At 36.2% G+C, this 1,153,433-nt stretch overlaps 1 protein-coding gene and 1 non-coding gene across 2 annotated transcripts; both read left to right on the top strand.

The window, feature by feature from the left end:
* The first annotated feature begins 592,286 nt into the window (after positions 1–592,286).
* TRNAC-ACA (transfer RNA cysteine (anticodon ACA)) lies at positions 592,287–592,358 on the top strand. The gene has a single exon. It is a non-coding gene; the product is annotated as a tRNA-Cys (tRNA).
* A 270,023-nt stretch (positions 592,359–862,381) lies between these two features.
* LOC133049977 (apoptosis-resistant E3 ubiquitin protein ligase 1-like) lies at positions 862,382–865,563 on the top strand. Its single transcript, XM_061134049.1, is given in 3 exon segments — positions 862,382–862,441; positions 864,185–864,275; positions 864,278–865,563. Coding segments are annotated over 3 exon segments (1,437 nt in total).
* The last annotated feature ends 287,870 nt before the right edge of the window (positions 865,564–1,153,433 follow it).

Below are 1,153,433 nucleotides of genomic sequence, written 5' to 3'. Positions count from 1 at the left end.
ATTGGGTTGGTCAAAATGTTTGTTTGGGTTTTTCCATAAGATGCTATAGAAAAACCCAAATGAACATTCTGGCCATCCCTACATTATATGGAAGAAGGGAATGAAGAATGACAGCAATATATTATATCAGGATTCCCAAATTTATATCTTTTCCTGGGCTCAAAGCTCAAATAGCCAAATGTGCTATGTAATATGCATCTGAAATACATGGCAAATCAAAGTCTTGATTCTATTTCCACCCAACCCTTAGCTTATTATCTGTTAGTAAATTGTGCCACCATGAGTGCAAAGGTTACAGTTTCCTTCTTTTCCTCCTCAATTCCAGGAATAATTCTTATGTTCTTCAACATATTTCAGAAATATCTCCTCATCTTTTCATCTATATTATTATCATTGCAATCCTAATCAACATAATTTCTTTTCAAAACTAATCCTCTAAAATCTCTCCAAGTAGATCCCCAGCATCCAATTTCTTGGCTATGAAATATTCTTCTCATAGTAGGCAGATTATAATTTTTAAGGCAACATTCAATCAATAAATAAGTACTGATTCTCTACTATGCTTTAAGAGATGCTTTAGGTTGTGACTGTACACCAGCAAAGAAAACAAGGACCTTGATTTCAATAAATTTATACTGTATTGGAGGGAAATATTACAGAGAAATATATATGTTGGGTAGTGATAAGAGCCATGAAGAAAAATAAAGCAAGAATGAGAATAAAGAGTGATGATGAAGGCTTGAAAGCTGGTGTTAGACAACTATAAGTCAGGGACGGCTTCTCAGATATAGTGAATTTGACCAGCTACATGAAGGAATGAGGAAATGAGCCATGTGGATACCTGAGAAAAGATTCTACCAAGTGGAGTGAACAGTGCAAAACTTTAAGGGAGGCACATGCTTGTGACACACCTACTGGAAGGATATGGCTAGAACAAAGTGACAGAGGGATCTAGAAGATGATGTGGTCAGAGGAGCATGCAGGGCAAGATTGTGTTGACAGTGGTAAGTCTTTTATATTTTATCTGATGCTGCCAATGAAAACATTGAAAGATCTTTTGCAAAGCCATCACTGGATCTAATTTATATTTTTAAAGGATCACTGTGACTGCAAGGATGGGAACCAGAAGATTATTGAGACTTTTATAATAACCCTAATTAAATTGATAGCAGCCTGCTTGGGAATAATGACAGAAGAGGAGGAAAAAGAAGTGAACCTTTTTCCTACACATATTAAAATAAGATGAGGAAGCCTTCAAGAAATAGAATATTTTGAGGGGGTATAGGCAAACATGGAGGTGACCAAGGATTTTGGACATTTAGGTTTGTGATATCTAATAGGCCTTAAACTGGAAAGCATGGCTACACATTTGTATTTGCGAGTCCTAAATTTAGGAAAACAGCTGAACTAGAGATGAGAATAGGGTAGTTTACAGAATAGTTGTGTATTTAAAGCCACAACCTAAGTCTGTGGCCTTCCTCTGCTAAAATATTTTAGTGTCTATAAGTGGTGCTGGGAATCAAGTTTACAGTCCTGCTACATCCTACTCCAGGGGTCTATCTATAAAGTTCCTGTGAAATTCCATCAGAATAACTCTTATAGCAGCTCTCATCTTGTTCATTGTGTCTGAACCACATGTTTTCTCTCTGCTTTCAAACATTTTAAATTCATTCCTGCCTTAGGGATTTTCCACATGTGATTTTTTGTGCCTGGAATAGCAAACACATGCTTGACTCTAATCTGTCTAATGTTGTAGGTCATACCACATTAGTTACTATGTCAGACAAATTGTCTTTGGCTCTTCACTAAGCTTTTATTTTTTCTTTAGAGAAATTGAGTCTTGCAATTTGACTTTGGCACGTTTATTTATATGTTTAGTTTGATAAATTTCCCATTTCCACAAAATTCTCTCATAGATGTTATCTTAAGAACAATGATATTTTTATCTTGTTCACTCCATACAAGTCTTTAAAGCAATGCATTTAACACACTTGATGGGGAAAAAATGAGATGGGCAAAGTAGTATACCCTTCATTTTCTTCTCTGGTTTCAATTTCCATCTTCCAGTATCCAGAAACAGCACATTTCAGGAGATAGCTGAACAGAGTTGGTACCTAGAAAATTGCTTCTGATAGTTCTTTGTTGTTGTCGTTTAGTCACTAATGCTATTGTTATGGCGTTTCCCAAGTGGTGCAGTGGTAAAGAATCCACCTGCAATGCAGGATATGTGGGTTTGATCCCTGTATCAGGAAGACCCCCTGGAGAAGGAAATGGCAACCCACTCCAGTATGCTTGCCTGGACAATCCCATGGACAGAAGAACCTGGAGGGCTACAGTGCATGGGTAATTGCTAAGAGTGCTAAGTCACATCCCACTCTTTTGAGACTCCATGGACTTTAGCCCACCAGGCTCCTCTTCCCATGGGATTGTCCAGGAAAGAATACTGAAGTGGATCGCCAAGTCCATCTCCAGGGGATCTTCCTGACCCAGGGATTGAACCCACATCTCCTGCATCGGTAGGAAACACATATGCTGTTAGAACCAGCAAATATTTGTCTTGTAAAAGCATATGTTTGTTTGTTTTTCATTTTGCTCTAGTTTCATTGAGATATAATTGACATATTTCAATGAATAAGTTTGAAATGTACAACATAATGATATATATGTATATTGTGAAATGATCATGACATGTTAGTATATCATGAACTGTAACAATTTAAGTATTAAAATACCAAAAGTGTGCATTAAAGAATACCATTCCCTTGATAGAACAGAGGGAAAAAAAATAAGAAAACCTACAAATAAAGATTTTTTTATTTTTATTTATTTTGAGCTATGATTTCATTTTGTGAAATGAAATATCGCTAAACCCAAGTTCATGCAGATCAGTGAGAGACCTAGAATTATCCATTACTGATTTGCAAAAAGAGCTTGTTATCTATTACACTCTCATTTTAGTAAATGATCATCAAGGGAGTCTTGCCTTGAAAATAATTTACTATCTCTGAAATTTATTTGTTCTGTCACTAGAGAACTCTGACGAATGCACTCCTTTAATCCCATCTCATGTGGTCAGTCTCAGAATCTGAATGGACTTCCCTGGTTCCTTTAATCTTGCCTCAGGTGGTTTCTTGGCTGTTCCTCCACCAATGTGCAACTGTTCAAATCTTCTCTTTGAAACTCAGGTCATGGAGGCTGAAGTCTTGCCTACAAGAAACAGGTGAACAAAAGGGCCTCCATGCTCAGGAGTCGCCTGGGCCTCACTTAGCTTCACTGTGAGGCCTTTTTATTCACTTCAGGCCCTCAAGAAGATGACTGCTCACATTGGAGACAGCAACCTACTTCACTCATTTCAGAGATTTACATGCTAATTTCACTCAGAAACACCCTGAAATTATATTTAACTAAATATCTGAATACCATGTGGCCTATCACAGAATAAACTATCACAGAAAAAAATCTTGAAATATTTTAGCTTTCCAGGTGGTGCTAGTGGTAAAGAACCCACCTGCCAATCCAGGAGACATAAGAGATGCAGATTTGATCTCTGTGTGGGGAAGATCCCCTGGATAAGGGCATAGCAACCCACTCCATTATTCTTGCCTGGAGAATCCCATGGACAGAGGAACCTGGTGGGCTACAGTCCATCCATGGGGTTGCAAAGAGTCGGACACAAGTGAAGTGACTTAGCAGCTGCAGAAGTTATGTATTATGTGGCACTTGTTTGAAAATAATATGTGATGGGTTAGGAAGGTCTTTGGGTTGATAATTGTTGGGTCTAGGTAATGACACAGATGTAGCATATTGCAAGTAATTTGTTAGAAATGATAGCTATCTAAGTTTTCTATTCTTGCCCAGTAAATTACCACAATCTTGCAACTTAAAAGAGCACCTAGATCTTAGCTCACAGTTCAATGAATCAGAAGTCTGAAACATCTTGTTTGGGTTCTGCTTAGGGTTACACAAGGTTGAAATTAAGGTGTTGGTTTGGTGGCTTCCTATTAAAGGCTCTGAGGAAAACTGGCTTCTAAGGTCATTTGGGCTGTGTGAGAATCTAGGTTCCTATGTTACTGAATTATCTGTTTTCTTGTTGACAGCCAGACAAGCATCACTTTCAGTTCTTAAAGGCTAACCTCTTGTCCTTTCCATATTCAGAGCCAAGAACAGACTATCTCTCTTACATTAAGTGTCTCCAAATTTTTCCTTCACCACATAAGACAGAAAAATATTGTTGTAAGATCTCGTGCTTACATTAGACCCCTCTAGGTCATCTCCATTTGTCCTAATGTGGCACAATACCAGGCTTTTTAGTGAAGGCTGAAAGTCATAGGGCCATCTTAAAACTCTGCCTATAAAAATAATCTATAAAATTATGCATATATGTAAAATACATACAATAAGTGGTTTCAAGATTATCCTTCATATAATGTTATCGTTACTCATGATCCAAAATAAGGTTTTTAGACAATTGCTTTGAATGGGAGAGGAGCTGAGTTTCAGGCCCTGTATAAATTATACTAACTCCAGTGCAAAACCAGATTCTAAATAAACATAAGTAAATAAGTACAGACAAGCATACATACACACACACACACACACACACACACACACACACTTGCATAAATACATACTTTTTTTAAAAAAGAAAAGAAAAATTTTGGAAACCATGGTTGCATTTCTTTTCAGAAATGAAATTCAGTGCCACATCACTTCAGTCATGTCCAACTCTTTGAGACCCCATGGACCGCAGCCTGCCAGGCTCCTCTGTCCATGTAATTCTCCACACAAGATTACTAGAGTGGGTTGACAGGTCCTCCTCCAGGGGATCTTCCTGGTCTTGGATCAAACCTATGTCTCCTGTGGCTCCTGCATTGCAGGCAGATTCTTTGCCACTGAACCACCAGGGAAGCCATGAACTTCCTCAGCGGTGCAGCAGGTAAAGAATTCTTCAGCATTTATTAACAGAACACACAGGAGACAAGAGTTTGATTCCTGGGTCAGAAGACCCCCTGGAAGAGGAAAAAGGCAACCCAATCCAGTATTCTTGCCTGAAAAATCCCATGGACTGAGAACCTGGTGGGCTACAGTCCATTGGGTTGCAAAAAGTTGAACACGACTGAACACACACACACAAGTTCTCATAGACTGTGGGGGCTAGGGAGCAAACATGAGGAGATGTTTAGTTTATAATTTTATTCCTCTAAATTGGGATCAGTAAGTACTACCAGAAAGTCAAATGTGGATTAGAGCCTGTTTTCGTTCAGACTGAGAGCCAACAATTATTTTTATATTTTAAAACTTTTGTTAAAATTAAAAACAACAAAAACAAAGAAGGCAATGCCAAAGAGACCAAATGTGGCCACAAAGCCAAAGATATTTAGTACCTGATCCTTTTCAGAAAGAGTTTGCTAATTCTGACTCTAAACAATAAATTTTTATTTTATTCATAAAATGCACATAAATGATAGCCAAAGCAGCTTGAACAGCAGCATGACATCTGTGAGCTGAAAATAGATATTTTATTGAAAATAATTTAATAATGGCAAATGTGATGCAATATTTGACCAGCTCTTCTTTGAATATCAGATTCAGGATCTGTGACTGTGGCTTGCACCTCACTTTATCAATGACTTTACACTGCATGTAGAAAAATGTCTTGTCAGAAATATTTAAATCAGTGAGACATTTTGTGGAATTACATCAGGCAGAAGTACCTATTAGAAAGTGAATCTAACGTTACAAGATTGCTGAAAGAGTAGGATTAAAAGAAGTAGATTCTTTGCCTATTCAAGATTTATCAAGCACCAGTCTCTTAACTGCAATTGACAGTAAGGATGAGGATGGGACAATTTTTGAGGAAGAAACGTGGAGAATATCCTTTATATCATATATTATTTTGCTACTTTATATAGAGTATCTTGTTTATTCTAAGTGCAGGATGTTACTTATATTTTAAATTGGAAGACAGAAATAAACAGCAACGACCTATCATACACTATGCCCCAATTTTATTTAAGATGATACTTGTAATAATTAAAATGAAATTATAGGAAGTAGCTATTCCATACTCATTATTTCTGCTTGCTTTAATGATAGAAAAATAATTAAAAGCAAACTGAACAAAAATTATAATGCTAACTTATTTACAGAGGCAGAATTTTAAAATGGTCCCTAAGATTCTTGCCTTTGTTGTATGCATCTTATGTAATCCCTTCCCTTGAATGAGGGCAGAACTTGTGAATTTGATGGGATCTCTAACTCATAACTATGTTACTTCATATAAGAGAAGGGATTTGTAGATGCACTTCATATCTCAAATGAGTTGACTTTGATTAAATATAACTGGAGATTATTCTGGGTTGGCATGACCTCATTGGGTATATCCTCACAACATTTTGAGCACTTTTAAAGAGCCTATGTAGGAGTAGTATGGCATAGGACTTCTTGTGTCCTCTAGGAACTGAGAGTACTCGTAAGTAAAAGAAGGAGGAACCCCCAGTCCAGAAGGAGCCAAAATAACAACCTGTGATTTTTAAAGAGAACCTTGATTTTCAAGAAATCCGTGTAGCCCAGCTAACACTTTGACCTTGTAACACACCAGACAACATGTGCTCTGAATTCTGATACACAGACTCTGTGAGATAATAAATGTGTGCAGTTTAAACTGCTAAATTTGTGGCATTCTGTTATATGGCAATAGAAAAATAATACACTATTAAAATTGAAATATGATTTTATCCATATTCAGAAAAATAAGGCTTACTTTGACTTCCAGTAATGCTTTGTGAATGTCTTTGTTGGTAATACTTTTTTTTTTTTTAAGTGTGTAAGTGGTTAATGATCTTTTTAAATATCCTTCATGAATCCTAGTTAGTTTCGAGTGTCACGGAGGCAGACTTTATCTTCAAACAAAGCAAATGTTGATTGGTGATGTCATGCCCATAGTTCTCTCAGATCTATTATCTGAAAACTATCACTTCACTTTTATTTATATTTATGCATTTGTGCATTGATTATATAAAATCAAGAATAAGACTTGCAATCCTGGATTTCCATATTTGAAAAATAAATTTTACCAACGACTGTTTTAATGAATGGCTTTTCTGAAGAACAGAATGCAATTTTAATAATGAAAAGTTGAAGCGAAATTATTTTTCAGAGAGGGTATATACTTCTAACACTGTTCAGTGACATTTTTCTGTAGAGAGATTAGATCTGTCCAACTACATGATGCCAGCAGTTTCAACTGTTCATGATTTCGGGAGATATTAAGCTGAAAGTGCTCCAAAAATAGTAGGAGACATGCTTGGAAGGCATTTGTTACTTGATAATTACATCATTGAAAGGAAAAATAAAAACAAGCTTAAAGCTGAAGGAGCAAATTTCATTTTGAGGATTTTTTTCTTACCTAAAATATTTAAGATTTCTGGTTTCACCTTCAATGTGTAAAGAGCTCTGTAGTTATCACTTTTATCCTTTGAGCAAGAGAAAAATTGAACAAACTGCAAATCAATATAATTTCTTGAACTATCAAAGAACTGTGATCACTGGATATACCACCACCTCAAAACCATCGTGAAATATGCCCAGATAATTTTCATCACCAAAGTGTTACTCTGTAAGGGAAAAGACTATTAAAGCATTCAGTTCGGTTCAGTCACTCAGTCATGTCTGACTCTGTTACCCCATGGACTGCAGCATGCCAGGCTTCCCTGTTCATCACCAACACCTGGAGCTTGCTCAAACTCACGTTCACTAAGTCAGTGATGCCATCCATTTCAACCTCTGTTATCCCCTTCTCCTCCTGCCTTCAATCTTTTCAGCATCAGGATCTTCTCAAATGAGTCAATTCTTCGCTTCAGGTGGCCAAAGTATCGGAGCTTCAGGTTGAGCATCAGTCCTTCCAATGAATATTCAGGACTGATTTCCTTTAGGATGAACTGATTTGATCTCCTTGCAGTCCAAGGGACTCTCAACAGTCTTCACCAGCACAACAGTTCAAAAGCATCAATTCGTTGGCACTCAGCTTTCTTTATAGTCCAACTCGCACATCCATATATGACTACTGGAAAAACCATAACTTTGACTATAGGACCTTTGTCAGCAAAGTAATATCTCTGCTTTTTAATATGCTGTCTATGTTGGTCATAGCTTTTCTTCCAAGGTGCAAGTGTCTTTTAATTTCATGGTTGCAGCCACCATCTGCAGAGCATAGGGAAGGGCATTTCTGCCACACTCTCTCTCCCTATAGCCTTCCTCTCCCAGCTAGAAAGGTAAAAAAAGAAACCCTAGCAAAGGTCGCAGCTCAGGGACACAGACTCACTAAAAACTGAGATTTGCCTATACGCTTGTGAATGTGTCCCCTCTTATAGCCCTTCCCATGATACCAACATACTTCACATAAAATGACAAAGGAATATAGTCAAAACTGTTGCATATCATATACTCTCTTTAGAAGAAGAGAAGCTCCCAAGGCCAAAAAAAAAAAAAAAAGGGTTAGACTAAAAAAAGAGAGAGAGAAAGAAAAAGAGGAAGGAAAAACAACACTCCTGGAATTAATGAGTCAGTACAGCAAGACACAGGACAAAAGGTTAATATGTTATGTCGAGTCTATGAGATAAAATCAAAATAAACTGCACTTAAGCATCGTACTCTAGCTGATAAGGTAGTATCCCACAAGAGTGTGAGTTAACAGTTTTGCTACTTTTGTACATTATATGTATATCAGAATGGATGGTTGAAGTAGGGTTTCTTACTGAGAGAAACATGTGAAGAAGGGGTGGAGACTACAATGATACACATGGTAATAGATTTGAGTCACATTAACTTATTTTTAGCTTAATGTAAATGCAGTTGGTTACCTACAGAAATATCTAGATAGATCAGACAGACAAGCAGGTATACACACACACACATAAGGGTTAGTATACATATATTTCCTTGCTCTGTAATCTAAATGACTGGGATCTGAGTCACAGTAAGCACACCAATGTTCATTTTGTGGTATCTAATACTATTTTCCAATAAAGGAAACAAAACTTTTTCAAAAAATTGCATTTAGTATAAAATATAAGACTGAGATATAAAATAGACAATTCTGGAATATCAAGTAGTGCCAAAAAGTAAAAAAGAGTTTAAAACAAAACTAATGTGCTCACAATGATAGGTATATGTCCAAGGGACAAAAGAGCTGCATAAAGAGCTCCTAATGGTCAACCCAATTTGATCAACAAAATAAATAAAATAGCATTAGATTTTCACCCGAAGTATGAAATAAATATTCATGAGTCTACACTGATACACATAAGCAATTTGTATACATAAATGATGTTTACCAGACAAATATCCTATGAAAAAGTGTTTCAAATATTTCATGTGGATATTTTACCCTCAAGGAAGGGAAGCATAGCTCCTAGTCTTGTGAACTGCACACAATAGTTTCCTTCTAAAAATGAGTCTGAAGTATGTGTGTGGAGGAGACATGAGAAGAATAACTTTACAGTGGAACAGCCTTACAAACACTTGCCTGACTCAGCAGGAGACCAAGGTCAAATTCATGAGCAAATTACTATATTGATAGTATGTACCATTGGTATGACGTGAGGGGCACTTTATCTCTGTAACCTTCCTCCCAAATATATGTAATACCAGTCTAATATTAAAAAAAAAAAAAAGTCACAAATGTCCCAACTGAGGGACAAAAACTTTATCAGTACTTCACAAAATTGTCAAGATCATCAAAAACAAAGAAAATCTGAGAAACTGTTATAGCAAAGAGAAGCCTAAGGAGATACAATTTCTATATGTAATGTGGTATCCTGGGTGAGATTCTGGAAAAGAAAAAGGATTTGAGGTCAAACTTAGGGAAATGTGGAAAAAAAAATAGACATTATGCATTCATGTGAAAGTGAAATGAAAGTGAAAGTTTCTCAGTCATGTCTGACTCTTTGCAACCTCATGGACTTTATAGTCTGGAATTTTCCAGGCTAGAATACTGGAGTAGAAGCCTTTCCCTTTTCCAGGGGATCTTCCCAACCCAAGGACTGAACCCAGATCTCCTCCATTGCAGGCAGATTCTTTACTAGCTGAGCCACAGAGGAAGCCCATAATGTACTAATATTGATTCATTAATTATAAGAATGTGACACAGTTAGATAAATTGTCAATGATAGGGGGAACTATGTGTGAGCTATATGGGAATCTCTTTACTATCTTCCCAATTTTTCTGTTAAAAAATTTTAAATATGCATTTAAAAAGTTACAGTAGGATTTTCAGTGTCATACCAGTGTTTTGATATTAGTTTTCAGTCCTCCAGTGTCCCATATCTGTCACCCCGATGGTACTGCCTCTGCACCTTGATTCAGGGCCTTTAGGGACATAGTCCCTTTTTGAGTCATTCTTCTGTCTCTCACTAGCTAATCACAATCTGAATAGAAACAAAAAGTTTTGAATGCCCCTTTTGTATTAATTATTCTAATAAAATCTTTTGTATAAAACACATACATACACACACATACACATTCACACATTTTGTCTGGGGTTACTTATATTTTAACCAAAAAAAAAAAACTAAAAGAAGCAGAAATAGTCCAATAACAACATATTGCTTTTCCTGGGGAAACAATTTAATTTAAAACTATGACCATTGACCAGCATTTCCTTGATGCCTTGTCCTAATTTCAGCACCATTAGTCTGAGAAGTTATTGGAAAAGTTCTATTTAAAATAAAATGATGCTCAATGGAAATTATGTTTTTACCTCTAAAAGGATACCATAAAACAACTAAATACTTCCTTCTTTCTTTGTCTTCTTTTAGTGGGAATTATTTCAGCTCAATATGATAACACTAGCTATTTTTTATTAATGACAACTCTAATGTCCGGGAGTTGGTGATGGACAGGGAGGCCTGGCATGCTGCGATTCATGGGGTTGCAAAGAGTCAGACAGACTGAGCAACTAAATTGAACTGAACTGAACTGAATGGCCAGTTTTATATGTGTTTGATCAATAACAAGTTAACTAGTACATAAAAATGCAGTTTGATTGAAATACAGGATTCATCAGGGAAAATAATTAGAATGCTCGTTGGTGATGGAACGGTTTATAACAAATGCTAAGCTGGAATCAAGATTGCTGGGAGAAATATCAGTAACTCAGATATGCAGATGATACCATCCTTATGGCAGAAAGTGAAGAAGAACTAACGAGACTCTTGATGAAAGTGAAAGGAGAGAGTGAAAAAGTTGGCTTAAAAGTCAACATTCAAAAAACTAAGATCATGGCACCTGGTCTGATCACTTCATGGCAAATAAATGGGGAAACAATGCAAACAGTGACAGACTTTATTTGTATGTGCTCCAAAATCACTGCAGATGGTGACTGCAGCCATGAAATTAAAAGACGCTTGCTCCTTGGAAGAAAAGTTATGACCAACCTAGACAGAATATTAAAAAGCAGAGACATTACTTTGCCAACAACGATCCATCTAGTTAAAGTTATGGTTTTTCCAGTAGTCATGTATAGATGTGAGAGTTGGACTATAAAGAAATCTGGGCACTGAAGTATTGTTGCTTCTGAACTGTGGTGTTGGAGAAGACTCTTGAGAGACCTTTGGACCACAAGGAGATACAGCCAGTCCATTCTAAATAAAATCAGCACTGAATATTCATTGGAAGGACTGATGTTGAAGCTGAAACTCCAATAACTTGTCCACCTGATGCGAAGAGCTGACTCATTTGAAAAGACCCTGATGCTGGGAAAGATTGAAGGCGGGAGGAGAAGGGGATGACAGAGGATAGTATGGTTGGATGGCATCACCGACTCAATGGACGTGAGTTTGAGTAAGCTCCAGGAGTTGCTGATGGACAGGGAGGCATGTTGTACTGTAGTCCATGGGGTTGGAAAGAGTTGGACACGACTGAGTGTCTGAACTGAACAGAGCCTAAATTATGAAGATCATCAACAATCTGTTAAAGCAGATTTTGGCTGGTTTTAGAAACATTATTTTAGAGATAATTATTCTGTGCTTCTTAAATACCTAACAACATGCTAGGGCCCTAGAGGGAATCAAAATCAGTGAGATAAAGTCCTTACCTTCACAGTACTTGCTGGTTTAATCTCAAGGGCAGAAGATCACCTGAAGAAATGAAAAAAAAGAAAAAATGACTGTAAGTTAACAGTTGTGTCACAAAACAAGAGGCATCTAGAGGAGGAGACTGGTAACTCTCCATAGATCAAATGATATCAGTTATTAAAAACACAAAGGTAGAAATGGGACAGAAAACATGATATATAGAGTGAATAAATGAACAGAATTTTTGCTCTTAAGGTTCCAATTATCAAGGAAGAAAATGGGAATGGAGGCAGAACATTGTGAAAAAGTATAAGAAACCATAAATAAACTTAGTGCAAAGTATAGGTAAATGGACTGTTTGAGAAAACTGAAAGCAGTCGATTAAAGAGACACTATTTTTGGTATGTTTTGCAGTAAGTTTTCAAAGAATTGAATACTACAGGTCAAGGAACAAAACACATCCACAATGTCTCCAGAATGTGGAGAATTTCACATGGGATATGTTAGGGACATGATGTAAGCTGAAATGTTAAGCTGGGGTAAGAATTTGAAGGGCTTTCCTGGTAGCTTAGCTGGTAAAGAATCCGCCTGCAATGAAGGAGACCCCCGTTCAGTCCCTGGGTCAGGAAGATGCCCTGGAGACAGGATAGGCTTCCCACTCGTTTACTTGGGCTTTCCTGGTGGCTCAGACAGTGAAGAATCTGCCTGAACCCTGGGAGACCGAGGATTGATCCCTGGATGGAGAAGATCCCCTGGAAAAGGGAACGGCTAGGCACTCCAGTATTCTTGCCTAGAGAATTCCACAGACAGAAGACTTTTAAAAGTCTGTGACCATTATGAAAGCTGGCCCTGTTTCAAAGCAGATGGGAATTGAGAATGAAGACTCAGGATTGGGTTTAGGGGTTCCTAATTTGTTCAATAACAAATGAACAAGCCATAGGACATATACTAGACTGTTGGTGCAATCGCCAAAATAAAAGATGATAAGGTCCAAAATCAGAGTAGTCAAGATGAGAATGGAGAGGTTAGATATAAAAATCATGTGTGAATGAGAAGTGAAAGAATTTAATGATTTGGATAAAAAGGAAGAAAATAACAATTGTACTATCTTGAGAAAATGCATTACTGACTAGCAAAAAGCACATTTATTGAAAAAGAACAGAATCACTAAATTTAGGGTACTGAAAACACACATCAAAAACAATAACTGGGGTCCTACTGCTTTGGCCAAAAGCCCTGGCTCCATCAGTTTCCTGTGCGACCTTCAACAAGTTACTTAACAATTCTGTATCTCTGCTTATCTGAAATTAGAGAAAAACAGTAGCACTGGACAGCCACAAGTATTGTAACGATTAAATGAGATGATAGAATTGTAACATTTAAAAGAGTGACAGAAGCTCAAGACAGGGAAAACATCATTTTGAGATTTGTGAATGAATGAATGTGGAAAAAAGATGACTGGGAATGGTAATTGAAATAGAAATGAATACTGTAACTACAAGAACATGCAACATTTTGATATTTAAAAATTTCAGATAAAAAGTAGAGAGCAAAGAAAAGAACCAGAACATAGAGGTAGAAAAAAACACAATAGAGAGGATACAAACTTTGCAAAATGCAGATAAACACCATTGGTTTTGTGAGAGGAAAGAAGCATAATATAATCTGTCCAAAATTTGGATTTATACTAAAATATTCAATATTAAATAATCTATGAGTAAAGAAAGCACTCACTGAACCTTCAGAACTCAATCTGCAGTAAAAACTTCTTTTGACATTTTGGTAAGCCTAATCATAGGATATGATTATTGTATCATATTAAAAATTAGAAAATGCACAATTAATTATAGAAAGTAGGAAAATATAAGAAAACTTGATTTGCTTTGAAATCCCTTCAAATACCAGAAATTCAATAGCTTGAATTTCACAGGTGGACAAAGATGCTCACAGGTCTTAAATAAATTATATAAAAGTCATAATCACTAAGAAATACAAGATTCTTGTAGGGATTTGGGGGGTACATTATTTTGTATTTTTAATATTAATTTAAATTAACAAATTATGTTCCAAAATTTGGATCAGTGGTTCAAGACACAGGCATCAAAGCTGTTTTATATTGCTTACATGCCAAAACTGGTAATGCATAGCATAGCTGTAATGTTATTATACACCCAAAAATAATGAAAAGTTAATAATAGGCTCATTTTCCCAAAACACTTTTATCAAATAATCTTAATCAGCAATGCTTAATTCTATTTTTGCTTTTTACTTTTTCCTACTTTTAAAGTAAACAATCGTATTAAGGGTTGCACTGAAAATCTTTTAAAAAATAATCACTTCATTAAGAATATTCAGATATTCATGAAGTATTGAAATATGGATAATGACTTGAGCATGTCAGTAAAGTGATCATCTGTCCCCAATTAATACTGATATACTGCAGTTGGGAGCCCTTTTAACGATCACATTACTTGGAAATTATTGCTACTCATATAATTCGTTCTTATAATCATGTATTTATCAAGGATACAAAAGACAAGTCTCCCAAGAGGCTTATTAAAATCCTTATTCTCTTGATTTTTAATTGCTAAAGAAGATAGCATTTCCATTTTTTTTTCTGAGAGACCAACTGGGTTTTCATCAACAGTAGTATCATGTAAAATTACGCAATTGTCAAATACATAAATCTCCATTTTTAAAGGGCAGAAAATAATATGCCAAAGTGAAGAATCACTACAGCACTCTTTTTTGTTCTATGAAATCATAAGCAAATCAAATCAAAAATTGCTTATAAAACATCTATAGATACAAGGTAGTAGATTAAACACTGAAGTTAAATAGTATTAAAATGGTAAGGTAAATGTACATAATACTAGGAAACAAGTTATATGTAGATTCTTTCATTTGATTCAGAATTATTTTTACCAATTTTTATGTTTAAATAACTAAAATATTATAAATCTCTAAGTTCTCTAAATTCATAAATATGGAAGTGTGTCTAGCAGGATAGTACATTGAAATACAGTTACTAAAGTACATTTTAGGCACCCATTCTGAGTTCTAAAGTCCTAGTTCATCCTGTGACTGCATATGCTGACAAGTTTGACATCAGATTCAAAACAGATTTCAGATACTGTTATAGGTTGCTGGAGTAAGTAATTTGAAATATCAATTTGTGACTTCTTGTTGTCCTCAATCACCAAGTTTCTACTCTGTGGAGTCACTCACTCCTTTTCCACATGATATATTTTGGAAATTCTTATGTCCAGTCCATACTTGGGAAGGGGAGTCATACTCCTCTAACCTAAGGATTGAAGGTCTTCATAAATTGTTTTGAATAGTTCTGCCTGTGACATTTGTCTCTTCTATCCCATTAATTAATATGTGTACTGTTTTATGGATATTAATTTTTTAGATTCATTTATTTTAATTGGATGATAATTACTTTACAATATTATGATGATTTTTGCCATACATCAACATGAATTGGCCATAAGCAGACTCCCTCCTAAACTGTCCCCCACCTGCCTCCCCTCCCCACCCCCCAGCTTATCACAGAGCACCAACTTTTGGTTCCCTGCATTATCCATCAAATTCCCACTGGCTATCTGTTATACGTATGGTAATGTATATGTTTCAATGCTATTCTTACAAGTCATCCCACCCTCTCCTCCTCCCGCTGAGTCCAGAAGTCTGTTCTTTACGTCTGCGTCTCCTTTGCTGCCCTGCGCGTATGTTTATTTTATTCTTGGTGTCGTAATACTATTTTAAGATAGTTCCCATTATTTCAGCCTTGGCTGAACCATGCGGACTCATTCACTTAGCAACTGAACTCCTTTTTTTTTTTTTCTTTTTTATTAGTTGGAGGCTAATTACTTCACAACATTTCAGTGGGTTTTGTCATACATTGTTATGAATCAGCCATGGATTTACACGTATTCCCCATCCCGATCCCCGCTCCCACCTCCCTCTCCACCCGATTCCTCTGGGTCTTCCCAGTGCACCAGGCCCGAGCACTTGTCTCATGCATCCCACCTGGGCTGGTGATCTGTTTCACCATAGATAGTATACATGCTGTTCTTTTGAAATATCCCACCCTCACATTCTCCCACAGAGTTCAAAAGTCAATATAACTCCTTATCACTGTGTGTATGTGTTGTGTGTATGTATATGTGTGTTTGGGCATTTTCTTACTTTCTGGCATTGCAAGATGCTATATGCTCAGCTTGTATGGTGTCAGTCCTAGTCTTAGAATCAAGTATTTCTACAGGAAGCCCTAGTAGCTTTTATTGGAAGATGGCAGAGGTAAACAAGATCTGGGTACCAGATGTGCTCCTTGCCAAGGAGATGTTTGTTTGTTTGTTTTTAACTTTCTCTGCTAACGGAGCAAAATTACATGTGCTTGTACAAACCTGCATATATACACACATATATAAATATTTCTGTATGTAACCATCTGTATTTATATTCAGCTAAACTTGAGTTTATTATTATGTCTCTAATCCATCACTGCATGCATCATTCTAGCTTCTTTCCCTGCTGATCTGTAAACTCCCACTCCGACAGTGAGAATCTGGCTTCGATCAACTGTCATCTGTTTATTTAATTATCGCATGAATAGCAACATCGAAGTCATAAATCATGTTGACAATATGTATAGTTGATATGATGTAATGACAATGCTATTTTACTTCTGTGGTCTTCCTAGCATTAACTCATAGCACTAATCTCATCATGAAAAAAGATTTAGAGGCAGTTGAGGAACCTTCTACAATACCCAAGTACTGTTCAAAATATCCAAAATTATTTTAAAAAAATGAAAGGAAGAAGGTTTAGTAGTGAAGATGAGCCTAAAAAGACATGACAACTAAATGGAATATGGTTTTGAAACTGAAATGGGACATTAGATTAAAACTAATAAAATCTAAAATAAATTATCATCCTTAATTCTAATGTATTTATTAACATTGGTTAATTTACTATAACAAATGCACCATAATGACATAAGATGCTAATAACAGGGAAACTGGGAACCCTGTACTATATTCTCTGATTTTTGACTAAATCTAAAACTATTATAAATTAAAGTTTGATTAAGTAATTTTTTTTTGATAAAGTGATTTTTAGAAAAGAAATTTTACTGTTTCAGAGTATGCTCACACAAACAGGCATCAGTAAATAATTTGTTGTACATAGAAGTATATGAAGAATCATTTAAATAATACATAAAGATATTATTACAAAAAAGATGCACTTTTAAAAAACTATTCTTGTAATAAATCATTGACAGCTAAACGTTGGCTATATGCTAGGGCTCATATTTAACAGTTGTAAGAGAAATCAAACTAATAGTAGAGGGTTGGCTGTTCAGTCGTTCAGTTGAGTCCGACTCTTTGCAGACCCATTGACTGCAGCACGCCAGGATTCCCTGTCCACTATCTCCTGGAGTTTGCTCAAACTCATGTCCGTTGAGTAGATGATGCCATCCAACCATCTCATCCTCTGTTGTCTTCTTCTCTTCCTGCCTTCAATCTTTCCCAGTATCAATCTCTTTTCCAATGAGTCAGTTTTTGCATCAAATGGCCAGAGTGTTGGAGTTTCAGCTTCAGCATCAGTCCTTCCAATGAATACTCAAGGTTAATTTCCTTTAGGATTGACTGGATTGATCTCCTTGCTGTCTAAGGGACTCTTCAAGAGTCTTCTCCAGCACCACAATTCAAAAGAATCAATTCCTTGGTGCTCAGCCTTCCTTATACTCCACCTCTCATATCCATATATGACTACTGGAAAAACCATAGCTTTGACTAGATGGACCTTTGGCAAGATGACTAAATGGCAAAGTGATATCTCTGTTTTTTAATATGCTGCTATGTTTGTTACAATTTTTTTCTCGAAGGAGCAAGCGTCTTTAATTTTGCAGATGCAGTCACCATTCACAGTGATTTTCAAGGCCAAGAAAATAAAGTCTGTCACTATTTCCATTTTTTTCCCATCTATTTGCCATGAATTGATGGGTTTGGATGCCATGATCTTAGGTTTTTGAATGTTGAAATTTAAGCCAGTTTTTTCACTCTCTTCTTTCACCTTCATCAAGAGGCTCTTCTGTTTCTCTTCACTTTCTACCATTAGGGTGGTGTCACCTATATATCTGAGGCTATTGATATTTCTCCTAGCAATCTTGATTCCAGCTTGAGCTTCATCCAGCCTGGCATTTTTTATGGTATACTCTGCATATAAGTTAAAAAAGCAGAGTTATAATATACAGTGTTGATGTATTCCTTTCTCAATTTTGAACCAGTCTGTTGCTCCAACTCTGGTTCTAACTGTTGCTTATTGACCTGCATATAGGTTTCTCATGAGTCATGGAAGGTGGTCTGGTATTCCCATCTCTTTAGGCATTTTCTCCCGTTTGTTGTGATCCACACAGTCAAATGCTTTAACATAATCAGTGAAGCAGAAGTAGATGTTTTTTCTAGAATTCCCTTGCTTTTTCTATGATTCAACAAATCCAAAGTTTTCAGTGTGTGAAAATAATGTATTTTGACACTGTATAAAACATTTAAGTAAATTCCAGCTTCAGTTTCATTATGATCAAGGACAACATGACAGTTGAGTCAAATGTTTTAGTAGCCTGGTGTACAGATCAAATTATACTCATAACATATATGCATAAGTTATCTATGCTGTACAAAAAATTATCACAGACCTTGCAGTCTGACTAATATATGCTTATTATCTCATGGTTTCTGTCAGTCAGGAGCCTGACCAGAGTTTAGTTGAGTCCTCCACTAAACATCTTCCAATGATGCAAACAAGCTACTGACGGATTTGTTTCTTTCTAGAACATAGTGTTTCTTCCAAGCTCCAGGATTGTTGGAAGAATGCAATTCTATGCAGTTGTAGGACTGCATTCTCTTAACTTCTTGCTATCAGTCAGAGGTCCCTTTCAGTTCCTAGAGTCCTTGTGCATTACTCATTATGACCATCTCATAGGTTCTTGAACAATGTGGCAGTTCACTTCTTCAAAGCCAGCAAAAAGATATTTCTCTTCATTAAAGGCACAGTGTCTCTTTTAAAGGCTTTCAACACGTGTTATGCTTTTCTCTTAGTGCATTTTAATTACATCAGTCATAAGGCCTATTTGTCCCTGTACTGTAGATCTTAATATTAATCACTCAGTTAAGGTGATGAGTTCCAGCTTCATTCACTGTGAAATTATCATTTTCCACATTGTAATCAATAAGTATATTGTGGTGTTATATTTTGAGACTATTACAGTTTGTTAATAATCATAAAGATTTCAAATGCTCATTAAGTATCCATTGATGATTCTTGCCCAAGTCAATTATTATTTTTATGATTATCAAATAACAATTTTTATAATTGTACCATCCCTTCCACATATTTTAGTACATTTCAGTACAGAAATATACATTTCTACAATATGGAAAAACTTTTCCTTCTTAATTATTTGTTGCATTTATTAATTTATTTTTATCAAATGGATTCATGTATTCTTATTATGTTCACTGTATTATAATTACCTACCTCTGTTATTTATTTGATACTTAAATTGTCAGAAATTTTCCATTATGGACTCTTTCATGCACTCCTTCCTTCCACTCCTTCATGGGCTACATTACGCACTCCTTTCCATTAATGACTCTTGAATTCTTTTGAAATGGCTCCATCATTGTTTAAGCATTTCCTAACTCATTAGCACTTAAAAGTATTCTAGGCTCTTCTAGGTTTAACTAAAAATCATAAATCTTGTAAATGCTCATTAAGGCTCCATTGATGATTCTTACCTAAGTCAATTATTATATTTATTATTGTCAAATAGCAGTTTTTATAATTCTGCCATCCCTTTTACATATTTCAGTTGTCCTTCTACCACAATGTTAGCGTTAGTCGTTCAGTCATGTCTGACTCTTTGTGACCCTATGGACTGGAACCCACCAGACTCTGTCCATGGGGTTTTCCAGGCAAGAATATTGGAGTGGGTTACCACAGACCTACTAGATTTAGTCCTGGAATCAGCATTTCATGAAGGATCTCTAACTCCTTTTAATAGAAGCTTGCATATAGAAACCAAAATCTGTACACTGCTCTGGGCTACCATAGGTCATGGTTTCTTGGCTACATCAAAGGACAGGATTAGGAAATAAATGAATGTATATACATTCTTTCACACACACATATAAACTTCTCTTCTATTTCAATATCTAGCTATTGTATATCCATTGATCATCTGCCAATTCCAAATCTGCCACCAACAATCTGGATAAGTAACCTTTTATTATAGTCTCTCCTTTCCCTCCTTCTGGAGGACCAGTTTCAGAGTCTCCCGGAAAGCTCCCAAGGAGCTCTCTAACTAACAGTAACAAATAGGTATCTCACAAGATATGAACATATTTATTCCCCATAGAATACACAGAAAATAAGAATGCCCAACACATAAAAATAGGAAAATAAAACAGTAAAGTACACGATTTGTGTTTAGCCTCAGAACATATAGTTCAATAATTGTTAGGCTTTTTTCCTCCTTTTTAATAGTTATACTATTCTTTTGAAACCTACTTAAATTTATGCATTTCCATTTATTTTTATATTAGTGTATTTTCTCTATTCTTATTGGTTTTTCAGTCTATTATTTTTAGGATATGTGAAAGAGTAACAAATTTTAAAGTCAGAATTGTATTAAAAATATATTCATAAAAGTGTCTTCCTCAGTCCTTGTAATGTGTATTCTTTCTACTTTGTCTGTCTCCATCTCAACAAGAGTAACTAGTATTATTGGTTCTTGGTTCATCTTTTCTGTGTTTATCTCTTTATGCAGAAGTAAGCAAATATATATGTATTTTATTTTCCCTTCCTTTTTCACAAAACATGTTATTTCTTTGTACATATAGATATTCTTTTCTATTTTCTTAAAAATCATTCTACATCATCAGATCAAAAAGAATTTTTTCATTCCATTTTACAACTGCATGACTATTTTGTGCATATACCAGTTTATTAATCACCCTTCTATGTATGGACTATTTACACAGATTCTGGTATCTTATAAAAACAAGAAATTCTGGAATTTATATATATACATTTATTCATTTTCATATTACTGGAGGTGTATTTTCAGCATAAATCTAAGAAGGGGTATTTCATATTCATAAGATACACACATATGTTGCTTTGTTAGGTATTGTCAAATTCTTCTCCATAAGGGAGGAGATTGGAATTTGCAGCAGAAATGTATGAATACCAGTTTCCCCACAGCTGTGTTAATAAAGTCATAGCATTTCAGAACTGGCAAAAAAAAAATTAAAGATGACTTACGATAGCATCTTTATTTTGCAGATGAGAAAAAGAATGTACTGTGTTGGGCTACCCCTGGTTAATTTTATTATGACAAATAGTATCCTAACATTTTGCATTGAAGAAAGATAAGTATGGCATACAATGAAAGTCACTGGGTTTATATCTGTAAAACCTAATCCTGCTTCTTCACTGGTAAAATTAGTAAAAATTCTGTTTCTTGAACATTCATACATATATAAAGATAAGTAATGTATATCATTTTGTTCAGCCTTAATTTCCATAATGTGGAGAGAGTTGTCTACTCTGAGTTAAAAAAAATATATTATGTGATTTAATCTCAAAATAAGCAGGCTTTATTTAAAATAAGATTTTCCTAAATTTCCTAAAGATGTATTGATTCTAAAAACATATTTTATATTATTTAAAATCATGTTTTTAAAAAAGATACATAACATATGAAAGAAAACACCACTTCCCTTTTGGATGGGGAAAAATAGATTTTATTTCACAAGGATTCCATGTAGGCTATATATTTTGTAACTCTATTAATTCCAATAATACCTTATCAAAATCTGCTCTTCAATTTTTCCACATAGATTTATAGGCTCAAACAGAGATTATACACAATCTTTAAGCATAATCAATGTACTCTGCTCTGCAAAATGAGCTTGCATGCCCAAGTCCCTTTTCTGAATGCTTCTGCAAACACATTACCAACTGTCTTGTGCTATACATTACTATTAGCAAATGAAATATTGATGTAGTTTGAATATACTCATTACTGTAGCCGACACTCTAGATTTATTCCATGATATGCTTATAATTCAGCTTTATAAACACACAATCCTGATTTATTTGGCTACTTGGAATCACAAAAGTCTTCATAAGGATTCCTTTTCTCTCCCTAATGTAATATCTGAAGCATTACATTCTCATTCCTGCTATAAATGCAATCTATATGTCACCTTTAATTTTACATATCCTTTTAGGCCATGATTTAACTTTTACATGGTAAAAAGCACAGATATAGTCGTATTTACTTGATATTTGATTATTAAAAAATGAAAATTTCTGATCAAAAAGTTAACTAGAAATTATTATTATCATGTTTAGTCTGTTTTCTGGTTTAATTAATAAGGCTACTAGTATGTTATTTGAACTCCTAAACTGGAAATTTCAAGTGCCCTATCACATAATTAAATCAATATCCATTAAATTAGGACAATCTCCATATAATAATACAAATTCTAGTATCTAAGTTCTTTATTGCATCTTGTTTATTCTGTGAGCTAAGAATACCATTTCACATATTTTTTAAAACAACTGATTTCCTTAAAAACAATGAAATTTTCACATAATATGAAAAGTGACATGTTAGTCGCTCACTCCTCTCTGACTTTTTGTGACCCCGTGGACTGTTGTCTGCCAGACTCCTCTGTCCATGGAATTCTCCAGGCAAGGATACCAGATTGGCTTGCCATTTCCTTCTCCAGGGGATCTTCCAAACCAACGGAGCGAATCAGTGTCTCTTTCATCTCCTGCACTGGCAGACAGATTCTTTACCATCTGAGCTACCAGGGAAGCCCTCACATGATGCAACACATTGTTTAAGAATTTTGATCTATTAATATTACAAGTGCATTCAAGCATTGTTTGATATAATTATTTCTTTAATATGTTTTTTCTCTCTTTATTATTTTGCTTCTTTCTTCTTTTCTGAATTTGATCATTTTTCTACAAAGCTAGTGCAAGCACATGTACTGATGGAAGTATCATTATTTTAGATTTTAAGAATTACATTTGTTTTTCAAAGTAAAGCTTTACACAAATTGTAGTTTCTAGGGCTTAATCCTTAAAGATTATTTAAGGTTAAAAGATCTATTACATAATGAAAAATTGTCATATAATAAATATATTTTGATCTTAAACTATCATCAGGAAAAATAAAATGTTTTAAATTTATCTAAGACATTCATGAATATTTTACAAAGACACAGATACACACTATGTCCATATATATATGTACACACATGTATAACATTATGTTATATATATGCTATATACTATGATATTAAGAATAAAATTACCACTAAATTTTTCACAAGAAATCACAATAATTTAGGTGCAGATACATCTTTTCATGATAAAAAGAGTTATTATATAACATCACTTAAAGGAAAGTGCTACCTTAAGTTTTATCTGTTCAAAGTTAGGTAGAGTTTATTTTAGTTTAATTAAAATCATTATAGTTGAGTCATAAGACCATTCTTCTACTTATTTGCTTATATTCATTTATTTGTAATGCCATAACTAAAGGAAATAGATTTCCTTTAAATGTATAAATATATACATACAAAAACATATATACACACAAAATTGTTTGTGTGTGTGTGTGTGTGTGTGTGCGTGTGTGTTTAATTTTGCTGTGCTTGGTTTGTTTCTATCATACAACCTCTGGAACTTAACTATTAGGAATTCATACTCAGTGTTTACCCTATATTGAATGACTTTATCACAAAACAAAACATGCTGGATAATTTTATCCAATGTACATGTCCAGAGCACCAAATATTTTTTGATCTTTTGCTATTAAAATAAGAACACATATGAGAGAAAACACCAATCATTTTATTTTTCTCCAACTTAAAGTTATTGAATATTGCTTCACAAATTGATATACTAGTGTTCAGTTTAAAAGATTTAAGTGCAAAGATTATGATTCTATTAAGAAAAGTATCCTAAGTTTAGAAGAAATCATGTTACTATTTTTAAAGTGTAAAGCTGATTTCAAACCATATTATAATGCCATAGTGACCAAACAGTATGGTACTGGCGTAAAAACAGACATTTAGACCAATGGAACGGAACTGAAAGCACAGAAATAAACCCAAGTCAAATGACATTTGACAAGAGACTCAAGGATATTTAATGGAGAAAAGACAGTCTCTTCAGTAAATGGCTTTGGGAAATTTCAATATTCACATGCAAAAAAAAAAAAAAAAAAACCTAAACTAGATCTCTATCTCATAGTACTCATGAAAATTAGACCAAATGTATTAAGGACTTAAATGTAGGATCTAAACCATAAAATTCTTAGATGAAAACATAACTTTTTCTTTTCTTTTCTTTTTTTTAAATTTCTGTCTTGACAGTGATTTTTTTAGATGTAACACTGAAAGCACAAGCAACAAAATAAAAAACAAACAAGTGAGTTTAGAGCAAACTAAAAATCTTCTGTACAGATAGCCAATGAAAAACAAAATGAAAAGGCAACCTGTAGAATGTGAGAAAATATCTGCAAACCACACATCTGATAAGGGATTAATAACCAAAATATATAAGAAACACATACAACTCAAGAACAGGAAAAAAAAAAATCACAACAATAAACTAATTGACTTAAAAAATGGCCAAAATACCCAAATAGACATTTTTTCCAAAGAAGATATTTGATGGCCATGTATATGAAAAGGTGCTCAATATCACCAACCAACAGGAAATTGTATATAAAAACTGTAATAAGATATCACCTCATATCTGTCACAATGGCTATCATCAAAAAGATGACATAACAATTACTGGTAAAGATATAGAGAAAAGGGAACATTTGTGCACTAATTTGGAATATAAATTAGTATTGCCACTTTGGCGACAGGGCATAGGGTCTTCAAAAAATTAAAAATAAGACTATTTGATGATCCTGAAATTTCAATTCTCAGTGTACATATAAAGAAAACAAAATCACTATCCTGATGAGATATTGAATTAACACATACACTGCAACGTTATTTACAATAACCAGGACATAGAAATACTAAGTATCCACCAATGGATATATATAAATAGATTTAAAAGTGATATACACGTGTATATGGGAACTTCAGGTGGCTCAGTGGTAAATAATCCTCTTGCCAATGCAGGAGATGCAGGACATGCAGATTCAATCCCTGGCTCCAGAAGATCCCCTAGAGTAGGAAGTGACAACCCACTCCAGTATTCTTGCCTGAAAAATTTCATAGACAAAAAAGCCTCATAGTCTGCAGTCCGTGAGGTCACACAGAGTTGGACATGACATAGTGACTGAGCACACATACGTGTATATATATACATATGTATACCGTGTTACTTTAGCTTTATATATGTATGTGTGTGTATTAATATATATACATATATATATATCACATTTTTTACCCATTTGTTCATTGATGAACACTTAGTATCATACACACAGACTACACACACACACACACACAAACAAATACACTGGAATACTATTCACCCATCAAAAAGGGGATTCTTGCTATTTGTAACAACAAATGGATGGACCAGGAGGATCTTATGCTAAGTTAAACAAGTCAAAGAAATACAAATATCAAATGATCTCACTTACATGTGGAATCTAAGAAAAATACAAACATAAACTCATAAAAACTGACCAGATTTATGATTACAGAGGGGTTGGGAGGTGGAGAGAGATGCAGGAATTTGACAAAATTGGTCAAAAGATACATATTTTCAGATATAAGATAAATAAGTTAAGGGATGTAATATACAAGATGATTATACTCAACAATACTATATTGTATATTTGAAAGATTCTAAGGAGTGGAGGCTGTGTGGGCACAGGAGGGCTGAGAGGAGCTACTCCACGTTCAAGGTCAGGAGGGGCGGCGTGAGGAGATACCCCTCGTTCAAGGTAAGGAGCAGTGGCTGCACTTTGCTGGAGAAGCCGTGAAGAGATACCCCACGTCCAAGGTAGGAGAAACCCAGGTAAGATGGTAGGTGTTGTGAGAGGGCATCAGAGGGCAGACACACTAAAACCATAATCACAGAAAACTAGCCAATCTGATCACAGGACCACAGTCGTGTTTAACTCATGAAACTAAGCCATGCCGTGTGGGGCCACCCAAGACAGACGGGTCATGGTGGAGAGGTCTCACAGAATGTGGTCCACTGGAGAAGGGAATGGCAAACCACTTCAGGATTCTTGCCTTGAGAACCCCATGAACAGTATGAAAAAGCAAAATGATAGGATACTGAAAGAGGAACTCCCCAGGTTGGTAGGTGTCCAATATGCTACTGGAGATCAGTGGAGAAATAACTCCAGAAAGAATGAAGGGATGGAGCCAAAGCAAAAACAATACCCAGCTGTGGATGCGACTGGTGATAGAAGCAAGGTCTGATGCTGTAAAGAGCTATATTGCATAGGAACCTGGAATGTTAGGTCCATGAATCAAGGCAAATTGGAAGTTGTTAAACAGGAGAAGGCAAGTGTGAATGTCGACATTCTAGGAATCAGTGAACTAAAATGCACTGGAATGGATGAATTTAACTCAGATGACCATTATATCCACTACTGTGGGCAGGAATCCCTTAGAAGAAATGGAGTAGCCATACAGTCAACAAGAGTCCGAAATGCAGTACTTGGATGCAATCTCATAAACAACAGAATGAACTCTGATCATTTCCAAGGCAAACCACTCAATATCACAGTAATCAAAGCCTATGCCCCAACTAGTAACACTGAAGAAGCTGAAGTTGAACGGTTCTATGAAGACCTACAAGATCTTTTAGAACTAACAACCAAAAAAGATGTCCTTTTCATTATAGGGGCCTGGAATGCAAAAGTAGGAAGTCAAGAAACATCTGGAGTAACAGGCCAATTTGGCCTTGGAGTACAGAATGAAGCAGGGCAAAGGCTAATAGAGTTTTGCCAAGAAAATGCACTGGTCATAGCAAACACCCTCTTCCAACAACAAAAGAGAAGAGTCTACACATGGACATCACCAGATGGTCAACACCGAAATCAGATTGATTATATTCTTTGCAGCCAAAGATGGAGAAGCGTTATACAGTCAGCAAAAACAAGACCGGGAGCTGACTGTGGCTCAGATATGAGCTCCTTATTGCCAAATTCAAATTTAAATTGAAGAAAGTAAGAAAAACCACTAGGCCATTCAGACATGACCTAAATCAAATCCCTTATGAATATACAGTGGAAGTGAGGAATAAATTTAAGGGACTAGATCTGATAGACAGAGTGACAGGGAGGCCTGGCATGCTGCGATTCATGGGGTCCACGAACTATGGAAGGAGGTTACTAACATTGTGCAGGAGACAGGGATCAAGAACACCACCATGGAAAAGAAGTGCAAAAAACCAAAATGGCTGTGTGAGGAGGCCTTACAAATAACTGTGGAAAGAAAAGGAGAGAAGGAGAGATATTCCCATTTGAATGCAGAGTTCCAAAGAATAGCAACGACTGACAAGAACACATTCCTCAGCGATCAATGCAAAAAAAAAAAAAAAAAAAAAAGAGGAAAACAACAGAATGGGAAAGACTAGAGATCTCTTCAAGAAAATTAGAGACACCAAGGGAAAATTTCATGCAAAGATGGGCTTGATAAAGGACAGAAATGGTATGGACCTAACAGAAGCAGAAGATATTAAGAAGAGGTGGCAAGAATACACGGAAGAACTGTACAAAAAAGATTTTCATGACCCAGATAATCACGATGGTGTGATCACTCACCTAGAGCCAGACATCTGGAATGTGAAGTCAGGTGGGCCTTAGGAAGTATCACTACGAACAAAGCTAGTGGAGGTGACCAAATTCCAGTTGAGGTATTTCAAATCCTGAAAGATGATGCTGTGAAAGTGCTGAACTCAATATGCCAACAAGTTTAGAAAACTCAGCAGTGGCCACAGGACTGGAAAAGGTCAGTTTTCATTCCAATCCCTAAGAAAGGCAATCCCAAAGAATGCTCAAACTACAACAGAATTGCACTCATCTCACACACTAGTAAAGTAATGCTTAAAATTCTCCAAGCCAGGCTTCAGCAATACATGAACCATTAACTCCCAGATGTTCAAGCTGGTTTTAGAAAAGGCAGAGGAACCAGAGATCAAATTGCCAACATCTGCTGGATCATCAAAAAAGCAAGAGAGTTCCAGAAAAACATCTATTTCTGCTTTATTGGCTATGCCAAAGCCTTTGACTGTGTGGATCACAATTAACTGTGGAAAATTCTAAAAGAGATGGGAATACTGGACCACCTGATCTGCCTCTTGAAAAACCTGTATGCAGGTCAGGAAGCAACAGTTAGAACTGGACATGGAACAACAGACTGGTTCCAAATAGGAAAAGGAGTATGTCAAGGCTGTATATTGTCACCCTGCTTATTTAACTTATATGCAGAGTACATCATGAGAAACGCTGGGCTGGAAGAAGCACAAGCTGGACTCAAGATTGCCGGGAGAAATATCAATAACCTCAGATATGCAGATGACACCATCTTTATGGCAGAAAGTGAAGAGGAACTGAATAGCCTCTTGATGAAAGTGCAAGAGGAGAGTGAAAACGTTGGCTTAAAGCTCAACATTCAGAAAACTAAGATCATGGCATCTGGTCCCATCACTTCATGGGAAATAGATGGGGAAAGAGTGGAAACAGTGTCAGACTTTAATTTTCTGGGCTCCAAAATCACTGCAGATGGTGATTGCAGCCATGAAATTAAAGACGTTTAGTCCTTGGAATGAAAGTTATAACCAACCTAGACAGCATATTAAAAAGCAGAGACGTTACTTTGCCAACAAAGGTCCGTCTAGTCAAGGCTATGGTTTTTCTGGTGGTCATGTATGGACGTGAGATTTGGACTATAAAGAAATCTGAGCACCGAAGAACTGATGCTTTTGAACTGTGGTGTTGGTGAAGACTGTTGAGAGTCCCTTGGACTGCAAGGAGATCCAACCAGTCAATCCTAAAGGAGATCAGTCCTGGGTTTTCATTGGAAGGACTGATGCTGAAGCTGAAACTCCAATACTTTGGCAACCTGATGCGAAGAGCTGACTCATTTGAAAAGACTGATGCTGGGAAAGATCAAGGGCAGAAGAAGGGGAAAACAGAGGATGAGATGGCTGGATGGCATCACCGACTCGATGGGCATGAGTTTGAGTAAACTCCGGGAGTTGGCGGTGGACAGGGAGGCCTGGCGTGCTGCGATTCATGGGGTCGCAAAGAGTTAGACACGACTGAGCGACTGAACTGAGCTGAAGAGACTACATCATAAAAGTTCTCATCAGAAGGAACGAAAAATTATAACTGTGTGAGATGATAATATTAGTTAAGCTTACGGTGATAATCGTTTTGCAATATATACATATATCAACTCTTTATGATGTATACCTTAAACTTTTACAATATAGCATATTTCAATAAAATTGGAAAAGAATAAAGTGAAAGCCACAACTTTGATTAATTTCTCTATTCCATGTCTGTGTTTTAACGTATTAGTAAGATTTCTAAAACAGCACAGGCTTGGTTGTAATTTAAAATACATAATAAAATGATTCTATTAAATCATATACATATATTATTTAATAATCAGATATATTGGTTTTAGATAAGAAAATATTTCTTAAAATTCAATGTTAAATACTCTTGATTTCATAATACTTCTTCCCTGCCCCAATTGATTAGACCCATATTTAGGTTTTAGGAAAATATATTATCTAGAAAACTTTAAAAGCTAAAAAAATAAATGTCTCTGGAATTCCAAATTTATATCTATTTACTTTTAAAATACAACAATGCTTGGGGTTATTATTAAGCTTTTTCTTTTTCTTTTTTTTAGCTTTTTCTTTTATAAGAGATGTTTTCATTTTCCCCCTCTTGAACCATATATTCAATATTGAGTCCCTTTAGTACTTATTAAAGTAATGATTTCACAGCCTTCCTACTCATTAGTATTGTTACATCAGAGGCCTGCTTAAGAAATTATCCATTATGATTATGAATTTGCAAATGTAGAAACACATTTTTTCATCAAATTAAATTTTTGATCAAATTAAATTTCATCAAAACAAAGCAATTTCTTCTATCGTAGACATAAATTCAGGCAGTCAACATTGCAACAAATGCCATTTGCGTGACAGCTCTATTGTGACAGGGCTGTCTGAGGCCCTCAGTTCAGTTCAGTTCAGTCGCTCAGTCGTGTCCGACTCTTTGCGACCCCATGAACCGCAGCACACCAGGCCTCCAGGTCCACCACCAACTCCCGGAGCTTGCTCAAACTCAAGTCCATCAAATTGGTGATGCCATCCAACCATCTTATCTTCTGTCGTCCCCTTCTCCTCTTGCCCTCAATCTTTCCCAGCACCAGGGTCTTTTCAAATGAGTCAGCGGTTCGCATCAGGTGGCCAAAGTATTGGAGTTTCAGCTTCAACATCAGTCCTTCCAATGAATATTCGGGACTTCCTTTAGGATTGACTGGTTTGATCTCCCTGCGTTCCAAGGGACTCTCAAGAGTCTTCTCCAATACTACCATTCAAAAGCATAAATCCTTTAGCACTCAGCTTTCTTTATAGTCCAACTCTCACATCCATACATGACTACTGGAAAAACCATAGCCTTGACCAGATGGACATTTTTGACAAAGTAATGTCTCTGCTTTCTAGGTTGGTCATAACTTTCCTTCCAAGGAGCAAGCGTCTTTTAATTTCATGGCTGCAATCACCATTCGCAGTGATTTTGGAGCCCAGAAAAATAAAGTCAGCTACTGTTTCCACTGTTTCCCCATCTGTTTGCCATGAAGTCATGGGACTGGATGCCATGATCTTAGTTTTCTGAATGTTGAGCTTTAAGCCGACTTTTTCACTCTTCTCTTTTACTTTCATCAAGAAGCTCTTTAGTTCTTCTTCTCTTTCTGCCGTAAGGGTGGTGTTCTCTGCATATCTGAGGTTATTGATATTTCATCTGAGGCACTACATACAATATAATATACATAGTATAATCCCTTCCTAGGTCTGTAAATCAATGTGGGAACAAAATCTATGTCCTAGTATTCTTTCTTTTTTTTTTATGTTAAAGCTGTGAGCATGCCTTTTATAACAATGTAGCATTTTCCTTGTTAAATTCAACCAGATATTCATAAACAGCCAATATTACATGAATCCATGTTATTAAAATGACTGATGTGGATTATTTAGAATCTTATTTTAAATAAAGATAAAATGTGAACACATCAGTATCTGACATATATATATTTTTACATAAATGACATTCTTAGATACATAATCCATATATATCTCTTTAACATTTCAACTACTTTTTAATATAGTCAGTTTTAATATAGACAGTTTATTATGTGTCACTCCTACTTCAATAAAATCTTAACAGTCATTGTATGAATATGTCCTGAGTGTACAGTTTACACAAAGTTACTTTCTAGGTGTCTTTGGGGAAATTAAATGATTGAATCTTTTGCTTTTCTAAGGTAAAGTCTTGATGTGCTCCATTATAAAGGTTGATGGGGGAAAGAAATAAAACTATTTCTATAATTAAATGACTTTTATTTATCATTGGAGAAAATCAAGAAAGCAAGACTTTTGAAGGAACCTAAGAGAGACAGACTTTAGCAATTTAGTGTGGGATCAGGTAAGTAATAAGAAGCTTTGACTAAGTTCTTATATAATTACAAAAAGGGATACTGTGGATTTTTGGTGTGTGATAATTTCAGCAACTAGCTGAAAGCTTTAAATGAATTTTTTTGTTATTGCTATTTGATCCAAATAGGTGTTAGCGTTGATTAATGTTACTGCCCTTAAATATGTCTATATGCATTCATTTTCATATTTTCAGTGACCATGTCAGTAACTAAAGAGCAAGAAAAATAGTTCTGAAATGGATAGAGATAATAATGTGCAGAGAAGTTAGGGATGGGGGAGGTCAAGCAATGACTGGAAAGCTAATGATTATTCTGCTTATCTTTAAAAATTCAATTAAAAACAATTAAATTCCTAAAATCATGCTGAGACTATGGCTTGAATCATTTAATTTGGATATCAAACAGAAGCTAATTCCAGAAACCTAGAAAAGTTGTAGACTATTAGATACATGGGCATCATACCACAGCAAGAGGATAATAAGTAAAAAGACAATGATGACTCAAAAAGAACAGATTTCCTAGACTTTTTCAGAATCTCCTGACTTCTTCTGCAGTATTACAATCACAGGACATCTCTGTAAGATTTATTGAATTCTTTCAATGTATATTCACTGTTTCATTGTTACACTAGGTTACCAAGCTGTGGTTACGCTGACAACTGTTCCTCTTTCCTTCATTCCTATGTGAAAGTCACTCAGTCGTGTCCAACTCTTTGTGACCCAGTGGTCACATGGAATTCCCCAGGCCAGAACATTGGAGTGGGTAGCCGTTCCTTTTCCAGGTTCATTGCTATATGTGAACCTTTTAGATGCAAAAGCATAGCTGGATATACCTAGAAAACTTTTAGATAAAATATCTGATGGTAAGAGAAGTACTTCTTATTGATAAATGAGTAGAAGGAGAAAGACATGAGTATTTTTGTTTGTTTGTTCCTTTCTTTCTTGGTTCACATGTTGAAATAATGTGAATACAGAAGTACTGGTGGTGAGTGTTCCTTGCTGGCTTGAAGTAAACCAAACCTTAATGTGAGTACAAACAGAATAGAGGAGGTAGGAAATGAGAATGATAAAGAGCCTGAAATTAACTTCTGAGCTGAGAGATTCATTCTTTTCTGAAATTCTTGGATTTCCATATATAACGTGCAACGACAGTCCCATTGTTCAGTCTAGCTTGTTTGATTTCTTACTTGCAGCAAAGATTTCTGCATCCACAATTAAAATAAATAACTTAGAAAAGTCAAATCACTTCCCTCCCACCCACAAATCTAACATCCTTTACTAAATAAAGAAATGGTCAAAATAAGAAAATATTTATCATGTGATATGTAATATTTACTTAATCATAGTGTATTGCTAATCATGGACTAAATTTATCATAGAACTGACATCTATTTAAAGCAAGATTTCCATAAAGCACCAGAAGGAACAGAAATTTTGATTAATCCATAAAGAAATAAATGACAAACATTAAACATTAAAATATATCTCCAGATATATACACATATAAACATTTTTGTGAAAATTAAGACATTGAAATAATGTCACTAAAGTGCACAAAAATATACTATTTAGACAAATTAAAAATTTATACTAGGAACTGAAGAAGGGATAGGCTACCAACTCCAGTATTCTGGCCTGGAGAATTCCATGGGCTATATAGTCAGTGGGATCATAAAGAGTTGGACACGACTGAGTGACTTTCACTTTCAAATCAAATTTAGTTTTACCAAATCCTTCTCGTAATATTTTATCTTTCAATTGATGTGGTCTCAAAACATAAAATAGCTGTTAATTTGGAAACATCATATTTTATAAAAGTTTAAAAGAAAAATATCCCTGAAAATCCTAGTTTTCAAAATGTTGCAATTTTTAAAAAATCCTCAGGTATCTAGGAATTCAGAAAAAAAAAACATAGAAAAATAAAATTATATAAGCAATTATTTTTCTGCTCATATAGATAGGCAACAGGAGAAGCAATGGCAAAGTCAGAATTATTTTAAAAATATTCCAGTTGTAACATCAAAAACAAATGATACAGCATTTGATGTACACAAGGGAAAATGGTTAATTTATGGGTCGCTACAGATGCTTGCCATGGATCTGCAGACTATAGAATTAGCACGAACTTTTAATAATCAATTATTTTTGAAATTAGAAACACACCTCTATTATTGAGCATCTAACTCAATAATAACATTGTTGTTATATGAATTTGAGAGACATGAGAATACAATTTCAATTTGTGCTTTCAGAGAATGCTATAGTTTTTTCCTTGGAGTAGATTTTTTGAAACTAAAAGCTTTTACTTAGTCTTAATTAGCTGGGCTTGTTCCAAGTGTTTCTTCTCCTTTCCCCTAGTGTCTAACTAGGCTAGTACACTATTACAAGATCACTTTATTGTGACTTTAAAAAAAAAAAGAAATCATGAAAAAGATGTTTTAGCGAGGCTTATAGCCAGCATCTTATAACACATGGCAGCACCAGCTGGTATTTTTGGAATCTGAAATGCACAAGGGAAAATGTCTTTGTTTAAAAATATTTAAATATATATTTCATTGATCAATAACTCAAATTCTAGAATGGTGTTTTACCTAAAATAAAAACAAGGATAGCATAATTTGCTAAATTTATGCTATAATAAGGATTTAAATGAGCAATAAAACAGGTATCTAATGTAAATACTAGACATTTAGTGTAAACCATGGTTCATTATTCATATTGTAGTGTTCATGAAAGTGGATGAAAAATAATTTCAGGTCAGTTGGAACTAGAATTAAGACAAGTCTTTGGTTCCACTTATTAGGAATACTGCATACTTTCAAAAAGCCTTTGGTCTTCTTTGGCTCCCAACCAGCCAGGATTAATGTCTGGAGGTGGTCTATTGCTTTCCCTTATCAGGTAGCACTTTTATGTCTTATCTGAACATTATAAAGGCCAACAGAAAAATGTTTTTGAAGTCAAATCACTTTTCCACATCCCTGAAACTTTACTTTGTAGGTTGCTACTTATTAAGCTTAAACTAAAACAACCTCTAACTAGGTGTCCTAAGTATGAAATAGTATGGATATTAAAAAGTCTTTATAATATATACTGCAAATATTAAATATTGGCTGGCTTATAGTTTTGTGAACTGAAGCACAAAATGTAAATGAAGACTTGGAAATATGTGACAGATGAAGAAAAAGATATCAAGGTGAGCACAGAAAACTAACCAATACATATATACACTATCCTTGGCAAGGATAGTCAGAAATTCATAGGCAAACTAATACTCAAAGTCATAGCCAAGTCACTGATTTTGGCAATCATACTAAGCGGTCATATTTTGAAGGACTATATCAAATGATTAATTCAGAAGTTGAAGTTATGAGCAATGGAAGATTTATTCACGGTAAGAGATATATGTATGAGAGAGAAGAGTATGGACAGCGATAAATAGACCTGGAGAAGGAAGCCTGCTTAGAACTGGATATGATCATCAGTTGACATTTCAAAAGAACCTTAATCTTAGATTTTAGGAAAGCTTAGGCAGGTATATGAAGTCTACTGAATAACATTTTAAGGCTAAAATGCAGAGTTTTTGGTAGGAGCAGCAATGTTGGGATTTGTAGAGCTACACAAGTATTTCAAAGTACTCTGGACCAATATAGTATCAAATATTGAGACACTGTACTAGGTAATTTAGAAACATACGGCCTTCTTCAATATTATGTCTTATTAACTTATTCCACAAATTTTAAGTATTGGTATTGGTCTACAGGCAGTCTTCTAATTTCAGGAAAATTTTGGTAAGCATAAGAGAAAAAGTATCATTTCTTCGAAAAGCTTCAAGCAAACATGAGAAAGTAAAAAAAAAAAAAAAAAAAAAGTAAAATGAATAAGCAACATATATCAATATGACTTGTGATATATTTTAGTCAAATAAAAACAAAACATTAAAATATATTGGAGGAGTAATAGTTATTTTATCACTGACTTAAAAAAAATACTACTCAGAATTGTTAACATTTCAGCTGAGAAATAAAGTAAAAATAAATATAATAGTAGTTTACTACACCAAGAGTAAAAAAAAAAAAGAAAAATTGTGGTTCAGGCCAAGGAAAAGCAAGTGCAGAAACTCAGAAATGGAAACAAACTTGAATATTCTAGAAGAAAAGTTCAGTCAATGTGTCCATAATAAAATATTCATCATAGAAGGTAACATAAGTCTTTCTGGATATTCATTGTGGTAAAATAAATTGGAGAATAAGGTAACTAACTGGGGAATTTTTTTTTCAGTATTTCAGTTTACTATGATTTATGTGGAGACATTAGTGACAGAATGAGAGAAATATAAATCAATGGGAAGCTAACAATATTTGTTGAATAATTGGATATATATAATACGGAGAAAGAGATATTAAGAATGACATTTAGATCATTGGTTTTAGAAAATAGGTAGGTAAAAATAAAATAAGATGAGAAAAACTGAAGAAAATACTATGTTCCATTAGAGTATTGAAAATTAAGAATGCAGTTTTGGTCATATTAAGGATGAGATAGATACCTGTTAAACACGTAGTCTTTTATTTGTAGCTTCTCATATGAGGTTTAAAAACAGAGGAGATAATGAGCTGAAGCGGAGCGGAAATAAACTAATAGGTGTTACATAAAGTCAGGGGACTTGGTGAATTCAACAGAGAATAAAGTAAAGAACTCTGAGGCATATTTAATTTCACAGAAAAGAAGGATGAATGAGAAAAGAGATTATTAGGGAAAACCACAAAAGTGTAACATTGCTAAAATTATGAAGGAAATAACAAGAAGTGGGGAAGGGAGCTGGATTCAATCAGAATGGGGATTAGCTCTATGGGATAATTGGCCTCACTAAAGGAGGAGCATAGCATATTAATAATCCAAAGTTTAAGTTAATGTGCTAGAGTAGGCTCAAGTTAAAATTTTACATGATCACTAGAAGTAACCAGTGACAGAAGGAAGAAATGTTATTGAAAACTTACACAGATAACAAGATTTTACAAGAGAAAGGAGTATGTTAAGGAGAAAGGAAAACAAATAGGTAGATAATAGAGATAAAAAGAGAAAGAGGGTTATTTATTACACTTTTAAGAATGAAAGTAAGTAGAGATAATTGAAAACATGAGCTTCCAATTAAGAAGTCTGCATATTAAGGAGCAGTATCTTCAGATGAGTTAATACTAGAGAGGGTGGAAAAATTTTTCAGAGAAGAAACTGAGAAAAACTGGAAATTTAGTAAATGCAGATTCATGGTTCCAGTGAAAAGACTGAAGAGTATGAGCAAAAGAGGAATTGAATTACAATGAGACGTGCAAATCAGCATGGAAATAAAAGCTTGCTTGACGACGTGTGAGGGGCTACTTGTGATGACAGAGTTAAACAGGCATGTCAGAAAGATATGATTACACTTGTTAGTCTAAGGACCTTTGCCCTACTCAATGAGAGTGGTGGTCCAGCATTCAGACTCTGCTTAACATTTCTCTTGCACTCATAGAAATAAGCTCTATACAGTCAGCAAAAAAAAAGACAGGGAGCTCACCGTGGCTCGGATCATGAACTCCTTATTGCAAAACTCAGAATGAAACTGAAGAAAGCAGGGGAAACCACTAGACCATTCAGGTATGACCTAAATCAAATCCCTTATGATTTGGATACAGTGGAAGTGAGAAATAGATTCAAAGGATTAGATCTGATAGAGTGCCTGAAGGACTACGGATGGAAGATCATAACATTGTATAGGAGGTGGTAATAAATAACATCCACACACACAAAAAAAATGGGAAAGGCAAAATGGTTGTCTGAGAAGGCCTTACATATAACTGAGAAAAGAAGAGAAGTGAAAGGCAAAGGAGAAAAGGAAATATATACTGATCTGAATGCAGAGTTCCAAAGAATATCAAGGAGAGTAAGGAAGTCTTCCTAAAGTGAACAATGCAAAGAAACAGAGGAAAACAATAGAATTGGAAAGACTAGAGATCTCTTCAAGAAAATTAAAAATACCAAGGGTATATTTCATGAAAAGATAGGCACAATAAAGGAGAAGCAGAAGATATTAAAAGAGGTGGCAAGAATACACAGAACAACTATGCAAAAGAAATCTTAATGACCCAGATAACCATCATGATGTGATCACTCACCTAGAAGAAGACATATTGAGGTGGGAAGTCAAATGGGCCTTTGGAAGCATCACTACAAACAAAGCTAGTGGAAGTGATGGAATTCTAGTAGAGCTATTTCAAATTCTAAAATACAATGCTGTTAAAGTGCTGCACTTAATATGCACTCAGTTCAGTTCAGGCTCAGCCGTGTCCCACTCTCTGCAACCCCATGGACTGCAGCACTCCAGGCTTCCCCGTCCATTGCCAACTCCCAGAGTTTACTCAAACTCATGCCCATTGAGTTGGTGATGCTATTCAACCATCTCATCCTCTGTTGTCCCCTTCTCCTGCCTTCAATCTTTTCCAGCATCAGGGTCTTTCCAATGAGTCAGCTCTTTGCATCAGGTGGGCAAGTTATTGGAGTTTCAGTTTCAACATCAGTCCTTCCAATGAATATTCAGGATTGATTTCCTTTAGGATGAACTGGTTGGCCCTCCTTGCTGTCCAAGGGACTCTTAAGAGTCTTTTCTAACACCACAGTTCAAAAGCATCAATTCTTTGTTGCTCAGCTTTCTTTATAGTCCAACTCTCGCATCCATACATGACTACTGGAAAAACCACAGCTTTGACTAGATGGACCTTCGGTGGCAAAAAAAAAAAAAAAAAATGCACTCAATATGCCAGCAAATTTGGAAAACTCAGCGTGGCCACAGGACTGGAAAAGGTCAGTTTTCATTCCGATGCTAAAGAAGAACAATACTAAAGAATGTTCAAACTACCGGACAATTGCACTCATTTTACGTGATAGCAAAGTAATGCTCAAAATTGTCCGAACTAGATTTCAACAGTACATAAACCAAGAATTACCAGACATTCAAGTGGAATTTAGAAAATGCAGAGAAACCAGAGATCAAATTGCCAGCATCCACTGGATCACAGAAAAAGCAAGAGAATTCCAAAAAAACTCTACTTCTATTTCATTGACTATGCTAAAGCCTTTGACTGTGTGGATCACAACAAGCTGTGGAAAATTCTTAAAGAGATGGGAATACCAGACCACCTTACCTGCATCCTGAGAAATCTGTGAAAATCAAAAGCAACAGTTAGAACTGGACATGCAACAACAGACTGATTCCAAATTGGGAAAGGAGTAGGTCAAGGCTATATATTGTCACCCTACTTATTTAACTTATATGCAGACTGTATCATGTGAAATGCTGGGCTGGATGAAGCACAAGCTGGACTCAAGATTGCTGGGAGAAATATCAATAACCTCAGATATGTAGCTGACACCACCCTTATGCAGAAAGTGAAGAGGAACTAAATAGTCTCTTAATGAAAGTGAAAAAGTCAGCTTAAAACTCAACATTCAGAAAACTAAGATCATGGCATCCGGACCCATGACTTCATGGCAAATAGATGGTGAAACAATGGAAACAGTGACAGACTTTATTTTCTTGGGCTGTAAAATCACTGCAGATGGTGACTGCAGCCATGAAATTAAAAGACGCTTGCTCCTTGGAAGAAAAGTTATGACTAACCTAGACAGCATATTAAAAAGCAGAGACATTACTTTGCAGACAACCGTCCGTGTAGTCAAAGCTATGTAGTCATGTATAGATGAGAGTGAGAGTTCAGCCATAATGAAGGCTGAGCACCAAAGAGCTGACACTTTGAACTGTGGTACTGGAGAAGACTCTTGAGAGTCCCTTGGATCGCAAGGAGATCAAAGCAGTCAATTCTAAGTGAAATCAAACCTGAATATTCATTGGAAGGACTGACTGATGTTGAAGCTGAAGCTCCAAAACTTTGGCCATCTGATTCAAAGAGCCAACTCAATGGAAAAGACCATGATGGTGGGAAAGATTGAGGACAGGAAAAGAAGGGGATAACAGAGGATGAGATGGTTGGATGATATCACTGACCCAACGGACATGAGTTTGAGCAAGCTTCAGGAGATACTAAAGGGCAAGCAAGCCTGGTGTGCTGCAGTCAATGGGATTCCAAAGAGATGGATGTGACTGAGTGACTGAACAACAACTTGCAGTCGTGGATTTCATAATAACTGATAGTTTTTTCCTCCTTTTAAAGGGACTAGTGTATTGATTTCATTTGTTACTGATTTTTTCATTGCTAATTCCAAGTTTAACCTCCTTGAATTGAAGAATTAAAAAATGACTGAAAGTTTTTTCAGTGTAAATATATATACCTTAAATAATACCTTCTCAGTGTGTATAATACATATGCAAGATACATTTTTAAAATGTTTCCTACATCTGCAAGTATTAGTACATATATAATAAATTTTATACAAGCATACTGTATTTTTTGAAAAGCACAAAAAATACACACTAGTCACATGATTATTATCAGTTGTTATTGTTGTTGAGTTACTCAGTCATGTCCAACGCATACTCAGGTGTGCCCATATACTGCAGTACACCAGGCTTCCTCGTCTTTCACTGTCTCCCAGAGTTTGCTCAAACTCAGGTCCCTTGAATCGGTGATGCCATCTAACCATCTCATGCTTTGTCTCCCCCTTCTCCTCCTGTCCTCAATCTTTCCCAGCATCAGGGTCTTTTCCAATGAGTCAGTTTTTCCCATCAAGTGGCCAAAGTATTGGAGCTTCAGCTTTAGCATCAGTCCTTCCAATGAATATTCAGGGTTGATTTCCTTTAGGATGGACTGGTTTCATCTCCTTGATGCCCAAAGAACTCTCAAGATTCTTCTTCAGCACCACAGTTCAAAAGCATTGTCAAAGATATTTTGCAATATCATCTCTATCTATTAAGTTTTGTATGAAAAACAAAATCTTTCTTGGAATTCATCCTATAGAAAAATATAAAGATGTAAGCCAAAAAGATATATGTAAAGATATTCATTTAATTATTAATAGGATAATGGAAACAGTCTAATTTCCCATCTATAGGGGACTAGTTACTTGATTAATGTTATATGTATATATATATGTAAACTGAAAATTATTTATACAGATATTTAAAAAAACTGATATGCTCATGTAAGAAATACATGCATCTTGTTATAATAAGAGAAAGAATAAATAAGGAGATTACTTATCTTTCTAAAAACATATGGTTTGGAATTTTCTACTCATTAATTTTGTTACATTTATATATCTTATAGGCAGCAGGCATACTTTTTTAAATTCAGTTGCTATAATGACAAAGAATTAAATATATCTAAAGGACCTACTGAACTAAATTTTTCAGTTTTTAGCAATTTATTTACTTTAATACTCTTGTTTCTATAACAAGAAAACTCATTTCTCTTAATAAAAACACTAATAATTTGTATTTGACTATAATAAAAGCAGGGAGGAAGGTCAAAGAACTATAAAGATAAAAATACCACTAAGTTTATATCAATTGTGGTTCAAATGGAATTATTATTTGTCATGTAATCTTTTTTGCAATTTTATTTTAATAAATTTTAGTATTATGTAGTAATAATTATCAAGCCAGTAATTCAATTAATCCAGAAACATGATTAAGTAAATTAATAAATGTACAGAAAATTTATTTATTGAACACCAAATCATCAAATATTTTAGATAGAATGCTCTGAGAACAAGTGAAATGTATAGAATATGTACTATGCAGTGATAGTTGTTATTTATATTTATACCTATTCTAAAAAGAATAGAAACAAAGAAAAAGGAAATAGATTTACCATTAGTTATGAGTCTGCTTTCAAATAATCAATTTTTAAAATAATTTTATCTTATTTAATGGACATCTATCCTTGTTACCATGGTAACATGAATATTAACTTACAGTTTGCATAGTTTATAATCTAAGAAAGTGTTCATAGCTGCTCTCACACTCTAAACAGAATACAATTGTGTTTATAGATACCTTGGTTTCCAAGACAACATGATATGCACTCACACGACTCTATGGAAACCAAAAAACTTGCAATTGGTGTTCAACACTTGTGTTAGCCAAATCTGTTGGGTTCTCAATATAAATGCTAATGAAAGAAGGGTGGGCAGCTCCCCATCTCCATGTTTCAAAATAATGCATTTAAACCCCAAATTCCTTTGTTTCCCTGAATAAAAGTTTTGTAAAGACATAACATTACATTATTATTTATACCGTATACAAAATATGACTATATTTTTAGCACCAAAGCATTTCTAAATGTTTATCAAGAGAAAGCACTGTTTTCCTCTATCCTTAATTTACTAAGGATTTCCTATACAAAGCCATGCTTTGGAAACAATTCTTTCAAAAAATTTATACCAAAGACTTTAACAGATGTATTATTTATTCTGAATTGCCACACTGCATATTTTAAAATGACATTACCCATCATTTCTATGTCCAGTGGCTTCATTTAGCAAAGTTCAACCCATACCATAAGTAGATATTGAAAATCTTCCAATAAAATGAGCAAAGTGGCAGGAAAGTTATCTAATAAACCATTTCCTAATTCATCTTAAAATGTCACAAAGGTATATACATACCTGCCAGAAATCTAAAAATATAAAATAATAAACATAGGACATGCTTTAGAATTTGGACTTCCCTCATGGCTCAGCTGGTAAAGCATCCACCTGCAATGCAGGAGACCTGGGTTTGACCCCTGGGTTGGGAAGATCCCCTGGAGAAGGGAACAGCTACCCACTCCGGTATTCTGGCCTGGATAATTTCGTGGGCTGAATAGACAGTTTTCTCCTATCTGCATAAGAATTGATATGGAAAAGCATGGTCATTAACAAAGAAGTATATGGAGGATTCGCACTTCATATAGCATTTTCCCAAATTAAGAGCCATAGGATTTGAGTAAATCAGGCAAGCATTGACTTTATTGAATGCGTTCAAATTTGAGAAGAGTCTAGATCCATTCCCTCGTATTTCCTCCTTAATCAGTGTTCAACAAACAAGTTAAAGAAGGGTATGAATTTCAACACAGAAATAGCTATAGAATTTACCAAAAAAAAAGAATTGTGAAAACAGTAAATAAATAGCTCCTACATCTATAAATGCAGAGGATGTTCACTCTACGCAGATTAATGATGAGATCATAGCGTCAATCCAAACACCAATGACAATGGGATATTTTGCTGAAGAGACATTAGAGATACTGATCAAAGGCATCTCAAATAGTCTAATTGGCAAAAAAAGTTTGTCTTTCAGAACAGGAATAAATTATTGTTATTTGAGCATCTGTTAGCAGGTTAATAACTAATTTGGAATTGTTTGGAATTGTTGCCTATAGTGAGGGAACAATTACTTACTATGTAGAAACAATATCCATTTCTAGTTGGTATGTAGATCATTCCCTTAACATGCTGAATGAATGAATAACTGATTCTAAAGAATAAAATTAAAGACTTACTTGACAAATTATCCATGAGGTCATTAAAGTGTCAGTGATTTTTTACCTCTATTTGTCTTATTAAGTCTTCATAACTTTTTAAAGGATAAGGTAAAACTAGACTTAACTGCCTTGATTAAATAATCTTCCCGTCTATTCATCACATTTGGTGAATTGCATTGTGAAATTCAAATATGGTTGATTTGATGTAGCTAAAATATTATGTGAAGAAACATCACTTTATAATTTCTTTTTTTTTTTTAATTTTTTTTTATTATTATTATTTTTTTTTCCAGTGGGTTTTGTCGTACATTGATATGAATCAGCCATGGATTTACATGTATTCCCCATCCCGATCCCCCCTCCCACCTCCCTCTCCACCCGATTCCTCTGGGTCTTCCCAGTGCACCAGGCCGGAGCACTTGTCTCGTGCATCCCACCTGGGCTGGTGATCTGTTTCACCATAGATAGTATACATGCTGTTCTTTTGAAATATCCCACCCTCACCTTCTCCCACAAAGTTCAAAAGTCTGTTCTGTATTTCTGTGTCTCTTTTTCTGTTCTGCATATAGGGTTATCGTTATCACCTTTCTAAATTCCATATACATGTGTCAGTATGCTGTAATGTTCTTTATCTTTCTGGCTTACTTCACTCTGTATAAGGGGCTCCAGCTTCATCCATCTCATTAGGACTGGTTCAAATAACTTCTTTTTAATGGCTGAGTAATATTCCATGGTGTATATGTACCACAGCTTCCTTATCCATTCATCTGCTGATGGGCATCTAGGTTGCTTCCATGTCCTGGCTATTATAAACAGTGCTGCAATGAACATTGGGGTGCACGTGTCTCTTTCAGATCTGGTTTCTTCAGTGTGTATGCCCAGAAGTGGGATTGCTGGGTCATATGGCAGTTCTATTTCCAGTTTTTTAAGAAATCTCCACACTGTTTTCCATAGCGGCTGTACTAGTTTGCATTCCCACCAACAGTGTAAGAGGGTTCCCTTTTCTCCACACCCTCTCCAGCATTTATTGCTTGTAGACTTTTGGATAGCAGCCATCCTGACTGGCGTGTAATGGTACCTCATTGTGGTTTTGATTTGCATTTCTCTAATAATGAGTGATGTTGAGCATCTTTTCATGTGTTTGTTAGCCATCTGTATGTCTTCTTTGGAGAAATGTCTGTTTAGTTCTTTGGCCCATTTTTTGATTGGGTCCTTTATTTTTCTGGAATTGAGCTGCAGGAGTTGCTTGTATATTTTTGAGATTAATCCTTTGTCTGTTTCTTCATTTGCTATTATTTTCTCCCAATCTGAGGGCTGTCTTTTCACCTTACTTATAGTTTCCTTTGTAGTGCAAAAGCTTTTAAGTTTCATTAGGTCCCATTTGTTTAGTTTTGCTTTTATTTCCAATATTCTGGGAGGTGGGTCATAGAGGATCTTGCTGTGGTTTATGTCGGAGAGTGTTTTGCCTATGTTCTCCTCTAGGAGTTTTATAGTTTCTGGTCTTACATTTAGATCTTTAATCCATTTTGAGTTTATTTTTGTGTATGTTGTTAGAAAGTGTTCTAGTTTCATTCTTTTACAAGTGGTTGACCAGTTTTCCCAGCACCACTTGTTAAAGAGGTTGTCTTTTTTTCCATTGTATATCCTTGCCTCCTTTGTCAAAGATAAGGTGTCCATAGATTCGTGGATTTATCTCTGGGCTTTCTATTCTGTTCCATTGATCTATATTTCTGTCTTTGTGCCAGTACCATACTGTCTTGATGACTGTGGCTTTGTAGTAGAGTCTGAAGTCAGGCAGGTTGATTCCTCCAGTTCCATTCTTCTTTCTCAAGATTACTTTGGCTATTCGAGGATTTTTGTATTTCCATACAAATTGTGAAATTCTTTGGTCTAGTTCTGTGAAAAATACTGTTGGTAGCTTGATAGGGATTGCATTGAATCTATAGACTGCTTTGGGTAGAATAGCCATTTTGACAATATTAATCCTTCCAATCCATGAACACGGTATGTTTCTCCATCTGTTTGTGTCCTCTTTGATTTCTTTCATCAGTGTTTTATAGTTTTCTATGTATAGGTCCTTTGTTTCTTTAGGTAGATATACTCCTAAGTATTTTATTCTTTTTGTTGCAATGGTGAATGGTATTGTTTCCTTAATTTCTCTGTCTGTTTTTTCATTGTTAGTATATAGGAATGCAAGGGATTTCTGTGTGTTAATTTTATATCCTGCAACTTTACTATATTCATTGATTAGCTCTAGTAATTTTCTGGTAGAATCTTTAGGGTTTTCTATGTAGAGGATCATGTCATCTGCAAACAGAGAGAGTTTTACTTCTTCTTTTCCTATCTGGATTCCTTTTACTTCTTTTTCTGCTCTGCTTGCTGTGGCCAGAACTTCCAACACTATGTTGAATAGTCGTGGTGAGAGTGGGCACCCTTGTCTTGTTCCTGATTTCAGGGGAAATGCTTTCAATTTTTCACCATTGAGGGTGATGCTTGCTGTGGGTTTGTCATATATAGCTTTTATTATGTTGAGGTATGTTCCTTCTATTCCTGCTTTTTGGAGAGTTTTAATCATAAATGAGTGTTGAATTTTGTCAAAGGCTTTCTCTGCATCTATTGAGATAATCATATGGTTTTTATCTTTCAATTTAAAGGCTTACTAGAGTACTGAAATATGAAATGTTGTCTGAATTCTAGAGAAATTTCACTAGAAATTGTGAAAATGGAACTAAACAATAAAAGAATCTTTATAAGTATAATCTATAGGACAAACATACCAATCTATAGTACAAAAGAAGATAGAAAGCTTCCAAGGTTTCCAAGAAGATAGAAATAGTTCCCAAATAGCTAACTTCTCAATCAGAGAAGTCTATATCAACCAGAAGTTTTCCCTGGTGGCTCAGTGGTAAAGAATCTGCCTCCAGTGAAGGAGACAGAGGAGAAACGGGTTCAATTCATGAGCCAGGGAGATCCCATGGAGGAGAGCGTGGCAACCCACTCCATTACGCTTGCCTGGAGAATCTCAGGACAGAGGAGCCTGATGGGCTACAGTCTATAGTATCACAAAGAGTTGACATGACTGAAGCGACCGAGCATTTTTATCAACCAGAAAACCAAGCCGGCATTCTTGCATTTCATGTATGATGATATCTCTCTGCTTCCTATTCTAATTTGATAAGTCTAAGTTTGGAGAATGAAGTGAAAAGCATAATTTCTTTGTATCTTTATGATCTTTAATTCTGTGAATTTCTAACTATATACAAGGAAAAAATAGATATTATACTATCTTGGTAACCTTAGAAGAACTTACAGAAATTGCTTTCAGGAAAATATTAGCTAAAGCTAATTTCATGGCCCAGAATCAATTTTTGTCAAATATAACATAATGTTTTCTGAAATATATCACATTTACCTGTAACTTTAGAGGGAAGGGATGACTAAGATTTTTTCTTAAGATAGCCACAGAAGATATTTCCTAATTATGTTACTCATTTATAAGAAGTTTGAATATGTTCTCATATATCAATTTCTCTTGCAGCAATGAGAGTTTTTAAAATATGAGGAATTAAAAATATTATATCTATTTTAATTCAGTAGGTTTAAAAGTATTTCTGAAAGTTCTTGTTTCATGTATTTAATGAACAAAAATAACCTTGAGAAATCCTGTAGTTTAACATTAATTCATTATCTATGAAAAAAGCAAGATCCATTAAAGATTAGTGACTAGATCACATTCAAATACTTTGTTAGCCTAAAGACTAGAGTGATATAAAATTCAAATATTTTCTTAATAATTTTCTTGTAGAAACATACTAAGAATGCCATGAAATAAGTCACTGTTTATTATAAAGAGAAATCTTAAAACACTCTTTTTCTTTTTTTTTTTTATGCTTTGTAATAAGTGATTGGTGTTTCTTTGGTGACTCAGTGGTAATGAATTCACCTGTCAATGCTGGAGATGTGGGTTCAATCTCCAGGTCTGGAAGATCCCCTGGAGAAGGAAATGGCAACCCTCATCAGTATTCTTGCCTGGGAAATCCCATGGACAGACAAGCCTGGCAGGCTACAGTCCATGGGGTCACAAAAGAGTAGGACATGACTTAACAACTAAACAATATGTGCTTTGCCATAGAAATGCCTAAGTACATATTCCAAGAATAAAGATAGATATAGGCATCTAAATAAAGATCTTCCTTTAATGACAATATCATCTAAGGAGTGCTTCTCAAGCACACATTACATTCAAAGGTTCCTGAAAAAAAAAAGACTCCTAACCTGATATTTTATATGGCACAGAATATCCTTACCTGTGAAAATATGCCTTATAAGAATGAAAAGTACTGTAAGTGCCTGATATCAGTGTTAGTTTTTTATTTTTTACCTTTATGCAGCATTATAATTTCAATGAGGGAATTTCAGTTTATTTATTGAGGAAATGTACAGATTAATTCCACACAATTAAACATACACTGATTTTTTCTGACACTGGTATCTATTAAGAGGTTTATTTAATAAAAGAGGAAAACTCTTTTCCCACTATTTTTGAACTTATAATTGTGAGATAAATTTAGATTTCTTTAAAACAGAAATGACCAAGCTTTGAGATTTTTCTAGGTCTTAATTGAAATTTGAAGATCCTGTCCTGTGCTTAACTGACAACCAGTAGTTTTTGGCTGTACAATAATCCAAGATTGTGAGATCCGACTACACCCAAGATATTGCCATTGATTGGAATTTTTCTCAGCTGGGCATTTAATTCTCTGAGGCATTTGGGGGCATCCACTAGGCCAACTCATGTATCTTCTCTTATTATAAGACAAGTCCTGTTAACAAATCATATATTTGCCTGTGTTTCAACAGTCAAGACATAATGAAATGTATTAGACCTTTGAGTGAAAGTTCCCTAAAGTTATAAAAGCCAGAAATGAGCCAAGACCTATGACTCAAGAAATCACTGAAATGTAATTTTCTCCTGCAAAAATTCTACATTCTACATAAGTGGTGCAGTTTCTGAAAATAAGCTTAGTTTTTGCTAATTTTAAGGGTTGTTTTTTTTTTTTTTTTTCCCATCAAATAAATAGCCCTAACTAGCAAAATACCTTCTCTGAGTAGGGAGGAAAATATGTTTTGTTACAATATTTTGAAATCTTTCATAGGCATTTTGTGAAACTTCTATGCTATTATTAATGTACAACTTGTTTCAAAGGTTAGAGGATTTTGTTTAAATTTGTTGAACACTAGCAAAAGAAAAGTTAGAGAATTCTTTTTTTTTTTTTTTTTCCATTTATTTTTATTAGTTGGAGGCTAATTACTTTACAATATTGTAGTGGTTTTTGCCATACATTGACATGAATCAGCCATGGATTTACATGTATTCCTCATCCCGATCCCCCCCTCCCCACCTCCCTCTCCACCCGATTCCTCTGGGTCTTCCCAGTGCACCAGGTTTAGTTGCAGTCTCATGCATCCAGCCTGGGCTGGTGATCTGTTTCACCCCAGATAATATACGTGTTTCAATGCTCTTCTCTCAAAACATCCCACCCTCGCCTTCTCCCACAGAGTCCAAAAGTCTGTTCTGCACATCTCTTTTTCTGTTTTGCATATAGGATTATCGTTACCATCTTTCTAAATTCCATATATATGCATTAGTATACTGTATTGGTCTTTATCTTTCTGGCTTACTTCACTCTGTATGATGGGCTCCAGTTTCATCCATCTCATTAGAACTGATTCAAATGAATTCTTTTTAATGGCTGAGTAATATTCCATGGTGTATATGTACCACAACTTCCTTATCCATTCGTCTGCTGATGGGCATCTAGGTTGCTTCCATGAGGACAGACTTCTTTTTTTTTTTTTTTTAACGGTTTTTTATTACTTCACAGTAAATAGCCAGTGGATCGCCTTCTTTCTTTCTTTCTTTTTTTTTTTTTTTTAATTTTTATTATTATTATTTTTTTTTCCAGTGGGTTTTGTCATACATTGATATGAATCAGCCATGGATTTACATGTATTCCCAATCCCAATCCCCCCTCCCACCTCCCTCTCCACCCGATTCCTCTGGGTCTTCCCAGTGCACCAGGCCGGAGAAATGCAAATCAAAACCACAATGAGGTACCATTACACTCCAGTCAGGATGGCTGCTATCCAAAAGTCTACAAGCAATAAATGCTGGAGAGGGTGTGGAGAAAAGGGAACCCTCTTACACTGTTGGTGGGAATGCAAACTAGTACAGCCGCTATGGAAAACAGTGTGGAGATTTCTTAAAAAACTGGACATAGAACTGCCATATGACCCAGCAATCCCACTTCTGGGCATACACACTGAGGAAACCAGATCTGAAAGAGACACGTGCACCCCAATGTTCATTGCAGCACTGTTTATAATAGCCAGGACATGGAAGCAACCTAGATGCCCATCAGCAGATGAATGGATAAGGAAGCTGTGGTACATATACACCATGGAATATTACTCAGCCATTAAAAAGAATTCATTTGAACCAGTCCTAATGAGATGGATGAAGCTGGAGCCCATTATACAGAGTGAAGTAAGCCAGAAAGATAAAGAACATTACAGCATACTGACACATGTATATGGAATTTAGAAAGGTGATAACGATAACCCTATATGCAGAACAGAAAAAGAGACACAGAAATACAGAACAGACTTTTGAACTTTGTGGGAGAATGTGAGGGTGGGATATTTCAAAAGAACAGCATGTATACTATCTATGGTGAAACAGATCACCAGCCCAGGTGGGATGCACGAGACAAGTGCTCCGGCCTGGTGCACTGAGATTTCTTTAAACTAGACTCTTCATCGAGCAGGAAATGAGTTACTTTACCCAACTTAACATCACAAAATGAGAACTGGACAAGAAATATACCCCTGGAACAAGGCCAGTGCAGTGGTTTTAGAATTCCACAAGATTTTGTTTCTCCAAACATTCTTTGCTGACCTGTCATGATAAAATCTGCTTTGCTTACTAGCATAAACATCTTAAATCTAGGTTAACTCTCAACCCCTGCAAGTTAAAAACAAAATGAGGTCATTGCAATAAAGGTTTCCATTAAATGGAGATTGTGGAAAAGAGTTGGATAGTTAGAGGAAATAGGTCTTTGATATAAGACCTATTTTTGCAAAGCAACCTATTGTTGTTTTGATATAAGCAACAATCCCAGATTAATTTATTCCACAAATTGGTTTACTCCACATGTTTAAAGGGAAAATAAAGACCTTAAGAGATTGGAAAGCACATTTACTTCTTTGAAAGACTAGAGGAAAAATTTTAAGTGGGAATATTGTTTCTTGTTACAAAAGAAAAATACTGATCACATGCACATTTTAGTTCTAGAGAGATGAAGATTAAAAGGAAGTATATGAAAGTTGGCAAAAATGCACAGTATGTCTTTTAATTCTCTTCAGAATAGCTCTGAAATCAAAGAACTTGTAAATTACTAATATCTACATCCTATAGTTCAAACTCTAAGTAAGATTTTTCAGTATTTTACTTAGGATTTAGTATCACAAAGCTATAGAAAATAGATTTTCAGATAGGGTCTATTTTTCCCGTATTTCCTAACTGGCATATTAGAAAAATGAGTTTGTTGATCACGAAGATAAACAAACCTATATTTGGGTTTACCTGTTCTAAGAAATAAAGGGTGCTGTCTTATGGTAAAGAGATTTATAGTAACAGGTTATTAGCATTTTGTTTTTTACTTTTATTGTGTGCTATTTTTTCCCTTAACTTTTGGATGCATTTAAGATTACAACCTTGCTTATAAATCAGTCAAGCAGTATTTATTGACTACTTGCTCTTTGGTTGCAAGTTTAATCATTCAGCTCCACATTCAATCATATCTATAATTTATCATCACATCTAATATTCCATGTCGGTATGAGGAAATGCAGGACACATTTCGTGATAGATTTTCATTTTTATCCCCATGAGCAGTACCACAAAAATTATAATATACTTTCAAATATAGTAAAATGTGATTTTAAAATTCTGAGTGATTTATTTTTAATTTTCTTATTGAAAAGATTCATGAAATAGTCTCATTTAAGATTCATTTGCTGATTAAAATGAAGCCTAACATTCACAATAAGGATGATTTCAGGAAATTAGTAAATTTAAAATGCCTACCTTGCACCTGTATTACATTGGACACTAATTTAACTAGACTTGTTTTAATTTATTTTTTATTTTTGACATTGAGTATTTGTTGTTGGGCTTCCCAGGTGGTAAAGTGGTAAAGAGTCCACTGCCAAAGCAGGAGACCCAAGAGACATGGGTTTGACCCCTGGACTGGCAAGATTCCCTGGAAGAGGAAATGACATTTTCTTGCCTGGAAAATCCCATGGACAGAGGAGCCTGGTGGGCTACCGTCTGTGAGGTCACCAAGAGCTGGACATGACTGAGCATACACGCACACAAGCATTTGTTGTAATGTTTTGATGACTGATGATCCTTTGTCAAATTCTATATACTAACAGACATGTGCACCTACAATTTTTTGTGTTTCAGTATATCAAAAACTGACTAAGAAGACTTTTTTAAAGTATATAAAGGAGTAAAAAAGGCTAGATTTAATATTCACTTTAAACAATAAGAAAGTTAACAAAATGGATATAACAAATGCTTTCAAATATTGAGCAATAGCAGAACACGACTGTGAGCCCAATGACCAGCCTAACAAAATACATGGATAAAGGATTTGGAGGAGAGAGCAGGGAAGGAAAACGTTAAAGAACCTAGAGACCTTGCTGAGTTAAAAGAACAAAGATTGTGGCTAGGGCAGAGAGGTGATTTGATACAACTGGAAGTTGTAGGACAGAGTTCAGTAAAGGAAGAAGATATTTATAGAAAGAGCTCCAAATGTTTAATTGTTTGCTTTATTTGAATAAAACTCTTTGCTGAATGCTCAACTACAGTGAGAATCTCAATAAAGCCGGATAGTTACAAGGAAGTTGTAAGGTGAACAAAACCCGGAGTTTGCCCAAAAGAAGGAGACATTCAAACTCCAACCAAACAAATTTGAGAACTTTTGGGAACCAAACAGGACATATGTTAAAAACCGCAAAGGGATAAAAGCTTAGTAGTGGAACTGAAATAGCCTTGAAGGGAAGGCCAATCTAGACCCTCTACTGAACTATGTAAAAATAAGCTTCAAAGTGGTCAAAAAAATTGATAAACAAGTAACTGCATGTTAAAACAAAGCCTCATGCTCTTTAAAAGACATAACTAAACCGAAGGAGTTAACTTGCAACATTTATTGTCTGTCATTTTACCAAAATTATTAAATGTGTAAGGTGGCAGGAAAAGCTGACTTGTAATTAAAGTAATTAAATATTTAAGGATTACATATTTTCTTAGGCAAAATTCTTTTCTATGTTCCCATTAATTATTATACTGTAAGCAATTTTTGTTTCATGGTTCTTTTTGCTTTTTTTTTAATGCCTACAGTTATGTTCATCTTCATTGAATTTCATATTTAAGAGACTATTGTCTTGATTGAAACAAATCTGCACAACCATTGCTTTCCTCTGGTTTGGAGATAGGTTCTTAAATGGTCTTGTGGACCTCCTGGGAAGCACTGTGCATTGACCTCCACCTTTAGATTGTGGTAAAGGGGAGACTCTGAGGCCTTACTTTCTCAGGCTTGGGTCAGGGAGCTCAGAAGGGCCCTGTGGTTTTGGGTGACCCCGTAGGGACTTCATTGTTTCTTTCTGACTTCAACAATAGGGATCCATTTTGTTGCTCTTCAGAGGAATTGTTCCTTGGCTCATAACTTGTCCTTTTCTCCATGTATTAGTTTTCTTGCCTTAATTTCATAGGAATGTAAGCTCCAGGAGCTCTGTAAGGGCTGGGGTTTTTGTCTGTCTTCTGCTGTATCTGTACCATCTGGGTCAGTGTCTGGTGTACATAGTAGGTGCTCAATAAAAATGTGTTCAATGAATTTCTAAAAAAAGTCTCAAAACATTTAAAATGGTTGAGTTCACAGATTACAAATCTGCCTTGACTTGTGGTAGAGTTGCATCCTGATAAATATAAATTGAAGATGCAATTGAGATACTTAATTTACTTAATATCTTGGCTTAGCCTTAGTTTACCTTGAAGTGAAAAGTCGCTCAGTCATGTCCCACTCTTTGCAACCCCATGGATAGTAGCCCACCAGGCTCCTCCATCCATGGAATTTTCTAGGCAAGAGTACTGGAGTGGGTTGCCATTTCCTTCTCCAGGGGATCTTCCCAACCCGAGGATCGAACCCGGGTCTCCCACATTGCAGGCAGATGCTTTACCGTCTGAGCCACCAGGTAATCCCAAGTCTACCTTAAACATGTTAAAACACTTACATTATCCTATAGTTGAGCAAACTTACCCAACACAAAGCCTAATTTGTAACAAAGTATTGAATAAGTTATGTAATTCATTGACTACTATACTGAAAGTGAAAAATAGAATGGTCATATGGATGCAGAATAATCTCAAGAGTATCAGTTGCTTACCTTTATGATTGTGTGGCTGTTTGAAATCTGAGGCTTGCCACCACTGCCCAACATCATAAGAGACTATTGTACTGCATATTGCTTGCTGGCTTGGGAAAAGCTAGCTTCAAAAATCAAAGGTCTTTTTCTACTGAATATATATCACTTTTACACCATCATAAAATTGTAAGCTGAACCACCTTAAGTCAAAGACTGTCTGTAAATGATATATTAAAAAAACCAAAACTATGTAAACCCCAAGTATTTGAAAATTAAATAGCACTTCTCTAAATAACTGATAAGTAACAGAAGAAATCACAGGGGAAAGTATTTTTAACTAAAGAAAAATAAAAACATAACATATTAAAATTTGTGGAATAGTTTAAAACAGGGCTATGGGTGAATATGTAGTTTTAACTGTATATAGAGAAAAGACAAGGTTTTTTGTTGTTGTTCTTGTTCTTGTTAAAACCTATTAAAGTATGATTAACTTAAAGTATATGTCCACACAGATCATTGTATACAGATTGTCATATCATCTTTATTCATATAATTCAAGACTGGAAGCTACCTAAATGTCCATTAACAGGTGAATGGATAACAAGTGATAGTATATGCATATATTGACATGCCATTCCCCAATGAAAAGTGAAATACTGATTCATGCAACAATATGGATGAATTTAGCACCAATATTCTGAGATAAAAAAGCTATGTACAAAAGAATAGACAACATATCCTAGCATTTGTATGAATTTCTAAAAACAACCAGACTGAAAATAAACAAGTGTAATATGTAGTAGTCATTCATTTCCCAAGGTAGGGGGTGATATGAGGCCTTGAATGAAAAGTGGTCTACAAGGTACCATTTTAGAAAGAGGGAAATATTCTATATATTTATTGGCATGACTGATTATACAGATACATAAATTTTTTGTATATTAACATCATTGCATCTGGTTGTATTGACAGAATATATGGAAATGATTGAAAATAGATGGAAGTATTACACATCTTCTCATCTGAAGATGAGGATTATACATTGTACACTATTTTGATTAACAAAACTGCTAATGTGAAAATGAAAACATTGATGGAAGAGACAAAACGTATTTTAAATATTAAAAAAAGTAAACAGCAATTATTTGGGAAAAAAAAAAGAGTAAACTGAAGCAGTAATCAAATAAGAATTATTTTAGAGGTTAAGACTGGCCAACCAGGCCAGAGACTAATAGTAGTAGATGTTTGTTCTGGAAATAGTAAGAAATAAAGAAACGAGTGCCAATGTCAGAGAATTTGCTAGTTACAAATTTATTCCTAGTCCATATCTGATTCTCAAACATCACAACTGTCTCTAGATAGAATACAGATAAAAACGGACTTTCCCGGTGGCTCAGTGGTAAGGAATACGCCTGCCAAGCAGGAGACACAGGTTCAATCCCTGGATCAGGAAGATCCCCTGGAGAAGGAAATGGCAACCCACTCCAGTATTCTTGCCTGGGAAATCCCATGGACAGAGGAGCCTGGTAGGCTATAGTCCGTGGGGTCGCAAAGGAGTTGGACACAACTTAGTGACTAAACAACAGTACAGATAAAAGCAGAGTCAAACTTAGAAAAAATAATTTTTCAGATAATTAGTTAGACCTGTGATGGAAAGAGAATAAATAGTGAAATAAATTTTCATAGTTGTTTTTTTATGTCAACATTATGCATACTAGCCAACACATTTTTTATATTCTTGATAAGAGGAAAGAGGTGGGTGGCTTACTTCAAAAATGTTAAAATAACATGCCCAAGACATTGTCTAAAAAGAAAAAAAAAAAAAGCCTCCAGAAATATGATGAAATATAATGGAACTTTTACTACTTGTTTCTTGAAATGACAGAAATATAAGCTCCTTCAAAAGATGTTCCAGACATAAATGTTAAAATTGTAGAATGTATATAAATCTTTTGAAAGTCTCTCCAGTGTTTCTGGTACATTTAGTAGAAGAATAAGGACAGGTCTTAGAGGAAGCCCCTTAGGCAGCTGCCTAGAGTGGCAAGGCTTGATGGAACCAGGACTTGATGTATTGGAACTCACTATTCTGAAGATCATTAAAGTTCAATTTTGAATTGTTTTTCTTCAGCATTATCCCAAGTGGCTTAATAAAATGGCTGCAGTGCAGTTCTGTATCATGTAATTACTTTGCTCTGGGCTCACAAGATTGTTTATTTTGGCCCTGGGCTCCTTTAGGGATGCCTCGCAGAAGAAGCAAAGGGCTTTGAGTAAAATCTGTGATCCAGCCCTTGGCACTGATCCTTCCATGGAGCAAATGATGGCCAAGTCAGAAAGCCTATTTGAACACTACAATGAAGCATATTATATAGAGATAAAAGGATTATATATTTTTAAAAATACTTAGAAATTTTGGCTAATTTTTAAGTTAAATAGTTAAAATACTTTGATTCATTTAAAGCGATCTGATTCAAGGGCTAGTCCTGCATATGCCATTTGTATATTTCAAGGTTTTGGGAAGATAACCATAGCTCCACTGATAAGTGTGGTTGTGTTTTATGATCTGTGCCTACGATAGCATATTAACCATAAAATATTGGTGCCTTGTTTAATGTAGATGACTCCTAAGAGAACTTCTTTTAGGGCTCTTGATTTATGCTCCTAAAGCAAAGATAAATGTCCTGTTGAACATATTATTACAGTCATACTTATGTATATTATTGTCTAAGGAAGCAATAAGAATTATTTAAAAAAATGTATGGTACAATAATTTCATGTTCTACTGATACAAAAGGTCAGCATCTACTTTGGTGAATCAAATAGTATCTTGACTTTAGATTCAATTGTGGTAATGTAACAGGTATCCTGAAATTAAATACTTCGAAGTTAGATATTTTTTTTCTCTATTTCCTGACAAATGTTAATTGCCAAGTTAGAAATTAAATTTTAGCAATATATACACGAAAATTTACAATGAATGCATTTTATTTTGTCATTCATATGTTGAGTTTCTATCTACCTTTATGAGCTTGTGGGTTTATGTTTTTCCTCTTTTCCTTTTATCATTTTCCCCTCCTTGCTGTACTCTTCCTTCTAGCAACTAGGCTCTTGCTGTAAGAAGTCATATAAGGCAACTCATACCAGCCTTTATTAAATGTAACCTAACACTGTATTGATTTTTCCCATGTCTGTTCCTTATGTTGCCACTCTGATTGTGTGTGGATGTCCATCTGTGTTTTACCAGAGTAATTTAAACTGAGTTTTTCCTCTCTTAACTACTTGTCAACATCTGTTTTCTCTTAAGGCATATTCAATCCATATTTATAGTTTAAAGGGTTCCTATTTATTTTCATCTGTACATATTCTAATGTATTTATATAATGGATTGCTTTAAACATATATTATACTATTGTAGTTCTCAGTATATATGATTTATTCTAGAATAATATTGGTTCTAATTTTTGATGTCTATATGCTTTTACTTGCGGAATTATATTTAGTGTATATGCACATATATGTGCATATGTACATAATTTATCTAAATGAATATGTAATTATAAATGATAAAATAATAGAAGGAATACTCATTTCCTTCTCTAATATACTACACAGAGGAAGAAATAAAACATTACCAGAAACATTGGAATATCTTGTTTATGTCTCTTCATAAAGACTCATTCATCTTACAAAAAAAAAAAATTATCCTGAAGTTTATGTTTGGCATGCCTCTGCTTAATACCTGTAACTAACATATAATACAAATGTTTAGTATTGTATGCTTTTAAAATTTCAATACATGAAATTACTATATGTGACAATTTGTCACTTGCTCTTTCACATAACATCCTGTTCTTGAAAATCAATCACGTTGATTTACATAACTCCCGCTAACTTACTTTTTATTGCTATTTAATATTTCATTGTATGAGTATTCCATTATTTATTTTTCTAATCTTTGTCAGTAGACATTTGAGTTATTCCAGTGTTTTGTATTATAAATGTTACCATGGATTTTGAGCCATATCCCAATGTATTTTTGAACAAAAATTTCTCTAAGGACATTGAATGAGATTCCTGCTTCAATTTCATGAATGATCTAAGATCATTTTCAAGTTGATTTCATCTACCACAATGCCATCTTGAAAGTCTGAGGTTCTTATTTTCACTCATACTTCGTAAAACAAACATTTTAATTTTCATCTGTGTAGTAAGTGTAAATTAGTATTTATTGTGGTTTTAACTTGTATCTGCCTCTTTGGAATGAGGTTGAATAAAAATTGATTTTATTTTAAATTATTGTCATTTGTATAAAAATTAATTTTACTTTTAAAGTTTCTAAACTACATATTTTAATATCTATATATTAGTACAGCACTCCATCTGAGAAACAGTTCTTGATTCAAAACTAAAGAATAAAATAATATTATTTGTGGCCCATTTCAGTTAGAGAAAAAGTAAAATTTTCCATTTTTTAAAAAATATTAATTGAGTACCTAATGATCTCTGAAACATAATTGAAAATTTAATTTATTTTTATTATGTTTTAAAATCTATAGTGCCAAAAATCTGCTAATTTTAGTTAGCATAAAAATATTTTATAAAAATTTTACAAGTAAAACTGAATCCAGAAAAGGCACTATTTTAGTGAATTTACTGGGAAAGTCCATTAATAATTACTAAATAATAACACAGGAAGAGTCAAGTTGCCACTTTCTTTTAGAAAGATTTTTGCAGACCATTTTGGTATTGCTTTTCAGTTTTCTTTATCTTTTTTTTTTTTTTTTCACCCAGCTGTTTTATTTTTATTTTTTTTTGTTGTTGTTGTTGTTTTTAATTTATTATTATTATTTTTTTCCAGTGGGTTTTGTCATACATTGATATGAATCAGCCATGGATTTACATGTATTCCCCATCCCGATCCCCCCTCCCACCTCCCTCTCCACCCGATTCCTCTGGGTCTTCCCAGTGCACCAGGCCGGAGCACTTGTCTCATGCATCCCACCTGGGCTGGTGATCTGTTTCACCATAGATAGTATACATGCTGTTCTTTTGAAATATCCCACCCTCACCTTCTCCCACAGAGTTCAAAAGTCTGTTCTGTATTTCTGTGTCTCTTTTTCTGTTTTGCATATAGGGTTATCGTTATCACCTTTCTAAATTCCATATATATGTGTTGGTATGCTGTAACGTTCTTTATCTTTCTGGCTTACTTCACTCTGTATAATGGGCTCCAGCTTCATCCATCTCATTAGGACTGGTTCAAATGAATTCTTTTTAATGGCTGAGTAATATTCCATGGTGTATATGTACCACAGCTATTTCTCCAAAGAAGACATACAGATGGCTAACAAACACATGAAAAGATGCTCAACATCACTCATTATTAGAGAAATGCAAATCAAAACCACAATGAGGTACCATTACACGCCAGTCAGGATGGCTGCTATCCAAAAGTCTACAAGCAATAAATGCTGGAGAGGGTGTGGAGAAAAGGGAACCCTCTTACACTGTTGGTGGGAATGCAAACTAGTACAGCCGCTATGGAAAACAGTGTGGAGATTTCTTAAAAAACTGGAAATAGAACTGCCATATGACCCAGCAATCCCATTTCTGGGCGTACACACTGAGGAAACCAGATCTGAAAGAGACACGTGCACCCCAATGTTCATCGCAGCACTGTTTATAATAGCCAGGACATGGAAGCAACCTAGATGCCCATCAGCAGATGAATGGATAAGTTTTCTTTATCTTTAAAAAATACTTTCCAGTTTTATTTCTCTAAAACAAAGGCATTACTAGAAATTCCATTAAATTCTGCTTACTGTTTAATAGATAAATTTTTATAATGTCAAAAGTAATGAGAGTGCCAATCAATGAAATATATGGTGTATTAAAATGTGCAAATGAAATGGGAGTACCAGTGAAAATGTCATGGCCTTGGAAACTTTGATTAAAATGATCTGATTTTCACAAATGAAAATGAAAAAAAATTGAAAATGTTAATAAATCCAGAAGTGGGACCTCATGCTTGTTAATTCAAGAGAATCCTATATTCAGATATAATATATTAGGGAAGCTGAGAAATAATACATCTTAGAGTGCAGAATCATGAATTTTATAAAAGGATTACTTCATAGTACATGAAAAATAAAGATTTAAAATATTTCTATTTGTTATCAGTGATGTATATTCAATACCTCAAAATTTAGTGGGTTTTCCTACAATTAAAATTTATTATTTCACAGATTCCCTGAGTCAGGAATTCAGAAGTTGCTGAAAAGAGTAGTTTTGGCTCCAGGTCTTTCATAAACTGCAGACAGATATCAGCCGTGTTGTCACCGTCTTAAAGATTGACTAGAGGAGCTTGAAGATCTTCCAACTTGTCTCATGTAGCTTAGCTACCAAGTTGGTGTTAGTTATTGTAAGGGGCTATCAAGGTCTTTCAGCGTAGACTTCTTCAGTGGGCTGTTTGCATGTCTTCAAAAACAGGCAATTAGCTTTGTTTAGAGCTTGTGATCCATGAGGAAGTATCCTAGAACCAGCAACATCTTTTACAATAAAGCTTCAGAAGCTGTACTCACCTTTGCTTATGCTCTTATTATACTGGTCACACAGATCAACTCCAATGCACTATGAGAGGGAACTGTTTGGATAACAGCAGGTTAGGTTCAGTGGGAGCTGTCTTTGAGCTGGCTGTAGCATTCCTTTTCAAAGCTGTATGTTCTTTGCATTTGTCCCTGACCCTGTAATGTTAAACTAGACCTGTTACTAAGAGTTTATGCTACTGAATTATTCCCTATTATAAGGTGATTAGTGTAGCATAAAAATTAATAAGCAGAAACTTCAATTAAACAGAGTTAAGAGATAAGAAGGGCAGCACATACACCCTGCAATAATACCAGAGTTCAAACAGGAAGAAGAAAGACTCCTCCTCTTTGCTGGTAAGGACTCGACCAATGAAAAGCCATGGACAATTTCTTTACTACAGCCCTCCCAAATATTTTTTCCTCTCTATAAAAGAGCTCCCTTGCCAAGCTGAGGATTTACATGTGACTTACCATGGTTGCAGACCCTGTATTACCATTATCTGTTGATACCAAAAAACCCATTTTTGCTGGAGAAATATCTGACAATTTATTTCAGGTCAGTAGCAGCTTCAGTGGTTCAGGAAACAACGCTAAAATTTTATGTTACTGTAGAACAGTAAATCATACCCTTATCAGTTCTTCTTATACTAACATGAGCTAAGGATACAACCTAAATCTTTGATAATAAAAGAACAAACCATCAAAATGACAGGGATGTTTCTGCATTAAAAGATGTGATATGGGCTTCCCTTAGTGGTTCAGACAGTAAAGAATCTGCCTGCAATGTGGGAAACCCAGGTTTCCCAGGGTCAGGAAGATCTCCTGGAGAAGGTAATGGCAACCCACTCCATTATTCTTGCTTGGAGAATTCCATGGATAAAGGAATCTGGCATGCTACAGTCCATGGCATTTCAAAGAGTCGGACATGATTGAGCAACTAACACTAGTATGGTTATATAGTATGGTTATGGGAATTAAAAAAAATAAAAGATAATGGAAAGTTTGAACTCTATTTTGTAAATTTGCTGAGGCCAATGTTCGTAACTTACAGTATTACATTTTTATAAAGAAATTCAGGATGTTAAAATACTGAATGTACCAAATGTAATTTTAACATAAAATTGTCATTAAAGCACAAGTATCTTTGTACTTGGATAAAGAGAATTCCTCAACTACACTAAATGTTTATAAATGTATCTTATAAACAATAATAAACCCACTAGAAATTACAATAGAAATTTCTAAAATGATGTTAATATGTATTATTTGATTCTTTGAGTCAAGAAGTTACATCAATATAATTGGTTAAATTAACTCCAACTTATTTTACACAACTGATTATTGGAATCAGCTTGCTAAGTTTTCTCTTGAGATTTAAAATCTAAAACTTCATTAGAAATTATTTCAATGGATCTTTACTGTTACTTTTAAAGTAGAAATCGTTATTATGACTCAAACAATGAAGATATGAAGACTTTGTTTACTTGCTTTACTCAAAGTTTCAAGTGCATAAAGCTGGATAGTTTTGGATTTGAATTTTGTCTTTTGATTCCAAGTCAAAGCCTTATTTACTAAACCAAATTACTTCTTATATTATCATGTTTTATAAAGCAGTATGCCCTAAATTTTATTATTTGTGAAATCCTTATTCTTAAAAAACTACTTAGAATTGTAAAAAAAAATGGAGAGATAATTATTGAGTGTTCAGTCAGTTCAGTTCAGTTCAGTCGCTCAGTTGTGTCCGACTCTTTGTGACCCCATGAATTGCAGCACGCCAGTACTCCTGGTCCATCACCAACTCCTGGAGTCTACCCAAACCCATGTTCATAAGCTCAGTGATGCCATCCAGCCATCTCATCCTCTGTCGTCCCCTTCTCCTCCTGCCCCCAATCCTCCCAGCATCAGGGTCTTCTCATGAGGTGGTCAAAGTATTGGAATTTCAGCTTCAGCATCAGTCCTTCCAATGAACACCCAGGACTGATCTTTTTTAGGATGGAATGGGTGCGTCTCCTTGCAGTCCAAGGGACTCTCAAGAGTCTTCTCCAACACCACAGTTCAAAAGCATCAATTCTTTGGCGCTCAGCTTTCTTCACTGTTCAACTCTCACATCCATACATGACTACTGGAAAAACCATAGCCTTGACTAGACAGACCTTTGTTGGCAAAGTAATGTCTCTGCTTTTAAATATTGAATATTAGTACGTCATTATTTTAGATAAAATAGTATCCCTTTTCTATAGGACATTATTTAGCAATCAAAAATAAGAGAATGCCATTGTGTTATTTGCCTGTCAAATGATATCCTCATGATTCCTGTTACCAAAATGGGATACATGTAGATAATCTATCATGTTCAAGTGTGTTTTTATATTATTTTAGTATTATTATCATTATTACTACTACTACAACATGCACTATAATCTAGGATGCCTGATGCAAAAACATAAACATGTTATATTTGAAGACTAATTTCTCTTCTCTCAGAAAGTATATTCATTTTACTGTGACATAATTCAGAATAAGACATACTTTTACAAACTGCTTGGCTTCATATTCATATCTATTTAAATGTAAAATTGATTGATGTTTTCATAGTAAATAGAAAAGTTGTGAATTTTCTTGATTTTCTTTTTAAGTACATACTGAGGAAGTGTTACGCAATTCACACCCACTTTATTCTCAGTTATTCAGAGTAATAGAGGAAAAGTATGGATTGGCATTTCTCACATCAGCACTAGCTGACAGAGTATACAATTAGGCTTGATTCATAGCATTTATTAAAATTTCTATTTAATTGCTAATTAGTCTGTATAGATTTGCAAATGTAGAAACTAGCACTTGTATTTTTTTTTTTTTTTTCCTTAATGCTCAGCACAGCAGAGAGCATTGAAATTTCTGTAAAGTAAAATCACAGTGATTCTTCATTATGCCCTGTGGTAGTCAGGAAAATAATTATGGATTCACTAGTCCATTTATTTTTTTAACTGTCCTTATGTCAATCTCTTTCTTCCTTTCCACACTACCTCTGACATGTTATGTGTGAACAAAATCATAGAATATTAGAACTGAAAATATAAGTCAAATATTAGAGCTGAAAATATAAGTCAATCTCCTTGGTTTACTTTGTAAGGCCTCAATATCCAGAGAAACTATTACATATTCTGCACTTTCACACATCTAATTCATCAGCAGAATTCTAACTGAAATGAATCCCAATTCTCTTTTAATGGCTATTGTTAACAAACTAAGTCTATCTTTGATCCTAGTTTATTGAACAAAGGACACGTTCAGATATGTACATGTAGTTCAGATAGACATTGAGACATTTAGACATTTTCTTTTTCCTCCTTCCTTTCTCTCTCCCTACTTCCCTTCCCTCTTTCTTTTCTTCTTTTTGAAATCTCAAAGTTGTTTAAGGGTTTAAATCTCCTACCTGACCTTTCCAATTTAAGATATCTGGTTTGGTAAAAAAAAAATGACAAATTTATCAATATATCTAAATATTACAGTCAAAGGCCAAATTGACAAACTTTGATATGAATATTAGTTGGAATATCTTTCAGATGATTTAGGCATTCTTGTTAGTACAACTAAAACATGAAATGTGATTGAGACCATAGGCTTTGGAAGCTAAATGGGCAAGGTTATGATCTCAGCTCTACTTTCACTATTTATGGGCTCGAGTAAATTATTTAATATCTGTATGCCTCAGTTTTCTCACTTACAAATAAGGGAAACCAACAGCATTTTTTCACAGAACTGTTATGATGTTTAAGTCAAATAAACATCATTTAAAACCTTAGCATACCATATGGAACTTTGTACAGTAATAATTTGATAAATCTTAGCCATGAGATTGTGATTGTAATGATTCCTTCTCAGCGGCTGCTTGACTCTTTTAATTGATATATGTGCATATGAGTGTATTCATCTATCGGTCATCAATTTGTGAAACCATCTATGCATATACTAATGACTTTATATACATAATAAATACATGTCTTTGTTTCATCTTTATGGATTTTGTGCTTTATTTATGATGAAATCTAATTATGTTCTCAAACATTCATAGCTCTCCTGGAAGGAGTATTTTAAAACTAAGGCATGGATTCTCAAGATATCCAGAAGCATTCTATTAAATAATGGTCATCAAGATGGCCACTGAGCTCCAACTCAAAGAGGATTTATACATGATTTACTCTACTGTGCTCATTTAGAAAATCTGTAAGGATTTAAGCCAGCATCAGTTTTTTGTTTTTTGTTTTTTCCTTCCCTCTTTGTTCATCCAAGAATTCTAGCCCATTGCCAGTTTTATCTGGATAAACTTCTATGGTAAAGTACAGTAAGAATATTTTTGAGGATGACCATTGCTGAAAGAGAAGATTAACATTCACATCTTTATTAATTGATATGATATTTCTTAGTAATAATAACTTTGATAGTAATAAACATTTTGGAAAATATTTACTTTTTGTTTTGTTGGACAAGTTCTTTACATACTGGTAAAAATTTAGTTCTCAAAAAAAATATGAGATAAATACTAAGATTCCCATTTTCAATGGTGGAAACTGAGACAGAGAAATGTTAATTGCCAAAGATCAGAAGATTTGGACTTATTCAGATGGAAACTTATATATAAATTCATAATATTTTAATGTAGTTTGCAGCTGATTTGCCTAAGTAACAAAGATTTTGAAAACCGACCATTTAAAATTATTTTTAATATTTTGCATTTTCACATACAGTTAGATGTGACAGATTATCTCACCATCATCATATATTCATATTCTTGAAAAATATATTTGAGATTTTCATAAATTCAATAATTTTTCTCTTCTATGAATATCATGTTCTAATGTTCTATGAATAGCTATATTTATTTGTTTTTTTTTATAATTTTGGTTATTTATTTTTGGCTGCACTGGATCATCATTGCTTCGCGAGGACTTTCTCTAGTTGTTGCAAGTGGGTCTACTCTTCCTTGAGGTGTGGGCATTTTTTGTGGTGGCTTCTCTTGTTGTAGAGTACAGGCTTTATGCCCAGGGTCTTTAGCAGTTGTGGATTGGAAGCTCTAGCGTGCAGGTTTGGTAACTGTGTGCACCAGCTTAGTTGCTCAGCAGCATGTGGAATCTACCCAGACCAGGGTTTGAACCTGTGTCCCCTGCATTGGCAGGTGTATTCCTATCTACTGCACCACTAGGGAAGTATAATAGTTATATTTAAATTCTTTTTATTTTGATGTATAGGATATACCAAAGTTGAACAATATGGAAAATCACAAGATCTGATACTGTATACTGTTATTGTGTGTTTAAATTGAAAAAAAAAATATATATGTATATATATATATATATATATATATATATATAAGCCAATTTTGACCTTAGCAGTTACAAATGCACATATTTATGAAAAAAATCACATTTATTTCTAAGAATATGTCTCTCAGATGGAAAGATCTGCATATGCGAATAAGATGTGTCTCAAGGCTGTGTTAGAAGCGCATATGTAAAAAATTGGAAGTATCCTAAATATCCATCAAAAAGACTGACGTCAGTGTCTATGATGAGGTCATTTCAAAATAGCAATGTTTACTCACTGCTTGTGACTCTTTTCCTGGCTCCACTAACAATAAGAGTTAGCCTATTCTGTGAGTAGTAACTTCACATAAAATTAGAGTCCAAGTTATTTGGCTTAACAATATGTGTTATGAGTCACATGATACTATCAAATAGTTCAAATAAATTACCAAATTTCTAATATGCATTTCAGTTCAGTTCAGTTCAGGCGCTCAGGCGTGTCCGACTCTGCAACCCCATGAATCGCAGCATGCCAGGCCTCCCTGTCCATCACCAACTCCTAGAGTTTACTCAAACTCATGTCCGTCGAGTCAGTGATGCCATCCAGCCATCTCATCTTCTGTCGTCCCCTTCTCCTCTTCCCCCCAATCCCTCCCAGCATCAGGGTCCTTTCCAATGAGTCAACTCCACATGAGGTGGCCAAAGTATTGGAGTTTCAGCTTCAGCATCAGTCCTTCCAATGAACACCCAGGACTGATCTCCTTTAGGATGGACTGATTGGACCTCCTTGCAGTCCAAGGGACTTTCAAGAGTCTTCTCCAACACCACAGATCAAAAGCATCAATTCTTCGGTGCTCAGCTTTCTTCACAGTCCAACTCTCACATTCATACATGACACTGGAAAAACCATAGCCTTGACTAGACAGACCTTTGTTGGCAAAGCAATATCTCCACTTTTTAATATGCTATCTAGGTTGGTCATAACTTTCCTTCCAAGGTGTAAGCATCTTTTAATTTCGTGGCTGCAATCACAATCTGCAATGATTTTGGAGCCCCAAAAAATAAAGTCTGACACTGTTTCCGCTGTTTCCCCATCTATTTCCCTGAAGTAATGGGACCAGAAACCATGATCTTAGTTTTCTGAATGTTGAGCTTTAAGCCAACGTTTTCACTCTCCTCTTTCACTTTCATCAAGAGGCTCTTTAGTTCCTCTTCACTTTCTGCCATAAGGGTGGTGTCATCTGCATATCTGAGGTTATTGATATTTCTCCCGGCAATCTTGATTCCATCTTGTGCTTTCTCCAGCCCAGCGTTTCTCATGATGTACTCTGCATATAAGTTAAATAAGCAGGGTGACAATATACAGCCTTGACATACTCCTTTTCCTATTTGGAACCAATCTGTTGGTCCATGTCCAGTTCTAACTGTTGTTTCCTGACCTGCATATAGGTTTCTCAAGAGGCAGGCCAGGTGGTCTGGTATTCCCATCTTTTTCAGAATTTTCCACAGTTTATTGTGATTCACACAGTCAAAGGCTTTGGCATAGTCAATAAAGGAGAAATAGATGTTTTTTTCTTGAGCTCTCTTCCTTTTTCAATGATCCAGCGGATGTTGGCAATTTAATCTCTTGTTCCTCTGCCTTTCCTAAAACCTTCAACATGGATGAAAAATAAAGCTGCAAATGAATAAAAATATCATGATAATGTGGGTAAATTTTTCATAAAACATGAAAACCAAAAGAATATATTTTGTAGGGATGAATATATAAATAAATGATAGTATTCCAATGTTGTTCCACAAAGTATAAGAGAAAGTGACAGACTTCTCATACCATCATTCCATGTAAGAATTGACAGGTTATTTTCTTTTTTGTAAGTGCCCCTACACATAAAGTAAGAGAGGTTTACTTGGTAATCTCTAAGATTTTTTTCTAGCTTGATATCCAATATCTACATATTTCTGAAGGAATCATAGGCTTAAATCTGAAAAGAGGATTAACATAGTGTCCTCTTAGCAAACATAAAATATTTCACATTGAATAATACTTTTTTTTTTAGCCTAACTGCTTAAATTGTATAGAGTGGGGCAGCTAGAGAAAGAGAGATTTCAGAATTATTAACTGGTTATTCCACACTGGTTGTACTAAAGCAGAGAAAGAGTGAATACCTAACAGTGGGTTGGATCTTAGAGTGAATGATTAGCTTTTAAGAGACTTCCAAACTACTTTTTAAAGTCATGCCATTTTAAATCCCATCATCTTTGGCTCCTCCACATCCTCTCTATTAGATGATATGTTCATCTCTTGGAATTGCTCATTCCAGTATGTCTGTAGTAGCTTTTAATTGTGGTTTTAATTATATATACATTTTTTTAATGACAGAAAAATTGAGAAAATTTGCAGATACTTCGTTGCCTTTCTTACATCTTCCTAGGTGAAGTGCTTATTCAAATAATTTGCCTATATTTTAAAAATATACTTCTGAATGTAGAATAGTTTTAGATTTACATGAAAATTGAAAATATAATATAGAAGATGATAGCACACCTCATATACACTTTCACTTTGGCTAACAGCATACATTAATAATATAAAGTTGTCACAATTACAGAACAAATATTGATATATTAGTAACTAAAGTCCACAGCTTATACATATGTCCTCATTTTATCTTTTTTTAAAGATCAACTTTATTTTTTTAATATTTATTTATTTGACTGTTTCAGATGATGGTTGTACCATGTGGGATCTTTTGTTGCTGAGCACTGACTCCCTATTTGTGGTGCATGGGCATAGTTGCTCTGAGACATGCAGTGTCTTAGTTTCCTGACCAGGGATTGAACCCTTGTCCGCTCGTCCCCTTAACTACTGGACCACAAGGAAAGTCCATCCCCATTTTATCTAATGTGTTTTTTCTGTTCCAGAATCTTATTCATCATATCAAACTACATTGAGTTGCCCTGTTTCTATGACTCCTCTTGCCTGTAACAGCTTCTCACATTTGTCTTATTTTTAAGGATCTTGACAGTTTTGAAACATCCTGATCAGGTACTTAATAGATTGTCCCTCAATTTGAGCTTGTGTTATATTTTTCTTCTGATTACACCAGAAGAGTGATATCTGACCCTAGAAACTTCAGAAATGAGTGGAGACTAAAAGTAAGAAGAACTGTACAAAAGCACAGTAGTCTAGTTGATAAAATCATTTCCACAGTGGTTATAGCCTATCAAATCTGAAATCACTATAAATATATGCTGGAACTGAACATATAATGAAGTGGATAGAATATGTTGGAAGCCAGGTTCCTCACTACTGAAGTAAGAGAATACAAACAAAGGGAGACTAGAATGATCCATATGGTAGTTTATTTTGTACTTTTTATTTTGTTTTTGGATTTTAGCCATTTTAACAACTATGCAATAAAATCTCATTTTTTAAACATGAGTTCTAATGGTAAATGAGGGCTTCCCTGATGGCTCAGATGGCAAAGAATCCACCTGCAATGCAGGAGATCCAGGTTTGATCCCTGGGTCAGGAAGATCACCTGAAGAAGGGAATGGCAACCCACTCCAGTATTCTTGCCTGAAAAGTCCCATGGACAGAGGAGACTGGTGGGGGTAACAAAGAGTCAGGGACTAGATGACTAAGTGATTAAGTACACACACACACACACACACACACAACAAATGATTCTATGCATCTTTTCATATACTTTTCGTCTGTATATCTTTGCTGAGGCAACCACTCAGGTCTTTTGCCCAGTTTTTAAGTGTACTGATTGATTTCTTAGCATTTACTTGCAAGGGTTCTTTGAATATAATACTTGTAAGAGTTCTTTGAGTACAAATCCTTTAGAATATATGTGATTTTAAAATATTTTAATCTAGTTCACATCGTTTCATTTTTGCCAGTATTTTCCACAGAGTAAAATATTTTAATATTCAAAGGCCAATTTATTATTATTTTCTTTCCTTCAAGCTTCATGATTTTGGTGCTCTATCTAGAATCATTATGAGACCTAATGTCACACATTTTCTCATGTATTTTTTTCTGAAAGTTTTATATTTGTGCATTTTTACATGCAGGATTATGATTCATTTTTAGTTAATTTTTGTGTAAGAAGTAGAAAAGAAGTAAAACAAAACAAAACAAAACAAAACTAATACGGGGAAAGATTGAGGGCAGGAGGAGAAGGGCAGTGTCAGGGATGTTCAACTTTAAGGGATCCAATATGTTGTTTTCTTTCTTTGTGTGCTGTTTCTCAAGGACTCTCTGTTCCTTATCAGTTCCTGGAAAATAGGAACCAGCAGAGCTGCATGCAATTCTCAGGATTGAGATCATGGGAAACAGCACCTGCTTGGATTCTTTTCAGTGACTCCCTTCAGTGACTCCCCTCAGTGACCTTTTAGGACTATCCATTTTGTTGCAACTGGTGGAATTTCATTCTTTTTAATGACTGAGTAATCACTTTATTGAAGATATATAAGCATGCATTTCTGCAAATAAAGTACCCTTGTTTCACTTGAGACTTGGGTCCCCTGCGTCCTACTTCTCGTTAACTCCAGTCCGCAAGTCCCCGTCTACGAAGACCATGACCGGGCAGCAGAGGATGAGATGGTTGGATGGCACCACCCACTAAATGGACATGAGTTTGAGCAGACTCGGGGAGATACTGATGCATAGGGAAGCCTAGTGTGCTACAGTCCATGGGGTTGCAAAGAATCAGACATGACTTAGTGACTAAATGGTAACAACCTGCATTACATATTTCTGGATTAAATATTCTACTATTTTATTAATGATTTTTTTGTGCATAAGTTTATGAAAAATATTGGCTCATAGCCCCCCCTTTTTTTCCTTTCACTGTCTTTATCAGCTTTGATATTAGTGTAAGTCTCAGTTGGAAAATATTCCTTCTATTTATATTTTCTGGAAGATCTTATTAATATATAGAATTAGTACTATTTCATCATAACTGTTGGGTGCATTCACTAGTGCAATCATTTGGGTCTGTTGTTTTTTGTGTTTGAAAGTTATTGATTATTGACTCAGTTTCTATGATAGATGTATGACAGCATTCTCTAATTTTCTCTTTGTGAGTAGTTGTAGTGTTCAAGGAATTGGTGCATTTCATCTAAGTAATCAAATCTGTAAGCACGGAATTCTTTATGGTAGTCCCTTTTTATCTTTTTTAATGTCCATTAGATTAACAGTGATTTTCCCTCATTTGGGCTTTCCTAAGGAAATGGCAACCCACTCCAGTGTTCTTGCCTGGAGAATCCCAGGGACGGGGGAGCCTGGTGGGCTGCCGTCTATGGGGCCGCACAGAGTCAGACACGACTGAAGCGACTTAGCAGCAGCAGCAGCAGCGGCTCAGTTGGTAAAGAATCTGACCACAGTGTATTAGACCCGTGTTCGATCCCTGGGTCGGGAAGATCCCCTGGAGAAGGAAATGGCAACCTACTCTGGTACTTTTGCTTGGAGAATTCCATGGACAGAGGAGCCAGGCAGGCTACAGTACATGGGAGCAGAGAGTCAGACATGACTGTGTGACTAAATAAATCCCTCATTTATTTCTGATATTGACTACTTGTATCTTTTCTCTCATTTTTTACATTATTCTGAATACAGTTTTGTCATTTTTATTGATCTTTTCAAAGAACCAAATTTTGGGTTTCTTATTTTTCTCTATTGATTTCCTGTTTTGAATTTTATTCACTCTAGATTTAATAAGATTACCTTTCCATAATTTCTTATAATGGAAAATTAGGTTATTTAAAATATTCTTCATTCCCATATATGCTTCAACAGCATGAGTTTCTCTTTAACAATGGTTTCACTGAATCCCACAAATATTGATAATGATTTTTTCATTTTCATTTTATTTAAAATATTTTTAAATGTTTTCTAGATTGTTCTTTGATCAGTAATCTATTTAAAAATGTGTTGTTTACTTTCCAAAGATTTGAACATATTCCAATTTTCAATAACAAAGTTTTGATACTTTCATTTAAGTTCTTTATGGTCTCAACATATATTTTATATGATGTTTTATTCTTTAAATTTGTGAAGATTAGTTTTATGGCTCAGAATGTGTTCTATCTTGGTCAACAGCCCAGGTGAGTTTGATAAGAATATATATTCTGCTGTTGGATATATGTTATTGTATGGCATTCAGCTATTGGATACATTATTTTACACAATTTTATTGGACTGAATATTTTATAGCTGTCAGTTTATAGTAAACATTGAAGTAAGTAGGCCTTCAATGTGAAGTTTGATGTTAATCTAGTTAGGACCCATACAGTGTTCAATGTTTGCTGTATTTATAGGTGACAGAGATTACAAATTCCTCTAGAGTTTTAGTTTTTTTTTTTTTTTTCCTCCTCTCTTGGCTATGCCCTTCCTTAGGTTGCTCCTCAGGCAGATTCTGTGTCTTGTGTCTCTTTCAGTCGAAGTCAACTGATTTGTTTTTTATTGTTTTTGTTGTTGTTGTTGTTTTAACTGAAGGTCTATGACATGATGATAAGGATGAAAAAAGAAGCATTTCATATATAATCCAATTAGGTCTCAGTCTTTTAATGAACCTGCATTTCAGAACTGTGACTTTCATGACTATTTCTGACCCTCCTCTAGATGTATAAACATTTTTTCTCTGATCATTACCACCTTCCCTGTCTACAATCAGTTTCTTGAAGCCCTGCAGTAGTATCTGCTTCTGGAGAGATAAGAATTAAATGTTGTTTCAGATTAAAAAAATCAAATTTTTTTTTAACTTAATATTCTTAGTTTTCAGTGTTCATAAATTGATTCTTGGAAACAAAATGCTAAGGGCAGCCTGAGCATTAGGACATAATAGGAAATGTCCATGATGGCTATTAGGCATTTCAATACAACCATAGAAAACATTTTTAGAAGATGGTGATTGCAGCCATGAAATTAAAAGACACTTCTTCCTTGGAAGAAAAGTTATGACCAACATAGACAGCTTATTGAAAAGCAGAGACATTGCTTTGCCAACAAAGGACTGTCTAGTCAAAGCTATATTTTTTCCAGTAGTCATGTATGGATGTGAGAGTTGGACTGTAAAGAAAGCTGAGTGCTAAAAAACTTACACTTCTGAAGTGGTGTTGGAGAAGACATTTGAGAGTCCTTTGGACAGCAAAGACACCCAACCAATCCATCCTAAAGGAAATAAATCCTGAATATTCATTGGAAGGACTGATGCTGAAGAGGAAACTCCAATACTTTGGCCACCTGATGTGAAGAACTGACTCATTTGAAAAGACCCTGATGCTGGGAAAGATTGAAGGCAGGAGGGGAAATAGATGACAGAGGATGAGATGGTTGGATGGCATCACCGACTCAATGGACATGAGTTTCAGTAAACTCCGGGAGTTGGTGATGGACAGGGAGGCCTGGTGTGCTGTGGTCCTCGGGGTCACAAAGAGTCACACACAACTGAGCGACTGAACTGAACTGAGACTTTTGAAGATATATTTGACTATTTTTCATCTAATGACACAGAGTGTTTCTTTGTAGGATTAGTTTAAAGGCATTTTAATAATGCTTTTTTCAAACCTGTCTCATATTTTTCATGATACATTCAATTCTTATTCAAAATAGTAAACTGTAAATAAACACAACTCAGAACTGGCCTGAATTTCATTAGAATCTAATTATTTATTTCTATGTGGAGAGAATGTGAAAAGAAGAAGCAAATGATTATTATTTCAGCTGCATGAAATATTTTCAACTCTCTCTGCTCTATGCTATTCTGAGCCTCTGTATGTATGCTATGTGAATAGAGTTAATACAGATGAGGACTGTATACCTTGTCTATGGATCATTTAAAACTATCTATAGTGACATTTTTGAAGGGATATATACTTAAGACGTAAACCAAAGCTAAAGAGAGAGCAAATACATATGAGCTTCTAAAATACATGACTGTTTCCAAGAGATAAGTATTTTCTTAACTAAAAGTTGTTTTGAATGTAATTTGAGTGTTTCTTTTAAGTGTTGCAGACCAAATTTTATGAAAAAGGACAAGATTATATGGTTCTATATTAGTAAAAGTAGGGGTTAAAGAAGAATTACCAAATGGACTCCTAAAAAGGCTACTCTTACCACAGCTCAGTAAACACGATGACTGCTGTCTGGGACTAAAGATTCATTTTGTTTTTCTCTGGATTTCTTTGCCAGTGGGGAAAGCTAAGTAATGCTGCTGTCTTTTCAGTCATCCTTATCATAAACGATCACTCTGCGTGGCATGTGGTAATTATTCCAGCCGTCTCTTTTCCCCCCTATTAGATTAATAGTTGCTAATTATGATTCCTCTCTCCTGCACTGCTATTGTGTACACATTTCTAATTCTCTTCATTACACCAGTGAGTACGGATAATTATGATTATAAGTTATCCATCTATCTTTTCAAGGACAGTGAGCAATGTAATTCTGTGAAGGCCTGGAGTGTATATATATTTGTGTGTGTGTGTCTGTGTGTGTGAGAGAGAGGTGGGGAGATGAAAGAGACAGAGAAAACATGATCATTTTGAATAAATATAAATTACATACATGAATATAATTAATTTATATTTTTACTTTTTATTTTTAAAAAAGGTAAAAATAAATCAATACAATGCTAGTCATAGTGTAAGCACTTACTCTGAACACTGAGTAAGAACATCTCCCTGTTCCTCAAAGATCTTCAACCTGCTAGTGGATCCAAACTCTTGATCCTACTTGTATATTTGAAGATCTCATATTCCATAATTAGTGATAAGGTTAAGCCACAAGGATATATAATATCATACAAAATAAAATTCATGACATATTGTATAATTTTATAATGTCCAAGAGGAGTTTGATGAAGGTAATAGAGAGAAAGGACTGGGACAATTTAAGGTAAAGGGCTAGTCATCCTTAAGAGGAACAGTGAAAGAAAACAGAGGTAATGTATTCTGAAGAGACCCATTCCTGCTCTTAAAAACATTAACTACAAAATAAGTTTCTAATGAATTTTGTACAAGAATAACACAGTAATTAGAAGACAGAGCAAAATTAAAGGAGCAGGAAAAGATATTATTTAGTCTTTTTTTCTCTAACAACATTTCTGAAGCACAGTGGAGAGTCAAGTCAAAACCCCGTGCTTTTGGAGGGAGGAAACTGTTGCTGGTATTTTCTTTACCTTCCCCTTCTCTTATGCGTGAGAGGAGAACCGGGGAGCCAACAGACCACCCTGCTGGCTTTGTGAAGTATTAATAAACAGTATTTAATGTGGTGTGTTAGTCACTCAGCCATGTCTGACTCTTTGCAACCCCCACAGACTGTAGCTCACCAGGCTTCTCTCTCTGTGGAATTTTCAGGCAAGAATACTGGAGTGGCGTGCCATTCCCTTCTCCAGATGATCTTCCCAACCCAGGGATCGAACCCTGGTCTCCTGCATTGCAGGCAGATGCTTTATCATTTGTGCTGCAGGGAAGTCCTTTAAACAGTATTTAATAATCAATTACATATAGTGGGGAGAGCAGAAGGGGCAGCTCTCATGCCCTAGGATATTAACAGAGCTGAACAAGAAAAAGAAAAACTCCTCTTCCCCACTCCCCCACCTCCCCCCAAAAGACTAAGCTAAATAAAAGCCATGGATTTTTTGTTTATTATAGCCCACTCAACTTCCTTTCCCTCTTTGTAGAAGTGTTCTCCTTTCCGTTGCCATGCAGAGACTCCCACACAGTTTGCTATGGTTACAGACCTGAATTGTATTCTCTGTTAATCCCCAATAAGCCCATCGTTACTGGAGAAACATCTGATATTCCTTTTGTTTTAAATCAACATTTTGGTCGCTCATAGGGGAACCAGAGAAGACGCTGAGAGGTTCCAGGTCTGATGGGCAAATAGACACAGTTCCTACAAGCACATTGTGAGCATGTTGTGGCTAACTGCTATTATCATCAACCTTGTTGTTTGAAGGAACCTCTTTCCCCTGGATTCCAGCTCACTCCCTCTTTGCCTCTGAAGCTCTTCAGACTTTATTTGGAATCTAGTTAAAGGTTTTGCTGTTTCTGGTTAAAGCCTGTTCTGTATGCAGGTATTCATTTGATATTTTGGTTTGATTTTGATCTCAGGCTGTTTCAGGTAAAGCTGCCTAGTATTTAACCCATTCCCTTGAGATGAGGGGCTGCCTCACTTGAACCTGTGCAGGCTCAGTTCCATGGCTCCTATTGAATCAGCAACCACCTTCCATATGGGCAAAATATCCAGCTGACATGGGCAAAATTCATAATTTATCACTCATTGAGATTCAAATATATGTCTCAAAACCAATCTCTTGTTGGAATCTCTTCTCAGAATCAATCTCTTCTCAGAATTAATTATCCTCATACAATAAAGGCCTGGAGAAGGAATGGCAATCCACGCCGGTATTCTTGCCTGGAGAATCCCCGGGACAGAGGAGCCTGGCAGGCTACAGTACATGGGATCACAAGAGTAGAACACAATTTAACAACAAAACCACCACCACCACCATATAATAAAGAAAGATTTCAGAACATAAAGCCCATAATAGACAATTACAAGGCTTAAGGTCTCCTTATCATCCATAACATTCTCATTTTAAATTCTAGCAAGCTTTTGTCTTGATGTGATAGAATGTGATAATAGGAATGGCATCACATTACCTTTTCCATATGGTATTGGTAGGATCAGTACACAGGTTCTGCCAACCTTTCAGGAGAGGAAATTAAACAAAGGAATAAACACTTGGAGCTGGGGACCATAATCACCTTCTAGCCTGACCATCACATGTCCCATGAAGTGGATCTACATTTAAAGTTAATGATATTAAGGGCATCAGATGTGTTAAAAATTGTCTGAAGTTTCACAGTTGAAAATGGTAGAGCTGGGATCCTAACCTTACCCAAGCTCTCTTGATCTAGAGCAAATATTTTTAACTTAAATGTATTTTACATCTCTCCATCATTAAATTATTAAAGGAACTGCTTTACATGATCCAAATGGTCATGAGTTTTCCAGTAGTCATGTATGGGTTTGAGAGTTGGACCATAAAAAAACCTCAGTACTGAAGAATCAATGCTTTCAAATTGTGGTGCTAATGAAGCTGGGAGATAGTGAAGGACAGGGAAGTCTGGCGTACTGCAGTCCATGAGGTTGCAAAGAGTAGGACATGACTTAGTGACTGAACAACAACAAATATCCATTTTAGCTCCTGAGAAGGATATGTCATAGGACCAATCTTAAGTCACAGAATCAAGATGGAGTACATATCTCTAAGTTTGAGAAAACCTAGAGAATAATTGCCTTGCAATATCCAGCTGGTATATATTTGGTAATGCTTATCTAGTAAATATACACTGCTAATATATTGTGGAGGACACAACATTAATATTATTAATATTACAATATTCAATATATCAATATTATTGATATTGATATAGGATTACAAAGAGTCCTAAATTGAGGTCATAGATTGTAATACATTTAATACATATTACATAGACAGTAATAAGTCCTAAATTTGGATGCTAGAAGATTTTAGGCCCTCAGAATGAAGTCAAACTTAAATTTATTGTACTCAATAGAGTTGGGAGATGGGATGATAAATTTACATATTTACTCTCTGCCTATTCCAGAGACAATGAGTTGTGGAAGAGGCAGATGATACAGATAGACCTTCCTAATGAAAATCACTACCATAAACAAAAATCATTAGTTAAACTGAGGATTACTTGATAGCTACTTGATAATAAATCAGTTATTTCCATAAATTTAAGAGAGTGCATATGTATGCAGCAGCAATATATCTTCCCAGAGGATATGAAAACAATAGCAAAAGCACAATTGTAAATATTTGAAATAAAGTTAACATTAGTTGATCATGAATGGATTAGTAATGATGATAAAATAACAAAGATGATTATGAAACATAGATGCTTTCTAATTGGCTGGTGGAATTGAAAATGGAAAACAGATTGGGAGATCTGAATTGTAGTGCATTTATCTTTAACTGAGTTAGAGAAAACCACTTACACTTTAAGGAACTATGCATCCATTTTTTCATCTCCTTTCTCCCAGCAATTAGCTATTAGATTGGAAAAAAAGAAAATAAATGGATGGTCAAAAGTAAAGCAAGTGAATTAACTAATTAAATAAAATTTTAAAATAAATAAAAGCTCTTAAGTTCTGTGCTTTATGTTTTCTTATTGGTAAAATGATAGGATAATACTTACATTTATCAGTGTAAAAACAGGTAATACATATGAGAGAACTCTGAATACAGCACTTTAAATGAATATAGATAACCAATAATTCATATTTTTATCCAACTTCTTTGTCCTTTATCTATCAAATGCCAATAATTTAGGCAATAAACATATATTTTGAAAAATACCACCTTAATATAAATATTTAAAGTAATCTAGATTTCAACTGCATACAGGACATTGACAATGAATAAGCAATTTTACATTGTGTCTATTTTAAAAAGAAAATGTGGGTCATTTTGCTGAGGGCATCACAAGCCATTCTTAAAATAGGTCTTTTCCTCATTTAACTTAATGGGAGAGATTATGACTTTTTACTTTCCAGGTGTAATTTGATGCCTTCAGATATCTCTCTGTTCACATTCCAATTAAATTAAATTAAATTGTTCCTATGGATGCAATTAACTCATTTGGTTTATAGCAAGGAACTCATTATTATTAACGTAGGCTAAGAATCCAGGTTGTTTTCCCTTCTGTCTATTTTTTTTTCTACTTTTCAAATGTTAATTCCAGTGAGCATAAAAAGTCATTCATCTCCCTGGGAAAAGTTTGTTCTGCAAGGCTATCAGTTATATCTTTCTGAGCTTGAAGCAGAGCATGAAGAATGAAATGGTTAAAAGCATTAGAAACAGCTCTTCTCCAAAGGCCAAAGGAAGGGTGACGAATACTAAGTGAGGAGGTATAAAAAGAATAGAGGCACAAAATTGAGAAAATCTCCTTATCAAGATAGGAACCTATGGAAACACTTAAATGGAGGATTGAAATGCTGTGCCTAGGATAACATAACAAATCAGTAACATGTGACGTTGGGCCCTCTTAACCCTTATCTATGTATTCTTTCCTCGGTGCTACATATGGCCATCATGCACACTATTGTACAAAACAAAGTTAAAAAAAAAAAAAAAAGAAAGAAAGAAAATTTTTTTTTTGGTTAATATATAGTGAGATAACTTCTCTTCTTGTTTCTCCCCCTACACACTCCACCCCTACATCCCCCACACAGTGCCATTAATGTGCATATCATTTTGTTCTTCATGGCAATTCCATGAACAATACACACCAAACAGTTACAGGAAAGCTTTCATGCAATGCATTTGCTATTTAGAATGCTGAAACTTTATCTGGCTAAATGACAAATAATTTTCTACAAGTCTTTTGAATTGAGTTTAGAGGAAAGAATTTCACTTACTCTTTAACGTTTACTCCCCCCACTCACCCTGGTTTTTCAACTGTATGTGGCAGTAAGTATGCTGGGTTTAGATGAACAAAATGAGGAATCAGGATATGTGGTTTTGCATCTCAGGCATATGAGTAACATAATTTTTTATATTGGATACCATGAAACCAATGTTTCTGTTTCAGTCCCTTCTAACATCAAATTACTGTATACTTTGTACTGAAATTAGGCTTCCCAGGTGGCTCAGTGGTAAAGAATCCACCTATCAATGCAGGAGATAGAGGAGACACCAATTCGACCCCTGGGTGGGGAAGATACTCTGGAGGAGGAAATGGCAACCCACTCATGTATTCTTGCCTGGAGAATCCCATGGACAGAGGGGCCTAGTGGGTTACAATTCATGGGACTGCAAAGAGTTGGACATGACTTACTGATTGAACACACACACACACACATGCATGTGCTAAAAGTGCAAGAATTTTGCTAGCCTTCCATTTGTTGTAATAACATTTTTCAGAGTTGAGAGTTCCTAATGTCCACACCCTCCAAAAAAAGTGCTATGATTTCTGATTAAGATGGTTTTCTTTAGAGTTTTATGCCTTAAATTATTCTTCTGCTCCAGAAATATAAAACAGTGAATAGTATATACAGGTAGTAATTTTTTTAAAGTCAGTTTAAAAAACAAAATAAGCATCTCCAGGGGCCACAAGCATAGCAAAACAACAACAGCCCTGGATGAGCAGGGCTGAAACTCTTGATTTGCTTAATGTTAGTCTGAAAGCCTGCAGAAGAGGCTGGCCCCGTATCCTCTGTGTATATCCAAGAGCATGACGGCAGGATGATATGGTAGCTCTATTTTCAGTTTCATAATAACTTACATTTTAATTTATCACATTATAATTTAACTTATAGTTTATATAATGTACATATTTTAAAAAAATTTTATTGTTAGAGTAGGACTACTTTATAAGTCGAGTCTGTGCACACTAATGCAAACAAGATATGTTTGAGGCTGTCAGGTCAACTATGAGGAAACAATTTTAAAACATGTATTTGGGTGAGATTACTAGACTTGCTAGTATGCAACTTGAAAACATATTTTCCATAAAAAGTGGTTAATCACTTGGAAGAGTTAATTTTATCTACTCTTCTCTTCCTTGATATATACCCCCATTGAGCTCAGCTTGACTTTGATGAATATCCATCAAGTAACATACTTCCTCACTTAAGATTTTGCTGCCACTGCAAAATCACTTGATTAAACTTATCCTCAACCTCTTTGGTTACAAACTTGCAGAAGTTGTTATAAAAGTTATTTCCTGATAATTCTTTCATGTTCTATTTCTACAACCAGTTTTCGTTTCTTAATCCCATTGTTGTGTATTTTTTGCTACTTTTTTTTTTTTTTTTTTGTCTACGACCAGGTTTATTTTTATTTGTCTTGTCAAAAATTCAGCTTTTGGTGATTTTTAAATCTTCTCAAATATCTTACAATTTTTTTTTCATCCCAAGTTCTTTTCTGTCTCCTTCAGCAGTTCAATTTCATTAGAACTTATTAAAAATATTTCTATTTGTACCTTTCTTTTCTAATGATCCCTGTTAGCACACTTTATTCTTTTTTCTGTTAAATGGGTAACAGGTTCCTCACTTGCAGCAGTCTGTTTAGTGGATTTTCAGTGTATCATAGTGGAAGATGTCAGTTACCTAGGGACTTCTAGTGGAACTGGGGTACTAGGAGGAAGTGATATTAAGGACAACGATAAATCTATCTATCCATTCTTTTCCACTGCCTCCTTGGGATGAGGAAGGTCCAGTAAGTTCAAACAAAGTAGCACTGTCTTCTTCTCAAAGAAAAAGAATCCCTCACATTCTGTCTTTCCCCCAGTTTTCTATGTTTCAATCTGTGTTATAAATCTTTCTAGTACTGGTCACAGGACTCCTGTGCAGTTCAAAGGGTGAAAAGTTCTCCACATTTTGTCAAGACTAGTTTTTCTTACAGGTGTTAAGTTGCTATGCATACCCTTTTCCTCAAAAGCCTAAGTCTCAGTAGCTGCTTGCTCTTAGAGGAGTTAGGTAGGGACTCAGAATTTACAGCAAAAGGGAGAAGAAGAGTTCAAGATTTCATGTCTCAGTATCTTCTCTGGATCTTTCAAAAGAAAGGCTTTCTCTGGGCTAAGGAGACTATTCAATGCAGCAAAATATTTTACAAGAAAAAAAAAATTAAATCTCAACCAATCATATTCCCTTTTGCTTTAATCATATTTCATTTCCTTTAAATCAGAGCTTAAAGTCAAAGCTTGAATTGGAAACACTTCAGAGTCATTCTAAATACATTTCTTTTTACTGACTCCCACTTTTCACAATCTTACACTCAACTAGTTATTGAATCCAAGTAAAGATATGTTCACTTAATTTTCATAAATCTTGACTACTCTCACTGCCAGGGACATAATTTTTCACCTTTGTGCTAAATCATTGCAATAATTCTTAAACTGATATCTTTTGCCTCTAGCACCTTCTTGTTTAGTGTCACCTTATGAGGTAGCACTGGAAACAAGCTGTTAAAACTCATTACTTTCCCAGTCACTAAGGAAACTTTCAGTTGCTCAATCATGTCTGACCCTTTGCGATCCCATAGACTATAGCACAGGCCTCCGTCTCCATCACCAACTCCTAAAGCTTAATCAAACTCACGTCCATCAAGTCGGTGATGCCATCCAACCATCTTATCCTCTGTTGAGCCCTTCTCCTGCCGTCAGTCTTTCCCAGCATCAGGGTCTTTTCTAATGAATCAACTCTTCACATCAGGTGACCAAAGTATTTGGGCTTCAGCTTCAGCATCAGTCCTTCCAATGAATATTCAGGGTAGCTTTCCTTTAGGATTGACTGGTTTGGTCTCCTTGCAGTCCAAGGGACTCTCAAGAGTCTTCTCCAACAACACAGTTCAAAAGCATCAATTCTTCAGTGCTCAGTTTTCTTTATGGTCCAACTCTCACATCCATACATGACTACTGGGAAAATCGTAGTTTTGACTCTACAGATCTTTGTAGCAAAGTTGTGTCTCTGCTTTTTAATATATTATCTAGGTTGGTCATAGCTTTTCCTCCAAAGAGCAAGCATCTTTTAATTTCATGGGTGCAGTCACCATCTGCAGTGATTTTGGAGCCCAAGAAAAGAAAGTCTGTCACAGATTCCATTGTTTCCCCATCTATTGCCATGAATTGATGGGACGAGATGACATGATATTTGTTTTCTGAATGTTGACTTTTAAGCCAGGTTTTTCACTCTCCCCTTTCACTTTCAAGAGACTCTTTAGTTCCTCCTTGTTTTCTACCATATGGGCGGTGTCCTCTGCATATCAGAGGTTATTGATTTCTCCCAGCAATCTTGATTCCAGTCTCTACTTCATTCAGCCTGGCATTTTTCATGATGTACTCTGCATAGAAGTTAAATAAGCAGGGTGATAATATACAGTCTTGATGTACTCCTTTCCCAATTTTGAACCAGTCTGTTGTTCCATGTCTGGTTCTAGATGTTGCTTCTTGACCTGCATACAGGTTTCTCAGGAGACAGGTCAGGTGGTCTGGTATTCCCATCTCTTGAAGAATTTTCCAGTTTATTTTGATCCACACAGTCAAAGGCTTTAACATAGTCAATGAAGCAGAAATAGATGCTTTTTTCTGGAATTCTCTTGCATTTTATATGATCCAAAGGTTATTGGCAATTTGGTATTTAGTTCCTCTGCCTTTTCTAAATCCATCTTGAAGATCTGAAAGTTCTCTGTTCACATACTGTTGAAACCTAGTTTGGAGAATTTTCAGCATTGTTTGTTACTGTGTGAGATGAGTGTAATTGTGTGGTAGTTTGAACGTTCTTTGGCATTGCCTTTCTTTGGGATTGGAATGAAAAACTTACCTTTTCCAGTCCTGTGGCCACTCCTGAGTTTTCAAAATATTGAGTGCAGTACTTTCAAACCATCATCTTTTAGGATTTGAAATAGCTCAGCTGGAATTCCATCACTTCTGTAGCTTTGTTCATAGTGATGCTTCCTAAGGTTCAAGTGACTTCTGACTCCAGGATGTCTGGCTCTAGGTGAGTGATCACACCATCGTGGTTATCTGGATCATTAAGATCCCTTTTGTATAGTTCTTCCATGTATTCTTGCAACCTCTTCTTAATATCTTCTGCTGCTGTTAAGTCCATACCATTTTTGTCCTTTATTGTGCCCATCTTTACATGAAATGTTCTCTTGAAGAGATCTCTAGTCTTTCTCAGTCTACTGTTTTCCTCTGTTTCTTTGCATTGATGACTTTTTTATATCTCCTTGCTATTCTTTGGAAATCTGCATTGAGATGATATATTTTTCCTTTTCTCCTATGCCTTTTACTTCTCCTCTTTTCTCAGCTATTTATAAGTCCTCTTCAGGCAGCCATTTTGCTTTGTCCATTTCTTTTTCTTGGGGATGATTTTGATCACCACCTCCTATACAATGTTATGAACCTTTGAGCACAGTTCTTCAGGCACTCACTCTATCTATCAGATCTAATCCCTTTAATCTATTTGTCACTTCCATTATGTAATCCTTACAGATTTGCTTTAGATCATACCTCAATGGTCTAATGGGTCTCCCTAGTTTCTTCAATTTAAGTCTGAATTTTACAATGAGTTCATTATCTGAGTCACAGTCAGCTCGTGGTCTTGTCTTTGCTGACAGTGTAGAGCTTCTCCATCTTTGGCTGCAAAGAATATAATCAATCTGATTTCAGTATTGACCATCTGGTGATATCCATGTGTAGGGTCATCTCCTGTGTTGTTGGAAGAGTGTTTGCTATGACCAGTGCATTCTTTTGGCAAAGTTATGTTAACCTTCACACTGTTTTAAGGAAACTTTACTGCCCAGAGTTGTCTACAAAATAGAAAATTCTTATAAAAGCTTTTAAAGTTTTGTCAAGATCTGAATTCATTTATTGATCTTTTGCAATTCCACCTGTAGGCAATCCTCCTGCTCAGATTAGTCCACCTCATTAAGTGCCTTTCTCTACTGTAGTCAGTTTTCTTTTCCCAGTCCCCCTGGAGCAAGGCACAACATTTGAAGAAATACATCAAATTTCAAATACTAACTCCCTCTTTATAAGAGTGAGGCTCTAGGAGTTTTATTTAGTTACAGGATCTAACATAAAATAACAAAATTAGTAAAATAAGTCTCTAGCACCTTGAGCAGTTCAAAGAAAAGTTTGCATAAATAAACTACATTATCATTCTTTTGAAGTATATAGTCTACAGGAGATCAATTAGAAATTGATGTATATTTTATAGAATTATGATGTCATCAATAACAAGAATAAAAACTAGGAGGTTAGGCATAAAGTAAATAGAATTGTGGTTTCATACCTCTGTTTTCTCTAAACTCATTTATATATGTGATTGAAAGTGAAGTTGCTCAGTCATGTCTGACTCTGTGCAACCGCGAGGACTGTAGCCCACCAGGCTCCTTAGTATATGGAATACCCCAGGGAAGAATACTGGAGTGGGTAGCCATTCCCTTCTTCAGGGGATCTTCCAGATCCAGGAATCAAATCTGGGTCTCTTGCATTGCAGGAGGATTCTTTACCATCTGAGCCACCATCATATATATGTAATACTTTGATAAAATCATAAACATAAATGTCTAATTACTTTTTTCCCTGAACAGAATCTTTTCCCTATACTGATACCTGTGAAAGATGAACACAAACTTCTGAGCATAACTACTTTTTCCTTCCACAAAATTGAGCACAAATCTTTCTAGAGGAAAACATGACTGAAGGTCAACTAACAGCAATTATTTTATTTATACTTTGTATATTGCTATTTCAGTAAAGAGTTGAAAGTATTCCAAGCATTTAATATGAAGATAGTATTGGTATCAAATACACATGAAGATGCTTTGCTTTGCTTCTTATGACTTGTTTGTCTTTAAGCACATCTTGAATAAAAATTTTGATCCACTTGATACCCAACTCTCCCTTAAGCATCATTGTTCTAATTATTTTATGGAGCACACTGATGTACTTAATGTTCTTTGTTCCTGCAGGGCGCAACACCAGGAAATCATGTCTATTTTGTTTATTCTAATTAAAGGAGAAATGTGCAGGGACATCACAACCCACACCGTGGAGGCTTTCAGGAGTTGGCAATCTTTCTACACTTGGTATGATCTGGATCATGTAAGGGCTTGCTTGTACTCTCTAGCTATCAGGTTCATTGAGTTGCCAAGGTCTAAAGATTTTGTAAGTATATATAAATGAGCCATCATCCAGTATCTTAAATTGTTGTTGTTGTTTAGTTTCTAAGTCTTGTCCAGCTCTTTTGTGACCCTGTGGCCTGTAGGCCACGAGGCTCTTCTGTCCATGGGACTTTCCAGGCAAGAATACTGGAGTGGGTTGTCATTTCTGCATCACAAGTTACATGTCCTTACTTGTATACCAAATTGGGAAGAAATTGAGGAAATTGCAAAGTTACACTTAATGAATTATTTAGAATTAATATGCTTTTGTTTACCATGAAAGCTACCTGGTACAAATCATGGTGGCAATTCATGTTTATTAATAAATGTTCCACCCTTATTAAGGCTACAAGAATTTAAAAAATCATAAGGTAAGGCTGGCAGGTAAATGACCTGGCAGGAATTTGACCAGAGATCATTTTTTCCCAATGAAGATATTTTTGTAACATTGACTATTAATTGTGACTATTACTTTAACGCAGGTGAAAGATTTAAATGTAGTTATCTGCAATGTGCAGAGGCTCAGCTCCCTTTTGCAGAACTGATATTATCTATTAACATAGAGATTCATATTTATGCCCAGTAAAGTGTAAATATACTCATTTGTATGCCACAAAATAATCCCACACAAAGTTATGCATTTATTTGAATATCCTCTTTTGTAATGCATGTTGTGATCATAGAGAATATTAACAGAGCCTGAAGTGCTATCACAGTGGGGAGAATGTGGAATAACCATCATGTATACAAGTACTTCAGCAAACACTGACTTTTAAGTGATGAGTCTGATTCTATACATCCCAGGCATACATACAAAAGCATCTTGTGCCTGTGGCAATTGCTGAACATATATTTGTCAGATGTTTGGCTGAGTTTATGCATAGAAGAAAATAAGGCATTAGCATGTTAAACCCTATGGATTTATCTACTACTAATATAATTAACTGCAAACTTGCTGTCATCATTTTCTGAAGCAATGATGGGAACCTCAGAAAGGGTAGTCCCCTACTTCAGGTTTATATTTCACAGCCCTGACTACTGAGAAAGTAAGTCTCCATACCCCAGATTTATTTTTGGGGGGAAAAGCACTGGGAAAGAGATCAACTGATTCCAGCTTGGTCACATGGACACCTTTAAACCAATCACTGTGGCCAGGGAAGTAGATCATAGTACCTCTCATTTATTTTCCCTGATAGACTGGGGTTGAAGAGAGAAGAAGAGCTGCCCAAGAGTAATAGGCTCAGACATGTCCTCAGAAGAAATTAGTGTGAGCCAGATATTAGTCCAGATTTTTGTTTTATTTTGTTTTCTATTGTTTAGATTTAAAGTTTTTGTACTTTAATCCCATTGGTTATTTACTGCCTCTTATATATCATTCATATGAAGAAAACCAGAATAATATAGATGATTCAAAGGCTCACACAGGAAAGAAGCAAAGACACAAAATGGAATATCCTTGGCTAGTTTAGGTCAGTAGAGATGTAGTCTACTTTCTCAGTAGACAGTATAAACCCAAAGTAGGGGACCATGGTTAGGTGATAGAAAACATCCTCTACAAAAAGCATTTGCATGTGTCATAGCATTCAAGCATTTACTCACAGCGTTTAAGCTTCTTTACAGTTTTGCGTCAAGAGACTTGCAAACATCTCTGCTGTGTGGAATTTTCACTGCAGCTCTACTGACCTAAACTAGCCAAGGATATTCCATTTTGTGTCTTTGCTTCCACCTTATCTTCCATACAATGGCTTTCCGGATTCATTGACTTTCTAAATTCGACTCATTCGTAAAACTTTTCTCAGAAATCTGACTTATTTTGGTCAGTCGAGACCACAGGTATCTCTTTCTCTAGTGACATCAAACAGCATCATCCTGAGGATTCATTAAAGAAAGCTGAGTGCGGAAGAATTGATGCTTTTGAAATGGGGTATTGGAGAAGACTCTTGAGAGACTGCAAGGTGATAACAGTCAAATAATGTCATTTTACTTTATGTTTATTTTATTTTTTACTTTTAGTTTATTTTCTCTTCAAATATACCTAAACTACCTGACAACAAAAATGATGTAACACTTATAGACAGAGTAGGTATTTTATTTAGTGTTACCTAGATAATGCATGTAATAGAACTTTGAACAATAAAAAGGTATACACATAACTAGTATTATAAACTCTCTACAAAGCCTTTGTTCAAAAAGCTTTTCTTTACCTTCATAAGTTCAAGGGTGCATATTCTCTTTATTTATATAATGAATATCTTTATCCTAATTAGATTGTGTAGAAGTGACCTATTTATGATCAGGGCATCCAAATCTTTGTATCTGAAAGCACTCATTTATTAAAATGACACATTTCAGGTTTTAAAGAACTTTATGCTGACATTTTCTTACTTAATTTCAATCTTTGTGATCCAGACATCGAAATGTAGGCTTCCTACCATGACTCTGCCTCATTAGAACTAAGCATACCAATTAATAAGAAAACTGATCATTTCAAAATATATGATAAACTGTCACTAGTATGAGAAAGGACAGGAAGAGAAAATCTATACACATAGCATTACATTTAATTTTACATAGAAATAAAAATTTACTGTAATTTTTAAAGAAATAAAGCCATTACCTCTGCAAAAATTTATCCAAGAGTTATTCAATATTAAAGTTTCTATTAAATTGGAACCCTCTGCCTGCATTAAAATTTTTGAAAAAAGGAAAAAAAAAGAACTTCTTGAGTCTAAGAATTATTTGTCTGAGCTGCTCATATTGGTAGAATGTTTTATTGGCACACAAAGAGTCCAATTTCCAGGTTCATTAACCAAAATAACACGGAAAATTGAAACAAGAAAATATCTTGGTGCTTGAACTATAGATCAAACTATAATTCATATACCACATTCCTCTATGGATTCTTAGGATAAGAAAAAAAGGCAATTTCTCTGCCCACTTGATCGATGTTCTATTTGACCTCTGTAATGCCCTCTTGCCATAACCTTTTAAATACCATCTGCTCTTTTTGTGAAGAGTGTGATGGGAAGGAGTCACTTCCAGACAGCAATTGATTATAAGAGCATTAATCAAGGGCATGGATTATCTGTAGCATGACACTCTGTGCTGTAGTTAAGCAATCTGGCTTTCAATGTGATTGGAAAGGCTAATCCTTATGTGGAAGCTGAAAATGGGTTTAGCAACACATGTTTAAGGAAAGCAGGCAAATAATGCATGAACATCTATTGGAATTCATGATAAATTTCAGCAATTTTAGGGCTAATTTGTTTACCCAGTATAATGGGATTAGATTGATTATAATATGCTCTCATAAAATGCTGTACACAGCTCAGATGTTTGTTCTAATCACAAAACATATTGGTAAAAGTGTTATTGGAGTTGATTTTGGAAAATGAATTTTGAAAATTTTGACATTATCTTAAATCTTACTGGAAAAATATAAGCCAATAAAGTAAAACTTCCTTTTCTACAAAAAAAAAATAAATAAATAAATAAAAAAGGCTATGCAGCTTCGTTTAGGACTTAACAAAATATGATATTTTCTAGCACAATTTGAATAACACACCTATCTGATTTTTCCATTCATTTTCCCACAGCAATTAACATATTTTAAAATGAACATTAGTTCATAAGAAAAACATTTTTACAAAAATCATATAAGTAGAAAAAACTGTTTTTAAATTTTAGTAATAGATCTGATTATTAGAGGGCTTCCCAGGTGGCACAGTGGTAAGGGATCTGCCTGCCAATGCAGGAGACATAAGAGATGTGGGTTCGATCCCTGGGCTGAGAAGATCCCCTGGAGGAGGGCCTGGGAACCCACTCCAGTATCCTTGCCTGGAGAATCCCACGTACAGAAGAGCCTGGAGCGCTACAGTCCATGGGGTCTCAAACAGGGGCACACACATGATATTAGAAAACCAGGGTTTTAAACTTTCACATACTTTTCTAGATGCATAAAATTTATTGCATAACAGTCTAAATTAGTGCTCAATATTATACTAAAGTCTTTATTAGGTAGCAATGAGAATGAATTATGGTGAAATGCTCTGTGTGTGTGTGTGTGTGTGTGTGTGTGTGGTGATAGGGAGAGAGGACAGGAGGGAGGGAAGGATAGAGAAAAAAAAAATGGGTGCAAGAAAAAGAAACTGAGAGATGTTTAAATCTAAACACTTTAAACATTTCCTTCCTGCCCTTCCATGCCTGCCCAGAGCAGAGGAGTTTGTTGTTCATACAAGGTATTTCTAGGAAAAAAAAGCACATGACAACTGACAAAGTGGAGGCAACTTTACTCAGAAGATCAAACAGGAAGAAATGATGGGACAGAGTGGTTTTTTAAAGAATAATGATTAAAAAAACAGAAAAAAAAAAAATAAAGAATAATGATTTCCATCCTAAAAGAACAATAAGAAAAACAAACTAAAGATGCTCTATCAATGAAAAATTATTTTTATTCACTTAGTTTAATAAATGCATACTATTAATTATTATAATATCTTAGACTTCAGATACCAGCCCCCAAATGCATAGAAATTATTCAGAAATTATTACCACCTATTCTATGTCCTCCTTGGCAAAACAAACAGTAGACAAGTTATTTTCTACTTGGAAAAATTAAACCCAAACTTATCAGAATTTTGTTATAAATAAAGCCTTTCTCCAGGGTAATTCTTCTTCTTCTTCTTCTTTTTTTTATTTAAAATTACTGCACACATAGCTAAAAGTCAAATAGTACTAAAAGGGTAGTAAATTGTATGATTCATTGATCTCAGTTACAAGGAAGAAAAACCAAATCTAGCTAACATAAGCAGAACAGAAATTTATGTGAAGGGTCCAAGGAAGCTCACTGCATCACTGTGCAGGCTGCTGAGCCAGATTAGAAGAAAGGCAGAAATGAGAAAAGACAAAAAAATGAAACCACATACTGCAGGGACATGAAGTGAGTTTATTTAGACTAAACAGCTTTGCTCTTGATCACTAATGACATTGCAACTGGCGGGCAGAGCTCTTGCTGCCTATGGATGCTTCTTCCACAATGAACATTAAGCCATATGGATCTTGACTCCAGTGCATGCACTCTGCAAGCCAGCAGATAGGAAAGGCAGTGACTATCTGACCCCTCAACCTCAGCCCCCCAGCCCACTTTGCCCCTTCATTTCCTCTTCTTCTAAAATTGTTATTAGGCAATGATAGGACCAAAAAAGATGTGGTTTTCATTATAGGGGACTGGAATGCAGAAGTAGGAAGTCAAGAGATACCTTTAGTAATAGGCAAATTTGGCCTTGGAGTACAGAATGAAGCAGGGCAAAGGCTAATAAAGTTCTGCCAAGAGAATGCGCTGGTCATAGCAAACACCCTCTTCCAACAACACAAGAGAAGACTCTACACATGGACATCAACAGATGGTCAACACTGAAATCAGACTGATTATGTTCTTTGCAGCCAAAGATGGAGAAGCTCTATACAGTCAGCAAAAACAAGACTGGGAGCAGACTGTGGCTCAGATCATGAACTCCTTATTGCCAAACTCAGACTTAAATTGAAGAAAGTGGGGAAAACCACTAGACCATTCAGGTGTGACCTAAATCAAATCCCTTATGATTATACAGTGAAAGTTAGAAATAGATTTAAGGGACTATATCTGATAGACAGAGTGCCTGATGAACTATGGACGGAGGTTTGGAGGTTCGTGACATTGTATAGGAGACAAGAATCAAGACCATCCCCAAGAAAAAGAAATGCAAAAAAGCAAAATGGCTGTCTGAGGAGGCCTTACAAATAGCTGTGAAAAGAAGAGAAGCGAAAAGCAAAGGAGAAAAGGAATGATATACCCATTTGAATGCAGAGTTCCAAAGAATAGCAATGACAGATAAGAAAGTATTCCTCAAAGATCAATGCAAATAGAGGAAAACAATAGAATGGGAAAGACTAGAGATCTCTTCAAGAAAATTAGAGATACCAAGGGAACATTTCATGCAAAGATAGGACTCAATAAAAAACAGAAATGGTATGGACCTAACAGAAACAGAAGATACTAAGAAGAGGTGACAAGAAACCACAGAAGAACTGTACAAAAATGATCTTCACGACCCAGATAATCACGATGGTGTGATCACTCACCTAGAGCCAGACATCCTGGAATGTGAAATCAAATGAGCCTTAGGAAGTATCACTATGAACAAAGGTAGTGGAGGTGATGGAATTCAAGTTGAGCTATTTCAAATCCTGAAAGATGATGCTGTGAAAGTGCTACACTCAATATGTCAGCAAATTTGGAAAATTCAGCAGTGGCCACAGCACCGGAAACTATCAGTTTTCACTCCAGTCCCAAAGAAAGGCAATCCCAAAGAATGCTCAAACTACCGCACACTTGCACTCATCTCACACGCTAGTAAAGTAATACTCAAAATTCTCCAAGCCAGGCTTCAGCAATACATGAACCATGAACTTCCAGATGTTCAAGCTGGTTTTAGAAAAGGCAGAGGAACCAGGGATCAAATTACCAACATCCGCTGGATCATTGAAAAAGGAAGAGAGTTCCAGAAAAAAACATCTATTTCTGCTTTATTGACTATGCCAAAGTGTTTTACTGTGTGGAACACTACAAACTGTGGAAAATTCTGAAAGAGGTGGGAACACCAGACCACCTGACCTGCCTCTGGAGAAACCTGTGTGCAGGTCAGGAAGCAACAATTAGAACTGGACATGGCCCAACAGACTGGTTCCAAATAGGAAAAGGAGTGCATCAAGACTGTACATTGTCACCCTGCTTATTTAACTTATATGCATCTTGATTTTAGCTCAGTCAAAGTTATGATCTGCAAGATTGAAAAATAGGACATCTGTGTCACATGAAGTCACTAAATTTGTGGTAATTTATCACAGTAGCAAAGGAGAACTTATATAGAGACTGAGTGGGCAAAATAAAACAGAAATTGTTAGAACTGAAGAAAGTTTCTGTGTCTAGTGGAGAACCTTCCAACAGGACCTGCGGGCTCAGTGAACTTGCTAATTTCTGATGATGTGGCATGAAGGGGGTTAGAGAAATAATACCCAACCTCACCCTTTCCCTTCTAATTTTTTCAAGTCCTTTCCACTGAGAAGGAAAGAAAAAAAAAAGTGCAAAGCAACAGACAAAGAATGTTCTTCACAAAAAACATGGAAACAAGCAGATTGTAAATATGACCAGGTAAACGAAAAATATATGCATACCTACTTGCACTGTTTTCTTTATTATTATTTTTAATAGTAAAATTAAAAATAAAGCAGAGAAGATAAATACTTGTTGTCAGTATTACATTCAATATAACAAACAATTCTTGTATTTTGGATACTGGAAAGCAAATACATTAATCTAAAATATGTTGTTTTATCATAAAATAGTATCTAACACTTTTTTGAACACAACCTTGGTTGGACACATTTGCAAGAACTCTGTATTTAACAATCCACTTAATGTTTAACACAGTAACTCCATGCTCCATGGGAGTTGCTATTTTTTATTCCCTCACCCTTCCTTCTTTTTTTTTTTTTTTTTTTTTTTTTGGTTTGGTTTTAGAAAAGGAAGCTTGGGCAAATAAAGTCATTTTTTAATAAGCAGTAAACTCAGGATTACTAAGCCAGGCAGTCTAGTTGCAGAATGCTTGCATATTGTAAAGTGTGCTTCATGCTAAAATTTGTGTTAATAGCCTATATTAAACAAATAATGATATTTAATGATTGTTATAAAGTATTCCATGTTTCATAATATAAAAAAGAAAATTAAAGATATTTTACAAAGACATACAACAAATATTAAAGAAAAGTTCTCCTTAACCTTCTTTGTTTCCCTTGATAATTTAAGTTGCTGTTTTTTTTTTCCCCCCTTGTCTTTATTTGCTTTGTGTGGGTGTGTTTGTAATTACTGAAGGTAATTATTTTACCTAAAGCTCTTAAGCAGAGTCAGTCAGGAATGCTTATTGACTTCCCCTGAGAATATAACACACTGTACCAGGAACTGTGACATTAATGAAAGAGAAGTCCTCACAGATAAGTAAACAATTACAAAGCAGGATGATAAGCATAATGAGCTTGAGAAGTTATAGAAAGAAAGAAAAAGGATGCTTTACTGACATAAAAACATAAAGTAGTCAGGGTAGACTTATAGAAGATGGTGATGATAGGGTAAGGGTCTTAACTATACCTTGAGAAGTTGCCAAAGGCAATAGGTTAGGACAAGATGCTCTACAGAGGGATAAAAACCGTGTGAAATGAGAAGGGGGAGATGAATACACTGTGGTACATCCAGACTATGGAATATGATTCAACACTAAAAAGAAATGAGCTATTAAACCATAAAAAGACATGGAGAAAATTTAAAAGCATTTTACTAAGTGAAAGAAGCCAATCTGAAAAGGCTACATAATATATGATTCCAGCTCTGTGACATTCTGGAAAAGGCAATACTGTGAAGAAAGGCAAAAGATCAGTGGTTTTCAGAGGTTGGAGGCCTGGGGAGGGATGATTAGGTGGGGCACACAGGATTTTTAAAACAGTTAAAATACTCTGGACAATGCCATAGTGAGGGAAACATGTCATTATATATTTATCCAGACCTATAGAATGTACAACATCAAGAGTGAGCTGTAATGTAAACTATGGGCTTTGAATGATTATGAATTGCCAGTATAGGTTCATCAGTTGTAACAAAGGTACCACCTTGGTAGGGAATGTTGCTAATGTGGAAGGCTGGGAATGTGTGGAGATAAGGAATATATGGGATATCTGTACATTTCCTTCCATTTTACATTCTAAAAAGTAACATCTTAACAAATGAGAGAAGGGGACCAAGGGCTACTATGTAAACAGGGACTTGTAATGTTTCAATTTTCCATAAAATTAGAATGGGTAACTACTAAGTCATACAGGTATGACCTAAATCTAACCCCTTATGATCATAGAGTTGAAGTGACAAATTCAAGGGATTAGATCTGATAGACAGGGTGCCTAAAGATCTATGGATGGAGGTTCATAATGTTGTATAGAAGGTGGTGACCAAAACCATCCCAAAGAAAATTAAATGCAAGAAGGCAAAACAGTTGTGTGAAGATGCCTTACAAATACCTGAGAAAAGAAGAGAAGTGAAAAGCAAAGGAGAAAGGGAATGCAGAGCTTGAGTGGAGAGTTCCAAAGAATATCAAGGAGAGATAAGAAAGGTTTCCTAAGTGAAAAATGAAAAGATATACAGGAAAATAATAGAATGGGAAAGACTAGAGATATCTTCAAGAAAATTACAAATATCAAGGGGACATTTCATGCAAGGATGGGCACCATAAAGGACAGAAATGGTAAGGACCTAATGACCAGGATAACCATGATGGTGTGGACACTCACCCAGAGTAAGACATCCTGGAGTGTGAAGTCAAGTGGCCCTTAGAAAGAATTACTATGAACAAAGCTAGTGAAAGTGATGGAATTGAAGCTGAGTCTTTTCAAATCCTGAAAGATGATTCTGTAAAAGTGTTGAACTCAATATGCCAGCAAATTTGGAAAACTCAACAATAGCCCCAGGACTGGAAAAGGTCAGTTGTCATTCCAATCCCAAAGAAAGACAATGCAGAAGAATGTTCAAACTACCACACATTTGCATTCATTTCACACGCTAGCAAAGTAATGTTTGAAATCCTTCTGAATTTGCTGAAGTTAGGCTTCAGCAATACATGAACTAAAAGAACTTCCAGATAAACAAACTGGGTTTGGAAAGACAGAGGAACCAGAAATCAAATTGCCAACATCTGTTGAATCAGAGAAAAAGCAGGAGAATTCCAGAAAAACATCTGCTTCATTGACTATGCTAAATCCTTTGACTGTGTCCCAGCAATAAACTGGAAAATTCTTCAAGAGATGAGAATACCAGACCAGCTTACCTGCCTCCTTCAAAACCTGTATGCAGGTAAAAAGCAACAGTTACAACAAGACATGGAACAATAGACTGGTTCAAAATTGGGAAAGGAGTAAGTCAAGGGTGTATATTGTCACCCTGCTTATTTAACTTGCATGCAGAATGTATCAGTGAAATGCTGGGCTGGATGTCTCACAGCTAGAATCAAGTATGCCAGGAGAGATATTAATAACCTCAGATATGCAGATGACACCACCCCAATTGTAAAAAGTGGAAAGGAACTAAAAAGCCTCTTGATGAAGATGAAACAGGAGAGTTAAAAAGCTGGCTTAAAACTCAGTATTCAAAAAGCCAAGATTACAGCATTTGATCCCATCAAGTCATGGCAAATAGATGGGAAAACAATGGAAACAGTGACAGACTTTATTTTCTTGGGCTCCAAAATCACTGCAGATGGTGACTGCACTTATGAAATTAAAAAAAACACTTGCTCCTTGGAAGAAAGGCTGTGACAAACCTAGATATTATACTAAAAAGCAGAGACATCACTTTGCCAACAAAGATCCATATAGTCAAAACTATGGTTTTTCCAGTAATCATGTATGGCTGTGAGAGCTGGACCGTAAAGAAAGCTGACCACTGAAGAACTGATGCTTTTGAAATGTGGTTCTGGAGAAGATTCTTTAGAGTCTTTTTGTGACAGAGAGGAGAACAAGCCAGTCAATCCTAAAGGAAATTAATCATGAATATTCATTGGAAGGACTGATGCTGAACCTGAAGCTCCAATATTTTGGCCACCTGGTGTGAAGAGCTGACTCATTGGAAAAGACACTCTTGATGGGAAAGATTGAGGGCAGGAGGAGAAGGGGACAATAGAAGAAGAGATGGTTGGATGGCATCATCGACTCAGTGGACATTAGTTTGAGCAAACTAAAGGAGATGGTATAGGACAGGGAAACCTGGTGGGCTGCAGTCCATGGAGTCACAAATAGTTGGACTCAATTGAGGGACTGAAAAAGAGCAGCAATGGCCAAACAGAATGGGATCTTAAACTGGTGAGAGTTGAAATAGCTATCACTCAGAGATGCACATGATCATTCAAACAAACAAGCTGATATTTTCAATAATTGTAATTATAAGTTTAGATCCATCTGTATAAGCATTATGCTAAGTTTGATCTGTACTGTTTCTATACATTAATATCTCCACTCCATTTTCCTCAATTCAGTCTTTGTAATTTGGTATATCTTTCCTTTCTCTTCTAACTAACTTGCACTTGAACATCTTTAAAAGAAAAATAGGATAACGGTGATAGCTGCTATTTTTTTGTTGTTTGGTTTTTGAGGACTAATTGTTCTAGAAGTGAGCTAAATCATATTTTACATATATTATTCATATCTAAATCTATCCAGTTCGGCTAAACGTTCTGTGATTGTTACTTTTTTTGTTGCTGTAGTATTATGTTTTGTTTTATTATGTTTGTTGTTTCTATAATATGTCTATATCATTTGATACAATAATTGACACATGAAGTTATATTTTGTTAGTTCTTTTCAATTTCCTTAGATTAATTTTCCAATTATTTACACATTCACACTTGCAAGCAGAAAGTTCAAGAGTTGACTCTTTCTTGAAGTCCTTGCTTGAATTACTATAATGTTCTATGAGTTTCTTCAGTGCTAAGGTTTATTCAGTCTTGAATTATATGAATAGTCCATGGTTATTATTTCTGCTTCAGAGTGTCACTCATTTAAGTCTGACCACATAGAGCCCTTGCCTAAAGCTGCAGGGATTTTCTTGCTAGTCTAGTTTCTTCCAACAGTTAGATTTCAATTCTCTCTTCAATTTTATTGAGAGGCATAGCCATTAATTCCCAAAGCAATAACTGCTATGTTAAGCTAGGTCCAGCAGCTTTCCTACCTATAAATTTCTCAAATTCTAGGACTGCGAATGAATTACCACAGCAACTGCTGCTGCTATGTCGCTTCAGTCATGTCCGACTCTGTGCGACCCCATGGACAGCAGCCCACCAGGCTCCTCTGTCCATGGGATTCTCTAGGCAAGAACACTGGAGTGGGTTGCCATTTCCTTCTCCATGCCACTGCAAACAGATGGTTTAAAAAAGAAGTGCAATGTACATTCAAGCTGACTTAATTCTTTATAGCAGACAGGTATAGGAGATCACCGGAGGCCACATGTTTTTCAGCCATTCTGATCTCTCTCTAGACTAGGGTTTCTCAACCACATAATATATTATCGATATTTTGGCTGGATAATTCCTTGTCTTGGAGTTGGTTTGTGCACAGTAGGATGCTTATCAGCATTTCTGGTCCCCACCCACTACTAGATGCCTGTTAAAGATAAATTATTCTAATACTTTTACAAAGCAGTGCATCGGACATATTACACACACACACACACACACACACACACACACACACAGGACTTCATTCAAGAGTATTGCCATAGAGGTCAAGACTGTTGCCGTAAGAGAATGATTGAACTCAGTTCTTAGGCAACTGAGGATTTATAGCCAAGGAGCTGAATGAGGGGATCGTCCTTGTGCTGTTGTTTCAGTCCTGTCTGACTGTGTTGGACGTTATGGCCTGTAGCCTGCCAGGCTCCTCTGTCCACGGGATTCTCCAGGCAATAAAACTGGGGTGGATAACCATACCCTTCTCCAGGGGCTCTTCCTGATGCAGGGATTGAACCCCCATCTCTTTTGTCCTCTGTGTTGGCAGGCAGGTTCTTTACTACTAGAACTACCTGGGAAGGGGGTCAGAGGATCAAAAATTACTACAGGAAATCTGATTAGATTCCAAAACATAAGGGAATTCTTGCTAAACTGGCTTAATAAGTTTCCTGCTAATAGCAGACCAAGGATTTAAATATCAAAAGTAAGAGATGAGGAATCTGATCAAATATCAAGGGCTGGGAGGCTGAGGGTCTCAATAAACTAGCTTAGTAGAATTCTCTGGTGGCTCAGATGATAAAGAATCTGCCTGCAATGCAGGAGACCTGGGTTCGATCCCTGGGTTGGGAGGATACCCTGGAGAAGGTCATGACAACTCCAGTATTCTTGCCTGGAGAATCTCCATGGACAGAGGGGCCTGGCTGGCTACAGTCCATGGAGTCAAAAAAAGTCAGACACGACTGAGTGACTAAGAACAGCACAGTGGAATTCCTTGATAATTGAACTTGTCAGGCCAAGGGTGCGGGGACATGCTTTGAAGGTAGAGACCTAGCTGAGAAGAAGGCTCAGAGAAGCCTGATTAAAATTTGTTCAAGGAACGAGTCATTCTTTGTTAATTTGTCCCACCCTATGCCATGACAATAAAAAAAAAAAAAAAAAGTGTTTCTGGATATCACAAAAAGTCCCCTGGGGGAGGCAAAATTGCTTACCATTGAAAACTTTTAAATTATCATGATGGGCAATATTGTGCCTTACATTTCATTACCCTAGAGCTAGAATCTTTTTGAAAATAATTTTTAATTTTTTTTTTTTTTTGGTCAATAATGAGCATAGACCATCTAAGTTATAAAGTGAGAAACCAGAGTGGTGACCACCTGATTGACATGACCCCATCACCACTTCATAAGAGAATTTTGACGTTGTAGGGTATTTTGTTATTCTAGGTGATTTTCTAGAAAAAGTGATGCTACTAGATATTTTGTCAGTCATTCTCAATAGTTATCCAGTTTCAGTTCAGTCGCTCAGTCATGTCCAACTCTGCAACCCCATGAACTGCAGCACGCCAGGCCTCCCTGTCCATCACCAACTCCTAGAGTTGACCCATGTCCATTGGGTCAGTAATGCCATCCAACCATCTCATCCTCTGTTGTCCCCTTCTTTGGCCCTTAATCTTTCCCAGCATCAGAGTCTTTTCAAATGAGTCAGCTCTTCGCATCAGGTGGCCAAAGTTTTGGAGCTTCAGCTTCAACATCAGTCCTTCCATTGAAAACCCAGGACTGATCTCCTTTAGGATGAACTGGTTGGATCTCCTTGCAGTCCAAGGGACTCTCAGGAGTCTTCTCCAACACCACAGTTCAAAAGCATCAATTTTTCAGCGCTCATTTTTCTTTATAGTCCAACTCTCACATCCATACATGACCATTGAAAAAAACATAGTCTTGGCTAGACAGTCCTTTGTTGATAAAGTAATGTCTCTGCTTTTCAATATGCTATCTAGGTTGGTCATAACTGTCCTTCCAAGGAGTAAGCATCTTTTAATTCATGGCTGCAATCACCATCTGCAGTGATTTGGGAGCCCAGAAAAATAAAGTCTGAAACTGTTTCCACTTTCTCCCCATCTATTTGATGGATGCCGTGATCTTAGTTTTCTGAATGTTGAGCTTTAAGCCAACGTTTTCACTCTCCTCTTTCACTTTCATCAAGAGGCTCTTCAGTTCTTCTTCACTTTCTGCCATAAGAGTAGTATCATCTGCATATCTGAGGTTATTGATATTTCTCCCGGCAATCTTGATTCCAGCTTGTGCTTCCTCTAGCCCACTGTTTCTCATGATGTACTCTGCATATAAGTTAAATAAGCAGGGTGACAATATACAGCCTTGACGTACTCCTTTTCCTATTTGGAACCAGTCTGTTGTTCCATGTCCAGTTTTAACTGTTGCTTCCTGACCTGCATACAGGTTTTTCAAGAGGCAGGTCAGGTGGTCTGGTATTCCCATCTTTTTCAGAATTTTCCACAGTTTATTGTGATCCACACAGAGAAAAGCTTTGGCATAGCCAATAAAGCAGAAATAGATGTTTTTCTGGAACTCTCTTGCTTTTTCCATGATCCAGCAGATGTTGGTAATTTGATCTCTGGTTCCTCTGCCTTTTCTAAAAACAGCTTGAACATCTGGAAGTTCATGGTTCATGTATTCCTTAAGCCTGGCTTGGAGAATTTTAAGCATTATTTTACTAGAGTGTGAGATGAGTGCAATTGTGTTGTAATTTGATCATTCTTTGGCATTGTCTTTCTTTGGGGTTGGAATGAAAACTGACCTTTTCCAGTGCTGTGGCCACTACTGAATTTTCCAAGTTTGCTGACAAATTGAGTGCACACTTTCACAGGATCATCTTTCAGGATTTGAAATAGCTCAACTTGAATTCCATCACCTCTACTAGCTTTGTTCGTAGTGATGTTTCCTAAGGCCCATTTGACTTCACATTTCAGGATGTCTGGCCTAGGTGAGTGATCACACCATCGTGATTATCTGCATCGTGAAGATCTTTTTTGCACAGTTCTTCTGTGTATTCTTGCCACCTCTTCTTAATATCTTCTGCTTCTGTTAGGTCTCTACCATTTCTGTTCTTTATTGAGCCCGTTCTTGCGTGAGATGTTCCCTTGGTATCTCTAATTTTTCTCAAGAGATCTCTAGTCTTTCCCATTCTATTGTTTCCCTCTATTTCTTTGCATTGATTGCTGAGTAATGATTTCTTATCTGTCATTGCTAATCTTTGGAACTCTGCATTCAAATGGGTATATCATTCCTTTTCTCCTTTGTTTTTCACTTCCTTTCTTTTCACAGGTATTTGTAAGGCCTCTTCAGACATCCATTCTGCTTTTTTGCATTTCTTTTTCTTGGGGATGGTCTTGATCCCTGTCTCCTGTACAATGTCTGGAACCTCCATCCATAGCTTTTTTTCTCTTTTTGGAGAATATTAGGATTCATCAATTCTAATAGACTAGGCATTGTTTAATACAGCTTCTACAATTACTAGTTCAAGAAAATAAAAGTGTTTAACATATTTTGTAAAATACACTTCTATTAACAAGCAATGCAATTAGATATCAAATACACTGAAAACATATATATCCCACAAACATTTACAAACAGAATAATTTTTAATTTAAAAGCAGAACTACTGAGCAGTCACATAAAGAATTGCAAACTTTCAAATATTGCATAAATATATATTCTTTCAGTCTTCATTTAACAGCTCATACTCAATAATATACTTTGCAGCTTCTTTGGTCTAAATGGCTGCTTTATTTTTATATTATTGTCAATGTAAACTGAAGACACATGAATTTCAAGAAGATAATTTACTTTGATTTGTACCATGCTTCACAATTTGAGGTTTCATCTGACAGCAACTTATAATACATTGCATATAATTTCAGCCCAGTTAATTATCATGTATTTGAATGAAGAATATAGACTCACTTTAGATGGTAATTAAAAGACTTGAAATAAAAATCAAAAAAAGCAAAACTCAAGATTTGACTTTACAAAAGTCTTTCAAAAGGATATTTTAAAATACTAGGCAATTGCACAGCAGATGCACAGCATTAGTGATTCAAAAAATTATATTTTTTAAAATAAACACAAATGTATTTTGAAATATCCTATTTATTTGAAAATATTATGTTATTGAATAAAAGGTTTTTATTAAGTAGGTAGGATTATTCTCATTTAAGATATTTAATCAACATGCTTTTAGTTTAGTGATATTAATTTGATTTTTTGTTAGATTTTCCCTACATTTTAATTTCCTATTTGGAAATAATAACCAGGATCCATTATGAGTGTGTTATTGTATTACCCAAAAGTTAAACACTGTATTTTGTTTATAAAGGCTGCATGTTAGCTAAATTCATCAGAAATTTTACATTTAAGGGTGCCCAGAAATAAGATTTTATTTATATTTCCTGGTCAATAAAATAAAAGAAAACATTTTTTTTTTTCTAGCTACAAAAATTATTGGAGAGGCCATTTAGTATTTCTGTACTCTCTTCTGTAACAAATAGACACACAGAATATTATCATTTTGCTACTTTAAATGTATATTAAGAGTGAGATCTACTATGTGTATCTGGAAAATGACAGTTCCATATTTTTCCTTTGTCATATTTTGAATGTGTTCTGCAGTGAGTTTTGTATGTGTCTAACTTACAGAACTCTTTTTCTCAGTAAGGAGCTTTGTGTAATTTTGGCAGTGTTTCTAACCACCCTACCCTATAATAGATTCAGCAGTTTTTAGATGACATACATCATCTAAAAAAGTCACCAGTATTTTAATGATGACAGAGGTAGAACAGTAGTGCTACATAACAGCAATGGTTTCAACAGGTCCTTGAAATTTTTAATCTTAAATGATGGCTAACGCTAGTGGCAAGATTTGGTGTTGATGTTATTTTTATTGTTTTGTTTTACATATTCAATAGAATTGAATTGGGCATGTTCCAACTTAAGTTGAAGCAGTTACAGTGACATTGCTTTGTCAAATATTCAGAGCTACCCTGCTGTGTAGGATTATAGAATATAGTTTGATTTTTTTATTTTTTGCAGAATATGGCCAATATTTTTGAAGACTATATGATGAATATGGCATTTTTCTAAGTTGACTTTACCAAAGCTTCTTAATAAGACATTTGTGAGCTTAAGAATATGTGTCTAGGTAGTTCACCTGTCATATTTATTATACCTTTTTCATTAAATTTATTCACTTTCCTTTGAGTGTGTAATAAACTCCAATGAATTAAAATACTTAAATTTCTAAAAAGGCATATAGTGAAAATCTTAATGTCTTGCCCATTATCCATTTTTCCAATCCACAGCCTGCCCTCAAAATAACTATCATTAGTGGTTTCTTATGTTTCTTCTAGAATTTATTAATACATGTACAAGCAGAAGCAAATACCTATTTCATCATTTTATTTTTACCTGTATCATTTATTACCCACACAGTTCTGTAATTTTTTATTTAGCAATACATTTTGGAGATCTATCTATATATCCACATGTGAAATATTTCCTCATTTACTTTTATCACTATGTGAACATAAACAATTTACAAATTTAGGTTGTTTTTAATCTTAATGTAATACTAGAAGCTGAATAGAAATGTATCATTTCACATATATGTAGGCATTTCACATATATGTAAGCATGTCATTAGAATAATTCCTAGAAATCAGCTTGCTCTGTCAAGAGTACACATGTTTAAATTTGAGCAGTGTTAGCAATCAACTATTCTTAAGGTTTGTATCAGGTAATAATTTCACCATCAGTGTGAAACTGCCTATTTCCCTTCAGCCTCATTAACAGAATGTGCTGTTATATTTAGTGATTTCTTTCTTTTTTTCTTTGGATCTTTTTGGTAAAGATTTGGCTGAGTATTAAGTTCCAGGGGGCAGTCTCTTTCTTTGTGTGTATCTCTTCTACATCTTGCTCCACATTCTTCTGACACTGAATAAGGTTGTAAAAAAAAAAAAAAAAAACCTGAGTCCCAATTGAATCAATTTTCTCCTTTCAAAGAGATAGATACTTTTTTAAAGCTAAATAGTGTTTCCTTTCATTAAATATAGATTTTAATTATTTCTAATTGTACAGATTAATTGTTACATTTTAAAATTAAATCCTGTTCCCTCATTTTGGTTGGTCTCAATGGCTCTATTATACATAGATCTTTTTGTCTGTCTTCTATATCTCTTACTTATTCTCCTATCTCATTTAAAGCTGTTTTATTTCCACTTCCTTGTGCTTGTTTTCTCTGTTTTACCCTCCACATCTCTTACTGTGACATCAACAGGGTCTTTTCATTTGTACTTCTTCCACATTTGTCTTCATTTCTATGGTAAATTGTTCCTGCTTCCTTCTTGAACTCTGTATTTCCATTTTCCATTTGATTCCTCCATCTTTCTGATCCTCTGATTCTTTTTTTTTTCTTATGTTGTGGTATTTGTTCATCAATGTGATTTGTTTACTAAGTTTGTTTTTTAATTCAGGGGACATCATATGGCCAAAATTTGTGTTTCCTCTGTGATAGAATTTTTCCTTTTCTGGTCACTTTGTCTTTTGGTAGAGAAAAAAAAAAAGTATTCTTTTTCTTCTTGCTTTACTTATATTATTTCTGTAATAATAGCATGTCATTTTTTATTATTGTTTGAGTCACCATTGTGTATGTTCAATATACATTGCCCAATCACTTTTGTTAGTTTTCTATATATAGTAAGTGGTCTAGATACTCCACAAGCAGCGAAGTTTCTACACACAAAAGATGCACTCACCTCTGCTGTGGGAGAGACAGTCTTCTTGCTGCAGCTCCAAATCCAGAACTAGATCACTAGCAGAAGAGCTTTCTTCACCTTTCTCACTTACTGCTGTTCTCCCATTTCTTGTTGACATCTAGAGATAAATATTTAGAAATGTGTTTTTCCTGTAATTTTCTGACATAAACTCCCCTTGTTCTTACTGTCATTATCCACACTTCTTTATTTTCTCACCTAGCTTTTGCCCAATTTTAGATATTATGGTAGCATTGACACATAATTTAAATCTATGGATTATATCTGCTTCCTAGTTTCACATGAAAATGAGTTTGTAAGATTTCATTTTATCCCTTTACGGCAATTGTTTTTTCTTTTGTTTGTTTATTTTAAATAATTTCATTTAGATAAAAAGGCAATATAGACATGCATAACCATGCCTGGATTGAAATCCCATCTAAATTTCTATTTAATTTTTTTTCTCTTCTTCTCAAACCTGGAACTTCCTCTTCCTCATACTACAGGGACTCATTGAAGGCTTCAGGGAAGCCACAAGACTAGATACTTGTAGATACTGATTATTATATCTCAACAGAAAAATACCCAGATCTAAGTTTTCACAAGAGACAATAATCCCTCCTGTGCCCTAGATCCAACCATTCCTTTATCCTTGAACCCACACACCTTCCTGCATCAAGAAAATTACCAGTGATTTCTTCTGTGTTGTGTGTATTCCTTCTTTCCCTTTCTATTTCAGCCTTTCACTGAAGTTCCACTTCCCCTCCAGATGTTGTCTTACTGTTCAGTTTTGTGTGTGTGTGTCTTTTATCAGTTCCCAAAACAAGTGTCTATGTTTCATAATTTCATATCACTAAAGAAACAGAAATAGATACAACAGAAATAAATGTAGAAATCTCAAAAGATTGGTTTGTATAATTGTGGGGGTGGTGGTAAGTCAAAAATATGTAGAACAACCAGATAGGTCCACAATTCTGAAGCCAGGGCTGATGTTGTACATTGGCATTGAGGTCCAACCCATTGCATCTCTCACAAATACTACCGCTGCAAACTCTTCTCTGGTTTCCCACATGTAACACCACTTCAATGCTTTTCTTCACTCTCTGGCCAGAGGTGTTGCTTATATATGTTGTCTGGTCTCACCACTGTCCAGCAAAAACCCTAACCTTATAAGATAAAGACTAACGTAGTCTAAAGTTGCCGGTATTATCTGAGTCCTACTTGCCCCTCTAGAATCAACAAGCAGCAACACGTCTATTTTCCCTTTGTTCTTTAATGCACTAACTGTAGGTCCTTACCTAATACACTTTGTATTCATTTTTTTAGAGCTTTCACACACAACCTCTAACTTGTATGCTATCATACCAGCTATTTTAAATGGTTACTTTGCATTCATTATCTTTTCTTCACAACATTTATTACAATTTGCAATTTTATATTGATTATATATTTTATCATGTTCATTACAAATGTTCACTAATGTAAATGCTCAGGAAAACAGAATGACATCTTTTTTTCACCACTACTTCCCTAATATATTGTATAGAATCTGAAATGTAATGGTGTTTAAACTACCTGGAATGGAGGAATAAGGGAGTATTATAAGTGAATAAATGAACAGTTCGTGCCTTCAAATTGAGGAAAGTCTGAAACCAACTTCCAAGCCATTTTTAATAATCAAATATATACATACAGGAAGAGAATTAGTATCACTTATTTTAGATTCAGTCAATTTATCAGTTTACATGAAAGGAATATGGTATTAAAGTAGCTAATTAAATAGCCACATTCAAACTAATAATGAATAATCACAAAAATGTATAGACTACAGGTATTTAAATTTAGGTATAATTTGTAGAAACTATAGGGACAATGAACTTTTGGTTAAATGATAACCACATCCTACATGTGGAATAAATAATATCAATACTTTGATGTCTTACTATGGGTTCAGATCACCAAAAGTCTTCAGTCGCTGAAGCTGACAACTATGGCTGTTTCTTTGTAACATTATATCATAAAATATTGATTCTCTAGTCAAAAGACCTATTTTCACATCTCAGTTTAATACTGATCAACTGTTTGGCACTCAACTGGTTACTCAGTCTCTTTGAAACTCCATCTATTGCTTATTACTACAGGTAGGCCAAGCTTTCTTCAGGTACATAAGATATCAGTAAATGGGATAGTAATTGTACTTAATGTTTCCATGAGAAGTCAACGTTTAGAATAACACGGGATACATGACTAGCACTCAAAATTCCAAAAAACATTTTTGTCAAAGTGATATGGGTTAAGATACTTTGGTTTGGGATTTCTTTTTTCTCAAACTTTTAATGCTTAAGTAGAACGTTATTTCTAAAATTTCAAGAATTCTATAATTTTGATGACATCATGACCATAGGCAGAATGTAAGATCACTTAACAGAAAGCTAGTAAACTTTGTATTATTTTTACAGTGTTAATAAAATACTGTCCAGTAGATAATCCAATGTCCTAGTGAGTCATTTTTTTTTTAATATCATTGAAACTTATTTAGCTTCCTTCCTCTACTGACTCCCAGAAAGCTAAAGATTTTAAGTTTGAATGCATGTTCTTCTGACATAGCTGTGTTCTTTCCCCTCCTCTTTGCCTACCCACATATGGGGTTTCAGCTCTTGGATATTCTTTGTTTTGTATATTTCTGATTTCACAGTTTTGTCGGGTTTGTGTGGTTTATTAAAAGTTGCCTTAAGTCTATTTTGGAAGTACTTTTGATATCAGAGTTAATACGGAAAACATTAAATAAAAATGTCAACTGTCAAACTCTTGATATTCACCCTGATAAAATTCACAGTCAGCTTATTACGCATGTCCTCCAAACCAGATTCAATCTCTACAGTTGTTGTTTTGTTTTTGTTTTTTTTTTTTCATGAAAATGACATCCATTCCTAATGTACGTTATTGACTACTAGAAAAAAGTGTTCCATGACATTGGACTTACCAGTTTTTCACATACTAGATGTGAAGACATCTTCAAGTTTAGAATGTCAAAAACTTAAGGAGGTAAGGGTCTTTTGCTATTACAATAAACACATGAAACTAAAAGTTGTATTGGCCTACCTGTACTGCTGGGTCTGTCCTTACCATAAACAGAAAGTATTTCCTTAGCATCGAAGAGTGTGAAAATAGGTTGCCAAGCCATATCATCTCAGGAGCTTTAAAGCTTTTGTTTTAGTATATAAGCATTCCAATATAATTTATGTGGGAAAAGGAAAAGCAGAGTAATGAATTATTGCTAAAATATCTTATGTCAGGACACATAATTTTATGGGCAAAAATATTAATAGTAGTTAGCACCTAATTTGCAAACTTGCTAATTTTCCATTTTTATTATTTCATTTAACCTGAAAGAAAGGTTTTATTCTTTGGAGTGAAATTTTTATATATGTACATTACGTTAAACTTATATAGACAACATTTAGGATAATACTAATTTGATGTAGAAAAACAATAATTATTTTTATGTTTACACAGCTTTATGTAGGAAGAATTGTGTGAATGCTTGAGTATATATAAAAAATAATGATTTTATAGTGATTTAATACTCAACTGAGGAAGATACTTTTGTCCTTCAAAGTTTTAGGATCAGAAATTTCTGAGTGTAATAATCACAGCCAGAAATAAGGAATCATTCGTCCCTGGGTATTTCCACGGTTAAAGTTAGGTGCTTTGGAAAGTTGAATTAGCTTATTCAAGTTGTTAGAGATCATTTAAAAAATCACCATTTCTTTGCACTAATAGCAAAGTGTGAGCAAATTAACTCCTCTTTCACTTTCATCAAGAAGCTCTTTAGTTCCTCACTTTCTGCCATAAGGGTGGTGTCATCTGCATATCTGAGGTTATTGAGATTTCTCCCAGCAATCTTGATTCCAGCTTGTGCTTCCTCCAGCCCAGTGTTTCTCATGATGTGCTCTGCACATAAGTTAAATAAGCAGGGTGACAATATACAGCCTTGACATACTCCTTTTCCTATTTGGAACCAGTCTGTTGTTCCATGTCCAGTTCTAACTGTTGCTTCCTACCTGCATACAGATTTCTCAAGAGGCAGCTCAGGTGGTCTGGTATTCCCATCTTGAAGAATTTTCCACAGTTTGTTGTCATCCACACAGTCAAAAGAATTGGAGTAGTCCATAAACTGGAAGTAGATGTTTTTCTGGAACTCTCTTGCTTTCTCAATGATCCAATGGATGTTGGCATTTTGATCTCTGGTACCTCTGCCTTTTCTAAATACAGCTTGAACATCTGGAAGTTCACGGTTCATGTACTGTTGAAGCCTGGCTTGAAACATTTTGAGCATTAGTTTGCTAGTGTGTGAGATGAGTGCAATTGTGAGGTAGTTTGATCATTCTTTGGCATTGCCTTTCTTTGGGATTGGAATGAAATCTGACCTTTTCCAGTCCTGTGGCTACTGCTGAGTTTTCCAAATTTGCTGGCAAATTGAGTGTAGCACTTTCACAACATCATCTTTCAGGATTTGAAATAGCTCAACTGGAATTCCACTACCTCCACTAGCTTTGTTTGTAGTGATGCTTCCTAAGACCCACTTGACTTCACCTTCCAGGATGTCTCAGGTGAGTGATCAAACCATCGTGATTATCTGGGTAGTGAAGATCTTTTTTGTACAGTTCTTCTGTGTTTTCTTGCCATCTCTACTTAATATCCTCTATTTCTGTTAGATCCATGCCATTTCTGTCCTTTATTGAATCCATCTTTGCATGAAATTTTCCCTTGGTATCTCTAATTTTCTTGAAGAGATCTCTAGACTTTCCCATTCTATTATTTTCCTCTATTTCTTTGCATTGATCACCGAGGAAAACTTTCTTATCTCTCCTTGCTATTCTTTGGAACTCTGCATTCAAATGGGTATATCTTTCCTTTTCTCCTTTGCCTTTCACTTCTCTTCTTTTCTCAGCTAATTGTAAGGGCTCCTCAGACAACCATTTTGCCTTTTTGCATTTCTTTTTCTTGGGGATGGTCTTGATCCCTGCCTGCTATACAATGTCATGAACCTCCATCCATAATTCTTCAGGCACCCCATCAGATCTAATCACTTGAATCTATTTGTCACTTCCACTGTATAATCGCAAGGGATTTGATTTATGTCATACCTTAATGGTGTAGTGGTTTTCCCTACTTTCTTTAATTTAAGTCTGAATTTGGCAATAAGCAGTTCATGATCTGAGCCACAGTTGGCTTCTGGTCTTGTTTTTGCTGACCGTATAGAGCTTCTCCATCTTTGGCTACAAATAATGAAATCAACCTGATTTTGGTGTTGACCATCTAGTGATGTCCATGTATAGAGACTTCTCTTGTGTTGTTGGAAGAAGGTGTTTGCTCTTATCAGTGCGTTCTCTTGGCAAAACTCTATTAACTTTTGCCCTGCTTCATTCTGTACTCTAAGGCAAATTTGCCTGTTACTGCAGATATCTCTTGACTTTCTAATTTTGCATTCCAGTCACATACAATGAAGAGGACATCTTTTTTGGGTGTTAGTGCTAGAAGGTCTTTTATGTCTTCATAGAACCATTCAACTTCAACTTCTTCAGCATTACTGGTGGGGGCATAGACTTGGATTACTGTGATATTGTATGGTTTGCCTGGGAAACGAATGGAGATCATTCTGTCGTTTTTGAGATCACATCCAGGTATTGCATTTCAGACTATGATGGTTACTATGTTTTACTATGTTTACTATGATGGTTACTCCATTTCTTCTAAGGGATTCTTGCCCACAGTATTAGATATAATGGTCACCTGAGTATATTCCCCCCTTCCAGTCCACTTTAGTTCACTGATTCCTAAAATGTAGATGTTCACACTTGCCATCTCCTGTTTGAACACTTCTAATATGCCTTGATTCATGGACCTAACATTCCAAATTCCTATGCAATATTACTCTTTACAGCATTGAACTTTACTTCCATCACCAGTCATATCCACAACTGGGTATCATTTTTGCTTTGGCTCCATCTCTTCATTATTTCTGGAGTTATTTGTCCACTGATCTCTAGTAGTATAGGTGCCCAATAGGGCACCTACTGACCTAGGGAGTTCATCTTTCAGTGTCCTATCTTTTTGCCTTTTCATACTGCTCATGGGGTTCTCAAGGCAAGAATACTGAAGTGGTTTGCTATTCCCTTCTCTAGTGGACTACATTTTGTCAGAATTCTCCACCATGACTTGTCCATCTTGGGTGGCCCCACACAACATGGCTCATAGTTTCATTGAGTTAGATAAGACTGTGGTCCATGTGATCAAATTGGTTAGTTTTCTGTGATGGTTGTTTTCATTCTGTCTTTATGTAAGCTTCCTTATGTGAGAGACTGACTGAGGGGGAAACTGGGTCTTGTTCTGATGTGCAGGGCCATGCTCAGTAAACCTTAATCCAATTTTCTGTTGATGGGTGGGGCTTGTTCCCTCCCTGATATTTGATCTGAGGCCAAACTATGGTGGAGGTAATGAAGATAATGGTGACCTCCTTCAAAGGTCCCATGCACCCAGCGCTGCCAACCCTGCAACAGGCCACCGCCAACCCACACCTCTGCCAGACACTCCTGTACACTCACAGGGAAGTCTGGGTCAGTCTTTTTGGAGTCACTGCTCCTTTCTCCTGGGTCCTGGCATGTATAAGTTTTCGTTTGTGCCTTCCAAGTGTCTGTCCACAGTCCTGTGTAAATTCTGGCGGCTCTATGGTGGGGTTAATGGCAACCTCCTCCAAGAAGGCTCATGCCATACCCGGGTCTACTCCACCCAGAGCCCCTGGCCCTGCGGCAGTCCACTGTTAGCCCATACCTTCGCAGGAGACACTCAAACAGAGTTCTGGCTCAGTCTCTGTGGGTTATCTGGGTCCTAGTGCACATAAGGTTTGTCTGACCCCCTCTGAACATACCTGGCGGGTATGGGGTTTGATTCTAAACGCGATTTTGCCCCTCCTACCATCTTGCTGACTACGCCAAAGCCTTCGACTGTGTGGATTACAATAAACTGTGGAAAATTCTGAAAGAGATGGGAATACCAGACCACCTGACCTGCCTCTTGAGAAACCTATATGCAGGTCAGGAAGCAACAATTAGAACTGGACATGGAACAACAGACTGGTTCCAAATAGGAAAAGGAGTACGTCAAGACTGTATACTGCCCCCCTGCTCATTTAACTTATATGCAGAGTACATCATGAGAAACGCTGGGCTGGAGGAAGCACAAGCTGGAATCAAGATTGCTGGGAGAAATCTCAATAACCTCAGATACACAGATGACACCACCCTTATGGCAGAAAGTTAAGAGGAACTAAATAGCCTCTTGATGAAAGTGAAAGAGGAGAGTGAAAAAGTTGGCTTAAAGTTTAACATTCAGAAAACTAAGATCATGGCATCTGGTCCCATCACTTCATGGCAAATAGATGGGGAGACAGTGGAAACAGTGTCAGACTTTTTTTGTGGGGGGTGGGGGGAGGCTCCAAAATCACTGCAGATGGTGACTGCAGCCATGAAATTAAAAGATGTTTACTCCTTGAAGGAAAGCTATGACCAACCTAGACAGCATGTTAAAAAGCAGAGACATTACTTTGCCATCAAAGGTCCATCTAGTCAAGGCTATGGTTTTTCCAGTGGTCATGTATGGATGTGAGAGTTGGACTGTGAAGAAAGCTGAGTACCAAAAAATTGATGCTTTGAACTATGGTGTTGGAGAAAACTCTTGAGAGTCCCTTGGACTGCAAGGAGATCGAACCAGTCCATCCTAAAGGAGGTCAGTCCTGGGTATTCATTGGAAGGACTGATGCTGAAGCTGAAACTCCAATACTTTGGCCACCTCATGCAAAGAGTTGACTCACTGGGAAAGACCCTGATGCTGGGAGGGATAGGAGGCAGGAGGAGAAGGGGACGACAGAGGATGAGATGGCTGGATGGCATCACCAGCTCAATGGACATGGGTTTGAGTAAACTCCGGGAGTTGGTGATGGACAGGGAGGCCTGGCATGCTGCGATTCATGGGGTTGTAAGAGTCAGACACGACTGAGCGATTGAACTAAACTGAACTGAATCATCTTGCTGGAGTTTCTCCTTTGCCTTTGGATTTGGGATATCTCCTCACAGTACATATTAGTTGATGAATTATATAGAACTACTGATACATAACTTGTGCTTATTTTGAAATGTATATGTACATAGTGCAAGAAAATAGGCAACAGAAGTGAAGGAGAAGCATTTTAATCTTTCAGCCTAAGTGTTTTTTCCTTGCTGCTGTTACTGCTACGTCACCTCAGTCATGTCCAACTCTGTGCGACCCCATAGACGGCAGCCCACCAGGCTTCCCTGTCCCTGGGATTCTTCAGGCAAGAACACTGGAGTGGGTTGCCATTTCCTTCTCCAATGCATGAAAGTGAAAAGTGAAAGTGAAGTCGCTCAGTCGTGTCCGACTCTGCAACCCCATGGACTGTAGCCTACCAGGCTCATCCATCTGTGGGACTTTCCAGGCAAGAGTACTGGAGTGGGTTCCCGTTGTCTTCTCCAGTTTTTCCATAATTAAAACTTAAACTAGAGAATGTGTGATCTATGTCTTATTTAGAAAAGTTGAAAAACATTAGAATGTTTGAAACTATTAAATATAGATTTTGCATTATTTGTTAATCATCAGAGTACCTTTTCCCAGAATCAGTCTTTGGTTAGCAATTTTATTTATATGTTATAAGATTTAGTTCATATTTTAAAATTTCAATTTGATGGAAGCCTGACTCTCTTCACAGCTTGTATCTACAGGCTAACTTCACTTTTTGCACATTTTCTCTAGATACAGAATCTTCCATTTCCACACTGTTTACTGGGCAATTATTCTATACCCTTCAGAATTTAGCATAATACACTTTTCCAAATAAAACATTTCTGAGTGTCAAATTTGGGTTAATTCTTTCTGTAATAATCTCTCATTTCGGTCTTGATTTTTTCTTCAATACTTATTATCATTTCTAATTTGTGGTCAATAATTACCTACATGAATCAAAGGGAAAAAAGAAAAGAAATAAAGGGTTTAAATAGCACTCAACAACAGACTGAGTTTGTGCATTTGACAATGGGCACTTTTTATTTTTTAATTGAAGTAGAGTTAGTTAACAACCCTGTGTTAGTTTCAGGTAAGCAGCAAAGTGATTCAGTTATACAAATATGTATATTTTTTCAGATTCTTTTCTATTTTAGGCTATTACAAGGCGTTGAATATAGTTCCCTGGGCTGTGTAGTAGGTCTTTGTTGTTTATTTTATATGTAATAGTGTGTACATTTTAATCTCAAACTCCTAACTTATCCCCCTCCCCCAACTATCCCCTTTGGAAACCATAAGTGTGTGTTCTATGTCTGTGAGTCTGTTTCTGCTTTGTAAATAAGTTTATTTACATCATCTTTTTTTTTTTTTTTTAGATTTAACATATGTGATATCATATGGTATTTGTCTTTCTCTGTTTGGCTTACTTCCCTTAATATGATAATCTCTAGGTCCATTCATGTTGTAATTGGCATTATTTCATCCTTATATATACACCACATCGCCTTCATTCATTTGTCTGTTGGTGAACACTTGGGCGGATTCCTTGTCTTGGTTACTATAAATAGTGCCTCTATGAATATAGGAGTGCTTGTATCTTTTTGAATTAGAATTTTCTCTGGATATGCCTAGGAGTGGGATTGCAGGATCATATGATAGCTCTATTTTTAGTTTTTCAAGGAACTTCCAAACTGTTCTCTGTGGTGGCTGCTCCAATTTACATTTCCACCAATGGTGGAGTAATATTTCTTTCTCCAAACTCTCTTCAGCATTTATTATTTGTAGACTTTTTAGTGATGACCATTCTGACTGGTATGAGGTGATACCTCATTGCAGTTTTGATTTGCATTTCTCTAATGATTAGCAATGTTGAGCATTTTTTCCATGTGGCTCTTGGCTCAGTAGGTTTCCTTGGAGGAATGTCTATTTAGGTTTTCTGTCCAATTTTTGATGGGTTGTATTTTTGATATTAAGTTCTATGATCTGTTTATATGTTTTGGAAATCAATCCCTTACCAGTAGCAAATATTTTCTCCTAGCCCATAGGCTGTCTTTTTGTTTTGTTTATAATTTCCTTTGCTTGTCAAAAACTTTTAAGTTTAATTAGGTCTCATTTGTTTACTTTTGTTTTTATTTTCATTACTCTAGAAGCTAGATCTAGAAAAGTATTACTGGATTTATGTCAAAGAGTATTCTGCCTATGTTTTCTTCTAGGAGTTTTATAGTATTTGGTGACAGTAGACATTTTCTTTACAGATTTTATCATGTATTATTAAAAGCAATGAATATTTTCTTGGAAGGAGGTTGGCTTTATTATATAGATACTAAGCATGCACTAATTCATGTGATTTCTATGTAGTGTTTATAACAATTTTATAAATCACAAGTAATATTTTCCATAGGGTCACAAAGAGTTGAACACAAATGAGCGACTGAACTGAATATTTTAAATTATCATGACTAATGAATCGTCTTGAGATGTATTGTCCCATTTTTGTTGCTTCATACTACAATTTATTTGCCAAATCACTTTATATTGATGTATTTTATGATTCGTAAGTTTGGTAATATTCTAACTGACCACTCATTACACACATCTTGCTATTTCAAAAATATGTAAAAAGGTACAAGTATAGAGCTCATTGGTGGACTGTGAAGAAAGCTGAGCGCCAAAAAATTGATGCTTTTGAACTGTGGTGTTGGAGAAGACTCTTGAGAGTCCCTTGGACTGTAAGGAGATCCAACCAGTCCACCCTAAAGGAGATCAGTCCTGGGTGTTCACTGGAAGGACTGATGCTGAAGGTGAAACTCCAATATTTTGGCCACCTTATGTGAAGAGTTGACTCATTGCAAAAGACCCTGAAGCTGGAAGGGTTTGGGGGGCAGGAGGAGAAGGGGACAACAGAGGACGAAATGGCTGGATGGCATCACCGACTCGATGTACATGAGATTGTGTAAACTCTGGGAATTGGTGATGGACAGAGAAGCCTGGCATGCTGCGATTCATGGGGTCGCAAAGAGGCAGACACGACTGAGCGACTGAACTGAACTGAATGCTAGCCTCAAATTTCTTCATAATTAAAATTTGAAAAGTTTAGTTGAATTTGAGTGTGTCTCTTCACAATGCCTTTTCTGTTTTCTAGAGACATTAAATTTTATTCAAACAATTATGTGCTATTAAGTAAAGAATAAATTAGCAAGAAAATTGCACCATTAGTAAAATTTTGCTCTTAATTCCACATAATAAATGATTATAACCTTTTTACTATGGCATTGAAATTTAACACAGAGAAGTCTCATTTATAGCTAAAATGGATTTTAGTTATGCTCTTATTATTGTGCCTGATAATGCTTTAATTTTAGCTATTGTTCTGGGAAAAATAATAAAGAGTATTTAGACAAATATTAATAATAAGATAAAGGTTGCAGAATAAGTTTAAAAAATTGCTCTCATAAATAATTAATGCATTTAAATAACTTTTGCACAAAAATGAAAAATAAGCAAGTGTATATATATATATATATATATATATATATATATATATGTTTGTGTGTGTGTGTGTGTGTTTAAAAGTTTTGGATCCTCATACAACTTGATTGTTATTACTCAAAGATAGTCTCATCTAATCCAACTGATTAGCCCTTGGCTTTTTATATCTGTTTGTCCTAAGCTGAACAATACATTTAGCTTATATTGTCTTCCCTTTTATATGCAAACTCAAAGGCAGGAACATAGTTGTCTTTACCCTGCAGATGGATAACCATAGAAGGAGTTATAATAAGCACTGATGGTAAATCCAAGACCAAATTCTCTTGTGCCAGGATCAAATATATATGATCAGTCCCTTTTAGTCAACAGCTTATCAATGACTTGGAAGAAAACATGGAGGACATATGAATATCATTTTGGGGTAGCAAGACTTTGAAACTCCTGCTCATTGTGGATCTACAATCCATGTGCCTCACAGTCTTGTCCATTGCAGTCACCATCAGATTGTCCATCTGACAGAATATTTTGTCCATCCATCAAAAGATTCTGATGTCTGTACTTTCTGTACATCTCTTACTATAATTTTGTCTTATGCCATTTTCTTTCTTTTCCTCCTTCTCTCCCGAATCTTTTTCCTATTCCCTTAGAAACTCTGATCTTATTTAAAAAAAAAAAAAAAAAACTCTATGTTTCCAAATATTTCTTAAAAATTTTGCTCTTATCTTGATGCCCCAAAAGACGCTTGGCTATCTCTTAAAGCCACTTTCTTTTGCAGACTTTCTGGGACACAGTTTGACAGACAGTCAACTCACACAGCTCAGTATTCAGATGACAGAGACACACTTGCTGTTTCTTTTTTGTTATTATTTCAGTGCTGAATTTCTCACTTGCTCTCTCAAAAATTCAGATTCTTTGATATAAATTCAGTTCAGCTTTCTCACTCACTAATCATTCTGTATTTCATTCGCTTGTTTTCTCTCTTGCTTCCCAACTCTTTCTCTCTCCTTCCCACTAGCAATATCCAGCCCTGGTTATAACTGAGTGTTTGCATGTTCCTTGGCTGCAACTGAGAAGCTGAATGCTGCTGGAGAAAATTATGCAAATATATTAAATGAGCTTTCTTAAATATGAAGACTGCAACCTCAAAAAGTACCTGAAACCACCAGGCAATTTATTCATATTAATAATATTTCTTTTTTTTCTAAAATGATCTAAAACTTCTCTCCCCAGCATGCAATCATCATTCTTATCTGATGCCTTGTCATTATCAGCATTATCATCTCTATCATTATAATTTAAACTCTAACTTCTGCAGAAAAATCATTTACAGAATTACTGAAAGCATTGTGTTAGGATGAGCATTATACATGTAAGTAATATGTTTCCCACCAGCATGAAATTTAAACTCTGGTGGATGACACAGTTATGTAGAGGACTTTATAGCACAGTATGAAATGTTTATTTTAAAAACTCATTCTTATACTAGTCATTGGATGCTTAAATGTGTATCAGGAATTGGTCTAGGAACTGAGGCTACAGTGGTCAATAATTAGACAGTTTCTGTCATTTCACTGAGGAATAATAAACAATAAGATATGATTATTATAGATAATCTTTGTATATTCTCTTATTACATCAGTCTCTTGTAAACTGTAAAAATGTGAGTCATCTTACTGAAATTGTTATCTTTGGATAAGTTAATAATACCAATTTGGGAATTACAAAGTTGAAGATCACATCCTGCTATATAATGGCCAAATAAAGATACTTGAATCAGCCTCAATGTCTCATTTATTGGTTTTCATGTTCTGCCTAACTGCTGCAAACATTTTTTGTGTGGTCATAAAGTATAATGAGCAAGAAGAATATATTTTATAATAGGCTATTTGTTTTACTATTGACACTTTACAAAATTTTGGCCTGAATAGAGAGCTAGGCAGTCAAGAGATACCTAGAGTAACAGCAAGTTTGGTCTTGGAGTACAAAATGGAGCGGGGGAAAAGCTAACAGAGTTTTGCCAAGAGAAAATACTAATCATAGCAAACTCCCCCTTCCAACAACACAAGAGATGACTCTACTCATGGACATCACCAAATGGTCAACACCAAAATCAGATTGATTATATTCTTTGCAATCAAAGTTGGAGAAACTCTATGCAGTTAACAAAAACAAGACCTGGAGTTGACTGTGGTTCATGAACTCCTTATTGCAAAATTCAGGTTTAAGTTGTATAAAACAGGAAAACTACTAAGCCTTTCAAGGATGTCCTAAATCAAATCCCTTATGGTTAAATAGTGGAGGTAATGAATACATTCATGGGATTAGATCTGATAGACAGAGTGCCTGAAGAAGTATGGTTGGAGGTTCATAACATTGTACAGAAGGCAGGGACTGAAACCATCTCAAAGAAAAAGAAATGCAAGAAGACAAACTGGTTGTCTGAGGAGGCCTTACAAATAGCTGAGAAAAGAAGAGAAGTGAAAAGCAAAGGAGAAAAGGAAAGATACACCCAACTGAAGTCAGAGTTCCAAAGAATAAAAAGGAGATAAGAAAATACTCTTAAGTGAACAATGCAAAGAAATGAAGGAAAACAATAGAATGGGAAAGCCTAGAGATATTCAACAAAATTGGAGATACCAAGGGAACATTTCATGCAAAGATGGACACAATAAAGGACAGAAATGGCAAAAACCTAATAGAAGTAGAAGAGATTAAGAAGAGATGAAAAGGATACACAGAAGAACTGTACAAAAAAGGTCCTAATGACCCAGGTAACCATGATGGTGTGGTCACTCACCTAGAGCCAGACATCCTGGAATGTGAAGTCAAGTGGACCTTAGGAAGCATCACTGTGAACAAAGCTAGTGGAAGGGATGGAATTCCAGCTGAGCTATTTCAAATCCTCAAAGAGGATCTTGTTAAAGACCTGTACTTATGTCAGGAAATTTGGAAAACTCAGCAGTGGCCGCAGGACTGGAAATGTTCAGTTTTCATTCCAATCTCAAAGAAAGGCAATGCCAAAAAGTGTTCAAACTACCATACAATTGCACTCATTTCACATGCTAGCAAAGTAATGCGCAAATTCTTTCAAGCTGAGCTTCAACAGTACGTGAACCAAAAACTTACAGAAGTACAAGATAGATTTAGAAAAAGGCAGAGGAACAAGAGATGAAATTACCAACATCTTTGGATAATAGAAAAGCAAGAGAATTGGATCCCGAAAAATGTCTGCTTCATAGACTATGCTAAAGCCTTGGACTGTGTGGATCACAACAAACTGTGGAAAATTCCCAGAGATGGAAATACCAGACTACCTTACCTGCTTCCTAAAAAACCTGTATGCAGATCAAGAAGCAACAGTAAGAACCGGACATGAAACAATGGATTGGCTCCAAATTGGTTAAGGTGTAAGTCAAGGCTTGTATATTGTCACCCCACTTATTTAACTTATATGCAGAGAATATCATGCAAAATGTCAGGCTGGTTGACTCAAAGCTGGAATCAATGTTGCCAGGAGAAATATTGACGACATCAGATATACAGACAATACCACTCTAATGGCAGAAAACAAAAGGGACCTAAAGAGCCTCTTGATGAAAGTGAAAGAGGAGAGCGGACAAGCTGGCTTAAAACTCAACATTCAAAAAATAAGACCTTGACATCCTGTCCCATCCTGTTCATGGCAAGTAGATGGGGGAAAAAGTAGAAACAGTGGCAGACTTTATTTTCATGGGCTCCAAAATCACTGCAGTCAGTGATTGTGGCCATGTAATAAAAGACACTTGTTCAAAAAAAAAAAAAAACTTGTTCCTTGGAAGAAAAGCTATGACAAATCTACACAGTGTATTAAAAAGTAGAGACATCACTTTGCTGACAAAGTCTATATAGTCAAATGTATGGTTTTTCCAGTGGTCATGTATGGGTGTGAGTTGGACCATAAAGAAAGCTGAGCACCAAAAAATTGATGCTTTTGAACTGTGGTGCTTGAGAAGACTCTTGAGAGTCCTTTGGGCAGCCAGGAGATCAAACCTGTCAATTCTGAAGGAAATCAACCCTGAATGTTCATTGGAAGGAATGATGCTGAAGATGAAGGTCCAATCCTTTGGCCATCTAATGCGAAGAGCCAACAAACTGGAAAAGACCCTGGGGCTGGGGATGATTAAGGACAGTAGGAGAAGGGGATGACAGAGAATGGGATGGTTGGATGGCATCACCAACTCAGTAGACATGAGTTTGAGCAAACTCTTGGAGATAGTGAAGGACAGGGGAGCCTGGTGTTCTGCAGTTCATGGAGTCACAGAGAGTGGGACATGAATTAGGGACTGAAAAACAACAAATAGCTCATAAACCACCAAGGCAGTCATACAAATATATTTTGAAGCAGACAATGTGAGACAATGGGCTGGTTTCTGAAGATGTAGCACATATGATGCATAGCCCAACAATGGTCTGAATAATGCAAGTCCAACAGGCATCAGGAAGGGCCTCCCTGATGGATCAGAATGTAAAGAAACTGTCTGCAAAGCAGGAGATCCGGGTTCCATCCCTGGAAAAGGAAGATCCTTTGGAGAAGGGAATGGCAGCCCACTCCACTATTCTTGCCTAGAGAATTCCATGAACAGAACAGACTGGCAGGATACAGTCCTTGTGGTCACAAAGAGTCAGACACAACTGAGTGACTAACACTTTGGCTTTCAACAAGAATCAGGACACAGATGTGATGGAGCAAAGTTGAGAGGAAACCTCAGAAAACTGGGAAAGTGGTTCCTGAAGGTGAAAGTGATCTGTTTCATACACTTTCCTTACTGTATATCATTTTTTAAGGATTATATCTACAATAAAGGAAGGATGAGGAAAAGAAAAAAAGAAAGAAGAAGAGAGGACATAATGAAGGATGGGTAAGTAAGAGGGAAGATGATAATAATCTTCAGAAAAATCACTGAAGTCAAATTAGAAATTGATGTTTTTCTTTGTCGCTTCTTAGTGATATTTCGAGGCTATACACTTAGTATTTAAATGCTTGTTTCAATTTTAATGGAGATTATTTTGATAAAAGTATTAAATAGCAGAGCATGTGTTCACACTGAGTTAAAATTGAAATTCAATATGTGTAAATTACAATAATACACCTAAGAATCTAGCAGTAATACCAATGGTGGCAATTGCTTATGTTGTTTGTTTCTAGAAGGGGCTCAGAAGTTCCTTATACCAGAAGTTTTTTCTGAATTTCTGGCCAATTTTCTGATTGTGAAATGCTATGCTAAAAAGTGACAAATTTCTAATTAACTCATAAATATAACCCAAAGGAAAGGTGATTATGCATTTCTATTTAATTTATCAGATAACAAAACAGTGGTAATGAGACTTAGGTAAGACGTTCTACCTCTTCCTCACACACACTTTTCACTATTTGGAGCATCGAACAAAATAGTTGATAATAATATTATTTCAAAATCAGTGCTTCTTTTTTAAAAATAAAATCTCCCTTCCACCCAGTAGAACACTGAACAAGAAAGGAGAAAACAAAAGACGTTACCAGAGAGTCCAGAGAATTAAGAAGAGAGGTATATTACAAGCACGGTATGTGATGGGGATTGAATAATTAAAGTAGTTTCAATTAAAATCTCACCTCAGATATAGCAGTTGTTTTTACACTGGATGGACATTAGAGTCACTTTGGGAAGCTTTTAGAAATACTGAAGCATGGATCTTGCCCAAAAATAATTAAATCAGATTATTCATGAACATGTAGATATTACACATCCACATTTTAAGCCCTCCCCTTCATGGTTATAAGGTTTGCTCAGTTATGAGAATCACTGAAATATAGTGAAAAAGTAATTTGCCCTCTCTAGTTAGCAAATAGAAATGTCCCATTCCAGTGGCTTTTATTTTTTGCTCATTCTTTTTTTTTTTTTTTTTTAAAGCATAGTTAAACTTTGCCTAGTTTGATTCAAACTTACATTTAAATACTCTCCAAACATGTTTTGAAACTGTTTACTATTTCTAAAAAGCTTAAAGCAATTTAGTTTCCAATATCCAGAAAATACCAGTTTGAGATGGCACTTCAGAGCCCCATTTCCTTCCATTGAAAAGTGAAAAACAAAGAAATCAAGAAAAATGCATTATGTCTCTAATTAGTATTTATTTTGTAACATTTATTAGGGGTCAAATCTGGAACTGAAAATGAAGAAAGAAAGCCTTCCCATCCATTTAGCATATGTGCATCCTCGAAAGTGAAAAAGAGTCAAACCGAGCTTCTATATTAACATATGTGCACCCAGGATTACTGACAGTGCTGTAAGAATAGATACGAATCAAAGCAATTACAGTGGAGACTCAGAGGTTTCAAATATTAAAAGCATGGTTCTATTTTTATTCTAATACATTGCAAAGGTTGCAAAACAAAAGCGTTCTGAACAATGCCAGCCTCTGTGCTCATGATTAGCATTGTTCTCCTTTGGGAGTAGAAAATATAATGCAGTCTCACTTCAGGGCCCAGATGCTTTGCTGATACCAGACCTCCCAGACCACCTGTTTTCACATCCTCACATGCACTTTAGTCTGTCATTCATGGGTGCCCCATGCACATATTTGGCAGTTTGCTTGCCCACTGCTTTGGCAGTTTTCCAGAGTCAAATAAGTACACTGCACTTTACAAATTCTATGTGCAATGCTTTCTAATCAGTTAAGTTACTCACCATTTCTGTTAGTATTTGAAGAGACATTATAACCATGGCAAATTGCATAGACCAAAATAATTCTGCCTAAAACCTGTTCATCCAAAGGTTTTTAAATGGGATTACATAGGATTTTAGCAAATACTTCATGTCAACTGCATATTCACAAAACATTAAAAAAAATTAAGTGACTTTCTGTTACACTGTTCCTTAAATCTGAAGATCACTAAGATGGAAAACAGTGAGGATAAATTTTGTTTAGGCTTTTTAATTCTATTCTTTTGTTAGACTCTCTCCCAAGGTATTCAGGAACACACTGAAAAAAAAAATACACTGAAGAAAAATAACAACTTTGAAATAAATAACATATTTTTTTCACTTCAAGTGTTGTGACTAAATATGTCTAGGGATTTTTATTGAAACAGACCTTTGTTTTCAAGAACATATGTATTTGAGCATATGCTACTTTTACACAGAGAAAAATAAAGCTCCTGTGCAATAAATAAAATTCATTTTAAATTTGACGGCCTATTGTGACCAATTTATTTTTCAAGAAAACCTTTGCTTTGTATTATAATAGCATCTTAATTAAGGATTGACAAAACATAACAAATAAAACAAGAATAATTGCAGTTAAAGCAAGTAATTGGATAGAAGAGTCATAGTTAAATCAGTACAAATCCTAGAATCATTTAGAAAGCCACGACGCACACAACATTGTCTTTCCCCGGGTGATCTAGGGAACGGGCTATTAAGGGAATGCTTCACGTGCTGATAATTTTAAAATCACAACATACAAAGCACTGGCTAGACAGCCAGTGTGTAAAAGAACGATAAATGTGAGATGTTCTCCCCCAAATGAAGGGCTCACATTCTAGCGGTGAAATACAGGGGCATCCCCCCGCCACCTCCACACACTGCATTCATGAGGAGAACATATGAAAAAATATATATATTTGCAAAATGCTACCCTGGGGACTTTCCTGGTGATCCAGTGGTTAAGTCTGCACGCTTTCAATGCAGGAGGAATGGGTTTGATTCCTGGTTGGGGAAATAATATCCCACATGCCAAGTGGCCTAGCAAAAAACAAACAAACTATCCTAATTCAGAGGAGGGGGTACACAATTTGTATTAGAGGTAGCTCTTTCCATTTGGAAAACACTTTAATAGTACACACGTCCAAATTGTACTGCATAAGTAATAAATTAGACATTTCCCTTTTCCTATGACTGGTATAAGACTTTATGGGAGATCTGGGAAAAGGAGAGAATTAGAGTTGGAAGAAAGGATCTGGGGAGAAAGATTTCAATTGTCAGATGCTTGACAGCATATTGGATTCAAGGAGATCCAGAGCAAGTGGGCAGTCTGGTGGCAGAGACAACTGAGGAAGTTTTAAGAATGGTAGTATCTCATGTTTAGCTCTCAGTCATTGTCTATGCTTTTTGGAATACCTCTCCATTTCTCCCAATTTTGCAAAGCCTCAGGAATGCATGACTGTTGTGTTAAGATATGTTAAACACAACAGTCATGCATTCTTGATGCTTTGAAAAATTCTGAGAAAAGAATCTGGTATAATACAGAGGCATTGAAGAGAGAGGGAGCAGAGGCTGCTGGATAGGAGGACAATGGCCAAGACACAGGCAAGATTCTCTAGGTGACTTAGGTTCTATGTAAGACCCAGGAGCAGATATGAGACACTCCCTAAACACACCCACATGTGCTAACGTGCTCAGTCATGGCCAATTCTTTGTGACCCAATGACTGTAGCCAACCAGGCTCCTCTGTCCATGGAATGGTCCAGGCAAGAATTCTGGAGTGGGTTGCCATTTCCTTCTCCAGGGGATCTTCCTGACCCAGGGATGGAACCTGAGTCTCCTGTGTCTCCTGCATTTATAAAAAAAAAAACAAAAACAAACAAACAAAAAGAAACCACCCATTGGACTTCACATTTAAACAAGGACTGCTAGTGGGCTGGCGCCAAAGTGAGCTACTACATGAGAAGTTAGCAAAGCACAATTCCAAAGTTTCCTGAGCACTGGACTTCTCACAGTATGTGGAATCATGGCTCAAATTATTTTAGATTGAGGGACTATTGACATCTAGGACTTTGCATTACATTAGCTCTGATAGGGGATATAATACAGGGGGAAAGTTCACTAGGCAGCAGAGAAATCACAGATGTTTGACAGACAACTGTATCAGCAGTTACATCCTATCTCCTACATTCGTAAGCCATGCAGTAACAGAGAAGTGAACGACACTCTCTGGGGCGTTTTTCACCTATTTAGTAAGATTAATAATGCCAACTTCATTGGTTAGGTGTGTGCAACAAATGTTGAAAGCACCTGGCATATTGTAGACACAGAATAAATCTTAGTCCTTTTTCTTAATTTGTCTTATTCATCCTACTCCCTGAGGACTCTAGAAGACAGAGGCATTGATTCAAGTTAGAAGTCAAAAAGTTTTTGTGAAAAAGAATGGCTTTGAGTAAAAATAAGCATGTCAAAGTGCTTTCAGATATGGATTTACTGGGGGAACATAATATAATTACAAGAAAATTTAATAGTGCATGTATGCACGTGTGCTAAATGCTTTAGTTGTGACTTTGGGACTCTATGGACTGTAGCCCGCCAGGCTCCTTCTGTCTGTGGGATTCTCCAGGCAAGAAGTCTAGAGTGGGTTGCCATGCCCTCCAACAGGGGGTCTTCCGTACCCAGGGACTGAGCCCTCATTTCTTGTATCTCCTGCGTTTGCAGGTGGATTCTTTACCATTGAGGCACCTCGGAAGCCCAGCACATGTATGTATGTCCATAAATGAAAGAAGTGTTCATAGAAGATACAGTCAGACTGTGGAACTAGACTTGAGATTTTTGATGTGGAGTAGGCAGGTTTTTGACTCCCATGATCTTTACCCACTGACATCATACCTGAAAATATCTTACTTTATGTAGTAAGGAAGGGAAAAGTAGAAGAGTTTCTCAGCAAAGGGCATGAGAGGAAGACTCCAACCACATGTACATTAAATCCCCAACAACCGAACCTTCAAGTTGCAAACTTTCAAATACGCCAGTGTGCCTCTGGGTCGAGCAAGGAAACAGCCTGGGCCATCAGTGTCAGGCATGAGTGAAATTGTAGCTTGCACTCCATCTCCTATTGCTGATGATCCTTCAGCTCTACCATCTCCTGTCTCCTCTCCCTCCTCCGGTCAGTAATTCTTCTTGCCTGTTCACTAGATGCCAGCCCCTGTCTGAAGCTGTTGTACTATACTACTACGCTTTTCAAGGTACTGAACCATAAGGTTTAAAATGTTTTCTTTATTTATTGTGATTTTTATGTATATTTGAGTGAAAAGTATTATAAACCTGTTATAGTCCAGTATTATATAGCTGATTATATCTGTTGAGTACCAGGCTAACTATGTTGGACTTACAAACAGATTGGACTCAGGAACACACTCTTGGAATAGAACTTGTTCATATGTAGGGAACTTAATGTATCATGGCTTGCCACAATCCAATGAATGCCTGTAGTTTCTAGAACCTGGGAATATCCCTCAGTTCAGAACCAGGAGAAAAAGGAGGCCTCAATCCTACAATCACAAGTTGCCCGAGAGATTCCAGAAATGCATGCAGTTTGCTGACAACTGATTTTAGAAAATGTTCAGAACAGCAGGCAACTATTCATATGGAACTATAACAGACTGTAGTCGTAAGCCAATATGTTTGTAGTGGTTTGTTATGGCAGCGATAGGAAGGCAATGGATGATGCAGGTTGGGAGATAATAGCATTGAATGAAACAGAAATGTTGAATGTAAACTGTATCCATTGCTACTGGAGGTGAGAGAACTATTACCTTGCATTGCAGTGCCCTTTGTCTCCCTGCCCCCTGCCCCCTGACACACAAATATTTACTTAGAAATACTCAGGTAATATTTTATTGGAGAAGATAGTAAGGAATAAAGCAAATTCCAGTGACAGTTTCTGGTTGAATAGTTTGAATGGGGTCACAAAGTTATATTCATTAGATGGTGTAAGAGTAATTACAACAAAATATCCCAGATATAACACAACATACTACAAGAAAAGGTCAAGAAGCTGATACTGCACAGAAATGCTAGAAATGTAGCAGAATTCATTAAGAAAAGATTCCTACAAAATGGCATATTTGCATTTACTTTTATTCCTTAATAGAAACTGATTTTCTGTATTGTTAATTAAGAAGGGAATTGGTTCCATATTAATAATTCCACAGAACCCTACACTCCTAATGACATATATTGTTTTTGAAATTCATATTGTCTGGTGCTGTGATGTAAACAGATATTTTCATCACAATAAAGATACATATTTAAGCCTCAAAACAAAAAAATATATATAATTGTTATGTAAGACTGGGATCTTTGAAAAAATTCCTACTTCTTTCTTAAGTGCTCAGTGATTTTTCTTAGAGTACAATTCTAGACAGCACTCTGCCTTTTTTTTTATTTTTTATTTTTATTTATTTTTTTTGCCTTTTTTGATATGTTCTAACCTTCTAACTTTTGATATGTTTCTAACCTTCATTTGAGAATGAGTTACAAAATTTGATCTTGAAAGTCATGAATGTAGTCTAATAAATGAAAACCATAGCAATTTCTAAGTACCAGAGGGGCTGGAATTCACTATTTCCCTTTTAGTATCAATCAGTTTTATGACACAAAAATATTCAAATATAGTTTGCTTTGGACTGGTGAATCTAAGATACACAAAAGTTCAAATACACAGATTTACTCCAGTTTATGTATTATTTCAGATTAATTAGAACATTTCTCTTTGTTCTTCTTTACAGGAGTGGTTGAAGCAGCTAAAATGTCCTGTACCTCCCTGAATCATAGTTAGAGTCTAATATTATGGAAATGTTCATAGGAATGGAAACGAGTCAAGTTGCAACAGGAGCCCAGTTGACTTTCCATGTTGTTATTCAATCACTAAGTCATGTCAAGTCTTTGCGACCCAATGGACTGCAACATGCCAGGGGAATTAGCTTAATAACGTTTCATCCTTTCACTAATTTCTTTGATGTCAAAGAGATTGATTTCCTCTCTGAGTTCTCCAACATCTTTTTGTCTTATTCTGATCTTTCTTTATCTAAATGGTTTTGTTTAAACATCTCCTAAAGAAGGACCACTTATAAATGTACTCTGCGGCTTGCTTCCCTTTCCTTCTACTCTGATACAAGTTCTGTCTTTTCCATCCTCTTACCATTTTATTAATTCATCAATCTCTCCTGTATTGCAAAAGACATGTCTCCTTGTCTCTTTATTCTTTGTTTCAATGACATGATCCTATATTACATTCTGTTGCTATAGTGATCTTTCTAAAATCCAAATCTATGATCTTCTTGAATAAAACCCATACATTTTAAATTAAATCCCAACTCCTTGCACCACATACAAGGATACTGGTAAATGTGTTTTGTGGGGTTTTTTTTTTCTGTTTTGGGAGGTGGTTTGTTTTTTATTTTGTTTTTGGTATATCTATTTGGTCTCAAAACCCATTAAGTCCTAAATTCATGACCATTGAGATCTAGTTATATCAGCTACTTATTCTCTGAAGGGAACAAGGTTTTGAAAAAATCTTTTTTCTGAGCCACCCCCCCACCCAACACACACACAAATAGTCTTTCCTTTCTCTTAACTTACATAAATCTTATTCTCATTCTTTAAAAAAACAAAAAAAAAGTTATAGCCTAAGTGTTACCATTTCTGGAAAGTCATTCCTGGGTTCCTGTCTGTACTCAAGGTCCTCTTTGCTTTCATTGCTTTTAGCACATATCAGATTTCATTTTAATAGAAAAATGCTCCCCATTACACTTTTCTGATGAAAATTATCTTTTTAAAATTTTGAATAAAGGTTCTAAAAGACTAGTAGTTTAAAAGAAATGAGTTAGTCAATGGATTGAAAAAATTAATTAAAATTATGACCTTGTCCTTTGCCAAATGCTGATGAGACACGACCTTCTATGGGACAGGTCTAAAACCTTTGTAAAGTGTTATATATATTACTGTGTATATTTTTTCCTTATTAGGAGCCATTTCATACTAGTTTTGTCATGCTCCCTTATATAAGAAAAGAGCAAAAGAAGATAAAGAGGTAAAAATTCCATAATATTCTTTAATCCGGCTGTTAGGAAATTTAGAGCTGATTTGCTGTTATTCTTCTAACATTTCAGGCAGTTTTTGCTAGATGTTTGTGGTGTAAAGATAAATAAAAGATGTGTCATTTCTTAGGAAATTCACTCTAGCAGCCGGCTCCAAAATGAAGAGTCTAAAACACTTGAAAATATCATTATCTGTAAAATGGTATAATAGTACATAACTTAAGGATGCTGACAAGTTAAATAAAATGTTTATTTTAAAAAGTATAGTGTGTGCCTCAAAGGATATCTATTATGTTGGCTACATATGTATTACTCTTCTTATTAATTTTTAAACTTTTCTTTTTGTATTAAGGGTATTGGCTTCATTACATCTATGAATTTTAATGTAAACCACATGAAGTGTTGTTTTTAAAATAAGTGAATTATAAATAAATTCATCATAAATTGTTAATAAATTTGCATAGTGTTATTAGGACATTTAAGCTATTAAATCTAGTTAAAGGCTAATTATCTGAAATAGTACATTTTTGCTGTATTATTGTAAACATGTTTTTCAAATAAAAGAATAATAAAGAAAGAAAACATTTCCATTTCTATTATCACAACTTATTTCTGCATGTTAATATTTTTTCTTGGCTTACTAAATCACTTACCAGTTGGACCCCAGTTCATCCCTCCTTGTCTATCTTCAATTTTGCCATTGATTAATCTTTCCAAAGTATGGACATGATATTGACAAACCTTTCCTTAAAATCACATATGATTTTCTACTACAGATGAGCTACCCCAACTCCTAAGCATAGCTTTAGCACACCTTAGTCATTTGGCTTCTGTCTGCCTACCAGCTAGACTGATCTCTGCCAGTCCCTTCTCATCCCCCAAATTTAGTAGCCTAGTTTGGCTTTGGTCTCCATACATGATACAGAGAATAAGAACACAGATATAATGGTCATCAGTGGGGCGAGATGAGGAAGGGGCAAAATAAGGGTAGATGATAAGAGGTACAAACTAGCATTTATAAAATAAAATTGAAAACCTACAAAGATATATTGTACAGCACAGGGATTGCAATCAATATTTTATAATAACTTTAAATGGATTATAATCTTAAAAAACTTAGAATCACTATGTTGTACTACTTAAAGCAATATAATACTACAAATCAATTATACTTTAAATTTAAAAGCCTATATAGCATTTTCCAAATAAATATATGCAAGTACATACACATGTACACACACATTGTTATATTAAATGTTACATAATAATTCTATAGCTGGATCATGCTCCTTCCAAATGCCTATGCCGAGCCCCAAAGATTTCATGTTATGACTGTATTAGGAGACTAGGTCTTTAAGGAGGTTATTAACTTAAAATTTGGACATTAGCTTAGACTCTAGTCTTCTGACTTGTGTCTTTTTTAAGAAGAAATCTGAACATATAAAGAAACACCAGGGATCCAGATGCACAGAGGAAAGATTGTTGATCTCACAGAGAGAAGGTGACCATCTAACAACCAAGGAAAAAGGCCTCAGGAGAAGCCAAAGCTATGGGTACTTTAATCAAGGACTCCTAAGGATTAAAAATCTTGAAAAAAAGAAAAAAATATTTTGCTTGAACCATCTAGTTCATAGTATTTTGTTATGGCAGTTCTAGCAGACTAATACACATATTGATTAGGGAAAAAGGAACAAGGGATTCAAGCAGAATCACTCCCTGTTCATTATGCAAGGTGATAACTGATATTCCATAGTGCATACAAAAAAGGTAAACAGATCTGAGAAGCTAAACTGAATTTCTTCACTATTTAATAACAACAACAACAAAAAGTACAGATAATATTATTGAATAGCAAAAGGGAAAAACTTTAATACTTAGTCTCAAGAACTCATATATACCATTATTATTTATTATTAAGGGAAAGGTAAATGTTAAAATCATAAGGGTGAAAATTTAAGAATGAAAAATAAAAATATGTACTTATAAAATTTAATATTGATTAGCTTCATTGAAGATATTCTAGGTTAATCATTACTTGTGAGGTAAGGTTTCCAGATATGGGCCATATATGATTTAAGCTTATAAATAGCATCTCTTTAGTAATTAACTTGTAATAGAATATAAAGTTTCTTTTCTATTACACTGCCACCTAAAAATCCAATTGTAATGAAAGAGAAATTGCCAGTGAGATAAACATTGACTTTTTTGAAAATTATATTTTTAGAAATGATATAAGCATGTCAGAAATTCTTACAGGCAGTGTGAAAGAGTTCTGATATATTTCACTTTCTGATTTACCTGTAAACTAAAGTGGTAATTTACAAATACAGTACACAGAAGGTTAAATGTTGGTTTATTTCAACAAGATGGCATCAAATTTTTTCAGTAAATTTTATTTGTAAGTGTTTTTCATAAGTCAAGTTTTATATATGTAAAATATTTTGAAATGCATTTTAGTGCTAGACTTATTTAACATTTTTAAAATGCAAACTTAAAGCTAGATTTTAAGAAAGACTGGAATTAGAGTGAGATTCAAAGAGAATGAACATTTCCAGGGTTCTCAAAGTGAATAATAGAGTGAATCAAAATGGGGAGTATCAAACGGAATGACAGATTGAAGGGGGAAGATTTCAAAGTGAATGCAGAAACAAAAGCAAGTCTGACGAAATCTTAGTTCTGTGGTTGACAAAGGATCAAGTTGGACAGCTTGCCCTGTGTAATTTCCCAATATCCACAACTAGGTTTCTTCATATGCTACCTAATTCACTCTTGGTATCTCTGTGATAAAAATAAATGTCAAACATCTGTTTTGTTGTTATATTCAGATTATAGAATTTCCTTCTTTATTAGAATTTTGTATCTACTTTTTATTCTAACTCAGTTACCTGAAGCTTTTGCTTCTGGTCATGCAGGAGAGACAGGAGCCTGAATTATCTCAAACAACCATCATCTATGATACTGGAGCAATTATAAAAATTAATTTTTTTTCAGATGTTGACAGCAATTGGTGAAGACATAGGATTTCTGTGAAAAAAAATTTATGTGTATATATATATATATATATATACACACACACACATACAGACACACACTCTCTCTCTTTTTCAAGTTATTTGCCTCTATAGGTTATTACAAATACTGAGTAGAGTTCCCTTGTGCCATCCAGTGGGTCCTTGTTTGGTATCCTTGTCTGTTGTTCAGCAGTGTATGTATGTTGGGCTTCCCAGTTGGCACTAGTAGTGAAGAACCTGCCTGCTAATGTAGGAGACGTAAGAGATGTGGGTTTGATCCCTGGGTTGGGAAGATCCCCTGGAGGAGGGCACAGCAACTCACTCCAGTATTCTTGCTTGGAGAATCCCATGGACAGGGGAGCCTGGCAGGCTAAGGCCCACAGGGTCGCAAAGAGTCAGACAAAACTGAAGTGATGGTGAGGGTGGGATGTTTAGAGAGAACAGCATCAAAACATGTATATTATCAAGGGTGAAACAGACCACCAGCCCAGGTTGGATGCATGAGACAGGTGCTCAGGGCTGGTGCACTGGGAAAACCCAGAGGGATGGGACGGGGAGGGAGCTGGGAGGGGGGATCAGGATGGGGAACACATGTAAATCCATGGCTGATTCATGTCAATGTATGGCAAAAACCACTATAATATTGTAAAGTAATTAGCCTCCAACTAATAAAAATAAATGGGAAAAAAAAAAAAACAAAAACAAAAACTGAAGTGATTTAGCACCCACACATGTAGTGTATACTTGTTAATCCCATTCCTAATTTATCCTGCCTTTCTTCTTTGGTAACCATAAATTTGTTTTCTGTGTTTGTGAGCCTGTTTCTGTTTTGAAATAAGTTCATTTGTATCTTTCTTTCAGATTCCACATATAAGCAATATTATACATTTGTCTTTTCCTGTCTGACTTACTTCACTTAGTATGATAATCCCTAGGTCCACCCATGTTGTCACAAATGGCATCATTTCATTCTTTTTTATGGCTGCATAATGATCCACTGTATAAATATTCCACATCTTCTTTATCCATTCCTCTGTCTATTGGTATTTAGGTTGCTTCCAGGTCTTGGCTATTGTAAACAGTGCTGCAAAAGATCACTGGGGTGCATGTATCTTTTTGAATTATGGTTTTCTCCAGATGTATGCCCAGGAATGGGATTACAGGATTATATGATAGCTCTATTTTTAGTTTGTTAAGGAACTTTCATACTGATTTCCACAGTAGCTACGCAAATTTATAACAATCTCACCAACAACGTAATAAAAAGTCCCTTTTCTCCACACCCTCTCCAGCATTTATTATTTGTAGATTTTTTAGATGATGGCCATTCTGACCAGACTAAGTGATATCTCACTGTAGTTCTGACTTGCATTTTTCTAGTAACTGGTTATATTGAGCATTTTTTTTTCCCATGTGTCTGTTGTTAATCCACAGTTCTTCTTTGGAGAAATATCTAACTTCATGTAGTCACAAATTCTTAAGACAGACATAGATTCAACTAAAGTTCCACTTATGAGATGTGCTGCTTTAAACAAGTAACTCCAAACTCTGTATCCTTTCTCCCATATATACATTGAGGTTCATGCCAATAACATCTTCAGTTCAGTTCAGTTCAGTTCAATTGTCCAGTCATGCCCAACTCTTTGCGACCCCATGGACTGCAGCATGCCAGGCTTCCCTGTCCATCATCAACTCCCGGAGTTTACTCAAACTCATGTTCATGAGTTGGTGATACCATTCAGCCGTCTCATTTTCTGTTGTCCCCTTCTCCTCCTGCCTTCCCCAGCATCAGGGGCTTTTCAAATAAATCAGTTTTTTACATCAGGTGGCCAAAGTTTTAAGTAACAGCTTAATTTATGTTAATCATCTTGCCATATAGTAAGCTCTAGAAAATATTACATTTGATTTTTGTTAGTGAGTCTTGCTTGAAGCTCAACTCCCATTCTAGTTCTAACTCCTCTTTGTTCTCTCATAATAATGTATGCATAGTCTTGAGAGAGATTTCTTTTCTCAAATCTTCTTTAAAAACATTCACTAATGACTTTTACTATCTTTTCAAGGATGTTCACATATAATGATTTCTGTGAAGCAGAGAACAGATTTGATTGCTGTTCAAGCTAATACAAATGATGCCTTCCTTTGGGGAAAATGCTGGACAAGTTTGCTCTGTGTGTGTGTGTGTGTGTGTGTGTGCATGTTTGTGCACTTAGCTGCTCAGTCAAGTCCAATTCTTGCAACCACATAGACTGTAGTCTGTCAGGCTCCTCTGTCCATGGGATTCTCCAGGCAGGAATACGGAGTGGGTTGCCATCCCCTTCTCCAGGGTTAATAAACAAGGGGACTGACTTATGAGGCTTATCTTGGACAGCTGTCAACTGGCCGCCAGGCCCTCTGAATTACCTCAACCTAGACTGGCCTCAATAACAACTCTGTGGAGAGTAACAAAATATCCTGAAAGTGGTAAGTGCAGGCAACTGTGCCTTCACTGTCACAGATAGTATAAAGATGTAAAGGTACTCTTGAATATATTGATATTCCATGTTAACTAAGAAGGTCATTAACAGGAAGTTGATCTCTCAATATAACCATTGTTATGAAAGTGATTCGATGTCACCTACTCTAAAAACTAAATAATAGATTAGTATTTAAATTTGATTGGCATCTTCCAATATTCTAATTTAAATTATATGTTTTAACTCTATGGTGTAATTAATTTGCTCAATGATTCATCTTTTTTTTATGACTAAGTTAGTTGAATTTGGATCTCAACTCAACCTGACTAATCTCAACTAAATATCATGTTAGAATATCTGCTATATATATTTTTCCCATCCTTTTCTTCTTTCTATTTTTGAATTCTAAATTTCTGTTTCTCATTGGTATTCTGCCTTTTCTTTGGATACATTTTTTGAGCCCCTTCCACTGTTTCTGAAAAGTCAAACCACATGAAAATTTGGCTAATAAATAGTAATTTAGAAGCAAGAATTTGCTCCCATATTTTCTGTGACAAAGAAACTGATAGTATTTCTTATGCTAACATAGACATGAAGAAATAACAAAGAGGAGCCTCTGGAACTTCTGAGAATAAGACACAGTGACAGAGATGCCAGAGGGCAATCAGCTTCATTAAAGTTCACAACTTGCAAAATGTTGCCAGAAGTTGCCAACTTTATATTTTAGATTTTTTAAAATGATACATAGTCTGCCTCTCTTATCTTGTCTAGTACCAAAAACTCCACAAAAGCATAGGATATAATAGAGAGAAAATGGCTGTTTTGTACCAAGCTCTGAGATTTTAATGAATGCAGCTAAAACAAGGAGGGGGAAGGAGAGGGACACTTATTAATCATGCTAGGAGCATGCAAGGTGCTTTACCTAAATCGCCAAATCTATCCCCTGGGCCAATCCTGCGCAATCTTTATTAAAAGACTTCTGTTCCAGTAGAAGAAACTAAGACTCAGAAAGTAGATCATTTTATACAGTCACAATCTAATAATTTGGGGAGTCAAGAATTAATCCAGGCCTCTGCTTTATCCTCATCTCCATGGATGCAAAAACACTGCCAAGGGGAGGATGTGGGCTGCTTATAGAAGACATTTCAAACTAAAAATAAAAGAAACATTTACTCTGCTACAGGAGTATTTAAAAAAAAACTCAAGGCAGGTTATAGCCAGGCTGGGAGAAGAAACAAGAGCTTGGGAATGGAATGCTGAGAAAGGACCAGACAATATTCTCTGCTTTATTTCTTTTTTGCCTGTTTTATTGTTGTTGTTCCTCACTGCTATGACATCTGCTCCCATTTTTTCGCTGTAAAATTCATCTTACTCTGCTCTGTCCACGGGGTAGAAGATTCGCATCTTATCACAGTGCAGATCATAGACGCCTTGCTTCCAGGAGACTGCTCTCATTCCACAAAAGACAATTTAATAAGCACAATTTGAATCAACATTTATTGCTCCATTGACTGTGGCAGGAAAACTCTGCATTCTGAGTGTAAATACATACATACTGCCGTTGCCCACTCAGGATGTAGTTAAGAGGAAGCCCATAGACAGCGCCTGAAAGGAATTTTTTTCTTGGTTTTACTTGTTGTTACATAGATTTTGTTTGTTTGTTTGTTTACAAAAGGAAGTGAAAAAAGGAAAACACAGAACAAAATGAGAGAAGAGTGAGAATTTTTTTTTTTCTGAAGTTGTAAACATTACACCAGACAGGACAGCTGGATTGAATAGAATGTGTTTAAATCTAGTGCTTGGTAATTTCTTTTTAAATTGAGTAGTTAACGTACACTATTATATTAGTTTTAGGTGCATAACAGAGCGATTTAACATTTATATACACAATAAATTTATCTTCACAAGTTTACTAACCAGCTGTCAGCATATGAAGTTATAATATTACTAATAATATTCGCTACATTCTACATCACTTCCTCACAACTTATTTATTTTACAACTGGAAGTTTGTTCTCCCTAAACCCCTATACCTATTTCACCCAATCCCTCCCTCCCCTCCCCACTGGCTACCACCAGTTTTTTCTCTGTATCTATGAATCTGTCTCCGGTTTTGTTTGTTCATCTGTTTTGTTTTGTTTAAATTCCACATGTAAGTGAAATCATACAGCATTTGTCTTTCTCTATCCTACTTATTTCACTTAGAATTATATACTCTAGGGCCAATCACCGTATAACATATGGCACAATTCCATTTGTTTTTATGGCTGAGAAGTATCCCGTTGTATATATGTACCTCATCTTTACGCATTCATCCATCAATGGGCAGAGTGTGTTTCCCTATCTTGGCTATTGCAAATTCATGAGATGCAGCCATGATTACTGTGGGTGCACTGGCCAGTGGGTCTTACCGTGTGACTTGATTGTGACTGCTTCCAACACCCTCATGGAGCGGTTGGTCTTTGCCCTGGTTGTCTATGAGGCCTGCTTGGAGCTGTTGCAGTGCACCCGTGGCTGGGGTTGGCCTGGTTAACTCAAAGTTGTGGCCAAAACTACTCTGCATGTGCTGAGGTGTGGGACTGGTCCCAGTTTAACTGGCTACAAGGCCCAGTTGAGCCTGTTGCAGACATGTTGGCGTGTGGGGCTGGCCCTCTAAAGAAGGAGCCTCTTTAGATGGGTCCCTGTTTCTGCCAGAGTCACCCCTGAGTATAGCAGGAGAGGAACTTCTTCTGTAAGTTTTCCAGAGAAATTTTTCTCTGAAGTAGATGACAAAAATTGGGAGAAATTTAATACTACTTGCATTAACACTCTAATCCAATCAGTTTTACGTTGTAAAATAATTTCTCAGAATTGCTGGGCCATTTGCAGCCAAGAAGCAATGCATAGTTATGAAAATTTGGAGATTAACATCTTCTTTGCTTCTCCAGAAAAAAAAAATTCTTATAAAAAAATGAATATTCTCTCCAAACATCTCACCCTCGCCTTCTCCCACAGAGTCCAAAATTCTGTTCTGTACATCTGTGTCTCTTTTTCTGTTTATCTAGGGTGAAACAGATCACCAGCCCAGGTTGGATGCATGAGACAAGTGCTCGGGGCTGGTGCACTGGGAAGACCCAGAGGAATCGTGTGGAGAGGGAGGTGGGAGGGGGGATCGGGATGGGGAATACATGTAACTCCATGGCTGATTCATGTCAATGTATGACAAAAACCACTACAGTATTGTAAAATAATTAGCCTCCAACTAATAAAAATAAATGAAAAAAAATGAATGTTGTACACAGTGGGAATAATTTAAATTTAAAAATGAGAAAAAATAATAATCTATTTTGGATACTCTGCACAACTAAATTTCTTGGACAAATAGCACTGTTAAAGGGAATACCACCATGTTTTCCATTTTTTTTAATTCTTGAAACTCAGTAAGCATACATGGAAGTAACATACGTATTCTAAAAGACAAAATCATGATGATGCCATGTTTTATTGCTAAAACCACATGTTTGAATCAGAATATTGCAGGAAAATTATTTTTCTGGACATCTCAGATTTCAAAATTGAAGAGATTTTCTGCTGTCAAAGCTGAAAAGCCCCACAGAAGAAGGTTATTTCTTTATTTCTGATCAGAAATATCTTTAGCAGCTGATCCCAGTTGGGTTCCAGAGTTGTGAATTGGTATTATGATTTCTTTTCTAACCACTTCACACTCTGCCATGGGGGAGGGGCAATACAGAGAAAAGTCAAAGCTTATATAGAGAGAAATTCACTGAGTGTCAAGGTTTATTTTAAATTAGGACTGTTGGATCTTGAACTTCCATCTCAAAACAGCAAATGCTCACTGTTGTTAATAATTACATCATTTTGTAGATATTCTGAATTTGTTTATGGATTATTGTTTCTATTTATTTCATATTAGTTAGAGACACATATATTTTAAAATTAATTGTAATTTTAAATTACAAAATAAATATGTGTGTATGTAAATAGAGGTGAATTATATTTTATAAAATTATATATTTGGCAAAATAAAATCTTTGTATAGGCTATAAGAAAATATTTTCAAGAAGATTTTAAAAGATTAATTTGAAATAAATCAAAAATTAATCTTAATGTCCTTTTGCTCCAAGTGATTCTTTAGTATTTAGAATATAATTAAACTGTATTTACTTGCTATATTTAAACACATGTTTGCAGAGAATATCTCTGCCTCAGAAAATTTTGAATTGTATCTGTTCATAGTTTGTCTTAGATTGTCCATAATAATTTTATATCTAGAAGTTGAAGGGGTTTAACTGTAAGAGAAATCCAAGAAAATACTTCATGTCAACAGAATATCATGCTCTGTTCTTAAAAAGTCAAATCTGTAAGTCAAAGTATCTAAAATAATGAATATGAAGGGGCTTTCCTTCTCCCTCAGAAGCATTGATTACTAGTGGAACTTTCAAAATTAAGAGATTTTCTGTATCCCTACTTCCTGTTGTTATTGATTAGACCCCCCAAGATGGATTTGAAGTATCTATGTTTTTTTATGACTAATAAACTTGATTTGGAAATTGGATTACTGGTTTGCTAGGCAGTTCCAATTATACCTCATGTAGTAAAACCTCCAGAGATTTCCAGCTGAATATAATTTTTTCCATTATCACTCCTCTTTCATCTTGAGGTTTACTGGCAATAATCCTTAAACCTCTCAGGTTCTCATAGGGAGCACTTTCCCCACATCATCAAAGCACACAGTCAACAAATGAAATATTGTCACAATATGTAAGTTATGATATATTTTGTCATTGATGTATAATGCAGGAAATGGTTCTTTCATGCTCTCTTTTCCCTTAAGTTAGGAACAAGATTATACGCTGCAATGATAATCTTCTCTAAGAAACCTGGGAAATTGGTTCATGCACACTTTTTTTCATGGGTGCCAACAGTAACTTAGACAGAATTATAAAAATTAAGAATCCAACACAGCTCCCACATTTTAATTGATTGGATTTTAAGATATATTCTTTTAATTGAACCAAAAATAATATTTTTACATATGGATATATTTCACACTAGTCAAAATACATTTTCCCAGTAGGAGTCACCTTATAATAATCCAATTTTCACTTCTTTAATGATTACCTTAAACTGATTTTATCAGTTGGTCCTTATCTCATCTCAATCATCAGGGTTTCCCCTTCATCATAAAAGACTAATTTGAAATCTGACAACTTACTGCAGAGAGGCATATTTGACCACAGTTGGCAAATAATAAGATATTTATGTTTTATTTACAGAAATATGACTTATTTATGCATTTGTTCATTTAACAAATATATATGCATATGGATCTATTCTTAGTACTTGCAGAGATTTTATTTTAAAACTGAAAGGAAACTTAAAAAAAATTTAGTGGTAACATTAGGTAACAAAGTATTTTAAAATACATTATGCTATCTATATAGTATTATTCAAGTGAAAAATACACAAAATGTGGTTCAGTCCAGTTATATCTGGTTGTGAAATCAGTCACTGTCTGTCCCTGAGGATCTATTCATGAAATACACATAAAGGAAGATTTCTCATTGTTCCTCAGAAAGTCTTTATGTGCCATGTACAAATATTCATTATCATTTAAAGAATGAGATAGAGTCTAATTTCTTCATGGACAAAAACCTGGGAAAGAAAATTTATGAAACACAAGAGAAGTTTTTGTTTTGTTATGTTTTGTTTTTGATAATCAGGAAAGATATAAGGATAGGAGTGTAGGCCAATTTTTATAGCAAATAGTGGATTTCAGGATAAGAAAAATACATGAAATAATTTTGGAAGACAGTTTGTATAAAATTCACCAGCCACAAAATTCTGCAGAGTCTTAAAATTGTGAGAAATCGTCACAACAATATTATGTAATTTCAGTGTCAATAGATGTCAATGCTGGTAAACTAAAATCAATAATTGTAGCAGGGAAATTTAAAATATTATGAAATTTAGCTATGTATATTTTTTATAATTCCTTGTTTGTATTAAATATTCTTCTCAAAACATTGACACATTTGTGTGTGTGAGGCTAATAGATTCCATAATTAATAACACTAGGGAGAACACTTGGAGAGAGAAAAGATATTGCTTTTTAGCATTATGAACATAAATGATTTAGCTATTGTATTATTATTTTATAATAATTCTTGTGAATGAGGTCTTTTGAGTTGACTTTGGAAAAAGCTAGTAAGAAGAATCAAGTTTTCATTAATTCACTAGCATATAAAGTATATCCTTACTTTTCTTAATTATTCCTTGTAATAGATCTATATTTCTGACACAGAGAAGTGGTGTGGATTAAATCAGAAATAGGTCAAGATGACATCCTAATAGAAAATACTTCTGCTACATTTCATGAAACCATAACACCATTGCATTACATAACTTATTCATTTCCACATACTGAGTTTTCATTCTAAGATATTAAATATTGCTGAAATCAAACATTGATGTTTCTTCTCCAAGAAGAATTTCCTGAGTCAAGAATTTAGGTGCAAGTGATATGTTTAAGAAGTGCTCCTGAAACAAGTATACTATCAAGGGTGAAACAGATCACCAGCCCAGGTTGGATGCATGAGACAAGTGCTCAGGGCTGGTGCACTGGGAAGACCCAGAGGGATGGGATGGAGAGGGAGGCGGGAGGGGAGATCGGGATGGGGAACACATGTAAATCCATGGCTGATTCATGTCAATGTATGGCAAAAACCACTACAATATTGTAAAGTAATTAGCCTCCAACTAATAAAAATAAATGGGGAAAAAAAATTAGAAAAAAAAGAAGTGCTCCTGGAGAAGCTGAGCAGAGAGTTGGGAGGCAGAACAGGAAAAGGAATGAAACCAAGAAAGTCCCACACATGATCTCACACCAGCTGCTCCAGGAAGCTCTGAGAGGTAAATGATCACTCATATTTTGTCTCTGGTGAGGTGAAATTCAGTTCAGTCGCTCAGTCGTATCCGATTTTTTTGCAACCTCATGGACTATAACACGCTAGGCTTCCCTGTCCATCAAAAACTCCCAGAGTTTACTCAACTCATGTCCATCATGCCTGTGATGCTACACACAGTCCAGAATTTCTCATGATACTCTGCATATAATTTAAGTAAGCAGGGTGACAATATACCACCTTGACATACTCCTTTCCTGATTTGGAACCAGTCTGTTGTTCCATGTCCAGTTCTAACTGTTGCTTCCTGACCTGCATACAGGTTTCTCAAGAGGCAGGTCAGGGGGTCTGGTATTCCCATATCTTTCAGAATTTTCCACACTTTGTTGTGATCCACACAAAGGCTTTGACATATTCAATGAAGCAGAAGTAGATGCATTTCTGGAACTTTCTTTCTTTTTCAATGATCCAACGGATGTTGGAAATTTGATCTCTGGTTCCTCTCTTCATTTTCTAAATCCACCTTGAACATCTGGACCTTCATGGTTCACGTACTGTTGAAACCTGGCTTGGAACATTTTGAACATTGTTTTGCTAGCATGTGAGAAGCGTGAAACTGTGCAGTAGTTTGAGCATTCTTTGGCATTGCCTTTCTTTGGGATTGGAATGAAAACTGACCTTTTCCAGCTCTGTGGCCACTGCTGAGTTTTCTAAATTTGCTGTCGTATTGAATGCAGGACTTTCACAGCATCGTCTTTTAGGATTTGAAATAGCTTAACTGTAATTCCATCACCTCCACTAGTTTTGTTCGTAGTGATGCTTCCTAAGGCCCACTTGACTTTGCATTCCAGATGTCTGGCTCTAGGTGAATGATCACACCATTGCGATTATCTGGGCCATGAAAATCTTTTTTGCATAGTTCTTCTGTGGTATTCTTGCCACCTCTTCCTAATATCTTTTGCTTCTCTTGAAAGTGAAAGTGAAGTCGCTCAGTCGTGTCCGACTCTTTGCGACCCTATGGACTGTAGCCTACCAGGCTCCTCCATCCATGGGATTCTCCAGGCAAGAATACTGGAGTGGGTTGCCATTTCCTTCTCCAGGGGATCTTCCTGACCCAGGGGTCGAATCCAGGTCTCCTGATGCAGGCAGACGCTTTAACCTCTGAGCCCATCTCTTAGGTCCATACAATCTCTGTCCTTCATTGAACCCATCTTTGCATGAAATATTCCCTTGGTATCTCCAGTTTTGTTGAAGATATCTCTAGGCTTTCCCAGTCTATTGTTTTCCTCTTTTCTTTGCATGGATTACTAAAGAATGCTTTATCTCTCCTGGCTATTCTTTGGAACTCTGCATTCAAATGGGTATATCTTTCCTTTGCTCCTTTGCCTTTAGCTTCTCTTCTTTTCTCAGCTATTTGTAAGGCCTTCTCAGACAACCATTTGCCTTTCTGCATTTCCTTTTCTTGGGGATAGTCTTGGTTACTGACTCCTATACAAGGTCACAAGCCTCCTTCCATAGTTCTTCAGGCACTCTGTCTATCAGATCTGATCCCTTCCACTGTGTAATTGTAAGGGATTTGATTTAGGTCATACCTGAACAGTTAGTGGTTTTTCCTATTTTCTTCAAGTTAAGCCTGAATTTGGCAATAAGGAGTTGATGATCTGAGTCACAGTCAGCTTCTGGTCTTATTTTTGATGACTGTATAGAGCTTCTCCATCTTCGGCTGCAAAGAATGTGATCAATCTGATTTTGGTATTGACCATCTGGTGATGTCCATGTGTAGAGTCTTCTCTTGTGTTGTTGGAAGAGGGTGTTTGATATGACTAGTGCATTCTCTTGGCAAAACTCTGTTAGCCTTTGAACTGCTTCATTCTGTACTCCAAGGCCAAATTTGCCTTTTACTCCAGGTATTTTTTTGACTTCCTAATTTTTCATTCCAGTCCCGTATAATGAAGAGGACATCTTTTTTGGGTGTTAGTTCTAAAAGGTCTTGTATGTCTTCATAGAACCATTCAACTTCAGCTTCTTCAGTATTACTGATCAAGGCATAGACTTGGATTACTGTGATATTGAATGGTTTGCCCTGGAAATGAACAGAAGATTATTCTGTTGATTTTGAGATTGCATCCAAGTACAGTATTTTGGACTCTTTTGTTGACTATGATGGCTGCTCCATTTCTTCTAAAGGATTCTTGCCCAAGGTAGTAGATATAATGGTCATCTGAGTTAAATTCACCTATTCCAGTTCAAGTTTTCTGATTCCTAGAATGTTGATGTTCACACCTGCCATCTCCTGTTTGACCACTTCCAATTTGTCTAGATTCATGGACCTAACATTCCAGTTTCCTATGCAATATTACTCTTTACAGCATCAAACTTTACTTCCATCACCAGTCATATCCACAACTGGGTATTGTTTTTGCTTTGGCTCCATCTCTTCATTGTTTCTGGAGTTATTTGTCCACTGATCTCCAGTAGCATTTTGGGCACCTACCCACCTGAGGAGTTCATCTTTCAATGTTGTATCTTTTTGCCTTTTCATACTGTTCATGGGGTTCTCAAGGTAAGAATACTGAACTGGTTTACCATTCTGTTCTCGAGTAGACCACATTTTGTCAGAACTCTTCACCATGACCTGTCTGTCTTGAGTGACCCTACACAGCATGGCTCATAGTTCATTGAGTTAGACAAGGCTGTGGTCCATATGGTCAGATTTGTTCATTTCCTTTGATGGTGGCAGACAGACTGAAAACCATGATCAACCTGCCTAGGAATCAGCTCTCTCAAACCTGTGTCTCTTGTGCTTGTGCTTGTGCTAAGTCACCTCAGTTGTGTCTGACTTTTCAGCCATATGACTGCCAGGCTCCTCTGTCTTTGGGATTCTCCAGGAAAGAAAACTGAAGTGGGTTGCCATTTCCATCTCTAGAGAATCTTCCCCACCCAAGGATCGAAACTGCATTTCTTATATCTCCTGCATTGACAGGTGGGTTCTCTACAACTTGCACCATCCATCAGTATATTCCAATTAGGCATAAAATCCTAGGAATCCACAGAGACTTTTATCAAGATTATAGACACCAATATCTGTTTTAATTCAATAGTTATTTCTTACTTTAAAATTGTTCAAATTCCTGCAGAGTTTAATACAGATTCTTAGTTCCTCCTTTTTAAAGCATTTTCTTCATTTTGCTTCCAGGACAACATACTCACTGGTGTTTTTGCATTTTGTTTTGTTTTTTCCTACCTGTCTTTTACCCCCAGATTTATTGAGATTTAATTAACATTTAACACTAAGTTTAAGATGTACAGCTCAGTTGGTAAAGAATCCACTTGCACGGTGGGAGACCTGGGTTTGATCCCTGGGTTGGGGAGATCCCCTGGAAAAGGGAAAGGGTACCTATTCCATTATACTAGCCTGGGGAATTTCATGGACTGTATTAGTCCATGGGGCTGCAAAGAGTTGAACACTACTGAATGACTTTCACTTTCACTTAGGATGTATAACGTGATGATTTGATTCACACACACACACACATATATATATAGTGGAATGATTACCATAGTAAGGTTAGTTAACACACCGATAAACTCACTTTCTTTATGCTTTTCTGGTGAGAACATTGAAGATCCACTTTCTTAGCGACTTTCAAGTATTTAATACAGTGCTGTTAACTATAACCACCATGCTGTACATTAGATCCCTAGAATTCATTCAACTCATAACTGGGAGTTTACACACTTTGATCAACATCTCTCATTTCCCCTATCACCCAGCTACTATCTGTTTGTATAGTTCTTTTTTTTTTTTTTTTTTTTTTAGATTCCACATACAAATGAAATCATACAGTAACTGTCTTTTTCTGTCTGACTTTATATCACATACTGCCCTCAAGGTCCATGTTGCAATACATGGCAGAATTTTGTTTTCCTATAGCTGATTAATAATCAGGGGCTTCCCTAGTGACTCAGATGGCAAAAAATCTGCCTAAAATGTAGAAGGCCTGGATTTGATCCCTGGGTTAGAAAGATCCCCTGGAGAGGGAAATGGCTGCCCACTCCAGTACTCTTGCCTGGAGAATTCCATGGACAGAGGAGTCTGGTGGTCTATAGACTGTGGGGTCACAAAAGAGTTGGACATGACTGAATGACTAACACTAGGTTGTTTTAAAGTCTTGACTATTGCAAATAGGTTTGCAATGAACATGGAGGTGCAGATATTTAAGTGACTTTAAGCCACATGTCCCGTCTTGGTTCTCTTCTTCCACAGAGACCTTTGCTGGCTCTTCTTCTTTCTAAACCTTTATATAATGGAGTACCAAAGGTTCAAATGTCTCACCACCTACTTTCTGGATCTTCACTTGTGTTCTAGATGATCTCTTACTATCTCATGCGTTACAATTCCATCTATAAATCCTATATTAATAGAATAATTACTCTTAACTAGCTGATCAATTTCACATTATTATCTCTAACATTGATACTCTCTAAGATATTAAATATTAAATATCAAATTTCTTTCTTTTTTTTTTCCAGCTTTCCACTCAGCATTCCTTATTTGGTGCCAATAGTCATATCAAATTTATAACCAAAGCAGAATTAGCAACTGCCTTCCCCAATAGTCATATCAAATTTATAACCAAAGCAGAATTAGCAACTGCCTTCCCCATTATTAAACTACTTTATTTGGGCAAAATAAAGGAGGCATTCTTGACTCCTAATATCTCCTCATTCCCCACATCCAGTTCATTAGAAGATCCACTCTGCTTATAAAATACACACCGAATTCAATAACTTTCTACCATTTCTAATACCCTAGCTCATGAATATCAAGCCATTTCTCTCCTAAGGACTTTAGAAATCTAACAGGGCTTTGTGGTTTTCATTCTTCCCTTTGAAAGTCTATATTCCAATAACAAGATAACAAGATAACAGACCGTGTGTGATATCATCTTCACATTTAATATTTCTTGATTATATGTACTATATGTCCTATCTTCCTGAAAAACTCTGGATGACAAGTCCAAGCTTTTTATTCCCTGTTGATTTTCCTGTGCCTACAACAGTACCAGGCTTTTAGTTGTGTTGTTCAGTTGCTCAGTCATGTCCAATTCTTTGAGACCCTGTCAGACTTCCCTGTCCTTCATTATCTTCCAGAGTTTGCTCAAACTCATGTCCATTGAACTGATGATGCCATCCAACCATCTCATCCTCTATCATACCCTTCTCTTCTTGCCCTCAGCTTTTCCCCACATCAGGGTATTTTCCAATGAGCCAGCTCTTCACATCTGGTAGTCAAAGTACTGGAGCTTCAGCTTCAGCATCAATCTTTTTAATGAATATTCAGGGTTTTTTTCCCTTTAGGATTGACAGGTTTGATCTCTTTGCTGGTCAAGGGACTCTCCAGAATCTTCTCCAGCACCACAGTTTGAAAGTATCAATTCTTTGGTGTTCAGCCTTCTTTATGGTCCAACTCTCACATCTGTACATGACTACTGGAAAAGCCATAATTTTGACTATACAGACCTTTGTAGGTAAAGTGATGTCTCTCCTTTTTTATATACTGTCTAGGTTTTTCATAGCTCTTCCTTTAAGGAGCAAGCATCTTTTAATTTCATGGCTGCAGTCACCATCTGCAGTGATTTTGGAACCCAAGAGGATACAGTCTGTCACTGTTTCCATTGTTTCCCCATCTATTTGCCTTGACATCATGGGAGTAAATGCCATGATCTTAATTTTCTGAATGTTGAGTTTTAAGCTTGCTTTTCACTCTCCTCTTTCAACTTCAAGAGACTCTTAAGTTTCTCTTGGCTTTCTGCCATTAAGGTGGTGTCATCTGCCTATCTGAGGTTATTTCTCCTGGAAATCTTGATTCCAGTTTGTGATTCATCTAGACCAGCATTTCACATTATGTACTCTGCATATAACTTAAATAAGCAGGGTGACAATATACACCATTGTCTTACTCCTTTCTCAATTTTCAACCGGTTCATTGTTCCATGTCTGGTTCTAACTGTTGCTTCTTGACCTGCATGCAGGTTTCTCAGGAGGCAGGTAAGATGATCTGGTATTCTGATCTCTAAGAATTTTCCTATCTCTTTAAGGCTGTTAGTAGGTCTTGATAAAAATATATTGCTGCTACTAAGTCACTTCAGTCGAGTACAACTCTGTGCGACCCCATAGACATCAGCCCACCAGCTCCTCCCCACCCCTACCCCCGGGAGCCCAGGCAATCTGCCCCTGGGATTCTCCAGGCAAGAACACTGGAGTGAGTTGCCATTTCCTTCTCCATGAAAGTGAAAAGTGAAAGTGAAGTTGCTCAGTCGTGTCCTACTCTTAGCAACCCCATGGACTACAGCCCACCAGGCTCTTCCATCCATGGGATTTTCCAGGCAAGAGTACTGGAGTGGGGTGCCATTGTCTTCTCTGAAAAATATATTGATAAACAAATAAATGAATAGTTGAACTAGTCAAAAAACAAGATGATCATGAACTCATTAGTAGTTAAGATCTTCTGTAATGCACATTTAACAAATGAATTTAACTTTTACGATAGGCATAAAACAAGCAACACATCAAACACCACACATACAGACACAAATCATGCTAAATAAACAGAGACTTCAGACAAGAAAGATAGAGCAAGTTAAACTGTTGCTGGTTTCCATCAAACCTAGCCTTTAGAAAGTTGATGCCCAGAAGTGACCTGAAAAGGAATAGGTGAGTCTGTTATCCCTTCCAGCCTTACCTTCCATGTATCATACTGGAAGCATATCATTTTGTTAAAAGTGTAATTCTAATGAATTTTCTGTACTTTCTCCTGTATATACTAGCTAACCACTTCCTTTGGAACTCAAAGACAAGATGATCCATTCCAATGCTGGAAGAAACCTTGGCTGTTCAAAGCTAATTTGGAGAGTTAATTAACTCTCCAATGTGGCAACTTTGTAAGAATTTTATTTGTAACTTATTTTAATCCATTTCTTAAGAAGTAAATAAGTATTTACAGAGGGTCTACTACATGCTAGAGACATCAAGTGCCAAGGACAGAGCAGTGAACTAAGTAAAGTCCACATCTTCAGAAAACTTCTATTCTAAAGGGAGAGCTGATTCATTGGAAAAGACCCTGATGCTGGGAAAGATTGAAGGCAGGAGGAGAAGGGGATGACAGAGGATGAGATGGTTGGATGGCATCACTGACTCAATGGACAAGAGTTTGAGTAAACTCGTGTTTACTCAAGTTGGGAGTTGGTGATGGACAGGGAGGCCTGGCGTGCTGCAATCCATGGGGTCGCAAAGAGTCAGACACAACTGAGTGACTGAACTGAACTGAAAGGAAGATGATAGATATTTAATGATGTATGTGATATGTCAGGTCATGATAAGTCATTTGAAGAAAATGAAGCAGGTTAGAAAGGATAGAATACTTATATGGACCTTCTTTCTAACAGCTGATAAATGTAGATAAAATCAGACCACTTTAAATGCTTTCATATGTGATCTACATTATTCATGTGGAAAAATACTTCCATTTTGTGTAAGTAGCTACTAAAAACAATGCATATATAATAGAAAGAAAGAAAGAAAGTGAAGTCGCTCAGTCGTGTCCAACTCTTCGCGATCCCATAGACTGTAGCCTACCAGGCTCCTCCGTCTATGGGATTTTCCAGGCAAGTGTACTGGAGTGGGTTGCCACTTCCTTCTCCAGAGGATCTTCCTGACCCAGGAATTGAACCCGGGTCTCCTGCATTGTAGGCAGACACTTTACCCTCTCAGCCACCAGGGAAGCCTCTATATAATAGAGTTGTCTCTATATAATTCATAATAATAAGTATTAATAATATATATTATATAATGATAAAATATCAATATGATAATAACAATTATTATTAGTAGTAATTGTAGTAGTTTTGGAGTTCCAAAATAAAGCTTTTTCAACTGAATCTTTTGAGATATGATTTGCATTTAATAACCTGAATCAATTTAAAGTGTACCAAACAGAGAATTTTGACACATATATAACCCTGTGAAACTATCACCACAATCAAGAAACAAGTTTTCCCATCACACCAGAAACTTCCTTAGGACCACACTCTATGCTCAATTGTAGTAATGTGACTTACCACAGGCTTTCTGATAAATTTCCATCTTCATTTTGTATCTATCTGTTGTGTTTCTATGTGTGTACATGTTTATGTGTGTAATAAGTAATCTACTTAAATGTTTGAACTAACTGGAATAGAATGGAAATCTCACTCCTTCTTTTGTCACTTATATTCTAAGATCCTATTCAACTGTCATTAAATAACAGCTTCTGTGTGTGAGTTTATAGTTATTTTCATGCAAATATAAGCAAATATATATTGCTATTTTTTATCTTTTTATAGAAAATTAACATCTTAAATATGCTTTTCTATGTCTTACTTTTTTTCATTTTATAAGGTCAAATTATGATTTTTTACTATAAGTGAATAGAATCCTTCCTCATTCTTCTTTAGGGCTGCCCAATATTATTTTGCATTGACATACTAAAAGACTTTAAACAGTCTTCACCTAATAGACATTTGGTTTATTTCCAATTCTTTGCTATTAAGACAATGCCCCAATAACTGACCTTGAATATTTGTCTTTTGCATGTGTGCCAAGAGTGACTGAAGGACAAATTTCCAGAAGTGGAATTGCTTATCATAAAGTATATGAATTGATTATATTGGTAGATTTGCCAAATACTTCTCCTCAAGGTATGAGCCCAACTTATAGTGCCACAAGAAATATAGGAAGATACCACCCCCTCTCCCCCATCCCTGCACTCCATACTTTACCAACAGAATATATTGTTAAATTTGGGGATTTTGGCTACATTGATAGGTTTAGCATAATATCCTAGTGTAGTTGTTATCTGCATTTTTCTTTTATGAATGAGGGTGAGGGCTGGTTTAAAATATCCAGGATAATAACATTTCTTTAATAGAGATGAGTTTAGAACAAAAGTCAATTTACACCATGTTGTTCACATCTGACCAAGACAGTGCATGACCAATGCAAAATACTAAGCTATTAAAACTTAATTAGTATTTTATTTTAAAAAATTATTTTAATAAATTCAAGAGGATTTACTTATTTTCTAACTGCAAAAAACCATCAAAAGCCAACTTTAAAACTAAGAAACTGCACCCAATGCTGCACCATCCAATAAAATGGAGAATAACAAGCAGCAAAGAGAGAAAACTTTAAAGGAAATGGAGTTGTAAAATGGAGATAGATATAGAAATAAAAATGTAAAGCAGTATGTAATAAACTTTTCAAAATAGCTAGCCATAATTTAAATGCATTTTTTAAAATTTTCTGCCTGATAAAATGCAAAAATGTTAGAGGAGGTGAAAGAAAGTAAAATTGAGGAAAGACATTCCACGAGTCTCTAGCAACACTGAAGGTGTAGCCTTGATGTTGTTACAATTCTCCTCAGATCATACAAATGAAAATTTAGACTGCACCAGTTGGACAGCTAACAGCTAGAGTGCAGTCCAAAGTTTCTCCATGTATTTTTACATTTGTGACTTTGAGTAGAAGTGGCAATACTGTTAGTTGCTCAGTCGTGACTGACTCTTTGCAATCCCACAGCCTGTAGATCGCCAAGCTCATCTGTCCATGGGATTTCCCAGGCAAGAATACAGGAGTGGGTTGCCATTCTCTTCTCCAGAGGGTCTTCCTGACTGGGATCGAATCCCAGTCTCTTGTATTGAAGGCAGATTCTTTAACATCTGAGCTACACCTGTCAGTGGAATTTAAGAAGTGTGTTCCCTCTAAATCCAGAGTAACTCCTTAACTGAAAACAAAGTCATCTATAGTTTCCTGCCATAGATAAGTATGTATATGACTATCATTTAGAACATAAGCTTTCTAAATGTTTTTGTCTGTGTAGGTAATTAGTCAAGCTAAAAGTCTTCTGTAGAACAACTAAAATTTCATATCTTGGGAAAAAAGAAAAGCTTAGAATACAGACAAAATCATAGTAGGGAGATGCTATTGAGGCATGTACAACATGTAGAACAGATGGGAAAACATTAGTCTTCTCCATCTCAGGGCACCAGCTGGCAGCTCTGACTTGTCTAGGAGCAGAGTAAACACAGCCATCAAAGGCAACTGTCTCTTGTCTTCGAGGAAATCTTTCAGTTGCATTGTGAATCCTGTCAAACCTAGGGTTCTGCTGTGTTGTCTCTGTGTGACATGATGCTTACCTAGAAAACACTAGAAGCAGGTTAAAACAAGTTTAACTCTAAAGCCAATTCTAGTGGGTGTTATTGTTTTTTTTTTTTTTATTCTTTGCCTTTATAAGTTTCTAAAATAGCTCATTACCTGAGGTTATTTTAAATACAAATTACAACAAATACACATGCTGGCTCTTAGGATAAAGCTAATATATGTATGAAATATTCTGCTCTCACAAAGTTACTCTCTAGCTCCACAGATCACATTCTGTTCTATGCAGAAAAAGGAATTTTCATCAGAAGAGGCTCAGCTAAGCATATATCATCTGATGCATCATGCTTCTTGACTACTGGGCAGTTGTGAGTGCTGGGAGTGTCAAGTAACCACACTGGGCTGACCCAACCTGTTGTGACTTGTTTGGTTTTCAAGAGAAAGGAACTGAAAGAGCAAGTTCTCCAGTCTGGTTAATTAAGGAGATGTAGCCCTGGGCAAAATCCCCTTCATTCTGCTTGGCAGAGGCCACTAGCCCCGGTCGCTACAGGAAAAAAAAAAGAAAAATGAGATCCAGATTGGTAGAGACCAAAAGTTGAAACTTCAAAGGGAACTCAAGAGTCAGAGAGGCGAAAATAGTTGTAATAAATGGTTCCAGGTGGCCGAATAAAGAGAAACCCCAGAAGGTCACCACAGAAAATTCTAAGTGGCTCTCAAGTAAAATAAGCCCATCATTCACAGCATCCCCAGAAAAATAGGGGCAGGAGGGTAGTTATGGGGCTTGAATGGCAATTGACACTCAAAAGAACTCAGGGCCAAAGCTTATCTTTTTAACCCATAAGAATCTTACCCATCTTTGTTTTATCATTCTGTTGTGCCTTGGGTTCCAGGAGAATAACTATACTAAGGTGAAATAAACGTTCAAATTTGATTTAAGTCCACATTTGACCAGATACAATAATTTGAATTGTTTTGAAGAGTTTAGAACTTAAGAGAGGCTCTCTGGACAAGGCTAGTTTTATTTTTCGTCTCTAAAACAGATGATGCCAAGTAGAGCGATGAGGTTCTGGTTAACAGATGATGGATAATAATTCCAGATAAGTCCAAAGCAATCATTTATTCCTTTGCAGTCCTAAAATCAAATCTGAACCTTAGTTTTCCTGCTTCCTTAAAATTTTTGGTTGTATGTCCCAGTGGGTTTGCACTGCTAAAAACAGAGTCCATAAATATACATTTCAGGCAATTGAAGGAAATGTATGAATTGGCCTGTTGTGAGTAATATGGAGTGATAGAGACTATGGCAAACTGCAAGTAGATTTTAAAGCATTGAAGTGCAAAGTCCTTTCTCAGGCCTTATCCAGTTTGTCTTTTACTGTTACTACTCATAGGGACTACAACCAATTTTCTCTGCTTTTGGCAGCTACCCCCTTCTAATTTACCACTGGAAAGCTTTTTACTCCCAAGACTGGCTAGAAAGTAGAAAGATTATTCTATAATGTATTTCTTCCTTAGAGCTGTTGAAGACAAACATACAGGGCATTTCATTTAAGGCTGCTGTTGCATATAATTATGGGAAGCATGACAAGATTAAAAAAAAAAAAAGACTGCAGAAATGGGAAAGCCACACAATTCACAAATACTTAAGAATCATGAATGTTGTCCAGCACTTTCTGAATTTTATCGGGTGACAATAGATCTCATTGCAGACACCACTCTTGAGTACACAGGAGTGTACTCCTTTTGATCCCATCATTTCTGGTCCTATGGCCATGCTTATAATTCAGTGATTTTTTTTTTTCCCTTAGATCAAAATGGAAATTTTCATCTCTAAATGTTTTAGATTGAGTCACAAAATGACTATAAACCATTCACCAAGTTGTAGGATACATATGCATGTGCCCCCCACACACACACACATGCACGCCCACACATGAGTATCCACCATCCTTTCCCCAACTCCCCCTCACCCGACACAGAGGACAAACTCTCTCTTATTATTTCTGAACAGTAATCAGAAGCAGTTCTTTTCATTGTAAATTTCTGTCTTATTTATTGATAACGTAAAATTCCACAGCCAACTAGCATGAGCAAGTATAAGGAAAAAATAATATATGGCTTTCCAAAATCACCATTTATGTCAGCAGCATCCAAAGACATAGTTTTGAACACGCACAACTAATCCCTGACCTTCCTAACACGAATTTTTTTAATATCAACAGTTATCCTTTTGTTGATATTATCAACTGATTAATGAGGCTGCATTTCCCAAGCATTCTATTTTACCTTTTCCTCATTATGACATATCTCAAATTTGCACCATTTATAAACAGGTCACATTGAAAATGTGTGCTTCTAATATTGACCTCTGTGATTATTTCCCCTTCTCAATTTGGCCAGAATTGACAGACAGATCATAAGATTACTACATAGTCATTTTTCTAAGCAATCTTAAAATGCATCTTATGTTTAAAATAGCATTCTGAATGTTCTTTATTTGGTTGCCTTAACGTAACAAATGAACAAAAACGTGATTCAATGTAAAAGTATTACCAAAGATGTCTATTCATTAAATGAAAGTAAAAGTGTTAGTGCATCAGTCAGGTCCGACTCTTTCCAACCCCATGGACTGTAGCTCGCCAAGCTCCTCTGTCCATGGAATTCTTCCGGCCAGACTATTGAAGTGGATTGCCATTTCCTTCTGCAGGGGATCTTCCACTCCCAGGGATCAAACCCTGGTCTCCGACATTGAGGGCAGATTCTTTACCGTCTGAGCCACCAGGAAAGCCCATAAGCACTGTTAAAAGACGGCTGGGACACATTCACAAAAAGACAAAGATCTTTGCTGTCCAGGAGCTTGCCATGAGTGAGACAAATTAAAAAAAAAAAAAAAGCCAAAACAAAAAGCAGTAAGTTATATAGTATATTTTAACATGACAAATGCTATAGAAATAAAAACAAGTTAGTGTTGCTGATGAGGCTCGGGTACCCGGTGTCAGGATTCACTATGTTGGCTTTGGTAGTTATCATTGGAAAGGTGAGGACTGAACATAGAAATAAAAAAGGTAAAGTAGGTAGGCAAACTCTCTTTTCACCCTTTAAAAATTGTGCTTTAAACATAATTAACAGGAATCAAGAGATAATAGAAAATTCTATTTATTATTTATTTTAAAGCCATATTTAAAATGAAATGTAATATGTAGATGCAATTAGGCATGTATGTTTCACTATAAAATAAAATGCATTTGAGAAATCACACTAAATCAGTGTAAAGAGAAAATATAACACTATATTATCTGTTATTCCTCCTGTTCCAACCCTAAAAGAATTATAATGTGGTGGGAAATGAAATCAAATTATTCCCTTTAATTTCATGGTTGCCTAATTACTCTGAGCAGAAACCAAGCAACAGTTTACACTGCATGAATATATTTAAATTAGTTCCTACTTATGAAGTAGCAAAATGCCTGTGCCTTCTATTATTAATTGTGATATTTACATTTCTAATTATAATTTGTTAGGAAATAAATTTAGTGTATTGCTTTACTAATTTATTGTAGTATTAAGTAATATACATATTATGACTATATAAATCACATTCTATTGTATAAAATACATTGATTTTTCCATTTGACTTGTTGAAATGGAACATACACCATTTTTATTTGCAATCAAATTTGCTGTTTATTTTAAAGCCTTCCTTGCTAAAGAACACATAGAAAATTAGAGTATCTTTATTTTTGATGTATAGAATAAATTTCATCTAGATCCATGTAAACTTTCCCTTTTATCATTCTAAAAGGTATTAGAACCTTACTTCATAAATTTAGGATAATTTAATATTTTACCTTCTTTAGTCACAATTTTTGCTTCACTAGAGTGAAACAAGTAAAATAAAAATTATCAAGATCTGTGTATCACTTGATATGTGTTACCCCATCTAACTTCAAAACAGCTGAAAGAAGAAGGATTTTTATTTTCTAGATAAAGGAATGGTAATAAATGCTACTAGATGTAGTGTGCACTGAGGATGAAGAACTTTCATTAAAAGTGGGAACATGGAGGTCATTTATATTTTTAAAAGTTTGTGACACCTTAGTGTTCCCTGGGGGCTCAGACGGTAAAGAATCTGCCTGCAATTTCGGAGACCCAAGTGAAATCCCTGTGTGAGGAAGATTCCCCTGGAAGAGGAAATGGCAACCCACTCCAATATTCTTGCATGAAGAATTCCATGGACAGAGGAGCCTGGGCAGGTTACAATCCATGAATCCATGGGTTGCAAAGAGTCAGACACAACTGAGTGATTTTCACTTTCTCTGGTTTTTTTCTTTTTCTTTTTTTGGTAAATTTAATAGTCCTAAATGTTAAAAGGCTTATTTTTTTTTTTCTAAGCTGCTAAATATGCTTACAAGTTGTAGACAAACTAAATTGTAATTGATTTCTTACTTTCTCATGAAAAAGAGGTTTTAACAATTGACTTGAACATTTTAAAAATTTGATTTTATTTTTCTCTAATGAATTTTTCTTTTTAACTGTGAAAAACAAGAATATAAAAATCATCATCATAATAAAGCATTGTTGTTTTCTAGGAAGTTACTGCTTTGCTATTTCCCACAATGACCACTGTGTGGATGAATTTTGTTCTTTCATGAATCATTCACATATAGTAGTAGTAGTTAAAGTCACTAAGTCATGTCCGACTCTTGCGACCCCATGGATTGTAGCCTGCCAGGCTCCTCTGTCCATGGGATTCTCCAGGCAAGACTACTGGAGTGGGTTGCCATTTCCTCTCCAGGGGATCTTCCTGATCCAGGAATCGAACTCAGGTCTCCTGCATTGCAGGTAGATTCTTTACTGACTGAGCTATGAGGAAAGTACATTCACATAATCATTTACAGCTGTTCATACACAAAATGCAAGAGGCAGAGATATGATCAGGTTATCTTATGTAATAGAAGATCTTTCCATAAATATGTGGAAATTAAGAAAAAGCAGTAAACTGTCTTGGCCTCACAGCTAGAGCTTCCGTTGACATGCTCCTCTAGCCATCTTTTATTGTCTTTTATTTGATGCACCAACCAAGAGTTCATTGCTCCTTTCTGAGTTCTCAGCCATATTGTTGACTGAGTTCCTCTGAGTCATTGTTTCTGCCTTTAATTTTCACAAGAGATGCACAGAATTGAGCTATAGATGCCTATGTCCAACTACCATCAGGAAACTACGAAAGATATGAGGAATGGCTCATTTTTACATGATTAATTATTTACTTAATAATTGATCTTTCTGAGAATATACACTGTACTCTTGTTCTTGGCCGAAAAGAGTGACGTGGGATTTTCTAGGAAGCAAAATGGAGAAAGGGATTCCCACCAGATGGGGATAGCCTGTGTGCCTTTGGAGAGAGACCGAGAAGTTCTGCTTGACTCAAATAAGAGCAATGTACGTGACAGGGAGTATATGAGATTTCCTGGTGAACATCTACATAGACTAACAGGCAAAGATTGTTTCCATTCTCTGGAACTTTATTTTCTTTTGTGTAAAATGAGATACTTGAATGAGTTGTTTTCCAAAATGCTCTCTCTGTATGTTGGTCTCACTTAGTTATTTCACTTTCTTTGGGTGGAAGCCTCTTTCACTGTCCAGATGCAATGACTAATCATCCCAAACAGAACAGAACATCATAAGTTAATTTTATTTTAAGCTCAAATTCAGAAACTCGCCCTAACAGAAACAATCATCTTCTGAGGCTCCTCCCACTCCGGCAGGCAGTAATTTATAAACAACATTTTTGCCAAAAAACTTTTTCTTATGTATCACTCAGTCCTTGTGGCCCATTGAAGATCTAACCTACACACACATTCAGGTCAAGAAAACTCTGACCTCTTTCTTTACAATCGTATATTCTTGTTAACACTTTCTATATCATTTCAAAAATATAAGATTCTATTACCTTTGGATTGATCAAGCATTTGGTCCTAAGGTATATAATGAAGGCCCCACTAATCCTTTCAAAATATCTGTGACCCAAGGGAAGTAATCAAACTGCTCTGGATGCCAACTGTGAAACAAAAGTAGTCAGAATGTGTGCATTGCTGTGTAAGGATTAGCATGCTTTCATGCATGCAAAGTCACTTCAGTAGTGTCCGACTCCATGTGATGCATGGACTGTAGCCCTCCAGGCTCTTGTGTCCATGGGATTCTCCAAGCAAGAATACTGGGGTGGGTTGCTATGCCATTTGCCAAGGGATCTTCCTGACCCAGTGATCGAACCTGCATGTCCTACTTTGCAGGTGGATTCTTTACCATGGAAGCCCTGTGAAAGGACTAGAGATGATGCATATAAAGTGTCTAACAAAAGCTATAGCTATTCCTTCTATTATCTTTACCTGATCTCAGAAGTTCTTCACACAATTTTAGCCTTTCACTTTATTTCTCTTGGCAAATTCCATATTGCCCAATATTGTCCAAATTTTAGGATGATTCACAGCTCCCCAAATATTTGTTTATGGATATAATATTTGCCTCATTTTTTAATTTTTTTGGATATAATATTTGCCTCATTTAAAAAATTGCTACTGAACTAATATATGTGATATATATGAAGCTTCCCTGGAGGTTCAGCAGTAAAGAATCAGCCTGCCAAAGCAAGAGATGTGAGTTCGATTCCTGGGTTTGGAATATCCCCTGGAAGAGGAAATAGCAACCTACTCCAGTATCCTTTTCTAGGAAATCCCATGGACAAAGGAGCCTGGCAGTCCATGGAGTTGCAAAGAGCTTGATATGATTTAGCAACTAAACAACAGCAATATAGTGTTGGAGTTTAAATATATGTTGTTGGTGTTTAAATATATATATTTAAACTTCAGTTGAATCTCGAGGGTACATCCAGGTATTGAGTTTAGATAATACAAGAAACAAAGTCCTATGTTGAAATTCTTATTGTTAGGTACCACAATCTAGCAATCTCTGTGTTTATGTGCAGATATATACAATATTGACATTATACATGAAACTTTGGGAAAGGTGAAATAGCGGTATGATAGAGGCTTGCCTTGATCAGTAGCTTGGAGTTGCTTCCTTTCTGCAGTGCAGCTCTTCTTTTAGGGTTAACTCACGCTCTTTTGTTCTTTCAGACAAAGAATTATCACAATGTGGAGTACCAAATAAATTTCCTAGGTCACAGCCCTGAAGTTGAAGACTTACATGAGATTAATTCACTAGGGATAAAGGAAAAGTCACTGACATTAAGGAGAGCTGAGAGGTGAGATGGCCTGTGGTTAAAAATCCAGATAGGAATATAAACAAAGAAGGAAATGACTTGCTGACAATATCACTGGCATTTTTCCTAATGGTAAAATCATTGTAAGCATATACTTAGAATATTTCACTTTCTTGATTTTACAATAAACGAAAAAAAAAAAAAACAAGAAAAGGGAAAAAAAAAAAAAAAAAAGCAGAATTTGTTTCCTTAATTTAGGAATCATGGATGGTGGAGTAGTTCTAATGGGCTGAACTGGTTAGATCATCTCATTTTGTTTTTGTTTTCTAATCTCAGTTTTTACTATTTTCTTTCAAGCCAAAAATATTGCAGCCAAGTATTACAGTGAGGTTTATGAATTAATTAATAAGGAGTAGTTCAACCTCAGCTGTCTGTGTGATTTTTAATTTCCAGCAATCTTTTTTTTAAATTTTTATTACTAGAAATTAAGCAAGTTTTAAATCTTTTTTATTCCTAGATTTCAAAGTATCATTTTAAGGATGTGGCTATGATTACTTCTGCTTAAAATTGACTGTTCCCCATATAGTTCACTGAAAATCTAAATAAATGCAAAAAGCATGTGTTTTCCTTGCAGACTTTATAATTTGAAAAATCACTCACAATAGATTGAAAATTGGAAATGTCTTAACTGTGTTTGTTTGCCTATTGGTGTTGCTAGCATGCAAATAGTCATTTAGTATTAGTTTGCTTGCTTTGTGTTTTATACTACAGAAAGATTTCTTGCTGGTATTTGTTAGTAAGTCAATCTTTCTCCCAGACATCAAGAGATGACCTTTTATGACCCAAAGATTTATCAAGTCAGCAATCTATTCCCTGGGGCCAGCATCTTCAGCCTCTTCCTCTGCCAGTCACGTCTGTTGAAGGACTTTGCCAAACCCCATGAGAAAATGCACTAATCTACTTGTTTCAAAGAACAAGAATGACATCTTTACCGGCTGTACTTTGTCTATGAAGGAAAGAAGCTAATAAAGGATGAAATACTTTATCCAGTTGTGAAAGATTCAATACAATGTTGTTATAATAAAGGACACTGAGTGTAGCGGTTAGGAAGCAGCTACCCTGAGAAGACAAGGCCTCATTACTGGGAATAAAGAAGAGAAACTTATTATGATGAATTCAAGGAGACAAGCATGTTTTGAAAGCACATTCCCTTTTGTCAGTTCTTTTTCTTTTTTTTCTTGATACATAATGTGACTGTGACATTCTGCAATAATTGAGGTGCAACTGGTTTCTGGCCTCTTGTTTTGATATGGTAAAGGTTTGAGCGCTCCTTCAATTAGATCCAATTATTTGTGAGTTGGGAGGTAGTCCCTGGAAATGATGGGTGGTGAAAACACTACGGAGGTGGCCTGTCAAAGACTCCTGGAAAAACTAAGCAGTGTAAAGACTAGGCAATTATCATCAATGCTAGTTTTTGGATGGGAAAAGACAGCTATAGCCACCGCAGTAGCATTCCAAATGAGTTCCCGAGTAAGTAGGAGTAAAATAATCCTGAGGGTTAACTGGATTTACAAAGGATGCTGCTAGGTTACCTAATGAGGGGCAGCTTAGATATGCCACTTTTGTCATGGAGCTTCAGTAAGCCTCTTAATTTTTTTATTCTTCAGGTCAGTAAAATAAATAGAATTTCTGGACTATTTCATGTTTATGCATTAACCAATTTTCACTGTCCTTTTCCTCATGGTTGAATAATAATGCTCAGTTGCACTGTTAAGTCCTGTAGTGTCTAGGGAATCTGTATTTTATGGCATGATTCAGAGCTGAAAGAATATACTCACTGTCTTTAATTATTATTATTCCTTCTTTAAATTTTTTCTGGTTCTTTATGAGGTCACCATTTGCAAAATACAAATAAAGGAGAGAGTTAAGCCATCTAAAATACAGCCACTAACCAGCAAATATGATCCATTATTAGGTTAATTAACAGATTAGTGCTTGTCAGAGGTGGAGACTGAGTGAGGTTGGGGGAAGCAAAATTAGTGAAGGTAGTCAAAATGTACTGACTTCCAGTCATAAAATAATTCTCAGAAATTATTTATTTGAAATAAGTAACAGTATATTATATATTTGCATATATTTATTTATATTTGAAAGTTGCTAAGAGAGTAGATCTTAGAAGTTCTCATTACAAGGAAAAACTTTGTAACTATGTTTGATCATAGATGGGCTTCCCTGGTGGCTCAGATGGTAAAGAATCTACTTACGATGCAGGAGACCTGGGTTCAGTCCCTGGATCAGGAAAATCTCCTGGAGTAGAGAATGACTAACCACTTCAGTATTCCTGCCTGGAGCATCCCATGGATGGAGGAGCCTGGTAGACTATAATCCCTGGGGTCACAAAGAGTTGGATGTGACTGAGCAACAAATATCAAATAGATATTGTGGTGATCATTTCTCAATGTATACATCTTTCAAATCATTGTGGTTTATGCCTGAAACAAATACAGTGTCGTATGTCAGTTATATCTCAATAAAAACAGTAAAAAATTAAATGACAAAAAATTAAAAATGTTAATTTTAAAGTGATTCACTCTATACGACATTAAATAATCTACAAGTTAGTTATAAAATGTAAACTTCTATGTTAATTCTTGCAAGGGATTTTTTTTCAAATATAATAAAGCAAGTAGTGATAAACAGTAAGGTTACAATGTGATTTAGCATCTAACACTGATGTCTTCAGAAATGATACCACTTCAGGTAAGGGTACTAAATTTAACAGCAAAAACTTTTCTGAATGCAGAGTAATTAAAAAACTATGGAGGGTATAAATCTTGTTTATTTTCTATCTCAGATGCCCGTTATAATACATATTTTAGTTTGACTATCTGACTGAAAAATCTGTTACCTATTTTGTTCTGGATTCTGAGAGCTCCCTTTTTAGTGTGACTGATCCTCACTATGTGTTTTATGATGTACCAGTGGCCTAACAGCACACAGCAGATGTCCCTCGGCATTGTGCTCCAGGCCTTTTCATTGACCAAAGCTGCAAATCTTCCTGTAATTCAAGTAACATAAGGACTCTTCAATTGGTTTTAACACCTCTAAGCCATACACAGAAAAACTTATGTTTACAAATCTATAAGGAACAGCATTCTTTGAAACATTTGTTTTAAGAGAAAAGAACTCATATTTCTAATCAGCCTCTCAGAGTGTTTCTACTTGGGCTTGCAAAAGGGCAAAAAGACGAAATACTATTGAGTGAAAAAGGCAGTAACATGGCTTATCTTAATTCTGTCTTGTAAAAAGAGAACAAAATCATCCTACCTAAGAAAGAAATAATAGCGCCTCCAATTCAGTTAGCATTAACCAAGTGCTACATGGTTTATACACCAGACTAAGGAAGTAACGTTTGTAGAGACAAGGTAAGGTGCATCAAGTCACTCAGCCAGTGAACACAGTTTATATCTCCCTACTGCTAAATCCTATGTTCTTTTCCCTCCTTCTTCTTAGTAGATTCATACTGTTGTCACTAGAGAAGTTCCTCATGCTAATAAATAGAAAGGCATGACCACTACCAACTATCATCACTTCTACTCGTCTATGCATGAGTATTGTGTGTATGCATTTTATCCTTCTCACCCTCCTTGAATTCCAACTGGTCTTGGCACATTGCTTGATTAGTAGAATGCAGTGGAAGTGATTTCAGAGACTGAATTAAAAAAAAAAAAAAAAGTCTTAAACAGTGTTCATCTGTCCGGAGAGAAGATGGCTGTCATGGGAAAAGTCTCTCTTGAATGACACTCTGTGATGAACCCCACATTAGCCATGTGGAGAGGTCTGAATAGGAAGAGAGATGCCAGAGAGCCACCAGCTGTCCCACATATTCCAACCTGGTCCCCATAACTTGAATGAAGAACCCATCTTGAATATGTCTGCCTTAGCAGACAGCATGTGGAGGAAAATCAAGGTTCCCACAGGTTAGATAGAGCTGAAGCCCTAGGCCAGAGGATACAGTCAGGCCCACTCACAACCATATGATCCATTTAAGCTAAGGACAAACAGAGGGTGTTTTGGAGGCAAAAAATAATCCCTAATATACTCTGCTTGCATACAATGAAAATTGTGTATATTATAAAGATTTTGAGGTTTTGATGACTAAACTTTGGTTGTTTTCTATATACAGCAGTCAAAAACCACAATCATGGTGTTTGAGAAAGAAAGCTTACTATTCAAGGTGTCATATTATCATCCACAAATTCCCCAAATCTGTCTTATGTTTAGCAATGGGGGCCTTTTCTAATACTATTCATAACAGTTTGTTAGTTTTTATTTGAAAAGACTGCTTGTGTATACTCAAGAAGGAATAAAGAAGTATGTATCTGAAGGGAAGCAGAGTGGAAAAAAAAGATTAAAACTGTATTGTAGGAGAGGAAGTCACCCCCAAATAAATTATTTTTAAATATTTTTAATACAAAATAAAATTAAATAAATTTGTTCTCCTGCCATCTCTATCGCTCATCTTATCTTTTGTAAGCAGTTAGAAAACATTCATGCTTAGGCATAGACATGATCCACAGAAGCTGCACTTGATTTACTGGAAATTAAAATAAGCTATATCCTTATTTCACTATTGTCAATATCTGAAAAAAAGCAGTGACAAAAATTATCTGGAAACTCCCTTTTTCACTCCTGTTTGTTCACTAGACTGTCAAAAATGCTCAGGAATCCTAATCCACACATTTTGATTAGGTTCTAAACCATATGACTTGAGGCAGGAAGATATTTAAACCCAATTGAAGGCCCTTAGGGAGAGTAAGTGCTGCTCAGCCTGATTTATTCCACGTGCATAGCCACAGGAGCATAATATTCTCAATGAATAAATGCATCTATTTATTGATTCTTACATTAGTTTTATAGTCACAAAAGGTGTTATATTTACAAGAATAAAAACCAATTCTTCCCCACCCCTGCCCCTTTTCTCAGAGTTAAGTACATGTTAAGTGTAAGAAACAAAAAATTTAAGGAACTAAGGATTTAAAGATTTTTCTAACCAAGTGGGAATCCAGGTCTTTGGGAATTGAAGGTGGAGATCATCTGTGAATGATTTTAGAAGTAGACACAATTTCCCATGGGAATTAAAATTAAAATGGGGTTCAATCTTTGCTCTATTTGTTCTTGTTGTAGTAATAATTATGACTTAAAGATTGTTTTAGAATAAGGAAGGGATACTTGAATTTAGTGCTTAATTTGATCAACTGAAAGCTTTTATTTCTTTTAATCCAGTTCTTTAACCTCAGTCTATCTAATGATTTTTAACAACTATTGCGAAAGCAGAGGCTCTGTAATTGCAGGATGCAATGTGCTATTTAGTTCCTTCCTCTCTACACATAAAGATATGCTCCACTTGAAATCACTCACCATAAAACCAGACTGTCATCATATTGTCTAGATCAAAGGTTCACAAATGTTTTCTTTAAATGATCAGATTGGCTTTGAGGGTCATAAATTCTCTGTCACGATTTTCTGTCTTTGAGGAGAGAGCAGCCATAAACAAGACAGATGTAAACTAAAGGGTGTGGCTCTGTTCCAGCAAGAATTTCAATTTCAATTTCTGGAAGCTATCAGATTTCACTGTGGAACTCTTCCTATATCCAGGAGACCAACTCAAGAAGATCTGATTACAAAGTCTAATGATTAAGAATTAGTAGTTAAGAAAGATGAGAAAAACTAAAATTTTGGGGGGGGGGGGTGCATCAAGACATTAAAATAAGACAGAAGGCAGTGTGTTACGATAGTGGCTAAAGGAAGATTCTCATAAAGATACTATTTCTCTTGTTGCAAAGAGGCTCTCAGGCAGAAACAGAAACCTCCTCAGAAAGGTATATCATACCTGTTCCTGTTTTCAACAACCAGGAACCCGAGGCCAAAGAACAGAAATAAATTTCATAAGGTCACAGAGCTAGTCACACAGAGAGCCTCTGTTTGAAGCCAGATATACTTTTCTCCCAAGGCCACACTCCTTATATGATTTGTTGCCCTCTAGCATTTCTCAAACCTTTAAATACAAGTGAATTCCAAAGCTGTGGTACAGGCAACAGCACCATATAGGAACACGTTCCTTTGTGTCATTAACCATATGCTTATTTACCTTTACATTAGAGCCCACTAATGTGGAATAGGGCACAATAAACTCCATCAGATTACACACATAGGTCTACTATGATCTTGCTAATAATCTAAACAACCCCACTGCTTCTCACTGTGTTGTCCTACATCCCAATAAATAATATTCAAGGTAAGCCTTCAAACATTTTTCTTGAAGCTAAGAATTATAAAGCTAAATAAATAATTATGATAAGTTGTTTACAAAATATATTTCCATTCTGCACCTTGTCAATTTTAATTCTAGAATTTCTTGCAAAGTAGCAACATCCATTAAGTCAATTGGGAAAAATTAACTTCAAATCATGTAGTAGTTTTCAGGACAGTATCACTGTGCTTACAATGGCACTGATATGTAATATTCTGTAATGCAATCTAATGTATAATTAATATAATTTATATGTATATACATGCATGATATACATTTATTGCATACATATGTATTTATAATTAATATCACCATCCTTGGTTTCATCATATATTTTATATATTATGTTTGTAAAACAATATTATATATTAGTATGCATTTTATTGGGGAAGGAAATGGCAACCCACTCCAGTATTCTTGCCTGGAAAATCCCATTGACAGAGGAACCTGGGGGCTACAGTCCATGGGGTTGCAAATAGTCAGACAAAACTTAGTGATTGAGCATGGCTTTTTATATATACTAATATAAAGCTTAAAATCATACTAATTCTAACAATTACTAGAAATTATAATACATAGAGCTGCAAAAGTGCACTAACAAAGACTATTATTTGAGAACACAAAGGGAAGAATTTAGAGAAGAGACACAGATAAAAAAGCAAGACTGGCAGGTTCAAAAAAAGCATGCCTGCATTTATCTGCCTAGGGAAGGGGTACTAAAATAATGGAGTTAAGTAAAAGGTACAGCTCCAAAATCAGATTTTTCTTTTATTTGAAAAAGATAAATCTCAACACAGTTAAACTGATACCTATCATAAAATTATTTTCACATAAATATCATGGAAGATGCATGTGCTTTCTCTCTGTGCAAATAACTGTTAGTGCCAAGAGTAACATGTACCAAAATAAGCAAGCCTCAATGGGTTTACTTATGCAAACTGACATTATAAGACTGCCAAGATGACTACACTCTCATGTTATCAGAATTCATGAAATGCAGCCTTGTCTCAAGCTCCAGAGAACTCCTTCTACAGTTCCAAATTAGATTCTACTATTCTACTATGTATATGCTTTGTTGAGCAAAATCTAAATTCACATCGTATCCAGTTTATAACCTTTCTTCTTCTTAAGAAAAATAAACGTTTTACTAACCTATTCTTAAATCTTATTGAAAATATTGCATTACCTTTTTTTAAATTAATTTAGCATCAACCTGATGAAATAGTCTAAGAATGTTACAGAATTTAATTGGGCTTGGGCTGCTATAATTTAATTCTGCTCAGCAATATAATATGCATCAAATCATGGATTTCTGATAGGAGCAGTGAATCTAAATTCTCAGCTTATCCTCATTTGCATTACTCTAAACACAAAATGTTTAGGTTCTTTTTTTTTTTTTTTTTCTTTTTAGACATCCACATATCAATAAAGATGTCGAACACATATAGAACACATCAGAAACAGAATACAACTGGCATTTCAGCCAGAAAGACAATTTTCCTTAGGGGCTCTTTCATTGCGTTAACACTAATCTGTGACAAAAAGGTCTTGTCAGATTCTTATTGCATTTAAGAAGCTTTTGGTGAGATTTGTATTGATCTGGAATAAAGCAACTGACAACATTGCAATAAATTTTTACTACTTAGTACTGATCAATATGTGTTTTCCCCTCAAACTTTTTCAGAAGATTGCCTTGAATTTTTTTTCAGATATGGCTAGGATACTTCTAAGGTAATAGTATTAAAAAGGGGGCACACCTTTTGAACCAGGAGAATCCATTACAGTAAGATTTTCATTTCTCTGGGATGAATTATAACTAATATGATGCAAACAAAATACACATGCACAGGAACATACACACAAACTCTACTAGGTACAGATAACACAGGAACCTATATTTACTCTTTTTCAAACTGATCACATTATATATATAAATTGCAGACCATATCAAGATCATAGGGATTATCAGTACATGACATTGAGTTACTGTCCCTAAGTATATGGTGTAGAATTGAATGAATATACATACATCATAATTTTACTTAAACATAAATTTGAAAATGATCTCCCTTCTCTCATGTAACTTAAATACTAAATGTTTTAAACAAAGATCATGTGTTTTAATTATTGATTTTTATTATCTTCAGAAGCTTTTCTTTGCATTTCCCTTTTCCTCTTGTTAGATTATTGTTCATAAAACTTTTCAAAATCAGATGCCAAACTCTAGGGATTCTTAAGCTAAACTTGAAGCAGGAGAAAGATGAAAATAATTTTCTTCAACAATGTAGTGAGATAACTGACAGGGAGAAAATAACCATGATATGAAATTTAACCTTTCAATAATATATTTTTTAAGGATTTCTATTGCATATACAGACATCTTCCTGCATGTAATGCCTAAGTAAGAACTGCCTTATTTTAGGTAAATTACCTAGGTATAAGCCTTTAGATGGAGAAGGAAATGGCAACTCACTCCAGTGTTCTTGCCTGGAGAATCCCAGGGACGGGGGAGTCTGGTGGGCTGCCGTCTATGGGGTCGCACAGAGTCGGACACGACTGAAGCGACTTAGCAGCAGCAGCAGCAGCAAGCCTTTAGAACAATAGTCCTTATAATTGTGGACACTGAAATCTCAGTGGGAAAAAAGCTATCAAATCCAATTAATTTGTTGAGACTGTATAAATGTAATGTATGTTTGAGCTCTAGAGAGCAATCAAACATGTTCCCATTTCTTGCATATCCTAAAGAATGCTTTATCTAGTAAATCTCATATAAACCTAAATATTAAACTGAGCATTTTAATCACACTTTTTAAAAAATTATTGTGTATTGCATATATATTTCATCTGTACATTGTTTCAGGGAGTTTACAGGAAAATCTTCAACTTATGAAATTCTCTGTTGTTTTTTGTTTGTTTGTTTGTTTAACTCTGTCTCCGAGATATTTTTTACTTTGTCCACTCTATTTTGGTAGGAACAGCAGTCTTGGTTTCCGGCTGATATCTTACATGTGAGACAGGATAGCCTTCAGTTAGCACCTCATTTACTTAGCTCTTAATCAGGTATGAATGTGCCTGGAAAATCCCATGGACAGAGGAGCCTGGTAGGCTACAGTCCATGGGGTCGCACAGAGTCGGACACGACTGAGTGACTTTACTTTCACTTTCATGCAACGGAGAAGGAAATGGCAACCTACTCCAGTGTTCTTGCCTGGAGAATCCCGGGGAAAGAGGATCCTGGTGGTCTGCCGTCTATGGGGTCGCACGGAGTCGGACACGACTGAAGTGACTTAGCAGCAGCGGTAGCTTGTATGAATGTGAACGTTGGGCCATAAAGACTGAACACCGAAAAAATGATGCTTTTGAAATGTGGTGTTAGAGAAGACTAATGAGAGACCCTTGAACTGCAAGAAGATCAAACCAGCCAATCCTAAAGGAAATCAATCCTGAATATTCATTAGAAGGACTGACGCTGAAGCTGAAGCTTCAATACTCTGGCCACCTGATGCAAAGAACTGACTTATTAGAAAAGACCCTGGTGCTAAGAAAGATTGAAGGGAGGAAGCGAAGGGGACAACAGAGGACGAGGTAGTTGGATGGCATCACTGACTCAATGGACATGAGTTTGAGCAAGCCCGGGGAGATGGTGAAGGACAGGGAAGCCTGGTGTGTTGGTGGTCCATGGGGCCGCCAAGAGTCAGACACGACTGAGTGACTAAACAACAAGGAATGACATGGAGCGAGAAACAATGCGGCATATAGAGCAATACTGTAGTAGTAATTTCATGACTGCCAGATACACATTCTGATGTCAAAATTCCTCTACATTGGGTCATGCCCTCTCAAAAATAAGGGACTGACCTGGCACAGGCCATTAAGTTCAGGAATGGTACTGGCTCTTGGACCTTTTTAGACATAGCTAATCCTGTACCCCTTACCTTGGGAAAAGGCTTTGTTCCCATTCTCAAATGCAGCCGATTCTCATCAAGGCCAGGTGCATGTTATTGAAAGTGCAAACTTGATAATGAGACAAAAGTGATTGGTCCAGCAATACTCCTTATCTGAGTTCTATGTAATTTCAATCTGGTTACATGTATCTTCTTAGCAATTGCTTGAGTTAATGCCACAAGAAAGATTCAAACAAGGCTCAAAGCATCTGACCTATCTGAGCCTATAGAAACAGTCTCAAAATTAGCTTATAGCCCTAAACTTTCTTTCAGAAATTCAAGTATCTGAATATTAATATAGAAAACATTGTTGACCCTCTGAAATATGGAAATTATGGTAATTATGCTCTAATAATAAAACATTGTGCCTTTATGTTATTTTCTTAAGCATGCTAGATTTTTGGTTTGTCTGTTTTTGTTTTAGAACTAAAACAGGAAGCCATAAATATAATTTGTAGGCTTTTCTAAAAAGTCATTTGATTATATTCCTATGTAGAAATAGGCTATAACATTTTCTTGAATTTTTACAATGTATTTTTTCAAAAACTTTATAAATATTCTACAAAAGAATGTTCCTTTAATTAAATCTTTAATAATTATTTACGCATTACTATTCACATGGAGTTGTGTTTAACTAAGGTGAGATGGAAAAATTTGTAATTGTTTCTCAGATTCTAACAAAATTCTATGCATTTAGCACACCAAAAATTTTTGGTTAAAATATGATTTAAACCATATTAAAGATCACATCCTGACCAGAAAAAACAAGAAAGAAAGAAAGAAAATTCAATAGAAATAGGAAAAAAAAAAAAGAAAGAAAGAAAGAAAAAGAACCTTAAAGTCTACAGAATGAAGAAACAATGATGTTGGAATTTGCCCTCGGTTAAATGCCAGTCTTGCTGGCATCTTGCCGGGATTTTAATGGGTCACATTTCAGGAATGGGAGGCAGTTTTGGGTAATCTTGAAGGGTGACAAACAGGATCTGAAAGTCCTAAAGAAAGCCAGAACTCCTAAACTGTGACATGTTAAGCTTGAACTGGAGAGAATGGAAAAAATCACCTAGTAGAGAAAGACACTAAGGAAACTTACTCTGTTTGAGCTTTGATATAGAGGGGTGTGAGGAAAAAGTAATTTTTTAAAAAGTATTTCATGATAATTCTTCAGTTCAGTTCAATTCAGTCACTCATTCGTCTCCGACTCTGCAACCGCATGGACTGAAGCATGCCAGGCTTCCTTGTCCATTACCAACTCCAAGAGCTTACTCAAACTCAAGTCCACTAAGTTGGTGATGACATCCAAACATCTCATCCTCTGTCATCCCCTTCTCTTCCTGCCTTCAATCTTTCCCAGCATCAGGGTCTTTTCAAATGAATTACCTCCTCACATCAGGTGGTAAAAGTATTGGAGTTTCACCTTCAACATCAGTCCTTCCAGTGAACACCCAGGACTGATCTCCTTTAGGATGGACTGGTTGGATCTCCTTGCAGTCCAAGGGACTCTCAAGAGTCTTCTCCAATACCACAGTCCAAAAGCATCATTTTTTCTGCACTCAGCTTTGTTTATAGTCCAACTCTTACATCCATACATGACCACTGGAAAAACCATAGCCTTGGCTAGATGGACCTTTGTTGGCAAAGTAATGTCTTAGCTTTTTAATATGCTGTCTAGGTTGGTCACAACTTTTTTTCCAAGGAGTAAGTGTCTTTTAATTTAATGGCTGCCATTGCCATCTGCAGTGGTTTTGGAGCCCAGAAAAATAAAGTCAGTCACTGTTTTCCCACCTATTTGCCATGAAGTGATGGGACCCGATGCCATCTTAGTTTTCTGAATGTTGAGCTTTAAGCCAACTTTTTCACTCTCCTCTTTCACCAAGAGGCTCTTTATTTCCTCTTCACTTTCTGCCTTAAGGGTGGTGTCATCTGCATATCTGAGGTTACTGATATTTCTCCTGGCAATCTTGATTCCAGCTTGTGCTTCTTCTAGCCCAGCATTTTTCATGATGTACTCTGCATATAAATTAAATAAGCAGGGTGACAATATACAGCCTTGATGTACTCCTTTTCCTATTTGGAACTAGTCTTTTGTTCCATGTCCAGTTCTAACTGTTGCTTCCTGACCTGCATACAGGTTTCTCAAGAGGCAGGTCAGGTGGTTTGGTATTCCCATCTCTTTCAGAATTTCCCACAGTTTATTGTGATCCACACAGTTAAAGGATTTGGCATAGTCAATAAAGCAAAAATACATGTTTTTCTGGAACTCTCTTGGTTTTTCGATGATCCAATGGATATTGACAGTTTGATCTCTAAGTTCCTCTGCTTTTTTTAAAACCAACTTGAACATCTGGAAATTCACAGTTCATGTATTGCTGAAGTCTGACTCCTAGAATTTTGAGCGTTACTTTATTAGCATGAGCCTTGAAATGAAGTGAAGTGAAGTGGCTCAGTCCTGTCCGACTCTGCAAGCCCGTGGACTGTAGCCTACCAGGCTCCTCGGTCCATGGGATTTTCCAGGCAAGAGTACTGGAATGGGTTGCCATTTCCTTCTCCAGGGGATCTTCCCAACCCAGGGATCGAACCCAGGTCTCACACATTGTAGGCAGACGCTTTACCATCTGAGCCACCTGGTTAATTCTGATGTTGCTTAAGCAATTGCTAATCATAATCACCCAGCATTCAGGACTTCTTAGTTGCTTATAAATACAAATGTCAACACTGTAATAGCTGACTCATCATACCAAAATACAAAATAAGTGCCCTTCCAAGATTCATCTTGCTTTCCTGAGCCAATTGATTTGTGAACTATCTAAAAAAACTAAAGATAAAATACTTAAAAATTATTATGTGCAATAATTGCAAAATTTTTAGTTCTCAAGAGTGAAGGGACAAAGATATAATTCAAATACCTGTTTTATCACTATTCATCATTATCATCTCTATACCTCTGTTGCTATTTTAGTGACTGGAGATTTTCTGAATGGTATCCTGAGATGTTTAAATAATATATGGTAATATCTGTATGGGGGCTTCCCTGGCAGCTCAGCTGGTAAAGAATCCTCCTACAATGAAGGAGACCCTGGTTCAATTCCTGGGTGGGGAAGATCCCCTAGAGAAGGGATAGGCTACCCACTCCAGTATTCTTGGGTTTCGGCTTGTGGCTCAGAAGGTAAAGAATCCACCTACAATGTTGGAGGCCTGAGTTTGATCCCTGGATAGGGAAGATCCCCTGGAGGAGGGCATGGCAACCCATTCTGGCATTGTTGTTTGGAGAATCCCCATGGACAAAGGACTGGCCACCTACAGTCCATGGGCTTGCAAAGAGTCTGACATACCTGAACGACTAAGCACAGCAGGGCGCAGAGCCTTCATAAGGATGCGCTGCTTAGGGATTTGAGAACCAGCAATTATTATTATTATTATTATTTTGTCTCCAAATTAGCTAAATTGTATAGACCTTTTGTGATGTTCAGTATTCTTAGAAATGTTAATTGGTGCCTTATTCTTTTAATAAAGAATTGTTATAATGAAATCTACTTTCCATTCTTAGAGATCCATAAAGATTATTAGCATCTATTTAAAAAAAAAATCTCAGGAGTCTTGCTGTTAAATTTAATTGTATTAACATTTGTTTAGGGCACAAACACAACAATAACAGCAAAAATTATTTTTTTTTTCTTACAGAGTGCCAATTAATATCCTAAGAAACAAAAAGATTCTGAGGAACACTGATAGAAGCATGTAAGGAGAGATTTTTTGTTCTCTGGGGTTCCAACAAAACATTGTAAAGTGAACTGAAGCATATTGTGGGGGTGGGGAATAGAAACTGCTTTTTTTTTTCTTCCTTCATTTATTCTGGTTTTCAATATCCTCGCTTGCTTGTGATTAACTCCACTTTGTGTGGAAAAATGACAAAAAACAGTCAGTATTACTGTTAGAACTGATTGGCATTTTTTACTTCATAGGTTTGAAATAAACGCAGCCATCTTTAACAAAAGAAACAGAAGTGTTACTACTGCCAGTAGAATATATATGTATACATAATACACATTGTATCAAATATACTGTAGAGAGCCAATTTTATTAAATTTATTACTTGTTCCTTTGAAAATAAGAAAAATAAAATGTGATAATAGACTTCTTATTTTATTAGTAGCAAATTATCATAACTCTTCTAATTATTTCAAGACTTCATTAAAGTGCTATTTCATGACCATATATTATGCTTTATGATAATTTTGTGTCATTTTTAGAAGGAATTAAATTAATGTTTTTAGTAACACCTTTAACCTTCCCTGAATTAATTCTGTATGGTAAATAATATAATAATTATATTTGAAAGCATCCTTTAATTGGCCATCACACTAATTCTTTTGTAGAGTAATAAATTAGGCAAGCCATTTCTATTATTTGTCCTGTGTACAAGGCAATTGCATTTTCAGCATATTTGAAAAAGGAATCTTAATGCTTAAATTAGCATTGTTCCACTAAATTAATTGTAAAATACTTAAAAACAAATGCCTACCTCTGGCACTCTGGCATTGCACTTTTAATTCAGCTGTGCTCTCGCATGAATACACTATGTGGAACTTGTAAAGTGGGCGTGCTCTCTAGTTGGATAATAGACAATGATAATGAAATGCATGAGATGTAAAACTAAAAAAAAAAAAAAAATCCATAATGCATGAATGCTACATAATGATATGTTTACTTGGAAATTTGACAACCTCTTATGCTGAAATGATTTTAACAGAGTTTGGGATAGAGACAGGCATTTAAGTTCCTTATATTTTAGTAGATTACTGAGAGCTATTCAATATATTTTTAACTGACTGTATAGGGATTAAAGTTAATTAACAAAATAAGCATAATGCTTTTTACAATCAATCAGAGAGCTTGACACAGACAAATGATGCAACTTCCAATTACAGAAACTGAAAGTCCATCACTCTACTTCCTCATGGAATTTAAAAGCCTAGAGTAGTGAGGTGTGGGTGGCCAAGAGAAATAGAAACAATCAAATCTCCAATTAAAAGTAACAAAAAGAAAATTCACATATGCCCATAGAAATCTAAGGCACATTAAAATATTCTTTTGTGAAAAAGCACACTATTGGGAACACAGAACAATAGAATATTAAATGTGAAATTATACTCAGATATATTTGGTTCAGTTTTAAGAATAATAGAAGCCAAAAATGGGCTTTGAGGAAAAATATACTCTATTGTTTTCAACAACAAGGAGATAAATCACTTATTTTTAACTACAATAAATTCATAGAAAATACATTTAATGATACTAAATCAATTTGCTAGAGAGATTATTTCATAATTTGAATAGTAAAATACCACTAGTATAAAGGGGTATGTTGTGTTTCATTAATAATAACATGATTTTTTCAATTTTAGCATATCTGAATTAAGAATATATCTTATAACATTAGGATAAGAAGTAGAATTTGAAATGTAAGTTGCTATGAATAATAGAATAAATTGTCATATATTTAGTCAAGTTAAGCAATAGAATATTATCCTTATTGCAGATCTCCTGTGCATTCAGCTGTAGCACCTTCCTCTCACTACAGTGAAGGTTGGCATAAATTGATTTTATAATTTTCCTTCTTTCATTATAATTGAATAAATGTATTATACTATGTATTACATATAAAAATTATTCCCCAAATAGATCATTTGGTAATGTGTGGCTTTTAACTTTTTGAATTTTTAAAAATAATTTTTGCAACTTTTTCACTTAATGCTCTGGTTCTGAATTTCACTTATTTAGAAGTCTGTAACAGTAGTTGCTATGGATTGAAGTGTTTCCTCAAAGCTCACATGTATAGCAATAACACCCAATGTGACTGTATTTGAAGATAGGACCTTTAAGGGGGATAATTAAGGTTAAATGAGGTCATAAGGGCGAAGACCTAATCCGATAGGACTGCTGCCCTTATAGGAACATGAAGAGACACCAGCGTTCTCTTTCATTTTCATGCCAATAAGTCTAATAGGAGAAACCGATAGAATATATAGCTTTGGAAAAGTCTGAAAATCTCTGTCTCAAACACTGATCCCTATTTTAAGCAGTTTTATTTAGAAAAGCTGCAGTGACTGTATGTTAATCTGAATATCTAGATTGTACAATAATTAATTTGAAAATCCCCTTTTTGATGTCCTCTAAGACTTGGATTTTATGTATATGCACATTATTCTTTCTTAGACCTCTAACTTCATACTGGAGTTGAGCAGAAATATGGCTTACACTTTCTCTCAAATCATCCTTGGAGTCCAGACAGATGGTGGACCTGTGAGCTAACAAGCAGATTATTGGTAATAGCACCTCTTAAATCTGGAGACCTTGCAATTCTATACAGGATAGAGGTGCTCTATTTTTCAACTCTTTCCAGAAATTTGACCCCAGGTAAATCAGTGGGCATCGTAGGAGTGATCCATCTATCATTATCAGTATTAACTTTTATTTAATTCAGAGGAAGTTCAGTTGCTCAGGATTGGTGATGAGATGCTGGAACATCAACATAATGCTGAATTGTGGAAGGATAGGTCTTGCTCCTTTCTCTGACCAGTAAGATCTTTTGAGCAGAACTGCATTCCAAGAGAGCTCTTTTCAATTCTTCAGTGTTCAAATGTGCACTTGAACCCTTAGACAAGAGGATATTACATTATTTTGTAAACACTTTGCTTTCTGAAGCGACAACCTGACCACTCTTGAAAGAACTAAATCTTTTAGTAAATATGTCGTACTCACGTGAATCAAATGAATGTTTAGAGAAGACCTAATTTAGTCAGTATTCTGTGTCTCAGTAATTTTTTTAAATGAGTGTGTTCAGTTCAGTTCAGTTCAGTTGCTCAGTCGTACCCAACACTTTGTGACTCCGTGGACTGCAGCATGCCAGGCCTCCCTGTCCATCACCAACTCCTGGAGATTATTCAAACACATGTCCATTGAGTCGGTGATGCCATCCAACCATCTCATCCTCTGTTGTCCCCTACTCCTCCAGCCTTCAATCTTTCCCAGCATCAGGGTCTTTTCCAATGAGTCAGTTATTCGCATCAGGTGGCCAAAGTATCGGAGTTTCAGCTTCAACATCAGTCCTTCCAATGAACACTCAGGACTGATCTCCTTTAGAATGGACTGGTTGGATCTCTTTGCAGTCCAAGGGACTCTCAAGAGTCTTCTCCAACACCACAGTTCAAAACTATCAATTCTTCGGAACTCAGCTTTCTTTATAGTCCAACTCTTACATCCATATTTGACTACTGCAAAAACCATAGCCTTGACTAGATGGACTTTTGTTGGCAAAGTAATGTCTCAGTTTTTTAATATGCTGTCTAGGTTGGTCATAACTTTTCTTCCTAGGAGCAAGATTCTTTCAATTTCATGACTGTGGTCACCATCTGCAGTGATTTTGGAGCACAAAAAAATAGTCTGTTAGTGTTCCCATTGTTTCCCCATCTACTCGAAATGAAGTGATGGGACCAGATGCCATGATCATAGTTTTCTGAATGTTGAGTTTTAAACCAACTTTTTCACTCTCCTCTTTCACTTTCATCAAGAGGTTCTTTAGTTCTTCACTTTCTGCTATAAGGGTGGTGTCATCTACATATCTGAGGTTATTGATATTTCTCCCGGCAATCTTGATTCCAGCTTGTGCTTCATCCAGCCCAGCATTTCTCATGATGTACTCTGCATATAATCCTTTGGTGTAGATATAGTCAATCTTCATTCTGGGAGTAGTTTAGCCCTGCTTTCAGGTAGGGCATTCTGAAGTCTTTGTTAAATGTCCCCGAGGTTCAGTGGGTCACTTTACTCTTTTATGGAACTCAGGTGTCTCAAAACTCTAAAGTACTCCCTGTAGCTGTTCTTTCCAGGTTATTATTTTTTCCCCAGAGTTTCTTCTTCGCTTGGCCTCATTAAGTCTCAACCTATGACTGCATAGTTTAGTGGATAGCAATAGTTGATGGTCTCAGATATCACAGTGGAAAGAAAAGCAAACTAGCTGAAGCCTACAATTTCTTGAGCTGCTTATTTGTTTGGAGATACATTTCCACTTCAACTTAAAGACAAAACAGAATGCAAAAGAAGATGAATGACTCGTTAACAGATATTAGATAAGGTGTATCAGAATTCTGGAACATGAAGGAAGATAAACTATACAGAACAGAATAAAGAAACCCAGAAGAAAATTCCAGAAATTTGCCTAACAGTCTTGAGTTTTGGTCACATACTAAGTGTAGAGGAGGAAAAATAATTTCCCTTCTGCCCCTTTAGGTTCTTTGCAGACACCTCCTTATAATATGAGACATTAACAGGACAAAAACAAATTAATTATGTGTGCATGTACTTATGGCAGCCCCACAATGATATGAGACTCACAGTTTACTGAATCCAAGTTTGTATGACCCAGGCACAGTAGGGCCAAATGATACTGAAACTTCAGGGCTTGGGACAGAGAAAGGTTTATTGCAAGGCCATGTGAGGAGAACAAGTGATTCATGACCAAAAAACCCCAAAGTCCCAGAAAAATTTCAGGACACATTTTTAAGGGCAAGTTTAGGGAGGGGTATCCCAGAGTATGTGATCATTTTCTGCACAATTCTCTCATTGATTGATGATTATTAAGGTGCCAGAAAGTCTGGGGACTAGGGTATTCATGATCATCAAATAGTGAATTTCTTCCATTGGAGACAGTTTTTAGCACATGAAAACCCCAGGATCTATGCATAAGATCATTATTATGTATATGCTCCAGAGAGGAGCTATGGCAGAGAATGTGGGGGAAGGGTCTATCTAGGAACACACCATAATATCCTGCAAGGTTAAGAAAGGCTGCTAGATGCTTGAGGCTTCCCTTAGTTTAGGAAAGGGATAGGGACCTGGGGCTTCAAAAGGAGGAAGGAAATTCATGGGAAAATGTGAAGAGGAAATGTTTGGTAAGTAAATGTTGCCTGTCCTGCAGATAAGTCTCTCAGGTTAAAGAAAGAAAAGATATCTAGTAATAACTCTCTTCCTGATAAAACTCCCTTTTCTCATGCAAATTTCCTTTACAAAAAGATAAATTCTGAAGGGCATCTTGATGATGGTGAAAAAGGAGACTGAAAACCGGGCTTAAAACTCAACATTTAAAAAACTAAGATCATGGCATCTGGTACCATTGCTTCATGGCAAATAGACGGGGAACAAGTGGAAGCAGTGACAGAATTTTCTTTCTTGGGCTCTAAAATTCACTGTGGATTGTGACTGTGGCCATGAAATTAAAAGATGCTTGTTCTTTGGAGGAAAAGCTCTGACAAACCTAGACAGCATATTTAAAAGCAGAGACATTACTTTGCCAACAAAGGTCCAACTAGTCAAAGCTGTTTTTCCAGTAGTCATGTATGGATGTGAAAGTTGGACCATAAAGAAAACTGAGCCCAAAGGATTGTTGCTCTCAAATTGTGATGCTGGAGAAGACTCTTGAGAGTTCCTTTGACAGAAAGGAGATCAAACCATTCATTCCTAAAGGAAATCAGTCCTGAATTTCCATTGGAAAGACTGATGCTGAAGCAGAAGCTCCAATATTTTGGTCACATGATGTGAAGAGCTGACTCATTAGAAAATATCTTGATGCTAGAAATGATTGGGGGCAGGAGGAGAAGAGTGTGACAGAGGATGATATGGTTGAATGGAACCACAAACCCAATGGGCATGAGTTTGAGCAAACTCTAGGAGATGGTGAAGGACAGGGAAGCCTGGTTCACGGGGTCGCAGAGTCAGACATGACTTAGTGATTCAACAACAACTTTGTTTTTAGACTCCCTCCTGTGTCTGCAGTTGCTCAAAATAACCAGCTCAAAGTAATTTACTTGTCAAAGAGGCATATTTAGGGGACATTGTTCCTTCCACCCAACATAAAGTATACAGCAAGAGTGAGGTGACCTCATTAAAGATCTGAAGCATTCCAGAAGGCCCTATCTTGAAGCTAAACTACTTCTAAAATAAAGGTTACTGTAAACTCATGCTAGTAAAGCTTAGAAACACGTCTACGGAACATGCTCAACTACAATTAAATTAACAACCTGTCAGAAGAACACTCATTAAAGAATGTTTTCATAAAAGGAAGAAAACTCTAGGCACTCAAAAATATAATATCTAATAAGTCTCTTAGATTTAACCAAATATTGTGCACTGTAGATATTAAATTTTTGAGTATTAATAACAATTTGGAACAACTAAAATTCTCATACCCTGTAATAAGATTGCAGATCAATACATCTCATCAACTTAATCATATGCTTACTCTGGCGTTGGTGGTTTAGTTGCTAAATTGTGTCCAACTCTTGCAACCCCACGGACTGTAGCCCACCAGGCTCCTTTGTCCATGGAATGTCCCAGGCAAGAATACTGGAGTGGGTTGCCATTTTCTTCTCCAATTCTTACCATACAACTTAGCAATCCCATACCTAGATGTTTACCCAAAGGAAATATAGATAGATGTCTACATAACAGCTTGTACAGGAATTTGCATCAGTTTTATTGGTAATGTTCCTAAAATGGAAACATTCCAATTGGCCAACAATATGTGAATGGTTAAACAAATGGTGCGATAGTCAAACACTGTACCCAGGAACAAAAATGAGCAAACTACTGGTAGGTGAAACATGGATTAATTTAAAAAAAAAAAAAAATAGTGCTGAACAAAGAAAGCCAGACATCTAAAATTTGCCTACTGAATAATTCTATATATAGTAAACCCTAGAAAATGCAAATATAGAGCAATAGGAAGTGGATAAGAGGATACTTGAAGGCATGAATTGAGAAAGGGTTAGAGATGTGCTGCAAAAAAGCAAAAAGTAAATTCTAGGGGGAAATGGAAGCACTCCACGCCTTGATTTAAGTAGCTGTTTAGAGAAAAATAATTCATCAGAGAATGATACAAAATGAGAAATTTCTATGACATTGCTTATACACTAAGGATTAAAGACAAACAGGTCAAATTCAATTCCTTCCTAATATTGTTGCTTTGGTTCTTTGGGGACTGTTACTGAAATCATCATTTTCTTTTCTGAAGACTTAAAATGTTGACACAGGAAATTCTCAAACCTGAGACATTTTTGTGAAACTCAAAAGCAAGTTTAAGGAAAAACAGCATAGCTTTAGATCCAGTTGGCTTCTTTCAGCATATTTATTCCTCTTCATTAGAGAAATCCTAAAACAGACCTAGTCTTGGGGTTTGTTTCCAGATTGTGCAGTTTGTTCTATTTCAAAGCAGGAGCTTTTAAAACTGGACAGCTGTTTCATGAATGCCTCTCTCTAGTCACAGGAGGATGCTGTGACCATATGGACAGATGAGCTAAATCCCTTCAGTATTGAGAAAACAAGTAGCTGTGCATGGCCTATAGATGGAAATGTCTTGTTTGTTCAGAGCATTACAAGAATATTTATGAATAGCAAGAGGCCTGGATCTGTGTTTGCATGTGGATTAAATAGGAGGAAGGGGAGAGAAAGGCTTCTTTTCTATGAAAAATATGTGAATCACAATACGTATTAGGTCTGCCCAGTTCTAAACTCTTGAAGTCAGTGGTATCTCCCCCACACATGGGAATGCTGGGGAGAAGTATCCTTGGAGTTGCAGAAACAAGCAGGGTATTTGCACTGGGCAGCTGGAGGTTATATAGCTGAAGAGGTTATCCAAGTTCATCACTGAAGAGCACCAAGATCATATCAAGAGGAACGGGAAAGATGTTCAGTTTCAAAGGATAAGTTATAGACCACAATTAAGTCATATGTCTAGGGAGATTAGAAAGAAGGAATTAGGAAGTATATGAAAGTCTTGAGAAAGTTATTTAGAACTATGATAATAAGTAGAGAATGTGAAATTGGCTTCCCCTTTTATAGAAAGCATTGCAATTTGTTCAGGAGGATGTGGTTACTCAAAAAAGTTGTATGTTTCTGAACAATGTTAACATAATCCTATGAGTCTAATAGGAAGGAATTTTGTGACAAGCTTTATTGTTGCTGTTAGTTGCTAAGTTTTTTTTCTGAACCCATGGCTTCATAGCTGTATAGTAAGGAGGACAGGAACAAAAGCTCTCCTCTACTCTATGGGCTAGTGATTAAAATGGAAAAGCAATGTGTCCTGAGGGGCAAGAGGCAGTGTGAAGAATCTACAATTTCATAAATAAATAGGAATTTTTTATAACTGAATTTATGTGAGTTTACTGCTCTGTTTGGTAACATCAGTAGGTTATCAGCAGATATAATTTGGGAGTGACATTGTGTTTGCTGCAAGCTTGTCATGCCAAGGATTTCACAGTATAGCCTATGGGGAAGGCTGCTCTCAAAGGGCCAATTAAATGAAAATGTTGATCAAATGAACCAGATATTTGACTAGAGATATTATGGTAAACAAGGAGCACAAATTTGCGTGTAGTCTATTAAAATAAGGTTAACTTTGGTGAATGAACTACGTTGGTCTCACTTCAAAACAGTGCATCATTGTGAAAAAGGGAGAAAACTGAACAGACACAACTACCGCAAGTGATGTTAACTTGAGGGTGATGCCATGACGCCTTGTCAGGAACAGATTGCCATCAAATCATCTTCACATTTAACTTACATAATTTCAGTTGTACAAAATTTGTCTCTTTAATTTATACAATTATAGATGCTGTAAAATTATTTTGAATATGAACTCTTTCTGTGTTATAGAGTACATATTTTCCATCTATATACACATTTTACTGGGCTTCCCAGGTGGCGCTAATGGTAAAGAACCCACCTGCCAATGCAGATGTAATTACAGCAGGTTTGATCCCTGGGTTGGGAAGATCCCCGGAGTAGGGAGTGACAACCCATTCCTGTATTCCTGCGTGGAGAATCCCCTGGACAGAGGAACCCAGCAGGCTACAGCCCATAAAGTGGCAAAGAGTGGGCACAACCAATGCAGTTTAACACACACACACACGCACACATTTTACTCTCCAGAGTTTTCTACTCTAAAATCAGGATTGAATCATTATATGCTTTCAACGGTGGTTAAAGAATATTTAGGGGAAAAAAAAAACTTTGAAAATATAAGGGATTTTATTTTTCTATTCTCTAACTTTAGGAACAAAGTTATGAGGGAGAAAAAACAACAACAACAAAATACTTCAGTCTAATGAGAGAGAAACCAGTCATTAATTATGGAAGACACAGAGAATAGCACTAAAGCTGCACAGTGGCAAGGAGTATGAGAATTTTTAGGTTATTCTCAGGTGTCATAACCTTAGGCTGCTGAGTGATGTATTTATCGGTCATCTCCTCAGACTTTTATCCTTCACTCATTTAATGTAAATCCTTAAGTACATAACATGTGTCAAGCTATTCTACTGTCTTGAGATACAGTATTCCCATGTCTTCTTGAATGGAGATATATATTAAATAAAAACACTCATCAAACAAACTATGATGAGAAATAAAGAAGATACAGTGTGGCAGCATGTTTGGCCAGAGAAGATGTTCTCAGGCGATTGTATCTGAGCTGAGAACTGAATGAACTGAAGATATGAGGCACATAACTATCTCCAGGGAAGGGTACTCCAAGAAAAAGAAATCACAAGTGCAAACTCTCTGGTGTAGAAACATTTTTGGTATATTTACAGACCAACAGTGAGGCCCATATGGCCTCTGTAGAATGGGTGAGGAGCAGATGGGCAGAAACTGGGTTTAGGTGGCATCAGAGGAAATGCCAACCCACTCCAGTATTCTTGACTCAGAAATCCCATGAACAGAGGAGCCTGGTGGGCTGTAGTGCAAAGGGTCACAAAAGATTGGACATGACTGAGCTGCTAACAGCAACACAAAGGCCATAAACTTAACAACTATGGAGTTATGATAACTGCTATGGGTTGAACTGTGCCCCCTCCACCCAAACCCCTAATATCGTGGAATGCACCTTCTTTGGAAATAAGGTCATTGCCAGTGTAATTGGTTAAGGTGAAGTCACATTGGAGTAAGGTGGGTCATTAACCCATTATGACCAGTAGCTTTATAAGGAGACATTCATGTGAAGACACAGAGACAAGTATATAAATGTCGGTAATGATGAAATCAGAGATTGGAACTGTGCAGCTGTAAACTGAGAACCACCAAAGACTGCCAGCATCCAATCCAAAGACAAGAAGAAGCAAGGAAGGATTCACATATAGGGTTCAGGAAAAGATTGCATGGCCCAACCAACACATTGATTTCTGACTTCTGGTCTCGAAGAAAGGCAATGCCAAATAATGCTCAAACTACCACACAATTGCACTCAACTCACATGCTAGTAAAGTAATGCTCAAAATTCTCCAAGCCAGGCTTCAACGGTGTGTGAACCATGACATTCCAGGATGTTCAAGCTGGATTTAGAAAAGGCAGAGGAACCAGAGACCAAATCACCAACATCCGTTGTATCATCGGAAAAGCAAGAGAGTTCCAGAAATATATCTACTTCTGCTTTATTGGCTACATTGAAGTCTTTGATTGTGTGGATCACAAGAAACTGGAAAATTCTTTAAGAGATGGGACTACCAGACAACCTGACCTGCATCCTGAGAAATCTGTATGCAGGTCAAGAAGCAACAGTTAGAAGCAGACATGAAACAACAGACTGATTCCAAATTGGGAAAGGAGTATGTCAAAGTTGTATATTGTTACCCTGCATATTTACCTTAATGCAGAATATATCATGTGAAATCCCAGGCTGGATGAAGCACAAGCTAGAATCAAGATTGCCAGGAGAAATATCAATAACCTCAGAAATGCAGATGACACCACCCTTATGGCAGAAAGTGAAGAACTAAAGAGCCTCTTGATGAAAGTGGAAAAGGAGAGTGAAGAAGTTGCCTCAAAACTCAACATTCAGAAAACTATGATCATGGCATCTGGTACCATCACTTCATGGCAAATAGATGGGGAAACAGTGGAAATGGTGACAGACTTTATTTTTTAGGCTCCAAAATCACTGCAGATGGTGACTGCAGCCATGAAATTAAAAGATGCTTGTTCATTGGAAGAAAAGTTATGACCAACCTAGACAGCATATTAAAAAGCAGAGACACTACTTTGCCAGCAAAGATCCATCTAGTCAAGTCTATGGTTTTTCCAGTAGTCATGTATGGATGTAAGAGTTGGACTATAAAGAAAGCTGAGCGGTGAAGAACTGATGCTTTTGAACTGTGATGTTGGAGAAGACTCTTGAGAGTTCCTTGGACTGCAAGGAGATCCAACCAGTCCACCCTAAAGGAAATCAGTCCTGAATATTCATTGGAAGGACTGATGCTGAAGCTGAAACTCCAATACTTTGGCCACCTGATGGGAAGAAATAACTCATTGGAGAAGACCGTGATGCTGGGAAAGATTGAAGGCAGTAGAAGAAGGGGATGATGGAGGATGAGCTGGTTGGATGGCATCACTGACCCAGTGCACATGAGTTTGAGTAAACTCCGGGAGTTGGTGATGGACAGGGAGGCCTGGCATATTGCAGTCCATGGGGTCGCAGTGTCAGACACGACTGAGTGACTGAACTGAACTAGACTCAACTAGTCTCCAGACTCCTGTGAAAATAAATTTCTGTTTTATGCTACCGAGTTTGTGGTATTTTGTTACAGCAGCCCTAGGAACTAATACAGTGCCGTTTATACACGTGTGTATAAAGAGACCTCCACGTGACACCACTGGTAAAGAATTTGCCTGCCAATGCAGGAGACACAAGAGATGTGGGTTCAATCCACGGATCTGATCCCTAGGTGGGGAAGATCCTCTGGAGGAGGAAACGGCAACCCACTCCAATATTCTTGCCTGGAAAATTCCATGAACGGAATAGCCTTGTGGGCTACACAGTCCATGGGGTTGCAAGCTTGCTTTGACCTCCAATGAAGAGAAGACACTAGAGACTGAGTGAATAGTCATGCCTAAACAATGGAACCTCCATAAATACTCTAAACAACATGGGGTCAAACAGCTTCCAGAAGTGTGGCATCTTCTGCTGTGACAGAACTCCTGTCTGAATACCTATCAGGACGTCTCCCTCCATATCTCTTCCTCTGGCTGTTCATTTGTATCCTTTGTATATGAAGAGAGAGAGAGAGAAACTTTACATTTTAGATAGGTTTTAGATTCAAACAAAATGAGGTGGGAAATAAAGACCGTCCATATGGTCCCTGTTCCACACACCCACAGCCTTCCACACTGTCCATATCCTTCACCAGAGAGGCATATTTTTTTTTCAATTAAGGAACCTACAGTGACACATCATTATTATCTAAAATCCATAGTTTACCTGAAGTTTAACCCTTGACATTGTACATTCCATGGATTTCAACAAGAGTATAATGACATGTATCTACCAACGCAATATCATACAGCATAATCTGACCGGCCTGAAAATTTTCTGTGACTTGTCTCTTCATCTTTCCCATAATCCCTGGAAACCATTTATCTTCCTACTGTTTCCATAGTTTTGCCTTTTTCAGAATGTCATAGAGTTGAGATGTTCATTTGTAATAAATTTCCATAAAAAGGTTTCCTAACAATGGCACTTTAGATGGTCCAGGCTGGATACTTATGATTGTGGGAACTGTCCTATGTTTGTTGGATATTTAGCAGCAACATCTCTGACCTTTGCTTTCTACATGCCAGAGCAGCACTTCACCCTGGTTGTTGACAATCAAGCTTATCTCCAGACATTATCAAATGTCCTCAGGGTAAAGGCAAGGTCATCCTGTTTGAGAGCTGCTGATCTATATTAAGGATTGGATGATTTATAGGTTATTATAAAACTATGTTTTTTTATTTGTGTTAAAAGGGATTCTAAAATGCTGAGGAACTGCTTTGAAAAGAAAGGAATTACTGAGTTGGCAGAAATTTAAGGTAGAACAACAAAGTACTAATTTATTTTACAGACTATTTTTTATGTTATTTACTATTAATTTTATTTACTATTAATTTTATGTTATTCTTCCAGTTAAGGTTTAATTGAAGAAAATGTTTCACAGCTAAAGCATTAAAAAAAAGGAAAAAAAAAAAACTGAGAAATTATATAAGGCCAAAAATCATCCATAAGTCATTTAGTTTATTTTGTGTCCATGGCAGGGGAGGCGGGGTGGAATACCGAAATTTAAGGAGGAAAGCACAAACTAAATTTCTGATATTTATCTAATCTAGTGAAAGCAATAATTAAATGTTTTTAGTTTCCCCACATTTCAGATGTTATGTCAATTTGTGGGGGAAAACCAGAAAGAAAGAAGAAATGATAACTTTTCTGCTTTAAGGATAAATTTTAAAAGATAATGTCAATTATATAAATACTATCATTAAAACAGAAATTACATTTGGCAAAAAAAAAGAGATCTAACATGAAAATAGAAAATGATCTTAGATGAGATTTTTAAAAGAAGCTAGAAATTTTGTTATAATTAAAATGCTGTCTCAAGATTTGATTAAGCTTAATTAAAATTCAAAGGATAAGAAACTTTTAAAACAGTGTATTTGTCTTTGGGGTGGGGTTAAAAAGAATATATTTTCAAAGTCTCTTTAATAGAGTAGATTTTATTAAAATATATATAAAAAAAGAATTTTAATATTCATGTATAGCCAAAAGAAAAATGAGAACAAAAGAAAAAAGACTTATTACGTATAAACCTTCTGTTTGCAGAACTATATGCTACATTATCTCAGATTATAGAGTTTAATTTGAAGATTCTTTGGAAATAAGGGGAACTAGAAACGTCAAGTGAAAAGAACACTGTTTATTGCCTTTTAGCATGCAATATAGCTCTAGTTGCTAGTATCTTAGCAGCATATTAGCAATTCTAGAATTTACTATGCCCATGACTCAGATTTCCCATCTATGCTTCTCTGTCTCTAGATTCTTAAAAATATCAATACACTATTAACCACGGCACCATCTTCTCCACATCACAGCCTTTGATTTTCTGCACTTCTAATGCTTCATGTATTGTGCTTATTTTAGTCTATGTGTCCCATCTTCCACCAAAACTATTAGGTTGGATTGCTCAGAAAAATATATGATGGGTTTTATCAAGTGACTCAAGAAGAGTAGCACTCTTCAGCCACACCACAAACTTTAGAGACTTGAGAAAAGACAACTATCAAAGATTGATTAAGGTGTATTTAGTGTGTAGTTTCACATGGGCAAAGTATGGTTTATGCATATAGAATTCACTAGAATCATGTAGTAAGACTCACTTCTCAGAGGAAGACAATGAAAGTAAAAGCCTTTAATCCCATCCATTACTCCACTGAAATTATCAGCAAGAAAAAGATGATCTCTTATTATCATCCTTACCAAAAAATCCTACTCAAAAATAAATGGAAGCTTCTCTGAAGGTTTTAAGTATTTTCACCTTGCATAAGAATGTTAGGTAATCAGCCACTACAAGGAGATCAAACCAGTCAATCCTAAAGGAAATCAACCCTGACCATTCTATTCATTGGAAGGACTGATGCTGAAGCTGGTAACTCCAGTACTTTGGCCATTTGATGCGAAGAGCCAACTCATTGGAAAAGACCCTGATGCTGGGAAATATTGAAGGCAGGAGGAGAAGGGGGTGACATGTTAGATAGCATCACTGACTCAATGGACATGCATTTGAGCAAACTTTGGGAGATAGTGGAGCACAGAGGAGCTTGGTATGCTGCAGTCCATGGAGTCAGAAAGAATAGAACACAACTTAGCAGCTGAACAATAGTCACTATGTCATTCATTGGATTTTTTAACAGCTCTATTGAGATAAAATTCACATATCATAAAATCCATCTTCTACAGTGTATAATTCAGCTTTTTTTTTTTTTTTTTTGGTATATTTCACAGCATTATGCAGTACTTTTTTTTTTTTCCCCTTCATTTTCATGTTACAAGTTACACATTAGCAACCACTTTCCACTCTTCCCTTCCCCTTCATCCCCTAGAACTACTAAGTCAGTTTTCATCTTTTTGAATTTGCCTATTTTGGAAATATAAGTGGAAACATATGGTGTGGAATTTTGTGACTGAGAAATTTCTTATCATTAAATATGTGTTTATGAGTATGGCAACATGAAATAGAATGGTTACTGACTTTTTTCATTTACTATATTTTCAAGGTTTATCCATGTTGTAGCATATGTTGTTGTTAAGTCACCAAGTTGTGTCCGACTCTTTGGGACCCCACGAACTACAGCATGCCAGGGGTTTTAGCATATACCATCATGCTATTTTTAATGCTAATTATATTTAATTATATGCCCTGTGCTCAATTGTGTCTGACTCTTTGTGACGCCGTGGACTACAGCTCACTAGGCTCCTCTGCCCACGGGATTTTCTAGGCAAGAATGTGAGAGTGGGTTGCCATTTCCTTCTCCAGGGGATCTTTCATACCCACATCTCTCATGTCTCCTGCATTGGCAGGTGGATTCCTTACTGCTACCACCTCCTAGGAAGCCTATATTTAATTATATGGCTATTTCTTATTTTTACCCACTCATTAGTTAATAAATATTTGAATTGTTTTCATTTTTATTAACATTAATAGTGCTGCTATAAATATTTGTGCTCATTTTTATTTTTTTTAAGAATGTTTTAATAAAAATGAGGTATATATCTAGAAATGGAATTGCTTGGTCTTACAGTTTAACATTTTGAAGAATGATTAAAATGTTTTACAAAGCAGCTGCATTATTTTATATTTCCATCAGCAAAGAATAAGCATTCCATTTTCTCTATTTCCTTGCCAAAACATTTGCTATACTTTTCTTTTTTATTCATTTTAGTGCATGTGAAGTGATATCATTGTTGTTTTGATTTTCATTTCCCTAATGACTAATGATTTTAAGTATCATTTCATGTGCTCACTGGCCATTCATATATCTTCCTTTAGTAAATATCTAATATCCTTTTCTAATTTTTAAATTGGGTTCTTTTTTTCTTCTTGAGTTGCATGTGTCTATGTGTGTGCCTTTAATGTACACTGGGCAAAAGATTTTTTATAAGATTTGAAAATATTTTGTCCCATTCTGTGAGTTATCTTTTCATATTTGATGGGTTTTTTTTAAAGTTTCAAAGTAGTCCAATTAACATTTTTGTCACTCTTGCTTTTAATTAACACAACTCACTAAGACCTGCTTTATGCTTCTTACAGTTTAACCCTTACACTTACCTGTGTGATCCAATTTGTATTAAAATTATTTCTTTGATTTTAAAACCTATTTATCCTAATGCCAATTTGAAAGTATAGACTGGATTTTTGGAAAGCTTTAAAATGTTAAATATAACTGATAATATTATGATATAAAACATATATTATTACAGTTTTTACAGTTTTTTTTCAGAAAATATCAATTAAATCTGTGTTAATATGCTCTCAAATATACCAATAGTAAAGACACAGGTAAATTAGAAAAGAAAGTGGCAGGATTTTAAATAAAGCAATCGCATGACTAAGATATATAGTCTTCGAAAGTATTTATATCTTTAGCATTAAATTTCTTAGAAATACATTTTTACATTAAATAGAACAGTGGTCTCATATAACCTTACAATCAAAAATTTATGTAATCAACATCCTGATTAAGTTCAGGTAAAAACACTTATTATATTTTAGGGCACATAAGAGCAAAGACATTTTATTTTTCTATTCACTTTTTGATATATGTTCCACCTAATATGTTAGATACCACAAAGTATCTGTGGATACAACATTGAACAAAATAGACAAAAATCCTTGTGTGGGAGATAGTCAGTAAATCAAATAACTAAGGGATAGAACAATCCATGAGAATATCGAGGGTAGAAAGAAATGCAAATGCCACAGTATAATATGGTGACAGTCCCACTTGAAGAATAATAAAACAGGCCAGTCTGGCTAGCGTGGCGTGAATGAGAAAGTCATTAGTAGCTGAGATCTGAGAGCTGAAAAGGTGTTCAGTTATACTAAAGCTTGTGGGTAAGGTTTTTTTATTCCGTATGAGAGGCAAAGTCCTTGAAGGGTTTTGAGAGGCCTCATAATACTGTAATATTTATCTTTTAAAGGATTATCCCGCATATCATTTGAAAATAAACACTTGGAAATCAGGTTTAAACTAAAAACTGAAAATCATATCATGACTTTAATTATAGGTGGAATAGCTATAGCATAAAAATACAATAAAGTCATTTATAAAATATCAATGCTGCAGCCCCAGAACTAAAATAATTATAAATAGTATTAATTTTCTCAGATAAAATGGAAAAATCAATTGCATTATATTTCTTTGCAAGTTATTATTTAAAATACTCTAGGCATAATCAGACATCCTGAATTAGGATATCTGCAGTAGGCTCTGGATCTAAGCACATGTTTTTAGAAAATGCTCCATGATTGTTTCTGATATATGACACTAATTCACAAATAAATCCACAAATTTATACCAAGAATTACTTATTCAGCAAAAAATTTCATGTAATGGCATTTTCATCCCGGCATCATTTTAGATAACCACACAAAGCATTTTGATATCAATCTTTGCCAAATTCTTTGCTGAATTCAAGATGTTATGAAATTTGTGTCCCCCTAGTCCACTGGCCTGATGTATACCATGGTGAAAATGGAAAGGCAATTACTTTCCTGTGAGTTTCACCATGTGAATTCATGTTGGAGCCTAGTGATCAACAATATAGTTGTGAAATGTTCACAAACTGTTTGATATATAATCTGTTTTAGAATTTTGACAAAAATACATGTCTAACTTTTCAGCTAAGGGATATGTAGTTTTAGAATCTCCTTACTTCCCATTTTGGAAAACTGGAATAATGTTTGTCCTCATTCTTTTGGCACTTTTTCCCTTTGCTCTCATTGACTATTGTTCTGAAAGTACACATGTAAGAGTCTTCTGTACTATTGAATTGCAGACACGGACTCTCTTGTAAACATTACATTATTTTTACGTATTTTCCCCCACCTTTGCATCCATATTTGTAATAAGCTTTTAAATATACTTTCCCATTGTTAACAATTTAATTACATTCTTTTTCTTCTGGAGATGGTGAAATAAATTAGGGAGAAGCAGGAATATGCCCTTGCTCATCAACTTGTACTTCATTATTTATTTGTTCAATAATGTCTATTTACTCTAAAATGTATTCCATTTTTATTTATTTTTGCCTTATCAACTCCAGTCATTGCTTCCATGACCTGTTAAGAAATGTCCAATTAAATATTCTAATATCTCTAATTTTTCTCAAGCTATTTAAATTATGATCTCATAGAATTTGAATTCTGATTGTGGATTTTCTATGTGGTTGCTATTTTCAGATAGCAACCCTCACAGGAGTATAATCAACAAAAATAGCATTTATTAAAATTTATAGTTCCTAGACTCCAGGTATGTATATCATTTTAAGAGTTTATCTCCTGTAATATTTAGGATATTTTAACTATTTCAATATATTATGTATATTTCCCAGAGATGTACAATAATAAGATTCAGAGGTAAGATTTCTCATTTCTTTTCTTAAATTTGCTTTTGTTGTTTTTCTTTTTTTTTAATTAATATTTATTTTAGTGCAGTTTTTTGTTTTTTGCATTTTTTTCTTTTTTCTTTTTAATTGGAGGATAATTCCTTTACAAGATTGTGCTGGTTTCTGCCATACAACAAGGTGAAGCAGCCAGTGCAGTTTTAGGTTTAGAAGAAAATTGAAAGTACAGAAAATTCCCATAAGCTCCTCTCCCCTTTCTCCAGTCTCCCCTATTAACATCTTGCACTTGTGTTGTACATTTCTTACAATTGATGAATCTGTATTGAATCAACATTATTAGGTAAGTGCGTAGTTTGCACTAGGGTTTACTTTTCATGGTGAAAATGTTATTTTTTTTTAGAAACATATAGTGACATATATCTACCATTACAGTACCATATGGAATAAATAGTTTTACTGCCCTCATACAAGCCCCTGTGTTCCACCTATCTATCCATCTATCCTCTCCCCTTGAGCCCCTAGCAACCATTTATCATTTTACCATCTCCGTAGATTTTCCTTTTCTCAGAATGTCATACAATGGGCATCATGCAGTATTTAGCATTTTCAGATTGCCTTGTTTCAGTAAGCAATAGGTATTTAAGCTTCCCCCAAGTCCTGTGTGCCTTAATGGCTCATTTCTTTCTAGTGCTGAATAACATTCTGATATATAAATGTACCAGTTTGTTTATCCATTCATTCATTGAAGGCCATCTTGGTTGCTTCCAAGTTTTGACAATTATGAGTAAAGCCGCTATAAACATTCATCTTGTGCAGGTTTTGGTGTGGATGTGAGCTTTCTATTCTTTTGTGTAAATAACAAGAAACATGATTAATTATAGTTAAGAGCATATTAACTTTGAAAGAAAATGCCAGACTGTTTTCCAAGAGTGTCTGTAGCATTTTTCATTCCAATCAGCAATGACTGAGAGTTCCTGTTGCTCCATATCCTTGTCACGGATTCGATGTTTTCAGTATTTGAGATTTTGGTCATTCTAATAGATGTCTACTAGTATCTCACTGTGTTTTGATTGTGAATCTTCTAATAATATATGATGGCTTTCCATGTGACACAGTGGTTAAGAACCCTCCTGCCAATGCAGGAGACACAAGAGATGTGGGTTCATTCTCTTGGGGTGAGAAGATACCCTCGAGTAGGAAAAGGCAACCCACTCCAGTATTCTTGCCTGGAAAATTCCGTGGACAGAGAAGTCTGGTGGACTACAGTCCATGGGGTCACACACTTGGACATGGTTGAGCATGCATCTCTCTTCTTCTTCTAACAACATGTGACATTGAGCACATTTTCATATGTTAATTTTCCATTTGTGTATCTTCCTCGATGAAGTTTCTGTTCAGATTTTTTGCCTGCATATTTTAATTGATTTGTTTGTTTTCTTGTTATTGAGTCCTAAGAGTTCTATGTATTGGCTATACTATTCTATACACTTTACATATGCCATATCAGTTACTTGAAGTTTTAATATATTTTATTAACACTTACCAATTTGAATTTAGAATTGCATAATAGGCAGAGTATCTTTACTCAGCAAATCTTTCAGTCAATTATCAAAAATAATTTTATCATCTTTCATGTGTACTTTCTTTTACAATTAAAAATATAAATTTTTTTATATTAAAATGACTGGTAAGGCACATCAAATGAAAATTTTGAATTAAGATATGCTTTCATAGATATATACTTGTATACACATTCAAATTAGTATAACAAGTTATTACCAAGTGGCAATCTTTGTCAAATAAACAAGTATTTTTGAACAACTTACAAATGTGGGACACGAGATTTTTTTTAAGTACATTTTTTTTCTTTCAGAGAAATGAGGCTATAGGGCATGAAGAAAACAAATACCTTGTAGGTATCATGGGTGTTTTGTTTTTTATTTTTTTCCTTTAAAAGTGGTTTCATGTTGGAAATTCTGGGAAACATATTTTTCCCTCAGATTAAATACCTCCTTTTATTTTATTTTATTATTTTCCTACATTAACCTCAAAGATACCTTTCAGCCTAAAGCCAACCAGAAATTTAATAAATTCTGTACTCTTGGAGCATAAAATAAATTTTCTCAAATATAATGCTTTCTATAGAAGAAAATAACCAAGAAAGAAAAGCAACTGCTAACTCTAAACCTAGAGAGAAAAAAAATCTTTAAGATATATGTGTTTATTTATTTTGAATCTTGTTTTTATTTCTTGACTAACTGTTAAAAACATGATCTAAGACTTATATAATAAAACCAACAGAAATGATACTGAATAATTACCTAAACTTAGTTGTAAATTGCACTTCCCATAATAGTTTTGTTTTTTCCTGAAGCAGCTTTCTTACATATAGCAAATAAAATTTGTTAAAATCAATAAACACATTTTATTTAATTAAATTGATTCCTATAAATATTTTAGCTATGATCAAGTGTGTTAAGTGGCAAAATATGAAAAATGTACAAATATATTTGCCTAGATAAAGCTGCTTTTTTTCCTTTATCTCCTCCTGTTCTCATTAAAGGCAACATGAGATTTAACATAAAGAAATGAAAGTATATTTGTCAAAAATAGAGAGATAATATTAGCTTTGTTAATACACTATCAGTATTCGTTGGTAGACATAGCTCTGATTTCCATCCTCCTTTCTTGCTTTGTCAGTTCCATGCTGATAGCTTGCATTTCCTGACTTGAGACATCTACACTAAACTCCAGACTTTCACTCTCCATAGCTATAAAATTTCTTGTTAGATGTCTCACTGGTATTTTAAACTGAAATTGCTTCTGTTTCCACTTTTCTACAATCTCTCCTACCCAGTTTCATTTCTGCTTTCCGCTTTCCAGATCACACTATGCAATCAATCCATCAGATTCTTTTTCTTATGCTCAAAAATTATCTTCAGTCTTTCCAATTATCGACTTCCAATTTTGCTCCCTAAGAATTCATCACCAGTGGGTTCTCCATGATTTTTTAAATATTGAATATTATGTCATAATGCCACTTAAAACCTTCTAATAGGCACACATGGCAACTGGAATTTACAATAGTTTACCAATTCTTATAGAATCTAGCAGTGTAAGCTTAATTCTCTACCACTCAGTTCAGTTCAGTCGCTCAGTCATGTCCGACTCTCTGAGACCCCTTGAAATACAGCACGCCAGGCCTCCCTGTCCATCACCAACTCCCGGAGTCCACCCAAACCCGTGTCCATCGAGTCAGTGATGTCATCCAACCACCTCATCTTCTGTCGTTCCCTTCTCCTCCTGCCCTCAATCTTCCCCAGCATCAGGGTCTTTTCAAATGAGTCAGCTCTTCGCATGAGGTGGCCAAAGTATTGGAGTTTCAGCTTTAACATCAGTCCTACCAATGAACATCCAGGACTGATCTTTAGGATGGACTGGTTGGATCTCCTTGCAGTCCAAGGGACTCTCAAGAGTCTCTGCCACTAGTCTTGATCAATGAATTACGTCCTAGTACTTTTAAAAGTGCCATTCATTCCAAGCTCACTCTAGTCTAATTTTTTTTTTTTACATTTCTCGATCTTGAAAAGCAGTTGCATCCAGCCAAATGCTTGGATAATAAATTCTGGGTATGTTTTGGATTTGAGAAGACAGAATTTGTGAATGAGAAGAAACTGCAAAAGCAAGTGTTTTAAAATTGTGCAAATGTTATAATATTCACCTAGTTTTACTTTTCATTGGACTATTTTTGTTCTTTTATTTGATATTTTTAGAAATCCAAAAAGTTGCTTTATGTTTCTTAAACATATGAAGCTCTACATTTCCCCAAGCATTTGTAATATTTGCCTATTTTAATTGTAAATTTTAGGTTATTTGAGATACAGTTTTGCTTATCTGTTTTTAACTCTTACATTCTGAAAATGCTGTGAACCTTTTTAGCTTCTGAAAATACTATGCACCTTCATTTGAAAAGCATGATTATTAGCAGTAGTAGCAATAATATTCTTCTGTTATTAGTTTAAGAGACATAATTTACTTATTATAGTATTTCCATACTGATAGCTATGATTTTGATTGGCATTTCTCACCATGCATTATGTAGAATCAATGCCACTTAGTGAATTAGTCTTCTTTTTGAATGTATATTTGTCTAATGACAAGTAAGAGGAGAAAATGATGATTCAATGCTTATCTGAGACATCTGAAATCATCATTATCTCTGCCATCATCTCTGAACAGGTAACACATTTAGGTCATGAACATTATGTTATCATCATCCTTAATGTATTCTGAATATCGACCACAGGACAAAACTCTTCATGGCTGCCTGCGTTAAGACACTTCCCCATCATGCTTAGATGTAATCCCTTGAAGTGATTATGTGTGAATAATTCAGAAAATTGCACTCTGCTGGGGATTTCAAAGCCACATACTGAAATCCAACATCAGCTGCATAGAGTTGGAGCCAATGTACTATATCTACTTTGGGATACCCTTGAAAAATACAGCTTTAGTGAGTTCATATTTCTTACTTATACTTTCAGTGCCAGGTAAATAGAAAACCATCCTAGAAACTTAAATATCATATGTGAATGATATCCCCAGATATTCAGCAGAAACAGAATTAAACTCAGAATAACATACAAGAATATAGAAGTATAAATATATCACTGGCACCAAATTAACCAGCAAATCACTATATGTACCTAGAAAATTATCAGTACATATGTTCTTATATGTATAAAACTGTGTTTGTATAATATGCATATACATATATGTATAATATGCATGTTTCCATATGCATGGGCTTCCCAGGTGGCTCAGTGGTAAAGAATCTACCTGCCAATGCAGGAAGGAGATGTGTGTTTGATCCCAGGGTGAGGAAGATCCCCTGGAGCAGGAAATGGCAACCCTCTCCAATGTTCTTGTCTGGAAAATCTTAGACAAAAGAGTCTGGCAGACTATAGTCCATGAGGTCACAAAGAGTCAGATATGACTGAGGATGAGCACACAAGCCTGAACATATATACACACATATGTGTATAATATGCATGTGTCCATATGAATACATATGTATTCATACGTATATGCATATGCATATTCACATGCATATTCATATTAAATTATTTTATTGATATTTCATGGCTATAAAGTTCTATACTATAATGAAATATCAATATCTAAGAAAATGATTGTTTGAAGATATTTATTTATTTTCTGATGTGACATATTTGTATCTTTCCCTTTCAAGTAGCATTCCTTTAAAAAGAATTCCCCAAGTTTGAAAAAGCTCTATTGTAAAAGGAGTTCAGAATTGTGCTCTTTAATATTGTAACTCTGAAGAATGACTCATTTCATCATACAGTTGAGATGAATATGGATAAATGCTGATCAAGGGCCCAGTTCACAAAAGTTTCAACTAGAAAATTGTTTCAATCCAAATTTGGTGAGTTTGAAATTGCTACAACGTATTGGACAGGCAATCCAACATGGACCCTTCTTTGTGAATGAAGTTCAGTTGAACATAGCCAAACTACACACTCCTGTGTTTAGGTTATTGTCTCCTACGGCAACTATGGACTGAAATAGCAGAGTTAAGTGCAGGCACACCTTGGAGATATCAAAGGTCTGGTTCTAGACCACCTCAACAAAGCGAATATCGTAATAGAGCAAGTCACAAAATTTTGCAGTTTCTCCGTGTGTGTGAGTTACCTTTAAAATACACTATAGTCTATTAAGTGTGCAATAGCGTTATGTCTTAAAAAAATAAACAATGCACACACTCTAATATTAAAATACTTTATTGCTAAAAAATGCTAATGATCATCTTACCTTTCAGTGAGTCATAATCCTTTTGCTGGAGGAAGATCTTGGCTCCAGGCTGATGTCTACTGACTGATTAGGATGGTATTCCTAAAAGTTGAGGTTGTTGTGGTAATTTCTTAAAATAAGGCAACTATGAAATTTGCTATATTGATTGACTCTATCACTCATGAAAAAATTTCTCTGCAGTAAGGGCGTTTTATCCACCATATAAACCTCTTTCAAAATTGGAATCGGCCCACTCAAACCCTGCCTCAGCTTTACAAACGATGTAATCTTCTAAATCTTTTGTTGTCATTTCATCATCTTCACAGCATCTTCACCAGGAGTAGATTCCATTTCAAGAATCCTCTTTCTTTGAAAATCCTCATCCATTCAAGTTTTATCATTGGATTGCAGCTATTCAGTCACATCTTCAGCCTACACTTTAAAGCTAGTTCTCTTGCTATTTTCAGCATATCTGAAGTTGCTTCTGGAAGTTTTCAACCACTCAAAATCATCCACAAGGGTTGGAATCAACTAACTCATGTAAATATTAATAATTTACCATTTTCCCATTAATCACAATTGTTCTTAATGACATCTAAAATAGTGAATTATTTCTAGGCAGTTTTCAACTTTTTTTTTTTACCCCAGATCCATCAGAAGAACCACCATTTATGATGGCTATAGCATTATGAAATATAATATTTCTTTAAATAAGACTTTATTTCATTCTACAACCAGATTAAGCTCAATATGAAATTTATCTTAATATACATCAACCAGTAATACGGGTAACATCAGAAAATCTAGAAGATGTATTATATTAAAAGTAATAAAATATGATACCCATAAATGCAAATTTGGTTATAACCTCTTCTTACATAAGTAGTAAGAATTATTGTTGGGACTTGGGGAATCTATTTTTATAAAACTCAATTTGAGCACAAAGTTTAAAAAGGTGCATAGAGCTTATGAGACTATATCTGTAAGCAACGATAACAATGACAGCAAAAATCTATATGATTGTTAGCCTTAGATTTGAGAGTCTTGATAATGATTCTGAAGAACAAAATGATTAAGAAGTAGTTCAGTTCAGTTCATTTCAGTCGCTCAGATGTGTCCAACTCTTTGTGACCCCATGAACTGCAGCACACCAGGCCTCCCTGTCCATCACCAACTCCCAGAGTCCACCCAAACCCATGTCCATTGAGTTGGTGATGCCATCCAACCATCTCATCCTCTGTCGTCCCCTTCTCCTCCTGCCCTCAATCTTTCTCAGCATCAGGGTCTTTTCAAATGAGTCAGCTCTTTGCATCAGGTGGCCAAAGTATTGGAATTTCAGCTTCAACATCAGTCCTTCCAATGAACAATTTTAATTTAGCAACCAGTCTCAATGGAGTAATCATTCAGGGGAGCAAGATTAGAACCCGAATCAATTGTAAAATATTTTATGGAATGATTCAAAACCCTTCAATTAGTATTAATACTTAGTGACATCCCAAATTACAATAAGAATCAAGAGACTTCATAAGCATTAAGAAGTTGGATATATGTTACCTTATGGGAACCTTGTATTTCAGAGATAAAGGGAATATTGCCATTGCTATAGCTGTTGCTCCATAAATGGCTATTTTCTTCCTCTTATTTTTGAGGAAATTTTTGAGGAAAGTATGATTCTGTCAAAGGTAGAATACCTGTTCTATTTGCTTTGATATCATGGATGAGTAAATACTGCAAAGAGTCATGACACTGAAATAAAAAATTGTGACACTGACTAGCCATTTCTTCTGTTGTTTTAAATAATTTTTTTTCCATGAGAAAAATGTGTAAAGAAAAATTTCATTTAAAGTTTTAATGTAACTTCAGCTGTCAGAGAATAGATACACACTAATTGCCAATTAATGCATGAATTAGCTGCTAAGGTATGTAAGCATATTTTCAGTTTTATAAAAGTCATGATTATGTTCATCAGAAAAATATAAAGTGTTAGCTTACCACTACAATTATAGATACTCATGGAAAAAATATTAAACATATTTTAAAATGTGTTTAAATTGGTTATTATTTTATTATTTTAAAAATATTATTTTATCATTATAAAATAATGTCACTATTAAGTCATCATGTTGCATGACAGCTGTAGAATTAGGAAATCAACTCTACTTTGGAACTTAGTGTATGATGAAAACTAATATTTACAGTGTGATTGTCTTATATCCATGCATCTTATAAATTCTTAAAAACCCTGGGATTATGAATGTAAAACTTCTCTTGAAAAACTTGACCCTCACATGGAAGTTCAGTTACTTGCCACCTGAACACAAGTATTTGTGATTGAGCAAAGCCACATATGCCTGATTCTCAGGCTCTTTCCTGCTTTTTCTCTAGAAAGTTTCCTCTTGGTTATTTGGTCTGGTCAGAGTATATACTTTATCAGATTTTTTCCAGACCACCTGCTTAGGAAACATTTAAATAATTTGTTACCAATGCTGAATTTAGGTGGCAATATTATGGATATCACCTAAACTATGCTAACATTTCCTTTATTCTTACACAAAGTCAGAAATATGTGAATGATTCAAGATGATAACAGCATAACAGAAAAGATGGTCAGAAATAAGTTACATTCATGGAGTTATCAAAAGACTGGATTACAACAACACAAATCCAGAAAGAGTGAAATATCTTCATATTCTCTCAAGAATAACAAGATGCATTGCCTGATTTGGATCTCAGGACCATATAGAATTACTACGCCGTCCAAGATTCTACATGTCAGGCCAATAAATTGAGACAGAAGTTGTTGGAACAAAGAATAGCAACTTTATTCAGAAAGCCAGAAGACTGAGAAGATGGTGACTTAGTGTTTCAAAGAACCATCTTGCCGAGGTTTGTATGCCGAGAAGAGAGAGAGGTGAAGAGGCAAAGTAAAAAAGGCATTATATTGTTCCAAATATCCCATTAGACCCTGGAGGGGATGTGCTAATTTCTTCTTTTCCATAGTCACTCACATGTGAGACTGGTCAGATATTTCTGTAAGCCTAACAAAGGTATTTTAGTTTAACACTCCGGCATAGGAGGCAGGTTTCCCATAGACAGGCATTATGTCTTCAGTTATAAGCAACATATATTTAGTGATTAATTGATAGAAAAAACATCTGAATACAAAGTAACCTTAAAGTAAAAGAGACAAATCCAATATGGTGTCAGATTTGTTCTCCCCTGTTACAGAGTCTTAGTCTCTTTAGGGTGTTTGTCTGTAGAAGTGACTCCAGAGATCTTGAAGCAATTGGAAGATTTTTCTTTATTTTTTCTTTCCATTTCAAATACTAGAAAACACACAAACACACACAATATGCAAATATTAGTAGTGCATATCTCACATCTTCCTAGTTGTCTGAGTAAAATCAATTAGCACTAAATCATGCTTAAAGAATTGGAAGAACTCCAAGATAAAACTCCAAAATAAAAACATTCACAAAAATCAGAATGATAAAGTTACATATGTCAGTACAGGAATTTGTTAATTAGCTAATTTTCAGCTAGATTAACTGTTAGCAGTGTCACTTAGATAAAATGGAATTTTTTTTAAATAATTTGCTTAAATTTGAAAAAAATAATTTCTAGGGATAATCACTCAGCAGCTTCTAAATTTATTGCAAACTTTAGCATTGAATATGTCCTTCTTTTTCCTAAGCCTTGTATTTACTATAAAGTTGGAAACCCCTAAGAATAAGTTATAGCAACAATTCTAGTCAAGATTATCTCAATTTAATTAAGTGATCTGGATCTATGTGTAAGAGCTCACTTTCTGATATTTCAAATAGTAAACATAATATGAACTCATCTTGCACCACAGTAAAAGTAAATCATGACTACTAAGTATAACTGTGTCAAGAAATTTGTAGAAACCGACATAAACAAAAATTAGAACAAAGTCAGCAACCATTAGTCTTGATACTGTGATTTTGTTTATCCAATGGCATGAAGTCTATAAAACTTAAAAGAATGCTTAAATATATTCATTTGGAGAAGCATTAAAAGCATCCTTTTTCGTTCTTTCCAGGCTGCTGTCAGAACAGATTTCCTCAATATATTATAGCAAGCACAACTAGCTAAAATAACATTTACTTCTTTCCAGTGTGCTAAGATAAACTGACCTTTCTCCAGGGGCTCCCTGGTAGCTCAGGAGTAGCGCCCCCCCCCCCCCCCCCCCCCCCCCCCCCCCCAGCAAATCAGGAGCCACAGGAGACGCAGGTTTGATACCTGGTTGGAAATATCCCCTGGAGGAGGGCATGGCAACCCACTCCAGTATTTTACCTTGGATTATTCCAGGGACAGAGGAGCCTCATGGGCTACAGTCCATAGGATTGCAAAGAGTTGGACACAATTGAAGTGACTTAGCATGCACATGATATTGAGCACCTGAATGGTGTATAGCAGGGGTCCCCAACCTCCCCAGGACTGTATAGCAGGAAATGAATGCCTGGCAAGGGAGTGAAGCCTCATGTGTATTACAGCCACTCTCCATTGCTTGCATTACCATCTGAGCTCTGCCTCCTGTCCTATCAGTGGTGGCATTAGATTCTCACAGGAAAATGAATTTTATTGAATTTCAGTCACCCCAAAATCATCCCCACCCTTGCCTCTCAGTTCACGGAAAAATTGTCTTCCATGAAATGTATTGTTGTTGTTCAATCACTCAGTGCTGTCCGACTCTTTGTGACCCCATGGACTGCAGCATGCCAGGTTTCCCTGTCCTTCACCATCTCCCAGAGATTGCTCAAACTCATGTCCATTTAGTCTGTGATACCATCTAACCATCTCATCCTCTATCATCCCCTTCTCCTCCTGCCTTTAATCATTCCCCGCATCAGACTCTTTTCCAGTGAGTCAGCTCTTGGCATCAGGTGGTCAAAGTATTGGAGTTTCAGCTTCAGCATCAGTCCTTCCAGTGAACACCCAGGACTGATCTCCTTTAGGATGGACTGGTTGGATCACCTTGCAGTCCAAGGGACTCTCAAGAGTCTTCTCCAACACCATGGTTAGGAAACATCATGAAACCCAACTCTGGTGCCAAAAAGTTTTGGAACTGCTGATTTATAGCACTCAAGGATGCTGGGTCTACAAAGGGAGACCACAACATTTAAATGAAACTACTTGTCTCCAAGTTGTGTATATATTAGGAGATATTTTATATCAGCAGCCTCACCAGACACCAGCATAAACAGAAAAAAGGCTGGCAAAATTAATTTCAAAAAAGTTAATTAAAATTAATCAAAATTCAACAATTAGGAAAACAACCAGATAAGGAAATTAAACTGAAAAAAGTAAAATTTAGAATTTAGAAAATCAATTACCATAAAAAGAGACAGAAATTAAGGCTGGATTTTAATCCGAAGATGATATACTATCCATACCTATCATATCTATCCAGTGACATGTGCCATTTTCTATAGGTCATTTTTGTGCCATAGCTATGCATATAAATTCCTCCTTGGTAGACAGATATTGTGAATGCCAATGGCTCCATCTTATCCATTCTTTTATTCACTACCACCCTACTCATAGGTTCTTAATCAGTGAACAATTATTTGGCTAAACCGATTGCATAGAAACTCTCCAAAAAGTAGTTAGTAAAAAGCCTTATTAACCTGGTTGATTAGTGAGTTTACAGTTTTGTGTGCAATTTTTAAGGAAGAGAAAGGAAATAACCAATGAAGAGAGGACACCCAAAAAATAGAGATTGAAGTAGAAATGACCAAAACATTAACTTCACATTTTATCTTGTCCTGAAGCACTGAAAGTTATCCAATCCACTGCATGGGTTATTGCTATTATTAGCAGGTTGTAGTTTCACAAGGAGTATGTTACAGAAGGCCTTAGCGGAGCTCATTTCCAAGGAACTATTTTCTATAGATTACCAATATATAAGGGAAAATAGAAGTAAAAATAGAACAACATGCACTGACAAATGCTGAGTAATTAAAAGTCAAAGCAAAATATACACTGAAGCAATTGAAAAATTGAGAAGTAATATTTCAATACAAAATATTAATACAATTCATACAATTAATACAATTTCAATACAAAATAATGGATGCCAGCATGGGACAGGGAAAATAAAAATAAAATTTAGCTGAAGCAGAGGATTCAAAGATGATCTTGACTAGAATCATTGCTTTAACATTTGTCAGCCACTGATTTCATCAGTATTTTAGTTATTTGGAGGTATTGCTTATGGTGAAATCCGACAGTAAGAAGTCATCTTGTCTTTGTCCTTTAATATTCCAGAGCATTTAAAAATTGTGATATCTTTGCATTCAGTCTTTTCCTTTTTTATTATACAGTTCTGTGTTATGTAATAAGCCATAGTATCATATAAATATGATCAAAGTAAATTTACATCATCCATCAAATTTTTCCTGTACTCATTAGTATTGAGAAGTATAATAGAGATTTTACAAGATCCAAAAAAATCACCATAATTGTTGTCCTCTAATTTGCTTCAGTTAAAATTTTGCTATGCTAAAACTAATGGATGGATATTAAATTGTCTTCATACTATTGCTCCCTACATACTGTATTTTCTCACATTCTTATGCTAATTTTTTGCAAATTATTCATAAGAATAAAAAGGGCCATGTATATTATATTTTTTAAAAGATTAGTTGGAGGAATAACTTTAAAACACTCAGAGTAATATGTTATATTGATAAATGAGAGTTTTGCATTTTACTATTTTTAAAAATATATGTATATATACACACACATAGAGATAATGTATACGCATATATGTAAAAGACAAATGAAGTACACTTTTCATTTAATTTTAAAAAGTCAAAGCAGTATTCACTGAAATCCTAGGGATTAATTCTGTTAGTATTAACCTTAACTGCTTATTTGCTTCAAAGTTAAAAGTTACATATATCTCCCAATTTCATGTAAATCACTGATTCAGAAAAATAAACACCACCTAAGGAATGATGTCACTTATATTAACAAAGCAAATATGAATGTTCACTGGTTCTAAGTGTTGCAATTCTATTTACTGGATTGAATTTATCATAATAGATAGAAGCTATGCCCGGTTTATTGCATTATCACATAAATATTGTACTACTGAAATAAATAACAGTTCATTTAATCCTTACCTCAAGTGTTTTGCCTGTATTATATCATTCAATCATCACTATAAATCTACTTGATATGAACTGCTAATAACCCAAATTTGCAAGAGAAATATGAGGCAGAATGTCTAAATAACTGTCCATGTCATATAGTTAATAAAAAAATATAGCTTGATTTAATTCAGTCTAATTTTAGAGGCAACACTTTTCACTGCTATGCTTGAGGCACTGTTAGGAACATTTGAAAATGCTTAAAAAATTTACTGTGATAAATAATCTTAAAATTTCCTACAATTTTTTCAGGCAATAGCTATGATTACCAATAATGCCTTCTCTGTTTTAGCATCAGAGGATGAATTGGCTATGTGTCATTCCATATACAGTACCTCTAGCTTTTACATGACTTAAATATAACTATATAAAATAAACTTGTATAAAATGGAGCTTAAAGTAAAAACCATTAGTCAGGCTGACTTACCTATCAACCAATGTTTGCTGTTTGTTTAGTCGATAAGGTGTGTCTGACTCTTTTGCAGTGGTTTGTAGTCTGCAAGGATTCTCTGCCCATATGATTTCCCAGGAGAAAATACTGGAGTAGGTTGCCATTTCCTTCTTCAGAGGATCTTCCTGATCTGGGAATCAAACCCAAGTCTCCCACGTTGCAGGCAGGTTCTGTATTGCTGAGCCACCATGGATTAGCAGACTCACCCCATGTGCTGAATTTACTGATGAAATAAAGTGTACTCTGACACCAGTGTTTGGGATAACTAGTATCTGTGCATCTCGGGTATCTACTAGTGACAGGAATATTCAATACTATTACCCAAGCTGGGCATTCGATATGCTAGCCAGGTATCCGGTGGCCCTATCAGGCATATAATCTAAGAGAGATGACAAATTACATTATAAAATAAACCTTTGTGAAATATGTATGGAAAAAAGAGGCCAAACAGTCCTGGCTTAGAGTATAGAGGAAACAACAATAGTATGATCTCTTTAATTATAATAGTTTGGTCATTTGTTTCATGGGTTGATTCTAAACTATTAATTTAATTCTCTGGGATCATTTTTTTTAAATTTTTTGGTATAGCCTTCAGAAGCAATGAGCACAACATACCAATATAGTTTACCCTGATGTTGGTGGTGTTGTTTAGTCACTAAGTCACATCTGACTATTTTGCAAATCCATGGACTGTAGCCTACCAGGCTCCACTGTCCCTAGGATTTCCCAGGTAAGAATAGTGGAGAGGGTTGGCATGCCCTCCCCGAGTTGATATTTCCAACCCATGGATCAAATCCACATCACTTGCACTGGCAGCAGATTCTTTACCACTGAGCCACCAGGGAAGCCCAATAGATTTTATACTTAACAAAAAAACAAGAACTATGTCCCTTTGCCCCCACATATTAAAAATAAATGAATAAATTTGCACAAAATATTTACTGACATTGACCATCTACTATCAAGTCTCTGTTGGTATCTAAAGTTATGTGCAACAATATGAAACACATGTGCCAAAGAAACTTCAGCATTTATTCAAATTCAAGGGATTATTTAGGAAAAAAATTGCCTGCAGACCTGTTTGACTTATACATCTGTAGAATGACATTTACGTATTACTCTATGAAAGGAGACTCTTAATTTTGAACAAATATTTTCCTAAATTAACATGGTTCAATTCCAGGCTTTTTCTAAATTGATTTGGCACATACAAACAGTCAAATGAAGTCTTAATATTTCAGCTCCATAAGAATTTAGTGATGATTATATTCTCCCAATTTTATATTATGCCCATCAAATAGAAAATCTGCTAGATAAATTCCACTAAGAGACTTTTACTTTGGTTCAATTTATGAAACCAATGTTTTGAGTTTTGTGGTTTATTTTTTGAAGGTGAAATATCAGATATGAATGTTTTTACAAAGTATGTTGGAAGTTCAATATTGAAGAAAAATTGTTTCTGTGGTGATAATGCTTTTTACAAACTATGTTGAAAGTTCAATATTGAAGAAAAATTGTTTCTGTGATGATAATGTAACTAAAATGTTGATGGAACACAGCATTTTTGCTTCTGTAAAAGCACAATGTCCTTACTAATCTTGGAAAACTATGAAGCAGAAACATATTTATACTTGATTGTAGTACATACATAATTAATAATTGCATCTGAACAGCCTGGGATGTTCTGCTAATTCAAAATGATCAACTGACAGAATTTGTTAAAAGCAAAATATATATGTTCATATGTATGCATGTGTCTATATATGCATATATACAAATATATACATAAAAAAGAAACTACAATTCATTTATAGAAATGCTTATTTTGAGTTAAAAAAGAAACATTTCAATAAACACTTTCTTGGATGCCCTCCATCAATCAGATTCTAAGAATGTTTGGGAGTTAAAAAAAGTAATGTAATTCAAATTGTGTCTAAAATGCTTTTGATATTTTTTGTAACTTTTGTCTGTACAGTTTCTTGTATTTTATCCAAAATTATTGGATAGCCTTCAAAATATTCAATGCTAAAGAAAAAAATGTACAAATATTCTATAAACTCTGAAATTTAAAGAGGAAGGAATACTTAAAAACCCATACTAGCATGTCAGCATTAATGTGACACCATAATCTTTCTCCCTGGAAGAAAAGTTGTGACCAACTTAGACGCATATTAAAAAGCAGAAACATTACTTGGCCTATGAAGGTCTGTCTAGGTAAAGTTATGGTTTTCCTAGTAGTCATGCGTGGATGTGAGAGTTGGACCATAGAGAAAGCTGAGTGCTGAAGAACTGATGCTTTTTGACTGTGGTGTTTTGAAAAGACTCTTGAGAGTCCTTTGGACTGCAAGGAGATCAAACCAGTCAATCCTAAAGGAAATCAGTCTTGACTATTTATTGGAAATACTGATGCTGAAGCTGAAGCTCCAATACTTTGGCCACCTGAGGCAAAGAACTGACTCATTGGAAAAGACCATGAAGCTTGGAAAGGTTGAAGGCAGGAGGAGAAGGGGATGACAGAGGATGAGATGGTTGGATGGCATCACAGTCAATGAACATGAGTTTGAGCAAGCTCCAGGAGTTGGTGATGGACAGGGAAGACAGGCATGCTGCAGTCCATAGGGTCACAAGGAGTGGGACACAACTGAGATACTGAAATGAACTGAATAATCAAATGACATTAGTAGAAAAGAGACCAATATTTATCATAATATAGGTGCAAATTGCTCTATAATATATTATCAAATAAAGTATTATCAATATAAATAATATCCTAATTATATATTTTACGATATAAAAGAAGCAAAAATAATAATGCCTGATAACCAAGTAGCATTATTCTGAAAATGCAAGAATGATTCAATATTTCAAATGTAATATCAGTATTGACATGGTAAAGAAAGAAAATATATTAATACAGAAGTAAATGCCTTTAGCAAAATTCAGTGTACATTCATTATAAACATTATCATATTAGGAAGAAAAGAGAATGTTCCTAAATTGGTAAAGGGTGAGTACAAAAATCCTCTGAATATATTACACTTAGTAAAAGACTGAATCTTTCTGTATAAATCTGGAAAAAAGCAAATAATTGAGAATTTACAGACTTTTTTTAATAGCAGATTTAGAGTAATAGGAATTCTAGAAAGAGAAATAATTTTTTTATACAGGTACAAGAAGAAAACAGGAAAATTATACGTAAGAACTCTATTTGATCCTTGATAAAGTTCAGAATATCAGAGTTATCTTACTTTATATCTTACAACCATTTTTTATAACTACATGTAAATGTAGTCTATCTTGAGATTTTTTGAAGTTCAGAAAATTAATATTTTATTCTGGAATGTCATTTTTAAACTCTGAAAGCCTTATATTCTTATTATAATTTGCAGTTTTATGCAAATGATATAATAAACTCTGAAAATAAAATGCATATATGTACTTTATTTATCTGTGTTACAGAGAAAACTAAACAAAATAATCCCTAGTTGTTGTTATCTTCTTGAACAAAGGATAAAGCAATATATCAATGACTCTAGTAAATTTACTATCTTTAAAAATTACATTTCTGAAAGATTGAGTTCACACCACACTTTAGAAAGTACATCATATCACTTCTGATTGTCCTTCTGCTTTTTGTTTTTTTTGTGTTGATATTGCAGACATACACTGCGATGTATTGATTGCAGAGGTATATGTTTGGGAAACAGCACTTTGCCTATCCTAATTTATTAAACCCTGTTTAATTGAGAGGCTGCGCAGTAGAACTGAAGGACGTTTCTACCATCTTTTAGCATTTCAAGTTTGTTTACTTTCTATTTCCATTAGCAAAGGAGGGGGGAGTTATTTTTCATTACAGTTTTATGGTATTTATTCTTCTGCTGCTGCTGCTGCCGCTAAGTCGCTTGAGTCGTGTCCGACTCTGTGCGACCCCATCGACGGCAGCCCACCAGGCTCCCCTGTCCCTGGGATTCTCCAGGCAACAACTGGAGTGGGTTGCCATTTCCTTCTCCGCTTTATTCTTACAATGACTTTTTATGTTATATCATATACTGTCTATTTGATGCCTACCGAAATGTACACTGTAAATAGTAGAATGAATGTTTTATCAATAAAAATGCCTTCCTTTCATGGAGTGAAACTATCATTGCAATTTCTTACTTTAATTTGTATATTTGAAAACCACTTTATACAAAAGTGGTTGAGGCTGACATCCACAACTCCCAATGTCCTTAAAAAGAGGATGACTTCATTAAAATTTATAAGTAATTAAGCTGATACATTTTAAAATATTAACAAATAAAATTGTATTTCCATAATTCTGAATAAGAAGATATTGAAACGGTACTTTTCAAATCTAAAATAGTTTTTTTCTACTAAAGGGTAACTGGATTATATCTTTGGCTGAATATTTTATACTGCAACATATTTAATTATAAAAGATCATTGATAGCTTTACAGTTGTATAAAATACAAAGAACATGCTAATTTAAATTCACTACTTAGCTTTCAGTAACAAGGATCAAGAGAAGCATTAAAGATTTCAAAGGCAAAACATAGCTTGTAATATGTTATCTATTCATTACACAGTCATAAATATTGTGAAATTTTAAATGTAAAGAAAAGGATTGGTATTTATATTGCATTTCCCCAATCATTCTCTCTCCCCAACACACACACACACACACACACACACACACACACACACACACACACACGCATGTGTATGTGCTTAGTCATTAAGTTGAGTTCTACTCTGTGACCCCATGGACTGTAGCCCACCAGGCTCCTCTGGATAGGGATGCCAATTCCTCCTCCAGGGGAACTTTCCAACCCAGGGATTGAACCCTCATCTCCTGCATTGGCAGGAGGATTCTTTACCACTGAGTCACCTGGAAAGCCCAGACTGCCACATTTGGTGTGCTGATTAGTTAATTAACTTGGAGAACTGCCACAAATATTATATATCCATGTTTACAACTTGTGAAGTGTTATTTACAAGTCATATTTTAAAAAACAATTCACTAGGACAAACTGAAAAAAATCAGAATGTTAGGTTTATGCTCATGAAATAAGGAATGTAAATCCACGCTAGTCCTTCCTATTGGTGTTCACTTAGTCTTCCAGACACTTTCAAGTGTACTCTATGCCTTCATTATGTAGCAACAAACATATTTGCCTTTATAACTACCTTATTCAACACTAGAAATTCACTTTTTACCACTTCAAACAGTGGCATCATGCATCCCAAAGTGGAAGACGATATTTCAACTCTTATTTCAATGAAGTCACTATGTTCCCTGGCAAATGCTTTCAATACATTTCCACCTTAGATACCATGAAATCTATGGATAAGCAAACTGTTTCTTTAATGGGCCAGATAGCAAATACTGTATGATTGGTAACCATATGGTATCTTTTACAACTAGCGTTTCTACTGTTACTGCCCCAAGTCAACCAGAGACAGCACAGAAACAAATAGGTTTGTTTATATACCCATAAAATGTACAAAAATAGGTTGGTGGACCAGGTTTGGCTCACAGGTTATAGACTGCAGATTCCCTTCTCTAAACGACCCAAACCTGAAGTCACAGAAGTATAAACAAATAAATGTGAAATGAGATATTAAACTCTTTAGTGAAAAATGTGACTTCCAATTCCATGTTCTCAGTTCCTAAGTCTGCGTATCTGGACTATAAGTGAGACATGACAATACATCATTTTCTGGTTCAAAGACTGTAACACACGCAGTAAGATAGGAATCCAACTTGGCAAGATAGTGTCTGGGACTGTAACTAAGCAAAGATTTTAATTATTCTCATGGATAAGTTCGACAGCAATACCAAAGATTTCATTAGGTTTGGTAGCTGTAGTTAATTGCCTTAATCCTTTTGCTGCACACGGTCAGAAGCAAATTTTTATAAGTGTAACAGTGGGTAAAGTATTTGGTAATTCCACAGTTTGTTTTACTGGCAGAGACAGCTACTCAAGAAAGTCAAATAAAACCTAGAATATAATTTAAATGACATAAAATTGCTGCCCCTCAATGGTTTAAGGCTGTTGCATTTTCAACCTGTCACCAGGTGGCTGACTTGTCTCCCATGAACACAGTAAAGCATTGGGACTGAATGTACCACTTTCTGGAAGGTTAGACTGGCATGAGCAAAGTCAACTCCTGGTTTTCTGTGGCTGGTAGCACCTTCATGCTTGGCGAAGAGAAGTGTGTATACTTGTTCTGAGATGTAATCCCCAAATCTGAGAATATGACACATGATCACACTTTTATTTTTTTACACATCTGAGTGTGTTTTGGGATGACTGGGGGGTAAGGAGCTAAACTGATCAATATGACTACTGAAATATATAGTTATTACTCTTTCCACGATACAGACTCTGTAATAAAATAGTTACATATATCTTTGGAAAAAATATGAAGAAAACATTACCACACAATGTTAGGTTTTTGTCACAGTATTTTTAAGTTTCCCATCCCAATCTTTTTTAAAAGTGTTTTATTTATTTATTTATTTGTAAAAACAAGTACAAAGTTTATTATTAGAGATTGGGCTTATGGTTACTGGGGTAAGGTGGGGAGGGATAGTTTAAGCATTTGGGATTGACATGTACACACTGCTATATTTAAAATGGATAACTAATAAGGACCTATTGTATAGCACAAAGAACTCTGTTCAATATTGTGTAACAATCAAACTGGGAAAATAATTTGAAAAAGAATAGATACATGTATATGCATAACTGAGTCACTTTACTGTACACCTAAAACTATCACAATATTGTTAATCAAATACACTTCAATATAAAATAAAAAGCTTAAAAACTGAATAAATGGATGCTCCTATCCAGATCTCCCATTCTAATCTTTAATTAAGGGAACTTGACTCTGCGATGTGATGGCATAGGTTTAAAATCACATGAGGATTCTTCTTGTATATGTTGAGACTCAGTCTTTTTTTCTGCAGATATAACTTTTGTTGTTGTCATTAATTATACACATCCAGTAAGACTTCAGTGGGTTCTGACATATTTTAAACTTAAGGACTGATTCTGGTATACATTTTTGCTACTATAAAAATTCAGGCCAGTCAGATTGCACTCTGTCCCTGGTGAATGTTACAATAAATATTGCCCTTGTCTCTGGCAGGTAAGTGAAGCTACTTGGTTTCTGTCAGCCCTATATCCATCCACTCAGTTGTATTAGTTTTCTATGCCTGGCAAAACAAAATCACCACAGACTGAATAGCTGAAGTAACTGAAATTGATTTTCTCATAATTGTGGAGGCTAGAAGTCCAAGATCAAGTATAAGCAGGTTTGATTTCTTCTGAGGCATCATTCCTTTTTTGCAGGCAGAAATCTCACTGTGTTCTTAAAGGATCATTCCTTGGTCTGTGAGTATCTGTATTCACCTCTCCTCTTCTTATAAGAACACTAGTCACACTGACTAGAGACCATTCATATAAGGCTCAATTTACCTTAGTTATCTTTCCGATGTCCCCATTTCCAAGTGCAATCACATTTTGACGTACTGGGGAGTTAGGACTTCAGTATCTGGATTCAGAAGAACAAAATACAGTCCATAAAACCATCCCAATTCAAATCTGATAATCTCTTCCAAGGGCATCTTTGCCAGCATCTTAGATCATAGAGAAGAACACTAACATATTTTTGATGTTGCTGATGTTAGGAGAAGCACATGGATGGAAATCGCCCACCCTGGCCAGGCTCTCTAGTGACCATTTGCATGAGTTGTTTTATGATAGGAGGTCCTGGTAAGGATCATGGAACTAATAAGACACCACCAGCTGGAAGAGTTCAGGAAAGGTCAAAAGGAGACACCACGTGTCCGTCCACCTCCCAGAATCCCTCTCGCTAGCATCCATCTTGGCTGAGTGATGTGTACACCACCAGAGAGGACTCTTGGCCAGAATGATTGGCCAAAGACAACCTGGAAACTAACCCCATCAACATAAAACCCGCGACCATGAGCCACGTATCAGAGCAGTTCTCCTGGGTTCCCTTATCCTGCTGCTCTCCACCTGGGTGCCCTCTTCCAATAAAGTCTCTTGCTTTGTTAGCATGTGTCTCCTCAGACAATTCTTTTTCCAAGTGTTAGACAAGAGCCCACTCTTGTGGCCCTGGAAGGGGCCCCACTTTCCACAACAACTGGAAACCATGAAGGGACCCCTACTTTTACTGCAGTTGACATCTGCAGTTCTCATGAGTGCTGACAACCACTCGGGGTACTCCAGAACCAGCTCACCTGCCGACGGACCTGACCCAGCGGCCGCAACTGGGACCCGTTTGTCCCTGGTTTCCTTCTGATGTGGACAACTGGCCAGAGTGCACTGATCAGGTAAGGAACAAGAGATTTTGTTGACTACTTTTATCTCACCCTTCTTTTCAACCCATCCTATCCTATCCTACTTTTTCCTGTCCAATGGTCCTGGACACGGGAATCTGGTCAAAGGTCCTCAGCCTGAGCTGAGGATTGGAGACTGATCACCTCCTCTGGCAGAGAACTTGAATTTTGGTTCCAGTTGGGCCAAGTTCCAGTCCTCCTCTGGAGGCCAGGGAAAAGTCCTGTAACGCCTGGTTCTCTGCAGGTGGCAGGAGACATCTGTAAGGCAACCCTTTTTTTTTTCTCTTTCTCTCCCCCACTCTTGGACCTCTTTTCTCTCCCCATTCCTTCTCCTTCAACCTGGCCTCTTTTCCTCTCTTTGAAGACCCAAGGTATTTGTTTACTCTGTCTGTCGATACTTGGACCTGAACTTCTGGGTCTTTGTAAGAGATTTTCTGAGAGGCTATGCTCTCTCCTCTTCACCATTTGTGCTTTCTGTTCTCAGGGAGATAATCATGTGTTAGAAGTCCTCCATCGGTTGCCCTGTTTCTATAAATTCAGCCATTTGCCTGAATGCTTCCAAGTGGAAGTGATTGATGGGGTTCAGTATATTCACACCTGGTCTTTGGTGAAAATTAACACCCTTTTGGGACCAGTCCTACAGGCCCATTGATTGAGCTTACTACTGAACATTTCCTGTGGTGCATATACAATCAGGCAATTTGGGACCAGCAGAGAGCTTACAATCTCTCTAGAGTCAGATATAGGGACATCCACTTTAGTACTGGTCCTCTGGGAATGAGATATAAACTATGCCACTGCTAAAATGGGAAATAAGCCTAGCTTCCCTTTAGACACCCTGCTGGGTTGTCTTTTGGCCCACTGGGAGGGATACCAACTGGAAGGGCTAAAAAATAAAAACAAAACAAAACTTATCAAAAACTGTACTCGATACTGGCCTACTTACTCCCTGGAAGGAGGGGGAAAATGGCCCCCACTGGGGTCAATTAGACTCAACTCCGTTTTACAGCTCAGTCAATACTGCAAACACAAGGGTAATTACAAGGAGGTTCCCTTTGTCCAGGCCTTTATAGCCCTTTACCAGGATTCCAAAAAAGAGAGAAAATATAAGCTTGAAGAATTTGATAAAGGCTCTTTCAAAGTCCTTTTGGCAAGGTCTGAAGCAGAAGATCCCCTTGACCTTCTCTTGACCTTCTCAGCTCAGGCAGAAGGTCACGGGAAAGGAAGTTCAGACAAGCCCGGAAGTCAGGAGGCTAGGCCCGGAAGTCACAGGACCTGAAGGGAAGTAGCTTACAGTCACCTGGGCTCTGCCTCCTTATGTCACTTCCCCTATGAGATTACAATTAGGAAGTAAGCTTTGCTCTCTATAGAAGGAAAGGTCATCCTCAGACAAAATCTGCCCCCTAAGAGAGTTACCAGATGGGGAGGGGGGGGACTATGCATATTTATATTCCTCTTTGTATGCAAGACATTACCCAATGTAGGGAGCAATTGGGGTTTTTGAGAACCCAAAGAAATTTAGGGGTGAATTTGAGAATCAGCTTTAACATCTCCCTCACCTGGAGGGATATAATGGTCATCCTCACCCAGTGTTGTAATGATGAGGAAAAAGCTAGAATCCTAGATCAGGCTAGATAAGTGCCTGATGAAAGACAGTGGGTGGATGTTACTCTGGCCCCTGTGGAAGGGGCAATCCCCTCTACAGAGCCAGATTGGGATCCCAATACCAGGGCAGGAAAGGAATCCTTAAGACACCTCACTACTTGCCTACTACAGGGAATGACCCAGGGTGTCCAAAAGGCTGTTAATTATAATAAGATAAAAGAGGTTACACAGGGAGAGAATGAAAATCTAACTTTTGGGGGGAAAATTCACAGAGGCCTTTGAAACTTTACCCGGGCAGATCTAAAATGTATGGAAGGAAGTGTCCTGTTAGCCCATTCCATCATAACCCAGGCAGCCCCAGACATAAAAGGAAAATTGCAAAAACTAGGAAAAGGACCAGAGACTCAAATCTACAATTTGGGGAAGGAGGCAAATAGAGTTTTTTTTGAATAGGGACCAGGAGGAGGAAGCCAAAAGAGAGAAAAAGGAAGCCCAAAAAGTTAGGATACCTTTCGGTCTCAGACCCAAGCCTTGGCCCAACAACAGGTTAAAATCCTGGCCTTGATTCATCCTGCCACTATGTGAGAGTCACAGGGAGAGCAAGGAAGAAAAAAGGCTCTTAGAAATCCACCACAGCTGAGATGTGCCCAGTGTGCCTGCTGCAGAGAGGATGGGCATTGGAAAGGGGAGTGCCCATATCACCCTAAGGGAAGGCATATGGAGACCCCTACACCAGATCCCTCTGTGCTAGTCCTGGGCAACCGGGACTGACGATACCCAGCAGCTCGAGAAACCCCTGCAAATGGTGAGATCCAGATCACTTCTCTTGACCCTTGGGTGACTCTACAAATAGAAGGTAAGGAGGTGAACTTTCTTTTGGGCACAGCAGCTGCCTTCTCTATTCCTCCTCTCTGATTTGGACCTTTAGACTCCCTGACTAAAATGGTGAAGGAGATAGATGGAAAACCTCAAAGCTGAAATTTTACTAAGCCCCTCCATTGTAAGGTAGGCAACTGGCAAGAAGCCCACCCCTTCTTATACATCCCTTGTTGCCCTGCTCCCCTACTAGAGAGAGGCCTTCTTTGCCGCCTGCAGACCACAGTGACTTGGGGAAAGCTAGAAGCTAATAATTTGCTTTGCCTAGTGTCTGAATATTTGCAGTCAGATGTAGAGAAGCAGCATACCGTCCCTTTCTTAGATGAGGTCAATCCCTAGGTGTGGGATGTCTCCAGCTCTGGCCTAACCATAAATTTTCCAGCAGTGAAGATTCTTCTTAGGCCAAATGCTCCCTACCCCTGGAAAAGACAATATCCCTTAAAACCAGAAGCTCTTGAGGGTTTTAGAGCGTTAGTTAATAAATACTGAGATATTGGAATTCTAACCACCTGTGAGTCTCCCGGCACTACTTCAGTCTTGCCTCTTAAAAAACTAGATGGATCTTATTGATTTGTCCAGGATCTAAGAGCTGTTAATGAAGCTGTGGTCCCCATCCATCCCATAGTCCCAAACCCATATACCTTCCTATCCCAACTCCCAGGAAATGCTAAGTACTTCTCAGTCTGGGACCTGGGAACAAGGGAGGCCATACAACTTTGCTGGACTCAACTACCACAAGGGTTTAGGAACAGTCCTCATATTTGGGGGACTTCCCTGGGGACAGAACTAAGGGAATTAACTTTAACAAACAGTAATCTAATATAGTATATGGATGACTTCCTCATAGCTCGTCCAAATTTTACCAGCTCTCAAATGGATACTATTAAAACTTTAAATTTCCTGTATGAAAAGTGTTGTTGAATATCTCCCTCAAAATCTCGGATTAGCTTAACCCAAGTAAAATACCTTGGATTTATAATTAGGGAGGAAAAAGAATCTCAACCCCCAGAGGAAATCCCTCATCTTAGATACCTTGTACCCACCCCCCACCCCACCCCCACCCCCGCCAAAAAAAAAAAAAAAAACAGGTTATGGGATTTTTCAGAATGACTGGGTTTTGCAGGACCTGGATTCCTGTTTATGGAAATCTGGCCTGATGCCTATATGAGAAGTTAAGAGGGAAAGAGGATGAGCCACTGGACTGGGATAAGACTTGCAAGGTTGCCTTTAAAGCCCTAAAAGAGTCTATCACTACAATCCCAGTTTTAGGCCTCCTGAACCTGAAAAAGCCTTTCAGGCTGTATGTTTCTGAAAGGATAGGAACTGCTCTTGGGATATTAAGGCAAATGATGCAAGCCTGTAAGCATGGCTTGCCTCTCAGAAAAACTATAGACGAGGAGGCCAAAGGGTGGCCCACTTGCCTCTGGGCAGTAGCAGCCACCACTCTTATGGTTAAAGAGGCATCTAAGTTGACCCTAGGTCAGCCCACTACAGTGTACACACCTCTCCAGGTGGAAGCAGTCTTGGAAACTAAAGGGGACAGATGGATGACAGGTGAAAGGATCCCCCAATACCAAGCCCTCCTCCTTGACACTCCAGAAGTAAAGTTGAGGGTCTGTCAGACTTTAAATACAGCCTCCTTAATGCCAGATCCCCTTACTTCCCTTTTGAATCACCAATGTATGGAAATCATAGACGAGTTATATTCTTCTCACCGAGGCTTATAAGAGACACCTTTAGCTGACCCAGAGGAAGCATGGTACACAGATGGCAGTAATTTTTTAGAAAAAGGAGAGAGGAAAGCAGAATATGCTGTAGTAAGCCTAGAAGAAATTAGGGAAAGTGGTTCTCTTCCCCCAGACATCTAAGCCCAGAAAGTTAAACTTTTTGCCTTGACAAGAGCTTTGGAATTAGGAGAAGGAAAGAGGATTAATGTGTATTTGGACTCTTTAGTATACTTTCCTCACCCTGCAAGCCCATGCAGCAATTTGAAAGGAAAGAGGGATGCTGAGTGCTCGAAGCTCTCCTATTAAACACAAAGAGCTCATTCTCAGATTCCTGGAGGCTGTCAAACTTCCTGCTAAATTAGCTGTCGTCCAGTGCAAGGGTCACTAAAAAGGGCAAGAAAAGGTGCCCAGGGAAATAGGAAAGCTGATCAAGAGGCAAAATGAGCCACTAGGGAAGCTACCCCATCACTGGTATCTGCCTCCTTATCCCCAAGGGAAACTTGACTCCAAATTATACCCCAGAGGAATATTCCCAATATGCTGAGTGGTGCTGGGAGATTGGGTCACATGGGTGGTTTCAGACTGATCAGGCCCAAATAATACTCCCTGACTCTCAGGTGTGGAAAATTATTAACTCCTTACAAAAAAGTACCCATTTTGGAAGAGATAATCTGGAAAGCTTGCTCAAGCCCATTCTCTACCATCCCCCATTGGCTAAGGTTGTTCCACAGGTCACATACAGTTGTGCTACCTGTCGAAGAAATAAACCAAAACCAGACCCGTGCCACCTCCTCTAACTAAACCTGTCCAACATTGGGGATCATACCCAGGAGAGGACTGGTAGGTGGGTTTTACAGCCATGCCAAAGACCCAAGCGTTCTCTTATTTGCTAGTCTTTATTGACACGTTCACAGGATGGATTGAAGCATTCCCTACTAGGACAGAGAGAGCTACGGAAGTCTGTAAGTCCCCACTGAAGGAGATAGTGCCTAGGTTTGTGCTGCCTCAATCACTTCAGAACGACAATGGGCCCTTACTTACAGCCACGATATCCCATAACCTGGTCACATGCTTAAGGCATCAAATACTGCCTCCACTTATCCTGGCGGCCTCAAGCCTCGGGAAAGCTGGAGAGAGCCAACCAGACTCTTAAAAAGGCTCTGGCCAAACTATGTCAAGAAAAACATAACGGATCCATATGCTACCCATAGCCCTCATGAGGTTATAGGCAGTCCCCAAGCGACCACTGTTATTAAGACCTTATGAAATGATGTATGGGCATCCATTCTTAACTTCTGATTTGTTTTTTGATGAGGACGCTGATACACTCCTAAAACATATAATTGACCTGGGAAGGTTTCAGCAAGAACGCCAACAATATGGAGAACATATCCTCCCTAGACCACAGGAAGACTTGAAATATCCCCAAGTAGACCTGGGGGACAAGTATTAGTAAAGACCTGGCAAGAAAAAGGGAGTCCAAGCCAGCTGTCCGAGAAATGGACAGGGCCATATCCGGTTGTCCTAGTAAACTCAACTGCTGTAAAAGTGAAGGGTCTATATGCCTGGGTCCACAATTCTAGAATAAAACCCTATAAGAGGGGGAGAAAAACACTGAGACTCCAAAACCAGAGGACAACTATTCCTGTGAACCTGTTGAAGATCTCAGACTCTTGTTCAGGTAGAACCCCATCAAATCTCCCTCAGATAAGTAAAATGCATCCTATGATGTTCCTCCTCTTCCTGATCATGTCTCCCTGTACGGCTATTAATCTCTCCATAAATGATGCATTTACGCTTGCAAACCTCACTGCTTCTCGACTCAACCTAACCAGCCCTTGCTGGATCTGCATTAACGGTAGAAATTGGGGGTATGTCCAACCTAACCCAGGGCATCAATGGCCCACCCGTCCAGCCCAGCTACATGCTGTCCCCCAGCACACCCTTTCTGGTCGTGGCAAGGCCTTTTGGGAAAAGGGAGAAAAACTCCATGCCTTGGTATCAGCAACAGCTGTCTATATTTACTCCCATGATAACATCTGTAATCCCACCCAAGCCCTTATTTTCTCTACTGACTAACATTCCCCCAGTGACCTTCCTTATCTAAGAAGTGACTCCCTAACCAGGAGTGTCCATGGGAAATCTGAACAACTCATGATGTAGGGTAACGTTCACCGTCAGAACTGATGGGGAAAGCTGGGATCTAGAAATTTCTCTAGAGTATTACAATTTAGCCCAAAATCTGGGAACTAGAAGTTCTGGTAGAACTGACATGCTATACCTATCCCCGAGCATGAGGCTCTCCTCAGATGCTATTAACCAGTCTCAAAAACCCATATTCTGTTCTGGACGACCAAAAAACCACACCTGTTCATCCTGGTTTCTAAATCGGGCAAGCAAATCTGACCCCTGTTATTCCCTTTTGGGGTACCCACCCCTGAAAACCTAACCTTATGGTGGGAGCCTAAACGAAATGCTCTCTCTACCTTGAGGACGAAACTCAGGATGCCTACAACACTTGAATTCCTTCCTAAATGCCCTCACAGCTGTTGGTTTTGCAGCAAGTGGAGTGATGGTCTCCTCCCAGCTACTAAAGGACTGCCCTTGTCCCATTACGCCTTGTCCCAGTTGTAAGGCATATGGAAACCCTGTTCCCCTTTGGCAAACCCATTTTGCTGCCCAGCTGGAACACAGTCATGGTGCATACTTTGTATGTGGGGAAAAAGCTTATTTATCCCTGCCACCTTTCTCGTCAGGAGCTTGCTCCCTAGGGTACCCTCTAGGGTACTGTCACATCCCACATAGATCTGGTCTGGAGTAATACATCCTTGCCTCTACCAGTATATACCCACCAGAAGATACGTCGTGCGGTAGTCCTTATCCCTCTTTTCCTGGCATTAGGACTGGCTAATGTTTGACAGGAGCTGCTCTCAAGTGATTGGAATACGAGACCACTTGATCTGCCTCCTGAGAAATCTGTATGCAGGTCAAGAAACAACAGTTAGAATTTGACATGAAACAACAGACTGGTTCCAAATAGGGAAAGGAGTATGTAAAGGCTGTATATTGTCACCCTGCTTATTTAACTTATAGACAGTGTACATCATGTGAAATGCCAGGCTGGATGAAGCACAATCCTGGAATCAAGATTGCTGGGAGAAATATCAACAGCCTCAGATATGAGGGTGACAGCACCCATAGGGCAGAAAGCAAGGAACTAAAGAGCCTCTTGATGAAAGTGAAAGAGGAGAGTGAAAAAGTTGGCTTAAAACTCAACATTCAAAAAACTAAGATCATGGCATGTGGTCCCATCATTTCATGGAAAATAAATAGGGAAACAATGGAAACAATGAGAGACTTTATTTTCTTGGGCTCCAAAATCACTGCAGATGGTGACTACAGCCATGAAATTAAAGGACGCTTGCTCCTTGGAAGGAAAGTTATGACCAACCTAGACAGCATATTAAAAAGCAAAGACACTACTTTGCCAACAAAGTTCCATGTAGTCAAACCTATAGTTTTTCCAGTAGTCATGTACAGATGTGAGAGTTGCCTATAAAGAAAGCTGAGTGCTGAAGAATTGATGCTTTTAAACTGTGGTGTTGGAGAAGACTCTTGAGAGTCTCTTGGACTGCAAGGAGATCCAACCAGTCAATCCTAAAGGAAATCAGTCCTGAATTATTCGTTGGAAGGACTGATTAATGTTGAAGCTGAAGCTCAAAAATTTTGGTCACTTTATGTGAATAACTGACTCATTGGAAAAGACCCTGATGCTGAGAGAGATTGAAGGTGGGATGAGAAGTGGACGACAGAGGATAAGATGGTTGGATGGTATCACTGACTCAATGGACATGAGTTTGAGTCAGCTTCGGGAGTTGGTGATGGACAAGGAAGCCTGATGTACTGCAGTCCATGGGGTCACAAACAGTCGGACACGACTGAGCGACTGAAATGAACTGAACAGAGGTGTATGGAGTTCTCCTTCTTTCCCTTCTTGGCGCCTACTGTTTCTGGGTCCAGTGATAACTATCTAATCAGGCCTCCTATTTGGCCCCTGCATACTACAACTCTTAACAAAATTTATCTCCAGCAGACTCCAGCAGTTCCAAGCCAAACTAATGTTATTACAAGAGTAGAAGCTAGTTCCAGATATGGAACACTTCAACTCAGATCAGGTAGAGAGAGACTTCTGCTCTGCTAGACAGGACTATGTCCATGCGCATTAGGAAGAAGTTGCAGACAAAAGATATCTCCGCCCCAATTCCCAAGAAGTATTTTGCGTATGAAAACTCTCAGGAGGGGTTGTTAGGGGAAGCACACTGACTAAAACCGCCCACCCTGGCCAGGCTCTCTAGTAACCATTTGCATGAGTTGTTTTATGACAGGAGGTCCTGGTAAGGAACATGGAACTAATAAGCCACCATCAACCAGAAGAGTTCGGGAAAGGTGAAAAGGAGAAACCACATGTCCTTCCACCTCCCAGAATATCTCTCGCTAGCATCCATCTTGGTTGAGCAATGTGTGCACCACCAGAAAGGACTCTGATTCAGAATGATTGTCTAAAGACAACCCAGAAACTAATCCCATCAACATAAACCCTGAGACTGGAGCCTTGTGGCAGAGCGGTTCCCTTGGGTTCCCTTATCCTGCTGTTCTCTGCCCAGCACCCTTTTCCAATAAAGGCTCTTGCTTTGTGAGCACGTGTCTCCTCGGATAATTGTTTTCCTAGTGTTACACAGGAGTCCACTCTTGTGGCCCTGAAGGAGCCCCCCTCCCCCTCCCCCCACTTCGTACAACACTGGCATTCTTCTTCAGCAATGTATGATCTAAGTCACTATGAAAGGTGTGATTTCTGTGCCTCCTACTAGAGCATCATTGAGAGGGAGATGAGTAGACGATTTATGGTGATTCTACTTCAATGTTCCTATCATTCTAAATCCTTAGGTTATTGTCCCCATATTAGGCCAAGGAAATTTTGGTATCTCAATTTCATTTATTGTAATCTGCTACACAATTCAGGTTCTAGTCAACCTAGAAATAATTAGAAACTACTCACGATTTTGAAATCTTGCCTATTACATTCAGAACTTTTGATATTTTCATCTGGAATAATAAATTCAATCTCATATAAAATATATTCCTCTCTTTTTGTTTCAATGTCATCCATATCTGTACCTATTTTCAGAATTTTGATTCATATAAAAGTAGCAGCTCTTTGGCACTTGGGCCTCCTTCTCTCAGAATTGAAACCCTGTATTTCACAAGAAGGAAATGCTGGAATCTTACTCTATTTATTTTTAGGAACAGGGACTGGCATTGCATGTGGAGCATGAGGAGAATTGGTTTCTCCTTTGCAAGACTGTCTTGAGGTTTTCTGTTACAGCAGGGGGAAAACTTGTGGAACTGGGGAGAAAAGGCTACTTATGGTAGAAATAAAGCTCAACGTGGGGTTTTAGATGTTTAAGATACTTATCAATTCCATCTTTTATATTCTGACATGGGTTCCTTTCTTAATTCTAAAGGTCTCCCTCTCTCCATAACAGTGTCCTGTTACATCAGAGATACAGTGAGATTAGGGATTAAACTTATTTTCAGTTTGATTTATTTGTGACTTGTAGCTATTTTAGCCCTAAAACTAGAAGAAATGCTTAGGTTTGCTGTGTTTGGTTGGTTGGTTTTGCTTTTTGCATAATCATAGAAAGTACCTATTTCTCATAATATTCTTTGAGTTGAAATTACAGTATTCTTTAGTTCCATACAGTAAGATTTCAGTATACTTAGAAAAGCCAGTTAGCCAGTTCTTTTTTGTCTTCAACTTTATGATTTTTTTTTCAAAAGCCAATGAGATCTCCCAAAGACATGCTCTCAATTTACAACTCATTATAGATGCTCAAATGGAGTTGTCTTCAGTCATGCTGTCAGTCTATGCTATAGGTTTCTAGAGTCCCATACACCAGTATTAGAGGGATAACTGATGCTCTTTAAATTAACACAAGCCAGCTCACATATCCTGGATTCTCATTTCCTTAGAGTCTGAAAGCTGAAATCACAGTGAATGTCAATTTCTATAATAAGTGGTATTTTTATGAGTAAACACTGAAACCTATTCTTGCAAGTTTAACCATAAATTTTATTTCCTAAATAGTATTGCTGGTTTACAGACTCACCAAGTGAATTAGAATCTGGCTTGGAGGAGTAGGATCTCAGAACAAAGCCCAAACTGCAATGGGGAAACTGACATAGTAGCTTGAACACTTCTGTGCATCAGGTCCTAGAAAGACATTAATTTCTGCCCCACAGAAAAAGCCTCCACTGTCCCCTCAGCAAAAATTAAAATAAAATGAAATCTTCAGGATGTTTTCTCCACATATTTCTCTCTTCTAAATGATAAGTCATGAGTTTACCTGATTGGCAGCACCTATATTGTATTTGTTTATTTGCAGTTAGTGGCAATGAAATTTCTCTTTTTAACACTGAGATGATATTTAAGAAATATAAGGAATCCTCCGGATACAGGAATATTATGCAGAGTGATATCCCTGGTGGCTCAGTGGTAAAGAATCTGCCTGCCAATGCAGGAGTCATGGGTTTGATCCCTGAGTGGGGAAGATCCTCTGGAGAAGGAAATGGCAACCCACTCCAGTATTCTTGCCTGGAGAAGTCCAGTGACAGAGGAGCCTGGCAGGCTATAGTCTATGGGGTCACAAAAGAGTCATACATGACCGAGCAACTAAACAACAAATAATAGGCATGTCCAAGTGCAGAATCCAAAGACACATTTCGTTCAGCTCATTGTATGGCATTCATCTAATTTAACAGATTTCACAGTGCTCCATCTCCCCCAATGTCCACTTACTCCAGATCTTTTCTTTGAGTTTGATCAAGTTTCACCATGTATTGTGGTGTGTGTTTGTTTATTATCCATCTTGAGATTCATTGGATTTTCTGAATCTGAAATTCATAGGGTTTTTACTTAACAATTCTGAAAAGGTTTTTAACATCTCTTCTGTGAACATTGTTTAATTTGTCATTGTCAAGGTCCTTCAGGAACTCTGGTCAGATATATGTTGTGATTATCATGTACATTGCCTTACCTCTTTCATATTTTAAGTGATTTTATTACCTTAATGACAATTTGAATAATTCAATTTAAATTCTGGTAACTGATCATCCTCTTCAGTAGCATCTAATATGCTATTTATCCAATTATCTAAATATTTAACTTTGTTGCTGTATATTTTTGACACACACACACACACACACACACACACATGGTCTATTGGGCTCTTTTCCAAGTGACATATTTTAACAATTGTTCTCATAGATTTTCCAAGTGATTCATTACATTTTCAAAATTCTCTTTTATTTAAAATCCTTTAACTATAACAAAAGTGAAAGTAACATCTGACTCTTTGCAACCCCATGGACTATACAGTCCATGGAATTCTCCAGGCCAGAATACTGGAGTGGGTAGCCTTTCCTTTCTCCAGGGGATCTTCTCAACCCAGGGACCAAACCCAGGTCTCTCACATTGCAGGGCAGATTCTTTAGCAGCTGAGCTATCAGGGAAGCTGAAGAAAACTGGAGTGGGTAGCTCATCCCTCCTCCAGCAGATCTTTCTGGCCCAGGGTTCAAATCAGGGTCTTTCAAACCTTGTTGATTCTTAACCAACTGAGCTACCAGGAAGCAAAATATGTCTCATATTGTCAATATCTGAATTCTTCACATTTTCATTTCTGATGCCTGTTCTCTCTTCAAACTCACTTTCCTTGTTTTTTCCTTGTTGCTTGATTTTAATTGAGTGCTGTATGAATTTTTGCTATAAAGTCCCTTGGAACTTTATTGAAATAATTGTTTAAGGTCAATGTGAAGTTGTTTTCCTCCTGAAATACATTCCACAATCTTTTACTAATTGTATAAAATCAGTGTCAATTGGAGACTAAATTAAATTATCCATGTATTTTCAATGTAAATATTGTAAATTTAAATACTGTCATGGATCTATAGCTGACTTATAGATCTTCAGTTTCAATCAAGATTTCTTTTTTACTTTTCTTCATTTACCCAATGTCTGACTCAAAACAGGAAAGTTTAATTACTGCTTATTTCTGCTTTTTAGGCTGATTCAGTATTGCACTGAGGTATAATATCTGAGGATCTTAACTTTATGGATGTTATGGTACTATACTTTCTATACTGAGTGAGCACTCAACTTTATTTCCTTCATCTGTAATCCTGTGCAATCATTAAAATTAAGGTCAGATTCATTAAGTTTTGAAATATATCTTCAAGGTGAGAACTTAGGACTACCTTGTTAAATAAGATTTCTCACCTTTGTTATTGTTCTCAGGAGTCTTTGATTTCTTGAAACTCAAGGATGTACTTTTTAGCACCAAAAAATTACTCATTCTTTAAAGATGTATTTACCAGAAGCATAATTCATGGAATTTAGTCCACAATACTACATTATTCCACTGTTTAGTTATTTTACAAAAATGCTAGGGAAAGCACTTTCTTACTGGTATTTTTACACCTTTGCCTCTGATTAACAGGTTTTCACTAAATATTTTGAATTAATTTTTATTTTGAATCAGATGTGTCACTCTTTACCTATTAAGCAGTTAATTTCAAGAGCCATAAATTTTAGACCTTAGGGAATATGAACCAAGACGACTTAGCCCTTACAAGACTTGAGAGGTTTATAAACCTCCCACTTCACATTAAATCACTACAGGTAATAGGCCAATATGAATTATTAATTATATCTCATTTGTTTCAAAGTCCCTTCTAATGTTAATAGCATATATTCATTCACTGCTACACATCAGGAGAGTGGATTTCCAGTGACACACTATTCTTCATATACTCGGGACATTTTCATAGAAAAATGGTGTTTTTGTTTTTTTTTTTTTAACTAGTAAAGGTGATTTTATTTTATTTTTTTTTCTTTTTCTTTTTATTAGTTGGAGGCTAATTACTTCACAGAAAAATGGTGTTTTAAGCAAAGAGGACATTGACAGTGATGGTATCCTCACTAAAAATGTTACTATATGTTTAGTACAAAAATATTAGTCATGACTTTTAAAAGATTGAAGTCAATATTATTAAATAATCTGAATATATTTGGGAAGTTTTAAATTTGAATTCCTTCGGGAAGAATTAAAATAACAAAATTTAAGTTTCAACACATTCCATTCACTAATTTCTCTTTCACCAAAATAAGAGAAAGCAATAATAATTAAATTGAAATGACAAAAATGGCTCTTTAAAGCATTAAATATGATAAGGATTTATCTTTTGGTACTCAGTAGAGTATAGTAGTTATGTTGTATTGAAGAGAAGTACAGGGAATAATTTTGTTTTCTTCAATTATTTGGCTTGAGGTTTAATATAGGGAGTTTTACATATTGAAAAATGACTTGATAAACTTATCTGAAATATTAATCATTGGCTGCAGGAGAAACAAAATTTAATTGTATTTAAATAGGTCATAAATATGTATGATGAAATGGTTCAGTGTATTTTTGAACTATATTACTCCAGAGGAAATATTAATTAATATCCATTTCAGTAGTTATTGAAACTGAAAATTCCCAACTCTATAGCAGTGAAAAAAATGTTATTAATCAAGAATACAAAGTATTCTACATTTTCAAACATTTCCACTCTGGTAATGATTTAAGATTGTTAAATACTATAATTTTTAATAAAACTTTATTATGAAATCTATATGACCTTTTAGGTTAAGTAACACAATACTTATATAGGCATTTATACAGGCACATCTTTGAGATATTATAGGTTTAGTTCCAGACCACCACAATAAAGCAAAATTGCAATAAATTGAGTCACATGAACTTTTTGGTTTCCAAGTGCATATAAAAGTTACATTTACACTATACTGTAATCTATTAGGCATACAATAGCATTTTGTCTAAAAAATGAATACATCTTAATTTAAAATGTCTTTATTGTTTAAAATGCTAGGTATTATCTGAAACTTCAATGAGTTATAATGTATTTTCAATAGTAACATCAAAGATCGCTGATTGAAGATCACCCTAGCAAATACAATAGTAATGAAAACATTTGAAATATGGCAAGAATTATCAAAATATGACACAGAGACACAAAGTGAGCAAAACCTGCTGGGAAAATAGTGTTGATAAACTTGTTGATGCAATTTGTAAAAACTACACTATCTGCAAAGTTCAGTAAAACAAGATATGTTTGTAAATTTCTCATGTTATCATATCAATTATGCATTAATTAGGGCTGTGAGTAATTATATTTAAACAGTCAGTAACTTACTCTGGCATACAACATAATTCTTTGGTAAGCAGTCCAGGATTGGTTTGAAAGTTTATAGAATTTTAAAAACTCAGGCTTAGTCTCCTTTTCTGCTCAGCTGTGCATAAATTCCATTCTTGAGATGATTCCCTTCTTGAGAGATCTACGGTTTTATTAATCTGCACTTTTGTGCAGAGCCATTACTTGCAGTTATAATCCCGAGTATCAAAGGGTGCATGACTGTCTTAATTCAAGTTTCTGTGACAAAAATATGATGACTAGGTTACTTAGATAGCAAACATTTATTTCTTACAGTTCTTAAAGCCAAGAAGTCCAAGATCAAAGTGCTGGCAGATTCGATCTGATGAGAGTTCTCTTGCTGATTTATAGACAGTCACCTTTTTGATGTTTCCTCACATGGCAGAAAGCAGAGTGAGAAACCAGTTCTCTTGTAGCTTTATATATATATTATATATAAATAAATAAATAATATATTTTATTAAATATGTATTTAATAAAAATAATTGAAATTTATCTATATTATATATATACACACATACATGTGTGTGTGTGTGCGTGTGTGTGTGTGTGTGTGTGTATAATTTATTTATTTTGTTGACCTTGATTTTAACTATAGCACACAGGATCATCGGGCTCCTTTGCAGCATGCCGGATCTTTAGTTGCAGCATGTGAACTCTTAGTTGTTAAATGCAAACTCTTAACTGAGACAGGTGGAATCTAGTTCCCTGACCAGCGATCAAACCCAAGCCCGCTGCATTGGGAGGACAGAGTCTTAACCACTGAGCCACTAGGGAAGTACCTGTATCTCTTCTCGCATGCCTGCATGCTCAGTAGTGTCTGACTCTTTGAGACCCCTGTAAGGACTGTAGTCCACCAGGCTTCTCTGTCCATGGGATTCTCCAGGCAAGAATATTGGAGTGGGTTGCCATTTCCTCCTCCAAGGAATCTTCCTAACTCAGGTGTCAAGCCTGCATCTCCTGTGTCTAAGGGCACTAATCTCATCACAAAGGCTGCATCATAATGACCTCCTGAAAGTCCTATCTACAAACAACATCATATAGTAAGGATTAGGGTTTCAACATGTGAGTATCATTGAGGACACAAGCAGTCCACAGCAACAAGATAAGCTGAAATCACAACTTTCCCTCTCTAGTTATTGGTGTAAGCATGAGTATGCTTGGCAGTTAGGCCAATGAGATACTAGGGAATTTTTGATAAGAAGTCTTCTGGGAAATAGATTCTTCAATTTTAAAAAAGGTAGAAAATTTTTATTCTAAACCCTCTCACTTGGATTTGTGCTCTGGAGCTACTATAGTTTTCTAGCAATCATCAGGGAAACCAGTCCAAGGAAGAGACACACGATGCTGTGGATGGCAGAAGAGAATAATAGGAAAAAATATATTAGTCTTGTTAAAATGTTGGGTCATGAATAAAACCATGATGTCTCCTATAGGTTTCTGTTCCACTTGGCATCAATCCCGCAACTATTCTGCTTGTTACAACGAGCATGCAAATTCACTTCAAATAGTTTGCTTGTATATTTGTAACAAGGTGGTTCTAGTAGCAAAAAATTTGACTGCCAGTGCAGGAGATATAAGGGCATGGATTCAATCCTTGGGTCAGGAAGATCCCCTGGAGGAGGACATGGCAACCCAGTGCAGGATCTCACCTGGAGAATCCTGTGGACAGAGAAGCTTAGAGGGCTACAGCCCATGGGGTCACACAGAGGTGGACAGGACAGAAGCAACTTAGCTTGCTTGCTTATCATGATTTTATGAAAGCATTAGTATAAAGTAGTAGGGCATAGTTTTGTCTTAGCTAATATGTGATAAATCTTTTACTCCAAGTAAAGTTTTAAACATGTATAAGAGAAAATTCAAGAAAGTTAAATTTTAAATGATCCCAATCAAATAAAAATGATAGGAATGATATACCAATTAGGGATTGGAATAAGTAATATATATATGTATACTACCTTTTCACTGACAAGCAAACTCTTTACAATATAGCAAGAATATTTCTGGGTACACTGTCATCTGTGTTGAAATTGAAATACTAGGCATTGAAATACTAAGAACAGTTATGTCCTGCTATGATGCTTAGAGGACTTCCCAGGTGGCTTAGTGGTAAATTATCTACCTGCAGTCCAGGGGATGTGGGTTTGATCCCTGGGTTGGGAAAATTCTCTGGAGGAGGAAATGGCAACTCACTCCAGTATTCTGCTTGGAAAATCCCATTGACAGAGGAGCCTGATGGGCCACAGTCCAGGGGGGTCATAAAAGAGTCAGACACAACTTGGCAACTAAACAGCAACAACAAATGATGACTAGATTGTAAATTTAGAGGAGTCTAATAAAAATTTTATGAATTTAGGAAAACAAGGATTTACAGGGACAACAGAAAACTATTATTTCCTCCTAAGTTACTGAAGAAAGTCCACTGGACAATATCATACCCCCTCAACAATGTAACTATAAATGCCATCAAAAGCCTGGCAAAGCTTTGGGGGAAATATGCCAGTGTAAGACTGTCAGTCTTTATTCTCTCACAGGAGCTTCCCTAATAACACAGCTGGTAAAGAATCTCATAAACACGAGAAATTGAGACAAAATTTTTGGACAACTTTTGTTCTCAATCACTGTTGGCATATACTGAAGGAGGAAACAGACAGAACAGGCTCCATCTTGAAAACAGGGCTCCATCTTGGGCCGGACTGTGGACTTTGAGCTATTGCCCAGTATCTATGGAAATGGCATACCAACTGGAAAACCAGACCCCTGCACCCCTCAGATGGAAGAGCCCCAGGACTCGTGCCTAGACTCTCTATCCCTAAAAGAATACCCTAATTATCTGTGTAACCGAATAGAATCATCAATTATATTATGCTTATTGGGGTATGACCACAGGCCTTTTGATAATTCAGTTCAGTTCAGTTCAGTTCAGTCACTCAGTCGTGCCCAACTCTGCGACCCCATGAATCGCAGCAAGCCAAGCCTGTTTGATAATTGCCCACTGTTAACTAACAACCGAGGCTTAAGGCATACAAAGAATGGATTTAAGGCATACGAATCACAGGTTAACTTTGATTGCATCTTTCTTTTCCTTTATTCAGACTAGTTTCAGAGAACTTGGGGAGGTGTGTTTGAGCATGTACACTTCGGGTATACAAGGTTTTCACAAAAACTGGTCAAGGTCCTTGGCCAAGAGGAGACTGTCTTGGGCCCACCGATGTAATAAACTGCACTCCACTATCTGCATTGTCCTTCTAAGTGAGTTTGTTTCCTGGAATGCGTGGCTACAATACAGGTATCCCATGCTTTTGTCTGGTATTGGTATTCTTTGCTTTGTAACTTTTGCATACTTTCCATTTTCTGTAATAAAACATTTCTATATTAACTCATACCTTTCATCATAACCCTTAAAAAAAAGTTAGTGATAGAACTGAAAAGTTAGTGATGAAATGAAAATGTCAAAAAGGAATATGAATATCCTTCTGCATTATGTTCAGTGTTCTATTCAGAATGTATGTACTTTGAGTGCCAAGAATTTCTTCTAATTAGTAACATCTATTTGTGTATGTGCTAAGTCACTTCAGTGGTGTCTGACTCTTTGCGACTCCATGGACTGTAGCCCACCAGACTCCTCTGTCCATGGGATTCTCCAGGCAAGAATACTAGAGTGGGTTGCCACGCTGTCTTCCAGGGGATCTCCATGGCCCAGGGATCAAGACTGCATCTCCTGCGGCTCCTGCATTGCAGGCAGATTCTTTACCACTGAGCCACAGGGGAAGCCCAACATCTATTTGCAGATAATACTTGTTTTACATAAACTTGCTTTCTATGGAAAAATTTTAAAAGCACCAGACACCAAAACACTATTCAAAATAAGTAATGAGTGTTCATTAACAAGTAATAGAATTTCTCTTCTGTGCAAAACTGAAATTCAGCTTCTCGAAAAGTAGTGGGTTGGCTGTGGCTATTTTATAAAAATAAATGCAAAATTGTCACGATTTCATTGAATCATTATCACAGAAGCCTAGACAAATCATGATTTATAGGTTAAAGATAAACTAGTTGATAGAGGACATTGAACATGTGTGTTTATCACTTATTACTGAGTGATTAATTCAGTCAGTTCAGGTCAGTCGCTCAGTCGTGTCTGACTCTTTGCAACCCCATGAACTGCAGGCATGCCAGTCTCCCTGTCTGTCAGCAACTCCCAGAACTTGCTCAAATTCAAGTCCATTGAGTTGATGATGCCATCCAACCATCTCATCCTCTGTCATCCCTTCTCCTCGTCTGCTTTTAATGATCAACTATGAAAGGCAAAACCTAACTCCCTATGCACAGAAAAGAAAGTCACAGTACCTCTGCAGGTGGGCTTGAACTAAAATATATAAAATAAAAATTGGTATAATCCAGAAATAAAAAAGATTTGCCTTACTTGAAAAAACTTTTATGTATATAGTTCTGGAAATAGTGTTCAGTGACCAAGTGCCATGATGATTAAGCATAGGAAATTTACCTTCCGATAGTGTAGATTTCATATCTTATACCAGGTTATAATTCTACCGCTCCCACTTGTTTTTTGTTTTTTTTTTTTTTTACCGCTTCCACTTGCTAATGTGTGGCTTTGAATCAATTCTTCATCTCTCATTTCCTGTTTCTTCTGTACAATGCAAGATGATAAGAATAGAATCTAGAATGTTCTTGTCATTTTCAGATGAGTTAATATACGAAGTGCTTATAGCTGCTTGGATTGCCATATATATACATTATTCATTGATTTTAGATTATTAGATACTTATGATTTCTGAATAACATGATTAAGAATTTTAGATAAGATAAAGTCAAGATTCTTTGATTAGAACAAACAGATGCATTGGTAATATTCACTATTTTAAGTTCAGTGTTTTTCACTGTTTGGGTCATGCTTGAAGATGGAATAAATGATTAAAAGATTTGTGATATAATATGAATTGCACTAGCTGATTACCTGTTCTTATTTTAATAACTACAAAATTAGCAAAAGTACTTTCCATGATCATAAACTTTAGTGTGATTACTATTGATTACTATTTCACAAAACTGACATATGATGAACTGCTTTGGGTAAACCAAGTGCTGTGAACTGACAGTATGTCAGAAGAATGCTGATAACATTAACTCCACAAATTTGCAAGTTCTAATAGCCACAAGATATTATTACTGCTTTTGCACATCCAAAGGCTCTTTCTGAATCCTACACCCTATGCAACATATTTTGTTTGAGAAGGACATGGTTAATATAGTTCAAGAGTGAGATCTGCACTTTGAAATACTGGAAGACAAAATGTAGAACAAAATACCACATTTTAGAGCACACTGAATATTTTAAAAACTGAGAGTAACTAACTTTATGTTTGCATGTAACACTGAATTGTTACTTAAGACTACACTCACATTCTTTGCAACTTTTTGCAGATCACTTATAAATCTCGTATTAATTAAAAGATCACCAATATGAGATGGAAGAGAAACACAGGAGCTATTCCGTATGGTGTTAAGCTGAAAATGTGAAAAGTTCCACATTTCTAAGGAACTCAACAAGAAACCTGCTAACTATGAAGAAACACAGTAGAAAGATTGAAGGTCCTATAATTGACTGTGGATTGAGACTTAACATGTGTGTATTTATTATGTGTTATGGCCCCTTGCCTATGTAATAAGTTCTTATGAAGCAATGATCCTATTTTTTTTTTTTTTTTAATTTTTACATTCCGCTCAGACCCTTTATGCAAAGTTCAGAGGACATTATATCCAGAGTGGGCTTTTGCCAAACCTAGAAGATACTTTAATGCTGATAATTGTTGCTTACATTCTCTTCAGACCCTTGAACCCAATACACTCCAGAACTGTTTGTGGATTGACATCCTGTGCAAGCTGACATAGGAAATTTCTCCTTTTATTTTTCTCTGACATTTCCAGGTTGAGTCTTTACAACTGAAAATGAAGGTCAGTGTCACAGGCATAAAAAAAGTACAGTTCCATAGAAGCAATTCTATGACAGGTTAACTCAGTGTGGTTTAAATATGCTGCCTCCTCAGGATTTGATTAAATGTGGAATGCAGGCTACCTAGAGAACAGAATGGATGGGTCTCCTTTGGGCAATTCTCAATAAATATTCAGATAAGCTTGGGAGTAATTTATCAAAGGGTTATACTTTTCTGACAAGCTCTTGATGTAGCAACATCTTGTGTGTCAATTAAGGACAGAGTCACACTATATAACTTCCAGGAGCTATGGTTGATATCCTTGTAAAAATAGGGACTAGGCCATTTAGGATAACTTAATATGAGGGCATCTTACATCAGTCTGTACTTTTTCCCTGAGAGACAAGTCTAAGTACACTCTAACAGAGGAATGAGCACATCAACATGGCCAAGAATTATTTCTACATGGTTTCACTTATTTATGAGTTAATTAAATAAATTACCTAATTATACAACATGAATTTATGTAACTGTGTATGTTTATATATTTCTAATTATTGAAATGTAATTATTTTTATTGAAGGATAATCATTTACAACATTGTGATAGTTCAGGTTGTATGTTTATATCAACTGATTATTATATATATATTATTATTATTATTATTATTATTTGATTGGCACAATAAGTGGTATTCCCAGGTGGAGCTAGTGGTAAAAAACTTACCTGTCAATGCAGGAGACAAGAGATGTTTTGATCCTTGAGTCAGGAAGATACCCTAGAGGAGGGCATTCCAATATTTTTACCTGGAGAACCCCATGGACAGAGGAACCTATGGTCCATGGGGTCACAAAGAGTCAGACACAACTGAAGTGGTTTAGCATGCATGCATGTGCTTTAAGCAATAGCTTCCATGATTTTACCTTAAAGAAAGTTGCAAGCACTTTTTATAAATTTCTCACTATGGTTATTAAAGAAATGCACACACACACACAAGGCATTGCCCATAAAAATCTAATAGTAAGCAGGGTAATATTCTACTAAAGAAACTTCTAGATAAATATATGAATTGACTTACTCTAGATATCTTTTGTTGTTCAGTTGGTCAGTTATATCCAACTCTTTGCAACCCCATGGACTGCAGTATGCCAGGCTTCCCTGTCCTTCACCATATCCCAAAGCTTGCTCAAACTCATGTCCATTGAGATGGTGATGCCATCAACCATCTTGTCCCCTTCTCCTCCTGTCTTTTCTCTCTCCCAGCATCAGGGTCTTTTCTAATGAGTTGGCTCTTTGAATCAGGTGGCCAAATATTGGAGCTTCAGCTTCAGCATCAGTCCTTCCAATGAATATTCAGGACTGATTTCCTTTAGGATTGCCTGGTTTGATCTCCTTGCTGTCCAAAGGATCTTCTCTGACACCACAGTTCAAAAGCATCAATTCTTTGGGACTCAGTGTTCTTTATGGTCCAATTGCACATCCATACCTGCCTACTGGAAAACCCATAGCTTTGACTATATGAACCTCTGTAGGCAAAGTGATGTCTCTGCTTTTTAATAGACTGTCTAGGTTAATCACAGTTTTTGTTTGTTTGTTTGTTTTTTGGGGTTTTTTTTTGTTTGTTTGTTTTGGTTTGGTTTGGTTTTTTGGTAGGGAACAAATGTCTCATAATTTCATGGCTGCAGTCATTGTCTGCAGTGATTTTGGAGCCCAAGAAAATAAAGTCTTTCATTGATATCTACATTCTATTAAAGATAATTCTTTTAATCTTAGAATGGTCTATCTCAATGTTTCTGAAATCAGTTACATCATAACTCTTGGTGCTAACTGTTTACACTAAGAAACTTTGTATTAGGAAACTAATTATTCTGAGTATTTTGGATAATCACATAAATTCTAAATTGTTATTGTGTTTTAGTCCCTAAATTGGGTCTGGCTCTCTGAGATTCCATAGACTGCATCTCCTGAGGCTTCCCTGTCCTTCACTATCTCCCAGAGTTTGTTTAAACACATGTCCATTGAGTTGGTGATGCTGTACAACCATCTCATCCCCTACTGCCACCTTTTCTGTCTTCAATTTTCCCCATCATTTCATTCTTTTCCAAAGAGTTAGCTCTTCACATCAGGTGGCCAAAGTATTGGAACTTCAGCTTCAGCATCAGTCCTTCCAATGAATATTCAGGGTTGATTTCCTTTAGGGTTTACTATTTTATCTCCTTGTAGTTCAAGGGACTCTCAAGAGTTTTCTGAAGCACCACAATTTGAAACCATCAAAACCATGGTGCTCAGCCTTCTTTATGATCCAACTCTCACATCCACACATGACTACTGGAAAAAACACAGCTTTGGTTGCATGGACCAGTGTTGGCAAAGTGATGTCTCTGCTTTTTAACATACTGTGTAGGTTTGTTATAACTTTTTCTTTCAAGGAGCAAACATCTTTTAATTTTGTGACTGGAGTCATTGTCTGCAGTGATTTTGAAGTACAAGAAAAGAAAATCTGTCACAGATTTCCATTTCCCCCCCTTCTATCTGTCATGAAGGGATGGGACTGGATGCCAATATCTTAGTTTTTTGAATGTTGAGTTGTAAGCCAGTTTTTTCACTCTCCTCTTTTACCCTCATCAATAGGCTCTTTAGTTGCTCTTTACTGCCATTAGAGTGGTAAAATCTGCATATCTGAAGTTGTTGATGTTTCTCCCAGCAATCTTTATTTAGCTTGTGGTTTATCCAACCCAGCATCTGGCATGATGCAATATGCATATAAGTTAAATAAGCATTATGACAGTATGTGACTTTGTCATACTCCTTTCCCAATTTTGAACTTGTCACTTGTCCCATGTCTAGTTCTAACTGTTGCTTCTTGACTCAGATACAGGTTTCTCAGGAGACAAGTAAGGTTGTCTGACATTCCTACCTCTTTAAAATTTTTTCACAGTTTGTTGTGATTCACACAGTCAAAGACTTAAGTGTAGTCAATGAAGCAGAAGTATATGCTTTTCTGGAATTCCCTTGCTTTCTCTATGACCCAATGGATGCTGGAAATTTGAACTCTGGTTCCTCTGCCTCTTTGAAACTCAGCTTGTACGTCTCGAATTTCATGGTTCACATACTACTGAAGCCTGGCTTAAAGGATTTTGAGCATTACCTTGTTAGCACGTGAAATGAGTGCAATTGTATGGTATTTTGAACATCCTTTGGTATTATCCTTCTTTGGGATTATAATAAAAACTAACATTTTCCAGTCCTGTGGCCACTACTGAGTTTCCCAAATTTGCTGACATCTGAGTGTAGCTGTTTAACAGCATTGTCTTTTAGTATTTTAAATAGCTCAGCTGGAGTTCCATCACCCCTACTTGCTTTGTTCATAGTAACACTTCCTAAGGCCCACTTGACTTTACACTCCTGGATATCTAGCTCTAGGTGAGTGATAACCCCATTGAGATTATCCAAGTCATTAAGACCTTTTTGTACAGTTTTTCCATGTATTCCTTCCATTTCTTCTTAAACTCTTCCGATTCTGTTAGATCCTTGCCATTTCTGTTCTTTATTGTGCTCATCCTTGGATGAAATGTTCCTTTGATATTTCTGATTGTCTTGAAGAAGTCTTTAGTGTTTCCCATTCTATTGTTTCCTTCTATTTCTTTGCATTGTTTATTTAAGAAAGCCTTCTTATCTCTCCTTGCTACTCTCTGTAACTTTGCATTTAGTTGGGTATATCTTTCCCTTTCTTCCTAGCTTTTAGCTTCTCTTCTTTCCTCAGCTGTTTGTAAAGCCTCCTCAGGCGACCACTTTGCCTTCTTGCATTTCTTTTTCTTTGGGATTATTTTGGTCATTGCTTCCTGTACAATGTTACTAGCCTCCATCCACAGTTCTTCAGGCAATATGTGTAAAATATCTAATCCCTAGAATCTATTTGTCAGGAACCCATGTCGCTTATGTCTCCTACACTGGCAGACAAGTTCTTTACCACTAACACCACCTGGGAAATCTATTCATCACATCCTCTGTATAATTATAATGGATGTGATCTAGGTCATAGCTGAATGGCCTAGTGGTTTCCCCTACTTTCATGGATCACAGCCTTATCATGGTGAAGGGGCTTGTGTAACTCAATGAATGTATGAACCAGGCAGTGTAGGGCCACCAAAGACAGACATGTCATAGTAAAGAGTTCTGACAAAATGTGGTTCACTGGAGGAATGGATAACAAATCATTACAGTATTCTTACCATGAAAACACCATGAACAGTATGTAAAAGCAAAAGATGACACCAGAAGATGAGCCCCTCAGGTTGAAAGGTGTTCAATATGCTACTGGTGAAGAGTGGAGTTCAGTTACTAATAGCGTCAGAAAGAATGAAGAGAGTGAGCCAAGGTGGGTAACAATGCTCAGAAGTGGATGTGTCTGGTGGTGAAGGTAAAGTTTGATTTTGTATACAACAATATTAAATGGGAACATGGAATGTTATGTCCATGAGTCAAGGTAAACTTTGGAGGTGGTCAAGCAGAATATGAGAAGGTATCAGTGAACAAAACTGGATGGGAATGGGAGAACTTAATTCAGATGAACATTATATCTACTACTGTGGGCAAGAGTTCCTTAGAAGAAGTGGAGTAGTCCTCATAGTCAGCAAGAGTCCAAAATGCAGTACTTGGGTGGAATCTCAAAAATGACAGAATGATCTCAGTTCATTTCCAAGGTAAACTATTCAACATCACAGTAATCCAAGTCTGTATCCCAACCACTAGTGCCAAAGATGCTGAAATTGAACGTTTCTATGAAGACTTGCAGGACCTTCTAGTTACTGTTCAGTCACTAAGTCGTGTCCAACTCCTTGTGACCCCATGGACTGCAGCCCGCCAGGGTTCCCTCTTCTTCACTATCTCCCTGAGTTTGCTCAATCTCCTGTCTGTTGAGTCAGTGATGCCATCCAACCATCTCATCTCTGTCACCCCCTTCTCTTGCTCTCCATCTTTCCCAGCATCGGGGTCTTTTCCAATGAGTCGGTTCTTTACATTAGAGAACTAACCCCCAAAACAATGTCCTTTTTATCATAGAAGATTGGAATGCAAAAGTAGGAAGATAAGAAATGCCTAGAGTAACAGGCAAGTTTGGCCTTGGAATACAAAATAAAGCAGGGCAAAGACTAATAGAGTTTTGGCAAGAGAACACACTGGTCATAGCAAGCACCCTCTTCCAACAACACAAGAGACCCTATGCATGGACATCACCAGATGGTCAATATCAAAATCATATCGATTCTCTTCTTTGCAGCTGAAGATGGAGAAGCTCTGTACAATCAGCAAAAACAAGACCTGAACTTGACTGTTGCTCAGATCATGAGATCCTTAATGCAAAATTCAGTCTTAAATCCTCAATTACTTAATATTTTGAACTTACTTTCTCCTTTCTTTCATTTGTAACTATTAAAACAATAGTAAGAATTAACTCAGCTATACAAACAATAATCAATAAGGAAGAGAAATACAGAGCATACTGTGACAGCCATGGGTATTTTCTCTAAATGTAATCTGTTTTATTATTTAATTCTCCATTTTCATGTTCAATAATACTGTAAGTTTTTTTTTTTAATATCACATGGACATTTCATGTAACTACATAATTATGTGCACTTTTACTAATTATGTGCCATAATTAGAACAGGTAATTACTATGTTAGCATATTTAATTACACAGTTGAACATTAATGTATGCAAATGTACTTTGCACTCAGTAATATATGCTGTACAATAACTATTTTTCCTTAAGCTCTTATCAAGTCAAACTCTTGAAATCAATAAAAAAAGTCAAAATAAAATCAAATTTTATTAAACCTAACAGAAGCAAACTTAGAAACAACTAAAGTATCTTTTAAAGGGATAAAGGATATTAACTGAAATTTAACCTGGACTTTCCAATTTATATAGACATATTTAAAGCAAGGGAGTTACTGAAAAATATCTATTTCTTCATTATTGACTATGCCAAATCCTTTGACTGTGTGGATCAAAATAAACTGTTGAAAATTCTGAAAGAGATGGGAATACCAGACCACCTGGCCTGCCTCTTGAGAAACCTGTATACAGGTCAGGAAGCAACAGTTAGAACTGGACATGGAACAACAGACTGGTTCCAAATAGGAAAAGGAGTATGTCAAGGCTGTATATTGTCACCCTGCTTATTTACCTTATATGCAGAGTACATCATGAGAAATGCTGGGCTGGAGGAAGCGCAAACTGGAATCAAGATTGCCGGGAGAAATATCAATAACCTCAGATATGCAGATGACACCACCCTTATGGCAGAAAGTGAAGAAGAACTAAAAAGCCTCTTGATGAAAGTGAAAGAAGACAGTGAAAAAAGTTGGCTTAAAGCTCAACATTCAGAAGACTAAGATCATGGCATCTGGTCCCATCACTTCGTGGCAAATAGATGGGGAAACAGGGGAAACAGTGGCTGACTTTATTTTTGGGGGGCTCCAAAATCACTGCAGATGGTGATTATAGCCATGAAATTAAAAGACGCTTGCTCCTTGGAAGAAAAGTTATGACCAACCTAGACAATGTATTAAAGAACAGAGACATTACTTTGCCAACAAAGGTCCATCTAGTCAAGGCTATGGTTTTTCCAGTAGTCATGTATGGTTGTAGAGTTGGACTATAAAGAAATCTGAGCACCGAAGAATCGGTGCTTTTGAACTGTGGTGTTGGAGAAGGGACTCTTGAGAGTTCCTTGGACTGCAAGGAGATCCAACCAGTCCATCCTAAAGGAGATCAGTACTGGGTGTTCATTGGAGGGACTGATGTTGAAGCTGAAACTCCAATAATTTGGCCACCTGACGTGGACAGCTGACTCATTTGAAAAGACTCTGATGCTAGGAAAGATTGAGGGCAAGAAGAGAAGGGGATGACAGAGAATGAGATGGTTTGATGGCATCACTGACATAATGGACATGGGTTTCGGTGGATTCTGGGGGTCAGTGATGGACAGGGAGGCCTGGCGTGCTGTAGTTCATGGGGTCGCAAAGAGTTGGACATGACTGAGCAACTGAACTTAACTGAACTGAATAGCAAATAAGACAAAATAAGCTCTTTTGAATAAAGAGATATGAGAAAACTTTATGAATAAAGTAGTCGATGCTATATATTTTCTCATTGTTTTATGCCTATATCCTCTATAGATCTAAATACAGCCTAATTGTTGTGTGTGTGTGTATGTGTGTGTGTGTGTGTGTGTGTGTGTGTGTATGTTTTTGACAAACAAACTTATTCCTAATCCAGAGTAAATGCTCTGAAGAATGGGAATTAGCAAAGTGTATTGCGTACCCATTATTTCTGCTCACTGAACACATAATATTTTTTCTGAATACTCCTAAACATTTGGCTTTTGTTCAAGTATTCTACTAAAAAATTGCTTTAGTGAAATTCAGTGAAATTTTCTCAATCCCCATATTACAATTCTTTTTATTTACTTCAAAGTATTTTTTCTCTGGACTTCCTGAGTTCTTCTATAAAATCTTTGTACTTGCATGAGAAAATTATGGATAATTTGAGATGAAGTATGCATGGACATTGAAGACTAACTAAAAGACAATTAGCAGAATGATTACACCATTTAACAACTCTGTAGGTGATTGAGCTTATAAATCTTAGTTTATCTCTCTAGATCTGTGAATTATATGTAAATTACATATAATTATGTAAAATATGGAGAGTAATGTTACCTACTAATAAGATTATTGTCTGGGCTTACTTAAATACATCTGAAATATCAAGGTTTTAATAAATAGTATATTTGAGAAGTCAACACATCAATACTAACATGTATTGAACATATTTTATGCCAGGCATCTCTCTAGAAAGTAAATTAATTTTAAAAACAGTCTTATAGGGACAGATGTAATTACTATCCCTGTTTTACAGATAACAAAAGCTAAAAGAGCATGACTTTTTGGTGCTATGAGATTAGCAGCATATTGCAGTATCCATGCAAAGAAAATTTAAAATGACACAGATTAACAGAAAAGCAAAACAACGCCCTCCTCCCCACACACAATTCAATGAAACAGACTTTTAAAAGAATTTTGCTAATGGTATATAATGACAGAGTTGGGAAGATTTTTGTGTGTGGAACAATTTTTTACAATACTTCAAATACAGTAAGATCCACGCAACTGGCCTTTGTTATACATAAGCCTGGCTGTAATAACTACTTAAGACCACAAATGCTAACTGCTTAAAATAAAACATTTTGAATTTTAAATAGAAACAATAAACAAGCACAAGGTAAAAATACAAAACATTTGTGAAAGAATACTGTTTTTAAATGAGTGTACTTTGCATATATTCTTTGACGTTTCCTAGTATAAATTCCCACTTGTAGTTTCACTTCAATGGGAAAATCTTTACTGTGTTATTATTTTGATTTTCCCTGCAGGCATTTGATGTGCCCTAAAGGACAATCACCTATTCTTTTCCAGGAATCATATACTGTAAAATATATTTATTTACAGTTTCATATTAAAAGTTAAAACATCCCACATAAAAGATATAGAGGTAAAAACTTACATGGCTGAAATATTGTTTTAATCACAATGCTGGTAGAATGTTCTTACATGTGTCACGGTTAAGGGCTCCATAAGCAATCAACTTTTCTTTGTTTTTGTTTGTTTATTTGTTTATTCTCTTATTGTTGCTATCATTGTTTTCCCTTTATGGGTCATTCCCTAACTTACATTTGCTCTGTGGAAGTAAATTAAGAATATAATTCTTCAGAATCAAAATAAGTAATTAGGTAATAAAGAAAAAACAGATGAAGTTATTTTGAAGTAAGTTTCTTTTAGATTACTGTGGTAATTGATAGTAATCACAAGGAAATTAAAGAACAATCGGGAAATTCACATTTGATATTCTTCCTTCAGTTTGATCTAGAACTAAGACTTTCTATAAACTATATTTCTAAAGGAAAATTTTTCTACGTTTCTTCAGAATTCAGACTTACATAGGCCAGTAAAATGATAGAAACATGAATCTTCCTTCTCATAGCCATCTCTTCTCTAACGTTTCTTTTCCATTCTGCATTAGAGGTACTCAGGTGATGATTTTATCATCATCTTCTTAGAACTTCTGCTGTCAAATTCCCCAATGACCTTATAAAGACAAATCCAAATATAATCACTCCATTCTCCAGTCAGGAGCATCTGACACAAGTAGTCCCACCAGCATTCTTGATTATGGCCATGTTTCTTTGATACTCCTGTGATTATTCTCAATTTTTTGTTCTTTATTTTTTTTCAAACTGTCCCCTAAAACTTAATGTTGCAGTCCTGGTGAAAGTGAAAGTCACTTAGTTGTGTCTGACTCTTTGCAACCCCATGGACAATACATTCCACGGAATTCTCCAGGCCAGAATACTGGCATGGGTAGTGCTTCCCTTCTCCAGGGGATCTTCCCAACACAAGGATGGAGCCCAGGTCCTGGTATTCAATGCAGCCCTGATACTCAGTGATATCAGAATACACATTATTTTTAAATGTACACAGTTGTCAAAATTAATAATTTATTGATTATTAAAACTTGTCACAGCAAATTTCAAAATATTGAAATCAGATGGGGAATTTCTCTATTTGCAGTGAAATTAAATTAAAAATTAAACACAAAAATGATTAGTAGATAAATCTACATTTCTAAATTAAACAATTTTCTTTTATAAAGAACCAAGGTTCTTGTTTTTTGTTAAAACAGTTGATAAATTTTTATATATTTGATAACTTTGAACAAAATAAAAATACAAATATCAGCATACTATTTATTTTATTAAAATGTTGCAAATAAGGTGATACATCAAGAAAAGCTATTTATTCACATGTTACAGTTGAATATCTCCAATATATGTTCTTTCAAATCAATAAAAAGGCCAATTTCCTGATAGAAAAATGCTGAAAAAACAGTGACTAGCATGCTCATAGTAGAATAATAAAAATAGTCAATGATCACATTCATGAAAATATATAAAGCATATATAATGAAATGAAAGATCTCTTTCATTTACTTGTCTGACTGTAAGAAGTTTAAAATATTGACTACCTCACACTGAAGGCAATAATATGACTGTGATTTGATGAACATCTTTTGAATAAGGATTTGTCAATATCTCAAAATCTGTTGAATAACACTGCATTGCCTTTGAGCTAACAGTTCATTCTAGGAGTTCATTATGAATAAATAGAAAAATGTAAAGGCAAAACAAGAAATGAAACTTTTATGAGTCATTCTACATAAACTAGAAGTTCATAGAGAACTAACTAGATAACTTTGGGATAAATATCTTGCATTCTTTAATCAAATCTTAAGAACAGCTTATGACATCAAAGAAAATTATAACTACGTATGACCTTAAAATGATTTCATAAAGTAATATAATGATACAAAATCTTTGTAAAGATTAAGTGAAATAATAACAACCAATATTTGGTGGCTTAATTGCTCAGTTGTGTCCAGTTCTTTGGGACCCCATAGACTGTGGTCCACCAGGCTCCTCTGTCCATCCGATTTCCCAAGCAAGAATACTGAAGTGGGTTGCCATTTCCTCCTCCAGGGGATCTTCCTGACCCAGGGATTGAGCCCCAGTCTCCTGCACTGCAAGCAGATTTCTTTACCAAGTGAACCACCAGTGAAGCTCACTTAGCATCATTTAGCACCTGTCATATGCTGCTTACATTGCTGTATGTCTAGACCACAGTAAGTATTCACTAAATGATAACACTTTGCACAAAAGAAACTTTTATAGATAAAAAGATTTCATGAGAAACATTTTAAGTACAAAAAATATATAAAGTTGAACACATTTTGTTCCATTTCTGTTAATTATCTGCTTATATACGTGTTTAACGTAGAATGATATCTGAAAGATTTTCTCAAAAATGCTGGCAATATTTACAACTGGTCAATAAATCTTGAAATTATTTTTACTTTATTGCTTGTATGTTTCAGCATTGGACAATTTTAAGATAAGCAACTTGCTTTAAAACTGAAAAATAAATAATGAAATAATTTTAATTTTGGAAAATGTAATGCATTGTATCAAAAAATTTACTTGTGAAGAAACTAAGAGTTGAAAAAATCTTATTGCTATATTCACACAATTTATTTGGAAAACGTGGGTGAAAAGCAAAGGTAAGGATTACATGATTAGATAAAAGTTTAAATAAAATGTAGTGTATATCCAAGGTTATTATAGGATTTTAAAACTGTGATCTGGGTAAATCAGTTCTAACAAAATTTTAAATGCTGATCAAATTTCAGTTCATATTTTTATGGAACAACAGTAAATTAAGTTTTCAAATATGTAAAATGTGTCTCATGTACTTACCTTTTGTGGCTTTTAGCCTTTATTTTATCTTTTTTTTATTTTATTTTTGCTGTAATTCAAATGCTCTTTTTCTAGCTATGAAGATGTGTTTCCTTATATTCTTGTTTCCAGGAGGGCACTTTCTATTGTATTTATCATTCTAAGAGACTCTGAACTTTTCCTTCCTCTCAGCATGATCCCCATTTTTTCTTCCATGATACCATCTGCCTAATAGGCTTTACTCTACAAGACTGCCATTGTAAATTCTTCTGTGCATCCCCAGAGACCATGACCCATGTTTTCTCATCATTAATGAAAATCCTTCTCATCTGGAGCACATTTTAGCAACAAGTTTTTCTGCATGCTTTTATAAAATTTACATATAGAACAGCTCATTTTCTATCCCTCTGGCATTAACATATATTGAGTACACAGGATTTTGTTCCCCCACCCAATTCACACTTGTAATTCTCTATAGGATTAAAAGATTAGTGTGTATTAGCATAAACTATGAGAAAACAAGGTGTTGTGGTATGAGTGTATATTAATCAAATAAAAAGCTGTTAATCTCATGATTGCATCAATAATTTGCAAAAGAAATGAATTATGTCTTAAAGAAAGTAGTGCTTTAAAAAATAAAGCAACTAACTTAGAGTAATAATACTTATTTTAAATAAGAAAAGAAGGAAATATACATTTTAGCACTTACATCTAATCTAATAATTGACACTGGCATAGTTTTACAATTTGTGAAGGATTATTCCCTTTTGAGTTAAATCAGGACGTTTTGCAATAACTAGCAAATCTTTCTTAATCCTCAGTTCCCTATATCTGAAATCTTAATACCTGTGGATTTACTTTGTGTAACTTTTCAGACTTTTGTGCCCTGAGACAGCCTACCATTTGGAGTTCTGTTTGAGAAATGATTAAAGGAGGAGTAAAGCTTCATGTGCAACCCCTTAAACTAGTGTTCTGATCAAAAGCAGTGTTAAAAGTGGGCTTCCCTGGTGGTTCAGTGGTAAAGAATCCACCAGCCAATGCAGGGGACATGGGTTCAAACCCTGGTCTGAGAAGATCCCACATACTCCAGCAACTAAGCCCATGTGCCACAACTACTGAGTCTACACCCTAGAGCCTGTGCTCCACAACAAGAGAGCCCCCCACAAAGAGAAACTCATGCACCACAACTAGAGAAAAGCCCTAGAAGCAACACAGACTCAGCAAGCCAAAAATAAATGAATAAATAAATGTTGTTGTTGTTTTTTTTAAAGAAAGGCAGTATTAAAAATACTATACTATGTTGATGAAAAGATGCTCTCAAGAAATAGGGATTTTAATTCTGGTTCTGATAGTGATTCTGACCTTAGTTTCTCAAGATCTTAATTGAATCTTACATAAAATGAGAGGAGTATACAGGACAATTTTGTAGGCCCCTTAGAGCTCTTTAAAAAAATCAATCTATGCTATATAAAATTATATGGTGATATACACTGTATTATCAAAAAAAGACTTCTAGGCAAGAAGGGATAGGTTTAAAAATCCATGATTTATTAAATTTACTTCTGAGATTATTAGAGCTCTCTGATATTCTAATAACTGATTTGTTTTTCAAATTGAACATTATTATACATGGATATATAATACTCATTTGAAAAAAACACTACAATGAAGGTTCCATTCCAATGTAAATATGGTGATTTCTTATATCCTCACTTAATGATATTGAAATTTCAAATAATACCAAATGCAATATTTTATATGTACACAATTTTATTTCTGGTGACCCAGACATGATTACAGCAGGGTGCATTCTTTAATTGGGAGCAAAGTAAACCCTCAAATCAATGGTCTTTCAGCTCATGTCCTCTGGGAAGCAGATTCCAGGAGAGAATTAGAAGAGCAAACTATATTGAGGGAAATGTCAATGAATGATAAGGAGGAGAAGGAGCTGGGATAGGAAGGGAAAGTCTTCAAACACTTGTTTAGATGACACATGAGAGAGGAGTAAGATCAAAGAGGAAGACAGGGGGCTGCCCCTTCACGGCAGCTCTTAGGAAGTGTCTGTCGGTCAGGCCACAGCAATGATTTCCCATTCAAGGTGCCCACATGTGGCAGAAATCTACTAGGAAACAGGTCCATTGCCCTCAATTTTCTCCCTAGTCCACTGAGAACAGCTAGGAGAAAATGTGGCCTACACAGGCCTAGATACTTCAGTGAAGCCAGTTGTTGTTGTTGTTGTTTGGTCGCTCAGTTGTTTTTGACTCTTTGTGACCCCAGGGACTGCAGCATGCCAGGCTTTCCTGTCCTTCACCATCTCTCAGAGTTTACTCTAACTCAAGTCCATTGAGTCAAGGATACCATCCAACCATCTCATCTTCTGTTGTCCCCTTCTCCTCCTACCTTCTATCTTTCCCAACATCAGGGTCTTTTCCAATGAGTCAGCTCTGCTCTTCAGGTGGCCAAAGTATTGGAGTTCTGCTTCAGCATCAGTCCTTCCAATGAATAGTCAGGGTTGATTTCCTTTAAGATTGACTGGCTTGATCTTTTTGCGGTCCAAGGGATTCTCAAGAGTCTTCTCCAACACCTCAGTTCAAAAGCATCATTTCTTTGGCACTCAGCCATCTTTGTGGTCCAACTCACATTCATACATGACTACTAGAAAAACCATAGTTTCTTGCTTTTTGTGAAACCAGAAGATGCAGAAAATGGAAGCCATCAGCTGGCCCAAACTCTCCCACAATGCATTGTCTTGACAGGAGATCTGAGGGATACATCTCTATGGCTGCCACAATTTGTGTGTTTTACATCTCTGCAATTTTCCTCTGTGAATTACACTCAAGGCACATGAAATATTTGGCTTTTTGGAAAAAAAGAATGAAAACACAGAAAGGAACAAAAATATATTCATTCCTTTGACATTCAAAATAAATAATCCTTTAAAAAAGAAGTTGTCCTAGGCAGTTTCCTGTAAAGGAAATATCTATTAATACTTAATAAGGCTGAGCAGCTAGCTGTTTTCTTTCTGAATTAAATTATTTCTTTAATTTATTGCACACATTACTTCATTTAGTCTTCATAATAACCTTGTGACATCTCATTTCTACAAATGAAAAACTGAAATCTTTGGTAGAAACAATGTGGGCTAGTTGAACTGTATAGGTTTGTCATGACTTTTCTTCTAAGGAGAAATTGTCTTTTAATTTCATGGCTAGAGTCACTGTCTGCAGTGATTTTGGAGCCCAAGAAAATAAAATCTGTCACTGCTTCCACTTGAGTTTACTAAAGACTGTCTTTCATTAGTATAAAATAGTATCAAGTCAACCTTGCCATAGAAATTAGGGAGTTTTGACAACAGCTCCTTTAATCAAGTACAAGTATTGGACAGTGACATACATAAATATGCATGGGAAATTAATTTGAAATAATTTATTCTCAAAACTCTTTTCATGAAGTCTTTTGGGTTCATCATTGTTACTGTGTAGTAGCATACAATTAAATAGGTATTACTGAGAGACTTAAGAACGCAGATGAGGAATAGACACCAGCAAAAATGTCAGCAACAGCATGTGAAGACAAAGTAAGAATATGTGAAACTGAAAAGAGACAAAAAAGATGAAGTCAGTATAAGAGATAGTGTGATTGAAAAATACAAAAATACCACAAGAGGAAGAAAATCAAAAGATACAATTGAAAATTTAAATCTGATATGTAATTTATGAATGATTTTTATTTAAAAAATAGAAATAGACACACAGATATAGGAAACAAACATATAGTTATCAAAGGACAAAGGATAGAAGGATAAACTGAGATTATGGGATTAACATATACACACCACCATAGGTAACATAGATAAACAACAATCTTACTGTATTGGGCTTCCCTGATGACTCAGATGGTGAAGAATCCACCTGCAGTGTGGGAGACCTGGGTTCACTCACTGGGTTGGGAAGAAGATCTCCTGGAGGAAACACTCCAATATTCTTGCCTGGAGAATCCCCTTGGACAGAGGAGACTAGCAGGCTACAGTCCATGGGTCACAGAGCTGGACGTGACTGAGAGACAGAGCACAAAGCCCTGTGTAGCTCAGGGAACTATATTCAGTATCTTGTAGCAAACGATAATGGGAAAGAATCCAGAAAAAGAATACACACACACGCACACGTCTACACATATATCCTGAAACAAAATCACTTTGCTATACATCTGAAATTAACAAACTAAAACAATAATTACAAAAAATTATAAATGCTTTCAAAACAAAAAGTTGGCTTAACTAGAGATATGAAATCTTCAGAAAAAAATGATGGACAAAAAATCCTAACTCCAAAGAAATGTTTCCTGTTTTCTCAGAAAAATAACAGAAAACGTTTATATGCCACAGTTTGCTATAGTGTATGAAATTAACATAAAACAATGCCAAAGTGCGTGCTATGGCATAAACAATCAATTTTACAAATAAATCGAGTAGCTGATTGTAGCAAGTTTCTGGGGGAATGAGAAAGAGCTTATACTAAAGTTCCTTTTGACTTTTATTAGCACACTAAACACAATAAAAGCTAATTAAAAAATCATGATTTTTTTGCTCTTGAGATTTATATTTCTGTCTCAAAAAAAAAAGTATGTCTGGAGTTTTAAATTGCTATATCCCAGATAGCTAAATCATGAATAAAGCATATTTTCTACATAAATATTATACATACATCTACTAGTTGTACAATTTTGCTTTTCAAAACTTCAGGATTGTTAATCAAATCCTAATTTACTTGTGATTAATATATATTATCTATTGAGTTAAAACACAAAATGTATTGATATATACTTACTAACAATTTAACTGTCCATATGTATTACATTAATCTGCATTGAAATGAGACACCAATAAGGTCTATTTACAAGTGTGACAATATTATGATGTCATAATATAAAAATAATGTAACCATAATTGCAAACAAATCTATCTAGATTAACCAGAAAAAAGAAGACTGTTATAGTTGAGAATCAACCTCACAAAATACTAAAGTGAAAATAATCTAAATTAATTAATGATTATCAAATTTAAAAGCAATCCTTATAAATAAAATAAATATTAATGTGATAAGTAGTATTAACTTTAGCATATTTGTGCTCATTATATAGTTGTTGTTGTTGTTCAGTCATTAAGTCATGTCTGACTCTTTTTAACCCCATGAACTGCAGTGTTCCAGACTTCCCTATCCTTCACTATGCCCCAGAGTTTGCTCAAATTCATGTCCAACGAGTCAGTTATGCTATGTAACTTCCTTCCAATGAATATTCAGGGTTGATTTCCTTTAGAATTGACTGGTTTTCGTCTTGCTGTTCAAGGTTGGTCATAGCTTTTCTTCCAAGGAGCAAGTGTCTTTTAATTTCATTGCTGTAGTCACCATGCACAGTGATTTTGGAGCCCAAGAAAACAAAATCTGTTGCTGTTTCCACTTTTTCTCCTTATATCTGCCATGTAGTGGTGGGACAAGATGCCATGATCTTAGTTTTTTTGAATTTTGAGTTATAAGCTAGCTTTTTCACTCTTCCCTTTCACCTTCATCAAGAGGATCCTTAGTTCCTCTTCAATTTCTGCCATAAGAATGGTATCATCGGCATATCTGAGATTGTTAATATTTCCCCTGGAAAAATTGAATCCTGCTTGTGATTCATTCATCCCAAAATTTTGCGTGATGTACTCTGCACACAAGTTAAATAAGCAGGGTGACAATATACAGGTTTGTCATTTTTTAATCTGTCCATTGTTCCATGTCCAGTCCTAAGACTTTTGACCCATACAGGGTTCTCAGGAGACAAGTAATGTCATCTGGTATTCCCAACTTTTTAAGAACTTTCCACAGGTTTGTTTGTTTGTTTGTTTGTTTTTTTAATTTTCCACACAGTCAAAGGCTTTCAGCATAACCATGAAACAGAAGCAGATGGTTTCTGGAATTTCTTTGTTCCTTCTATGGTCCAACAGATGTTGGCATTTTGATCTCTGGTTCCTCTGCCTTTTCTAAATCCAGTTTGTAAATCTGAAAGTTCTCAGTTTGCAATCTGCTGAAGCCTAACTTGCAGGATTTTGAGCATTAACTTGCTAGCACGCGAAATGAGCACAGTTGTGTGGTAGATTGGTTATTCTTTGTCATTGACCTTCTTTGGGATTGGAATGAAACCTAAGATGGAATATATTTAGGATAGAAAGTTATACTTCCTACCACTGATTATTTTAAATCATATTATGCTTATGACTCAGTTCAAACCTGAGAAGAAAGTATAGGATATGTTTTTGTTAAACCACTTGAGTGATATATTTGGTGGTTTAACAAAAATAGAACTGAGGTTCTGCCTTCCAGTTCTAGTTGAAATATCATTGTTTATGTAACAGAAAAAGTGTCAAAGTATCTTTTTATTTCATGATGAAACTAATTTGTGTTTTCAGAAAACAATGGCCTATTATAAATTAGATAATTTTGAAAAATGATTATAACAATAGCTGGAGCTTTTAATTCTCCTTTGATTCCAAAATCTTCTATTTACTTGATCCTCATCGTCAGTTTTATAAAATTTTATAGTATAAAGAATTATAATGTCATCTGCTATTGCTCTGGTTTCTCTTTTCATTTGTCAACAGTATTTTGCTTACATTAGATTGAAAGATATAAGTTTAAAATATTAGGATGTTTTACTCACACTGAGAGGTACATGGATTAGGATGTAAAGATGTCTAATATTTTTTTGTTCCAGGTTGGATGAATTATAGAACTCTACTTTTGATTCTTATTTTCAGTAGCTATACACTGAATAAGATTTATTTATTCCGTAAACTAACTCATTCACCTCAAAATCATTTTCAGAAATGTATTACCTTACAACATTTCCCTGCAATAGTGTTTAAAAGGGAGAAAGAAAAAAAAGAGGAAGATATGATGTTCAATAGAACAAGATTTTGTATGAATTCATTTATATGGTAATTTAGTGCCATGAGGTGCATTTCCAACTTCTTTTATAAATATAGTAAAAATATATATATTTTAATAATAGTGAAAGCAATACAATGCATAATCTGAAAAGTTCATTTTTTAAAACCCTTCCAAACAATATAACTTCCTATAAGATAATACAATGAAAATTTAAAATATGTTTAGCTCCAGACATTTATGAAAGTAAATTGAAACTAGAGGACATAAATTTCAATATCATGAAATTGAACAAAATGTGAGATTTGAGGAAAAGATCCTTTGAGATTACAAAGAACTAAACTTCCTAACACTGGACAACTTCTTGGAAAATAATAATACGAGGCAAGAGAATACTTATGCATATAAGATACTTTTGCTGGTTGTTGCTAAGTTGCTTTAGTCATGTCCAGCTCTTTGCGACCCTGTGGACTGTAACCCACCAGGCTCCTCTGTCCGTGGGATTCTCCAGGAAAGAATACTGGAGAGGGTTGCCATGCCTGTTCCAGGAAATCTTCCTGACCCAGGAATTGAACCTACATCTCCTGTGACTCCTGCTTTGCAGGTGGATTCTTTACTCCTGAGCCACTGGGGAAGCCCCATTAGATATCTTGAAATACAAAATACCAAATACTATTTGATATATATATATACCAAAATATAAATAGTATCTAGATTTGTTCAAAAGGTCTGTCAATGCATCATTTTGAAAGGTTGTTGCTGAACCACGAAAAGATACCGGGATTCTTGGTCTCGGGAGGAGAAGAATTCAATCTGGGGCCAGAGATGAGGCTTGATCACTCAGAGCTTTCGTGTAATAAACTTTTGCTAAAGTATAAAGGAGATAGGGAAAGTTTCTGGCATAAGTATCAGAAGGGGCCAGAAAGAGTACCTCCTTGCTAGTGTTAACCATGGAGTTGTATACTCTCTAGTTATTACAGTGAATCAAAAGAATGTCTGGAGGTTGTAAAGACCTCACTAGACCTACTCCCATAATTTACACCTTAAGATAACAGGATTAGCCAGAAGGTTTTTCCCAGAGACTGTCCTCAAGCAGGATACATTATTGTTATATAATCTTAAGGAATGTAGAGGGAGAAAAAAGTTTGTCCTTTCTTCCTCCTTGAGAATTCCAGACCCCTCTCTCCTTGGGGACCCCTAGACTTCTTATCAACTTGCCTAGGAATTGACTCTCTCATTCCCCCCTTTTCTTTTAGGAGAATTATATTGCCAAGGGAAGAGCTACCATTTTTATTCCATAACTTCCTCCTGCTGCTTAGGGGCATGGTCCCTAGGTTGTTGAGGCAACATATTCTCCTAACCCTCATATTGAGGGTCTCTGATCCAGGGGCCCCAAGTAATAGTTGGAGGAGTCTGTGGCATTCATAGGAGCTTGAATGAATGAAAGTAAATTTGCTCAGTCGTGTCTGACTCTTTGTGACCCCATGGACTATAGCCTACCAGGGTCCTCTGTCCATGGGATTTTCCAGGCAAGAGTACTGGAGTGGGTTGCCATTTCCTTCTCCAGGGGATCTTCCCTACACAGGGATTGAACCCAGTTCTCCCACATTGTAGGCAGACGCTTTGCCGTCTGAGCCACATAGGAGCTTAGACAATCATTTTTAACTTAAAAGCTTTTAGACGGTTAGAAAACCCCATTATACGGTTACAGACACAAGGCAAAATAGTCATTAAACCAAGTTAAAATCAAAATGAAAAGTCATATTATGTCCATAGTTACATCAGTCCATCTTAAGGTTGTTAGACGTCATCAGTTTAAGAAGACGCATCACATGTGATTGTTGTTGGAGGTATTTGCAGACTTGGAGAAAGTTTTTTCCTTGAAGTGGAGATGTCCACCACAGGAAGCCTTCCACTGATGAGGAGGATCAGATCCAGCAGTTAGGCCGATTATTAAATGCAGCGTAGGAGTGAGCCCAGGATGGGAAGGCATTGTCTTGAGGATCAAATGGTAAACTCAGGATTTTTGGAGTCAGCAGAAGTAGGCTTACATAGATTAGCAGGCCCATCTGAAAAGTACAAAGTCAGAGCATAGAAAGTAAAGACACAAAATGAAGTCATTTAATTCTGGTCAGGGTGCCACCTCTTAACTCGAGTGTGATGTACCCACGAATCAATTCCTGGCACTTTGATAGCTGAGAAGAAAGCATAACCTGGTAAGGGCTTTCCCAGAGGGGCTTGAGGGATGGGCCCCCAGACCCTAATGTTTTAATGAGGACCTTGGTTCCTGGCTCAAATAGAGGCTTGCTTGACTCAGAGGCTGGTTCAGGAGTCGTCTCCCAGAGTTCTGTTAATGCCTGTTGAAAAGCTGAGAGCTGAGTTACATAACTAGTTAATTCCAAGGCTTCAGGGTCTATAACAATGTATGTGCATAAGCAAGGTCTTCCATAAATACATTCAAAGGGGGACAGTCCCTCATTTTGGGGGGCAGTTTGAGCCCTCATTAAAGCTACGGGTAGGACTTTAATCCAATTGTCCTGCCTCTCTTGAGTTAATTTGCGCAGATGTCTTTTGATAATGTCATTAGCTTTTTCAACCGTTCTTGAGAATTGGGGTCTCCAGGAACAGTGTAAGTGATATTCTATTCCTAAAGCTTTAGACACCCCCTGAGTTAAAGCAGCTTTAAATACAGAGCCATTGTCACTCTGAAGGCTCCGTGGCAGCCCAAACCTGGGGATAATTTCATGGATTAAAATCTTTATAACCTCCTTAGCCTGTTCACTGCTACAGGGAAAAGCCTCAATCTATCCAGTAAAAGTATCCACACAAACTTGTAAGCAAGAATACCCATTAGCTTTTGGCATATGAATAATATCAATTTCCCAGTCCTCTCCAGGATACTTTCCACTTTGTTGTAATCCAGATTTTGCTAGGCTTTCAGTCTTTGGGTTATTTTTCTGACAAACCTCACACATTTTGATAATGTTCTTTAAAGTGTTCATTACATTTTTACCTTCAAACAAACAAGAAGCCATCTGGTAAGTACTCTCTGCACCCAGATGAAAACTCTGGTGTAAACCCTTAATAATTTTCCATTGAGCACTTTCAGGAATTATCAATCGTCCATCCTCGGACTGTAACCATCCTTTATCAGTAATCTTTGCTCCTCTTTTCTCATATCCTTCTAATTCTTCGTCAGTATATTGTGGTTTTTCCTGTTCCACAGGACCTGTCCAGATCAAAGGTGTCTGTAGTGAAGGGGTTTTGTAAAGTGCCGCTTTTCTGACTTGACAGTCAGCCAGCTGATTACATTCAGCTACCTTATTCCCATCACTGTTTTGTCCTTTGCAATGCATAACAGCTACTTTTTTAGGACAATAGGAAATGGCAACCCACTCCAGTATTCTTGCCTGGAGAATCCCATGGACAGAGGAGCCTGGTGGGCTACAGTCCACGGAGTCGCAGAGTCAGACATAACTGAGCGACTTCACTTTCACTTTTCATAGCAATTAAAAGTCTCTTGATCTCTCTGAAATGTTTAATAGGTTCTCCTGTTACTGTTTTAAACTGTCTTTCTTTCCATATTGCAGCATGAGCATGTAAAGTCAAATAAGCATACTTAGAATCAGTGTAGATATTTACCTGCTGCCCTTTGCTTAACTTAACTCCGGGAGTTGGTGATGGACAGGGAGGCCTGGTGTGCTGCGATTCATGGGGTCACAAGAGTCGGACACGACTGAGGGACTGAACTGAACTGAACTGAACAGAGCTCGGGTCAGAGCCACAAGCTCCGCTAACTGAGCACTGGTTCCCTGGGGGAGATATTTTGCTTCTAAAACCTGTTCAGCAGTCACAGCAACATAACCTGCTTTACGCTTTCCATCCCAAACAAAAGAACTGCCATCTGTAAATATTTCCATATCAGGAATATCTAATGGGGTATCCATTAGATCTTCCCGAGCTGCATAGTTTAAAGTTAGAAATTGGGAACAATCATGATCACGTGTTTCATTTTCCTTCTCAGGAAGGAAAGTGGCAGGATTTAAATTTCCACAAACTTTAAGCTTAGTCACTGGTCCTTCTAAAAACAATGACTGATATTTAAGAAGCCTACTGTCTGTAATCCAAACATTAACCTTAGAATTTAAGATTCCACTCACATCATGAGAAGTCAGTACAGTAAGGTTTCATCCATTAATTATTTTTAAAGATTCAGGTGCTAATAAAGCCGCTGCCCCAATTACTCTTAGGCAGTGGGGCCACCCACGTGAAATTACATCTAATTCTCTGCTTAGATAAGCAATAGGTTGCTGGTGAGGCCCTCGGGGTTGTGTCAAAACTCCCAAGGCCACACCTTTCCTTTCAGTGACAAATAAATTCTGACCCTGTGGACAAGCTCAGAGCGGGAGCTTGCAGGAGAGAAGTCTGAAGAATCTTAAAAGCCTTTTGAGTATCTGGAGACTAAACTAATTTGTCGGTTTGGGCCTGCTGAGTTTCAGCTATAAGTTTATATAAAGGCCGGGCAAGTTCCCCATAACCCAGAATCCAAATGTGACAGTAATCTGTGATTCCCCAAAATTCTCTCAACTGTCTTAAAGTCACAGGTAGGGGATGATTTAGTATAAGTTTAATTCACTCGGGGCCTACAGACCTAGTGCCTTCTGATATGATTAGGCCCAGGCATCGAACAGATTGTTGACGAAGCTGAGCCTTTTCTCTTGATACCTTGTAATAGCAGCCTGCCAGAAAGTTTAAGAAGTCTTCTGAGGCTCGTGAACAGGCTTCCTCTGTCTCAGCACTGAGCAAAATATCATCTACATATTGTAACATCACTGCTTCGGAGCTATTAAAGTTTTGTAGATCCCGTGACAAACTTTGTCCAAATAAGTGAAGACAGTCACGAAATCCCTGGGGCAAAATTGTCCAGGTTAACTAAGAAGCTGGCTGCATAGAGTCCTCAAAGGCAAATAGAAATTGACTTTCCTCCTCCAAAGGCACTGAATAGAAAGCATCTTTCAAATCAATTACTGAGAAATATTTGGCTTGTTTAGGAATTTCAAACAATAGAGTATAAGGATTAGGCACCACGGGGTGTAAAGAAACTACAGCCTCCTTTATTATTTGTAAATCTTGAACTAGTCTCCATTTACCATTTGATTTCTTTATACCCAAAATAGGAGTGTTGCGTGGACTGTTACAGGGAATTAATAGTCCCCGCTCTTTTAAATTCTCAGTGATGGGTTTTAACCCTTCCTTACCCTCAGGTTTCAGTGGATACTGCTTCTTATGTGGAAATAAGTGCGGGTCTTTGAGCTTGACAACTACAGGAATAGCATTTTGTGCTCGACCCACAGACTTTCCATCAGCCCATACTCTAAGATTTACATTTTGTTCAACTAAAGGGAGAGAAAGGGAAGACTCCAAATTCACAAAAACAGAATTTTTTCAAGGCATGGACCAAGGCATGGACCTTGTTCAGTATATCCCTCCCCAAAAGGGGTGAGGGAGACGCTGGCACAATCAGAAAGTCGTGTGAAAATAGCACAGAGTAAGTCACAACTTACAGAAGAACTAAAGTAATACCTTTTGGCTCATCCAGACAGTCCCATTATGGAAATGGATCAGTAAGCATGGAGTAAATTGCCCCAGTATCTAACATGAAATCGACGGATTGGCCCCCCACAGTTATTAATACCCGGGGTTCCTCAGGTGTAATTAGGACAGGAGCTTGTGTGGGGACTCCCGGGCACTTTCAGCCCTGATTGTCTTGAGAGTCCGACCCCTGAAACCTACACCTCTGGGGGCAGTCTCTCCTCCAGTGTGGTCCTTTGCAGACTGGATGTGGACCCGGGGGCAGCTTGGATGCCTGAGGGCAATCCCGCTTGAGGTGCCCCTCCTTTCCACAGTAATAGCAAGCCATCCCTTTTCACCTGGGTCCCTCTGAGCATTTTTCTCAGGCTGTTTAAGAGCGGTTTTCATAGCCGTTGTGAGGGCTTCTGCCTGTTTCTTTGTCTTTTTCTGCCTTTTTTCTTTTCCTCATATTCCCTACCATAATAGACTGTCTAAGCCAGTTGTAACAATTATCTAAAGACTGATTTGGTCTATATGCTCGTTTTAATAGCTTACGGCGGATATCTGGAGCCAACTGAGCGAGAAATGTATCTTTTAAGATCACTTTTTCCTCTTCGCTTTCGGGATCAATCTCAGTGAATCTGCAAAGGGCTTCTCTCAGTCTATCCAGGAATTTACCTGGAGCTTCTTTCTCCTCCTGTTCTGTTTGCGAATTTGCCATAGTTTAAAAGCTTAGCACGCGCCTGCCTGAGTTCTTCAAGAATACATCTGACAAAAATGACTCTGATCCCATCTTCCTTTAGCTGTGTTGTAGTCCCAGTCTGGTTCTGTAGTTGGGACCACCTGATTCCCAGTGGGAAGGGTGGTTATCTCATCCTCCCTCTTCCCTACTAATTCATTACCAAGCCATTCATCTCCATAAGCAGCGGCTTTTCTCAAACTTGACTTTGAGTTAGGAGTCAGCGTTTGTCCCAAGATATACATCACATCCTTCCAAGTAAGGTCATAAAGCAGAGTAACACCTTTTAAAGCTCTAATATATTTTTCTGAGCCCTCTAAATAGTCTCCCAGATCCTCCTTGATTTTTTTTTTTTTTTTTTAATAAGAAAAAGGCTTATTAACTCTCACAGACTGATTATTTCTCCTGGTGGGTGCTTCATGAAGAGGCAATAGCTTGTGTGGCTGTTCCTCAGTCTCTCTGGCTGCTCTGCACATATGATCCCAGGGATAGATTGGAGAAACCTGCTTTTCTTTATCTCTTTGTCTCCTGTCCTCCATCTCATCTAGCAAAGTAGGAGGACAGGAGGGAGCTGAAGGTGTCACACCTAAATCTATACCCTTAGGACATAAGTCTGGCATATTTCACAGAGAGAAAAGGGGCAACACATATGCTACTTCTACCCAGTTCCCTTGTTTTCTACAGAACCAGTCTAATTGTAAAACACTATTATACTTATGAGACCCTCCAACTGGCCACCGTTCGCCGTCCTCCAGTGGGTACCGCGGCCATGCAGTATCACATAGGAAGACCAGCTGTGTCTTCTGTAAGCCCTGAGGATCAAATCTATCCCAGTTTTTCAGGATACAGTTCAAAGGAGTGAGGCTGGAATTGTTAGCTCCCATCTGTAACAGAGAAAAAAAGCGACCAGCGCCATTTTTCTACCAGAGGCGTCCCTCCCTGCTCTAGATGGGGGTGTAGACAGACTTTACACCAAAGCTTTCCTTCCCTGGTTGGACTTAGTCTGTCCCTTACTGACACAGGCGCCGAACTCGTCCCTCCCTGTTCTACCACCGAGCCGTGGTGGGGATGCACCAGGGGTAGTCATGATGGCATTCCTGAATGCCATCCAGCTCCTCACCATTAAAACCTTGCTTGCCTCTGATGCCATCCAGGGTGCGATCAGAGTAACCTTCCGACATGTCTCCCAGGCTAAGACCGCTGGGGGGAAACATTCATCACCTGAGTGCCTGTGCACGACCCTGAGTATATTCCCGACCACAATAAGACCGATATGAACATAAAACTGAGATGTTCCTTCCAAGTGTCATCACACCAGTATAAGAGTCTCCTCTAGTAAGAGCCACTTTTGCCAAAGGAAAAAAAATCCATTGTAGTTCCAATCTGAGTAACCTTTAACCTCAGAGATGCTCTTGAAGCTAGAACTCCATCTAGCTTCCAAACTTTCCATGCCTAGCGAGGCCAGGTGCTTCCTGACTACCAATCCAAGTTTGGGATCTAAGTAACAGTACACGGTAACAGCATAGATCACAAGTCCTTTGAAAGTCTATGATCCGACAGATTAGGTTAGTACTTCTAATTTCCAAGGAGTTATGAAATGGTCAAAGAGACAGAAAAGTTTGACTGAGAAAGGAGAGTTCTGTCCACACGTTTTGCCCATTTCTGGTCGGTCCCCCAGAGGAGACATTGGGTGCCTCTTGGCATTGGCAGGTCGGTATAAACCCTCGACAGGTTTCTGCCATAAGCTGTATGAGGTCACCGCGGAACCGCAGAGCAGGGCTCCTCACTTGCTTCCCGCAGGGCGTTTCATTCATTCACACAAGCACACCGTAGAGTTAGTAAAGTACAGCAGAAAGCGTGTTCACTAGGAGAACAAAGAACTAGAGCTCCAAACACCCTTACTTTGTCCTGAAGAATCCTGGATGAGCCCCCAAGATGAAAAGTTGTTGCTGAAGCATGAAAAGATGCTGGGATTCTCGGCCTCCAGAGGAGAAGAATTCAATCTGGGGCCAGAGATGAGGCTTGATCACTCAGCGCTTTTGTGTAACAAAGTTTTATTAAAGTATAAAGGAGATAGAGAAGCCTTCTGACATCGGCATCAGAAAGGGGCAGAAAGACTACCACCTTGCTAGTGTTAGCAACAGAGTTATATATTCTCTGATTAGTTATTACAGTGACTCAAAAGAATATCTGGAGGTTGTAAAGACCTCACTAGACCTACTCCCATAATTTACACTTTAAGATAACAGGATTAGCCAGAAAGTTTTTTCCAGAGACTGTCCTCAAGCAGGATACATTATTGTTATATAATCCTAAGGAATGTAGAGGGAGAAAAAAGTTTGTCCTTTCTTCCTCCTTGAGACCCCTCTCTCCTTGGGAACCCCTAGACTTCTTGTCAACCTGCCTAGGAATTGACTCTCTCAATTTTGACTTAAACTTACTTTGTCCTTATCATGATAATCATGATTAAATCCTGATTATTTTTAAGGAAGCTTTTTGATAAATTTCTATTTTAATAAGTTTATACTACTGTGATTCTCAATCTTAAGAGAATTATGTTTATATATGTTGTGTCAGCTTGGACATGGAAATCAAATTTGAATTTTCTCACTAACCTTGTAATATTTAACTTAATGACAGAGCTGTCATATATCTTGATGTAAATAATAGCAGTATGACAGTTCTAATTTACTTGAGTCAAAAAAATTCGATGTTTACTTCCTTGCATTAATTTGAATGCAAGTCAACATTAATATTGTATGCGGAAAATAGTTTAGTGCAAAAAACGTAGTCTTCAGATTTATTCTTCACTGTTGATATCTTGTGCATCCAACCAGAAATGTGCTCTTCCTATCGGCACAAGAGAAGATGGATACCTTTTTTTTTTTTTTTTTTTTTTTAACAAAGGCAGTGTGTCCTCAAAATTCCTTTATGTCTATCTAAGTATCCTGAATATTGAATTATTACAAAAGGCCAAATTGTCAAACAGACTAAGCAATTTATAGCTTCTTCCTAATGTGACTACCAATTAAAGCATCAATATCAGGGAAGCCCTTCATGGATCACAGCCTTGTCATGGTGAAAGGGCTTCCATAACTCAATAAAGCTATGAGCAACGCTATGCAGGGCCACCCAAGATGGATGGGTCAGAGTGAATAGTTCTGAAAAAACAGTGAGTAACTGGAGGAGGAAATGACAACCCACTCCAGTATTCTTGCCTGGAGAATGCCATGTGTGCCTGCCAAGGTGCTCTAGTTGAATCCGACTCTTTGTGACCACATGGACTGTAGTCCACCAGGTTACACTATCCATGGAAGTCCAGGCAAAAGTACTGGAGGTTGCCATGCCCTCCTCCAGGGGATCTTCCCAACCCACAGATAGAGTCTGGGTCTCCTGTGGCTCCTGATTGAAGGTGGATGCTTTACAGCTGAACCATCAGGGAAGCTCCAGAGAACTGCATAGACAGTATGAACAGGCAAAGTGACGTGACAGTGGAAGATGAGACCCCCTCAGGTCAGAAACTGTCCAGAAGGTGCTATTGGAGAAGAGTGGAGAGCAATTACTAAAATCTTGGTGGTGTTAGTGATAAAGAACTCACCTGCCAATGCAAGAGACATAAGAGACTCAGATTCAGTCCTTGGGTCTGGAAGATCCCCTGGAGGAGAGTGTGGCAACACACTAGAGTGTTCTTGCCTGGAAATTCCCATTGACAGAGGAACCTGGTCAGCTACAGTCCATAGGTTGCAAAGAGTCTGACATGACTAAAGTGACTTAACGCACACACACACACACACACACACACACACACACACAGACCAGTAAGGATGAAGCAACTGGAAAACAATGCTCAGTAGTGGATGTGTTTTGTGGTAAAAGTAAAGTCTAGTGGTGTAAAGAACAGCATTGCAGAGGAACCTAAATGTTAGGTCCGTGTTCAAGGTAGACTGGACATGGTCAAGCAGGAAACGGCAAGAGTGAACACTGACATCTTAGAAATTGGTGAACTAAAATGAACAGGAATGGCAGAATTCAATACAGATAACTATTATATCTACTACTGTGGCTAAGAATCCCTTAGAAAAAATGGAGTAGCCCTCATAGTCAACAAAAGAGTCCGAAATGCAGTGCTTGAGTGTAATCTCAAAAACAACAGAATGATCTCAGTTCATTTCTAAGGCAAACCATTCAACATCACAGTAATTCAAGTCTACGCCCCAACCACGAAGCTGAAGTTCACTGATTCTATGTAGACCTACAAAACCTTCTAGAACTAACACCAAAAAAGATGCCCTTTTCATCATAGGGAACTGGAATGCAAAAATAGTAAGTCAAGTGATAGTTGGAGTGACAGGCAAGTTTGGCCTTGGGGTACAAAGTGAAGCAGAGTAAAAGCTAACAGTTTTGTCAAAAGAACAGGCTGGTTCCAGCAACCAGCCTTTTCCAACAGCCCAAGAGACTCTACACATGGACATCACCAGACTGCCAATATTGAAATCAGATTGACCATCTTCTTTGCAGCTAGAGATGGAGAAGCTCTAAACAGTCAGCAACAACAAGATATGGAGCTAACTTTGGCTCAGATCATTAACTCCTTATTTCTAAATTCAGGCTTAAATTGAAGGAAGTAGGGAAAATCACTAGGCCATTCAGGTATGTCCTAAATCAAATCCCTTATAATTATATAGTGGAAGTAATGAATGGATTCAAGAGATTAGATCTGGTAGGCAGAGTTTCTGAAGAACTACGGACAGAGGTTCCCAACACTGTATAGAAGACAATGATCAAAAACATCCCCAGGAAAAAGAAATGCAAGATGGCAAAGTGGTTTTCTGAGGAGGCTTTAAAAATAGCTGAGAAAAGAAGAGAAGTGAAAAGCAAGCGAGAAAGGAGAGATATACCCAACTCAATGCAGTATTCTGGAAAACACCAAGGAGAGATAAGAAAGCCTTCTTAAATGAACAATGCAAAGAAATAGAGGGAAACAATAGAATGGGAAAGACTAGAAATCTCTCCAAGAAAATTGGAGATATCAAGGGACTATTTCATGAAAGGATGGACATAATAAAGGACAGAAGCAGAAAGAATACAAAAGAAGCAGAAGAAATTAAGAAGAGGTGGCAAGCATACACAGAAAATCTATAGAAAAAGAAAAAAAAAAAAGATCTTAATGACCTGGATAACCATGATGGTGTGATCACACACCTACAGCAGGACATCTTGGAGTGTGAAGCCAAATGGTCCTTAGCAAAGGTTACATTGAACAAAGCTACTAGTGGTGGTAGGATTCCCACTGAGCTATTTAAAATCCTAAAAGTTGATGCTATTATAGTGCTGTACTCAATATAGTACTAAAAAATATAGAAATATGTACTCAACAAATATACAAAACTCAGATGTGACCACAGGACTGGAAAAGTCAGTTTTCATTCTAATCCCAAAGAAGGGCAATGCCAAAGACTATTCAAGCTACTCTACAATTGCACTCATTTCGTATGCTAGGAAAGTTATGCTCAAAATTCTTCAAGCTAGGCTTTAGCAGTATGTAAACTGAGAATTTCCAGATATACAAGTGGGGTTGAGAAACAGCAGAGGAATCAGAGATCAAATTGCCAATATTTGTTGGATCATAAAGAAAGGGAATTTCAGAAAGGCATCTACTTCTGATTCATTGACTACTCTAATGCTTTTGTGTGGCTCATAACAAACTTAAAAAATTCTTAAAGAGATGGGAATACAAAACCTCCTTATCTGTCTCCTGAGAAACTGTGTGCAGGTCAAGAAGCCATAATTATAGCTGGACATGAAACAATAGACTGGTTCAAAATTGGAAAAGGAGTACAATAAGCCTGTATATTGTCACCGTATTTAACTTGTATACAGTTTACATCAAGCAAAATGCTGGACTGGATGAATCACAAGCTGGGTTCAAGATTGCCAAGAGAAATATCAATAATCTCAAATATGCTGTTGATACCATTCTTATGGCAGAATGTGAAGAGAAATTAAGGAGTCTCTTGATAAGAGTGAAAGAAGAGGGTGAAAAAGCTGGCTTATAACTCAACATTCAAGAAACTAAGATCATGGCTTCTGGCCCCGTAACTTTATGGCAAATAGGAGAAAAAGTGAGAACAGTGACAGATTTTATTTTCTTGGGCTTTAAAGTCAATGCGTATGGTGACTGCAGTGAAATTCAAAGGTGCTTACTCCTTGAAAGAAAAGCTATGACAAACCTAGATATATTAAAAAAGCAGAGACTTCACTTTGCATACAAACATCCATATAGTCCAATATATTGTTTTACCATAAAGAAAGTTGTGAACTGAAAATTGATGCTTTTGAATTGTGGTGCTGGAGAAGAGTCTTTTGGACTTCAAGATCAAACCAGTCAATCCTAAAGGAAATCAACTCTAAATATTCATTGGAAGGACTGATGCCGAAGCTGAAGCTATAATACTTTGGCCGCCTGATGCAAAGAGACAACACATTGGAAAAGACCCTGATGCTGGGAAAGATTAAAGGCAAAAGAAAAAAAGGATGTGTCAGAGGATGAGAGGCTAGATGGCATCACTGACTCAATGGACGTGAATTTGAGCATACTTAGGAAGATAGTGAAGGACAGGGAATCCTGGTGTGCTGCAGTCCACAGGGTTGCAGAGACAGATACAACTTAATGACTGAACAACAACAAACCTGACTTAACAGGCTTTTTGCCTCAACTGGGCTAGGCAGGCCAAGGCAGCCTCAATGATGACGCCTATTCAGAAAAATGGGCTCAGATTTGCCTAATTAAAATTTGGTCAAGGAGAATTTTCGGCAATTGTTCTAAGATCAAAGGTACTAGAGTAATAAAACTTACTTGAAAAATAAACCTTTATTTTGACTTCCAATGAGAGTCAACTTAGAGTGAGCTCTTGACTGTCCATCAGTAATTAAAAGAATCAACAGTAAGCATTATAAAGAAATGCTGGGGGGAAAATGGGACAAGAATAAAAGGCAATCTATACAGCTGTCATTGAGGATACTGAATATCCATACTTATCAGAAAGTATCTGAGTGGTTTCTTTATAGAAAAAGAAATAGTGATAGATTTTTAAATGCAATATATTTTGTATTCATAAATCATGACCTATAATTTTCAAGAAACCTAAAGGACCTAGAATTTTCAAGGACCTAAACTTTTCAAGGAACATGCAAGCTATGACCACAATAAAATATCTTAAGAGTGGAAGATTATAAAAAGTTGAACACTGTGTGCTTTGTAAAGCTCTCCAAATTGAAAAATAAAAATGTATGCAATTAGTACCACAGGGATTTGATGTTAGTTTAAGCTAATGGTTCATGACTCACTTTGGGGAAAAAAAAAAAAAGAGGTATTGTATTAGTGAAGAATAAAGGCAGAAAAAATACTTGCTCACATATATCACTTGAAATATCAAAGGAAAGTTACAGAGAAATTATGATTTCACTATGCAGTAAAAATGTATATGTCAATCTTTTAATATTGTTTTGATGATTATTGAATAATATGTGGAGAGAGTTTCACTAAAAGCAAAATAGTAGTATATTTAGGGTGTGAGGGATGATATAGTAGTGAAAATATGCACAATAAATTGTGACAGCATTTGTCTGAAAAATACTCTTTCAAAGTTAACTCAAAAGATGAAAATAATAATGTAAGTTATAAAATTTTGCACTTAAAATGTTTTATGACAGAAATTTATTTCTAATTCTGTTATTCTTAATGAGTATTTGAAAGGCATCATATCTGGAGACCAATTTCACTGCCGTTATGTATGGAATAAAGGATAACTGAGTCTTTGTAAAACCACAAAACTGTAATGTAGACATCTTTTTAATTTCTGGTGACTGAAATGAAGCACTCATTACTCTGTACAAATTAATTGGCAACCATGATAATCCACAGACTTCCAGTGAAATCACAATGAACTTTGTGAAATTAACAGCTTCAGACCATCTTGTAATTACGTTAGCAGCTCTGTTTCTCATGTAAAAATGTCATAAGAAATAAATGAAGTTAATATTTACCTTATGAACAACAGTTTCATAGTTCACATGTTGAGTTAATGGCTAATCAAAAATGATATAAAAATAATGGCAATGGAATGAAACTCATCATTAGAAAAAAATTGCTGTAGGCTAATCAAGTACAATCCAATGTGGAAAACAAGTAAGAGATCCCAAAGAAGTTATTCAAATGAAGAGATGCAATGCTTTCTTAACACATTATGTGCAATAATCATATTTAGAGAGTTATACATGAGAAAAAAAAACAGTGTTACATCCAAGAGCAGAGTTTGGAATATTAAATTCCATTTTCTAAATATAAGGTTGTATATATCTCTATCTTCAATTCTAATTTTGGCTTTCCTAGGAGAAGTTTTTTTTTTTCAATTATATAATGTATCCTTGTTATACTTTTATAAAATGTTGATAAGATTAAATATTTCTGAAGTATGTCCCTTTATTTAGAAGTTCTTAGTTTTTCATACATGTTTGGTGGGATTCAGCATATATTTATCATAATCACATTATATCCAATAATTCAAAGTACTTAGAATATAAACATTAATTTTCCAACATTATACTTTTTAAACATGAATCAAGAAATTCCAAAATAGCATAAACACACCCATATACATTCATGACATAGATACATATATGCAAACCTACCTACCTATATACACATATATACACATACACTTACATATCATTTATCTTCAGGGCATGTTTATATGGTTGGATGTAATTCATAATGGCAAGTAAATCTGACTTTCTTACTGGATGTTCTTAAGGTTGATGTGCTATGTGTTCTTGGCAGAATATTCTTTGGTAAAACTTTAGTTTCATCAGAATTTTGTCTACATCAGCAAAAATGATGAAAAGTTTTTATCTTGAGGACCAATCAACACTGATTAATTAGTAGCATCTGCCTGGATTGTTATGTTGAGAAATATCTAATATTATATTCAGGTTTAGCAAGAAAGATTCTTAACAATAGAGAAAAGAAGCCTATATGGTATTTTTTGTTTATTTCTCTACTCATTACTGAACCCGAAGGGTCATCTCAGGAAACCAACAATGTTATTCATGGCCAAGTACTAATAAAAAATTATTTCCCCCATCTTCTGTACACTCATAGGATTTTACAAGCATTGTAGATTCGTAGATATTATCACATCTTTTCATTATTTTAAAAGTCAGTCTTTTCTATTAGAATTTGATCTTCTCTATGGCATTATTTCTATATAGTATATTCAATAAATGTTCATTTCATGACTAAAAAGATGAAAAGGTGGTGTCATTGGACATTAATATTTCACTTGTGGAAGCAACCCAAAAGCAACTATTGATGATATAATTCAGTCCTAGGGCTAAATACATGATCCATGTGTTAAATCAAATTGTCATGATATATATTTCCTACCCTAATGGACTGTATAATTTAATTCATCGGAAAAGATCTCTTGTCTGCCGAAGGCAGCTCTTTCATTTAACCTTATCACGTGGTTTGGAAAGAACTTTCTTTGTTTCCTGAATGAGTTCAGCTTGATTTCTCCTGAACGCAGCCAAATTTGAGAGCATGACAAAGATGTAGAAAGGGAGAGAAGAATACAACCAAGATCTTCTACAGAATAATTATTATTTCAGAGAAGAGTTATTGAGTATTAGACACTATTGGAAAACAGCCTTGCAATGCCACTTAAAGTGAAAAATGACACAGTACCCTAAAATCAATATATTTCTCAAGTTTCAAAAATACCAATTTTAACATAAGATATGCCAAGTATACTTTATTGACAGTCTTCAAAAGCAAAAGTTTATATATTTTTTCATCCACCTTCTCATTTATTTGAACATATTATGATTTCTTTTTGTGGGTCATCAACTCTTCAAGACACTGAGGATTCAAAGAACAACAATACAGAAAATCTTCCATGAAGGTCATTGACTGACCTTGCTAGATTGTTATGGAGAGTGTGGCAAGTATGGGTTTACACTGTTGAAGTGTAGCATCGGCTTCAAGTAACGAAATTATGTGACATCGCAGGAACTTGGAATCATCTGGGATACAGGTTCAAGCTCCAGCCATCTAAAACTGATTTGGACCACCAAGCATCCTACTGGGCACCTGTGAATGTCCCATTGGCGATCTTTTATCTTCAGAGTGCCCCAAGATCCACCCTCTGAACATGTTAGGCTGCCATTTTCTGAACATACGTCTCATGAAGAAGACTACCTTAGTTGCACCTGCGCAGAGGGATATTACTTCATTTTTTTTCTCATCTCCAATTAGCCTTCCCCACACTTTCCACAGCTCAGGAAACTGTGTTTCTTTATCTCATAAATATCCCAAGTCCTTGGACTTCAGGGAGATGGATTTGAGACTTTTTCTCTTATCTCATCGCTTGACTGCTTTGTGGATAAATCTTTTCTGTGTTGCAAACACTGGCATTTCAGCAGTTGTTTTGCTGTATGTTGAACAAGCAAACCTGGGTCAGTATCAGTATCAGGTATGTATCTTATCCTTACGTTAAGTACATCTTGACCCAAACTAATCATCAAGTGCTCAGTAGCCACCTTTGGCTAGTGGTTACTGCACTGGATAGAATAGCTCTAGAGCCCCAATTTGTAACGTATTTTTATGTTTTTTTTTCCTATTAGAATTCCATGCTAGTCTTGGAAAACAGGGATCATATCTTAATAAAAGTGTTATTTATTTTAATTTTTTATTACCTCACCATCTGACATGTGGGATCTTAGTTCTCCAACCAGGGACCAAACCTGCATCCCCTGCATTGGAAGCACAGAGTCTTAACTGCTGGACTGCCAGGAAAGTCCATGAATGTGTTGTTTGTATTTTAAACATTTATCACAGAAACTGGCAACTATTATAAAGCAGGTAAAACTAGACTGAGGAAGAGGAGTCAATGTGAGGTTGCTGAGAGCTGATGGACCAATGGAAGGTGAGAAAGTAGTAAAAGCATTTGCAAGCTAATCTAGACTAACTGTTGTTGCTGCTCAGTTGGGTCCACCACTTTGCGACCCCATGGACTGTAACTCCTCTGTCCATGCCAGGCAAGTCCCATGCCAGGCTCCTCTGTCCATGGGATTTCCCAGGCAAGAATACTGGAGTGGGTTGTCATTTTCTTCTTGGAGGGATCTTCCCAACCCAGGGATCGAACCCACATCTCCTGCATTGGCAGGTGGATTCTTTACACGGCACCATCTGGGAAGTCCAGACAAGCTGTTACTATAACAAAATTATAATTATGGGTTTACCTTCCTTTTTGTATAGGATGCTTTGTTAGTTTCCTATCGCTGCTGTAATATATTACCACAGTTTAGTGGCTTACAACAATAAAGATGTAAATCTTAAAGTTCTGGAGCTTGGAAATCTGAAATGAGCTTTAAGGGGCCAAATGTATGTTGTTGGTCAGATCATGCTCCCTCTGGAAGCTTTAGAAAATAATTAGTTTCCTTGCCTTTTCTAGCTTCTAGAACTGTATTCCTTGCATTCTTTTCCTCTTGGTTCCATTTTCCTTCCTCAAAGTCAGCATCTTAGTATTTCCCAATTTTTTTCTGTTTCCTTAATTATGTCAACCTCTAGTATTTCAGCTGGTAAAGGATCCACCTGCAATGCAGGAGACCTGGTTCAATTTCTGGTTTGGAAAGATCCCCTGGAGAAAGGATAGGCTACCTACTCCAGTATTCTGGACCCCCCTGGTGGCTCAGATGGTAAAGAATCCACCTGCAATGTGAGAGACGTGGGTTCGATTCGCGGGTTAGGAAGATACCTGGAGAAGGGAATGGCTACCCACTCTAGTATTCTTGCCTGGAGAATTTCATGGACAGAGGAGCCTGGTAGGCTACAGTCCAAGGGGTTGCAAAGAATCAGACATGACTGAGCAACTTTCACTGTTTCCCTAAGCCTGCCTCCTCTTACAAGGATCTTTGTAATTTATCAGGTTCACCTGGATGACACCCTTAAAACAGTCATATATGCAAAGGCTCTTTTGTCATAAAAAGGACATTTACAGGGCTTAGAACATGAACATCTTTGGGGGTCACTATTCAGCCAATCACATATACCTATTGATTTAAACATTTATTTACTGAAAAACCATATATAAGGAATTTTTAAATATTTTGTGTCCTTAGTCGCTCAGTCATGCCTGACTCTTTGCAACCCCATGGACTGAGCCCACCAGGCTCCTCTGACCATGGGGATTATCCAGGCAAGAATACTGAAGTGGATTGCCATGCCCTCCTCCAGGGGATCTAAAACTATAAATATTAATAAACCATTGATTCATGAATATTAGTATTAATATTCATTAGTGTTCATTAGTATTAAAGTCATTAGCACTAAAAGTCCATAAGGATTATATGTAGTTTTCTTTTTTCTAGGTTATGCAGTTTTATTTTTTCTAAATATTTTCCACATATACATGTAAAATATACATATATTTTTAGTTAGCTAAATTGAGCAAGATTTCAAAGAAGGAAAAAATAACACACCCTTGGAATTGTATATATGAGAGACTGCTAGTCCTTTATATTAGCATTGAGTTAATGTGTTTATATCATAAGTCTTGATAGTATTTTAATTAAAACTATACAGATCATAAATTTTAGTCATTAGTGTAATTTAATTTAATACCAAAAGATATGTGAGTAGCATAAAAATTGTATTCCTGCTCTTTCTTTTTTCCAATTGCTATCTCAGGTAAGGGAAAAATTATCATATTATTTTTCCTACAAAGTCCTGCTTAATTTTTGCCACCCTCTTCTCACTCCTGCAGTAAGTGGAGATTTAAAAGGATAAAGCACAATGCCATAGTATTGTCAATAAATATTCTGCCTGTCATCAAGAATTTTATAAATCAGCAGTAGATAGTGGTTAATAAAAACTGATAAGATAGAAATGCTTCAAATAATTGTTTATTGTCATAACCCTGCTATGCATTTCTTCTGTGCTGTTTAATAAATCATCATGATCAAATTTACCCAGTAACATTTTCCAAAAGAACAGACTGGACTTGTCCTTATTTATACAAACACTGCACCTAGGATTTAAATGCTATTTCATTATTGAAAATTACTTTTTAGGTTCTATTTATATGAATTATGAAACCAAGCAATTCTATAAATGCATTGAGTTGTGCTGTGAGTGGAAAAAGTACTTTACAATAATGTAACAACATCATCATTTTCACCTAAATCTTTTATAATAACATAACTACTGCTAAACAACTGAAATCATTACTTTAAATGACTCCTCTTAAATATACAAACAAGTATTAAAGGAATATTTTAAGATTTTAAGATTTAGGTATAAATAACAGTAAATAGATCTACATCATTCCTTATAGTATTGATTTACAATTCATATTTATCTAGCTAAAATTTACCTAAAACATAATGCCTAGAAAACGTCCTTTGGATAGCATCTATTATTAATCAATTTGGCTATTGTGACAAAATCCTAACTGTGCTTTCATCAGCTAGAAATTGTTGTAGCAACATTTCATGAGACTACAATTAAATCAATTCCCGTGATAATAATTTTACTTTTTATAAAAGTACAAGCTAATATTATTATACTGGAGTTTCTTCAAATTTGCTAAGAGTAGAAAATTCTTCTTGCCAATAAGTTGAAAGAAACCATCATCATTTGAAAGAATATAGCACAATGTTTAAGAGTTTCCCTGATAGCTCAGTTGGTAAAGAATCTGCCTGCAACTCAGGAGACCAGGTTTGGTTCCTGGGTCGGGAAGATCCGCTGGAGAAGGGATAGGCTACTCACTCCAATATTCTTGGGTTTCCCTTGTGGCTCAGCTGGTAAAGAATCCGCCTGCAATGCAGGAGACCTGGGTTGGATCCCTGGGTTGGGAAGATCCCTCGGAAAAGGGAAAGGCTACCCACTCCAGTATTCTGGCCTGGAGAGTTCCATGGACCATATAGTCTATGGGGTCACAAAGAGCTGGACACGACTGAGTGACTTCTACTCACTTTCACTAGTTTGAAAACCTGGTTCCACTTACGTGACTTTGGACAGATTCATCAGTTTCCTCATATAAATTGAGAATAATAATAGTCCTTACCTGACAGTGTTTTTGTAAGGAACAAATGAATTCACAAACGTATAAGCCTTACATGGTTTCAGTGAGTATGTGCTCAGTTGGTGTTCATCTCTTTGCGACCCCCGTGGACTGTTGCCTGCCAATCTCCTCTGTCTATGAGATGTCCCAGGCAAGAGTACTGGAGTGGGCTGCCATTTGCTTCTCCAGGGGTTCTTCCCAACCCAGGGATGGAACCCGGGTCTCCCTCACTGCAGGCAGATTCTTTACATCTGAGCCACCAGTGCTCAATAAATGTTAGTTGATGTTAGGTCTTCTGTATGAAAAGACAATGATAGTAATTATGACTAATCACTATATAACTGGTGAAAGAAAACAAAAAAAGAAGATAAATTTAATGGTCATATTTTAAGAAGCTTTGAAACTGAAAGTGAAGTCGGCCAGTCATGTCTGCAGCCTACATGGCTCGTCCGTCCACAGGATTTTCCAGGCAAGGGTACTGGAGTGGGTTGCCATTTCCCTCTCCAGGGAAGAAACTTTAAATTATGCTATAATTCCAGAATTTGTACAAATGAAGCTTATAGATAATACCTACTATGTGCTAAATGCCCAATATACATAATAATTATTTCTATCATTAATGAAACTATTAATTGAATTTTCTGAGACTGATATAATCTTGATCTGAAACTGATAAAAGTGCAAATATGAAAGACACAAGTCAATTTGCCTAGGAAACTAAGCCAAATTTCTAATTAAACTACTAGCTAAAATGTTTCCAATGCTGTATTTAAATAATAAATCATTATTAAAAAGTGTTTTCCCAGGAATAGTTTATCATCAGAAAAATCTATCCCTGTAAGATACCACAAAGATAAATAAAAAAGAAAGTATTTTGATGCAAACATTTGATGTGTATTCAGTCATGTCTGACTCTTTGCAGTTATGGATTGCAACCCTCCAGGCTCCTCTGTCCATTGAATTTTTCCAGCAAAAATACTGGAGTAGGTTGCCATATCCTTCTCCAAGGTATTTCCTGACTCAGAGATTGAACCTGTGTCTCCTGGGTCTCCTGAATCACAGGTGGATTCTTTACTTCTGAGCCACCAGGGAAGGCAAACATTTGATACATCCAATAACTATTAATTGTGTAAGGTCTTAGGGAAAGAGGAATAGAAGCAACTTTTTAATCTAATAAGGATATCTATGTAAAACTTGTAAAATATTTATTTGTACATAATGGAAAAGCTTTGAACCATTCCACTTATAACTGGGAAAAGTTAGCATTTACGCTCTAATATTTAGGGATAGCATTCAAAATATTCAAAAAAACTTTTCTAGAATCAACACCAAACACTGAGATCTGATGTAGTCAAATCCCACTGGAATTCACCAGCAGATTTCTAGCTTTGCTACAAATAAAATATAAGTAAGTAAACAGCTATGGATCCCCTAATGGCTCAGTGGTAAAGAATTTGCCTGCCATTGCAAGAGAGTCAGGAGGCATGCATGTGTGGTCAGTCGTGTCCAGCTCTGTGACAATATGGACTGTAGCCCATCAGGTTCCTTTGTCCATGGAATTTTCCAGGCAAAAATACTGGAGTGGATTGTCATTTTCTACTCCAGGGGATTTTCCTGACCCAGGGATCGAACCCAGGTCTCTTGCATCTCCTTCATCAGCAGGCAGATTCTTTACAACTGTGCCCCCTGGGAAGCCTGCTTTTTTAGTGGATAATTTAATTCTTAAAACAAGAAATAATTAGGAATGAAAAAGTAAAATGAAATGTAGTTAACTAGAAAACATGTCATATACTACACACTGTCAAATTTGATATATTTAATCCAACAGTCATGGGAAACTTAATTGTTATATTAATACATGTGTCATAAAGTTTGCATGAAATTAATATCTTTATTTCTTTTCTTTTTTTAAATTTTAATTGGAGGCTAATTACTTTACAATATTGTGGTGGTTTTTGCCATACATTCACATGAATCAGCCATGGATATACCCATGTTCCTAATCCTGACCCTCCTTCCCACCTCCCTCCCCATCCCATCCCTCAGGATCATCCCAATGCAGCAGCCCTGAGCACCCTGCCTCATGCATTGAAGCTGGACTGGTGATTATGAAATTAGTATCTTTAAAATAAGATTATTGGGTATTAAAAAATAAATGAATAAATAAATAAACAAAAATATATTTTTGTTTCTTTCTTATCATTCTCTCAAAATTGTAAGAACCTATATTATACACAGAAGAGTATATTTTCTATTAAAATTGGCTAAACTTTCATATATACAGTTAAGCCATGGCTTTACAAAAAGATAGGTATGTAATCTGTAGTCTAGGAACAAACATATATATGTGTATATATATATATATATATACACATATATATATATATATATATATAAAATTGTCATAGAACCATAGGTTTTTCCCCTTGAAACTGATGAAGTACTGGCCTCAAATTTTAAAAATAGGATATTCCATATTCGAGGGATGAGAACATGAAAGTCATTACTTCATAGGCCGTGGGAAAGCTCAGTGGGTGGCTTAGACAGCTGATGATTTCTAAGGGAACAAAGAGAATATGTGAGTTTTTCTAGAAAGCTGGATCTGAGTCATGAAGTGCTGTAATTATTGGTTTAAAAATCAATTCTCTTCATCTTAGGAAGCCAGTATGTTCTATCCAAAATTAGATTTACATGAAATGGTATCTGTGAGCTAGTTACCTTTTTTTTTCTTTTTACTGAATTTCCCTTTAGTAGCTGAATGTGTACTGAATGCAGGCCAGCTGGTAGCAACTGAAATAGTTAATGTTTGAAGGCAATATTCAGTAATAAATGGAAACACTTGAGATTCAATGATAACAGTTTCATGAGATATCGGAATATGAAACCCAGCCATCATTTAACCTTGTTCACCTATATTTTAAGTTTCTTGAATGCCCTGAATTAGACACTATACTTCTGGTACATCTAAATCTTTCAGTCTATACATTTTATTAATCTGTATTATTAAAATATACTAAAAGCATTAAAATTAGCACCAGGGGTATACTTGAATGGCTATAGTTAAAAGCTAAAATATGATTAAAAATGTAAGTGAGCATTTATTTTAATGCACATACACAACTGAAAAGGAAAAAAATGAATTGCTTTTAGATTTTGTGTCTTAAGTATTTGAAAACTTTGACATATTTTACAACTGCTTGTAAAATGGAGAAACATTACAAAATAAAAGTATCTCTCACTTAGGAGAATGCATCTCACAGCACAGACTGAAAAGAAATTTCTTCTTTCTGTATACCCCTGAATAGTACTGTCTGGATCTCTCTCCTGGATTGATATCAAGTCAACAATAATTATTATTCTAAAACAAACTCAGAGCAGCAAGCCTGGCTCAGGCAGCTTGTTAGTTCACTCAGTCATATCCAACTCTTTATGACCACATGGACTACAGCATGCCAGGCTTCCCTGTCCATCACCAACTCCCAGAGCCTGCTCAAATTCATGTCCATGGAATCAGTGATGCCATCCAACCAGCTCATCCTCCGTTGTCCCCTTCTCCTCTTGCCTTCAATCATGCCCAGCATCAGGATCTTTTCCAGTGAGTCAGTTCTTCCCATTAGGTGGACAAAGTATTGGAGTTTCAGCTTCAGCATCAGTCCTTTCAATGAGCATTCAGGACTGATTTCATTTAGATTGATTCATTGGATCTCCTTTCAGTCCAAGGGACTCTTAAGAGTATTCTCCAACACCACAGTTCAAAAACATTAATTCTGCAACACTCAGCTTTCTTTATAGCCCTGTTCTCACATCCATACATGACATAGCTTTGACTAGATGGACCTTTTTCGGCAAAGTAATGCCTTTGCTTTTGAATATGCTGTCTAGATTGGTCATAACTTTTCTTCCAAGGAACAAGTGTCTTCTAATTTCATGGCTGCAGTCACTATCTGCAGTGATTTGGGCCCCCAAAATAAAGTTTGTCACTGTTTCCATTATTTCCCCATCTATCTGCTATGAAGTGATGGAAGCAGATGCCATGATCTTAGTTTTTCTGAATGTTGAGCTTTAAGCCAACTTTTTCACTCTCCTCTTTCACCTTCAACAAGAGACTCTTTAGTTCTTCTTTGCTTTCTTCCATAAGGATGGTGTCATCTGTGTATCTGAGGTTATTGATAGTTCTCCAGTAATTTTGATTCCAGCTTGTGCTTCATTCAATCTGGCATTTCACATGAAATATTCTGCATATAAGTTAAATAAGCAGGGTGACAATATACAGCCTTGATGTACTCCTTTTCCTATTTGTCACCAGTCTGTTGTTCCATGTCCAGTTCTAACTGTTGCTTCTTAACCTGCATACAGATTTCTCAGGAGGCAGGTCAGGTGGTCTGGTATTCCCATCTCTTTAAGAATTTTCCATAGTTTGCTGTGATCCACACAGTCAAAGGCTTTGATGTAATCAATAAAGCAGAAATTTTTCTGGAACTCTCTTGCTTTCTCAATAATCCAATGAATATTGGCAATTTGATCTCTGGTTCCTCTGCCTTTTCTAAATCCAGCTTGAACACCTGGAAGCTCACAGTTCACGTACTGTTGAAGCCTGGCTTGGAGAATTTTGAGCATTACTTTGCTAGCATGTGAGATGAGTACAAGTGTGTGGTAATTTGAACATTCTGTGACATTGCCTTTCTTTGGGATTGGAATGAAAACTGACCTTTTCCAGCCCTGTGGCCACCTCTGAGTTTTCCAAATTTGCTGGCATATTGAGTGCAGCACTTTCACAGCATCATCTTTTAGAAATAGATGAAATAGCTCAACTGGAATTCCATCCCCTCCACTAGTTTTGTTTGTAGTGATGCTTCCTAAGCCCACCTGACTTCACATTCCAGGATGTGTGGCTCTAGGTGAGTGATAACACCTGCGTGATTATGTGGGTTGTGAAGATCTTTTTTGTGTGTCGTTCTGTGTGTTCTTGCCACCTCTTCTTAATATCTTCTGCTTCTCTTAGGTCCATACCATTCCTATCCTTTATTGTGCCCATCTTTGCATGAAATTTTCCTTTGGTATCTCTAAGTTTCTTGAAAAGATCTTTTCAAGAAATCTTGAAGCTTGTGGTCCAGCCAAAACCTGAGGCATAACTGCCATCTCTGTGATCCTCCTGGCTTTCAGAAATGTGAGGGAGAGTGTGGGAAGAGCTATTTACAAACTCTTGACTATACCCCAAAGGATGACAGCTCTGTAAACCATCCAAGGACCATAGAGATGCCAGGGAGTCTTGATGTGCAAAAGGTGTCCCTACCATTATGCATCTAGTTACTGGAAAATTTGAGGAAAACAATTGAAATTCATAAAAATCAGTATTTATCACAAGAATTTGTTCAGTATTTTATTTTGGGTTACCTGGTCTTGAATCTATGATTTAATTATGAGTAGTTTATTTCAAACATGTTTCCAGTAAAATTCCATAGGGGAGTATAAAAGTGAGACAGAAAAGGGGAAATACTTATTTCTTAGGTCTATGACAACAAATTGCTACAAACTTGGTTCCTTAAAATAGCAGATATTTACCCTCTCACTCAAGTACAGTCAGGCCATACTCACCCTAAAGGCTCTAGAGCTAAGTCATCTCTTGCCTTTTCCAGGCCCTGATAGCTCCTGACATCCCTTAGTTTGTAACAACACACATTCAATCTCTACCTCCCTCTTCTCAGGGCTTTCTTCACTGTGTCTGTATTTTTTGCTTCTTGTAAGAACATTGTCACTGGACTTAAGGCCCACTCTAATCTAGTGTAATTTTAAAATATTTGGCTATGTCCACAAATAGCAAGATCTGCAATAATTTCTAAGTAAAGTCATATTTTGCATGTCCAAGATTTGGTTGGGACACTATTCAAAAGGTAGTCAACAAAGTGCATGATATTAGGCAAGATCTCCTAGTAAGTAGCTGGAACTCAGTGGCAAATTCTGGAAACCCATGGAGAACTGGAACCTCAGAGTAACAGTCCACACCCTGAAAGGGAGGAAATTGACAATAACTCTGTCAATAGTTGGTTGAGGCTCTAGGGGGTGAGGAGAGGAGTTTACTAAAGATAGAGGGGAAGAGGAGGCAGGTTTCGCTGACATTATTCAATGTAGAGTGGGTTCCCCCCACCAAAATAAGCTCCTGAGGAAAGAGGTGCAGACATTAGCAGGTGGAAGTCTTCTGGTGAGTAGTACTATGAAGCAATAGAGAGAGGGCACCAACAGTTTTTGTTGCAGACAGTTGATTACACAAGTATAAATTTCATCCATCAAAACTTTTTCTTTCAGGGGAAAATATTTCAGCAAATTTCAGTAAATAAATTGACTAATTAAATTATTTAATTAATTATTTAAAATTAAATAATTAACTAATTCATTTAATGTACATATATCTTCTAGTAGCTCAGTTGGCAAAGTATCTGCCTGCAGTGCAGGAGACCTGGGTTTAATCCCTGGGTTGGGAAGATCTCCTGGAGAAGGAAATGGCAGCACACTCCAGTGTTCTTGGAATACTGGACATTTTCCTGGAAAATTCCATGGACAGAGGAGCTTGGCTATCTACAGTCCATGGAGTTGCAAGAGTTGGACACAACTTAGTGAATTGGGATAGTGGGTTTGGACGCGTACACATGGGGTATAAAAGATTTTCACAAATGCTGGTCGGGGTCCTTGGCTAAGAGGAGACTCTGCCTTGGGCCCGCCGGTGTAATAAACTGCACTCCACTAAAATAAATAAATAAATAAATAAATAAAAATAAACCACCATAAATAATCTATATAAAATTATAGATAATAGAAAAAAATTCAACTCTATTTTACTCAGTTGTAAAAATATCCATATGTAAGAATGGGTGATAGAAACAGTGAAGCTAAGATTTCTACACAAAATACTGAAGGTGTGATTTGGGTCCTCCTGACTGCATATAGTAAAGTGAGAAATAAGAGTCATGAATTGAAGAATGAATAGTTAGTAAAATGACACCAGAACTTGAAGATTTGGAAAATTCTCAGCCTATCCATAATGCAAAAAAAAAAAACCCAAAAACAAAAACAGAGAGAGAAAGCTTGTTCTTAGGGGAATACTAGGGTGTTGCTCCACAGTCATCTGAGAAGGGAACTGGTGTGGATATGAAGGACAAATTTAATCAGCCACCATGCAGCAGGTTCCAGAAGAGAAATGAAACTATAGCAACAGAAACACTGTCAGAGACAAAATGAGAATGAGAAATGAGGTGGAATGAAAGAAGGCTGCTCACAGGAGTTACCCTTCAAGGAAAGGGAAGAATAACCCCTAAGACAATTCACAGATCTTGAGGGCTGCCGCTCCCTGCCCAGGCCGAGGGAATAAGGCTGCTTGCTTTCTCCTCGGTTTCAGAGGGCAGACCCTCACAGGAAACTGAAGAAGCCCCACTCCGCTGAGCTGGAGAGGCAGCTGCCTGCAGAACCATGGAGAGACCTACCACCACAGCCAGCCTGGAGGACAGAACATCAGGCCACAGAGAATTATTCTTGAGTCTTAAGATCTAATGGAATTTGCCTTGCCAGGCTTTAGAGTTGCTTCAGACCTGTCATCCCTTATTTGTTTTCCCGTAGTTCTTCCTTTTGGAATGGGAATGGCTATCCTCTGCCTGTCTATCATCGCATTTTAAAAGCACATAACTTGTCTGGTTTCACGGACTCACAGCTGGAAAAGAATTTTGCCTCAGGATAAATCGCATATCAAGTTTCACCCGATCTGATAAAATGATATTTGTATGAGACTTTGGACCTAGACTTTACAACTGATGCTGGAATTTGTTAAGACTTTAGGAGTGTTAGAATTGGATGAATGTACTTGTGTGTGAGAAAGACGTAAATCTGAAGAGCTCAGTGGCAGAGTGTTATGGACTGAAAGTTTGTGCCCCGCCCCCAAACTCATACATTGAAGCCTCCACTCAGACTGTATTTGGAAATATAGCCTACGAGGTGATAAATAAGGGTTTATCATAAGGGTTCTCCCCTATTTAAATAAACCCTTATCTGAAGAGGAAGAGATACCAGAGCACTCTCTCTTCACCATGTGAGGACAAAGAGAATGTAGCAGTCTGAAAGTAAGGAAGAAAGCTCTTAGCAGAACTTGACACGCTGGCCCTTGATCTAGGACTTCCAGTCTCTAGAAGGGTGAGAAAATAAATTTCTGTTTAAGCCATTGAGTCTAAGGTATTTTGTTACAGTAGCCTGTGCAGATTAAGACAGTAGACTTCATGTCACCACTTACGGTCTAGCAAGGAAGCGCCAGCATGAAGAAAAATAGAACTGAAATATTAATACTGGAGGAACCAAATTCATCTGAACGTATATGAGTCTCTGAGTCAGATCAAGCCTGAGGGACTGTTGGGTTATATGACCAATACAATTTACATATGTATGTATCACTTGAACAAAATTCAACTTTGAGTTTAATTTTCTAGAATTTGAAAACAAAAGCTAACTGGGGGTTTAAAAATTAGTTCTCTTCATAAATGTGAATATGCCAGTACTCTCTGAATTTCTAAAGGTCAAATTGTTCTAAAGAAGAGTATGCACTAGTACCTCTTTTCTTAAAGTCTCAGACTAATATTAAATCAATTTTTTTCTGTGGAGATTCTATTAACTGAATGAAGTTTAAACAACTGATTTGAAAGTAGAAAAGTGATGTATAACTATTATTATTGTCTTAGGATTGTTATAGCAAAAGAACTGTAGACTGAGGTGAGGAGGGTACTTTTTAAAGAACATTTATTTCTCAAAGTTCTGGAGGCTGGGAAGTCCAAGACCAAGATGCCAGTAGATTCAACATCTGATCGGACCCTCCTTCATGGTTTGCAGATGATCACTTTCTTGCTCTATCCTCACTTGGTTGAGACAGAGATCATCTCTCAGGTGTCTCTCCTTATTACAACATGGATCTCACTTAGAAGGGTTGTGCTCCCATGATCTAATAATTATCTCCCAATGTCCTCACTCTACATACAGTCAAATTGGGAAATGAGCCTTCAACATATGAATTTTGGGGGAGACAAACATCATTCCTTAACAATCTCCATATGCTTTAAAGGCTAAAATATTTAGCCTCTTTTTCTTGATAATTTATTATATATTTCAATCTCTCTATGTTTCTATGGGCTTCCCTGGTAGCTCAGTTGGTAAAGAATCTGCCTGACCCCTGGGTTGGGAAGATGCCCTGGAGAAGGAAATGGCAACCCACTCCAGTATCCTTGCCTGGAAAAACTCATGGACAGAGGAGCCTGGTGGGCCGCAGTCTATGGGGTCGCAAAGAGTTGGGCACGACTGTGCAACTAACACTCACTTACTATCCTTCTATCCTTATGTCTTTGTCTGTAAATAGCCATAGAACATTTCATTCTATTTATATCTATCTTTTTTCCTATAAAAGTGAATATATACAAGTAAGCCTTACAACTGAAATCCCAGACTCCCCTGAGAAAAATGTATAAATCAGAATGCTTTTAGTTATTTTTTTCTTTGTTTTTTTTTTTTTTCCCCTATATATTGCCTGGAACATTTCCTGTGTCACTGTTGTTTTGCTTTCCTGAATTCCACCTATTTCTTGTTATGCTATGGAACTCTAATCTTACATGTGGAGCTACTCTTCACATGATTGCACACATTATAAATAATAGTAAGTTATTCTTTGTGGAAAGTCTTTAAGATCTGACAGGTTAAAACTTTAATGCAGATCTTTGGGTCTACTGGTACTATTTCATGGAAGAGTTTGTATGTAAATACATTTTTCTATCCCTGGAGAAGGAAATGGCAAACCACTCCTGTATTATTGCCTGTGAAATCCCATGAACAGAGGAGCCTGGCTGGCTAAAGTCTATGGGGTTGCAAAGAGCCAGTCATGACTTAGCAACTAAAAAACAACATTTTTCTATTACAGTTTCACAAATTTCATCAGGTCTTATTAAAGAATCTTTAATCTCAAATCTAGCTAAAACTCAAATCTAGCTAAAACTCTTTCTTCCAGTAGCAAGAGGTGGGCTTTCTTATGTGTTACTGGGAGAAAGACAATTGATTGGACAATTTGTCCTACACTTAAGAGCATGCCAAAGAGTATTTGTGCCTTTCTTCTCTTTTAAAGGATAGCCCCGCTTTCTATTTTCTGTTTGCTGGTTAAACTACAGAAAAGCCATGAACAAGGCAAAAATTATGTATTTTCATCAAATTCCTGGTAAATATAATATGTCTGTCATTCAAGAGTTAATTATTTTAGGGAGCATTGAAATGTGGCTTAGAATCCCAAAGGAATTTAAACTATATCCCCTCTTTAAGCAGCTGTCACAGCTTTGCAAAATGCTCATATGACCTCCCCTTAGGCTGCATCTGTTTCCTCAGAAAGGTCCTTGGAGCATTTCTTTAACTACCGAGAAGTGGGATTATCGTGTTCAATGCACTTGCTTTTGAATTTATTTTAAGTATGTTTAGGACAAAGGTCAGTGTAAATAGATCATGTGAGGTCGGCCACCTACTCTGGCCCTGACTAAATTACATAAATTCTTCCTTGAGCCATTTTATTAAACAGTATTATTATATTTATTTAAAAGTAAAATTAGAAAAATCTATAGCCCAGCCCTCCTCTCTAACCCCAGTGCCCCAGTGTAAATCTCTATATCAGCAAGTTTCTAGGTTTTATTATATACAGAAAGAAGGGATTAAATCCTACAAATACCATGATCATTGTTTCCAACAAATCTGATATTATTCTGTTGCTCTTTTCAAAAGGCTGAAAAGATACACTGCTTCACACTGGCCATGTTGCTTCCTAACTATTAGTTCTGCCCCATTAATTTCTCAACTAGGTTAATTAATTAAAGGCAGAGAGAATGAGAAATCAACCCTGAATATTCATTGGAAGAACTGATGCTGAAGCTGAAGCTCCATTACTTTGGCCACCTGATGCAAACAGCTGGCTCACTGGAAAAGACTCTGATGCTAGAAAAGATTGAGGCTAGGAAGAGAAGAGGGTGACAGAGGATTAGATGTTTAGATGGCATCACCGATTCAATGGACATGAACTAGGGCAAACTCCAGGAAATGGTGAAGGACAGGGAAGCCTGACTGCTGAAGTCCATGGGGTTGTGAAGAGTTCGACATGACTTGGCAACTAAACAGCAACGAGAAAGAGAGAATAGTAAAGTGAACCCCTGTACCAGCTTGCTAGGGTTGCCATAACAAAATATTATAGACTGGGTGGCATAAACAACAAACATTTATATTCTCACACTTCTGGAGGCTGTAAGTCCAAGATTAAGGTGTCAGCAGGGTTGATTCCTTCTGAGGCCTCTCTTCTGGGCTTGTAGATGGCTGTAGATGTGTTCTCACATGGTCTTTCCTTGGGGCAGGCACATCCATGTTGTCTGTGGGTGTCCAAAGTTATTCTTATAAGGACACAGTCATATGGGATAATTATAATATCCTCATTTTTAATTACTCATCTCTTTTTAAAGCTACCAGCTCCAAACACTCTAATGTACTGAGGGCTTCAACATACAAATTTTGGGGTAACAAGCCTCAGCCCTAAAAACATGTACATTATTATATGTCAAGATGCTTTTGTAGATAAAAGGGAGAACTGTTAACAATTACACAGCAACAATATTGATTAAACAAAACTGTCCAAGGCTAAGAGTCTAATCATTCTTGCATGTGGAGACTCTATGAAATGTCTTCACAATCCAGAATTCAAGTTATTCAGTGTACCTCCCTATTGGCTCCATTGCAACTAAACAATTTTGTTGATTTAAGTAGCAATCAGGTAGTGAAGAATCCACTTGGTCAGAGAGGCCCAGAATCTCAGAGTTCCTGCTTTTTCCATCATTTCGGGTTGATAGTAGGATGCATATCACTTCTCAAAGATTGATCCTAAGGCATTTATTGCTTTTTTTTCTTATTCTATACTGAAGTATTCAATGTCTTCCTATGTCATTAGTAAAGGAAGCTGTACTGCATTTAATGACAGCTTCATTTGCAAACTGCTGTTGTCTGTTTTCTGTGGAGCTATCTATTATCAAACTTTTGAAAGGGAAAATGTCCAAAATATTTACTTCTGTTTTTTAAGCTGCCACAAGTCCAGATGGGCTTTGAAATATATGGCTTTCCAAATTTTAAAAAGATAAAAGCATATGTATATCATATTTTATGTAGCACCACCAATACAGTCTTAGGATTACTCCATAATGAAAATATATTAACTTTTATGAAGCAAGATACACATTCACCTTGGGTAAGAAATTAAAAAAAAAATCTGAATGCACACAGAGATGTGTATACATATATTTGTGAATGTGTATGAATTCAGTCACTCAGGCATGTGGTACTCCTTGTGACCCCATGGACTTGAGCCTGCCCAGCTCCTCTGTACATGGAATTTTCCAGACAAGAATACTGGAGCCAGCTGCCATTTCTACTCCAGGGGATCTTCCCAGAGATTGAACTGATGTATCTTGTATCTCCTGCATGTGCAGGCGGATTCTTTACCACTGCGCCACCTGGGAAACCCCGTATATATAGCATATACCACACACACACAGAGGTGAATACATTAGGTCAGTTCAGGTCGTTTTGCTACCAGACCAATTTGACACAAGCACAGACTATGTATTACTTGACTGTTCCTCAGAACTCCTGTAAGTTTCCCTCTTTGAGGAAGGTCTCAAGTGAAGTAGGACTTAGTTTCTCAAATCTGTGTTTTCCCCTCCTTTTTCTTTGCTCACCAAATTCTTCAAAGAAGCTTTGTACACTAGATACCCACTCCTCTTTATTACATTCATTCACTTTTAGTTTCTTCTGTCTATGCTCTCCTTTGCCCAGTCTCTATGGAAAAGCAGGATGTCAGCATCGGGTGGGTGATGATGAAGATGACTTGAGGATGGGAAACCTATTCCTCAGATTCAAAATATCAGGACTTATTATTTATGTAATTATTGGCTAAAGGCATATATTAGACTGAATATTCTGTGAGGTCTGAGATTCTGTTTCTCTTACAGTACTGAGTCCCTGTCATCTTTTTTAATGATTAGTACATAATAATGTTGATATGAAACAAACTCATTGCCAGATGTTTATCCAGCAAAGATGGGATGAGCAGAGTGTTGCACTTTGGGGCGTGCAACCATGGAGAGCAAAGTGAAAATTTCCAGGGGATGAAGGAAGGAGAACACTTTTGTAGAGGGGAAAGGAAGTCGGGAGGGCTGTAGTAAAGAAACAGGCTTTTCATGTTGAATCCTTGGCAGGAAGAAAAGTCTTTCTGCTGCTTCTTGGGCTCTGCTACTATGACAGGATATGAGAGCTCTGCTTCAGGTCTCCCAAGTCTATTTAGTGGAGTTTTCCATTCACTAGTCTTTTTTTTTTTTTTTTAAATATTACTAAGCAAAAAATAAAAAAAGAAAACTTGTAAAAGGAAGCAAGTACAGATGGATAAAAGAAGTGATGAAATAATAGAGGAGCCAAATATCTCTAAAGTTTTAAACCTTGTGATTTAACAGACAAAAAAATAATGAAATGTTCATGGGAAGCTGCTCTATAGCGCAAGGAGCTCAATTCAGTGTTCTAAGATGACCGAAAGGTGTGAGGTGGATGGGGATGGGAAGGAGATCCAAGAGGGAAGGGATATGTATCTATATATGGATGATTTGCTTCATTGTACAGTGTCAGATTCTGACACAACATTGTAAGGCAACTCTATCCCAATTTAAAAAAAAAAAAAAGTGTGCAAGAAAGAATGATAAGTGCATTTATATATATCACATTTGAAATTGTGGCAGAAAATGTAAAAAGACAGATGTATTCATTTCCTAGGGCTGATGTAACAAATTACCACAAACTTGATGACTTAAAATAACAGAAAGTAATTTTCTCATGCTTCTGGAGGCCAGAAGTCCTAAATCAAGTTGTTGGTGGGTTTGTGCTTTCTCCACGGGTTTTAAGGGAGAATCGCTTTACCTTTGTATGGCTTCTGGTGGCTCAGGCATTCCTTAGCTTGTGGCTGCTTAATTTCAATATCTGCCCACATCTTTTCATTCCACTTCATTTTCATTCCACACCTTCTCTTCCATTTGTCTCTCTTCTGCTTGTCTCTCAAAAGGAAACTTGTCACTGGGTTTAGGGTCAGACCTGATAATCCAAGGCATTTGTCAATTCTACATCTTTAATCACATCTACAAAACCACTTTTTTCAAGTAAGGTCATATTTATAGATTCTGGGTTTTAGGATGTGGACATAACTTTGGTGGGGGAGTGGGGTGAGGTCATTATTCAGTCCACTATAATTTGTCCAATGGGAATTTAGATCTAAAATTTAAGTAATAGCTCAGGAACTGCACTATCAATTTTGGGTTTATGTATATATGATTATTATTTTTTCTCCTCTAAATACTAAAATGCATAATTAACATTTATTTCTAAAGTCCTCTATAATAGAACCAAATGATGACCAAAGACAAGTATGTATCCAGATTTAGTCCATACATTTAGTGCAAGTCTTACTTTATTGGATTACTTTGAGCACAGTATCATGGGTTCTAGACCTAAGCTAGTACCCTGATGGTCTGAACATTTGAGGCAGTCACTTGGGAAAATAAAATCTAGGGATTGTTAGGAATTTGTCACCAATAGATTTGGAAAACTCCTTTAGCAACCAACTGAGTAATAAAATCATGGTATATCATTACAGCGAAAGATATGGTGGGTATAAACATGAATTTTCAGGCAAATAAGCTTGGGTTTGAATCCAGGCTCCAAGGTTTATCACCTTTCATATCTCAACAAGTCATTAAATGCACTGAGTTCCCTTCTATCAAACAGTAACACTCATATCTCATGAGACTGTTATAAAGTTTAAATGATTAAGATACTTTAGCATACACTTTTGCATCTTGTATATATTCAGTTTTCCATGAGAATTCTAATAGATATATAAAATGGACATAAGCACAATTAACAAAATATATAAGTGCAACCTAGAAGAGAAAAATATACAGTAAGTAGATGCTATTTTTAAGTCTTCAGCAAAATTGTGAAGGAAGTGAAATGGGTTTTTGATGCCCTAATTAAAAAATCCCACCTTACATCACATTTCTTCTGCTCTCAGGCTTTCTCTAGACCAGTCTACCAAATCAAACCCCAACTAGTTATCATAAATCCAGGTTAAGGTGTACTAGTACAATTTGTAAAAAATTAACAAAGAGATTTAGAAAGAGTAATTCTGAAATTTAAAAAAAATGCAAATTAAATGAAGTAAATTTAATTACTAATAAGGACGTGTGGGTTTAATCGTTTCAAAGATAGTGACATTTTACATAACCTATTAACTGCCCCACTTTTAGGTATAGCATAAATGTCCATAAAAACTTTTTGGTCACTGGCAGAATCTAAAATTTCCAGTTGAAGAGAATGACAGAAAAAAATTAATTTATCAAAGAGTATTTGATAGCTCACAAAATCTCTGCAGGATACAGAGTCAAATACAACACTTACACAGCCAGGATCAATGTTCAAACCATACCTGAATGGCTATGGCTAAGTTACCAGTAATTGTGTTCCTTAATATGGATACTATGCATCTCCCTGCACTCTTAGACCACCAACACCATTGTGTCTGAGAGTTTAGAGTCTCCCAGAATTTCTAGAAGAAAATTTCTGTACATCATTTCCTTCTTACATTGCTCTTCTGAAAAACAGGTTAGTGTGTATGTATGAGGGCCTAAGTCACATGTCTATACATGGTCACAAGGAAAATTGAGAGAACAGAACTTATAAATAGTGGGTTGGTGAAAGGTCCATTTATGGAAAAATCCAAATGAACCTTTAGGCCAACACAGTATAAATGAATGCAATTAAAATGCAAGTTGTTCTAGGTTTGCTATCTCCAAATATAGGCAGATTTTGCTCAGTAAAAGCTGAAAAGGGCCTGAATTGTCAAAAAATTTACTTTTCTATCATTAGTATTAACTAAAAACAGGAAGCAAAAATATATTATGATTAAGTTAAAAAACAAAAAAACTTTATTACCTCTAACAATGTTATCTATCTTTTAAGAATTTCTTTGTAACAAAAAGACAGTTTTCTAGATTCTATATTTTTACCGTTAATTAAAAAAAATGTGTATTTAAGTAATAAAATCAAAATGAACTTAGGGATATATTTTACCCTCAAGCTTCTGTGTAAGTTATCAACTGCCAATAGTGGCCTGCTCAAATAAACATATATATCAGAAAAATCAATGATCTGATGCTGAAAAAAAAGTCTGTTTATATTACCTACTAACTTTACCATACCTCATAGTTACTTATTACAATTTTGATTATTTACTTGTCAGTGGAAGAGTCATTATCTATTGAGATCACTATAAACAGCTTCAGGGCTTCTGTTAAGAGCACTCGAATGGAGTATCCATTATACATTAGTGGAAATAATTTATCTAACAGGGATCATCCAAGTGTCTTTTAGGGTAAATTTCTTCCAGATTAATTTAAACTCACTTTTCAAAAATTTTTTTTTCTGAACTGTGTTACAATCTGATTTCTATCATGTTCCCTTCCTAATAAAATATATAATAATTGACACCGCCCTGTATCAGAACTGAAACCTATTTCCCCACAGAATTTCTTGGAAGTCTCTAAAAACTGAATAATATCCTCCAGCAGCATATTTGTAGAACATGCATTTATTTTTTAAAAAATAACATAAAATGGCAAAAACGGTAATTAATAAAGTATACTAAGACATGACAAAGCATATAATAAATGAATATTCAGACTTATACTTTAATGTGCTAAAATAAAGTCATAGATACTTATGATGACAGTTTCAAAAGTTTTAAAATTAAATTCAATGTCTCTCTACACAAATAATTAGGAGAAATATATATGCACATAGTTTGGTGAAAGTTTATATTCTTTGGACATTTTCCAGGCACAGTTTTCCTTTTGTACTAATAATCTGCCTGACATTAAAATACACTTTGAGCAGCAAATTTTTACAAGCCATTGGTAATTAAACAGGAATCATTCTTTGTGATATGGGACTCTGAATGTGTTTAAGATGCAAGGGAAAGCCGTTAATTAACTCCTTATAAATTTATGATGTGACAAGATATTGTCTGTTTCATTTTCGCAGGAGACCTCCCAGAGCCATGAGAGGCTCAGCTCAAGCTATTAGTTACCTTTCAGGGGTAGCAGAGCTACCGGAGAGTTGAATGGAATCCACAGTATCATGCTGCCCATAAGAACAACGGCATAAAATATTAATCACTCCAGCTCCACATGTGAAATGTTACAAAAGAGAAAGTCAAAGAGTAAAGGGGAAAAAAATCACTGCAGGGTGCCATATATTAGCATCAATAAACCACTAGTAATGGCTAAAGCAAAATGTGATGGCCCGAGTCCCACATGCTAATAATTTTCAAACTTTTGTCATGGTTAAATAATGACCTAGCCGCAGTGGGATGTCCTGCTATAAAAGGAAGGGGCTCTGTCCTAATGAAAACAGCCCCGGTGCCAATATGACAGTTGAAACGATTTATCAGAAATGAACTGAAATGCTAAGCTGAGAACACTGCCTTCCTAAAGCTGGTATGGAAGAGAGAACTTTTCTCTGACTGTAATAAAAATGTTAGCTATTGTCATTTTTAACCAATTTATCTCACGTAATCCACTTAACAAGCCTAAATGGTTGGTATTAGTATCCCCAACTTTCAGTTGAATAAACTTGCCAGTTTGTAAGTGAGTATTCTAGGATTCAAAACCAGGTTTATCCAATTCTAACCCATAAGATTTTAGCCACTTAATAGAAGATTTAGCTCCCCCTCCCTTTTCTCTTCAAGGAAGTTTAATATCATTTTGGCATTATGAAAATTATCACTGCTTTATTTAAATGCAATGATATACTGAATATTATTACAAAGGGCCCACAAGCCATTCCGAAGGGATGAGTAGTTATCTTCCAACACTGTTACACAATAACAATAACAATGAACAGGAGTAAAAGAAAAAAACTATAGGTTTTTAATAAAATTTAAACTTGGTTTAAAAGGCAATTTGTTAGCATCACATATGTGTATATATAAGTATATATATATTTAAATCTATGTTATCTATTTAAAATATATATATTTTTAGGTTCCAAAATATTTATATGTAAAACTTTCTAATGTGAGACAATGACCTTAAAATGAGAGAAAAACATTTAAGTCAATAACCAGTCTACAGAATATATTAAAAATATATACCTGTTCAGAGCTGCCATCCTAACCTTTGCATGAAGTTGCAAAGAGTAAATAGATTGTTAACTATATCACCTATATAAAGATGTCTTAATAGGTACATGAATGGAAACAAAAGTGAACTGAAGTTGGAAAGATAAGAGGATATGGGGAGGTAAAGAGAAGGGATGTTACTGGGAGTGTTTAAGAATCAGGTTAGTGCCTGACAGAGGATGGGCTTATTTTAGCAAGGCTTAATGGAATAAGGAAAAAGAGTTCCTTCAGGTCACAAACCTATCAAACCTGAAACTCCCTTACTGAAGTTTAAGCATCTGAGAATACAAGGCTGCTAGATTGTTGACTCAATCTACTTAGATTCCCCAGAAAAAAAGATCTTTAACTAAAAGCTTTCTTTATCAAGTCAAAGGTTATGTTTGGATGAATTGAAACAAATATTGCTTGACTTAATAGGAATTAAGAAAAGAGATCAAGAGTTCTACGAATCAATCAAATAGTATTTAACTGGCCAAAGCATATCTATTGGTATGATAACAATAAGATAACTCAGACTTACTAAGTATTTGCTATTTGGAAAGCACTGTTCTAAGAGTTTTACCTGAATTAGCTAGTTCATTTAAATATTATCATAATTTTTATAGGGTTGAATAATCTGCCTAAGGTCAAAATGTCAATGTAGAGAAATAACCAACATTCAAGTTCAGGCAGTCTAAACTTCATTGTACTTAGGCTGTGTTTTAATCACTGTACTCTACAGCCTTCCTTAGCAACGATCTTTTATAACTAGGAGTATTTTCTTCTTGCAAGCTACTTTACCATCTGTAAAGAAGGCAGAATGATAACCCATAAGTATATCCAGATATCTTAAAAATAAAATAATTATAATATCTTGATATTTTCAAAAGCAAGAATGGGTTCGGAGAAACAGTGTTTGTACATAAGAAAAACAATTAGGGTAGAGTCTGAGGTTGTTGGCCTGAAATCATGACTGAGTGAAACAAAGAGAAAATTCTATGTGTATGAAAAGGAATTCATTCCTTTGTAATTGTTGGATATTAATTCAAATTTGGTGAGAGGGAATCAAGGAAAGAGAAGGGTTTCTATAATGAGACAAAAGTGTCTATCATTATAGAGGTATATATGTGAGTTATCATTGAAGGAAAATTCCATTTTTCACTCAGTGAGGCACTGCTTATGAAGTTAGGAAAAATAATGGCTCTAAGAGGAAAACTAAGGTTCAATGAACACATTTTTTTATACAGTGATTTTTGAATCAGAAGTCATAGTAAACTGTTTCAAGGAAAAAAAAATCCTATGTTAAGAGTTCTGGAATTTAAAGTGTTGAACTCCCATTTGGTATTTATTTGTATTCTACAATATGAAAAGTTGAATTTGAAATTGAGTTTGTGCTTTCCATATTAATATCAAAACATCCTTTATATAAACTCAAGAATAAGATTGAACCATATGAAACTGCCTATGTTCAAATAATTTGGTCTACAAAAAGTGGGAATTCCCTATATTTCAATTTAATATGTGTCACAATGCGATTGTCACACCTTGTAAGAGAGGAACATTTGAACATATAAATTAGATTCAATAAGAATGTGTATGACTTGGTTTTCCTGACTTCTTGATTATAAGCTAATTTTCAAAAAAAAAAAAATAGTTAAACTATCAGGTTATAGACTCACCATGTTAGAATTATTTTAGCTTTTGGCACTAATAAGCCCTGTGTTTATTGATTTAACCATAATTGAACTTTACTTCTTGATACAGAGCATGCAGGGAGTTGTCCTTAGTTTGTGGGTAGTTTTCTGCCACTTAATATTCATAGATTCAGACAACTTCATCTTTGATTCTGCTACCACCCTGGCCTCATTATCACTGGGGCACCTCTCACCAGAAGAGTACAAAGATTATAGTATAAAACACTTTTCAGAAACACTGTCTTGGACATGATCCACATCATAGTGCTCATATTCTATTCATGAGAACTCGGCACAGACTTTGGTTCGATCCCTGGGGTGGGAAGGGAGGTCCTGGAGGAGGAAATGGCAATCCATTCCAGTATGCATGCCTGGAAAATCTCATGGATAGAGGAGCCTGGTGGGCCACAGTCCATGGGGTCTCAAAGAGTTGGGCATGAGTGAGTGCACATGCAGGCCCTGAGCCACATTTAAATGCTAAGGAAACTAGGATATGCAATCCAGCTGAGTGCCTTGGAAGAGAAATTAGACCCTTGAAAGGCTAACAGGACCAGCCACATCTCAATGTAGAAACATGTTTATTTAACTTATGTGCAAAGTACATCATGTAAAATTCTGGGTTGGATGAAGCACAAGCTGGAAACAAGATTGCCAAGAGATATACCAATAACCTCATATATGCAGATGACACCACCCTAATGGCAGAAAGGGAAGAGGAACTAAAGAACCTCTTGATGAAAGCGAAAGAGGAGAGTGAAAAAACCTGGCTTAAAACTCAACATTCAAAAAACGAAGATCATGTCATCCAGTCCCATCACTTCATGGTAAATAGGTAGGGAAACAATGGAAACAGTGACAGACTATTTTTGGGGGGCTCCAAAATCACTGCAGATAGTGACTGCAGCCATGAAATTAAAAGATGCTTGCTCCTTGGTAGAAAAGCTATGATCAACCTAGACAGCATTTTAAAAAGCAGAGACATTACTTTGCTGACAAAGGTCTGTGTAGTCAAAGCTATGGTTTTTCCAGTAGTCATGTATGGATGTGAGAGTTGGACCATAAATAAAGCTGAGCACCGAAAAATGGATGCTTTTAAACTGTGGTGTTGGAGAAGACTCTTGAGAATCCCTTGGACTGCAAGATTAAACCAGTCAATCCTAAAGGAAACCAGTCCTGAATGCTCATTGAAAGGACAGATGCTGAAGCTGAAACTCCAATACTTTGGCCACTTGATGTGATGAACTGACTCATTTGAAAAGACCCTGAGGCTGGGAAATATTGAATGCAGGAGAAGAAGGGGATGACAGAGGATGAGATGGTTGGGTGGCATCACCAACTCAATGGACATGAGCTTGAGCAAGCTCCAGGAGTTGGTGATGGACAGGGAAGCCTGGCGTGCTGCAGTCCATGGGGTCCCAAAGAGTTCGACATGACTGAGCGACTGAACTGAACTGAACAGGACCTGTCGATCACAATGTAGAAGCATTAAATATTTTATCTCTAACTTGGAAGATCTTTCTTAAAGCATTTCTAAAAGGTATAAAATGTTTTTTTACTGAGAATTATTTAATGTTTCTCTTTCACTCTGTGGTTTTATCTAACTCTCAATTCACTAATGGATCTAGTTATCTTTTCAACAGCACATGTGATGGATAATTATTGCCACTACCTTCCTCTCTGAATTTCATTGGCCAAATTGTGGTTTATAAACATTTTTAAAATCTGATATGCAAAATATGAAGTCCATACCTTTCCATTTTATAAAGAAAGTGAATTTGAGAACATATATCAAAGCCAGTACTTTTGAAATATTGTTGTTAGTTATTTTAAATCATCATTTAATAATAAGTAGATTAAGATTCTTAATAGAATATGTAACATATAGTAGTCTACTTAATTTAGAGGGCAAAATAAAAATAAAAAATTATAAGAATTGAATGATAGAATGTCATTCAACAGAAAAGAGCGCATATGTGTAGCCACTATCTGTAAATGAAAAATTCTTTTTAGCTCTCACTCTGTCTTCCTATTCTACTTTGAAGTGTGAAAACTTCATCCTTATTTAATACACTAACAATTCTGAATTTTTGTTTCTTAATTTCCATTTTCCATTTACCCAGCTCTTCAAATTAGTCTACATGTTCTAATCTCCATGTTAGGGAAAATGTTGACTGAAACCACCCACCCTGGCCAGGCACCATAGTAACCATCTGCATGAGTTATTTTACAACAGGAGATCATTGTAGGCAGCATGGAACTAACAAGTTACCACGAACCAGAAGAATTCAGAAAAAATCAAAAGGAAACACCACATGTCCTACCAACCTTCCAGAATCGTCCTCGCTGGAATCCATCTTGACTAACCAATGTATATTCCACCAGAAAGGACCCTAAGTCAGAATGACAGGCTAGAGACAACCCAGAAACTAGCTCAATCACCATAAAACCCAAGAATTTGAGCCATATGGCAGAGCAGTCCTGCTGTTTCCCTTACTCTCCAGTTCTTGACCCAGGTTCCTCTTCTCAATTAAGTCTCTTGCTTTGTCAACACATGCATTTCCTCTAGCAATTCATTGGTTTTTTTTTGTTGTTTTTTTTTTTACCTTGGTAAAAGCTTTTTTTTTTATTATTATTATTATTATTTTTTTTCCCCCCAGTGGGTTTTGTCATACATTGATATGAATCAGCCATGGATTTACATGTAGTGTTAGACAAGAGCCCACACTCAGGACCAAGAACAAGTCCCCCTTCCTGCAACATTCAGACAACACTTATGAAACAAGTTACTCATTCATTTTTTTTTTAATTTAACAAAGAAATTGTTTTGCTACTTATTTTCTAAATTATATATATTTACATATTATGTATTGCATATCTATTCTCTTTACATATCCATATGTATATTCTTTTGTTTAGGTCAATTCCTTTTCCTCTGTCCAATACATTCGTTGTTCTTGTTGCTGTTGTTTATGCTATTGTTTGTTTTTATTTTTGCTTTCTTTTGCTTTCTACTGAAGTCGTTTACTTTAACCTCTTGTGGTTAGGTTCCTTCTCCTCTGCTCACCTACCCTCTGTTTTCAACTTTTAATGGGGATGAACAGATAAACAGCAGATAACGTTAGTATTGACACATAGCATCTGATACACCTTAAGTGTTACATTTTCTGGTACATCAACACTTACCTTTCCCTCTTTGGTCTTCCTGGAGAAAAATTAGCAATCAGGAAAGTAGGTAGCTAAAGGAAGAGCAAAGAAATGTATGGAACTCCAAAAAGTCATTGGTAATCCATAAATCCTATTCCATACTGTGGGTGTTTTGGAGGTAAAGGCAAAATCTTAGTTTTTTCCTGTGAATGCAGAATATTGATTACTACTTAGTAAGCAGCATAATAAATATACATTGGAGAAGGAAATGAACAATTTGACTCTGGATAATTAATATTTAACTGATAATAGAATACTAGAAAGGAACTCCTGTAGAAATACTTTATCTGACTTAAATCTCTTTTGTCAGAGATAACAAAATATAATGTATAAAGATACATTTATTTTTTTACCTTTAAAAGCTATTATGATAAACATTTTAGATGCTCTAAGAGGCTAGATATTTGATTTAATTAATTTTGTAAATATAACTTACTTAGCTAGAATATACAGGTATGATTTTGCTAGAAGGTACTAACTTTGCATATTTACATAAAAAATACTTTCTTAATCCAATAGCACTTTTCCTTAAATGTATAAATTAAGCCAGCCATTGCTCACATTTTGAGGAAAAGGAAAAGATATATTTTTCAGAGTTTTAATAATTATAGTTAAAGTCTATTGCCTATTACAATTTAGGCACACAAAATAGTCACCCAAGACATCAAAATATTGATCTTTATAAAAAGAAACATAACTAGGTCATAGTTATGGAAGTATGTGTGTGTATGTGTATGTGTGTGTGTGTTTTATTTGATTTATATCTTTAAGACTTTTTAATTTATTAATTCTCTCATTATGGTATTGGTTCTCTTATATCCTAACTATGCCTCTAATTTTCTTCAGATGTGTTTAGCACTCTGTCACACTGAGAACTCTCCATAAATAAATGAAAATATAAGAAAAATCTTCTTGAATAGAGTTACATGAATTAAATATTCTCATTAAGAACTCTTATCATCAGTAAGAAACTTTCTCCTGTTTCCTGTCACTTGAAAGAATTTCTTTCTCTTTGATGATCTTCATCAATCTCTAATCAATAACAGAACTGAAGGTTACTTTCTCCATAAATGATAACCATACTGTGAGGAAATACTTAGTATTCAGTCACAATATATAATACATTAAGGAAAGAATATTCACATACAGTATTATAGTATAATGCCTATGCATAAATGCATATATACAAGAGAATGTACATTTTAAATACTCTCAACATTAACTTCTTATTCCTTCTTCACCACCAAATCAATCTTTTTTAATTCTTTTAAATATTCCATTGTTCAGATCCCATGTTCTTTGAATTAGTTTAAAATATCTCACCCATAGATAATACTCACCACATGAAAACAGGTTGTTTTGTGGGATATATGTATCACTTTATTAAGATACATTCCTTCTCTTCTCTCCTTGTGATTTTTTGTGTTTGTTTGTTTAGTTTTGCTATCCAACTTAACAAAGAACAGTCTGCTAGTGAAAAGAATCTTGCAATTTTTATAGAAATTAATTTCACAACTGATCATAAGTCTTTTATCACTGCAAGCAGGTGAATGGCTAGAGTTTTTTTTCAGTGGATGAATGAACTATATCAGATGCACAATGCATTTATTCCTGCCTCAGCAGACTGGGATTTTTCTTTCTTTTCTATTTCTGTGTATGAAACATAGATAAGGATGGCTATAATAGGGCCTGGTCAAAAATTCAACGTGGTTGCCAAAAACACACGTCTGTCCAATACACACGGGAAATGATAGCTTTTATCTTTAAGCTCCAAAAATTGCCAATGCTTTATTAAAATCTTATTTCATCCTTATTCAATTATAGCTGCATATTTTTTAAAATAATGAACTACATACCCACTGCCCAGCAATTACTCTTATTTCACAGGGTTCTCAGCCCTAATTTGATCTAGCCAAAGGATGGTTGTAAGGTTTTATTTGATTTGGCTTTGGCTTGTATTCTTTTGTAAAAGAGATTAAACAATACACTTCCAAAGCTTGATTTAATTATTTGTGAAACATAATCTCTCCAGCTAATGATATTCTTGGAAGAAGATTTACAGTTTGGGGCCAGGTTATACATATTTTTTCCTCCACAATTCTTTGAGGAAGATGCTTCCAGTTCTGGACTGTAGATACTTGAAATTGAAATGGAACAATTTTTGCAACAGGATTTTCAGCCAAAGGCAAAAATCTAGAAGCTAAATTAGAAAGAAAGAGAAAAAAAAAAAAAAAAAAACTCACTACTTATATAATGTGGGTAGATAATTCATATTCATTATGAATAAATATGCAAAATTAAAGTATAAATGTAGGCATGCTACAATTAAATTTGCAAAATAACCAAAAGAAGACTAACATTTAAACTTTCAGTATAAATAATAATAATAAAATAAAACTTTTAAACAGTTACTATGGGATAGGCTCTGTCTTCCTTTGTGTTTAATTGCTCAGTCATAGCCAACTCTTTGTGATTCTTCTAGACTGTAGCCCACGAGGCTACTCTGTCCATGGGATTTTTCAGACAAGAATACTGGAGTGAGTTGCCATTTCCTCCTCTAGGGGTTCTTTCTGACCCAGAGATTGAACACGTGTCTCCACTGTCTCCTGCATTGCAGGCAGATTCTTTACCTGGTGAGCCAATGGGGAAGCCCTTATTATTTTTTTTTTTCTTTCTTAAATCAAGGAAGCAGTGTGACTGGAGAAACTTTTGAGCAATACGTCCTCTATCCATATTTAATTCATTTACTTTCTAAAGCAACTTTATGAAGTAGATATAGTGATTATATTCATGAGAGTTTAAATAACATGGATAAGGTCTTGGCTTTTCATGAACTTAAACTAGGTAGTTTGAGTTAATTTAACTTTTAGCCACATTTAAAATGTTTCCACACTGATTCTAATGTAAGTAAACTTGTTTAAATTGTAATTAGCTAACAATCAATGCAGACAATTGTAGGAGATGTCAATTTGATCTAGTAAACTTCTAGAGGTGTAAGGGCTTTCTTTGTGGTCACAAAGTCTGTCTCTTTCAGCTAAACATATATCTTTGGGGAGAAGACAAAGTCACTAATACTAAGAACAGAGCTGGTCCATTCACAGGAGATCTGTGGATACACCTACCACATTTCAGCTTCCTTTTCTATCTGATACTAGCCTAGGTACAGGTGTCTATATAAATAGTATGAGGTTATTGATATCCACATAACATAGTTCATTTCCATTCAGTTGCTCATTCGTGTCTGACTCTTTGTGACCCCATGAACCACAGCACGCCAGGCCTCCCTGTCCATCACTAACTCCCAAAGTTTACCCAAACTCATGTCCATTGACTTGGTGATGCCATGCAACCATCTCATCCTCTGTCGTCGCCTTCTCCTCCTGCACTCGAAAACTCCCAACATCAGGGTCTTTTCAAATGAGTCAGCTCTTCACATCAGGTCCAAAGGATTGGAGTTTCAGCTTCAACATCAGTCCTTCCAATGAACACCCAGGACTGACCTTCTTTAGGATGGAATGGTTGGATCTCCGTACAGTCTGAAGGACTCTCAAGAGTATTCTCCAACACCACAGTTCAGAATCATCAATTCTGCACTCAGCTTTCTTTATGGTCCAACTCTCACATCCATACATGACCATTGGAAAAACCATAGCCTTGACTAAATGGACCTTTGAGGACAAAGTAATGTCTGCGTTTTAATATGCTGTCTAATTTGGTCATAACTTTCCTTCCAATGAGTAAGCGTCTTTTAATTTCACGGCTGCAATCACCATCTGCAGTGATTTTAGAGTCCCAAAAAATAAAGTCAGCCACTGTTTCCACTGTTTCCCCATCTATTTGTCATGAAGTAATGAGATTGGATGCCATGATCTTAGTTTTCTGAATATTGAGTTTTAAGCCAACTTTTCCACTCTCCTCTTTCACTTTCATCAAGAGGCCTTTTAGTTCCTCTTTATTTTCTGCCATAAGGGTGGTGTCATCTGCATATCTGAGGTTACTGATATTTCTCCCAGCAATCTTGATTCCAGCTTGTGCTTCCTCCAGCCCAGCATTTCTCATGATGTACTCTGCATATAAGTTAAATAAGCAGGGTGACAATATAGAATTTTGACACACTCCTTTTCCTATTTGGAACCAGTCTGTTTCATGTCCAGTTCTAACTGTTGCTTCCTGACCTGCATACAGGTTTCTCAAGAGGCACGTCAGGTGGTCTGGTATGCCCTTCTCTTTCAGAATTTTCCACAGTTTATTGTGACCCACACAGTCAAAGGCTATGGCATAGACAATAAAGCAGAAATAGATGTTTTTCTGTAACTCTCTTGCTTTTTTGATGATCCAGTGGATGCTGGCAATTTGATCTCTGGTTTCTCTGCCTTTTCCAAAAGTAGCTTGAAATCTGGAAGCTCACGGTTCATGTATTGCTGAAGCCTGGCTTGGAAAATTTTGAGCTTTGCTTTACTAGCATGTGAGATGAGTTCAACTGTGCAGTAGTTTGAGCATTCTTTATCATTGCCTTTCTTGGGATTGGAATGAAAACTGACCTTTCCAGTCCTGTGGTCACTGCTGAGTTTTCTGAATTTGCTGATATAATGATTGCAGCACTTTCACAGCATATTTCAGGATTTGAAATAGCTCTACTGGAATTCCATTATCTTCACTAGCTTTGTTCTTAGGTATGTTTCCTAAGGCTTACTTGACTTCACTTTCCAGGATGCTTGGCTCTAGGTAGTGGGAGTGATCACACCATCGTGATTATCTGGGTAGTGAATATCTTTTTTGTACAATTCTTCTGTGTATTCTTGCCACCTCTTCTTGATATCTTCTGCTTCTGTTAGGTCCATACTATTTATGTCCTTTATTGAGCATATCTTTGCATGAAATATTCCCTTGGTATCTCTAATTTTCTTGAAGAGATCTCTAGTCTTTCCTATTCTGTTGTTTTCCTCTATTTCTTTGCATTGATCCCTGAGGAAGGTTTTCTTATCTCTCCTTGCTATTCTTTGGAACTCTGCATTCAAATGGGTGTTTCTTTACTTTTCTCCTTGCTTTTCACTTCTCTTCATTTCACAGCTATCTGTAAGGCCTCCTCAGACAGCCATTTTGCTTTTTTGCATTTCTTTTTCTTGGGGATGGTCTTGATCCCTGTCTCCTGTACAATGTCACGAACCTCCCATGTCGTGAGCTCCCCAAGTCAGTAGGTGCCCAATATACTACTGGAGATCAGTGGAGAAATAACTCCAGAAAGAATGAAGGGATGGAGCCAAAGCAAAAACAACACCCAGTTGTGGATGCAACTGGTGAGAGAAGCAAGGTTTGATGCTGTAAAGAGCAATATTGCATAGGAACCTCGAATGTTAGTTTCATGAATCAAGGCAAATTGGAAGTGGTCAAACTGGTGACAGCAAGAGTGAACATCGACATTCTAGGAATCAGCAAAGTAAGATGGACTGAAATGGGTGTATTTAACTCAGATGACCCTTATATCTACTACTGTGGGCAAGAATCCCTTAGAAGAAATGGAGTGGCCATCATAGTCAACAAAAGAGTCCAAAATGCAGTACTTGGATGCAATCTCAAAAACAACAGAATGATCTCTGTTTGTTTTCAAGGCAAACCATGCAATATCATGCTAATCCAAGTCTATGCCCCGACCAGGAACACTAAAGAAGCTGAAGTTGGATGGTTCTATGAAGACCTACAAGATCTTCTAGAACTAACACCCCCAAAAGATGTCCTTTTCTTTTTTTTTTTTTTTTAATTCTTTTTAGTGGTCCTTTTCATTATAAGGGACTGGAATGCAAAAGTAGGAAGTCAAGAAACACCTGGAGTAACAGGCAAATTTGGCCTTGGAGTATGGAATCAATCAAGGCAAAGGCTAATAGAGATCTGCCAAGAGAACGCACTGGTCATAGCAAACACCATCTTCCAACAACACAGGGGAAGACTCAACTAATGGACATCACCAGAGGGTCAACACCGAAATCAGATTGACTATATTCTTTGCAGCCAAAGATGGAGAATCTCTGTAGAGTCAGCAAAAACAAGACTGGGAGCTGACTGCGGCTCAGATCATGAACTCTTTATTGCCAAATTCAGACTTAAATTGAGGAAAATGGGGAAAGCCACCAGACCATTCAGGTATAACCACAGTGGAAGTGAGAAATCGGGACTAGATCTGATAGAGTAACCATAGATGGCATTTTATTTCAGTGATAGGAAATTTTCCAGATATTGTTTTATCAGAAACTTATGTGAAAAATGTAGATTGCCAATTTGTCGTGCATGATAGAATATTTTAGGCTTCTACCAGGATCCTATAAAATTTATATGGCCACTTCAATGACTCCTAAAATCTCCTAAGAGAGGAAGCTTATTTGTGCCCACTCAAGTCTTCAGAAGTGGTGAAGAAACATAAAGAATGAGGAGAAAAGGTAATAGCAATTAAAATCATCTCTGTGTATCGGCTAGGTCCCTATATGTAAAAATAACTATTTCATAGAGTTCCCAAAACAAACTGGCAGGAATGTGAGGCTTTCCTACATGTATATCTTAATTGTATTATAAACTACTGTCACTGTATATCCTATCTTATAGGTAATATGCAGACATTGGAAAACAGATACTAGCTGGAATGCCTATCATAGCCAGAGATTTTGGGGCACTAGCCTTGTTTAGAAATGAAGCTCTGCATATGATAGATGATTAGCAAAGTTTATAACTCTATATGTAAGCCTTCTATAGCCTTTTCTCTGGTCTCTGTTCTAATTTCAGAATGTCCTTTCTATCTCTACAATGTAATTTTAAAACTTACTGATAAGCAGTGGGTTTTAGCTGTTCATCCCACATTCAGTATCAAATTGTTCAATTCAATATCAAATGTGTGCCAGTGCTGCTCAAGAACTAAGTAATCCTTGTGCCTCTGCAAGAAAGCTTCAGAGAATCTGTCTGTTCAAAACATTTCCATAACAGTATGACAATGCTATTTGCCTTCTCTGTCATGTTAATACTTGCACTAAGGGGGTTAAAGAGTGAACATTTTAACAGGAATCAAGGTAGCACCACCAAATTATACTAAGTCATTCAATCTTCACCAAAACAAAATTCGAGTTCCACTTTAAAAGGTCTTTGATGAAGCAGTAGAAATTAGTTAAATATTGATTCTTGAGTAGGCATCTTTTTAATATTCTGTTTGATAAAATGAGAAACACACATATAGCATTTCTGATGCATACCAAAGTAAAACGATTGTCTCGAAGAAAACAATTTGGGCAATTGCTTGAAATGTGAGCTAAACTAGCACCCTACCCCACCACCATGGAATACCATTTTGCTTGGAGAACATCTGTAAAACTATGGGTATTGGACTTGACAGATACTTTCTCAAAGGACTGAGTGAATCCATCTACCACTTTAAAGAAAAAAAATCAACATTTTTTATCTCATGCTTTTGGAATTTGGGGAATTTTCTCTTGACATCAAGTTTCCCATTATTTTAAGGCTTGCTATGAGGTTGGTGGAATAACTAATGTCATTCTATTTGATATTTTATAATTAAATCTACCAACACTATAATTCAATTAATCATTATTTTCCAAATGACCAGTACATTATTATAATATGATATATGGATATAATATCCATTCAACAAACATAGAAATGGATTTTATTGGAACAGAATATGAAAAGTTCATCGATGTGTTTTCAAATTCCACATTGAATCAAACTTTTAGGAAATTGCTGTTTGGACACTTTTGATGTAATTGATGTAGTTTATTGCTGTCAATAGACAGCAAAATATCTTAAATATTCATAGTTATCTGAAAATGATTATGAAAATACTATTCATCTTTCCAATTGCATATCTACATGAGGCCATATTTTCTTCAAATGCTTCAATCGAAACAGCACATTGAAATATATTGGTTGTGGAAACTAATTTGAGAACCCAAATAGGATCTACTTAGCCTAAAATTAAGGAAATTGCGAAATATAAAACTCTTTGTCATAAAGATTTTTTTTTTTGGTTTTGGAAAATGCAGTAATGATTTATGTTAAAATGTTATGTATTTTGCTGTTCTTTTAAATGAATTAATACTTTAGAATATTAACTTTAATTCTTAATGTGATTTGATATAGATATATAATACAAACATACATATAGGTATAAATATAGATACAGATATAGACATAGATGAGCTTCCCAAGTGGCACAAGTGATAAAGAACCCACCTGCCAATGCAGAAGACATAAGAGATGCAGGTTCAATCCCTGGGTTGGGAAGATCCCCTAGAGAAGGTCAAGGCAATCCACTCCAGTATTCTTGCCTGGAGCATTCTGTGGACAGAGAAGCCTGATGGTACAGAGGAACCCTGCAGTTCATAGGGTCGCAAAGAGTCAAACACGACTGAAATGACTTAGCAAGCACACACATAAACATGGGCATAGGCATAGGCTAGAAATAGATATGGTTCACATACAAGCTCTTTGGGATCCTCGATAATTTTAAGAGAGTAAAGGAGTCCTAAGATCAATTTGTTTGAGAAATGTGTGTTTGTTCTTCCATATATCCTGTCATAGCCCCCTCCCATAGCAGATTTACCTTTCTGTTCAAAATTAACTTACTGAGAGGCTTTCTAACTTAATGACATCACCACATTTGGCCTATTTTATTGCTCAGCATTGTATTTACACTATGCAGTATTTTATATTTGCATTTAAACTTGTTTATTTTCTGTATCTCCCACTGGAATGTGAACTCCATTGGGTGAGAACTTCATTGGTTCACAACTGTATCTGCAGTGTCCAAACCAGTGCTCAGTAAATACCCGTCACATAAATGAATGAATAAAAATTAACAAAATGGCAACATTCTTTCAAATCTCTTATCTTCCTATACCCAACATATTTTCCCCAGTTATACATTTGATGATATCATTCAAAACTGCAAAATATTTCATTACTTTCCCGTCAGTCAAATTTCTTAGCAAGACATTCAAAGCATTCCATGGCCCATATGAATCAATTCAAGTCTTCAACTTATATCTCTATCCTCACTGCCTCATAATAGATGATTTAATCACTTTGAATTTTATATATATATAATAACCCACATATCATATGGTTATTGGCTACCTTTTCTAATGTTTATACAGTTTCTTTGTTGTTGTTGTTGTTGTTGAGTCCCTAAGTAATGTCAGATATTTTTGTGACCCCACGGACTGTAGCCCACCTGGCTCCTCTCTCCAAAGGGTTTACTAAGCAAGAATATTGTAATGGGTTGCCATTTCCATCTCCAGAGGATCTTCCTGATCTAGGAACTGGACCTGTGTCTCCCACAATGGGAGCAGATTTTTTATCACTGCATCACCTGTGAAGCCCTTTCTTCAGTATAAATAGCTACATTATACAGAATAATGAAATTTCTTTTCATCCAGCCCTTCAACTTTTTAATATGTAAATAGTACCATGTCTTTCTCCTGCTAAAATTTCTCCAGTGGTTTACAATTGTGCTTAGAATAGAAATAAAATTCTTTCCCGAAGTCTGCATCCAACTACACCATCTTGCCCTGACCTGACATTTTGACCTTAATTCATACTATGCTCCTCCAGGCTCATTGGCTCGAGCCAACCTGAACCTCTTCAGTTGTGGGGATACACAAAACCTTTTACCACATCAATGACTTTGCTTTATTTTCCTTACCTCTTCAAATATTTGTTCCTAATACTGTATAGGAATTAGAGATCAAAACCATCCCAAAGAAAAAGAAATGCAAGAAGGCAAAGTGGTTGTCTGAGGAGGCTTCACAAATAGCTGAGGAAAGAAAAGAAGTAAAAAGCAAGGGAGAAAGGGAAAGATATACCCAACTGAATACAGACTTCCAGGGACTAGCAAGGAAAGATAAGAAGGCCTTCTTAAATGAACAATGCAAATATAGAGGGAAACAATAGAATGGGAAAGACTAGAGATCTCTTCAGGAAAATGGAGGCATGAAGGGAATATTTTATGCAAGGATGGGCACAATAAACAACAGAAGTTGTATGGATCTAACAAAAGCAGAAGAGATTAAGATGAGGTGGCAAGAATACACGGAATAACTGTACAAGAAAAATCTTAATGACTGGATAACCATGATGGCATGGTCACTTACCTAGAGACAGGCATCCTGGAATATCAAGTCATGTGAGCCTTAGGAAGCATTACTATAAACAAAGCTAGTGGAGGGGATGGAATTCCAACTGAGCTATTTAAAATTCTAAAAGATGATGCTGTTAAAGTGTTGCACTCAAAATATCATCAAATTTGGAAAACTCAGCAATGGACACAGAAATGGAAAATGTCAGTTTTGATTCCAGTCCCAAAGAAGGGCAATGCAAAAGAACATTTTCAACATACAATTGCACTCATTTCACATGCTAGCATGGTAATGCTCAAAATCTTTCAAGCTAGCCTTCAGTGTACATGAACTGAGAATGTCCAGATATATAAACAGGTTTTAGAAAATGCAGAAGACCCAGCAATCAAATTGCCAACATTCACAGGGTCATAGTGAATGCTAAGAAATTCCAGAAAAACATCTGTTTCTGCTTCCTTGACTATGCTCAAGCATTTAACTGTATGGATCACGAAAAATGGTGGAAAATTCTTAAAGAGAAAGGAATACCAGATCACATAACCTGTCTCCTGAGAAATGCGTATGCAGGTCAAGAAGTAACAATTAAAACTGGACATGGAGCAACTGATTAGTTTCAAATTGGGAAAGGAGTACATCAAGGCTGTATATTGTCACCCTGTTTGTTTAACTTATATGCAGAGTACATCATATGAAATGTTGAGCTGGATGAATCACAAACTGGAATCAAGGTTGCTGGGAGAAACATCAACAAACTAATATATGCGGATGATACCACTGTAATGGTAGAAAGTCAAGAGGAACTACAGAGCCTCTTGATGAGGGTGAAAGAGGAGAGTGGAAATGCTGGCTTAAAACTCCACTTTCAAAAAAATAGAATCATGGCATCCGGTCCCATCACTTCATACAAATAGAAGGGGAAAAATGGAAGCAGTGACAGATTCTATTTTCTTGGGCTCCAAAATCACTGAAGACAGTGACTGCAGCCATGAGATTAAAAGATGCTTGCTCCTAGGAAGGAAAACCAAGACAAATCTAGACAGCATTTTAAAAAGCAGAGACATCATTTGCCGACAAAAGTTCATAAAGTCAAAGCTATGGTTTTTCCAATGGTCATGTACAGATATAAGAGTTGAACCATAAAGAAGGCTAAGCATCAAAGAATTGATGCTTTTGAATTGTGGTACTGGAGAAGACTGTTGACAGTTTCCTGGACTGCAAGGAGATCAAACCAGTCAGTCCTAAAGAAAATAACCCTGAATATTCATTGGAAGGACTAATGCTGAAGCTGAAGTTCCAAGACTTTTGCCACCTGCTGCAAAGAGCTAATTATAGAAAAGACCCTGATCCTGGGAAAGACTGAAGGCAAAAGAAGAAGGAGGTGACAGAGGATGAGATAGATAGCATCACTGACTCAATGGACATGAATTTGAGCAAACCCTGTAAATTAATGGACAACAGAGCAGTTTGGCAAGCTGCAGTCCATGGGGTTGCAAAGGGTCAGATATGACTTAGTGACTGAACAACAACAATATTCCTTTAGGATAAAAGAGATTCACAGATAACCCTGTTAAATTTTTTCTGAAAATATCCCCAACCAGGTGTTCAATCTCTCGTTTTCTTGAGTCGCTAAGTCATGTCCGACTCTTGCAATCCCATGGACTGTAGCCTGCCAGACTCCTCTGTCCATGGTATTCTCCAGGCAAGAATACTGGAGTGGGTTGCCATTTCCTTCTCCAAGGAGTCTTCCCAACCCAGGAATTGAACCCAGGTCTCCTGCATTGCAGGCAGATTCTTTACTAACTGAGCTATGAGGGAAGCCCCAATACACACTGCTAATTTTTATATATGTGAAAATATTACATATATATATTATAGCTGTGAATCACATATATATGAAAACATGCAAGAGGAAGAAGATAAAGTTGCTTGCAAGTTAAACAATTTAGATAACTTTTATTCTGTTTTTTCAGTGATACACACTATACTTACTTTTAAGGTGTATATGATATAGTTTTTAGAATAATTTTTATAGTTTTAAACCTACCAATACTTATGTTAAAGGACTCTAGTAGTGTTCTCCAAACTCATAAGATTTAAAGGAGAAATATATGTGCATTCATACGTAAAGAAACATTCCTGGTATCCACTGCGCCAAGCTTTTTATCTCACCAATCACTGATACTCACTATTATATATTTGAACAAAATGTATCTTTCAGGAACACATCGAAAAGGTCACATGTGCTAAGTACTCCCTGATAAGAACCTCAAGGTCCCTTTTGATCTGCTGTCATTTTCGACCTCTCACACTTTAGACTGGACTCAGGGACTCTTTAACACATCATCCTTAAGTGAAGGTTTTCTATGACACATGCTTGCCTATTGTTCTACCCTGAGAAGTCAGACTGTTGGCCACATCTGCTCTGGATTTTTTACTGGTGGATTTTCTCTCTCACTTCCCCACCCTTAATGCAGGGAAATTTTAGATACTTATTTTATGTTAGGGAAATGTTCCCATTAGATATTCTATCCTTCCTTTTGACTTTTGTCTCTTATAGTCTTTGAGGAGGGAAAATTCTACTTAAATCTCTATATAGCTCTCTCTGTTTCGTTGGGAAAACTCTATATATTTTGATTCAACAATGTTCTAACTTTTGTTTAAAATTAAATTTTCAGAATCATACTTAAATAGTTAGTCTTTCAAGAGTCTATATCTAACACCTTCATTTCAAAATATTGTCTTGCCACAACCTTAGAAACAAACAAGAAATCTTTCACAGAAAATCATGAAACAATGTTATTTTTTATTCTATTTGGATCCATTTTCTTGGTAAAAGAATAAAGGCCAATGGCTCAGTGGGTGGAATGTCTTAATCAACTAGGAATAAGAATTACTGAGGATAAAATATATGGATCACTATATGAAAATAAAAGTGTGCATTCGCCAGGGAAAGCTTTAAATCTAGAATTACAATATATAAAAATATGGCAATTGTACAAAGAGCATCTTTTAATATTTGAAAATAATACAGAGATACAGAAATAAGAATATTGAAAGTAATGTAAGTTTTCACCAAATTAGCAATCTCTCATCTAAACAAAATAATAAAATGTTATAGAAGTTTATATTACCTGAATATTTTTAAAATCTTAGACTTTTTATATTAGAAAATATGATAATTGTGATAAACCTCCAGTGAAAGTGATAGGAATCCATGTTTTGGGATTTCCTTTTTGTTGAAAGCAGAAAATCTCAAGCTTAATAATTTAATACAATTTTAAATATACATAATTCTTTTTATAATAGAATAAAAATACAAGGAAAGAAAATATATGAATAAAAATAATAATCAGTAATATAGCTTCTTATAATGCCATAAAGTGTGATGAATCTTTTTATCATCAAAATTTTATATATTGCTAACTGCTTTATAGCTAGTAAGAGATCACCATTATGAACAGTTATAAAACTTGTCACTTTTTAATGCAGACAGTTCATTTTTACAGAATCATCCATCAGATTTCTAGTTCTTCATAAAACTTATTCCTTGCCTTATGAATATTTCAGTTTTTGTGAACACTTATATGCCAATTATAAATGCAAATGCTTTAGACATTGAATGTTATATAAAATGGCACCCTATTAAAAAGTCATATTTCTTTAAGAGGTCTTGATATGCAATAGCAATAGCACAAATTGTTTATAAATTCACTGTCACTAATATGTCATCTATCATTTATTTGTATATGTGGCCACAGATTCTGTATATTTTCTCAGACATGTACTATATATAGAATTATTTCTTTATTTGGAAATGTGAGGTTTTTGGCAAAAATTACTGTAAGCACTTTTACACATGCATATACTAATGTATCACTTAAATAGCCCCCAGAATAAAATAGAAAAAGCTCAATCTGTTTTCAAGCCTTATTTTTAAAGACAATCTATCTGGTCCTCGTGGCCTGGAGTAGAATTTCTCAAAGAAGATTTTATCACCAAAATTACCTGGAATATTTGTCAAAAACAATCAATTTTTTTGTGCTATCTTAGACCTACTAAACAAAAATCCCAAATGGAAAAAAATCAGAATCTGAGAATATACATTTTATAGTGATTTTACTTATTCTTATATAGAACAAAATTAAGTACTATTACTCTAGAGGATAATATAACATAATCCTTGGTATAGTAAACAAATCTTTTTATTCAGTCTCCAGCCTACTTTCATCAAATCAATTTCATATCCCAATGTACCAACTACATAATTTTACACAAGTTATAACATTCCATAATTGTCTACATTCAACAAAGGTTCATGTTTTGCCCAAACTGCTCATGTTTCTTTGGAAAGTGACTAAACAACGTTCTCGGCAGCAAAGTGAAGATGAGTATCTTTGCCTCTTAATTGCATGCTTTGTAATATATCTACTTTCTAATTAATTAAAAATATAAAAATGATATACGGAGCATTGGATGATATTCAGAGAAAGCCTCTATCCATACTTTTGAGAAATTTTGTTTCAGACCTGATTAAAAACTGGAAAGCTTTCATTTAATGCATTTAAGAAGAGCGTTTTGAAATACATTAAAACTAGATGTCAGTTGTACCTGTGAACATGTTATTTCTCTGCATTTTAAACCATAACACAACATTAATTTATAAATCTTTACTTTATTCTGATTTTATAATTTTACATTGATCTATATGCATTAACCCTGGAATAAGATCATTTAATTTTCAAATACATTCAAGAATATTTGGTTGAATAGACTCAGTAAAATTTTCAAAAGTTACAGATTGTAAATGAAAATTTCATTAAATAAAATTGAAGTGTTATTAATTAATTATATAAATAGGAATTAAAATAGGATTAATTTTAATGGAATTATTTTCAATCTTTACTTTCAATATGTTTCTTGACATTAAGAGTATTTGAATATTTTTTCCAAGATTTTGGTTATAATCTTTCACTGTTATGCAAAATACTGTCTTGTCAAAAAATATTTTTTCAATATTTTCTACATTTATTTTAATGTAAATTTTATGTGACTGTAAGTGATTGACTGCATGCATGGGAAGTTTTCACATTCACAAAGACAATTCCATGAACCCAACGAATCTTCTTTGCTGGAATACTCTTCAATATGCAATTTCGCATCAAGAATTTGTCATTTTGACCAAAATAATGTCAGAGTCTGGTGGACAATTTCAAAAATTCACTAATATGTGAGGACAAAAATATCATTATTAAGTTTTTACTTATGCAGTTGGACAAAAGAATCTGAAGGAAGCATTTGGGGCCACGAAGTAGAGGATTGGTAATTTGAATAATGATGAAAGTGATCAGGCCATGAAAAATAAAGGCATTTGCAGCTCTCTGGGGACAGAGAAAATCTGAGGATAGAGAAAGCACCAAAAAAGTACTTCAAAATATTTTTTGCTTAGTGTTAGCCTAGATTGTGGACATGGATACATATCTGCCGTATTATGGAACCATTTTTACATTCAAATGAATAGAAAACCATTGACAGTTTGTAAGCAAATGGATAATCCTACTGGATTTGTATTTTAAAGTCATCAATACGATTTCAGTGAGAAAAACTTTGACTATGTTTTAGAGTATGTGTGGTTAACCCATTTAGGGAAATACAGAACTGGTTCTGGTCAGTTCAGTTCAGTTCTGTTCAGTTCAGTCACTCAGTTGTGTTTGACCCTTTGTGACCTCATGGACAGCAGCACACCGGTCTTCCCTGTCCATCATCAACTCCTGGAGCCTACTCAAACTCACGTCCATCGAGTTGGTGATGCCATCCAACCATCTCATCCTCTGTCGTCCCCTTCTCCCACCTTCAGTCCTTCCCAGCATCAGGGTCTTATCTAATGACTCAGTTCTTCGCATCAGGTGGCCAAAGTATTGGAGTTTCAGCTTCAACTCAGTCCTTCAAATGAATATTGAAGACTGATTTCCTTTCGGATATACTGGTTGAATCTCCTTGCAGTCCAAGGGACTCTCAAGAGTTTTCTCCAACACCACAGTTCAAAAGTATCAATTCTTTGTGCTCAGCTTTCTTTATAATCTAACTCTTACCTCCATACATGACTACTGGAAAAACCATAGCTTTGACTAGATGGACCTTTATTGACAAAGTAATGTCTCTGCTTTTTAATATGCTGTCTAGGTTGATCATAGCTATTCTTCCAACGTAGAATGAATAATGATGAATGAAGGTAGAATGAATAATAATAATAAAGAGGAGTCATAATATATAAAAGACTTCATTATATTTCTGAAGTGGAACAAAGAGGATTCAATAGGCTGAATAAGAGTCTATCAAGAGTGCTTATTTTTACTAGAAAAAATTACTTGAAAAATTCATATAAAAGCAATATATCTTCTAATGATACATTAAGTATTTGTGAAAAAGCTATTTTCTTGGAATGAAATTACCACACTGATTTTTCTTCTGGATATCTTAAGCCTGCTGAATCATTAAGCCATTCTAAACTAATTGAATGTCAAAGTATCACAAGCTATCTGGAAAGATATTTTTTAAAAATACTCTAAAAACCAATGATACATTCAAGTCAGAGCAATTTACTTCCTGATAGCATTCTATCCATTTAAAAAGAAGTTTTGTTCTTTGGCCCATTTTTTGATTGGGTCATTTATTTTTCTGGAATTGAGCTTCAGGAGTTGCTTGTATATTTTTGAGATTAATCCTTTGTCTGTTGCTTCGTTTGCTATTCCAAAGAAGACATACAGATAGCTAACAAACACATGAAAAGATGCTCAACATCACTCATTATCAGAGAAATGCAAATCAAAACCACAATGAGGTACCATTACACACCAGTCAGGATGGCTGCTATCCAAAAGTCTACAAGCAATAAATGCTGGAGAGGGTGTGGAGAAAAGGGGACCCTCTTACACTGTTGGTGGGAATACAAACTAGTACAGCCGCTATGGAGAACAGTGTGGAGATTTCTTAAAAAACTGGAAATAGAACTGCCATATGACCCAGCAATCCCACTTCTGGGCATACACACTGAGGAAACCAGATCTGAAAGAGACACGTGCACCCCAGTCTTCATCGCAGCACTGTTTATAATAGCCAGGACATGGAAGCAACCTAGATGCCCATCAGCAGATGAATGGATAAGGAAGCTGTGGTACATATACACAATGGAATACTACTCAGCCATTAAAAAGAATTCATTTGAATCAGTTCTAATGAGATGGATGAAACTGGAGCCTATGATACAGAGTGAAATAAGCCAGAAAGATAAAGACCATTACAGTATACTAATGCATATATATGGAATTTAGAAAGACGGTAACGATAACCCTATATGCAAAACAGAAAAAGACACACAGATGTACAGAACAGACTTTTAGACTCTGTGGGAGAAGGCGAGGGTGGGATGTTTCGAGAGAATAGCATCAAAACATGTATATTATCTATGGTGAAACAGATCACCAGCCCAGGTTAGATGCATGAGACAAGTGCTCGGGCCTGGTGCACTGGGAAGACCCAGAGGAATCGGGTAGAGAGGGAGGTGGGAGGGGGGATCGGGATGGGGAATACATGTAAATCCATAGCTGATTCATGTCAATGTATGACAAAAACCACTACAATATTGTAAAGTAATTAACCTCCAACTAATAAAAATAAATGAAGAAAATAAATAAATAAATAAATTTTAGTAAATAAATAAATAAAAAGAAGTTTTGACCAAACCTCACAATATTTATTTTTCCCAGTGATTATTAAGTGCAGCCAAGGCTGTGATCTACTGCCTTATAAAATAAAACACATTTAATTAAAAAAAAAACATGGCCTACAAACTCTATGTCTATATTACGTAGATAGATATCTGTTGTTGTTTGGTGACTAAGTCATGTCTGACTCTTTGTGACCCCATGGACTGTAGCATTCCAGGCTCCTCTGTCCTCCACTATCTCCCGGAGTTTTGAAGAGTCTGATAGAACAGGGCATCGAAAGGAATTAAGAAAAAACACAGATTCCAATGTGATGTGTATCCTTATTTCTTTGTAGAAAACACACTTATTGGAAGGGATGGATAAGTCTTTAAAATGAATACAGAAGTGTACTGGAACAGATGAAAGACAGACAGATTTCTAAATTATTTAAGTTTTTATACATCACCAGGGAAATCAAATGTGCAAAAAGTCCTAAGAATTCAACATGATAGGAAATTTTTATGGCTAATAAAACCATTTGTTTTTTAAAATCTTCATCACAAATTTTCTATGAGTTTAAAAATTCTCTGTGAGTTTAAAAGTCCATAACATATAGGACTTCTCAGTAAAGTGGGTAATTTGATTTAATTTCTACCCGAACTTTTGACTTGAAATATGGTTATAATTTTGATTAATCTTTATTCATCTGTTATGAGTTGAATAGTATCCTCCAAAAAACATGTTAAAGTCTTAATCTGCAGTACCTTAGAATCTGACTTTATTTGGAAATAAGATCTTTACAAAGGTAATCAAGTTTAGATAACTAGGGTGAACTCTAAGCCAATATGACAGATGTCCTTATGAAAAAGGAAATTTGGACACAAAGATAGACCTGAACAAAGGGAAGACTATGTGAAGAGATACAGGGGAAGTATTACATGAAAATGAAGGCGGAGACTGGAGAAACACATCTATAAAACAAGGAAAGCCAAAGATTGCTGCAAACCACAAGAGGCTAGGAGAGAAGCAAGCAATAGATATCTGGTTTGGGATTTTTTTAATTTATTTATTTTTAATTGGAGGATAATTGCTTTTTAATACTGTATTGGTTTCTACCATATATCAGCATGAATCAGCCAGAGGTATACACATCTCCCCTCTCTCTTGAACCTCCCTCCCACTTCTTACTCCATCCCACTCCTCTAGGTTGCCACAGAGCACCAGGTTTTTAAGACACACATTTATTGGTATTTTATCATAGCAAACCTAGGAAATTAACACATTTACTCAGATAAACAGATTTTCTTCAGAAGAGTGAGTAAATATAATTTTTCTGAATATTGACAGACTAAAGAAATACTTCCCTTCCCTAATATCCTTGTAATATTTCATACTAATTGAACATCATTGTTTAAAATATTATTAACTATATAAATTATTAACAAAATATAGCCATCCTGGCCACCATTCAAAGTTTTAAGCATAAAAGTACTTAGCATAGCAGAAAAAGTAAAATATAATACTCTGAATTTACTTAGTACTAGAAAGTTATGTTAAAATCAATCTTGTTCAAGCTAGCATACATATTTTTAATCCTTTGAATTTAAGATCTCTAAGTCATTTTAGAATCTTTGTCTCAAACTAGCACTGCATCTCATATAATATTTAACAAATAGCTGTTACATATATCAAAGTAGAAATACAAACAAGGATAAACATATGTTGTCATTAAGTTTTGAAAAGTAGACTAAGATACAGTTTAAATGTCTCTTTTTTATGGAAGTATAGCTGATTTACAATGTTGTGTTGGCTTCTGGTGTACAACAAAGTGATTCAGTTACATGTATGTGTACATATTATTTTTCATGTTCTTTTCCATCATAGTTTATCACAGAATATTGAATATAGCTCCCTGTGTTTAATGTTTTATATATTTATCTATTTTATAGATAGTAGTTGCATCTGCTAATCCCAAACTCCTAACTTATCCATTATCTATCACTCTATTTTTAATTATAAAAGAAACGGATACATAAAGCAAATGTGTAAATTACTGTTTCTGTAGAAGTGGTAGTAATCCCCTTGAAATAAGTATTTTCAAGTATGCCCCTTGAAAATAAGTCAGAAGATTCCTTTACAAATAACCAGTGTAGTCTTTAGAATCTGCCCAACTTCTCTTGCAGTTTCTATGCTTATATTATATATGTATGTATATATATATATATATATATATATATATATATATATGCGTATATAGCACATAGGATCATATGTATATATACATACATACATATATATATATATATATTGCACATAGGATCAAGTAATAAAAAATCTTAGCCAAAGATGTGGGTCACCTAATGAAAAAATAAAGGGATTATATCTTAAAGAAATTTGAAGACCCAGCCAGAAAAATCAGAAGGAGCAAGGAGGGTAAACATGGGATTAGTTTCTGAGGGTTATTTGATCAAAGGAAGGAATTCAAAAGCAAAGTATAATAAAGAGAAAATTTCAAGAGCTCTTTCTCTTGATATGGGATATAAAACTCTGTCAAGAACTCCAGGAGGTGATGTAAACTTGCTTCTAGTGTGTCTCTTAGAAGTGAGGAAGCATGATGATCCCGTGCTAAATAGAAGTTCGAGAATTGTCATGATGGAAAGAAGAACCTATTAAAAGGATCAGAATAGTAGAAGACTAGAGTTGATATACTCTGTCAGCCTGGAAAGCCATGAAGTGATACTGTCTCACAGATGGTCTGGAGGACCATCACCAACACCATAAGCATCACTGAGAGGCACGGTGGTTGTTCTCTGAACACCAGGGATGATGGTAGGAGAGATAGTTACACAATTTGTCTGCTGATAGCACTGGGGATAGACATTAGAACCCCAGAATAATGAGACCAAATGGCAGCAGTTAGAAACCAATTGGATAAAACGCTAATGAAGTCTGAGGGGTGGTCAAGAGGCCTTATAATGAAGAGTTATGGAGCTGTTGACCAGAAACATGTCCAGATATACAAAATAGCTTGGCATCCAGTAAAAGGGAATGGGCAACAGACTGACAGGATTTGCCCTAGTAAAAAGCCACTGTCTCTTCCCTAGCTTTCAGATCTGGGCAGGTTTTTGACCTGGAACCCCATGTCTGGAGAAGAGGCCAAGTCCCTAAGAGGAAGGACATCAGAGTAGATGTGTGTGTACATGGAAACAATTATTCTAAATATACCCAAAGTGAAATTCCACCATTTACTCAAGGAATTATATACTTTATATGTAAAAGGAATAGCCAAACATTTTGAGGTTGATTGTCCTGACTGACACTGATATTCAGAGACCCCAAAGGATGATGACAGCAACCTGTTTAAAGCTGCCAGCATTGATTCTGACAGAGATAAACACATTCGTCAGATACAGGTCAGCTTTTTCCACTCACAGTCCATAACCAGCGTCAGTATCAAAGGGCTTATGGAGTATTTGATCTTTCAGCATGAGATTCCACACAGTATCATCTCAGAGAAAAGGACCCACTTTACACAAGCAGGGTGCATGACCCAGGCATTCACTCCTTCTTGGGAAGGGTAAAGTTACTGAATTCTAACAATCTGTTTGTGTTGGCTGATAAACTCTAAAATTTCACAAGGAATTTAGGAAATATCTTGTTGTACATAAACATGAAAGTAGGGCTTCACTGGTAGCTCAGAGAATAAAGAATCTGCCTGCAATGAGGAGACCTGGTTCAATTCTAGCTTGGGAATATCCCTTGGAGAACGAAGTGACAACTTGCTCCATTTTTCTTGCCTGGAAATTTCCGTGGGCACAGGACCCTGGTGGGCTACAGTCCATGTGGTCGCAAAAGAGTTGGACATGACTTAGCAACTAAACAACAACAACAATAGAATTCATATCATATTTCACTAAGCACCATAGAATGACTTGTACGTTTTGAGTAAGACTGAAAATGGACTCCAGTACACACTTTGAAATGAACTGCTTAATGTTTTTCAAGCTATGGGTGAGCCTGTTGGTTTTGCTTGATTCTATGTATTTGTATGTATTTCCTGCTTAGACTTGTATGTTCTCCCTTTCTGTGTTCCCCAGTTCCATGTTATGAATGGCATTGAGTATACCCACACATAACATGAGGTCAAGTTGGACCCGCCTGTCCATGTAGACAGCCATTCATGGCTTACCCAACACGCCTCCACTTGGTTTCACCACTTGACAATAAAACTTAAACTGAAAAAATTCTGTTGAATCACAAGAAATGGGACAAAACTTTAAGAGATGCTGAAAATTAATTCAGAACATTTATATCTATCTCATAGGAGAGCTTCCCAGGTGGCACCATGGGAAAGAATCTGCTTGCCAATACAGGAGATGCAAGAGGCCCAGGTTTGATCCCTGGGTCAGGAAGATACCCTGGAAGAGAAAATGGCGACCCATTCTAGTGTTCTTACCTGAAAAATTCCATGACAGAGGAGCCTGGTAGGCTACAGTCCATGGGGCTGCAAAGAACTGGACACAACTGAGCATGTGTGCACACACACACACACACACACACACACACACACACACACACACACGTAGGAGGAATTTCAAAGAAAGAGAAAAAAATAATAGAAGAAAATTCCCCAAGGATGGATAAAGGCTGAGAAGATTATTAGAGTAAGATGCTTGCCTAGATGCAGTCCTACAAGATTTCACAATAATAAAAAACAAAGGAAAAAAAAGCCCCTGTTTACCCACCTCTTAAGACCTCCTAGAGACAGGAAATAAGAAAAAAAAAGAAAGGACATTAATTACTCGGCCATGAATATGAAAAAAAAAAATAAAACATGATCATATGTTCAGTTCAGTTCGGTCGCTCAGTCATGTCCGACTCTTTGCGACCCCAGGAATCGCAGCACGCCAGGCCTCTCTGTCCATCACCAACTCCCGGAGTTTACTCAAACTCATGTCCATCGAGTCGGTGATGCCATCCAGCCATCTCATCCGCTGTCGTCCCCTTCTCCTCCTGCCCCCAATCCCTCCCAGCATCAGGGTCTTTTCCAATGAGTCAACTCTTCTCATGAAGTGATTGTATATGGTATGTGTCAAAATGTTTATCAATTCTAAATCCTAGGAGTTGATAGAACAATGTCTTTAAATTATTAGCAAAATAATTTTGAGTCTATAATTTAACTGCAAAATATTTTTGTGTGGGAGCAGATTATAGATACATAGAATTTTAAAGTATTTTTAAAAAGTCATTTGATAATAAATACCGGAAAATGTAAACAGACTAAAGTAAAAAGAAAATGTGAGATAGGAAACAATGAAAGTAATCCAAGAGTGAAGAAAAAAAGAGAGAAAACGCCCAGGGTGAAAACTGTGGTGTGGTCTTAAAATCAACCAAATGCAGAATAGGAAGTCAAAGGAGTCTAAGAACCTCTTTAACAATAATGTGGATTTTATTATTCAAATTGTATGATTAATGAGGAAATGGCAGTACTTAGTGAATGGAGATGAAAGCAATTGAGAAAAAAAAAAAAAGCTAAACACAGTAAGTCATGATTCAAATACAAAATAAAATATGAAGTGTTTTTGAGTAACTAGAGTAAATCAAAGAAAAAAGAATTGATTTTTTAATACTCTTCAGTTACCCTACATTTACTGGCATTTTTCTTTCAATAAGTCTGTTCACAGTTCTTGGCAGCACAGAATCAAAGGTATAGTTCACTGTTGTTGCTTGTAACAGATTACCACAAATTAAAGCTTATTTGTAATTCATTATAAGCGACCACAGGAAATTAATACATTTTCCTGTGCCTTAAAGAACAGATTTAAAGCAACGGACATGTAATTTAACACAACAGATATATATTCCACCACAGTTATAGAGGCCAGACGGAGATCTTGAACCAAGGTGTTGAGAGGGTCACACTCCCTCTAAAGGCTCCAGGGTAGAATCATTCCTCACTTTCTCCAGTTTCTTGTGGTCATTGCTATTCCTTGACTTATAGCTGCCTCACTAGGAGCCTTGCTTCTGTCTTCACCATAGTCTTCCCTCTGTGTGTGTCTATATAACTTATTGATAAATCCTTCTGCCCCTCTTTAATAAGGATACTTATAGCTGTATTTGGGCTTCCCGGGTGGAGTTATTGGTGAAGAACCCTCCTGCCAATGCAGAAGACATAAGAGATGCAGGTTCAGTTTCTGGATCAGGAAGATCCCCTGGAGGAGGGCATGACAAGCCACTCCATTATTCTTGCCTGGGTAATCCCAAGGACAGAGGAGCCTGGTGAGTTACAGTCCATAGGGTCACAAAGGGTTGGACACAACTGAAGCCACTCAGCATGCATACACATATAGTGGTATTTAGACCCACCCAGATAAATCAGCATAAACTCCTCTGATCATATAAAGTAATACTCACAGGTTTTAGGGATTAGGATGTTAACACACCTTTGAAGAACTTGTTCCTGCTGACCTCACTCAACTCTCACAAAAACAACGGTGAATTGATGGTGAATGAGTTAAGAAATTCCACATTCCACTTTGCTCAACCCTCAATAGAGGTTCTGTTTAAGGTTGTTGGATCAAGGAATGGTGGTTTAATGATATTCAAAGTCCTAAAACTCAGTATTGGAAGAGTAAAATTTGGAAGAAGGACCTGATGAGTAGGCCAGAATAATAAAAGAGACTAAATGCTCAGTATTTGATAAAGTACAGCCCATTGTTTAGTATTTATCTAGATGATCTAAATGCCCATTATTTGAAGTTATGAGATAACTACAGATAGTATAAAAATTGAAACAGTGTAAAGTCACTTTGGTGGATATGGCTGGAAACAGGTAGAAATTTGGCTGGGTAGAACAAGAATGTTTATTTTGCATTTTACACAGTTTATATTGCCTTTTTGTATCATTCACATTATACCATGATTATTATAAACCTATGGATAACAAAAATGTTCTTATTAATGGTCAAAGTAATTTTATTCTTAATAGAAAAAGGAGAGAGAGAAAAAAGAGAAATACCTTCTCTACATTTTTTCCCATGGCCATTGCTCGTTTGGCCACCAGCTTCTGCTCATAATTTTAAATGCAAAAGCTGTTTTCTTTTGCATGGAAAAAATAAACCTACTCAGAATCCAATGTTCCTTTTTTATCCCAGGGAAACTAAATAAGAAAGAGATAAAAAGTATATCCACTACATCATCTTTCTGCTGATTGAGTTTCTTTACCTATGACTAGTATTTGAATCCCACTGGAAATCATATGTTTTTATCTATTAGAGGAATGTGGACTTCTCAACATAGAACTCTAACAGAATTGTTCTAATTCATAACAGCTATGCCTGTACATACCTGTTAGCAATCATTTTGCCTGGTAAATTAAACATGACTACTAATCAATGACTGACAATTTCAGCCCTGAGATATCAGTAACAATGACACTGTTCTCATATTCATTATTAAGAAAATACACTTAGAATCTTAGCCTTTCTAAAATTTATCATACAAGGGGGAATGGAATGGCACATTATTTGTTCTCACGAGTTTAAAAGACTCATCTCAGTAGTGGACTGTGAGAGAGAAGCTCAGTGACTAATCCCAAAAGCTTTGCAAAATAGAATATTCAACTTTTATTTACTGGTTTATGCAGTTATTACAGTTGATCAACATCTTAATTGAACTTGAGTTTGTCCACTATCTTTGGTTTATTTTTGACAGCTCTAGCTTGACAAAATTTGTCATGGCTGAAATGCTATGCTTTAGCTGGTCCAACTTACAAAAACCTGGAAAATACTGCAGATTTCTAGGATTGCAGATCATTATGGTAGAATTAATACATATGGAGTATTATGTTCAGTTCTTCATTGAGAAGCAAGTGATTGCATAGTGTTCAGCAGAAAGGTTCATGGCAGCAGTGTGTATGTGGTGTGTGTGTGTGTGTGTGTGTGTGTGTTTGTGTGTGTGTGTGATATCTTAAATGGATAAGCAAATGATGAAGAAGAAGTATCACTAGAAGAACACTGAGGGATTTACTAGAATCAGAATAAACTGAATACCATAAAATGCTGACGAGCAGCAAAATTTCTCTCAGATCAGACATTTACAGTTGGAAACTGAAATTTTTATAACTGCAAATTCTTTAGAGTATCAGTTTCATCACTTGACTCATTACAAAAACTGAATAAAGGCACAATGGAAACTATATTTTTAACAATATAAAATATGTATTTTTACATATAAGTTATAAAAATAATAAAATGCTGTGTGCTTGCTGATAGACAGTAGGTCTGATAAACTTCTCATTCCCTAATTGTCAGGACTCTGTGTTCTCCTCCAGGCCTAATGTTTAGTATACATGGAAAATTTAACATACATAATAGTTACAAAATCCTTGATTCTGTGAGTTGAGATTAAGATTCAATAAATGTCTATTTTTACCAGATTTCTTGCAACTAGGCTTCTCTCAAACCTTAACATACCTATGATACTAAGTCTGTAGGAATAGCAATTTGGGTAGAAAATGTGATGAAATTGATAATTTCTAAGATTATTCCTCTGCAATGCTTATAGAAATGGAGCAGGAGCTTGGAAGAAGGATTGACGTGCTTAGACTTGACTGTTATTGACTCTACAGGCTCCCCTCTGGAATGAATGACCAAAGGTGCCTAGGTAAAGAAGAGGGTAAGAGTTCATATGTGGGAAGATATTTGCATTCAGATTGTAAGCAGAGAAAACAGAGCCACAATTAGTGACCACAGAGGCAGGGAGGCAAACAGAACATAAATTCTATGAGGTAGCCTAGAAGCCAAGGGAAGAAAATGTTCAAGATGAATTGGACAATGCAAACAAAATGATGAGAACTGTGAAGGAGGAAGCCCTTAAAAAGGCCACTGGATCCACCGACATGACAGTTATTAGTTACTCACCTTGAAAGTATATTCGATGAAGTAGTAAGAGAAATACTCAAGTCTAAGGTGTTCAGAGTATCTCATTGAAGGACAAGAAGTAGAGATAAACACTGTACATTTAAAAATGTTATTGACTAGAGAGTAGTACCATGGCAGGTCAAGAAATAAGGTACTATGGACAGATACGGGTGTGTTTACTGTTGAAAAAAGTAGTTCCTAGAGATCGAGAATTTTTTAAATGAAATTGCAAAAGTTGGTGTATATGGCATATGTATTGATGGAATATGACTAGGCATGAATCATCAAATTAGGAAATAGTAAACAATGCAGCAACTGTTACTATTTTTCAGTTAATACATGGTTCAAAAGTCAATGGCTAATTAGGTTACTTAGATAAACCATCAACACAGGTTTAATCTTTAGAAAAATCCCATTTGCAATAGTAAGTCTATTCAGTTATACACATTTGACTGTAAGAAGAACCATAGAATGACAATGATCTGGCCTGAAAAATCCCATAGACAGAGGAGCCTGGCTGGCTACAGTCCAAGGGTCATAAAGAGTCAGACATGACTGAGCTGCTAAACAATATTTGCTTCATAGGCTATTTGTGATTCTTTGTCCATTCAATATTTGAATCCTCTTACTATGAAGATTTCCCCGCAGAGGCATATCCAGAATATATTGGATGCTTACCATCCCAATTCATTATAGTTAAAGAACAAACACCTGAAGTTCTGCCAGTCGCACATTGATTCTGAAACAGAAGCTAGTGACCTGAAGAAGAATGGGAGCAACTAAGTGTTTTCTGATGACAGGTGTCTGGAGTGACAGCAGCTAAATTCAGAGGCCAGTCTTGGCAGAGGTTGTGTCACTAGAGGCAGTTTCTGTGACTCTGCCTCATGAAGCATCATCTAGTTTCCAGAGATAAGGCCAGTTATGTCCTCAGTTAGCCAGATCTGCATAATGCTTTGGAAATTGTTTATAGCCACGTGGCCTTCAAACCTGGTTCTGTGGATCTCTGGAGATCCTATGGGCTGTCCAACATCTTTCCAATGAACTCATTTTCTAGAATAATTTATCCAGAATCAGCTGTTCTTTTTTGGCTGTGATGAATTCTTGCAATCAGTTCTACCTGAGTCATCAATAATTGGGACCTTAATTTTTATATTATTTATAAATTAGTTTATTCATTTGTAATATAAATGTCTGTTATCTGGACACCTATTCAAACTGAAATGAATTATTGATTTGGCTTATTTTGTGTGACTTCCCCATTCACCAATTTTTATTCCATAATACTCCATAGTTGGGGGAAGAGAAAACAGCTATGATTGCATGATGTCTCTTCATTCTCTTTTGCTGTATTCACTCTACTGGCATCATTTGCTACTCTAATTCTCGTCCTGTGTTGGTTAGTCATCACTATTGACTCAGAACAGCGCTGTGCTGTGTAATATATCTCTGCTGCAAAAATCATTCTTCTTCGTTAAATCCTCTTCCCTTGCAGCTGCTTGCTGAGTTTCACTCTTCCCCTAGCTGCACACGCTGCATTTTCTCTGATTGTATTTGTGGCACATTCATGAATGCTTCTTGAGTAAAAAATCATTCCAAACCAATAAATTAAATCAATAAATAAGTCAATAAATCTCTTTTGCTTTACAAACTTCATCAATCTTTAGCAGAATGAGTCAGTAGTGCTTGCCCCTACCTTTTGGACCCTTTGAAACTATTTCATCTAATATTAGAAGACCTTTTAGTCCTGTGTTAATGCTTACATTAAATAATACACTTGACCTTATACAAGATTCAAAGACTTTTGACCCTACAAGTCAATTTCAATGAACTCTGTTTTTACTAAGTAACTTCCCATTGAGAACAGAATATGTTGAAGAAACAAATTCATATATAGGTATGCGTGTATGTGTGTACATATGTATATTTATATATAATATAATTTAATTCTTGGTGTATTGTATTCTCAATGTCATATCTGAGAATTAAATTGGGATGTTATATATATTTAATTCTCAGAATATCATTTCTTAATAATTAAATTTCATATTTTATGTCTATAATAAAATATGTGGTTAAGCCTATCCTTTTTGAAATTTTATTAAATTAATACAAGAAGTGGAAGTTTCAGTATACAGTTTTCATTCTTAAATATTAACCAAAAAGTTTATCGACTCAACCACTTAATGACTCCAATATCCAGTTGGACTGGATACCTTTATACCCACCTCTTATCTGCTACTCCGCCCACATACATATTCTCATCCCTTAAAACCTATGCCCTGCTTATCCCTTTAAGAGACTGATTCCTGCAAATTACATCACCCAGGCTCTCTTGCCCTCTGGCTTCCAGTTGGATTTGGTGAGGGGGAGGCTCAGAATAAAAGATTTGAGGGTTTGACCCTGTTCAGGATATTTCATCCCTATTTCCTCCCTGTTTGTTCCAACAGTGGTTAAGCCCTCTAGGTTAGGCAAAAGATTCTGTGAAATTATTTCATTTCAATGGTCTGACTTTGAACTAGCTCTGACAATATAATTTTCTCTCCTCCCTTCAGGAGTATGGGTGACTTTCTGCTAGTTCCTGGAGGTTTATTGATGTGTGTGTGTGTGTACATGTGTGTTACACACACACACACACACACACACACACACACACTTCTCGTAAGCTTCTCTTCAAAATTCCAGTTTGGTTTCCGTGTCCTGCCAGGACTTTCGCTGATGCAGACTGTACTAATTTTAAGAATAAGATCAGGGCAGACCTTAAGAATCAGAAACAAGGATTAAAAGAATTGTCGCTGATTTAAAATTTGGTCACGCTTTTAAGGTCTCAGTGACCATTAATTCAGCTCCCCATGATCTCTGACTAGCTGAATAATTCACCTCTTCCACTAGGACCTTGTGTAATCAACTAATTATTTCTGAGAATCCCCTCAGTCTTCTGCACTTAATTTTAGTGTCTGTGGTTTTCCTTTCCTGCTCTGTGACCTGCTTCTGATTTCCCAGATGTCTATGAATGGCAAGTGAACTCAAAATTTCTTTGCTCTAAGAGGTATTGATTGACTCCAGCTTCACAGATTGTAATTTCTCCAGCAAGCAGCATTTTCCATCTTTCCTAGTAAAGTCCAAAAGCACTATCTACCAAGTTATGAGTTTTCCTGTTCTATAACTTTTAGCTTTCTCAGCTGGGTCACAAGAATTTTAAATTTTCTACCTCATCATGTCTTATCATCATAAAGTCTATCTGCCTCAAATGTTGCCACAGTTCTAGAATAATCCTTGACAATGCAAGATTCTGCAGCTATATGACCAAAGAAGGGCTTCCCAGGTGGTGCTAGTGGTAAAGAACCCACCTGCCAATGCAGGAGACATAAGAGATGTGGGTTAGAAACCTGGATTGGGAAGATCTCCTGGAGGAGGGCATGACAATCCACTCCAGGATTCTTGCCTGGAGAATTCCATGGATAGAGGAGCCTGGCAGGCTACAGTCCATAGGGTTGCACAGAATCAGACATGACTGAAGGGACTTCGCACTATTCAAAGATAGTTTAACAGAGAGTGGAGTCTTATAGCTTGAACTCAAAAGGCAGGATGTGATTAGAGTGGTATTCTTGATACCAACAAAGATCTGCTTATATACACAGGAGACATAGTTTTTAAATTGTCCAATCAAGAAAATGAAACCTATAGAGGCAATTCATTTTGCTACTCAGGTAGACAGAAGGTTGAGCCTAGATTTCATGTCTCTCAAGTTCTTCTTCTACAAAACAGCATAAGAAATACATATTTTTATGTATTTCTTCAGTGGCATGTACACACTGATATATTAAAATGGATAACCATCAGGTTCCTTCTGTCTAGCATAGGGAACTCTGCCCAATATTACGTGGCAGGCTGGCTGGGAGGCGAGTTTGAGGGAGAATGGATATATGTACATATATTGCTAAGTCGCTCTGCGCACCTCAGATTATCACATTGTTAATTGGGGCTATACTCCAACAAAATGAAAAGTAAAAAAAAAAAAAAGAAAGAAATACATATTTTAACTAATAGTAAATTAATAAATGTGCATTAATCAAAATTAATAAACATGTAAGACTTACCAATGTCTTTTTCTGATTGAGGTTTTTCTAAATGTTTTTGAGTATTTTATAATCTAACATGAGCAAAGTTCATGAATTTCTCCATAAAGTAGGAACTACTGCATGTATAAAAATAATTCCACTGCAATAATGTAATTAGTTGTTCAGTCATGTCCAACTCTTTGAGACCCCATGGTTGTAGCCCATCAGGCTAGTCTGTCCATGGAATTCTCCAGGCAAGAATATTGGAATGTGTAGCCATTCCCATCTTCAGGAATGGGTTGGATAGATTTCCAACCAAAGGATTGAACCTGGGTCTCTGGCACTGCAGATTTTTTGCCATCTGAGCTACCAAGGAAACCCTACATACATATTTTAAATATATAAAATGTTATGTATTTAAGAACTAGTGGGCTTCCTCGAATTATACTTACTATTTCATATTGCATGTTTTAATTTTGTAATATACAAATGGGCCCAATGCCCAGAACAGACATATTTATTAAATTTAGTTACTAGCATGACTATTCACTTCATATCCTTGTAATTTTATCCACTGCTGTATGAACAAATGATATTTAAAACAGCAATAAATGAAGAGATGCAAATTAATATCTTTAATTTTTCATTTTTAGAGTGTGAAAGGTTAAAGGAAATTTCAGAAATCATAAAGAACAGGAGACTTGTTCTCTATTTTCTGGTGTTACAGTACTGGGATAGTTAAAATCCTTGGGCAGCTCTGCTTGTGCAAACATTTACATAGTTTTTATTCTGGTATTGCTGCTGTGGGTTTATCAAGTATTCATGATGTTCACAGATATGGTGGATTGACGCTGTGTCCAGGGACTGAGCAGAAACCTGTGTGCATAGCTAGAAGTTAACACTGAACGATTTTGTTATATGTTTAATTTTAGTACTCTCTCACTTTCTCTCCAATATCTTAGCTATTTTTACGGATGAGGTGTCCTGAGGAAATCATGCTTTAATTATTTTTTTTTTCTTTTGGTAACATATTCTGATACTTTTTGAACGAAAACTTGTAAAGAAATCCACTAGTAAAGAAAAAATAGAGATTTAGAAATGATGTTCACTATCAAACACTATATCAAGAAAATGTTTCCTTTGAATGACATTTAGAATCTGGGACTCATGCCAGGAAGTAAAAGCATTTTGGCTGTGTGGTTTCAAGATCAAAAGATCAAATGTTTTTCATAATCTATCATGCAAAAGTTATTTGTTTGATTTATAGTCTGTTTCCTTCATTCTCAGAGGGGGAAAATAAATGATATAAAGCCACAAAATATATTAAGGAAATGACTTGGCTGCATCATATGAGTATCAGGATTTGGTGCTCATTTGGATAGCTTGATACCTCTGAATTTATGAAGTATATATGGTACTTTGTCTTTAATCTGTACTCTTAATAATGCATATAATTATAATATGTAGACAAGGTAAGCAAAAACTATTCTATTATATTCTAAATATATTTGAGTGTATTTTACATTCTTTAAAATTAACACAGAGCTGGTATTAAGTATTTTTGCATGTATTTTTAATGCTAAAGCATAAAACAAAGAACATTATTTTTAAATGTTCAATAGTTTAAAAAAAATTCATTTCAAGATTATGAGGAAAATCATCACAACAGCAAATAAAAATTGCCCAAAGAAACCATTGGATTTTGCTACTATTTATACCCAGACCTCTACCATTTCCACAACTTATTCATTAATAAAAATCTTTAAAAAAATCTCTCACTTTAAATCTGGCATATGGATAAACACTTGGTTTTCTATGAAAAATTATATATTTATTAGCATAATATAAACAGTGAAGAGTTCTTCTACTTTTATATGTTTTACTCACATGACACATTTTTACTTTGATGATTCAGTAACTGAAAAAATTCAATATGGAAGTAAGAAAATCTGTCAAGTCCTTTACTGATATAATTGTGTAACTTGTCAGATTCTAACACTGTCTATATTCAGAATAACTATAATTTGCCCAGAGTATAGATGTCCACTGACATCATCTATAATGATATTTTCTCTTGTCAACTACAGTCCCTCTTTACCAGAATAGATTATGTTTTGACCATGTAGCTATATTTTTCCAATAACTATCATTTGGTAAATACTGAATGGATGTAACTAAATATGGTCCAACACAGTTAAACCAGTATCAAAAAATTATTTAATTTTATTTGTAATTAAAAGTTAAATTTTACTAGCAATTTTTTTAGAAGTTATTGACTTCAGAATTGTAAATGGGATTCAGTGTTTGATAACAAACTATGGGAGATTAGGACCCTACCTTGAATTTACTTAAGTAGAATTAAGCTTATTAAATAATTTAATTGCTGTGATTAAAAGTTTAAAATAATAGATATTATTAGTGTATTAATGCAGTCACATTATTGTTTTTATTTTAACTATTTCAAGTGTTAAGGAAACTGTCCCCAAAGTTTTGCTAGAGGAACTTAGGACAAATACTTATGCTGTTAAAATACTTTATATGCTTTAATTCATTTAGCTGTCATGAAAACTCTGTTAGGTTGATCCTATTATTGCATCTCTTTTACAGATGGGAAAATTGAGACAAGAAGATTGTTAAGGTCATACACCTAGTGAATACCTGTGTGCCAAATCACTTCAGTCATGTCCAACTTTTTGCGACCATATGGACTGCAACCCGCCAAGCTCCGTTGTCCATGGGATTCTCCAGAAAAGAATACTGGAGTGGGTGGCTAGGCCCTTCTCCAGGGTTCTTCCTGACCCAGGGATCGAAACAGCATCTCTTATGTCTCCTGCATTGGCAGGTGCGTTCTTTACCATTAGTACCACCTGGAAAGCCCCACACACTGAATAACCATTCTTAAAAGAATTATTTGTAACAAGGAACTTTGCAAAGTTTAGAATGTTGTAAAAAGAGTTTTAGAGAAGTTGCTATGTAACGCATGGACCCCAGCCTGGCACTCTGTGAAGACCTAGAAAGGTGGGATAAGGAGAGGGGAGGGAGGTAATATATGTGTAAATATGGCTGATTTGCATTGTTTTATAGCAGAAACCAACAAAAAGTATAAAGCAATTTTCTTCCAATTAAAAAAACAAAAGAGTTTCATAAGCAAAGCTCTGTTGGCACTGCCATCCTTGAATCTGTGCCCTTTACTACATGGATATTAAAACTTCTATGGCTTAACTCATAAATCATTTACTTGGCTAGAGCACCTATGTCCTTGTTCAGTTGCTGTCATATCCAACTCTTTGTGACCCCATGGACTGCAGCACACTAGGCTTCCTGGTCATTTACTCTCTACAGAGTTTGCTTCAACTCATGTTCATTGAGTCAATGATGCCATCCAACCATCTCATCCTCTGTTGCCCTCTCTCTTGCCCTCAGTCTTTCCCAGTATGAGGGTCTCTTCCGGTGAGTTGGCTCTTTGCAGCAGGTGGTCAAAGTATTGGAGCTTCAGTTTCATCATCAGTCCTTCCAATGAATATTCAAGTTTGATTCCCTTTAGGGTGGACTTGTTGGATCTCCTTGCAGTCCAAGGACTCTCAAGAGTCTTCTCCAACCCCATAGTTCAAAAGCATCACTTCTTCAGCACTCAGCCTTCGTTATGGTCCAACTCTCACATCCATACATGACTACTGGGAAAATCATAGCTTTGACTATATAGAGCAACTTTAGCTGCCCACAAATAGCATTAATCCCAGCATAAGAAGGATGATGAGTTTTAAGGAGGTTATCAGTGTCTCACAGAACACAATAGCAAGAAGGCAGCTCAATTTCATAGACTAAACCCAAGATGTGAAAGTCATAGGGACCCCGAACCCAGAGAGAAGTTTCTCTCTCTTTCTTATTTTTTTCTCTTTCTGTGAGTTTGCTTCCTTTTTGTATCTCTAGATGTATAGTGTCCACTGTTCTCAGAAACAGCTAAAAACAGTGGCAGGATGTCAATGTCTGACATGTGTTTACAGGGAGCCCCATGGACTTATTCTCCAGTGAAAGAACCACAACTGGTGAAAATTATAAAAACAGCCACCTTTAAGCTACACTTAAAGTCTCTGGAAGGTATCATGAGGGCATACAGCAAATGAGGAAACATTTGTTTGAGAAAATCTACTAAGCCTCAGTGAGAACAGCAGAATCTTACTGAAACATGACCCATCCCCTCCTTTTTCCTACCCCAGCTTCTCAGGAGTTCCACACTGAGTCAGTGTTGCCAAGATGGCTCTTCTTCAAAGAAGAATAAGTCCACACTCAAATACATCACATTACAAATGCTGAAATCCCAAAACCAAACAACAAACAAAAAACTCCAAACTTTTGAAAACAGCAAGAGAAAAATGATTCATTACTTAAAAGGATTCCAAAAAGAAAAGGAAGAGCTCTGTCTTATCAGAAGCAATAGAGACCAGAAGTCAAAGAGATTTCCTGACAAGTAAAAGCTGAATGATTTTGCTCCCAGAAGATCCACTTTTACAAGAAGTACTAAAGGAAGTTCTTCAAGCCGACAGCAAGTCACTTCTGAAAACCTACCCCAAACATAAAACAATGGTATCAATAAAGATAGTTATGTGTTTATAAAAGAGAGCAAAATATGTGTTTTTCCTTTCTTTCCTAGAGTGATTTTACAAACAGTTGTATAAACAATATGCATATACTTGCAATAAATATTAGATCTGAAATATACATAAATGTAGTATATTTGATAACAAAAATACAACACAATAATATGTGATCAAAACTATATTGGGAAAAGGAAATGACATCGGGTGGTGATTTGAATCTATAGTAAAAATAAAAAGAACAGTATGTGATAAATAAGAAGGTTAATACAGCAAACTTTATAAATGTACATTTGTTCTTCCCCCTTTAAAACACTAAAAAACAAAAAACATAGTAGCCCAAATCTCCTGAGTTTATAGGTTCGAGGTACAGGCCAGAAATATCAACAAACAAATAACAAAAGAATTACTGTGGTTTTTTTTTTTTGGGAGGGGGTGGAGTATGACCATTCCCCATTCAGGAAAAAGAGGTTTATTGACTTGGCTATTTCCAGCTTCAATCCCACCTCTTCTACCAGCTAAGCAAGACTGACTCTGGAGGTCGGCTCATGTTTTCCATAGGGGATTTGACTGAAGCAAAAGCCACTGAAATCAGGGAAGAAACATCTTACCCAGGGAAGGGGCTATTCTGAGTAACTGAGATGCCCAGAAATATGAAGACAGTCTTGAACCTTATGAATATTGTACGATTTCTTCTGGCAAACTGTTTTCACATCTCAAACCCCAATGGATGCTTCTGTGCCCATAGAGCATGGGCAACTAACTCTATCTGGATGAGGGCTGGCAGGCTTCCCAGACAAGATGACACATGAGTCAACTGTTGAAGGATGCACAAGAGCCAAGCAGGATGGAGACAGTTTTTCTAGGAATGGGGAGCAGAATGGGCAAAGCATCAGAGGCATGAACAAATATGTGTAAAAGGCAGGATATGGGACTGGCAGACTAGCTGATTTTTGTATATTTCTCAAATTAGACTATCAAGACCAACTCAATGATACTTTAAGCTAGAGACTGACATTAACAGATTCAAATTGTAGAAGATCATCCAAGTAGCATTCTAGGGTACAAAATGAAAAATAACAGAGGAAACCATTCCAGGGGCTGTGACAGTGATTCCACCGACTTGATATTATGCTCCCAAATCACCATATTATGTGCAGGAAGGATCCTGCAAGCTTTTACTAAGAGCCCACTGCCTTTAGTAACCAGTAACAATGCTGGGCCAGACCACTTGGGAAATGCAAATAGACATTCATTTCATTAATTTTGTGTATCCTATGTCATATGAGTTATATACTATATATTACTCTTGCTGAATGTTTAGTACTACAAGAAAAATTAAATATAAGTCTATATTTTAATTACTGCCTGGTTGTTAATTGAGTTCAACATTTTTAATATTTAAGCTAGACCTATTAAGAAGAAATATGGGAGGCTAGGTAGAAAAATACACTTACTGCAATTAATGCAAGAACAAATATTTATCTTGAAGAATAATTTTACTAATCTATGCAGAAAATAGCTTCAGGCCTACCAGAAAATGTTTACATATTTGAGTTATGTGACTCACTTTCTAGCTTAGCTACTGGTAAGAATTGTTTTTGCAACCGATTAAGTGATTTCAGCCAAAATAGATACAGAAATATAATGGCCTTATAATTTTCTCTTATCTTCTATAAAGAAAACAAGAATGACAGCTTCAAATAAAGAAATATTCAAATTAAAAAGAAATATTTGTAGTACTAAGCAGAAATTCATTCATATAAAGCTGGAAATATAATTCTTACATATAACAATCAGTAAGGGCAATTGTTGCACTAGAGGGTTATGTTTTACAACATTTAAAAGACTTCTGCTTGATGTTTATTTCCAGTTTGAGTGTTTGTTATAATGCAAATATTTTGAGAAAGAACACGCTTCATAACTCATTTATATTCTTTAATTTTGAGACAATAATGTACTCATTGTAAAATATGTCACAACTAAAGATAAAGACATTTTAATGTTTATAATTTCCAAGGAAAACTCAGGATTTATGCTATCAAGAGTTTACTATTTTGTTTCAATAAAATACATTTACATATAGAAGTTGAGATATCACTAAAATATTAATATCTATCTAGCTGTTAGAGTCCACATTAAATCCATTGTTGAATCTTGCTATGAAAACACATTAATTTAGGGTCCAACTATTATACAGTGGGTTATAAAATAGAGTAGGTTATAAAATCTGAATGTGAGCATGCAGAAGAGAGCTGTACAAATCACAATTAGAAAGCAAGGTTCAATTTGTCTATCGCAGAAAATAATGGAATAATAACTCAGACTGTGTAGGTTTCCACTATAAAGAAATAAAAAGAATTAGTTTCAACTGAAAGTAAAATGTGTAGATTTTGAAACATATTCTTCAGAAAATATTGCAGATGATGGCTCAAATATTAATAATTTAGTTAGCATTTTTTTAGTTCAGTTCAGTTGCTCAGTCGTGCCTGACTCTTTGCAACCCCGTGGACTGCAGTACACCAGACTTTCCTGTCTATTACCAACTTTTTATGAAATATACAAGGACTATTTTTGATCAAAGAAATTTATCTATGTAACACTTAAGGAACACTGGATTAAATACATTAACTGTGTGTGCTAAACTCATTGACTGGCCCTTGATAATCCTTTGATAATCCTTGATAATCCTTTCCCAAATCATATTCTCAAACAAATATAAGATTTTATTTTCCTTCAATATGTATTCAGAAAGATTTATTGATTAAATAGAAGAAAAAAAAATTATACAGTGTGTCGTTAGTGAATTACATCGACAGAACATTTGACTTAGGCCCAAGGCATGGCCTGAAGTAACTCATTAAATCTAGTGTGCTCACTATGATGCACCAGCGTAACTATTCTTAAGACTGCTTTGGGAAATGACATCACTGAAATCAATAGTAGTCGTGTAGGCAAAGCCTTATTCTCGTGGTATGATTTATTATAGATCCAATTATATTTACTCAGAGATTTGCTAGGGGCTAGTTGTATGTACTCCCAAATTGTAATTTGCTCAGAAAAGAAAGAGGTCGTGTTAACCATGACACATTTAAACAGGTGTGACCACATTTTTTGCTTCATTCAGTACAAGGTGCTATTTACTGATTGTCTATCCTTAAAAAAAGGGAGGGAGAGGGAAAGGTGGACTGCAAATTTATGTTTTAATTAGTAAACTTCCATTTCTTGACAATAACTGATATTTTAAAATTGGTGCATTATATTAGAAACATAATTAAGAAATAGTTGAGAAAACCTGAACTCATCATACAGAATGAATTTTAAACAGTCCTACACAGTTATCATAAATCTGTGTATAGACAGACATTAGGAATTGCTAATTTACTCTTCTGTTGGAGGAGAAGGGGACGACAGAGGACAAATGGTTGGATGGCATCACTGACTCAATGGACATGAGTTTGGGCAAGCTCCAGGAGATGGTGAAGGACAGGGAGGCCTGGTGTGCTGCAGTCCATGGAGTCGCAAAAAGTCAGACACGACTGAGTGACTGAACAAGAACAATTTATTCCAATGTATAACTGATTAAAGCAACATTTATTCATATTACTGTATTTTTAGATTATTTTTTTCTAGCACATTTTTTTCATTGTATTCCAGAGGTAAGGAAAGGATAAGCTTCTATTCCAATGAACCAAAATGTTGAAGTACTTACTTTCACATGACTGTGAAGTGTATTCTACATATATTGTTCATTTACAAACTCAAGCTTTTTAAGTAGAAAAGGATGCTGCAGCAGCATCTGCAGACTCTACCTCATTTCTGAAAAACTGAGATAAATGATTTATATTTTTGTACACTTATTTTCAGTCTCTACTCTGACTCTACTGATTATGCTTTCTCAGCTTAGAGTGGCTGGACACTGACTTTGTCTTAATTCTGATCAGAATCTTCCCTTTCATTCCTCTGGCTCTCCCCTGTTTTCTTCTCTAATTTATGCTGTCCACTCCACAGCACACCAGATTTACTATGTTCTTAAGATGGTTTCAATGCAGTGATTGCAAAGGGTATCCTATATGCATGTTATACAACAGACATTGGGCCACCAGACACTCACCCTATACAGGTAACATGTAGGTAGAAAAAATTGGGTGACCTGTCTCTGAGTTTCCATGACAACCCACACTTAATGCCATCTAAGCCCACATCACAGTGTCTAGTGACTGTAACCATGTGTTTTTTTTTTTGCATCCTTAATGGCAGGATTGTGTATTTTATCATTACATGGCTAGTGACTTGCACAGTATATGGACTGGAGACGATTTGAGCAAATGTTTGTGAATGATTTTATGAATAAAGTGAAATAACAGTATCTCTAATCTCAAATTGTTTAGATTCCAGAGTTGACAGACAAGAAAATCAATAACAGTATTGAACACTAACGGAAAAATGCACAGGTAGGAGTGAAAAGATTTGGCACCTATCTCATTCTGAATTACAAACAGAAAGCTTCCCAGAGGACAGGAGACACGAACTGAATCTTGAAGAATGAATACGAGCTATTCAGGCTGAGAAAATAGAAAACGGTTTCCAGGTAGAAGAAGCAATACTGCAAAGGCATGGAAGCTGAGAGATCACAGAGAATGGACAAATCTGAGACACTGAAATATGCTTTTTTGTCTTATACTAAAGAGTCTGAATGGGACTTCCCTGGTAGCTCAGCTGTTAAAGAATCTGCCTGCAATGTGGGAGACCTGGGTTCGATCCCTGGGTTGGGAAGTTCCCCTGGAGGAGGGCATGGAAACCAATTCCCCTTTCCTTGCCTAGAGAATCCCCATGGACAGAGGAGTTCGTGGGCTACAGCTCATGGGGTCACAAAGAGTTGGACATGACTGAATGACTAAGCACACAAAAGTTTGAATATAGCCCTTCAATGAGGGGAAAATCATACTATTTTTAGATATAGAATATTATTGTCAGATTTTTTCCTAAATTCATTTTAATTAAATGTATTTAGCATCAAGGTAGAAGCCTTGGTTGGAAGAAGGATGAGATGAGGATGGGGAGATCATATTCTAACCAGGTGCCATAGGCCAGGTGGGAAATAATCAGGATTCTATAATAAAATGATAGCATTGGGAATTGATAATATTAAAGTGGAATCAAATGGTGGCTTTGGGAAACAAGACATTAAAATGGAAGAATTTATGTTAATCTGTAGATAGATGTACAGTAACCACAAGTCCAAAGATCTACCGACCCCTGATATTTTTGGAGTCTGGGTCAAAAATACTAAGGGAGGGTTATATATTCCATGTCTAAATATTTAGAAGCTTTAAATTAGGGTACAAAATCATTATGTACAATATATCCATCCTTCTTCTTTGGAAATGTACCTTCATAATGACCTGAAAGCAGATTAAAGACTGAAATTCTAATAGTCTTTGGAGTTCCATGTTGGAACCTGACAAGTCAAAGAGATCTCATCCTACATTTGACTCCATCCTGCATGATAAAAGGTCTCAAGCATTCACATGTGGAATTTCAAGTTCTATTCAATCCTCTCTTTCCTGAAAAAGATCTCTCTGGGCCCTCTCCTAGGCCTCAGAGGTCTACGCCCTGGAGAACTACCCTGGAAAGGAGGCCCCACAGGCCTGAGAGGCAGACTCAGGGTCAGCTGGGATCCCAGGTACTCAGAACACAGTCCACAGGAGAGCCCCAGTCTGTCGGGGGTCATGTCTTTTGATCCTGAAGATCTTTTGCCCTGACCTTATAAATTATGTGTACTATGGGGTGGTCTTAGATATGGTCCAAGGGAGTATTTTAATATAGAGAGCTTCTTGGTTGTGTATATGTGTGTGTGCGTGTGCGCGTGCTCAGCTGTGTCCAGCTCTTTGTGACTCCATGGATTATAGCCCGCCACGCTCCTCTGTCCATCTTCTTCTCCAGGGAAAGAATATTGGAGTGGGTTGCCAGGCCCTTCTCCAAGGGAGCTTCCCAACCCAGGAATGGAACCTGCATCTCTTGCGTCTCCTGCATTGGCAGGTGGAATCTTTACCACTGAGACACCTGGGAAGCCCAGAGAGCTTCTTAATCGTATCAGATAGATTTCAGTGTCTACTTTTTTTTTTTTCCATATTTAGTTTTTGTTTCTCATTCTGGCTGTTTATTGTCCTGTTTTCTGTTCTGTTAAGTGCTGGATGTGAAGCTGCCTGTGTTCCCTTTGAATGTGAGTGTTTTCTGATAATACTTTCTACAAATTTCCTCAAACAAAAAGACTGCATCTCCTGAGACTGTGTGCTTCTGCTGCAATGAAAAAAGTGAAAAGCTGGTCTGTTTTAAGTAGGTAAATATGATCTTGCAGCCTGTTTTTGTCATTTTAATTCATTCCTGAGCATCATTATCAAATGCCACAGCTGCATGAATGGGGGTTAAGAGCTCTGGAATTTCTTTCTCATAGTGCTTTTCCTGTTTAACTATCATTTAGCCAATCATATGAATGTTAACATTAGTCCAAAGATCTTTGTTTTTATTCCAATCTCCACTATTAACTATTAGGATGACCTTGGACAAATTGTTTGATTACTCTGTTTTTACTCTGTTCTCTTATCTGCTTAGCCATGTCAAATAGTTGCCATATTAGGAGAAAGTGAGGTAGAAAACCTTACTTTTAGATGTATTGTGTGTACAAATGCTGTGAAAATTATAAAACACTGTAGCAAAATATTTTTTTAAGTGTCATATCTCTCTTTTGTGAACAATGCTTCTATGCTAGATTTTATTTTTGTCTTATTTACTGAAATGAGTGGAGATTCATATGCACTATGGAATTAAATCATATTATCCTATCCTGGCCTTGTTAACACAAGTGTCTATAATGAATTAGTATATTACTTCAAACCAAATAATGATTGTCATTGTCAATAATATAAACATGACAATTAATTATTTTATGAAAATTAAGCTAACATAAAAGTTCTTAGGTTTCACATGAGTTTTCTCGTATTTAAGCAGATAAAAGTATATTTCATTGAAATGATTTTAAAAGATTCATAATTATGCTTAATTAATTAAAAATTCTAAAAATAGAACATTTAAAAACTCCCAGAGACTGTAAAATCAAAATTAATGCTCCATATTTTATGTAAGTTTTAATAATATATTCTAGGGAGCTTTATATATCAACTATTTCATCAATTCAAGTTATCAAAGAGCTAAATACACACAAATAAAGGTAACTATAATTATCCCAATCTCTCTAAAACTGTAAAATCTTTGCAGGTACATAAAAATATGATGTCATTTAAATTTTGCTCATGCTCCCCTATTTTCTTTATAGTTTCTGAAATGCTCTGAAATCGGAGATTCCAGATTCAGTTTGAAATTAAAGTGAAGAGTCATGAAATGGATATAGGTCAATTTGTTTGATAGAAGGGGCTCAGAGGTGAAGCAGTAGGTCCAAAGTGTAATTCTCAAACATTTCAGAGTCAAGATCACACTTTGTTAAGGAAAAGAAATGTTTGCACTTCTATGACTCAGGAGAGTACTTGTACTTTTAATATATATTGACTAAAACAAAACCAAAAGCAAAAAACATTTATGGCATCTAAATTTAACACGTGATTAGAGGTACCAAAATTGAATGAAAAAATAAAATAATTAAAGAAAAATCCTTTCACCTACAATTAATCTCATCTCTGATTTTACCCATAAATGTCCCTAGTGGAGTACAAAAAGGTGAAAAAACTTATTTTTACTTTTTTTATTAGGATGCATGCTCAGTGTTTCATGATTTTTCTTTCAAATGAACTTCTTACTAATTTTTCCTGTGTGGCATTTTGGTATAGTGAGAAGTTTATGCAAAATCATTGTGAGGTGTAATCTCTGGTCTACATGTCGTCACATGTTGTCTCCTCTGGATAGTTAGTGGTGAGGGAAGCTCATGTCGTCTTTTTTGAGCATTGATCTCTGTCCTGTAAGCAACCACGGAAGTGCCTGCAGCTGGTGTGGCTGATTGTTCTCTTGGAAGGACAACCACACCACGGCAACTCACTGCAAGCTCAGCCATCACCCCTTGCTGACACTACTATTTAACAAGCACACACACAGCATTTACCATGCCCCGGGCACTATTCAAGTGTGTTACAGTTATACCCGATTTGGTTTAATAACAGCCCTAAAGGGAAGACTCTATTAATACTCTCAAATAAGTAATGGAATGGAGATCTAGTGAGGTCAGGTAACTTGCTAGCACAGTTAGTAAGAGGTATGGCTGGATTTAAACCCAAGCAGTCCCCCTTTTGAGTCCACACACAGTTGACACTTTCCTACGATATCCCCCTACTCCTTTTCACAACCCTCTGGTGGTGTTAAACTCGAAGAATCCACTGTGTTCTTCTTGTAACTGTGGCTGACAACTGCCCCAGCAGGCGGCTCTCTTCAGGACCCTCTTCTCAGGCTTCAGCTGAACCCTAGGCACAACCATCAGTCAACCCTCAGCTACTTAAAAGCCACACAAGGATCCAAGTCTTTATTCACTTTCACATGCAGTCTATTTGGAAACTGCACTCTTCATCTTGGACATTCTTTCTATGTAAACATTTCTTGCTAACACCTCTGTTTTAATGCAGCTATTTTCATGAGCTCCACAAAGTAAATGGGACAAAATCTCTCCACTTTATGCTTCTTCTTCAACCTAGATGGAGGAATGGATGTAGTTGATGTATGCTAGGACCCTGCTCAGAGACTCTGGCAGAACTGTGACATGGTATCAGCAGGAAATATAGGACTTCCCACTCCTTCCTATGGGGGAGAACATTCCTTGTATTTATTCTCTTCAAATAATGACATATAGCAGGCCTTCTTGCTGAAGATTTTTAAGAAAAAAATCTCTCTACAGGTAGCCTATTTTGGGAATCTGTTATTTCTCAGTTGACTCAAAAAATCAAGTGAAAATTCAAAGATGAGCTGTTCTTTTTATAGTTCTAGCTAACTCCTTCAACCCATTGGCATACACTCAATGGCCTGAGACAAGGTAAGATTATGGTAGGAAAAATGTCTTGACTTTTTATCTCAAATATCTGTATAGCACTATTGTACTGTCACCTTTAAATATATTTGTATATTATGTTTCACAAAAGCATCTTCATATAATTATGAAGGTTTGATACTAAATGAATGAGACAACATTCTTTTAGTCTATTATCAAAATTTGATGGACACAGATATTTGATAACTCTTTATAATAACTCATGATTAACCTCTGTTCAGAGAGTCTGACGCACGTGTTGGAAAACTGGTGGTTCATGGACCTCAGTGGTACACGGCAGCTTCACACTGTGGGGAATTTGGACTTCTGTAAAAACAAAGAATGAAATGAGAGAAACTGATGGCATCCTTAAAGAAAAGGTAGAAGGTTAATGGACTCGAGTTTACTTTTAATCCACATTTAGGAGGCTATAATATGGATCAGCTATTCTAAATCTAGCCAAGGCATTTTTAGAAAACTAGTTGATTTGGTTAAGAAAGAATGTAGAAATCCTAGTTTCATATTGTCAGAAAGATCCTGGTAAGTGACAGCAGGGACAATAGCAGCAGCAATGATGGCAGTTCTCCAAAGATCTTGTTTTCCTGTTTAGAGCCCTCAAAAGGTTCCAAATGGTGTGAATGCTTTAACAACATTTAGACCTCATGAGGTGGCTTCTTTCCGTGAGTAAAAACAACAACAACAACAAAGGCACTCAGGGATTCCAGCTTCACTCACATCTGTAGCTTCTGCTTTTGTTTAAATTTGATTTTTTTGACAATGCACCCTTCAGGAAAAAGCTTCAACAGCTTGTGTAATTATTAATACAAGTGCTGCAAACCTTTTGTACTGTACTTAAGAGTTGCCAACCTTCACTGTCAGGAAAATCATGGAAAATTAAATTAGGACAATAGATGAAATAATGGATGTGTGGGAGTGAAATCCCTAAGTGCTCTGGTCATGCTGCTAATGAAGAAAGACTTCTCCCCCCAGCTACATTTCCTCTCAGTTGTGTGTGTCAGATCTCAGCCATAAAAATATACCTTATACATATTTTCTTTTCTATATAAGCTGCTAATGATTGCTTGAGTGGTTTCTTTAAAATGAACTCTTCTAATGCAGTGTTTCAAAACCACTGTTGCTTTAACAGACTGTTTTAAAATAGGCCAACTTTCAGATAAACAATAAAGAGAGATACAGAAATAGAGAAAGAGATGGAAAGAAAGCTATCAGATCAGGCCTGTCTTTATAATATGTGTCTAAAAGCATTTATATATGGTCCTCTATTAAAAATTACATAAAGTGACCCAAACATAGCGATGGTCTGCCAATCACCTACCTCATGACATGATATATTACTCATTCAGTCAGGTATAAAAACAAAGCTTCCCACAGAAACAATGAAGGAAATAATTCATGTAATATTAAATGTGATGACTGGGGATTGATATATTTTTAGAGTTGCTTTATTTTTCTAATATTATGTGAGCCTTTATATCAATTTATCAGTTTTTAATTAATTGTGAAATATTAGTCTAAACGGAAGGGGACACTTTTGTCATTTCTCAGTAAATGTGAACCATCAGTGAAAGACAAATGCATTTAGTTGGTGGCTGAGATTAATTAAAAAAAAAAAAACAACCTAGAGGCATAATTGGAGAGTTCAAAAAAAGAGAATATGGATAAATGATTGAGGTAGTGGTGGTGGTTTAGTTGGTAAGTTATGTCTAACTCTTGCAACCTCATGGACTGTATCCCACCAGGCTCCTCTCTCATGGAATTTTTCAGGCAAGAATATTGCAGTAGGTTGTCATTTCCTTCTGCAGGGGATCTACCCGACCCAGCAATCAAACATGGTCTCCCACATTGCAGGCAGATTCTTTACCAAGTAAACCACCAGGGAAGACATGAGAACAGGGATAACATACATGTTTGAGAAAAACAGACCCATCCTGTCCATTACCAACATGAACTGAGTTAATGTAACATGTTGCTGTTTTTGATACCCCTTCCAGAGGGCTTAGAAATATTGGGTTGGCCAAAAAGTTCATTTGGGTTTCCATAATGTGTTATGGAAAACCCAAACAAAATTTTTGGTAAACTCAATACAAGTCTAGCTGCCATTCAACAATATGCCCCTTTGGTGGGTGGCACCTGACAGGTGATCCAGGAGGATGGTGATAGAGGTGACGGTATTGCTTCCTCAAAGGCATGCAAAGTCTAGGAAAATAGTTCTCGGGTATCTCAGGAAAAATAAAAAAATCTTCCTTTTAATAGTAAATATTTTATAACACCTTACTTATTGTAAAAACATATTTTAAAAGCACACTAAATTTAATATAAAGATGAGAAAAGACAATGCAATTTATAACAAAATTTCTTGTTATTTTTTTGTATAGTCGCTAAGTCATGTCCAACTCTTTGCAACCCCAGGGACTGCAGCATGCCAGGCCTCCCTGTCCCTCACTATCTCCCAGAGTTTGCCCAAGGTCATGTCCATTGAACCCAGGTTGTCATCCAACCATTTCATCTTCTGTCACCTTCTTCTCCTGCCCTCAATCTTTCCCAGCATCCCTATCTTTTCCAGAGAGTCAGCTGTTCATATCAGGTGATCAAAGTATAGGAACTTCAACATCAGTCCTTCCAATGAATATTCAGAATTGATTTCCTTTGAGATTAACTGGTTTGTTCTGCTTGCTGTCCAAAAGATTCTTAAGTGTATTCTCCAACACCACAATCCGAAAGCATCAATTCTTCAGTGCTCAGCCTTCCTTATAGTCCAACACTTATATTTGTATGCAACTACTGGAAAGACCATAGCTTTGACTATACAGATCTTTGTCAGCAAAGTGATGTCTTTGCTTTTTAGTACACTGTCTAGGCTTGTCATAGTTTTCTTCCCAAGAAGCAGGTATCTTCTAATTTCATGGCTGCAGTCACCATCCACAATAATTTTAGAGCCCAAGAAAAGAAAATCTGTCACTGCCTGCTCTTGTTTCCCACCTATTTGCCATGAAGTAATGGGACCAGATGAAACAATCTTTGTTTTTTTAATACTGAGTTTTAAGCCAGCTTTTTTCACTTTCCTCTTGTAAATGAAACAAAGTAGCTTCATTTGTAAATTCTCAAGTCTGACTACAATAGAAAAATCCCATGAATGAGGCTTGTACACACAGACACACACACACACACACACACACACATTTATAGGCATCATAAAACCCAGCTACAAATGCATCATGGCATAAGAATGTTACATGGAGAACTTAAGCACCTTTATAATTACAGGTGATGTCAAAGATGCAGGTTCTTGAAGTGAAAACTAATTCTTAGTAATTCTGAAAAATAATAACAAAATAACATGGTCCCCTCTCAATGTATTTCATAGTAATCTATTCTTGAAATTTTGGTATGCAGTAAAAACTGAACAAATACATTTGACTACAAAGCAGGCTGTGTATCAGATAAGATTTAAATAGGCTTTTCCCAGAACTGATTAGCTAGAGGAGGGTTTTTAAATTTTGTGAAATTCAGAGAGATTCTTCATTATGAAGAATTGTCCCAGACAGTTCAGTATGTCTAAGAGACCTGGCCTCTGTCCATTAAAAGATTTTAACACCAAATACCTATCTACCACCACATTTTGGTAAGGAAAGCAGTGCCCCAGAATTTCCAAAACTTTCTTTAGAGGGTGATACCTTCACTGTTGAGAAGCAATGCTGTAGGAAAACGTGCAAAATACCTTCAGTTGGAATTCAGTTATATATTTCAAACCATATGAAATCTACAGTGAGCAGAGGTTCTGGGACTGTTAGGCAGCTTCTCTTGGTAGAAGATGACTGCCCTCTGCACTCTGACTACACTTAATGAATGGACGTCCAGTGCATGCCTGCCTGACATCCTCAAAATCTGCAGGAAGACATGATTTCTTCCTGCTGTTTACAGCATCACATCTGGAAATTCTTGTCTTGTTGTTATTGTGTCCTATTCTTATATTGTACAACAAATGAGAATCTTTGACCTTGTTCTTTAGCTCTAGATGAGCTACTGGGCTAACACACTGTGAAATATCCTTCAATTAAGGAAAACAATCACTCCTACCTAGCAGCTTGCTCACGCTCTTCCCTCCTTCCACTCCCGGGTTCCTGGGAATCAATGAAATGAATGCTGTCTAAACTCAGAAACATGTCAGATGTGACATCACAGATGCAGCTCTCTTTACTTCCCAGCTTCTATTATACACACCAAAACATAAATGAGAAGCCTGGTTGAGCAATATACCCCAGGGTATCTGTGAGGTAGCAAATTCTAAACTGAAAATAGTTATGGTTGTTTCCTTGAGGCTGAACACATAACACATGTAAACCATTATTTCTGACAACATGGGCAAATTTCTCTGTAAATTTCAGGGTCATCATAAGTACACAAGAATAATTGTAACCTTATTTATGTTATCTGAAGCAGAAAATATTTTCTATAGCATGAACAAGAACCACTATATGTGGTTTCAACATTTATCAGGGATCAGTGAAGTGTGTTTTGGGGATGGGGCAGGAGAAATGCTGTTTTTTACATCTCCTGTATTTTCCATACCTGGGTTTGCATCCTTTTCCAACACTTAGAAAAATTTCCCTAGGAAGATGCAGTTCACCATCCTTTCCACATCAATATCAAAATACAGGATGCTCTTACTAAGAATTTCCATGTACTCCAAGGTTAAGACTTAGATTTCAATGCCTCACTGTTGTTTTCAAAACTGACCGGCCCTCTAAGGCTATTTTTCTCTTACAAGGGCAGTAGTTGCTTTCCTCATTTTACTTCTTTCTGAAAATCTTGATTTTCAGATAGGTTCAGCTTGTTCCTCCCTTGATAATATTATTTATATCAATAGGGAAATTAATGAATTATAAATCAGACTGACCCAAGGGGTAATGAAATTTTTAATTTCAGCACATTTCCACTGCAAAGCTGTTATTTCAAATTTTACATCACCCTTGAGCTTCTCAGTGTCTGAAATATTCCTTTTTTGTTATATTTTACTTCATTCAATAAAAATTCAAATTCCTCTTCCCTTGGCTATGATCTGAGCTCTCCACAATTATACTAATTACTAGTATCCATAGGACATTATCATTTATCTCATCACTTGCCAAAGGCCATCTGCAATTTGGGTAATGACTGCTTAGGACATCTTTGGGCTTCCCAGATGGTGCTACTGGTAAAGAACCCACCTGATAATGCAGGAGACCTAAGAAACTTTGGTTCAATCCCTGGAATTTGAAAATCCCCTGGAGGAGGGCATAGCAACCCACTCCAGTATTCTTTTCTGAAGAATTTCATGGACAAAGGAGACTGGTGGGCTACAGCCCATAGGGTCACACAGAGTGGAACACAACAAAAGCGACTAAATCACAGGCACACAGGGCATCTTATCATCTCTTCTCTTTTGTTCAGCTGTCTACCTTCTACTTATGCGGCTTCCTTGGTTGCTCAATCGGTAAAGAATCTGCCTTCAATTCAGAGACCTGGGTTGGGAAGGAAATGGCAATGCACTCCAGCATTCTTGCCTGGGAAATCCTATTTCCCAGAGGAGCCTGGTGAACTACAGTCCATGGGGTTGCTAGAGTAGGACATGACTTAACAACTAAAACATTACCACATACTACCTATACAACTATTTAGCCACCTACCAAATTCTGGAACTCACAGTATTGGCATATCTATTATTTCTTATCAGTCATCATATCACATTACTTTCCTTAGAATGCCATCTGTGAAGCTTTGTCAATGCAAATAATCAATAAAGAATCTATAATAGGATTAGAAAAGAATTTTATTCAAGTTAAATTGAGCACTATAGTCTGGGGGACACAGATTCAAGAAGCACTTGAGTTGTGTTTTGCTGGACTACAAAATAGGGAAGGCTCATAGAGGCAGAAATCACAAAGTTACATAAATTGTTTAACTTCAAGTATAACATAACTCCATTCAGCATTTGCTTATCTGCATTCAACAAGTTCTAAAATGTCATTGTTTCAATGCTACTTATTTCTAAGAAATTTGAATTTTTATTTATGATTAGTGCTTTTATTTTATAGAAGTATTTTATTATATTTCTTTTTATTTATTTATTAACTTTTGCAACTTAATTGCATTATGGTCATTAACTAGGTTATGCAAAGCACTTATTCTTTGATATATATTGAGATTATGTTAAATAAATCCAACTAACCAAAGATCACCAAAATACATTTACTTTCAAGTGAAATCAAAATTTTCAATTTTATATAACAAAGGAGAACACACATAGTTCTATATTTTTGTAGATATAATTCTTGGGGGAAAATGTGATTGCTTATTGCAGAAATTAAGCCAATGTATAAATCTAGAAGATATAAATCTTAGAAAATTAACCCCATTATTGCACTCATAAAATCTTGGGTTCACAGACTTTTCACATGGTAATAAAATGGGGGAGTACAGGGAGATCTGTTTTAAAACTAAAAACTTTATCAAGATGGTGTTCTCCTTTCCAAGAATACTATAGAAACTCTCTTTTGGATAAGTCAAAACTGTACAGACACTGTAAAACATGCCAAATGCTCTGAGTGTCTCATTTTTCTTATCTTGTATCCTAGTAACAAAGGCCATTAATTAAACTCATAGATAAATCTTTCCCTCCATTCCTCAGTTGCAGTTTTGCCAAGAAACATATTTATAAGAAAACGTATATTAATAGAAGTTTCTGTTTCTTTTAGCTAAAATGGGGCAATTAATTTTTCATTTGCCTATAAGTCACAAGATATTAGAAACTATTTTGAGCTGAATGATAATGTCACACAACTTTTCAGAAGTTGTGAGGTGTAGCGAAAGCAGAGCTTAGAGAAAAATGTGTAGCTTTGAATGTACCTACAAGAAACAAAGGAAGACAACATCTTTTAGCTTCCAACTTGAAAAAAAGGCAAATTAAAGCAACATTAGTAGAATAAAAATGTCAATAATGGGAAATGCAATATGTTATACAGAATAAAGAAAGAAATAGAGGAAAGCAAAAAAACTAAAAAAAAAAAAAAAAACCTGATTCCGCAGTAAGTTTAATAAAATTAATAAGCCTAAAGAAACTCTGATTCAGATAAATAACACAAATTGCCAACACCAAGAAAATTACTACAGATCTACCAGATAGTGAAAGGAAAATAATATATTAGAAATAACTGTCTTTCAATAAATTCAACAATTTTAATCAATTGAAAATTACAATCTACCAAAACTAAATTACTGAAACTAGAAGAAATAAATGAACTGAGCATCTGTTCAGTTCAGTTCAGTCGCTCAGTTTTGTCCGACTCTCTGCGACACCATGGACTGCCAGTCTCCCTGTCCATCACTAACTCCCGGCGTTTACCCAAACTCATGTCCATTGAGTCGGTGATGCCATTCAACCATCTCATCCCCTGTCGTTCCCTTCTCTTCCCACCTTCAATCTTTCCCAGCATCAGGGTCTTTTCCAATGAGTCATCTATTTGATCTGAACATACCTTAATCTAATTCCTAGTTTAAAACATTCCCACACAAAAAATCCAAAGTTCAGAGAGATTTACCTGTGGAATTCCTCAAACATTAAGAAGGAAATGATACCAATTTGAGAAAAATCACTTTTAGAAAGTATGGAAGGAAGTTATCAAGTCCAGCCTATCTCTGATATCACAGAACGATGAAAGAGAAGTAAGATATTAAGAAAGTCAGGGAGGGAGAAAGAGAAAGAAAGAAAGTGAGAGCAAGTTACTCATAATCAATTGGGCTTTATCCAAAAAGTTCAAGATTGGGTTATTCTTTGAAAATTAATCAATGAAATTTATCATGTTAAGAGAATAAAGGACAAATAATGCAGGAAATGTTATTGACAAAATTAAGCACTGCTGCTGCTGCTGCTAAGTCGCTTCAGTCGTGTCCACCTCTGTGCGACCCCATAGAGGGCAGCCCACCAGGCTCCCCCGTCCATGGGATATTCCAGGCAAGAGTACTGGAGTGGGGTGCCATTGCCTTCTCTGAAATTAAGCACTCTTCCATCATAAAAGCTGTCAGCAATATAGGAATATGAGAACTCCCTTAGTTAGTTAAAAAGCATCTACTTGCTAGGCAAGAATACTGGAGTAAGTTGCCATTCCCTCCTCCCTGAGATCTTCCCAACCCAGGGACTGAACCCATAATCTGTATGTCTTCAACACTGGCAGGTGAGTTCTTTAACACTAGCACCACCTGGAAAGTCCACTTAATGGTCCATATTATCACAAAGTGAGGGTGCTTGCTCGCACTAATTATATGCAACTTTGCACTAAAGATACTTACTAGCTGATGCAATAATACAAAAGAAAAGTTAATTACATAAAGATTGAGAAGAAAAAATCAATCTGAAACTACCACAACACTGTTAATCAGGTATACCCAATACTAAGTAAAACGTTTAAAGTTTGCAAAAAAATGTCTCTAGTGACAGATGGAATGATTATCTACTTATCAAAGCCTAAAGAATCAACCAATAAAGCTACCATAATAAGCTAATTTAGTAAGATTACAAAGACAATTTATGATTTTATTTGTAATGAAAACGCTAACCTAGACTATTTACTCAAGACCCATTGCTTATATTCATTTTACTTGACAGTTTCAGAAACAAACTCATGATAGACTACATGTTTTTTATCTTCTTTTTTTCTGGCCTTGCCACAGCATGCAATTTCCTGCATTCTAGTTGCTTAATCCTTCGTTACTTAGTCCCAAGGCTGCTCTAGTGGAAGTGTGGATTCTTTTTTTTTTTTTTCCATTTATTTTTATTAGTTGGAGGTTAATTACTTTACAATATTGTAGTGGTTTTTGCCATACATTGACATGAATCAGCCATGGATTTACATGTGTTCTCCATCCTGATCCCCCCTTCCACCTCCCTCTCCACCCCATCCCTCTGGGTCTTCCCAGTACACCAGGCCCAAGCACTTGTCTCATGCATCCAGCCTGGACTGGTGATCTGTTTCACCATAGATAATATACATGTTTCGATGCTGTTCTCTCGAAACATCCCACCCTCGCCTTCTCCCACAGAGTCCAAAATTCTGTTCTGTACATCTGTGTCTCTTTTTCTGTTTTGCATATGGGTTATTGTTACCATCTTTCTAAATTCCATATATATGCGTTAGTATACTATATTGGTCTTTATCTTTCTGGCTTACTTCACTCTGTATAATGGGCTCCAGTTTCATCCATGTCATTAGAACTGATTCAAATGAATTCTTTTTAATGGCTGAGTAATATTCCATGGTGTACATGTACCACAGCTTCCTTATCCATTCATCTGCTGATGGGCATCTAGGTTGGAAAGTGTGGATTCTTAACCTCTGGACCACCAGTGAAGTTCACCAACACTTTCAAATAACTCAAATGTCAAAGAACAGGAAATGAAAACAAATCATGTTTTATTCATATCGACTAAACAGTAAATAAATTAGAGACATATACAGTGAGATGAATTAATCTCAAAGATATTATGTTAAGCCAAAGAAGACATACATTAAGAATACATTCTAAATGATTCTATTTCTATGAAGTCAAAGTTAGGCAAAATTAATTGATAGTAATAGAAATCAGAAACTAGATTCCCCAGATAATAGGATGGTGGTAGAAACTGGGGGGAGAGAAGATGAGATGATAGAAATGTAAGTGATGGTTACAAAGAATATAAAATTTATATAAAGTATATAAAGTTACCAAAACTTATTGAACACTTAATAATTGTACATTTTATGGAAGGAAAATATGACTCATTAAAAAAAAAAAAGAATAAATCTGAATTAGACTTTGAATGACTCATCCAGCACCAGAACTATCATCCATCATTCTATTTCTATTTTCTAGAAGAGTTTGAACAAACTGCAAATTTATTATGTTCATTACTTTGATATTTAAACATGAAATATTAGCACATGTGTTAAATGGCAATATCATACTTCAAAAGATGTCAAGTGCTGTACCTAATGACCTGATTACTTTTCAGGAAAGAGGATAAGTGCTATGATTTCAGAACAGGGAGAAACCACTGTAGGATGAAAAAATCTGGAAGGTCTTCATGCTGAAACAAAATTTTAAGTCAAACTTTGAAAGTTGAGCATACATTTGAGTTTTTATCCAATATTTTAATTATTGTTACTGGTATACATTTTTTACTTGTTATAAGCAGTGTTATAAGCATTAAAGCTGGCCAAAAATAAGCAAGTTGGGTTAACCGTAGATCAAGAAGAGTTTATATGATAGAAATTGAGAAAAATGATAGATAGTTTTGGGAAAGACTTGAAATAAGAATCTTAGTTTTCAACATCTGACATTATTTGCAAGTGGTGTCAAAACAGTGTCTATTAACATCAGTGAAGGTAACCATGTTTAAAAATGTAGAACAAACCTTTATGCACCCAGAAATAACTTGACTTTGTCCACAGCTAAATAAAGAAAATATAAAAAGCAAGCAAAACACAAAACATGAACACCTTCAGTTTTTTCACTAAAACACAGAATGAGATTTCAGTACTTCTGTTTTCCTGACATCTGAACGTTATTACAGTATTAAATTTAACAACTGACTAAACACAACACTCACAAGCTGATGGATGATAGGTAGTAATTGTTGAAGCAAAGCTTCAGAACATGTTTTACAGGGTACAGTATCCGATTTCCTGAAGTGACAGTTTTCAGTATCTTAATGGCGAATGGATAGTAAATTGTTCACTTCATGAGCATTTTTGGCACAAATTTTTAGAAGCAATTTTCAAGGGAGTCATCTAGGATGAATGATATGGTACTTAGTGCAGCATGGGAGTACAACATTAAACAATCACCGTGTGCAGGATATGACTTCATATGACCCGAATTGCAACTTGTGTGCAAGGAGAGCAAGAGATGCTTATGTTACACGGAACAAGTTTTATCCCTGTGACAAGAGAAAAGAACTTTCAGCCACTGGATTCTTCTAAATGATAAGACTGATATTTACTTGAAAGTTTAACTTCCTGTGATGAGCATTTTAGATTCCTTTTTTTATCACTAACCAAGCAAAGCTGTGTATCATGGAAAAGTATAGTTGCATTATGTTGCTATTGAGATGAGTCTTTATCCCCACATAGCCCTTAAACTTACCCAGTGGTGGGTGGGTCTGCAGTGCTGAAGGAGTCATTTCTCGTATTCTCGCTAGGAAATTCACCCCTCTAACAGTTTCAGCCTCCAAGGAAAATCTGTTTCAAAGAGTGTAAATTGTGGCACATAAACATATCAGCTAGTAAGAAATATAATTCACAGTGAAGGGGCTTAATGATTTCTTGGAGCTAAAAAAGATAGTATATTAATACTTGGTCATAGACTAATTCCCTTTTTGTACTTAACTTCCCAATTAACTCTTACCAAAAAAAAGTAACTCTCCTTTGTCAAAGATAAGGTGTCCATAGGTTCGTGGATTTATCTCTGGGCTTTCTATTCTGTTCCATTGATCTATATTTCTGTCTTTGTGCCAGTACCATACTGTCTTGATGACTGTGGCTTTGTAGTAGAGTCTGAAGTCAGGCAGGTTGATTCCTCCAGCTCCATTCTTCTTTCTCAAGATTACTTTGGCTATTCGAGGTTTTTTGTATTTCCATACAAATTGTGAAATTCTTTGGTCTAGTTCTGTGAAAAATACCGTTGGTAGCTTGATAGGGATTGCATTGAAGCTATAGACTGCTTTGGGTAGAATAGCCATTTTGACAACAATATTAATTCTTCCAATCCATGAACACGGTATGTTTCTCCATCTGTTTGTGTCCTCTTTGATTTCTTTCATCAGTGTTTTATAGTTTTCTATGTATAGGTCCTTTGTTTCTTTAGGTAGATATACTCCTAAGTATTTTATTCTTTTTGTTGCAATGGTGAATGGTATTGTTTCCTTAATTTCTCTGTCTTTTTTTTCATTGTTAGTATATAGGAATGCAAGGGATTTCTGTGTGTTAATTTTATATCCTGCAACTTTACTATATTCATTGATTAGCTCTAGTAATTTTCTGGTAGAGTCTTTAGGGTTTTCTATGTAGAGGATCATGTCATCTGCAAACAGTGAGAGTTTTACTTCTTCTTTTCCTATCTGGATTCCTTTTACTTCTTTTTCTGCTCTGATTGCTGTGGCCAGAACTTCCAACACTATGTTGAATAGTAGTGGTGAGAGTGGGCACCCTTGTCTTGTTCCTGATTTCAGGGGAAATGCCTTCAATTTTTCACCATTGAGGGTGAGGCTTGCTGTGGGTTTGTCATATATAGCTTTTATTATGTTGAGGTATGTTCCTTCTATTCCTGCTTTTTGGAGAGTTTTAATCATAAATGAGTGTTGAATTTTGTCAAAGGCTTTCTCTGCATCTATTGAGATAATCATATGGTTTTTATCTTTCAATTTGTTAATGTGGTGTATTGCATTGATTGATTTGCGGATATTAAAGAATCCTTGCATTCCTGGGATAAAGCCCACTTGGTCATGGTGTATGATTTTTTTAATATGTTGTTGGATTCTGTTTGCTAGAATTTTGTTAAGGATTTTTGCATCTATGTTCATCAGTGATATTGGCCTGTAGTTTTCTTTTTTTGTGGCATCTTTGTCTGGTTTTGGAATTAGGGTGATGGTGGCCTCATAGAATGAGTTTGGAAGCTTACCTTCTTCTGCAATTTTCTGGAAGAGTTTGAGTAAGATAGGTGTTAGCTCTTCTCTAAATTTTTGGTAGAATTCAGCTGTGAAGCCATAACCTTATCTTTGACAAAGGATATACAATGGAAAAAAGACAACCTCTTTAACAAGTGGTGCTGGGAAAACTGGTCAGCCACTTGTAAAAGAATGAAACTAGAACACTTTCTAACACCATACACAAAAATAAACTCAAAATGGATTAAAGATCTAAATGTAAGACCAGAAACTATAAAACTCCTAGAGGAGAACATAGGCAAAACACTCTCCAACATAAATCACAGCAAGATCCTCTATGACCCACCTCCCAGAATATTGGAAATAAAAGCAAAACTAAATGAATGGGACCTAATGAAACTTAAAAGCTTTTGCACTACAAAGGAAACTATAAGTAAGGTGAAAAGACAGCCCTCAGATTGGGAGAAAATAATAGCAAATGAAGAAACAGACAAAGGATTAATCTCAAAAATATACAAGCAACTCCTGAAGCTCAATTCCAGAAAAATAAATGACCCAATCGAAAAATGGGCCAAAGAACTAAACAGACATTTCTCCAAAGAAGACATACAGATGGCTAACAAACACATGAAAAGATGCTCAACATCACTCATTATTAGAGAAATGCAAATCAAAACCACAATGAGGTACCATTACACACCAGTCAGGATGGCTGCTATCCAAAAGTCTACAAGCAATAATTGCTGGAGAGGGTGTGGAGAAAAGGGAACCCTCTTACACTGTTGGTGGGAATGCAAACTAGTACAGCCGCTATGGAAAACAGTGTGGAGATTTCTTAAAAAACTGGAAATAGAACTGCCATATGACCCAGCAATCCCACTTCTGGGCATACACACTGAGGAAACCAGATCTGAAAGAGACAGGTGCACCCCAATGTTCATCGCAGCACTGTTTATAATAGCCAGGACATGGAAGCAACCTAGATGCCCATCAGCAGATGAATGGATAAGGAAGCTGTGGTACATATACACCATGGAATATTACTCAGCCATTAAAAAGAATTCATTTGAACCAGTCCTAATGAGATGGATGAAGCTGGAGCCCCTTATACAGAGTGAAGTAAGCCAGAAAGATAAAGAACATTACAGCATACTGACACATGTATATGGAATTTAGAAAGGTGATAACGATAACCCTATATGCAAAACAGAAAAAGAGACACAGAAATACAGAACAGACTTTTGAACTTTGTGGGAGAATGTGAGGGTGGGATATTTCATAAGAACAGCATGTATACTATCTATGGTGAAACAGATCACCAGCCCAGGTGGGATGCACGAGACAAGTGCTCCGGCCTGGTGCACTGGGAAGACCCAGAGGAATCGGGTGGAGAGGGAGGTGGGAGGGGGGATCGGGATTGGGAATACATGTAAATCCATGGCTGATTCATATCAATGTATGACAAAACCCACTGGAAAAAAAAAATAAAAAAAAGTAACTCTCTTTCAACATTGCTTTCTTTTTTTAATTAATTTTTATTTTTATTTAATATTTGGTCACATTGGATCTTCATTGCTGCGCAGGCTTTCTTTAGTTGCAACAAGGGAGGCTGCTCTTCATTGTGATGTTGGGGCTTTTTATTGCAGTGACCTCTCTTGTTGGGGAGCATGGGCTCTAAGGCATGCAGGCTTCAGTAGTTGTAGCTCATGGTCTTCAGTGGCCGTGGCTCCCAAGTTCTAGAGCACAGGCTCTCTTGCTGTGATGCACATATTTAGTTACCCTGCGACATGTGGAATCTTCCCAGACCAGGGATCAAACCTGTGCTCCCTGCATTGGTAGGAGAATTCTTATCCACTGTACCACCAGGGAAGTCCTCAACATTGCTTTCTATGTAACATGACATACTTTGAGAGATGTAGGTATTAGGTAATCTTTAGAAAAATATAATGTGGGTGGAGAAAGAACTTGCAACCCACTATAGTACTCTTGCCTGGAGAATCCCACGGACAGAAGAGCCGGGTGGGCTACACTCCATGGGGTCAAAAAGAGTCGGACTCGACTGAGCGACTAACACTTTCACTTTTCCTTAAGAATTAGGGATCCAGAATCATTTATCTAACATTGAATCCTATATCTGCCATATTAATGCCTGTGATTTTCAGCAAGCTTGCTTTAATTTTTATGTGTCATTTCCTCATTTGAAAAATTAAAATAGTATTAGTATATATGTCATGAACTACTAAGAATATTGGATATCTTAGAATATGTAAAGCACTTTCAAATAAGATTATCACACAGGAAGAAGTCAAGGTTTATTCTTATTGGAAAATATTTGGATCTTTTTCTCATGTGTCATGTATTAGATGGGTTGTTTTGGTGAGGGAACATTAAGAAATACTGTGGATAATGATAACTAATCTTATTCAAATTGAAAAAACTTAAGCTGAAATGTCATCAATAACTGATTCTAAAGTTCTAAATTAAGTTGCAAATTAAGACATAAAAAACCGGGTAAGTAAGAGGGACTAGAAATCAGAATGTATTTCTTGTCACTTGGAACCCCTCACTCATCTAAAAATGTAACAAGAATCTGTGCTGATTTCTTAAAGAAAGGCTAATGCTTTTGACGGCCTTACAGAAAGAAGGGAAGGTACACGTAGAAGAAATTCCAAGGAAACCCCCTTGGACAGCTCATATGAGTCCAGTTAGAATTACCAGAGCATCCTGGATGGATATGTAAGAAATGTCTAAAGAAACTCAAAATACAAGGATGTGGCTATCGGCCTAAGACAGCTGGGCAGAGAGAGAACAGAAACTAACATTTAGCAAATAATTGCTTTTCCAAAAATGAGAGTGTAAAACATATAACAGTGTGGCTCTCATGTGTGGACCAACCATGGAAGTCGACCGTTGTTACCTTTGTTTTTTGTTTCTTTGTTGTTTGACTTAGCAAACTTAGCAAATTTATTTGTCTTAGCAATGCCCGACTCTTTTGCAACTCATGAACTGTAGCCCGCTGGGCTCCTCTGTCCATTGGTATTTCCCAGGCAAGAATACTAGAGTGGGCTGCCATTTCCTCCTCCAGGGATCTTTCCAACCCAGGGATCAAATCCACATCTCCCCCAATGGCAGGTGGATTCTTTACCACTGAGCCACCTGGAAAGTCAACCTAGACGCAGTTAAAATAGAATTTAACCCGAGAGAAATTGTCAAAGAATGTGAGGAAAACCCTTGAGAATAAGAAGATAAGAAGACTGGAGAGGTGGCTAAAGGGGAGAATCTCCACTCCTCTGGTATGTATATAGTCAGAGAAATCCAGCAAGAGACTTCAGGATATTTCATGACATCACCAAAGAGCTAAGTAAACTTCAAATATCTGTCATTTCCAAAGAGCAAAAGCCATCTTAAGACAGGTTCAAGTCAGGATTAGTACACTGTCTTTCCTCTTACCAGCTATTTCCAGACCTAGAGGGATTAGTCACTGCACCAAGTGAATATATGGGTATGGAACAAGGAAGGCCAATCATTCCTCCTTCTAAAAATCAAGCAGCACACCAGCAATCAGCATCTCTCTGAAAAAAGGATACTGGGAAAGACTCACTCCTGAATAAATGTCGAAATGATAAATACACTGTATCCAACATTCTACCTTAGGAATCAAGGCTTCATTTTATGAACAAAGTAATGCTGGGATTCCCTATTATCTGAAAATCACACACACACACACACACACACAAAGTCATGAGGCTTGACAGAGTTGTTATTTACTGGCTGAAGAAAAATGTCTCCCCAACTGAGGGGAAGTGGGAGACAAAATTATAGTTGTATTTGCATTACATCACACTTACACTTGTTCTGTCTACAGTCCCACTAGTATTAATGAAATTGTTTGTCATGGGCAAGTGTTCCCTGGCTTTCATTTTTCCTTTATTCCCTCTCACATTAGCCTGGGGTTTTTGTGTTTGGGAAATTTTCCCCCTTCCCAGTCTTGTTTCTGTTATTACTGTGAAAATTATTCTATTCTCAGCTCTAAGAGTGGTCTTCTCAGGTGGTTCAGTGGTAAAGAAATCACCTGGAATGAAGGAGACTCAAGTTCGATCCCTGGGTTGGGAAGATCCTGGAGGAGGAAACGGCAAACCACTCCAGTATTCTTGTGTGAGAGATCCTATGGACAGAGGAGCCTGGAGGGCTATGGTACACAGGGTCTCAAAAAAGTCAGACGTGACTTAGCAACTGAACAACAATAACAAAGGCTCTAAGAACATGCCGTGATTGACTGAGACCAGTCAACATATCACATTCCTCTGGTCATTTGAGTAACAGGGAACGTTTGTGATGGTAGATTTCAGGAGCAGTATCCAAGCCATGTTGCAGTTAGAGAGACCAGCTCTTTCCTCCAGCTAACTAAACATGGGAGAATGTGGAGTATGAGGTGGCTGTAATCCCTTAGCTGACACAGTGGAAAGCCCTGACCTGGGTAACATGGGGTGTGGGGATAGCGCTGACCCAGGAAGGTAGACATTGATCTGATATGTAGAAGTAAAGGAAACTAGACTCTTGACTCTTGAGAAGATTAAAGCAGTAAATTTTACTTCTTGTTTGTGGATGAAATATATCGAAAATGTATGTGGATGAAATACATCTAAAATATCATTGAGATTTGAAAGGGGGATTTATTTGAATTTTGCCCCCGTAAGTCTATATATAATACAATTTTTTGATCTGTCACATTCAGTTCCTGGTTGCTATTTCTTCCTCATTACAAATTAACATAATTGCTAAATGTTTCTCAATTTTGGATATATTTGTTGATATTTAAAGTTATTTTCTTAGTCATAATATCCAGCATATGAATCTCAATCCTCAGAAATAATACTGAATGTCATTTGAACTTCTTTGCAGCCTTATTCCTGATCCTCAGGTCTCACTGCTTTAGAAAAATAGCACATTTTCTACTTGCCTTGATATTTGTTTTGTTTTGTTCTTCTTTCTGTATCAAATATTAGGCTGTAGCTTATGGTTCTTGAGGGATAACTTCTTCCAATTTCATGTCTGAATAAATAATGTTGTATAGAGATTTTTTATTTTTAAAGATTAATTTTATATAGGCTATATTTCAGTGGAAAGATATCAAGAATACAGAAAATTTGATATCTACTAGTTTAATGAATCCATAAAAATGGCAATATTCTTTTTCTTAGGCTAGCAAGATGTAAATAACAGCATTTGAAAGAGCATGTTCTTAGGTTATTTACAAGGAGTCTTATTTATCAGGAAACTGAAACTCATTTGGACTTGTAAACCAGAATGACCTATACATACTAATATTATTAGCCTAGAAAATAGTATAGTGAGTTATTTCCCTGTCAGAGCCCAAGAGCTAGAGAAAGATGAGGTGCAGAAAAGTCTGATTAGGAGGTTACTAGAGAAAAATACTTGTGAAATGGCCTTTGTATAAAACAAGATAGCTACTTGAGTAGAAATTTTAAAAAATATACTGTTTCAATTTTCAACCCTTGAAATATTTCAAAATTTTGACATGAATATAAATCTAACACAACTAAGTTAAATGTTAGGGAACTCTTTGATCTCCCTTCTTGAAATCAAATTTACCAATTTTTGGCTACAATGATTAAAGAATAGGATGGTGGAAGGCAGATTTTACCTGGCTTGATATTTGGGAGGTGATAAATGATCCTATAGGTACTGATATTGATATGACTTTCAGGGCCACTAGATATTGGACTGTTTCTGACAAGAGACACTCTTCCTGCAATTGTTTTGTGATCTATGAATACACCTGGATTATACAGTTGATGCCGTACATCAGAATCTTTCAATCAACTGTCACATTCAATGATAGTCATAAAAGTGAATAGATCTTATCAAATAATTGGCTATAACATTTTTATTAATTAAGTCACGCTTCCCATTTCTTCTATTATAGAATAAAACACTGGTACTGAAAAAACAGTTAAATTATTAAAAGCAAATTAAATTTAATGTGCTTAATGTTTATGCACATAGTAGCATGTGACAGAATTTCCTTCTTTCTTAGGAACAATGTTCATACCTAAAACTGCTGAACTGTACACTTGAAAATGGCTAAACTATACACTTAAGATGGTAAAATATTAAATTCTATGTGATGTATTTCATCGCAATAAAAACTCAAAAAATAACTAAGTATAAAAAATAAGAAAGTACTTAATAGTAAAATAACAAAAGATATAAACAGAAATTACTTTTTCATAAAGAAAATACATAAAAGATAAATGCATCATCAAATATTAAAACTCATAGATAACAATATTTTCTTAAAAAAGTGCTACGGTGATACAAGATCATATATGCAAGTCCTTGGAACAGTGTCTGGCCTATTAAAACTGTTCATCAAGTTGGATAGTATTATCACAAATAGGTTTTAAAACTGGAATAGGGATTGAAGAAGACTGGAAAAATACATATATACATAAAGAGAGAGCGCATCATGCTCAAGTAAGTAAAGACTGAAAAATTCCTGGTGCTCAGTGTAGAAAAGTATCATCCTGAACATTACTGGAAAGATGTAAATCTATATAACCTTAGAAACTGATTTGATAATGTGTTCTCAAAACCTAAAGAGTTCTTTATCCTTTACCCAGTAATTCCATTGCAAAGATTCAGTTTAAAAGAAATAATGATAAGTTGAAAAAATATTCATTGCTATTATATTTTAAAATTTTTACAGAACAAAATTATATTCCATGGAGAATAAGAATCTTTTGTTTTATTTCCATACATTTATCATAGTCTAGCTGTCTGTCCAAAAAAAAAAAGTTAAGTTAATGATGTTGGTTACTTAGTGTATTTAATACTATATTCCTTAATATGTCAAAACAACTGATTAACATTTTATTGAGTATAATTCAAGATAAAGTAATGAGAAAATGAGTAAGTGAAATACAATAACTATTAAATGTGGGTGACAGAACTATGGAAGATTTATTTTCTAAATTGTTATAAATCTTTAACATTTTAACAAGGAACATGAATTAGCCACTTTGCTATTAAAAAGACAAATAATTACACAAAAGTACATGGGATATTTCTAATTAATTAATTAGCCTCTTACAAACTCCAAAGCTTAAAAGCTTAGGGCTATTAGAGAATTGTCTCATTTTAATCTAATTATTTAATGAAATTTTGATTCTCTTAAATTTGATTATTTAAAGGGTAAGTACTATACTGTGCAATTTCTAAAGGGAAATTTTTTTTAAAACTCTATCACTGATTTTGTTTCTTCCTTATAAAGTCATCATTTTTTCACCTTATATTGCTGGTTTCTAGAATAGTTGAACATATTTATATTCATTCAATTAATATTTATTGAATATCTTTGTTCTGGAAGTTCCTCAAGGTAAAGATGATGAGTTAAAATCTCAGTTGACTCAAGAAAATTCATAAATAAATTGATAAATATATTGGAAGTGTTATAACATAGGCATAAAGTACTTTGGGAATCCAGAGTGGTTATTATTTAACCCACACTGAGTGAGAGGGGTTGCAAGTTTTTAAGAGAACCTGGTAGAATATGAGGCATGTGTTAAAATATTTCCTGAACATTTTAAGAAAAGTAAATTTACAGAACAATCCAGAAATAGGCAAGAACATGAAATAATATACATTTTAACATGATATGTATACTAATTATATATGTTCATATGTATATAGGACAATGAAATACTATTTCTGATGAATAGTATAAATGAATAGAATAAATTCCAATGTTATTTCTGATGAATACTGGGGCCATTGTGACTAAAACATAAAGCATACATTTGGAAAAAATGATAGACAGACGTGAAGGATGGATTTAGAACAAGTAGTTGAAAAATAGAAAATATTTATTTGCACGATATGCTTTGAAGTCTATATATTATCCTCATGCAAACATTACTCAGCAAATCAGCATATGATTTGATTGAAGAAGAAGAATTAGAAAATTTTATTGATGGTGAAAAATTGGAGACTGATGTGGAGATGAGAAGCAACTAGAAGTACTGTACAGATATCATTTAAGAGATAGCTATGATAGCTATAATAAAAACATATAATATCTTGAACCAAGTTTTGTTGGCAGACACACAATGAAGAAAGTCTCTCTAAGGTATATAGGGTTCATTCTCTGACTTTATATAGGTGGTAAGGGAGATAGAAAAAATAGGACTGTTTTGGAGGGTATCTGAACCTATCACAGGCAATTGCATGGATGATTATGTCTTCAATTCAGAAATGAAATATTAGATTTCACTGAGGTATTATAATGAGGAACAATTATACAAAAATATATGAAAATGCTCATCCAGATAGGCTTGCAGCAATATTTGAGACCATCTGCCAAGATCGTGGGCCTGGGACAGAAATGAAGACATCAGTGGAGGAAAATGGGTTTCTTACTTAGCTCCAGGTTTTCTGCTTGTTTGTTTGTTACAAGGTATAGAATGTATACTTCTTAAAATATTCGAATACTTATAGGGCCAAAAGAAGTGTAGTTAAACAAAAAGTGACCAGCTTAGTGGAAATTAATAGACTAAAATGTACCAATAGGAAACAATTTGAATATATATTTTCAATATTAATGAAATATTTAAATGAAAGATATGTATAAACAACTCAGCCTTAATTTTTCTAATTATTTATAATATCTTAAACTATGTAGCAAAGTAGAGTTGCCAATAGATTGGCTAAAATTATATTTATGAACAGCTATTGTGTTTAATTAGCAAATAATTAAAATAATTCTAAAACTTCTAAAAATATTTGAAAAATATTTTCTGTTATGATTCAAATATCTCCATCACCCACAAAATTATCTTACTCAGATTCTCAATTTACTTTGCACACCTTTTCTTAATATGTAAAAGGAAATAACAACCTTTTAACTCTTATCAAAATTAGTTAAAATCAAATTTACAGCTCAAATATATGATGTGTTATCCTAGTATCTTAGCATAGTTACTAATGAAATGCAGAGAAAAGGAGAACTTACAGTAAGATTTGTTTATTCAGGGAAAACTTCTGTATGGCATAAATTTAGATCAGGTTTTTAAGGAGATTGCAGTGGTAAATAAATATGGCTGCCAAGGTCTGGGGGGCAATGTGAAAATGAAAGAAATCAAAGAATAATAAAGTTTTGAGTATCTCATACCCCTCTTGACTCTGTTACAACAGTTGACTCTATTACAAATGTCACATCCCTTGCTTTCAGATTTCTTGGAACCCATGCTCAAAAATGAGACAGTATTTATTTACTTTAATTTCAGCAAGTATGCTCAGCTTCCCTGTGAAAGAAGGAAAATAATTATCAAATGACACATCTAAAGATAGATGTAAAATACTGAGAAATATTAGACTCACGAGGTAGATACTGAAAAAGATGAAGTGAGAAAATGGCCGTTCCGTGCACACCTACTATGTGCCAGGCACCAGGCAGGTGCTTTGTGTATATTGTAGTATTTACTCCTTGAAGCGACCTGGCAGGTTTGCATGGTTTCATTGCACAGAAGACACTCAAGTTTAAAGGTTAAATACCCTACCCAAAATGACCCAGAGTAGTAAAAATGGAATCTCTATATGGGTTTGCTTTCTAAAATGTGTTGTTCTCCACTACTTACTGCAAATACTACATTTTACATGTTGCCTTTCTTTGCTTAATGTCACTATCGCTTTCTACATGAAACAAGATTAGCTATTAACTGTATATTGATATCATTGATGTGTAGTGATTTATGGCATACCATGCATATGTTTTATTAAAAATCTTTCTTGGGGATTCTATTTAAAATTACAAGAATCTTTTAGCTCACAAAATTCTTAGGACAGAATGGTCATAAATAGAGAGAAACTAGATACATTATTAACAAGAATCATTTTTTATCAACCATCTCCCACATTTTAGTTCACATATCTTGAAATATTCTTTACCCCCAATTACTTCACAATGAACAATTATTCATTAGCTTTGACAACATCAAAGAAATAAAGGATTGACCCAGATCTGCAACTTAGAACTGGGTCCCTGATCAGTTAGGGAAGGTCAAAGGGGCTAATGCATTCAGGAAACATAGGAAAGGGCATACTGAAGGGGATATATTTAATCCTCAGAGCCAAATAATCACTAGCATGGTGATGGATAAAGTTAAATATGCAATAACTACAGAGTCAGTACTACATTTATTCAGATTCATAAATGAAAATAAGGAGTGATAATCAGGCTCCAAGGTGGTTACTTGAGTAAAGGATAAAATGTCTAAGTCCATAAACTCTGAAAATAATCATGAAATCATATACTGCCTTTCTACTATATAATTCTGATTTTAGTATTTTAACATTATTTATTGACAACTCATGTGAAGCAAATGTAGATAAAATATTTCACCTAGGAATTATATATACTTTGATTCAACAAATACTCTTTTGTTCATTCTATACACATGTGAAGTTTCAAATAACACTTGTACTATATTAACTTTAGACAATTTAATCTATTACATGCAAATCTAGTTTCAATATTTCTTATCACAATGTACAAATTCAACACCCGTAAGTCTATATAATATGCTGATCTTTTAAAACTATGCCATCACTATTGCAATTTAAAGTTGTTTGTAAACTACAATTAAAATTAGCATTGTGATAAATTCTCTTTGAAGCTCTGTAAAAGACAGCATACATTTTTTTGCTCCTTTTTAATATCAAAAATTAGATATTTGTTAATATATTATTCAATGACACACTTCTAAATAAATTGTATTTCAGGCTGCCATTGCATAGTAAAATAGTAACAAATACAGTTTCTTCTGTTTCAAAAATATATACCCATTTCACATAAAAGACAAAAAAAAAGAACAATGTGTATGCTATTGTATAATTCAATTATCTCTAGTTTGAATTATATAAATGGCCAGTAAATCTTCCCCTTCAGAAAATGCATAAATATTTAATAACATAAAGGTGGTCAATAATTTAAATTCAATGAGCTTTGTACATTGATTTTCCAGATAAAATGCTATTAAGCCAAAGGATTTCCCACGGGTTCAGTTTTCTCTATGACCCTATGTGTTATACATTCAGATATTATATTTACAATAACTAAGGAAGCATTCTTGCTCAGCAAGTGAAGCAAATTAACTGAATATTATAGATTATTTCTAGTGCAACACTGATGGGTACATACTGCTGCTGCTGCTGCTGCTGCTAAGTCTCTTCAGTCGTGTCCGACTCTGTGCGACCCCACAGACGGCAGCCCACCAGGCTCCCGTCCCTGGGATTCTCCAGGCAAGAACACTGGAGTGGGTTGCCATTGCCTTCTCCAATGCATGAAAGTGAAAATTGAAAGTGAAGTCGCTCAGTCGTGTCTGACTCTTCGCGACCCCATGGACTGCAGCCCACCAGGCCCCTCCGTCCACGGGATTTTCCAGGCAGGAGCACTGCAGTGGGGTGCCATGGCCTTCTCCTATACTTGCTGCTGCTGCTAAGTCAGGTCAGTCGTGTCCGACTCTGTGTGACCCCATATCTGCTACCTGAGGTCAAATCCTGCCTTAGGCAAAAATCATGAAACAAGCCCAGGTGATCAGTATTCCTCTTCCACGCTCCTGACCTCCTCAATGACCCTTGTTTTCAGTCCCTCTAGGTGGGATAGCTCTTCCTGGCTACACTTCAGGGGTGCAGTGGTTAATCAGAGGAAACTTCTTAGGACAATGTTTCATGCTTCATGCTTGCTGCTCTCCGCCGCAGTCAAAATACACTGTGCTAGATATTGGTTATCAGCTGGAATACAAGTCGTTACCTAGATACAAATGAAGCCATGAAATGGTACAAAATGATTGCCTCCTCTGACGATATTTATGGCTCAACTGACAACACTTTTTAAGATGAAAGAAATGACTCTTAAGCAGTGAAATATCAAGTGACAGTCTGAAAATATTTTCAGAAAAGTGTGTCTTTTCCTGTGCCTCTAAGTCATAAAAATCTATGCACCAGTCCATTCAAAATTATCTCAATTCTATTCTCCAAAGTTTTGTATTATGTTTAATCCCTAGTGGTTTTAACAGTGAAACAATGAGACTATAAAATGAGATTCAGAAGTTCTGTCATCAAATATGTATTTATGAGTGAGTGACAGTGGCTCAGTTATGTCCAGCTCTGTGACCCTATGGACTGTTGTCTGCCAGGCTCCTTTGTCCGTGGAATTCTCCAGGCAGCAATACTGAAGTGGGTTGTCATTTCCTATTCATATACTTTCCTACATCTGTAAAATCTGATTTCCAAATTAGGACTAAGATAGAATTCTCAGTTGCTGATTATTTTTTAAAGTTTTTTCAGCTTTTTAAAGATATAACTGCATACAGCAGTTTATTAGCATAGTATATACAACATAATGATTTGATATATACAGTGAAATTATTACAACAATAAATTTAGTTAACATCTTTTGCTGAAATAGTTACAATATTTTTTATGTCAAGAAATTTTAAGATCTCCTCCCTTAGCAACTTTCAAATATGCAATGCAGTACTGTTGACTATAGTTATCATGTTGTGCATTATAGCTCTGGAATTTATTTAATTTTTTAATTGGGCCTTGGTTACTTTTAATCATTTTTTCAAGTATTTGGCATTAATACAATGAATAATACAAGGGACCCACACTGGTTTTATAAACTAAATTGCAATATAATGGAACTTGAAATTTATATTTCTTAGAAACTATATTGTTAAGATGATATTTTATATTATTTGACAATATATTCTTTTTATTTAACTTTTAATTTAATTTCTAGTAAATTCTTTATGTAATTTCTAATAAAATAGGTTGACATTGAGAAATATAATTTATTGGGGCCAATGTTATTATAAATTCTTTACTATCTTCTTATACCTGACGTTAGGGAATTGCATGCTTAAGTTTCTCATAATAATCATAATTATATCCCATGTTTCTTATTATTCTTGATAAGTAGATAAAATTGAGACCAAACTAGATTTTTTTTTCAATCAATAAAATGGGAGTTTTTGTTGCCTTTAGGAAAACAGACCAATAAATATGTATATTTTATATACCATTAATTTGAAAATTAGAAATGGTTGCCTTAAGTAGACCCTTTGTATAATCCTGGTCTTAAAAACTTAGTAACTAAGGTGTTAAATATTTCCCCTTTGCTGTTGAGACAGTACACTATTCCATAGTATGTGCCCTCAATCTTCTCTTGTCAAGATAAGGATAATCAATCTCAATTCCCCATAAAATGTAATTTCCATTAGAGACAAGCAATAAACACTACCAATTTCTTAGAAGCATTGGACTTCTGCAAAATAATCCCCTTTAAAAAAGACAAGGGGAAAAATACTTTATTTTACCACTGAGATATGGTATGTGGAAGCAGAAAAGTCAATTCATCTTCTTATCTTCCTGAGATAACTACAATTAATGTTTCTTTAGTTTTTTTCAAGGCTAAAATAGAATTCAGTGAAACTGAACATTGCAAAGGAAGGGAGCAACAGCATTTACAGAGAAACATATTAAAACTGCATTCCATATAATCTGGCATGCATTCTAACATCCCTATACAAGGGTGACTGTCAATAAACTCAAAATCTGGTCATTAATATTTTCTTTTGTGAAATACTCTGTGTGAATAAAAGTTATGGCCTCCATCTCCAGGACGCTTATATTTTACTAGAGCATAGAAAATGCAATTCAAGGCAATATATATTTCTTTTTTCCAAAACATCCAACAAGGAGGATGTATTTACAACAAAAAATTCAATTGCTGCTAACATAGGCAGATTGACATCCATGAATGCTCACTGTGGATATTGCTGATGACTTTTCTAGAACTTAAATCTTGATATCATGTCCTTGTTGCAATCTTTCAGAGGTTCTGCATTGTTTTCAGCTTAAAAGTCAAAGGATCATAAAATAATCATCATTTTAACATTCATTTAATTTGAACACAATTCTAATTCCATTGTCCTCTTTTCCTTTATTCTATATCTGTAGATATATTACTCTCTCTTATTGCTCTCTCTCCTCTTCCCAGCAGTGTGGAAAGTTACCTATTAACTTGCATGTATCTTGCAGAATTCATTTTAATGCCTCCTCCCCCTACAAAGTGCTCTGACTCTTCCTTAAGCCTCCACCCAGGACTGATTTGTCTCTTCCAAAATTCCTCCACTATATATTTTATGTGTTTACCTGGGAGCTCAGATGGTAAAGAATTCTTCTGCAACATTGTGCCATTTACTATTGAAGTAGCTTTCTGTTGGCCATCTTTTCTTGAAGCTGTGCCTCTTGGGAGTATGGAGTTTTAACCACTCTTCTGCCAGGGAAGTCCCTTCTTCATAATTTAAAATGCAAAATTCTCTTAAAAAATTAAAAATTCTTCCATCTTCTGAAGTTCTTCTAGTTTAGGATTTTTGAGATATTTTAGTAAGGTAAGAATTCTACATATCTACAAGAATATTCTAATTAAAAAATAACTTAGGAAATAAAAAGAGTAAAAAACAAAAATCCTTCCTGTCTTATTTCCGCAGTCTGAAATGCATGACTAGTTTATTTCCTACATTAAAATGTGCACTTCCTACTTTACTTAAGAGGGGAGCACACATTTCTTACATGCTCCTGCCAAACTTTCAGGAAGAAAGCTCTTAATATCATGGCATATGATCTTTGGCTTTTCCTTTGGGGAAGCTTATTCTCAGAGGACCAAAAAAATCTGTCTTAAAGATAACTTTATGTATTAGAGCTAATATTTCATCAAAAAGTCATACGGCTTAGAAGATGAGGAAAAGATGAAGATCTTCTTTTGAAGACATTCTTCAGTATTTGTGCAAACTGGTTTGAGTCTATTTTGGTAATCATTAAATGTCAATAAGGCTTTTCCAAGGCAGTTCATTTATATCTTACCAAATTATCACTATAATTTGGTGTATTTCTCTCTTCTATATAATCAAGTAATTACGAATATTGTAAAACGCCACAAGACAAATTTTTGGTTCATTTAAAAGGTGCTAAACCAAAAGTAAAATGTTGTCTAGGGGAATTAGTTAAATCAACTTAGCAATTGTTCTTTATATCATTGACTATTTTGCTTATGGGTTTTCCTGGTGGTTCAGACAGTAAAGACCTAAATCTCCATTTTTCAGTTTCAGAGTTTTTCCCTCATTCCCTTCCTCCCTTTATTCACCACCTGGATGGAATTTTTTTTCAATATAATTCATATGTCAATGTGGAATTTATCCCTCATAATAATATTTAATTGTTTGAATTCAAAACTCACCACAGTAATTCTGAAATTGACCTCAGGCATGGCTTCTACTTGCAATACTATAATCTCACATTGAGGAAAATATGATATTTTCTAAGGAAAGCATGCTAGTATGTATTGAATATCTTTAAACCAGACTTTATCATCTTCATTATTGTCATCTTTAACATCATCATCAATCAAGCAATATTGTTTCAGCACCTCCCATGGTTCAAGCTCTGTGGTACTTCATAAAAGATATGAATGCTACTTTATTTAACTCACAAAACAATTCTAAAAAATGAGTAATATGACTTGAAATCTGCTCATGGAGAAAATGAGTATCAAACAAATTAACTAATCTAATTAATTAATCACCAGATTAAGTGGTGAGTTAAAATTTGAATATGTATTCATATGTCTTCAAAATTCAGATTTCCCATCATTCCATTCTGAAACAAGACATTTGGAAAGTCCTTTTAAACAACAAGGAATTACTATATAGCACAGGGAACTATACTCAATATCTCATAATAACCTAAATGGAAAAGAATTTGAAAAAATAATGTGTGTGTGTGTGTAACTGAATCACTTTGCTGTACACCTAAGACTAGTACAACATTGCAAATTAAAAAAGAAAAGTAGAAGCTAAAAAAATTAAAATATATATTTTAAATGTTTTCCTCATTTATATCTATTAACTGAAACATACTTCTGCCCATGGCTAATTTATAACCCAAATACACCATGATACTTCAAGAGGAAAAAGAAAAGAACTTTTCCTTTCTCTGATTCCCATAGCAATATCATCCATACATGTGTTTTAAAATTTGATAAATATCAACTTCTAATGTTTTCTAGTATCCTGAATGACTCAGTAAGACTAGACATCAGAAGATGTAAATGTGACCCAGCAGGAAATTACCTACTGTTAGTAGGTAAACCCTTGAGTGCTCGAATGACCCTTTCCCTACAGAAGACAGCGCTAACTCTGGGCCCCTCCGAACTTTCTCAGCTGACCTGTGTGTTTATAACTCCCTTTGGTCAAATCACTGTAGAGAAGTTGAATACCACTGGAAAGCCACAAATAGCTATTTAGTTGTGTGTTTCTGGACTTGCCTGGCTCAGGTATAGATAACTGACTAGATTTTAAATATTTCAGAGCATGGACCAGATAGTTTTCATCTTAGTTTTCTTCCTTCTTCCTTTCTTCTCTCTTCTTTTTTCTAACTTTCTTTTCTCTGTGTATTCTCTTTATCTAGCCTATCTGTCCTCCCCTCTAGTCAAGGTCAATACATACATTAAGACAAAAATCTAGCATAGGTTTGTTTCTTAACAGATTAATTCAGTTCAACCTAAATAGCAATAGAGCTGAGCTAAAGTTTATATTTTGTCTGTCTTACAAGGAACCATTTTGATATGTGTTATCAATAAGCCAGGGCATGCCTTGCATATGCAGGGCATGCCTGCCAATGCAGAAGATAAGGATTCAATCCCTGGGTCAGAAAGATCCCCTGGAAAAGGAAATGATAACCCACTCCATTATTCTTGCCTGGGAAATTCCATGGACAGTGGCGACTGGCAGACTACAATCCATGGGGTCTCCAAGAGTTGGATACAACTTAGTGACTGAACAACAATGACTATCAATGAACCAAATTTGTTTTCAAATGAGGTGTCCAAATTTAGCCCATTCATAAACTTAAATCATGACTTGTACATTGTCTGACACAGCATGGCCTAAAAGTTAGTTATTAAAAGTGGAGAAATAAATGAAGAAATAAATGTTTTGAACTTTGCTCATTTAACAATGTACTTGGTTTTCAATGCACATGCAACGTATATAAGCACAATGCTGGTTTTGAAAGTAAAAATCTAGTCCATATTACAGCCATCAATATTAATATTTTGTTTCAGTAACTGTTGAGCCAGAAAAAGGAACATGAACATATTTACCTAAAAAAGAGATGAGGAAGAAATCACTGAAGCATAATAGAAAATAAGCAAAATATTAAAGAAATCATAAGCATTTGAGCAAATAAATTTAAAATATCCAATAAGTATTAGGAGTGGGTCTACCATTTGAGATATTTCTATTTTGACTGTAACTGATTAAATATTCTTTAGTAGGAGAATAACAGAAAGTAGATAATTTCTGCAATAAAAAGTTCTCTAAATAAAAACAAGAAGAGTGGAAATGAGAAAAGACTGAAAACAATGTTATCAGTCAGTAATTTAAGGGAATTCATCCACCGATGATGAGATTCTGACACAGAACTGACTATATATAATGAAAGATATGAATGAACCCATAGCTAGTTTGACAGCATTGTCAGATTTAATTTGTTTTTTGCTGAATTTTTTCCTATTTTCCCTTTTTCTTATCTTCACCAACACAAGAACCTTTGTTTCTGTATAGTTGCATTGCAAGAAAGATATATTATTTCTCATAGCCCATATACAGACAAAACTTGCTGTTGATCAGTCGCTAAGTCCTGTCCACTCATTGTGACCCCATGGACTGTAGCATGCCAGGTTTCCCTGTCCTTCGCACTTTCCTGGAGTTTGTTCAAACTCATGTCCATTGAGTTGGTGATGCCATCCAACTATCTTGTCCTCTGTCATCCCCTTCTCTTTCTGCCCTCAATTTTTCCCAACATCAGGGTCTTTTCCAATGAATCGACACTTCTTATCAGGTGACCAAATAATTGGAACTTCAGCTTCAGCACAATCCTTCTAATTAATATCCAGGGTTGATGTTCTTTAGGATTGACTGGTTTGATCTCCTTGCTGACCAAAGGACTCTCAAGAGTCTTCTCCAGCACAATGGTTGGAAAGTGTCAATTCTTTGGCATTCAGCCTTCCTTATGGCCCAACTCTCACATCCATACATGACTACTGGAAAAACCATAGCTTTAGCTATACGGACCTTTGTCAGCAAAGTGATATCTCTGCTTTTTAGTATACTGTCTAGGTTTGTCATACTTTTTCATAGAAGAAACACGTGTCTTTTAATTTCATGACTTCAGTCACCATTCACAGTGATTTGGAGCCCAAGAAAATAAGTCTGTCACTCTTCCATTTTTTCCATCCATTTGCCATGAAGTGATGGGACCAGATGCCATAATCTGTTTTTTTAAATATTGAGATTTAAGCCAACTTTTTCCATTCTCCTCTTTCACCCTCATCAAGAGGTTCTTTAGTTCCTCTTTGCTTTCGCCATTAGAGTGGTATAATCTGTACTTAAATTTTATTTTTCTTTCATCAATTATTTAGAGAATAAGAAATTTATGTAATTACATGGGGCTTCCCAGGTGGCTCAGATGGTAAGGAGTCAGCCTGCAATGCAGGAGTCCTCTGTTCGATCCCTAGTTGGGAAGATCCCCTGGAGAAACGAATGACAACCTACTCCAGTATTCTTGCCTGGAGAATTCCATTGGCATAGGCCCTCGGTGGGCTATGTTCATTACATAAATTTATATAATCGCATTAAGACAGTGGAAATGTTTAAGAAAGATGAAATCAGTATTCTCTATCTATATTTCAAGTAACTATAGCTCACTTAACTTTGCATTCCAGGAGGTCTGGCTATATGTGAGTGATCAGATCACTGTGGTTATTGGGGTCATTCAGATCTCTTTTGTATAGTCCTTCTGTGTATTCTTGCCACCTCTTCTTAGAATCTTCAGCTTTCTGTCCTTTATTGTGCCCATCTTTGCATGAAATATTCCCTTGGTATCTCTAATATTCTTGAAGAGATCTCTAGTCTTTTCAATTCTTCGTTTTCCCCTATTTCTTTGCATTGTTCACTTAGGATGGCTTTCTTATCTTTCCTTGCTATTCTTTGGAATTTTGCATTTAGGTGGATGTATATTTCATTTTCTCCTTGGCCTTTTGCTTCTCTTCTTTTCTCAGCTATGTGTAAGGCCTCCTCAGACAACCCTTTTGCCTTTTTGCATTTCTTCTTCTTGGGGATGGTTTTGATCACCACCTCCTGTACAATGTTATGAGCCTCCATCCACAGTTCTTCAGGCAGTCTATCTGTCAGATCTAATAATCCCTTGAATCTATTTGTCACTTTCATTGTATAATCGTAAGGGATATGATTTAGGTCATACCTGAATAGCCTAATAGTTTTCCCCACTTTCTTCTATTTAAGTCTGAATTTTGCAATAAGGAGTTCATGATCTGATCTTGTTTTTGCTGACTGTAGAGAGGCCTCCATTTTGGCTGCAAAGACTATAATCAATTTGTTTTCAGTATTGATCATCTGGTGATGTCCATGTGCAGAGTTGTCTTTTATGTTGCTGGAGGAGTGTGTTTGCTGTGACCAGTGCATTCTCTTGGCAAAGCTCTCTTAGCCTTTGCCCTGCTTCATTTTGTATTCTAAGGCCAAACGTTTGCACGTGCTTCCTAGGTTTGCATTCCAGTCCCCTATAATTAAAAGAACATTTTTTTTTTTTTTTTTTTTGGTGTTCTAGGAAAAGGTGAAGAAATTACAGCTGAGATATTTCAAATCCTAAAAGTGATGTTGTTAAAATGCAGCACTCAATATGCCAGCAAATTTGGAAATCTCGGCAGTGGCCACAGGACTGGAAAAGATCAGTTTTCATTCCAATTAGAAAGATAGGCAGTGCCAAAGAATGTTCAAACTACTGAAAAATTATACTCATCTTACACACTAGCAACGTAATTCCCCAAATTCTCCAAGCTAGTCTTTAACAGTACGTGAGCCAAGAACTTTCAGATGTTCAAGATGGATTTAGAAAAGGCAGAGGAACCAGAGCTCAAATTGCAAACATCAATTTGATCATAGAAAAAGCAAGAGAATTACAGAAAAGCGTCTACTTCTCCTTTATTGACTGTGCCAAAGCCTTTGACTGTGTGGATCACAACAAACTGTGGAAAGTTCTTAAAGACATGGAAATATGAGACCACCATTACCTGCCCCCAGAGAAACCTGTATGCAGGTCAAGAAGCAACAGTAAGAACCAGACATGGAAAAACAGATTGGTTCCAAATTGGGAAAGGAGTACATCAAGACTGTATATTGTCACCCTGCTATTTAACTTATAAGCAGAATACATCATGTGAAATATTGGGTTGGATGAAGAACATCTGGAATCAAGATTACCAGGAGAAATATTAATAACCTCAGATATGCAAATGACACCACAATTATGGCAGAAAGCAAAGAGGAACTAAAGAATCTCTTGATGAAGGTGAAAGATGGGAGTGAAAAAGCTGGCTTAAAATCAACATTCAAAAAGCGAAGATCATGGCATCTGGTCCCATCTCTACATGGCAAATAGATGGGGAAGCAATGGAAACAGTGACAAGCTTTATATTCTTGGGCTCCCAAATCACTTCACGTGATGACTGCAGTCATGATATTAAAAGAGGCTCGCTCCTTGGAAGGAAAGCTATGACCAAACTAGACAGCATATTAAAAAGCAGAGACACAACTGTGCCAACAAAGGTCTATCTAGTCAAAGCTATTGTTTTTCCAGTAGTCATGAAAGGATGTGAGAGTTGGACCATAAAAAGCTAAGCCCCCAAGAATTGATGCTTTTGAACTGTGGTGTTGAAGAAGATTTTTTATTGTTTCTTGGACAGCCAGTGGATCAAACCAGCCAATCCTAAAGGAAACCAGTCCTGAATATTCATTGGAAGGACTGATGCTGAAGCTGAAGCACCAACACTTTGGCCACCTGCTATGAAGAGCCCACTCATTATAAAAGACCCTGATGCTGGGGAAGATTGAAGGCAGGAGGAGATGGGCACAACAGAAGACAAGATGGTTGGAAGGCATAACTGACTCAATTGACATAAGTTTGAGCAAACTCCACATAATGATGGACAGAGAAGCCTGACATGCTGCAGTCCATGGGGTCACAAACAGTCGGACATGGCTGATGACTGAAAAACAACAACTATAAAGGTTCTATCTTCTCTACTTTCTAAGGGTTTTGCTCACATGATGGATCAATAAAGCTATCTATAGAAATCCCTATCGATATAACATGCTTATGATGAAAACTCCCATTGCTGAAAATATGGCAACAAAATTGTCAATGGGTTAATGGTACAAAAATTATAGTGTTGGCAAAGATTAGCATAAAAAGATTGATATAATAATGGAATTCTAAACTTACATTCAGACTCAGGGTATACCAATTAGTGAAGAACACTGCACATCATACCAAAATGAACACTGTTTTTTTAAGAGCATCATTAGTATCTACAAATGAGAAAAATCTTATTTCTGAAAAGTCAAAGACTTACAGAATAGGCTGAAATGGAATAGTGTGTGAACTGGGCTGCCATCACGTCTCCTTCCTTGTTTTCTAGAATGCCTTTCTTATATTGCTGTGCTAGACCACGTTTGGTTGCAAAATCACTCCAGATTGTGACTGTAACCATGAAACTAAAACATGCTTGCTACTTGGAAGAAAAGCTATGACCAACCTACACAGCATATTAAAAAGCAGAGACATTACTTTGCTGACAAAGGTCCATCCAGTCAAAGCTATGGTTTTTCCAGTAGTCATGTATGGATGTGAGAGTTGGTCCAATAAGAAAGTTGAGTGCTGAAGAATTGATGCTTTTGAACTGTGGTGTTGGAGAAGACTCTTTAGAGTCCCTTGGATTGCAAGGAGATCAAACCAGTCAATCCTGAAGGAAATAAGTCCCAAGTATTCACTGGAAGCACTGATGCTGAAGTTGAAGCTCCAATACTTTGGCCACCTAATAAGCAGAACTGACTCACTGAAAAAACCCTGATGCTGGGAAAGATTGAAAGTGGGAGGAGAAGGGGAAGACAGAGGATGAGATGGTTGGGTGGCATCGCTGACTCAGTGGACGTGAGCTTGAGCAAGTTCCATGAGTTGATGATGGACACGGAAGCCTGGTGTGCTGCAGTCCATGGTGTCACAAAGAGTTGGAGATGATTGAGTGACTGAACTAAACTGAGACCACGTTTCTTGGCAGACCTGGAGGCTTAGCGGTATAGAATCCTCCTTCCAATTCAGGAGATGCAAGGGATGCAGATTGGATCCCTGGGTCAGGAAGATCCCCTGGAAGAGAAAAGTGGCAACACACTCCAGTATTCTTGCCTGGAAAATCTCATGGACAGAGGAGCCTGGCAACAGTCTATAGGGCACCATACAGTGGGACGTGACTGAACACATACCCCGCCCCCCCAAGAAAAAGTTAGTTCTGAAAAACACTGTATTTCATTTAAGCAGAGGATTAAACTCTTCGTCCACATGGGTGATTTCCAAAATTGCATATAAACAAAAGTTGATATGTAAGAGACTCTTCACTGAGAATAGAAATTAATCAGAAGAGCAAACATTTATATTTACTTAAACCACATTTTTCTAGACTCTAACACTGCCTTACCTTGGTAAACAGTAGAGCACACAACAAAAAATCTAATATTTGATCTTAGGAACAAATATATAGAAGCATAGCATGGAGAAAAGGCCAGAAATATCTGCATAACTGTGTGGTGTGAGGGGAGAGCAAAGTCTCATTTCCAGTGGTATATGCCCCATTGGCTTGCCTCATTGTCATCTTCCTTTCCTGTTAACTCTATCCTGTCTCCTTTTTATCTCCCCCTACCTCACAGATAGGTACGCAGATAAGTAGATGGGTAGATAGATGATAGAAAGGCAGATAAAATGAAGATAGACACCATTCTTGCAGAGGAATCCTTGGATATGATGATGAAGGAGCAGAGACAAGTTTCCTTCTTTCTGTTTTAACAAAGAAGCGGAAAAAGGAATCAATTTGACTCAATCTCATTTAAAGGCCAGAGGGATTTTATTTCTCAGAGCTTACAAAACATCTTTATTGAAGCAAAGGAAATGGAATCTTCAGATTTGGTGAAAGAGAAATAATCATAGGCTGGGAGAAGATAAGGAGAAAGATGGCTACATTTTAAAATTCTAATTCATGATTTTTGCATTTAACAAACTTGCCTGCTTAGGGACTTCCCTGGAGGTCCAGTTGTTAAGACCCTGCCTTCTAACTGCTGCTGCTGCTGCCGCTAAGTCGCTTCAGTCGTGTCCGACTCTGTGCGACCCCATAGACGGCAGCCCACCAGGCTCCCCCGTCCCTGGGATTCTCCAGGCAGGAACACTGGAGTGGGTTGCCATTTCCTTCTCCAATGCATGAAAGTGAAAGGTGAAAGTGAAGTCGCTCAGTCGTGTCCAACTCTTAGCAACCCCATGGACTGCAACCTATCGGCTCCTCTGTCCATGGGATTTTCCAGGCAAGAGTATTGGAGTGGGGTGCCATTGTCTTCTCCATGCCTTCTAGCACAGGGGTGCAATTCTATCCCTGGCCGAGAAACTATGATTCCATATGTCTCAGAGCCAAAAAAAAACAAACATAACACAGAATTAATATCGTAACAATTCAATAAATACTTTAAAAACCTTCCACATCAAAAAACCTTTAAAAAACACAGCTTGCCTGCTTGGACGATAACTAAACTGGCACAACATAGATGGCACAGGCTCTCCTAAGTAATTAACTTTAGATTTTGGTAGAAAGGCAAGTCAGATTTATGTTACCATAAGCCTTATTTTAAGGTGAATACATGTATCTTCCCTAGAAACTCAGGTAAAGAAATCTGCCTGCAAACCAGTAGACCCAGGTTCGATTCCTGGGTCAGTAAGATCCCCTGGAGAAGGAAATACAACCCACTCTAATATTCTTACCTGGAGCATTCCATGGGCAGAGGAGCCTGGGAGGCTTAGAGTCCATGTGGTCACAAGAGTCGGATACCCTTAGTGACTAAACAACCACTAATACATGTGACTCACAGAGGGCCCTATAAGTTTCACATTAAATGTTGGCGCCATTGAGTGATTTTTCCTGGTCCATTGACTATATTATTTCTCCCACTTTCATATATTATTTTATCACATTCCTATAATACTATGTATATTTCCATATTGTAATACTATTGTAAGTTTATAGTCATTTATTTAATGCATATGTTTAATAATAAAGTCTAAAAACTCTTAGAACAAAGACTTTTCTTTTCACTTCCCTGTAGTGTTCCAGCAAAATAGTAAAAATCCTGATACATAGTAAGTGCTCAACCAATAGTTAAAAATACAATGCAATGATACAACTCAATTCATCCTTAACAGAAAATAAATGTTGGTTATCACTTGGAAACAAGAAGCCTAGCTACTAAACATTTTCTTTTTCCCCAACAGCTATTACAGGGCTTCCCTGGTGGCTCAGTGGTAAAGAATCTGCCTGCCAATGCAGGAGACATGGGTTCAATCCCTAGGTCAGGAAGATCCCCTGGAGAAGGAAATGACAACCCACTACCGTTTTCTTATCTGGGGAATCCCATGGACAGAGGAGCCTGGTAGGCTACAGTCCATGGGGTCACAAAAGAGCCAGACATGACTTAGCAACTAAGAGCAACAGTAATACCTATTACAATGCTTTTGATCCACTATTTTCCTAAAAAAAAATTGATGTTTCTATTGCCTCAACTCTTTGTCATTTATTATCTCCACAGATATTTATCAATGTAGGATTGCTTCTAATTCAAATCTAAAGACATTTGTTTATATTTAATTAATTGATAGACTTTCAAAGTCTCTTGAAGTTAATTATATAGACCCATTTTTACAGAGCATTTTAATGACACTTTTATTTAGCCTATTGTTGGTATTCCTGTTTTCTGTATGATCAGGTCCAATTATCAGTGATGGGATTTGGGAGAGTTGTTTCATCAGTGTATAATATTAGTAGAGAATATAAGAATTTCCAATCATTTTGTAATAAAAATTCATAAGCCTCGAAATCATGCAATTATAGTTTGCAAGTCACTTCTTTGGCTAAATGACCTTGAGTAAGTTTCCATCCCTCTGAGCCACTTTTCTCATATATAAAGTGAAGGTCAATAAAGTTGGACATAAAGCACTGTGTATAAATGCCTGGCACATTGTAAGAATTCAGATTGTGTATGTGTGTGCACTCAAACATACACATGTGTATCAAAGCATGCGGGTATATATAAACTGAAGCCAACACACAGCTTTAAATCCTTTTCAAATATTGAATACTTGAAATCAATTTATAAGCTAACACCTAGTTCACTATTTTATTAATTCATTTAATTATTCGTTCATTCACTTATTTACACATTTATTCCACAAGCACATGTTGATTGCCTGCTAATTTCCTTAGTTATTATACATGCAGCAATAAATAAACCCCTTTTTTGCATTGAGAAGCTCACAGTTTTGGATGTAATCATACATGTAAGTAAATAATTACAATATCATGGTATTATATTAGAATAGAAATAAAATGAAGTACCATAAGAGTGTTTACCTGGAAGAACTAGTATTGTATCAACTCAAATGATGAATATGGGGCATGACATTTGGAGGTGAGTCACAGAGAGTTACAGAGAGGCTTCCCAGGTGGCTCAGACGGTAAAGTGCCTATCTGCAATGTGAGAGACCTGGATTCAACCCCTAGGTCGGGAAGATCCCCTGGATAAGGAAATGGCAACCCACTCCAGTACTCTTGCCTGGAAAATCTCTTGGACAGAGGAGCCTGGTAGGCTACAGTCCATGGGGTTGCAAAGAGTCGGACATGCCTGAGTGAGTTTTCTTCCTTTTTTCTTTCACAGAGTTAATCAAATCAGCAGCACCTAACAAATATTTAGTGAAAATAATGGTTGTATAATTGCACATGTTTTCCTAGTTCATAAACTGTGTCTTAGTTGTAGGTAAACAGTTAAGTGATATTAACTTTGGTCTTTTTGCAAGAATAAATGATTTGTGTGTGTGTGTGTGTGTGTGTGTGTGTGTGTGAACATATGGGAGTATATGTTGCTATACAACACTGGCTACTATCTATATCAGAAGAAAAAATATTAATGATGATAGTTACTGGAGCTTATTTTCAAAACAAGCCTGTTTAAATTTAAAAGGTCCTTTATGAAACAAATGTTCTGTGTGTGTGTGTGTGTGTGTGTGTGTGTGCACACACACACGTGTATGTCTGTGTGTCTATCAGTAGTATGAAGAGCTTGGGCTGTCCTCAGACACCTTCAAACATGTGGACATTGCCTGGATCTAGAGTCATGTGCCTGATTTCCCACCCACCATCAATAAATGCAGTACAGAATGAGTCCTGTAGTTTCAACCTACTTGAAGTTCAATCGTGTATCTGAGTCGTGCTGGAGAGGTTATTTCCAGAATCCAGGTTTTCAGCCTTAAGCAAGTCTTCAAAAAAATATTTTATTCAATAATTATGCTAAGAAACATGATGCTTAATAGAATGCTAAGCAGCTATTATGAAACAAAGAAATGTAAAAAAAAAAAAACATGATTTCTGGTACTTGAAAGTTTCATTCAAAAGAAACTTTAATATAAAATCATCATTCTCTCTTTCAGCCTCTGTGTGATGTCAATGAACATCATTAGAACTCCAGAAGCACATAAATAGGAGAAAGCATTTCTCTATGATTATTTTTACAATATTTTCTGTGATTTTTTTCCTCAATTATACACCTACATAGGGAGAGCAGAACTGGGTTACAGTTCAGCACATATTTATGAAAAGAAAATACTCAAGACTCAAATCTTAAACATAATTTTATATTATCTTACCAAGTGAATAATCAAGTCCTGTCATTATGCTGACTGCTGGATGTCAAACGAATGAAGAAATTTACAGTTGCATTGAGGATGCCGACAATTAAACACGCAATGAAAATACAAAAGGCAGGAACATTTTTGAGAGTTTTTAAGCAATAAATATGTTCAGATTTGAGTATTAGATAGCTCTAGCAGAAGGGTAAGAAAGTGAAGTAATACTAAAATAAAATGAAAAGTAGAAACTAAAGGGTAGAAAGATAACCTTCACAAATGAAAGGAAAACACAAGAATTGCTTAAAGTAGAATATAGAGTGAACGTCAGGATTCCTGGCCTGAGGCAACCACAGACACTGTGGAACTATTCCCCAATGACTCAGCAGTAAAGAATCCACCTGTGAATGCAGGAGATGTGGATTCAATCCCTGGGTCAGGAAGATCCCCTTGAGGAGGAAATGGCAACCCACTCCAGTATTCTTGCCTGAGAAATTCCATGGACAGAGGAACCTGGCAGGCTACGTTCCATGGTGTCTCAAAGAGTCAGACATGACTGAGCAACTGAGCACTGAGTATTCATCAACTGAGATGAATGCAGCTACTAAGGCTTACTTTCTGTTCATTTAATATGAATCATTTAATACGGTCAGGGGAAAAGAGGATATAAGGCAGGAAGACTAGCAAAGAGCAAACAAACAAACAGAAAATAGGCTATTTATCAGAACCTTAAATATTTACCAGATCATGAAACACTGCTTCTCTCCTCTTGGCATTCACATCTTCACCACTTCCTTATTAAACCTCAGTTTACTATTTGTCAAGACAAGCACTGGAGCATAAAAACAACACTTGTCAAATCTTTCTGCTCCTGAAGAATAAAAAGGGACTTTCCTGGCAGTCCAGTGCTTGAGACTTCAAACTTCCAGGGCAAGGGGTGCAGACTTGATCTCTGGTTGGGGAACTAAAACCCTATATGCCACACAGTGGTGTCAAAAAATTTTTTTAATTAAAAAAAAATAAGAGAATAAAGTTTCCACCTATGAAAAAGTGGTACTGTTTGAAGAACATAAAGAAAAGAAAGAAGTTAGGAAAGGGGTTTTTTAAGTAACCAGATTAGACCCAAAATGGAATCACTCAAGCGAAAAACAAAACTGAATTTCCTTGTCCCATTCTCCCAGCAAAGGCCAGAGACAACCCACTGGCATTTGTCTGCTCAGCACAGGTTACCTCCCTCAGCACCAACATATAGCTGAAATATAAGGAAAGCAAAAAAGCTAGAGAGTTCCAGAAAAATATCCACTTTTGCTTTATTGACTACACCAAAGCCTTTGACTGTATGGATCACAACAAACTGCAGAAAATTCTTAAAGAGACAGAAATACCAGACCACCTGACCTGCCTCCTGAGAAATCTGTATGCAGGTCAGAAAGCAACAGTTAGAACTGTACATGGAATAACAGACTGGTTCCAAATAGGGAAAGGAGTACATCAAGGCTGTATATTGCCACCCTGCTTATTTAACTTATATGAAGAGTACATCATGAGAAACGCTGGGCTGGATGAAGCGCAAGCTAGAATTAAGATTGCCAGGAAAAATATCAATAACCTCAGATATGCAGATGACACCACCCTTATGTCAGAAAGTGAAGAGGAACTAAAATTCCTCTTCATAAAAGTGAAAGAGGAGAGTGAAAAAGTTGGCTTAAAGTTCAACATTCATAAAACTAAGATCATGGCATCCGGTCCCATCATTTCATGGCAAATAGATGGAGAAACAATGGAAACAGGACAGACTATTTTCTTGGGCTCCAAAATCACTGTAGATGATTATTGCAGCCATGAAATTTAAAACCATTTATATTTGATCTTTTAGAAAGAGAGTATCAAAATAAAGAAGAAAATACTCTTTATTTTAAGCAATACATTTATTAGTCTTAAATGAAACCGCATATGATCTCCATTAAATTCTAGCCTACTCTGATAGAATACTGACAAAATTATTTTCATAGTACCATTTTTTTTTTTAACTTACTGTTGCAACTACTTCCAATAACTTGCTCCTTGGAAGAAAAGCTATGACAAATCTAGACAGCATGTTAAAAAGCAGAGACATTACCTTGCCAACAAAGGTCCCTCTAGTCAAACTTATAGTTATTCCAGTAGTCATCTATGGATGTGAGATTTGGACTATAAAGAAATCTGAAAGCCAATGAATTGATGCTTTTGAACTGTTGTGTTGGAGAAGACTCTTGTGAGTCCCTTGAACTGCATGGAGATCCAACCAGTCAATCCTAAAGGCAATCAATCCTGAATATTTATTAGAAGGACAGATGCCGAAGCTGAAACTCCAATACTTTGGCCACCTGATGTGAAGAACCGACTCATTGGGAAAAACCCTGATGCTGGGAAAGATTGAAGGCCTGAGGAGAAGGGGAAGACAGAGGATGAGATGGTTGGATGGAATCACCAATGTGATCGACATGAGTTTAAGTAAGGTCCAGTAGTTGGTAATGGGCAGGGAGGCCTGACCTACTGCAGTCATGGGGTCACAAGGAATTGGACAGTACTGAGCCACTGATCTAAACTGAACTGAACTGAACCCTGCTCCAACCAAGCAGCAAACACCCTACTCAATTTTTTATATAAAATTCTGTCATTGTATTCAATTCAGTTCAGTTCAGTCACTCAGTCATGTCCGACTCTTTGCCACCCCATGAACCGCACCATGCCAGGCCTCCCTGTCCATCACCAACTGCCAGAGTCTACCCAAACCCATGTACATTGAGTCGGTGATATCATCCAACCATCTCATTCTCTGTTATCCCCTTCTCTTCCCACTCTCAATCTTTCCCAGCATCAAGGTCTTTTCTTTTTTTTTTCCAAGGTCTTTTCAAATGAGTCAGCAGTTCGCATCAGGTAGCCAAACTATTGGAGCTTCAGCTTCAGCATCAGTCCTTACAATGAACACTCAGGACTAATCTCCTTTATGATGGACTGGTTGGATCTCCTTGCAGACCAAGGGACTCTCAAGAGTCGTCTTCATCACAACAGTTCAAAAGAATCAATTCTTCTGTGATCAGCTTTCCTTATAGTCCAACTCTCACATCCATAGATGACTACTGGAAAAAACATAGCCTTGACTAGATGGACCTTTGTTGACAAAGTAATGTCTCTGCTTTTTAATATGCTATCTAGGTTGGTCATAACTTTCCTTCCAAGGAGTAAGTGTCTTTTAATTTCATGGCTGCAATCACCATCTGCAATGATTTTGGAGCCCAGAAAAATAAAGTCAGCCACTGTTTCCACTGTTTCCCCATCTATTTGCCATGAAGTGATGGGACCAGATGCCATGATCTTAGTTTTCTGAATGTTGAGCTTTAAGCCAATGTTTTCACTCTTCTCTTTCACTTTCATCAAAAGGCTCTTTAGTTCTTCTTCATTTTCTTCCATAAAGGTGGTGTCATCTGCATATCTGAAATTATTGATATTTCTCCTGGGAATCCTGATTCCAGCTTGTGCTTCCTCCAGCCTAGCATTTCTCATGATGTACTCTGCATATAAGTTCAATAAGCAGGGTGACAATATACAGCCTTGACATTCTGTTTTTCCTATTTGGAACCAGTCTGGTGTTCCATGTCCAGTTCTAACTATTGCTTCCTGACCTGCATATAGATTTCTCAAGAGGCAGGTCAAGTGGTCTGATATTTCCATCTCCTTCAGAATTTACCACAGCTTATTGTGACCCACACAGTCAAAGTCTATGACATAGTTAATAAAGCAGAAATAGATGTTTTTGTGGAACTCTCTTGCTTTTTCAGTGATCCAGCGGGTGTTGATAATTTGATCTCTGGTTCCTCTGCCTTTTCCAAAACCAGCTTGAAATCTGAAAGCTCATGGTTCACGTATTGCTGAAGCCTGGCTTAGAGAATTTTGAGCTTTACTTTACTAGCGTGTGAGATGAGTACAATTGTGCAGTAATTTGAGCATTCTTTGGCATTGCCTTCTTTGGGATTGAAATGAAAACTGGCCTTTTCCAGGCCTGTGGCTATTGCTGACATATTGGGTGCAACACTTTCACAGCATCATTTCTTAGGATTTGAAATAGCTCACCTGGAATTCCATCACCTCCAATAGCTTTGTTCATAGTGATGCTTCCTAAGGCTCACTTGACTTCACATTCCAGGATGTTTTGCTCTAGGTGAGTGTGAGTGATTACACCATCGTGATTATCTGGGTCGTGATGATCTTTTTTCTACCGTTCTTCTGTGTATTCTTGCCACCTCTTCTTAATATCTTCTGCTTCTGTTAGGTCCATGCCATTTATTTCCTTTATTGAACCCATCTTTGCATGGAATGTTCCCTGGGTATCTCTAATTATCTTGAAGAGATCTCTAGTCTTTCCCATTCTATTGTTTTCCTCTATTTCTTTGCATTGATCACTGAGGAAGGTTTTCTTATCTCTCCTTGCTATTCTTTGGAACTCTGCATTCAAATGGGTATATCTTTCCTTTTCTCCTTTGCCTTTCGCTTCTCTTCTTTTCTCAGCTAATTGTAAGGGCTCCTCAGACAACCATTTTGCCTTTTTGCATTTCTTTTTCTTGGGGATGGTCTTGATTTCTGTCTCCTGTACAGTGTCACGAACCTCCATCCATAGTTCATCAGGCACTCGGTCTATCAGATCTAGTCCCTTAAATCTATTTCTCACTTCCACTGTATAGTCATAAGGGATTTGATTTAGGCTGTACCTGAATGGACTAGTGGTTTTCCCCACTTTCTTCAATTTAAGTCTGAATTTGGCAATAAGGAGTTCATGATCTGAGTCACAGTCAGCTCCCAGTTTTGTTTTTGCTGGCTGTATAGAGTTTCTCCATCTTTGGCTGCAAAGAATATAATCAATCTGATTTTGGTGTTGACCATCTGGTGATGTCCATGAGTAAAGTCTTCTCTTCTGTTGTTGGAAGAGGGTGTTTGCTATGACCAGTGCATTCTTTTGGTAGAACTCTTTGAGCCTTTGCCCTGCTTCATTCTGTACTCTAAGGCCAAATTTGCCTGTTACTCTAGGTTTTTCTTGACTTCCTACTTTTTCTTTCCAGTCCCCTATAATGAAAATGACATCTTTTTGTGGTGTTAGTTCTAGAAGGTCTTGTAGGTCTTCATAGAAACGTTCAACTTCAGCTTCTTCAGTGTTGCTGGTCAGGGCATAGACTTGAATAACCATCATTTTGAATGGTTTGCCTTGGAAACGAACAGAGATCATTCTGTCATTTTTGAGATTGCATCCAAGTGTTGCATTTCGAACTCTTTTGTTGACTATGATGGCTGCTCCATTTCTTCTAAGGAATTCCTGCCTACAGTAGTAGATATAATGGTCATCTGAGTTAAATTCACCCATTCCAATCCGTCTTATTTCACTGATTCCTATAATGTCAATGTTCATTTTTACCATCTCCTGTTTGACCACTTCCAGTTTGCCTTGATTCATGGACCTGATATTCCAGGTTCCTATGAAATATTGCTCTTATGGCTCTTCCTAAAAGTAGTGAAAGTGAAAGTCCCTCAGTCCTGTCTGACTCTGCGACCCCATGGACTGTAGCCTGCCAGTCTCCTCTGTCCATAGAATTCTCCAGGCCAGTATACTGGAGTGGGTAGCCGTTCCCTTCTCTCAGGGACTTTCTAATCCAAGGACTGAATCCAGGTCTCCCCCATTGCAGTCAGATTTTTTATCGTCTGACTCTTTCTATTTTCTAGGCTAGATTGCTCTTGATTCATGAATTGCCAAGTAAACATGAACTCCTTTTCCTCCTGAAGTTGCTTCAGTCATATCCAACTCTTTGTGACCCCATGGGTCACAGGCCCACCAGGCTTAACAACAACTAGATCAGTAAAATGTCCATAGAAAATTTTCATTTAGCTAATCCTAGCAGCAACAAAGCCAGTCATCGAACTGAATTTTTGCCTTTAAGAATAAAGCATAGGTACTTTGGCCACCTAATGATACAAAGTGACTCATTGAAAAAGACCCTGATGCTGGGAAAGATTGAAAGTAGGAGGAGAAGGTGATAACAGAGGATAACATGGTTGGATGGCATCACCGACTCATTGGCCACGAGTTTGAGCAAGCTCTGGGAGTTGGTGATGATCAGGAAGCCTGGCGTGCTGCAGCTCTTGGGGTCGCAAAGAGTTGGACATGACTGAGCAACTGAACTGAATTGAATAAGCTGGAGAGAAGTGCTAGTGATCTGCATAAGCATTAGTCTTTTTAGTCCTATCTCGTACTGTGTCAAAGTGTCTATACCCAGGCATGCTTACCACAGGAGCAACTAAGGCTGCTATAATCCTCAACAAAAGGCCCTGTCCGCATCTATCCATCTTTGGGATTCAGTTGCTGGTAAGGTGTTTCTTCTCTGATTCCTTCTGAAGCAGAGTGAGAATGGCCCCAAGAAATGGATTATGTTTTTCTTTCCGCTAATTGCTTTCAAACCATGGTGCTAAAGAAGACTCTTGAGAGTCCCTTTGGACAGCCAGGAGGTCAAACACATCAATCCTAAAGGAAATCAACCCTGAATATTCACTGGAAGGACTGATGCTGAAGCTCCAATACTTTGGCCAGCTGATGTAAAGAGATAACTTATTGGAAAAGACCCTGATTTGGGGAAAGATTGAAGGTGGGAGGAGAAGGGGGTGACAGAGGATGAGGTGGTTGGATGGCACCATCGACTCTATGGACATGAGTTTGAGTAAACTCTGGAAGTTGGTGATGGACAGGGAGGCCTGGCACGCTGCAATCCATGGGGCTGCGAAGAGTCAGACAAAACTGAGCAACTGAACTGAACTGAACTAGTGACTGAACAACAGCAATCTAGAAACACCCTTTTGTAAATAGTCCTTTATTTATATTGTCTTCAAATGATCCAAAGCCTTGTGCCAGGAACCCAATGGAAATATGTGGCAAATGTTTCCAGGACATTCACCTAAGTTTTAATAAAAAAAATTCCATTCTTATCTGTTTTCCATCTTGGGTTGATGAGGAGTACTATGACTAATTTTAACTGAGTAGTATGCTCTTTGGCACTTGTCTGTCAGCACAGGTTACCTCCTAAATATTTGCTCTATGTCAAATATATAGCTAGCAGTCACACATATAAAATTTAATATTGTCTTTAATGTATGTACCTGTGAGTATAGTTTCCCTATCTTGTGAGTTAATCAAGGCTAGGTATCAGCTTTCACTCATAGTTGGTATAATAGAGCTCAAATATTTGTTCCACGAATGCATAAAAGAAAGAATGAATCAATAAATATATTGCCTAAAAGTTAATGTTTCCAAGCAAATGATTTACCTTTTTTTAAAAGACAAAAGAATTGATTTTTATGGTCAACAAAATGTGAAAGATTTTGCTGATTATTCATTTTCATTAAAATTTTGAGTTAGCATGAGCTTCCTGTTTAAACAAGATCTCTGTATCTCAACATCTAGGGGAAACCATTAATTTCTCTTACTTTGCCTTTGTTTTTCCCTACCTTACTTATTAAACCAAGACCACATCTAGGTGAGATAAGAAGGATCAACCTATTTTGGAATCAGAATTTGCATTGACTATTTTTAATGAATATCCTGGTCAAGTTCAAAATTAAGGTCTAAGCAAGGGCACCATAATGAGGCTTCTCTATTCCATTGCTAGATTGCATTGTTATTGATGTCCCTTATATATCATGAAACATCAACTCTGATTAAAGAATATTTTAATCAGAATAGAATTTCATTAAAAAGGAAAAATAAAAATACCTTACCAACTTTGGGGATGAAGTAAATTATGTTGTGTTCATGGATAAAACTCTCCTTAATTGATTTTATTTTAAAAAGTGTTTCACAGTATATCAAGCATTATAGAGAAAGACAGAAATTTTCTTCTTTGTGTAGCTCTCCTAATGCACTCTTTATTTTATTACAGAAATTATTTTAGAGTTTTTGTATAGACTTCTTTAGTAGTCTGTTTCTAAAATGAAATATATTTCAATAAGTGGTGTAATTTTTTTCAGTGTAGCTGTACCTATGTTGTAAAATAGAAAAAATTTCTATAATCATCAAAAAAAAGTGTTCTTTAATTTTACTTTTCTTTCTTTATTAAATTACATTTGAATGGATTTTACAGAAATTCAAATTCTACTTTTCCTAGACTATTAGTCCCTTTTGGGGGTGGGGGGGTGACAAATGACTATATAACCAACAAAGCACCATGAAGAGATTTAACCTAAGAAAAAAGTTCTTGACTTTAGATAAACAATGCATTGTCTTTATGAGTCCAAAGAAATTGAGAAAAGCTATTGCATTTGTTTACATGGTATAATGCAATTTTTAACATTTCTTTCAAAAGATGCTGTTACAAACCAATAAATTGATCTCACACATGAACAAACAGTTGTGGGCAAGATCTGAAAAGCACAGCTTCGCCAGAGCTAACATTTCCCAAAATGCCTGACACCATCCTAACATTCACATCCATTCCTCTCTTTGCACGCTCACAGCCACCTTGTCAGTTAGATTATCTCCCTGATTTTATAGATGAGAAAAATCAGAGCTTCAGGATTCTACAAACTCTTGGAAAGCATTTTCTGCATCCTGCTGGTTGTAGAAACCTTTTTCTGGGAAAAAGTTGCTGAGATGCTTGAAGAAGTGGTAGTCCATTGTTGAGAGTTCAAGTGAATATGACGGATGAAACAAAACTTTGTAGCCCAATTCTTTCAACTTCTGAAGCATTGGTTGTGTTATGTGCATTCATGCATTGTCTTGGAGAAGAATTAGGCCCTTTCTGTTGACCAGTGCCAGCTGCAGACTTTGCAGTTTTGGTGCATCTTATTGATTTGCTGAGCATACTTCTCAGATGTAATGGTTTTGCCAGGATTCAGAAAGCTATAGTAGTTCAGAAGGACAACAGACCAGCGAACAGTGACCACGACTCTGTGTGTGTGTGTGTGTGTGTGTGTGTGTGTGTGTGTGTGTAAGTTTGTCTTTAGGAAGTGAGAGAAAATGATTCCCATAAGGTTGAAGTCTATCTCGAGCACATTTCTGCACATTTCTGCTCTCCACTTTTGTTTCTTCTCAAAGATAGTGGTTGCAGGAAACTCAGACACAGGTAAGCGAAGAATCAGTGCTATAATAAGCTCTTTGATTAGGGGTGTTGGAGACACAAAAATAGGAGGACTGTGAGCAATAAATGAAGCTAGAAGGATGTGACTAAGTGCTGCAGCCCCATAGCAAAGCATATGTCTCTGGATCACTTACTACCAAACATGTTTACCGAAACTGCAAATAAAATTGGGATTTGGAACAAGTTGGTTATAATGCTATAACGATAATGGTACTAAGTGATGATATTTGGTGCTTTAAAGTAATTTTATGATCAGTTAGCTAATATTTATTATGAGATATCAGATATAATTTTCTTTAATTAAAGAAAAAGTTCTGTGCATTTCTTTCATCTAACACCTAATTAAGGAAAGGAGTTGGCTTAAGCTATGAGTTTAATTTGTGCCTATTATTCTTTTTCAAAATTTTTTCCTATGTAGGTTAGTTTGCTCCTATTAAATGCCTTAATTATGCTTTGATTTTAGAATGCTTTTAAAGTCTCATTATTTACTAAATGGTAAAAATCTTCTTCAAAGTTTTATCTCTTCAATTTAAGCCACTAAGGTGGTAGTAATTTCATAGTTATAAAGGTATGTGCTGAGTCAAGTGAAATAATTCATTTTTTTATATAATGACTAAAATATTTACTAAAATATAACTGTTTAATAATATTTGAAGAATATAATCAAGAAGCATTTTATATGGTCAATATATTACATTTTGAAAGAAAAGATTATGATATAGTAGATATACAATATTAAAAATTAATATATGAATTTTCAGACATAGTAAGGAGGGCTAGTTCAAAAATATCTTAAAATTTCCTTTCAAACTGTCTTAATCAACATGTTGCTCTTTGCTACATACAAAATGTGAAAATTCCTCATCCTGAAGGATGATTAAAGAAATCTTGAATTAAAAATGGCAAAAAAAAATAATAATTACAGAAGTTTCATGAAGATCACATGATTGTTAGTGGTATAAGGCTTAAAAAGCCTCCTCATAGACATCTGAGCCCTCACTCTGAGCAGCGCTGGAATGCAAGCTTGCCTCCTCTGAGCCTTATGGCCACAAATAACTCATTTGGAACTAAAAAGGTGCTACTCTTTCCTTTTGAAAATAAGATTCATATTACAACTCTAAGCTGCACAAAAGAACTTGAAAAATATTGTTTCTTAGTCACTTCCATGTGTTTATCACTCTGAGATCTACTTCTGAACAAACATTTTAGATATACTGCTGGGATTGGATCCACCAAGATTCATGGCCAGGAGCAATGTTCAGCATCTGATATAGAAAAGCCCTTCTCAGAGTACAGATCTCAGAGGCCAAGGATAATTCAGTATCAGCAATCATGAAAATGAGAAGGATCCAAAGATGATGTTTATTTATTAATACTATCTCTTCCTCCCCCCAAATAAAGTCCATTAAAAAAATGTCATTTATTTCCCTCAATTTTCAAATGAAAAGAAAATATAAACATATAAACTTAGAGAGAAAATAATCTTAATTATACTTATCAGGATAGATTGAATTTATGAAAACTTGCTTAATATTTTATGTTTAAAATCTTATTAAAGAAAAATCTTCATCTTAAAACTGGCTGGTGTCAGTCAGGACTAGAAGACTGGGGAAAACACTTGGGCCTTTCTGAGATTGCAGAGAGCCTCATGTTCCTGTTGCAAGTTCCTGAAATATTAAATGGTCCACTGATAGAACAACCAGAGAGAACTACTTTAGGGGACTGAGTACCTCTGTATATAACTGTATGTAACAGAGATATAACTGTTTTTGTAATATTTGAACAATAGCATCAACATGTATTCATTTAATTTCTATTTACAAAAAAAATTAAAAACAGAAAATAAAATTGTAAAATAACTTTTAAAAATTAAAAATAAATGAGTGCTTTATCATAAATAAAAGTATTATAAATTAAAAAATAAATTAACAATGCTGGACACATCTAGGCAGTTAGTGGGGAAAGTCCTACCATCATGATAATTAGACTAAGAGAACAGGTAAGTGCAGGATGGTTTGGTGAAGTTTGCTGATAGCCCAAGTGCAATGGATTTATCACAGGAGCCTACATGCTACAGAGCTTACTTGATTCCAATCATAGAAATGCTTTCTTGTAAGTTCAAAAGGAAGAATTGGTGTTGGCTTCCAATAAAAATAGAAGGTAGAAGTAATTCCAAACTGAAGGGACATGAGCAAAGCTCTGAAGCTATAAAAGAGTTTGGTAAACTTGAAAATAAATGCAGTGTTTCACGATTTCACTTAGAAATTAAATATTCTTACACCTTGAACTTGTCAGATTAAATCACAAGCTTGAAACTTTAGGTTGTGTGCTCAAGGGCAGGGCAGACCAGCATCGACGTACTTGATTATCTATGCAGATTTTTTTTCCTTTCTCCCCCTTTGGTTTCTTTTGTATGTTTTATCCCCATCATAACAAACTGTGAGAAGAATAATTAAAGTAAATTAATTATTTAATTATGAGATGTTAAAAAAAACTAGTGAGCTTTAATAGATAATAGAAATAGCTGGCAAGAACCGAGGGCTACTTTTTCCATTCAAGCACTCTCATAAGCCAGATCCTTATCTATTCACTGTGCTCAATTCTGGATTCCAGAATGGAAATGAATACTGAAAGCACAGACGAAGAAATAATCAATAATTTATTAATAACCAGAAGCATATCTTTCTGAGGAAAGACCTTAAAAGTGAGAACTTTTTTGCAAATATTTCTTCCTCTCTTACTTCCCAAAGACTATATTTCCTCTCAGTTGACAGCATTTAAAAGCAGAGTAAGATATCATTGAGATGCTTGACCACAGCAAAAAGGAGGATTTGTATTCTCCTTGGGGCACCTTCTACCTGATGACATTTTGCATAGATGACAGCACACCCTAACCTTCCTGGCCTCTGTAGATGTGTCTGCAGATTACAGGAGGCCCTTTCCTGAGAAAGCAGGAAGTGAGTAAAGGTCAATGTGAGGTTACTTACTACTTGAGAATAATATAGAATAAATAAAAATGACATTGATATAAATGAGATAAATTCTATGAAAGGATTAGATCAGCTATCTCCATCAGTGACAGGAAAAATAATAGGCAAACTGCAACCATTCTCTTCAATTCATAGATTTTTTGCATCTTGAAAATGTAAATGTAAAAGAAGGAAATATTTTCAAACATTTACGTTAAAATATTTGATAACCTTTTTAAAGAACATTTGAATATATTATTCTTATTATATAGGATATTATTAATACCAAGTAGGGTTTCCCAGACGACTCAGTGGTAAATAATCTGCCTGCCAATGCAGGAGACACAAGAGATGCGGATTTGATCCTTGGGTTAGTAAGATCCCCTGGTTTAAGAAATGACAAGCCATTCCAATATTCTTGCCTGGAAAATTCCATGGACAGAAAAGCCTGGAGGGCTACAGTCCATGGGGTCGCAAAGAGTACAACATGACTGAGCATGCATGCATGCACCCTTAAGAACTGTTATGAGTTTATGAATATGTGTACTTACCTATTAACTATTTAACTATATGAAAAATCCTGTCACATTTATAGATTTATGTTACCAAAAAATCCCTTTTATATTGAATGCTAAATAGAGACTCTTGTATATCTCTCTCTCCTTTTCATTGATTCATTTTATGGCTAAATCCTCAAAAGGGCAATGAATGACAACCAAATTGATTTTTAGTTTCAAATCTGTTAAATAAAACATCTGGTAACATGTGCAGGTACCAGTGTTTTGGGAAATTTCTACTGTTTTAGAGGTCATTGTAAGTACCAAGTACCAAACCTATGGATAATTTTTAAGTAGATTATGTTTTCCTCAGGATTTGTTTTTGAATATAGCCTGAGCTTTTCCTTTAACTAAATACAGGGACTCAGCAAATAATAACAGCATCAAAGACCATGATTAAAATATGGAAGAAGACAAAACAATTGCTGGCTTGCACTGTACCTTGCAGCTCATTATATGAGACTATTAAAACTTAGTAACAGAATTCATACCATCAATTATCTTTAGTCACATCATATCTGTAACAGTATAAGATATCACATAACTGATAATGTGTGCATAATGACTCCAAGTCATCAAAAAAGCATTAAGTTATATTCTGTTTCTTCTACTGAAAAAAGCAGGGTAGCATAGAGTACAAGTTATACATAGATACATACGTATATATATGTGTGTGTATGTGTATTTTTAAGGCTAGTATTTTAGTACTTAATTCTGTGTCATGGAACTGTACGTATTTTCTAAGTATTGTGGATTGCTAAGACTATATTTTTAAATCTTCATACTTAAAAATACTTAGAAGTTTATTTATTAAAGCATTGTGGCTTTATTGGTTAAACTTTGTGATTGATAGTAGTTTGAAAAGTATTGTCAATTTCTGTGAAAGTTATATAATTGCCAGTGGAATTACTAACATATCAGAGTTTTTAAAATATGAATACTCCCCTAGTTTTAACCTTGAAAATGTTCTCATTGCAGAAAATATCAAGTAAAACTGGATTTGCTCCTCAGGTAGCACTAGTGATAAAGTATTCACCTGCTGATGCAGGAGACTTAAAAAATCTGAGTTTGATCCTTGGGTTGGGAAGATTCCCTGAAAGAGGACATGCAACCCACTCCAGTATTCTTGCCTGGAGAATCCCCATGGACAGAGGAGCTGGTAGGCTAGAGTCCACAGGGTCGTAAAGAGTCTGACACGACTGAAGTGACTTTTTCTGTATGCTCTTTCAGTCAGTAAATATTTATTGAGCAACTTCTACTTTCCAGGAACTTAAATATATATATATATATATATATATATATATATATATATATATAGGGTTTAAAGATGATTGAGTTACAGACTGTGTCTTATATGAATAATACCCATGTTCCTGGAGTGGTAAGGTGGAGAGTGTTAGCAAGAAAAGAACAGTTGCCCCGTCGTGTCCAAATCTTTGCAACCCCATGGATTGTGCAGACTGCTGGGCTTCTCTGTCCATGGAATTCTTCAGGCAAGAATTCTGGAGTGGGTTGCCATGCCCTCCTCCAGAGCATCTTCTCCAGGTGGTGATCGAATCCGAGTCCCCCACATTGCAGGCAGATTCCTCCAGTCTGAGCCATCAGGGAAGCCCCTGGTGTAAACATGTAAACATGTGAAATAGAATGTGAATTTAGGAAGATCCACAGGCGTACATGAAAACTGTAGGCTATCAAGTTCCCATGTCACCTAAAAATATTTTGTTGATGAATTGATCTTGATTGAAAAGAAATTAGATAACCTTCAGAACAGTAAACATTTCTGCACTTTTTCTCTCTTGTGTGTTTTCCTACTGACTTGTTCAGAGGTACTAAGAATAACATTGAAATCTACTATATACCTCTAAAGCTAAAATATATGTCATTTTCTAATATTTCATATATACTTGGCAATAACATTATACTTAAAAACATTTATCATATAAATTTTAGGGCTGCAAAGTCAATGAGATGCCCGCAAAAAACATTTAAATGTTTTTCATTTGTTAAATTATTTTGCCACTTCTAAATATTTTTCTATATTAAAAGTGACAGTCATTATGGCACAACATGCATCAGACACTTTCCCAATTACAATAAAGCAAATATGTGAGTTAGAAATCATTCAGTGCTTAAAAAATCAGGATTAATTTAGATGACATTTTTATATAGAACTTTTTCTGGTTTTAATTTACATGTAATGATATTCATAACTGTGCTGTATTTCCAGTATTTCATTTAAATGTATTCTTTAGAATATTTACTATTGAAAATATATTTGGTGGTATTTCTTTTGGAGACATTTTTATGGAAATAATACTTTAAAAACCTGTTTTACATAAATACATATAAGAACACGTTGAAACTTCATCATAGGTCAAATAACTGTCCATTTAATTGCTAATTAAAACTTAGTATGGGAGCTAAAAAAGCTTCATTCTGTGTTGCTTTCTAATAATTGCCATTAATGTGATTATATTCTTTTTTAAAGCCTATCTAAATTAGCTCATTAGCCAGCATGGTTACTTACAAACCTCAAAGAATGGGAAAAAAAAATCAGTTTCATCACATTTTTATATTGATCTCAGAGACCACAGCAAGTATATTCATTACCAGCTGTGTCCATAGCCCTGGACAGTATGGTGTGCATGTCATACCAATTACTATGCAAATCCCTAAATCATCTCTGCATTAATTCCCCAGTGACACTGAAATCTTGTCTGGCTTAAATAATCACAAAGAAAAAGTTTCTTCTTGAAATTAATAATGCAGATTTTCCTCGAGTTGAAATTCACAGGCCGCTAATCATCTCCCTTTTTAAATAGACGTCATAAATTACACCATAGATAAATATATTCTCAAAAGTAAGCAATATAAAAATATAGAAAATGAGCTGGTGACCCAATATATTAAATATGCAAAAAATATTAAGTTATGGAGGTAGCTGCAACAGTAAGTTAAAAAAATGGTACTATGAAAATAATTTTGTAACTATTCTCTCAGAGTAGGCTAGAATTTAATGGGGATCATATTTGGTTTTATTTAAGACTGATAAATGTCTTACTTAAAATAAAGAGGAATTTCTTCTTTATTTTGATAATCTTTCTTCTTAAAATATCAAATAAAAATGGTTTTCCTACTTAATTTCATCTGCTCTTTTGATCTCATGCTCTTTGCTTTTTTACTTCTTTCATTCAATACATTTCCCAGTATTCATGAACTACATTTTTATTCTGCCTATTACATTCTCAGTCTACTGTGTCCTTATCACAGAATTGTTTTTCCTATGAGTTTAAAAATTATTTTACGCTGATTTATAGTATTTTCCTATTAGTTCTAATTTTTCTTTACATTATCTATGGTAGGTGCTTTTTACACGTATAAGAAAGATGAAATTCCAACCAAGCCCTCATGACTAATTTTGTAGTGCAAATAAACAAATGTTCCATTATATTGCTGCTAAGTCACTTCAGTCGTGTCCGACTCTGTGTGACCCCATCCCTGGGATTCTCCAGGCAAGAACACTGGAGTGGGTTGCCATTGCCTTTTCCAATGTGTAAAATTGAAAAGTGAAAGTGAAGTCGCTCAGTCATGTCTGACTCTTCTCGACCCCATGGACTGCAGCCTACCAGGCTCCTCCATCCATGGAATTTTCCAGGCAAGAGTACTGGAGTGGGGTGTCATTGCCTTCTCCGTCCATTATATTAGGCTTATCATTTTATCTGTAACATTTCTCTCATCATCACACCAACATTGCTCTTCCATTGTGATTCATTAATGCAGTCATTCAACAATTAATGAGCACCAGTCTAGCCATTTAGAATATGATGCTAAAGAAGAGAGACAAAATCCCTTCCTTCCGTGAGTTTACATTCTAATGGTAAAGCTAATAGAGCTGGACAATAAAAAACAAATACAGATCTTCCTCAGCTTACAAGAGTTATGTAGACAAACACATTGTAACTTGAAAATATCTTAAACAGGAAATGCCTTAAATATACCTAACTTACCAAACATCGTAGTTTAACCCAGCTGACCAGAACACTCATGTTAGCCTACCACTGGGCAAAATCATCTGACAGAAAACCTGTTTCAAAGTATTAAATATCTCATGTAATTCATTGAATACTATACTAAAAGGGAAACACAGAATGGTTGTCTGGGTACAGAATTGTTGTAAGAGGGGAGGTAATTTAATCACTAAGTCATTTCTGACTCTAGCAAGTCCAGGGACTGGCTCCTCCGTCCTTGGGATTTCCCAGGCAAGAAATACTTGAGTGAGTTGTCATTTCCTTCTCCAGGGTATCTTCCCCACCCAGGGATGGAATCCATGCTGCCTGCATTGCAGGCAGATTCTTCACCACTGAGCCACTAGTTGTAAGTGTGCTGTGCTGGGCTTGGAAGCTCAGTCAAGTCTGATTCTTACAGATCTCTGGGCTGCAGCCCAGCAGGGTTTTCTGTCCATGGGGATTCTTTAGGCAAGAATACTGAAATGAGCTGCCACGCTCTCCTCCGGGGATCTTCTCAACCCAGGTATCTAACCCAGGTCTCCCACGTTGCAGTTGGATTCTTTACCATCTTTCTCTAAGCCACTAGGGAAGCTCAAGAATACTGGAGTGAGAAGCCTATCCCTTCTCCAGGGGAACTTCTGACCCAGGAATCAAACCGGGGTCTCCTGCATTGCAAGCAGATTATTTAGCAGCTGAGCTACCTGGGAAGCCTGAGTGTAAGTGTATTGGTTATTTACCCTGAGATCTGGTGGTTGACTGGGAGCTGAGGCTGCCTCTGTCCATCATCACAAGAAAGTATCTAACCCATGAGCAGATCAACACTATAGTTTCTATGGAATGTGTATTGCTTTTGAACCATGGTAAAGGCAAAAAGAAAAAGAAAAATCAAAAGGTGGAACCATCATAAGTTTGTGGGGATCACCTATATATAGAATCCAGAAAAGACTTTCGGGAGAGGTAAAAGTTCCATGAAGAAAAGTTAAGCAGGATAAGTGTTTGTGGAAAAGGCCCTTTTAGAAAATCTAAAAACTGGCCTTCGTGCATACTGTTGCTTCATTCATGTCCAGCTCCTTGCAACCACATGGACCATAGCACACCAGGCTCCTCTGTCATAAGATTTTCCCAGCAAGACTCATGGAGAGGGTGGCCATGCCCTCCTCCAGGGGATCTTGTGACCTATGGATTGAAACCAAGTCTCCTGAGTCACACATTTTGCAGGCAGATTCTTTACTGCAGAGCCGTCAGGGAGGCCTGGATAAAGCCTCAATTACCTCATGCAAATGTCTGATTACATAACAGATGACAATATTATGCACCATCATTTTTTTCTTCTTGCACGTCAGGAAGCAACAGGTAGAACCAGACATGGAACAAGAATCTAGTTCCAAATTGGGAAAGGAGTATGTCAAGGCTGTATATTGTCCCCCTGCTTATTTAACATATATGCAGAGTACATCATGTGAAATGCCTAGCTGGATGAAGCACAAGCTGGAATCAAAATTGCAGGGGGAGATATCAATAACCTCAGATATGCAAATGACACCACCCTTATGGCAGAAAGCAAAGAAGAAGTAAAAAGCTTCTTGATGAAAGTGAAAGAGGAGAGTGAAAAAGCTGGCTTAAAACTCAACATTCCAAAAATGAAGATAGTGACATCTGGCCCCAATGCTTCACGAAAAATAGATGGGGAAACAATGGAAACAGTGATAGTCTTTATTTTCTTGGGTCCCAAAATCACTGCAGATGGTGACTGAAGCCACAAAATTAAAAGACATTGCTCCTTGGAAGAAAAGCTAAGACAAACCTAGACACTGTATTAAAAAGCAGAGACATCACTTTGCCGACAAAGGTCCCTATCAGGTCAGTTCAGTAGCTCAGCTGTGTCTGACTCTTTGCGACCACACGGACTGCAGCACGCCAGGCCTCCGTCTCCATCACCAACTCCCTGAACTTGCTCAAATTCATATCCATTGAGTCGATGATGCCATCCAAACATCTCATCTTCTGCTATCCTCTTCGCCTTTTGTCTTCAGTCTTTCCCACCATCAGGGTCTTTCCCAATGAGTTGGCATTTTACATCAGGTGGCCAAAGTATTGGACTTCAGCTTCAGCATCAATTCTTCCAAAGTATATTCAAGACTTATTTCCTTTAAGATTGACTGGTTTGATCTCCTTGCGATCCAAGGGGCTCTCCAGAGTTTTCTTCAACACCACAGTTCAAAAACATCAGTTCTTTGGTGCTCAACTTTCTTTATGTTCCAACTCTTACATCCATACATGACTACTGGAAGAGCCATAGCTTTGACTAGATGGACCTTTGTCAGCAAAGTAATGTCTCTGTTTTTTAATATGCTGTGTAGGTTCCAAGGAGCAAGTGTCTTTCCATATACTCAAAGCTATAGTTTTTCCAGTAGTCAGGTATGGATATGAGAGCTGGACCATAAAGAATGTAGAGAATCACAGAATTGATGGTTTTGAACTGTGGTGTTGGAGAAGACTCTTGAGAGTGCCTTAAACTGTAAGGATATCAAACCAGTCAATCTTAAAGGAAATCAATCCTGAATATTATTTAGAAGGACTGATGCTGAAGCTGAAGCTCCAATACTTTGGCCACCTGATGTGAAGAACTGGCTCATGAGATAAGACCTTGATGCTGGGAAAGATTGAAGTCAGGAGGAGAAGGAGAAGGGGACAACAGAGGATGAGACAGTTGGATGTCATCACCAACACAATGGACATGAGTTTGAGCAAGCTCCAGGGGATGAAGGACAGGGAAGCCTGACATACTGCAGTCCATGGCGTCACAAAGAGTTGGAAACAACTGAGCAATTGAACAGCAACAAATTATTCTTTCTTTGCCTCCTGAATTTCATTATTAAGAAATCAGAATTTTTAAATCAATTACCTGTTCTTCAGATTTTTCCCTTCAATTCTCCACATTTCTAAATAAAGCATGCTCAATTTAAACCATCAAACAACAGTTTTTGGAATAAATTCCAAAACCTTTACCAAAAGGAGTCCAGCATCCAACATGTTTTCCAACCTCCCCAATCCCTATTTCCTTCCATCACACACACACATGCTCATCTGTATCAATTCCTTGACATTCACACAGAGACGCCACATGTGCCAAGCCTTTTTTCTCAAGATTTTTTCATTTGCTTTTTTCTTTCTTTTCCGGATGCCTTTTTCCAAATATTCATACGGCTGTCTTCTATTACTCCCATTTTCTCCAGTTCTTTGTGACTTCCATGACTACATATTTAAAACATCAGTCCTGTCAAGATCCTTGCTCATGTACTCTTTTAAATATATTTTTCACAACATTTATAGCTACTTGATATTTCATATTCTATTATTACCTACTCCATTAAAATACACCCTCTCCCAATCCAGAAATATGGTCTTATTTTGTTTTCCTGGCCTATCACATACTAGGCATGCAGTAAATATTTGTTTAATAAAGGAATTAATGAATACATATTAAATTACTTTTAGAACCACTCTGATTATTTCTTCTATCTTCTGCTGTGGTCTTAATATATCTCTGTGTGAATGTCAAATTGGGCTATCAGAACAAATTATCATGCCTAGCATGGCTTAAATGACAGAAATTTATTTTTCTCTTCTGTTCTGCAGGCAGGAGGTCTGAGATGACAGTGCCAGCATAGATAGTTAGTGCTGGTGAAGGCCCTCCTCCTGACTTAAAGACTACCACCTTACGATGCCCTCACCTGTTGAACAGAGTGGGGTATCTGGCATCTCTTCAATTTCAAGGACACTAGTTTTTCAAGAGCCCCATTTTTATGACTTTTAATAATATACACTGTCTCCAAATACAGTCATATTTGGGGTTAGAATGCCAATGTTTGGATTTGAGGGGAGGACAAAGTCAGTCCATAGCACCCTTCATACTTAAAATTTCTTAGACTGAAAAAATCTCCTGTTATAATTCTTAATAATAAAAACAAGTTTCCTAAGAAATAATAACACTGATGCACCTCAACAGAGCAAGTTACACAATCATGTCAGTGACATCGATGACATATATTTTTAAAGAACTGAGAATTTGTTGTTTTTGGCCACCAAAAGCAATGGTGAAAAAAAGGTTTCCTTCCAAATGGTAATTTAAAGCCACAGTTTTTTTTTTTTTAAGCAAAAAATAAATAAATAAATAATTTTTTTATATTCTTATCATTTAGTAACGAATTTAACAGAATCTTACCTAAGTAACTTCACAAATTTTTACAGGAAAAGAAAAAGCAAACAGGAAAAGATTTTTTTTTCACAAATACAGAATAAAAAAAACTTCAGGTAATGTTTCTTCAGTAAATTGTAGATTTTGTACATTTTCAACCATCCAATATTTTTGTTAAAATTATGGGTAGAGGAAATTTCATTCTTTGTAAATCAAATTTTCAGTAGAATAAATATATAAAAATATTTTCTCTAGAATAAAATTTAATGAAAGGAAAATATTTTCCATATTTTATTTTGAAATATATCTAAAATTAAGACAAACAAAATAATTAACTAGTATTATTTAACCAGCAATAGTTATGCAATAATATTGAAATAAGGCAAGCTATTTGGAAATGCCTGATTCACAATAGTTTATATAATGTTGATCCAGTGTAAAAAATCAGTATATTTATTTTCAGAAAAATCCATAAGTAATAGTGTTGAAATGAAAATAGATGCAGCAAATTATAATATATTCCCAAAACATTATTACCTTGTGTCTGAGTTGGAAGGTTTTTTCTCCTAATTTAATTGATCTTTTTTCCTATTAAAAAAAGATTCAATTCTGTTAAATTATTAATCATTTATAGTGGTGAATGTTATGCATACATATTCCTTCAAGTTCAGGTAATAGAAACCTGTATATTTAGTCTGTGTAATTTAACCTTACATAAACTCAAAAATGTCATTCCCTTGACACTTAATCATATCAAAATAGTGAGATGTATGTCATGTCTTCTGTGTGGCAAAGGTTTCTACAGGAATAACATGGAGCCATTGTGACATTTTTCTAATCATTAGTCATTTCATTTCTGTGTAGGTAAAGAACACTTGTTAAACATGAACTTTCAATTCATTTTTGGTATTTCAGATTGATTAGGCAACTAGAAAAAATGTCTGTTAAGCATGTTTATGTTTATTTCCTACTAATCTCTAAGTTTCTTGTTCATTATATCTTCATTTGGTGTTATTAAAGATTGTGTATATATTGGGGCTTCCCTGATAGCTCAGTTGGTGCAGGAGACCCCAGTTCGATTCCTGGGTCAGGAAGATATGCTGGAGAAGGGGTAGGCTACCCACTCCTAGTGTTCGTGTATATGTTGGAAAATAATTAAACTATAAATTCTGTGAGTACAGGGAATTTTGGCTACCTGTTCAAATTTTTATCTCCAGGGCAGACACACAACAGATGCTTATTGAATATTATTGAACAAATATAAAAATGGATATAACCAATCCCATCTCTATCTTTAAACTTTTATGTGTATTTCATAGTATGAGTTTTTTAAGGCATATTCTCTTTACCATTTTATTTCAATAGAACTTAAATTTAAACATCAATATTAATTTTGGGAGACAAGTGGCAGAATTCTATGTCAAGGTTAACTGAGTCAGATTGTAGTTGGAGAAGATTTGGAAGAGATGATAAATACAGTTTTATCTGTACTATGTATTTACATATACTATGGGGGAAGAAAAGCATAGTTTGCTTATTGATGTATCAGGTTAGAAAATTTTACCTTCGAATAACAGAAACTCTATCCAAACAGGCTGGAATAGTTAAAGAAAAAAATTAGCACAGGCATCTGAATAGGTTAAACAAGGCATAATTTGGATGCGCAGTTTACCTAATTCTGTTTATGTTTTGCTTCCAAGATACACAAGTTATCGTATTGACAAAATGACTGCCAACAGCTTCAAAGGGCTGCATTCTTCCTTGCTCACTTTTAGGAGAAATTTATGTTTTTCATGCAAAAGAATAAAGGATTTTTCTTACTCAGAAGCCCGCACCCAGTATCTCCTCAGATGGATGTACTTTTGTGTGCCACGCCATCTACAAACCATGCGCAGGTTCATGGGAAGAAGGTGTTGATTGCTTTAAAGCCCATACCTGGAGTTGTAAGGAATGGAGCGAGTCCCACACTTGGAGTGACCCACAGTTTGAAAAAACAGGATTCTGGGGCTGAAGGAAAGGGATAATGAATGTGAAAGACCAAAAGCAGAAGGTGCCAACCAATGCAGCCTGAGTGATATAATGCCACTTGAGCATTATAAAAATGCAAGCCAGGAATCAAATGACCCTAGCTCCAACAAAGAATTACCAATTTTGCAGTGTGCAATGTCTTTTTTATCTCACTTTTTACATCTGAAAATGAGGATAATGATAAGATAGTAAAATATGTAACAAAGTTTTAATGTGCATTTTAACGTAGTTAATAAATGCAAACTGATTGGTAAATTGCCTGACAAAACAAATGCATAATCAATGTTCATAGTGATAGAATAATAATAATAACAGCAATTGTTATCATTGGGTATATGTTCTACAATGGGTATATATTATCTTTATATTTAGCAAAATAAACATAATACCTATCTCTAGAGTATTATTGTCAGGATTGACTACAGTAATAATCAGTGTGCTTTTTCCATTATAGAGGTTGTTTTATAGGGTTGTACTCATTTGTTTAGTTGACACTAGACACTGTATTAAAGTTCTTTGAAGACAATGTGTGTGCTGAGTCACTTTGGTCATGTCTGACTCTTTGCTATCCCGTGGATTGTAGCCCACTACGCTCCTCTTTCCTTGGGATTCTTCAGGCAAAAATACTCTACTGGGCTACCATTTCCTTCTCCAGGGGAGCTTCCCAACCCAGGGATTGAACCTGTGTCTCCTGCATCTCCCACATTGCAGGCAGATTCTTTACCCACTGAGCCACTAATATCTCTATTGTATTTATCTTTATAACTCCAATTTATCTTCATAACTCCAATTTATAACTACAATGTTTGTTAATAGCAGACCCTGGGCAAATATTAGTTGAAAATGTTGACTTAAAACAAATAGACCATCAGTTATTTCTCCAGCAAAAAATGGGCTTATTTGAGATCAGCAGAGAAGTGCAGTTTGGGTCTGCAACAAGGGTGAGCTATCTCAACCACAAATTGGCACTTGCCATGGGTGCTTGCCATCTACCTCTACAAGGATTAAATCATGTGCTGCTATAGCTGCTGATCTCCAATATCCCCTGAAGGAGTTCAGGGCAGAGAGAAGAAATGAGGCACTCTGTGCTCCAGGCAACTGGAAGGACAGATTTTCAGATAGTTAGATATTCTCAGAAGCTAATTCTATTAGTCCAATTCTTTTATCTCCTCATATCTAGAAAAACACTAAAATCTTTCATGGTGACAATTGTTTCTCATGACTTGCAGAAGCTTCATAAGACCAGCAGAAACTTTCTAGCAAAAAAAAAAAAAAAAAATGTTTGATTGCATGTAATCCCCCTTTACCAGGATCATACATATACTGTCTTTTCCCCTTACCTCTTTGGAACAGTTTATCAGACTTACTTGAGGTGCTGTCTCCCATACTGCAGTCCTCATATTGCTTGAAATAAAACTTATCTCGAAAATCTCACATTGTGCATCCTTTTTTAGTCAATAGCCACATGCTAGTCCCCAGCACATATGAAGAGGAGAACTCAAAGAGGGGAAGAAGCTGGGACGGCTAGCTATAGTAAATAAAGAGTTCATGGCTCTTCAATGGGTGACTTGTAACTGCCCCTCAAATGTTGAGCTCTTTCTAGGCAAGAAGAGGAGTCTTTCTGCTTCTCACTGAGCTCGGCTATCTATTAGGGCATTAGAGCTCACCCTTCTGGCCTCTCAACTCTATTTTAATTGAAAGTTTTGTTTACTAATTTTCACAAAAACAAGAGAAGACAAGAGAAATAAAAGACAGAGGGGATGAGAGAGAAAGGGTGTTGAAAGAGAGAGATGGGTAAAAGAATTAAAGATCAAGATGATTAGCACAAGGGAGCCGACTCAAAAGTCATGAGAGGTGTCTGTATACATTTTCTGTACTGTCACATGATGGCATGTATTTGTGTACTCAGGAGGCAGAACTTATAAGAGGCTAAGCAGAAATTTCAGGAAGGCAGGGTGTTAACATGAAAATAACAAACAAAACAAAACACCAGCTGCCACAAAAAGCAAAGTAACAAAGAAAGGGCTATCCAACTGTAGAATGGGCAGGTTGTTGCCAGACATTGGCAGGTCTGGTGAGTGCTTGGGAAAACATTTATAAAGGAGCTTCATTTATTAGAAAATCCTTGTTTTGCTGACAACTAAGGTGTTCTTTGACTCTGAGATGTGAGACCTTTAACTTGCCATATTTGGAAATGAAATATTGAACACTACTAATCTTTAAGTGCAATACACTACTAATCTGTAAGTGCACTACGCTCTCTTTAGCACCAGGACTTTATTTCTGATACTTATGCTCGTCCTCACTACTCATCCTGCCATCACAGCTCAAGTAAAGAGAATTTAAGGCAGGTTTATGAATGTCAACATTGCGTATCTGAATGCAATAAAATCACACTTTTAATTTTTATTTAATTAAGATCTTTTTCAAGTAAGAAAAAAATTAAATATAATATTTAAAAACTAAATTGATTCTTTTCAAGATGACTCATAATTAGAATTTTTTTGGTAAATACTAGAAGGAATGAATCACAAAATAAACTGCAAAAATGTAGAATGTCTCCTGTCTTATTTTTTTTTTTCTTTTTGAATAAAGGATAGCTGATCCAATAGTTCTGCTCCCTCTCTCTGTATTTGAGGAGCAAAGACTACATTTCACATTTGCTCTACATGAGGCAATGAATGAAAGATCATGGATAAACGAAAACCAGTAAATCATCATTTGCATTGTATTGATGTTTACTGAGGTATAAAATCCCCTCAAATTTAGATGTGCTATCACATTGTTATGAAGAAGGTGCTTTCTGCAAATAACATGGGATTCAAAACACACACTTATATATGAGGGTTGATTTGAGATGAGTGCTATCAGAAATGCACAAGAAAGAAAAAAAATCTTTGTGTTATACTGTAAGAGATGTAGAATTTTCTACATTTTAAGCTTTCTAAAAACATTTTATTATTAAAAATATATATATACTGACAAATAATGGCTAATTTCTAAGAACACTTTTAAACAGTAAAATGTGAAATTAAAGTAGGTTAAATTTCTTGATTTATTAAGAAATTAATGTATGAATTTAATTTTTTTTTATTTTTATGAATTGCAATTTATAGAAACAAGTTACTCCCCAATCTATTTTCCAGATGCTGATGTTGAAACTTCAAAATAAAAGGATAAAAAATTAAATCAGAGTCAGTGAATATAACAGTCATTTAAACACGTACTTAACTAACATATTACCAATTTATAAGATTAGTATCTGCTAATGCTTTTATTCCAATCCAGTGTAGAAGAGCAGCTTACAATTGATGCATGGCATTGCTACTTTAGTCTGTTTAACACTTAAATTATAAAACTTTATTGGGGAAAAAATAAAATGAGATTGTTAAGCTGAAGTTGAGAGTGGGGTAATGGAAATTTTGAAGGCATCGCTGTGAATCAAATTATTCGTTGAAGGTTTAGGGAATTGCCAGGCATGAGAATAATTTGTACTGACTGAGAAACAGATGAAGCAAGGAACAGTATAGAGACATAGACAGGAAAAATAATAATAGAAAAATAATTAAGGATTTCATAAAATCATCGAATGTTAGATTTGGAAGAGGTAATAGAGAAATGTTCCACATTATTTTTATTATTATTAATCACTTTATTGAAGTATCATTTGCTAAAAGTCACATATCATAAGGGTGAAGCTTGATGAACTTTTATAAATATATGCAACTGTGTTAATTGTCACTAGGATTAAGACAGAGAAATCACATCTCAGAATCCTTCCTACGCCCCTTTCAGTCACTAACTTCCCTTAAATGTAACTATTAGTCAAATTCTATTCACCTTAGAATATTTTATCCTGTTTTTAAATTTCATGCTTATATATCACTCAGTAGAATCTTTGAGACTTATTCATGTTTCATATAGTATAATTCATTTATTTTCATTGCTCTATAATAATCTATTTGGGGGCATTTTTCACTGTATGCACATTTTAGTGTACTGAAATTTCAAACTGCTATATCTAGTACTGATATAAAGATTCTTGTGAATAATACTTCTGGACCTAACGTCTTATCTATCTTTGGTACACACCTGTGTGTGCATACGAAATCGCTTGTCATGTCCAATTCTTTGTGACCCTGTAGACTATAGCCCACAAAGTTCCTCTGTCCATGGAATTCTCCAGGTAAGAATATTGGAATTGGTTGTCATGCCCTCATCCAGGGAATCTTCCCAACCCAGGAATTGAACCCCCATCTCTTATGTCTCCTGCATTGGCAGGCAGGTTGTTTACCACAAGTGCCACCTGGGAAACCCAGCATAAAACTAGGAGTGGAATTTACCAATCTAAGAAGAGGCCAAGAAATGAATTTTAATTCAAATTAGAACTTACAAACTGTGAGCACTAATCACAGTCTTTATGAAGCAATTGGTTTAACAAAAGAAAATATTTCCATTTAAATGTAAATTTATATTGACTATCTTTAATTTCTTTATACTTTCATTGAGAGTAAACCAAAGTGGATTTACGCTTTCAGGTGTTAATTATTAAATAAAACTAAATATCATTATTTTAAGAATATCACTTTGCTTTCTGATCTTCTGAAATTAACTTTTTCATCAAGTTTCTTGATCTAAAAGTAAATAACTTATTTAAGGGAAATAGAATTGGTAGATTTATGTAACATGTCTATGTTTGTGGGATTTTCTTCAGTGCTTTTAGCGGAGTATTATGAAATGTTAAAGGCTTCCCCGGTGGCTCAGCAGTAAAAGAATCTGCCTGCAACACAGAACCCGGAGGAGATGTGGATTTGATCCCCGGGATGGGAACATCCCTTGGAGGAGGGCGCGGCAATCCACACCAGTATTCTTGCCAGGAAAATCCCATGGATAGAAGAGCCTGCTAGTATACAGTCCACTGGGTTGCATAGAGTCCAACACAACTGAAGCAATTGAGTACGTATAAAATGCAAAAGTAAAGCTATGTTTAATTTGGCATTAATTATTGAATGCTTATTTAATTTCCATGAATATGTACTTTATCTGAAGGCCAATTAAATATGGACACAGAGAGGATAGTTAACCATCAATATTTATCAATCATTTATGCTACAGCAGGTTAGCAGTCCCTTTGGTAATGCCATAAACTACTAAGCAAAACTGTTTCCTTAATTTCTGAAGTGTGATTACAAAATGGATTGTAATTGGATTACATTTTAAAGCTAACAATTTATAATATAAAACAAACATTGTTTGTTAGTCACAAGTTATCAGAATGGTATTTTATAGTAGATATTAAAGTTTGTCACCAATGTCCTTAAACTCAGAAATTAGAGTAGAACATGATTACTACATACTGCAATTACTCAGAAAAAAATATGGTATAATGAAGATATCTTGATATCTATCAAAGGAAAATAATATTTAACATTCATTAGTATGGCTATTATAAAAACATACAGAAAGTAGCAAGTGTTGGTAAGGATGTGAAGAAAATTGTTTTTCCATTGCTAGTGGGAATATTAAATGGTGCAGCCATAGTGGCAAATAGTATAGTGATTTCTAAAATAATTAATCATAGAATTAACATATGATCCAGCAATTTCACTTCTGGATATATACTCCCCCCTCCAAATTTAAAGCAGCTATTCAAATAAATATTTATATACCCATGTTCATAGCAATATAATTTACCATATCCAAAAGATGGATGTAAGCCAAGTGTTCATGAATGAATTAATAGATAAAATGGGATATATATATATATATATATACAATTGAATATCATTGTCTTAATAAGAAAGGAAAAACTTCTACAAAATAAATAAATCTTGAAAATATTTAACTAAAAGCAGTAAGTCACAAAAGGACAAATATTGTTTGATTCCACTTATCTGAGGTTACTAGTCATATTCATTGAGACAGAAAGTAGAATTATGGTTGGAAAGGTACTGGAAGAGGGAAAAATAGGGAGTTAGTGTTTAATTGGTACAAAGTGTTATCTGGGGAAGATGAAAGCATTCCAGAGATGGAATGTAATGATGCCTGTACAACAATGTAAATGTACTTAATGCCACAGAACTGAACACTTAAAAATGGTTAAAGTGGTAAATTTATGTTATGTATATTTTACTACACATTTTACAAAAAGGAAAATAAGTTTAACTTAATCGAAAATAAAGTAATTTGCATGTTATTATGATTAGGGAAGGAAACACTTTAATTTTAAAGGTTTTTGTTGTTGCTTAACTAAGATTTGACCTAATTAATCATACTAAATGCAAGTTACTTGTATTAAACGCAAGTAAAATTTATGTACTAGAAAAAATATGATTGTAATAAGTACTACAATAAAGACTGTTTAGCAGTGTATGTAAAGTTGAACAGTTAGGTGTTACTTTTTATGTTCAATTCTCAAGGTAGTTATATTTTAACACAAATTATTTTTCCCTTCCCTTTAATGGGAAAGATGTCCATCAAAGTCTTCTTCCACTAAGAAAACGTCCTTGTACCTGTCAGGCAGATGCCATTTCAAGCTCTTGCTTATGAAATTATCTTGCTATTCTGGACTGCAGGAATCATATGTGTTTTACAACACACTTCCATGTACATCATGTTGTTTAGAAAGGTTGGGATTATTTGCTTGCTTAGTTGGTTGATTTTGTTTTTGTTTTTTTGATCAGTTATATCTTTTCTCATGTCAAGGCTTGGTCTCACACTTCTTTGTAATCTTTTATGTATATGACACAGTTGAAATTTAAAGGAATTGATTGAATACTTGAATGGCTAAACATTTACCACTAGTGCCACTTGGGAAGCCCTGGAGATTTTTTGGAAATACCTCTTTATCACACTGAGGAAAATATCTTTTACTCTTTAGTTTGTTGACAGTTTCAGGAATGGATTCTAGATGCTGCCAAATGCTTTTTCTGCATCTATTTGAATAATCGTGTGATTTTTAAAAATTTGTTAATATCATGAATTACAGTGATTTTTTTTTTATTCTGGGATAAATATGCTGGGATAAACTCCTAGTTATTGCACATGCTGTAATGAGCAAAAAGATTTCCTTGTGAGTGAAATAAAGAGAGAACTGGTAGAAACTCGACAAGAAAATCACTCATTTATTTGGTGACTGATAGCTATTTTAGTATCTTAACATGTTATATTCTGAATACAAAACATTTCTGGAGCAGAGGTCAAAATCATTATCACAAGGCCTAACCGTGATGGCTGCCCACCTCCACCTTTCCCCTTTATTAGGTTGTGCTTTGACTGTCAAATGGACCCCACATGTGCACAAAAGGGCATGGTGCCCAAAGGAAGAGAAACCAAAAGATAAAATCTGTCTTCTTATATACATGTTTCCCCCCTGTTAAGAGAGAAAAAGAAACTCTCCTTAATGGAAATAAACTCTCTCCAGGAAGAGAAAAGAGAAGTCCCCTAAATTCTATCTCTCTGAAATATAAATACATGACTTTAGGGGTGAAGTGCGTGGAGAGATAAAATCAGTGTCTCCAGATTTACAACTCCTAAAAATGTCTTCATGATGCCAGGTTCCAATCCATTCTGATATGTAGAAATACAGCTCTGGGAAGTTCAGTCTGTCCATAGTTTTCATTATCAGTTTAGTCATCTTTTACATTCCAAGCTTATTTGTTAACCCAAGTTCCCATAAACTCAGAAAACTAGTTATGCAGAAGCATAAGAGTATTTTCCTTACAGTCCCACAGTGAAGTGAAAGTGAAAGTCACATAGTTGTGTCCAACTCTTTGTGACCCCATAGACTATACAGTCCATGGAATTCCCCAGGCCAGAATATTGGAGTGGGTAGCCTTTCCCTTCTCCAGGGGATCTTCCCAATCCAGGGATCAAACCCAGGTCTCCTGCATTGCAGGCGGATTCTTTACCAGCCAAGCCACAAGGGAAGCCCGAGAATACTGGAGTGGGTAGCCTATCCCTTCTCCAGCAGATCTTCCCCACCTAGGAATCGAACCAGGGTCTCCTGCATTGTAGGTGGATTCTTTACCAACTGAGCTATCAGGGAAGTCCATGTACTCTTTTGCCAGCCACTAATGCTATTATTGAAAGCACAATATGTTTCCAATAATTTATAAACCAATAACCTTTATAATTTGATTAAATTTTGCAAACTTTAAGTTGAACTCCCCTCCCTTTATCACAAACCTTGTTTAGATAGCATAATTCCTTACTATTATTATGCATTTATTTTCAAACACTTGTTGTATATGACACATTTGGTTGAATGGCATAACTCCGTGGCATCTTTGTTCAACTACTTCATGAATATTTGTTGTATAAGAAAACAAGACATAAAGGTCTTGCTTATCATATCACTGGACAAAATGAAAGTAATTGCCAAGATCATTTTAGTGTACTATTCCATTTACATTGAGTGAAATTAATGTTGTTATCTGTAATATATTGCCAAAACAAATTGCAGTTCATATTTACTTTGAAAATTTAGAATGAGGAAGACATATTTTAAGGGTATTTTGTGGGAAATAACTTGCTGGAAAATATATTTTATTGAGTTTATTTAAATTAAAGCACTGCAAAGTAACATCTATTCATGCATTAAACATTTTTAGCTTCCAAGTATGTATCTCACTGTGGTTATCTGTGAGATAGTATAGGAAACTGAACCACCAGTAGTCATACATAATTAGAAAATTCTTCAGATCTGGAGCCTGAAGGCATCTTCATGATTATCTTACGAAACACACCTATTTTACTGATGTGAAACTGAGTTCTCAGAGAAAGTAAGCGATTCAGGTTAAGAAATGATCTTATAGTAATATTTTGAGATTACTTATTAAAATAAGCCAGCATTTCCCCCAGAACTGCTTAAGTGATTTTGATTCATTAATGTGTCTTTAATAGTTTGACTTATATGCATGCAGTAGTTGTATAAAGCAGAAAACTGTTTTATATCTAAAAGGTTTTCTTTTTTTTTCCAACCTTCCAATATTTCTATAGAAATGAAAAGATGCTTGCTCCTTGGAAGAAAAGCTATGACAAAACTAGACAGCCTGCTAAAAAGCAGAGACATGACTTTATCAACATCAGTCCCTATAGTCAAAGCTATATTTTTTCCAGTAGTATGTATGTATGGATGGGAAAGTTGGACTGTAAAGAAGGCTGAGCACTGCAAGAACTGATGCCTTCAAAATGTGGTGTTGGAGAAGACTCTTGAGAGTCCCTTGGACTGTAAGGAGATCAAACCAGTTGATTATAAAGGAAATCAACCCTTACTATTCATTGGAAGGACTGATGCTGAAGCTGAAGCTCAATATTTTGGCCACCTGATGCAAAGCACCAACTCATTAGAAAAGATCCTGATGCTGGGAAAGATTGAAGGAAGGAGGACAAGGGGATGACAGAGGACGAGATGGTTGGATGGTATCACTGACTCAGTGGACATGAATTTGGGCATACTCTGGGAGATGGTGAAGGACAGGGAAGCCTGGTGTGCTGCAGTCCATAGGGTCAAAAAGAGTCAGACACAACTGAGCAACTGAACGACAACAACAATTTCTATAGAAACATTTCAGCAGAATTACGCTGGTTTAATTTTTGGTTTTCCAACAATGGGTAGTATTTATGTAGGCCACATTTCTCTCCATCCTCACTCCAGAATATTCCTTTTAAGAACCAGCATGGTCAGATTTAGAAGTTCCAAGCCAGGCCTCAGGAGAGCCTTGCACTACTAGACAGTACCTCAATTCATTTTTCACTAGTCTTTAGGGCAGCCCCAGACTCATCATCCTCTGTATTACATCAGGAAGCAGATATTTCTTAAAGCACAAACTTTTCAATATTGTTTTCAGTCATGTGTGCATGTGTTTCTTTCTGGCTTCTGAAAGAAATTCCCCATTTCCTGATTAACTTCATCGCAGGATTCAGTTAAGAAATTTATGACAATCAGTGCATACTCTCTTAATGTCAATCAATGTTTTGTGTGTCTTGCATTAGCAGAATCAATGCAGGCACCCTGTGAGACTACTCAGCTCGCCATCTCTCCAATTCCCAGCTGATGACCAAGTAATTTGATTTTCTGCCAGGAAAGAGTAGCCTAGAACTTAGGCTAAATTTAAACCTTTGTGCTGCTATAATATGAAAAGCCAACTTGTAAAAGGCTTCAGAATATAACACTACTTTCATTATATTACAAAGCTCATTATTCCTACCTGCTGCCTCTATCTCATGGTTTGCTTTGGGCAATAGCCAAGCTGTCATTTCTTGCCCTTCAGTGGCTGGACAAAGACCCATTTCCTCTGATAAGCTTTTCCCACCAACTTATTTCTTCCTCTCTTAAGGTCTTCTTTCTGTTTAATTCTTTTTCACTCATAAATCTGTTGATTCATGATTAAATTCTGTTTAATATATTGCCCACAAATCCCTTTTAACTCATGATGAATTTTCTCTCTTGTGCAGTCTCCCTGATTTTCTCTACCTACCTCCTATTCACTGAAATATTCATTCATTCATCAGAAATAATATGTTATGATTATACCAAAAAATGAATTAAATGAAAGAAAATAAGTGGAGAAAGAAAATGGGACATAAAGAGATGAGAAAAGTAAATAGAGTAATAAAATTAAGGCAAAAGTTGATTCAGAAATAACTATCCATGATAATCTATACATTCATTTTTAACGATCTGACTCCTCTTTGAGAATATAAGTAGTTATGTTATTTGTGGTCCCTATAAGATAAAAATAATATGACTCAGAAGCTGAATTCTCTCAGTTAGAAACCTGAAAAATAATATATTTTCTATTTGTGCTCACAAAAAGAATAGTTCAGCAAACCACATTTCTACAGCATATATTGGGTTATGTGTGTCATGTGCACAATATATCACGTAAGACAATAATTTTAGATACCTTTCTATTAATGCAGAAAAATATAACATCACTGAAATTCAGAAAAAACATCTAAGAAAGAACCAGAACAAAACAATTCAGTCAAGAAACTCCCAAAACTAAGTCTAATGCAGAAGAAGATGATCAGATCCAGGTGTGGGATGGAAAATACTAGCCATCTACATCCCTTACTGACATCATCTCTATTGTTGATGATACGCCTCTTTAACTGATTGTTAAATCCTGTCGCCTGGGTTCATAAGTGACCCCAGGGGACCACTTGGTAATCAACTGAGACTGGAATTTGAAAAAAGCCTGAAATCTATTAATTTACACAAGCCATAGATGCTCTGTGTATTCTTCAGGCAATATTTCATAAATATCATTTTTCTTTACTGACCTTGTATATGTAATGAGAGGAAGTGACAAATATCTACAGTGACACTATTCTAAACTACATTTTCGTAAGGATTCAGTCTTATCATTCTTCTCTGTGAATGGAAATAAATTTCTTTTTAAAATGTGGCAGCTTAAATGACAAGACATATGTCTTAGTATAAAGCCACTTCACATTGCTCTCAGGTATAATAAAAAAGTACTTCAATTAAATATCTTAAAATCTTAAAAAGTTTATTTCTTTCTTTTTTGGTGGGAGAAATGGGAGGCATTGACTGACAAATTATTAAAGATAGATGTAAATACAAAATGCAAAAAGCAATCAAGAATAGCCAAGGGAAATTTAAAGAATAAAAAGAAGTTGGAAGAATCACATTCTCTGCATGAAGACCAATGATAAAGCTATATTAATTAGGTCAGTATGATATTGATAAAAGAATTTATAAATTGATCAGTTGCATAGCATGAAGACTCTAGTACTCACACGTCAGTGATTAATATATGATAAAGATGATGCTGAAGAATAATGAGAAAAGATAATATTTTCAAGAAATGGTGCTAGGTCAATTGACTGTTCACATAGAAAAAATTTAATCTTGACCTTCACCTCAAAATTAAAACAAAAATAATTTCCAGATAAAGTGTGAATCTAAATTAGAAAGTTAAAATATAAAGTTCCTAGTAAAAAAATATAAGATAATATCTATCACAACTTGGAGTGGACAAATATCTTTAAAACTGAAGACTAGGCACAGAGGGAAAAAAATGATAAAATTGACTGCATTCATATTAAGATGTACTCTAGTCATTAAGAAATATTCTATAAATTAAGAACTACTTAACTCAAAACTCATCATCAAAGAAGTGAAAGGTAAGTTAAGATGGAGAAAATATTTGTTATACATTTCTCTGACAAAAAATACTTTCAGAATAGTATGTATAAAGGATTCACTCAATTTAGTAAAGAAAAGATAGAAAATTCACTTCAAAAATATAAAAGAGTTGAATATGCATCTCTAAAAATAGGATATTTAAATAAGCAATAAATATTTTATTCATTAAGAACCTTCATTATTCATTAGGAAAATGAAAGACCAGGAACAGGCTGTGGACTAGGACACCTAATTTAGGGAAGCACTCACTTTCAGAGTCAAGCAAATGTCAAGTAACAGTTCAGCTCAGTCACTCAGTCATGTCCGACTGTGAACCCACTGACTGCACCATGCCAGGCTTCCCTATTAATCACCAACTCCCTGAGCTTGCTCAAACTCATGTCCATCATATCGGTGACGCCATCCAACCATCTCATCCTCTGTTGTCCTTTTCTCCTCAAGGCTTCAATCTTTCCCAGCATCAGGGTCTTTTCTAATGAGTCAGTTCTTCCCATCAGGTGGCCAAAGTATTGGAGCGTCAGCTTCAAAATCAGTCCTTAGAATCAACATTCAGGACTGATTTCCTTTAGGATTGAATGGTTTGATTTCTTGCAGTCCAAGGGACTCTCAAGAGTCTTCTTCAACACTACAGTTCAAAAGCATCAATTCTTCAGCACTCAGCTTTCTTCATAGTCCAAGTCTCACATCCACACATGACTAGTGGAAAAACCATAGCTTTGACTAGACGGAATTTTGTGGGCAAAGTAATGTCCCTGCTTTTTAATACGCTGTCTAGGTTGGTCATAGCTTTTCTTCCAAGGAGCAAGTGTCTTTTAATTTCATGGCTGCAATTACTATCTGCAGTGATTTTGGAGCCCAAGAAAATAATTTCTGTCATGGTTTCCCTTGTTTCCTCATCTATTTGCCATGAGTGGTGGGACTGGATGCCATGAGCTTCATTTTTTGAAAGCTGAGTTTTAAGCCAGCTTTTCACTATCCTCTTTGACTTTCATCAAGAAGCTCTCTAGTTCCTCTTCGCTTTCTGCCATAAGGGTGGTGTCATCTGCATATCTGAGGTTAATGATATTTCTCCCAGCAATCTTGATTCCAGCTTGTGCTTCATCCAGCCCAGCATTTTGCATGATGAACTCTGCATTTAAGTTAAATAAGGAGGGTGACAATATAAAATATAATAGTTTCAATTTTGAAACTATTTTTTGTATCTACTAATGCCTATCCTTTGAATCAGCAATTCTTTGATACATATCCAACAAAAATAAGATTACTATATTCACAAAACACAAGTATGTGAATATTTATAGGAGCATTATTTGCAAAGTCAGGACACTCAAAATTGTTATGAACATAAAAATGAATAAAAAATTATGATATAGTAATGAAATGGAATACTGTACAGTAGTGAGAATTTTGAACTACAACTGCACACAGGAAACATGAAAAAAAATCTTATAATGTAGAATGACAAAAGACAGACACAAATAAATACGTACTGAATTATATATGTTTCAACAACAGGTGAAGCTAATCTGTAGCCAGGATATTGGTCAACCTTAAAAGGGGATGTTGTTGGAAGGGGCCAGTGTGGTTTCTGAGATGCCACTAATATTTTGCTTATTAAAAGAGTGCTGATTACATAGATGAGTTCACAGTGTGGATATTCATTGATTTACATATTTACCTTTAACATACTTTTGCTCACTTGCTCCCTCGTGTCCAACTCTGCACCACCATGAACTGTAGCTCACCAGTCTCCTCTGTCTATAGAATTCTCCAGGCAAGAATACTGGGTTGCCTTTTCCTCCTCCAGAGATCTTTCTGACCAAGGATCACACATACTATCTCTTGTGTCTTCTGCATTAGCAGGGGGATCTTTTACCACTAGTGCCAACTGGGAAACCCATAATGTACTTTATAATTGCACATTCAATTTAAAGAGTATACCAAATAAGTAAGCAAACAAACAATTCGTATTAGAAGTGCTTGAAAAGAAACTAAACTAAGAGAATCTCTGAAAGCCTGAGTGTAGTATCTACACAAAAAACCTTAACCAGTAAGTTTCAATATTACTGGAGGCATTCACATGTAACCAAATTGTCTCACATTTTGCACACTTTGACAAGCTTTCATCTATACACTTTTTTTACAGACATCTCATCATTAAATTTTTAAACTTAGTCCTTCAAAGTCTCTAAATATGCTAAGTTGATGATAGACAATCAAGCAGATTAGTAACATAACAAATATAAGTACTGCTCATTCATAGCCATTTTGCTTTTTTCCTAATTACCTACTTTGGTGTCAAAGTTTCCACTTTAAAAATCACAGTCAGATGTTCAGAATGACAAGGAGTAACATCATGCAGGTCAAATTCACTCTAAAATACAAGAAGGAGAGTTTTACAAAATATGAAGACTGGGGACTTTCCTGGTGTCACAGTCCTCAGTGCAGGACACATGGGTTAGGTCTCTGGTACAATTTCACATGCTGAGGAGCAACTAAGCCCATGCACCACAAGTACTGAACCTATGCTCTAGAGCGTGAGAGCCACAACTACTTAGTCCATTTGCTGCAAGTACTGAAGCCCATGCACCTAGAGCCTGTGCTCCACGACAGGGGAAGCCACTGCAGTGAGAAGCCCATGTGCCATGCAACAAAGAGTGGCCCCTGCTCATCACAGGGAGAGAAAGCTCGAGTAAACAACCCAGTCTCAGTGGAATAAAAAATAATTTTTTAAAAATATAAGGACTGAATAAAATAGACATGTCAGTATAAAATTAGCTGTTTTCTATACAACAGCACGGGACCTAAGCATCCCAAAGAAAGGCAATCCCAAAGAATGCTCAAACTACCGCACAATTGCACTCATCTCACACACTAGTAAAGTAAGGCTCAAAATTCTCCAGGCCAGGCTCCAGCAATACATGAACCCTGAACTTCCAGATGTTCAAGCTGGTTTTAGAAAAAGCAGAAGAACCAGATATCAAATTGCCAACATCTGCTGGATCATCAAAAAAGCAAGAGAGTTTCAGAAAAACATCTATTTCTGCTTTATTGACTATGCCAAAGCCTTTGACTGTGTGGATCACAATAAACTGTGGAAAATTCTGAAAGAGATGGGAATACCAGACCACCTGACCTGCCTCCTGAGAAATCTGTAGGCAGGTCAAGAAGCCACATTTAGAACTGGACATAGAAAAACAGACTGGTTCCAAATCAGGAAAGAAGTATGTCAAGGCTATATATTGTTACCTTGCTTATTTAACTCATATGCAGAGTACATCACAAGAAATGCTGGGCTGGATGAAGCACAAACTGGAATCAAGATTGCTGGGAGAAATATCAATAACCTCAGATATGCAGATGACACCACCCTTATGGCAGAAACTAAAGAAGAACTAAAGAGCCTCTTTATGAAAGTGAAAGAGGAGAGTGAAAAAGTTGGCTTAAAGCTCAACATTCAGAAAACTGAGATCATGGCATCCTGTCCCATCACTTCATGGCAAATAGATGGGCAAACAGTGGAAACAGTGACAGACTTTATTTTTCTGGGCTCCAAAATCACTGCAGATGGTGATTGCACCCTTGAAATTAAAAGACACTTACTCCTTGGAAGAAAAGTTATGACCAACCTAGATAGCATATTAAAAAGCAGAGACATTACTTTGCCAACAAAGATCCGTCTAGTCAAGGGTATGGTTTTTCCAGTTGTCATATATGGATGTGAGAGTTGGACTACAAAGAAAGCTGAGTGCCGAAGAATCGATGCTTTTGAACTGTGGTGTTGTTGAAGACCCTTGAGAGTCCCTTGGGCTGCAAGGAGATCCAACCAGTCCGTCCTAAAGGAGGTCAGTCCTGAGTGTTCATTGGAAGGACTGATGTTGAAGCTGAAACTCCAATATTTTGACCACCTGATGGGAAGAACTGACTCATTTGAAAAGACCCTGATGCTGGGAAAGATTGAGGGCAGGAGGAGAAGGGGACGACAGAGGATGAGTTGGTTGGATGACATCACCAACTCAATGGGCATGAGTTTGGGTAGACTCTGGGAGTCGGTGATGCACAGGGAGGCCTGGCGTGCTGCAGTCCATGGGGTCACAAAGAGTTGGACCCAACTGAGTGAATGAACTGAACTGAACTGAAGCGACTCATACTTTGCATCATATTCAACACAGAAGCATCCTATTGTTTACACATATTTAGATAAAATCCATTTAGAATTAGGATTATTATCAGGGAGAATTGGCCATGAAACAGACAAGGTAAACTAGGATCCCAAAATACCATCCTTATTATTGACAAAATAAGTTAAAGGAGATAAATTTTTTAAATGTGAGTATAGGGAAAAGGAGGTACTAAGGGAATGACTACCCAACTCCAGTATTCTTGCCTGAAGAATTCCATGGACAGTGAAGCCTGGTGGGCTACACTCCATGGGGTCACAAGGAGTCAGACACAACTGCGTGACTAGCAAGAGGGTTTTTAGAGGTAAAAAATAAAACCAACAGAGTTAGTAAGTCAAAATAAAGTCTCATCTAATCAGAAAACAAAAAATGGAAGAGGTTGATGTTTTATATAAATTACATAAATCAAAGTATGTGTGTTTGGGAAAATCAAGTCCTGTCCCCCTTAACCTAGTTTCCTGGGACCATTAATAATCTGTAAATAAGCAGTGTCATGAAGCTTAAGTTATTTTATCTCTTCTACATATTGGAATTGCTTTGATTGATCCTAAGAAGGAAACACGGGTTGGTTCAGTTCCTTAGCAATGCTCCTGAGTAGAATTCAGATGCCAATGGTGTAACCCCCATCACTATCAGAGAAGATTCTCCCTCTTCTTTAAGAAGATTGAGTCCATTAGGTATAAAGGTAAAGAAAGACTTTGTCAAGACAGACAGCAGAGTCTATGTAAATTAAACAAACCATAAAGTTTTGACCTTGGAGCAAGACTCCAAGGAGATAGATTACCTGAACAAAATTACCACTTTAACAGTAGCTCTTCATCACTAGAGAATTATCATGTGACCTAGATTTATCCACCGGTAAATGTTTCCCACAGTATTTAATGATATTAAGCGAAACTGTTAGTCACTCAGTCATGCCCAGCTCTTCGCAACCCCATGGACTGTAGCCTGCCAGGCTCCTCTGCCCATGGAATTCTTAAGCAAGAATAATGTAGTAGGTTGCCATTTCCTTCTCCAGGGGATTTTCCTGACCCAAGAATCAAAACCAGGTCTCCCGCATTGTAGGCAGATTCTTTACTGTCTAAGTTACCAGGGAATTTCTCATCCAAATATATTTTCTCACTTGTTTTCTAATAGTTTATACTACATTATAATCAGCTATATATCTAGAAGTTTTGACGGCTAGGATTACTTGTGCCTGTTGTATTTATATAACCTATTAAGTGGCACTAGTAGGTGTTAAATAAATATTCATTTAATTAATATTTTTGTGGAATGTTTAAAAATATTTTATTTGAATAATTTATTATATTCAAATAATGAAAATTTCAAAACAAATTAATTTTCTTGTTAGTTGCCATTTTTTTCCCTTTGTATAGGCTGTAGTGAAAGAACTAGCCAGTGTTTGTGATAAAATTGCCTGTGTTGGAAAGATAAAATGTATTTGGTTTTTATTTTATTCCAGAAAGGGAATATAAATTTCTATTTACATATTACTTAATGAGTTTGAACTGTTTTCCATTTGACTGACCACATTGACATATATATATATTTAATAGAAAATTGTATAGATATTTTAATGTTTATATATGAATATTTCTATGCACCACACATATATGTATGCCTTGATGCAGCTGAATTTAAAATGAAGTGTTTTAATCAATAGTGTGTGTGCCCAGTCACTTTCAACTCTTTGGGACCCCCAAGGACTGTAGCCTGCCACTCTCCTCCGTCCATGGCATTCCCCAGGCAAGAATACTGGAATGGGCTGCCATTCCCTTCTCTAGGGGATGTGCTTGACCCAGGGATGGAGCCCATGTCTCTGTGTGTCCTGCGTTGTCAGGCAGATTCTTTATCACTGCACCACGTGGGAAGCCCTTTAACAACAATGCCAGTAACTAAAGTTTCCCTACAACAAAATGACATACCTCAGATCAGGGCCTCAAACTGCTTTGACTTCAATAGCTACTGCTTGCCATTGGGCAGATTGCCCGAAGCAGTAAGTAGAGCTAGAAAGAACTGTTTCTGCAATTCATGTGATTTGTGTCATTGCTGAGAGAGGTGTGCTTATGCTTACATTTCTATAGCTAGCTCTATTCGGCTTGAATTCTCTCCAGTTCTTTGTAAGCAATGTAGCCTTTTCTAGTTCCCTCTGAGAACAGTCTGAAGGGCTTTTTCCTTCCTCGATATGCTAGCCATAGTTGTGGAAAAGCTGCAAAGCCATGGCATTCTTAGTACTGATGGGACACATCTCATCTACAATTTTCTGCCTGATAAATTCTCAACATTTCCTATGGGCAAAAACCATAGAAAACTGTGTAAGGGGGAAAATGATTTCACTGTTATTTTATTTTCATCTAGATGGAAAATTCTTCTCTACCAGCCCATTGATATTCAGACCATTTCAGACCAGAATTCTCTGAGCTAATTATTTTGTTCCTAAGTGAACAATAGATATTATATATATATATATAATATGCAGTGAATGGACTGTCCCACAGTTACAGAATATATACTTAACCTATGCTTAATTGTTTTAAATATGTGCTCTATTGCTCAAGAGACTAAGTGTGGTAGGGGGAAGCGTGAAGTTATCCTTAGAGAACCATGACAATTCTGGCTTAACTCATTGTTCTGTCCATCCAGAGATCAAAGTGCAAGACAGATAAAGTGAATATTTTAAGGGGGAAAATGTTTTGTGATTGGGCACGCCAGCCAGGAAAGCAAACCTCAGATTCTACCAGGTTATATGAAGGAATGGTGATTACATGAACCTCAGGGGTTTTGTTTGTATTCTGATAACATGAGCAGACAGGAGACATAGCCTTCTCAATGAGACTCAGTGACTCTCCCAGACTTGTATGCTAAGGACAGCTCTGAGAAGAACATGATATCATATCATTAGCACAAATTCATAATTCCACAAAACCCCACGTTGCACATCTTCCTTTATTGTGGGTCTCAAGTAACCTCTTTTGTCTGTGTACACAGCATTATTTTTAGTTACATAATTCACAGCAGGGAAAGAAGTAACACAATTTACCTGAAAAAGTTAATGGCTTTCTTGGACACCTAATTTAAACCATTCATCTTTCTGGTTGAAACTATGCCTGTAAAGAGTTAGTATAAAAGCTAAAGTTATAGCTCAGAAGTTCAATATGCTTCCAAGAGCACTTAATGCTCAAACCGACTAAAAGTGTTTTTATGGAGATCAATGGGCAATTCACTCCTTTCTTGCATTTTATTTTTCCTATGAAGTGGAGTGGTGGTGCAGTTCCCCATAATATTTAAGACGCATAAAAATCTTGGTTAAAATCTATATACTGATGAAATCTTTCAACAAAATGCGTACACTGGGTATAGGTTGATATTGGAGGTTATAAAGGCAGTTGGACATTCGGTGTCTTTTATAGGCTCAAAGCCAAGGAAAATGAATTTTAACTCATTACTGCAAATTCAAAAAGACATATATAAGAGAGAAGGGAGGGTGACTTTCCTGAAGGGCCCTCACTTGCCAGTAATTCTATTTCTAAGGCACAGCACTCAGATTTTTAGGCTCTGGAATGTGATTGTCAGGGCAACCTGAGTCCCTCAGTCCCCAGAGCATTAAGTCAGACTTGCCACACTCACAAGAGTCTAATTTACAAGACAACCAAGTGAGACCTAATTATTATTAAATAAAACATATAGCTATCAAGAGGAATGAATACTTCTATTTACTGATCAGCATATTCTTTCCCTGTAGGCAAGTTAAATTAGAATTATATGACTTCACAGTCAACATGGGAATAAAGCAAGAGCAGTTAATTGGATATTTTATTGCCTAATGTCATCAAGTCCTGAGAGTGTGAAGTATTCCTCTCAACACAGATGCAGCAACAATGGTCAGTCGCTCCTGGATGGAAGCTAGGGTTCAGATGGAAAGTCCCTAGCAACATTCCAAAGGAACAGAAATATGAATAAGTTGATAGTGTTTAACATGCTGCATTAGATATGAATATGCATCTATTTAACAAGGTGGGCTACTGACCATGGGGTCTCAAAGAGTCGGACAAGACTGGACTGACTTATCAAAACACAAAGCCATTTAACTAAAATTGCCAACTGAGAAAGCCAAAGAGGTCAGAAATCTAAAAGGACAAAGAAGGAAGAAATCCCTGCATATACACCAAAAGCATACAAATTGGGAAGAAATCACATGACAATAAGAAACATCTAAGAGAAAGACTGTTAGATCAAGAGAAATTGCTTGAGCTGTGAAGATTCAGGGGAGAAGGAAATCCATTCAAATTTTCAACAAGTTTTTAACAAATGCATATTAGGACTGAGTGCTATGCTTACATTCTGGGGTTCATCACTATGACATCCATGTTAGTTGATACTGGTTTAGCTTAGTATCTGTTTCTCAATCCTAGCTTAAAACAAAAACAACAGTAATAATATGTATTTTACCCCAAAGCTACTTTTCTCTGTCTGTATGAAACTATCATCAGATTTCCTATCTGCCTCACATTCTATTATTTATGTATTGCCTTTCTTAACAATCCTGTTTTCTGAGTGGGTGCACGCTCAGTCACTCAGTCCTGTCCGATTCTTTATGACCCCACGCACTTTAACCTGCCAGCCTGGAATTTTTCAAGAAAGAATACTAAAGCACATTGCAATTCCTACTTCAGGGGATCTTTCTTATCCAGGGATCGAAAACACATCCCTTGTGTCTCCTGCATTGGCAGGAGGATTCTTTACTGAGGCACCACCCAGGAAGCCCATCTTAGCTTATTACTAATCCTCAATGTGCCATTGTCCTACTGACAACAGATTAAGAACCTAGAGACTGAACTTTCTCTAGAGAACTATCTATGGACCCCACCACTTGGCTTCAAGTCCAGCCTCTCCTTGTTCATTCTAAGTAATGGGGTAATATTCAGCAGTCCCAAGATGTGATCCAGATGGGCGAGTATGGCATTAACATAGTAATTCATTGAGGAAACATTTATTTTTTTTTCCTGTATGAATGGACAGACAGAGCCATTTGCAACACTCCATCTAGAGTAACTTGGCTTTAAATTTTCTATTATATTACCTTAGGGTCCATCAAAGCTCTAAGGTAATATAATAATAAATTGATAAAAAGAACAATAATTCTTCTGAGGTCACTGGGACCTCAGAAGTTGCTGTGTGTGCTGCAATATTTGTGCTTCCTACATTTAAAGTCCCTGTAGTAATATTCTTTAGTGAGCTAAGACCTACTGTTTCCTATCAGTTGTCTCTCCACAATAATGTGTATCATTTTACTCACAAAACCAAATTAGCATTAATTCATCATCAGGAGAGTTTCTGATTGATACATAGAGAAATGTAAGGGTTGATTTTTTTTCATTTGTAATTCACGCAAATTCATCATGTTCAAAATGTTGCTTCACTGGGTAATATGAAATAACATTAAGAACCAAGGGTCTATAACAAAATTTTCCAGACACTCTACATTTAAGGTTGTTTATATTGAATGGTAGGGATTTCTGCCATATTTTAAAATTAAATTACTATTCTTATGCTTTAAGTCATTTGGCAGTAGACTCAAGGTATATGTTTTCTATTATAGATTTTCTTTCCTAAGTTACTGTGTAGGTAAAAACATTTCATAGAGAGATTTTATCTATGTTACTTAAGAGTAAAGTTACTTTAAATTGATTAGGTAGGCTGTATAACATCTCACCAACTCTACCAACTAATAGAATTTATTTAGTGCCAATTCCCTCAGACTGTTTGAACATTTTGTTCAGATTTTGAATGTTTCAATAGTTTTCAGTGCTGAGTTGCAGAAATGTTTCTGAGTGTGTAGTTGACTTTTGTTGTTTCTGGCCTCCAGGCTTCCATGACCCATTCATGGCAACACCTAATTTCCTTCTTGAACATCATCTTTTCCATATCATATACACTATAGCAGTGGAAACATAAAGCAAGATATTGTTTTCTTTCATTGTGGAAGGGAATGAAATGCCTGGAAGCTGCTGACATCTGATTCCTTCTGTAAATATCAACCTCCAGTTGAATTTCAAGCATCCCAGCAGTGGCCCTTGGGTGACTAGCCTTCTGCATGATGATCTTCTGTCTGTTCCAAGCCTGGTTCTCAATTTTTATTTTCAGTGGTGATTGTTAACCTTTTATGCAATCTTATCCTTCCACTTTTTTGTTCGTCAGTTAGGGTCATTCTGCAAGGTCATACTTGCAACCAGAGTACCCTGAATCATGTAGTGGAAAGTTCAAGAGCAGAGTTTGATATTGTAATTTTTATTTATTACATATTTTGAGTCTAGTTTAGAGATAAAGAACATAGTTAGATCCTAATGTGTCTTAACTCCATCCCAAAATGTTTAACTTTTTTCCTTCCCTTCTTAGTGTTTCAACAGACTCAAAGTTGAAAACAGTAATTCCCAAGCACATAAAGGAAGATGCTAGACCATCTATGCAGTCAATGTCAAATCACTGTGGTAGCAATTCTTGCATTGTATCTACCTCCAAGCTATTCATGGGAGTTGAAAAACTTGGAGAGTGGGGACTATTTCAGAGAGAATTGTCAGTGTATTGTGAATTAAACACACATATACACACACAAAGGGTGGTAATTTTTTCCTCTATTGCCTCAGGCAAAGTAAAGCATTAGAATCAGTTCTTGTAGAGCTTAGTAAATGCTATCTGAAATTTGGGGGAGAAAAAGACCCTAAATATAAATTTAAAATGTATATATATTGGAAATTCAAAAGTGGGTAATTAGCTTTTATACATTCATTTCAGGGAATACTATTTAGTTATTTAAGAGATGCCGCATAATCATTTATACTGAAATCTCCATAAAATATTTGTAAATAAAAATCAATTATCAACTATTTTGCTGGATATTCATAATGCATGTATACAAATCATTTTTTAGCAAAATCGTAGAAGATAATAAACAAAGATGATAGTGTAAGTTGTCTCAATGTTTTTCTCAATTAATTTATACTTGTTTTAATTTTGTTTAGCCAAAGTTTTAGCTTTTCTATATAAAAAATTTTACATGTGAAAATACATATGCTTATTTTTAAGGCACTTGACATTTTTAAAAATATGTAAAATTTTAAAATAGTCAATATGGTTATAGCAGCAGCCCCAAACTATAACAGAAAAAGCAGAGAAATGATTGACGTTTTCTTAATCTCAATCTGAAACACAGGTTCTGAGAAATAAAATCACAATTACTGTGTTTGTGAAACTTTGGTGTTTAAGCAGCCTAGGTTTGGTTTATGCTTCTGTTTCTAACCGTATTTCCCTAACACAGTCTCTCTGGGTCCCAGATTCCTTATGTGTAAAATGGACATATTAAGGATGACTGCATTATAGACATGCTGTGGGCATTGAGCAATGAACATAAAGTGTTAGCCCAGTGCCCATGATAAGATCATCCAAAAATATGATGATAGTGATGACTGTGCTTTGATGACAATGCTCACTGATTTTGCTTTATGAAAACATGGTCATATAGATCCCCAGATCAATTCCAAGATGTAATCTGGTCTTCTCTTCTCTCTCCAGGATTCAAAATATCTTCTATTACAATCATTTGAACCAGAGGTACTTCATGACAATCCCCCTAGAATCACTTTAAAGTACTTACAGTGAAGGGTGAATAGATTGATCTAAGAGTTGGATCAGTTTTATAGTTTTTCTTGTTGTTTTTATTAACCAGAAATATGCTACTTGTATTAGGAAAAAGACCTCTATGAATGAATATGTTTGGGCAAACTCCTTTGTATTTTATTTTTCTTTTTCATTACAAGTCTCTTGAATGTTATTAATAATTTAATGTAAGGCTAATGTAAGGCACTAAATCACAAAATCACTACAGATGGTGACTGCAGTCATGAAATTAAAAGATGCTTGCTCCTTTAAAGAAAAGCTATGACCAACCTAGACAGCATATTGAAAAGCAGAGACATTACTTTGCCAACAAAGGTCCATCTAGTCAAGACTATGGTTTTTCCAGTGGTCATGTATAGATGTGACAGTTGGACTATAAAGAAAGCTGAGCACCGAAGAATTGATGCTTTTGAACTGCGGTGTTGGAGAAGACCCTTGAGAGTCCCTTGGACTGCAAGAAGACCCAACCCGTCCATCCTAAAGATCAGTCCTGGGTGTTCATTGGAAGGACTGATGTTGAAGCTGAAATTCTAATACTTTGGCCACATGATGCGAAGAGTTGACTCATTGGAAAAGACCTTGATGCTGGGAAAGATTGAGGGCAGGAGGAAAAGGGGACGACAGAGGATGAGATGGTTGGATGGCATCACTGACTCCGTGGACATGAGTTTGGGTAAACTCCGGGAGTTGGTGATGGACAGGGAGGCCATGACTGAGCCACTGAACTGAACTGAATGTAAGGCACATGTGTCCATGAGTAGAAATTAATTCTTCCGCTTTTCCCAAACTTAGTTTTTTAGAAACCATCTGAAAGGAGTATGGGATGCACTAGCCTAAAGTTTCACTTAAGTGTTTTACAAATTTTACTTTTAACAATAATAAATCTCATCCCTCAATAACTACTTGGGACTTCTAAGAATGCATTTCCACAATACAATCCTAAATGATTAAAATATTTGGTAGCTTTGAAATATATTTGCAGATATACCAGGTCCAGGTCCTTTATATCCTCAGAAGAGAAAAAAAATGAAAAGAATGCAAGTATAGTTAATACTGAATTAATGTCTAAAAATGGCTAAAATGAATTCTGCAATAAACTCCTAAAAATCAGGTTATTTATTCCATTAAAATATTTGTCAAAAGAATCATGTGACCCTGGCTAGAATTAAATAGGTCTTAATCCACTTTATGCCTCTTGATTTTCTGAACTGGAAACTCTATATCACTGAATGAAAACCCCTAAAAAATTAAAGCTATTAAAATATCACATTTAACTTCTTTCACTTTCTAAAGTATATTGATTTGTATCATGTTTCCTTAGAGATACAGATCATCTTGTTAATATTTTCTGTTTATTCTTGAAGATCATTTGACATGTATTGAGTTTGCAGCTTTTCCCTAGATACAAAGAGCAAGGGTATCAATTAGGCTGGTGTTTCTTGAGAGCCAGGCAATGTTTCATGACGAGCTGGAATAAAATCAGCTGAGCTCACTAGGATACATCACTGGGTCTGGCCTCTGCTACATTCGAAATTAAACAGAAGCACAATAACCACAGCTTCCCTGGTGGCTTAGAGGTAAAGAATCTACCTGCCAATGTCTGCCAATGGAGGAGACATGGGTTCGATCCCTGGTTGGGGAAGATACCTTAGAGGAGGAAATGGTAACCCACCCCAGTATTCTTGCCTGGGAAATCCCATGGACAGAAGAACCTGTCAGGTACAGTCCATGGGATGGCAAAGAGTTGGATATGACTGTGCAACTGACATGGATTCACAGCAGTGATAACACAGGTCAAGTCTCAGATCCCATGTGGCTCCATCATGTTTTATCCAGGGAGACGGATAATTAAACAAATGAAATGTAATCATGTATCAATTACTGGTGAGTCCTGTGCCAAAAGTCATAGTGGAATAAGGGACTGGAGTTTGAAAGAAGATTTTTTTCAGGAGAATTAATTCCTATTTGTCTACTTTTCCAGATTCTGATTTGAGACTATTGGTAACTACAGACAAATCATAAGTACTTCACACTTCCAAAGTCTTTTACAGAAACCATCAATTGGTCCCCTCTTTTCTTATGAAAAATACCTAATCAAGATATGAGCTCTGGGCCAGAGTTCCCAGTGCTACAGCTGATTCTTATTAATTATCCACTTTATATGTATATGTCAATCATAATCTCCCCATTTATTCCCCACTCATCCTCCCCTGATAACTGTAAGTTTCTCTCCTACACCCATGACTCTACTTCTGTTTTTTAAATAAGTTCATTTGTACCCTTTTTAAAAAAGATTCCACACAGAAGAGATATCATATGATATTTGTCTTTCAAAATACTCTGTAATGGCATATATGGGTAAAGAATTAAAAAAAAAAAGGATATATATATATATATATTAAAAGTGTTCTAAAGTTTCCTTTCAGCGTGTTTACTTCTTTGCCTATAAAAATATTTTATATCATTTTTAAGGGCAAACTATAAGAAATATTTATGTTCAGAAAAGAAATTCACCTATAGGAATTCAGATTTAATTTTAAAAACAGGTTAACAATCACATAAGGAAAATCAGTGATTTCTCCAGGTATCTTTTGAAAATTAATGAAGACAAATCAGCTCAGAAGAAAAAAAAAAGACATAAGCTCTGGTAATCCTTTTAAAAAATAAATCTATTTTTAGAATAGCTTTAGGTTCAGAGGGTAAAGCGTCTGCCTGCAACGCTGGAGACCCAGGTTCAATCCCAGGGTTGGGAAGATCCCCTGGAGAAGGCAACCCTCTCCAGTATTCTTGCCTGGAAAATCCCATGGACCGAGGAGCCTGGTAGGCTACAGTCCATGGGGTGGCAAAGAGTCGGACACGACTGAGCGACTTCACTTTCACTTTCACTTTTCGGTTCACAGCAAAACTAAACAGAAAGTACCAAGAATTACCATATATCTCCTGCTCCCACTCTTGCACAACCTCCCCATTAGCATCTTTTACCAGAATGGTACAATTTGTTATAACTGATGAATTTGTATTGACATACAATTATCACTCATAGTTCACACAGGGTTGCTTTTTGGTGTTATACATTCTATGGTTGTTGACAAATATATAATGACATGCATTCACCGTTATACTATCATACAGAATAGTTTTGCTGCCCTAAAAATGCTCTGTACTCAGTTTATCCATCCTTCATTTCCCCCAGCCCTTGGAAACCACTGATCTTTTTACCGTCTACATAGCTTCACCTTTTAAGAATGTTATATAGCTGAAATCATACACTATGAAGTCTTTTCAGATTGGTATCTTTCACTTAAAAATATGCACTTAAATTTCCTTGAGATCTTGTCATAGGTATATAGCTCTTTTCTTTTTAGCACTGAATACTATTTCATTGTCTGAATGTAACACAATTTATTCATTCACCTACTGAAGGACATCTTTATCGCTTCCAAGTTTTGGAATTACGAATAAAGCTGCTGTAAACATCTGTGTGCAGATTGTTCTGTGGATATAAATTTTCAACTTCTTTAGGTGAATACCAAGGAGTGCATTTGCTGGATTGTATAATAAGAGTATGGTTAGTTTTATAAAAACTGTCAAAATGTCTTCCTCAGTGACTGTACCACTTCTTAAGTGGCATACTCTTCATTCTCTTCAGCAAGAATGAGGCTTCTTATGTACCCCATGATCACCAACTTTGATACTGTCAGTGTTTGGGGGTTTGCCATCCTGATAGACATGTATTAATAGTAAGTATCCCACTGTTTTTTTACCTTGGTGATTATCTAACGACATATAAGACTGGACAGGCTTTCATATATTTATCTACTGTTTGTATATCCTCCCTGGTGATATGTTTGTTTAGATCATTTGCCAAATTTTTTTTTTCATTGTAGTTTGTTTTCTTACTGTTGAGTTTGAAGAGTTCTTTATACATTTTGGATAACAGTTCTTTATCAGATGTGTCTTTTAAAATGTTTTCCCCCTATCTGAGGTTTACCTTCTAATTCTCTTGACAGTACCTTTCATAGACTAGTTTGTTATTGTTGTCATTTGTTTGTATTGTTTGTTTTAGTAATGTCTGGCTTGTCAACTAATTCTTCATTAATCATGTATTTGGTGTTTTATTTAAGAAGTCATTCCCTCTGCCCAAAGCTGTCTAGATTTCACCCTGTGTTATCTTTTATAGCATTGCATTTTACATTTAGGCCTATGATCTAGTCCTGAGCTAAATTTTGTAAAGGATATAAGGTCTATGTTGAGATTTGGTCTCAGCTTTTCTGCATGTAAATGTCCAGTTGGTCTAGAACAATTGTTGAAAAACCTATCATTTCTATATAAGTATTTTTTACCAAAGACTGTTGACTCTATTTGTGTGCGTCTATTTCTAGGCTCTCTATTCTGTTTCATTGATCTATTTGCTATTTTGTTGTTAGTACTACACTGTCTTGATTACTGTAGCTTCCTAGTAAATCCTGAAGTCATGTAAAGATTTTTTTTTAATTGAATGATCAGTTGAATCTGTTTTGAGAGGTGACCTTTGAAAAATGAAAAAGGCAAACCATGTAAATATTTTAAGGACAAATATTTCGGGCAAAGGAAAATGCATGTGCAAATATTCTGAAGAGAATCATCTTTTATTTCTTCAAAGAAAGGTAAGGTAATCTGAGAAAGTGATCCTTAGGAAGAGTGAAAAGGAGCTAACAGGAATAGCTGCAAGCGTTAGTCAAGTAGGACAATATAATTCCTGTTAAGGGCCCTAGACTTTATTTTAAAGATAACAGAACCCAGTAGAGGATTTGAGTATGCAGTGAGTGATATGATCCCATTTATATTTTTAAATAATTATCTGACTGCTTATGGAGAACAAATATTTTGCTTTGTGTGGGACTAAAATTAAAGTAGAGACAACATTTACGGTACCCTTGCTATAGTCTAGCACCAAAATAACAGGACCACAGATCAGAATGGCAGCCATGGATGTTTAGGGAAGTGATTACATTCTAGGTGTATTCTGAAGAGAATAAAGAAGAGTTGAATGTCAGAAGATGAGATATGAAAAGCAAGACACTGATAATTTTCATCTGAACACTTGACGAATGTAGATGTCATTGAATTAAATGAGACATATTTATGGAAGAGCAAGTTTGGTTTAATAAAAAAAATGAGGTCTTATTTTGCCCATGTTAAGTTTAATAGCTTATAAGAAATCCAAGTGGAAATGTCAAGTAAGCATAGATATCGAGGTTATTATGAAGACACACATTATAGAGTCATCAGTGCATGGGCAATATTTAAAGCAGATAAGAGTCTGGCTCTATCAATCCACCATTTGAAAGAAATAAGCAGTTAATCCCACCAATATTTCTTCAACTTTAAAAATCAGCAATTTAATAGACTAACAGCTTATTATCAATCCATTACAAATGCTGTGGGGTAGTTACATATCCTACATCAGAACTCAGATTCCTAGTTAAACATTTGCTGTCCTGTGAACATAGCCTTCATTCTTCAAAATGCAGCCTAACATTCCATCACACACTTACCTGTGATTTTATGTTTATCCTTGTTTTATCAGTTTTGTGACCCTTAAGATCGTGGCTCAGTGGTAAAGAATCTTCCTACAGTGCAGGGGACGTGGACTTGATTCATGGGTTGAGAAGATGCCGTGAAGGAAGGCATGGCAACCCACTCCAGTAATCTTGCCAGGAAAATTCCATGGACAGAAAAGCCTGGCGGGCTACAGTCCATGAAGTCACAAAAGAGTTGAACACAACCGAACGACTGAGCACATGCGAAAGCTCAGGAGCCGAGCGATCATGTGAAGAAACAACATTGGACGCCAAGTTAGAATTAATACTGCAGGTGGAAATGAGGGCATGAATTCAAGAAATGTTATAAAGGCAAAACTAAAAACATAGTTTATTTTAGCTTCCTAAAACTACTAGAGGGAGAAGAAAATGGCTACCCACTCCAGTATTCTTGCCTAGAGAATCCCATGAACAGAGGAGCCTGGTGGGCTGCTGTCCATGGGGTCGCACAGAGTCGAACACTGCTGAAACGACTTAGCATGCACGCACGCATTGGAGAAGGAAGTGGCAACCCACTCCAGTGTTCTTGCGTGGAGAATCCCAGGGACAGCGGAGCCTGGTGGGCTCAGTCTATGGGGTCGCACAGAGTCGGACACGACTGAAGCGACTTAGCAGCAGCAGCAGCAGCAGCAAGACTGCTAGAGCAAATCACCATGAACTCACTGGCATAAAGTACAAATTTATTCTCACACGTTTCTAGAGGCAAGAAGTCTGAAATCAAGATGCCAACAGGATCACCCTATCATCAAAAGTTCAAAGGAAAATTCTTCCTTTTTTCTTCCTAGATTGCAGTGATTGCTGGCAATCACAAGCTGAAAATGTCCTATCCTTGCTTCCTTCTTCACATGGCCTTCATCTTTGTATGTGTGCCTTCTGCATCTCTGGATCTTTCTCTCCTTTAAGGCAATAAATCATTGAAGTTAGGTCCACTCTAATCCATTATGACCTCCTCTTAACTTGATTACATCTGTAAAGACACTATTTTCAAATAAAATCACATTTACAAGTACTAGAGGTTCAAATTTCAAAACATCTTTTGGAGGGGAGAAGGTTTAAGGCAGCTGAATGTGGAAGGTGAAGCAGAAAAGACAGGGGACAAGTGGGGAGGAGACATATATTATTCCCAGGATTCTATCTCAGGAGAGGCTAGTTGGTGTCAGACAAGAAGCCTTGGAAGGGTGAGAGATAATGCCAAACGTGTGTGCTTGTAAAAAGTTCAGGCTCACATATCTATAAGTGCTGGCTATATATATCTGAAGCTTGGTAGATTGCAAGACAATGAATAGCATCATTAACACATTGGTAGTAGTGGAAACCATATGATTAATAAATAACTGAGATAAATTAATCATAACTAATGTGCATTAAGCACTTACTATGTGCCAACCACTGTACCAAGTGCTTAGTGTATATTAACTAATACAACCCTCCACAACCTTATAATTTGGTACAATTACCCCGATTCACAGATTTGGAAACTGAGTCACAGAATGATTAAATAAACTAGTAATTTGGGGGGGCAAGATCCAATTCCAAGCTGTTTGAGTAGAGTCCACATGAACAAAAACTTCTTTAGAAGTCTCTGGACTTGTCAAAAGATAGCAAACAGAAGCAGAGATAAACACAACCCCAACATAAAGTCATTGACAAAATGATAGATTTTAGCTTGAAATGAGATTCTTCTACTCTGAAGAATTTTTTCTCATTTTCATAATTTTAAAGGACAGAAGTATAGCCAATTGGTGGTGATTACACAAGTCTAACAAAATTCAATTCAGTTCAGTAACTCAGTCGTGTCCGACTTTTTGTGATCCCATGAATCGCAGCATGCCAGGCCTCGCTGTCCATCACCAACTCCTGGAGTTTACTCAAACTCATGTCCATCGACTCGGCAATGCCACCCAGCCATCTCATCCTTTGTTGTCCCCTTCTCCTCCTTCCCCCAATTTCTCCCAGCATCAGGGTCTTTTCCAGTGAGTGAACCCTTTGCATGAAGTGGCCAAAGTACTGGAGTTTCAGATTCAGCATCAGTCCTTCCAATGAACACCCAGGACTGATCTCCTTTAGGATGGACTGGTTGGGTCTCCTTGCAGTCCAAGGGACTCTCAAGAGTCTTCTCCAACACCACAGTTCAAAAGCATCAGTTCTTCGGCACTCAGCTTTCTTCACAGTCCAACTCTCACATCCATACATGACTATTGGAAAAACCATAGCCTTGACCAGATGGACCTTTGTTGGCAAAATAATGTCTCTGCTTTTTAATATGCTGTCTAGGTTGGTCATAAATTTCCTTCCAAGGAGTAAGTGTCTTTTAATTTCATGGCTGCAATCACCATCTGCAGTGATTTTGGAGCCCAGAAAAATAAAGTCTGTCACTGTTTCCACTGTTTCCCTATTTCCCATGAGGTGATGGGACCAGATGCCATGATCTTAGTTTTTGAATGTTGAGCTTTAAGCCAACTTTTTCACTCTCCTCTTTCACGTTCATCAAGAGGCTTTTTAGTTCATCTTCACTTTCTGCCATAAGGGTGGTGTCATCTGCATATATGAGGTTACTGATATTTCTCCTGGCAATCTTGATTCCAGCTTGTGCTTCATCCAGCCCAGCATTTCTCATGATGTACTCTGCATATAAGTTAAATAAGCAGGGTGACAATATACAGCCTTGACCTACTCCTTTCCTATTTGGAACCAGTCTGTTGTTCCATGTCCAGTTCTAACTGTTGCTTCCTGACCTGCATACAGGTTTCTCAAGAGGCAAGTCAGGTGGTCTGGTATTCCCATCTCTTTCAGAATTTTCCACAGTTTATTGTGATCCACATAGTCGAAGGCTTTGGTGTAGTCAATAAAGCAGAAATAGATGTTTTTCTGGAACTCTTTTGCTTTTTTGATGATCCAGCAGATGTTGGCAAATGAAATATCATATCAACAACAAAATCATCCCTTTACCCATAAGACACTGGACACTCAGGATATTTTTAAAGGATATTATAATGTTGAAATTATGCTGGGAAAACTTTTGAAGATTGCTATAAAAGAATATAAAAGTATATAATCCTTAAGATGCATTCAAACTATGAAATTCCATAAGACATTAAATCTTGTTTAGTTGGTTGGTTGTTTTTTGTTTTGTTTTGTTTAAAATCTTATGGCTGTGCCATGTGGCATCTGTAATCTGAGTTCCCCAATCAGAGATCAAATCCAAGCTCCCTGCAGGAGAAGTGTCATTCTTATACACTGGATCTCCAGGGAGAAAATCCTGATATTAAGATTTTTTGTTCATTTTAAGAGTGACAACATGAATAATTACTGAATGAATAAATATGAAAGTACAATATGACATACTATACAATAAACCTGTTATTTTAAACATACCTATATCCCTGGAGAAGGGAAAGGCTACCCACTCCAGTATCCTGGCCTAGAGAATTCCATGGACCATGTAGTCCATGGGGTTACAAAGAGTCAGACACAACTGAGAGACTTTCACTTTTCATGCACACAAAAATGATCATATAAAAATGCAAACAGATTATCTCTGAGTTGTGGTATTATATTTGATTGAAAATATTGTTTTTCACTTTTCAGTAGTTATCCAAATTAACTAGTTTTGAAGACAGACTTTAAGATGTGATCTTAAAAAGAAATATTTATTGCTAAGAATACAAAGCTCAAAAAGTTGTTGCAATATAAGAATAAAATTAATTTGTATTGAAACAATTGTATTCACAAAGCTTCCTGATACTGCTTACAGAGGATAAATTAAGGCCACAGTATTTTTTAGGCCTAGAACTATTATCTGTTTGCATATCCAGTTCTGCAACTGATGAATGTGTGAGAAATATTTATCAGAGAATTTTTCCCCAGATATACTATTATTGCTGAGTGGGAAGTAGTGACTTGTCTTTTAAAAAAATATATTGTGTGGTGGAAATTGCTTATTCAAACTTATATATTTCATTGAAGACCTGATGTTAGATTTGGGAATTCCAGACTACAGAATATCATTAACAAATAAACAAAAAGACTGGAAAATTTTTTCTGAAGCCTTGATGTGTGTGCAAAAACCACTGTGAACTATGGAATTGAATATAATCAGCTTTACTAGGAGAAATAAGATCCAAAACTTGTAATAAAAGATTTTATCTGGGCAAGGAGGCTTATTTTATGAAGAGTGCCTTTAATAACATTAGTTTTATTTAACTATCAAATCTGACTCTAAATTAGATGATGCCTGGTGGTTATCATATTAGCTATTAGTAGTAAATAACACTGAATCACAGATGAAAGTACTTCAATTTGTAAACAGTTTCTTTTTTTTTTTTTAAACAGTGAACAATGGATTTGTGTGTGTGTGTGTGTGTGTGTGTGTGTAATGAAGTTAAGAGAGAGATTGGTGGCCTGAACTTTGTATAGATCAGGAAGATTTATCTTCTCTTTCAAAGCTATCTTATACAAAATTAAATTAAAACAAGCTCAGCTTTTAAACCCGCTGATCAGAGACATCCTATAAGCAAGCATTATAAATTATTATGTGCATACCATACATTTCCACAGTTTATATAGTCTTACTCAAGCAAAATACCAGATCTGATTATATATGTTATATGGAATCATAAATCAATGTTAAATAGAATCAACATTACTGGTTATCTCAGCTACGGTTATATAAGTTCTAGTAGTATCTGTAGTTACACATTGTTTCCTATCCACTTAATTTGAGAATCTGTATTTGAAAATATTCAGTTGACAGTATGAAAGATAATGGAAGATAGCGATTGTATTTCATTAGATTGTACAATAGAAATGGAAATTCAGTCTTATGAAGTAAATAGACCATTATCATTAAAATTATATCTTTTTTTTATGAAACAGTTGTATTTAAAGTAGATAACCAAGCTACACAGGTTCCTTGTTTAAAATTTCCGGTGGTCTGTATTTTGGCTAATTTTATTATAATTCTCATTCTGCATTATTATTCCAAGGCAGTAAGACTGGATAATTAAATTAACTGTGACTTTGCAAGTAATTTTCAGATTTTTTGAGAACATGTGCTTCTCTCCATCCTCTAATTTATTCAAACTTTGACCTGGCAAGTTTCCCCCCAACCCAATTAACCTAAGGATCAATTTCACAGAATAATAACATTTTAATAAAACTGAATAGCATAGTATGGATTATCATAAATGAATTCCAACATTCCTTTGATTATAAATATTACTGAACACCTGGAGATGCAGATTTGAAATAGCAGGACACCAGCCAAACCCTGCTCTTCTTTTTAAACAGTCAATTCACAATTAGGTCTTGTCAGTCATTTGAGGAGTCCAATTCTTGTTCATCAAGGCACAGCTTTTCCTTAACACCACCATTACAACTGGATCCTTTTCCAATGAGAGATCATTTTTGTCTGCCTACAACAGATACTTGTCTATTTCAGTTTAATCACATAAGCGTCAGTTTTCCCACATAGCAAGATGGTCCAGAGATGATAATAAAGTGGCTTCTTTTATCCATGGGATCCAGGCTCTTTCTAGATCTCTACTCAAACATCCTTAACCCAAGACCTTCATCTGGCTATTCAAAAGTTGACTTCTTTACATCCAGATAGAGCATCCATGTTCCAGGTAGTTAAAAGGGTGAAAGGCAAAGGACAAAAGGATAAGGGCAAGATAAGTTGTCAGTTTTCTTTTAAAAACACACACACAAAAGCAAAATCACTACGAAGAAACCTTTTGAGGAAAGCTCACCTCGGTACTTCCAATTACCTCTCAATGGCACCCTGAGCTGTGAGACAGGCTTGACTGTGAGTGCATATAACTGGGAACACTGACTCTCAAAACAAATCACAGCTTTCTTAGAAAGGGAAAATGGGAAAATAAATATTAGGCAGCTGAGAGAGTCTGTTATAGAGCCCAGGGCTGATTGATTCAAGAATTCCTCAACTTAAATTCTGCCTGTTAGTGGCATGAATTTTTCTACCTTTAACCTACCTTCCAAATATCAGTTACTTTGTTGCTGTTTTTCAGTTGCCAAGTCATGTCCAACTCCTTGCAACCCCATGGACTGCAGAATGCCAGGCTTCCCAGTCCCTGACCATCTCCCAGAGTTTGCCCAAGTTCATGTCTATTAAATCTGTGAGGCCATCCAACCATCTCACCCTCTGATGCTATCTTCTTCTTGGCCTTCAGTCAGTCAGTTCAGTCATTCAGTCATGTCCAAACTCTGTGACCCCCACGGACTGCAGCACCCCAGGCCTCCCTGTCCATCACCAACTCCCGGAGTTTACTCAAACTCATGTCCATTGAGTCGGTGATGCCATCCACCCACCTCATCTGCTGCTGTCCCCTTCTTTTTCCATCTTCAGTCTTTCCCAGCATCAGGGTCTTTTCTGACAATGAGTCAGTTCTTCTCACCAGGTGGCCAGAGTATTAGAGTTTCAGCTTCAGCATCAGTCCTTCCAATGATTATTCAGGACTGATTTCTTTTAGGATGGACTGGTTGGATCTCCTTGCAGTCCAAGCAACTCTCAAGAGTCTTCTCCAACACCACAGTTCAAAAGCAATCACTGCTAATCCAATCACTACTAATGCAAAATGTGTAGGCTACCCAGGTGGCTCAGTGGTAAAGAAAGAATCTGACAGCAATGCAGGAGATGTGGATTAGATCCCTGGATCAGGAAGACCCCTTTTCCCTGGAGAAGGAAGTGGCAACCCACTCCAGTATTCTTGCCTGGGAAATCTCATAGACAGAGGAGCCTGGTGAGCTACAGTTCACGGGATCGCAAGAAGTCAGACATGACAATTCAAAGCGGTGCTTTGAAAGTAGGCCTGGAAATTATGCCTCCTCTTTATTCCACTGACCTGCCAATTGTCCAGTTCCAGTGATTTTAGCACACACTAAAGCTAAGCTCTTTCCAGCATGGCTGATCTGCTGCCTTAGAAAATCAATTCACTTTCAAATTTTTGATCTGTAACCCCTCTCAGTTTACTGTCTCCTGTCCTTTCACACTCCAATTCCCTAATTCTCACTGAACACAATCTCTGCCTTCTTTGTGATTTGTTGACTTTCACACAATTCCCAAGTTTGGTGAACAACAGTTTCCTTCCATTTGCCGACTTTCTTCTGCTGTTCTCATATCCCTATGTCCCTGACCTGGCAATCCAGTTTTATCACTGCATTTGATTATTTTCCAAGTCTCTCCCCCATGTACTTTCTACAGAATGAGACCATATATATTTTGCTCTATTCCAAGCTAGTGGAGGTGATGGAATTCCAGTGGAGGTATTTCAAATCCTAAAAGATGATGCTGTGAAAGTGCTGCACTCTATATGCCAAAATTTGGAAAACTCAGCAGTGGCCACCGGACTGGAAAAGTCAGTTTTCATTCCTATCACAATGAAAGGCATACCAAAGATTGTTCAAACTACCATACAATTTCACTCATCTCACATGCTAGCAAAGTAACACTCAAAATTCTCCAAAACAGACTTCAATAGTATGTGAACTGAGAACTTCCAGATGTTCAAGCAGGATTTAGAAAAAGCAGAGGAACCAGAGATCAAATTGTCAACATCTGCTGGATCATAGAAAAAGCTTCTGCTTCATTGACTAAGCCAAAGACTTTGGATATGTGGATCACAACAAACTGTGGAAAATACTTAAAGAGATGGGAATACCAGACCACCTGACCTGCCTCCTGAGAAATCTGTATGCAGGTCAAGAAGCAACAGTTAGAACTGGACATGGAACAACAGACTGGTTCCAAACAGGGAAAGGAGTACATCAAGTCTGTATATTTCACCCCACTAATTTAACTTATATGCAGAGTACATCATTGTAAATGCTGGGCTGGATGAATCATGAGCTGGCATCAAGATTGCCAGGAGAAATATCAACAACCTCAGGTATGCAGATGACACCACGCTTATGGCAGAAAGCTAGAGGAACTAGAGAGCTTCTTGATGAAAGTCAAAGAAAAGCATGAAAAGCTGGCTTAAGTCTCAACTTTCAAAAAATGAAGCTCATAGAATCTGGTCCCATCACTTCATGGCAAATAGATGAGAAAACAATGGAAACTGTGACAGAATTTGTTTTCTTGGGCTCCAAAATCACTGCAGATGGTGACTGCAGTCATGAAATTAAAAGATGCCTGCTCCTTGGAAGAAAAGCTGTGACAAACCTAGACAGCATATTAAAAAGCAGAGACATTACTTTGCCAACAGAAGTCTGTCTAGTCAAAGCTATGATTTTTCCGGTAGTCATGTATGGGTGTGAGGTTTGGACTATAATGAAAGCTGAGTGCTGAAGAATTGATTCTTTTGAACTGTTGTGTTTGAGATGACTCTTGACAGTACCTTGGACTGCAAGGAGATCAGACCAGTCAATCCTAAAGGAAATCAATCCGGAATATTGATTGGAAGGACTGATGCTGAAGCCGAAGCTCCAATACTTTGACCACCTGATGCAAAGAACTGACTCATTTGAAAAGACTCTGATGCTGGAAAAGATTGAGGGCAGGAAAAGAAGGGGATGACAGAGGATGAGATGGGTGGATGGCATCACTGACTCAATGGACTTGAATTTGAGCAAGCTCCAGGAGTTGGTGATGGACAAGGGAGCCTTGTGTGCTGCAGTCCATGGTGTCACAAAGAGTCAGATACGACTGAGTGACTGAACTGAGAGTTGATTTAAAATCTTGTGTTAATTCCAGGTGTACAACAACATGATTCAGTTGTATGTATATGCATGTGCTCAGTCACTCTGTCATTTCTGGCTCTTTATGGCCCAATGAACTGTAGCCTGCGAGTCTCGCCTTTCCATGGCTTTCTCCAGATCAGAATACTGAAGTGTGTTACCATTTCCTCCTCCAGGAGTTCTTCTTCACCCCGGCATAGAACTTGGCTGTCCTGTGTATCGCATTGGCAAGCAGAGCCTACTAAAGAAACATTTTTTAAATGCTAAAAATTAGGTAGTTTACTCTTACTTCTCACAGGTAAAAAAAAGTGATCGATTTCTCAACAAAATCATAAGCAAAGAACTCAAAATGAAAAATAAACCTTTTGGCAAATAAGCATGACTAGGACTCTAGAAGATGAAAACTTCTTGATACAGTTACTCAGTGCTAGGGAATTTATACTCACTAGATCTGCCCTGTTAATATAGGCTGCCAGCCAGCATTTCCATGAACTTTTTGTTATGGTGAACTTTTTATTGCAATGGTGCATGCAGGAGGGATTTGACCCGTGTTTGTCCCAAGAATTCTTCTCCAGAATATAACTCACTTTGACAAGGTATTTAGATACACAGGTATATTTTAAATAGGAATGCCTCCAGACTTCATGATCCTATGCCGTGCAAAATTACAACCACTGAAAGGAATATTTGTTTGGCTTCTAAACTAAATAAGTTTAGAAGTTGTTCTTAGTAATTGTATCAAAATAATTAATAATTATTATTCATAATAAATGGTGTTTATTGGATCTGATACCAAAAATCTGAATTCAAGATTTCCCTCTTGGTACAAATGTCATTTTAAAAAAAATGAGTGCATGTGTGTCTGTGTGTGTGTGTGTTATAAATTCTGAGTATTTACTTTTTATGATGCTTGTGAAGTAAGACCACAAGGCTATTTAATTTTATTATCTTTCAGTGATAAATTTGGACATAACGAGAAAAAAAGTTTTCAAATATAATTCCTCAAATATTGTGTTTAAGATTCTAGTAAAGTTTGACAGTGTGTGAAAGTGTTAGTCTGTCAGTCTTGCCCAAATCTTTACCACCCTGTGGTCTGTCCATGGAATTCTCTAGGTGACAATACTAGAGTGGGTTGCCATTTCCTTCTCCAGGAGAACTTCTCGACCCAGAGATTGAACCAGGATCTCCTGCGTTGCAGACAGATTCCTTACAGTCTGAACTACCATTAAGTAACATGAAATCTGAATGGATTATATTCTCAATAAGAGAGATAAGTTTTTAGTTAAGCACTTACTGATTACCACCAATTATGTACAAGGTGCTCTTCTAGATGCTCTTTTTGCTTGGGCCTGATGAGAGGTTAAAGGTGGGTATGTATGTGTAGATGTACATATATAGACATATATAAATATATATTTAATTATAGCTCAAAACTTTCAAAGCATCACAAAACAGCCCAGGAGACACACTTGTCATGCCTTAAGTTTGTGCTTATATTACTCAAGTATGTGTTGGATCTGTCTTGAAACTGGCAATGGACTTTTCATCTCAGTTAAAACTTCTGAGCTTTAAAACTTCAGCAGCGTTTCACACAAGAAATTGATTCTCTTTGTCCTTCCCATTTCCTATCCCTCCTCCACCCTCTACACAACATTCTTTTTGCCAACGTGAGAAATGGTGAAAGACCATTATATTCCGACCCTAATGCCCTTTGAAAAGAATCTGGTATCATAACAATCACTAGTAATTTAGCCAGATACTCTCTACTTTGCTCTTTCAGGTACATGTTAGTTTGCCTTCCTTCCCTTGGGCTCTTCTTAACCTTGGAGTTAAGTCTAACCTTGTAACTGATTTTGGCCAATCAAATGTAAGATGTACTACTAGTTATCATAGAAAGTTTTTAAAGCTAACATGTTTTCTTCATTCTCTTTCTCTGGCAACAGTGAGGACACTGGCATGCCCTCAGTCTGGGTTATTTATGGACCACAATGAGAAGGGTCTCCTGCCAATCAGCATAGACATAGGGCATAAATGAGAAATCAACCTTAATCATTTTAAACCATCAGGACTTTCAGATGTTAATACTGCATCATACTTTTAACCTATCCTGACCAATACATGTGGGAAAGTAGACTTCTCTGAGATTAAACTGCCATCTAAGACCCAGGTAAACAATCACAGTGAATTATTACTTTAAGATCTGTATTCTTTGTATTTATTCCTCCATCCAAGAAACATTGGAGTATCCTGATGATATTGATCACTTTACTAGACCTTGGGGTACAGTGATGAATGAGGTGTGGCCTTTGACCTCAAGGGTCTTGCATTCCAGAACACATTTCTGACATGTAATTGGATAAATAACAGGAAATCAGTCCCATGCACTTGAATTGGCTGTGTAGTTGGTCAGTCACTTTATGGGAACCTTGACTGTAATAGCAGCATCCTAAGCTGAGAAAAAAATGTGTGCAAAAGGAGAAATTATAAAAAATTATTTAGGTTATGTTTAAAAGCTCACTGTAGCTGAGAAACATGTCAAAATATTAACAAAATCATATGTACACAGAGAAAACAAGAATTGAAATTATTTTTGTGTGTGTGTATATATATATATATATATAATTTTTCCCCCTTACTTTGAGACAGTGAAACAGCAAAATATTTGGAGGTTGCACTAAGCTCCATTGGGATCATTCAGAGCTATGGCTTACATTGAGGCAGTATTTCTGCAAAACAAATTTGAAAACATCTTTTTTCTGATTCTATTTAATTTATTTCAGAGAAATCTGGATCCATATGGTTGAACAACTTTACCATTCATTAAATTTAATAATTTTGAATGTATGAAATGTGGTCATTTATTTTCCATCCAGTTGTGAAATATAATGAAGTTGCACAATGCTTTCAGCATAAAATTATTTATTATCCTATATTTCCAGTAACAAAATCCATGTAGGAATTCTTTTTGATACCAGGTAGCTATTGGTTGGGGAAATGAATTTTCTTAAAAAAAGGTGTCAAGAAAAGTTCTAATATATTCATTAGCTAGCTCTGTTAGATTTAAAGTTTTACTTCCTTTCTATCTAACCTGTATTTTTAGCAAGTAAATAAAAATGCAGTAAGTATATTTTCATTTCTTCTTTCACATACAAAACCCTCAGTCATGTCATCTGAAATTTCTGTTGTTATTGCTCTTTTAGAAAATCTTAATTTGTTGGTTTCTTAAATTCTTGCCACTTCTAACAGACAATTAAACTATACAACCAGAAGAGTGTTTTAAGACAAATTTCTGGCATCTGTCCAATTTTACTTCTCCTATGTTAGAAAATTTAAGCTTTGTTATTTTATTTTAGAAATATGGTAGGAAATAGGACACTATAACACAGTGTATAAAATTACACATTATATAAAAATTGTGGTGGAGGCACAAATTGAATCATGTCTAGAAAAAGCTATGGTCAACTTCCCTTTCCTCTGCAATCATGGCAATATGTTATAAACTTCTCAAGGGTGATATTAAACCTTGTGTTCTGGGTGTCTTTGTGATTGCCACTTCTCTTTATATCTGAGAAGATATTTTGGTTCCTAGTTATTAGTTTCATTTGAAATTGCCTTTTGTTTGAAATTATGAACTTGGTCTGTATGCTGAATTTTATGCCATTACTATTGTTGACATGAAACTCTGTATAGTCTTGACTTTCTTTATATATGGTTCACTAACTCCTGCCAATCAGCCTTTCTTAAAAACATTTCATTTCTCCTACCTACTTATTCTATATTCATTTGGCCCATTTGCTCCACCTCAAGTATTTTTTAATACTCTTCATTTCCAAGAACATTTTACAATTGACCTCACTTTGGGAGACCTGGATTGGATCCCTGGGTTGGGAAGATCCCTGGAGAAGGGAAAGGCTACCCACTTGAATATTCTGGCCTGGAGAATTCCATGGACTATAGTCCATGGGGTTGAAAAGAGTCGGGCATGACTGAGCAACTTTCACTTACTTGGATACAAAGATAATAGACTCTTAGTATTGGCTTAAAAGAAAAATCTCTTGATGTTAATCTAGTGTTTCTCAAACTTCAATGTACATACAAACCAGTGAGTTTTGTTAAAATGCAGATTCTACAAACCTAACAAGCTCCCTGGTGATGCCTCTGCTGTTGTTCTAAGACCACGTCTTTGAGTAGCAAGGTGTGAATCCATTGATATCTGACATCATCTGGGAAAAATATAATCAATTATTCAAACTATTTACTGAATATAAACTATAACAGAAACATCAAGCATTTCTCTATGCCAGACTCAGGTGATTAACTGGAAAGCAGAAAAAAAAAATCTAGGTTTTCACATTCATGGGATTTAAATTCTGGTGGAGAAAATAGAAAATAAGTGAATGACAATATAAACATTTAAAAAAATTTTATAAGAACAATAAAGAAAATAAACATGATGAATTCTGTGGAGTAAATGCAGAATACTGGTCATATGGAATGTTCAGAGAAGAACTGTGGAAGTGGCAATTAAACACTGAGTGGAAAAAAGTGAAGGAACCAGTTTTCTGAAGTGTAAGAAAACAGCCTCCAGAGCAATCATTCAGTTCAACGTCTTTTCTGGTAGCATTTAGAGAATTTGAGATGTTAGAAAGGCAACCCATACATCTAAAGTCAAGTAAGTATTTGGAGGAGAACTAGGCTGGAGACAGACTGCAGTATCCTTCAGATTTTGGAGATTTTTTTTTTTTAATTCTAAAATCAATAAAAATTCACTAAAGGAGCATTTGTTTATTTAAATTAGAAATGGACACAAGGACTTCTCTGATGATCCAGTGGCTAAGACTCTGTGCTCCCAATGCCTGGGTTCAATCCCTGTCAGAGAACTAGATTCCAAATGCCTCAGCTAAAGGATTCCACATGCTGCAGCAAAGATGAAAGATCCTTCACGCCATAACTTCATGCCAGGGCAGCCAAATAAGTGAGTAAATGAAATAAATATTAAAATATATATATAATTTACATTTCAAATCTATTGAAATTCTTTATAAAAGAAGGGACACATCTTTGTTATTTGGAGAACACAAGGGCAAGAGCAAAAGTGGGGGTGTGGACCTCACTGAGAAAGGAGATTCAGGTAGCTATGCATCGGTAGTAGCAGCAGTAGCAGCAGCGGGGTAATTGAGATTAAAAAAAAATGGTCTAATCAGGGAGCTGACACTGAGCCCAGGGAGAACAAAAGTTGGAGGGGTATTTCTGAGATAGGATGGACTTCTGATGAAAAGGGCAATAGAGAAATGACCGACATGTTGGCTTGAGGAATAAATTGTCTAACAGCATGTTTTATTGATGTGTGAAACCTAGGACTGAAACAGGCTTGCAGAGGAAAGGTATCATTTCAGTTGTGGACGTGTTGACGTGTGATGATAGTAGCCATCCAGGTATACAAGTCTGGAGCTCAGGGATGGTTCTGAGCTGTTGATAGAAACATAGAAATCAGTAACTATGGGGGCATTGTGTCTCTGGGAGAAGGCATAGAAGAGAGAGAGAATATCCAGCCTTAGAGTACTCAAAATTTAGATATTCAGACACATCTTAGATATCTCTTGTAAACACAGGAGAAAACTGGTTTTGTTCTTTGATAGGACAGAGGTAGAACTTCTATTTTAATAAAAGGAAAAACAAAGAATAAGGGGCATAAGTACAGGTGGGTGTGCTGGTTTAATGGAGGATGTCAGCTCTCTGGTGGTATCTATCTGTAAGATACCAAAGCACTTTTACAAGCCAGATTCCTTTAGCTGAGTAAAAAGGAGCAGGGAGCTGTAAGGATAACAGATGAGTGGCTAAGGGAATGGGATAGCTGTGTTCTACCCCATGGACTGTAGCCTAACAGGCTCCTCCATCCATGGGATTTTCCAAGCAAGAGTACTGGAGTGGGTTGCCATTTCCTTCTCCAGAAGATCTTCCCAACCCAGGGATTGAACCTGGGTCTCCCTGGTGGCTCAGAGGTTAAAGCATCTGCTGGCAATGCGGGAGACCCAGGTTTGGTCCCTGGGTCGGGAAGATTCCCTGGAGAAGGAAATGGCAACCCACTCCAGTATTCTTGCCTGGAGAATCCCATGGACGGAGGAGCCTGGTGGGCTACAGTCCACGGGGTTGAAAAGAGTGGGACACGACTGAGCGACTTAACTAACTAACTAACTCCTGCATTGTAGGCAGACACTTTACACTTCCCAAGCCACCAGGGAAGATCGATGCTGGTAAATATGCGGGTAAATAACTTTTTTCTCAAAAAGAGTATTGTTTACATTTAGATCTGCAAACTGTCTGGAGTTAATTGCTTCTCGTTTGATTTCAAATTGGAGCCAATTTGTATTATTTTGCATATAGAAATCCAGGTATAATAACTCCACATCATTTGTTCCAATAACCACCCTTTACCCACTAAATGTAGTGTCATTTTGTCAATTAGCTGTTAATTTTATATATGTGGGCCTGTTTCTGGATCCTCTATTCTATTGGTCAGTTGAGAGTCTTTGATTTCTTCAGCTAGGTTTTCATTCTACATAATGAAGACTCAAGTAAAAACTGTTGGTAAACTCTTAAAACTACCAGGACTTCTATTGAGGTTGAATGTCAATATTTACATATGAAATTGGATTCTCACCCATGATGTTCTCCATATTGAATGTGAAGTAACTAGATACAACTAAAGTGGTATGATAAAACACGTCCATGTAAACAAACCTTTTAAGCTAAAAAGCAATATGTGAAAATCATCAATTACAGAAATAACAAGTATGGCTACTAATCCTTTAAATATCCCATTGCAGATGCACAAACAGAAATAGCAGAAATAAGACTTTTTCAAACAAAGGGATCACCAGAGTAAATATCTATTAACTCACCAAAATGTTGAGTTTAAAGCAGCAACTTATGATACATATTTTACATAAACCTTCTAATACAAAAAACCAGCAAGTCCTTGTTTGTTTTTAAGTTATGCAACAAGGATAATCCTTTATTATTCTCTTACATCTGGAAACATGTCAAATGTTACTTAAGTAATTCTAGCTGTAATACAAAGGCATTTGTATTGACATAGTGCCCTGAGGTGCTCTGATGATTTCATGTATGATTTGTTCTTTGAAATGTTGACTGTTTCCCTTCATGCTTAAATTTTATTTCACTTCATTTTTATCTTCATAATTTTTTTCTGCAGAGTATATTGCATTAAAGATCTGGCATGAACACTAAGAGATAAAGTCCTATAAAATCAAATGAAGACTATCCTGAACAGTTTTGCTTTGGTTTCATTTGTTTTAAAAGGGGGTGGGTAGAGAATCACAGTACAGCTACAACAAACATTTAGTTCAAAAACATGATTGAATTAAATGGAATATTTATATGAGATGGAGAGATCAAATCTCTTGACAAGATGAAGTAGAGTTGTTTTCTGTTTAGTCTACTTTGCTAGAGAGTAGATTTAAAGGGCAATAGAACTTTATGAGAATTCATCTCCTCAAAGATTCTGGCCCTAAAGCAAATGCAGTTTCTCATATAGTCTCTATTTCTATTACTCCACTTCCCATTTCAGTGTTGTATTAGAAAATTACACTCAAATCACTGGTTTCAAAATGTTAACTGTGTTTTTTAAGCCTCATTTTAATTTCACTTTGGGCAAGAACCTTTCTTCAGCTTTATTTTTAAAATAAAATTAACCCTGACAGTAAACCCTGTTAACACAAGTTCCGAGGCCCAGTGCACAGTGAGGCCAAACAAATGAAAATGTCAGAATTTGGAGCAGAGGAAAGTTTATTGCAGAGTCATGCAAGGACATGAGTGGCTTATACCCTAAAAAGTCCAGAACTCCCCAAAGGGTTTCTACAAAGCACTTAAAAGCCAGGAGTTAGGAGTATGGAAGGGTGAGTTCCTGGGATCTGTGATCAGCCTGTGCCCGATTCTCTGACTGGCTGATGGTGAGGTAACAGCAGTGTCACGGGGGTTAACATCATCAGTTCTTAGGCTCCAGGAGGCCTGGGGCTATGTGTTTGTGGTCATCAAGAAGTTAGCATCTTCAATTTGTTGGAAAAGGGAAGGATTTTACATCTGCAAAACCACTTTTTTATTATCTAGGTACTTCAGAGAGGAGCTAAAGCAGAGAAGAAGAGGGAAGGCTTGTCCTCAGCCCCCTTACCCCAAGGTTCCATGGGACCCTGCCGGGTTACATTACAAACCAAGGGTAAAACTCACAGCTTTTATATTTGGCCTCCCCATTCTCTAAATGGGGCTTCACAGGTGACTCCGTGGTAAAGAATCCACCTGCAATGCAGGAGACATATTCTATCCCTGGCTCAGGAAGATCCCCTGAGGGAAAAAATAGCAACCTGCTCCAGTATTCCTTGGAAAAGACCCTGATTCTGGGAAAGACTGAAGGCAGGAGGAGAAGGGGGAAACATAGGATGAGATGGTTGGATGGTATCACTGACTCGATGGACATGAGTTTGAGTGAACTCCAGGAGATAGTAAAAAGACAGGGAAGCCTAGTGCAATGCAGTCCATGGGGTTGCAAAGAGTTGGACACAACTGAGCAACAAAAAAGCTAGTATTCTTGCTGGGATAATCCCAAGAACAGAGGAGCCTGGTGGGCTACAGTCCACAGGGTCACAAAAGAGGTGGACATGACTGAGCAACAAACCAATAGCAACAACTTTCTAGGCACCAACTTTCTTTCTTCTTGAATCAGAGACTACATACTGAATATGTTTAAAACACGGCCGAGTGCCATATTTCTCTACAAGAAAATATTTTAGCAATAAATTTGAAATGTATGCAATCCAATGAAGGATAAAGAAAAAGAACAGATAATGATGTTCTATTTCCCATTAACATAAGCTTGCATGTGTTAAAGGCATGAACCCTCAAATCATTTCAATCAGACATTCTGAACAGGAGTATTATTCAAAAACATTAAAAAGGAGAAAGTATTAGCAGTGTTTGTAACCCACAGATGTCACTTGATGTTTTGTCTCATAAATGGGGACCTGGGAGCTGGGCATCGTACTGGCCACACCCAGTCCCCAAGGTGACCCTTTCATTCACTTCAATAGAAACTGAAACCATCACAAACCCTGATTTTGTAGCTTCCTAGATAGCTAAGAAAGCTTATTTTTGATGGTATGAAGAGAGCAAAACTCCAACATTTCTCCTTTATTTCAGAAAGAAGAAATGCATTTAAATTTGAGCCTCCAGACAAAATACCACTCTGATGGTTTAATTTTATGTCAAGTTGTCTAGTCTGTGATGCACAGTTGTTTTTGTCAAGCACCAGTCTGGATGTTGCTCTGAGGCATTGTTGATATAATTAACATTTAAATCAGTTGATTTTGACTAAAGCAGATTAACTTCCATAAATTAATCTCATTCCATCAGTTGAAGGCCTTAAGAGCAAAAAGTGAGGTTTCTAGAAGATATCCTCCTCAAGATTGCAGCATCAACTCTTATCTGAGTTTCTAGCCCATGGCTTGCCCTACAAACTTCATAACTGCCAGTACCCATGATCCTGTGTGACAATAAATCTCTAAAATCACTCTAGATATGACTTCTGCAATTGGCAAAAATACTGTGTGTATGAATCTCAGCTTAACTACAGAAATTCACAGAATAAATGTTTTTGAAAAAATATGTGCAACAATAGCAAAGTGGCAGTTATGCAACTTTTTAGTCGTTTATTTGACTTGCTTTTTCCTGCCAGGCCCCTAACCAGCCAGCCAGGCAATTTTCAACTTTCTGTGTTTGTATTGTTGCTATGCAGTCACTCAGTGTTGTCCAACTCTTTGCAACCCCATAGGCTGCAGCTCGCCAGGCTTCCCTGTCCTTCACTCTCTCCCAGAGTTTGCTCAAGCTCATGTCCATTGAGTTGGTATTGTCATCCAACCATTTCATCCTCTATTGCCCCTTTCTCCTGACTTCAATCTTTCCCAGCATAAGCTTATAAGTTTATACATATTCTAAACTCAAGCCATTTCTCCTTCCACATAGAGTAGATAGCCAGGTGGGCCACTTGAAACTCTTGAGGTTTTGCTCTTATGTTGTCTGTTAAGGCCATTTTTGAGTGGGGCTGGACTGCAGCTGACAGCCCTTTTTTGATTACTTCCTCATATTGAACTTACCCACCCATGAACTAATGTATGCATTTTTCTTCATTTTATGCCATGTATCCAGAAGCCTCCAGAGATCAATGTGTGTTAGCAGAGGGAGGGATGCTGATAAAACCATGGTGTTTTCCTGGGAATCTGGAGTAATTGCACATGTAGCTTGTTTGTGCACTCTGATCAGGATCTTATGCTTGATCCCATATCTATCACTTTCAATTTACGATGGATGACCACTGTGCCCACTTTACTTATGTCTTCTTAGACCAGAACAACCCAGCATGTTATTACAGTTCCAGGTAGGTGATCACTCAGTACCCTATGTTCAAGCATTTTGTCTCTATAAGAGCTCAGTTAAACCCCGGAAGCCATCTTTCAAAGGCAGGCATTTCTCTGCTGCAGATAGAATGGCGTTGCTCCAGTGACTCAAGAGTACCTGTTGTATTTTGTCTAGTTGCACCTACTCTCAATTGTATACCATATCTTTCTTCATCCCTGACCCCAGATGTTACAAGATTTGCAGACTGTATGGCCCACGTGGTGGAAATGTGTGTTTTGTATCCTGGGTTTCCTCCTTACTGCTTAGGCCCAGCTCAAAGCTAGGAGTCTTCTACATCATGCATAAAGACAAGAACAGTATCCCAAGGTATGGAATATATTATTTTCAGACCTCAAAAATGTCTACCAGGCTTTGAGTTTTCCTATTTGTGTAGAGAATACAAGTGACATCAATTTCTGCTTTACTTTGGAGAAGATGTTCTGGCATGTCCTGGATACCCGCACTCCTAAAACTTCACTGAAATGGCAGAGACTGCATCTTTATAAGATTTGTTTCCCACCTTTAGACTTGAACCTCCAAGATGCTGGCTGCTCCTTGTTCCTGCCTGATTGGCATGATGCCATTGGTATAATGGATCTATAGATTTTTCTGTAGAATATCCAGATGGTTGGGATATCCAGATGGTCAAGATCTCTTTGCATTACATCATGGCAGAAGATGGGAGGGTTAACTTAGCTCTGGGGGAAAATAAAAATGTATGTTTTTGTGAATGTGAATTTTTTATGATTTTCTTTCCTGATTGGAATATAAAAGAATGCATTTATTTATTCAACAGTCACACATCATATACCTGAGTCCATATTAACCTGCTCAAGCTAAGGTGCCACATCTGTTACAGCAGCTGTGATCAAGGCTCCTAGAAGTTTGAGGTTTCAGTAACCCTCAGTCATTCTCCAGGATCCTTAATGCCTATAAGGCCCGAATGAGGTTTTAAAAGAAAATATCATAGGGGCCATAATCCTTGCATTTAAAAAAAAAATGGGGGACTGGAATTGTTATCTACCATTCCCCCTCTTCCAATGTAATATTGCTTTTATTTATTCTCTTGTCAAGAGACTAGTTCAGAGATTCCCACTGCTTCTCCCCATGATGATGCAATGTGGGAATTACTCCAGTTGACAAGTGTGTCCATTTCAGTTATATTCAGGGGTCAGTGAAACAATCACCAGGAAAGTCTACAGAGACACTGAAAACTAGACAAGCCAGGAGTCCATTTATTTCTGGTCTCTATATACCCTCTAAGTGAGGAGACATGATGATGTTTTGGGTCCCCAGGTTTCAACGTCTACCCAGAGCTTGTGCCCAACAGTAAATTGGATGGGAATTCTTTTTTCATTGTAAAACTGCTAAGGTAATGCCATGGATGTTTTGGGGGAAGAACAAGGAAATCCTTTACAGTGTATACTTGTCCTAACCTTATCCAATGCTTTTCAATGGGACTGTTTTATTCAGTGGGTTTAGTGTGAGAAGACTGAATCAGTTCCAGAAACTAGTCAAAAGAGTTTGTGCAGCTGCCCACAATTTCCTGTCCATTCAATATTTTTCTCTTTTAAATAACAATGTTAAGCAGTGCCCTTGTTTACTACTCATCTATTTTTGTCCCTAGGAGCATCACTGCAGCCATGAAATTAAAAGACACTTGCTCCTTGGAAGAAAAGCTATAACAAACCTAGACAGCATATAAAAAGCAGAGACATTACTTTGCCAACAAAGGTCCATCTAGTCAAACCTATGGTTTTTCCAATAGTCATATATGGTTGTGAGAGCTGTAAAGAAGGCTGAACGCTGAAAAATTGATGCTTTTGAACTGTGGTGTTGGAGAGACTTTTGAGAGTCCTGTGGACTGCAAGAAGTCAAACCAGTCAATCCTAAAGGAAATCAACCCTAATATTGATTGGATGGACTGATGCTGAAGCTGAAGCTTCAATACTTTGGCCACCTGATGCAAAGAACTGACTCATGAAGAAAAGACCCTGATGCTGGGAAAGACTGAAGGCAGGAGAAGGACAACAGAGGACGAGATGGTTGGATGGCATCACTGACTCAATGAACATGAGTTTGAGCAACCTCCAGGAGATGCTGAAGGAGAGGGAAGCCTGGCATGCTGCAGTACATGGGGTCACAAATAGTCAGACAAGACTGAGTGACTGAACAACAATAATGAGCGCCGTGCTTAGCCATCACCATAATTTTCGATGTGCCAGTTGGCAGATATCTGCCAATCTGAATTCTCAAGCATTATAATAATTATTGGGCATGCCTGGCTTCGAGTGTCTAAACACTGGTATCTGGCTTCCACTCTTTCAGAGTCCCTAAAATATCCATTATCGGTAAATTCAGTTATGTCCAGAGAAGCACCATCACTGAACATCTTAATGATGCTAGTATCTTTCCATTAGCACATTTCTTTGGGTCTTACCAAGTGTTATAATTCTGCATTTTCCCATAGAAAGTAATTCTCCTGTGGAACTTCATATCTATCATAATATGTACATCCCAGTTTACCAATTTATGTGAGATTCTAACCCCTTATTCTTTCTCACTCAGGTATTTCCACCTTGCTCAGTGTGAGCTATCTCTTTTTTGAGGTTTCTAGGAGTCACCCTAACTTTGAGTTTATATTTACACAAATTCAAGATCCATCCTCTTGGGTCTAAATCAAGGAGTGCAATCCATTTATCCCCGGGATGTTTTCACAAGTCAGTAATCTCTCCCGAGGCGGATCTTCTTTTCTGGTCTCCTTATTTGAGCACCTTCAGTATCAATACAGTCACACGGATAGTTCCAGGCCCTACCAGCATATGCGGGGTAGATTCATTTATCTGGGATTATACTCCCTTCCCTCCCTCAGTTGACCTAACACATCTCTGGAGGGATGACTTACAAGTGAAGTTGCTCAGTCGTGTCCAACTCTTTGTGACCTCATGGACTATAGCCCACCAGGCTCCTCTATCCATGGAATTTTCTAGGCAAGAGTACTGGGGTGGCTTGCCATTTCTTTCTCCAGGGGATCTTCCTGATCCCGGGATCGAACCTGGGTCTCCCACGTTGCAGGCAGAAGCTTTATCCTCTAAGCCACCAGGGAATCCCCTGGAGGAATTATATGTACCTTAATCTAATGATCAACCTGGCAGCCAGGGGAGAATGTAGGGACAGCTGAAGACTAGAGTATCTATTCATTTGTGGATAAAGAATTGTAAGCATGTATCTTCCGCCTTGGCGGATGAATAAAATCACCTCATTAGCAAAAGACACATTTACCACTCTCATCACTTAGGAAGTTTCTGGGGTTTAAAAAACTGTGCCAGAAATGGGTGTGAAGACCAAATATATGCATCTTCCTATAATAAGTCACAATATAAGAAACATATTTTAAGAAATGAACCAATAGATAAACAGCCAAGCCCTGAGACTTGGCTCTTAACTTCAACTTACACATAATTTTTGAAATCTTAACACTCTGAAAGCATAGTTCATCATTGTTGATAAAGAATGATGAACAGATGCACTAATGAAGCAGCTTTTTACATTTGTCAAAAGAAATTGAATTGGGATTGGCAAAGGATTAGGAGTTTCCATGAGTCTCCCAGATACGTTAACAAATTCAAATATCTAAATTTAGTATTGTGGCAGATATAAAAAATTAGTAAACAAAACCTCAATTAAATAGATGGGAGACCAGGATGGTGAGCGCTCCTGCCTTGAGATGATAGCAAAACTCAACAGGAAGAAGAAAGACTCATCATTTTTCTGCTACAGACTCAGTCAATGAAAAACCAGGGACTTTTTGCTTACTACAGTCCTCTCCACTTCCTTTTCCTTTCCATAAAACTGTCTTCCCTTGTCTTGTGAGAACTTGCTTACAGCTTGCCATGGTTTCAGACCCCAAGTTGCAATTCTATGTTGGTTCCAAATAAACCTAACTTTGCTAGAGATATATCTGGAAGGCTATTTATTTCAGGCCAACATACAGGAAATTCTGAAATGATTAAAAGCAGACATGATTTTATAAGGTGTTATTATAAAACACATTTAGAAAGAACATATATTGATTATAGGAATGTAGCAATACTGATTACCATTCGCTTCTGTCAACTTAAATAAAGAGGTAAACTGAGGAAGGTTTGAATTACCAGAGAAATGAATTTGAGGAGGAATATCAGGGGAATTGCACTTCAGGAAACACCAACTTTAATAAGCTGAAGGCCAGACCATTGAACAATTGGGGGCGGCTGTCAGTTCAGTTCAGTTCAGTTGCTCAGTCATATCCAACTCTGCAATCCCATGAATCGCAGCATGCCAGGCCTCCCTGTCCATCACCAACTCCCGGAGCCCACTCAAACTCATGTCCATTGAGTCAGTGATGCCATCCAGCCATCTCACCCTCTGTCATCCCCTTCTCCTCCTTCCCCCAATGCCTCCCAGCATCAGGATCTTTTCCAATGAGTCAATTCTTCACATGAGGTGGCCAAAATACTGGAGTTTCAGCTTCAGCATCAGTCCTTCCAATGAACACCCAGGACTGATCTCCTTTAGGAGGGACTGGTTGGATCTCCTTGCAGTCCAAGGGACTCTCAAGAATCTTCTCCAACACCACAGTTCAAAAGCATCAATTCTTCGGCACTCAGCTTTCCTCACAGTCCAACTCTCATATCCATACATGACCACTGGAAAAACCATAGCCTTGACTAGATGGATCTTTGTTTGCAAAGTAATGTCACTGCTTTTTAACATGCTATCTAGGTTGGTCATAACTTTCCTTTCAAGGAGTAAACATCTTAATTTCATGGCTGCAATCACCATCTGCAGTGATTTTGGAGCCCCCGAGAAAAAGTTTGACACTGTTTCCACTGTTTCCCCTTCTATTTCCCATGAAATGATGGGACTAGATGCCACGATCTCAGTTTTCTGAATGCTGAGCTCTAAACCAACTTTTTCACTCTCCTCTTTCACTTTCTTCAAGAGTCTCTTTAGTTCTTCTTCATTTTCTTTCATAAGGGTGGTGTCATCTGCATATCTGAGGTTACTGATATTTCCCCTGGCAATCTTGATTCCAGCTTGTGCTTCTTCCAGCCCAGCGTTTTCTGTGATTATGGTTTCAGTGTCCCTGCCCTCTGATGCCCTCTCGCAACACCTACCATCTTACTTGGGTTTCTCTTACCTTGGTTGTATTCATGGACAAAGAATGTATGTAAAAAAGATATTATTTAGATGGCAAAGAAATGAGTAATAAATATGATAATTCACTTTTAAACTATTTGATACAAATTATTTTAAGTTATAAAAAGTTATATTGATTTTGAGTCAATTTATCTATTTTCTTTGAGTATACCTGAGACTTATCAAATGACTAAACATCTAGCAAGATGCATAAATAATTAAGATATAGTTAATTTTTAAAGAAATTTTATCCCTCCAGAAATCAAGGTATTTTATGATGTTTAATTCTCTTATAATATATTTCAATAGGTGTATAATAGAGCTTCTGTGTTGCCAAGGTCATTAAACCCTTAAACTTCCTAAGAATAAAAGACTATTGCATAATTTAGAGGTGCCTGAGGGTAACTCATTTATACATCATGTCTGTACTTACCCAATGCTGAGAATGACCTATTTGTCTGTTGGCTATTTGTTTTTCAGAAAACTTCATTTTTTTTTTTTAAAAGATTGATAGTTAAAATTATATGATAAGTTATGTAAATTAGCTTTATAATAAACCAGGAAAATATGTATTACTTTTTAATACAGTACAGATTTAATTCTAAATATTAGCATATTTCTTTAGATTTAAGCCCAGAAAACTAATCCTAAACTGGAAAAAAATGTCACAAGTTAAGTTAGTAGTCCCAGGAAATTCAATACCTTCCTCATTAAGTTGACTTCAACATGCTATATAATAAATTGAAATCATTGACATCATTTTAAATCTTCACTAATATGAGAATGATTTTCATTCCCCAAAACACACTACTTTAGTAATTCTTGAGTAAAATATTATTTAGTATTTTAACAAAAGCATAACAACCACTATGTGCCCATATATCTTATTCTATAATTATATATAAGTTAGAAAAATTTTAATCGCTTTTTGTGGATTTTGCCTAAGCCTTTAACTTAATGTGAAAAAGTATATAGTTGGCATAAGTTCTGCACCTTTGTTATATGGTTGCTCAAGGCATGTACATTGGACCACTATTGAAAAGTTAAATTATGCTGCCCTGGGGTTCTGTGAATAGTTCCACATAGGTGAAGATTATCGTAATATTTTCTTACTGTATATCATGAATATATATTTTTAAAAGCCTTAGGTGAGATGACACATTGAAATAACACAGCACATGATTTTATTTCAATGTTTTCATATGTGAAACATCACACATTTAGAAAGAATATTCCTTCATTTCCAATATGCGTGTGTCACTAAATATAAACCTTTTAAAATGCAAACATAATAATCATTGCCTGTAAAACATTGTTTCTAGAAATATATATGTGTAATATTTTGGTGAGAATGAGTTGCAAATTTTCCAACATGTTACTGAAATTTTCCAACATGTTATTCAAATTTTCCAACATGTTACTGTCACTGAATTGTCTGTTATAGACTGAAGCAGAATTTATCCAAAATCTCAATAAACTCAGGGCATAATATACTCATTTTAGGGGAAAAAAGTCCTTTTTTTCTTCTATCAGAAACTAATATAGTGTCATCTCATTAATTAGAACCAGAGAATAAAAATGAAGGAAACTTATGAATATAATTATCTGTTATAATTCCTTTCCTCCAGGTGAGAACACACCCAAACAAAACCAAGAGAACAGCTTTCTTTAGAAATGAATAGGAAAACAGACTAGATCCTTACAAAAATAAGTGTGTATTTTCAAGGACTTCCTCTAATATCTCGCCTATATCTTTTTTTCTGTTTATATATGATATTATTTTACTGGGCTTCATGAAAAACAGAATGTGCTATATTGTGCTTAGTCACTCAGTCATGTCTGACTCTTTGCGACTCCAGGGAATGCAGCCATCCAGGCTCCTCTGTCCAGGGGATTCTCCAGGCAAGAATACTGGAGTATGTTGCCAAGCCCTCCTCCAAAGGATCTTCCTGATGAACCCACGTCTCCTGTATTGCAGGAGATTCTTTACTGCAGAGCAGTTGGGGAAGCCTACTCCAGAGTTTGCTCAAATCCATGGCCATTGAGTCAGTGATGCTATCTAACTATTGCATCCTCTGCTGATCCCTTCTCCTTTCACCTTCAATATTTCCCTGCATCAGTGTCTTTTCCATTTGGTTCCTCACATCAGGTGACCAAAGAATTGGTGCTTCAGCTTCAGCAACAATCCTTCCAATGAATAGGCAGGGTTGATTTCCTTTAGGATCGACTAGTTTGATCTCCTTGTCATCCAACAGACTCTCAAGAGTCTTCTCCAGCACCACAATACAAATACTAAATTCTTCAGCTCTCAGTCTTCTTTATGGTCCATTACTATGAAAACAACTAGTGGAGGAGGTGAAGTTCCAGCTGAGCTATTAATATTTAAAATCCTTAAGATGATGCTGTTAAAGTGCTGCACTAATTATGTCAGCAAATTTGGAAAACTCAGCAGCAGCCACAAGATTGAAAAATGTCAGCTTTCACTCAAATCTCAAAGAAGGGCAATGCTAAAGAATGTTCAAACTACCATACAGTTGATTTCCTACGACCTTTAAAATAATGACCAGAACTTTAGCATGATCTTTAAGATGCCCTGGGGGCTCAAATGGTAAAGAATCTGTCTGCAATGCAGGAGACCAATGGGTTCAATCCCTGTGTCAGGAAGATCCACTGGAGAAGGGAATGGCTATTTACTACAGCATTCTTGCCTGGAGAATTCCATGGACAGAGGAGCTTGGCAGGCTACAGTTCATGCAGTGGCAGAGTTGGATATGACTGAGTGATTAACACTTTCAATTTAAGGTGTTTAATGAGTTCAATCTTTCAAAATATTGATATCTTCAGTTTCATCTCTCCCTATTCTGTTTTATTTGCTGGCTTCAGCTTTATAAGTATTAGTTCAGTTTAACAATGGTCACAGTTCCCTTCACTACTCTGTTACTACATATATGTTCTTGTTGCTTGGAATGTTCTTTTCCTTTTCACTGAGTTAAATTCTTATTCATTCCAAAATCAATTCAAATTTCCTCATAAATATATTTTTAAACCCTGATAGTAGATAGATCATTATGACCTATGTTTCCTGAGTAATCCAAACATAATTTTTGTATTCTGCATCATAGTTCCTGTGGCTGAAATTATCATGACCCGCCCCCCCCACCCCCCACCAGGATGTACGCTCCACAGATGTGAAGTGGCATATGTATTTCTGGTGCATCAAACCATGGCCTGAGCCCAGCAGATACTCAATAATATTGAATATTAATATTTCTTCCACTCTGGATAAACACATGAGTGAACTTCTGATCAAAGGAATGTCTATAGCATAGTCGAATGTCAAGGAAACAAGTTTTCAGATTGACTTGCAGCTGGGGTTGTTTCAAGCACTGCAGAAATTATCAAATTGTTGAGATAGTCTCAAGTACACCCAGAGCAGTGATAATAAACTCCTTGGCATCTGGTTTATTAAAGATCAGCCTGGTCCTTCTAATTCAGTGGGGAAACTATTAAAGAGAAAGAGCTTCCAAGTGTCAACTACAGACGAATTGCAAACCTCTAAAGATTGCTGGATGAAATGTTACACTTATGCTAAACAAATGATGGTGCCTAAGGAGGAATACCCAGTTATTCCAGAGATCAAGGCACAATTACTTTTCAAAAAGCAATTGCCTAGCCTGGAATACCATTCTCTGCTGCTGCTAAATCACTTCAATCGTGTCCGACTCTGTGCAACCCCATAGACGGCAGCCCACCAGGCTCCCCCGTCCCTGGGATTCTCCAGGCAAGAACACTGGAGTGGGTTGCCATTTCCTTCTCCAATGCATGAAAGTGAAAAGTGAAAGTGAAGTCGCTCAGTTGTGTCCAACTCTTAGCGACCCCACGGACTGCAGCCTACCAGGCTCCTCTGTGCATGGGATTTTCCAGGCAAGAGTACTGGAGTGGGGTGCCATTGCCTTCTCCAGGAATACCATTCTCAGAATTCTTAAATCTCTGTTATCAACTCATTGCTCTACAGAATTGTGAAAATGTATAGGTTAATCGAATGATTAGGAATAAGTGGTCAGGAGAGTCCTCTTTTCTGTAATACCAATTTTTCATTAAACATATAACAAACACCAATTACGCAATATTCTCTATATGGAATTATGGAAAATTCTAGCTTCTAGACAGCAGCATTCCTGAAGTCAGACCAACCAATTTGCTCTCCACTCATACTAGATGTATAAGATTAACAATTTATTTGTGTGTGTATTTATATGTTAAAATATATGGACCAGATATATATTTAAATTATATATTATTTACAAGTGCACGTGCTAAGTCGCTTCAGCTTTGTCCAACTCTTTGCAACCGACTGGACTATAACCCACCAGGCTCCTCTGTCTGTGGAATTCTTCAGGCAAGAATACCAGAGTGGGTTGCCACGCCCTCCTCCAGGAGATCTTCCTGACCCAGGGATCAAAGCTGGGCCTCTTGCGTCTCCTGCATTGGCAGGCAGGTTCTTTACCACTAGTGTCATCTGGGAAGCCCACTGTTTACATGTATCATTTCATATTTATATAATGCATATTACCTATACATATATAAGTTTATATTTCATAGATATCATTATATAATATAAATAAATATAATTTACAACTATATACATATGTACACATATACTTATTTTCTCAACTGCACTTACACCCATATTTAACAAGATCCAAAGAAAAAGATCACAGTATCAAGGCTGAAGAAACAGACAATATCTATTTAATGAAGTATAAGTCCCTGAAAATTGATAACACACTTATACATCTAGGGGGCTTCCCATGTGGGGCAGTGGTGAAGAACGCGCCTGCCTGTGCAGGAGATGCAAGAGATCCTTGGATCAGGAAGATCCCCTGGAGGAGGTCATGGCAACCCACTCCAGTATTCTCACCTGGAGAATCCCATGGACAGAGGAATCTGGTGGGCTACACTCCATGGGGTCACAAAGACTTGAACACAGCTGAGTGACTGAGCTTACACATATAGCATGCATATCCATCTAGTAAGTTAATTTTATTTGATTCTCACAATAGCCCTAGGAGACGGATTTCACCAGTGAAGAATCTAAAGTAGAGAGAGCTCATGTAACTTGCCCAGTTATTAACAAAACTTGAACTACTTTACTCGAATTGCAATGCCTTTTTCACCCACCATACTAATACAGTGTTTCTGTGTCTCTGACACATTTCAAAATACGTTATAATAAGTTATATATATTGGTATCATGAAAGGAACACAGTGCAATATTATTTCAATGAATTTTAAAACGTTTCAGATTACAAACTGGCTGTTAAACTGGTAAGAGAGGCAGCGCGAGAGTGTATCTATACATGCATGTGAGAAAATAATAGGAAATAAAGGAAAAAACTTGAGAACATCAGCAGCAGTCTCTTTCATTTCACAGATGGGAAATTTAAACAGTTGCTTCAAATTATGTACTATCTTGCACTGTGTACATAGTTTAGCCTATTACTGTTATTGTAGGCTTGATGAAATTGTATTGTGAGTCTCCAAGGAGTTCCTAAAAGTTAATTCTCCAATATTGTCAATTCTAAAAAAGCCGAAGACATTCTGTAGAAACAGGAGAAATGTTGAAAGAGGCTATCATTAATTGATCCTCTTTTCTCTGGTTAGTCAATTAACAAATATCAAAGGAAAATTATCAGGTCAGGAAAGAGGAGTGTATTTACTAGAAACTTTGGTATATAGTTACAAAAATACTTTGAGAGCTATCACATAAAACCCAAGAATGGAGATCCTGTGGAATTTTAAAATAAAGTGTAATTAGGCCCTTAAATCTTTTCTAACACATAACTATTCCCTACTAAAAATAAATAGGTAACTAAGTGCATATAAAGAAGAAAATGGTAACCCATTCCAGTATTCTTGCCTAGAAAATCCCATGCACAGATGAGCCTGGAGGACTACAGTCCATGGGGTTGCAAAGAGTTTGATATGACTTAGCTACTAAACAACAACAAAATTGTGACTCAGTTTCCTTGCTACAGATCTTGTTGCTTCTTTCTCTTTCTCCTTTGTTTCAAAATTTCTTTCCCATCAAGAGGGTTCTAATCCTATTGATTATATTGTATATATATATATATTATATATATATATATATTACACATCTTGGATGTTTCTTAGGTCCTTTTCTGGGGGTACTTTTGGGTACCTATTCTTCACAAAACAATAGAGCTTTCTAATCAGTTTCAAAGAAAAAGGATTGTATATTTGAAAAAATAAATTATATATATATATATATATACATATATATATATATATATATATATATATATATATATGTTCATATATGTTACAAAGAAGTTAGTGGGGCAATCTGATGAAGTCATGTTTTTCATAGTAGGAAATAGATCAAACATAAGTTAGGTAGTTCACAAGATTTTTCCACATAGTGAGAGTGAGTGAGTGAGGGGATTGGGGAAAAAGGAACATATGAGATCCTATTTCCCAAACCAGGGATCGAACCCATGTTCCCTCCATTGGGTTCATGGAGTCTTAAAAACTAGACCACCATGGAAATTCCTATATATGAATGAGGGATAGTCACTCAGTTGGGTCCAACTCTTTGTGACCCCGTGGACTGTAGCCTGTCAGGCTCCTTGGTCCATGGGGATATTCCAGGCAAGAATACTGGAGTGAGTTGCCATTTCCTTCTCCAGGGGGTCTTCCTGACCTAGAGATCGAACCCTGGTCTCCTGCATTGCAGGCAGATTCTTTACCATCTGAGCCACCAGGGAAGCCCCTATATTACAAAGAACTTAGTGGAGCAATCTAATGAAATCATGTTCTTCCATAATAGGAAATAGATCAGACATAAATTAGGTAGTTCACAAGATTTTTCCACATAGTGAGAGAGGAGGTTGGGGAGAAAGCAGTTAGACAGAGAGTATTATTAGGGCTTCCTAGGTGGCTCAGATAGTAAAGAATCTGCCTGTAATGCAGGAGACCTGAGTTCAATCGCTGGGTGGGGAAGATCCCCTGGAGAAGGGAATGGCAATCCACTCCAATATTCTTGCCTGGAAAATCCCATAGACAGAGTACCCTGGAGGGCTACAGTCCGCAGGGTTGCAAAGAATCAGACACGACTGAGTGACAAACACACAGTATTAGGTGACTAGAAAACTGCAGAGAAGACCTACTCACAGCCACAGAGCTTTAGAAGATGCCCTGGTCAACATATGACAGAATTATGTATAGATGGGTGTCTGGGTATTTGGGACACCTAAACCAACCTGTGTCAAGACTCTAGGTTACAAAAATACCATGTATTCTTGCTTGTTACTGCCCTGTTGTACTTTCCTGTCTGTGTGTTTATTTTGTTTTTATATTTTCATAACAAAGTGATCTATAAAAATTAAATAAATTATGGGAACTGGGTGATTTTCCCATTTTGAAACTAGAATACACAGAAGAATAAAAGTACCCCTTAGCAGCAGGCAAAGTGAAGGGTATTATCCCATTTGAAAATGTGGGGAAATAGTGACCCCACTAGCTTTGAAAGTAGGTTAAAACCTTGAGAGAAGATACTTAGGCAGTAGTAGTAACTATAGATTTAATCCTACTCACAGTGTTACCATATACAGGATGCCGCATAGTCAAACATACTCTAAGAGTGAAATTAGTCTATGTAGTTAAAGTTCCAATCTGCATTTGTAAACTTCCAAGGATTAGGATTGAAGACACTAAAGACACTAAGACACTAAAGAATGGAGAAATAAGCAAGCACATTAGAGTAAGCAAATATGTTTATTCATTCAATCACATGTGCTAATATTACATTGGTCCCCAAAGCAGGAGTACCAATATATGTAGAGCCTGGGACTCCCATGGTGGTATAGTATATTAAAATCCACTTGCCAATGCAGGAGACATGGGTTCAATCCCGGGCCCGGGAAGATTTCACATGCCATGGAGCAACTAAACCTGTGCACCACAATTATTGAATCCACATGTGCAACTACTTAAGCCATTGTGCACTAGAACATGCTGCAACAAGAGAGGCCACAGGAACGAGAAGCCCATGCACTGCAATGAAGAGCCGCCTTTGCTTGCCGAAACTAGAGAAAGCCTGCACGTAGCTATGAACACCCGTGCAGTCAAAAATTTAAAAAAAAAAATTAGACCAATGAGGAGAGTAAAAATTAGTGTCCCAAAAGGTAGTTGGAAAAATCAATAGTTGGAAACATCCTAGAAAGTTTAATAGATAAGCTTAAAAGCAAGAGTGGGACACGTTTGAGCAGACACACATAAAATCAAGAAAAAGAGCATAGTAATGTTCTGTACCTCAAAACCCAATATGACAAATTTATCATTAACATTTCCACACTTCCTTCAAGCAGCTAGGGAAATCATATTCTTCACCAGATGGTACACTTCATATTTAGACTCATGCAGTCTTATTGTTGATAATGACAAAATATTGATTCATCCTTTTAGAGGAAGGAGAGTGTTTTTCACTTCTTTCTTACTCCCTGGAAGACCAGGTACATAACCTGTATTTAATAAATCCTTTCTGACTGATAGGAGTAGAAGGCTCTATCAGGAAGAGACTATAGATTATAAGGCAGACTACGCAGACATTTGAGAATACTGTCAGGAGAGGTTGAAAAATCAATAGGAAAACTGGCACTTCCATTAGGAAATAAACAAATAAAAATCACTGCTGAGCTCTTTCAGAATTGAGGTCCAGAGATCTAATATCCTGGGAAATTATTTTTCGGTTTGTTTACCAAAGATATTATGTTTCTGAGAATGCTGTCAAGATGTGGTTTGCTTGGTTTTGTTTATTTTGTTTCTCCTTCAAGGCCAGTGGATAAAGCATGTACTCTATCTCAGGATAACTGGAAGGAAAAAAGGAAAAAGAAAAACAGAGGAGAAGTTTCCCATATCTTGGTCATAATTAAGGAGAAACCTTGAAATGACTTTGACTTAAGACCTGTGGCTCTTGAATTTTCTACACACAGCTGGAAGGAAGAAAGAAGACAAAGGGCAAAGATCCGATGTTCTAACTGAGTTGACCTTGGTATCCATTCCTCACATTTGTGCTGGCATAAGCCAGCACAAAAACTCTTTAAACATTCAAAAAATATCTAATGACTGGGAGACTTATGTAAACTGTTACCCTCCAAGTCTCCTTTAAAGTCAACAAGCACCCAGTGTAGCAGCTCCCCTGCATGATTTTCATTTGCTGTATTTGTCAGTCCACAGGACTTTATCCCTACTTGGACACCCCACATTCTTCCCGGTGATTATAACATAGGCCTAATACAACCTGCAGTCTACCTACGGACACTGAAGTGTCTCTCAGGAAATGGTGGCCCCTCATTTGATTCCTGAGGAAAAATCTTCTTGCTCAGCTAATTGGACTTCCCAGGTGGCTCAGTGGTAAAGAATCTGCCTGCCAAGCAGGAGACTTGAGTTGGATCCCTGGGTCAGGAAGATCCCCTGGAGAAGGAAATGGTAACCCACTCCATTATTTTTGCCTGGGAAATCCCATGGACAGAGGAACCTGGCGGATTACAGTTCATGGGGTCCCAAAAGTGTTGAGCACAACTTAGCAATTAAACAACAACAATCAGCTAATTAAAAACCCAGATATTGGCTAGTTTTATTAATCTCCTCCAACAGCAAGGAGTGTTTATACAGTTGGATCTCGTCAGCCATAAACATTGGCCCACATCCCAGATCAGACCCTGGGTGTCTTCTCTTCTGTGCCCCATATTGGTGAAGGCTGGAATTATCATATCTGAACCACCACCTTTTTCTCCCAAGATACTGCCATCAGTTGCACTTTTTTCCCAATGAAATAATTCTTAGAAGTAGTCATTTTAATCATTTGCATGTTGTTGTTGTTCAGTTGTTAAGTCTTCTCTGATTCTTTGGGACCCCATGAACTGCAGTACACCAGGCCTCCCTGTCCGTTACCATCTTCCAGAGTTCACCCAAATTCATGTCCATTGAATTAGTCTTGCTATGTGTATTGTGTTTTCATTCAAATCTTCCTGTTGCCTAAATATTTAATATCAAAGAATTAAAAAACAATCATTTCCTCATATATAGTCTACAAAGATCTCTTCCAAAGATACACAGATTTTTTTCAATCTAACCCCATTCTTATCCCTAATCCTAATCTTCACCCACCCATGAGGATAGTAGAATGACTGGAAGTCTCCTTTACTTGAATATGTAAAAACTTTATTGTCATTCAACTAATGTTAAAAGTCTTCTCCATATTATAAATTGGAGTTACAGGATGTATGCCACATAAAAAGCTTTTCTCATCATAGAACATGGTAATTTATAAAGGATTAGTGATGTTATGAAAAAACTTGAAAACCCTACCTTTTATTTCTGATCATCTTTTAAACAATACTTCCTACATCCTAAGTAGTATAAGAACTCTTTACAATTTTTTGATGTTGTCTTACTTTGTAGCTATTGTAATAAAAAGTTTATGAGCATGTGAAAAATGTATGCAATGTTCTAATTCAAAATATAGGCAGATTTTTATAATTGAAGGATGCTCAAAAGCAAATAAAATTAATTTTTATTTATTAGTTTAGTATAGAAATTTTCAATAATTGTAGCCAAAAAATAATGGAAAGACTAGTGCATAAAATATTTGCTATTAATTTTACTCTACTCTTGCACACAACTTTGTCATAATAATTGCAAACAAGAGAAGGGTCTTTAAAGTGATAAATTGATGAATAATAATTAAATGGCTAAATGGCAAAATAATACAGATAGTAAGAAGAGTTACAGATCTGATATGCAAATTGGATATACAAATCCTAGATAATAAAGAATTGACTATAATTAAGATGGAGTTTGGATATATGCAAAATGCATTTAGTAATTCTATTATGAAATGTAATTTTCAAATTATAGATCTATCAGTTCAAGGTCATGGCCTATTTAATTACAGCAACCCTTGTTTTAAGTGCTATTTCAATAAATAAAAGTGTGTAAAACTGGAAAGTATTACTGTCAAAATATGATTAAATTGAAAATTGTAAAATAATGTAATTGAAAATAATAACCGTTTCTCTCATTTAACTAAGATGATTTGACAGAGCCTGAATGACTTATCCATGGTCAGAGGAAAAGTTAGAATTATGACTTCATAAGATGTAGCATCAGTGTTCTCCTTTGCCTCACCTCATTTAGCTGACAGAAGACTGAATGTAAATTCAAACTCACATTAGAGCCTGCTTAGAGCTCTAGTAATAGTCTGGTAGACAGAATATCCCGGTCATTTTACTCAGAAAATTTTACTGAAAGCTGAAGTTAAATTTGATTAAAAGCTAAACAAATGTATTTCCTTTGGGATTGCTTGTTATGTTATTCTTCAAAATCTGTATCTTACATCCTTCCCTGTGGTGTTTCCCTCAACTCGAAGTATTAGAATTTCAGTGATTTATTATAGTTCTTGGACTTCCCCTGTGGCTTAGCCATAAAGAATCCACCTTCAATGCAGGAGACTTGGGTTCTATCCCTGGATCAGAAAGATCCTCTGGGGACAGAATGGCAACACACTCCAATATTCTTACCTGGAGAACCCCCATAGACAGAGAAGACTGGTGGCCTACAGTCCTTAGGTTCAGAAAGAGTCTGACACAACTGAAGTGACTTAGCATGCAAACAAGTCTAGTTCGTACATTCTAGTAACAGTAGCTTGCTCCTATGGGGGGAAGGGGAGTTAGAAAAATAAGCAGGATGCTCCATTCCTCTAAATTCATAGGGATTTGTGTTGTTGTTCAATCCCTAAGTGTCTGACTCTTTGATATCCCATGGACTGCAACATGTCAGGCTTCACTGTGCCTCACCATCTCCCAGAATTTGCCCTAGCTCATGTTCATTGAATCAGTGATACTATCCAACCATCTCATCTTCTACCACCACTTTCTCCTTTTGCCTTCAATCGTTCACAGCACTGGGGTCTTTTCCAATGAGTAAGCTCTTCCTATCAGGTGGCCAAATTATTTGAGCTTCAGCCTCAGTCCTTCCAATCAATATTCAGGGTTGATTTCCTTTATGATTGACTGGTTTGATCTCCTTACAGTCCAAGGGACTCTCAAGAGTCTTCTCCAGAACTACGATTTGAAAGCATCAATTCTTCAGCACTCAGCCTTCTTCATAGTCCAACTTTCACATCCGTACATGACTACTGAAAAAACATAGCTTTGACTAAGTGGACCTTTGTCAGAAAAGTGAATTTCTCTATTTTTTAATACCCTAAGTTTTGTCATAACTTTTCTTCCAAGGAGCAACTGTCTTTTAATTTCATGGCTGCAGTCACCATGAATGGTGATTTTGGAGCCCAAGAATTTAAAATCTGCCACTGTTTCCACTTTTTCCCTATCTGTTGACTGTGAAGTGATAGGACTTGATGCCATGATCTTAGTTTTTTGAATGTTGAGTTTTAAGCCAAATTTTTACTCTCCTCTCACTTTCATCAGAGGCTCTTTAGTTCCTCTTCACTTTCTACAATTTGAGTGGTATCATTTGCATATCTGAGATTACTGCTATTTCTCCTGGCAATCTTAATTCCAGTTTGTGCTTCATCCAGCCCAGCGTTTCACATGATGTTCTCTGCATATAAGTTAAATAAGCAAGATGACAATATACAGCCTTGACATACTCCTTTCCCAATTTGGAACCAGTCCATTGTCCCATGCCCAGTTCTAACTGTTGCTTCTTGACCTGCATACAGGATTCTCAGGAGACAAGTAAGGTGGTCTCATATTCCCATTTCTTTAAGAATTTTCCACAGTTTGTTGTGTTCCACACAGTCAAAGTCTAGCTTAGTCAATGAAGAAGAAGTAGATGGTTTTCTGAAATTCCTTTACTTTTTCTATAATATTGATAGATTAATATATCTGACATATTTTACATCCTTCCTTTGGCATTTTCCTCAACTCAAAATATTGGAATTTCATTAAGTATAGTTCTTACAAATTGCTATAATAGTAGCTTGTTCCTTTGTGGGGGGGGGGGGCGGGGGGGTGGTGAGAAAAGTAAGCAGAATGCTCCATTCCTCTGCATTCCTGGAGCTCTTTCCACCTCGACCTTTGCTGTCTTACACAAGTCCTATAATTCTCTTCAAATGTTTCCACCCTTATGGAAGGCTCTCGCTTGCTTACTTTTGCCCTCCTGACCTTCTCTTTTTTGTTTGCAGGTTCTTTGGCGTGTCATCACTTCATTTACCTCTGAGATTTGGATTCATTCACAGCCCTTCGCTGCCATAACATGTTCAAAGACTTCTATTCTCCACTAACTGCCCTCCTCTTTACACATAAAGCCTCCCAGGCTGCCTTAGAGGTGTATAATATTGTCTTTCTCACATACTAAATTGTAAATTTATGGTCACTATGCTTAAGGCATGAATTAACACATTAAATGAAATTGCCTAAAGCATGTATCATAACTTATTCTCTCCTTATTTTATAGAGTCAAGTACAATATCATTGATTTCAAGCCAAACAACTCTTTTTTTTTTTTTTTTTTTTTTTTTTATTAGTTGGAGGCTAATTACTTCACAACATTTCAGTGGGTTTTGTCATACATTGATATGAATCAGCCATGGATTTACACGTATTCCCCATCCCGATCCCCCCTCCCACCTCCCTCTCCACCTGATTCCTCTGGGTCTTCCCAGTGCACCAGGCCCGAGCACTTGTCTCATGCATCCAACCTGGGCTGGTGATCTGTTTCACCCTAGATAATATACATGCTATTCTTTCAAAACATCCCACCCTCACCTTCTCCCACAGAGTTCAAAAGTCTGTTCTGTACTTCTGTTTGTCTCTTTTTCTGTTTTGCATATAGGGTTATCGTTACCATCTTTCTAAATTCTATATATATGTGTCAGTATGCTGTAATGTTCTTTATCTTTCTGGCTTACTTCACTCTGTATAATGAGCTCCAGTTTCATCCATCTCATTAGAACTGATTCAAATGAATTCTTTTCAATGGCTGAGTAATATTCCATGGTGTATATGTACCACTGCTTCCTTATCCATTCATCTGCTGATGGGCATCTAGGTTGCTTCCATGTCCTGGCTATTATAAACAGTGCTGCGATGAACATTGGGGTGCACGTGTCTCTTTCAGATCTGGTTTCCTCAGTGTGTATGCCCAGAAGTGGGATTGCTGGGTCATATGGCAGTTCTATTTCCAGTTGTTTAAGAAATCTCCACACTGTTTTCCATAGTGGCTGTACTAGTTTGCATTCCCACCAACAGTGTAAGAGGGTTCCCTTTTCTCCACACCCTCTCCAGCAGTTATTGCTATCCAAAAGTAGACTTTTGGATAGCAGCCATCCTGACTGGCATGTAATGGTACCTCATTGTGGTTTTGATTTGCATTTCTCTAATAATGAGTGATGTTGAGCATCTTTTCATGTGTTTGTTAGCCATCTGTATGTCTTCTTTGGAGAAATGTCTGTTTAGTTCTTTGGCCCATTTTTTGATTGGGTCATTTATTTTTCTGGAATTGAGCTGCAGGAGTTGCTTGTATATTTTTGAGATTAATCCTTTGTCTGTTTCTTCATTTGCTATTATTTTCTCCCAATCTGAGGGCTGTCTTTTCACCTTACTTATAGTTTCCTTTGTAGTGCAAAAGCTTTTAAGTTTCAAAGGATCAATCCAAGAAGAAGATATAACAATTATAAATATATATGCACCCAACATAGGAGCACCGCAATATGTACAACAAACACTAACGAGTATGAAAGAGGAAATTAATAGTAACACAATAATAGTGGGAGACTTTAATACCCCACTCACAACTATGGATAGATCAACTAAACAGAAAATTAACAAGGAAACACAAACCTTAAATGACACAATGGACCAGCTAGACATAACTGATATCTATAGGACATTTCACCCCAAAACAATCAACTTCACCTTTTTCTCAAGTGCACACGGAACCTTCTCCAGAATAGATCACATCCTGGGCCATAAATCTGGTCTTGGAAAATTCAAAAAAATTGAAATCATTCCAGTCATCTTTTCTGACCACAGTGCAGTAAGATTAGATCTCAATTACAGGAAAAAAAATTGTTAAAACTTCAAACATATGGAGGCTAAATAACACGCTTCTGAATAACCAACAAATCATAGAAGAAATCAAAAAAGAAATCAAAATATGTATAGAAATGAATGAAAATGAAAACACAACAACCCAAAACCTATGGGACACTGTAAAAGCAGTGCTAAGGGGAAGGTTCATAGCATTACAGGCTTACATCAAGAAACAAGAAAAAAGCCAAATAAATAACCTAACTCTACACCTAAAGCAATTAGAGAAGGAAGAAATGAAGAACCCCAGGGTTAGCAGAAGGAAAGAAATCTTAAAAATTAGGGCAGAAATAAATGCAAAAGAAACTAAAGAGACCATAGCAAAAATCAACAAAGCTAAAAGCTGGTTTTTTGAAAAAATAAACAAAATTGACAAACCATTAGCAAGACTCATTAAGAAACAAAGAGAGAAGAACCAAATTAGCAAAATTAGAAATGAAAATGGAGAGATCACAACAGACAACACTGAAATACAAAGGATCATAAGAGACTACTACCAGCAGCTCTATGCCAATAAAATGGACAACTTGGATGAAATGGACAAATTCTTAGAAAAGTATAACTTTCCAAAACTGAACCAGGAAGAAATAGATCTTAACAGACCCATCACAAGCAAGGAAATCGAAACTGTAATCAAAAATCTTCCAGCAAACAAAAGCCCAGGACCAGATGGCTTCACAGCTGAATTCTACCAAAAATTTAGAGAAGAGCTAACACCTATCTTACTCAAACTCTTCCAGAAAATTGCAGATGAAGGTAAACTTCCAAACTCATTCTATGAGGCCACCATCACCCTGATTCCAAAACCAGACAAAGATGCCACAAAAAAAGAAAACTACAGGCCAATATCACTGATAAACATAGATGCAAAAATCCTTAACAAAATTCTAGCAAACAGAATCCAACAACATATTAAAAAAAATCATACACCATGACCAAGTGGGCTTTATCCCAGGAATGCAAGGATTCTTTAATATCTGCAAATCAATCAATGTAATACACCACATTAACAAATTGAAAGATAAAAACCATATGATTATCTCAATAGATGCAGAGAAAGCCTTTGACAAAATTCAGCACTCATTTATGATTAAAACTCTCCAGAAAGCAGGAATAGAAGGAACATACCTCAACATAATAAAAGCTATATATGACAAACCCACAGAAGTCATATATTTATTAAGAAAGTAAGATTAACTTGGGGATTTTGAAATCTGATTGCTGGCCAGTTGAAATGAATCTGTTTTCCTCTGAGCATTTTCTGTTCAATCTAGAGTTATCGTTAGTTAAGAGTTATCACCGCCATACTTTCTTGGAACCAACATTTTCCTTTACCTTCTAGGTCCTATCCCTCATTTTAGAAAAACACACTGACTATAACCTTTGTCTTGGCCCAATTCCCAGACTCATGTGTCCTCTCAACATTGTTGCAGTTAATTACTTACTTATGTTTTTTATTTGATGTTTATCTTTGCCAACTTCATTACTTATTACTTACTCTGAAGTGCTATGATGTAAAGCACACATGTCACTTTCCCCAAGGTCACTGGCAGTATGGGATTCTTTGGGTCAAATATTCTAACTAGTAATAATGATGATTTCATAAATGAGCAGTGCTTCATGCTATTGAGATTTAATCTGAATATTTTGTCATTCAAGTTCTTCTGCCTCTTTTAAGTATACCATTATGTTATATAACTATTTAATTAAGAATTTTGACCTCTTGAAATGTACCAAATCAAGAACAAAATAAAATAATGCTTGCCCTAAGAATCATAGTCATAGGGATTTCCCTGATGGTCTAGTGATTAAGACTCCACACTCCCAATTCCTAGGGCACAGCTTCATTCCCTTGTCAGGCAACTAAGATCTTACAAGCCACATGGCAGAGCCAAAAACTAACAATCATTGTTGCAATTTTTCCGATACTTTTGCTAATTACTTTAGTATTTGTTGCATATGTTCTTTTTTTCTTTTAATGAATTACATTTCTTTATCATGATTCCAATGTTATATTTTATACATTCTTGGTTTTCTTTAATTTTTCATTTTAGGCTCCAATGGTCTGAGTATGGAGTTTTCCCCCAGAACAAGCTGATTAAGTTTTGTTTTAAGCTTATATACACACTGTCGTATAATGTTAGCTAGTTATGCTATTCTGGTTGATCCATAATCAAGATTAGATATCTTAGGGACCAGAATAGGCTTTACACCTACATCATCCTCATCCACAGTTTCCTATTATTAAGTTATATCTCTATTTACAAGATAGATGTGTATGTATAAATGTATACACTTATGCATGTACTATGTATTTAAGTATCTGAAGATGAAAAGATGGTTTCTAAGCTCATAGGAAAAGACAGGTGAGAGCAATGAAGACACTCAAGGGAAAAGCATGGCATCTAACTACTGCTAAACTCAGTGCTCTAGATTTGAGTACTGATGGCAAAGAGCTCTTTTCAGGAGACTTTTTGTGAGATTGAAAGTAAGAGCAATGATGCGTTAAGCCTGAGATAACTGCTATGAACTAAATGTTTGTGTCCTTCCAAAATTTACATGTTGACACCCCAATATGCCTTGTAATTATGCTTGGAGTTAGGGCCATTATGGAGGTAATTATGGTTCATGAGGCCATAAAGGTGGGATCCTAATTTTATAAGATTGGTGTTCTTATAAGAAGAGACACTGGAAAGCTTGTTCATGCTCTCTCTTTCCACCATGTGAGGATCAAGAAACAAAATGGCTGAACTTCCGTAAACCAAGAAGAGCTCTCTTACTAGAAATCTAATCACCAGGCACCTTGATCTTAGACTTCCCAAATCCAGAACTGTGAAAAATAAATTTCCATCAATTGAGCCACCCTGTGTATGGTATTTTTGTATAGCAGCCCAAGCACAGAAGACTGAACCGGTTCAGTGACATGTGACGCTCACGGTTGTGCCACTCTGGGGCCTCAGAAGTGAGTAGCTCACGCAGAGAAGCAAATTTCTTTTCATATTGGGCTCTGCTGGAAAAAGGACCGTAAGTGTCACCCTCCCCATTATCTTGTAGGGGGCAAAATCTGGTGAGGCCACCAGGACAGGAAAAGGATAATAAACAGTCAACCACTTCTCTCCACAAAGGCTCCTAAGAGGAGGTGAGGAGAGAAACCCAGAAACGGTGGAGATATGAGCTGAGAAGTTTCCAAAATGTGGGGATTAATTCACGTAAGCTCAGGCCACTCAAGATGGCGTTTCTCTTGTTCTCTGTACATTCTCTCTGGACCAGGGCCTGCTTCACTAATATCCTACTCACATGACTGATCTTTGCACATACTTGCCCTGGGCCCGGCCAGTTCTCATCAAAGGAGAAGTGAGTGGCACGCCTCTCTGCTGATTTCCCTGGTAACCAATGAGTCAACCTTGCCTTCCCGCCAAGAGTGAAGACGGCTGCCATGCCCCGCCCACGGGTCACTGCACCTGGTGGGGTGTTGCTGCCGGATCTTGCTTCCGACCTGCCAGATCCTAATTCCATTAAAACACTGATGTCTCCATTGCTGACTCCAGGTTTTTTTTACAGTCTTAGAGATAGAGAAGTGCAGGTCTTGCACTTATGCTCACATGACTTTTAGAAATTGCTGAATTAAGTTTGTCTACTTTTTTTTTATTTGTCCCTTAAAAATGTATAGTTGACATTTATAGCATTTTCAAAGTTATTATGTAAAAAGTTCATCTACACACTCACTTTTAAAACCACTTGAACCTTAAACTGCAGAGAGTCAAATTAATCTACTTGTAAACTATAATTTACTCCATCTCTAAGATTCTAGGTAATAGGTGGAGAAACTGCAATAAAGTTTTAAAAGAAATGCATTTTAAATTGATAACTTATTTTAAACAATGTTTAATATAATGCATATTTAGGGCATTCTAGGTATGCTTTATATGCATATACACATGTGTAAAGTATATATATGCATATATGTGTGTGTATATATATATATATGTTTTACATATAAGTACTCAGGTAATTATGCATTTTAAAGAATACAGATTTTTTTTCCCCTTTGGCTTGTCTTCTTTTTGCCTTACCTTTCCCTTTTATCAAGCTCATATAAACTTTTAAAACTACCTCTGAGGTATATTTCCATATTTTTTTTCTGAATCCACATAATTTTACACAAATATAGACATGCATTTACATACTATATGTACACACCATGTTTATATCTATGTGACTGTTATATGGATATAGAAGATCTTATATATAAGATAAGCACTTATATATAAGTGCTTTTTACTCTTGGCATTCTTACCTTTAAAACAGGAGCATGCATGTACAAATTCCATTGTAAGTAGTTTTTTCTTCTCCGCAATATCTTATCAATGTCTTTCATTACATGAAGGTTTCAAAATGATTATTTTTATCAGTTACATAATATGCCAGTTTCACAACTTTATCAAAATTTTTTCAATTACTCACGTGTTTTGCACTTGCCAATGTTTGCAGTTTCTTGCTAGTAAAAAGTTGCAGTAAACATCCTTGCCCAGGTGGCTCAGGAAAGATTCCCTAGAGGAGGAAATGGCAACCAACTCCTCTAGTATTCTTGCCAGGAAAATTCCATGGATAGAGGAGCCTGTGGACTACAGTCCATGGGATAGCAGAGAGTCAGATACAATTGAGGACACACAAATATCCTTGCATCTGTATTCTCTCCTATGGGTGCGTACTTTTCTAGGAGTGATAGATTCCCTGGAAATGGGTTTGCTTTCTTGAATAATATTTGTCACTTTAATTTAATTTATAGATAATAATAGACTATTTTCCAGAAACTAACAATTGTCCTTAGCACCTTGGTATGTGAGAGTCTTGTTTTTTCCTAAGCTCTGGCAGAAATATGGTATATTGGGTCTTCTTTTTTTTTTTAGGAGAAGATATGACATTTATAATGAAGTCATTTATAGTCTTACATGTATTTATTGTGTTTTGATTTAATATTCTACAAAATCTTCTTCATAAACATTGACCATTTTTTTCTACTAAGTTGGTGAGCTTTTCTTTATCAATTGGTCGTGGTTCATAGACAGTATTAGCTTCCTCTGACAATGTCTATGTAGAATGTTAAAATTAAATACACATATATTTATAGTACTATGTTGATCAAGAAAACCTGAAACATTTTAATTCAATCAAATAAACATAGCACATTTTCTGACAACTGCAGTCAATCTAATTAGATCTTAGTGTGGTAAGTGAAATTTAAGAAAATCATGTAGTGTGCTTATTTTTGTCCTTGTAATAAGTGTACCAAAGTGCCAGATAAACTGAGCCACCACTGATCATTAACACATGAGTCTTCCTCCCCATCCCAATTTTACTCTCCAAAAAGAGAAAAAAGAACAAGAATATTCCATTTTAGGCAATATATCAAATTAATGTTTCTGAAACTCTCTTATTGTAAAACCTCTAAAAATGTTTGATAAAGACTTTAAAGAAAGCATTTAAAATGTATTGCTGAGCTGGCAGGAAAAAAATGGAAATTCTCAGAGAGTGAATGCAGTAAGAAAGCCAGAGCCCAGAGCAATGAATGCTCAAGCAGGCAGCTGTCAATTTCTTGTAAACTAAGTTTTAAGTTTAATGGCTCACTGTTGGAGAACAAAATAAAGGCTGAGTATCACAAAATTTGGAAACTTATCTTAGAGACCAAAGTAAAACACCAAACTTCAAATTTTCAAATAAACAGTTTAAAATAGGAAAAAAACAAACAAATAAACAAACACAAAATCTGTTCGAGAGAGAAGAAATATTGCTTAACTAGATCTCAGCTCTGGACAGTAGGAGAAAACGTCTCCAGTGGGAGTTTCCACCCAAAAGACTGTCACCGTGTAGGAAAGTAAGAAACTGCATTGGAGGTCAGGATATTTAATATTAAGTCATATGATTATTCAGTGTGGTCTTAAACTGGGTTTAAAATATCCGCTTGCCTCAGTTACTCATCTCTTACATAATAAAAATACCATTTTTCTCACTGAATAATTTCAAGGTACAAACAAAAGATTAATAGATGCAAACCCTAAATCTGGAACAAACTATTGGAATCTAAAATTATATGTGCATTCATACATACACCTTTATTTCCAGCCAAAAGCATTTCTGTGTGTGATTCTTGGCAGTTATGTCTATAGTTTTTGTACCTTTTCTTTTTATATAATTTCCAACTTAGAGGAAATTTGCAAAACACAAAGAAAGCAGGTATATATTAACTAGGATTCTCCACTTATTTGTTATCCTTTTAGCTTGTATTTCACCATAATTAGATTTGTGTCCTCAATTTTGGAAGAAAAACCACAGAATTGATGTTGTCTTCCTCTGCGCTTCACATCAGGAGGTATATAACTTCAACGTGTTCCAATATTGCTCATGTTACCTTAATCACTAGGACAAAGTAGTGTCTGCTAGGTTTCTCCACATGAAAATGTGTTTCCTCTTTGTAATGAATAAATAATTTGTGGGGAAATACTTTGAGACCATGAAAATATCCTGTATCTCATCATAGTTTTACCCATTAGTGTTAGCATCTGTTACTTAGTCTTGCCAGCACCAATTAGTACTGAGATTAAAATAATAGATGATTTTCTAATTCCATCATTTGACTTAAATTTATTGTCATGTTTCTGTAATGTAAGGCTTTCCCCATGCCCCCATTTATTTATGTATTCATTTCTTTGCTTATGTCAGTGTAGACTGATAGATTATTTTATTCAGTGGGGGTTACAATCTTTACTATCATTGTTTAATTGTTCAAATTAATCCACATTTGCCTACTGAGAGCCTATATAAGCTCATTACTCTTTCCTTTGAAATACTTTTAGCATTTTTTTGAGTGCTTTTTACTTTCTGACCTAATTTCTAGCATATGATATTTGAGGCTTATTTTGTGTTTTTCCTACTCTAGTCCAGGGATAAGTCTACTTCTTCAAGAAATCTTCATTATCTTAAATGACTATTAGGTGGATTCAGGGAGACTGCTATGTCATTGATTTTAGGCCTTATTAGTGAAGAGAGCTTGAAAATTATTCTCATACACAGACTTACAACCACTTGTTAACATTTGCACACACTGCACACATGCATATGGGTATTGGATGGACACAAATACTATGTAGATACAGATGTGTGCTTGTCTGTGTCTGCATCAGGCACTCAGTCATGTGTGACTCTTTGTGACCCCACGGACTGTAGCCCACTAGGTTCTTTTGTCCATGGAATTCTCTTGGCTTGAATAATGGAGTGGGTACCCATTTTCTACCTCATGGGATCTTCCCAACCCAGGAACTGAACTCTGGTCTCCTGCATTGTAAGCAGATTCTTTACTGTCTGAGCCACCAGGAAAGCCCATGAGTTCCTAAGAGCATCTTGATACCTCTCATTCCAATCCAATGGCACAAAATTCACTCTAGTCTTCATTCTTTATAATACTCTTCCTCAGTAGAGAGAATGTGGCTTCCATTATTTCCAACACATTTGTAGTTATGTATTGAGTTGTAGACTACAAAGAAAACATTATGAGAATTAATATCCCGTGACTACAAATTTTTTTTAAATGTCTTCAAGATTTATTTAGAATAGCTCTGTTTTGTCCCCATCAATGTGGTGATGACTCATCGGAAATAAAGTTATATTACTCCTTGGAAAATATTTGATTTTTAAACTCACAGCTATGGGTTTTCTTTATTTGTTGGTTTTATTTCTTGAATAGAAATTTTTTTAGGGGTCCTATATGTTAAAGCCACTGACTTTTTATCTGTACAATATATTTTTTTTCTGCCAATATCTTTGTTTCTTTCATTTAATTTGTTGGACTTTGATTCAAGTGTTTTTTTGTCATGCTAAATCTCTTATTATTATCATTAATATTATTAGACAACTATAAATATCAATCCTTACTTTTATTGTACCTGGATTTTGAATCATAGTGAGAATACTTTTCCAATATACAAATTATAAAGCAACTTGGCCATTTTTATTTTAGTACTCATACAGTATTATTTTTCACATTTAGATTCCTGATTATCTTGAGGCTTGTTCTTAGGTTTGATGTTTAATATCCTAGAGGAAATGAACCTTGAATATTCATTGGAATGACTGATGTTGAGACTGAACCTCCAATACTTTGGCCACCTATGCAAAGAACCAACTCATTGGAAAAGACCCTGAAACTGTGAAAGATTGAAGGCAAAAGAAGAGGCCTGTAGAGGATGAGATAGTTAGCATCACTGACTCAACGGACATGAATTTGAGCAAATTCTGAGAAATAGTGAAGAATAGGGAAACCTGGTGTGCTGCAGTTCACAGGGTTGCAAAGAGTTAGATAGGACTTAGTGACTGAACAACAAAAGCAATAAATGAGTCTAATTTTGTTTCTTAAATGGCATTCAGTTGTCCCAGAATCATTTCTTAAAATATTCATTTTTGCTCTAGTTGTTGAAATGTCACTTTTTCTGACAAGCAAGAATACTGGAGTGGATTGCCATTCCCTTCTCCAAGGGATCATCCAGATCTAGGGACCTAACCTAGGTCTCCCTTGCCATCCTTTACCAAGCTGGTTTTGCATGTGGCCAAGCTCCTCCAACAATTCTCAGGTTTGGCTCAGCACTGGTACCCTAACTTCTTCAGAACCGAAAACTTCTTCTTCACTGTGTAAGTTGGGCACCAAGACATTGCTCTGCGTCACAGATGAGAGGCTGCTCTTCTGTATGTATCTTATGTCACTCTTGATTCAGGCAGAATTCCTTCATCTACAGAATTCTATGCAATATCAGACAGCATAGGGGCTGGGGATGAGGAGGAAATATCACTCAGATTCTGCTCAGAGATGTTGTACAGGTATTGAAAGACACGTGCACATATTGCTTTAAATAGGCGGGCCCTGATGTTTTGTTTTGCATATTTGCCTGTATCTGGATACAAACAAACCTTACTCAAAACTTCATGAAGCAGGCAGTCTCATTTAGTGACGACAAAATGGGCAGGAAGGCAGAAAACTTTTACAGGATGAAGAACAGGGAAGCAGGAAGAGAAAAATAGAAAATGTATAAAGAACAAAGAAATAGTGTGGAGCCTATTGGTATTGGTATTGGTATATAGGCTTGGTATTTGGGGACTGGCTGATTGGATGAACAGCAGTTTTGGTTAAGTGGAGCAGTTGCAGAGACATGAAAATTGTCTAATTTGAGGGTTCCTGACATAGCACCCCAGGCAAGAGCAGATCCATTTTAAGACTAGAAATGTATTTTAACCATGTATATGTATTACATGCACTTTTACATACACATATCCATGTTACATATACATATGTGTGTAACTTCCATTACAGATTATAAGTACTTCTTTCATATCTAAACATTCTATGCTTTGTAAACTGCTTGGCCAAAGAACCAGTATATTTTAATAAATACATTGAAAAATTAACTAGCAAAATCTTTGGCATAAAAATACATAAAACAGATCTATTAGAGATTCAAAGAGAAGCATGCAAAGTGTCAATCATAGTGGGAAAGATGATACAGAAATACTTATCTGATACCACATGGATCAAATTTGGCCTACAATTATATTTGTTCTAGATGCCTTATGTTAGCCTTCATCTGTTTTGATTTATTTTAAATTTGATTAGATGCCAATATTTTAAAGTCTAAGGCAAGATTCCAGTGAACAACAATGAAAATTGTTGTGGAAACTAATAACCTCAAAAATGTAGTGGCTTCAAACCACAAAGTTTATTTCTTCCTCAGGTCACTTATCCAGTGAGTGTTGGAAAGACCTTCTCCTCATTGTAGTCATTCAAGAATCTGAGCTGAAAAAATTCAATCTCTTTTCATTCTTCCAAGATTATCACATTCAAAGGAAATATAGAAATCAAGTTTCAGCAGTTAAAATTTTCAGCCAAAAAGGAGTGATGTATGTCACTTTCCTTAATATTTTGTTGTTCAAAAGTAACGACTTGAGCCAGTCTAATTTCAAAGCAATCTCAACTCATGCCCTAAATAAGGAGAGTCCAGTGACTGCCCATGCTTTTCTGTCAGAATGCAAAATAATCTATTGAAAAGAATATAAATAAGGATACAGTGTTGGAATAAAACAACACAGAAACTAACTAGATTTATAGATAAATTTGCACACAAAAATAGAAAATACATGTGTTTATGGAAAGTATATGTATTATACTTTTGCAAAATGTAAGGTAATTTACCACAAAGAAAATTCAAGCAATTTTAATAAAAATATTACAAGCCATAGTCTCTGATCAACTCACACAAATGTAAGAAAGAAGTAGCAAAAGGAAGATCAACTTTAGCATCTTAGACATTCAAAAGCAAGATAATACTCTTGTAAACAATCTCTTGAGTCAAAGAAGAAATCAAAACTAAGACGACAAAGCCAATTTTAACAAAACTAAATGCAAAAAATTCTAACTAAAAAAAATATAAGTATAATAATTAAAGTCAGGGTCATATATGATTGATAGAGGCAATCTAAATAATTTCTGATTTAAACAGAAAACTGATCTATATACAAAAGACAATGGTTACACTATTGCTAATATTTATTGGAAATTATAAACATCACAGGGAAAAATTCATAACATTAAACCTGTTTGTATTTAAAATGAGTAAAAAAAAAAAAAAAGAAAGCATTGTGTTCAAGAAGCTATAATAAGAAACCTAAGTTGAAAGAACTTGTAAAGGTAAAGACATTAATTGGATATAGGGGTTAGAATTAATTCATTAAGGAGAAAAGAGAAAATAAAAGAAGGTAGAGCTTATGAATTTACATAAGAACTAGTTGAATTGACCAATGCCATAGACTTCTGGCTATTGCAATCAAGAGGAATAGGGAAAAAAAATGCAGATAGCAATGATATGCATGATATTGTCCTTAATAAAGTAAAACTAGCAAAAATTTAGCTGATACCTTGAATTAGTCAATATATTAATCAAATAAATATATAAGAAATAAATATATAATAAATTGAACTAACTGGTAATTTTTAAGGCCAGTTTCCTATCTTACAGCATATACCAACACAGTCAGATGAAGTAAATATTTAAGCATATATTATGCAAAAATAGCAATATATAATTTTTATGAAACTAAAATAGTTATAAATAAATATTTGCATAGCATACTGATTAGGGAGTAGCTAATAGAACTTCTATCAGTGTCAAAAATCCTAAAGAATAATGCTTTGTAAGCTTGAATACATACACTTTTTAAACTTCTAAATCCTAGATGGACTATTTACCAGAAAGACAAATGTCTCCATATACTGATGCTTAATGGTAAAATGAGTCAACTCTTCGCATGAGGTAGCCAAATTATTGGAGTTTCAGCTTCAGCGTTGGACACGACTGAGCAACTGAACTGAACTGAACTGAACTGAATGGTAAAATAATGCAAATTGAATCAGCAATGAATCACTAAAAGTAACACTTCAGATTGTTCAACAAATGCCACTACTCCTCCTTGGGCAAAGTGGATGTTCTTTCCATCACTTTTTCTTTCTCCGGCCACTTTCATGTTCACATGACTTGTACTCAGTAAGATATTGACAAAAATAACAGTATTTCAGTCAGTTAAGAGCCAAAGTTGGAGGCATCAGATACCCATCTTAGTCCACGTGCAGTCTGTGATCATGAGAAAAACATGCCCCAGTAACAAAGACCAAGAAGAATAAAGAGACATGTGAAGTAGACCTGGGCCAGAGAGAAGCTTGAACCCTCTCTGAAGCCTGCATCCAGCCCCAACAACCCACAGTGTGGATCAATGTTGTGGGCAAATAAACAAAGGACAGTTGTTAAAATTCACTGACTTTTGAGGTATTTGGTTACTTAGCTATTACTGTGGCAGAATTGACTATTATAGCTGGTTTCATACTTGAATAATACTATGCAATGATGTCAAAGAGAAGGGAGTAAAAAAACTTACACTACAAATAAAAATTCTCCGGGACAATTTATGCAACAAAAATCTTAAAAAGGTAATACAATTTAGTCCCAAGATTCTGTTCTAGATATGTTTTGTAAAGAAATCACTGTATAAACAAAGACATAGCTACAATGATATACACTGAAACTTCATCAAAGATGAACATCAGTGTTTAACAATTGACTAACTAAATTATTCTGAAGCCCTCCAATGGCATATTATGCCACCGCTGAGAAAGACTGTAAGAGAACATTGCCTCATGTGGAAATATGATTAAATATTTTTAATTTTTAAAAACATGGAGCAAAATTTAACGTCCAGTATAAAGTGATGGGAGAATTCAGAATTGGTTAAGGCCAAATGTTAAAGGTGGTTATCTGAAGTTTCTATGTTTTTTTCAAAATAAACTTGTCTTTCACTTGAAAAATATTTAGTACAAAATTCTACAATTCATTCATAGTTATAATAGCAAAATAAATAATCTGAAGGATTATATGTTTCTAAAAATGTACAAAGAGGTTAATTCTTTTTCATCTTACATTAATAAAATATGATGATAGCTGAAATAGAGTCTCAACATCACCTAAATACTTGACATTTCAAATGCATAAAATAAATTTGTTTCTCTCACTAATTATGGAATATAACTCTTTTTTTTGGAATATAACTTTTTAAAATTTTTAGATCTAAATTTTACATGTAGTTATGTTTGCTGTTTATACCATCATAGCTTAATCCAAAATTGTATTTAAAGAAAAATTTTATTTGAACATTAATGTAATGCTTCTAAGTATAATGAATAGTGTTGTAGATGTTTACTTTAAATGAGAAGTTTTCCAAAATGAATCTAGATAGAGAACATTTATTCAAATTTATCATGTTAAGGTGTTTATTTTTTTTAAGGTGTTTACTTTAAAGCTATGTTTAAAAATAACTTCTGACTCTTCTGTTTATGCAAGTCACACCTAGTTAAGGCTTGAGTTTAATGTGTTTAGACATGGCTTACAATTCAATTCAACCTTGGACTTAAACGTCAATAAAAATGCCACTTATATAGGACAGTCTGTTTTCATCTTCTGACTTTGCATTAAACACTATTAAATAATGAATGCAGTATAAATAAATTTGTGAAAGAAATAGCCACTGCATGTTAATGTTCAATGCTATTCAATAATACATTGGACTGCAACATACTAATTTCTGACTCCACTTTTACTATACTATTAAAAGGATTACTCCAAAATTGGTCAACCACTTTTTCCAGTTTCCTCGACCTTTTGAAGTAACTAATACTAGCAATGTCCTTCTCTGAAGTGTTTCCTGTTTCATCTTCTGATATATTGCAACCATATCCCCCTGGGATCTTTCCTATCTCTCTGAAAGTTCTTTTTGTAACTGTTTCCTGGGTCCTCTTTTTTCCTGCTCCCTAAAGAAGGGTGTTAGCTAAAACATAGATCAGTGATCTGATAAAGTTGTTAGATTTATCTAACAAAAAGAAATCTTGCCTTCCTGGAACATTCTTTGACATTTCGTGAAATTTTATAAACTCACCTACTTCTATTCAATAAATAATAGTAGTTCACCTGTTCAAAAAGCAGAACAGATGACTGTATTTTTGGAAAAGGATAATAGCAATTTTTTGCTCTTTTAGTTGCTCCGCCAGAAAAGCAGAGAACATAGAAAGTCTTAAGTAAATAACAAAACAAAAATAAGCAAAAGGAATCATAGATAATGTCTACAACACCACGAGACCAAAGTCCCCAATCTCACTGAGAGTGAGATGCGCCTGGCATATTTAGGAATTAGAAATGAGGCTGATACAGGCAGTGAGGTGGTAAGAGAGTGATAAGTGATGAGGACTAGGAATTAGACAGCTTGAGATGTGTTAGTCATATATGAACCAATAAGACATAGAAAGGAGTTTGACTTTTACTATGAGACTTCAGAAGCACTAGGAAAGTTTTGCCCAGGAAAGCAATGTAAGTTTAGAGCTGGAAGAGGAGTGAAGAGGAACTGAGGCAAGAAACCAGTTAATATTTGTAAAACACAAATTCTATAGACCCTACAAAAACCTCTGACCTAATTACTGCATAGGAATGAAGTCTGGAAACATAGGAAACCATATATAATCTTTTTTTCACATTACATTACAGTACATGTTCTATTCAATGTGATTTCTCACTGAGTAAACCTATGCTTTTAGCATATCCCCCATGGTGATTTAATATGTAAATAATAAAATGATAATTATTATTCATATAAATTTTTCTGTGGTTTCCAGTTATACGGCCCACATTGTTATAATCTTCTTGATTGTACCGTGGTTTTGTGTTTCATTTGTTTTAGTATTTAATTTGTAAACCAAATGAGATATAAAAGTGAAAAACCCTTGATGTTAAAAATGAAACAAAGGAACTTGGATGGATAGATAGGCAGATAGATAAAAGATAGATGTTACATTTATATCATAATCTTTAATTTGAAATATATATTAATATAAACTCATTTATTTTTCTCTTTCTTAATAAAAGCATTTCCTAACACATTTTAAAGTACAGTGAAAAGGGTTAGAAAAAATAAAATATTAAGTAGTAATGAGAATTTCTAACACTTAGGTACCTACATTGTGGACTCTAATAAATAAAATTTCCACCAAAACAAATCAGAACTCCATGAAAAAAAATATTCATTCCAGAAGACAAAGCTATCAAGTACTACTGAAGATTAGTTAAAAGACACAAAAGTCAACATGTAATAGCTCTTTGTTTCCAAGGATGCAATAGTTTGAGCATCAAAAAAAAAGTGTGTATTAAATTTAAATATATTAACAACTATATTTTAAAGCTCGTTGAGTTAGTATGTTAAAAATATATCATTGTTTAACTTTGAAAATTGTTTTCACCTGACTCTAATCTGAGACTTAGCAAATTAAAGTGAAAGAATAAAACTGTATCCTGCTCCTCCTGTTTTTATCTGTATTTTACTATATCCAAATAGTTGATGAGAGAAAATCTATCTTTAGAAAATTCCCAATAATAAATGTGGAAGAAATAGTAGAGCTAAACTGAAACATAACAAACAAACACAAGAAGCTACTGTGAAATAGTGGATCTAGGCAACATCATCAAAGAAAAATAAAACTATTAGGTGAAGATTAATGGAGGATTTTTATCATGAATGAAACTGGCAGGTGAAAACTGGATCCACTGATCAATTTCACATCAAGTGACACAAAACATACAAATATAAAAACAAAACATCTAGAAATTACATAACTCAATGCAAAAGAAGGTAAAACATAAAGGTCATCTACAAAGTATTCTTGTAGAATAAAGAAGACAAGATGGAGGAGGCAGAAGAGAAGGACAACTTGAATCGAATCATTCTTCTAGATCTAACTACCTTATAGAGTAAACTGAGGTTTAGAAACAAGAATGATGATTTACTACATGAATGTAATTTACCAAACTCAGAATATAGGAAATTCTCTAAAACAAATGACACTGGACTGAAAAAATAAACAAACAGATAAGGAGCAGCAAAGAAGAAAAAAAAGGCCTTCTGTTTGTTTCATTGGCCTTTGAAATATAGCAGTCTATTGCCCCGTTTCTACCTGCAAACTACCCTATCTCTTTTTTGGAGGAGGTTCTCTGTACTGTTTTATGTAAGTCTAGAGTTGAATACAAGAAATTCATTTTGACTGGATTGCAGATATAACTTGAAAAACCAGAACACAAAACATTTCAACTTCTAGTGTTGTAATAGGCAAAAATTTCCAAGCATGATAGAAAACCACTAACCATAAAGCAAAAAATTGATAAACTGGACTGCATTTGATTTAGAACTTCTGATCATCAAAAGGCCTTATTAACAGAGCAAAAAAAAGTAAGAAGTGGTAAGTCATGATATATGCAATACTGCATCCAGCAGAGGACTCATTATAGGCTAAGGATTACAAAGCCATAGCAGGTCTGTCTCTGGTGTATTTCCAGAAACAAAGAGAATAAAAAGAGAGAGATGATTTATACATCAATACATGGAAATATATGAATAAATATTTTATAATGTTATAAGTGGGAATTATTGATTTGAAACACACAGGGAAGTTTTTTTTTTTTTTTTTTTCCTTTGGAGCTGCATTTGTTGGGGCCTACATTAAGGTGAAAATTTCTCATATCTGAGCATTTAAATGGGTTCCTTATGTATAGCTATTGTCAAGTCCTAGATAAAAAACACTATTATAGAAAGCCTCCTGAATTTATTTCTTGTTTTATGCCCCTTTTGCTTATTATCTTTTCAAGTTACTTTATAGAAAAGAAGCATTCTTAAGTGTATATCTAGTTTTTTCAATTAAATAAGATTAACTTGCTAGTACATTCTGTGTATACACTAGACATGATATTGGCATTAATCAGATTCCTTGGACTCTAAACCCCAGTTGGGTACCAGAATAATAAAACTTTTTGAATATGCACAAAAAATATGCATAGTTATTTATAAATTATAAGCAGGTACTATAATATTAGGGGTTTCCGTGGTGGCTCAGATAGAAAAGAATTAATATGTTATTTATATTATAAAAGATACATAAACATTAAACTTTTAAGGAGGAGATTAAAATGTTATAAATAATATTGTAAAAATATTTTGCCAGTCATTATGAGTTCATACCAGTATTAGATATAAGAATGAATATTAGTACTAGGTTGAAATTCACAATTTGCCATAAGGTATGTAATTCTGACTTCCCTGGTAGCTCAGATAGTAAAGCATCTGCTTGCAATGCAGGAGACCCAGGTTCAATCCCTGGGTTGGGAAGATCCCCTGGAGAAGGAAATGGCAACCCACTCCAGTTCCCTTGCCTGAAAAAAATCCCATGGACAGAGGAGCCTGTTAGGCTACAGTCCATGTGGTTGCAAAGAGTCGGACACAATTGAGCCACTTCACTTTCAGGTAATTTTATTTCAAATTGTCCTCTTAAAATTTTCATTTTTCCAAATTATTTGCCAATATCTTTGAACATTTTATTTTTAAGATTTATTTTTACCTTTCTCACATAGGTGAGGAATGACCCACACTAGCATTATCAACCTTGTCATTGTTGTTTGTGCTATTGTAGTTGGTATCAATCTGTATTTTCTATGCAGATTTTTTAAGCTAAATGTCTATTCCTAGTTTTAAGTTATTTAAAACCAGATAATATAATGTAAAACAGTTAAAGTATTATACGAAAAATGCAACATGTTGCACTCACTATGCTGAAAGTGGATGATTGAATCAGGAAGATACTATCAATTCTCACCGTTCTGGAGTTCACTCACTTTCCTTAAAATGAATCCTCTAGCACAGAAAACACATGGATACTTACCATGGAAACAAAGTGGAGATACCAATGTCAACCCACTTATTATATTAAAATTTTTGACCTTCATTTTATCCAGTAAGATATAATTATGTTACTCAAGCTATAGGATGTATTCAAGCAACTGTTTCTGGCAGCATTGATCTGGATGGTGTCATTATTAAGATTAACAAAGAATGTTGCAACACAACTTAACTAAAAGACTTATGTAGTATTCTTAGATATATTCAGAACCGTCTCATGTTTTTTTAACAAATTATTTGTTGAGTGTGTGACTTTGGGTGAAATCATTTAAATGGTCAGATCTCTCGGCATCACAGGTCCTGATGGGGAAACACAGACTGACCCATTCTTTTTATTCTTTTATTTATTGTTTAATTCACATTTCCATGATAAGTTTGCTTCTTTTCATCTTCCATATTAGCAAAACTGAATAAATACAATGTACCTCTGGAAGCTTTTTTGAAACAGAACCAATAGAAATACCTTCCTATAGCAAGATTCATTAAAAAAAAAAAAAAAAAAGAAGAGGTCACAGTATTTTCAAAAATTGTTTCCAAAATGGAATAGCAAGTGATTATACCTCTGCTGCTCTATTTCTCCATTTCTGTTTCATTAGAGACAAAACCAGTAACCTTTTCTTAGAAGTTCCGAAATATAAATTTGAGCCAGGATAGGAAAAGGGGAGATTTTTTTAAATTCATATGACCACAGTGTGCAATGATGAGTTAGAGATGATCAAAAATTTTGAATTTTCTGGACTCTCTGCCCATTGTCTGTAATCTTTGTATATTAATTTTGTCCTTTGTCCCTGCAGACTGGTACTTTTCATAAGACCAGATTGGCACTCTTTGGAACTTCTGGGCTTACAGATTCTCAGCTTTTTCTCAGAAGCAGTCCCTTTCCTTGGCTCTGGATCTTAAACTGTAATGGGATGGTTTAGTTGATATGCTTGCCTCTTAACCAGTCAGTTTGGTTAGGCACCTGAATATATTTAAGAAGAGGGTAACACTATTTGGAAATGTTCAGCTACTAGAGTGAACACATGAGGAATTGTTCCCTGACAAATGTGTATACTATTTCTATGATAAGGAATAGATATTGGGAGGAAAAGCAATTACTGCCAAGGCTATGTTTTCAGGGGAGAGTATTTCTGCAATGTTTGTCATCCGTGAAAATAAACTCTGTTAGTTAATACCATGCCTCAACATCACAGTCTCAAGATGGATGAGGAGGCTCATATACATCATGTTTAAATTAACTAGTTATTTGGACTAAATTGTGTTTTCCAAAAACTCATATGCAGAAACCCTAAGCATTTGGAGACACTGTCCCTACGGAGGTAATTAAGCTAAAGTAGGGTCATTAGGGTGGAGGTTAATCCAATAGGATTAGTGTCTTTGTAAGAAGAGATTATGAAACAGCAAACACAGAAAGTGGAATATGTGAAGACTTAGGAAGATGACGGCCATATGCAAGCCAAGGAGTTGTTCAGTCACCAAGTCGTGTCTGACTCTTTGTGACCCCATGGACTGCAGCACACCAGCCTTCTGATCTTTCACCACCTGCTGGAGTTTGCTCAAACTCGTCTCCGTTGAGTCAGTGATGCCATCCAACCATCTCATCCCCTGCTGTTCCCTTTTCCTCCTGTCTTCAATCTTTCCCAGCATCAGGGTCTTTTCCAATGAGTCCGTTCTTCACATCAGTCGACCAAAGAATTGGAGCTTCAGCTTCATCATCAGTCTTTCCAATGAATATTCAGGGTTGATTTCCTTTAGGATTGACTGATTTGATCTTCTTGTTTTCTGAGGGACTCTCAAAAGTCTTCTCTGAGAGCTTAATTTGAAAGCATCAATTCTTTGGCACTCAGCGTTCTTTATGGTCCAACCCTCACATTGATACATGGTTACTGGAAAAACCATAGATTTGACTATACAGACATTTTTCAGCAAACTGATGTCTCTGCTTTTTAATATGCTGTCTAGGTTTGTTATACCTTTACTTCTTAGGTGCAAGCATCTTTTAATTTCATGGCTGCAGTCACCATCTGCAGTGATTTATGGAGCCCAAGAAGAAAATTTTTCACTGTTTCCATTTTTTTTCCCCATCTATTTGCCATGAAGTGATGGGACCAATGAAAAAGTTAGCTTAAAACTCAACATTCAGAAAACTATGATCATGGCATCCAGTCCCATCACTTCATGGCAAATAGGTGGGAAAACAATGCCAACAGTGACAGATTTTATTTTTTTAGGCTCCAAAATCACTGCAGATGGTGACTGCAACCATTAAATTAAAAGACGTTTGCTCCTTGGAAGAAAGACTGTGACCAACCTAGACAGCATATTAAAAAGCAGAGACATAAAAAAAAAAAAAAAGCAGAGACATTACTTTGCCAACAAAGGTCTGTCTAGTCAAAGCTATGGTTTTTCCAGTAGTCATGTATGGATGTGAGAGTTGGACTATAAAGAAAGCTGAGTGCTGAAGACTTGATGCTTCTGAACTGTGGTGTTGGAGAAGACTCTTGAGAGTCCCTTGGACTGCAAGGAGATCCAACCAGTCCATCCTATAGGAAATCAGTCCTGAATATTCATTGAAAGGACTGATGCTGAAGCTGAAAATCCAATACTTTGGCTACCTGATGCGAAGAGCTGACTCATTGGAAAAGACCCTGATGCTGAGAAAGATTGAAGGCAGGAGGAGAGGGGGATAACGGAGGATGAGATGGTTGGATGGCATCACCGTCTCTATGGACATGAGTTTGAGTAAGCTCCGAGAGTTGGTGATGGACAGGGTAGCGTGGGGTGCTGCAGTTCTTGGGGGTCGCAAAGAGTTGGACACGATTAAGCGACTGAACTGATGGGGCCAAATGTCATGATTACAGTTTTTTGAATGTTGAGTTTCAAGTGAGCTTTTTCACTCTCCTCTTGTACTCTTATTAAGAAGCTCTTTAGTTCCTCTTCACTTTCTGCCATTAGAGTGGTATCACCTGCATGTCTGAAGTTGCTGAGCCAAGAAGACGGACCTCAAAAATTCTGTGGATATCCTAATCTATGACTTCTAAACTAGAGTATATTTTCTTTTCTTTTTTTTTTCCATTTTTTTTAAGTTTTCATTTTTTTTTTTCATTTATTTTTATAGTTGGAGGTTAATTACTTCACAACATTGCAGTGGGTTTTGTCATACATTGACATGAATCAGCCATGGAGTTACACGTATTCCCCATCCCGATCCCCCCTCCCACCTCCCTCCCCACCCGATTCCTCTGGGTCTTCCCAGTGCACCAGCCCCGAGCACTTGTCTCATGCATCCCACCTGGGCTGGTGATCTGTTTCACTATAGATAATATACGTGCTGTTCTTTCGAAACAACCCACCCTCGCCTTCTCCCACAGAGTCCAAAAGTCTGTTCTGTACATCTGTGTCTCTTTTTCTGTTTTGCATATAGGGTTATCATTACCATCTTTCTAAATTCCATTTATTTTTATTCGTTGGAGGCTAATTATGTTATAATATAGTAGTGGTTTTTGCCATACATTGACATGAATTAGCCATGGATTTACATGTGTTCCCCATCCTGATCCCCCCTCCCACCTCCCTCTCCATCCCATCCCTCTGGGTCTTCCCAGTGCACCAGCCCTGAGCACCCGTCTCATGCATCCAGCCTGGGCTGGTGATCTGTTTCACCCTTGATAGTATACTTGTTTCAGTGCTGTTCTCTCTGAACATCCCACCCTCGCCTTCTCCCACAGAGTCTAAAAGTCTGTTCTGTACATCTGTGACTCTTTTTCTGTTTTGCATATAGGGTTATCGTTACCATCTTTTTAAATTCCATATATATGCGTCAGTATACTGTATTGGTGTTTATCTTTCTGGCTTACTTCACTCTGTATAATGGGCTCCAGTTTCATCCATCTCATTAGAACTGATTCAAATGAATTCTTTTTAATGGCTGAGTAATATTCCATTGTGTATATGTACCACAGCTTTCTTATCCATTCGTCTACTGATGGGCATCTAGGTTTCTTCCATGTCCTGGATATTATAAACAGTGCTGCAATGAACATTGGGGTATACGTGTCTCTTTCAGATCTTGTTTCCTTGGTAAGTACGCCCAGGAGTGGGATTGCTGGATCATATGGCAGACACATGAAAAGATGCTCAACATCACTCATTATCAGAGAAATGCAAATCAAAACCTCAATGAGGTACCATTACATGCCAGTAAGAATGGCTGCTATCCAAAAGTCTATAAGCAATAAATGCTGAAGAGGGTGTGGAGAAAAGGGAACCCTCTTACACTGTTGGTGGGAATGCAAACTAGTACAGCCACTATGGAGAATAGTGTGGAGATTCCTTAGAAAACTGGAAATAGAATTTATTTTCTATAGAAAATAACTTGTTTGTTAAGCCACCCAGTCTGTGGTACTTTGTTATGGCAGCCCTAGCAAGCTAATACAATACTTCACCCACATTTGCTCTTTATTATCCTGTATTAATGTTAGACAACTCTTATAATTGTTTTAAATTGTGACATACCTTTTGTCTTGCTCATATTCGGTGCTTTCGTGTTGGCTGAATATTTTTTTTATGAGGTCAAAATTCAAAGAATTGTTTTTTTCTTGTGTCTCCATTTCTCTGAAGTCAGTGACTTTGTTATTCATTTCTTTAAATAAGCTTATGTTAGCAATAAAATCAAGAAGTAGAAATCTAAATTGCCATGTAATGCCCCTAGGAATATCTAAATCAATTGTGAAACAATCAAATTTCTTTTCTTTGCAATACTGAGAATAAGATTTGTGTTCTTTCTAATGGAGCCACAAGTAATGTCGGAAAGAAACAATTTTATTTTGCATTAGGGTTCTTTGCTTTAGAACAGAACTCTTATTTTTTTAAGATAATTCATTTAATCATTGTGGCAAAGGCAATATATCACAGAGTTTTCAACATTACATTAAACAGATAATCAATAGTTTGAGACAATAAAATAAAATGTTTTCAGCTTTATTAAACTTTGGGGACATGTGGAGAGCAACTGGGAAGTAAAATAGCATTAAAAGTCAGTTAACATAGCTATTATTGCAAAGTACCTCTGAGTCGCTGCTTAGCATGTGGCTTCTGCAGTTATTCAGGTGAAATCAGATTGAAAAGCAACCACACACAAAATAAAGAAGATAGAGCTAGCTAAAATATTTAATTCATCAAGTTTCAGAGAGTAAGCAATAATTTAATTTTGTATCAATGTACCATGTTTCATATTTTAATATTTTTTTTCATTTTATTTAGTGCACTTATCTCTCTTAGAATTAATTTTTTAAATACTGTATATGCTACTGCTGCTGCTGCTGCTGCTAAGTCTCTTCAGTCTGTCCGACTCTGTGCGACCCCATAGACGGCAGCCCACCAGGCTCCCCCATCCCTGGGATTCTCCAGGCAAGAACACTGGAGTGGGTTGCCATTTCCTTCTCCAATGCATGAAGGTGAAAAGTGAAAGTGAAGATGCTCAGTCGTATCCGACTCTTAGCGACCCCATGGGCCACAGCCCACCAGGCTCCTCCGCCCATGGGATTTTCCAGGCAAGAGTACCGGAGTGGGGTGCCATTGCCTTCTCCATATACGCTACTAGAGTACAGCAAATATCACTGTAAAAGCAATTGAAATTTGGGTTGAGATATAGACAATTAAAAATCTTTTATGTATAAGATAGCATATTTAGTACTTTTAACTAATGAATTTATTTGGTTCTCCTAGCAATACTGCTAGGGTTATATGACAATCAAGGAAAATGAAGCCTAAGTGCATGCCTAACCCAAGTTCGGAGAAAGCAATGACACCCCACTCCAGTACTCTTGCCTGGAGAATCCCATGGATGGAGGAGCCTGGTGGGCTGCAATCCATGGGGTCGCTGGGAGTCAGACACGACTGAGCGACTTCACTTTCACTTTTCACCTTCATGCATTGGAGAAGGAAATGGCAACCCACTCCAGTGTTCTTGCCTGGAGAATCCCAGGGACGGGAGCCTGGTGGGCTGCCGTCTGTGGGGTCGCACAGAGTCGGACACGACTGAAACGACTTAGCAGCAGCAGCAGCAGCAGCAACCCAAGTTCAGCTGGCAAATGAGAGCCAGGCTGGGACTGGTGCCAGTAAAAATAATCATTCTAATAAGACAGATGATTCTAGAATCTCTGTTATCATTTAGTCAAAATTGAATAAACAAAGTTTCTTGGTCACTAGCTAGAAGTACATTCAAAGAAATATTTTTAAAACAACTTGAAGTTAGTTTTATAATGCAAACTTTGATGGCCAGTCATCAATCATTCCCACCCAAATTATATGTCCCTTGGTGCCTTGCTCATCATCAGAAACTGTTCTATCAGGGAGGGGGAAAAAAATCAATGAAAATCGTGTCACATAATTTCAACTTATTTTTCTCATTCCCCTCCCTCCACTAAGACTCCTTTAGGTCATAAGCCATAGATATAGGGTATACTCCCTGGATTCCTAGGGCATAAATCCTCCTTGGTCTTTTACCCCATTGTTCAATACTGGACCTGACATATATTAATTACCAGATATTTAAACAAGTTAATAGTAAATATTTGCAATCATTGACAAAAATTTCAAACAGCAAGATAAATTCTGGAGATAACAAAAGGTTGCTGTCGTTCAGTCTCAGAGTCATGTCCAACTCTTTGCAACCCCGTGGACTGTAACACACCAAGCTCCTCTGTCCTCCACTCTCTCCCAGACTTTGCTCAGATTCATGTCCATTGAGTCAGTGATACTTTCTAATCATATTTCATCCTCTGCTGCCTTTGCCTTCAATCTTTCCCAGCATCAGGGTCTTTTTCAACGAGGGCAGATAATCCCATGTTTGAATCCTAGCTCAGACACCCAGTAGCTATGAGAATCTCAGTTTATTTATCTGCAACATAGGCTTATAAAATTTCCTAGTTCATAAAATATAAAAATTAAAGTATGCAATGCCAATAAGTTAAGTGATTAAAAAAATTGTAGCTATTTGATTGTCCTCTACCATATTCCAAAATTAATTGAGGCAATGTAGATACTATTTTCTTTATTACTACTGATTCTTGTCATTGTCTGTAGGCAGCAGCAGTGAAGATTATTTAGGTGATAGTACTGGAAGCACTACATAAAAACAAATAAAATCTTTTATAGATGTGATCCAATATACACCTCTATCTGGAAAGCTCAGAGGAAATCTCATCGATTATTGCATTAGAATTCTATGTGATGATGTCTACACTTAGTCCACACTTAATTGAATAAATGTTTTTGAAAATTTTTGTTTGTTTTTGTCAATGTTGACCATCATAGGCATGAACCTCATGAAAGTTTTCACATTATCTGTCTTTGTCATTCTGGGAAAATTTTCTAAAATTTCTGACTGGCCTTTATGCTAAGGTCACAGAACAGAGTAACCGCATAACCCTGGTCTTACTAGCATCAAGGTTAGTAGAAGTAAATTAAATGTCCCTGAGTCATCTTACTTATGTAAAATATTAATCTAAAACTATAAATATTTTTATAAAACTTTATTTATTTGTGTTTCAGTTGTGCTGGGTCTTTGTTGCCGCACAGGCTTTCTCTAGCGGTGGTGTGCGGGCCTCTATTCATAGCAGTGGCCCCTCCTGTTGTGAACCATGGGGCTAGGGTGTGTGGGTTTTAGTAGTTGCCATGCGTGTGTTCAGTAGTTGTGGCTCTTGGGCTGTAGAGCACAGACACAGTAGTTGTGGCACACAGGCTTAGTTGCTCTGCAGCATGTGCGATCTTCCCAGACCAGGAATCTAGCCCACGTCCCCTGTATCGGTAAGCAGATTCTTCACAAATGAGCCATCAGGGAAGCCCTAAAACTATAATTTTTTAGGACTAACTATTTCTGATCAACAATCATGTTTAACAGAAATTGACATCAAATTATGCCTCTGCTGCTCCTGCTGCTGCTGCTAAGTCGCTTCAGTCGTGTCCGATTCTGTGTGATCCCGTAGATGGCAGCCCACCAGGCTCCCCCGTCCCTGGGATTCTCCAGGCAAGAACACTGGAGTGGGTTGCCATTTCCTTCTCCAATGCATGAAAGTGAAAAGTGAAAGTGAAGTCGCTCAGTCGCGTCGGACTCTTAGCGACCCCATGGACTGCAGCCTACCAGGCTCCTCCATCCATGGGATTTTCCAGGCAAGGGTACTGGGGTGGGGTGCCATTGCCTTCTTCAAATTATGCCTCTACCACACAGTATCTCTTTTACTACACTGTCTCTTATGTTTTCTACCAAACATCAAGTCTTTCTTTCATTTAATTCATTCTTACATTAGTGTCAAAAGAATCTTTCTAAAACAGTATTTTTATCTTCAAGACAAAACTCAGATGTCACCTCACCTGGAGGCCTTATTGTAATTCCTTTGGTTTAGTTGTGCATATTTATATGTATCTTTTATTATATCTCAGGGTTTACTGCAATAATTTATTTTAACATTGACTACTGGGCTTGTGCGTGAAATGTTTAAAGGTAATTTGTATAAATCTTCCAAATATTCAATATCTCCCACCTTTTAGAGTGTAAAATCTATGATTTGTTACTGCCTTGCAAATCAATAAAATTCTGACCCAATTTATCCTACTCAATCTAGACTCATCTCTGCCTTCAATTTTCCCATAGCCATCTGGTAAAAAACAATTGGTCTTTGCCATAGATTGCTGAGGTTTGTTAATATTATTCAAGCTTTCCAGGTGGCTCAGTGGTAGAGAATCTGGCTGCCAATGCAGGAGACACAGGAGATGAGGGTTTGATGTCTGGGTCAGGAAGATCTCCTGAATTAAGAAATGGCAACATCCTCCAGTATTCTTGCTTGGAAAATTCCATGGACAGAGGAGACTTCTGGGCTACAATCCATGGAGTTGCAAAGAGTTGGACATGACTGAGGGCAAATGCACACACACACACACACACACACACACACACAGTTCAGTTCAGTCACTCACTTGGGTCCGAATCTTTTGCAAACCCATGGACTGCAGCACACCAAGCTTCCCTGTCCATCACCAACTCCCAAAGTTTACTCAAGCTCCTGTCCGTAGAGTCGGTGATGCCATCCAACCATCCCATCCTTTGTCATCCACTTCTTCTCCTGCCCTCAATCTTTCCCAGCATAGGGTCTTTTCAAATGAGTCAATCCTTCCCAAAAGGTGGCCAAAGCTTTGGAGTTTCAGCTTCAACATCAGTCCTTCCAATGAATATTCAGGGCTGATCTCCTTTAGGATGGACTGGTTGGATCTCCTTGCAGCCCAAGGGACTCTCAAGAGTCTTCTCCAACATCACAATTCAAAAGCATCATCTCTTCATCACTCAGCTTTCCTTATGGTCCAACTCTCACATGCATATGTGACTACTGGAAAAACCATAGCCTTGACTGGACAGACTTTTGTTAGCAAAGTAATGTCTCTACATTTTAATATGCTGTCTAGGTTCATCATAACTTTTTTCCCAAGGAGCAAGTGTCTTAATTTCATGGCTGCAGTCACCATCTGCAGTGATTTTGGAACCCAAGAAAATAAAGTCTCTCATTGTTTCCCTTGTTTCCCCATCTATTTGCTATGAAGGGAAAGGAATAGATGCAATGATATTCATTTTCTGAATGTTGAGTTTTAAGCCAACATTTTCACTCAACTCTTTCACTTTCATCAAGAGGCTCTTTAGTTCATCTTTGCTTTCTGCCATAAGGGTGGTGTCATCTGCATATCTGAGGTTCTTGATATTTCTCCCAGCAATCCTAATTCTAACTTGTGCTTCATCCAGCCTAGCATTTCACATGATGTACTCTGCATATAAGTTAAATAAGCAGGGTGACAATTCACAGGCTTGACGTACTCCTTTTCCTATATGGAACCAGACTGTTGTTCCATGTCCAGTTCTAATTGTTGCTTCCTGACCTGCACACAGATTTTTCAAGAGGCAGGTCAGGTGGTCTGGTAGTCCCATCTCTTTAAAAATTTTCCACAGTTTGTGGTGATCCACACAAACACTTTGGTGTAGTCAATAAAGCAGAAGTATATGTTTTCCTGGAGTTCTCTTGTTTTTTTGATAATCCAATGGATGTTGGCAATTTGATTTCTGGTTCCTCTGCTTTTTCTAAATCCAGCTTGAACATCTGGAAGTTCACAGTTCACATATTTTTGAAGTCTGGTTTGGAGAATTTTAAGCATTATTTTACTAGCATGTGAGATGAGTGCAATTGTGTGGTAATTTGAGCATTCTTTGGCATGGCCTTTCCTTGGGATTGGAATGAAAACTGACCTTTTCCAGTTTTGTGGCCACTGCTGAGTTTTTCAAATTTGCTGACATATTGAGTGCAGCACTTTCACAGCATCATCTTTTAGCTCAACTGGAAATAGCTCCACTGGAATTCCATCACCTCCATTACCTTTGTTAAGAGTGATGCTCCCTAAGGCCCACTTGACTTCACATTCCAGAATGTCTGGCTCTAGGTGAGTGATCATACCATTGTGATTATCTGGCTTGTGAAAATCTTTTTTGTATAGTTTTTCTGTGTATTCTTGCCACCTCTTCTTAATATCTTCTGTTTCTGTTAGGTCCATACTATTTCTGTCTTTTATTGAGCCCATCTTTGCATGAAATGTTCCCTTGGTATCTCTAACTTTCTTGGAGAGATCTCTAGCCTTTCCCATTCTATTGTATTCCTCTATTCTTTTGCACTGATCACTGAGGAAGGTTTTCTTATCTCTCCTTGCTATTCTTTGGAACTCTGGATTCAAATGGGTATATCTTTCCTTTTCTCCTTTGCTTTTCACTTCTCTTCTTTTCACAGCTATTTGTAAGGCCTCCTCAGACAGCCATTTTCCTTTTTTGCATTTCTTTTTCTTGGGAATAGTCTTGATCCCTGTCTCCTGTAAAATGTCCTGAATGTCCATTCATAGTTCATCAGGCCCTCTGTCTATCAGATCTATTCCTTTGAATCTATTTCTCACTTCCACTGTATAATTGTAAGGGATTTGATTTAGGCCATACCTGATCACCACTATTCAAATTCAAGGTTCACATATTGCATGAAAATTTTCCTGACCACCTAACATATACTGATGTCTCGTCTTAAACTTTTACAGCTGTGGCTCAGTGTATGAAAGCCTAGATGCTCTGGAAAGGCTCTCAGTTCATGAGTTATCAGGGCAATCCTCAGTTCAGTTTGGTTCAGTTGCTCAGTCATGTCCAACTCTTGTGACCCTGTGGACTGCAGCACACCAGGCTTCCCTGTCCATCACCAGTTCACAGACCTTGCTCAAACTCATGTCCATCCAGTCAATAATATCCAACAATTTCATATTCTGTCATTTCTTTTTCCTCCTGCCCTCAAACTATCCCAGCATCAGGGTCTTTTTGAATGAGTCAGTTCTTTGCATCAGGTGGCCAAAGTACTGGAGTTTCAACTTTCAACATCAGTCCTTCCGATGAGTATTCAGAACTGATTTCTTTAAGGATTGACTGGTTTGATCTCCTTGCAGTCCACAGGACTTTCAAGAGTCTTCTCAAATACCACACTTCAAAAGCATTCATTCTTTGGCACTCAGCTTTCTTTATAGTCTAACTCTCACATCCATATGTGACCACTGGAAAAACCATAGCCTTGACTAGACAGACCTTTGTTGGCAAAGTAGTGTCTCTGCTTTTTAATATGCTGTCTAGGTTCGTCATAACTTTTCTTCCAAGGAGCAAGTGTATTTTAATTTCATGGCTGCAGTCACCATCTGCAGTAATTTTGGAGCCCAAGAAAATAAAGTCTCTCACTGTTTCCGTTATTTTCCTATATATTTGCCATGAAGTGATGGGACAAGATGCCATGATCTTAGTTTTCTGAATGTTGAGTTTTAAGCCAGCTTTTTCACTCTCCTCTTTCACTCTCATCAAGAGGCTCTTTAGTTCTTCTTCACTTTCTGCCATAAGGGTGGTGCATATCTGAGGTTGCTGATATTTGTCCTAGCAATATTGATTCAAGTTTGTGCTTCATCCAGACCAGCATTTCTCATGATGTACTCTGCATATAAGTTAAATAAGTGGAGTGACAATACACAGCCTTGAGGTACTCCTTTCCTGATTTGGAACTAGGCTGTTTTCCCATGTCCTGTTCTAACTGTTGCTTCCTTACTTGAGTACAGATTTCTCAAGAGGCAGGTCAGGTGGTCTGGTATTCCCATCTCTAAGAATTTTGCACAGTTTGTTGTGATCAATACAGTTAAAGTCTTTGGCATAGTCAATAAAGCAGAAGTAGATGTTTTCCTGGAACTCTCTTGCTTTTTTGATGATCCAACGGGTGTTGGCAATTTGATCTCTGGTTCCTGTGCCTTTTCTAAATCCAACTTGAGCATCTGGAAGTTCACGGTACACATACTGTTGAAGCCTGGCTTGGAGAATTTTGAGCATTACTTTTCTGGTGTGTGAGATGACCACAATTGTGTGGTACTTTGAGCATTCTTTGGCATTGCCTTTCTTAGGGATTGGAATGAAAATGACCTTTTCCAGTCCTGTGGCCACTGCTGAGTTTTCCAAATTTTCTGGCATGTTGAGTGCAGCACTTTCACAGCATCATCTTTCAGGATTTGAAATAGCTCACATAAATTCTGTTGCCTCCACTACCTTTGTTCAGAGTGATGCTTCCTAAGGCCCACTTGACTTTGCATTCCAGGAGGTCTGGCTCTAGGTTAGTGATCACACCTTTGTGATTATCTGGGTCATGAAGCTCTTTTTTGTATAGTTCTTCTGTGTATTCTTGCCACTTCTTAATATCTTATACTCCTTTAGGTCCATACCATTTCTGTCCTTTATTGAGCCCATCTTAGCATGAAATGTTCCCTTGATATCTCTAATTTTCAAGGCAAAATTCTTGTCTAAGGAGGCCTTACACATAACTGAGAGAAGAAGAGAAGCTAAAGGCAAAGGAGAAAAGGAAAGATATACCCATAGAATGCAGAGTTCCAAAGAATAGCAAGGAGAGATAAGAAAGCCTTCCTCAGTGATCAATGCAAAGAAATAGAGGAAAACAATAGAATGGGAAAGACTAGAGATCTTTTCAAAAATTAGAGACACCAAGGGAGCAATTCATGCAAAGATGGGCACAATAAAGGACAGAAATTGTAAGGTAAGCTTAAGAGTTTATTTTAATTCAGTTACCATCCACATAGTCAGAAATCAGAAGAGTGTCTACATTATAGGGTTGTTGTGATAAAGAAGGTAAAGCAGTCAATAAAATTTAACTATTGCCATTGCACAGAGTATATGCACAGAGTTTAACATATAACAGAATATTTTCTCATTATAGTCTAATGAATGTGCTTATTATTTTCTTAGTAAGTTTGTGAGCATTCCAAGGACATATATTTACACTTTCTTTGTATATTTTACAATATGAAAAATTCATTCCACTTATCACAGTTTTTTTGCTGCCAGTGAATTAAAATGTTTCATAAGGTAACTTTTAATATTATGAAAATGATTTGCAAAGTCATTATTTTACTCATTCACCATGTATCTACCAAGAGCTCAAGACTGTACTAGATAGACTCTTCAAAGTTTTTAATTTGTGGTCTAAGACTGTTTGTGGTAGCATTTGTAGGCATAAAGTCACTTGCTTCCGATAGATACATATCTTCTAATTGCATTAGTCACTGAAATTTCAGCATGCATAGTATTCTGAAACAGCAAACCCATATTCCTTTATTTTTATTTTTTTTGAGCAATAATCACAGGGAGACCAAGTAAAACATTTTTTAATTAATTTCTATATAATATCTGCTAGTAAGCTTCAACGTATCAACATAAAAAATGTAGGTGCTTTGTAGGATTTTAGTAATATGTACAAAGTGAGAAAATTAAAATAAGAAAAAGGATTTATTAAAAAACTCTTCTTTCATGACCAGCTTAGATGATTTTCTATATTACAATGGCATTATTAGTATTCAGGAGAAAAAAAAATAAAAACAAAAAAATCAATCCAATTGAATATTAAAGAGAATTCTTAAGTGTTACATGTTTATGTGATGAATATTAAAGGGAATTTTTTTATTCAATGTTACAGTTAAAAGGAATCTTTAAAATATAAAAATAGATATCTATGTGTGTATATGTTCTTTTTTACTATGCCCAGTAAGTTTATTTTTTTATATTTTTTTATCTGCAGACATGTTATTTCAGAGGTTTATTTTGCCACTATTTGGTTTGCATTGTTACAAATCTTATCTCAGTTGAAGTTTCACAAAAACCCTAAACTGGAATTCATATCCAAGCTTAGAGGTTTCCAATTGAAATTCTAAGCACAATCAAGGTCATTTAATATGCTGCTTTGGAAGAAATCCAGAAAAGCATTTGTCCTTTAGATCTCCTAGAAAATACCAATTGTTACTGAAGAGGTAGTGCAAATAGCTTTAGAATTATAGAAAAGTTATAATTTAATTTGTATATCCAGATCATTGACATTTTCAGAAATAAATTTTTAACATCTAAGATAAACTTAATAGTGATATTGTTATTATTTGTAGGAATGATTCTTTTCTTTGTGCAAAACAAAGGCGTGCTACATCTACACGTGAATTATCTGGTATTTTTCATTAATATAAGTCTATAATGAAGAGGTTTATCAGCATTTAATATCATTGTCCTTAACATTCATTTTGAAATTTCCTGAAAATGTATGGGTGAGTTCAGAGCTATTATTTTCTATTATAGCTTGCATTCCTTATTTTAACCAGAACTATAAAGAATTTAGTGAGTATTCATATTGGGGTTAGTTTATATAGTCCACCGTTAGTGGAAAATAGTAACTCTTCTTAATAATAAATGCTTTGATCATCATTCCTGAGTGCGAACTCTGTAGTTATTACATTTTCATCATTAAGCTGCAGAATAAATATGCCCATATCCTTTATGGATAAATACTTAATCAAATTCCAGTGATGTGTGAATTGTGGAAAGAGCCCTATAAACCAGGTTGAAGAGAACTTGGGCAGTGAAGAGGCAATGAATAGAAGAATGTTAATACATCAAACAAGATAACCAGAAAGAATGAGAAAATTGAGAATGAGGTCAAAGTAGAATGTAGACAGCAATTATGAAACATTGGATCATATAGAAGTAAAATATAAATGCAGACAGAACTTATAAGTTGTGCAGAAAGAAAAGTCAGAATCTGAGACAAGAAGACTTTACAACTAAAAGAGAGCTTCTTTCAAACATCATGTTGATTATATTTTTCTTATATGAACGCTGCAGTGCATTTATTGTTATCTAGAACACATTCATATTCCAAAATTACTAAGACAAATGTCATCTTCCAGGAGCTAAAACAATATGTCATTTGCATGAGCCTGCCCTTTGGAAGCCTGGGACAGTTAATTCCATCTCATCTGATTTGAATCTAGATCCTAAAGTCTTCTGCAGAATAAACTGTGGCAGAAATTTTTGTCACCCACAGGGACAAATCACAGTATGAACATATAAGCTTAATGAATTAGTGGTAGGCTAACAATTCTTGCTTGTTGCTTAGAAATCTCAGAATTCTAAAGGGATATTGTACTGTCTTTCTTGCTCCTGTGTTCTGCCAGAAAAATAACCTGAGGCTTTTTAACATAGAGACACAAGGTATTTCTTAGTCATGATATTAAGATGAAATCATTGAGGTAAACTGCACCCTTTATAGAGTTTCTTTGCATTAGTAATTTTGCATGGAAAATAGCCCCTTCCATTCATGTATTCTCTTTTCTTCTTTGTCCTTATTTATTTCAAATCATTTTATGTAAATTAAAAAAATATATGAGTCAGCAACATGAGAAAGCAGGTTTAAAGGTAACTTGAACTCTAGAAAAGAATCTTAGTAACCTTTTTTAAGTTCAGGTAAGTCTACAAAGTTGTTTAAAGGTTCTTGAATTTTATTTCCCATTCTGGCACCAGTTAATCTTACTGGCTCTAAAGTCAGCTCCTAGGACAAAATGACAGCTTCACATCCATAATCACTGTTTCTGGTAACTCAGTGGAGCTACAGGCCAAAATTCTCTCCCAGGAGAGCAATGGGCCTAGACCCAAATACAGTATCAATCAATTGTAATAAAGTTGCTATTTCTTTTTCAGAACTATTCAGTCTTAAATAAGGAAATGTTTGAACTAAAACCCATAATCTGCAACATATATAACTCCCTAACTTTCTCCAATCTTTTCTAATAGTATAGGATGAGAAAGATACCAAGTCGTGAAATTTCAAAGAATGATTTAATAAATACTTAAAATAAATGGATGAATGAGTGAGTGAATGGAATACTTACGTGAGGATGACCACCAAATGCAATTATTCAAACTGAATTCAGGTGAAAGGTCAAATATATCTTTAAGAGCCTATATAGTTCATTAGAAGGATCTTCAATAGAAAACTCAAAAACAGTACAATTGTATTCCTATTAGTTTGCCTAGGGCTACCCAGGTGGCTCAGTGGTAAAGAATCTGCCTGCTAATGCAGGGTACATGGGTTTGATCCCCAGGTCTGGAAGATTCACCAGAACAGGAAATGGCAATACACTCCAGTATTCTTGCCTGGGAAATCCCACGGACAGAGGAGGCTGGTGGGCTACACTCCATGGGGTCACAAGTCAGGCATGACTCGGTGACTAAATAATCACAGAATTAATTTGCCTGCTTATCAACCAAATGAGAAAACATATTTATCTTCTACTAAAGCAGAATTTCATCTGTATAAAACTCTGTGCACCTCTCTTTATCATTAAAACTGAGCAAATATACTCTACCATATCAGGATGGAATTATAAAATATGACAGTGTTAGCATTAGTGGAATTTAATTTTGTAATGCTTCTTTTTATGCAGTGCATTCTGATAACTAGGATTATTTAGAAACTCAAAGTTACTGAAAAATAGGACATCTATATCCATCCTCATCATTTGAAACTCTATTCTATCATATAGAAGCAAATTGAAAAATGTCTTCAGCTACCATGGGTGACTGGAACTAGATGATATAGGAATTAGAGCAAGAGCAAAAGATAAGCAGTCACTTAAGAAGGATTTTATTTATACCATTTAAATTATGATCATTTTTTCTGTGAGTATTTTTATACTAAAGTCTTGTTTAGTACTCTACTCAGATCCAAAAGCATAACACTTATCTAGGGATAAATTGGATCTCTTTTCTGAAGCAATTCTATGACATACTTCCTTTCCATTACCATGGATACTTGTGGATATCCAATCACCATGGTTAGATATTGAAATATCCTGACTATCAGTGACCATGACTCTAGTAGATTGTGTGCTAGATAGTTAATGGTTTTACACACACGGGAAAAATACACAATACACACACAAACACACTCCACCTGGAAGATAAGGACCCATCCCAATGCAGAGACTTTAGTTCACATTGTCCAGAGCTGCTGGGGCAAGATCCATGCTCACTGTGGGCCATGGCACTGAATTCCATAACATCTCACCCACGTATTCATGGTAATACACATGTGGACATATCTTGCTTATTTCACAACATGCCAGAGATTCCCCTTAGTGCTATTATGCTTATTAAAGTCATTTGTTCAATACATATCCATTGAATGTCTATTATGTGTCAAACAAGGTCTTAGAGATGCTAATATAAAATATTATTTCAGTCCTATCTTTTAAAGAGATTTTGCATTTCCATGGGCTGATCTCACTCATAAGCCTCTCAATGAATAACTTGTCTTAATTCATAGTCCTGGTGATGATTTCTACTCCCTTGTCTCATAATTTCTTTGTGCATGGGCTACTAACTGCCATGATGAAATCAACATTTTAATGAATCAGAATAAAATTTTACAAAATAAACACACTGACTTCTAGAAACTTGAAAAAAATTCCTGAGCCTAGAATATTAAGATTGCCAATTTTTTAAGCTCCATTTCATTGATTACTTTCCACCCCATAATTACTTAAAAAAAAAAAAAAAAAAAAAAAACCTTTAAACAATAAAAGCTTAATCCTGGAAGATGAAAGACTTTCATGTTTCCATTTTCTTTCTTGTCAATCTGACTACAAAATTCCTCATGCTTGTATTCATCCATTTACTGAGAAAAAAATGAAGAAGACTCGAGTTTTTAAAAAAACTATGAAGACTTATTATATTCATTTGAATTTTCATATCTGGTAATTGGAACTTGCAATCACATTCCTAGCAATGAATGAAAGAATACACATGTTCTCCCAGCTGGGCAGAGTAGAACTTTGGAAGGAGGAAGGATCACAATCCTGAGAAGTTTGGTCTTTCTAATAATATGAAAAACCTAATAATCAGGAGGTTAATGAAACCTCAATAATAGTCTGACCTGGAGTTTTATACATTTTAGTCAATCAAGTCAAGTGAGAAGTAACTTTTCTATCTAGTGTAACATGAGAAGACTTTTGAAAGAATCACTACAGTTATTCGTCTTAAAAATAAAAAAGAAGAAGTCTAGGTACTGTGACTCGCCATGGTGCACCAGAGAACTAGCAGGATGAGGACAATGTCTGCAAAGTGGGGACAGGACATCAGAATTCAAGAAGAATTGTTATAGATAAGGAGACTGAGTTCTCTCTCTTTATACATATATTTACCCATAGAGAAACACACAAAAATGTACATACTTTTGTGTATGCATTATGTGATAATAGGAGCCATGATTCTGAAGAAAATTCTGATTTTAGGATTGGGGCAGTAATGCTGTAAGATCAAATTGATACATTTTATTGTACCCAAAGCAAGGAAGTATTCAAGATAGACGAATGATGGAAATACGTCTGTGTGTATTTACATTTACCCTGTAATTATTTGCATACTTCCAAACTACCTATCAACAAAATCCTGTTAATGAAAAAGAGAAAGAGTAACTTTACAAGTGAGAAGCTAATCAGGCATCATCTTAGTGATCAAAGTGAATATCATTAGTAAAGGAACAAGTCAAAAGCATGTACCATCTGATCAGTTCAATCCCTCAGTCATATCTGACTCTTTGCAACCCTATTGACTGCAGCACACCAGGCTTCCCTGTCCATCACCAACTCGGGGAGCTTACTCAAATTCATGTCCATCCAGTCAGTGATGCCATCCAACCATCTCATCCTCTGTTGTCCCCTTCTCCTCCTGCCTTCAATCTTTCCCAGCATCAGGGTCTTTTCCAGTGAGTCAGTCCTTCTGATAAGGTGGCCAAAGAATTGGAGCTTCAGCTTCAGCATCAGTCCTTCCAATGAATATTCAGGACTGATTTCCTTTAGGATTGACTGGTTGGATCTCCTTGCAGTCCAAGGGACTCTCAAGAGTCTACTCCAACACCATGGTTCAAAAACATCAGCTCTTCGGCGCTCAGCTTTCTTTATAGTCCAACTCTCACAAACATACGTGATGCTGAAAAAAACCATAGCTTTGACTAGATGGACGTTTGTTGGCAGAGTAATGTCTCTGCTTTTTAATATTCCATCTAGGTTGGCCATAGCTTTTCTTCCAAGGAGCAAGTATCTTTTAATTTCATGGCTACAGTGATTTTGGAGTCCAAAAAAATAAAGTCTCTCACTGTTTCCATTGTTTCCCCATCTATTTGCCATGAAGTGATGGGACCAGATGCCATGATCTTAGTTTTCTGAATGCTGAATTTTAAGCCAACTTTTCACTCTCTTTCACTTTCATCAAGAGGTTCTTTAGTTCTTCTTTGCTTTCTGTCATAACGGTGATATCATCTGCATATCTGAGGTTACTGATATTTCTCCCAGCAATCTTGAGTCCAGCTTGTGCTTCATTCAGCCTGGCATTCCACATGATGTACTCTGCATATAAGTTAAATAACAGGGTGACAATATACAGTCTTGATGTAATCTTTTCCCGATTTTGAACCAGTCTGTTGCCCCATGTCCAGTTCTAACTGTTTCTTCTAGGCCAGCATACAGATTTTTGAGAAGGCAGGTCAGGTGGTCTGGTATTCCCATCTCTTTAAGAATTTTCCAGTTTGTTGTGAGGCACACAGTCAGAGGCTTTTTCATAGTCAAAAAAGCAGAAGTAGATGTTTTTCTGGAACTCTCTCGCTTTTTCTATGATCCAACAGATGTTGACAACTTGACCTCTGGTTCTTATATCTTTTCTAAATCCAGCTTGAACATCTGGACTTTCTTGGTGCACATACAGTTGAAGCCTGGCTTGGAGAATTTTGAGCATTACTTCACTAACGTGTGACAAAAGTGCAATTATGCAGTAGTTTGAACACAATTTTAGCTCACTGATCCCTAAAATGTCAAACTAAGAGATTTACTGAGCATGGCCCCATCCATCAGAACAAGACCCAGTTTTCCCCACAGTCAGTCTCTCCCATCAGGAAAGAAAGAAAGTGAAGTCTCTCAGTCATGTCCGACTCTTCGCGACCCCATGGACTGTAGCCTACCAGGCTCCTCCGTCTATGGGATTTTTCAGGCAAGAATACTGGAGTGGGTTGCCATTTCCTTCTCCAGAAGATCTTCCCAACCCAGGGGTTGAATCCATGTCTCCCACATTGTAGGCAGATGCTTTGCCATCTGAGCCACCAGGGAAGTCTCTAAAGGTGTACACACAGAACTCCCCCAAGAAGAACCTCAGCAGCGTGCAAAGTGCACGGAACTTGTGGAGGTGCTGGGGATTGAACCACGGGCCTCCTGCATGCTAGGCCTGTGCTTGACCACTGAGCTACATAAACTTCTTATCCTTATCCATCAGAGGGCAGATAGAATGAAAACCACAATCACAGAAAACTAATCAAACTGATCACATGGATCACAACCTTGTCTAACTCAGTGAAGCTGTGAGCCATGCCATGTAGGGCCACCCAAGATGGACAGTTCATGGTAGAGAGTTCTGACAAAGTGTGGTCAACTGAAGAAGGGAATGGCAAACCACTTCAGCATTCTTTCCTTGAGAATCCCACAAACAGTATGAAAAAGCAAAAAGATAGGACACTGAGATATGAACTCCCCAGGTCGGTAGGTGCACAATATGCTACTGGAGAAGAGTGGAGAAATAACTCTAAAAAGAAGAAAAGACAGAGCCAAAGCAAAAACATGGCCCAACTGTGGATGTGATTGGTAATGGAAGTAAAGTCCGATGTTGTAAAGAACAATATTGCATAGGAACCTATGGGAAAGACCCTGATGCTGGGAAAGATTGAGGGCAGGAAGAGAAGGGGACGACAGGATGAGATGGTTGGATGGCATCACCAACTCAATGGACATGAGTTTGGGTGGACTCCAGGAGTTGGTGATGGACAGGGAGGCCTGGCGTGCTGTGGTTCATGGGGTCACAAAGAGTCAGACACGACTGAGCAACTGAACTGAACTGAACTGAACTGAACTGAACTGAACATAGTCAACAAGAGAGTCCAAAATTAGTACTTGGGTGCAATCTCAAAAACGACAGAATGCTCTCTGTTCGTTTCCAAGGCAAACCATTCAATATCATGGTAATCCAAGTCCATGCCCCAACTGCTAATGCTGAAGAAGCTGAATTTGAATGGTTCTATGAAGACCTACAAGAACTTCTAGAACTAACATCCAAGAAAGATGTCCTTTTCATCACAGGAGACTGAAATGCAAAAGTAGGAAGTTAAGAGATACCTGGAGTATCAGGCAAATTTGGCCTTGGAGTACAAAAGGAAGCAAGGCAAAGGCTAACGGAGTTTTGCCAAGAGAACATGCATCTGATAGTTATTCTCAAAAGTTTTAGAGATGGGTAACATCTGCATTATTCGCTTACAAACTTCCCTGCAGATTGAGAGCTTTTCAAAATGAAAGTTTTAAAAACGACAAATATTGAGTCAACAAGAAAGTAAAATTAATTCTACATTTGGAGAATGTAAAGTTGAAAGACAACAGATCAGATTCTGCAGAAGTTAAACTGGACCATTTCCAGGAAACTTCCCAAGGTACTGAATGATACTTCCCTAACCTCACGTTGACCATTATGTTTACAAAGTACTCAGAATATTGTACTATATGTTTGCATGCATGCTCAGTCACTTCAGTCATGTCCGATTCCTTGAAACTCTATGGCTTGTAGCCCACCAGCCTCCTCTGTCCATGGGATTCTCCAGGCAAGAATACTGGAGTGGATTGCCATGCCCTCCTCCAGAGGATCTTCTCAACCTAGTGACTGAACTCACATCTCCTACATCTTCTGCATTGCAGGCAGATTCTTTACTACTGAGCCACCAAGGATGCTGTTGAACTGTATATTGCACTGTGTATATGTACATATACATACATGTATATACTATTCATATATGGTCTACTTAAAACTAATTGGAAAAGTGAGTGAAGATTATAAATACCCAAAGATAACCACTTTCCATGAAAATAGTAGAACCAGCCTAGTATGTTCATGGTACTTAGTATTTTCTCTGCCAGGATCGCTTCTCTGGTTTCTCAGGCTTTAATAATTTTAACTTATATGCTGTCTATTTGTTTCTTATATGTTTGAAATGTGTTTCATATATCAGAAAATATTATTTATTGATGTTATTGTCAATAATAATTATAATATCATGCTAATAATAATCTCAAAGAAAAGTTCTAATTTAATTATGAATAAATATAAAAATACAAAGCAATATTTAGATAAGATATAAGAAAAAGAATAATCAAAAGTAAATATCATATATCCACTTACCATCTTGAGAGAGTATCACCAGTTATTGATTCCATCCTCAAACTCATCTTCTTCCCTAATTCCTCGCCTTACCCCAAATTTTATCATGGATTTTGTTTTTACCATTGCTTTTTTTTTTTTTTAAATAAGCTGTTTATCATTTCTATCTGCATATATGGAAAATACTTATTTTAACACATTTTGAGCATTGCATATAGAATTTTAATATATGTGTATGTGTGTATTCAGATTGCTTTGCTTCATTCATTTTAAAAATGTATCCTTGTTAATGCAAAAATCTCTAACTTGCCCATTTATACTTCGATAGAATATTCCATTGAATGCATAGAAACAAAATTAATTTATTCACTAATGTATTCTTCTCTAAATGCTTATTAGGATGACTTGCAGATTTTTTTCTACTATAAGAAATAAGTACTGCTAGAGGCATTTTTGTTCATTTCTCTAGTTTCACTTGTGCTAGAGTATCTTTAGAGTGTATAATTAGCATTGATGAGTAGTGGGGTTTGTTTATCTTCAACTTCTCTATAAAATTCAGATTTTTTCTCAAATGTTTTAGCTTCCGTCAAAAGCATAGAAGTCTTTCCATTGCTCTTAATACTTGGCAGCATTTAGTTTTGTCAGATTATTAAATTTTTGTCTATCTGGATGTGAAATGATATCTCATTATGTTTTTAATTTACATTTAATTTGCATTTCTCTGGGGGACTGTCAAGCAGGAGCTGCAAATTTGGAGGAAGCAAGAGACACAGCTGCGGTGAGAGAAGTCCCCAAGGTGGAAAGAGGTATGCATGAAATCCCATGGCTTTTCCTCTCCTCACACTCAGCTTTCCATAAATGGCCCCAATTGAAAACAACCTCCCCGGAAATCTGAGATTAAGGAAGCCTGGTGGATGTAATTACCTGATGTACAGACCAGGGCAGAGAAGGGCAGAAAATGGTTTTGAAATCAAATATGAAAATGGCTATCACAGCTGTACAACTTTTAACTTATTATTCAAGGTCTCTTCCACTAGAAGGGAAACTCAATGACGAAATGTTCTGTGTTCATTTTGTTCGCTCTGCTAGAAGAGGTCCTTCCACAGAAGACGTACTCAGTAAATATTGCATGAATGAATACCAGTCAAAACCCACACAAGTCATAGCCTTTCACATATTGAAATAATATTATTTGAGAAATGAATTATTAAATTGTTTTAATTTAACATTTAGAACTTTATAACGAGCAGTTTTAGGTTCATAGAAAAACTGAGAAGAATACACGGAGATTTCCCATATACTTTTTGCCCCAACACAGGCATCATCTCCTGCATTATCAACACCCACCCCCCACCCCCACCAGAGTGGTACATTTGTCACAATCAGTGAGCTGACAGTGACTCATCATAATCACCAAAGTTCAGAGTTTACATTAGGGTTCACATTGCTCATGTACATTCTTATGGGTTCTGACAAACACAAGGGCATGTGTCACTCATTGTAGAATCATACAGAATGGTTTCCCTACTTTAAAAATGCTCTGTGCTCTGGCTTCCTTCTCTCAGCCCCTAGCCACTATTGATCTCCTTACTGTCTCTATAGTTTTGTCTTTTCCAGGATGTCATAGAAATGGAATCATACAGTATGTGGTTTTCTCATATTGGCTTCTTTCACTTAGTAATATGCATCTTTGAACTTTCCTCCATGTCTTCTCCTGGCTTGATAGCTCATGCCTTCTTAATGTTGATTAATATTCCCTTCTCTGGATATACCACAGTTTTTCTACCCATTTACCTACTGAAGGATACCTTTATTGCTTTCAAGGTATAACAATTATGAATAAAGCTGCTAACAACATTTATATGCAGGTTTTTGTGTGGATAATGAATATGAGACATAGGAAGAAATCATTTTCAAAAGCCCCTGTACTTTTATGATAACTTTCTGAGATTTAATAATATTCTGAAATTCATTCTCCTCTAACTCCCGCATAGATAGCAGGAATCATTCACTCCTATTTTACCTCCATGTTTATTTCTGCCACTGATGAAATAGCAAGCGCCTATAGGTGGCGCTAGAGGGAAAGAACCCGCCTGCCAATGCCGGAGATAGAAGCATTGCTGGTTCCATTCCCTTGCAAGAAGGTCTCCTGGCAACCCACTCCAGCATTCTTGCCTGGAGAATCCCATGGACAGAGGAGCCTGAAATGCTGCACTCCATAGGGTCGCACAGAGTCCAACATGACAGAAGAGATTTAGCGTGAACACATCTATCCACTACAGGGCTCTCTTCCCCATCCATTCTTGTAGCTCCATTTCCGGGCCCACTCCTCTAACCTTGTTACTGCTACGTTTTTCACTGTGTTCGCTAGAACCACTTTTTAGAATCCCTGTACCTGAACTGTGTTTATTCTAGTTCTACATATGGCTGACTTACTTTTATGTGTAAGATATTCAACTAATATCAACTAATATCAAGATTGGGAGTTGACTGTCGCGCACATCATGAACTCCTTATTGCCAAATTCAGACGTAAATTGAAGAATGTATGAAAAACCACTAGACCATTCAGATATGACCTAAATCAAATCCCTTACGATTATACAGTGGAAGTGACTAACAGGTTCGAGGATTAGATCTGATGGACAGTGTGCCTGAAGAACTTGGATGGAGGTCCATGGCATTGTACAGTGACCAAGACCATTCCCAAGAAAAATAAATGCAAAAAGGCAAAATGGTTGTCTGAAGAGGCCTTATTAATAGCTGAGAAAAGAAGAGAAGTGAAAGGCAAAGGAGAAAAGGAAAGATATACCCATTTGAATGCAGGGTTCCAAAGAATAGCAAGGAGAGATAAGAAAGCCTTCCTCAGCGATCAGTACAAAGGAATAGAGGAAAACAATAGAATGGGAAAGACTAAAGATCTCTTTAAGAAAATTAGAGATGCCAAGGGAACAATTCATGCAAAGATGGGAACAATAAAGGACAGGAATTGTATGGACTTACCAGAAGCAGACGATATTAAGCAGAGGTGGCAAGAATACACAGAACTGTATAAAAAAGATCTCCATGACCCAGATAATCACGACGGTGTGATCACTCACCTAGAGCCAGACATCCTGGAATGTGAAGTCAAGTGGGCCTTAGGAAGCATCACTCTGAACAAAGCTAGTGGAGGTGATTGAATTCCAGTTGAGCTAAAAGATGATGCTGTGAAAGTGCTGCACTCAATATGCCAGAAAATCTGGAAAACTCAGCAGTGGCCACAGAACTGGAAAAGGTCAGTTTTCATTCCAATCCCAAGGAAAGGCCGTGCTAAAGAATGGTCAAACTACCACACAATTGTACTCACCTCACATGCTAGCAAAGTAATGCTTAAAATTCTCCAAGCTAGGCTTCAACAGTACATGAACTGTAAACTTCCAGATGTTTAAACTGGTTTTAGAAAAGGCAGAGGAACCAGAGATCAAATTGCCAACATTCATTGGATCATCAGAAAAGCAACAGAGTTCCAGAAAAGCATCTACTGCTTTATTGACTACATCAAAGTTTTTAACTGCATGGATCACAACAAACTGTGGAAAATTCTTAAAGAGACAGGAACACCAGACTACCTGACCTGCCTCCTGAGAAAACTGTACGCAGGTCAAGAAGTAACAGTTAGAACGGGACATGGAACAACAGATTGGTTCCATATCAGGAAAGGAGTACGTCAAGGTTGTATATTGTCACCCTGCTTATTTAACTTATATACAGAGTACATCATGCGAAATGCTGGGCTGGATTAAGCACAAACTGGAATCAAGATTGTTGGAAGATATATCAGTAACCTCAGATATGCAGATGAGACCACCTTTATGGCAGAAAGTGAAGAAGAGCTAAAGAACCTCTTGATGGAAGTGAAAAGGAGAGTGAAGAGTTTGGCTTAAAACTCAACATTCAAAAACTGAGACCATGGCATCCAGTCCCATCACTTCATGGCAAATAGATGGGGAAACAACAGAAACAGTGAGAGACTTTATTTTTTTGGACTCCAAAATCACTGCAGTCATGAAATTAAAAGATATTTGCTCCTTGGAAGAAAATTTATGACCAAGCTAGACAGCATATTAAAAGGCAGAGACAATACTTTGCCAACAAAGGTCCTTACAGTCAAGGCTATTGTTTTTTCCAATAGTTATGTATTATTGTGAGAGTTGGACAATAAAGAAAGTTGAGCATGGAAGAATTGATGCTTTTGAACTGTGGTGTTGGAGAAGATGCTTGAAAGTCACTTGGACTGCAAGGAGATCCAACTAGTCCATCCTAAAGGAAATCAGTCCTGAATATTCATTGGAAGGACTGATTCTGAAGCTGAAGCTCCAATATTTTGGCCACCTGATGCGAAGAAGTAACTCATTGGAAAAGACCCTGATGCAGAGAAAGATTGAAGGCGGGAGGAGAGGGAGACGACAGAGGATGAAATGGTTAGATGGCATCACTGACTCGATGGACATGAGTTTGAGTAAGCTCCAGGAGTTGGTGATGATGAGGGAAGCCTGCGGCGCTGCAGTCCATGGTGTTGCAAAGAGTCGGACAGGACTGAGCAACTGAACTTAACTGAAGTGATTCAGTAACTGTCATCTCCTCAAAGATTCTTCCTCTTCTCACCCTGTGTATTCTGATATTTTTCTTTTGATTATTTGTCTTTGTGTTTTTCATATCAATTGTCATGTTCTGTAGTTACTCTGAATCCTATTTGTCTTCCTATTTATTTGTTCCAACTCATGGGGGGAGAAAATCAGCAGGTTTATTTCTGTCTATATCTACAGAGACTAACATAATACTTGCTAGCAACACACACTTATCAATCTTCCAGAAGCATCATTTTTTGTCAGATAAGTTAGTTTAAAAATTACAGACAGACATGATTTTCACTAATATATAATGATCAAATCATACTGATTTTGTGTGTACTTAATAATGTTGCTCAAGTGCCTACCTTCATTTTAAGGGGACAGAGAAATTTTGACCTTGCCTTATCATGAAACTCTACTGGTACAGTATATTTTTCCAGGATATTGATCATAGAAAAGCAAAAGAACTTGTTGGATATCAAAAATTGTCTTCATCTACTTTTGTACTATAATCATCCCTAATTTCTTCAATATTGTAAGCATATTACGTTATATTGGCTTTCCTTGCCCTCCAAGTCATTCTTCTTTGGAAATAGCCCAGGTTTTTATATTCCTTTTAAAGTGCCAAGTCTGGAAACTGATTGTGCAGACGCCAGCCAGAGCATATACCCTATCACTCCGCTATTTTTGAAAAATAGAAATCCCTAAGCTTGATGGGCAATTAACATTCCTTCCTTCCTGTTTCCAGTATCTAACAGGAAAAAATACAGACATTGTTCTCAATCATTTCAAAATCTGAACATTAAGATTTTAAAAATGAAAATGTTAGAAATATCTTTACAGAAATTGCTTAATATTCATTACTAATTACAATTTACTTATTCATTAAATAATGCCTATCATCTAATGAGTTAATTTAACTTATTGGACAAATGAGGAATGTTTCAAGTTTATTGACTAACTTTTCAGAATTAAAGAAATTATTGTAAAAGTAAAATTAAATAAACAATTATAAACAGTCTCACAATATTTGAAACCTAGGCCATTATTACTCTGAATCAGATTTTGAGTTGAATGATGTTCTTAAACTCTATGCAAGCAAATATGTGATAGTTCAGTAAACTGAGACTCACATAATTAAACCATATACCCAAGATCTGACTGCAGCAGAACCAGTGTGAGGTTTCCAGACTTCTGACTTCCGTCTGTTTCTTCATCAGTTATACCTTGTTTCATATCTAAGGATAATCCCACAAACTGCAAATGAAATGATTCTTGCCTATTTTACTATGAGGATCAAATTATATCATTGCACTGGTAAAGATAAGTGTTTATAGCCTAATGGCATAATATCAGCATTCTATTCTGATATTGACTGTGTGATACTGAGCAAGTCATTTAATTTTGTTGAGCTTCAGTTTCCTTAGAGGATGATAATGAAGATTACATAGGAGAATATTAGATATATTTTTAAAGACTTAAAATATTATTTAAGGTTTAGCAGTGCAGTACTACTTTACTTCATATATAATGTCAAGTAAATCCTTTCATATTTCTGTATAAAATCCCTCATAACAAAAACAATTGTCAGGTTATTTAGACAAAATTTTTTATTTGTCCAGCATATCTAGGGACTTAAGTTATTATAGAAGATAACTTTTTACAGTGTTCATCAAATACATAGATTTCCCCCTTTTAAATAAGACTGAATATGCTAGGATAAACCAAAATATACAATGTTGTTAATGAGGTGATTCTGAAGACATCTTGTAATATATGTATTAATATCATCACATCATTTTTATGATTATCAGGTTCATGGGTCAAAAGTGTAGAGAAAATGACTTTTTATGCTAAAAAATTTTCAGTTGTTTGAATACTAGATAAGTTACAGCTTTATTTTGATTGTAAGATATCTTGAAACAATGATCAAAGGGACTACCTTTATTGAATTTTAGGTTTGCTAGTAGATGACATACATCATGAAGATTCTTATATTGCAAAATGACATCTATTCAGTAATCATAAATTTGATTCTCTCTTTCATAAAGAATCTTAATTCACAAAAATTAATACAGTACAATTATATGGATATAAGGACAATGACAAAAGCCACTGAAGTAGTACACTGAAGACGCCTATTTTCAAGGTCCCTGTTCAGTGTTCTATCAGTGTTTCCTTAAAAGAGAAAAATACAAAAAATGGAAGCCAAAGAATCATATGCATTAGAGACTCTTTGTGCTGGGAGGGTAGGAGCTATTAGATCATAATGCCCATAATTTTGTGAATATAGAATTGTTTATTATAACATTACCCACTTCTTTGTCTGGTCTCCATAAATGGCTTAAGCAAAGGGGCTTTTTACAGTGTTCCTTAGGAAGCAAATCCTCAGCCTAATAGATCTAACAACGTTGCCTTTACTATGATAGTCACTCAAAAATTTCCTGTACTCAATTTTATCCCATTACTTCTGGTTATTTTCTCTCGACTAACCTAAAATTTGCTCCTTCTCCCCCCCTTTTTTTTCCTTTACAGGTACTTTCAAGTAATTGAATTACCCATTAGTCTTTTCACCAAATTAAATGGATGCTGTCTTTTAATCTCTGCCCATTAATTATTTCTTCTAGACCCTTAATCATTTTCATTGTTCTTCCTTGAAATTTCATTTGTTCCCATTTTTCTTACAGTGAGAAATCTATATTACTTCTCTGTATTATGGTCAACTTTAAAATAAATTTACCTGGTTTTATTTCTGCTTTGCCTAAGCTCACCTCCCACAGATGATTCTTTTCTGTTGTTCCTCAATAACATTTACATCTAGGCTGCAGTTTACAAACCATACTAGTAATTATGCATCCTGTAGTTTGGGGTTTTGGGGGAGTATGCTTGACAATGCAATTTCATAAGCATCTTAATAGGGTATTTTGTTTCTTCTCTTTTTTGTGGTCCTTATTGTTCACTGAAGTACTATGTATAGATCATTTTTGAAAGCAAACAGCCAGGAACTGTGAGTACATAAGCCCCCAAAGGAATAGCATACACCATACTTTAGAACCATAGGGACTTCCCTGGTGGTCCAGTGGTTAAGACTTTGCCTTCCAATGTAGTCGGTGTGGGTTTGATCACTGGTCAGGGAGCTACAATCCCACATGCCTCATGGCCCAAAATCCAAAACATAAAACAGAAACTAGGCTGTAACAAATTCAAATAAAGACTTAAAAAAAATAATAATAATGGACTCATGGAGTAGCTTTATCTATCTAAATTCCTGTAGCAATGACCTCCTTCTTAACTAATAAATACTCCCAGGCTTTCCAACCTAGAGCAATTTCAAGGGAAATTAATGGATACTTAACCATAGAATCTAGTATTTCACAGCCTATCAAGAATTATTGCTTAAAATTAGAGGACCATTACATCTGATGATTTCCAGATTAAAAATGCAGATCTTTGAAGCAGACAGAAAACATGAGATGTTTATCAAGTGAAATATTTTAATCTCAATGGAAAGATCCCAGCTCATATTGAGAATAAAAGTACAGTGGGTTATTTGTTAGGTTGAGAAGAGACAGATCCAGAGGGTTCCTTTTCCATGTTGGGAAAGACAGTAACCAAGTTTCAATTGTTCCATTAAGGGACTCTGCACAGCCATGGATAGGGGCAGGGTTGGAGAGACTGGAGGGCTTAAATGTGTTGTAAATGTAGGGAAAAAAGTTATATCTATTTCAAGATATGCTTTTGCCTTAGCTTTCTAAATGTCTTCATTTTCCAGAAGCTCAAAGAATTATGAACAAGAATAAATTCCAAAGAAAGAATCCAGGTTGAAATATCATGAGTCCCTTTTTTATTTTTCTCTGGCACATAGTCTGTAGGCCAGCCATCCAATAATGATATTGTCGTGAATATGATCTATGGTAATGCTGATCATGTTGGGAACTCAACCTGGAGTAGAATGTGGTATGAACCACATCCTTCCTCAATAATATAAGAAGATAGGGCTATGATTTTTTCTGTACTGTTTTAACAGCACTTTGCAAATAGAATTGTCTCTATGGAAAAACACATAGTGGATTCAGAAGATATAAATAATAGTGGGATTTCAAGGTAATAGTGGGATTTCAATTTGGATCATGGACTCAGTGATTTCAGAATGTCTTATAACTTGAACAAGTAATAATATAATTTAGCATATGAGATTTAAAATATTATAGCTAAATTATTACTAAAAGCCTAATACTATTTATTCTCTGAAAAATTAGCTCTCAAAATTTATTGAGGGATTCTACATTGTTGCTCCTGATGATGATAATAGCAAAATCAAAGTGTTTTTTTTTTTTCCCATTTTACATACCTTTCTCTAACTACTATTAAAATACATATGCCCAGTCAAAAAGTAAGTCATTTAAATTTTGCAAGCTTAGGCAATGTGTTGTTTATGTTCTACATCAGTTCATAAATCATTAACAAACATCATCACTAAAATGGAGTTTGCTGTAGATTTCTGCAGCACCCTCTTAAACACTATATTTCTATGAACCACATGATCACATGGTTTTGTATAACTTTTGTTTTACTTATCAATTATCAAACATGCTTTCACAGTAATGTCTATCTATACTTTTGTAGATGAGTTATTTATTTAGGCAAGTCTACTAAGCATTGTGTTTTAAATTTTGTAATATAATCAAAGTAAATAGTGGTCATATTTTGTTGAGGTTTATTATTCATGAACTACACCTATTTCTAGCACTTGTCTCCATTATATTCTAGGTGCTCTAAAATGTGTTTTTAGTCTTTTATACTACCTCCATCATTTCCTTCGGTTTGGAACAGCTTGGATTTAATGACTTTTTTTTTAGTGGAACATTAATCAATCTATAATTCTGTAACTTGATAATCAGATTTCATATAAATTTTTAATCTGAAAGGAGGTTCATTTTATTTTTAACATCAGTAATTCCATTTTTTGTGACTGATTATTTTAAAGAAACATTCACTATATGTATAAAAGTATTTGTGGGAATTTCTTATTGTGTCTAAAAGGAAAATATAATGGGTCTCAGATTTCCAGAAATATAAAATCAATTGAATATGCTTCTACATACTTTGGGCTTCCCTGTGGTTCAGTTGGTAAAGAATTCACCTGCAATGGGGAGACCTGGGTTCGATCTCTGGGTTGGGAAGATCCTCTGGAAAAGGGAATAGCTACCTACTCCAGTATTCTAGCCTGGAGAATTCCATGGACAGAGGAGCCTGGCAGGCTACAGTTCATGAAGTCGAAAGAGTCAGACACGAGTGAGCAACTTTCACGTCACTTCACTTCTCTTCAATTCTATCTCCTCTACTTTCTACTCTCTGTATGGGAAAAATAAATGTTTTGAAAATGCAAACCCAAGATGAGCCCAAATTTGACAGCATGATCATCAAGGCCCCCTAAATTAGTGTTTCTATAGCAGATATTCTTCTAAATTAAGGCTCTGAATGGAAATTTCAAATACTTCAAATTTTGAAATGACTTAAAAGGAGAATTAATTATTCTTGATTTGGAGCTGTTGTCTTTACAACTACACAAGACGTAGCTATGGGGACAATGTATCTCACCTCTTTTCAAAAGTGGTTATAGTTACTAGTGTTGTAGTTTCTACTTACTATATGACTGTATACATAAAGTAGCTCATAAAATCTAATTTCTCAAATACTCTGTAATGGCCTAAGAAGAAAGAGTGAATATAATTACTGATTCACTTTGCTGTATACCAGAAACTAATACAGCAATGTAAATCAGCTATACTCAATAAACTTTTTTTTTTTTTTTTAAAGAAGCAGTTACCAAGAATAGAATATATTTTCTAGTTACTAACTGGCTGTATACAGAAAGAAGTTGATAGAATCCAATTTCTTCAATTCCATACTGTATTAGAATGTCCTAGACTATGCCACAGTGACCAATGCTTCCCAAGTCTCTGTGCTTACCATAATAAAGATTTATTTTTTACTCATACAATATGCCTATTATGAGTCATCTGTGGCTTTGTTCCCAACCCAGGTAAACCAAGAAGCCTCTATTGGAAACACAACCCATCATCTGGTAATGGGGAAAAGACATTAATGCAGGAGACCTGGGTTCAATCCCTGGATTGGGAAGATCCCCTGGAGAAGGGCATGGCAACCCACTCCAGTATTCTTGCCTGGAGAATCCCCAAGGACAGAAAAGTCTGGTGAGCTATAGTCCATGGGGTCCCGAAGAGGGTCCCAAAGAGTCAGACACGACTGAGCGACTAAGCACACAGCAGGTAAACCTCCTTAGAGTTTACAGAAATTTATCATAACTCATGCCCTCACCCTAACTCTATGACCAAAGAATATACTTCACATATTTCATCCATTTGCATAGTTAAATGCTTCCTAATCAGTTTTTCAGGTTTTTGGATTTCAGGTCCTGTACCTCAAATCTGCATTTGATGAAGACTCACTGATAATATGTTAAACCTCACAGGATCAAGTCCACAGGTTTGTGGCAGGACATCTGAAACCCCTTCAGGTTGATACTGATGAATCAACACAATAAGTACAAATGTTTCATTAGCTACACATTCACCTAAACTTGCTGTCATCCATCCAGTTTCTCTCTACCTTGTGAACAATAAAATTATGAACCCCCCATCAAATGTTTAGCTGGAATCAAGACAAACTGCTTCTAAGACATTCTCATGATCTAAAAGCTGCTTAACTTAGCAAAAATAGAGAGTATTTTGCCGTACATGATTTCTTCTCAATAAAACAATGCCTTTTCTCTGTGCCTTAAAATACCTAAATTGTTTACAGGTTATTTTAGAAAGCTTATTCTTGAAATTTCCCTGGCATTGCATTTTTTTGTTTATTCACTATTTTTGATACTCGATGTTTTTTATATCTCCCTATAAAGTGTTAAACAAAGTTTAAAGAGATTTTTAGTGATCATGTTTGTAATTTACAAGAATGGATATACAATTTTTCCAGTACCATTAATAAATAGTTGAATACAGTTAAAATAACTAGTTTTTTACATATTGATTAACATTGCTTTTAAAATATGGGCTCTGAAAAATCTTATCACACATTTTATTCTTACTATAAAAAGATTTCACTTCCATGTTAATGATCTGAGGTTCAGAAGGTTAGTGACCTTCCTAAGATAATAGGAAATAAAACTGAAATATGCATTTGATTTAAAATTCATGCTTGATTTTTCTTTACCTATTTCTTAAAAGCAAAATTAATATATGTGCTTTATGGAATGTTAAACAAACAAAAACAGAAAAAGAAAAAAAAGTCACCCATAATTATAATTTGCTTCTATTAGTGATTTTTAATATGTTTGAAAGTGAATAGTGAAAACGAAGGTCACTCAGCCATGTCCAGCTCTTTGCAACTATACAGTCCTTGGGATTCTCCAGGCCAGAATACTGGAGAGGGTAAGCTTTTCCCTTCTCCAGGGAATCTTCCCAACCCAGGGATTAAAGCCCAGGTCTCCTGTATTGCAGGCGGATCCTTTACCAGCTGAGCCACAAGTTCAATCTCTTCTTAATCATGAGTATTGTATCTCTTTAAATTAGGAATTACTGTGCCACAATGAATAGAATAAAAGAAAATTTAGGATTTAAGTAGTTCCCAATTTTTAGGTGGCTGTTAACTTTGCACTGTTTTTCTCAGGAAGTAGAGTATGGTTACTCTATTTCACTTCTCCAAGCCTTACTTCTAGCGGTTAGCCTTTCCAAACCTACTCTTTCAGCCTGAACTTCGTTTTAAAATGTGTTAATCTTATTCTATTTCTAACTTTTGTATTAATTTGCTTGCCTGTCAGAATTGAAATATTAGGTTCTCCAGCCCTTTAAAACTCATATTCCATTTTTAGAGGTCTATGTTTAAAACAAACATTGTATGAATATTCAGAAGTTTTTAAATACTATACTTAATGCAGTTATATTACTAAAATGTTGCAGCCATTTTCCATCACCAATTCCAGAGCCTAAATCTCCTCTTAATCTACTTTTTTTTTTTTTCAATTATTACTGTATTACTACTTACTCATCATCTCTCCCTCTCTCTCCACCAACCTATATAATCTAGAGCAACTAAGCAACTATTATTTAACAAGTGGGTCATACAATTAAAGAATAAATTGTATCTACTACATGAAAAAAAGAAACCAAACAATGAAAAAATGGATTTGTTGGGCGAAATTATTGTACTGATACTTAGACTAAAAATCATAAAAATTTGATTCTTTGCTCTAAACATAGCACAAACTTGTTATCTACACTTGAACATTGCTTAAGAAAAATGCTTCTTTCTGAGAGATATGACAGGGGAAGTTATTTTAACACCTGTGAAGAAAGGAACAGAACCTTATTTGCAAGTAGACTTTCTGTTATCAGGCTTCCCTGATAGCTCTGTTGGTAAAGAATCTGCCTTCAATGCAGGACACCCTGTTTTGATTCCTGGGTCGGGAAAGAACCCCTGGAGAAGGGATAGACTACCCACTCTGGTATTCTTGGGCTTCCCTTGTGGCTCAGCTGGTAAAGAATCTGCCTGCCATGTGGGAGACCTGGGTTTGATCCCTGGGTTAGGAAGACCCCCTGGAGAAGGGAAAGGCTACCCACTCCAGTATTCCTGGAGAATTCCATGGACTGTATAGCAACTTTCACTTCACTTTCTGTTATTAACCTCTCAGCATAGAAAATGTAGACTAATATATTTGCAATTATTTAAAATTAAAATGTATTTTTCAATCATTTCCTTCTTAGAGGATAATGTAATTGTATTCATTTCGCTTTCCTTTTAAGTAAAAATGTTTGTTCTTAATTTCTTTTTTGTGTGCCCAACATAATTCCATATGAAAGTAGACTTGGTATTCACTAATGAGCAAGCAACTCAACTTTAATATTAGCTTTTGTACAAGCAGAGGTTTTTCTAGGACAAAAGCAAATAGCATTACAATTTAATTGAGTGTAACTACCTAAGAACTATAATGTATAAATAAGGACATAGTTTAAAATTGTTTTATTATGCTATATAAGCAACTCCTAAATGAGTCCTTGAAACAGACTAAATGAATGGCTTTTAAATATGTTAGAATTTGATTAGTACAGAGTTCCCTCTAGATTGTTTTGAAGGGCAAACCACATCTGCCCATTAGCCTTGTTATAACAGGCATACAGAAGACTGACTTTAAGTCGAAGTGCTGTTTTATAGGGCTTCCTAGGTGGTGCTAGTGGTAAAGAACCTGCCTGCCAATTCAGGAAACAGAGACACGGGTTCAATACTTGGATCTGGAAGATCCCCTGGCAAAGGGCATGGCAACCCACTCTAGTATTTTTGCCTGGAAGATCCCATGATCAGAGCAGCCTGTTGGGCTACAGTCCATGGGTTTGCAAAGAGTCCAAGAGGAATGAAATGACTTAGCAGTAGCAGCAGTGTTTTAGAATCTATGTCCATATCCATTTGTTTGTTTGCTGTAACTAAAAATTACCTGATATTTTATAAGGATTTTGGGTGAATTTACATTTTGGTCTGTTTTCAAAAAAATATTTGAAGCTTTTATTCACAGATTTTGTAGGATAATACATAGCAATATGCTTAAGAATTCAGTACTTGAACAAAAATGATGTTTATTAACATTTTCTCTAATCTCAAGGTACTATAACAGACTCTTTCCCAATTTTGCTCTTGTTTTGTTGTTTGTCCTTTCATCGTTTGCCAAAGTATTTCACTTCAACATTTTCATGGTCAAAATTTATCTTACTTACTTTATAATCCTGTTTGATATAGAGTAAACTATCCTCCTCCATGTCTCTTTATCTTGCCAAATTTTATTAGGATTCTACATATTATGAACATTCCATTCATGATGATGGTCTTACCAACATTACTGTACCATGAAGTTCTCATCTCTTCTACTTAGTATCAAACTTAGTTCATCTTTTCAAAGTTTAATATTTCTCCTCAAGTTTACTATCTTATGCAGTTTTATTTTTAACTTCTGAGTTGTATCTTCTTTACCTGATTTAGTCATTAATCCAAATTAATTTATAAGCTGTGTATTTAAATGTAACCTCTTGCAACTTTCTACCTTATTTATAGCGCATTTTAGCATATTATTTAATGTATCATAGTATCATAATTAGCAATTAGTATATATATATTGCTGTTTATTACTGATTTACATCTGAAAAAAAATGCCCTTTTAACCACATTCTTACTTTTATATTTCTATTTTCAAAGTATAATTTATATGTCTACTAATTTTCCTCTTCATCTGTCAAAAATCAAACATGAATTAATGTCCTATTTAAAATAGACAAATGAATTATTGTCTATGGCTTTGGAGTAGTTTAACGTATACACATTTCAAAATTATTAAAGACACAAAGAATTTTTTAAAAATGGCTTGACTAGTAGCTAAATGTCATTAGGGCTCATTAAATTTTACCAAATGTTATCCTATTACATGTTTACGTAAGTAAAGCTGATTATAGTAATGGCATACAGGAGTAAGCCAGGTGTGTTTTGCTTTCCAACTTTTACAGATATTTACATTAGCCACTATAAGGCATTGTCATCATGATCCAAGGGCATAATGGAAATCAGTTTCTCATGGAGCATACATTGTCCTTGAAAACTGCACCAACAAAATGAGGGGTCCAACAATGTTTCATCTAGTAAAGAATGGATCAAAGATGTTCCTACAGATCTGAGAATGATGAAAACTACTGTAGCTTCCATCTTATTGTTTAAAATAATTATTATCATAGTATATAATAAGAATGTAAAATATTTTCAATATTTATAAATATATATTACCTACAATCTATGCTATATATCTCGTAACATATGAGAATGAGATAACACCAGTAACTCATTGATGAGATGTAGAACTGTTTTTTTTCCTGAAAAACTAATAAACTGGTAAGTTGAATTTATGATTCTGGTTTGCTTGCTGTATATTTGCCTCAGGCCTTTTTGTAGAAAGTGAGAATTGATCAAACAATTGTTATGTTAAACGTGTTAATAGACTGGCTTCTATTTATTTATCTTTTGTGCACTATCTGTCCATGATTCAACATCTATATTAAATTAGTGGTCACAGATATTTATATATATATATATATGTGTGTGTGTGTGTGTGTGTGTGTGTGTGATGGAAACTTTGGAAATACACCTAAGAATGTTGGATTTTCTAACCCCCGATGGAAACTGTCTTCCTTGACATCTAAAGCAAATTACAGTCATAGATAAATTGCATTAATTCTGTGTAAACTTTGCCTGAATAAAACACATCTTTTCTCAATTCTAAAAAGATATTCATTAAATGCAGAACTTTCAATTTGCACTAAGTCTGCAAATGATTATTTTTTTCAAGTCCACTTGCAGGAAGTTGAAAGATCAATAATACCCTTGTTTTAAAAAAGAACCGAATATCAATCAACTCCACTCAACTTTGCATGGTCAAAATACTTTCTTACTAGACCAAATAATAGCCTTTTTTTTCTTTTACAGATAATGAGTCCCTTAAACTCTTATATTGAATATAGTAATATCTTGATATTTTTATGTTAATTCTATTGTAAACTGAAAATTTCTTAAGCTGCCCTAGAGTGATTATAATAATTCTGCGTACAAAGTCTTTCCAAAAGACTGTTCCAGAGATACAAGAGTAATAGGGTAATGCAGCAAATTGACTCTGATGTAATGCCAATTGATCACATCTGTTCACTCTGAATTAGTGGTCACAGATATTTCAAATCTGTTTGATGGAAAATTTGGAAATACACCTAAGAATGTTGGATTTTCTAACTCCCAATGGAAACTGTCCTCCTTGACATCTTAGTACTGAAAGATTTAATTCTGGGTCCTACAAGGATATAATCTATAAGTTAGATCTGGAAAGCAGCAAAGGCAACCTGGACTTGAGGTAACACTTCTGCTTTCCAGGGTTACTAATGAGGGAAGGGAAGAGGCTGCAAAGGGAAGGAGTTATGGAAATGAAGAAGGATCGTAGCACACACTATGTAAGTAAATTCAAATGCTATAGGTGTGTTTGGAATAAGATCTCAATTGTTTTATTTTTGCATCTTGTGTTTTCATTTATTTAGTTTACACATGGCTGGTGAATTATGAGTTGGCTGCTGCTGCTGACTTTATTCAGTATATCAGTTTCTACCAGCAGTGAGCTGTAAATTATAGACACAATATTAATAATTATAGACATAATAATTTTGTAATTAAATTTTCATTACCATTTACATCTAAAACCCAATAAAATTATGTTATTTCCTAAATTATAATATCAGAGAACATCTTAGGTGGAACTTGGTGGAGGGTCTGTGTCATTTCAGTTTACCTGAGGATTTCTTTCCTTCCGAAAAATTAAAGGTCAGAGCAAAGCATGATTAAGGGCTTTAAATTCATATATATTAAGATTCAGCTATTAATAGTCTAATTTTAAACATAGCTACCTTTAATGATGATGTACTGGTGTGGTTTTTTGCACCACATTACAGTATTTCAAATTGCTAGTCACCACAGGCCTGCCTCACTTTAAATCTCCTTGTGCCAATTTGCATCACTAATGGGCTCACGAAGAGAGAAACTGTAAAAAGAAAATGTGGCAATTAATAGTGAATGCTTGACATATTGTGACATTATCAATATCTTTATGTTGATTTATATTTGGGGGTCAATACTCATAAAATATTTCTGAATTTCTTAATTTGCAAAATTAAAAAAAAAAAGATGCCCATAGCATTATCATGGATGCCATTTTTTTTTTTTTCAGGAACATTAAAAAAAAAAAAAGATCCCAAATATCTTAACATTCACTATTTTAGCTTCTGCCATTTTAACCTGTATAAGTTATTCAGAGTAGCCATGCACTGTCAAGAATAAAACTAGATGCTATTTTATTTAAGTGAAAGGCAGAAGTATCTGACTATATAAATATTTCCGAGATTTACACCCGAATAAGGCATGACAGGAAAAAAAGGAAAAAAAAAAAAAAGAGGGTTTTCCTGCCAAATGCATCTGTGTGAATTTTCCTCAGAAAGGGTTCTTTTAAAAAGCCTTTGTATGTTCAAAGCCACTCCACACAGGCAATTAAAGGCAAATATGAAATGATAGATCACAAGACATGAGTTTAAATGTGAGGTTTTTTTTTCCCCCTCTCCGTTAAACATCGCAGCAGGCGTTACAATACCAGAAGTAACGAATCAATTAAACCCATTTTCCCCTGCGCGCCTCGGAAGCTGCGTGTGTCTTTGAGAGCCGGAGCAGTAGGACCCAGGGGCCTCCGCAGCCACCAATAGAAGCGCGCACTTGCACCTATTTGCATGCGATGCCCTCTGCTCTGCGCATTAATAGTAATACAGATAAAGGGGTTGAAAGAATTCTCTACTGAAGAAGGATTGGATTTTTCCAGGGTACTGCTACCGAGAAGAAACCCGACTTCAGTCACTCCCCATTTCCCACTCCTGACATTTGTAAGTCACAGACAGCTTTCGCTTCGTTAATAAAGTCGGGGAGGTCTCCGTGCCCAGCAAAGTTGGGAGGACTGCGCCTGCACCACGGAGCCGCTAGATCGCGGAAAACAGTCTTATCAAAGGGTAAGTCTCCCAAACGGTGGCAAAGGAAGTGACAGCCGGCTTTCGAATTGTCTAGAGGCACACGCTCCGTTTCACAGCGGTGGTGGCGGGAGGGCAGAACGGGTGCGTGAAGGACCCTGCAGTTGGTCCAGAAATTGGGACGGATGCACCCGGGTCTTTGCGGGGAGAATCAAAAACCTTCAGGCTACATCGGAAATTGCAGCCTTACGCTCGGGCGGGATTCAACAAGTTTCCCCGCAGGGATGAGATGTGTATTTATTTCCATGCAAGTTATGCCGAGTGTCCCTTCCGTGTGGGCTTGAGCCGGCCTCACAAAGAAGTTTCCGCGATTTGTGTCTGTTGTAGGTGGTTGGATGAATCCTTGTTTGGGAGGTTCTGTCGCGCATCTGGGCTTCCTGGGGACACACCGGTGAACTGCTTCGAAGGATGCTCCTAGCATCAGCGGCCTGCTGGGTTGATGCTGGGCAACTTTGCGGCGTAATCTCGGTGTCTCTGACCGCACCGCGGTTCGTGATGCGGACAGGGGTGCAGAAACCCCCGGGTCCAGGGCCATTTGGGCTCCCAAACTTTGAAAGCATTCTCCAAGAAAGGGGATGAAAACGGGGGCTTTGAAAATCAGCTTTACTGGGTGAATTGTGGTCAACTCTTCGGGGTATGTAGTGGTGTCTTTCAAGACCTGCGTTTTCAATCTGCAGTTTTGGCCTGGAAATGGAGTGCTGACGTTTAGAAGGTGGCGGTTTAAAGCTGAGGCGGGGAGGAGGGGACTTTTTCAGTAGGAGACCGGAGGAAGAAGCGCAGATAAATGAATGAACAAGGTGCGTCCCATCTTTCACATACAAAAACCACACGCGTGGGACGTGCCAGGAAGCGCTCCTGTTGGTAGCGTTTAACTGGGAAACGTATTGCAGGGGTTGGGGGGGGGGGGTGGTGGTCCTGGCGCCTCTGTATTATTGATGAAGCGCTGTGCCCTTCTGGGGTCCCTTCTGGCTCCTTCTCCCTGCCCTCTCTTCACTCCCAGGCTCCTCCTGCCTAGAGCTCCGGGGTTGGCGCGGGTGCCGCGGGCGCACTGCTCAGCCCCGCGGCGCTGCGGACACAATGGGGAGAGGCGGGCAGAGCCCTGCGGGCGGGCCGGCGGGCGAAGCAGGGAGCGTGGTGAGGCAAGCCCGCGGCTGCAGCCCGGGCGGCCGTTCCCCCCGGGGGTTCCGGCGCTGCGGAGGCCGCTTGCACCCTGCAGCCGCGTGCAGCGATGTCCCCGAGGGGCCGGCGCAGGACGCGCACACCTGGCCGCAGAGGTCCCGCGTTATCCTTCCAGGGGTCACTGTGCCGCAGGCAGACAGGTGGGATAGGCGGACGGGATGCTAAAACATCTCAACCCAGCCCTGGGTCTGAGCTGCAGGTGCTAACAGAACATCCCTAAGGTGACTGACCCCCGAGTCCCAGCGGGACCTGCACTCTAAGGGTAAAGAGGACGAAGAGGAAAGAAGGGAAGCGCTAATGAGGCTGCGAGAAGAGAAAGGCAGCAAGTGATTTGGGCCAACCCTGGTCATGGGCCAGGCTTTCCTTAGCTCTTTTAACTGGGCTTGCTTTAGATGCGGCTTTGAAATGCGCTTCCTAACCTTTCTGCGGCATGGAGGGGCAGGCTTCCAGACGCCGGAGCTCACTGGAGACTCCTCCTAGAGATGAAGGAAGGAGGTGGCCGGGCAGGGGGACTTCTTTTGGCAGTGTCATTTAACCCTGACCTCAGCACCTCCCACCTTTTCTCGCCCCCACCGGGAGTTGCCTGACCTTGTATATTCCTCTGGGTCATCGGCTCTGTTTCTTTTTTAAGTGATTTTTACCAGGCTCTGTGTTACAAAGGGCTGTGAAGAGACGGTGTGTGTATTTCCAAGTAGTGGTGGGAGATTGTTTAATTCGAAGGTGGATTGCCAACCCCCCTGAGCACTTGGAGGAAGGCGCAGAAATTCAGGACCTATGGAATGGTTCACATGGGGATGTTGGTTGCTTGAAGGGGATCTTTCAGAGGAAATAACACTTCTCTGAGCACGTGGGATAAGACAATTATATCATTGCATTACATTTCATTGTGGTTGTTTGGCAACTAGGATGTAATATTAAACATAATATTTTGGGAATCCACGCTTATATAAGGCAGACAACTAGAAACCTGGCAGCTAGGCTTTAAAACCCAAATTGGATGCTCTTAGGACCGAGTATTTTGAGAGACTTAGTTTTCCAGCCATATCCTGGTGTCTCCTCTAAATCTTGAGGAGGTACATGTAGCTCTTTAGAAAGCATTCTGGAAGGCATACAGCATGTTGATTTTATTAAAGGGGCCTATTAAAGGATCTGCTGGTGTTCCAGCAACCCCTTCTCTTTCTCTCCAAAACCAGAAAAAATCCCAAAATCATCAACAGCAACAACCCAAAACAGATACCTAGGGAGTAGGAGGACTTTGTTTCTTAGGCATCTGGCTTCCTCCCAAAAGAGAGGGAAAAGATAAAGCTGAAGAATAAGTAGGGAGTGAGGGCATATGTTGCCATGGATTTTGGACTTGCTTTACCCTTTCTTTGGACTTCCTTTAACCTTTCTCCATGTATCTTTTGCTTTATGCGTCTTCTTGTATAATCTGAAGAATTGAAGCACAATGACACAGCTGCAGATCCCTAACAGAGGCTTGCTCTAGAAAACATCTGTTAATCACATTTGCTATAATTTCCCACTTACTTCCTTTTACTTCCCTTCCCTTACCCTGTCCTTGAACCAGTGTTATCATCTTCTAGGCTGTTTCTGGCAAAAGGTTAGTGATTTCTAGTGGTAAAGCACCTGTGCTGAGTGTGGGTTGGGGGAGAGACTCTGAGCTGCCCAGAGTCTTATAGGTTTAAAGCTGGCTTTCTCTTGCCCTATATGGTACACAGTAAAGAAAAATATTCTAATATCTCTAGAGAATTATGTTGATTTGTATAGATCTTTTATTTTAAATTTTAAGATTTAATTCAAATAAAAAATAACATTGATCAGAAGTGAAAGGGAAGCTATACACTTGCATGCTGTATTTGGAAACTAACATTAGACTCAGCTGAGTGATCACACCTTTTGGCATTGTCTAAACTTGATACATTAAGAGTTATTTTTATTTAAGCAAGATTTAATATGTTACTTACATTATGAGACTAAGCAATTCAAGACACTGCAAAGATGTGAATTTTAACAGAAAAAAAGCAAGACAGCAAAGCTAGCCCTTGGCAGCTTGATAAATGAGCAGGTGCAATGCACCATTTGAAATGTAACTTAAGGTGAGGTTCCATCCAATACGCTAGAGAATGAACCCTTCCTTATCACCCAGAAAATTCAACTGATTTTTCTCTTTCTCTGAGATCTGTGAGTTCAGAAAGAAAACCATAATAGCATTTAGTAGGCTAGAATTATGACCTGGTCACCTTATCATTTATCTCTATAAATTTGCTATTGAATTGAGTGAGCAATAAAATTATTGATACATTCATGTTTATACCTAAAACATAGTTCTGTATGGACCAGCCAGTTATCCTAATCCTATAGGAAATAAAGGTCCTAGAAAAGTAACTGGGGAGACTGTAGACACAGTGTTAGACACTCTCATTGCCATAGATATTGGATTCAATCCTTACAGTACCCTTGTGAAGTAGACTTTATTAGATTTATTTAAATTATGAAGAGATTGAATCTCAGAGAGGTCAAACAAAATATACATAACCATTCAGCAAATAAAAGGCAGATTCACTATTAGAAACAAGCTCTTTTTCATAACAGAGTACATGCTTTTCCTGCATGCCATAGACCTACTTTTCCCCCTCATATTAAAAAGAAAAACATTTTTAAAATTGTGTTTCAGCAGTTATAACTTCTGAATCTCTTAAATATTTTTTTCCATGTCCAAACCATTCTTTGCATTTCCCCCAGATCAATCATCTATTAACAGTACTAGCAACTTTCCAAGGAAGTCACAGCCATAGCTTCTTTAGTACAAAAGCTCCACCTCTAACCCCCACCCCAACCATACCGTCATCTTTCGAAATCAGAAAACAGGGGTGAAACAGGGTCTTCATCATTTGCTTTGATATGTGGACAAATGTAGCCAAGCTGTCTGGGAAGAAACCATCAAGTGATTTTCAGATTGAAAATTGTGAAGCTCCACCTTCACATTTCTGCACACGTGTCTTCTCTGATCTGGAAGAGTCTCCCCTTCTCTTGGCTAAACTCTATTCACTCATCTAGAAGATTGATAGTTCTCCTCCACTAAGAATTTTCTCTATCTATTCCAACCCTCATAGTTTTTACACACCTCTGAAATTCCCAATCAATTCTGTCTGCCATCTAATTTGGTTTTCATTTGTATTATATATTTTACATAAATTATTTGTCAACTGTAGTTTTCTATTTTCTAATTATTGTATTAAATTTAGCCCTTATTGTCTTCTCATTCTTTTCAGTCACCCTAGATAGTGTGATGCATATCTAGAGTTTCAATAATGAAATCAAAATTTTATATCTTTAACCCATATATTTTTCCTGAATGCCATGTCTATATTGTCAAGGAATTACTTGACATCTTCATGTGGAGACAAATTACAAATATTTTAAAGGAAAATATAATAGAAGAAACCATTTGAAGCCACATACATTATCTCTCTTGCCAAACTGCTCTTTCACTCGGATTTCCAGTCATAAGTAGCACATCATGCATCCAGCCATCTTGGATATATTCCTCTGGCTTCCCTCGTGGCTCAGATGGTAAATAATTCACCTGCAATGCAGGAGACCCAGGTTCAACCCCCATGTCCAGAGGCTCCTCTGGAGAAGGGAATAGCTACACACTCCAGTATTCTTGCCTGGAAAATTCCATGGAATTTTCCTGGAATTCCATGGAATTCCATGGCAGGTTATAGTCCGTGGCGTCACAGAGAGTTGGACATGACTAAGCAACTTACACTTCACTGCCTTATCAACTACATTCAAACAGTGAGAAGGAAAAAAAAAAATGTACTGATGACTTTCTTTCTTAAACCTAATCTCTTCTTCCAAGAGATGGATCTGCCTCGTTCCTACTCATGCTTCCTAGGATCCCTCTTCTAAGCTATCACCTCACCTCCATTCTTGCCCCACTTGAATTCATGTACATTATGTCTGCAATGTCTTCTTTCTAGAGCACAAATGGTGAAATCCAAACCCCTTATCATATTATTTAAGGTACTCTATCATCTGGACCCAGAATTCCTCTCTTTAGTCTTCAACTTTCCCTCATAGCTCAGTTGGTAAAAAATCTGCGTGAAATGCAAAAGATCCTGGTTCGAATCCTGGATTGGAAAGATCCCCTGGAGAAGGGATAAGCTACCCATTCCAATATTCTTGGTAAAGAATCCGCCTGCAATGTGAGAGACCTGGGTTCGATCCGTGGGTTGGGAAGATCCCCTGGAGAAGGGAAAGGCTACCCACTCCAGTATTCTGATCTGGAGAATTCTATGGACTCTATAGTCCATGGAGTCGCAAAGAGTTGGACACAACTGAGAAACTTTCACTTGGCCAATCACTGTGAAAATCGACTTTCATTTTCTCAAATAGTCAGGATATGTCATAACTTTCTGCTTCTGTTTATGCTAGAACTTCTGCCCCGACTAGTTCTCACTTTCTTGATTCTTGGGTGACCTCTGAAAATATGAATCAGTCATCACTTCTTTTTTGAAGAGTTTCCTGTTAAGCAAATAGATTTAGATTTAAATCCATTTATCCTCTCAATAATAGCTCCAAAATTCCATTGCATTTGTTTATTCATTTCCAACATGAGACTGTGAATTCCTTGAAGCAGCACTTCTCAAACTTTGTCCATTGAACTGCTGCTCTTCAGAGTACTTGGAACTTTTAATGACTCTGACTTTTTATTATTATGTCATGTTCACTTGGCAAAGACAGAGAAAATGCTGAAACAAATGTCTGTGAGTTACCACCCAGATTAATTATGTATTAAACACAAAATTGAAGCCCTCAGTATACTTTTTCAGACTACATCTCCCTCCAAGGGGTAACCTGTGTTGTAAATTTGCTATTATGATTCCCATACCATTCCTCGTGAATTTACTATGTGTATTTTCCCCCTTCAATCATACAGAATTGTATTAAATAAGTAAAATATCTATAAAAATTGCAGCATACTCTATACCTCCTTGGAAATATAATTTCATGTGATTTATTCAAGTTGGTATAGAACAATCGACTTCATTAATTTTTATTACTGTATAGTACTCCATTTTATAAACCTACTACAATTTACTTTTCCCTATCTCATTAGTGGGCTTCCCAGATAGCTCAGTTGGTAAAGAATCTGCCTGCTAATGCAGGAGACCCTGGTTTGATTCCTGGGTTGGGAAGATCTGCTGGAGAAGGGATAGGCTGCCCACTCCAGTATTCTTGGCCTCATTAGTAGGCATTTCTAATTTCCCACTGTAATAAACACCATGTAAATAATCATTCAGAATTATTACATTTATTACTATGAAGATATTCAAGATTTTTTAAGGCATATGCTTATGAATGAAATTGATTGATAATGTGGAATTTACATCTTTCCTTTTTTCAGATATTGCCCAAAACCCATGCAGGCTTTCAGCATTTGCAGTTTGCAAGCACATTCATGAGAGCTACCATTCTATCTATTCTTGTCAACATTTAATATTGTTACTTTTTAAGTGAGTGAGTGAAAGTCGCTCAGTCATGTCTGACTCTGCAACCTAAAGGTCTGTAGCCCACCAGGCTCTCCTCTGTCCATGGGATTCTCCAGGCAAGAATATTGGAGTGGGTTGCCATTCCCTTCTCCAGGGGATCTTCCCAATCTAGGGATCGAACCCAGTTCTCCTATTTTATCTTCTTTTAGTTTTGCTTCTTTTTGGTCTTTACCCTACTGGGGTCTTTGGGAACTGTGCATATATGTAACAGCATCTTCCATACCTCTTCATTTTAGCTTAGGCTGGATTTGAAGAGCCAAAACAGGAAAACACTTAAGGAGACCTGAAACTCACAGAGAAATAAGTTAGAGCTGCTGTTTCTTTTAGCTTTCCTTTCCTGTTCTTTACTAGTTTTTTAAATGTAATCTATCCTTTTTCAATCTTCATCATTTCATACTGTAAGGAAGTGAAATCACTAAAGGCAAATAACCTTATGAATCTGCTGAGTGTGTGAAATTACTTTTTAAAATTTATCAGTTGCGTGGTTTTAATTTGTCTTCTCTGATTATATGTGCAGTGAGCATCTTTCCATTGAAAATTCATGTTTCCTCTACTGTGAATTGCTTAGCCATATATTTTACAGGTACTGAGGCCTTTATCTTTCTCTTATAGATTTATTAGATATCTCTTTATTCTGTATTCTAGTTCATTTTTGATATATGCATTGTCAATATTTTTTCCTCAGCTCTTATATTTTTCTTTTTTTAACGTAGTGTCTTTTACTAAATATATATTATGTATATATACACCTATATACATATACATGTATATATTTATTGTGTTTCATTAAAAGTAATACAAATTTTTCATTATGGCTTCTCCTTATTACATCTTGTTTTAGAAATCATTCCTTATCATGAAATCTTAAAATAGTCTCATATGTTTTATCCCAAAATTTTTAAAAATTTTGGTTTTTACAATCAGGTATAAGATCTATCTGGAACTGGTTTTAGTTTCCATATGCTAAAAAATGAGTCTGTCATATACAAATGTTCCATGTGTGGATGAATTACTTTTTTTGCTTGTAAGACTACCTAGCATCTGTCCTCATTTGAGACATTTTTCTGGTCATATCTGCCAGGTTGGTATGTGGATCGTCTTCTTACTGAATCATCACAATGTTAACAAACCAGAATTAAAAGCATTAAGATTTCAACCAAAATAAGTGTATATTCAGCCAGAATTAAAGAATTGCCTTTTATGACAAACTGTGTAATCTTTTTAAATAGTATGGGAAATTGCTCATGTGTATTAAGCTATGCCTATAAACATTCATTTTAATTTTAATTCTTTATAGAGCATATTAATTAATACCCACAGAAGTACTCCTTTTTTATAGGACTCTAGCAAAGGTAGATCTTAGAAATATACTTCAGTAGATCAAAGTAAGAATCATGACTCACTCTAAGATGAAGCATGATTGACCATTTGCCAGGTGAATTATAACCCAGAGGCAGAGCATTTCAGCACAACAGCCAACAGTTTCTGATCAATGTGTAGTTGAATAAGCACTCTAAAATATTAATCCAACCACAAAAATTTAGAACGGAAAGTCTTGTAGCGCTCTGCAGCATAGTATATTAGTGTACTGTGTACATGGTATATTAAGCTTTACTCTGGAATGAGAATCTAGGAGGGTTGTAAAACAACTCCTCCAGCTTCTATACCCTCATAGGCTGTTTCTGTAATAATTTGCTTTTTATTCTGCAGTGAACAACAGAATAACAAACAAACATGGTTTGTCCTAAGCAAGTCTTAGATTATTTAAGTATTGGGTGGTTATTTAAGAGGGCTTAAGAATGAACTACTTTAGCCAATGAGAGAATCTTTTATTTATAAGTTCCCCTGAAGAAGGGTAAAATTAAAAACAACAACAACAAAAAACTCTACATCAGATACAAATTACAACCAAGCCATTAATTTCAAGTCCTTTTAATTAGAGCTCTTTATGATAATGTTGATGGAGGAAAGGAACTGTTTTAGGAAATGAACAAACTCATGATGCACCCTTGCTTATTCATTCTTTGTTGCCTCTATACATGTTTCAAGTCTGAATTACTTAGTGTATTCCTTTTCACACTCATGTTCTGGATTACTCTTCTAACTTTTTTCCATTTCTCTCACTTCTGCCTAGGTGTAGCATGTCTTTTAATATACCCCATACTTCACTATCCTTCAACACACCATTTTGGTTCCAACTCATTGCCTTTGCCTTTCTCTCTACTTAAAATATCCTTTTTTCTTCTCTGTCTAATGAAAAGAGTCATCATCCTTAATCATCCATAATCATATGGATGATTCATATAATTCATATATTATGATGATTCATTATATAACTTAATATAGCTTAACTTCAAAATATAACTTAATTATTACCTCTTTTTGAAAGCATTGCCTAATTTCCCCCCAGGAAGCTAGTCTCTCCTTTGTGTTTCAGTAGGTCTTACCACTTATATGTATTACCCTTTATTACAAGAAATATTTGTGTTTTTAATGACCAGACTTTGATAAAATAGGAGAAAGATGATAAACAATTTCACAGTGTATCCAGCCAAACCTTCACTGTCTAACACTCTAGCCACTAATTGTACCTAGTGAGAACTTAGAATGTAACTAGTGTGACAGAGGAACTGAATATTTAATTATATTAATTCAGGTTTAATTATTTTAAATTTCAGTTGAAATAGTAACGTTTTACATAGTCATCACATATATCTAGTGGCTAACATATTCTGTATGGCAGATATAAAATACTTCTGTCATTGTAGACACTTGTACAGTAGAATTTGGGACAAATGAATGAATGGATGAATGAATTCTACAGGATAGGCTAGTAACATTTGCTTTGCAATGGACAGATGCCATTGTGTTGGATTGTATCTATGATTGTGTTTTGAGGATCATTTCACAGCTTTATGGAGAGAAACAGATAATCTCAACTTGACCAAGAAGATAATAACAATATAAAACACCAAAGAAACCAAAAGGAGTATTCAAGTTTATCTTTGGTGAATTCCTTAGATATTCACCCAAGACATGCTTACCTGAGATGGTAGTATAGCGAACATCATCTTTTAAGACAAAGGCATACAAGAAATAGGATTGAGCCAGAGGTGGTAATTCTACCCCTTAAGACTGAGATTTCTTCAGATAAGGAGGTAAATCACTCTTTTTCAAACTTAATTTTATATTAATACATAAATACAAATTTAATTTTATGTTAACTCACCTGATACATTAGGTGACTATTATCCAAAAGAATGAAAGAAAGAAAACAAACAAAAAACAACTGTTGGTAAGGATGTGGAAACACTAGAACTGCTGTGCATTAATGATGGGAATGTAAAAGGATGCAGTCATTATGAAAAATAGAATGGTGGTCCCTCAAAAATCTAAGCTGAATTACCATAGGATCTAGCAACCCCACTTCTAGGTATATACCCAAAAGATTGAAAACAGAGAGTGCAATAGATATTTTTACTGCCATGTTCATATTGACATTATTCACAATTCCCAAAAGGTAAGAAGAACTCAATTATCTTTCAACATATAAAGGGATAATCAAAATATGTTATATACCTACAAGTGAATATTATTCAGCCTTAAAAGGAATCAGTTTCTGATACATGGTATAATATAGATGAATCTTGAAAACATTGTCTTAATTGACATTATAGGACATAAAAGAATAAATACTGTTGGACTCCACTTACATGATGTACTTAAAATAGTCAGATCCAGAGAGATAGTGAGTAGAGTAGTGGTTATAGGGGCTGAGGCAGGAAGGAATGGGAGTTATTGTTTAATGAGTATAGCCTTTCAGTTTAAGATGATAAGAAAGTTCTGAAAGTGGATAGGAGTGATGGTCCCTCAACAATGTGAATGTATTTAATGCCACTTAGTTGTATACTTTAAAAGGTGAAAATGTTACACTTTATGATATGTATGTTTTACCACATGAAAAATTACTTTGATAAATATTTATTAAGGTAACGCATGGTTGGATACCTTCATCTCTTAGAAAAATATTCATCCTTCCAATGTGGCCTCTCAGTGCCCTTTAGAACGTTAAACACAACCCCATAGAATAGTCTCTCTGCTTATTAATATTGAGAAAGGTGATCAGCCAAAAGAAATTTTATAGACAATGAACATACATGCAATGCATCTGGTCTGTGGGATGTACTCTATTAAACAAGCACATTTAATAGAGGGAGGGAAGAAACCCTTAACAGTGAGCATTGTGCTTCTGGATGTGACAGCTGCTGAGGTGTGATGGAGGAATGAAATCGCTGCCTAACTGGATGCAGTGAAGTAGATGTGAAGCCCCAGGAGGACTTTGTGTTGGGGTTGATACAAAGTGGCCAGTAAGGCAACGCCTTAGCCACCTGCACATGCAAACTGCTAGATCAAAGACCAAATGATCAAATGGGATTACTCTGGTGACACAAATGTATGCGGTTATCGTGAATTGCAGATTATGGAGCATCTGCTCCTTTGCTGACTCCTTGGGGGGCAGGATGTGTACAAGGAAAGGTCTTATTGTAGTGATGGGAAGAACACTGATTGCTGTCAATGCTGGGGAAAAAAGCAAGAGTCATATCCTCCCCTTTTATGTTTTCTTTCCTTAGTGTGATGATTTACCTTTTTATATAATATTGTTTCAATCCACCCTCCTAGTCTATACCATTAAATTTTCTAGGCAGGTACAACTTGGCATCTAATGGATAACTCTTCTTCATAGATGTGATCTATCATACATAAAAAATATCCTGATCACACTACTATATTTAAAATGGACAACCGATGAGGACCTACTATATAGCAAAGGAACACTGCACAATGTTCTGTAATAACTTAAATGGGAAGATAATTTGAAAAAAAGTAGATACATGTATATGTATAAGTGAACCGCTTTGTTGTACACTTGAGAAACTAACATGGCACTGCTAATCAATTATGCTCCAATATGAAATAAAAATTAAAAAAAAGAACATCCTGAAATTTACTTTGCTTGGTACATTACTCAGAGACAAAGATATTCATATGCCATGCAAAGACCGTGAGCTGTGTAAATTATTTTTCTAGGAGGGTAGTACATTGGATTGACTCGGTTTTGCTCTTTTGCCAAATGCTGTTGATTGCAGGTATTTTTCCACAGAATGGAATTCAGATTAGTGAGTGCAAGAGTATAGAAAGAAGAGTCCAGTTTTATTAGTTTATTAGAATAATATTCTGACTAGACAGATTAATCAATCTTTTTCATTCTGAGCACAGTAAGATAATTTGGGAGTATATAGAAAGCTATTTTTAAAGTGATTTCCTGGGATGAGAGCTTGAGCAGAGGTCAGGGAATATATCAGAAAATAATTTGTATCTTTTTCTAGAGCTGTAGTTATACCTAATATAATAGTGAACATATTATTTATTTTACTTTAGTTGCTACTGCCGAAGAAGCAAATAAATGTTTTGTCATAAAACCATACAGCTTTGCCTATCCTCCTACAGTCCACCTACTTTATGGATTTTTAATTGAGACACAAAAGGTATATAACATTGCACAATTTTAAGGTAATAAAATGTTGAGTTGATACACTTATATAGTGCAAAATGATTACCACCATAGCATTAATTAACACCTTCATTATGTGACATGATTACTATTTTTTCATTGTGATGGGAACATTTAGGGTTCACTTGCAAGTGTCATGTATATAGTAGCATATTTTTAACTATAAGCACCATTGTGTACATTAGATCCCCACCTTGCAATTTCTTTCATCTTTCTTTCGTTTTCATTCTTTCTCCAGTAAGATTCTCCACTCTTTCTTAAAGGAGAAGTAATTCAAAAGAGAAATGATCATACTAAGTAAAGTAAGTCAGACAGAGAAAGGCAAATATCATATATTACTTACATGTAGAATCTAAAAAAATGATACAAATGAACTTATTTACAAAACAGGAACAGATTGACAGACTTCAAAAACAAACTTATAGTTACCAAAAGGGAAAGGAGCGAGGGGAGGGATAAATTAGGAGGGTGGGATTAACATGGAAACAGTACTATATATAAAATAGATAGTCAGCAAGGATCTACTGTATAGCACAGGAAACTCTACTTAATATTCAGTAATAACCTCAATGGAAAAAGAATCTGGAAAAGAGTGGATATATATGCCTGTATGACTGGACCACTTTGCTATACACCTGAAACTAACATAATGGTATGAATCAACTATATTGTAATATAAAATAAAATTTGTATCAAAAAGTAAAAAAATAAAAGACATGACATAAAAATACACCAGGAAATAAATAAAAGAGATGACATAGAGAATACAGGAAATTTCCCATTGGATCTTTGTTTTACATTGAAATTCTTGTCCTCCATTACTTACTTTCCCAGAATAAGCATGAACAAGTCATAGTTCACTTCATCAAACATATATTAAATGCCAGTCTCTGTGAAGTGTGGTACTGGATATTAAATGGCGTGAAAGTGAATGACAGTGATCTCCACCTTCTGAAAATTCAAGTCCTAGCATGGAGTAGCTCTGGCCCAACAGTATCAGTAGGGTTTTCTCTCTGCTTTCCTTTCCACTTCTCTGATTATGTGTATCACCTGTTCACACACTGTTGTCTCAGAAAAATCTATTTTTCTTCTCTTCTAAGACAGTCATTCTCATTGGGGTAAGAAGTTGTCCATTTTCCCCTTTCCTGTATTTTCAACCTTTTCATTCACTGGCTCCTTTACTTATTTTTATAAGTATTTGCACTCAAGGAAAACAAAAGTCCTTCCAAAAAATTTCCCTTAAAAATTTGTTGTTAAATCCTCTATATCTAAGGAAAACTGCCTCTGCAGGGGTGGGGGGCAGGGCGGGAATGTTCAGTAACTAAGTCACGCGCAACTCTTTGCAACCCAGTGGCCTGAAGCTTAAGTTCCTCTGTCTACCACTGTCTCCCAGAGTTTGCTGAAACTCATGTCCACTGATTCGCTAATGCTATCTAACCATCTCGTCCTCTGCCATCCTATTCTCCTCCTGCCTTCAATCTTTCCCAGCATCAGGGTCTTTTCCAATGAGCTGGTTCTTCACATCAGGTGGCCAAAGTATTGGAGCTTCAGCTTCAGCATCAGTCCTTCCAATGAATATTCAAGACTGATTGCCTTTAGGATTGACTGGTTTGATCTTCTTGCAGTCCACGGTACTATTAAGAGTCTTCTTCAGCACCACAGTTCAAAAGCTTCAATTCTTTGGCACTCAGTCTTCTTTATGGTCTATTTCTCACATCCATACATGACTACTGTGAAAACCACAGCTTTGACCATATGGACCTTCATTGGCACAGTGATGTCTCTGCTTTTTAATATGCTGTCTAGGTTTGTCATACCTTTCTTTCCAAGGAGTGAGTGTCTTTTAATTTCATGGCTACAGTCACCATCCACAGAGATTTTGGAATCCAGGAAAATAAAATCTGGCACTTCTTCCACTTTTTCCACATCTATTTGCCATGAAGTGATGGAACCAGATGCCACGATATTAGTTTTTTGAATGTTTGAGTTTTAAGCCAGCTTTTTCACTCTCCTCTTTTACCCTCCTCAAGGGTAAAAGTTCTAGTTCATTTTGGTTTCTGCCATTAGAGTGGTATCATCAGGTTATCTGAGGTTGTTGATATTTCTTCCATCAGTCTTGATTCCAGCATGTGTTTCATCCAGCCCGACATTTCACATGATATACTCTGTATATAAGTTAAATAAGCCTTGTAATACTCTTTTCCCAATTTTGAACATCTGTTGGTCCATGTCTGGTTCTAACTGTTGCTTCTTGACCTGCCTACAGGTTTCTTAGACAACAAGTAAGGTGTCTGTCTTCTTTAAGAGTATTCCACAATTTGTTGTGATCTACACAGTCAAAACCTTTATCAAAGTTAGTGAAGCAGAATTAAATATATTTCTAGAGCTCCCTTGTTTTCTCCATGATCCAATGAATGTCGGCAACATGATCTCTGGTTCCTCTGCTTCTTTGAAATTCAGTTTGTACACCGGGGAGTTCTCAATTCACATATTGCTAAAGCCCAGCTTGAAGGATTTTGAGCTACAAAGATCATAATCAATCTGATTTCAGTATTGAACATCTGATGATGTCCACATTATGTATATCAGATTTGTTCTTGTTTTGCAGGAAAAGGGAGTTTGCTCTGACCAGTGTGTTCTATTGACAAAACTCTGTTAGTGTTCCCTTTTATTTTTTACTCCCAGACCAAACTTGCCTGTTTTTCCATACTTCTCTTGACTTCCTACTTTTGCATGCCAATCCTGGATGATGAAAAGGACATATTTTTTGGTGGTGGTCACTCACCTAGAGTTGGTCATCTTGGAGTCTTAGGTCATGTGGGCCTTAGGAAGCATTACTACAAACACAGGTAGTGGAGGTGATGGAATTCCAGCTGAGCTATTTAAAATCCTAAAAGGTGATGCTGTTAAAGTGGTGCATTCATATGTCAGAAAATTTGGGAAAGTCAGCAGTAGCCACAGGACTGGAAAAGGTCAGTTTTCATTCCAATCCCAAAGAAGGGCAACGCCAGAGAATGTTCACATGAAAGAAAGGTTATGCTCAAAATCCTTCAACCTTTATATAATGGAGAATAAGATGATGCGGTACTGATAATAATTAATAATGATGCTTGTACATGATGATATTTATGGGTGCTCATTCAGCATTGCTTTTTTGGCACATAATCCTATAAATCAGCGAGTAGGCGGTATCACCACTGTCTTCCAGAAAAGAAACGTGATTTTCACATGCACAGTTTCATAGATAACTAACAGAGCTTTGATTCAAATACTGTTCTGTTTGACTCCAGAATCCAGTTGAAATTCTTAACTTTAAAATACCTCATGCAAAAAAAATAAATAAATAAAATAAAATAAAATACCTCATGCAAATTTGTCCCTCCATGGCAAAGTTTCTTAACTTTGCAGCACATTGAAATCACCTAGAAAGTTTTGTTTTCTTTTTTTTCTTTTTTTTGTAATCCCATTGTCTAACCTGTACTCCAAATCACTTATATCAGAATCCCTTAGGATGTGAAGCAGTAGTCAATTTTTTTTTTTTAAAAATGCCTTAGGTGATGCTAATGAACAGAAAAGATAACCATTGTTCTATAGTAAACATCTTGATGATACTCAAGTCTTTATCTCTGTCATGGAGCTCTCTCCCCAGCATTAAACTTACATTGTCCAGGGTTTACTGCATCACTTCATTTGTCTGTCCTTACTGACACTTTGGAATGTCTCCTCTTCCCAAATAAACTCACCCATCACCACCCAAATAGTTGCCTTCTAGAATCTGTGTGTTATTTAACTTTTCCCACCCCCTACTGCTCTAGGTCTCATAAGTAAAATCTGTTCAATAGTCTCTCAAATTGTGACTTTCCTAGCACCTTATGTTTGGGAATTGATGATTTTTTTTTTTTATATTAGTATCTCAGAAATATTTTTCCCATTTTTCTTCCCTCTTTTCTTCATCACCTCTGTAGGTAAATTTTCTCAGGCTTTCCTTGTCTCTCACATGGAATTTTTGTGGCAGACTCCCCGCCTCAGTCTCTCTTTGATTCATTTTCGTGTTTAACGCTGTCAGTGTTACCTTTCTAATATCCCATCAGTTGTGTCACTCTTTATTAAAAATTCTGTCCATTGACTGCAAAATACAGTCCAAACAACTTAACATGTATTAACAAACTTCATGAGACGTTTTACCATCTGGACACACTTCTTTCGCTCACCAATTTCCTTTTCCTTGACCAAAATACCCTACCTTCTAAAGCCCCTTCTGTATTCTGCTTTCCCTTTAAAAAAAAAAAGACATCACAATTATCCATTGTCAGTCTTTTCCATGGTTTGTCAACACCATGGGGGAAGGACAGGCATCCATACTTAAGTATTTTCACTGTTGTTAGCTGAGTGCATTTCAGAAAGAAGTTATCAAAAAAAAGATATGTGTTGAATACATAAGTAAAGGGGTGTGTGCAGGAACTTTTCATAACTCTGTCATTTCACATGTTTTCCTCTGTGAATAGAATGATCAAATACTTTCTCTCTCCCTGGTAAACTCATCGTTTAATGTGGCATACACATTTGAAATACTTCTGGAGTTGACCAGACAGAAATAATGTAGTAGGATTTTCCTCTTTGATTCCACAATGCATTGCTCCACTATAATAGGAGTTCTATCAAATAGCAATGTGCAGGCTTGTGTCCCTTCTAAACTAAGAATACTGAAGAATTGGAGGCATAAATTGTTTCTGTTTCGCCTACATATATGATGATGCTTGGAATACAGTTGATTCTTCAGTCGTCACCTTTGTTGAATGGACGTCTGATTTCATGTATTATTGAGGGGGTTCAAAGACACTGCCTAGCTTATTCCAGCTTCTAAATGTAATGGTAAGATTGCACATCTTTCTTCTGGGAAAAAATAAAAATAAGATAATATCTACTACTTTGTCACCATTCATTAATGGTCTTATGAGTAAGGAAGATTGTTGAATTGATTTTCTGAATAATCAATTTGTCACTGCTTTGTAAGCCCTTGCCTTTATTATTGTAGACATAACTTACAAGATAATTGAAATATGACTGCTATCCTTAAATATTAAAAAAAAATGATTAAAAAAACCCTTGACTTTTCGAGTGAGAGAGGAGTGGTCTTTATTCTTCACTTACACCTTTAATGGGCTTCCTCAGTAGCTCAGCTGGTAAAGAATCTGCCTGCAATGTGGGAGACCTGAGTTCAATCCCTGGGTTGGAAAGATCCTCTGGAGGAGGGCATGGCTACCCATTTCAGTACTCTTGCCTGGAGAATCCCCATGGACAGAGGAGCCTGGTGGGCTACAGTCCATGGGGTCACAAAGAGTCGGACACAACTGAGCAACAAGCACTTACTTACTTTGTGTAGTAATGCAATAATATAATAAACAATTCACATTTGAGAATGCAAAGCAACATAAATAATGAATGTTCTATAAAATTTGTACTTAATTACAGAGAATTAAAGGCCAACTCAGTTTCCATTTGTGTACTGAAGTATAGAGTACTACATAAATTCAAGGAAAATATTAAAGTATTAAAATTTAACAGTAAGAGTTTTTCACATGATGCACAAAATTATAAAACTAGCACACTACTTGAGCTCAAGCATATTTTTGTTTGCTTGCTTTTTTTTTTTTTTTTTTTAGCTACACAGCATGTGGACTCCTAGTTCCCTGACCAGGGTTCGAACTTGTGTTCCCTGCATTGGGAGTTCAGAGCCTTAACCACAGGGCCACCAGGAGGTTCCTCAAACAAATTTTATTTACTCCTCCTCTTGTGCATGAAGAATAAAACCATTCCCACACCTGTGTCCTCTACCCTCACTGTCAGCCAGTGTTTCTAAATAGAAAGAATAATATAACCCAAGCTACTGCTCAACATTCTTAGACTATATTCCTACCTGGGAAAACTCATTAAATAAAAACATTCTTCCTGTGCACGCTAGAACAACTAACTATATTATAAAATGAATTGTTGAAGTCATATAATTTTTTATATACTATACACAAATTGTTTCAAAATACCTACATATTACAATCGCTTTACTATCTAAAAATGCAGATAATTTAAGAAAAGAGAAAAAACCTGAAAAGAAATGTACACTTTGGTGTTTGGTAACATGTCTGTTATTTCAAATGAAAACTTTGGAATAAAACCAATTGTATTTAAACAGCATAATTTAAACATGCACGCAGATCCATTCTAATACTGTAATTCCATATGTAAAGACTACAGATGCCTTATAATTGATCTCTCCCATCTGTCAGAAAAATAATAAAATTGTGCTTTTTATGATATTATTGAGATTTATTTTTTAAAATATTTGTAACAATATATCACACATTTCCGTTTTGTTCACTACTGCTTCATAACCTCTGCATCTGAATACTCCTAACAGCATTTCACTAAGCATATAACTCACCATCAGACAAGTTTCATGAATTCATTTTCCTGTAATCTGATGATCTGTTTAAAATTTTACCCCAATATATTATTTGAAATAATTTTATATGTACATATATATGTACAACTAATTAACATTTTTTTCAAAATGGAAAGTATCAATACTTGAATCTAATAAAATCTGCAGTAGTATAATTTTAATGGTTATTAAACAACTATGCTTTTTATGAGCAAAAATCCAAGTAATAAAGTAATGAAAATATGAGGACAGTTTTTCCAACCAGCTTATCAAGAATTTTACAATACACAATACACATACACACATACAGAATCCCATTATTTCTATTTCCAAACTCCTTGTAGGAGTTCCAGTATCCTATATAAGTTCAGATAAACATATTTCCAAAATAAATTAAAATAAAGGACTGAATGCTTTAAAGTGCATTGAGGACATTGTGTTTCTAGTTCATATTCTCTTTAATCAAACATTGAAATTGTGAAATATGTCTACAACTGAAATATACTTGTATCTTAAAAAAAAATCCAATTGTAAAATAAAAATGAGTTTATACTCCTGGCTTAGGACTATATGATTTATGAGCTGAAGTGCTCCTTTGTATAAAGAAAATAACATTGAATACATAACTTAGAAATTAAATTAAAAGTTCAGCTTTTTTATTTAGGAGATTATGATGATGGCCTGAAGTATTACTTTGTGTAAAAAAATAATACTGAAGTAATGCATAGATTAGGCATTAATTTATGCTGGGAATCTAATTATCAACCAAATCTTATGTAAGTATAAGCTGTTACTGAAATGAATATGTATGTATGAAAATTATTAGTTTTGACTATCTCTGGCTTTTAAAAACTATGCTTTATTGTAGGCTAAGTAATGGTTTTGAAGAGTTTTAGTGATATAAAACATTCAAATTAAGCAAAAATATTAGGTATGAAATTCCAGAACATTTGAAGTGGAAGAGGATCTGGAGTGGTATTCCTGATCCCATTATTGAGAAGCTAGAGACCCAGAAATGGAAAGTGGCATCAACGGAGGAAAACTTAAGTAGAAATTGAGCTATTATAAACTTAAATTAATTAAAGACTCCTAATTAAAGAGTCTGCCTGCAGTGTGGGAGACCTGGGTTCGATCCCTGGGTCAGGAAGACCTTCTGGAGAGGGATATGGCAACCCACTCCAGTATTCTTGCCTGGAGAATTCCATGGACAGAGGAGTCTGGTGGGCTACAGTCCATTGGGTCACAAAGATTTGGATACGACTGAGAGACTTTCTTTTTCAAACTTAAATGTGTATTATAAATTGATGATTGAAATGATATTTGTTTTGAAAATATCTTCTATGAACATATTTTAGAAGATGTTGGAAGAATTCCAAATTAGGGGCTATATTGTTATAATTTATGGTAAAGCATTAAAGCAGTAAAGTGGGCAGAATTGATGACTAGAATGCTTATATCACAAATTATTTGCATTTTTCAGTAAGTCATCTTAAATAGCTTCCCAGGTGGCTCACTGGTAAAGAATCTGCTTGTCAATGCAGAAGATGCAGAGACATGGGTTTGATCCCTGGGTCGGGAAGATCCCCTGGACTAAGAATTGGCAACCTGCTCCAGTATTCTTGCCTGGAAAATTCCAGGGACAGAGGAGCCTGACAGGCTACAGTCCACGGGGTCACAAAGAGTTGGACACAGCTGAGTGACTGAGCATGCACACACACATGTATCTTATATAGTAACCTATTTCTTTCTTCCTAAAAATTATTAATTTAGATTTTCAAAATCTTTTATCTCCAAAATGTCAGTATTTGAAGTATTGAAGAGAATGTCTTAATCTCATCTACAGTTTATAAATTGCACTATTTCATTTCTGGGTGGGTGGGTTGGATGGATGGAAAGGGTAGATTTGAATAGTTTTTTTCCATAGTCTATAATGAACTTGGAAAATGATGAATCTATCCAAATGTCCCACTTTCTTTAGAAAGAGGGGACATTATAAGGATTGACTCAAAGGTTTGCTTTCCTTTTTACACTTTACTGTTATAAAAACAAACAAACAAAAAAAAGAAGAAGCAGCATGATTTTGTATTCTGTTTCCAGTGTATCCATAAACTAGCACAAAAGCAAAGCTGAAGCAATTTACAGGATTGTATCATTATATGAACCACAGTTATGTAAAGAAGAACATCTAATTATGTGACGAAAAACATGGATTCATACCAGGAGCATTTTTAAAGGGAGAAAACAAAGCCATCCATGAAGACAAAAAAAAAAGAATAAATGACTTTATCCTTAAGCTTATACATATAAGTTCTATCGGTCCTTAATGCCCTAATTAATTTCCTTAAAATTTTAATGATATTCAAATTAACTATACTTAAAGTATTATGTTCCAAAAGGAGAAAGCATGTGGCATTTGTTGAATCTTTGCTACCTGTTTTGGTCAAGGGTTTTCATATGGTTATGTTGTAAAAAATTCTACCATTTTTTCCAAACTCGTAGAATTGATACTATTACACTCATTTTGAAATACAAAGAAACAAAAGCTTAAAGATAAAACATGTAAGAAGCAGAGGTATGCTTTTGCTGCTACCTCTGCAATTTCTCTAAGCCTTAGTACTTTTGTATTGCTTCCTTTGAATGTCAAGTAGGCTCCTTATAGACTGCTCTGATACATTTGGCAGTCAGCGATAATTGTTACAAGAACTGAAGAATTACATTAATTCATTTGACATTTTTTTATAAAGCAGGAAGTAGATTGTATTTTTTTTTTTTTTCAGAGCTGGTAACTGATAATAATGTACAGGAAACAATTAGCAAGATTCTTCTCCTTAAAAAAAATTTTAAAAATTAAAAAAAAAAAAACGAAAAAAACCCTGGTAAGTAGTATTGTATTTAGGTGTTATATCTCATAGATACCAATGCTGTGATTAAGAATTTGATCTCAGCTGGAATATTCCAGGACAAAGCAATGACAATGTGGCAGTAAGCACCTTCTCTGTGACTGACTGGGTTGGATAATGGATGTAAGCTGTACTTAAAGCAAAAATGCCCTGAGTGCTTGCAGGGCCACCTTTTGTCCTTCCAAACCATAAGGACACTTAACAAGCACCCTTCTGACTGAAATAGAAGGTTTAAATAGGAGTAATCATTGGATCCAATTTTTATCCTGGATTATAGAAATGTGGCCATTTGAGACATTCATCTTCGAGAGGAGGAAATATATATATATGTGTATATGTATGGTATACATAAATAATATATATATTTCCTTGTTCATCATATCAAAAGCTACTAGGAGTTTTAAAATGTAGGAACTGTATTAATTTTTAATAAAGGGCCCCTTGTTAATATTTATTTTTTCCATATGTAACACATTTTATCCTGGAAATAGAAAGGGTAAGTTTTCCTTGAGGATAGAATTTCTTTCTTATTAGTCTTTAAATATGCAGCATCTCACACAGGTACTTGCTTCTAAATAAGTATTTTGTATATTATTTTTTTAAACAAATATGTGGGTATATGGATGGCATCAATGAAACAAAATTCTACCTCAGAAGAGAAAGTTGGACTTTGGCAAGATGTTGCTGAAAATGTGAAAGGACTGTAGACACAAGAGATTTTTTAGTATTGGGGACAGCCTTCTTGGCTCGGCTTGACCCTAAAAAATATTGTCTTATTAATAGTCACTTGGTCCCATTAAGCACTTATCCTCAAACTCAACAATGTAGGTTTTTTTTTTTTCTTTTTCCTATCATTAACGCTTAAAGGTAAAGAGAATTTAATCAAGCACATTTGCTTACAAAGGAAGTTTCTGTATGAACAATTCCAAATGTTGCAATAATAATTAGAGAAAGAAATAGCAAGGGAATCATAGCAATAGCTGTTGAATTCTGCCACAAGCACAGAGAACTTTTTGTTTACTGGCTGATGTTTGAATTAGCAAGGGAACAAAAGCTGAGCTCCAATAATAGAAAGCAATCAGTCTGGTTTGGGACAGAAGCTTAAAATAATTCTGATTAAAGACACAGAATTAAATGGACTTAATCATTAGAATTAGATAGAATAATACCTGGATAGAGAAATACCAGGAGAAACATATCTCCACTGCAATGCTCTACCAAATGTTGTCCTGGTACCATAGTGAATTGGCCTGGTGGGAAGAATGTACTCATTGGAAAAGACCCTGATGCTGAGAGAGATTGAAAGTGTTAGTCACCAGGCTCCTCTGTCCATGGGATTTCCCAGGCAAGAAAACTGGAGTGCATCACCATTTCCTTCTCCAGAGAAAGATTGAAGGCAGGAGGAGGAGACAACAGAGGATGAGATGGTTGGCTGGCATCATGGACTCAATAGACGTGAGTTTGAGCAAGTTCTGGGAGTTGCTGATGGACAGGGAAGCCTGGCAAGCTGCCGTCCATGGGATCATAAAGAGTCGGACACAACGGAGTGACTGAACTGAACTGAAAGTGAAGTGGGTCTGATATTTACCATCAGAACTACTAAATGGCTGATGGTTAGCTGGAGGTGGACGGGGAGGACATGACTAAGTTGAGATGGGTTGTCTGTGTCCCAAAGGATCTCTCATCCCCCAACAAATCCCTGGAGCTCTTCAAAAGGTGGCTTCAGGGTTGCAAAGAGAGGGAGACCCGAAGCACAATCCATCCCTGGTGTTCTTTGAGTTTGTTCATGTTTTCTTGACCAAACCGGGTCACATGGCAACCCAGATTCAAATCTGGGCAAACAGACCACTTCTTGACTAGAGAATCTACACTGTCTCCCTAGAGAAGTTTGGGCTTAGGGAAGGGAGTAATCTGCAACTGATTTTTTTTTTTTAATCTATCACAGACTCTTTACAAATATATCTAGTAGTTATTTTTATAATTTTTTATGGGTGTTAATATAGCCAATCCTGCTGTGGCACACAAAAAGTTGACTCTGGTAGAATAAACTAAATTTACCTTTTGTGCATAAAAAATAAATGCTCTCCACTCAAAATATTGAACACTATGGTTTTCTGTAAGAGTTAAAAATTAAAACTTAAGAGATGAAATGCAATGACATTTTTTAAGGGATTCTTATTTTCAGTACTACTTATTTATAAGCCTATTTATATGCATCAGGGTATGCAATATGATAGATAATTCATTTAATTTATCAGGGTATGCAATTGAATGTAGGTGCTTCTTATATAACAGAGGATGTGGTAAACTTAAGAGGATATAGTAGGACCTCCTGAAATGCATTCAATTTTAGAATTGGTACAATTTACTATTTTATATCAGAGCTAATGATTAGAAGTTTTGTACATTTTAGAAATACTTTGTCATAAAACACAGAAGTAAATTAAATTATATGAGATTGTCAGAATGAAACAGGTCTTAGTGTTGTTGACGCTGCCATTCTGAACTGGATCACTTTTTCCTCTAATACATGAAGATAATCTACATCTCAAGGAGTAATCTAGAAACTTGAAATCATTAAAATTGAGTGGGTATGATAATATTATTTTAAAAGTAATAAGTATAGAATGATCTCAGTTTACCAATTTAAATATTTTATTTTAAATTTTGTAGCAACTTGTTATATTAGCATCGTTCACATATTGTTTCTTTTGACTTGATGATAATTTCTTTGTGTTCCCCCAAATTTGTGTGTGTTGGCTGCTCAATCATGTCCGGCTCTTTGCAACCCCATGGACTGTAGCCATCCAGGTTCCTCTGTCCATGGAATCCTCCAGGCAAGAATACTGGAGTGGGTTGCCATTCCCTTCTTCAGGGAATCTTCCCAACCCAGAGATCAAACCCAGGTCTCCTGCATTGCAGGCAGATTCTCTACCATCACAATTATACTCCTTCTTAAGAACTTAAGTCCTGGGAACTCCCTGGCAGTCCAGTGGTTATGACTTGGCACTTTCACTCCCAACTTTCACTGCTGAATCCCTGGTTGGGAAACTAAGTTTCCACAAGCCACACTTGTGATCAAAAATCAAAGCAAAACAAACAAATGTTTATTGATTTAGAAAATGTCAATACATTTCTAAAAACAAACAAAACTTCAACTCCCAAACCCAGACCATATAAAGGGAAATGTTGATATGAGTACAGTATTTGCAGAATTAACTCCAGAACCACTGTTTAAAAAACATATCTTTATTTTCTTCTATCTTCTCCATCAAACACTGAACCTTTTCCAGAGATTTTTCTCAATAGCTATCCAACTTTGGGCTCACTACTAATTGACTACAGTGTCTTAACAGCTCTTGTCTTTATTTTTTGTGTGTGTCATTTTTTAATTAAAAAAAATTTTTTTTTCATTTATTTTGATTAGTTTGAGGCTAATTACAATACGGTATACTAACACATATATATGGAATTTAAAAAGATGGTAACGATAACCCTATATGCAAAACAGAAAAAGAGACACAGATGTACAGAACAGACTTTTGGACTCTGTGGGAGAAGGCGAGGGTGGGATGTTCTGAGAGAACAGCATTGAAACAAGTATACTATCAAGGGTGAAACAGATCGCCAGCCCAGGTTGGATGCATGAGACAAGTGCTCGGGCCTGGTGCACTGGGAAGACCCAGAGGGATGGGATGGAGAGGGAGGCGGGAGGGGGGATCGGGATGGGGAACACATGTAAATCCATGGCTGATTCATGTCAATGTATGGCAAAAACAGCTCTTGTCTTTAAAGTCTCTTGATCATCACACAGATGTGCCAGAGATAAATACAAATGACTGTAGACTTCAGGCAACCTCTGATCCTTCGTGTAAAACCTTATATCCCCTGTCTCAATTCTATAAAATGTCATAAACCAGCATATTCTGTGAGCAAATATAAGCATACCTCTATGCATTTATTTTCCCAAACCCTGAGTGATTGTGAGAAAATCAGAAAGTGTGTGTTACCCATTTCAGCAGCATATGGTTTCTTATGCACTTGCAAAGACAACACAGGTAAACCAGCACAAAATTAATTGCTTTTTTGCATAGTGTTCCAGCAACAGTGGGCACCTGTTTATAACATGTGTGGTATTGTCTCATCAGCCTTATCTATTTGGGGAGTCTATCTCTTCTGGTGGATTATGAGTAACTTGTAGGCAGGGAACCAATTACTCAGGCTGCGTTGGGCCTGGGAGTGCTTACAGGAGAATGAATGATAAGCATGAAAAGCCTCAATGACATGGAATACACAGTGTAATAGCCCTAGTATTTTATTACAAAATTCTGTGGCAAAATATCACATTTCCTTTAAATATTTCTCCCTGTTTTTACTCAAAACAGCATTAATACGATGAGACAAACTTGTGCATAGATATCCTTTAAGACATGCACTCTTTGTTGTTTATAACCCTGCAGAAAATTATTGCAGTTCTCACGTATCTTTTCCCTCTGAGTGTAAATACACCTGCACACCTTTTATGATGTTCTAACTGAAGGGCTAGTGAATAAGCTCTACGTGGTTGAACTGAAAATGCTGGAGGATAATTGGATCTGCAGGCTAAGGTGGTCAGGATGTTAAAGTTTTTGTGTGTGAGATATATTTGCATCACCTACATTATATTTGAGAAAATTCAGATTTATTCTGGCATTTCCATTCTGAATTTTAAACCCGTAGTTAATTTTTTTTTTTTTTTTTATGTTCATCTTGATGCAGTGATTTATTAGAATAACAAACTTTAGGGATTTTTGAATTGCAAAGAAGTATATTCATTTTATCAGTTATTATTTTCACCCTTTTTTGGTAAACAGGTAAAATATCATGGTATTTCAAGGTATTATTTCACAAAATACATCAAAGTTATATATATTTTATAATATGTGAGGAAAAATAAGATGTAAAAATAAGATAGTCTTTAACGCCTTTCTGGAGAGTCTCTTACCTTGCATTGTCTTTAAATCTCAGTAAAATGTTTCTTTTCTTGGTGGAAGAATTCATTTCTTGTAGAAACTGGAATTCCAAAATAGCACACCATTGAAGAGCAAGGAAAAAACAGCTCATCGTTTTATTTGGTGTTAAACCTACTCACTTATTCAAGAGAGGCTGCTGAAAACATGAAATGGGCCCTGTGAACTGTTGAGCATTCTCCAGGTTGAATGGCTTCCCTCTGGCTCACTTGAAGAAATAAGATGTCACTCCTCAAAGGGATCCGGGGTCAGTCTTTGACCCAGCAGTTGCCTAAGAGGCTGGTTTCCGGTGCAGGTATGGAAGTTGAAACCACTACAATAATGTAAAGTAATTAGCCTCCAACTAATAAAAATAAATAGAAAAAAATTCAAAAAATAAAATAAAAGGAAAAGAAAAAAAAAAAGATGTCGGAATAGATGGCAAAAGGAAAAAGTAATTCAAGTCAAACAAAGGAAAAAAAAAAAAAAGGACAGGAATCATCATTGGACTGGTAGAAAGACTCCAGGGAGAAATAATTAAAGCAGGCTCATTCCTATGACATTCATCACTGGGTGAGCTGAAAAGCCCTGACAGCCTCGTCTTACGTGCTTCATGTGCTTAATTCTGTCAGGTGATTTTATGAATCACTTACTTTCTGACAGACCTCTTCAAAAAACTGTAAGGCGTCCCACAGGTGGGATTTGTTGATAGAACAAAAAACATCTGTTATATTTTTACACTTCTGACTTTAAACAATGAACTGGGGTGGGGTGGGAAGTGGCTTCTTTGTCCATTGGCTGCTTCGTGTGTCCCAAGATCTAGGAAAGTTAAGCTCGAGGGAATTTTTCTCTTGCTCACGTCTGTGTTTCCAGTTATTAGTGTCCAGTATATGGTAGGCACTTAATAATATGTGCTGATTAATTAACATATGAATTAATTAATCTCTGTCACTCCTCTAGCTTTTTTTTTTTTTTCAATTATTTTTATTAGTTGGAGGCTAATTACCTCGCAACATTGCAGTGGGTTTTGTCATACATTGACATGAATCAGCCATGGAGTCACATGAATTCCCCATCCCGATCCCCCCTCCCACCTCCCCCCCCCACCCATTTCCCCCGGGGCCTCCCAGTGCACCTGGCTCGTGGGACACTGTAAAAGCAGTGCTAAGGGGAAGGTTCATAGCATTACAGGCTTACATCAAGAAACAAGAAAAAAGCCAAATAAATAACCTAACTCTACACCTAAAGCAATTAGAGAAGGAAGAAATGAAGAACCCCAGGGTTAGTAGAAGGAAAGAAATCTTAAAAATCAGGGCAGAAATAAATGCAAAAGAAACTAAAGAGACCATAGCAAAAATCAACAAAGCTAAAAGCTGGTTTTTTGAAAAAATAAACAAAATTGACAAACCATTAGCAAGACTTATTAAGAAACAAAGAGAGAAGAACCAAATTAACAAAATTAGAAATGAAAATGGAGAGATCACAACAGACAACACTGAAATACAAAGGATCATAAGAGACTACTACCAGCAGCTCTATGCCAATAAAATGGACAACTTGGAAGAAATGGACAAGTTCTTAGAAAAGTATAACTTTCCAAAACTGAACCAGGAAGAAATAGAAGATCTTAACAGACCCATCACAAACAAGGAAATCGAAACCGTAATCAGAAATCTGCCAGCAAACAAAAGCCCAGGACCAGATGGCTTCACAGCTGAATTCTACCAAAAATTTAAAGAAGAGCTAACACCTATCTTACTCAAACTCTTCCAGAAAATTGCAGAAGAAGGTAAACTTCCAAACTCATTCTATGAGGCCACCATCACCCTAATTCCAAAACCAGACAAAGATGCCACAAAAAAAGAAAACTACAGGCCAATATCACTGATGAACATAGACTCCTCTAGCTTTAACACAGACTTCGGTTAGGTTATCAGCTATCTGACTCGCTGAGGGTTTCTGTATACACGTTTAGAAAATCCTGATGGATGAAACTGGAGCCCGTTATACAGAGTGAAGTAAGCCAGAAAGATAAAGACCAATACAGTATACTAACACATACATATGGAATTTTAAAAGATGGTAACGATAATCCTATACGCAAAACAGAAGAAGAGACACAGATGTACAGAACAGACTTTTAGACTCTGTGGGAGAAGGCGAGGGTGCATTGAAACAAGTATACTATCAAGGGTGAAACAGATCACCAGCCCAGGTTGGATGCATGAGACAAGTGCTCAGGGCTGGTGCACTGGGAAGACCCAGAGGGATGGGATGGAGAGGGAGGCGGGAGGGGGGATCGGGATGGGGAACACATGTAAATCCATGGCTGATTCATGTCAATGTATGGCAAAATCCACTGCAATATTGTAAAGTAATTAGCCTCCAACTAATAAAAATAAATGGGAAAAAAATAAATAAAAAGCAGAGACATTACTTTGCCAACAAAGGTCAAAAAAAGAAAAGAAAATACTGATGGTGCCATAGTCTTTATCAAATCTGGGCATTGTTTTCTTTCTTGTTCCTCCGCTCCATTTGTCCTACTTAACATTTAGTTCATAATTAGAACCCTCCTTTTTATAGGAAGGCTTTCCTAATCATCTTTATATCATGGAGAGTACCCCTTATGGTACTCTATTGGGATTATCTGTGTTTTGGACACATTCTCTTAGTAAACGATATTATCTATGAAGATGCCCATGGATGTTAGTTTTGCCACTGAATTTTCCCCAGTATTTCGTTTGGTACCTAGCTATAAATGCAAATTAAGAAATAGTTTTGAATGAGTGAAAAATACACATACTATTCTTAACCCTAAACTTCCTTTTGGAGACTAGAGCAGAAAAAAGAAACAGTTGAAATATATTCAGTCGACAATTACACTGAACAAAGGCTGCTTATTACAATTCTCCAAGCTCCTTGGGAATGAAGTTAATAATTCAGGGATATTGCCGTTCACTAAATGGTTGCTGAGGCACAGAGATGGAGCTATGTATTTAGGGACACCTTTGGAGTTCAGTTATAAATCACCTGCTGATTATTAGTATATAAATGTATTGAAGCTTGGCTTTATGGTCATTTCTCATAACTAGATCATTGGGTGGGAACTTGAACGACCCTAAGAGCAGTCTGATATGGAACGTTACTAACACTGACCTGTTAGTTGGAGGCACTGCCCACTTGGAGGAGGTGCACACAGCAAGCACAGAATGAATGGCAGGCATTGATAGTTGGGACTTTTTTTTTTTTTTTTTTTTTTTGTCTAAGCTATCATCATCTCTCACTTGTACCGCTACAAGGAATAACCTCATCACTGGCCCCAGTGTTTGCATTTTAGTCCCTCCTCACTCTATAGTCACATCTCCTCACAGCAGCCAGAACAATTTCTTGATAATGAAAACAAGATCATATCTTAATTGAAATTTCCCATGCCTCCTCTTCTCAATTAGGATAAAATGCAAACTCCTTGCCCTTTTTTCTCACAGACCTCAATAATATGGGTCTTCCCTAACCCTCCAGTTTCATTTTCAGTATGTGTGAGTGCTAAGCTGCTTCAGTAGTGTCTGACTCTTTGTGACCCCATGGACCCATGGCCCACCAGGCTCCTCTGTCCATGGAATTCTCCAGGCAAGAATACTGGACTGGGTTGCCCTGCCCTCCTCCAGGGACTCCTCCTGATCCAGAGATGGACCCTGCATCTCTTACATTTCCTGCATTGCCAGGTGGATTCTTTACATGGAATTCTCCAGGCAAGAATACTGGACTGGGTTGCCCTGCCCTCCTCCAGGGAATCCTCCTGACCCAGAGATGGACCCTGCATCTCTTACATTTCCCGCATTGCCAGGTGGATTGTTTACCCCTAGTGCCTCCTGAGAAGCCCCTTTCTCAGTATGTGCCTTCTCATTTGCTACATGTCAGCCTCAGAAACCTGCTCTCTGTCTCTGGGACACACCAAACTTTTTTTTTTTCCCATTTATTTTTATTAGTTGGAGGCTAATTACCTTACAATATTGTAGTGGTTTTTGCCATACACTGACATGAATCAGCCATGGATTTACATGTGTTCCCCATCCCAATCCCCTCTCCCGCCTCCCCTATCCCATCCCTCTGGGTCTTCCCAGTGCACCAGCCCTGAGCACTTGTCTCATGCATCCCACCTGGGAATAGCATTGAAATAAGTATACTATAAAGGGTGAAACAAACTCTTTTTTGCTTTAATCTTTGTGGTTGCTCAGATCTCTGCCTGAGCGACTTCTCCCTAGATTTTCAGGTGATTTTTTCCCCCTATCATTTAAATCTCAAAAATTAAAACAACAGATTTCCCTTCATGAAGGAGTCTCACACTCTCCTAAGCCTTCTCTATCACATGTTCTTATTTTATGCTACACAAAGCAAAATCTATATTTCTTTTTAATTTCTCTATTTCCTTCATTATTAAATGCTCAATAGATAATTGTTGGATAAATAAATACCTGAATGAATCTATGGGCCTTTGAAGTGTCAAGCATTTATGCGAAAAAGTTCACTTAACCTCACAATAATGATATCCCCAAGATATCTCTTCACTTCAAAGTGAAGTATTGTGGAGGAGCTGGATGACTGTCTCAGAATAACAGAATCGAGCAATAATGTGAACTGCCGGTCTGTCTGACTTGAACATTTCTGCACTTTCAGTTCTACCATACTGCCCCCAGATTGTCTATTTCAGTAGGAAATAGCAGCCAGTGTTGTAAGGAAAAGGGATAATTTCTGAAGATATATTTAGACACATTCTAGATGAAATTAGTACAGAAATTCCTTGTTGGGCTAATGAAGTTATTACCTTCTATTACCTTCTTGATAATTTAAATGCCTATCCAAATACTTCCAGCTGTAAAGAGGAATAAGTCCCGGTGATATAATGTACAGCATGGTGACTAGAGTTGATAATGTACTGTGTATTTGGAAAGTTGCTAGGAGAGTGGATCATAAAAGTGGAAGGTAAGAAGTTCTGATCAGAAGAAAAAATTTGTAACTGTGTGTAATAATCAATGTTAACTAAAATTTCTGTTGTAATCATTTCACAATAGATACATAATACCAAACCATTATGTTATACACCTAAAACTAGCATGTTCCGTGTCAACTGTACATCATTGAAAAATTATCTAAATAAATAAATGCCTATTTGAATTAATGAAGTGCCTCAGTCCTGAACTTCTCGAATATAAGGTGCACCCAAATCACCCAAGCATCTTGATCAAAATACAAATCCTTCCAGGTGATCCAGATGGTATGAACCTATCCACCTACACTTTTTGAGAAGCAGGGGCTGAACGAGCATTAGTTTACACTCATATTCACATGTTTTGTTCCTCAATAATTAGGAAAAGGATTTTCATGGAAGAAGAGGTTGTTATGACTTAGATCAGTTGTTCTGGAACTTTGTTTCATATTTGAATCAACTGGGGAGCATTGAAAACTCCCAGAAACCAGCTCGCACCCAGACCAATGAAATCAATCCCCAGGGGTGCCCAGGGAGTGGTATTTTTAAAATTCCACAGTTACTACACTCTATTGAAGATAGTACACTTCCCCAGCGGCTCAGTGGTAAAGAATCTGCCTGCAATGCAGGAGACATGGGCTCAATCCCTGGGTCAGGAAGATCTCTTGGAGAAGGAAATGGCAACCCACTCTAGTATTCTTGTCTGGAGAATCCCACGGACGGAGGAGCCCAGTGGGCTATGGTCCATTGGATCATGAAAGAGTTGGACACAACTGAGTGACCGAACAACAACAAAAAAAAAAACTGCAGCTAGTACTTGCTGCTCCACACATGGATGGAAGACCAGCAGTTTTGGCATGGGGATTTGAAAAGTGAAGGCGCGGGCCCCAGCCAAGACCTACTGAAGTTCTGACTGCATTTCAAAAAGACCACAGGTGATTTTTTCATATACTTTTACATTTGAGAAGTACTGGTTCAGAGCAAGAAGTTCTTTGTTTACTAAGCTCTCGATTTTCGGGTATGCGCAGGAATACTGGAATTCAGTGGACCTTTTGTTGTCATGTCCGACTCTTTGTAACCACATGGACTGTAGCCCACCAGGCTTCTCTGTCCATGGGGTTTTTCAGGCAAGAACATTAGAATGGGTTACCATTTTTCTTCTCCAGGGGATCATCCCAACCCAGGGATTGAACCTGCATCTCCTGCATTGCAAGTGGAGATTTTTAGCACTGTTTAAGAATGAAGTTTATGGATAAATATAAATTCTCACTTACTAAACACTAAATGGATGACAGAGGATGAGATGGTTGGATGGTTTCACCGACTCAATGGACATGAGTTTGAGTAAACTCCAGGAGTTGGTGATGGACAGGGAGGCCTGATGTGCTGCAGTCCTTGGAGTCACAAAGAGTCGGACACGACAGAGCGACTGAACTGAACTGAACTGAAATACTAAATGTGAATGCTCTCTTCATTTGGCAGTGGTAATCTGTGAATTTTGCAGATTGTTTTAGTTTTGGAATAAAGGTGGTAGTAAAGTTATAGTCAGTGAAATATTTAGTCTGCTGCTGCTGCTGCTAAGTCACGTCAGTCATGTCCGACTCTGTGTGACCCCATAGACGGCAGCCCACCAGGCTCCCCTGTCCCTGGGATTCTCCAGGCAAGAACACTGGAGTGGGTTGCCATTTCCTTCTCCAATGCGTGAAAGTGAAAAGTGAAAGTGAAGTCGCTCAGTCGTGTCTGACTCTTAGCGACCCCATGGACCGCAGCCTACCAGGCTCCTCCGTCCATGGGATTTTCCAGGCGAGAGTGCCGGAGTGGGGTGCCATTGCCTTCTCCAATGTTCAGTCGGAGATAAATGCAAATCTAGAGATAGCCAATGCCATTCAGATTTTCATGAAGTTTTTTGGCAGGTTAGTGGTATAGAGGGGGTTGTATGTTTTTTGTATTGTTTGTATGTTTTTAATGAGATGTATGTATATGTGTGTGTGTGTATATATATATATATATAAACTAAGAAGAAGGAATAACAGGAAAGTGACTAAAATAGAATTAAATGTCGGTAAGAATAGTGGATCTTCTCACAAGGTAATTAGGCAGAAGAGTGCTGAGCAGGGAAGTAGAACATAAGAATTGGGCACAGGTGAGGACAGAAAAGCCATGCTGTCTATTTTTAAGGGGAAAAACACAATAATGGAAAATACAAGAAAACAGGTAACCACAAAGCAGAATGATAAGTAATATAAGAGGGGAAGAACAGAGGGTAACGTAGTACAAAAAGCATACACAATCCTGCACCATATCTGGGATTGGTCAAGAAGGGGGTCTGGGAAGAACTAATCTCTAAACCTACACCTGAAATGAAGAGGATGACGGGAAGGGGGTTCCTGCTAGAGGAAAACAAAGGGAAAAGGCATGGGGCTTATAGGCAGGTGCCTATAAGGATGGGAATCCAGTTCAGCCCAAGGTTAGTACTGAGGGCTGCTGTAGGTAAATAAGGGAAGGGAGGGGCAGAAAAGGGAAAGGAAGTGGATGTGGTGAAAGACTAAAGACGTGAGTTTATGGAGAGTTCCCTCCTGAGGGAAAAATTTATTATGCTTCTCCCTTGACTAAAACATTTTAATATTAATGGAAATATAGTTATATTTGCATTTAAGAAAGCTCTTCTAATGTAAGGTTAATGGGAAATACAGAAGGTAAAAAGATAATTGGGCTTTTGCAGTAATTTGGAAAAAATAATGGTAGCCTAAACTAGGTGGTGATGGGAAAATGGTGAATTAAATCTAGATTTTAAGAAGTAAAAACTGTAGTGCTTGCAGATTGAATGAATTGGGGATGGGGAAGATTTGAGGGTCATGCTCAGGTGTTTGAATCAGGGACATTTCCTGGAAGATGCTATTCTTGGAATAGGACACAGAAATCTTTTTGTTGGTTGGTTATTTTGGGGAGCTCAGATGGTAAAGAATCCACCTGAAATGTAGGAGACCTGGGTTTGATCCACGGGTTTGAAGATCACTTGGAGGAGGCCATGGCAGCCTACTCCAGTATTCTTGTCTAGAGAATCCCCATGGACAGAGGTGCCTGGGTCCATGGGGTCGCAAAGAGTTGGACATGACTGAGCTACTAAGCACAGAGTGGTTAGATGATCTAGGTTATAGATGATGAGTAGTTTTTGGAAATAATGGCATTCAGTGGATAGTAATGTGTATGGGTTTGAAGATATCACCATGAAGATACAGGAAAGAGAAGCCGATTGTGAGTCTCCAGCATAGATATAGTAACTTTAAATCATGAAAAGGGAAGCACTAGGAATATACCATACAAACTGAAAAAAAAAACAGGGGCTGGGGGAAGGGACCTAGGACAAGATCTTTAGGATTATCAACTTTAAGGCATGATTCGAGTTTTAAATTGAGTGGAGAAAAGTAGAGAGAAAATATAGATATGTGTCACAGAAGTCAAAGAAAGAGTTTATTAGCAATTTTTGAAATGTGAAAAATGAACACAAGTGGCTATTGTATTTCAAATAAAGGAAGTTCTTGACTATAATATAGATTTTTCACAGAGTGACAAAGACACATAGATTGTATGGATTCAAATTTGTGACTTGTAGACCACAAAATTTAGAAAATTTTTTCAACATGATTAGCTGAGAATGGGGACAGTGAGCTAAGGTTTAGAAGAGTCTATACAGTTATGGCAGAATATTCCTGCATTTTTATGTCTTCCCAAGAAACTGCTCTGGTCCCTTTTTTGTGAATAAATAAGGAATTTCTGTTCTGTTTCCTTGTCATAAAATAACCATTTCTTTAAAAATAATCATTTTTAATAAGGAATTCTAATATTTTTATTTTAGTTTAGTGTAATTTAATGTAATTTTAAAATAAAATATATATAATATTTATATTTGAATAGCTGATCTAGTCTCAAATTTTAAATGTTTTTATTTCACCCCCTACCCCTAGGAATTTCATAAGATTAAACATATTTCATCCACATATTTGTTTTCAAAACAACTGAACAGATATAGATTCTCAAGCCTGAATTTTATTAAAAACATACACATTCAAAATCCTTTAGGCAGAGGTTATGATTCCTGTGTCATTTGGATGTGCTAGAGGCTCCATCTATATTATATTTTTGTTTAACAATTTGGAAAACTTGTATGTCAATAAAACCTGTAATATAGGTCTGGCTAATATTTATGCCCACTTGATATGTACTGTTTTTTTTATTGGTTTTTATTTGCTTTGTGTTTTGAACATGATACAGATTATAGAGATTACAGACTTCATTGTGTCTGGCATGCTTCAAGATGGAAAGTGTTGGATAGTCTTATTTGCTTCATTGCTCCCTTACTTTAATATACTAGCTTTTCATCAGGGGTCAGCTTCCAAATCACCTAGTTGGGCTTTTAAAAACTTAAATAACAAGACCGTATCCAAGCCTTAGCGAATCTGAGTTGGTTGAAAGAGTCTAGGGACATATTTCAGATACTTTGCTAATAATTCTGATGTATGCACAAAGGTGTTTTCTTTTTTTTTTGGCAAAAGATCCCCTAAAAATACAATTTAATTAATTGCTTTGTAGTGGGAGAACAAAAAAAAGTAAAACATTTAAGCATTGCTCACTGTTCATTCCATACACACTTTTAAAGATATTACTTTCTTTCATTTTTATCTGATATCACAATTTCATCTCACAAAAGATAAAGATGCATTAAAGGGGGGAAATTATATGAAAGGGACATCATGGTTATTTTAAAAGTCACCAGAATAGCATGTTTTCTGACTGTCAGATGTGGAGGAGGAAATGACCTAACTTTGAATATAGGAAACAGACATTTTCACAGTGATTACAAGTCATAATTTCAACTGCCAGTCTTTGGAAGAACAGAAATTCTGATACATGTTTCTGCCAGATGTTAGAGATTTGATAGTGTATATTCACTCTAAGGAAATTAAGTATGCTTTGAAGAAAGGATTCTCAAATATATCTACCTATTAGCTCTTTTTGTACCAATCTTTTCATTCCAGGTTAAATTTCCCTGTTGTTCACCACTGGGGTGGAGGAGGTGGGGAGTAAAATTACTTTGTAGATATCTCAAAATGAACAAAGTGGATACCTAATTAAAATATAATTTATGAGTAATTACTATTTATGATTACATACATCACCATTTTTTGCATTATGATATGCAATCAGTGGGTGACTGTAGGCAAACACTTTACCATCTAAGCCACCAGGGAAGTTCTAAGAGTTACATAGGAAGAACATATCTGTGATTTTAGCAAAGAGGGTGTCTTCTATTGTTGATTCTTGGTTGTCATTTCTAATAGATAAAAACTGCAAAGAAAATTCAGAAGAGTATATTCCCTAAATCATATTTTCTCTCCCCTCATTTAGATACTATGATTGTTTTAAAAAAAAGGTGTATATATATACAACCTGAATGAAGAAGTAGAAATTTCTTGGATTAGAGTATATATGATAATGTATAGATATATACATTGTATAATGTATATATGATGTATAGATAGACATAATGTATAGATAGGTATAAAAAATATATATTAAAAAGACATTCCAGAACCATGATAGTTAGGGAAGGATCCTTGACACCTATTAGATGATAGAACAAAAATGTTAATTTTGGATCAACTAGAGAATCATCAGTCGATAATACACAGGTGAATGCTTGTTAATTTGCTATGTAATTGTCTCTATAATGAACTTAGCAAAATATAACATTATGTAAGGACAATGGTTAGTAAGCTCTTGCAGAGAGAAATCATGGGTCACAAAATATGTTTCTGCAATGTACTGCCACTTTATTAATTTCAATCACACTATAATTAAATCTACATATGCAGCAGTAAAATCTACCAAATCATCAACTGATGCGTACTTAGCCTCCGGACTCAGTGACATTTAATTAGTTAGCACACAGCCAAATGCCAACCTTTCTCTTGTAGTGGCAGACAGCTTCTTCTTCACAGTCCCCCCTCCTTATTTAATAAAGCTTGACATAATTTTCACAGTGATGCAACACAAAATGAAAAGCAAGTTATGAGTAAAACTTTGGACAATTGAAAATAAATACAGAGATTATATGTGGATATAAATATAAAATGGCCTTCTGATTTTGTTCTAATTTACTGAAAAATTGTTCTTCCAGGTACTGAAAGTGGTCAATATGAAGCTAATAAGGCATTTTTTTCTAAGCAAGATTGTTTTTCTCAAAGAGACATGTACTAACAGGTCTTGACTTTAGCCTTTTGCCTCATTTGGGAATTTTAATTGGCTTTATAGGAATTTCCATGTACTCTAATTCAGAAGTTCATTTCAGCCAAGAAAATTGCGTGTCAGAGTCTTTGATGCAGGTCTCTTTTCAAAACCTCTAACCTCCCCTCAGCTACAAGTTAACTTAATCTCTGAGAACTAGGTCATGCAGTGTTAGAGTCACACAGTGAATGGGAAGGGCAGTCTGTTTCTCCGACAAAAGTTAGTGTAAAAAGCAAAATTAGTGATGTATCCTAAGAACTTTTTTTAAAGAACATTAATTCAGAAAGAAAATGGACATAATAAAAACACCCTAAGAACAATACATGATTATTCTTTAAGAATTAAATTTAAACAACTTCCAAATAAAATGAACCATATGTAATAACTGTAATGGAAATTAGGAATAAAAATAAAATATGCATATTTTATTTTTCATATAATCATCATTTGACATATTTCTTATATACTTTAGCATTTTGCCTAATTATGTGTGATTTCCTAACTAAAAATAATGGATGACACTATTTCATATTACCCTTTTATATCATCCATGAAGTTTTTCAGTCAGAAATAAAGAAAATCATGCCAAATTACAGTGATTTACAGGAAGAGAACTTGCTATATAATGATTTTCATCAAATGGCTTAATATAGAATTTGAAAAGAAAATCAGTAAAATCCTGGGTTTGCACCAGAAACAACTTCAAATGACTGAAATTACACTTTTAAAGGCATATGCTATTAAAATATGACAAGATAAATGATTATTGAAAAATATCTAGACAGTTTGTATAGACATTTTTTATACCAAATGGGAAATGCAGTTATATTTTAGAGATAATATAACTTTGATATAGGTAATTGTCAATATTAAAATTTGTTGTTTTAAATGGGTTTGCCATAGCTAGTATAAATATTTCACCTTTTTAATTATAATTTTTCACATTTCTAATCCCCCTCAGTTAACAATAAAGGTTAGTTTTAAGATCAAAGGTGATATAATGAGAAAAATATAGATGAAATATGAATAAAGATGAAAAAAATTTACAGTTTTCTGAGATATGACATTAGCTGTCTACCTATTACTTGTTAAGTGACCACCTAGTATTGCCATATTATCTGCTTCCTGACATAGCTGAGTCTTCATGTATATAAGTGTGATAGGCACTTAAAATATAATGATTCTTTTTAATATGAAGCCACTAAAATATCTTGAGGAACATCAGCCTAGCAATGTGTCAGAAATTAAAAATGATATTTAAATCTAAAAACAGGATACAATATATGGAGCTTGATCTATAGAAAAACATATTACTAAATTTTGGATGGCAATATATGTAATCTCTAAAATCTGTCTTGAAAAATGTGTTTATGTTTATTATCTTTATAATAGGGTGTATTACCTGCTACACATGTTAATAGGAAGAATTATGGCCAATAGTTTATATCTCTACTGAGATGTGGAAAAGGGGTGGAAAGGATTAATTCATTCCCAATATGAAGGATTAAAATATATATAATATGTATATTTTTATGAAAAATGTTTTTATATGTGAGCTTTGATGAGTAATATTTATATATTAGCTGAATTTGAATCTTAGTTATCTAAAGTGATTCCTGGCTAAAGGTGAAACATTTGGGAAAACCCAATTTAAAAACCATGTCTCTAAATTATGATTTCAATATTATTACCTTTTGTATGAAAATGATACAAAACTAATTATACCTGTATATCTGTGGCCCATTCATGTCGATGTATAACAAGGACTATCACAATACTATAATTATCCTCCAATTAAAATAAGTAAATTAATTTAAAGGAAAACTAATTATATTATCTACATGGATATAATTAAAAAATCAAAACTAGTATTCTACATCTTTTAGGTAAAAATATATCTGAGTATAGTTGGCAATTAATGTAGCTGCAGTTCCCAGCTTTTCTACCTGCTTTATTGATTTGCTTCAATTAATGTTTGCCAGCGAGTAAATTAACATAGCACCTGAGGCATAATTCTCTAGTGGCTCATGGACAGTGAGCTTCCCCCATCCTTGCTGGTTTAACTCCTCCTGAGCACATTGCTAGTAGGTACATTTTAATTCAGTCTAGACAGCGACATTACCCGTGACTTTAATGACAGGTCATTTACAGCAAACTCATGTTTCACTGCAGAGATGTCTCTTTAAGTGACATCTTATCAATAGCAATTCAATTAGTCAACCCCAAGACTATGAGATGCAGCTCAAACTGTGTCACAAAGCACTCCTTGAATTTGCATTTGAAATGTCCTTATTACCCTGCTCTTCCCACCCTGCAGATAAACAGAGCCCTGAAGTTTAATTTCAGATGTACCCTATATGGCTCTGATTCCTTTATATACCTTATTCTCATAGGATTAGATATCAATTGAAAACAATCTTCCCTTTGCAAGAAATATTAATTCAAATATATCTGGCTTAATTAAAACCACCAGTAAAAGCTTGATGTTGGTAAATAGAATAGCATACTGTGAAAGACCTTTCTTTTCAGATATAATATCAATAAAATAATTAAAAAGTAAAATACATTTGAACAAAAAGATACTGAATTAATATATAACAAAATCAATTTTTCATTCTTTATTTAGCAGAAGTTTGTTTACTGGACTGTGCCATAATCATAATGGACTAACATACAAGCTGCCCCTTTTTGATCTTTCAACATGGAGCATTCATTAAAATCCTAATACATATCTGGCATTCTGCTATGGATTTGAATCCCTACATGGTGTCATTACAAAAAGATAATTCTGGAAAAGATGACTGGATGAAATAATTTTATATAAAGTCTGATCCTGAGAACAGAGGAATCAAGAATATTTCAATGCTACAGGTTTTGTTGGAGAAAAATCAAAAAATGGAATGAAGGGTGGAGGGAGCCAGTGTAGCTGAGCAAGTATGGGATTAACAACCAGAACATCCTTTCACGGCTGGTGTCCCAGGAGTGACTTAAGTCCAAATGCCTGAAGGCATCCCTTGTCTGTAACGAATTAACTTCTCTACTAGATTGGCAAAAGCGAAATACTTTTGTGCTATCCTCTGCAGAATTGATAAAATTATCATTCACATTACATCTTGTGCTCTGCAATTCAGATGAGGAGACCAGTTTGAGAAAATCTGCTAAATTCATGTTGAGTTTTGTTGTCCATTTCTGATTTGTTTGCATGAGATCTCTTCAGATTGCAGAGCTGCAAGTTGTGGTGAGATCAAAGTGCCAGATATAATTTTGGGGCTTAAAGGGAAAATTTCAAAGCAGGTAGATGATTTTGAGCATGATTGTATTATATGATTAATGCTGTGTAAAGATGGCTCTTATACTCTGTCCTGGTACATGAACAGAAAGCTCTGCATATAATTAGCATCAGTTGAAAGTCATACTTTCTAGCAAGTGTATCAGTAAGGATGCTCTTAACTACAGGTTACAAAATACCCATGTAAAATTAGTTTAATTGTGCCACATTAAAAAAAAAATTTGGGGGGGGGCAGGGTGATTCCAGTCATTAATTTACTGGCATCATATAAAATCATATTGTGTCATATCACATCATAGTCACAACATGACTTATCAGGAATAATGTTTGTCATTTTTTTCTGCCACTCTTAAAATGACAATGGCCATCTTTGTGGTTGCACTATAGTGGCATAATCTGCAAATATCAATGAGAAGAGAGGTGATTCTTCCTACTCACTTTTTTTATTGCCTTGGCTGACCAGTCCTGTGAGTTCTCTAGTTAACTGACACTCAGATCTCATTGGTGAGGATGGAGCCGTATACCAGCAACTTGTTAACGTCAGGGAAAAACGATCTGCAGTGATTGTTTTGGTTTATACTGATGCAACCCTAGAATATTGGGAAAGGAATCATCTTCCTAGAGTTTACGAGGTAATGATAACCGAAGAAAAAATGCAGTCTGGGTTGGCAAGTGAGAAGGATGAGGACTGACAGTGAAGGGATCTACTACTTCAGAGTGGGATTATAGGAACCCTCTAGATTTTTGAAAAGTGGCAGGGAATCCCAAGGTAAATAAAGTCTAAGGAAGTGTATTATTCATCTATCGATAGTTAACCAATGACCCTCAAAACTCAGTGGCTTAAGCACAGTTGGCTCAGACTCTCTGGGGATCACAGATTCAAGCATGCCTTATGGTCTTTTGGTTCTTGGTTTCTCACGAGGCTGCAATCAAGGTGTCTCCGGGGACTGGGGTCTCATCTGAAACTTCAGCTAACATGCGTAGTTGAGTTAATTTGCATAGTTGAGAGGGCTATCGGACTAAGAGCTTCAGTTTCTTGTTGGCCGCTGGCCAGAGGCTACCCTAAGGTATGGGGCTTTCTAACATGGGGCTTTGCCGTTTGGGGCTTTCTAACAAGGCTGACTGTCTCACCAAGCATACAAGCCAACAAGGGATAAATAGAGTCTGTTGACAAGATGTTTGTCTCAATATTGTGTAGCCTAGTTGTGGACATACCCTTTCCTCTATATTGCCATAATCAGTTGATTGGAAGCAGAATGTTTGAGGGGAGGAAATTATACAAGACTACACCAGGAGGCAGTGGTCACTGGGGGTCATTTTAGATGCTGTTTCCTCTAGGTAGAAAAGATAATAGCATAGAAATACAAAGACCTAATAAATATACTTAAGGTAAAATGAGTTTTAGGACTCTAAGTCTCTTCTGTTGTGTCTGACTCTGTGCGATCCTATGGACTGTAGCCCTCCAAACTCCTCTGTCCATAGGGATTCTCCAGGCAAGAATACTGGAGTGGGTTGCCAAGCCTTCCTCCAGGGGATCTTCCCAACCCAGGGATCGAACCTGTGCATCTCCCATCTCCTGCATTGACAGGCAGGCTGTTTACCACTAACACCACCTGGGCCCTGTAGGTCTCTGATTGCTTATAATTTAATTCATTAACCATGAGAAAATGAAGTGTTTAAAAGGATATTTAATAGTTTTAATGTTTGTTCTTTGCCTTAACTAGAGTTGAGATGAAATAAAAGAGGAATTTTAAATACTGATATAATAAGCACAGATGTCCAAAATTAAGTTTTAGAAGTAGTATTAAATGTTAAATGACATGTTTTAAAAATGTGAAATGGAATACTATAAGAGATACACATAGATCTAGGACAATTATATTTTAAATTAAGATCCTCTATTATAATTATTTAGAATAATATAGGCATCACTAGAGAGGTCTTTAAAAAACACTTATTATGCTTTAATCTATAAAAGTTAAATGCTTTTTTCCTGTACTTTTAATGTTAGAGTAACTTAAATAATGGTTCTAATATAATAATTTAGTTCCTAATTGAATATGGCTAATAAGACAAAAAGTTAAACTTAGTATGTGTCATGAAAAATAAATATTATAGAAAAAATCCTTAAAATTACTCTTTAAGTTTTAAATATCATACTACTGAGCAAAAGTTTCTGTTACTTCTGTATAAAAAAATGAAATAATTGTTATTCATGCGATTGTTGATGCCTTGTGATTACAGAGATGCCAAAGGATCAAAATATTTAAAGCACTGAAGCTCAGCATGACTAATATACTATTAAATGTGAAGTACACAAAGCACTGAAGCATGTGAAGCACAGTATGTCCAATGCTCTTAAGAGAGTGGCAACATCCTATTTTTAGGAGGGATGAGGCTAATTGCATTCACTGTAAATTTATCTTAAGGATCTGTTAAGTATTATTCAGTGCATCTTCCCTCCTATTGCCTATAAAATACCGTCACTTTATTTTGTTAGTCTAGGATTCATTTTCTTATTGAAATGAATCTGATTAAAGCACCATCTCAAGGGAACATCAACTCACATTTCAAAACCATCATATAATTCAGCAGAAATGTGGCGGAGTTGATAGACTCTGCCTCAGGACAGAGTTAGCATGGAAAATAACTTCACCTTTGATCCCAAGGGAAAGAAGGATGCCTTAAGGTCATAAATAAGGGCATTCCCATAGCACACTCCATCTGTTTAAACCCCTGTACATTTCAGCATTGCCAGGGGAATGGTGGGGATTGTGGTATTATTGGTGTAGAATGGCCTTTCTTGTGAAAAGGAAAATTTATAATACTAATGATATTTTATCCAAAATAACTATGGTTGGTGGTTAAAAGTATAAACATTGCCTACTAAATACACTGGGCAACATATCACTATCTTTCTAAAATTCATTATCTACGTGTCAAATGCAGTATTGTGAGTAGTAACCATGATGATATACAGAGCTGCTGGCACTTTTTCACTAGACTTAGGGCGTAGGTGACTTCTCCACATGGCATTGATGGTAATCTGGATCATTGAGTATGCTGGATATTGTTATTCACATCTGGATGATAGTTTTTTCAAGCCCTGTTGTTACTAAGTAAGCCATCAGAACACTGCTGTGACAAAGACAGTGAAAATGAAACGATAAAGTGATGGGTAGAAAGAAAAAGAGACTACACAAATGCAATGATAAAAAGTCAGCTACTGATTTAATGATTTCTGTTTGTTTGTTAATAATACTTCTTAAAACTAAAGGAGATTATGTCTGACCAAAGAAAGAGTCTGCGTTTTCACTATGCAACAGGAGCTTGTTCTGAGGATGGTGAGAATTAACTTGATAACCAGCCTCTCAAGGATAAACAACATGTTAGCTAAAAGCAAAAGTTGGCAGTTGAATCACGACATCTCCATGAATGCCTGTGAGCTATGAGGAAACCACTAGCAACATTTATTTTTTTCACTCTTTTTGTACATAAGGGGTCATTGCTTTTATTGAGGTCAAGTGGAAATGAAACATTTAATAAAATGTTTATAGTTCAGAAACTTGAAAATTGGGGGAAAATAGAGAATGAATTGAATTCTTTGACAGAAAAATTATGTTTTTAAAAAGGCATGAGAGATCAGTTTATTTTGTAGTTTTTCCTTAGATACTGAGCTTCTGATACATACTTACAGGTGAGCTGAATCTTTCATCCATAATTTTTAACATTTTGAATTAATTTCCTGAAGATGTCATATTTTCTTGGTTCCTTGAAATCCTCTCTGGTATTTTTTTTTCTGTTGTCTAATATTCTAATGAATAGCAGTAAAAAAATAAGTTTCTTGTCTTATCTGGTGATCTAATGTGATACTGAAATAAACTTTTGCTAAGATTATGAATTTGAAGGTGTTTCAACTAGCATGCTGTAGATGAATTTATAGGTATTTTGCTCTTTGGCAAAATTTACTTACCTTAAACTTGCCTTACCTGAACTTTTGGAGGAAGATGGCTTCATTTCCTATATTTTAAAAAACTTTTTATTTTGTATTAGGTTATAGTTGATTGCAAACAATGTTGTGATAGTTTCAGGTGAGCAGTGAAGGGACTCAGGCATACACATTCACGTTTCCATTTTCCTCCCAAATCTCCTCCCATCCAGGCTGCCAGACAACATTGAGCAGAGTTCCATGTACTATACAGTAGGAGCTTGTTGGTTATCCATATTAAATATAGCAGTGTGTACATGTCCATCCCAAACTCCCTGGCTATACCCTCCCCACACCCTTCCCCCTGGCATCATAAGTTTGTTCTCCAAGTCTGCCAGTCTGGCTTTGTTCTGTACAGAAGTTCATTTGTATCATTTTCTTTTCAGATTCCACATACTAGGAATGTCATATGATATTTCTCTTTCTCTGTCTGACTTACTTCACTCAGTATGATATTCTCTAGGTCCATCTATGTTGCTGCAAGTGGCACATAATTTCATTTTTTTTAAATACCACATCTACTTTATCCATCCTCTGTCGATGGACATTTAGGTTGCTTCCATAGCTTGGCTGTTGTAAACAGTGCTGCGATGAACACTGGGCTGCCTGTATCCTTTCAGATCATATTTTCTCCAGACATATGCCCAGGAGTGGATTGCAGGGTCCTAGAGTAGCTCCACTTTTAGTTTTTTAAGGAACCTCCATATTCTTCTCCATCGTGGGTGTACCAGTTTACATCCCCACCAACATAGTAGGCGGGTTCTCTTCTCTCCACATCCTCTCCAGAATTTATTGTTCTGGATTTTTTGATAGCCATTCTGGCTGGTGTGAAGTGATATCTCATTGTAATTTTGAATTGCATTTCTCTAATAAGTAGTGAGGGCTTCCCAGATGGTACACTGGTAAAGAATCTGCCTGCCAATGCAGGAGACACAAGAGATGTGGGTTCTCTCCCAGGGCTGGAAAGATCCCCTGGAGGAAGAAATGGCAACTCACTCCAGTACCTTTGTCTGGAAAATTCCATGGACACAAGAGTCTGGTGGGCTACAAACCATAGGGTCATAAAGTGTCAGGCATGGCTGAACATTCATGCAATAATTAATAATGTTGAACATCTTTTCATGTGCCTCTTGGCCATCTGTATGTCTTCTTTGGATAAATGCATATTTAGGTCTTCTGCCCATTTTTTAAGTGGGTTGTTTGTTTTGATACTATGAAATGTCATGAGCTGTTTGTAAATGTTGGAAACTAATCCCTTTTTAGTCACATTATTTGCAAATGTTTTCTCCCAACCTGTGGGTTGTCTGCTTTGTTATTTCCCTTGCTGTGCAAAAGCTTTTGAGTTTAAGGAGGTTCCATTTGTTTATTTTTGTTTTTATTTCTATTATTCTGGGAGGTGGTTCAAAAAAGATATTGCTGAGATTTATGTCCGAGATTATTCTGCCTAGGATTTCCTCTAGGAGTTTCATAATATCCAGTCTCACATTTAGGCTAATTTATGTTGCACTTATTTTTGTGTATGATGTTGAAGAATGATCTAATTTCATTTTTAACATGTATCTGGTCTGTTTTCCCAGCACCATTTGTTGAAGAGACTGGCTTTCCAACACTGTGTACTCTTTTGTCTCTTTTGTCATAGATTAATTGACCATAGGTGTATCAGTTTCCTTCTGGGTTTTCTATCCTTTTCCACTGATCTATATTTATAGTTTTGTGCCATTACCATACTGTTTTGATGGATGAATCAGGCTCCCTGACTTCAGACTATCCTACAAAGCTACAGTTATTTTCCTATTTTTGACCAATAGGAATTCTATGAAAGGTTTTACACCTCACCTTTCCAGTGCACATGGAAAATATTGATGGTTCATCATGTTATTTTTCACTGGGACTCTGATCTAGCCTTTAAATCATTCTCATAAGATTCTAGGTTGAGTCAGCAGTTACGATTAACTATAAGTAACCTTGTATCTAGAATTCGTAGGGGGTAAAGTATGAAACATGGGGGATAGTAATGAAGATACTGTATCATTTAATAGTTTCAAAGATATAGTTCAGTAAAATTTGAAATTGAGCCTAGAAAAACTAAGCATAGACATATGCTGCTGCTGCTGCTAAGTCACTTCATTCGTGTCCGACTCTGTGCGACCCCATAGACGGCAGCCCACCAGGCTCCCCCGTCCCTGGGATTCTCCAGGCAAGAACACTGGAGTGGGTTGCCATTTCCTTCTCCAAGGCATGAAAGTGAAAAGTGAAAGTGAAGTCGCTCAGTAGAGTCTGACTCTTCGTGACCCCATGAGCTGCAGCCTACCAGGCTCCTCTGTCCATGGGATTTTCCAGGCAAGAGTACCAGAGTGTGTTGCCATTGCCTTCTCTGATGGAGTTAAGGTTGATAAAAATAAAAAGTGTCAATCTAGGACTTTGAATGTTTTTCTACTTCTAAAATCAATATTTGAACTGCTGATTCAGTTAAAGTCAAGAAGGATTCATCATTGTATTGGTGTGTATTATATTTTTTAGCTTTTATGTTGTAAACAGTAGTCTTACAGTTTTCTTCAGAGTTTGGATTAAACATCTTACTGCAATTGTTTTCCTATTTAAAAAGAAAACCTATGTAATAAGTAAGAGTTATCCTCTCTAGAATATCCTCCAGTTATCCTCTCTAGAACTGTCACATCTTCAAGCAATGGTTTAGCTTAGGAGCTCTTAATTTGGAGTCTACAGTAATGTTTAGAATTCAGGAGTATCCATGAACAGGGGATACAGTGGGAAAATAAGGTTCATTTTTAATTTCTAAATTCTAATTAAATTTAACATTTCCTTAATTACTTATGGGAGCAATATACTAGAATATTGTATGGCAGTATCTGACTTTAGCTTCATAGAAGTAGAAATTTCAGATATTTCCAAAGAAATTTATGAATGTAACAAAAATCTTGAATATCCTCATCACAATTTGAAATCACTGGTTATTAGATATTGTGTGATCTTATTACTGTGTTAATAGAGAATCACATTTCTCTAGTTATTTCTAGCTGTCTAATAAATCACCCAATAACTTATTACCTTAAAGCCGTGGTTTATTCTTTCTCACAGTTCATTGCTTTTACTGGACTAAGTGGGTCTTGGGGATCTCTCAGGAGATCCAGACAGATGTCAGCTGGGAGTGCAGTTATCTGAAGGCTCACCTGGACCAGATGTTCAAGATGACTCTCTGACAAGACTGACAGTCAATGCTGGCAGTGGACAGCTAGATTAGGGGTAACTGACAACCAGAGCACCGACGCCTGGTTTCTCTCTGCCCAATAGTGGCCAAGTTCTGAAAGGAAATGTTCCAGAATATTCCTTGATCCGTGAGACCAAGGCAGAGCTGCAAAGTTCCTGATGTCCTAAATTTACTAACCTGACTAGCCCAGATTCAACATTAGAAGCATCTATATTATGATGTAAATAGTCTAGAGTGTGATTCACTAATGGCCATCTTTAAAGAACTACTACCCATGATAACAGTGTAAATCAAAAATATTCTGAAAGCTGTATTTTGATGTAGATTCCTTTGCAATATTATTTTCTGACATTACACATTTATAACTGTATTTTAAGGAGAGTGTTTAGTCTTTATCGCTATTAAAGAAATCTATGCTAAGTCACTTCAGTTGTGTCCGACTCTGTGTGACCCCATCCCTGGGATTCTCCAGGCAAGAACACTGGAGTGGGTTGCCATTTCCTTCTTCAAGGTATAAAAGTGAAAAGTGAAAGTGAAGTCGCTCAGTCATGTCTGACTCTTCGCGACCCCATGGACTGCAGCCTACCAGGCTCCTCCATCCATGGGATTTTCCAGGCAAGAGTACTGGAGTGGGGTGCCATTGCCTTCTCCGAAAGAAATCTGTATTGTTCCTCAAATAGTAAAAAACCATGGTTTAACAGAAATATCACATAACAGCACAATGTTGATTTTTTTTTTAACAGTATGTTTTGTGCAAAGCATTTGGCAAACATTGATTTTATGCTGAGATATCTTCCCTTTGCAAAGAACTGCCTGATAAATTTTTAGTGTTAAAATTAGTAAACTTTTTGTCTCTCCACATGAGTTCATGTGCTTTTTGTAATGTGATATGAAAGCTACATGACCCCAAAATTTTATCATCCCTTTATCACTTTGACTGCCAGGAAGCTCAGAAACATTGGTGAATGCTAATATTTTAGTGTTATTTGAAGATGATGAGATTTACATATCTTGTAGAAAGTTTATTTCTTCACAAAAGTTCTCTTTTTTTAAAGCTTGCATGAATTAAAAAGAAAGTCATTGTTTTGTGTTGCTATTTACTGCATGGCTAAATATTTCTGAAAAATTTATCTGATTTAAGATTCAATCCTTGTAGTTAATTATGTCAGTGGAACATGATTTAACTAGAGTTTGGTGAAAATTGTTTTTCTAGCAAATAAACACTGCATGAAAATGGACCTAAATTAATGTTATTGAAATAGAGGACTGCTGAAGCATAATGCATGTGCATGGGCCTTCCTTCTTGTTAGAAGGAATCAGAATTTTCGTATCTATATTTAATTATCTCATCCCTCATTTTTAGGCTGGTTTCTTAGAACTCTACTAGAATTCTCACAGGAGCCCATAAATCATCTCTTTTTTTACTTTTCTTGCCAAAAACCATTGTGTGCCTGCCATTGAGTGTAAATAATATCTTTATTTTCCACACACATTCAGCAAGGCACTCTTATTTATGCTTGCTGCAGTGACTATCAATATTCTTTCCCTTCCAGATACCTTTTGCTTCCGCATTTCTTGGAGCTCAACAAGTGACCAGTACAAAATTAATGGGTTTCCAGCCTACAGAATCTTTTAGCTGAAATTAACTTTATAGAAATGTTAACTGCAGCTTGAGGTTTTAAGTCATAAATATAATATTTCATTAGCTTCCTTTGCAAAATGCAACATTATTATTTATTTTTTAAAAATGCTATTATTTTCCTTCTACTCTTTAATGAAAATATCTCTAAAATTTACTTTTAACCTCTTTCAATTAATAAAAAATATTCTGTTGCCAAGCCCAGCTTATATTTATTGATGGCTGCAGGTTATTTAACATCCTTAGCATGCTCAAGTTATTTTTTCCTTCATCCTTTAGACACAGTGTGGAGGAGATAAATAACTACACAAAGGCTATCCCTGTGACCAGTAGATAATTGTAACACTACAATAGTATAATGAATGATGAGAAAAATCAAAGAATGAGTCCACATCCTATTATACTTTATTAGAATAATCTTTCCTACACATTGCTTATAGTTATTTATTCCCTGTCACAGTTTAACACCCCTCAATGTGAAAGCTAAATGCAACAAGTTATTTTTCATGCTGCTTTAAAAATTTTCTACTGACATACTTAGTTCATCTTAGGTCACAGAGAGAAAAATTCCACTGTTTCTTTGATTCTCCTATTTAAAATATCATAAAGCTGGATATATTTTAGATAGGATATACAATGTTGGAAAATACTCTGTTTCCATGCTTGAATTAAGTGTTGGTAGAAATTTGGAACATATCTATACTTAATAGTAATTATATCATTGGCTTGAAATAGATGCTTGTCATTATGGATAATGAAAATTGAATGTATTTAAAATGAAGGAAGTTTTCTGAATATCAGAATTTCTTTTTGTACAATATTCTGAAATTAGTATTAAAGCAAGGCTTATTAAAACAAGGCTATTATAGGACCTTTGTAGGTAGCTCAAGTTCTTCGTCTCCCATTTTTTCTGCCTCCTATTCCCCGGTATTCTTTGACATTTCCACTTCCACTCCCCAGTTTATTTTTACTCTTGTTCTGTCTCTTTATGTCATTCCACTTTATTCTTTCAAGGACAGTGCTCCTTAAAGAATTGGTGGGACTGCCGAATGTCAAAAGGCATTGAAATAGCTCTGTTCCTTTCATTTCCCTCCTATTTAATCTACGAGACAGGCAAACATACTGACCACACAGAGACACATGAATATACACACAAACACACCATTTAGCGTAATTATTTGTGACTATTCTTTCTTTCTCTAAAGCTTTGCAATAGAGTAATGCTAAAGTTTAAAGAAAAGGACATGTACTTCTAATGTATATGCATTGCATAACATACACAAAAAGCAGTTAACAGAAAATTTTGTAAAAGATAGTTTCTTTGTGACTGGTACAATTGAGCTGAATATTTAAGTTAAATAAGATATTTGAGATGCAAATAATATTCTCTCAAATTATTTTATAATTATCTTTTAGATTGTGTACTTTTTCATGTCAAGCAATGAGAGTTTGAAGTAAAATAGTCAAACACGCATGTCCGGTCCATGTTTATTTTCTACCATATGTTTTCCTGGCTCATCAAGATTGTTCAGGGTCTACAATGGTTTTAAAGATTTTAAAATACAAATGCATGTATTTGGCATTTGATTATTTTAAGTGACTTACCAAGTAAATTCAGAGATGCTGTCTATAAAACTGTGCTTTCTTAGAGTAAAACAGGTAAATTATTTCATCTACTCTTCTAAATCCTGAATATAAAAATTTTATTCAGAAAATTTCAACAAAATCTGAAGGTAAAGTTTTATTCAGAAAATTTCAACAAAATAACATTTAAAGTAAAAAAAATATACTTTCTAGGGGGAAATATTTTGGAGAACTGTAACACTATTCCTTTGAGAATAGTTCAGTTCAGTCGCTCAGTCGTGTCCAACTCTTTGCAACCCCATGGACTGCAGCACACCAGTCTTCCCTGTCCATCACCAACTCCTGGAGCTTACTCAGACTCATGTCCATCAAGTCGGTGATGCCATCCAACCATCTCATCCTCTGTTGTCCCCTACTCTTCCTGCCTTCAGTCTTTCCCAGCATCAGAGTCTTTTCCAATGAGTCAGTACTTCACATCAGGTGACCAAAGTATTGGAGTTTCAGCTTCAGCATCAGTCCTTCCAATGAACACCCAGGACTGATCTCCTAGAGCATGGAGTGATTGGATCTCCTTGCAGTCCAAGGGACTCTCAAGAGTCTTCTCCAACACCACAGTTCAATTCTTCTGCTCTCAGCTTTCTTAATGGTCCAACTCACACATCCATACATGAAGATAAGAAGGAATCAAAGTCTATAAGTTACTTTCCTTCAGGCTTTTTGATTGATATTGTCACCATTTTCATAAATGGTTCTCTATGTGATAAATTTATTAATTGCAAGAAGAATCCAGCCCCAAAGTTCTATGGTTAGCTATTTACAAATCTTTGTCCAAATTCTAAGCTATGTATTTTGCTGATAGTATTTATATAATATTTTTTTACTTGCAATTAGAATCTTTGTGCCACACCTCAATCTTCTTCCATCCTAACCAACAAAATATCATTGACCCTTCTTTAAGTTTCGATGAGACTTCAGGCATCTTTTAATAACCTAGTCAATTTTAGACCTGAATACTCATATTCATGAACCGTGCTATTAAATTCTTTGTGGATTCTGGGTTTCACCTGCTGTCTTCCAATTCTTGTGCAGCTGGTATTATTGGATATTGACCAGCATGGTTGGTATCAGGTCAGCTGAATTCACAGTTGCTACATCTTCATGTTTGCCATTGACAGATTGACTCCTTTTAACTTTCTATGGCACAACTAACACATTACCCAATACTGGCTTCAGTTATGGCCAGGAAATTTAGAAAATTCTTATGGTACTGTTTTGTTTATTCAACAAATTAATGAAAAAATTTATTTAGTTACAAAGGCATCATTGTCAAAAATGAGAATATAACATGCCAATGCTTTACTAAGACCAAGTCAAAAATATATATTTGAGAACTGCAGAATTTCCAGCTTATCACAGCCATGTCACATACCTAAATTATTTTTCAATATATTATATACTATTTTATAATATAAATGTAATTCATATATTCATGTAAACTGTCCTGTTATTATATATATAATATAGGATATCTCCTTTAAATTTAAAAGAATTATATGCTCATTTCTTCTAATATAATGTAATGTAATACAACATGGCCATATTTCTTAGCATTAATAGAAAATCCTATATAATAATAATTTAATCATGATTAAATTTTCCAAATACTTGAAGTCAGTCACTTAAGAAAACTGATTATTTTTATTGACACTTTTCTATTCTGTTGATACCCTGCCACCTCAATAACTTTTCTGGAGGGGATTTGACTCAATGCACCTTGTGCCTTATGTTTAAAGGAAAAATAGTAGATTCACACATAAATTCTATAAATGTGTATTTTCACGTTATTTTCATTAGTAAGAATTGAGTAGATACCTATATCCAATTGGGATTCCCAGGTGGCACTAGTGGTAAAGAGCCCGCCTGCGCAAGGCAAGAGTTTTCAATCTCTGGGTCAGGAAGATCCCCTGAAGGAGGGCATGGCAACCCACTCTAGTATTTAGTATTTAGATCTAGTATCTAATATTTAGTATCCAGTTCTTGCCTGGAGAATTCCGTGGACAAGGGAGCCTGGTAGGCTGCAGCTCACAGGATCACAAAGAGTTGGTCATGGCTGACGCATCTTAGCACACAGGCACTCGCAATATCCAGTAGAATACTTAAATATAGTCATTCCATTGCAATGCACTATTGTCTAGCCATCTAATAATAATGTAGAATGAGAAATTTTTAAACTGTGGCACGTTTCCCACATGGATTGGTGTGTGAAAAAGAAAGCATAGCACAATACATGATGCATAGCATAAATATATAATTATTATAAATTAATCCCAATACTGTGTGTGTGTGTATTTAGTAGAATTAGCAGCAGCACTAGTACCAAGAGATGGAAATAAGATTGTGTGTGTGCTTCAATTTGAAAGTTCATAACTTTCACCTTGCACCTTTGACTATGTCATGTAAATTACTAATGTTTTGCCTGTATTAAAAAAAATAAGTTTTCAAAATATAACAATACAAAAAGGAGATATGGCTTACAGCTTGATAAGAGCCACTTTATTTATGGTCAGGAAAAGAGTTAAATAAATATAATTGTAGGTGTAACCTGCAAAATGGTACAACTGTCCAAAATAAAAATATTTGCTGAAAAACTATCCATTTCTCTTTATCAAACCCCTCTTTGGGCCAAGAATTTCAATAACATAAGAAAAGCGTTGACTTTCTAGCTGTAATGTACATAACATTCTACCATAGCAGTGAGTAAAATATACTAAATCTTCTATTGTTTTCATAAATTAGGTAAATTTGTCATCTAGTTTTATCACAAAGAAAGGCTTAAAATAATTTCATTATTCAAAGATGCCCTTTACTGTTCCACTTCTATATATTGGCATAAAGCTCATGTATCCAAAAATATGTATTTCTGTGTTAATTCATAAGAGATCAAATCAATTTTTAAAAATTAAAGTTTTTCAAATAAAATTTAAGAGCAGTGGTATTATTAATAACAATATACATGCTAAATACTGCTTGGCTCTTTTTATTGTGATGAATTATTTAAAATTATAATGATAAAGTAGTTTTTCTTAGATAATCTTCCATTTTTTTAGAAACATTATTTGTGTACAAAATATGGATAATTCAAATTTTTCTACTGTAGATATTAATAAAATAACTTTTTGACATTATATTAAGAGTTTGAAGATTATTTAAAATGTTTATTAGATATACATTGGATTAAAAGTTGTTTTCACACTTTGGATCAAAAGTTATACTTAAGAAGAAAGACAAATTATTCTTATTTGCAAGGAATTAATTGCTATTAAGATTTTAAAACAATGCATTCTATTCTAAGATGGAGATAATGTATGTTATAGATCAGACTTTTAAGATGTTTCCAAATTTGGACACTCTACATGGATTTTGGACTCCCTAGAATTTTACGTTAGCCTTTTATTTGTTTTTATGGGCTCTGTTTTTCTTGATGTTAGGCTCCTAGGATTATATGCCTTCTAATATGTAAGCAAAGGAATACACTGTCACTTCGTTCCCAGGAAAATTCCAGAGAACCATCCTAGTTGACCTGCCTTAGGCCACACAGCCAATGTTGGAAGAATCATTGAGGTCAGAAGCCAAGAGTAGGCACTTTAAGAGTGGGCTCCTGAAGAGTGGACCCAGCTATCTAAGGTCAACAGGGATTCCAAAATATATTTGAACTTTTGGTAAAACAATTAAAATATGGGATGGATGCTGAAAAGCAATTAATAGTTGGCTACTATGTCAGAGACAGTAGACCATAGAATATTAAGTGCTTAAAGTTAAAGCCACTTTACTTGGATTGAAATCTAGCTCTCCTACTTTCCTAGATGTGTGAACTTAGATGAATTTTTTTTAGTCTTTTTGTGTTGGTTTCCCCATCTTTAAAATAGAGATAATAATATAATACATTTTTCTTAGGTTTGTGTGAAGACTAATTGTATAATCAATACCTGAGGGCTGAGGAGTCTTCTCAGGTGGTGGTAAAGAATCGGCCTGCCAGTGCAGGAGGCATCAGAGATGTGGGTTGGATCCCTGGGTCAGGAAAATCCACTGGAGAAGAAAATGGTTTCCCACTCCAGTATTCTTGCCTGGAGAATCCCATGGACAGAGGAGCCTGATGGGCTACAGTCCATAGGGTCGCAGAAGAGTCGGATGTGACTGAAGTGACTTAGCATGCAAGGACTTAAGTGGGAAGAGGAGAAAATGGGTTTTGGGTTCCAGGGAAGGAGCTTGGTATGCAGGGGTCACCTGAGAGAAGCAGTGGACTTCAATCAGTCAGAAAAGATTTAGCATAAGCATTAAACTTGAAAAAAATAGGAAACAGTGAGACTGGATAGAGACAACATAGTATATCCATACAATGGGATATTACTCAACTCTAAACACGAAGAAAATTCTACAATATACAAAAACATGGATGAAACTTGAGACATAATGCTAAATGAAATAAGCCAGTCGCAGAAAGATTAATACTACATGATTCCATTTATATTAGGCTTCTAATATAAATTTATAGAATCAAAGAATGGAATGGTGGTTGTTGAGAGAAAGAAGGAAATGGGGATTTATCAATCAATGAGCCTAAAATTTCAATTTAAGAAGATAAGCTCTAGAGATCTGTTATACAACATTTGTACCCATAGTCTCTGACTATTTCCATTGTTTCCTCATCTATTTGCCATGAAGTGATGGGACCGAATGCCATGATCTTAGTTTTCTGAATGTTGAGTTTTAAGTCATCTTTTTCACTCTCCCCTTTTGCTTCCATCAAGAAGCTCTTTAGTTCTTCTTCACTTTCTGCCATAAGGGTGGTGTCATCTGCATATCTGAGGTTATTGATATTTCTCCTGGCAATCTTGATTCCAGTTTGTGCTTCATTCAGCCCAGCATTTTGCATGATGTACTCTGCATATAAGTTAAATAAGCAGGGTGACAATATACAGTCTTGACTTACTCCTTTCCCAATTTAGAACCACTCTATTGTTCCATGTTCAGTTCTAACTATTACTTGACCTGAATACAGATTTTTCAGGAGTCAGGTAAGGTGGTCTAGTTTTCCTATCTCTTGAAGAATTTTCCACAGTTTGTTGTGGTACACACAGCCAAAGGCTTTGGTATAGTCAATAAAGCAGAGTTAGATGTTTTCCCAGAACTCTTCTGGTTTTTTGTTGGCAATTTGATCTCTAGTTCCTCTGCCTTTTCTAAATCCAGCTTGAACATCTGGAAGTTCATAGTTTATGTACTGTTGAAGCCTGGCTTGGAGAATTTTGAGCATTACTTTGCTATCATGTGAGATGAGTGCAATTGTGTGGTGGTTTGAACATTCTTTGGTATTGCCTTTCTTTGGGAATGGAATGAAAACTGACTTTTTCCAGTCCTGTGGCCACTACTGAGTTTTCCAAATTTGCTAGCATATTGAGTGCAGCACTTTCACAGCATCATCTTTTAGCATTTGAAATAGCTCAGCTGTAATTCCATCACCTCCACTAGCTTTGTTCGTACTGATGCTTTATTTTGGGGGGCTCCAAAATCACTGTAGATGGTGACTGCAGCCATGAAATTAAAAGACACTTGCTCCTTTAAAGAAAAGCTATGACCAACCTAGACAGCATATTAAAAAGCAGAGACATCACTTTGCCAATAAAGGTCCATCTAGTTAAAAGCTATGTTTTTTCCAGTAGTCACATATGGATGTCAGAGTTGGACTGTAAAGAAAGCTGAGTGCCAAAGAATTGAAGCTTTTTGAACTGTGGTGTTGGAGAAGACTCTTGAGAGTCCCTTGGACTGCAAGGAGATCAAATCAGCCAATCCTAAAGGAGATCAGTCCTGAATATTCATTGGAAGGACTGATGCTGGAGCTGAAACTCCAAAACTTTGGTCACCTGAGGCGAAGAAGTGACTCATTGGAAAAGACCCTGATGCTGGGAAAGATTGAAGGCAGGAGGAGAAGAGGACGACAGAGGGTGAAATGGTTGGATGGCATCACTGACTCGATGGACGTGAGTTTGAGTAAGCTCTAGGAGTTGGTGATGGGCAGGGAAGCCTGGCATGCTGCAGTCCATGGGGTCTCAAAGAGTTGACTGAGCAACTGCACTCAGCTGAACTGTACCCATAGTCAACAGTACTGTATTATATACTTAAAAATTCATTGAAGGTAGATCTCACGTTGTGTTCTTAATACAATAAAAATAAAAATGGAAAAGAGGAAGTTATTTATAGATTATTATCAAAGTTAAGTTACTAAAAAAAAAAAAAAAACCTGGGACTTTATAAATCCCTTGATCACATCATCTCTTAGCATCTTCATCTCCTGTCTTACTTGAGCAAACCATGCCCATTCATTCCACACGAACGTTGTTATTACTTAAAATTTTATCAGTTTGGAAATTTTATCCTTAAAGATTCTATTTTCTGTCTATTCCAACTGAGATTTTTCTGCAAATATACATATTCTTAGAATTATTCACATTCACTCACTCAGAGTCTTTTAGATGCAGATACACGTTTTATGTTGCTAATTTCAGTCCTGATGACATCTACCAGCATAATCCAACTGTTCCCTGTGCTGCACAGGATGGGTTGTTTGATCTGACAAAGAAATGTTGTAGCTGAGAGGCATGGGTTCAGATGTTAGTCTGCTTTGTAACTGCTGAGCTCTGCCCAACAGAAATGTAAAGCCATACAAGTAACTTAAATTTCTCTTTGTTGTTCTTCAATTGCTAAGCCATGTCTGACTCTTTGCATCCCCCTAAACTGCAGCGCACTGGCTCCCTTATCCTTAAGTTTGGTCAAACTCATGTCCAGTGAGTCGTTGATGACATTCAACCACCTCATCCTCTGTTGCCCTCTTATCTTTCTACCCTCAACCTTTCCCAACCACAGGGTCTTTTCTAATGACGCTTTTCTTTTCAGCTCTTCACATCTAGTGGCCAAAGTATTAGAGGGTCAGCATCAGTCCTTCCATTGAATATTCAGGGTTGATTTCCTTTAGGATTGATTGGTTTGATCTCCTTGCAGTCCAAGGGACTCTCAAGAGCCTTCTCCAGCCTCACAATTTGAAAGCATCAATTCTTTGGTGCTCCAACCTTCTTTCTGGTCCAACTCTCACATCTGTATGTGACTACTGGAAAAACCATAGCATTGACTATACAGATCTTTGTTGGCAAAGTGATGTCTCTGCTTTTTAATGTACTGTCTAGGTCTGTCATATCTTTCCTTCCAAGGAGCAAGTGTGAATGGCTAGAAATATATTAACTGTTAGTAAGTTGGCTCAGTTACACAAACTATTCAGGAATCCAGGCCCGTTTTCACTAAGTTCCTTCATCTCTGGGGTGGCCCTTAGCATCCTTGTCTAAAATAGCAACATTTATGTTCCAAGCAGCAGGACAGGGAGAGGAAAGGTGAGAATAGATCAAAGGCAAATACAAGCATCTTTCAAAGAATGTTAGCGGAGGCTGACACCTGTCATTTCCACTTATATTACACTGATCCCACTGGCCAGCACTTAGTTCCAGAAAATGAGTCTTTTTTGTAGTCGCCCAGTCAGCTGAAAACTGAGAGTTCAATAATTATGAAAGGAAGATATGTATTTGAATAAGTAGCAGCCCCTATCTTGGGCTTTCTCTGAGGCCCCAACCATGGACTTAAGGTAATTTTAGCATTTGTTTTCCTGGTGGATATGCCTTTAGAAGAAGACTGTAAGAGGATCCAAGATGTCTCATTGCTTCCTTCAAAAGAATACTTAAGTGTGGATGCACGCCTTGATTTAGACTGCTTTTGTTTTCATGGCATTTCAGGATTGGGGGTTGTCAGAGAAATGTTGATGACCCAGAACTCATGCTCTGTTGCTAAGTAGGGCAGTCCATTATGCTTGTGCCGTGTTGTTTAGTAATTATCATGGAATCGAGGGAATTTCCATATTATAGTTTATTTTCAGGCGCCAAAATAGTCATCAATTTTATTGTTGTTGTTCAGTCACTAAAGCGTGTCTGACTCTGCAACCCCATGAACTGCAGCACACCAGGCTTCCCTGTCCTTCACTATCAATTTTATTAATACTTTTCAATTTTGAGCCACTGGTATTCTTTATAAATGCATTTATTCATGCAAAATTATCTCTTCATTTTAGATTCTGTTACATTTCTTGCCCTACCTATAAATAGATATGTAATCATCTTAGTAATAAGTAATCTTATTAATAAATACCATATAATGTTCTTGCTTTGAAAAAGAATATGATTAGACTTTGTACATAGTCCATGATTGATGTTATGAACAGAAGGATATGTTCTAAATATATAGACCTTTCTTAAATTTTCATTTTGTGATCAAATATGGCAGTTGTTTAGAGAGTTAAAAAAAAAAAAGCCTATTATTTTGAAGCTTATTGGCACTCTTAACATCTCCTCAGCAGGTTTCTTGATTTATTCTACAGTGGTTGAAAGTCAACTCTTTCTGCTTTATGTGCTGACTTACTTTATAAATTATTAATGTCCTTGGTGCCTGCTAAACACTTTAATTCCTCAAAAAATTTTGATCGTGCCAGCAATTCTTTCTGTTAGTAGTGTTTTCCTTTAGGAATACATTCAGACTGAATTAAGTAACTTGATGGTAGTTTAGCTACAAATCCACCTCTTTGTTAACTAGATGGAAAATAAGTCAGGAGGGAAATGCAGACAAAACTGACAATTGACCTTCTAGATTTTCCCAACTGAGACATAGTTTGGAAGAACTAAACCACATTAAAAATAATCTAAAATTCACTTCTAATTAAACTTTAATCTGTCTTATGTTTACCTGTATGTTAGAAAAAAGAAAACCAAATTAAAAGAGATGGACTTGCTTCCATTACCTATCCATTTGCCTGTGATTGTTTATTTTACTAATAATAAAAGCAGAATAAGTTCATGGAAAATTATGAATGACAAAGTAAATCATGTCTTCAGTAACTAATCACACCTGCTATTACAATTTTGATGCATGTTCTTCATTGTTTATTACCATTAATAGTTTTTAAAAGTTGTAATCAGAATCTATATACTCTGGAATACTATTTTCTATTTAAACTGTGTTATGGAATATTTTTGTGCCACATCAGCTAATATTCAGCTATATTTCATTAGCTGAATAGTGTTCTCTTGAGAGAAACTAGTATGAATAATTAATTGTTTCCTAATTGATGGGAATGTAAGCAACTCCTAATTTTCGATACTTAATATGGCAATGAATGTCTTCATTTAAAAATATTTTGGATAATTTTGTTATGATAGACATTTTGCAACTGAATGGGATGAGTACATAGTTAACTCTTCTATGGTATTACCAATTTGGTTTTTACAAAGGGGTGATAATATTGCAATAAGACCTCCCTCCAGAAAATTAGACACAATTGTTTCAAAGTTTTAGAAATTAATAAAGTGTTAGCATGTTGATAAGTACATACTTTTGTATTTCTGATTGAAATTGTCTGTTTCTTGGTTATGTTTCCTTCTCATGAACTTTTCATGAAGTTTGCATTTAATCATCCATGAGATTCTTAAAAGTTTTATTATTAATATATGTAGTGTGTAATTTTACAGTATTTGTCACACTATATTTTGGACAGTTTTTTGTTCTTTGTATTTGTTTTCCACATTAAAGTCCTTTAGTTGGTGTGATTCTTTCATTAGTATTGTTATACTTCAGAACAGATGGTAAATTGATCCATCTACCCATCCATTCATTTATCCACTCAATTTGTTATTCATTTTTTATAATATATGTTTTTGAATAAACGCTTGTAAACTTTTAGTATATAATGTGAATTATATGTCATGCTGAGTCATTTTTCTTAGTCACTAACTTGAGAATAGCCCTAGTCCACCTATCTGCCTAACAATGTCACTTGCCTACTACCAGATATAGCTAGTTGAGTAATCAGAATCAAGCAAACCACAGGGACCACGCTGAGAGCTCGAGAGACCTTTTATTTTTTTTATTTTATTTTTTTTACGTTTATTTTTATTAGTTGGAGGCTAATTACTTTACAATATTGTAGTGGTTTTTGCCATACATTGACATGAATCAGGATGGGAAATACATGTAAATCGAGAGACCTTTTATTTTGCTGGTTTGCTGGACATTTACCTCTTCCTTCCTCTACTTGCAGCACTTTTCTTCCACTAGATTTGTTGGTTCTCTTCCTAAAGAAATGAATCCAGTATCCTTTTGGAGACAATATGTTTATCTGTGATATTTTTCATTCTCTAAGGAGGAATCAGATTTTCAAAAAAGATAAATATCTATCAACTCCTCACTTAAAACACTAGAAGGCAGTGATGACTTTATGTAATTTCAATCCAAGTATCTCTTGTAATGACAGAGTATAAGGAAGCACAGCTTTGAGAGAGAAACTTAATGAGCAGGCAGATTATCTAGGTGCTATTTTCCTCATCTCTGCTTCATTTGAAAAGATCAGTTTAGCTAAAACAATTGCAGGTATCATGATGTTGTCTTACTCATTTGAATTTGAGCTGATGAGAAAAAAAAATACAAATGTGTAGATCTAATTTGTTATTTGTGATTTATTGCCATGAGTATCTTTTTTCCCTTTTACTCTCTCCTTATATGAATCAGTCACTTTAATTGAGTTATAGCTTAATTTCCAGATATAATCTCTTATTATAGTAAAATTTTGTTATTTATATCTTACGCAGCATAAAAACAGGCTTTCCTGTTAGTATTAAAATAGGCTGGATTCTTCTTAGCACAAGTTAGCAATTAAGATAAGCAATATTATCCAGGACAAGGAGGAAATAAACGTACAAGACCTTGAAATTGGCTAAATGGAATGGCCTAAGGCTGACAGTGCTCTTTTAGGGAAAGGTAAAGACTTCCCTGGTGGCTCAGATGGTAAAGCGTCTGCCTACAAAGTGGGAGACCCAGGTTCGATCCCTGGGTTGGGAATATCCCCTGGAGAAGGAAATGGCAACCCACTCCAGTATTCTTCCCTGGAAAATCCCATGGATGGAGGAACCTGGTAGGCTACAGTCCATGGGGTCACAAAGAGTCAGACACGACTGAGTGACTTGACTTTAACTTTCTTTCAAAGACTATCCAAATTTACAACTGAAAATTTTAGGAAAGCATACAAATTATTGCTATGTCACAAATATATACTCACATATTAACATTCTAGTGACAAAAAACCTAAGTATTTCCTCAAATGATTCAATGACGCTATGTTTCTTTTAAGTAGAGAGGAGGAAGAGCCACAACCTTATACACTTAAATTTTAGAGAATAAATTCTCCATAATAAAATTATTGGCCCAGCAGTGTTTTAGATAGTGAGCACAATACAAAATGTCTTACACATTTTACGCCAAATATTTTACTCAAATTCCTACATTTAGTAATGAGATATTTCAATGTGTGCTTTATTGTTAAAAAGACTTTTACATGTGGGCTGAATCGCTTCAGTCATGTCTGTCTCTGTGTGACAGACTCTATAGACTGTAGAAAACCAGGCTACTCTGTTCATGGGATTCTCCAGGCAAGAATACTGGAGTGGATTGTATTTCAAAGTGTATTCTCTTCTTATTAGACTCAATCCCCCCAAAATCACTTTGATGTTTTTCAGCAGCCATTTTCAGGTGGCTGGAATTTTCTGTATTTTAAGAGGTTTTTTGTTAATAAGATAAAAGAATAATAGAAAGCCAACACTGCTTCAAAGGGGTAAATTTAATTGGTTTCAATAGTACACATTGAATTAGTATAATTAAATTAGAATTCAAGGTAAAGTTTTTATAATTTTGTATGAAACAGAGAAAAGCAAAGCTAGTGTAGTGAATATCTTTTGGAAAAATATCATAACTTTGATTCTTAATTTCCTGACTCACTTCCTTCAAGACAACCACACTGCTGCAATCTGAAGCCAATCTGAACTCAGAATTGTGTGACTTGGTTGATTTTATTTCCAACTTTTTCACTGACTAACTTCATAAACTTTTTGAAGTATCTCTATATTCTTTAAAAATCTTAGAAATAAAAGAAATATAAGGGCTGTAATTAGCTCATGTAGGGGCAATAAATCATAACCTAGTTCTATTTTTATTCTTAATATTTAAAAAGTACCAGTTGCAATAATCTTGTATATTTTGGGGGGTGTGTGTGTGTGTGTGTACATGGGTATAAGAAAAGGTAAGCCATTTTTGAGAGGTATACTTTTCTTAAATTGGTAGTTGACATTAAAAGGAGTAATAGAGTTTTATGTACAAATGATGAAGAAAAAGTCCATTTATTCTCATATTGACTGTTGCTGGATCAATTTGATATATGATCCTAGGAACCTCGGAAGTAGAATTATAGCAATGATCTGTCTCCACTAATTCACACCTTCTGTGAGCCATTTTTTAGTGACTTAGCCAGCTAGGTTAAAATTAGTGAGAGCGGAAACTGGAAAAAAGCTTATATCTTTATTGGCAATCATATGCTGGTATTCATGTTTCATGTTAGGCAGTCACTGCCATTTTTCAAATGTTGTGCTTTTAAACTTTTTTTCAAGAAATATATTAGTTGAGTCAATTTTCAAGCTAAAAATGGTAGAGATTCAGGTATGAGAATTAGTACATTAAATTTTTTTTTCATCCATACAAAGTAAGTTTCTGTAGAGTGATGTTATCTATGTTAAATGCCCTTTAGGAATATGTCTGCTTAATTGAAGATATAGTATTAGTTTATTATTTATTGGATGGAAACTCAAGCAGAATATTCAGTGCCTGAAGCAGAGATTTACTTTTAAAGAAGAAAATTACATTTTCTTTGATTGGTTCATGTTCTGCTAAATGCGTAGATTATAAAAGCCCCTCAGTAGGAATTTTAAAATACTTTTAGGGTAAAACTGATTTATGTGTGCTGTAACAATATAATAGAGGGGAAAAAATTCATATTTTACTTCCAGCAGGCACACAGATATAATTAAATCAAGATACTTCATAATGTAACATACTGTTCTTGGTAATGTGAAGATCTGTTTTTCCTGATTTTGAATGATAACCTTAGTCTCTTCCATTGTCTATGCAAAACAGTATCCCTTCAGGACATTCCTTATATTTATTTGAAAGTGTCAAGAGGAAGCTCAGCAGTCCTCTTGGGCTCCAGGGTTCCATGTCTACTTTGAAAGGATTTGGGGTTCTAACCATGCACTTGTCCTTACTTTCCAACCTTGCCAGTACTACCTGTACTAAAACGGACTGGAATGGGTGACTTTAACTCAGATGAACATTACATCAACTACTGTGAGCAAGAATCCCTCAGAAGAAATGGAGTAACCCTCATTGTCGACAAAAGAGTCCAAAATGCAGTACTTGAATGCAATCTCAAAAATGACAGAATGATCTCTGTTTCCAAGACAAACCATTCAATATCACATTAAATCAAGTCTATGCCCCAACTAGTAATGCTGAAAAAGCTGAAGTTGAATGGTCTTATGAAGCCCTACAGGATCTTCTAGAACTACTACCAAAAAAGATGTCCTTTTCATTATAGGGGACTGGATGCAAAAGTATAGGAAGTCAAGAGATACCTGGAGTAACAGGCAAATTTGGCCTTGGAGTAAGAATGAAGCAGGGCAAAGACTAACAGAGTATTGCCAAGAGAGCGCACTGGTCACAACAAACACAACAACACAACACAAGAAAAGACTCTACACAGGGACATCACCAGATGGCCAATGCTAAAATCGTATTGATTATATTCTTTGCAGCCAATGATGGAGAAGCTCTATATAGTCAGCAAAAACAAGACTGGGAGCTGACTATGGCTCAGATCATGAACTCCTTATTGCCAAATTCAGGCTCAAATTGAAGAAAGTAGGGAAAACCACTAGACCATTCAGGTATGACCTATATCAAATCCCTTATGATTATACAATGGAAGTGACAAATAGATTCAAAGATTAGATCTGATAGAGTGCCTGAAAAACTATGGATGGAGGTTCATGACATTGCACAGGAGGTGGGTATCAAGACCATCTCCAACAAAAAGAAATGCAAAAAGCAAAAATGGTTGTCTTAGGAAGCCTTAAAAATAACTAGGAAAGGAGAGAAACTAAAGGCAAAGGAGAAAAGGAAAGATATACTCATTTGAATGCAGAGTTCCAAAGAATAGCAAGGAGAGATAAGAAAGCCTTTCTCAGTGATCAGTGCAAAGAAATAGAGGAAAACAATGGAATGGGAAAGACTAGAGATCTCTTCAAGAAAATTAGAGATACCAAGGGAACATTTCGTGCAAAGATGGGCACAATAAAGGACAGAAATGGTATGGACCTAACAGAAGCAGAAGATATTGAGAAAAAGTGGCAAGAATACAGAGAAGAACTATACAAAAAAGATCTTCATGACCCAGATAACTACAATGGTGTGATCACTCACCTAGAGCCAGACATCCTGGAATGCAAATTCAAGTGGGCCTTAGGAAGCATTACTATGAACAAAGCTAGTGGAGGCCATGGAATTCCAGTTAAGCTACTTCAAAAGATGATGCTGTGAAAGTGCTGCACTCAATATGCCAGCAAATTTGGAAAATTCAGCAGTAGCCACAGGACTGGAAAAGGTCAGTTTTCATTCCAATCCCAAAGAAGGGCAATGCCAAAGAATTTTCAAACTACTGCACAATTGCACCCATTTCACATGCTGGTGAAGTAATGGTCAAAATTCTCCAAGCCAGACTTCAACAGTACATGAACCATGAAATTCCAGATGTTCAAGTTGGATTTAGAAAATGCAGAGGAACCAGAGATCAATTGCCAGCATTCAATGGGTCATTGAAAAACCAAGAGAGTTCCAGAAAAACATCTACTTCTGCTTTATTAACTACACCAAAGCCTTTGACTGTGTGGATCACCACCAACTGTAGAATATTCTTCAAGAGATGGGAAAACCAGACCACCTTATCTGCCTCCTGAGAAATCTGTATGCAGGTCAAGAAACAACAGCTAGTGATGGAAATGGAACAGCAGACTGGTTCCAAATTGGGAAAGGAGTATGTTAAGGCTGTATACTGTCACCCTGCTTATTTAACTTATATGTAGAGTACATCATGTAAAATGCTGAGCTGGATGAAGCACAAGCCAGAATCAAGATTGCCAGGCTATATCAATAGCCTCAGATACTCAGATGACGCCACCCTTAAGGCAGAAAGCAAAGAACTTAAGAGCCTCTTGATGAAAGTGAAAGAGGAGAATGAAAAAGTTGGCTTAAAACTCAACTTTCAGAAAACTAAGATCATGGCATCTGGTCTTATCACTTTATGGCAAATAGATGGGGAAACAGTGGAAATGGTGAGAGATTTTATTTTGGGGGGCTCCAAAATCACCGCAGATGGTGACTGCAGTAATGAAATTAAAAGACACTTACTCCTTGGAAGAAAAGCTTTGACTAACCTAGACAGCATATTAAAAAGCAGAGACATTACTTTGCCTAATAAAGGTCCCATCTAGTCAAAGCTATGATTTTTCCAGTGGTCATGTATGGATGTGAGAGTTGGAGTAAAAAGCAATCTGAGCACAGAAGAATTGATGCTTTTGAACTGTGGTGTTGGAGAAGACTCTTGAGAGTCCCTTGGACAACAAGGAGATCCAACTAGTTCATCCTCTAAAAATCAGTCCTGAATATTTGTTGGAAGGACTGATGCTGAAGCTGAAACTCCAATTCTCTGGCCACTTGATGTGAAGAACTAACTCCTTTGAAAAGACCCTGAAGCTGGGAAAGATTGAAGGTGGGAGGAGAAAGGGACAACAGAAGATGAGATGATTGGATGGCATCACCGACTTGATGGGCATGCGTTTGAGTAAGCTCTGAGAGTTGGTGATGGACAGTTAAGCGTGGTTTTCCCCATTACATGGGGTCTCAAAGAGTCAGACAATACTGAGCAACTGAACTGAACTGAACTACCTGCCACCACATAGCAGAACTAATCTAATTATATCTTTTATTCCTCTTATAGCCAGTTAGCACCCAGATTCTATGCCCCCATTACTTTTTCACTCTTTAAATGTCACATGTCTTCATGTTTTCCTAATCAGCCTCCATCTCCCACTCATTTCCAACTTCAGGATTTCTTTACCATTGGTCTCTGACAGTTATTTTCCATTATTGCCAATATTCTTTATATACTCAACTGCTTCTCTGACAGATCATTTCAGCTTCTAGCTGTAGTTGAAACCTGGATATTTGCTGAGGTCACTAAAATGGATCATGCTGGTTTTCAGTCCTACACCATTCTTATCTCTAAGCTTGGAGGTGATTTTTGCTATTCTTTGGCACTTTTAAAGCTATTCCTTCCCATATCTTTGTGTTGTATGGATTCAAATTAGCTGCCACTTCTTTATTAGTTATCTCTTAATTCTCTTGTAGCCCATTCTCACTATCAGTCGCTCTTATTCTCCCCAATCTCTATTTTTAGTTATCATGGTATCAACATAACTAAGGGACTCTTCTAATACACTGTCCTCTCAATTACTTGAATTCTTCTCCCCCAAAGATTTTGCTTGTACTGGACTCAACCTCTATCTTCCAGTCTTTACCAGTAACTAACTCAATAACCTCAACTTCAAACATCTCACCCTCATACATTTCTCCCCTCTTCACATAGGTTAAATTCTGTGGTTTATCATTAAAAATACATACACTGAGAAATTAACACAACATTATACATCAACTATACTTCAATTTTTAAAAAATTGTCTGTACCGTGTGACATATGGAAGTTCCCCAACCACGGATAGAACTCATACCCAATGCAGTGGAAGAGCAAAGTCTTAAACACTGGACAACCAGGGAAATCCCCCCAAAATCAATTTTTTAAAAACATCACTGTCAACTCATTTGTCTCTTTCTTCCTTGCATAAAATGTTGGAAAAAAATGTAGCCTTATTAAATGCAACTTTCCTCCTCCTTGTACCAGTTGAATGTGACTTGGAGAAGCACACAATCCAGTTAATTGTGCCCCATTTAAGTAATGGTTTTTAATGTCATGTTGATACTTTATGCTGACTGGAAATGTGTTTTTCTAGCTCATTTACCCCAATTTTCTGTTCTGCGTCATATGTTCACCTCTCTTATCCAATGCCTCATACCCATTTTTTTTTTTTTTTGTCTCAGATGGTAATCTTATTTCACATGAAACAATTATAACAAAATTTCCACCAGCACTTACGAGCACATCTACACATGCACTGACATCTGTTTCTTTGTTCTTTGACATTCCTCCTGTTAAATATGTTACCTGTCCATATGTGGTAGTCACTAATGCAGTTTTCCAAGATGTCAGCTTATTTCTCCCTCTGAGCACATGGTAACATTGCATAATCCCTTAGGGATGAGTAGGCTCAGAAGTTAGTACTGACCAACGAGCTGAGAATGCAAATAATATGTTCCTTTTCTAGACCAGACCGCTTAATGACAAGGAATGCCCTGAGAGATCTCTTTGCTTGTGATTTGGAGAGGTGAGTGTTCCAAAGGCTGTTTAGTCATGATGAGGACAAAACCTCTGTCCAGCTAGTGGTTAATATGTCAAGACAAGAAATAAACTTCATTTTAAGCTGCTGGAATTTGAGGTTGTTTGAAACACAATCTGTGCTAAATTGATAACCATGTTTTTTTTCTGACTGGAAGCACTGCGTATTTTAGATTTCATTCCACTACATTGCAGAGTATTGACAATATTCCTCTTCATAGCATGGTTTTTTTTCTTTGTTTGTTTACCTTTTTTTTTTTTTACTAATGGATTGTTTCCATAAAACCTGCAGTTTATGTTATAAAAATCCCTTTTTTATTGTTCCTCATTCTTGATAGTTACCTCCAAAGAGTATATAATTCTAGCTTGATACAGATATACTGTTAGCAAATTGAAAATATGATTCCAGTTTCATCTGACTTCCTTTTCTGCTGCTATGAAATTGATCATCACAATCTTACTTTGAAAGTAATCTGTCTTGTCTTAGACAAAATTAAGAATTTTATGGTTTTTAAGTGTGCTGAGGTGTCAACACCATGATATAGCTATGTTTGGGGAATTTTTTATTAATTGAAAACTTGTACTGTTGGCATTTTTTATAATTCTGAAATTTTTTAAGCTCTTTCAGTTTTAAATAGTACATCAGTCCAAATTTCTATTTCTTCTTGGTTCAGAACTCCAGATGGGCTTACTGTACACTTCTTTACTCTGACTTTCCTGTCTGTTGTCATATGTTAATGTTTTTCAGATCTTTATCTTTTGTATTGTACTTTGGATAATGTATAATAGTTATTTTCCTTTGGTGGTTATTTCTTCTGCTTTCTGTTTTCAATGGGCTTTTGACTTCAAGGCCTTTTTAAAAAAAATTATAGACATTCTATGTGGGTTTTAAAATAAACTTTTTGGAAATTATTTTTCTATGCTGCTTGCTCATATTTTCATTATTTTTTATTTCTGAAAAGATATTGAAATATTATCTGGTAATTTAAATATCTGAGGTTTCTGTTCATTTTCAATCATGGTGCCATGCATGTGTGTGTTTAATCTTAGAACTATTTCCTTGAATTTATTTAAAATTTTTTGTGGAAATTCTTTGAAGCCAGGAATAAAGATGTTTCTTTAGGAAAGTATTAATTTTTTTTTACCATATATTCATGGTTAGTAACAGGTCAGAAAAATTTTAAATCAATTTATATTCTTGAAGTTTTTCTGAATTATCTTGGTAGTGTTCATTTGGTTTAAACAAATTTAGGACATTCTTCTTTAGCTTGTAATCATGAAATCTCATGAAATACATTTCTTAATTCTGTAGTAAGTTTGAAAAATAATATTTTGCTCCAGATTTCTTGCAAGGTCAAGGAATATGTATAATTCACTCTTAAGTGTAGTTCTTCACAATTCAGCTCTTGTGAAGCATTTCCCACAAAATTGGCAAACCTTGGCAAACACTGGAGTTTCTCTAACTTCCCTCTGATCTATGCAATGAAATTGAAAATAAAAATCAAGTTCCGAATTTTCATAAAAACTTTCAGTGCAAAAGTTAAGTTCATAGTTTCCTTGCATCTTTGAAGGTCTCAATTTTCTCTTGCCGCATAGACTTAGTTTTACTTCATCATTTATTATATCCTTTCATTTAATTTTATCTTCTACCATTCAGTTCAGTTCAGCCACTCAGTTGTGTCTGACTCTTTGCGACCCCATGAATCGCAGCACACCAGGCCTCCCTGTCCATCACCAACTCCCGGAGTTTACTCAAACTCATGTCCATTGAGTCGGTGATGCCATCCAGCCATCTCATCCTCCGTCGTCCCCTTCTCCTCCTGCCCCCAATCCCTCCCAGCATCAGGGTCTTTTCCAATGAGTCAACTCTTCACATAAGGTGACCAAAGTATTGGAGTTTCAGCTTCAGCATCAGTCCTTCCAACAAATATTCAGGACTGATCTCCTTTAGGATGGACTGGTTGGATCTCCTTGCAGTCCAAGGGACTCTCAAGAGTCTTCTCCAACACCACAGTTCAAAGCATCAATTTTTCGGTGCTCAGCTTTCTTCACAGTCCAACTCTCACATCCATACATGATCACTGGAAAAACCATGGCCTTGACTAGACGGACCTTTGTTGGCAAAGTAATGTCTCTGCTTTTTAATATGCTATCTAGGTTGGTCCTAACTTTCCTTCCAAGGAGTAAGCGTCTTTTAATTTCATGGCTGCAATCACCATCTGCAGTGATTTTGGAGCCCAAAAGAATAAAGTCTGACACTGCTTCCGCTGTTTCCCCATCTATTTCCCATGAAGTGATGAGACAAGATGCCATGATCTTAGTTTTCTGAATGTTGAATTTTAAGCCAACTCTTTCCCTCTCCTCTTTCACTTTCATCAAGAGGCTCTTTAGTTCTTCATTTTCTGCCACAAGTGTGGTGTCATCTGCATATCTGAGGTTACTGATATTTTTCTGGGCAATCTTGATTCCAGCTTGTGCTTCTTCCAGCCCAGCATTTCTCATGATGTACTCTGATATAAGTTAAATAAGCAGGGTGACAATATACAGCCTTGACATACTCCTTTTCCTATTTGGAACCAGTCTGTTGTTCCATGTCCAGTTATGCGGTTTTATAACTTTCTTTTTATACTTTAATACATAATGATTAATATAATTCAAAGCTATGTTGAATGCTTCAAAAAATCTGTTATATATTCTTGTCTATTAATACCTTTATAAATATAAAATATCTATTGCTTCTATTTTTATCTTGACTCTAGATTGATTACTATGAATATTGCTACTCATGCTTTCTATTTGTAAGCATTTATCTTGTATGTATTTTCCACCTTTAATTTTGAAACTTTTGTTGTCATCTGTTTTATTTCTTTTAAAAATTATACACCTAAAAATTATACACTAAGATTTTAGTTTGCTATTTGATACTAATTTAAATCTTATTTTTATAAGATTTTTTCACTTAGTTATAGTTATGTAATGCATAACTTATTTATTTAATAATGTTATTTAATAATGGATAGTTATTTAATAATGAATTATATGTTTGGGTTTATTATGTTATTTTCCATTTGAAAAATTGTGTTTCTTACTTACCACCTATTTTTTTTCTTATTTTTGATAGATTGACTTGTTTATCTTAATATAATTCTCATTTTTATTTTGTTTGAATAGTCTGAACATTATTTCTAGTTATATAAAGTTTGCACTTACACATTTCATAAACATTTATGTTCATGTCAGTTATACCAAGTCATATAAAAGTGATCAATATCTATAATACATTTCACGATAGACAAGGTTTTAGGGTATTTTAACTTTTGCTCTTCCCCTCACCTATCCCATCACCATCACCCAAAAATGTAATTATCTCTCTTTTACTTAGAAATAATGCTATTTGTCAAGATAAAGTGAAAATGCCCCCACTTAAATATGCTTCCTTTACTCAGCACTGAAATAATTTCTTTCTACAAAATTTACAATGTGAGAAATTATCTGCAAAATCCCCATTAATATATGTAGGAATGTGTTTTATATTGAAATTTGATTGTTAGCAATATCACATAAGATGCTATTTTTTTTTTACCATGATGACAAGAAACATAATTGTGCGTCATCATCAAAAGACAGATTAATTAGTTGTAATGGGTGATAATTTAATTTTGCTAATTAAATTTCATCCCCAGTAGGAATGGAGATTGATAAATCTTTGGCACCTCTCATTGACAAATTGTGGGTTTTGACAGAGTAACAATACTGTGAAGGTTAACAACTACTTTTTAGGGCTACCTAACATGTTGAGTCCTTTAATAGGCATGTATAGAATTAAACAGTATATTTATAGTTCATTATTTGATTAATTTTTGGATTTTAGATAAATCCTTTATACAGTATAGGCTTCCCTGTTGTCTCGGACAGTAAAGAATCTGCCTGCTGATTCACGTTGTCTTATAGCAGAAACTAACATAACATTGTAAAGCAATTATATTCCAGTAAAAAAAAAAAAGTCAAATTCATGAAAAGTATTTACAGTCAGTCAGAGTGTGTTGAGAAAACCATTAGCAAACATTTTCTCTTGCACTCAGCCAAACTTCACGCAGTGGTGTACCAAGATGTGTGTGTATGTGTGGGTTAGGGAGGAGTCGAGTGGACTGCGCGCCTGTGGGAGCAGTCAGCCCTGCCTTCAGACAATAAGGCCGAATGTTTTCTAATAAAAACATAAAAAGAATAACAAAACTGACCAAAGCCAGCAATTCTAAACATCAGTGAGACACTCCTTCCTTTGAGGGAGAACTGGCCTCACTCTCCCTTCCCCTCCCCCTACGCCCATTGAATACATCAGGGCTGTAAAGCTTCTTCCCAGAAAAGAAACACAAATTGAAATTCAAACAATGACGTCAAAATTACCCTATTCAGTACATTGCTTGTTAAATTGAGTTAAATTAACATGGTGAAGAGAAAAACATTAAATTTAAGCATTTATTTAACTGTAGTTCTTATTTAGACATGTACACATATCTTTCTTAACTAAAATTGTGCACAATGTTAGTACCTTTAAATCTTACAGTAAATATTACAATTGTCATTAATATATTTGCAAAAGGGGATGTCCAGTATGCAGTATTTAAGTAAGAAATTACTTGACATCACCTAAATGTTCATCAATTGAGATTAGTAGATTGTGACATACCTGTAATAAGAATACTCTCTAGAAATTAGAAAGGAATGAGGAAACTAAAATATCTGACATGAAATTAACTCAAACATATGTTTTCTCAAAATGCAAGAACTTTACACTATTTAAATATTTCTCTACCCTTACATAATATAATATATTCAATACACACATATGCATGTATTACATAGAAAATGTTCAAATGTCTTATCAAAAAGTTACCAGTGGTTAACTGTGGGAAGTACTGTAATTTGTGGGATTCAAGTAAAATGAAGCTTCTACTTCATTCCATCTGCCCATACTGTCTTAATATTTTAATGTATTAGTTCTGTAATCATAAAATAGAATAAAAAACATGTTAAAATCACCTCTTCCAATAATATTTATTAAATGTCCATTTTGTACCACATCTTTAAATGTATTGGGAAAGTGTGAAACATAGAATGCTGGGTTGTATTCCATATCAAAGCTATTAGTTGCTTGGTATTCAGTAGCGACTATCAGTTTCCTTATATTAGAACTAAGCAATAACCCCTTTCTGAAAATATAATTACTTATAGTCCATACCTACCATATTGTGATATCATTTCCACCAAGTTTAACTCTATGCACTGGAAAGTAAATGCCTTTTGTAACATTCCCTATTAGTTCAGAGATACCAAATGATCTATAACTAAAATATTGAAAATGTAAGCATTTTTTAAATTTGTGAATTCCCAAGGAATTCTCTCTGAAACAGGAACTGGAGATTTTTAATTACCTGATACTTATAAAATAAGTGCTACTGGTGTTCTTTAAAGTACCTTCAAATTATTTCAAGTAATAATTTTGTCTAGTATTTTATTAGAAGTAGATTTAAAAAGCAGATTATAGGGAGACCTATTTTAGTGACTATAAAAAATTTTTACTCATAATAGTAATAATTTTATCTGTTGAGTCTTTGTATGTGTGCATAATTTTCAAGTGATTACATTATTAACTTGCTAGGTCTTTGTATTCAACTCTGTGTTGTACATGCTGCTTTTATTTCCCTTACAGATGGAAAACCAACGCTCAGAGAAGTTATCTATCCACTGTTGAGGCATCAGTCAATAGTCAATCAATCAATAGCAAAGCCAAGTTTTTAACTCAAGGTCTCATTCTAGAATGTGCTGTCTAAATGTTGATATTATACAGCCTCTGTGTGTGTGTGTGTGTGTGTGTGGTGGGGGAGGAAGATAAGCACTTATCTTGATTGATTTCTTAACATGAGAAGTCACTTTTAAAGAACTTTCAAGAACATTATCTATTTCCATGTAGCAAATTAGCATAAATGTAGCAATTTAAAACAATACCTATCCATTATGTCAGTGTTTCTGTGGCTCAGGAGTCCAACCATAGCATCGCTGCTTAGGATCTCACAAGGAAGCAGCCAAGGTATTGATTGGACTGGTAGGTTCTTATTTAGAGCCTCGACTGGGGATAAATTCAATTTCGAGTTCACACAGTTTGTTGTCAGAGTTGATGGTTAAAGGATGGAGGATCTTGGCTTTTGTTGGCTGTCGCCACTCTCAGCTCCAACACATCAACTCCTGTTCCTAAGGGCACCTGCACTAATACTTACCAGACACTATGGGGGTTGATTAACATAGCTGTTGACTTAATCCTTCCTGCAGGGGGTGGGGGTTATGAAGACCAAGTTGACTAGCAAGACAGTTTTATATAATGTCATGTCATGGGAGTGACATCCCTTCACATTTGCCATATTGTGTTGATTAGGATCAAGACACAGATGCTTGTCACATTCAAAGGAAGGGGAATTCACAAATGTGTGACCTTCAGGATTTGGGAATCACAGGAAGGCCATTAGAGTTGTTCATCCCAGACCTCCTTCTGGACCAGAATCACTCACATCTCTCTCACAAGCAAAATATATTGATCTCTTCCCAAGGTTTCTCAGAGTCTCATGTCATGACAGTATTTGCTCAAAGTCCAAAAAATCTCAACATCCAAGTCAGATCAAGGCATAGATGAGTGGCTTCAGGTGTGGTTCTTCTTGGTCAGTGATGGTCAGAAGCTAAGTTGGCGTCCCATCAGCCCTGCCTCCTGGTGTTCATGCCCTTGTGTAATTGCCCCCTTGTGAGTGTGAGCAAAACCAGTAACTTACTTCTGTCAGGCGAGTGTATGCTCCTCGGTTTTTGTCTCGTCACAACAAAGATTTGGAGTGACGGACATTAAAGCCCCCCTCGGCATGTCACAGCTCTCGGGTCTTGGACAGACCGAGTTATAGCTCTCAGATCTCAAATGGACCGTATTATAGCTCTTAGAGAAATCAGGGTTACAGCTCTATTTTATTTAGATAATAGCAGGAAAATCCATCTTTGAGGTGTGAGGATGTGTCAACCCGAAGAGAAGAGCGCCCCAGTGCACGGGAGAGAGAGAAAGAAAGAGCGCGGAGCACATGAACATGTGGTTGGGAGGGGGAGGGGGAGGGGGAGGGGGAGAGAGAGAGAGCGCGCGCTTTGGCTCCTCTTTTTATATGTTTTTTTTCTTCCCCCTCGGCCTGCCCTATGCAAATTGGGCTTGGCCAGGAGTGCTGTTCTACCTGAAGTCCTCACTCCGGTCCTCAGACCTTGCTTTGACCTTCCTGTGACCTTCCATTGTTCTATTTTCACGGGCCTTTCCCTTCCTTGTCTTTTAGCCACTGCCATTTTGGACTCCTGCTTTCTATTCTAACTACCTAACACTTCTAATGGCAACCCACTCTGGTGTTCTTGCCTGGAAAATCCCATGGATGGAGGAGCCCGGTGAGCTACAGCCCATGGGGTCTCAAAGAGTTGGACACCACTGAGCGACTTCACTTTCTAACACTTATAAGCAATAAAACACTGCAAAGGTGATGAGATGTTATTACCAAGACTGCATTACATGATAAAAGGCTAACTGGTTGGCAGTCTAGCTCTGGAGATTTTCTCTCCCTCACTGAGTTTGAAGGAGAGAAGAGACATTGTTGACAGACCTATGTAACAAGATGCTGAGGGCAGCCAAACAACAGCCAGCTGAAGGCAGCCTTCAATTTTTTTTGCAAGTTCTACATTATTTAAAATTTCTATTGGCTAATAAAGCTTTTCCATACTAGAACTGGGGCTATTTAGAGAAGCACATGATGAGTTTTTTTGCAAGCAGAGTACTTCAAACAAAATGAAAGTGAAAGGAAAGTGAAAGTCACTCAGTCTTTGTGACCCCATGGACTATACAGTCTATGGAATTCTCTAGGCCAGAATACTAGAGTGGGTAGCCTTTCCCTTCTCCAGGGGATTTTCCTAACCCAGTGATGGAGCCCATGTCTTCCGCATTGCAGGAGGATTCTTTACCACCTGAGCCACAAGCAAAGCCCCAATGAAACAGCCTCAAATCAAATGTTTGCATCTGAGTAATACAACTATTGTTGCAACTGTTAGTAACCAGTTTATCCACATATATACAGTTGGGTCACCAAATAAAATTATATAAAATCTAAAGGAGGAACAGTATCTAAAACTGCATCTGTTTGTTTCATTAAAGGTAAGGGATTTGACATTTTCAGTCTTGTTTTTCATAAATCATGTTGGTATTTGCAGAAGGCCAGTGCCATACCATACTGAAGACCATGGAAAGGCCATGGGTCCTCAAGGAAATGAACTCTGCCAACAGGTTGAGTGAACCTGGAGGCTGATTACTTCTTAGTTAAGCCTCTTGTCAGCCACCTTTATTGCAACTTTGTGAAGACCCAAAATAGAGGACGTAGCTAAGCTGTGCCTGGATTCCAGACTCAGGGGAATGCTGAGAAAATAAAATGTTTATTTTAAGCAACAATATTTGCAATGATTTATTATACAGCAGTAGGTAGGAATACAATATGCACTAGTCTCATTAATTCTCACAGCCACCCATTGAGGCAAGAACTGTTGATATACCTATTTTGTAGTTACAAGAACAGTGGTGGCAGAAAACATGAAGCTACTCTCCCAAAGTCACCAAGGCAGTTGTGACAAAACGGAGACTTAAACCTTCTTCATCCATCCTCACTGTTTGCCTTCATCTCCATGATAATACATCCACAGCCTTTTTTTAAAAATTTATTTAAATTTTTAATAAATGAATATCAAAAGAAGATTTAGTCAACATTTTCTATTGGTTGATATCAGTCACAGTTCTGTAAGATTAAGCATATTTTTATCCCCATTTTCTCAGCAGTCAAGAGGAATAATTTTAAAATATTAATTACAAGTTATCCCCGTACTTTCTCCATCAGGTCACTCTCTGTTAGGCAATGCTGGTTATTTGCATATAGACTGTTCAGATCACCTTGGTTTGGTTTATCCCTTTAGCCTCCACCTACCTGCCATTTTGTCGTTTGTCTTCTCCCTTGGAAGCTGTCCAAGTTCATGGAGAGCTGGGGAAACTCGAACCAATCTTAATAGCAGCTCTTGTAAATGCAGCTGTGAGGGAAGAGTGAGCAGCTATTGTCTGACATCTTTATCGTCTATGAATTTCAATTATCCATATGATCCCTGCTTCACATTAAACTGAATAATTGAGAGTTGGATTCAATGTATCTTAGAGATATTTTTGCAGGCTTGAATATTTAACACTGAGCTAAGATAAGCATGTAAAATTTCAAAGCAAACACAGAAAATACTCATTTTCTCTTGTTTCATTCCAATTCCTGTGGGACATGCAGGCTGGTACACACATACTGTAGTATTCTAATGATCAAATGCGCTTTTAATGTGTTTTCCCATAGCCACTGGAAATTTTGGCTCAAATTTGAGATCATTAAATAGCTGTAATGATATCAACAGGAGCACCATGCTCAACCAAATGCAAACATAATTAGAATTTAGACATTAGTCTTATTTTTTGTTATATATTTTTAAAAAATTTAATAGCATTGTTTTAATTGACATTTCTTCTTTCCTGTAAATACATAGAAATGCATATGCAGAGACAAATAAGGTATATTTTTGGCACAGTTTCACAGTGTAACACAGAAGTATTAATTTGTACAAATAATATAGGATATTCTTTAAATCATTGTCTGGGAAATGAAAGAGTTACATATACATAAAGTGAATCCAAATTTCATTTTGCTCTGCATAAAAATTATAAATTTTACAGTGGTAAGAGATTATATTCAGATTGGCTGTTTCTGGAGAGGGTCAGGAATGGGAGCCATAGACTATGAAACACAGGGAAAATATAACAGGGAAAATATAATGGTTTTCATCTCAGTGTAATACAATTATGGGTTATTTTAATTTTAATTTTTCTCTATTTTACAAAACTCTTGCAGCAAACATATTAATTTCTAAAACAAAGAAACACTATTTTAAAAGATATATGCAGGTTAAAGTGAATTGCTGGCTTAATAATTCTAATTGCTTACACGTACTAAGAAGAGTCAAGTGTTGGTCTTAGTATTAAATACTTTAGAAACATTATGCAATTTCCATTCTCTCAGCAACTCTTTTAAGGTCATTTCCATTTTCAGATGAGGAAATGAGGCTTAAAATAATTTAAACAACCTCTCTATGTTCCCAGAGCTGTTAGTCTTAGTTGCATGTTCTTAGTTATTCTGTATACTTAGCAGAAACTTTAGCTACTTGCTGTTCATTTCATAAAATATCAATATTGTATTTTCAGAAAAGAAGTGGATTATTGTCACATGATTTTTGTTTATTAGTGACAAAGAGCTCTGTGGGGTTTCTGATTTGTGACAATTAATTCTGTGTGAAAAATTTTTATTTTGGTTAGTAATAAAGTCTTCCCTTATAAGGAAAATTAAAGATAAGCAGATGGTTTTGTAATCTGAATCTCTTTACAGCTGCGTTACAGTAATCCAGTAACTGGTGTGTAGCCCATAGGATGCAATGGAATCATGTTCTTAGCCCCTGACGGGGAGCTTACTTACTGAGGAAACATAAATAACTTCAGATATAGGAAATGAGACTGCTGTTTGCAAGAGATTTGGGCTTAGAAATGGTTGAAATTTAAAAAAAAAAAAAAAAAAAAGCCTCAGACCAAGAAAACCTTAAAATGACTGTTGTTCTTCACAAATAAGAACCAAATTTTCTACCTAATGTAATTTCCAAAACAAAGCCATTCATTTCATTCTCTAAACCCACAACCACATTGCCTCCCAAACAGGAAATCAAAGTTAAAGGGAAATTTGACTGGATCTTTAGCCTAAACAAATTGAACTTGTATTTGTACTAGCAATATCCATTATTACTCAAGTTGAATTGAATCTGGATTTATTTAAGCAAGATACCTGACCTTTGTAAGTCAGTTCTAGAACATTAAACGCTCACATTCTTTAATGTGTTAATTACAACTTAAAATTTTTACATACTCTCACACACCCACACACATATAAAATATTCATATCTTATCCTCAAGGGAATCCTCCATGAACTATATAAATTATTACTGCATGATTAAAGCAACATTATTACTAATTGCTAAATCTGCCATTTAGTAAAAATATTAAGACATTTAAAGAAGTTGTTACATGACAGAATAAATAAAATGTCCTTGTTTCTGAAAATGATTCCATCATTTTTTTTTTCCCTTTATGTAAAATGACTAGCTCTCAGGCAGATTGGAAACAGGACTAGAGGAAGAAATATTCTTTGATGTTGTGAATGCCCACAAGCGTCAGCAGCTGTGAAGACTAGTAATGAAGCATTTGGCCTTCATTTGGCATTGCTTGCTATTGAGAGGATTTTCTACAAAAGATCAGCGATTTGATGAGTTCCACGCGCTATCACTTTGACATCCACATATTGGCATCTACATGCTGTTGAAATTGACATTCTACCTTCTGTGTGGCACAGTGCCCATCTCACAGATGGGCCCAGGTGTTGGCATGACCCGGAGACAATGTTGTTACTACATTCAAGTGTGAGGAACTAGATTTCTCTCCTTGAGTGTCAGGTTGCAATTTCTAAAGTCACTTCATCCTCATGAAGGGTCATAGTAGGCATTATATAGGATTTCATACTGGTTAAAAAGCATATTGGGCAATGACTACAGAATTACTAGTAACATGTATTGTTATGTCCCTAAAATTTATAGTATAATGCGGTACATTGGAATTATCCCAAGATCAGTCATTTTTTTAAGAGTTTAAATCTAATCTGAAATGTATTCTGTGTGTTTTACTTTAAAGACATTAGAATGCCCACCTTTCTTGAATTAAATGAAATCTAAGAAATAAACACATTGGATGAGTTGTTAAATACTGGATAAATCAGTGTTAGAATTCTGTCTAAACCCAGAGGGAAATACTCAAACTAATTTTCCAAATAAAAACTACAACTAACTGAACTGGTCTTCAAGGATAGGCCAGGAAAACATTATCTTATATCATTTTTCATTGAGTGAAGAGTGCCTCAGATGTGTCCCCAGTAAGGTAAAAAGGTGTTAGTGTGTGCACATTTTAAACTAGCTTATAAATGAAAGTGAATAATTTGGGCAGAAAATTGGCTTACGGTCTGAACACACTGTGCTTTATTGTGGTTTGCCAGGTTCTCTGAGTGAAAAGACAAGAGCAAATTAAACAGCTTTATGAACTCACAAGGGGAACAGTTGTTCTAGTGGCTTTCATACAAACATCTAATTAATTCTTGAAGTAACCCAAATCGTTCTTTTGTGATCGATGAATGAGAATCTAAGAGAAAACCTGTGCAGAAGAAACTTCAGTGAAAGGAGAATAGGGATTTCATGATTAGCTTACAGTTCACAGTTTTGGGGACCAGCATAATTTAGTTATTTTCCTCGTTAATATTACATTAGGAAGCTAATGAAACCTCTGGGTGAATACATTATGAGTAATAAAGGCATTAATTTTATTTTCTGAACATTCAATTATGTTAATTAGCATCTGTTATTGTTTACTGTATACATATATGAAAATTAACAAATATAGAACACACAGATGATCTTTAAATACTGCCAGTAAAATACAGTTCGGTACCTTGTACACTTCTTTTGTACTTTTGATATTATGCCCAACTTAAGAAACTTAATTATTTATAAAATATATTTCCATTTAAGTTCAACTTCTTTTTTTAATTCTAAATATATTTTTATTGTTTTAATATTAACTATAATTTTCTATTAGAAATAAATACCATTGTTTTATGGACCAACTGAATATAACATGAATAGTATACATGTAAACTATTTCCAAGCATGAACTGTGTAAATTTTTCAAACCCTGGGTGAGATCAGGCTTTTATAAATTACCCCATTACCCCATTTCCATATGTCCAAAGGAAGAATTTAGAATAAAAAATAGACTCCCATATAAATTTTACTAGAGATTCATATTTGTTTCAGGAAGTCTCTATGATATTTTTTTAGTCTCACAGCTAAGGTCCCTCTATTTTATGAAGGAGATTTCTATTTAAAGGAGTATTTATTTAAAGGGGTATTTTCCTTGGCTGCCTTATTATAATATTCCATTATTCAAAGATATTGGGCCTAAACTTAAAAAAAATAATTTATGCAATTAATTGCTTATTACCAAGTTAGCATGAGTTACAGGTGCTAAGTCTTAAATACTGTACTTGTATCAGTATCTAATTTCTATGTGCTGTGTGTAGTCGCTCAGTCGTGTCTGACTCTTTGTGACCCCATGGACTGTACCCCGCCAGGCTCCTCTGTCCATGGAGATTCTCCAGGCAAAAATACTGGAGTGGGTTGCCACTTCCTCCTCAGAGGGATCTTCCCAACCCAGGGGCTGAACCCAGGTCTCCTGCATTGCAGGCAGATTACTGACTGAACCACAGGGGAGCCCTGATTTCTATACCTGTCAATTTATTGACTGTTTTAATTCCACATACCTGCTTCGTTGTTAACTAGAAGTCACCTCCCCACCATGGCAAATGTATGTATGATATAAAATGAAGCATAGAAAACTAATTAAATAATCTGAATGAGTGAGTTGGTTGTCAAAAACTAAACTAGTTTATTGAAGCAGTTTTATTAGGTTTTTGTGTTTGTGTGTGTTGCGTTCCTTGTATATCATAGAATCAATACAGTTGGCAAGATTTCAATAAATTGCTTCCCAAATCCACACTAGGAATCTGAGCCCTAAATCATTTTTTAACATTGTCTATAGCCTTTTAATCTATTCTTTATATTTGTCTGACAGGACTAAGTGTCCACATGTGGCTTTCTGTCCCCCCGATTCTATCCAAACCATTTCAGTTTGAATGGTATAGCCTGTATGTGCCCTGTGCTTCTTAAGTCTTCATTGAAAAATGGCACTGTTCACCTAAAAGATCAGCTTATTAAATGAATATGTGCCAAACATATTTTTTGCTTTTGTAAAAAAACTGAGACCAAATCACTTGGCTAGTTTAGCAGTCTGATGGTTTCTACAGTGGGTCTATAATGCCATCCATAATCAGGGCTTTAGAGGTACAGGCTAGAGAATGAGTTGCTAGGCTATTTGGCATATGACCATGAATCATCAGTTAAGTGTTGCACTTGTTTGAATTACAACTTGAAATACTATTTTCTTGTATGGATAGAATTTTTGCTTAAGATGCTACTGCCCATTCTCAAATGAAAGATCATTAACTATGGTTCTCTTTATTTTACTATATTTCTAGAAGGTTTAAATCTACTTTATGCACTTTTGTGAAGTGTAAAAGTCACACATTTGTAAGAATTTCCTAAATCTGCTGAGTGTGAATTACAACTTATTTTAAACTACCTAACTATAAGTAAACTGGCTGGAACCAGGTGGAACCCGCCTGCCAGTGCAGGAGACATAAGAGACATGCTTTTGATAACTGGATCGGGAAGATCTCTTGGAGGAGGAAATGGCAACTTGCTCCAGTATTCTTGCCTGCAGAATCCCATGGACAGAGTAGCAAGGTGTGCTATGGTACATGGAGTCGCAAGGAGTCAGGCAAGACTGAGCAACTGACCCAATAGGTAAACCATATTTTATGAAAATATCCTAAATTTTTTCATACATCATCTCTATTCATAAGAATGTAGATTGTCATCCTGCCTGATGAAGCAACCTTTTATAAGACTTTTTTACTCGAAATTCTGCCCACAATTTGGTTACCTTTTCAGTGTGTTATTGTTTAAAAACAATATCTCCTAGAATATAAAGCTATATATGAAAATTTACTCTTTGAACACTGTATCTTGAGAGAATTTCTAGTTTAAATCTCACACAGTGGAAGAGATTTAAAATGTACAACATGCAAATTCAGGTGGACAAAACTGTAAAATAAGCATTTATTTATTCTAACTCAAACACTATTTTGTTAAAACTTGAAAAAGTCTCTTTTGGTTAAATTTAGGAAAAGTCATTCTTTCATACAAGTGTTACTAGTTTCTCACTAGTGTGATGTCTTTAGATCAACCAGGAGTTTATTTTCTCCCTCTTCTCTTTTTCTTCTACTAGGTGTGATAGGAATTAGAGTCTCCTATTATAATACTATAATTGTACAAAAGGTATCTATTCCCTCAGCATGGAATTTGTGCACATGTTAGTATCTACAGCATTCTGTCTGAAGCTGCAAAGCCCAAGTCTGATCCATGCCACCCAAAATATACAATGCAGAATCTCTTTTTTGGCCTAAAATGAAAGTATCTAGGCTACCAAGTGACTCTGTTACACATATATGTATATATATAATATATATGTATATTATATATTTATATATGTATATGTATAAAATTCATTTTATGACTTTGTTTTGCTTATTTGTGTGTTTTTGGATTGAGGTGTAGTTTTGTTCTTTCCCTTGGATGAATGAATGTCCTTTGATATAAGGAATGCCACTAATTAATTAAAAGAAAATAAAGTCTTAGTATAGTCAAATTTATTATATTTTGAATAATATATTTTAAAAGTTGTTTGGAATCTTTTAATATTTTATTTCCCTGGCTATTTCTATCTTCACAGAGATTTCATTCTAATCTAGTCAACAGTCTTAATATTAATTCAAAGAACTATTGAGTTAAACAAAAAAAACCCAACATCTTTAAAAGGATGATTTTTAGTAAGGACAACTATCCTTTTTCATCAACAGGGGCATGCCTCCTAAATGTCAGAACCCACTTTGATCTCAGCATATAATTTCAAACAGTATCCTATGTATAGAAAGTCAATTAAAACTTTCTTCATACTAAAACTTGAAGTAGAAAAATTATTTGCATTTGCTTTACAAATAGTCTATATTTAAGATTTTATATTGACTTATGCATTTAAAGGAAAAGTTTATTAATATTACCTACTTGGTCACAATCCATTATGTCATATTATCATCACTCATTTTGCCATCAATCAAAAAACTAGCTGTATTCATTCTGAAGGTTTTGTAGAAATAACTCTTGATCATAACTGAAAGCAACCAGAGCTGAAAGGCAATATACCACAATTACTAATGTAAAACATTTTTTCCCTTATTTTATGGGAAATATGTGTTCTTTCCAGTTGGCAGATAAGAACTTCATGAAGGAATATAATTTTAAAAATAAAAATAAGTGATTTAAAGAAATTGGAAATTTTACTCAAAAGTTAGACTAAGTTTCAAAGCATGACATAATGGCAGCGTTTGCTTCATTATGACATGATTGATAAAAAAAAAAAAACTAATATTTTTATATATCCAGCAATCTTGATTATATCGAATAACCTCTGTACCATATAAGGCCTACATAAATAAAACATGTATTTATCTCTTTTTTTCACTAAAAGTATTCAAAACTAAAAAGGTGTCGTGTGTTTCAAATGTTCTATTGATCAGTCTCTAAGTCCTGTCTGATTCTTTGCTACGCTATGGACTGCAGCACACCAGGTTCCCCTGTTCTTCATTATCTCAGGGAGTTTGCTCAAATTCATGTCCATTAAATCAGAGATGGTATCTTACAATCTTATCCTCTGCCATCACCTTCGCCTTTTGCTCTCAATCTTTCTGAGGATCAGGGTCTTTTCCAATGAGTGGACTCTTCATATCAAGTGGCCAAAATACTAAGGCTTCAGCATCAGTCCTTCCAAAGAATATTCCAGGCTGATTTCCTTTAGGATTGACCAGTTTGACTTCCTCACTGTCCAAGAGACTCTCAATTGTCTTTTCCAGCATCACAATTTGAAAGCATCAATTCTTTGGCACTCAGCCTTCTTTGTGGTTTATCTCTCACATCCTTACATGACTACTGGAAAAACCATAGCTTTGACTATACAGACATTTGCTGGCAAAGTAATATCTCTGCTTTTTTAATATGCAGTCTAGGTTTGTCATAACTTTTCTTCCAGTGAGCAAGTATGTTTTAATTTCATGGCTGTAGTCACTGTCCTCTGATTTTGGAGCCCAAGAAAATAAAATCAGTGTTTCCAATTTTCCTCTTCTATTTGCCATGAAGTGATGGGACCAGATGCCATGACCTTAGTTTTTAAATATTGAGTTTCAAGCCAGGGTTTTCACTCTCCTCTTTCACCTTCATCAAGATTCTGTTAGTTTCTCTTCAATTTCTGCCATTAGAGTGGCATCATCTGCATATCTGAGGTTGTTGATATTTCTCCTGGCAGTCTTGTTTCCAGCATGTGATTTATCCAGTCCAGTATTTCACATGGTGTACTCTGCATAGAAATTCAATAAGTATTGGAGTTTCAGTTTTAGCATCAGTCCTTCCAACGAATATTCAGGACTGATTTCTATAAAATGTATGCTGAAGAATTAGTCCTATAATATGGTATTATAGTCATACTTTAGTACATAGCTAGCATATTTTCCAAAATTATCTTAAAACTATATCTTAATGAATGGAAACATAAATGAAGAGTAAACTATTCTAATAATTCATCATTTCTTATTGGGCAGCTCAATTCAATAAGTTATTTTAGAAAGTCAAAATAATTGTAATATATATGCAAAATGTAATGGGGATATTTATTAAATGTATTATGTTTCTTTATTTCTTATATGACATAACATAGAAAGCATCTATTATTCTCCTTTCAGGGATAGATATACAATCAGTCAAGCATGCTTATCATTATGTCACCTTTAATCTTCAGAAATACTGCCTACAGCCAGGAAGACATTAAATGTCTATTAATATTTTTTGCTCCCACAGAAAATTTTAGTAGAGAGTTAAAGAAATCAGAAGCAAAGGAGACAAAATGGTGGCACAGAGCTTGAGAATAACACTTACACACCAAGAATGCCCAAGAACACACCTTTACGAGAACAGTTTTGTTCAGGTATTGGAACCACAAGATGTATACTCTGAGGGACCTAGGGCGAAAAGAGCTTCAAATGGTGGAGAAGAAATCGTGACTTCTTATGGAAAAAACATTAAACCCAGTCCTGGAAGATATATTAGCTGAAATAAGATACGGAAGGATATACCTGTCATTAAGTGAGGAGGAGAAGAAATGGACCAAGGCAGGCTCCCTAGAGGAACTAGCAAAGAGAAACTGGGCTCCTCAAAGACATAGGTAGAAAGAGACAACAAAACTATCTTTTTCAGAGGGCTCTGGTCAGGGGGGGCCGTCATGAGTGCTCTAAAGAGTCGCATAAAAGTCAGCTTAGTCAGGTTTTTCGGTGCTCAGCATAAAACATTTTCTGAACGACATCTCAGAGAGTTGTGTCTGTACTTACACATCATTAATCCTGAATATCTAGGAATGTGACTGGTACACATAAGGCATGTAATTGTCTATTAAATGCATGAAGGAATGGAATGGGTAAGAGCTCTTGACAAAGAACCTTACCTGATACATTTAGGAACCTGAGAAATCGGTAGCATGTATGCAGTAAGTATTATACGCAGCTGAAGCAGTGGTAATAGCAGAGTAAGGGTTTGCATATATATAACTGACACTATGTAGCAAGTATGAATTATCTGCTAATTGCAAGACATCATGCAACAGCTGACCTCCATTGTTTATAATTTAATTTAGAAGATAGAGGACATTGGAATTAAAAACAAAACTACTAAGATACTGTCATTGCCCCTAGGAATTTCCAAACTAATGCAAGAAAGGGACATGTAAATAAAATAATTTTAACTCATTTTGATACTAGAGTCACATAGAGCAAACATGCAATATGGTAAGTATTCAAAAGTTCATTGTGAGAATCAATAAAAACTTTTCCTGTATAGATACAGAAAAGTAGTTCAAACATATATCTAAAATGTTTAGCTTGAACTATTGGTGGATACTAGAACAAAGGGAAAGAGCAAGTTTGTGGGGAAGATAGTGAGTCAGAATCTATCTTTGGATATTTGAAGCCAATGGTATAACACAAGTGATTGTGTTAAAGATTGAGAAAAGTAGGATATAAGAACAAGATTCTAGAAAACAAATACAGTTAAGGGGTCAACACAGAAAAAAAATAGGAAGAGAATCAAAGAATAGATGTTTTCTAGAACTGAGCAGTCAATGATGCCATCATTTATAAAATGAGACAACTAAGTAGACTATGGCAAACCCTCTAGAAACAAAGGCAACTGCTATGAAGGCATAACTAGGAATCATTGTGGGTTAAGAAAACTCAGCAAGCACATAGTATAGTTGGTAATGGGCAGATGATACATTGAAATAAAAGCAATAGAAACAAAATGAGAAGAATTAGGAGTTATAGGATGTTTTTAAGTTTTTTAGATGGGAGATCTGAGGCACCATGGTGTGTGTATATATCAATAAAGATTTTCAAGCACTGCCTTCTGACAAGAATATAATCCAATAAATAACATTTTTTCCATTATGTCACAACATTTTTCACTGAAAATATTTTTGTAATAATTTTATGAAAAAAAAAATAATTTTATGAATGGGATAATGGTATGGTTTTTTCAAATGAGTAGTGTAACAGTTATCTGAGTATGTTATGGAGTAAATAAAATTGTAGAAAACCAGGAATTCAGGACTCGATATAAAACAGTCCTATGTTCACATGAGTGAAAATTATTTTTATAAAGAAAATCTCTGTATTTATTTGTTTGTACTTAAAATAATAGTTTCTAAGTTCTAATATCACATTTCATTTATTTGTTTCCAGTAGTGAGTGATGAAAGTGACTCTGTCATGTCCAGCTCTTTGCAACCCCATGGGCTGTACAGTCCATGGAATTCTCCAGGCCTGAATACTGGAGTGGGTAGCTATTGCCTTCTCCAGGGGATCTTCCCAACCCAGTAATTGAACCAAGGTCTCCTGAATTGCAGGTGGATTCTTTACCGGCTGAGCTACCAGGAAATCCCCAGTCAGTGATAAGTACCACCTTATATGCCATGATGATTTTATATGGTAATTCCTTTGGTTCATCTTGTGGTTTTGCTAAATGCCATGTTATTTTTTTAGATTCACAACTTCCTTTCAGATTCTCCCACATGACGCTAAATGACAGTCTTTTAAAGACACGCATTTCTTCCACAGCCGCGTGACAGCTCCAAGGCACAGCTTTGTATCTCTATTTCCATTCCTTGCCATTGTTCAAGTGACCTTACTAGCTGAGCAAATGATGATGGCGTTGGGGCCCAGTGGGAATTTAAGAGGCTGAGGGGAAAGGCCAGGCAAGAAGAAATATCAAATGATGATGTTTATGAAGTCTCTTTCAAATGGCAAGTTTTTGATCCTATAATTCTTATACCTGGATAAAGCCTCCTGAGTATTGGCAGAAGCAGTTTCCTTTACAAGACAGAAATTCCACTGAGCACTAATTAAAATGACTGGAGCTTCCTCTTCCCTCTCCTTTTGAGATTTTTTTTCAAAACAGGATTTTGATTGTCAAGAGGAAAGTTTAATGATATGAAAGTAAAATACTTCATTAGCAGGTATTGATTAAGACGGTCAAATTACCTATACCAGAGAAACATTTATAAGAGACTGAAAACATTTTGGAGGTTTCAATTTGGCAAGAAAAGCGTAGATCTCGAATCTGAAGAATAATCTCAAGTTCATCTTGCTGCTTCCTTTGATCGTTTTTCAATGTGAAGTTAAGTCTTTCAAAGCTGCTAATTCTCATTCAAAGTGCAGAGGAGTTCCAGAGAATTTAAATCACATCTGTAAGTGTGTGTAATAGCATCCGTGGTTGTTTCACAGTAATTTAGAAGGCCACTTTCAGGATGAATGACTCATTCTAAGTATTATCATAGAAAACCTGTTCAAAAAAAAAAAAGGACAGTTCTTTGCATTTTCAACTTCAGAGGCACTGCTCAGATTTTAAATGTTTTAATGGAAGAGGATTACTATGGTTAGGTATTGAAAGAGACAAAAAAGAAAAAATATAAACAAGGTGCCATGAAAAATGCAGTGAAAATCATTTCACATTGTCTCTGTACTGGGATATTCGCTACATTCCCTGCTGTTAACCAGCTGACAGCATTCAAGTTATTTTCAAAGACATGAAATTTCAACATGTAAAATGTGATATAAAAGACACATTGCTTCAGAGCAAGGAATTTTCTTGCAGGCAAAGTGCTATCTATGGCAATTTTACTGCACTGTTGTATCTCTACATGGATCTTTGTTTCCATAAAAATGTAAAATATGAAAAGAAAAGAAAGGGAGAGAAAGGGAGGGAGGAATAAGCAATAAAGACTGGCTGTTGAAGGGAAAGAGAAAAATACAATGAAGTCTGAGAAGGAAAGAAACAGGAAAGAGCCAGGGGTTTAGGGGAAGAGAAAGAAAAGAGAGAAGGATAAATATTAATAAAAGGAGTAGCTGTTACTTGACTGGGCAGAACTCTTGGATTGTAATTCAGAAAACACTTTAATAAGACTAAAATAACCTGTTATATGGTAGTCATGCAGTATTGCAATCTGTTTCCTTGGGAAGTAGACTCTGAGTCAGAATATGGTGTGCAGGAGTCTTATTAAGGTGTACTTTTCAGATAAACTCTTGTGGAAGCTAGGGTAAAACAGGAGCAAGTAGCCAGAAAGAACTTTATAACCTTTGCAGCCCACAGTCATTTGTTTTGGGCCATGCCAGTGAAGAACATCACCTTGGATGAAGTGGATCTCTGAAGTTAGGTAATTCCTGAAGGGACTGACAATGCTAGTAAAGTAATGCTCAAAATTCTCCAAGCCAGGCTTCAGCAATACATGAACCACAAACTTCCAGATGTTCAAGCTGGTTTTAGAAAAGGCAGAGGAACCAGAGATCAAATTGCCAACATCTGCTGGATAATTGAAAAAGCAAGAGAGTTCCAGAAAAACATCTATTTCTGCTTTATTGACTATGCCAAAGCCTTTGACTGTGTGGATCACAATAAACTGTGGGAAATCTAAGAGATGGGAATACCAGACCACCTGACATGCCTCTTGAGAAACCTGTATGCAGGTCAGGAAGCAACAGTTAGAACTGGACATGGAACAACAGACTGGTTCCAAATAGGAAAAGGAGTACATCAAAGCTGTATATTGTCACCCTGCTTATTTAATTTATATGCAGAGTACAACATGAGAAACGCTGGGCTGGAAGAAGTACAAGCTGGAATCAAGATTGCCGGGAGAAATATCAATAACCTCAGTTATGCAGATGACACCACCCTTATGGCAAAAAGTGAAGAAGAATTGAAGAGCCTCTTGATGAAAGTGAAAGAGGAGAGTGAAAAAGTTGGCTTAAAGCTCAACATTCAGAAAACGAAGATCATAGCATTCGGTCCCATCACTTCATGGCAAATAGATGGGGAAACAGTGGAAACAGTGGCTGACTTTATTTTGGAGGGCTCTAAAATCACTGCAGATGGTGATTGCAGCCATGAAATTAAAAGACGCTTACTTCTTGGAAGGAAAGTTATGATGAACCTAGACAGCATATTAAAAAGCAGAGACATTACTTTGTCAACAAAGGTCCGTGTAGTCAAGGCTATGGTTTTTCCAGTAGTAATGTATGGATGTGAGAGTTGGAATATAAAGAAAGCTGGGCGCTGAAGAATTGATGCTTTTGAACCATGGTGTTGAAGACTCTTGAGAGTCCCTTGGACTGCAAGGAGGTCCAACCAGTCCATCCTAAAGGAGATCAGTCCTGGGAGTTCATTGGAAGGACTGATGTTGAAACTGAAACTCCAGTACTTTGGCCACCTGATGGGAAGAACTGACTCATTTGAAAAGACTCTGATGCTGGGAAAGATTGAGGGCAGGAGGAGAAGGAGATGACAGAGGATGAGATGGTTGGATGGTATCACCGACTCAATGGACATGGGTTTGGGTGGACTCTGGGAGTTGGTGATGGACAGGGAGGCCTGGCTTGCTGTGGTTCATGGCGTCGCAAAGAGTCAGACACGACTGAGCGACTGTACGGACTGACTGAAACTCTAACCATGTTTATGTTTAATTTTAATTTTTAAAGTCATGAAATCTAAATCCTAAAAATTTATTTATATTATTATATTTTAATTATTAAAACTTTTTTAGTCTAGTTGATAGTTATAGGTCTAAGTCAATGCATATTAAAAAAGGCTTTTAGAGTGACTGTCATAAAATTTCAATATATTTGAAATTTTAATAATGATCAATAAACATTATATTTTAAAATGTAAATGTACTTTGACTAGTCTGGATGGTAAATATAAACAAGTTCATATAAATAGTTCTTAAATTTTCTGATTATATTATGATATACACATTTGAAAATGAAAAATTATTGATTCTATTTTAAGTAACACTATTAAAAAATAGGCACCTAAAAACATAATCAATGCATTAATGGCAAGAGAAGTCTGAATGATACCATCGTATGCTTTATTCAAAAGCAAAAATGTGGAGGTAGAAATTAGTAATAATTTCATGTCATAGAAATTAAAGGTTTTTAAATTTATTGGAAGCTTAGAAAATTAATTTCATGCTTATATTTTTACAACAACCTCATCATTAGAAATATTCCCACTGTTACTATCAAGGAATAAGTAACCATTCCTACTATGACATCAGGGATACTGTAATGTAGAGAATTATTCTCTCAAACTAAGGTCACTCCATCATCGACATATGGGTATTCCATCAAGTCATCTAGAATTATTATATGACGTGATCATTATTCAAGTTGTCAAATTTGATCTAAACATTATCTTTAAGATATAAGATTTTCTCTTTTCAATCAAAGAAAGTAAATTGTGATGGCTGAATGTGTATATTTTTACTTTGCCTATCATTTTAAATGATTCTTTTTCTTACCTGCAGTTGTCTGCCTATACTGTTATTACCATATATCTGTTTCCAGTATTCAGCCACCTGACGTTACATACAATTTTTCCTTCATTGCCTGCCATCACTGATAGATGTTCTTCATAGTTCCCTCAAGTCATAGAGAATAGATTGACTTACTAATTCCATCAATGGCATATAAGCTGCCTGGAGCAATATTTCAGTATATAAGCTCCAAATCAGGTTTCAAGCAACAAAAGACCAAATTAATTCTACCAGTGTTTGGATCCGTTCAAAAGTTAGATATGATTCACTTTATCTTTGAGAATATAAATTAGAAAAATAGCCAAAAGAAGGGAAACCAATAAGTTATGTTATCAGGCTAATTTTAAACTCAGCAATTCTTTTAATATAGAAATCTTATGTAAGCAATTATGAACATTCTTAAGTAGTTTCATTGTCTGTTCTTCTTGTGTCCAGTTTTGTTCTACCATTTCCCATCTTTTAGCATCAGCTAATTTATTTCTTTAATAAACTGTAAAGATAAAGTACACTGTTATTGTACGAATTTGTTTTCCAGTTTTTCTTCGTATCCATATAGATTAGAAATTGTTGACTCTCCTAAGCATTTGTAAAGCATTCCCTGACACCCTAAAATTTTACAGTTTCTTCCCAGTTCTGTACATCTTGGTGGGTAAAAATTTCAAAATCATGATTTCAAAAAGCAAATCTTCTACCCAATTTATGTTTGTATTATTTATGAAAATAAAAGTCAAGACCAAAATGGCATCATATTCCCTTTCCAGTATTTGGCCATACATGATAAAAACTGATTTAAAAGCATCACTGAAGACAATAAAAAATACTATTTTGTGTACTTAATATTATGCAGTAATCATGGTAGGAGTTGTTTCTATCCTTACTTTACAAATAAAAAAACTTTAAAATGTTAGCTAATTAATAAATATAGAAGTCAGTGATTCAGTTGGTGATTCTCCTCTTCCACAAAATTCTCAAATTCCTACCTTATATTTATTTTAATATTATTGAAACAGCAAGTAATAACTCTAACAGCTTTATATGATAGCTGCAGGAATGGCTGGATCAGGTTTTGAGAATACTCTACTGGACATATTGCTGATAAACATAGTTCCGTCACTACCTTTCTTGATTTGGGGTATTCCCTTAACTGACTTTCCTGCTTTGTGAAATATAGGTTTTTACCTAAAAAGCCTTTAAGCTCTTAACCAGCTTTGCCATTTTCTTATTTCTTAATTATTGGAAATAAAAACCCTTATTTCACAACCAGAAATATATAGAATCTTTCTGTAGCAGTTAGTTATACTTTTTGATGATCCTGTTTAGGCTTCTGGCATATCCTGCTTCTATGAAATGCAAGTGCAGAATGTCCTATTGAAGATAATAGTCTTCCCTTGGTATCTGTGGGATATTGGTTCCAGGACTCCCTCCCTCCAAATCCATAGATGCTCGTGTTCCTTTTATAAAATGGCATAGTGTTTATATTGTATATAACCTATTCACATTTTCCTGTGTACTTTAAATCATCTCTAAATTACTTATAATAATTAATACCAGTATGAAGGTTATGTGACTTGTTGCCAGTACATGGCAAATTCAGGTTTTGCATTTTGAAACTTTCCAGAATTTTTTATTTCCCAAGTATTTTCACTTCAAAGTTGATTGAATCTGAGGATGCAAGAACCTATGGATATGGAGGACTAACTGTACTCTTGGCTTCAAGTACAGTAAGTCCCCTCCACATGAGTGAGTTCCATCCTGAGAGCTTGTTCATGCGTCCAATTCGTTCATAAGTTCAACAGAGTTAGCTGTGTTGTTGTTGTTCAGTCACCCAGTCTTGTCCAGCTCTTTGAGACCCCACGAAAGGCAGCACGCCAAGCTTCCCTGTCCTTCACCATCTCCTGAAGTTTGCCAGAGTTCATGTCCATTGCATCAGTAACGCCATCCAGCCATCTCATCCTCTGAGCCCTCTTCTCCTTTTGCCTTCAATCTTTCCCAGCATCAGGGACGTTTCCAATGAGCTGGTGGTTCATATCAGATGACCAAAATACTGGAGCTTCAGCATCAGTCCTTCCAATGAATATTCAGGGTTGATATCACTTGAGATTAACTGGCTTGATCTCCTGGCTATCCAGGGTACTTTCAGGAGTTTTTTCTAGCACCACAGTTTGAAGGCATCAATTCTTTGGCACTCTGCCTTCTTTATGGTCCAGCTTTCACAACTGTATGTGACCACTGGGAAGACAATAGTGAAGTCACTCAGTCGTGTCCAACTCTTTGCGACCCCATGGACTGTAGCCTACCAGGCTCCTCCATCCATGGGATTTTCCAGGCAAGAGTACTGGAGTGGGTTGCCATTTCCTTCTCCAGGGGATCTTCCTGACCCAGGGATTAAACCCAGGTCTCCCGCATTGTGGGTAGATGTTTAACCATCTGAGCCACCAGGGAAGTTCCCGAAGGGAAGACAATAGCCTTGACTATACAGACCTTTGTCCGTAGAGTGATATCTCTGCTTTTCAACATACTGTCTAGGTTTGTCATACCTTCCTGCCAAGAAGCAATCATCTTCTGATTTCATGATTGCAGTCACCATCTGCAGTGATTTTAGAGCCCAGGGAGAGGAAATCTGCCACTACTTCTACCTTTTCCCCTTCTATTTGCCAAGAAGTAATTGGGCTAGATGCCATGATCTTAATTTTTTTAATATTTTGTTTTAAGCTGGCTCTTTCACTTTCCTCCTTCTCCTCATCAAGAAGCTCTTTAGTTCCTCTTCACTTTCTGCCATTAGACTGCTATCATGTGCATATCTGAGGTTGTTGATGTTTCTCCCACCTATCTTGATTCCAGCTTATGACTTATCCAGCCTAGTATTTCTTATCATGTGCTCAGCATATAGGTTAAACAAACGCTGACAGCAGACAGCCCTATTGTACTCCTTTCTCAATCTTGAACCAATCAGTTGTTCCACACAGAGTTCTAACTGTTGCTTCTTGACCCACGTACAGGTTTCTAGAAGAAAGGTAGGATGGTCTCTTATTCCTTTTTTTTAAGAGCTTTCCACAGTTTGTTATGCTCCACACAGTCTAAGGCTTTACTGTAGTCAATGAAACAGAGGTAAATATTTTTCTGGAATTCCCTAGCTTTCTCTATGATCCAGCAAATGTTGGCAATGTGATCTCTGGTTGTTCTGCCTTTTCTAAACCTAGCTTGGACATCTGGAAGTTCTTGGTTCTCATAATGCTGAAACCCAGCATGCAAGATTTTAAGCATTAACTTACTAGCATGGGAGATGAGTGCAACTGTCCGATGGTTAGAACATTTTTTGGTACTACCCCTTCTTGGGAATTGGGTTGAGGATTGACCTTTTCCAGTCCTGTGGCCACTGCTGGGTCTTCCAGATTTGCTAACATACTGAATGCAACATCTTGATAACATCATCCTTTAGGGCTGTGAATAGTTCTATTGTAATTCCATCGCATCTACTAGCTTTATTAACAGCAGGGCTTTCTAGGGTCCATTGATTTCACACTCCAGAATATCTGGTTCTGGGTGGCTGACCACACCATCATAGTAATTTGGTTCATTAAGATCTTCCTTGTACAGTTCTTCCCTTTATTCTTTCCATTTCTTCTTGAAATCTTCAGCTGGGTCTCTACCATTTTTTTTTTTTTTTAATTGTGCCCATCTTTGGGCAAAGTTTTCTTTTGTTATTTCCAATTTTCCTGAAGAGATCTCTAGTCTTTCCCCTTCTGTTTTTTTTTCCCTCTATTTTTATACACTGTTCATTGAAGAAGGCCTTCTTGTCTTTCCTTGCTATTCTTTGGAACTCTGTGTTTAGTTGGATGTACCTTTCCATTTCTCCCTTGCTTTTTGCTTCTCTTCTTTCTTCAGCTATTTATAAAGCCTCCTCAGACAACTACTTTGCCTTCTCGCTTTTCTATTTCTTTGGATGGTTTTGTTCTCTGCCTCCTGTACAATATTACAGAACTCCATCCATATTTCTTCAGGCATAATGTTTATTAGATCTAATCCTTTGAATCTATTTGTTATCCCCTCTGCATATTAATAGGGGATTTGATTTAAGTTGTACATGGCTGGCCTTGTGGTTTTCCCCACTTTCGTTAGTTTAAGCCTGAATTTTGCTATGAGAAGCTGATGATCCGAGCCATAGTCAGCTCCAGGTCTTGTTTAGGGTGATTGTATACAGCTTCTCCATCTTTAGCTAGGTACTCAAAGTTAGCCTAGGTACCTAAATAATTGGCTGTATACCACTGCTTCTACGCTTGCTTCCAGACTTCCTGGTCTTGAAATAAAGATACTGTACTACTGCATTCTTTAGAGTACTGTATAGTAACATACACTTTACTGTACTAGCATTTTTTTTTTTCTTTTTGTAGATGATAGCATTAGATTAAATTCCAAATGGCCACTGCAACCTTTCTATACTATTCTACGTTTGGGTCAAAAACTAACAGTGTCTACTCAAATAAAGAAAATCCTCTTGCCATTTGCTATGTTGTGAACCTCTTCAGTTACTTATTCTTCCTCTTGTCTCTCTTCAACCTTTCTCTGAGCCTCAAATTCCACCAGGTCTTCATTAGTAAGCTTCTCGTGTTGTACAACAAGGAGTTCAATGAAATCATACTTTCGCAGATCTAGCTTGAAGTAAGGATACTACCCTACTGCACTCTTTGGTGGTGGTGGTTTAGTCGCTAAGTTGCATCCACTTCTTGCGACCCCATGGAGGGTAGCCCACCAGGCTCCTCTGTCCATGGGATTTTATAGGCAAGAATACTGGAGGGGGTTGCTATTTCCTTCCCCAGGGGATCTTCTTGACCCAGGGATCAAATGTGTGTCTCTACCCTGCACTCTATACAGACCTGTACAGCCGCTTATAGAGTATGAAGGCGCTGACAGTGTGCGCCAGTGTGTGTGCATTAACTCATGTGATCAGACACTAGAATTCATGTTCCCACCTTTGAAAGTTCACAACTTGAATTTACCAGGTAATTCTCATTGTGTTCATCTTTTCTTTTCCCTAGTTCAATTAGGATTCTTATTACTAATGCTTTGAATCCTTTATATGGGTAAATTCTTTATTTCTGTCTCATTATTTGTTTCTTTCCAGCAGCTTTTTCTTTCAATTGAGACCAGTTCCTTTGTTTTCCCATTTTGCCTAGTTTTGACAAGGATTTTGCTGAATTTGATATGAATACGAGTCATGTCTTCCTCAGGGTATGCTGGCAGCTAATCACTTGGTAGAAGGAGGGGCTGGAGATGGAGAGCTAGAGTCAGAGCTAGGTGTGAGCCAGGCTCAGTGGTCATCACCACCCTTTCTAGGGCAGGGCCCAGTCTCAAGTTACTGGAGCAAAAGCAATTGAGGGTTAGGTCTGAGCTGGCTCATTTCCCTTTAAGAGTATGGAAACATCAGACAAAGTAGCATAATTAATATGAAAACTAAGTTGAGAGATATGAAAAACAGCTGCCAGCAACTCTGGAACTGAAATGTAAATATGTATGTAAGCAAAGGTACTTATTTGTTTGACATCATCCCTGAATGTGTGATACCTAGTTAGGATGCATGGCTGGAAGGATTTAGGCAAACAGGCATGATAGAGGAAGGTATTGGGTAATGTCAATGAAGTCAGAAGGCAAATGTATGGGTAGAAGTGAGATTTTTCATCAATGGATGTATCTAATTCAGCCCAGCATCTGACAGATGTAGAAACATAAGGAGGCATTCATGTATGTATGTGTAGGGAAGTCATTTGTAATCTTGAATAAGACAGTGAAAAGTGCTCCACTGAGAAGAGAAATGAAAGGAAAAAAATCACACACAGCTATCTGGTAAAAAGATTTTTCAGGCAGAGGGAAGATCAAGTTTAAAGACCCAGAGCTAAGAATACCATTCTAGATACAATGAGGTGGGTTGGGAGAGTGGCTAGAGCAAATGTGGGAGAAGAAGAATACGAGGTCATAGACATGAAGGCATTCTGAACATATAAAGTCTTAGTGCTGTTAACGTCTATTCTGAGTAAATAGGAAGTGTTGTTGAGCTCTGAGCAGAAGACAAGACCTGATGATCTGATTTATGTATTAAAAACAATACTCAGCTGCAGCAGTATAAATATAAACTGGTCTGGGGGTAGGGCACCAAAAGAACACGGGAGAGCAGGTAGGAAGCTATTACACAAAATCAGGTTAGAGATAATAGTGCCTTTTGCAATAGAGGCAAAGTGGAGGTGGTGAAAATGGCTGGATTGTGGAGACAGGTTGAAGATGAATCTACCAAGTTCACCTATAAATTTGATTTAGGTTTTGAAGATAAGAAGTCAAGAATTACCCAAGGTTATAAGTACATGACATAAAGCATGAATCCATCTATCTTGGCTGCTAAATTCTTATTAAGTGGGTCTCAGTTGTTATTCAGTCACGAAATCGTGTCCCGCTCTGTGTGACCCCATAGACTGCAGCACACCAGCCTCCTCTGTCCTATGCTATCTCCGGCAGTTTTTTTCAGATTCAAGCCCATTGAGTTGGTGATGATATCTAACCATCTCATCCTCTGCCTCCCCTTTCTCATTTCACCTTCTGTCTTTCCCAGCATCAAGGTCTTTTCCTATTAGTCCACTATTCCCATCAAGTGGCCAAAATATTGGAGCTTCAGCAACAATCCTTCCATTGAATTTTCAAGGTTGATTTCCTTTAGGATTGACTGGTTTGATCTGCTTGCAGTCTAAGAAACTCTCAAGAGTTTTCTCTAACTTCTTAACATGCATACAGGTTTCTCAGGAGGCAGGTAAGTTGGTCTAGTAATCCCATCTCTTTAAGAATTTTCCACGGTTTGTTGTGATCCACACAGTCATAGACTTTAGCATAGTCAATGAAGCAGAAGTAGATGATTTTCTGGAATCCCCATGCTTTCTCTATGATACAACGAATGTTGGTAATTTGATCTCTTCTTCCTTTATCTTTTCTAAACCCAGCTTATACATCTGGAAGTTCTAAGTTCACGTCATGCTGTAGCTTGAAGGATTTTGAACATAACCTTACTAGCATGTGAATTGAAAGTGATTGTATGATAGTTTGAACATTCTTTGGTATTGCCTTTCTTTGAAATTGGAATGAAAACTGACCTTTTCCAGTCCTGTGGCCACTGTTGGAATTTTCCAAATTTCCTGAGCACTTTAACAGCATCATCTTTTAGGATTTGAAATAGCTCAGCTGGAATTTCATCGCCTCTGCTACTTTTGTTTGTTGTAATTCTTCCTAAGGCACATTTGACTTCACACTCCAGAATGTCAGGCTCTAGGTGAGTGACCACACCATTGTGGTTATCTGAGTCATTAAATTTTTTCTTGTTTCATTCTTCTGTGTATTCTTGCCATCTCTTCTTAATCTCTTCTGTTTCTGTTAAGTCCTTATCATTTCTGTTCTTTATTGTGCCCATCTTGCATGAAATGTTCCCTTGATATCTCCAACTGTCTTGAAGAGATCTCTTCTCTTTCCTACTCTTTAGTTTTCCTCAATTTCTTTGCATTGTTCATTTAAGAAGGATTTCTCATTTCTCCTTGCTTTTCTCTGGAACTTTGCATTCGTGGATATATCTTTCCCTGTCCTTATTACCTTTCACTTCTCTTCTTTGCTCAGCTCTTTGGAAAGCCTCCTCAGACAATCATTTTGCCTTCTTATATCTCTTTTTCTTTCAGTTGATCTTTGTGCTTCCTCCTGAACAGTGTTACAAACCTCCATTCATTGGTTTTCAGGTACTCTGTCTACTTGATCTAGTCTCTTGAATCTATTCATTTTTCCACTGTATAATCATAAGGAATCTGATTTAGATCTTACCTGAATGGCCTAGTGGTTTTATCTACCTTCTTCAACTTAAGCCTGAATTTTGCAATAAGGAGCTTATGATCTCAGCCATAGTTAGTTTCAGGTTTAGCTTTTGCTGACAGTATAAAGCTTCCCCATCTCTGACTGCATGGAATCTAGTCAATCTGATTTCAACATTGACCATATGGTAATGTCCATGTGTTGAGTCATATCTTGAGTTGTTGTAAGCGGGTGATTGCTATGACCACTGTGTTCTCTTAACAAAACTCTTTCAGCCTTTGACCTGTTTCATTTTGTACTCCAACACCAAACTTGCCTGTTATTCTAGGTAAGTAGTTCTTGACATCCTACCTTTGCATCCCAATCATCCCCTATGATGAAAAGGACAACTTTTTTTGGTGTATGGTGTTGTAGGTCTTCATAGAACTGGTCACTTTCAGCTTCTTTGGCATCGGTGGTTGAGACATAGACTTGGATTACTGTGATGTTGAGCAATTTGCCTTGAAAACAAGTTGAGATCATTCTGTCATTTTTGAGATTGTACCCAAGTACTGAATTTTGGCCTTTTTTTTTTTTTTTCCAATGAGGAATCTCCATTCCTTCTAAGGGATCTGTTCCACAGTAGTAGATACAATGGGCATATGAGTTAAATTTGCCCATTACCATTCATTTTAGTTCACTAATTTCTAAGATATTGATATTCTCCTTGCCATCTCCTGCTTGACCAAGTGTAATTTACCTTGATTCATGGACTTAACATTTCAGATTCCTATGCAACATTGTTCTTTACAGTATTGGACTTTACTTTCACCATGAGACACGACACATCCACAACTAAGGGTTGTTTCTGCTTTGGCCCAGTTGCATCACTCTTACTGGAGCTATTACTAATGCCTTCTGCTCTTCCCCAGTAGCATACTGGCCCTCTTCCGACCTTGGGGACCTATCTCCAGCATCGTATATTTTGCCTTTTCATACTTACCATGGGGTTCTCCAGGCTAGAATACTGGAATGGGTTACCATTTCCTTTTCCAATGGACATTTTTTTTTCAGGAATCTTCACTATGATGCATCTGTCTTGAGTGACTCTGCACAGCTTGTCTCATAGCATCATTGAGTTACACAAGCCCCTTTGCCATGACAAGACTCCATGAATGTCCCAGGTACTTCTGTTGAAATAACATGTCAGCTCTGAATCCCACCGATAGCTGAATAAAAGCAGATGAGATGCTTGCCAAAGAGGATTCTGTGGTTTTGGTGAGAGGGTGAGCCAACTGCCAATTTGGAGAATATCTAGAATTTGTCTGAAACTGGAAACAACCACAGAGAAGAGCTATATTTTACAAAAGAACAATTTTTGCTGACTTTTAAAAATTTAAGACTTGGAATAGAGGTAGGCTTGTTACCTTGAGTTGCTATAATAAAATACTATGGATGAGGTGCCTTAACAACGTTTCCCATGTTTAACAACAAACATTTCTCACAGTTCTGGAGAATAGAAAGTAGAAGGTCAAGATGTCTGCTGAGAGCCCTTTCTTATTTTCAGGGGGCCATCTTTTGTTATGTCCTCACATCACCTCTCTTTGGTGCATGCATGTACGCAGAGTGGTAGTAAGTGAGACATCCTGTCTGGACATCTTGACCTTCTACTTTCCATTCTCCAGAACTTTTTATGTCGTCGTTGTTCACTTGCTCAGTCATGCCCAGCCATTTGTGACCCCATGAACTACCATACACCAGACCTCCCTGTCCTCCAATATCTCACAAAGTTTTCTCACCCTCATGTCCATTGAGTTGGTGATACCATACAACCATCTCATCCTCTGCCCCCATTATGAGGCCCCCCAAAAAGTGAAAAAGTGAGAGTGAAGTCGTTCAGTCGTATCCGACTCTTTGCGACCCCGTGGACTGTAGCCTACCAGATTCCTCTGTCCATGGGATTCTCCAGGCAAGAATACTGGAGTGACGATCTTCCCAACCCAGGGATCGAACCCGGGTCTCCCGCATTGGGGGCAGACGCTTTAACCTCTGAGCCACCAGGGAAGCCCAATCACTTCTAAATCTATTCACCTTCCAAAGTCCCCACTTCTAAAGGCCGTGCCATTTGGTGTTAGGTCTTCGGTATGTAAATGTTGAAAGTGTGAGTATTGTCAACAGTTAGGAGGCAAATGCAAATATATGGACCAACATTCAATCCATAGTAGGAACTCTAAGAATCTCTCACACATAATATTTGCTTAAATGGTTTATTATTAAATAGCCTGAGGACAAGAGAGGAAGAGCAGTTGAGTCTGGTTTGAGAAAACAGCTTGGTTGATTCAGACATTTTCGCCCCTCTCTACTTATTTCTCTTACCCACCTCTTAGAATTACAATTTTACATGGATTGCTTTTGATGTAAATGTTTAGCTCAGTAAATGCATTACCTTTTTCACCCTAATAAATCTTGGCAAAGGTTAAAAAATAATCTGCCAGAGTTAGGAGTAGTTGTATATTATATTTAAGAAACTGTAAAATAAACTTGGCTGTATTTAGGACTATATATTATAAATGGGCAAGAAATTTGCCCAAGAAATGAGCAAGTGTCAAGAAATGAGCCAATAAGTTAGCATTAGAGATCCTATGTGGAAAAGGCAAACATTTAAACACAAAAAATGTATAGCTTTTATTCAGATATCTCAGCATTTGTTGTATTTTATGTGTATATGCTTGTAGTTTTTTTGTTTGTTTGTTTTGCCTTACCTTATAGAGGTTAAGTATACATTACAGGTTAGTTATATAGATTAAATATAGGTTTTAGAAATATATAAATGTAATTCAACTATGTAATTTTTTGTTCTTATGTTCATGAAAATTTATTTAATTATTATGATTTAATTTCTATTGAGATACACACACACACACACAAATATATGCATCAAATTATTCTTGTAAAGTTTACTGTATATTTAAAGTTGTGGCACACTTAAGCATAACATTCACATATTATTTGTTCTCAGGTGTGTTCTGGATAATTGATGTTGCCAGATAAGTGATCTTAAGATAAATGAGGTATTATGGTACGTGTCCACCCTTAATGCTGTCCAGAACTTAATTGAAGATTTCATCAGAGCTCTAAAAATTGATTGATATTGATTGATTGATTTTTATATACCACCATGCATTTCACAGGCTAAAATCTTTGCTAGTCTTCCATGTCAGAGCAGTAAATGTTATTCATCTTCCCCTTTGAAGTTAGATTGTTATTTTCTACATTCCTTTCTGTCAGAAAAACGTTCCCTTAGAAGAGTACTTATGCTTAACAGTGGTCTGTCATTAATACCAGCAATGTCTGTTGATACTCTCAGAGAAAATGAAGATAGGCTTGAGCAACTTTTAATATATAGTGTTTGCCATTAAGATGATATGATAGCAAACCAGATAAACTTATGTCAATTGCATTTTTGATCTTGAATATTCAGTAATGTCCTGGGGTTCACTTTATATGGTCTGGTGATAAAATGTCTAAGCAGACTTATTCATATTTTTACGTAATTGCCTTGTTATTAAGGGAAAGGGAGGGGATAATTATGTAGGACAATTACCCTCAAATTTTTCTGTGACATCTTGATAGCTTATAAAGCAGTGTGCTATTAATGTGACTTCTGTGAGTTTCTTAACTAACAAAATACCAACTTCACTTCTCACATTATACTTTAGGATTGAACCATAAAGGGGGAAAGATAAAGGCACTGCATACCTCATTACATCGACCTAAGAGGTGGTGATGTAGCACAGGCTACAGAATTACTGTAGATCATTAGAGTCAAACAGAAGAGGTGACATAGGAATAGTTTATCAGGAACAGTCTGTCTAAGAAAGCAAAGGACTTAAATCAAAATGATAATAGGCTAAAAAAAAATGTGCCCTGTGTGAGCAAATGGAAGAAAAATTATGGCTGTAAAAGGAAAAGCTGGACAGAATAGAATTCATATGTTAATAATTTTATGAAATTAGAAGGACAGTTTGCAAGAGGTTACATGTGAAAATTTTTCTTTTTATATGCATCTTTTAAAAGAAAGTTGAATAAATAGATCAATTAAAGTTGTTCTTTAATGCAAAATTTAACACATATCTCAAAACATGGAATGTGATTTCTGCTTTTCATTATGGTTGTTTTATGGTTAAAACTAATCAAAAATCATTTTATTTTAAATTGAAAGAAGAAGTCATTTGTTGTCTTTGATATTTAATTGTTTCATGTAAAATGACAATATTGGAATAGATACCCATCTTATTTGCTTCCAGTTATCAATTTGCATGATTCCATGAAATATGATTTCCACTGGACTGCAATAACTTTGCATCCTTCACAAATATAGTCATTTTAGCTCTTTTATTTTATAATTTGTGAGACTTTTATAACATTTGTTTGTAATACTATATTTGATTTTCAGTCTTCTCTGGTGATTAATTACATGTGAATTATTCTCAGATATCAAGTTATATCTATACACTCAAGATACTCTCTCATAAGGGCTAATATATCTATGTATATTTTACCGGTATGCTTATCACTTACTTCTAGGCGCATCTATATATTTGATAACAGATATACAAGGTAAAATTCAAATTCAATCCTTGACATGTTGCTTTGAAAATCACAAGTGGTTATCTTCAATTTTTAATGGGTAGCCTTTGTGTTTTTTACAAAACAAAATATTTTCTTAACCTCTAACTTTGTGGAAGTTTAGGGACGTGCACCACCACTCCCAGGTACAATTTGCAAATTTCAATTACCATATTATAGCTATCAGCCATGACTTTTGATAAAACTGTATAGATGAATAGAAACTGAAGGTTTATTCCGTTTGTGTCAACATTAGCAGAAAATAGTATGACAAGGTGCAAGACTCAAGAGATTCATCTGACATTATTGAACAACCCCTTACCCTAAGAACTGCCTTTTGCTGGGTCTTCTCCAGACACATTACACAAAAGAAGATCTTTTGATGGGCTTTGAACAATCTGAGATACTGATCTGTGCATTTTAGAAAAGATGCCCTAATGGGAATGCAAATAATATCAAGTTGAGATCTTAGTCAAATGCCTGAAAAGCATTTCTTTTGTATGGCTCTTTAAAGGACCTTTTACAATGACTATTCACATCAATGTCAAATCCTTTGTAGAGGGAAAAAAAACCTTGACATAAAATCATAAAATACAAACTAACAAATTATTATTCAATTTAAAGACAATGAAATATGAGAGAGGTTTCACCTTCCTGGGAAATGAACTTGAGCGGGATAAGTACAATATGGCCAACTAATAGACATGGATTTTTAGTTTCTTAAGAGAATAGGTTTCATTGTCAAGAGTTACATTAGGACAGTTTTCTGTATTTAAAAGTATTATTATTAAATGAATTTATTTCTCACTTATTGTCTTCTTGAAATAATACTGAAATGATCATGATTTATGGATATATGTAATATATAAGCATGTATATAATAATTTTGTACATATGATAATCCTCTAATAAATTATCCCTTGAATTAGAATTTTTTCAGTACCTAAATGTAACCAAAATAAACATTCTAATTACTCAGGAACATTTTTAATGTTTTTTTTGACTAGGTAAATAAACATATTTAGCATTTATTGGGGGAATATGTGAGTCTGCTTAAGCCAGCACAAATAAAATGCTATGGTGACAGAGCTAACCTTTATTGTTTTCATTAATAAGGACTCTGATCTTTATTTATGGCTACCCATTTTGAAATAGAATACTTAAAAGACAACTCAGCATAATTTCAAGTTCAGAAAGTAACACAAAATGTATGTTTCCTATGGGGAAGTTTGTTTCACAGTTTTTCGTATTTGTTATGAACATCTCATTGCTATTAAAATAATAACTGCACATCCCACCCCCACCACTGCCACTATTACCATCACTACAAATACCACCACCACTGAAGCTCTTTCTCATGGTAACATTTATTGCATAGAAAATATATGCCAAATCCTGAGCCAAGTAACCTTCATAAGATCATTTTACTGAAGTTTCATAGAAGTCTTGTGCAGTAGACTTTACTATTTAATCCCATGCTATAAAGCAATTGAGATTGTGCAAAACCACAACAAAATTCCCAGAGTCAAAGGTCATCTGAGCAATTTTAGACACCATAATAATCTATTTTTTTTTTCAGGTAGCTTATGTGTCCAAGATTATTACTTCCAGCAAGTAGTAGAATGCTAACAAGTGTGGATGAGATATGAGAAGGGAAATCGTTTTTAAAGAAAGAGTGCAAGAGAGATGAAATAACACACCATGGTCATTCTTGTGAGCATACAAGAGCTCAGTCACCTTAAAGAGGATTCAAATAATTCTTTAAATTTCCCCTGAAGAATCCCACTAATTGTTAAATGGTGATTTATAAGGATGATTGTTTAGTCTATTGTAAGGAACTAGTGTGGTACATTTTTAAAAATCACAAAAAAAATCAATTTGAGAATAAAATAATACAATGATAAATCATTAATATACCGAATGTGACCCTTGAGGGCTTCTGTTTCACAGACATGTATGGCTTTACATGTGAAATTAATCCATGGAGAGAGAGTCAAGCATTTTGCTATGTATAAAAATTTGGCATTCCAAAGTATAAGTTGAACTGTACTGTGACCTGGATTTCAATCATAATGCAGCAGGAGAGAAAATGTCGGTGAATTATGGTAAAATAAATTTTATTTTGAGCAATATTAGTTTCTTTCCAGTGATCTTTTTGACATTTAATAGATTTTCCAGTCATGCACAAATAGAAGAAGAATGTAAGTGGAATGAAAATATAATACTTTTTGGTACCAAATGAAACATTAAACCATGCCAAGGAGAGCCTCTGGATCTGTCCATTTCACCCATGAATGCTCCAGGCTCTCCCGAGTTAATGTGAAGGGAAGTGGTGCAGTGGCTGCTCTCCTGGGGCAGTCATGATGCACACAGGGCTGAGGGGTGGCTGACTACACAATACACCACTGACTTCTGTGTGTAAGTCAGTCGACTTCAGTTTTAGGAAGAAAATTTTCAACCTGCCGATTGTGAAATAAATTTGAACAACAGTATTTATGTAAATGCTGCTGCTCTGAAATTAACTTGCTTACACATAATTTTAGTTATTGGCCCTTTAAAAAAAAAAACAATCCTCTTTTTTTTAATATTGGGGAGTATTTTAAGCTTATAAAACTGAACAGAAAAGAAAAATGATTGTTCCTACACTATCAGCCAGATCTTCAAAGTTAATACTTTGCCATGATTTTATCATTTGAAAATTTTTTGGAAGCCTTAATAATAAATTATGAGGGATAGAGTTGAAGACTCCTACAAATCTCTCCCTGAAATGTCTATCTCTTCCTAACCTTGAAGAGATAATAACCATCTTAACTTTGGATGTACCATATTTCTATTACAGATATTTAAGTTAAAACTTAAATTTTTTTAAATTTCCAAATTTCCTTGCTGAAAGACTACAAAGTTTAATTTTCAACTCTGGCTGAACATTAGCATTACTTAAGGGATCTTTTTCAGATATTTGCCCTGAAATTCTCAAATATGTATATTTTGGGCTAATTTTTAGGCTCTGAGTTATTTCCTTACATTCACAAAACATATAGCCTATAAATGGCAAGTCTTTATTATCTTTTTATATTTACTTTGTGACATATATATATATATACACATATATGTGCACAATGCAAATATGAAGATATAAACAACATAAATATTGTTACAGATTGTTATTGTTATATATTCAGCAATTACTTGCCAGTTTGTTGCTTCTGCCTTCCTTTTAGTTTTTATTGCTTTCTTGCTACATACATTTTAATTGGTGGTTCTCAACTAAGTTTTACATTAGAATTATCTATAGAACTTAAATAAAAACCACAGCAAAAACTAGTGACTCAGTTCTCCGCACAGGGATCCTAATTTAATCAATCTGAGCTTCCACTTCGTATTGAGAACTCTCAAGAGACAGGACAGTGAAACTGCAAAAGACCAAAGGTAGATTTAAAAGAGCTTAGAGAACTAAAAGAAAATGCCCAGCAAAGAACTTTTGGTCTTTGGCAGTGTCACTATCCTGTCTCTTAAATTTGTAATATTTGTATTTCTTTTTCTCAGGACTAGCAGAGTATTTAAGGATTCATATATTTTATCAAAACTGAAGAAAATTCAGCCATTTATTTTTTGAATAATATCCAGTTCATTTTTGTCCAGTTTAATTTCTTAAGATAGAACCTAATTTTCACTTATTTCTAGAGCTTAGTTTATATATTTAAGTATTTTGAACATATTTGTTTGAAAATACATATGTCTGAAAAAAAAATCCGTTATCTGAAGTACTTAAGGGCTGAATCTTTTGCTGTATTATCTGTGAACTTTTGCTTATGGCATATTTTATCATTTAGATTATGAGTTTATCTTTAGTGAGCCTTTATATATGTGTGGCTGAGTTGAAAATAACTTTTTTCCACTGCTCTTTACACTTGCTTCTGTTGGAATCCCAAGAGTTTTACTACAACAGTATAAATTTTATGGCTGGGAGTTATCCAAGATTTAGTAACAGAGGATGCCTGAAATGTAGACATGCCTGAAGGCATATCACGGCTACAAATTTTCAGTCCCAGGACAAAACACACAAATTTCCTTTTGTCTGAAAAGTAGACTTGTTTCTAGTTTTCTATTTCACTTAGATTCAGCCCTGAAAAGGCTTTGACTTTTTAATGCAATATATCTCAGTTCTAACTCCCTAAATCTTGTTATCCCAAGACTTTCTCTCCCATCTTCAGCTAGGAATCAATGTGTCGGCTATATATTTCTCTACACTAACACTGTTGATTAAATTTGGGGATGTATAATTATTTAATGGTGGTGGTGATGGGCAAAATGGGAGGTTTGTATCCTGTGTATTATAAAAAAAATTAGTAGCTGTCCACCCTCTACCCACAGGATGCGAATTGTATACACCCCTTCCCTGTCATGATAATCAAAATGTCTCCATCCATTTCCAAATGTCCCCTGAGGACAAAGTTTCCCCCACTTAAATACCACTGTCCTAGATTATTGAGATCAGCAAGCCCTGTAGAGTAACCTCATGATTGAATTAACTCATGCACTTACTGGTCTGGATTTCAGTTGGTTCTTATTTAAAACTCCTAGAAATTGCCCTCACTTTCTTGTAAGCTCATTTACATATGTAATAGGTGGTCTAATAATATTTTATCTAATATTTATAAAGGAAATTTTTATAGCAGGGAATTGTTTAGTTATTGAATTTTTCTATGTTGCCAAAACTGGAGTTTTACATTTTGTTTTAATCTGAAATAATGTGACAAGAAGGTAAATTTTGACCATGGGTTAATTGGTCATATAAGTAATTCTGACGCAGTATTTAGATAAGCCTGATTAGACAGAACACTTGTAGTCATCTATTTCCAATACAGCAAATGTGATCTTCTATGATGGGGCACAGCTGGGGAGTCAGATATCATTAATTCTAAATGTTGGCTGTACCTCCAACCAGCTCTGTGACTACAATCAAATAATAGCTTAGCTCCCCTATTTTTTAGTTCATTACTATTGTTCTATTTCTTGTTTACTAATTACCACTTGTCATTTATCTAATTTGATTATAGTGAACCCAGACTCAGATATTATAATTCTCCTGTTTATGAATATTGGAGTGACAGTATCAGTGGAATACATATCAGTTGCTGATTTATCTTCTCTAAATGACCATCTTGTCATAATATATATGAACCATCATACACTAAAATATTTTCATTCATCTACTATATGGTTTTAATTTTTCCTATATGGTTTTAAATCTACAAACAGCACCTATGACTAAACTCTTCTGGAAATTATGAAGCAGATAATTTAGAAATAAAAAGAGAAAATATTTTAAAATTCTACATATTTGAACTAGGTATTTTAAGAAGAGAAAGAGATTGGTAAGTGATGTTGAGTAGCAGTGGTTTAAAGTAATACCAGTTAAGGTTTGTCTCAGAGCACGACATAAGGTTTAGACTAGTAAAAATGGAGAATGAAAATAGCATTCTGAGTAGCATATTTCATGGAAAAATAAAATGCCTAATCATATGCCTTACTTTATCACTATCAGGCAGTAGAAAGTTTGAGAAAATTGTTTCAGGTTATCCCATGAATAGACCCACCTCAGTACCATCATGACCCTCTTTGTTCCTGTGACACAGACTATTCTTAAATATCAGCTTGGAGGAAGTACACCTTCCCTACATCCATTCACCCTGAACCAGAGCAAGGGGAGGTTCAGTTTTAGTTATTATGGACAGTCTCAGACATATCACTAAAGAAAAGCTGAGGAATGCAAAACCTAAAAAGGCAAAATCCAATGGTATATTCTCTGGAAGTTCAGTTGCAGTTATAACTTTTTGTAGTTGTAGTTAGCTATAGTTAGTTGTAGTTAGTTGTAAATTGTAGTTAGCCCAGGAGTTACTCTTTCTTGACTCGAAACATACTTCCAAAAAAAAAAAAAAGAAACTCATACTTCCTGGAAGGTGAAAAAATCCAATGGATGATGTGGAACTCCGTAGTGGGGTTTATAATGGCAGTTCAATACAGGACTGTGATATTTACAGAAATACCTGCAATACAAAACGGCAGATGATCAGTGATACTTCCCGCCAAGCACCATGTGAGCTGAATAAAGATAGAACATTAAAAGGAAGCTTTCCTTGAAGTTGAAGTATGTAAGTCAGACCTTGAAGGGTGATTGGTATTTGAAATGACTGATCATTGATATCAAAACTCAATTGGGCTATAAGTGAAGTCAGACAGAAGCAAAAGTCATGGGAAAGGGAAACAACAGAGGCAAGGGTATCATTAAACAAAAGTAGTGAAAGAAAAGAAATGACTTCAGGTATGGATTCTAAAAGCAAAGTACTTCCAGGTGATTGAGAAACTGGAATTATTTTTAAACTGGTTACCAATATATGTTAAAAGTCATCATAATGATTTATCAGATTGCTTCCAACAAATGTCTCCATTAAAAAAAAAAAAAAAAAAATCTCATTTGAGGTAAGGTCCAGGCCAAATGATTCAGAATCCTAGGAAATTCAGCTCAACACATTCATTCACTTCTGTATGATGAAAAGTTTTCCTTAAAAGATTCTAAATGCTAATATCAGATCCACTCTGATAATGTTTTGTATTGATTACCTTTCTGTTAAGAAGTTTCAAGCACGTCAGTGAGCTAGTCTTATAACCTTTGATCAGGGTTGCTGCTGCTGCTGCTAAGTCGCATCAGTCGTGTCCAACTCTGTGTGACCCCATAGACGGCAGCCCACCAGGCTCCTCTGTCCATGGGATTCTCTAGGCAAGAACACTGGAGTGAGTTGCCATTTCCTTCTCCAATGCATGGAAGTGAAAAGTGAAAGTGAAGTCACTCAGTCCGACTCTTAGCGACCCCATGGACTGCAGCCCACCAGGCTCCTCCGTCCATGGGATTTTCCAGGCAAGGGTACTGGAGTGGGGTGCCATTGCCTTCTCCGTTTGATCAGGGTTAGGTACCATTTAAAGGAGTTCACTATTTCCATAGTAGGAAAAGCTTGACAAAATATAAATCTATCACGTGCCTTGTCTACATTTTCTTCAGTTCCCCAGTGCAAAAATTAGAAGAGTAAAGACTTTATAAATGAAGAAAAATAAAATAAAGTGAAACCATGAAGAATCCAAGAATATTCTAAATTAATAAGAAATCATGATTTTTCTTTTAATTTTTAATTTTATAAGTTTAAAACTATAAAAATTTCTGTTGTGCACAGAGCTTTTTCAAGTTAACCAGCGCTTTGCATTTGAACAATAAGCAAGAGGAGAAGAAACTTTCTACTATTAATCTTGTACTTTTTAAAATACGATTTTACTACTTTGTCATTATATAGATTTAAGATACCTCAAGTAAAACCAATCACTTCTGACTTCTGATAATTATAAAAAGAAGAACCAATTTTACAGATAACACCTAATGAAAATTAGTATTAATAAAGCAAATGATTTGATTATTATTTCAACAAATGGAGAATCAAATAAATATTCTGCAAATTATCTTTTTACTTCAGAGGTGCCTCAACCTGTCAGCTGATTTCTAAATGACTTGAGAAAGAGAGAGAAGTAGAGAAAGGGAAATTTAGCAGATTAAATTCATAGTGATGTTCTTGAAATGGCAATGCTACTAAAACTGCTGGATCAATACCTAATTCTACTTCTTATTTCTCTTTCTCTTTGAGTGATGGAGCAAAGAGAACTTTAATATGCATATACTTAAAAGAAGAAAACTCATTTTAACTCCTAAAAGCTACTGATGCATTTGCTTACTAAATATTAAGGAATCAAATCATTGAAACTTCTGGAAGAATGGATGATAACAATCCTATGAAAATGTATTACTTCAATAATTTAGGAGAAATAGGAATCCTCTCAAATAGCCATGCTGCAATAATGAAAGTAGCACTAGCTAGCTAGCAGTCCCATTTTAATACTAAGGATATCTTTTTCTTTCCTGAAATATTTACTTTTACATTATTGATAAATATCATTAAGTGCTAATTGAGTGTATAGAGAAGTCAATATCAAACTAGTAGCATATCCAGGTAAATACCAAACATTTCCCTGGTACCATGAATTAAAGGATGAGAAAATTTTTGCCATTTGTTTATGAATTTTTTTCAAACCTAGTTTTATTTAATGTGAGATGCTACTCGTTTATGCCTTTCTAGAAAATATTCCTCTTCTCACTGTTTACTTAATTACATACTTTGAGTATCACTTCAGAATAGATATATACTATAGAGTCCTTCTGAAAAGAAGGCTTTTTTCTCACTTTAAGGATAGTATCAGAAATTAATGCATCAATATATTAGTATGTTTAGAAAATGCATTCCTCATAATGGAAATAAAGGGTACTGTTTGGATAAAATTTTAATTTAGTTGCACTATCTCTAAACTATCACATTGCATTGCATTATGTGAGTGCTCAGTTGTATCTGATTCTTTAGGACCCCATGGACTGTAGCCCACCAGGCTCCTCTGCTCATGGAATTTCCCAGGCAAGAATATTGGAACAGGTTGCCATTTTCTTCTCCAGATTATCTTCCCGACCCAAGGATCAAACCCACGTCTCTTGTGTCTCCTGCATTAGCAGCCAGATACTTTACCACTGAACCTCCTGGGAAGCCAAGCTACCACATATTTCAAGAATATCATCTGAGGGACTTTGCTAGCTGTCTAGTGGTTAAGATTACACTTCTAGTATTTCCATAGCAGGGGTTGCAGATTTGATCCCTGGTGGGTGAACTAAGATACCACATACTTTTCAGCATGACCTCCCCCCAATATTTTTTAATTATTTAAAAAAAAATTTTTTTTATTATTATTATTATTATTTTTTCCAGTGGTTTTGTCATACATTGATATGAATCAGCCATGGATTTACATGTATTCCCAATCCCGATCCCGCCTCCCACCTCCCTCTCCACCCGATTCCTCTGGGTCTTCCCAGTGCACCAGGCCGGAGCACTTGTCTCATGCATCCCACCTGGGCTGGTGATCTGTTTCACCATAGATAGTATACATGCTGTTCTTTTGAAATATCCCACCCTCACATTCTCCCACAAAGTTCAAAAGTCTGTTCTGTATTTCTGTGTCTCTTTTTCTGTTCTGCATATAAGGTTATCATTATCACCTTTCTAAATTCCATATACATGTGTCAGTATGCTGTAATGTTCTTTATCTTTCTGGCTTACTTCACTCTGTATAAGGGGCTCCAGCTTCATCCATCTCATTAGGACTGGTTCAAATGAATTCTTTTTAATGGCTGAGTAATATTCCATGGTGTATATGTACCACAGCTTCCTTATCCATTCATCTGCTGATGGGCATCTAGGTTGCTTCCATGTCCTGGCTATTATAAACAGTGCTGCGATGAACATTGGGGTGCATGTGTCTCTTTCAGATCTGGTTTCCTCAGTGTGTATGCCCAGAAGTGGGATTGCTGGGTCATATGGCAGTTCTATTTCCAGTTTTTTAAGAAATCTCCACACTGTTTTCCATAGCGGCTGTACTAGTTTGCATTCCCACCAACAGTGTAAGAGGGTTCCCTTTTCTCCACACCCTCTCCAGCATTTATTGCTTGTAGACTTTTGGATAGCAGCCATCCTGACTGGCGTGTAATGGTACCTCATTGTGGTTTTGATTTGCATTTCTCTAATAATGAGTGATGTTGAGCATCTTTTCATGTGTTTGTTAGCCATCTGTATGTCTTCTTTGGAGAAATGTCTGTTTAGTTCTTTGGCCCATTTTTTGATTGGGTCATTTATTTTTCTGGAATTGAGCTGCAGGAGTTGCTTGTATATTTTTGAGATTAATCCTTTGTCTGTTTCTTCATTTGCTATTATTTTCTCCCAATCTGAGGGCTGTCTTTTCACCTTACTTATAGTTTCCTTTGTAGTGCAAAAGCTTTTAAGTTTCATTAGGTCCCATTTGTTTAGTTTTGCTTTTATTTCCAATATTCTGGGAGGTGGGTCATAGAGGATCTTGCTTTGATTTATGTCGGAGAGTGTTTTGCCTATGTTCTCCTCTAGGAGTTTTATAGTTTCTGGTCTTACATTTAGATCTTTAATCCATTTTGAGTTTATTTTTGTGTATGGTGTTAGAAAGTGTTCTAGTTTCATTCTTTTACAAGTGGTTGACCAGTTTTCCCAGCACCACTTGTTAAAGAGGTTGTCTTTTTTCCATTGTATATCCTTGCCTCCTTTGTCAAAGATAAGGTGTCCATAGGTTCGTGGATTTATCTCTGGGCTTTCTATTCTGTTCCATTGATCTATATTTCTGTCTTTGTGCCAGTACCATACTGTCTTGATGACTGTGGCTTTGTAGTAGAGTCTGAAGTCAGGCAGGTTGATTCCTCCAGCTCCATCATTTGGTTGTTTATTCTAGGGTATTAAAACCTAAAATGCTGCCTGTAGAATTATGAATGCATCTGAAATTGAGGTTGTAATTTTCAGATAAAATTCAAGTTTATGTAGAAACTCTCTTCTGGAAACCATTGATTTGGTGTCAGTGGATATTTTATATATATGTATTTTACTGTTCAAACAATATTGTCAACCATTTTATATTACCATTAAAAAAATAAATTTAACAAGAGTTTTACAGCATGGTGGTTTTTGATATTCTGAAAGCAAGAGATTTTTTTCTTGACTATCAAGGGTCTTAGGCACATGGTTCTTTCCTGGTGCCAATATTGGGTTATGTGGGACCAGATTGGAAGGAAGATTGGAAAAGAACCAAAAAACACCTGTTACTTCATGCTTAGTGAGTGGGTTTTCCAGCTTGGTGAAGAAAGGAAGAATATTTCACTAGCATCTGTCAAGCTCTAAAATTGAAAAAGCTATTCTTTCTTTCAAAGAGTCTTTAATTTTGATCTTTTACTCTTTCTTGTAAAAACAATGAGACTTATCTACTTATGCAGAAATTAGTCCACTTACCAGGTTCTTCAAAAATCAGACCATGATATAACTAAGAAGAGGGGCAAGGTTCTATTTTGGCAAGTTAGAAACTGAGATTCTTGCTAAATAAATTAGAATTAGTGTAGTGAAAATCAGACTCTTTTTTCCCGCCTTTGCAAACAATCTGGCAGATGAGACTTCTCTGATACTGGATCTTTTCCAGTACTAAATATGGCTGTTTTTCATTTGAATCATGTTAAATATCACTAATACTCTGTTACACAGTCTATGCTGATTTCAATGGCTGACCTTCCAGTGTTTTAAACCTTATTTCCTAATAAAGTATTCTAATTCTATTGAGCTTTCTGAAGCTTTAGGTTAAAATTAGAAAATACTGTTATCTGTTTGCATTTGATCCCATTTACCTCCTTTTCATTTTTTTCCCACAATAAAATAATTCATAAAATAACCAATACTTTCTCACCCTAGCCTTGATATGTGTATCAAGGAAAAAAGATTAAAATAAGCTCAAGTTAAAAAAAAAAAATCTTTTCTAAAAAGATTAGCAGACTTCTATACTATTTATGGTATAAACAGAGTGCTTGATAGTGCTATTTTATTGCCTCATGCAGAATTGCTAGTATGACTCAATACAGCTCTAACACCTTTAGGAAATGGAGTCATTCAGAAGTCATGCTCTAATAGTATAGCATTGTAATATGTATTAAACCATTGCTTGATCACAGTCCAGTCCCATTTATATAGGTCTCAGATGAAACAGCAAGCGTAGCTAAGTGTGTCTGAAAATGAGATTGTACATTAGCTGTAAAATTGCAAATGCAAATAAGACCACACCACCATACAGTATTACTTTGGCTTTATTCAGCATATATTTTAAAGCTTTTTTATAACATTGCATATTAAAAGTTGAAAATATTCTCAGAGACCATTTTTTTCTAGTGTAAAACTCAAACAAGTTTTTCTTTTGAAATGTGTTCTCAGGGCCTTGGGGTTTGTGAAGAAAGGTCACATTAAAGGTTCTTTTTTTGCCATACAGAAAATGAAGATATACTATATTAAGGGCTTCCCTAGTTGCTGAGACTGTAAAGAATCTACCTGCAATGCAGGAGACCCGGGTTCGATCCCTGGGTTGGGAAGATGCCCTGGAGAAGGAAATATCTATCCACTGCAGTATTCTTGCCTGGAGAATTCCATTGTCAGAGGAACGTGCTGGGCTACAGTCCATGAGGTTTCAAAGAGTTGGACATGACTGAGTGACTAATACATACACACATACTATCTTAAGAAGTGGGAAACACAACATAAAAGTTTGGGATATAAATGTTTCAAAATTGTATGTGCTTCTTCCCCAAAATATTACTAACATTTTAACAGTATGAAACATTTTAAAAAGTATTTTTCAGTCTGTAGAAATAAGTTATTAAATATCACTGATTTGGCATTGCACTGACATGTATCGCTTTGGGGAGTACGGTCATTTTAACAAAAGTAATTCTTCTAATCCAAGAACATAGCACATCTCTTCATCTGTTTGTGTTGTCTTTGATTTCTTTCATCAGTGTCTTATAGTTTCAGAGTACAGGTCTTTTGCCTCTTAGGTGTTTAATCTTATGTGTTTATTTCTAGGTATTTTATTCTTTTTGTTGCCACGGGAAATGGTATAATTTCCTTAATCTCTCTTTCTGATACTTCATTTTTAGTGTATAGAAACACAATCGATTTCTGTATATTAGTTCATTGTGATCTTTTAGAGCACATCACAAATAAGCATCTACATTTACAATATTGCTGCACAAAATTTGAAAAAATTCACTTTCATATTAATTGCTTACTCTGTATCAGGACTGTCCAATGGCACTTTTCATGGTGGTGGAAATATTCACCATGATACCTAGTACCACAGCCTCTAGATATATGCAGTTTCTGAGTTCTTGAAATTACTGTGATTTTTATTTTAATGGTCACCAAACTCATGATTCATGATTTAGCCTTGACTGTGTTCAACAAATCTTCTTTTTCTTAGCTATCAAAATATTTCATAATTTTTAAATACAAGAATATCTATAAAGAAGTGGTGTAGATATAGAATTAAAATATTCTGCATTCATAGTTTGGATCTTTATTATGTAACTAACACATTTTGTTCACCCCTGTAAATCATAGTCATGTGAAAATTATTTCAGTAGCATCCTTGCCGTCGCCTCAAATCCACCTTTGAAGGGAGTGATAGTGCGTGCAATACTCGTCAGAAGCAAACCATTTGTTGTTGCCTGTGTTATCCAGTGAGATTTCAATTCTTTAAAAATAGCTTTTATAGGATAGAGATAAAAAGTGTATGTGAAGGGAGACTTGTACTGTCGATGCCTTGAACCAGGAACACCTCACCAATAATGCAGTAAGAAAAAAGGAAGAGGCTGTCATAGGAAGCTTCAGAAGAATTACTTTCTGACAGCATATTTTGATGGGCAGAGTGACTGCCTTGGGGTTTGTGTAAGGATAAGGGAAAAGAAAACCTGTGACAAGTTAGTGTAGTCAGGAATTTTGAGAAAAATACCTAATGAGTGTCATTAAAATTGATAGAAACACAGTTTTATTTTCCAGATTCAACATAAATTCAAGAGATTTTGCCCCATTTTTTGGTTGCTGTTTTTCTAGTGGATATGCACTTGTGAATAAATTCAAGGGTGAGACTTTTGTATTCAATGAATAGATGAACTAGACAGTCCCCAACATCATTTTGAATAATAATATCAAAATTTCCATGTTTAAAAGGAAGCCAAAGTACCTGTGAAAATTTTCTCTAATGAAGTTCTGCTTCAATTCTTCCTAAAATCTAAGTGTATTATATTATTCTAAAATATAAAATCTGTTCTAAAGAATTCCATATTCAAATTAACTAAGATTTCAACCAGATAAATGATTAAAATGATGGATGTAGGGAATATCAACATAATGGACATCATAGGAGTGGCAAAAGTAAGTGAAAGAAAAAATCTGTGGATAAAAACAATCAAGTAAGATTTGTGCATATATCTTAGTCACTATTTATTCACTGCTAGTTTGCCTTCATTACAAGGAATTATAGTTAGGAGAGACAAGAATCTAACTAATGCAGTAATGCAGAATCTCAAGTAGCCTAACTCTATCTCTTCCCCGGAGACTGATTCACACTCCTCAACTCCATTTTCCTCTGCACATCTCTGTCTTCTGGTATAACATCTAGCTTGTGTGACTGTGTATACATTTGAGTTTTACCCCTTTTGTTAATAGTAAACAGCTTTATTAACAACTGAGGTAATAATAATCCTGTAACATATTAGGGAGGAAAATAATTCCCCCAGAGTAAAACAAAAAATGAAATTCAGAGAATATTTCCACTTTTCAGAATAAATATTTGCTGTGAGTATTTTGAGAAGATGATAGTCAATAATCCTGATTCCATACATGATTTCACAACTTACCATCTAAGAATAAAGACTGTAATCCACAATTTTCTATTAAGAAAGAGGAGATATCAACCATATTCTCTAGCAATAATAGGATACCTGTTAGCTGTTGAAGGCAAAAAGATTATGTCTATTTATACCATTTTGTATAACATTGGAAATTTTTTAAAAAATTGATTTTTTTTCTGATTTTTGGAATTGAGATTCTGTTTGAATTTACTATTAATATTTGAATGGATTATGTAAGTATAATGTATTAATATATAGCTTAATATATAGCTGCAGGGTATAATCCAAAGGCCAAGCCTCAAGTTACTAATAAAAAACAGACTATACCATATATCAGTTTAAATGTAGTTATGTTAAAATGTGGCCAGTTGTGTTTAAGTCCACAGTCAAGAATCTGCATGTAAAAGTTGAGACAGTTGAAACAGACCATCCAGGAGGTCTGACATATTGCATTATTCTCAAAGAACCCACCTGGTATATCATAGCATTGTTACAAGTGTTGAGCAGATAGAAGTATATGGTGTAGGACAGTACCTGATACATATCAAGTGCCATAGAGTATTAATTTCTACCTTCTCTTGGACCTGGGCTAGTAGGCTTTATACAAATGATTTCCATGTTGATATTCCCAATCTCCTTTCAGATGGGAAAACATGATTAAATTATAGCTGCATTACAAATATTGAAGGAACAAAATGAACTCTTTGTTTCACTCCAATAAACAATGTAATGCACAAGAAATTAAGTTGCTTCTGTACTTTTTCAACTGGCTTATAATTGTAAATTAATTTATGATGGTGAATTTTAATGGATTAGATACAAATCATGTTGTATTCTTTATATTTTTACTACTAGGCTGAGATCAAAATTTATCTAAGTGGACTTAATATTTTGTAAAAATAAATACAAAATACAAGTAATAAATGGAAACTCAAAGGAAGTTATTCTCTCCTAATGCTTTCCTCTCCAGGTTATAGAAAAATGTGCTTCATTCCCCAAAAAAAAGTCTCAAAGTAATGAGATATTGTATCTTCAAGAAATGAGCTAAGAGTATTGAATGTTGAAAGAATTATGAAGTAGAATTTTTTTTCTTCTATCACCACCTTCTGATATAGAAATTCAACCCAAAAGAGTCCCAGAAATACAGGGAATTCAGAGGGTGTCTCATCTACTCATCAACAAGCCCAGGTAGCTGCCTAGCACTTGTCTAATTCTCCTGTTTCATTCCCCAGCTGCTGGGTGGAACTTTGACCACAGGGAACTGAGGCCAAGTCCCTTCCTCAGCATTGTTTTCTTCTTTACACGCCATCACCTGTGTGCACACCCCAAACCTTTGTAAGTCTATGCAACGTTTCTTGGCCTAGAGGGACAGAATATGCAAAAAGCAATCTGTTGGAGAAAATTACAGAGTATTGTGTAAATAGTTATTGGCAACAACCATGCATCTCTACAGCTCTAAGCTCCTCAGGTCTGAAACAGCAGTCAGTATTCCAAATATATATTGACTTGCTTCTTCCTATCAATGACTTCTGTATTGAGTCAAACTTGTCACACTGGCTCGCTCATTTCCTGAATGAATTCCCAACAATGAAGCTCTTAAGTCCAATGGCTTTGTTCCTCAGGGTTGCCAACCAAGGCCAGACATGTCTGAACCACAGGGATGGACTTGGCTTCAGAGGTAGAAGCTGGAGCTATTACCAAACAGGAAAGATTTTTTTTTTTTAACTTCAACTAGACATCTGTTAATAACTTTGAATTGTGGTGTTGGAGAAGACTCTTGAGAGTCCCTTGGACTGCAAGGAGATCCAACTAGTCAATCCTAAAGGAAATCGGTCCTGAATATTCATTGGAAGAACCGATGCTGAAGTTTCAACATTTTGGCCACCTGATGCAAAGAACTGACTCACTGGAAAAGACCCTGATGCTGGGAAAGATTGAAGGCAGGAGGAGAAGGAGACGACAGAGGATAAGATGTTTGGAGGGCATCACCGACTTGATGGCTATGAGTTTGAGCAAGCTCCAGGAGTTGGTGATGGATAGGGTAGCCTGGCTTGTTGCAGTCCATGGGGTCTAAAAGAGTTGGACAAACCTGAATGACTGAACTGAATAACTTTGAGAAATGATTGATGGGTATCCGATATTATTTTTCTGTTTCTTTTTTATTTTTTTAGCACTATTCCAGTACTAATATAAAAGATTTTATTCCAGTGGAACAAGATTAAATATTTAGCTATTAACAATTAAGAATAGGTTATTGGGCCAGAGCTATATAGGGTTTGCACTAGGTGTCACTACTCTGGGTTTTCTACTATTTGGAGAGAAAAACTAGGATTAGCAGTAGTTAACATTAGATTTCAGTTCTATTCAGTTAGAAATCTATTCCAAAAATTCTGAAATAAGAACAAATATGTATGCATAGAAACCAGACTATTTTTCTTACAGTACATAGCCCTGTATAACAGTTTTATCACCCTTTTGAAATTTTAGTCATTCTAATATGTAAGTAGTAGTATAACATTGTGTTTTACTCTGTATTTCTTTCATAACTCAGTATTGAATTTTTATCAGAATTTTTGCCATCTGTATCTCTTTATTAATATGTCTGTTCAAAATGTTTCCTTTTTATTGGATTTTTGTTTCATTTCTTGAGGATTCAAGTCCTTTATCAAAAATCTATTTTGAAAATATTTTCCCCTCATCTCTTGTTTCTCTTTTCATTTTCTTAGTGGTGCTTTTTGAAAAGTAAAAGAGTTTAATTTTGAAGGAGTCCTACTTCTTTTCTTTTATACGTAATGCTTTTTGTATCTTGTCTCTCATATCATCAGAGAAACTAGTGAACATCTGATACCTGTCACTAATAAAACTGCTTATGTTAGGATATGATTTAGTCCTTTGTTTGACAGCCTTCTCTACATTTCTCCTATGTATGTACATATGTATATATGTGTGTGTATATATATATGAATTATAGTGAGCATTAATAACTATACTGGGTGAATTATCACTTAATGATAATTGATTCCAAAAGGCTTTTAAATCTTTTTTATTTCTAAGATCTTATACTTTTACTTGTAATTAAGTCCCATGCTAGGGAGAGGAAAAAAATATTGTTGAGTTCGTATAATTAGAAGAATATGCTAGTAACCTTAGATATCACAAATCAGATTTGGATGAGACACATGTTTTTATTCATGCAGTCTTTCCATATACTAGAAAAATGATGTGTTCATTCATGGAAAATTTATAAAATAATTGTGCTGTGGAAAAGTTCTAAAATAATCATGATCAAGGGGACTGATGGCCAATAGGTATGTAGCAAACTGCAGACAACAAATGTTGCATTATGGTCCCCTCCTTATTATTATTGTTCCCTTTACATTTGTTCTTTTTAGTGTTTTGATTGGATTCCATTCCAGAAATATGGGTCCTCTGGTGTGAAAAAATAAATAAACAACTGGAGGAGTTCTTCATCAGTAAATCAGGATTACATAGGACAAAATTTTAATTATGTATAATAAAAGTGATAATGTTTGCCAAGCAGTATGAATGAAGTATAACATTAAATTACAGAAGAAGAAATTATATTTGCATTTAATTATTTGTTGTTCTTCAATTGCTCAGTTGTGTCCTACTCTTTGTGACCCCAGGGACTTCAGCAAGCCAGCCTTCCCTGTCCATCACCATCTCCCTTAGCTTGTTCAAACTCATGTGCATCAAGTTGGTGATGCCATCCAACCATCTCATCCTCTGTCGTCCCCTTCTCCTCCTGCCTTCAGTCTTTCCCAGAATCAGGGTTTTTTCCAATGAGTCAGCTCTTCACATCAAGTGGCCAAAGTATTGGAGCTTCAGCTTCATCATCAGTCCTTCCAATGAATATTTGGATTTGATTTCCTTTAGGATTGACTGGTTTGATCTCCTTGTAGTCCAAGAGACTCTCAAGAGTCTTCTCCAGCACCACAGTTAGAAAGTGTCAATCCTTTGGAGCTCAACCTTCTTTATGGTCCAACTCTCACATGCATACATGACTACTGGAAAGACCATAGTTTTGACTATACGGACCTTTGTCACCAAAGTGATGTCTCTGCTTTTTAAAACATTGTCTAGATTTTACATAACCATTCTTCCAAGGAGCAAACACCTTTTAATTTTGTGGCTGCAGTCACCATACTCTTTGATTCTGGAGCCCAGGTAAATGAAATCTGATGCTGTTTCCACATTTTCCCCATCTATTTGCCATGAAGTGATAGGACCAGATGCCATGATCTTAGTGGTTTGAATGTTTAGTTTTAAGCCAGATTTTTCACTCTCCTCTTTCACCTTCATTAAGAGACTCTAGTTCTTCACTTTCTGCCACTAAAGTAGTATCATCTGCATGTCTGGGGTTGTTGACATTTCTCCCAGCAATCTTGATTCCAGCTTGTGATTCATCTAGCCTGACATTTTGCATGATGTACTTTACATATAATTTAAATAAGCAGGGTAAACAACATGCAGCCTTGTACTCTCTTCCCAATTTTGAACCAGTTCGTTGTTCCATGTACGGTTTTAACTATTGCTTCCTGTCCTGCATACAGGTTTCTCAGGAGACAGGTAAGTTGGTATGATGTTCCCATCTCTTAAGGAATTTTCCTGTTTGTTGTGATCCACACAGTCAAAAGCTTTAGCATAGCCAATGAAACATAAGTAAATGTTTTTCTGGAATTCTCTTCCTTTTTCTATTATCCAACAGATGTTGGCAATTTGATCTCTGGTTGCTCTGCCTTTTCTAAATCTAGCTTGTGCATATGGAAGTACAAGTATTGGTTACAGATTTTTCTTGGTTGTAGATTTTTTCCCTTTCATCCCTTTAAATGGATCTTGCCACTCCCTTCTGGGCTGCAGAGTTTCTGCTGAAAAATCAGCTGATAACCTTAGGGAGATTCCTTTCTATGTTATTTGTTGTTCTTCCCGTTGTTGCTTTTAGTATTTTCTGTTTACATTTAATTTGTGTTAGTTTGATTAATATATGTTTCAGCATGTTCCTCCTTGGATTTATTTTGTTTGGGACTATCTGTACTTCCTGGACTTGCGTGACCATTTCCTTTCCCTTGTTAGAGAAGTTTTTGACTGTGATCTCTTCAGATATCTGCTCAGGCCACTTATATTTTCTTCCTCTTCTGGGACTCCTATAGTTCGAATGTTGGTGCATTTAATGTTGTCTCAGAGTTCTCTAGTACTGTTTTCATTTCTTTTCATTCTTTTTTCTTTGTTCTGTTCTACAGTAGAGATTTCCCTCATTCTGTCTTCCAGGTTACTTGTCCATTCTTCTGTCTCAGTTGTCCTACTGTAGATTCCTTTAGTGAATTTTTCATTTTGGTTATTGTCTTATTCATCTCTGTTTTTAATTCTCCTAGATCTTTGTTAAATTTTTCTTGTATCTTCTCTATCCATAGCTCCATCTGTTTCTGAGATCTTGAATCATCTTTACTATCATGACTCTGAACTCTTTTTCGGCTAGATTGTCTATCTTCTCTTCATTTAGTTGTTCTTCTGGGTTCTTACCATGCTCCTTTATCTGCAGCATGTTTCTTTGTCATCTCATTTGGTCAGACTGAGTGTGTTTGTGGTCTCCTTTCTGCAGGCTGCAGAATTGCAGTTCCTCTCCCTTCTGATTCTCCCCCCTGGTGAGTGAGGTTGGTTCAGATTCTTGTGCTATTATCCCATTGAGAGGGCATTGTATTGTTGTGGTGATCAGAGTCTTTCTTAGCTATTGAACAGGGCCCCCCTTTGGCTTTGTGGTTGTCACTGCTCTGTGAGGGGTAAAGTCTGTTCCCTAGTTGTTGGACTAGAGGTACCCAAATCTGTTTCTTAGTTGTGATTCTGATCTGCGATGGAAGGGACGTGGAATTGGAGCACACCTTCTGGGGCTTCCCTCATAGCTCAGTTGGTAAAGAATCTGCCTGCAACGCGGGAGACCCCGGATCGATTCCTGGGTCAGGAAGATCCCCTGGAGAAGGGAAAGGCTATCCACTCCAGTATTATGGCCTGGAGAATTCCACGGACTGTATAGTCCATGGGGTTGCAAAGAGTCAGACACGACTGAGTGACTTTCAGTTTCACCTTTCTCCAGGGTGGAAACCCCCGAGTCTTCCTCTTTTAGAGATGGTCACCTGTCAATGTTCCCTGTTGTGTTTCTTTGCACCTACTGTGCAGTCTTACAAAGTACACTGCTGTTAGCACTGCTCTTTGGCCCTCCCTCACTGTGGGTATGCTGACAGCAATTGGCCCTGGTGTCTCTCAGGCACTGTGCTCACCCATCCCCAGGTGCAGGTCACCTGAGGTTAGGCCGCAGTACTGCAGTATTCACTCCCTCACCTGGGCCTGCTATGAGGGCTCTGGAGGCAGCTCAAACCCTGGCCCATCCCTGCCCCCATGTGTACATGCCCACAGAGCCCCACGGCTGCTAAAGCCAGATCCATCCCAGGTGCAAGAACACTTGTTGTCCTTTCAGATGTTCCATAGGCATTGAATTTAGGAAGCTGTCAGCAGAGTTGTAACTCTGCATTTCACGCAGCTGCAAAGAAAGACTTCAGCTCTTCTTCTTTAGTCACATAGCCCCTAGGGCTCAGCTGTGGTTTTAGCTCCTCCTCTGGGTGACTTTCCTAGAGGGGGGAGTTACCTGCATCTTTCCAGGACAGCAGGGCGGGTCTCAGCACCTACTGATGAATTTCCCAGTTGCAGAAGTTACTCATGCCCTTCTGGGACAGCATGAGCAAGTTCTGGGGCCTGATGGCAGAATTCCCGGTGTCTAGATACATCTGTACCCCTCTGAAGTCAGCAGGGGCCAAAGTACCACTTTAAATGTTATACAACAATGTGAAAGTACCAGTGGCAGATTTTATACAAAAATTATGAGTAAGTGAAGACCAAATAACAATATAGCACTCTGCAGCAATAAATTCTGCTGTGTTTGTAAAAGATAATATTCATAAGAGAACTGCCATCGCAATTTATATGCATTATAACCATGAAAGCTGTAAAACATTGCTTCATAATCATCAGAATCATATTCGAATTGCCAAAACATTTTCATTACAGAAAGATAGTGTCATCCATTACATTTAGTTAATTTAAATCAAATATCCTTAATTTTAATATTATCAGCTTTCTAACATTTGTTTCTAAGTGTAACTTTTGTTTTATATTTTATGAGCTATAAGCATAATGAGTCTGTATTTTTATACATATTTAAATGCCATGATCATAAATATACTTTATGTTAACACCGAGGAACTGTGGAATTTTTCTTTTAAATTATGCATATATGTTAGTCAAGTTTGAAAACCAGTTTGTAGCTTTCCTGAGATCTGAAATAAATAAGTAAAATATTTAGAATAGACAGAAACAATAAAATGCAAGAAATAAAAGCCTATTTATGGCCACCATCACTTTCTTCCAGAAATTGTGTCCTTGAATATTCTATCCATATGGGAGGTGTGAGGTTCTCATAAAACATCACATTCTGGTGATAATGGGTTGATCTAAAAGCTAGTTGCTTAACACAAGCAAAGGCAATGAATGCCTTCTTGTAAGACTTTGGTATCTAAGATCTAAGAAGAATTGACCAGTCTCCAGTGCTTAAAGATATTATAATAAGCCAAGTCCTGTTAGTGGCTATATTTTTTACCATGTGGAGAAAGTACTTCAGTAGAGAGATGGAGAAGAGAAAGAGGAGAGATGAAGCCAGTGCTCAGAGAATAGCATATAGCTGATAAAATTCTACTGTTTTGAGTTACTCTTCTCAGTGAAACATGTATTACAACTCCATCCTTCCTGCAGCATGATCATTGAAAAAAACTTTAGACTCCAAGAACTAGCCCACTACTCTTCTTATATTTATTTATTTTTTAATACTTAAAGTAGACTGAGCTGGGTTTCTATCGAATCGAACTTCTATGTTAGCTAGAAATTGATCTTGCTCCACAAAGTCTTTGGTGCTCGTGAATAGAATTTTATCAGTGGTTAAATGTGACATTGGCTTTTAGGCAATTCAGTGTGGTCCAATATTCTATAAACTTTCAGTCAATCCAAATGCCTCCATTATCAGAAGAAAAAAATCCCGTTTTTTAAAAATATTGATCATTTGGAGTTTCATAGTAACCTCAGCAACACAATATTAAAATACCCTAATTAATATTTTAGTTCATTACATAATTAATAGAGTAACATATTTAAATTATGATGAAACATGCATAACATAAAATTTATCATTTTAACCATCTTTAAATGTACAATTCAGAGGCATTAAGTCCATTTTTTTTGATGTGCAACTGTCACTGCCATCCATTTCCAGAACTTTTTCTTTTATAAATATAAAACTCTATATCAATTAAAAACTCCCCAATTTCTCTCTCACCCCCAGTTCTTTAGAGACACCATTCTGCTTTCTGTCTCTGAATTTAACTACTCTAGGCATCTCATGTAAGTGGAATATATAATATCTGTACTTTTGTGATGGGTTTATTTAAGATAATATCTTCAAGGTTGTACTGTATTATAACCTGTGCCAGAATTTCCTTCTTTTTTGAGCATGAATAATATTCCATTACATGTATGTTCCACATTTTGCATATCCATTCATCTGTCAATGGACATTTGGATTACTCCTATCTTTTGACTGTTTTAAATGACACTGCTATGAACATGGGTGAACAAGTATCTATTTGAGTCATGGCTTTCAATTCTTTTGAGTATATATAAGTGGCATTGTTAGATTGGATGGTAAGTTCAGTTCAGTTCAGTCGCTCAGTCATGCCAACTGTTTGTGATCGCATAGACTGCAGCACTCCAGCCTTCCCTGTCCATCACCAACTCCCAGACCTTACTCAAATTCATGTCCGTTGAGTCGGTGATGCCATCAAACCATCTGATTCTCTGTTGTCCCCTTCTCCTCCCACCTTCAATCTTTCCCAGCATCAGGATCTTTTCAAATGAGTCAGCTCTTTGCATCAGGTGGCCACAATATTGGAGCTTAAGCTTCAGCATCAGTCCTTCCAATGAATATTCAGAACTGATTTCCTTTAGGATGGACTGGTTGGATCTCCTTACAGTCCAAGGGACTCTCAAGCATCTTCTCCAACACCACAGTTCAAAAGCATCAATTCTTTGGTTCTCAGGATTCTTTATAGTCCAACTCTTACATCTATACGTTACTCCTGGAAAAACCATAGCTTTGGCTAGATAGAACTTTGTTGGCAAAGTAATGTCTCTCTTTTTAGTATGCTTTCTAGGTTAGTCATAGCTTTTCTACCAAGGAATTGAATTTTCTACCAAGGAATTGAATTTTCTTTCAATTGCATGGCTGCAATCACCTGACCTGACTCTTGAGAAACCTATATGGAGGTCAGGAAGCAATAGTTAGAACTGGACATGGAACAACAGACTGGTTCCAAATAGGGAAAGGAGTACATCAAGGCTGTATACTGTCACCCTGCTTATTTAACTTATATGCAGAGTACATCATGAGAAATGCTGGGCTGGAAGAAGCACAAGCTGGAATCAAGATTGCCGGGAGAAATATCAATAACCTCAGATATGCAGATGACATCACCCTATGGCAGAAAGTGAAGAGAAACTAAAGAGTCTCTTGATGAAAGTGAAAGAGGAAAATAAAAAAGTTGGCTTAAAGCTTAACATTCAGAAAACTAAGATCCTGGCATCTGGTCCCATCACTTCATGGGAAATAGATGGGGAAACAGTGGAAACAGTGGCTGACTTTATTTTTGGGGGCTCCAAAATCATTGCAGATGGTGATTGCAGCCATGAAATTAAAAGACAGTTACTCCTTGGAAGGAAAGTTATGACCAACCTAGATAGCATATTAAAAAGCAGAGACATTACTTTGCCAACAAATGTTTGTCTAGTCAAGGCTATGGTTTTTCCAGTGGTCATGTATGGACGTGAGAGTTGGACTATAAAGAAAGCTGAGCACTGAAGAATTGATGCTTTTGAACTGTGGTGTTGGAGAAGATTCTTGAGAGTCCCTTGGACTGCAAGGAGATCCAACCAGTCCATCCTAAAAGAGATCAGTCCTGGGTGTTCACTGGAAGGACTGATGTTGAAGCTGAAACTCCAATACTTTGGCCACCTCATGCGAAGAGTTGACTCATTGGAAAAGACCCTGATGCTGGGAGGGATTGGGGGCAGGAGGAGAAGGGGATGAGAGAATGAGATGGCTGGATGGCATCACCGAGTTGATGGACATGAGTTTGAGTATACTCTGGGAGTTGGTGATGGACAGGGCAGCCTGGCGTGCTGTGATTCATGGGGTCGCAAAGAGTCAGACACAACTGAGTGACTGAACAGAACTGCAATCATCATCTGCAGTGATTTTTGGAGCCCCCAAAAATAAAGTCTCTCACTGTTTCCATTGATTCCCCACTTGCCATGAAGTGATGGCAAATATTTCCCCATCTATTTGCCATGAAGTGAAACTGAGCTGCTGGGACCAGGGAGGTGATTAAGATGCACGCCCTACCTGGGACAGTGTGCTCACCAAGCACCTGGTCATCTGAGCGTGCAGGCCTGGGAAGGGTACAAAACGCAGGCCCAACCACGTCTGTGCCCTTGCTGAGTATGGGAGAACTGAGCGGCTTAGAGCTGGGAAGTGCACGAAATGCAAGGCCCTGCAGAGCACCCTGGAGCCTGAGCAGTGTAGACCTGGGAAGCACAGGCCACCCTGAGCTGGGGCAAACCCAGTGTGGTCCATATACTGCGAGTGCTCCCCACACACGCCAGCGATGTTTGCAGTGTCCCTGCCTCCCCACAACACAACTGAACAAGTGAGCCTAAATAAGTGACAACCTTCACCCCCTTGTGTCAGGGCAGAAATTAGACACTGAATGCACTTGCAAAAAGAGCAAGCCAAAATAAGCAAAGAAGAGGGAAACATCAATCTGGAAATGACAGGTGCAACAGATCAAAACCCTGTAGTTAACATTGACTAAGCATTCGAGGGGGCCTGTAGACCTTGAGAACAAATGCAAGCTGGGACAAGGAACTATCTGAAACTGAACTAACTGCACACTGCCCATAACAGCTCCAGAGAAATTCCTAGATACATTTTCACTATTATCACTTTTTAATTTTGTTTAAATTTAAACAAAATTTAATTAGAGCTGGGAAGTGCATGAAATGCAAGGCCCTGCAGAGCACCCTGGAGCCTGAGCAGTGTAGACCTGGGAAGCACAGGCTGCCTTGAGCTGGAGCAAACCCAGCATGGTCCATATACTGTGAGTGCTCCCCACACACACCAGCGATGTTTGCAGTGTCCCTGCCTCCCCACAACACAACTGAACAAGTGAGCCTGAATGAGTGACCAATTATTTTCACAATTATTTTCAAACAATTTATTTTTCATTTTTATAACCTACTATTACCTCCAAAAAAGACCCTATTTTTAAAGCAAATTTCATATATATATTTTTTTATAATTTTTGTGATTGATTTGTTTTGTCTGGTTAATATTTCTTTTTTGAGAGTCTCACCTCTACTCTAGATTTTTAATCTTTGCTTTTTGGTATTTGTGATCAATTTTGTACCTTTAAGAATCTAATCTTCAGTATCCATTTTCACCTGGGGGTGTGATTACTGGCTTGATTGCTCTCTCCCCTTTTGACTCTCCCTCTTCTCCCCCAGGTCACCGCTGTCTCCTCCCTCCCCCTTCTCTTCTCTACTTAACTTGTGAATCTCTCAAAGTGTTCCGGGCTGTGGAGAACACTTAGGGAACTGATCACTGGTTAGATTGCTCTCTCCCCTTTTGATTCCCCCTCTTCTCCTCCTGGTCACCTCTGCCTCCCTTCACCCTCTTCTCTTCTCTTTGTAACTCTGTGAATCTCTCTGGGTGTTCCAGACTCTTGAGAGAGCACTTAGGGAATTGATTACTGGCTAGATTGCTCTCTCCCCTTTTGACTCCCCTCTTCTCCACAAGAGACTGACCCAGGCTTGCCCATGAGTGTCCAGGAGTCTCCAGAGGAGGCAGGGGTCAGCGGTGGTCTGGCGCAGGGTTGGGGGCACTGAATGCCTGGAAGGGACCTTTTGAATGAAGTCACCGTTATCTCCATTGCCTCCACCATAGTTTGGCCTCAGGTCAAACAACAGGGAGGGAACACAGCCCGCCCATCAACAGAAAATTGGATTGAGGATTTACTAACCATGGCCCCCTCACATCAGAACAAGACCCAGTTTCCCCCTCAGTCAGTCTCTCCCATCAGGAAGCTTCCATAAGCATCTTATCCTTCATCATAGGGTCAGTCAGTCAGTCAGTTCAGTCACTCACTTGTGTCCAACTCTTTGTGACCCCATGGACTGTAGCACACCAGACCTCCCTGTCCATCACCAACTCCCGGAGTCCACCCAAACTCATGTCCATTGAGTTGGTGATGCCATCCAACCATCTCATCCTCCGTCGTCCCCTTCTCCTTCCATCTTCAATCTTTCCCAGCATCAGGGTCTTTTCAAATGGGTCAGTTCGTCACTTCAGGTGGCCAAAGAACAGGAGTTTCAGCTTCAGCATCAGTCCTTCCAATGAGTAATCAGGACTGATTTCCTTTAGGATGGACTGGTTGGATCTCCTTGCAGTCCAGGGGACTCTCAAGATTCTTAAAAAAAAAAAAAAAAAAAAAAAAGAGTCTTCTCAACACCACAGTTCAAAAGCATCAACTCTTCAGCTCTCAGCAGTTTTTATGGTCCAACTCTCACATCCATACATGATTACTGGAAAAACCATAGCTTTGACTAGATGGACATTTGTTTGCAAAGTAGTGTCTCTGCTTTTTAAGTGTGCTGTCTAGGTTGGTCATAACTTTTCTTCCAAGGACCACGCAGGTAAAGAGAATGTAGAGGGCAGACAGAATGAAAATGAATGAATGAAAGCCACAATCACAGAAAACGAATCAAACTGATCATATGGACCACAGTCTTGTCTAAAAAGTGGTACATTAGGGAACACATAAAATGCTTTAAATATGTAAATGTTTGGAATTAGAAAGAAAATTACTCCTTCATTCAATTTAGTCATTTATTTGACTGTGACTCTGTATGTGATGTTAAAAATAGCAGGTGAATTTGCTTTATTTTGTAAAAAGTCTGGTTAATTTAATGGATAAAAAAATCCAATTATCTATTTAGGTAAATATCTTAAGAATTTCTTGTTCAAATAACCTGTATAACTAAACAACCCGTGTGATACATTCTGACTCAACTCAACTCTTTCTTTCCTATGTCACTAACTTTAAAAATATGAACATTTTCTCATGCCTATGGTGACATTTCCACAATTCACTTAAGGTTCATTTTTAGTATATCATTGAGATAGTGCAGAATTCAAAATGACCACATCTTGAAAAAGGTAAGGCTCAAAATTAAAGTGGTTCTGGATCAGAAACTGTCTTATTCCTTAAACAGTGTAGAAATCTGAACCAGCATAAAAACCAAAGAAAGGCTAAAGGGCTTATAATTATTACAGACTATAAAGCTATTTGTGGACCACACAGTCAACCAAATTATAATTTCTACAAGAAAATATAACCCAGTTCCAAATGACCGATTTGCAAGCATGTTCATGTAACATAGTTTAATTGTGTATTGAGGACTATGCTTAAATGAAAACATGAATATTTATTTTCAAATTTTGTGAAGAATACAATTCACATAGTTATTTGATGAAATTAGACCTAATGGAGTAATATACTACAACATGCATACAGTGTAAATGTGATTTAGCATTAAGATTTTGTTTAGTTTTAAATCCTCTGAGACGTCTATTACTCAGCCACTTCTATAATGACTGTAAATATTCAACATCCTGGGTATGACAAACATGTCTTAGAGCTGTAAAATATCGTATTCAATTAGATGGCTCCTCTCCTGGGAGTATAGAGAGTGTGAGTATGCATTCAAACAGACAGCCTCAGTGAAGAAGAATTTATTTCAAAAATTAAAATCTATTTAAACTAGTTTCCAGTTTTACAGCCTCTTAAATTGCCGTGTTTATCTACATTCAGTTTCATCAATAAACAATTAATTCAAGAAGCATTAGGGAAGAATAAGAAATTGATGCACCCGAACACATTGAAGAGCAAGAAAAAGAAAATACCTTGTAAAACATAAATATCAACTTTTTAATTGAATATGATTCTATAATACAATGAGTAAAAAAATAAATATCTTGGGAATTTTGTTACTGAGCAGGCAATATTTTAATGTCAATATATTTTCATATGTGCCAACTATAGCCTTAAATTTATATTCTTCTTCTTTTTTTTAACAAATTTAATAGCCTAGCAAATAAAAAAAAAACTGATTTTCATCAGTGAGAGCAATAGATTTATCAAATATAGATTTTCAGGTCGCTGCGGTAATAAATAATATTAGTAATATGAATACACGTTTTCTATAATTTATTCCTAAGGATAAACATTTGTATTATATTAAGAAATTAAACATACTAACATTAACAATATAAAAAATGGAAGTCTTTGTTCCATATAAAACTATTGTAATTTTCAATGTTCTTAACTGTGTGGTTTTTTTTTAATGACATATAAAAAATAAAAAAGAAATTAAGTATGCAATACTTTGACTTCTACATTAAGGAGATTTCTATCTGGAATCACAGTCAGGATAATCATGGGTATTTGAGTACTAACAGATAACTTTTTGTATAAACTTTATTGATATATTTTCAGTGATGTTGCTCTAGTAAATAAAGTGCTGTTAGTAAAACACTATTTTATTTCAGAAATTCAATATATTTTAAGAACACATTTTTATTCTCTTTATCCTTTATTAAGAATATGTTTTCCTTAAAATATTTGAGTTGTAAATGCTTTAAAACTTGAAACTTGTAATAATATTGATGTAAATCATGGCAGTATTCCTTAGTGATCTAAAAAATAGTAATCTGATGGGCATGAGATCCCAGATGATATTTGTTGTTGTTGTTCAGTCACTAAGTCATATCTGACTCTTCATGACCCGGTGGATTGCAGCATGCTAGGCTACCCGGCCTTCACTATCTCCAGATTCATGTCCATTGACTCAGTGATTCCATTTATCCATCTAATCCTCTGTCACCTCCTTCTTTTGCCTTCAGTCTTTCCCAGCATCAGGGTGTTTTCCAGTGAATCGACACTTCACATTAGAGGGTCAGAATACTGGAGCTTCAGCAAAAGCATCAGTCCTTCTGGTGAATATTCAGGGTTGATTTCCTTTGGGATTGACTGGTTTGATCTCCTTGCAGTCAAAGAGACTCTCAAGAGTTTTCTCCAGCACTATAATTCGAAAACAACAACTCTTTGATGCTCAGCCTTATTTATGGTCAAAATCTCATATCCATACATGACTACTGGCAAAACCATGTGGCTCAGCTGGTGAAGAATCCTCCTGCAATGCAGGAGACTTGGATTCGATCCCTGGGTCAGGAAGATCCCCTGGAGAAGGGAAAGGCTACCCACTCCAGTATTCTGGTCTGGAGGATTCCGTGGGCTCTATAGCCCATGGGTTTGGAAAGAGTCGGACACAGCAGAGTGACTGTCAGTTTCACTGGAAAAACCATCATTTTGACTACAGGTACTTTGTTGGCAAAGTGATGTCTCTGTTCTTAATACACTGTCAGGGTTGGTCATAGCATTCCTTCCAAGGAGCAAGCATCATTTAATTTCCTGGCTGCATTACCATCCGCAGTGATTTTGGAGCCCAGGAAAATAAAGTCTGTCACTGCTTCCACTTTCCCCCTTCTATTTGCCATGCAGTAATGGAACTGGATGGCATGATCTTATTTTTTTCAAATGTTGAGTTTCAAGCCAGCATTTTCATTCTCTTCTTTCACCCTCATCCAGAGGCTGTTTATTTCCTCTTCACTTTCTGCCATAGGGGTGGTGTCACCTGCATATCTGAGATTACTGATGTTTCTCCTGGCAATCTTGATTCCAGCTTGTGATCCATCCAGCCTGACATTTCACATGATGTACTCTCACAGAAGTTAAATAAGCAGGGTGCCAACGTACAGCCTTGACGTACTCCTTTCCCAATTTGGAACCAGTCTGTTGTTCCATGTCTGTTTCTAACTGTTGCTTCCAGACATGCATACAAGTTTCTCAGGAGACAGGTAAGGTGGTTTGATATTCCCATAACTTTAATAATTTTCCACAGTTTGCTGTGATCCACACAGTCAAAGACTTCAGCATAGTTAATAAAGAAGAAGTAGATGTTTTCCTGGAATTCCCTTGCTTTTTCCATGATCCAATGAATGTTGGCAGTTTGATCTCTGAATCCACTTCCTCTCTGAAACCCAGCTTGTACATCTGGAAGTTCTCAATCCACATACTACTGAAGCCTAGCTTGAAGAATTTTGAGCATAACCTTAATGGCATGTGAAATGAGCACAATTGTGTGGTAGCTTGAACCTTCTTTGCCATTTCCATTCTTTGGGACTGGAAGGAAAACTGACTTTTTCCAATCCTATTGACATTGCTGAGCTTTCCACATTTGCTGAGATATTGAGTGCAACACTTTAACATCATCTTTTAGGATTCTATACAGCTTAGCTGGAATTCCATTCCCTCCACTAGCTTTGTTCATACTAATGCTTCTTAAGCCCCACTTGACTTCACATTACAGAATATCTGGCTCTGGGTGAGTGACCACGCCATCATGAATATCCCAGTCATTAAGACCTTTCTTGTATAGTTTTTCTGTGTATTCTTGCCATTCTTAGTCTCTTCTGCTTTTGTTAGATCCTTTACTGTTTCTGCCCTTTATCATGCCCACCCTTGCATGAAATATTCCCTTGATGTCTCCTATTTCTTGAAGAGCTCTCTAGTCTTTCCCATTATATTGTTTTCCTATTTCTTTGTACTGTTCACTTAAGAAGGGCTTCTTATCTCTCCTTGCTATTCTCTTGTATCTGCATTCAGGTGGGTATATCTTTCCCTTTCTCCCTTGCCTTTTGCTTCTCTTCTTTCCTCAGCTATTTGTAAAGCACTACACGGCATGGCTTACTGAGTTTTGTAAGCCCCTTCAGCAGGACAAGACTGTGATCCATGAAGGGACTTCAGATAATTATCATATCACAATTTCAACAAGAAAACATATATACTTTCCTTCTATTTCCTGTAGCTATTTTTGTGTTGATTTTTTTTCCTATCTTTACCCCAATCAGGCTTTACCTTCTGATCTCCAACTGGCCCATAATAGGGGTGACTTGAGAACTAACAATTTTGAAATAATGGCCGATAGAGACTGTGTATGGCAGAATGTAAAAACAATGAAAAGAGAACAAAATTGACACTGCTAAACAGTCATCTTCTTGTCTGTAAGATGGTGGCTCAGATGGAAAAGAATCTACCTGCAATATAGGAGTTCAGTTCAGTTCAGTTCAGTCCCTCAGTAGTGTCTGACTCTTTGCAACCTCATGGTCTGCAGAATGCCAAGCCTCCCTGTCCATCACCAACTCCCAGAGTTTACTCAGACTCAGCTCCATTGAGTCAATGATGCCATCCAAACATCTTATCCTCTGTTGTCCCCTTCTCCTCCCGCCTTCAATCTTTCCCAGCATCAGAGTCTTTTCAGATGAGTCAGTTCTTCACATCAGGTGGCCAAAATATTGGAATTTCAGCTTCAGCATCAGTCCTTCCAATGAACACCCAGGACTGATCTCCTTTAGGATGGACTGGTTGGATCTCCTTGCAGTCCAAAGGACTCTCAAGAGTCTTCTCCAACACCACAGTTCAAAAGCATCAATTCTTCAGTGCTCAGCTTTCTTTATAATCCAACTCTCACATCCATACATCACTACTGGAAAAACCATAGCTTTGACTAGACAGACCTTTGTTGGCAAAGTAATGTCTCTTCTTTTTAATATGCTGTCTAGGTTAGTCATAGCTTTTCTTCCAAGGAGCAAGTGTCTTTTAATTTCATGCTGCAGTCACCATCTGCAGTGATTTTGGAGCCCCAAAAAATAAAGTCTGTCGCTATTTCCACTGTTTCCCCATCTATTTCCCATGAAGTGGTGGGACCAGATGCCATGATCTTAGTTTTCTGAATGTTGAGCTTTAAGCCAACTTTTTCACTCTCCTCTTTCACTTTCATCAAGAGGCTCTTTAGGTCTCCTTTGTTTTCTGCCACAAGGGTGGTGTCATCTGCATATCTGAGGTTATTGATATTTCTCCCAGCAATCTTCATTCCAGCTTGTTCTTCACCCAGTCTGGCATTTCTCACGATGTACTCTACATATAAGTTAAATAAGCTGGGTGACAATATACAGCCTTTTCCTATTTGGAACCAGTCTGTCGTTCCATGCCCAGTTCTAACTGTTGCTTCTTGACCTGCATAGAGATTTCTCAGGAGGCAGGTGAGGTGGTCTGGTATTCCCATCTCTTAAAGAATTTTCCAGTTTGTTGTCATCCGTATAGTTAAAGGCTTTGGCATGGTCAATAAATATAGGAGACCCAGGTTCAATTCCTGTGTGAGAAAGATCCCCTGGAGAAGTGAATGGCAACACACTCCAGTATTCTTGCCTGGGAAATCCCCGAGGCGGAGCAGCCTGGAGTGCTGTGGTCTGTGGAGTCAACAGAGTCGGACATGACTGAGTGACTAACGCTTCACGCATTAAGATGTAAACGTTTAAAGAATGAAACCTGTTCTTTAATCTATTATGTATAGCTTGTTGAGGTGCAGTGAGCTTCAACTGTTCAGTGGATGAATCCTTTTTCTGGTTATCCTTTGGTAATGGAGTGTCTTGTTTTTCTTTTCTGTTAATATATTTCTCTTTTGACTTGATCCTCTATGGTTTTACATAAGTAGCTACTAACCCAATAGGAAATATCTGAGAGAAGCAGAGAAAATATTCAATATAGTTTATATTATTCATTAACATAAGAAAGCATTTTATTCAAAGCCTCCAATCATTCTATTTGTCTCTCCAGATCGCCACAATTTGGCAGTTACCCTGGAAATATAGAAATCAAATGACATATATTAAAGAAAGGGAAAATCTATGCTTTAGACCAATCTGGGTGGCCCTTTGATGTTTTAATCATTTTGTATTCTCCCCTTTGTTGAGCAAGAGATTCTCAGCAAAGAATCTTAGGGATGGTTGATCACATCGCACCCAACACTGAACAGATGAGACCAACAGCAATTTATCACTCATACTCCCAGCTGAGGGGATGAGGACATCACATGCCCCACGGGGCCACATGGTGGTTGCACTCTGCGGCAGAGGGAAAGACCAGATTGTAGTTTCAAGAGAGTGAGGCGCACTAGTTCTCTTAGGAGGGTGTGACTGTCTGAATAATTCCAGAGGCTACCTGGGTGATGAAACCTTATCCTCAGTGATAAGCAGGAACTGTGGCTGATACAGTAGGGGTTTGTATACAGGACCTTATTCACAGGAGTGGAAAGAGAAGCTTATGATAGCTTACAGTGAATGATGTCAGATTCCTGATTTCTGAAGAAGATTTAGCTTCCCAGGACCAGGGACCGGCCTTGACCACTTGGGACTCTTGTGTGGCAGAAGTTTTATTACAGTGAAAAGAGACAGAGAAAGCTTCTGACATAGACATCAGGTGGAGAGTGCCCTCTCACTAGTCTTAGCAAGGGAGCTATATACTTTTTCAGTTGGTTATTACAGTAAATCCAAAGAATGTCTCAAGGTTGTAATAGTCTTACCAGACCCACCCCCACAATTTACACTTTAAGATAACAGGATTAGTCAGAAGTTTCTCAAGAACCTGTCCTCAAGCAGGATACATTGTTGTTATATAATTCTTAGTACAGAGTTTAAACTGAGTTGTTTTGTTGTGTAATCATCAGTTCTGGGATCAAAGGGGGGAAAAAATGCTTTATGTGACTAAGACTAAGGAAGATAGAAAAAAAATGGTTTGTCCTTTTCTCCTCCTTTGGAACCCCAGACCCCTATCTCCTGGAGAGTCCCAGACCCCTTTCTTCTCCTCGGGGACCCCAGCTTCTTATCAACCTACCTGCAAATTAACTCTCTTACTTATAGTTAGGCCATTTGAGGCCACCCTGATTTCATCAGATGTCAAGGAAGCATGTATACTTAGGCCTTAATTTTAGGCCTTACACGGTATATAACAACATGAAACAGCAAGTAAAGGCTAGGGGTGTAACAGGGAATCATATGAAGAAATAGTCAAGAGTCCAGCTGAGTGTGCATGCATATAGATTTGAAGATGAATAGTCCTGCATTTATGGCTAATATATTTTATTGTGTTGTACAAAATTCCAGTATCCAAAATTGTTAAAATTGTGCTTTTCTCAGCATAATAGATAGCATCCACAAGTTACACAAAGCTTGCCAAAGAAGATAAACTGTGAGAAACTCCAAATGAACCTATTTTTATTTTCAGTTGGCTGTTTTAGATGTGATATGGTGAGAATTTATTTGGGGGGTTATAATTGATTTTATGATGAAATTTTTGCCCTTCTGTTACAATAATAAATTGCTTCTTTAGGATAGCTGATAAGATTTCATTAGCCAAATAAATGAAATTAATTTACAATCCAACTGCATTTCCCTCCTGATACGTTGAATGACCAGGTCTTTCTAGGTAGCCTCCCCATCAGCCCAGCAATATAGCTCTAAAATCACTTGGTTAGTAATTAGGTGTTTATCAGATTCTTGCTGAAAAGACATGAGGCAGTTATCTGACACAATTATCTTTGAAAATTGAATCCTCCATTTCTGGTCCTGCTGAGGACATTCAAAGGAACACTGAGTAGTTTAAAGCTAAATGCCTTTCAAAAACCCTTACCTCCTAGAATGCATGCAACACAATTGCCAGCCACAGACCTTTGCCTCTGACTTGTATACAAAGACTTTTGTGTGTGAATCTTTTCTGTTGCACCTTTGTGCATGTTGACAGATTAAAATTGCCTTTGGCCCGCTTTTCTGTTACTTCATTAGTGTCTTTCTTTTTGTAGCATTGCTTATATTCTCTCTAAAATTTGATTGCTCCTTCTGTCCCCTCTCTGCTACTATATCTTCATAGACTAACCCAACATACATGAAGGCAATTGCTAAGATTGACTAGGTTCTATGTGCATTTTGGATAATGATATTTCTAAAGTGACTTGCTGTTAAGCAGTCCAAAAATTTGCAGCTCATTTAAGTATTAATGTGCAATGTATTCACAGCTTAGATATTAATATTGAGTTTTAATATGAATAGCTGTAAAAAAGATTATTATTTAAGCACTAAAAAATTCAAACTCAAAGTAGTAGATTTTAATTTAAATGTCACATACATTTAAAAATGATGCTGTGACTCATCTCCCAATAGAATTGAACCAATTTTAGGCTTCCTTTCACACTCAAGGCAGTGTGTTTAAAATCAATTTGATTATAAAATAAAGGCAAGTAACAATGAAAACTGAAGGCATTCTGATATGTTTAATATTCATAAGTAGTGATGACTTCTGTAAGCATTCTCTGTCTTAATCATCACAATTTCTTGCCTAACATAATGGCCATTTTCATAGACATGGACTTTGCAAATATTATGGCTTTTGTGTTTCTGCATTCTCTATAAGTACATTAGTTCAGATGTATTTCACTGTGTTCATATCATTGTGTTCATTCACCCATCATTAATTCAGCAAATATTTAGTATTTGCTACATAGCAGGTGTGGTGCTGGATGGCAAAATACTGCATTAGTGGCCCACGCAGCCTCATGGTCAGTCTCCAGAATTTCCTATTTCATGATTCAGAGTTTTTGCTCTAGGAACCACATTTGTTCATTTCATTCTTCTTATTAAATATATGTATTTTTTACATACAATACCCTTTACATTTTGGCCTAATTCTACTTTTTCAGCATCCTGTCCAATCACAGCGTCACACATATATATCATCTGGAATCCCATCCAGATAAAATTATTTATTGTTCTCTAAACAGACAGACTGGAGAAGGAAATGGCAACCAACTCCAGTATTCTTGCCTGGAGAATCCCAGAGACAGAGGAGCCTGGTGGGCTGCCGTCTATGGGGTCACACAGAGTCGGACTCAACTGAAGCGACTTAGCAGCAGCAGCAGCAGCAAACAGACAGACACATTCCTTCATGCTTTTGTAGTTATTGCTTTGTTTAGAATTGTATTTCACGCCAGTCCTAAACTCTTTTAACTCAATCAACAACTATTATTCCTTGAAGCTCCATCTGAAATGTTTACTTCTGTGATGAACACTTTCTCCATTTTACCAGAAGGCTGGTTGCTTTGTTCTGTCTTTGATCTCATAGAACAATGCTCTATTTAAACTCTGTTATGGAAATTACCATGCTGTACTTAGTTTACCTGGGTCTTCTTCCTGCTGGCATACTCTAAGCTCTTCCTGGGCAAAGACTATGTCCTATTAATATTTTGATCTTAAGATGCCACATAAGATGTTCTTGGAGAAACTATTAAAACAATCAACTCTAGGGCAATGAATATGATCATCTTTTGGGGGGTAGATTTTTGTTTTGCATTGGTTTTAGATAAAGTAATCTGATCATGACATTCAATTCAGTTCAGTCGCTCAGTCGTGTCTGACTCTGGAACCCCATAGACTGCAGCACGCCAGACTTCCTTGTCCATCACCAACTCCCAGAGCTTGTTCAAACTCATGTCCATCCAGTCAGTGATGCCATCCAACCATCTTATCCTCTGTCATCCCCTCCTGCTTCTGCCTTCAATCCCAACATCAGGGTCTTTTTCAATGAGTCAGTTCTTTGCATCAGGTGGCCAAAGTATTGGAGTTTCAGCTTCAGCATCAGTCCTTCCAATGAATATTCAGGACTGATTTCCTTTAGGATTGACTGGCTTGATCTCTCTGCATTCTAAGGGACTCTCAAGAGTCTTCTCCAACACCACCGTTCAAAAACATCAATTCTTCAGCATGACATTTTATTTCATTAACTATACTTTTTTTTTTTTTTTAAACCTCATAAGATATTTTAACTTGGAAGTTTAGCTAGCTCTAAGTCTTGGTGTCTAAAGTGAAAAATCAGTCACCAGACATTGTTTTTCAATTAGGTTAAACAGAGAAGAGAATTATCAGCACTGCACTTTCTAAAAGCTGAAGATGTTCAGAAAATGACTAGCTCACTTGCTATACAATAGATTTGTTGTTCACTCCAGAAATTGTCAGCAGAACATGCTTTCTAAATCAACCGTTCATTTCTCTCATTTTCTCTCATTCTTGGGCTCTTGCATCCCCTGCCCTCTCTATCATTCTACATCTCTCCCTCTCAATATAGGTGTTGAGCCAGACCAGCTTCATCTGTAACTTTCCTTTGACCAAACCAATGCCCAGACAATTTCCTCTATTTTTGTTATCAGTGCTGAGATAAATCTGACTTATCAAAGGCGATACTTATTTTAGGATAATGAAGCTATTGATGTTTATGTCCATGTTACATTACTTGAAAGATGATATTTTCCAGAAAAATATGTCTGCAACCGGATTCACTTTCAAGGAGGATGACCAAATATCATCTGCCCCACTAATTTTCATCAGAATGATGAAATGAAAAATATGATTGAAGGTCAAGTGGGCATAGAACTCATCTGACTGAAGCAGTGTGGAGCACAGCATTTTGAAAATTGCTTTTGTTTGAAAATTGCTTTCTTTTTGTCTTTGTGTACATGAGTATACTTTTAAGGAACCAGCTTTGTGAATTTGAACATTCATTTTGAAAAGATTGCCTGACTTATACAGCTTTCATGTTAGCTGAAAAATAAGAAAAAAGAAAGAAAGAAAGAAAAACCTGGTAGAATCCCTTTTTATTCTATAGCTTCACATGCAGAATTTCTTTACATAAAATCATCTTTTTGATTTTTTTAATTCATAATTCAGTTCTACTACTATATGAATACACTCTTTTGTGAAAGTTAAAAAAGTAGGTTGACTTAGGCAACCTTGTAATTAAAGTGAAAAGAAGATAAAAATCTCCATTTTACTGTATTTACCTTTGCCTTTATGTTAGCAATACTAATGAACTCACTACGTTTAGGGTGAAAAATTGATTTGAACCTTTCTGCATTTAGTGCTTTGCTTTTTTCCCCCCTCTCCTCTTAAGGATTTGTGCAGTTTAATTTGCCATCGATTCTTTAATGATTATGGTAGCTATAGTAGAGAAACTGGTGTTTATCTCATCATGCCCTGTGGATAGCACATTATGTTTATTTTTGTATATAACTACATTTCCATCATTTTGATAACATAGTGTAGTCAGTGGTTGACAACCATTTTACTGTTATTGTTGATTTCATATTTTAATCATATATGAATTCCTGGAATGAACTATATTAAAATATCTAATGCAAAAGTCATGCTAGCATGGCTTTAAACCACTGATGAAGTGTCAGCTTCAACATGCAGAAAGAAGAGCAAGCAATAAGTAGAACTTTTAATGACTGTTAATTAGACTGTGTTTGGACTGCTTACAGTGCTTTGTTTGAAAATGTCAGCCAATATTTTGAATGTTCCAAGCACAGTGTTTTAAGAGCCATATAATGCTCCCAATTCTCATTTTGTAGCAATAAAATAATTATTTGTCTGTGCTTTGTGATGATTCTCCTAAAATTAGTCACATCTTTAGTACACAAAATGGGTTGGTGAAATGATTATGTTAATTTTAACTGCTAGTTATTATTATTTATTTTATTGTTTTCTTTTCAAGAAATAATAGCAATACATTCCATTGCTTTGTTTTTAAACATTCTAATCAGTGAAATGCACAAACCAGAAGTTCAAAATTTTGGAAGCTTTAAAAATATAGCAGACTCATTATATTTACATAGTTCTATATGGCAAAATATAGAACTGTGACTGCGGCCATGAAATTAAAATTTCCTTATTCCTTGAAAGGAAAGTGCTGACAAACCTAGACAGCATATTAAAAAGCAGAGACATCACTTTGCTGGCAAAGATCCATATAGTCAAATCTCTAGTTTTTCCAGTAGTCATGTATGGATGTGAGAGTGGTCCGTAAAGGCTGGGTGCAGAAGAATTGATGCTTTTGAATTGTGGCGTTAGGGGAAAGGCCCTTGGAATGTAAGGAGGTCAAACCAGTCAAATCTAAAGGAAATCCACCCTGAATATTCATTGGAAGGACTGATGCTGAAGGCGAAGCTCCAGTACTTTGGCCACCTGATATGAAGAGTCGACTCATTGGAAAAGACCCTGATGCTGGGAAAGATTGAAGGCAAAAGGAGAAGCAGTTGGCAGAGGATGAGATGGTTAGAGAGCATCATTGACTCAATGGACATGAATTTGAGCAAACTCTGGGAGATGGTGATGGACAGGGGAACCTGGAATTCTGTATTCCACAGGGTCACAAAGAAGGGGACACAACTTAGCGACTAAACAGCAACAATATGGGAAAATGCTTATTGTATTAGTCTGTTCAGGGTGCTGTAACAAAATGTCTTAGGCTAGACGGCTTTTAAAGAATAAAAAATAAAATAAAATAATTTGTTTCTTACAGACCTCAAGGCTAGGAAGTTCAAGGCAGATTTGGTGTATGATGAGGTCCCACTTCCTAGTTCTTAAAGTGCTATTTTCTCTTCTCACTTCTATTCTGGGATCTCTCTTATAAGGATGCTAGTCTTGTGGATGAGGACTTCACCCTCATGACCTAATCACCTCCCAAAGGCCCCACATCCTAATGGAGGTTAGATTTCAACATAAGAATTTTGAGCAGATACAAACCGTCTACGGAAGTTTCTCTGAATTTGATATAAGTTGCAGAATAAGAATTCTAAAAGGATGTGTGTCTCAGATAACTTTCTTTATTTTCTATTAATTTATGGTAACATATCTGTCTACCTGGGCTTCCCTGTTGGCTCAGATGGTAAAAATCCACCTGCAATGCGGAAGACTTGGATTTGATCCCTGGGTTGGCAAGATTCCCCTGAAGGAAGGCATGGCAACCCATTCCAGTGTTCTTGCCTGGAGAATCCCCATGAACAGAGGAGCCCAGTGAGCTACAGTCCATGGGGTCACAAAGAGTCAGACATGACTGAGCAACTTGGCGCACATCTGTCCACCTGGGGCTAATAGAAGGACTATGTTAAGTGATCTAAGTAAACTTTAAAAAAAAAAAAGTTTCTTTGAATCTTTATCTGGACTTGATAAGCTATTTAAGTACATTTTGGTCATAGAATAAACCTAATCCCTTATATGCAACCTGAGGTTTATCACCATGCCTCGAGTTTCCTCACAGTATGTTTAAAATGTTTTGTTTCCTGGAAATCTGATGAGAATTAATTAATCTCTTGTGAAATGAATAAAGTCATAAGTGGATATGGGGTCCATGACCCATTCACATAAAACTGATGTGTGAATAGTAATGAAGCTGTGCATACATATCCAGGTTCTTCAAGAAATTAGGTGACAGCCTACTGAGAACCTTGCAAGTTTTCTTATTTCTGCTACTCCTGATTAACTCTCTAGTCAATTTTCCAGGTTTGTCTTAATCTTGTCTTCACTACTGTTATATTTTTCATGTACTTTATTCTCATATTGATTTCATCATTACTTTCTAGAGTCTTTGGTTTTTAGTTTCTTTTCTTTCCTTTTTGTTCCCTCTACAAATTCATATATATATAAAGTCAGAAAATTAATAGAGATTAAGTTAATAATCCTAGAATTAATATTTGGGGTTTGGGATAATTTAAACATTCCTTCTGTGATGGAAGTGTTCCCTAAGTATATGAGAAGTCAAAAGTGTTGTAAATTAACTATAATATATACATATTCACCCTAAATCTGTGCTTTAAGTGGTCAATTTTTGTATGTACTATGCAATTTTCAAGTAATACAGTCTTTATAGGAGATGTGAAAACTTAATGGTTATAATTTATAATTTTTATAAATTATAATTTTCCAATTTCCTTGTCTATTTGAAAATATTAAACCTATATTATTCTAACTTCTTATTATTTTATATTAAATGCATCCCAACTAATCAGAAGCAATAATAATTTATTAGTAGGGTAAACTATAGAGTTATATATATATGTACACATATCATTCTAGAGAACTCTAGAGTAAAAGTAGATTATCCTGTCACTTACAAAGATAACACACGCATACACATCTTATTAAACTTTTGTTTTCTTTGTTGAAATTTTAGGAATAGCACTATACATTTATCATTTTTTCTTTTTTCACTTCCAGCGTTGTGTGCAGTATCAAATTCCATTGCCTTTTCTTTGCAATGTCTTAATATGTATTCCATCTTTTCATCCACTCAGTAGACTTATGTAAAATCCTATTCACCATACTTACTAGAGCATACTAATAATTTTCTACAAGGTTTCTTTTGTCTTAATTCATTTTCATTTCCAAGTTATTTAATTGTAACCAAGCTTTATCTCCCTTTATGTCATCACACTGTGGATAAGAAAAAGCCTTGAATTAGTCTTGCATTCAAGACTGCAATTCCTTGACATTTTGATTTTGTAATAAGAAAAATAATGGATTTGATACCAGTTTACTTCTAACTACATGCATTTATGTAGATAAGTCTCATAAAGATCTGATTTATATTCTCATGTGAAGGTAGCATTTATGACTTACTTTCCCAATATTAAATCTGATGAGCTAATAAAAAAGTAAAGTAAATCTCGAAGTACTACATATATATTATGTACTATTTATTTTTACCTTTTTACACAAACGTTTCACTGTAGCTGCACTAATCTACACACTGAGAGTGTCCTCTCACAGAATACGTTTAACTAGGTTTGCAGTTGTGTAACAAATTCATAAACCAAGCTTTCATCTCTTCTATTTGTAAACATGGAGAATATCTCTTTATTCCACATGTGGTTTCTGACTGATCATTAATCTCACAAAGACAAACCGTTTTGAGAAACAGCTGTTCCTTCACTTGCCATCATTATTTCTTTTATCTAAGAGTAGGAGAGAAATAATCAGCAATTATTGATTTTACTGTATGGTTGAAAATTTCTAACTTTTCCCTAACTTTTGACTTATTAGATGGTAATCAGTTAAAAGTTAAGCTGAATAAAATGAAAAGACTGAGAAGACAAGACTCCAAAAATATTTTGGTTCTTTGGAGCAAATGTAGTATAGCTTAGAGAATAAATTTGGTTTATAGCAAAGAAAACCTCAGTAAATACAGTTTCTGTCTCTTTAAAAATGAAAAAAGAAGAAAGAGAAGGAAGGTGGGGAGGAGGAGGAGGAGCAAGTTACCTATGATGAAGTCTAGAAGAAGCTGAAAAATAATCATCATTAGGCACTGATAAGCTTAGGATATGTTCATGTTCTCTTAAGTAATTCAAAATGTGTGCATAAAGAAATGATTTTATATTGTTGAGCCATGTATCTTCCAAAATTAATTTTTACGAAACATTTTTACTTTCCAAGAAATGTCATTAGTAATCAGTGGAACATGATTATCTCAAAATATATTTTTGAAAACTCTCTTTGAGGTAATCATCCTCCTAAAATTAGGGGATAGACCAGCCTACTACCTTTATTCTTATTTGAAAATCTGCACTAGCAACATGTACATATATACAGCATATGTATATAACACATTAACTTTCAATATCAAGGCCCCTGTGAAATCATTTGCATCTTGGTCGGAGTGGAAGTCATTTGCATCTCTGTGGTTGTCAAATTTGAACCTTACACTTTAAGTCGGCTTATTTTATCATATATAGATATCTTCCCCATTATGGCTCACAATCTTGTCCATGGCGAAGGGGCTTGAGTAACTCAGTGAAGCTATGAACCATGCCATGCATGGTCACCCAAGAGTTCATTACAATAAATCAAAACCACTGATGTTTGCTAATTAAATCTAAAACATGCACTATTCAAATGTAAGTGAAAATATTGATCACTCAGCCATGTCCAACTCTTTGCAACCCCCTGGGCTGTACCACACTAGGCTCTTCTGTCCATGGAATTCTCCAGGCAAGAATACTTGAGTGGGTGGCCATTCCCTTCTCCAGAGGATCTTTCCCACCCTGGAATTGAATCGGGGTCTATTGCATTGCAAGCAAATTCTTTACTATCTGAGCCATCTGGAAAGCCTATTCAAATGTAAAGCAACCTGTAAATACAAATCCAAGATTGGGTTCATCATCACTGGGAACCTCTTGGATGCAATTTCAAGTTAATACTTATAGATATCAATTGGTGAAGCAGAGTTTTATACCACTATGCATATTAGCTCATCCAATATTGTGACTATTACAACTACTTCATATTTTATTTATATTTGAGAAAGATGAAACTAAGAGAACTTAAGTTGTTTGTTCAGAATCAAATAACATCTGAGTTGTGAAGCTGAGAAGGAAATGTCAACCCACTCCAGGTTTCTTGCCTGGAAAACCCCATGGACAGAGAAGCCTGGTAGGCTACAGTCCATGGGGTCGCAGAGTCGGACACGACTGAGCAAATTCACTTTTCATTTTTGTAGAGCTGGGAATCACACTTGAATCGCTTGATTCTATGATCTGAGCTTACAAAACACTGCACTGTATTACTTCTATACACTTATCATTCACAAGTAAATTGTGTTTCATAGCATATATATTACTAAATAATTCTGTAATCTCACATATAGTGTAATATTTCACAACAGGAAGGGATAGATAGCTTCTTCCTTTTTTATCATATTGTGATAGTTTTATTTTCATTCTTAATCCCTTGACAATGGGCAGTGTGTACATGAATGTGAATGAATGTGAAGTTGCACAGTCATGTCTGACTCTTTGTGACCCCATGAACTATAGCCTACCAGGCTCCTCTGTCCATGGGATTCTCCAGGCAAGAGTACTGGAGTGGGTGTAATTTCCTTCTCATATATATATAAATATATGTATATATATATCATATTGATAATGTATCAATTATATAATAAATATTATATTGATTAATTAATATATTTATATAAAATATATAAATATAATTAATTACATCCATTATTGATTAACATATTGATTAATGGTTGATATTAATTAATATATTAATATAAATAATATATAAATTATATGTATATACAGACACACACACACATGTAAGGGTAGAAGTGCTCTTATAAGGGGTTGTGGTTGTTCACTATATTTTAATACTCAGAATCTATGCACAATTACATCACATTCTTCACTAGCATCGATTTTAATAATTACCCCTTTTAAATAAGGGGTAATTGTATTCGTTATTAAGCTTATATCTTACCTCAGGGTACTTTCCTTTTCCCAAAGAAAGACAATGCCAAAGAATGCTCAAATTACTGCACAATTGCACTCATCTCACACACTAGTAAAGTAATGCTCAAAATTCTCCAAGCCAGGCTTCAACAGTGCATGAACTGTGAACTTCCAGATGTTCAAGCTGGATTTAGAAAAGGCAGAGGAACCAGAGACCAAATTGCCAACATCCACTGGATCATTGAAAAAGCAAGATAGTTCCAGAAAAACATCTACTTTGGCTTTATTGACTATGCCAAAGCCTTTGACCACAATAAACTCTGGGAAATTCTTAAAGAGATGGGAATACCAGACCACCTGACCTGCCTCTTGAGAAATCTGTATGCAGGTCAGGAAGCAACAGTTAAAACTGGACATGGAACAACAGACTGGTTCCAAATAGGGAAAGGAGTACATCAGGCTGTATAGTTGTCACCCTGCTTATTTAACTTACATGCAGAGTACATCATGAGAAATGCTGGACTGGATGAAGCACAAGCTGGAATCAAGATCGCCAGGAGAAATATCAATAACCTCAGATATGCACATGACACCACCCCTATGGCAGAAAGCAAAGATGAATTAAAGAGCCACTTGATGAAAGTGAAAGAGGAGAGTGAAAAAATTGGCTTAAAACTCAAATTCAGAAAACTAAGATCATGGCATCTGGTCCAATCACTTCATGGCAAACAGATGGGAAAACAGTGGAAACAGTGACAGACTTTATTTTTTGAGGGCTCCAAAATCACTGCAGATGGTGACTGCAGCATGAAATTAAAAGACACTTGCTCCTTGGAAGAAAAGTTATGACCAACCTAGACAGCATATTAAAAAGCAGAGACATTACTTTGCCAACAAAGGTCCGACTAGTCAAAGCTATGGTTTTTCCAGTAGCCATGTATGGATGTGAGAGTTGGACTCTAAAGAAAGCTGAGCACCGAAGAATTGATGCTTTTGAACTGTGGTGTTGGAGAAGACTCTTGAGAGTCCCTGGGACTGCAAGGAGATCCAAGCAGTCCATCCTAAAGGAGATCAGTCCTGGGTGTTAATTGGAAGGACTGATACTGAAGCTGAAACTCAATACTTTGGCCACCTGATGCGAAGAACTGACTCAGTTGAAAAGACCCGGATGCTGGGAAATATTGAAGGTGGGAGGAGAAGGGGATGACAGAGGATGAGATGGTTGGATGGCATCACCGATTCAGTAGACATGCATTTGAATAGACTCTGGGAGTTTGTGGTGGACAGGGAGGACTGGAGTGCTGCAGTCCATGCAGTCACAAAGAGTTGGACATGACTGAGTGACTGAACTGAACTGAACTGAACTGAACTTTTCAGAGAGGATTTGAAGATCAAAACTTCAATGTATTGTGATATGTTTATGTAGTGAATAAGCAGTTGCCACTTTGGATTTGTGGGTCCTAACTCAAAATCAGATGCAGATGACACCACCCTTATGGCAGAAAGTGAAGAGGAACCAAAAAGCCTCTTGATGAAAGTGAAAGAGGAGAGTGAAAAAGTTGGCTTAAAGCTCAACATTCAGAAAACCAAGATCATGTCATCTGGTCCCATCACTTCATGGGAAATAGATGGGGAAACAGTGGAAACAGTGTCAGACTTTATTTTTTGGGGGGCTCCAAAATCACTGCAGATGGTGATTGCAGCCATGAAATTAAAAGACGCTTACTCCTTGGAAGGAAAGTTAGGACCAACCTAGATAGCATATTAAAAAGCAGAGACATTACTTTGCTAACAAAGGTCTGTCTAGTCAAAGCTATGATTTTTCCACTGGTCATGTATGGATATGAGAGTTGGACTGTGAAGAAAACTGAGCACTGAAAAACTGATGCTTTTGAACTGTGGTGTTGGAGAAGACTCTTGAGAGTCCCTTGCACTGCAAGGAGATCCAACCAGTCCATCCTAAAGGAGATCAGTCCTGGGTCTTCACTGGAAGGACTGATGCTGAAGCTGAAACTCCAATGCTTTGGCCGCCTTATGCGAAGAGTTGACCCCTTGGAAAAGACCCGTATGCTGGGAGGGATTGGGGGCAGGAGGAGAAGGGGATGACAGAGGATGAGATGGCTGGATGGCATCACTGAACCTGATGGACATGAGTTTGAGTAAACTCCGGCAGTTTGTGATGGGCAGGGAGGACTGGCGTGCTGCGGTTCATGGGGTCACAAAGAGTCGGTCACGACTGAGCGACTGAACTGAACTGAACTCAAAATCATATTATAGTACTAGCCACTGACTATGTAAATTCACAAAATTGTCCTTAGATAACAAAAATTTGTTTTTGAGTTGAGCAACCTCGGGAGATGGTGAAAGAAAAGGAAGTCTTGCATGCTGCAGTCCATAGGGTTGCAAAGAGTCAGACACATCTGAATAACTGAACAACATCCTAAAACATTTTAGAAATTTGAAACAAATATCTGCCTCTTACTGTACCTTATAGGAGTTCAACCGAGTCATGTCTGACTCTTTATGACCCCATTGACTGTAGCCTGCCAGGCTTTTCTGTCCATGGAATTCTCTAGGCCAGGATACTGGAGCAGGTAACCATTCTCTTCTCCAGGGATCTTTCCAACCCAGGGATCAAAACCAGGTCTCCTGCATTGCAGGTGGATTCTTTACCTTCTGAGTCACCAGGGAACCCCCTAGAAGAATGCTTTATGTTTACACATTATTTCTGGAAGAACTAATCATGGCCACATTGTGACCAAGTGACCATTGTGAAAAATGTGACTATAAGCCAAAACAGTCAATGAAAAAGAGCCTCTAGAAAAATTAACAACTGCATAGTATGAATTGAAGAGTAGAAGTGTACATTTAGGCTTGTGCTTGTCTGTAGAAATCTAATCTATTTTCTGGCCTCATTTGACACTTAAGAAAGATAATGTGTGAAAGATAATGTGGGTATATAATTTCATTTATGAATGATATACCAGGATAAAAATAGTTGCAAAATAAATCAATTATACTCCAATAACAATTAACTAGAAAAAAGAAGTTACAAGGACATTAACCCCAAACAAGGAAGATAAGACAACAAATATGAACCTATAGTAATCAAGAATATTTCTCTGGAGGCAGAGTTCTAGCTTAGACAGTAGTTGCTTGCAGAATTTTTAAGAGAAAAGAAATAATCCTCAGATATCTTCAGTACAGTTAGATAATTGCAGCTGTCTGGCAGGAGGAGTAGGCAGCTTGGCTCAAGGAAAACTTGGCAGTTAACTCTGCATTGGTAAGTAATAAAGTAAGGACAGCTTAGCTCAAATAGGCAGATTGACGATACCTTTGTGCAGATAAACTGACAAAATGAAGTTTGTCATCCTTTTTTCAAGTTGGAACTCCGAGTGTCACAGAAATGAGTGACAGAATTTTATTTTTCTTTGGGAATAAATTACATTTTATATTGCAATAGATTTATAGATATATTTTTGAATAAATGAATAAATGTCCTTCTACTTCCTATCTCCCAAATCTAATCAATTGCCAAGTTCCACAAAGTGTATTTGCATAATGTCACCTACCTGCCTCCCACCCCAACACCAGAATATATTCCGTTTTGTCTGCCATTGTCCTTTGTAAGCATCCATTATACATTTCTGCATGGCCTCTGTGCTAATTTTCCTCATAAATTCTTTATCCTTTACATTCCTCTCAGAGTTATCTTCTAAATACAGTCGACCTTCCATATCCATGGACTCCATAACTGTGGATTAAACTAAAGATCAAAAATATTAAAGAATACATTTAGAAAGTTCCAAAAAACAAAACTTGATTTTGTTGTGTACTGGTAGTGATTTACATAGCATTTACTCTATTTACAACTATTTACATAGCATTTATATTGTATTAGATATTATAAGTAATCTGGAGATGATTTAAAATACAGGAGATGGTATGCCATTTTTTTTATAGAGTACTTGAGCATTTGCAGATTTTGGTATCCATGGGGGGTCCTAGAACAAATCCCCTGTGGATACCTAGGGACAGGTGTGGTTTAGATCATATTATCATTATCATTAAACTCTATACTGGCTCCTCATTACCTTTCTTTATCTTTTCAGTTTGCTATCATATTATACCCTGGTTAATATCACAAGCTAAACAGCCCCTCTTAAAGTTCCCTGAATGTACCAATACACTATTAGGGAAAAACATACACACACATATTGTTATTGTGGTTGTTGTTGTTCAGTCACTGTTGTGCCCGACTTTTTGTGACCTCATGAGTGCACTATGCCAGGCTCTCCTATTCTCTACTATCTCCTGGAGTTTACTCAAATTCACGTCTACTGAGTCGGTGATGCCATCCAACTATCTCATCCTCTGCCTCCCCCTTCTCCTTTTGCCATCAGTCTTTCCCAGCATCAGGGTCCTTTTCAATGAGTCACCTCTTCACATCAGGTGGCCAAAGTATTAGGGTTTCAGCTTCAGCACCAGTCCTACCAATGAATATTCGAAGTTGATTTCCTTTAGGTTTGACTGGTTTGATCTCCCTTCAGTCCAATGGACTTTCAAGAGTCTTCTCCAACATCATAGTTAGAAAGCATCAATTCTTCAGTGCTGAGTCTTCTTTATGGTCCAAATCTCACATCCATACACAACTACTGGAAAAATCATAGCTTTGACTTTAAGGACCTTTGGTGGCGAATGATGTCTCTACTTTTTAATATGCTATTTAGGTTTATCTTAGCTTTCCTTCCAAGAGGCAAGCATCTTTTAATTTCATGGCTACAGTCACCATCTGCAGTGATTTGGGAGCTCAAGAAATAAAAAAATCTGTCACTGCTTCCATGTTTTCCCCTTCTAGTTGACATGAATTGATGGAGCTGGATACCATGATCTTGGTGTTTTGAATGTTGATATTTAAGCCAGTTTTTTCAGTCTCCTCTTTCACCTTCATCAAGAGGCTCTTTAGTTCCTCTTTACTTTCTGCCATTAGAGTTGGTATCATCTGTATATCTGAGGTTGTTGATATTCCTCCCAAAAATCTTGATTCCAGCTTGTGCTTCATCCAGTCCAGCATTTTGCATGGGGTACTCTGCATATAAGTTAGATAAGCAGGGTGACAATATACAGCCTTGACGTACTCCTTTCCCAACATGAAACCAGTCTGTTGTTCCATGTCCAGTTCTAACTGTTGCTTCTTGACCTGAATACAGGTTTCTCAGGAGACAGAAAAGTTGTTCTAGTATTCCCATCTCTTTAAGAATGTTCCACAGTATTTTTTGTGATCCACACAGTCAAGGCTTTAGTATAGTCAGTGAAGTAGATGTTCTTCTGAATGACCCTTGCTTTTTCTACGATCCAGCCAGTGTTGGCAATTTGATCACTGGTTCCTTTGCCTTTTCTAAACCCAGTTTGTACATCTAGAATTTCTTGGTTCACAAACTTCTGGAGTCTAGATGGAAGAATTTTGAGCATTACCTTGCTGGAATGTGAAATGAGTGCAATTGTGTGGTAGTTTGAACATTCTTTGGCATTGCCCTTCTTTGGGATTGGAATGAAAACTGACCTTTTCCAGTCCTGAGGCCACTTACAACAAATTTTTCAAATTTGTTGATATATTGAGTGAAGAACAGCATCATCTTTTAGGATTTGAAATAACTCAGCTGGAATTCCATCACCTCGTTATCTCATATCTCAAATGCCATTTCTTCAATGTCGGTTTGGTCAGTTCTCCCAGGCAAAACAGATCAGGCTTACCTTTGAATATCTGTAGTTTTACTCTGCCATTTGTTAGCATCAGCATCTTGTCAAAATCCCTATTGACTAAATAAACTGTTTTCTGCTGTTGCTGCTGCTGCTAAGTCACTTCAGTCATGCCTGACTCTGTGCGACCCCATAGACACAGCCCACCAGGCTTCCCCGTCCCTGGGATTCTCCAGGCAAGAACATTGGAGTGGGTTGCCATTTCCTTCTCCAATGCCTGAAAGTGAAAAGTGAAAGTGAAGTCACTTAGTCATGTCCGACTCTTTGCGACCCCATGGACTGCAGCCCACCAGGCTCCTCCGTCCATGGGATTTTCCAGGCAAGAGTACTGGAGTGGGGTGCCATTGCCTTCTCCATACTGTTTTCTATCAAGCACTATCTGGTGTTTCTTGGGCCCTTCACAATTGATATACAGCGCCTTGTTTAGAATAGAACAGCTATAAAAGTTCTTCTTCTTTTTTTTTTTATTTGTTTATAAACTGATGTAACTAAAATGGCCTCACATTACTTATGTACCTGAATGAAGACAGAATTTAGTTTCTTTCTTTCTTTTTTTTTTTCTTTTGCTGTGTCCTCTAAGAAGCATAGTGACTGGCTTATTATGAACAGTATGTAACTATTTATTTAGTGAATGAATAACAATAGAGGTTTCTAGGCTTGATGAGACCATTCTGACTCAAGTGATAGGAAATCAGAAACACTGATCTGTCATCTCCTATAGGATAGAGAAAACCAAGGAATCATTTGTTATTGATATATGATAAAAATGAATTTTCAGAATTAATAATTACTATATTTGTTCAAAAGGTATATCCCAAAATACATTTTGTATACATTGTATTCATTTTAACCATGTTTTATAATTTTGATAAATGACATTTTAAAGGCATTTGCACTATGATTTTTCACAAAATATTTTTAATACTGTCTCTATCTCAACATATCTAACAATGAAAACAATTCTTTTTTATTTTTATTTTAATTTCCTAGATAAAACATACCTGTATAACTGGCTGGGTGTAATGCAAGGAAGGGACAAAGATGAAATGGACACATGCTCCTTTTTTGGCCATAATATCACTCCTCAGCTTGTCAAAAAGTCACTTGTTCCTGGCACAGCTTATTCCAGGTAAGTGCCATGCATTTGTCTCATCAAACCTTGATCAGCATTTCTTCTTTGCTTTAAATTCATTTTTATTTTGTGTGTTGTAAGTTGAATTTGTTTGTTTTCTTTGGAACTTCTAAGTCTGTGTGAATGGTTTCTTAAGTATGTGTGCTGAGAAATTTCAGAGATCAAGTATTATTCTTGAGTATAGAGCACTTTGTTAATTCCCTAGAGAAACTGAGAAAAATCCACTGTTACTGAAATGTGTTAAAAATTATTAAGTGAGTTAGAGTAGTGGAAGAACAATTATAGTTGGGAACAAAGTACTTGTGTGGGTGACACAAAAGAATAGCAAAGTCACTATGCATGTTAGTACCATAGGAAAGAAATATCAGAAAAAGGAAAACATACCTGAAATTCCTTTGGAGTAGTGATATGCTGATTCACAGGCTGAACAATGGCAGAATAAAAATGCGAATTGCTGTGTGTTGCTGCTGTGGTTACTGCTGCTTTTCACAATGTTGGAAATCTTGTTCCTTGATATCATAATTTCATTAATGGTTCTGTATAAAACTCTCCTTATGCTCTTTTATAGGAACTTGATTAAATTCCATGTTAAGGTAGAGGAAAATAGAAAAATATATTAACACACTAATCAGAATGTAATTTCAATGTTCCTCATAGTTAAAAATATGGGAAAATGATAGTTAACTTGGATATATTTTAAGACATCATCATAATTTAGCCAAGTTATCTATAAAATAATGACATTTGGTGTTTTATTAAACCAAAATGTGAAGCCTGAGTTTTATTTTATTTTTTCTACTTGTTTTAGTATTCATAACTATATGTAACTTATCATGCATATCCACATAGAACACAGAATTTTCAAATATTTATAATCTTGGAATTTGAATTTTTCCCCTGGTGGGTTAAAATTGACATTTTTATTTAGAAGATAAGGAGTTAGGAACAAAAAGTGTATTTAGATCTGTTAAAAGTATTTCCAGAGGGTGGAAGTATAGAGCAAATTTAAAGTCTGTTGTAGCAAAGTCCATTTAGCTGCTTTGTGCTCCATTAGGTTGACACTCTGAAATTACTACTAAACCACTAAACTTTTTAATTTTAACCTGTCCATTCTGTTCTCTTGCCACTATTTTGTTGAGTACTGACTAAAATTAATGAATGAATCCAATATCAAAAAATGACAATATGAAAAAATGTTAAACATTTTTAAGTGTATGAAAAATGCAAATATAAATACAAAATAGTTTGTTGTATTTCAAAGTATCAGGATTAAAAAGATTATATGAAAGTGTTTTGTAAGCTGTGACTATAGTTTTAGGTATAGTTTCAATGCAATTGTCATCAGCTAATAACTGCTCCAGGTCAACAAATTAAACCCATAATATAGATTTTGACCAGGTAATCAAATCTCAAAATGGTCTAGTGTGGTGTTAGTCATCTTTATTAATCTAGATATGTAGATTATTTCCACATATCTAGATTGTGCACACAAAGTATATGGTAATTAAGGGGTGTAAGACTTATCTGTGGAACATAAAGTTACCTTTTCAGTCAAGAAAATATATAAATTCAGAGAAGACATATCAACTTGAACACTTAATTCCAAAATTTATCAAAACTTACTATCTTACATGCTAGCAGTTCAAGACTAAAGAGAACTTAAAATGCATGAGTCTATAGATCAGGTCTATAGATCAGGTACATAGATGATCAATTGGCTATAGATCAGGTACATAGATGATCAATTGGCTAGCAGTTAGCAAAAATATGTTATACAGATTAGAAACTCAAGGCCTATTTTGAGACAAAGCCTTGAAAAGAAGCAAGGATACCCCCCAAATTGGGATTTATAAACCTAAATGTCTTTCCTGTTCAGGACCCGAGAGTTCAATAATTATTTCAAAGCGATTTACCTGTCAAAAGAAATATGCTGTTAGCTTTGCAAAAGGAACACCTGCAGGCTTTATTTTCGTAACTGCCTCCATCCAGGAGCATTGGTTTCAGGCTAAGGAGATTAGAAAACCTACTGAAAGCAGTCATCAGTCTCAGAACCTCTCCTCCTTTACATTAAAGTGAAGTGAGATCTCACATGAAGTGAGATCCTGATTCTTCCTGTTGCTGTCAGGAGAGGCCCTTGACCTGAGCTGACTTTAACATAGCTGAGAAGATCAAAGACAGAAGATTGAATACTAGTGACTTTTTCAAAACACAGTTTCTCATTCAGCTGATTTGCTTCCAATCTTTCCCTTAAGGAAGAATATCCTCCTTCTTAAGAAATTAATTTCAAAAGTCAGATACGTAAAACCAAAAAAAAAAAAAAAAAATCAGTACCATGTTTCTAAAAAACTAAGGAGGAGTATATGGTCTTTAGAACATAACTTGGTGAGTTGTGAGTACAGCGTCTACCAGAACAAGATCCCTCGGGGTACAAAAATGCCTTAATTAAAAAATAATGAAGACAGCTATTGTAATGAAGATTATTTCATTGCCACATTAATAAAGAGATTTTCAGTCACACTGTGATGAGGTTTTGTTGTTGTTTAGTTGATAAGTTGCATTCAACTCTTTGTGACTCCATGGACTGTAGTCTACCAGGCTCTGCTGTCCATGGGATTTCCAAAGCAAGAATATAGCAGTGGGTTACCATTTCCTTCTCCAGAGAATCTTCCTGGCCCAGGGATCAAACCTGCACCTCTTGCATTGGCAGGCAGATTCTTTACTGCTGAGCCACCAGGCAAGTCCTATGATGTGGTTACTAGGTGTGATTCAGTATTAAAATAATGCTTTAATTGATGGATTACCCAACTCAGGTTTGTTTGTTTTTTTCCTATTTTTTCCCCTATATATTTTTAAAACCACTGTTATGTTTTAAAATATTGTCTGTGACGTGGTTGGTAGATCAGAAATGACTGGAAATTACATGTCCATTTGAAATGAAAAAAAAATACTCTTGTTGGTGAAAATTTAACCCATTTTAAAAGAAAAGGAATAATTAAGAGATGGATCCTAGGAAAGATTGACCCTCTCCCATTTGAGCTGTTGCCTTTGGTGCATACAGAGCCCATTAAAGGCTCTGTAATAAAACCAGTTAGATGTTCATCTTGTCAATTTTCCTCATCTCTTATTCACATATAAAAAACTCTTAAACCAACTGTGATTATCTCTTGAGGCATGCTTACCTGGGCTAGGCCAGATGTTTATTTAATCTCTGCTACAAAGAACCCTGACAGTTACCCATCTTCCATCTTAAATGTCTACCTCTGATTGCAACGGATGTCAGAAAGACAATAAAAGATAAATGTTAAATGATATGTTTTAAAAGTATACATTTCATATATAGTGGCTGAATTGAAAATCAGAAGGACATCAGTGATGAAAATGGTGAATTCTAAGTATATATTGTAAGAATTTAAATGGAGATATGTGAGGATGGGGATGCACACAGGGTTGCATTTCTCTTTGAATAAATCTGACAGCCCACTTTAGAGTTAAATGTGATTTATTTTTCCCTCTCTCTTCTCTAAATGCGCAGCAGTGCTGTCCTTCATTAAAGATGCAGGTGCTGACAGGGTTATTTCCTTTGACCGGCCTCATGTCAACAAGCCTTGAGTGTGAAATTGTCTGAAATGATTTACTGCTTACCCTCCCCACCCATCCACCCATCCCCAGCCACCACCACTTCAGTTCCTTGACGCTTTAGTCAAAGGATGGTAATTTCAAGGAGCTAAGTGTTATCTGGGCTTGAATCATCCATGGATAAATTGTAAATGTTAATGAAATAATTCTTTACACAAATTCTAGAAATAATAGAAGTATGTACATACAACTCCAGAACATCCCTAAGCTTTGTGATTAGTTTTAATTGTTAAATGCCCAGTAGATTTTGAATAGATTTGAGGAATTAGTTCATATTTTAAAAATCTTCTGGATAATGCAAAAAAAAAGGAAAGTTTTTTAAGTTTCTGAAATTAAAATATGATAGAATCTTTAAACATTTTTTATTTGACTAATTTATTTAGCTAAGAATGTTTCATCTATGCATTCCACAAAGGGTTTTATCCAAAAAAATTTTTTTTCAAAAGTTGTTATTAGTTTCTATAGCACAGTAGCCATGGGAAATTGATAAGAAATGTGCATCTTATTTGGAGACTATAGCATTGCTTGTTCTTAGGCAGTTTTTTTTTGTTTTTAAGTTGCACTGACTATTCAGAAATGTATCAATTAATTTTAAAAATTTACAAAGGTGCTTGTCTCTTCTATTACAATAAAATATTTAGACTTAAAATTACTTTAAAATGTTATTTAACTCTTCCAATTATGCATTGATAGAATCTTTACTATTAAAAACATGGTTTGATTATAAATGCTACTCAATAAATCTGTATGACCAGAGAAGTGTTTCTCAATATGTTTTCCATATAATTTTTTTCAGAAACACTTTGAATGTTTATTAAAACTAAAGTTGCCAATGGCCCATGATAGAATCACTGAAGCAGAGAGCCTGGTTTTGACCCAAGGAGCTAGAAGTTTTACAAATACCCTTTTTTAATGTAGTACACAGAACATTTAAGAACTATAGCTTATGAGAAAGTTTAGGTTGACATAACAGTTAAACAGGTTCAAAACTACTTATTATCTGAGGAAAGATTGCCTGTATAAAGAGATGAAAATATTTGAAGATATTTATTTTATATATATTGCAAGGAATTGAGGGAACAGATTTAAGGCTAATGCTGTTTATTTTGCATTGTTTTTACTTATGTTTCTTACTATTTTGTCTTATAGTATTATTTATAGTTTGAGAAATATAATTTTGAGGCAATAGCTCAAGAAAATAGCCACTGAGGAACTCAATTGTGAAAATTAACCTGTATAATTAAAAATGTCTTTACAGGATTCTAACTTGGTTTTGCCTAATAGGTAAAAGGTTTCCTAAACTTTGTCCCAGTCTTAATAAAGCATTGTCTCAGACATTTAGTGGCTGGGAATTTATATCCAAATTAGAATAATGCAAACTTTCTGACAAAAAAAGGGGCTAAGAATCAGAGTTGCATTATGACTAATGAGAGCCATAGGTACTTCTGCCTTTGTGAAGTTTTTTGCATGAAAGAGTATAAAACATTGTTTATTAAAATTGTGTTGGCATCAACATGAATATAATCTTTGACTGTAAATGTTTATTTTCTTCTTTTGATTTTCAAATGAATGAAATATTTTCATGAGCCCCAGCTGAATTGTTAGCTGACACTATGTCACTGTGTTTAGTGGGTAAGTCAGTTCTGTTAAGGACTGTAAAAAGACAAAAGTATGAATTTATGACATGCATGAATATGATATCTAAAACCAATAGTAACTACAAATTAAATAGAATAAAAACTTAATTTTACACATTTCTATAAGTTTTATAGAAAACTGGAAGAAAATCATTAAATAAAAGAAACCAGATATTTTTTGTATACTGCTTTTCAAATTTTGTTTAAAAATAATAAAAGAACCCACCCATAAAGAGAAAGGGTGGATGGAAAGAAGAAAAGGAAAGGAGGAAAGATGGGGAAAGAAAGAAGAGAAGAAAGATGACTCAGGAAACATCAAGAGAATCCAAAGTTCATAGCAGAGAAAAGGTGACTTTTGGCTCAGAAGGGCTGTATTTGAGCCATGTCTTTGCTATGTACTAGTTATGTTGCTTTGTCCAATTACTTCATCTCTCCTTATGTCAGTTTACCCCTCAGAAAGAATGTCAGAATTATCCCATGTCATTTTTATTCTGAATTATAGATAAAATGATCAAATAATTTGGGTGTTATTATAAGGGGTTGCTCTTACTAATATTGATGATAATCTCATTATTGTCTAAAATCAAATGTCGTTGGCCTAATCTGAACTGTATGGTTATAGTAGGACAGTAGCTAATTACAAGTGCCATTGAGGTGAAACAAGACATGTCCAATAAGTAAGGAGGAGGTTATCTGTAGAACAATTTGAGGAGCTCATGGAAGACCTCAGGGAGCAGGTGAACAAAAAGAGTCCATTAATTAAGTTCCTACTATGGGGTAGGTACCTGAGTTTTAGGAGTTCTTTCTGAGTAGGGAAAGAAAATTTGGGGTTCATGCCAGGAGACAGAGTCACTACAATGACTGTGAGAACTCTTATTTGGCTGGTAGAAAGAAAAAATGTGTATTAAGGGATGTTTGCAGATAGTCCAGAGAGTAATTTGAAATTCAAACCTTGAGGAAACTTTTATACTGAGCTAAGCAGTTTTAAATATAAACTCTGGGCAAAAGGGAGCTGGTGGGAGAGTTTAAGGTGGGAAGTAGCCAAATAAGTTTTTTTTTTAAAACTGTAATTCAATGGAAATGTGGCCTATCTAATTGTTTCATTTATTTATCATCAAATTATTTCTTTTATTTTTATTTATTAATTCAAGACCTATTTGACTTCTAACACTGCACAGTAGTTTTTAAGTTTGGAGGAGGCAATGTAAATGTAAATAGGCATGGTATCTTCTTTATTTTTCTTTCTCTGTAAAGGAAATAGTAAAAAAACAATTGTACATCTAATTTTTTAATTATAAATTATCATTACGATAGAAGACAGGAAAGCACAGTTGGGGATTTTTAGAATTATTATCATAACCAAAAAAAAATGTAAGCAGTGCATAGAAATTATTCATGGAATGTTTATTTATAGATGAATAAATTAACAAGAGGAAGAGTTTGCTAAAACTGTGGTAGATGCCTCACTATACAGACAACAAAGATAGAAAAGGGACAGGTTTGAAAATAAAATGTGTAAGGTGTAGAGTCAGAAAAACTGGGTGATGATAGAAAGTGAGGAGAAAAAGGAGAGAGAGGCATCATGAATGACTCCAAGACTCATTGTTGGAAGAGAGGCCAATGGTGACATCATTAATGAAATTAGGCAGACAGGAGCATGCTACAAGGTGATTTTATTTTTGTGTATTTATTGATTGATGACTTATACAGTTGTTTTACAAGATCAAATAGAAAAGGTATTCAGATATATTTCCATTTGCTTTTTAGAACCAATATTTGCTTTATGTTTTTTGCTGAACTTCAATTGAATGACTTTATAATGCTATTTAAAGTCACTATTCATAAATACACTTATGTATATATGCATATATGTACATTATTTACCACTATCTTTTGTATGGATATTAATGCCATTCAAACTTTTTTGGACAATTAAACATTAGTGTTCATAAGATCCATAATACAATCAAACTATGGAATAAATCATTGTTAAGATGTCTAGTATATATGATTTAGTCTCTTAGTGTAATTGTGTTTCTCAGGTTTTTTCCTCACTTCACGACACAAGCACATTTAAAATATTCCCTGATTCCATGTCATTTGGCTTCATGATGTGACCTGTGTTTACTTGCTTATATATGTGTGTTTGTGGGTGCTAAATAGGATTGGAAATCTTATTTCTATGGGTAGTAGCAGTGTCAAGTCTAAAGAGAAGAAATACTTTAAAAAGTCAAATGCATTCCTTATTTTCAAGAGAATGTCACTCAACTAAGGATGAGATCTTGAGAGAATTTGCCAGCTGTACCCCGTCCCATGCTCTTCATTAGCCTTGATCTACTAGTGTAAGGCTTCCCCTAATTGTTTAAGTAGATGGAAGCAAACTAACAGACCTCATTAGCTGTGGGTCACTCAATGAAGAAGCTCATCTTTGTAATCTAGCTGTAGAGCCCAGGACCATTCTGCTTGCTGATATGGCCTTTGTGATGAACCTGGCTTGAAAAACCCCATGTGTCACACGCTTCACCTAATTAAGCCATCAGAATGCATTGCAGCGGAGTGTCTCATATGGACTGGCCTAAGTAATTTTGCTCCTCCATTGCTTGGTTAATAGAAAGAGGCGCTGTTCTAGATTATGACTGATAGAGGCTATATTGTACAGCTGTTGTGATTGTGCCTGAGGGTAGAAAAAGCCTGTCGTAAAAAATTCTCTATTTTTCAGAGATACTCTCTTTACTTCATTCAGCTGTTTTCCCCAGATTGCCTAGTAAGCATTCATGTATTCTTTACTTGCAGCTTTTCTCTGTCCACACACCTGTTTCCTTTGTTGTAGAAACAGACTCAGCTTCTGCTATATTTTCACATGGGGCTATTGCTTGGAAAATGATTTATTTTATTGATTCAATAATTAGTAAATAAAATGGGTATCTCAGACTATTAAAAAGAACATATAGAGAAATCAACATAAAAAGTTGCATGTGGGCCTTGAAAATATAAAAACTGACATTCTTCCTAAAAAATAATCCACAGGGCAAATTTTGAGAAGACATGACATTTAATGATATGACACAGCTATATATGTATATATATATATACATACCTATGAAATAATTGTCATAACACATGTATGTATGAATGAGTGTATATATATATAATACTTATATTGAAGTACAAATGCACATATAAAATAGTATTTGTGTTTATTATTCTAAACTATTCATATAGACTTTATATACATGAAGGCTGCTATAGAAGTTACAAAATTATTTATCCTCTTAGAAGTAAGATAAAATTTATCATGACATGACATTTTTTCCATCTATGTTAATAGTCATTCTGTAAATTAATGTTTTACTCTTATAGATTCACAGCTTGACATGCAATTCAATCAAAAGCATAAGCATGGTATAACTACTACCATAAGCATGGTGTAAGCAGTAAGCTGTGGGTAGTGGTCCCACGTCCTATGTTGTTGTTCTTCTTCATGATGTCATTATTCACTTTGTCCCTGGGTCAGAGATTTTTCTTATAACTTTGTGACACTAATCACTTCTTGTCTCTTCTGTTGGACCTACTTTTTCTTTTCCTGGATTTTTGTTTTCTAATATGAGAAAACTGTGGTTTTTAGGTAGTTTCAGAAGAGGAAGTGTTATTTAACAGTTTATAGCTTATTTCATGTTCTTTAAATAATCTGAATTTTTCCAAATGTAACTTGACAGTAGTATCTCTGTTATATCTTTAAGGAAAAAAATGTACCACCAATTAAGCCATGACACAATGTTTTAAGGATATTTCTATGATGCATTATTCAGACCAACCTCTTAATTCTTTCAAGTTTCGTTCATCCTTTCTGAAGGAATAGAGAGTTTCTCATGCATTTAGTTTGGTGGTGACAAACCATCCTTTCTAAGTATCTCAGGAAGCAGACACTTTTTGCTAAGTGTTTCTTCCTTCTTTTATTAAGTAGCTTAATTTTTGTTTCACAAAAAATATAGTTATTTGGCCATTTCTCTAACAATAAATACTTTCTCAGCAGGGTTAAATCTGTGCTCAAATTTTTGTTTGTAAGCTTCAAATGACAATTGCATTGACTGACAATGTTCAATTATAGAGGAACTGGGGAAGGCATTTTAAATTATTATTAAACTCAACGTGTACATCTCCATAATGAATGTAGCTTAACTGAAATGACTGACTGAAATACAGTGTGAACAGTTCTGAGCAAAGGATAGCGTGACAGTCAATGTCAATCATATCAAAATCACTGTCTGGCTCATAGCTACTCTAAAATGCCATCAACTGTAAAAATTTAGAATCAAAATATTAAAAAATGACTTCATATTGATGAAATATGATATATGAAGGGAAATTGAGCCTGATGTAGCCCACATGTTCCTCTAAGCTATTTTATGTAAAGGTACAAATACTCACTGGCAACCAGGTATGTAATAGAGCCTTATTTTAAAGCCACAAGCTTGGCAAAAATAAAGGAAAAAAATAGTATAATAAGAATACAAATATGATTAAAATTTATCCATTCAGAGCCTCATGGTTTTTTTTTTCTTCCAGAAGTAGTGTCTTTCTCGCGTTTAGAAATCTATTAATCAGAAAACTAAGCCTATTCACTTGCAGTCCTACTACCATAATGAGAGTTGACATTTCTAAGCACTCTGCACAGTGTTGAAATTAATGTTATATGTCTTTATTAGCATAACTGTATTTTTTTCACTGAAGTTCTTAGGTAGAAAAAAATAGTAGATACTGTACTGTTTATCCACAAGTTGGTGAGATAATATCAATTCAATGATATCTATTCTAAATCTGAATCTTTTAATAATAATTCTATATAATAATAATTATTATGAATAATTATATCAATTCAATATAAGAATGGCCTTATAATGCTTTGCTTTCAAAAGTATACTAAAAATACGTACAGAGGAGTAGTTGCTAAGTGTTAAATAGTGGATATATAATCAACGATCAACTAATACTGATAAGAAGTTAGTGTTACTCCTTAGTCAACGTTCTAGTCAATCAATTACTCACACATTTCACTTGCAAATGGTGTAAAGCTTGTTTCATTGAATCCTATTTTTAGCATCACCACCAAATAATTTTTTTGTTAAAACTAAGGTTCAGTTCAGTTCAGTCGTTCAGTCGGGTCCGACTCTTTGCGACCCCATGAATCGCAGCACGCCCAGCCTCCCTGTCCATCACCAACTCCCGGCTTTGTAGAAAAATGCCAAACTGTCCATGTACCATTTTGCCTTCTTCCTAGCAGTGAATGAGAGTTCAGTGTTGCTCCATTTCCTTCTCAGCGTTTGTTTCATCTGTGTTCTGGATTTTAGCCATTCTAGTAGATGTGTAATGCTATCTGATTTTTGCCTTAATTTGCTGTTCTCTAATAATATCTGATGTTGGTCATGTTTCCATATGTCTATTTGCCATATGTATTTCTTTTTCAGTGCGGTGTCTGTTTAGAACTTTTGTCCATTTTTTAATCAGGTTGTTTGCTTTCTTATTGTTGACTTTTAAGAGTGCTTTGTGTATTTTGGGTAACAGTCTTTTATCAGTTCTGTCTTTTACAAATATTTTCTCTCAGTATGTGACTTATCTATTTATTCTCCTAGCACTGTCCTTTGCGGGGCCAAAGTTTTTAATTTTAATGAAGTCCAGCGTATAATTTTTTTTTCCTTCATGGATCATGCTTTTCACGTTGTTTCTAAAAATGCTTTGTCAAATCCAAAATCACATAGGATTTCCCATAAGAACTTTTTAATTTGTGACATTACCCCACATTATAAAGAGTTTATCTTAACTATATAGAATAGTAGTTTCCTTGTAATGTTTTCAGTGTAAAGAAACAATGTTGGAGAGAATATCATCTGTAGCACTGACAGATGAAATCAGAATTGTGAGTGAAAATGGTAATATTAATGTTATTTTTGTCAAGATATAATTTATACATTAATTGGAAATAATAGTCCTAGTAATCACTAAATAATTTTATAGCATTGTAAAATATTAAATGAGGCTGAAAAAAGGAGAAACAAAATTAAATTTGAAAAGAAAGACCAGAGAAAATTTATGTGGAAAGGAAAGACTTGTTTAAGAAACCAGTAGTTTCATGGAGACAGGAGAGAAAATTCAGAAGTGTTACTTGGGTAGAACAAGTTCATGTGGGTCAAATTGGTTAACGTATTCTGGGTGCACAACGAAGCAGTTCCGCACCTTCTGGGAATGTCTGGAAGTTGATTTTTAAGGGCTTCCCTGGTAGGTCAGATGGTAATGAATCTGCCTGCAATGCAGGAGACCTGTGTTCAACCCCTGGCTTGGGAAGATCCCCTGGAGAAGGAATTGGCAACCCATTCCAGTATCCTTGCCTAGAGAATCCTATGGACAGAGCCTGGTGGGCTACAGTCCATGACATTGCAAAGGGTTGGACATTAGTGAGTGACTAACCTAGGAAATCATTACAAGGTAGATGGTTTATTCAAGTTTCAGCCACAGGTTTAAACTTAATCTTTCTCTCCATTCATTTTCTATCTGTGTCATGGTGCCTCTTTCAAGATAAGCTGCCTTTTTTCCTATTTCATTTTTGTAAGATTTATCAAGTATATGTAGGAATCAGTCATTTTAACAGATTGCTTTATTGTAGTAAGTAAACTAGATGATATTAAACAAAGCATTGGATTTAGTGTCAGCTTATTTTGGATTCTGTATGAAATGTGTGAATTTGGGGAACACGCAGAGTGGTTTTTTGGTTCATTTTGTTTTTTAAAGGGAATAATATTTACCTTGTAGTGCAATTGTAAAGGTTACATAAAGACTATGAAGTATCTAATGCAATATCTCATTTATAGAGGGCACTCAGTGAATAGTAATAGTTTTCACACTGTCATGTGAAAACATGTGTTGCTAGTGAGTTTTTGGAATATGAAGGGTTGCTGTTGTTGTTGCTTCGTCATTAAGTTGTGTCCATCTTTTGCCACCCCATGGACTGTAGCCTGCCAGGCTCTTCTGTCCATGGGATTTCCCAGGCAAGAATACTGGGATGGGTTGCCATTTTCTTCTTCAGGGGATCTTTCTGACCCAGGGATCAAACCTGAGTCTCCTGCCTTGGCAGATGAATTCTTTACCACTGAGCCACAAGGGAAGCCCTATATGAAGGGTCCAGGTGATAAAGATGAATGAAAGATTATCAGGTAATTTTGAGCCCAGATGATATGTCAATGATTGAAACCAACAGTACTTGGTGAGTTGCTCCAGATGCATGCAAGAGTTAAAAGATAAAACAGTGTGACCTAAAAGAGATGGATTTTAATGTGAATAATGGATGTGAGAATAATTAATTACTTTTCCAGAATAGTGGATCTTACACAGTGCCTTGAGCCCCTCTCCGAGATCCCATTAGTTTATAATGTCAGATGCAGTATTTAGTGAGCAGAAAATATTAAGCAGTATAGGGAAGTTATAATTTGCTGTGATAAACAGATGTGACACAACTTCATTACAAGAAAGGAAAGGAATGCAAATTGAACAGACTGTGTACAAGTAAGCCTTATGAATATAAAAGAATAAGTCATAAATATTAGACAGTCCTACTCAAACAGTAATGCTTTAGGGCAAACAAGGGGAAAGTGACAATTGTGAATGCTGTGTTGTGTACTGTGACATATTTTCAGACTAGAGTGGTGATTTTGTTATAATTATTAGTGGGTTGTTTAATACAATGAGTATTTTAAAGTTATAAATATGTCACCTAGATTTCTAGTTTTTGAAAGTATGCCATGAAACAACCAGAAGGGAACTCAGAAGTTAGCATTTATTTTATCCATCTTGGTGATAGGAGTTTCATAATCTTGTACTGCTTTTTAGTGAAGTATTTTACAAGACTATACACATCTACCATTTGTATAACTTTGCATTTCCTCATTACAAAACACAAAAAGACATAAAATATATTCTAGTTGCAAAAAGTATTTGAAAATTACTAGTCTAAAAAAGCTAGAGAAGCATACAGTGCAACTTTGAAATATTGACTAGAATTGGACAAGGAAAAATTTAGTCAAATACTGTCTGGTAGGAGGTAAGTTTTTAGTTTTATTATGTCTGTTTATTAATGTGTAGCTATTTGTGAATGTGAATTCTGGAGAAGTTTAATTATTAAAACAAAATTTGATTCACTTTTATGGTATGTCATAATATACTTTGATTTTAATGAATGGAAAGAAACTATAATTTATCAAGAATGGCATTTTTTAGCTAGATTTATTATGTGGTTAACCTGAATGGTCTAACTGATGTAAAAGTCACAGATCCACAAAACTTAAATATTATTAATAGAAAGGAAGAAAACACAGGAAAGGAGAATCTTTGATTTATAAATACAGTCTGATTGATTAAAATAGATAATAAAAAGTAAAAGTAAAGATGACTACAATAATTATTTGCTTGATAGAATTTCAATTGACTTAATTAAATTTTTATGACCCTATTAGTTATAAAAATTAGAAAATAATACCATTTTTAATTGAATGATCACTAAAAGAGGAAGAAAAGTATAATTTAATATGAAAGTATTAATTAATACAGCTAGTTGAAATAACTAGAGTTGTCAGATTTCAATAAATGCTGAAAAAAGTGTTTAGTGCACAATACACAAAAACAGGTAGTAACATGGATGAATACAGTGTATCAAAATGCACAAGTCATTTGGAAAGTTAGAATCACAGTAGCCAGTTTGACTCATTCAGTTAAAATGTAGAAAATGCTGTATTAAAATCATGAAACACTGACTTTAAAATGTTATTATTTTATATATTATAAATGTATCATATTACATGAAAAGCCAAGTCATGTGACAACAAAGCTTATGAGGAAGGATTCAACGTAACTACTTGAACAAAAAAAAAAAAAAAAAGAAAGGAAAAGGCTTATCTATTATACAATTCTTTTTTTTTTAATACAATTCTTTTAGTACCAAAAAAAAAAAAAATTCCTGTGGACTCAGTGGAAACAAATGAACGTATGTCTCAGGTTTCTCTGGATAGTCCTCATTTTTTGCTCAGTGTTCCTGCATAATATAATATATACGTTATATAATATATATTCTATTACATTTATAACATTATGTGTAATATATATATATGTGTGTATATATACATACATATATAAATGTAATGGGGCTTCCATATTATATTTGTATTTCCAGTGTAAGTTAAGTTAACCCAACGAAGCCAAATCCCATAACATATTTGGACAGTGTGTTGCTCTTTATCTGGTCTTTATATAGTAGAATTTGCTATGTGATAGGTGTTTATTCTATATTGGATTTTTGATTGATAAAATATACTTTGGAAATTATTTAGTGAGGATTTCATGTAATTTTAATGAGGTGACTAAGATTATTTGGGTGGTTTGCAGAAATAAATATTTGAAATGAAAACTAAAAGCTGATTTTGATTGAATGTGTTGGTAATTTGTCATTTTTCTTTAAATTTTCGATAATTTCATATTAATAATTAAATGACAAGTTTGTGACATTTTTCCAAAAGAACATTTCCATGAATAACCTCTCTTCATTGTTACACTGCTTAGACATTGGCAATTGATAATCTTGTAAACAAACTTTACTAATTAATAATAAATGTAAGACTGTAATTTATCTAGTTTACTGTGTCCTTAATTCATGAGTAACAAATAATATTTATCATCAATGGATATCACTGCTTGAGCACTCACTTTGTGCTCTCTCTGCACTGATTTCATTCAATTTTTGAAGACTCTTTATGAAAGAGAATTAATTTCTTTGTAACAACTAGCAGAACCAGTATTTGAACTGCCTTGGTTTGTCTGACTCCAAAATCCATGATGATATTGTCCATCCTATGTCAGTTCATTCTGTAGCTCTCAGTATGTCCCGAAGGAGTTTCCAATCTTGTTTGATACATCTAACTGAGGGTAGGCTAGGACATGATCTACACAGTATATTAGAAAGGTAAAAGATTCCTTCTTGGGCTAAATCTGTCTCTTTTCTGCTAAGGAAAGAAAAAAAACAAGATCATGTTTCATATTTTAACTGGATTTCCTTGATTTCTGTGTTTCTTGTCTAGAAAGCTACTTTTGCATTTCTAACTTTGACTGTTTTGTTTCACTACTTCTTTGTTTTACTACCTCTTCTTTAGCTGGACAATGGGTATTTTAATTGAGAATATAATATACACATGCCTTAAAATACTTTATGTTTAATTTAGGATAGCGTTTTATCATTTCAGAATGCTATGTGTTTTCCCTTAGATACCATTTCATAACAACTTTAGAAAAAACTATCAGCATAGCTTTAGCTAAAATTTTATAATCATAATAAACTTTCATTGCATAGAATTTTCCTTACCTAATCATATATTTTCTAAGTCATTTAAAAAATTCAGCCATAGCAATGTTAGTATATTTATCAAACAGCTGTGACTTAACATTTCTAGAATTATGTCACAAATATTTAGTTCAAGATTTATGATTATATGGATCAAATTAACATGTTTCATCCAATTAAACAAGGGTTGTGTTGTGAGTGCATTATAAATACACATACTGATACACAGTAAAATTTTTCATTGACTATTGCATGTGTAGTTTTTTTGAAGAATCACATTATTTTAATATAACTTTTTAATGTTCAACATATGCTATTTGACATATATTTGTATATCATTTGCTTTTTCTCTCAAAAATCACTTTAAAATGAGAGTGGCACACTTTATTTCACAATTTTATTTTCATGTGAAAATGTATTTCTTTGATTGCCCCCCCCCGCTTTTTTTAATCTGCTAGCTTGTATTAAGCCGTTAAATCTCTGGTATCAATACAAAAGGCTCAAAAATCATGTTAAACTTGGAAAGCCTACACAAATACTTTCTATGATTTTTCAGAATATACAATTAATTTTGTCAGCAGGTATCATAGTGTTGTTACTAGAAGTAAGTTGGCTGTTCTTCCAATGACGCTTAATAATTGAGCATGCATCAAATGGACATGTGAATTAATTTTAATTTAAAATAGTCTACTGTGTAATGAACCAATTTAAACTGAAATTTTTGCTAAACCAAAACATGTTTGGGAGCATTTGTATCACTTTATTTTCTGGAACTAACTGTCACCTTTTTCCATTTTTGTAAATGAAGTAATAGTATATTTTCTAAATCAACTTTTCCATTTATTTTCAAAATTTTAGAAAACTGCTTCTTTTTATGAATTTAATATTTAAATCTGAATTGCACTAAATGATATAGCTTATTAGCTTTATTTTCCCCTTTGAGTTTTAGAAGGTATTTATCTTAAAAAATAGTCTATAATGTTTAACTTTCTACACATGCTATCAAAGATTGGCAACATATTTGATGCTATATTTATAGAGTAATGGTTCCCAAATAACTTATTATATGATTTGAGCTCAAAACTATATTTTATTCTAATATCTGACTTTTAGTAACTTAGGTTTCATCCGGAGCCCTAGATAGACAGTAGTTTTACCTTGGAATTACTTTTGGCCGTTGGAAGGTCACTCGTTTACACATGATTGCCTCTCATAAATTGATCTAATCTTCTGAATAATGGCTGGACATGCTTATGATCAATATTTTATTGCTTCTACAACCTAAAACACACCATGAATTACAGTCAAAATCGTTATCACCCAACACTGCAGACATAACAATAATATACATGTGATATTAGCCCTCAGCTTGTGGTACTGTTTATGAAACAAGATTCTGCTTGACTGATTTTATTTCAGCACCATTATAATATTATTTAATTTATAGCTAGGAATTCTACTGACAGTTATCACTCAGTTCTATTCAAGGCCAGAGAAGTAACTCATCATGGGTTTTCACTATGATAATCAAGTCTAAATTTTCCTTTGATTCAAATTATTCTAAGATGAATCACTTTATTTTCAAAGGGTAGTATGTATTAAAGATAATCAGCAGTGTAATTTTAAATGTAAGGCACAGACTAGTACTAATAATTTATAATAAAGAACATTATAAACTAATGCAAAACACAGTGTTGATTCTGACTAAAATTATTTTATTATCATATAGTTATATTTTCTTAATCAAAAGCAATGTGTGATGCTTATTATATACATTTTGTCTTTTTACTGTTGTGTTTTTGTAATTATTTACTTTCACTCTTTTCATAATATTTTCATTTACTTTTGTGAGATTTTTGTCCTTATTTTTCTTTAATTTTACACACAAATGCTCTGATCTCTCTTAGTCATATTCTGTTGTCCATGCTTCACTTATTAGTCAGTTTCAACACTTGCCTTTTGGATGTGTTATGGCAATCAATATTTAATGATGTGAGTGCTTCTAGTAATCCACAGTTTGTTAGCTTCATGACTCTGATCGGGAAATGAAAACTTTCTCTCTCAGAGACTACACGTGGATGTAAAAATAGCTGCAATCAGAGAATAGATTTTGCATAGTATAATCCTATTAACTGTAATTTTCCATCAGGTTTGCTCCCACAGGCACACAAGACACACACACACACACTCATTTCAGTAGTTCAGTTCTCTAGAGGTAATAGAAAATAGCTCATCTGTTTAAACAGTGAATCTAGTTATGCAGTCATGAGGTGGATGCTTGCCATCATTTTTGGCTGCTTCCTCAGCTTTCAACTTACCTCCCAGAAGTCTGGTACAGCAGACCTTTGGGAAGTATCTATGTACATGCGATGATTCAGCTGAGTTGGTTTGATCTTATTAGTATTTTCTAGTTCTTTGATTGGTTGCATTGATCTATTTTACTTTAAACTGTAGCACCTTAAAAAAGTGGTTCATGTCAATGTATGGCAAAAACCACTACAATATTGTAAAGTAATTAGCCTCCAACTAATAAAAATAAATGGAAAAAAATAAGTGGTTTGTGTTGGGCAAAATATTGTCCATGTAAACATTGAAACATGGGCATTTAAATGACTTGAGTTTGTACAGTAACACTGAATATACTCTGGATATGGGAATATAATAATTTTTAAATATAAAAATAAGGCTGAAGACTCGACTATAAATTGAATTATTATCCTATGAGAATTTTAATGGTTTAATTCCTTGTCAGCATAGATAAAAAAGGCTATTAGTAGTGCTTTTATATTTGCTGGCTTAAGCTCCCACAACCTTTTTCAATTTATGTTAGTCCCTAGTTTTAATAAAAATGCTTTGACTCAGAATTAGTTTTATTAGTTTGAAAGACTATATATTTAATAAGTTGTCAGCAAAAGAAATCAACCTTTTCAAAATTTTGGACTTTGCTGAATAAATAGTGCAAATAAACTAAAATATTTGATTAATACTACAATCAAAATGGTGAGCAACTGTCCCAACATGCATTATTTTCTTTCAAAAGGTGTGTGTGTGTGTGTGTGTGTGTGTAAGAGAGAGAGACAGAGAGTGAGAGTGTGTGTGTTGGGGGTTTAGCCTGATTAATAATGAAGAAAAGAATTTCTAGATCTCTAAACACAAGGCTATTGAGAGCAAATTTAAAATGTGATACTACTGGGAGATTGGGATTGACATGAACACACTCCTTTATATAAAACAGATTACTAATAAGGACCTACTGTATAGTACAGGGAACTCTACTTAATATTCTATAATGACTTATATGGGAACAGAATCTTAAAAAGTGTGAATATGTGTATATGTATAACTAATTCACTTCGCTGTGCAGCAGAAATTAACACAATATTGTAAATCAACCATATTCCAATAAAGATTTAAAAGAAAATAAAATATGATACCACTTTCTTCTGAAAGATGTAATGGCTAGGTATGTGGCCTCCCTAACTTCTTTTAATGTGTCATATTGTTCAAAAAGTTGAGTTAAAACATAAAAGTATTTTAAGTATTGCAAACACCTTTTCTAAATTTGTAGCTAGACTTTCTGTTTGCAAAACTCAGAATATAAAACAATAGTAATTAAATATACTGTATCCATAACCATTTTCATTTAAAAAGCAAATCCCTGTTTGGGATAACTTAAAGTTTACTTTTGCAGTGACATGGCAAGTCATTTCAACTTCTTGCCTTTGGGGGGCAGGGATTGATGCTAATTAAATTCTAAAAACTGTGTTTTTTTTTTTTAAATTCCAGAACAAACGATGTTCACCATGAGTTTTTACAATTTTACATACAATTTCAGGATGATGAGAGATTGTCCTAAAGTTGATTCATGGACTCCTATTTATTCAATGATGAGTCAGAGAGAAAGCAAGAGTTAAGATTAGAAAAAAGTTATGCAATTGGTCTGATTTTTTCATGTAGAAAATAGAGGAGAAAAAACTTTATGGGCTAGTCAACACTGAAATTGAAGTTCAGGCATCAACAATCACCAAATCCAACTTTTTCACTTTCTAATTGTCTGAAGGTTTGAAAATAGAATAATTTGCTTATGGTTCATTAAGACATTCAAATCAATTTTCCTTTTATCCTTCTGTAAGTGTATGGTCCGTCTTCTTGTCTTCTACTTTGCTGACTGACAAGAAATGATTTATCTTTCTGTTAATTTTTAGTGCATGACTGACTTACAGATTTTATTTCTGTTTAACTGTAGGTTGACTGTGTTACTTTTTAAAACAGTAATAACATCTGAGTTGGTCTACTTTCTAAAGCATATTTATAAAGAGAAATGAGATTGTTGATCATTCACAATATAATGAATCAGATTTATGTTCACTGCATCAAACATTACACTTACCAAAAGCATTTTCATTACCTATGAAAGAAGTCCTGGGCCACTTAGTCTAAAATATACTTATGTAGACTTATATGAATAAAAGTCATACTTTTACAGGAAGAAATATTTGATCAATCTCTTAATTTAAAAATTCTGAATGAAACACGTTAGAAGGAAGGGCATCAAAACCTTTGTCCTAGCTTCTTAAGAAGTTAAAATAATTCATGGCCTTAATGAAAAGACTTTAAGTAGGACCAAAATAATCAGTTTAGTTTGTCAATACATTTTGAAATGGTAAGAATACCAGGTACATATCATTTGATGATACTTATACTTGCAGAAAATATCACATGAACACAGTTATTTTTTTCAATATTCAGAACTTCCAAATTGGTGATGAGAAAAGAGGGTAAATAGTTCCCCTTTTCATTATGGTTTGTTTTAGAGGGCTTAAAGATTATTGTCAGTCGGTTTAAACCAAATAGCTCTGATCTTTTATATTCCATTAAATCCAGATCTGGCAAATATATTTACTAGGTTAGTTTCATTAGTGAAATAGATGAGCTTAAAAACGAATGCATATTATAATTTATTTTTCTTTTCTATTTGTCTACTTACATATTTTTTCCAAATATGTAGTTGTTAAGATTTGCTGTGAAATACTTGATGCTACATGATTAGACTTAAATTAGAGTGGATAACATTATGATCTAAGTTGAATCAACTAACATGGTTAAGTTGTTCCTGATCATTTGACACAAGAGAAAATAATTTCTTTTGTTATTCATTTTTATTCAATTTGTTTTGTTGTCCAAGAGGAGTTTCAAGAGGGAGAGGATATATGTATACCTATGGCTGATTCATGTTGGTGTATAGCAGAAACCAGCATAATATTGTAAAGCAATTATCTTTCAATTAAAGAGAAATATTTTAAAAAATGTTTTTAAAAAGAATAAACTGAGAGCTGAAGAGTGCTCTCTTGACTTCAAACACTTTTTTTTTTAGTTAATTTATTTATTTTATTTGGAGGCTAATTACTTTACAATATTGTAGTGGTTTTTGCCATACGATGACATGAATCAGCCATAGGTATACATGTGTCCCCATCCTGAACCTCCCTCCCAATTCCCTCCCCATCCCATCCCTCAGGGTCATCCCAGTGCACTGGCCCTGAGTGCCCTGTCTCAGGCATCGAAGCTGGACTGACGATCTATTTCACATATTGTAATATACATGTTTCAATGCTATTCTCTCAAATCATCCCACCCTCGCCTTCCACAGAGTCCAAAAGTCTGTTCTTTACATCTGTGTCGCTTTTGCTGTCTTGCATATAGGGTCATTGTTACCATCTTTCTAAATTCCATATATATGCATTAATATACTGTACTGGTGTTTTTCTGGCTTACTTCACTCTGTATAATAGGCTCCAGTTTCATCTACCTCATTAGAACTATTCAAATGCATTCTTTTTTAATAGCTGAGTAATATTCCATTGGGTATATGTACCATAGGTTTCTTATCAGTTTGTCTGCCAGTGGACATCTAGGTTGCTTCCATGTCTATTGTAGACAGTGCTGAGATGAACATTGGGGTACATGTTTCTTTCAGTTTAGGTTTCCTTGGTGTGTATGCCCAGAAGTGGGAATTGCTGGGTCATATGGGTGTTCTATTTCCAGTTTTTTTAAGGAATCTCCACACTGTTCTCCATAGCGGCTGTACTAGTTTGCATTCCCACCAACAGTGTAAGAGGGTTCTCTTTTCTCTCTCCAGCGTTTTTGTTTGTAGACTTTTGGATAGCAGCCATAATGACTGCCGTGAGATGGTACCTCATTGTGGTTTTGATTTGCATTTCTCTGATAATGAGTGATGTTGAGCATCTTTTCATGTGTTTGTTAGCCATCTGTATGTCTTCTTTGGAGAAATGTCTGTTTAGTTCTTTGGCCCATTTTTTGGGGGGTCTTATTTTTCTGGAATTGAGCTGCATGAGCTACTTGTATACTTTTGAGATTAATCCTTTGTCTGTTGCTTTGTTTGCTATTATTTTCTCCCATTGTGAGAGCTGTCTTTTCATCTTGCTTATAGTTTCCTTCGTTGTGCAAAAGCTTTTAAGTTTAATTAGGTCCCATTTGTTTATTTTTGCTTTTATTTCCATTATTCTGGGAGATGGGACATAGAGGATCCTGCTGTGATTTATGTTGGAGAGTGTTTTGCTATATTTTCCTCTAAAAGTTTTATAGTTTTAGGTCTTACATTTAGACCTTTAATCCATTTGGGGTTTATTTTTGTGTATGGTGTTAGAAAGTGTTCTAGTTTCATTCTTTTACAGGTGGTTGACCAGTTTTTCCAGCACCACTTGTTAGAGAGATTGTCTTTTCTCCATTGTATATTCTTGCCTACTTTGTCAAAGATAAGGTGTCCATAGGTGCATGGATTTATCTCTGGGCTTTCTATTTTGTTTTCTATTGATCTATATGTCTGTCTTCGTGCCAGTACCATACTGCCTTGATGATGACTTCAAACACTTTTAATACTCAAAAGGAAAACCCAAGTGTTCATGTTTGTTTAAATGGAACAAGAGACAAGGGCTCCAGTCAAATAGTTCTATAAGAGTTCTTTGTTATAGCACTTTTTTCAGTTTTTTCTTATGTCTTCTGACTTTAATCAGACTTTAAGCAGAATTTGGAGGAAATTTTGTCACTTCAGCAAAAGTTCCAAGATAGCTCCATATCAAAGTGGTCCCATGATGTTTTCTACTGGCAATGGGAAAGTTGTTGTAACAGATGTGGTTTGATTATGAGTGTAGCCTAACTGCAATGCTTTATGATGGCTGGTGTGCATGTGAATGTGTTCATGCAACCCCATGGACTGTAACCTACCAGGTTCCTCTGTCCATGAGCATTCACCAGGAAAGAATCCTGGAGTGGGTTGCCATTTCCTCTTCCAGGGGGTCTTTCTGGCCCAAGGATTGAACCTGCGTCTTCTGCATCACCTGCATTGGCAGGCAGATTCTCTATCACTGAGCTATCTGGGAAGCCTGTATGGTGGCTGGTAGGAGAATATAAAGTTTTCAGGAGCCTGTCCAGCCTTTCAGGACTTCTCAACAGATGTGACATTTTCTGAGCAGAGCACAGAATGAATTTTCAGTCTCCTGAGTCCCATTTGGTCTTAGAAGTGTCTTTCCTTTTTTGCTGTTTTCATTGTATGATACAGTCTTTGATATAAAGTAATTTCCAGATTTATTCTCTAAGACCTATCTCTAAAGACATAAAGCAGATTTGAACAGATGTGGGTTTGTGACCCTATATTTCATCCACCTCAAATTTTTCACTTTAGGGTCATCATATTAAGAGCTATTATCAGCATTTTTTTTTCAATCACTTGCCATGTGTTCCAATAGGCATTTTATATATAGCTTCAAATTTAAATTTCCAAATTCTTCTATGTATTAAGTATTAGTCTCTCAATTTTGCATTTCAGGAAACTGAAGTTAAACGATACGTACTTTCCAAGACACTTGGAGAAGAGGTGGAGTAGTGAAATGTAATGAGTCTTTCTGATATTAATAGCTGAGACTGTGCTCATCCCACCATTCTCTGTGCCTCTCGTGTTTCTCGTTCTTGGTGGTGGAGAGCAAGATGACTATGCAATGCTGTTCTCTACCATTAATGGGGATTCTAATCCAATATCCTGATAGGCTGGACTCTAGGAGTTGAAAATAGAATTTCTCAATCTCTTCTAGCAGTTAAATTTTGTAGTTGATGCCAACTCAGTGCCTCAAGTTCTGCAATTTTCTATCGGAATTAATTTTGATTGGGTTAATTTAAAAATATTATGGAGCATAAATAAGTTAACATAAACCTAATCATTCTTTTTAGAAACTTGAGGTTCATGAGCTAGCATTTTATATGACAACTCCTTTTTCATCTTTAATGATGGAAACTTAGCAAATGATATGAATTCTCTCCCATTGGCTATGTTTGCCATCAGATACATTACCAGGGCATTATTTTTTTCTATATACAAACTAATATCACTCGACAAATAGTTGAATTTAATAAATGATTGTTAAATAATAGTTGTTAAATAATAATTGTTAAATAAATAGTTGTTAAATTTAAGAGCATGAAATATGCAGTTAATTTACTAGTATGTCAGTGTTCTCAAATCTCTGGCATTCTATTTTAGGTGAATTTGTACTCTTATACAAGCAGCATGTTTTTATCCAAAAAAAGATTTTGTAAAAACTCACACAAAGGTATCTGAGTACACGCTTTCTGAAAACACATAAGTTTGCAAAATTATAACAGAGATAATTTGATACAGTCTCTAATTTCAGTTACTTTGGCCAGCATTATGAAAGATCACCTTGGTGGAAAATTTGTGTTTAACTTTGGCATTCCATCTTGCAATACATATTTTCTTTTGACTGAAGATATCTGACAAACAGAAAGTTATGGTGGAAATGACCTCTCAACTTTATTTATGAAACCAGTAGCAGAACACAGCAGTAGATCACAGAATGACATATGATTACTGTTTCTTATAAGAGGTACAGTAGCATGCATTGCAGTGAACCATGCTCCATACTGAAAACCCACATCTATGCTCCCCCAGGGATAGACTACCTGGTGTAAAGAGAAATTTGGCAGAATCAGTTCACCACAGAAACCTCGGAGTTCTGCTAGAAATGTGCCATGTCACATGAAAAACTGCAGAAAAAAGTGTGTTTTTCAGTTCTGCCTTATCCACTGTGGTTGTAAAGCCTGAATTTTATAATTATATATAGGGACAGTTTTCCACTTAAGTGTGTTTACTGTGGAATTGGAGTCCTTGCCAATTCTAACCACTTTTCATTATTTTTTCTATGTCACATGTATCTTTTGAATGACATTCCACTGTATAATTTTTATTTCAAAGTTCAGTATTAATTTTCTATGATCTATATTATGAAATAATTGTTGATAAATTAAATCTTAATTTTTAAAAAGGCATCAAATCAAGTCAAACCTGGTTTTTTGCCAAAAATTAAATATAAGCTTAATTCATTTTTTTACTTTGACATGAGGTGTGTTTTTTTGTAAAATTGTCCAAATTTGCTCCCTGTATATTGTGCAATGTATGAAAAGTAAGTAATTTTGTAATATGAACAAAAATGATTTCATTTTCCACAATGGTATTTTTTTAAGTTTTATGATTAAGCTCTAAATTGCAAATAATAATTTTTTTCTTATTGGCTATTTTTACAGATTTTACTGATTTTTACTATTTTTCTACTCTATTCATTAATTTGCATTATATTTACAGAAAGTCTATGACAAGCCTAGTTATTTTTTGAATAAAGGTAGTAAAAAACCATGTGGTATAAACACAGTTATCACCAAAATGACTTTCAGTGCAAACGAAATAAATTGTTATCACCAAAAGTATAAGCAGTAAACACTGAAGCATAAGCAAGACAGTAGGCATAAATGGATGGACTTGCTTTTTGAGGTATTTCTGATTACATTCCATCATTTATAGTTGACATTCATCTCTTCTGTTTAGAAACCATGAACTAATTTATCTGCATCATTTTTATGAAACTTCCTGCTGTCAATTTTATTTAATTTATTTTGTACTTTTCAAGACCAGGTTTGTGTGCTACAAGTGGGAGGGAGTTACAATAGAATAGAATAAGCAATACCAAAAAGGATGTGAAATATCCAGGGACAATCTCTGGCTCATAGATGATCATGCCCTCGTAGATGATGAAGTATAGTAATTCACTGTAGCCACATTTGTATTCCCAGGTAAAAATGTCTGAACCATGAGATACCACATACTGATGAAATAAATTGGATACTGGGAATACAATCTCAAACACTTTTATAACTCTTATTTTTATAATGAATTTCTTCAAATATATCAAAGTTTCTGTATTTCACTTTTCACCAATCTTCTACAGATATTTATATAGAAATAAACTATTTGAGGTACATGGGAAGGGCAAAACCCACTGGAGGTTTGTTTTTCATTTGGTTTGCTTTTTGAAATTAATATTACCTTATGTTACTATGAAAAATTCAGTGTAAATGTGGAGGTGTTTACTTACCACATTACACTGAGAAAACCAACAAGAAATAAATTTGGCACGTTAAAAATAACCAGTTCAGTAATATGTTGGAACAGTGTTTGTTGTTTTGATTGCATGACTGTTTTGGTTGTATCCCATTACTATCTAATTAAACTGAATATTCATTGACTATATTCATCCGTCAACTCAGAAGAGCTTTCAACTAGTCTTAAATTTGTTTGTCTTGGACATATTTCAACCTAGCACCCTTTGTCAGATGATCTTTAGATGTTATATGCTAAAAAATAGTAATTGATATTCAAACCTTTATGTCTTCTCCTGTGCTATTTTTTTCTGGTTTTCTTTTTAATTCCTTGAGTGTGTGTGCATGTGAGTGTATACACATATATACATACATATGTGAAATGTTTGTCACTTCACAGATGAGGATAATTTTAGGAAAAATAAAGTGGCAAAATAAGTTTCACTTATGGCTAAGTGACATCTTATGATAATAGCACATGACATAGTTCAGAGACTATACTCAGATAGAACATTTTGGCCTCTGACCTTTGTCACTGAACCTCCTGACAAGAAGTAGCTATCTCTTGAAGTATAAAGATTAATGGCTGAGTTTATCTATGGAGGCCACATGTATAAAGCTTCAGATTGGGAAGTTAAGAAGTAAAGCCAGTTGTCACCTAAGGGTTATTAATTCTAATCATATAGAAATGACATTGGTCCTCAGGAGATCAACAAATAACCCTGAGATGATAGGAATCATCTTTGTGCTCTCTCCTCTCTACCCCTTTGTTCTCACCTCAGGCATTTTATGTCTAATAGACAAGTGGGATTCTTCTAAACCCCAGTGATTTGTATCACTGCAGTCTTCATTTAGCTGTTGTTGAACATAATGGCCCAAACCTCTTTTCTCTTCATCCACACTGTTGTTTGTTTTTCTTTTATCATTTTTTACTTGGATTTACTGCAACCTGCCATCTGTCTTGTTTAACTTCAACTCATTCTCCAAATAATGTCACAGGCAGTCTTCTAAAACTATAAATCCAAACAAGGTACTTCCCTGTTAAAAATCACTTACTGGCCTCTTGGAACTTCAGGGATAAAATTTACCAGCTATAGCACGACTTACAACGTCCTGATTTCATCTATGTTTAAATCTACATCCTCACATTTCACTCTTGCCTTCAATCCAAACTCCAACGGCAGTACACTAATAAAAGCTCTCAATCCCAACTTTGTGTTCCTTACTTCTAGGGCTTCACATAACCTGATACTCTGCCTTGAATATCTTATCATGCCCCCATCGTCACAAGACTCAGCTTAGATGTCTCTTATTGTAAGAGATATCTTAGAATCTTACTCTAAGCCTCATCTATCTTTCAGGAGGTCCATTATCATTAAGTATTAAACTTTAACACTTTGAAATCTCTGTATCTGCTCAAAATCTCTTTTCATTTGGTAATATAACATTATGTAATTTAAAGGTCTATTTGTAACATAATATGACCAATAGGTGTATTAATGGCCTGTGATTAGATATCAATTTCCTGTGTTGTGTGCCAAACAAATGTTTCACTCAAAGGGGGGACAATGGTATTTTAAAGATGTATAACTTAGGTGTTCTGTACATTTTCTTCAGCATATGTTATGCTAATGTGATAACACAGTAATATGTTTTTATTTAAAATTATATTTGATTGTATTATAAAGTTTTAATTTAACTCAAGACCATATTTTAGCAGAAAAGTATGATTATATAATTTGAAGCAATATTATTTTAACATACCTAATGTAGTTTAAATATTAAAATACAGCAATATTTCTCCCTAAGCACCAATTTACTTAGAGCTAATACTAGACTACCTTAGCTGGAAATTCACACAAACAATTCACAGATTCAACAGGCTCTTCTAATCAGGCTCATTATTACACAATAACTAAGTAACAATGAATCAAACATTGAATGCTTGAATGAAGAAGTTGAAGTCTGTTAAAGCTTATAGATTGACACCATGAGTCCCATGGACTGCTTATCAAAGATGAGATTTAATGGAGCTGTGTATCTTTCCCTCATTTGTCATATGCTGTCACTGGCTTGAGGGCTCTGAAAAACATTTCATAGAAAAAAAAAATATGGTCTTTTCAAGTCTAATAGGAAATATAGACAAAGTTGCAGCAAAGTGAGTCTTTTCAATTTTGTATCTGATTTTACAGCCACTAAGTCATATGTGAATAATAAATTTAAAGTCAAAGTGAATGAAGATGACAGAGGATATGCCTTTTTAAATCCACATGATTTTCTCTCCATATATACAGATAATTGACTTAGACACTAGATTAAACATTAGTCAGAAAGATCCTCTAATAGTACGATTAAGGTATGTGCAAAGATACTTCTTGAAAATTGAGTTGCTTTATTTATTGAAACATCTTATGACATTGTGGACTATTCTTTTCTGTTTCAAGATTTCAACTTTTTTAGGATAAAAAAATATTTTCCCTTTTGAAAATAAGAAAACTCCTATTGAAGTTAGTGTTTCTTGTGTCAGTTGTTGAAATATTGAAATTTCTTGACCAAAGAATTTGATATCACACAGATATAGTACCAGGTGTCAAGAGAGGCAAAAACTCTATAGTTTTATTTCATTTTTTATAGAATAACACAGCTTAAATTCAACTATAGGAACTTTATTGTTTCTCTAACAATAAAAGGGAAATGAATCATTGAAACTCTTTGATTTAAAAGTCATGGACAGTGGTTAAAGAGTTATGGGAATGCTTAAGTGACAAAATCTTTGTGCACAATGATTAATTTTCTATACAACATAAGAGATAACTAAGAGTCCATAGAAACACATAAGTGAGATAAACAATAGTTGTAAAAGAGACTGTCTAAATTTTATGTATGGAGCAGAGTGAGGAGTTGATTATAATTTAGTGGAAATTAAAGTATATGTTCTACATTTTATTAAAATATGAATAATCTGACAAAAACTATCAGTGGAAGTGGGAGTAACATTCATCTAAAAATAGAAATGATACTGTTTTACTAATTTTATATTAGTATTATAGTCTATGTGGGCATATATGATATAAAATATTTTGTAAAAGTTTATTGAATAAATACATTAATACAACTTGCATTGTTGGAGTAAGTAATAATTGTCTTCTCTTGTGATTGTAGATTATATACAATTTCATGCAATATGGTGGGTAGAAATTACACTTAACTATGTTTGAGGAGGCTCAAGTTTGAGTCTTAATTGCAAGGGATCAGAAAACTTGTCCATTCTTTGTGATGAGTATTTTTTAATAATCATCAGAATGAACATGTTGAGTAACTAGATGTTTTATTTACATACTTTTCCAACAGTTCTAAGGTATACAGTTTTTCACATGGTAACATTTCTGAAATAAGATGGCTTTCACAACCATATTTGGCTCTGGTGACTTTGAGAAGGACATACATACATACTGTATCTTGTAAATGATGGCAACATTCGATTTGATCAAATACGGTATTTAAGAACTGAAGCTATCTGATTCTGTGCACTCAAAAGATTGAAGGTTTATAGTTATGCATTACAATACTGAAAGACCCTGATATGTAAATTTCTGAAAGCAAATGCAGAGCACATGCTCTTACATGAATCCACTGAACAACCATATTCATTCTTAGAGAATTATATACCACAGAAGCTACATATTTTGATCTACTTCAACACACATGACAAATCATATTAGCATGCATCATGTACTTCAATGGATCTACCCATTGATTAGATAAATTACAGGTTATATGCAAATTCTGGTAACATCACAATTCTGTCACTCACAATACGTAATAGAATAGATTTTGTTGAAAGAGTTGTAATTTTGCTGTTGGTTGCATTGTTTTGCTAAGGAGATTTAAGGTTATACGAAATCTTTAAAGTTTTATTGGAAAAAAAACAACACAATGGCCATAAAGAAGACTAGAATTCAATCCATGAAACCAATCCTTACAAAAGCAGAAGAAGCGTATCTCTGTAACAAGACTGAAATGTCAATTCTTATTGGTCACAAGGCCTGCCGAAAATGCAGCCCAGAAAGTTGGAGACGTGTCTAGGTCCAACACAGCTTTGGGACTTCACTTCCAGAATTTCATTCATCTTTATTCTGTGCTGTGATTAGTCGCCTAGTTGTGTCCAGCTCTTTGCAAACCCATGGACAGCAGCCTGCCCGACTCCTCTGTTCACGGGGATTGTCCAGGCAAGAATACTGGAGTGGACTGCCACGCCCTCCTCCAGGGGATTTTCCCAGTCCTGGGATCAAACCCAGGTCTCCCACATTGCAGGTGGCTCAGTTGGATTCTTTACCAACTGAGCCACCAGGGAAACCCTATCCTTATTCTACTGAATCATTAATGTAAATGAGCAAAACTAGTTCTCTTTCTGCTTCTTCTCCCCGTATGGATGTGTGTGCTCAGTAGCTCAGTCATATCAGACTCTTTGCTAATCCATGGACTGTAGCTCCTCCACACATGGGATTTCCCAGGCAAGGATACTGGAGTGGGTTGCCATTTCCTTCTTCCCATCCCAGGGATCGAACCCGCGTCTCCTGTGGCTCCTTCATTGGCAGGCATTCCTTACCACTGAACAACGTGGGAAGCCCCTCTTCTCCCCCTACCAGCTCTATATTTCACATTTGACATTAATACAAATAGCCTTACTAGCTTGATTAATTATTATTCATGCTATAATTTGACCGCCCAGGAATCAGTTTTCTTCCTGCTTCGTATAGCTTTGGCCAGGGTCATCAAGAATGTGGTCAATCTTGGCATTTCTCCCAACCACGGTTCTGAGCTCAGTATGCATTCTGAAGCTGGATCAAATAACATGAGGCAGTAGGAGGGGTAATCTCAAATACAGTCTAATTTATATTTTAAAAATATGTGAAACATTGTTGGGAAGCCCTGGTGGCTAAGCAGTAAAAGTATATAAAACATTGCAAATGGCAATATATGAAATATAATTAATAACAAATTACCTCTCTTGAAACAACATGAAACTGTAGTGACTAAAGGCTTTGTAGACACGCAATAGTAGTATTTTTATTTTCTTTTCTCATTGTAACACCAAGACTTAGGACCAATTACCCCAGCATCTTTCTGAACCCAAATTCAGTCATCCCATACCCTACAGGCCAGTTTAGGTGTTTTAAGGCTAAGCTCTAATACATTTTGAGATATATCTTCTTTATGCCGTGTTCAGAGAACTTTAAACCTTTATTCTTTCAGTTACCTCTCACAGTAAGTCCTGAGTTGCTCTATTTTGCAGATCAGAACTGAGGCATTTAAAAGGTTAAGGGCCCTGTCCACATCTCTGAGATGATTGCAGGGCACATCTTCTGGCTCCAAGTACAGTGCTCTTTCCACTGTATCAACTAGCCTACCCAGATTCCTTCTTCAGCAATCTGGCCTGGTAAATAAGTTAATTCTTCCTACAATGTTGTTCTGCTTTTCTAGAGCTTGACATATCTTTTCAAATCTATCTTTAACTGTGCATCTTAAGTTTGAACACACACGATTATCCATGTATGTGCCATGTCTTTCTTTTTCCATGTCTTCACCAATGCCACTTCCTCTGCCTGGGATAAATTTCTGTACATTTCTCTTAAATATAGATTTAAACCATCCTTTAATACACTGCTTAAATGTTCACTTTCTCCATAATTCCTCTTGCTTTATTGTAATCGATTAGGAATAATTCTTTCTGTGCAGTTCCAAAGCATTTTATATGTGCAACGCTTCTGGGACTTAATACTGTATTATTCTGAAAGAATTATTGTTTTTATAGTTTTAAGTTATCACTCAGTAAACTGTAAGCTATTTAAGTCCCAGTATCATTCCCCTTTTCTAGGTCCTATGATATCTAGCTCAAAATCACAAAATTGCACAGAATAAGTGCATATGGGATAGAAAATGTGTTATGTGAAATTAAATGTACATATTGAGACATTTTGAGCTAACAATATCTTATTTAATTACTAAAAGTAGAGATTAGGGTGAAGCTACTCTTAAAATGTATTAATAGAAAATTACTTATGGCTTCTATTATTATTTATCTATGCAACCAAAAATGCTTGAAATCACTGAGTTTATTGATTTCTCACTCATCAGTTCACTGTTTACTTATTAGTTCAATATAAAACTATATAATGAATAATAGGAAATGAATATTTTTTTTGTAATTGCAGTGCAATAAGAACTAGTTTACATTAAATAGTCAAAAAGCAACAATCTAGGCCCTTCTTAACACATAAAGAGAAATAATAATCAGTGTGAATTGACATCTTCACTGGACTCAACATTATAATATGTAAAATTATGTTGGCCATAATATTATTAAAAAGTTTTAATTCTTTAATGTTTGACACTGAGAAGAAAACTGTCCTTTTAAGGTTTATTGTATTTAGTAGTAATGTAGGGTTTAATAAATGTTCCAATACTAGTTATTCTTTTTTTTTTTTTAATACTAGTTATTCTTAATGACAGCCCTGTTTACATCATCAATTGTACTGTTCAAGAAATGACTTCTGGTACATATCTGACATAGAGCATTTTCTGACCACAGAGTGAGAAATTTTTCTTTATATGCCATTTTAAATTCCTGGAAACTGATATTAAGATTCATTTTTGAATGAGCATTTTACATATACTCTAATAGAATAAATGTTCATATTCTTATCTTCTCAGAAAGAAATCACAGGAAATGAGAAATCCATATTCTATATATTTATGTGGCATGATATAAATTCAATGTCTGTTGGAATGCCACATTGGAAATCTGATTAAAGAGTAGAATTACTAAAAGACTGTGTTTCAGAAGTGGAAATTTTGTTATGACAAGTTGTCAGGACAGAAGTCACCCCAGCTTGCTATGGAATAAGCACAATTAAAGTCTGTTCAAATTTAAAACCCACTCCCTGACAAATAAATGGAGATGTCGAATCTCATTGCAGTCACATTCAATAGTGACCTTGAATGCATGCAAATATGAGATTTATTCAATGGGGCTCCGTGACAATTCTTAAGATTCAACTGTGAAATTGTAGTAGCTTGAACCTAAAGTGGAATTTCACACATACTGAAGAGCAGTCTGTTTCTTTAGTTATGGTGGTTAGAAAAATAATGCAGAGGTTTGTATTTCCATTTGTTTCTGTGAGCCATAATAGCTTTAATAATAGTGAATGTTCAACATATATTTGTTATTATATTTATCTGTTATTATATCCTTGTAACTAAGTACTGACTGTAGCAGTAACACATACCTGAGGCCCTAGGAAATTGCAATGTGAAAGTTTGCAAAATGCATGTACTGAGTACTGCTGCCTTTATTAGGGTTTAACTTACACAGGCAGGCATTGAACCCTAACAAACAGAAATGATCTGCTTCTTATTTTCTACATAAACTGCCAACTATCTGCCAATGCCAAGCTAACGTCTGGGTAACATGAACTATTAAATTGGAAAATATTTCTTTTTGGTTCAGAGAATTCAGTTGGGAATGAACATTAGAATGTTTCACATGGTTATACTGTGCATGTTTAAAATGCCTGCTTCTTTATCTGTCCATTAAATTTGTGAATTTATCATTCTGTAAGAGAATAGAGGCTGCTTTTATAAAACTCTATATCAAGGCAGCATCCTCTTTATGCCCACATTCAATTTAAAAAGATAAAATGCATAAGAATTGATCTGAGAGTGAGGGGGTGAATACTCTTATTGCACAAGTCATAGAAGGGAACAATCACTAGTTTGTGTGAATGCTGCCTTGAATCTCACAGGTGAAACCAAAAATACCTTGAACCACAGAAGAAAATATATGCATACTTTTGTATCACAAATATGCTAATATTTACAGTGAACATTCATGAAAGTGTGCATTCTTGTTGAAACACATTTGACCAGAAGTCTAGTGTGGGGGTGGGAGGGGGCTGGGGGCACAATTATTGTGCTGCAGAACAAATTTTGAGTAACAGTGTTTAGTGACTTTTCCATTGGCAATAGGTAGCCTCTTAAGTCAGAGTACAGTTGTAAGATGAAAGAAGGCCCTTTTTGTCACTTTAGTTGTACTCTATGGGTAAATAGTCTCAGATCCTTTTCCTCTTAGTCCAGAGATGGGTCACAGGATGTGAGATGAACATCCACCATCCATATATTGTTAGTTTATAGGAATACATGAGTGCAAAAGGGGCTTCCTAGGTGGCACTTAGTGGTAAAGAACCCACCTGCCATTGCAGAAGACATAAGAGACGCAGGTTCAAACCCTGGGTCAGGAAGATCCCCTGGAGGAGGGCATGGCAACCCACTCCAGCAATCTTGCTTGGAGAATCCCATGGGACAGGGGAGCCTGGTGGGCTACAGTCCATAGGGTCACAAAAAATCGGACTTAACTGATATGACTTAGCACACCCACATGAGTGCAAAAAGAGGGAAAAAATATTTTAATTTCTATGTGCCCTAAGTTTACTCATCTATAAAATAAGGTGATTCTTCCACCTTATATGCTTGAAAGGAGAGGGTTCATAAAATCTTCCTGTCAAAGATCTTTTAACTCCTGGTTCACATAACATTTATTTTGCCACATAAATGACAAGGTGTTTTACTATTACTGTCACTTCAGGGATATCATAGTCACCACAAACTTGCTCTTCTGCCAATAGCTGGATACCACAAATGGGGGCATACATATTGAATAGTTAAGAATTTTTCTTTGTCTTGATTAGTACTGTCTTTCTCTCCCCTTGCCCAGACTTTGCTTGTTTTGCTATCTAAAAGGATCTGCATAGTTTCCATCCTTGACTGCAGGTAAAGAGTAAAGAAAACTCAGCAACACATTATTACTTTACAAAACTTGGATAGTATAAATTTAGAATAGCTTTCACTGTTTAACTGCAAAGTGAATGTATTTCTTACTAAGTGAATCTACTTTTTGCCACCCCATCTCCAAATTCCAGTTCTTGATTAGAAAATATTTATATATTATCAACCCTTTAGGAGGAGGATTTTCTTATGTGTTCTACTAATTCTTATTCCAAGAGTCATGTTTTAAAGTGATTGAACTATTCATTCCAGTCTTCACCTGTAGTAGGAATGAGTTTTCCCCAATATTTCACCATTGTGCAATAAATTATTCAAATTTTCTAAGCATGTATTGAAACATAAACCATAACTTTAGGAAGAAGGTCATTTTTGTTTACTAAAACAATTAAATATGTTCACATTACAAAGACTGCAGACCTGACTGTTGAATAAGTTATCTCATGTTCCAAATAACATCAATGGCTTCTAAAGAGAGAAGTGCTTCCCATTCTCTTCGTACTGTGAGAGAACTCTATAAAAGCTGTGCTTGTTATGTTCTTTGGCTTACTCAACCCTGCTGATTGAGAGCAATAGTTTTTCAGTGAAATTGGGTTGTGCCTAGGAATGTTTAGTGTTAACCAAGGAGTAGTGTTTCTTATATACAAGATGAGGAGGAAAACAGACTCTTAATTTTGAGACCCTATTTTTATTGAATTATAGTTAACATATAATGCTATATTACTTTCAGGTATGCAATATATTACTAGGTATATCAATAGTGATTTGAGTGATTTTATATTTTCTCAAATATGAAATGGATCAGTTACCATCTGTCACCGTACAAAGCTGGCACATAATATTGTTGGCTATATTCACTATGTGTACATTACATTCATGTAACATTTGTTTATCTGAAGGAAATGGAAATACTAACTGGAAAGACACATGTACCACTGTGTTCATTGTAGCGCTATGTACAATAGTCACAATATGGTAGATAGCTAAGTTAGGTACTATATCTGTGTTAGTGTATATATATATATACATGAGTTTGAGTAAACTCCGGGAGTTGGTGATGGACAGAGAGGCCTGGCATGCTGAGATTCATGAGGTCGCAAAGAGTCAGACATGACTGAGTGACTGAACTGAACTGAACTGATATATATACTCAACATATAATAAAATATTATTTATACATTTTATTTTGTGTGTGTCCTATATCAAAAATTGTATAGATTTCTTGAAGGCAGTATGTTTTTTCTCTTCTCACTCCCATTCTTTTCATATCTAAGTATAATTTCGTGTGTGCTAGTAAGTCACTTGGGTCATGTCTGGCCCTTTGTGGTCCTATGGACTGTAGCCTGCCAAGCTCCACTGTCCATGGGTTTCTCCAGGCAAGAATACTGGAATCAGTGGCCATTTCCTTTTCCAGGAAATCTTTCTGACCCAGGGATTGAACCCACGTGTCTTACATCTCCTGTGTTGACAGATGGGTTCTTTACCACTAATGACAACTGGGAAACCCCTAAATACAATTGGTGCTTCATAAAAATACAATGACTCAATGGATTTAATACAAGTAAAATCAATGTACTCAAAATTGCTCCACCTGAAATCTTGATTTTCCCCCTCATATGTTTATTTTGGTACAGCTGGATTGTTTTTACAGTATTTCTTAGTCAATGAGAGACCAGAATGCTTTCTAAAGCAAACCTTCCCTTCAAAGAGCAATTCAATTAATAACAATGAGTACAGAAACCCTGTCTCAATATTCACTGGCAATGACCCCAGATTCCCCACCAAACTGAGAAGAAGAGCATCACAAGAATCTCTTCACAGCACTTTCTTCTACTTGTGCACTGGCCAGCACCCCCAACTTACTGAGCGCTTGCTCCTCCGTGGTGGAGGTAGGCAATGATTCAAAATCCTGCTGTTGCCAAGCGTGAGTACTGACATCCAAGTCTGGTCACCACTCTCAGAGAGTAGCAGAAAATCATTCTTATGAATGGCCACATTGGAATTAGAGAATGTGCCTCTTCTTTTCACAGAATCTAGTGCTTATAGGTAAATCTATACACAACCCAGGTGGCACTAGTGGTTAAAAAAAAAAATGACTGCCAATGCAGGAGTCATAGGGATGAGGGTTAGGTCCCCGGGTTGGCAAGATCCCCTGAGGGAGGGAATGGCAAGTCACTCCAGTATTCTTGCCTGGGGAATCCACATGGACAGAGGAGCCTGGCAGGCCACAATCCATAGGGTTGCCAAGAGCTGGACATGACTGAAGAGAGCACAACACAGCACACGTATACAGCCCAGTCCTGTTCACATCAAATGAGTTCAGCCTTCCCACCATAAAAGTTGTCTTAACATCATTGCTGTTTAATTTTTTATACTGAAAATTATCACTGAGAAAGAGGTACCAATTTTGATGTGCTATTCATTACTACAGGCTTCCCTGGTGGGTCAGACAATAAAGAATGTGCCTGCAATATGGGAGATTTGAGTTTGATCCCTGGATTGGGAAGATCCCCTGGAGAAGGAAATGGCAACCCACTCTAGTAGTCTTGCCTGGGAAATCCCATGGGACAGAGGAGTCTGGCGGGCTATGGTCCATGGGGTTACAAAGAGTCAGACATAATGGAGGAACTAACTCTTTCACTTTCACTTCCATTTATTACTGCGTGAATGCACCCATTAGCCTATAATAAGCAAGAGTCTGCTATTCTCAGGTCATTGCTATGCTCCTCATCTTTACGAAGCACTTAACAGTGTGGTTCCCCTTTAGTTGTCTAATTTTATCTGAACCATGTTGGTAGATTTCTCATACCCAGAGAAACTCTATAGGTCATGCTCTAGGCTGAGTATTCACACTACATGGGGACATGGGAAACCCATTGCACAGGGTCTTGCTTCTGTTTTACGACTACTCAAGTGACTATTTGTTTAAGAGATTTAAAGAAAAAGGAACAGATCAATGAGCATACCGATCAGTGGTGAAGCTGGTGATGGATTCTCATTCCCAACACCACAGGCTCATGGACATGTGCAGTGAGGATCAATAGAGGGGAGGAAGGGAATCTTAACCTTGAGTGAGAAAGTTGCCTGCTGCTATCACATAATGAGTGCTTTCCACTCAGATATTTTAATGCCCACCCACTGGGCATTTCACTAGTGATTCAGTGACGAGTGACAATGAGTGTGTGAAACTGTTTCTGTACTGACATGAGGAAGCCGCACTCACACGTCTTCATCGTCAGTGAAATCACCATAAGTCTTCCCCTGGAAGTCTTTATCACCCTGGGAAAGCAGATGGGCAAAAAATGTCATGCCATGAGATGTTGATTATCTTGAGATTTAGATACTAATCCTTGTTGAACTTCAGCTCTGCTAAAACCACTGTACAGACACCTGGGAAGACACTATGGCACATGCTATTTTCATTATAAAGCATTAATTCAAGAATGAGAGTAAAAAGACAAATTCTCATTTCCTTGGTCCCTACCATCAAGAAAAAAAAAAAAAATATATATATATATATACATATATATATACACACATATATATATATATATTTATACACACACACACACTTGGAAATTTTCTAAAATTTTGTATTCTCACTTTCTTCCTTTGCAAGGTAGAATTAAAAATAACCACATCAGAATTAGAAGAAATGCAATGTGAGAACATATGGAAGGACTTTGATCAACACTCAATAAAGTTACTTATCATTTTCCTCCATTTTATATAAAAAAAAAATGCTCTGCAAAGTGCTCCAAATCTAGGTCAAAACCCATCATCACTGATCATTCACTACCTTTTAAACTTGTGTTAGCAATTGCCATAATGAACTGCTTGCGTTTCTTACCTTAAATTCTAAACTAAACAGCTTTGGTTTAATCCCAATCAAGTATATTCTGCACTGCATAATAAAATTTTAGTATATTAAAATAATCTTAGTATATTAAAGTAAAATCTTAGCATATTTTATTTGGCTTCCCTGGTTACTCAAATGGTAAAATAAAGAATCCACGTGCAATGCAGGAGACCTGGGTTCGATCCCTGGCTTGGGAAGATCCCCTGGAGGAGGGCATGGCAACCCACTCCATTATATATTGCATAATAAAATCTTACCAAGATTGCAGTTAGTTCAGAATTCAGTTATTTCACTTCAAGAATAAGCACTTTTCTATTTTAATTACTCTTGATAAGTATTTCTAAGCATAATTGTTATAAAGGGAGCATTCTGGTCATAACCTGTTCACTGCCTTGAGGCCATCATTAAATAACCTGTTACAGTGATCTTCTGTCGACAGCCTGAACATAATGCTGAGTGGACACGTCCAGTAATGATTGCCCTAGAACTTGCTTTCAAAGACAAATTTCCCATTATCAGTAAGAATTTCAGTCATCTTTCTCTTCCTGAGAAAAGTAGAATGTGCCCTTTTGCAGCAGTAGGATGCTTAGTCATGAAATAACGCAAACTACTTAAATACTTACCCAGTTTGGACGCTTACAAGTTCTGTTCTAATATCCATTTGATCAGAAATGAAAATTTTCTTTTTTACTTTTCAGATCTTATTTTCTTCCTATTGGAAGACCAGTTCTTTCACTGTATATAATCCTAGTAATGGTTCTATCATATGCTTAATTCTTAACTTGGCCAAGCCATCTATGAAAACCCCTGTGTCCTCAATTGCTGTCATGTCTGATTCCTTGTTACCCAATGAACTTTGTTACCCAATGAACTTTGTTACCCAATGAACCAAGCTCCTCTGTCCATGGGATTTTCCAGGCAAGAATACTGGAGTGCGTTGCCATTTCCTTCTCCAGGTGATCTTCCCAACCGAAGGATCAAACCCATGTCTCTTTTGTCTCCTGCATTGGCGGTAGATTCTTTACCACTGCGCCACATGGGAAGGCCATGCAAACCCCAATGCAGGCCTTATGACAGACTCTGCTTGGGTTTAGTGAATTCAGATCGGTTCTGAAAATAAAGAAATAAAATCATAAACAACCTCATTCTCACATCTGTGACAGCTACAAAAACCCTACCATCCCAACAATCCCAAGTTTTGTAATCATATGGAACATGCCTATCCCCTGCTCTTTATTCATCATTGACTAAATATTGTTAGAAAATCATAATCACTTATTTAATGCTATAAAGTGTTGAGATTAAAATTCATGAAGATAGCCTCCCAAGATATAATCTCTACTTCACAGATGGAAGATGTTTGTTCAGGAAGACTAAGTGATACAGTAAGTGGCTGAGCTAAGACTGAAATCAGTCCTGTTTGAGAGGAGATCATAATCTCTCCTTGGTGTCATGTGACGTCTTCTGCCAAGGGCAGCAAGAGTGACCATGTGGAGGTACAGGGACCCTATCTCCTTTCGCCCAAACTAAAGGTTTAAATCTCTCTTTATTGTTAGGTCTTTTATTCTCAGGGATAGGAATCTGCATGCTAACCAATCTCTTCTAATCACCCTCAGTGCAATGAGAGGTCTTCCTCTCCACATTCTGCTTTTTTTTTTTTCTTCACATTTTGTGGTGTCAATTTTCTCATTCTTCTCCACTTTCACAAGAAAATGCGGTTTATCTGCTACACATCTGTGCACTATGTCTGTGTCTCCATTGCTGCTCTGAATATAGGTTCATCAGTACCATCTTTTGAGATTCCATACGTATGTATTAATATACAATGGCGGATCTGGGGAAGGAAACGGCAGCCCACTCCAGTGTTCTTGCCTGGGAAACCCCATGGACAGAGGAGTCTGGCAGGCTACAGTCCATGGGGTTCCAGAGAGTCAGACATGACTGAGTAACTCAGCATACAATAGTGGCAGAAAGAGAGGGTGGGACAAATTGAGACAGTAGCATGGAAACATACATATTACCATATTGAAAACAGATAGCAAGTGGGAATTTGCTGTGTGATGCAGGGAGCTCAAACTTGGTGTTCTGTGACAACCTGGGGTAGGGGGAATGGGACAGGAGGTGGGAGGGAGGGAGAGGACATATGGACACCTATGGCTGATTCCTGTTGATGTACGGCAAAAACTAACATAATATTGTAAAGCAACTATCCTCCAATTAAAATAAACTAAATTGATTAAAAAAAGTGTCTACCAATAAGAGAATTCATTCCCTTTTGCACAGTAAATAAACTGTCACATGATACTGGATGTAAGTTTGTTGTTTTTTATACTTTGTAAATGCCAAGCTTGCTGTGGCTGAGAGTATAGAAGTGCTGCTTCATGACAATTTTTTGAGAGGCTGTGGAAGGGAAATCACCTTTATGTCTGGACCCAATTTCAAATACTAAGGTCCAGAGTTCTGTTGTTGTTATTGTTTATAATTCATAAGGACATCATTTATTAACTAGTTCAGTAAACATTTATGGAGTGATTACTATATGCCAAGCACTGGAAAAAAAAGAACAAAGGACAAGGCAATAGAGTAGATTGCTGTCATGAAATTCACATGTATGAGAAAGTGAAAGTCGCTCAGTCATGTCCGACTCTTTGCGACCCCATGGACTATACAGTCCATGGAATTCTCCAGGCCAGAATACTGGAGTGGGTAGCCTTTCCCTTCTCCAGAGGATCTTCCCAACCCAAGGATCAAACTCAGGTCTTCCGCATTGAAGGCAGATTCTTTACCGGCTGAGCCACAAGGGAAACCCACATCTATGAGAGAAATAGACACAAAATCTGAGAGGCAGAATGCAAGGTAGTCAGTTCTAGGTATTCATGAGTGCTGTAAAGAAACCAAAGCAGGACAGTGTGATATGAGAGGGGCTGGAGGAGGTTGGGGGTCAGCAAGTCTGGCAGAGAAGGCTATCTTAGTAGAGAACCAAGTGAAGAAGAAAGACCAAGCAAAGACAGGCCCAGAGAAAGTGTTCTAGGCAAAGAAGTACACATAGAAAGGTACCAAGACAGGAAACAACAGCTTGTGATCCTGGAACCAAAACAAGCCAAAGAGGCTGGACTCTACTAAGCACAATTGACAGTAAGGCATCATGATGTTTTTGGGACCTGAATCCTATAATGTCTGCTATAGACAGAATTATGTCCATGAAAATTCATATTTGAAGCCCTAACTGCCAATCAGGTGGTATTTAAAGATTATGTCCTTGGAACATAATTCAATTTAGATGGAATCAAGAAGGTGGGGCCCTCATCATGGGATTAGTGGCCCTATAGGAAGAGAAATACACAGAAGAGGACACTATGTGAGGACATAGAGAGAAAGCTGACATCCACAAGTCAGGATGAGTGTTCTCACCAGAATTCAGCTATGCCGGCACCCTGATTTCAGATTTCCTGCCTCCAGAACTGTGAGAAACACCTTTCTGTTGTTTAAGCCCCCAGTCTATGGTATTTTGTTAGAACAGCCCAAGCAACTAAGACAAGGGCCTTCGAAGCCATATTAAAGCCACTGGTATTTTCTTATAAGTAGTGAAGAAGGCAATGAGTACATTCTCCATGATAAGTTTCTGGCTTAATGACTTCCATGAAATCTAATGATTCTCAGCAAATGGAGAGTGTAGACTGAGACACAAGACAATCTATGATTGATTCTCTGCTACTGCTAAGTCACTTCAGTCATGTCCGACTCTGTGCGACCCCATCCCTGGGATTCTCCAGGCAAGAACACTGGAGTGGGTTGCCATTTCCTTCTCCAATGCATAAAAGTGAAAAGTGAAAGTGAAGTCACTCAGTCATGTCTGACTCTTCGCGACCCCGTGGACTGCAGCCTACCAGGCTCCTCTGTCCATGGGATTTTCCAGGCAAGAGTACTGGAGTGGGGTGCCGATTCTCTAGATTTTTATTAAAAGTTCAATAGCATTTATTATTTTTGTTATTATTATTACTCTGATTAGTGCTCAAATGCTTGCTGGAAAAGTGTTTCAGGCTTTTTCATTAAAAATTGTCATTCCATGCTTGTTAAATGATCTCAATCATTGCTTAGTTTTTCATTTATATTGAAAATGAGTGAAAAAGTTGTAAAAATTGGAAGAATAAAAAAATGAACACTTTTATAAATGTAGCATTATTCCATAAGTCTGCTTAAATCAAACATGTCATTCACAAAGTAGATTGTTCTGTTCCTTAGTAATCAATCCCAGGGAAATACGAGAAAGTAGAACTATTGCTCTATTAAGAAAATAAAAACAATACGCACTAGTTGATACCTCCATATTGTTTTGATTGATAATAAGAAAATGTAGCTATTTTAAAATCCAGATGTACTGTGAAAAAAATGATCATTGAATGTGATTCCCTTAGTTAGGTAGAATTATTTGTTAAATGGATTAAGACTGGTTAGTTTTCTTATATCAAGTCCAAAATCTTATCTCTAACTACCACCTGGACTTGTTCAGATGATTTTCCCATCATTACCTCATTCTCGGAATCTGTAATTCAGAATCTTCCTCCACTTCTTTTTCTCCTTTCTTGATCCCCTCAAAACTAGGGCATCACTGGTGTATTCAAGAACCAGACAAAATACACACATTTTGTGTAGCACAAATACTATATATTCATGAAAACAGGTTAAATTTACATAAAGACTTGGAAGACAAATTCTAACAAGGGAAGGGGTAGATGACATCTTCTTACTGCCTAATCTGTGCATCCCATGTTTGTGAGGAAATAGAAAATAGCATTCCCTTGCAGACTGCTTTAGTGATTGAGATGACTACAGATTGGAAGAATACATGTATATGATTTTCAGGACTTTCTTTGATGCATACTTCTCCTTATCCATCACTGTTTTCCAGTTATCATTCCATTCTCTGAGGTGGTTCATTCAGTGTCCACTAGCAGTTTTCTTGGATCTCTGCAGTTTGTTTTGTTTCTGCTCACATGCTGCTCATTGAGTAACATTTGCTTTGTGTATCAATTTCTCGAGAGATGCTAATATTTAGATATCTATGTAAGTTAGGAAAATATTATATTAAATATCAGTTTCTAAGACACCATCACCAAATAGCTTTTTAGAGATAAGAAAACAGTATAACGTGTATTTTACCATTTCCTTTGAGTTTCCTTTGTGTTTCAGAAAAAGCCTATTATTAGGCAAATTGGACAGATATCATGTCATTTTAGAGACAGAAATTTGAGGTTCATCCTAATTAACAATACAAAGTCCAAGGCTAAGCAATTAGCTCATAACTCCTACCTAACTCTTTATTCTGTACCCTGACAAGAAGGAGTATTTAGATTCAAATTTTTTGGCCAAGAAAATACAATTTGCAATATTCAAAATATGTGTTTTTTAGATTAATATTTCTGTACCTTGAAAATATGTTGTCTACTTATTGGGGAAAATATATTGAAAATTTAGGAAGCATATAAGGTATAATTTCTACCCAACATAAGCAATGTATAGCATTTCAAAAGTTTCCCACAATAGATATTAAGATTTGTGAACATACCCATTTCTGCACTTGTATTAATATTTGCAATGCTGTTTACAAGTGAAATACTTTCTATTAAACATTTTACCTAATTTATTATTAATTTCAAGTCAACTTTGAAAACAAAGTAGTCTATATGGGTAGGTTAAAATTGGCTTATATTTTATTAAGTATAAGCTGTGGATTGAGTATTCAAATTATTAATATAAATACTGAAATGTCATAATATTGAAATAATCTAGTTGACTAAAACCATTAAAAGGAAAAATAAGTTATAGATTAAAACCTTAAAATGAGACATAAAATATTCTTCTCACAAAGAAAGCATTATTTATTATACTCTCTGAGAGAATATGATAAAATTTTTCTTTATACTTCTCCAAAGTAGCCTTTATACTATGATGTGCTAAGTCACTTCAGCCGTGTCTGAGTCTTTGTGACTCCCCACTCTTGGCCGCCAGGCTCCTCTGTCCATGGGATTCTCCAGGCAAGAATACTGGAGTGGGTTGCCATGTGCTTCTCCAGAACCTCTAAGTAGGTTAAAGGGGGGAAAAGAAACTTTTATACATTATAAATGTGAATTTTTTATTTATTTGAATTACTAATACTACTTATATTCTTCAGTCTTCAGTTGGGTAAGTCTAATGAAAACCCAACTGAATACTACACTGTACTATATTAAATATTTTTCAATGCAGTGAGTACCACAGGGTCTCACCTTATAGTGTGTAATTTCTATGCATTCTGGAATCTTTTTTTTTTTAATTCTAGACATTTTTGCTTTTTTCTGCTTCCATCAAGGTTAAAAGGAAAGACAATAAATATAGGAAAGAAATCTGGAATGAAACTGTAAAATCCACCACCACATTTACATACACATGATTATGCTGAATCCTAGAGTCTATTTCCACAAATGGATTTAGAAAACCTCATGGGGACTCCAAAGCAATAGAATGAGAACTAGATGAGTTCCCTCTTTGAATCACGAGTTGCTTAGAGTGAAGGATTTCAGAAGTCAGAGTTGAACACAGCTAATAAAAAGGGCTTGCTTCTGTTGAGGGACAAAATATATATGTATGCTTTTGTATGGATTAAGTCCAGATTTATTATTCTGAACTATTCACCCAGCATTAATCATAAATCAATTTAGTGACAACTTTAAAATATGAAAAAATTTTATATGCAGCTTGAATAATCCATTTAACAGGTCAAATCAATGATTTTGCTTCACGCTTTCTTTCAATTGGGTTTTCCAGTTATGCACTATCTCTTTACCAATTTTATTCTCCCGGGCAATCAAGGGCAGGGGGTGCCTCACAGTAATTTGATGCCCCTGTGTCAGGGAACACAAATCAACTTGAAAGGAACAGTATGCCTGGTTTAATACCATATTTTATGCAGAACAAGAGAAATGACAGTTTCTAAGGCTAAACTTAAAGCCTTCAAAAAGTAAATCTGGAGAATCTCACGCTTTAGGATTGCTAAAGCCATTATGTAAGCATATATTTTCCCCTAGAAAAATATTCCCCAAAGTGACTCCAAGCATGTTCTCCAGTTTATAATTACTTGAGGAAAATGATAGGTAATGAATAGCTTCTCTCCCTCTTGCCTGTGTAATGAACAAATGTTTTCCAAGCTAAATCTGAAATATTTGATTCATTGTATGGAATAAATACACACAGAGGTTGGTATTTTAATCAAATAAATATTAAAAAATTTTAATTTCATTTTTACATCTTTCTCATGTATAGTTATGAATTATCATACTCTATTATGTGATATATCCCTGTGAAAGGCCATTATGTTTAAATGTATCTTATTTAGCTAATACTTTTTAATATATTTTTAAAGTTATAGGCTGATCATTTGGCACATAGAACTATCTAAAATGCCACTTCTGTACCTTCCTGGCTACTGAAAAATAAAGCAATGGGGAAGAAATAAACTATGAAATTAGACCAATGTCTGAGTCTTGGCTCATCAGTTTACTAGCTGAGTGATAAGAACTCAGAAGCTTTAAATCTCAGTTACCTCATCCATTAAATGCAAATAATAAAGTTTTCATGAGGATTAAATGAGACATGCTGCTTAATTGAGTAGCAGATATTTTAATTATATAAGCAAAATCATGCATTATTAGTAGTAATTTTATTTATTTTAAAATGTGGATCCACTGCAAACCTCTGAATATATATTATGTATTGATGTGGATGACCCTTGAAAGAATTTCTTTTAATTCTAATTAGCTAAATTTAGCTTGAAAAAAAGTCAAGTTTTTTTTTTTTAATGCATTTCTGGTAAATAGCTTTATTCAGAAAGTTACAGTGAGAATTTTTCTTGGCACAATTTTGTAACCTGGAGAAGCAAATGAGAAATATGTGACAGTACACTTGCGATGACAGACAATAAATACTTTAAGTTTGGGGATATCTTAAATTTCTAAGTTATTATGTAAATTTGTGGGCAAATATAATAGTACAGACTCATACAGTGAAGCAGAAAATTAGAATCTGTGATTTTAGACACTTTAATAATAAATCTCATTAATTGCTACTGACAATCCTTTAGAGATGAAAGATCATTATATTTTCAGGTTTAGCCCAATGGCTGTGAAAAAATATTATTCTTCACCAGTGGATGATCTAATTTAACTGAAGAGCAAACCCTATAAAATCAGAGTTGATGACCTCGTTGATTAATGTGCTTAGTAATTCTATTAGAGTAAAATGCAATTTAGGAAACCAACCACTAAAAATTATCATCCTTAATTATTTTTTAATTAGAAAATCATATATATTTTGAGATAATATGTAAATTAATATGTACATATATTATAGATAGTTATAGAAGTTACATATAGAGATATATTTCCTCTAGACAATGCACAGCTAAATTTGGAGGAGGCAAAAGAAAGTGGATAAAAGATTTTTAGCAAAATCTTTTGCAGTTTTTTAATCTCAACTTTTAAAATTTGATAAGATACATTATGAAGGAAAACGTTATATTTTCATTGTATATGACTGTAGCCATTTCAGTTTCTTAAAATGAATACTATATCTCTCTTGAAGCCAGTGAAATCACATTACCCCTATTCTTAAGCACAAATTCCCCCCAAACCCTCTAAATGTCCCCCCAGCTCTGTGTCAGAGACACCACTGGGTAAGGGGAGGAAGCATGTTTGAAACATTGTTGTGGGTAATTTCAGTCAAATCAAGTAGCAGAAACAAGGTCAATTCAGTTGCTTGAATTGACCTGTCACTTCACTTAAATTACAAGGAGTGGTTCAATAACCCTATGAACCAGGTAGTGAAATGTGGGTGAATGTATGTGGAGTTAGATCATTGGAATTTGTAACTGGATTTGCTGATGCCATTTTTAGACTTAGTACAGTTTCAAACATAAACTTTGATTAAAGTGAAGCCAGTGTGCATATGATTACCTATGTGTTTTTATAAGCAATAAGAAATTGATACTGCTTTATAATTTTATTTTATCTAAGATATTAAGATGAAGAATATTCACAAGAAATTTATTCAAATACAAGTATATTTCATTCATTACATCTAAAAGAGAAATGTGAAAAATAAATAAAAGAGAAATGTAGTAGTTTCATGTACATTGTTACACAAACTTTAATAAAAACTATATTATTAAAGATTTGTGATAATATTAAATATTTGTGATAATAATTCACTCAAACACTTTTGAACCCTGAGAGTTATACACTGAGAGTTAAATCATTGACAGGATAATCCCCATGGCCTTAAATAAGCACTACCTAATAAAAGCATAGTATGTGTGTTAGTAGCTCAATCGTGTCCAACTCTTTGCAACCCCATGACTGGAACCCTCCAGGCTCCTCTGTTCATAGAATTCTCCAGGCAAGAATACTGGAATGGGTATCCCTTCTCCAGGGAATCTTTCCTATCCAGGGAATACTGAAGACTATCCCTTCTCCAGGGATCAAATCCAGCTCTCCTGTATTGCAGGGAAATTCTTTACCATCTGAGCCACCAGGCACTTGAAAACTGTAACTTAAAACTTAGTGAATAACTTCAAAATGCTGAGGGGGCATATTAAAGAAAATATTTGGTTTTCAGGTCATACTTCTCAAAGAAGATAAAAGTGAAACCAGACAATAAAGAAATCTCCTGAGCTGTAAATAAAGACCTGAAATAGTAAAAGTACTTCAGACAGAAATTAGTTTAAGAAATGTCTGAAATGTATGTGTTTATCAGAAAGTGGATTATTATGACTTAAGCATGAGTATTTCTTAGTGGGGGATGGGGTGAAGTGGTATGTGGGATTTGAGTTGATAATTGTTGATACTGAGGAATGGATCCATGAGGGCTTATTACACAGTCCTTTAAACTTTTTGAAAGTTTAATATTAAGTACAGACACACACACACACTCACACACACACACTCACACACACACACACTCAGGGGCAACAGGAAACTGGGTTTAGCTATTGTCCATATTGGTGTTGTGTTAGTCACTCAGTCATTTCTGACTCTTTGTAATCCATGGACTGTAGCCTGCCAGTCTCCTCTGTCCATGGGAATTCTCCAGGCAAGAATACTTGAGTGAGTTGCCATTCCACTCTCCATGGGATCTACCTGGTCCAGAGAATCAAACCCAGCTCTCCCACATTAGAGGCAGATTCTTTATAGTCTGAGTCACAAGTTAGCCCTGTCCATGTTTAGCTGGTTCTCAATTACTACAGTGACACATGTCAAGTAGCAGGCTCAGGCTGAGAGACAAAGAAGATAAGAATATCTCATTTGACATTTACAGATAAAAAGGGTACAGAAGTGCATTCATGGAATAGTCACATCAACACATTTTTGCTAATGATATTCCTGAATGAGCAGGCTCATACCAGAACTCCTGAGAGCTCATCTATCCCCCACTCCCAAGCCCAGATTTATGTAGGCAGGACGTGTGCTGGAGCCCACATAATCTATATCAGGTGCAGCTCATCAATACCGGCAGAATTGAAAATGCAACATGACCACAGTATTCACTAGAATATAATCAATCAGGAGTGAATCTCTCACTGTTGAACCTCTTCCTCCCCTGGTCAACCTGGTTAAGATCAAGACGGTCTAGCTGGATACAGAAACTCACTTGATCTTATTGTTGAAGAACTAGAAGAAGTAGGCATTCTAAAAAGTCATGCTAGCGTGTATTTATACTATATATTGGGCCTAGAGCTGATAAGTAAAAACTTGGATACATTTACACAATTAAAGAGGTTTGAGGATACCAAAAATCCTGGAAAACCTTCACCTTTAGGATGCTTTAAGTGTAACGTGTAAAAATAAAATAATTTAACCAATGTCTATTTTATCAGCTCAACCTGCATTGCATTATTGTTTAGACACATTTTAAAATTTATAGTCAATGGACAATTTATGGTCAATATGTAGCTCTCTAGTTCTGAGCTTATAAGCTAAATCATAAATTATGAAAATATTGCTGAGTACTGTTAAACTCTCCTTTACATTATATTTTATAATATGAATACAAGATAGCAACTTTTTGAAGTGCTGTGTTATTTTAGTTTTATCGACTGTTGTAAGAGTAGACTCTGAAAATCTTTGGTAACATGTGCCAAATTTCAGTTCTCTGAAATAAGTCATCACTGCAATTTATCAAACACTGTTGGCTCATGCAACTAGAATTATAGTAACCTCTAAGGAATTATGAAAAGTAATCATATTAGGGAAAGAATTATAAGTTTCAAAGCCCAGATTTAAATCCAAGTTGATGCCACATGTAAAATTAGCCTTCAGATTTTTGTAGAATTCCTCTGGGCAATAGCCTATGTCATAAAATCAAACATAATGATGAGTAGATACTTTTTACTCTGAAGAAGTCCAGGAAACAAAATTTCACTGCACAAATAGGTTTATATGTTTTGTAGAATTTATCTTCTTCTTAAGCATGAAAAATTGTCCCATATGTGATATTAAACTAAAAAGATTAACAGTCTGATGTACTATGCAAATCTTAATATAAAGCTCAAAGAAATAATATTTTTATTTTTTTCCAAGCTTTAAATGATTTAAGTAAACAGCCTTTACTTGTCCAAGCATGATATAAATTAAGCAAAGTCTTAGTATTATTGCCATAAAGAATTAAAATTCGTACTTTATTTTCTTTTTTTTTTTTTGTATTTATCTGTTAAAACATATACTTTAAAATCCAGGTAATATTACAGCATGGTTCTTTAGAAAAAGACCTAAAATTATATTATTCCTTAATTACTCTGATCACAGCATATTCAACATGTCTAAAATGATAACACACCATATATCTTCCCTAAAACAACTAATACAAATGTTAATTTAGTATTTTTTTCAAAATTTTCCATTTTTCTATTTATTCTAAAATGAAAGAGATGTTGAAGAATGTCTCCATAATACCTGATAATTCAATATTTTAAAACTTGCAAAGCATGTAATATTTCTTTGAAAAGATTTCATAATAGAAAATACATTGGGAGTCAGCTGTTAAGATGTTTTGATTTAAAAAAAAATGGTTAGTGTATTTACATAGTATGTTAAACTCTGCCAAATTATAGGATTTTTTTTTTTTTTTTGAGGAAAATTATCACAGACAAAATATTGGATGAAAATCCTCACCAACACTTCACCATTGTCATCTGGTAGGTAGGGCCTTCTTTTTTTTTTTTTTTAATTCTAATGAGCATGGTATGTCTTGTGTATAAATACTAGCCTCTCCTATTTGATATGCACAGAAATTCAATCAGATGTTTAATTACATCTTAACATGAGTTCCAAACAGCTGGCTAATTCCCTTGTTTCTGATTAAAGAGATTACAAAAAATAAAACCTTACATGGCATTTACATACAATTCTAAAATTAAATGTTATTATAAGTTTTAAGCATTCAAGAAATAAAAAGGCATTATTTTTAAGCACTGGGACAATGGTTTCTAAGAAAAATGATAACCTTTCACCAAGTGGCAATGAAAGGGGACAAAATCGTTTGGAAGGTTAGCAGTTTGAAAGGAGAGATCCTATAAAGCTGTCAGATAGGATTTGTTAATGCAGTGTATGGTCTTACTATCGCTGATGTGCCAGGGTCAGTAACGTACATTTTGGGTTGCAGTTGCCCCACAGTGAATGGATTAGAAGCATGAAGGTAACTGCCTAAGTCGAGCACAGCTAACACAACTTGACTTGGGTCATGCCTTTTTGTAGTGTCAGTCAGCATATGGGGCTTCCCAGGTGGCACAGCGGTAAATAATCCATTTGCCAATGCAGGGGACACAAGGGACAAACGCAGATCTGATCCCTGTATCGAGAAGATCCCCTGGAGGAGGAAGAGGCAACCCACTCCAGAATTCTTGCCTGGAAAATTCCATGCCCAAAGGAGCCTGGCAGGCTGCATTCCATGGAGTCACAAAGAGTTGGAACTGACTGAGGGACTGAGCACATAGCAATTATAATATACCCTACTTCTTTTCATGTAGACAAATTGTGAGGTATTTTTAGCATTATCAAATGATATACTGTTCTTTTAAAATATCCTTGTGATGCATTATTGAAGTACATCTTCATTGCCTTTAACATCTTCAAATTAACGGAAAGTGAACCAGGCACTCTTGGTTATTGTGCTACTTCTACTTTATGAATTGGATAAATCTGTATTAACTCTTCCAGACATGAAACTGTTAAGTATGCAAAGTCCTGAAGGCTATCAAACACAGATGTAAGAATGTTACATTATGTAGCATGTTTATTCTCTTTTTTTCATGTTTTTGATGGTATTATTTATGGAACTTACTCCCTCAGAAACATTTCATAAAGCTACAGTTCATGGTACTGACACCAGACTAAATACAAACAAATAGGACTTGGGACAAACTAGTTTATGATATTCATGTATATCTGGATGCATTTGTGTATATATGTATGTGGATGTATGCATGGGTGTGTATCTGTATCAGTATACACAGATCATATCAATTTGGAACGCTCTCTGGGATATATATCTGAAATGTGAAAATGTGAAGAGCCTTTAAGAACTATCCTGATTGAAAAATTACTCTCACATATACCAATAAGATACTTTGTTGCATATATATATATTTATACAAAGCTATTTTGAAATATTATGTAGCAGTTTAAAAAGTATACGTGTGTGTACATATTGATGGACAAATCTCCAGGATATATTATTAACAGAAAAATCAAGTCATAGACCAAGGACTGACAGGTAGTATTTAATCTTACCACATTATAAAAAATGTATACATATATAATAAATATATACATTTGTAGACAAAATTTTTAAAAAATCAATCACCCTCTGTTTTAGACTATTTAAGATGCTATAACAGAATACCATAGATTGGGTGGCTTATAAACAATGGAAATTTATTTCTCACAATTCTGGAAATTGGATAGCACAAGATCAAGATTCTAGCTGATTTGGTGGCTGGTGAGAGCCCACTTCCTGATTTGTAGACTGTCATCTTCTCTGTCTGATATTCTGGAGTCTCTTTTATAAGGGCTTTAATCCCATTCATGGGAGTTCTACCTCATCATCTCCTAAAGTTCTCGTATCCTAGTACCATCACTTTAGGGGATGAGGATTTCAACATATGAACTTTGTGGTTGGGGAGAGGACACAAAAACTCAGTGCATAGCACCACAAAGTAATGAAAGGGGTGGTATTGAAGGAGAGGAAATCAAGAGCCAAGAATTTGCTTATCTAATCTGCTGACTCTCTCATAGACACAAATGACTACAGCAGCTCTGGTCATCACGTCCTTATCCGTCAACATACTTGTGAAGAATGAGAGGGAATAGGTCTCCTAAATCTTTTTTTATTACAGAAGCATATATTCAATATGAGTGTATATATATATATATATATATACATTTCTGAGATACCGTCATCACAGTTTTCCTAAAATCCCATTGATTATACCCAATCCTCTGACTTTGTTGCAAAAAGAGACTAGGAAGGCAAGTAACTGGGAAATTCAATCTCCATCATCGTGGAGAAGCTCTGGCAATAAGAAAGCAGTGAAGAACAGTTATCAAATTGGCCACCAGCAATGTTGCCATATTTCATTACTATTTCATACACATTAAGAGGAAGAATACCGGTTTCCTCTCTCTTCTGTGGGACCTCAGTAGCTCACACTGAATTTTGGTGTCTTAAATAAAATGTGTAAATGCACTTTCAGAGAAGGGATATCTGCAATTTATTGTGAGAAATCCAACACCAAACTCTACAATAGAATTTTAAATTTTTTAGTGAATTTTTAATTTCACTTTATAAAAATGTGCCTAAATTTTTTACTGGATCCCTAAAATGGATAGCAATTGGATTCCCACTGTATCCCTTAGAGTTTGGTTACTGAAAGTGGGCACTTCTCTAAATATTCTGAATGGTAATTTAAGACTTCTGGTTAAATCTTCACTAAAATCTTTTTTTTTTCTGGAACCTAGTGATGAACCTCATGAAGTAGGAGATTTGAGAGTCCTACAAAGTTTCTTCTAGGAGAGACTGTTTAAAAGATGATTTATTTTAACATTTAACTAAGAAAAGCATAAACAAGCAATACAATAGATCTTAAGAATCAAAAGACAAATGAAGCAGAGAACAGACTAAACCTTGTCAGAGGTAAAGCTATAGTTATTAGTATGCATACTCAAGGAGTCAAATGCAAAGTTAGAAAGAAGCCCCTGATCACGGTTCAAGGGGAGGTCAGGTGAGTGCCTGCAGGATCTGATTCAAATTCTATTTGGAGACAGGAAATCTAGGAGGCTTAAATTTTAGAATAGTCCCAATAAATCTGTCAATAGACGGATGAGCTGTTTGATGAGGGAACAGCAGCCCCCAAGGCTGAGGACTGAATCTTGAGTGTGCTGTGCATTTAATTCTTTGAAAACCATCCAAAAGAAAACACTGATATGAAAGGAAAGATTAAGATTTCCTACTTCAGAGAAAGCACCAGTAACATACATTCTTCCTTTTTTTTTTTTTCATTCTTTCTTTAAAACATAGTTACAATATTTTTCAGGCTCTATCTAAGGACAGATGGAACAATATACTCATTAAGACTTAGCTTAGCTGATATTAGGAGAAGAATGGAGCAATTTCTACTAGACTTATGAAAATAATTATCCAGGGAAAAACTAGGAAGGACATTCAGGAACTTACTGACATGAGCAGACTGCACAGTGCCAGCTGTGGAAGGTACTAGAATTCCTTTATGCTCCACATGAAATGATGATGTGTTAGTTTTCTCTTCTTGCTGTGAAAAATTACCAATCACTCAGGGGCCGTAAAACAAAAGTTTACTGACTTATACTTCTTTAAACTGAGATGCACTGTGGCTCTTCTTGGGCTGAAATCAGCTTCATCAGTAGGATTGTATTCCTTTTTCAAGGATCAGCTGTCATGCCTTTTCCATTTTTAGAGTCTGCCCATAAACCCGTATTTCATCTTCAAATTCAACAATAGCTTTTGAATTTTTGTCTCATCACTGTGACATTTACCTTCTGCTTTGCTCCACATTTAGGGATCCTTGTGAGTATACTGGATTTACCAGATAACCAGATCACCAGGTAACCTAGGATGGTCTCCTTGTTTTAAGATCAACTGAATATCAACCTTAATTCATTATGCTACTACCTCAATTCCCAATTTCCATGTAATATAGCATAGTTAAAGGTTTTAGGAATTAGAGTGTAGATGTCTTAAGGCCTCTCACGGTGGAAAAACTGCAAAAATGTAAACCTCTATTACTCATTGTTTTGAAACTTGAAGAGAAGACTGTGCATATAATAAAGTCCTATACTTAAAACATATTTCTGTATTTTAAAAGAGCCTACAAATTGATTAAAATAAATTATGAGGGCCAGAAATAAAGTACATTGTTATTATATACTGAGGGGGTATCGTAGCATCAGAATCATGTTAAACACTTAAGGGAATGAAAGGAAGTTCAGAATTGACCCAATATTTATCCTTACTTTCTAACAGACACAAAAGTGTGTTTCCAGTTTTCTCTAGACATCTAATACAATAGGTGAATTATCACTCCCATAAGTAAATATAATGTTTACCGGTAATATGATATCATTTCAACCATTGATTTACTATAAGAAAAAAAATGTTTAAAGTAAGAAAATTTATATAACCTTATCCTATCACATCATGTTGAATTAGAAATTACTGGAAAAATGAAATAATAATAGGATAAATGTTTTAAAGCAACTGGGGAAAAAAACTAGGTATAACATAATTAATGATCAAATGGGTGGCATAGAAAATGTTTCAAATATTCACAAAGATTAATAACCATGGTTCAGTTCAGTTCAGTCATTCAGTCGTATCTGACTCTTTGCGACCCCATGGACTACAGCACACCAGGCTTCCCTGTCCATCACCAGAGCTTCCTCAGACTCATGTCGATCGAGTCGGTGATGCCATCCATCTATCTCATCCTCTGTTGTCCCCTTCTCCTCCTGCCTTCAATCTTCCCCAGAATCAGGGTCTTTTCCAATGAGTCATTTCTTCACATCTGGTGGCCGAAGTTTTGGAGTTTCAGCTTCAACATCAGTCCTTCCAGTGAATATTCAGGACCGATTGCCTTTAGAATTGACTGGTTTGATCTTACAGTTCAAGGGACTCTCAAGAGTCTTCTCCAACACCACAGTTCAAAAGCATCAATTCTTTGGCTCTCAGCTTTCTTTATAGTCCAACTCCCACATCCATATATGACTAGTGGAAAAATCATAGCTTTGACTAGATGGACCTTTGTTGGCAAAGTAATGTCTCTGCTTTTTAATATGCTGTCTAGGTTGGTCATAGCTTTTATTCCAAGGAGCAAGTATCTTTTAATTTCATGGCTGCAGTCACTATCCACAGAGATTTTAGAGCCCTCCAAAATGAAGTCTGTCACTGTTTTCATTGTTTCTCCATCTATTTGCCTTGAAATGATGGGACTGGATGCCATGTTCTTTGTTCTTTGAATGTTGAGTTTTAAGCCAACATTTGCACTCTCTTCTTTTACTTTCATCAAGAGGCTCTTTAGTTCTTTGCTTTCTGATGTAAGGATTATGTCATCTGTATATCTGAGATTATTGATATTTCTCCCAGAAATCTTGATTCCAGCTTGTGCTTCATCCAGCCCAACATTTCACATGAGGTACTCTGCATATAAGTTAAATAACCTGGTTAACAATATAAAACCTTGAAGTATCCTTTTCCAAATTTGGAACCAGTCTGTTTTTCCATGCCCAATTCTAACTGTTGCTTCTTGACCTGCAGACAGATTTCTCAGGAGGGAGATAAGGTGGTCTAGTATTCCCATCTCTTGAAGAATTTTCCACAGTTTGTTGTGATCCACACAGTCAAAGGCTTTGGCGTAGTCAAAGAACCAGAAGTAGATGTCTTTCTGGAACTCTCTTGCTTTTTCGATGATTCAACGGATGTTGGCAATTTGATCTCTGGTTCCTATGCCTTTTCTAAATCCAGCTTGAACATCTGGAAGTTCACAGTTCAGATACTGTTGAAGCCTGGCTTGGATAATTTTGAGCACTACTTTGCTAGTGTGTGAGATGAGTGCAACTATGCAGCAGTTTGAACATTCTTTGGCATTGCCTTTCTTTGGGATTGGAATGGAAACTGACTTTCCAGTCCTGTGGCCACCACTGAATTTTCCAAATTTGCTAGCATATTGAGTGCAGCACCTTCACAGCATCATCTTTTAGGATTTGAAATAGCTCAACTGGAATTCCATCACTTCCACTAGCTTTGTTAGTAGTGGTGCTTCCTAAGGCCCTCTTGACTTCACATTCCAGGATGTCTGGCTCTAGGTAAGTGATCACACAATCGTGATTACCTGGGTCATGAAGATCTCTTTTGTATAGTTCTTCTGTGTATTCTTGCCACCTCTTCTTAATATCTTCTGCTTCTGTTAGGTCCATACCATTTCTGTCATTTATTATTGCCTATCTTTGCATGAAAAATTCCCTTGATATCTCTAATTTTCTTGACGAGATCTCTAGTCTTTGATATTCTATTGTTTTCCTCTATTTCTTTGCATTGATCACCAAGGAAGGCTTTCTTATCTCTCCTTGCTATTCTTTGGAACTCTGCATTCAAATGAGTACATCTTTCCTTTTCTCATTTGCCTTTAACCTCTCTTTTCTCAGCTATTTGTAAGGCCTCCTGAAACAACTGCTTTGCATTTTTGCATTTCTTTATCTTGGGCATCCCCAAGAAAAAGATCACCGTCTCCTGTACAATATCACAAATCTCCATCCATAGTTCTCCAGGCACTCTATCAGATATAATCCCTTGAATCTATTTGTTTCTTCCACTGTATAATCATGAGGGATTAGATTAGGTCATACCTGAATGGTCCAGTGGTTTTCCCTACTTTCTTCAATTTAAGTCTGAATTTTGCAATAGGAGTTCATGATCTGAGTCATAGTCAGCTCCTGGTTTTTTGGTTTTTTATTTATTTATTTATTTTTGGCTGAATCTATAGAGGTTCTCCATCTTTGGCTGCAAACAATATAATCAGTCTGATATTGGTATTGACCATCTGGTGATGTCCATCTCTTGTGTTGTTGGAAGAGGGTCTTTGCTATGACCAATGTGTTCTCTTGGCAAAATTCTGTTAGCCTTTGCACTGCTTCATTTTGTACTCCAAGGCAAAATTTCCCCATTACTCCAGGCGTCTCTTGACTTCCTACTTTTGCATTGCAGTCCCCTATGATGAAAAGGACATCTTTTGGTTATTAGATCTATAAGGTCTTGTAGATATTAGTTTTAGAAGGCCTTGCAAATGTAGAATGAGGTCTTCCTCACCACCTGATGCAAAGAACTGACTCATTAGAAAATATCCTAATGCTGGGAATGATTGAGGGCAGGAGGAGAAGGGGATGACAGAGGAGGAGATGGTTGGATGGCATCACCAACTCGATGGACATGAGTTTGAGCAAGCTCCCGGAGTTGGTGATGGACAGGGATGCCTGATGTGCTCAGTCCATGGGGTCGCAGAGTCGGACATGATTGAGCAACTTAACTGAACTGACTGAAACATAATTCACTGTAAATTATGTAAATTATTTACATAATTCAATGTAAATTTGTTAGTTCTAGAAGGTCTTATAAATATTCATAAAGATAAATAATCATGAAGTGAAGTCGCTCAGTCATGTCCGACTCTTTGTGACCCCATGGACTGTAGCCTACCAGGCTCCTCCATCCGTGGGATTCTCCAGGCAAGAATACTGGGATGGGTTGCCATTTCCTTCTCCAGGAGATCTTCCCAACCCAGGGATTGAACCCGGGTCTCCTGCACTGCAGGCAGATGCTTTACCATCAGAGCCACCAGGGAAGCTCAAAAATAGTCATGGTGATCCCCAAATAGTGAAATTTAGAGTCAAAGAATTGTACTTTATTCCTTTCCCTTTCCTTTGTGTGCCATCCCTCCTTCAAAGGCACAGTTCCCACTGCCTATGCCTTTTCCATGACCCAGACCTACCCAGGCACCTGGAAATGTTCTGTACAAGAGGAAAATCTTCCCCCTTATATTTAAAGGAATCTAATCATTCTTCAAAACACTTAAAGCATGTTTTTAAAAACCCAATCCAATTAATTTAACTATTTCAGAATAATGATCACTGAATGATAATCGGTGTTAAAAGAAGACTCTTGAGAGTCACTTGGACTGCAAGGAGATCAAACCAGTCAATCTTAAAGGAAATCAGTCCTAAGTATTCATTGCAAGGACTGATGCTGAAGCTGAAACTCCAATACTTTGGCCACCTGATGCAAAGAACTGACTCATTAGAAAAGACCCTGATTCTGGGAAAGATTGAAAGCAAGAAGTTAAGGGGATGACAGATGATGAGATGGTTGGATGGCATCATCGACTCAGTGGACATTAGTTTGAGCAAGCTCCAGATGTGTTGAGGACAGGGAGGCCTGGTGTGCTGTAGTCCATGGGGTCGCAAAGAGTCGGACACAACTAAGCGACTTAATTGACTGAAACATAATTTGATGTAAAATGATTAAATAAAACCACAAGTCATAGAATTTATGACAGTGTAGGATATTGGTGTGAAATGGCTTCTGAAGTGAAAGAAAGCATTTTGAGTCTGCCATGTTTGAGGACAAGTCCTTTTCTGAACTGTTCCTGAGTTTTGCTTCCTTGTTTCTTCTTTCTCTGAACATGTAGCTCCAAGTTTATTTGACAATGTGTGTATATGTGCTTAGTCTCTGTCAAGTCCGACTCTTTGTGACCACATGGACTGTAACCCCCAGGCTCCTCTGTCCAGGGGGATTCTCCAGGCAAGTATACTGGAGTGGGCTGCCATTTCCTCCTACAGGAGATCTTCCCTACTCAGGGACTGAACCTAAGTCTTTTGCATCTCCTGCATTGGCAGGCTGATTCTTTACCACCTGTGAAGCCAGTCGAAGATACAGAGAAGAACAGAGATGTGCATTTGTATTTGGATATGCTTGTGCAATATATGAGAAAATATCAGTGGTTTAAATAAAGTAAGTCCCCTACATATGAACTCTCGTGAGTTTGTGTGTCCAATCACTTAACTTAGCTCACATGTCTGGCGTACTGGAGGACTGCAAGCGCTTATGCTTTTGTGTACTTTATTGTTCAGTACTGTGTAGAATACAGTAGTACAGAATCTTTTGTTTAAGCCCAGGATGTCTGGAAGCAAGTGGAAAAGAAGCAGTGGTGTAGCTGATCTGGCTGAAGACCTGAAGAGATTCATAACAGAGGAAACGGCAAGGGGATTTTCTTTATTTAAGGAGGCTCTGTTAGATTTGAGACACAGGATCTGAGCATAGAATGGTACATGAAGTTGGCTGCAGCCACTCAGAATACAATTCTGTGCTACCGTGTCTTCTATGACAAGAAAAAAAAGAGCTATTACCCAGACATTACGGGATCATTTTGTCAAGAGAGTAGATAGAATTGAATCCAGCAAGGGTTCAGAACCTGTGCCATCTACATGAGGTGGGAGTGAAATTGCAACATGCCCTCTGACTCCTATTACTGGTGATCCTTCAGCTCTACCATCTCCCACCTCCCGCAGTCAGTAACTCTTCTTGCCTCTTCACTTGATGCTAGCCCTATATGCCAGCTATTGTGCTGTACTACTGTACTTTCCAAGGTGCTGGACTGTAAGATTAAATATGTTTTCCTCATTTTTGTGTTTGTTTTTCATGTACTGTTTGTGTGAACAGTACTATAAACCTATTACAGTACAGTACTATATAGCTGATTGTGTTATTTGGGTATCTAACCTAATTTTGTAGAAGGCAATGGCACCCCACTCCAGTACCCTTGCCTGGAAAATCTCATGGACGGAGGAGCCTGGTAGGCTGCAGTCCATGGGGTCACTAAGAGTCGGACACGACTGAGCGACTTCACTTTCACTTTCCACTTTCATGCATAGAAGAAGGAAATGGCAACCCATTCCAGTATTCTTGCCTGGAGAATCCCAGGGACGGGGGAGCCTGGTGGGCTGCCGTCTATGGGGTCGCACAGAGTCGGACACGGCTGACGTGACTTAGCAGCAGCAGCAGCAACAGCAACCTAACTTTGTTGGACGTATGAGCAAATGGGACTTATGAATGCGCTCTCAGAATGGAACTCATTCATACGAAAGGGACTCACCCTATGTACTGCCTGATGTACTGTCTTCTCTCTTTAGCAATTCTAAAGTTTGAGAAATTCTGCATCCAAATTGAATTTAATAATATTCACTCCTGGCCTAATTACCAAATTTTGGATTCATTTTTTCTCTTGTTAAATAGTTCTACTTATATGCCTTATCATTTTATAAGAAGTTCAAATTATATCATTCAAACTCGCTTCCAGAGTCAACCAACTACCTTAGCTCTGGTCTGACCCTCTATTTGCATACCTTCCACCTTGACTAAAAATTCAGTGCCAATGAAACATCTCAGTGTTTCAGGACATATTTCAGATCCTCTCTCCAGCATGCCACCTTCTCGAGTTCTATCAGTTTTTATTCCCTCTCATTCTCCTGTGTCAATTTGTCTATACTTTTCTGATGATAATTCAGGTCTTTCCCTAGTGATAGCTTTTAATTTATACTTTCAGACTCATTGTATGGTTAATGTTCCTTGCTTGAAGTTTGACTTTCCTAGATCAATATGACATTTTATTGTTTGTTTGTTTTTTTTTAATTTTTTAATTGAAGGATAATTGCTTTACAAAATGTTGTGGTTTTCTGTCATACAGCAGCAAGAAGCAGCCATAGGGAATACCCATGTCCCCTCCCTCCCGCGCCTCCCTCCCATCTCCCCGCCCACCCCAGCCTTCAGCCTGTCACAGAGCCCCTGTTTGAGTTCCCCGAGTCATATAGCAAATTACCATGGGCTATCTGTTTTACATGTGGTATTGTCAATTTCTGCTTTAGTCTCTCCATACATCTCCCCTTCTCCCTCCTCTCCTCCCCCCATGTCCATAGGTGTGTTCTCTATGTCTGTAAAAATGGCATATATATCAACATGCCATTTTTAAGGCATATACCATGTTTAATATAAAGTGTTTACATATTGAATAAAGGAGTGTCAGATTCTGCCAGTATACTGAGATAGGCACTGGGATTATAACTTCCTGTAGAAAACACAAAATAGAGGTCAAGAATCAATTTGTATATTTCTCAGAGTTTCCAATATTGTCAATATTGTACCATAATAGTCACATTGTGTGTATATGTAAAAATATTAAGACACAGATAAAAGTTCACATTATTTCAATTTGAATGTTACGATTTTATGCTAAGTATTACACAGATAATATTTCATTAATTTCTTTCAGTATATTTATTGAGCATCTACCAAAACTTCTAATGGGTCCTATTCATGAGAAGTTTAGGACTTATGGGAAAATTAATCAGTGAAAAGTGTCAGTTGCTCAGTTGTGTCCAACTCTTTACGACCCCATCAACTGTAGCCCACCAGGCTCCTCTGTCCATGGAATTCTCCAGGCAAGAATACTGGAGTGGGTTGCCAGTTCCTTCTCCAGGTGATCTTCCCAACCCAAGCATCAAACCTGGGTCTCCTGCATTGCAGATGGATTCTTTTACCGTCTGAGCCACCAGGGAAGCCACAAATTAATCAGTAGATCATACAAATTGGTATCATCTGGAGGTATGATAAATATGAAGACTAGCTTAGTCAATTTGGCCTGTTTTGAAACAAGATTTCAGAGTCTAAGTGGTTTGAACATCAGACAAATCTTTCTCACAGTTCTAAAGGCTAAGAAGTCCAAGATAAGCTGCCAGCAGATTTGGTTTCTGATGAGAGCCCATTTCCTTGTTCATAGAAGGAAATGTTAGGATGACATGAAATATTCTACCTGTGTTATGGATAGATGGTGATGCCATTCTTTCAATGTATGTTTTGATCTTAAGTTTGGTTTTGGGTATTATTGAGTCTAGAATGTCAAATGCCATTAGCAATGCCAAACAGACACATGGGAAATATAACTCTTGAATTCAGAGGAGAGCTATTTGGTGATGATATTTACTTGAGGGATGTTGTTTGTAGGTACAAACTCATGGCAAACCTATTGTTGCATCAGGACCTGGGAGAGAGTATAAAATAAGGACAAAAATACAGTGCTGAGTGCTTTGGCAGTAGTAAAATGCAATATTACAAAAAGTGTGAAATTCTGAGTCAAAAGTATCATTTTTATAGCAATTTTATCTTGTGTTATTTTGTACTATTAAATTAAGGCAAAGTATAATGTGAATATTTTACGCTTATATGAACAAAAGTCTCTCTGGTTACGTTGGTAAGGAAGGGTGAATTCTCCAAGTATCCACCCCATATTCTTAAATATTTATCTTAAAATGACAAATAATTGCATTTTCTCTATAAATGTAAATAAACAGGTATATCACAAATCTATTTATTAAAAGTTATTATTGGAAGATCTTAATAATAACTTATTATATTGCAATCAATAAAACATGTTTCTTACTCTGATTTGATTTTATGGAAATTTTGGTCATTGTTTATTAGTTCATTTTGAATTAATGCCCAGTTTCCCTTAAATCCTACCCAAACTTTGAATTCTTTCTTTTTAATAATATCCCTAATTAGAAGAGACCTTTCTCAAAATATTTTTAGGTAAGACATTATTAAAACCAAAAAAGCTGTTGTTGTATATGACATAAATAGAGACCACAGAATTTTTAACAGTAGATTAAATTCTATAAGGCACTGTCTGAAAACCAACAAAAGGTATTATGAAGTGATGTTGCTGTTATTGAGTTAGAATATGTGTTGCAGAAATAATTTTATGCATTTAATTATGCATAATGGAGGTATTGTGTGTCTGAGATATATAATGTATAAAGAAGGATTAACATAAATTGTTTTTTTTAAAATAGGATATACTAGAAAGATAGTTGTTTCTTCTTTATGATATCAAGATATTTCTCCCCATTTCTGTGGTTGGGACATTCAACTGTATCACTGACAATATTCCAAAAGACATTGAATTCTATCAGGAAAATTGTGAGGCTTTTTTCTTTTAACTAATTTTTAAATTACATGGTTAGAAATGAGCATCATTTTAAACCTTGTCGTTTGGTTTAGGAAGCTACCTAGGAGCAGGAACCTTGTTTATTTCAGCAGACAGTAACTGTTGCAATGATTCAAATACTATATGGAGATAGTAAATACTAATCTTTGGGCCTCAAATTTCCATTAAAAACATGAAAGATTCTCAGTGCTGAGACTGAAGGATTTAGCTGCTTTGTTGTAATAACCAAACGGTTTCAATAGTTGAATGTGCAATATTTTGATAAAATCACACCTATTTGTATTTGCATATTTATTTTGCTGTCAATCTGAGGTATTCCAAACAGTAAAAAATGTAGATGAAGCAAATGCCATGGTGTTTTATATTGCCAGGAACATGGATTAATACCTTTTCATCTGAATTTATTTAATCCAAAACTCATGGCAATGTTAGGAAAACTAAAGTCTGTATGCTGCTGCTAATGCTGCTAAGTCGCTTCAGTCGTGTCCGACTCTGTGCAACCCCATAGACGGCAGCCCACCAGGCTCCTCTGTCCACAGGATTCTCTAGGCAAGAATACTGAAGTGGGTTGCCATTTCCTTTTCCAAAGTCTGTATAAGAACTGGGAAAACACTTTCCGTAAAGTGAATCTGTGAAAGCAAGCAAAGCAAAAAGTAAGGAAAAACAGATATAAGGTCAATAAGATCTCTAAATGTGATCCAAAAGGACTGTGATTTTGCATAATTAATTGGTTTTGATTCATTTGCTTTAATACAAATTATAAGAATGTTTTCATGTGTGTTTTATGAACTTACTATAAAGGTATATAAATAATTGGACATATATTTATATATTGTGATCAAAATATTCTTGTAATCTAGTCTTCCACAATCATCAACCAAAACCCTGATAAATGAAATCTGAACCTTTGTACTCAGAAAATTATTCTTATATTTTGGACAGTACAGTATCTTTGTAGTTTGGTTGTTGAGGGTCAGTTCTCACACATGCTTTATTTTCTCACCATGTGTAGCAGAGACCTGTTATTTAACTCACACATGAGTGTGAATACCGGCTCCACCTTCTAGTCAATCATTGTCCTTCAGCTGAATGGAGAGCCAAACCGGAAGTGTTCAGCTCAGTGTTTAAGTCATGAGAGATGGAGGATAAACTTGGAAAGTTAAACTTAAGGTGCTCTCCTTTGCACAAAAATGTCTTTCTTCAAAGTACCATGATGCTGTAACATATAACCATAATTTCTTAATTATTTTACAAGCCTGTGTCATCTCTGAATCAGAAAAACTTTGACATTTGTGGGGGACTTCACGTCACTCTTCATTCTCTCTTTCATTAAAAAAAAAAAATTCATTAGGTCCCATTTGTTTAGTTTTGCTTTTATTTCCTATATTCTGGGAGGTGGGTCATAGAGGATCTTGCTGTGATTTATGTCGGAGAGGGTTTTGCCTATGTTCTCCTCTAGGAGTTTTATAGTTTCTGGTCTTACATTTAGATCTTTAATCCATTTTGAGTTTATTTTTGTGTATGGTGTTAGAAAGTGTTCTAGTTTCATTCTTTTACAAGTGGTTGACCAGTTTTCCCAGCACCACTTGTTAAAGAGGTTGTCTTTTTTCCATTGTATATCCTTGCCTCCTTTGTCAAAGATAAGGTGTCCATAGGTTCGTGGATTTATCTCTGGGCTTTCTATTCTGTTCCATTGATCTATATTTCTGTCTTTGTGCCAGTACCATACTGTCTTGATGACTGTGGCTTTGTAGTAGAGTCTGAAGTCAGGCAGGTTGATTCCTCCAGTTCCATTCTTCTTTCTCAAGATTACTGCCATATGACCCAGCAATCCCACTTCTGGGCATACACACTGAGGAAACCAGATCTGAAAGAGACAGGTGCACCCCAATGTTCATCGCAGCACTGTTTATAATAGCCAGGACATGGAAGCAACCTAGATGCCCATCAGCAGATGAATGGATAAGGAAGCTGTGGTACATATACACCATGGAATATTACTCAGCCATTAAAAAGAACTCATTTGAACCAGTCCTAATGAGATGGATGAAGCTGGAGCCCCTTATACAGAGTGAAGTAAGCCAGAAAGATAAAGAACATTACAGCATACTAACACATATATATGGAATTTAGAAAGGTGATAACGATAACCCTATATGCAAAACAGAAAAAGAGACACAGAAATACAGAACAGACTTTTGAACTTTGTGGGAGAATGTGAGGGTGGGATATTTCAAAAGAACAGCATGTATGCTATCTATGGTGAAAGAGATCACCAGCCCAGGTGGGATGCACGAGACAAGTGCTCCGGCCTGGTGCACTGGGAAGACCCAGAGGAATCGGGTGGAGAGGGAGGTGGGAGGGGGGATCGGGATTGGGAATACATGTAAATCCATGGCTGATTCATATCAATGTATGACAAAACCCACTGGAAAAAAAAAATAATAATAATAAAAAAATAATAATAATAAAAAAAAAAAAAAGAAAGGAAAAAAAAAAAAAGAACAGCATGTATACTATCTATGGTGAAACAGATCACCAGCCCAGGTGGGATGCATGAGACAAGTGCTCCGGCCTGGTGCACTGGGAAGACCCAGAGGAATCGGGTGGAGAGGGAGGTGGGAGGGGGGATCGGGATTGGGAATACATGTAAATCCATGGCTGATTCATATCAATGTATGACAAAACCCACTGGAAAAAAAAATAATAATAATAATTAAAAAAAAAAAAAGACAAAAAAGAAAAAAAAAAAATTCTAGGGACAGAAAAGAAGCTGGATTTTAATTTCCATTTCTTACATGATACTTTTCTTACTTCTTGACTCCAGTTAAGAGTGGATAAGTATACTGTTTTTTGTCTACTCAAAAAAAAGTTGCCGAAAAAGAGAGTTGTGAATCAAGTTTTATTTGGGGCAAAATAAAGACTATAGCCTGGGAGACACCATCTCAGATAGCCCTGAGAAACTACTCCAAAGAGTCAGGGGGAATGATCATTATATATAATTTTGTTGAAGGGGGAGTGCATAAAATCAAGTACATATTTTTATCAGAAGGTTTCTCCTAATCTCTTGAAAAGCACCACTAATTATGAGGAATAATCATCACCATGAAGTATTTTAGTGCTTTTCTAGATATGAAGAAGTATAAGAATTGGGCTCCTAAAATCAGTTTCTGACATTCTCGTCCTGCCAGTTGTAATAATCTCCTTCTCCCCCAGCATAGAGTGCCTCATTTCTGCTCTCTGCCTTGAAATCCTTTAAGGAGGTGTTGAAAATCAGCAGCTGCAGCAGTACATGATTTATTCTTTGTAGAGGTAGATGAAGTGCCAATTTGTAGTTGACATTTTTAAATTAGGTAGATTATTCTGGAGTATGTTTTCCAAGCTTATTTCCTGATCAGCTAAGGGAGATGATAAATAAATGTAACCAATTCTCTCAGCAAAAATCAAAGATAATTGTCAAGATTATCTTTTATTGAGAGTTTAAGAAGCCACCCTCTCCTCGTCTAGGATGATAAGTTTCATAGGTTGATTTTGGTCACAGGAATTTACAGCAAACACAATTGAATGGGAGAAATCAAATAGCATAAACCTACTTATACATGACTTGAGTTCCCTGTTTTATTCCTTTGTTTGTTTTGCTTTGTCTTCTTTTGGCATGGGACAGGATATTTGGGTAGAAATGACAAAATCCATCTATAACAGAGTTATATTAAATATATTAATAGTAAACCTGGGCTTGCTTCCTGGCTCAGCTAGTAAAGAAGCTGCCTATAATGTGGGAGAAGTGGGTTCAATCCCTGCCTCAGGAAGATCCCCTGGATAAGGGAATGGCTACCCACTGCAGTATTCCTGCCTAGAGAATCCCAAGGACAGAGGTGCCTAGCAGGCTACAGTCCGTGGGGTCAAAAAAGTCGGACACAACGTAGAGATTAACAGTTTCACTTTGGGCTTCCCTCATAGCTCAGTTGGTAAAGAATCCGCCTGCAATGCCAGAGACTTCAGTTCAATTCTTGGGTCAGGAAGATTCCCTGGAGAAGGGATAGGCTACCCTCTCCAGTATTCCGGGATTTCCCTTGTGTCTCAGGTAGTAAAGAACCTGCCTGCAATGCAGGATACCTGGGTTCGATCCCTGGGTTGGAAAGATCCGCTGGAGAAGGGAAAGGCTACCCGCTCCAGTATTCTGGCCTGGAGAATTCAACGGACTGTATAGTCCATGGGGTCACAAAGAATTGGACACGACTGTCACTCTCTCTGGCCTAATTTTGAGGATCAGGGGATAGATATTTCCAGGATACAGCAAAGTCAAGACTCTTTTCTCCTGTAACCACTGCATCTTGTGATAATGTCTCTGAACTAGAACATACCACAGCCTTATATTCAAGCAATTCCATGAAAATTGATATTATCATTAAATTGGCAAAATATCATTCCAGAAGCTCTATCAGCCATTTATGGAAAGGCTAGATTTAAAACAGAAGAAATGACTAAATCTTGCATGTAAGCGTATTAGTCATCTCTGCGTATAAAGGGACATTTAGCTGTTTCATACAACTTGTAAGTGCTTTACTAAAATGTGTAAATCCAATTATTTTTCTTTTTGAAGCCTTTAGTTTAAGGGTTGATAATATTTCTATAAATGTTACTGTTCCTTTTGCTGAGATTAGCTGTCCAAAAGGACCTTGATAATCTCAAAGAAACTGTAATTCTTTTTGTCATTGAAATAATTGCTGTCTCCTTGAAATGTAGATGAATTTAATGCATAAGAATGGGAGAATTTTCTGTGTAGAGACATGTTAAAGTTGTGTTTTAGATCTTATTGTTTTACAAATAGTGTTAATCATAAGATATTTGGAGGAATTTTATTTGTAAGAAAAGTTACCAAACTAGCCACTCAATTATTTTGTGTCATTGTAGTAGCAAATCTGAATCAAATTATAATAGACATGATTTACAGTACTTTAAACAAAATGTCGCTTAAAAAACATTCACAACCTAGAAGTTGACAATTATGTTTTAATGGCTGGGACTTTGGAGAATTTCAAGCCTGGGAGGCAGCCGCATCTCAAGTAACCCTGAGAAAACTGCTTCAAGGAGGCAGGAGATGGGTAGGAGCCAGGGTACATAGAAGTTTTGCAACACAGGGCAGGTAGCATGCACATCAGAAGATGATTATCAATTAAGAAAACCAGATAACCTAAGTTAGAGGATTTAGCACTTTTCATGCAGGGAAGATTCAAGTCTGTGGTTCACTGAAATCATCCCTTTGGTATGTACCTCAGCTCTCTGGGACCTGTATCCTGTGTTTTCATATCCTGAGCTCCTAGGGGCTCACTGAAGGGAGTGGCTGTGGTCTAATGGTTGCTAGATGGCAGATATTCTTCTCCTTCTGAGTTCCTTCAGGGCTCACCAGCTCACAAGGGTGGTGGGGGGAGGAAATCTCTGATGACTATGACATTCTTGTTTACTGATATGGCAGAGAATATTCCATTTCTCAAAATTATTCTTTTAATCATTGGTAAAGATTTCTAAAATTCTTTGAAAGTTTAAAAAAAAAATCAAGTGTTGACATGAACAGAGACCTCAGTTTATCTCTGTGGGGAAAAATGTGCTTCTTGTTGAATGGATTTATTTGAGTAAAATTAAATAAATCTATAATCTATTCAATTTGGTTTAGGAATATGTTCCAAGGAAGCTATAAAACTGATTCCTTCAAATAATTAACCTTAGGTTTAATGTAAGTCATGCATGGAAACCTCCATGGATTCAGAAGGGAATTGATTCCAATACATAGAAAGAATGAAAGTGAAAATGAAGTCACTCTGTCGTGTCTGACTCTTTGCCACCCCATGGGCTGTAGCCTACTAGGCTCCTCCGTCCAGGGGATTTTCCAGGCAAGAATATTAGAGTGGATTGCCATTTCCTTCTCCAGGGCATCTTCCCGACCCAGGGATGGAACCTGGGTCTCTGGATGCTTTTACTGTCTGAGCTGCCAGGGAAGCCCATAGAAAGAATGATAAAGCCCAATTCATATTTATACTAGGTAAACTTTTTATCAGATTTAGGCAACACGTTGTTAGACTGCAACAGGGGGAGAAAATCTGTAATGATGGGTCACACATTTTTAACAACTGAATTTATTTTTACCTTCTTAAAGTTTTATCTTAATGCTTTAGAATCATAATTGCAAGAGGTTACTGAATTGAATCTATTTTATAAATGAAAGCCCTTAAAAGTAGAAAATCTACCTAGTCTACTAGATCAGTGAATAGTTAGAAATAGTTTATAATTCATCTAATTCTTATGAATTATAAAAGATTTTGCAGTATTGGCTTTAAATCACAAACTCCTGGATACAAAATGTGTGTTCACTTGTTAAATGCAAGTAAACCATAATCTCTGAACTTTTGTTTCTGAATAGAACTGCTGATATCAAATGACGTATATTCTAGTAACAGAGAGCTTGTGATATTTGTTATGACATTTAAAAATACCTGCTAACGGTAAGCACTATGCTATTAACTTTATTCACTTTTTCTTGCATTTAACAATCCTCTATACAAGGCAAATGTCACTGTACCCAATTCACGACATTCGTGTATGTGTGCATGCTAAGTCTCAGTTACCACATATAAAGCAAAAGTGAAGGTCGCTCAGTCATGTCCGACTCTTTGCGACCCCACGGAGTATACAGTCCTTGGAATTCTCCAGGCCAGAATACTGGAGTGGGTAGCCTTTTCCTTTCTCCAGGGGATCTTCCTGACCCAGGAATCAAACCAGGGTCTTCTACACTGCAGGCAAATTCTTTACCAACTGAGCTATGAGGGAAGCTGCCACATATAAGCACTTGCCAAATGGTCACAAAACTAGTGCAGAGCCAGCTTTTTAACCCATGTTAAACCCTTTTCCCTGTTTCTTATTGTCCAAGAGCATAGAAACTTGTAAAAGATATTCCCTTTTTTTCAGTTCTTTCTGCAATATATGTATGTTCATTTTAAGCATTTCTTGAATTTTGAAATTTAAATAAACAATACAATTTAGCTTCTAGTGGTGGCTTCTATTGTTGCAGGGCACAGGATCTAGTCACATGAGCTTCAGTAGTGGCAGCAGGCGGGTTCAGTAATTGCTACTTGTGGGCAGGCCCTAGAGCGTGTAGGCTTCAGTAGTCATCATGTGCCAACTCACTAATTATGGTGTACAGAGTCACTAGTTGTGCTGCACGGACTCACTAATTATGATGTGTAGCTCACTAGCTGTGGTTCGCCGGCTTTAGAGGAACACAGGAGAAGTAGATGTTCCAAGAAGTATGAGTCTTGCCCAAGACAGTGATGTGAAAGATCACAGTCTGTTTAGTTCATATAGAGACTGATTGCCTAAGAACAACAGATAACAGGGGTCTTGGATGCCATTTGAAATTTGGATTTTCTTCTGGCAATACAATTACCAGTAAATCATTAAAATACAGAAATCAGAAATTTATTATACCAAAACAATTATTCAGTTATGATTTCTACAGAGTAACAGTGCCTCAGATGCACTGAAATACGCTAGCTGATGACATCTTGTTTGTTAGCTTCATACATTTGGCTATATTGGAGGTTATCATAACTTATAGTATCTTTTATTGTTTTAGCATGACTGTGTTACTGCCTTTGGATGAGTTTCCAAAGATAAATGTGTGTTCTGTGTTTTCACAAGAGAGGTAACCTTCTTGCTCTACTGGCACAGATGTCCAAGACATCTTTCAGTGGCCCCTCCCCAGGGGCAGACTGTGGAGAGAACAAATCCCTGGGTTCACAGTGCAGGAGGCCAAATACAGTCATGGTGTTTAAAAAAAAAAGAAAAAGTCTGCGAAGGGGAAGTGTTTAGGTGAAACCAACTCAGATGTTTACTGGAAACCAACTTTCAAATACCTTTTGAATGAGGTTTGCCTTGAGGACATGAAAGAGTATTCAGTTGTTTTAAGTTGTTTCAGAAACTGTTACTTACATAGTTACTTGCCTTACACATGTGTCCAGGTCAAAGAAAGCATGTCGTACATTTATTTCAGCATTTTTCATCTGAATTTGATAAAACTAGGCGTTTGAAGTCACTTTCAGAAATTTGAAAAAGGCACATGAAGCGCCTAGCTTATTCTGCCACCTTGTGGATAACATAGTAAACTCTACACCAACAATTTCCAAATAAGTATTTTTTTACCTTAGGAAATTTCCAGTATTTCATAAATAGGAATCACTAAGAACACTGTTTTTAAATACATATTTTTTGATAAATATCTAGATATTTAAGGCAATATACTGGTTTCTTTGGGGCTTCCTTGGTGGCTCAGATGGTGAGAAATCTGCCTGCATTGTGGGAGACTCAGGTTCGATCCCTGGGTCAGGAAGGTCCCCTGGAGAAGAAAACGGCTACCCACTTCAGTATTCTCACCTGGAGAATCCCATGGACACAGAGCTTGGCGGGCTACAGTCAGTGAGGTCGCAGAGTCCTACACGACTGAGCGACTGACACATACACAGTGATTTCTTTGACATGTAAAGAAAGGACAGCAAATTTAAATTGTATGTTCCTGGGACACATTTAAGGATAGAAAGCTAATGTAATTAAATGCTGCAATTAGTAAATGAGCAATTGAAGGGAGGTGATGCTTTCCCAAGACCACCATCTGTTTAGGTTTGCTATTTGAATGCAGTCAAAAAAATGGCATCAAGATCAAAGCTTAGTTCATTCGGAGACAACAGCTAATGTCTAGAGAATATCTGAAATACACACTCTCTCTTTAACACCATGAATTGTAGCCTAGAGAATTTCATTCATTTAACTATGTCTTGTCTTTTACCCACATATTTTTGCCCTACACCACACAAGAACAAAAGATGTAGTTTTAACCTTCTCACTCATAAGTATTTTTTGCCACAAAAAGGTACTTGTTTTTAAGTGGCTCTGGATTGCTTTAGAGTTCATGCTTTGAAACTATTTCCGAGCTAGGAAACATTAATTTCATTAGAATCAAATTTTAACAATAGAAATATATTAACTTCTAATTCATTGGCTGGCTAATTGATTTCCCCTCACATGCTTCTATGACTATTCCACTCAATATCCACCTGTATACTCTCCAGGTAATTAATCTCTTCTATTTTGAATTTCTGATTGTTTAAAAAAATAGCCTAGACCTAGAAGATTTGTGGGGTTTTTAATCTTAATTCCTCTGTCTCTCCTAGTGTAAATGATTCACTTCCCTCATTTGGGAATATACTTGAATAAATATTTTTGTTTCACATATTTAACACTTGCAATCGCTGAACCAACAAACCTGGATACTTGATAGCCTCCTGTCCTCTCTACTTCCATGAAGACCTTGAGCCCCAGGGCATGTGACTCAACCACTGCGGCCAGAGAAACTCGGTCTTTTGTTTGTTCACTTGTTTGTTTTAACCATTGTTGATCTTTTGAGAAGTAGGGCATTTAAATTGAACTACTCTGGTTTCCTGGTGGCTCAGACAGTAAAGAATCTGCTTGCAATACTGGAGACCTAGGTTCAGTCCCTGGGTTGGGAAGATCCCTGGAGGAGGACATGGCAGCCCACTCCAGTATTCTTGCCTGGAGAATCCCCACGGGCAGAGGAGCCTGGTGGGCTCCTGACCACGGGGTTGCAGAATGTCGGACTTGACTAAGTGGTTAGTAGCACCGCGCAGGACAGCACTCTGGTTCATCATCCTTTGTCTTCACTTCTGTCTCAGGAATGATCTCACAGCCCAGGGATAATATCCGACTTCTCGATGTGCCTGATCTAGTCTTTCTTCCTGTCTGATTTCCCTTGTGTTCCTTAGCATGAGTCTATGTATCCAGGTGTATCTGCCATATCTTTTAATCAAAGCTTCTGATCAACTCAATTATCTCAATTGCCTGTTCATTTTTCCCTTCTAAGAGGATTATAAGAAGGTAACAATATATCCAAGTTTGTCAGGACAATCCCAAATTACACCTATTATCCTGACTTAACTATTGAAATACATGTTCATTCCCAACATTGTCCTGGTTTGGACAATAAATTATATTACACTTAGTATAACATATGCTTCCTTTTTAAGTGAAAGTATATTTACATCTCCATCAATATCAGGCTTGGCTATGTGATGCGTTTTATCCAATGAGATATGAGTTAAAGAGACCAATCCTGGCTCTGAGAAGAAGCTTTAAGAGTCAGTGCAAGTTTCTTGGAGATCTTTTGATCTTTCTCTGTGCCACAGGAATAGCCTATTTCATATTAGAGCTGTCCCTTCAGCCTGAGTTCTGGATTGAGAAGCACTTCATTCTGGACCAGAGTAAAGCTACAGCTACCAGCTGCCATCCACATGTTACATGAATGACAAATGTATATTATTGAGAACTACTAAGATTTGAGGATTTTTTTTATTACTTTAGCATCATGTAGCAAAAGCTTCTTTATTTGTTTATTATCCCTTCATTCTTAAATCTAAAAAGCAATCCTCATGGGTCTCCTGACTCACTTTTTTACGGACAATTTTGTACCTATTTCTGGCATGCACCAAGAAGAAGCATGTTATTAGGCGATAGTTAACTCTGAAACCACATCAGACAGTAGAAAGATGGGAAACAAGGAAGAGAAGGAGGTTTTTAGCAGCAACTTGTGCCCTTCCTGCCCCCATCTCTAACCCTCTGCTGGGATAAGCTCACCATCATTTTTTTTGTTTGCTTGTTTTTACATACCTCACGGTCATGCATCTCCTCCCAATTCCGAGTCTCTACTGCCAGATTGATAAATTAAACCCATAGAAAAAGAAATGCTTTTCTGAAAATGTGTAAAGAAAATCAAATATGCTGGTATAGCAAAACTGGAAGAGTAGAATCTTGAATGAAATCTAGGCAGCTCCTAACAGCTCTTGCCCTACTCATTCTTAGTAAAACAGTATATCACTCAAGGGATGTGTTTTTAGGTTCAGTGCAAGCCCCGCCTTTCCTCATATATTCTCTTACCACCAGATGGCTCTCCAAGCCTACCAGTCCAATAAACACACGAGATCTTTTCAGTATGGACTTTCTTTTGGTAAAATTCTATATTTATTTATAATTAACTCTTGTTGGAGTACAATCCATTTACAAATGTTGTGTTAGTTTCTGCTGTACTATACAGCAAAGTGAATCAGTTAAACATATACATATACCCATTCTTTTTTAAGATTCTTTTCCTAATAATATAGGTCATCACAGAGTATTGAGTTACCTGTGCTCTATAGTAGGTTGTGATTAGGTATCTGCTTTATTATTATCATTTTTTTTTTAGGTATCTGCTTTATACATGCAGTATATATTCTCAGTATTTCCAAAAGATCACATTTTTACTTTTCTGGAAGAGACTTAAATGATCACTCTCTAGAATACTGAATGTTCATTCAGTCATTTATTTCTCAATAATTAAAGGTTTACATGAGGCTCTGCTGTGTAACTTGTTTCATAGCATAATAACAGAATGTCTCCAACTCATACTTTCGTTCTTGCCAGCCACGTCCCAAGTACTCCATAAGTGTTACTTATTATTCATAATTTATACAACTCGTGTTTGTAACAAGTCCATAATTGAGTGATATATTGTACTTTGTGCGCTTCTGTATTATACTAATCACCCAGAGCAGGGTGTAAGCAGATGCTCTTTACCTCCATCGGTAAAGATTTGGGGCCACTGATGCTATCATACTCATGTATTGGAAGCAGTGAATGTAAAAGAGGTGGACCAGGAGGAATTCTAAATTAAAAAGAGAAAGAAGAAATTGTACTGCTATCAGAAGGTTAAAGGGATTTAAATACAAGCCTATCAAAGAGATTGACGCAGAACAACTAAAGAATTAACCAAAGAGATTATAGAACAATCAGAAGAGTCTTTCCCCAAAAGTCAGTGGTAAGAAATTTTTTAAGGGAGAGCATGATTAGTTTCAAATATTAAAAAAAAAAAAAAATCAAGTGAGATAAGGATAGAAAAATCCTCCATACCCTTGAAAATTGGGATGTTATTGGTAACACTAACAGCGGGGTGATAAGAATACTAGCCAGATTAAAATGGGTTCCAGAGCCACTGGTTGTAAAGAAGTGAAGGAAAATGAGAAAGAGAGTGATAGCAGAGAAATAATCAAGTTACAGATAGTTCCCTTTGTTTAATGTAAGGAAACACTGAGCATGTTTTTAGACTAGGAGAAAGAATTCAAGCGAGTCAGAGAATCTTATGATATGTTGGAGAGAGTGGATAATACACTGCAATGCAGCTTTTCACTCATTAAGCTGACAAGATGTTTAAGTTTGCTTTCTCGACAAAAATTTGGGGAAAGAGCTACTCTCATATATTGTCCTTGAGAGTGTAAATTTCTCATAGCCTCCATTTAGGGCAACAGCAGGACATCATCTTTTATCAAGCATATTCACTTTTAGAAATTTATCCCAAATTCACACATATGTGAAACAATGCATACTCAAGATTATTCAATTTGTTCATATTGGGTAAAACTGGCATACCCATCAATAGTCTGTGATTTAATCAATTCATGATATATGCAAACAATAAAGCAGAATGCAGTTTTAGGAAACAAATGACTAAGCTGTGCATTTACTAGTATAGAGAGATTTCCAGGACACATTATGATAAAAATATAGTGAGTGATGGTACGTATAAACTGACTATACATCCTGTATAATGAAAATGGAATCAGAATATTCACTTTTGTTTGTATATAGACAGAGGGGCTATGCAAAGACTCAGAAGTAACTAAAACTGATGATCACCTTGTATGGCGAATGGATGGTGGTATGGAGAATTGTGTGGAAATTTGGCTGGAGGAGAACAAGGGTACATGGGTTCTTTCCCCTTCATTCCTTTATATTCTCTTTTAAAATTGTCTTTTTTCAAAAATTTTAAAAATACATTAAAAATAATTGTAAATGAGTTGAAACCTTGAATAAAAAGTGAAAGAATATGGGGTTATAGGTTTAAAAAGTATTTAATCTGGGTGAGAGAGATAGATGGCTTTTTTTTCTTTTTTCTAAAAAATATTTAATTTGGGTGAGAGAGATAGCTTTATGCTAAGACTTGATATGCAAGTAGCAGTGGACCAGGCAAGGTGGGGCTGTGGGACATGAGTGTGGTGGTGATTTCCTTACAAAGAAAGGAGGGAGGCAGGCAGGCAGAGGAAGGGGAAACTCGACAGACAGTGGGAACAGTGAGAAGAGGATGGACAGAGCGACGCTGTGCTTCTGAAGATGGAGCGTGAGGAAGGGGCAAGAAGAGGGCAGAAGGAGAAGAGGGGAGTCAGAGAGCTGAGGGAGGGAGAGAAAGGAAGCTGGCAGGAGGTCAAGGGAGATGGAGAGACAGAGAGCCAAGGGAGAAGGAAGCTCTGCTGTGGACACAGAGCCACACCGGGGATGAGAAAGGAGTGTGCTCTGGGAGAGAGAATGACGGAATGAAGGCTTCTGGGGGCAGGTGGAAGGGGAGGGACAGGAGACCAGATGACCTAAAAAGACACTTGACGTGCTAGATAGTCAGTGAGAGGTGTCCGTCTTCTGGCTGCGAGATCCTGGATGGCAGAGGGTGACCTGTAGAATCGGTCAGGCTTAGTCGAAGGCTTTGCAACAGTTGGCATACAACACACCGGGTCTTGAATGAGCAGTGAGTTCAAGAATGAGTGAATAACATTTCTATGTCTACTGGATTCGTATTTATATGTCTGCTTTCAATCTAAGAACAAACTTTAGCAACTACGCTAACAGTAAATCTCATTGTCAACTTGATATGAAGTCAGGTTTCAAAAGTGGTTACAGTGAAAAAATGAAGAAGTGGAAATCAAGTATAAAATCCTAGAATTATGACCTTTTCTTTATATGCCTTGACCATTTCTAGATGGAAAACCAAGTATTTGAAAATACCAAGGGAAGAAATTTGGAGAGTGAGAGTCAAATATGGGGCCAAGGATATTTTCTTGGCCTTGTAAAAGCTTAATGATTATTTTTAGAGTGTATATGCACAGATTATACAATATAATGAATGAAATATACTGATGGAAATGAAATTACCAAATCACTTATGTGAACATATATCAACACATCAGCCAGATACTTTTAAAAAATGCCTACATACCAATTGGCCAGAATGATGCACAGATATTTAGTAACTCTTTTATGAAATATTACATAATGAAAATGTGCATCTGAACCAATGATTTTATTCAGTTTTACTAACTTAAGTTTCAGTGAAGTGAACATGGAGTAGGACAAATCCTTGGTTATGGCATTTTGAATAGATAAATAACACAATACGGAGGATATGATTAGATATGATTTACAAATGTTTGTCAACCTATGTCTATAGAGAATTCTGAGATGATGTTATTATATCATCTCAAAACGGAGTTGGAAAATACTGAAAAATAAGACACTGGGGATGCAAATTGCTACCAGTTAAAGGAAGCCACAAATACCACTTCTGGTTGAGAGGAAATTTGCATCTTCATAATAAGTGTGATGTGAAAAGCAGAGCTGCTTTCACATGCCAGCTTAGCTATTCAGGCTATTCTTATCTTCTATCTGGAATACCGCCTGGTAAGAATAGGAAATTTTTCATTCAGTTGGCCAATTATATCTGCCATGTGCAGGCACCGCAGAGCTTGGGCAAACATTCAGAAGCCTATGGACGGAATTTGTTGGTGGAGGATGGTGAGCTTTGTTCAGCGGTCCAGGAAGCTCTGCTGGCTTTAATAATACATGAGGAGGCTAGGGTAGTGGGGAGAGGAGGGGAAAGACGGGCCTGGGCTATTTTTTCAGGTTCTTGTGCTCACTGCATGCATGCTGTCGTGAGCCATCAAGCATACTATCTCTAGGCTCTATTTGGAATGAGAAGTGAGAAAACAAGGCTTGGAAAAGCTTACACATAGTAGTAGGGAATCTGTTTTGCAATCAAAAGCACTCAGGAAGGAACAGTAAGACTGTGGCTGAGCATTTATATGAATTATAACAGAAAGCTTTCTCTTACAGAGTAAAATGAGAAATGCAGTTGAAAATGTGACAGCTTATCCTTAAAAATTAGCTAAATAATGAAACTTCTGTGATACAGAGAGAAGGAACCCTAAGAACAAAAGTGTGATTCTTTACATTCTATAAAAGTTCAATGAGTAGCTCAAAATATTATGTGTATGTTTTAAATCTATACATTTTACTCTCTCTCTCTGAATTTTCTAAGTATACAGATTAAGTAAAAACTGTCGTTTGTCCTTCTTTATTGCTTGGTATTATATATCTCTAGGGATAAAGCATTCAACGTTACACGGAAATCACTACAGGTTCATAAATACACATACCCACGCACCACACCCCCCCACACACAACCCAACAGATTAAAGGTTTTCCAGTGACAATAGTGTTTCTACCATTAATACCCTCTGACACTAGACTCCTTGTCAGGTGCTCTGGAAAAGGGATTGCAAACTCACATGCCTTCATGCCCTTTTGAAGACGACTAAGTATAAGACAGTCAAGGGTGTGTGGACCCCAGCAAACCAAAGACTAGGTCCAGGCCCAAAATATTAAAATAAAAAGGTAAAACTTGAAATTGGCCAAACTGAACTTTTAACAGGTCAATCATGTTTGCTATTACAGCTTGAACATACTTCTGCTTTATCTGAATTCTTCAAGACACACCTTGAAAGGGACAGACTATAAACCATGCTGTAAAAATTTCAGAGGAACTCATCTAACTTCTCCATCCACACACTCTTGTGGGTTTCAGGTTAAATGTTCCTTTTGGGATTGAAGCCACAAATATGTATGAGGCTCTGTTCCCTTCCTCTCCTTTCCAAAGGAGCAGGCAGGCCTTCTCTATGAATTCTTAGTCCTTGACCTACCTCCTTCCATCTCCCAGACTCCCCCTGCTCACATCCTAGAAAGCCCACCTTTCTTTGCATCTCCCACCCTCCAGACCCACTTTCCTGTGGATCCTTCTGTCTCAAAGAATAAGGGGCAAGTGCATAGAATTCTGATGAGAGCTGGTGGATAAAGGTTTTATTTAAGTTGTGTTTACTAGGGAAAAAAGTAAGAAGAAGCTCTCAGGAAGCTATGTATCTACTATTGTGCTATACTAGATTGTGTGTGTGTGTGTGTGTGTGCACGCGCCTGCACGCGCACTCAGTCATGTCTGACTCATGACCCCATGAATTATAGCCTGCCAGGCTGCTATGTCCATGGAATTTTCCAGGCAATAATACTGGAGTGGGTTGTCATTTACTTCTCCAGGGAATCTTCCCAACCCTGGAATGAATCTAGAGTCCCTCATGTCTCCTGCATTGGCAGGCAGATTCTTTACCATTGTGCCTCCTGGGAAGCCCATTGGACAGGATTATTTAAAGTGAAGAGAAAGTCAAGAGCCTCTTGATGAATGTGAAAGAGGAGAGTGAAAAAGCTGGCTTGAAACACAGCATTCAAAAAACGAAGATCATGGCATCCGGTCCCATCACTTCATGGCGAATAGATGGGGAAACAATGGAAACAGTGACAGATTTTATTTTCTTGGGCTTCAAAATCACTGCAGATGTTGACTACAGCCATGAAATTAAAAGATGCTTGTTCCTTGGAAGAAAAGCTATGACAAATATAGACAGCATATTAAAAAGCAGAGACATTACTTTATTGACAAAGTCTGTAGTCAAAGCTATGGTTTTTCCAGCAGTCATTATGGAATTGAGAGTTGGAACATAAAGAAGGCTGAGTGCCAAAGATTTGATGCTTTTGAACTTTGGTGGTGGATGAGGCTCTTGAGAGTCCCTTGGACTATAAAGAGATCCAACCAGTCAATCTTAAGGAAATCAGTCCTGAATATCACTGGAAGGACTGATGTTGAAGCGGAAGTTCCAATCATTTGGCTACCAGATGCAAAGAACTGACTCATTGAAAAAGACCCTGATGCAGGGAAAGATTTAAGGCAGGAGGAGAAGGGGATGACAGAGACTGAGATGGTTGGATGGCGTCACCAACTCGATGAACATGAGTTTGAGCAAGCTCCGGGAGTTGGTAATGGACAGGGAAGCCTGGCATGCTGCAGTCCATGGGATCACAAAGAGTCGGACATGACTGAGTGACTGAACTGAACTGATTTTTCCCTAAAGTTTCTGAAATACCATCATTTAAAAGACTCATCTCTCAAGGAGGAAATGTGGCGGATAGGGATAAACCAGGAATTTGGAATTAATATACATATACTACTGTTTATAAAATAGATAACCAACAAGGACCTACTGTATAGCAATGTAAACTGCACTCAATATTCTGTGATAATCTATGTGAGAAAAAAATCTGAAAAAGAAGGAATAATCTGTATACACATAACTGAATCACTTTAGTGTGTATCTTAAACTTGCACAATATTGTAGACCAACTATTGTTGTTCAGTCACTAAGTTGTATCTGACTCTTTGTGACCCCATGGACTGCAGCACGCTGTGCTTCCCTGCCCTTCACTGTCTCCTGGAGTTTGCTCAAATTCATGTCCATTGAGTTGGTGATGCTATCTAACCATCTCATCCTCTGCTGCCCTCTTCTCCTTTTGCCTTCCATCTTTCCTGTGATCAGGGCCTTTTCCAGTGAGTCAGTTGATTGCATCAGATGACCAAAGTATTGAAGCTTCAGCATCAACCCTTCCAATGAATACTCAGGGCTGATTTCCTTTAGGATTGACTGGTTTGATCTCTTTATAGTCCAAGGGACTCTCAAGAGTCTTCTCCAGCACCACAATTCAAAAGTAACAATTCTTTGGTGCTCAGCTTTATTGATGGTCCAACTCTTATATCCATACATGCCTACTGGAAAAATCATAGCTTTGACTATCAACCATACTCCGGCAAAATCAGGAAAACTACTGATCTCTTTGGGCTCTTTTAGTAAGATAATTTTGCCAGAGAGGTATTCAAACTTGTTATTAAATTTCACATCAATTAAATAGTAACACTATCTTTAAAAATCTCTACTAACATAAGTTGACAGACCAATAACTCCATTAGCTCTCTCAGGCCCAAAGAGTGGGATTTCTCTTCCTTACAATGGTTAATTCAGATTATTCTTATTAAGTTTTCTTCATTGTAAATGCTGACTCTGATAAGGCAACATTCTCCTTGGTTATGTAGGTCAAAAAGTGATTTAATTATTCTATAAAGATGTCATTATGAATTGAATTGCTTCTCAGTTATATAGTGAATCTTGTGATTTTGCTAGAAGGTGGAAGCAGGGTGACTTGCAGGAGACCAGTAATTTAATTACTCTTCCTATAACCGACAGTATGGTTTGAGTTAGTGATAATCATTTTACGGCAATGTTCTTTTCTTTATTGATGTTCCTTGAAACTTAAAAATTATGTTATTTAAAAGTGGTTGAGCATTATATCTCTGGAAGAAATGCCTTAAATATTTATATTTTTGTAGATATGTAGATGTATTTTTACACATTCTGGTTACTTTAGGTCATCTCCTAGTTTTCAGTGGTAGAATATATAACATTTTATTATATTTTGATATATTTTCTCATAAAATATGAGACTTAAATTTCCACAGATCAGTCAGAACACTTCAGAACAGTTTCTTATGCTCCATTAAATACACTGTTGGTTTGTTTGCTGATATTTCCTTTTGGTTATTTGTTATCTTCCATGGGATTTTCTAATGTCTGCTAGAATTTCACAGATCAGTAATCTGAAATGAGATTTTGATGTTCAAAGCCCAAGTCCTCTGCTAGATATTAAATATTCCATGTGAAGGTCAGGTTAGGGTTGATTCATAGTACTTGATACAAGCAGCAGCTTTCAGTGCCTTTAAATCATGATTTCTTTATTTTTTTTTCTTTCTTTTCATACATAACAGGCATTTTTAACTTCTGTTTTTTGCATTATTGAAGAAAGGCATATCATATTTTCTAAGGAAATCTTTGAAAGGCTTAGATTAAGATCCAGCACTGTATATTTTGTTTTTATGGTACTGTTTATAGCTTAGGACTGTTTATTTCTGAATGTCTAACACCAGGTTTTCCCTGTAAGTTCTCAGTCTTTTGTTTGTTTCTCTTCCTTCAGTGTGATGCCAATTTACTTTTTGTTTTGGAATATATTATCCTATTGTGATGATAGTAATTAAAGTCTGTGTGATAAAATACTTCCTGTTTAGGAAAAGGATATTATCATTAGCATTTGTTTCATTTATTCCCTTTTGTAAGGTTGGTTAGCAATAACACTCAAATTTTAGAAAAGGAGTGAGATATAGCATACAGAATTCTAGCAGCAGAAGCCTTAATTTCCCCTTATTATGAATGATCTTGATGGTAACCCACTCCAATACTCTTGCTTAGAGAATTCCATGGACAGAGGAGCCTGGAGGGCTGCTGTCCATGGGGTCGCACAGAGTTGGACATGACTGAAGCGACTTAGCATGCATGCATGCATTAGAGAAGGAAATAGCAACCCAGTCCAGTATTATTGCCTGGAGAATCCTGGGGACAGAGGAGCCTGGTGGGGCTGCCGTCTATGGGGTCACACAGAGTCGGACACGACTGAAGCGACTTAGTAGCAGCAGCAGCATGACTTATTTTTGGCAAATCACCAAGATTCTCAGAATTTCTTTTCCTCCTCTTTGAGAACAGAACCAGAACAACAAGCTACATCAAGGGTTTGGGAGAACCAAGTTAATTAGCATAGGTAAACCCCCTGGAGGGGGCATCGTGGTGGCTCAGATGGTAAAGAATCTGCCTGCAATGCAGATCTGGAAGACCCCCTGGAGGAGGGTATGGCAACCCACTCCAGTATTCTATCCTGGAGAATCCCCTGGGCAGAGGACTCTGACGGGCTACCATCCATGGGGTCACAAAGAGTCAACCACAACCGATCAGCTAAGCACACATGCAAATCCCCCCTGAAAAAGGCAAGCTAAAATACATATGTCAGGTATTCTGCTTTCACAATTTAAGGCATAATCACAAAACACCAAAAATTTTAGTTATCAAAAAAATCAAAATTTTAAATAAGCTTAATCTCTTCTTCACAGTTTATAAAATCTTGGTGGGACTTTTCAGTTCATGTTAGCCATGTTCACAAAAATGGAGTATCAACTGGAGTCATTTCTTTTTCATAAGTTAAATTCTACCCACATATTCATGTAATGTAAACAGATTCATTCCTCATGTTGCATAGACATTTTAGCTCTTGCACAAATTTCATTTTCTCCCAGCTCATTTGATTCTGTTGGGGCATTTAGAAATCAATGGCAATATTTTTTCCCAGAATGGAATGACCGAGTTACTGCAAATGGCTATGGATGGCTGGAACCATAAAAGAATTTAAGATGCTCTCCAACCCTCCTCATCCAAAAGATAAAAGGAATAATAAAGGGTGCTTAAAATAACCACGTACTCAGACATGGCTATTTGGTTGTTGATCCTGTCTTCCCATCTTGTACTTATTCCCTACATGTATGGTCTTAAACATTACCTGTTCCTTCTAAACATGAATATGCTTTTTAATTTGCTTGCTTTTATTAGGGATTGTACTATTTCACACCTCAGATGCTTTGTGTCATAATACATGCTTTGCACAATGCCTGATATTTAGTAAATATTCAATAAGTGGGAAGAATAGTATGGCCCTGAAGTGAATATCCTTCAATGAACTCAGATAGTTTATGATTAACAAAAAGAAATATTGCCAAAATATCCGCAATTCAAGTCTGTTTTTCAAAGAAATACATTAGTATGGTTTATGGAGGGAAGTTAAGACTGAGGAAGAGTTTCTTCAACATTATTTATTAAACTGTACAAGCTAGTTTAGAAACCAGGATGTATTGAGGGCTTGTTATGCATCCAGTTTGAGCTAAGTCCTGAGCAAGATTAAGCAAAAATATGTGTGCTCTAGAATATAAGCGAGACAAGTGATAATCAAATAATCTCATAAGTGAAAATGGAATTAAAATCTGCATATGCAATAAAAGGGAAATGATGAGAAATAGTGGAAAATTCAACAATATTCCTAAACGTTTACTGTACATGACCATGTGGAGAGTGAACTTTCTGAATGTCAAAAGTCTGAGTTTCCTCAGACTTTCCCAGAAGTTTCTTCAGGCAGGACACAGTCTTTATGCTGGCTTTGACGTAAACAAGAGACCATATTTAAAATGAGCCTAAATAAGGACTTTAAAGAAAAGGTGTTTAAACTTCAGCAAGTGAGATTGAATCCAGCTATAAATATTGTTAATTACTGAAATTTGGCTGCCTTCCTGGAAAAAAGTAAAAGAGAGCCAGCCATAATCACAGGATATGTTAGACTAGTTCTTTCAGAAGACAAAGACAAGTCTAGGTGATTGCTCCAGGTTTGAGATAATTCTCATTCCATGATAAAAATAGTCCCCCCAAAATAGCATTTTACCTTTTTGTAATAAATTAGTGATGTGCCCCCTACATGTAGAAGTTACATTTGCTAAGGAGTTATGAATATATTTTTAAAAATACTAAAAGATATTTGAAGTACCATGAAAAAATAACTACTCTTTTTTCAAACATGTATTCATTTCAGTTGTGCTGTAGTACATTTACACTTTGCTTTATCAGCTTCTTCCTTAAATGAAATAGTTGAATTCTAATAAAAGCAAACCAATTATGCCAATAAAGAACATTTATTATGAATTGCTGGCTGTTTACTGAATAAGAGGATGCTATGTAATTCTTGACCAGCTTCCAACAAAAACTATGCTAAATGCAAGCTCACTCATTTTGTTGAGCTAAATCCAATTGCTTCATTTATAATTTTGATTTCTTTTTTAGAGATAGATAGAAATAGTGCTTGATACTGCATTTTGTTTTGTTATACTAACACACGTTTTAATTGAACATATTTTCCAAGAATTCTCATTTAGGGTAATGAAAATCTATATTTTTGTGGAAATTGCTTTTATTTAGGCAATATAATAACACTGATTATATTGCTTGCATTCTATTGGGGAATGGTAGTTTAAAGACTATACCTTTGTTGTCATGTATATTAGTTTGCTAGGATTTGTATAGTATATTTGCTGGGTACTTTGCCATACAAAGTGCCACATGTTGGGTGGCTTCAACATGGAAATTCATTTTCTGAAGTTCTGGGGGCTAGAAGTCTAAGATCAAGATGGTAGCAGAATTGGTTTCTTCTATTTCTCCTTCCTTGGTTTATACACATTTGTCTCCTCTGTTTGTATCTACGTCCTCATTTCTTCTTATGAGGACACCCATCATATGGATTAGAGCCCTTCCTCTATTACCTCGTCTTAACACAATCACCTTTAAAGACTTTTTCTCCAAGTTTTAATGTAATCACCTTTAAAGACATTCATTAATCACACTCTGAGGTAATGGCAGTTAGGGCTTTAACACAGGAATTTGTAGGGGACACAGTTCAGCCCATAACACCATGGATTTTGGTAAAGTACCTTCATAAACATTATTAAACAATATTAATTAAAGAAAAATTATAGGTTGGCAAATCCATGGCACTACCTACTTACCTCATAGAATCATACCCATGTTGTTTCAGAGAAACCAAGGTTTGGCAGTACATGGATATGCAAAGTTAAACAAGTTAAGAAACCAATTATTCTCTCTGACAAACAACATGCAAATTGATCAAGTGTTTAAAAGGACTAGTAAAATTGTTCTGCACTTCTAATTTTCACAGTATAAGGGATGAACATTTGAGGAGATTACTGAAAGGCTACAAAGACCTTCCCTGCAAATTTATATCCTTTTGCTCTGTCCTATCCTTGGAGCATTGCTATGCAGTGATTTGAACAGAGAGAGATAAGCGAGTAAACCCCTCCCCTTCTTTATTTCTAGCAGTCCAGATAGAGACCAAATACATCTAGAATACCCTAAATTATAACTTAAATATAGCTATACAATGGCTAACTCAGAATCCACGGGTAGATTTAAGATGATGTGCTGACAATGTAGAGTCCTCTCCCCTGCCCACTACGTCTGGGAAAACCTGCTTTGAATGTACTTGGGGCTCTGGCACACTTGTGCTCGAGGCCTGTAGGGACCTTGGTAGGTGGCTGCTTCTGAGCTACATATTTTAACACTAAACTTGTTATTTTCATTGGGGTATAGCCAATAATGAGCTGCATCTTTATCAAAAGGCCCACTTTCAAGTTGTCATATTAGATTTCAAGTAACAGTCCTAATTTTGTACACCATCACGTCCCTCACTCTCTTCTTTTTAACAAGCTGGTTCATGGACTCTCAACATGTACCAGGGTCTTGATCTAACACAAGCTTTCGTCTCATGGTGTTAAACAGTGCTGGGTCTCAAGAGGGAGCTCTAGGAAGTTTGAGTGAAAGGATAGGATGACTGACACTCGCAGAATGTGGGTGGAAATGCTACATAAAGTACTGGACCTGGGTACTCTCCTGACACATAAATGCCTGTGGCCTCTGTAACTTCTCAGGTGTGAGGCTTAGATATTTGGTTAATGCATAACAAATTCAAATTCCTCTCTTTTTTTTGAATTTTATTTTATTTTTTTTTTTTTAATTAGTTGGAGGCTAATTACTTCACAACATTTCAGTGGGTTTTGTCATACATTGACATGAATCAGCCATGGAGTTACATGTATTCCCCATTCCACTTAACTCACAAGTTTCATGCTTTCACTTACCTAAAGTTCAAATGGTGCATGTATATCTCCATGACACTTGAAACTCAACATATTCAAAATCAAACTCACCAGTTCTTCCTTAAAATTGCTTTGTCTCATTATTTTCCTATCTCTTTTGTCTGAAACAGTGTTAGCATCTTGTGGGTTTACATTTGACCCATTTTCCTTGTTCCTACTTTCAGTTTAATGATAAATTCTAATTATTCTTTCTTTAGCACCACTTCTGTTCCATCTTCTTTTCTCATACTACATGCTGATTAGTTGTGGTAACTGATTGGCATCCATATATTTAATCTTCTAATTTCTATTACTGCCTCCAGTCATTTTCTGTTTCAAATCTTCCTCACTGCCATGAGGAAGAACTCTTTTTGGAAAAACAAATACCTGATCATGAAATCTCAGCACACTTGTCATATTAAGAGCAAATCATATAATAAATTAATAAAAGCAAAGCCTTCTGAAACCCCCATTTATGTCTTAATAAAATGCAGATTCTTTATTTGCTCAACAAGACAGTCTTCAAGCTCTTCTTTAAATATATTGCCTGTTGCTCACCCTCTTACTCTAGTTTATATTTTGTCCTACTTGAGTCAAGTTCCCCAGGTGCCAATGGTCATCCCTTCATGCACTTATGCCGGTTGTTCCTGCATCCTGGATTCCCCTCTGTTATCCATGCCTAGTGCCATATCCAGCCTTCAGGACATACCTCAAATGCTCTCTTCCCTGAAACCGTATCTTAAAATTACAGCAATAAATAACCTTATGATTCTCTAAACCCATCACTGTGTGTGTTACTGAAAGAAATCTTTCTTCTGTTATCATTCTTTGTCTACCCATCTGATCTAGTTTGTCGTTGTTGTTTAATTGCTAAGTCGTGTCTGACTCTTTGTCACCCCATGGACTGTAGCCTGCCAGGCTCCTCCATCCATGGAATTTCCCAGGCAAGAATATTGGAGTGGGTTGCCATTTCTTTCTCCAGGGGATCTTTCCAATTTAGGAATCAAACCCACATCTCCTGCACTGGCGGGTGAATTCTTTACCCCTGAACTACCAGGCAAGTCCTCGATCTACTTTACTAGAGAGTAAATCTATGGAAGGCATAATCTATATCTCTCTTTCAACTTTATTGCTCCTCTTACATCTTTTCTCTAATAGATGGACTGTTAAGCTAATGCACAAGAGAGATTTGCCTCGTGGTCCAGTGTTTGAGACTCAGAGCTCCTAATGCAGGGGTCCCAGGTTTGATCAGTCAGGTAGCTGGCTCCCACATGTCATAACTAAGAGTTTGCATGCTGCGACTAAAGATCCCACATACCCCAATCTAAAGATTCCTCTTGCCATAAGGAAGACTGAGGATCCCACAGACCAAAATGAAGGCCCATACAAATAAATAAATAGATACATTTTTTAAAAAAAGAAAAAGATAATACAAACTACTCGGAGCTAGAGTAGCTTTCCCTGTTATTAGGCAACAATTCTTTTTTCTCTCCAAACCACCAAATTTTGCATGCGAGGTGAAGCCCCCATCCCCTAGCTTTTTCCCTCTGTTTCCTTTTCCTTCACTTAACGCCTCCTCCACTTTTCTCTTTTTCCTCCTCTTCCTCTCCTTCACCTCCCTCTCCTTTTTCATATTTCTTCTTTATTAGAAGACTGAAGAGGATCTGAACAAAACAAGAAAGTCAGTTAAAAGAAAGGAAACATATATTGAAATAATTTAATAAATGAAAATGTTTTTGGAGATGAATTTTTCCATTAATGATGACACTTTATGCAGCAAATTCACACTAATTCCACCTCAACAATGGATTACATAGGAATTCATTTCAATATAGGAACATAATTTTCATGGAATTGAATATTTAAAAGGTTCTTAGGGAGGCACTCTTAGCACCTATGAAGTGTTTGAAGACCTATAAAATGGAATATACCTCTCATTACAATCACATGACAATTTACCTTACTGGAAAGAGAAGATATTCAGAACTTTCAGATGCTTTACTAAGCATCTGTTGCATACATACACACACATGCAAACACAGAAAAAAAAAGACAGAGGTGAACACACATACACACAGCTACTGCTATTTTTTGTTATTAAAGATTTTGTTATTAGTAGAATTTTTGCAGTTGTAAATGTCTATCTTTGCTGTTGTCCAGTCCCTAAGTCATGTCCAGCTCATTGCAACCCCATGGACATCAGCATTCCCCACTATCTCCCGGAGTTTGCTCAGATTCATGTCCTTGTATTGATGATGCTGTCTAACTATCTCATCCTCTGCTGCCCCTCTTCTCCTTTTGTCTTCAGTGTTTCTCAGAATCAAGGTCCTTTCCAATGAGTTGGTTCTTCACGTCAGGTGGCCAAAGTATTCAGCTTCACCATCAGTCCTTCCAATGAATAGTCAGGATTGATTTCCTTTAGGATTGACTGGTTTGAATTCTCAGCAGTCCGAGGGACTCTCAAGAGTCTTCTCCAGTATCACAGTTTGAAAGCATCAGTCCTTCAGCACTCAGCCTTCTTTATAGTCCAACATTCATATCTGTGCATGACTATTGGAAATCCACGGCTTTGACCATACAGGCTTATGTCAGCAAAGTGATGTCTCTGGTTTTAAATGCACTGTCTAGGTTTGTCATAGCATTCCTTTCAAAGAGCAAGCAGCTTTTGATTTCATGGCTGAAATCACTGTCCACAGTGATTGCGGAGACAAAGAAAATAAAACCTATCACTACTTTCACTTTTTCCCTATTTGCCATGTGGTGATGGGACCAAATGATATGATCTTCATTTTTTTTTAATGTTGAGTTTCAAGCCAGCTTTCTTACTCTCTTCTTTCACCTCATCAAGAAATTCTTTAATTCCTCTTCACTTTTTGCCATAAGGGTGGTTCATCTGCATATCTGAGGTTGTTGATATTTCTCCTTGCAATCTTGATTCCAGTTTGTGTCTCATCCAGTCTGGTATTTCCCATGATATACTCTGCATATATGTTAAATAAGTAGGGTGACAATATTCAGCCTTGTCCTACTCTTTTCCCAATTTTGAATCAGTCTGTTGTTGTATGTCTGGTTCTAACTGTTACTTCTTGACCTGTATACAGGTTTCTCAGGAGGCAGGTAAGTCTGGTATTCCCATCTCTGAGAGTTTTCCACAGTTTGTGGTGATCCACACAGTCAAAGGCTTTAGTGTAGTCAATGAAGCAGAAGTAAATGTTTTTCTGGAATTCCTTTGCTTTCCCTATGATGCAACCCATGTTGGCAATTTGATCTCTGATTCCACTGCCTTTTCTAAGTCCAGCTTGTACATTTGGAAGTTCTCAGTTCACATACTTTTGAAGCTTTGTTTGGAGAATTTTGAGCATTACTTTGCTAGCATCTGAAATGAGCACAATTGTGCAGTAGTTTGTACATTCCCTGGCATTGCCTTTCTTTGAGATTGGGATGAAAATGGACCTTTTCCAATCCTGAGGCCACTGCTGAGTTTCCAAATTTGCTGATATTTTGAGTGCAGCATTTTGATAGCATCGTCTTTTAGGATTTGAAATAGCTCAGCTAGAATTCTGTCACTTCCACTAGCTTTGTTCATGGTTATGCTTCCTAAGGCCCTCTTGATTTCATACTCCAGGATGTCTGATTCTAGACTGACCACACCATCCTGATTATTCCAGTCATTAAGACCTTTTTTGTATAGTTCTTTTGTGTGTTCCTGGTACATTTTCTTAATCCCTTCTGCTTCTGATAGGTAATTACTGTTTCTGTCCTTTCTCGTGCCCAAAGTGAAAATGAAAGTGAAAGTCGTTCAGTCATGTCTGACTCTTTAAGACCCAATGGACTTTTTTCCCATTGTATATCCTTGCCTCCTTTGTCAAAGATAAGGTGTCCATAGGTTCGTGGATTTATCTCTGGGCTTTCTATTCTGTTCCATTGATCTATATTTCTGTCTTTGTGCCAGTACCATACTGTCTTGATGACTGTGGCTTTGTAGTAGAGTCTGAAGTCAGGCAGGTTGATTCCTCCAGCTCCATTCTTCTTTCTCAAGATTACTTTGGCTATTCGAGGTTTTTTGTATTTCCATACAAATTGTGAAATTCTTTGGTCTAGTTCTGTGAAAAATACCGTTGGTAGCTTGATAGGGATTGCATTGAGTCTATAGACTGCTTTGGGTAGAATAGCCATTTTGACAATATTAATTCTTCCAATCCATGAACACGGTATGTTTCTCCATCTGTTTGTGTCCTCTTTGATTTCTTTCATCAGTGTTTTATAGTTTTCTATGTATAGGTCCTTTGTTTCTTTAGGTAGATATACTCCTAAGTATTTTATTCTTTTTGTTGCAATGGTGAATGGTATTGTTTCCTTAATTTCTCTGTCTGTTTTTTCATTGTTAGTATATAGGAATGCAAGGGATTTCTGTGTGTTAATTTTATATCCTGCAACTTTACTATATTCATTGATTAGCTCTAGTAATTTTCTGGTAGAGTCTTTAGGGTTTTCTATGTAGAGGATCATGTCATCTGCAAACAGTGAGAGTTTTACTTCTTCTTTTCCTATCTGGATTCCTTTTACTTCTTTTTCTGCTCTGATTGCTGTGGCCAGAACTTCCAACACTATGTTGAATAGTAGTGGTGAGAGTGGGCACCCTTGTCTTGTTCCTGATTTCAGGGGAAATGCCTTCAGTTTTTCACCATTGAGGGTGATGCTTGCTGTGGGTTTGTCATATATAGCTTTTATTATGTTGAGGTATGTTCCTTCTATTCCTGCTTTTTGGAGAGTTTTAATCATAAATGAGTGTTTTTGAACTTTGTGGGAGAATGTGAGGGTGGGATATTTCAAAAGAACAGCATGTATACTATCTATGGTGAAACAGATCACCAGCCCAGGTGGGATGCACGAGACAAGTGCTCCGGCCTGGTGCACTGGGAAGACCCAGAGGAATCGGGTGGAGAGGGAGGTGGGAGGGGGGATCGGGATTGGGAATACATGTAAATCCATGGCTGATTCATATCAATGTATGACAAAACCCACTGGAAAAAAAAATAATAAAAATAAATAAATAAATAAATATCAAATATTAAAGACAGAAAAAAAAAAAAAAAAAGACCCAATGGACTATACAGTCCATGAAGTTCTCTAGCCCAGAATACTGGAATGGACAGCCTTTCTCTTCTCCAGGGGATCTTCCCAAGCCAGGGGATGAACCCAGGTCTCCCCCATTGCAAGTGGATTCTTTATAAGCTGAGCCACCAGGAAAGCCCTATCATGCCTATCCTAGCATGAAATGTTCCCTTGATATCTCCAGTTTTCTTGAAGAAGTTTTCCCATCCTACTGCTTTCCTCTATTTCTTTGCATTGTTCATTTATGAAGGCCTTCTTATCACTCCTTGCTATTCTCTGAAACTCTGCATTCAGTTGGGTTTATCTTTCCCTTTCTCCTTTGCCTTTAGCTTCTCTTCTTTCCTCAGTTATTTGTAAAGCCTCCTTGGGCTTCCATGATAGCTCAACTGGTAAAGAATCCGCCTGCAATGCCAGAGACCTCGGTTTGATTCCTGCATCAGGAAGATCCCCTGGAGAAGGGATAGGCTACCCACTCCAGTATTCTTGGGCTTCCCTGATGGCTCAGCTGGTTAAGAACCTGCCTGCAATGCAGGAAACCTGGATTCAATCCCTGGGTTGGGAAGATCCACTGAAGAAAGTAACTGGCTACCAGCTCCAGTATTCTGGCCCGGAGAATTCCATGGACTCTATAGTCCATGGGGTCACAGAGAGTTGGACACAACTGAGCAAATTTCACCTCAGACAACCACCTTGCCTTCTTTCATTTCTTCTGCTTTGGAATGGTTTTGATCTCCACCTCCTGTACAATGTCATGAACCTCTGTCCATAGTTCTTCAGGCACTCTGTCTACAGATCTAATCCCTTGAATCTATTTGTCACTTCCACTGTATAAATCATAAGGAATTTGGTTTATGTCATACCTGAATGGCCTATACATATAGATATGTATATATAAAGTTATTTTTATATAAATGTTCATTAGAAGTATTACAATCAGTTCATAACTTTATAATGTTACATATAAATTCAACTTACAGCTTTAAAAATTTGATTTTTATAATTTTTGTTCATTCCTTGATATTAGGAATATGACCTGAGCTTAGAACTTTTAGTACACCATCACATGTTGGCTTATGTGAAGACACAGTTTTACAGAACCTCAAAGTGAGCCCAGACCTTGGGAATTCTATTAATTATGATCATATTCCTTCTGTGTCTTGAGAAAGTAAAGCTCATAAATTTAAATAATAAGAACATAAAGCCTCCTTCACAAACCATAAGATGGCCATTCTGTCAGTGTTTCTCCCAAATGACAGAAGTCTTTGTTGAGTAAATCACATCAGTTTCTGACTTTTTAGACAAATCCAGACAAAGACCATTGTTTTAAAATACAATGGGAAAAACATGCTTCCATTTATCATGATTTTATACAGTAAGACTGAAAACAGCTTTCCAGAGAAAATTATGAAGTTATAAACATGACTTGGTAGTTGCTGCTTTTTCACTTATTTCTTTCTCTGAGTATATCAAATCACTCCATCTACATGCATAGCCTCCACTGTAGGGGGCTTATGATTTTGTTATTTATAGAAAGGGGATAATTGAAGACACATTGAGGTACCTTACCTGAGGGTACCCAGCGTCAATTGACCTGAGTTTTCTGTGAGACATGCTATCACTGGACAACATCTTGCTTTATTCCCTCAAGCCTTACTAATAGGGTCATCCCATATAAAGTAAGCAAAAGACTATACTTTCTCTAAGCTGATATGTGTTATAGTTAGAGCTCTCTGACTCAAATTGCTAAGTCCAACCTTACCTTTTTAAGTCAACATAGTGTCATAGTTACCAAAAACAACTTTGCATATTACATATTTCTTAAACTCAACTACAGAGAAACCATTGTTGAATATACTCACACCTGATAATGACCATTATTAGTATTTGTGAAAGTCTTATGGCCTTGGAAACATATACCAAGAAACTTAAGAAATATAGGGATTGGGTTTGAAAAAAAAAATGTTTTACAGCTTCAAAGAAAAGATGAAGAATACTACCTGCCTCCTTGTTGTAGTTCAGACTCTCAGATGTGTCCGGCTCTTTGTGACTCCATGGATTGCAGCATGCCAGGCTTTTCTGTCCTTCACCATCTCCTGGAGCTTGCTCAAACTCATGCCCACTGAGTCAGTGATGCCATCGAACCATCTCATCCTCTTTGGTCCCCTTCTCCTCCTGCCTTCAATCTGTCCCAGCATCAGTTTCTTTTCTGATGAGTCGGCTGAAACTAATATGAAAAAGAATGCAAATGTGTTTAGGTTAACAAACTAACCCTTTAACTGAGATCAGTGCATGAAAATTTTTTCTAAAAGTTTTGATGGCAAGGGAAGGAACACGGCTGACTGCTTTTCTTTCATTTCATTTGATCTACAGGGCTATCTGTAAGAGTTGCAAAGAGATATGACTGAGCGCGCACACACACACACACACCCACACACCCACCCACACACACACACTCTGTCCACTGACAGAGTAGATGAATTGGTGTAGAGACTCCATTCTAAGGGTCAATAGCATCATCAGCTTTAGTAGTCCTGGTATCAGAGGTACCCTTCACTCCGGAGACCCTCAGATGACATCAAGGCCCTGAGTTAACATCTGCCCTGTTCTGTTCGGAGAGGTGAGAGGATCTCTAGAGCTGTGCCAGGTCAGTGACAGAGTCATCCACGAAGAACCTCATGGGTTGGCTGAGATAGCAAAACCATTTTAGAACAGAGTGGGGTAAATGTTATCTATAAATCTTTTAGAATTTGTGAGCCATAGTTGCTGTCATTACCTCTCACATCTGCCACTGTAACAAGAACGCAGCCTGGGCAATACATAAACAAAAGAGCCTCACAGTGTTCCAATAGGTATGTGTTCACCAAAAGGGATGAAGAACTGTGCCATCTATGTTTTGCCAAACCTTGCCAGAAGGCATCGTCCTGCATGCTCCATTGTGCTCAATCCTTTGAGACCCCACGGACTGTAGCCTGCCAGGCTCCTCTGTCCATGGGATATCCCAGGCAAGAAAACTGGATATGGGCTGCTATTTCCTTCTCCAGGGAATCTTCCTGATCCAGGGATCAAACCCCACATCTCCTGCTTTGGCTGATGGATTCTTTACCACTGAGCCACCAGGGAAGCCCTATGCTTTGATGTCTTCCAAAATTAGTCAGACAAATGTATAATGCATGTCATGATTTAGGGGGTCTACCTGGGTAGTGAGAGGTGAGGAAGGTGAGGAAAGAGGGAAGGGGGAAGAGAAGAGCAGAAGAGATGAGATGCACATATTATATTCTAAATATATCAGTATTACACAGCTCCTTTGACCTGATCTTTTGAAATTTCACATTAGAGCCCTACTCATTTGCTAAGGCCCCCTAGTATGAAAGGCATAACCTTGACATTGAGGCTATATTAGCCCATTTAATATTTAACCTTTCTGAAAGTGTGATAAGTGTTAATAGAAAGCTATGGTTAAGCACTTAGAGTTTCTCAATCTTATTTGAATGTGCTGCTGCTGCTAAGTCGCTTTAGTCGTGTCTGACTCTGTGCGACCCCATAGATGGCAGCCCATCAGGCTCCTCTGTCCCTGTAGACCTCACTAATACCATCCCTTCCTGCCCTTCAGGAAGTTTAAAAATCAAAATGAAATGTATTCCAAAATATGCTTTGAATAATAGAACTCTAATTCATATTAGCAAAAAGGACTCATGTCAGATTTCAGTAGAGATGACACGGAATCAGGGCATCCACAGAAGGGGGACCAGCAGGATGAGAGTCTTGCAAAAGCAGGTCTTTCATAGGAGCAGTTTAAGTGGAAAGTGATCAAGGTACTGACAAGATGGAGTTCAACTACTCACTGAGGACAAATTAAGACTTTCCAGTTCCATCAAAAGCTACCTTTGGTACCTAGTGAAAATATTCAACATGTCCCATGACAAAACTCATAATAAAACTACTCATTTCTATGCTTTATTTTTTTAAATTCTAGTCATACCTATCTTTATTTATTCCTTGTAGTCACTGTTTCAAACATAAATTGAACAAAGAGAAAGATTGTGGAAATTTAATCCATAATAAGTATATCATAATGTAAAATATAAACTGAAAATGACATTTATTATTTAAAAGAGAAAAAAATGACCTACAGATTGTGACCTGCAGATTGAACAAATTTTCTTATACATTATTATGTTAAATTATGAGTTAAAAATGAGTTTTTAACTTTAATTTGAGCTATAGATATATTTCAGTTCAGTTCAGTTCATTCACTCAGTCATGTTCGACTCTGCAACCCCATGGACTGCAGTATGCCAGGCTTCCCTGTCCTTCAAAAATCCCAGAGCTTGCTCAAACTCAAGTCCATCGAGTCAGTGGTGCCAGTCAACCATTTCATCCTCTGTCGTCCCCTTCTCCTCCTGCTTTCAATCTTTTCCAGCATCAGGGTCTTTTCCAATGAGTCGGTTCTTCACATCAGGTGACCAAAGTACTGTAGTTTCAGATTCAGTCCTTCCAATGAATATTCAGGACTGATTTCCTTTAGGATTGACTGGTTGGATCTCCTTTCAGTCCAAGGGACTCTCAAGAGTCTTCTCCAACACCACAGTTCAAAAGCATCAGTTCTTTGGCTCTCAGCTTATTTTATGGTCCAACTCCCACATCTATACCTGACTACTGGAAAAACTATAGCTTTGACTATATGGACCTTTGTCAACAAAGTAATGTCTCTGCTTTTTAATATGCTGTCTTACTTTGTTATAGCTTTTCTTCCAAGGAGCAAGCATCTTAATTTCATGGCTGCAGTCACCACCTGCAGTGATTTTGGAGACCAAGAAAGTAAAGTCTGTCACTTTTTCCATTGTTTTCCCATATATTTGCCATGAAGTGATGGGACCAGATGCCATGATCTTTGTTTTTTTGAATGTTGGGTTTTAAGCCAGCTTTTTCACTCTCCTCTTTCACTTTCATCAAGAGGCTCTTTAGTTCTTCTTCGATTTCTGCTCTAAGGGTGGTGTCATCTGCATAGCTAAGGTTATTGATATTTCTCCCAGAAATCTTGATTCCAGCTTGTGTTTCATCCAGGCTGGCATTTCACATGGTGTACTTTGCATATAAGTTAAATAAGCATGACAACAGTATACAGCCTTGACATACTACTTCCCAATTTGGAACCACTCTGTTGTTCCATGTCCAGTTCTAACTGTTGCTTCTTGACCTACATACAGATTTCTTAGGATATATTTATCATTCTTCCAATAATCCTGGGCTATTTTTAATGAATTTATAATTTCTTGATATAACTGTGTTCACTAACTTAAATTGCTTTTAAATTTTATATTTGAATGGGAGTATGTTAATGAGTAAATAAGAAATATAATTGATCAAATACTCATCACATAATTTTTCATAGAGTATGTTGAATCACAGTACTTGGCATCTCTACAATTATTTGGGGTACCATATTTTAAAATTAATTTTTAGTGAATGGAAATCGACACAAGTACATAAGTACAATTCTTAGTCTAAGCACATTTAAATTTTTATGTATTGTAAAAGATGTTGTTGTTTATTTGCTTAGTCATGTCTGACTCTTTGCGACCCCACGGGCAATAGCCCGCCAAACTCCTCTGTCCATGGGATTTCCAAGGCAATATGGAGTGGGTGGCCATTTCCTTCTCCAGGGGATCTTCCTGACCCAGGAATTGAACCCGAGTCTCCTCTTTGGTAGGCAGATTCTTTACTGCTGAGCCACCTGGGAAGCTTCACTGTAAAGGACAAGCAGAAATAAAATAGGAATCAAGCAGTGATGTAAAGTGGTGGATTAATGATGCATAATTCTAAATGCTTATATAAATAGAATATGCTTTGTATACATGATACATTTACCTCCTCTGTACTAGAATGTAAATAAGAAAAATATATCTGGCAATATATATTGAAGTGATAAACAAAAGAAAAATTAATATGCAGAAATGGAGCACAATGAAATATTTTTGCAAGAAATCAAAATGTAACACAAATGCTTCTGAAAATTGTTGTGTTTTTTTTTTAATATTTCAGTGAACAGTGTTTCTTATCTGTTCATATTATGAGCTTTTCAAATTATTACTTTCCATCAAGAAAGTAAAATACAGGTTTAGTCATCCTAGTTGTAGATGTAAATTTTTGATGATAGCTTTATAGTCAGCTTTGATAACATTTATTTCCAAAGATCCTAAGAAAATACAATTATATACCTAGTTCTCTACTTCTACTTTCCTTTTTTTTTTTTCATTTATTTTTATTAGTTGGAGGCTAATTACTTTACAATATTTTTTTTCATTTATTTTTATTAGTTGGAGGCTAATTACTTTACAATATTGTAGTGGTTTTTGTCATACATTGACATGAATCAGCCATGGATTTACATGTGTTCCCCATCTACTTTCCATTTTACATGAATCATAACTTCTTGGTCTTTACTGGCTAGAAGAGACTTTTTTCCTTTTCCAATTCTTAAATTTTAAAAGTAAAACTATCAACTGCAAACAACTAATGGAAAATCATTTTTTAATGTTAACCATTTTAAAGGGTTTCCCTGGTGGCTCAGTTGGTAAAGAATCTGCCTGAAATGCGGGAGACCGGGGTTCGATCCCTGGCTCTGGAAGATCCTCTGGTGCAGGGAATGGCAACCCGCTCCATATTCTTGCCTGGAGAATTCCATGGACAGAGGAGCCTGGCGGGCTACAGTTTAAAAGAAATTTTAAAAGAAATAAGTTAATTTGTCTTTAAAATCATTCTTGTTAGTGAACTTTCTACTGCAGATAACTGAAACCGCACCAAAATATAATTTGACTGTGGATTTTAAAAATTCCACTAGAGGGCAACATGTACCAAGGTTTTTGTCACTTGTTTCAAAGGGGGGAAAATATCCAGTTTTATTCTTTATCGTGAATAAATGTCATTGATTTAATATTTAGCACATTCAGTATTAATTGTTATCTTTATGAGGCACATGTGGTGTGAGTGAATACTGTCTCATTTCTGAAACATAGTAGTATGTGTGTTCCTCTATCTGATTTTAATTAGTTATAATCAACACTTTTCAGTTACTGTAATTACTAGAATAAATACCAAATAAAAAAGGCATTATTTTATATGTAATGAGTTCATGGGGTGAGTTATTTAAGGTCATATGTGTTTTAAGTTGTAAATATATATAAACAATTCTAGATTAAAGAAAAATAAAGTAAAACCCATATGAGATACTGGTCGTAAATTTGAAATTCAATTTTGAAGAAATAAAAGCATTTGCTCATTATACATCCTCAGGGATTATTTTAACCATGAGTAGGAAGATCGGTTCAATGGTGTGTGTTAGCTTTCTTAATCCTTGCTGAGAAGGGGCATCTGCTTACAGCTGGCAGCATCTCCACGTTTTAGAAGCCTGCCCAAACCCACTGTTTAGAGCCTGTCCTCTTCAACTCCCTACTTCTCGAATTCTCATTAAAATCACTAAAGAAACATTCTGTATATAGGTGATGGTCACTAGGATGCTGATAATAACAACAGCATAATGCTTTATTTCCAAATACATTTTCTGTTGTTTTCAGTCACTGTGATGTCCGATTCTTTGGAACATGAACTGCAGCACACCAGACTTCCTTGTCCTTCACTATATCCCGGAGTTAGCTCAAAAACTCATGTCCATTAAGTCAGTGATGCCATATTTTCTGTAGAAGAGAGCAAAGCAACATTGAAAGGCCGGGGCGAGGGGGGTGCGGGTACAGAGCCAGATTTGGAAAATGATTTTGTGGATATTGATAGATTCATGTTTAGAAATAATTATTTGAAAAATATACAGAATACTGTATTTTAAAACTATGACAGATATTATATGGGAATAGACGTAATTGTCATCTATTGCAACACAATAGTGATTTATCCCCCGAGTAGTTCTTGCTTAGTTAATTTGTTCATTCACTCAGTCCTGTCAGACACTTTGTGACCACATGGACTGCGCACAGCAAGCTTCCCTGTCCTTCACCATCTCCAGGGCTTGCTAGAACTCATGTCCATTGAGTTGGTGATACCATCCAACCATCTCATCCAGTGTCATCCCCTTCTCCTCCTGCTTTCAATCTTTCTCAACATCAGGGTCTTTTTCTATGAGTCAGATCTTTGCATCAGGTGGCCAAAGTATTGGAGTTCCAGCTTCAGCATCAGTCCTTCCAATGAATATTCAAGATTGATTTCCTTTAGGATTGACTGCTTTAATCTCATTGCAATCCAAAGGACTCTCAATAGTCTTCTCCACCACCATAGTTCAAAAGCATCAATACCTCGGTGCTCAGTCTTCTCTATGATCCACCTCTCACATCGATACATGACTACTGGAAAAACCATAGCTTCGACTAGACCAACCCTTGTTGGCAAGGTAATGTCTCTTTTTAATATGCTGTCTAGGTTGGTCATAACTTTTCTTCCAAGGAGCAAGCATCTTTTAATTTCATGGCTGCAGTCACTACATGCAGTGATTTTGGAGACCAAGAAAATAAAGTCTGTCAGTATTTCCATTGTTTTTCCATCTATTTGCCTTGAAGTGATGGGACCAGATGCCATGATCTTTGTTTTTTGAATGTTGAGTTTTAAGCCAGCTTTTTCACTCTCCTCTTTCACTTTCATCAAGAGCCTCTTTAGTTCTTTTTCACTTTCTGCCATAAGTGTGGTGTCATCTACATAGCTGTTTCTCCCGGTAATTGATGTTTCTCCCGGTAATCTTTTTTTTTTTCCATTTATTTTTACTAGTTGGAGGCTAGTTACTTTACAATATTGTAGTGCTTTTTGTCATACATTGACATGAATCAGCCATTGATTTACATGTGTTCCCCATCCCGATTCCCCCTCCCGCCTCCCTCCCCGTCCCATCCCTCTGGGTCTTCCCAGTGTACCAGCCCTGAGCACTTGTCTCATGCATCCAACCTGGGCTGGTGGTCTGTTTCACCCTTGATAGTATACTTGTTTCAATGCTATTCTCTCAGAACATTCCACCCTCGCCTCCTCCCACAGAGTCCAAAAGTCTGTTCTATACATCTGTGTTTCTTCTTCTGTTTTGCATATAAGGTTATTGTTACCATCCTTTTAAATTCCATATATATGCGTTAGTATACTATATTGGTCTTTATCTTTCTGGCTTACTTCACTCTGTATAATGGGCTTGTGCTTCTTCCAGCCCGGCATTTGGCATGTTAAATAAGCAGGGTGACAATATACAGACTTGACGTGCTCCTTTCCCAATTTGGAACCACTCTGTTGTTCCATGTCTAGTTCTAAGTGTTGCTACTTGACCTGCATACAGATTTCGCAGGAGGCAGGTAAGGTGGTCTGGTATACCCATCTCTTCAAGAATTTTCCACAGTTTGTTGTGATCCACAAAGTCAAAGGCTTTGGCGTAGTCAATAAAGCAGAAGTAGATATTTTTCTGGAATGCTCTTGCTTTTTCGATGATCCGATGGATGTTGGCAATTTGATCTCTGGTTCCTCTGCCTTTACTAAATCCATCTTGAATATCTAGAAGTTCTCAGTTCACATATTGTTGAAGCCTAGTTGGAGAACTTTGAGCATTACTTTGCTAGCATGTGAAATGGGTGCAGTTGTGTGGTAGTTTGAACATTCTTTGGCACTGCCTTTCTTTGAATTGGAATGAAAACTGACCTTTTCCAGAAAGGCTATCTTGTTATCATAGAAATAATAGGTGATCATTATATTAAAAAAAAAATATTTTCACTATAATCAAAGTATTCCCTGATAAACTATCATCCTTAACATGTTGTAGTTTTTTAGTTGCTCAGTCATGTCTGACTCTTTGTGACCCCGTGGACTATAGCATGCCAGGCTTCCCTGACCTTCACTGTCTCCCAGATATTGCGTGAATTTATGTCCATAGAGCCAATGATGCCATCAAACCATCTCTTCCTCTGTTGCCCTCTTCTCATCCTACCCCCAATCTTTCCCTGCATCAGGGTCATTTCCACTGAGTCAGCTCTTTACATCACATGGCCAAAGTATTGGAGCTTCAGCTTCCCCATCAGTCCTTCCAAAGAATATTCAGGGTTGATTTCCTTTAGGATTGACTGGTTTGATCTCCTTACAACCCAAGAGACTCTTATGAGTCTTCTCCAGCACCACTGTTTGAAAGGATTAATTCTTCAGTGCTCAGCCTTCTTTATGATCCAACTCTCATATCCATACATGACTATTGGGAAAAACATAGCTTTGACTATGTGGACTTTGTCAACAAAGTGATGTCTCTGCTTTTTAATGTGCTCTCTAGGTTTGTCATAGCTTTTCTTTAAGGAGCAGTGTTAATAGTGTTAGTCGCTCAGTCATATCCTACTCATTGTGACCCCTGTGGACTGTAGCTGATCACACTCCTTTCTCTGTGGGATTTTTCAGGCAAGAATACTGGAGTGAGTTGCCATTCCCTTCTCCAGGGGATCTTCCCAACCCAGGGATTGAACCCAGCTCTCCTGCATTGCAGGCAGATTCTTTACTATCTGAGCCATTCGGGGCTTCATTTCAAGGAGCAAGTGTCTTTTAATTCCATGACTGCAGTCACCATCTGCAGTGATTTTGGAGCCCAAGAAAATAGTCTGTCACTCCGTTTTTTCCCCTTCTATTTGCCATGAAGTGATGTGACCAGATGCCATGATCTTTGTTTTTTGAATGTTGATTGTTAAGCCAGGTTTTTTTCTCTCCTTTTTCACCTTCATAAGAGGCTCTTTAGTTCCTTTTTGCTCTCTGCCATTAGGATCTGTATACCTGAGGTTATTGATATTTTTCCCGGAAATCTTGATTCCAGCTTGATTCATCCAACCAGGCATTAACATGCATATTATACAAATAGATGTTAGGTAGATCAGGTTTTAAGTTCTTAAATGGTTATCATTTGCTTAATCCTTCTACTTCTCTATGCAATACATACTATTTTTATCTCCATTTCTTAGATGAGGAAATGGAGGCATCTATGTTAATAATACATTTAATTGGTAGAATAAAGATACATATATATATATATATAATGAGATACATAAACATACACAAATAAATAGATAAAATATTATTACAATCCCAATGACACCTCTAAAATTAAGAAAATAAGATTATATGAAACTTTTAAAAAACTAAATTATTTTAACCTCATATTTCAAATTTAAATAGCATCAGTTCCCAGTAATGCATGATAGAAATTAGAACCTTTGCATACAACTGTCCCTCCCCTATATCTTAATTAGCATTAATTTTATTAATTAGTTTTGTGGTTTCAAAGTTCATAACATTCCCACTTCATTCTGTGTTCAGAATCCACAAGGTTGTTTAACCTTTTGTTTGAATTTAAATAGATCACTCCCATTCTTTATCAGGATTTCACTGAGGGCTTACCAGGTTTCACTAGTGGTAAAGAACTGGCCTGACAATGCAGGAGACCTAGGAAAGGTGGGTTTGATCCCTGGGTTGGGAAGATCCCCTGGAGGATGGCGTGGCAACCCCCTATTGTATTACTGCCTAGAGAATTCCATGAACAGAGGAGCCTGGAGGGCTACAGTCCATGGAGTTGTAAAGAGTTGAAACACAGCTCAAGTAATTTAGTATTGTTGAAATGTTTAATCTCGTTTTACTTTCTTGTATCTTCAAAAATATTTTTTCAAGACGAGATCATGTATATTTCCCAAACATTCTTGTGAATTCTTGTCTATTAAATGTATATTTAGAAGTTAGTTGTCAGGATATACTTTGAATAAGCCTTTCTTTGTTCCTCTGTTCTTAAGCAGGCATGATACTCTGGAGAACTCAGATCAATAGTTTTCACTCTTGAACATGATCTGCTCTTTTTTTGGCCATATTAATAAATGACTCTTTATATATTAAAAATATTTAATTATTTGCTCAGTAAATACTCATGAAATACCTTCCATGTATCAGTGTAGTTACTAGAAATTAAATAGTAATTTTAAAAGGTTATCTTCTTGGAACATGCATTCTAATTGGGGAGATAGGCAATTAACAAATATCTATTTATTTGTCTATCTGTCTATCCCATCTAATGTCAGACAGTGATCAGTGCTTTAGAAAAAAATCAAGGTGTGGAATCATGGACCAGTAGTGATTCTATCTGATGCAGAGTCATTAGCACAGCCTCCCTGTTAGGTGACATGTGAATGATTTAAATATGAGGGTATTTGTAGGCAAAAATCTGCAAAGTGATGACTTCATAGAAATTTTTCCTAGAATAAATGTTTCCTTTCAATTTGTAGCTTCAAACACTCATTTATTCAAAGTTTATGTATTGCTTGTTATATATTTTGAAATTTTTTCTTTTCCTTTTAATTTCTGTACATTTCTTTTTGAAAACCAATCAATCAAATTTCAAAAGTGTGTGCATCTTCATCCTTTTTCATCTTGTTTTGTGTGAATTCCTCATGTCTGAGTACCCCCGATCTGCATTAAGTTGTATTTCTTCTCCTTCTCTCTTCCCATCCTCCCCCTCCTCTTTCTCCTACTTTTCCTCTTCCCCTTGAAATGTGGCAATTTTTCCTTTAGTTTTTCCTCGACACCATGTCAGTTCACTTTTGATCCTCTTATTTTGTCTTGAAATTTGTCCTCACTATCTACCCTCCTCCCTTCTTTCTGTAGTTTCTTCCCCCCCACCCCCCACCTTGATATTTCTTAAAGGCCTTTTGGTTCTTGTTGTGTTTTTGTTTTTAATATCTACAACCTCACTGAGGCTATAGAAAATGATTTTTAACTGATATTTGTTGTTGTTTCATGCTTTTTTTTCCCTGAGTCTTGATGCAAGTCTTCTGCTGATTTTTTTCTCCTTAAAACTCGCTTTTGAAAGTGACTGTCTCTTTGCTGAAAAAAAAAGTATAAGGAGGCAAGAAGGAATGGGAAAGGACATTCTGGGATAGGTCAAAATATGCTTTTCTTAGTATTTGGCAGATATTCTTTATGACCTTTTTTTAAATCAAAAGTTTAGTTCTTATATGTCTTTTAGAGTGGTGAATTCAAAAAGTCATGTATGTAAGACAGATTTTTATAATTTCAGCTATGATTATCAAACGTATCTTTGGTATGGAATTAATAAGTAGCTTGATTTTTTAAGCATCTATTAAATTAATGGGAAATGGCAAACTGATTTTTCTAAAAATTTTTCTGATATATTTAAAATTTAAAAAAGCACTTTAATCAGAAGGCACCAGTTAATTTTAACTTCAATTTGATCCTTTCAGAAAACAGATTTTTTAAAATATGTGTCATCAGGCCCTAGCATGATGTCTGACATTATAGGTGTTTAAAGAATGTTTGCTAAATGAGTCAATTATTTTAAAATTTTATTTTATTAACCTCTATCACTTTTTTCCTACATTCAGTACAGAGTTTCATCACATATTATAAATTATAAAATATAACAATAGTTACTTTTTTTAAATTTTGAGCCTCTAAAATTCTAAATTCAATATAGTTTTTGATATTTTATAGGAAATATATTTTTGAAATTTAGCCAATAACTAAGAGGGAGTATGAATAGACATTAAACCAAGAAGAATGTGTTCTTAAATTTTAAGTAATATCTTACATTTTTATCTACAATAATTCTTTTTCATCTTAGGCATATATTTTGGAGTATTTTACTAAAGATTTGACTTAAATAACCACACCTGACTCATTTTCTTACAAACGTTTTCAAGTTTGTCAATTATTAGTATTCTGCCTTCCTTTTATATATTAACATCTAAATTTGTATTTTATTCAGTTACTCAAAGCAATATTGACTTGTGCTCTCAGTTTTCTGAGGTGAAATGACTGTTACGGATGTGTAACAGGAACCAGTATTTAGGATGTAGTCATGTGGCTTTCAGTAAGAAACTATTTTAAAACTCTGCCATATGACCTAGCAATCCCACTTCTGGGCATACACACTGAGGAAACCAGATCTGAAAGAGACACGTGCACCCCAATGTTCATCGCAGCACTGTTTATAATAGCCAGGACATGGAAGCAACCTAGATGCCCATCAGCAGATGAATGGATAAGGAAGCTGTGGTACATATACACCATGGAATATTACTCAGCTGTTAAAAAGAATTCATTTGAATCAGTTCTAATGAGATGGATGAAACTGGAGCCCCTTATACAGAGTGAAGTAAGCCAGAAAGATAAAGAACATTACAGCATACTAACACATATATATGGAATTTAGAAAGATGGTAACGATAACCCTATATGCAAAACAGAAAAAGAGACACAGAAATACAGAACAGACTTTTGAACTCTGTGGGAGAATGTGAGGGTGGGATATTTCAAAAGAACAGCATGTATATTATCTATAGTGAAACAGATCACCAGCCCAGGTGGGATGCATGAGACAAGTGCTCGGGCCTGGTGCACTGGGAAGACCCAGAGGAATTGGGTGGAGAGGGAGGTGGGAGGGGGGATCGGGATGGGGAATACGTGTAAATCTATGGCTGATTCATATCAATGTATGACAAAACCCACTGAAATGTTATGAAGTAATTAGCCTCCAACTAATAAAAAAATAAAATAAAATAAAACTATTAGTTTTACAAACACATATCTTAATTCCAGGTGGAATTCAAGAATTTGTAAACTGTGGGTCTCATGCTAATTCATGCAAGGCTAAGATAAATATCTTTGCTCAGCTTATGGTAAAAAGAACTCATAAATGGTTTACAGAAGTTTAAATATGTAACTTTAGACACACCCTACTGCCTTTTTTTTGTGGCGTAAAAACATACCCCAAATCAACTCCAGAGTTCTCCAATCCCTAGTCCCTTTGATATGTGGAGAATCTAGTATACCCTATATCTTGAATAAACCTCAAATGTGAGTGACCGCCGCAAACTAACAGCTGGCTTAGAGTGCTTAGGTTGGAATTCAGCGGACCTCCATTCTGACTTCTCCAGTAGGTATTGGCAAATGCCTTAGAGCCACAGACCATTCTCCACCTTATGTGAAACAGCGAATACCAAGTACAAACCATCCTCAAAAGACTGTGACGGTGCATGCTGATTATCCACTCACACCTCAGATCTCTATATCTCTTCCCCTCTTCTGTCCAAGCATCTATTTACTTCCCTTATTAGACTTTAAAAATAGTGAAATATCAGATTCAATTATTTTCTAAGCAAATGTAACCATTATATTATATATCTCCTATCCCACCACCCTCCCTCCCAGGCAGAAGAAAGTTACCATCAGCACTCAAAATCGAGTCACGCTTTTAAGGATGATGGCTGTAGTCCAGGTAGAGTACCTCTCTTACTGCAGAAGATAAAAGAATGATCAGCTCCATCATTTTCTTTTTTATTCCTCAACTTTATTCTTTAGTTTTTATGTATATGCTGAAGATGCTATGATTTCATAACTCATAAATCTATTACCGGCATAGGTGACAAAGCCAGGGTCGTGTTTCATTTTCGGTTGTATTTCTCCACCTCCGTTTACTAGCATCTTCTACTTGCACAGAAGCTCCCTGGAGCTCATTACTGTCTCGGCATACTGTCAGGAGCTCAGCTGAGCTGGAGAGAGCTGAAATGGCAGGTGCTGCAAGGGTCAAGCCAAAGCAAAAGTTAGCAGTCCATCATTACACACTCACCACAGTCCTATAGTTAAGAGGCGGAAATCAGAAAAATTACCACTCTCCCCCACCTCACCTTCCATTTTTCCCCATCTAATGACATGGATCAAGGATAAGGTGGATTAGCATAGACTTGGGCTTGTCTCAGTGTTGACGGAGCCCTGAACAAAATCGCCGTTAAATGTACCCAAGATTAAAAAAAAAAAAAAAATAGCCAAAGGGGGAGGGAAGGATAGGAGTGGAAAATTTGCGAGCACTAAGTCAGAGTGAAGAAAAGTTGCCTTCAAGGCTTTCCTTCTTCCCCTAATTCCCCCTACTCCCCAATAAGGAAGGCTCAGCAGAGGCATCTGTTGTAAACCGCAGCCTAAGACCTCACTTAAAGAGATCTTTACTCTCCCTGGGCCCTCAGTGTCTACTTGGTCAGTCCCCTGCTCATATGAACTGAACTAACAGGCCCAGCCAAACCAGTGGCTTCTTTGTACCTCACTGTGAGTCCCCAGTATCCTTGTCTTTCCATAAAAAAACACTTGTAAGAAACAAAACAAGCAAACAAACAAACAAACAAAAAGAGATCTTTGAAGGAAGGAACCTGGGCTAGAAATGCAGATAAACTTGTGCAGAGCACAAGCCTGGACAGAGGGAGCCACTTCCTTGACTGCAACTCAGAGACTCCAGTCCCGGAATGTACAGAGTCTGGTTTGGAGAGGACTTCCAGTAATTGCCTTTGTAACTGTGACTCAGATCAGGCCTCTCCCAACCAGTTCAGGGAGCGGTTCTAAACCAATCACCTTTCCTCCATTTTTGTTGTTGTTTAGTTGCCAAGTCATGTCCGACTCTTTGCAATACCACGCATGGACAGTAGCCCACTAGGCTTCTCCGTCCATGGAATTTCCCAGTCAAGAATCATGGAGTGGATTGCCATCTCCTCTTCCAGGGGATCTTCCTGACACAGGGACTGAATGAACATCCCTTGCATTGGCAGCCTTTTTTTTCTTTTGTTTTGTTTTTACCACTGAGCCACCAGGGAAGCCCCTCCTTTCCTCTTGCTCTTTGAATTCATCTCAGTTCTCATGCACCTGATTTGGGTTCTTCCTCTTTTAACGTTTGAGAGTGGTCAAAGCAGCTAGAATAGTTCAGAGATTTATGGTCAGAAGTTGAAATTAATTTATTATTATGAACAGTGCATGCATGCTAAGTTACTTCAGTCTTGTCCAGACTCTTTGCAACGCCATGGACTGTAGCCCACATGGCTCCTCTGCCCATGGGATTCTCCAGGCAAGAATACTGGAGTGGGTTTTCATGGGATCTTCCAGACCCAGGGATCAAACCCACATCTCTTATGTCTCCTGCATTGGCAGACAGGATTTTTACCTCTAGCGCTACCTGGGAAACCCTTATTATGCAGAGATGAAGGGGACCTCCACCTCACTGAAGGTGGAGGAAAGGAGTGGAGTCCAGGAATAGCATGTACTGACCCAACGAGAGGAGCTACGGTGACTTGGGTTTGACTGGAGTGAAGAGTATAAGGCAAAGGCAGGCAAGAGATGTCTCGAAGAGATTGAAATATGAAGTGCCAAAATTTAAAGTTTTTTTTTTTTTTTAAGTAAAACTATTGAAAACATTTAATAGTGAATAATATGACCACATTTATATTTTCAGAAAATATCCAGGCTGAAGGTAATAAATAGAATACTAATTAGTATAAGAGAAATAATGAGGTACTTAAATGTTTACGTAGTATTCACATTTTTTGTACAAGGGCAGACTTGATTTGAATTTGTCCCTGAGAGAGACCTTTTCAAAAATCAACAAATGAGCGGTTAGAAGACTTGCTAAATTCTTCATTAGCATGTGAATACTTCTTTGACATACATATTAGAGAAAATCCCCATTTGTGGAAATATTCTTGTGAACTGTATATTTCTGTGTGTAAGAATGGTATATGGAACTGTATTGCACCTCTACCCTGGAATGGTGATGTGGAAAAATAGTGAGTGATGAAAACATGCTGCTAACATGAAGGGAAAATGCACAATCCACTTGTAAACCACGTGGTTTTACAAAACCTCTTTAGTATCAATGTCTTGATAAACTCTAAGCTTATAAGAGTAGGATTTTTTGTAATTAGAAAACTATTATCTATTTGCTTAACATTAAACAACACTATTTCTGATGAACAAATTACAATTTTAAAATATGTTTAAGCTTCTTATTAAATCCGTTCTATTTTTTAAATCTTTATGCTATATGGCCAAACTCATTTTAACTAAATCCACTTTTTTAATTTCACAATTGTAATTGCCATATTTTCCTCCTGAACTGAGAGTCTGTAGTCCTTTTAAAAAATATCTGGCTATATTCTTACCCATATAAACACATGTTAATACTTATATCTACATTTGTATGTATTTAATATTTAATTGTTATCCATTATTAATATATGCAAAATTATTTGAAATTTCCTAGCTTTATCAAATATTAAGCCTAAATATCTAGGGCTATAGTCATTTCTTCTTTATTATTGTTTGTTGTAAAAGCGGGAAAGGAGAGATCTATTTTTTCAATTTGGATCTAGTAGACCAAAGAGTAAATCTTATTGACTTCATGAAAAATTATGCATAAAGCACCCGAAGACAGAAGTTGACCTATAACAAATTAAATCTGATTTCCTCGTCACTTTACATGCACATATAGACATGCACATATAGATCTTGGTCTGTACTAAAAGAAATATATTTTGTCTCAAGTGCACAGCTCCAAGATTTAGTATTTGCTTTATCCTAATTTGCTGTCAATCCATTACATTTATAGAATCGTATTTATTGTCTCTGGTGGTCAATTAGGGATCTGTAAAACAATCCAAGAATATTAATCCAACACAGAGCTGCCCAGGCAAAAGGATTTTTATGTTACCAATAGCAAGTTCGAAATAGGATATGGTGTAATTTTGAGACAGTAGGAATTTTGAGACAGTAGTTCTGATTAAAAGAAAATTAAAGCATAGAAAATGTTACTTTTGTTTAGTTGCCATTATTTTTGTTGTTTTAATTTTGGAGGATATGGTTGTTTTAGGAAGGAATGGAAACTATAAAATACAGCATTTAGCAATATTCGCCATAAGGATGTATGAGAAGCTCCAGTGACTCAGTGGTAAAGAAACTGCCTGCAATGCAGGAGGTGCAGGTTCAATCCCTGGGTTGGGATGATCCCCTGGAGGAGGAAATGGAAACCCACTCCAGTATTCTTGACGGGAAAGTTTCATGGACAGAAGAGCCTGGGGGATACAATCCATGGGGTCAAAAGAGTCAGACACAATTGAGCTACTGAGCACACACACATACAAACACACACCATAAAAATGAAGGTTTCATCATGTAATTCGAAATCTCTATCTTCATGTATACACTTTTCTCTTATACAAGTTGTGTTAACGGTAACATGAACAACATGAATTTGTTTTGACCTGATAAAGTACTCTATCACTATTTGAGAGATATGATGATATCTGAAGAAAAAAAAAATTCCTATTGGTGAGACCATAGCAAACAGAGAACATTGGACATTAATATGTTTCTTATTGCTACTTATGGGCTTTCCTGGCGGCTCAGTGGTAAAGAATCTGCCTGCCAATTCAGGATATGTAGGTTTGATCCCTGGGTTGGGAAGATACCCTGGAGAAGAAAATGGCAACCCACTCTAGTATTCTTGCCTGGGAGATCCTATGGACAGAGGAGCCTGACAGGCTACAGTCCGTGGGGCCTCAAAGAGCCAGACACAACTCAGCAACTAAACAACAACAAAACTAATTAAATTAAGATGATTAACAAAACTGAGATTATTGTTTTTTTACCGTTCAGATATTCATTTTGGCCTTATATATTAAGAGTTCAATAACTCTCAGGGTTTTAAACTTGATTTTACCAGGATTTGTTTACATTTTTCTTTTTTAGTTTAAAAATAAAGCACAAGTTATTTTTTGTTCAGTAAGAGTTAACTAATTCTAAATACAGATTTTTTTTTGTTCCCTAGAAACTAACACTGCTTGTTAGATAGCTCATTTTAACACCTCAATTGTTTGTTGTTTTCACTGGCTGACTTTTAAATATTTTCATAATATTTCTGCAATTTTAAATAGAATCCTCTTTACAATAAGAAATAACTTTTGGTAAATTATTATTCTCATTTTCCTTCTTTTTAAATCTAAGGAACATACATATAATGATCATTTGTCATTCATATAATTCCTCAGCTACTAAATCTTCAGAAATGATTTGTGTGTGTTAAAATGTGATGCTCTCTATTTGGCCTAAGAAGTTAATTCAACAGAGTAATGGTAAATTTCTTAAAGTACTTACTTATGGGCTTAGGAAAGCTATTAAACCTGTAGGCCAGGTGACACCAGAAAGCTGAGGTGAAGGCTTAAAATTAAACCTTCCTTAACAGCACAGAGCCCAAACCTAGTATTAGGGGAAAAAAGATTAAGGTGTCAACTCACCCTTAGCTGTGAAGTGAAGTGACATGAAAGTCGATCAGTCATGTCTGACTCTTTGCGACCCCCATGGACTGTAGCCTGCAAGGCTTCTCTGTCCATGATTCTCCAGGCCAGAATACTGGAGTGAGTAGCTAGCCCCTTCCCACCCCAGGGAATCCAGCCCAGGTCTCCCGATTGGCAGGCAGATTCTTTACCAGCTAAGCCACCTGGGAAGCCCAACTTTAGCTATATTGTTGGTTTATACCCTTTATAGGTAGGGAAACAAATAGAACACAGAGAACAGAAAATCATACTGTGGTTTCAGTCCTACCATCCATTCAACCCCAAATTTTGTACATACTGCAAAAACATATTTGGAAGGAGTTTTTAATACAAGTGTGCCCTATATTAAATAAAGCTTTTGCTAGGCAACCAAAAAATTAGCACTTGTTTATGAAAGTACTTTATAAAGAATACATATTCCACTCTTTATGTGCTCATTTAACGCTTTGTCTAGTCAAGCAATATTGAAAAATGAAGCATTTTCCTGAGGATAGAGAGGTGAAATGAGTTCACAGACAGAAAATAATGAAATAATTGCAATAGATTATGATAGATACTGTAATAGAGATATTTATTCTGAAAAACGGAGGACAAATGCCTAACACTCTCTGGGGTGTCCAGGAAAGGTTTTGAAGGAGAGTAGGAGTCTGCCAGGCAAAGAAAGCACTATGTATAAAGCCTTTTGTTTATATTTACTTGTGTACATTAAAGAAAATATACCTTTAATGAACCACAGGGTTTCAGAATTGTTTGCATATGACAGGCTATGCATAAGGAGCTGTAATAATGTAACAATAAACATAAAAAGAACTAATACTTTCTAAGCTTTTTATTAAATGCTAGTCACTCTACTAATAGCTTTCCCTGAATCAAAATATGTTGGCACTGTTTTGTAGATGTTTTATGGATGAGAAAGGCTGAGGTATTTACAGAGTAATAATTTTCCCACAATTCATGGCTATCAAGCATCAAAACTAAATTCCATCAGTCAAAATTGAATTCCATTAAAGTCAAGCCCAGGCTGAGTTCTTCCAGTGTTTTATGCTCTGCATGAGGTTGTAGTGATGGTGAAATCAAGGTGGGAAAGAACTTCACTTAGGAGTTTATTCGGTTGGTAACAGAGACAGACTTACTGAAGTCAGATAACCAACTGGATGTGGGATATGAGAAAGAGGCTTGGCGAGGTATTTCCAAGCTCAAGTCTTGAAAAACTAAGTTGCAAGTGGCACCTATTTACAGGCAGACTAAAGTGTAGAAGGGTCAGAGGTTAGAGGAAATAAAATGCAGTAAGTTTGGGACATGTTAATTGCAACATATGTCTGCAGTTTACAGTTGTTGGTAGTTTAACCCTGGGTAAAATACAATCCTTCTCAGTGCCTCAGTTTGTGCATCTATAAAGTGGGCATGAGGTTGTTACAAGGATTAAAAGAGTTAATAATTTTAAAGTGATATAAATACCATCTGCTTCATAGTATGTATTATCTGTGTTGGTTAAAAAATACATTACAGATAAACAGACAAGAAGTGAATACTAATTTGTGCATTTTGTAGGATATTTTGAATTGATACTACTTTATTTACTCGCTAAGTTATGTCCATCTGTTTTGTGACCCTTTGGACTGTAGCCCACCAGACTCCTCTGTCCACGGGGTGCTCTAGGCAAGATTACTGGAGGGAGTTGCCATGTCCTTCTTCAGGGGATTTTCCCGACCCAGGGATTGAACCTGCATCTCTTACATCTCCTGCATTGGCAGGCAGATTCTTTACCACTGAGCCACCAGAGTTTTATTAGTGTAAGATCTAGTGATGGTCATTTTTAATCTTCTGTTTTGGTGCCATTAACTCTAATGTTTTTCAGTATATGTAATTATGTTTGCCAACTTAAAATTATAAAAAATATAACTTAGATGGATCAGAAGGATGGATCAGATTTACATTAAGTTGTTCAGTTCTTTTGAATTAAAGTACTAATAATATTCTCATTTTATCCAAGGTATTCACTCATTCACACATCCTCTTACTCAACAAAGGACTACTTAGTGTCCACTATATAGCAGTCACCCAGCTCAACACTGTGGTGAGTGAGATGAATGTTTGTCCTCCTAAGAGAGTTCAGAATCTAGTATAAGAGTAACGGAATTCGGGCAGTGATAGAGGCTTACAGACTGTGTGGTTTGTCACAGTAAGATTAACTCTCTCCATCAGCTGGTCTGTAGTGGAGCACATGAGCAAAATATTACATGCATATTGAGGCTTTTCAAACTCTCGATAGATAGCACATCAAATTATTAGCTGTAAATTAATATATTCTTTCTAAATCCCAGCCTATTAAAACTATTTTAATTATACTGTATCATCATATATATGTGTGTGTGTGTGTGTGTATATATATATATATATACATATCTGAAATTCTTATTTGTGCCCTCAATTGAATAAACAGACTTTATTAATACAGTGAGTAGTACCTAACCAGCAGAGTGACTTTAATCCACAAGAATAAATGACATTTTCTCTCCAAATACATTAGTGCATAATGGTAACAGAATAAAATTTGTGTCTTTTCCTCAGAAAATAGGCTTCACAGAGGTGCTGATGTCTGAAAATTTTCTTGAACAGTGACTAGAAATTTATTAGTCAGGTCAGAGAGAAATGAACAGCTCATCAACATTTTAACCATTTATCATGTCACTTTATAAAAGAGGACTTTGAAGGACAGAAAAACCTGTGATTCAATTGATCCCCACACTTCTCTAAAACAAAACAAACATTCAGCCCATGTCAGATGATCCAGGTCAGAAATCTGTTTACTTTCCTGCAGTGGCCTCATGGTCATCTGACTCCTAAATGCCTTGTAGCTTATGGCTCAATCCTCAGCCAGGGCCATGTTTCTCTTTCTGAGTTATCTTTTGGATAGCTGTATGTGTGGGTGAAAAAGCATTTCTTTTCCTGTTTATCACTGTTATTTCTTCATGAACAGATCCCATACTTGGAATCCCCATCCGGCCTTTCCCTTTGACATCCAGCCCTAGACCCATGATCGCCCACCATGTATTTTCATTTGAATGTGAAATTATTGCTTCAGAAGCAACATAGCAGAACTAAACTCTTCAGCTTTTTTTTTTTTTTTTCTGAATTTCCATTTTGCGCTCTCTCAATAGAATGGCTGTTATTAATCCCTAGTATTTTTCTTTCACTCCACCCTTTTCCTTGTTCTTTATCATGGGTGAAAGTTCAGTCCTCCATTGTTCAGTTCATCTCAACCATCTGCCCTTTGTTGCTGCACCTCCGGATAGGGTTTTCATCTTCTGTGCCAGGAATTAGATTGGATAGGGCAAAAACTGAGCTACTGTGATGAAAACACACACGAAAAATGTCACTGGTTCACACAGGGAGAACCCGTGTGTTCCACATGAAACAGCCCAAGTTCAGTGGGCAGAGCAGACGTGGGAAGCTCTCCAGGAACCCCTTGGTTTCCTTCAGCTGCTCCCTCAGCCCCCAGGGATTGTTGTTGACTGAGCGATACTGATAGGCGCTGTCTCAGTCACGTGGCATTCTAGCTAATGGGGAGATGGGGTGGGGGATATAGAAGAGTGAAGCAAGAGCTGTGGAGGTTGCACATGTGACTTCCAATCACGTCTTTGGCAAGAACAGTCACCTGGCCAACCCTGTTGCAAGGGAGCCTGGGAAATCTCCAGCTGAGTGGCTATTAACAATAGCAGGGCAAAAATAATGATTGTGGAGGAAAGGGAAAATGGATTTGGGGATACAATTAGACATTCGTGCTACTAGTCAAACACTATTGCCCAAATAGATCATAAACATGATTTTCCTCATTTTTTTCTGAGGTTTCAAGAACAAACCTGATTCTGTCTCCCTTTCTGGTTATCAGGGGCCTTGGCAGCTGTTTCCTAATATTTACTTGCCCATTCATTTTTCCATTTATCTTATGCTATCTTATTCAGCCTCTGTAAAGCTCTTCTTATTATTTATACACATTCCCAAACAAATTTTAAAGTTTTTGGAACCAGGGAGCACATTTTATACAGTTTGCATAGGCAAGGCCTAGGAGTATATTATCCAAAATAAACAACAAAATTATGTACAAGAGCTTAGTTTTACTTATAATATGACAGAGTCAACACTTTTGGCAGTATTCTCATAATGTACATAAGAAATATATATTTGAGTGAACAAGTATGTGAATGATTGGATGAATACCCAAATATTCATAAATTGATATTTAAATGAAACTAGATACAGATATGATTTTTTTAAGGCAGCAATAGAAAGAGCATAGAATATATACTTTCTATGTAAGATTTACATGAAGAGTCGTAACTCTCAATTGAGTTTCTATTTCTCTACCATCTGATTGTACATATAATTCTTATCATTCAGCATAAGTAAAAGAAAATGTCTGGTTTTTCCTAACATTAAGAAAAGAAAAAGCATTATAGCTCTTTTGTTTGGAGTTTAATAGAAAAAATACCAAAAGTTCCTCTAAACTATGTGCCACAGTAACTAAGATTTAAAGCAAACAAAAAGTAAGGCAATACCAAGGAGGAGTAACCAGGGGATGAGGTAATAATTAGAGATCAGTAAAGAACAAACTAGGAAATGAAATGGTTTGAAAAGTGTCCTGAAGTTCCAGTAGCAGAGTAGCCAATTCAAAAAAGGCTTGACATTAGATTGGGGAAACATTTAGTTATAACATATCTTCCTCCTGTATCAGTGGCTTAAACAACAGACAAAAAGAATGCATTCATCAGCATTTTCTTCCTTTTAAAAATAAGTATGTGTTTCAATAATGTGAATAATGATCAAATAAGTGTACTTAGGCTACTCATAGACTCAGCTCTACAGATAAACCCAGTATATTAATAAAATGCTCATTTATGCCTAGTTTTCATTTTATTTATTTTTTATTATTCTTTCGTAGGTAACAGGGTGTAAAAAGTGAAAACCCAGTACTACCAATACAGGCCTCATACAGTTTACAGCAAGTAGGTAAAATTGCACTGGACTCAAAATTCAACTGGGTTCTGTTCCCCAACGACTTTTTCTTTTGTGGAACAAAGGAAGTGAGTTCACTTTAAGTATAAATTCCTAAGTCTTTTACAATTTCTGCTCAGACTCTCCTTGGCATTTTTGTTGGGAGGCAGTCGATTTCTTTCTATAGATGGATTTCATTATTCAAACTTCACCATCAGTAGAATACATTATAAATTATGCAGAATGTGATAATTAGTCACAAGCAAGAATATAAATAAAACTGCATAAACAATAAAAGGCCATAAAACCTGGCAAGCAAAATTAGTTACTGTGTGTTAAAATAGGAAATGTATGGAGGAAAAAAATTGATCTCACATGTCCTCTCTGTGCTGGAGAGAAATTGCTATATTACGCATAGCTCTGGAAAGGCATGTGTATAGCCTATTAGAAATAAAATAAAATCACATGTAATGTGGTGATTTAGAATGATCTAAGAACAAAAGAATCATGGTCGCATGAAGGTAAATGGTTCTTTTGTTAGAGTAAAGCTGATAACATCCCTCCCCCTCGACATTAAATCAGACTCCTATTTTTAAAATGCACATCAACTTCCACAGTTAGCTTTTGCAGTTTTAAATTTTGAAAATGACATTGAAAATATTAATACTTTAATTTTCTTAATAAATGTACATGCATACAAAAACTATATATTTCCTGGAAATCTTTAGTCAGTGAAATGTCATATAAGTAATACTGAACAAAAGATAATCACGGTATATACAATAATACGCATCAAGTGAGCTGAAAAATTTACCTAACAACCCAACAGTGCTTGACTATGATCAAGGGAAAAAACTGCACATGAATTGTGCCTGTCTAGACAAGAAAAGATCTTTAGGTCTATATTGATTTCATAGAATCCCCAGTAGATACACTTGATAAATTACACTATAAAGGTTAAAGCAAAGGCTAGAATTCATTTGAATAACATATTCTAACATATTCTATAAGACCCAGTTCACTGCATCAAAGAATCAAAATATATACAGTGCGCCAGTTACATCAAAAATGCCAAAGTACTTTGGAAAGGATGACTGTCTCTTAAATAATTTTGATTTTTTTTAATAAAAGAGTATTTGGCAAACCAAAAATAAAATCAAATTTAAATACTTTAAATTGCAGCTAAAACCAAGTTTTACTGCCTATGGAAATAAATTGGAATTTGTGCACCAAAAACAACCTTTGGGTTCAGGTCAGTTCAGTTCAGTCGCTCAGTCGTGTCCAACTCTTTGCAACCCCATGAACCGCAGTACGCCAGGCCTCCCTGTCCATCACCAACTCCCGGGGTCCACCCAAACCCATGTCCATTGAGTCGGTGATGCCATTCAACCATCTCATCCTCTGTCGTCCTCTTCTCCTCCTGCCCTCAATCTTTCCCAGCATCAGGGTTTTTTCAAATGAGTCAGCTCTTCACATCAGGTGGCCAAACTATTGGAGCTTCAGCTTCAGCATCAGTCCTTCCAACGAACACCCAGGACTGATCTGCTTTAGGATGGACTGGTTGGATCTCCTTGCAGTCCAAGGGACTCTCTAGAGTCTTCTCCAACACCACAGTTCCAAAGCCTCAATTCTTCGGTGATCAGCTTTCTTTATAGTCCAACTCTCACATCCATACATGACCACTGGAAAAACCATAGCCTTGACTAGACGGACCTTTGTTGGCAAAGTAATGTCCCTGCTATTTAATATGCTGTCTAGGTTGGTCATAACTTTCCTTCCAAGGAGCAAGCGTCTTTTGGGTTACATTGTACTATATGTTTTTAGATTCATTTTTCCTATATTATTGGAGTTTGCTTAGATTTCAGTGTCAAAGGAATCAAAATGCCTAATACAAATGCTAATTTCCTATTTGTTTTCTAATAGAAAAACCAGGGAATATGAACTTCAATGTTTCTGTGGTCTGAGTAGGTAAAGGTTATTGTTATTGTTGTAATTTAGTTGGCAAGTCACATCCAACTCTTACGATGCCATGGACTGTAGCCTGCCAGACTCCTCTGTCCATGAAATTTTCCAAGCAGGAATATTGGAGTTGGTTGCCATTTCCTTCTCCAGGGGCTCTTCCTAACCTAGAAACTGAACCCACATCTCCTGCACTAGCAGATAGATCTTAACCACTGAGCCACCAAGGAAGCCCATTGAACTAAATACAGCGTAATTTTATAAAATGTCTTAGACTACTTATGCTTAGGGCCTAATATAACACTCAAGTGCTTGATGAATGATAAAATCACAGAAGACTAACTATTCGTTTAATTGACATAATAATATATTTGATTAATTTTGAGACAATAATTCCACTTAATTAATGGGGACTAATCACCAACTCGATGGACATGGGTTTGAGTAAACTCCGGGAGCTGATGATGGACAGAGAGACCTGGTGTGCTGCGATTCATGAGATCACAAAGAGTCGAACGCGACTGAGCGACTGAACTGAACTGAACTGAACTGAATCAGTGTGTTATTTGGAATTCCATTAAAATATGTAGGTTGTTTTGATACTGTAGATTTCCTATATTCATTATCCTTCATCTTGAGGTAGCTATCATAGGAACTGAAGAGATGTGAGTTCTACAAGAGTGACTTCTAGAAACCAGCTTTGGTCCATTCTCCTTTGCATTTTTCCTACTCTATATCGTAGATATTTTTGGAATGTGAGTTACTCTCTATCATCATTTAAATCTTGATTTGTGCAATAGTTGTTAATTAAGTTCAATTTACAGGCCAAGATAGGAAGGACTAAAACAGATAAGTAAGTGCTATAGCATAATATGACTGCCTCATATCCTCTTCTGCTAGGTCTATAGGACACTCCACATTTTCTCCATAGAAGTACTCAATATGGTGCTCTTCTATTTTTGTTGTTGTTTATCTGTAGCTCCTCCTAGATTTTAGGTGTGTTGACCATAGGGACCAGGTCAGATCAGTTTCTCTATTGCACATCAAATGTTTAGAAATCACAGAAATATTGGGTTGGCCAAAAAAATTCATTCATGGCTTTCCATAAGAAGTTACAGAAAAACTCAAGGAACTTTATGACTAATCTCACAGTCATGCATAGATGCATTGATCAGGGGAAGACTGAAATAAAGCACTATGAAAAGTTTCCATGAAGCATCAGTTCTACCTGGCAGGTAGGGGAGGAGTGAGAAAGCCTTCACAAAGATAGGTAACATTTGAAATGGTCAGAAGAGGGGATGGGAATGGCATATATTAATATTAAAAAGAGTAAGATGGAAGGATAGAAACTTGAAGTAAACATTATATTGAGAAAGTTAAATAACCCTCCTGTAGAGCCGAGAGTTTTAGGGAATTGAGTAATGTGAGGTTGGAAAGGTAGTTTCCTTATAACTGATGTGTGAGAGATGGGGTGGAAGCAGTTCAAACCACAACTATTGAAATAATCCAGGCACACTGTTCAGTAACTGTCTTATATTGACAAGCTTAACATGTATGTCTGATTTCTCTTTGGTCTACACTGACTCAGTTCCAAGTTGGCTGAGCTGTATTTTGTAGATCTTAGTTATTGAAGAATACTTTCAGTCTAGAATCAGATGCAAATTTACCAGGGTTTGTGTTAATAAGAATATCAAGATTCCCCTAATACGTGAAATTGATTATTCAGGACCAAACCTTTCTTAATTAAAATTCTAGTTTCAGGTCTTTTCTTGATTACTTTCTACTATGGATCCAAAGACTTGCGGCCATATTTGGTGTCTCCATTTGCTTTTACATTCTGGCCACAGTAGACTGAATTACACTGTAGTTAGTATATATACTCTCTATAGCGTAAGGAGTAAGGTATTAATATATTCAAAATGAATGAGAAATATGCATGAATGTTTTCACAGTGTATATTTAATTTTGTAGGGTAAAATCAGCTTACCTATAGATTCATATTAATAAATATAGACTGATATTTTAAATAATTAATATTACATACATTTTGGACAAAAATATACTAGATAATATTAAATAAGTTAGGAAACCGAATTCAAATATATTAAAATGGTAAATGTACAGTTTTAGGAATCTAGTATGGCTATGATAAATGCACCTAAACTTGATACATTTAGAAATGTACATTTGAAATATACCTTGTTATTTAGACCAAAATACTACATATTTCATCTACCTCTAAAACCTCAAATTTAAAATGAAAAATTGTACCCAAATTATATGTTGAAACCTACTCTGAACAGCTTTTCTTCTCACACTTTGCTACAATACTTAGCCAAACTATTTTTTTTTCATTTATTTTTATTAGTTGGAGGCTAATTACTTCACAACATTGCAGTGGGTTTTGTCATACAGTGACATGAATCAGCCATGGAGTTACATGTGTTCCCCATCCCGATCCCCGCTCCCACCTCCCTCTCCACCCCATCCCTCTGGGTCTTCCCAGTGCACCAGGCCCGAGCACTTGCCTCATGCATCCCACGTGGGCTGGTGATCTGTTTCACCATAGATAATATACATGCTGTTCTCTCGAAACATCCCACCCTCGCCTTCTCCCACAGAGTTCAGAAGTCTGTTCTGTACATCTGTGTCTCTTTTTCTGTTTTGCATATAGGGTTATCATTACCATCTTTCTAAATTCCATATATATGTGTTAGTATGCTGTAATGATCTTTATCTTTCTGGCTTACTTCACTCTGTATAATGGGCTCCAGTTTCATCCATCTCATTAGAACTGATTCAAATGAATTCTTTTTAATGGCTGAGTAATATTCCATGGTGTATATGTACCACAGCTTCCTTATCCATTCATCTGCTGATGGGCATCTAGGTTGCTTCCATGTCCTGTTAGCCAAACTATTAACAAAACATACCATCCTTGTGTCCTTTCCCCCTTGTTTGGTTTTCTGTTTTTAGTTCTTTTGGGAAGAGGCTCTCTTGCATATCATAAGCCATCTCTTATCTGCATCTAATAAAGAAGAAAATATAAAGTCCCAGGACGAACTGCTTCCCGATCATAAATCCTCATTATACCTCAGTTCACAATTTCAAAAATGAGAGATTTACAAGCTCGTTGGTGAGAATTTCCCAAGTAAAAATGTGGACTCATAGTTGAAATGAAAAGATAATTTTGGAAGCTTTTAAGCTCAACATGCTGGATAAACCCTGATGCTGGGAAAGATTGAAGGCAGGAGGAGAAGGAGATGACAGAGGGTGAGATGGTTGGATGGCATCACTGACTCAATGGACATGAGTTTGAGTAAATTCCGGGAGTTAGTGATGGACAAGGGAGGCCTGGCGTGCTGCAGTCCATGGGGTTGCAAAGAGTTGGACATGACTGAGCGACTGAACTGAACTGAAGCTCAACATAGGCTACTTAGAAAGTATTATCTGGCATTCATAGAATCCTAGAAGTCCTTGTATTCAGAGAATTTGTGAACTTGAATAGGAAAAAAGGATACATCGTTATTTCTACTTACTTTCATTGAACTATAACATTTTTTATAACATTTCATTGAACATTTCATTCATTCATTTCCTATTCAAGTTTCATTGAACTATAACATTTTTCCAATTGTGAATGTGTCAGTAATACCCGTGAGTTCAGTTCAGTTCAGTTCAGTCACTCAGTCGTGTCCAACTCTTTGCCACCCCATGCACTGCAGCACACGAGACTTCCCTGTCCATCACCAGCTCCCAAAGCTTGCTCAAACTCATGGCCATCAAGTCGGTGATGCCATCCAACATCTTGTCCTCTGTCATCTCCTCCTCCTCCTCCTGCCTTCAATCTTCCCCAGCATCAGGATCTTTTCCAATGAGTCAGTTCTTTGCATCAGGTGGCCAAAGTATTGGAGCTTCAGCTTCAGCATCAGTCCTTCCAATGAATATTCAGGACTGATTTCCTTTAGGATGGACTGGTTGGATCTCCTTGCAGTCCAAGAGACTCTCAAGAGTCTTCTACAGCACCATAGTTCAAAAGCATCAATTCTTCTGTGCTCAGCCTTCTTTGTCACCAATAAAACTCTGATTATTTTTATTACATGACAATTACTATAGGTGTTTTAAAATATCATTTTTCACTCCTCTGTACTTCAAAATTGAGGTAATTTAATGTTCTGTCACTGGATCACATCATATGGTATGTTGGTAAAGGAACACATTACCACTTCCCTGATTACTAAACATATTCATTAGCAAATTTCACTATCACTTTCATCATGTGTATTTTGTTATTGCATTAAAAATAATATTCTGAAAAGGGGAACTATTAGCTTCACTAATCTTCCAAAGAGATTGTTAGTTCAAAAGACATATGAGATCTGGTTTCCTTGGTGTGTATGCCCAGGAGTGGGATTGCTGGGTCATATGGCAGTTCTATTTCCAGTTTTTTAAAAAATCTCCACACTGTTCTCCATAGCGGCTGTACTAGTTTGCATTTCCACCAACAGTGTAAGAGGGTTCCCTTTTCTCCACACCCTCTCCAGCATTTATTGCTTGTAGACTTTTGGATAGGAGCCATCCTGACTGGCATGTAATGGTACCTCATTGTGGTTTTGATTTGCATTTCTCTAATAATGAGTGATGTTGAGCATCTTTTCATGTGTTTGTTAGCCACCTGTATGTCTTCTTTGGAGAAATGTCTGTTTAGTTCTTTGGCCCATTTTTTGATTGGGTCATTTATTTTTCTGGAATTGAGCTGCAGGAGTTGCTTGTATATTTTTGAGATTAATCTTTTGTCTGTTGCTTCATTTGCTATTATTTTCTCCCAAGCTGAGGGTTGTCTTTTCACCTTGCTTATAGTTTCCTTTGTAGTGCAAAAGCTTTTAAGTTTAATTAGGTCCCATTTGTTTATTTTTGCTTTTATTTCCAATATTCTGGGAGGTGGGACATAAACACCAAGGAAACCAGATCTGAAAGAGACACGTGCACCCCAATATTCATCACAGCACTGTTTATAATAGCCAGGACATGGAAGCAACCTAGATGCCCATCAGCAGACGAATGGGTAAGGAAGCTGTGGTACATATACACCATGGAATATTACTCAGCCATTAAAAAGAATTCATTTGAATCAGTTTTAATGAGATGGATGAAACTGGAGCCCATTATACAGAGTGAAGTAAGCCAGAAAGATAAAGACCAATACAGTATACTAACGCATATATATGGAATTTAGAAAGATGGTAATGATAACCCTGTACACAAAACAGAAAAAGAGACACAGATGTACAGAACAGACTTTTGAACTCTGTGGGAGAAGGCGAGGGCAGGATGTTTTGAGAGAACAGCATCGAAACATGTATATTATCAAGGGTGAAACAGATCACCAGCCCAGGTTGGATGCATGAGACAAGTGCTCAGGGCTGGTGCACTGGGAAGACCCAGAGGGATGGGGTGGGGAGGGAGGTGGGAGGGGGGATCGGGATGGGGAATACATGTAAATCCATGACTGATTCATGTCAGTGTATGACAAAACCCACTACAATACTATAAAGTAATTAGCCTCCAACTAATAAAAATAAATGGGAAAAAAAAGAGACATAAGAAACCCCTCTACTAAAGGAGCAAAACCTCTGGTAAATTTTAGACCCTTAGTGATGACTCCTCACCTTTCTGTGGTACTTGAGAGTTTACAGAAGAATTTCATGTACACTGTGTGTCTTTGTTCTTAATTTTTTTTGGTTTTTGGTGAGACTAGTGGGAAGGGCTGTAGGAATGGTCCACGCCTGGTGTAAGCAATAAAGAGCATTCTCTGTACAGAATTTAAAAACAAAGGCATAACTGGCTAAAAGTATCCTATTTTCTATTATAACCATACCTTGGCAATTTTAAACAATATAGTAATAAGATATTCCAAAACACACCGCTCCAAAAATATCTTTTGTTCTAAGTTCTAATCAATTTCTGTGATTATAATTGCTTATGTTATTGTCACTCTATGGTTTCATGGATAACTGAGGAGTTTTCTTAATTGCAAGCTATTAGAACTCCATTGGGTGTTAATAATATATATGGAAGCTAAAAATGAGCACACTTTAATCTTTTAATAAACATTGTAATCAACATGGAAATTGATATAAAGAAATCATAAGTACAGAGTTAAAATCCCAACACGCCCAAACTCAGCTACATATAAATTAAGCTACATGTGTGCATTTCAAGATGAAATATGTAATAGTTCAGAAATGTCCAAGACTACTTTGGGAACATGTTTATGTTTCTGACCCCTATGATCCTAAACATTCCTGAATTCAAAAGTTGATTTAACGTAAATAATTGCAGCTCAGTGGGGAAGTTGAAAAAAAAGAACTTGAGTTACTTCTGTCATTCTCTTGGAGTAGTTTTCATTTTATGATTACTATCAAAAACAAATTTGTTGTCTAGAAAGAAAGGGTACAAAAATGACCCACTTTTGGTGTCAAGTATACTGCACTGAGACAATTTCTGGTGTTATTATTTCAGGTATTATTTTATCTGATTTTCTCAATGGTGTTTATACTATCATTTTAAAACATGTCCAAAATCATCTAATGACTAAGGAGATGACCTTCACAAGAACCAAGTCCTCAGATTTCCTAGACAAGTGTTCTGAGTGTTCTTTTATTCTCAAGATGTTAATTACCTCTTTCATGGAAAAAGTGTTTCATGGTCAGATAAATTTGGAAGATGCTATGTTACACAAATTTAAGGAGTCTTTTAATATCAGTATGCACTCTAAATCTTCAGTGGTGGAGTGGGTTGGTGTCTCCCAAACTAATCTGAATCACAGATTTTTTGCTGTGTGTTCTAAAAAGCATGCTGTAAGTCTAACTTAGCACCAAGCATGAAAACAAAACAAAACACTTGAGTGGCTCTGTGTGCTTTTACTTAAAGTAGGACACTTGTTTTGGATCTATTTTACTAGATGAGTCTACCTAACAGTCCCTGAGTACTTATAATGTACTTCTTTAAGAAATTTGCATTTGTGTTTTCAAAAAAAAGAAATTTGCATTTGTGTTTTCATGCAGTCTTAACTCCCTGAGATTCATGCAATTATACCTCCAATTTAGAAATGGGGGAACTGAGGATTATCAAGTTGAAGAGGCTTGTCCAGTGTTAGAGGCATATATAAGTGCAAATATTACTGCAATATTCAGTTCAGTTCAGTCACTCAGTCGTGTCTGACTCTTTGCGACCCCATGGACTGCAGCACGCCAGGCTTCCCTGTCCATCACCAACTCCCAGAGTTTACTCAAACTCCTGTCCATTGAGTCGGTGATGCCATCCAACCATCTCACCCTCTTTTGTCCCCTTCTCCTTCCACCTTCCATCTTTCCCAGCATCAGGGTCCTTTCCAATGAGCCATTTCTTTGCATCAGGTGGCCAAAGTATTGGAGGTTCACCTTCAGCATCAGTCCTTCCAATGAATATTCAAGATTGATTTCCTTTAGGATGGACTTGGATCTCCTTGCTGTCCAAGAGACCCTCAAGAGTCTTCTCCAACACCACGGTTCAAAAGCAGCAGTTCTTCGGTGCTCAGCTTTCTTTATAGTCCAACTCTCATATCTGTACTTGACTACTGGAAAAACCATAGCTTTGACTAGACAGAGTAATGTTGGCAAAGTAATGTCTCTGCTTTTTAATATGCTGTGTAGCTTGGCCATAACTTTTCTTCCAAGGAGCAACCATCTTTTAATTTCACAGCTGCAGTCAACATCTGCAGTGATTTTGGAGCCCCCCAAAATAAAGTCTGTCACCGTTTCCACTGTTTCCCTATCTATTTCCCATGAAGTGATGGGACCAGTTGCTGTGATCTTAGTTTTCTGAATTTTGAGCTTTAAGCCAACTCTTTCACTCTCCTCTTTCACTTTCATCAAGAGGCTCTTTAGTTCATCTTTGCTTTCTGCCATAAAGGTGGTGTCATCTGCATATCTAAGGTTATCTATATTTCCCCCGACAATCTTGATTCCAGTTTGTGCTTCCTCCAGCCCAGCGTTCTCATGATGTACTCTGCATATAAGTTAAATAAGCAGGGTGACAACATACAGCCTTGATGTACTCCTTTCCCGATTTGGAACCAGTCTGTTGTTCCATGTCCAGTTCTAACTGTTGCTTCCTGACCTGCACACAGATTTCTCAAGAGGCAGGTCAGATGGTCTGGTATTCCCATATCTTTCAGAATTCTCCACAGTTTATTGTGATTCACACAGTCAAAGACTTTGGCGTAGTCAACAAAGCAGAAGTAGATGTTTTTCTACAGTTTTACTGAAGTCTAGAAAGTCAGATTTCACAGATTTTCAGTTTTGGCATTCATTGACTTGGGGCAAAATTCAGTCTTTGCTCTACCTTCACATGGACTTTTTCTTTCTGTGCATTTTCTGTGTCTGTGTATCTCAAATCTACTTTTTCTTATAATGGCATCAATAATGGATTTAGGGCTCCCGTCAAATTTACATTGTGTCTTATTTAATTACATTTACAAAGACCCTCTTTCCAAAAAGGTAATCAGATTTATGACCTGGATATCTCTAGGGAGATACCGTTCAACCCACTCTTACAGAAAAATAAGCATGTATTTTATCTATTTGCTAGCTTATGCCTTGAACACACCTGCCCTACTCCTAATACATTTCCCTAATCTCACTAATCCTTAATATTCCTTTAGATTTTTGGTTAAAAGTTACTTTTCCAAAAAGACCCTCTATAATATAGACTAGATTAGGTGACTCACTATATGCTGTAGGCCTTCACACCCTGATCATTATAACTATTTGTTGCATGGTAACCCTCTACGCCTATAGTGTCCTTTCCACTTTCCCCCTCTTCTCTCTGTGAGTCTATTGCTTTTTGTTATATTCACTAATTTTATTTTTTATGTGCCTTATATAAGTGATAAGATACAGTATTTGTCTTTCTCTACCTGACTTAGTTCACTTACCTTAATATCCTCCAAGTCCATCCATATTGTTGACAATGACAAAATTTCATTCTTTTTCTGTGACTGAGTAGTATCATTACATTATTCCATTATTATTCCATTATAGATATATATCTATGAGCATTTAGGTTGCTTCCATATTTTGGCAACTGTAAATAATGCTGCTGTAAACACTGGGATGAATATATCTTTTCAAATTAGCTCTCTCATTTTTTTTAAATAAAACCCAGAAGTGGAGTTGTTAGGTCATATGATAGTTCTATTCTTAGTTTTTTGAGAAACCGCCAGACTGTTTTCCATCATAGCTCTTCCAATCTACATTCCCATCAGCAGCATAAGAGTGTGTCCTTTTCTCTACATCCTTGTCAGCACTTTTTATTTGTGGTCTTTTTGATGATTGCCATCCTAGAAAAGTTCTTATTGGTTCTAATTGTTGTGAACTTGTATTAAAAACACTTCTATTTCAGAATAAAGTAGATTAACCAAAATGTATAATACAAATTATCAACATTTATGAAGCACTAATTATCTTGGGGAATAAAAAGTATATATTATTTTCAAATATTCTTACAACAGTTATACAAAATTATTATTTCTATTTCATAAATAAGAAAACTAAATTAGCTGTAGTGAAGAATGCTGCCCAAGGCAAGTTCAGTTGTGTGGCACAGTTGATATTCAAATCTGCTTGCTGTTCTTCACTTCAAACTCATGATGTACATGCATGTTACACCTACTTTTCTTCTCCAATTTTGTAAATCAAGTGTATGCCATCCTTCAGTAATTAGGGGAACCCAGAGCAATCCCTGGGTTTCCCTGGTAACTCAGCTGGTAAAGAATCCACCGGGAGTGCAGAAGACCCTAGTTCGATTCCTGGGTTGGGAAGATCCCCTGGTTCCTGGGTTGGGAAGATCCCCTGGAGAAGGGATAGGCTACCCATTCCAGTATTCATGGACATTCCTGGTGGTTCAGATGGTAAAGAATCCTCCTACATTGCAGGAGACCTGGATTCGATCCTTTGGTTGGGAAGATACCCTGGAGGAGGACATGGCAACCCACTCCCATATTCTCACCTGGAGAATTCTCATGGACAGAGGAGACTGGCAGGTTACAGTCCATGGGGTCACAAACAGTTGGACACGACTGAGTGACACACACACATAGCGGTCCTTCTTGAGTTTCGGTTTGTTTCTTTTTGGCCTTTGCTTGATTGCTTTTATTTCTTAGAGACCCACCAACATCCTGGCCACTTTTATCTAATTAATTCACTCCTGGCTTTCTGCAATAAAACCTAATTGCTTGTCATTATTCCAGTTTCTCAAATTCAAATTATTCAATATGCTGCTGTCAGATTAATCTACCTGTCTGACTTTTTCCTGCCATTTAATTTTCCTGTTTTATAGTTTTGCCCCGGGATGATATCAGGGAAGTTCAAGGGCTTCCCCATGCATAGTAAGTGAAAGACTGAAATAGGTTTAATTAAGGTCTGTCAAAATCCAATTCCAAGTTCTTTCTACATCATACTTCCTTTTTGGAGGCAGGATTTGGTATTAGTCTTTCATATACTTTTCCATTGCTTCACATAGTATATGGTTATTTTAGTACTCACTAAATAAATGAATAAATGTTGTTTTCCTTCAACCTCTTTCTATTTTGACTCTACTTTGTACCTGGTTTATTTTCTCCCCAATTTCAAGTTTCATTTCCTTTTTCAAGCTTGCCACCTTATAAAAAGCTGTCTTTCTCTTAATGACTTGTGACTTACCTCTAATAATTAACATATTATTTTTTGTGAATTTTAGGGCAAGGTAACTGCTAAAAGCATGAACTCTGAGCCACTGTTAAAATTCCATTGTGTCATGTGATTTGGAAAAATTAATCTCTCTGTCCTCAGTATCCTCAAATGTAAAGTATGGATTATTATAGTACACTTCTCACAGGATTTGACACAATAAAGAAAGAATGTTCTTAGCATCAGACACTGTAGATTCTATACCCACAGCAGTGAGTAAAATCAGTGGAATTTCTTTTTTCATGTAATTTTTAATCTGTGGCTTAAATATTACTGGATTTTTTTATACATATTTGTTTTATGATTTTTAGGTCTGCCTTTTCATCAATATTTTAAACCTCCAGAAGTAGCACAGAGTCCAGATTTTGCTCCCAAATGTGCTTAGCACAGTTGGAGGCATGTAATAGGAATGCAGTCAATCCTTTGCTTGTTTGTGCTGGTGCCAAAGTGAAAATTTTATGGTCTCCCTAAGGTTCCCCAGGTCAGTATCCACTGTAAACCCTTCTTCCCCAGGATCCTCTTGCCTACTTCTAGAAACTGTATTGTTTCTGAGATGCCACCCCCATTTCTAAGCAGCTCTAACTTCTTCACAAAGAGTGAACATTTGCCTTCAAGTAATTATTTCATTTTTCTCACTAGGGCCATATGTGTCTTCTGTGAGCCACGCGCTCAAATATTTGGCTGTTTTTATTAGCCATTCTTTTTTTTTTTTTTTTTTTCTTTTTTAGGCAGAATAATTCCCATCCCTTAACCTTTTCTCATATTAGAGTTTCCACTCTTCTAGTCATTCTGATCACCTCCCTCTTTTCATTGTTGTTCAGTTTCTAAGTCATTTCTGATTCTTTGTGACCCCATGGACTGCAGCACATTAGGCTTTCCTGTCCTTCACTTACCTCCCAGAATTTGCTCAAACTCGTCCATTGAGTCAGTGATGCCATCCAACCGTGTTCTCTTCCATTGCCCTTCTCCTGCCCTCAATCTTTCCCAGAATCAGGGTCTTTTCAAATGAGTCAGCTCTTGAGAGTCCCTTGGTCAGTCAGATCAAACCAGTCAGTCCTAAAGGAAATCAGCCCTGAATATACTTTGGAAGGACTGATGCTGAACCTGAAGCTCCAATACTCTGACCACCTGATGTGAAGAGCTGACACCTCCCTCTGGATATGGTCTAATCAGTTCCTGATATAGTCTGACTCCTGAAAAATAAACTGTTTCTGATAATAGATATTGACCAAAATAATACAAATAGTAGCACTTTATTCCTCTGCATTAATCAATAAACCTCCATTTAAATGAGTTAAAATGTTTCTGGCAAACATTAAGAGATATGCCATAGAGTCATTTATCAAACCATTAGTCCCGCCTAAGTGTCTAATGTCTGAGATACCTCATTACTTCAGGGTCAAACTTATTGAGAAAGACACATGGAGATCCATTTGAATCTACACATTGTGTCCAAACATCACACTCCCTGTCTACAGATTTACTGTATTATGTGGTAGAAATCCTTTTTGACAATAATAATTGACTTCATTTTGCTCTTGAATAAAACTAGCTCATTTAACTTGTGAAATAGGCTATACTGATCTTTTTGTCATTAGAACTTAAAGATACAGTCTTATTAGGCTTCAGTCAGTGCTATTTGTCTTTTAAGAAATATAAAGAGAATAACAACTGAAGTACAAGTGGAAAGAATTACAAATAGAAGTGACATATGAGTTTGAAATAAGATGTATATGGCCATGTGTATGATCATGTTGAAAACTTTCTTTAAAGGAAATGTAGATTTAAAAGTGACATGTTTTAAATGTCAGTAATTATAGTCTGAATTCTTTTAAAATCTGTTTTCTTATAAAAATATGTGCTTTTTAGGAGTACAGACTTTGTGAGATATATGTTCATAGCCTTCAGCAGCAAAGACAATCTTTTGGACACAGAAAAGAGAAATTGTCATTTTAGAAGGATTTTGGGGGGGTTTTCAACCTTTTAAATTAAGAGGCAAGTCTGGTTTCTTTCAAAGAAGATTGACAGTACTAATACCAATTCATTATCACATGTATAAGCTGCCTAGAACTAAAATTGTTTAAAAATGACCAGATGAAAAGTGAAAGAGAAACCTAGCTTCATTGTTGTAGTTAATTTTTGGAAGCTGGTCATTGTCTCTTAAGGAAAAGTTAATGAGGGAGTAAAAGCTCTTTTTTTTTTTTTTTTTTAAAGATAATGGCAGACTTCTGTCCCAAAGGGCTTCCATGTTCCAAAAAGAAATAATCCAAGATTTTAACTCTTTTGCCATGTAAAAGGATTTAGATATATGAGGCAACATTTTCTCATGACTTCAAAGAGTTTGGTCATATAAATCTTTTTAACAAAAGAAATTCCAGGTCGCATTGATCAAAAATCATTATAAATTTTTAGAAACAGTGTAAGATCAGTATCACAATGGAATTTGAAAGCTATCATATTTGATCATTGATGATAAATAATGAAAATATATCATAAGAATTGATTTAAATGAATTCTAATTCTCTCAACAGGTATACTCTACCCAGCAGTGACAGTAAATATTTAACTTGCTATTAAAATAGTGATTTATTTAGGAATTCAAAAAGTTGCCAACTTATAGCATTTGAAGCAGAACAACATGGAAACCCTGTAAATTTATTTACTGTTATAGATAAAAAATGCAGAACCAACAAAATAAAGGAAAGCATCATTAAGAAATGAAATTGGAAGACATAAATGACTGTATTTGAAAGGACCTTATTTCATGATAAGTTTGAATGGAGAGAGTTGAGTTTAGAGATCCATCTGACATTATAGGAGACCCATTGTTAAAATAGAATATTAGTATCATTCTTTGATTCATAATACTCATCATTTTTACATATATAAATAGCTAGTAACTTACAGTATTTTCATAAAAAGTGACTCAAATAATACTTATTCAAAGAATTTACACAACTGGAAGAAAAACTAGTTGGTTAAGTAATTTAACATATGCAACCTGTATTCCATGTATATATTGTTTAAAAGTCAATTCCAGTTTAACCAGGGTTCTCTGAGGATTCTGCTTTCTGAACTACAAGAAACATGTCACATTCTTTAAGGATTAGGGTCTTTGTCTCCTCTTTGCTTTCTAATCCCATAGAGGTGCCATGAGTCTACAGCTGCTTAAAGACTCTGGTATGTGATTAAGGCCAGAAAAGTCGCTGGGGGATTAGAGTCATGTGCAAGGCACCTGTGCTCCATGGACAGAATTCATGGCCTCTGGCTGTAAAAATGTTCACCCAAAGTATTGATCACATCCCTTCCTCAAAAAGCCATATCACATCAATGAGAAACGAAATAAAGTAGATTGATTGGAGTTTGTCAGAATTATATATTTTGGTGTTTCAAAGAACATCATCAATAAAGTAAAAAGGCAACACAAATAGTGGGAGAAAGTATTTGCAAATCCTATAATTGATATGACACTTGTATCCTGAAAGTTTAGCAAATATTATAACTCAATAATAAAAGATAATTCAATTGAAAGATGGGTAAAGGATCTGAACAGACATGTCTCTAAAGAATATAATCAAAGGCCAATAAGCACATGAAAAGATGTGTAACATCATTAGTCATTAGAGAATTGCACATCAAAACCAAATGAGATACTATTTCACACTCAGTAGGATGGCTATAATCAAAAATTCAGATAATAGCAAGTATTAATGAGGCTGTAGAGAAACTGAAACTTTTATACACTGCTGGGGGTAACATAAAATAATAGAGTCACTTTGGAAAACAGTTTGACAGTTTCTCAAAAGGTTAAACATAAAGTCTTCACACAACCTAGAAATTCCACTCCTAGGTATATATTCAAGAGAAATAAAAACATATGTTCATACAAAAAGACTTGTGCATAAATGTTTATAGTAACGTTATTCATAACAGTTAAAATGTGGAAACAACCAAAATGTTCTTCAACTGATAAATAGGTAAATGAAATAGCATATATCCATATCACATTTCAGGAAGCAATAAAAAGGAATGAAGAGCTTGACATATGCTTAATATGAATGAACCTTGAAAATATTATATTAAGTGAAAGAAGCCAGTGAAAGACCTTAAATTGTGTGATTTCATTTATATGCAATGTTCAGGAGAGACAAATCTCTAAAAATGGAAAATAGATTAGTGATTACCCAGGTCAAGGGGAGTTAGGAGAAATAAGAAGTGACTGATAATGTATTTGTGTTTCTTTCTGGCATATGAAAATGGTAGAAAATTGTGGTAATAGGTGTACAATTCTGTATAATAATAAAAGCATTGAGTTGTATAATTTGAATAGGTGAACTGTACATTTTATGAATTATGTTTCAATAAAGCCATTTTTAAAAAGAAGCTATAGTATTTTCAGACAAACATCAAATACTCAGTATTCCTTTGATAAGAAGAATGATTAAATATGGACTTAAGAATTATTCACTCATTATTTTGTTGTTGTTCTTTTGGTTTGTTTTGCTTTGGTTAATAGATTCTTCCATATGCTAGGGGTAATAAAGTTACAGTCTAAAGTTGGCTTCAAGCTCTGCTTTGTGGAAATAACTTATCAAAGAAATAGTTACATTTTATAAATAAATTACTTTGTTTCTCTTTCTTTTAACTGTCTAAAGTTTCTTCAGTGGGAGAGGAAGTCAGGTAACTTGAGTAATCATTTATTTTATTGAAGCTCATTAAAAATATGTTGACAGGGAATAGAATATAGAAAAAAAGCCAAAATATAAAAAGGACTCGAATCATTCTCTAACAAGAAATAACTTGTAAATCAAATAACTTGACATAAAGAAAAGTCTATACCTTAAACAAGTTAAAGGACTCACAAATCATTTCTGAAGTACAAGAATAGTGCATCTATGTGTACTGTATGCCATATATGCAAATTCTAACTTTGATAGCTGTTCCAGTGGTAACAGGATTTGCAACAGATTTTCATTCATTCATCCACTCATTCATTCATTAGATTCTGAATGCTAACTACATATTAGAATTTGTCAGACACAGGAAATACAGAATGATTAGGGTGGAAATCCTAATGCCAACATGTCAGATTTCCTAAAGTTACATGGAGTAGATCTTACATTTGAAGAGTTATATATTTCTATTATGGGTTTCCCTTGTGGCTCAGCTGGTGAAGAATCCACCTGCAATGTGAGAGGACTAGGTTCAATCCCTGGATTGAGAAGATCTGCTGGAGAAAGAACAGCTACCCACTCCAGTATTCTGGCCTGGAGAATTCCATCAGGAAGCATTTAACAAAAGGCTTCCTGTGTGCTGTTTTGGATCTGTCAGGAACCCTCTGGCTCTTATTGATTCCTGAATATTAAGAGGAGAGGCACGCCTTTCCCGGGGCTGAGGAATCCAGGCATTTCTCATTACAGTGATGAGTACCCACTTCCTTTTTATGAGCCAAATGGTAAAAGATGATTGTTTGCAACTCTCTCTTTGATAGGGATCATCTTATGTTTTGTAAGTCTGGAATTTTAATCTTTATCTTTGCTGAGAATTACTACAGTATATATGCCCACGCCATGTTGATTAAAACACCTTTGCTCCATCAGAGCTTGGGTCCCTGTGTCTTACTTTCTTTCTCTTCTTTCTGTCTTTCTCTCTCTCTCTATTTCTGGCTAATTCCCTGGAGCGCGGAGGCCCGCTGAACTCACTTTCTTGCCAGGGCTTCTGAGACCCTCTCGAGAAGGCGCCCTGCGCCTTCACCCGCTCAGAGGGCGCCCGGCGCCTCCATGCAGCAGCGCGAACCCTAAGAACGGGGCTCTATTGGCTTTCCCGTAAACCAGGGGACAGCAGCCTCTTTCTCTCTCTGACTCTCCGGGCCACCAGGTTCCGGTCCATTAAAGGACCAACAAGCACTCTCTCTTACTTTCTTATCGTCGACTCCGGGCCACCAGGTTCCAGTCCATTAAAGGACCAACAGTATAGTCCACAGGATTGCAAAGAGTCAGACACAACTGAGCGATTTTCACCATCCCTTTCACATATTCCTTTTATAGTATATGGGTAATTTTATTTTCTTTCTAAAGTTGCTTCATTGCCTGGTAATTCTGCAAAACTCTTTGAATTTACCAACTGTTTAAAAGATCATGCACCCACAGCCTTTGTTGCATCAGTCCATATCCTTAAGTTGTTATTTTTTAAATGTTTATTTATTTTCGGCTGTGCTGGATCTTCTGTGCTGCTCCGGCTTTTCTCTAATTGCAGAGAGCAGGGTCATGCAGTGCATGACCTCGTTGTGGTGGCTTTATTTTGTTGCAGAGCGCAGACTCCAGGGTCCACAGGCCTCAGTAGTTACAGCTCACGGGTTCTAGAGTTCAGGCTTGGTAGTTGTGGTGAATGAGCTCAGTTGCCCTGTGGCAACTGGTATCTCCTGGGATCAGGGATCGAACCTGTGTCTCGTACATTGGCAGGCAGACTCTTCGCCACTGATCCAAAGAAGTCCAAGTTATTATTTTTTTAAATCTGCTTTATGACCCAAGGAATATAACAAATTATTAACATTTTAAATTTTCCAAAAGTTCTTTATAGTTACATTGTTTTTATTTGCTCATGCTTTCTTCTCTAGTAGTATACGTAACTTATACATATGTTTACCAATATAATATCTGCAAGTGTATCATTTGCTTCTTCTACTCTACAATATATGCATAAACATTTTTTAAATAGCTACAGTCTTCAAAATTATTATTTTTCTTAATGCATAATAATGGCTTCATTGATGCACCATCATTTATTTCATTAGAACCTTATTTTTATTAATCATACATTTATATTTTGATTAAAATAATCACATTTTCACTTAGTAAGATACATATATAATACACAATAACATATTTATATATAATATAATATACTTAACATATATGTATACATATATACTTATTACATATATATTTTGCTTATTTTGATGTTGATTCCTCACGTAGAGGAAACGAGCTGCCCCCCTATGTATGCCACTCACGACAGAAGCCCTTTTTTATTTTGATTATTTTGAATTATTTCTTTAGATCAAATTCTTCAAAATTCTTGGGACAAAGCATAGAAGAATTTTTATGGCTTTGGAAAGATGATATTTCACCATACTTCTTTTCAAAATGAATGCCCTAATGAACGCACTGGCAAAAGGATAGATAAGTTCCAGTGCCAGTATTAGAATACTCTTGCTATCTTTGCATGGGATCTTAGTTCTAAGAACTGGTGTTTTCTGGTTAGTTATTGCTGTTTAATAAACTATGTCAAAATTCAGTGGCTAAAAGCAATAGCCATTTCGTTATATCCCACAATTTTGTGGCTGAGGATTTCAGGTGGGGCTTGGATGGGTGGTTCTTCTTTTAGTTAATGTGGTGCCAACTGGAGTCACTTTGCCCACTTGGCAGCTGGGCAGAGAGGATATGTTAGTAGATGAGGCCCCAGGCAACTTCAGTTCCATTCTGGTGACTTGGTGGGGACGGCTAGTAGACTGTGTTCAGCTGTGCCCTTCTCCCTGTTTCCCTATTTTTAGGATCACTTCCTTTGGGAAGTCTCTCTGGTAGAGTTGTCAGACTTCTTACATGGCAACTCTAAAAGTCAAACTTGGGAATTGCTATTCACCTTAAAAGTAGTTCTGGATAGTGTGTGTCATTTTTTCCCAGTCTTATCAGTCAAAGAATCACAGACAAGCCCAGAAGATAAAGAAGGGAAATAGATCCCTCACTCTCCATTGAGTGTCAGAGAATTTGTGACCTTATTAGTATGATGATAAAGTAGATTTGGGGCTACAAAACTAGGTCTAGGTCAACAAAAACTGTAATCAGACTAAAAACCTTTTAAAATATGTTTTTATTTTAATTAAGTGATTTGATACAATGCTTTTATCTCCAGTAAACTCAATATGATTTTGTTAATTCTATATTGATTTCACTATAGCTAAGCTGAGCAAATGTGGGGTTGGTATTTTTCTAACTATCCGATTTAAATATGCTATGGTAACTAAAGCAGGTGAGGTTGCTATTTACATTGTTGTGTGTTAGTCATTAAAAGATTGTTCTCAATTAGGTTTATAAAAGGCTAAATTTAAATTTTCTGCTTGGTTCAGAAAAATCAGTGCAATTTTTAAGTGCTCTGTCTGCTGTTGTATTCTGAGTTCTTTTTTAGATCTATAAACATTAAGGATCATTAGACTTCCACACAAAAGCATCTCATTTAGTCCTAAATGTTGCTATTTTGAATTTAGAAGCATTTGCTTTATTGCTGTATATTTATTATGCAATCACATCAGAACCCTGTTAACTCATGAAAAGCTTTTCTTCCACTTTGGAGAAAGTGTGTTAGATGGGCAGTAGATTTTCTAAATAGGGCCACATGTTACATGGTAAATTTTAAACACATTTGGATATTTACAATCAGTGTTACAGCAGAATTACCATGTAATAATGGCAAAATTCTTAGCAAATGGGGAGGGTATGTCAGATTTATCAGTGTAAATCTAAATTATCAGCATTCCTGTTTCTTTCCAGCCAGACACATTTTTAAAGTGAAAAATAACTAGACAGAGTACTGTTTGTATTTTCTAGGGGTAAGAATTAGAATTTATAAGAGGAACTGTATCTCAAATAGTCCTGGATTTCTGATCAAGATGAATGGTTAATTTTATTTTTGTCACATTCATACATTACTTATCACTTCTAAACAAAAATGTGAAAACCTAGGTTTGTTACTAATGCAGCTTTATTCATTTTTAAGTATTTACATTCTCATTGTTAATAAGCAGAATTATAGCAATAATGAATTCACTAACATTTGCTGTTTTTCTCTGTAGCCAGATTCTGAATCACAGTACCTTACTTTATTGTTTTATTCCTCTAACATGTTATAAGAAATTTTGTAATTTCTATTTCTGTTTAAACAATGAATTGCATGTAATAAGTTATACAGTCAATGGTCCCCAAATGTATTTTATTGTGGATTTATTATTCAAATACATATAATCTGCCATTTTCTAAAAAGACATCTTAAAGTATTTGGAGCTCAATTCAGCCAGCTTTTTCTTAATTGAAAGACTATTTTAAAACGATAGTAGTTTTAGAGAAGAAATACATGTAAATAGATTAATAAGGCAGTGGGGGAAATTGAAGCACAATGATTTGGTAAATTATAAAAATTTTAATTATATATGGCCTGTCCTTGTCTTTCTCATATAATCTTTTGTCAGAACTAATTTCACTTAATCTGTAGTCAACATGTGAAGTAAATTAGGTGCAGGTATAAAAGAACTTTGAGCCGCACAATTAACACATTTAACATTAAAAATATATATATACCACCATTTTCTGTAGATAATAATTATTTCCATTGCTTCTTATATGACTCTGAAATCATTGCATAATGCCTATTGATTGCTTGATAATGTTTTCAAGATAAACGTGCTTGTATTAATTGAGCAACTACAAAATGACTAAAATTAAGAAGGGGCAAGGGAGCATAGGAAAGTATCTAAGGTAAGGTATATATTTTTCCCAATTATTAAAGTATAAATAGGATGCCTATTGATAGCTTTCTACTTCATAGAAAAATAGCATAATCATAAGAACAAAAATTCAGTTCCTTACTCAAAGAATATTTAATTAAATAAAGTTGTATGTGGTTTTATAAAGGCCACCAGAGCACAAATTTTTAGTTCTTAGATACGATAGTTTATTTAAACATTATTGTTTTTCTAGTAAACAACCTACAAGAGAATGTTTTATCTGAGTTTCAATTTGAATTTTTTTTTAAGTTTTATTAAGAGTTTTACTTCAGATCTGATAAAAATGATGAGGGCTATAATAGCATTTAAAGTATTATGATTATTATTACATACTGTATTACTCCAAGGGAATTTCCTGGTGGTTCAGATGATAAAGAATCTGCCTGCAATGTGGGAGACCTGGGTTTGATCCCTGGAAAAGGGATTGGCTACACACTCCAGTATTCTTGCCTGCAGATTTCCATGGACAGAGGAGCCTAGCAGGCTACAGTCCATGGGGTTGCAAACAGTTGGATAGGACAGAGCAACTTCCACTTTTTCATCCTACTTCAAGGTTCCCAAGCCCCCTGGGCCACAGACTGCTACAAATCCTTGCTCTGTTAGGAACCAGGTTGTACAACAGAAGGTGAGGGGCAGGCAAGTGGTATTTCAACAGTTTTTAAAGCCACTCCCCATCATTAGCATTACCACCTCCTCTCAGATCAGTGGTGGTATTAGATTCTCATGGGAGTGCAAACCCTAGTGTGAATTGCCATGTGTGAGGGATTTAGGTTGTACACTCCTTATGACTTATGAAAATCGTCTTGAAATCGTCCTCCCTATCCCCGCAAATCCAGGGGAAAATTGTCCCCTGTGAAACTGTCCCCTAGTGCCAGAAATGTTGAAAACTGCAGCCTTAGCCCCTTGGTACTGCTGTAACAAAAAACATATACTGATTGGCTTATAAGAAAGGCAGAAATTTGGTTTTAATACTTTTGGAGGCTGAGAAGTTAAAGATGAAGTTACCAGCAGATTTGGTGTCTGATTAGAACCCTTCCTTATAGACAGCAGTCTTCTCACTGTAACCTCACATTGTGGAAGGGGTGAGGGAACCCTTTGGAGTCTCTTTTATAAAGTCACTTAATCTCACTCATGAGAGCAGAGCCCTCATGGCCTAATCACTTCTCAAAGGCCACACCTCCTAATGCAATCACCTTGAGGGTTAGGTCTTCAATCGATAAATTTTAGGGGGATGAAGGCATTCATCCACTGCAGGTACTGAGCACATTTGTAAGCACTTTCCAATTATTATCTTATTTTTCTTATACAACTCTCTAAAATATTTTAATAGATGATTGTTAATTAAAATTAAATCTCCCAGAATCACAAATTAGTAATTGGCAGAGCAATGATTCAACCCAATAGTTTGCTATACTCAATACTATTCGTTTCAGTATAACTCATCTAACTATAACATCTTCAGAACATTAGATATATATGATTGAGCTGATATAATCCAGTAAACATGAATTACTAAGAAGATAATTGAATAATATTATCTCATAATCACTGAATTTTATTAGGAAAAACTACATCTTATTTAAACATATAGCTTCCAATTTTTGTAATAACAAGATATACAACTTAAGAATTAAATCTTTCTATATATACTTGTTTCCTTAAGATTTCCAGAAGTGAACTTTTGAAAACATTTTGAAACTCACTTTCAGAATTTTTTCAGAAAATTTGTAGCAATACTAACGTGTAATATGTGAAACAATACATATCTTGGAATTTTTAGCCAAAAACTGGTTTGTTACCACTTAAAAATCCATTTTTGTGGGTGAAAATAGTTTTTCTAAGTGCATTTTTGATGACTAAAAAGATATTAAATATCTTTACTGTAATACTGTGGAAAAGTTGAATGTGTATTATTTTTTCTCCTTTTGAAAAACATTGAGTATTTTATTGGTTTGATTTTTAGTTTTTTTTTTTTTTTCATGTGAATAATATTAATGGGAATTCTCTGGTTATTCAGTGGTTAGGAATACACGCTTTCACTGCCAAGGGCCTAGGTTCAATCCCTGGTATGGGAAACTAAGATCCCACAAGCCTCATAGCATGGCCAAAAAAATAATAATAATTAACATTTGGTTGTGCTGGTAATGTCACTCCCCACCCACTGTGAAACTATCTTTCACATTTTTTCCTATGGAAAATTTTTACAGTGTCTTGTTTTAATATTTCTACCTTTTGTGTAATGGTTAGATAGTGCTATTTTATCTCTTTCTATTTGTATATATGTATAGATAGATAGATTTCTTAGATAACTTCTTGTTGTCCTTTCTGCTCTTTCTTCTTTTTTGACAGGATAAATCTTTAATCCCCAATCCTTATTTTTGAAAAGTTGTGTTTTTGTAGTCCTGTGAACCTATGATACACCTATGGCTGTTATAGCCATATTCATTTTCAGTACATATGGAACCTAAAATATAGCTATCCATTTTTCAAGCAACCTTTCAGAATGGATTATTCTTTGAAATCTTTCATGCTCAATGTTGTAGCACAATAATCTGAGGAGAAAGACAGTGCTCAGTTGCTCAGTGATGTCTGAGTCTGTGTGACCCCATCGACTGTAACCCACCAGGCTCCTCTGTCCATGAGACTTTGCAGTCAAGAATACTGAAGTGGGTGTTCATTTCCTTCTTCAGAGAATCTTCCCATCTCAGGAATCGAACCTGCATCTCCTGCAGCTCCTACAATGGAGACGGATTCTTTACCACTTAGCACCACCTGGGAAGCCCAGGAGAAGGTAGAATGGGGTTTCACAAGACTAGTTGTTTTGGTTTCCTGAAGGAGGAACATTGTTAGGCGAACATTTCTGCAGTACCTTACTTCCACACCCACTGCAGTCATATTGTGTGGTCAACTCTATATCTCTACTCATGAACATTTCCTTCACTTTAGCGCTAATTAATTTAATCATGAGGAAACTGTATTATCTTGTGTTTATCCCTTTTCACCTTTTCCTCTGTGTAAACAAGCAAGAAGGTTTTTTATTGTTTAAACTAACATGAGAAGATGCATTATTTTCCTCCCTCTGAAGCCTCTTAAATTCTAGATCATGTGGTTACTCTTTTCTTCATGAAGATTTGGGTGGGACAGAAACCACAATTCATTTTTTTCTCAAGGCCCAAATTGCAAGCCAGTTCAGAGCTGACTTTAATCTCCTTCTTCTTTCCTTTCCCTTCCCACGTGGGAGACAATGGTGGGTGGTTAGCATTATGTTGAAGGCATCTGTGCCAAACATCTGACCTAAGAAGATGAAGGAAAGGATATAGGATTCATTCACACACAGACACAAACACACACACCCACCGGGGTTTTATTTGATTTCATCTTATTTCACAATGATCTTCATAATCATATTTTATAATAAAAATACTACTTGTAAGTGAAAACAATAGTTATAGCTAATAACATACCACAATAGAAACTGACTATGCAATTTAATGATTCACGTTAAATTGGATAAAAGCAGTACTTTGCAAAAAGAAAAGTTTAATTGATGAGTGCCCATTATTTTTAGTTTGTTTATACTGAGGATTATGTGCTTCAAATTTTAATATGCCTGTAACTGTATGCCTTGAACATCATGAGGAAAATTAATGGCTCCCTGCTGATTCTTCCAAAGTAAACTCAGCATTGGAATCTGTGAATTTATGCTTTGAGAATCTAGGCACTCAGTGTTAAGTACTTGGAGTTAAAGTCTTTGGAGTGGAAATACATTAAGCCATTATTTGTGAGGCATGAGAAAAAATTAACTCTGGGGGAAATATTTACCTGAAGGGATAGATATATAAGTAGCAGAAAGAAAATAGAAAAGGAAGAAAATCCCAACATAAGGCAGGAACATTCCTGGAGAAGTCTTTGTTTTGTGGTAATTGCAGAGTAAGATTTAGAAACTTGAGCATTATAAATATTCAGGGGAGGAAATATTCACATGGATTAAAATGGCATGTAATCTTGACATAAAAATCACTAAAGCAACTATCTAATAAATATTGTTGAGTGCTCACTAGGGGTTAGACATAATTTTCTAACTTGGGCAAAAGGTCTGAAAAATAAATTTAAGTGAGTATTGTTGGTAGTTGTAACTGATTTAGGTAGAGAAAACTTCATGTCGATTCTTATTGTACTTTTTGTGCAGTAAACTTACTTTACTTAGTATAGTAAACAGCTAAAAATGGTTGAAAACAAGAAATAGCAGAACAGAATAGAACTAATGGCCATAGCTCTCCCTCCTCCCCTCTTTAAACTATACAACCATTTTCCATGCCGTGTCTCTGCCTCTAAAAAATACTCCATTGCTGCCTGCTGAATTTTTGTTTGACATGCTGTGTTTGGGTAAAACAGTGACTTTCTTGTTTCTCTGTAAACATTTTGATGTTTTAAAGTAAGTTAGGCTTGCTGTTAAGTCAACAGAGTGAGCTAAAAGCCTCAGAAAAATGCTTGAAGTTGTATCATCAAAGGGCTTTTGATTAAACTGTTATAAAGGACCCAATGCTTGACTGACTGTTCAAGGCCATCTTACTTTTCCATTAGCTATATTTGAACATCTCATTAGTATCTCCTATTTCAAAGGGCAGTAGAAATTAAAGATCACACATCAACAGAATCACACTGTAAACCTATGGTCAAGCAGATTTCAACATGTACTTATGTAATATAGGAGCATGAATGCAAAAAAAGAAGAAGAAAAGGTTAGGTGTAAGAAGCTGAACTAGAGCTCAGCAGGTGATGCCTTCAGGAGAGAAAAAAAAGACATAAAGGTAAGTGGAGTGCTATTTGGATGTCTTTGCTTCTGACATAGGGATGGGAGCTTAGTTCCATGAAATCTTTGGACATTTTACAGAATGTCGTGTTTGATATCCGGCTATCAACAGCACAGCTATATTTATGTAATGCTCAAATGTGAGCCCTTTTTTGAATAATTGGAAATTATCAGTTGTTATCACACAGGCATCATAGCAGAAAAACCTCACTTTTGGACTCAGTCCTTCAAGCAGTTGTGTCAAGAGCAGAGAGAGTCAATGCATAGACTTGGGAGATTTGATTTTAGCAACTCATGAATCAAATAGCTCTTCCTGGTATCTATGATCAAAATGCAGGGAAATGACTCAGAGCCCTGTAGTGTTTGAAGTAATTACAATGATAGATGTAAGGGAATTACAGGTGAGTGTTTAAATGTCTCTTTCACACATTTCACTGGTGAAATAATTTACCTGTATTTTAGAACCTGCTTTTCAATAAATCCAAAATTACTCTTAGCATCTATCCTTGAAACCACTCACCTTATTATTACGATATTTTACTTTTCTTTTAAAAAGAGTTGCATTTCTAGTCTTGTAAAAAAAAATACACAGGAAATGGCAGAACAGTCAAGCCATCTGGTCCATAATGAGCTGTATTAACTGAAAAGTAAAGATTGATGGTAAATGTTGTACTTCACCTATTTCACAGAGGTGAGTGTTAAATCTCATAGTCTAGCTTCGGGCCCTACTTTTTGTGCTATAATGAGTCACACTAAACAGCAACACTGCTTGTTCTGTTGCAAAAGTCTTCTGTGTGCATATTTTAGCCTTTTTTACAAGGTGTGAATTGAAACTCAACTCGCTGAGAAGTTTTTAATAACTTCAACCAATTAGGTAATAAGAAAAGATATTCAGAGTGAGCATATAAAACTGTAATCCTCTTGAAAATAGGATACTTAGAATGTTCCCTGAGAAACTCTGACAAATCTCTGAAAACTAGCTTTGATGACTTTCCCCAGGGGTGTTAGCCAGGTTTGACTGACGTGTCAAAGCAGGAAAAGAAAAGGGACATTCTGGTATCTTTCATGCTATTCAATAGATTCTATGTTTTACTTTACTTTCAGTACCCCCCAGAGCAATCTGGGCTTACCCCCTTCTAAAGAGCATGTTTTAGTTGAAATATTGCAACTGATTTTGAGAGAATCAATCTTTAAATTGAAACTGATGAAAGAAATGTAGAACTAGGTTTGATGAATGAATGTGAGATAATGTGAGTTTAAAATAAAAAATAATCAAATAAGTGAGGGAAAATAATAGTTCCAGGATGAACAAATTATCCACTTTGTAATTTTCTCAGGCATTAATTCAGAGAGATTATAGTTTCTGACCACTGGTTTTTTGTGTTTTTTTTTTTGGTCTAAATATGTATTCTTCCTGTTCCTTTGAATGGCATCTCCTTATCTCACACTAGAACATATTTACTAGGAATTTGAAGCTGTCTGCCAACTGATAGACAGGGTGAATAAATTGCTTCTGTGTATGTAATATTTGCATTTTTATTTTTTTCCCTCAGTTTATGGCTACAAATCAAAGTTCATGCCAAGTGTAGTAGATTTCCCTTGTTAACATGAAGTAGAATAACTGAACGAACAATCATCAAAACATAGTATGTCAAGTAAAAAAATGAGTAGAAATAGACACTTATAGCACTTATTTCACTGTCTTTATCTTTCAGTAATAGCTTGCTGCCATATTTAATTTTTTTTCCTCGTGTAATGGAAATCGTTTGCAATTACTTTTCTAGTTTGTCCTAAATAGTGTACTCTCTAAGGCAAACTGTGTTTCATATTTTGACAAAATAAGCCTAAATATAGTTAAATAGACTAGAACGTTCCTCAGCAAAATACCTTACTTTTGAAAAGTCAACTGGATTTCAGATGAGTTCAGACTTTTTTCACAAAGTCATATCTCATACCAGTCACATACTCCCATTTGCTCCGACTGATTAGGTACTAGGAGGAGTTTCTATCACATCGGAAAACTCTAAAAGAGGCTATGCAGTTAGAATCCATAGACACTGGGAAATCCATCAGTCACTGCTGCTGTTGTCTGATCTTTCTTCTTCCCTGACGTTGTCTCTCACATGACTGACTTGTTTCTGAGATTTACTGCAGTCTTTTGAGCGGTTAGCTTGCCTTGTTCTTGAGTACTTATTTCCTCCCGGTTTCTTGCTCTGGTTTGGTTTCTTCCTTTGGTTTGACTGTCTCTGGGTGTGATCTGTTCCAAGTTCCAACTTTACATTTCTCAAGTTTTGAAATGGGTATGAATCCTGAACAATTCTTTGAAGCCAGTAATGCTGTCAGTTTCTAAAGTTCTTTCCTTGTGGTGACCCACACTGTCTTTCCTCTCAATGATTGTTAAACTTCAGTATGCTCAAATGAAGAGTTTAAAAACATATAGTTTAGGGACTTCCTTGGTGGTCCAGTGACTAAGACTCCAAACTCCTAATGAAGGGGGTGGATTCAATCCCTGGTCAGGGAACTAGATCCCACATGCCACAACTAAAGATTCCACACGCCGCAGTTAGGGAAAGGTCCCACATGCCACATCCAAGGTCAAAAATCTCACATGTCACAACTAAGACCCAGCACAGCCAAATAAATAAATATTTTTGAATAAAACATGTAAATTAGAGCTACAACCCCAAAAGATTCTGTGTTAAGTGGTCTGAGATGGATCACCAGAATCTGTGCTTTGACAAAAGTGAATGATTCTGTGATCCAAAAACTTCCCTATGAGAAGCATCTTTCTCTTTTTTGTTGACACTCTATTCCCTTATGTATGGAAAATGGAAGAAAAGTTTTAGTTATTTAGTCCATCATGGTGACTGATGAGTCTATTGCCAATGCCAAGTGGTCCTTTGAATTTGATGGCAAAGTTTTGCTTAGTCTAGAAGCTCTTAGAATTAATTTCTGTAAGAGCATCATGCAGCCTCAAGGTCTCACCCTGAGACCTTTGAGAGAGGGACATGGTTTCACAACTTCATGCTGGATACTCCAGGCACCTGTTCAGCTGCTTCTTCTTTGCATTCTTTGGGAAGTCAAATTCAACCTCTGTCCATTCGTGTATAAGTATATATCCCCTGTCTGCCTGTTGCATTCTCTGTTACTCTCTGGTCTGTTCTCTCTCAATATTCCTTCTCTCTTTACACAGAACCTTCAAGATTGTGGAAAACACTAGCCTGAAATATACATTATTCATGAATAACTTTTGTTTTATGCCCACAATAAAAATATCCCCCAGTACTAGAGACACATATCTTGGATGTGTGTTTGGAAGGAATATAGGAGTAAAAATAATAAAGTAGATAAAATATACACTCATGTGATATGTATTTAAGGAAAAATCTAAGTATTTTCCCCATAAAAATCTTCAGGCATGTAAAGTCTGCATGCTTATTAATGTCTCTGTTTTAGACATAATTAAGTGCTTTTACTTTTTATTTAGGTAATTTAATATTTCAGTTATTCTCATTCAATACCTACTGTGAGCCAAGTGCAGGAAGAAAATAAGCAAAAGGAAGATGCAATTTACATCTTAGTGGAAGTTAGGTTATAGAAGTGGTGTGGATGTTAACCAAATTCTGAAACGTGGTATGGTATGGAATGTGTGCTCAGTCATGTCTGACTCTGCGATCCCATGGACTGTAGCCCACCTGCCTCCTCTGTCCATGGAGTTTTCCAGGAAAGAATAATGGAATGATTGTCATTTCTTTCTCCAGGGGACCTTCCCAATCCAGTGATGGAACCCACATCTCTTGCATCTCCTGTATTGACAGGTGGATTCTTTACACTGAGCCACCTAGGAAACCCACAAATTATCATACAAAAAATGTAAAATTGAAAATATTTTGTATTGCACCTCAACCTACTCACCTCCCAAAGCTTCCATTTCCAAATATCACATGTGGGATTAGGGCTTCAAGATATAAAAGGACACAAACATTTAATGTCTAGTGTATCTTTAATCCAATTGTTATGCTTGTGTGTGTTCAACTCAAAAAATTTACATTATGCTGTAAATCTCATTGTTTTCTCCTGTGATTTCACTCAGTGCTGTTTTCAGTTATAAGCAGGCTATCGTATGTGTATCTAGACCACTGCTTCATTCTGATGCATGGTGTTCCATAGTAACCATCACAAATACTTTCATTATTCAGTTCCCTAGACAAACACAGATTGTCCCAACTTTCCACTAAACACAGCTGCAGTGAATACAAACATACATTTTGGTTTCCTACAAATTGACATAAGAACTTTTCTGTGGCAGAATAGTTCAATTTAGAGCATGTACATAATACATCTCACTTAATATATCCAGAAAGCTTTTTATAATAGTTATACCAGTTTACACTCCTACCCGCTGTGCATAAGAGTTTTAATCTACCTATACCTCACTAACGTGTGGTGAGGCTTCCCTCTTTGCAAGCTGACGATTTGCGATAGATTTTATGTAGTATCTCTTGTTTAAATTAACAATTAACACTTTCTTGATTATTAGAGGCCTTGAGTGCCTCTTCATATAATTATTATTCATTTGAGCTTCATCTCCCTAAGTAAGGTTATTTATCTATAGTGTTTCAAAATTTTATATAAAGTTTCCAGTATTTTCTTCAGTGATTAAAATATAGTTTTAATGAAAATTATGTGTTGATTTTAGATATTGTAAACATTTTCTAATTTTTCAGGAATCTGACATTTTTAATGGACATATAAAAATATGTCACATAAGGTATATTATAGGCTATAAAACAAGGGATTGAAAAATTGAAAGAGTGAAAATAAAGATCTGGAATGCATAACTCATATTGTTGGGGAAAAATTCAGTATATTCAGTTGAAAGGAGAGTATTTTAAAAATTAATAGAAAATACAAGTTAATTTGTACAAAGGTCCTAGTATAATGTCTGACATAGATTCAGGGTGGGATAATTGCTAATTTATTCCCTCTTTCTTTCATGTGAAAAAAGTAATTTGTAATAATCAGTGGACATATTTTGATCTTCAGTTTTTATAAAAAAGGAAATTTGGATTTTTAGAGAATGTTAGAGCATGAAAGATTATTCAAAGCTGTGGTTTTCAAACATATTAGTGGTTATTGACATTTCTTACATAAACAATTTTATAAAACTTTAATATATTGAAGAGATAAAGGATAGTATTTTCTTAATAAAAAGAATCAAGATGAGAATTTCAGTGTTTAATATGCCCTGAGGTGCTTTAGTCTGTTATCCCAAACAAATTAATTATCCAATATGCTTATATTTGTATGAAACAGAAGTCCAACTCAGTTGGCCTAAGAAAAATAAGTAATTCCTATATCTTAAAAGTCTTGGAGAGCTTTTCATTTTTCAGACTGGACATGTTCAAGAAACTTGTCTCCATCTTGCCATGTCTTTGCTCTTTATTTTCCTTCTTCTTCTTTTCCTTTCTTTTTCCCCTCCTTTTCTTCCCCCACTCTTTATTTCTTCCTCATGCTCTTCCTCTCCTTCTTTCTTCCCTTTTAATCCATCCTTTCCTTCCTGTTTCTGCTGGTTCAATTCTCAGGGAGAGTCTTCCTGACTTACAGTCATTTCTCTTTGAAAACCTAGTAAAAGGAGCTTGACATTCTCTCTCAACACTTGGAAAGTCTTCAAAATGATATTTAATTACCCCTAGTTGGTCAGGCTTGGATCAGACACCCATTTTTGAACCAGTCATCTTTTTTCAATAGCTCTACTCACAAATCCATTGGGAAGATTCAAGTTATAAACTAACTCTTGGAGTAGAGAGTGTTTGCTACTCTGTGAAAGGCTTAAAGGAGAAACTATGAAGTCATTTGCTTGATATATTCACAGTCCAGACATTGGGCTATGTATTTATTCACAACCCAAGACTTTGAAGTCAAATTTTGGGTAAGTTTCTTAAACACTCTCTTCCTCAGTTTCCTCATCTATAAAATGAGGATGATAATAGTACCTCATGTATTTTGCAACATACCATAAACATCATATATATATGCAAGACTTAAATTTGGTAGCAACATGGACTTTTGTTTAAAAACATTATTACATCTTTTTAAAAATGTAGGTTTTAGGCTAAATGTGTTAAATGTTTATGCATTTATCTTCAGTTTTTGAATGACTTTCATTTTCTTGATATGTAGATAGAACTAACTTGTACATTTTATGTCTCATTAAGACACTCAAACATCTTGATTGAAGAGACATATAGTTATATCCACATTTCTATTGTGTCATTGATGTATGCATCATTTGATATTTGCTTTTTTTTTTAAACCGTGTTTTCAATATAGAGGCAAAGTATTTTTTCCCTCATGTACTAATTAGAGTACAATCTATAATAGAGTCTTTGTAATGAATTCTTGTTCATGAATTAATATTTAAGCAATATTCTTTTCTGTTCATCTAGTGAAATGAATATTATACCAATTTCCAATTAATCAAAGAAATTATTTTGGTGATTTTTCCCAATTTCCCAAAATATTTGAAGAAACACAAGAGTTTTTCAACTTTGTGTCTGGGGCTCTCCCTATGTATATTGCTAAAGCTTGTAGGTAGAAATCACCATACTCTCCAACGGCTTAGGAGCAAATAAGTGAAAAGAACCAAGAGGGGAGTTATCACTGAACTAGACTTCATGACTAATTCAATCAGTTTCTTTTAAAAGTGCATAACTTTTCAGGTGGTAATGTGTTGATACTCGTGGAAGCCACTACATTTCTCCCTACTTAATTATATGACAACAGTGACTGATTTTTATGATCATTAATCTTTCTTCGTAATATTAATTGCAGGAAAAAAATCCCTATCAAATGAAATCAAGCTCACATAATGGTAGACAGAGCTACTCTCTGCAGAAACGTAAACCTGGGTTCTATTGTGGGGGGGATGGGTACCCTATCATAGCCGAGCATTTCTGAAACATAGTATGGGACTAATACCAAACATGCATGACCAATTAACTTACTCATAACTGCTAATGCTATGAAAATTTTAGGTTATAAAAGGACACTTACAAAGTGTGAGACAAGTGAACAGGGTTACCGAAGAGAGTGAACTTATAGACTCTAAGAACAGTGTAGAAATGTCATTAGAATGATGTGCTATATTTGGAGAAAACTTCCTCCACAGACGCATATTAATTTTTATGTCAAAAATCACACTTACATCACAATTCATTTTATTTTATTTTTTGAGTGGAATATAGGTTACTAAAACCATAAAATCTAAAACCTTTGCCTTATTTTGAATGCTGGTCATCCCACTTTTGACGTGTACGTTCTTGGACAAGTTGCTTACTTTAAATTTATCTTTAAGATGAAGCTGGTCATGGTTTCTACTTCATAGGGTTGCTTAAAGCATAAATCATCTGATTGACTTAACGTTCTAATGAGAGCCCCTTAGCATATTATGTCATAACAATTCAATAAAGGCAATTTACTAGTAGTTGTAACTAGTATTACTACTGGAAGCGATTGTCATGGCAGCAGCAGGGATAGGAAGGGCCTTGGGGTTAGTAGTCTGGGTAGTAATAGTAGGAGTAGTGCCAGCCGCTGCCACGTGAGCAGTGCAGTGACACAGTGAGTCACACAGCCCGCGGCTGTTGTCTTGTCATTGACAGCAGATGAACAAGCTCCATAAATTGTATCTTTTTTTTAATGCATACAGTATCATTTACCGAATATATTTAAATATAAAATAATAAACGATTCGACTCCGGTCAAGTTAGAATGATATTTGTTTTTGAACTGCGGTGTTGGAGAAGACTCTCGGGAGTCCCTTGGGCTGCAAGGAGATCCAACCAGTCCATCCTAAAGGAGATCAGTCCTGGGTGTTCGTTGGAAGGACTGATGCTGAAGCTGAAACTCCAGTACTTTGGCCACCTCATGCAAAAAGCTGACTCATTTGAAAAGACCCTGATGCTGGGAAGGATTGGGGGCAGGAGGAGAAGGGGACGACAGAGGATGAGATGGCTGGATGGCATCACTGACTAGATGGACATGGGTTTGGGTGGACTCATGGAGTTGGTGATGGACAGGGAGGCCTGGCATGCTGCGGTTCATGACGTCGCAAACAGTTGGACGTGACTGAGTGACTGAACTGAAGTTAGAATGATATATGTATATGTAACATTAGTACACTTCTTGACTGGTTTTGTTTGTTTTTCAAAAGACTAGTTTTTATAGTTTTATATATTCAACTCTTAAGTAAAATCACTTGGTTCAAATTAATTCATATTATAGTCAAATAAGTTTGAACCTTCCACATTTTAACTGTGTAGATTCCGGAAGCTTATTACCTTTGGATATGGCTTAAACAAATAAATTTTATAACAATATATGGTAAAGAAGCAATGAATCTAATGTCTGAAAAAAAATTGAGAGTTTACTTTGTTGAATCCCTACCCAAGACTTGAACCATTTTTTCAGTGCCACCAATTCTATTCAGATAAAGCTGAATCACTATGATTGAAATCATTGTACATTGCTTTAAAAATTTTTTTTTCCATGTAGTGCAATATTTGGGATTTAGGCATTGAACCCATGCCCTCTGCAATGAAAGCCCAGAGCCCTCATTACTGTCCCAGGGAAGTCTCATGCGTGAGTGTGTGCTAAGTTGCTTCAGTTGTGTGTGACTCTTTGTGACTCTATGGACTGTAGCCCTCCAGGCTCCTCTGTCCATGGGATTCTCCAGGCAAGCATACTGGAGTGGGTTGCCATTCCCTTCTCCAGGGGATCTCCCTGACCCGGGGCTCTTCCTGATCCTGGGATCAGGTGGATTCTTTACCACTAGTGTCACCTGGGAAGCTCTAGGGAAGTCCCATACATTCCATTTTTTAAGTTTCTTTTTTTTTTCTATTTATTTTTACTAGTTGGAGGCTAATTACTTTACAATATTGTAGTGGCTTTTGCCATACATTGACATGAATCAGCCATGGATTTACATGTGTTCCCCATCCCGATCCCCCCTCCCGCCTCCCTCTCCATCCCATCCCTCTGGGTCTTCCCAGTGCACCAGGCCTGAGCACTTGTCTCATGCATCCAACCTGGGCTGGTGATCTGTTTCACCCTAGATAATATACATGTTTCAATGCTGTTCTCTCAGAACATCCCACCCTCGCCTTCTCCCACAGAGTCCAAAAGTCTTAAAGTTTCTTTTGTTAGAAGATACTTCTGTCAAACTTTTCTTGTAAAGCCACTAAAAACCAGTGTAGCATCAGCTATAGGAGTCACCTTCCAATACTGGAAATCATCTCTCATGTCCCTCACGTCTCTCTGTAGTCTAGCCCATTCAGTCATTTCTCTGATGAGCCTCATAATGATCATACATTGCTTTGTCTTGTCACTTATCTCATTTTGGAAGCAGTCCAATTTGTCAACATTCATACTAGATTGTAAACTATCAGCTCTTGGTTCTAGATAGTTTTTCTTTCTCTTAATGGAACCCAAGATCATGTTAGTGTGATTTTCCTTTGTTTGTTTAACTTTATGTTTGCATTTATGTTACAGTGTTGACTAAAATTAAATTTATAGTCCGCAATAACTTCTAAGTCTTTTCCCTTTGTGCTCATTTAACAAGCATTTTTATCCTGTTTTATCCTCAAATAGTTTGTATTTCAGGCTCATTTTCAAGATTTCGCATGGCACTTTGCCACTGGACTTTTCCTCTCACCTGCTTCTTTGTTGATCTGCTGAGGAGGTCAGGGCACCTACCAGTGATGCCTCCCTCTAATCAGCTTTTCACTATGAAATCTTATTAGTGTTGTTATAACAGAATTTGAAATTATAAAATATATTATTAAAAATATTTTCTATTGTTTTAAAGTTTATATATTTTCTTTATTTTAAAAAACATAGAACAAGTGAAAAATATTAGGCATTTATTTTTAAGTCATGAAAACTAGATTAAGAGAGTTACCTGTCAACTTAAACATACTGATACGGTCCAAAATAGCCATTATTGATCTTGTACAAGTTCATTGGGACTTATTTTTATAATATCTTTAGCATGCACATCAAGAACAAGATATAAACCATGGTTTGTAAACAGACGGATATTCTCCAAAAATAATGTGACAGCTTAGTGGGGGAACATCTTCCATTTATATTTTAAATAAGTTTTGTGTTATACTTATCTGTTTATCTGTTATAAAGTAACACTAATTGCATCATGATCTTATTTATTCAAAACACTAAAAACTGGCTATAATGTATATGGTGCCAAATTCAAGTAACTGTTCAAATAATGTACTAATATAGATGACATGTTGCAGAGTAAAATTTCAGACATTTATTTTAGGAAAGATTGCTTGCAATTAGGGACTCATAATTCGATTTATGAGAAATGAAATTTTAGAGGTTTGTAGAGATATGGGAGATTTGCTTTTGATGTTACCCAACAGAAGTAAAATTTTTAATTGAGGACTACATTAACCCAAGATTTGTTTAAATCAAGAGCCTCAAATGGTAAAATGAAACTTTCACTTTCACTTTCACATGGTAAAATAAAAAGGCAAGATGAGATGTTTATGTTCTTGCAAGTACCAGAGAAAAGGAACAAAATAACAAGAGAAAATGCTTTCTGTATTGTTAAGTAAAACAGCCAAATCAAAACGAATATGATCTCTGAAAGTTATGTGAACATAATTCTACTTATGAGTTTCTAAGAATGAACAAACCCATTGATGTGAGTTTTTCAGTAGCACCGACATAGCTTTTTGAAATAAAAATTTCAAAAGTTCACTCTGGGATTAAATAATGAGGTTCCATATATTTATATAATGTATTAATACATTTTATATAAACACATACACATTAATTTGAATTTGATATAAATAAATATGTACAGTGTTTTATGTTGAGTGAAGTGTGGTGTACCAATTATCATTCTGAAGGAAGTAGGGTACTTGGACCAGTTAGCAATGGTGGAGAAGGACTTTAAACAGTTGCATCTTGGGTTTGGAGTCACCAAGGGAAACAGTTAAGAGCTAAATGGAGCAATGCTTTGCTTAGATAGAGAAGAGAGAGAGCAAGATTAGTTTTAGTAGCTTGAGTCAGTCCCCCGTGGCCAGTGGATCCTTCCCAGCAACTTGTCTTGTGTTGTAATGGAAAAGCACAGTCCACACCCCTTGGACGGGGGTTACCCAGGTACCATTTAACACACTCTTCAAGCAAAGGCAAAAGAGCACACTCACTGAGCCTGAAATAGAGAAAGATAAACCCATGCAAGATGATAAGCATGGCGCAGGTTGTGTGGGCTCTTTACCTATTTCTAAGAAAGGGTTGCAAGCCCACCTCATACCCAGGCTTCCATGGCCAGGTGGTAGCCAAGAAACCACACACACAAGACTGCCTTTCCCAACATTTTGTACAAAAATAAAAAAATAATGAATGGGACTCCAAGGTTGAAATATTAATGACTAGATAATAGATGGGCATTTAATGTGTGTAAGTAACTTGGATAAGGCAAAGGGGATACAATAGAACCAACAATAATAAAATAGACATTACTAAGGTTAGCAACTGTCATTGTTTAATGGTTAAGTCGTGTCTGACTATTTGCGACCCCATGGACTGTAGCCTGCCAGGCTCCTCTGTCCATAGGGTTCTCCAGGCAAGAACACTGGTGTGGCTTTCTTTTCCTCCTCCAGGGGATCTTCCTGACCCAAGGATCAAACCCGCATCTCCTATGTTTCCTGCATTGGCAGGCAGGTTCTTTACCACTGACCACCAAGGAAGCCTGAGGTTATCAACTACTGAGGTTTAAAAAAATAATAATCATTTGTAACTTAGGTTCCTCCCTGGTGTACACTTTTTGGATAAAGTCTTTCCCACACTCTCCCTGCCATTGCCATCATCATTTTTTTTGTGTGTGTGTGTGTTAATCTTTCTGCTGCTTTCTTATAACTTTAATGTTGCTTATTTTGCTAGTTGTTAAAATTCATGTGAATAGAATCATATTTTATGTATTCTTCCGTGATTCTTTCCTATCACCTATCACTAATATTTATTTATGTTGATGCACAAATCATTATTTATTTTCTGTTATTACTGTATAATAATCAACTGAAAGTACTACATTTTATGTTTCCATCATATCATTCATGTACATTTCATTTGCCATTATTTTAAAAATAATAAAGTTTCGGGAAAGATTTTGAACTTTTAATATTAATGTCCTAGGGCTCATGTTCAAGAGTTTCTTTGAAATGTAAGTCTAGGAATGAAATTGATTTGTTGTAGGACATGGGAATGCGCACATTTCTTAGGTAACGCAAAACCTTTACAAAGCTTTGTTTAAATTAACACTTTTGCCAGATGAGAATGTCAGCTTATCAGTATCCTAACAAACACTCGATATTGACTGGCTTTTGTATTTTCACCATCTGGTAATTGCCCCTTACAGTTTCTATGTTCATTTTCATAATTGTTTCTAGGACATTTGGATTTTTTTAAATTAAATGTCCAAAAATTTTTAAAATTCTTTTGCCATTTTATTTTAGATTGTTAGTAGTTCTTTATATAACCTTTGCATAAATCTTACTTCTGTAATATCTTCTCTTAGTTTGTGATTTCCCATTTTGTTCTTTTTATGATATCTTTTTATAAAAATGATTTATAGTTGAAATTGTTTCTACATAATTTGTAATTGTGTGATGCTTTTAAAAAGCATGTCATTTTATAGTGATAAAGATAGTCTGTATAGTCTCCTCAAGTTTTATGATTTAGATTTATGGTTAAATGCTTAATCCACATACAATAGATTTTCTATGATTGCTGTGAATTTGGGAGATTCAATTTATATTTTTTGTGTGGTCAGTCAATTCTGCTGCCTTTATTTACTTAAAGTCCATCATTTTCTTCACTGACTGCAACGCTCACTATCATATATCAACATCCCATATAAGTTTAACTTGTTTTCCTATGTTCTTTCCCATTCTGTATATAAGTTTTTCAGCTTCAGTTAGAAACCCATTGTCTAAGATGAAATAAGTTTTTTATATTCAGCAGGATAAATTCCCACCTTGTTATATTCTTGGCCAATGAAGATTTTAGAATGAACTTGTGAAGTTCAGTGCAAAATGCTAAAAGGATTTTCATTGATAGTGTATTGAATCTTAGATCAATTTGTTGAGATTGCATATCATTGCAACATTCATTATATTAACAAAAGTATACTGTATATATCTCTACTTATTTCAGAGAAACTTTAATATTTCTGTAAAATATTTTTACTTCCTTATACATCATGTATATTATTTTAAAAATTACCTCTCAATCACTATTGATTTTCACTATCATTTTAATTAGTACTGCTAACACTTTTTAAAAAGTTGTTATTCAGTTGCTCAGTTGTGTCTGATTTTTTGCAACCCCATGGACTGCAGCAGGCCAGGCTTCCCTATCCTTCACCATGTCTTGCTGCTTGCTTAAACTCATGTCTGTTGAGTCAGTGATACCATCCAACCATCTCATCCTCTGCCGTCCCCTTCTCCTCCTGCCTTCAGTCTTTCCCAGCATCAGGGTCTTTTCTAATAAGTCAGCTTTTTTCATCAGGTGGCCAAAGTATTGGAGCTTCAACTTTAGCATCAGTCCTTCTAATGAATATTCAGGATTGATTTCCTTTAGGATTGACTGGTTTGATCTCCTTGCAGTCCAAGGGACTCTCAAGAGTCTTCTCTAACCATGCTTCTTCAATAGCATGAATTCTTTGGTGTTCAGCCGTCTTTATGGTCCAACTCTCAACATCCATACATGACTACTGGAAAAACCATAGCTTTGACCAGACAGACCTTTGTCAGCAAAGTAATGTGTCTGCTTTTTAATTCAGCAATATTGTTAAACTATCATTATTCTATCCAAACATTCATTTATTATATTAGTATTTATAGAATCTTTTGCCTTTCAGTCTTTTCTAAAATGTTATTGTTGTTGTTCAGTCACTAAGTCATGTCTGACTCTTTTCACCCTCATGGACTACAGCACACCAGGCTTCCCTATCCTTCACTGTCTCGTGGAGTTGATCAAGCTCATGTCCATTGAGTTGGTGACGCCATCCAACCCTCTCATTCTATGCCGCCCCCATCTTCTCCTGCCCTCAATCTTTCCCAGCATCAGGGTTTTTTCCAATGAGTCAGCTCTTTGCATCAGGTGGCCAAAGTATTGGCCATGGGGTTGCAAATAGTCAGACACGACTTAGTGACTGAACAACAGGAAACAAATGAATAATTAAAAACTAGTTCAATTACATTTTATTCCCTCTCAGAAAAACTGGTCTTTTCATTTTCCTGGAAATCAGCCTCTGAAACTGCTGTGATCTGCATAGTTTACTTGTCGAAACCAAATTCTTATATACCTATAGCAGATAAACTTACAGAACTATTGCTATGTTAAAAACAAAGTCATTTCATTCTGTGGTTAAAAGTTCAAGCAATTTTGAAGTAATCTCTGGAGCACAGATTCATTCCTTTAGAGTGTCTTACCAATTACTACTTCTAAATCATTTTAGCTTTCTTTTAAACTTCCCTTACACTAGCAATATTCAGACTCTAGGAAATGAGATTCATGTTTTGTTTTTTTCTTTTTGACATACTATACATGTAGGTGTATCGTAATCGTATCATTATATCTAGGATGACCAATTGCTTTTTTCTGAGAATAGTAATTCAAGATGTGGCTCTTTGAGGGACTAAGGAAAATAATGATGAATTTTTCACATGCTCATATTCTCTTTGCTTGCTGTGAAAATGTACAAAACAGATCTATTCTAGCTCTTCAGCTTATCCCATAGAGTAGAACCAACAAAGATACTTCAAAAGTAATATTATTTACTTTAAAACTGATTGGGCATAATTGTAAGAAATGCTAATAGGGCAACACATATTAGCAACACATCATAGAGGAACACATAGACAGTCAAAATGATATAGATATATATAAGAAAGAAAAGAAAGTGAAGTTGCTCAGTTGTGTCCAACTCTTTGCGGCCCCATGGACTGTAACCTACCAGGCTCCTCCATCTATGGGATTTCCCAGGCAAGAGTCCTGGAGTGAGTCGCCATTTCCTTCTCCAGGGGATCTTCCTGACCCAGGGATCGAACCCAGGTCTCCCACATTGCAGGCAGATGCTTTACCATCTGAGCCACAAGGGAAGCCCTATAGCCATATATATACACATATATATGTGTGTGTGTGTGTGTGTGTGTGTATATATATATATATAAACATACATAAAATATGAGAGAGAAGGGCAAAATGTGGCCTAGTTTTCTGTATGCAAGGATCTGTAACTCATTGACTCATTAGAGTTCTGTTTGTAGTTAAAATTGTCAAGGCTCATTGAATGCCATTTTATATTAAGTATTTTGTTAGCAAATGCCTTTTTGAAGAATGGTTGAGGTTATCTTTTACCATAAATGCGATATGCTATAACAGATTTTACACTGTTGTGAATTTCAATATCAGGATATCTTATTGAGAGACTGTAACAACCATGGTTAAAAAGATTTCCATGAGGTATGTATGCTACATGGTTGAGAACAAAAATGTAAGCATGACTTTAGTTAGGAAATGCAAGATGAATCATTCTCTGCATAACTCTTAATTTGATAGAATGTTCTTTGTTTAGGATTTTAAAGTATAATTGGATCATTCATCTATTGAAAACATTTGTCAGAATGCCTATGAAAATAGAGATCTAATTCCCCATGGTGGAATTAGAAGCCCTTCGCATCAGACCATTATTTTCATACCATTTTCTTCAACTTTCTAAAGGCTTTTTATTTCTTTTCTGTATCCCAACCACAGAGAAACAATTCTTGATACCCAAAGAGTGTCTGCATTCTTCCATTTGAATTATTTTGCTCAATTCAGTCTAAATTAACAACAGTCAAAACAATTGAACTCTTATTTTATTTTAGGTTACAAAGGAAGAAAATCCAGGCCACCCAGTAGTTAGGGTCCAGAGGAAAAACAAACAAGCAGTCAACTGCAATTGTCATTTGAGGACAAGGACTATCCAAGTCCTCACAGGGACAGCTACATAAAGCTAATGGATCAGCAGTTTTAATCTTACTTTAGTAAGAGTTTGCTAATATTTGCAGTTTTATTCAAGCTGGTTTTAAAATATGAGTAAAAATCAGGGACATAAATAATCAGCAGAATGTCATTCCAAACAGAAGATGAAGCCAGATTATGGTGTCTCTGGGAAACTACAATAGCTTTGTATATCTGGAGTGAGTGGAGAAGGGAGAGACAGGGCAAATAGCAGGAGATGGGGAGATGGGGCTGAAGAGATATATTTGGTCCAGTTGATAGTAAAATATACTGAAGAGTTCCCATGTCATAATAAAGGGGGTTTATGCATTTTGAACCAGTGGGGAGCATGACTTGATGTCATTAATATTTCCCTCCTTGATAGATCTCACAGCAGTGTGAAAGATGGCTTGGATGAGATTCAGAATTGAGATCTTGGTGTTGTAGATTGGTGTTGAACAGATTTTCCCCATTCACTCCCCATTACCTCGAATACCTACTGTCTTTCAATTCAATACGTTGGAGTCCTACGTACGTTTCAAAGTCTGCTTAAATGTTACCTCTCTGTGAAATCTTCCTAGATCTTTTGTCCATCAAAATATTGTCTCTCTCTCCTTGTCTCCTTCTCTCACTTTCTCTATAATCTTCCTTCTAGCTCTTGCATTAGAATTGATATATTTAGGCTGTCTCTGTAACTAATAATGAACATAAAAAGGGATAACTACTCAATAAATATTTGCAGAACTGGATATTTTCAGTAAGTGTTTAAAAGACAGATTTATGGTAAAATCTTAAAATAATATATAGATATAAAAGAGGAGAGATTTTGGAAATTATGTATGTGAAATTAATTCTAAATCTTGCTAATATTGTAATCATTAAGTTTGTTTCTGTTATTGCTTCACCAGTTCTCTGGTGTACATTAGCTGTGGAAAGAATTTTCTTTTGTGTCAGATAATTGTTGATTTTAGAAAAGAAAGACAAAAGACAAGTGCTTTTCAATTTACTTAGTACAAGATGAAGAACACAGGCATGCCTAAAAAGGGATTATGATATTAATGCATTGTTATAAATTAATTTCTGTTGGGTATTTAGATACTTTTTCTTGAAATTAGGGGAAATGTGAATTTCACACCAATATATTCTCCCTAGGCTGCCTTACTCTGAAGCATTTTTTCTAAAATTGAAGGGTGAAAACAAGTATCTAGGACTCTACTGACTTATGGTAACCATCAACTGTAATATTCTACAGTATTAAATTTTGCTGCCTTCACTTTGTAAAACAGAATAATTACTTTATACAAATATTTTAGACATATTTTTCTAAGGTTTATTAGTTCCATACTTAGAAGTGATTAATATTTATGAGTTGTTACAGATGACTTTTTATTAAAGTATAGTTGATTTATAATGTGTTAATTTTTGCTGTTCAGCAAAGGATTCAGTTATACATATATATGCATTATTTTTTATATTCTTTTCCATTATGATTTATCTCAGGATATTGAATACAGTTCCATATATATGTGTACATTGTAGGACTTTGTTTTTTATCCGTTCTATACATAACTGTTTGTGTCTGCTAACCCCAAACTCGCAATCTACCCCTCCCCTTGTCCCCTCCTTGGGAATACAAGTCTGTTCTCTATGCCTGTGAATCTGTTTCTGTTTCATAGGTAGAATTTCAAAAATAGCTTTGCTTGTGTCATATTTTAGATTCCATATATAAGTGATATCATATGATATTTGTCTTTCTTTCTTTTTTTTTTTTTGGACTTAGTCTGATAACTTCTAGTTCCATCCATGTTGCTGGAAAAGGCGTTATTTCATTTATTTTTCTTTTTTTAGCTGAGTATATTCCATCATACGTATGTACCACATCTTTATTCTTTATCTATTCATTTGTGGATGGACATGTGTTAGCTATTGTGAACCTGTTGCTATGGACTTAAGTGTGCATTGATCTTTTTGGATTATAGTTTTGTCTGTATATAGGCCCAGGAGTGGGGTTACTGGATCATATGGTAATTCTATCTTTCGTTTTTAAAATATTTATGAATTATTATTTCACAGGCATGCCTAACCAAAGCATTCTTTTTTTTTTTTTTATTATTATTATTTTTTTTTTCCCAGTGGGTTTTGTCATACATTGATATGAATCAGCCATGGATTTACATGTATTCCCAATCCCGATCCCCCCTCCCACCTCCCTCTCCACCCGATTCCTCTGGGTCTTCCCAGTGCACCAGGCCCGAGCACTTGTCTCGTGCATCCCACCTGGGCTGGTGATCTGTTTCACCATAGATAGTATACATGCTGTTCTTTTGAAATATCCCACCCTCACATTCTCCCACAAAGTTCAAAAGTCTGTTCTGTATTTCTGTGTCTCTTTTTCTGTTCTGCATATAGGGTTATCGTTATCACCTTTCTAAATTCCATATACATGTGTCAGTATGCTGTAATGTTCTTTATCTTTCTGGCTTACTTCACTCTGTATAATGGGCTCCAGCTTCATCCATCTCATTAGGACTGGTTCAAATGAATTCTTTTTCATGGCTGAGTAATATTCCATGGTGTATATGTACCACAGCTTCCTTATCCATTCATCTGCTGATGGGCATCTAGGTTGCTTCCATGCCAGCTCAATTCCAGAAAAATAAATGACCCAATCAAAAAATGGGCCAAAGAACTAAACAGACATTTCTCCAAAGAAGACATACAGATGGCTAACAAACACATGAAAAGATGCTCAACATCACTCATTATTAGAGAAATGCAAATCAAAACCACAATGAGGTACCATTACACGCCAGTCAGGATGGCTGCTATCCAAAAGTCTACAAGCAATAAATGCTGGAGAGGGTGTGGAGAAAAGGGAACCCTCTTACACTGTTGGTGGGAATGCAAACTAGTACAGCCGCTATGGAAAACAGTGTGGAGATTTCTTAAAAAACTGGAAATAGAACTGCCATATGACCCAGCAATCCCACTTCTGGGCTGAGGAAACCAGATCTGAAAGAGACACGTGCACCCCAATGTTCATCGCAGCACTGTTTATAATAGCCAAAGCATTCTTAATGTATTATTTCTAAAAAATATTTCAAAAACACAAATGCATTTTTTCATTCTCTGATCTAAGCATTAAGAAACTGATGATACACTGAGGAAACCAGATTTGAAAGAGACACGTGCACCCCAATGTTCATCGCAGCACTGTTTATAATAGCCAGGACATGGAAGCAACCTAGATGCCCATCAGCAGATGAATGGATAAGGAAGCTGTGGTACATATACACCATGGAATATTACTCAGCCGTTAAAAAGAATTCATTTGAATCAGTCCTAATGAGATGGATGAAACTGGAGCCCATTATACAGAGTGAAGTAAGCCAGAAAGATAAAGAACATTACAGCATACTAACACATATATATGGAATTTAGAAAGATGGTAACGATAACCCTATATGCAAAACAGAAAAAGAGACACAGAAATACAGAACAGACTTTTGAACTCTGTGGGAGAAGGTGAGGGTGGGATATTTCAAAAGAACAGCATGTATACTATCTATGGTGAAACAGATCACCAGCCCAGGTGGGATGCATGAGACAAGTGCTCCGGCCTGGTGCACTGGGAAGACCCAGAGGAATCGGGTGGAAAGGGAGGTGGGAGCGGGGATCGGGATGGGGAATACATGTAAATCCATGGCTGATTCATATCAATGTATGACAAAACCCACTGAAATGTTGTGAAGTAATTAGCCTCCAACTAATTAAAAAAATAAAATAAAATAAAATAAAAAAATAAAAAAGGCAGTCAAAAAAAAAAAAAAAGAAGAAGAAACTGATGATATAGATGTGGGAAACTGAACAGATTTTTTCATTTACTCTTCTGTCTCTCAGTTCAATTTGTTGGTAGCCTTGCTAGCCTCGTGACCCACCTAGGTTCTAAGTTCCCGGAGTCTGCAGTGACTTACTGAGGCAAATGAATTGATGCTTAAGCTAGTGACTTCATAGCCATTTCAAATATTAAAAAAGAACTGCAGGCATCATTAGAATTCACCCAATGAATGAGTTATTTTCAGCTACTGGTTATTAAATCAAGCAGCAACCACAGGAGCCAAGACCCTTGGCTTGAAAGGGAAAAAAAAAAAATCTAAATCATTGACAACCTTTACACATAGCTAAATATTTTATCTTAATTTAAATAAAAATGAAGGATTCTGATCAACATAATGTAAGTGAATGCATGGTTATAATTTGGGGTGGGGAGGAAATAGCTTACTGTCCTTCCTTCCTACAAAGTTGAAAATGAACTATTGAGTTCCTTTCACTGGCTTCTACATGGATGGTTAAGAATTCACATCAAGCAATTTGACATCTATATTTTAAGTACAAATTGCCATAGGTCAGAATATTTTATTTAATATAGATAAAAAGACTTTGCAATATATATATCCCAATTTTTGTTTAATTATCCATATTTGATTTAAAGAACACCATATTTTAATATTACACATTTAAACTTCTAAAAGTGCATTAAGGAAGAAAGACATTGTTTTGTAATGAATTAAAAAAATATACTACTATGTTACTGTTAATATTAATTGGAATAGATATTTTGGTTGGCAATATCCAAAGCCTTAGAAGATCAAGACTCTTGAAATTGGATATGTCTTTGACTCATAAATTATCCTTCCAAGAGTAAAATGGAAAGAATAAAAGACAGATATTTAAATTATGGTACATTGATATAATGGAATATTAAAAATTTTACTTAAAAGACGTGTAAATAGTTTATACAACATTAAGTAAAATAAAACATGAGGGATAGAGAGATAGATAGAAAATAGATACTCCAAATTTATGTCTCTGCATTATATTAACATTTATTTCAAAGACTGGAAGTTTAATAGTAATTATGTTTATGAGGGTTTATTTTTTTTTATTTTTACTTTTAATATTATTCAAATTTGCTATACAAGCATGTGATTTTATTGAAGTATAACATATATATTTACTGAAGTATGACATATATATGAAAGTATACAAATCCCAAGTATATAATTCATTGACTTTTTCACAGAGAACACATTTTGTGTATTCAATAAATAGAACTTCAATAGTTCCCCGGAAGTGCCTCTCATGCCCCACTCTAGTTACTAACTCCCCTAAACATAAGAACTATCTTAATGTTCATCACTGCAGATGAGTTTTGCTGCTTCTGCCTGTTATAGAAATGAAATCATACAGTATATATAAACTCAACATTATGTGTGGGTGTGAGTTGTCCATGTTGTTGTATGCAGTATCTTATTGTATGAATGTATCCCAACTTATGCATTTTACTGTTATTAATCATTTGTCCACTTTTTGTTGTCATCACTAAATTGTGTCTGACTCCTTACAACCCGATAGATTGCAGCAAGCCAGGTTCTGCTGTTCTTCACTTTCTCCTGGAGCTTGCACAAATTCGTGTCCACTGAGTAGGTGATGCTCTCCAACCATCTCATCCTTGGCTGCCCTCTTCTCCTTTTGCCTTCAATCTTTCCTAGCATCAGGATCTTTTCCAGTGAGTTGGTTCTTTGCATCAGGTGGCCAAATTGTTGGAGCTTCAGCTTCAGCATCAGTCCTTCCAATGAATATTCAGGACTGATTTCCTTTAGGATGGACTGGTTGGATCTCCTTGCAGTCCAAGGGACTCTCAAGAGTCTTCTCCAACACCACAATTCAAAAGCATCAATTCTTCACCTCTCAGCCTTCTTTATGGTCCAACTCTTACATCCATACATGACTACTTGGAAAAACCATAGCTTTGACTATATGAACCTTTGTTGGCAAAGTCAAGTCTCTGCTTTTTAATTCACTGTCTAGATTTGTCATAGCTTTTCTTCCAAGGAGCAAGTGTCTTTTAATTTTGTGACTGCAGTCACTGTCTGCAGTGATTTTGGAGCCCAAGAAAAGAAAATCTGTCACTGCTTCCACTTTTTCCCCATCTATTTATCATGAAGTGATGGGACTGGATGCCATAATCTTAATTTTTTTAATGTTGAGTTTTAAGCCAGCTTTTCGCTCTCCTCTTTCACAGTCATCAAGAGGCTCTTTAGTTCCTCTTTGCTTTCTGCCATTAGAGTGGTATCATTTGCATATCTGAGGTTATTGAAATTTCCCCCAAAAATCTTGATTTTAGCTTGTGATTCATCCAGCCCAACATTTGCACGATGTACTCCATATATATGTTAGTTTGGGCCTGTTAGCAATCTAGCATCTTATGAACATTCTTGCAAATTTATTTTGATTAACTTATGTATAAATTCCAACAGGGAATATACTTTGTAAGTCATAGGATGTGTCTGTGACCAGCTTTGATCATTCTTATGCTACATTTTGTCAGCAATAGTGAACGGAAAGGAGGGAAGAGAAAGAAAGAAAGGGGAAGAGAAGGAGGGAGAGAAGGAAGAAGGACCAACAACTGTTACCTATGCAGATGTTGGCTATTTATATTACCTTGGGCGGTATTAACAGGTCATTGACCCCTGGCTTGTCATTTATCTCAGTCTCTCATCTGGTCTTTCTTTCCTGATAAATTGAATAAAGCTGATGACCTTTTATTCGTATCTGTTATAAAGTATATCAGCTTTCTTTGCTTCTCAGTCTGATCAATCTGATTCCACTTTGACTTTTATGAGCAGTAGCTAACATGAATGGAGCAGTCTTTGCCAGTGTTATGATTTAGAGATTAGTGATGACATGTAGATTAATCATTATAATGCATACTTTAAATGCACGAAATTAGTATCTTTATACTAAGACACATCCAGAATCTAGAATAAGAAAACTCAGAGATTTACCTAATCAGAAAATCAGGGTACAAGACAAAAAAGGTGATACCAATATGTCTAATAAGAGAGAAAAATAAACATTAAAAATCACACTAAGGGCATGGGATAAAGTTTTAATTTTGAATGCTACTTTTATAACCCCAAATGCTAAAGCCATCTTTTTATAACTACCCTGACTTTTCACAGTGATTCTTCTGATAACAGGAAACTCAGCCTGAAGTTTTTGGAATGATCAAAATTAAGAACATGATCTTCATTTTTGTTGGCCCAGATATCTGCTTTAACACTTCAAACACTCTTTTAAAATATCTCACACTGTATCAAAAATAACTTTTCTTAGCCACAAAGAAATCTGAGAGCTCTGTCAGTCAGCAAGCCCATATGTAAGTGAGAAAGAAATCTGCTGCTTAGTTTACATGACAACCTACAGATCAAAGCAAAATAAATAAATAACATTGAGTTGACTAAGTCTTCTAGTTCCTTGGGAATAAACACTGGATATAAATACATTGAAATGAAACACTGAAGACACTGCAGCTATCCATGTTGAAATTCTATAGAGAATATAAGTCCCTGGCAAAGGGGAATTATAATTGTTAATATAAAATGTTAATTTTCCTCAAAAAGTACAAACCAAACATAGTACAGATTGGTAGACTAAAAATAAAATGATTTGCCCATTGTTGTAGAAATATATAATTGCTTTGAAGGATAATAGTTTCCTAAATGCAAGCTAACCATAGCTCATTTGTTTCATTTAATATTTTTAAGATGGCACCTTATTCATTAGCACATATTATTAAGACTTAGTTCAAATGAAATCATCATCTACAGGAGACTATTAAAGGTAGTTTTTTTGTGTGTGTTTTTTTAAACTGAGAAATTGTTATCTTTTCTTTACAAGGGTCCAATATGTTTTCCTGAAACATAGATTTTTTTAACTTCCACTTTTACCTCTACAGTGGTTTGAATTCACCATGAGTTCTGATTTGCACAATAGTTTTTTCCTTTCTTTAGGGTTCAGACTTTAGAATTAATCAGCTTTTTAAAAGTAGTATTTTAAGGAGGAATCTCCTCCCCTCAGAGATATAAGCTCAGGAAAGTAGTAAAAGTTATGTCAAGGAGAGTTCAATTATCTTACATTCACTCTACTCTTGGCCTACTTAGGAGCTCTCAAAAGAAGGGCCACCCTCTGATACAAGCTTAACAGGAAGTTTGTTCCATTTAAGAAGATATTCATAGTGTCAGGAAGCCAGAATTTTATTTAAAAAAATAGTATTATAAGATGCTTTCAATCAAATTCCTTTATTCAATGTGAGCAATATTTTACACAGGTTAAATTATTATTGTTCCTTCTAGAGACTCAATAGTGTCAGTGGTTACTATAATTCTGTGTATATATTGTCATTCCTAAGTGGATTTAACCTCAAGTGCTATAAAAATTATTTTTTGTATCTAAATAAAAGAGAAGAATAAACTTGAAGAAGAAGGTGTCTGCCACTCTCATCCAAATAGGAGGTGTTTCAGATTTTAACAGGAAAAAAGTATATGTATAACTCAAAACATTATTTTTTTCTTAACTATAATTTATTGAGATCTTTGAAATAGATTTAGGTCTAGAAAATTGTTCCATTGACATTTTTAATTAATTTTTCTTGGAGTATAGCTGCTTTACAATGTTGTGATAGTTTCTGCTGTACATCAAAGTGTATACATATGTCCATTTTTAAAAAATTTTCTTCCCATTTAGATCACCATGGATCATTCGGTAGGGTTCCCTATGCTAAACTATAGGTTTTCATTAGTTCTCTATGAAACTAATTAGTTTTATACACAGTAGGGTATCTATGTCAATCTCAGTCTCCCAGTTTTCCCCACTCATTCCTTCCCTCTTAGTAATCATAACTTTTTTCTCTATTCATCTGCAAATCTATTTCTGCTTTGCCAATAAGTTCATCTGTACCATTTTAGTAGATTCCACATATAGGCGATATTATATTTGTTTTTCTCTTTCTGACTTCATTCTGTATGACAGTCTCTAGGTTCATCCATGTCTCTGCAAATGGCACTTTTCTTTTTCATGGCTGAGTAATATTCCATTGTTGGCTTCCCTGGTAACTCAGCAGTAAAGAATCCACCTGACAATTCAGGAGATACAGGTTTGATCCCTGGGTTGGGAAGATCCCCTGGAGAAGGAAATGGCAACCACCCCGGTATTCTTGCCTGGAAAATTCCATGTACAGAAGAATCTGGAAGGCTACAGTCCATGGGGTCGCAAAGAGTTGGACATAACTTAGCAATGAAACAACAATAAATATTTTGTTTTATATATGTACCATACCTTTATCCATTCCTCTGTCAAAGGACATTTAGGTTGCTTCCATGCATGGCTATTGTAAATAGTGCTGCAGTAAACACCAGAGTGCATGCCTCCTTTTGAATTATGGTTTTCTCTGAGTGTATGCCTAGGAGTGAGAGAAATTAAGGAAATAATCCCATTTACCATCACAACAAATAGCACAACATACCTCAGAATAAACCTATCTAGGGAGACAAAAGACCTATATCCAGAAAACTAAGATATTGGAGAAAGAAATCAAAGATGACACAAACAGATGAAGAGATATACCATGCTCTTGGAAGAATCAGTATTGTAAAATGACTTTACTACCAAAAGCAATCTACAGATTCAATGCAATCTCTATCAAATTTCCAATGGTATTTTTCACAGAATTAGAACAAAAAAATCTGCCATTTTAATCAAAACACAAAAGACCACAAATAGTCAAAGTGATACTGAAAAAGAAAAACCAAACTGGAGGAATCAGGCTACCATATGACCCAGCAGCCAAAACATTTTTAAAAACAATAAAAAATATTACTGTAATGGTTTTATTTTATTATTTTTAGAATATATTAACTTTTAGGGAAAATTTTAGATTTAATATCAAAGAGAGTGCTTATTCTCTGCATTTCAAAGCCAGTATAATAATGTATAGCCTATTAAATTATACATGTGTTGATAATAGTTAATCAATCAGGATGCCATTAATGAACCCTGGTTCATCATAAATATTTTAGCATTCATCTTTTTAAAAAGTACATGGCTCAGTAAGCAGTGTAGCAGTAATTAGAAAATTTTTGGAGGGAAAAATATTTTCAGAGATGAACATTGAACAAGTATGTTCTTGTTTCTCTTACTCAGACTGTGATTGGAGGTAGAGGCAGTCATTAGTAAGCAGCCAACAATTCTCTGCAATAGAATTGAGTAATTCAAAATAGTTGTCATGGTTTTCTCACATCAACTATTTTATTTCCTAACATATCTTTAATTGTATCAAGATTAGGACTGTGTACTAAGAATATGAAATATTTTTCAGAGTAGAAAATTATCAAATTAATAGGATGGTTTAATGTCCATTTAGGTGTGAAATCCCTTCAGACAGTTAAATGTTCTGAAGTATATTTCCTACTCTTTTGACAAAGTTATCTCAACCCATTTCACAGAGAACACATAAAAATATTTATATAATCACCAGGAATAAAATGAAGAAAACTTGGAGTATCTATATGCAATTTGGTAAACAAATATTATATAATCTTGATATTATTAAGATAAAGACAAAACATAAAACATTAGAGAAGCGCTAATATTGAAATTTTATAAACTGTACAAATAAATATTTTCCTTTTTAATAACAAATGAGGTTACTTTTAAAAATATATTTTAGTATGAATTATACATCCTTGAATTAGCCATGAGAAATTCTAGATACTTTTTGATAATGATCTTTCCAAACCATCATACTCACTATGGACAAACATTGAACAAATCCATAAATGGTAGCAAAATGTAGTTGATTTATAATGTCCTGTTAATTTCCCATATACAGCACACTGATCCTATGCATATATGTATACATATATATGTAAACCAAAATATTATACATGATAGAATGATGAAGATAGTTTGAGATCAATTTTTGAAAGCTTCATGACCTATAGTCTTTTAATGAGTTATTCAATTTTTTTTTACTTTTGTAATCTTATAGAACACTTTTAATCCAAAAAATTATAATCATTAATTTAAAAATTGTGTCACAAATCAAATTTTGACTAATTGTAAAGATCAAATGCCAATAAGGAAGTAACAGGGAAAAAAAAAAGAGTAAAGGGGGAAAAATGAGAAAGAAGAAAGAAAAGTATACCAATTCAGAAAGTCTACAAAAGCAATTACAGGAGCATCTGGCATGTAATAACAATAATGAAATAATCATTCATATTTTTTATTTAACCAGAAAAATGAGAGAAGAGCAAAGTAAATCGAAAGAATGCTATATAGTTTGCTAAATGCTTGCAAAAAAGACTTCCACGTAAAAAGTAGCAAAGCTAACAGACACAATTCAATAAGAATTGATGCTATATGGATAGCCAGTTCAGAGAAGTATTTGACCCCAAAAGTGTTTTTATTTTTTAATTGCCACTGCAATATTTATTGGGATGTTGCCAACAAATTTTTCTGACTCCAAACTGCATAGTTCATGAATTCAGTGCCAATAGGCTGTTTCATAATTTGGTACAAGGAGCTTGCTTTCTTAGCTGAATGCTCATCAACCCTGATTCTTTTATCCCTTCAAGCTGCTGAATCAACCTCTATCAATGACTGTAAATTAGAATAGACTTTGTAGCATTCAAGATTCTCTCTCATGAGTCAAATTCTCTGACCAAGAGCCCGAGGACTGTGATGAACTTAGACTTTGAGCAGGTCTAGCTTTATATCCCGGCTCAGGAAACAACATCATAGGCATAACCATAAACTTTGTGTATATAACTAGTTTGTGACATTATGTTTAGGGTGAACCAAAGTCTCCAGTCATTGACTAGGTTTTAGTTTATGGGAGTCTATATAGGCCCTCAGAAGACAACATTAATATTTCCTCATTACTTTATGTAGTAACTTGGCATGTATGTATTCCTGTTTTCATTTTTTGATGTCAGGTTCAGTTCAGTTCAGTTCAGTCGCTCAGTCATGTCCGACTCTTTGCGACCCCATGAACTGCAGCACGCCAGGCCTCTCTGTCCATCACCAACTCCTGGAGTCCACCCAAACCCATGTCCATTGTGTCAGTGATGCCATCCAACCATCTCATCCTCTGTCATCCCCTTCTCCTCCTGCCCTCTATCTTTCCCAGCATCAGGGTCTTTTCAAATGAGTCAGTGCTCCACATCAGGTGGCCAAAGTATTGGAGTTTCAGCTTCAACATCAGTCCCTCCAATGAACACCCAGGACTGATCTCCTTTAGGATGGACTGCTTGGATCTCCTTGCAGTCCAAGGGACTCTCAAAAGTCTTCTCCAACACCACAGTTCAAAAGCATCAATTCTTCAGCACTCAGCTTTCTTTATAGTCCAACTCTCACATCCATACATGACCACTGGAAAAACCATAGCCTTGACTAGATGAACCTTTGTTGGCAAAGTCAAGTCTCTGCTCTTTAATATGCTGTCTAGATTGGTCATAACTTTTCTTCCAAGGAGTAAACGTCTTTTAATTTCATGGCTGCAATCACCATCTGCAGTGATTTTGGAGCCCAGAAAAATAAAGTCAACCACTGCAACTGTTTCCACTCTTTCCCCATATATTTGCCATGAAGTGATGAGACCGGATGCCATGATCTTAGTTTTCTCAATGTCAGGTTATTGAAGTAGAATTTATATACACTAAAGGTCACTCTTTATAGTCATATATTTCCATGAGTTTTAAAAAATAAAGTAATGTGATGATCACCAGAATGAAGTCAGAATAGTTCCATTACCACAAAAGCTTTCTTTTGTACTTTTGTAGTCAATCTCCCTGGTAAACTTAAATCAGATAGATTTCTGTCCCTATACTTTGACCTTTTCTAGAACATCAATAAAATCAAATTTTATAATGAGTGACTCTTTCTTTCTTCCTGGATTCTTTCATTTAGTGTAATGCTTTTGAGATTCATTCCTGGTGTTACTTGCATCAGTGGTTATTCTTTTTTAAATTTTTGATGTGTTATTCCATCGTGTGGGTCTGCCACAACTTTCTCATCTAGTCATGATTTAACAGATTATTGTTTTTTTCCATGACTGAGGTGGTTATAAATGAAAGTGATATCAGTATTCACATACAGTCTTTGTATGGGCATGTTTTCTTTTCTCTTGGGTAAATAAGAGTGTAACTGCTGGGTTTAGGATGACTAAGTTTAATATCAAATGAAATGGTCATATGATTTAAACATACTGATTTTGCATTTCCAAGAAAAATGTATCAGACTATGTAATGCTTCATAATAATGACAATGGCAGCAATTACAGCCATGACAGTCTTATTGCGTGCTTGTTTAGCATCTTCCAGGCAACAGGCAGTATGCTAAGCATTTTATGTATTTTTAATTCATTTCATCCTCACAGGGATATATAAAGTGATTATTATTATCTTTATTTTAATGTGAGAAAATAGAAATCTGAAAAATGTTATATAACTTGCCCAAGTTGTCAGCCTACAAGTAAGTGGTAGAGCTGAGATTCTAACCTAGAAAATCTGGCCATTGGATTACCTTCCGTAAAACACGATGTCCTACTGTCTTTTTATTTACTGGTTAGATAGACATTAGGAATAATAGAGTTCATCACTCTAAAGAAAAATTAAAGAATTCTAAAAATTCGTTCTTAAGGCATTTTGGGCAGAACATAAACTGAAAAATTTAGCATCCAAGAACTTGAAAAAAATATCATTAGTATATGCATACAATAACTATTCTTATGCACAAGTTGCCCAATTTTTTCTGCATTTACACAATCCCTTTGCCAAAGGGAAATTGTTTTCCTTACACTGATGTAAGTTTTAGATTGAATTGTTATTGTTTAGTCACTCAGTTGTGTTCAACTCTTTGTGACCCCATGGACTGCAGCAAGTCAGGCTTCCCTGTCCTTCACCATCTCCCGGAGTTTGCTCAAACTCATGTCCATTGAGTTGGTGATGCCATACAACCATCTCGTTAGATTGAATGTAAAGGGTCTAAAATGAAAATCATAAAGGAAATTAATTTCAGTCTTTGAGAATAAGAAATGACATTGAAAGACTCCAATGCACAAACAAAATTCTATTTACTGTTAGAAAGAAATAGAACCTGACATTTTTATCATATAAAAGGAGAAGGACATAATAGAATAATTAAAATAGACTTTATATTTTTATTTGCAGATTACATTACATAAAAGTCCTCATGACTATTGACAGACACTAAATAGTTTGGAACCTTTATGTTGCTCAGGATTATTGGTTGTTATATTTTTATTAATTATTTTGGGGAAAAAATTAAGGTCTATTTTTTGACAGTGTGTATAGAACCACTTAAAAAGAATCTTTCTCAAGCTTCATTTATGGTTTTTGTGTCCTTTGAAAATGAAAGTGTTAGTTGCTCAGTCATGTCCAACTCTGTGACCCCATCAACTGTAGCCCACCAGGCTCCTCTGTCCATGGAATTCTTCAGGCAAGAATACTGGAGTGGGTTGCTATTCCCTTCTCCAAGGAATCTTCCCAATCCAGGGATCGAACCTGGGTCTCCTGTATTTCAGGCAGATTCTTTATCATCTGAGCCACCAGGGAAACCCTTCTTGTCATTTAGCTGACTGCAGAGAGAGAGAGAGAATAAAATGGTTCCAACAGACATGGCTGTTATCACATTTTTGGAGATAGGCCTGATAGAAATAGATGAAGAAAGGAGAGAAGTAATCGTCGTGTTGGTGTCTAAAGGGTCTGGGCTTATTCTATTATGTATATTGTTTATGTTAAGTCACAGTACATAAAAAGGCATCACATCTGCTCTCCTACTTTCACGTTTTTATCAGGTGTTGATGCAGTGCTATTTTTTACCCTGACTGATTTTTTAAAACATTCAGAGTGAAAGTTCAAATATGTGCTTATATAATGCACAGTATACCTAGATTGAAATTACATCAACTGTGACAGCTATTTACCTCCTCAATTCATTCTGGATATTAGATAAATGTAGCAAAATAAAGGGAGAAGGCAATGGCAACCCACTCCAGCACTTTTGCCTGGAAAATCCCTTGGGTGGAGGAGCCTGGTAGGCTGCAGTCCATGGGGTCACTAAGGGTCAGACATGACTGAGTGACTTCACTTTCACTTTTCCCTTTCATGCATTGGAGAAGGAATGGCAACCCACTCCAGTGTTCTTGCCTGGAGAATCCCAGGGACGGGGGAGCCTGGTGGTCTGCCATCTATGGGGTCACACAGAGTCGGACACGACTGGAGTGACTTAGCAGCAGCAGCAGCAGCAAAATAGAGGGGCACTCTGCCCAGATTTCTGTAAATATTCCTCAAGTGATTTTCAAATTTCTGTGAAGATTAAAAATTTTCTTTGAGAATGGCTGAAGCTACAGTATGGCATGAGAACAAAATATGTACAGTTATCAGGGCAGAGCAGAGTGTATCAACAAGTAATAGTGTGGAAGCTAGATTTTTATTTTTAATTTTCTCTCTAACCAGACTGAGGCTAGGAACATGACCTCTCAGTCTTCTGGTCTGGCCTGCATTACTCAAATTTTAGAAACTCTTGAGTGTGTATATGCACACATGTGTGTGTTTGTATGAGTCCCACGCTGTTTTTATTCTATGCTTTTTTGAGTAATGGTCTTTACTGTGTTGGTATATTTCAAGCTTTTTGCTTTATGTAGACTTACATAATAGTTTACATCTTTCTTGGATTTGCTGTGTGTGTGTCTCTATTTATTTGGTGCCAACCAGGGAAAATCTAGAATCTCTAAACAGCTTCTGACTTCTCCACCTCTATTTCTGCTACATTGTACTATTGTGGAGCAAGTTGAAAAGAATCCAGAGTCTTGAACTATCATGACATTTTCAATATTTCTCCTAGCTTTCATAGATTTAAGATGTTTTATCATTCTGTTCTTCAGTTCAGTTCAGTCGCTCAGTCGTGTCCGACTCTTTGCGACCCCATGAATTGCAGCACACTAGGCCTTCCTGTCCATCACCAACTCCCAGAGTTTACTCAAACTTATGTCTATCGAGTTGGTGATGCCATCCAGCCATCTCATCCTCTGTTGTCCCCTTCTCCTCCTGCCCCCAATCCCTCCCAGCATCAGGGTCTTTTCCAAGGGGTCAACTCTTTGCATGAGGTGGCCAAAGTATTGGAGTTTCAGCTTCAGCATCAATCCTTCCAATGAATACCCAGGACTGATCTCCTTCAGGATGGACTCGTTGGATCTCCTTGCAGTCCAAGGGACTCTCAAGAGTCTTCTCCAACACCACAGTTCAAAAGCATCAATTTTTTGGTGCTCAGCTTTCTTCACAGTCCAACTCTCACATCCATACATGACCACTGGAAAAACCATAGCCTTGACTAGACAGACCTTTGTTGGCAAAGTAATGTCTCTGCTTTATAATATGCTGTCTAGGTTGGTCATAGCTTTCCTTAATTCTGTTCTTAGTGTCATATAAAGGATATTGTGCTGTGCACATCCTTGAGAGATGAGCACAACTACAGCCTGTCCATTCATGAGGTTGGTCCTCCAGGAGAAGAGGTACCGGTGTCTCATTTGAGAAGTCGGTGACATCCAACCGGGAGACCTGCCAGGTGTTCCTGCGGCTCACCCTGCATTCTCGGGGCTGCTTCCCTGCCTGCATCTCATACCAAAACCAGCCAATCAACAATGGTGAATTTGACATCATTGTCCTAAGCGAGAATGAGAGGAATATCATTGAGCACAACGTATCCACCTTAGGAGTGAGCGTTTACTTTGAAGCTTATCTGTTTAACACTGCCAACTTCACCAGCACGCCGTGGCACCTCCCGCCCATGCACACGGGCTCTACCCAGCTCCGGCCCTCCTCGGCTCTGGAGGAGGAAGATGAAGACTCACTGTCTGAGTGTCACACCCCTGAGAAGGTGAAGAAACCGAAGAAGGTGTACTGCTATGTGTCACCAAAACAATTGTCAGAGAAGGAGTTCTACCAGAAAATCATTCCTTGGTGGCTTTACACCTCCTGGGTGTGCCCCAGAACCAAATTTTCAAACCTTGGCCCAGACCCTGTCCATAAGCTGCTCACCCTTGTGGTGGATGGTGGCATTCAGCCTCCTGTGGAGCTCATCTGTAAGGAGAGGAACATCTTAGCGGCCACGTTTGTCCGCTCCCTCCATAAGAACATAGGAGGATCCGAGACCTTTCAGGACAAGGTGAACTTTTTCCGTCGAGAGCTTCAACAGGTACATATGAAAAGGCCACATTCTGAAGTCACCCTGAAGGTCAGCAGACATGCCTTGTTGGAATCGTCTCTGAAAGCCACTCAGAATTTCTCCATCTCAGATTGGAGCAAGAACTTTGAAGTGGTTTTTCAGGATGAAGAAGCTCTGGACTGGGAAGGGCCTCTTCGGGAATGGTTTAAGTTAATCTGCAAAGCACTGTTTGACACCACCAATCAGCTCTTCACCCGATTCAGTGACATCACCCAAGCACTAATGTACCCCAACCTTAATTGCCCCACTCATCTGCTCCTCAAGATGTATGAGTCTGCAGGGCGTCTGGTGGGCAAGTGTCTCCATGAGTCCTCTCTAGAAGGAGCCTACAAGCAGTTGGTCCAAGCTCGCTTCACCCATTCTTTCTTGGCCCAAATCATAGTACAGTGTATGCATTACAAGTGCTTTGAAACAGATGACCCAGAATTCTACAAATCTAAAGTTTGTTTCATTCTCAACAATGACATGAGTGAGATGGAGCCGGTCTTTGCAGAAGAGAAATTTAATAAATCAGGTCAATTGGATAAGGTCAGAGAAGACTCCCTGAGAGACCCACTTCAGAAACAGCAGTGAGTAGAATACAGCAAGGAGAAGGAAATGGCAACCCACTTCAGTAAATTTGCCTGGAGAATCCCAGGGACAGAGGAGCCTGGTGGGCTGCCGTCTACAGGGTTGCACAGAGTCGGATACAACTGAGTGACTAAGCACAGCACTGCTGTTGATGCTAAGTCCCTTCAGTCGTGTCTGACTCTGTGAGACCCCTTGGACTGTGACACACCAGGCTCCTCTGTCTCTGGGAATTCTCCAGACGAGAATACTAGAGTGGGCTGCCATGCCCTCCTCCAGGGGAATCTTCCCAACCCAGCGATCGAACCCAGGTCTCCTGTATTGCAGGCAGATTCTTTCCTTTCTGAACCATCAGGGAAGCCCAAGAATGCTGGAGTGGGTAGCCTATTCCTTCTCCAGGGGACCTTGCCAACCCAGCAATCAAACTGGGGTCTCCTGCTTTGCAGCCGGATTCCTTACCAGCTGAGCTACCCAGGAACACCCCATGTAAAGGAAACTTGTTTATAGAACAGTTTTGATAGCCTCTTGAATAGACCAATTGAAATAAATTGTCATCAAAATTGCTTTCTATGCTATAGAGCAGGTCCCACTAGCTATCTGTTTAACACATGATAGTGTATGTATGTCAATCAATCCCAATCTCCCAATTCATTCCCCCCGCTGCCCCAATGTGTCCTATATCTGCATCTCTCACTGATCTGCAAGTAGATTCATCCTTACTATTTTTCTAGATTCCACATATATGTGTTAATGAACAATATTTACTTTTCTCTCTCTCCTTTATAGCACAGGGAGCTCAATTTGGTGCTCTGTGGTGACCTAGATGGGTGGGATGAGCTGGGGGAATGGAGATCCAAGAGGGAAGGGATGTATGTGCATATATAGTTGATTCACTTTGCTATACAGCAGAAAAAACACAATATTGTAAAGAAACTATACCCCAATAAATTTTTTTAAAAATAGCTTTGGTGTTATCAAGGAAGCATTGTTCATTTGCTACAGAGTTTTTCTCTAGGACTTTGTTCTCCCTATGAGTCAGCATAAATGTACATCTTAACAAGTGAATAAAATGTGAGTGGGTACATAGTGGCAATGGAAGGAAGGAATCATATGTGTTGTTAGCAGATATGCCCTCTGGTTAATTTAGGCTGCTTAATTTGTTGCAAGATGAAGAAATTCACCTCAAGATGGTTCCAGTACTCAGAGTTTATTACAAAAGTCCATACACATGGCTTCTCAGGAATACTTCTTGGGAAACGTAGAGATCACAGGACGGTCAAGAAGTAGATGAAATGATTAAGGTTTTATCAAATGCGGCCTAGCTCTAGAATCCAGACGGTTCGAGGGGTCTCAGGAGCATGTCTCCATCAGCTGGTTTCCCCAACTTCTACTCTTAGTACCATGGATTGTTCTTTTCTGCCTTTTCTACTTTCTCCTAATATGACCTCTACTGTCTTTCATAACCTGTCTTTACTTCATTCCTTTCAGTCTTCTTGTGTTCTCTGTATTGTCTCTGTACATTTAGTTCATATTCTTTTTAAGAAATTTTTATTGAGTTATAATTTACCTACTATATAATTCACTTGCTTTACTTGTACAACTCACTGAATTGGGGTATATTTACAGAGTCATGTAAATTTTTCACTGCAGGCAGAGGTTTTTTGTTGATTTTTTTCTTTTTTGGGGAGGTGTTTTTTTGGCCATGTGGCATTTGGGGTCTTAGTTCCCTGATCAGGGATCAGATCTTCACCCCCTGTAGTGGAAGCATGAAGTCTTAACAGCTGAACCATCAGGGAAGTTCTTTAATTCATATTCTTAAAAATTAAAAATCAGACTCAATACATCTCCACAGGACAGGTCATTGGCCAGAATGTGGATTCGTTTCCACTGGATCAAGTTCCCACCAGATCTTAGAGGATGATACATAGTATAAAACATTGCTCCTGAGGCTACACCTTCATCAGAAGCTGTGGTCTTGGAAAGCACCATGTTTGGACATTCTGTATATCTTCATGAAGAGATAAAGGAAAATTCAAAAGTAGGCTCCATGAGAGTCATGACTTTCTCTTTTTGCAACACACTTCTTTGTCTCCTTTTCGAAGAATAGTGCCTGGCATGTGAACACTCAAATATTTACTGACTGCATGAATAAGAAAATAACTAATGCATCATTTGGATTTGCTTATGGAATATGCAATAATGTCATAACAGTGTGGATCAAGGAGATCCAACCAGGTCCAGGTCATGTTCCACATGAACCAGCCTCACATGGTTGTTTAGGTGTAGAGTCAGTGAATAAATTTGTTCATAAGGGGAGGGAAATCTCAGGCTTACCCAGACCAGAGAACAGAATGTCTCAGTCACCTTCTTCCAGGTCATGTACAATATATCTGAATATATCTTCTATAATTAAAAAATATTTAATTTTGTTGTTTAGAGTATGACAGTAATAAGAGAAGAACATTTACCTGTTTCCCATGTAATGTGGGAGTGTAGGCTCTGTCTCTTGAACCACATGCAGCCATCCACCAGAATATCCCTTTAGAGGCATCTATAAGACAAGCAAATTCAAGAATAATCTTACTCACGATATGTCTTAGGCACCATAATTTTACAGAAACAAAATTCTTCTAAATCTCTATACATAGGATGTCCCAGTGAAATTCTAATCAAAAAGGAGGGAAAATCTTGTGGACATAAGTTGTGTACTTTAATAAGGACAGTTAGAATTCTGAAAAGAATATTTTCAGTACTTCTCCATCTCACCCACATTCATCCCTATCCTTTATACACTTCCCTGAAATTCAACCAATCACTGGTGTCCATGCATATGTATGTATGCATCTCCACTGGATATTTCCTGAGACCTACTCTACATCTATAGCATTAGCATTTTGATGAAAAAACATAGAATAAGTCTCAGGAAATATCCAGTGGAAGTCCCTACACACATATGCATGGAAACCATGGCGGATTGATGTTGATGTTTGGCAGAAGCTAACACAATATTGTAAAGCAATTATCCTCCAATTAAAAATAAATAAATTTAATTATAAAAAATGCTAATGTTAAATCATCCAATACTTTCTTATTGCCTATTTACAATACTTTCCATATGCCTGTTTACAGTCATAAATCAAATGACCATGTATCATCTCATTTGAGCCAAGAGATTTGATGAGCCAAGTACTCTTAATACATACATAAGTTGAGAAAATGGAGGCTCACCTAGGAGGAATGACCTGCTCACATCTATTTGTCTATAAGTCACATCATCAGGGTTTGAATGTAGGCCTTATAACACCCTAAAGCTGTCTTTTGAGATTTCACACTTCCTGAAAGTGTGATAACAATTTAACATATCACTGCTTCCTATGAATATTTACACTTTAATGTGAAAGTGAAGACTGTCAATGTATAACCCAAAGTTTCCTTAGTAGTAAAAAATAAAATATTTTGACAACTTCAAAGATTTTATTTCTGATAGGGGTTATCTTCCCATTTTCTAAAGATGAGGTTGACTCAGCTCTGATTAATCCCACTTATTCTCAGATTGCCTCTTAGTCTGCAAATGATGAAAACAGAATGCTGATTTTTTTTTTAAATCATCTACTTTTATTGATATACAATTTTCAGTGGTGTAGATTGACTCTGTTTGATTTTCAATGTTTCTGTCTATTATGATATATGAGTTTGTTTCAGGATGTATTGAGTAAAATGGATAATTCTCAAGTTATACTGGGTACCTTCTTCTCTGCAATAGAGAAATATTCTAAATAAAGTTGTATTAGCAAACTGACTTGTACCACAAAGATGCTATGAATTAAACCCAAAACAGTGCAATAAAAAGAGAAGGAGAGGGAAGAATTCTGGGTGAGTGGAAGGTTTAACAAGCACACACATACATACACATATACACATACACACACAAAGTGAACAGAGAATTCTTAAATCTACTTCTATATTATATCTTCACATACTGATTTTATTCTGTTTAAGAATGACAAGTAATTTTAAAAATAATTTTAAAAATAATATACATATACCTGCTAAGCCAAAGCAAGCTATGATTACAACATCCAGTTTGGATTTAAATAGAACCCTCATTTATCATCAGGCCATCCTTAGACTCATTGAGAAATCTGTTTTTACTATTCTGTACTCTCTTCACAAAAAGGCACTGGCTCAAACAATTTTAACTAACATGATGATAAATAAGTAGTTCTGCTTTCCATGGTAAAAGATTCAACGGCACACTCTTGTAATTTTCCTGACGATGGTTACGTGGGTATGTACTAGCTCAGTCATAAGTCCTGTCCAGCTCTTTGTGACTCCATGGACTGTAGCCCACCAGGTTCTCCATTTATGGGATTTCTCAGGCGAGAATACTGGAGTGTGTGGCCATTTACTCCTCCAGGGGATCTTCCCAACCCAGGGATAGAAACCAAGTGTCATGTGTCTCCTGCTTTGGCAGACAGATTCTTTATCACTGAGACACCTGGGAAGCCCCTGAATGTGATTAAATTGAAGTAATTAGTACATCAGCTGAAGTGCTTAACAAAGGCTTTGAATTTAAATGTTTGTGAAGCTCCTTTTGTAGAGTTACATAATAATGTCATTAACATTATTTCCATTTTTTTTTCAGTACTTAATCAATTCAATGCCAGAGACAGTCTAGCTACATTTTTTGACTTTTTATGATATAGGCAAATTTCTGTTGCTGGTTAAAGTGTTTTCAGTGAATCAAATGTGCTATTTTCTTTTCTACCTTCTAAAAATTACTGAGGTAATGGAGGCATGTAGAATAGAATACATTTACTACTAAGATAGTTAATAGAAAGGTATTTTGGATATGCATTCAATTCAGATTTATAATAAAAAGTTTCATTTGTGTAGGAAACAATTAAAGCCAGTAAAGTTAAAGAATTACAGTTTTCTGTATTTGTGTGTGAGGTAAGTTAAGTGAAAATCTATATACTTCTTTTATATATATATATATATATATATATATATATATATATACTTCTACTTCAAAAATCAATATTGTCTTTTCTGTTCTGACTTCTTAAAATAAGCTACAAAAGCTAGTGTTAAACTTTTATCTATTGGATATATTTTCAGTGTTTTTACATTTGGAGAAAAAAGTATCTTACAATATTCTGCAATTTCAGTCATATGCCTTTTTTTAAATCTGGAAGGATGCATAGATCTTTTTATACAGCTTGAAGCACAAGATAGATGAAAAGTTGTACTGACTTTTCTCCATACAAAGAGGCTTGAACCTTTAGACAGAAACCCTATTGGCTTTAATTGTATTGAACAAAGACACTAAAGCTTAAGGTAGCTGAATAGTTGATAGAAATAGGTTTATAAAACTTTCTTAAGAGCAGTTAAATGATGTATAAAGTGTCACTAAATTTAAGGTTGTAATCATGAAGGCATGAGATGCAAGAGAAATAAAATTCCTATATCAGTAAGCTAATACAAATGACTTCATTTTTTCTCAACATGATTATTAGTTAGTAATTTAATCTGCAATATGTTCAAAATGTACATGTGTGTGTCCATGCATGCTAAGTTGCTTCAGCCTTGTCTGACTCTTTGAGACCCTGTGGACTGTAGCCCACCAGGCTTCTCTGTCCATGGGATTCTCCAGGCAAGGATTCTGAAGTGGATTGCCAACCCTCCTCCATGGGATACTCCTGACCCAGGGATCAAACCCATCTCATGTCTCATGCAATGGCAGGTGGATTCTTTGCCATTAGTGCCACCTGGTAAGCCTCCAGATGTACATATGTACATGAATTTATATGCATATATGCTATATGTATATATGCATTATAACATATATACAATATATACATTCAGATACATATAACTTGATTATATGCCATATTTTTGAAAGACCAGACCCATTTGAGAACAAAAAGCAATAATAATAGTAAAATGCTGAGGAAACAAGCTATAAAAATACTTTGTCGGTGGTATTTGTTGGTTTGGGTCTTTTTTTAGTAGATTTGTATCATTCATAATTGTATTGTCAAACATTTTCTGTTTTGGTGTGCTTACTCTAATATATATACTAAAAGTTAAGTCCTGGTTATAAAAAATAAGTTTTCTCTGTTTAAAGATTGAATGAATATATCTTGATGCACAATTTTCCTATCTTCAGGGTCTGTTAACATCTTATTACACTTATAAATCTTGGACTCTCTAAGGAATGTATTGTTTTTAAAATTTAATGTTCTCAGAACAGAACAAGACTTCATCTCTTTTACATATACGAAATTGATAAAGCAAAACAGCTCTCCATTCATAAAATCTTCCTTAATGATGATGATAATTTTTCCAGAAGATTGAGCCACTATATATTCAATGCACTTTACATATCATGATGAAATTTATCTTCAAACTTGTGGTTCAGAAGGTAAAGAGTCTGCCTGCAGTGTGAGAGACCCAGGCTCGATCCCTGAGTCAGAAAGATCCCCTGGAGAAGGAAATGGCAACCCACTCCAGCATTCTTGCCTGGAGAATTCCATGAACAGAGGGGCTTGGCAGGCTACAGTCCCCATGGGGCTGCAAAGAGTCGGACACAACTGAGCAACTTCACTTTCCTTTTCTTTAGATACACATATGTATGTGAAGTCTTCAGCATAACTATTATTTTTCCAGTTGTTTGGAATTAAATTGAAGCCTAGGATTTACATCACTTGTTCAAGGTTGCATTGCTAAACAAGTGATGGAGTTGAAATCTGAACTCAGGCCTGATTCTTTCTAAACCCAGTTTTTTACATTAAATGACAATTCTCTGTAACCTCAAATAGTAATTTTCAATGTAAAATGTTCATATATGCATAAGAATATAAACACAAGAAAAAGATTCAGGAACACAAATGGTATGTGTTGCACCCGAAAAAAGTACTCAACTAGAAGTTATTTATTGAAGTCCAGGAATATGAAAATAAATAAAAAAATACAAAGTCCTGCCTTCTGTAGCTCACAGTCAATGAGAGACATAAGTAAACAAAACTTTCAAAACAGTCACATTTCAGTTTAGCAATAATACATTGACAGTGACTATGGGAACAGAGAGGATGCCTGAGAACCTTCTAAGGAAAGGAAGTAGGTTTTCACAGAGGAAGAGAAGGTGGGGTAGGACCTTGTAGTAAAATTAACTGTAAAATTTTGAAAGAAACAGCGGGGAAAGGGGATCATAACCAGAGAGAATGGCATCCACAGAAGTGCATGGGAAGGACGGACTGAAATCCAGGGAGAGCGGGAGGGAAGGAGTCATGATAGATGATGGTAGATGGGTGGGGAGCCCTGGAATGTTGCACAGTTCAGTTCAGTTCAGTCGTTCAGTCGTGTCTGACTCTTTGCAACCCCATGGACTACAGTACACCAGGCTTCTCTGCCCATCATCACTTCCCAGAGCATGCCCAAAGTCATGTCCATTGAGTCAGTGATGCCATCCAACCAACTCATCCTCTGTTGTCCCCTTCTCCTCCTGCCTTCAATAATTCTCAGCATCAGAGTCTTTCCAAATGAGTCAGTTCTTCATATCAGGTGGCCAAAATATTGGCGCTTCAGCTTCAGCATCAGTCCTTCCAATGAATATTCAGGACTGATTTCCTTTAGGATGGATTGGTTGGATCTCCTTGCAGTCCAAGGGACTCTCAAGAGTCTTCTCCAATACCACAGTTCAAAAGAATCAATTCTTCGGTGCTAAGCCTTTTTTGTAGTCCAACATGACTACTGGAAAAACCATAGCCTTGACTAGATGGATTTTATTGGCAAAGTAATGTCTCTGCTTTTTAATATGCTGTCTAGGTTGGTCATAACTTTTCTTCCAAGGAGCAGGAGTCTTTTAAGTTCATGGCTGCAGTCAACATCTGCAGTGATTTTGGAGCCCCCCAAAATAAAGTCTGACACTGTTTCCATTGTCATTTCCATGAAGTGGGACCAGATGCCATGATGTTAGTTTTTAGAATGTTGAGTTCTGAGTCAACTTTTTCACTCTCCTCTTTCACTCACATCAAGAAGTTTTTTAATTCTTCATTTTCTTCCATAAGTGTGGTGTCATCTGCATATCTGAGGTTATTGATATTTCTCCTGGCAATCTTGATTCCAGCTTATGCTTCATCCAGTCCAGCATTTCTCATGAAGTTTCTGCATGTAAGTTAAATAAGCAGGATGATAATATACAGCCTTGAGGTACTCCTTTCCCTATTTGGAAACAGTCTATTGTTCCATGTCCAGTTCTAACTGTTGCTACTTGACCTGCATACAGATTTCTCAAGAGGCAGGTCAGGTGGTCTGGTATTCCCAGCTCTTTCAGAATTTCCACAGTTTTTGTGATCCACACAGTCAAAGGCTTTGGCATAGTCAATAAAGCAGAAATATATGTTTTTCTGGAACATTCTTGCTTTGTTGATGATCCAACGGATGTTGGCAATTTAATCTCTGGTTCCTCTGCCTTTTCTAAATTCAGCTTAAATATAATGGAAGTTCATGGTACACGTACAGTTGAAGTCTGGCTTGGAGAATTTTCATCATTACTTTGCTAGCATGAACTGAACTTGCTAGCATGTGAGATGAGTGCAACTGTGTGGTAGTTTGAGCTTTCTTAGGCATTGCCATTCTTTGGTGTTGGAATGAAAACTGACCTTTTCCAGTCTTGTGGCCACTGCTGAGTTTTCCAAATTTGATGGCATATTGAGTGCAGCACTTTCAAAGCATCATCTTTTAGGATTTAAAAGAGCTCAACTGGAATTCCACCACCTCCACTAGCTTTGTTTGTAGTGATGCTTCCTAAGGCCCACTTGACTTCACATTCCAGGATGTCTGGCTCTAGGTGAGTGATCACACCATCATGGTTATCTGGGTCATGAAGATCTGTTTTGTATAGTTCTTCTGTGTATTCTTGCCACCTCTTATTAATATCTTCTTCTGTTAGGTCCATACCATTTCTGTCCTTTATCGAGCCCATCTTTGCATGAAATGTTCCCTTGGTATCTCTAATTTTCTTGAAGAGATCTCTAGTCTTTGACATTCTATTGTTTTCCTCTATTGCTTTGCATTGGTCACTGAGGCTTTCTTATCTCTCCTTGCTATTCTTTGGAACTTTGCATTCAAATGGATATATCTTTCCTTTTCTCCTTAGCATCACTTCTTTTCACAGCTATTTGTAAGGCCTCATCAGACAACCACTTTGCCTTTTTGTATTTCTTTTTCTTGGCGATGGTCTTGATCCCTGCCTCCTGTACAATGTCATGAACCTCCATCCATAGTTCTTCAGGCACCCTATCATATCTAATCCCTTGAATCTATTTGTCACTTCCACTGCATAATCATAAGGGATTTGATTTAGATCATACCTGAATGGACCAGTGGTTTTCCCTGCTTTCTTCAATTTAAGTCTGAATTTGGCAATAATGAATTCATGGTCTGAACCACAGTCAGCTCCCAGTCTTGTTTTTGCTGACTGTATAGAGCTTCACCATCTTTGGCTGCAAAGAATATAATAAATTTGATTTCAGTATTGACTATCTGGTGATGTCCATGTGTAGAGTCTTCTCTTGTGTTGTTGGAAGAGGGTGTTTGCTATGACCAGTGTGTTTTCTTCACAAAACTCTGTTAGCCTTTGCCCTGCTTCATTCTGTATTCCAAGACCAAATATGCCTCTTACTCCATGTATTTCTTGACTTCCAACTTTTGCATTCCAGTTCCCTATAATGAAAAGGACATCTTTTTTTGGTTGTTAGTTCTAGAAGGTCTTGTAGGTCTTCATAGAACCATTTGACTTCAGCTTCTTAAGCATTACTGGTCGGGGCATAGGCTTGGATTACCGTGATATTGAATGGTTTGCCTTGGAAACGAACAGAGATCATTCTATCATTTTTGAGATTGCATCCAGGTACTGCATTTTAGACTCTTTTGTTGACTATGAGGGCTACTCCATTTCTTTTAAGGCATTCTTGCCCACAGTAGTAGATATAATGGTCATCTGAGTTAAATTCACCCATTCCAGTACATTTTAGTTTACTGATTCCTAAAATGTCAACATTCACTCTTGCCGTCTCTTGTTTGACCACTTCCAATTTGCCTTGATTCATGGACCTAACATTCCAGGTTCCCAAGCAATATTACTCTTTACAGCATCAGACCTTGCTTCCATCACCAGTCTCATCCACAGCTGGATGTTGTCTTTGCTTTGGCTCCATCGCTTCATTCTTTCTGGAGTTATTTCTCTACTGATCTCCAGTAGCATATTGGGCACCTGCCGACCTGGGGAGCTCATCTTTCTGTGTTCTATCTTTTTGCCTTTTCATACCTTTCATGGGGTTCTCAAGGCAAGAATACTGAAGAGGTGTGCCATTCACTTCTCCAAAGGACCACATTTTGTCAGAACTCTCCACCATGACCCATCTGTCTTGGGTGGCCGTACATGGCATGGCTCATAGTTTCATTGAGTTAGACAAGGCTGTGAATGTTGTACAAAGTCATATTCATATGCTTAGATTAGTTTAACCAGGATAATTACAATGTTAATGTAATTATATATGTGAATTCACTGACCACAATGGCTGGCACATAGTATCTCTGAATAAATCAATCACAGAACAGATATATAAAAGTGTGGTGGTTAGTAGCTAGCTAGACTCTGAATCTGACTTCTCTAGTGCCTCAGCGTTAAAGAATCTGCCGGCTAATGCAGGAATTGAGGTTGGAGCCCTGGGTCAGGAAGATCACCTGGAGAAGGAAATGGCCACCCACTCCAGTATTCCTGCATGGAAAATGGACAGAGGGGCCTGACAAGTTACGTCTAGAAGGTTGCAAGAGAGTCAGACAGAACCGAACAACTAAACAACAAGACTCTGGACCCCAAAAGTCTGAATCTTGGTTCCACAGCTCTGTGGCTTTGGGAAATGTATTTAATCCCTTTGAGTCTCAGTTTCCTTTTCTGTAAAAGATGAATAAGAATTGCAGCAATGATGACAGCAATGCTAATATTGTTACTTATATTTTATTCACATGTGTGCTAGTCCAGGTAATAGTTTAAGATATTTCATTCACTCATTTAATATTCTCAAGTACTCTACAAGTCAGATAGTACAATTATCCTCATTTTATGTAGTAGAAAGCTGAGACCAAGAAGAGGTTAAATAAGGACACAATTGAGCCTGTGCAAGTTTAACCCAAATCTTCCCATGGCAAAACATATACTGCTTTTAACAGCTGGGTTCATGGTTCCTTATTCCATGGCTGGAAGCTGGTGGAAGCTGTCAGATGCCATGCTTCATTCATCTCCATGTTACCTCTCAGCCTCCAGTAGGATAGATTAGATTCCTTTTGTGACAATTTTGGGGGCAGAATGTCAAGAGAACAAAAGCAGATGCTGTAAAGTCTCATAAAGATGAACCTCAGGATTCAGACACATGAATTTGCTGTATTTCATTGGTTAAAAATAAGTGCACAGTCTAATCCAGATTCAAGTGGTACTGAAACAGGCTAAGCCTCTTCACAGGAAGACTGCCAAAAGATGCAAACAGATGAGCCTTTATGGTTGGCATCACCTTTGCCAACATTACCACAATCCTTTCAGGAGCACACTTTATCTTCATAAATGGCCTCTGTATTCACATGAAGTTCGCGTATCACAAAAGCCTCAGTTGCTACTGGAAAACTAAATATGGCATGCTGCTGCTGCTGCTAACTTGCTTCAGTAGTGTCCAACCCTTAGCAACCCCATGGACTGCAGCCTACCAGGCTCGTCCATCCATGGGATTTTCCAGGCAAGAGTACTGGAGTGGGTTGCCATTGCCTTCTCCGAATATGGTATGCTAGACTAAATATTTATTGGTAAGATGCGTTACAGAGAAGCTTGATTAACATGGTTTGAAGGTTCTCTGATTTTCTCTCATTTAACCAGAAAGTTATATTGAAAGACACGTTCTTTATTCATGAATGTTGACTACTCGGTATTCCTTTGTATATAAACCTTTCACTTTCTTCTGTTGATGATAAAATTATGTCTTTGTCATTATTCTAATATATAGAATTTCATGAATTCTTAACCATCTACTCAGATGGGAAAATAATACTTTTGGATAGGTTAGGTAATACCTGATGTCATGAAAAATAATGTTTTGCTTTTAACATAAGTACTCATCTTTAATTTCTAGCATAATACTCTATTTTTCTGTCAATGCTCTCATGTTTTTTAACTTTTTTAATGGCTTATTAGAAGGCTAGTTATACATTTCATAGATAAGAGCTGAAAATACTGAAAACACTGGATTCCTTATGGATAGTCTTGGCCCTCAATATTATTTCTTTATGAGAAGATATTAATGCTAGAGTCGTAAGGCTAGCTAGCTGTCAGAAAATTAGTCTTTCTGAAAACTGAAAGTTTTTATTCAATGATATTCAAGCCCAAATGTCAGGTGTGCTTTGACTGTGACATCAAGCAGTTCAGTCGCTCAGTCGTGTCCGACTCTTTGCGACCCCATGGACTGCAGCACGCCAGGCTTCCCTGTCCCTCACCAACTCCTAGAGCTTGCTCAGACTCATGTCCATGGAGCTGGTGATGCCACACAGCCATCTCATTCTCTGGCATCCCCTTCTCCTCCTACCTTCAATCTTTCCCAGCATCACAGTCTTTTCCAATGAATCATTGCTTTGCATCAGGTGGCCGAAGTACTGGAGCTTTAGCTTTGGCATCTGTCCTTCCAATGATATTCAGGATTGATTTTGTTTAGGATTGACTGGTTTGATCTCCTTGCTGTCCAAGAGTCTCTCAAGAGTCTTCTCCAACACCACTGTTCAAAAGCATCAGTTCTTTGACACTCAGCTTTCCTTACAACCCAACTCACATCCATGCATGACTACTGGAAAAACCATAGCTTTGACTAAATGGAGCTTTGTCAGCAAAGTAATGTCTCTCCTTTTTAATATGCTGTCTAGACTAGTCATAGCTTTTCTTCCAAGGAGCAAGCGTCTTTTAATTTCATGGTTGCAGTCACCATCTGCAGTGATTTTGGAGCCCCCCAAAATAAACTCTGTCACTGTTTCCACTGTTTCCCCATCTATTTGCCATGACCATGACATGCTTATGGGTTATGAGCCTTCCATACATCAGAGACCAGCAGTCTCCTTTCCTGATGCATTTCCCAAGAAAGTGACAAGATGAGCATCAATTCCTTATCAACAATTTCCTGATTAACTGGCCTAAACCCACTTGTAGCCTTCCACTTGGAGTAGATTAGCACACAGACATAGAATTCAAAAACCATCTTGATCTTGAAAAACCCTTGAAAAGGGCCAAGCCCTTTTCACTTTAACTAAACTTCTACCTCCAAGGAGAGCACCCAGGAGGTATGGGAACGGAGCTCACCAGCTGTAAGCTAAGCAGTTGACACTCTTAATTTCCTGTCACGTTCAAGTTGTAGTTTTTCTTGTATGTAGACACAATCTTAGAATCCACTTGAAAAATGACTTGTCACCCTTTAGGGGGTAGAACTGAACACCCAGGAAGGGGAAACCTGTGATATTCTGGGCAAGTGATGCCTGTGTGAAAGAGTTTCTAATTTAACACTTGACGAAGGATCATCTTGTTTGTTTAATTAAACAAGAAGGATCTACCCATTTGCTGAGACGATATCTTTCTTTTCATGATAGCGGTGGGCCTCTTCCTCATACTGCCTTGCTCAGAACTTTTAAGATTTCCTCCATGTTCTCATACTGAACTTCCCGTTCCTCAGGATTGTGTGACACTACCTGTCTTTACTGTGGCTTTCCTACAAAATCAGTCTGTTCCAGCCACAGAAAGCCCTCTTGATACAGCTTTACAGGCGCATATCCAGGTCTCTTCTCTCATCTATTTTACTCCTGTGTTGAATATCCTAACCCTTGTCATCATTTGCACTTGACCAGTATTTAAGTCATATCTGACTCTATGTGACTCCATGGACTGTAGCCGGCCAGACTCCTCTCCCCATAGAGTTCTCCAGGCAAGAATACTGGAGTGTGTAGCCGTTCTCTTCTCCAGTGGATTTCTTGACCCAGGGATCAAATCCGGGTCTCCTGCATTGCAGGCAGATACTTTTATTACCTGAGCCACCAGGGAAGCCCATATTTAATTTTAGTCCTACCTAAATCAAAACTTCTTCCATACATTTCCTTGATACAAAATCATTTCCCAAACCCCTTTAGCATTAAATATTTAAGGTAATTATGTTTTTTGTTAAGTTTTCTAAGTTTTCTTAGTGTCTGATCAACTATGAGTTTATGAACATGGTTATGTTTAATACTTGTTTGGTACCCAGAACAGTGTCTTTCTCCATTCAATTATCTATCCACTTATCTATGTATGAATGTATCCGTCACACTCCTATAGTTACTGAAAGAATTTCAGGGCTGCTAGTAGCCTATTTTGTATACCTATGTGCTTGAAAATTGGTGTTGTTATTAGCATGAAGTGGTTCTCTTTCTTTACTTGTTAATTTATTCATCCAATTAAATAATTATTACAACTGTGTATAAATATCTGTTCTAGTTATTGGTGGAATGAGTGAAATGCTACCATGGCTGAGATTTTTTTAATTAATCATGGCATTATGGACACAATAAAAGCATTTTTACAAAATTATTTTCAGCCCACATGTATCCTTGTAGATTTAGTATGCTGAACCCAATTCAGACGATATAAGAGTAATTGTGTTTGAGCTTTACATTCTCACTGATCTTGAATGACCTATAATACTACTGATTATTATAACATGGCCCCAAAAAACAAACAATGAGCAGAATGCTTTTAAGAAATGAGGAGCCCTTTTATGTAAGTCACAAAAATAAATTCACTCATGTGTCTTTAAAAATCAGGTACCAGGCGTCTTCCTGGTGGATCAGTGATTGGGACTCCACAATCCCAATGTGGGGGACCTGGGATCGATCTGTGGTCAGGGAGCTGGGTCCCACATGCCACAACTAAGACTGGGCATAGCCAAATATATATATTTTTTTTAACAAATATATATATATTTTTTAACAAAAGCAGTTACCAGGGATGGACTTAGGGCTTCCTGGAGAAAATAAAAAAGATAGGAACACAGGACAGCACCACTCACAGTTTTTGTTCCACCATGTTGATGTTCTTCTTAGGCAAATATACCAATGAATTACTTACATGAAATGTTTATTGAGGGCATGCAATGTGTTAGATGCTGTCCTGGGGCCTCATAGTCAGATATTTCTTAGAAGTAAGGCATTGTATCAAGCTTCTAGAAAAATATACTTGACTGGTGGTTACCAAGGGTGGTGGGGGCAGTGGTTGGGGCTGGGGAGATGTTGTCTAAAGAGTACAAATGCCCAGTTACAAGATGAGTAAGGTATAGGGGTCTAATGTGCAACACAGTGATTATAGTTACTACTACTATCTTATAAACATACTTGGAAGTTGCCAGGAAAATAAATGTTACATGCTGTCATAAAAAAAAATGAAATGGTAATTACTGGATTTGTTGTAGGTGTTAGTTAATTCAATAGTAATCATTTTGCAGCATATAAATGTATCAAATCAACATGTATACATTAAACTCAAATAGTGTTATATGTCAGTTATATCTCAGAAAAGCTGGGGAAGGCCTGGAGTGCTGCAGTCCATGGGGTTGCAAAGAGTCAGACACAACTGAGAGACTGAACTGAACTGAAAGCTTGGGAATTTTTTTCTAAAAAAGTAACAGAGTATTTTATGGAAGACAGTGATGACACTTGTATGATAATTTGATTATAAAATGAATCCTGAAACCAGGCTGGTAATCTAAATATGCAAGGTCATCTAACTGGAGTGAAAACTTAGGGACTTTAGTGTGTGAACTGGGGACTATGCGCCTGACCTAAACACATGTAAATGCAAATGTTCAAAACCACTTTGCTGGTCAAATAGATTAAGTAAAAGGAATTTGTAGCATTGATTAGAAAAGAGTTCCACAACTTGATGTCCCTTGAATTAATGTATTTTCAACCGACCCACCCCCCTCACTCATGTACACAAAATCAAATAGTGATGTGGTTATTTGACATTGTGATTGCAGCCATGGCCTTTTAATGTGGGAATCAAAATCATGGTTTTGGAAGTAATTGTGATGGAAAGAAATGAGAGGATTGTTCTCACCCAGGCTACAGTACTTATCTCCTGATGCGTAGAAGTTACACTTGAAGATCAGCAGCTTAAAACAATAAACGTATGTTGTCATATGTGGGTTCTGAAAGTCAGGAATCTAGAACAGCTTAGCTGGTGGTACTGGCACGGGGCCTCATGAAGGTGCGGTCAAGTTGTTAGCCAGGCTGTAGTAGACACAGTCCATCAGCTCACTGGCATGGGGGTTGGCAGCCCTCAGTTGCTTGCTGATCAATAACCTCAGTTTCTTGTCTGTGATCCTCTGCAGAAGCTGCCTAAGTTTCCTCACAGTGTAACAGCTGGCTTCCTAGACTGAAGATCGAAAGGAGAGAAAAGTAGCGGGGAAAGGAAATCTCAGTGTCTTTCACAACCTAGCCCATAACTTTCACTTTATGTTCAGTGGCTTCTCTGTCCCTACTCAGGACTGGACATTCATGTCTTCTTCTTGAAGGAAGGAATATTAAAGAATGTCTGGAAATATTTTAAAACCACCCCAGAAGCTCTGCCATTTTCTAATCTAGACCTTGTATGTTGGAAAAGAATTTTGACCTCTCAAGCTTCAGGGGTTTTTGCTTTTATTTGTTATTGAGTATTTTTTTAACTGAAAACGTGTGAACAATCAGCCTGTTGCCACAAAACTGGTTTAAGGATTATGGGAGGTCATGTTTACACAAACAATTTGCAAAGTGCTATAGGAATAAATTGTATCTTTTAATAGCATCTGAAGTTGTAGTTGGTTTATTTTCCTCTGGACAAGTGCATGTATGCTAAGTCGCTTCAGTCATATCCAACTCTTTGCAACCCTACAGACTGTAGCCGCCAGGCTCCTCTGTCCATAGGATTCTCCAGGCAAGAATACTGGAGTGGGCTGCCATGCCCTCTTCCAGGCGATCTTCTGGACCCAGGGATCGAACATGTGTCTCTTATGTCTCCTGCATTGGCAGGCGGGTTCTTTACCACTAGTGCCACTTGGGAAGCCCCTTAGACAAGTGTATTCTCCTGTAAAAGATGGTATGAAGATATCACACGTTATTGTTGACTTATATGGTCCAAGAAGTAGACACTAATGTTGCACAGGTTTGGGCGACGCTGTGTAACTGACACTTCAGGTGCAGGTTTCTCAACCAAAGAGCATCAAGTTTTATCAGTTTTATTTCTTTCAAATCAATCCACCTGTCCATCTCTACTACAGAACCCTAAGCCATTGTCATTTCTTGCCCGAACTGTTGCAATAACCTTTAAGTGGCTTTGCAATTATAACTCTTACCTTTCTAAATCCATTTGCCACAATACAGCCATTAATCTTTATTTAATTTAAATATTCCTTATATAAGAATAATGCTTTTTATATATTGTGGACAGATACGCCAATTCTCACTGGATTTAAGGCTTTATTTTTTATATTGGTATTATTTTTCACCACATTCAACTTTCTACATTCTTTCCCTATCTGATTAGAAATGATAGTGACATTTTGGATAGCTATTTCACAAAGAAAAGAGTTTGATGTTCAAAAGACTGCAGATCATCCTAATTAAAAAAAAAAAATCTTCTCATATAGTTCTACCTCAAAATATCTATACCAGAAACTCAGCAACCACCTTGGAATCCTTTTCCCCTCATCCTCTGTGTACAATTCATTAGACAGTCTTATTGGTTCTGCTTCCAGGATATATTTCTAATATATTCATTTCTATTTATTTTCTTTATTTCTATATCACTAGTATAAGTTTTTCACAAAAATAATTATATGGTCTCGTAACTGTTCTTTCCACTTCCATTTTGATGCCCTCTATCTTTTTCTCTCAATGAAAGAAAGAAGTATAACCTTTTAAAGCAAAGATCTATTCCTTCTTAAAACTCTAGAATATAGTTCAGTATCCTTAGCAGAGGTTTCAAACCAAGAAGCCTAAACCAAAGAGGTCTCTAACTATTCCTCTAGTTATTCTTTCATCCTAACATAGACCAAGATCTTTTAAGCTTGAGAAAAGTTTGCATAAGATTTCTGTTCAGCCAACCCTATTTTTGGATCGGCTGGTTGGATGGCATCACCAACTCGATGGACATGACTTTGAACAAGCTCGGGGAGTTGGCAAAGGACAGGGAAGCCTGGTGTGCTGCAGTCTATGGGGTCTCAAAGAGTCGGACATGACTGAGCGACTGAACTGATCCTCTTTTCTCCATTTTCTGCTTTTGCCTTATATATACTTTTCCTTTTTTGCCTTATATGTACTTATCCATCCTATCTCTGCTTACACATGACTTCCTCAAAGATCCTTTATGTCCCCCTACTATAATCTCTTAATGAAACCTTCCCTTTCACTTTACTGTAGATGCAATTTTAAAGTATGTGTCTGACGGTAAGATTTTGTTATATGATATCTATTTCCACTCACTAGAACATCAGCTCCATGAGGGCAACAACTACATCATTGGATTCATTGCAACTCCTCACTAATTAGCCTCCTGCCTGACACATGTCAGGTACTCAGGAAACATGGTGAATAAATGAATAGCAGGAGTTTTTGACTGCTCCCATTAATTTCCATGAGTCAGGATTGATTTATCAGTTTAGTTGACATACGGGTACTGATCAGTTTTGTTTAGGAAGAATGAGATTGCTCACCTCCATCCACTCACCCTAGAGTATGTTTGTAGAGCCAAGTGGAAGGAGAGCTTGGGGCAGGAAAGAAAAGAAGGTGCAGAAATGCACTTTGCCTATTTAATATTTTAAGATGAAATAGTTACAGACATGGAACTTAGGATGTGACTGCCTAATAACTGACTTTGTATCAATTTGTAATTTCAGAGCAGACTAAACCCATCTTTACCGTCTTTAAGTTAGAAAGTTTGCAGGCTTGAAAGCTGGTCTTAGAATGTAGCTAGAATTTCCTATTGATCTATATGCTCAGTCACTCAATTGTGTCCAACTCTATGCACCCCCATGAACTGTAGCCCACCAAACTACCCTGTCCACGAGGACTTCTCCAGGTGAGAATACTGGAGTAGGTTGCCATGCCCTCCTCCAGGGGATCTTCCCAGCCCAGGGATTGAACCCAGGTCTCCCACATTGCAAACAGATTCTTTACCAGCTGAGCTACCAGGGATGCCCCTATTGATCTAAAACATCTTGTAATATTAATGGCTGAGGAAAGCAAATGAGAACATATAAATCAATGCATAGCGCATATCTATAAGTATTCCCTCTTGATGATCTCCCAATTCTTGTGTGCTGAAAGTTAATAGACAATGTTAGCTTTGCACTTTCACTAGTGTAGTGTGAATTATAGGAAATTAAGGTGCTGCTTTTATTTGATTATAATTGATTCTAACTGAAATAGAATATATTTAAGTAGGATTTCCTATTTACTTGGAACATCTTGTAATACTAATAACCAAGAAAAGCAAATTACAGCAAGGAAAAGTATGTTTAAATGTCTATCCCTTTAAACTATGAGCTTATTTGATGGGTGTTTTCTATTAATGATATATCTGACAGGTTATAGGCATTTAAGGAATATGTCTTGATTAGTGAGTCTAGGAAATTTAAGTGGGAACCAGATTCAGAATGTTCTGCTTTATATAACTAGTTAAGCATTTTAGAGTTGTATCACTTTTGCTTTAATAACCAGGAGGTTCCTCATAATAATCTGAATTTCTAGCTTCTGTTAAAAATGTAAACTATCTGGTAACCCAGATTCTGCACGTCTCATGGCAACATTCATCTGGGCTTGAATGACAGAAGCTGCTTTTCACAAGGCTTTCTCTGCACAGAGCCACAATCCCCACCTCTCCTTCTTGTCTCCCATCCACCCTGTTTCACCTGTTTATGTTACTTGCTTGGCTTCTGTAGACTTTTTCCCCTTCTGCCACAGTCTAGAGAACTAATGGTAAACAGCACATTCACAGGCATGGGTTTTAGAAATATGTTTTGGCAGCTGTGTGAACTATTTAACTGTAGAATTAGGTCAGGTTGTAGAATATTATGTGTTTAAAGGTATCCTAAAATAGATTTATATGCTTGTTAAAATAAATGCATGCATATTATTATTCTCTAATGCTCCGAGGAGCCTAACATTATTTTTATTATTAAAGAATAATTTTTTCCCCAAAGCAAAGCGAGCTTCTCATATTGGTACAGTTTCAAAACACTCAACACAATAGAAAATACTGTAATTTACCTACAGGAAATAGACTTAATTGTAAAACAGAGAAGACTAATTTGCTCAAAAATCTGCTCAGCTCACAAGGTGATAAAAATCATTCTGCAGGAAACAAGAGAGATGGAATATACCAATACATGTTTATAAACAAACAAGTGTTTACAATGAAATGAAGATAGTCTTTGAATGTACAATGTACATCACATTTGCCTGCTTCATGGGTCTGGGGTATTTTTTGAAGATTGTCTTTTTACATTAGTCTTTGAATATATAATTTACATAGTACAGCTAAGTAGGAAAGATAATTGTTTATCACTCCCCCTTTTCAGAAGAATTTTTATCATGTCTTAGCAGCAGATATTTATATATCTAATCCCTTCTCCAAAACATTAGATAGAGCTTTGAGAAAAAGCAGAGTTTTTTTTTTCTTTTCCTTAACAACCACCTCTATTTGAAATGAGGTGTGTTTGCAGTGCCAAAATTAAATATTCAGATTCATCAAGTACTATAATCTGTGGTACAGAATGGGTAGGTGGGAAAATGCTGAAATCTCAGCTCTTTCCTTTTATCATGTTATGAAAAATGTTGACAAACATTTGGAACAAGTGAGAGTTGGCAGGGGTAGGTTAGGAACTCGTAGCTGCAGCAAAGACCAGAAAATTGTCAGCTCATCTCTCCTGACATTTTGCTTATGTCTAGAGGAAGGTTTTACATCCTTTCTAATTTTTTTTAACATTCCCTGAATAATTCAAATGGAAAGCCTGATGAGAACATACCTGCTTTTTGAAAATTTATGGGAAAAACAGCCTTTTTTTGCATTTCTGCTGAATAAAATGACAGGATTGGCTCCAGGGTTTTCTACTCCCAGTAAAAGCCTTCAGGTTCGTCTGTGACAGGACTCTCCATAGAGGTTATTTTTACCTGGCATGGCTGTACTGTTGCTGCTGCTGCTCTTGACGGCAGAAATAACTTCTCCTGTGGGTGTCTCAGGCAGAATGAAAGCTGGATCAAGGTGGAGAGGTGAAAAGAATCGTGAGTAACCAGGAATTTTTACTCTTGGTGAATTTCTCTCTCTCCTCTTTATATTTAGAAATGCATCGGGTTTGCCTAGCTTTGCAGTTCATAGCATTTCCAAGAGATTGTTTTAAGACTTAAAAATCATTTTACACATTAAATATGCATGCAGAATAAATGGGCTCCACCTTCTGTAGGCTCCACACATCTGCAATATTGTTCTGGATTTCATTGCAAGACTTCTGCTTGGCTTTTCTAGTTAACTCTTACAGTCCCTGAGACTGTAGAGACTTTGAGCAGATAGATCCAAATGCTGTATATGTAAGTTAACTTTAGCTCTTCTATATAAAGTTCAAGCATGTTGCTCACATTTGTAGATATTCCAATGCTAGCTATGTAATACGATCTTTTACATGTAAGCATTTTGTTCTGAGGGTAATAAGAATGGAAACTTAGAAACAGCAAATGTCATAGGTGCTTTGATTTGAATAACTTGAGTTTATGCTTATAACGGGGAATTGTGGGTTGATAAATATATTGCTCCTTAGGGTCATTAACGCCTTTATTTTCTCTCTATGGAAATGCACGACCTCTAATTTCACTACCTAGTGTGTCTATGTATTTAAGCCATATAGTATTTAAACTACTATTTTAGTTTTAGAACTGAATCCATTTCTAGTATGATTACAGAAGGAAACGGATTTGACATTTGTTTCTCTCTGAGTTAATTGGCCAGACTGAGCCACCGTCTTTTCTACTTTTCCCCTCCAACAGGCCATTGTAGATGGAAGTGTCCTGCTGGTTGTGTGTGTGTGTGTGTGTGTGTGTGTGTGTGTGTAGAAAGCTTAGATGTAGCTATATTGCTCTTCTCCAAGATAGAAATAGATGTGTTCCTCTTCTCTATATCTCTCTTCAAAAAAAGAATTATAGAAGTAGACCAAGGAATCTGCTTGGAGAAGGGGAATATTTCTTTCAGAATGTCGTTGAGTGCTCAGAGGAAGTGTGCCAATGAACCTATTTTACTGAAAGTACAATTGAGAAGATTCAAGTAACCTTAGAGTTAATTGCTAAGCTTATGACTTTTGCTTTAATCATGCCATTGGCCCATTTACAGTTCTTTTGTACTCATATGGCGTGCTCTAATGGATAGATCAATGGGGACTGTAATCCTGGTAAACTGGAAAAGTTACAGATTCAATTTGCTCAGTTTCCAATTGAATTTCTCAGTAATCAATTATTGCTGGCCTTTTATCTTCCTTTCTCTTTTTCCTTTATTTTTCCTTTAATCTCTTTTTTTTCTTCTCGTGATTCAGAAATGACATACATATACATCTGGTAATCATACATTTCACAAATAATGTGATTGATTTTATTGACCATTTCTTTTCTGGACCTGAAAATTGTCTTGATGTTCTCCCTCACTGTTCCAAGGTGGCACCATGAAATCTAAATTTTGCATCCCCATTGGAGAATATGAAGAGGAATTCATTCATCTTCAAAGCCCAAAAGTCATCAATTTCATTCTACACTTTGGGCTTAATCAATCTAGCTCACAATATTTGTTATAATTTTTATAACCTTATATCTAGCCTTACTTTTCATGTCCATTATATGAAAATGTATCTACAGTAATCTCATCATTAGCTAGGATAGATATGAATACTCCTGTTTAAAGAAAAAAAAAAAAAACCTATATACCAAAAGGTTAAATTACTTCCTCCAGAATATTCACTTGGTTAAGTTATAGACACAGCTCTCTGGACAGTGTTTAGACTTCTAATTCAGTGTTCTTTCCACAGCACAAAGCTCCCTCAGAGCACAATCTGACTGTGGGAAATCCCAGTTGCTGAGTCAACTTTGGGTCATTTTTAAAACAATAACCTCAAAATGAAACCGTTTGAGAATGCTTGAGATGTTACTTCCTTCATGTAAACACTCCCAAAGTCTTTGTTCTATGTGGATGTAAATAAATATCTTTAGAATAACATTAGCACAGTATGATTCAAAGTTTCAAAAAAATATTTTTAAGAAAATAGTGCTTAGAAAAATGGGGGGATGGAGATGGGCTGGAGAAAATGGGTGGAATTTGACAAACCAATTGTCCTAATGTAGAGGCACAGTTTTCTGTTTTAAAATTATTTGACTTCTCAAGAAGTGATGGAACTGTGATTTCCTGTATTATGATTACCATGGTGATTTTCAAAGCCCAAAAGAACACAGAAGAGGCAGGAGGGCAATTCAACATCTTAAACTCATGCTTTAAACTTTTCTTTTCAAACAAGCCCTCAAGAAACACAAAACTGAGTGATCCAAGCATACCCTTGTGTTGAAGAGTTTGGGTGAGAAGAGCAGAGGCAATTTACTGAGAATTTCTCAACAAAGGCAATTCCTTTCGATTTACAGATCAATTGACTCCCAATAATGATTAAATTGTGACAGACAGCTCATAATCAACTTAATATGCATCCATTGGGAGAATCTGTGAATTTATTTAGAGGGATACTCAATTTCCTAATTAGTTGAGAGTTATATAATGCATTTAAAATGGCAGTGATAAAAGTCAAAATAAGAAATCTCAGAGTTTCTAATTTTCAAAGAATGTCAAGTCACAGATTGGGGCATGGATCTTCAAGTCTAAGGAAGTTTGTATTTTGTGTTGTCTATATCAGACATTGTCCTCAGCTTTCTATTTTTTGGACACTTTCTATTCATAGATTTCTAAAAGCTAAAAAGATTTTCAGTTCAGTTCAGTTCAGTCTCTCAGTCGTGTCCAACTATTTGCGACCCCATGAATCGCAGCACGCCAGGCCTCTCTGTCCATCACCAACTCCCGGAGTTCACCCAAACCCATGTCCATAGAGTCGATGGTGCCATCTAACCATCTCATCCTCTGTTGTCCCCTTCTCCTCATGCCTCCAATCCCTCCCAGCATCAGGGTCTTTTCCAATGAGTCAGCTCTTCCCATCAGGTGGCCAAAGGATTGGAGTTTCAGCTTCCGCATCAGTCCTTCCAATGAACACCCAAGACTGATCTCCTTTGGGATGGACTGGTTGGATCTCCTTGCAGTCCAAGGGACTCTCAAGGTCTTCTCGAACACCACAGTTCAAAAGCATCAATTCTTCTGCACTCAGCTTTCATTATAGTCCAATTCTCACATCCATACATGACCCCTGGAAAAACCACAGCCTTGACTAGATGGACCTTTCTTGGCAAAGTAATGTCTCTGCTTTTTAATATGCTGTCTAGTTTGGTCATAACTTTCCTTCCAAGGAGTAAGCGTCCTTTAATTTCATGGCTGCAATCACCATCTGCAGTGATTTTGGAGCCCAGAAAAATAGAGTCAGCCACTGTTTCCACTGTTTCCCCATCTATCTGCCATGAAGTGATGGGACCAGATGCCATGATCTTAGTTTTCTGAATGTTGAGCTTTAAGCCAACTTTTTCACTCTCCTCTCTCACTTTCATCAAGAGGCTCTTTAGTTCTTCCTCACTTTCTGCCATAAGGGTGGTGTCATCTGCATATCTGAGGTTATTGGTATTTCTCCTGGCAATCTTGATTCCAGTGAGAGATTGTTAAAGACTATCTTCTACTTCAAAATAGAATGCATATATTTTTTGAGAGACTTAAAATGGGCTTAAGTGTTTCTGTTGCTTACATTTTTTCCCATTGCTTACATTATTTTGTTGTTGTTTTCGAGGGAGGGAGTGGTTCCCTTGTGGCTCAGCTGGTAAAGAATCTGCCTACAATCCTGGAGACCTGGGTTCAAACCCTGGGTTGGGAAGATCCCCTGGAGAAGGGAAAGGCTACCCACTCCAGTATTCTGGCCTGGAGAATTCCATGGACTGTATAGTCTATAGGGTCCCAAAGAGTCTGACAGGACTGAGCAACTTTCACTTTCACTTTACATTTTTTTAAGTAACTAGAATTTTATAATTTTAGTATTATTTGATAATACTAGTAACTCAAAACTAGAATTTGATAATTTTAGTATTTATTTAGTATTTAGATCTGTTTATAAGTTAGATAGCATATTAAAAAGCAGAGACATTACTTTGACAACAAAGGTCTGTCTGGTCAGGGCTATGGTTTTTCCAGTGGTCATGTGTGGATGTGAGAGTTAGACTGTGAAGAAAGCTGAGCACCGAAAAATTGATGCTTTTGGACTGTGGTGTTGGAGAAGACTGTTGAGAGTCCCTTGGACTGCAAGGAGATCCAACCAGTCCATCCTAAAGGAGATCAGTCCTGGGTGTTCATTGGAAGGACTGATGCTGAAGCTGAAACTTCAGTACTTTACCACCTGATTCAAAGAGTTGACTCATTGGAAAAGACCCTGATGCTGGGAGGGATTGGGGGCAGGAGGAGAAGGGGACAACAAAGAATGAGATGGTTGGGCATCACTGACTCAATGGACATGAGTTTGAGTAAACTCTGGGAGTTGGTGATGGACAGGGAGGCCTGGCGTGCTGTGATTCATGGGGTTGCAAAGTGTCAGACAAGATTGAGCGACTGAATTGAACTGAACTGATAAATTTGTCTATTTCTTGAAATTGTGAACTCAAGGAAGAAGCTCTTTGTATCATTTTTAGCATTTAGTATATTTCCTGACACATTGTAAAGATTCAGTGATTATTCATGTAAGTAAATGGATTCTTCAAAAATTTGAGAGTATAAATTAATATATCATTTATGTAAGTTCTTTGGAATATTTAAAATACTGAATTTGACCTTATTATTTGACAAAAGTATTTATGTACAAAGAAATCTTTCAAAATATTAGATATTACACAAAATATATAGATGTAAAATATGGAAAGGTTAGTAAGTAGAGTAGACCCTGGGAAATGTAATCATTTTCAAACATTAAAAGTAAGTTTTACCTTACTTATAGTTTCCTTTGTAGTGCAAAAGCTTTTAAGTTTCATTAGGTCCCATTTGTTTAGTTTTGCTTTTATTTCCAATATTCTGGGAGGTGGGTCATAGAGGATCTTGCTGTGATTTATGTCGGAGAGTGTTTTGCCTATGTTCTCCTCTAGGAGTTTTATAGTTTCTGGTCTTACATTTAGATCTTTAATCCATTTTGAGTTTATTTTTGTGTATGGTGTTAGAAAGTGTTCTAGTTTCATTCTTTTACAAGTGGTTGACCAGTTTTCCCAGCACCACTTGTTAAAGAGGTTGTCTTTTTTCCATTGTATATCCTTGCCTCCTTTGTCAAAGATAAGGTGTCCATAGGTTCGTGGATTTATCTCTGGGCTTTCTATTCTGTTCCATTGATCTATATTTCTGTCTTTGTGCCAGTACCATACTGTCTTGATGACTGTGGCTTTGTAGTAGAGTCTGAAGTCAGGCAGGTTGATTCCTCCAGTTCCATTCTTCTTTCTCAAGATTACTTTGGCTATTCGAGGTTTTTTGTATTTCCATACAAATTGTGAAATTCTTTGGTCTAGTTCTGTGAAAAATACCGTTGGTAGCTTGATAGGGATTGCATTGAATCTATAGACTGCTTTGGGTAGAATAGCCATTTTGACAATATTGATTCTTCCAATCCATGAACACGGTATGTTTCTCCATCTGTTTGTGTCCTCTTTGATTTCTTTCATCAGTGTTTTATAGTTTTCTATGTATAGGTCTTTTATTTCTTTAGGTAGATATACTCCTAAGTATTTTATTCTTTTTGTTGCAATGGTGAATGGTATTGTTTCCTTAATTTCTCTGTCTGTTTTTTCATTGTTAGTATATAGGAATGCAAGGGATTTCTGTGTGTTAATTTTATATCCTGCAACTTTACTATATTCATTGATTAGCTCTAGTAATTTTCTGGTAGAGTCTTTAGGGTTTTCTATGTAGAGGATCATGTCATCTGCCTCAGATTGGGAGAAAATAATAGCAAATGAAGAAACAGACAAAAGATTAATCTCAAAAATATACAAGCAACTCCTGCAGCTCAATTCCAGAAGAATAAATGACCCAATCAAAAAATGGGCCAAAGAACTAAACAGACATTTCTCCAAAGAAGACATACAGATGGCTAACAAACACATGAAAAGATGCTCAACATCACTCATTATTAGAGAAATGCAAATCAAAACCACAATGAGGTACCATTACACGCCAGTCAGGATGGCTGCTATCCAAAAGTCTACAAGCAATAAATGCTGGAGAGGGTGTGGAGAAAAGGGAACCCTCTTACACTGTTGGTGGGAATGCAAACTAGTACAGCCGCTATGGAAAACAGTATGGAGATTTCTTAAAAAACTGGAAATAGAACTGCCATATGACCCAGCAATCCCACTTCTGGGCATACACACTGAGGAAACCAGATCTGAAAGAGACACGTGCACCCCAATGTTCATCGCAGCACTGTTTATAATAGCCAGGACATGGAAGCAACCTAGATGCCCATCAGCAGATGAATGGATAAGGAAGCTGTGGTACATATACACCATGGAATATTACTCAGCCATTAAAAAGAACTCATTTGAACCAGTCCTAATGAGATGGATGAAGCTGGAGCCCCTTATACAGAGTGAAGTAAGCCAGAAAGATAAAGAACATTACAGCATACTAACACATATATATGGAATTTAGAAAGATGGTAACGATAACCCTATATGCAAAACAGAAAAAGAGACACAGAAATACAGAACAGACTTTTGAACTCTGTGGGAGAATGTGAGGGTGGGATATTTCAAAAGAACAGCATATATACTATCTATGGTGAAACAGACCACCAGCCCAGGTGGGATGCACGAGACAAGTGCTCGGGCCTGGTGCACTGGGAAGACCCAGAGGAATCGGGTGGAGAGGGAGGTGGGAGGGGGGATCGGGATGGGGAATATGTGTAAATCCATGGCTGATTCGTATCAATGTGTGACAAAACCCACTGCAATGTTGTGAAGTAATTAGCCTCCAACTAATAAAAAAAAAAAAAAAAAGAAAGAAAGAAAGAAAAAAGCTGAGGGTTGAAGGAAAAAAAAGTAAGTTTTAAAAAAATAGCAACTTAGAAAATGCTTAAAATGAAACTTTTGGTGAAAAGGCTGTACAAAAAAAAAAAAAAAAAGATTTATATACATTGTGACTCAAAAAAATAACTCACAAGAAACTTCCTAGATAAAGAACTGCATGCCATGTAGCTCTCAATCATCTGGTCTTTTTTTATAGCACTTACCCTTATCTAGCTTTATCTCATATAAATTATTTTTATATATTTATTTCTCCACCAATAGAACATAAACTCCAAGAAAGCAAGAATCCTATCTTTTTATTGTTTCTTTCCCTTGCTTTAGTAAAGAGTCAAGGAAATACATTTATCCAATGAATATATATTGACTGAATAATGTATGAAGATAAATTAAAAGGAAATACTGCAAATTAGTAGTTTTCATTAGATATTGTGATTATATTTAACCTCTACTTTAAAAAATACTTTTTAGATGTAATGTTTATTTTAAATTTAAAAACTATTACTTTTTTTTTTTTTTTGAGCCAGCCATATCATCCAAGGAATAGACTGAGTCATAGACATAGCATAATATAAATCTGATGCTTTGGATTAATTTAAAAGATATTTTATAAAGGAAAGAAGAAAAAAATAAGTCTCTAGTTTGTAGAGTCACTTTAAGATTGCCAAAGTTTCTATCCTCTGGAGACAAAAAGATCTGTCCATAAGTATACCATGGTTTATTTCCTATCTCGATATGTTATTTTTAACATCCCATCACATTTTAAAATGAACTCTCTACACTTATTTTTAAACATTTGCTTCTTTACTTTGGTCACTGGCCCCAGGACAACTGTTTCTTGTAGAAAATTTTGTACTATTAGAATTGTTGACAGCAGAGTTTTTCAGAGATCCCCTAAAGTCACTTAAATTAAATTTTTAAAAGCTTTAAAAGTAACTTAGCTATTGCTCTTTCTCCAATTTTATGTTTCATCTTCACCACTTTATTGACAATATATGCTACACAATTCTCCAAGAGCTTAATACTGTGACAGAATTTTTAACTCTTCTTTCAAACAACTAGTTTTGTAAAACTATAAGACATTTAAATAAGCTTACAAGTTTTTTGAAAAACAATGTTTAACAATGTGTATTCTGTATCTCTTTTCTTTCTCAATTATTTATTTATGAATTTTTGAGAAATAATTCTTGAAAAAGGACTAAGCATGTTAAGTTAAAACAGTATACAACTTTAATCCATAATATAAAGTTACTGAAGAAATCCATAATATAAAGTTACTGAGAAAAGAGATTTTAGTATTTCTTATTCCTCTTTTTGTAGCCAATTGGAACATATTCTTGCAATATTGATTAAATGATAAGTTTGGTACCAAAAATCAATAGATTTATGTTGAGCTAAAGTAAAGGTAGTGAGTTACCCCTAGGGAATGATTAATATTAAAGATTCACTAAAACACAGCCTGAAGCTGACAATGTAAAATAGGCATTTGGAAACATGAGAAACTGATAGTAATTGCCAGTGAGCAGCCCAAGGATGACTGGGTTCTATCAGAGAAAGAGCATAATGTGCTTCCTTGATGATAAAAACATAGAACCAGATGTCATAATAAATAATTGACAGTATTCCCTTGCAGAGGAAGTTTCCCTTTCTGCCACCATCTGAGTTATCATATACAGTCAGAGGGTGGAGATTTCATGCATTACATTAGTAAAGTTCATGGAACCCAAGAGGATTGTCTTTATATCAAGATACTTTAAAGATATACAGTACGTCATAATGGAACTCTGGGAAGTGTACCACATTTCACTTTATGGAGAAAAATATAGTGTTGCATGTCTACAATCATTCATATTGTGATATTTTTTGGAAGAACTAATGTGTTCCCTTTCACTAATTCTTTGTAAATTATAGCTGAAATAAATGACCCTAATTTTAGTGGGAAAGTTTTGGGACTTTCTATTCAACTCAGTGATGAAGAATAATTATAATAGTTAAACTACTGCTTCTTAATACAAGAAAGGCACAGAGAGACTTTTTAATAGTTCAGCAAGAAAAGAACTGAAAAAAAAATGAATTTGAGCACCCACACACATTTATTTTGTTGAGGTTTCCCTGGCGGCTCAGATGGTAAAGAATCTGCCTGCAATGCAGAAAACCCAGGTTCGATCCCTGATTTGGGCAGATCCCCTGGAGAAGAGAATGGCTACCCAGTTCAGTATTCTTGCCTGAAGAATTCCATGGACAGAGGCACTGTGGGGCTTTAGTCTATGGGGTCATAAAGGGCTGGACATGACTGAGTGACTAACATTTTCACATTTATTTTGTTACTTTGTTTCTGCAATATACATTTGAGTTAAAGCCATTTAACATTTATTGAAATAATATTTTTAAAAGGCCAATTTTTTTGTATTCTAGTTTTATTAAATGGTTACGGTAAGGATATGCCTATCAGACAATTAAATAATTATTCAACAACAAAGGCCTGTTCTTCCCGGCCCCGTCCCATTCGATCAATATTTGAATGTTCAGAAAACTAAGTTCAACTGATGGCAGAATATGAGCTGTTTTTATTTGCTGACACCAAATCATTTTGTCTACTCCTAAGGAACTCTAGAGCAAAGACATAAAATTAACTTTGTTTCATTTCTGTCTCTCCAGATCTCTAGGTCTGTTGTCTGAGGATAAATATAAACATCATGGAACAGATAAGAACTTTACAATTAGTTAAGCTTGAAAGATTGAAATGTCACTTTGGAGACTGCCTGTTTTGTGTTTATATTGCACTGAACCTGTAACACACAATTATGGTAATTATGTCCATATATACAGCCATAAGTAGGGAGGATAGGAGTTATATATGTGTTATATATAGGAGTTATATATTTGCTTATATATGTGTCACAAAGGTCAATAACTTGACGCTGTAGCAAATGAAGAGAAAGTAAATTCCTTGATCACATACATTCCAATGTAACTTTGTTGCCTCAAGTTCCCTTAGTCTCAAATCTGGGGACCAGGAGAAAGTACTCAGCTGTTCATGGATGCTTAAGGAAACAGCTGAACTCAGCTGTCACACATACATGAATAGAAAAGCAATTTCCCAGGTAATCCATGCTCAAACCATTGCATATTGAAAAGTTAAAATCCCATGGTAGCAGAATTTGAAAATAATTAAAGAAATGACAACTTTGATTCCATTTTGATAAAGATGATAGAAATTAAATGTGTACAGGTATTATAAAACTGTGTAATCTGAAAGGATGCACAAAATCAATGTCTATAACCTCGGGTTTGGTAAATCCAACATTCATCCTGGCTTTTGCCACAGAGAAATGACTCCAAATTATTACAGCACAATGATTTTAGCTATCTCATCTATAACAATTTCCAATATAATATTTTGGCTCTAATAAATCTATTTATAAATTGGAAGGATACTGAGAGAAAGGGAGTCTATAAAAATTTATTTTTCTCATTTTATGGTGCAGATGTGAGCCAACAAATTTGGCTATGTAGCTTATTTCTGTCAGTTGACTACTATTTTCCAATTGACTTTGATTTTAAATTAGATATTTAAACTCATAAAAATTTAGCCCAAGGGTATAGTAAAAACACACCTAAGAATATAATGTCTTTGTAAGCTTGCTATTTTGAAAAGAGACAAGTTCAAGACTTTACTATTCACTAATCCTCCTTAGAAATGACCTATTATTTGTCATTTGAAATTGTTCTTAGGTTACAGAAGTGTTAAATTTTTTTCGTGTGCTAGAGCTCAGTTAGTTTTGGACAGCGTGATGAAGTAGAACAGCATGCCCAAGGAAATGTGGTAATGAATATATTGCTGCTCTAACTGGTTCAAAATCCCTGCCAAAGTAGCCACATTCTCTTCTATGAATCTGTTTAACACTCTCTCCATTAAGATTCTCACACTATATGTCAGTTTGATATGTTTAAATAATGTAATAAAAAGCTGAGCAGACTCAAAAGTAGTACCGTCTTGATTCATCTCTCATTTTTACCATGAAGAAAGAAATCCACAAAATTACTATCATTAAAATTCCTAGCTTAGTTACATTTCCTCATCACAGTGAAATAGAAACAGAGGGCAGGAATGGGGTTTTTTTTGTGACGTAGGACTGTAGAGTTGAGAAGTGAATTCAGGGAGAATGAGTGATAATCTGAAGACAGTTTGAAGACATTAAGCTGAAGCATTTAGTGGCTAAATATCATAGAGTAGCATTGTAACCTGAGCAATATTTATGGGCAAAAAGGTCATGAGTTCTGCCAGAAATTTCATCAGTCACTGCCAAGGAAATTTCTTTCTTAATAAATGAAGCCATCATGAAAATAATTATCAAAATAATTTCTTCATGAAATTTAATGCAAGTTTAAAGTAAATGATGGTCTATCCAACCCCAAATTTAATTTTAGGGAGAACAGTTAAGAAGTCTCCAATATGTTTCAAAATCATTGTATACAGAGTTATAAGAGTAGACAGATATGCCTAGAAACAGACATACCAAGATCGTAATCCAGTCTTTCAACCTACATGTATGTTGTGAGAACTGACATAATCTCTCTAGGTCTCTGTTTTTATTTGTTAAGTGGGGATAACATTTCCCCTCGAAAATTGTGAAGATTTACCACACTGATCATAAAGTTTTGGTACACAGATATTCAAATACTGATTCCTATTACAGTGTTGTAATGATTATTAATATTGGTATTGTGATTATTGGGCTTTCCTGATGGCTCACTGGTAAAGAATCTGCCTGCCAAAGCAGGAGATACAGTTTTGATCCCTGGTTTGGGAAGATCCCCTTCGAGAAGGAAACTGGCAATCCACTCCAGGATTCTGGGAAATCCCATGGACGGAGAAGCCTGGCAGGCTCCAGTCATGGGCTCGCAAAAGAGTCAGACACGGCCTAGCAACTGAAAACAACTGGGATTATTAAATTTTTCTTCCCCTGAAAATTCCTTTCTTACTGTTTACTGCACGTACTTCTCTGGACTTTCACCAAGAGGAGGAAAGCCCTTTCCTGAGAGCATATTACTTGTTTGGTATAGAGCCCAGATCACCGTATGCAGTAAGAAAATGTAACAGTGAGAGTGAAGGAATGCTGATATAAGTCTATTATGGTCTGCAATATTAAGAGATATGTTGGCAACCTTTCAAAACAAAAAAACTGGAGAATATATTTCTAATGGAATTAAAAAAATCTCTCCAGACTGAAAAAATTGAGATGCATATCTAATATTACTTGTGTATATTTTTTCCAAATCTATTGTAAATTTATAAGTGCTAAGAAAATTATCTTGTATTTTGAGATTTATACCCTCAAAAATTAAATACACAATAAACAATAGATCATAGAGTAAATAATTATAAAATGAAAAAGAGTCAAATGTGTTTAACAAATATGAATTAGAAATCAAACAAATGTGCCCTCTACATGTATGCACATTCATGCACACACACACATGCATATATGTATGTATAATACATATATATCTATATGATATAATATGCATATAAAACATTCAGATAACTATGACTATTTCTTTCAGAAAACCTATTTGAAATAGCACTTAAGGTACCCATAAATGATGCCAGGATTTCCTCTTAAAGGAAATGAGAGAAATCAGAATACTCTGTCTTTTGCCAAGAATTCACTTTATTTTTACTGACATATAATATATTTTTATCTTATGGGCTAGAAACAATTGAAGGTCACTTGGTTTTATTTGCAGAGTGCCATATTTCTTACCCTTCTCCTTTTTCTGACATTGTTAAAATATATTGACTTCACTGATCATTCATTCATGACAGGGCTATACTTTGCAAGCATACATTGGGTGTGTATGAGTATTTAACATAATTTAAATTCTTTCAGGAACTTAATATAATGCTGCAAATTTTAGTGCTTTAGTTGCTAAGTCATGTCCGACTCTTGGCAACCCCATGGACTGAAATCTGCCAGGCTTCTCTGTCCAGGGGATTTTCCAGGCAATACTGGAGTGGGTTGCCATTGTTCTTCATTGTCTAAAACTGTGTATGCACTATTAGCCATTTTCCAAAGGACTTAATTTTTCCTCCTCTATTATTAAACACTTCTGCTGATGAAGAAAGCAGACCGAATTCACATTTTTAAAATAATTTTATTTATTTATGTTTGGCTGTTCTGGGCCTTCATTGCGGCACAGGCTTTTCTGCAGTTGCAGCAAGCAGAGGCTGCTCTCAAGGGGCTGAGTTCAAGCTTCTCATTGCAGGGCCTTCTGTTGCAGGGCATGGGCTCTAGAATGCGTGGGCTTAGTAGGTGTGGCACGTACTCCATAGTTACAGTTGCAGATTCAGTTGCTCCATGGCATGTGGGATTTTACCAAATCAGAGATTGAACCCATATCTCCTGCATTGGCAGGCAGATTCTTTACCACTGAGCCCCCAGGGAAGCCCTATAAAATGACATAATGATATTCAATCATAAATGCTATAAAATCAAGTTCTCATCTTTAAAACTTATGTTATTAATACTTAGATGGAGAAAACAACTGAATTTTATTCTTATTCTGAAAGGTTGTCTTAAGAGTTATAACCTGAAATGTTCAAAGTAGAAGTACAAATGTTGAATGTGTTGAGGGGAAAGGAAGTAAAAAATCTTTTCACATAGAAAAGATCTGAAATGTGGTGGGTCCCTAGTTTTAGGGATTCATATACAACATTTTGCCAGATTTCTACCAAAAATAATGCAATTAGAACATGTATTCCCCTGATATCATCATTTGTTAAGTATGCAGTTGTTGTCTGTGGGTGTATATGTGTGTGTGTGTATTGTGGGGCTGTTATGGGTACATTTCTTATAGAGTGACCCAGGAAACTGATAGAAAAACCTGGAAAAATATTTTAAGATTTTGGCTTTTATGTCCAGGAAATAATGCAAAATGTTGAATTTACTATAACTGATGACAATATTTTTCTAATTTAAAAGATTGGCTGAGAGCTCACATTTACCGCATTCTGAGGTAAATTTACACTCAGTGACATAATCTGGAGAACTGATCCACACACAGCCAGCTTTTCTGAATAAGTAATTAAGTATAAAACCAGGGGCAAATGTGCACCTAATAAACCTAAGGATTATGAGTTCTGCTTGAGTACACAAGAATCTTGTGTGATGGAATCAGCAACTCAAGGTCTTTAATGTCCTGTTGGGATTACGTTTGGAAAACATCTGTAAAAATCTGTCACAATTTTCAAAACAAAAGACAATGTCAGTGTGTTTCATAGTCATGTTCGTGTAGTGTTACGTAAAGAGAAAATGAAAATGTCTACAGGTGGAAAAATATGAAACACCTTTCATTTATGCTCAATGCAAGGAGCCAGGCTCTCCTGTCAACCTAAAATCATCAGATTTTTCTCCTATTAAAAACAATCTTGATGTTTTTAAGGCAAGTTTTATAGAGTGCTAGATATGTGGTCATTCTCAGTTTATAAGTAATTTGAAGTATTCTGGCAGTCCCCATAAGTCAACATGTACATGCCAGAATGTGCCTAATCACCTGTGATTTCAAAATATATATTTAATCAGTATATAGTCACTCACTGAACAAATTAACAGACCTGAAAGAAGTGAGTGAGTGAGCTATGCTCCTATCCAAAGGTAAAGTGTTCCAAAAAGAAGGAAGAGTAAGTGCGAAGCTTTGGTTATGAAGAGTGTGCTTGGCTTGTTCATGGGAGCAGGCCTACAAGTCAGTTTGCCCAGAAGTCAGAAGGAGGTTGAAGTGGGGACAGATCATGTGGATCATTGTAAACCAATGTAAGGGTTCAAGATGTTAACCTAAATGGAATGGGAAGTCACGGGAGGAGTTTGAGCTCAAGAGTGAAAATGATCTAACACCTTTATAGTACCCCTCTGGTTATATACATAACTCAAACTGACAGCATCTCATATTTCTCTACTTCTGTTTTAGAGAACTTTCTGATGCCCACAGCCACAGACATGGGGGTATATTACTGATCAGAGGACACCAGAGGGCAGGCCTGACACAGTTCCAGCACCAGCACTGTGATTCTCAATGAGGGTGGTCTAGTCCTCCTAAGACAGGCATTCTCAATGGAGGAGGTTCACCCCCAAATGGGAGAAAGTTTGATCATGGTAGGGGGGGAATGTACTTTTATATGTGCAAAGCTACTACATCTGTGTATCTGTGCTATCATACTTTCATTGAGGATACCGTTGGAATAAAAATATCTAAAAGGCCCCTTAGGGCTGTCAGTAACAAGTGAAAAATGAGAATCACTGCTCTTCAGCAGACTTCACAATTCTGTAGAGGCATTTGGTTGTTGTAATTATTGAAGCAGCACTGCCACCAGCATTTACTGGGTAGAAACCTGGGATGCTGTATGTCTTGCAGTCCTTTCAGATATCCCATTGAGAACTCATGTAGTTAAAAAAACAAAAATCTGTCTATTTGAGCTTAGAAGCTAGTTCTGTTTTCCAGAGCAATTCTTACTATGCAACTACCTTGTAAAAGAAGGTAAAATTGTACTTCATTTTACTCAGATCATATCGCAGACCAAGGTATCACTTTTTGTGTTAGAATCAATGATTCTGCATCAGTCTACATCCTAAGGCTGTCATGTTCACAGTGCTTCTACATATAGATACAAACATCTGACTATTTCTTTATATCAATATATGCCCCAGCATTATATATTGAAATAGGAATAATTTTAGTATAATTCATTTTGCTTTCAATTTTCCAGTTTTGTGTGTCTGTGTGTCTGTCTATAAGTATATATACATATATATATATGTGTGTGTGTGTGTGTGTGTGTGTGTGTATACACACTGATCAGAGGACACACACACACACACTCTTTACTCTATAAATGCTCATTCTGGACCAGGCCCTGTTGTAAATACTTCATTTTCATTCATTTAAAATTTTCAGTCAACCCAGGAGGATTTTCCCATTTTAAAGATGAACAACAAGAGGCACAAAGAGGTTGGGTTACATAATCTAAAGACACATTGCTTAAAAGTGGTAGAGACGGGATGTAAAAAGAGAACCCTTGTTAAAGTTTAATCATCGTCATGTGGCTGGCATTAGGCTTCCATAGTCTCTGAATGGTTGTTATTTTTTCATTAAATATTCAGGAGCACAATTTTTCAGACTTACCAGTTACATAAGTCATGATTCACTGTCTGCCTATCTGATTGACTTTTTGTTTGACTGCTTGTTTTGAGTTTAAGATGAAGTTGCTAACTTTTGTTTCTTGAATAAGTAAAGATTTTATCTAATTGGATGGATCTGATCACTTATTAAAGTTTGCTTAGTGAATGTTGCCTGTTCAAAGTGCTGAGCCTTTTCAAATATTTCTCAAGAACTAGAAAATCCTAGAAAAGATTTGTCCAGTATCCCAGATAGTGAAATGTTTATTGACTAAAAACATTTCAGTATTGTTTATTGAGGCAAAATGGCTAATCAGTGTGTTGAGTTTCTGAACTACAAATTTAGGTGTAGTCATTGGAGTTTGTTGACTAGTAATTATAGTAAACACAAATATATATATATAATATATATATATATATTCTCACATGCTAGTAAAGTAATGCATAAAATACTGCAAGCCAGGCTTCAGAAATGTGTAAACTGTGAATTTCAGATGTTCAAGCTGGTTTTAGAAAAGGCAGAGGAACAAGAGATCAAATTGCCAACATCTGCTGGATCATTGAAAAAGCAAGAGCGTTCCAGAAAAACATCTATTTCTGCTTTGATGACTATGCCAAAGCCTTTGATTGTGTGGATCACAATAAACTGTGGAAAATTCTGAAAGAGATGGGCATACCAGACCACCTGACCTGTCTCCTGAGAAACCTGTATGCAGGTCAGGAAGCAACAGTTAGAACTGGACATGAAACAACAGACTGATTACAAATAGGAAAAGGAGTACACCAAGGCTGTATATTGTCACCCTGCTTATTTAACTTATATGCAGAGTACATCATGAGTAATGCAGGGCTGGACATATATGTGTGTGTGTATTGCTCAGTCATGTCCAATTCTTTGCGACTGTATGGAATGTGGCCTGTCGGGCTCCACGAAATTCTCCAGGCAAGAATACTGGAGTTGGTAGCCATTCCCTTCTCCAGAGCATCTTCCCTAGGGATTGAACCTGCATCTCTTACATATCCTGCATTTCATTCTTTAATAACTGAGCTACCAGGGAAGCCCAGAAAAAGAAAAAGAGAGACAGAGAGGCTTCAAAATGCTTTTAATGTTTTATAAACTTGAAATCATCCTACACAATAAATTTGAATAATTTACTATTTCATTAGATAGACTTTTAGTCTACTTTTCTCAGGGTTTTTTTTTTTTTTTCTTTTTTGTAATCAGCAAATATTCTTCATGAATAATTGTCAGGGATGTTTGACGGGAGGATTCCTACATGCTGTCTCTCATGAGTCCTTTTTCCCTCTTCAAGCGGAACAGCACGCTGCTCCCAGGGACTGAGGTCAATGTGTGAGGCAGGCTTGGGTCTCCTTTAGTAAACATTCTCTTTAGGACAAAACTGCTTAGTTGCTCCCCTTTCTTGAGATATGGATTGTCTCCTGACCTTGTGACTAACAACCCTTGTTCCCTTGGTAACGGTTGCTGTACATTTGGTTTTCTGATCTCTATCATTCCCAAAAGAAGTTTCTTGTACCACAGCCTATATATACTCATAGAAAAATCATTAAAGCACCTTTGCTCCATCAGAGCTTAGGTCCCTGTGTCTTTTTTGTCTCTCTCACTCTCTCTCTCTCTCTCTCTTTTTCTGGCTGATTCTCTGGAGCGTGGAGACCCGTCGTGCTCGCTTTCCTGCCCGGGCTTCTAAGACCCTCTTGAGAAGGCATTTTGTACCTTCACCCCCTCGAGAGGGTGCCTGGTGCCTTCATGAGTGATGCAAGTCCTGTGTCAAGGGCTTTATTGGTCCTCTGCGTAAACTAAGGAATATCAGCCTCTTTCTCTCTTTTACTTTCTTATCATCGACTCCGTACCACCAGGTTCTGGTCCATTAAAGGACCACAACAAATAATATATGGACTTATGCCCAAGAGCAGAGGTTTAGTTAAATAAATTAGAACATAGTCCCCAAATAGAATTCTATAGCAAATATAGCAACACTTATGAAGAGCCTCTTCTTTTAAAATAATGTCAGAATATCTCACATTATGATGCTATCCAAAGATATAGGAAGTAAAGATTTGTATTTAGTGTAATCTCCACTATATAAATGTAGATATTCATGCCTACGCATAGTAGTAAGCTACATACACATAAGATGCAAATATTGGAAGGGGATATATATAGAGAGAAATGGAAATAGGAATGAACTATATGGAGATATGGAGATAAGAAGGGAGTATATGTAGATATAACTTAAGTATTCTTGCCTGGAAACTCCATGGACAGAAGAGCCCACAGGCTCCATGGAGTCGCAAAGAGCCGGGCACAATTGAGGCCAACTACATGAAACTCCAATACTTTGGGCCACCTGATGCAAAGAGCTGACTCATTTGAAAAGACCCTGATGTTGGGAAAGATTAAAAGCAGGAGGAGAAGGGGACGACAGAGGATGAGACGGTTAGATGGCATCACCAACTCAATGGACATGAGTCTGGGTAAACTCCGGGAGTTGGTGATGGACAGGGAGACTTGGCATGCTGTGGTTCATGGGGTCACAAAGAGTTGGACATGACTGAGCAACTGAACAGAACTGAACTGAATTGAACATGCTCCATATGTAGGCATGGCGATAGTGGATGACATAGGAGTCTGGAGGGCTGCAATCCATAGGTTGCAAAGGGTTGAACACAACTTAGCAACTGAACAACAACTGAACCGTTATTAACAGTGGATGAAACAGTGAGAATTTTATGTTTTCTTCTTCATATCTTTAGGTTTTATACAGTGAGTATAGTTACTGTTTTATTTGAAAGAGAAAATTAAATGCAGATATTGCTACATATGTATTTCTTTTCATCTGCTCGCTCATAAGATGAGAAAATTTTTATCCTATGAGGTTTTGGAAAGAATATGGAGATCTATGATGCCAAAATTCAAACAGTTCAGCTTCTAAAATACTTCTGAAATACTACTGTTTCATACTTTTTTAACTATTAAAAATAAAATTGATATTCTATTGACTCAGATCCCATAAGTTCTTCTAGGGATAATTAATACAGGTAAGACTATATTTTGTGTCATCAAAAAATATGCATTGTACTAATAACATAGAATTTATCAGCATACACATATTAGAAGGCAACAGAAAGATCACTGATCAGAACTGTGATTCCTGTAATTTTAAAGTATTCTATTTTGTTTTAACACTCACTAGCACCTGCACAGCCTTCCCAAGTAGCACTAGTGGTCAAGAATGCATCTGCCAATGCAGGAGGCATAGAGACACAGGTTCAATCCCTGGGTTGGGAAGATCTCCTGGATGAGGGCGTGGCAACCCATACCAGTATTCTTGCCTGGAGAATCCTATGGACAGAGGAGCCTGGTGGGCTATGGCCCATAGGGTCACAGAGAGTTGGACACAACTGAAGTGACTTAGCACACATGCACAAATATCCTGAAGTTGATAATAGGCTTAGTTTTCACAGATGATATTTCTATAGGGAATAGGAGGTCCAGCAATAATTTATTCCATTTTTCTACTAAGAATGTGTGATATTTAGGTTACTAAATTGTGTTCCTATCAATACTATTAAAAATGAATAATGAATAGAAACATGGCACTTTATTTATTTGTTTTATTATATAGATATTTTTCATATTTTTAAGAATTATATATATGTAATATAGAAAGTATATATAGTAATTTCTTTCACATTATTTGATCTAATTCATTCAATTCTTTAAAAGAGCCCTCTAATAGAAAGAACATATATTGAGACTGTTTAAGTGGCTTGCTAAATTTTACTTAGCTTACTTGTGCTTCCTGTCAAAGTTTGTTCATATTATGCATATTTATTTGAATAGCAAAATTAGAGTAAGAGATTGTTCAATCGACATAGACACATCTTTAGCTCTTCCTTACACACGAACTATTCACTCTTTTTCTAATCTGAAAAATTTACCTTATGTGAAAGTTCTCTTTAAATATCTCCAATTAAAGAAAAAATTCTAGATCCTCTACCATAACAGATCTTTTTTGCCATCTTACTTCTCAGGACTTGCTTCATCAAGTATTCCCAATTATCTAATCTCTTCCCATGGTACTTGTGAAGTTAGTGAAGTTGCTCAGTCATGTCTGACTCTTAGTGACCCCCTGGACTGTAGCCTACCAGGCTACTCCATCCATGGGATTCTCCAGGCAAGAATACTAGAGTGGGTTGCCATTCCTTCTCCAGGGGATCTTCCCAACCCAGAGATCAAACCGGGTCTCCCACATTGCAGGCAGACGCTTTACCCTCTGAGCCACCAGGGAATGTACTAATAAGAGAACTAAATTCACAGGGTCATTATTCATCACCCTGTTATTTCTTTCTCCTGTAAAATCTTGAAGCATTGTCTTGATCAAGATGCCAAACATGTTTTTTGTGTTTTTCTTTTTTTTTTCTATTCAATTAAATTTCTATCATAACCATGGCAGCTTCTTCAGAGTTCCTCTACTTAATCCAGATGTTCAGCTTTTAGTGACCTTCCTACTAAACTAAAATTAATTATCCACTCCTTCAAAGCTGACTTTGGTGTTTTCCTTCCCTTTCTTGCTAATTATGTAAAAAACATTTTATTAGACACATCAATTGCCTGATAAAAGGATGGTCTCATTATAATAAGAGTGCACTTAAGCATGGCCCCGTAATATTCGCCACTCCCTTCCTATCATTTCTCCTCTGTTTCTGCTGTTTGTTTATGGAAGTTTTAGCCAGTCACTGTACCACTCACTGTTCTTAGTTTAAGACCTACTTCATGGGAAGTTTCTATTTTATCTCTTCTGAAGAGTCCCAGGTTTCTTTTTCTAGTCCTCATCTCTATTTAATGGCAAGATAATGGATTTTTTAGAACCAAAATATGCTAGTTTTTAAATTTTCTCCCTAACTCTCCCCAAATTTCTCTTCCATATCAAGTGGTTTTAGGCTAACTGAATAGTGTTTGCATTGCATTCTACTTTGGGCAATGTTCTTTTGTTTTCTCTTTAAGATTTTTGGATTTTTTAAATATTTTTCTATTTACCTACCTAAAAATTCATCTCACTTCCCTCTCTGCCCTCTATTCTTGTTTCCTTGAAAACATTGTCCTATCACTCATCATTCCCTTAGATACAATATTTTTTACTCTGTTAATTGTATTCTAATCATATACAGAAACAAATTTCATAAATTTCCATGTTTTCCAATAGTTCACACTTCAACCTTTCTGGTTTCTCTCATCTCTTGACACTGACATGTCCAGTTGTCTAATCCTATACAACATTCATTTGTTGGAGGTGTTTAGTCACTAAGTCATGTCTGACTTTTTGCAACCCCATGAACTGTAGCCCACAGCCTCCTCTATCTGTGGGATTCACCAGGCAAAAATGCTGGAGTGTGTTGCCATTTCCTTCTACAGGGGATCTTCCCAACCCAGGGATTGAACCTGCATCTCCTGCTTGGCAAGCAAATTCTTTACTGCTGAGCTACCATCACTGCAGGCAGATAAAAGTATCCTCTGTGATTCTTGGGTGCTTTTATTTGATCATTGACCACCATGTCCCCAAGAAAATTGTTGCTATTGTTCAGTTGCCCAGTCGTATCCGATTCTTTGAGACACCATGGACTGCAGCACACTAGGCCTCCTTAAGTCAATGTAAATAATATTCCTCCAAAACAAGATTTTTTACATTTTCTATTTTATTGGGCGAGAGAGAGAAAAATAAGACTTAATTTTAACTGGTCTTGTAATCCTAACTGCTATTATTGTTCATTTTATAGAACATTTCAGTGTTGCTATAAAATTTCAAGTGACTTTATATAGTGAAATATTGAGAAATCCTGATTGAGAAATTTTTCATAAACTAAAATTTCCAAACTGCATTAGCAATTCATTGAATTGTTAAACAAAGAGATTTTTAGCTATAATGAGAATGACTCAGTTCTTTTGAGGGTTGTAATAGATTTTGAATGATGTTTATTCAAATGTAACTTTTTGTGATAAGAACAACTAATTCCATTATAAGACCTCTAATGGAAATTTCTGTCTTTAGGTAAAAGGTTAATGCTACAATTCATTGCCTTAGAATGGTATTGTGTGGGTTAGTATAATGAACATAAGACCAACATCTCTTATGTTTACTTTTATTGCCTGCCTGCATGCATTAATCCTATCTGACTCTTGAACTTCAAGGATTGTAGCCCACCAGGCTACTCTGTCCATGGAATTCTCCAAGAAAGAATACTGTAGTGGCTTGTCATTACCTTCTCCAGGGGATCTTCCAGACCCAGGAATTGAACCTGGATCTCCTGCATTGCAGGCAGATGCTTTACCATCTGAGCCATCAGGGAAGCTCTTATCTTTATTAATTGCTTAATTTTTATTCAAACTTTCCATAGGCAGAGTTGACTATGCCTTTCTAGAATACTATCTAGAAATACCAGATTCCCATTAATTTTCCATTCAATAGACATATATAGTCACATTAGCTGTGGGTTACATTAAAATATTTTTCAAAATAAATTTTTTTCTCAAACTGTTAATGTTTTTATAACTCTGTTTTCTCAAAACATCAGTGGGGTTTACTTTGCATACTCCAGGTTATAAAGGGCTATTCCCATTGGTCATCTATTTATCAATATAACCATCTATTTGTGGCCATGTGTCATTGTTGTTCAGTCGCTCAGTCATGTCCGACTCTTGGTGACCCCTTGGACTGCAGCATGCCAGGCTTCCCTAGGCTTCACAATCTCCCAGAGCTTGCTCAAACTCATGTCCATCCAGCCAGTGATGCCATTCAACCATCTCATCCTCTGTCATTCCCATCTCCTGTCTTCAATCTTTCCCAGCCTCAGGGTCTTTTCCATTGAGTCAGCTCTTCACATCAGGTGGCCAGAGTATTGGAGCTTCAGCTTCAGCATCAGTCCTTCCAATGATATTTAGGATTGATTTCCTTTAGGGTTGACTGGTTTGATCTCCTTGCTGTCCAAGGGACTCACAAGAGCCTTTTCTAGCACCACATTTTTATATCATCAATTCTTCAGTATTCAGCCATCTTTATGGTCCAACTCTCACATCTATGTCTAATTCTAGCAGACTTTATTTTTTTGGGCTTCAAAATCAAGGCAGGTAGTGACTGCAGCCATGAAATTAAAAGACTCTTGATCCTTGGAAGAAAAGTTATGACCAACCTAGACAGCACATTAAAAAGCAGAGACACTACTTTACCAACAAAGATCCATCTAATCAAAGCTATGATTTTTCCAGTAGTCATGTATGGATGTGAGAGTTGGACTATAAAGAAAGCTGAGCGCTGAAGAATTGATGCTTTTGAACTGTGGGGTTGGAGAAGACTCTTGAGAGTCCCTTGGACTGTAAGGAGATCCAACCAGTCCATCCTAAAGGAGATCAGTCCTGGGTGTTCATTGGAAGGACTGACGCTGAAACTGAAATTCCAATACTTTGGCCACCTGATGGGAAGAGCTGACTCATTTGAAAAGACCCTGAGAAGGATTGAGAGCAGGAGGAGAAGGGGACAATAGAGGATGAGATGGTTTGATGGCATCACTGACTCAAAGGACATGAGTTTGAGTAAGCTCTGGGAGTTGGTGATGGACAGGGAAGCATGGCATACTGCAGTCCATGGGGTCTCAAAGAGTCAGACACAACCGAGCAACTGAACTGAGCTGAAATGACTCACATCTATACATGAATACTGTAAAAATGATAGCTTTGACTATATGGACCTTTGTCAGGAAAGTGATATATCTACTTTTTCATATGCTGTCCAAGTTTATCATAGCTTTATGTCGTTAGTATCATCCTAATTTCCAGATGAGGAAACTAAAGGGTAAAATTTAAAATAATTTGTCTATAATCATCTATAGTATATGACTGAGTTTAACCTTAAACTCATAGTTATATGTCATTAGTATCATCCTAATTTCCAGATGAGGAAACTAAAGAGTAAAATTTAAAATAACTTGTCTACAATCACAAACTGTAATCACCTATAGTATATGACTGAGTTTAACCTTAAACTCCTATAACTTTTGATTTCCTGTTCTGTTTTCTAAAATTCAAGGCTGAAAATACATGTAGCTGCATTGCATGATAACTGATACTGCATAGTAGGGAGCTACACAAGCTGTGCATCGTAGAGACTTCAGAGGGACACAATTTGATTTCAAAAGTGGAATTTTTAGAGGAGTAAAAAATCACAGAAATGGCTAAAGAAATAAAATTTTCTTCTTTGAAATAATAAAAACTGTCCTGACAATCAGAACATTATTGTAGAAGTCCTGTAGTCTTACTTATTAACACCTACCCTTTAGAATATCAGCCTAGCTTCCCAGGCTCTGACAGGGAAATACCACATTTGTACCAGACACTCAGAGAGAAATCTAGCGCTCATCAGTCAGAGCATCCTGTCACTAGGAAAGGTTTTAGTGAGATGATACTATTCTCTGAAGGATGCAAAAGTTATTAGGTTCAATGTGCTATCAAATTCTGTATCCATACTATGTTATATACAATGTCCAAAGCATAAATATAAATAAAACATCAAACCTTTTAAACTAGACATGAAAGTGTGATGTCCACATAGAGCCAAGGGAGTCAAGAGAATTTATGATTGATTAAGGAATAATTTTATCACTTTACTGTGTATGTGTACACACATACACACATACACACACACACACCACCCTATCCATTCTTTCAAGGCCATGGCATTGTATTCATAGTATTTCCCTGGATCTGTCCAGTTCTTTATATAGCAAATACCTTACAAAATCAGTGCACTGTCAATAGATTCTGTTCTAAAAGTACTGCTAAGACCAATGCAAATATGTCTTTGATTATATAAATCAATTATCTTCTATTATTTCTCCTTCTTCAGATTACCAATAGTTTTCCTCAAATGACCAAATTACTATTTTGTCATTTGATATCAGTTCCTTCATGTATAAACAAATGGGTTTGGACCACTCATTGATTGTTTAAATCTCTTTTAGCACCCTAACATTTTGGTATACTTGTTACTTCATGAAGTACAGATTCCACATGATTGATTAACAATGAAAATGAAAGAAATTTCCAATTTGTTGTCTTTGAAATGAGTCTGCTTTCTTCCTGAAACATAAGTGTGTAATAGAATGTTCCAAATTACTTTAGTTTAAACAAAATTTCAAATTATAAAATTATTTAATATCAGTTCAGTTCATTTCAGTTGCTCAGTCATGTCCGACTCTTTGCAACCCCGTGAATCGCAGCACGCCAGGCCTCCCTGTCCATCACCAACTCCTGGAGTTTACTTAAACTCATGTCCATCAACTCGGTGATGCCATCCAGCCATCTCATCCTCTGTAGTCCCCTTCTCCTCCTGCCTCCAATCCCTCCCAGCATCAGGGTCTTTTCCAATGAGTCAGTTCTTCACATCAGGTGGCCAAAGTATTGGAGTTTCAGCTTCAGCATCAGTCCTTCCAATGAATACCCAGAACTGATCTCCTTTGGGATGGACTGGTTGGATCTCCCTGCAGTCCAAGGGACTCTCAAGAGTCTTCTGCAACACCATATTTCAAAAGCATCAATTTTTCAGCACTCATCTTTCTTTACAGTCCAAATCTCACATCCATACAAGACCAGAAAAAACCATAGTCCGCCTTGACTAGACGGACCTTTGTTGCAAAGTAATGTCTCTGCTTTTTAATATGCTGTCTAGGTTGGTCATAACTTTCCTTCCAAGGAGTAAGCATCTTTTAATTTCATGGCTGCAATCACCATCTGCAGTGATTTTGGAGACCAAAAAAATAAAGTCTGACACTCTTTCCATTGTTTCCCCATCTATTTCCCATGAAGTGATGGAACAAGATGCCATGATCTTAGTTTTCTGAATGTTGAGCTTTGAGCCAACTTTTTCACTCTCCTCTTTCACTTTCATCAGGAGGCTTTTAGTTCATCTTCACTTTCTGCCATAAGGGCGGTGTCATCTGTATATCTGAGGTTATAGATATTTCTCCTGGCAGTCTTGATTCCAGCTTGTGCTTCTTCCAGCCCAGTGTTTCTCATGATGTACTCTGCATATAAGTTAAATAAGCAGGGTGACAATATACAGCCTTGACGTACTCCTTTTCCTATTTGGAACCAGTCTGTTGTTCCATGCCCAGTTCTAACTGTTGCTTCCTGACCTGCCTATAGGTTTCTCAAGAGGCAGGTCAGGTGATCTGGTATGCCCATCTCTTTAAGAATTTTCCACAATTTATTGTGATCCACACAGGCAAAGGCTTTGGCATAGTCAATAAAACATAAATAGATGTTTTTCTGGAACTCTCTTGCTTTTTCGATGATCCAGCAGATATTGGCAATTTGATCTCTTGTTCCTCTGCCTTTTCTAAAGCCAGCTTTAACATTTGGGAGTTCATGGTCCACGTATTGCTGAAGCCTGGCTTGGAGAGTTTTGAGCATTACTTTACTAGCGTGGGAGATAAGTGCAATTGTGCAGTAATTTGAGCATGCTTTGGCATTGCCTTTCTTTGGGATTGGAATGAAAACTGACCTTTTCAAGTGCTGTGGTCCCTGCTGAGTTTTCCAAATTTGCTGGCATATTGAGTGCAGCACTTTCACAGCATCATCTTTGAGGACTTGAAATAGCTCAGCTGGAATTCCATCACCTCCACTAGCTTTGTTTGTAGTGATGCTTCCTAAGGCCCACTTGACTTCACATTCCAAGGTGTCTGGCTCTAGGTGGGTGAGCACACCATCGTGAGTACTACCTCAGCAGCTATCAAACATATACTGTGGTATTAATAACTACAGTTGCCAATCTGTGCATTATATCTCCCATTGCTTATTTTTTAATAACTGGAAGTTGGTATCTCTTGATTCCTTCAGTCACTTGGCTCCTCCCACCCTTCCTCTCCTCTGGCTACCACCTCTTTCATTTTTCAGATTCTATATATAAGTGAGATCATACAGTATTCCTCTTTCTCTGTTATTTTACTTACTTAATGCCTTCAAAATCCATCCATGTTGTCACAAATGGCAAGATTTCATTCTCTGTTATAGGTGAATATGTGTGTGTGTATGTGTGTGTGTGTGTGTGTGTGTGTGTGTGTGTTGCATGTTCTTTATCCATCCATCCATCCATCAATGAACACTTAGATTGATTCCATGTCTTGACTGTTGTAAATTAAGTTGCAGGGAACACCATGCTGTATATATTTTTCAAGTCACAGGGTTCCATTTTCTCCATGTCTTTGCCAGTACTTCTTTTCTTTTTTATAATGGTTTAGTCTCTAAGTTGTGTCTGACTCTTGCAACCCCATGGGCTATAGCCTGCCAGGCTCCTCTGTCCATGGGATCCTCCAGGCAAGAATACTGGAGTGGGTTGTCATTTCCTTCTCCAAGGGATCTTCCCAACCCACAAGTCGAACCTGGGTCTTGTGGGTTGCAGGCAGATTCTTTACCGACTGAGCTATGAGGGAAGCTCCCCCACTTTTTTTAATGAAAGCCATTCTAACAGGTATGAGGTAATACCTCATTATTTTGGTTTACATTCCATTAATCCTTAGTGATGTTGAGTATCTTTTCATGTATCTGTTGGCTATCTATATGTCTTTTTTTGGAAAACATCTTTTGAGATACTATGCCCATTTTTAATCATATATTTGTTCGCTGTTGAGTTTTATGAATTCTTTACATGTTTTGGATATTAACTCCTTATCAGATTTCTGATTTGCAAATATTTTCCTCCCATTTGCTAGATTGCCATTTCATTTTATTGATGGTTTCCTTGGTTGTACAGAAGCTTTAGTTTCGTACTGTCTCACTTGTTTATTTTGCTTTTGATAACAAATCCAAAAAATTATTAAGACTTATGTCAAGGAATTTACCACCTATGTTTTCTTCTCGAAGTTTTATAGTTTTAGGTCTTAACGTTCAAGTGTTTAATCTATTTGGGTTTAGTTTTTGTGTGTGATATTATGGTAATGGTTCAGTTTCATTTCTTTCTTTCTTTCTTTTCTTTTTTTTTTTTTGCATGTGACTCTCTAACTTCCCTAGCACTGTTTATTGTTCTTTCCCCATTGTATATTCTTGACTCTTTTGTCCTAAATAAATTACCCAGGTATTCCTGAGCAGATTTATTTACATGGTCTTAGGCAGTTTCCTTTTTCTGTTAATTGAACTATAGGAAACTGTTGATATTCAACTTCCCCTTTAAAATTCAATTTCCTATAGCCTAAGCTAATTCATTTATAGGTATATTACCAGTAATCCCAAAAGCCAGTTTATAAGCATGTATATTCTCTTAATTTATGGAATATATATATTTAACAAAGTTATGAAATACATGTTATACAGTATATGCATGAACACACACACATAAAATGTAGATATAAATATCTAAAAGGAGAAAAATAAATGAGCAACAACATTCATATTTTTTGAGCATAGAATTTATATACACATATGCTTTACTGCATTTTTAGGATATTTTGGATCTTCATATATTCTGTTTACATGCATCCCTAATCCTGGGTTGTCAGTTTTAGAAGATGAGGACTATAATTAATACAGTACTTAACATTCCATAATTCACTGCACTCTAGAGGTAATAGTGCTGAAATTTGGACCTATTTCTGATGAAGTATCAGCCCACTCAAATTCAATTTTAAAAATCAAGAAAGTAATTTGACTGTCTATAAATGTGTAAAAGGTAAAATCTTTAAAAGGTTACATTAAATGTTACATTTTATAGCTATAAGGATTTCAATTGCTATTAAAATTGGGGAAAAATTAAGTCCTAAATATATAGTTTTATGTCAGAGGGAAAATTTTGAAACGGAATTCTCACAAAATTTGTTTTTTGGAAAGTGTGTTTCCCTCCTGTGAATAACAGAAACAGTCATGTGATTATTTCTGTCCTTAAGAAAAGTATCTATGAATCATAAATCCGTTTGGTTTGGGTAGGAGAGAGATAGAAAAAACAACAGCCATGCATCTTGTATGGTGATTTTAAACATGCTCATATTGTCACATTTGAGTTTTATAATAGCCCCCTATCAGGCAGGGAGGAATGCGTATTATCCCCCTTCGATGACCGGTATATCATGCCAGGAAATATTATAGTCTGCTAGCATGTATCCCATATATATTATTGTAGAAAGATATTACTGCAAATCTACTACTTATTTATTAATTCATATTATCTAATCTAAAGCTATCGCTCTACTCTGTGGCCTAGCTTTGAATCTAAAGGTATCAGGGAAGGGAGATGTGCAATTGGAAAATAGAAGAGGATGCTGGACTTTGTGTTACAGGCAATTGAGAAAGAATGAAAAGCACTATGAAGCAGAAAAACAATACTAAGCATGTGTTTAGGAAGATCATTTTAGTAACCATTGGAGAATATAGTCATCAGAAATGTATTAGTACCAATGATCCTTAAAGAAACTGATGATAGTGTCCAGAAAGAAAAAAAAAAAAAAAAATAGTGGAAGCCTACACTACAAAGGATGGAAAGAAATAGCAAGCTCTGACAATAACTGTGAAGTAGATTGGATGCCTAACATGATTATGATAGTCATATAATTTATCATCCATAACATCTTTAAAAGTGAAAGAAATTTCTATTAATAGTGGAAATGAAATGGCAGTTATAAATTGAAATTGTCCCAAACAAGATTGAATTGTCTTTCAAGGTATGCTGGAAAGAAGAATCAAAGAAGCCTGTGAGGACTTTAATGAAGTAGATGGAGATAAAAATTTTAAAGACTGAGAACTTGGAAAAAGTTAGTTGCAAGAACAATTTAATGAGTTTTGTTTTCCAGCCCCATGCATTAAATAAAAATATACAAAAGTCAGTTTGAAATTATGTCTATTTGAATCTCTGGAGTTAGATGAACACTAGAAATAGACATCAGAGTTTCTGGCATACTGTGAATGTTTGCAAACTTTGAGGTAAATGACATCATTGGAGAAAAAAGAAGAGAGGGAAGAAATGAAGGGTCTAATAAATAAGTGCTGAGGAGAGTATGGGTTTACAAAAGTCAAAAGAGGAAAAGAATTTGAAGACACTCAGAGAGGTATACAGTGTCAAGTGTTAGAAAGTGTTGATATAGAACAGGTACTAAAAATGGGCCACTGGATTTGTCATTTATTTGGTCAATAGTGACCTTTGCAGGAGCAGTTTTGGTGGAAAGACACAGAAGTCAGATTTTAACAGGATGACAACAGATGGAGGAGTTGAATAGTACCCACTAGATAAAATAGTAACCTAACTTTGCTATGTAGTCATTTCTATTATAAGCGCTTTACATAGATAATCTCATGCAATCTTCATACTGTTCTGATGAAAAAGTCATTGCTTAAAATTACTGCCTGGAGGGAATTCCCTGATGGTCCAGTGTTTAGGACTCTGCACTTTGACTGCTAAGGGCCTGGGTTCAATCTTTAGTTGGGGAACTAATTCCACAGACCGCACAGAGTGGCCAGAAAAGAAAGCTATTGCTTGTTAAAAAAAAAAAAAATGGAACCTATATTCAAGCCATGAGACCATTTTAGAGCCTATTCTTTTAACCCCTGAGTGTTGGCTATTTTCTCATCCATTAAGAGTAACCAACATACAGTGGTTAAGAGACTGGAGACTCACTACTCCTTTTGAGTTATTAAACAGTGATGTTCTGATTAAAAAAGGCATTATTAAAATTCATATCCCTCATCTCCCATGCACCCCTCAAAGAAGAAAAGCTATAGTATTCTGCACCAACCTTCGTCAATATATAATTTACTCTATCAGATAGGTTGACTGGCATTGAAAGGCAATGATATATGGGACAGGTATGGAAGACAGACCCAACATGGCAGAGAAGAAAGTCTTGAGTAATTTGTCATTGGTAGATACTGAAAGGAGAAGAAAGAAAAACAGTCTACTTGGAAAAGGGGAGCAGATCATGTTTCAAAGGGAAAGAGAGATTTTTTTCAGATTTCACTAGGTTAGGCCATGTTGCTGACAGCTGTCCATGATTTGCGACTTTGAGCAAGACATTTAATTTTTCAGTCTCAATTTTCTTGTTTGTAAAATGAGAATTCCGAGCTAAGTGATCTCTAATGTTTCTTGTAGTTATAATGTTTCTAAATAGTTTTGAATATTTGCTTAGGCTTTTCCTTATTTTATGTGATGACATACTGTCTGTGTCTGTTAAAAAACAATGGCTGTTTTATGGCCTTAAGGGAAACCACATGAAATTATTAATTGGGTAGTGTAATGAGTCCTCACTTTGAAGTCTCACATGAGATGTTTTATTTAGTGATGCTGTAGAACTATATTTTTACATTTAATAACCAGAAATGTCATTAATACATTGTCTGTTATAAAACAGTGCCAGGCACTTTTATTTATTTTTTTTTTTCTAGGAAAGCTACTTTATTTTATTTTATTTTTTTTTTTATTTTTTAATTTTTATTATTATTATTATTTTTTTTCCAGTGGGTTTTGTCATACATTGATATGAATCAGCCATGGATTTACATGTATTCCCAATCCCGATCCCCCCTCCCACCTCCCTCTCCACCCGATTCCTCTGGGTCTTCCCAGTGCACCAGGCCGGAGCACTTGTCTCGTGCATCCCACCTGGGCTGGTGATTTGTTTCACCATAGATAGTATACATGCTGTTCTTTTGAAATATCCCACCCTCACATTCTCCCACAAAGTTCAAAAGTCTGTTCTGTATTTCTGTGTCTCTTTTTCTGTTCTGCATATAGGGTTATCGTTATCACCTTTCTAAATTCCATATACATGTGTCAGTATGCTGTAATGTTCTTTATCTTTCTGGCTTACTTCACTCTGTATAATGGGCTCCAGCTTCATCCATCTCATTAGGACTGGTTCAAATGAATTCTTTTTAATGGCTGAGTAATATTCCATGGTGTATATGTACCACAGCTTCCTTATCCATTCATCTGCTGATGGGCATCTAGGTTGCTTCCATGTCCTGGCTATTATAAACAGTGCTGCGATGAACATTGGGGTGCACGTGTCTCTTTCAGATCTGGTTTCCTCAGTGTGTATGCCCAGAAGTGGGATTGCTGGGTCATATGGCAGTTCTATTTCCAGTTTTTTAAGAAATCTCCACACTGTTTTCCATAGCGGCTGTACTAGTTTGCATTCCCACCAACAGTGTAAGAGGGTTCCCTTTTCTCCACACCCTCTCCAGCATTTATTGCTTGTAGACTTTTGGATAGCAGCCATCCTGACTGGTGTGTAATGGTACCTCATTGTGGTTTTGATTTGCATTTCTCTAATAATGAGTGATGTTGAGCATCTTTTCATGTGTTTGTTAGCCATCTGTATGTCTTCTTTGGAGAAATGTCTGTTTAGTTCTTTGGCCCATTTTTTGATTGGGTCATTTATTTTTCTGGACTTGAGCTTCAGGAGTTGCTTGTATATTTTTGAGATTAATCCTTTGTCTGTTTCTTCATTTGCTATTATTTTCTCCCAATCTGAGGGCTGTCTTTTCACCTTACTTATAGTTTCCTTTGTAGTGCAAAAGCTTTTAAGTTTCATTAGGTCCCACTTGTTTAGTTTTGCTTTTATTTCCAATATTCTGGGAGGTGGGTCATAGAGGATCTTGCTTTGATTTATGTCGGAGAGGGTTTTGCCTATGTTCTCCTCTAGGAGTTTTATAGTTTCTGGTCTTACATTTAGATCTTTAATCCATTTTGAGTTTATTTTTGTGTATGGTGTTAGAAAGTGTTCTAGTTTCATTCTTTTACAAGTGGTTGACCAGTTTTCCCAGCACCACTTGTTAAAGAGGTTGTCTTTTTTCCATTGTATATCCTTGCCTCCTTTGTCAAAGATAAGGTGTCCATAGGTTCGTGGATTTATCTCTGGGCTTTCTATTCTGTTCCATTGATCTATATTTCTGTCTTTGTGCCAGTACCATACTGTCTTGATGACTGTGGCTTTGTAGTAGAGTCTGAAGTCAGGCAGGTTGATTCCTCCAGTTCCATTCTTCTTTCTCAAGATTACTTTGGCTATTCGAGGTTTTTTGTATTTCCATACAAATTGTGAAATTCTTTGGTCTAGTTCTGTGAAAAATACCGTTGGTAGCTTGATAGGGATTGCATTGAATCTATAGACTGCTTTGGGTAGAATAGCCATTTTGACAATATTAATTCTTCCAATCCATGAACACGGTATGTTTCTCCATCTGTTTGTGTCCTCTTTGATTTCTTTCATCAGTGTTTTATAGTTTTCTATGTATAGGTCCTTTGTTTCTTTAGGTAGATATACTCCTAAGTATTTTATTCTTTTTGTTGCAATGGTGAATGGTATTGTTTCCTTAATTTCTCTGTCTGTTTTTTCATTGTTAGTATATAGGAATGCAAGGGATTTCTGTGTGTTAATTTTATATCCTGCAACTTTACTATATTCATTGATTAGCTCTAGTAATTTTCTGGTAGAATCTTTAGGGTTTTCTATGTAGAGGATCATGTCATCTGCAAACAGTGAGAGTTTTACTTCTTCTTTTCCTATCTGGAACAACAGCTCCAGAGAAACTCCTAGATATAATTTTACTTTTTTCTCTTTTTTTTATTTTTTTCTTTTTTCTTTTTTATTTTTTCTCTTTTATTTTCCTTTAAAATCCCCTATTACTCCCCCATTACTCCTTAACTTTCATTTCCATAGACTTTTATGATTTTTTAATTAGGGGGGAAAAAATTTTTTTTTTCTTTTTTTTTTTTTCTTTTTTTTTCTTTTTCTTTCTTTTTTTTTCTTTTTTTTCTTTCCTTTTTCTCTTCTATTTTCTATTTTTCTTTTTCTCTTATTTCTTTTAAAGTCCTCTAGTACTCCTCTACTACTCCTTAATTTTCATTTTCAATACACTATAACCTTACAAAAAAAAAAGAAGAGAAGCCCTATTTTTAAACCGAAGATTATTCTCTCCCAATCTTGACTCTCTGTTTTCTACCTCAGAACACCTCTATTTCCTCCTTTCCCCTTCTCTTCCCAATCCAATTCTGTGAATCTTTGTAGGTGACTGGGCTACGGAGAACACTCTGGGAACAGACAGCTGCATAGATCTGTCTCTCTCCTCTTGAGTCCCCCTTTTTCTCCTCCTGTTCATCTCTATCTCCCTCCTCCCTCTCCTCTTCTTCATGTGACTCTGTGAACCTCTCTGGGTGTCCCTAACGGGGAAGAATCTTTTAGCCATTAACCTAGAAGTTTTCTTATCAGGGCTGCATAGTTGGAGAAGTCCTGAGACTACAGGAAGAATAAAACTGAAATCCAGAGGCAGGAGACTTAAGCCCAAAACCTGAGAACACCAGAAAACTCCTGACTACAAGGAACTTTAAGTAATAAGTGACTGTCCAAAAGCCTCCATACCTACACTGAAACCAACCACCACACAAGAGCCAATAAGTTTTAGAGCAAGACATACCATGCAAATTCGCCACGCACTTTTAGAATATCTTTCTCCATAAGGTTAAAACTCATTCTAATATCTCATGCATTAAGCCTATGTATCATTCCTATCACTCATATTTTATTGATTTTCTTTTGAAGTGCTGTCAAGGGAAATTTACAGCAGCAACAGATTCGTTGACCTTGTAATTATATGGCTTATAGCATTCTCTCCAAAACTGGTAATTATTTCCTACAAAAAGTAACTTGTTCTTTAAGTTTTGTTCTTTTAGTAAAACTCTGACACACATCTTATTTTTTGTGATCAAGATCAGTTTGTTTGTCCAACCAATTATGACCATCTTTGGGAGGCGGGGTAAGGTTACCCATTTCCATTGTTGGCAGGTCTGTGGCAGATGGTTTGGACATTCATTCTGTGATTGCTTCCCTAACACATTCTCAGAGGATCAATTCCTTGAGTGATAGATGGGAAATGGACCACTCCCTTTGGCTCCTCTTTGTATTTCCTCTTTACAAAGAGGTATTCTGAACAAAAGAAATCTGGGTTTCTGGTCTAGTGTTCCTGCCTGTTACATAGTGATTCAGTCTTCAAGCAAGAGGTAACACATCTTCATATACGGACACACCAGTTGGGGAATCTTAAAAATTTGCATACAGATTAAGATAACTGAGATACTTGTTGGTTTGCCTTTTGAAAACCACAATTTTATTTCACTGTTGATTCTCATTTGTCGTGTCATAACAATTTTGTTTGAAGCCAAACTGAAGCCTCTATTTACAAATACAATAGCTGTTGTTAGTCACTCAACATGTCTGACTCTTTGTGACCCCATGGACTGTGGCACACCAGGCTTCCCTGTTCTTCACCATCTCCCGCAGTTTGCTCAAACTCATGTCCATGGAGTCAGTCATGCCATCCAGCCATCTTGTTCTGTTGTCCCCTTCCCCTCCTGCCCTCAATCTTTCCCAGCATCAGGGTCTTTTCCAATGAGTCAGCTCTTGGCATCAGGTGGCCAAAGTATTGGTGCTTCAGCTTCAGTATCAGTCCTTGCAATGAATATTCAAGGTTGATATACTTTAGGATTGACTGGTTTGATCTCCTTGCAGACCAAGGGATTCTCAAGAGTCTTCTCCAACACCACAGTTCAAAATCATCAATTCTTCAGCACTTAGCCTTCTTTATGGTCCAATTCTCACATCCATACACGACTACTGGAAAAACCATAGCTTTAATTAGAAGGACCTTTGTTGGCAAAGTAATGTCTTTGCTTTTTAATACGCTATCTAGATTTGTCATAGCTTTTCTTCCAATGAGCAAACCTCTTTTAATTTCATGGCTGCGGTTACTGTCTGTAGTGATTTTGGAGCCCAAGAAAATAGTCTGTCACTGTTCCCATTGTTTCCCCATCTATTTGCAATGAAGTGATGGGACCGGATTCCATGATCTTAGTTTTCTGAATGTTGAGTTTTAAGCCAGCTTTTTCAGTCTCCTCTTTCACCTTCATCAAGAGGCTCTTCAGTTCCTCTTCACTTTCTGCCATAAGGGTGGTTTCTTCAGCATATCTGAAGTTATTGATATTTCTCCTGACATTATTTCTTCCAGCCTGGTATTTTGCATGATGTACTCTGCATGTAAGTTAAACAAGCAGGATGAAAATATATGACCTTGGCATACTCCTTGGCTTACTCCTTTCCTAATTTGGAACCAGTCCATTGTTCCATGTCTAATTCTAACTGTTGCTTCTTGACCTGCATGCAGGATTCTCAGGAGGCAATAATTAGGTATTCAAAAAAATTGCAATTCTAAGTGGTTTTCTCACTTGTATCACATGGCCATAATATGTCTCTTTCTTCCTCTTCTCTCCTAGTGATAACATCAACAATAAAACCCAATCATCAAAAGTATATACATCAAATTAATTTGGAAGATTGCCATTTATAGCTCATATATATATATATATCTCCACATATTATACTGAACACTTCAGTTCTTTGTATTCCTACCTGGGGCTTTAGTGATAGAATGCTCTGTGGGGGTGAGGATGGGGAAGTGGTACATTTGGGAGTTTCTGAATGAAAACAGTTACACTATTTCCAAGAAACATTACGTTTCACTTTATAATTGGACTAGGAATCACCAGCTGTTGAAATTGTCATGACTTGTACTGTTTATTAGACTGAAAGATAAATTCAGCATTATAGTGATAATAATATTAAATGAGTACAAAGTTTTTCATCCAAGGTGAGCACAACAATAGTAACTCTAGTATGATCTGTTGCTGTTTTTTAATAACTCATTAAGAACTGTGCTATTTTGTAAGAGTAGTGCTTTGTGGGGTCCTTGAAACATTCTTCCTCCTCCATTTCTGAACATAATCTGTTTCAGATCTTCACAACACAGCCATCTACCCATCATGCTAGCATCCAATCCTGACACAAACCCAGACTAAATGTATTGCTTTACCAGCAGGGTAAATATATACTGAAAATTGGCTGCAAGCCCTATGCCATATTCTTTTCCGAGTTTGATTTCCTACAGTCTCTTCTCTCTCTCTCTTCAGGCCTCCAACACCTCCCTCCACCATTCCCCCTGTCCCAGGCCTGTACCAATATATACATACTCTCCTACTTCACATTCTGAAATATGAAAAATAACCTGTAGTAATCATCTTCATCTTGCCATTGTGAAATCTACCAAACTATATTCATATTAAATATATATTTTCTGCTTTCCTTCCTAATGCAAAAGTGTTCCTATTTTTATTAAAAGCTACTTTTACTGCATATATAATCATCTTTTAATGAATATTTTTCTGCAGTCATTTTTTTTCTGCCAGTAACATCTCTCTTTCTTTCAAAAGGATTATTCTGGCCGTGCTCTACTAAGATCCTCTATTTTTAAAAAAAAAAAGATTCACTTTTAGAATATCTCCATCCTTACTCTTCTTTTCAGCAGAAATTGTTGAGCTATTTATGCTTCTATTGCCCCTTCCTCACTACACTCTCTCCTTATCATATTAAGACAGGTACCCATACTAAGCACTCTGTTGAAATTGATCATACTAAAAACATCAGCTATCAACATGTTGCAAAGTACAATAGTCACTTCTCATCTTAGTAGGGCCTCATAGCTCATTTGATAGTTGTTCACTCTTTAAACACACCTTGGCTTCCACCCCAGCACACACCACCTAGTTCCCCTCATACCTGTCAGCTTCTCTTTCTCGGTCTCATTTTCATATTTCTTCTCCTTTTCCTGGTCTCTCAATGGGTGCTCCCTTGGCTTACAGCTTGTTTACAATCTTTCTCTAAATGATTTCTTGCTGCTGTTTTGTTCGGTCACTCAGTCATGTCCAGCTCTTTGCCACCCCAAGGACTGCAGCTTGCCAGGCTTCTCTGTCCTAATCACTTGCTTATAAATACTATCTTATGTTTCTGTAACTCACACTTTTATATCTCTGTCTCTGGATTTTCCATTCCTCCCTCCCTCCCTCCTCACTTCCCCTCCTTTCTTCCCTTCTTCCTTCTTTCCTTTATTTCCTTCTCTCTCTCTCTTTCTCTCTTTTTTTTGGTTTGAGTTCCATAATTTTCTCTCCAACCATTTACCAGACGTCTCCAACTGAATGTAAAGTAGACATCACAAGCACTGTATGGCCAAAAATAAAATATTTGTTTCTCCTTCACCTTCATCTCAATCTTGTCTTCTATCTTCCCCATCCAGGTATTCAGGACTTCCATTTATCCAGCAGCTTAATACTAGATTTATCTTGAGATGTCTTACTCTCTCCCATCTTATCTAGCAGCAGGTTTGATTGACTCTATCTCCAAAATAGGTTCTATGCTAATCTGCCTCCCTCTGTCTCTCCTATTACCATCCTAATCCATTCTTGGATTCTTATAATCCATTTCTCACAGAGAAACAAAACTTATTCTAATAAACTCTAAATAAAAACACATCATTTCCCTACTTGAATGGTCCAATAGCATCTTGTTTCATTCACATAAGAATCCCAATTCCTTTCTTGGTCACAGGACTGTTTCTAACCTGGGCTGTACCTACACCTCCAAGACCAGCTTCTACTACCAGCCTTCAGACAGAGGAGAGACATAGAACCCTCACACATGACAAGTCTGTTCCTGTCTCAGGCCTTTGCTGCTTGCTAGTCCCTCTGGATGTTCTTCTCAGAAAGTGGATCATGGCTGCATCCACTTACGATGACTTTGGCTCATTTTGACTAAAACTACCTCACTTATTTTCTCTTGACTTTGTCTTGTTTTCTTTTTGGGTCTTATTAATGTTGGAAATCAGATTGTGTACTTCTGTGTTTCTTGATTTCTTTTCTATACCCTTAACCTCAATCCCATCTAGGTAGCTCCATTTCCCATTGTCAGAATCCTGGTTCCCAACCATACTAATATATGAATTAATTTGTTCCACCCTACAATACACATAAAACAACTACTCCTAACAACAATATTACCAAATATAGTTCAGATTTTCTTTGTACTTTTTGTCTTTTGAAGCTAGACTGCTAAAGGTGTCAAGTCAAATTTTGTGTTCGTAAGTTAGGAAAAAGGTTTTCCTTGTGGTTATGCTATGTATATAGTTATGTTCATTTATTGATACTTCCATTCAAATTCAAGGTTAACCTTTCTTTCTTTTTTTATCAAATACTATTTCTAAATATGGAAAATATTTAAATAATATAAAAATCAAAAGGTATGCTCAAAAAAATCTTGCTCCCATCCAAAGTGTAGTATTTGGAAATTATAATCAATATATTATTATGAAACTTTTAATAATTGTTTTATTTACAACTTACTGACTCTACTATTACTGGACTTTTAGGAAGTTTCTTGATTTTTTTTTCCCCTCTACAATTGTGCTAGTATCAACAAATATGTTTTTTTCTTTTTTTAATTCTGAAATAGCCTGGAACGAAAGTAATTGGAATTGGTGCAAAATAACTGGGTTGGTGCAAAATTCATTTCAGTTGGTGCAAAAATAATGCAGTTGGTGATGCAAAAGTAATTGTAGTTGCGTTGGTGAAAAAGTAATTGTTATTGGTGCAAAAGTAATTCAAGTTCAGAAGTAATTGTGGTTGACTTTTGCACCAACCTCAATTTTGAACCTCAATATTTTTTCCCCAACCCAAATTGCTTTTGCACTAACCTAATATTTCTCTGACCTTTTGTTTTAATTGTGACACAGAACATGTTGCCATTTTGAAGTTTTGCTACTATTGTTAGTCTGCATCAGATGTCAGCAGTTATAGTTAGTAAGTTAGAATTGCCTGGTAGTTCAGCTGGTTAAGAATCTACCTGCAATGCAGGAGACCCTGGTGCATTTCCTGGGTCGGAAAGATCTGCTGGAGAAGGGATAGGCTACCCACTCCAGTATTCTTGGGCTTCCCTGGTGGCTCAGAGGGTAAAGAATCCACCTGCAATGCAGGAGACCTGGGTTCACCTCCCTGGGTTGGAAAGATCCCCTGGAGAAGGGAACAGCTACCCACTCCAGTATTCTGGCCTGGAGAATTCCATGGACAGAGGAGCCTGGCAGGCTACAGGCTATGGGGTCACAAAGAGTCGTACACGACTGAGTGAAATTCACTTTCACTTTCTTTCACTAATTTATTCTAGATAATAGACTTTCTTCCAGTATATGCACTTACCCTGAAGCAGATAATAAGTTCAAAGATTTGGAGTTAGGTCCTTGTTTTCCCCTGTATTACCTGTGCTCATGGGTAGCATTTAGCTGAAACTAAGGTAGATTAATAGTACCTGCTTTATGGAGTTTACTAACTATGGTGGTGTTCTCCTGACCAGGATGAGGTTTCCAGAAGTGGGCCACTCTAATTTATCCATGGTCCTTTGCAAGGTTTTTTTTTCAAACTCACTCTTGAGAGATAATCTCTTTTCTCTGTCACATATTTTTTTGTTGTTGTTGGAGTGAAGATGTCCTCGCAAATATAGTTGTTGGAGTGAAGATGTCCTCGCAAATATATTCTCCTCTCTACCTATCTCTCTTGTACCTCTCCCAGGGGAGCTGACTAAGTGAGGTGGGAGAGAGAGGGAGAGAGATACCCCACACTAGAGTTCCTGGCTCATGAATGTGTAAATTTCTCATTTAGGTAGTTGGATCAGAATTGCATGTTTCCATTTGAAAGACTTTACATTCTAACTTTGCTGGAAATTTATCCATGTGTTATGCAGAATAGTGCAAGGGCTGTAGCAGAAGTATCAAATATTTTGAGAAAGGGAGAGATGATTGTAATTCAGGTAGGAAGGATCAGTCAAAAGATGACACTAACAATGATCTTTTCAAAGTTTAGCGAAGAAATGAGTGTGAATACTGCATTCAATTTAGCAAATATGTGTAAGGAACTTCCAATATGCCTGCATCACATGAGATACTTCCGAGTATACAAAAAATACTGAGAGAATACAGCATCTGCTTACAAAGAACTCATAAGCTATCCACATGATAGCTCACAGAGACTCTACTTTGGCATCATCTCTCATAGTCACTATGCAACTCTAATTTATCTCGCATACTGCGACCTGAATAATATTGCTAATGCAAAGTTTTCAACATTTGATTCTTTTACTCTAAAACCTTTAATGGCTTCCCATTTTCTTGATAGAGTCTAGAATAAACGTCTTTGTTGCTCATTCTTTTTTTTAATGTTCATTTATTTATTTATTCATTTGGCTGTGCCGGGTCTTTTTGTGGCACGCAGGATCTTCCTTGCGTCACGTGAGACCCTTCTCTGTGGTACAGGCTCTCTAATTGTGGAGTTCTGTCTCCTGAGTGCACAGGCTCAACAGTTGATCTGCAGCCTGTGAAATCTTAGTTTCCTGACCAGGGATCCAAGCATCGTTCCCTGAGTGGCAGACTGTTAACCACTGGGGCACCCAGGGAGTCCCTTACTCATAATTATTATTTTTAATTTGAGCACTTCTTGTTGCATAATTTAAATTTTATTTATAAAGTACATAGATGGATCACTGTCCTGATGGGCATTGTGAAATGTACAAAAATAAATAATGGAGAAAAAGCAATAATGAGATCAACATGAAATAAGTCATATAAAAAAATCTTGCTAACTATGGTAGTATTCTACAATCATTAGCTAATATTTGAAGACAATATACATATATACACACACATGCATATAGTAAAGCCATAATTTAATTAACAGTCTGTATACTATTTCTGTTGATGTTTAAATAGCTATCATTTATATCCAGTATGTGATTGATGAAGACCTCAGCCTAACAATAATTGCTACTCCAGTAGTTTCCACTGCCATTTTCAGGTTTACTGACACTTGCATTGTTTTTGTTATTGTTGTTCAATCTTTAAATCTTGTTCAACTTTTTGTGACCCCATGGACTGCAGCATACCAGGCCTCCCCGTCCGTCACCGTCTCCCAGAGCTTGCTCAAACTCACATCCATTGAGTTGGTGATGCTATCCAACCATCTCATCCTCTGTTGCCCCTTTCTCCTCCTGCCCCCAATCTTACCCAGCCTCAGGGTCTTTCCAGTGAGCCAGCTCATCACATCAGATGGCCAAAGTATTGGAGCTTCAGCTTTAGCATCAGTCCTTCCAGTGAATATTCAGGGGTGATTTCTTTTAGGATTGACTTGTTTGATCTTGATCACCTAGGGACTCTCAAGAGTCTTCTCTAACACCACAATTCAAAAGCATCAATTCTTTCACTCTCAGCATTCTTTATGGTCCAACTCTCACATCCTTACATGACTACTGGAAAAAACATAGCTTTCACTATCCAAAACTTTGTTGGCAAAGTAACGTCTCTGCTTTTTAATATGTTGTCTAGGTTTGTCATAGCTTTTCTCTCAAAGAGTAAGCATAATTCATTTTGTGGCTGCAGTCACCATTCACAATGATTTAGGAGCACAAGAAAATAAAATCTGTCACTGTTTCCACTTTTCCTCATCTATTTTCCATGAAGTGATAGGACTGGATGCCATGATCTAGTTTTTTTAATGTTGAGTTTCAAGTCAACTTTTTCACTCTCATCTTTTACTCTCATCAAGAGGTTCTTTAGTTCTTCTTCTCTTTCTACCAGTAGAGTGGTATCACTTGCATATCTTAGGTTGTTGATATTTTTCCTGGCAACCTTAATTCCAGCTTGTGTTTCATCCAGCCTGGCATTTCATATGATGCACTCAGCATATTAGTTAAATAAGCAGGGTGACAGTATACAGCCTTGACACATTCTTTTCCCAATTTGGAACCAGGCCATTGTTCCATGTCTGGTTCTAACTGTTGCTTCTTGAATACATACAGGTTTCTCTTTAAGAATTTTCTACAATTTGTTGTGATCTACACAGTCAAGGCTTTGGCATAGTCAATAAAGCAGATGTTTTTCTGGAATCCCGTTGTTTTTTTCTATTGGCTATTTGATCTCTGATTTCTCTTTTTCTAAATCCAACTTGTACATCTGGAAGTTCTCAGTTCATGCACTGCTGAAGCCTAGCTTGAAAGATTTTGAGCATTACCTTGCCAGCATGTGAAATGAGTGCAATTGTGTGGTAGTTTGAAAATTCTTTGGCATTGCCTTTCTTTGGGAATGGAATGAAAACTGACCTTTTCCACTCCTGTGACCACTGCTGAATTTTCCAAATTTGCTGACACATTGAGTGCAGCACTTTAATAGCATCATCTTATAAGATTTTAAATAGCTCAGCTGGAATTCCATCACCTCCACTAGCTTTGTTCATAGCAATGCTTCTTAATGCTCACTTGATTTCACAGCCCCGGATGTTTATCATCAATCCTTAGTTTCTTTGCTGGGATATTTTCATGCACTTGCTCATGCGGAGAGGCCTAATTTAGTTAAAACTAAATATGGCAATCCCAAATTTCCCTCCCTAGGTACATCTAAAGTCTTGAAGCGTTCACACAGTCCTGAAAGTAAATAGATGAAGGAAGTTCCACTTGTCACTTCATCTACATTGCAAAATGACCACCCTGCCCTCTTCAGAAAGTTGTGCCTCTGGTATATGACAAGTGACCATCCTCATATATGGCTGGCCGAAGAAGTCAGTGTAAATCTGTGCAATAAATAAGAATAAAGCCTAAGTTTTCTTGTCTTTTTGATACAAAATAAGAGTAAAATAGGTCTATTATTATCATTTTACACCCAAAGCATCACCTTTCATATGCTGTAAGGTGTGGGTCCTCCACTGTACCAGGGAATAAAGGCCCAAATCCCTTATCTGGCTTCAAACTTCTCTATGACATGACTCTGACATAGCCATCTTAGTTCAGGCAGTACTTATTCGGAAGTGTTGCCCCTCTTCTCCTGCCTGGCCATCCTCTCCTCACCATCTGTGTTTTGATCCATGTTATACCTCTACTTGAATGCCATGTCAGCTGTAATGTGAGAGCACCGAGCATCTTTTAGTCAGCTTTCATTGGCTCACAGCCCACACAGTAACTGTTGAGGAGTGTGGTCCTAACTGAGAACTCACCCTGGATCTCCCTATATTAGTTGATAGCAAGATCCTCATTTCAAATCAATGAGACTTTTTACCCTAGCATCTTCTATCCTTTCCTCCCTTCGTGAACAAAACAGCCTCAGTTACTAGTATATCTGTAAAATTTGTTTTACCTTCTTTTCTCTGCATCTTAAATTCTCCATTACACATTTGGTGAGTTTGCATAAAATAGAAATTATTTGGATAAGTAATTAGTAGATGAATAAAAGCCTCTGGAATTCCATATAAACTCACATTCATGTTAGCTTTTGTTCCCTATGTACTTTTTGTGTAAATCACACTTTTTGGTGTGCTGTTTGTTTCTAATTAAAATATCTGCAGGTAGCTCATGTAAAGACCAAATCTATTACTGTGATGTTATGGTGTTTAGGCATTTTGATACTGAGATATTTTCCCAGTAATTAACGACTAACATAAAAATGACTTCAAAACCCCAAGTTGTTTTTCAAGAACTGCCTGAAGCGAGGACTTTACATTGAATTTAGTGTCATGCCCTACTCAATGTTTTTCAAAAAGGAATCATTAAAATGTTTAATTTGTAAAGAGCATTTGAATTGTACTCTGTACATCTATATTGTGAAGCTGATTCCCTGTTATAGCCTGCACCTCTTTAAGATCTGTATTTCTGAAACTCTCTCTTTTTTTTTGTTTCTATTTCTTCACTAGTACATTTTTATATATTTTTCCTTCTCCTGAGAATAATTCTTCCATCTAACTCATTTTTATTTATTCCATGTTCTACCAGTAGCAACCAATTTCCAAGGACCAAGAAAGACCCTTTCGTTTATAGAAGTTTAATGTCCAGCACACCGGAGAGCTCATACAAAGTTGCAAGTACACAACTGATTATTGCCTGAGAGTCTCAGGTTCCACATTTTTATCCAGCAAGCTTTGTGTCGCCTTTAGGATTAACTGGTCTTGTGGAAAGACAACCCAGGAAAGCATGGACATATTTCATACAGCACTATAACATTACAATGATGATACTCACTTATTAAAAAAAAATCCTGTTTAGCAAGAGTTTATCTTCATCAACATAGAAATCCCTGTACTCTTCAGCTCCAGGCGCCAAAGTCTTAGCCGTCTTGAATTTGCAGTCCCAAGAGAAGGAATTTCTAAACATTTGTGACAACACTTGCACATAAGGCGACATAAGATTCAGGATTAGATACATACAGAAAGCTTCAAGATAACTGACACCAATCTAATATTGATAAGGTATGCATTTTTTTTCTTTTTAATTTGAGCTCAACTTCAAGTGCCAAATGATACAAACAAACTTATTTACAAAATGTAAACAGATTCACATACTTAGAATATAAATTCATGGTTACCAAAGGGAAAGATGGGGGAGGGGATTAACATATATACATTACCATATATAAAATAGATAATAAACAAGAACCTACTGTATAGCATAGGGAACTCTACCCAATAATCTATAATAACTTTTATGAGAAAAGAATCTGAAAAATAATAGATATATGTATATGATAACTAAATCACTTTGCTGTGCCCCTGAAACTAACAAAGCATTGTAAATCAATGATACTCCAATATAAAATTTAAAATATTTTAAAAATAGAGGTATCATCAGAGTCCTAATGAGTGAAAAGCATTCTCACTCATATAAGAGAGAGATCTTTGTGAACATTCAACTCAAGGCAAAGCAGGTCATTTTGTGGCACCCTTCATTTCAGGGTAGCTAACTTTAACTTTCAGAACATTATTATACTTATCTCAGTAGCATCAGATTTCTGTCAGGGAAATTTCACACAGCAGTTTCTGTTTCACCCTCCCTGTGTGAGAAAGCAAGAGAAAAGGCCAGACTTTCCTGTACCAGACAAGGTTTCTAGAGAAACGATTGAGCCTCATGCCTTTTTCTGCTACAGTATTATGACATCATGTTATCCTTAATTTAACAGAATCACGGTGTTTAGCTCCACATAATCATGACTATGTCTATACTTCAAAAATGTGTCCTGGCGTGTGTGTTTAACTTCCCATAACCTAAACATTTATAGATCTTAATGCAACATTTAGGAGTTCATATCATATTGATTAGCTGAATGAGACTGGGCATGTAAGCATTAGTAGGAAGCATTGAAATCACACTCAGTTTTACTGTTTAGTGATAAACTCTCATTTAGCTCATAATACAACAAGTTATGTTTTTTCATTTATTCTTATTAGTTGGAGGCTAATTACTTTACAATATTGTAGTGGTTTTTGCCATACATTGACATGAATCAGCCATGGATTTACATGTGTTCCCCATCCCGATCCCCTCTCCCATAATACAACAATTTAAAAAATCTCCTGGGCTCAGTGTCCGGTTGGGTTTTCTCAGATTTATGTATTCTCTTCCTCTTGATTTCTTAGTTTTCTTCCAGTTTTTGTGTAGTTACCCTTTACTCCATGCTCTAAACATTTAACAGATGAATGGCTATTTATACATTGTTTTCATCTCTGCTTATATTTGGCTTGATATACATTGGTATGTTTGCTTTTCCTATGTATTTTAGGACAAAATTGTATTAAAATTTTCGATCGTTATGTTTTTACCTCATATGTGAAATTTAAACAATAGGATTTTATTTTGTTATTGGAGTATAATTGCATTACAATTTTATGTCAGGTTCTGATATACAACCAAGTGAATCAGCTCTATCGGTATGTATATCCCCTCCTGCTTGAACCTCCCTTCCACACCCCCTCAACCCACCCCTCTTGGTCATCACAGAGTACCTAGCTAAGCTCCCTGTGTTATTCAGCAGTTTCACATGGGCTACATTATATATGGTAATGTATATATGTCAGCCCTACTCTCCCAATTCATCTCACCCTCCCTTCCTCCCCTACCTCCACGTATCCATTCTCTACATCTGCAACTCTTTTCCTGCCCTGCAAACAAATTCATCTGTACCATTTTTCTACATCCCATACATATGCATTAATACATGATATTTGAACAGTAGGATTGTAAACTTAGAAGAAAAAATTTGACAAAACTAAGAATTAAACATTGACACTGATAATTAGTTATAGAAAGTGTAAATTAAAAGATGTAAGTATACAATATTATTTTCTTTAACTCTGGAATATTATTAAATTTTAAGTTAACCCACCAATATTTTCTCTTAAGCAGTTGATTGCTCTCATTACCATGTTTTTAAATGACTAATATGTTTTTATGCACTGCATATGTGATATATCTAGCCCGTCTGTTAAGAAAAATGAGTGAAACTATCTCTAAACTAAACCACTAGTCCTCAAAATAAACAGCTAACTAAACAAATAAGGCGTATAGCACAAACTGTTACTTTGGTGTATTGCCTAATCTTTGAAATAAAAGACTAATAACTAAGCATTTACACTGGAATTAACAAAATACCAAGCTACTCACAGTTAAAGGAACAGTTATCAGACCTGCCCGGTCATTTATATTGGCAACTCATATAATGAAACTTAACAAGTGAAGGAAAGAGAAATTATTGGCATGAAAACCAAGTGAGAAATGGGTTAACTAATTATATGAATTTTGAAAGGGCCTTGGAAACTCTCATGCCTACTTTTCTTATGGAGGTTTGCTATAGGTTAATATACTAAAAAATGTTTCTTGATGGGGATGGTTTGGCCAAGGAAGAGACAGGAAAACAAGTGCGGCTTCATTCCGGCTCCTAAAGAAAAGCAGGACTGAAAGGAGCAAAGAGATGAAACCAAGTGTCATGGGCATGTTTATAATATTCCATCCTTAAAGAATAATAAAACTGAACCTCTAGGCCCATTTTCATTGTTGTTATCCAGTCAATCAGTTGTGTCCGACTCCTTGCGACCCCATGGATTGTAGCATGCCAGGCTTCCCTGTCCATCACCATCTCTGGGAGCTCGCTCAAACTCATGTACATTGAGTCGGTGATGCCGCAACCATCTCGTCCTCCATTGTCCATTTTCTTTCCTTAGTTTCTAATGTTCAAAGTCACTTACTGTATTTCAATTATTTTAAAAATGTTGATCAAATAATTTATTCTCATATTTTTAAACATGGAAAATCTTATGAGATTCTTTTCTCACTCTACGGTCAACATTTTAGGATTAAAAATGTAACAGTAAAAGTAATAATAAATACAAATTTTAAAATACTTACAGCTCCCAATGAAATAAAATCAGTATAAGAGCTCTGTGCAGCCTGTGAAGTAGTCAAAATGATGACATTTCATAGTAAGGCATTGATCTTGCATACTTTGATTTAAAAGGAAATGTTGGAAGGCAGTTAACCTATGTGTAAAGATCTGTATAATAGAAAACTCTTTGAAAATTGCTAATAGGTAATTCTTTTTCTCTCCAGCAGCCCATTGAGAACTCCCCTTTCTTAAAATGAACTATTTGTTCATTTTAGCAACAACTCTTTCAACTGTCCTTGATGACCGCTGTTACAATAGTCCTCCTAAGAGTTGCTTCTCTGTTGTATTTCTCAGGATGTAGCTTCTGTGTAAGGGGAAAACAGCTGAAATACCAAGGCCTGCTGGAAGATGTCAGCATCTAAATACTAGTCTCATCATCTATGTACTTTTTCAACTAAAAGTTGACTATAACGAATTGAGACTATAGGGAATATAATAAGAACAGAAATTAGATGCTGTTTTAGGGAAACAGATATTGTATATCAAGAAAGACCAGTTATTGATACAGAAACATAAGGACATGGAATGAGACTGTGATAAAACTTGGTTCAGCAGCCATATGTCGAAGATAAAATGTAGGGAAGTACCAGCCTTATTAACAATCATACCCTCAGCTTAACTTTCAATAGCATCTGGCCTAGAAACATTAGGTCCCTCCTTATAGCCCAAGCTGTAGTCAGTGTTACCAAATTATTTCACAAGAAAATTGTTTAATTGCTTAGCAACACCTATAACTCTGCTCTCCATCCTGCATTTGAGACTTCTGAAAATCTGATCATGCTACAACTTTCAAAGCTTATGCTCCAAATTCTTTGCTAGACAAGTTTATCTTAACCAGATGAGTCTGACTTTTCCTTAAGTATACCTTTATCACTATTTCTGTGTTTATGTAATTCTTCTTGCCAGGTGTCTTCAATTCTAAGCTGTATATTAAGTTTATTGTTACTAAGTGCATATTTCCTACAAATAGTACTAGTGTGGCTTGTACGTGTTTCTGTCCTTAGAGAAGTTAAGATGGAAGTGGTTGGCAAAAATTACCTTAAGTCTTGTTCACCTGTTCAATTTGCTTGGCGCTAATCTCGTCATCCATTCCAGTGCTCTCCTCAATTAAAGATAAGTTTGAAAGGAAACAAACTCATTCTTACTGAGTGTAAAATACTACCCACCACATATTTTTATTTTAACATGAAACAAATAAATGGATTTGAATTATGGAAATTGTTGTCGTTGTTGTTCAGTCACTCAGTTGTATTTGACTCTTTGTGACCCTAGGGACTGCAGTATGCCAGGCTTCCCTGTCCCTCACCATCTTCCGGAGCTTGCTCAAACTCATGTCCATTGAGTTGGTGAAACCATCCAACCATCTCATCCTCTGTCATCCCCTTTTCCATAAAACACATGAAAGAAAGAACTTAAGGGGGAAAAAATAAGCTTCTGAAAACAAGTAATATGGGTACCTAGTCATAGTACTGGCCTTTGGTTAACCCTTCATTAATAACTAGATGAAGTAATGTTATAAACAATGCAAAGATTTAGGAAATAAGAAGGACTTTGTGATTTTTACGTAATTTTTAATAGGTTGAGTGTCTCAATAAGAACGAAGATTAAGAGATTTTTTAGACTATTTTAACAAGTACAACAATGTATTAAAAGTCAAACCTTTGCTTATTTAACCTTAAGGTAGTAAAGCTACATGGATTGAAAATGATGTACAATTTAGATCCTGGCTACCAAAGCAAAGATAATCTGCCAGACCTTCTGATGTCACCTGACCTCCAACTTCTGTGAAAATTCATTGTGCTCATGCCTATACGTGGTCTAGAATGTAAAATATACTTCTCAGGCATGCCGGAGAAAGCTCTTAACTCTTTCATATTTATTTTAAACCTCAAATACAAACCAGGTACAATCTCACAGTTTCACATTTTCCTGTGGTCATTTGTGTAAATGTAGAAATTCCTTTCTTTCTAAATAAATTCATAGTACTCTATCATCCAGCCAAACTGCAGAGAAGCACCTCAGATGTTCATCAGTTTTCAGTTCTGGGCACTTCATTGATTCTGCGAGTTTTCCATGCCCATCTCTTTCTTCACACTCAGAGACACTCACGTTGAGTGAAAAATGTTAACTTGACACGTGCATGTGTGTGGCCCTCTACTCAGAGCCCAGTCAGAGCTTTCAAGATATTCTGATGGTTGTTTTTTTTTTGTTTTTTTTTTTTTTTAATTTTATTTATTTATTTATTTTTTTATTAGTTGGAGGCTAATTACTTCACAACATTTCAGTGGGTTTTGTCATACATTGATATGAATCAGCCATGGATTTACACGTATTCCCCATCCTGATCCCCGCTCCCACCTCCCTCTCCACCCGACTCCTCTGGGTCTTCCCAGTGCACCAGGCCCGAGCACTTGTCTCATGCATCCCACCTGGGCTGGTGATCTGTTTCACCATAGACAGTATACGTGCTGTTCTTTTGAACACCCTCACCTTCTCCCACAGAGTTCAAAAGTCTGTTCTGTATTTCTGTGTCTCTTTTTCTGTTTTGCATATAGGGTTATCGTTACCATCTTTCTAAATTCCATATATATGTGTTAGTATGCTGTAATGTTCTTTATCTTTCTGGCTTACTTCACTCTGTATACAGATAGATACTTTTCAACTTTTATCTAAACTTCTAATCTTCTAACACATTTGTTTCATGTTAGTCTCCAGCATACCACTTGCTTTGGAGTGAAACAGGATTTGGGAAAGAGAAGACTTGGCCTAAAGGTCTGGTTCTGTCATTTTCTGGTTGTGGAATATTGGGCAGTTAGCTTCTCCCAGCTCTGGTTTCCTAATCTGCAAAATGTTAACACTGTTAGTCCTGTGAGGACTAAAGCACTTTTGCTATTCCACTTGACCCTCTACAGATATCAGTGTCCACTTCTTCCAGTGGTATTCTCAGTATACCTGATTAAGCTTCCTCTTGTAAACTTTGTTGTTGTTTTTTTTTTTTCTGGTAGCTCAAAGCTGAATTTTAGCCTGGGGGATGCCTAAGAAGCATATAATTTCTCTGAAGGGATTATTCTATGTCATCATTTTCAAGGCTGGTGGTGATGGTTTAGTCTCTAAGTCGTGTCCAACTCTTGTGACCCCATGGACTATACCCTTCCAGTTTCCTCTGTCCGTGATATTCTCCAGGCAAGAATACTAGAGTGGGTTGCCATTTCCTTCTCTAGGGGATATTCCCAACCCAGGAATCAAACCTGGGTCTCCTGCATTGCAGGAGAGTTCTTTACCAACTGAGCTACAAGGGAAGCCATTTTCAAGGCTACTAGCTGGTAATTATGTCAACTCTGAGCCCTAGAATTGAAGCATGGATATTTCCATTACTGTGCCATCATTCAAGAACCAGCTTGGATGTGTACTCCTCTGGCCAATAGATAATAACCATCCCATTGCAGATTAAGAAATACTAGTTTCAATCCATCCTGTTAGACAGCTGACCATTCTGATGCTTGGAGTCTATTCCACAGTAGTCTCAGTACTTCTGGCACCAAATTATTGCCTTTACTAACTTCCCCAAAGCTATCTATCTTGTTCTCATCAGACTATTGAGTTAACAAGTTAAATGAGCCCTATCAACCCACAGGATATCATGAAGCTTCCCCAGATCTGCCAGCTAAGGGTTACCCTTCCCATACCTAAATCTTAGTTCATGTCCAATTTATGTCACTTAATTTATCCTCTTTGATAATGTATTTGTTGACTATTTGAATTTTCATAGTAGACTTGAAGACCACAAACTTTGTCTTCCTGTGATGTTTAGGACTATGTATTGAATATAGCCAGTACTGAATGAATAAATACTGAATAAATGAATCAAAGAATGTGAAAATGCAAAAATTGTATTAAAAATACTCTGAAATACATATCTCCTCTGTAAGAACAAGGAACCATAAAGCTTAAGTTCACTGCCTAAAGCTAACCTTCTGGTATAATTTATTCTTCCTAGTTGCATATGACCTTAAAATGATGGTCCTCTGAAAGCTATTAGAGAAAATGACAGATCTTTCCAAGGATTAAATTTAAATCATTTTTGACTATCAAAAATGCTTGGAAAAAAATAGGTTAGAGATATATATATACTAGGGTTTAGTCACTCAGTCATGTCTGAATCTTTGCAACCCCATGGATTGTAGCCCACCAGTGTCCCCTTTCCACGGGATTCTCCAGGCAAGAATACTGGAGTGGGTAGCCATTCCCTTCTCCAGGAGATCTTCCCAACCCCAGGCAGGCACATTCTTTATCACCTGGGAAGCCCAGGTTAGACATACCGCCTATTAATATGAATATGAAAAACTGGAATACATACTCAACCATTATTCCAATTTTAAATAACTTCTAAAATATCAAAAATTTAAGGAAAAAATTAAAAATCACGAGTTTGAGATGCTGCATAAGACTAAATACTGAAATTAAATAGTGATAACCCTATATGCAAAACAGAAAAAGAGACACAGAAATACAGAACAGACTTTTGAACTCTCTGGGAGAAGGCGAGGGTGGGATGTTTCGAGAGGAATCGGGTGGAGAGGGAGGTGGGAGTGGGGATTGGGATGGGGAAGACGTGTAAATCCATGGCTGATTCATATCAATGTATGACAAAACCCACTGAAAAAAATAAATAAATAAATAAATAAATAGTGATATAGTGATAACATTTGAGTAATTTGCAGGTTATCAATGCTTGTATATGTAATGATAGTTATATGACAACTAATCATTTTGTTTTGTTACTTAAAATATCTTATGGTTCATTATACTATTCAAATAATTTGATGAAAATAATTTATGTTTTAATGACTGTCCCTCCAAAAATAAAGTTAAATTCAAATATCACATTTTTCTTCTCTATAAAAATTAATTATTTTCATTGGTCATGTCATTAAATGCTCAGAAATAGGTTTTCTCTTTCTAAAAAGAGAGAGTCTTGGATTTTAAAACAGGTACTCATCACTTTGTTTTTAACATTCCCATGCAAAAGAATGTATAAGCTGTAAGAATATTTATTTTGTTTTCTTTTTATCCCTGTCTGTGAAATTTTCAGAATCTTAACTAGACACTCATTTATATATTTGTAACCCTCTTTGGAATTGGATGATAAATTAAATTCAGCTGAAACATCAGACACACTGAAGGAATAAGTTTTGGATTTTACCCCTAAGAGGCTCCATGTCAAATACTTTTTCTTTTGTTTCACTTTTTAAAAAGTTTTCTCTATTCCCATCACTTTTTAATGTAGTTCTTCAATAGTTAACTGAAACTTGCTCTTGCTTTTAATATAAACTTATGATATATTTACTAAAATAAAATAAGAATGATGATCCTATTAAATATAGTCAATATGAGATAAAAAGCCAATTAAAACCCCAGATGGAAGTAATCCACAAGAGAAAATAGCATAAATGGATAAAGGTAATCAGCTGATTGGTTTATAGATCTAAAGATCCCCAGGGGATGTTTTAAATCTACATATTGTGGCCTAGAATGCTGAATTTTGCATTTGGGAGTTCTGATTGAACTAAAAGATCCTTAGAAGGCTATGCTCCCTCTTGGTTTTATATCCAAGGAAGACACAAAATAGGTTAGTTCAGTCAGAGTCTGGAATAAATTGCACAGAGTAAATTCTCTTCAGATCTTCCTCAAATAAGCTGGCATCTACCCCATTATAAATACTGAATATCTGCTACAAAGTTATAATTTGAGGGAAATGGCGAATTTCAGTAGCTCAATATTTGACAGTGTATTATTGTTCTCTGTAGAATTGCAGTCATTCTATAGACTGCAGGATAATATAACTCCCCTGACTAGCTATGCTTGCAAATTATGACATAGAGAAATATTTGTGGTTTGTTACTCTCCTTCTCTTTTAGCTGGTTAGAATTAATAATGCAGTTTTTTCCAGTGTTGTAAAAGATATCATAATCCTTAAATCATCTGCTACAAATATTCTGGGTCAGAAAACAAAAAATATAGAGTAGACTGGAGACCTAGTCAAGAGACACATAGTTCACATAGGACCAAAACAATATTTTATAATTTAACAATGAAATGTAATACTTCAAGCAGAAAGCAATTTGAAGCAGACCTCATTGGTTTTGCTTTTTGCTAGTTACAAATATTGAACAATTTGTTGCTGTTCAGTCATTCATTCATGTCCAGTACTTTGTGACCCCACTGAACAATTATTTGTTTTTTTAATAAAGATGAAGGAGTTAGGATTTACTTGTCTGCTTAAAAAAATAAATTTAGTATTAAATGTAACTTCAGCCTCTGTTTTAGTCTGTTTAGGATGCTATAACAATATATCACACACTGGGTGGCTTAAACAACAAATATTTATTTACTCATAGGTCTGGAGGCTGGAAGGCCCATGATCAAGGTGCTGGCAAAGTTGATTTCCTGTAATAGCTCTCTTCCTGGCTTGTTGATGGGTACATGTCTATTGCATATTTCTATTAGGATTGGTGGCTCAGATGGTAAAGTGTCTGCCTACAATGCAGGAGATCTGGGTTCAATCCCTGGGTCAGGAAGATTCTCTGGAGAAGGAAATGGCAACCCACTCCAGTACTCTTACCTGGAAAATCTCTTGGATGGAGGAGCCTGGTAGGCTATAGTCCATGGGGTCCCAGAGAGTTGGACATGACTGAGCAACTTCACTAATGACCTCTTCTTTATGCCCTAGCAGGCGGCAGAGAGAGAGCAAGATTTCTGCTGTTTCTTCCTATAAGGACACTAAGCCTTTGAAATCAAGGCTCCACCCATATGACTTCGTTTAACCTTAATAGCTTTCTTAGAGGGCCCATACAACTACAGCCACTGAAGGTTTTGGTTCAAGGTATGAATTTGGAGAGGACACATACCTTCACTTCACAAAAACCTATAAATTCATTTTTATTTTGTTCTCCTATATTTTCTTAATCATCAGTTCAGTTCAGTTCAGTCACTCAGTCATGCCCAAACTTTGCAGCCTCGTGGATTGCAGCACACCAGGCTTCCCTGTCCATCACCAGCTCCTGGAGCTTGCTCAAACTCATGTCCATTGAGTCGATGATGCTATCCAACCATCTCATCCTCTGTTATCCCCTTCTCCTCCTGCCCTCAATGTTTCCCAGTATCAGGGTCTTTTCCAATGAGTCGGTTCTTTGCATCAGGTGGCCAAAGTATTGGAGCTTCAGCATCAGTCCTTCCAGTGAATATTCAGGACTGATCTCCTTTAGGATGGACTGGTTGGATCTCCTTGCAGTCCAAGGGACTCTCAAGAGTCTTCTCCAACACCACAGTTCAAAAGCATCAATTATTCAATCTCACCTCTCACATCCATACATGACTACTGGAAAAACCATAGCTTTGACTAAATGGACATTTGTTGGCAAAGTAATGTCTCTAGTTTTTAATATGCAGTCTAGATTGGTCATAGCTTTTCTTCCAAGAAGAAGGTATCTTTTAATTTCATGGCTGCAGTCACCATCTGCAGTGATTCTTAATCATTGGTGTTTAAGAATTATCCTCTATATGTCATTTTCTTTCAAAAATCAACATTTTTTGTTTATATGTGTGCACTTACAGTTTGGTATTTACCTTTATATGGATTCAAATTTTTCTATGTTAGATTTACATTTACTGTGAATAATGGCTTTTCTTATCTACTCTCTTTTCTCTTTTGCATCACTTTCCATCTTCTACATAAATGGAATATATCTATATAATAGCTACTTTAATTTCTTTTACATGTCTCTAAAAGGTATGTTGGCTTATATTCATTTGAAACTATAAATTCTCTCCTTCTAAAAATAGATATTAAAATGTGATTCCAGAAGACATATCTTGTAGGTTGGTTAAATATTTCTTTCCATTGGATATAAATTATATCATTCTTTTGGAGAAATAAGGAAGATGAGAATTATTATAGTACATTGGAAAGACTTGGATGTCAACCCCAGGGTTGTGGGTGTATGACCTCGGACTGGTCATTGAACCCGCTAGTTTCTGTTTCCATCACAGACAAACGTGAAAGTTGCTCAATAGTGTCCAAATCTTTGCGACCCCCATGGAATAGTCCATGGAATTCTCCATGCCAGAATACTGGAGTGGGTAGCTGTTTCCTTCTCCAGGGGATCTTCCAAACCCAGTGAACAAACCCGGGTCTCCCACATTGCAGCAGATTCTTTACCAGCTAAGCTACCAGGGAAGCCCAAGAATACTGGAGTGCGTAGCCTATTCCTTCTCCAGCGGATCTTCCTGACCAAGGAATCGAACCAGGGTCTCCTTTATTGCAGACAGATTTTCTACCACCTGAGCTACTAGGGAAGCCCATAGACAAATATGAAAGTTATATAATAATTGTCCTACCAATTCTTAGGTTTGTGGCAAGGATAAAATGAGACTATACATGTATGTAACATGTCACACAAAAACAAGTTATTATTCAGAGAAGCAATTAAGCATAAGAATAGGTTTCATAATTTCTTTTTCTTTTCTTCAATAGAAATATAAACAGAGAAAATACAGACTTTTATGTGATCAAAAAATTAATCATGGCAAGATTGGCTCTCACTTTTATCAGGTCTTAAATATTTCCTCTTGTATTTTTAACTTATATCTTACCTATATTTACCTAATTTTAAAATTTAGCAGCTATATGCAAAATGTTTTAAACTATCAATTTAATCAATTATTTTTGGTAAAGATTTCAGTTTTACTTACAGCTAAGAATTGTGACATAGTTTTTTGTCTTCCATGGCTCACTACAATAGCATACTATTAGAAATAAATTAGAAATATGCAGTCATTTAAGACCCGCCCCCACCATTAAAAAAACAAACTAAAACTCTTTAAAATTTGCAAGAAGTCAGGGACAATGAAAATAGTCATGTGTTGTTTAAACAACACCTAACAGTTTAATAAAGTTTTCTGAGAAGTCTACTCACTGACTACTCACTCACAGATGGTACACCAATGTAGCAAATAGGAAGCAGGCTGTCCTTGTTGTAGGATTAGCTAAATTACCTTTGTGAGAATTTTATGGGGTCAGAAGGAAAAGTCAGGAAAGGAAAGAAGCCACTTCTGATTACTTTTCTTCTCTGAGGATTTTTGGTAGTTCCAGATCCAGGCACCTTCTCGGTATAAAAATATATTGAGAATTATACTCAGGCTGGAAGCTTAGTATTCGCTGAATACTATTACCTTACTTTTTCAAAAAGTGTAAGGGAAGTTGGTTGTGTAAGTGGGCCAAAGGGACTTCACACATGGAACTTATTTGGGTTTGTCCATATTGTATTTTTTCTACATGGGAAATTTAGATTTTTATGTGATTAAGGATTTTAAGATTTTCTATAGCTTGCTGTATTTTAAAGCTTAGAGAAGAAAGGGGGAAAAAAAGACAATGTTTTCCTGAATTAAGTTTTGTAGATCTCCTGTGTTTTTGTATTAACCTATGTGATTGATTTAAGGCAAGTTAATTTTGATGATGCACACACAAAACAAGATTTTTTCATGTGTTTCCCACTATTTAGTTTGCCCCATAAGTTGTGAAAGCACACTTATTTCTTCTGTGACTGCCATGATATGAATTCACAGGATTGAAAGCATTAGTTATGCAAAATCAGTGTGTTCTTGCAACGATTTATAAATTAAACATCTAGTAGTCAAATCTGGTTAAAAAGCACACAGGAGCAGGTATTACTTAAGGCACTGATACTGTGAATTATCTTGAAAAAATAATTAACCAATGTTTTGATCTTCCATGGCATATCTAAGTGCTCAAAAGCAGGACCCACCTGTATTTAATTTCTTTCCGGATGAGAAAAAAGCAAAAACAGTGGAAGGGGATTGAAATAGCCCAAATCAGAACAGGTAGTTGAAACCACACTCTGAAATCAGAGTTGGATGTGGGCGAGGAGTGAGGATAGCCAGATGAGACTAGCTGCAAAAGGTGCCTGAGGGAAAGTGTGAAGTGGACGTTTGCAGCCACAGAACAAGTTCCTGTGCTTAGAGCAAGGCTGATGCTCGGGAATAACAGCCTCACACCTGGCAAGGTTTTAGGAGGTTGCTTTGTGGGAGCTCTGAGCCCCCAGAAACCTCTGTCACCAGCCCTTGGGCTGATCATTAAGATCAGAGTTTCTGCTTCCATAGGTTGCAAGCACAACTGACTTTCTCAATGTGCAGATAGTACTGTTAGTCACTCAGCTGTGTTCAACACTTTGCAACCCCATGAACTATAGCCTGCCAGGCTTCTCTATCGTTAGAATTCTCCAGGCAAGAATGCTAGAGCGGGTAGCCATTCCCTTCTCCAGGGGATCTTTCCAACCCAGGAATCAAACCCAGGTATGCTGCATTGCTGGCAGATTCTTCAACATCTGAGCCACCATAACACCTATCACTTGCATAATAGTTTGCAAATATTTTTAGAAAGCTATTTTCCATGAAGTCTCTCTTATGATCCTGTCAGTCTCTAGTACCTTAGTGTGAATGTGTTTATCGGGTCACTTAAATACACACTGACCATCGGATTGTGGGAAAAGATAGGAAAGGCAAAGAGGAAAGTGAAGAGAAGAAAGGAATTGTATATCATTTACATACCAGTCAGCTTTCTCTAAGTGATAGGCAATGCACAGGCATGAAACAAGCATTATCCTATCTACTTTCATGCAATTCATAGCTTCTTAAAAGAGCAATAGTCAACTAATAAATACATAGTACTTAACAACAAAGTGTGCTAAGCGTGGAGAGTGTTGATGAGGGTAGGTCTCTGAAGAAGCAGTCTTTAATCTGAGATTTGAAAAGAAACATGCACTTCATATGTGCTCAGATCTACACTGTGCTGTGCTAGGCTTAGCTGCTCCGTCATGTTCAGCAATTTGCAACCCCATGGACTGTAGCTGGCCAGGCTCCTCTGTCCATGGGGATTCTCTGGGCAAGAGTACTGGAGTGGATGACCATTCCCTCCTCCAGATCTACACTAACAGGTGCTATTATTATCCACATTCATTGTCCATTGCCATTGTCTATATTCTGTAGATGGAGAAACAAAGTTATCAAGAGGTTATAAGACTGTCCAAGGTCACACATTCTAGTAACTAATGAATCTGAACCAGATCTCTGCTTTATTGAGCTTACCATTCCCCCTGCTGCCTCACAAGGAAATAGATATAAACAGCAGTCTGGCAATTCACCAAAGCAGAGAAATCAAAAGATAAACCTCCAACTCTTAAGTCTTGCTTAGAACCTTCAAGCAGTAAATAAAACCACAGCATCATCACAGTTGATACTACTGGTTATAAGATTCATGAACTCTAACTATAAAAGTTGTCTGAAAATGTGCTTACTAGAAGGACAGAAATGCTGTGTGTGACCCCTGAGTAGGAAGTCACCTAAAGCTGGAAATTCCCTTACCTCATTCAAAGTGAACCAGATTTTATCTCATTTTGATAGAGACCAAGGACAGTGAGACAAGAGAAGAAAAATTAACATAGAAAAATTAACATATTATATATGACACTTCCTGCATGTAAGATTTTTTAATTGTGTTCAGCTATTTAGGATAATTATACCTAATCACATAATTCCTGTAAATTGGTGAAGTGACATAATTTAGATGTTTAACAAGAAATGTAGATTAAATAATTATAACATATAGCTGTAATTTATGGATAATGACAGGCAAATTTTAAACTTTGCAAAATAGTGTGGGTTGAGCCTTCATGGAGATGTCTCACCATTTCAGTTTCCTATTTCTGACCAAGTGCAACAGCTTTGAAAGCTACATAATATAAACGCGAGGGCTTCCCTCTGTTTCTAGGATATCCTAAATATAGAGTGCTTAAGAGACTAATGTAGTTTTAGCCTCTTCCCAGGAATTTAATATGAAGTGAATTGCCTTAGAAGGAATTCAGGACTCCACCTGTTTCTTGAGGGAAGTGACCATTGGGAAGCCTGAAAACTGCACAAGCAATGGTGACTCTGATCCGGGGTCTCTTATTCATATATTAATTGTTAAGTCCCACACTGCATATGTGTCAGTGGCCATTATGTATCCTTTGTTGTGCCCCTGCTGAGTGCTGGACATTTGGTAGGGAGCAGAGTCCAAGACAGCCAAGAAAAGAGAGGAGATGAGTAAGTGGGGCAAACGCAACATTGTTAAGTCTTCCAAGAGAACAGCTAAGATAAGATTCTTTCAACAGGGAACTGTTGGAGATTTTCATGAGGACCTACAGTGAAGTGGTGAATGTCAAGACCAGAAGGAGTAGTTGGGAGGCAATTCAGAGGTGAACTGGAGAAAGCACTTCTTTTAAGAAATTTCATAGTGAAGTAGAAGAGTGAAATCAGAAAAGGGGGTGTCAAGCTTAAAGGAGACTGCTGTCTTCCCCATTGCCCAATGGGATGGAGTATTTGAATCCCAATGGGAAGGATAATTTAAGTAGAAGTAAAGACACAAGTTGATAGATCAGTGAAGGAGGTTGTGGCACTTTCCTGCGATGGCTTCCATTTGTTTATAAAGTTAAAGTTCCTCTGATGACTGAGCAAAGAGTTGAAGGAACCAAAGGCTTCCATTTGTTTATAAAGTTAAAGTTCCTCTGATGACTGAGCAAAGAGTTGAAGGAACCAAAACTTCATACTGAGCAGCAGAGAGCAAGTAAAGTTTTAACCATGAGAAGCAAGAGTAGGAACTGACACAGAATTTCATCCGCTTGTCCTCGTTCAGGGCTAAGTTAAGATTGTTGACCACGAATGTAGTGTGCATGTGCAGGTGTGAAGGCCAAGAGCTGGACTGATATCCAGTTATGGCTTTGCCAAGCAAGTGGGTAGGTATAGAAAGAAATCTGGGAAAAGGGAAGTTGGGGTTCTAGATAGACCCTGGACTTTAATCGGGAGAGCCAAAGAAGTGAAGCACAGAAGCAGCCAATAGAGAAGATGTAAAAGATTCTGAGGACAGGAAATTCTGATGCAGTCCAAATTCAGGTATGTCTGAAAACTGACAGGACTGAAACATTGAGACTATAGTTAGAGTGAAGAATGACTGAAGCTATTATATCAGAACTCAGCCAGAATGGAAGCTGCCCCCAGGAGTGAGGACAGAAGATAGCCCCTAAGAGATATGGTTTCTAGAAGGCTGACTCTCATGGTTTTCACAGTTTTTTCAGATACCACAGTGTATCCTCAGCCAATTCCTTAGAAAATAAATATACATTCAGGAGGTGTGCATGACTTTTAAAGACGTTAAAGTTAAGTTTCTGACACATTATCAGCATGAAAATATTATATATAAGTTCCTGATGCCAACGCCTTTTCAATAATAAAATTATGTATTAATAAACTGTGGTTAAGAATCAAAATTATATAGAAATTCGATCATTAAGCCCAAATAGAGATCATCGCTGCTGCACACTGCCATCTAGACCAAAACAAAACAAAACAGTGGCTTTGTAATGTCTGAGTCTTAATAGGTGGGAGCTAGAGAAGAAAAGATCAGTCAAAAATAAATAACTGATGTTGAAAGAAATAAAAAGCTGATATTAGAAGAAAGAAAACAAAATCTGAGTACAGTAATGTACATGAGTGGCATGAGGGAAGAGTAGTTAATTTTTAAACCAAATGAACATATTTCTGAAATGTGATAATAAACAAATGATACCGGGAGGAGAGGGAGGTGGGAGGGGGATTGGAATGGGGAATACGTGTAACTCTATGGCTGATTCATATCAATGTATGACAAAACCCACTGAAATGTTGTGAAGTAATTAGCCTCCAACTAATAATTCACCACACTGAAAGTAAACGTAAGCTCTACTTTTCATTTTTTATTATTTTCTAATTCTTTAGAATATGGGTTATGGTTCCTATGGTGAAAATTACTTCTTGGCAAATGATCATGATTGAAATGATTATCATTTTACAGTAGAACTTGTGATTGGGGCTTTCAACTTGTAAATCAGAATGATTTTGTTGTTGTTCAGTTGTTCAATCATGTCCAACTCTTTGTGACCCCAAGGAATACAGCATACCAGGTTTTCCTGTCCTTCACCATCTTGTCCTTCACCATCTCCCAAACTCACATCCATTGAGTCAGTGATGCCATCCAACCATCTCATCCTCTGACATTCCCTTCTCTTCCTGCTCTCAATCTTCCCAAGAATCAGGGTCTTTTCCTATGATCAGAATAATCAAAATGATAAGAGGAATATAAAGGCAAATAAGCGTCTGTACCCATATGTGTGTGCTTATATGTGCGTAAATGTGCACACATATGTATGACTTATGAACGTGTGTTTCTCTACATGTAGGCCAAGGACTTAGTGACACTGGTTTCTTTGCAAAGAGTTAGCAGCCATGACTGAATTATGTGCACTTTAATTATATGGCCTTCCAAGTAAAATTTCTGGAGGAACCATAACCATGTAATTCTCATTTGTATTTGAGTCATGATGTGTAATCCAAGAATAGTCCATGTGAAAATGGCTTCTTAAAAGTTACAAAATCATTGGTATTCTCAGTGAGAAAATTAAAGACAATTTTAAAAGACAGCATTACCACAGTTCCCAAAATTTTTCTTTCTTTTTATTTCATAGTCGTGTTGAACACAAGGCAAGAAAGGAACAAAGTGCCTAACTGAACAGAGCAAACTTTAGTCATGGTTTCTGTGTTTCAGAGACTGCCCAAGAAAAGCCATCATGGCTAAAATTGGGGGCAAGAGAAGCCGCATGGCCGGCATTATTCTTAGCTCTGCGTTTCAGGTGACCACACTGTTTCCTCTGAGTGGCTGAGCAAAAGAATGGCTCATCCCATTCTGATAGCTCATTTGGAACATATAAAAGCCATCCTCATCAGGATGAGAAAATTGCATCACCGATAAGTCAAACTTCTGCACCACTTGGATCCTAGTGTCTAGATGGAAAATGTGGCATTTTCAGACATTAAGACTGTTTCGGGTTCTTTTGAATTCCTCTAAGAGCAATTGGGTCTGATGCAATGGGTTTTTCCCTTATCTCCCAGGCTATGAAGAGCTCTTTTATCATCCCTGCCTTCGAGTTGGCAGAGTCCCTGGAATAGGTCAGAAAAAGCTCCTACAGATTTTTTTATATTATAGCATTGTTAGCTAAATTAATCCTTTCGCCTAGAATTTTTTCCCCTGAAGAGAAATTTTGTAAAGTTAATTGGAGTCTCAGGAAAAGAACTAACAAAAGGCAGAACTTCAGCTGGGTCAAACAGGCGTATTATCTCAAAACCAAAAAGATGAATTATGAGGGAGGATACTTGCTTTTTAATACAACTGAATTCTGAAAGAAAACAATTCATCTAGTCCATTTCTTTTTCCTCAAGATAAGATAGTTCATGAACACTTGGAGGGGAATACTTTTTTATCTTATTATTTAGGATCCATAGTGAGAGGAATTATATAACTTGTCATAAATCTAGTAAGTATTTTATTAGATATATTAAATCTAATAGGCTATTAAGTATTTTACTCAGGAACATCTCCTCTAGCTTAAATACCATGTTCCAAAATTGTATTAAAATTTTGCCTAGTCTCTCCCATAAGGAAACAGAGAAACAAATAGTTTTTTCATTGTGAATTGTTAGCCATCCTATTTATAATATCATAAGCACAATCTTGACACTGGAAACATCTTCAGTCTACTATTTTTTTAAACTATTTCATTGTATTCTAGTATAAGGTCTTGTTTATCCATTAAACTGCTTTCTTGTATCTTTTCAATACTATGTTTTAGATATATAAATTTCTCATTTCTTATTAAATTGTTAAATATTAAACTTTTATTTTAGTGTAATTGTTGTATGTCTGCCTCATTGTTATACATTGAACAGATAGCCTTAGGAAGTAAATATACATTTTAAAATTTATACTTACATATGAATGTATGATATGGATTTTTCACCCTATACTGAACTTGGGGCTTCCCAAGTGTTACTAGTGGTAAAGAACCCGCATGCCAGGAGGAGAACTAAAACTGCAGGTTCGATCCCTGGGTCGGCAAGATCCCCTGGAGGAGGGCATGGCAACCCACTCCAGTGTTCTTCCCTGGAGAATCCCAGGGACAGAGGAGCCTGGTGGGCTACAGTCCATGGGTTCACAAGAGGCGGACAATACTGAAGCAACTTAACAGGCGCACTGAACTTGATCAGAAAGGATACGCTTTTAACTGATTTGGCCACTAGATGGCACTGATCTGCCTTTGGAAACTGCCAGCTTTCAGAGGGAGGAAAAAAACACTTTATTAAAAAATATAACTCTTTTCTTGACCAATAAACTTTTAAGTTTGCGATGAGTTTTTAATATTAACGAATATCTAATATTTTTTAGAACAACCATAAAAACTTAAGGAAAAAAAAGGAACCGCAAATAAGCACTGCACTTTCTACTCTGACATTTTTACTCCTCCAACTTTATAGTTCAGTTCAGTCACTCAGTCGTGTCCGACTCTTTGTGACCCCAATGGACTGCAACAGACCAGGCTTCCCTGTCCATCACCAACTCCTGGAGCTTACTCAAACTCATGTCCATCGAGTCGGTGATGCCAGCCAACCATCTCATCTTCTGCCGTCCCCTTCTCCCACCTTCAATCTTTCCCAGCATCAGGGTCTTTTCCAATGAGTCAGCTCTTCGCATCAGGTGGCCAAAGTATTGGAGTTTCAGCTTCAGCATCAGTCCTTCCAATGACTATTCTGGACTGATTCCCTTTAGGGTTGACTGGTTTGACCTCCTTGCAGTCCAAGGGACTCTCAAGAGTCTTCTCCAACACTACAGGAAACTAAGAGTGCAATGTTGAATTTGAAAATTCATCCTTGCCGATATACATGAGTATCTCTTGAACACTTCAAAAGTGTTTGTTCCTTTTTCCAATTTTGAGTCACTATTGGCCCCAGAGTTAAATTTTTAATTTACTTAATAAAAGCCCAAGTTATGCAAATTTGTCTATCAACTTTTTTTCTTTCTTCAGAGAAAGAATTTATTGGCTTTCTCTTTTAGCTACCCATTACAAATCTTAAGGTAAAATATGATTCTTTGCTTGTGTCATATTTACTTGACTTTGGTTCCATGAGTATTACTTTTTAGACAGGAAGATAATTTTTACCTAACACAAAGATGCATAGTAAGAACATTCCATTATTTTTTTTTAAAAACAGACATTATTAAAAAAAAAAAAAACAGACATTATTTTCTTCCCAACAGAAATATTAGAAATATTTGTGTTGGTTCATTGAGCTTTAATTTGCCCTTATGTGGACTAATGAAGTTAAGTGCAATATGGTAAATCAGTTTGGGATACAACATGTCCGTTAAATACCACAATGTTTTGGACTAACAAAGCAGCTATATCAAGGTTCATGGTCCCGGAAAGGTTCATCAGAATTACCTGTAGAGTTTCTTAAAAGTACAGAAACACAGACTCCACTAAATACCTATTTACTGGATTGGAAATGTTTGATGCAAATAAGACATCTGTACTGGTTAAAGGCCTTAAATAGTGTTCTAGTTTGCAGCCAGAGATGAAAACTATTATTCTTAAAAAGGAAGTTTGATTCAAAAGCATGATCTTACTTAACACCCAGCACCATAGCTCAGCACCCTGGAATCTGGAGCCAGCTTGCTTCTACTCTGCCACTTATGAGTCCTGTGACCTGTGCGCGCAGTTAGTCATGTCCAACTCTGTGCAAACCTACGGACCATAGCCCACCAGGCTTCTCTGCCTATCGAAGTCTCAAGGCAAGAATACTGCAGTGGGTTGCCATGTCCTCCTCCTGGGCATATTTTACTCTTGCAAAAATATAGTTGCCCTCTATATTGATAAGCTTTAAGTTTGTAAAAATTTATAGTACTTTGCTATATCTATTTTTATTTTATTTATTTTTATTCTACATTGAGTGAGAGTCACCTGGATTAAATTGTATAAAGAAAAGAATGAAGACAGTGAGGTAACAATTTAAAAGAAGCACATAAAATCTTCATAATTATTTAACAAACTTCTGGATTCACTAAGAAATTAGTCACACTGAAAATTAAGTATGGATAATGAAGAACTGATTACAGATCTTTTTCTTTTTTTCCATTGTCATGTTTCATTCATAAGTCCTAATTGGAGAAGTAAAAAAAAATAAAATTAAATGTATGTTATTTATAAGGGATTTACATTCTGATGTGATCATCAAGGCATGGGCCAATATCATAAAATTAAGACTATAACTAGGCTTTTCTTAAAAGAAGCATTTAGTAGTTAAACCTTACTGAAACTTGAAGTTGGGATTGTATGAACTCCCTCCAAAACTTTTTCAGACCACATGTATCATAATCTCTTATTCTATTGTCCTGGCTGCTACTGCCATAAATAGAGTCCCAAAGTATTCCACAATTTCCTTTGCCTTAAATTATCCTTCTTTTTTAATCTAGTGATTAAAGTTCTCTCATTCAAACTTAGTTCAAGTATCACCAACTCCAGAAATTCTTCCAACTGTCCTATAAACCACTTACTCTGAAGTCCACCAAACCCTCTGTTTTTAGCCTTGGGGATTATTATATTAATACTTTATATGGCTACGTTTATATAACTGTAATGTCTTCAATTGTATTATAAGCTTATAGAAAACAAAGAACCATGACTGCTATAGTGTGATGTTTTTAGCCCTGGCGTAATGGAGCCATTTAATCAGAATTTATGATGTTGATTTTTCTTTCTCTTTGTTGCTTCAGTTGCTAAGTTGTATCTGACTCTTTTGTGACCCCATGAACTGTAGCCTGCCAGGCTCCTCCATCCATGGGATTTCCCTGGAGTGGGTTGCCATTTCCTCCTCCAGGGGATCTTCCCGACACTGGGATGGAATTTGCGTCTCTTGCATGGGCAAGAGGATTCTTTATCACTGAGGCACCTGGGAAACCCCTTCTTTCTCTTTAGGGCTTTCTTATAACCCTAGACATATTGATATTCATAATGGTGGAAAAGTATAGTTTACATTCTAAATGATTGAGGTTTGGATAATTTTTCTCATGGTTTACTCAGTAGATTGAGTAATGAATGACTAGAATGAAACAGAAAGTTTGACCCATCAGAATCATGGAAATTTGGTCATTAAAACTCTGTAAACAATATGAGCACCAACCACCAATCCAGTAATAAGAAATATTTTGAAACAATTCTTATACAAACAGAAAATGAACCAACTGTAATTTATGTGTATATTTGTATTTATAACTATGTAGTTTTAAAGATCAATTCTATATTATCAAAGAATGGAAATATTATATGTGAAGTAATATCTTGGTTTGGAAGCTCAGTCAATAAATGAATTAAGCAGCTTTTTTTTTTAACCTTGTATGCAAAGTTCATTTCATGATATTAATTCTCCAGAATTTAGCCATTTTTTAAAAAGAAAAGCAGACTTAAAAAAAGCGGAAAGGCTCATTTTGACTTTTAAATTATAGGAACAAAATATGTTTTTGATATTTATCAAGGAGTTAATTGAGTGATTCATTTGCTGTTTCATCATTATATTGTTATAGCATGTTGATGTGTGATTTAGTTTCCATTAGCTGTTGCTAGAAGATTAATTTAGTTTAAGATGCTGACTAGGCAAGCAAAATGTTCACTCACTGCAAGCATTTTATAATTAACTCAGCAGCACAGATAAATAAAGAGGCAATCTTATAGTAGCACAGAGGACATGATATGACTGGCTTCTGAAGAAACACATTTTAAATAGCAATTCATTGATTTATAGGTGGATACTTGTAAGTAGTGGGGAAAAGCCTTTTGCTTGATATTAAACTATGACATGCTGTCCAAACTTGCAGTATTCCTTAATTTCCATGACCAAAAATATGTTGAAGACAATAAAATACAAGCTGAATAGCACAGTACATTTCTAATTTGTGATGGTGAAATATATAATCATTCATATTCTTTCTGTGTGCAGGAAGAAGACTACTATGCCACTCTTAAAAGTATAGATCAAATGTAAGAAAGAAGATGCTCAAATTATCACATTTCTGGAATTTTTCTCCTTTTTCAAAATGGAAAATGGGTTACAAATATGCAGGTGATATTATATGTGCAATGAGACTTCTATCATGAGAAAATATAACTAAAGCATACACAGACACACCTTGGATTCCAATACATGTGTTGAAATCCCCAGACAGATTTACAAGAACAAAATGTATTATCTGGGAAATCAGTAAATGGAGAACTTCCCCAATCACAAAGCCCTATTGGCTTCAAACTAGTCTTAGGATAACCAATTATGGCTTCTTGGGATATCAGTCATTCTTTCCAAATCAAATCCAAATAGGAGACAGAGAATGTACTCAAGTAGCACCTTCCCTCTGACCTTTGCTTGTTCCTCTTATCCCAATGACTAATACACCTGAATCATGCTCCATTTCTCTGTCCCAATAATAATAGCTGGCATTTATACAATGCTTATTTTATGCCAAACACTATTCTTAGTATTTTATAGCTACTAGAATGCTTAATCCTTGTAATAACCCTATGGGATAGGTAGTATTATCATTACAATCTTATTTTACAGATAAAGAAACAGAGGCAAAGAGAATAACCAACATGACCAAGGTCATGAAACCGTGTAAGCAAAGCAGACAGGCCTTACCAAGAAAGTCTGTTCCAGAGACTGTGTAATATTCAGGATTCAAAACCACACACACACACACACACCAGCAAAAAAACATATCTTATGTTTCTTCAGGGAATACAAAGAAGAAACTGAAAAGTTTATATGTAGAATGCTGTCACCACCCACCCCCTTAATTTTATGTTTTCTTCCTTGCTTGCATTGATCAGTAGATGAAATTTAATACCATTTCTTCAGTTTAAGAAAGTCAGAAACCAGATTTCATATTTTATGTATGCAGAAATACATTCCTGCTTCACAACCGGAGGTTAGTGCTAGAGGTTAGTGATTGCACTTAAACGAGACTCATTTTAAACAAAGTCAAAAGTAAGTAATCTGATTTGGCGATATGTTGTGTTTTTATAAGTCTTGTATTCTCTCCAAACCATCCTGTCCTCAGGGAATTCATTAGCTCACAGCTAGACCTGTGGCAGATCCAGCTCAAATGGGTATTTTGAGCATGTGTATGTAGCCTCTCCATAGTTGCAATTTTCAGTTTGGTAAATACTTCAGATAAACAGCTTCATTATTTTTTTCTGTAAACTGAAGATAATTGTGTAAATTATAACTAAATTCCATATAAACTATGATCTCTTTATAATTACCTCAATTAATGTTTTTAATTGTCATAATGATTCACTTTTTATTCTAATACCTGAGGCATTTTCAGTAACTCTCTGACAGAATACCATATTGCAATTGCTCATGGGCTATATGTCTGACAGAAATTTCCCCCCTTAAATATATATGGAAGCTTCTTGACTTATAAACAGAGTAGGTTCTGAAAGGTTAAGGTCACCCCTTTTTAAATCCAAAATGACATCATTCAGATGTGTGCTTCCACTACCTGTTAGACACAGCACAGGAAACAAACGGTAGGACACATTTTATAATTTTTTGAAGGTTACAATTTCATTTACAGAATTTTCTTAAACTTCTAGAGTAAAATTCCTCATTTCTCCTATGTCACATTCCAGTACTTCATTGATCATCATGAAGACAAACTCTTTTAGAAGCAGAAATAAAGAGAAAAATTAATGAATCTAATAGCTTGACGGACCTACCATATTATGGCTTCTTGATGGGCCCAGCTCAAATGAATACACAACAAAAGAAATCAGGAACTTTTGGCCAAAACTGAAATTGCCCAGGAACAAATTTACATTAATAATTTTAAAAAAATAAATTGCCTGACACCAGAGTGTAACTAGAGAAGTATTGTAAAGTAGTTAGCCTCCAACTAATAAAAATAAATGAAAAAAAAAAAAAAAAGAAGTTACTAATTAGGAAAGGGAGGGGATGAAGAAAAAAAGAATGCACAGTCAAGAAACAGTTTGTTTTTTTTTTTTAAAGAAGGATGCAATTTCATATTAAATTAATCAATTAATTTCAAAAAAAAAATTTCTATTAACTCAGGGAAATTCTAGAGTTTTGGTTGGTGCCCTGAGAATGTCTTCTGGTCATTGATTTCCTTTACAAATAAAAAGAGAAACTACAGACTTAGCACATTTTCTAAGTGTCAGAATTAGAGAAGCAGAGACAAGTTCAGGTATCTGCAAGGACATAAATAAAGAAGTAAAAGCAGTGACGTGTGAGGTTAAAAAGTTGGGGGGTGTTGACTCATAAGCCTTCCTACAGAACTACAGTGTCAGATATGTTATTTATCTTGAATGAAATTCTATCATGTCAACATTTTGTTAACTTATGAATCTTACATTCCCTAGAAGGATTAAATGCCAAGGAGAATGCATTTATTGTTGAAAGGTCCTATACTAAAAATAAGGAAGTAGTAAGGGGGGGATGTTTGTATTTTCATCATAGAATCTTGCATATTTTGAAAAGGTATTAGGTCTTCCCATTGAAATATAGTCTCAACATATCGTGTCTAACAATGCTGAAAATATGAGGTCAAAAGATCTATTTTGTGAACGTTTCTTCTGAAATGATAAATAATGTCTTCTCTCCATTAAATATAGATTTAAATACTGTGAGTGGCATGTGGATGAGAAACTGAATTTATGAGTCCTTATATTTAAAGCATAGAAATGAAACTGTGAATACTTCTCTGATGGGTAGTGTTTATGAAAATTCTATTTATGGGTAGTATTTATGAAAAGAAAGTCCATTTATGAAAATGGTGATTCTGCTCATTCATGTAGTTTCCAAAGATCTATATGCTAATGCTAAGATCTATATGCTAATGACTCCAAAACCTACCTCTCAATACTTGAACTATTGTTATTATTATTACTGCTACTATTTCCCAAAACTGTAAGTAGAAGAGCAACATGATTAGGTTTAGTAATTTCACTCTGTTGCAGTGATGTCCATTACCTCGTGAGTATATGTCTCATGAATTGCTACACGTATCAGAAGAGACAGGAAAGAGAGTGGGAGGAGGAGCAGATGACACATCTGAAAGGTTGGTCAGTGACGCTAAAAGCCCTGCTATGATTGGAAACCTTGAATTTTTAATATGCCAGTCAACATATTTGAGTGACATAATCCTGAGTACTCAACTGCATAATTGCAGAGATGAGGGATATAATAGTGCTTTATGTTTGGAATTTGGAATGTGGAATTGGAATTGGAATTTGGAATCTATATGCATTAGCATATAGATCTTTGGAAACTGTATGAATGAGCAGAATCACCATTTTCATAAATGGACTTTATTTTCATCAATGCTACCCATAAATAGAACTTTCATAAACACTACCCATCAGAGAAGTATTCACAGTTTCATTTCTATGCTTTAAATATAAGGACTCATTTGGAATTGGAGCTGCTGGGCAGCTCCAGTGGAATAGTAGGTATACAAAGGAATGAAGAATATTGATGTGAGGGCAGTATGGATGGCAAATCAGGCCTTTGGAAGGTAGAGTAGTGGGAAAGGTCAGGAGGAAGTTGATTGAGTTAAGATGAAGAAGGTAAGGTGAGCTCAAGTGGAAGATACAGAAAGCAATAAAGAAAGGGGGAAACCATGTTTCTTATCATCCTCCTTGCCACATGAACTGTGGAAAGGGTTTAGGCTTATTGTACATGGTAGAAGTTTAGAGGAGTCACTGAAACAAGAGAAGTGCTCAAAAATTCCATCCCATGGTGGTGGTGGAGGTGATGGAAGTAGCAGTAGCAATAACAGTTAGTAGCAGAAGTAGCAGCAGCAACAGGAATTGTGTGGTAGCTTTCCCACACTACGGCAATAGCTTTGTTTTTATTTCTTTGCAACTTAACTTCCAGTACATCCTCCACACTGCCATCCTAGCCCTCTGCTTAAAACTCTTATTAGCTTCCTATTGACTTCCTATTGACTGAATAAATCAAAGTTATTTAGCTGGGTATAAAAGAACCCTCTGAATTTAGCCCCAGGACTTCAACACTCTTGAATTGAGGAATTATGCAAATAAAGATCATCAGATACAACCAGGATGAACTTCTCATCATTTCATAATAAAATAATAAGTCACAGGATTACTCTAAATTTCATTTCTTATGCATAATTATCCTTGTGTGAATGTGTGCATGTATGCTTAAATGCATGTATTAACATGTGCATGTTTTTGTGAGTATACTCTTCTCTGTAAAATTAATTCTTTCTGATTCAGCTAGGCAGAATTAATTTTGTCTTTCTCTTTACTTCTACTTTTATCATGTATTTGTTATAGCATTTCCCACATAACTTAGCAATTTGTCTGTCGCATTGAGTCCTTAACAATTTGTCTCAAGGACACAGAACAGTACTTTATATCTAATATCAACTAACTAAACATTTGGAGAATAGAATGCTACAGTCTGAACATAAAAAATACTACATCCAATTGAATACATTGTCTCCGTGTTCTTTTGTTCTGGTCTCAAACTTTTATTGTTGATAGACACTTTAGGAAAATAATTTATCAGTAAACAAACTGCCTACTTATTACTAAAGAGTTAATGTTTTCCAGTTGCACAAGTTTAAAAGTTAGTATGATCCTTAACTCTTTCTAGACAGTGTAATGTTAATTGACTAATTTAAAAATGGCTTTGGTTCTTTGCAGGATATGTAGTAGTCATATGCTGTGTATGTGAATTTAAAACCTGTGTATATGCATGAAATTAATTTATAAGTGTACCAACAATGAGCATCTAAAAATCTTTTTATTTGATGAGTTAAATAGTAAAGAAAGGCAAGAGAACAGAAAAGCTGACTATAATTTGTCTGGACATGATGCCTACATTTCTTTTTTTTTTCCTTCATGACTTTCTGGCATGTATATAATATTATAGAGGCCTGCACTCTAGAGGAAAGTAAGCCTAGCAGTTTGATGGGATACTTCCATTTCTACTTAGCATTCCTGCAGTTCAAAAGGAAGAAACACAGCAAAAGGAAAACTTAGGAGCAGGATGCTCTGTTAGAAATTACCTTTGTTGAGATTTTGTGTAATGGAGTTAACTCAGCAGGGCCAGAGGAACGCTTAAAAGTGGCAGTTAGCTTCTTGCTGCCGTAAAGACATATGTCTTAATTTGTAATTACCAGAAAAACAGGTTGCACAAACTGTGTGTTAGATCATCTTCCGAGCTATGGAAACTAGTACAAACAAGCAGGCAAAGGACATGCTGTACCCTTCTTTTAATTTCCCACAAGGTTTTTTTTTTCCCTATTGTTGTTTAAATCAGATCCCTTTTGTTAGCAGTAACCACTTCATAGAGAGTTAGCTTTGATTTGGCTTTATCTTTCATTTTTTTAAAAAAGCAAGATGTATTAAACATAGACATCATATTCAAGCAGTTTAACTGAACAAGGATGAAATGAATACTCACCAAAAATCTTATAGAGAAAGAACTATGATGTGTGTTATCCAAAAATCATTACAACATAAAGGACACAAAAACTTGATTTTGTAAAAGTGTCTTTTTGGCTTTCTCTTTACTGTCATTCAAAATCAGACAAAGAGATTAAAAAAAAAAAAAAAGACTCTGCTATTCTGAGGAATGTAGTCAGAGATCTGTGAGCTGCTTTTTGTTGTTTTGTTGTTCAGTCACTATGTCCTGTCCAATTCTTTGCGATCCCATGGACTACAACACACCAGGATTCTCTGGTCCTTCATTATCTCCTATAGTTTGCTCAGATTTATGTCTATTGAGTCCATGATGCCATCTAACCACCTCATTCTCTGCCACCCCCTTCTCCTTTTGCCTTCACTCTTTCCCAGCATCAGAGTCTTTTCCAATGATTCGGCTCTTTGCACCAGAGGGCCAAAGTATTGGAACTTCAGTTTCAGCATCCGTCCTTCCAATGAATATTCAGGGTTAATTTTCTTCAAGATTGACAAGTTTGATCTCCTTGCTGTCAAAGGGACTTTCTAGAGTCTTCTCTAAAACCGCAATTCAAAGCCATCAGATCTTTGGCACTCAACCTTCTTTATGGTTCAGCTTTCACATCAGTACATGACTACAGGAAAAACCATGGCTTTGACTATATGAACCTTTGTTGGCAAAGTTATATCTCTGCTTTTTAATACCCTGTCTAGGTTGATACTAGCTTTTCTTCCAAGGAGCAAAAATCTTTTTTTTTTTTTTTTTTTTTGCCAAGGAGTAAAAATCTTTTAATTTCATGGCTGCAGTCACCATTGCAGTGATTTTGGAGCCCAAGAAAGTAACATCTGTCACCATTTCTACTTGTTCACCTTTTATTTGCCATGAAGTGATGGGACTGGATGGCACAATCTTTGTTTGTTTTTTTTCAATGTTGATATTTAAGCCAGCATTTTCACTCTCCTCTTTCACCCCTTTCAGCCTCATCAAAAGGCTCTTTAGTTCCTCTTCACTTTCTGCCATTAGAGTGGCATCATCTGCATGTCTGAAGTTGTTGATATTTCTCCCAACAATCTTGATTCCAACTTGTGATTCATCCAGACTGGCATTTCACCTGATGCACACTGCATATAAATTAGATAAGCAGAGTGACAATATACAGCCTTGTTTACGCCTTTCCCAATTTTGGACCAATCAGCTTACAAAGACAATTGAAATTTGAATGAAATTTTTGACATTTAGTATTGATCTTTTAAAGAAAACCTCCACACAAAGAGATCATTGGTGGTTCCCTTAACTAATTTATGGAGCTTAATTATTTTTTTTTTATGTTTGTCTCTGAGATCAAATGAGATAATATATTTTAAATGCTTGTGGCAATATAGAACTGTGAAGCAAAAGTATTTTATTACATGCAATTTTCATTTAACTAGTAGAAACCTTGAATCTCATTTCCTTCAGAGTTTTCTTGAGATACAATTTACAAACCTTGCAATTCACATATTTGGAGTGTGCAGTTGAATGGTTTTTAGACTACTCATGTACAGCTTTCACCACAGTCAGTTTTAAAATATACCACTGCAAAAATTTCCTGTATTCTTTAGCTTTTACCTGACTATTCTCCAGTCTCAGCAGCCCTACACAAGAACTAAATACTTTCTGCCTCTATAGAATAGTCTATTTGGGATATTTCATATAAATGTAATAGCATAATACATGGCAGTTTTGTGACTAGCCACTTTCTCTTAGCATAATGTTTTCAAGGTTCATCCATGTTGTAGTAAGTATCCATACTTTGTTCTTTTCAGTGACTAAATAACATCCCATTATATGTATATACCAAATTTTGTTAATCCATTCATCAATTGATAAACATACCACTTTATGTCTATTGGGGATAAAGCTACATTGAACTTTTGTGTATAGGGTTTTGTGTGGACTTACAGTTTTATTTCTCTTGGGAGTCAAACTGTTGTGTCAAATAAAACTTGATGCTAAACATTTGGAGAAACTTCTAGAGTGTTTTCCAAAGTGACTACACCATTTCATATCACCAATAGCAATGCATGTGGAATCCAATTTTCCCATATTTTTACCAGTACTAATTACTATCTATTTTTCTAATTATAGCCATCCTGATGGGTGTGAATTGGTATCACACTTGTTTTAATTTGCAGGTTTTGATGACTCTAATGTTGAACATCTTTTCATGTGCTTACTGACCATTTGTATATCTTCTTTGAAAAACTATTCAGATCCTTTGTCCATATGTTTGTATAATTATTGGGTTCTAAAAGTTATATATTCTAAATATATGTGTCCCTGATTAGATAACTGGTTTGCAAATATTTCCTTTCATTCTCTGGGTTTTATTTTCACTTTCTTGTTACTATCCTCTGAAGCACAAAGGGTTTTAATTTTGATGAAGTCCTACTTAATCTGCTTTTTTCTTTGTTGCCCAAATTTTGGTGTCATTTCTAAGAATTCATGGTAAAATCCAAAGTCATGTAGATTCACCCCTATGTTTCTCCTGAGTTTTGTAGTTTTAACTCTTACATTTAGGTCTTTGATTTATTTTGAGTTAATTTTTATATGCAATGTGAGGGAGGAGGCCAATTTAATATTTTTCTCATATGAATATACAGTTTTCTCAGCATCATTTGTTGAAGACTGTTCTTACCTTGTTGCATGGTCTTTGTACTTTATTGAAAATCAATTGGCCAGAGAGTCACAGATTTATTTTTGGAGTTTCAAATCTATTCATCAGTCTACCTTATGTCAGTACTACACTGTCATGGATACTGTAGGTTTGGAGTAAATTTTAATATTGGGAATTACAAACCTTCTAAATTTGTTCTTTTATAGATTATTTTGGCTATCCTCAGTTACTTGTAATTCACATAAATTTTTTAATTAGCCTGCTGATTTTCACAATGAAGCCAGCTGAAATTCTAATAGAGATTGCCCTGAATCTGTAAATCCATTTGCAGGGTATTATGATATTAAAAATACTAACCCTTCCAGTCCATGAGATGTTTTTCCATTTATTTAAATCTTCTTCCATTTAACAATGTTCTATAGTTTTCAGAATACAAAGCTTTGCAGTCCTTTTGTTAAATATATTTATAAATATTTTGTTCTTTTTGACAAAAAATTATTTTCTTAATGTTATTTTTGATCATTGAAGTTGTAAGAAATAGAATTGATTTTTTTGTGTGTGTATTGTTCTTGCATTTTGCAGCCTTACTGAACTCACTTAGTTCTAATAATTTTTAGTGGATTTTTTTAATATTTTATATATGCAAAATCATACTAACTGTGAATACAATAGTTTGATTTCTTCCTTTTCAATCTGGATACCTTTTCTTTCCCTTTGCTAAATGCCCTGGCTAGAACCTTCAGCACAGTGTTAAATAGAAGCAGAGAAATAGCAGACATCCTTTTGTTGTTCCTGATCTTTTAGGGGGAACGCATCCAGCCTTTCACCATTAATCATGATGCTAGGTATGTTTTTTTAGATATTCTTCATCAGACCGAGGAAACACCTTTCTATACTTCTTTTTAATTTGTCTTTTTTTTTTTTAATCATTAAAGAATGTTGAAATTTTTTAATTTTTTTTTCCTGTGTCTATAGAAGTGATCATGTGGTTTTTCTTTCATGGATCTGTTATGTTACATCATTTACTTTTTTGGGTGCTAACCCCACTTTGCATTATGGGATAAATCCTCTTTGATTGTTGTGCAAAACTGTTTTTAATGTTTTGCTGCATTTAGTTTGCAAGTATTTTGTTGAATGTTTTTACATCTACTTTCATGGAGATATTCATCTGTAGTTTTCTTTTGTTGTGATGTCTTAGTCTGGTTTTGGGTATCAGAGCTTTATTGACCTCATAGAATGAGTTGGGAAGTTTCTGTCTTCTGTTTCTTACAAGACTGTTTGAAGAATTGGTATTAATTTTTCTTTAAATGTATTGTAGAATTTACCAGTGAAGCCATCTGAACTTGAACTTTTCTTTGGAAAAAAAATTTAATTACTAATTCAGTCTGTTTGCTTGTTATAGATCTCTACAGTTGTTAATATCTTCTTGAGTCAATTTCAATAGTATATCTTTTATGGAATTTGTCCATTTCATCTAAGTCATTTAATACATTGGTGCATAACTATTCAGAGTATTCCTTTGTAATGATTTTTATTTTAGTAAGTTTGGTAGCACTGTCACCCCTTATATATCTGGTTCTAGTAACTGAAGTCTCTCTCTCTCTCTCTCTCTCTCTCTCTTTCTCTCTCCTCTCTCTCTCTCTCCCCCCAGTCAATCTGACTAAAAGTCTGTCAGATATACTGATATTTTGAAGAATCATCTTTGGCTTCATATATTTTGTCTATTGTTTTCTCTTTTCTATTACAATTCTTTCCACTTAACTATTATTTCTTTCTTTCTGCTTGCTTTAGATTTACTTTACTCTTCTTTTCCCAGTGTCTTATATGGAATTTAAGGGCATTAATTTGAGATTTCTGATTTTTGCTATTTATATAAGCCTTTGTTGCTATAAATTTCCCTCTGACTGTTGCTTTAGCTGCACCTCATAACTTTTTATATGTGATGCCTTCACTTTTTATATACTTCATTTTTATTACTATCAAAGTATTTCCTAATTTCCCTTGTGATTTCTTTTTTTACCTATTTGCTATTTAGGAGTGTGTTGTATAATTTCCACATATTTGTGAGTTTCCCCAAATTTTTTCTGTTGTTGTTTTCTAATTTCACTCAACTATGGAGAACATGCCTTATATTATTTATATTCTTATAAGTTTAATGAGGTTGGTTTTATGGCCTAGCATATGGTCTATCCTAGAGGTTGTTCCAAGTATAATTGAGAAGAATATATATTCTGCTGTTGTTGATTGAAATATTCTGTAATTGTCTGTTAAATCCATTTGGTTTATAGTGTTATTCAAGTCTTCTTTTTCCTTTTTACTTTCTTACTAGTAGATTATCCATTGTTGAAAGTGTAACAGTTAGTTTTCCAATCATTATTGAAGTGCTGAACACCAATAAGCATTTATCTAATGCTATGTCTGAGTGGGCAAGCCATTTAATTCTCTTTGGGCCTTAATATCTTCATGAATATGAACAAGCATTTACTTCCACTTTATCTTCATAGGCTTATTATACCCCTGTGATTCCATTACTTTTACTATACTTACGTCTTAGAGTAAATCCATAATTCATAAATGCTTATGCTAAAATATCATAGACATATTACTTTCTTTTGCCTAGATTTTTTCAATTACTTTATCGAGTCTAGACAGAAACCCTAAGAAAGCAAGACAAGACAGAAACACAGATTCAACCAGATTGTTAGCAAGTATTGTACTATAATATATGATTTGAATGTTATTAAAGCAGTGGCATGCTTATATATAGACTTTACTAATATAATTTTTCTAATTAAATCTTGTGTCTTAAATTCAAATTGTCTTTCAGTCATAACCAGACTAGTTTTGGAGAAGAAACTTTAAAGTTTTAAAATAAGTTTCCTATTTTGTCCCTTTAGAAATGGGAGAAAGCATGCATACATTATTTATGCCATATGCATATGAAATTTCTAAAGTGTTTGTCTCCTTTTGCACTCAGAAACATAAAATGTATGATTCACTGCTAGATTTTGCTAAGAAATATATCATACAGCATCAAACAAATGCCTGCCTAAGAGAGTTGTCTTTAGAGAGAGAAAACTGTTTACAATTCGAAATCCAGCACAAACATGAAATCCAATGGGATGTCTTTTCCATATGCCAGCTAGAATTAGTTTCTTAGTCCTTTGCCTCCAAACCACTTTCTACCTATCTACATTATGAAACTTTTTTCACTGGTGTGTTTCCTGCAACCTCCTCCCCACAAAAAAAAGGACTGAATATTTGAAAGGAAAATATTACCTCATTTCTGCTTGTAACAACAGAAAAATATCTCACATGTAAGAGGTGCAAATAAATGATTGTATTTTAGCATTAACAAAATTTCTTGTCAGTTTGCCATAATCAAAGATGTTTCTGATATTTGTGTTATTATCTATATGTGTCTCAATGTAACAAAACTAGCAGAGTCTGCATTTTACCCCACCTAAATCAGCATGTTTGTTCTCCCATGTACAGCATCTTAACTCCTATTCACAATATACTACATCTGGTTTTAAGGTCTGCTGTTCATTCCATCCCTTTCTTCAAAATGAACTTCTTTATTTCTGATTGGTGCCTAAGGTGACTGTGCAAGCTACTTTTCTTCCTTGAGAGGTTTTTTTTTTTTTTTTTTTTTTTAATTAGAGAATAGTAACTTTACAATATAGTGATGGCTTCTGCCATATATCAACATGAATCGCCCATAGGCATACATATGTCCTCTCCCTCTTAAACCTCCCTCCCACTTCCCTCCCCACCCCACCCCACTATGTTGTCAGAGAACACCAGCTTAGGTTTCCTGAATCATAGAGAAAATTCCCACTAGCCATCTATTTCACATATTATAATATATATGTTTCAGTATTACTGTCTCAAGTCTTCCCACCCTCTCCCTGTACTTTAAAGTCTGTTCTTTATGCCTGCATCTCCTTTTCTGCCCTACAAATAGGTCCATCAGTACCATTTTTCTAGATTCCATATATCTGCATTAATATACAATATTTCTATAGTGGCTATATCATTTTGCATTCCCACTAACAGTGCAAGAGAGTTCCCTTTTCTCCACACCCTCTTCAGCATTTATTGTTTTTAGACTTTTTGATGATGGCCATTCTGACTGGTGTGAGATGATACCTCATTATGTCTTTGTTTTGCATTTATCTAATGATGAGTGATTTGAGAATATTTTCCTGTGTTTGTTAACCATCTGTATGTCTTCTTTGGAGAAATGTCTGTTTAGATCTTCTGCCCCCTTTTTCATTGGGTTGTTTGGGTTTTTGGTATTGAGCTCCATGAGCTGGTTGTATAATTTGGAGATTAATCATTTTTAGGTTGTTTCTTTTGCTATTATTTTCTCCCATTCAGAGGGTTGTTTTTCACCTGGGTTATAGTTTCCTTCATTATGCAAAAGCTTTTAAAATTTAATTAGGTCCCACTTGTTTATTTTTGTATTTATTTCCATTACTTTAGGAGGTGGGTCATGGAGGATCTTGCTGTAATTTATGTCAAGAAGTATTTGGCCTGCTTTCCTCTAAGAGTTTTATAGTTTCTGGTCATGCATTTAGATCTTTAATCCATTTTGAGCTTATCTTTTTTGCATGCTGTTAGGAAGTGTTCTGTTTTCATTCTTTTACATGTAGTTGTCCAGTTTTTCCAGTGCTATTTATTGAAGAAGCTGTCTTTGCCCCATTGTATATTCTTGTCTCCTTTGTCAAAGATAAGGTGCCCACAGGTATGTAAATTTATCTCCAGACTTTCTATCTCATTCCACTGGTCTATATTTCTGTTTTTGTGCCAGCTCCAAACTATCTTGATGCCTGTAGCTTTGTAGTATAGTCTGAAGTCAGGAAGGTTGATTCCTCCAGCTGCAGTCTTCTTTCCCAAGATTGCTTTGGCTATTTGGGATCTTTTGTGTTTCCATACAAATAGTGAAATTATTTGTTCTGGTTCTGTGCAAAATAACATTGGCAGATTGGTAGGGGCTCTGTTGAATCTATAGGTTGCTTTGGGTAATGTAGTCATTTTCACAATATTGATTCCTCCAATCCAAGGACATGATATATCTTGACATTTGAATGACATAAGCTACATTTGTTGTTACACTTTAGCAAGAATTTAAAGTAGTTGTTCTGCCCCTTACTGTGGTGGTTCACCATCAGCTCAACTGATTTTAGGTATTCTCTGATCTTATCAAGATGCTTTTGTCCATAACACTATGTTTCCATTTATTGTCTGTTGTTGAATATATAAAATTTATTTGACTTGTAAGATGTCACCTTTGTTAAATCCCTTAATTAACGTAGTAACAAAGAAGGATTTATTTACCCATCAGTTGTCATTAGTTGGTGCAGTTTCTTGAGAGGATAATTTTGGCTGTGCTACATACAAGCTAATACTTGACCTTGACCGTCATCAGAAATATTTTCAACCTAACAAACATACTGACATTTTAGAAAAGTTCAGAATCTTAATATAAAGCTGCAGAATATTCAGTACCTTTTAAAGATATACACACACAGTATGATTTAATATATGATACTGACACATTTAGAAAATAAAACTAAACACAAAGGAAAAATTAGTCTCCCACCATCCCCTCTGTATTATCAATCCCTTGATGTAAATACCTTTAAAATTTGGGGTGTATTCCTTTCCAGATTTGGATATCTTTGTCTGTCTGTGTATCTATCAATCTATAAAGCTCTATTTATACACACACACTTTTACTATGTAAAAAACTGTATACTATTCTGTGATAACATTTTTAAATGTATCACCACATTGTAATTCCAAGAGAAGGTTTGTTGTTGTTCAGCCGCTAAGTCGTGTCCAACACTTTGCGAACACCCCATGTGTGTCCAACACCCCATGAACTGTATTATGCCAGGCTTCCCTGTCCTTCACTGTCTCTCGGAGTTTGCTCAAACTCATGTCCATTGAGTTGGTGATACCATCCAAAGAGAAGGTTAAATTTTTTTTTGGCCTATGTACAATTTAAACTGTCATAATTATCACAGCATCAAAAAGTATCAATTTGAAAACTATTTCAAATCTAAATCTAAAGCATATCCCAACTCTTTTTATGAATAATTATGCAAAATAATTTTTAGTATAATATATATGCATTTGATTGTAAAGTATGTATCATTTTGAAAAATGATTAATTTTAAAAAGTGATATGCCTTAGTGATCTAAAATGGTGAATATGTTTATGAAGCTTTCTTAGGGAAATAGGGATTCAAATTGAAGCATTTTAATTTAGGAAATTTTATCAGAAGGGTCAAGCTTCAGTTAGAAGGTTGGTGCTAGCTTTGTAAAACTTCTGAAAAGTGGTTTGATCTTTAAACAGGAAAAAACTGAAGCCTGAAATATTCAACTGTATGCTACATACTCACTTATCCTACTATACTAAATATATGTGTTCAGATATTTTTATTTTTTAATAATTTTCATTGGAAAATAGTTGATTTACAATGCTGTATTAGTTTCAGATGTACAGCAAAATGAATCAGTTACAAAAATATAGTCATGTTAGTTTGAATATGTTAACCAGTTATAGAAAAATACCATGTTATTATAAATCATGAAGCTTCTGCAGGGTACACCAAGATGCAAGGCACTATGAAACACTGAAAAAAATATATTTGAGTAAAATCCATTTCACTCAAAAAAATATATTTGCTAATATACATATATTAGCAAGAGTAAAAAAAAAAAAAGCAACAGTGTCTTTAATAAAAGTGGCAGCAGTTTATAAACTATTTCGCTAAGGTGAAAGATCTGCTTCAGCAAAATTGTTGATTGCCTTGGAATGTGTGGCAGGGTAAGGAGAACTCAGGAAAGATTACAGCTTCACCACAGCAGGAATTTAGTCACTCGAGTTATCATATCATGATTAGAAAGTGACTGTGGTAGAGTTCAGATACTTTGAGTGAAAACCAAGCGATATGGGTTTTATCTCTTTTTCTATTTTGTGGGCCTAAAAGAGTAGTTTCTACAAGCCACTGGGGAGTTTCCCATTCACAAGTACTGCACAGGTAATTAGACCCCACAGTGGAAGTGAAAGACTTCCTTCTAGTGAGGCAGTCTGGAATCTTTTTGCCCCCAGAAAGCAAAAGCCATCCAGATAAAATAAAGAGGGAAGAGAAGTGAAAGAAAAGATTGGCCAAAGTTGTCAGATACTTCACTGAGTCACATGCCTTAACCTCTGTTTCCCACACTTTTCACAACTTTGTAATGAATAAATTTTAAACAAATCTAAAAGTTGATAGGAAAACAAATGAACATTTATATACCTCTTCATATAATAAACATTGTTGATGTTTTATCACACATATACTCTCTCCCTCTAGATATATATATGTGTCTGTGTGTGTGTACACAGTTTTCTTTGCTCCATCATCTGAAACTAGGTTGCATACTTCAGCGTGAGTGTCTTAAATATAAGCATTCATTTTTGTAACCATAATAACATCATTCCTTAGCAAGAGAACAATAATTCTATATTATATTCTGACTAGGACCATGCACAAATTTCCCACAAGCATCCTGAGAATGTCTTTTATAGCTGTCGCTGCTGTTATTTTTAATTTAAAATTATAATTAAAATTAGATCCATATATTTCACTTAACTATTGTCTGCCTTTATTTTAGAGTTTCTCCATCTTGGCAGGATCAACATGTAGGCCAATAACTCTTTGCTGTGGGGAGGAAGAAGGTTCCCTTTGCACTGGAGGATGTTTGGCAGTATCACTGCTCTGCATCCACTAGATGCAAGTTAACATCCCCCCCATCCCAATTTGTAACCATCAAAATTGTCTCCAGATGTTACCACATGTCCCCCAGGGGACAAAATGACCTCAGACTGAGAACTACCGCTTTATTTTAATCTAGAAAAGTACCGCTGTCCACACATTTTGTAGTGTCAGTTAGCTCTGCCTAGAGACAAGTCTAGATTTCACATCTGTATTATCTCAACATAAACCACCGTCCCTCTGTGGACTGTTTGGGAAACACGAATCTCATTAGGAAACAATCAGTCTCTAGGCAACCATAAAAATCACCTGAGAAACTTGCCAAATACCAATTTCCACTCTTGTCTCCTAGATAATCTGACTCAATTCTGGACCAGGACCTGTGAATCTGAGTTTGTTTTATAAGCACACTAAGTTATCCCCATCCAATTTAGTTTAGGAAAGCTATGTCCTGTGACCTAAAATCCAAAGATCTCAGAAAGGTCACACCTAATAAATACTTCCTTCCCATTTAAATTATTTTTAATATTTCTCTATCCTAGGTTTGCTCAAAGGGCAACCATAGGTACTTTTCTACATGTTTGTTTTCTAGTCTTCATTTTCTGCTGATTTTTTTTTTCTTTCTATCGTTTAGACTTGGGGACACCTATGTCTTGAACCATTTATCTTTGTATAAAGTAGCATCCATACGTCATAGTTTCAGATGTCATTAATAGTGCAATGTTTTCCATGGATGAACCTTAACTGCATATTGCTAAGTGAAAAAAAAAAAAAAGTGCCAATCTGAAAAGGCTCCATATGTGTTGATTCCAACTATATGACATTCTGGAGAAGGCAAAACTGTGGTTGCTAGGACTTTAGGGAGAAGGAATGAATAGGCAGAGCACAGAATTTTTAGGGTAGTGAAACTACTCTGTATGATACTGTAAATGTGGATATATGTCATTATAAGTGTTTCCAAACCCACAGAACATACAACCCCAAGAGTGAACCATAATGTAAACCATGGACTATGGATGGTGAGGACTTGCCAATGTAGGTTCAACCATTGCAACAAGTGTCCTGCTCTGGTGGGGGATGTTGAAATGGAGGAGGCTGTGTGTGTGTACAGGGGCAGGAAACAAATGGGAACTTCCTGTTTGTTCTGCTCAATTTTGCTGTGAAGCTGAAACTCCTTTAAAAAATAAAACCTACTTAAACTTTTATCTATTAATTGTCCTATTATTTTTCCTAAACCTTAAGGTGGCTGCCATGTAATTGTACTCTTCTTTCTCCTTCATTCTCAAGTATAGTTATCATGTTCTTTTAATTCTTCCTCTAGAGCATAACTTCTCAAACTTTTACTCTTCTTTCTCCTTCATTCTCAAGTATAGTTATCATGTTCTTTTAATTCTTCCTCTAGAGCATAACTTCTCAAACTTTCATTTGGAAAAATAATCACAAAGAAAAATTTGTTAAAATGCTCATTCTCAGTGATCACTGTGAAGAATTGTATGAGTTTTGTCATTAAGTACAGGAATATGAATTTTTCACAAACATTCTAGGTGATTACTATATCAGTGGTTCAGGGACCAAACTTTGAAACCTTTTGCTTCATAGTATCTGACATATTCATCATTTTCTCCCTTTTTATGTGGCTTCAGGTCTGTTCTATTCACACACGGGTTATAATCATTTCTTTGCTGGTGATCCTAATTCCAGTCTCCTTTTGTACAATTATTCCTTTGTAAATTGCTAAAATAATCTTCTGCAAATGCCATTTTTATCACATCACCTTCCTGCTCAAGAATCAGCTACTCTTACTGTATCAAGTCTAAACTCTTGGCCTATAATTCAAGGTCCTCTATCAACTGGCACTTTTGTACCTCTCTAATTTTATCTTTTTCCACTAGAGACTGACTCTCCCCTCTAGTTAAATCCAGCCAACTTTCCATTCTTCCATGCTGCTTATTTGCATGCCTTTGAGTCTCCCATCAATTGGAATGCCTCCTTTTTTAATCCCCCCACCCTAAACATATAATAAGCATTTGTTCCCAACTCACCTACTTTAGGAAAATTTTCCTGATAAGAAATTTCCACCAAATCATTGTGCTGATTCAAAATTATCAAATTAAACTATAATTCAGATGAATAAAAATAATAAAAGGGGCCTCTAATGTTATAAAGTTTGGAATGATATGTAATTCTTCCTATTGACTTGTGAAAAAATAATTACTGTAATAAAATATTAATCAGAATTTTAATGTATAAGTATGTGAAATAAAATATTAAAAATAAGTGACTTAAAATTTAGTATAAGTGTGATGGTTGGAGTAAACACCACAATGAACAAGAAGACAGAGCATCATTAGGTAATAAGTGAATGGAAAAAATAAGATAAGAACTGCTAAAATATGAAATGAATGAGACAACAAAGTACAGTGTCAGATGGAATGATACAGGAAGCTAAAGCTTCAGTTGCCTGTCCACATAAGTTTAAACTGTTTCCACAAGCAATTTTGGTAATGAATGGATGTGGCTTTTTATTATTGTATAGCCATAGCTCCGGTATCCAACCAACTCTTGGCCTGTTCAAGAAGTAACCAAGTTGCGGCCTTTGAAAGATGCAGATATCCATTGACATCTCCAATCACATAAGTAGAACAGTACATGGAGGTTGCAGCAGCCATTCAGAATGCAATCCAATGCTACTATGTCATCTGTGACTAAAAATAATTGCTACTATCCAAACATCACTGAGGTAGATAGAATTGAGTCCATCAAGGAAACAGAACTTGTTCCGTCAACATCAAGTGTGAGTGATATTGCAACTTGCTCTCCACCTCCTATTAGTAATGATCCTTCAGCTCCACCATTTCTCACATCCTCTCGGTCCTCCAGTCAGTAACTCTTCTTGCCTGTTCACTCAGTAACAGCCCCTGTATGCCAGCTGTTGTTTTGTACTACTCTACTTTTCGAGGCACTCTACTACAAGACTAAAAATGCTTTATTTTGTGTTTCTTTAGTGTATTATTTGTGTGAAAAGTATTATAAACCTATTAGAGTACAGTACTATATAGTCATTTGTATTAGTTGGGTACCTAGACTAACTTTGTTGGCTTTACAAACTGAGCTTATGAACATGCTCTAGGGATGGAACTTGTTCATATGTAGGGGACTGACTGTATTGAGAAGAGAAAAAAGGTCACTGGAAGCTGAGAAAAGTCAGGAGGCTATTGCAATAAAGTGTCTGTGAGATGTCAGTGCAGATCTGGTGGTGGCAGCAGAAGGAATGAGGAGTGTTGAGCATCTGGACATGTTTTGAAGATGTAATCAATAATTGTTGGACTGGGGGGGGTTGTATACACGGTGAGGGCTTCCCTGATAGCTCAGCTGATAAAGAATCCATCTGCAATGTGGGAGACCTGGGTTCATTCCTGGGTTGGGAAGATGCCCTGGAGAAGGGAAAGGCTACCCATTCCAGTATTCTGGCCTGGAGAATGTCATGCACTGTATAGTCTATAGGATTGCAAAGAGTAAGACATGACTGAGCAACTTTCACTTTCACACAAGTTGAGGTAAAGAGATGAGTCAAGGCTAATATCATAATTTGGATCCTGAACAACATGAAGAATGAAGCTTCCTTTTATTAATAAGAGAAAGGCTGACCCAATGGAGACTGAAATGAGTATTAGATGTGCAAATCGATGGCTTCCCAGGTGGTGCAGTGGTAAAGAATTCATCTGCCAATGCACAAGACACAAGAGATGTGGATTCAATCCCTAGGTTGGGAAGATCCCCTGGAGTAGGAAATGGCAACCTGTCCCAGTATTCTTGCTTGGGAAATTCCATGGTCAGAGAAGACTGGCAGGCTATAATCCATGGGGTCACAGAGTCAGACATGAATGAGCAACTAAGCATGAATGCGAAAATGGATATGTCAAGTTGATAGTTGCATACCATAGTGAGGAATTCAGGTGAGAAAGCTGAATGCCAATGCTATTAATTTCAGAACCATAAGAGACCATTTATTTGGTGTTTAAATTCATGAGACCAGAGGAACTTATCAATCTAGTAAGTATAAAGGTAGAAAAGAGAAGAGGTTAAAGAGATGTTTAGAAGTTGAGAAGGTACAAGCAAATGAGGATGAAGAAGAACAGACAAAGATGTAGAGACTAAAGCAGAGGAGAAAAATGTCCTGGCATCAAAGTAAAGAAACAAATCAAGGACAGGGTATGATCTAAGGCCTAAAAATTAAACAGTGAATTTAGCAACATGAAAATTAACACATAACCTTAGTGTTTTTTCTCTGATAGTGAATGTAATTTTTGCCAAAATCCAAGAGATATTTAGTAATGTAGATGGTAGATAGGATGAACAATCAACTAGGATAACACAATTTGTGGCAAATTAAGATATGTTTATAAACATAAGGGATTTGATTTAGGCTATAGCTGAATGGTCTAGTGCTTTTCCCTACTTTCTTCAATTCAAGTATGAATTAGGCAATAAGGAGTTCATGATCTGAGTCATAGTCACCTCCCAGTCTTGTTTTTGCTGACTGTATAGAGCTTCTCCATCTTTGGCTGGGAAGAATATAATCAATCAAATTTCGGTATTGACCATCTAGTGAGTAGACCATTCAGGTAAGACCTAAATCAAATCCCTTACAATTATAGAGTGGAAGTGACAAATAAATTCAAAGGATTAGATCTGATAGAGTGCCTGAAGAACTTGGATGGCAGTTTGTGGCATTGTATAGGAGACATGGATCAAGACCATCCCCAAGAAAAAGAAATGCAAAAAGGCAAAATGGCTGTCTGAGGAGGCCTTACAAATAGCTGTGAAAAGAAAAGAAGAGAAAGGCAAAGGAGAAAAGGAGGATATATACCAATTTGAATGCAGAGTTCCAAAGAATAGCAAGGAGAGATAAGAAAACCTTCCTCAGTGAACAGTGCAAAGAAATAGAGAAAAGAAATAAAATGAGGAAGACTAGAGATATCTTCAAGAAAATTAGAGATACCAAGGGAACACTTCAGGCAAAGATGGGCAAAATAAGGGGGAGAAATGTTATGGGCATAACTGAAGCAGAAGATATTAAGAAGAGGTGGCAAGAATACACAGAAGAAAAAGACAAAAAAGATCTTCAAAACCCAAATAATCATGATGGTACTATCACTCACCTAAAGCCAGATATCCTGGAGTGCGAAGTCAAGTGGGCCTTAGGAAGCATCACTATGAACAAAGCTAGTGGATATAATGGAAATCCAGTTGAGTTCTTTCAAATCCTTGAAGATGATGCTGTGAAAGCGCTACACTCAATATGCCAGCAAATTTGGAAAACTCAGCAGTGGCCACAGGACTGAAAAATGTCGGTTTTCATTCCAATCCCAAAGAAAGGCAATGCCAAAGAATGCTCAAACTACCGCACAATTGCACTCATCTGACATGCTAGCAAAGTAATGCTCAAAATTCTCCGAGACAGGCTTCAACAATACCTGAACCGTGAACTTCCAGATGCTGAATTTAAGAAAGGCAGAAGAACCAGAGATCAAATTGCCAACATCCATTGGATCATCAAAAAAGCAAGAGAGTTCCAGAAAAACATCTACTTCTGCTTTATTGACTATGCCAAAGCCTTTGATTGTGTGGATCACAATAAACTGTGGAAAATTCTGAAAGAGATGGGAATACCAGACCACCTGACCTGCCTCTTGAGAAACCTGTATGCAGGTCAGGAAGCAACAGTTAGAACTGGACATGGGACAACAGACGACTGGTTCCAAATAGGAAAAGGAGTACATCAAGGCTGTATATTGTCACCCTGCTTATTTAACTTATATGCAGAGTACACCATGCGAAATGCTGGGCTGGAGGAAGCAGAAGCTGGAATCAAGATTGCCAGGAGAAATATCAATAACCTCAGATATGCAGATGACACCACCCTTATGGCAAAAAGTGAAGAAGAACTAATGAGCCTCTTGATGAAAGTGAAAGAGGAGAGTGAAAAAGTTGGCTTAAAGCTCAACATTCAGAAAACTAAGATTATGGCATCTGGTTCCATCACTTCATGGCAAATAGATGGGGAAACAGTGGAAACAGTGAGAGACATTTTTGGGGGCTCCAAAATCACTCCAGATGGTGACTGCACCCATGAAATTAAAAGATGCTTGCTCCTTGGAAGAAAAGTTATGACCAACCTAGACAGCATATTAAAAAGCCAAGACATTACTTTGCCAATAAAGGTCCGTCTAGTCGAAGCTATGGTTTTTCCAGTAGTCATGTATGGATGTGAGAGTTGGACTATAAAGAAAGCCGAAAAATTGATGCTTTTGGACTATGGTGTTGGAGAAGACTCTTGAGAGTCCCTTGGACTGCAAAGAGATCAAACCAGTCCACTTGAAAGGAAATTATTAATGAATATTCATTGGAAGGACTGATGTTGAAGCTGAAACTCAAATATTTTGGCCACCTGTTGCAAAGAACTGATTCATTTGAAAAGACTCTGATGCTGGGAAAGATTGAAAGCAGGAGGAGAAGGGGACGACAGAGGATGAGATGCTTCGATGACATTACCGACTCAATGGATATGAGTTTGGGTTTACTCCAGGAGTTGGTGATGGACGGGGAGGCCTGGCGTGCTGCAATCCATGGGATGGCAAAGATTCAGACACTACTGAGCAATTGAACTTATCTGAACTGAATATATGTTTATAGAGTTGATACTGACTTTCTTTCTTTTTTGGTAACACATTTTTACTACGGAGATAATCCCTAAAGAGTACCTGTGCAAATTATGTAAAAAGTGGCAACATTATTGAAATTATTTACTGCCTCATAATACAGCTAACTTAAATATTTATTTAAATTTTGCCTCATTGTTTTGTAAACTCCGAAATGTTTAATCTTGACTAGCATTTTTTAGTTTCTCTAGGAGATCATTAACAATGACTTATTTCTTGAAAGCCAAGTGTCAGGAACCTTGGGTGAATTGTGTCATTTGTAGCGTAACATAGATATCATCATCATCATTTACAAGAAGAAAACTAATCTAAACTATTCTAGTCAATAGCATGTCATGTGAAGCTAATATTTAACACAGAGTAGGAGAGCAATTTCTGTTTGACTAAAGACAGACTATTCTTAAATTTTGTATCACACACTTGCCTTAACACTTCACCCACCAAAGGTCTTCAGCATGCTTACAGAATTATATTAAACTGAAAATTAAAGCACTTGGAACTATACAATTGGATCTAAATCTGGTAGGTGTAACAATTTTCTGGAAAGAAAAGTTAGAAACAAACAACAGTTTTGTGCAAAGTGATCATTCTGTATGAGGTAAGGTGATGTCATAGTATATAAACAGGCAATTTCAGGAATGAAATTGACAATTTCCTGAGAACTGTTCTTCCGAGTGAAGTAAAACTATTTAAAAAATAAGACTGGTTCTGTCTGACAGAAGCAAAAGAAAATTACATGCAATCTTTAAAAGGTAGTCACTTGTTTAATTCATGCCTGAATTTCTTAAGTAAATTTGCCAGTATACTGGTTCAAGATTACTTAAGTAAAATTCAAAATCAACAAATAGTAACATCAAGCATTTACTGGCATTTTAAAATTAGATAAGATTAGAAATTCAGTGAATTTTATTTATTTTTAATTGAAGTATAGTTGCTATATAATATTATATTGTTATAGGTGTACAACATAGTTATTCACAGTTTTTAAATGTTATATTCCATTTGGTGTTATTATAAAATATTGGCTATATTCCCCATTTTGTATATATCCTTGTAGCTTGTTTTATACCTAATAGTTTGTGCCTCTTACTCTTCTACACTTCCTCCTTTCCCTCTCCCCACCGGTAAACACTAGTTTGTTCTCTAGATCTATGAATCTACTCCTCTTTTGTTATATTTGTTAGTTTGTTGTAATTTTTAGATTCCATATATAAGTGGTATTATACAGCATTTGTCTTTATCTCTATCTTATTTCACTTAGCATAATACTGTCCAAGCTTACCCATGTTGCTGGAAATGGCAAGATTTCATTCTTTCTGAGGCTGTGTAGTATTCCATTGTGTATGTGTATACCACATCTTCTTTATCCTTTCATCTGTCAAAGGACATTTAGGCTGTTTCCATGTCCTGGCTATTCTAAATAGTGCAGCTGTGAACATCAGGGTGCATAAATCTTTTTAAATTAGTGTTTTTGTTTGGGAACTTCAGTGATTTTAGATTGTAAAATATTGAAAACAATAATATAATAATCACAATTGATTTTGAACTTTATACATGCAATGTACAATGAACTTTCATTGTAGTCTTTATTGATTTAACATTTATAAGCTATTTGTTCAAACTATTAGCTAAAAAAGTAATTTTTTAAATAGGATAAAAAGAAACTTTTAAAGTGTTTCTTGATTTATTAAAGTCTTTAATTATAAACTTTTATTTTTTCTGTGATAACTTCCCTTCATTATTTTATGATTTCTGAATAAATTGCAATAAATATTTTAACATATCATAAGACTGTGTAAGCATATGATTTAGTTTACATTTAATTAATTAAATATTTCTGTGTACATTTTTATAAAATAGATTATAGTTATGAGTAAGCCACTCCTAACTCATTTCTGAATAAATATGATACAGTCATTACCTGGTCTGATTTTCTTGAGTAAATATTTGTTACTTTGGTATGCTATACAAACATAGATGATTACAAAAATAATATATTTTAAAATTTGGTACCAAAGATATATAACTAATATCTCTTGAATTTAGATACCTCTAAATTGGTTTCTTTAATTTTAATTTATTAAAACAGACCCAGAGCATTTACTAGGACAGAAAACAGTCATTTTCACTTTTTTTTTTAATGTCACAGAAAATGATTGAATTAAAGACTTACTTCAAATTTGAAACAATGATGTGGATGCCACACAACTACCAACTTAGTAGTGTTTCCCAGTATGTGTTTAGATCAAATCTAGATGGATCAAAGATATCTGTGAACATTTTCAGGTTTTCTCTGTTGAGTGGATTCATTCTTACATACACTGTCCCATCATTAAGCATAGATTTATTGAGCATTGACTATTGACATAGTTGTTGGGACACAACAGTTACCCAGAAAAGAAAGTCTTACCTTCATGGTTCTAATATTTTAGTTGTAGAAGACAGTTAACATAAATAAGAAGAAATAAATAATAAATTATGTGGTGCTAGGTCCTGCACAACCCATTAAATAATGGAAATGGGGATGGGGTAGGCACAGGAGACTATGATATTAAAAGAGAAGATCACAGTTGGTCTCCCTGTGTGAAGACCTGAAGAAGGCAAAAGAGAGTTGTGTGCCAACCTGGAAGCACTTAGATAAATTTTGCCATGTGCCAGGCACTGCTTGCTTAGTATCCATTAACACATTTACTTCACACAGTCCACTTGTGAGAAAGCTAATGATTCCATTTTACAGATGAGGAAACTGAGGCCCAGAGAGGAGTAGAAACTTTGCTAAGGTCATAGGCTAATAGTAGTGGAGCTAGGATTTCAAGCCAGAGTTACTTCCAGATTCTAGGTGCTTAAATGTAACCAAAACATCCCAGGCAAAAGAAACAAAAAGAGCAGGGCGTGAGGGACAGGAAGTTTTGGTGTATGGCGGATTAGTCCAGAGGACAGTGTAGGCAGGAGGAGTTGAAGGAAGTAGGTGATACCGGAGTACAGCCCAGTGAAATACAGATCATGTAGGACTTTGTGGATTCATGAGGACTGTCTGATGGGCAGTCATTTTAGGCTTGATCATTAATAGCAATATGCCCTAACAATTTAGCTAATGTGTGCTTCAAATCAAAGACATTTTATAGGTTAGGGGGAAAAACAGGAAAATGAAATAACAAAATAGAAAGGAAATAAATATAAAAACTTTCAGGTAATTTTTGTGATCATAATGTGTCTTTCAAATAATTCTTATTACTTCCTATCCTTCTTATCCTCAATTCTTTTTTTCCAATGGACTGATCACCATCTAATCTAATAATACATTTTTAAACAGAATTTATTTTTTAAAGCAGATGTTGGTGGGTCACAGCAAAATTAAGTGGAAAGTGCAAAGAGCTCCCATGTACCCCCTGCACTCATATATCCGTGATCTCCTCTCCTATTGATAATCCAGCACCAGGTGGTACATTGGTTTATAGTCGATTAATCTAACTGACACATTGTTATAATCCAACATCCATAGTTTACATTAAAGTATTTTATTTTTATTGATGTCTTGACTTCTCCCACTAGAGTATAAATCCAGGAAATCAGAGTTGTATGTTTGAGTCATTGTTTTATTTCCACCTCCTAGAAAAGCACCTTGTAAATAATTGATACTCAAAAATTATTTAGGAATTAATTAAGTGATTCAAACAGGATTCTTGTTAACAGGAAAAATCACTTAAGGCAGTAAGACAAATGTGGCCATTTTTAAAACATTGGCATAGTGTAGATTCTCCAGTCTAAGGCTGTAGCAACACCATTGCACACCTTGTTGATTCAATAACTGTTTACTGACTGCTTATATCAGGCCAGTCATGCTTTTAGAAGTAAAGGATATAGAAATGGAAGAGCAGTAAAGAGCTACATGCAAGTTCTATATAAGTGCTCTGTGGGAAGAGCTTTCACTCTAGAAGTCAGAGATTGTATTAGCTTTCTCTTCTCATTCCCTGTTCTGTGGTTTGATGGTGTTACCAAGTGTTAAGTTCGTATTGCTCCCTGCTCCACTGGCTAATACATTAGGAGAGGATTTGTTGGGGCGAGGAATAGCAACTATATTTGAAAAGTTAACAGACTGAAAAGAATTTTGGGGCAGACTTGTGCCCCAAAGAAACATCTTGCTTGAGTTAGAATTCAGGCTTCTTAAATACTCTAAAGGGAAGAGGGTGTGGCTGGTTGTTACAAATTTGGTGCTGGAATCCTTTCTCCTTACAGTTTCAACAGGTCTGGTCACAGTGGAACTATAAACCTCCAAGAAGACAAATGTTATTCTCTATTCTGCAACTTTTTATTTGTATATGAAATGAAGAGTGTTATATATTTAAAGCTCAGAGGATTGAGAAAGGGCTCTTCTCTAAATTTCAGGCTATGGGCAACATTCTTTTACAAAAGGTACAGGCAACAGAGCCAAAGGTTAAAGTAGATTCAGCGTGGAATCAGGTTTGTTCAGACTATTTGTTTTTGACAGAAACTACTTTGGGCATTGATTTGCATGTTTGTAAGATTCATTTTTAATACTTCATATAGATGTTGCAATTGCACATCTTAAATTTTCTGAGACAAACAGAAATTTTGTCTGAGACAAACCTGACATTAAATATCTGCCTCCTTGTGTTTTTAAAATATGTCAGTACTTGTTAGATCCCACATGCTAGATTTTTTTTTTCTTCTAAAATTATGTCACTGTACAAATAGAGTCACAATCTCAATGTCTGAGAATGCTATGTTACTTCATTATCACCAGGAAACTTTAGTCAGACAACAACTCTAAAGCAGGAGAGAAGCTGGTAACCTATCGGCCTCAGAGAATTCATTTAGATTCCAAATGGTTTTCACACAGAGGGGATTTCCTAGGCATCTGGAAAATCTACCTCTCTTATTTGGCATTCTTTTCCTGTAATACTTTTACAAGCTGTTACTGCTCTAAGTGGAAACATTTCTTAATCACCATTACATGCTTTGTGCTAGAAGGTCTAGAGTATTTGTTGCCACCATTAATAAATCCAGAGAAACAATTCAGAAAGTTGAAATTAGCATGCCTGAATATTTAAAAGGATGAGGATTTTTACTGCTATTTGTTAAAAAAAAAAAAAATGGAAAGTCTCTTATAAAGTGCTTGCTTTTCATATTACATTTCATACGGACTTGCTTATACAACTGTTTTGGTATTAATTATTTTTCAATAAATTCTTAAGTTTGAATTATTAAAATTACTTTTAATAAATATATTAAATTCAGTTTTGAAAACAAAACTGAATGGGTAAAATAAATCTAGATAGTAAACTAGAGGCTTTCAGAGGAATTTGTCTAAGATTCTCTGAAAGGTGAAATAAACATAGTATCAAGATCAAATTGTTGATTTAATGGTAAAATCTAGACCATTTAGTTCCTCATTAAATTTGGATTTACATTTTTATGGTCTTGAAGGTCATAATTTATTTATGATGAAGCATTCGTTTTCCCCAATTGCAGTTCTGTTCTTTCAAGCATAATAATTTGAAAATGTGTTTCTTAGCCCTACAGTAAATGATACCAAGTGTATTATCAGTGCTAAGATTTATTTTTATTATTGCTATAGTTAGTTATTCCATCAAGCCTAGGAAGACTCTTAAAACCATATATATCTGGTTCTGATTGCAGTGCATGCACATCAGATGTATTTGTTTATGCATGGCTCGTTTCTGGAGCATTAAACTGAAGAATTTAGTAGCACAGAGGGCTCATCCAATGCAGTGTCATCATTTCACAAATGCAGAATCAAAGAAGAAGAAAGTGAAGATCATTTCCAAGGGGCATGAGGCTATCAAGAACCAGGAGTATAACCTAAGTCTCAAACTCCGAGGCCAGTTCCTCTAACTCCACAAGATTGTATCTCCAGTGACTATGTCTATACTTCCGATATAAAATTTCGTTGGTCTTCAGCAGGGATTAAAAAAAAAAAAAAAAAACTAGATAGTATATATTTTAAGCTTTGTGAGCCACACAATCTTTGTCAGAAGCATTCATCTCTGTAGTTGTAGCATAAAAGTAGTCATAGACAAAGCACAAAGGAGGCGGGGTGGAGTGTGAAACTGTGCTCCAATAAAACAATGAAATTTGATTTTTATGTTATTTTTATGTCCTACAAAATAGTATTCTTCCTTTGATTTATTTCAACCATTTGACAATTTTAAAAAGCCATTATGAGTTCATGGTTGTACAAAGATAGGCTAAAAAACTAACTAAAAAACTAGCTTGCTAACCTGATAAAAAGAACAGTTTTTGTTGTTGCATAACTGCTAAGTCACATCTGACTCTTTTGTGAACCCATGGACTGTAGCCTTCCAGGCTCCACTGTGAATATGATTTCCCAGGCAAGAAAATGGGAGTGGGTTGCCGTTTCCTTTTCTAGAGGATCTTCCCAACCCAGGAAGAAGCCCATGTCTCCTGCATTGGTAGGCAGATTCTTTATCACTGAGTCACCAGGAATAGTAGGGGTGTTTTAAAGCACCTATAATCAACAGACACGCAGGATATTCCACTGAGAAACACTTAGAATTTTCATTTAAATTTAGGTTATTCTTGTAAATTTCTATTTTTACTAATTTATATATTAATGTGGTCCTCACTGAGAGCTCAGTTGGTGAAGAATCCACCTGCAATGCAGGAGACCTGGGTTCGATCCCTGGGTTGGGAAGATCCCCTGGAGAAGAGAAAGGCTACCCACTCCAGTATTCTGGCCTGGAGAATTCCATGGACTGTATAGTCCATGGGGTCGCAAAGAGTCAGACATGACTGAGACACTTTCAAATTTAAAAAATTATATATTAGTGTATCAGCACATATAATTTATAAACAAATGCATATATATATATATATATATATATATATATATATTTGCTCCATTTTTAACAGATAGTGAGTTGCAAAAAATTTTGAAGTCTGTTGGTCCAAGTTAAAAATGATCTAAAAGAAACAAGGGAAATTTAACAAAAATATGAAAATAATCTTGCATAAGTACAGGTTGGGATTTCCTAATATATAAAATGGAGCTTATTGTACTGCCTCCACAAGGTCACATCAATTAGGTAAATATTACAGGTCAAGCACCAACATAGTGCTTGGAACTTAGCATATGCTAAGACATAACCCACATTATTGTCTCATATGAAAACAGTTTATGAGTAAAAAGTAGATATTTAGCCAATTATGATAAGAAGACTGAATTAATCTTTAAGAGAATGCTAACAAATAATAATATATTTGCTCCACACTTTTTAGTGCTTTGCAGTTCTCAAAGCACTATCAGTTGTATTTATTTTAAATTTGATATAGAACACAATTCTGAGAACTAGGCCGGGCTGACGTATTTTGAAGAATAAGAAAAAATTATATCTACTTTACAAGAAAAAAACTCATTCCCAACTGAAAAGGGTGGTGTCATTCCAGAACCTAGGTCTTCTGAATTCCACTTGTGAAGGGAAATAATAAACCACAATTAAACATTTAGGATTGTTCCAGCCCCACGTATTTAGAGGAATATTGACAATCTTAGTGCGTACAAACAAGAAAGTTTTCTGTTACCTGGTAATTTGAGAAATGATTGAGGGAACTGGGAAAGTTTGACCTATATAAAAACTTCACTGTAGAGAAGATAACACTCTAATTTTTTTTTTTTAAGATTTGTCATGTTGGAAGAGAGTGTAGACATTATTTTATAGCCCAAAAAAGAGAACTGAAACAAATAAGCAACAGCCTTGGACAAAATGCAAGGAAGGATTTGTAATAATGGAATAGTACTATGGGGCATGGTCTATCTTGAGAGAGTGAGTTCTTCTAGAACCTGTAAACCACCTCCTGGAAAGAAGACTATAATAACAGAAGTAAAAGTGTACTGGATTTCTTTTATGGCCCCTTCTGTTCCTAAAAATCTATAATCATGAATATTTTTAAGATAATGGCTTATAAAACTTAATTATTTAAAGATTGATTATATATATATAATTTTATTATGATTTTCAAATGTTTTATTTTAAATTTTACCTCAATATAACTCTTCCGTATTACTTTTGCACCAATACCCTGCCAGTAGTTTTGAAAAAAATCACTGGAAACAAGATTTAAAATGCTTCTCATTTTCAAGGTTTTAATTATTCCCTCTATATAAGATTGACAGGTAGGATAATTAAGGTTGATTTCTTATGGATTTTCTTACCGGAACTGCTATGAGTCCTACTCAAATACCATTTTCAAAGGATGATACCATTGAGCATACCATTGGAGGAGCTTCTGTGTATTAATACAGGTGATGTTATTTTTATGAGATATTTGCCCTTAAAGTAAAATCTATGCTGGGTCTAACTCCTGTGATCTAAAATAATTGATGATGAAGCTTTCACTTTACAAAAGAGATATTATGATTATTAATCCACCATTTTTATGCAAAATAAAGTAAAGCATTTTAACTAATAAATCATTTTTATGTGTTTTACAAAAGTTTGATTCAGAGCATTTGATTCAAGCCTTTTAATTGTGCAAATGAGCTAACCAAACAACAGAACTTGGCATTTTTCATTATGTCTTCATTTATTATATAGAATATTTAAATTGTTCTAGTCCACCAAGGCCAGCAAATATGTGGTCAGATCCATGACACTCTGTTTCATGAGAGTTGTATTTCCACTATTGCATTGTCAGCAGGAATTGAAAAGAAGCAGATTTTGTCTGTTGTTTGGGAGTTATCACATTAATCATTCCCAAAGAATGAGCCATTAGCAAAGGATTGGTGAGGACTAGAGGATGGATCATGGGACCTCTACTTTCTTCTGTACATTTTGACAATGAAATTTACTGCTTGACACATGAGAAGAGCAGCAAAATGGTGATTTATTTCCACAGGAGAGAGGACATTACATACTTTCCTGTTCTCTAGCCCTATTTTACAAATTTATTTTAAGAAATCCATCTTCAGTTATAGAACGCTGATTAACGGCTGTGGTACCTGTTTGTATGATTTGAGTATGATAGCAAAGCTGAGAAACTCAGATGCTCTATTTAAGTTTAAAATAAAAAGTTCAAATACATTAGACACTATGTAACAAACACTTTCATATGCTTTCTTCAGTAAGTATGCCTTGCTTAAAGTTTTTTTTTTTAACAGTAAGAAACTTATAGTCAAGTGTATATCTTACTGAGTAAATATTCAATTGCCAAAATACATTTTGATACTCAGATAATACATTTCATAATGTTATTACACTTTACTAAAATATATTTTAATATTTGACAAGCACTTTAATTTTATTTGAGCTTGTTTATAGTATTTATCATAGGCTGAAATACATGAAAATTTTTCAGGAAGCCCTGAAATATAAATATTTCTAAAGGAAGGACAACAAAGTAGCCTTCAAATACTTCTTATGGTGACTAAATTATCTTTCTTAAAAATTCCAGTTTGTTTTACTTTTCTTTGTCTATCAGTTATGTATAATGTAAATAATAACAGTGTTTAGTTTCTTAATGGTAATTAAGTATTGCACATAAATTTACTCATTTGAGCATTACAATGTCCCTCTTTACTGGGGAAGAAAGGGAAGCTCAGAGAGGTTAACTATCTTACAGATAGTTACACAGGTGATAAATGGCAAAGCTGGAATTTGAACCCAAGAAGTTTGGCCCCAGAGATAGCACTCTTCATGCCTCAACCATATTACCTGTGTATCAGAATTATTATGTTGTATTAGGAAAAACCCACATGAACTTTTTGGTCAATCGAATATTTGTCCTTGGGGAGTATACGCATAAAGAGCTTCCTAACAGCAAAACAATCCAATCCAATCCCACACAATCTCATACAATAATCCAGAAAACATTCCAATAAATTTGCTTTGTTTGAAAAACTTCTACTGAATAATCTTTATTCTCCATGAAAGGTAAACGTTGCCCACTGTCCTACTGAGAGCCTGGAATGTATCTGGTAATTCAAATTTATTTTCCTCCTTAGGGTATCTCACAGAGCTAGGTCTTTATTCCAATTCATTCCATTATGTCAATAGTTGTATTTTGTTTATAATTTAAGCCAGAAGACACTCTGACAGTGACAAAATATTGTTTTACCTTTTTAGAAAAGACGTTAGGTATTGCCATTCTTCATCTTATCTTCTCCAAAGTATACTGACATTTGTGTGTTTTTTTTTTTTAAGGGGTGAAAGATGAAATGAAATGACTTTTAAGATTAGATCATTTGAGACATTCTGCTGGATTAACCAAACCAGGATATTCAAGGAGCATTCTAGGAATTTAAACGTAGGGGCCTTTGGGTCTAGAGAAACTTTAAAATATTGTAATGTCCAACTTTGTACATTTAAGAACAAACTGAAAAAGTATAAACTGAGAGTGTTAGTGGCTCAGTCATGTCTGACTATTTGCAACCCCACTGACTAGCCCACCAAGCTCCTCTGTCCGTGCAATTTTCCAGTCAAGAATACTGGAGTGGGTTGCCAATTCCTTCATCCAGGAGATCTTCCTGACCCAGGTATTGAACTCGGATCTCCCGCATTCAGACAGATTCTTTACATCTGGGCATCCCTGGTAGCTCAGCTGGTAAAAAATCCACCTGCAATAAGGGAGACCAGGGTTCAATCCCTGGGTTGGGAAGATCCTCTGGAGACAGGAAAGGCTACCCACTTCAGTATTCTGGCCTGGAGAATTCCATGGCCTGTATAGTCCAAGGGGTTGCAAAGAGTTGGACAAGACTGAGCAACTTTCACTCACTCTTTACCATCTGAGCCCCTGGGGAAGCTCAAGTACAAACTACTTTTATACAAATCAGGATGCATTGAACCCTTTCTCTCTTCACAGCTGCCACACTTAGTGAAGCCATTAATCAACTCTCACCCTGAGGATCGTAGTCCTCTCCTCTCTGATCTCCCAATTTGTACTCTGGCCTCCCCAAGAGTCATTTTCTGCATGGACTCCAAGTATAACTTTTCAAAAGCATAAATCAAAATATATAACTCTTTGCTTCCAATCCTCTGCAATTTTCCCCTCAACAAAAGTTGAAATTCACACATGTTTAAAAAGTTTTTATTGGAGACATTTGATTTACAATGTTATATCAGTTTCAGGCATACTGCAAAGTGAATTACCTATATATATACATATATCCCTTCTTTTTTAGATTTTTGTCCCATATAGGTCATTACCAAGTGTTGAGTAGAGTTCCCTGGGCTATGCAGCAGGTCCTTATTAGATATCTATTTTATATAGAGTACTGTGTGTCAACCCCAATCTTCCAATTTGTCCCTCCCCTGCCCAAGAAATTCACACATTTTAACTTGGGTTACAAAGTACTGCACACACCAGATCCTCCTACCATTCCAGTCTTACCAGATACTTTTCTCTCTTGGGTTTACTATACTGTGACTAAGTGGCAATCTCACTGTCTTTCCAACCCTTGGAACCTACTTGGAGTCTTATACGTTTATCCTCTGGATGGGAAATTTTTTTCCCAATCTCATCTTTCAGATTTCAAATTTCATATCACTCCTCAGAGAGGTTCTCTTGCCCTCCCATTATTTACAGTAGCTACTTCCCTTCCTACCTCCTTGTCTGCTCACAAGTTCTGTAAAGTTTAGATTTTAGAGTGTTAAGCCCTTTCTGCAGTCATTTTCTTTATGTACTGAGGATTTTTTGTTAATCCAGTCTGTAAGAGTTGTCTATTTGTCTCCATTAGATCATGGGCCATGTCTTTGATTTGTTGTGAACCTTCCAGTATTTGGATCATGGTAGATGCTGAGCAAATATACACTGAACGGAACTATTGAATCTTCCATTACAAAAGTCTCCACAGTAATCTGTGTAAGGCTGTATGACAGGTCTTATCAGAGAGGGTAAATGTCTAAATACTAACTGAAAGCTTGATGGCCAGTGTGATGCCAGGTTGAGAGGAGGGCATAGGCGTCCTGGCTTTTAGTCAAGTTTTCTCACTCAGACACCCTTTGTGTTTTTTATTGGTTCAATTACTTAGGCAGCATCTGTTAGAATTTCACAGTTTAAAAATAATGATTTCTTCTGGAACACTGCACTTGTTACACTTGTGCAATTTTTGCAGAAAATTTTCTTCCCAGAAGAATTATGGTAGTTGGGCAAATGCTTGAGGATTTATTAAAGCAATAAAAAGATTAGCACTACTGTGGGGCACACATCTGTACTACTCAGTTAAGAAAAATGCATAATTGGGAACCTGAACTATCTCTGCCATGCAACACTGGCTGGCTGATGCAGTTACATTTTTGCTTTTTTAATAAAAGAAAGCTTGAATTTTCTATAAATTAATTCTAAACATAGTTATAAAAAGGGATTTCTATTTCTGTATCATATCAAAAGATATAGCAGTTTATAAACCCCCCAGATTATGGGTCAGTGCTATACTGACTGCCATTATTATAATGTTCCATTCAGATGATGTGATACTGTGCTACTCTTTGAAAATGGTGTTTAACAGTCTCATTTGTGCTTTGACTTTAGAATTGATGATACAATTAGTCAATGTACTTATGGACAGATGCATGCATAGTTTTTTTGTGTGTGGAAATGAATACTTAATAAACTAATTATATGTTTAATTTATCATTTTAATTGGAAATTAGAATAAGTGCACCACCTCAAAAAATTGACAAATTGTATCACCTTGCAGTCACTTGAATTTAAAGCATTCTAGTGCTTTCGGCATTCTAGATAGTCTTTTAATAGTTAGGACTTTAGAGATCTGCACCTTAGACTTCTGAAATTATAAATATGATATGAAATATGAAATATATCCTAAATCAGAGTCACCATAATTTTTCCTACACAGGTCATTGACTACAATTGCATGTATTTAGAAGAAAACTAAATTATTGCAAACTTGAAATGCATGTGTAATTACTTTTGGTTGTTGTGTTTTTGCTTCAGGAATTGTTATAAAATAATAATCACCTTAAATGGTATAATTCTTCATATCCTTTCTTCCATTTCTTCTTTCATGAAAGATTTCATAGGTATCTGTGTGTCAACCCTCATCTGAAGGGATGTGAATAAAAAGGATACATGGTGCTCAGAGAAATCTGACAGCAAATGGACCAGTATAGGACTAAATGTATAGGTCAATAAATACTGAATATGCTTGGAGCTGTATTTTTCTAGTGATGTGAATGGCTTTTTATAAATATCCCATTTATGCTTTCTGACATAGTTTCCTTTGCTAGCAAGTGCAGGCATTTGTCAGGAACAGTATTAAGTTATATGACCTTTTTTTTTTTTTTCCTGGTCTATATGATGCCTACATATCCTCTAATCTCTCAGACTCATTTCAAGCATCCTGTCATTCTTGATGCCTTCTTGGCCTCCCAGAATGGCCTCAGTATATGCGTTGAATTTAACATACCAATTTATACTTGTTGGTTTTCTTTTTTGGCTTATGTGTATCCCCCATGTAATTCTTCAAAGGGGGATTTTTAGCCTCCTTAAGTCTGAGCACTCTTTCAAAAAGGAGACTGTCCTGCCATTTGCTTTACCACAGTTTCTGATGTAATACTTTGTATTCATGTGGCCTAAACAGAGACTGCCTGAGTACCTGGGTTAAGTCAGATTGATAGCATGTTTTGTTCAAGTAAACACAGCCTCAGCAGTCATTAATCCAGATTTTATGCCTATTATCTAAATCATTGATTCCTAGACCAGCAGTATTAGTAATATCTTGAATTTTTTAAAAAATGCAGATACTTGGGCACCAAATCCATCACACTGAATCAGAAACTGGAGGTTGAACTCACATGCCAAGTGATTCTGATCTGTACTAAAGATTGGAAACACTCAGTTCAGTTCAGTTCAGTCACTCGGTTGTGTCCAACTCTTTGCGACCCCATGGACTGCAGCATGGCTGTCCATCACAAACTCCTGGAATTTACTCAAACTCATGTCCATTGAGTCGGTGATACCATTCAACCTCCTCATCCTCTGTCATCCCCTTTTCCTCCTGCCTTCAATCATTTCCAGCATCAGGGTCTTTTCCAATGAGTCAGGTGGCCAAAGTAATGGAGTTTCAGCTTCAGCATCAGTCCTTCCAATGAATATTCAGGATTGATTTCCTTTAGGATGGACTGGTTGAATCTCCTAGCTGTCCGAGGGACTCTCAAGAGTCTTCTTCAACACCACAGTTCAAAAGCAGCAATTCTTTATGGTCCATCTTACATCCATACATGACTACTGGAAAAACCATAGCTTTAACTAGACAGGCCTTTGTTGGCAAAGTAATGTCTCTGCCTTTTAATAAACTGTCTAGGTTGGTCAAAACTTTTTTTCCAAGGAGCAAGAGTCTTTTAATTTCATGGGTGTGGTCACCATCTGCAGTGATTTTGGAGCCCCCAAAAATAAACTCTGTCACTGTTTCCACTGTTTTCCCATCTATTTGCCATGAAGTGATGGGACCGGATGCCATGATCTTAGTTTTCTGATTGTTGAGGGTTTTTTTTGTTTTTGTTTTTGTTTTTTTCATTTATTTTTATTAGTTGGAGGCTAATTACTGTACAATATAGTAGTGGTTTTTGTCATACATTGACATGAATCAGCCATGGATTGTTGAGTTTTAAGCCAACTTTTTCACTCTCTTATTTCACTATCATCAAGAGGCTCTTTAGTTCTTCTTCACTTTCTGCCATAAGGGTGGTATCATTTGTATATCTGAAGTTATTGCTATTTTTCCTGGAGATCTTGATTCCAGCTTGTGCTTCATCCAGTCCAGCGTTTCTCATGATGTACTCTGCATATAAGTTAAATAAGCACAGTGACAATATACAGCCTTGACATACTCCTTTTCCTATTTGGAAACAGTCTGTTGTTCCATGTCCTTTTCTAACTGTTGTTTCTTGATCTGCATACAGGTTTTTCAGGAGGCAAGAGAGGTGGTTTGGTATTCCTATCTCTTTAAGAATTTTCTACAGTTTGTTTTGATCCACACAGGCAAAGGCTTTGGCATAGTCAATAAAGCAGAAGTAGATATTTTTCTGGAACTCTTTTGCATTTTTGAGGATCCAACAGATGTTGGCAATTTGATCTCTTGTTCCTCTGCCTTTTTTAAAACAAGCTGGAACATCTGGGAGTTCACGGTTCACATACTGTTGAAGCCTGGCTTGGAGAATTTTAAGCATTACTTTGCTGGCATGTGAGATGAATGTAATTGTGCAGTAGTTTGAACATTCTTTGGCATTGCCTTTCTTTTGGGATCAGAATGAAAACTGACCTTTTCCAGTCCTGTGGCCACTGCTGAGTTTTCCAAATTTGCTGGCATATTGAGTGCAACACTTTCACAGCATCATCTTTTAGGATTTGAAAGAGCTCAACTGGAATTCCATCACCTCCACTAGTTTTGTTCGTGGTGATGCTTCCTAAGGCCCACTTGACTTCACATTCCAGGATGTGTGGCTCTGGGTGAGTGATCACACCATCGTGATTATCTGGCTTGTGAAGATAATTTTGATCTCAAATGCAAGTGATTCGGGTATGTACTAAAGTTTGGAAACACTGGTATAAGCTAATAAGAATGAGTAACTATATATACGTGTGTGTGTGTGTTAGTTGTGTTCGACTCTGCAACCCCATGGACTGTAGCCAAGCTCCTTTTCCATGGAATTCTCCAGGCAAGAATACTGGAGTGGGTTGCTATTCCCTCCTCAAGGGGATCTCCCCAAACCAGGGATCAAACATGAGTCTCCTGCATTGCAGGCAGATTCTTCACCATCTGAGCCAGCAGGGAAGCCCTAACAATACATACAGTCAATGACTGTATTATACCCAAACTATAAATTTGGTTTGTATTATTTTCTTTTGAGTATGGACTCATGCCTATGAAGGAGAAAGATACAAATATCCAGTCCCTTTCCTTTCTCGCTTTGATCCACATATGAAGCAGGAAGTAGTATTATTTGAGGAAATCAAAGTGCAACTTAAGCTGAAACAGAATTTTCTTTGTCTCCAAACTTGCTTGCAATGGGGTTCATTTCATTCAAGGCTGTAATAATTTGATTTCAAAGGAAGAAACCTCAGACCTTATCCTCTTTCAGTTCTTGCTGAATTGCAGTCTGCAATTTTGAACAAGTGAGTGAGGAAGAAAGACACCATGTATGTGGCGTGCCCTCTGAAGGAGAAAAGTGCATGATTTTATTATAATCTTAATATCATATTTCACATAGACAAAATAATTCTCTCAATAAAATATTGATGCTACCACACATAAAAGAAAGCCAAGGAGAGTGCAAAAGATATGTATACAGAACTTGGTGCCTGGTACAGAATAAGTCTACAATAGCTTTTAGGTACTATTATTACAAACTATTTAGATATTTACAAGATAATCTAAACTCGTGGGGAAAGGTATGGATAAAAGCTTTCCAAAAGAAAATATACTTCTAGAAAAATATATCAGCAGTACTTAAAAATTTTAGTTGATTCTGAACTCAAAAAGGAGCAGGGGCTGCATTTATTCAGTACACATTTCAATAAACCTTACACATTTACCAAGGATGGAAGGATGGAAATGAGTAGATTTTTTTTCTTTTTTTGCATCTGGGGCTTCCCTGATGGCTCAAGCAGTAAAGAATCTGCCTGCTATGCAGGAGACACAGGAGACATGAGTTCGATCCCTAGGTCGGGAAGATCCCCTGGAGCAGGAAATGGCAACCCACTCCAGTATTCTTGCCTCGAAAATGGACAGAATATCCTGTCTGGCTACAGTGCATAGGGTCACAAAGCAACTGGCCAAGGGAAAGATACTGAATGTTCTTGCTTTGGAGTCTAAAATTTAACAGGTAGCCATGTGTTCTGTTGAAGTAGAACATCTTAGCTTAATTAACACCATTATTTACCTTTATACTTAGAATAATTTTTGCATAGAGAATTTCCATTCTCAGCTTCAAAGTCCCATATACCTATGAAATAGCAAATTTAAGCAACATCAACCATGTATTAATAGCTTACATTTTTTTAATAGCTTACATTTTATAAGGATAATCATATGACCAATTTTGCATGAAGTTGACAGCCATCAAAATTTTTCTATATATTGCTTATCTATTGAATACAAGTTTTATCAAGGGCAATACTTTATTGTGTGATTATATCTCTAGTATCTAGAGAAATGTCTGACATAACAGACTTCAGAAATATTTGATCATGATCATTAATTGGATAGATGGAAGAATCTGTGAAAATCTTCATTATGACAGAAAGTAAATATTATTTTTTTAATTTTTAAGAATGATGAATATTTATACTTTGTATTTTCAGGTATTGTAATATTTAAAACACCTACAATAAAGATTGCACCATGTATCTGTTTATATTCTTTATTTGGAAGCATGCTATTATGATCTTGAAAAAAATTAGAAATAACGCTTCTTTTAGAAAAAAATGAAAACAAAAAACAGTACATTGCCTCTCCTTTCATGCCATTAAACACATTTCCTTAAATGTCTTACATTTAAAACTTTCCTCAACTTAGAGTGACGGTTTCATGAAAAAACATAGAAATGTAGTCAGGCAAACACGGTAAAATCTCAATTTACTACTATGAACAGGAACCCTTCTAAGCCCCGGTTTCCTAATATATAAAATAGGAATGATAATATCAATTTTGTTCCATTATTTTCAAGATTAAACAGAATCAAATGTGAAAGCATCTAACATTAAATGTAATTTTCTTATCTCAAATTCATTTGAAATTTCCATACCAATTAATTTGAAATTTCTTTATATCTACCCTGAAGTAAAAAACAAACAATGGTTTAATCTTCTAAGTTTAAGTAGCCCTAAGTAAAACCTTCTCTTTGATATGTTAAAAATATATTAATATAAATTACATTAAAGGTATATTAACAATGAAAATTAGTCTCTCGGTCATGTCTAACTCTTTGTGACCCCATGGACTGTAACCTAACAGGTTCCTCTGTCCATGGAATTCTCCAAGCAAGAATACTGGAGTGGGTTGCCATTTCCTTCTCTAGGGGATCTTCCTGACCCAGGAATCGAGGTCTCCCCTACTGCAGGCAGACTCTTTACCGACTGAGCCACCAGGGAAACCACACATATTATTAACATGATAATATATTACTTAAAACATTACATATATCTTTCCATGAAATTTATTTACTATTCTAAAGTTAGAAAATGTATGAAGGATCTACACTAGTTATATATGTTAGCAACTCTTGACCTTGGACAAGTTATTTAATGTCTCAGTTTGTCATATATAAATAGTAAAATAACAATAGAGCTGTTGGGAGGATTAAAAATACTGTAAAGAGCACTTTGTTAAACTTCAGTAGGTGACAGCTCTTAACTTTTATTCAAGCACTTAGAAAGCAAATTTTATGGTAGACATTTGTTTTTCTTTTCACTGTACTCCAAGTTGCATGTCTGCCATAATTATAATAACAGAAACAGGAAATCTCAGAGTTATATTAGATGTTAACATTGAATACATTTAACTTGTTTTTCATATTTTCACATGAAGAAGCAGCTCCAAGTCTAAAACTATTTTCATATCTACTACTTAGGCAGTTTTCACTTTATTTTTTAAGTAAAAATAAACATTGTGGAAATATTTCTTTTGCCCTTAAGCCATTTAATTCATTAATCATGTCCAATTATTTCTCAGCAGTATTCAAGGAGCTTACTAGTCAGACTGACTTAATAAATGTGGAACCTGCTGGTAAGCCCAGACATTCTGCTAAGCCTATGTTCCCAATTGCACAAATAATATTTTGAGATGTATTCCAAAGCCATTTTTGATAACTTTCCTTTATTTCTCTTAAGAAAATATATTGATCAGTATTATTAGGAAGAGCAGAACTAAGCCACACATTAATTCAGACTTATACTGTTCACTTTGAGAACCACCAGCTACATGAGTCTATTGAGCCCATTCAGAAGTGCTATAAGAGATATACACACTGGATTTCAAAGACATAAAATTTTATTAATAATTTGATGTTGACTTTATGCTGAAATTATAATATTTTGTATATTTGCATATTAATAAAATTAATTTTATCTGTTTATTACTTTCTTAAATGTGGCTACTAGAAAGTGTAAAAACACATATGCAATTCACATTTACAAAAGAAACCAGTAAAAAAAGATTCTCTTAAACTAGAAGGAGGCTTTACAGCTATTATAGCTATTTATGTTTGTGTATGTTTAGGTATGTGTGTTCATGTGTGTAATGACTATAGATAAAACAATGGTACACTACTAGCACAGGAGAAAATAAATATATGTATGTATATATATATATATATATGAATGAGAGTTCTATTTTAAAACACCTATTTCTGTTACAAGTTGACTAATTCTTTTGGGATTTGTAACTTGATTAGATAAGCCACCTCATCACAGAATTAACTGACTAGCTATTAGAACATTTTTAGTTGGAAATGGTAGAGACCCAACTCTACCACATCTAGTCCTCACTTAACCAAGATATAGGTAACTGAAAAGATTAAGGGCAGATTTTGTATACAGTTTGATCAAAAAAGTAAAGTGTCAGTTGCTCAGTCATGTCTGATTCTGCAACCCCATGGACTGTAGCCCACCAGGCTCCTCTGTCCGTGGGATTCACGCTTTTCGTCCACCATTGCTTCCAGCATCCTCTTTCTTGTCTTTGCCACCTCCATGTCTATACCTCCAATGCCTAACTCTTGATCACTCTTGAGCTGGCCTAATAAAATGAGATTTCCTCTTCAATATTTTTTGGAATAGTGTGACAAGAATACATATTAATTCTTTAAATGTTTGACAGAACTCACCTATGAAACCATCTGATCCTGGACGTTTGTTTGTTGGAAGTTGCTTGATTATTGACTTGATTTTTTTTAATAGTGTTCAATCTATTCAGATATTCTATTTCTTCCAATTCAGTCTTGAAGGAGTGTATATTTCTAGGAATTTATCCTTTTATTCTAGGTTGTCCAATTTGTTGACATAATGGTTCATAGTAATCTCTTATTATTATTATTTTTTTATTTTAGCCTCATGTTTTATTCATGAAAATTGTGTAACTCAGGTTTAAATTTCACACCACTGGTTTCCTCTACTTGACATGAAGCCTATGATTCCTTGTATTTCTGTAGTGTTGTTTATAACTTCTCTCCTTTTATTTCTGATGTATTGTTCATAATGAATATGTCTAGTTTTATCAATTTTTTTTGTTTTCAAAGAATCACCTATTAGTGTCATTCACATTTTCTATGACTTTTAAAGTGTCTAGTTCATTGATTTCTTCTCTGTTATTTATTTCATACCTTCCACTAACTTTGGGCTTTGTTAGTTCTTCTTGTTTCTTTAGGTATAAATTTTCATTTTTTGTTTGAAAATTTCCTTGTTTGGGGGAGGAATCCTGTATTTCTATAAAATTCCCCCTTAGGACTGAGTTTGCAGTTCTCACATATTTTGGAATTCTGTTTCTTATTTTCATTTGTCTGAAGGTACTTTTTTAATTTCCTATTTGATTTTTGTTGTTGTTGGCCCATTGGTCAATAACATGTTATTTAACCTCCATATGTTTGCGATTTTTTTCTAGTTTTCCTCTTATTAATTGATTTCTAGTTTTATTTTGTTTTGGTTGGAAAATATGATTTCAATCTTCTTAAATTAATGAGACTTGTGACCTAACATGTGATCTATCCCAGAGAATATTCCATGTACACTTGAAAAGAATGTGTTCTGCTGTTTGGGAATAGAATGTTCTATATATAACTGTTAGGTTACTATAATGTAGTATGTAGTTTAAGGCCAATGTTTTCTAATTATTTTTTCTCTCTAGACTATATCCATTAATATAAATGGGATGTTAAGTTCCACTACTATGACTATATTACTATCAGTATTTCCCTTATATTTATTAATGTTTACTTTACATATTAGGTTCTATTTGGTGTGCAAAGATATTTAAAAGTATTACATCCCTTATGTAATGCCCTCATTTGTCTCTTATTACGTCTATCATTTTAAAATCTATTCTGATATAAGTATAGCTTTCTTTGTATTTCCCTCTGCATGAAATATCTTTTTTCACCCCTTTGCTTTCAATTTGTATGTGTTTTTAAATCTTACGTGACTGTCTCTTGTAGGCAGCATATACACGTGACTCTTTTTTTACTCCATTTAGCCACCCTATGCCTTTTGAGTGGAGCATTTAGTCAATTTACATTTAAAGTAACTATTGATATGTATGTACTTATTGCCATTTTGTTAGTTGTTTTCTGGTTGTTTTGTAGTTCTCTGTCTTTTCCTCTTGTTCTCTTCCCAGGTGATTTGATGACTTTCTTTAGTGTCATGTTATCATTCTTCCCTATTTATTTTTTGTGTATCTCTTGTGGGTTTCCCAGGTGGTGCTAGTGGTAAAGAACCCATCTGCCCATGCAGGAGATATAAGAAACGTGGATTTGATCCCTGGGTCGGGAAGAGCTCCTGGGGGAGGGCATGGCGATCCACTCCAGTGTTCTTACCTAGAGAATCCCATGGTCAGAGGAGCCTGGTGGGCTACAGCCCATGGGGTCATAAAGATCTGAACACAAACTGAAGTGACAGAACATGTATATAGGTTTCTGGTTTGTGGTTAACTTGATGCTCACATATGTATAACAACCTATATTTAATGCGGTCTACTTTAGGTTGACAATTGCTTACATTTGAACATATTCTAAAAGCATTACATTTTTATTCCCTCCCTCACCCACATTTTATGCTTTTTACATCATATTTTGCATCTTTTTATTTTGCATATTGATTATTTTAAATAGAGACACGTTTACTAGATCTTTTTAACCTTCAAACTAGCTTCAAACTAGTAGTTTGCTTCACTACTTTCACTATATGTTTGATTTACTGGTGAGAGCTTTCTCTTTCATAATTTCTTTGTTTCTCGTAGTCTTTCTCTGTTTTAGACAGATCTCCTTAACATTTCTTATATGACCAGTTTAGTAGTGATGAACTCTTTTAGGTTTTGCTAATCTAGAAAATTCTTTATTTCTCTTTTATTTATGAATGATAACCTTCCTGAAAAGAGTATTTTAAATTGTAAGCTTTTTTTTTTCCCTTTCAGCACCTTGGATGTATCATGCCAGCCTCTTCCAGCTTGTATTTCTACTGTAAAATCAACTGTTTGTCTTATGGGGAGTTCCTTTTTCATAACAAAATGTTTTTCCTTGCTGCTTTTAATAGTCTCTCTTTATCTTTAAGCATGGTGTTTTCATTCTAGTGTGTCTTGGTGTGAGTCTCTTTGGGTTCATCTTGTTGGGGATTTTCTGTGCTACCTAGTCTTGAATGTCTGTTTCGTTTATCAGGTTAAAGAAGTTTTCAGCCATTATTTCTTCAGATAGGGTTTCTGTCCCCATCTTGCTCTTTTCTCCTTTGGAGACCTCTATAATATAAATATTACTATGCTTAATGCTGTCGCAGAGCTCCCTTAAGCTATCTTCATTTTTTTTTTTCCTTTTTGCTGGTCTGATTGAATGATTTTCACCATCCTGTTTTCCAGATTGCTGATCCATTCTTCCAAAACTTTTGGTCTTCTGTTGACTTCTTCTAGTGTATTTTTATTTCAGTTATTGTATTCTTAGTTCTGATTTGCTTTTTCTTATACTTTCTCATTGTTGAGTTTCTCACTGAGTTCATCTGTTCTTATCTCAAGTTCAGTGATCATGTTTATAACTATTACTATAAACTATTTGTCTGGTAAATTGCTTGTCTTCATTTCATTCTTTTTTGGAAGATTTCTCGTATTCTTTCCTTTGGAAACCATCCCTTTGTCTCTTCATTTTGCCTCACTCTCTGTGTTTGCTTCTATGTATTAGGGAGTATATTCTCAGTCTTGAAATAGTAGTCTTATGTATGAGGTGTACTGTGGAACCCAGTGGCACAATCCCTTCTGATTACCAAATCCAGATGCTGTGGGTATATGCTCTGTGTAATCTAGATGCAACCTCTTGTGAGATCAAGCCATAATTGTTACAGATGGATTAGTGAGCAGGGTGGCCTCTGATTCAGCTGGCTGAATAACTCATCTACACGGCTATGAATGTCCTAACTGTGGGGGCTGGTCCTCACCCTGGCTTTCTATGAGTGCTGAGCGTGATTATCACAGGTGTGATGTTGAATGTGTCTGGCCCCCAGCCCGCCTGGCTTCCAGGCCTGCCCATGACCCTTGGGAGGAAACTGAGGTACAGGTAGGCCCCATGGAGCACTCTGGAGGAGGGCTGCCCACCATGTAGAGTAGAACCGGAGCAACTTTGAAGAGAATGGGCAGAGCAGGCAGGTTGGTTGAGGTAAGTCTTCAAGGGAACGCCAAGGCGGGGGTGCATGACATTAACTAGGTTGATTGAGCATGACAGAAATCCCACCCCCCAGCATCAGGCCTGCTAAATGAAGGAGTGTTTCTTTAAAAATGGTGCCCACCAGTGCTCCTGTCACTAGAAAATTCCAGCAGGTCCCTGCTCCTCCAGCACCTGCCCTGATATTAGTCAGTGAAGCTTCTTTTTATATGACCCAGGTGCTTTTCAAGCTGCTGCCTCTCATCTGGAACTTAGAGCAAGTGAGTTTGCACACAAGCCCTTCTAAAACCAAATCTTGTTTTCCTACACCATTTCAGCTCTCAAAAGGTATAAGCCCCACTGGTTTTCAAAGTCAGATATTATTGGGGCTCAGTTTCCTAGTCCAGGTTCCCCAGGCTGGGAAGCCCATTCTGGGGCTCAGACCTCTCAGTCCTTAGAGGGGAACATTGCTGTTATGATATTTCTCTTGCTTATGGGTCACCACCCTGGTAGTATGGGTTCTGTCTAGATGGAGTCTCTGCTTTTTGTTTTTTTTTTTACCTATTTTGATGTTCCCTCTTCTTTATATCCTTTAAATAAGTTGTATAACATGTAGATATGCTACACTAGTACTCAGGTTGTTTTCAGAGATATTTATTCTGTCTATAGCTGTCGTTTTGACGTGTCTATAGGAGAAGGTGAGCTCAGAATTTTCCTACTCTGCCATCTGAATCCACAGGTCTCCCAGACAATATTTGAAACCCCTTAATTGTATATTTATATTAATATACATACATACTATTTATATTAATATGCATAAGTCTTTAAGTTAAGAAGTACTGTTATGAGCATTTTGCAAAGGAATACATTCATAGAATTAAATCCTTTTCCAAACATTACTCAAGTAGGAAATGGCAGTATTTGGTTGGTTAGCTTCTGTGTGTATATGTGGGTAGGTGTGTCTGCACGCAAGTATGTATGACTTCTGAAGTAAAGTAAGCATTTGCTATAACTTGCAAGAAAAAGGAAAGTGCCAGATAGTCTGGCTCCAGAAATGATGATGTTGATCTCAGTTCTATACTTCTCTGAGGGACCTGAAAATCTAGTTGGATCGCTAAAATATGCTTATCAGAAACCTACACAACAGAATTAGAGGGTAGGAATATTTAACACGTACACAGAGAACCATGGGAATTCAAGGAAGAAAGCTATCACTTCTACATGGTGAGCTGGGAAGAGAATATGTGATCAGTGGGTAGGACAGCACTTGTGATGATTTATTTTTTTGACTTGGTGTCATCCTTAACATACAAGCATACATACATGTATAGGAAGTAACTTGTTTATTTGAAAATGGAGATGCCATTTGTTTAGTTCTCTCTATAAAGAAACAGAAACTAATTCATAGAATATAAATGTTTCCAGGTCAATTATAGAGGCTAAATACATTTTTAGAAACATAAGTTCTTAGTTGTCTATGTATGTGAAGATAAAATTGTAAATTGGCACATATTAAGCATTACAGCATGTAATAAGAGCGTGTCACTATCTTTATTCATTTGCTTATCTCAGTATTCTAGAGTAATGAATAATGTGCTATGATGTACAGGACAACTGCATTCTTTCTTGATAATCATTATAGTATCTGATGCAATTTCAGAATGATATAACCTTGCCAGAAATAATCAAAATAAGGAAAGTAGGAAATAAGTGAATGAATAAAATGCTTTAATAACTTTAGATGGGCTCTTGAAGCTCTTGAACATTTGTATTATAATTCTTAATTTATTCATCCTCCCAACCTTCCAGACAATTCCTTAATAATTTTTCATCCCTTTAGGTTACATTACTTTATGCCACCTTAGCTTCTAACAACATAAACACAACCATAAAATAATTTCAACAAACCACCTCCACCACATTCATATATCTACCTATTTGCCTGCCAACAGAATTGAAACTCTCTCCCAGTACCAAGGATGAATTTTCTATGTTTCTCACTAAAACTGTCTTTTATACTAGAACTTATTCCTCTCAGAAAATACTCTGACAATTCTCCCCACAAATCAACAAATTTTCTTCTCTGAAAAGTCATTCCAATTAACATTCACCACTTTCTAAGGTACTATGCATTTTCTTGTTTATCTTGGGTACGATCGTTACCCCCACTACAATGGAAGCCCTGTAGAGTCAGAGATGTTGTATGTGTTTTTCACTTCTCTGTGACGACACCCCACAATAACTCTTGTTGCACAGTGAGCATTTACTGAAATATAAGTGATAAGGATTTTCAGAAGCCTGTATCACATTTTTGTATTGTAAACTCATCATCCAAATGCAAAATAAATTTAAAAATGTAACTCTGAAGGGGAACATCCAAGCATAGATAATATGACTACAATTTTAAGCTTTTATGGGCCAGCATGAGACTTAGATAGAATCAGGAGGTCATAGACAATTCACGTTCTTAAAATTTATGCGAAACACCAAAGCTTCTTAGCTTTCTATGGAATAAGCCTAAAACCTGAACCTTAGGCTGGATTTTATTCTAACTTTAGGTAAAGACAAACAAAAGGAATATGATCTTTACAAATAATGCTGTGAATTTAAGCGGCCAAGTTTAACACAACTGTACAGGCTCATATCTACATTTATTTATTTTCATTTCTCATCCTCAAGTGTCTGGTTTTCTGCAGTAACTTTAAATAGCTACTATATGACTCATAAATGCATATTGCAGATGATATACTGTGTAGAAGCATTTTAATCTTATTCATATAGTTCTCTTTAACTGGTTAGTAACTTAGCAACATGTGAAAAAAGTTTTCTCAAGGGACTATTTCCCACCTATGTATGGATTGGGTTGTCAGAACTTAGGCAAATGGGACTAAAAGAGAGGATTGTTTCATCTACATATTGACCCTAGGATTCTTTCTATCTCTTTGCACACAACTTGTAATCTCTGAAAGATTAGCCATAAGGAATCATTCTGTTTATGGGGATCCCAGACACTAAGAAACACTAGAACCTGGCGGTGTTTTCTAGTTGAGCTATATAGAAAGGGATTTATAAAGTTGTAGAAGAAAGCTCCCAAAAGTACTGAAAGAAAGACAATTTTCTTGGCTTCATACACAAAATCCATTGTCTGCAGACAATCCATTTTTCTTAATCACACAGGTTGCACATTAAAAGTAGGGATAAAAGTTTGTGAAATAGCATGTTGCTTTCAAATTGTCAGATTGTTTAGTGAAAAGGCATAAATAATATTGCAGTCTATTTTCTGCCATTATCTTAAAACTTCCTTGGAATGTTACTAACTTTTTAATTATGCAATTTTTTCAGCAACTGCATTTGGAATGCCCCTATTTTTTTTTTTATGGTCTATCATACTTTTGAAAAATTAAACAGTATTTAGGGGGATTATAAATAACAATTTTGGTTTATTGAATGACTTTTCTTTCATCTCTGTTATATATGTGTATGTGTATGTATGTGTGTATTTTAATATCTAATCTGCTGAAATTAAATAGAAATTAAAACACTGAAAAGATGATGATATCTAAGGATAGGTAGATATTCTGCTATTCTTTTTAAGCAGTTGTTACAGTTACGAAACATGTTAAATGAATGAGGTAATGAATGAATAGATGCTCTTTTACACATATGAGGATAGTGAAGGTAGGAACATATAGAACTGTCAGTATCTCAGCCTGAAACTAAATTACTCCTTCTCCAAGTTCAGAGAGGCCTGAAGAAGCCTAAAAAGATTGATCATTTGATCCAAATTCCATTTGAGAAGATCTGTTTACATGAGGGAGTTTGGTCTGAGTTTGGTCTTAGCTTTAAAGAACAGTTGCAATTTAGAGTATAACATCTCTCATTTATATATTTATTCAATAAATAATATTTCAGCCATTATTATCTGTCAGTAGCTGCTCTGGGCACTGGAATTGACCTCAGTGAACTCATATTCCATTGGGAATGTAGACAATAAATGAGTGTAATAATAAAGTATGTGATCTCTGGTATAGATTATTTCATTGAAATAAATAGTGTAGGGAAATGAAATTAAAAATGGCTCATGATATGGAGATCTACATCTAAATATGAAGATCAGGAAAGACCTCATTCTGAAGGTCACAAGTGATTTGAGAGCAGAATATTTGGAAGAATAGTGCATTAATTCAAGTAGCCAATGATAATTATACAAACCTTGGTTGTGTGAATGGAAACATAAAGAAGTGGTTGGATTTGAGAAATACTTTTCAGAAATAGAGTTTACAAGACATGCTGATAAGATTTTCTAAATCAAACTTGGGGGCATCTGGAGTCATGGGGAAGAATGTTGGTAAAAGACCAGAGAGATAAACACTTAAAATTTGATTTCTCTATGTGAAAATGAGCAGTGGTTTGCATAAGTGGATCTATATAAGTGGATCTGCATAAGTGAAGCTAAGCAGGTAGATCTGGGATGGATACAGGAATTTGGAGACATTCATGGATGGTTTTAAAATCTGCATCAGGAGAGAGCATCTATGAGACAGTATATTTCGGGAATAGTAGGTTAACTGTGGAGTCCTAGAGTGTGGCAATATTCAAATATCAGAGGAAGAGTAAACAATATGTAAAATTTAGGCAGTCTGATTAGCAGTAATCATCAAAATAAACAGCATAATATGCCTCAGTCCTAATTTGGTATTGATGATTAGCAGCAGTACTTCAGTGTTAAAAGGGTTGGTGGATGGAGGGATGGGGTAGAACTGAGTGGGAAGTTGGGGAATGAAAAGAAGTTATGTACTTACCTGGAATAGCTTGGGGTGGTAAGTAGATTTGCAACACTAGCTCTCAGGCCCAGAGAAATGAGACTGGATACTATATACCTGTTTAGGTTGTAAGTAGGAGACTAGATGTTAAAAAAAAAAGGCAGAAGAGTTAGAGCTGGGTGTCTACCTCTCATCGTGAGGGCACTGGAGCTTAACGAATTAAGCCAGGAGTACTGACTGTGGGCTCTGGCTGTATTCCTTGAGTTTAGAAAAATGACTATGTGTGCGAACTAAGTCACTTCATTCGTGTCTGACTCTTTGTGACCCTATGGACTGTAGGCCACCAGGCTCCTCTGCCCATGGGATTCTTCCGGGCAAGAATACTGGAGTGGGTTGCCATGCCCTCCTCCGGGGGGATCTTCCTGACTCAGGTATTGAACCTGAATCTCTTGAGGCGCCTTCAGTGCAGGCAGATTCTTTACTGCTGAGACACTGGGGAAGCCCTAGATAAATGACTACGTAACTGTAATTCTTCAATTTCCCCTTTCAGTAGAATTCAATAGCTATTGATAGTTTATCTGACTGTACATGCTCGAAGTATTTATTGACCCTACTTGTGCCAACTATTAATACCTTTCCAAGTCTGGGGAAACAACCATGAACAAGATCAGTAACTGCTTTCATGGACCTTTTCAGACTCTGCAAGAGTAGTAAAGGATAATTTGAGATAGTATTAGCTGTGGCAAAATTTAAATGTAGAGAATAATGTGAGAAATTGATGGCTAGAGAAATACTATTTTGAGGCAAGGAGGTTAGTGAAAGTTTTCTGAAGGACTGAGATGTGAGCTAAGTCATAAGATGTAACAGGAATGAGGACCCTGTCAATATGCAGGATTACAGATCTCTACACAAGGGGAACAGCTAGGGCAATGGCTCTTCGTTTGACATGAACTTGATGTGTGTGAGAACTCTAAAGAAGGCCGGAACTTGATGAATAAGGAGGTGGAGGGTTTAAAATGAGACCAAAGTTATAGTTACACTCTAATAGAAGTCAGGAAAAAGTCATTCTCCTATCCCTAGGACTCTAAATTCTAGACGAAATAAATCTTATATAAAGCCCATTATAGTAGAAAGAAATTCAAATCTTACCTCTGCAATTTCATAACTGGGTGTTTGGGAAATTCATTTAATCCCACATTCTATGTATTTTCTCACTTTAAAATTGAAATTATGCACTCCATAGTGTTAAATAGTGGTGCATCCCTGTAAGAACTGCTATTTGGATTAAATCAGTATATGTAAAAACACATGGGTCTTCTCAGGTGGCGTTAGTGGTAAAAAAACCCACCTGCCAATGCAGGAGACATAAGAGATGAGGGTTCGATCCCTACCAGAGAATCAGATAACCATCAGCTATTACTCACAAGTAAATGAGAAGTTGCATTAACTATAGATAAAGATGTCAATGCCCAATATTAATTCAATCATTATCAAAATGCTGCCCAGGTACAAAGCAGAGTAAATGAGGGTGTTCTAATGGCTTGTGAATCGTTAGTCCTGAAATAAGCTTTGTGTATCAAATTTAAAAAAAATCAATACAGACATTTTCATCTGGTGGCTTCTGGAAGCAATTTGAAAATGCCAGAGAAAAAACTCCAATGGATGTCACCACATACTTTGTTTAAGAGTTAACAGCTCTTTTATATATATATATATACACACACACACATATGTGTGTGTGTGTGTGTGTCTGAAATTGATAACACTAATGATTACATTTGAAAATGGATTTCAGAAAATGCATGCCAAGTATTAGTTCATATAGTCTTCTTGTAACGCAGAAAATGGCAACGCATTTCAGTATTCTTGCCTGGGAAATCCCATGGACTGAGGAGCCTGACAGGCTACCCTCCATGGCATCACAAAAGAGCCGGACACGACTTATGGACTAAACAACAACAACAGTAATAATACAGGCTTACAGAATGCATGAGATAAGTCAATCGCTGGGAAACCTGCAACCTGCAATAGAACGTTATTGATTAGGAGAGTAGAACAAGCTCACAGTCCTTCCAGTAGCAGCCGCGGAGTGGCTGAGCTTCCCACTTCCAGCTCCGCCATACCACCAGGGACAGGCGAGGTACGTTATTTGGCCGATCCTATGGAGTTATGGAATATCAAAAGGCCCAGCATCCCGGGAGAGAAAGGTGAGGGAGCACACTCTCTCGCAACATGATGAATAAGGTTCTTCCACACCAGCAGCTGCCAAACAGATGAGCAGTTTTTAAGAGAGTCAGGGTACACAATGTGAGCTGGGCCCAGAACTAATCAGATCTAATTAAGACAGACATGTTATGGTCCACTAGTGCTGACAGGGTCGGGATTCCTGTAGCTTTAAATGAAGCATGTTATAATTAGGATCTAATTGAAAATCTGGAAGTGATACAAAACCTTTACCCTTCAGGGCCTAACAGGAGGTCTATGTAGGTCCTGGTGCGCACTTTATTAGATTGTGAATGCTCAATTAGACAGTTATGTTAAAAAAGTAAGCAAATGGAACAAGAGTTAAATGTGGTACAAAGGAGCACAATTTCACATCTGTTTGGATAGGTTCTGAGTTGTTTTTAAATTTTAAATTTACAGTTTGTCTTTTTTTCATATCCACTATTTTGTTGTGACTACTATTATATACAGCCAAAAAAAAAAAAAAAATGTTTGGGCAATTGGCTGAATATAATATGTTTCATTAAATACTCCTGATTTTTAGGATTTGGAAGGGGTATGTTCATCCAAATTATCTTCTAATAATTATGTAAAAGGTATTCATATTTCACAATCTCAAACAACATTTAAAGTTATCTTTGACCAATACAGATGGCCACAAATATCTCTAGTAGGGCTTTTCTTTATTCAAGTTGTTTGATTTTTGAAAGCTATATAATATTTTTATGGAATGACTCAGATCTTAGTGTATTATGGCCATTTAGCTCCACATTGCTGCTACATGTACAGATTAACATGAAACAGCCTAAGAGGACCTAGATTTTCCTCTTCACAAATCTTCAGGTGATTCTTAAGATCACTCTCGGAACTACTGATACTTAATGAGGCTATGGTTGGTTTTTGCTTCTGCTTTGTGGTGTAGCATTAGCTTATAGTGGGAGCAGTGCCCCTGGGGCCATGTTTTAGCTATATATTGACTGGGAACTATCTCCTGGAGATAGCTCTTCACTTTAAAATTTGTTCTCTAGATGCAGTGTGTGTGTGTTCAGTCTCTCGGTCAGGTCTGACTCTTTGCAACTTTATGGACTTTAACCCACCAGGCTCCTCTGTCCATGGCATTTTTCCCATCAAGAATACTGGAGTGGATTGCCATTTCCTCCCCTTGGGGTTCTCCCCGTCCCAAAGATCAAACCTATGCCTCCTGCATCTCCTTCATTGCTGGTGGATTCTCTACTGCTGAGCCACCGGGGATGACGCTAGATGCAGTACTAACAGCTAACCTTGAATATTTTCTAATTATTTTATGCTAAGTTTGGGGATAGATCCAATCATTATACAGTAATCGTAGTGAAAAACTGAAGATAACATCAACTATCTCTAAAATATCATCTTTGTTGATTGGCCACCTTATCGATTTACAATTTAATTTTACAGATCGGTTCAAAGAGCCAAATAACAGGTTTAGGACCTAATGCAATGGTTGTTTCTCACGGCATTCAGATCTCCTTCTAAATCTCATTTTATCAGCAAGGACCTCTCAGACCGGAGGACATAAAATACCACTTCAGTCCCTTGCTCGACCCTGCTTCCTTCCTTCTGACAGACCTTGTCATCATATGACATATGTGTTCATAGTGTATCATCCTAATGTCTGTTTTCCTCCTGAGCAAAGGAGCTTGGTTCTGCTCACTGCCTTCTCCACACCGACTGGCACAGCATTGGGCAGCACCACAGGCGAATTTGAATGAATGAATGGAAGAAATACAGTCAACGCTTGCATTTGGAGGTTTACCATGAAAGTTAAATTTGAGATTTACAAGCTAAAAATTATACATTCCAACACAAATAAATATGCAAGTTTCCCATGTCTGAATGATTTCGTTTTTGTCCTAGTCGTAGTCCCTAATTTAAGTTATTGGAAATGTGGAGTGATTTGATCTGTTGGCCTTTATTTACTGTTTGAATTTTTATTTTCCCTACACCTGTACTCGTCACATTGCAGACAAAACTTATGCCATTTCTACTTTTACCAATTAGTGCAAACATTTCCATGGGGAAAAAACATGTTACGAGTATTTATAATAAAACAATGTAATATGTTTAAGGACATAGAACATTTGTTGCTCTTGTAACCTGATATAGAGATGGTTTCTTCCATGTAGCAGACAGCTTGTGGGAATTTATAGGTGTGAAATTAGCCACAGATTCTAGAAATATTTTACCTATAAACAGGACAAGCATTGTTATAAAGAGAATAAAAGAAAATTAATTTAAACCATACTATTGCTTTCAAACAGAAGATTGTTTCCATCATAGATGAACACGTGCTTCTTGATAGAATTTCCTTTTTCCCTTTTTTTTCCTGTTTCTTGTTACTATGTTATCCATACCAATACAGACATTATTTGCAAAGTGGATCAGTTCACTAGATGGATTTTTCCAAATGCAATTAACCCATCACAAAACAAATTTATTTTATTTCTACTGGTTTTTTAGCTATATACTTGACATGTTACCAAGAGATTTCAATTTTGTGAATACCACATTGAAATAATTATTAAAAATTTTAGTAAGAACATTTAATGCATTATTTTACAGTAATTCTGTAACTTTACCTAATAAAAATAACTTCAGCAGTTTGGGACTTATCAGAGAAATTAATTAAAAGAAATGTTAAATAATTAATCAACCTGTTAAAATCTTGAAATGTACAGTTTATTTCAATTTATAGTCCAGTGATATTTTACAAGGCATCGCACTATTTTCTGAACACTCTAATCCTAACTGTAGAGTTGTTTTTATAGAATGGCAGCTTCAATTTCACCAGATGTGAAATCATTTGGTTGTGTAAACACATTTTTTTCTGAAATGTATAGGGTTTTTATTTCACTTGAAAAAAAAAAAAAAAAAAGCCTGTAAATGGATAATGTCTATAGGTTGAACAGGACATCTCAGAGGGTTCCAGGGCTAAGATCCACTGAGGTGATTTACAGCCTGAGGTAAACAGATCGGCTCAGGTAACACTAGCTGATCGATGCTCCCATCTCTCCAGCAGGAAATGTCTTGGGGAGGCAGGGGAATGACTTTTGCAAAACCCTTCTTCAAATCCTGAGCTTCCCTGACCCCACTCTCTCCTTTTTCCTGAAGACTTGAGAACTAAAGAAAGAAAAAATCATCTTTCCTCTGCTTTGAAAAGTTCTGCCTGATTTTTTTTAAATTTTTATTTTATATATATATATATATATATTATATATTTGAGAAAAGAGCAATTGAATGAACTGTTTGACAAGTTTACCTTGAATAATTTTTCATAATAAATATTGGGCTATCTGTCCCAACAGTGCAGGCAAGTGTAGAAATATACGCTTCTCACATTTTTATGGGGTGTTAGAAAGTAATTGAAAATGATGTTTGCAATAAAGTTTCCATTTTACCCTTTAATCAGTCCTAGTAGATGAAAACTACTATTTAACTAATTTTCTATCCCTTTTGGGAGCCTGTTTCAAGAATTTCAAGCTACTTTATCACATAGATGAAATATGTTGTTGAATGCTGTGATTGTTCTGGGAATGAAAGAATACAGTTTATTGATATCTTGAGAAGGAAAGAGCTCAAAAAAATGATGCTTACTGGATTAAAATCTGAGCTTCTGAGTTTAAAGGTCAGTTTTATTTATTTAGTTTATTTGCTACCTATATTCTCCTCCTTCTGACACCATATTTTATCAAGAATGTGTAATAGAATTTTTACAGCTGTCACGAAAGACTCATTTAAAATCTGTAAATTTTAAAAGGCTGGATTAGTAAAATCAACCCAAAGAAGGCCTTACAAATAATACATGTATTATTTTTATGTATTTTGCTGTTAAGAAGGTTTATATAGTAAGTATCAGCTTGCTTATTTCTCTGAGAAAAACTATCTCAGATTTATGTCCTCTTACTAATTTTAAGTATCTGCATATCTCTTTCAGAAGCCTTTTGGAGGTGGAATACTCCACAAAATTGATTCGATCTTAATAGCCTCAACTGTATCCTAAGGTTTTTTCATTTTCTCAATTTCATCTATGTATATTAGAAAATTTAACATATAAGGACGTTTTTTCTATTTCTTATAAGCTAGTAGTACATAAATTCCCTCCCTCCACTATTGACATAAGAATGTTGTTATTCTTATGTCAGCATTAATAAGACAATTTCATTTATACTTTGCATCACTACTACTGAAACTTTGGGCAAGCTTAATCCTTCTCAACCACAGATTTCTTATTCCAACAATAAAAACCTTCATATCATGGAATTGTATATATCAAAAGAAATAAAGCCCATTGCAAACCTCTGAATTTTAAATTCATCTCAAACCTGGGTTTGATCCCTGGGTTGGGAAGATCCCCTGGAGGAGGGCATGGCAACCCACTCCAGTATTCTTGCCTGGAGAATCCCCGTGGACAGAGAAGCCTGGCGGGCTACAGTCCATGGGGTCACAAAGAGTCAGACACTACTGAGCAACTAAGAACACACAGCACAAATTAAATATACAGTGGTCACTGTGTGTCCTTCAGCATTGGTTCCAGGACCTTCTTGAATTCCAGAGTCCTAGGATTCCCAATTCCCACAACAAGTTTTCTGTATATGCAGTTCTGCATCTGCAGATTCACCACCGTGGATCCCATAGTACCATAGTATTTATTGAAAAAAATCCACATGTATATGGACCCTCACAGTTTAAACTCACTTGTTCTGTGGTCAATTATCGTCCTTAATGAATCCAGTCACTAAGTAGTTAGTCCCTTATGTGACATTAATCTACTTTCAGAGTAGATTAAAATCATCCTAGAATAATTGTTAACCTGGATTAATGAGTCCAGCTTCTTTTGTTTTAATGAACTAATAATCCCTTGCATCTATCTGCTTAGTACTTTACGTTATCAAAGGGTTTTTATAATAGAAGTTTCATTCTATTGTTTAAGACTAAGACTTTTAAAAAACTGAAAACTGAGAGGTATCAAGAAATGTTGGTCCACCATCCTTTTAGAAGCACTGTGTGGTTCTCACCAGAACATAGGACCAAAGCTTTGTATATCCTTACCTGCCCTCCTGCCAACTTTCAGAATTTCAGAATGAACAATGTATTTCTTGGGTAGTTTTCTCACTAACGAAAACAAATTACATTCTCCATAATTATGGGCGAAGGAAAGGATACCCATGATTGGATTCAAAGTTCCCCTATAGTTAATATAAAAGGAGAGTTGCAAACCAAATTCAATATCACATTTAATTACCCCTACTCATTTCCCAAGTTACTTTGCCATTTCTTCATGTGATGCCAATTTGGGTGGTTGTAGGTTGTTTGAGTGATATATTCCTTTCTCTTTCTGTGATAAATTAATTAAATGTGTTGCACAAGTTTGCACAGTGTTGTAGACAAAAATTAAAAGAACAAAGGAGACCTCTTTAGTTTCTATTCTACTGATATTAGCTTTAAAACAGTGTTTTCTTTTTCATGTCTAAGTATGATACTTAGTGTGTTCCATCAATTCAGATAAAATGAATTTAAAGCTGAAGGACAACCAAATTGACTTTTTGTGGAAACTGCATACAATTTGGCCAAAAGGCTAGTCCTACACAGAAATTGTAAAATAATGGAGCCCCAAATGAAGGAATTAGGAGATATTTCACTTTAGAAACATAGTTTTTTTAGACAACCCATTAGGTATCTAGCTCAAAAGGTATCATGAACCAAACTGAAATAAATATTGTAGTCCAGTGTTTTAAAGCATCTTACCTTCTCTCAGAATTGAGCTCACAATTAGAGAATAAATTGGAGAGAATTCCATTCTCTGTTATCACTTAATTTTGACTTAATGAACCATATCAAGTGGTGGGCAGTGTAAATGTGGAAATGCTCAGAAGGAAGTAGCTTTGTGTATGCAGAGAGCAGAGGCCAATTAGATTATTCAAACATGTGTATGGCGTGTGTAGTTCCTATACTAACATTCAGTTCCTGGAATTTTGTCTGGCCTCTTCATTTTACTTTGGCCAAAAATAAACCCTGTGTGGTGTATCTGTCCTCATTAACCATTTTACTTATCTCCTCACTGGAATATTGTGGAATGTAACATTCACAAAGACAATGTTGTAGATGGTGAAAAAGTGGGTAGAAAACATAGAGTCAAAAGAGATAAGGTTTATGCACCCATTCTAAAATATCATGCTTGTATACTAGGATTCTATTATATTCATTTTAGGAAGTTAGAATATTTTTCCCTAAAATTTGTTTCCAGAGTCAGCTCCAGAGCTCAATATTGCCCATTTCTTATTTTTTCTGGGTATGCCTTTTTTTTTTTTTTTTCAGTGTTTTTTTTTTATTATTATTATTTTTTTTTTTCCAGTGGGTTTTGTCATACATTGATATGAATCAGCCATGGATTTACATGTATGCCTTTTTTTAGTATGATTAAAAGACAGCTCAAATACCTTTTTTATTTTGTGGGTGACAAACTAATTTTAAACTATTTCAAATAAAGGGTGTTCCTCAACATAAAGATTTACTTGAAGAAAAAGTATAAGCATAAGCCTTCTAACAGGAAGTGTCAACACAACAGTTTTTAAGTTGAGAATCTACACAATCACATTTCACAATACCATCTATTCTTTGTAAGACATTTATCTCATGTTAAAATGAAACCCTTATTTATGTTTTATAAATATTATTTTGAATTTGATTTCTTTTATATAATAAATATTGTACAAGTTAAAACATCTTTTCGAGAATTTAATATATCTTTTAGTCCCAGTGATTTTTTTTCATTGCTTGTTTTAATGTTTTCTACAGTAGTTGACAGGTAAAACGATCTTCAATTTTTGATCCTTGGTCAAATGCACCTCAGGGCTTCCTGGGTGGCACTAGTGGAAAAGAACCTGCCTGCCAGTGCAGGAGATGTAAAAGATGTGGGTTCGAGACCTGGGCTGGGAAGATTCCCCTGAAGGAGGAAATGGCAACCCACTCCAGTATTCTTGCTTGGAAAATAGCATGAACATAGGAGTCTGGCGGGCTATAGTCCATGGGATCACAAAGACTGAGTGACTAACACTACTACAAATGCACCTCAGTACTTTAATTACAATTCTAAACTCTTCTTAAATGGATGAATTCTATTGAACTGGCAAAAATTCATGTACATATGTCAAAAATGAAAAAAAGCTATCTTGTTTTCTCATTTTAATTTCTTTCTGTTAAAAAATTATTTTACCTCAAGTTTATATTTCCTCCAAAATGACTATATTTATTGGCACAAATAAACTTTCAGAATACTGTTACCATTGCTAATTTGATTGGATTTGAAAATAAGGTAATTAAAAGTATTAAGTGTCAATAAATATAGAGCAGGTATCCTAGCATGCATGATTTAATTCCATAAGCAATGAAAATGACATCGTCACCATGTGTCAGGAACTTGACCATGTGCTTTACATATCTCCATAATTCCCACTAAGCCACCTATTAATCCCCTTTCCTGATGAGGAATTCAGGACCCAGAGAATTAAATAATTTACTAAACATCAGACTCTCATCAATGTTGCAGTAAGAATTCAAACTGGGTATCCATAATTCTAAAGCTCCTGCTCTTTTCTCTAAATTCCATTATATCTAAAAATAATTAACTGAAAGCATGAAAACTGATTTCTGTTAATGTGATCTGAAGTTTTCAGTACACCTGATAACACATATTTAGTGGTAAAAAGAATACAGCCCGTTTATTTCAAATGGCATACTATGTGGCATAGAAATGGAAGGTTCAGTTGAGCCAAAAGAAACTATCCAACTTCTCTGTGTATTTTTATTAAATCTGTTTATATGTAGAAGTATTCTCAATACAGTGAACTCAAAGGAACTATTTATAGTCTGTGTAGCCATTGTCATTACGTTGAATATGTTGGAAAATTTTACTCAGATATTTTGGCCATAACAGGGTTTAACCCATAACTTCCTTCTTCAAAAGAGTTGAAAATGGAAATTTTCAAATAAAATCTTCTATAGATAACTTCATTAGTGGAATTCCATCAATAGTATAATTAAAATAGAAATTATCTTCATGCTTGCTAAATTTTTTTAATGTATACTTTAATGAAGAACTTGCACTTGGAATATTCATTAACTTTAAATTATTTAAAACTTGGTTTACATATTTTAACCCATTAAAAGTAACAAAAAACAACTTTTTTGACTGGTAAATTGAAAACCACTTTAGAGGAAGTGTAAGAATAGGCTGGCATTTTGTTTCAGGACATCCTAAAATAAAAGAATGAAATTCTACTCCTGTGCTAAAGTAATATTTCATTGCTATTCACTAAAAAGAATGATTCAGTCTTTTCAAAGGGACCATAAAATAGAGAAATAGACCACATGGACTACTGAAAAACTCTGACACTTAAACCCCGCTTCCTGAGGGGAGGCACATTATCATTTATAATGTGCTTGGTCCTTCATAATCTCACCAGGTCAGGGACCCCTTTAAAAAAAAAAGAAAGAAAAATCAAATAAGCAGTACAGAATGAGCTAGGTGGGGGAGGAGGGGAATGTACCTTTAAACCCAGAGGCTTTTTGTTCGTGTGTTGCCAATCACACCAGCTGGTGTGCTTATAGGTTCTCTTGATGATCTGTTTTCACAAGATCCTAAGAGAATTCTCATATAAAAGGACCTGCTCCTCTCCCTACCAAGAGGTATTTAAAGTAAACTGAAATTTTAAAATATATGTATCCACATCATAGAAGTCTACATTAGTGCATTTAATAATTATAAGTATGAGAACACTATTTATTTCCACTCATCCGTGTACAAATGATTTTACATTGAATGAAACACTAAAGTTTAAGACATTGGATTTTGGGGGGAGAAATCCTGTGAAGAGAAAGTGATTTTCTTAGGCTTTCCTGAGAGTGTATCATTTTAATCATCCTCATTGCTGGTTACATTTCATCAGAGCATCATGCAATATTCAGACTTAGGTTTTAGCAATGGGAGAATAATTGCACCTTCAGAGCACTGTTGATTAAAAGAAAATTCTAGCAGTTTGTTTGTCAGAGTATTGTTAGTCATCCTCCCTTCTAACAATATGGTAACAGGGTCTCGCTGTGTTTCAATAAAAGAAATGTATCTGTATATTTAGAATAATTTCTTCATAGGGTTTGGAGAAATGGTATTTTGTTTACACAAAGCATCCATTTTTCATTTCTATCCTCCCATGGGAGCTAACATAAATCAAAACAACTCAAATGTTTTTAATTTCAGTGTGAGATCAGCAGCTGTTCCCCAGAACTCCAGTTGCCACAAAAGAGGGATTTTTGTGAGTCACAAGTCAGATAGACAATGTAGTAAGATCTAGTTACATATTATGATACTTACTGTGCATATGCCCATTAGAGATCATAATAACAAAGAATTGTGTTTACTTAAACTCACAGTTTTGCAAAAGTCAAACAGTTATGTAATTGTCCCTATAGCGCTGTGAATCATGATGGTAGAGAAATGTAATCAATTAGTGACAGGCTCCTTTGATGTACTCTATAGTGGGTTGACATTACAAATGACCCATTGAAGAGTACTGGGCTAAACTAGACTGCTTAAAAGGAAATTGAGTTCAAGTGAATATTTCCAACAGTTTATTCTGAATGTTTATACTTTATGCAGTTCCTAAAAAATGTGTAATTAGGCTATCTGCTTAGTTTACCAGAGGAAAGAGAAGTAAATGTGAGAGTTTCAACTGAACGCCAACCACATCTTTTATTTAAAAATAAAGAAATCAAAAGCAAACTTGTTAAAGCTAAGGCAGAATTGAGAATTAGAGTTTGAAATTTTGTGAGTCTTAAAAATTAAACTTACGTTAAAGGACTATGATAACCTAACACTTTTCATTCTCCTGTTGTAAATACATGGCTTTAAAAGTTAGTTTTTTTTGTTTTTTGTTTTTTGTTTTTTTTATTATTTTTTTTTCCAGGGGGTTTTGTCATACATTGATATGAATCAGCCATAGATTTACACGTATTCCCAATCCCGATCCCCCCTCCCACCTCCCTCTCCACCCGATTCCTCTGGGTCTTCATAAGATTAGATATACTGAAAAGAATATGAGTTTTATAGTTTGAACACCTTTTAGAGTAGATACAAAAAAAATAGGGAATGATGACCAGTAAAAAGACTATGGCAGATATGGTTCTGATTCAGTCAGTGATTCCATAAGCATTTAGTTTTAATTTCTGAACCCTCTTTAGAATTTAAAGCCTCTTTCAAAACAGACTGGTCTGACCCCCATGGTCCATGGTCTCTTTTGGTATAAGTTAAGCTCTAAGTGTAAGTATGACCTGGAAGCTAAGCTTGTCTCTTTAAATTCTTTTTAAATAAGATCAATCCATTTCAATTAGAAATCTTTATAATGTCTACTTCCAGGAGATCTCACAGAACCTGTCCAAAATTGGGCAAGTGAGATCCAAACAGAGAGGCTTGGTTATGCAATTGATGGATGTTAGGTGATCCCAATGAGTCCCTGTTCTTCTAGAAACTAAAAGCATCTTCAAATTGCACTTCTGTTGTTAAGTCTACACAAAGGATGTTACCTTTAGTCATTTAAATCTTGTATATCTGGAAATTGATCCAAGTGTCCTGCTATAAAGATGGTTCATTTCCATATATTCTGCTCTCTGGCCAAAGGAAAATTGATTATTGGTGTGTCACAGAGTTACATTGTCACTTTAAAAGAGAATTTATTATTCATTTATTTTATGTTTGATTGAGTCTTCATTGCTGCACACAGGCTTTTTCTAGTTGTGGAAAGCAGGGGCTACTCTCTAGTTGCAGAGCATGGGCTTTTCATTGCGGTGGTTTCTCTTGACTCAGAGCATGAGCTCTAGGCATATGGACTTCAGTAGTTGCGGTACATAGGTTTAGTTGTCCCAAGGTATGTGGGGTCTTCCTGGATCAGGGTTTGAAATCATGTCCCCTACACTGGGAGGTGGACTCAACCACTGGGCCGCCAGGGATGCCTACATTTTAACTTTTAAATGAGAAAATAAATAAATGTATCTGGGCCAATATTCATGTGCCTCATGCAAGGCTTCTCATAAGAAATTGTTCACACAATATTTGATTGGAGGAAACTTTGTCCCATCTCAACTCCACCAAATGAGTTTGAAAATATTATGATTCCTTCACCTTGATTTCAAATGAGTTTGAAAATATTATGATTCCTTCACCTTGATTTCTCAAAATTTTGATATTCAGTCATATCTACTGGATTTGCAAATATAGATTTCATACTTGCTTATGTCTTATTTCTCAATCTCATTTTTTATTTTACATCCCTATATATGCAAATATTACCCAGACTTTTGTAATTTTGAAATATAAGGTTTATTATTCAGATGTATGCTTCCCTTGTAGCTTAGTTGGTAAAGAATCTGCCTGCAGTGCAGGAGACCCAGGTTCGATTCCTGGGTCAGGAAGATCCCCTGGAGAAGGAAATGGCAACCCACTCCAGTATTCTTGCCTGGAGAATCCCATGGACAGAGGAACCTGGTAGGCTACAGACCATGGGGTTGCAAGAATCGGACATGACTTAGTGACTAAACTACCACCAATGCAATTTTACATTGACCTTTATCTAAAGCCACAAAATCCATACACTTTATTTTGAGTCTTTTGTTCTTCTTACTGTTGTTTTGGGAAAGTGTGAATGAAAGGATTCCATCTCATTAAGAGTTGAGCTGACTGTCCTTCTTTTCTCTTCTGAGTTGGGCTCACATGCTTGCTATCTTATTGGTTGTAAATAATAATAAGTATATGATAATGACAAAAAAGCTATACAGTCTTCAAAGAAATGCCTTTTAAAGCATGGTGCTGGTTATTAAATTCATTCACTTAACCTTCTTTTTCAAGAACTATTTGTGTGGTAAGCACTTTTAAAGTAATAGAATATATAGGGGTGTTCAGTTTCAAATTATCTGAACTGTTTGCTTACATCACAGTTTTGAACTTCAGCTTAAAAGATTACATTTTGTTGTTTATACCGTTCTGAATCCAAGAAAATGAAAACTCAGACTCACCTATTCCCAATTACCCCAAATCAGCTTTGCAGGATGGATAGGTACCTTGCCCTCTTTCCAAATGTTTGACATACTGATTGGATTTCTTGTTTCCAGATGGAACTTACTGTCACTCGCAACCACCTATCATAGGAATATGTATAATTAGTGAGAGTCCAGTTAATCTTAATCTTTATCACAATCTTTCTGAAAGTTTATGATAGTGTGTCCAAAAGTGACCAGAATTCATAAGCATTTAGGTAGCAATACTATATTTACAACCTACAATAAGCCTGACACTGCGTTAGACAGTAAAGATATAAATATGATTAAAGTAACCTTTGTCATTGAGGGCCTACACTCCTTTGGGGTATCCTGAAAGGTATGGGAAAGTATATAATTAGATAAATTACTATATCTGTTGTGTTATACCAGTTTGTTGAAGAAGTACCAAGTCTTAGAGAGAGCCACAGAAAATATAGTTAAATGGCTAGGCTTAAGGTAGATCTTGGAAGATGTGTTTTGGGGGTTACCAGGCAATGACGGGGAAAACTGTCTGCCATATTTAAGAAATATGGGAGCTGGAAATCATTACTGACAGTTATAGAGAGGGAGATAAAATTTGGTATGGGTTATATTGCAAAAGTTCCAGGACACTGTGATTAGGTACCAATAAGGTACAGACATGGTCCAAGTTTCTATTATGGAGAACTCTAAGGGAAGCAATCAGCTAAAATTCAAAGGCTTGTTAAAAGTGTTTTGGTTTAGTTAAATTTTGAAACTAAGCAATCAGGAGAATTTTGAGTAGTTAAGAGATACAGTTTCATTGTGGAAAAAATGAGTAATCAATATGAAATAACAAATCAATATATCAGTTCAGTTCAGTCACTCAGTCATGTCCAACTCTTTTCAACCCCATGAATCACAGCACGCCAGGCCTCCCTGTCCATTACCAACTCCCAGAGTCTAAAACACCCATGTCCATCGAGTCGGTGATGCCATCCAACCATCTCATCCTCTGTCGTCCCCTTCTCTTCCTGCCCTCAATCCTTCCCAGCATTAGGGTTTTTTCCAATGAGTCAACTCTTCGCATGAGGTGGCCAAAGTATTGGAGTTTCAGCTTCAGTATCAGTCCCTCCAATGAACACCCAGGACTGATCTCCTTTAGGATGGACTGGTTGTATCTCCTTGCAGTCCAAGGGACTCTCAAGAGTCTTCTCCAACACCACATTTCAAAAGCATCAATTCTTCAGTGCTCAGCTTTCTTCACCATCCAACTCTCACATCAATACATGACTACTGGAAAAATCATAGCCTTGACTAGATGGATCTTTGTTGGCCAAGTAATGTCTCTGCTTTTTAATATGCTGTCTAGGTTGGTCATAACTTTCCTTCCAAAGAGTAAGCGTCCTTTAATTTCATGGCTGCAATCACCATCTGCAGTGATTTTGGAGCCCAAAAAAATAAAATCTGACACTGTTTCCACTGTTCCCCATCTATTCCCCATGAAGTGATGGGACCAGATGCCATGATCTTAGTTTTCTGAATGTTGAGCTTTAAGATATATCAATGTCACAGAATTTAGATGAGATGAAATTATGTCTGATGACAAAGTTCAAATTTAGCTTAGGTTTATGATTTTTTTTCTTAGAATTTAGAGGACAGGGTCATAGATTGCTTTTCTACATGGATATAGAAATACCCCAGGACAATGGAGTTAGAACCAAATATGGAACACAGACTGGTTCCAAATTGGAAAGGAGTACATCAAGTCTGTATGTTGTCACCCTGCTTATTTAACTTATATGCAGAGTATATCATGAGAAATGCCAGGCTGGATGAAGTACAAGCTGAAATCAAAGTTGCTGGGAGAAATATTAATGACCCTCAGACATGCAGATGACAACACCCTTATGGTAGAAAGCAAAGAGGAACTAAAGAGCCTCTTAATGAAGGTAAAAGAGGAGAGTGAAAAGCTGGTTTAAAGCTCAACATTCAGAAAACTAAGATTATGGCATCTGGTCTCTCACTTCATGGCAAATAGATGGGAAAGAAGTGGAAACAGTGAGAGACTTTATTTTCTTGGTCTCCAAAATCACTGCAGATGGTGACTACAGCCATGAAATTAAAAGATGCTTGCTCCTTGGAAGAAAAGCTGTGACAAACCTAGACAGCATGTTAAAAAGCAGAGACATTGCTTTGTTCACAAAGGTCTGTCTAGTCAAAGCTATCACTTTTCCAGTAGTGATGTACAGATGTGAGAGTTGTACCATAAAGAAGGCTGAGTGCCAAAGAATTGATGCTTTTGAACTGTGATGTTGAAGAAGACTCTTGAGAGTCCCTTGGACTACAAGGAGATCAAACCAGTCAATCCTAAAGGAAATCAACTCTGAATATTCATAGGAAGGACTGATGCTGATGCAAAGAGCCAACTCGTTGGAAAAGACCCTGATGCTGGGAAAGACTGAAGGCAGGAGAAGAAGAGGGCAGCAGAGGATGAGATGTTTGGATGGCATCACTGATTCAATGGACCTGAGTTTGAGCAAATTCCATGAGATGGGGAAGGACAGGGAAGCCTGATGTGCTGCAGTCCATGGGGTCACAAAGAGTCAGACACAACTGAGCAACCGAACAGCAACAATTAGCTCAATATATTTTGTTAATCTAGGGAGAGATCAGGGAAGAATCATATGACAGTGTGGAGGGAGAGTGGTAATTGGACAGGATGAACATCACAAAATAAAAGACATTTGCATAATGGGGAAAAACTACTGCTCTAGAAGTAGAAGCCTAAAACAAAAAGAGCATGATCCCTATCACCGTATAAATACCAAGAACCAAGGAATGTAAAAAATTAAGCATTCTTCCTTTTTTTTTTTAAATTTAAGGTATAGTTGCTTTACAATGTTGCTAGTTTATGGTGTTCAGTGTAATGAATCAGCTGTATGTGTACATATATCCCCTCCCTCTTGGACCTTCCTCCACCCTTCTCCATCCCTACCCTAGATCATCAGCTGAGTTCCCTGCACTAGACAGCAGGTTCCCACTATCTGCCTGTTTTAAGGTTACTAGACTGTGTTGTGGTTTTTTGTTTTTTTTTTTTTGTAAGAAGCAGGTTTTAATTAACAGTAAGATGAAGACAACACTCTAGGGAAAGCCTGAGGATATGTGTAAAAAGTGGGATCATTGTAGAGGGAGATGTCTAGAGGGCGATATGGAAGGACTTCAAGATTGAATAAGTATGTAGGATACTTAAGTGGGTTAAGGATAAAAGACTGGACTGTATAGTAAGAGAATACTATTGAGGTGAGCAGTTTTGACGTTAAGAATATAGGAGAGGACTTGAGCTTGTCAGAGATCAGGTTTGAAGCAATATCTGTTTCCCTACAAGATCAGTAGTATGATGGAGGCAACTAATTAGAAGTGGGGCAGAGGAACAGAGGAAAGAAATGGCATGGTTAAATATTCCATTCAAATTTTGGTGACAAATTCTTTTTGTCCTGCTGTTTATGTGTGTCCTCGGAGTAGTCATTTAACTATTCAGATTTCATCTCTCCCCATTGATGAATAACAGATGGAAAATGAAATCTCAGGCTCTGAGAAAACAACAAACTCCTTATTACAATGCCCTTTGGCAATAGTAGGCGTTTTCACCCTAACAAAATATGTTATTTGGTTAACATGTCAGAAAAAAAAAAAAAATTCAAGCTGATGAAGGTGATTGTAAATTAATTCCAAGCTATGGTTCTGGAAAATTTTCCCACTATAGTCACAACCATTATTCCTTGCGTGTTGTTACTGAAATGTAAGTTATATATTATTTTTATCAGGAGACTTAAAGATAAAAATTAAATCAGGCTACTGAGCTGCGGCATCATCGACAGCACCACCATAACACCCAGCTCAAAGGCAAGCCCATATCTTCCTGGGTGGGAGGAGCTAGAACTGTGCCTGTGTGTTGACATGAGACAGAGAAGGTGGTAAACATTTTACATGGAGGGAAATTAAGAGGCAACCATTGGTTTAAAGTTACCCTCCACTGAAGAAATCCTCAAAACAAATCTGATTTCCAACTTCTCTCTCTCATATACGCACACACACATACATACACACACACACACACACACACACATGCACACCCATATATTCTGGCTAGTAGTGTCTATCTTACTGTTTAAGGCTAACCATATGGCCTTCAATATTCAGACCAGAGCATGAAACAAATAGTTATCTGCTTAAGGATGTAGTCTGGAAATTGAAACAATTGATGTTATTACCAGAAAGTGTGACATTTAAATTTTTTTTATTGTTTTAACAAAGAAGGGCATTTTTTAATTCATCTTCTACTGTAGAAAGCATTTACATTCTATGGGAGTTTTCAATTATATAGGAAAATAATTTCATATGGACTTAGATTAGACATTTTAAATATTTCTAACCATTATTCTGTTTTGAAATCTTGGTAGTCTCAGGTATTGGAACGAAACCCACTAAGACTCAGGGGGATCCTATTTGCATTTCATAGAAAGTCACATGTTGTTTGTTATTCGAGCACAATGGCATCAAATATCCTTGTCCAAATTTAATATCATTTCCTAAAGGGGAAAAAAGACTAATAAAGCATTTCCTTTCAGTGTAGTAAAATGGTTCTACTACACAAATGAGAATAACACAAATTCTTTTTATTTGGGTTCTACACACTTTTAGTGCTATCTGAAATGAGTGGAAATTGGACAAAAGTGTGAGGATATGAAAGGACAATAACAGGTGAGGAGAAATAAAATACTCAGTGTTAATAATAGTAATATATATATGAACAGAAGGGTGAAGGTCATTTTACTGGGCAGCTGTAGAACACTAAAGGAAGCTGGTCCAATAACAGAGATTTTGAAAGTAAGGAAAGATTGATTGTTCCACAGTGTTTCTGCATCTGGCCTCCTTGATTTCAAACATTTCCAGATTGTTATCCAAGATTGCAACTGGGCAAACACTGCACTCAAGTTTGCAATTATGAAAACACAAACACACAGCGAAACACACATACACATCAAAAGAAGGCATAAGTTTGAAGTATTCTGAAGTGAGAATGCTAAATGTTGAGTCACAATTTTTTAAAAATTTAGTCTCTATAACCATGCCTTGTGCTTTAAAGTTGGAAGTATTGTCGTTAAATTTACCATTAGGAATTATGACACCCCATCAAAGTGGGTCATTGAGAAAAGAATAAAAACTGAGGTCATTCAAAAGGATTTCCTTACTTTCTGAAGTGGCGTAATAATAGTAAATTACAAGTATCAGGGGAATATACTTTTAGGACTTTTAAACCTTTTACTAAGAAAAAGGAAATGGTGGGGTTTTTCCCCTATTATTGACAGGTGCAGAGTTTGGAAACTGAAGAATATAGGATTTTTTATTTTCAGTGAAAGTGCTTAGATATGTTAAAAACAAATCAAATTACTATATCATGTAAAGTTAGCTGAGTCTTTAAGAAAAGTACTATTTAATTATGCATACATAAAAATAGAAAGTTGGATGTTCCTTTGTTTCATGTTGAATGATCACTATGTTCTCATTTATAGCCATCTGAATTCAGTTGAGATCAACATATATAAAACATGACTACCCACAAAAAAGACCAAAAATGGCTACAAAGAAATATAAAAGTTGCTATCCTGAGAGTTACACAACAAGTTAACAAAATGGAAATGCGTAGATCAAAATCAAATGTTAGTATATTTAATTTACTTTCTTTTTTTCCTTTGAAATTCAGTACATACAGTGAGAAGTCAGGAATAAAAATTAGAAGGGAGAGGTTGGAAAAGACTGAACCAGGTAAAGAAGAAAAATGAACAAGGTTATGGGTCAGAAACACTGGAATAAGACATGTTAACATGAAATTTTTGTGGTACCACTCCCATAATATTTGAAGAAGAGGAGCCATGTGGATGATGGGGTAACTGTTTAGTCACTGTGTTTAGTCATTTAGAGCCTGTAAAAACACTTGTAAATAGAAATGCAAATGACTTCTGTGTTCTTTCAATATGTTCATGCTAGCATTTTTCAATATCTTCATTGACATGGGAATATACAGTGATAGAAGTAAAGGAGTATGGCATAGTTTGCATATATCTGGGAATGACTAGGGACTTTGCCTCATGTACCATCTGTTTCTTCAACTATTCTTGTTACCCAGGCAATGGCCAAAGCGGAGAGATTGATTGGTTATGCTATCAGATTGAATGTCTGTCCCAGACACAGGACAGAGGCTACATCTGCAATGAAGAGCAAAATTACATGAGTTCAAAATATTTCCAAATCTAAAAATTTTTACGTCCATAATGTAATTCAGATGCTAAACTAGTCTATTATGCATCCTCTTCAACACACTGGAGAATTTAGTGTTACTGTTACATGATGTCATAATGCTAAATTTTTATAGGACAGAGTGATTCATTTTGCTCTGAAAATCTTCCCCAAACCAGCAGGCAAAAGGACATATATGGACAATGATGTCACTACCTGCCTACAAAAGATGATGAAGAAAGATTTAGAAAAATAACTTATCATTTTGTGTGCATTGTGATTAAACTTTATATGGCAGAATATAAAATGGTTTATGCACATCTTTATAAGTCTTGTGGATTTGAAAAATTATATACCTTATAATGAAATCCTTATGTTTATCTGGAATTTATAAAATGAAGATCACCTCTAATTATTTTCCATTCAGGTATGGGTTGTGGTATTGTTATTACACTGTAAATATTATATATCCATGTATTTATATATATATTCATTTTTGTAATCACGTGCTTCTTCCTCAGGCAACCTTTTGGAAATGTCCTTCAAACGTTTGAAACCCATTCATTTCTCATACCTCTATCCCATTACTCCACAGCTCCAGAACAAACACATAGCTTTTAAATCCAGATGAGTAATCCCATTTGTTGTGCATAAAAGTCCAAAGGGTTTTTTACTATGAGTATAAATGCTTCCAGTTCTTTTCTGTTGAACCTGATTTTCCTCTGCTTTTGTGTGGCATTTAACACAAGGGGTAAAAATTTTCATCTTTTAACAGTATTGACTATAATTATATCTCCATGAACCGTTTCTTCAAAATGTGAATAAACTAAAGAACATTACTGGATATTTGAAAGGAGGTATTAGTCAGACACGACTGAGCAACTTCACTTTCACTTTTCACTTTCATGCATTGGAGAAGGAAATGGCAACCCACTCCAATGTTCTTGCCTAGAGAATCCCAGGGATGGCGGAGCCTGGTGGGCTGCTGTCTATGGGGTCGCACAGAGTTGGACACGACTGGAGCGACTTAGCAGCAGCATTACTAGGAAGTAAAGAACGTTTATGTTGGGGCATGTTTGTTGATTCAACTCTTTCGTATTTGATTCTCTTGTTTATACTTTAGAATTTGTGGCTTTTATGCAAACATATCAATGACTTATAAATCTCAAAGTAGCTGGCATTGAAATCATTGCCAGAATCACCCCCATATAATGCAAATGAAATTGGCATATTTTCCCTCCCTTTGTCATATTTTTTCATTTTGTCTTATCTTTTCCTTCACTTTGTCTATCTCTCACCTTTTTATATTTCATAAAGTTATATTTCCAAATATTGATATCTTCTGGTAAACCATTTATGAATAATGAAGTTTAAAATATTTATGTATTTCTCTCAAAGATCCATATATTAGGTTTATATTATCTGACTTCTTGGAATTTTAGGCCTTATATGTGTTAGGTTATTGAGAGACACAAGGCTGCAATGGTCTTTGCAAAATATTACCCAATTTCCTGTATCCTCTCCCTTAGGAGGAATTTCACAAAATGTCAGCGAGTTAAGGAAAAATTCAAGGCTTTGATATGTCTTCTTGGTCCTGCTATCTGTTTTATTGCACAACTTTCCTGAATTGTCCCATGATCAAGACTTCTTTCATGCCTCTGGGTACCAGATAAGATGTGACCACAAAGGGGCCAGATATTAATAACATTCCTTGCATTTCTAATTTTAGGCATGTGTTACATGTATGGTTAAAATGAGACACTAGTTTTCTGGGTTTAAAGGGCTATTCCTTGTGAAGTAATTCTGTAACCTTCGACCTATTTAGTAATGCTTTGGGAAATTACAATTATATACAGGTGCAGGCAATATGGTAAGAAAAACACTGCAGAGGTTGTTTGCTTTGCACAATTTCATGTTCTTCCAAGGGAGCTATAGATATTAAGTCAAGTGAGTGTGAGATTTAATAACTTTTCTCTCTCTTATTGGTTTTCTTATAGCTAAAATACTACCTCTGAATGGCTTTAATCAGTTGCCCATACATAGACTTTTGAATAAATGCTTTCGAATAACATGTTGATTTATAAATCACTGGGAATATAATTTTTTGATATGTTCAATTATTCAACACTACCTAATAAAATAATATAAAAATCAAATAAACTAGTGAAGCTCACTTTATAGATATAAGTAGGCATTGTGGTGGTTTAGTTCTAAGTTGTGTCTGACTATTGCAACCCCATGGACTGTAGCCCACAAGGCTCCTCTGCCCATGGGATTTCACAGGCAAGAATGCTGGAGCAGATTGCCATTTCCTTCTCCAGGGGATCTCCCCAACCCAGGGATTGAACCAGCGTCTCTTGCATTAGAGGTGGACTCTTTACTGACTATACCACCAGGGAAGCCAGAAAGTAGGCATGGGAAATATTTTTTAAAACTGGCAATAACATGAAACAAACTTATATTGTAAAATAAATGAATAAAGAGTTCTTTTTAAGATTTATTTTCTTACTTGTTCTAAATGTTCTGAGTAATAATTTAAAGGTTTCATTTTGTTCCTTTTACCCTTGGTTTTACTTTTTATCACCTCATTTCTATATGAAGTGAAGATTCAAGAATTTAGAAGATTAATCAATAGCCATATTATTACATTTGCTTTAGGCTTAATATCACTTCAATCAAATATAGACTTTCTATAAGGGTAGCTAAGTTGTCAGCCTTTGTTAATTTTATACTTAGTTTAATGGTGTTTTTATGTCAGTTCAACTCAAAATTGTACTTTCAAAACTTAATCACTATTTTTTTTTCTCTGTTCACCTTCATAGAGTTAATGTTTTACAACAATTACCAAAATTACATTAGGTTACCAAAATTACATACATTAAAGTCAATGTTCACTCTTGCCATTTCCTGTTTGACCACTTCCAATTTGCCTTCATTCATGGACCTAACATTCCAGGTTCCTATGCAATATTGCTCTTTACAGAATCGGACCTTGCTTCTATCACCAGTCACATCCACAACTGGGTATTGTTTTTGCTTTGGCTCCATCCCTTCATTCTTTCTGGAGTTATCTCTCCACTGATCTCCAGTAGCATATTGGGCACCTACCGACCTCGGGAGTTCCTCTTTCAGTGTCCTATCATCTTGCCTTTTCATACTGTTCATGGGGTTGTCAAGGCAAGAATACTGAAGTGGTTTGCCATTCCTTTCTCCAGTGGGCCACACTCTGTCAGACCTCTCCACCATGACCCGTCCGTCTTGGTGGCCCCACATGGCATGGCTTAGTTTCACTGAGTTAGACAAGGCTGTGGTCCTGGGATCAGACTGGCTAGTTGTCTGTGATTGTGGTTTCCCTGTGTCTGCCCTCTGATCCCCTCTCCCAGTGCCTACCGTCTTACTTGGGTTTCTCTTACCTTAGACATGGGGTCTCTCTCCACAGCTGCTCCAGCAAAGCGCAGTCGCTGCTCCTTACCTCTGATGCGGGGTAGCTCCTCCTGGCCACCGCCGCTATCCTCAGGTGCGGGGTACCTCCTCTCGGCTGCGCCTGTGTGCCGTCATAGCCGCCGCGCTCCTGCGCCTTCACAGCTGCCACACTCGTGCGCAGCCGCCGTATACTAAGATGGACTGGAATGGGTGAATTTAACTCAGATGACCATGAAATCTACTACTGCAGGCAGGAATCCCTTACAAGAAATGGAGTAGCCATCATGGTCAACAAGAGTCCAAAATACAGTACTTGGATGCAATCTCAAAAACGGCAGAATGATCTCTGTTTGTTTCCAAGACAAGCCATTCAATATCACGGTAATCCAAGTCTATGCCCCAATCAGTAATGCTGAAGAAGCTGAAGTTGAACAGTTCTGTGAAGACCTACAAGACCTTCTAGAGCTAACACCCAAAAGAAGATGTCCTTTCCATTATAGGGGACTGGAATGCAAAAGTAGGAAGTCAAGAAACACCTGGAGTAACAGACAAATTTGGCCTTGAAATACAGAATGAAGCAGGGAAAAGGCTGATAGAGTTCTGCCAAGAGAACTCACTGGTCATAGCCAACACCCTCTTCCAACAACACAAGAGAAGATTACACATGGACATCACCAGTGGTCGACACTGAAATCAGACTGACTATATTCTTTGCAGCCAAAGATGGAGAAGCTCTATACAGTCAGCAAAAACAAGACCAGGAGCTGACTGTGGCTCAGATCATGAACTCCTTATTGCCAAATTCAAACTGAAATTGAAGAAAGTAGGGAAAACCACTAGACCATTCAGGTATGACCTAAATCAAATCCCTTATGATTATACAGTGAAAGTGAGAAATAGATTTAAGGGACTAGATCTGATAGAGGGCCTGATGAACTATGGATGGAAGTTCATGACATTGTACAGGAGACAGGAATCAAGACCATCCCCATGGAAGAGAAATGCAAAAAAGCAAAATGGCTCTCTGAGGAGGCCTTACAAGTAGCTGTGAAAAGAAGAGAAGCGAAAAGCAAAGGAGAAAAGGAAAGATATTCCCATTTGAATGCAGAGTTCCAAAGAATAGCAAGGAGAGATAAGAAAGCCTTCCTTAGTGATCAAGGCAGAGAAATAGAGGAAAACAATAGAATGGGAAAGACTAGAGATCTCTTCAAGAAACTTAGAGATACCAAAGGAACATTTCATGCAAAGATGGGCACAATAAATGATACAAATGGTAGGGATCTAACAGAAGCAGAAGATATTAAGAAGAGGTGGCAAGAATACACAGAAGAACTATACAAAAAAGATCTTCATGACACAGATAATCACGATGGTGGGATCACTCACCTAGAGCCACACATCCTGGAATGTGAAGTCAAGTGGACCTTAGGAAGCATCACTACAAACAAAGCTAGTGGAGGTGATGGAATTCCAGTTGAGCTATTCCAAATCCAGAAAGATGATGCTGTGAACGTGCTGCACTCAATATGCCAGCAAATTTGGAAAACTCAGCAGTGGCCACAGGACTGGAAAAGGTCAGTTTTCATTCCAATCCCAAAGAAAGGCAATGCCAAAGAATGCTCAAACTGCAGGACAATTGCACTCCTCTCACATGCTAGTAAAATAATGCATACAATACTCCAAGCCAGGCTTCAGAAATGTGTAAACTGTGAACTTCCAGGTGTTCAAGCTGGTTTTAGAAAAGGCAGAGGAACAAGAGATCAAATTGCCAATATCCGCTGGATCATCGAAAAAGCAAGACCGTTCCAGAAAAACATCTATTTCTGCTTTAATGACTATGCCAAAGCCTTTGCCTGTGTGGATCATAATAAACTCTGGAAAATTCTGAAAGAGATGGGAATACCAGACCACCTAACCTGCCTCTTGAGAAACCTGTATGCAGGTCAGGAAGCAACAGTTAGAACTGGACATGGAACAACAGACTGGTTCCAAACAGGAAAAGGAGTACGTCAAGGCTGTTTTGTCACCCTGCTTATTTAACTTATATGCAGAGTGCATCATGAGAAACACTGGGGTGGAGGAAGCACAAGCTGGAATCAAGATTGCCTGGAGAAATATCAATCACCTCAAATATGCAGAAGACACCACCCTTATGGCAGAAAGTGAAGAACTAAAGAGCCTCTTGATGAAAGCAAAAGAGGAGAGTGAAAAAGTTGGCTTAAAGCTCAACATTCAGAAAATTAAGATCAGGGCATCCAGTCCCATCACTTCATGGCAGATAGATGGGGAAACAGTGGTTGACTTTATTTTTCTGGGCTCCAAAATCACTCCAGATGGTGATTGCAGCCATGAAATTAAAAGATGCTTACTCCTTGGATGGAAAGTTATGACCAACATAGACAGCATATTGAAAAGCAGAGACATTACTTTGCCAAGAAAGGTCCATCTAGTCAGGACTATGGTTTTTCCAGTAGTCATGTATGGATGTGAGAGTTGGACTATAAAGAAGGCTGAGTGCTGAAGAATTGATGCTTTTGAACTGTGGTGTTGGAGAAGACTCTTGAGAGTCCTTTGGACTGCCAGAAGATCCAACCAGTCCATCCTAAAGGAGATCAGTCCTGGGTGTTCATTGGAAGGACTGATGTTGAAGCTGAAACTCCAATATTTTGGCCACCTGATATGATGAGCTGACTCATTTGAAAAGACCCTGATGGTGGGAAAGATTGAGGGCAGGAGGAGAAGGGGATGACAGTGGATGAGATGGTTGGATGTCATCACCGACTTGATGGACGTGGATTTGTTTAAACTCTGGGAGTTGGTGATGGACAGGGAGATTGATGTGCTGCGTTCATGGGGTCTCAAAGAGTCAGACACTACTTAGCGACTGAACTGAACTGAATATGGTATACTACAATGTATTTTTACTATAAAGATGCATTTATTTTAAATAATAAAAAATAGTTTCTCTTTAATCAACCTATGGTCTTTTAAAAGATGCATTTAAGAAGTACTTTATGTCATTATATTACCTTTGAACAATGAATAATTTATATCAAGAAAAATGGACACACATGTTGAATTTATTTAGACTTTTTTTTTTCTTGACTATTCTCAGACTGTCAGTTCATCACAAACTAGAAAATAAAGAATCCTCACAGATTTACTGTGGAAAATTGGATAAATTCAAGAGAAGTATTTATTCCAAAGGCTTCCTTTATGGCTCAGCTGGTAAAGAATCCGCCCACAATGTTGGAGACCTGGGTTTGATCCCTGGGTTGGGAAGATCCCCTGGGGAAGGGAAAGGCTACCTACTCCAGTATTCTTTCCAAGGACTGTATAATCCACGGAGTCGCAAAGAGTCGGACATGAGTGAGTGACTTTCACTTACTTATTTATTCCAAATTTGATCCCAGATATGTATGTGTGCACGTGTGTGTATGTGTTGGTGGGTGTATCCCATGAAAGAACCCCACCAGTGTTCTGGAATTTCAGAGCAGAATGCCATTTTAATAACTCATGGGTAGGGGGCCCTCCTGGATACACATTCCTTGACAGTGAAAAGAATGCCTATGTAGAGTTAGCAGATTGAATGTAAATGTAGGAGAAATAAAAAGAGCAAGCCTGAAATTTTCTTAAGTTATCAAATCTAAACTTTCTTCATATCCCTAAGGTAATTGGATTTGGGCCTAAAAACAGTAATATAATGAGCCATGCATGTATGCTAAGTCACTTTGTCATGTTCAACTCCTCATGACCCTTTGGACAGTAGCCCATCAGGCTCCTCTATCCTTGGGATTCTCCAGGCAAGAATACTGGGGCAGGTTGCCATTTCCTCCTGCAGGGGATCTTCCGGACCAGGGACCTAACCAGCATCTCTTATGTCTCCTGCATTGGCAGACTGGTTCTTTACCACTAGTGCCACTTGAGAAGCCCTTAATGAACTGTACTATTTATGTAATTAATATTTTTAGGACTCAGACAGAAATAAGCAAAACATACAGTACAGATTCTTGAGACACTTTAAATGAGATGGAATTTTTAAAGCCTGAAAGGGAATTGAGGCATGTATTTGTTAATTGGGTATTAAACAATTTTTAGAATGATCCTGGAACTTAATGAAACATGGCACCAAGTTTACGTAGGTACAAAAAGCCACATGTTCAAGATTCCCAGTGTTCACAAGATTGTTTCTGTTCCTTTCTGGTAGAGCTGTGTATTAGTTTCCCTTTAGAAAGAATACTAAAATATTCTAATCAACCCAGACTGTCTCACAAGTGTACAACTATAGTTTTTGTCATTTTAATTATTAGTTCAATCTGAATTAATAAACTGAATAAACTTGCTCACTCTGTACCGTTAATCTGGAGTGTCTTTTTCTCTTTTCTTCATGTTACACAACTCAAAATTTGATTAAGATTTCATCACCCATAAAAAGTCCTCCTTTACCTTACTTATAGTTTCCTTTGTAGTGCAAAAGCTTTTAAGTTTCATTAGGTCCCATTTGTTTAGTTTTGCTTTTATTTCCAATATTCTGGGAGGTGGGTCATAGAGGATCTTGCTTTGATTTATGTCGGAGAGTGTTTTGCCTATGTTCTCCTCTAGGAGTTTTATAGTTTCTGGTCTTACATTTAGATCTTTAATCCATTTTGAGTTTATTTTTGTGTATGGTGTTAGAAAGTGTTCTAGTTTCATTCTTTTACAAGTGGTTGACCAGTTTTCCCAGCACCACTTGTTAAAGAGGTTGTCTTTTTTCCATTGTATATCCTTGCCTCCTTTGTCAAAGATAAGGTGTCCATAGGTTCGTGGATTTATCTCTGGGCTTTCTATTCTGTTCCATTGATCTATATTTCTGTCTTTGTGCCAGTACCATACTGTCTTGATGACTGTGGCTTTGTAGTAGAGTCTGAAGTCAGGCAGGTTGATTCCTCCAGTTCCATTCTTCTTTCTCAAGATTACTTTGGCTATTCGAGGTTTTTTGTATTTCCATACAAATTGTGAAATTCTTTGGTCTAGTTCTGTGAAAAATACCGTTGGTAGCTTGATAGGGATTGCATTGAATCTATAGACTGCTTTGGGTAGAATGCCATTTTGACAATATTAATTCTTCCAATCCATGAACACGGTATGTTTCTCCATCTGTTTGTGTCCTCTTTGATTTCTTTCATCAGTGTTTTATAGTTTTCTATGTATAGGTCCTTTGTTTCTTTAGGTAGATATACTCCTAAGTATTTTATTCTTTTTGTTGCAATGGTGAATGGTATTGTTTCCTTAATTTCTCTGTCTGTTTTTTCATTGTTAGTATATAGGAATGCAAGGGATTTCTGTGTGTTAATTTTATATCCTGCAACTTTACTATATTCATTGATTAGCTCTAGTAATTTTCTGGTAGAATCTTTAGGGTTTTCTATGTAGAGGATCATGTCATCTGCAAACAGTGAGAGTTTTACTTCTTCAGCCCTCAGATTGGGAGAAAATAATAGCAAATGAAGAAACAGACAAAGGATTAATCTCAAAAATATACAAGCAACTCCTGAAGCTCAATTCCAGAAAAATAAATGACCCAATCAAAAAATGGGCCAAAGAACTAAACAGACATTTCTCCAAAGAAGACATACAGATGGCTAACAAACACATGAAAAGATGCTCAACATCACTCATTATTAGAGAAATGCAAATCAAAACCACAATGAGGTACCATTACACGCCAGTCAGGATGGCTGCTATCCAAAAGTCTACAAGCAATAAATGCTGGAGAGGGTGTGGAGAAAAGGGAACCCTCTTACACTGTTGGTGGGAATGCAAACTAGTACAGCCGCTATGGAAAACAGTGTGGAGATTTCTTAAAAAACTGGACATAGAACTGCCATATGACCCAGCAATCCCACTTCTGGGCATACACACTGAGGAAACCAGATCTGAAAGAGACACGTGCACCCCAATGTTCATCGCAGCACTGTTTATAATAGCCAGGACATGGAAGCAACCTAGATGCCCATCAGCAGATGAATGGATAAGGAAGCTGTGGTACATATACACCATGGAATATTACTCAGCCATTAAAAAGAATTCATTTGAACCAGTCCTAATGAGATGGATGAAGCTGGAGCCCCTTATACAGAGTGAAGTAAGCCAGAAAGATAAAGAACATTACAGCATACTGACACATGTATATGGAATTTAGAAAGGTGATAACGATAACCCTATATGCAGAACAGAAAAAGAGACACAGAAATACAGAACAGACTTTTGAACTTTGTGGGAGAATGTGAGGGTGGGATATTTCAAAAGAACAGCATGTATACTATCTATGGTGAAACAGATCACCAGCCCAGGTGGGATGCACGAGACAAGTGCTCCGGCCTGGTGCACTGGGAAGACCCAGAGGAATCGGGTGGAGAGGGAGGTGGGAGGGGGGATCGGGATTGGGAATACATGTAAATCCATGGCTGATTCATATCAATGTATGACAAAACCCACTGGAAAAAAAAATAATAATAATAATAATAAAAAAAATGCAGAATAAAAAAAAAAAAAAGTCCTCCTTTAAAAACTACATTAAGCTAAATGTCTGTAGTCCCAGTGGCATGCTGATTATTTTTATCTTGGCATCTACCATATTTTATTGAATGTTTCACTTCACATGTCTTATCTACTTCTAGGCCATTAAGTCTTGAAAACACCCTCGCTCACCTTTGTATTATATTTCTAATACTAGCACAGGGCCAAATAATTTCAGTGCTCAGTATTTCTTGAATGAATAATGAACAAAATTGATGAATGGTCCCAAAGAATATTATTATTCAGTTTGTTGCCTAGAAAAGTACTGTACATGTAAAAATATATCAAAAATATTTAACTTGATTGGCTAGAACCATTTTACCATGGGCATCTTCCTTGATATTTCCAAGGTTCATTTCTTTATCTGCAAAATAAGATGCTTGTTTCTTCTGATCATTGCAAAAAGTTACATATAACATATGTATAATTGCATATATTTTCCTCTCCACTGTGTAAAGTTGAACAAATTTAGTTATTATCAAACTAAATATATGCAGAGCAGTATAAGATATTCATTAACAGTGTACCCAATGTTACTAAACATTAAGATTAAGATGAATTAATTTTAGATTAAATTAAAAATAATATATGGAGCACAGAACATCACAATGTAAACTTCCATAAGTTGCCCAAAATGTTTCTTTTTATCCAAGCATACATTATTGTCCATAATCATCCCATTTACCACATTTGAGTATTTATCTTATTTTTATTTTATTTTTTTTTGTTTTGTTTTTTATTTTTATTTTTTTTTATTAGTTGGAGGCCAATCACTTCACAACATTTCAGTGGGTTTTGTCATACATTGATATGAATCAGCCATGGATTTACACGTATTCCCCATCCCGATCCCCGCTCCCACCTCCCTCTCCACCCGATTCCCCCGGGTCCTCCCAGTGCTCCAGGCCTGAGCACTTGTCTCATGCATCCCACCTGGGCTGGTGATCTGTTTCACCATAGATAGTATACATGCTGTTCTTTTGAAATATCCCACCCTCACATTCTCCCACAGAGTTCAAAAGTCTGTTCTGTATTTCTGTGTCTCTTTTTCTGTTTTGCATATAGGGTTATCGTTACCATCTTTCTAAATTCCATATATATGTGTTAGTATGCTGTAATGTTCTTTATCTTTCTGGCTTACTTCACTCTGTATAAGGGGCTCCAGCTTCATCCATCTCATTAGGACTGGTTCAAATGAATTCTTTTTAATGGCTGAGTAATATTCCATGGTGTATATGTTATTTTTAAAAATGTAAGTGTATTCCCATCATCTGATATAAAATATGTGAAGTGGAAATAAATGTCAACAAAATAAAGAGGAGTTATATTTTGATTTTCAAAAGCTTATATTGCTTTTAATTAATTTATTATAACTTTCATTTTAATTCCAAAACAGATGTCTTATACCTCACTTTTAATCAAATCTTTTCTACTCCAGAACAACATATCCACTGACTTAAGTTTTTTAAACTGAGAAACTCAGTATCCATCAACTGCCTTAATATCTATTTTCAGAAAGAATCACTATGTTAGAGATTTGCTGATAAAAATCTATTGATTAGGATATCATTTTTACTAACTGGCATATTGTCTGAGATAGCAATTCAAAAGCCAAAATTAAAGAACAGTGAATATATTAATGTTTAAGGAAACCTTTTTTCAATTAATTAATTTATTTTAATTGGAAGCTAATTACTTTGCAATATTGTATGGTTTTTGCCATACACTGACATGAATCAGCCACGGGTGTACATGTGTCCCCATCCTGAACCCCCCTCCCGCCTCCCTCCCCATCCCATCCCTCAAGGTCATCCCAGTGCACCAGCCCTGAGCACCCTGTCTCATGCATCAAACCTGGACTGGTGGTCTGTTTCACATATGATAATATACGTGTTTCAATGCTATTCTCTCAAATCATCCCACCCTCACTTTCTCCCACAGAGTCTAAAAGACTGTTCTTTACATCTGTGTCTCTTTTGCTGTCTCGCATATAGGGTCATCATTACCATCTTTCTAAATTCCATATATATGTATTAGTATACTGTATTGGTGTTTTTCTTTCTGACTTACTTCACTCTGTATAATGTCCAGTTTCATCCACCTCATTAGAACTGATTCAAATGCATTCTTTTTAATGGCTGAGTAATATTCCATTGTGTATATGTACCATAGCTTTCCTATCCATTCATCTGCCGATGAACATTTAGGTTGCTTCCATGTCCTGGCTAACGTAAGTGCTGTGATGAACACTGGGGAACACATGTCTCTTTCAATTCTGGTTTCCTCAGTGTGTATGCCCAGCAGTGGGATTGCTGGATCGTATGGCAGTTCTATTTCCAGTTTTTTAAGGAATCTCCACACTGAAATGTCCTATAGATATCAATTATGTCTAAATTGTCCATTGTATCATTTAAAGTTGGTGTTTCCTTGCTAATTTTGTTTAGTTGATCTATCCATAGATGTGAGTGGAGTATTAAAGTCTCCCACTATGATTGTGTTACTGTTAATTTCCCCTCTCATACTTGTTAGCATTTGCCTTACATGTTGTGGTGCTCCTATGTTGGGTGCATATATATTTATAATTGTTATATCTTCTTCTTGGATTGATCCTTTGATCACTATGTAGTGTCCTTCTTTGTCTCTTCACAGCCTTTATTTCAAAGTCTATTTTATCTGATATGAGTATTGCTACTACTGCTTTCTTTTGGTCTCCATGCATGAAATATCTTTTTCCAGCCCTTTACTTTCAGTCTGTATGTGTTCCTTGTTTGAGGTGTGTCTCTTGTAGACAGCATATATAGGGGTCTTGTTTTTGTATCCATACAGCCAGTCTTTGTCTTTCGGTTGGGGCATTCAATGCTTTTACATTTAAGGTAATTATTGATAAGTATGATCCTATTGCCATTTACTTTGTTGTTTTGTGTTTCAGTTTATACACCTTTTCTGTGTTTCCTGTCTAGAGAAGATCCTTTAGCATTTGTTGAAGAGCTGGTTTGGTGGTGCTGAATTCTCTCAGCTTTTGCTTTTCTGTGAAGCTTTTGATTTCTCCTTCATATTTGAATGAGATCCTTCCTGGGTATAGTAATCTGGGTGGTAGTTTTTTCTCTTTCATCACTTTAAGTATGTCCTGACATTTCCTTCTGGCCTGAAGGGTTTCTATTGAAAGATCAGTTGTTAATCTTATGGGAATGCCCTTGTGTGTTAATTGTTGTTTTTCCCTTGCTGCTTTTAATATTTGTTCTTTGTCTTTGATCTTTGTTAATTTGATTAATATGTATCTTGGGGTGTTTCCCTTTGGGTTTGTCCTGTTTGGGACTCTCTGGGTTTCTTGAACTTGGGTGACTATTTCCTTCCCCATTTTAGGGAAGTTTTCAACTATTTTCTCCTCAAGTATTTTCTCATGGCCTTTCTTGTTTTTCTTCTTCTGGGACTCCTATGATTTGAATGCTGGGGCATTTGACATTGTCCCAGAGATTTTCTGGGAGGAAATGAGGTTGTCATCATTTCTTTTCATTCTTTTTTCTTTTTTCCTCTCTGCTTCATTTATTTCCACCATTCTATCTTCCACCTCACTTATCCTACTTTCTGCCTCAGTTATTCTACTGTTGGTTCCCTCCAGAGTGTTTTTAATCTCAGTTATTGCATTATTCATTATCGATTGACTCTTTTTTATTTCTTCTAGGTCCTTGCTGAACATTTCTTGCATCTTATCAATCCTTGTCTCCAGATTATTTATATGTAACTCCCTGTTGTTTTCAAGATTTTGGATCATTTTTACTATCACTATTCTGAACTCTTTTTCAGGTAGACTCCCTATCTCCTCCTCTTTGTTTGGTTTGATGGGCAGTTATCATGTTCCTTTACCTGCTGAATATTTCTGTGCCTTTTCATCTTGTTTAGATTGCTGTGATTGGGGTGGCCTCTCTGTATGTTGGAAGCTTGTGGTTCCTCTTTATTGTGGAGGTTCCTCCCTGTGGGTGGGGTTGGATGAGTGGCTTGTCAAGGTTTCCTGGTAAGGGAAGCTTGCATTGGTGTACTGGTGGGTGGAGCTAGATCTCTTATCTCTGGAGTGCAATGGAGTGTCCAGTAGTGAGTTTTGAGGTGTTTATGGGCTTGGTGTGACTTTTAGCCTCCTGTATTATAATGCTTAAGGTTATACTCCTGCATTGTTGGAGAATTAGCTTGCTATGTCTTGCTCTGAAACTTGCTGGTTCCTGGGTGGTGGCTGGTTTCAGTGTAGGTATGGAGGCTTTTGGATGAGCTCTTGTCAGTTAATGTTCCCTGGAATCAGGAGTTTTCTGGTATTCTCAAGTTTTGGATTTAAGCTTCCTGCCTCTGATTTTCAGTCTTATTCTTACAGTAGCCTCAAGACTTCTTCATCCATACTGAACTGATGATAAAGCATCTAGGTTAATGGAGAAAAGATTCTCCACAGTGAGGGACACCCAGAGAGGGTCGCAGAGTTACATGGAGAAGAGAAGAGGGAGGAGGGAGATAGAAGTGACCAGGAGGAGAAGAGGGGAATCAAAAGGGAAGAAAGAAATCTGGCCAGTAATCACTTCCCTATGTACTCTCCACGGTCTGGAACACCCAGAGAGGTTTACAGAGTTGCATAGAGAAGAGAGGGGGAGGAAGGAAATAGAGGTGACCAGGAGGAGAAGCGAGGGAATCAAAAGGAGAGAGACAGATCTAGCCAGTAATCAGTTCCCTAAGTGTTCTCCACAGCCCAGAACACCCAAAGAGATTCACAGAGTTGGGTAGAGAAGAGAAGGGAAGGAGGAGATAGAGGTGACCGGGGCGGGGGGGGGGGGGGGGGGGGAAGGAGAGTCAAAAGGGGGAAAGGGCAATCAAGCCCATAATCACACTTCTAAGTAAAAATGGTTACTGAAGATTGCATTCTTAAAGGTACAAAATTGATAAGAAATCCTAAAAAGCAAAGATTAAAAATCTAGAGTAGTGGTTCAGTACAGTTCAGTTTAGTCACTCAGTCGTGTCTGACTGTTTGCGACCCCATGGACTGCAGCACGCTAGGCCTCCCTGTCCATCACCAACTCCCAGAGTCCACCCAAACCCATGTCCATTGAGTCAGTGATGCCATCCAACCATCTCATCCTCTGTCGTCCCCTTCTCCTCCTGTCCTCAATCTTTCCCAGCATCAGGTTTTTTTCTGTTTTTGTTTTTTGTTTTTGTTGTTGTTGTTTTATGTATAGCAGCTTGGGTGTTTTTTATTTTTATTTTTTTTCATTTATTTTTATTAGTTGGAGGCTAATTACTTTACAATATCGTAGTGTTTTTTGCCATACATTGACATGAATCAGCCATGGATTTACATGTGTTCAGGGTCTTTTCAAATGAGTCAGCTCATCATATCAGGTGGCCAAAGTATTGGAGTTTCAGCTTCACTGAAACTGAATCATCAGTCCTTTCAATGAACACCCAGAACTGATCTCCTTTAGGATGGACTGGTAGGATCTTCTGGCAGTCCAAGGAACTCTCAAGAGTCTTCTCCAACACCACAGTTCAAAAACATCAATTCTCTGGTGCTCAGCCTTCTTTATAGTCCAACTCTCACATCCATACATGACCACTGGAAAAACCATAGCCTTGATTAGACGGACCTTTGTTGGCGAAGTAATGTCTCTGCTTTTAATATACTGTCTAGATTGGTCATAACTTTCCATCCAAGGAGTAAGCATCTTTTGATTTCATGGCTGCAGTCACTATCTGCAGTGATTTTGGAGCCCCCCAAAAATAAATTTAGCCACTGTTTCCACTGTTCCCCCATCTATTTGCCATGAAGTGATGGGACCAGATGCCATGATCTTAGTTTTCTGAATGCTGAGCTTTAAGCCAACTTTTTCACTCTCCTCTTTCACTTTCATCAAGAGGCTCTTTAGTTCTTCTTTGCTTTCTGCCATAAGGGTGGTGTCATCTGCATCTGAGGTGATTGATATTTCTCCAGGCAATCTTGATTTTAGCTTGTGCTTCACCCAGCCCAGCATTTCTCATAATGTACTCTGCATATAAGTTAAATAAGCAGGGTGACAATATACAGCCTTGACACACTCCTCTCCAGATTTGGAACCAGTTTGCTGTTCCATGTTGAGTTCTAACTGTTGCTTCCTGACCTCATACAGATTTCTCAAGAGGCAGGTCAGGTGGTCTGGTATTCCCATCTCTTTCAGAATTTTCCACAGTTTATTGTGATCCACACAGTCAAAGGTTTTGGCATAGTCAGTAAAGCAGAAATAGATGTTTTTTCTGGAACTTTCTTGCTTTTTCGATGATCCAGCAGATGTTGACAATTTGATCTCTGGTTCCTCTGCCTTTTCTAAAACCAGCTTGAACATCTGGAAGTTCATGGATCACATATTGCTGAAGCCTGGCTTGGAGGATTTTGAGCATTACTTAACTCTCAGAACTACAATATTTAAAAAAAAAACAGAATCACAAAAAATATGAAAAATATATGTGAAATTTGCTTTAAAAATAGGGTCTTTTTTTTGCAATGTAATAGTAGGTTATAAAAATGAAAATTAAAGGAATAGTAAAGAACTTTAAAAAAATTTAAATGATAATAGTAAAATATATCTAGGAATTTCTCTGGAGATGTTGAGGGCAATGTGGGGTTAGTTCAATTTCAGATAGTTCCTTGTTCCAGCTTATACTTCTTCTCAAGGTCTATAGGCCCCTTCCAATATAATCATGCTATCTACAGGGTTTTAATCTGTTGCAACTGTCACTTCCAAAGTGGTTCCCTCTTCTTTGTTTATTTTGGCTTTCTTTGTTTGCAAGTCTCTTCGGTGTCTAATTTCCACCCTGACACAGGGGGCAAAGGTGGTCACTTATTTAGGCTCACTTGTTCAGTTGTGCTGTGGAGAGGAAGGAACACAAACAAACATCACTGGCATGTGTGGGGAGTCCTCGCAGTGTCTGGGCCACACTGGGTTTGACCCCGCTCACAGTGTGTGTGCTCTCCTGGTCTACACTGCTCAGGCTCCAGGTTGCTCTGCCAGGGAACTGTCTAAAGCAGGCCCTGGGTTGCATGCACTTCTCAAGTCTAAGCTGCTCAGGTTCAGCTTCTCAGGTACTCCACAAAGGCACAGACTCAGTTGGGCCTGAGTTTGTGCCCTTCCCAGGTCCGAGTAGCTCAGGCAACCAGGTTTTTGACGAGCACTCTCCCCATGTGGGCGGTGTGTCCTATCACCTCCCTGGTCCCAGCCCCTTGGTTTCCTGGGTGCGCAGCAGGAGCACCGTCTCAGGTGTGCTGTGTGTCTCCTCTGGGGAGCTGATCTCTGGCTGTGGCCCTCCTGATGGATGTCAACTGTCCAGGATCCCAGGAAGACTTGGTTAGCAACTGGGAGCCTGCTTGCAGTTTGGTGGAGGACTCCACCTCTGGCGGGGGAGATTGCCCCTCATCTTCCAGCTCTGGCTGTCGCCCACCTGCCTCTCTGCCTCCAGCTGGGGGATGGGCCAGTTCACAGCGGGCTAGCCCCACCCTGGTTTTCGCTCCGTCCTTTGTTCTGTGAGATGGCCTGGCAGTGCCTTAGGTTAGTGCTTTTCACGGGAAAGTTCTCTCTCTCTCCCTTTTTTTCCCCCCCCCCGCCTCTCTCTCTGGCTGTCCCACAGTTTGGGTTGCTATCTCACGTTAGCTCCCGCAGATTGCCCTCAGGGCATTCAGGCCTGGTCCTTACCCTAAGCAATGCAGCCCGCGCCCCTATGCCTCCTTGTTTAGCTCCCGCTTGCTGGTGGCGAACGCGAGCATCTGGGCTACTTCTCTGCTGGGAGTAGGTCCCTTCTCTTATGGGACCCCAGGATGGGTCTCCATCCCTAAACTCTTTTGTCTCTCTTTTTATCTTTTATATTTTGTCCTACCTCCTTTCAAAGACAATGGGCTACCTTTCTGGGTGCCTGGTGTCCTCCATCAGCATTCAGAAGTTGTTTTGTGGAATTTACTCAACGTTCAAATGATCTTTCGATGAATTTGTGGGCGAGAAAGTGATCTCCCCATCCTATTCCTCTGCCATCGTAGGACCGCCCCCTAAGGAAGTCTTAATTCTCTCCATTTCCACAAGAATCTTAGTTTAAACCATGATCCTTTCCCCCAAACAGCCCTAGTTAGCTGTATTTCATTAGCTGTATTTCATCTGCTTTCTCTCAGATGTGTCCTGTGGGTTTAGAAAATAGATATTGAGGACTTGGCTACCTACCTGTATGTGTGCTGCCTTAAGTATGTCAGATTTTACTTGTGGATGGAGATTTTGCATAACCTCTAAGTAACATACTCACAGAATTACATTCACAATTCTCCACGTCTTTCTCACTAGCTAAATAACTATCAAATGCAAAGATTCTATATACCCCAAGGGGTCTGTCTACTCTTTCATATTAGAAATATTCCTTTCTTAATGATTCCAGATTTTTTTTCTTCCTTTCCCCAGGACACATTAAAGTGCATGGCATGTTAAAGGTGTTCAGTAAATATTTTTTGAATGTTAAATTACTTGCCCTTTAAAAAATAGATATAGTCTTAGGTTTGCTTATATATTCCTTAACATCTTAATTGCATTTACAGTTATAGAGTTATACAGCTACACACACTCATTTGTACTTATTTCCATATTATGTAGATTTCCATATTATTTTTATTTCATAATTTATTCCAGAATCCATAATTTCAAAACACATTGGAAAATAAAAGATTACTTGTAAAAGTTTGGTAATTAAGGGCTTAAGGTTTAGTTGTTATTTATTTATAAATAAGCAATATGTTATATATAAATGAGTAATCATTCACTCATTTAACATTCACTAATTTAGTAACTTCAATGTGCCAGATGAGATAAATGCAGAGAACTTTGTAATACTTAAACCTATCCAGGACTTCCCTGGTGATTCAGCAGTAAAGAACATGCCTGAAGTTTAGGACACTGCCTGCAATGCTGGAGATGTGGGTTTGATCCCTGGGTTGGGAAGATCCCCTGGAGAAGGAAATGGCAACCCATTCCAGTATTCTTGCCTGGGAAATTCATGGACAGAGGAGCCTGGGGGACTTGCAGTCCATGGGATTGTAAGAGTCCGACACTACTGAGTGACTAAGTCACCACCACGAGGCCCAGAGAAACTAATAGGAAAATAGTGAAAGATATAGTGTCGGAGTCTCACTGAGAAGAAAGGGAATAGTTCTCTGTGGGAATTTAGAAAGGCTTTGCATGGGAGGCAATCAGTAATTTGAAGGCTAGATAGGAGTGCTGCCTGGCAGGAAAAGGAGGGAACCCATTATAGGCAGAGGGAGATTGTGCAATATACCTTTACAAAGAGATACTTGCCACCAGAAGTTCCCTTTTGAATGACCTAATATGTTCTATTCAAAAAATTTATTTGAGTCACTTTATTATGGCAGAGCTTCAACCACCAGTTGGCTTAGCTTATTTGGTTAATTCTATATCAGAGTCAGCTATAGTGTTAGCAATAAGAGAAAAGAGAAAAAAAAAAAAAAAAACTATTCTCAGAGTTTAATATCTGAAGGAGGATTAATGCTTATGAACTAAAGGATACTGAGGAGACCCGAAAAATAAGAATAACCTTGATAAATTTGATCACATATTTGCTTCCTAATAATATATTCTGGCAATGGTTTGTTTACATATGTTGAGTTTACATATGTTTACATATATGAGAGAGGAAGTAAAGAATGCATTCCTACAACTGAGTAATTTGTTTGAAAATGTGTACGTTTACAGCTTATTTTTCTATCTTCTGCTAAATAATAAAATCGATAAACCACTAAAATTTGCTATGGCATGATAATATTATTTCTCCTCGATCTTAAACGACATCATTTCCATAGCCATTTAATGTTAATATAGAGTCATATTACAACAGTGGTGGTAAATACTTTGAGAGAATGATAGAAGCTATTTGTTATGAAATATTGTGATTTCTTTTGTGTTAAAAATAGATGCTTATATAAGATAAATATATTATATTTTATTAGAGTTCTGAAAGTATCCTTTAGCTATTTGTCCAGCTAGAAAGCATTCTCTTGCTGCATTGTGACCTAGCATTTATACACATGTCCAAGTACACTATATTGTAAATGGATGAAACTGACTGGCTTAAAGGGAGATCATAAATTGGCATACCTGTAGCTAAGATGGTGGGCAGATGTATTTTTTGTTTTTCCTGAAGCATTTATGAATGGGGGGAAAAGGCAGGAATTTAACAAATAGAAGATTTCAAGCTAAAATTCTGATTTCTGGATTCTTTTGCAATAAGGAAATATCTGATAACCATGGCCTTCCTTCCTTCATGACAACTATTCCATATGAAGCCAAGTTGAAAAACTGTCCATCTGCCTTTTAGTACTGAATGTGACTGAGCAATTGCCACTTAAGTTTTGCCTGGTCCTTGCTGGGCCATTACACTGACTTATCTCATCTATTTACTTATTCAGAAATCCTGACACTTTCTTTAACAGTAAAGTCATAAATGTTGCAAAACATGTTTCTTCCTCAGGCATACGTATTGAAGGTCTCATTGTTAGTGGTATTAAAACCATATGATTATGCCCCAAATTAATATCTTAAGAGCCTCTTATAAAGTAAAACAAAAGGTTGGGGGAACCTTCCATAGCTTTAAAATTCCATGAAATTGTGTGTACATGTGTGTGTAATTTTGTGTACAGATGTATTTGTGTATAAACACATAGTACTTTTAGTCTAGCCAGATTCCCCAGAGAACATCACTGGCTCTCATTTGTTGCTTTTCAGGTTGGATCAGATTGTGGAAGTGAGGCAAAATGCTAACTACACTGTGGGGGTGTCATCTTAGCAGCATCAGACACTCTGCCTATTGAAGAATTTGTTTCTGCACATGCTATCTTTACTGCAGGAGCTTTTCAGATAATTACTCTTTTAGGAAAAGATTTGGATACATTTTTATCTGTATCACTTAATTCTGTAAACACTGCAGAATTGCACTGAAATACTCATTCTGAAAGTAACATGAGATATGGAATCTGAGGCCTTAGGGTGAAATGGCTCTTTTGCTCTCCATTTATAGAAGTTGTTTTGATCTTGAGACTTTTGCCAGAGTAAACACATCTGTAGCTCATATTCCACAGTATCTCAGGGAAAGACAGTCTCAAATTTTGTTAAAAAACAGTGCTAATTTCATTTTTAGCTCCTATGGGTTCCTTTGAGATTTCATAGACACATTTTTAATTTTCAGCAAAGTCTTGAAGCTCACCTTTAATAAATTGGAGAGGTGCAAAGAATGAACCCTAATAAGCATATGAAGAACCAGTGTTCTCAAAGCCATTATATTATTCACATTAATCCTCACAGGTGAAATCATTCGAACTAAACTGAGCTGGTAGCACTACACATACTTCCTCCCTTAGTCTCCAAACCATACAAACTTACACTACACTAATTCTTTTGTGGGAACATATTACACAAAGGCAAGTGGCAATAAGCATATGGTATAAGTAACAAGTCACATTCATGTATTCATGAAGATAGTGGGCTCATTCTGATACAGGCCCTTTGCTACACATTTGAAATGCTAGATGAATGTGGCACTCATTTTGTTCCCTAGGGAAAACATATTATGTTTTATATATATTTTATATATATATTTATATATATATATTATGTATATAAATATATATTTTGTATATATATAAAACATATATGTTTTATATATATGTGTGTATATATATATACTAGTAGCACTTCTTATTTCCCTTCATATTTTGATGTCATATTCCCCATTGAATAAACGCAAAACCCAGACCATTTAAAGATGTCACATCTCATATTTAGAGGTTAAGTATAGACGTCAGCAATAGAATAAAAGGAATAGAATAGCCAGGAGAGATAAGAAAGCCTTCCTCAGTGATCAATGCAAAGAAATAGAAGAAAACAATAGAATGGGAAAGACTAGAGATCTCTTCAAGAAAATTAGAGATACCAAGGGAACATTTCATGCAAAGATGGGCACAATAAAGGACATAAATGGTAGGGACCTAACAGAAGCAGAAGATATTCAGAAGAGGTGGCAAGAATATACAGAAGAACTATGCAAAAAAGATCTTCATGACCCAGATAACCATGATGGTGTGATCACTCACCTAGAGCCAGACATCCTGGAATGTGAAGTCAAGTGGGCCTTAGGAAGCATCACTACGAACAAATCTAGTGGAGGAATTCCAGTGGAGCTATTTCAAATCCTCAAAGATGATGCTGTGAAAGTGCTGCATTCAATATGCCAGAAAATTTGGACAACTCATCAGTGGCCACAGGACTGGAAAAGGTCAGTTGTCATTCCAATCACTAAGAAAGATAATGCCAAAGAATGCTCAAACTACCACAAAATTGCACTCATCTTACACACTAGTAAAGTAATGCTCAAAATTCTCCAAGCCAGGCTTCAACAGTACATGAACCGTGAACTTCCAGATGTTCAAGGTAAATTTAAAAAAAAATGCAGAGGAACCAGGGATCAAATTGCCAACATCTGTTGGATCATCCAAAGAGCAAGCGAGTTCCTGAAAAACATCTACTTCTGCTTTATTGACTATGCCAAACCTTTGACTGTGTGGATCACAACAGACTGTGGAAAATTCTGAAAGAGATGGGAATACCAGACCATCTGTCCTGTCTGTTGATAAATCTGGATGAAGATCAGGAAGCAACAGTTAGAACAGGACATGGAACAACAGACAGGTTCCAAATTGGGAAAGGAGTATTTCAAGGCTGTATATTGTCACTCTGTTTATTTAACTTATATGCAGAGTACATCATGCAAAATGCTGGGCTGGATGAAGCACAAGCTGGAATCAAGCTTGCTGGGACAAATATCAATAACCTCAGATATGCAGATGACACCACCCTTATGGCAGAAAGCAAAGAACTAAAGAGCCTCTTGATGAGAGTAAAAGAGGAGAGTGAGAAAGTTGGTTAAAACTCAACATTCAGAAAACTAAGATCATGGCATTCGGTCACATCACTTCATGGCAAATAGACGGGGAAACAGCGAGAGACTTTATTTTGGGGGGCTTCAAAATCACTGCAGATGATGACTGCAGCCATGAAATTAAAAGACACTTCCTCCTTGGAAGGAAAGCTATGACAAACCTAGACAACATATTAAAAAACAGAGACATTACTTTGCCAACAAAGGTCCATCAAGTCAAAGCTATGGTTTTTCCAGTAGTCATGTATGAATGTGAGAGTTGGATTATAAAGAAAGCTGAGAGCTGAAGAATCGATGCTTTTGAACTGTGGTGTTGGAGAAGACTCTTGAGAGTCCCTTGGAATGCAGGGAGTTCCAACCAGTCCATCCTAAATGAAATGAGTCCTGAGTGTTCATTGGAAGGACTGATGCTGAAGCTGGAACTCCAATACTTTGACCACTTGATGTGAAGAACTGACTCTTTTGAAAAGACCCTGATGCTGGGAAAGATTGAAGGTGGGAGGAGAAGGGGACAACAGAGGACGAGATGGTTGGATGGCATCACCGACTCAATGGACATGAATTTGAGCAAGGTTCATATGTTGGTGATGGACAGGGAAGCCTGGCATGCTGCAGTCCATGGGGTTGCAAAGAGTGGGACACAACTGAGCAACTGAACTGAAATGACAGATGTCAGGCTTTTTTTACACACATCTGCTTTCTCTACTCGGAAGAAAAAGTCATTCCCACTAAATGTTTAGGGTATTACTGAATAAATGCATCTTTCTTGAAGATGATCAGTGTTCCAGAAAAAGAGCTAGAAAAACACATTGCAATTGATATCTATAAAGATGAGTTACTGCTTTACTACATTTTTATTATGAAGTGTTCAAAATAAGTTCAGATGTCCAAAAGATAATATAGCAGCCATTTGTGTGAGCAAACATAGTTGACTTTGGTAGTTTACAATCAGAATAGTATCAGTTTGAGTAGTACTCAGGACACTTGTTAATCAATAGGCTTCCCCTGGCAGTGTTGTTGGGACTGTTGCAGGTGGTAGCAGCCAAGCAGAGTGATACAAGATTAGGGACCAAGGGTCTGGGGAAATGGTTTGGCTGTGTGATTATCTAAAGGAGGTGAAATCAAGTTCCCAATGCTAACCAAGTTAAACAGCAGCAAATCAGTCCAAATAAATACCTTCATTTTGGGTCAAGCTTGAAGTTGATACCAAATGGTAAATTTGAAGGAGAAGTGAAACTATGTAAGTAAAAACCATCAGCTAGGTGGCTGTGACTAAACCATACTGTTAATATTCTCATCAAGTGTCAGAGACAGGGAAAGAACATTCCCAGATATTTTTAAAACTTTTGTTTTGTGATAAAGAAGAAGTTTAAGGACCTTTAAATATAATTTTCAAGGCAACTTTGAGCTTGTGGATTAAAGTTTGGTGTTGTAGTAGGGTTTTGTTTTGTTTAAATCCAGATTTTTTAGTGCATATGAATCCTGAAGTATTAATATCAAAAGGATAGGGGTATAATGACATGATAACATTTGTTTTACAGCTTATTTCCAATTATGTAAAGGATGGCATCTCTTCCAGAGTCAAAACCACTAGAAAAGAGCCTTGGCACAACGTGCCTGTGATTATTATTCTTTGCACACAATTGTTTGCAAGTGAACTTGGCAATGAATTTTTCTAATTGTTTTTCTTTTCAGTTGATGAAGAGCGAATGATTATAAACACATCATTCTCCTAATTTAACCTGAAATATGATTTCCCCAAGCATAAAGAAAGACTCTTAAGATATATTAAATCCCTAAAGACTGGTTGGCGTTCATCAGATTTCTGTTTCACTAATTTTAGTGTTCTTATGTTGTACCAAAGAAGGTCAAATTGAAAATTATATTCAAAATAATAAGTAGTTGTGGAAAGGTGATGGAATTACAGGAGGAGTTGTGTTGACTTTGAAAAACAAAAGAGCCAGGTATATTATCTGCAAAGTTAGTTTATTTGGGAACAGTAGAGGAATTGGAATTTGGGACATGCCAACTATGGCAAACCACACGCAACTCCAAGGAAACAAAGGGACAGTTAACTTTTACTAGAATTTAGCAAAAAATTGAGGAGTGCAGTAATGGTTCTTCATTGGCTGAGATTGAGGGGGCAACTTATCATAGGTAGATCAAAAGTAACTCTTCCTGATGAGGTCTGTAAACTCTGGTGAATGATATGTGCATGAAAGCTCTCCCTACAGGTTTCCTGACTCCATTTTAAATGAGTTTTCTTTCACTTTCACTTTTCCCCCTTTTGATCATGATCTTTCCTTGAAAGCATCTCTGATCAAGTATCAGTTTACCAAATTTTAGTGGAATTCAATTTTTTTTTTCCCCTGATGCCAGGAAGGACCTTTCCTGTATGTCCCACCTTGGAGGGGAGAACACAGATTGGAAACTGTTGAGTAACTAGGAAAAGTAGGAGGAAGAATTCTCAGGCATTTTTCATCTGAGGCCTATATCTTATCTAGGTCATGAGCCTTGGAGTTATCTCAAAGCATTGAGCTAACATCACTCTATTGGGCATGTTTTTTCTACAAGATTTGACAGGCAACAGGTATAAAGTTTAAAATGATTATATAGAATTATATAGGGATCAGATGTCCTGCAGGCAACCATCCCAGCCTAAAGGGGTCTCTTCTAAAAGCCTGGCAAAAAAGGAGTCAACCCATTTGTATTTTCCTTGGGTTCAAGGGAGCAGATCCTATTTAAAGAGGGAGAAGTACAAAGGTCATAGGGTTGGAACTCATATGGTCATGATCATGGAAAGGTTGAAATAAGTTCATAACAGCCTAAGAAAATAGGCAATACCCATAGCGTTGTGGGTATGATCAACAGTGGAATTTGAGCTCAAAGAGACAGATAAGACAAAGGAGTCTCCAACATCAGGAACAGTTTGGAGTTTCTAGGGGATCCAATAGTCAGAAAAGTTTCCCCTTTTTGCAATAGATTGGGCCAAGAAAGAGAGGGACAGATTAAGGGTGAGGAAAGATATACAGGTATATAGGCCTTGGCCAGTGATCTTGGGAAAGCTGTCTCCTTCAACTGTTGTCTGCTTCAATTTCTGGAAATCTTTATTTTCAGGTTATCAGTCTGTGTGCAGGTCCAGTTGGGATTTGGTCCTTATTTTAAATGTGGCACATGGATCCAAGAGTCTCTGCCTTGGAGTTTGGCAACACAAGGGTTGATCAACAGCACCTAATAGGGCCTTTCCAATGGGGTTGAAGAGAGGATTTCTGGGGATATCTTTTCCAGTAGATAAAATCTCTGGGCTGCAAGGTGTGATGCTTAAGGTCTCCAGCTCCCAGGAACGCTGTGGAAAGAATGTTCTGTAAAGTAGGGTCATTTTCAACAGAAGCAATAAGAATTTTTACAATATTGACACATAACCGCCCCCCACCTCCCCACCTCCCTTAACCAACTGTGGATTGAAAGCATCAAGTGCCAAGGGCATTGGGAATCCTGTAATTATCTCAAAGGATTAGTGTTTATAGGCTCCAAAATAGGTAGACCTGAGATTTAGAGGGACTGATGCTTTAGGTCAGAGTATTTGAAGTATCTCTACAAATTGCCAGTTGAGTCTTAATGATGCTGTTGGTACATTTGAATAGCCCTGAATATCAAGGGTGGTCAGCACAGGGAAAGTGTTGTAAAACTACCAAAAAGGACAGATGTGTCCCAGGGAGGTGAATTCCTCAGTGACTCTGAATTCCCAGGAAGGGATGATTTTTCTAGTAGAATTTTATGCAGAAGTAACAGTAGCCTATCTGCAAGGGAAGGCTTCAGTCCAGTGAGAAAATATACAAACCATTAATGGGAATTTTAGAGTCTCTGGCAGGACTGGATTATTACTTGGTCCAAGCCAGAATTCTTTTTATTAAACTAACAGTTATTAGATTTAATATCCCTTAGGAACATGATAAAGGTTAGTTGTTGGCTTCTTTGAGAGGAGAGTTCTTTGTGGAAATAATCAGTGAATTGGTTTTCATTTGCCTCCTTGGAATCAAGTTTGAATGCCCAGGGCCCTTGATTATAGCCAAAGTAGCTGGCAAGACTATGGCATTGAACAATTACCAGACATGAGGGCCATTTTAAACGTTGTTTCTGCTGGAAATGAGGAAGCCTCACTGTTCCATAGCATTCCAAAGTCATAAACTACTCCAAATGGATACATACTGTCAGTATAGATATTTGCAGTTTTTGCCATTGGCTAAAATGCAGGCCCAAGTAAGAGAGTACAATTCAGTCTCCTGGGCCCATGTAGCTGAGGGCACATGTGCTGCCTCAATGACTTCAAAAGGAGTTACAATAGCATACCAAGGAAATCATGGACAGAGGAGCCTGGCAGGCTATAGTCCATAGGGTCGCATAGAGTCAGACATGACTGAAGTGATTTAGCATGCACGTGCATCATTATACAAGTTTTGTGTATACATTATTTGACTCCTGCACACACCACGGTTTTCTCACCACCAGAATTCTAGTTTCCATTCATCACAATACAGTTGACCCTTTTACCCATTTTGCACCCCTCCCTCCACCCTTCGCTTTCTCTCTGGTAACCACAAGTCTGTTCTCTGTATCTGTGTTTTTTTAATTTTGTGTTTGTTTTCTTATATCCCACATAAACATGAAATCACAGTTTTTTTTACTTTCTCCAAGTTATATTATTTAGCATAATATCCTCAAGGTCCATCTATATTGCCAAAGGTGGCATAATTCCATCTTTTCCATGGCTGAGTAGTGTTCCATTGCTTATATATACCACATCTTCTTTAAGCATTCATCTGTGGATTGTTGGATTGTTTTCTTTTTTATCTTGACTATTGTAAATAATGCTGTGATGAACATAGTAGTACATATGTCTTTTCAAATGAGTGTTTCTGTGTTCTTCAGATAAATACTCAGGAAAATACGGTAGTTTTTAATGTATCCTTCATCTCATTGAGTTATTCAGTTCCAGAATTTCTGTTTGTTAAAGTACTCCTTCTGTTCATTAATTTTATTCCTGAGCTTATCGAACTGCCTTTAAGATTTCAGAAGTTCATCGAGTTTCTACATGGTAGCTATTTTGAATTCTTTCAGTTAGACCACAGTCTTCCATGACATTAAGTTTGGTTTCTTAAGAACTGTCATTTTCTTTTTGTCCTATTGCATTACCATGGTTTTTCATGGTACTTAGTAACTTGCTCCTTTGTCAGGACTTTTGAAGTAGCCAACAGCTTTCTCACCAAGGTAAAGCTTTGTTTAGTTTGATTCTTACAGTTTAGCAGGTTGGGAATTAGAGGCCTTTCTTTTTTGAGTAGGTGACTCTATGGCACCTTATGGTGACTTTATGGCTTCCCTTACCTGAGATGCCTTTGGCTGTATTTGAGAATCAATGCTTTCCACCCTCCACTATTTGCGCCCGAGGTGTCACAGTGCCCTCACGGCCTCTGCTGTGTCTTCAGGGTCTTGGTGCTTTGCTATTTTCAGTATCACTGCAGTTACTGGTGTTACTGCTGTGAACGAAGGATGGCAGGCAACTCTGCCATATTCAGGGTTGCCTGTTTTTCTGGCACTACTGCTGTTGCAGGGGGAGAGGGAAGATGGGAAGGAACCACGATCACAGAATAGAGACTGGAGTCCTGGGCACCACTGCTAATAGAGGGACCAGGGTCATGGGTCACATGGCCATTGATGCCTAATTCCCTGTGGCCATGGGTGGCATTATCCAAGAGGCTGGAATTGTGTGCATCACTTCCCCTATTGCACCTAGGTTCTTTGGGGCTACAACCTTGGCTACTGTGGCCGGGATGCTGGACATGCAGGTATCACTTCTGCTGTTTCTCTGATTCCACCTCCTCTGTGTGTTCCAATCCACCATCAGATGTACTAGATGTTGGATATCTCCAGATTCCTGGTGTGTTGGGCAGATGTACCTTTGAGTTATGGTTGTTTTACTAGGTGTAGATTGAAAGGGAGGGAAGAGACAAAGGAAGTGTCTTATCTATCACCATGATGCTGACTTCATCAAACCCATCTGTACACCCTGACTAAAACAGGGCTATCCAAAAGAGCTTCCCATAGATCGTCAGAAGTCTAAGATTATTACAGTGAGAAAGAGTTATATGAGGAGAAGTTAGCAAGAGGATTTCACAGCAGGTGAGGTGGCTGACCAAAAACTGTCAAGTGTGATGAGAATTTAAGAGAACTTCGTTTGTATTTAAGAGGACTTCTTTTAGCTCAGTTGGTAAAGAATCCACCTGCAATGCAGTAGACCCGGTTCGATACCTGGGTCGGGAAGATACGCTGGAGGAATAGGCTACCCACTCCAGTATTCTTGGGCTTCCCTTGTGACTCAGCTGGAAAAGAATCCGCCTGCAATGTGGGAGACCTGGGTTCAATCGCTGGGTTGGGAAGATCCCCTGGAGAAGGAAAAGTCTACCCTCTCTAGTATTCTGTCCTGGAGAATTCCATGGACTGTATAGTCCATGAGGTCGGGAAGAGTCAGACGTGGCTGAGTGACTTCCACTTTCACTTTCCTTTGTATGAAGTACGGAGATGGTTGGAGGTGATCTATGACCATCTTCTTGGTGGGACTGACTAAAAGGGCTATGGCAGGAATGGTTCTGAGGCAAGGAAAATATTCTTGTAGCACAGGGTCTCACTGTTGGCTATGAATCTCTGTGGGTCTCTGGTGGCCCCCATGTTTTGGTGTGAGTACCCCAAAGGCATTCGCTTCATTTTCAAATACATAAAGAAAAAATGAATGTTGATAATTGGGATGTTCAACATAGGTGAATTTATCTAGCTTTCTTTAGGGTTTTACAGGATAATTCATGGTTTTCCCAAATAATAGGGTCAGGCTTCTTGCTTTCAGTATATCATATACAGATTTGGCATACAATTTCAGCAGTAGCAAGCTAGCTGTAGAAAACCTCATAATTGGTGCTTAGCTTGGGGTTTAGAAAAATTCAGGATGTCATGATGGTTATTTGCATTAAATGTAGTCATTTTCTAAGATCAGGTGCCCCAAATATCAAATCTGAGTTTGAGCAAACTTCAATTTTTCCTTGGAGAATGGCATTTAAGGCTAAAAGTTTCAAGAAGTGGATGTTATCTTCCTGCGAAGAGGACTGAGAAAGGGAACAGAGAAACAGGTCACTTGTTGTTGTAATAAAATGGAGACTCCAGTTAACTTTATATTTCCTTATATGTATCACTTCAGTCATGTCCGACTCTTTGTGACCCAATGGCCTGCTTCCCGCCGTGCTCCTTTGTCCATGGGATTCTCCAGGCAATACTACTGGAGTGGGTTGCCACATGCTTCTCCAGGGGAACTTCTAGAATCATGACAGAGACCAGGAGGTGTTTGGTTTTACTTAGTGGCCTTCATTTGTTGGAATTTAAAATTAAGGGGTTTAGTGATCTTCCTTTTAGATCAAAACTCTAAGGCAGAAGTTCCCAACCTTTTTGTCACCAGGGACTGATTTTGTGGAAGAAAATTTGTCTATGGACCAGGGCTTGGGGGAGTAGTTTCAGGATAATTCGAGCACATTGCATTTATTATGCACTTTATTTCTAATCTAATGCTACTGCTGATCTGACTGGAGGTACCAGTCCAAGGCCTGGAAGTTGGGGACCTCTGCTCTAGGTAGAGGTGAGCTGGTTTCCTAAATCAGTGGAATCTGAAGTGGACATGGTTTCTCATTCAATCCTGGTCCATTTTACTAGAAGGAACAGATCCTGGTTTAGCCCATTAATGAATAATGTTGATAGCTACCCAAGAGGATTCAACATGGATAGGAAGACTAAAATTTTACTTAAATTTGGAGTGTACTGAAGTGGTTGTGTGTTGGTTTACTGGATTTTGGAGGATAAACCTGAGTCTCATTGCAATCAATAGGTTTGGGAAAGGCCTAAGATTGCCAGGTGAAGTTGTTTAGTGATGGCTAAGTCTGATCACATAATGAAGCAGAGTATTGGTCTCCCATTTGCTGTTATAGAGACTTTTTTTTAAGATCTTCTCAGTTAGCTCAATTTCATCCAGGAATGGTCTTGGCCTTTGCCAATAAGCATGTGAACTAGCTGGTATAAATCTGAGAAACCCAATTGCAAAGTCTGGATGACTATTAAATTCCTTGGAAAATCTATGAGGATCTTCCTTAACTCTGGGAAAATCTTCCCCTATGGTTTGTAGTTCAGTCCTGGTCCAGGGTATATAGGAAAATAGGACTAGGCATTGGTATCCTCAGATGGTCTGATTTTAAAGGGGTTCTAATGGATTCAGAGCGGGTACTGGGGAGAGATTTGAAAAAAAGGTAAACTGAATTGGAGAATTAAAATAAGGAACCAGAATGTAGGAGGTAGGACAGAGACAAAACAGACGAGGCCTCAGAGTGTTTTTCTCTTCGTTCAATTGTTTGCCTCAGTGTTTTGTAAAGAGGCAAATTTCAGAGTCCTGAATATTCTTGGAAGGTGTAAGAAACCAATTGAAACAGACATCCCTTTCAATTTGTTTTATTTTGGAGCCATGTTCTTCTATATTTGGTTTTAAGAAAAATCTGGGGAGATTGAAAGTTCTCCATACTAGCCACTGGAGTTCCAAGTTATTTTTAATTTGGTCCAATTAGATAAAATTGCCCCTGAGGAGAGATCGAGTTTTTAAACATAAGACCACCCGGGTTTTCAGAAGGCGGCCCCTCCTCATTTAGCAAGCTGGAAGCCTGTTACTTAAAACCAAAGCTCACGAAACAGTATTCACCAGGAAGGGTGATGCATTAATAAAAGCAAAAAGGGGATCCTGAATAAAGTTGGCAAATTCAACCTAAAGGAGAGAGTTGGGGTCTGAGAAGACACTTACAGAACAATAAAAGGAAAAGACAACTCAGGAGCAGAGAGCACGGGGGTTCAGGTAAGTCCCTCGCACGGTCCTGGGGATTATTGGTTCTGGATAGTTTATCTCCTTTGTGCCTGTTGTGGTTGCCATGTAATGCTGACCTTATAAAACAAAAGAGCCAGTTATTGAGTTGGCCAAAACATTCGGTCAGGGTTTTCTATAAGAACTTTTTGATTAACCCAATACTCTACCATCACCAGGCTTCCCTGGTGGCTCAGTAAAGATCTGCCTGCAATGCTGGAGACCCGGGTTTGATCCTTGGGTTGGAAAGATCCGCTGGAGATGGGAACAGTTACCCACTTCAGTACTCACACCTGGAGAATTCCATGGACAACCAGGTTACAGTCCATGGGGTGACAAAGAGTTGGGACACAACTGAGTGACTTTCACTCACTAATACTTTACTGTTATCAGCAAAGAGTTTATTTGGAAATGGCAGAGTGTTGTAACTCAGGACACGCAGTCTGTGGTGAACCATTGGCAAGTCTGAGAAGACAAAGGGAAAGTCTGCTTTTATTAAGTGTTTGTTAGGAGGATATTGGGGGTCAGGGGGAGGATGTGCTGGTCCTTCATTGGCTGCAGGTGGTGGGCTGCTTGTTTCTGGGTCAGAGGGAAATTCCTGCTGGGGTCTGTAAGATGCTGTGATTGATACATGCATGTATAAGAGCTCTCTTTATTTATTTTCAGTTTCTATGTGCTAGGAACAAGACTTAAGGTAACTGCAAAACAGACCAATGACGGAAACATTTTAAAGTCATACTTGATGTTTTGCATTATGGCTATAAAAAGTAAGAAATAAAAGCTTCAAATAGATTGATTTCCCTGCATGTTTATAAGTGAGATGGGTCTTTCGGAGGAAAGTTTTCAGCAGTTCAACAGTGGAGTGGTGAAAAACAGAAAGATTTCTTCCAAGCATAAGATCCCCATCATCATTCTCTCACTCTCCTATCAGCCTAGACCACTTGAGTCACTTCTTACAGTTTCACAACCTTTGTAGTCACGATGGCCACTGAGTAAGGCAGTAAGGTGCTGCAAGGATTGTGACAGTTTAAAAACTTCTGAAAAACCTGGAGGATCATCTTGGCTGGATGGAAATCACTTTAATTTTGGAAGCCACTTCTAGTGTTCTGTGCTAGAAGGGGTTCGGCTCTGAGAATGGAATGGCAAGATTAGCTCAGAGCACTTCCAAGAATGGAGTGTCACTCAAACTGGGTTTAGGACTATAAGTAAGAGATAATATATTTTTACTTTATATTTCTCTATTTTATAGTTAGCCTTTGAGAACAGCAGAATCCTATAAAAATTTTTATGATAATGGAAAAGTTTTAATGTAGCTTTCAAGTACTTGAAATATGGCTGGTGCAACTGAGAAACTGATTTTTAAGTTTTATTTTCATAAATTTAAATAGTGACATACTGCAACAATTACTACAATATCAGATGGTGCTCTCTGATTATACAGAGTTCATATCTTTTTCTCACAACATCAGGAAGAACCAAATAAACAAGCAAAAGGCATAAATGAAAGGGAGAATGGTGTCATATACACTAAAAGTAATTTTTTCTACGCAATATGGGAGAGCAAACTTCTAAATAGTTATTCATTGTGTCAATGTTTGGAAAGGAGTTTTAAATGTTGAAATGTTGAGCCAAATAAGTGCAAAGTTTATATCCACTTTGATTAGTATAAAATGGGTTGGGCACCTTTTCAAACAGAATGCTATGAAACCAGTTGATCATGACTTCTTGCAGCTGTAACCATTCATTGTCATTGGACACTAACCAAACCCATCTACTTAGACTTTGGGCATCAATTTATGTTATATCAGATTACACTGTGCTTAAGATTTCTGTTAAAAAATATCACTGATAGAAAAATGATCTTTAAAAACAAGAAAAATATCTGGGCTAGGGTATGAAGTCCATGCATCATTCATGTTCTTATATGCATCATTCATGTTCTCATGCACCACAAAATGTTTGAGATTCTTAAAACAGCTATAGCAATCACCACCCATAGAGACAAAAATGTATCCACGTGTCAGTGTCCAGTAGCTAAGAAGTATGTTTTCTATCTCCTACATATTTTTCTCACTTTCTGAAGGCTTAAAACTATGATTACTTATAATTTTCACATTATCAAATAGATTTGATCAGACCTCCTACCTTTCTCTTTACTTCTCTTTCAGTCTTTATGCAATTAAATATCTTAATGAAAATAATACAGATAGGAATTGCATGTGACTTCTCACTAAATTTTATTCTAATTGACATGCAACTGAAGTCATTTATTATCTTAAGTAATATCTGCTGAAAGAAACAGATGTGTGTGGGAAGTTTTCAAGAGAAAAAAAAAGATTTATTTATATACTTGTGCATATGATAGCTCATAGATGAATGCAGTGATTTAGAGTGACATTGTCTTTCACAAATCCATCCTAACTTTAGGAAGAAAATAAAAGCATTTAAAATTTTATGTACTCATTACTAATGTTTGTTAGAACTTTTTGAGGCTTTGCTCTTTTGTCAGATTAGCATTATATAAATTGTTTTTTCTCATTCATTAAACATGTATCTAGCACATTAAGTACCATGATGTCATAAAACCTTTGTAATGTAATAAAGTTATACAAAACAACTTTAGAATATTTTAATTAGTATGGATAAATGAAAAATACATATATTAAGTGATTATTCCAGTAGGTAAGAGCTCTATATAGTAATATCTACATAATATAACTATTATATATGGGTTTCCCCATTTCAGCAGAACACATTCATGGAAAATAATGTTATTATATTTTTATTATTACTATTACAAAATAAAAACTAACTCCAAAATCTCTCCTCTTATATTTATCACTTATTATTGCCTTCATACAACTTGAACATTTATAAAGATTTGTGATCTTCTTCTTTTCCTATCTGGATTCCTTTTACTTCTTTTTCTGCTCTGATTGCTGTGGCCAGAACGTCCAACACTATGTTGAATAGTAGTGGTGAGAGTGGGCACCCTTGTCTTGTTCCTGATTTCAGGGGAAATGTTTTCAATTTTTCACCATTGAGGGTGATGCTTGCTGTGGGTTTGTCATATATAGCTTTTATTATGTTGAGGTATGTTCCTTCTATTCCTGCTTTTTGGAGAGTTTTAATCATAAATGAGTGTTGAATTTTGTCAAAGGCTTTCTCTGCATCTATTGAGATAATCATATGGTTTTTATCTTTCAATTTGTTAATGTGGTGTATTACATTGATTGATTTGCGGATATTAAAGAATCCTTGCATTCCTGGGATAAAGCCCACTTGGTCATGGTGTATGATTTTTTTAATATGTTGTTGGATTCTGTTTGCTAGAATTTTGTTAAGGATTTTTGCATCTATGTTCATCAGTGATATTGGCCTGTAGTTTTCTTTTTTTGTGGCATCTTTGTCTGGTTTTGGAATTAGGGTGATGGTGGCCTCATAGAATGAGTTTGGAAGCTTACCTTCATCTGCAATTTTCTGGAAGAGTTTGAGTAAGATGGGTGTTAGCTCTTCTGTAAATTTTTGGTAGAATTCAGCTGTGAAGCCATCAGATGACATGATCCTCTACATAGAAAACCCTAAAGACTCTACCAGAAAATTACTAGAGCTAATCAATGAATACAGTAAAGTTGCAGGATATAAAATTAACACACAGAAATCCCTTGCATTCCTATATACTAACAATGAAAAAACAGAAAGAGAAATTAAGGAAACAATACCATTCACCATTGCAACAAAAAGAATAAAATACTTAGGAGTATATCTACCTAAAGAAACAAAAGACCTATACATAGAAAACTATAAAACACTGATGAAAGAAATCAAAGAGGACACAAACAGATGGAGAAACATACCGTGTTCATGGATTGGAAGAATCAATATTGTCAAAATGGCTATTCTATCCAAAGCAGTCTATAGATTCAATGCAATCCCTATCAAGCTACCAACGGTATTTTTCACAGAACTAGACCAAAGAATTTCACAATTTGTATGGAAATACAAAAAACCTCAAATAGCCAAAGTAATCTTGAGAAAGAAGAATGGAACTGGAGGAATCAACCTGCCTGACTTCAGACTCTACTACAAAGCCACAGTCATCAAGACAGTATGGTACTGGCACAAAGACAGAAATATAGATCAATGGAACAGAATAGAAAGCCCAGAGATAAATCCACGAACCTATGGACACCTTATCTTTGACAAAGGAGGCAAGGATATACAATGGAAAAAAGACAACCTCTTTAACAAGTGGTGCTGGGAAAACTGGTCAACCACTTGTAAAAGAATGAAACTAGAACACTTTCTAACACCATACACAAAAATAAACTCAAAATGGATTAAAGATCTAAATGTAAGACCAGAAACTATAAAACTCCTAGAGGAGAACATAGGCAAAACACTCTCCGACATAAATCACAGCAAGATCCTCTATGACCCACCTCCCAGAATATTGGAAATAAAAGCAAAACTAAACAACTGGGACCTAATGAAACTTAAAAGCTTTTGCACTACAAAGGAAACTATAAGTAAGGTGAAAAGACAGCCCTCAGATTGGGAGAAAATAATAGCAAATGAAGAAACAGACAAAGGATTAATCTCAAAAATATACAAGCAACTCCTGCAGCTCAATTCCAGAAAAATAAATGACCCAATGAAAAAATGGGCCAAAGAACTAAACAGACATTTCTCCAAAGAAGACATACAGATGGCTAACAAACACATGAAAAGATGCTCAACATCACTCATTATTAGAGAAGTGCAAATCAAAACCACAATGAGGTACCATTACACGCCAGTCAGGATGGCTGCTATCCAAAAGTCTACAAGCAATAAATGCTGGAGAGGGTGTGGAGAAAAGGGAACCCTCTTACACTGTTGGTGGGAATGCAAACTAGTACAGCCGCTATGGAAAACAGTATGGAGATTTCTTAAAAAACTGGAAATAGAACTGCCATATGACCCAGCAATCCCACTTCTGGGCATACACACTGAGGAAATCAGATCTGAAAGAGACACGTGCACCCCAATGTTCATCACAGCACTGTTTATAATAGCCAGGACATGGAAGCAACCTAGATGCCCATCAGCAGATGAATGGATAAGGAAGCTGTGGTACATATACACCATGGAATATTACTCAGCCATTAAAAAGAATTCATTTGAACCAATCCTAATGAGATGGATGAAGCTGGAGCCCCTTATACAGAGTGAAGTAAGCCAGAAAGATAAGGAACATTATAGCATACTAACACATATATATGGAATTTAGAAAGATGGTAACGATAACCCTATATGCAAAACAGAAGAAGAGACACAGAAATACAGAACAGACTTTTGAACTCTGTGGGAGAATGTGAGGGTGGGATATTTCAAAAGAACAGCATGTATACTATCTATGGTGAAACAGATCACCAGCCCAGGTGGGATGCATGAGACAAGTGCTCCAGCCTGGTGCACTGGGAGGACCCGGGGGAATCTGGTGGAGAGGGAGGTGGGAGCGGGGATCGGGATGGGGAATACGTGTAAATCCATGGCTGATTCATATCAATGTATGACAAAACCCACTGAAATGTGAAGTGATTGGCCTCCAACTAATAAAAAAAAATAAATAAATAAAAAACAAAACAAAAAAAAAAGAATTGTGATCTTATATATTTAAATTTTCTCTCCCCTCTAGATATTAAACTCGATTAGGGCAGGACTTTGCTTGCTTTTTCACATTGAATAATTGTGCTTCACTCAGTATTTGGCATGTGATAGATTCTCTAAAATAATGTGTTAAACACATGAATGAGGATGTGATTTTAAGTAAATAAGAACCACAGTTTGCTAAACTCTGACCTAAAAAAGTGAAAGTTGCTCAGTCGTGTCCGACTCTCTGTGACCCCATGGACTGTACAGTCCGTGAAATTCTCCATGCCAGAATACTGGAGTTGGATAGCCTTTGGATCGAACCCAGGTCTCCCACATTTCAGGTGGATTCTTTACCAGCTAAGCAACAAGGGAAGGTCTCAGTAAATGTCTGTTTTTCCAGTTTGGAAATTAAATCTTAATCATCTTTCCACAAGAAAATAGAGATGTTCATCCCTATTTCATAAGAAAGAATTGTTTCATAGAAACAATTAAATGTTGCATAGGCTTTGCACAATTTAGAATATAATTTATATTTTCTGATTTGATAATTTCAGAAACTCTATGGTATAATGTTGGCTTGATAAGATTTTGTATGTTATTGCCAATAAGAAACAGCTTTCAGAGGCCTCGTGGTTAGAAATTTGAAATCATGGTATTCTGACTCTAAGACCCTTTTCTCCCTATTATGTGGTCAATATAACCAAGAAACAATTTCAAATAAACTTAATCAAGCTAATATTAAAATAAAGTTCCTGGGGTAGGTAGAAATTAAATCATGATCATGTCATCTTGTAAAACAACTGAAATTGTTAGTAACTGATGAACGTCTTTAAAGACTGATTTCTGGTGCAGTAAAAAGGCTGGTCATTATTTATTGCAGCCCTACATGTCAGCAAGTAGTAATGTTGCTCAGTATCTTTGATCTGAGGCCTCAGAATGTTTTTAGAAAACTGTAGCCAGTCCAAGGGCTTCCTGAATTAATCCAGTATTCTATCCCTGGGTTGAGGGCCATATTTCCAGGAGTAATTATTTTAACACACCCTTCAGTATGTCAGGCATGAAGTCAAGTGTGGGTATAAAATACTAAATTAATTTAAAAAAATACTAAATTAAAAAGCATAGTTTCTGTCTTTCGAGGACCTTATAAGATAGTGAAGGGGAAAATAATAAAAAGATAGATAGATAATAGAAAGGATCAAACCAGTCAATCCTAAAGGAAATCAGTCCTGAATATTCATTGGAAGAACTGACATTGAAGCTGAAACTCCAATACTTTGGCCACCAACTGGGAAGAACTGACTCCCTGATGCTGGGAAAGATTGAAGGCAGGAGGAGAAGGGGACGACAGAAGATGAAATGGTTGGATAGCATCACCAACTCAACAGACATGAGTTTGAGCAAGCTTCAGGAGTTGGTGATGGACAGGGAAGTCTGGCATGCTGCAGTCCATGGGGTCGCCAAAAGTCGGACATGACTGAGCGACTGCACTAACTAACTAATAGAATGGATGAATAAGTATAGAGAGAAAGATAAAGATGACACAGATACAGACTGTGATTAAGAAAATTAAATAATATATGATAATGAGATCTGCTTAAACTAGAAAAAAGGAGGTTCTTGAGCAATGATATATTTAGGTTGAGAAAGGCTAGCCATGAGAGAGATTAAAGGAGAGGACAATAATGTTTCCCTTAGAAAGAATCATATATACAAAGGAACTCTGGTGGGAAACACTTGAGATATAAAACTGTCTTCATTAGTGCTGGATGATCAGAACTAGTGATCCTGAAAAAAAACAGTGACTAGGTCCTGTATCTGTAAATAAGGCCATAGTACAAAGCTTGGAGTGACTTGTTCTTATGTCTGTTGTTGTTGAATTTAAAAATAATTATTGCTAATAGAATATATGTAGAAGCTTAAAGACCAGTTAAATGTTTAGAGTTGTCTGGGCAAAAGATGGTATGAGATGATATGAGTACATGGGTTTGAAATAGATTTTGGAGGTAAAAATATAGTAACTTGATATCCAATAGGATATAAGGAGTCAGAAAAGTGGAATGAAGATGATCAACAGATTTTTGGCTTTAGTAAATGACTGGATAGTAACACAGATAGCTATTAGTTGCCATGAGATCTAGAGAATGTGTGTTATTTATAATGCTTTACATGGGAGGGAGAAGTTGAAGGGAAGAAAAAGAGGAAACAAGAAAATCAAGGAGGGAGATGCAGAATGGGACAACTGATGATAAGGGAGATAGAGTGAAATGCCAGAAGAGCAAATTTCTAGAGAAAACTAGAAGAATGGAATTGAATGCATTTATGGAAGGATTGATTGGTCTTTGTCATCAGGAGATACTTTGTTATAACAGGAAGAAGGGTGAAGAAATTGGAGTATAATATATTGTTAAGTGGATGTGGTTGCAAGAAAATAAAAATGTTCTCTAATTGATAGCTTTCATTTTCTTTATAAAGTTGAAAATTGTATTCTAAACTGGGAGTGTAGAATAAAATAGCTGTAAGAAAACTGAAGAAAGAGAAAATGTGAAATAGATGATATTAAAGTGTATGAAAGCAGTTCTTTTGGAAACAATAAATTAAGACTGCTATCAATGTTGAATGCTGTTTCAAATCTTGGATTTTAGTTAAAAACAGTCACTAAAAATGATATGATTTTATTATCGTTGATATTGCCAGTTAACATTTCTGGTTCAAGTTTTGACATCAAGGATGGTTAATTTCATTCAGTATTGGAGATTTTTACATCTTAAATATCTCAGGTTCAAGAAGGTTCAAGAGCTGTCTGGCCTCTTTAAAATAAATGAAATATGTAAGAGCATACTATGCAAATCTCAATTTAGCAAACAACCTTATACCTTATTATATTCTGTCAATATGTCTTCATTTTGTCATTTTTATGTAAAATATATATAGTATATTGCTTCCTTTTATAATAAAGAGGGGGAAAGTTGTCATGTAGAACACTTTCAGCAACCATTTGTTCTTTTTTTGGAAATTAATAGCTTTCAATGGGCTACCGTCTATGGGGTCACAAGGAGTTGGACACAACTGAGTAACACTTTTAATGGTTTAAGCTGTGTTAATTCTATTTGCAAAATGTTTTGTTATTCTATCTTATCTATTCATTTCTCACTGATTCAATCCAAAGTCGCTCTGTCTTCAACACTTTTCTGGAAAACTACTTTTTCAGCAAGATATCTTAGTTTTGATGTAGTAACAAATAATCTCTTAAGTCTTAAAACAATGGATTTAAAACAAATGTTTATCTTTTTCTTATACTGATACTAAATGCAAGCCTTAAAAGGGACTGTACATTTCAGTTTCTCAATGATGCAAATTGACTGGGTTCTGGCACCAATGTTGCCAATATTTAAGTTATCTACCAAAACACCTTTTTTTTCTGTTTTTCCCCCAATTTTACTTACTTAAGTTTGGAAAGAGTCAATGAAAATGTGGAGCTAAAGTTAAGAGTCCTCAACTTCTTAATTTTTTTCTGGACGAAAAAGACTTGAGTGGGTTAAGAGCTATCCCTTAGAGGTAATGCTTCAAAGGTCATACAGTTTGATAAAGGCCAAATGAGTTACCTAGGGAATTCTTTCCATCTGGGCATTTACATGTTTTTGTTTTGGTTTGTTTGTTCTCTCAGGTTTTAGTGACCTGGCCTTTCAACCAAGCAAGTGTTCTGTTTAGGTCTGCCCAGACCTGTATAATCAAAGACTGTTAATCAATTTTGCTTTACATGAATATATCAGATAAAGTACAAATTTCACATTTATCCAGAAAGCTCTTTTCAAATCTTTAGTAAATCATAGTTCTGATCTCATTATGTCTGATAAAAAGTGGAACAGCTCAAGGAAATAGCAGTTGATTCCTATTTTCAAACTAGGTACAAAGCATTTCTTCTTCATTCAGTTACATAGTGATGACATTATGTAATGCTCTGATTAACTTACATTAAATTCCTTTTCAGATCTAATATTTTCTCTTGTGTCTTTTACAAAAGATATTTATAAATACCTTTTGAAAATAAATTTTTTAAAAAAAGAAAGAAAGAAAATAAAAGATAATTAAAGTTTTTCAATGCCTGGGCAGCCTGACCATTCGTATAAGCAACTTAGGTCAGACAGCCAGAAAATGCATTGGGTGGGGGTAGAGATGGAGACTATTGCAAAAGAGTGGATTTAATTCCAGCTCCCAAGAAGATGGCCATAAAATTCATAATGGGAGGAAACCAGTTTTTTTCTTCTTTTACTCATAATATGTTTGTAAATCATTTTTCTGAGTATATGCAACCTATTTTTACAGTATCTAGCGCCATTTAGTTTTTATATCTGCTAGATGTTTAGTCCTGAAAATAAATGCAACATAGAATAAGTGTTTTTGCAGCTGTTCTACATGATATGAAAATGAAAATCTGCAAAGAGATATTCACATGTTGATGTTCTTTGGTTTGAAATGTAGCAAAATTAACAAGGTATTATATGCTATATTTTTTATAAAATATATCATATTCCTTGAAAGAAAAATAATCATTAAAATCAACTGTAATACAAACAAATTGGTTCAATATTTACAGGGTCTTAACTATCGAGAAAAATTGTTTTTTAGATATCACTTGCAGGTGGTGGTAAAAAGCAGTAAAAATGTAATTTCTGGGGATGAGATTTCCAAGTATTGTGAATACAGCTTGCTGTCTGTTGTTTCTCTTTTCAGTGAGAGAAAATTGGTCTTAAATATAGAATTGATCAGAGTTCATTTTTAGTTTAGTCGACTATATATTAACAATTATGAATATGCTTTAGTTAAATTGTTATACTGAAAATGTTGATGGCTTTGAGATCAAGTATGATAATTTGGGGCCCCAGATAATTCAGTGTGCCTCTTCAGTGAAATTGTTATTGTTTCTATCAGAATGTGAAGTTCTCTGTAGCTTTTCACTAATACTATTCACAATAGAGCAGAAGGAATTATTGGTCTCAATCCTGCTCAGGTGACAAACTCATCCATTGGAAAGTCTCTGTTCTCTGATTCTACATTGTAAGACTTTCTATAAAACTCCTTATAAAGACAAGGAAAAATGAGACTAGAGCAACTAAATTTTCTTTGTAAACTTTAAGCACAACTTAATTAAAACTTGTCACAAGATGATTTTTTATAAATCAGTTTATGCACTTCTATAAATAACAATTAAATTCTAAGGTTTTATCATTCCGTGCTACTAGAAAATTCATTTTCCATAAATACTTGAGGTCCCAGACAATACACATATATATATGACATATAGTGTATGCATTTATATTTAATGTATATTTTTTAAAAAAGCAAAAACTAGATTTTTACATATATAAAGGAATGATTCTGAGCTCTACCACAAAATTCCAAATAAAGTATTTCAAGCACATTTGAAATTGCATATTTATGATAAACTGGAGTGATTTTATATATAATTTTCAAGAATTCTTTGGTTGTATTACTAGGAGAGCTTTAAATTAAATTTCAATTAAATCAGCTGATTTTTTTCAATAAAATTGCAAGACCCTAGATAGATAGATAGGCAGATAGAAATACAGATATAGAAATATATATAGATATAATATATGATTATATAGATTATATATATAATATATATTTTTATATCTAGATATAAAAATCTAGATATCTAAAGATGTGTACAGTGCATTACTCTATGTTGTTTTCCTTTACAACTTAATAAACTGATGAAAAGAGTGAAGTTACATTTGTAACTGGCCTTGGAAGCCTAAAAATAATATGTGTTGATAAAAGAATTACACAATGCATTTTACATTTGAAAAAATTCTTTGTGAATACTTTCTTCTTATTGTATTATTTTTATCAGAGACTTGGGAATAGCAGATTATCATGCTTTATCAATAGAAGTAAAGACCAAAACACAAAGTGACTGGGAAATTTTACAACAAATTTTACTTTGAATAGTAAAATTTAGGGCCAAGATACAAAGTTTACAAATTCTTAGCTACACACTTTTTTCTCTACTATTGAAGAAAAGCACCTCTACACAACATCACATTTTTAAAATGGCACACACTGGCATAAATGTTACAGTAGATTTGCCCATGGTGAATATCATTTTTAAATGTATTTTTAGGTGATAGTGTAATGTCTCAGCAGCCTCTACCTGCAGATTTTCCAACATTATAATTACCATTCTTAACTCTTGCAATCTTCAAAGAAGAGTGTGAGTTTGGGATCGTCAATATTTTGAAATGACAAACTTTGTGGTCATCTGAGTTGGGCGTCTTCCAATGAAAATAGAATACTTAAAAGATTAAGCAATAGCCGAGGGAATTGAATAATTGAATCCAAAGCTGTACTTCAGGCTGAAGTACTGATATATTTCCAAAGAAATTCACTCTGAATTCATACTGAGGCTCTTTCTTCCTTAGTGCTGCTGTGATACAATACTCAAAATAATAATATTGGCCTGAATAGCAATAAATAAAACATTTGTGTGATCTTTGGTATTCAGAGGCAAATTGAGTTATGTACAGTATGCCTAAAGCATGTTAAGATGGGATGAAGGAGAAAACAGAAAAGGAAATCAATTTTATTTTCAACTTTTTAAATGGTGAAACTGTAAACCTATAAATATCATTTTTCATGCTATGTCATAATTTCAAAATGTAAATATGTATTTCTTGTGTGCTGATGAATTAAAATACATTTCACATGTGTACACTACATTTTTTGAGGAGAAAGTATTCAATTGCTGCCATACAGGTAAAACATTAAGTGGTTAAAATAACAGCAAATATAAAAACAAAAGGAAATAAAATTATAGGTATATTAAGTATAGTAAGGATCTGAAACTAGATATGCAGTGGGAGAAGAACAACAAATTCCAAAATTTCTTCATTTAATTTAGTCTCTGGCTGAAGCTGTTATGGGCTTCCCCCATAATTCAGATGTTAAAGAATCTGCTTGTAATACAGGAGACCCAGGTTCGATCCCTGGGTAGAGAAGATCCCCTGGAAAAGGAAATGGCTACCCACCCCATTATTCTTGTGTGGGACAAGCCTGGTGTGCTAGATCCACGGGACTGCAAAGAGCTGGACACAACTGAGCGACTAACTCTTTAACTTTCCTTTTAACTTGAAGTTGTTATAGCTAAATGTTTAAATATGGCCAGCACATTTAAATGGTGGGAAAATAAATAAATAAAACAACTTAGCTAGAGTGAAACAGAATCCAAAGACTTAACATCATTTAATGTCTAGCTGGTTTTTCAGCAACATCTCTAATGCTAAACACAATGTTAATTTGTGTCAGAAGTTTTAAGCCAAATAAGGCACAAACCTGAATCTACAGTGGCTGCTTACCTGCCCTGATTTCTTACTCCAATCATTATTTGTGGTTAAGGAAAATGACTGTGGTTATCACTCCTGGGTGGGTAAAAAGAAAAAAAAACACGTCAGAGTATGTCGTGATGTAGCAATAGCCTAGGAAACCACTGTTCTGGTATCAGTTCAAACACTTTGTCAGGTGACCTTGAGGAAGTCAACCTGATCTTTCCGAGCCTCTTTTCTTTGTTTATAAAATGAAGGCAATGTTCTCTTTTCAGCTTACTTCAAATGATCATTATGGGATATAATGACCACATGGAATGTGAACAACTTGTTTAAAATATGAGCTGCCATATAACTGAAAGTACTGCAGTAGTATCCTATGCCAGACTAACCAAAATTGGGCCAGAATGTGGAGGGACTTCCCTGACGGAGTAGCTCAGACCAGGGATTCATTGCAGTCCAATTACCAGGCTGCCTAAAAGAGTGGCAGTTCCAGTTTATATGATTATTTCAAGAGCTGCTAATTTGCTCCATCCCTGACCAGAGAGTCAAGTTCAATTTGTAATTTTGGGTTCCACTGGATATTTTTAGCAAGCGAGAACTCTAAGGATTTTTTTTCCCCTAAAAGTATGATAAATTCCTTCTTTCTCAGTCTTGTACTGGATTTAATAGAAATCAATCATGAGTCCAAAAATCAGGTTTACACCCTATTTCATCAGTTGCCAGAATTCTCAAACTGGCAGTCTAAAAATATGCTTAAATTATCCTAATTTATTTCACCTCACTTTAGCATTTGTTTACTACTGGATGATTTTTGCCAAGAGTTTTAGGGACATTATTACAATTACAAAAGGCTTGTAACCTCAAACTTATTTTCTGGAAAGTGATGGTATATGTAGGTCTTAGAATATGTCCTTTGTGAGTATATAATCTCTTTATGAAAAAGATCAATTGTGCCTTCAAACTAATACTGTGTATAGATACATTAACTGATTTAACCAAAACTACTGAATACCACATACAGAGCTTCAGTTAAAATTGAGACATTTGGGGGTGACCAATAAACATTTTAATTATACTCAGAGGCTCCCCATGCAGGGACTTCCCTGGCAGCCCAGTGGTTAAGACTTCACCTTCCAAAAAACAAAGACCACCTTCCGATGCAGGGGGTGCCAGTTTGATCCCTGGTTGGGAAGCTAAAATCCCACATGCCTTATGGCCAAAAAACTAGAACATAAACAACAAAAGCAATATTGTACCAAATTCAATAAAGACTTTTTTTTTTAAAATGATCCACATCAAAAAATATATTAAAAAAAAAAAAAGGAACTCCCCATACAGTAGAAGGTACATCTTGAGCTTCTGCTTCAGAGTTACCTGGAATGCTTTATAAAAATGGGGCACTTCTGTCTTCTCTTTTGGAAGTTAAGTTACTTGCATCTGAAGTATCTTCATCACAGGATTGTTATAAGAATAGAAAGTCACAAAACTGAATAGCTGTAAATACTTTTTCACTTGTAATACATTTTACAAGTTAGTCTTTTTATGAGTTCAACAAATATCTCAGTGACAGAAACTTAGATGAGTTTACAAATCTAGTGTGAATTCAAGCTCCTCACATTATTCTCATTTTTACTGATGTGTTTTTTATTAATGAAAGTTCTATCTCAAATAGCAATAAAATGTTATTGACATTCTTATTTTTCCTGACTCCACATTTATTGAAGACCTAGTCCTTCCAACTTTAGGAACAATGTGCAAACTTTGTTAATTCTAATCTGTGAGTCATTCTCATTGGTTTTAATCAACTGGATTAACATGGTAATGCCATTTCCACTCATTACACTTTTAAGTTTTGTCTTCTGAAAATGCTTGAAAATGTGAGACTGGTAATGAGCATGTGTACCATGTGTCTGCAGGCTGGGAGGAAAGGGTAACTCTTCCTAATTAAGAAAGATTGTTTTACTTTACACAAAGTTCCAAAAGGAAATCCAGAACGTCATTATTTAAATGTGTGGATGGAAGAACCTTTGTTCTTAAGTGATTTTTTTTATCATCATAATTTATGGAGTTAAAAGAAAGAAAAAAAAACAGAATGAATATTGTGTGTATGAATTGGGTACTCAGAAGTCTTTACTCAATGCAGATTGCTGGTACATTGAATGATGCTTGCTTTACTACAATTTCTACCAAATTATAGATTCCAAATGCTGAAAGAGCCCTCAGGCAAGACTGTGCTCTGTTATATTATTCCCCATGAACAGATCTTGCCGAGGAGATGGTCCAGACTCCAGCCTCACCCAGCTTTGAGGCAGATGTTACCTCACTTATGGGGAAGTAATTCTCTTAATGTGCTTCTTCCTGCTGTCGGTGGAAGGTGGGGGTAGGGACTGACAAATGATTAATATTTGATGTTGGGCAGTGTCTCAGGCTAACTTCTGACTACTGAAATCTCCTTTCATATACTATCCCTACGAAAGACTGTGTATATATGTGTGTGTGTGTGTGTGTGTGTGTGTGTGAGAGAGAGAGAGAGAGTATCAGTACTTCCAGAACAATAATTTGTTTTAACTATAAAAGTGAGAAAACATAGAGAAGCTAATGAATAAAATGCAGGATTATTTTTGCTTATATAAATACTGCGTTATTGACAATCCAAATAGTTTGCCTAATGTAACCACTATATATTGATTCAGAAAATTATTTAACTCAGCAGTAAAATCAGCTGGGAGAACAATATCATCTTGTCCTAAGACTAAGCTGCATTTCGAATACGGAAAGAGAGTAGTGAGAAAGGAAAAATATTCTTCCATCTTAGATGATTTTTCATATGTTTTTTGATTGTTGCAACAACCCTTGTTTGTAAACATTATAATGGCTCTTTGCAAATGAAGAAACTGAAGTTCATTCTCTGATTTTACAGAGATTTATAAAGTTACTAGAAGATCCTAAGTATGGCTCTGAATACTGGGAACACCCTAGAGAAAATGTATTACAATCTAGGCTTATAGGAATTTACTTCTTAATAGGAAAGGCTTTCATCCAATGAAAGGAGTTCAGGTAATGAAGGAGACTTTCCTAAGGGTACATAGTCAATGGAAGAGCTGATATTTCAGAATAAACCTTCTTTCTGTCATTGCATTGCTATTTTCATAATATGGCATTTGTAATTCATGTCCAAAAAAATGCTTGACTCTCCTGATTTCCCAAGTTTATTGGAACAAATATCATCTCTGTTAGTTTCTCTTATTTCAGTCATCAATTTGTGCTGGAGCAGCAATGCTAACTTTGATTTTTTAGTGTGTGTGTGTGCTTTCTTTCTGTGTAGGAATAAAGATGTTAATCAAGAATTAATATAAAAAATTCAGAGCACCAAATACAATGAAAATGTAATTAACTAATTCAAGTGAAAGAGGCCAGTTAGATAGACTTCAAATTTCTGTTAAGCAAAGAAATGATTTGAGCTAAAGTGAGTTGATACTAAGTGTATAAATGAAAAAAAGAACAATATTGCTAATATCAGAAATAATGTCATTGACCTCATACCCTGTGAATAAAGGTATAGTTAAAAGATCAGATGTTTCAGCAATAATCCATTCCACAGTACATTCAGATATAGCTGTTCTGAGCATATATTGAAATGATTTCCCAGGGCCAGATGCCGTTTTAGAGTCAAGGGAAGCATTTCAGGAAAATTAATAAATAAAAAGAAGTTACTCCAGAGCTTTCTTCCCAGATGGATATATATACTCCTTACAAGGTACACCAGAAAATTGAACTGCAGGAAGATTAAACCGCATTGCAACCCACACGACATAATAAGAAAAGTGGCAGAACTGGAATTACTATACAGTCACACTCTGCTTTAATCACTTGAAAAAATCCATATGGCTTACACATGAGAGTCACCTAGTGTAGTCAGAATGTTACAGAAGAATGGGGGAAGCTCTAAGTTTTAGAGGCTAAGTTTTACTCGTTGTCTACACTCTTTACTTTTTCTCTTGTTAAGATTTAGCACTTGAAGGAGTTTCATATCTTATGAAGACTTAGCCCCAAGACTGAAGGGGGTAACCGGCGTGGCTAGTGGTAAAGAACTCACCTGCCAATGCAGGAGATATCAGACATTTGGGTTCAACCCCTGGGTGAAGAAGATCTCCTGGAATAAGGAATGGCAACCCATTCTAATATTCTTGCCCGGGAAATTCCATGAACCGAAGAGCCTGGCAAGCTACAGTCCATGAGGTCACAAAGCAGGACACATCTGAAAACGTGCACAAATAACAACACAAACAAGCCCTAAGACCAGATCAGCCCTGGCTTTTGATTGCCCATTGGCTATAACACTTAATGTTGCTTTTGTATGCATACCTGTGTGCTAAGTCGCTTCAGTTATGTCTGACTCTATGTGATCCTATGGACTGTAGCCTGCAAGACTCCTTTTCCATGGTATTCTCCAGGCAAGATTATTGGAGTGGGTTGCTGTGCCCTCCTCCAAGGATTGTTTTTGTGTATTCCTGTTCTAACAGACATAGAGGAGTTTCTGTAAGCCTTGAAGCCCATCTTAACTGAAAGAAGATAAATAGGCAATCTTTTTTTTTTTTTGCCACCAAGCCAAAAGTAGCCCAAAATCCAGCAAGTGACCCAAGTCTAAAATAGTTCCTTTGTATTTCTTTATTCAGTGCTTTTAAAATGTTTGATTATGAACTGGAACATGTTGTTAGTATTATAAGAACTAAAGTGTGTTCTTGTGAGTGCAAAGGAGAGCCTCTTTCATTCCAAAGGATGTTTACTTTAGCATAGAGTCCTCTTAATGCCCAAGCTATTGAGAGCTTTCCTCGGGGTCTTCTAATGACACATCTGGAGTCTGTTAGTGACCTTGTTACCATACAAACATCTCTCTGTATGGCTGTGTACTTTGACACTACTGCAGATTATTTTAAAAATTTAGAGAATTTACTTAACCGATTTCTTTTTGGTCTACACACTAATCATCTATTTGTATTGCATTTAATGGTTATTTTGATGCTTCATAGATAGAAACAAAAGTTATACAAATTTCTGCAGTGCATAAACAAATGTGAATGTGTTTTTTAGAAAGCTTACAGTATGTGTTTAATTCCCAGTGCCCTGACATTAGTAAGGTCACACATGTAAGGTTAGCTGAGTCTTGTAGGCCAGTTTCATGCTCCAATAAGTTTGATAGAAAAGGAATATAATTTAATGTAAGAGATCTCCCTGGGAAGCAAATGTGAAAAGTTGTAGATTAATGGGATGCTTGTGTATGTGTGACTATGTACTTCTTTGCAGGGTGTATTTTCTGATTTATAAAGGAATGGCAATTTTAAATGGCAAGAATTTTTGCTATATTAATGACATACACTGAATTATAAGTAATCTTGCTAAGAAATGTTTTCCAAGCTTTCATTTCAGACCATGCTGACATAATGAGCACTGATTAAATGCTGGCTGCTACTTAAATTATTGTTGCATGCTGTATTAGTTTCCTAAGGCTCCCATAACAAATTACCACACACTCGGTGACTTAAAACAACAAAAATGTTTTTCTTTTGCAGTTCTAGAAGCAAAAAGTTCAAAATCATTGTGTCAGTAGAGCTATCCTCCCTCCAGAGTTTCCAGTGAAGAATCCTTCCTTGCTCTTCTGTCTTCTGAGGGTTGCTAGCAATCCTTGACAGCCTTTGGTTTAGGACAGCCTAAGTCCAACCTCTGCCTTCATCTTCACCTGGAATTCTCCCCTATGTACCTTGTGTATGAATTCAAATGACACCCTTCTTATAAAAACATCCTTCATCAGGACATCTTCCCTAATTCAGTGTGACTTCATCTTAACTGGATTTCATGTGCAAGACCCTGTATTCAAATAAATGCGTCGTCACCAGTTCCAGCTGGATATCAATTTGGGGGGATACTATCCAATCCAGTACATATACTAAGTTGTGTAATTATTTAATGTTCAATGATTTCAATGATGCAACAATAAATTAATGAAATAATGGTTAACAAATAAACTACAAAATCCTAATATTCATTATTCTTCCAAATATACATCATGAAATACAGTATAGTTGTCACCCAACAAAATACTTATTGCTAAGGAACAACAAAGCTTTAGATCCATCCATGTCTCTACAAATGACCCTAGAAAAATAGTACAGATGAACCTATTTCTGGGCTTCCCCGGTGGCACAAATGGTAAATAATCTGCCTGCCAGTGCAGGAGATGCAGGTTTGACCTCTTGGTGGAGAAGATCCCTAGCTGGAGGAAATGGCAACCCACTCCAGTATTTTTGCCTGGAAAATCCCATGGACAGAGGAGTCTAGCGGGTTACAGCCCATGGGGTTGCAGAGAGTCAGACACGCCTGAGCAACTGAGCACACATGTACCTATTTTCAAGGCAGGAATAGAGATTCAGGTGTAGAGACAGTATATGTGGACACAGGAGGGGAAGGGGAGGTGGGATGAGCTGGGAGATTAGGATTGACTTATGCACTGCCATGGGTAAAATAGCTAGTGGAAACGTGCATTATAGCAACCTCAGTGCTCTGTGATGACCTAGATGAGTGGGATGAAGTGGGAGGGAAGTCTAAGAGGGAGGAGATATATGTATATATATAACTGAGTTGCTTCATTATACAGCAGAAACCAACACATTATAAAGCAATTATATTCCAATAAAAAAAGAAAATAACAGCAAAGTTTTTCTTTACAGTTGCCATGAGATTTTTCTTAAGAATATCTGAATTCTTTGCTCAAGTGAATATTTAACACAAAATGTTATTGTCCAACTTACTTGCCTCCATAATTCAATAGCCATGGTTCCAGATTTCTCTTTTCTTCAGGTACAAATGTGTAAATAAATATATAAATGAATAAGTACACTTTAAGAGCAGAAACAGTAGTCATTTTGAGATGGGCACTTTTTTTTTTAAGGTGAAATCATTGCAACCACAGCAAAATAAGTTCTGATAGAAAATAAAACTGAGTAATGGATAGATTTTACTAATAGTACTTTATACTCTGATGAACATACTTATTTTCTGCACTCCTCCTAAGAGTCTGAAATGTAGCATGTTTAAAATGGAACCCTTTCTCTTCCCTCTTCTCCCAAACCTGAAAAGAAAAGTTGAAAGTGAAAGTCACTCAGTCATGTCTGCCTCTTTGCGACCACATGGACTGTAACCCGCCAGGCTCCTCTTCCCATGGAATTCTCCAGATAAGAAGACTGGAGTAGGTTGCCATTCCCTTCTCCAGGGGATCTTCCGAACCCAGAGATCGAACCTAGGTCTCCTGTATTGCAGGCAGATTCTTTACCATCTGAGCCACCTCGGAAACTTACTCCCCTTAAAATCTTCAGTAAACAAAATAAAATGTTATGCTTCAGTTATGAGATGAATAAGGCCTGAAGTTCTGGCTTGCAAACAAAACAAAATACTATAGATCTAGTTATGCAAACTAGATATCTATGAGCCACCTAAGATTCTTGCCTTTCAGTAAGGCCTCACACCCAATTCCTCAGCAGTGAGTTCTATTGACTTTCCAAAATATTGCTTGAATTTGAGGTTTTATCTTCCTCTATTCTGACATCTCTTTGAGCAAGCCACCTCCTCTGTTTGCCCAGATCATTGCCACACAAGCTTAACTGCCTCCCCAACCCCACCACTGCCCCCGTGCCCTAATACACATCTTCACTCAGTAGCAAAAATGATCCTTATTTGTTGGATCACAATTCTTTACTTTTTAAAAACTTCCAATGACTTTCTTTCAGACCTCAGATAAAATTGAAACTCCTCACAGTGTTTTCCTCCTCTCTATATAAAGCATTATTCTGTTATCCTTTCCTTCAGCCTTTTGTTTGATGTTTCCACATTCCCTACTGAAAATTGCAATTATCTTTCTGTTTTACTCCTTTCTATCTGACTCCCCTCCCAAGGATGTTCTCTCTCTTAGACATAAACTCTGTCATCTTCCTTCCCAGAGTTTTCTATGTCTGGCACACAGTGGACATCTGATAAATATGTGTTAAATGAATGAATAAATCTAATAACCATCCTAAGAGTAAACATATAATCACTTATCTCAAAGTAGAAAAGAACTAAGAGAGGCCAGAAATGCTTTTCCTTCTTACTAGAAAAACAAAACTGGAAGCTGATGGAGGTATCTCCCCCTGTCTCCCCGCCCCGAAATGTATCCAGTGTTCCCTCACCACTGCTTCTCCAGTGACTAAAGTAGACTGCAGCTTTCCCTCTCTTCTTTAAACATCAGGAGAACATCATTAATGTTTAATATTTGAGCACCGGCCAAGGTTTCTGTTTGTAAGTCTCAGGGGGAAAGAATTTTGATAATTGAATGATTTCCGGCAAGGAAGCACATTCCTAAATCCACATGCACTCATGTCTGTCCCCGTCTACCCTGCCAAGATGCTTATTTATTCTGTGTCTGGGGCTTTCCAGTTTAAATAAGTCCTTCTGCCTCATTACTGTGTCCACTTTTATTTGGTGTACAAATTATTTTCTCATTGATTCCATGCCATCATATATTACTTGAGGAGTAGGTCTTGCAGCTCACAGAAGTTCGAAGGTGCCTGTGAGCATTGTCATGGAGAATATTGAATAATTTTTCTTGTTGTGGAGTGAAGCTCAAAATAAGATTTTCATCTCTTTGTGATCAGCAGCTGAAAAGCTTCTGTTGTCAGCAAAGCTCAAAGCAGCAAAGAAAGTGGGGGAGAATCTGTTATTGCTTTTCCTTCCCTCACTGCCTTCAAAAATGTTTATTTTGTGTTGCTTAAACAGAGTTCTTTTAGTAAATGTACCTCCTTAGATACCTTTCTAAGAGCCATGGCGGCCAAGTCCTAAATTTTACCATTCCAAATAAATTGACTTTTCCTTTCTTCTCTGGTTCAAACCTTTCAAGCCATCTGAAAAGGATGAAGTTCATAAGCTGCTATTGATGATTCTGGTATGGAATTTGACTATCAGAACAGTAGAAAGTTGTATTTTATTGAGTTGAATATTTTGTGGCACAGGCACTTTGGAGCTAGGTAATGGTTTGTTTACAGAGAGAAAAAGATGCCACAGCTATACTGCAGTATTTTAAAAGATCTGAGTTTATAGGTTTTCCCCATTGCGTCTGTCCTGGTTCTTGCAAAAACTAAACAGAGCCTTGTTTTTCTGCAAAGCTTTATGCAATAATAGGAAATATAAGGTCTGCAGAGCATTAGAGGACCATGAGATGGGTAAAGGACTGCCTCACCTCAGTGACAATGATGATAACTGGCATTTATTGAGTGCCTACTGCATACCAAGCCCTGCAATAAGTGCTTTACATGGATTAGCTGGTTTAAATTTCACTAGAATTCACATGGTTCTAGTTATACTTAGAATCCTATTATTGTCCATATTTTGCACGTGAGGAAATGGGGCAGAAAGGACATAAGCAGCAGAGTCACACAGGTAAGAGGCAAGACCAGGTGACTCCAGAGTTGTCCAATACAGGCCACAGTGAGGAAAGGACTTGCAAATTAAGCTGTTTTATGATCAAGACGAAGGAGAAGTCATTAGCAGAAATACTTTTGAGCAAGCTTTCCAAGTCAATTAATACATTAGAAGTGATAAGTTTCTCTTCATCATCTATCATCAAAACAAGAACGTAACATGAGAACAAGCCTGAGTGCAGTTACCAGATAGACAGCTCATGAGACCTGGAATGTTACTTTGCCTCATGGTTCTCATCTGTAAACTAGAGATAAAATTAGTATCTACTTCATAGGATTGTTGTGAAAATTGAATGACATGTATATAGAATCATACAAGACAGCACAGAACATTGTAAGTTATGTTTTAGTTATATTATTACTCCTAAGCATTTTCTTTACAAGTTTGGATTTTTTAAGATATCCAAACTAAATACTCCATCTGTACACACAAATTAGTGATAATGACTTTAATTATCAGTTTTCAGAGAACATAGTGCACATACTTTAAATATCTGATACCAGAGAGACAGTTTAATTAAACATTTTCTTTCCAACTCATCACTGGGCTGCATTTAACTAGGGACCAACTAACCCAAAGACACAGTCATACCCCACTTGAGGGAAAAACATGTTTTTGAGATGCGCTTCCAAATGGAATTAAAGTTGTGAGTCAGAGTGTGTTCTTTAGGGAATGTATTGCTCAGTGATAAAATGGTTTTTTTTTTTTCTTTATTGTTTTCATCAATTTAGGACAAATCTTTCACATATAGTTTTGACTCTGTGCAGGTTACTTGTCATTAGGCATGATAAAGCATTTCCCCCAAGGTCTCCAGTGCAAGGAACTGGCAGTTTTCCTAATTACTTTTCCTTTGTTTCATTTTACCTTGCACGCTGTACCTTTGCCTTTTTCTCTTTGCACTTTTTTCTTTGCTGCAGTTGTGACCTAATTTGTTTTACTTCATTATTTTGTGAAATAACCTTCTCAGGGTTCATGCTCCCTACCTCCCTGCCCCCATATCTGGAAAGACCGCAAAGTTAGCAGCTGGTTCCCTAATCAAATCAGATTCTAGGTTAACTGAAAGTCTCTAATACTCTGGTGGATGCATGTGTAAATGAACACTAAGAAGGATGCAGGTATCTGACTTCACAGTTTCTGGCCACATTCACATAACCCTAGTGTAATTTTAAAGGATCTATTACAAGTCCTATATAAAGTATAAATTCAAAAGAATATGTAGATACCTTCCAGTAGTTTTCCAAGTGAAAATATTTTGCTTGAAATTCAGTATTAAAGAGTATCTGGACTTAATAAAAAGAAAAATCTTATTCTGTCCAGATGAATGAATTTAAAACCCAATTTTCTTACTGAAGAATAACAGACTACATGATCTTTGGGAAGCAATGTTAAATAGATCCAGTGGTTTAAAAAATATGTATGTTATGACTACAGGAATTTTCTTGGATTTGAAACATTTAAGCAGTGAACTCAGGCATTTTAATCATGTATGGTAGTTAATTTGAAGTTCACTTGATAGACAAATTCTTTCATGCCACTTCTGATTTCTTGTAACTGACTGTTAGAGCTGGTAACATTGTATTCTCAGAATACCCTTATGTCTCAAAAGAAGACTGGAGGAGGGATTAAACAAGGTATGATCAAAGAAAAGCACTGAAAACAACTCATTATCTTGAAGAGTTTCTATATGTAGAGGGAGATTATATGTATATTTAATACTTTATTCAAATAAAGAAATATAGTAAGGAAATCATTTTTAAGTCCAGGGTTGATAACACTTAGTTTCATATGGGGAATCAGAGCATAGATACTCAATTGTTTCCATTGTTTGAGCTAAACATGTCAGTCTCCTGTATGTTTTGACCACAGGTGTACAGCCTGTGGGTGTAGCTACATGATGCGGTAACAGAAAATGTTTTATTAAGAACATATTTGGTGACTTTTTTTTTTTTTAACAAAAGCAAAGCATGATAAATATAGGGACCAATGGAGAATTTTGAAGGCAACCCTCTGCTTGCTGACTGTGGTTTGAGAAAACAATATTTAGAAGACCATCCAGGCTGTATTTATGTTTAAGTACAGCAGTTTAAAGACAGATTGTATTTGCAGAGGCGTCCTTTCCTTTCAAGGACTGTCTGAGTGAAATTTTCTTCAGCACATGTCTTTCATTATATAAAATTCATTGAGTGCTTATGTGAGTAATATGTGGCTCCAGGAATTAAGGAGCTAACAGTCAGAGGGAGACGGGGGAACAGTTAATGTAAGGAATTCTTATTATGCAGTAGGACCCATGGTGTAATAAAGAATGAATCAAGGATGAAGATGACATAATGGAAAGAACATGGACAATGGAGTCTGATAAACATAGGTTTGAACCCCTACTTGGATACTTCTCATCCATAAAATGTAAATAACAGTAACACTGGCCTCATAGGTTTATTGGTAGAACCAAGAGAAACAGTGAAGGTTAAGTGCCTAGGACATCATAGTCACTCAATGCACAGTAACTATTATCATTTATATTATGAGAGCAGTGGACTGAGTGAACATTTTCTATTTTCATTTGATAAAAGGAAGACTTTTTACTTGTCAACCAACATTGGATAATTAGTAAAATCTGAAGTGTATATATGGTGAATGTGATAAGCAATGCAATTTATGGATTTTGCTGAGGCTTGAATAATCCATTGCTCTCTTTATGTTGCCATTACAGCATCTGAGTGTGCTTCTCTTTGCGTTTGCTTTCCCATATGTGGAAATTCCTGCATCTGGTGCTAACTTGCTTGAGCTCATGTTTCTTCAGAGGAAGGAACACATACTATTCATTCATTCTCTGTAAGCATAATTTGTTTCATCACAGGTACCTAATAACATCTGTATTTGTTATTCTAAAATGAGCAGTTCTAAACAGAAATGTGAATTTCTTAATCATCAAACCCACATTCTACCATTCAAGAAATTCGAGGCCCCTTTGGAACTGTCATTTAAATATACCCAATGCTTCCCACTTAGGTAAGGTAACAATGAAAGAACTCTCAATTCATAAATTTTCTGCATTTCTGAACACCTAACTTTTCATTGTTTTCTTAAATTGTATCTATTTTAATCTGTTTTTAAAATTACATCCATCTATCATTAATTTGCATTTTTAAATTTGAGAGCGGTAGTCACAAGAATGTTTTTTCTCTTTGAAGTTAAATTAACATCTCACTCAAGAAAAAAGTATACTCTTGAAGCTATGTCTTTAAAATAAAATGAAAAATAATTGAATAGATAGTAATGGATATTATTTTAAAACACTAAATTTAAAACACAAAAATAGTATTTACTTTACCATGTTTATGTGGCTAGAAAGAAAAATTCATAGATAGGAAAGCCAGAACTTTAATTATGGTATTTTTAAATGGAGTATATAGGCATAGCTACTGCAGCAAAAACCATGAAATATTTACTATTATTTCATAAAGAACAATAGAATTTTGATATATGTTTAGTCTTTAATATTGAATTTTTTAACTCACTTTATAGAAATAGTTACAATCAGTACTTATATAGGATATAAGATTCATGGTTTACACATACTTTCCTTAAAAAAATAGCATGATGATGTTTTGGGGTACTTTAAAAGGCAAGAATCAAAGTAATGATGTTAATTCCATATAAAATCCCTTTTGACTTAAACTCTTGTATCAGAGACTTCTGCATGTGTGTGCTTAGTCACTTATTGTCTTAAATAAGTGAGAAGTTTGGGTTTTTTTCATATTACAGTCTAAGAATGGGGTCAAAAGACATAGGTTTCATTTATCTTGGTCCTCTGCCATCCTCAAAACAGAACTTTCACATGTTACTTGAAAATGGCTGCTCCAACACCAGCCATCGTGTGCACGTTCCAATCACATAAAGGTGAAAAAGAAGGCAGGGAAATCCTCCCTTCAAGACTACCATACAGAGTTTGTGCCCCGTTTCATTACATATGTCAATGCCCAAATGTATTTACATTTCATACTAAGATGCATGGGAGTCAAAAAAATATATCTTTCATGAAAACAAAAAAGCTAAAACTCATAGAACTTAATACCAAGAGAATGAAGGAGAAATTGGTTATTAGGAGACAGTTAACACTTCCTTGCCTCAGATGGTGAAGAATCTGTCTGCAATGCAGGAGACCTGGGTTAGATCCCCAGGTCAGAAAGATCCCCTGGAGGAGGGCATGGCAACCCACTCCAGTATTCTTGCCAGGAGAATTCCATGGACAGAGGAGCCTGGCAGGCTACAGTCCATGGGGTCGCAAAAAGTGGGACACAAAGCAGCTAAGCCTGCACACACAGCAGTCTCTGATACAAGTTTAATCAAGTTTAAATCAAGAGGGATTTTATATGGAATTAGTATCATTTACTTTAATATTTGCCTTCCAAATTGCCCCAAAACACCATCATGCTAATTTTTCAGGGAAAATATATGTAAACCATGAATCTCATATCCTATAAAATTATTGATTATTACTATTTATATAAAGTGAGTTTAAAAATCCAATATTGAAGACTAAACATATATTAGGGCTTCCCTGATGGCTCAGTTGGTAAAGAATCTGCCTGCAATGTGGGAGACCTGGATTCTATCCCTGGGTTGGGAACATCCCCTGGAAAAAGGAAAGGCTACCCCACTCCAATATTCTGGCCTGGAGAATTCTATGGAGTCCATGGGGTCACAAAGAGTCAGACGCGACTGAGCGACTTTCACTTCACTTCACTTAAAATATATATCAAAACTCTATTATTGTTTATGACATAATAACCTATAATAGCAAACATCTCATGAGAATTGGTAATTTATCAGGCATTGTCTTAAGCATAGTAGTAATCTGTTTATTCATTTAATTTCACCACATTCTTTTAAGATAGGTTACTATTATTATCCCAGCTTTACAGATTTTTTTAAAAAATTGAGAAAAATGCATTTTCTCTTTTGAGTATAAATGCTAAGAATATGCAATACTTGTATTTTCTTGATGTATAAGGTGCTGTATATGTGAATAAATAAATGGATGAACTGCAAGACAAAACCCACATCAGTCAGTTCAGTTGCTGTCGTGTCTGACTCTGCAACCCCATGGACTGCAGCACGCCAGGCTTCCCTGTCTATCACCAACTCCCAAAGCCTGCTCAAACTCATGTCCCTTGAGTCAGTGATGCCATTCAACCATCTCATCCTCTGTTGTCCCCTTCTCCTCCTGCCTTCAATCTTTCCCAGCATCAGGGTCTTTTCTAGTGCATCACTTTTTTGCATCAACTGGCTTCGCATCAGCAAAACTCACATACAGAAACATAAAAATTCAAATGATTGTGTCCCCTTGGAAGGAAGCATCTTCTCTGGTGGTATTTCTAGTGATCAAAAAATTCTTGGCTTTCCATTTATGAAGCTGTCTAGAAAGTTGGTGGCATAATCTTCTAGACATGTGTAATAATGAGAGAGACGGGCCTTAGAGAATGATGAGAATGGTTTTGATTTTACTTTATGTTTGAAAACAATGAGGTCATTTAGTAAAATTCTTTTGGAAGATTAAGCCAGTAGAAACAAATTTCAGTCAAAAATGAAGTGTCCTTATATGTTGATGAGACTCTCTCATTTGGCAAATAAATTGATTATTTCTACGTAATTCTAATATACCTGCGTTAAAGGTAAAACTAAATGTATATATTTTTAAAGTAAAAAAAGTATATCACATGGATGTAAGTGGTAGCAATACAAATATATTTGGTGACAGAGGCATTCTTTGGCCTTTGTGTAAATAGTAAAAAGCTTGGTTTCATAGTTCTGTCCCCCAGTTTAAAAATGTGAGGTCAAGAAAAAAGCAAACACTTAGCATGAATAAAGTGAAAGGCCAAATAGGGTTAAATGTTTAACATATTCTTTGTTAACTGAGATTTAATTATAAGTCAGTACTATCAATTTGTATAGCACGGAAAGGACAGCGGCAAGAATGAGGCTAAAATCTATGCAGTGACTTGATCCCAAAGGGTTCTTATGCTGTGTTTGTGATTTTGCACTTTATTTTTAAGGGAAGTGATATGCATTGATATCTGAATGGCTAAAGTACTCTATAGGATTAAACTACTATATGACAGATTTGGAGCAGAGGCTTTGAAACTAGAGACCAGGAAGCAAGTGTATGCAACAGAATCTGAAGTGAATCAAAAATATTGGACAGGGAATGAGGAAATAGATTTGAAAGATATTAAGGAGTTAAAAATCGGGAAAACTTGCGAAACAACTACTGGGTAGGCCAAAAAGTTCATTCAGATTTTTCCATAACTTCTTATAGAAAAACCCAAATGAATTTTTTGGCCAACCCAGCGTATCCATTGGGGCCTGCAAAAAGAAAGAGTCTAGTGATCTCTAGATTTTTGCTTTATCATCACTATAGTATCATAGTCGCTCACCTGAATTGAGTATTTAGACTATGTTGGTCAGTTGGCCAAACCCTTCTTGTCTGTTACCTCAGTGCACAAGTAATAACTATTGATACTGCTCTGCTATCTTTGTAAATTAGGAAAGTGGAACTTAAAGACATTAATCTCTAGGTCATAAAGTCAGAGAGTCAGAGACTATTGAACCCATAGCAAAGAGTTGTCCACATTGCCTTGGAAGAGATTAGGGAGGCAGGCTAGAGGGACCTCCTGAAAAGAGGACTTTAGAAAAACTACACTGGGGACTTCCCTGGTAGTCCAGTAGCTAAGACTCTGCACTCCCAATGCAGGGGGCCGGAGTTCGATCCCTGGTCAGGAAACTAGAACTGACATACCACAACTAAGACCCAGCACAGTCAAATAAAGAAAATATTTAAAAAAGAGAAATACTACTTTGTCAGTCATATGAAAGGTATTACATTTGCAGAAATTTTGACTATATGGATTTTTCATTTAAAAATCTGGAACCATGGAGGCATGGTGGAATACAGGTCATGTTTTCCTTACCCTCTATATTGCACATCTATAATCTCAGTATTAGCCAATGATTAAAAGGCATTATATATAACTTCCTTAGTTCAGAAATTATTATATTCCACTTAAAAATTAGCTAATACTCAAAAACAATTGAAGGTTTACTAATTAAATTTATTTTTACTTCATTTTATAGTTTGCTTCTTTGATGTGACTGTTTTCAGATACAGACCAAATTTTATTTCCTAAAATAACAGTGAAGCCTGAGCAAGGTAAAAAAAACAAGAGGAATCAAGAGAGTGTATTGTGCCAATGCTGAATGGCATGATTCCTGCGAGTCATGCTTGGCAGAAGGCCACCCCTCATTCTTGGTACAAACTCTTGATAGTGTGCCGTTTTACAACACGCGGGGTGTCTTTACAATATCAGCTTCTGAGTGGGCTGCTTTTGTTACCATCAAGTAAATTTGATCATAGTGCTGCTATTACTGGAATTTGGATCCAAACACTTTGGTTGATTTAATTATTTCAGTAAGATCTTTCACTTTTGTTTCTTCTGTACTCAAAAGCAGCAACAGACTGCTCAAGAACGGTTGTTCTTCTGCATAATTTGGCACCGAGTATTTGACAAAACTGAAGTGTGTGATCCAGATAGAATAATTGCTCGAGAAATTTACTCCAGGATTTTCAGCAATTCCTGCAGTTGAAATCATAGGTCACTCTCATCAAGCATAATGCCCTTTTTGCCCATAGGTGTTTTGATTCTCGGCGGATTCTATTTCCTCAAGGATGTCTCTAAGTCCTTAGCACGTTTCAAGAACATTATTACTAATAAAAAACATTGAATTTGATTAATAATCCTTACATCTCATTTTTCCTACTTGTTTGCCTCTCTTTTTGAATCTTCCTGTTAAGGGCAATTATAGTATAGTAACGAGATGTTGTGTAACATCTTTTTTGTTTCTACCATTTCTTAAGAGTGCTCAAACGCATAATTTTAAGAATTAAGTTTAAGTCATGGAATCTCATTCCTACTGTAGTAAAAATTTAATTCCTATTCAATATTCTTCAGTTGTTTCTATTTAACTTGAAATGTAAGTAAATGCCAGTAAATTGAATCTGTGCTGTTTGTTATCTTTATATTTCAGTAATTCTTATTTCAAATATGTTTAACATGTACATTGTTCTAGTCACTCCTTGTTACTATTAATACAAAACATTAAAAAAAAAATTGAGTCTGTTTATGCCATCGATCCTATACTTTCTTTTTCCTTTAGGTATTTCTCTGGTGACTCATTGTTCAGAGGGCACACCACACACTCACATTCTTATTTAAAGACTAATTTTGTATAGAATATGTAATACAGATGAATTATTAAATTGCTTACTTATTCAAACATTCCCAGTCCAAATGGATTTTAACTTGTAGCCACTGCCCACCCTCCCACCCTGCCCTGAAAAGATTGTTTTTGGAAGATTTGATTAGTGTATCAGTTGAAGGCATGGAGAGTCAGGTGTATATTCAGAAGGAAAATGAAAACTGAAAAGGACCCCTGTCCATTTGGGATTTAGCACCAGGAAGCCATTAGTGACTGGCAAACACTGCATTGTGAAGGCGCTGAGATTGGAGCTGGAATGCAGTGATTTGTGTGGGAGATAAGGAAGTGGAGAGGGTAGAAAGGGCAAGTAGAAGTGATTCGTGTGGTTTATTTTAATTTGTTTATTGATTGTTCAAAGATGGAAATGTCTTGGATGTATTCATATGCTACTAGAAAGGTCCCAGTATTGAAATAGAGAGTGAATAGTCAAATGACCAAAGAGGCTAAGAAGTAGTCATCAGAATACAGCTTTATAAAGGGGAAGAGAGGGATAAGTTGGCAAAAGTCAGGCCATGCCTGTACGTTTGAATTCAGGAATCGGTAGTTCTCTATGTGTTTTCTCTGTGAATCAGAGGCTGTATGCTCAGCTAGAATATAAACAGGGTACTGTCAGTGGCATATTAGAGGTTAGAGGTGAATAGGTAATACTGGAAATAACCATTATGAGTAAAATTGAAGTGAACTGCCTGGGGTTATTATGTTTAATAATCTAAATGAATAATTGTCTACTTTTTTAAACTAATAATTTAATTCTTAAAAAAAAAAAGAGGTAATTACCCTCTCCCCATTCCATATATCTGTAACAAAGTATATATTGGAAAGAAAAATTAAGAAACTGTCAACACTATCAGACTTGAATTGTTGAGCATTTGAACTAGGGTAGTGGCAGCAAGAATAGATCATAAAAGCCAATTTTTCAAAATGTTGGCAATAAGGAAGATTTAATATTCTAATGACAACCCACTTCAATATTCTTGCCTGGAAAATCCCACGGACAGAGGAGCCTGGCGGGCTACAGTCCACGGGGTCACAAAGAGCCAGACATGCTTAGAGACTAAACAACAACAACAAATGCTCTAGGAGACTATTCAGGCAACCAAAAACAAAGAAATGCAATTACAGCACACCAGTAGACTCTGCTGGAAACAGTATTTACCAACAATAATAATAAACTATTTAATGTTTTAACTTTTAGATACAGCCTATGGATAAAGTATAGAAAATAAGTATGGTAAAAATAAAAATATAGCTGCCTGACTTTCTCCAACTCATCCTTTTCTCTTTTTGTTCCTTGTAATTAAAAATTCTCCTTTTTATCCCCTTCATAAGGCTATGCTCTGAACTTCTTAGCTTCTTAGCTTCTTCCACTACAGCAAGCTACCCAAGAGAAAGTATAAAACCAGAAATCAAAGACAAAACAATTTTGAAATACTCCCAAAATGCCTAAAATTAAAAGCCATAATTTTGATGTTATAATATGATATATGCCATAAGAATTTAACAAGAGAAAAATAGAACTTTACATCCATAGAAAAGCTTGATAAAGGGGTTGGAATTGGACCACCCAAAAGTGATACGGACTTGTGGGCAGACTGGAGGTGTAGGAAACCAAAGGGACTGAGAGGGGATGCGTTAATTTCACTGAGCTTGAGGGTCTCCTCTGTGAAAGACTAGAAATGATAGTAGATATTCAAAGTAAAGTTAGTTGTCAGAAGGCCACAAATGGCTGATTGGAAAACCTTATTACTGATGACATTTTAATGACAGATAAAATGAAAGAAAAAGTCTCGGCTGGCAAAAATATATTTTTGAAATTAAAAATAAAACACCTCAATAATTTTTGGAAAGATCTTTCATACAGAAAATTATGACTTGAAAATTAAGATCAGATATTTTGAATAAATATAACCTAAGACTTACACAGGAATAAGAGACTAAAATTTACTTTTATATTTATCTTTAGCATATGGGAAGATATCTTTCAAAAATTAGCACTCAGCTATTTTGCTTATTATAAACATAAACCAGCATCCTAATTTTTGAAGGTACTTGTGAAACCCAAGTGACCCTTTTCTGCAGTTGACAAAATTTTAGGCTTTCTTGATGCTGATGACTGATGCTTCTCCTAGTTAATCCACTTTACTTAGAATTTTTAACCAAAGAATTATTGTTCACTGAAGCAAAAGAAAAAAAGAAAAAGTAGTTAAGAGTTGTCCCCCAAAGATTATTAAAATAAATTAACACATTTGGAAATATTAAATTGTATACTTAGCTCCCTATAATGAAGTAAATCAAGGACTGTTTATAGAAAGAATGTTAAATATGTTTCACTTTAACACAGTGAGTATATATTTTATTATAGTAAATATAAATATATCTCTTATGGCTATTTGAGTATCTTCATTTTAAATAACATTATTAAAAAGATATAAATAATATAATGCTATTTATACTATCCTTCTTAATATTAAAATACTTTATGAAACTGAAAGGTTGCATTAACTTTGGGGTTCACTGTGCTCAATCTCTAAAGAGAGATTTTTACTAACAGATTTTTTTTTTCTTGAAAGTGAAATTAGTTGGCATCACTGATAGTTAGTCTAATCTCTTTTACAAACGTCAGTTTCTTACAAGTTTTATCATTTGCTGCTTGCCAAAACTCAGTTTTGAAAGTATGCATGGCATAAGTAATTCGAGGTTAAAGAATCACTCCATATTTAGCCAAAGCTCTATGCGTTAGTAAACCATACAAATTTCATGACTATATAAAATAAGCCATCTGTAGACATGAACCTCAGCCCTCTCCTAATTTGGAGAAGTATTTTCAGTCATTCATGCCAATGGAAGCATTGGCCTTTCCACATAAAAAGGTTTAAAAAAAAAAAGTCACCATGGCAACTAGAAAGAACACTGATCTCTTGCACTAAATTTTTAGTATATCAAAGTCAAATCTCACCGACCGATTGTTCCAAATATACCCTCAAATGACTTCTCATATTGTTTGTTGTTCTTATCACAAAATGCAGGATATTTTGCATTCACATCAATTACAAACCTGCCAGGGGGTATTGATGTTTCACATGGTTCTGAATGGCCCTTAATCTTTTTCTGCATTTGAAGAACCCTGGCTGACCCTTTACAAGATAGAAATAACTATAAGTAAATACTGTATTTTTGTAGCTGAGTTAAGCTTTGTCTTTTTTTGTACACTGCCATCAATATCTCTCTTCATTTTCTTCTTAGTTTCTTCTTCTTCCTTTTCCTCCTTTTTCGCTTTCTCTCCCTCTTTTTCCTTTTCCAACCCCTATCCCTTGCAAACTCTTTTGCACATGTAAGCACAGAGAGATGTACAGAATTTCTGTGTGTTAACAACACTGATTTTTTTTCCTCTATCATTTTAGTAGAAGTGAACATTAAAGTTTGTATTAAAACAAAATGCTACAGAAACCTATTTCAATTTTTTTTAACCAGTAAACCAATCTTGCATCATAAATCATAATTCTTGTCTATGTAACAGTTAAAAACCTTTGTGTAAAACATCATTAGTTGCAAACTTTCTTTGAAATTAATCTGCAATATCAAATTAAAGGAATCCCATACAGATGGAGTTATCATATCAAGAAAGAATTTTTATATCCATTATTATTATTTCCTTTAAGATATTAAGATAATAATAACACCACTAACAGCTATCATTTGGTGTATGTGTATGCTTATTCTGTATCAAGACCTATTCTAAATATACTACACCATCAATGCATTTAATCTGCAAAACAACTCCATGAACAAGGGTTCATTTTATAGTTGAGGAAACTAAAGCACAGTCCATGCTAAGTTGTTCAGTCATGTCTGACTCTTAGCGACCCTGTGGGCTGTAGCACACCAGGCTCCTCTGTCCAAAGGATTTTCCAGGCAAGAATCCTGGAGTGGGTTGCCAAACCCTTCTCCAGGGGATCTTTCCAACCCGGAGATTGAACCCGAGTCTCTCAAGTCTCTTGCATTCTCAAGCAGGTTCTTTACCACTAGCACCACCTGGGAAGCCCCAAAGCACAGTAAAGTTATAAAATTAGAAAGTGACGGAGCAGGAGCTTTTTGCTTGTCTTAGTGTGTTTTATATTTGTTTGGTTGGTTGATTTGTGGTTTTGTATTTTTCTCTGATATACGGTTAGTATAATCACCTATGAGACTGAAGAGTTTTAAAACATTGTTAAAAGTATAGAACAATATTAGAATAATACAAAGTGGAAGTACATTGCAAAAATGATCCATAGTCTTGTTCATCTATTAGCATTTTATCCAATTTTCCTTTCTTCTTACAACATCTTGATTTGTATTTCCAAGAATAGGAATAGTCTCTATGTAACCACAGATAGTTCTCAACCTTGGTAAACCTAGCATGAATACAACCACTTTTATATAATTTGTACTTCAGTGTTTTCAACTGAATCCTGGATCAGGATCAGTCCTGGATCAGGTATTGCATTTAGTTTTCATGTCTCTTCAGCCTCTTTGAATGTCTCTGTCTTTTATGGCACTGACATTTTGGAGGAATATAGTGAGACTGAGGTCTTTTGCACAAACAAGTGATTAATGGAGAGGCTAGTGTTGATTGGGGATATAGAAATCACCTTGTACAGTCCAATAGTTAATCACGATAATGGTAGCTAAGCTAAATTGCTGGTAGCTGAGATACAAGTAGATGAATTTCAGTGTAATTTAGGAAATTAAATTGACAAGGTTCAGGGATGAATTGAACTTGGGAGGTGACCTGGAGGTCAGGATCAGGATGACTCCTCAACTCCTGTTTGAATCTCTGACGCAGCAGTGTCATTCACCGAGCCAGCCAAAGATAAAGACTGAGCTATGAGTTGTTTTTCAGTCACTCAGTCGTTTCTAATCTGTGATTCCATGAATTGCAGCACGCTAGGATTCCCTGTGGGAGAAGGCAATGGCAACCCACTCCAGTACTCTTGCCTGGAAAATCCCAAGGATGGAGGAGCCTGGTAGGCTACAGTCCATGGGTTCACAAAGAGTCGGACACGACTGACTGACTTCACTTTCACTTTTCACTTTCATGCACTGGAGAAGGAAATGGCAACCTACTCCAGTATTCTTGACTGGAGAATCCCAGGGACCAGGGAGCCTGGTGGGCTGCAGTCTATGGGGTCACACAGAGTCAGACATGACTGAAGTGACTTAGCAGCAGCAGCAGCAGGCTTCCCTATCCTTCACTATCCCCTGGAGTTTGCCCAAACTCATGTCCACTGAGTCAGTGATGCCATCCAACCATCTTATCCTGTCGCCCCCTTCTCCTCCTGCCTTCAATCTTCCCCAGCATCAGAGTTTTTTCCGATGAGAGCTATGAGAGAGGTTAAAAAAATCAGTTGGGAAATATCTCTTCTTAGATGTTTGGATAGTGATAATTCATTACATTCAGATCTGAAGCTCAACAAGGAGAGTTGAGGCAAAAAAAAAAAATTATTCTGGGAATCCTTGCCTATAGGTGAGAGTAGAAAAGCTGACTGAAGAAATTGCCTGGGAAGAATCTAGAGACAGCGAAGGAAGGTGAGCCCATGACACAGCCTTGAATAATTCCCACATTAAGGGATCTAGTGCAGGATGATTAAACTGCCAGGGAGCTTGGAGGAAAACAGCAGCCAGAGTAGTAAAAAAAAAAAAAACACGAGAGAGGATGTCACAAGGACTAGAAAAGAGCACTGTAAAGGATTAAGAAGTGCTCAGAACTGTCACAGTTGCTGAGAGGACAAAGAAATTAAGTGTTAAAAAATGACCTTTGGCTTTGGAACCACTGTGGTTCTGGTGACTTTATCCAGAATGTTTACTGTGGAGTGATGGGGGCAGAAACCAGACTGGACTAAGTGGTCATGAGAAGATATTAGTGAGGAAAACTAGTCAACAGACAAGTGTTTTTAATAGTGACCATAAGGAAACAGGATGAGGGCTGGCTGGAAGGATTTGTAAAGTTGAGAGAGGTTTGAAGACTGCTTTTCTGTAAAAAAATAATAATAATAATAATTCATTATTGGAGCGAGTGTAACTGGCTTGGGAAAGAATCACGTTGAGAAGATATGTTTGAATGTGTAGAAGCATGAAAAGTTAACTGAAAGTATATGTTCTTTGTAAAGGTGTGGAAGAATCATGATTTACATGAGAGGATGTGGTACTGGCGTTAGATGTAAAAACAGCCCTTCATTATAACAGGAGGGAGAAAGAGAAGGAGAGACACAAATGGAGGAAGAGTTGTTTGGAAAAATAATGTCGAGAGTCCCTGGGAACAATTCACTTTTCATTAGGGGGTAGGAATTGGGGTCATCTATAGAGAGGAAGGACCCAAATGAAAGTGGAAGTTTCCAGGAGCTCAAAGACGACTTACATGTTATTCAGATGAAGGGGAGAAAGGGAGAGGATGTCTCCATCCAATAGCCAGTGTTCAGGGCCTCTTAAGGTTGGAGATCATACATTTATTTTGGGACATTGTTGGGGGACATTTCTGTTGTGGGACATTTCTCAGCATGAGATGGCTATTCCCAAGGAGACTGGAGAAAGTAGGCAGTTTATGTAAAAGTGAGTTATTGCAAGGCAACTTTAACAAAGAGCCCAAAGAATCTGGATGCTCTAATACAATTATTAAAATAAAGGATCAAGAAATTTATACTAAATTTTAAAATAAGTGAATAAAGGATAGGGACCATAGTCTGGTGAGATAAACCAGGCTGTGTACTATAGATTTTGATGAGGTTAGTAGATCAGTTGTCTGACAAGCAGACTCTAAGAGGAAATTGTCCTTGAATTTGTTATTTTAGATGTGCAGTGATCTCAGATGATGCTGTATACCTCCATGTGACAGAGAGAGATGCATGAATGTGTGCTAAGCTACATCATTTCAGATCTGTCTGACTCTGCAACTCCATGGACTGTAGCCCACCAGTCTCCTCTGTCCATGGGATTCTCCAGGCGAGAATACTGGAGTGAATTGCCCTGCCATCCTCCAGGAGATCTTCCCAACCCAGGGATCGAACCTGCATCTCTTATGTCTACCTGCATTGATAGACAGGTTCTTGACAACTAGCGCTACCTGGGAAGCCAGGGACTAAGAGATAGGACAGAAGAAATGATCCCTCAGTGGGGAGATTAAGGACTTGAAAGATCAAGGTGCATGGTTGATGAAAGAAACCTGAATGTTCAGGGGCCTCAGTGCTGCCAGGAAGTCTGGGAGTCACTGGCAGAGGTTTTAATTCTGTAAAAGAAGGCAACAGAGGCTGGAGATGGAAGCCAATAAGAGGCAGAAACCATGATCTATTAGTCACAGGAGGAATATTCTTGATTTGTTTTGGTTTGGTTTGCTTTTAACAAGAGGGCGGGGAAGTAATGGTCTTGGGGAGACAGTAAATAAGAGTGTGGAAGAACCAGCCCATGACATATGTAAAGCCCTAGAAAATACAAATGCTGCTGGCTTAGTAGTGTCTCTAGAGGTGAACCAAGTTTCAGCTACAGAGAGGAGGTGGAGAGGAAACTCCAGGAAATCGGCAGTAATTTGGAATTTGCGAAATGAGGAGTATTGGTGTAAACACACAACAAAACTGTATGAAGGTGTGAAGGAGAGCTCCTAGGCAATAAAGAAAAACTAAAGCCCAGCAGTCGGCAACTCTCTTATAATAAACTCTGTTGTATGTTCATGTTTCTCTGTGTGTATATGTGTATGGTTATATGTGCACAGTTGGAAAAAACTTTTTCCGCTTTTATTGAGACATAATTGGCATAGAGCACTGTACAAGTTTAAGGCGTAGAGCATGATGATTTGACTGCAAGGACTGTTTTGATTACCACCTCCAAATTTCAAACTTTGCTTCTCTTTCCATGTTCAAATTGACCTGAAAAAAATGCCATAAAAGACAATTTTGCATGTGTTGTTCTTTCTGTCTGGAATGTTCTTTTCTAAGATGTATACATCCTCACCAACTTTAGACCCTTGCTCAAATGGAACTTTTGCCGAAAACTCTTCTTCCCATTCAAGCCTTTTGTGTCCTCCTTCCCAGTTCTGTTTTCTCCTTAGTACTTTCTGTCCTTTGTTACGCCCTTGATTTACTCGCTTATTGTTGCCTCTCTTCTCACACTAAGATGCAGAGTCCTGGAGGGCAGGTTTGCATCTGTCTTTTTTGTTCAACTTCTCCATCACTAGCAGCTAGAACTGCCTGAAATATAGTGAGGCTGAAGAAACCATTGCTGAACAGATGAGTTAGTACGTATATGAATTAATAACAGGCATAGAAATGCAGTGGGGTCTGAGGACAATTCCAAAAGAGAAGTTACACAAATATTTGGATCAATGAATACATTGTTGGACTAAATGTGGGGCCCTGCAGGGTTACATGGTACAACACACATGTGGATGAATAAATGGTGCTATGAGCTTTGTGAAGTGGGCTCTTTATTTCAAAGTCACCTCCGGATTACAGGATGATTTCAATGTCATTTGAGAACTTAATTCCCTATCAAGTAGCCCACGGAATAGTCACCTTTTAGTTTCATTTTCAAAACCAAATAAAGCCTAGTGCTATTACCCTGCATGAGACGGACTTTGCAGCTGAGTGCCTCTGGGCATGTCAAGGCCTGGGTTTAGATTAACTGTCAGTTTCTGCAACTGCAAAAATCAAGTTCCATGAACTCTGAAAGCATGAGAATGGCTGAAGAAGGTAAGGCTTTGTTTCACTTCTATATATTCCTCAGCATTGCTCTCAGAAAGTAGCTAAGATTCCACTTGATTGACTGTAAGACATACTTTAGTGTTTTTAAAACTTTTTTTTTTTTTTGGTTAACAAAATGGCCATGGCATTTTTTTTTTCTGACTATTGAATAAAAATTTCAAAACTGATGAGCACAGTGACTAATCTGGATTTGTTTTATTGATTTCTCATCTGGATTTTATTTTTATCCTTTGCTTGGCTTGTTTTCTTTTAAAAATGACCTTAGTAAAACTCTCTTTTTAAACATATAATAATGTATGTATTAGATACATGTATATGGGCGTCCCTGGTGACTCAGTGGTAAAGAATCCACCTGCCAATGCCAGAGACACAGATTCAATTCGTAGGTCGGGAAGACCCCCTGGAGAAGGAAATGGCAATCCACTCCGGTATTCTTGCCTGGAGAATCCCACGGGCAGAGGAGCCTGGTGGGCTACAGTCCAGGGGGTTTCGCAAAAGAGCTGGGCTCTACTTAGCAACTCAGCAACAGCAACAATTAAGATTCACGAGTAAGAAACACTTATGATCCAGAATAAAACAAGGTCACTTTTGGAAAACTTTTAATTAAACATCTGTATTCTATGTAATAAATGTATTAACCTTATTTCAGATTGTGTGTTTTGGAGAGTATGCATGCACATACACATATATAAAAGTATATATATATATATACATATATGTATGTGTGTATGTATAGACATATATATATGTGTGTATTTATATCTTTCTTCAGTTTTCCCAGAACTGATTTTTCTGTCACAAATATATTGGCTATATGAACAGAGTTACAGTCTTTAAAATGTTACTTTAACTAGAAAAGCTCTATATTTTCCCTCTTCTACAGTCTTCTGTGTAAGACTAACTGACATGAAATGAGAGGAGAATGTAGTAATGTCAAGAGAGAGTAATGCTTGACTACTCATCTGGTGCCCTCAGCACAGACCTGCAAGAAGATCCATCACTAATTTCAAATTTCCTTTTGAACTGGATGGTACTGGATTGTTAACATGTTGTGTAATGACCTCGGAATCAATAGGATGTCTGTCCAGTCCTGGGAAGATAAATATGGATGAGCCCTATGTTATCAGTCATTTTGCCTGCTGCTATTAATGCATAGTTGGACTCATTGAAGCCTTTTGGGAGAGGGAACTGGTCCCAGAATAATCCGATTGCTGACTTTGGGTCTCATGTATCAGGAGATAGATCAGATTCTTTATATGTGCTGGCTTTGGGTCTCATGTGTCAGAAGATAAATCAGATTCTTTATATTTGCATATGGAGATGGATCGAGCATACAACTGGACAGTTTCTTTCTGGCTTCTACTAAAATAAGATAGATATTGTTCATCAATAGTAATTACAGGGTTAAAGGAACGATTTTTAAAAAGAGGAGGAAAACCTAGATTTTTCAGATATAATTCAGCTGTTTCAGAAATACACTTTTCCACGGTTCTGATAAATGTCTTCTGATTCTCTGGTATCCACTGCTCCTTTTGTGTCTCTTGCTTCTGGGTTTCTAAGTGTGTGCTCTCCAAGGGAATTGGATTTAAAATTTAAAGAAACTTGGCTTTTGAACAAAATTGAGCAGGAAGTTCAGAAAGCAGGTATGACACAGATAATTTTGCTTCCAAATTTCTTTGTCCCTCTTTCCTTCAGTACCCACAGGAGAACTTTAGGCTCAGTTTATACCATTTGTATAAAATGTCTCTGAATGGTTTCATTGCTAATTCCTATAATGGTCTGTTGATAGATAATAACTGTGACACATCGGGGACAGGAAGGAAAATCAAGAAAACAGCACCAGCTTCCAAGGCTTAAAAAAATCCTATCCAATCTAAAAACATCTCTCATTTTTTCAAATAAGTGATTTAGCTGAAATATTTTAAATTACTCACCAGACATTTGCAGTATTTCTGGATAACATATTATGATAACACCATTAAAATATGGAATATAATTGTATTGTGTTTAACATTGTAAATCCTAGTGCTCAACAGAGCTTTAGAAAAATCTAAAAATTATATGGGTGATAAACAAATGTGCAAAGATCCTTATGGTCTTTTTCTTTAAGATCTCTTAAAATCCACAAATGCAATTAATTTAAAAGACAAAAATGACAGGAAAAAATTAAAACCCATAGCAAATCATCTGGGAAGATCCCCTGGAGGAGAGCATGGAGATGCACTCCAATAGTCTTGCCTGGAGAATCCCCACGGACAGAGGAGCCTGGTGGGCTACAGTCTGTAGGGTTGCAAAGAGCTGGACATGACTAAAGCAACTGAGCACAGACCATAAATTATATCTGACCCTACATTTGTATGAAACACATTTTATATTATATTAGATTTCCTCAACATTTTATTTTCTGTGTACTATAATATCCTTTTCCCAAAGAAGGAAAAATATTCTTGAATTTTCAACCTAATGAAGAAAAAGACTATTTACTCTTTATGGGGAGTCTACTCTGACCAAAAAGGTGTTAGTATATACATGAATTAATAGTAATTGCTATTCTTACACTAATCATAGGAGGTAATTTCACTGTAGTATTCTACAAATGAAAAACTGAGACTGCAGGGAGTTAGTAAATTGGCCATGTTCATATATTTGAGCATAGAAACTGTGTTATTTTAATTTAGATCACACATGCAATATTTCTCTGGTTTTGCCTGGAAAAACAGGTGAAAAGCAATATTAACAACTGGAAAATCAGATGATTATGATGGGAAAAAGGAGATCCAGGAGAAATATCACAAAGGATGAATACAGTGAAGAAAAATGACCTGAGAGGACGGCAAGACATAATATACTCAATGTAAACTCCAACTTTCCATTAAAGGACTACTTCCCATGCTATTGAGCGCCCCAGAATATTTCTCAGCTTCCATTTTATAAACAAGATGTTTTTAACATAACAGAACTGAAACTGATGTATAAAACCTATATATTTGAACACTATTAGTGTAGAAACTTTAGAACCTTTTCTAACTATTGTCGAATCTCAGAGAGATATCACCCCAATTCCACAAAAATAATTAAATTAACCTAATCAGAATAATCATAAGATTTATTAATGTCTGGGTGTTCCCTGTTGGCTCAGATGGGAAAGAATCTGCCTGTAATGCAGGAGACTTGGGTTTGATCCCTGGGTTGGGAAGAGCCCTTGGAGGGAAGAAGAGAATGGCTACCCACTCCAGTGTTCTTGCCTGGAGAATCCCATGGACAGAAGAGGCTGGCTGGCTACAGTCCATGGGGTAATGAGTCCTTGTATTGTTTTCACTCCAGCTTGGAAAATAGTGCTTCAAAAATTATTAGCAAAATTTTATTTTTTCTTTCCTTCACTCAAACTTTGAGTTAGATGTAAATTTTTGCATTCAATGCAAAATGGTATGGTATAAATTTTTTGTTATTATTTGGAATTGAAAAAGCTATTTTTGAGTTTAATTATATACCTTTTAAAAATTAGATGAATTCCCTTAGACATTAAGCTTTGAAATAGTAACCAGAAAACTATGGGAATTTAGAAAAAATAACTGACTAATTTAGAAGAGTTAAGCAAGCTATGTATGTTAAGCAGATGCATTAAGTGTGACAGTATGTCCCCTTAGGATGGACTCATTCTGAGTTAAAACTTGAAAATAAAACTGAGTCTGCTTCTCATCAATGTCAATGTATCATATAATTTTCTATAAAAGTGTATTTTCTTCAATTACTGACCCAAATTCCCTCTTTTCTCTCATCCCAAGAGTACCCACATTCTGGGAATGATTTAAAATGATGATGTAAATAATGTACTTGGAGATGTATATTACTTTCTTTTTCTTTTTTTTTTTTCTGATTATCTCTTCCTTGTCTAGAGGACATTACTATTTGTTCTCCCTGGAAGGAAAAAGCATGCTTTCTTTTCCATAAGGGTGTGTTTGAGTGTGTGTTGGGAATGGGGAAACCTGGCCAAATTTTCTCATTTCAGGGTATTAGCCTGAAGTTGAGGTTCTCAATTTGGGGTGATTTTACCCCACCTCCCTGGGGAACATTTGGTAATGTCTGGAGGTATTTTTTGCTTGTCACGATTGTGGTGGGGGGTTGCTATGGGCATCTAGGGGAAAGGGACCCGAAATAATACTAAACCCCCTTGCACTTTACACACCATGCCCATACAACAACAACAAAAAATATCCAATGAAAAATGTCAGTAGTTTGGATAGTAAGAAATTAAGTACAGACTTCCAGAGTATTAAATAAATAATCAAGAGAATGTAGTGTACACATAGAGAATATAGTCAGTGATGTTATAGCAGCTTTGTTTACTGACAAGTGGTAACTGGACTTAGTGTGGGATCATTTCATAATGTATAAATGTATCAAATGACAATATATACCTGGCACTGATATAATACTGTACATCGATTATGGCTCAACATTTTAATAGATAAAAAGAAACCTAGAGCTACAACAAAGAAATTCTGAGGAAACCCTTTGAAAATATTTGTCAATTATCTAGTTTTATCTGAAAAAAAAAGTCACACAAGGAGGGAAGAGAAAATCTACCTTTTGTAATTATTTACTTAGTAAAAGATTCATTCTATCGTTCCTCTAAAATATCATAGCCTAATATTACTCTGTGACACAAAGTCAGACCCTCCTCACACACTGTCATTGACTTCATCTCTTATGCTGTATCAGGAAATTCAGGTGATAAATAATTGACAGTTGCAATGATTTGAAAATAATTTCGGGTGGAGAGGGAGGTGGGAGGGGGGATCGGGATTGGGAATACATGTAAATCCATGGCTGAGTCATATCAATGTATGACAAAACCCACTGGAAAAAATAATAATAATAATAATAAAAATAATAATAAATAAAATGATAAATGAAATACTAAAAAAAAAAATGAAAATAATTTCAACTGTTTAACTCTTTGATTTTTTTTTAATTTGTAATACTTTATAATCTGATCTCATTGTTGAAAACATGACAGAAACTCGAGCTGGAAAGCACACAACAATACCAAAAAATGGGAGAGGCAGAGAGGTTCAGAGATAGGAAGATAGGGAAAGAGAGAGGAAGGAAAGAGGAGAATCTAGATCTAGTAGACAAAGTCTGTGACCAAATGTTTTAGAAGTTTTTTGTGGTTTTTTTTTTTCCCTTGCTCTGCCTGGATATTGCTCTTCCATTTGTTTGTTCATAAATTCCTAATTGAACACATAGTATAAATATATATAATAACAAGTTGGAATTTTAACATAACGGTAATTTCAATGCAAAATCTGTGTTCTGTTTTCTTTCATAGTGGAAAAACATAATCCCCTTTCCTTCCTCTTACCACATACTCATAAAATTGAAGTCTTTCACCTGTATTCTAGCTGAATAAATGAATATATTTGTCTCATCCATTCTGTTCTTTCTGCATTCTTCTTCCCCATACTGTAGATATGACTAGCTTTTAAATTGCTAAATACTTTTATAGTTTTAAAAATATGGCTTACATTTGTACCTCATAAAGAAGTGGAGAAGGAAATGTTTTACATTATGACTTTAGGTGGTCAAAAATATTTATCACTGCAGTAAGGAAATAGCTACTGTTAACGCTGTCTTTTGGATGCTTTTATGGACTCATATAAAAAATTATTCATGTCAAGATTAAAACTAGTGTTTGGTAGCAATGTGGAAAGTGGCCATCAGCCCAGTTAATGTGCAATTCTGGTCATTCCCATAAGAATCAGCAAGGGCATATCATCATGCGATTACTAGAAAAATGGACAGCACTGCTCACAAGAGCTTGGCAATTAATTAAATGATATGCTTGTTCATCTTGCAGGTCAAGCAGATAATTGTTCTGAGAATTGCTTTGAAATCATGCATGGTTCAACTTAGCTCTTTTGAATCCCAGGAGAGATTTGCAGGTCACACTGCCTATCACACTTCTTGTGGATGAGAGACTAATACTAGCTAATCCTGTTAGCATACACAATGGGATAAGAGATAGCTAAAGATTCACATTACTTGGTACAAGTTAACATGCCCATTAAAGAGGCCTTGCATGCTTTCATCTACTTTTTTGGTAGGCCAGTATAATATAATAATAATCATACTAGATTTCACTTGGCATGTATTTTATGAATGTTTATGATGCCATGATCTTCATTTGATCTTTATATAACTTTTGATCCTTATGTAACTTTGTATACCCAATTCTCATTGCATAGATAAAAATTAGCACTTTTTTCCCCCCAAAAAGCAAACAATTAAAAAATAAGTAAATATTGTTTGTTCCTTAATGCTAAAACTCTAGGCATCTTTAAGTCTAATAATGAAGTCAACATTGAACATTTGTTTTAATTAATTTAAGGGAAAAACAATACCCAGATTAATCAGAAGCTCTTTACTAGTTTAGATGAATACATTTTGTTGATCATGTAGTATGTATTATATCTTACTACTTTGGAGCATGATTTTTATTTATTAAGTGCTTTCAATTTTTATTTATTAAATGGTTTCAAAGCAACAATAAACAAACACAAAAAAACCAAGCTTGTCCCACTTATTTTCTATATAGTTATGAACCCTGAATGAACTTTTTGGCCAACCCAATAGTAGAAACTCTTAATCTTTACTAAATTCAGTTTTAGAAATGAGTTAGTGATCAGAAAATTGAAAATTACAAAGAAAACTATAGAAAGTCATTTGCTCTAGCAATTCTTGTTCTCAAGTTAGAAAACAGAGGTCCAGAGAGGCTAAGCAATTTGCACAATATTATTGTTATTAACTTCCCTGGTGGTTCAGATGGTAAAGAATCCACCTGTAATGTGGGAGACCTGAGTTCGATCCCTGGGTTGGGAAGATCCCCTGTAGGAGAGCATGGCAAGCCGCTCCAGTATTCTTACCTGGAGAACCCCATGGACAGAGGGGCCTGGTGGTCTACAGTCCATAGAGTCGCAGAGTCAACACAACGGAGCAACTAAGGATAGCACCATTTATTCAATGGTAGCATGTAGAATGTCCCTCAGTTCTTTTAACCTCTAATGCTTTTTCTACTGAATCACAACTCTACCTTGATACAAGTTATTTCTGAGCAGCATCATAAAAATCAATCATTAAAACCACCCACAAACCAACTGAAAGAAATGTAGTTGGACTACTGGATTATAGACTAAGGAAATGTAAATGGCCAGTGGAGAAACAATCAGCCCTGCTTCTGTCAAAGAATGTTTTCAGAAAACTCGATGAATAAATGCAGTTTATATATTATAGGTTGAGTTAATCTTTATTTGGGAAGCTTAGACATTATTCTATATAAAATATCATTTGCAACTAGATACATTTTCACCTATTGTTAGTGTTGTTCAGTTGCTCAGTCATGTCCAACGCTTTGTGACCCCATAGATTGCAGCACACCAGGCTTCCCTGTCCATCACCATCTCCTGGAGCTCACTCACTCATGTCCATTGAGTTGGTGATGCTATCCAACCATCTCATCCTCTGTTGTCCCCTTCTCCATCAGCCTTCAATCTTTCCCAGCATCAGGGTCTTATCCAGTGAGTCGACTTTTCACATCAGGTGGCCAAAGTATTAGAGTATTCACCTCAGCTTCAGTATCAGTCCTTCCAATGAATATTCAGAACTGATTTCCTTCAGGATTGACTGGTTTGATCTCCGAGAGACTCACAAGAGTCTTCTCCAACACCATAGTTCAAAAGCATCAATTCTTTGGCTCTCAGCCTTCTTTATGGTGCAACTCTCACATTCATATATGACTCCTTGAAAAACCATAGCTTTGACTATATGGACCTTTGTTGGCAAAGTCAAGTCTCTGCTTTTTAATACACTGTCTAGGTTTGTCATAGCTTTTCTTCCAAGGAGCAAGTTTCTTTTAATTTCTTGGATGCAGTCATCATCTGCAGTGATTTTTGAGGCCAAGAGAATAAAATCTGTCACTGTTTCCATTGTTTGCCCATCTATTTGCCATGTAATGATGGGACCAGATGCCATGATCTTTTTTTTTTTGTTTGTTTGTTTTTTATTTTTTTTTTTTATCTTAGTTTTTTTAATGTTGAGTTTTAAGCCAGTTTGTTTACTCTTGACCTTCACCTTCATCAAGAGGCTCTTCAGTTTCTCTTGCTTGCTGTCGTATGGGTGCTGTCATTTGCATATCTGAGGTTATTGATATTTTTCCTGGCAATTTTGATTCCAGCTTGTGATTCATCCCACCTGGCATTTAACATGATGTACTCTGCATATAAGTTAAATTAGCAAGGTGACAATATACAGCCTTGACGTACTTCTTTCCTGATTTTGAACCAGTCTTTTGTTCCATGTCTGGTTCTAACTGTTGCTTCTTGACTTGCATACAGGTTTCTCAGGAAGTACGTACGGTGGTCTGGTATTCCAGTCTCTTTAAGAATTTTCCACAGCTTGCTGTGATCCACACAGTCAAAGGATTTAGCATAGTCAATGAAGCAGAAGTAGATGTTTTTCTGGAACTCTCTTGCTTTTTCTGTGTTCCAACGGATCATCTGTGTTCCAACAGCAATTTGATCTCTGGTTCCTCTAACTTTTCTAAATCCTGCTTGAGCATGTGGAAATTCTCAGTTCATGTACTGTTGTAGTCTAGCTTGGAGAATTTTGAGCATTACTTTGCTAGCATGTGAAATGAATGCGACTGTGAGGTATTTCTCACATTGTTTCACCTATAAGTGACCGATATTCCTTTGCTTATCTTGTTGCTGAAAGCTATAGAATCAAGTGAAATGAATCTGAACTTTATTACCCACAAAAATAAATGGTGGTATTGGTGTAAATTTGTACTGGTCAATAATAGTTTTATTTTAGCAAAATCAAGACAGTAGCACATTAAGGTAAAGAGAGTCATCTTGTATGTTATTTTATGAAAATGAAAGACCCATTATTATGTAGGAAAACGTTTGACTATAACACTTAAGATACTAATGAAGTGTAGTTTTATCCTGATATCCTAGTAAAGTCTTGTTAATAATTTATTTGTAATCAAGTTAGAACATGGATATTTAATCATGTACTATAAAGGTATCACTTCCCTCTTAGCAATAAAATCAGACTCAGTATAGGAGAGATGCAATTTGGACTCAATCCAAAAAATTTATTTATTAGACTTGGTACAAAGAGTTTCAAACACCAATGCTCACAGGTTCCAGACAGATACTGTACAAGCAAGAAATGGCCTAGATGTAAGAAAATAGGAAATAGTGGACAGTTTAGGGAGCACTTACTCCCTAAAGCAGTTCTTTTCATATGAGAAATCCAACCCATTGTTGATAGAACTGATAGAACTTCCCACTTCTCGAAGGATAATAGTAACCAAGGCTTGTATTTAAAATTTCCCAGTTTGTAAATATTGGGTGATATTACTCACCATGCTGAACAAATAAACATATTTGAGGACCATTTACAACATGCAGAATCCCAGTTTACATTCACTTAATAAAGATTCACGCTACAAAAATTAAATTGTCTGTATAAGAAGATTTCAGTGTCTCATGAGCATTTTTTCTACTTGTACTGTTATCTTTTTTTATATATAATCTTTTACAAATAAGGAGATTTCCTTGCTATTTCCCATCTCCAGCTTTTGTAACTATTGTGGCTCAGCTGGTAAAGAAACTGCCTGCAGTGCAGGAGACCTGGGTTTGATCCCTGGGTTGGGAAGACCCCCTGGAGAAGGGAAAGGCTACCCACTCCAGTATTCTGGCCTGGAGAATTCCATGAACTATACAGTCCATGGGGCCACAAAGAATAGGACATAACTGAGTGACTCTCACTTTCACTTTCATGTATAAAAAGAATTTTTCTAGGTCATATTTTAAATGAATTTTATTACTGCCAGTAGAACCATAGATTATTTGCCATTATTTAGAGATGATTTTATTTGGAATCCCATCCAACATGATTGTTTAACAGGATATTTATGAGTTAACCTTTCTTTAAATACAAACGAACCCTAAAATAGTAAAAATGTTGATTTCAAACTCTTTTTCAGCACAAATCCAATCAAGATTCCCTGCCCCAGCCCCCCAACCCTGACAAAATGCTCCTCTTTTTAAATACACTTTATAGGCTTTTATTTTATCCATGTGGCTACTTCTATAGCAATGATCCATGGCTCAAGCAGGAATGTAGAAATGCAGAAACATTTAAGGGTAAAGCAATGTAATCTACCACCCAAGACGCCAGCACAGAGGAAGCAGATGAAAATAGTGCCTGTGCTGGACTAAACAGAGAATAATTAAGAACTCTTTAAGAGCCATGATTTAGGCAAGTCTAATCTAAGAATGTGTTGGAGGATAAGTTCCTTCGAAGGTATTTGTTAAAATGTCAAGTTTGAGTATGATGGTCAAAGCCTTTGCTGATTTTTTTTCCGAAATTATAGTTCTCTCACAATGAAGCCATGTCTGAAACCAAAGTCTAATCCTGTGGTTAATTTTAGATAAATAGAAGTTTTAAAAAAATATCAGGTGGAATCTTAAAAAATGTGTATGTTCCCTTATATCGGCTTAGGAGATCTTGCAGCTGTTCATACTTTCACTTCATAGCACGTGTCACTGTGACAAATGAAAAATATTTTCATCCACTAGGATTACTGGGTTGCTGAAAAGCAATAAACAAACTGTAACAAGAATTATGTATGTAACTGACAGTTAATCAGACTATTCAAAATGGTAATGAAGAGAATGAGAAGCTTGGATAAAGAATTTTCTGCTGACAAATAGTCTACATTACATTAATAATTTATTAGCTAAAATTTGTGATTATTACTGGTTAATGTGGTTAGCATTGACTTGTTTTAATGATTTCTCAAAATACACAGAGTGTAACTATTAGATACAGCTTCCTCTGAAATCATCCTCCCCAGTAGCTCTTCCATTTTCAAGGTGGATTTCTATCAGTGGTCCTGTTTAAGAAAGGGAACTGGATTGCTTAAAATATCCCCTATTTTTCACCTCATTTCCAGCTGAATAGAATGCGGAGTGGCTTTGCAATTCTTACTTTCTTCTTTGTAACTATTAAAATAATAGTTACTTTGTAATATTGTAACTTTATGATATTAAAGTAGTGATAATTATTTTGAATGCTGCTACCCCTTAAAAAAGGTGCCTTAGTGAGACTTCAAAAAAAGTAGCCAAGTATTCATATAAGGAACAAAATATTCCAGTTTATAATGTGGATATATTAACAGACTCTATAAAATACTATGCTTTGCAGCTAGCTGACAAGGAGAAACAAAAATTCCTAGTGAAATAGATTTCAAAAATTCTATATAACATTTCACAGCATTAGAAACAATAGTCCTGCAAGAAAGTAATGTGTTTAATTTCACTTTAGACATCACTTCTTTACACAAAACATATAAAAAGTCACCTAAATTTTCTATGGAAATCCAGTAATAAACTATGCATGCATAATTCATATTATTTCAAGTGAATGTTAAGCATAGAATCAGAAATTTTAAAAACCTTGAAGAATGATGTCCCTTTTCCTGGAGTTAAAGCATATCTGTGACCTAAATTGCCCCCAGATAGATATGAATCATTTCCATTCTAGTAATTAGCTTTCTAATTAGCTTTCTAGAATGACTTGTCTAAGTCTTTAAAATACAAGATGCCTTAAAAAAAATCTATTTGATGAAAATCGTTTTTAAAAAAGTTCGTATTATCGTCTTTCATTATCAAATTTTATTTCGTTAATAGAAAATCATGAAATTAACAAACACCTTAGGATTTATGATCCTCTCTGCCTGATGAGTTATAAGGAAAGAGGAAAAAATCAGCAAAAATTTGTTACCATTTACTTTCCAAGGATGTTTTCTAATACTAAATATTTTCCGCAAATATCTAATGATATATTAGGATAGATTTTATTTTCCCTTACCATCCAAAATAGTATTTTTCTTCCTAAAAAGCATGAGGATTTCATTTCCTTAATGCAGTGTTCTTGTATGTGCATATATGGCATACGTAATGATATAAGAATCATTAATGTCTGCCATGTACAACATTTAAGTTACAGAGCTAATGCAAATCAAGCTCTCCAAGGGGGGGTAATATTTTAATAAGTGTTGCCAAAACAGGAAAACAAAATGAGTCCTCTGTATATGCAATGATCAGGCACACATGCTCTCTAAATTTCTCTGTATGTAAATGGGTGGAGTGAGACTGTATGTCTATTATGCAAACAGCCCTTTGTCCTGTCAGGCAATTGAGGGAAGCAACCATAATCCTTGGTGTCCTGGATAATGTTTGCTGTCCTCAGGGACTGACTGTCATTTAATTTGGGCAAGTTAGTGTCTGCCTTAGCTCTGCATATTTACATATAAATTGTTTGTTGTGGGGGTGGGGCAGAGAGGGGAAGATATATTACAAACTGCTTCCCCTGATTATTTTATACCTGCTTTCATGTGGGGTGTGTCCTCAGAGTGGTATGGGGGGGTGGGGAAGATTGTGCAAATGAAGAATATATATTCCCCCACATGAGAGAAATGAGCATCAGCAGAAAAGAAACTGTTAGCACATGATCCAGTTCTACACATAATGAAGAGAATTTATTTAATATGGAGACATAATGCTATTTTGGCATAGATTCATATGATCTGCAGAGCTAATACGCCCTTGTGCCAAGCAGGACTCACAGATTACTCATGGGTACTGCAGTTTTGCCCTGATTCATTAGCATCCAGTGACCCACCTATAGATTATCACCTGCTCGGGCCAGCATGAAGGAAGATGCACATGCATTTTAGGACAGGGAGTGTTTATTTGACAAAGTTTTTTTTTTTAATAGACACTGTCATCATTTTCTAAGATGTGGGATTTGAGGCATAGCAGTTCAGAGATTGTTATGTTGGAGGAGCAGGACATTTATACAGCATTCATAAACCAAATGGCTTTTATGGTGGAGCAAGGGTTCAGGGCAGTTAGGTGAAGGAAGAGACTATTAATCTCAAAGTAAATTGTATACTGCAAACCTGTAAAAAGTAATCACATAATAATCACCAACAAAACTGAAGCCAAAATAAAAGCACTAGCATTTGACCTTAGTGCCTCCTGGCATAATATAAACCACCTCCTACATTTTTTTCTTCCAAGTTTCCATTTGTTGAACACTTCCTGTGTCTCAGAAATTGTACTAAATACTTTATATGTATTTGCACATTGAATTCTTCCTACAGTTTTATAGGGTCAGTAACTTCAGTTTTTCCCTTATCCCCATTAACATCAAGAGGTTAAGTTAACTTGATCAAAGTCACATGGTCACGGAGGAGAGCCAGGCCCAAATGAGTGTACATTCCACATTTTAACCACTATGTTATGTGGTTCTAACATTTGACTCTTCAGTGAAAAACAAGAGGATTTTCCCAAATTGGAAATTCTTATTCCTACAATTGCCTTTTCCTTACTAATTTCATTTATTCCTATTGTTGTGCACATGTGGGAGAATTGAGAATATTTGAGCAAACAATTTCCTACCACAGTAATGGTCTTAGGTGGAACACACCCAGTAACTCAAATTGACCCCTGTCACCAGATGATAAATGGAGGATTGCTGTTTTTATTTCTTACTAAACTTTTACTGGGCAAAAAAAAAAAAAAAAGTTTACAGATATTTCACACTCAGGGAGAAAAGCTGGGATGGAGGAACATTAAGATGATGGTTGCTATAGAAACTGCCATCTAGAAAATTGGAGAAAAAGAGAGAGAGAGAGCGCCTGATTTCTCACAGAGAGATGAAATGAATTCCCTCAGTTTCTCAAGACATCAGAAAAAATGTGAAGCTTTCTTTGATGCCTATGGCATATCTTTGCAGTCAACTGACTGACCTAATTTAGGAATTATTTATATCATTTCTACCTTCAGAGTGATTAGAAAGAATACAAAATTAAACAGAAACAATAAAAAGTGTTGTTAGGGATAAAACAAGAGAAAATTATGTAAGTTGACAATTGAATCAGAAATTTGACACTAGAACTGTTGAAAGTTTAGCCTAGAAATATATGTGCTAAATATTTATATTTTACAACTCAGATCCAATTTTAAGTTCAAATGAAATAATTCATAAATTTGTTCACTGATCAATCATGATACATCTTGGTTTGATGTTGACTTTAGTTTTAACATCCCTTGTGGCTCAACTGGTAAAGAATCTACCTGTAATTGTGGGAGACCTGGTTTCCATGCCTGGGTTAGGAAGATTCCCTGGAGAAGGGAAAGGTTACCCACTCCAGTATTCTGGCCCAGAGAATTGGATGGACTGTATAGTCCATGGGGTCACAAAGAGTCGGACATGACTAAGAGACTTTCACTTAGCTTTAACATACATTTTAAGGAATTATGTTTTCTAGTATTTAAGAAAACCAGGGAAATTATGTTGGTAGCCAAGATCTCAAGTAAGAAAAGTTCCAAAGTCTATACTCAGCTGGACCAAAAATGGGCTTATTGGCAAAACCTAGATTTGAATCCATGTTCTCACAAAGAGTAGCTGTATGATCTTGGGGAAGTTATGAAATCATTCCAAACTTCAGCTTATTCACCCTCCGTTTTTAGTGTTGTTGAAAACTTAACATGTGAAAAAGTGAGTAGAATATTTAGCACAGTTTCTAGAACATAGTAAGCTCTTAATAATGTTATTAGTTGGAAAAGTTGGAAGGGAAGAGAAGTCCCTAAGAGACCACAGAAAGAATGTGGCTGAACTGAAGAAGACATAAAATGTAACACAAGGTAATATAAAATATGATAAAAGAAATAAAAAGAATACCCTAAAAGATAGGTATGTTCCTATTACTTGGTAAGTCATGTCCAACTCTTCATGACCCTATGGACTGTAGCCCACCAAGCTCCTCTGTCCATGAAATTCTCCAGGCAAGAATACTGGAGTGGATAGCTATTCCTCTATCCATGAAATTCTCCATGCAAGAATGTTGGTGTGGGTAGTCATTCTCTTCTCCTGGGGATCTTTTGGACTCAGGGATGGAACCTGGGTCTCCTGCATTACAGGCAGATTCTTTACCATCTAAGCTACCAGGTAAAAGTTGAGATAATTAGCTCTGGTTCAGTTATATATGGTTCCAGGTAGGAAACTAGCCAAACTTTACATTTGTGTTTTTATGTGTTGCAAGTTAAACTATTTTGTAACATAAAACTGAGTTCAAATTTGATATGTCTTAACTTGGCACATGTATTATGAGCTGGCTGTCAATTTCAAGATAGGTTTAGGTTTATTAGGGAAAGTTGAATTTAATAAACATGCTTAAACTAGGCCTGCAGTTTAGTTTTATTTCCATAAAACATGTTGGTAGCAGTACCTTCCCAGACTGCTTTTTTCAGCACTGTTTCACAACACCCATGCATAATGTTTTAAAGACTTAAAAAGTGCTGAATCATAAAGAGACTGGTTCTTTAAATGCTGTAATATGTATTGTGAAAGTTCAATTTGTTAATTTTTTTTAACCCCACTTACTTCCCAAGTGGACTTGAAATGAATTACAGTAAAAGGCTCAACTATAATAGGAACTTTAAAAACACAAGCAGGGTTGTGTAGTGGGAGCATGCTGGGCCCACAAACATACACACACACACACACACACACACCATACACAATTGGAGTTCTGAAATATCATTACGATATATAAAGAAAGGAGGATGTGGAGAACTGCAGCTATCAGAACCAGAAACATAGGCTAAGCCGGTGTGGCTGTGAGCATGAAATTAATCTAAAACTAAGGGCTTCCCTGATGGCTCAGTAGTAAAGAATCTTCCTGCAGTTCAGGAGACGCAGGATATGCGGGCTCAATCCCTGGGTCAGGAAGATCCCCTGGAGGAGGGCATGGCAATCCACTCCAGTATTCTTACCTGGAAAGTTCCAGGGACAGAAGAGCCTGGCGGACTATAGTCTAAAGGATCACAAACAGTCAGACAGGACTAAGCATCTGAGCACAGGCATAAGCAACCAATTGTAAAAGTAAACTTGGTGAGGAAAGATCATGATCACCGTTTCCAGATAAATAAAAATTTCTTCCTAAACTCCATGAGGAGTAAATGGAGTACCAGGATTCTCACATAAAGGACTAGGAACAGTGTCTTCCTCAGTAGTGACTTTTTTACAAATGTAGAATGCTTTAAGTATTATTTTTGTATGTAATTCAAATTTAATTAGAATTTTAATCTCATATGTACTATTTACTAACACATAACATCTGGCTTAATCAGTTGCTATGTCTATCCTACAGATATTATTATTGGGTTTTTCTTTTTCTGCATATTCTGATATACAGGGGTTATTACTGAAAACCTTCTGCATTTGCAGCCATCCTCATTCTCTCTGCCACCTTTTAGGATACTGTTCATATTCAACTGTTCAAATATTAATGATTAATACACACAAAACAAGTTAATCAGTTTGATTTTTAAATTTGCAGACAAGTATTTTCGAAGTTGCCCTTTAACTCCAGCCTGTACTGTCTGATGTTTGTTTAAATACATACAGGAAACAATACTTTTGCATAAGTGGAAGACATGAATGGCATGCCCTGGAGAGAGGTTAAGTACTTTGTGCTTTTGATCAGTCAAAGAAGAAAAGTAAGCAGCTGATACTGATCTAGAACCAAATAGCATAGGTCTGGAGCTTTCTGAAACAGATCAAAATGCCTTTGGCAAAGTTATTTTTCACAAGTGTCTTTCCATCTTATTTCCTCACCTGGCACCTCTGCCCCCCAGGCATTCCTTCTTCAGAGAGCTACTGATGCCCAGATTGTGTCTACAAAGAGAACAATACTGTCTTTCTTAATAGAGTCCTGGCAAAAATGTCTCAAGTTTCTCCGACTCTGCTGTTCAAGCTTATAGTCACCCCTTCATACCCCGTGAAGAAGAGATGGGTTGTGTCCAGAGCTCTCATCTCTCACATTTCCAGGAAGGAAAGTAGAAAACAAGTTTTCCTTGGTCCTCCCCTATATAGAACATGTTTTACATTATATTTCTTTTAAATATAAAATTAATTTTCATTATAATATAAAAATATAATTATATTCCACCCAGTAGACCACATATATTCAAGTCTGCAAATTGATTCTGGAATGTTGAAAAATAATAACCATGCAAAATAGTGATATGGCCTTCCTGTACTGATTGACTCATATACTGTGATTGGCTTTCTCATATTCTTCAGAAATAATAACAAAAATGAATTCCTTTTGCACAAAGCAATGCAACACAAATAATAGTCTTTCATTTTTAATATTAAGTCCAGCATCCCTTAACACAATCCAGTTTTTCATGTACTTTCTATTATTACACATGATATTTTAATTGTCTTTCTTGTAAAGATCATCCAGTAAAATAGAGCTTGATCTATTGTTTTCTTTATTGATATTATATGCTTATTTTATAGATAAGATAGTACAATTTATTTCCAGAGATAGCATTTTTAAAATCTTTCACATGAAATCACAATGACCAAATGATGTTTGATTTAGACTTGCTGTCTATATCTTCTTACATCTTTACAAACCAATGGTTACATACACAAATATAATTCCTTTCCAATTATATTGTATACATCATCTAATATAGCATCTTGAGATACAAATATTGATAAGTAATTCTTGTTTTCTGACAATAATCCTTTATTTTTTTTTAATTCGTTAGTTTTCATCTAGGATTAAGAGGTAGTATTTTCACTCCTGTACCTCATGCTAACTTGGCAGGTTACCTGATACATATCACTTAACCTCTGAGTCTTCCTTTTGTCATATGTAAAAATGATTGCACCAGTGAAAAATGTGTTTCTTCAACTACCCTACCCAGGAAGACTTGAACACCGATAGATTTAGGATACCTTAAGAGAATCGTGTCTGAAAACATATGGCAATTTGAAGCCCATCTCTCGTCACATAACCAGAGAGTAAACAGACTCTGTTATTACTTCTGTGTTTAGATCTCTTTAGTAATGTCCCCTTGCCTTCTCAGCACAGTAGAACATTCTTAGCAAAGTTTGAAAAATCATTTGTGAGCTGGCTCTGCCTTGGTTCTCAAACCTCATCTCTTACATCTCTCAGCCCTCTCCCTAATCAACACCAAACCACTCCTACAGTCACACTCACACACACACACACACACAAACACACACATTAACTTGCTTAGAAAACCTTGCTCTATGTGTTTGCTTTACTTCTGGGTCCTTGTACAGATGCATGTCTCTGCTGTCCCTGTCTCCTCCCTTTTAGGTCCCACTGAGCATTCACCTTTATCTACAGGAAACCTTCATACAACTCCCTCCTAAGTTGTGTCCTTCCAATAAGCTGCACATTTTCATATCTTCAAGTCTTGTATAATCAAATGGAATATACCTCCTTATTTATCTGGCTCTGCCAGAAAAGCTCTTGATGGCAGGGCCTACAATTTGTTTGCTGTTGTGTCTGTATAAAAACTGTGGCATACTAAGCATTTAATAGTTAGTTTTTGCAAAATAAAGGAATGGAAGGAAGCAAGGGGGTGGAGGGGGGAGGGAGCAAAATGGAATCTAACAGTCAATTAGTCTCAAGCAAGACAAGAAATCAAAACAAAACTTAAAGAGTGGAGAGGACAAGTAACCTGAACTATGCCCACAAATCGAAGTTACTGGAAGGAAGAAGTCTGAGAGATGGCACAGTTTTGAGAGGCTTGAAAATCTTTAAGTATCCTGGATAATCATGTTCAAATTCTAGAATGATTACTTGATTTGAGTTAGAGAACTTAGATTGTTTATCATCAATTATGGTCTGACATTAGAGTAGTTTAACTTTTTACAAACAAAGATTTTGTTGGAAAATTTCTTGTACTGATGGTTCCTAAAAAATATATCAGGTTGTTTTTTTTTTTTCCTTTTGAACAGTTAAGGGAATAGTTGATGACTTATCTAACTAGATTGCTTTACATCTCATGGTATATTCAAGTGTCAGCATGCCATAAGTACATGGAATTATATCAGATTTCTAATGATTTATACACTAACAATTCATTATGAATGGAAGTCAATGGCTTTTTTTTCCCCTCCCCCATTTTAGAGGTCAGCAATTCCACTTATCTCAGTCTTCATGTTAAAGAAGTTATGTGACTTCTTTGGAAGTCTTTGGAAACCTTTGGAACATTGCGAAGTACACTAAACAATTCAACTAGTTCAGTTAAATTTGGTTTATCAAGAGAGAGGGAAAGAGAGGAGGCACTGGCTTTCCACATGCCTAACACCAGACTAGACTCTATGCAACTAGAAAAGCAAGCACTCACTACGATCTGATAGATTGGCCTCTCACTGAAATCCCAAATTTTTGGATGAGAGAAACTGAACCATCCCATTTAGGCCCTGATACAGATTATCTTGGAAGAATTTATAGATCAGCTGGCCATGGCTGACTTCCTTCAAAAGAGGCTGACAAATAATCAGTGTTGTTAGATGAGACTGTAAAACCTTGTGTACTAATGATTTTGGATTTTTTTTTCAAGTGGTATAAAAAAGACAGCTTATTTCTTCTAATTAAATTAGCTGTTTACTCAGTTTCTCCCACCACCCATACTCAGGCTCACAATTCTATACTTACAACAAATTAAAATTTTTCCATGTGGTTCATTTGCTCTAAATGAGATTTAAATGTAATGTGATAGTGTAAAGTTAAATGTACCTCTGATTCAATCTTACTGAATATCATTATGCCAGTACAGTTTCCTATAAATGTTCTTGAAACCTTTATGTCTTTGTAAATTGAACTCATGAAGGGGTGTCAGTTTGAAAAATATAACTGCCTCATGTCTTATGGCTCCAGATTATAACATATTTTATGTATCAAGTATTCTTTAATATGCAGCTAATGGAATTATCTCTAAAATAGTTTTATAGCATAGTTAAAATTAAATTATTTCCTGAAAACTAATTTATTTATTCAACCCTCCTGGAAAGATTGCTTTTCCTGAGAGAGATCTTGGTAATTTATCTCTATTGCCACTTTTTATTTTTTCACTAGAGAATCTAAGTTATTTTTACTATTTCCTTAGCGGAAGTTAAATGTTGCTTTTTTTTTTTCCTTTTGGTATTGTTTTATTTAGGCCTTTTTCATTGCAAGTAACAGAAAACAAAAGTTAAATTAGCATAATCCAAAGGAGCATTTATTAGTTTCACATGCCTGGAAGTCATGTTTGTATCTGACTTCAAGTCAGGGTCTACAATGGACTCAAACCTGTCACAAAGGCCCAGTATGTCTAGGAACATTCTCAATAAAGCTGTCATTTCACTTCAGGAAGGTGGCATCTATACTCCATTTTTACATCTATTTCCCTGATAGCACCAACCAATGTCTTAGAATTGAGTCTTGAGCTTCCATGTGGTCTGAAATGGGTCATATTAAATTCTAAATCAATTACAGTGCCCAAGAGATTGCTGGTTTCTCGTGGGTATAATCTGTAATTTCCACTCTTGAAAAAATGGTGCTCTGAAAACATATGCCCAGAGAATGAAAGGGTACTAGTTGTTCAATCAAATTTAGGGCTGTAAAGAGCAAAAAAGGGAGAATGGTCTACTACAGTATTGACTAATGATGTAATCATTTGACAATGAAAATTAATATTTATTTAGCCCTATCTTATTCAGGCCTAGTATGAGACATTTCCCATTCATTGACAAAAGGCTGACATTGCTATCTATGTGTTATACATATGATGAGATGGGTACATGGAAAAATTGATTATCCAATTCATGACCTTAATGGTTTGTAAATGAAACTGCTAGCTTTAGGTCAGTCCTACCTCCACAATCCCCTAAGCAAATCACCTATTCTCATTTCCAAAAAGAAGAGATTGGGCCTGATGATCTCTAACTTGCTTTCCTTCTTGAAAATCTGATAATTCTTTGATTATAAAGTATTAGTAGTAGATCCTACCAAAGACATGACTGAATTCTGGCTGTTTTTTCAGCCTTACTGCCAGACCATCATTTAGGCACACAGCATCTTTGACCCTAACATCTGCAGCGTGTTTTTGCTTAGTCGTGATCCCTCCAGGTTTTCTCCTCCAACTTATCCTCCCCATGGTTGTGTGATATTGTGTAATAGCAAATTTTATGATATTCTTCTCTTCCTTCTTCCTCCTGTTGATTATTGGACTAAGTTTAGCCTCTTTAGCTTGATACACAGATCCTTTCATCTGAACACAACATACAATTCCAAACCATATCATTCCCCTGCTCTCTAAACCCTCACTCACATTTAACATTTTGCTCTTTCCCAAACTCTCCATGTTTTTAAATCTTCCATTCTCTCTGAGTTGTCCTTTTTGGCCAACTCCTTCTTGTCTTTCAAAGGAAAGATGAAGAATAATACATTTCTAGGCAGTCTTTCTTGATTCTCCTGAGGGAAAATTAGTCAAGTTTTCCTGTGTGTACCATCAGCATTTACACAGAGAAGCATAAAGAGTTTTGATAAATACATATGTATTAGAAAGCTTCCTGCTAGTTGTCGTGAATAACTTTATGTAAAATAAGCATGTTCTGTGTATTTTCACTTCGCACACCCCTAAAGTCATCATCATGAGTAGGTTCTAGTATTTACATCCTATCACAGTAAAGGCATCATATGTGGAAACTAATTAGTTACTAGTGTAAGCACAGAGGTGTTAGTACATTGATGTCTTTATATTTCAATATTGAGTCTTCAGTTCTCATTGAACCCAGATGTAATCTTGAGTAAATAAAGAAATGTATTTTAAAAACTGATGTTTTAATTTATAATAAGAACTCTAACTGCCAGAATGCTGAGGAAAATGGTACAATTGAATCTTTTATGTATCATCCTTCCTTGTGATATTTCTAGAATGAGAATCGATAAACTGAAGACTGTAGGATGCCTATAGCATCAGAATATAGAAGTCACAATTTGGATGTGTGATCTATCTACCTAGTGAATATAACAGAACTGTAGTTAGTCTAATGATTCATGTCAATCAGATCAGGGTTAGGGTCAGATTCCTACTTTAACCCACAATATAGGGGTTGGAGCAAGGGAAAAGTTGATCAACGCGTTTCTCTAGATGGATGGAGTAATTAGACAAAGGTGGGAGGAGTAACAGCAGATTAGAAAAAAATAAAGGAATGAGTTAAGTCTCTGACTTGCAGCTTCTATTTGAAAAATATCTATTCCTCACCAATACACTTTTACACAGATTACAGACTCTAAGGCCATAGAGGTACAATGATCTGGAAAATATTAAGAGAAAAGGCCTTTTTATGTTATGCTTGATATAAGGAACCATAAAACAGAAGAATTTAAAAGACTGAGAGTATATTGTTCTCACAGTGATGTATAAATTAAGCAAGCAAGGCTTTTGTGGAGAGTATGAAGAAGATATGCATTGAAGGCAGGTTTTTTTTAGGTTTGAGTGCTTCACAAAATGTTGGCTCCTGGTAAGATAGTACATGGTCTGTGACAGTTCAGAAGTTGAATGAAGTGCCTGCTTTTCTATGACCTATATGCATCTATAATCATATGACTTGGAGAGACTGATTGAACCACTCCCTAAATAAATACAAATTTTAACTGAAAACTATTTCTGCAAGTAAACTCAAAAGCCTCCTTCCTTTTGGGCATCATATTAATAGCTGCACATTCACCTGCTGAGTCTTTTATGGAAAACTCGACTTTTAGGTTACATCACAGTCTACTGAGTGTGAAAAACAGAACGATATATTTCCTCAAAAAAATATTGTTTTACATTCTCATCAGGGTTTTTTTCCTGTAGAGCTTTGTTCTCTAAATGCTTTTTTATCAGGTAAAAGGAAGAGCATAAAAATAATGTGTTCATGCTGAATTTGGGGGAGGATAAAACATTAATTTGGAGAAGAAAATGCCAGCCCACTCTAGTATTCTTGCCTGGAGAATTCCGTGGATGTTAAGAGTCTGGCAGCCTATATATAGTCCATGGGGTCATAAAGAGTCTGATATGACTAAGCGACTAATACACACACACACAGAACATTAATTATCACTTCTCTAAATGTAAATTTTCAAAATGGCATCTCTTTTGACTATCATACTGATTCCGTATGTGTGTATTTACCATGTTACTTCATTTTAAATATGCAAATATTGGATTATATAAAAACATTTAAATTTTCATTAATTAATTAGTTAAAATAATTAATAATAGTCACTTCATATTTTCTAATATGAGAAACATACTGTAAAGACAAATATATTTGTATTTAAGTGAGTTATATTGTACTTTAATTAAATGTTCTGGCCAATAAGTAATAGTATAATTTGGTACGAACTTTTCTTTTGTCACCAAAAATGGCAAAATCATCCTCTTAGCCATCTTTAGACTAATTTTCAACCTGTCATACTTCCTTTCTCCCTTTAAATAATACTCTTGTATGTATGTTCCAGAGATGAGTTATCTGCAAATACCAGTCCTTGTATTCTTTCAGCTAACGATTCTATTTGCTGTTTGAAAGCAATTACCGGAAAAAAAAAAAAATGAAAGCAATTACTGTAGCCTAAAGTTTCTATTCAAGGAAGGAGCCCATGGGAAAAGTTATGAGACAGATGAGAGATTGCGGGGAGGCATACTTAGTCAAAAACCCACTAGGGATTTATAACTAGAATATAAACGTAGTTTCTCCAAGTAAAAAAAGAAAAAGAAAAAAGGGCAGGAACCACAAGAAAAATACAGGCAAAGTTATAAAAAACAGTTTGCATTGTAGGAGATCTTGAGATTTCCAGTGTAAAAAACCCCAAAGCTAACAAACATGAAGTATGCTCAAGCCCACTGGGAATTAAGAGACATGCTAATTTGGACAATAACATATCACTTTATACCCATGAGATTAGCAAAATTTAGAAAGCTGCATAATGCCAAGTGTTGGAAGGAGGGGCAGGAAATAGGAAACCTCCTGCACGGAATGTGAAACTATGTGGCCATCCTGAAAAACAATCTGAGGTAGTTTTAATCCGATTAAGTTCACAGAACTGCTATATCCCCACCACCCACCACAAGGCGTAACCTGGAGAAATTCTCATACAGGCTGTGAGGAAACACACATAGGAAAGTTCTCCACAGTGTTATTTATATTTCCAAGGAGTTGGAGGCAATGTGGGTGCCTATCCCTGGGGAATGGGGAAGGAAAGGATGTAGGCTATACAATGCAAAGTACCACACAAGAGTTAAAGGCAACATGCTAGATATTCCTACTGCAATAGAAGATCCTTAACAACAATGCTGAGTAAAAAGGAACAAGGAAAAGACACCTATACCAAATATGATATCTGCTTTTTAAAATACATGCACCCAAACGACAATATTTTATAAGAACACATTAAAATGAAAGGATACCCATACAAACACATTAGAATGATGGTCTAAGTGAGGAGGGGAACAGGACAGTGGGATGGGGATGGGAACAGAAAGAAATGTACAAATAAGCCAAGTAAAGGATGGGACCAATGATATATGGTGCGAGGAACTATAAAGTATGATTGACCCCGTTCTCTGCACCTGGGACCCATGTCCCCCACCCCCACCCCCCAAAGAAACCCCAAACAACAAAAAAATGTGAGTTTTTGCATACACAGAGATACAAATAAATGGAAACCATATAGTTTGGGGATCTACTGGTTCTTCACTGATATTTAAGTTATTTACCCTACATATTTCTATATTTGATTTAAAGCGAACTCCTTGAAACAATAAGTCTGCTCACATTTAAAATCAAGATTTCCAGACAAAAACCCTGCTAAGATTCACTTGGGAGTACTAATCCAACTTCAATATCCCTTTCTGTGAGGCTTCTCAAATTTCAAGGAATTTGTGACCCTCTTGACTACATAAAGAGTCAGTCTTCTGAAGCTGGCCATTTATAATTTTGAGTTATCTGTTTAAATGGAAAGGGAAGTTGTCTTTGATTTCTAATAGAGATAAACTCTTTCCTGGGAATAGTGTTGCTTGTGGTTTTAAAAGGCTTAATGATTCAGGGCTGTTGCCTTTTGTTGTGCCAATTCAGGCACTTTACGTGTCCAGACAAAATCTCTCTCAGCAAGATGGCTTTGATATAAAACCACTGATATTTAAATATCAAAATGTAACTCTTTGGCCTGGCAATAACCCTCCATGTGGGAGGCTTGGATGAGATTACCAGACCTGCTCTTTTGTCCTTGGATCTGCAGCATCTGGAAATGATACTTGTGGTCATGGTAATACTTCAGTCTGTCAGAGTGTATTTTATCCAAAATTTTCAGTGTGCTTTGCAATTTATTAATCCTTGCAACACCTCTAGGAGGTAGGCAGACATTTTTTTCCCTTGAGGAACTGAGGCAATAAAGAGTGGAAATGAGAACTACACAAGGCCAGGCAGCTGGATGAGAGGGTGGAAGGAAGTCCTTTGCACTTAGGAGAGCAGCCAATCCCATTAAATGGTGAACTCATTTGACACTACCATTAAACGAGTCTTTAAGGAAATTTTATAGCTTGTGAATGAAGAACAAGGTTTTGGAAACCAAAATTAATGAAGGCCTAAGAAACTGAAAAATAAATTGTGACATTTAAAATGTGCTTCTTAAATATTCTATTGCACATTCCAATTTACCGAGTTTAATCAGTGAGACGAGAAGAAAACACCATAGATGTTGAACTAAAAGCTTGTACGTATGTGGGCCATGGTTGTGTCTGTTTTAGGGGATATATCTTCTTTGGAAGTATTTGTCTTTTTGTAAAATAGAGTGACTTTTTGATGCTGCTATCTCTTTTTTTTTTTTTAACTTTTGATTTCTTAGCTGACCTCATTCCATTTCTGATTTTTAATGCAGATTAATAGAATTTTCCTGATGCTTCATGTTCTCTGATTACCTGTGGAAAAAATGATATAAAAACAAAAGAGTGGATTTTTTAAGTTCAATGCTAACTTTCTCTATGAATTTGTATTTTTCCCCAGATCCATTTTAGATTCCATTAGATTATTTAAGCCCTCATATAAAATCCATCAGTATATAGTCTCTAAGGTAGATCATTCCATGTAATAACATCATTTATACCACACATGGAGAGGGAAATGGCAACCCACTCCAGTATTCTTGCCTAGAGAATCTCATGAACAGAAAAGCCTGGCAGGCCTCAGTCCATGGGGTCGCACAGAGTCGGACACAACTGAAGCAACTTAGCATACAATAAATAAATATTTACCAAACCTACTATATTTCAACTAATATTCAGAAACTGGAGAAACCAACAGTAAACAAGAAGCAAAACTATCAAAAGTTTTTCAGTTCTTGTGGACTCAGGCCAAAGGGGGGGGAAAAAAAATATATATATATATAAAGGAAAATATATGTGCGTATATATAAGGATACATATAATTATAGTAAAGGGAAATAAATGTGAATAAAACAAGATTCTCTTAATGTGAGAATGTTTCTGCTCCAGATGTGAGGAATCATAGACAGTTTCATGGAAGTAGTTATATCTACACTGAGACCTGAAAGAGTTATCTAAGCAAGAAGGGAAATTGAAGGATAAAATATTACTGGCAAGGGGACCAACAACTGTAAATTCCATCATTATTATGTAGCATACTCAGCTAGAATACTGAGAGGGATATGATAGTTACTGTAATAGAAACAACAGTAACAATAGCTAGACTTTATGAATATTCATTAAGTGCTAAGTCCCATGGTTTGTACTTAGAGAGTGGTATTAATATTTCAAGTTCTTCTCAAAACTGTCCTCTGAAAAAGATTATTATACTGATTTTTCAGCTGAGAAAAATGGAGACTAGAGTCTTAATAATTTTTCCAATGTTACCATCCAATAAGAAAGATGATTTGGCATTTAAACTTAAATCTGGCTGACTCCAAAGCTCAGATGGGGTTCCGGACGTGAATGTGGAGACGCTGCCTGAGGGAGTGTTAACTGTGTGACCTTGGGCAAGTGTCTCAGTCCCTGAATATCTTGCTTTTCTCCATTAGTAATTAATATTCGTAATATTCATAGCACCTGCCTGCAGGATTGTTGTGAGGATTAAATGAGTTAATACATTGAAGAGGCTTGAAAGAATATGTACTACACACAAACACTATGAAAGTGTTTGCTATTGTTTTCTTTTTATGAAACCTTACAAATATGTTGTCTCTACTGACAAAAGTATAAAAATGCAAAGGTAACAATGGCCAGGGAAAAGCCCAGGGCCAATTGAAAGAATTGCAGTTTTCTTACAAGAACAATGGAAACTCATTGACGTTTTAAAGACAAGAGTTAAAAATCTGTTAAGCACTTTTAAATATCATTTTATATTTCAATGTAAAGCAGTTAGATGATTTTTTACAAGAATCTAAAATATTTGAGTCTGCTTAGGCTACTATAACAAAATACTGTAGGATGGATAGCTTAAACTACATTTATTTCTCAAAGTTCAGGAGGCTGGGAAGTCTAAGATTGGGGAGCCAGCATGGTTGGCGTCTTGTGAGGACCCACTTCCTAGCTCACAAATAGTACCCAATGTATTGCTATGTCCTCGTAAGGCAGAGAGATCAAAAGCTTTGGTGTCTCTTCTTCATTTTACAAAGGCACTAATCCCATCATGAGGGCTTCAATCTTATGACCTCATCTGAACCTAGTTACATAATTACTTCACAAATGCCACATCTCCTAATAACATCACATTGAGGTTAAGGCTTCAACACATTAATTTTGTGGCACACACAAACATTCAGTTTGAAAAGCAGGAGTAGAATGATAATCTCTGAGCTAAAATACTGAGAATGGGGGTAGGAAGACTAGATAAAGGATAGATACGGTAGGTGGTTGGTAGGTAGTGGACAGGGATTCATAATTGATTAGATTTGGGGAATGATGCAAAGAAAGGAATCAATGATGATGTCTGAAATTAATAAGTATAAGTAGTTAATTGCAAGGATAGGTAAGTTTACGATTGGGGATGTTTAGCTTGAAATGCTTTCCAGGAATCTTAAGTGGAACTATTCACTAGACAACTGGGTGAATCTATCTAGATCTGAAGAAAGTGGTTTGGGGTTAATCTGTAAGGCAGCATACTGAGAGTAACTGAAACCACAGGATTGTATGAGATTGTTCAAGGACTGTGTGCCCTGAGGAAGGAAACCTGAGGGGGGAACGCGGAAAACCATCAGCATTTACAAGATCAGAAGGAACTTCAGAGCGGTGGCCAGAGAAGAAAGGAGAAATCCATGGTGTAACTGCTGACACAGAATTTTTCAAGGAGGGGTGGTATCAGCAGCATCAAATACTTAAATGAAAACAAGTTGTATAAGAAATAAAACATCTACTAGATTGAGTATTAGGTATTTCATTGGTGATATTAGGAATGTGATTAAGGTATAAAAGAGCAAAATTTGATTGATACACAAATTTTATATAATTTTTATGTTCAATTCGAAAGGAAAGTCTTGATTTTTTTGTGTGCTTTTCTTGAATTTCCAAAACATATACAAGTGCACTAGAATTTGACCACTCTGTTATTCATTGATTCATTCCCATTTTCAATCTGTCCTTTTCCATTTCTCAATCTACAAAGCTTTTTACTGTGTCAGAGCATTTATTTTGCTGCCCTATCTTCCTGCAGATACACAAACTAGAGCAATCACCTAAGAAATTGTTTTAGTGGTTAACAGAAAAATAACGGTGAGTTACATGGAACTTATGTTTAATTTTGAAGATAATGCAAAATAACTTCTCAAATGTATAGAGGACTAGATTTCTGTCTTACCCCTGTTATAATGGAGGACAAGATATAATAACTTTTTTATAGTACATTCTGGTCATAACATTTACGTAGTAAATATATGCCCTTTGCTGAATGCAATATTTTTCTCATTAATATTTCAAAAATTGAAGGAAAACATACATTTTATTAATCAGTACCTTGCTCTTATATTTAATATTTTTCAAAGAGTAATATTATAAATAGACTTTTCTCACTGATTTTCTTATTTGTATGGAATGCCAAACCTCTCACATAATGTGAAAGAATCACCTTCTTTTATATTAATTCACTTTATTATTAACATTAGTATAATAGTATTATAATGTTAACATTAATATTAATGCTATAATAATATATGTCTGTATGTATATTACTATTGTTATTTTTAAATGTTAAAGATATCCTAAGAACAGGCTATATTTCCTTTTAGTAAACAAGCCTTTACATTTTTTATCATGTTCCCTATGTGCACTTGCAAGTTACCCTTCCAAACAAAATGATGACATTCAGTTTCTTTCTTTTAAATTCTGTTACCTGTCACAGACAACATATAGCACAGATATGATGACATAATGCAGTTCTGTCAAATGGACTTCCTGATGTTAAACGGGCCTATCGTGTTCTGTCCTCTGTGGCCATGAAAATAATGTGGGGATCAAATAAATATTCAATGCAAAGAATTTCCTATAGGTCCAGAGTCTGTTTTTACTTTTCATGTACAAAAAAAAAAAAAAAAAAAAGAACAAACTTCCAGCTATCTAGAACTTTTAGCCCATGAATCAGTTTATGTAGCAAAGGCATATCATAACAAAAACAAGTATGTAAAAGTGCTTCATACAACGCAGAGCATCACTTTCATGAGAGCTAAGGATTTACCTTTCATATTGAAAGGTTAAGATTTTTTTTAATTTTTAAAAGAAATCTCTTTAAAGATTTTTTAAAGCTATTTTTGAGATAGTCCTTTCAAATGTATTTCCCTCTTCATTTTACACATGTAAGAGGTAGCTCTAGTGGTAGAGAATCCCCCTGCCAGTGCAGGAGATGCAGGTTTGATCCCTGGGTTGGGAAGATCCCCTTGAGTAGGAAATGACAACCCACTCAACTATTCTTGCCTGGAACATTCCATGGACAGAGGAGACTGATGGGCTACACTCTATGGGGTCGCAAGGAGTCAGACACTACTGAGCTACTGAGCACACAAGAATATGATGAACATAGCTCTTTGGTTAATGGTCTTTTCATGCTACATTCAATTATTTGCCATTCCCTAGCCAAGCATGGCATATCCACAGCTCTGTGCTCTTATATACATTCTTTCTAGAAAATGTTTGCTCACTCTGGGTGGGGAAGATCCCCTGGAGAAGGAAATGGCAACCCGCTCCAGTACTCTTGCCTGGAAAATTCTGTGAGTGGAGGAGTCTGGTAGGCTACAGTCCAAGGTATTGCAAAGAGTCGGACATGACTGAGCAACTTCACCTTCACCTTCATTTAATCTCAATGTTTCAACTTGATTGGTACATCCTTGTAATACTGTTCAGGCTATATATTCTTATTACAAGCATTGCACTTTGTCATTCTTCTTTTACATCATTTCCCACATTGTCTAGTGCATCTAGAGTTGTTACAAGAGTTAGGAAATTAGGATGCCAAGAAATGTAGAAGTATTTTTAATCTCTAAATGGAGTTCTCTAATGTCACTGTTTGTTTTCTATTGAAGTTAACATGAACAAAAAGAAAATAAATATCTCTTTTCCATAAATGCATTTTTACATAATCAAATATGCTAAGAACAGCATACCCTTTAATTCAAACTATATCTTACATGAGTTTCATGAATGCTTCATCTTCCTCAGCACACACAAAAAAAAACCTAGCCATAAGACTGCATTGAATTTAATGATGACTAATTCTTTTCCGTTTCTACTTGTTACAATACTTTTCACTCCTTTACTTCACCTGCCTTGACCCTTTCCATGATTATTTCTCTGCTTTCCTTCATAGAAATGTTTCTGCTTTTTGTCTTCCTATAGTTACAAAGTTGACACACCTCCTTTTTTAAAAATCTCTGTCCTTTGATATTTAGGTTCACCATGTACTTCCATTCTCATTCCTACAACAAAAATAACCATTTAAATTTAATAAAAAAAAGTTTTTAGAGTTGAAAGAAATATAGAAACATTTGTATCAGTCACCCTCACTTTATGCACTTCTGGAAAAGATCTCTTTTCTTTTACCAGAAAAAGTTTATATGTTACACAAGTGGCTGAATTTTGACTAAATTTTATAATGATTAATGACAATAAAATACTGCAATTGAATTCTCAGGCCACACACACACAAAAAAAAACTGTGTCATTAAAGTCACATTCTAAAAATATTCATCTCATGAGAATATTATTTTAATTACAGGAACATTCAAAAAGAAAAGACAAAAAATGGTAATTGGCTTTTAAAAGTATACAACCCTTGATCCAAATACACATCACAGATTAAACTACTCAGACTGAGATAAATCACAGTAAACACACTGAAGAAGATGAGGTAATACATCTATCTGCATGAGAAATAATTTGTAAAATTACACTTTGAGCCAGGTCAGCAGCACTAAGTTGTAGGAATCAACTTCCCTGGACATCACTGGAGACATATTGCTTAAAAATTGTAACTGGTTTTAAGTGGCTACTTTGGTTATTTCTGTCTTTACAAGTGTCCAAAAAAGATTAAAAATAATAAACTAAAAATTATCAACATTTAGAGATGTTTAAGTATTTTGGAGCTTTAAGTCTAGGCTAACAAACAACAGGAAGACTGACAGACAACAGCCTGGACTTGTGCCTGGACTTCTTACAAGCCACTCAAGGACAACTCCATTCATTCATTCCCATTCTTCTTGATTACTACAATATCTCTGTGAGAAATATAAATACTTATATAAATATAAGTATATATTTACTCATTTATCATGTGGGAATAAGGGTAGGTAGCATCACTGAAAAATAGGACATCAAAATAAGGAACCTTAAAAGCATAGCATCATCTAAGTAATTCAAACTCCAAGAGAGAAAGTCCTCTCTGAAACACTGAAATGTCAAAAAATAGACTGAAACATTTCCTAGATCTGGATGTCACTATTTGTATATTCAGTATTCTTAAAAGAAGAAGAGTTAACCTGGAGAAACTATTAAATCACCATGAGTGTTGCCAATGAATGGTCCCAGAGACACCAGATTTAAAACTATAGAGAGAGAAGTTAAGAGAGTAAGTTGTTAATTAGTAGTGAACCCCAAACCCTTCTGTAAAGCTGAACTTCATTCATTTGTGTTGTGTGTCTTGGAAGACTTTTGATCCCATTTGCTCTTAATAACCCATATAACTAAAAACTGGATAAGTGTCATGATCAGTTTAAGTTAAATAGTAGCAAACCTGGGGAAGAACTCTGTATGACCTCCATGCAGACAAAATTCTTTGTTCCCCTCACTCCTTTGTCTCCATGCTCTTTATTTTATGGTATGTTCATGTGTGTGCATGTGCGTGTGTGTGTGTGTGTTGAATTTATCTTTCATGATTAACCTTTCTTTCATCCCACCCTTCTTGTCCCTTTTCTCCAACTAGGTCAAATCCTTCTCATCTTTCTGGTATTAGCTGAATGCCTCCTTTTCTGAGAAAGATTCATCAGTCACTTTCCCCACATGTATCTTACCCACTGCTTATGCTCTCACAAGTTGAGCCTACTATTGTTGTTTTTATACATGCATAGATTTGTATTCACATGTAGTACAAGCATATTATATATATATATATGTGTATATAATATATGAACATATGTACTACATATATATGTAGAAATTCTTGCAGATAGAGACTTGGACTTTCTCAACTCTCGGTCAAGTCCACTGTACTTTATTCAATGTCTGTCATAAATAGGTGCTCAATAAGCTTTTATTTAATGAATAAATACTTAAACATGCCAGCTAATTAATTAAAACATGCTTAACATTCTAGAGATTAAAAAGATTTAATAATGTTCTGTCTTTGATATTCAGAGTTCACAATAATTGGAAAGACATAAATTAATAAATAAACAATAAGGGAAGATAAACTAAATTTATGATAAAAGAGACATTAGCCTCTAATTTGCCATATAGTTTTTCTAAATAAGACTTTGGGTTTCTGAAAAACAAGATAAAAAAATTTAAATGCCATATAATCAGTTAATCAGTCAACAAGTATTCATTGACCATAGGAACTACAAGCAGTTTTATGAATTGAATTTCTACTTACATTTTGTTGCCAATGCAAAATGGAAACTCTACAGAATTGTCCTTGATTTTAAGATATCACTTATTGAAAACAGTTTTTATTTTACAAGTCTTTATTTTCATAACACAATAAAAAATCTATTAAATATATTTTTATATGATAACATTCACAAAGTAAAACATCTTATGAAAATGAAAGAACAGTGTGACAAGATGTCATTCAGTCATCCCCTGCTCTTGGCATCAGTTTATATCAATTTCTGGTTTGTAATATATAATATATTTGATTAGTGTCATTTCCATATTCTAGTTGTTCATTCCTTTCCATATCACTCTATAACGTTGGAACAACTATAACAGTGGTAATAGTTAAATGATAATGAAAACAAATATCAATAACAAGCTACATAGTATGTACCATATATTTAGAATTTTATGTGCAATGCCCTGTTGAGTTCGCCCAGTGGGTCTATGGGTGGATATAAATGTGATTCCCCTTTTAATGATGACATCACTGATAATCTGAGAAGCCCAATATGATCTGCCAAAGATCATATTTGGTAGAACCAGTAAGTTAAGCCTGAATCCATGTGACTCATAATCCCTACGTTCATCTTCTATATCTGCAGGTGAAATTAGCAGAATTGTTTTGATATGTTAGCAGAGACTTTGATGGTTACATTCATCACTGTTTCCAGCTAGTCCTCTACCATAGCGCTGCCTTCCCCTCTAAGTCAGAATCTTCATAACCAAATGTATCAGATTCACTCACTTCTCATAACTCAAACATTGCATTCACTTATTATTCAGGCAGCACAATTGTCTGCACTGGAAGATGAAGGTACCCTTCCAATTTTATTGGGTTACATAAGTTGTCCTCTTTTACTCAGATGGTAACCAACCCCCCACATACCTGTAAAGAATAATGTGTTCTTTTCATCATTACAGTAAATTAATAAAAGATTAAGTGCAATTTTATGAAGACAGAAGGATACAATTAAATGTGAGTGCCATTTGGAGTTGTAGATAAGTGCACATTTTTCAGCAAATGCAGCATTTACATGTCTACACACATGCCAATGTCCAGCACACAAGTACACAAGGAACTTGCCAAATTGAACTTTCGAAGGATGAAAGCCAGACATTTGAGTACCTTCTAAGATCCCTTGGGTACAAATATATTTTGTGCTGAAAGTGAAGACTATATATGAGAATAAAAAGAAAGTGATGCTCCATGCAGAAATTTGAAACTATCCTATTAAGATTTAATTTTTATGTAAATTCCACCACTAATAAAAAAAGACTTTTTGTATGACATCTGTGTGTAAGCTGACTTCCCTCACTGGGAATGTGTTATCCATTGCAAATCATTTTATGAAAGTGAACAGCAAGTAATTTTTGCTCAGAAAGAGGCACTTTAACAACAACAACAAAAATTATTATCATGAAACATTCATAAACCATAAATAATAAAACAACATTTGGGGAAAGGAAGAACTGGAAAGTCTCCTTCCACATTTATTTTATAGTTTAAGAACCTGAAATCTAAAGAGATAGGGGATTTGCCCCATGATTTCATGTAAGTAAAGTCAGGGCTAGGGTCAGAATGAGATCTTAACTGTATTCCAGCATACTTTCCTTCAAATTACTATTGATTTATGAGGAACTTGTATTTTATAATAAACCTACTTAGATATCTTAGCAGCTGTGGATATGGTTGATGTCTTCCATTCCTTTGAAATTATCTTTTCCCTTGGTTCTTGGCTTATAAGATTCCACATTCTCCTGGTTGTCTTATGTCTGTGGTTAACTTTTCAATCTCATGGCCAACTTCTGTCTAGCAAACTAGCTTGGAATTCCCCAAAGACCAGTTCCAGGGTGTCTTTTTTCTCACTCTGCACTTTATTGGGATCAATTCCATATTGATTATCATTACATGTGAGCCTGAGAATTGCAATTAAACTCATATCCTTAAATCAGAAGACAGTAGGGAACAGTTTCTACTTCTTATCATTTTATGAACACAATCTTTCTCTGATAGAAAATCAAAGCTACATGGTATAAAGGACAGGTGAATATATCTCAGTTTCTTTTCAGAACAACAAGGGTAGCATGGAATCTGGATTCAGAGTGCCATGGTTCTAATGCTGGTGCTACACTGACTACCTGGTGATTTCTGAGCCTCGGTTTTTCCAACTTTTAAAATGAGGATAGAATAATCTTCGGTTTAAAAAGCCATTAAAAAGAATTCATTTGAACCAGTCCTAATGAGATGGATGAAGCTGGAGCCCCTTATACAGAGTGAAATAAGCCAGAAAGATAAAGAACATTACAGCATACTGACACATGTATATGGAATTTAGAAAGGTGATAACGATAACCCTGTATGCAGAACAGAAAAAGAGACACAGAAATACAGAACAGACTTTTGAACTTTGTGGGAGAATGTGAGGGTGGGATATTTCAAAAGAACAGCATGTATACTATCTATGGTGAAACAGATCACCAGCCCAGGAGGGATGCACGAGACAAGTGCTCCGGCCTGGTGCACTGGGAAGACCCAGAGGAATCGGGTGGAGAGGGAGGTGGGAGGGGGGATCGGGATTGGGAATACATGTAAATCCATGGCTGATTCATATCAATGTATGACAAAACCCACTGGGAAAAAAAAATAATAATAATAATAATAAAAAAATTAAAAAAAAAATAAAATGAGGATAATAGTAAATATTTCATAAAATCATTTTGATCATTAAATGAGACAATATATAGGAACTGCTTCAAATGGTAATTGGAAAAAAGTGCATTTTGCATATGCTAGCATCATCACCATCCATATTCAAAGATTCACAGGTTTTTGTATCCAACCCAGACTCACACCTGAACTTTACATTTCTTATGTAGCTGTCTACTTGAGGGTTGTATTTTGTATTTCACAAATAACTCAAAATTAGCATGCTCCAAACTCTTGCCATATCTATTCAGCTCTAAACTATTTCCATAAGCCTGAAACTCATTAGTTTTCTCTATTTCTACAATGTCACATTCAACCACCTTAAGCCAAAGCACTGGTAATCATTCTTAAAACATTTTTGTCCTCATCTCTCACATAAAACTATGAGTATCTTGAATCCATCTATTTTTTTCCATCTCTGTGGCTCAGCAGTAAAATAATCTGCCCACAATGCAGGAGACACAGGTGACGCAACTTTGATCCCTGGGTCAGGAAGATCCCCTAGAGGAAGGCATTGCAGCCCACGCCAAAATTCTTGCCTGAAGAATCCTATGGACAGAAAAGCCTGACAGGCTACAGTTCCTAGAATTGCAAAGAGTCAGATACGACTGAAGCGATCGAGCACATGGCCACCACATTAGTTCAAACAACATTGCCCCTCAACTGTCGTTTTTCAGTAGTCACGTATGGATGTGAGAGTTGGACTCTAAAGAAAGCTGAGCACAAAGGAATTGATGCTTTTGAACTGTGGTGTTGGAGAAGACTCTTGAGAGTCCCTTGAATTGCAAGGAGGTCCAACCAGTCCATCCTAAAGGAGATCAGTCCTGGGTGTTCATTGGAAGGACTGATGCTGAAGCTGAAACTCCAATACTTTGGCCACCTGATGCGAAAAGCTGACTCATCTGAAAAGACCCTGATGCTGGGAAAGATTGAGGGCAGGAGGAGAAGGGGATGACAGAGGGTGAGATGGTTAGATGGCATCACTGACTCAATGGACATGGGTTTCAGTAAACTTTAGGAGTTGGTGATGACAGGGAGGCCTGGCCTGCTGCGGTTCATGGGGTTGCAAAGAATCAGACATGACTGACCGACTGAACTGAACTGTCCTAAAGTAATATTCTGAACTCTAGCTGAATTCTTGCCTACATATAATCCATTATCCAATGAATAGAATGGGCATTTAAAAAAAATATTGACAACTTTGATTACGGCTCTTAGGTGGCATTCTCTCACTCTAAAGTCAAAGATAAAATTTTTTACCATGGCCAACATGACCATCGATGTTCCTCCTGTAACTCATCTTGTCATTCATTTTATTCCAGCCACTGGCCTCTGAGAGTTCCAGCAACATGAGAAGATTTGTCTTTCATAAAGGGCTTTTAGACTTTCCATTCTTTCACATCCACTTTCACATCCAACATCTTTCTGCTGTTCTTTCATATCCACTGCCTAACACACGTCCATGTCATCCTTGCCCTCCATCATACTTCCTGTGAATGGCACCTACTAATTCCTTGTTTCTCAGCTCATACATCATTTTCTTAGAACACACTTCCCTGATAAATCCTTAATCAACCTAAATTGCACCATCTTTCTTTCCTCTTATTACTTATTATAATTATACATTTTATATTACCTGTGTATTGATTTAATATCAGTCACTTCCTCTAGAATACAATTTCAATGACAGCAGGAACCACATTATTCACCAGCACTTAGTATTAGATTCTGGCACATAGTATAGACTCAGTTAATATATGTTAAATAAATGAGCATGATTAGTGATTGACTAAATACATTTTTAAATGTTCTGATAAAAAATGCAATCCAAAGCCATATCGCAAGATAAAGGTTAGTGATAGAAATGAAATAATTTATTTTGGCCAATCACAAGGAGATGTTTGTAAGTTTAACTTTTAAAAAGATAATTTTTCAACAGTAAAATCAACTCCAGGAAGAGTGCAAACCCAACCTGTTAACATAAAATGGGGAAAGAGAACAAGTATTAAACAATCACATGTTCTTCTGCTATAGATATTGAAACTATTCTTTGATTTCCCTTAATAAAGGAATCTTTCTGCAGAATAAAATATATTATTGATACCTCTTTAGAAATTAAGTTGATATCAATTAGTGAAGGTTTGTTGTTGTTGTTTAGTCCCTAAGTTGTGCCCAATTCTATTGTGACCCCATGGATTGTAGCCTTGAAAGTGAAAGTCTCTCAGTCATGTCTGACTCTTTGCATTAGTCAAGTGTAAATTCTTCTCCCAGGTTATTTTCAGAGAAACTTTTGCTTCAAGAGATGTCAAAAGTAAGAAAATGAAACATTTTAGAGAATATATTTTATTGTTGAGTGTGCAGAAAAAGACCCCCTTTGATTTTTTTGAGAAAAATTAAAGTACATTGATCAAAGCATAATACCTTTCATAACTACTGTCATGAATCAAATTCCTCCCAGGAGGTAGGTCAATATGAAGTAAGATTAGACTGGGGTTGCTCTTTTGCACATTAATTTCCCAAGGAAATTAGTAAATATATATCCTTGTGCTCAGAATTTGCTCACACAATATGTGTAGTTTATTAATAATTTATATTTTGAGTTAATATTTTATTATCTGAATCCTCAATGTGGGCTTCACATGGTTAATTAACTACCACAAACCTGTTCTCCTAAGTGAAATATAATCTAAATAATACAAAAAGTATTAGAAACTTGCAAACTATCTTGTAATGAATGAACACATTTTGTCCATAAAAAAAAAAAAAAAAAAAAAAAGAATCCATTCTTGTCAACTCTAACATTGATGTCTTAGTGCATCTGATACTGAAATAGTAAGTATTCATGTCTTTCTTATCCCAGATAATTAATATTACTCAGTCAGATGCTATGTATATATAAGGATCAATCCAACAAATTCTATTACATTTTGGAATAATTAATATAAAAGTAGAAAGAAATGAAAATATGACAAGGCAAGCAAATGTTTCAAGAAAGCATCAGTAGTCTTACCCAGCTAGGTAAAACAAGATGATTCGTTCAGAGAGCCTTTGTACACAGAAGGAATTAACCAACATTTAATGTATTTAATATTTCCTATATCCTTGCTAAAGTTTAGGTGTCTTTCTCTGTGTCTTATTTCTTGTGCATATATCTATATGTGGAGGCCTTTCAGCTGGCTCAGTGATGAAGAACCTGACTGCAATGCAGGAGACCTGGGTTCAATCCCTGAGTTGAGAAGATCCCCTGGAGAAGGGAACAACTACCCACTTTAGTATTCTTGCCTGGAGAATTCCATGGACAGTTCATGGGGTTGCAAAGAGTAGGACATGACTGACTAACACTCACATAGCATTTTTATACTTTTCAAGTTGATTACCACAATAAATCTGATAACTGTCTGTCACTGTCCAAAGTTATTGCAATATTATTGACAATGTCCCCTATATCCCCATGACAACTATTTTATAATTGGAAGTTTGTACTTCTTAATCCCCTTTATTTCTCCCAACTCCTAATCCTTCTCCCAATGAGTATCAGATTGCTTCCTCTATATATTTCTGTTTCTATTTTGTTTTGATTGTTTTTTTTGTTTGTTTTTTAGATTCCACACATACATGAAACCATACAGAATGGCATTTGTCTTTCTCTGTCTTATTTCTCTTAACATAATACCATCTAGATCCATTCATGTTGCTGCAAAAGAAAGGATTTCATTCTTTTTATGGCTGAGTAATATTCCATTGTCTATATGCCACATCTTCTTTACGCATCCATCTATTGATAGACACTTAAGTTGCTTCCATGTCTTGGCTATTGTAAGTAATGCTGCAGTGAACAAAGGGACGCATATATCTTTTTTATTTCTGGGGTTTTATTGTTTGGATAAATGCCCAGAATGGAATTCCTGGAGTGTATGGTAGTTCTATTCTCAATTTTTTGAGAAACCTTCATACTGTTTTTCATAATGGCTGCACCAATTTATATTTCCACCAATAGGGCATGAGCTTTCTTTTTTCTTTATCCACACCAACACTTTTTATTTTTTGTCTTTTTGATAATAGCTTTTCTGATGGACTTGAGATATCTCATGTGGTTTTGATTTGCATTTCCCTAATGATTAGCGATGTTGAGCATCTTTTCATGTGTCTGTTGGCCATCATTATGTATTGCTTAGTTGAATTGTTTGGTTTTTCAGTGTTGAATTTTATGAGCTCTTTGTATATTTTGAATATTAACCCCTTGTCAGATATATCATTTGCAAATATCTTCTGCCATTTAGTAGGTTATCTTTTCATTTTGTTGATGGTGTCCCTTGCTTTGAAAAAGCTTTTCAGTTTGATATAATCTATTTGTTTATTTTTGCTTTTGTCACCCTTGCCTAAGGAGATGGATTTTAAAAAATACTGCTAAGAAGAGTGTTAGGAAGCATTTTGCATGTTTTCCACTAGGTATTTTATGGTTTCAGGTATTTAAGTCTTTAATCTACTTTTAAGTTGTTTGTTTGTTTGTTTGTTTTTAACCTTCGTATGTTGTAAGAAAGTGGTCTAGTTTGTTTCTTCTGCATGTAACTGTCCAATTTTCCCAACACTACCGATTGAAGAGACTGGCTTTTACCCACTGGATATTCTTGGTGTTTTGTACATGTGCTGCCAAAGCGAGCACATCTTGACGTTTTGTTATAATTGGCCATATAAGCGTGGGTTTATTTGAAGTATCTATTCTATTCCACTGATCTCTGTGTCTGTTTCTGTGCCAGCACCATAGAAGTTTGACTACTATTGCTTTCAGACTAATTTGAAATCATAGAGCATCATACCTCCAGCTTAGCTCTTGTTTCTTGATACTGCTTTTGCTATTCAGGGTCTTTTTTGTTTCAAAGAAATTTTAGGATTATTTGTTTCAGTTTGTGAAAAATGTCATTGATATTTTGAAAGGGTTGCATTGAATGTATAAATTGCTTTGAGTAGTGTAGACATTTTAATATTAAGTCTTTCAGCTCATGAGCCAAGTTATATTTTTTTATTCATTTCTTTGTCTTTAATTTCTTTAATCAGCATCTTATAGTTTTCAGAGTATAGAACTTTTACTTTATTAGTTAAATTTATTTCTAAGTATTTTCTACTTTTTGATGTAATTGCAAATAAGATTATTTTCTTAATTTATTTTTCTGATAGTTTGTTATTAGAGCATAGAAATGTGACAGATTAGTATATATTGATTTTGTATCTTGCAACTTCACTATATTTATGAGTTCTAATAATTTTGGTGAAGTCTTTAGCATTTTTCTAATACATATACTGTATGTAGCGGTATGTCATTGGCAAATTGTGACTGTTTTACTTTTTCTTTTCAAATGTATGTGCCTTTTTTCTTGTTTTCCTGATTACTATGCTTACAACTTCCAGTACTATGTTGAATAAAAGTGTCAAGTGTCTTGTTTCTCATCTTGGAAGAAATACTTTGAGCATTTCACCATCAGATATGATGTTGGCTGTGGGTTTGTCCTATGTGACTGTTATTATTTTGAGATATGTTAACTCTAACTATTTTGCTGAGAGTCTTTATCATAAGTGGATGTTCTTTTTTTTTTTAATGCTTTTTCTGCATTTAGATGGTCATATCGCAAATCATATTTATTCTTTACTTTGTTAATGTGGTGTATCAAGTTCATTGATTAGTGTATATTGAAACATTCTTGCATCCCAGGGATAAATCCCACTTAATCATGGTGTGTGGTCTTTATAATATACATTAAATTCAGTTTGTTAATATTTTGTTGAGGATTATTGCATCTATGGGCTTCTCTGGTGGCTCAGACAGTAAAGAATTCACCTATAAATAGCAGGAGACCTGGGTTCTATCACTGGGTCAGGAAGATCCCCTGGAGAAGGGACTGACTACCCATTCCAGTTTTCTTGCCTGGAGAATTCCATGGACAGAGGAGCCTGGCGGGTAAAGAGTCAGACATGACTGAGTGACTAACACTTGGATATCTACTCTATTGCATCTATGTTCATCAGGAATACTGGCCTGTAATTTTCTCTGTTTTTGTAGTGTCTTTATCTGGCCTTAATATCAGGGCAATGTTGGTCTTAGAATTAATTTGCAAGTGTTCCTTTTGGTATAGTTTGAAAGAATAGGTATTAGCTAGTCGTTAAATGTTTGGTCTAATTCTCCTATAAAGCTGTCTGGTCCTAGACTTTTGTTTGCTGGGAGTTTTTGATTACTTGTCAGTTTTATTATTAGTGATTTACCAGTTCAAATTTTCTATTTCTTCCTGATTTAGTCTCAGAAATTGTATGTTTCTAGGAATTTATCCATTTCTTCTAGGTTGTCAATTTGTTGACATTTAATTGTTCCTAATAACTTTTTATGATGATTATTTCTGTTGTGTCAATTGTAACTTCTTTAATTTGTGATTGTATTTATTTGGGCCCTTTCTCTTTTTATTCTTGTTGAGTCTGACTAAACATTTATAAACTGTGTTTATCTTTTCAAAGAACCAGCTCTTAGTTTCAGTGATGTTTTCTGTTCTTTTTTAGTCTCTATTTTATTTACTTTCTGATCTTCACTTTTGCTACATGACTTAAAGAGAATTTTTTTCTTTCATAACTTTCTTGTTTCTAGTTATGGCCCTTTATTTTCTGTTTAAAGAATTTTCTTTAACATTTTTACAAGTACAGTTTAGTGTTGATAGGCTGCTTTAACTTTTGCTTGTCTGGGAAATTGCTTTTCTCGTCTTCATTCTGAATGATAACTTCACCTGGTAGAATATTCAAGGTTGTAAGTTTTGTTTTGTTGCATTTTGATTTTTCCTGGTATTTTGATTGTATAGTAACAGTCTCTTCTGGGCTTCCTTGGTGACTCAGATGGTAAAGAATCTGCCTGCAATGTGAGAGACCTGAGTTCGATGCCTGGGTTGGGAAGATCACTTGGAGAAGGGAATGGCAACCCACTCCAGTATTCTTGCTAGAGAATCCCTATGGACAGAGGAGCTATAGTCCATGGGGTGACTGCAGAGTCAGACATGACTGAGCAACTAAGCCACAGTCCCTTCTGGCCTATAAAGTTTCTGCTATAAAAATTAGCTGATAGTCTTATGAATATTTCCTTTTATGTAACCAGATACTGTATTGCTGCTTTTAAGGTTATCTCTTTAACTTTTGACATTTTAATTGTTAAATGTCTCACTGTGGGTCTGTTTGGGTTCATCTTTAATGGGACTCTGTGTTTTCTGGACTTGGATGTCTGTTATCTTCACCAGATTAGGGAGGTTTTCAGCCATTATTTATTCAAATAGGTTTTTGTCTCTTTCTCTTTTCCTTCTGACAACCCTATTATACAAATGTTAATATACTTGATGCTCTCTAAGAAATCTCTTAAGCTATCCCCATTTGTTAAAATCTTTTTGCTATTCTGTTTCGATGATTTCTACTACCTTGTCTTTTAGATGGTTGATCTGTTCTTCTGCATCTTCTAATCTGCTGCCAAGCCCCAGTAGTCAGTTTTACATTTTAGTAATTGTAGTCTTCACTCCTGATTGATTCTTGTATGTGTTCTATCTCTTTGCTAAATGCTCACTGAGTTCATCTATTCTTCTCATGACTTTGGTGAGCATTTTTATGACTTTATCTTTGAACACTTCATCTGGTAAATTGTTTATCTGTTTTGTGTAGTGCTTTTACTGAGGCTTTGTCTTGTTCTTTTGTTTGGAGCGTATTCCTTTGCCTCCTCATTTGTCTACTTCCATACGTTAGGTATAGCAGATACCCTTCCCAGACTTGAATGAGTGCCTTCTCTAGAAAGTGTCCTTTGGGTTCCGGTGGTGCAGTTGCCCCTGGTTACCAGAACCGAGTGTTTTAAGGGTATCCTCTGTGTGACTTACATGGGCCCTCCTATTGTGACTGGGTCATGATTGCTGTGGGTATGCTGCCAGCTGCCAGGTAGGGTTGGCCTCTGGGCTGGCTTGCCGTAAGGCTCAACTGCAACTGCTGGTGGCCAAAGCTAGCCCCCTGGAGTTGAAACTCCTTTGGAAGGGCACTAGAGCTGCCTGCTTGATGGTGCAGGGCAGGAGCTATTTTGGGAACCACTGATGCTGGCTGAGGTGGCCTGCCAGGAAGGATGGTACATAGTTAAATTATTCTCGCTACATATGGAGTGTCTCATTCCTTCTGATAGGGTTATATCCTATAGCTAAGTTTCTGATCTTTGGAGTATATAAAACAAAAAATCTGTGAGAAGATCAAAGAGAGAATAGGGAAAAAATATGTCTATCTCTATTATAAACTCATTGAGATTTATATTTTATACTATCATTCATTCATTTAGATAGTCATTAATTTCTAGTTATACTTGAAGCAATGATAATGGTAATATAATCTACATAAGATAAAGTTGATTCAAAAAAATTTTTAGAAAGCTTACATGTGTGAGACATTTTATGAGAGAGGCTTTAATATCTATATATGCAAAAAACATAGTAATTGAGTCAAGTGGGATATTACAAAGGAAACATTTAAATTGGATCTTGAAGGTGGAATAAGCCTTCTCAGAAGTGGAAAAAGGAAAATACAATGGAAAGGAAAGTTATTTGACAGTGTCAATTTGTTTGTAAACAGTGAGTGCGTAAGAAGCTTAAAGAGATACTAACCTTTTCCATGTGTCATGATGAATAAATAAGTGTAATCTACCCTTCTACCCTAGTCTCTAAAATGTAGTCTATAACAGTCTTAGAAACATGAGTTATGTGCTGTCCAATGAGGTAGCCATTGCTATTATATGTGGCTATTTTATAAAGTGAGGAATTTAGAGTCTCTTTATACTAGCCACATTCCAAGTACTCGATAGCCAGGCTATGTGGGCCTTATAGACTATTTCTATTAATACTGAAAGTGCTATTGGACACTGTCTGTCCTAGCACATTCTCATTTCTAGTGTCTGAAGAGAGACATTTCTAGAACTCCATGTGGAATTCAGAATGCTTTCCTGAGCAATGTATAAATGGGGAATTAAATTTAGTACAAATATATTAGTAGTAGAATTGTTTTAGGATATGTTAGAAGTCTTTCTATTTTAGCAAAGTGTTGAAAGTATGTTAGTCACTCAGTCATGTCTGACTCTATGACCCCATGGACTGTAGCCCGTCAGCTCCTCTGTCCATGGAATTCTCCAGGTAAGAATACTGGTTGCTGTTCAGTCTCTCAGTCTTGTCTGACTCTGTGACTCCATGGACTGAAGCATGCCAGGCTTCCCTGTCCTTCACCATCTCCTGGAGATTGCTGAAACTCACATCCATTGAGTCAGTGATGCCATCCAACCATCTCAGTGTCTGTCATCCCATTCTCCTCCTGCCTTCAATCTTTCCCAGCATCAGGGTCTTTTCTAATGAGGTAGCTCTTTGCATCAGGTGGCCAAAGTATTGGAGCTTCAGCTTCAACATCAATCCTTCGAATGTATATTCAGGATTGATTTCCTTTAGGATTGACTGGTTTGACCTCCTTGCAGTCCAAGGGGCCCTCAAGAGTCATCTCCAACACATTTCAAAAGCATCAAATTTTCAGCGCTCAACTTCTTCATAGAGTGGATTGCCATTTCCTACGCTAGGGAATCTTTCTGACCCACCGATTGAACCTGGGTCTCCTGAAATGCAGGCAGATTCTTTACCATCTGAGCCACAGGGGAAGCCCTGTTTTAGGAAAGGAGCTATTATTTAAAACATTTCTTTATGAAAATGCATTCTAAGTAAAACAATAAATGAATGCATAAAATTCTATGATATGTTTATAAGTTAGAGATGTCTAAATGAAAAATATATTGTTCTAATTTTTGCTTACTGACCTTAAGTTGTGAAAGTCTATTTTAAATTCCTTAGTGTATTTCTTGAACATATTTTCCCCTTGACATTCTCATGTGCCTGTTTATTTCACCAATTTCCATATTGTATATTTGCTCTTCTGAAAAAAAAAAAGTTGCTGAATTTATGTTTCTTTAAAATTATTCATCTTAAACTAAAATCTCAATTGAACTTTAAACTCAGATTTCAAATTCAAATAGGTTATAAATGCACTGTATTACTTTTCTTATCATTCCTCTCAAGCAATATGGTATGCTGCTTAATATATCAAACTGTCCCTTTATTTTGACATTTCATGTTATAATATTTTCACACTAAAGATACAGGTATATTGGCCTAAAATCCTTGCTTTCCTTTTGGAAACATGGATAAATATTTCTTAAATTGAAAGATTCAGTCCTTTGCTTTCAATATTTCGGTTTATAATTATGAAGAAACAAAGACATGTACATACATGTGCATATATATGTACACATAAATTATCACTTTTTTCTTAGGAGCAAAAGCATGAGCTTACATAACATGGCCCTAGTCCTACTTCTCTTATTTTTTCTCTCCTGCTTATATTCATTTCTTTTTTCATATTTACATTTTTTAAATTCAAAGAAAGTTGTCATCCTGGGCTGGCATGTGTTTGCACTGCTATTCTTAATTATTTTATGAGCTTAATACATTTAATGAGTCTAATCAATCAAATAGGGCTGCCCTGGTGGCTCGCAGAGTAAACAAGCTGCCTGCAGTGCAGGAGACTCGGGTTCAATCCCTGGGTCAGGATCAATCAAATACCAACTTATATGTTTAAGGGACCTTAAATCTTCTCTGCATACCTGTGTTCCTAGCTTTAACAATGTCTGGGTTTATAGTGAATTTTTCAAATTCCTTCCTTTCATTTATTTACTCAGCAAATATTTAGTGAGTAAATGGCTATAGATTCTGCTGGGTTAAAGGAATATAGTGGAGAAAAAAATAGATAAGATCTCTCATAGAGCGTATGACTTGAAAATGTAAGCAAAATTATGCTGTGTATGAAAATTATTGGTTCAATAAAAAAGCATATGTAGAAGCAAAGGCAAGCTTAAAAATGAATGAAAAAACAATTCAATGTTTACAAACAGAAAAGGTATGCTAGTGTCTATGTGTACACAAAATACGTGTCTTAAAGATTCCAGGTAAATATATACAAAGATATCAGCAAAATATTTTATTTTCTGTTGTATCTTACTCTTCTCTGATAATGATATGTTACTATTATAGTAGCAAAATAAAAGGTATCCTGTGTCCACCACCATCAATCTTTAATTTAACTTGATGCTAATTTTAGTGTTTATGCAGTAAATTGAAGGAGCAACTGCCTTTTCTGTCTACATTAAGAATTCAAATATATTCCCCTTTCTCCACCTGATTCAAAGGAGTAGCAATTTAGGACTGACTGATGTCTATTGCAACTGTAAACATTCTGCACTCAGTATTAAAATGGAGGGAAAAAAAGATACACTATTTTTCAATCAAAGAAATACTATATTCATTGACAGTTAACATTTGTAAGACTGATGAGCTCAGAGAGGATCAGTGATGTCCCTGAGATCACACAGGAAATAGAGGCAGAACTGTGATTATAATCTGGGCTCCTTTATTTCTCAGCTTTCTTTTTATTCCATCACTTGAGTAACATGAACTACATTGAATTGAATACTGTATGTGAGAACAGTATAAAATAGATACAGGTTTGTTTCTACAGGGATACTAGAATGGGTTTTAATTATTTTCATGGAACTTAGCTATACCTGGGCCTGAAACCAGATTTTTATTTTACAAGTCAGATTATATACTACCCAGATTAAAAATGTGTCCCAGAAATCTTGGCAGCATGAGCTAATCCCAGGGCCATCTGTTTTCTGGATCACTTGGGGAACTTTTGCTGAAATGAGTTCTGCCAGCATTTTGCATTTCAATGGCTCCTCTTCAAATGACTGAATTATTCAGTGTTGGACAAAAATTATTTTCATCACCAACTTACAATTTTATAGTAATTGAGAAAAAATATTCAATTAGAGATGGTTGTGTTTTAGAGGGTGATGCTCACTATCAAATGGTATTTAAGAAGCTCTCGTGTGACTGTGATCTATAGAGCTCCAGAGAAAACCTAGACAAATTAGGGTAGAGAGAGAAGATGTCAGAATCTTGGCATTTGAAGGAGATTTAGAGACTGTCTAGAAAGTCTTCTTCTGTATCTCTTCCAGATGGTGATCTGGCCTTTTACAAAAGAGCCAGGTCCATCTGGGTACAGCTCTACTGGGCAGTAAGTTCTTTGATATATCACATTTTCTGATCTGTCTGAAGCACAGCATTATATCTTTTCCTGTGAGCACTGGTATTTGACAGAGGTGAAACATATACATGTATTTAAAGGATGACTCAGCGCCTTTGGAGCTTCTCAAAGCTGAAGGGAATTCATTCTTCTCAAGGTTGCAGGATGCTAAGGATAATCTCTACCTCTCCACTCATATCAGATGGCTTTATGATTTATATTTGCCCCATTTTTCACATATGTCACAGCCTAGATTGTAATACACTTCTACAATGAAGCTTTTCTGGAGAAACCATAGCTCTCTCTTACTCTATCATACACTTGGCAGAGAAGTATCTTTCCATTTATTAATATTATCTTTTATTATCATTTTTCACTATCATTCAACATTATGTCCAGATAAAAGGCAACGTAAGAGTTTATTTCACACTTGTCCTGCTTACAGTTAGAAACAGGTTGTGCTCATTGTTGTCACTCAGAAACCAAAGGAGGGAGACCTTATCTCAGCATGTGTTTATGACTATTGCAAAATGAGAAGGGCCATGATGAATCAAGTGTTTCCTTTTACATTATTCACTCGTGTTTCATTGAATGCATGTCTATTGTCCATATCGTCCTTAAAGAAGGGTGAAATAGTACAACCATAGAATGTGTTCATAAGGCAACCAGCAGAATATGTGATGGCCAAGGTGGGCATGAGGATATAGCCATAGGGGCTCAGATGAGAGACTTGTAACCTAATTAGCAGGTTTTTACAGCAGAAATAAAGGACATATTGATAAGACTATGAAGAGAAGGCTTAGACAAATATGTACATTACAAGAGGCACAGGATAAATCAGAGAAAGAAGAACCAGAATCCTTCAGGAGAAAACTGTTGAGCATCAACTATGTGTCATGAAAAGCACATGTGCCCATCTATGTGGAAGAGCCAATAAATTTATCTTAGGTAGCATTCTCTAGCTCTAAATTTGTATTAGGTCATAATTAAGGACTAGAGGTACAGAATAATGCTACAAATTTTCTTATTAGGTCACCTTGAATATAGTTCATTCAGTCTCTTTAGCCCTTGTCTTCTTTATCATTAAGATAAAACAGCTTGGGGCAATTAAATTCCAGTATTTCTTTCCAACTAAATCTTTCAAAATTCTCTATCTGAAGTTTATTCTTTAAGTAATTTTTAATGAAACTTGAGGCTCGAGTGAAAGTATTTAAAATACTGGCATAAAATTCAAATGTTTTATGCATATATAATTTTAAATATATGTGTTAGATATAAAGTATTCAGATGCATATTATATATAATTTACATAAATACAAAATGTTTGAATTGATGTTATGTTAATAATATAATAAGTCATAATAAGGTATATATGTGTCTTATTATGAATTCTAAAATCCAAAATTCATTTTTTGAGAAGACACATATGAGAAACAGAATAACGACACTCCTCAGAGATCACAAGATGAAATATTTAATGTGTGATGTCTCCAAGAAAACCAACCAAAAGTACCAAATAGAACTGGACACTATGGCAATGAATGTTTCAAATTTGCCATTATGGGTCCATACTGACTCCTGCCATCATTGACCTCATGGTATTTAAACAAGTACTTTGAAGCAAGAAATCTCCATGTGACTATTTCTAATCTACTTGACTGTTTTACTCAGTTATTATTCCTAGGAGGAGCATGCGTGCATGCATGCTAAGTCACTTCAGTCCTGTCTGACTCTTTATGACCCTATGGATCCATAGCCCGCCAGGCTCCCCTGTCCATGGGATTCTCCAGGCAAGAATACTGGAGTGGGTTGCCATGCCCTCCTCCAGGGGATCTTCCAAACTCAGGGATCGAACTGGTGTCTCCTGCATTAGGAGGCGGGTTCTTTACCACTGAGCCACCAGGGAAACCCATACCTAGGACACATGCATACAAAACTTTCAGAAAGATAAGTAAAGATTCTGATGAGAAATGTCATTAAAGATCAAATGTGGTAAGAATTATCTAACAGTTGAAATATCATCTCTATATAATAGTGCAATAGGGAGACACGTGGGAGTAAACAAGTAGAATAGAATTTTTGTTCTGTCTCTCTGCTGACTATCGCCTAAGGTTTCATAATTAGAATAATTATTTTGGTTTAATGTATAGGCTCTATAATCATCTCTTTATAAAGGTACATGGTCTAACAAATAAATTATTGATATCAACATAAAATCCCAAGACACATGAAGAAATAGAGGCAATAACAACAACAAAAAAGTGTTAGCTGCTCCTTTGTGTCCGACTCTTTGCTATTGCAGGAATATAGGAGTGGGTAGCCATTCCCTTCTCCAGGGGATCTTCCCAACCCAGGGATGGAACCTGGGTCTCTTACATTGCAGGCAGATTCTTTACTGTCTGAGCCACCAGGAAAGTCCAGAGACAAGAAGAGAGGATCCCCAGAGCTCTTCCCTTCTCAGAGTGTTACCTAGGTTCAGTTAGGTTACTTTCACAACTTTAATGAACTACTTAGAAATGTTTTACAACTTGCTTGTTTTGCCTGCCTGGCCCGGCAGGTACCGTGGTTTTTCCCAACACGATGAAGTAGAAGTCATCATTAACAACATTCTACTACAAAGACAGACGCTGAAATTTGTTGAAATCGAGTACACAGCCAGAATATGGTGACGTGGGAGTCTAGATGAATCTCAAATCTCTGCTCTGTCCATTACGACAGGACAGAGGGAAAGGGACACTAACTTTTGCTCTAGGTAAATTGGGAGATACTGTGGGTTATATTGATAATCCATCTGGCTTACAGAGTTTGAATCCCTACACTCAAGGAGACTGTAGAAGGAAATGTTTAGAAGGAGCTTAGACACTAAAAGCTCTAACAATTCCCCAACCTTTCAGGAGTCATTTCCCATGTTCCCACTCTGTCTGGGAAATTTTACAAGACCTGAAGGAAGCTTTTCTTGAAAACAAGAACTTTACATAAAAGCCTTTTCCCATTAACTCAGCCCTGCTCCAGTCTGCGACGAAAGACCCAAGCTGACTCACCCACCAGAAGTCCTGGCCTTGACCTTCCCTCTCGGTCCACACTGGCCAAGAGAAATAGAGGCCTCTTCACCCAGAAGTAACCTCTCTCCCTCTCTCAGAGCGATACCTTCCAGCTTTTCTCTAAAGCCTAAGCAACGCTACATTGTGTGACAACTCTCTATAAAGTTCTCGGAAAGCACTGTAACAGTTCACATAGCAGCTCATTGGTGTCTACCGCAGTGGAAACCTATATATCGTCTTAAGTGACAGCAGAGTTCACTTTCCAAAGCTCAGAAAGACCTACATTTCAAGTTTCTGTTGATAGGATTATTGTCTTTGGAAAAGAGTTCTGATTATAGAAACTAATGTGAGCAAACAGCAGGGCATTAACGATCTGTAAAATATCCTTTCAATAATGAACAGCCTAATCTTTTCTCTTTGGGGGCATTTAAAAGTCATATGTTATTCTGTTCCTTGCATCCTGCCAATACACTTATTTTTTTTCCCCTTGACATGACTGGTGATTGGATAAAACCAGCAGTTAAAGAGCCAAACTAAAAAAAAAAAATGGTTACAGAATTTAAACAATGCATTTTATATAACTTGAAATAGAGTAAAACATTAACTGTCATATTATTAATAATTGAATAACAAGTTTGTATTGGCTGGAGTACCAAAAATGCTTGTAGTTATTGACAACAGATGTTTTAATATCCCATCTAGTTAACTGCTATAGGAACTGCCTTAGGTTCTTATATGTTTTTCCTACAAATCTGATTATATCCTAGTCAGGAACAAAGCAGGATGACAGCTGACTAGCAGTCTTTCAGAAATATTTCACCATGCAATGAACAAAATCCAAAAGTGAACAAAAAAATGAATTCTGCTAATTTTCCCTATAAATGCACTGTGTGTGTATCACACACTTGAAATAGCCTTAAAACCCATTTTCTAAGATTGAGTTTGTGAGCTTGCTCCCATTAATTTCAGATGTACATGGCAAAAGTATTCACCTTTAAAAAATATTTTTGAAGCCTTGCCCAAATAAAGCATGTGTGCCATAAACGGAATAGAAAACACATCCTCTAAGGCCAACAACAAGAGTTACTCTCAGTTATTATTTGCTGTAAATCTAGGCTAAGCTACTTTCTATAGATAGAGGTATTTTGAACACTTGAAGTTTTTTTTCTTATAATCATGGTCTATCCTGTTAAAAAAGATACAATGTTCCATTGTACTTAAAAGTAGACCCTAATTGAAAATGATGAGCTTACTCCCTGCACAATGATGATTACTGTTGCATCCAATGTTACAAAAAGTTTCAGTATGTTGAAATTTCTTCTTTGATGGAGCTATCTGTTCTGTTTCATTTGTATCAACTACAAGCATTTTCAAGTATTTGTGGAGTAGACTTTGCGATACAAAAATATCATAAGTTGGTCCCTGGCTTTTCTCCCTAGAGTTGTTATCAAACATGACTGAAGACAGAACCCTTGTTCTCTTCTATCAGGATTTTCTTATTTGTGCATATAAAGAAAATGCAAGCTTTCCAATAAAATCTTAGAGAGGAAATTAAATTATAGTAGATTCTCTACTTCCTTGTGTCAAAAAAAACAATTGTCAATATTTTCCTATATGTACACTGCCCCCCCACACACACACACAAAATGATAAGATATTGTGCTCTCTCTGACGTTGTGTGCATTCATGGTGGGAGGCAGGGTATCCTAGGAGAATAAACATTGCTTAAGTCTTTGCCAACTAAAAAAGAACGATCAACAATATTTTTTAGGCAATGGCACTACCTGAAATTTTTAAAGGATATTGTTGAACATTGAAGTTAATGCACTCAATGGGATTTTTCGCAAGCTTTCAGCAAACATCTGGACATCACTGATATTCTAACACACTTTAACAGTATGGATAAACATTTGTTTTGCTGAGCTGAATTAATGTGATACCCACCAACCTGCTATATCAATGAAAGAATAGTAAGGTAAATTGGCAATATAATTTGAAGCCATGGATTTCATTTACTAAAAGTCCGTCTTCTCAAGTATTGACAGTTACATACCCATTATTTATTCAATGTAATTATACTATGTTGAGATTATACAGATTTTTTTCTTTTTCTTTTCTTTTTTTTAGCAAAGAGGACAGTCTTACTAACATGGATGAAAAAAAATAAATAAATAAAACTACCACCCTGTTTAGAAATGATAAAACCTAAAACAAAGGAGAGAAAGCAGAGAGGGAAGTTAAACCAAACAACTTTCCTTGTGCTTCTTAAGTCCTGACTTAATTCCTCATGGAGGATTCTTATTGTTTTTGTCTCACACAGATATTCAAGATACCTTCTAATGTTATATCTTTAATAACTGGAATAGTATCACACCCATAAGTAACCCTCATCATCAACTTAGCTAAGTGTCTCCTTTCAGTGGGTGGATTCCTCAAGGTTTGATATAGGACCCAGTGCTGGCTCTGCCGCTTGCCAGCTATATTTTCTTAAGCAGGTCCCTTCCCATTCCAGCCTCTTAGCGCAGCAGTCCTCTACAATCACACATCCATTCAGCTCTTCTCCTTTGCTCTTCTACCTCTGTCCACTGTAGATGGAGAAAGTTTGTCAATAAGAAGGCTCAACAACTCTGCTCTTAGGAATGACTAGGTTCCATCCTTAGGAATGATTAGGGAACTAGGATTTTTCTATCACATGATTCCACCAATCCTGAAACCCTTTCCTTCAAGACATGCATATGAAGACGGCAAGCATGAGAACAAAGACAGAGGGGGGAAAACTCTCTGGAGATTTGAGGAATTAAATCTCTAAGATGTGGGCTATTCATCTGTCCCCAATTCTTTGTGGCCCCACCTAGATGCCAAAGGACTGGATACATCGTGTTTCTAAGTACTTAAGAAAGAAAAGTGTTTGATGAATACATTTACAAAAAAAAAAAAAAAAATCAACGGGGAGTCTCACCTATTTCTGATTTCCCTTCCTATTCCAACTCTTACCAGAATTTATTCACCTGACGATATGTTCCTATGGAGAAGGAAATAACAACCCACTCCAGTATTCTTGCCTGGAAGATTCCATGGACAGAGGAGCCTGGGAGACTACAATCCATGAGATCACAAAGAGTCAGACACAATTGAGGGACTAAGCACGTATGTTCCTAAGCAGCTACATATTCCAAATCTGGACAGTTTCTTGAGTCTACAAGCCACTCCTACCAGTCTTGCTTTTTGCAGATGACCTTGCCCTCAACCTGTAGCTTCTCCACCTCCATGTTCACACATCGACTGCCCGAGTGCCCTCCTTCACATGTTTCAGAGGAAGCACTGGACCGTCTAACTCTAAAATATTCTATTTTATTCCACTTTTAGGATGGATCTAGTTTTTTGTTGAACATGACGTTTATGGAATGTACAGAACTTTACTTAAGGAAACAAAAATAGTAAAATGAGTTTTAATGGATTAAAGTTAAAAATCACACTTTGGCAAATGTGCAAAGCAGATGACCATATGCTGGTATTGCTAGGGCCCCTACCCTAACTTTGGCAGGGCTCTAGGCAAGTGAGGGATCCTTAGCTGCAGTTTCCTTATCACTGTCCAGCGCTTGTCAATCAAAGTTCACTAAGTCCTAAAGCTCGAAGGCAGCTATTGTAGGTAAAGAATTAACTTCTCTCCTTTGTATCTAAATTGATTCTCATTATGTCCTGTGCTTGGGAGAATGAAAAAACTAGTCACTTCAATTTTTTGGACTTATATTTCTTACTTAATCCCTGTTGAGAATGGCTGCTTCTCCTTTATCTATTTTTAAATTTGCCCTCTTTACACCTCTGATCTAATTTATCTTTCCAACCTTATCTCCTATAAGTTCTCTTACCAATGCATGTACACACATTCACAGACACACACACACATCACTGTGTCCCAGTGTAGTAACGGCAGATCTATGTAATGATGTGTCATAGACCAACCTTTTTCACAATATCGTGAGTCATTATTTTGGGGACTGTAAATGTTCAATTGGTATTTATAGACTAGAAATAAGACAAGATTGGTTTTTTGCCACAGTCCTCAGCACTTAGGCTCACAACACAGATGCTAAGAAGAGAAAGGGTATTTCCAATGCCTGCAGCTTGGCCATCAGTCAGTAATAATCAGCTAGGCAATCTCCAGCCATGCAAAAGGCATATGGCCTTAATATATGATATTTGTTTTTCTCTTTCTGACTCAATTCGCTCTGTATAGCAGGCTCTAGCTTCACCCATCTCATTACAACTGATTCAGTAATCATTATATGTATCTAGAAAAATGGTACTGATGAACCTACTTTCAGGGAAGGAATGGAGATGCAGACTCATAGAGAATACACTTATAGACACAGTGGGAAAGGAGAGGGTGGGGCACATTAAGAAGACAGCATTGACATATATGCAATACCACGTGTGAAATAGATAACCA

The sequence above is a fragment of the Dama dama genome, chromosome 31 (assembly GCF_033118175.1).
Source record: "Dama dama isolate Ldn47 chromosome 31, ASM3311817v1, whole genome shotgun sequence".
NCBI lineage: Eukaryota > Metazoa > Chordata > Mammalia > Artiodactyla > Cervidae > Dama > Dama dama.
This window is presented reverse-complemented; position numbering and strand designations above follow the sequence as displayed.